At 38.9% G+C, this 1,144,681-nt stretch overlaps 5 protein-coding genes, 5 long non-coding RNA genes and 2 other non-coding genes across 43 annotated transcripts; 6 read left to right on the top strand and 6 right to left on the bottom strand.

Annotated features, from left to right (window-relative positions):
- Window positions 1–12,872: 12,872 nt before the first annotated feature.
- Window positions 12,873–14,693, bottom strand: LOC105083589 (uncharacterized). The gene is made up of 2 exons (XR_836623.3): window positions 14,586–14,693; window positions 12,873–13,149 (listed from the first exon to the last, which is right to left on the bottom strand). It is a non-coding gene; the product is annotated as an uncharacterized LOC105083589 (long non-coding RNA).
- Window positions 14,694–98,422: 83,729 nt separating this feature from the next.
- TRNAS-AGA (transfer RNA serine (anticodon AGA)) lies at window positions 98,423–98,496 on the top strand. The gene has a single exon. It is a non-coding gene; the product is annotated as a tRNA-Ser (tRNA).
- A 187,288-nt stretch (window positions 98,497–285,784) lies between these two features.
- Window positions 285,785–386,326, bottom strand: CEP170 (centrosomal protein 170). Of its 9 annotated transcripts, XM_074351751.1 has the most exons (21): window positions 385,875–386,129; window positions 366,181–366,326; window positions 362,625–362,714; window positions 354,353–354,431; window positions 347,548–347,606; window positions 347,289–347,451; window positions 346,029–346,163; window positions 337,494–337,970; window positions 333,561–333,724; window positions 333,075–333,368; window positions 322,744–322,887; window positions 319,675–319,801; window positions 315,571–317,406; window positions 308,486–308,720; window positions 300,203–300,380; window positions 298,061–298,231; window positions 294,989–295,077; window positions 290,514–290,607; window positions 289,720–289,771; window positions 288,011–288,136; window positions 285,785–287,529 (listed from the first exon to the last, which is right to left on the bottom strand). In XM_074351751.1, exons 2-21 carry the CDS (start codon window positions 366,283–366,285, stop codon window positions 287,519–287,521), a joined length of 4,629 nt encoding a protein of 1,542 aa, XP_074207852.1. In that variant the 5' UTR covers window positions 366,286–366,326; window positions 385,875–386,129; the 3' UTR covers window positions 285,785–287,518. The 9 variants fall into 9 exon arrangements, with proteins under 9 accessions (XP_074207852.1, XP_074207848.1, XP_074207846.1 ...); XM_074351747.1 differs by lacking the exon at window positions 385,875–386,129 and adding an exon at window positions 386,186–386,326 and having other exon boundaries at window positions 285,785–288,136; XM_074351745.1 differs by having other exon boundaries at window positions 285,785–288,136.
- SDCCAG8 (SHH signaling and ciliogenesis regulator SDCCAG8) lies at window positions 386,186–571,990 on the top strand. 13 transcript variants are annotated; one of them, XM_074351768.1, is made up of 20 exons: window positions 386,186–386,326; window positions 396,094–396,246; window positions 396,967–397,049; window positions 400,036–400,149; window positions 401,837–401,962; window positions 406,777–406,917; window positions 410,775–410,839; window positions 413,576–413,764; window positions 418,863–419,001; window positions 423,664–423,816; window positions 432,707–432,841; window positions 436,748–436,864; window positions 466,928–467,070; window positions 498,031–498,158; window positions 500,223–500,331; window positions 508,165–508,248; window positions 509,195–509,326; window positions 521,871–521,958; window positions 560,930–561,056; window positions 571,638–571,990. In XM_074351768.1, the coding sequence occupies exons 3-20, from the start codon at window positions 397,038–397,040 to the stop codon at window positions 571,658–571,660; spliced, it is 2,025 nt and encodes a 674-aa protein (XP_074207869.1). In that variant the 5' UTR covers window positions 386,186–386,326; window positions 396,094–396,246; window positions 396,967–397,037; the 3' UTR covers window positions 571,661–571,990. The 13 variants fall into 13 exon arrangements, with proteins under 13 accessions (XP_074207869.1, XP_074207860.1, XP_074207859.1 ...); XM_074351759.1 differs by lacking the exon at window positions 386,186–386,326 and adding an exon at window positions 386,581–387,031 and having other exon boundaries at window positions 400,039–400,149; XM_074351758.1 differs by lacking the exon at window positions 386,186–386,326 and adding an exon at window positions 386,581–387,031.
- A 1,620-nt stretch (window positions 571,991–573,610) lies between these two features.
- Window positions 573,611–781,411, bottom strand: AKT3 (AKT serine/threonine kinase 3). Of its 7 annotated transcripts, XM_074351770.1 has the most exons (15): window positions 781,124–781,411; window positions 770,735–770,892; window positions 741,123–741,184; window positions 676,641–676,766; window positions 658,066–658,177; window positions 649,914–650,058; window positions 641,939–642,070; window positions 632,391–632,456; window positions 630,968–631,036; window positions 616,443–616,565; window positions 607,754–607,882; window positions 596,633–596,847; window positions 590,555–590,642; window positions 583,091–583,193; window positions 573,611–577,166 (listed from the first exon to the last, which is right to left on the bottom strand). In XM_074351770.1, exons 5-15 carry the CDS (start codon window positions 658,164–658,166, stop codon window positions 577,081–577,083), a joined length of 1,257 nt encoding a protein of 418 aa, XP_074207871.1. In that variant the 5' UTR covers window positions 658,167–658,177; window positions 676,641–676,766; window positions 741,123–741,184; window positions 770,735–770,892; window positions 781,124–781,411; the 3' UTR covers window positions 573,611–577,080. The 7 variants fall into 7 exon arrangements, with proteins under 7 accessions (XP_074207871.1, XP_074207870.1, XP_045365400.1 ...); XM_074351769.1 differs by lacking the exon at window positions 741,123–741,184 and having other exon boundaries at window positions 781,124–781,261; XM_045509444.2 differs by lacking the exons at window positions 741,123–741,184; window positions 781,124–781,411 and adding an exon at window positions 729,069–729,178 and having other exon boundaries at window positions 770,735–770,871.
- A 94-nt stretch (window positions 781,412–781,505) lies between these two features.
- On the top strand, window positions 781,506–876,884 carry LOC105084016 (uncharacterized). Its single transcript, XM_074351771.1, has 4 exons — window positions 781,506–782,293; window positions 783,695–783,865; window positions 786,490–786,673; window positions 875,410–876,884. The coding sequence occupies exons 1-4, from the start codon at window positions 781,951–781,953 to the stop codon at window positions 875,414–875,416; spliced, it is 705 nt and encodes a 234-aa protein (XP_074207872.1). The 5' UTR covers window positions 781,506–781,950; the 3' UTR covers window positions 875,417–876,884.
- Window positions 876,885–885,510: 8,626 nt separating this feature from the next.
- Window positions 885,511–896,834, top strand: LOC141574763 (uncharacterized). Its single transcript, XR_012501845.1, has 2 exons — window positions 885,511–895,149; window positions 896,476–896,834. It is a non-coding gene; the product is annotated as an uncharacterized LOC141574763 (long non-coding RNA).
- A 42,801-nt stretch (window positions 896,835–939,635) lies between these two features.
- Window positions 939,636–948,216, top strand: ZBTB18 (zinc finger and BTB domain containing 18). Of its 6 annotated transcripts, none has more exons than XM_074351741.1 (3): window positions 939,636–939,773; window positions 942,062–942,145; window positions 944,500–948,216. In XM_074351741.1, exons 2-3 carry the CDS (start codon window positions 942,133–942,135, stop codon window positions 946,080–946,082), a joined length of 1,596 nt encoding a protein of 531 aa, XP_074207842.1. In that variant the 5' UTR covers window positions 939,636–939,773; window positions 942,062–942,132; the 3' UTR covers window positions 946,083–948,216. The 6 variants fall into 6 exon arrangements, with proteins under 6 accessions (XP_074207842.1, XP_074207843.1, XP_074207845.1 ...); XM_074351744.1 differs by lacking the exon at window positions 939,636–939,773 and having other exon boundaries at window positions 940,043–942,145; window positions 944,500–945,873; window positions 945,906–948,216; XM_074351743.1 differs by lacking the exon at window positions 939,636–939,773 and having other exon boundaries at window positions 940,043–942,145; window positions 944,500–945,187; window positions 945,300–945,442.
- A 61,694-nt stretch (window positions 948,217–1,009,910) lies between these two features.
- LOC123614007 (uncharacterized) lies at window positions 1,009,911–1,019,497 on the top strand. The gene is made up of 4 exons (XR_006721468.2): window positions 1,009,911–1,010,270; window positions 1,012,533–1,012,713; window positions 1,016,199–1,016,322; window positions 1,016,923–1,019,497. It is a non-coding gene; the product is annotated as an uncharacterized LOC123614007 (long non-coding RNA).
- A 45,881-nt stretch (window positions 1,019,498–1,065,378) lies between these two features.
- TRNAA-CGC (transfer RNA alanine (anticodon CGC)) lies at window positions 1,065,379–1,065,451 on the bottom strand. Its single transcript has one exon. It is a non-coding gene; the product is annotated as a tRNA-Ala (tRNA).
- A 43,434-nt stretch (window positions 1,065,452–1,108,885) lies between these two features.
- LOC123613982 (uncharacterized) lies at window positions 1,108,886–1,117,798 on the bottom strand. The gene is made up of 3 exons (XR_012501844.1): window positions 1,113,580–1,117,798; window positions 1,110,837–1,110,898; window positions 1,108,886–1,110,731 (listed from the first exon to the last, which is right to left on the bottom strand). It is a non-coding gene; the product is annotated as an uncharacterized LOC123613982 (long non-coding RNA).
- A 2,549-nt stretch (window positions 1,117,799–1,120,347) lies between these two features.
- Window positions 1,120,348–1,140,482, bottom strand: LOC141574865 (uncharacterized). Its single transcript, XR_012501993.1, has 3 exons — window positions 1,140,368–1,140,482; window positions 1,140,108–1,140,177; window positions 1,120,348–1,120,654 (listed from the first exon to the last, which is right to left on the bottom strand). It is a non-coding gene; the product is annotated as an uncharacterized LOC141574865 (long non-coding RNA).
- Between the last annotated feature and the right edge of the window lie 4,199 nt (window positions 1,140,483–1,144,681).

The following is a 1,144,681-nucleotide window of genomic DNA, read 5'->3' as shown; positions in this document are numbered from 1 at the left end:
ATTGTAATCAATTTATAGATAATGTTTTATGATTAAAAAGGTCAAGCAAAGCATAGATTTGTACTGTTTCATACTCAGTTTACTTAGTTTATAGTGCCAGACATTAAAATGGACTCAACAAGTTTAAATAAATGTGAGTGCAGTCATGGTCACAATTTTTTATCAACCTTGAATCCCTGTCCAAGTTCATTGTTTATGATAGTAATATGAAATTTGCTGGTTGACCTTCAAAAGAGCATTTTTATGAAGCTAAACTCAATTGAAACTGTTGTAGAGAAGAAAAATATTTCTGAAGATGGCCAATTATAATAATGAGAATCTTGCCCCAAAATATCATTGAAATGTATTAATACTATTGAATTTATAATTAATTCCCATAGCACTTTTTCCTTAACATTTTCATAGCTCTTGTATGTTCTTAATGCAGCGTAGGTGTTACAATTATCTATCCTACTAGTCCGTTGACTTTCTTGGAAACTGGGGCCACACTTGACCCTTTACTCTGCTAAATGGTTTTTATTTGATTTCAGTAGGCTTTGAATTTATCTAATAAATAGAGATTAGTCATTACTATCTCAAATGATTACTATAGGAATAAAATTATGGAATACATAAGAAGACACTGTATAAACTATATGCTATTGTTATTAGAACATTTAGGCTCAGGAATGTTCTTTATGTTATTCTGATGATGTTATCATTTTCATTGGCAGTTGTATCACTTAATTAATCTTGATTGCTAAATTTCATGCTAAGTTGCTGGAGCTTTTGTTGATCTTAAATTTTCTAAGCCAACAATGTCCTTCTCCCTCCCTATCATGTGGTTCTAGTTTTTGTCCTGGCTTTAATGATGTTATTTTTCTGGTCTTTTGTTTTTTGTTAATGGCTTTGTTAAATGTAGGCAGAGAATAAATAATAGGTGAAGAATTGGTTAATCTGTCACGAACCAATAGTGCCTGTCAACATGTCAACCCTAATGGATTGGTTTCAAGTTGTAAAAACTGTTAAATTGATGTACAAAGATGAACAGGGCACATTAAATATCTTTTTTTTCCCTCTTTTAATATTTCTATTCTAGTTATGCTCAAGCCACTCCTGTTCTTTCCAGAAGTATTCATTTTAGCAATTGATGTGTACAAGGCCATGCAGACACAAGATAAATAAAACAAAAGAAAATTTAAAATTATGTAAGCTTGATCTAGTTGGAGAATCAGGCGGGTTGAATGTTGTAACACAGCTGCAGGTGCAGGGGAACCAGGAGAAGGATGAGCTAGGGGAAAGGTGCTGGAGAAAATCACCCAAATGGGGATCAGATTCTGAGAAGAAAATGTGGTTACACATTTAGATGATCTTGGTAGAGAAACAGAGTTTAGCTTTGCTAAACCAAACTCAGAATTTCAACTTGGCAAACATGTATTGAGTTTCCAGTTTGTACTCAGAGTTGGGTAAGCATTGTGGGCATTCAGAATTCTGAGAAGTCATAAACCCTGATGTAAATGAATTTACAATCTTAAAAATAGACAGACTCTAGTGAAAGTACAAATAGCATGCAATTATGATCAAATGTAGAGAAATGTCAAGAAAATAATACAAAATCAGTAGTTCCCCAGGAGGCAGCATTTCATGCTGTTGAAAAATAAACATTCCCAAAGTTTGGTATATATAACTTGGTTTAGGAAGGCAAAGCTAAATGATTGGGAAAAGTCAGTAGGCTGTAGGTAGGAGGCTGATTTTTAAGAGTTGTTTAGCAGAGTTAAACATAAAATAAAAAGGCCTTTTAAAGAATTGAGATACAAATTTATTTGATGTAGCTAAGGTGTCACTGTGGAATAAGGTGCATGCTGAGGGTATCTTTTGAAAACTAACTAGCTGAATCTGACACACACCTGGACGTAGGGTTATAACTTGGTAGTATTCCCAGCTTCAGAATGAAAATGTAAACTCTGCAGGCTTCAGTCTTTATTGGGAAATAGATATGTGAGAAATAAGCTATATTTAACATCATAGTAACAGGTGTACACAATTTCCTTTCTTTTAACCCTGTTGGTCAGTTGCCCAATTATTTATTTTATAACTGTAAATGCATAAGCTATCACTTTAATATAATAAATCATTAGTATACTTAAGGTTATTCCAAATGATTGTGTAACTAGAATTTTGCTGACAGGATAAAACATGAGTTATGATAAGCTATTTACTAAAATCCTTGGTTACCCCTCAATATGTACACTTCCTAAAGTTTTGACAGAGAACCTCAAAGCCAATGTATATTCTATGAGAGAAAGTCAATCAAAACCTTGGGATTCTCTAAGAAGCAAGCTCCCTGGCTTACATTTATCAGACATCACAATATTCACCTACCTGGAAGTGACAGATGAAGGAGGCTGTAAGTTCCAGCAAAGGAACAGGAAGCAGGTGAACCCAATGGGGGTGGGAACAAGTTATAACTGGAAAACCTGGCCAAGGAGTCCCTTAGTGTGCACGAGAGACAAAAGGACTTACACATCTCTAGACCAGGAACTCAGATGGAAAGGGAGAGGGGGATAGAAAACAGGTTAACAAAATTAGGTATCAGCAGCTAGGTAAGAACTTGCCTAGCAAATGCAGAAGAAAAACTGGTTTTGCTGGTACGTGGGTCTAGTAAATCAATGTAAATTGCCGTGAAAACAGTTCAGAAAAGGATAGGGTTGCAATAAAGCCAGTTGGAGTTGCAAAGAATTGTTGCTTCCATTTACAATTTTATTATGGAAAATAAACTGGTATGTGATTTATGTAAACTCTCTTTAGTATTCATTCTGTCACATTTACAATGTGTTAATTTCTGGTGTACAGCATAGTGTTTCAGTTATACATATATATATTCCTTTTCATATTCTTTTTCATTATAGGTTATTATGAGATATTGAATATAGTTCCCTATGCTATACAGTAGGACTTTGTTGTTTATCTGTTTTATATGTAGTAGTTAGTATCTGCACATATGGAACTCCCAATGTATCCCTCCACCCTTCTTTTCCCCCCAGTAACCATAAGTTTGTTCTCTATGTCTGTGAATCTGCTTTTGTTTTGTAAATAAGTTGATTTGTGTCATTTTTTAAGATTCCACATACGAGTGATATTATATGGTATTTTTCTTTCTCTTTCTGGCTTACTTCACTTAGTATGACAATCTCCAGGTGTATCCATGCTGCTGCAAATGGCATTATTTTATTCTTTTTATTTCTTTGAATTAGTGTTTTCATTTTTTCTGGATATGTAAGGAGAGGAAGTTCGGGTGCTTACGCTGTGCCAGGTGCTGTGCTAAGAGCTTTGCATAATTCTCATTTAATTCGCACAGCAATTTACTGTTGCTTCCATTTCATAGCCTAGAAACTGTGGCTTAAAGAAGTTAAGTGAACTTCTCAAGGTCACATGAAATTAAGGAACAAAGCTTGGAAACCAACATGAGACTGATTTCAAAACCCAGGTTCCAAACATGTAGTAATCAGTCCATCAAATGAGCAGAAAGCAGCTATGCCCTTTTTCCCTGTTAAACTCAGGCTGTGGATCTGTTCTTTCCTTACTCATGGAGGATACTTCTGGCATGTTTCATCGTTTATTTTTGTCTTTTTTTTATTTGAAGAAGAGTCAGTCTAAGAATCACGTACCTCCAAATATGCATGCAGTTGAGGGGAGGGTACAGCTCAAGTGGTAGCTTAGCATGCGTGAGGTCTGGGGTTCAATCCCCAGTACTTCCTCTCAAAGTAAAGAAATAAGTAAGCCTAATTCATCTTTCTCCCCACCAAAAAAAAAAAAAAAAAGACTAAAAACCTATGTGCAAATATGCATGCAATTGAGAGATCGTCCCCTCTCCCTGGAAGCCTGCAGCTGGGGAGGGAGGCTGCTCCACCTCCTCTACCACTTGGTAACCACTGCTTGTGGCCCCTCTAGGTCGGGCATTAGAATGAGGAGCATTGCAGGTTGTGTTCCCCAGAAAGCAGAGTCCGAGATGGAGATTAACGTGCAAGGACTGCCTGGGGATCAACATATGTCGAAGGGAGGGGGCAAAGGGGAAAGCCAGTCAATCCCGACAAAGGCCTCGATGACCCCACTGGGAGAGAGTTGCAGGAAAGGGCTGGGAATTCACTTGCACCTTTTGCTGATCAGTCTTTGTATGGGCGACTCCCCTGGAAAGAGTTGTGACCTTGGGCAAGCCAGTTCTCATCAGCTGAGGCAGCCCCCAAAGAAAGCTGGCAGCTAAGGGTCATCTTCAGGGAGCACTCCTGGAAGCTGAGGGAATAACCCTTCTTCTTTTTCTGAAGAGTGATCTCCATGACCCACCACAGCACCCACCATAGGGAGCAAGGGTAAGAGGGACGCAACCTCTTCTGGCCAGCTGGTCACCTGGCCCTAATGCTCTTTGCGTGTGGCAGATAGCAATGCTGACTGTTTTCCTCTCATGGGGGATGTTCTGAGGGTTTTTTGAAGGTCTTCGTGTCACTAAGAATCTCTCTCCTGTAGTTCTTCTTATGTTAGTGATGTACACTCACGAGAGCTGCTTATAACTTCCCTCTCAGTGCCCTTCCACCCTGGTTTCCTCATATCCATCCTCTGCTGGGTCACATTTCCTTCCAAGCAGGCTTCTTGGGCACAGCTTCCAAAGATGATCAATGCCCTTATATCTGGAGAAAACACCAATTTGAAAAGATACATGCAGCCCAATGTCCATAGCAGCACTATTCACAATAGCCAAGACTTGGAAACAATCTAAATGTCCATCAACAGGTGACTGGATAAAGAGGATGTAGTATATATAATATATATATATAGTATATATATATAATGGAATACTATTCAGCCATTAAAAAGCAATGAAATAATGCCATTTGCAGCAGCATGGATGGACCTGGAGATCATCATTCTGGTGAAGTAAGCCAGAAAGAGAAAGAAAAATGCCATATGATATCACTTATATGTGGAATCTTAAAAAAAAAAAAAGGACACAGATGAACTACTTATTCTTTATAACTTAGGTGATTTATTTCTTGAATATGTGTAAGTAAGCACATTTAACTGTCCTTTATGATTGCATTACTGCATTCTGTTGATTCTTATTCTGTGGTTGGCTTTATTCCTTTGATCACTATGTAAGTTTTAAAAGCTAAAGCTCTAAACTGTTCTTAGAAACAATGAACAGTATATATATGTAGATTTTAAACCAGTTTTCTCTCTCAATGAGCTGCTCTTCCTAGAATAAACTTTATTTACCCACCCTCTCCCCCTCAAAAACGACAGCCATTAGCATTTGGTCTCATATGCCTTTTATTTATCAGCTCACACTGGCCTGAAAACCACCTTTGGTTCTAATGCAAGGCAGAGTGTTTAAAGGTCACCCATAGAAAGGAAGGAAGGAAGAAAGGAAGGAAAGAAGGAAGGAAGGAAGGAAGGAAGGAAGGAAGGAAGGAAGGCAGGCAGGCAGGCAGGCAGGCAAGCAGACATCATGGTAAGTCTGGAAAATATATCCCCTACAGGCAGATTTTCTCCAACGAACTATCCTTGCCAAGATTGATGTTATATCCCATGACTAACAGGATCTTGCCAAAGTAACTGATACGGCATGACCCAAGTGCTCCGTGCTGAATGTAGTGCGTCTGTACCATGTCATCATTTATTTAATTCAGAATGGACCCCAGCTGTCAAAGACTGTCCCAAATTGCTTGTTTGCTTAAAGCACAGGCCTGACAGAAGTTCCTACAAACATCACACTGCAGCCAACTATGGCCTTAGTATTGGGTTTGGGAATTAATTCCTGTCTAATCTTTATTTAATGTATCACAAATGGCTTCAAATTTTTATGACCCATTTATGACTCAATACAGAAAAAAAAAAAAAGCCAGTGTCTGTTTTTCTAGCAAACTGTGTCCCAGTGTTCTGATAGTGATGTTTTCAGCTTAACAAAATGAGGAACTTGAACCTTATGTGTGGCATAAATACAGATGCTATCATAGAAGTCCAGCTCCATTCTCCTCCGGTGTCTCCTTTTGGAATGAACCTGGTTACGATTTTAGTTTTCATTTGAATCCACTAAGGAATGCTTTCATTTTCTAGTCATGAATTGCTTGATCCTAGAAATCTTGTGGGATGCTGTAACAAAGGTGACACCCATGCAAGCACCCCCTGTGCTGAGGCAGACGGACAGAAAGCCCATCCATTCTGCAATAAGATGATCAGGGATGTGCATAGAATGGGTACCACATAATCAATATGTTGAATACTTCTACCTTTCTATCCCTTCAAAATAACACTCCATTTATTTCCACATGTGACATTTTGAAGACACGAGCCTGAACCATCTCCCTAAGCAAAGATATTTATGTGTTCTTTTCACTTGATGATTTGCCCCCAGGCATCTGGGCCATCCTTCACTTACGTGTTTTGAGGACAACTGAGATCTGCTCTGTGCTTCCCCTGGCGGTGACAACCAGTCTTCACAAGGTTACACAGTCCATAAAGGGCAGTAAAATCAGCACCATTTATCTAATATATAATGTCTAATATATGAATCTTAAAATATTCTAGGCAGAGTGTCAGTCTATTAACTGGGCTAAAATAGCTTTGAACACCAAGAGCTTATTGTCACTACTAAGGAGTACCTGTGTTTTTATAGTCTCCGTTCAATTCCAGTCATTCCTCTGGGACTTAGCAGAGAATCAGGTCAATTCTCACTTTGTGAATCAATGTCTTAAAAACACCTAAGACATGGCACCCAGTCTTCTGGCTGAAGCAGGTATAAAGTCAAGGAGGATATTGGGCAACACCTTCTATATATTGGAAAAACCCTTAACTGAAGTATAAGATGTATTGTATTATAATCATCATTAGAAATAGTGTGGCTAACAATGCCATACATTGGAATAGTACTCCACAATGCACAACTGGGCAGTTCCATAAGATATACTAGAAACCCCTCTCCCCCATAATAGTAAATGCATTATTGGACAGAATATGCAGGGACAGCTAGCTCCACCATGTGCCACGGGGCAGAATATCTGATTGCCACTGTCCCCATCCCACCAAGAGTCCCAAAGAATCTACACCTGAGCAGAGGAAACTCAGTTTATTCTGCTGTGACTTTTCTCTCGTCAATCAACCAGAAGTATTCAATCTGTTGATGTTAACACTGTGTTACATCAGCCTCGCTTATAAATGCACAGATATTTTTCTTGATCCACTTATTTCCTTAGCCAGTGGAAATAACAAATGGCAAAATCAGAAGAAGCTATGCACAGCCAACCCAGGCTACCATATCAGTAGGGTCAAGAAAGAGTCAGGTGGCTTGCACTTGCAAAATACCCCTAGTTCTCAAAAACTAAAACCAAAGAGCAATGATAGTCATAGGTACTGACCACTTTTGAGTAATAACTGCACGTCCCAGCTTCTGCCTGTTCCTCTAGCACAGAGAAGACGCAGGCACATTACTCTGCGTGACCGTCAAGTGAATGATTCCAGATGGTTAAGCTGGACCACTTTATCGCTCAAATCTTCTTTTATTCATCTATTTGGGAAGCAAGTTTTTACTGAGCAGCGACTCTGTGCAAGATCCCCAGGATCTCAAGGTGCTTTAAAGCATTTCCAAAGAGAAGTTGGAAATTCATGCTTCTGCCTCTATTTTTTTCCACTTTAACCATTTTTTATTGCTATCTTTTTTCTTTTATTACAGAAGTATAGTCGATTTACAATCTTGTGTCAATTTCTGGTGTACAGCATAATGTTTCAGATACACATGAACATATTTATGTTTCTCTTCATATTCTTTTCCAAAGTGTACAGTGCAGTGGCATTAAGTTAACACTGTTGTACAATTACCATGACCATCCATCTCCGGAACATTTCATCTTCCAGAAATGAAACTCTGTACCCATTAAACAATAACTCCTCACGTCCTCTGTCCCCCAGCCGCTGGAAACCATTATTTTATTTTCTGTCTTTATGAATTTGCCCATTCTGAGTACCTCATGTAAGTGGAAACATATAGTATTGTCCTTTTGTATCTGTCTTGTTTGACTTACAATTTTTTCAAGGTTCATCCATGTCGTAGCATGTATCAGAGTGTCATCCCTTTTTTAATACTTAAAACCTTTACTCGTATGATTATACCTGAAGACACTATGTCAAAATACTTTTTTTAAATTGAGTACAGTTGATTTATAATATTATATTAGTTTTAGGTGTACAACATAGTGATTCAATATTTTTATAGATTACACTCCATTTAAAGTTATTGTAAAACATTGCCTCTGCCTCTATTTTAAAGTGATCCACTTCCTATTGGATTTCTTAACAGTATGAACTGGGCAAGTCGAAAAAGAATAGTGAACGTCGCCTTTTGTGCCTTTGAAGGGAAGGATTATGATGGTTCTCATCAGGTGCGATAAAATCAGAAATGTACCCAATAACTGATAGACAAAGCGGCCTTTCCATTTCTCTGCTTATAGAAGATGGGAGATACAGCTTTATGCACCTTCTTCCTCTGCCTGTGCCACCTCCTTTCCCTCACGAGAGGGAGTGCCCTGGGCCAAGTGTCAGCTCTCTTTACATTCCACACTGTACCTTGTTTGCACTTGGAGCTAAGAAATGAGGAAACAGTCACCATGAGAGCGAACATGCTGAAATGGCGAGAGAAGGGAAGGTCACAGCTGGTGAGACTGGTAGAGGCAACATCTCTATTTTCAATAGTTGCATAAATTTCGACAAAATGGGAAGATAAGTGACTGTTGTATGTCCTATTCCCTAGAGAAGATAAAACCTACCGGAGGAGGGAGGGCAAGAAGAATGGTGAGAAGGGCGGGCAGAATTTCAAGATTGACAGCATAATGTTTTACCTTATGTTATGTTGAACAAAGGGAATGACATCTTCTGTCCCTGCTTCCTAGAAATAGCTCAGGGGGCCAGGAAGACTGCCTAGGATAAAAGGAACAGGCAACAAAGACCATATGCCTGGTACAAGCTTATCACGTGAAAGCTAAGTTTTCCTTCCCTTCCTTCCTTCCTACCTCCCTCACTCCCTCCTTCCATCTCCTTTCCCAACCTCTTTTTTTTTTTTTTTTCCAGTATTGTTAGACTGAATTTAGGAACCTGTGGATTTTAAACCTCAAGACTTTCATTGTTTCCTTCAAGTCCCATAGCTTATTATAATTTTAAAAGATCTCCCTTCCTTTCATGTATAAGTCATTTCTTTTTATTTGTCTCTGCCTGTCTTGGCATCTCTTTTTGCAGACCTCTTGGTGAAGCAATTTGAAGTTCATAGGCAGACTATCCAGGGAAAAGGAAACAAAGTTATTTTAAGAGAGTCAACAAAAATCCTCTAGTAAAATCCTTCAAAAGCGATTCCTTGCTAGATTATACTACTTCCTTCCTGGAGTCCCCCTGGGGATATAAATGACACCTATGAAATTACCATCATTTACCAAAAAAGCCTACACAAAACATCTAATTTTATGACTTGCCAGGAAGGCACAGAGCGATGCGTGCATATAGGCAGTGTGAAGTCAGCTTTAAGTGGTAGCACTTATTTTTAGAGTCAGTCATAGTGTTCCGGTCCACTTGGACAGGAAATATATATCAAAAATTCAATACTCACCGTGATAATATCATAGTAAGTAACTCATTGATCTTAGTTTGAGTGTAATAGTTTGCCAGGTCAGGATCCAGTCATGAAGACTATTATCTAACTCTGGAGCTAAGTTTGACTTGTAGAGTCTTATTGGCTTGGTGTGATATGCATGAAGGCAGTGTCGGGCTGGAGCTGGCACCTGCAGGCCTGTGAAGAGCAATTGTGCACATCTCTTTCCAAATCTATGTTCAGTGACTTCAGGCTGGTACCTGGAAATCAGCAACGGTGGGAGTATTTACACTGTGGAAATCAGCAAACACTACAGATGTGGGATCCCTCTCCCCATCATCTCTCCCCTCCAAGAGCTGGTGGTTAAATATTCACCAGACATCACTGCATATAGTAAAAGGAAGGCTCACTTTACTGCTTCATTACGATACAATAGTCCTATCTCATCAAAATATTAGTTCCTGTGTTGCATAGATGTGGCTGAAAACTAGCATGTGGTTTATCTGGCTGGAAGATTTGCTCCTGATAAAAATGAACAAGCAAGCAAGACACTCTCTGGAATATTCTATTGATAAGGATATTAAGTTAGCTATAGCATTTATCTTGCCTGTCCCTATGCAGGGGAATCAGTAAAAGAAAGGAGGAAATATGATTGCCATCACCAGTGTCACCTTTGCTTCCTGAGAGCTGATGTCAGGCGCCGCACACTGGGGTTCCATCCCTGTGTGTACACAAGATGTCTTTTCTCAGGACCTCGTGTCACTACATGGCCCATTTAGCGCCTTACTGTTTGCAATTTGGTTTTTATCGCTTCCATTTTCTTTGAAAATAAACTCAGAGATTCACAGATGTGCCACTATCCTGTTAGCATATAACACTTTAACGATCTTCAGCAATACCCGGGGCTCCAATCTTTTAAGTTTCTTATGCAAAACTCGAAGGCATTTGGAATTAATAGAGGCAAAAGGTCGGAATCTGGGGATGGAATGGCCACAACAGATAAATCAGAATTCATCAGTGCTTTAAGAATTATCTGATAAAAAAAAAAAAAAAAAAGAACTACGATTGTATTTGACTTCCAAGAATTAAACAAACTGCCCTTGGAGGTGGATGCGAGGAGGACTGAAGGCAGGTGATGGTGTGAAGACCACCAGGGACCCGTGATCAAGGTTTATTTCACCTAGAGGCCATTCTCAGGAAGGGAGACCTGATGTCGCGTGTAGGTTTGTCTGAAGTTCAACAAGCAGCTCTCCTCCCCGTGGATCCCACTGGAAACAAGTGCAAACAGTGTGTCTTCACCGACGGCTCCCAGAGCATGTCCCCAGCTCAGGCATCCTTAGTCACTGCAGTGGGTAGTTTGGGACTTGTGTTACATGCAAGAACAAAAGGATTGTTTTTCAATTTTGCAAAGCTGAGCCTTGAAATTTAAGGATGGTGAAATGGCTTTTATCTCTTCCACTCCTTTCTAGAAAACCTGCATTTCTCTTTTTTTTTTTCTAAATTTTGTCTCATTTGCCTTCTCATGTGTGATGTTTGGCACATGCCATCTTCTCTGTAGGTTCTTGTATGTATCTTGTCTGGTGTGTGTTGTGGGGCAGGGGAGAAGGTCATATTCATTTTATAGCCCCAGTACCACTAGCATAGGATTGTGTTCTGTGCTCATGAACAGTGTTAACATAAGCTTCCTGTTTACCTTTTTTTGGAGACCTTTATCCATCTATTATTAATTTAATAAATATGTGAAGCACATGGAATTAGAATGAGGTCTATGTATGCATTGAATTCGTAAAAAAAAAATTGTTCTAGGTCCTCTGGCTATTTTTAGTTTTCAAAGACAGTTTACTTATTATTTAGATTATTACAGCCATTATATGATTTATTATTGTTTTAAGCATCTAGCATTCTGCTTGGCATAGAGTTGATTCTCAACAAATACGCATGTCTTTCCCACTCCTCTAATACCCTCAGATGTTTAGTTGAGTTTGTTCTCTGATTTTAGATATCCTCTGGACCACCTTAGTTGCATGTATCTACAGACAGAAGGTGCTGAGCACACGCACAGCCTGTATCTACTGCACCACCACCTCCACCAGCCCTTGTTTATGGCCATGTGTGGCTCCAGCCTAGAGGCAGTGAGTGTGGTGTGAAGGCTAGATCATGGGTTCTGGGGTCAAGTGATCTGTTTGCTTGCTCTGTCACTAATTTGTTTTACTTTCAATAAGTTTGTTGACTCTCTCAGTCTCAGTGTCCTCATCTGTCAAATAGGACTAACTAAGAGGGATTAACATATTAAAATGTAAATATTTAATATTAAAACATGATGGATTAAAGTAGATGATGTAGGTAAAAGCCTTAGCACTTCGTTATAAATGACAGTTGTGCTTAGCATTACTTTGAGAAGGTTTCTGTTGAGAAGCCAACTCACTGAGGATGGCACATTTCCCTGTCCCCTCAGCTTGGTGCTCCAGAGGCATAAGGGATGATGTGGCTGGAGATCCATTAAAAGAATCGAAGGCTTCAAAATTTGAATTCAAAGTCTTTTTCCTCTTCGTGTTCTGTGGCCCCTCCTTGGTTCCCAGAACCCCTCTGCTTGGAATTTACTTCCTTCTCTGTCCTGTAATTCCCTTTCCTGCATCCTGCGTACACGCACCTGGGTCACCCCACCCAGTTCTCTTCTAGCCTCATAGTTCTACAAGGTTTGAAAATACTTCTGCCATCCTTCCGTGGAAAATCTATTGTCTCTACCTTTGACGATTTCCAAATGTGTATCTGCACTGTCTCAGCTAAGCTCTGGGTCAGCCTCGGGGGAGAGGTGCTTCTGGGGATGTAGGATACAGACCCCACCACAAGTGGACTTTAATGGGCAGTCACAATTCATAAGCTTTCTCCCTTGGAAATAATATCAGTGAGTAGAAGGTACAAGGAGATGGTCTTCAGAAATTTCCACATTCAAAGATGAATTTGGCAGAGGGAAAGCAGTAAATTCCCCAGCACTGAAAATATTAAGCACAGGCTGAGAGACCACTGCTGTACAGATTTAGAGATTGGAAGGAAGAGTCAAGGAGACAGCTGAACCCAAGATACCAAGATTCTATTAACATTTCATGTTATTTTGGCATTATGATTATTACAATATTTTAAAGTTCAGAAGTTTTAGACAAAAGTGGGACAGTCTGTCATACACACACAGACACACAGACAGACACACACTCTTCGTCCATACTTGGAACTCCTTTTGCAGATTAAATAAGGTTGCAATAAAAAACTCCAGTGAAGCCAAGACCTTCCAATTTTATTTTTGAGAAGAGCACTCCAGAACAATCAGGGCAAGCTCAGAGATTAGCTGTAGTTCTTCATTTAGTTAATCCTGTTTTTCTTGCAAGAAGCAGTTTTGCCACTTCCTTTGGAGACTGAGCAAGTACATTTGTTAATAAAAATAGACTTTGCACCTTCCTCTTGCAAAAGTCCACTGCTGTAAGCCAACTTGATTTGAATGACAGGAATCTGCTCAAGTTGTGAATGGACCCAATAAACTGGAACACTCTTACCTGGGAGAAAAGAGAAATCCCAACGTTGAGTGCATATTTGGAATCAGACTGGTCTCCTGAGAATAGTGTAAATGCTTTATTATTCTGTCTTCAATTTAAACATAGCTTTCATTTGACACTTGAATCTTTATTCCCAGGGCTTCTTAAGTCTTCTACAATTTTCCTGCAGAATATGACTTAGAAAGACTCATTGCATACTTGCTGGGTACAAGGCACTACGATAAGCCTTGGGGGAAAGAGAAAAATCAGAAGCAGAAAGTTGAATAAGACATGGTTCCTGCCTAAAGGGCTTTAAAATCTACTGGGAGAGGAAGTAATGGCTAATGCTGTCAGTTATTGAGATTTTTTTTATTGATTTAACATACTTTAACCAAGAAATGTAAAGAAAAGAATATTGAAGAAAAAATTTCTTAAGGAGGGAAAGGGGAAGGAATAAAATCAAAATGCTAATGATCATTGTATTAGAGCACTGAGATTCAAAGTGATTCATTTTTCTTTTGCTGTTTCCACATTTCCTTGAATAAGATTATAATTCCTTATCATGCATGAAAATACATATAAGTTTAAAAATTATTCTAGAGTATTTTCTTACTACCTAAAACATAGCTATCATGTCTTTAGTAAGAGAATTTGCCATGAGGGACAAGGAACTATAAAGTCGAAATCAAAATCAATACGAATAGAATTTACAAATATAGTGACTTCCATGTGGTTCTGTATACACACACACACACACACGTATATGGATATATAGATGCATACGAAACACATATTCATCTCACACACGTACGTGTGTGCACATACATGTATATGTACATACATATATTCATTGCCAACTCTAGAATGTTCTTGAACATTCTAGATGGATGTTTTGGGTTCTGTCCTTTGGTTCTTTTTTTATCCTAATGATTGAAAAGACAGCAAATGACCAACTCCCACCTTCTACTTTTACTAATACTAGTAACTGTGGTGGAAAGTAAAGAGCACCTGACTGGTGAAGCTTAGTTCTGAGTTCAGATCCTGACTCTACCCTGAGCTACTCCCTGTCTGTGCATGTGTGAGTGTTCGCTGGTGGAATGGAAGAGTCAGTCAGATCACTGCAGATACCCATAAAGGCCAATCTATTGCCTGGGTTAGGAATGAAAAGAAGACATTGATAAGAAGTACTTTGACCTCTCTTGACCTTAGAGGAAGTCTTTGGAAATATACACCATCCACTCTCCAAGCTCTTTGTGGATGAAGGCTCTGAGACCAACATACTCCAAGCTCCAGACTGCTTGTTCATCAAATTCTGACTGTCCGTTGCCCGTCAACCTGCTCCACCTGCTTCATAGAGGGCATTTCCATGGCACGGTTATACCAAAGATTGGGTGGTGACGATAATAGCTACTAAAAATAGCTATTTGTTAAAAGGCTGTCATGAGCAAAGTTCTTACCTCCATCCTCTTTTTTAATTCTCACGAGAGTCCTCCTAGTTAGCTGTTGTTTTCTTTATTCTGCAAATGTGGAAATGAGGTTCAGAGAACCAAGTAACTCACTCAAGGAGGGCCAGTTAATGAGTGAAAGATTGGCATATCAATTTAACATGGTGCAGCATTCCAGAAGGACCAAGGACAGACTGACCCCATGGATAAAAAATGATGCCAGAAATGGCTGGTGTTAGGGTTCAAGGAGGACTCTGCACTGGTGTGATCTGATTTTCTCCTTGCCAAATGACCTTTATTTTAAGGAAAGAGGCCATGCTTATCGTATAAACAGAAGAGGGCAGGAGATGGAGAGGCAGGGGACACCCTTGCAAGATGTGAGCTTTTGGCTAACTAGAACCAAAACTTAAATTACTGAATACAGATTTCCACATAAAGTTAGTAAGGTCCATTTTGAGAGCCACACTTGATCATATGCTTACATTTTTCTCTTTTTGCTCCAGGGACTTCAGAGTCTTCTGATTTCAGTACACCCTAATCCCTCTCTTCCATTTGCACCAGAACCTAGTGAGACTTAAGGCAGTTGTGAGTATCAAAATAGAACATTAACTGATAAAATTACTTAGAAGATTTGAAAGAGTAAAGGACAGCAGAGGAGAATGAAATGTGAGGAATTCTTTAAAAAGAGTTCAGTACCTCCGATCCTGTATCTAACATGGGTCCCTGAGGTGCTTTGTCCTGCCATCTACCCTCTCTCAGCATTAAAGGAGGCTGTTACAAGTACAGAGGCAAAGACTGCGTTAAACTCCACAGGGGAGCTCTGTGGGGAGCCCAGGGGACTCCGCAGGGAGTGCTGCCCCCACCCCCATGCTAAGGTGGCCAGTGGAGGCTGGAACTCCAGGTGATGGGCTGGACTTCTCTACCTAATTCCTTTGGTGCTTATGCCATGAGCCATAGACACCCAAAAGTGCAAGGGTCACCTACTCCAGAAGATTGCATTATAATTTGTCATACTGCATTGAGTCCAGGATTCTCCCTTCTGCTAATCAAATCATTTCAGTACTCAAGCTGAATCAGGGCCAGCAGGGAAATTTTCTGAAATATGACCCATTCGTGATATAAGGACTGAAAACCACATCCCAGTGCTATAAAAAAAATGATTGATCACTTACCTTACATGGAATATCTCTAGGTATTATTTTCATGAAAATGAATTTGTTAGCCTATGAATCAAAATGACCAAAGGAGATTTTTTTTCTTCCCTTATCCTTTCTTCTCACCCTTTCTTAGGTATATTGGTGGAAATAATGAGATTAGCCAGGTCCTAAATGTCATGGTGAAAAATTTGCAACCCTATCAAACACTCTGATTATTCCCTTTATCCCACAAATGTAGAGAACCCAGGCCTCATTATCTTCCCTGTGGACAGCAAGGAGACATAAATAAACTTTTCATTTCCCTTCTTGTCAATTTAATATTGGTAAATGTAAGTTTCACACTGAACCAGGGAGTTAATAGTCACTAAGTATAATTTGTAGAAGTAATCATAGTGGAAAAGACTATAGAAATGCTAACCTTTGAAGTTTAATTTTTAGTAAGAAAACAAAAATCTATTTTTTGAGTCAAAATGTTAACTTGGGCTATAAATTTTTTTTTAACTGACAAAACTTTAACTTTTTTTTTTAACTTGGTATACACAGAGAGGACTATATAAAATGTATATGTGTATTTAAAGAGTAAAAAATGAATCAAACGCCTGTGTAACCATTATCCATGTTACCAACAGACCTTGGACCTCTTATGTTCCCCAACCAGACTGCATCCCTTTTCCAACCCCAAGACAAGAATCACCCTGACTTCTGGAGTCATCATCCTTCTGCTTGCCTGTCTATGAACCTTAAACAAATATTGCTTAGTTTCACTGACTTAAACTTGCTTATTTTTTCTTCAGCAATATCAGTCCTCAGGTTCTAGCTGGCTTGGGGACAATGTGCTCATGGTCACCATGCAGTTAGCTTCGTCCACCTGGCAGGGGTTTTAATATCTGCAAAACAACTCAGGGTTGGGCTCGGGGTATCATCTGTAGCCCTTGGGGAGGAACTGAAGGTCTTTGATTTTGTTTCATGGCTAAACTACTATTATTTTGTCTTGCTTGACTGTTTTCCTCTGTTTCCACATTTTCTCACTTTTCTGATTACGTTTGCTCTGTGGAATTCAGGGAAGGCCTGGGAGGCTAAATCTTTTCTACCAACAGAAGGCAGGGGACACTGAGGTTCTGTCTCCAGGCCACAGGGTCAGTTTCAAAGCTTTTGGAAAAAGCATAGGAGATTATTTTCATAATATGTGAGAAGGCAAATATTTCTTAGATTAAAAATCAATTATAAGAAAGAAAAATATTTAGATGAATTACTCTTTATTAAAATTAAAAACTTCTGCTCATCAAAAGACACCATTAAGTAAATACATACTGAAGTCACAGTCTGGGAGAAAATAATTGCAATATATATATCTGAAAAAGGTATATCCAGGATAAATATATTTTTAAAAACTCTTATGTGGCATAATTCTAATGTGGTCCCCAAGATTTCTACCCCTAGTGTATATATTCCTACTATAATCCCCTCCCCTGCATGTGGGGAGGATCCATGAATATAATGAGTGTCACTGTTGAAACTAGGTTACAGTATATGGTAAAAGTGAAAGGATTTTGCAGGTGGAATTAGAGTCAATAATCAGTTGACTTGAATCAATAGGGAGATTATCCTGTGTGGTGAGCTTTTCAAAAGAGACTCAGAACAGGAGAGACCCTTTTACACTGGCCTTGAAGAAGCAAGACGTCATGCTGTGATTTAAACAACATTAATGTGTTATCTCACAGTTAGACAGAGGTGGCCTTTAGGAGCTGAGGACCTCAGTCCTGTAACCACAAGGAACTGAATTCCACCAATAGCCAGAATCAGCTTGGAAGAAGAAACCAAGACCCAGATGGGAAACCAGCCCCTGCCATCACTCTGACTGCAGTCTTGTCCTGGGCAGAGGACCCAGTTAAGCCTTACCCAGCCTCCTCATCCATAGAAACTGTGAGATAATAAATGTATGTTGTATAAGCCACTAAGTAATTTATGGTAATTTGTTATGCAGCACTGGAAAAATTATACATCTTATAATCCAATAATAAACAATTCAGTATTTTAAAAATCAGCAAAAGATTTAACAGATATCTCACAAAAGAAGACATACAAATGGCCAGTAAGCACAGGAAAAGATGTTCAATATCATTAGACATCAAAGAAATGAAGATTAAAATGTCAATTAGTTATTATTACATGGCCACACAACACCAAATTTTGTTTAAAAAAAGTAGATTAACTGGAAATGTGTGCATATAAAATGTTACAATCACGTTGGATAATGGTTTGGCACTTTCTGATAGATTTAAACATGTACCTATTCTTACCTATTATATGATCAGCCAATTCCACTCCTAGGTATATTTTTCCATGAGAAATGAGAACATATGTCCACAAAAAGACTCATACATAAATATTCATAGAAGGTTTATTTATAATAGTGAAAACCCAGAAAGAAATTAAAATATCCATCAATAGGAGAATGGATTTTAAAAATTATGAATACTACTCAGCAATAAACAAAAAGTTATATACTACTGAAATATACAACAAAGTGAATGAATCTCAAGCCCACTGTATTGGGCGAAGAAACCAGACACAAAAGAGTTTATACTGTGTAATCTCCTACATAATAAATTCAGCAGTAGGTGGAGGGTATCTATGATGATAGAAATCAGAATCATAATTCCCTCCAGGGGAGGAAAGACTAACTGGAAAATTGCACAAGAGAATTTTGAGGAGTGATAGATGTGTCCTTTATCTTGATTGGCTATCTAGGTAAATGTATTTAACAAATACATTTGCCATTTGCCTCTATGTACATTATACTTCATTTTAAAAAAATGCTTAAGAAAAATATAAAGGAAAAAGCATAATAAGGAATTAAAGTCAATGAGTAGCAATAACTGTTGAAATTTTGTTGAAAAAAAGAACGAGGAAAGTACAAAGTAGCTGAAACATGACATGGGGCCTAGTGAGGAATTTTTTTAAATTTTGTTTTTTATTAAAGTGTAATTGATTTACAATGTTAGTTTCATGTGTACACCAAAGCAGTTCAGTCACGCATATACATACATAAATATATTTTTCAGATTCTTCTCTATTATGTGTTATTATATTTCTCTAATAGTTGCTTGTGCTATACATTAAGCCTTGTTTATTCTATATATAGTAATCTGTATCTGTTCATCTCAAACTCCTAATTTACCCCTCCCCTGCCCTTTCCCCTTTGGTAACCATAGTTTTTTATGTTTGAGAGTCTGCTCTTGGTTTGTAAGTAAGATTTTTATCATTTTTTTAAAGATTCTACATATAAGTGATCTCATATGATATTTGTCTTTATCTGACTTACTTCACTTGACATGACAGATAATCTCTAAGTCCATCCATGTTGCTACAAATGACATTATTTCATTCTTTTTTATGGCTGAGTAATATTCCATTGTATATATGTATATAATATCTTCTTTATCCAGTCATCTGTTGATGGACGTTTAGGTTGCTTCCATGTCTTGGCTACTGTAAATAGTGCTGTTAAAAACATTGGGGAACATGTCATTTTGAATTATATTTCACTTCGGATATATGCCCAGGACTGGGATTGCTGGATCGTATGGTAACTCTGTTTTTAGCTTTCTAAGGAACCTCCATACTGTCCTCTATAGTGGCTGCACCAATTTACATTCCCACCAACAGTGTAGAAGGGTTCCTTTTTCTTGACACTCTCTCCAACATTTATTATTTGTAGACTTTTTAACAATGGCCATTCTGAACCAGTCAGTGTAAGGTGATACCTCATTGTAGTTTTGATTTGCATTTCTCTGATAATGGGTGATATTGAGCATCTTTTTGTGTGCCTGTTGGCCATCTCTATGTCTTCTTTGGAGAAATGTCTCTAGTTCTCCTGACCATTTTTTGATTGATTTTTTTTTTTTTTTACATTAAGCTGTATGAGCTGTTTGTATATTTTGGAAATTAGTCCCTTGTTGGTCACATCATTTGCAAATATTGTCTCCCATTCTGTAGACTGTCTTTTTGTTTTGTTTATGGTGGGAATTTTTTAATGTTTACAAATAGAGCAGCATTTGTATGCTGATTGCAATGCTCCGATACAGGGAGAAAATCAATAATGCAGGAGAGAAAAGGAAGATCAGCTGAATGATGTCCTTGAGTGGGTGAGAGAGAAGGGGATATATTGTTCAAAGGGAAGGGCTGGCTTTAGACAGAAACACAGTGCACGCAAAGTATGAGGGGAGAAGGCTGGGAGTATAGTAAAGAATGAAGAGAGTGGTGCGAGGCTCAGGGCACTGTTTTTGGAGTCACTACTCTAGGGTTTCTGCTATTTAACACTTACTAGATGGATAAAGAATTTCTTGTCCTACTTTCCTATCAAGAATGTAGTATTTAATGAGACTAAGCTTGTGAAATAATAGCACCTATAAAAATAAAACTTGCTACAAATGTTATAATGAATAATGAGACTTGCACTGAAGTAGACTGGCTTATGAGGTCATGGGCTCTGCGTCTTGGATTGTTTACAGGGAGGGGATCCCATTGATGTGTGGAAGGTTAGACAAGGTGATTTCTGAGGTATCTTACCCCTCTTGGCTCTTGTGACTAATTCTGCAATAAATTTGGTAGTGCACATATCTCTTAGAGATCTTGATTTCATTTCCTTTGGCTATATACCCAGAAGTGGAATATACCCATACTGGGTCATATGGTAGTTCTATTTTTAATTTTTTGAGGAACCTCCATATTGTTTTCCATATGGCTGAGCCTATTTCCATTCCTACCAACAGTACACAAGGATTCCCTTTTCTTCACACCCTTGCCAACATTTGTTATCTACTGTATTTTTGGTAATAGACTTCCTAACAGGTATAAGGTGATAATCTCATTATGATTTTGATTTGTATTTCTCTGGTGATTATGGAGGTCAAGCACCTTTTCATGTACCTATTGGCCATTCATTTATCTTCCTTGGAAAAAATGTCTATTGAGTTCCTCTGCCCATTTTATAAAGTTTTTTTTTTCTTCTTATTGAGTTATATGAGTTCCTTTTATATTTTTTATTTATGGTTGGCAAATATTTTCTCCTATTCCATATGATGTCTTTTCATTTTGCTAATGGTTTCCTTTGCTGTGCACAACCTAAGTGTCCATCAGTGAATGAATGAATAGAGAAAATGTAGTACATATACACACACACAGGCACAATGGAATACAACTCAGCCATGAAAAAGAAATCTTGCCATTTGTGACAACATAGGTGAAGCTAGAGGACATTAAGCTAAGTGAAATAAGCCAGACACAGAAAGACAAATGCTGTATGATCTTCCTTATATATGGAATTTAAAAAGTCAAACTCATTGAATCAGAGAGTAGGACAGTAGTTGCCAGGAGCTGGTGGGGGCTGTGGGTAGTGGAGGAAATGTGGAGAGGTATTGGTCAGTTACAAGATGAATAAGTTCTGAGGCTCTAATATACAGCATGATGATTATAGTTAATAATACTTTATAGTCCCTGAGAGTAGATCTTAAGTGTTCTTACCACACACACAAAAAATGGTAACCATGCAAAGTGATGGATATGTTAGTGAGCTTCATTGTGGTATCATTTCACAATGTATATCTACGTTAAATCATCACATTGTTCACCTTAAAATTAAAAATAAATATAATTTTTAAAAGGACAGGATTTGAAAATTTTTAATAGAGATAAATAAGGTACCTTACTGATCAAAATGAACAAAACAAGACCTAAATGCTAAAATGATGTAAGAGTATGATGTGACCACTCACCTTCCTGAGAGGCATTGTTTCAAGTGTTCTGCACGTGGTTAGACAATTTCAGGTTGTATATGTCATGAGTTGAACACGCTTCCCTGCTATGCCTTACAGCTTTTGAGGAACATTGTTTCCTCATCTATAACCTAAATAAATAAACGAATAAAGTTATATGTATATACATAGATATGTAAATGCATTAAATATAAAACAAATAAACCCCAGGTGTTGTACAGGTTAAGCAGTGCTCACCAAGCATCTAGATTAGAGCACAGCGCTGCTGGACCTCAGCACAAGCCCCGATGGTGGGAAGGACCTGGGAGTTCCTTAGGAAGGAGAACTGAGAATGAGGGGAAGGAAAGACCAGGAGCTCCCCAGGCCCCTTCTTCATTCCAGTTGACTTCCTTGTGGTAAATTGCAGAAAAGCAACTTATTGTGAGATGAAATCTTTAATGTGGCAGGAAAAATACTTATAAAAGTGTAAAATCTCCCTTCAGAGAATCTTTTCTGTCCACAGCTGTACACATCAGAAATTCAGTTCCACTGAAGTTTCTATAAGTCATGTCCTAGAACCACCTTGTTAAAACTGGCCCCTCTGCAGAGCAAATCAGTTCTGAGTATTACCTCTGTTATAAATACTTTTCAACAGTTTTCGTATATAAAAAGTAGCTATATAAACATCTGTCTGAAAATAACCTTTACCTTTCTGAGTAAAGAAGAAAGGGAAGAAATAAAATTGAGCAATGGGTGGATGTCAGTGGATATGCTTATATTAAGGATGAGTTGAGGCAAGTGTAGGTAGAGAGGAGAAATATATTATTAATAACTCAGTTACTAAACCAGGCTCCGGTTGGCCATAGCTTTGCTCGGAGCCAGGGGTCTGCAGATGTTTTATGAAAAGGACCAGATAGTAAATATTTCAGGCTTAGTGAGCCACAGAGCCTGGGGGACAACTGTTCAACTCTGCCTTGCAGCAAGAGAGCAGCCACCAACAAGAGGAAATGAATGAGTGTGGCTGTGTTCCAATAAGGCTCAATCTACAAAAATAGATGACAAACGTGGTCCAAGTTTTGGTGACAGACACCAGGGTCGAAGACTATTTCTGCATTGTGAAGCTTAGAATATCGATAAGGAAGATGAAGAAAGTTCGCACTTATTAAAAGTCAATTTATGTACCTGGAACTTCCATATCTATGATATCCCCATACGTGCACAACTGCTCTGAAAGGGGGCCCTGTGCTTTCTGATTTTTACCCCTGGGGAAATCTTCAAACCACTTTTCCAAAGGCACCTTGGTGTTAGTGGCTTTTGCACTCAAATTTATTTCCAAAGAGTCGTATCTTTCTATTACTCTAAAATGAAGAATCATCAAGCACAATTTTTTAAAGTAAGAAGTCTTAAAAGTAAGAATGGCTACCAAACAACAAAAGAGTTAAAGAATGAGGTAACTCAGGTCCCTGATACAAAGGTGTTTTGTAATGAAGCTGCCTTAAAAAAGAAAAGAAAAGAAAAAAAAAATCACATGAAGCAGGTTCCTGCATTATCTGGGCAACGTTCCACTCAAGGACAAAAATACTTCTCAGCAGAGCCTCCAGTGATGTGTGCCAGGGGAAGGCAAGGGCAAAATCAGGAGGCCCAGGGAGGGTGTTCAGTGTTTCTGCTTCCCTAGTAGACATTCCCTTGTGTTTAAGGTCCTGGTTCTTTCCTTCCCAGCTTCCATTTCTCCTATGAAAAGAAGCCAATGCCTGGCATCACCTGCTTTTTCCTCATGTTTTCAGTGGCTACCAGCTCCCTTTCAGCTCCCTTGCATGGGCTGGTACAGCCCAAGATGGGGTCTCTTGGATGGGATCCCAAGATAACCCTATGGAAATTAGTGCCCTGCTCCCTAACTCATTGTCCCAGAAAGATGACAATCGCCCAACATCAGTTAGGCAGGCCGTTGATCCACCTCCAAATTCTCTTGAAGATCCACGTGATGCCTCAACAGGCACCATCATTTTAAGTTAGATTGTCAAACTGTCAATTTCAACAGCTACCTAACAAATACTTGTGGTCCCTCACCTGGAAATACCGGGAATCAGGGAATGAGCAGGATTGGAGGGGAGTAAGTGGGTCCTTAAATTCACAGTGCCTGTTTCCTTCAGACCTTACAGATGTGAGTGGGAGAGGCAGGGCAGTAGTGAAAAGGGAGAAGGTGGTTTACAAATGAATATTCCTTGATGCCTCAGAGCCCGATTTCTCCAGAGGAGCATGGGTGGGGAATGGGACCTGAGCAAACGGAGCTCTAGGAGCTACAGACATGGAGGAGAAACCACCAGCATCTTGCAGAGCTTGAAACTGACACCTGATTTAGCTCAGGTCCAACCAAAGGCCCCATCCCTGCAAGACCTTCTATACACGTGAGGGGCTAGACTCACCCAAAGGGCCCCTTCCAGGCTTAACATCTTCTGGTCCTGCCTAAGGAGAGGATGGGCTGCCATCCCTGATGGTTCATCTGCCCCAGGACTCCCCCTGGCATGCCCGATATATTTCGGGGTGCTGGCAAGATGATGCAGAGAGGACCTCACCTCCCTTTATTGCCTGTCCTTTAGCTTTTCACCACCCTCAGACACAATATTATAAAGTCACATCAAACCTGTCAGTAAATGAAATCTGCATCTAGAGAAATGGATTCCAGAGAAGGAGAAGCTTGGAGAGGCCCCCTGAGGCTGGAGAAGCTCACAATGGTCAGTCTACTCTCACCTCTGCCAAGATGTTTCAGTGAGGGAAAAAAAAAAATCAAATCTTTACAAGTGTGGGAATGTTAAAAATTCTTAAATATATATAATGTTACAATCTTTCAAGATTCCCTTTAGAGGGATTTATCTTTGGGGTCCCAGCCACTCACACTCCAGGAGAGAAATTGTGGACATGACAGAAAAAGTACAGAACAATGTACATTTTGTCTGTTTTGAGGGCAAGATCTCCAGTGTCTCATTTGCCCTTACACACAGGAGATGCTTGATGCATGATTGTGAAATAAATGAACCGCTTCAAGGACATTAATAAATCACAGAAGCCAGCTCCTCAAGCACAGAACATTTTGTTAGGTTCTGTAGATCAGCCATCACTTCGCTAGAATAACACAACACACAAGTGAATGAAAAATATTTAGCTTGAGAATGAAATCTCCTACTTAAAATAAGGACAAACGAAGCTAACAGCCTCCGGTGCACAGACGCACCGCCGTCTTAACAACCAGAATGTATCAGTGTTCAGGGGGAGACAGTCCTCCTGCCTCTTTCCCTGCTCACCCCCTGTTCAGGTGGCAGGGGCCAGGAAGAGCCCTTCAGTTGCCATCATCTGGAGCCACACCTCCACAGGCGGCTTTGAGACTGTGTCTAAGTGCTTGGAACCTGAGCTTGGAGGGAGAAACCCTCCAACCAGAGATAGGGGACTCCTCTGATGACTGACTTTGGCTTGACCATTTCCCAAGGCTTTGCCCAGCCTTCCTGAGACAGCAGGGCCACAGTCAGGGCACTGTTACCTCCCTGCCTTCCTCCCTCTCCTGTTCTCTGGGGAGCAGACTGGCAATCCTCCCAGCTTCTCTGAATCCCTTCCTGCTTTCCCTCCCACAGGAATTTCCCCTAATAACATCCCTGCACATTTAATCCCATCTTGGCATGCAGGCTAACGTATCAAGATGAAGGGAAGACTCTTGGGCCATACAGCAGGCATAGCCCTTGAGCCTTTTCTCTGATCCCGATAAAATGAAGACCCTCAGGTACCCAGCCTTCCACATGTCCTACTGTCCCTGTAAAGAGATACCAATTGCTTTAGATAATGGAAGATCTATTGCTTTTAGGAAAGGCAGTAACAATATAACAACATATAATTATATGTAAAATATACATCTATATGGCAGAAATTAAAGAAATTTACTTAAAATATAAAATCTAAGCACTACCATCTAAAACAGGAGGGAACATGTGCATTTAAAAAGGTAACAGACAGAGATTAATGTTCATTCCACTGTCTATGTCACTGTGTTAATTCTTGAAAGTACTCGAAACCATCTCACTTAATCCTCCCGTCACCTAGGATTTCCTATTGTCATCACCTCAAGGTTACAGATAAAGAGACTGAAACACAGACAGGTTAAATGACTTGCCCCAGGTCATACACAGCCTGTAATTTTGGATTCCGCAATTCTGGCTCTGGAAGTTGCACTCTGAACTGCTCTGCTCTCCAGCCTCCTATTTTATTATCTGCATTAAACCTGATAAACACTTAACCAAGCAGCTCTTCAACTCCCAATCTTGGCTTGCTTATCCAATTCCAATTTCCTGATCGGCCCCCACCATTTATGGCTTAGGCTCTGCCTCTCAGGATTGATTTCAGTGATTAAATTTGGAAAGAACAAATCACCAGGGGATTCGGCTTCAAAGAGTACAGCCCATTCTGAAGTAGCACCACTGTCACGGGACACAGCAGGGCGGTGTGTGGGCAGTAAAAGAATTTATGAGACAAGGAAAAGTTTAAGAGACAAAGAAAAAGTTTAATAGGTATGCTGCTATAGGCAGCAGCAGGCCACACAGACAAGAGGTGCCTGTGTGACCCTGAGGGTCAGTTGTTGGGGTCTTTTATTAGGGAGGGTTACATCAGGTACCATACAAGGTTTTGACTGGTTGTAGGTGATGTAAGAGGATAAGGGTCTGTGAAAGGAACATTGGGATTTATGACTCTGATAAGGTAGAGACATGAGCGGAAACAGACCAGCCTGAATTATTGTGGGATTAGGCATTGCCTAGGGCTGTGAGTTTGTTAGGGCAAACATGCCCAGTAAAGGCATAGCAAAGGGAAAGCAGATTTATTTAGAGAGATGCACACTCCATAGACAGAGTGTGGTCCATCTCACTCAGAAGGGAGAGCGGCTTAGGAGATACACACTCCATAGGCAGAATACAGGCCATCTCAGAAAGGTGAGAGGGAGAGAGACTGAGAGGTGTCGGGGGTGTTTAAAGTATAAGGTACACACTCCATAGAGAGTACGGGCTGTCTCCAGAAGGCAAGAGAGAGTGACCGCTAGATCCAGAGCTGTCAGTTTTTATGGGCTCAGTAATTTCATATACTAATGAGCAGAATTGTTCCATCTGCTTTGGGGAAGGGGCAGGGATTTCCAGGAATTGGGCCCCTGCCCTCCTTTAAAGGTCAGCCTAGGAGCTGTCATGGCGCCTGTGGGTTGCCATGAGGCTCAAGGTCTACAGGAAGTCGAGTCTTCTGCCATCTTGGTAGTAGCCAGTTTGTCCTGTCCTCGATTGCTGTGTCATTCCTTCAGTGGTGGTGCCCTGTCCCCTTCTCTCCTGTCTCACTTCCATAGTTCCTCACTTGCAGAGAGAGTGTCCAAGCAGCCCACCGCATGGCTGCCAGAACTGACCAGGCTGAATTAATCAAAGTCAGATCAAGAGCAGCTATTGTACCACCTCACTTTTCTTCTTGTCGGCATCATACATATTCTCTAATCTATTCTCCCATAAATTCAACTTAATTGGGATAAAAGATCTTTTTAATTATTAAAAATATAAATTATTAATTATTTTTGAGAAATTAATTTGCATCTTTCTCTCACATTCACATTAACTAGCCTTAGGGTAACATTATGTTGACTAATAGAGGTGATTAAGAAGAGAACTTAAGGAAGAAAATACAGTCTTTTACATTTACTACATGTTTATGAATTCCAGTAGTCTTCCTTCCTTCCATTTGAGTTTCTATTTGGTGCCATTTCTCTTTATCCTAAAAAAATTTATTTTAACTTCTTTCATCTTAAAATGTTTTATTCTTCCTTCCCTTTTGTTTCAAAGTTAATAGGTTGAATTTTTAGAGCAGTTCTAGGTCTACAGAAAAATTGAGATGAAAGGACTGGGAGTTCCCATAAACTCCCTCCTCCTCCCTCTTACCTGTTGTTAACATCTTACATGAGTTCAGTACATTTGTTCCAGTTGATGAGCCAATATTGATACAGTATTGTTAACTAAAGTTCATGGTTTATGTTAGGGTTGACTCTCTGTGTTATACATTCTATAGGTTTTGACAATTGTATAATGACATGAGTCCAAAATTAATACAATATCCTATAAAATAGTTCCACTGCCCTAAAATTATCCTGTGCTCTACGTGTTTGTTCCTGTCTCCATCTGCCTAAACCACTGATCACCCCGACCTTTCTACTCTCTCTAGAATTTTGCCTTTTCCAGAAATGTCATCTAGTTGGAAGCATACAATGTGATGGTTAATTTTATGTATCAACTTGACTCAGCCATGGGTGGCCCAGATATTTGGTTAAATGTTATTCTGAGTGTGTTTGTTGTTTCTAGATGAGATTAACATTTAAACTTATAGATCAAATAAAACAAATTGCCCTCCCCAATGTGGGTCGGCCTCATCCAATTCAATGATGATCTGAATGGAACACAAGGCTGAGGGAGGGAGACTTGGCTCTCTCCGTCTCACTGTCTTTGAGCCGGGGCTTTAATCATCTCCTGCCTTTGCACTTGGATTAGGACTGGAACTTATGTTATCATCTCTCCTGGGTCTCCAGCTTGCTGAATGCAGATCTTGGAACTTGTTGGCCTCTGTGATTGTGTGAACCAGAATTCTTTATAATAAATCTCCTTATATAAGTATATCCTGTTTATTCTGTTTCTGTGGAGAACTCTGATTAATACGTATAGTATATGGCCTTTTCAGATTGCTTAGCAGTATACATTTACAATTCTTCTCTGTCTTTTTATAGCTTGATAGCTCATTTCTTTCTATTATTAAATAATATTCCATTGGTCACTTTCAAGTTTTAATAAATATGAGTGAAATTGTTATAAATATCTGTGTGCAGGTTTTTGTGTGGACATGCATTTTCAGTTCATGTGGGTAAATACCAAGGAGTGAGACTGCTGGATCACAGTTTTGCTGGAGCAAAGGTAAACTATGCATTATCTATACTTATTACAAATTATAAATCAAATGAATGTAAATCATATGGATTTTTCTGTGCACTGGTTCCCCAAAGAGACAGATGCAAGTGTTATGGTTTAGTAAAGACTTCAGATGCTTAATCTCAAAAAAGGAGTTAAGTGGAAAAGGGTTAAAGCCCAGGAAGTAGATCATATATTCTTTGAAGTAGAAAATATTCTTTGAAGTAGCAAATACAGTGACTTTGCTGTGAATTGTAGAACACTTTACAATTAGGTCATGGAACTCTCTGTGAGGAAGAGAATGATGTGTTTGGTTTTTTTTAGAGGAATGACCTTTCTGATGGCCCCTACTGGAATTGTTTTCTTTTCTCCAAAATAATGGGTTAATTTCAAGACAGTCATAACTAATTTATGTGTGGTGCTTTCCCAGTTTATGGAGAATTTTTAAGACAATTTATCTCATTTAATCCCTACAAAAGTTAACAGGATAATTATCTCTGACTTATTTGTAGACTCAGACAAGCCAAGCAACATTAACAGGACACCCAGTTAGTGACTGAGCCGGGCACTGAAACCAGACTTTCAACACCAAACTTCCAACAGATGAGCATCCTACCATGTTGCCTTTGCAGACAAAGATTAATTAAATAGCCCCTGACATCGTGACGTGACTCCACAGTAACCAGAACCCAAACACCAGGAGTCAGTGGGTTGGGCTTTAGTTGAGGTCTGAAGCACTACAAGCAGTTGTAGAGACACAGGAGAAAGTTACAGGGTTAGAGCAAATGGCAGCGGTGCATGCAGAAGAGAAAGGAAGAACAGTTTTGTGTAAGTCCCCTATGGGTGGATCTGGAGGAGGACGAAAGTAAACAGGAGAGAGGGAATGCAACGCAGGCCACAGAAGGCAGGGGCAGGGGAAGAGGAATTTCGGGAGAGATGGCAGAGTACAAAGAAGTCCTCAGGGGAGAGAGAGAGGAACACAAAAGATAAAAGAATGATCACAAACGCCAGCTACACAACAGCAGCAAGTCAGCATGTACCCTGTGCCTGTGATAGGCATTACTTCCAGATAACACAGAGGGATTGGGTACCAAGTCCCATATCCACAGCTTATAAAAATGCAAAACGTAGAACAGGTCTGACTGACTCCAGAATCCACTCTCTAGGGACTCTGAGAATTTAGCATTGTGCGTAACAGCGCCCTCGTAGCAGGGTATTCGGGCCTTAAGTATCACAGAGCAGGCTGTAAATCCCTGGTTGGGCACAAGAAGAGAGAAAATGAGAACCAGGAGGCAGAGGAAAGAGGCACCAGGGGCAGCAGAGAAGCGCTGGCACACTGACCTCTCCACGCCTGACAAAAGTTGTTAGCTGGGAGAAGCAGGTAGTTAAAAAGTCATTTCAAATCTGGAACTCCTGAAACACCTTCAGTATGGATGTTTCTAGGTTTGCCCAGAGTGTGACTGCTATTTTCAAGCAGCATAATTTTTATTTAAATTTGCAGTGAAAAACCCAGTCAGGCATTATCTGAAGCAGTAATAACATTTAATAGTTGTGCATTGCTTTTACTGGTTTTCAAAGAGGTTTTGCACACATAATATTATTTGGTTCTCAAGAATTCTGTGAAGAGGTTATTGCTGTTTCAAGTTTCTTTAGAAGAAGAAAAAAGAATCATCTCAGTGAGGCACAAGACTTGGAAGAAAAAGCATGAACCGAGCTGTGCTGGCCCAGCCTGATAGTTATTAGTTTGTGACACTGGGTGAGTTACTAACTTTTCTGAACCTCAGTGTCCTATTTGCAAAATAAGATTATCATTTATAACTTGCAATGTGTTTTGTTAGCATCACATAAGATAATATATAAAATACCTCACCATGCCTAAAACAAAGTGGATGCCCAATAAATATTTTATGTAATTTGTCAGGATTCTTGGCTGCAAGTGACCAAATTCTGACCCAGATTATTTATTATCTTAGTCAAACTGTAGGAACAGCCAGGATGCAGTTGAACCTTAGAAACGACAACCAGCAATAGGAAAGCAGATAAATATCGCACCATCCTTTCTCTCAGCTTCTCTCTGGATGTCATTTTCATTCTTTCTTATTCCAGATTGTGTTTCTTCACACGGAGGCAAGTATGATGGCGACTGAGCTCTATGTCTTCTGCCACTGAATAGAATTAGAATTTGACTCTCTGGGCCCTGACCTGATGTCAAGCGCCCCCACCCCCACCCCCACCCCCACAGAACTCACTGAACGCTGCTACACTGACAGTCATGCTTACTATGGTTGAGGGTACAAGTGAGAACCATTCGAAGGAGAAGGCACAAAGGCCAAACTCTGGAAAGGTGTGGAGCTCCTGGTTGTCTTCTCCCTGTGGAGTCATGGGTGGTGGTAACCTCCTCCTGGTCACATGAGTGACGAGACGCACAGAGTACTGCCAACCAGGGAAGCTCACCTGAGCTGCTGTGTCCAGAACTCTTGCTGGGGCTCCGTTGCATAGGTGTGAGTGATTGAATCATCGCCCGTGTGGTTGAACTCAGTCTTTAGCCACCTTCCCAGAGATCGGGCTGACGTTCCATGGCCCAGATAGCCCCTCAAGAATCACCTCACTAGCACAATGTGGGACCTGAGGGACTCATGGTGAATAACAGACTCCAGCACTCAGGGCATTCCAAGTGTTTAGAAGTTACCTCTCTGGATGACACATTCCTTACTGCGTGGTTTTTTTCTTTCTTCCCTGTCTTTACTCATGTTTATTTCTTTTCCTTGATACACTGCACCAGATTGCAGTATAACTGTAAAAACAGAGGTGTTAATCAAGGGTATTGAAAGGGTTGTTTTCAACAGCACCATTAAGATTAATATTTGGTGTAAGTTTTTAATAGATATCCTGTATCAGATTGGGAAACTTTTCTCCTACTCCTAGTTTGTTAAAAGTAGGGATTTTTGTCAAGAACAAAATAGAATTTTTCACTTTATTTGCATGTGATAAGATAGTTGTATAGTTCTCCTTTATTCTGCCAATGAAGATAATTACACTGATTTTCTAATGTAAAAAATGTATCCATTGGTGGAGTAAACACAATTTGATCATGATTTATCCTTTTTATATGTTACTGAATTCTGTTTGCTGATTATTTTTTTTCCTATTTTATCCATGAATAAAAATTTTCTGGAATTTTCCTGGACTTCTTGTCATGTCCTTGTTGGGTGTTAGAGCTATAGTTCTGCTGGCTTCAAAATACAAGTTTGGGAGTGTTCCCTTTTTACAAATTTTCTGGGAGAGTTTGTGTATTATTGGCATTATTTGATCCTGAACGTTTGGCGGAATTTCCTATTGAAATGATCTGGACCAAATTTCAGTTATGGATTCAATGCCTTTAATCATGATAGGAACACACAGACTTTCTGTTTCCTTTTATGTCACTTCTGTTAAGTTGGTGCTTTTCTATGCATATTTGTTACTTTTAAGTTTCCAGTGCATTGTTATAAAGTTGTTCATGATATCCTGTTACTATTTTTCAGTGACTTCATGGTCTATAGTTATGTCTCCTAAGGTAGGAGTTATTTCATCCTACAATTTTGAAGATTTCATTTCATTATCTTTTGACTTTAGTTTCTTTACTTGAAAAGTTAGGTGACAGTTGTCACTCTTTTTCATGAAATCTGAATTTTTTTCTCTGGCTGCTTTTAAGATTTTCTCTTTAACTTTGTTGTACTTAAGTTTTACTGTGATGTGTCTAGATTGTGTGTGTGTGTTTGAACACGTGCTTCTCTTGCTTGGGGAGTTACTGGGCCTTTTGCTTTTCAATAATTTTGGAAAATTCTCTCAAATATTGTCTCTCCTCCATTCTTGTCTTATTTCTTTCAGGAACTACTATTTTATATATTATACCATTTTTACCATATCCTCTCTCTCTGTCTCTCTTTGTCTCTTGTATATATATGTGTGTGTGTGTGTGTGTGTGTGCGTGTGTGTGAATTCCTTTTGTTTCCCTAGGAGTCACCTTAGATATTTTCTTCTGACGCAACCTCCAGCCTATTAATTCTCTCTTCAGCCATGTATAATCTGCAGTTAAACCCATCCCTCAAGGTTTTAATTTCTGTTATTGTATCTTTTTTTTTTAATTCTAAAGTTTCTATTTGATTCTTTCTCAAATCTGTATCACCTGTCATTGTTTTTGTTTCTTGGCTAAAATATTCTACCTAGACAAGAACAAACTAAGTATAGTTAAAATTTGTGAGATATGGTTCTAATATCTGGAGTCTCCATGTCCCAGTGATTCTTTTCTTTTATTCTGGGGTGTGTGTGTGTGTGTGTGTGTGTGTGTGTGTGTGTGTGTGTGTGTGTGTGTTAATGTGCCTGGTTATGTTTTGTTGTGTCCCAGGTATAGTTATTGGAATTTTATTTGTAAGAAAAATGTAAGGACTAGGATAAATGTGAAGGTTTGCTTTACTTGTAGTTCATCTAAATTACTTAGTCTGCTATCACTGGAAAAGGAAATGCTAGAGTGGTCTTTTAAAAATACAATGATAATTATGCCACTTCCCAATTCAAATATTTTCAGTGACTCTCCATAGAACGTAGAATAAAATCTAAATTCTGTTCACAGTTAAAGATCACTTCTTCTTCAACCTCACTGCATTTTTTAGTTTTTCCTGATTTCCGGAAGCTTCTTTCTGTTTCCACTCCACCCTGGCTCTTTGGGTGGCTTGTTCTCACTCATCCTTTAGTTCTCAGGGAAATATGACTGACTCAAGGGGAAACCTGACCTAACTAAACTAGCCTGTTCAACCTCAACTTATTATTCTCCATCACTCTGTTTACTTTCAATGCTTACCAAAATCAATAATATTTGATTATTCTTATTGTTTGCTCATTTATTACTTATTTTCTCCTACCACTGGAATGTACATTTTGAGAACTGGGACTGTTTCTCTGGTAGCTGGCAGGAAGCCTCCCACAAAGTAATCATTCAGTAAACAGAGTTTTAATGAATGACATTGGTTGTTTTAAGTGCCGAGAATAAATTCAAAAATAGGAATATTCATTGTTTTTGTCATCTTTGTGGTAGTAGTAGTAGCAGCAGAAGCAGTAAGACAGTTAAAAATAATAGTATAGCCATGAGAAGCAGTTAGAGTGAGTTGGAATCCTACTTTGCCACTTACTACCTGTGTGACCTTAGACAAGTTCGCTAACTTCTCAGTGTTACAATTTCCTGATCTTTAGAAGAATGATAATCAAGTCTCCATCCCTTATCCAAATCCTGAGCCTGGATATATTTAGGAGTTCAGAATTTTCCTTATTTTAGAAAAGTAATCTGGTACATATACCATATATTCTATAACAATCCCAGTAGTGTCTGGGGCAACTTCCATAATTAAACACATTCATATTTTTGCAGTAAAATATGCAAATATCATCCATAAATGGAATAATTAGACCATAAGTGGGGTTGTAACAGTAAAGATCAGATTCTACTATGCAGACTTTGAAAACTTGGTTTTCAAGAGCTGATCCTTGGGAACCCAAATGCATGTAGAACATAGAATTCTAGAACTATGGTCTGGGAACTGAGAAAAATCCTAGTGGTCTTTTTTACAACTTCTCCAAATTTAATGAAGAGAAAACCTAAGACACAAAGACATCAGACGACGTCCCTAAGATCGCATTGCTCGTTTCTCCTAGTGCTGGAGACTGACCTTCAGTTTAGTGTCCTTTCTGCTCTGCCATAATATAAAAAAATAGAAGATAATTTTGTTTCAGACTTGAAAACTAGAACTAATGGATTGTTCTCAGAATTCTTCCCAACCTTGAAATTGTAAAATGTAGACTGACTTTTTATGATCAATGGGTAATTTTTTTGATCACCAGAAAGTATACCTTTCTTAGTAGATGGTGATAAAGAGAAGAAATGACCTTGCATCAGGACTTGCAAGGTCATGAAGACATAAACAAAGAAGATGAGTAAGAAATAGAAGTTAGCATGTGAATTTTCCTAATGGGAAATAAATACTATATTATTTATTTTGTATAGAGAAAATGATGATGAGCCAGCAGGGAAGTTAGAGTTGGTAAATAGAAATAGCTGTCGAGGTCACTGGAAAACCCCCCTTTCAAAATGGGAAAAGAGCTTCCTGTCTTATTGCTCATTATCTCAAATAGCAAATGATATTTCAAAAAATGTGCACAATTGACTGACATTTACTTTAGCTATGAGAATCAAGTCATTATTAGTCATACATCAAATATTAGATCGTCTTCAGTCGATGAAAATCACTAAACTTGCCCATCTGGGCAGTTAGTGTATGTTTTTGTAAAGATAAAAGTGCATCTTAATTTACTTAGAAGTTTCAGAACCCACCATTCTACGGGGAAATATATTAAAGTTAAACCTGAAGTCACAATTAATGACATGAACATGGGATTATAACCTCTTAATTAGTAGTGGCAGTCATAGGACAGTTGAAACACAAATGCCACACAGACTGCTGAAATTCTTTTCTCTTAGATTCCTTAGAGGCAGAAAATTCTCTGGATTTTCTGTTCAGAGGAAAGTGTGGGCAGAAAGAAGGGGCAGCAGAGTTCCAGCGTGACATTGCAATTAAAAAAGAAAAATGGATACAATTCTGCCTTGCAAGTATACTTTTTTTCTCCTTTTGAAATAATCCATAAGACTTGCAAAAGGGCCTCCAGGCATGAGCAGTATGTATATTTGCTTGCATGGAAGGCTGATTTCTTGGAACACAAAATTTCTCACTTTTAAAAGTGTAACTGAAGACATAGTTCAGTCTCCCTGATGAGCTACAGGAACATGAAACTTTAGGACAGAGACTCATAGTCTACAAGCAACTTGGCTCACGCTGTATATCTATCTAATCTAAGCTTAATTGTTATGTTTTCTTGATAGAATTTTATTTTATTACACAAAAATCCAGAAAAGCATACATTGAAGGTTATCATTATCTACATTTTGTTGTTCCTTCCCATTTTTTCTATGCATGTATTTGTGATTTTTAAGAACAACAAAACTTTATTATACCAAGCAAAGAGATTTGAAGCTTGTTTTTCATTCAAAATAATAATGTGAATACCTTTCTATGGCAGTAAATATTTTTATGCATAGTTTAATGGCTGAAAAAAATAATATCATGTTTTCTAGAACCAGCCATGTGCTAAGTATTTTAAATTATCTTTTTAACATCTAATCCTCTTAACAAACTTTAAAAGATCAGTATTATTATTCTCCTCCTATACAGCTAAAGAAATCAAAGTACTGGTTTAAATAATATATCCAAGCACACATACCTAGAAAGTCAGAGAAACAGAATGTAAACACAGGCACTCTAATTCCAAGAGTTTATGCCCTGAGTTGCATCACTCAGTCTTTTCTTTGCGTGCACAATCCACAATATGTTTAACCCTTCCTTAATTGTTAGACCTGTAAATTGTTTCCTTTTTTTCTTCTTTCTCTCTCTTACCCCACCCCTCCCCTCCTTTCTTTCCATTATAAGCAATTCTTTGATAAGCATCTGTGTAGCAAAACCTTGGTACATCGCCTCAAAGTTCAAATGGCTTTGAGTCACAACTACTCTACATTCTCACCCTCTGCTATTGAATAGGTTCATGTGACAAGTTCTGGTTGATGGGCCATGAGCAGCTATGAGCTAGATCACTTTGTGGACAAAGCACAGAAGACTGGCTGAGCTCTCCATGAGCCCTCTTACCCACCTGGTGCAGCTTGAGAGTTAGGATGATGGGAGCCCAGAGGACAAGGCCCCCATCAGCCTGGGCCCCTGAGTAACCACACAGCCCAGCACACCCACCTCCCGCTCATCTGTTTGGAGCCTGGAGCTTGAGCCACAAAACAAAAATATCTTTGTGTTAAGTCACTGAGTTATTAGGTTTAAACTGTGACAACACATAGTGGGAATTAGGCAGTATCTAGCAAAAATTATATCCATTTGCCTTCTGACTCAGCCATCCTATTTCTAGGAACCTTCCCCAGTCATTATGGCAAAAAATAAAAAAAGAAAGAAAGAGTGTATGTACAAGGTTATTAATTGCAGAGGAAATGACTTCTGGATATTTTTGGGCAAATACACATCAAAAGCATTTAGTTCATCTTTTACTTTTGCTTTTTAAGAATCTGTCCTCTACTTGAAAAAATGAAAATACTATCTACTGAATTGGAGTTACGTTCTTGTGATTATTTGTGTTTATATGCTTGTCTGTTTGCTCACTTGTGCACACATGCATGCATCCTCCTGATGTTGAGGAAGTTCAGAGCAGTTTCCTAAAGTTGACACTTGGATGTTCAGATGGCATCAAGGTCAGGTACATGAGTAGATTGTATCCTGAATTATCTGTGGGAAAAGCAGGTTGTATCATTAGGAACTAAAAAGTGCAGGATAATTTAAAGATAAAAGGTGTCCGGTAGGGGGCAGGGTATATAGCACCAGTGGTAGAGCATATTCTTAGCATGCATCAGGTCCTGGGTTCAAGTCCCATACCTCCATTAAAAAAACTAATTAAGTAAATAAATTTAATTACCTCCCCCACCAAACAAACAAAGTGTCAGAGAAGCGTTTCTCCAAGGTCCTTTCATCTGAATGCTTAGTTTCAAACTTAGTTTCAAACTGAGGCAAGTTAAGACTCTTAATTGAGGGGTCTTAGAATGCTTAAGAGGACACCAGAGATGGTGGAGGACTGTGAGTTTGGGTGTTAACACAGAGTAAGATGCCTTTAGTGTTTACATATAGAGCATACAGTATTTTAATTTCCTCAAGGTATTTAGCTTCCTTTGCATTTCAGAGAGCGCAATTTTGCAAGATTTCCTCTTTCCCTTTGGGTAAATGTTCAGTGCAAGTGCATTTCTTGAGAACCTTCTGAAAGATATAGTGCTTTTTTCCTGTTTTCTCTCAAGGTCTCACTAAACAGAGCGTCTTAGGAAATGGGAATTTATAATGACACCCACCTCCAAGCACTCGTGTGTCTGTGAACATTTCTCAGTGATCTCCCGCTTTCAGGAGCCTTTCCCACATCAGGAGCCACATTTCCCAGGCGTGGGCTTTGTACCGCATTCAGAAAGCGACCTGTGGCCAGCACACAAAACTGGAAACGTCGTCGCTGTGGTGAGAACCTAATGTACCCAGAGAGGCCATGCGGCAGAAGCCAGCCCTGACAAATCAAAACTTTGGGGGAAGCTTTTGAAGAGGGAATCTCTTGTCTTAATGCAATTGGTGGCCGAGGCAGGAGCGCGATGCAGAGGGAGCCTGCCGGTACTTCTGGCCTTCTTTTCAGGCAATAATCAAAATGCAGAATGTCAACAGGAGGGCTCTGCTCCCACACGTTCATAGTAACTTATCCGACGCTAACCACAGAAGGTACTGTAGAAATGGGGATGAATGCAAGAGGGAAACTGCCACCCCGAATACGGCTGCAGGGGGGCAGTCGAGAAGAGAAGCTTCATCAGTGGAGGACACTTGGGTCACTTAATCACTCAGGAGTTGGTGCTTTTCCTTGCGGAGATAGAAGGATGTTGGGGAAAGCTGTGTCTCTTGCCCCTGCCATGTTTCTGGCCTATTTGCATGTAGCGGAGAAAGTCACCAAGCTATCACTAATTGACTGTGGGTCTTGGGCCATTCCCAGTTTGAAGCCCAGTAAATAAGATTGTCATCTAGTGATGAGGAAATTAGAAAGAAGGGATGTGTAATGGGCATAACTTTGTACATTTCAGTTTTAAACTTACTGGAGGACTTTCTCATGGAGAGGTGTGTTAAACGGATAGGATTAAGGAGAAGAGGAGAGATGGAGGTGCCTCAGTGAGCTCCTTAGGACTTAGAACTATAGACAGCTACAGCTGGGTTCTTGGGCACAGAGAAGCAATGGTTTTCCAAAGGAAGAAAGTCAGGGAAAGGAAGGAAATATATACAGGGGGAGACTCCTAGGAGGAGGAAGGGACCATGTGTTCATGGGAGCAAAAAGGGCTGGAGGTGGAGGCCCTGCAGCTTCACAGTCAGTGGACAGGCTTTGGAGAGTGACAACCTGGAGTCAAATCTGCTAATTCTCACCAAGCCTCAGTTTCCTCATTTGCCAATTGGACAATAATAATAACTACTTCAGAGAGTTTGGGGAAAGAAATTGAGAAAATATCTGAAAAACACTTAGTACAGTGCCTGGAATATAGTAAGCCCTCGACAAATAGTAGCTATTTATTTATTAAAACATAAAAAATAGAATGACAATCTCCAAGTCCATCCATGTTGCTGCAAATGGCATTATTTATTCTTTTTTATGGCCAAGTAGTATTCTGTTGTATAAATATACCACAGCTTCTTTATCCAGTCATCTGTCGATGGACATTTAGGTTGTTTCCATGTCTTGGCTATTGCATATAATGCTGCAATGAAAATACCAGAGACTGACACATTGTATCTGACTATACTTCAATAAAATTTTTTTTTAAAACCCATAAAAAATAGAAATAAAAAACAGTAGCTAATGGTGTTCTTTTAGAATGTAGAGGAGAGAGTGAGGGTGAAAAGAAGAGCCAAGGCTAAATCCATGGTTGAAGATACAGGAATATATTCATGGGCTTTGGAAGGTGCCAAGGGACTTCCATATTTATATTCTATAGTTCTTCATACATATGTATCTTATAACCTCTTGAAAACATTCTGTCTTCTATGAAAGGGAGAAATATTTTTCTATGCCTTTTCTGTATCTGAGCATTCAACCAAGATTAACTGGAGAGATAAGTTTTCTTAATCTGAGCACTGCATATTTTGCATTTCCAATGACATCTAGATTGCTTTACAGACAAGGAGGAAGAATGTTGCGTAGGTACGTTGCGGCAATATTCCCAGGAACATTGTTTTATCAAGCACATGGGTGGACCCTGAGCCTATTCTGTTCTTGATTCTGCCCTGGAATGAGATCTTTCACCCACACAGTGCTCCTTACTTATGCTCAGGAATGTCCCCCAACACTTCTGCAGAGATAATGCCCCTGTCTTGGTTTATGTGGGCTACTCTGATTCATGATTATTTATGGTTTCTGTCACCTACTAGAAGAAAACAGTGCTGACATGTAAAAACAAAAATGGGTTTGAATGCTGGATCTATAGCTTGTAAGTTTTGTTATAGTAATGAAACAAGGAGACCATTAAACCGAGATGACTTTACTGTGTTAACAGCCTCTGTATGCAAACTCAGACCTAACGCTGCAATGCCTCACGTTGATAAACCTAAGAACAACCCAGTCACAGTCAAGGAGGCTTTCCCAGATAAGACAACCACTTAGAACTATAGCTAGCCAAGTAATTTCCCCGCTTTGTTTTCCTCCTTTCTCTATAGAAGTCTTTCCCCAAGCCCCTGTCAGCCATGGGTCCTGAACCACTTCCAGTTTAGTACTGCCCAATTCGAATCAGTTTATGCCCAAATAAACTCTTAAAATGTTTAACGTGCCTCAGCTTATCTTTTTTAATACCTTTATGATCTAAACTTTCACTTCCCTACTCGAATGCAGGCATAATTCACAGAATTGTGGAAGTAAAATTAGTGTACATAAAAGATCTTTATAAATTATAACATACCTTGTAAGTGCATAGTGGTATTATTAAATTTTTCCTCTTTAATAGTTTAACTCTCTCCTACTCTCTCCCTGGGCACTTTTAGCTACTGAAGAAATAGCAGCGTCTGGCAATCAAGTAGTATTAAGATGTGTGTTCAACGGCCACTAATTCCCGGCCTCACGGAACTGACTCACATTCTTCTAGATGAGAAGCATTTGTTTGGCTGTGATTATGAAGAGAAGCCTTCTCCCCAAACACACATACATTTACCCAGCAAATTTTGTTGGACTGGGAATCAAGTCAAGTCTATTCAATAGCCAAGTGTTGAAAGTTAAAAAGAGGGAACAGAGAAGGGTAACATAACAAAGTCTGTGGTTTTCTTCCCGCACCAACAACCAGTTCTCCAAACTTTGACGCCAAGTAAGTGTCCAAAAATTCAATTTGATTCTGACACCGTCTTCCTGGAGCAGATATCAGATCCCGTGAGTTAAAGGGCTCCGTTCAACAAGACGGCCCCTACTTCAGATGCCAGCTGCCAATAGATTTCTCAGCCTACCTATGCTTCTGCCCCCAAACTACAAGTTTTGGGGTGTCCCACGACTCCCCCCCCCCAGGTTTGGTAAATTGTTAGAATGGCTCACAAACTCAGGAAAATGCTTTATTTATGGTTACTGGTTTTAAGAAGAAAACCACAGGCCACAAGTGGAGTCACTTACGCTAGACAGTGCCACCCAACTGGGGCTTAATACCTAACCTGACTTCAGCTTCAGCACCCCCCCCAGGAATGGATCCTTAATTGGTCTGTCCGGAATTTTCTGGTCAGCACCAGTAAGATGAAGTAACCCACGTAATAAGACCTGTTTTCCCCCAAGGGAGATGACCTGAAGTAATCCTTTTCTTCTTTTTAAGTCCTGCTGTTAAAAACATTTTCCTTTCCCCTCTGCTTTAGAAGCTCTATGCCAGGAACCAGGAACAAAAACCAAATATTTATATTTTGTATATAATTTTCACACCACCAAACCCACAGCTTCTCTTTCCCTGAAACAGAGACTTCTTGGCTAGATAATTCAGTTCAGTCTGTTCTTTCAGAGTTCATTGTCTGAACAAAGACCAAATATATATATATTTTTATTATACGAAACAAAGTGATGAGGCTTCTAATAATATATTGCTTCAAAGGGTATTTTCTTGTTGAGTTGACCCTAAAACTCTTGTCTTGGCCTCTTCAGTGCAGTAGACTTGGTTAGTCCTAGTCAGAGAGACTAAGATTGACCCCACGTATTCCCCTAACAAAGACCGAAGTATACAAACTAGACCAGCCTTATATTAATTTACAGAAGAAAGTTTTCTTTTTCTGTCATATGAATGCACATGTCTTCATCCTGATACCATCCTATAATGTCAGAATACACAGAAAGCCAAGATAGCAATCAAAAGATTGCTTTCAGAGCATGAAATTAGAGCAAAAGAAACGGAGAGCCTTAAGGCACATTCTGCCTGGCTCTGGTGATTCTCGGAGAATCACCTCTCTCCGTCATACAGTGCATCTCCCTAGTGACTGAAACATTTGTGAATCTAGGATTGACTGTCTCTCTTTCTAGGTGGTGCTAAATAAACACCGCCAGCATCAGGCTTTGTACTTTATTCTTCTGTGCTGACCAGCCGCACCTTCTGTTCACACACTCTTTGTCAAAACAGGGTACTTTATAACTGGTGTTTCTGTAATTAAGAAATTACAGTTCGTTGACTGAAAAAAATGCACAGCTTAAAGGTTGAGAATTATGTTTTATTGGGTGGCTTTATTGAGCACCATAGCCTGAGATGGTAGCTTCTCAGATAGCTCTGAGGGACTGTCCCAAAGAGGTAAAGGAGGAGCCAGGATACACACACACACACACACACACACACACACACACACACAAACATGAGAAAATATTACCACTAACCACAAAAAACACACATCTCAAGTTAATGGTTTTAGTGCCTTTCTGTATATGGGAAGATGCAAGAGTCTGGGCTCACTGAAATTATTCCTTTGATGTGCATCTTAACTATCTAGGGACAGTATCCTCTTTTCCTCCATCCTGAGTTCCCCTCAGGGCACACCTTTGGGATGGAGGGCGACTGCAGTAGCTGATGGCTTGATGGCAGGCGATAGTCTTTGTCCAGAAGTCTTATTTCTAATACTGTTTCCCTGAGATTTCATCCTACTCACCTTGGAGTTTTGAGTGTTCCTAACTCTTAAACTATAGATGTAAACACAGTCTCTTGGAGTTGCCTTTCAGTTGTCTAACCATATCATCTAGTTGTGGGTTTTACTGGTTTAACTTCATGCATTTCCAAGTTGTTAATAAGAGACATCACTTATTCAGGGTCTCCCATATACCTATGTTTCTGAACTCTGAGTTAGACTCTTCCAGGGGCAAGGAATAGAGAATCACACTGATTAGCTCAAGAAAGAAAGGGGGATGGTGAAAAGAGAAGTACTGCTGTGGATAAGGGACAGGAGGGCTGCGTGGGAGCCAAGGATGCAGACCAAACTTTGACACAGTCTCAGAAAGAGGATGCTCTAGGGAGGTCAGTAGCAAAATGTTCTGGATCTTCTCTCAAGTATTTGACCGTTAAAGAAACTCAGATAATTTCAAATGTTTTTTCTAGTCTCTTTCTGGCTTCCTTGGCTTATATTCCGTGTATTTTCTCTCTTGATCATATCTTGTGGTATTCATAATTTAAATTTTTCATGTTCTCTTATTATCTGGACTGTATCTCATTTTCTCTCCCATTTCTGTTATCCCACTGCTGACAGTTAAATCTCTTGGTATTTTCCAAATTAAAATACCCAAAAGCAAGTATTTGATTGGTCCAACCCATCTTTCTTAGACATGCTTCTTTTTACAACAAGTTCATCTGTGGGTACCTTGAATCAGATGCCTGCTTCCAATCCCAGGACATTGCTATAAGGTGCATATATCTTCTATGCTTAAAAAAAATCAATTATTTTATATGCTTAGGACCAATTCATCTGTAGGGACAGTAAGAAGAACCATCTTCCTTGGCAAAGCAGGAACCATGATCAGCCAATTTATTTAAGTTTCTTGATAAGGAAGTTGCATACATTAGCTCACTTAATCCTCCCAACAAACATATGGGGTAGATATTATTATCCTCACTTTGCAGAAAAAGAAATTTAGGCTTAGCAAGATTAAGCCCCAAATCATGCAGCTTCTAAGTGGCAGGAAAAAGTACTCCCAGAGAGTTGATTATGCTTTAAATGTCCCCAAAGCCCATAGTTTAATAGCTCAAGTTGTCTCGAGGGTAAAGATCTGTATCATCTAAGAGTAGAGACAAACTATTGCCATGACATTTGAGCACATAGTAAAAGGGCATACTATAAAAATAGTTACCATTCTCTAAGTACTTTCTATGGACCAGGTTGCTGTTCCAAATGTTATAAGTAGATTATTTCTTTGAATCTTCATAATAACCCTATGACATAGGTACAATTATTATCTTCATATTATAAATGAAAGCTGATATACAAAAGGAAAGAGAGGTCCAGATTTTTTTAAAAAGTGGCCCTTTTTAAAAGATTTTTATCTTTTAACTTTATTTTTTAATTTAATTTAATTTTATTTTTAATTTTGTTGAAGTGTAGTTGATTTACAAAGTTAATTTCAGATATACAGAAAAGTAATTCAGTTATATATATACATACATTTTTTTCAGATTCTTTTCCATTATATGTTAATACAAGAAATTAAATATAGTCACCAATACAATAGTTCCTTGCTGTTTATTTATTTTATATACAGTAATGTGGATCTGTTAATCCCAAACCCCTAATTTATACCACCCCCCCCACTTCTCCTTTTGTAACTATAGTTTGTTTTCTAAGTTTGAGAGTCCATTTCTGGTTTGGAAATAAAATTTGTATCATTTTTTTTTAGATTCCATGTATAAGTAATATTATATGATACTTGTCTTTCTCTGTCTGACTTAATATGATAATCTCTAGGTCCATCCATATTGCTACAAATGGCATTATTTCCATTTTTATGGCTGAGTAGTATTCCATTGTACATACATATACCGTACCTTTTTATCCAGTTATCTGTCAATGGACATTCAGGCTGTTTCCATGTCTTGGCTATTGTAAACAGTACTGCTATTATGTTGGGGTGCATATGTCTTTTTGAATTATAGTTTTCTCTGGAAGATAGAGAATGTTAAAAGCATCAAGAGAAAAGCAACAAATAAGATACAAGGGAGCTCTCATAAGGCTATCAGCTGATTTTTCAGCAGAAACTCTGCAGGCCAGAGGGGAGTGACATGGTATATTTAAAATGATGAAAGCGGAACACCTAAAACCAAGAATACTCTACTTACGAAAGCTCTTGTTCAGATTTGATGAGAAATAAAAACTTTACAGATCAGCAAACACTTAAAGAATAAAGCAATAGCTTTACAACAAATTCTAAAGGAAGTTCTCTAAGCAGAAAAGAAAAGACCACAATCAGAAACAAGAAAACTACAAAATGGAAAAGCTCACTGGTAAAGGCAAATATTCATTAAAGGTAGGAGATCATTCTTGCACAAACTAGTAGGAAGGGAAAAGACGATAGTAGTAAAAACTTCTGTATCCACAATAAGCAATTAAGAGATACACAAAACAGATGTAAAATATGATATCAAAAACAGTAATGTGAGAGGAGGAGAGTGCAATTGCAGGGAACTTAAAATGCACTTGAAAATAAGAGGTCAGCAGCTTAAAGCAATCACATATATATGTCTTTTGATTTTTCCATCAACAGACAAAGTACATTCTTTACTAAGCATGCTTTCCCTCACAAACTAATAGCCCTAGGCAATGCCTAATCTCACAACAGCTCAGGCTGGTTTGTTTTAGCTCAAGTCTCCACTTTATCAGAGTCATAAACCCCACTGCCTTCATAGACCCTAAGCCTCTGACCTCACCTACAACCAATCAGAGACTTGTGCACAAGCTGATCAGGCACCTTGTGACCGACCTTATAAAAGACCCAACAACCAGCCCCTGGGGCTCACACAGGCACCTCTCACCTGCGTGGCCCGCTGTTATGTATGGTAGCATCACCTAATAAACTCCTTTGCTATCGTCCTCCTTCATCTCTTATAAATTCTTTTACCACCCCGTGTCACCGGCCCATTACCACGTCACCACCACCCTTGCCCCACAACAACTTTTTCTATAAATATTCTCCTCTACCTTTTCTTCTCCCTACATCCAAAAGCCCTGTCCCCAAAAGGGTAGCTAATTATTTTTCTGAAAAAATTTTAATGCATTTTCATATGTCTCAGGGTCTGCTTCTGAAATGATAAGAAACTCTGCTGCCCACGAGTCACAGACACTGACCAGGAATGAGAAAGAGGGTGTGACTTGCACAAGAGTGATGACGGCTGCTAGAGAGCAGAACTCTCATGAAACTTTGATGGAAAGGGATTCTATTCTCTCACTGTCCATCACATTCCCTGTGATTAGTAAGACTCACCCAGTGTCATCTGTGATCAGAAATGACAGGCAGTCAATTCAGTCTTTATTGATCATCAAAAGTTGCCTGCCAGTGGCTAAGTAGTGAAAGAGAAGGACAAATGACCCAAAGTCTGAAAAAGAGATATTTCATTCCAGAATATCCAGCAGATAATGAGGACAGGCTACCCTGTCACAGCCAGGAGGAAGAGGAAGGCTGTGCTCAATAACGCCTCCTTCCTCGGGCTCCCAGCGCTTTGCTGGGCCTCTGACTCAACTCTTGTTCCTGGATGTCTCAGTGTTTAGTTGGTCATGTGCAAATCTATCATCCTCACTGAACTGTGAGCTCCTTAAGACCAGTGTCCATGTGCCTAGGTCATAGCAGATACTCAAATATTTTCTGAATGGAAATTTTTAGTATTGTCCCTCGATATCTAGGTTATAAATCAAGACATAGAGAATAGTCTTAACCATGACTGTTCAAAGAGTCAGTGAATTTCCAGTCTACTCGCATGCAATACAATATCTCACGCTTCTCAGTTTGGGGAGTCTTTAATCTCGCCCTGAGGAGCTGAGTTCCCAAAGTTGCTGGGCTCTTTCTTAGTTCCTTCCTCCTGACTTCCTCCTTCTCCAGGATGTGTCAGTAAATTACAAGCCATGTGGGAAAAGTTTCCTGGGTTTCCTTTCTCTGTGTCATACGTTTCATATGGGAGGATATCTGGTGGAGGGAGGGAATGACTTCTGCCCTCGATACTTTATCTGCGTTTCCTATGGATCTGAATATGACCCGGGGCAGTGAGGCAAAAGGAATGTAACAGTTACTTTTCCAATATTTATTGCTGACTTTAAACCTGCATAGCCTTCACTTCCTCTTCCTCTTCTTTTCCCTGCCCCCCTCCCCCCTTTCACACTCTTTCCCACTTATAAAATGCAGTGAGTCAGGTGTGGAAGAGGTGGTCGTGGATGGGGTCCACCTTGGCCGCATTTTAGAGAACCCTGTGTTTCTAGTGTGAATAGCAATGGGAGAGTTTACCTAGTCTGATAACCTCGTTTAACATGTAAGATGGCCAGAACTCAGGGTGTTCAAATGACTTGCCCAAGATTATTCTCGTGGTGAGAATGGGTGGAAGAGAAAAAAAAAATTGTTTTTTTTAATTCTCAGCTCAGTGCCTTGTTGCTGTGGAACACTTGTTGAGAAAAATAAAATGGGCAGTAAGTATGTCAGCTTTATTGCCATTTCAAGACCTACCACAGAGCTTCAGACAAACAGAGGTTAATAATGCTTTTCTTGTGTAAAGACAATACCCTAAATGAGCACAGGGCATGCCGACATGCATTCCTACAAGCTCACTGTCACTCCACATTAAAATTTGAAGAACTCTGCTCAATATTACTTCACCCCACAGTCTTTCCAAATATGGGCAACTATTGCTTTAGTCCAGCTAACTCCAGAGTAAATAAGAATATCCACTGTAAATGGCACTGGTTATTAAATACATGATTTGAGTGAGGTTTTTTTCGTGTTGTGTGTGTGTGAGTGTCTGTGTGTGTATGTTATTTGTTTCATTTCCGTGGCATGAGCCAGGCAGCTCTAACCATTACCATAATGAACAGAGCTAGGCTAGAGTTTTAAATTAAAATCAATGTTGTGCTTAGCGCCCCCTGTTCCAGTCCTCACTTCCTGATGTGTGTTTTTCAGCAGCTGCTGTTGTTTTCAGGCAGGACGAGCTCCAAACTAGCAAAATTGCAAAGTGGGCACAAAATTGTCTTTGTGCAATTCCTTCAGAGGCCCCAGGCTTCCCTTCCAAGCTCCTGGATCCTGCTACCTTCTGTCCTTTTACAATCACAAGCCCTTGTTGTAGGGTTCTGTTGGGATTTATTTACTTAAAGTTATCCCAGGCCCCAGAGAGGATGTTGACATTTCCTGCCCCTTCTCCATCAAAATCTTCTCCAAGGGACCCACTGCATTACGGGCTAATCAATTTGATAAAGTAAATAGAACAGAGGTATTAATGACTGGGAATGACCTAAATTAACCTTCTCAGATAATTGTGTGCATTTTTGCAGAATGCTTATTGCTTTTAGAAGTGAGAAAAGTGATTAGCAAAATATGATTCTGTATGGAGAGAGTGAATTTGCCTCCAGGAGACCTTCTAACACTCGTCAAATCATGCTGGGCAGGTGTCCTCACACCAGCCAGGGGAGAAGTGAATGAGTAGGTCAGCACCTTAACTTGAATCCAAGGCCACAGGTCACGGTCTTAAATTAAGCTAGCTTTTTGACAAATAAGGCACCAATCCATCACCACTGAGAGAAAATGGAATTGAAGCAGAAGCTGCCGTAAACAAGTTAGTGGTATGATCTTCATATGTAAACGTGTCTTTTCACTTAGTGTTTGCAAGAAATGGAAGGAAAGTGACAAACATGCCAAACTGTAGCTCTGGGACTATGTCAAAATAAACCATGTTGAAAATTAAAGTCTTACTGTGCTTGCATTGCTGGGTTGTTTGTCTAAAAAGCACAGTTTGCACAGGTAATGTGTTACATCATGACACAAACATTCTGGCCCTCAGCAAAGAGCTCTGTTTGGAGGGAAAAGAACTTCATTGTCAAGAAAATGAAAAAGAGGCACAGAACTAAGGTTGAAAGAAGGAGAATTAAAAAAAAACAAACTCCTTCCACAAGTTGAGTCCAAGCTGCTTGTCCAAAACGCCACTGGGAATGTCAAAATGTTTTTACTTTGTCTTTCCTTTTACTAGTCTAGGAAAAACTTGTATAACTTTCTGATGTTGTATCGCACTCATTCAGCAACAGTTACCCTCCTTGACAGAGAAGCAGATCCACCTGCATTTATATTCTTAGCTTAGTGATGAGGAAAAAGGAATATTAATTAACCCAGGCATCACACATTTGAGGTCTACTATGTAGAGGATGGTTAGCTTTATCGCTGGGATCAGAGGCAGGGGTTGACTTGAAATATGAAGAAGACAGTTCTCACTTTCAAGGAGCCAAAATCTAAAGGGGAGGGGATAGACAAAAACAGAGTTCTAATGTGGGGAGGTGAGTGTCCTTGATAAAGACACGTAGAATGTGGGCGGGGCTGCAGGGCAGCAACACGGAATCTCTAAGAAATGACTAGGGTGTTTCACTGACCAACCAGGCTTGGTGCACACTATCTAGAGAAGCATTAGGTAACAGCTTGACCTTCTTTTATTCAACTTAAATTTCATTTGGAGCATCGGGAAGGAAGCTGATGCAAATTGGCAAGACATAACCAACACCTACTTGGTAACTAGTTAACTGGGGAAGAGTTAATTAATCTAATTTATTTTGCTTATACCACCTATATATTTTTATAATGGGATAGAAATGGATAAGACACATTTCTTTACTGGTATGTGTTTCATTGAATTCAGAATAACTTCTGTGTCTCCCTTTTTCAGGATTACTATTTCCAAATGGGTAGCTTTGGGAATCACACCTTTCTTTAAAGTCTGATAATGCAAATAGAAGTCAGTTCTAGAACTTCTGGGTAGAAGGTACAAAAAACAGTAGATTTTTGTCCCAATATAAGGAAGAAATTTCCATAGACTCTGTTCTCCACAATGGAATGGACAGACTCTCCGGGAAACAATCCCTTTGTTAGGTACGCCCAGACATGTAGAAGACAGTTTTCTCTGCTGGGTGGGAGTTTGAGCTTGATGGTCTTTAAAGACCCTTCCAGCTTTAAGTTCTGTAAATAATTCTCTCTTCTAAGTTGAGGTCTCTGGCTTAACCTGGGTTCCACAGCAAACCAAGACTGCGACAAAGCTTGTTTGCCGAAGCGCTATTGGAGGGTGAATTCCCAGGGCCGTCAGTGAGAGAGAGACAAAGGAAACTAAAACAAGAAAGAGGGAAAAGCAAGTTCAAGGCGGTGCCCTACCCAGCTGGCCACGTCTTCACAAGAAACACCAGCTGGGGTCTTCCAGAGAGGTGGGGCAGAAACACCGCGCCCCACCACACAGTGACGCGGGGTGGGAGGAAGAGGAAGTGACCTGCTGCGTCTTCCCGTCTCCTGGTTGGTCTTCACTGATCAGAGTTTGCCCCATGGGATGCTGACCCTCCTGCACTTGTAGGTTGTGTTGCCTGGCCCTTCAGAAGAGCTACTAGAAAAACAGTGTGGTTTTATTTGTATCTAGAAGTTGTTGGGAGAGCCATGGTCCATCTGGCTGGGTGATGTCAGGTGAAGTGGAGACTTGGCCTATCTTGGCCCTCATTCTTGAAAAAACCTGAGGTGTTGGGAGGTTAAGCTAAATGGCAGCCAATCAGAGCTCTCCCCTGAGCCAGTGGTCAACCCTGTGGCCAGTGGAGCTGAGCAAATCAGAGGAAGCATATAACCTGGGTCCAGTATAGCATATCCTGTCTGTCTCAGTGCCTGTTTCCAACACAGACTCTCCTGAGTTGGAGCTTCACCCCCTACATTAAAACTTAGGCAGTATGTTGTAGAGATGGGAGCAGAAATGAGAAAAACCGCATGAATTAACCAAACACAAAGAAAGAAATATTGAATAGAAAGATTTTTATAAGACAGAAACAGAAGATTTCAGTGCAACTTTATCTGAAACTTTCCCCTTCATTCTTCCCCATCCTCTGATAAATGTCACAGTTCCATGGGAAATGCATTTTTCATGTACCAGGGTGCCTGCGACCTTTAGCTCCTGGAGCTGGAGTGCAGCACCCCAGGCCTCCACGAGGGAGACTGGCTCTGATTCCAGGATCACGGCATGGGATCTGCACGCCTCTAGTGGGCCAGGACTCAGAGAGCTTTTCTAGGGACTGCTGGAGCTGCTGTGGCAGAGTTGTGGGTGGGCCGGAAGGTTAATTGACTGGCTAAGATCTTACTTTCTACATTTTGAAAAGTTTGCCTCTTTTGCCTCCCAGTTCAGGGATTGTTCTGCTTTCTGACAGTTGCACAATTCTCTTCCACAGCCCAAACAGAAAACTGGCCATGAGTGAGGAATAAAAATAACTCTGCTTAGTATGGAGAAAGAAATTACAGGGTAAACCCTTGTTGTTGCAAGCATCTGGCCTCTTCCATCTCAATTCACATTCACCCCTTAACTCAGTGTCATTTATCACTATCCTCACCACAGACTGAAATAGTTTTGTCACAGTCATTTAGAGCCTCCAGATTACCAATTCAGTTGGCTCATTCTTAGTACTTATCTCCTTCAGCTCTTCACAGTCCTTGGTATCTCAGACCATTCTCTTCCTAAAATGTATTTTCTCTAGTTTGGACATGACCTCTTTTTTTAGATTCTCTTTTGCCTTGGAACCCTTCATTATCTCTCCAGCTGGTTTTGAGACAGGAGGGAAGGCGGCAGGGCACAACCATTGAAGGACTGACACAGCAACTGAGGACGGGACAAACTGGTTAGAACCAAGATGGCAGAGGACTCGACTTCCAGTAGACCTAGAGCCTCATGGCAGCCCACAGGCACCATGACAGCTCCTGGGCTGGCCTTAAAAGGTCCAAAAGTGGGCAGGGGCCCAATTCCTGGAAATCTCTGCTCATTTCCCAAAATAGTTGGGATAATCCTCCTATTCATTAGCATATGAAATTACTGAGCCCATAGTGACTAATAACCCTGTCATCGCTCGCTCTCTTGCCTTCTTGAGACAGCCCGACTCTGTCTGTAGAGTGTGTATCTATTTTTGCTACAAACTAAACACTCCTACACCTCTTGGGCTCCCTCCCTCTCACCTTTTGAGATGTCCCACATTCTGCCCATGGAGTGCGTATCTTCTAAGCCTCTCTCCCTTCTGAGTGAGGCAGCCTGCGCTCTGTCTATGGAGTGTGCATCTCTCTAAATAAACTTGTTTTCACTTTGCTATGCCTCACTCTTGAATTCTTCCCTGCACGAGGCAAGAACCTATTCTCCGACAGCAGTGTCTTTTCTTCTAATAGCTTCTCAAGTGTTAGTTCTCCAGAAATGGCCCACGGCCAGTTTTTCTTCAGCCCTCATGACTTCAATGATTAATTGAACGTGGGTGGCTCCCACATCTGCGTCTGTATCCCAGTCCTCTCTCTCCTGAGATATGGAATCTTACTTCACACTCCATAGGCAGGATGGACATTTGCTGGACATTATCTCCTGGAAGACTCATTAGGTGTCTCAAACTTAAGATGTATTAAGGTCAACTACTCCATCTGCATCTTGCCTCCCAGATGTGTTTCCTCTCTTTCATTGTAAATGATAGTAAATGATATCATCGTCCACACAACTGCCCTCAGAACTTAAGGGTCATCCTAGACTTTTCTCCCCTTTTCAAACATTTCCTGACCTAGGAGCTAATGGAATCACTTCCTCTTTTTCCTGTCCCCATACTGTTGATGCCCCGATGCTGGCCCTCATAATTGCCCAACTCTTTTGCCCTTGAACCTTCCCCCTTGCTAAAATTTGTCCTACGTCCACACTCCTGAGACCGTATTCAAAAATCCAGTTCTGACCACCTTATTCCCTGATGTCTTTAGTCAGTTTCTCTAAAAGTGGAGCCAGAAACAGGAGGTGCAGTGCTTGTGATTCACTGAAGGGTCCTCCCAGGAAAAACCTACAAGGGAGGGAGTGAGGAAGATAGGGAAGGGAGAAGACCGTGTTGTCAGATGAAGTCTAGACTTGGTCCTTCCACAGGGGAGGGGCTCACAAGGATAAACCACAACATGGAGTTGTTCCTTTTGTGTCCTTGGGTAACTCCACGTTTGCCTGTGGATTGCCTGAGATGTTGGTGGGGAAGAGGAGTAACTTCTAAGCCAAAGCAGCTTATCAGCAGAGGACAGTTCTCCAAAGAATAGAGGAAATTGTAAGCATTCAGCAGTCAGCAGGTACACCAGCAGGAGGGAGTGCAGACTGGTTCAGTAAAGGGGAGCCAAATAGGTACCACACCTTAAACTTACATTCAAGTAGAAGAAAATAAGAACCGCTCAGCATGACCCTTCCCTGCTTGACCCTTGCCAGTCTTACCGCTTACCATTCTCTCCTCCCTGCCATCCTCATTTGAATTTCCCCTGCAGGTGGAATCTACTGTGTATATTCATAGCCTTATTCTTTTCTTCCTGCTGTTCCCTTTGCATGGAATTCCTTCCCTTCTTCTCTGAAAAATTCCTATAAGCAGCACTTTGCAGGAAACCGCCCTCAGCAGGAAACTCCTTTTTTCCCTTGCCATTTTAGCAAAGCTATATTGTCACTAACCTTAAATCAATCCCCCCCTCCCACCAATGCTCTGCTCACCTCTGGCCCTAGCAAACCTTTCAGAACTTCTAATCACACAACACCTTGTCTAACCTGTTAGTTCTTTCCATAGATCAAAGAAGTAGAAATGAAGAATAATTAACAGATGACCAGACCTCTTCCCTAGCTTCCCCTTCAGGAATCTTGCGAACAAACGTGTATAAACTAACGTGTGAGCAGGGTAGCATCTAAAGAAGGATCGCAGGAAGTCAGCAGGCCTGCATGCAGTGGGGGCTGGCAGTGGTCCTGACCCTTATCTCAGTCATTAACTGAGATTACTTTCCCCTTTTCCCTTTAAAACTTTCATGGCCGAGCAGAATCTACGGAGTTCTTTTTTGGAGGACACGAGCCTTCCTTCTCCCCAGATTGCTGGCATTCTGATTAAAAGCAACTTTCCTTTCTACCAACAGTTGCCTCCCAGTATTGATTTCCCAGTGATGAGCAAGCAGCATGAGTTCGGTAACACTCCAGCTCAAATGTCACACTTGTGAAGCCATCACTGAAATTCCTAGACAGCATTGATCACGCCTGTGTCTGGTTGCCACTGCATTTCATATATAGCTTTATTATAATATTTTTGAATTGTAGATACTTGTCAGAATGCTTGCTCCTTTTTCTAGGTTTTTGGAAGGCAAAGATCATATGTCTTTGAACCCCTGGCAAAAATTCTGGTACTTTTGAACTAAACCTAGGAAAAAGTCTAGTGTTTTTTGGTTTTGTTTTTGTTTGTTTGTTTGTTTGTTTGTTTGTTTTTTTCAAAAACTCCATGAATGTTGGTCAAACTGAATCACATATTTGCACCCATTCTAGAAGCAGTAATCAGTACATCTCTGAGACACATAATGACTCATAAGGTCTTCAACTATGAGATAGTTGCTGATTTGATTGCACTTTTGCTTACTGTCATGAATTACTTTGATTTTGTAATATTTATTGCACATCCTCATTCTTTTATTTCCATTTCCATTTCTGTATTATTCTTACTTCACAAATATTAAAAATAGGCAAGGTTCAGTACACCAGAAACTAACACAACATTGTAAATCACTTCAATAAGCAAATTTTTTTAAATAGACAAGGTTCAGATTATGTGAAATAAACTTGAGTGCTCCATAGAATACCGACTACGTAAATCCAAACGACGAATCAATAATGATTGATCAAAGCAAAGAAGTATCTTTTCTGAAAGTCATATCAATCAGAGGTGATATTGATATTGAAGGGAAAAGGTGATGAAGCTTTTTGATTCAGTGACTTTGGCATGGTCAAGGCATCCAAACAATAGCTCTTTTTTATGGTAATTTTCGTATATCTGTTTGCTCTTTTCCAGCTTATTCAGGCATAACTTATAGACAATAAAATTCATTCTTATTAAGTGTACAGTTTGCACACAGTCATGTAACCATGATCCCCTTCAGCGACCACTCTCCCCAAGCACCCACTGACCTACATTTCTAGTATTTCATATAAATACAATTATGCAATGTACCCAGTGTGCTTTTTGTATTTCAGTTCTTTTACTTAGCATAAAGTTTTCTAGGTTTGTTCATGTTGCTGTATGTTTAGCATCTTATTCCTTTGCTGTGTGAGTGTTACGTAACTTGTTTACCCATTCACCAGTTGTTAGACATTTGGGCTATTTTCACATTGGGGATATGATAAATAATGATGCTATAAACATTGATGTTCAAGTCTTTTTTTGAGAACATATATTTTCATTTCTCTTGGGTAAATACCTAGGGGTGAGTGAGAGTGTTCAGTTGTATGATTACTGTATGCTTAACTTTATAAAATGTTGCCAAACTAATTTCCAAAGTGGTCTCACCATTTTATATTGTCAGTAGCAGTGTTGAGAGGTCAAGAGGCCAACACATGGTGTGCTCAGTACTTTTGACTTTGTTTATTCTAGTAAGTATAATGGTTTTAATTTGCATTTCTCTGATGACTAATGATGTTTCGTGTACTTCATGACTGTGCATATATCTTCTGTGAAAAGTCTGTCCAAATATTTTATCCATGTCTTAGTGAGGCAGAGGGGTTGTTCATCTTCCTGTAATGGAGTGGCTTTTAAAACTACATTTTGGATAAAAGCCCTGTGCCGCATATCTGTTTTGAGGAAGCTCTCAGTTTCGATGGAGCCCTTTTCTGTCTGTGCTATTCTCTGGTTTGAGTCATGCTTTTTGTGTCTTGCTGAAGAACACTTTGCCTAATCCGATATCAGAGAAATTATATGAACATTTTCTTCTAAAAATTATATGAACATTTTAGTCAAACAATCGCCCTCTTATTAATGGTTACTTTCATTCATCTCTCCCCAGTTTTTATATGGTGTCTTTCAAAGGTGCCTATTTTAAATGATCAAAAGCCATCTGATATAGACATACAAGAAAGAAGTTACAATTTGTTTTACAGTTATCAAGGTTATAACATAGTAAATATGTTAAGGTAGGATTTTTGAAGGAAGTCCATAAAGATATATATCAAAATGGAAGTGTTCATCTCTTAGTGGTAGAATTACAAGTGGCATTTATTTTCTTATTTTTGCTTTACTGTAGTTTTCTGATTGTTTCCACAAGAGTATGTGCATAAGTTACATATTTTAAAATACTATTAGCATGCATAAATAGTAATAAATCATGACAAGAAGAAGGCAAGTTTACATGATTAAGCTCATTTCTAGTTGTGTCTTATTTATAATGGCAAATTCAAGAAAACCAAAAATTGTCTGTGAAGCTGAAGCTTTCATCTTAATGTACCCATTGCTTTGACATGCCCACAGTTACTACATTGAGTTTTCATTCACCTTTTACTTAATAGAATATCTAAAAAGTATCTTCATTAACTTCACCTTGGGCTCTAAATTTTTCTTCAAATCATTATATCGTAGAGAAGTGAACTAGGAAGCTGTGGTGACTGCTGACACCCTCCTCGATCTCTCCTTACTCATTTCCTCCAGCTCCCCCTCCTGGGAAGTAGCAAAGGCCAGTGAGAGTTATTAACGTTCAAAGTGGCTGCAACTGCAAGAAACTCAAGCCATTGAACAAAGAGCCACTCCACCTCCACCAGGAGAGCAAGGTCTACCAACTTCCACGAGTTTTCTCCTCTGGAGATGTAGACTCCACTAGGCTGGTGCAGGTAACGTGATTCCTTGAGCACTTGCTTTGTCTCTCCTATGACCACATCCGTAAGAAGAACAAAAGAACCACAGCGTCAGAGCATGCCTTGACCTCGCAGTGCAATACAATCCCTTTTATTTATAATTATAAATTTATAATTATCATTTACAACTTACAGTTTACTTATAAATGATTGCAGCCTTCTTTTCTTGCATACGTTTGTTCCAAACTCCCACCTAACCTTCTTCCAATGTCCTCTGGCTAGAACACAGCTAAGTAGAATTTTCTTTATTTACATGGGCCTTTTCCTTCTACAATATTAATATAAGTAACAGGCCCTAAGCCTGGTAACCAGCTATGGTGACGGCACAGCCTCAAAAGGGAACTCTCTCATTTCTGAGCTCCCAGGCAGGTAACCTCTCTGCTGCATCTTCTTTAATCTTGTCAGTATCTCCCACGTCTTCGCTGAATTAAAACCAATTCTACTAAGTAAGGCTAGTGTATTTTCCTCCAGTTCAATGATTTTCTATTCTGGTCAATGCCAAACAAGAGTTTCTAGAGGAATTGTGGGTCACGATTAGCCCCAGTCTGTATCTTGCTGTTAGTTCTCTAACAGCTGGCCACAGGCCTGCAGTGCCTCTCCCATCGCTGGTGGCTGGAAGGGGGAAGCAACCATCGTCTGCTTCGGGGAAAACAAGCCTTAACCCATCCTGCTCCGTCCACCCTGCCATTCGAGCATGGTCCAGTCCCTGCTCTTAACAAAAACATATGTTATTAAGCGTGATCTGGGGAGAGGGTATAGCTCAGTGGTTCAATTCCCAGTACCTCCATTAAAATAACTAAATAAATCAACCTAATTACTTCCCTCTCCTCAATAAAAAAGGAATGATAACGATGTTTCCAAATCATTCGTTCAATGACAAGGACTATCACTTACAGTGAAGGCAACTGCCAATTACACAAAATGCCCAGGAAAGTTCATAGCACGTATTCATCAGATCAAATAAATTACTCTGTCTCCTGTTCTGCTCTACTTCCTTAAGCATTTGTAAGCAGAGCTCATTAAAACTCTTTGAACTTGTTTATCATCTGCCTTTCTTTTCCAGAATGAATGTTTTGGTTCTAGAGATTTAAGCGACACTTTGGAAACACACACAAGACTTCCTTGAGCAAACCTGGCTACCCAGGTTCACTTTGTCCTCACGGACAGAAGCAGTCACGTTCAGCCACCCTGACCGCTGAATTAAGCATTTTGACCCCCACTTCATCCCACCCCCTGCACTCCTGACCTCCCTCACTGTCTCTACTTCTGTTTTCTCTAGAGCATGTGTGCCCTTTAAACACACCACATAATTTAATTTTTTATTATATCTGCTGTTATCGTATCCTGTAAAATGAAGGGCATAGATCTCTGTCCAGTTCGATGACAGATCCCAAGTGCCTAGAGCGGTCCCAGTATGCAGCAAACCCTCAATAAACACTTGTAGAATGAACACACTGGTGATTCAAAGGCCCTCAGAAAGTCTCCTTCGCCCTCTATAGCATCTCCACCTCTCAGGCTGCACAGTGTCTGGATTTCCACCAGGAGAGACGTCCGCTTCGGGGTTTCTTTAGCTGTGGTTTCTTTAGGTTATGACGCATAAACATTCTTCTATGAGGAAATCTACCCCTTCAAATTATCTGCTGTGCATAAAGCGCTGTGTCAGATGTTTTGGGGACATAGAACTAAATCATACTCCTTCCACCCCAAAGGCAAGCTTACGTTTACTATCTACACGACATGGTGCCGCTCAAGAGAGATGCACAGAGTGCTTCTCTGAGGCCAAGGCCTGGTGACAGTGGTTATCTCCATCCTCAGGAGCTCAGTATCTCTCTGACCCTGATGATACTACTTTTGAAAACAGACAGAGTGATGGATGGGGCCTTCCACCCACTCATTATTCATCTCTTCCTTAATTCAGCATATACTGAATTTTTTTCTATGTGCCAGGCATTTTCTGAGTCCTGGCTGTCTGGCAGTGAACAAACAAGAAATAATCCTTGCCTCATGGAGATCACGGTTAGTGTGTCAAGAAGCTGTTTACTAAATGAGAAATTAATTTCTTTTACATGTGACAAGAGTTTTGATAAAGGACATACAGGGAGCTATAGGAGTACATAGAAAGGGCCCCAACTCTAATCTTGCTGGTCAGAGGATATATCTCCAGGGGAACCCCAGGGAACCGTGCAGGTCTGTACCCAAACCCCAGATTCCCTGGGACAGTGCAGAGGTAGATGTGCAAAGGTGAGACTAGGGGGGGTCTTTCTTAGGTTGGTTTTCATGGCTGTAGTTGTGGTGGTTGCCATTGCCACCCTTTGCTTTGTTGCATCTGATAACACAATTGTCCTGAGATCCTAGGAGTCTTCCTTGATGTGGTGTGGTGGCCAGCGGTTATTCTGAAGGTCATCACACACACCCTGTCTTAGAATCACATGGGAGAGACAAAAGCACTGTTGCCTGGGGACCACCCCAGAGTTTGGAACTCCCAGTCCCTGGTAAACAACCTCTCTTGCATCCTCATCTTCCTTGCAGTGTCCTTCTTTCACCTCTAGGACTCAAACCTTTCCCCCAGCACTTACCCTTCTCCCTCTCAAGAGATTGTTGCTTATTCTCCCAAGTCCCAAATATCAAAAGGCCCATCAGTAGAAACCGCCAACTTAAGGTTTATCCTTTATTTTTTTTTGAAGTTCTTTTTTAATTGAAGTATAGTTGATATATAAGTTACACATGTACAATCTAGTGATTCACAATTTTTAAATGTCGTACTCCATTTATTGTTATTATAAAATATTAGCTATATTCCCTGTGTTGTACAATATATCCTTGTAGCTTACTTTATACCTAATAGTTTGTACCTCTTAATCCCCTACCCCTAATCTTGCCCTTGATCCCTCTCTCTCCCCACTGCTAACCACTAGTTTGTTTTCTATATCTGTGAGTCTCTTTTTTGTTACATTCACTAGTTTGTTGTATTTTTTTTTTAAGATTCCACATGTAAGTGGTATCATACAATATTGGTCTTTCTCTGTCTGACTTACTTCATTTTGCTGCCATCCATGTCCTCCACATCCATCTGTTTTTGCTGCAAATGGCAAATTTTCATTCTTTTTTTATGGCTGAGTAGTATTCCATTGTACATATATATACCACATCTTTATTCATTCATCTGTTGATGGACGTTTATGTTGCTTCCATATCTTGGCTATTGTAAATAATGCTGCTATGATCATTGGGGTGCATGTATCTTTTCAAATGAGTGGTTTTTTTTTTTTTTTTTTCAAATATATACCCAGGAGTGGAACTGTCAGGTCATATGGTAATCCTATTTTTAGTTTTTTGAGAAATCTCCATACTATTATCCTCAGTGGCTGTACCAGTTTACTTATATCATTCTTCTGCATTCCTGGCATCTTTCAACTTCTTGGAAAAACCTCCCAAATTTATAAGCTTTGTCCAAAGTCTCCATATATTCATTTATTCAAATGATATTAATTCATTAAGTGCCTATAACATGCCTAGGACTCTTCTAGGTGCTTTGAGACACACCAGTAGAATAAAGTGGCAGCATTCCTATCCTAAATAATCACCTAATATTCTAGTGGACAGAGAACAAAGTGCAAAATAAATAAATTACATAATAGGTAAGAGATGATCATAGCCCTGAGGAGGAAAGAGAGGAGGGCCACGAGGACTGGGTGTGGAAGGGAATTGCATGTAAATAGGTGGTCAGCACAGGCCTCAGCTGGAAAAGGAGGCAGAAGAAAAGACACTGTTTTTCCCCAGCCCCACTGCCACCCATTTAGGACAAGCCTTCTTCTCACATGGATGCTGCAGCAGCCTCTAAACTAGGTTGCCTGCTTCTTCCAAATGTGTCCCCTCAACCCGTTCTTCACACTGTCGTCCACCTAGTGTTTCTAATACCCCATCAGGTCAGATCACACTGTTCTCTGCTTAAAACCCTCCAGCACTTCCCCATTCGTGGCTTCTGGGCAGCCAAGCATGCAGTATAATTACCCATAGCCTCAAGCTCTACTCAGACTCTCCAGGGCCATTACCTTCACCACACCCTCACTCAAAAAACTCAGACAACCATCTTAAGGTGGTTGCACATGAAGCCTTGTCTGCCTCAAATTCCTGCCCCACAGCTTGCACCTGCTCCCCTCTCAGCACCCTGCTCAGTGGTGCTCACCCCAGAGCAAGGTTTCCTGGGCCCCTGCAGTCTGGTTCAGTGCCCTTCCATACGCTCCTCCGACAACTTGTCTTCCCCTCTGACGCGGCCTGTGTTCAGTGTCTCGAATCACAAGCCTCAGGTCAGACTCCTCTTGCCTTTTTTGTATTGACTAAGCATGTTTTATCTTTTGATTTTTACTTCCACCAGTTTGAAAATTTCATCCTATTTTTATTATTTTAGTGGTTGCCCTAGAAATAATAATATGCTTACTCATTTATCCAAATCTAAAATTAATCCAGACTTTTACCCCTTTTGAGACAATGAAAATCCATTAGGAAATTTTAATTTTTTTTTACTTTCCTCTTAACTTATGTTATTTATACCTGATACTCTTAATCTATCTTATTTTTATTGCTGTCTTTTAATTAGACATCATTATTACTGTTTTATACAACTCCAAGAGGGCAGAGGCCTGAAACTACACAACTCAGAAACTTTCCTGTTTTTTTTTTTTTTTTTTTTCTTTCCCTTCTACTTTGCTCAGCCCCAGCATGGCCTTATCTGCTATCCTCTGGAGCTGGGGGCTTGGTTTATATCTGGTTTGTCCTTCCTTTGAGGGGTTCTAGTCCCTTTATCAATGGTGATCTCTGGGCATTGGCTTCTGCCCTTTTGCCTGCACGGTCCAGGAGCCAGAGCCCACATTTGCTACATCAACAAATGAACTCAGGGAATATATGGCCTTGGGGCTTCAATATTCTGCTTATTTCCCAGTCATAGGCCTTCACCCAAAAATTAATTAGCCTGGGGACTTCTTTCTGTCTTTTAAACTCTCCAAAGTTTATAAGCACATTTAAGATGTTGATGATTGTTTTTGAACTCACATATAATTATTTTAGAAGGATTAATTCAAATAATTCATTATTGAGTCTGAAACCTCTATAAATATTACATTTGATTTCAAAATGCATGAGGCAATAAGAACTTCCAAGATTTCTTCTAATAGTAACACTAATAATTTAATAATATTAATATATTGAGCATTTATACATGCCAGTCAGGGGCATACGTGTTTTATATGTATTAATCTATCTAGTCCTCATAATTTAGAACAATATCTAACATATATTATGCATTCCATAAGTAGTGGTTATTATAGTTACTTTTACACTCACTTTTCAATTGAAAATGTTTTCACTTCTGCCCTCCAGTGCCATACAGTCACTGTCCGAGGTCCCAATCTCCCAATTGCTCGAGTTCTTTATTAGATCACTTAGGTCAGTAAAATATGCTACATTGTTTTGGCACAGTTGCTTAATATGTTGCCTTCCAAATAATTTTTCATGTCTGGGGAGTCTTTGACATCTTAATCACTAAAGTGTGATTTGGGGGTTTGTGTGACCTCGAATTACACCATGTGCCACTGGCTCACAGGAAAAGTGTCACCATTTTTGATGCCTCCCCAAAGAAGGAAGTCCCCTCTCTGGCTGTCAGTTTTCTCCCTTCTTTCTGTGCGGACCACATCAGATGTATCATTAGACTAGAATTTGAAGTTTCTCATTTCCATTTCTACCATAGATCTTTGCAGGCATCTTAAAATTTAATTATATCAGGTACCACCAACAACATTAAGGAAACATACCCTTGACTTTGAGTCTGTTTGTTTAAGCTAAATCTCAATGTCGTTTTAACAGACTTGGACTGTAAATAGTTTAAGTTCTGATGCCAAGAACCAATTATGTACAGTGAGCAAAAATCAAATGATTTTATACAGAATGAATCATTGCAGGGATTCTCAGTAGGCAAATTGGCTCAGCTAAGATGTAATATTGTTCCTTGATTAAAGATGAAGCTGCCAACTGAAGGTGACTGTTTTTAGGGGCTGATACAATTTGAATAATATTTATGTGGAATTTCCCAAGTTTCATTATAATGCAGGGATTCTGTGTACTTCTCTCATTTGGGCCTAACTATTATTCTCAGATGTATTTATTTTCACTTGCCACACTATTTATTCTTTCACAATTTTTCTAATTAGTCATGACTACTTTTGGTGTAGTATAGTAATGGTTGCCTGAGACTCAAGAGTAAAAATTGTATTCTTCTAAAATGATAATTTTTTTTCTTCTGACTTTATGACTCCAGCAGTCCAGCTTTCACTGGCCCTTTGTTTCCACTGACTTTCTATATTCACATACGTTGTCATTGTTTTTCACTTGTGGTGCTTAAGATGGAGTTCTCCGGCTCCATCTCAGATGCTTGGCGATGAGGGAAGAAACAGATTCTCTTACTTTTCAGTATTTTGCGGAGGGAGAGGGGTTAGTAGCAAGTAAATTGAACCCAGAGGAGTGATTAATCTCATCGCCAGTTAATGTCTTCTGAGCACCCCGTTGTTTGATTACACATGAAAAGTGAACTAGAATCATCATTAAGATAACTCTAATCAAAGAATTTTTTAGCTCAATTAAGGTAGCATTTTTGTACCTATGATTAACCTAATGTTGAAAGATAAAATGAGAGTGACTTTCACACACTCCTCTCATTTAATCTGTTTCTTCGCAACACTATTTAGCTGCTTTGAAAATCACGTCTTGATCCTGGAAGTGTTAAATTTTCATTAATGAATGTTTACATAGTTACACACACACACACACACACACACACACACACACGCACACACACATGTTGATGATTCATCAAGGCAAATCATTTTGTTTTTCTTTTTTCAATATTTATTTTTAAATTTATTTATTTATTTTATTGAAGAATAGTTGATTTACAATGTTGTGCTAATTTCTGGTGTACAGCATAGTGATTTATTTATACATATATATATTCCTTTTCATATTCTTTTTCATTATAAGCTATTACAAGGTATCAAAAATAGTTCCCTGTGCTATACAGTAGGACCCTGTTGTCTATCTGTTTTATATACAGTAGTTAGTATCTACAAATCCCAAACTCCCAATTTATTTCCATCCCCTTTCACCCTTGGTAACTGTAAGTTTGTTTTCTATGTCTATGAGTCTGTCTCTGTTTTGTAAATAAGTTCATTTGGACTACTCAGCCATAAAAAAATAATAAGTTAATGTCATTTGCAGTAACATGGATGGACCTGGAGATCATAATACTAAGTGAAGTAAGCCAGAAAGAGAAAGAAAAATACCATATGATATCACTTATATGCAGAATTTTTAAAAACCCCAAAATTTTGTTTGTTTTTCATAAAAATAAAAGATAATGTATTTGGACTTTTCCCAATCTTGCTTTATAGTAAAACCCCAATATTAAGTAACATTTAAAGATATTGACACCAGTAATTGAGGCAACAGATATACTTACCTTGTGGAGTAAAACACAGTCTTGATGGAAGTAGTCTCTCCCTTCATTTTGTAAGGATAAATATTAATTAAAAATAGGAGGCTTAGTTCCCCCTTTGAAAATAAGTGAAGGGACCCCCTGCCCATACCTTCTTCTTAGAAAAGTTGTCATGGTAAGTATTTCTCTCCTCTCTTTGAAATGTATGTAAGTCCTTTTGAAATATACCCTAGTTTGTCAGCTTTATGACCCAGGAATGCCTTTCTCGAGGACCTGGGAGCCATCTCAGGTCTTTGCCTGGGTTCCAGGCCCAGAGCAACTAAATCCCTTGGAATTCCCTAGGTAACGAGAGTGTCTGTTGCCCTCAGGAGGCAATGCTTGATGGGCTCCTGGATAGTTTCAGGGTGGGTTTTGGTCACTGGGAGGATCAAGCCATGATTAGAAGCCCACCAAGGACTGAAGATTGAGTTAATTGTCAATCATACCTACATGATGAAGCCTCCATGAAAATCCCTAAAGTACGGGGTTTGGAGAAGTTCTGAGTTGATGAACACATCTACGTGCCGGGAAGGAAGTGCACCCCAAACTCTGTGGGGACCCCTCTTGACCTTGATTTATGTCTTCACCTGACTTCCTTATTTGTGTTTTTTAGAATACCCTTGTAATAAATTGGTGATAATAAGTAAAGTGCTTTCCTGAGTTCTGTAAGCCATTTTAGCAATTATTGAACCCAAGAAGGGTGTCATGGGAGCCTCCAGTTTATAGCAGGTTGGTAGAACCATAGGTGACAACCTGGAACTTGCAACTGGTATCTGAGGTGAGGTGTGGGGACAGTCTTGTGGGACACAGATCTGGGGGATCTGTTGCTTACCCCAGATAGACAGTATCAGAACTGAATTGAGCTGCAGGCCACCGAGCTGTACAGATAAGGACACATAAGTCATGGGAGGGCCTGTAGGGCTGTTAAGAATCCTCACAGACGCTACTGAATAATCATGCCTGACAGATTACTGAAAATAGGAAATCCTCTGTAGACTTGATTTCCGGTAGCCTTAAGTAAGTCTTCCAACACAAACAGTTGCCTGGCCTTTCAGGAAAATCCCACAGAGTTGTCTTGTCCCAGATACTCAGTGCAAATACTTCTGTAAAGATTCTCCGACTGTCATAGAATCTTAGGGCTGGGGGGCTGGGGGACCGTCTGGCCAGCCTTTCAGCCCATGCTTCACTTTAACTTGTCAGAATGTTATAGACAGAATGTCAGATTAAGATTTCTTTTGCTTTATTCCCTCATGGGATGAATTATCTGTGATTTTTTACTCACCAAATATTAGAAGTATATTCATGCATATTTTGAACCAAATATTAGAAGTATCAGAGTTTTTGTATATGCATGCATATTTTGAACCTAAACGGAAACTTAGCTCTCATTATATTAAAGTGATGTTTCATTTGTCACAGTCACGGTCCCTACATTAGTCTGTATTTTTATGAGTATGCTCCTCACTCTCTTGTTTTAAGCATCAATGCTTGAGCAGTTTGAGTTGATATTTCAGATTTAAATTGCATGATCCTGGTACCATAGTCCTTCTGGCAATCATTGCCAGAGTGGCTTCTTTGTGTGTTTATAGCCCAAAAGATTTCTGTTAAATTCATCATTGTAACTTTACCTTTCTTCAAACTTGAAAAGATTTGTTTATTATATCCTAGATACTATATATTTAGGATCTGAACATCAAAAGTTAGTCAAATATTAACACAGAAGAATCCCCATGGATTTTCTCAGTCCAGTTGTTTTTCTTTAATTTCAGTATTTAGATCCGAAAGTCATTCAAGACTATTCCATCCCAGCAGCCAATTGCACATATACTAACTAGTATGGTAGTGGGGGTAGGGGTGGGCTAGCCAGATAAAAAGTCACACCAGCAGTGATGCTGGAAGACTTCACCAGGTGTATACGTATACACGTCTGTGTGACAGATGGAGAGCCAGAAAAAGACTCAGGACAGAGCAGCACCCGTAATCAGGGAGGCTTTGGACGTAGCCCATGTGTCAATGCCAATAGGAATTGCTCTGTGGACTTCAACTCTGCAGAGCAGTCAGCAACATTGTACAGCAGCTGGGCTCCCAGTAGAAAATGCTTCTAAGTTTAGGAAGAGAGTGGAGGGTGGGGGAAAGTAAGTAATAAAGAAAACAATGCGATGAACAGAGAGAACAGACTGATCAGGAAGGAGAAAAGGGGGAATGTGCAAATCTGTGAATGCTGGGTTTCAGAACTTGGATTGCTAGATGCAGTGCCACTCAGGAAAGGAAAACAGAGCTTCAGTAGCTGCAGATGTGTGACCCCGAGAGGGCTCTGAGTTTCTTGCATCCAATTTCCTGTCCCTTCCTTTGCTGGAACCCCAGAGCCAGGGACATTTTTCTGTTCCTGCTTTCTTGGTTCCAAGTTCTTCCAGAGATGTGCAAGATTGCTACTAGTTTGCAAACGGAGCCATGGGGGACCATAACGAACGCTCCTTGCAAACAGGCTAGACAAACACCTGTAATAGGCCCTTTTCATTTGACCAATTGACAGGAAGCGTTTCTGTTTGCACCATTTGCTTTACTGGGGTCTCAGCAAAATAGACAATCCTTGAAATGTCTTGGCTTGACATTCCTGTGTCTTTTTGTATGGGAATATTACTTGTGTTACAGTCACATGTACGGCAGACCTATTATGAAGCATTGGGCACCAGCCTCATCTAGGCTCCTAACACTCTCTGGCAATCTTTTTAGAGTCCCCCATTCAGCTCAGACTTCCAATTCTGTAGCAATTCTCCAAGCCTCACCACCTTCTCAAGCCTCCGCCTCCCTTTCCCAGCATCAACCCTACAAGACACCTCTGGCCAAACTCTTACTCCTTTCTCCCATGTTTCAGAGGACTCTCAGCTTCTTAGCTATGAATGCTCCTGATTCTGCCTCACCACTTACAAACCTCACACTGCTGCCTGCTGTTGCTCACTTCCTACGTTCGGTTGTGCCTTGCTGTGTGATGATACCAGAGATCTTCGCCCATCCCATCCCATTTTAGGCATAGAATGCTTTTGTCTTCTTCATCTGACTGAAGATCTCCTATTCATTCTTTTTTTTTAATTGCAGTATAGTTGATTTCCAATGTTGTGTTAGTTTCAGGTGTACAGAAAAGTGACTCATATATGTATATATATGCATATTCTTTTTCGTATTCTTTTCTACTATAAGTTGTTACAAGATATTGAATATAGTTCCCTGCACTATACAGTAGGTCCTTGTTGTTTACCGACTCTATATATAGTAGTGTGTATCTGTGAATCCTGAACTCCCTCCCTCCCTCCCATTTATTCTTTAAAAGCCACTCGGCAGTGTCTCCAGCAGTTAAGCAGTGATGTTCTCTCACAGTGGAGACCCCACACCTAAATTTGTCACATTGTCATGACTAGTTATTCCTCCTTTAAGGCCCTTGTTGTGCACCTTTAAACATATCTTAGCTAAAGAAAAATGAAGCAAAGTGCTAGCCAAGTGGTTCTGCAGTTTCTCGTTATTTATTTGCAGTCTATGCATCTAGCAATAATTCTCTCATTGCCCTTGTTTTCATTTGTTTTTACAAAATGCCTATTCTGGACTTTTATAAAGGGTTTTGATTCATTTGGGGCTTTGGTCTTCACGATGCTTAAAAAATGTGTGTCATTCTTTGGGTCACATAACCTTTTACACCATCTTTCATAGCTGTTTTAAATCAGGGTACTACTGTGAATAGCCAGTTTGAGTTCTTTTTGCTTTTTAGTATTCAGAAGTATATTTTAAAAATAATATTCCATCCTTTGTGGACCATTTTCCCTCTTGGAAATGTCCATGGAATGAAAACTTTAACTGTTCTGGGTAGTTTTGATGCACATCTGTCCAATGTCTAGATGTATATCTGATTATCCGTGTCTAGTGACGACAACCTGTTGTAGAATGAACTTCAGAAATACTTTGCCTAAGATGATAATTTATTAAATTTCTAAATGACTAATACTTTGGACAAATAACAAAGGAACTTAAGTATGGAATAGAAGCTTCTCTACCATCTCCTGTAAACTGAGAGATATAATTGTGACCAGGATCAACCAAGAATTTACAATCAGTTGCTTTGACTTTTGCCGATAGATGTTAACTTAGCTGAAGTCTAATCTGCTAGGTCTTACCTTTTGGTAAATCTGCTTGTCCATCACTGACTGCCTGCAGAATTCGCCCATGCACCAGTAGAATGTTTAGGCATTTTCTACAAAGAAGGTATGTCCAAGTAAAGGGATGTTTTCTCATCAAAACAGTTTGTGACTACATTCGCCAATCGGTGATTTCCCTGACAGGTTTTAAATTGCTTCCGGCAGGTTCTGCTCTTTCATTTATTCCAGCTGTTAGATGTTTACTGATTAAGTATTATTGCCTATAATTTGTCATAAGTGTCCTAAAGCTAAAAGAACAGAATCTGGAGCTTCCCAATCACTGGTTTAGTATGTAGGACAAGTCGTTAGAGCAAGCTTTAGTATCCTCTCCTGTAAAACGGGGTAATCGGGGCTACTGGGCCAACGCCACACAATTACTTTATAACATACCTTTAAACAGAATGTAACAATGCCTTAGCAAGAATATAGAAAATACTTTCTCTGCAGAACAATAAAAAGTAATTTTGCAAAAGGTACGGTAGCACCACCAGCCAAATTCTTTAACCTTTCAGAAATTAGCGTTTGTCGTTACGTATTTATTAACAAATATGAGGTGAGTATCCACCCTGTGCCAGACCATGTGTTCCGCGCTCGGGGAGGCTGGAGTTGTAGAAGACAGGCTCTCTCCCATAAAAGAAAACGATTTTTAGAATGCACGAAACAAAATGATAAGGGGCTTTGTGGGAGAATCTTTTCATTCAGAAAAGGTGGGAAGAGAGAAAATACTGGTACCAGAATACTAAGCAATCCTCTAACTGATCCAGTATACACGCACTGACAATCAATCTTCTGTTTACTCTTTTTGGTGAGGGAGGGGGGTATTTAGGTTTGTTTACTCATATATTTTTAAATGGAGGGACTGGGGATTGAACCTGGGACCTCGTGCATGCTAAGCATGCACTCTACCACTGAGCTATACCTTTCCCCCTCCCCTCCAGAATAATTCTTATTAAACCTAAGTGTGAGTGTGCGACAGTGTGGCCACAGCGGCTGTGCTTAACTGAGCTGCGTTTGCATTTCAAAAACCAGCTCCTGAGGCTGCATTCAAATTCTTCTGCCAGAGGTTACTGTAGGGGATGTGAACTTTGGTACATAATTCACAGTATAAGTTTTTCTATCAGTTTATCCACAGGGAAGATTCAGTTGACAGCAAAATAAGTAATACCATTTAAAATGATATGTGAACGGCTTCTGTACTCATTCTGATCTAGACATCCCTTTGCTTCATGAGCTATCCTAGAAATACATTTTGAATATTTGGGTTTGGAAAGAATCGCAGTAAATAAATACCCTATCAAACTTCAAACTGATGTTGTCTTAGCAATTAATCTTCAATAAGTGATTGCAGTCCCAAATAAATTCAGCCTGTGATGCATCCATATAAGTGATCTATGTATGTGATTCAGGTCTAAATTGTGTCCACAAATGGGGTCCAAACACGTCTATTAACTGCTAGGCAGCTAGCCAGTTATTTTGCCCTAAGGACTTCTAAGATGTCTAAAAAAAGAAAATTTGGAGGTATAATGCTAGCTAATACTGATGTTACTTGCATCATGTACGAGCTCTGTTCTAAACTCCTTCTGTATATTAGCTCAGATCACAACACCACCATGAGGTGGATACCATCATAATCCCTATTTTACAGACAGGAAACTAAGTTTCAGAAAGGTTGAGTGAGTCACATGAAGTCACACAGCTAATAAGGAGCAGGACCAGGATAACCCCTGCAGTCTGGCATCAGTCTTGGGTTTTAACCGTCAGGCTGTAATGTGCTGAGCTTAACTCAGTAACAAAGCCTGTCATGAGAAGAAGGATTTCCCAGGATGGAAGGAAATTCTGCAAAGGGCAAGAATTTTTGTCTCTGGGCTCACATAAAGGCTTCACATTTTAGGATTAGATTGTCAGTTCAGATTCATGAACCCCGAGAACTTATTTAGTATCAAGATTTGCTAATTATTTCAAAGACACAGTCAAGAAGCTCAGACAAAGCAAGGAGGATCCGGAACACCCACGTGACTTCCTGGCCCTTATTCCCCGCGGTGGATGTGTGCCCTTTAGCCCGGAACAACAGGGGGGTCCCCAAGTGGGGCTTTGCAGGTGCCCGCACACAGTAGTCAGTACGTTTCGGTGACAGCCCAGGGAGGTGCACATTCTCCCGGGAGCCTTATATTACAGATTCTGGATTAACTTTAAGTAACCCTTTAGCCGTGAACATCTTGCTAAAGTCATCCCAATAGTTCAGGGTCTCTTTTTCCTAGCAAATGTCATTTGTCCTTTAACTCAGAAGTTCAACTGACCAGGAGATTAGAAGGATCATCTGCCTTTTTTTTTTTTTTTTTTTTTTTTTTTTTGGCTTTGGGGATGCTCCTATAGTAAAGAAATTAGTGGGTCCCCACCCAGATGTTATAACTTCTTCCTACACAGTCACTGGTGTGACCCAGCCCCTAGTGCCTTGTCTGGCACATAGCAGGTGAATACACATTTGTTGAATGAATTAACCTAGCACAGATCTGTTATATAGATTTTCTGTACCATGATGCCTACCCTCACTTTGGGGACAGCCTAAAGACAGTACTTAAGCTGTAGGGAAAAAATTGAAATAGCAATTTTCACTCAAGATTCACTGTAAACTTTGTAAGATGCTGGGGTGCAAGGTGGCATTGCTTTGATATAATTCTGATAGATTGGAATCTCTAAGAGGGGAAAAGTCACTTCCACCAACTTCACAGACACCATGCAGTTTGGGAACGTCCTGGCGTTCACTATGTGAGGGACACCAGTGCCCTTGAAGGGGGCAGAGTTACCGGTGGACATGTAGCCCCCAGAGGAGGCTTTCTCAGCCCGGATACTGGGAGTACCAAGTGGAGAAATGACAGTGCGTATGGCGGACACTTCTGAGCGCTAAGTGTGTGCCAGGCACTGCTCTAACTGCTTTGACATGTAGTAACCCATTTACCCCTCACATGAAAACTTACCAAGTAGTTATACTATTATTATTCCCTTGTGAGATCTGTGACTCTCTGTCGAAGAACCAGAACTGACCGGAGAATAGATAAAAGAAGATGGAGGTAGAGGGAAGCCAGAGGCCACCTGGACACCCTTGTTCCCCACCGCCGAGCTCTCAGACACTTCCCTTCATCCTCTGAGCAAGAGGAGGGGAGACAAGCTCTGACTCACCCCTACAATGGGGACCTGACAATTTTGAAGACCAAATGAAAGCTGGGGGAAATGCCCTGGCAGGAAGGAGATGACCAGGACTTGAGCACCAGGAGGAGTGGGAAACAGGGAGTGGAATGAAGACTGAGGGATGTGAAGGATGCCTTCAAGTTCTGGGGAGGGAAGCTCCAGGCTTACTTCCAGGGCAGAGCCAATAGCGACATTGAAGGGCACCCATAGCAAATTTTCACCACCCCTCCCACCACAGACTCTCTTCACACCCTCTTGATGGTAGTTTGGAGTCCATTTCCTAGGGCAGCAGACTATTTGAATCTTCTTTGCTGCAGAAGTTCATTGCTTTCCATGTAATATTTCACTCTATTAATGCAGAAAGAATGCAGATGTATTTCAAGTCTACAGTTTTTTTTTATAATGGTGCAGCTTTTTTTTAAATTATGTTTTAAAAATTACTCAGATGAAAATTATGCTGCTTTGTAAAGCCTGGAGATTTTCATTGAAACCAACTGGTGCTTCTCATCATTGGAGGTCAAATTATTAGGATAATTAATCAATTCAGTTTGCCAAACACTTGTCCTGGTTACTGGTGCAACCTGTCAAAGTCTGCTATTTGACACAGCTTTGAAAAGCTTTTAATTCCTCTTGGCTTTTCAGTTTTCAGTTTTGTTTTAGAATGACTGTTACAGGTTTTATTTGGCTGTTAAAAGCCCAATTCAGCTTTTTAAATTGTGGTTTTGTGGACACTTTGGGCAGTGTGCAGTGTATGGAATGTTTACCTGTCCACTCGAGAGTGCTGCTTACAGGTTTTGTTAAGATACTATGCTGTAAAGTACTGCCATTTTTGCTATTTCCATGTAGTTTTTTTTTTTTAAATATGGCACCAAAAAAAAAAAAAAAAAACTTCGGGCTTTTTTATGTGTGTTTAATTGCTTGTTAGTGGGAAAGGAAAGGACATCACCAACTCTGAGAGATACGTGTATGTACCACCACCAGCAGTGGCAGATGCCAGAGACAAGCCCACTATGAGTGATGAAAGGCTATGTGAATCCATCATAGGGAACCCTTGACCAGTAAATCATTGGGATCAATTTTTCTGGCTCCCTGTTCCTTATCTTCAAAAGCCAGTGTGGGCTGCAGATAAAGTATCTGGTGGGCAGTGTGATGGTGCACAGTGTGAGTCCACCCAAATAGGCTCCCAGACTAAGTGAACAGACATTCTTATTCATCCATCACACTTTTTTAAAAAACCGAAGTACAGTCAGTTACAGTGTGTCAATTTCTGGTGTACAGCATAATGTTTCAGTCATACATATACATTTTCATATTTTTTCATTATAGGTTACTACAAGATGTTGAATATTTTTCCCTGTGCTGTACAGAAGAAATTTGCTTTTTTAATCTATTTTGCATATAGTAGTTAATATTTGCAAATCTCAACCTCCCAATTTATCCCTTCCTATACCTTTCCCCTCCAGTAACTGCAAGTTTGTTTACTATGTCTGTGAGTCTTTTTCTATTTTGTAGATAAGTTCATTAGTGTCTTCTTTTTTCTTTTTTGTTTTTTTTTTAGGTTACATATATGAGTGATATCATATTGCTATTTTTCACATATATAATAGCCAAGACATGGAAACAACCTAAATGTCCATTGACAGACGGATAAAGAAGCTATGACATATTTATACAATGGAATACTACTCAGCTATAGAAAAGAATAAAATAATGCCATTTGCAATAACATGGATGGATATGGAGATTGTCATTCTAAGTGAAGTAAGCCAGAAAGAGAAAGAAAAATACCACATGGTATCACTTATATGTGGAATCTTAAAAAAAATAAAAAGAAGACACTAATGAACTTATCTACAAAACAGAAGCAGACTCACAGACATCACACTTCTAAGCCTGGCTCAAGGGTCTCCTTTGTGAAGCTTTCTGAAGAACCTCCCATCTTTATAATTTCTAGACAGCATTCCATTTTGTTCACCCAATGCATTCATTTATGCTTAGTAAGATTTATCTCCATGCAAAATGATGAGCAATAATCCTTTAGAAAGCTGATAGGGAGCGCATCATCTGGTGGATCCGTTTCTATTCAATTTCAATTAACTTTCTAAAGATAATTTCAAGGATATATCTGAAATAGCAGTCTCCAGTTCGGCAAGTGACAGATGACAGAAATTTATTGTACTGGTTTAGTTCACACTGCCTGAGTGGCCATACACTCTGTGCTAAAGTGATTATGCAGTAAGTTTCTTTCCTGTATCTGTGCACGTGTTTTAGTCTTGGGGGCTCTTTTCCTCTCCTTTACACCCATCGCCTCCCACCTGCCCGCGATCGATCGCAGCGCAAGCGCTGTCTGTCGCCAGCACCACTTGACACCGCCCTCTTCCCTAAAACCTCGCTCCCAGGCCCAGCTACTGCCTGTGTCGTGCGTGCCGTCCTTGCATTCAGGGCTCACCCTTCTGATAATGCATTTCTTGAGAACAGTGCTTTCTCTCCCAGGGATGCATGTGGTGGGCCAGGTGGTAGCCAAAGCCAGTGGATCACATAGAATGTCTTCCTTCAGTGTCAATTTGACTTGAAGACTTGGGAAACTTGAAAAAAATCTCTGAAACCTATACTCAAGTACATATTGTATAATTCCACATTGACCTACCTCAAATTGTCTGTCAAATATGTTTAGATATAAATGGAAGGGATTAAAGTGGACTGCAGAGATGGCTATAAAATCTTGCCACTCTCTGTATCTACAGCCTGGTATTATAACTTTGTAGCTCCTCCCATGAAGAAGTAGAATCTTCTTCCAACCCTTGAGCCTGGGAGGACCCTAACAGTTGTAAAATGTGATACTGGCAGGGATTTGAAAAATACTGTGAGTTGGGAATCCTACATGATAACCATGACACCCGCAGTGCAAAAATGCTGTGCATTGGGCTCACGGCTCTTAAAGACTGCCACCAAGTGAAGAAGTCCAGGCTAGTCTGCTGGAGAATGAAAGGCCACGTGAAGAACGGAGGCACCCCAGTGGTCAATCAGCCCGCCCTCAAACAATCTAGGACACATGAGTGAGCCCAGAGGAGATCAGCCTGACCTATATCAGAAAAATTGCCCAGCTGGACTGAGCCCCAGATTGCTGATCCACAGAATTGTCAGCTAAATCAATGACTGTAGTTTTAAACCTCTACATTTGGGAGTGATTTGTCATGCAGCAAAATTTAACTGATACCATGAATTAGAAAAGAAGGAAAAGCCCAAGAAAGAAACCATTTTTATTGGGATGAAAGGGTTAGAAAGCTTGCTTCTTCAGCGTTCATAAAAAGTCCAGTGTTATTTATTGCTCACGCCAACCGGAGAAGTTGCTGCATGGAACGAACACTCTTGTGGCGATATTTTCAAATTAACCCTGTGAGGATATAAAGGTAATCACAAGAATGTGGACAATGAAAAAGAAGCAGGTCATGTTTCTGGCATTTTCTTTTTTTTTTCCTTTCTTTTTTTAATTTAATTTGTAAGATGGTGTTAACTATATGGTTATTGGCTAGAAATCCTGAGTTCTCAACTGTACATATCTAGAGTTTATAAAAAGAACAAAACAACCGAGACACACTCTTGATGCTCCTTGCTTGGTGTGGAGGCTGTGGGGAAGACGCCTTTCGGAGGGGCCGTAGCTCGGGGTATGCACTGTGAAGCTGGAGCTGCGGACACTGCAGTGGAAATCCATGTCACTTCAGGTTGTCTGGGTTTTGCATATAGTGACCTAGAGTTCTGCCATTCTTAGCTGTGGAGAAGGGGGGGTTCAGCTGGCATGAGAAGTGTTTGGATCCTTTTTAGTTGAAGTGCGGTATTTTTAAACTGTTTGTTTTTAAACAAACTGTAGAACTCTTCATTGTCAGCAAAGCGAAGAGCCACTGCATCAAGGAAAGTTCAAGAACCTTCTGTACTAAACACAATTTGCAATGTTCTGTTATTTTTTTTTGTATGTTTAGAATGCTGAAATGTTTTTGAAGTTAAATTAACAGTATTACATTAAAAAAAAAAAAAAGAAGCAGATCTTGGCCAAGAACAATAAGGAAAACACAATCGAATCAGTACATTAAAAATTACTGAAGACTTTCTGTGAAATTAGTCTCAAATACACTTTGCAGATCAAGTAATGGAAAAGGGGAAAAGACGATGAAGCTGTGGAGCTGACTTTAAGCTGTTTTAGGTGCAAAAAGAAGGTGAAAAGCTACCAAATGATTCATTTTGTTGTGCTCCACAGACAAATGTAAACCGTTGGCTAGAAAGCAAATTTAACACAGTTAGTCCTATTACATTCGAATGACAGCATACATGCTATGAGCTGGCTCATTTATTCGTTTCTTTGTTCCCTGTGTTCAGAAAGATGATGTTTCTGAAGTGCTTATGTATGTTCAATGAGGTGGTCAAAACGCTACATTTTATAAAAGAAAAAAGGACACTGAGTAATCATCTTGGAGCCAAACTGCAATAGAACGGGAAGTGACTTGAAGAGTTGCCCACACACTACAGCAGGCATGACCTGAACTGGACGGTAGGAGCCATCTCTCCCGGGGACAGGCAATAAAGGAATGCATTGTCTGTAGAAAATTAGGTCTGCTTTTTATTATCACCACATGTTCCAGCAATTCTAGGTAATTTCAGTGTTTATATATACGTGTGTGTGTGTATACACATATATGCCTCCTACTGGTGCAGACAGCTCCCCCAGCACCCCTCCGACGCCCACCCTGCTGCAGAACACCTCTGCCCTATGGACGAGAGCTCCCTTAGCTGGAAGAAGATGCTACACAAAGTTTCTGTTCTAAGCTTTCACTGTTACGTTTCTTCATGAGAAAAATTCCAACAAAGGAGAACTCAAATCAGGCGATTGAGTTAAGCATTAATCAGAAGAACAAAGGTTAATGCATAAAGTGTTAATGCTCATAAAAATCCTTTTTAAAAGTTGCCATTAATAGGCATTTATCTTGGTGAGCCTAATTTTAGAAATATTCTGACATCAAGGCCGAAAAAGGAATTTCCTGGTCCAGCGTCAGCCCCCTTCAGTTTAGTCCTATTTTCTGATAATAACAGATTCACTGTAACAGTGTGTCTGTGAGCCACGAAGATGAATTAACATTTTTTCATGATGGCAAGTTCTTTAAAATAGATAAATATTTTAATTACAAGTATGATATAAAATTAACCACAAAATTCCCATGAATTTTCAAGAAAAAACATGAGATGGCACATAAATTCATTCTTTACAGAGGGCCATTGCAAGCTATACCTCCATTCTTTCCTTATTTGCAGTTCAGGGATATTTTGATGAAAAATTTGAAGTTGTATTTTGCCAGAATAATCTTTCCTTTGTTGTCTTATAATTATTTATTCATGAGTATCTCCCTCTTATATGAATTCCTTCAAAGACATGGATGGAATTGTTTGTTTTTGGATAGTTAGAACCAAGCACTTAGCCTGATAAATGCCTGTCCATCCCTGTCCAGTATGTTTGATACCACATGATTCTGTGTACATATACACACACACACACACACACACACACACACATACATATATATCACTAAGCCACTTTGGTTTTACAGTTTATCTATCACATTGCATACACACACACACACACACACACACACACACACATACACATATACACTCACATAGACACATAAAAATATCAGAGAATATAGATTTTATCAGACATAAGCCATGAGCACATTGTTTGGATTTTCTTTTTATGGTTCTCTGGTGATAGATAATTTTTACTGGCTTAAATAAAATTACTTGATAAGATGTTTAGATGTGAGGAGGCATCCTGCGAATTGGCTTCTCAACACATGTTCGAAATCCTTTCTAGTGTTACTTCCTGTGATGTTGATGCTGGAAAGTTAAAACTACAATTCCCAGGCTCTCTCACACCTGGGATTCAGGATGTAACAGATTTCACTGATCTACTGTATGAAACTTGATGTGGAGGGAACCACCCTGTAGGGGGCGCATCTGTTGAACCGGCATGGGCTGTGCTGGGAAGCGTGGTTTGCAAGCTGCAGTAGCGGTAGCAACTGCCTTTCCTACTTGTGGCACAAGCAGGATAGCTCCGAGGGCTGAGCGTCGCTCCTGGAAGCTCGGCCTACAGCCTGCAACTGTAGCCCTTTCAATGATTTTGCAAGCCTTCTACAAGTCTGTACAGTATCATGTTCTGTTTAGACCAGCTAGAGTGGATTCTGTCCTTTGTAATTGAGTATAATAGTGCGTATGTCGATTGAGAGTAACTCTGTTTGTAGAGTCAAGTTTATAAAATTCTCTTAATAAAAATCCAGTAGAGTATCTGGAGATCAGACTGCAAATAACCGCCTCATAAATGTAGCTTAACATGCAGATAAATGTTCAAAGCTTATGAGCATGGGTAATGACAGTCCAATGTCACATGCTAAAGTCTATTAGCTAAAAATGTATGCTTTCCAAGTTCAATTTATATTCATGTCTAAAAACTGGTTTCATTTGGGTTATTTGCCACAAGTAAATTAGAAGAGAATGTGGCTGATAAAGAGAAGCAGACTAATAGCAAGATGTGTTATCTAAATTCCTAACAGTGACAAATGAGCCAGGAAATTAAGAGAAAAATGTAAGAGCAAAGAAAGCTTCGAAGTCTGGTCCATTAGTGTAGGTCAAGGAGAACTGATGCCTATTAAATAGTGACATCAAACCAAGGGGGAACATTTTAAATTATGTTGCCTCTTTTCTCTTTAGTAACAGGGAAGTCTGATGTCCAGCAACTATGTGTTTCGAAGAAATCAGCTTCCTGCCCCACAAGATCAAGTCGAGGACAGTAGCAGTGATGAGCTTTAAAGATCACTGGAAAGGCTAGGGAACTTGTTTGAAGGATCCAAAGCACTGGACTTTCCTGGGAAACCATCTTCACAATTTGAGCAACAAATAGAGTGAAGAGGGCACCCATAGTAAAGCATTCTCAGGTTGGGTGTTAGGACAAATGGGGTGGAGGAAGGCAGAAATAGCATGGCACAAGTTGTCAGAGCTTGAGAACGATGAGGAGAGCATTAGCAAGGGGCGGGGGTGGTAAGAGTTACACATGGGAGATGGATCAAATAAGTAAATATGTTAAGGGTGTGGGGACCAGGTTTCTTATCTTTAGAGAAGGGAGTTATAAATATGAAAAGGGAGAAAAGAATGAACTCTTAAGTGTTAGATGGAAATTGGAGGTATTGATTTGAATTCATGAGTTTTATGTATAAATAAATAAGATCTTCCTTGACTTACGATGGGGTTATGCTCAATAGATCTGTCATATGTTGAAAATACTGTGAGTCAAAAATGCATTTAATACATCTCACCTACCAGACATTACAGTTTAGCCTAGCCTACCTTCAACATGCTCAGGACACTTATGTTGTCCTACAGTTGGGCAAAAATCATCTAACACAAGGCCTGTTTTATAACAATATGTTGACTATATCATGTAATTTATTAAACACTGTAATAAAAGTGAAAACAGAATGGTTGTCAGGATACAGGATGGTTGTAGGTGTATGGGTTGTTGACCCTGGTGATCCTGTGGCTGTCTGGGAGCTGTGGCTCACTGCTGCTCACCCCTGATAGGAGAGAGTATTGGTCCCCTGGGAAAGGTCAGAATCCAAAGTATGGTTTCCATTGATTGTGTATCACTTTGTACCATCATAAAGTCAAAAAATTATAAGTCAGACCACTGTAATAAAATGCACAGCCTAAAAGTTGAGAGTTATATTTTATTCAGTGAACATTTCTGAGGATGCGAACCCCTCCAGCCCAGGATGACAGCCTCTCAGATTGCTCTGAGGGATGCTCTGAAGAGATAGGGGAGGAGCCAGGATATATAGGAGTTTTTACAACAAAGACTAGGTAGTTGGAACATCAAAAAATTGCTGTTGATTAAAGAAAACCAGATACCTCAAGTTAAGGAATTCACATCTTTCTATGTATGGGAAGGCACAAAGTTCTGGGCTTATTGAAATCATTCCTTTGATATACACCTAGCTGACACCTAGCTCAGTATCCTGTGCTTCCCATCCTGAGTTCCTTTGGGGGCACAGCTGGGGGTGACTGCAGGGGCGGGCTGCCTGCTTGTCAGCATCCTGAGTTCCCTCCGCTCACTGTCAGGGGTGGTGGTAGCAGCTGATGACTTGATAGCCACAGCATCCTTTGTTTACTGATATGACTTGCAGTACTTTTTGTTCACACCCTGTGATCGCAATTCTCTGACGGATCTAAAAAGAGCTGATTTTTATTTAATTTTTTAGTACTAGAGAGACAGGAAGGAAGGGGGCAGGGCACAGCCATTCAAAGAATGACACAGCAATTAACACCAAAATGGTGGAAGATTCAACTCACAGTAGGCCTTGAGGCTCAAGATGGCAGGACATTTGACTTCCAGTAGACCTGGAGCTTCATTATACGTTCATTGTAATATGAAGCCAGGTAAATGACATTCCTACAGGCTCCATGACGGTTCCGAGGCTGACCAGAAAAGGTCAAAAAGTGGGCAGTTGCCCAATTCCTGGGAATCCCAGCCCCTTCCCCAAAGTAGTTGTAATAATTCTTCCACTTGTTAGCATATGAAGCTACCAAGCCCATAAAAACTAACAACCCCCACACCTCGTGGCCTTTCTCTCGCCTTCTGAAACAGCCTGCATTCTATGAATTATGTATCTCCCTGAATAAACATACCTTTACTCAACTGTGGCTCGCTCATACATTCTTTCCTGTGAGAAGCCAGGCACCCACACATCCCAGGGACTCAACGGAGACCAGGGACACGGCCCTCCTCTCATCCAACATTGGGTTTTCCTGTATCACTAGTTAGGACGAAGTGACAACTTCAGGCTTCTTACATGCCAGGTAAGAAATCAAAGTCCTCTGTCTTTTTTGCAGAAGATGTAGTAGTGTATATAGAAAATCTTAAATAATGAAAAACTACTAGAACAAATAAATGAATTTAACAAGATTACAAGATACAAGGTCACATAGAAAAATCAGTTGTATTTCCATATACTAACAAGAAGCATTTAAAAAATTACATTTAAGTAATGCCATTTACAAACATCAAAAAATAAAAATACTAATAAATAAATGTAATAAGATATGTGTAAGACATGTACACTAAAAAGTATAAAGTATTGCTAAAAGAAATGAAAGAAGAGCTAAATAATGATGGGATGGGTATACCATTTCATGGAAGAGAATGACAGATCTGAAATCCATGTATAGGTTTAATGTAATCCCAATTGAAATCTTAGCAGTTTATTATTGGAGAAAGAGAAGCTCCTTCTAAAATGTATATGGAAATGCAAATAACTTAAAATAGGCAAAATCAATTCTGAAAATTAAACAAAAAGTTAGAGAACTTTACTATCTGATTTTAAGATTCATCACAAAGTTTCAGTAGTTAAAACTGTCTAGCATTGGTGGTGTTACTGAGCAATAGTTCATGTGCCCGACACACAGTGAGGCGAAACAAACCAAAACATGGGAGTTTGGAGCAGAGAAAGGTTTACTGCAGCGCCAAGCAAGGAGGACAGGAGAAGCTCACACTCGAAAAACCCAAACGCTTCGATATTTGGGGGAAATTTTTTTATATTCAAAACTTGGGGTGAGGGCTGCAGGGGTGTGACTTTCTTCTGATCAGTTGGTGGTGAGGTAACAGGGCGGTGTTCCAGGAATCTTGTGCTCAGCCTCCACCTGGATGGGAGCCCTAGTTCCTGCAGAAGAACGCAAAGATATTGTTATGTATATTCCTTGAGAAGGAACCAGGACCCTGCCCCAAGGCTGCACTATTGTTTCATGACTGTTCCTCCCTCATCTGTGTATCTCCTTTCTTTCCTGCTCAGCAACTGTTTGAACCTGCCCTTTGGAACTCAGGAAAGGTCAAGGAGGCTGAATGAAGCCTATTTCTTACAAACAAGAAACGGAAGAGAAAAAGGATTTCTACCAAGGGGGACCCCACAGGGACCAACTGTTTCAGTGTGGATGGAGATAAAAATCGATGTAAAAGGAGATTCTAGAACTATACAGTTAACAGTTCTATCTAGTAGCTTCTAGACATGTGTGGCTATTTAAATGTAAATTTAAATTAATTAAACTTGAATAATTAAAAAATTTAGTTCCTGCTGTACTTCAAGTGCACACAGTTTATGTGGCTAGTACCACTATCAGACGGCTCCAAAATAGAGTATTTCTGTTGCTGGTAGATGTAGCCAGTGTCCAGGTTCTTGCCCTGTCCCAGAAAGAATTCAGAGACAAGACACAAAGGTTAAGAAAGTAAAGTGGGGATTTATTAAGGGACAAATAGTACACTCTCAACAGGAGTGCGGGCAGGCTCAGGTGAGCAGCTGCCCTGAGTTTTTTTGGCAAGTTAGTTACATAGGGTGTAAAAATGAATGGGCGGACTATCATTGTAGAGGGAGGGGTTTGGAATTGTATTCCCTGATTTTCATCCCAACTCCACTTTTCCAAAAGGAGGAGGGATTTTTGTCCTTATTTAGTCTGGATGGGAAGTGTCATGGCATTTGTGCGTGATGGGTACTTCTAGTCTGCAAAGCTAATTTTATTGTAATGAGGGCATAATGAACAAAAGGTTACATTCGGACACTGGAGATTTCAACCTTTTTCCACCTTTCTTGACCAGGCTCCAGGCCAAAAGTTGTGACCACTTATCAGCCCAAAGATCCCTGATTTCTTTGACTGCCCAGGGACCCCTGGTGCTTACCTGATGTGTGGTTTCCTGCATTTGACCCATGCCCCTCCTTTCTGCCCAATTCCTGCCATTTGGCCTGTGTCCCCCTTTCTCTGCTCATATCTAGCTATCTGCCTGCTCTAACATGTCCATCATTACAGAAAGTTCAATAGGACAGTGTTGGTCTAGAAATTGCATCTTGACAAATACTCTAAGGTAATTCAGTAGGGAGAAAGAACAGGCTTTCAACAAATGGTGCTGAAATAATTGGACATTTGCATGCGAAAAAGGTAATAAATCTTTACTCATACTGTTGAGGGAGAATAGGTTCTTGCCTCATGCAGGAAACAATTCAAGAGCAAGGCATGATAAAATAAAAATAAGTTTATTTAGAGAGATACACACTCCATAGACAGAGTGCAGTCTGTCTCACTCAGAAGGGAAAACGGCTTCGGAGATACACACTCCATTGGCAGAATGCGGGCCATCTCAGAAAGGTGAGAGGGAGAGAAGCTGAGAGGTGTGGAATGCTTAGTTTAAAGTAAAAGTAGATGCACACTCCATAGACAGAGTGAGGACTGTCTCAGAAGGTGAGCGCGACAGAGTGAGAGCGACCAGGAGGTGCAGAGTTGTTAGGCTTTATGGGCTCGGTAATTTCACAGGCTAACAAGTAGGAGGACTACTCCAACTACTTTGAAGAAGGGGCGAAGATTTCCAGGAAACGCCCCCCAGCCCACTTTTTGACTTTTTATGGTCAGCCTAGGAGCTGTCATGGCGCCTGTGGGTGTGCCAGGAGGCTCAAGGTCTACAGGAAGTCGAGTCTTCTGCCATCTTGGTTGTAACAGTTTGTCCTGTCCTCAAGTGCTGTGTCATTCCTTCAGTGGCTGTGCTCCACCCCACTTCCTCCCACTTTAATACCTCACACCGTAAACATAAATTTACCCAAAATGAATTAAAGACATAAATGTAAAGGCTAAAATTATAAAACTTATGGAATTGAAAATCGTTCATGATCTTGGCAAAAATTACATTATAAGATGGAAAATATATGATCCAGACACGTTTCTAGGATTCTGGTCCAAGATGGCAACGTAAGAGGCTCCTGAGCCCCTCTCCTCCCTGGAACACACTAAACATACAGCTACACATAAAGCAGTTCCCTCTGAAAGTAATCTAGAAAGTAGCTGAGTGATTCCTAAATATTGCGTAAATGAGAAAATACCTACATCACAATGGGTAGGAAAGGCTGAGACACCCTCTTGCCATAAAACCCACCCCCAGCACAGCACCATACAGTGGGGGTGGGGAGAGGAACTCCCAACTCCCAGCTTCTCCCTGAGGAGTCCCAAGTCCAACTAGAGACTTGGAACTCAGGTCTAGGGCCCCAGTTTTTAAGATTCCCACTTGAATAGGCTACTGAAACATGTAGCTCTGGAAGTCAATAGGGATTGCATCTGCATCAGCGAGACCCAAAAGAATATAGCAAACAGAAAGCAGTTCTTAACGGGATTTTGAGCACTCACCATGGCTATTCCTCCAGGGCTCAGTTCAGCTCAGAGGGAGCGTGCAAAAACCACCCATCTCTCAGAATTTCTCTGAAAAGGGTCTGTTTGCATTTATTAAGAGCTGCTGCCTGCGGGTCAGGTTTCTAATTTAACACACGTCTAGGCTCTGACTGCCATCAATCCTGGAGACCAGGGAAAGCAGCAGACATTTCTGCTTTCTCCCTCTAGCCCACTCCAAATTGCCAGTATCTCCCTGAAAGTAGCTTGTACACACATCTGCGCCCCAGTAGTAGTGGCTGAAATTGGAAAAATGTGTCCCTGGATCATCTGGCTCTGACAGCCAATGGGGCTTATAGTCACAAGTCCCACATGACTGAAGCTTTTCTTAACTGGCTGTCCTCCCAGAACTCAGAGCAGAAGAAGCAACAAAAACAACCATCTCCCAATCCTTCCCTGAACATGGCCTATTTGCATACTTTAACAGCTGGCATCAGAGCCAAGCTTCTAATTTAGCACACATCTAGGGGCTGATTGAGATCCTACCCAGAGACCAGGGAAGCCTGCGGACACCTTCTATACTTCTCCCCCTGGCCTTCTGCAAGTTGATAGTATCTCCCTATAAGGAGCTTGTACACACATCAGGCATCACAGCTTTTGTGACTGCAACCTCAGGGATGGGGCTGTGGACTGCCTGGCTCCAATAGCCAATGGGGCTAGCATTCAAGAGTCCCTCAGGAATTCTGAAAACAAAACTAGCTCTTAATGGGTGCAGAAGGATCTACCTGTCGCTATACACCTGGGCCAAACACAGAGAGAATAGTCAAAAAAGGTCCATCTCCCAATTTCTCCCTATAAGGGGCTGAAGTACATACTTTTCCAGCTGTTGTCCAAGAGTCTGTATTCCAATCAAACTGCATCTAGGTGGTGACAACATTCCATTCCTTTGGCCACTGACAGGTCTTGGCATCCTCAACTAATAGGAGGCACCAAGTACAAAGAACGTGGCTTGGATGATCACCAAGGTTTGACAGACTACCAAGACCTCAGATGAGGCTGATTGATGAGGTTCATTATTTACACAAAACCACTTCATCAAGACTGAAGGAGGAGGCTGTTTTGTGCAGAAACCAACACAGAGAGTAAAGGAATATGAAGAAAAAGAGGAGTATGTTCTAAACAAAGTAACAAGATAAAACTCCAGAAAGAGACCTTAATAAAACTGACAAAAGTAATTTATCTGATAAAGAGTTCAAAATAATGATCATAAAGATGCTCATTAGGTTAGGAGAAAAATGTATGAACAAAGTGAGAATTTCCATAAAGAGAGAAAACATTTCAAAAAGCAGAAAACAGAAATCATAGAGCTGAAGAATGCAATAAATGAACTGAAAATTCAGAGGAGTTAAGTAGCTGATTGGATTAAATGGAAGAAATGATCAATGAACTTAAAGACAGGGCAGTATCCTCTCAACACTTCTATTCAACATTGGAAGTCCTAGCCATAGCAGTTAGACAAGAAAAAGAAAAAAGAGGGATCCAAATTGGAAGAGAAAAGAGAAAACTGTCACTATATGCAGATGACATGATACTACATATAGAAAACCCCAAAGGCTTCACACAAAAACTGCTAGAGCTGGTAAATGAATTCAGCAAGGTAGCAGGATACAAGAGTAACACACAGAAATCTGTTGCATTTTTTTACACTAACAAATAAAAGGAAACTTAAAAAAATTTTCCTTTTAAAATCACATCAAAAAAATACTTAAGAATAATGCTGACCAAGGAAGTTAAAGATTGATACACAGAGAACTATAAATCACTAGTTAAGGAAATTAAAGATGATTTAAATAAATGGAAAGGTATTTCATTCTCTTGGATTGGAAGAATTAGTATTGTTCAAATGATCATACTACTCAAAGCAATCTACAGATGTAATGCAATCCCTATCAAATTACCTAGGGCATTTTTCACAGAACTAACACAGATAATCTTAAAATTTATATAGAATCACAAAAGACCCAGAATTGCTATACTGAAGAAAAAGAATTAAGCTGGAGGAATAACTCCCAGACTTCAGACAATACTACAGAGATACAGTAATCAAAACAGTGTGTTATTGGCACAAAAACAGACCTATGGATCAATGGAACAGAATACAGAGCCCAGAAATAAACCCACAGACTTATGGTAAATAAATCATTGACAAAGGAGGAAAGAATATACAACAGAGAAAAGACAGTCTCTTTGGCAAATGGTGTTGGGAAAGCTGGACAGCCGCATGTAAATCAATGAAATTAGAACACTCCCTCACGCCATACACACAAATAAACTAAAAATGGCTTAAAGACTTATCAGACAAGACACTATAAACTTCTTGAAAGAATACATGAGCAAAACATTTTCTGACATAAATCTTAGCAATGTTCTTCTAGGGGAATCTACCCAAACAATAAAAGTAAAAGCAGAAATAAACAAATGAGACTTAGTTAAACTTAAAAGCTTTTGCACAGCAAAGGAAATCATTAACAAAACTAAAGGACAACCTATGGAATAGGAGAAAATATTTGCAAATGATGCAACTGACAAGGGCTTAGTTTCCAGAATATATTAACAGCTCATACAGCTTAATAACAGCAACCAAAAAAACCCCAAACAACCTAATCCAAAAATGGGCAGAAGACCTACACAAGCCATTCTCCAGTGAAGACATACAAATGGCTAGTAGGCACATTAAAAAATGCTCAATATCACTAATTATCAGAGAAATGCAAATCAAAACTACAATGAGGTATCACCTCACACCAGTCAGAATGGCCATCATCAAAAAGTCCACAAACAATAAATGCTGGAGAGGGTGTGGAGAAAATGGAACCCTCCCACACTGTTGGTAGGAATGTAGTTTGGTACAGCCATTATGGAAAACAATATGAAGATTCCCTAAAAAACTGAAATAGACTTACCATGTGATCCAGCAATCCCACTCCTGGGTATATATCCAGAGGGAATTCTAATTCAAAAAGATACATTTTGAATTATAACAAGAAGAAGGCAGAGTTCCATGCAGAGCCAGGCAGACCAACTGGACAGGGAAAAGATGAGATTACTGATATATAATTGCATATATTTTTCTTCATTGAGTCATTTGTCAGTTATCGGTTGACAGTGGGATGAGAATGGGCGTGGATGGGGTGAGATAGAGGAAAAGGTGTGCTTCTAGTCTTCTGAAAGAGTGAGAAAGTAAAATTGCTGGATAATTACAAAGGTTAAATGGAAACATAAATATCCATTTGAGATTTACAGTAAGAAGAGTGAACAATTTCTTGTGATTGTCTCCAGAAACCTTTGGGTGCGCAGGTACAAATGTGTGGTTATTGCGCTCAACCAAAGTTGAGGTTTTGCCAGGTGAACATGATGGTGGGGAAGAAGTGAACTGAACGTATTTGCAAGAGACGTAATTATTGCTGGACCTGGTGAAATCTAAGCTGGTTTACTAGAGGCTGCTAGCTGTTTGACAAAACCCACCTTCACCTCCTATTTCCCAAAACCCAATTAGACCTGGAATAATCAACCATCTCAGTTTACCTGGAATTGAAGTATTTCCCTGGATGCAGCGATATCAGTACTAAAACAAATAAAGTAGTGAAGTCTGATCTCATCCCTGGATGCAAGGATATCAGTACTAAAATGAAGCAGTGAAGTCTGATCATATCCATTCATGCAGTTTCAAGGAGCTAAGTCATCTTCTGATTTCTATAGTTTCAGCCAAAGCAGCAGGGGTCCTCTTACTTAATCTCACCTAAGCCTGAATTACCATCATCCTGAAAGGTTGGATCCACAACTTCCCCTGACGAAGCTCAAGTCTAACTACAGAGGCCCAAGTCCTCAGGGCAGTGCTGAAACTCGTACCATGAATAAATGATACCTCCTGCTGGCCTGAATACTCCAAGTCCCTAACCTACTGGTGGAGCAAACATTTATGTGCATCCAGTATGATGCCTTGCAGCAGAAACCCAATAAATATTGTTACTTATTTTTTGTTATGTTTCCCAGAAGCACACTTTCTTTTCTGTCAATACAACTAACAGTATCTAGAATAAATGCACCCACCTTCACCCCAAAGAATATGATTCTAAGACAAAGCAAATTGTTATTATTGCCATTGTTATGATCATACTTCATTATTGTCATTAAACTCTTTTCCTGCCAAACCTAAGGAGGAATTCATGTTAACAGCTGTTATAATTCTGTGCTTTCATATAATTGCACCACCAATGTGTACATATTGTGTCATTTAAATGGTAAGCAAGGTAAATAATAATGGGTTTGAATTTATTTAAATGTCATGCAGCACATAGATTAATTTTGTTTCAGATCTGAGAATGAGTGAGAGTGGTTGAGAACATTCAGTGAAAGGGGAGCATAGGTTTCCTATAATCGTCAATAAGCATGTCCAGCAAATAGTTACAGCACGAGGTCAGAGAAGAAGAGGTCTTAGCGTACTCTTAGCATCTTGGGGGGCCTGGCTTGTTGTGCAAGTGTAAGCCTCCTCACCCCTGTGTGTGTGCACAGCCTCACCCCTCTGCCTACCTGCTTTCCCTTCAGTTGGTTCTGTTCTCTCAGCCATGGCTCACAGGTCACATCTTTTAGGAAACTTTTTTTTCCCAAAGCTAGCTTAAATTATAATATCTTTCTGAACTCCTTGAGATGGTCCCTTTGCTTACCCAGTCACAGCACTGGTCATTTCGTTTCATAATCAACCACATCTCTGCTCTCAGCACAGCCCAGGAGGTTGCCAGAGCACAGAGGTAGGCACGGAGCAGTGCTCAGTGTCCTTGCTGAGTGAATGACTCAGTCCATTCATTTGTATTGCCAACGTGGTTAGGCATCTCACTCCTGTGGTAGCTAAAGCAGTTCAGTCTTCTCAAGTCAAATCTAGGATGTCCTCAGAGACCAGTCTGAGGGGAGGTGATTATGTGAGTGAAAGTTTATTTGGGAATAACAGCTATGGGTCCAGTTATTTAATTTGGACTCTCTAGGCTCAGTTGAACTCCTTAAAATAGCCTCTAAACCTAAGTCTGAGGCAAGCAGAACCTTTTCCCTTGAGTTCCAGAAAGACAAATTCTCTCCTTGTCCTCCTGCACGTCCCAGACAAAGCCCAGCTGGTCAGACCTTGGGAGGCCCAGGCCAACAGCTGCTGAGTGCTCTCTCCACAGCCTCTGACAGAGAGGTCCTGGCACCAAGCATTTGGAGCGTACAGCAGGGCTGATTCAGGATCTGGGCTTGGTTCTTTAGAAGCTGCCATCTGGAGACACTCCACCTCAGAGGAAAGTGCTGATCTCGGGAGTTTATCAGGAAGGAGGGGCTGCAGGTGCACCTTGGGCAGCTCAACTCATTATAGTCACTGGACCACAGCAATGGTACATAATGAGAAACTGTCCACCTGCTAGAAAGCCTTGCCTAGGCATCTGTTGATACTGTTTGACATGAATCTGTAGTTACCTGAAAGGGGCAAAGGGAAAGCAAATAGGGTTCTGGGTTGGAGTCCAAGCTCAAGTCAGTGGATTCAAAGCAAGTGCAATAGTGCTCATGTCCCAGCTGTGCCTGAGTGCTGTGGGCCTCCTCTTCTCCCTGGTCAGAGGTGCTCTCTGCTTTGTTCACTTATAAAAATAAATAAATAAAACCAACTTGTGGACAAAGGTAAGCCCCAAACAAGCAATGCAAGGAATACTTACTGAATGAATGACAATTTTAAAATACAAATTTTCCTTTACCTTAGGCCACATGTACTTAGAATTATTTACATTTTGGCTTAAATCAATGCATTAATAAATGAGCTGTCACTTTTGAAAACAAAAATTTACTTCTTCTGAACTTAATTGCCAAGATTGGTTGGCTTACAGCAATCAGAGAAGAAAAAGAAATAAAATGAATACAAATTGGAAAAAAAGAAGTAAAACTCTCACTGTTTGCAGAAGACATGAAAATCCTAAAGAAGCCACCAGAAGACTACTAGAGTTCATCAATTAATTTGGTAAAGCTGCAGGATACAAAATTAATATAGAGAAGTCTGCTGCCTTTCTATATATTAACAATGAAATATCAGAAAAAGAAATTAAGGAAATAATCCCATTTACCATTGCATAAAAAAAAAAAAAAAAAAACCTAGGAATAAACCTACCTAGGGAGGCAAAAGTCCTGTACCTTGAAAACTGTAAGATGCTGATGAAAGAAATTAAAGATGACACAGATGGAAAGATATACTGTGTTCTTGTATTTGAAGAACAATATTGTTAAAACGGCCATACTACCCAAGGCAATCTACAGATTCAATGCAATCCCTATCAAGTTATCAACAGCATTTTTCACAGAACTGGAACAAAAAAATTTAAAAATTGTATGGAAACACAAAGACCCTAAATAGCCAAAACAATCTTGAGAAAAGAATGAAGCTGGAGGAAACATGCTCCATGACTTCAGACTATACTACAAAGCTACAGTAATCAAAAAAGCATGATATTGGCATGAAGATAGATGCATAGATCAATGGAACAGTATAGAAAGCCCAGAAATAAACCCATGCACTTATAGTCAATTGATCTACGACAAAGGAAGCAACAATATACAATCGAGAAAAGACAGTCTCTTCAATAAGTGGTGCTGGGAAAACTCGACAGCTACAGGTAAAAGAATGAAATTAGAGCAATTTCTAACACCACATAAGAAAATAGCCTCAAAATGGTTTAAAGGCCTAAATGTAAGACTGGAAACTTATAAAACTCCTAGAGGAAAACATAAGTGGGACACTCTTTGACATAAGTTGCAGCAATAGTTTTTTGGATTCATCTCCTAGAGGAATGGAAATAAAAGCAAAAAGAAGCAAATGGGACCCAAGTAAACTTAAAAACTTTTGCACAGCAAAGGAAACCATAAGCAAAACTAAAAGACAACCTATGGAATGGGAGAAAATATTTCCATATCATGGGCCCAACAAGGGATTAATTTCCAAAATAGAAAAACAGCTCATGTGTTTATATATATACTAAACAACCCAATCAAAAAATAGTCAGAAGACCTAAATAGACATTTTTCCAAAGAAGACATACAGATGGCCAACAGGTACATGAAAATATCCTCAACACTGCTAATTAACAGAGAAGAGCAAAACAAAGCTACAATGAAGTATCACCTCACATTGGTTAGAATGGCTATTTTTGAAAAGTCTACAAATAATAAATGCTGGAGAGGGTCTAGAGAAAAAGGAAACTTCCTATACTGTGGTGGGAATGTAAACTGGTGCAGCCTCTGTGGAGAACAGTATGAAGTTTTCTTTAAAAACTAAAAATAGAGTTGCCATATGATACAGCAATCCCACTACTGGGCATACATCTGGAGAGAACTCTAATTTGAAAAGATACATGCACTATTATTATACATACTATTTATAATAGCCAAGACATGGAAGCAACCTAAATGTCCACCAACAGATGAATGGATAAAGACGTGGTATGAATGTGTGTGTGTGTGTGTGTGTGTGTATACACACACACACACACACACACACACACACGCACAATGGAATACTACTCAGCCATAAAGAAAAGAATGAAATAATGCCATTTGCAGCAACATGGATGGACCTAGAGATTATCATACTAAGTGAAGTAAGCTCAGAAAGAGAAAGACAAATACCATATGATATCATTTATAGGTGGACTCTAAAAAACATAATACAAATGAACATATTTACCAAACATAAATAGATTCACAGACATAGAAAGCAAACTATGAGTACTAAAGGGGAAAGGGGGAAGGTGGAAGGATAAACTAAGAGTATGGGATTAACATATACATACTACTATATATAAAATAGATAAACAACAAGAACCTATTTATAGCACAAGGGACAATATTTGATATCCTCTAATAACCTATAATGGAAAAGAATCTGAAAAAGAATATACACACTCACACACACACATATATAAAAGACTATATATATATATATATAATATAAAATATATATATTTGAAACTGAATCACCAGAGACTAACACATTGTAAATCAACTATACTTCAATTTAAAAAAAATTTTAAGATTTGTTGGCTCTCATACAAAAGCTGGATTTTGCCCGAACTGACCTTATTTCAAAATTTAAATTGTTGGCTCCTGAGACGATGCAATCTTAGTAACAACTCCATCTGATTTTCATATACCTTAGTTCCTAAAGTTTTGGTGAATAGAATCTTCACTAGACCTCTTTGAAGTCAGGAAATAATTATAGACGAAAGCATAGAGAAGTTAAATCCAGTTTACTACTCATGATCTGAGTCCCAAGTAAGGCCAGGACCTAGACACAGATTTTTCTCCTGATCCTCATCTTCCATGGTGTTCACAAAAGGAGAGCTGATTTTAGCTCATCCCCAAACCCTGCCCAGTCTCGGCTCCTTCTGGGACCCCAGCTGTGACCCAGGAGCACAAACAGAACGTGTTCAGATCTTCGTCTTTGCATTTCCCCCTTCACCTGCTGATGCTTAGAAATTAGCCAGAATATGGTTATCAGTGGTTTCACATAATCATACGTGTTACTATAGGAAGGGGAAAGAAACAAAAGTATGTGTCAAAATGCTCTGTGCTATAGCCCCGGCAACTAACTGCCTAGGATTCTTCCCGACATATTATGCTGATTCATTCCCTCAAAGAGGTAAGAGTTTCTCTTAACGCAGGGGACAGAGTCCAGTCCAAACCTTCCCTGTTAACCACTCTGCAGCCTCCCTGCATCCACGTCTCACTTTATCTCAGGACTGTGAACAATAATGCCTTTCATTCAAAACCAAGTCCCTGGCAACTGTTTATTTTCCACTGCACCCCCCACCCCCCGCCCCCGCAGGTGAAGCAGGTACACACCTGGTGTGTGTGGAGAGAACCAGCAGAGGCGTCCTGCCTCTTTCATAGCCTCTAGGGTGACATTTATGCTGCAGGAACAGTGATTTATTAACAAGCATCATTTTCATCCTTCATTTTGAGATGTCTTCTCTCCCTACTCAGTAACATGGAGAGGCAGAAGGAATGCTGTGATAATTAAGTTTTATTCGTAACATTTTTCTATGCTCTCCGATGATCCTTTCCACGAGCAATACAATTACTAAATGGGGATAATAGAGCAAAGAAAATTGAAGTAGTGTAGATGGAGAAAACATTTAAAACACTGAAACATCTAATTTAAAAATATTCAGACCCTTGAAACATTGTTTCCAAATAAGAGGAAGTCACTGAAACGGTGAGATGAGTAAAACCCTCTTTGGGGCAAAAACTGCAGGTAGAAAAACACACACAGAGTGGAAGAATGCAGTTGTGATGGTCTAGCAAATGCTTCTAGGAAAATTCAAATGCTGTCTGTGTGGGCGACACCCCACAGGAGAAATGAGAAGGAAGCTTCCAGTGGAAGCTAACTATCCCAGGCATGAGCCACCGGGTACAGCGGAGGACGGAGGTTCTGGACTGATTTGTCCCCAGTTCCCACTATGACCTGAGGCTTTCCTCCACTTGCTTAGTCATTATCAAATGTCTTACTGCTCATCTTTGCAGACCCAGCTAGGACTGATTCCTTTTGCCAGGCTTCTCAGAGCACCCTGCCTTCAGCATGACCGCCTTCATCTGAACTCCCACAGTGTCCATTGTTCTTAACTACACATTTCATTGTCCTTTCAGTGTTATATGTCCTTTCTTGATATGTGTGTGTATATGTGTATGCATAATATATACATATATATGTACATTTCTTATTCATGCATTTATTTCACCCAAAAAATATTTTTTTTAATATCTTTTATGTGCAGTGCTAAAGACACAACAGAAAATAAGAATCAATATTCAGCCTCTAGAGGAGGGTCAGAAAGGAAGTGTATAATTTCAATACAGTATGATAAATAATTTAAAGAGAATTTTGTGGATTTGTACACACTGTGTTACTCTATTGTTCTTTTTAAATGACTGTTGATTCTCAAAATCCATTCCTATGGGAAACACATGTTTCTAAAAGAATCTAATCTAAAAGGATCAGAAATTTTTCCAGGAAAAGGGAAATTGATGCTGAGATGTGCATTATCCACAGGAAGAGAATTTCTCCACAGTGACTTGGTAGGTGGTTTTGTCCCACTGTGGACTCTCTGACCCGCCAGACCCCCATGAAACAAGCACCTCTTTTGTGTTCATCTCTTCCCTTCCTGAGTCCAGCCATCTTTCATAGAGCCAGAAGTTTTCTATATAAATGATAGATTACTGCTGGGAAATCCTAGTAAACTAGAACATTTAATTATCTACTGTCAGTTTGTTAGATTAAGTAGTTTAGTTATAAAACTATCTTTCTCTGCACTCAGCATGTTTTAAAATTACGCATTTTTGCTTCTGTCCATGTTTATTAAGATGAAAGCTCTGGCTATACCTCCATTTATTTGCTTCCTATGGTTTTAAAGTAAAATTCTGATACATAAAGAGTGAAACCCAATCAATAGGCTCTGGGATTCCTTCCAACAAAAAAGCTTTCAACAAGTCCTCCTACTCCAGGGGCTCATATTGAGAAGACAAGAGAGAGAGAGAGAGAGAGATCACCAGAATCTTTAGAGTTTGTTTCCAGATCCATAAATTTGGAACTGAACCCCAAGATAGAATCTCTCACTTTTTCAAATATATTCATATTTTCCAAAATTCAATCTTTAAATAAAATTTGGATACAAATACAGTGAATTCAAATGGATTAATCAAGACCACGCTTATACTTCACTCCCCTTAGAAGAGCATATATGGGCTATACAAACCCAAGAGGGAAATGTCAGGTAGTCAGCAAATGCCTGTGCCTCCAGACACTGCCATAGTTCAATCGGGGGCTTGTTAGTTCTTGTCAAGTCCCTGAAGCATGTAGTTAACCTGGAAACCTCCTCTCTTAAAACTTTGCCTACCATGAGGCCAATTCATTAGCGCATATATGCTACTTCATGTGCAGATTGATTCTTCCTCTAGGAATAGATTTTGAGAATCAATAGTCACTTAAGAAGAACAATAGAGTAACACACTGCGTACAAATCCACCTGATTATATGTGTCTGAAAAGAAGGCATACACTTGGCTCTGCAGTTTAGTGCACATGAGTGAGCCTACATGTCAGCACGGTGGTCTGCAAAGCAGAAAACCCCAGTGTAGTCCAGGTGGCACCACTAAGCGGTTCTGTGACCTAAGCAAATATTTAACCACTCTGAATCTCAGAGTAGTTATCCATAGTAGAGACACTGGAATGAGAACTCATGCCACAATATTTAAGACTAAAACTTTGAACTAAAACTAAGCTATTGTGTTATGACCTTTCTTTCTTTTTACCATCCTTGTTAGCTCCTTACTCTGTTTCTTCTATAATAGGAGAAACAAGTGGGGAAAATGTGTAAAGAGATTGATACTTTTGAAATTTAACAGAATATTATTTGTTACGTGACCCTTTGCTTTGAGGGTACAAACATGGTCAAATATATAGTCTTTCACACTATAACATGCTCAAGAAGAGGTGAAGATAGTTGGGACTTTCACTTAACAAATACTTATTGCATGTCTATTATGTATCAGACACTATTCTGGCAGAGAACAAAACAATCCAAAAATTCTCCTGTCATGAAGCTTACATTCTGATAGAGCAGAAAACTAATAAAGGAGATAAATAAGTAAACATGTTAGGTAGTAAGTGATAAGGAGAACCAGCTACTGGATTCAGTGTGACAGATGAGGAAAAGGGAGGAATAAAAGATGATTCCCTTTGTTTGTTTAATTTGTATGTATGCATTTTGGGGCTTGAGTGATTGGATGGATGATGGTAACAATTAATGAGATGGGGAAAAGGGAACACAAATTAGTGGAGGACAAAATCAATTTTTAGGTTTTGGAAATATGCTTGAAGTGCCTTTAGACATCCAGACACTGATGTCAGGTAGGCAGTAGACATAAATCTGGAGCTTTGGCGAGAAATTGGGACAGAACTTCAGTTTGGGATTCACCCTATCGGTGGTTTTTAAAGCACTGAGTCTAGACAGTAGGTGTAGATAGCCAAGAGGATCCCAGGTTGAACTGTAAGGGAATCCGGTGGTTAGAGGTCAGGTAAAGCAGACGGAGTTCGCACAGAAGACTGAGAATGATCAGCCAAAGGCATAGAAAGAGAATTAAGAAAGTGTGGTGACTCAAAGCTAAGAGAAGAGAGTTTCTCAAAAAGAAGTAAACATGTTCAACGGTGTAAAATACTACTGGAGAGGGTGGGTAGAAAGAACAGACATTTGGCATTGAATTTGGTGACATGAAAATCACAGGAGACTTTCCCAAGCACAACTTCAGTTGAATGGTGGAGACAGAAGCCAGACTAGAATGAGCTGAAGAATGATTAGGAAGTAAGGAAACGGAGACGCACTGTCTGGTCAACTACTTCAAGAAATTTTGTTGAGAAGGTCAGCAGGGAAAAAAAAAAAGAAAAAACAGTGCAGTAGATGAAAAAAGATGGAAGGGAAAAAGAGATAGCAAATACTATTTATCTACTGAAAGGAATGATCTAGCAGACGACTGGTTGATGGATGAAATTTGGAACCATTGATCAAAGACCCTTGGAAGACAAAACAGGGATGGGTTTCAGAACTAACCCATAGAAGGGTTAACTCTTAGAGGAAACCTTAGTGGAGGAACTCTTCTATAGTAACAGGAGGGGAGATGAAGATGTGTAAACATGTGACTATTTGGCGCACTTGGAAGTAGAAAGGTAGTTTTTATGTTTCCTTTCTTTTTGGGGGGAGGTAAAGTATAAAGCAATATCATTAGCAGGGAGTTGGGGCAAAAATGAGAGAGAAGGGATGTGGGAGGTTTGAGGAGCGAGTATATGTTATGAAAACCTCATCCCAGAAAATAAGAAAGGAAGGTAATGAAGGGAAGAGCACGATTACCACTCAAAGCTGCTTGGCCGCTGAAGTTTGTGGCCACACATTTCAGGTGACATCCGTCAGCACAGCGACGTGGCTGCCTTCAGCAGCTGTCGCTCCCTCACAGGCACGAGGAAAGAGGAGGTTTCTGACAACGCATCGGGGTTTCCTCAGGTGAGTAGGACGGATATTATGGTAATTCTGACAGGTGACAGAAAGCAAGTGGCATACAGAGGAAAGTAAATACAAAGAAGGTGACAGCAACAAGGAGACAGTTCATGAGTCTGAAGGGAGCTGAGGGCGTTGGAGCAGGGAGAACCACAACTTAGAAACAGGTCTAAGGTACTAAAAGAAAAACAGCCTCCAGCTGAGAAAGCAGGGGGCAAAGTGGTGACATCAGAGGTTTCAACCGTGCGAGGAATTTGCAGGAATCTTCTGGTCACACGACTATATATAGTGAATCCAGTCACCGGACTCAGGTCTTCAGACTCCAAATCTAGGTCTTTTTCCCTCTTTATCACAGTTGCTATACGGTAAATATACTTTTTCTTTTTGGCTTTTAGATTTATTCTTGAGGCTTTGGTGATAGTCCTGGAGATAAGTGGAAAATCACTGAAGATGGCCCTGAACTATCTCTACGGTACATATGAGATTTAGATCTTAATTGCTTTATGATAATACATGCATTTATGTTCTCTTTTTAGCATTATAAATAGAAATAGGCTGAAACAGAAATAACTAAATTCTTTTTGATTAACCCGATTCTGAGTTACTGTAAAAGTATCTAGAAGGTGCAAGATTTGCATCTTCGCCTCTATTTCTTACCTTCTTTAATTCCATGTTAACCCTCTGCTTAGACATTGGTATGTGAATGACTCCTGACACCCCTGACTGCTCCGAGTCATTTTACTTGCCCTGAAATCCTCTTTTTTCTTGAACTCATATTTTTCTCCTTTTCAGAATGTCCTTGATGAATTCTCTCGATATGACACAGTATTAAGGATTTAACAGGCTAAGGTACTGGAAACACATGTTCACATGTCTACATACACAGAGAGACACACAGACCCTAAGTTTTGCCACTTCTTGGTGGTACAACTTCAGCTTAATTTCTTCACTGCTTAACTGTTCTGTGAAATGAAGATAATAAAAGTGCCTGTACCATGGGGTACTTACGGGAACTAAAGAGGAAATTGTGGACATAGAGGTCAGCGCAGAGTCTGAGCCCTAATGGGGAGTCAGTAATTGCTAATTCTGCTGGGTATCGCGTCGGTACTGCCCAGTGAATTCACACATGTGTGCACACCTAAGGCCGGGGTAGTTGTCTCCGGAATCCCAGATGTACAAGTGAATGCTCTTTTCATGCACTTCTCCGTCATCCTTTGAAACACGATTCACAAGCCTCCCAATCTGGATGCTTGAACATCTGATCACGTGCGGTTTCTCACATTCAGAACAACCTATCAGCTCCTTGATTTCTCATCTTTTCTCAAATTTCAATCAAGAACTCTTTTTCCTTCCTTTCCTCTATGCTTAGGGTGTTTGCTGTTTGATTTTTAACCATTTGAAATCTGAAATAAAATGCTGTTCTAACTAACATGATCCAAAAAAGCAGTGTTTATTAAGCAGTCATTTTTTTTTTTAAAGTTCGTTTTAAGTGACCCTCAACTAAGATTGAAAATTGATTTCTCTGTTGATTTGTTGCCCTGACATTCCTTGGTGAAAACAGTCAGCTAATTAAGTGTATCTTTCTTACTCCTTGCACTGCAGCTCAGACAGGAAATGAATAGATTCGGGGTGGAAGCATAGCTTGAGATGTAAGATCCTCTCTCAGGTGACACGACCATATGACAGTTCTCCTCGTAGGAATTTGCCAACCTGAAATTAAACAAGTGCACTGTTCTAACGGTTACTTCTGTGAAAATAACGTAATCTTAAAGATTCTGTCAATGATGCACAGATAAATAAGTATTCCCTTAAATGATAAGCATCTGCAAGTCACTGATGAATAAAAGGTAAAGAGAACTATTTAGGACACACACAGCTCAGCTTTAAACTGTTTCAGAAGGGAGTTGGAATTCTTCGCACTTTCACCTTTCCCTGGGGTTGCCTTGGTTGGTGAAAATCTTCAAGTGAAATATTCCTAGAAACTGAGCTACAGGGTAGAAAGGGTACTGAACTAGGGGCCAGAGCTCCTGATTCAGAAGAAATGAAGGAGAGGAGAGTGAAGGGGAAAGGACACATATTTGACCTCCTAGACATTTTTCCCCTAAATCCAAATCATGTTAAAAGGAATTTGATTATTCAAATTCAAAATACATTTGAATCCTTTGATTTTTAATCAAAAGGAATGTGATTATTTCTGTTTTAGCATTTCTTTATTTATAAACTGAAAAAAGAGAGAGAGGAAGGGTATAGCTCAGTGGTAGAGTGCATGCTTAGAATGCACAAGGTCCTGGGTTCAATCCCCAGTACCTCCACTAAAAAATAAAATAAAATAAAATAAAAAATTAATTAAAAAATACATGAAGAAACCTAATTACCTCCTCCCGCAAAACAAAAACAAAAAAATAGCATTGTATTTCATCTAAAGAAGTTGAGATCTGCATCTGCTCCCATCATTACTGATAACTTTGTCAGGGAATATTACTGAGATTCACCTTTATTTTCTACAAAATTGGCAGAGAGAACTAGATATCATTAAAACTTCTAAATTTGACCTATATCTGCTTTTTTCTCTAAGAAAAATTGAGATAACGAGACTGCCTTGACAACAGAGTCAAAGGAGATATATATGTGAAATGGCAAACTGCATACTGTTAGTCAAATGTGAATCCCTCTGATGGTTCTGAGCCACATAAGGGCTAAGGGAATTTTCTACGACAATACTGCTAGTGCGTGGCATTTCTTCACTTGCCAAAACAGAGCCCAACTCAAATTAGAAACTAAAAAAAATATTTGTCATGAATAATATAGGAGCTGGGGTCTGAACCCAGGATACCTGGCCCACAACCTGCGAGCCTACACTGTCCTGTGCTATATTTGCTACCAAGGAAAGATAAACTAAAGTTAGCTATGGAGAAGAGATGGAGCGGTTCTGTGGGATTTGTACCAAATTGATTTAAAATAATGGAAGCAGAGAGCACTGTACTAACGAAGCCATGGGGAACTATTCTACCAGAGAGATACTCCAGAATGAGAATAATTTTCATGGGTTGAATACTTTTGTTCCCAGGCTTCAGCTATTGTGGTACAATAATGTTCCTTCCTTCCTCTAAAAAAGAGGAAAACTACAGAGATTAAACTAGGGTTATTTCCCCAAATACACTGACCCATCACTGAGAAGGTAGTGCATTTCCAGAGTAGAAAACAATGCCAGCGTTGCCCCCAGAAAGGAGAGGCCAAGGTAATGGCATAGTCAGTGAAGAGCAGTTAAAGGGAGTCCATTTCATCCGATTCCCTAAGCTCATAGCAGAGTTGCTGAAAAGACCAATATGATCCTTGCTCTCCTTCCACACTGCTTACATGTACAGTCTGCTCCTAAGCCAGTGGCATAAGATACTGAAAGCTGATCTCTCCCCAAGGAGTCAGTCTTTAGCCCACTCCAAACACAGCCTTCTCTGGCCACAGACCTTCTTCTGAGAGTAAAAATGTCTCTTAGTTTAACTATCTATTAGTCTCTTAAATATACGTTACTAAAGCATTTATTTTTAAAATGAAAGGTCTTTTCCTTAGTGCTAAAGTAAAGCATTGCAGAAAATTTGGAAAATATTGAAAAGCACATATAATGTCATTACCTGTAATCAGCATTATGGTATGCTTCTTCCATATATGTGTATATGTGTATTATCCTAATTTTATACTTAGTATGTATGTATCATGTATATATCATTCATTTCTTATATTTAAAAAACAAAATTTTTTGACTATCTCGTTTAATATAATATCTTTTAATTTTAATGTTACATTGGGAGCACATATGATGAAATATTTTAAAATATAGGTTTTAAGGAATTTCTTCAGACTTTAATGGAGTAGGTTATATCAAATTGATCTTCTGAAGAAATCAATTATAAAAACTGGATAAAATATCAGAAATACATCAGTATGAAGATATTGGAGAATGACTAAGGCAGCCAGTCCTTGAGGGGCCAGTATTCTAGAGAGCGGTGGGGGGTGGGAGAGGAAATGCAATGTTGTAAGATCAATATTTCCCCCTTGTTGCTCTTTGAGGCATTTGCTACTTGTAAGCCCTTCAGGACATACAGGCCAAATAGAAAGCTAGGAAGCAGAAATTTATATTCCAGAGCTTCAGGGGTCAAGCAAAAAGAAAGATGAAAAAAGCAAAAATGCAGTGAAGTTAGTCCAAGATTCTGCACTGCTTTTCCCCTCAAAGCATATGTCATTTCTTAAGTTGTGAGTATTGAGAGTGAGGCTTTTCCAAAAAACCGACCAGGAAGTGGTTAATAAAAAAAAATGAAGGGCTAAATACATTTGAGTTTTCAGTGTTCTCACCTGTTGGTGAAATAAAAATTGGAGTTCAGAAATCCCAGGAGGAAGAGGTCCCAGTAAACAACTTAGACCTTTAGTTGAGACCCAGGAAGAGCCATATCTTAGGAGAAAAAGCAAATGAATAAAGACCAGCCATCACAAGGACTATGAGCCATTCTCAAACCACTTAAGTATCTGATTATATCAAGATAATATGGCATGACTCTAACTGCCTGCCAGAAGAAAATTAATTTCCATTTCAAAAAGAAAATAGTCAGAGTCTTTATAATTGTTCATACACAATGTTACAACATTCAAAAGTTACTAGGTATATCAGAAGATTGGACCAAGCAAATAAAAACCATGAAGAAAACACATGAAGTTATCAGGATAGACTTCAGGATAATTTTGATTAGTATGCTCAGCAAATTAGATGACAAGATACAGAGCTTCAGAAAATAACTGCAAACTATAAAGAAGAATTCAGTAAAAATTCTCTAATAGAAAAAAACGACAATTGAAATTAAGAACACGTTAAATACATACATCAGTGATTAGACATAGTAGGAGAGATGATTAGTCATCTGAAAAATAGCGCAGTAGAAAATATGAAATCTGAAGCACACAGAGAAAAGAAAGATGGAAAATGCGGAAAAGACTATATAAGAAATCTGAGGCAATGTGAAAAGATAGCATGCGTGTAATTGGAGTCCTAGAATGTGAGTAGAAGGAGGATGCGTGGAGCAATCGTCCAAGACGTAATAGCCAAGAATTCTTAAAAATGAAAGAAATACATCAAACCACAGATTTAGGAAGCATTACAAACACCAAGTAGCATAAATAAAAGTAAACAAGACCAAAGCATTTTATAGTAATACAGCTGAAACTAAAGAAAATAAGAAAATTTAAAATCAGAAAAAATCTCGTATTTTTACAAAGAACAATAACAATATTGAAACCGAATTCTCAGAAATTATGGAATCAAGGAGAAAATGGAAGGATATATTTAAAGTACCAAAGGAGACACACTGCCTTCCCAAAATTTGCTATCCAGAGAAAATATTCTGGATGATTTAAGGTGAAATAAAGACATTTTCAGACAAACAAAAACTAAGAAAATGTGTTGTGAGTAAACTTATATTTAAACAAATACTAGAGGAACGTATTCAGGCAGATATAAAAACTGACCCTATATTGAAATACAAAAATCCAGAAAGAAATAAAAATCACAGATGTGGCAAAAATGTGGATAGGTATTCAATACTGACTGTAAAAGAGAATAATAGTAATATTTTGTAGAGTTCTAAATGTATGTAGAATTTAAAAGATGACAAAAATAAGAAGGAAAAAAAGGAGGATAAATAAAATTAAAGTATCCTAAAATTTTTGCATTGTTTGAGAAATGGTAAAAGTGCTAATTTATAGTAGATAAAATTAACAAAGGAAGCATATTTAAATCTTTGGGTAACCACTAAAACAAAATGAAATGATAATTTAAAAAATTATTAACACAAAAGCAGCTGTGAAAGAAAGAAATAAAGAGGCGGGGGGTGGGGGGGAACAAATCAGCCAAATTGAAAACAGTGGTTTGGGGATATGAATACAGACTGTAAGTAATTACTTAAAATGTAAATGGACTACTTACGCTAAGTGGAAGACTATCAGACTGAATAATAAAAAAAAGAAAAAAAGAAGAAGAGAAAACTATGCTGCTGCTCATAAGAGATACATCTTAAACATAAGACACAGAGAAGTTAAAAGCAAAAGGATGCAGAAAGAGATACCATACAAGCACTAAGCACAAGAAAACCAGGGGAGCTGTATCAGAATCAAGCTAAGAAGACTTTAAGACAAGAGATTTACTAGAAATAACAGGCATTTCACAATGATAAAAAGTTAATATCAACAGTAATACATAATGATTCTGTATTTTATGCACCTAATAACATTGCCTCAAAATACATAAATGAAACCCCGCAAAAGTAAAAGGAGAAAGAAACAAATTCGCAACAACAGGGATTTTAATGCATCACTCGATTACTGATAAGGCAAGCAGACAAAACATCAATCAGCATATGGAAGATTTGAAAAAAAAAGTTCTTTGTTGGCATAATTCACACACACACACACGTATAAAAGACTGCACCCATGCCAAACAGTACGCTCTTTGTAAGTTTACATGAAACATTTACCAAAATAGACGTTTTGCTAAAAGCAAACCTCATATGACCATGGTGTGATTAAACTAGAAATCGGTAATAATCAGATAACTAGAAAAATTTCAAGTATTTGGAAATTAATAGCCTATAAGATAAATAATGTGACCAATAATCAGATTAATGTAGCAGTCCTAATGAAAATTAGAGAATATTTGAACTAAATGATAAAGAAAATACAACACACCAATCTTGCCATGGAAGAATTCTGCTTTTACTTAGCATCTAGAAAGTGGCAAGGGGATATAGCTCCTATGTTAACAGTAAGAAAACCCAGATAATCTACAAAATTATAACTTAAAAAAAAATCTTTCAGAGAGCTAAGATCTTAAGGCAATAGAGTATATCAAATCCTGGAGAATAGTGAGCACTTCCAGAAAGAGACAGGACACATGACTTACTTTATCTTCAGCAGAGCTCAGGAAACAGTAGAGGAGAGAAGACTTTCCTAATCTTTTTATGAAACCAGCGTTACCCTAATACTAAAACCATACAAAGACATTACAAGTAAAGAATACTACACACCAATATGCTTTATCAACATGTATGCAAAAGTCTTAACAAAATACAAGCGTATCAAATCTAGCAATGTAAAAAGAGAGATAAAACATCTTGATCAAGTTTGGTTTACTCCAGGAACTCAGGACTGGCTCCACATTTGAAAATCAGTCAGCATAACTCATTACATCTACAAAATACAATTAAATAAACAAATAAAATAAAAGCATAATCATCTCAATGCAGAAAAAGCAGTTGCCAAAATTCAACATCCATTCTTCATACAAACTAAGAGAAAATAGGGATTCGCAGGGAACATTGTCAAGACGGCATGTATGAAAACCTGCAGCCAACCTCATACTTAATGGTGAAAACTGAATACATACCTTTTCCATAATATCAGGATTTAAGACAAGTGATCTCAACACTTCAGTATTATAATGGAGATCCTAACGTGCAGTGATGCAAGCCAAAAAAGGAATACAGTTTGAAAAAGAAATGAACTATTGGTAGATGATATGAGTGTAGAAAATTCCAAAAGACTCTACAAAAAATATATCAGAACTAGTAGGTAAAGACTATTTGGCTTTGGCTTTCTTGGCCCCTCCCTGTCCTGCCCCTTCTCCTCCTCCTCCTCATACTCAGCTGTGCACCTGCCCCAGGCTCAGTTCTTGGCTCTTCCCCGCCCCTCCACTTTACAAGAATTCCTCTTCTGCCTTTTCACTTTCCTCTCTCTGTTTATGATTTCCTCTTCCCTTGCCAAATTCCTACCTTGTTCTGCATTTCCAACAGCTGAGCATTGTCTGAGTTCATGTCCTGTCATTATCTCCAATGTAATTGAGTAGTAAAAGCAGAAAGGATGTGATAATATTGTGAAGACAAAAGTCCTCAGGAATTGTAGGACACGCCCTCTAGCTGACATTCCCTCAACTTCTGGTTAAGCCCTCTTTTCCCATTTTCTCCCCACATCTCACTACCTTCCTAAAACTCTCTCCCTTTTCTTTGCTCACGCCATCATCATTTTTCCCTCTCTGTTCCATTTTATCTTCTCTCCATACTAAATTGTACAAAATGCGTCTGAAGTTGTTCCATTTAATTTGCTTTTTTGAATAAAGTTTGATGCTATGATTTTTCCAATTGGAACCACTATTATTGAAAACAGGTGAGTTAAACATTTTGCCTTCTAAGAGAAAGACATTTGCTGTTTTGAATGCGGTCTCTCCTTAACTGGGAAAAAAAAAAGCATTCATTGATTATGCGATATTGCTAGATGTGTCACACTAATGCTGTGGCTACTTCCTGTTTATTACTTTATGCGCTCACCATACATCAGTTTTCTTGTTCTTTAGAATATGGCTTTGAGATAGGCTTATATTTTCTCAGGTGAGAAACCGAGGCCTAGGTACCTTGTCCAGGTCTCATATCTGGTAGGCTGCAGTGCTGAGATTCAAACCCAGGTCTGTAGGACTCCTAAGTCAATGCTCTTAACCTCTCTATTGGAAGCACAGTGAATATGGTTAACTTGGATGGCAGTAATCTCTCTGACTACGTTTCCTCTCTGGAGGAAAGGAACAGCACACCACTCAGAAACAGAAAGATCTTTGCAATGTCTCTCTCCTTCGAGCATCATAAGAGAGATGAATAAAGTGAATAGTCCTGTTGGACATTTGGGGATGTGAACAGGATCATCAAAATAGAGGCCCTGATGTGTGCCCCAGGGACCTGCTCAGAGTAGAGGGTAGAGTGTAGGTTTGGGGTTAGAAAACTTTGAGGCAGGTAGACATACAGTACAGTCCTCCATGTATGCTCTATTTCAGTTCTTTGTCCTCACCATTAGGTCTACTGGGAAAAGAAAAACAGAAACATGTTGTAATTCTTCCTTGTTTATAAACTGTATGAATTAAAATACATATTAGGAAGTGACAGGCTGAAATTGTGTTTTTAATATGCAAGCCAGACCATCTGATTTATTATTGGTGCTTTGACCACTGTGGGTTCCTGTCTTGTACACACAGCTCGCTGAGATTTTAAGGGCTAGGTTAGCCTGATGTTTAGAAGCTCCACAAGGCTCTTCCTGAAACTTTTCCTCTCTGTTGTTTGCTTTATTTTGTTTTGTTATGAAGGTAACAGACCATCAGTTTTATTTGCCTGCATTCTACACTGGATAGCAGAACGCTCACATTAATTTACTTACATCTGTCACCACAGAATACAGAATTTTGTCTCTCTTTTTTTTTTTTTTAACATACACAGACGCACTGTTTCATCAGAGCTTCATTCCCTTAATAATACTCAAGAATGCTTGTTGTGTGTTAAACAGTAATGGGGTGTTCAGAGAAGAGAAAGCTTTGTTTGTGGCTGAGAAACCAAAGAGCATTAGGAATTGTTGGTCTTAACAAATCGGGTCCGAGGAAAGGGTAGCAACGCACCACTGCCTCTGCGGAGAATGGGATCTGCGCTTCTCAGGCACACAACTGGGCATCTGCGAAGCTCTGACTGATGCCTCAAGACCCAGATCAGTCACTGTTTGTGTGCAGCCTTTCATGACCCACAAAAGGAGTGAATCCTGCCCATCCCTTTCCTGGCAGAGACTTTCAAATCCAAGTGAAAAGGGCTCAGAATTTCTGGAGGCCTGGTTATCAGCTGAATCCAAACCACAGAGACTTATCCCAACCTCCCGGGAGGACTCCTTGGCATAAAACCAGGAGGAGAATTTGTTTGACTCTGAAGTCTTTGGGGGGGGTCTTACTCATTTTAATGGAGGTACTGGGGGTCGAACCCAGGACCTTGTGCATGCTAAGCATGTGCTCTACCACTGAGCTACACCCTCCCTGCAGCACACAGTAAATGTTTGATGCATGAATACGTAGGTAGAAAACGATACTCGAGCCAGTAAACACATTCACCAACAGACGGTGAGACGAGTCAAGCTCATTGTTGTCTCTTTCCCTACAGAGAACACGAAATAGGGACCATTAACTATTCATGAAGGTCATGACACCCTTTCCAACCAGGGCTTTCTTAACCTTTTAACAGACAGTCTGCAACATGCTACAAAGCTCCCTCTGCAGGGCTATGGACTGTGCCTCCCGGCCAGATCCCCAGGAAATTTACCGCGTGCCTGGCATGCTGGGGACACTGTGAAACCCCTCCAGGGTATCGTCTCCCGAGCAAGGGGGTGACTGTATGAAGTCCAGGTTTCATTTTCTTAACTGGCTTGCAGACCTAAACACTTTGGAGTCAGCAGGCCGTTCCTTCGGAATGTTAGGGCAACCAAAGCAGAGCTGAGAGGAAGGCAGCTGCTGCCGCTTCCCCGGGCCATGGAGCTGAGCCGGGGCCGAGCATCTCAGCGGACGGGCCTCTCAGATTTCTGCTCTTGATGAAAACACCTTGTAGGAAAGGCAAAAAGGAGACGGGGCTGGGATATTTAAACATAATTCCCGCAAGAGTGCTCTTTCCTAATCGAAGGCTGTAATTGCTTTCCTCCGAGGCCCCTCTTCCTGCAGGGAAGCCTTATTTATTTCTTGCTTTTGAAGTTTCTGGCTAAAAAGCAGTCTCTGGATTCCAGGGGAAGCTGTGTTACCTTTAGAACATAACAAAGGTAAAGTCTGTTACCTTTATCACAAAACAAGACAACGTGAGTGGGGAAAGCCGAGGACTCTGGACCATCTTAAGACTGTAAGACTAAGAGGGCGTAGCTGCGAGAGCATCGCAGAGCAGGAGGTGCAGCCCTCTGTCTGCAGCCTGGCCCATTCATCCAGGTGAAGAGCAGTGGATTCCACACTGGTCCTTTCATCCTGACAGACAAGACAGGAAGCTGTTTATCTATCCCTAAATAGACAGGCTTCTCTTGGAGAAAAAAAAATGGAGCCTAACCCCCATGTTCACAGCAGCACTGTTTACAGTAGCCAAGACATGGAAACAACCTAAATGTCCATCAGCAGATGACTGGGTAAAGAAGTTGTTCAAATGCCGGCTTATTAAAAAGCTCTTTCCTGACATCCCTGGTAAAAGTCGTCATGCCTGGCCCTACCCCTCAATATGCCTCTACACTGCCTTGTTTTTCACTATCTGACACATCATAAACATTTGGTGGTCTGTTTCTCCCTTTCTTCTCAGCAGCATGTACATTTTTGAGAGTAGGATATTAATTAATGTCTGTTTTGTTCAGGCAGTGCCTGGCCCGTAGTAGGCATTCAACAGAGATCCGAACAAAGGAATCCCTCGTGAATATACAAACCATCTCCCACTCTTTTGAAAGGCTAAGCTCTGCTGACACAGATTAATATCTATTAATGCCTTACTTTTTTCCAGGTGATACATTTACATTTGGTAAGGACTTTCAGGAGAAAATGTTCTAGTTCAAAAATTGCACCAATGGTAGATAGTGCAGCCTATGTGCCTGTGCACTGACGCTGGCACCTGGAAGCACATGCTGGGCCACCCTATAATTACCCTGCAGTCACGAGTCCTCACTGTAAGCTCAGCGCCCTGTGCAGAGCCTGGCACAGGGGAGTTGTTCAGTAAGTGCTTGTTGAGCTGCATGGGAGAGAGGCACCTGCCACCTCGTCCTGCCACTTGCCCACATGCAAGTCCTGCTCTGAGTCTAATAATTCAATCATCACTTCCATGAAGCTTTCTAATTGAGTACTGCTACCACTTTGCTTACAAAACTGTTAAGTTCAAAGTCAGTCTCCCAGCTGGGCACAAATTCAGGTCTTGTTTCTCTTTTTGCTGGTGACTTTGTGATCTGTCACTGCAGGGTTGCCACATGTCACTTACAGGCAACATATGGTGGTTGCACAAAGGAACTCAGATTTTCTTTAGAGAGCAAATAATTGCCTAAGTTTGTGGGTATAATTAAGAAATTTGAGATCCAATCGTATGTTTTGCATCAGGCTTTGTGAGTAAGCCATTTCCCTAAGCGGCAAGGAAACAGTTGCGCCAAGCGATTGGACCTTAACCCATCTTACAGCTCAAGGATTTAGTTTTTAATCAGTGCTAAATTTATCAGATCTTGCCTGGATTTGCAATAGAACAGCTGCCAAGCAAACTGTGAAGGAACAGAACAAGTCAATGTTCAGCTAAAACGAGCAAGGAAATCCTTCCTAATCAAAACCAGCAGTCACTTTCAAAATGAGCACACTCTGACTGGCTGCCACCGACAAATGAAATTCTGCACGCCCAGAGCTTCTGCAGAACACCCTGGATATATGTCTGTGAGCAATTTTTCATCTATAGTGAAGAATTTCCATTCTCTGGACAGAGATGCCAACCTGGGGAGCCCATTTTTAAATGAATCTTAAATCAGATGAATGGTTAGTCTCTACTGCTTTGACGTTTCACCCACTAGACTCATTTTCCAAATCTTGCTCATTTTACCATTTACCTCATTTACCATTTACCTCATTTAATATAACTTAATAACCTCTGATTTAACAGTATCTATCTTTTTTCCACCCAAGGTTGTTTTTCTCAAATTTAACTAAAATATCAGAGTTCTCATTTTCCTGATGAAGAACTCTGCTGACCCTATTTAAATTTTTAAGCCCACTATCCTTTCCCATTTTATTGTCCTTCAGAGCACTTACCACTGTCTAACATACTATTTCTTACCTACTTATTTTATTTACTTTCTAGACGCTAATTACCCAATCTCTCAACTAAACTGTCAACTCCACAAGGCAGGGATTTTTGTTTGTTTTCTTTACTTAGGGCATGCCTGACCTATAAAAGTTGCTCAATAAATATTTGTTGAATATTTGTTGAAAGAATGAATCAATGAAATGTTGGCTTCAGAGTCAGGCATGAGTCTCTAAAGTTCAATGCAGGCTCTACCACCTGAGGAAGATGTTTAAACCTTTTAAGCCTCAGTTTCCTCTTCTGTAGAATGGGGATGATAAGAATCATACTAATACTACCACTAACAATCGTAAGTCTCATGGCATTATGAATAGCAAAAGGATGATGCAAGCAAAAAGTGGGCAACATTCTGTACAGAGAGAATTCCCTTGGTAGAGGCGGATGCTGCTGATTGCTTTTGTGCTCATTGAATTTCCCCAAGGCTCTCAAGTGCCAAGAGGATGAGCCTGGGGTCCTTAGGGGTTAGGAATCCAGGCTCCACTCACAAATCCCTTCAACCAGAATAGCGCCTCTGCTCTGTGACATCTTTTATTTCTTTTTCATTTTCTACTATTGCAGATGAGGTTTCATTTGGGAGAAAAAAGTATTCTGCACTGTTAAATGGTTTGAGATGTGTTGTCAGTATTTAGAAGAGAGACGTTTCACTTTCCCTCTTCCAGGACTGAGCATTTGTGCTTTATATTACAGATTTGCATCTGTCTAGTGGACACTGCTCTCCATTCCAGTCTAGAGACAGAAAGGGATGGGACAAGTAGATAGCACAGAGAAAGAAGAAGAGACAAAAGAGAAGTTATATTGCTTGCCAAGTATAATGCCTGGCACATAGCGGGTGCTCAGAAAACAGCAGTTCACGTCTCTTTCGTTTTTGGATGCACGAGGCAGCCACAAACCCACATCCAAAAGAACAGCACATTAACCTTTTCTATTAGCCCATCATTAGCCCATGATGTGAGGATTGTCTGTCATCTTGGATCATACATAGCATAAATCCCATGCCTCGTAGGAGCTAGAAAGGCACTGTGATATCTTAAAGATTTTAGAAACCTAAGCCTGATCTTTGTTTCTGCTTGTTTTTTCTGTCTTAACAACCAGAGAAATTGGAGTTCATCTCCAGGCCCCACAGCCAAAGGCAGCTCAGCCAGTGTCCCAGGGAGAGCCCACCTGCCAGCGTTCTCCACCAGCACTGGACTGGACATTGACCTAAGGGAAAACCCCCAGAGTTCTTCCCTAAATAAATGCTTCGGCACAGAGAAAAAGTCAAGGGTGTGAGTATGTTTGCTGCAGAAAACCCCTCTCCTGGGACCCGCCGCCATGGCCATTAGGGCATTTGTGGGGCTGTACTCCACCACCTTAGGAAATGAGATCGGGACTCCCAGGCTGAACCCCCTCCTTGCTTGCCTCCTCACTGCCGTGTTTGGAGATTCTAGTGAAAGGTCTCCCTCAGCCAACAAAAAAATAGGCAGGGAGGGGTTGTCATGGAGCCAGCACATGAGGACAGGGCTCAAAGAGACTAACCTAGGGAAAGCGTGACAGTGGGCTTTGGGAAATGGGTCCTACGTCTGATTGGCAAAGAATGCAATTCGGGAAATTACTCAGGACTCCTTGGAGCCACTGGGCCTAATCCAGGATTGGCTTGGCAAAAGAGGGACACTGAGAGGGATCCTTAAATTGAGCATACGGAGAAGAGGAGAGGGGTGGGAGCGAAGGGAGGAGGGAAGGCCGGGTGATCTCTCAGACAAGGCAGGGTTAGAAGCAACAAGGCAGTCTGAGTCCCGAAACTCAAGTCTCCAGTTTCACGTTCTTCGAGGTCTCCGCCAGACTTGAATCTCTAAGCCCCTGACCTGATGACCTTGACTTCACCCTCAGGGCTCACTTTGAACACTGCTCAGCCCATCTGTGTCCGCTGACCCCCATTCTGAACACCTCAGTCACAGTCTGCACACCTGGCCTGGTAGCAGGGCTTACCTGGTCCGGATCAGCAGGCCAAGCTCCCGATTCTGATGCCTGCTGGCAGCCTGCACCCTTCCCCCATTCCAGGTGTACTACCCCCAGAACCCCCAACTACCGCAATAAAATGTGTTGAGACAATACTCATTAAGGAGCCACAAAAGGAATACTGATATTTTCTAAGCGATTCTACTCATTTCTCAATAACTGTGACAATCCACTAAGTCGACTTTATGATCTGCAGTCTTAAATCCCCTAGATTAGTGGAGGATACAGACAAAAGAACAGATTATTATAATGCAGTTTGAGGGGGTTGTTGTTTAACTGAAGTACAGTCAGTTACAATGTGTCAATTTCTGGTGCACAGCATAGTGTCCCAGTCATGCAGAGACATATATATATGTATATATATGTTCATTTTCATATTCTTTTTATTAAAGGTTATTACAAGATATTGAATATAGTTCCTCATGCTATACAGAAGAAACTTGCTTTTTAAATCTATTTTTATATTGGCTAACATTTGGAAATCTCAAACTCCTGAATTTACCCCTTCCCACTCCCTTTCCCCAGTAACCATAAGATTGTTTACTATGTCTGCAAATCTATTTTCTGTTTTGTAGATGAGTTCGTAGTGTCCTTTTTTTCCTTTGTTTTTAGATTCCACATATGAGTATCATATGGTATTTTTCTTTCTCTTTCTGGCTTACTTCACTTAGAATGACATCTCTAGGTCTATCCATGTTGCTGCAAGTGGCATTATTTTATTCTTTTTTATGGCTGAGTATTATTCCATTGTATAACTGTACCTCAGCTTCTAGTCTTCTGTAAGTGGACATTTAGGTGGCTTCCATGTCTTAACTATTGTATATAGTGCTGCTATGAACATTGGGGTGCATGTTTCTTTCGAATTAGAGTTCCCTCCAGACATATGCCCAGGAGTGGGATTGCTGGATCGTATGGTAAGACCATGTTTAGTTTTTTGAGGAATCTCCATACTATTTTCCATGACTGCACCAGAGGGTGTTATTATAAGGTCACAGCCAGGGTAGCATTAGGGCACAAGAGAGAAGCACTAGCCTGATTGCTGAAGCCAGTAATGTGCTTATAACAGTTACATTGCAGATTCTGTGCTCTGAACCTCTGAGCTCCCTTGCCTCCCAGGGGTTCCAGAAAGGTGACAGCAGTTATGACTTTGGATGACAGGATTTGGATTATCAAACAGGAGAAGGTCTGAGGTGGCAACATCTGGAGTAGTGAAAGGCCTGAAAGCTGACCTTGTGTGGAAGGCAGACAGTTGGATGAGTAAGCAGAGCACAGTGCTGAGAGCGAGGAGGTTCTCCCCGAGAGCTCGGGGAGAACCTGCAATGGGTTTCAGGGAGACTGGTTTATGTTTTAGGAAAGTCTCTTTGGGTGCTGGTTATTAAAGAAAATATGTTCCATGGTCATGAACATTTGGAGCAGATACTTTTGGACCAAAATGCTCACAATTTACTCAGTGGTAGGTTTTTAAATTGTTTATTTTATTTTATTTTTTAACACCTTTATTATGGTATGATTACTGTACAGTAAACTACACATAATTCGGATGTACAATCTGATTAATTTTGATAGATGAATACACAGTAAAACCACCACCACAATCAAGATAACTAACATTTCCATAATAGGGGAGAAAGGGAAAAAAATGAGAAGTCTAAGATATAATGGTGATTTGTCAAGTTTCTCTTCATAGCCTGCTTCTCTTTGTTAAGTTCCTGGATGAGAATGAATTTCAGACTGTAAGTCCCTGCAGAGTCCCCTTGAGAAAGCCGAGGGCAGATGGAAACTGGTTGTACAAAGGTGACCTGGCAAAGTGACATTAAGGAGGGAAGAAATAGGAAGGCATTTTTGTATCCAAATTTGTCCCTTGGAATTTGTGCCGTTCGATGTGGTCACTAGATCTTTGTGGCCATTCAGATTTAAATTTAAGTTAATATAAATGAAATTTTAAAAATTCAGTTGCTCAGGCCTCAGCCACCTTTCAGAGCATGGTGACCACAGCGGCTGAGGGTTCCTGTAGGGGACATTTCCATCACCACAAATTTCCACTGCATGGCGCTGCTTTAGGTAATCTCATTCAGCTGTACGTGAAATCAGTCCTCACAGCTCCCCGCTCGTATGCTCTGAGGCAGCTCTCTAAGTATAGAGCCATCCTTGGAGAACAAAGATGCTCTGCTTTACTCCAAATTGCTTCTAGTTATTTCTGGTGATCTTTTGTTTGAACCCAGGCCAGAGAATGGGCTCGCTCAAAGCTTATGCATTCTCAGTCTTTTCCTCTCACTCTTGTTCTCCTCAATCTCTCCCTCTCTCTCTCTCTCTCTCTCTCACACACACACACACACACAAATACACACGTGCACACACTAAACAAGCTTTTCTTTTAACTAGAAAACCTTTTCCTAAGGGGAAAAAAAATCTTCAGTTATAACCCAGGCCATGTCTAGTAGGATTTAGGCCTCCCTTCCCTCCCCCAACAATTAGTACAGAAAAAATCAGGTGACCTTGAGAATTCAGGGCTACCTCGATCAACTGGACTTTCAGAGAATAGATATATTTGGAAGAGTAGCCGTTAGGAAGACATGTTACAGAGGGGTGGTCTCCCACAAGAAGCCAGAAGGAACAGAATGTGGCTTCTAATTACACTTTCCCTAACTGAGATTGGCAGTGTTCCCGCAAAGCTCGCTCAGAGGCCAGCCTCACTCAGGTCAGCGGGGAAGGCTCATGAGCTTTCAAAGGGCCTCCCCCACACAGGCTACATCCAGCGACTTCAGGGGACCCCCACCCCCAGCAAGTACACCGCCCCTGCCCCTCACCTTGTCTCCTCATCCTCACCTGGGCACACTGACCTGGGGTCCCACTGCATTCCACTCATTGTCCTCATTTTACAGATGAGAAATTATGGAGGAGGCACTGTTTGCCAAAGCTCCATGTTGGATCCTGGCAAGTCAGGACTCAGAGCCTAGGTCTGGAGCTGTTCCCAGTGGATTTCAGAATATTTCATGTCTTGTAAAATTCCAGAAAATTATTAATTTGGGGAGAACTAGTTCTTTCCTTCAGCGGGGTCAAAAGACAATAAGTAAAGTGTAACTTGAAAAATAAACATATGAAAAAATACATATGTGGTCACAATGAACATAATTCTGCCATGCACTGAAAATTTTAAAAAAGAAATTGTACCTTTGAAAGGACTCTTACCATATTTTATGGAGTCTTCAACAAACTGGCCACATAAATGGAGATTAAAGCCATTCTTATATTGGTGACCACATAGAGGAATTGAGGGAAAGTTTTATACTCAGACGACCTGGGTTGAAAGTCCAAGCCTGTCCATTATAAATATATATATAAAAATATATGTATAATGTATCTGGGGGCCTTTGAGTTGAACATGTTTCAGAAAAAGGTTGAGGGGGGAGTTAAAAGTACTTAAGGGCAAATTTATATTAAATAATGTATGTCTATAAAGTGAGCAATGCAGATTAGTCCTTTTCCTTACCTTGACCCATTCCTCATTAGCATCTTCAATGACTGATCAAATATGAAAGCATATCTATTCTGCATTTGAACCCTTCACAATCCTTGACATGGGTCTTGGCAATAATTTTTTGGATATGACAACCTAAAACACAAGACAACAAAAGCAAAAATAAACAAATAGGACTACATCACACTGAAAAGCTTCTGCACAGCAAAAGATATAATTGGTGAAATGAAAAGACAACGTGCTTAATGGGAAAATATTTGCAAACTATGTATCTGATAAGAGTTAATATAAAAATATTTAAAGAACTCTTACAACTCCATAGCAGAAACCCAAAATCCAGTTAAAAATGGGCAAAAGAACTGAATAAACATTTTTCCAAGGAAGATATACAGAAGGTCAAAAGACACATGAAAAAATGCTCACCACCACCAGTCATCAGGGAAATGCAAATCCAAACCCCAGTGAGATATCACCTCATACCCGTTAGGATCACTATCATCAAAAAGATAAAGACAACACGGGCTGCTGTGGATGTAGAGAAAAGGGAACCCTTGTGTACTGTTGGTGGGATTGTAAACTGGTACAGCCACAGTGGAAAACAATATGGAGAAAACTTTAAAACCTAAAAATAGAACTACCATATGATCCAGCAATTCCACTTCTGGGAAAATGCTCAAAGCAAATAAATCATTAACTCAAAAAGATATCTGCAGTCCTGCATTCAAAGAAGCATTATTCACAAAAGCCAGTCCATAGAAACAATCTAAGAGTCCATCAGTGGATAAATGGATAAAGAAACTGTGGTGTGTATAAATACAATGGAACATTATGCAGCCATAAAAACCTAGAAAATCCTGCAATTTGAGACAAGATGAATGGAACTGGAGGGTATTATGCTAAGTAAAATAAGTCAAATAGAGAAAGATAAATACTGTGTGATCTCATTTATAGGTGGAATTTTAAAAACAAAAAAACAAACAAACAAAAAAGTGTAGAAAAAGAGATTAGACTTGTGGTTATCAAAGGTGGGGGTGGGGGAGGGAGGGATTGGAGAAAGGTGATCAAAAGGTACAAACTTCCAGTTAGAAGATAAATTAGTACTCGGGATGTAATGTACAACATGGTGTCGTGGTTAACACCGCTGTGTGGTGTACGTGAAAGCTGTTGAGAGTACATTCTACTAGTTCTCATTATAAGGAAAAAAAATTTTTTCTTTTTTCACTTCCTCTTTTTACTGTATCTGTATGAGATGGTGAATGCTAACTAAAATTATTGCAGTAATCATTTCACAAGATCTGTAAGTCAAAGCATAATGCTATATGCCTTAAATTTATACAGTGAGGAATATAAATTATATCTCAAATAGAACTGGAAAAAATTAGTGTAATATGTTAGACCAAAAAAAAAAAAAAAAGAAAAAGATTCAGAAAGACATCCCTAATAAACTAGGAGCTGTGCTATTATAAACAATAAATACAAAAGCCCATTGAGCTCTCTCTCCCAGTCCTCCCATATGGCTATTCTATACATTTATGAGATTTTTCACTTTGCTGATAGCCCTGACTTATCTTACTGTCTTGCTTTCTTATAATAATTAGAAGCATCAAATAAAATGTTGGCAATTTTCATGTTGTGACTATGATTCTGAAATACATATGCAGTAGGAGTTCCTGAATATCCCTCACATAAGTCATTAAGTGAAACTGTAACTCTTTCTGGATACTTCTTGGTGTCTAGAAGGCACAGCCTCGATTGTGCTTTTGGTCCATCCAGAGAGGAAGAACTGGCAGAAATGCAATGAGTGGGCTTTGCCTCTAACAGAGCGTTTCATGTGCACAAAGCCCTTGCAGGCATGCTCATAACTTTTCTCCCAGAAAATGGTGTAAGGGCCAACTAACCGGGTTATGTAAATTGCATGCTGATGGCTCTGGGTGTTTTACGATCCTGTGCAAAAGAGAAGGAGAGCCCACGTCTGCCAGCCTTGATAACAGCACCAGATTGCTACTGCTCCTAAAATAAAGAAATAAAACAAAATCAAATCTTCTGGTCTTAAAAAGCATGACTCAGAGAACAAACATCTGGGGGGTTTTCCACTGCACATTTAAAGTGACAGTAACCACATTACCGATAATCACTGTGGATTGCGTCTCACTGTGTTTAATTTTCTCATTTCAGTCTCCTTACTCTGCTCACATGTTTTCATTTACTGTGCAAGCTTTTATCTCCAAGCGTATAGAGTTTTCTGTCATTTCTGAGACATGAACATGATTTTTGCTTTTCTCCTTTGCAGTTACTGTTTAAAGTAAATGAAGAAAACCAACACATTATTTATCTTCTGGATGGACAGACGGCAGGCCAAAGAGCGCACTAGTGCCTGTGGCTTCAGGCAGCCTGTGGAAAGGATGGAAATGAGGGAGGAAATCCAAAGCTCCCCTGCATCCCTTCTTGGCCCCGCACCACACACACACACACACACACACACACACACACCCAGAACTAACTGCAGCAAGGTCTTCAAGTTTTCCAGAGACTTCTACCCTCTGGACTGCCTTAAAATACAGAAAGTTAAACCAACAAAAATGAAAGCCTTTAATTGCTCCTAGGTAACTTTTTTCAGAACTTCTGAGCTGACTGCTGATGTTAGCAAGTACATGAAATACTTCCTACTCATTAAAATCTTCAGGAAGACTGGCATGCAGTTAAAGAATAATATTTAATACAAGTCTTCAGGTCTTCTGTGCCCATCTGTTTATGTTCTACAGAGACCCAGATCTAAAGCAATGTTTACTTTACTGTGGACTAAAGTCTTCCCCTAAAGACTCCTCACAATTTAAATCTCTGCACTAAGGAAGAAAATCAATCACATCAGCTCTAACACTGCTGACTTTCTTTGCCTAAAAGTAAGGTGCTCATTGTTCTGCAAAAACAGTATAGTCAGAGGGTCAGAGAAGTCAAGATTCTGAAAGGCTGGAAGAGCTACCTTAACGCTTGCCTGGTCCACCAAGAGTCTGTGATCCTCTCAAATGGATTATTCAGAACTTCAACACAGATGCTCCTGTACTTACGATGGTTTCACTTATGATTTTTTGACTTTATGTTTGGTGCGAAAGTGATACACATTCAGTAGAAATCATACTTCACATTTTGAGTTTTGATCTTTTCCTGGGTGAGCACAATGTCCTACAATCCTCTCTCCCAGTCAGCCATGTGATCACAATTATAAAGAACTCATGCAATTACAACCTTTCTGTACCCACACAGCTATTCTGCCTTTAACTTTCAATAAGTATTCAATAAATTACATGTGATGGTCAACATTTTGCCATAAAATAGGCTCTGTGTTAGATGATTTTGCCCAACTCTAGGCTAATGTACGTGTTCTGAGCACATTTAAGGTAGGCTAGGCTAAGCTATGACGTTCAGTAGGTTAGGTGTATTAAATGCATTTTTGACATGATATTTTTAACTTAGAATAGGTTTATCAGGTTTTACCCAATCAGAGATTGAGGAAATCAGTAAATAAGATGCATTATGGTGGAGCTGCCCCAGTGGGGAAAACTGGGGTTGGAGGCAATTATCGTAAACCTGCCCTCCAACCTCTGCCTTGTGCAAAAACGAATCATCTGTCGCTACACTGATTTGACACTGTAATGGCATAGGGTTTTCAATCATCCCTTCCTTTAATTTTTTTAAGCACTGAAACTCGTTTTCCACATAATTTATGTAGCTTATTTTTTTTTTTCAGCACTTACTGCACACTCTAGCATTGGTGACTATTGGGAGAGTTCCAATCTGTCTTCTGGCTTGCTCTTCTGTGCTCAGTCTTCAGCCCAGTGCTAGTTTTATGCCCAATAACTTTTCCCTAAGGAATCCAGGAAAAGACTAAGGCACTGTGGGATTTAGTCACTCTTGAACCATGCTTCCCATGGAAGAGCCCTAAGAACAGAGATATGGGCCTAGAAAACTGCTGATCTTACAGCCCAGAAAAGGAGTAAAGCCTGGCCTTGTTCAAAACAGGCCAAAGACATCAAGATGCATTTTAGCAGAGCAAGTTGTAAAGGAGGAGGTGGAAAGGGTGCAGTTGTGTTTTGCTCTCAACCAACATTGCCAGATTTAGCAAAAAAAAAAAAAAAAAAAAAAAAGCAAGGAAGGGAGGGAGGGAGGGAGGAAAAAGAAAAGAAAAAGAAAAGGATGCCATGGGACATACTTAAATCCTTAAATGAGGGAATAGTTGAAAATCACCACTACATCCCAACCAATGAATTGTATCTCTGGGTATATAGTACAAGAAAAGGCTGTGCACGTGCTATCATTTCATGGTAAGAAATTTTAAAATTTATTTGATTATAATTTGACACTCTGAAAAGCTGCATGTGGTAGATTGTATTATCAGCTCCAATACTTCAGCCTTTTCTATATCCACACCTGTTGCCCTATGGTTTTGTGCTTCCTCCGGCTAAAGGCAGACTGTTTTCTTGCCCTTGACTTTGGGTTTGGCAGCACGTCTGCTTTGGCAATGGGCTATGACCTGTTGTATGTATGTGATTAGGCTTGTGCTCTTGCCCTCTGCCATCATCACGAGAAGAATTGCCTCAGGGGTTAATCCACCTGTCCGAGAAAAATAAGGAGGTTGGAGTGGATCTAAATTGAACCCATGTCCTAGAGTCAAGCCCAGCTGAACCCAGACAAGTTGATTCACATATTTATGAGCTAGAAATAGATACTTTTTTTTGTATTTTGGGGTGGTTTGTTACAAAACATTACCATGCCAAAAATTGACCTATACATTCTGCCTCATCACTCTCTGGGTATCTCTCAAGGCTGCCAGTTCCTTTAGGAGCCGAGATTCACATTAGCATGCATGACACAGACTTTCCTATGTAGGTAAGACATTTTTGAACAGAAAGTTTAGGAGCAACGAATTCCAAAATTTCCAAAGATTCCCAGAGAAGCCACCTACTACAGGAAAATTACCATCCAGATTGCTAATGAGATTATCATTAATCTGCTCAATTTAAAAACTAAATGTTCTTTTCAAGATTAGTAAAAAGCATTTCAAAGATGGAAATGAGAACCAGTCACTGTGAGAAATTATAAAACCCAACAGCTGTGTGGGCAATTCATTTATTAGAGTAAACATTTAATGGGCAGAAGTTGGTGATTGTTATTTCCCCTTCAATGTGTTTTACATTCAGAATGTATGTTTCATTAAACTTGGTATTTGCAGGAGAAATCCAGTGCGCAGCAGATGGGAAAGCTGAAGAATGATTTTTCATTTTAGTGAGTGGTGTTCTCCAGAGATGCCTGCCACCAAACCGCCTCTCTTTAGCCCCCTCTTTAAAAAATATGTCAAAACTCCACTTCAATTTCTGTGATATTTGCCTCCTACAATAACACCTTTAAATGTGATAAAGCCAAATATTTGTACTAATATTTCTAAACCTGCTAAAGGGATTGGAGCTCTTCAAAAATCACAAATTATGCAATTTGCCACATTTGGAAATCAAAATGAATTCTTCGGTGGGCCTCATGCCAGAGGCTGCATCGGGAACTATGTCAGGTTGCCTCTGCAGATGAAGAAGCTTGACCATTTCTATACTTGAACTGTAAAACTGTGAAAGAACATCAAGTTAAATTAAGCAAAAATGCAGTGTGTTTCCAAAACTACAATGTGGTTTTCAGATGTTAGTGCACAGGAGCTTAAAATCTTGCTCAAATATTATACCCCTCATGCTCACCTTTAGTGTCAAGTGAGGGATGGTAGATTATTGAATTAGAATCATGTTTCTCAAACATTCCTACTCTTAAGTAGAAATTCTATGTTTCTATATTTATACTTTCAATATATTCTTTTAAGCAGAGCAAAAAGAACCTCAACTGGTCTGGTGTCAGTTTAGACTGACATGGTTTACTGCAAGTTAGATGTTTATCTTCAAAATTCATAAATTTTGCATTCCATTTCATAATATATCCATGTGGTTCAATATAAAAATAGCATTTCCAATGACCATCAGGGAAAAGAAACAAATTGCTTCAAGACTCATTGGTTAATAATGAAACATAGTGTGGTAGCGGGTCTATTAAAATTGGAAAATTGGGCTGCATCCAAGAGCCCTAAATCTGCATCATGGTTAAAACATCTCTGACTTGGTGTCACAGATTTTGAGGGTTCACAAGCATATAAATATCAAGATACAAGTTAATAGCAGTTCCTTCACTCCTTTAAAAACCCCTCAGGAGTGAGGCGTCATGACAATAGTTTGGGTCCAGTTGGCCTTGAGCCACTCTTTCACCTGCTCCACTCGAAAGCCCTATCGCTCATGGATTCAGCCTATAGGGAGATGATTCTTTCCAGGGCACCTCTCCCCGGGACTTTAAAATGAAGCCCTGACTTTAGGAGTTGCAGAGTAGGGTGAGGGTAAATTTGGTGGTAATTGTGGGTTATTTTGGTGCCTGTGGTTCTCACTCCTAGAAATTCTTCTCCATGAACTAACCAGAGATGACACAAAGTCACCAATTAGGCTTGGCTTTGTGCCCTTCCAAAGTAAGCATTACCCTTAGGGAAATACGCATATAGGGGATAGGACTAAGACTTGAGAAAAGATGCACACAGAGAAAATTCCAAAATAAAGGCTATACAATCTACTTAAACCAAGGAGAAGAATGGAAATCAAGGGCCATGAGAATTTGCCAATACTTAACAGGTAGAAGATACAGATGCCCATTTTTCCCACACCATTTTGTGAGCACAAAGTTGTGCAACCATCACCACTACTTTTTTCCAGAATTTTTTCATTATCCCGAAAAGAAACTCATATCCATTAGCAGCCACTCCCCATTCCTTCCTCCCACAATCCCTAGCAACCATTAATCTACTTTCTGTCTCTGTGGATTTCCTATTCTGGATATTTCGTATGAATGGAATCACATAATATGCAGCTTTTTGTGTCTGACTTCATTCACTTATCTTTATGTTTTCAGAGGTCATCCATGTTACAGCATGTATCAGTGTTCATCTCTTTTATGGCTGAATAATACTCCATTGTATGGATATACCACAGTTTGTTTACTCATTCATCATTTGAGCTCTTTTGACTTTTGGACTATTATGAAAAATGACACTTGATATTTGTGTATAAGTTTTTATGTGGATGTGTTTTCAGTTTTCTTAAGTATGTACCTGGGAATGGAACTTCTGGGTCATATGACAATTTTGTCTTCAACCTTTTGAGAAACTGCCAAACTCTTTTCTGTCATGACTGAACCATTTCAAATTGTTACCAACAATGTAGGAGGGTTCCAATTTCTTCATATCCTTGCCAACACTTATTATTGTTGCTTTAGTTACCCATCCTACTGAGTGTGAGGTGTATCTCATTGTGGTTTTGATTTGTGTTTCCTTAAAGACTAATAATGTTAAATCTTTTAATGTTTATTGGTTATTTGTATACCTTCCTTGAAGAAATGCTATTCAAATCTTTAGTCCATTTTTAATTGGGCATTGAGTTGTTAAGTGTTCTTTTTTTATCATTGAGTTGTAAGTGTTCTTTATATATTCTGAATACTAAATCCTTAACAGACTGATTTTCAAATATTTTCTCCCATTCTTTGCATTGTCTTTTCACATCTTCAGTGGTGTCCTTCATAGTACAAAAGTTTTAAATTTTGATGAAGTCTAATTTATCTATTTTTTTCTTTGATTGCTTCTGTCTATGGTGTCATATCTAAGAAACAGTTGCCTGATACATGGTATCAAAGATTTATATGTCTCTTTTCTTCTAAGATTTATATAGTTTTAGTTCTTACATTTAGGTTTTTGATCCATCTTGAGTTAGTTTTTGTATATAGTGTGAAGAAGTCTAAATTCATTCTTTTATATTTGAAGATGCAATTATCCCAGTACCATTTGTTTGAAAAAATATTGTTTCCCCAATTATCTTGGTCCACTTGCTGAAGACCAACTGACCATGGATATATGGGTTTATTTCTGAACTCTCAGTTCTATTCCATTGAACACCATGTCTGTCCTTAACCAGTAGCACGCAGCCTTGCTTACTATAGCTGTGTAATAAATTACAGTATCAGGAAGTGTGAACTCTCCAACTTTGCTCTTCTTCTCCAAGATTGCTCTGGTTATTTTGGATCCCATGCATTTCATATAACATTGAGAATCAGCTTGTCAATTTCTGCAAAAAAGGCATCTAGGATTTTGATAGTCAAAATTTGAGGAATATTGCCATCCTGACAATATTAAGTCTTCCAATCCCTAAACAAGAGAAATAAATAAATGTTTTTTTCATTTATTTAGGTATCTAAAAATTTCTTTTCAGTGATGTTTTATACTTTCCAGTGTTCAAATATTTCACTTATTTTCTTAGATTTATTCTTGTATGTACTTGATACTATTGTACATGGAATTGTTTTCTTATTTAATTCTTGAATTGTTCACTTCTAGTGTATAGAAACAAAATTGACTTTTTTATACTGATTTTTTTTATCCCACAACCTTGCTAAACCTGTTTTTTCTTTTTTGCCCTTAAAAAAAAGTTTTTAGTGGATTCATTAGGATTTTCTACATACATGATCATGTTATCTGCAAATAGAGTTTTGCTTTCTCCTGTCCAATCTGAAGGTCTTCTGTTTCATTTTATTGCCAAAATGTGCTGGCTAGAATCTCCAGAGAAGTGTTGACTAGAAGTGATAACAACAGATTTAGGTGGCAACAATTCTCTTGTTCCTGGTGCTAGAGGGAAATCTCTTAGTCTTTTATCATTAAGTGAGATGCTAGCTCTGTTTTTCATAGATATTCTTTATCAAGTGAGAAAATTTCCCTTCTATTTCTCACATTTTTAAAGGGTTTTCTCATAAAAGGGTGTTTGCTTTTGTCAAATACTCTCTCTGTGTCTGCTAAGATGATTATGTGGCTTTGTCTTTTTTCTGTTAATGTGATGTATTACAGTGACTGATGTGCAAATGTTGAAACAATCTTGTATTGCTCAGATAAATCCACTTGGTCATGGTGTATAACCATTTTTATGTATTGCCGGATTTGGTTTGTTAGTATTTTGTTGAGGATTTCTGCATCTATATTCATGACAGATACTGATCTCTAGTTTTCTTTGCTTGTGATGTCTTTGTATGGTTTCAGCATTAGAATAATACCAGAATGAATAATATTCATCCTAAGCAATAAATGTATGATAATGAGTAAATAATACTCATAGAATGAAATGGGATGTGTCCTCTTCCATTTTTTTGGAAGAATAGAGAACAATTTTTTAAAAGATGGAATTAATGTGCTTTTTTTTTTTGTATTCCTTCTGCTAAGTACAACTAGAAAGAAACCCTGGACACTACATGTAAAACCAACATAAGACAAATCTGAGACAGATTGGCTAGGGATTGCAGTATCCAAGGAGTAACACAGGGGTGAGTTCTCTGAGGTTGTTTTCTGTTTGTTTTTGTTTTTGTTTTTTGCCTCAAACATCTCATATTTCGAGTTGAAAAAGCTGAAAACCTGGAAATGCCAGTGGACCCAGACAAAATAGCCCCAACAAAAGCTTGTCCTCCTTAGCTAAAAGATCAGGAAAGGTGCAGTCTATCAAGACAAAAAACTCTAGACAATAACTGCTCTATTCCAGCCAAAGCCACAGAAAAAAACTGTGGCCCCATCCACATCCACATCAGCAAAGACCAAGGGAGAAGCCTAGACTTCTACTTTCATGAAGCTGTAACTAGACCCGCTTCATGGCAGTGTCAGAGAAGGCCAAGTATGGAGCTGTCTCAAGGCAGTAACAAAATCCCCCCCCACCATGATGTCAGTGGAGACCATGTGGGGAGCTTCGATTTCCATGCTTACCCAGTAATGACATAACCTTTCCACTCTGGAAAGTATGTTAGCAGTTTTTAAAAAACTTAATACTCAACTACCATAAGACCAAGCAATTGCACTCCTGAGTGTTTATCCCAAAGAAATGAAAACTTATGTTCACACAAAAAACTGTATGCAAATGTTTATCACAGTTTAATTCATAATAATGAAAAACTGGAAACAATCCAGATGTCTTTCAATGGGTGATGGTTAGACAAACTCTGATATATCCATGCTGTGGACTATTATTCAACAATAAAAAGGAATGGACCATTGACATATGCAGCAACTTGATGAATCTCCAGAGAATTATGAGTAAAAAACATCTAATTTCAAAAGGTTGCATACTACACATACAACACTCTTGAAAATCTAAAAATGGAGAAGAGATTAGTGACAGCCAGAGGTGAAGGTTGGGGGAAGGGTGTAGGAGGAAAGTGGCTGTGGCTGTAAGAGGGCAAAATAAAGAACCCTTTTGGTGATTTTACTGCATCAATATCGATATCTTGGTTTTGATAATGTGCTTCAGTTTTGTAAAATGTTACCATTGAGGGAAACCACAAAGAGATCTCTGTGTTTCTAATAACTACCTGTGAATTCACAATAATCTCAAAACAAACAGTTTAATTAAGAAAAAGAAGGAATACTTCCCAACTCTTTGGCCAGGGACATCCTAAAGAAGAAAGTCACTAGCACATTTAAACCCTGACTATGTATTAACAAACTAAATCCAGTAGTGTATAAAGGAGATGTTACATCCTGAATCAACTGGATTTTTTTCCATTTTTTCATTGAAGTACAGTGAATTTACAATGTTGCATCAGTTTCTGGTGTACAGCACAATGCTCCAGTCATACATATACACACAAGTTCCTTTCCATATTCTTCTTCGTTATAGATTGCTATAAGATATTGAATATCTTCCCTCTGCCTGAATAAATTGGATTTATCTTGTCCAGTGTGTTCACAAAATGAAATATTATGTGGTAGCAAACATGAACTATAGTAACCTGAAAACTATGGAAAATTCTTAGTAACAGTGATGTGTGAAAAAAGCAAGTATCCAGAAGACTGCATGCAACATAAAAACCTTTTGATAATGTTTACTAGCTACTACAATCAGCAATGTACATTATATATGTGTATGTATGTATTCTTAAAGCAGGGAATCAATAACCCCAAATTCAGGATGTTGGGGAGCAGTCAGGGCGATGGAACAGAGAAAAGCTCATTGGTAGATGGAGGCCATTATTAACATTCTAGTTCTTTAATTGGTGGTCCATTTATTATTTTGAAATATTTTAAATAAGTAATATAGAAGTGGCTCATGGATAAATTAAAGAAGACAGTATGACATAAAAGCGGCTGACGATCCACCACTATTGCACCCCTGAGGTCCATTTAGGAAAAATGGATTCTGACAAGCACTTTCTGTTGGCTAAGCCAGCTTACATCTGTGCAGTACAGCCAGCTTTCAAAGACATTTCTGGTCTTCTGACAAATTTGTTTTTTAAAGAGGAGAATTTTAAGCAATTGATGACTTTTTAGAAGAGTCATAGTTTCATACCCTCCACCCCCACTGGGCACTCTGAGAAAGTGGCAAAGTTTCTGAGGTGAGGTGTCTTGGTAAAAGATGCTGGTCTCTTCCTGGATGCACCACCCATCTGGGTGTGAGGTACTCCCCTTCTCAGCTTTGCCTTTCCGGAGTTGGCTCCATCTGTGCACATGGCCATGCATTTTTTCTTTCTTTCTTTCTTTCTTTCTTTCTTTCTTTCTTTCTTTTTTTTTTTTTTTTTTTTTGGTAATTGATACATTATTACAGTGTCTGCTAAATACCTCATACATCTTGTTGAGAATGTCTTCACCAGTTCTTTTGCCAAGGGTCTTTTTTGAGTTAACATCTTCCAGGACAACATAACCATAAATATGGTGACCTAAGACCAATAGAACAAGCATATTATGCATGCCCATGCCTTCAGCTATCTGTAAGGGATGGAACAAAGTCAAAGCCAGTCTCTTAGCCAGCTGTTTCAATATGTCTGCTGAGCACATTAAGGTCGATCACATGAAAATGTCACTTAATAATCGCCTCCTTTAAGCTTGGTAGCTATTTTAGACCCAAAACAGATTCAGGGTTTCATCCTAAGCTCTCCGTTTAGGGGAGTGGAACCTATAGACAAATGCTACAGTTGTTTATTTAAGGCTACTTCTCATTGCATGGTTTAACCGACTTCTGTCTTTTTCAGGTGCAGGTATTTTATTCTAAATTAACCTTACAATTTTTTATATTATGTGTTTGATGCCTTCAGTGCAACAGTTTCTACATGGCTTGGTCTTCTCAGCATCCCCACAAAAATGAAGAACTTTTGTAGCAACTGCCAACATGACCGCTGAGTCTCATTCGCGCTCTCAGGTGAGCCGTGGGGAGCTCCTCGGATGATACCTGACCCAGGATGACCTTGGGCTTTTCCTCTGGATTCAAACTAAGGTCTCTAACTTCCAGCTTTCAGCCACAATTTGATGTCCCCACCTGAAAATATAATTTTGAAAGTTCTTTCTCTTTTAGAAGATAAAATTTGCCACAAATGTGGGAAAAAATAAAATTTGGGGAGAAGGAGACCTGATGGGATTGGCAAAATCAGTGCATAAGGAGACTGAAGTCCAGTTGCAAGTTGGTCAACTAAATGGTCTACTGTAATCGAGGCAAAACACACTGACTGATGGTAGCTAATGGCTTCTTGGTCTAATTACATGCTGAAAAATACTGTGTTTGTGTGGTGAAAATGCATTAAAACAAGTAAGCCAAAACCAAACCCTAACTTGCCAGCCTCCAGTATCTCTGGAAAAGCTGATCCTGCAGCCTCTCCTCTCTGGCAATATACAGCAGGCTACGTCAGCCCAACATCCTAGTCCTCATAGCTCTTTTGTTACTGGCAGGGCTAAGATCATCTGATTTCCTGAGATTTCAAAACAAACTTCCCGCTCAGTTGCTCTCCTTGAATTGTCCAACATACGTAAGTTGTGGCCTGCTGAACTTACCTGCGCATTCATCTTACAAAATATTTCAACGTCATAAGAACTCAAACCTTCATTTCTGCAGACTGTCAGTTAAATTAATTCTCCAGGACTATGTGACACATCCATCCCTAGTGTTTTTAGCTACCCTTGACTGAACCAGTATGAGATATGCCAGATTAAAAAACCAAGCTGGTAAAAAGCACTTCGAACACATAAATAAGATAGAAATTTCCAAAAAAAAATATTTTTAAAAGCTCTGAAAATCCTAAGGCTTAGATCTTAAGATAAGGATACCTCGTAGCATAAATGTTACTGAATACATTTTAAATTTAATTTTGATAAATAAAACCGCATTTCGAATGTACTAGAGATATCACCCTTTAAAACAATTAAATCCTTTGTCAATCAAGCTAATCACAGACCACTCTCATTGTATTAGTTTATGGCTGTGCAACAATATTACCAAAATTTGGTAGCTTAAAACAACACAATTTATTTATTATTTCACATTTCTGTGAGTCAGGAGTCTGAGCATGGCTTAGCTGGGCGTCCTGCTATAGGGCCCCAGAAGGCTGCAACCAAGGTGTCACTGAGACCATGGTTTCATCGGAGAGTTAGACAGTAATGTATCTGTGAAATAACACAGCTGAAAGTCAACTTCTGCTCATCCCTAATCAACTTTGCCTTCCCCGTCACCTTGATTCTTCCAATTAATGGGACCAAAAATGTTGGAGTCATCCTTGACTCCTCCTTTTCTCTTGTACTCCTCCTCCAGTCTGTAACCAAATGCTGACAACTCTACCTTCATATCCAAATTGGAAGAGAAGAGGTAAAATCATCATTACATGAAGATGACATGATACTATGTATACAAAACCCTAAAGACTCCGCACAAAAACTACTAGAAATGAGAAACAAATTTAGCAAGGTAGCAGGATACAAGATTAACATGCAGAAAGCAATATTTTTTTGGATCTGTCTTCTAGGGTAATGGAAATAAAAACAAAAATAAACAAATGGGACTTTTCAAACTTACAAGCTTTTGCACAGGAAAGGAAACCATTAACAAAATGAAAAGACAACACAGGGAATGGGAGAAAATATTTGCAAATGATGAGACTGACAAGGGATTAATTTCCAAAATATACAAACAGCTCATACAACTCAATAACAAAAACAAAAACCCAATCACAAAAATGGGCAGAAGACCTAAATAGACATTTCTCCAAAGAAAATATCCAGATGGCTAACAGACATATGAAAAGATGCTCAATATTGCTAATTATTAAAGAAATGCAAATCAAAACTACAATGGGGTACCACCTCACGCCAGTCAATATGGCCATCATTAAAATGTCTTCAAATAATAAATGCTGGAGAATGTATGGAGAAAAGGGAACCCTCCTACACTGTTGATGGGAATGTAAATTGATGCAACCACTATGGAAAACAGTATGGATGTTCCTTCAGAAACTAAAAATAGACTTATCGTATGATCCAACAATCCTACTCCCGGACATATGTCTGGAGGAAACTCTAATTCAAAAATGTATTATATGCTCCTAACAGCACTAATTTACAATTACCAAGACATGGAAACAACCTAAATGTCCATCGACAGATGACTGGATAAAGAAGATGTGGTAACTGTATATACACAATAGACTACTACTCAGCCATAAAAGACAATGAATTAATGTCATTTGCAGCAGCATGGATGGACCTATTAGGTAAAGTCAGACAGAAAAAGACAAGTATCATAGCTCTTATTTGTGGAATCTAAAATATGACACAGATGAACTTATTTATGAAACAGAAACAGACTCACTGACATAGAAAACAAACTTATGGTTACCAAAGGGGAAAGGAGGTGGAGAGGAATAAATTAGGAGTTTGGGATTAGCAGATACAAGCTACTATATATAAAATAGATAAACAATAAGATCCTACTGTATAGCACAAGGAACTATATTCAATATCCTGTAATAAACCATTATGGAAAATATGAAAAAGAACACGTGTGTGTGTATATACCCACATATATATGAATCACTATGCTGCACACCAGAAACTAACGCAACATTATAAATCAACTATACTTCAATTTTTTAAAAAAGCTCAGCATCTGACCACTTCTCACCACCTCCACTACCACCCTGATCCAAGACCTCTCAGGGGAATCATTGCAACAATCTTCTAACTGATCTCCTAGAATCTGCCCTTGCCCATTTCAGTCTATTTTTCATCTAGAGGCTCCATAATGATCCTGTAAAAACGTTAGTCATTTCTGCTCAAGATGCTACTGTCTTTCCGTCTCACCCAGATTAAAAGCCAATGTTCGCAACATGGCAGACAATGCCCCACGTTTTCCCTCTTGCTCCTGGGTTATGTCCTACCACTGCCCCTTGGCATGCTCCCCGTCCCAGAGAACACTGGCCTCCTGGCTATTTCTTGGCCCCACCAGAGGCCCACCCCCGCAGCAGGATTCTTACATGGAATATTCCTCTGTCTGGAGCTCCCTTCCCCATAGACAGTCCCTAGCTTTCCCCTCCCCTCTTTTGAGTCCTTTGCAGATGTTATTTTTCACCTTCTCAGGAGGTCATTGCCCATTACCTTATTTAAAATTGCACCACCAATATCTGCCTGAAGTACCTCCCCACCTCCCAGCTTTCTTTTCAGAGCATTTATCACCATCTGATAGCCCATCCAGTTCATTATCAACTTGTTTATTACCTGCCTTCCCCATTAGAGGATAAGCCTCAAAGGCAAGGATTTTAATTTTGTTCAGTAATGTTCTCCCGATACCTAAAACGGTACCTTGCTCATAGATGCTCGATACGTTTTGTTGACTGATGAGCAAACACGGAGCTCTACAGAACATGGTGAGTTGTTTGTATTCTTAGCTAGGAAATAGGAAGCCAAAGAAGGATTTTAATGAGATAAGAAATGACAGTATTAGATTTATGCTTTAGCAAGATTACAACTGTTGCTTTGTGGAGACTGATTTGAAGGGGTGACAACTAGAAGGAAGGAGAGGAAACAGGTCTATTCCAGCAGACCAGGGGAAAGACAGCAGGGACTTGACCTATGATTGCGGCTCTATGCATGGGGAGAAGTTGCTGGATTCAGGATGTTTATTCAAGTAACGCTGACCAAACTTGCTGATAGGTCAGATACTGGAATGAAGTAAAGAATGGAATCAAAGACAGCGCCTAGATTTTTGACAAAGGAGACTACTGGGGAGAATGAGACCCTCCTGCAAAAACAAAACAAAACAAACCTGTGACAGAAGGAAAACCAGAACACTGTGGAGTCTAAAGAAGAGGTCGTTTTAAAGAAGATGAGTTCAATCAACTGTATCAGCCCAATTAAATTAGATACAGAGTGAAGGGGAGAACGGAGATTTGACAGTGGGGTCCGTGAAGATGGAACTTTTCTAGGGACCTCATTGCTTGAAATTTCAACCAAGTGGTGGTTGGGATCAACAGCTCTATTGGAATGAAATGAGACAGGACTATAAAAATGATAACTGACAGTCAAATCTCACAAGAAGCTTTACTGTAAGATGAGCAGAAAAATGGGCAGTAGGTGGAGAAACACATGGATTGAAAGAAGTCTTTTTTTAAATAGAAGATATAAAAGCATGTTTATCTGCTGATAGAAATGATCGAGAAGAAAGAAAAATCATAATGATGCAGAAGGGAGACTGGAGTGTAAATTGTAGGGTAAAATTCTTGAGAACTGGAGAGGTAAATGGGATCCAAAGTACAAATGGAGGGGTCAGCTCTAGACAGAAGCAGGATGCATCTTCCAGCGCAGCAGGTGTGAAAGCAAAGCATGAGGGCACAGATGCTGGTGGGCTGCTGTCCTATCTGGTGGCAAGATGCAGGATTTCTCATCTAAGTGCTTCTATTTTGAGAACTGAGGGAGAGGCTTAGAGACTTAGAGAGAGAGGGAGAGGGAAAAAAAAAAGGTATGAAAAAATTCGGGTGGGGGAGGAATGCTAACATTTTCTGGCAGCATTGAGTATCTATATGAAATTTATGATAATAAATTAAAACTTGGCCAGTCAGCCCGGTTTTGGTTTTCTTTTGAAATATTTAGCTGCTCACGTGCAGGCATCACGTAAGAAGATAGTTATGCAAAATCAGAATTGAAATTTTTCCAAGAAAAAAATTCCCGTTTTTTACTTAGAAGAAGAAAAAGACAAGAAGATAGAGAACAGATATCAGAGTTGCTAAGCTGTGGTGTCTAATAGGGCAAGATGTGAAGTGAGGACATGAGGAGAGAGACAGGGAAAAAGCAGTCAGGTCAATGGACTGGAGGCCTCTGTGTTTGAGAGGTGTTTGGGGAAGGGATTCCAGAGGATGTGAGCAGGGTGGTTAAGTGGCAGCAGTGAGAGAGCAGGATGCTTGATACTAAAATAACTCACCTGGAAAGTCTATTAAAAATATAAATTCTTGGGCCAAACTTAGAGAATCTGATTCTGTAGACTGGGGATGTGACCTGAGGATGTATATTTTCATAAGTGACCAAGGTGATTCTGAGAGAGTCTGCCCTCCAAAAAAAAAGACATTTGGGAACCAATGAAAGGAAATAAATACGAGAGTGCCCCCAAAAGGATATGACCAGTTGGGGCTCAGGTAGAGAAAAAGGTGTTCCAGGAAGAGGGGCGCAAGAGGGCATTGACAGTTACTGACCGGCTCACTTATTCCATGACAGACTCTAGTTGGCCAACGTCTTTGGAAATAAGACCCTTGATTATAGGAACACACAAATTTCTTCAGAATTGGAGAGAAAAAAAATTCAGAATAATGTCTAGAAAGTTTAAGACAGTTGATCAAATTTCCATGGATGAGAAAAGATTTAATCATTTACCCAGACACCCTAGTGGAGGGGACAATCACCACTGGAAAACCACTTAAAAGATACTGAACAGGAGCCAAAATATCTCAGGAGGGCACTGGAATTTTGTCCAACTCAAAATTCTGTTGATAGTTAAAGACAAATGCTTTCCTCTCTATGAAGCAATTTCCTCCCTCCATATTCAGATGTCATGAAACCTTTACCAGGCCTGTGGCTTTTCTGCCCTACATAGGGCTTACTGTTGATGATGAATGCCATTGAGAAAACAGAAGATAAGTAGCTTTTCGCTCTCTGCCAGTTGCAGCTGGGAAAAAAATTTTTCTGACTTTAATTATACACTTAAAAAAAAAAATGCCAGGTTATCAGAAGGGCCAGGTCAATTTGAGAAAATTGTTTGGTAGAGAGTGCTGACTTAATAGTGTCTAAAAGAGGAAAGCTGCATGCCAGCAGGGTTGGAAAGAAATGAACAGGTGTTGTCACTGCAGGAAGGTATTAACCCTGGAGTTATCAATATTTGGCCACTTCAGGCTGTTACGAATGGGTGTACAAAACTCTAGAGGGACAGATCACAGGAGAAACACACAAAAAATGAGTTAGCCATTTAAAGATGGGTCTATTCCCAAATTTTCTATAATTGTGCCTAGTACACAAATTTTTCCAGTGATAATAGGGACAGGTTATGACAAGAGTGGGAGTAGAATATGCCAGAGGATTCAGACTTTATGAGTTTAATTCAGATTCTAATTTATTGGCTCTGTCATTTTGTTCAAATTATCTAATTACTGCATGTTTCCGTTTCCTCATCAAAAGAAAGTTGATGGTCATAGCATTTGACTCATAGGATTGTTTTAAGAAAGAAATGAGACTGTACATGACAACCCTTATTACAGTCCCTGGCTCATAGTGAATGTTCAATAAGTGCTAAGTATTACAAGATTACTGTCCAGCGTGGTAACAATGTCACAAAGTGATCCCAAACACATCATTGCAGATTTTAACATCAACATGGTACCTTTACAGGAGAAAAGCAAAGAAGTGTGGACAAATGCTTTATCTAAGATTCTATTAAGAAAAATGCTTGTTTGAGCTGGAAGATATCAAGACAAAGATGGAAAGGTAAATAACACACAACGTAGGAAAGAGATTTATCTAAGAAGAAGAAATGACAGCAAAGTGTACTGCAGATTCTTTGATCCAGCAAATGTCCATATCATGAACTATGTCTCAATGACTTCGCGTTCCCACAAAGCAAGTGCCTGTCTTAACATCTAATTCAGTGCAGCAAGCATTTCCCCACTCTGCCTGTTATTGTCTCAAAAATCTCAGAGAACACAGTAAAGAGGGAGACGTGGGTGTAAATAAAAGAATGCAAGAGAATACAGTAGCCAAAAGCATATAAAGTGGGTGCTGGGTCACACTGAAATTGAACAACTAAACCTTTCTAGGTCTCCATTCCCTCATGGACATAATAATAGTACTCATCTCTATACAAATTTTGTAATGATTAAATGAGATGAAAAATATAATGCATTTGCTACAGTGGTGGTTATTGTTGTTAATGGTAAATGCACATTCCCTACCCACAAGTTAGGGCAAGTATAAATTGGAGGATTGATGATACAGAGAACTAGCACACAGATGATGCCGTTAAATTATTCAACAAACATTATTGCGCTAGGAGCTGATGATATGATGGTAAATAAAACAAGTCCTTGGGGTAGTTTAATCTATGGAGAAAGACAGATAAATTAATAGGACCACGTGGTAGGTACTATGATAGGGACTGGAATGGGGTGCTATGGGAGCATTTAAGAGGAGTTTCTAAACAGATTTTATGTAAGTCTAAATTAGGATCAAATTAAAGCTGGAAAACTTGACAGAGAGAAATATAACTGTCACCTACTGGAGTCTGAAACACTAACATTCAATCTTTAAAACAAGAAAAGAAAAGGCTTTCATGCAATAGTCAGAAATTAATGGACATTCAATGATCATTTTCTAATGAAACATTTTAATAAATTGGCCATAGGATGACATTATTCTCTTGATATGGAAAATCTATTTCCAAACATAAGATAACATCATAATTAGTAATATAAGATTAAGGTACTATGTATTAAAATGAGAAGGAAAAGCAAAGATGTCCACAATCACCTTCCTCTAGAAGTTCTCTCCAAGGTCACAAGGTATGAAACAGAGAAGAAAAGAACAGTAAATTATTAGTATTTGCAGAGATGATATGTTATTTATTTGGAAAACCCAGAAGTATAGCAGAACAATCACCAAATTTGATGAGATCAGTAAAGCAGCTGGAAAAAGACAAGCCTGCTCCCCTGTCCACAGAAAGCCACCTTCTCACCATCCGAGGTGATCAGCTCACGTGTTTTCCTTTCTCTTCAAATCTCCCAGACCCTTCCCCTCACTTCTCAGCTGATGACTCCCCTCAGACTTCTTTGAGAGCACAGCGGCAGTTACATTGGAACAGCCCCGTATTCTCACCTCTCTGAGTCACCGAATTGAGCATCCAGCTGGCTCAGAGCTGCTGTAACAGATTACCACAGACTGGGTACGTTATAAACAACATTATTTCTCACAGTTCTGGTCGTGTTCTGGTGAGGGGCTCCTTCCTGGGTCACAGTCAGCACCTTCCTGCTGTGTCTTCCCGTGGAGGAAGGGGCTGGGCTCTGCAGCCACTTTTATTAGGGCACTAACCCCATTCATGAGGGCACCACCCTCATGACATAAGCACCTCCCAAAGGCTCCACCTCCTAAAACCATCATCTTTGGGGGTTAGGATTTCACCATATGAATTTGGGGAGACACAAATATTCAGACACTAACACCAACTGTTTGCTAAACATCTTCACTTCATATTAAATGGACTCTCCCATTTAACATGTCAAAAACAGCTGCTGATTCTTCACTACCACCACTGTTCCCTCCCACCCCCCACCCCATGCACACATACAACTTCTAGTCTTCTAGTCTGATGGGTAGATGAGATGTGTATTCAAATATATATAATATATATTTAAAAGTAAAAAAGAGAAAACTGCATCAAGCCAAAGTAGCTATGTGAGTACCAAATAAGATAGATTTTAAGGCAAAAGTCATTATTATAGACAGAGCTTCATGTGATGGAAGGATTAATTCCCTAGGAAACTATAACTATCCTACAATTTTATCCAGTTAATAATATAATTTCAAAACATATAAAACAAAAATTGACAAAATGGGAGACACTGACAAATTCACCCATCAAAGTGGGTTGTTTTAACACAACTCTAGTTATTTGATCGATCAAGGAAAGAAAAACATCAATACATATATGAAAACACAATTACTGGTTTAATAAGCATATACTGAATCCCTCCCCAAAGATGTAAATAGTACACACTGTCTCCCAGCATACACACAACTTTCAGGAACGGTAGCTGCATACCAAGCTAGAAAAGAAGTCTCAAGTCATTTTTTAAAACTGAAATAATAGAAACTAAATCCCCTGACCGTAATATAATCAACTTAGAAATAAATAAAAGATAAATTTAAAGCACCTCTTACATTCTGACATTTTTTAAAAATAGACTTCTAAATCACTTTTGTAAGTGAAAGAAGAAATTGAGTAAAATTAGAAATTACTTACAACTATATAAAGACTTGTGAGATGCAGATTATGAAATAATAGAAAGTATGTATTCGTCTCTGCCACTGGTTCCTGGCACAGAACTCCTGCAACTCTTGTAATTTCCTAGCTGGCAAGAGCACCATGAGCATGTTTTGTTCTAATCTTTGGCTTTTGACCCTGGTTCCTGACACAAGCCTTTTGAAACACTTGGAATTTCCTGGATGATAGGAGTCTTTTGTTCTAATGAGGCAACTCCAAGGGGGCTCCTGGATGAAACATGGCTGATCACCAGAAAGACCAAGCCATGATTTAAAGCTTAAAATTTTCAGCCCTCCTACTCCCCCTTTCTCATGAAAAGGGTTGAAAATGAATGAATGATCACACCTACCTGATGAAGCCCCCACGAAATTCCAAAAGTTTGCAGAACTTCCAGGCTGCTGAACACATGGAAATGCTGAAAGTGATGTGTCCAGAGAAGCCTTGGAAGCCCCACGCCTCTTCCCACATACCTGTCATACACATCTCTTCCATCTGGATGTTCATCTGTATCCTTTCTCACATCCTTTTATAATAAATGGGTAAATGTCAGGAAATGTTTCCCTGAGTTCTGTGAGCCCCTCTAACAAATCCAAGAACCTGAGGAGGGCATCATGGGAACCCCAAATTTATAGAAAATTAGACAGAAGTTATGGATAAAGTGGGGATCTACCACTCATGATTGGCATCTGAAGTGGGTGGGGGGCAGTTTAATGGGACTGAGTCCTTAACCTGTGAAATATGACACTAACTCCAGGTAGATAGTATTAGAATTGAGTTAAAGTGCGGGACACCCACCTGGTGTCACCGAGAATTGCTTGCTTGGAGAAAACCACCCCACATATGGTGATCAGAAGTGTCAGGAATGAAGTATTCTGTGTGAACGTGGAAGTAACGTGAAAGTAAAGGAGACAGACAAGTGAAAGACTGGGTTTTCACCTGTAGGGAAGAACTGAGTTTTTCCCTAGATAGGAGGGGGACCAAACGGGGATGGTCTTTTCCTTTATGCAGATAAGGCATTACATAGAAATTTATAGCTCTACAAGCTCATACTAGAGAAGGAGAAAAGGTGAAAATTTATTCATCTTAAAATATTAGTGACTAACCCAAGAACCTGGAAGAAATGAAGGAATTACTAAGGCTAAGAGCAGCCACTATGAAATAGAAAACAAAAATAAAGCAAAACGAAGCAACACAACTGAATTTGAAAAGACTAATAAAATTGCTAAGTCTGTAGCACAAAGAACAATAAAGAAGAAAGAAGGCGCAGATGAACAATTCTAGACATGGAAAGGGAGACATAGCTCAGAGCTGGTTCTAAGTATTTTGACAGTAAGAATCTGCAGCAAGCAGTTTCGCCACACAACTAATTGGCCATATGGCCATTTTGCTATAAGATATAAAATAACTGGTTGATTGACAGTTTTGATTTCATAACACTGGAAAATGATAACCCATCCTTCGGTGAGCATGGTCTCCTCTCATCCCTCAAAATGAAGCTATGGCAAATATAGAAGAGTAATTCATAATAGTCTTCAAGAGCATTAATGATCAATTTCTTGGCTAATTTAGACACAATGGCTTGTTCTCTCCTGCCATCTTTCCTAAGTTTATCCTAAAATATTAGAGGTTGGAGGCAAAAGAAATTAAGCTTCTCCTATAACTCTGGAAAGAAATGGTTACATGATTCCTGTTAAGTTTCCTGACAATAGTGATTTTTTTTTTTTTTTTTTTTTTTTTTTTTGCTATTTAATAGTGGAGAACATGATGGAGACAAAATTTTGGCATTTGGCACAGATCTGGCTTAGATGGCTTGGTAAAATAGAAGGACCATGTATGTGATAGGACATTTCCGTGTTGTCCAGATTTGTACCACCAGTTGTATATGTTATATACATTGTTAAGAACCAGCAGTGCCTCTCTTCTATTTGTTTTACCTCCAGGGAAATCTGAAGAGATTTTCAGCAGATTTTTCTTACATCATTTAGACACTAGATTCTAAATTCTTAATAATTAACTTTGAGAAAGGAAGAATCATCAATTTCTCTAAGATCTATGGGAACACGACTATAACCTTGAACTTACGAACATTTTAAATGTGTTCAAATATTTAAAAAATTTTCATTTTCAACATAAAATCTTTTAAAATTTTGGTATTAATTTTTTCATTTTTTGTTACGCCCTTTTTAATGTTCCTCTTTTATTTTCATGATTTTATCTTTTACAGCGAAATTGTCTTATGACCAAATCCGTTGGGCAATGAAACTGAATTCTATCAAATAGTCGATGAAAAAGTAGTTTCAGTATTTCATAAACTCCGCCTGAAAAGAGAAAAAAAGGGAGTAATCCTCAACTCACTTTATGAAGGTAGAAAACTTTCACCAAAAAACCCCACACATACAATATATACACATACAAAGCACTTGGGCCTTCTGCACATGGCCAAGGAATGTTAAAGACCCTAGAAGTAATCTCTGGCCACAAGCAGCTTAATATCTAACTTAATGTAGCAGAGAAATACTCCATTTTCTCTGAGTACTAGGTTGACAGCTTTACAAATCAACATGGATAAATCTCACATAGTGTTGGGGGAAAAAAAGTAAGTTGCTGAAGAGTAGGAACCGTTTGATGTCATTTACATCAAGTTCAAAACCAGGCAAAAAAATGATGCCATTTTGTATAATTAAAATATACAAATTTGTTTTAAAATATAAAAAAAGTAAACAACACAAAACTCCGGAGATGGTCCTGAAAAGGCAGAGAACGGAGTATATTTTTGCAGAGAAAGGAGAGGATCCTCCACACTTTTGATAATATTGTAGCTCAAGTTGGCTGATCGTAATAGGGTTTAGTTACAATGCTTTATAATTGAGATATTAATTACATTCCACGCTGATAACTTTTTAGGTGTAACTTAACCTACAGTATAGTACACAAACCTCAAATTTTAAGCATGCAGATTGGCAAACTTTCACATATGTGTATATTCACACCTTATCCTTTCTGCATCAACTATTTCACAAAACAAACGGAAAAAAAATTGGTACTGAATTTAACCTGAAATTTGGACATTTGTTTTTTTAAAACTATGTTCATTAACAGTAAATCCATTGCCACTTAATTCTTTGCTCCTAGGATGTGGCTACTTTAAAAAGAAATTCAATATTTATGTTAAAATTCCAGTATCACTTGAGAATTATGAGCTCAAAAGTGACTTTCTCTGAAGGGACAATTTTTTCATCCTAAAATTAAAGTTGTCTACAACGCACATCTTTTTATAAATTATCTTGCTCCAGAACTGAAGTGGAGGGTGTTGTAGCAAGGCCAGACAGTGGCCTACATAAAGAAAAGCCCTCAAGTGGCAGAACCCAGGGGAGTTTGCAAGGACTATTAAGTTTCAGATTCCTCCCACATGCTTCACACTTCCTCTGCGGATGGAACGGCAGGCTTCCTAAATCTAACCCACATTGTTAATCAAACACATAGCCATTTAAAAAACTTTCCTACCCATTTAAAATATGCTAAATTCAGCATAAAATTAATCTAAAATATTTTCATCTGTGTATTTCTTGAGGAAAGGTTAACTAAACTTTACCCCAAATCTTCCATCCATATTAAATTTGGATTAAACTAGCACAATGTTGCTAGTTAGCTAGAACGACAGGCCATGACGCAAGCAATCTGACAGCCCACAGGATCTGAAGGAAGGCACAGACGACTGATGTGGAGTTTGCTGGCAGCTATGGAAGCCATGCAATATACAATGTGGGAGGAAAGAGTAAGATATTCTGTTTTCCAGTGAAATGGTTGCCTCATATGTCAATTGATTCTGCATATACATAAGCCCATCCAACCTTGGACATTTTTATCATGGAGAAAAATGTTTTTTTATCCAAATGCAGAAGAATGAAGCATGTCTCCTTTGTTTTACCAGACTGAAATGTGGCCAGACCTCCTTGGAGATTTGAGATCACGGAGTGTTCATACCTTTAATTTAGAGAGTTTTTATAGTGTCTTCCTATGAAACTAAGCAGTTTCATATGTTTGCTGCTTATGAATGTGCAAATATTTTGAGTTCAAGCTCACATCTCCTTGTATTTTCCACATCGCTGGAAAACTACTTTTTGCATAATGTGCTTAATAATTGTCTGTTAATCCTCTGGAAGACGGCAGTTGTAAAAGATGTCTGCTGAAGTATAAAACTCTGATCTTATTTTGTCTGAAGAAAACCAGGACAGGATAAAAGTGTTGGGAGGAAGGAAAGGAAACTGATTTGTGTTGTCAGACAAGCATCTTGGCAGACATTTTTGTATTCCTTGCAATTAATTCACACATGCAGTATGAGGCGGGTATTATCCCATTTGCCGTCATTGTTATGACTCGCGTTCTCACTCTAACTGATGAGTAAAGAGACATTCAGGGAGGTTAAGTTCATTGTTTGAGGCCACATAACTACTAAAGTGACAGAATTCAAACCATGAATTTCTGACATCAAACTTCATGCCCTTGTTTCATTTTGTTTTGTTTTTTTTTCCCCACTAAAGTGTTGCTTATGTGTTGTCTGTCTATCTCAACAATGTAGTCTGCATCAGACAACCATAATCAAATTCTATTCTTCTCTGGTTTTACTTAGACTGGTTAAGAGCAGGAGATGGTATGGTTCTACTGCTGGGTTTTAGGATTTTTATTTTATGATGAAGTCCCCGACTATGTATAAGAGCTTCACACAGCTCTAACCAGACAGGATCAAAGACTTGATTGCAAGTCCTGCTCTGTCTGGGAGGGATATCCTGGGACAAGAGCACCTAGGTTTTAGACGAGATTCAGTTCCTGGATGATAGATTTTGCCAAAATAATGAGAACAGCTATTAAGACAGAGAACACATTTTATCTACCTCTTAGCCAGTGTTAAAGATGATTGTTGATTGCTACATTAGTCAATGCAGGGAAAAGACATTAACCCAGGATCACAAAATCTCATCCATGAGAGCTGGTCTGCTTAGGAATGCATCTGGCTTACATGAAGTCTTCAGAGACCTAAGAAAGTACTTGGAAGTAGTGGGGGTCTAAGGAATTTGCTCAGAGATTAAGCTACATGTGATTAGATCCAACGAGCAGAGCTAGCCTCCATAAAAGTGGAGGAAATGACTGGTGAAGGAATGGCTGCAAAGAGGATAATTGATTTCCCTGACTTTCCAGTTTTGTTTAGGGCAGGACCAAAGAACAGGTCTTTGGTTGTTGTTGTTTTTGTTGTTGCCAATGAAGTTAATAGCCTAACAGAGCACTTCCCGATGTAGCAGACAACAGACTTGAAGCATGGAAGCAGCCTGGGGTAGGGCTGGGAAGAAATGTTTCTAGTCAAGCAGGCCTTTCAGCAGGCTTCCTGTATCCTGGGAGCCAGGTCTAGTGGGCCTCAAAAGTATCTCTGCTGCCAAGTAGAAGATTTGCATCCAGGTACCAACAGTGAAGATAAATGATGGTTACACCACACTCTTATCGCTCACACCTTTGCAGCTGCTTCCCTTCTTCAGAGGATAATATTTTCTACTACATCACTTGGAAAATCTAAAGATCATAAAGGTGACCACAAATTAAATTAACCTTGGATACACTTTCTGAAAATTCCATCTTTCAATTGCAGCATCACAGAATTTCAGAGCAGAAAAAGAACCTCAGAGAGGACTAGATACAACTGTTCTCATTTTACAAATGAGGTAAGGAGCAAAATTCAACAGAAACACACACACAGAATTTTTTTCATCCTGTTTGAAACTTCTTACAGAGGGAACAGACCAGAAAAGTAAAAGTCCTGCATATTTTTAATTAGAATAAATCATTGTGTCTCTAACCAGCATTTTATTTTGTATATAGAAAGTCTTATTAATAAAAAGGACTATAATGTTAAGTACTTTCTATTATTCTTAGACATTTTAGAGCACCCTGGCATGCAGGCCAAATGCAACTTTGTCTTGATATGCGTTATTTGAGTTGGTCTCTTGAATCAAGCTGATTCAAAGTGGGAGATAGCATTATAGCTATTTTGTCTTTGAAAACTACAGACCAACATCCTTAATAAACATAGGTTTAAGTTTTCTAAGCAAAAGTTTAAGAAATTGAATCCAATAGCATATAAATAGATAATGCATCATGACAAGTTGGTTTATCCCAGAAATAGTACAAGGTTGGCTTTACACTTAAAAATAATCCACTCTGTTAACAAATTAAAAGGCGAAACTTATATGACAATTTCAAAAGAAACAGAAAAGCATTTGACAAAATTCAACATCCATTAATGATAAAACCTCTCAAGAATCCAAGAATAGAAGAGAATTTTCTTGATGTGATAAAAGTCATCTATAAAAACGTACAGCTAACATCATACTAAATGGTAAAAGATTGAATGCTTTTCAATCAAGATCAAGAACAAGGCAAAAATATCCTTTTTCAACACTCCTATTCATCATTATAGTGGAAATGCAACAAGGCAAGAAAAATAAATAAAAGGCAGAAAGACTGGAAAGGGAAAAACAATATTGTTTCTATTTACAAAATATTTGTTTATGTAGAAAATCCCAAGAGATTCACAAAATGATCTAGAGTTAATGCTGAGCTCAAGTGAGTTCAGCAAGATCACAGGATGCAAGATCAGTATTAACAAATCGATTACCTTCTTATTTACCAATAATGAACACTAGGAACTTGAATTTTTCAAAGTACCATTTTTATAACACCAGAAAGTAGGCAGAGGAGGAGAAGAAGCAGGAGGAGGGGGAGGAAGAAGAGGACCGCCACCACCACCAACAACAACTACAACTTAGCTTATAAATCTAGCAAAATACGGTAAGGATTTTTGTGCTGAAAACTACAAAACAATAAGAGGAAACAGTGAAGACCTAAATAAATAAAGACATCGACCATGTAAGCAATTGGAAGACTCACATTCTCCCCACATTAGCTATAGGTATTATGCAATTCCAATCAAAATCCCGGAAGTATTTATTATAGACATCAACAAGCTAATTCTAAAATTCATATGGAAAGGCAGAGGATTTAGAATTCCTCGAATTTGGTATTTGACAAATAAATAACCAAATTCCCAAGGCTTTTAATTATCCTAAGAGAATAGGAATGAGACTGAATTTCTAAAAAAGACAGAAATAATTTACATCTTCTAACAGCCATTCTCCAAGTGTGGTCATGGATGCCTAGTGATGCCCACAACACTTCAAGAGGTCTGTGAGGTCAAAACTATTTTTGTTAATAGTTCTATAATATATCCATCTTTTCCATTATTCTGACATTTGCACTGATGGTGCAAATGCAATGGTGGGTAAAACTGTTGGTGTCTTAGCATGAATCACGGTGGTGGCTCCACACCAGCCTAGTGGTCATCGCTCTTCACTACCAGGTACACACAGAAAAAGAAAGGTCAGTGTCCTTTAAAAATATCAGCAAAGAAGCAGTAAAAACTTGTTAACTTTATTAACTCATGAAAACATGTCTTTTTAATATCCTGTGTGATGAAGTGGGAACTACACACAAGGTTCTTCTTCTTGAAATTTCCTGGTTGACTTGCAGAAATGCACTGGTGTGATGGCTCTTGTGAGCTGGTCTACTCACTTTTCTCACTGAACACTGTTTTCACTTGAAAGAGCAACTGACAGACAACAGATATTTAGATATCAGGCTTGGATATTTAAGGGCATTTTCTTCAAAATAAATGAAGGAAGCCCGGGACTTCAAGAAAAACAACTGACAGTATTTGTTACCAATGGTAAAATTCAAGTTCTCAAGTTAAAGTTCTGTTATTGGTCATTCTCTAGTTTGCCCCTGATACAGATCTGTATGTTAAAGAGCCAGAAGGTAGTATTAAGAAGGTAACAGCAGGAGGGGCCAAGATGGTGGAGAAGAAAGATGCTCGTAGCTCACCCTCTCCCACTAATCCACCAAAACTCACATCCACGGACCCACTCAGCCAACCAGAGCACCTGCTGAGCTCCGACAGAACATCGCCCTCTTCAAAAGACAAAAACACCAAAAATCTGTTTACAGGGACACCATGACCTGGCCCATGTGGACGGCTGCAAGAACAAAGAATGCCTGCAGCAGGAAGTTTGCAACAACCAACCACACCCCGCCCCTTGTTTTTTTGTATAAAAGGAGCCTGTGTTCTGACTAGCACAGGATGGTTCTCCAAGACATTAGTCTGCCATCCTCTCAGTCTGCCAGCTTTCTGAATAAAGTCATTATTCCTTGCCCCCCCCAAAGGTAACAGCTTTACCTCTGAAAAGGTAAGATCAGATATACGCAGTTTATTATTAGATATTGAAGGCTAAGGGAAAGTCACTTGAGAGGATTTGATACCAAATAGCTTAAAGATTTTGAAGGTCACTTCCAGGGCTTGTACGTGCCCTAGAGGTTTTTAATCCTCAGAAAAAGTTCAGGGTGAGTTATTTTCTCTCAAATCTGGCCATAAAACTGTCAGCAAATGAAGAATTTTGGTATTTGATTGGCTTCCCACTTAGCTTCAGTTCTTTTTTACCATCTTTTCTTGGCTGAGACAATAATTTGGTGCAAGCCAACCATGGAGGTTTGCTGATAAATGAAAATTACCAGCTGGCAGCTCTAGTATATTTTCTGACAAAGGCGTTTCCTGGGCCCCGACCTCATGAGCAAGAGAGGGAATTGAGGAGAATCTGGTCCTCGGCATCTTGCACATTTGCAGAGAGACAGCGAACACCGCAGACTTCCAGCTGTGCGGGGAAATGGTACAAGGTGCTATTTCTCAGATCATCTATTAGTTCAACTTCAGTGGGGTTTTGGCAGGACAGAATTGTCTAGGACTGAAGAATTTCAGTTGTCGATGAAAATAATTACAGTTAAACTAAACGCTATACTATACAACTCTTAGGCCAATTTTCCTCTTCATGTGGAGAAGAATGTACAAATATATACACTTGGGGAAACGGGAGAAGTAAGCAATTTAAAACATTTCTGCCTGTCCTTCCAAACACATCTTTACAATTCTCCTTTCTTCTTAGAATGAAAAACTGCACTTTTAGTCCTAATATTTGTGATTTTTCATATGCAATATCTTGTCTGTGGAAATGTTCCACCAACTTGCCTAATTTCTAATCCTCCTTCAGAATCTGTTTTGTGTCTCCTTCCTAGGAAGCCTTTCCTGACTCTCCAAGTAAGTCACACCCTCTTCTTTAGCCCTCATGGGACCCTGTACATTGCCTTATAGGCACTTAGAATATTTGTCACGAAGCAATTATTTCTATAATTGTGTTCCTTAATGTCTGACTCTCTGACAGAATGTGATTCCTGGAGTATAGGGACATACCTGTCTTATTTACCACTGAATTCAAATGTTTTGCACATACTAGACACAGTAAACATTTAGCACAATCTTGAGTGTTGAATCCAAGCTCTCAATGAAATTAACTACTGTACATAAATCATTAGCCCACAAAATGGGGAATAGTGATTGCTCAGTAAACATGACTTTTTTGCATTTTTTGAATCTTATATAATCCCTGGGAAATTGGTAGGGAAGGTATTATATAAATTCTCAATTTTCAAGTAAGAAAATATACTTAGAGGGCACGTGACTAGCCCACGACATATCACTTGTAACAAGCGGAGGCCAAATGGAAATGAAATCTCAGTCCCTGTCCCACCCTCTTTCTAATAAACCAAACTCTACAGAGTACACCAGGGATGCTGAAGGAGCCCATGCTTCTGCATCATCTACTAAGCTGAGAAAATCCATCCCAAGTGTCCTTAGTTCTGGTCCAGAAGCAGTTATTGATGCAACTTCCTTTCTTCATCATTGTATCAGAAGCTGATATTTCCAAACCAGCATCCATTTTCCCTGTCTTCAATATAGGTCTACAATTTTTATTTACACAGCAATGCACTCCTATAGAAAATATATTTATCGCAGCCTTCCTTGTACCAAAGTGAAGGCATTTCATTAAGTTCTGATACTGAAATGTGTTAAGTGATGTATGTGTGCTCCAAAAAGTCAGCATAGGGAGTGCCCGTTTCTTGTATCATGCCAAGATGCAAGCATTATAACTGGAGATCCAGCAGCCATTTTGAGTGATAAGGTGACCTTGAAGTCGGAAATGACATGCTGAGGATGACGTAACAGCAGAAGCTTATTGATGGAACAACAAGGTGCCTACTGACTAGTTATCCCTGACCTTGGAGCCACCATTTCAGACTAAACCGCCTACATCAGGATTTATTTTGTGTGAGAAAGAAATACACTTCTAACTCATTTAAGCTTCTGCTAGTATTTTTATGCAGCCAAGTGTAATCTTAACTGACATGATCATTTACATAGCTATGGGGAAAATTGGTAGTTGGGCTTGCTGTTATTTTTTTCATCCTCCAAGTCAGAACCTGAAAATGTGTTTTATGAAATATATTTTTTCAGCTTATTGAGGTATAACTGATAAATAAAGTTGTAAGACATTTAAGGTATACATGGTGATGACTTGATACACATGTACATTATGAAAGAATTTCCCCCATCTAGTTAATTATTGTCATATCTATTTTCTCATATATTTGTCTTTTTAGCTGATAGCACTTTAAGTTCTACTCTTTCAGTAAATTTTGTTTTAATTGAAGTACAGTTTACAATGTTGTGGCAAATTTTAATTATATAGTACAGTGTGATCAACTACAGTCACCGAGTCTTACATTGCATCCTCAGGCCTTATTCATCTTATAGCTGAAAGTTTGTGCCCTTTTACCAACGTCTAATAGTAACTGGACCCCACAGACCCTGGACCATGTAGTATTTGTCTTTCTGTGTCTGGCTTATTTCACTTAGCAAAATATCGTCAAGGTGTACACATGTTGCCACACCTTGTGTGTGTGTGTGTGTGTGTGTGTAATATATGCATATATATGTACACAGTATATATCACATCTACTATATGTGTCACACGTATGTGTCATATGTCATGTATGTAGCTATAATAGCTTCTTCAACCATCTATTTGTTGGTAGAAATGTAGGTTGCTTCCGTATCTTGCCTATTGTGAATAATGCTGCAGTGAACGTGGGAGTGCAGATATCTCTTTGATACTCTATTTTTATGTCCTTTGGTTATATACCGAGAAGGGGGATTGCTGGGTTGTAAGGTAGTTCTATTTTTAATTTTTTGAGGAACCTTCATATCATCTTCCATAGTGGCTGCTGTAACTTATAATCTTATCAACAGTGCACAAGGGTTCCCTTTTCTCCGCATTCTCGCCAACACTTGTTATCTCTTGTCTTTAGTTGATGGCCATTATGACAGGTGTGAGGTGATAGCTCATCACAGTTTTGATTTGCATTTCCCTCATGATTAGTGATGTTGAGTATCTTTTCATGTAGGCCAACTGTGTCTTCTTTGGAAAAATGTCTATTCAGATTATTTGCCCACTATTTTAATCAATTTTTTTTTTTTTGCTATTGAGTTGTATGAATTCTTACCAAGAGTATGTATTTTGGATATTAGCCCCTTATCAGATATATGATTTGCAAATATTTTGTCCCATTTCATAGGTTGCCTTTTCATTTTGTTGATGGTTTCCTGTGTTGTAAAGAGTTTTTTAGGTGTAGTTTAAAATCAGAACGTGTAATGCCTCTAGCTTTGTTCTTCTTTCTCAAGATTGTTTTGGCCATTCAATGTCTTTTGTGGCTCCATGCAAATATTAGAGTTATTTTTTCTATTTCCATAAAAACTGCCATTAGAATTTTGATACACATTGCATTGAATTTGTAGCTTGCTATAGAAGTATGAAAATTTTAACGGTAGTAATTCTTCCAATCCATGAGCATAGAATATCTTTTTATTTCTTTGTATCTTAGTCAACTTCTTTCATCAATATAATTTTCAATATATAGAGCTTTCATCTCTTAAATTTATTCCTAGGTATTTTGTTCTTGCAGATACAATTATAAATGATGCAATGGTAATTGTCAACAATTATAAATGTTTGCTTAGTTTTTCTTTCTGTTAGTTCATTGTTAGTGTATGGTAAGGCAAGTGAACTTTTTTATATTGATTTTGTATACTGCAGCTTTACTGAATTTGTTTATTAGCTCTAATCATTTTTTGTAGAATATTTAGGGTTTTCTATAGATAGTATATCTTCTGAAAGTTGAGATAGTATTATTTCTTCCTTTCCAAATTGGATTTTTTTTTCTCTTTTCTTGTCTAGTTGCTCTGGCTAGAACATACTGTAGGACATTGAATAAAAGTGGTGAGAATGAACATTCTTGTCTTGTTCCTGATCTTAGAGAAAAAGTTTTCAGCTTTTCGATGTTATTTGTTGTAAGTTGTGGGCTTCTCATATAGGCCCTTTATTGTGTTGATGTGTGTTCTTGCTATGCCCACTTTGTTGAGAGTTTCTAATCATAAATAGATATTGAATTTTGTCAAATGCTTTTTCTGCATCTAGTGAGATGATCATATGATTTTTAAGGTCTATTTCTGAGTTTTTATTTTGTTCTTTCATTTGGAACATATCCCCCTTTTTCTCCATTATGCTTTACTCCCTGTGTTAGTTTCTGTGCATTAACTAATACAGCCACCTCTCCCAGTCTTGACTTGTGAGCTCATGTAGGGCATGAACCTTATCCACCAGCCCAGTCTTTGTGATTATCTAAAACAACTTGTTTGTTCTTGCTGGCTCCCAGGAGATGAAGGTATGCCAATACCTGTCATTGTTCCAAACGGGATGATTGCTGCCAGCATCTGGATGCAGGATGGCTGGAAGCTGATCCTCAGACAGCAGCTGGGAGAGTCAGTGGTTAGGGCCTTTCCAGGGAGAAACTGGACGGTGGGCATTTTAGCCTGTCTCTTCTGCAGTGGACCCAGCTGTATAGCTGCAGGGCAGTGGATGATACTGTGCCCATTAAGAACTGATTTTTTATTGGCTGAAGTCTTGAGGAACTTGTGAATGCAAGCCCCATTTGCTCTCAGAGCCAGATGACCCAGGGGCCCATCCTTTTCGTGGCAGCTGCAAAAGCTAAGGTGCCTAATGTGTGCAAAAGCTCCTTCTAGAGAGATACTGGCAATTTGCAGTGGGCCAGAGGGTGAGGGCTGCGGTGCTGTCTGCTGGCTTCCCCTGTCTCTGAGGAGGATCACAGTCAGCGCCTAGATGTGTGCTAAATTTGAAGATTGAGCCAGGCACCAGCTTTTAAAGTGTGCAGTAGTCACCCTTCAAGGAAAGACTTGGAAATTGGCATCTTTTGCCTGCTCCCTCTGTGCTACGTAGTAGAGCATAGCCACAGTGAGTTCCTGTGAGCCAGCTGAGAACCGTTTCTTTGTCTGATGTAGACTTCTGGGTCTTTTGCATGCAAGTCTCATTGGCTTTCAGAGCTGGGTATTTGAAGACTCCTCAGGGAGTCTTAAAAGTTGGGGCACTAGATATGGGGTCCAAACCCTTTGCTCCTCAGGGCAAAACTGGGAGCATGAGTTCTCTCCTGATTGTATGGCATTCTGCCCAGGGTGGGGTTTATAGAGAGAGTGTGTCTCAGTGTTTCTTATTTTCTCATTTGCCTAATTTTTCTCATTTGCTTAATGTGTAGGAGTCAGTGTGTAGTGTCTGGATTTCTTTCAGAGGAAATTGCTCTGTGTAGAGTGTAGATTTGGTGTGCCCATGGGAGGAGGGGAGTTAAAGAGACTCCAATGTTGCCATCTTCGACTGAAGCCATGAAATGTATTTTAAATAAATAGCTTAAGTTTTTGAATTGCAAATATTTCAACATGTCGGCATCACTAAGTCTGTGTGAAGTATGCTATTTCAGAACTCATTAGAGTAAGATTTATGAGATAATTTGGAGTCACATTTGTCTGTTGCAAGCTTTTAATCAGCAACATTTTTGGAAAAGATTCTTTATCAGAAACAGTAAGAGAATTTGAAGCAGTTTCTTCATTTGTAGAAGTTATGAATATAGAATTTTAAAGCAAGAAGTTGCCTTAGAAATCACTTAGTCCACTTTATTTTATAGACAAAAAATTGGGGAATAATTATTATAAAGAACATTCCACTATTTTCTCACTGCTTTACTTTGCCATCCTCCAAGCCACCGATGTGGCCCCTTCACTAGTGAATGGTGTCTTGGGTCATTAACAGCCACCGTGAACTCAGAACCAATAAGGCAGACCAAGAGGCTCTCTCTTCTGCCTCTTTTTTGAACTTCTTTTTCGGATAAGGTTGTGTGTTAATGAACTTGAAACATATTCTTAACGTATAGGTGGTATGGCCAGCATGCACACCTGACTGCTGGCTGTGTAACAGCTTCCTCTACCACGGGAACCTGAAGGTGTAGTAAGATCCCAGTTTCCACTCAGGCTGAGAGCAATGAAGGGGTACCCACCCAGGCCACAGCTTAAACTTTATCCCCTAACCCAGCTTTTACCAGTCATCACCAGAAGTATTGTGCTTCTGGAGTGGGGAAGGTTTGAGCTGCTCAGAGTCTCTAATCTCAATATCATGAAATGTTTTCAATACTCTATTATTATCCCCCAACTTATGGTCAGCATATGTGGCTGCATGATGTTTGATCATTTGAACAGGTCAGTCTAAATCAATATTAATGGAAATAAACTAATATAAAACTATATTGACTGGAATAGAATAATCTTTTTAAAACATTGACTATTTTCTTCTTGCTTCTTCTAAACTTCCCTTTCACTAAGAATGCAGAGGTAAGAAAACTTAGCCAGAAGCAATGACTCCTTTCAATATTCACCTATTTTTTTTCCTCATCCCACACTTTCTTCAGTTCACATTTCCTTTGTTCTTTGTTCTCCCTGCCCATGATCCAGGCCTTCCAAAACACTCCAGCTAAAGTCCTCTGAGCTAATTGCATTGCTGCACCTCAGAAGACACTCTGCAGCTTTAGAAACAACTACCCATGGTCCCTGCCCCACCACCTCCCTGGCCCCTCCCTTGAATGAAACAGTTAAACCCTGATGCCATGTGGCTGCCATCCCATCACAGTGACTTAGAACATAGTCAAGCTGTTACAAGGAAGGGCAGGGATCAGATGGTCATCCAGGCCCCCTTATTCTTAGCCTTCTTCATACAGGAGATATTTCTAAATGATTTGCATCAGGGGTCAGCAAACTTTTACTTATAAAGAATCAGACAATAAATATTTCAGGCTTTGCATGCCATCCAGTTTCTGTCTCAACTATTCAACTCTGGCAATTTAGCATCAGAGCAGCCAGAGACAATGTGGAAATGATCAAACATGGCTGTATTCCATTAACATGTTGTTTAAAGACACTAACTTTAAATTTTATGTAATTTACATGTGTCCATCGACAGATGACTGGATAAAGAAGTTGTAGTATGTGTATGCAATGGAATACTACTCAGCCATAAAAAAGAATAAAATAATGCCATTTGCAGCAACATGGATGCAGATTGTCATTCTAAGTGACGCAGATGGAGATTGTCATTCTAAGTGGAGTAAACCAGAAAGAGAAAAAAAAGACCATATTGTATTACTCATACTTGGAATCTAAAAAAAAAGAAAAAAGGCACAAATGAACTTATTTACAGAACAGAAACAGACTCACAGAAATGGAAAACAAACTTAAGGTTACCAGGAGGGGAAGGGGGTGGGAAGGGGGTGGGAAAGGATAAATTGGGATTTCGAGATTTGCAGATACTAACTACTATATATAAAATAGATACACAACAGATTTCTTCTGTATAGCACAGGGAACTATATTCAATATCTCATAGTAACCCATAATGAAAAAGAATATGAAAACAAATATTATGTATGTGTGTGTATGAAACGTGCTGTACACCAGAAATTGACACAACATTGTAAACTGACTGTAATTCAACTTAAAAAAAAATTACATGTGTCAAACATATTCTTCTTTTGTTTGCTAGGGTTTATTTTTCATTTAAAACCATTAAAAAATGTAAAAACCTTTCTTACCTTGCATATTGCTCATAAACAGGGCCAGATGTGGCCCGTGGGCCACCGTTTGCCAGCCTTTGATATATGTGATAGTCTTCGGTAGTCTTTTTGAATGCATTTTTCCTTTTTACTTATAAAACAGACTTTTAGAAAGTCACCTGTATTATTGCTACCTTTTTACTCATACTATACTGTCAATTCAATAGCTTATAAACCAACTCAAATCAGTTCTGGAACAAAGGGGAGTATAAAAAATAATATGAATACATTCATTTTGTGAAGAAGAGTTACTAAATTTAAAGTTTCCATCATGTCAGTTTCATGCACGGGTATCCATTTGGGGATTTCTGTCACCAGGACTGAGGCACACATTTGTCATGGCACGCCACTGGCTTGCTCCCTGCTGAGGCTAATCCAGGTGCTGTTCCTTCAGTTTCCCTTTAAAATGCTGTTTGATTTTCAACATGTCAAAATCTTTACAGGCTACAATATATGTCTCCCTTCCCACCTCCTTCCTAGTAATAAAGAAATGCCAAAGTGGTGCTCAGAGATCTTGGGAGAAATGCCCTGTGGAAACAGATTATATGGTAGACTGTTGGCATTTCATTAAGAATACTTCCCAAGGCCTTCAAATATCCTAAATATATAAATACCACAAGAGCTGTATTTTCCCACAAAATACAATAATAAATTGTTAAAAATTCTAAGTGATTGCTTTCAATCTTTTGTATGCAATAAATATAGGGCCAAAGTCATTTATAGGGTTATTTACTCCTTTCATGAGAGTTACTGTGAACATAAAGAGAAGAAAAAAAATCAAATGAATGTTGACTTTCTGGATAGGCCCACTTACTAGCTAAGGGACTCAATTCTATAGACCAGTCTAGCAGAAAACATTACTCAAGTTAATGTTCTAATAAAATTATGAGTTAGGTCATTTCATGAACATTTGAGGACCATGGCAAAATTGCTGGTATTAAACCTATGAATGCTGCTCTATTTGAGTTGTGGAAAAAGAAGTAATGTCTGTAATTGGTTAAGTTATAGAGTGACTAAGAGTCACACAAAAATGGAATCTGCTATCCAGAGTGGCTATGAGCTCCTTCTCAAAAAGCTGACCATCTGATGGAATGATGAAGGAATGATATAGGAGCCACAGGAGTTGGATTAGACCAAGAGTTTCTCAAACATTCCTAGGACAGCAAAGCCCCTTCACATGAAAACTTCTCCATGAAATCCTAGGGACAAACCAGGGTTTATAAAACAATGGACTAGGTGGCCTCTAAGAACCCTTCCAACTCAAAGATTTTGTGATTGATATTATTTTATGATTTGCTATAAATGAGAAGAATTATGACAAAAGAATTCAACTATTCCTGGAGAGGCTTGAGATACCACCCACTGGAGCCAGGAAACAGCTGGTTCCTCTGCAGACACTCACAACTCCCCTGCAGGGCCTCCATCAGGTTCTTTCAGCATGCCCTGACCTCCCCAAACAGCACACTCTTCATGCAGTAGGTGTTGCTGCCCTTTGCAGAGTTAAAGAAAGCAGATTTTTAGGAAGCATACCTCACCAAAATGGTACCCTGCACACAGGGAAAAAATGTGAAGGAACTTTGATTCATACGTAGCTGAGGAGATGAGAGAAACCTTCTGGAGGACCCAGGCTTAGACCCTTCTCCTATGAGAAGACGCCTTCTAAATAGTCCCCAGACTGCCTCAGCCAATGATGACATTTCACAGGTACCATAAAAAAGTGAGGAATATGAGAATGCTGTAATTTGTTTCCGTAGAGCTAAATGTTTCAGCTTAAAGGAATGTCCTTTATTCTAAATTACATTTCTATTTTTTTTAATAATAAGATGTTCTGTCTATTATAAAATGATGGTAATAATAACAAGAACTTACATCCTTTGCTGTTCTTATTCAGCAAATACAATAAAATGTTGAGTAGATCTGTCAGTTAGAGCCGTAATAATTCTATGCAAACATTTGTTTCTTGGGCACTTGTCTGCGGATTGACCGGGGCAGCTCTGCGGCACGGGGCTCTCTTTCTCCTGAGGCCACTGGGCTGTTGAGGTGACAATGGCAGAGAAGCAAGAGAGCAAACCCAAACATTCCTTTGGCCCAAACAAATCACGTGGTTGAGCCAAAGACAAGGGTGAATTACACTCCACCCTCCATGAGGCAGAGTTGTGAAAGTAGACCCACGCTACAGGGGAGGAGAAAACTGTGAACAATAGTTCAATCTGCCAATATTAAAAAAAACAAAAAGCACAAAATCACAATCAACAAGAAAAAACACAGCACTACTCACACAGCTGGCCACCTATTTCCCAGCCATCACACCAGGTGCAGTCACACAATAGGAGACAGAGGCCTTTTGTTTCCAAGCAGCTGCCTTTGCCCACAGGTCTGTTAGAGAGTGCTGCACACGAGTGTGTGCACACAGCCTCTTGCCCCACAGCTGGGCTTCCTGGGATCTTCATTTTGTAGGGTCCAGGGATGGTGTCCCTTTAAGAACAGGTCATCTGGACTTAAGAACATTCTCCCTCTTCACCAAGGCTCAGTTTGCATTGGGCAAAAGGGCTTTGGTGGGATTGAGAGGGCGACTGAGAGCAAAGGAGGCCAAGTGGAAGGGAGCGGGGACTCGTGTGGCTGGTCAGTCTCTGCGGCCCGAGGGGTCTTGCTCTGTTCTTCATCACAGCCAGGTGAAGCGAGCTCCTCTCAACAGTGGAGGTGGCCTTTCCCATAAATACCAGGGAGCTCTGGCACTCAGCTGAGGAGGCCAGTGAAGCCACAGCCTAGATGCCTCATCTTTGAGGGAAGCAAAAATGACTTTTCTCCAAGAAAGACTGACGGCAAGGAACCGAGATTCTCTGGCTCCAGAAAAAGACATAGAAAAGGAGAAGAAACGAGTACATCAGAATTTGGGAAGCTGGAAAACAGGTAGATGGATGGTGCTGACATAGACGTCACGAGACAGCTGAAGAGGAACAAGCAAAGAAGCCACCAAATTTACTCCACAGGGTCCCCAGAGTCTCAGGATTTGGCAGCTCCGAGTATGTCTGGAGTGTGATAACTGTGAGGCTGAAGCAAGAGGACGGGGCCAAAGTCGCTGCAAAATCTAGAACCACGTACACTCCCCCAAGTCCAGTTAGCCAGACTAACCAGGAGCCCTCCCCAAACCCAGAAAGAGGGCTGAACATTTCATCCCTGACAGTGTAAAGCTGAGTCTCTGGGTTTAGGAATGTGGTGTAGGTTGGGCTGCCCCAATAAAAATGGGGGCTTATGTGAAAAATGTACATATTCTATTTGGAAAGCCTCTCTCTACCCTTCCCCTACACTCTTCCTCCCCTTTTCTGAAAGCAAGCCACTGATGGATATCCTCTAGGCGGGATATTTGAAGAGACTTAGGAGAATCTGACCCCTAAGTGAAGAGGTTTTCAGATGCTGACATGGAGGACTGCCCTATGACACGGACCCCCACTGTCCTGCAAGGCGCCTGCAAGTAGGCAACGCTTCACTCCCCGACCTGGCCTTTGCCCCCCACCCCCACACACAGAGCTTTCAATCTTAAAATGTGTGCACACACAGCAGGCTCACCAGACATTTGAGTAAAAACTTCTAATAAAAAGGCAGAAGCCAAAACATCCTAAAAGTGAAAAAAGCAATTTGGAGAAAACGACTATCTGGGGGAGAAGTTGCAAAGTCATTTTTCCATGAACGGATAGGTAAAAGGTAGATTCTTTAGTAGACTATGTTGGAAAAATTGGCTTACTGTTTGGAGAATTTGAAGTTGAATCACTACCTAATGTTACACACAAGGGCAGATGCTAGAAGGATTAAAAGCTTAAAGTTGAAAGGTGAAGTGATAAATTTTATATAATACAACACAGGAGACGCTCTCTATGACCTAGAGGTACAGAAGGACCTTTTTAAACAGAATTCAAACACAATGCCACAGGCAAAACAGTCAAAAAATAGGAATTTCTGTTCAATGGAGAATGCTAAGGATAGGTGACAGAATGGAAGATGATATCTTCAACATCTAAAACCAAGCATGGATTTCCATCTAGAATAGAAAGGAACTCCATCAAATCGACAAGCAGCAGGCAGCAACCCAGCACACTCTCTCACCTACTCAAGGTCATCTCTACAGCATGGAGATGCTCTCCCTCCTGTACCATCAATGTTTCCCTCTCAGTTGGACCATTCCCATCAACACATGCACATCCTTTTGCTTCTTATTCAGTTTCAACTTCTGAACCCCATTTCAACTATATTCCTCTGTTCCTTTTCATAGAAACGACCCCCAAAATAGTTGTCTAGACTTCTTGCTTCCAATTTCTCTCATTCTCTTTAAAAAATTTTATCATGTAATAGTTCACTAATAAATATATATATGTTGTGAAAATGTTGTTCATTAAAAAATGAACATCAATGAACCTTCGACAACACTTGAAAACAGGAGCATCCCCAAATTCTGTGCATCAATCTGTGTGTTCTTTCTCTATGCCATCACTCTGCCCTTTCTCCCCCAAATGTAGAGGAAGCCATTACCTTAAATTTTGTGTGTATCATTGCATTTTACTTTAGAAAACTTTATCATGCATATCTGTATTCCTAACCAACACATACTAAAATCTGGGGGAGATCCTGTCTTGTTAGTTTTCCCTCCACATTTTGAAACAGTCCCCATTTAACAGGTTCAGAGAGAAACTCCTAACCTCACACCTCCCAGCTGGCCCCGTCTCACAACGCCATCCTTCGAGTTGCTCAGACAAAATGATTTTAGTCACCTACAACGCCTCTCTTTCTCGTTGAGCACATATCCAAGCTATCAGTGGATCCAGTCGGTTCTCCCTTCAAAATACACTCAGAGTCTAACCACTTCCCATCCCTACCCCTTTCACCCAGGTTCACGCCACTGTCATCCCTCCTTTTGATTGAAAGATCCGCATATCTGTATCTTTGCGTTTGCCCTTGCCCCCATCTCCACCCACAGTCTATTCGCAGCCTAGCAACCAGAGTGATTATTTGAAAATCCATGTCAGATCACATTACTCTTGAGCTGAACGCTCCGCAGCAGCTTCTGTCCTGGGTGGAGTGGGCATCTAGGAGGCGCTAGGAGCTGGGACAGCGCCCCCACCCCGCCACACCTGCACACAGCGAAGCTGACTCCCTTTCCCACACACAGTCTTCCCAGGGTCCACTCCCCTCCACCCACCTGCTTCCACGAACAAGCCAGGGCCTTTGTCCTCTACCTGGGACGAGGCTCTTTTCCGAGAATGTCCCCTCTTCCCAGATGGTGGGGTCTCCCTCACCTCCTTCACTTCTAAAAAGTCATCTTATCAGTGAAGCCTTCCCTAACAGTCCATTTACAGTAGCGTTTGATCCCCACCAGTACTTTTTATCCCCCTTTCCTGCTTTATTTTTCTCCATAACACTTACCACATTCTGACAGGCTGTATCTTTTGCTTGCTTGTTTACTGGCTAGCTTCCTTCACTAAAATATAAGCTCCTTGAAGGCAAGAGTTTTTGTCTGTACTATTCACTGCTCTAGTCCCAGCAATGCCTAGAACGTACTCCAACTCAGTAAATATGTATTGGATGAATCAACGGACGGATGAATAAGTGAATGAATAAATGAGTGTAAACAGTCTTCTCACTTACCTCACTTTTACCAGCTACCAACAGCCCATTCCCAACTCCATGTCCTACGACCCTTCACCTCCCTCTAACCAAACTCCAGGTCAGATCAAAACGGTGGTTGGCCCCTAACGCAGCGATTTCTAGACGGCAGTTGCAGGATCTCTCTCGGCCTCCTCTCAGCTCCACAGGTGACATGGTCCACAATTTATGCCTCTTTCAGATCGTTTAGCATCCCTACAGCACTGGAAGCTTTAAACTGTCTTCTTCCACAACTGAAGGTCAAATGCTATTTCTCCGGAAGTCATTACCTATTTGTCTCCCACCCCTGACGTAAGCCTACTGTTGAGATTAAGGCTATTAAAGCTTAAAGTCTAAAGGCCTAGGGTCAAAACATCCAACTTTTCAGTTTGAAGCGTCTTTGTGGCATATCTGAGTTTCCTATTACACTTAGAAAAATAAAAAGCAAAAGACCAGATTCCATTGACTCTATATCCTTCCTCTTTCTTGGAAAATCTTACACCAGATCAGAAAAATAAAAACCTAAATTACATGAAGTTTATAAAATGAGTTGCCTCATGAATAAATTTATTGATTATTCAAGATGCTGGGAAACACGTTTTATTATTCAATATCCTTGGAACAAAATAGTTGGAATGTGAGATGAAATATTTTTCAAGCTGCTTCACTAAATTCAGGCAGCCCAAAAAGAACATTTGCACATTAACATAAAACATCCATCAGGAGGGCTGTCGGCAGTGTGGAGGGAAATGGCCAAGTTTTTTTGTTGCTAATAATTCCCATTAAATGTGTGGTTTGTGATCATTTTTACTTACTGACCTGTGCTCTGAAACTTACCTCAGATAATGGAGGCTACATCCAAAGATCTTAGAAACTATTCTCTACAAAGAACTAGAAACTTGCAAAAGTTTTCTCAGTGATTAAGAAGATATGAATGACCAAACAGCCTAAAAATCAATTGGTTTCATTGCAGGTTTTGCTCCAAAATTGAAGTTAAATGTTTCTATAACCCACGAGCTTTTAACAAATACAGCAAATGAGAAAAACTCTTCTCAGTTTTTAATTATCTTGCTCAATTCAAATTTCCTAACCTATCTCTAAGTTCCCTTTATCTCCTCCCTCTGTGGATGATGCGCTGTTTTCTCAGGGTCAAATCCCAGAGGCTAGTGATCTGCCTCAACATTTACCTCAGTACATTTTCAGTAAATGTTGGACCCTTAGGTTCTTCAAGGCGATGCAAGGTACATTTGTCTAAGTTTTCTTTAAAGAAAAGTTCCAGGGGTTTCATGTATCACTAGCTTTGGAACTAAGTAAAATGCAGGGGGAAATAGCTTAGAGTAATAGAATCTTCAAGCTGGAAGAAACTTGAGATTTCCCAGTTAACTCCTTCCTTTCATAAGGAAACTCAGAAGAAGTGGTTTTGTGGTGTCCAACAGCCAGTTCGCTGCAGCATTGGAATTGGAACTGAGATCACTGCTGGCCAGCCCTGGTTTTTATCACCATCTTTTGAAAGTCACTGTCTGTATGATTTACCTATGTCTTCTTTATCCCTGTATCCAGCTCAGCACCAAATCTCAGCCTTCAACCTTAGAAATATCTTTATTTTCTGGTCCCTCCTCTGCATTCCTGTTGTGGCTGCCTTGATCCAGTCTCTTCTTGCCTCTTGCCTGGATCACTGCCTGGTCCTTCTGTCCATCTGTCCTGCTCCCTCCCACTAGTTTGACTATGAGGCTGCAAAACCACCCCATCCAAAATAACAACTCAATCACACCATGTTCCTGCTGAGACACTTCACTGGCTTTCTGTGGTCTCAGAAATCAAATCCAAGCTCTTCACCCTTGGGTACAAAATTTTTTTGCAGTTGTCTGGACTCTACTTTAATCCCAGGGGATATCACCTTGGGACTAAATCCCATCCCCTATGAACTGTGCTTTAGTCCCAGGGAATCTTTCACATCACTTCCCTCTGCCCAGAATTATTTTTAATGTTCCTTATCGCTTGACAATAAATCCTGTTTGTTTGAGTTGGGGAAACACCTAGTCATCCTTCAACAGCAACTCAAATGTCACTTCCTCTCAGCTTTTGTAACACCTTGTGAAAGTGTGGAGCCCACTTTGTCCCTTTAACCATCTCTGCTAGTCTCCAGTCCCACTCCCCACACAGAACCTCACCCAGCCTCTTCAACATCTTAGGCTTTGCTCAATCTCGAAGGTTCCAAATTTGTCCTTCCACTATCCTGCCTCTGCCCCTTTCCAAGACTGAGAAGTTTGATTTCCAGATTCTCACATCTGCTTTTCTTTCTGACCTGAGTTCTCCTAAGACTCAGCTCTCCACAGACTCATGAATCCTACGTTATGACACCTCCATTATCTTCCACCTAAGACCCTGATCATGTGCACGTCACAGTGACCCACACCAGGATCCTGACTCCGAAGGCAACTCACAGCAGCCATGACCCAATCCCCCAGGTGCACCAAACAGTAAAACGATTTAGGTAAATCTTCTCACACTGAAATGATGTAAGTAGCTTACATGTTTGCCTAACTCTTTAGACTGTGAATTACTTCAGGTCAGGAACTGTGTCTTTTTTATCTTTGTAAATGCCTCAAACAGGGCCTGATGTGTACTTGGCATTTAATAAATCTGTGAATGAGTACAAGTGATAATAATAACAATGGAGCCCAAAGAATTGAACAGAAAGTTAGATGAGGAGTCAGGACACTCACAAAACACTTCCAGTCTGAAGAATAAAGGTTTTGTGGAGTATTGGAAATTGAATTCAGATACTCATTTCTTTTATATTATTACAATAGAATACAATATTTACAAAGATAGACCACTGAGTTAGATGCATGTACTGTCAGGACCAGCTAGATTATGCTGTGGTGACAAACTCCAGATCGCAGTGGCTTAAAGTAACAGGGGTTTACTTGCATCTTCAATGTGGGGATAAGGGAGCTCTGATCATCAGATTCAGTCTAGAGTGCAGCTTGATGGAAACTTATCTCACAAAGGGTTTTCATGATGGGTAGGAAGTCTTGGGCCAGTGGCTAAAAGCACATCATTTCTACCCAAACCCATCCACTAGACCTAGTCACATGACTGTGCCTGGACTTTGAAGAGACCAGGAAGGACAATCTTAACACGTACATGGAAGGACAGGGAAACTGGGTATCAGTGGAGGCGCTGGTATCTACACCGACCACTCTTCTGGTCACACTCTCAGTTCCTCTTCACCCCTTGTGCAGAACACACTCACCCTCCCTGGCCTGTCCCAGCACCGCACATTGGGTACATGTGCATTGGGGAAACAAAGGGGGCAACAAGGTATCTTTTTAGTTCATAGGTTTTGCATTCAGGAGGAATTACATCTGACCTAATGTAGAAACAAATGTTTATGACCCATGTGTATGAGTTTCTGGGGGCTGCCATAACAAAACGTCACAAACTGAGTGGCTCAAGACAACAGACATTTATTGTCTCACAGTTCTGGACAACAGACACGTGAAGTGAAGGTGTCAGCGGAATCGTGTTCTCTCTGAAACCTGGAGGGGAGAACCCTTATTTGTCTCTTCATAGCTTCTGGTGGTTTGCTCATTCCTTGGCCTGTAGCAGCAACGTTTCAACCTCTGCTTCTGTTATCAAATGGCATTCTCCTTTCACATCTGCCTCTTCTCCTCTTCAAAATACAATATAATATTCATAAGTAATATTGTATTTAAAAGTTGCTAAGAGAGTAGATCTTAAAAGTTCTCATCACAAGAAAAAAAATTTTTATTACATATAGTGAAGGATGCTAAATAGACCTTCCGTAATGATAATCATTTCTCAGTGTTTACAAATATCAGATCATTATGTTGTGTACCTGAAACTAATGTAATATTATATGTCAATTACACCACCATTAAAAATACTTTTGTCATATTTTCTAAAGACAAAAGAAAAAACAAAAAACTAGATGTCCTTTAATCTAAAGAACTGTCATCAGTAGGGTTTTGGAATATGTAAGAGAAATTTTTGGCTTTTTTTCCACTCCTTTGCATCCTTCCCTACCCCATTACACCAAAATAGGATTGATGGATGGATAGATAGATAGATATGAACAAAGAAAGGAAAACAATAGGAAAAATACTATGATTAGAAAGAGAAATGATACTACAATTAGAACAGAGCTTAGAAAATGAGAAATAATCAATAGACATTCAGGGATAACAATAGCTGGATATGGAGAGGCAGCCATTGGGATGTTATAAGTTACTAAGATAATAGGGTAGGCTAGAAGTTCAATACTGGGTTACATATGACTTTAGGTACATTCTCTTCCCCCTAGTTTAGAGGCTATTTAATCATAAATTCAAAAATTATATTTCTGTACTTGATCTGTCTCCATGATCTTTAGAATCAGAATGATACATTAGAGATTCCTGAAGGGAAGGTACTAGAATAAAATCACATTATTATCTAAGTGGAGAGAGGTGAAAGTGAAATAAATTCGTGGTGGTTTTTTTTGTTTGTTTGTTTTGTTTATCAAAAAGAACATTAGCGCATTGTGCTTTAACGTGGGAAATAGCCACAATAGTAAGGTAAAACATATTGTAGAAATGGCTAAGTCTAAACTTGAAAAAATTCCAGAGAAAGCCAAAAGGAGAGAGTACTCTGCAACTCATCTTGTGGTACAGGTATGTATCCATAATACATAATTAAAACAAGATTTGTACATAAAAGAAAAATTGTAGGTCAATACAATACAATCCTTGCAGAGATGTAAAAATCCTATTACAAAATTAAAGATAATACATAATGAATGATTAGTGTAATTTTTTGGACCAGAATGAAAGTTGGAATTAACAGTTGAAAATATAGTATAATGTATTACATTAACAGATTAAAAATCAGTCTTCAGAGAAGAAACACGGCTAGTGCCTCATGCAAATTTCTCTTGTGGTTTCTCTGTAACTGGACACATACTGGGAACGGAATTCTGGAAAATGCAGCTCATCTTGGCCAAGCTGACACACAGAACCATCACAGGATATCACTGAAAGCTTTTTGAATGCTGGCAGTAGCCTATGGAATCAGGCTTTACGAGATGATGGCCAAGATAACCGAGAGATTGAACCAATTGTCTAAGAGCCTGATGGGAAGAGGAACAGACATGAAATAGAACAGGAAGCTGTGTTGCTCCAAAAATATCATCATAGGATGGTAGGATGCTAAAACTGTCACCAAACATTGGATCATGTCACCATTCACATCTGGACGTGCTGCAATGAGGTAAAATCAAATCTATAAAGGATAGACATTTTGCTTGATGCTATGTAAGATTTAAAGTCGTATAAAATATGGCTTTATCAGCATTGCTCTTACCGTATAATTGAGAAGCTAAGACATACACAACTGAAAAGTTAAATGCTAAAAATAAATATATGTGTATAAAATAATCTTAGTTTACTAAAATAAAAAAGTACAGACCCACAGTAAGAAAATACTCTAAGGACAAATTCCAAATAGAAAATAGTAATTATCCCTGGATTTATTATCCTATGTGATCACAGGGAATTTTTAATTTCTTCATAACATTTTTCTATATTTTCCAAATTTTCTACAATAAATATGTATTTTTATAACTTAAAATCAATATATCATTTTAAAAATAAAGGGACTATTGTAACCCTAAAAAAATTAAAAGAGGAAAATGGTCTAAATTATTTCAATGGATGCAGAAATATACATATATAATATACATAAATTCCACATGGATTTATGTATGATATAAATAGCACAAAATAAAACTCTTATAAAATTAGGAATCTATGGCAATTCCTAAACCCAATAAAGAATATCTACCAAACACTAACAACAAAGATCAACTTAATGGTAAAATATTCAAAGCAATCCTGTTAATTTAAAATACTAAACCAAAAAAAGCAAAAAGGAAAGATGTCTTCTTTCAACAACATATTAAAGATCTTAATAGTACACTAAGACAAGAAATTAAATAAAATTAAAGGAATTAATAACCCCCAACATATATAGTAAACTAATTTTTGACAAGATTGCCAAGAGCACACAATGGGGAAAGGACAGTCCCTTTAGTAAATGGTGTTAGAAAAACTGGATATTCACATGCAAATGAATAAAATTGGACCCCAACTTAAAAAAATTTACAAAAATTAACTGAAAATATATCAAAGATTTATTTGTAAGACTTGAAACAGTAAAACTCCTAGAAGGAAAAAGGGACTAAAAAAAATTTTAAATGGATATAGGTCCTGAATAGACATTTTCCAAAGAAGACTTACAGATGTCCAATAAGTATATGAAAAAGTGCTCAACATTACTAATCATTAGGGAAATGCAAACCAAAACCACAATGAGATATTACTTCACACCTGTTAGGATGGCTTTTATGAAAAAGACAAGAGATAACAAATGTTGGCAGGGATGTGGAAAACGGAACTCTCGAGCACTGTTGGTGGAAATTTAAATTGGTAAAGTCACTATGAAAAACATTATGGCAGTTCCTTAAAAATTTGCAGACTGTACTACCATATGATCTAGCAATTATACTCCTGGGTATATAACTGAAGGAATTGAAATCAGTATCTGGAAGGGATATCTGCATACCCATGTTCATTGCTGCATTATTCACAACAGCCAAGATATGGAAACAATCTAAGTGTCCATCAGCAGATGAATGGATAAAGAAGATCTGGTAAATATATACAATGGAATACTATTCAGCCACGAAAAAGGAGAGCTTGCCATTTGTGACAGCATGGATGGACTTTGAAGGCACTATGCTAAGTGAGATAGACAGAGAAGGACAAATGCTGCATGATATCACTCATATGTGGAATCTTTAAAAAAAGAACATATAAAAACAGAGTAGAAAGGTGGTTTCCAGAAGCTGGGGTTGGAAGAATTACAGAAATGTAGTTTAAGGCTGCAAATTTATAACTAGTAGATAAGTTCTGGATATCTAATGTACAACATAGTGATTATAGTAAACAATACTTATTATAAACTTCCAAGTTACTAAGAGACTAACTCTTAAATGTTCTCAACAAAAAATAAAATGATAATTATGTGATGTGATATAGGTATTAACTAACACCACTGTAGTAATCATAATACTATAAAGGTACCAAACTGGCACATTGTACACCTCAAACTTATACAATGTTACATGTCAATTATTTCTCAATTAGAAAAAAAAGATGAATAAGAACGGAAATGGGCCATTATGAACATTCCTGCTTAGGGAGACTATAAAACAAACAAACACTTTTTTTAAAAAGATAATTAAGACAAGAAAAAAATAAAATTTTAATTGCTTACAGATCAGATGATGGTTTATGCAGAAAACTCTAAAAATCACAAAAGATTAATTAATAGTATATAACTATTATATATTATATAACACAGTTAATAACAAAATTTAGTTAGGAGCAGGATAAAAGATGAATTTAGAAAATGTATTGTATTTCTATACCACAGTAATAATCAGAAAATATAATTTTTAGTGTACCATTTACAATAGCAACATAAAGGTAATTTGGAATAAACCTAACAAATATGGGTAAGACATTAATTTAAAAAATTTTAAATTTTGTCATTATTTTATTCTTTACATATGCATTTTTAAAATTCTTTAATGAAATATTTTATAATATAAAAGAAAAAGAAAAAACTATGTTTTAAAATTAATATAAAATTGCCATGGGTAAAAATTTTTTGTATATAAACTCACCAAAACAAAAGACAAAATATAAGACAAAATCTTATTTGGAAACAACCCTATGCATTTTAAAATGTGTTTGTATAAATTGCATCTGTGTGTACATAGAAAAGAAGTCTGGAATTTTATAAACAAAAATTTTAACTCATTTTTCTGAATATCTTGTTTATTTAACAAAAACGTTATTTACTATGTGGCAGACACTAGTTGACAAGTACTTTACAAATATTTACTCATACAATTCTGATAACAGCCCTCTGAGATGTGCGCCATAACCCTCATTTTACAGATGATGCCACTGAGGAGCCCAATGAGCCGCACAAGGTCACACAGCCAGCGGTGCTAGAGCTAATGTCTTAATACCTCTGGTGGTTCTACACCAGAATTTGAACCCAGGCAGTTTGACACCAGAGTCTGGGCTCTTCAGAGCTATTTTAGGCCAGAATTTAGGTGGTTGTTTCTCATTTTTTCTTTATACTTTCGAATTGTATGTTTTATAATGAGCACATTTTACAATTAAAATCAAATACTAAGTCAACTCATTTTGGAAAGGAAAGTACTGCGCATTTCTGGCTTTGCTGTGGGATATGAAATTCACATTAATACAAGGGGAAGAACAAGAGTCTTTTAAAAGCCAATTTATACTCATTCCACAACATATAACTAATAGTTTGGTATTAGGTTCTATATATTTAAATGCTTCAAATAATGCTGCTTCCACAGAGGAGAAACATATGCTGATGTTACACCTTAATTCCTTTTTGTTGTAATTCCACTCTGATTCTTCCTGAGAAGATAACTGGAACAAGGAACCTGTTTAAACTTCTTATTGTGTGTGTAATATCTTTTCTCCCCTATTCAGTTTTCTTGACAAGGTACAGCTTAATTGGCTATAGTACCAAAAACTTCAATTTGTTCAAAACTTCCAAAGTCGTTCGAATGCCAAGTCCGGGGATTGGTCATTGCAGTTCCCGGTCCTACAGCTCTGTAGATGAATCTGACAGCCCCAAAAGTTTGACCTTGATTCAGTGCTTGCTAGAGAGATAGATGCCCCCAGTTGTCTCATCCTAACTCACTTCATGGATTTAATACAGATTTTAATGTATCTGTGTTGTGCCAAATACTGTCAAGAATAAATGACCATGGTTCCTGACCTCAACAGTACAGGAGATGATTTAATCCTCTAATTCCGGATCATTAACTCAGAACATGCAGATGGCATGAGTAGGGTTCTGGGGGAGAAGGAGAGGCTGGAGAGAGTAATTCAGCAAGCATCATGCAAGGGTGACAGGTTCATGCTGCTACTTCTTCCTCATTTCAAAGTGCAAAGTGTACACACGGTGTCCTTTGCTTGTTGGCAAGATCCTGTGTGGTACAGCCATCTCACTGGCCTTGACTTTTGACACGTTCCCTATTTATGCTTTGCCTTGCCGCCAAGAAAGCTGTGTTCCTTCTCAGCTCATAGCCTTTGCATAAAATAAGCTTCTGCCTGGAATATTTCCTCTTCCTGAAGCTGGTTCATTCCTACCGATCACTCAGACCTCAGCTCAAATGTCCATTCTTTAAGACTGACCTTCCCAGCTCCCCAGCTCACTCAAGCAGCAAAGAAGGGAGTCTCTGGGTCAGAGGACAGTTGCAGCTTGGGGCTCTATGTGATCAACGGCCAGGAGATGTTGCTAAGTTTTCATGTGGTATGCAAAGCCTGCCAGACTCTAAAAGGCTAAAAATCTGCTCATTTTTTTTGCTATTTTTAAAATAACTGGTTATGTAAAAATCGGAGATTTTGAGCTAATGGGTCTCTACCTGCATGAGGTAGAGAGTGAAGAAATGAACAAACTAGGAGTCAATATGCAGAAGCATCACTGGATCATTTACATAATACAGGGCAAAAGCACCCATCCACTGATGGGCTAGTTAATGCTTGTTGTGTCTGTAGGATTTAAAACATATTTTTATGTAAATGATATGCAAAAAGTCCAGATCCTGAACATCTTTGTTGAGTCACTCGTCCCCTGAGACAACCTAAGGCAGTCAAATGGATCTGGTCACAGAAAGCCATGAGACTCCAAAGCCAAGGGCCATTGAGAAATTCAGCCAAGGTGACTGCTCCAGAAACTGGTTTCATCTCATCCAGCCCAAACCCTCTGTTCCACCACGTATTCCAGACAGGTAACCGAGAAGGGTCTACCAAAAGCAGACAGTTGCTCAGAGAGACAGGGTGCCCTTCTGTCTGTTCCAAACAGCTGTTCCAAGTAGCTCAGGGATGAGAATTGCTCCTCTTCTTAGGTCTTTAAAAGGAAGCCGACTGAAAAATTCTGACCCTAAGATGACAGGGAAAAAGTGAAGAGAACCATAAAACACCGAGCCTTAGGCTGTCTTAAAAACTAAAACTAATAGGAATGGTTGCATTTTCAGACTTAAAGGAAAATAATTTAGACAGATGATTGAGAGAGATAATCAAATAGACAGACAGATAGGAATATCTATATATTGAAATTAATAAACACTCACATGTACCAAGCACTTTTGCTTTTGCTTTAGCCCTGTCTTGCTTGTTTACTGTCTTTGCCAGCTCAGACTGCTGTTGCAAAGCCCCGTAGACTGGTATGTTAAACAACACAGATTTATTTCTTATGGTGCTGGATGCTGGGAAGTCTAAGGTCAGGGTGGCAGCATGACTGGTTTCCGGTGAGAGCTCTCTCCCTGGTTTGCAGGTGACCATCTTGTCTCTGTGTCCTCAGGTGACAGAAAGACAGATCATCTCTCTCGTGCCTCTTCTTATAAAAGATCTAATCAATCACGAGGACTCTGCCCTTGTGATCTAATCACCTCCCAAAGCCCCCCACCTCCAAATACCATCCCATTGAGGATTAGGGCTTCAACACATGAATTTTGGAGAAACACAAATATTCAGCCCAAAGAACTTATCAAAGAGCTAAGTCTCAAACTCTGTATCTGCTGCAATCCCCCCCAAAACAATATGGAATCACTAAGAGGCAGTGGATAGAACTCAGGACCCATCTGATGAGCAGCTAATGCCCACAGGTTTCAATCAAGCTTGGTAGGGGTGACCATCTCTTCTGAGCCACTGGTCATCTTTGACTGTTTATTTCCTGAAGTAACAGTTCTCAAAATTGAATGTGCACCTGGGTCACAGAGGGAACACTTGCCCTTCCCAAAGCTTATGGACTCGGATGCATCATGCCTGAGAACCTGACCTTGAGAAATACTGTCCTACAGTATAACTAGACTAACCGCGGCTTTTCACTGACCACTTCATATGATCAGACTCAGGAGCTTGTGCTGGATCCGTCTCTAAAGGGCCATTGGAAGAGAAACTATCGGTGAAAACCTCAGATGTAGCTGTGAGAGAATAATGTGCCGCCAAACCCAAAAGCTGTGTGGCAGCCAGTGCAAACATCTGGTGTGTTACTCTACGTCACCAGGACGCGGCTGGCTGAGCTCCACTCAGCAATAATCTGTGTTGCCACGGGATGCTCGTGAGTCTCGCTAACGAGACATATTTCTGTGTCTAAAATAGCTCTTGCAAAACGAGATAGCAAGGGGGAAGGAGGCTATTTTACTTTGCACCTTGCAAACCTTCCTTTCAAAATGTTAAAAATGAAGAGTGAGGGATAATCCTGTGAAAGAGAAGTCAAAAGGTCATAGCCGCACTTTGCCCATGTGTCCTACAGATTACACACAAGTAGTGTCTGTGTTATAGTCTCTGTGACGTGATACAGAAGAAGTCATTTTGATAGTGATTATAATAAGAATGCATTATCAATTGCCAAGTGATGTTTCTCTTATTCATAAAACTAAGTCATGTGTTCACGTGCTTCATTTCCTACAGACTTCTGTATAAACGGTGAGGAGGAAGGCACTTTTTGTGCAGGTAAGGCATGGCGGAAGTCAAAGCAGTATTTTTGTCTCTTCTTATATTCTTCTGCCCTGAGCTTGTTCTATAGATTCCTTAAGAAGCCAAAGTTCTCACTTTAAAACTGTAAATCTGATGTTCCTTCATCAAAAATAATGATGCATTAAAAATATAAGCATTAAAATTAACAATACCTAATACTTCTTGCCTAATTTATTAGAGCTTTTTTCTTTAAACTGGGAGAAAAAAATTAAACGGTGGTGGGACATATGAGAAACTAAGCAAACACTTATTAAATAGATTAATATTAAATTTCCAGACAGAGGGAAAACAGGCTCATATTCAGATCTGGTTAGCCAGAACACACAAAGAAACAGGGATAAAGCAGTCCTCTAACCACCCAGCGTTTGGTCAGACATTTCACTACAGGTTTTCATGCAATATCTCTCTTCTAAGGTGCACTTCACTCAATAATGTGATAATAATTAGGCACAAGTGATGGCCCAGAGAGTGGATTGCCATTTCCTCACTATCAACAAAGTGCTGTCTCCTGTGGGCAGTAAGTCCTCAACCCCAATGCAGCATTAGCGTCAGCATTTTAGCAAATCAGTTCTGGCTGATAGCTGAAAATTGGCTAAATGGGATGTTCTCTCACAGGCAGCCCTGGGAATAATGAGAAAACAATGGGTCTACTTTTTAAGCCAAACAACAATTAGCAATAAGGAGTTGCCCAAGTTCAATTATTTAATGATTTGCCAACACAGTGAGTGACACATTAAAATGTCAAGAGTCTAGTTCAGGATGGATCTGTGTCAAAACGAACAAGCAAGCCCCCACCTGGACACCCATTAGCTGCCCCTTCTTCCCCTTTTTAGTCCAACCTCAAGACATTTATTAATCACAAAACTCATCTACCTGAGACAGCAATAGTGAAACATTCCTTCTGTTTAAAAAGATGGGTCTTTGTGCCACATCTCAGGACTTTTTAGAGCTTGCAAATTTCCCAGGTTATTACTAATCTCCCAAAGACTCTATCAACAAAGCCTGCCGTATAGACACCGAATCAAGAGGCAACCTAACTAATCCAAAACGGTTGGGAAATTTTAGGTGTGGGTCAAGTATTAAAGGAGCTGATTTTCAGATCTGTTTCCCCAGTAAGAGTAGACTCTCCACCAGGACCACGAGAACGACTTCGGTGGGACCTAAGAGCTGATCACAGAAACCTGCTCGCACTGCATCTGAGCTTCCGCCTTGGTGTGCTTCCAGACGTGGCCACTTTATCTTCCACAGGAGAGAGAAGGGGGAGAGAGAAGCTGTTTTGAAGATTAATAGAATGTACACCAACTGTTTAAGCTTCCCGGAAGGAAGTACTGGAGGGCAGCTGTCCCTAAGTGTGACTCATCATGAGAATCACCTGGGGAGCCTCTTCGCCATCAATTCCCAGCCCAGCACTTCTCAAATGTCAATATACATAATAATCCCCAGGGGATTTTAATTAAACTTCAGATTCCGGGTTCTATAGGTCTGAGTTGGAGCCTCAAATTCTGCACTTCTGACAAGCTTCAAGGTTGTGCTGTCGCTGCTAGTGCATGGTTTGGGAATCACTCCTGCAACCATCGTTTTCAAATGCAGTAATTCTTGCAAAAGTGCTTTGTAAATGATAAAGCATTACATATATTCAAATATTAGAATAATAATATTAGTACTGCTACTAATATAATAAGGAATGTATTATTAAAATAACAATGTTACAGTCCGTTTTATCTGTACTGTCATAGGGGCCTCCACATGTTTCTTTTTCTTTTTAACTGCTCAGTACTTCTAATCCAATCTATTAGCAAATTCCATCTGTGCTGCTTTCTGTGACCTGCTCCTTTCACTCAACGCCAACTTTGTAGGATTTATCCATGTTGTGCATAGCTGCAGTTCATTCAGGGAAAAATTATGTTTGGATTTAAAAACGTGAATTTGGAGCTCAAAATATCACACCCTATTCAAAAATAAACTCGACTGATTTTAAAAAACTAAATGTGGAAATGAGCTATTATAGAATATATAGCAGAATGTATTTATAGGTCCAGAATATGGAAGGGTTGCTTAAACAAGGTGCAAAATTACAAATCACAAAGATAAACACTGATTGAAGTGATCGTATAAAATTTTAAACTGTCAACTATAATAAAAAATTATGAGACAATTGACAATACATATATATAGCAAAAGATTAATATCTAGAATTTATTTTAAAAAACTCTACAAAATTCATTTTAAAGTCACAAATTATACAATAGAAAAGTGGGAGAAAGGCAAGCAAGTTCAGGGAAAAAACCCTAAATTGCTAACAGACAGCCGAAGAGCTCAGCCACACTTGAGTGATCAGGGAACATGAATTAAAACATTAAGCTACAATTTCACACTCATAAGATTGGCAAACACTTTTAAGTCCGACAATACAAAATGTTGATAAGAATAACACTACTAATGGAGTGGCTAGAAATTGGAAATACCTACTTTGGAGAGCAATCTGACAATTTCTAGTAAAGCTGGGTTCCTTCCTGCATTTCTACTTCTAGATAAGAAGACATGTAAGTGATTACTCATTGAAATATTTGTATTAAAAGAAGGACATTCACCACTGCAGTGACCAACACAGAGCTTATTTACCTGCCACATAAGACAAGACATGGAAGTCAAGAAATCCATTGAGCAGGTTCCCTAAGGGGGAGGAGGAGGAGGAAGTTGAGGACTCACGGATGCTACATTAATTATCAGTAACTCTAGATTGAAGCTTGCCCTCTGGGTAAGGTTAAATGACTATCCATACACAGTTGATTGAAAGAAGTAAATGCTGAAGGAGAAAAATATCACTTAAAACCTGAAACCAAGAAGCTGAACTTACTGATTACTTAAGAAAAGGGCAGTTATGCTGGTCGGATATAATGTCATTAAGCAAAGCAAACTTGCTCATCTCATATATAAGGCTCTTTGGGAAGGTTACGTCAGGTGGTGATGGTCACAGATGCAGAAGGTTGGTGATTTTGTTGGCTACAGAGCATATTTTGTGTGTAGTTATGGAGGAAGGAGGGGGTCAACACCAGCCTTAGAAGTGTATTAACTGGAGTGAGTGTGATACTGACAGGCTGCTTTTCAAAGCATGAGGCTGTCCCTGGCGGGCTGGCTTTCAGAGGCGTTCTCACTGAAGTGACTTGCCGTTCATTTAACAGAGGGATTTAAAACCGATTCTGGTGTTTACTTGTTATGGTGGCTATCGGCCTATCATTGATTGAGTAAATACATTTAAGTCCAAATCTGATGTTTATTTGTTACTTCTAAGAATAAAGGGACTTTTGTTTTTCTTATTATCAGGAAAGAGACTCTAATTAGGTCACTGAGGAGCTGATAAACCAAGGTCACTCCAAGTTTCTAATCATCGATCACCTTGGGATGGTTAGAACCAGTTCTGGTGAAGGATAGTACTTAGTTTGAAACCTCTTAAGCACCAGTCACTGCAAATATCAAGTTCTTCTTTTACATTAGTCATAGGGAAAAATTGGAGATCAAATACACGTCCATCAATAGACTGAGAGATAAATTATAGTATATTCTTATTATAAAATACTCTACAATTGTTAAACTAGACCCACATATATCAACATGAACCTATGAATCTAGACAGGATGTTTGGTAAAGAAAGAAAACTGCAGACTATGACATGTAGTGTACTACATGGGTGATTTAAAAAAAAATAATACATACTGTGTTTGTATGTATGCATTTGTGTAGAGTAAAAATTTTTAAAATGGACTATATAAACACTAAGTTCTTCATTATGTCTAACTCTGGGGAGGGTGGGAAATATATGGAATTGGGGAAGGAAACCCAAAGAACTTTGAAGCAAATGTTAATATTTGTTTATTTGGGGCGATTCATTTTGTGTTTCTACATTTTGCACTTGTTTTTAAAATGAGACAAAGCATGAGGTTAGAGAAATTATTCCACTTCTTTTCTTGAGCAACTGTACAATCATCTAAAGAAAACTTTTCTAAAGCCACAGCTTGCTCTGCTTGTATTATAAACATAATACTGAGATTAAACGTGCACCACTGATCTAAAGCCACAGATAAAGGGAGTTTTAAGTAGAAACATAACCACCTTCTCCTTGTACTATATTCTAGTTCAGTCAAATTCTGACAGGTCCCATTCTCCTTAGCTTCTGGGATTTCCAATTTAATAAAGATAAACATGGTCTTCTTTGAAAGTTTCTCTGACAGATTTTCCTCTAAGAAAAGACAGAAATTGCTGGAGGAAATATATAAGGAATATAAATAAGCCCTCCCATTTTGTTGACATTATTATTGAGATAATTGGAGCACAGAATTTATTCACACATGCAGTTATAAGAAATAGTACACAGAGATCTCATATAGACTTTTACCAGTTTCTCCCAATGGTAAAATTTTGCAAAACTGTAACATAACATCACGACTGTGCTATTGACACTGATGCAGTCTCTACTCACGTGATTCAGATCTCCCCAGTTTCACCTCCACTCATGAGTATGTTGGTGTGTGTTTGTGCATGAGTGTCTTAGGTACTATCCACTTTTACTACATGTGTACGTTTGTGTCTCCACCACCACAGTCAAGATACTGAGCAGTTTCAACACCTCAAGTTTCCCTTGTGCTGATTTTGATAACTAAACCCACCCCCTCCTAACTCCCCTCCTGCCCCTATCCCCTGGAAACTGCGACTCTGTCCTCCACGGCATCGTAGAGGATGTGGGTGGGAAGTGGTATCAACAGAGGTAGATAGGGCAGATACTTCTGGGTCTCGCCCTCTCTCTAGTTAACTAGTCTCTAGTTAACAAAAACCCTCAGTCTCATGTATTTTTTTTAACTCACCGTATTCATCCTAATTATACCAAAGAACTTATTTGAGTTTTTAAGAAACACAGGAGGATGGCTAATTTAGACTCTGATTGTATCCACAGCATACCAGGGGCACTCACTATACTGGGAGTCTGGAAAACAGAGCTAAACTCCCAGCCAGCCCCACTGTCCACCTGAGGGAAATACTATTAGCTCACAGTTTCTGGACTCACAACTGATTGTTGCTTTTTACAGTTGAGGTTAAAATGCCTCTGATGTGCAGACCTCCTTTCATCATTTAACAGGGGGTGAATGAATGAGACTCCTCTTGTCACCCAGTTACTGAAAACAAAGTCAGTGTCAACAGTTTGACAATAAAATGGACATTGATTTTTTTTTAACCTAAAATAGATATATTGAACATCTCAAAGAATTATTTCGCTTATTTTTTAATCAAATAAACAGATGTGATTGCAGTGTGTAGCCCAGCCCAGGAAACACTGGAACCCAAATTTTGTTGGTGGTCAGGAGGTACTGCTTCCCTCTGGGGTACATTTGCTCTAATGATTTTTAAAAATTCTGACAAAATATTACAGAAGTTTATCTTGAACTTATATTGGTGCTCTTTGGAACTGATTAGTTGATTCTATGTGAAGTAGACAAAGTTGCTTCCAGCCCTGAGGAAGACATCACCTAGAAATGTGAGTTGAGGCTTTCTGGAAGGTTTCATCACTCCCAAATCTGTCCCCAAACCTTTCTTATCGCCCAATACAAACTCTGTCTTCAACTTACCCCAGCGTGAGAGCCCTGGATCCCAAGGCAGGGTGTTTACAGAGACCCCTAAATCAATATTCTCCTCACTGAAGTCAGGAAGTGTGAGCACCTTGGTGCTTATTCAATGTGAGAGAATCGAGATGTAAGGAAAACTGGAGTCCTAAAAGCGAGGCTGAAAAAATCCCCAAATATATTTCCTTACTTCAGATTGGGTCTAGGACCAAGCCTGAGGGTCAACTTCATTTACAAATATTTATTAAGCAATAAACTCCACCAGATTTAGCTCAACACTAATACCTTACAGGTGGCTTAATCAAAGGCTTTGCCCTCCACAGAGATCTGGGTTCACATTCCCACTTTGTGTATGCAAACGACTTGAAGTCTTTGTACACTTTCCTCCCTGATAAAAACTAGGAGAACAGTAAGACCTTCCTAATAGGGATTTGATGAAGATTAAATACAATATTTTAAATAAAGCTTCTGACACACAATAGGGGATCAATATGTGGTCAGACCCAGAAGAGAAGAATCCAGGAAGTCTCCCCAGAGACGGTGATGCCTGAACTGAGCCTTGAGCTCCAACACAGATTAGACTCGTGACTGGCAGAGGGGATGACATTTAGGCATGGGGAACAGCAGAAGCTATGTCTTAGATGAGAGGAAGATACAGGGAAATGTGGGTGTGGGGAGAGGAGTGGGGAGACACAGAAGTTATGAATGTCCAGCATGCTTAGAACAGGGAAGCTGAATGGGTGTGACAGGAAATGACACCACACTAGTGGCTAAACTCATCTCTGGTAGGACCAAGAAGTCTGAACTTTGTCCCAAAGGCTTTGGGGATGTTGCTGAAGAATTTTAAGAAAGGAGCAAAACAATCAAACTTGCTTTTGGAATTATCACTTAGGCAGCAACGTAGAGAATGAACGACAACTCTAAGTCATGTCAGCGGTATTAATTAGGAGCCTGATGGAGCGCTCCAGGGCAGGGTCACGTCCCCAGCCAGGACACTGAATCACTAAAACTTGGTGACAGATCGAAGGTGGAGAATGAGGCAGACATTCAAGAAGAATCCAGATTGCAGGTTCAGATGACTGAGTAGGTGACAGTATGAGCAATTGAAACTAAAGACACAAGATAAGTTTGGGGCAGGGGAAAGAAGAGGTAACAAATCTGGTTTGGTACATGATTGGTTGGCAGAATCTGTGAAACATACAAATCAAGCTGTCTAGCAGAAAGTTAAATTTAAGGGTCTGAAGCTTAGAATAGCAATTTAAGAATGTGGAAGTCTGACCCCATGCAAGGTCCTCTAGGAATGTGCATAAAATGAGAGGACCACATGGGAATGCCGATGTAGCAAAAGACAATCAGAAAACCTGGTGTGCAAGGAGAATGAAAATAGATCTGCTGAGACGCAGATGTTAGTTTATTTGAGATGTTTGTAGTCACAAATAAAAACATTAGATATTGATACAGATTTATAGGTATGGGTATCTCCACGCACAGATCTGCAGCAAATTTTAGCATCACTCTGGGTTAGTGATGAATGAGGAAGAACCTAAAAGCTGGAAAACTTAGATAACCATGTAGCTAAATGTGGCAAATACATGGTGTGAATTATCGACTTACTTATTTCCTGGAGTTTTAGGCTGTTCTGACCAATGAATATGAAAATTCAAGAGATTAATCTACCTGAGAATTTCTGTGAGTAATCCCTAGTGTGTAAGGATTATGTTTAATTGAAACTGCCTGGCACTCAATGCAGTTTCACATGCAAGAATGTCATTAGTTGCCTACTCAGGCTCCATGCTAATGATATCTGCAAGTTATGTCCACTTCTAACTCTGCTGCATTTGCTAAGGGGAGACACTGGCTCCAAATGCAATGGGTGCTTTTACAATGAGGACCTTCAAAATGGAAGAATACTCCGTAGAGGAGCATGTGGGAGACATGCATTACCCTCTACAATGTAAGTAGGGGGCTGAGAGGCTGTAGGATAACTGAGTGAACAACATAGCGAACATGGCATTGACAGCTTCTGTTATTCCTGGAAAAGTCTCCTAAACCCAACCCATTTAAAGCGAGTGCAAACAGCATAGTGATTAAGAACGAGTTAATGTATAACATTGCGATAACAATGAGTTTTGTTATAGCTGAAACGAATATGATATTGTAAATCAACTATACTTAAATTAAAAAAAAAAAAAAGAACTTGAATTTTGAAATCAGTCTTGGGCTTGAAATCCTTGCTCTGCCTCTTACAATTTCCTGATATTTTTAAATGCTTATTGAGGGCTTAGCAGGGGCCAGCTACTAGTCAGAATGCATTGTAGTCAGTTATTAAATCCTTACAACAAACCCCAAGGGCAAGATGGAGACACAGATGGTAAGTAAACTGCTTGTGGTCACACACAGTGTGGAGAGCAGGGATTTAAATCCAGGCTGTCTAATCCAGGACCAGCACTCTTAGCCACTACATCTTTCTGCCAGGCTATCAGTGGGACGAGCAAGTCACATGCTCTCTGAGACCCCGTTTTCTCATATCTAAAGGGAACTTCCCTCAGACAGTTATATTGAACACAAATGAAATAATGCCTGTAAAACACTTAGCACAGCACCTGGAAGATAGCAAGTGCTCAACAGATCATAGCTATGCTTCATTTTATTAATATCTCTTTCTAAAAAGATGCATTCTGTATTAAGAGCAAAAAACTAAAGCAAACGGTGTAAAACCAGGTCAAATTCAACCCTCCGCATCAGCTCTGGTGAGGACAAGTGTGCTTGGTAACTGACATCTCAATATCTCAATGTTTCAGATTTATAGGTGTTCCTGTTCCCATCCCAAGAGCACCTTGCTTTATCCATCAATATGTGGTGGCAGATTAACAGGGTGTGAATGATCTATAACAAACAGAATTAGAGCTATGAACTAGAAGCAAAAGTAGGAAATAAATCGCTAAATTGTGAAAATCACTCAGATGATCTAATATGCTATTCAGTGCAGCACTATTGAGAAAAATGTCTTACGGTTGCCTCCTCTCTCCTCTTGCTTGTGAGACAGAAGACCTTGCCCATTGGTGCACAAATCTTTCGACTCTGTTTCAGATTACTTTTCCCAAGTGGCAGTGAGAATTAGGATTAGTTCAACTCAACGCAACAAGTAATTAGTAACTTGCTGCAAGAAACTAAAGGTCCTTGACTTTGTTTAATGGCTAAACTATTATTATTTAGTCTTGCTTGACTGTTTTCCTCTCTGCATTTTCCCACATCTCTGATTATATGTACTCTTTGGAACTTGGGGGAGCCTAGGAGACTAAACTTTTTCTGCAGACAGGAGGCAGGAGGAGGACATGGGGGTTGAGGGTTGTTCTGTTCCAGGAAGTCCTGCTCTGTTACATAGAAAGATACTTATCCAAAATTTGGAACTTCAGGGGAAAAAATTCATAAAGCTGGGTCAGTATATGTTAGTAATAATAATCATCATTATTATGATTATGATTATGATTATTTGTCAGGCAATCAGAATGTGTGAGTTGTGCCTTAGTTGTTTAGTTCATAAATTAAGAGACAGAGTCCTTCCCCTAAACTTCCTTATATTATAATGGAATAATTGGCTTTAAGCTATATAGAACATTTAGAAATGCAAGAACTATGTAAACAAAGAGAGAACAAGACAATGGGTCAGCAGTGGCTTGGCAGATGGGAGGCAGTGATAATTTAATTTTAAGGAGGCTAAATGTGAACCACTTCAGGAAGGAGAGAAATGCAGTATGACAAACAGAAGAAAGACTTTGGGGCCATCTTTCACCTTAAGGGGTCAATCCAGTAGGTTCTGGAGCCTGAGGCATAAATAGGAGCTTGGTACCCATCTTTTGCGATGTCTCTCCTACTTAATGCCCATCTCGCTTCCTACCTCCACCACTCTGGCATAGAGCATCACTTTCTAATGCCCAGATGACCATCCTGAACTCCACAATGGCCTCTGGCCATGTAATCCATTCAAGCATGCTCACAGAGAGTGCAGACCAACATCATAAAGGTTACAAATTGATGAGAGCCCTGAAGCTCTGACACTTAGTCGTATAAATATTTACGTAGTTAATAAGGAGAGGGATGTACTGGCTTGGATAACAAGGAGCCAGGAGGGAACATGAGGACCAGCATTCAAAAATGGGGCTCCCCAGTGCCTCTCAAAGCCAGAGATGCACTCAGTCCCCAGACTCTGCTGACGACAGACTGCAGGAAATGGGCCATGCTGGGTCTGGAGAGCTGGCTATTTTTATCATCCTGTGTTGTTTATAGTTGGAAATTGCTTGATACTGTATGTAAGTTTCCTCACCGAGTTCAGATGAATCATTTTCCCCACCCACAATTCTGAAACAAATCTTCTCCTGCACATATAGGCCAGACAGAAATTTCATTAGGAGGTTATCCTTCGGGTGTGTGTGTTGGATCGACATTGCTTACAGGCTCAGCTCTGGAGTTAGAACCTTGAGTTCTGGTTCCTGCCTTGTCTCCTATGAGCTCATAAAAGAGCTATAACCATTTCCATCTCTTCTTCAGCACCAACAGCATATGTCTCACTCAAAAGAGCATCCACAAATCTAGAGTAGAACTACATTTCTCTCTGATTTTATACATATATAATATAAAAATGTATATTATATATACATATTTATGTATCATACCTAAATATAAACATACATGCACACACACACTCATAGACACCCCAACAGAAACAAAAAGCAAAGCAGGTGTAAATATTACTAAAACCCTGGCTAAGCACTTCCATTTTCTTGCCTAGAAAACATATTATATGTTTTAAACTCTAATGGAAATCTGGCCAAATTCACAATTTTAGTAATTTTTAAGCATCTTTATATTTCTTTGCTTTAAGGCTCACTTTAGGCTTATTGAGATGCTTATTACCCCCATTAGATTAGGAAAAATACCTTAAATCATTTCTTATTTTGTTTAAATATTTCTTGATCACTTACTGTACTCAAGTTTGGCTGTTCACCACTCAAAAGCCAATACTCAAGAGGCAAGTTTTAGTAGAAAGGAAAGTTGCTTTAATCAGAAAAGCTGGCAATCTGGTGGGGATGATGGACCCATGTTCCAAAACCAGATCTGAAGATTCTGCTCAACCATGAAAATTTTTAAAGGGAAAAGGGGACATGATCTCAGTTAATCACTGAGACAGGGGACTAAGCTCATAGCCGCCTCCCACTGCATGCAGGCTTGTCAACGTCTCGTGATCTTTCTTTAGCTGCCATCTTTTTCACAGTCTGTTCATGAGACTATTAAAGGGGAAGCCAGGCAAGAGATCTGGTCATCTGTTACTTACTTATTTTTTATTTCTACTTCTTTGATCTAAGGAAAGAACCAACAGGTTAGGCAAGGTATTGTGTGATCAAAAGATCTGAACAGTGTACTTGGGCTAGAGATGAGTAGAGCATGGGGGTGCCTGGTTTAAGTTTAGTTACAATATGGCTTTGCTAAAGTGACGAAGGGGGCCTGCTGCAGAGAACTCTTTCCTGCCAAAATCTGCTTGTTAATCCCTACTTGTCAGAACATCATTCCATTTTTACGGGACTATGGGTGAAGGTCTGTCTTCTGTAACATCTTCATGCTGACGTAGGGCGCCATATTCTCAGAGCGGAAGATGTTGACATGGGTCTATAGCGTGTCTTTGCTGGCAGTTTTAGTTGTTGCCTGCTTGTATGAATGGGGAAAATAAGCTAAAATTGTTTTGATGCCCACAAAGATACAGATTATTGTGAGCAATCGTGTTAACCCCATCCTCTTAAAGCCGGTTCTTGGACTTGTGCTGGCCAGATAGTCAAGGTGGAGCAGCTTATGTCACAGCTGCAGTCCGGTCATTATGCAGTTAGCTTTTTCCCTCTGGTAGCAATTGTGATATCTGTAAAATGACTCAGAAATGTGCCTGAGACACTGGGAGATTCTGTGATTCTACTGTCCTAATCATTAGCTGCTTGAGTCTGCTCTTCAATGACTCGGGGGCCTGGGAGACTTCAGCTTTTCTACAAACAAGAGGCAGGGGACGTGGAGGGGCTTTTGCATTAGGGGCACCCTGCAGGGTTCTCCTTGGTTCCATTACCATCGTCATGAAATGCATTCAAAGCCTTTTAAGAGCATTTCAAATGTGAAGATTTTTCCCCATTTGTTCAGATGGGAAGCCTGTAGATTAGTTGAGATGGGATGGCTCAGCCTATGCCAATTCCTTGACCAAAATCCTTAAAAAAAAAAAAAAAAAAAAAAGCCCAGATGAAGTTCCAGACTTTGCCTGTAGACAATTGTCCTGTTGCCATAGATGATGTCACGGTCTTAAAATACCAAGGTGTCTTGCTCTTTAAAGCGCCATATCACTTTTGTCTCTGGGTTTAGGTATAACTAACGTTCCTAGCATTCAGAAGCACACAAGATAGAGATGGATGGGAATATAGATTAGTTTTAGATACAGATGTTTATATACAGGAAAAGAAAAGAAAAGAAATAATACACAGCGAAGCATAAATCACTGGATTATCGCTCATGTATCTTTGGATGTTGGGATCGATTTCTTTCCTATCTTTGGCATTTTCTGTTTTTACATATTTTCAGTCAATTATACTCAAAAATGTTAAAATAGTTCCTCTTTTCTTTCCTTCCCTTTCCTTCCTGAACAACCCAAGCTGTCGGTGAAGGCAAAGCAAGATAGGCTGGTAGGTGTGGGATGGGCCACAGTGCCTCATAACCAGCTATCAAAGCCCACATGGGGGAGGAGGGCATCACATGGGGGGATCCCTGGCATGGGTGCTGGAGCCCAGGCACGGGAAGGAGGTTCCCAATGAGATGGGCTGGAGTGATATGGGGAGCCAGAGTCCCAGCAAGGAGAGAGGGCACCTCAGCAGAGGGCAGCCTACTATAGGGAGTCACAGCCCGAGGAGGGTGAGAGGAGTGTCCACACTAGGGGGCCACACCTATATGAGTCAGGACACCAGATAAGGTGAAGGCAGCCTGGCAGGGAGTGTTGGAATCCAGGCAGAGTAAGAACACTCCTACATGGGTACAGCCTGGTGCAGCATATGAAAGGGGGTGAGGAGAGTGTCCGTGTGAGGGGAGGGTAGCCAACTGGCAGCACAGAATTGGATGTATGGACCTACATGGGGCCAGGAGGGCTCAACGTAAGTTGTTCTATTTGTCCCTAGAAATCACTTGATGTCTGACAAAGCTAGTATCTCAGCCTCTAGATTATGTCTCCCAAAAAAGACAGAGAGGAGATTCGGGTTAATGTCAATGCCTTATTGATGCCATTAAAAAAAAAAAAGAAAACCTGCCACAAAATCATATGGTGTCATAATTTGTTTTAAAGTTGTTTGAGAAAAAGTCTGTCACTCTTCATCTGGTGTTATTGGTCACAACCTCTCCCTCATCTCCCTGAGCTTGAAGCAAAGATTCCTCAGCTGTGGCTGCGGGACGAGGCTTGTATTCCTCTTGGCATTCACACTCCAGCAGAACAAAGGCAATTTTGATGCTGGATTCACCCCACAGGGCTCTGATACAAGAGTTGGGCCGTGGCAAATAATAAAAAATGAGCAAACACAAGGCAAGCATACTATCCCACCTTGATTCTCATGTCCACAACAGTTACTAATAATTGTGTAAACACTCTTCCCACCAGGAATGAATGTCTCTGAATCTTTTTTAACACAAGGCTCCAATTCTCCATTACTAATCAAAGGGATTGGTACAAAAGATGAAATTTATTTGCCAACCTTGATGTAAAAATAATTGAAGTTCTTAACATGAGCTATATTTTATATTTAGGAAAAGAAAGTGTAGCAAGATATCAAAACTTGCTCAAGTCTATCAGGAAGAACAAGATGGGAACTAATAATCATGGAAATATTTCAAAATCCTACAATTTTACGGTTCAATTTTTGCTAAACGAAGCATTCACCCTACCCACCCATAAGACACTTTTTAAGTGACCGTTAGCTTACAGTGGAGGAATCCAATAACCAAGGGAGTCAGAACCATCTGAAGGTCTCAGGTCACGGCCAGAGCGAGGCCCACACAACGTCCCCAAGAGCACGGTGGTCTTTTCGAAAACCCATGATGTGGTAGCCAGGAAGCGTGCTCGGAGCCAGCTCCCTCGGCACAACCATTTGTTTCAAAGCGCTGGGAGGCACAGGAGGCAGCAGGAAGCTGGGAGAAAGGAAATGTAAAATTCCGTGATGATTCACTTTGTGAAAAGCAAGAGGATGCATGTTAGTAACATTAAAGTAACAATGGTAATAGCTAATTTTTATAGAAAACTTCTGATGGTCTGGACTGAGCGTGAAGCTTTCTGAGTATTACATTGTTAGTACGCAAACAGCCCTTTGGGGTGGGTAGTTTCTATCTCTATTTATAAAATGAAGTACCACAGCTTCAAGGAATAAGTGGTTTGCTCAACACACATTCTATTCTCATATCACTCCCTCTGTTTGCTCAAGTAAAGGATATAAAAGCAAAAATAAACAAAAGGGACCTAATAGACTTAAAAGCTTTTGAACCTCAAAGAAAACCGTCAACAAAACAAAAAGGCAACTGACTGAATGGGAGAAAATATTTGCTAATGATATGGCCAATAAAGGATTACTATAAAAAATATTTAACTCATGCAACTCAACATCAAAAAAAAACAAAACAAAACCAAAAAAACAACCCAATTAAAAAATAGGCAGATGACCCAAATAGACAATTTTCCATGGAGGGATATACCATGTTTATAGATTGGAAGGCTCCGTGTCATTAAGATATTAATCTCCCTGAAATTGATCCACAGAGTCAATAAAGTCCCAAACTTCCAACAGTTTTATTTTTCATTAAAACTGACAAGTTGATTATAAAATTCACATGGAAAGCAAAGAATCCAGATAGCTAAGACAATATAGAAGAGAAAAATCGAAGTTGGAAGATTTAAATTGCAGAAGTTCAAGTCTTACTATAAAGGTATAGTAAATAAAGCAGGATCATTTTGGTTTAAGATATAAAACCAACTTGTAAACAAATTAAGTTGTCCTGGAACAACTACAAAGTATTGCTTTTTAGCCAAAATGTTTTTAATCAGTAAAAGTAGAGACCAAAAACACAAAGTCATCATTCAAAGTTGCAATTCCTTGTAGCAAAAATAGGGCAAGCCACATGTTTGCCAAAAGTCATAAAATAGGAGGAAAATTGGTGAAATGATGCTCGGAGAGAATGCAGATCATGCAAATCGTTTCTGAAACCAAACTTCAAGCAAAGTAACAGCCTTTGATATGGAGGAATAGTCACTCTCATGTGTGTGTGCAAGAAAAACAGTTTGCTCTGAGGGTGAATGATGCCACCAACGTACAAAGCATGAGTCAGCACTTGGCAAATGTACAACACATATAAGAGGGAGACTTTTATCTGTCTATTACTGAAAATGAATGCCACTAAAAATAACAATGATTTATTGGCTTGATTTTCAGATTGGAGAAATACGTGCTGGGATCTTCACTATGGAGTACCAGTACCCAGCATCCAGAATAGAAGTTGTCTCTGTCCCAAACCATAGACTGCTTTATTAACAGACAATTATTGGTGGACAAAAATGTACCTCTTGTCATTGATTTAGGATTGAAGAAAATAATGAAAACTGTTGAAACAGTGGTTTTTTCCTTAGTGTACATCTTTTAACATGCTGGGTAAAGAAATGGGCAGTAAGGATAAGACCTTGCTAACTGCTGAGAAAAAATACGTGCATCTGAGTTTCTGCAATGAGGGGAGAAATAAGAAAACATTTCTTCATGACATGGCAATTGTAATAAAGACCATTTTTGTGTTCTCACACGGCTTAATTGAAGAGATTAACTCAGCGATATACATGAGGTCATGAATAACCTGTACGTATCACATCAGGATTCAGGCATCATGAATTTAATCAAAATTTATTAGAAGACTAAGTAATAAATAACTCATTGCAAAGAATTCAACTCTGTCCCAATATTTCACCTTTTCTTTTTTACTTATTGAAAGGAGAAATTAATTATGGGCCATGAGAAAATGTAAAACCACAATCAAAATATTTGAACAGGATATTTTTTAAATTTCCAGAACAGCATGGAACCAGAGAGTTCATTAAATAACCTATTTTCCACTATTTCCCAAATTATACTTTCAAATCTTCCAGTGTTCCGTTGCAGCCAGTTTGCAGCACTGACAGAGCCACCAAATATTTGTAACCATTCTAGGTGATTGTAATTGTGAATTTAGCATTTCTAATTTGATAGAAATAAAAAGGGAGAAAAGAAGTTGACATGAAATCTGATCTATGGCTCGAGTTATTTGCCCTCAAGCTTGGTAGAGTTACTTTGGTGAAAGTTGAAAAGATCATCCCACTTGCTGATGTGAAATTATATTTATTATTATTTTTAAATACAATTATATTGTATGTATATCAAATTCATGATTAATTTTTTTTTAAATTCGATTTACTTAAATTAATCGTCTGTGTTTGCTTTAATTTGGTTTGTGAACACCACATACTATTGCCACTATTGGAGGTGATCCTAAAATCATGACACTAAAGTAGCTATCCTCAAAAAGACCAATCCTGGTCAAGAATAAAAGCCAAAACAACAAGTTCCTTCCATCTCCTGTGAGTTCAACAATGTGAAGTCCCAAGGACAGTGCTTGGCACAGAGCAGGTGCTAAAAAGAAAATCTGTGTCTGCTACCATTCATCCCTGGCACCAACTGTTTATCTGATTTCAGTATAGTTACAACTGAGATGGAGAACGTTTCACTTCTTATTCTAAGGAGATACTTTGCGTGGAGCCGAAGTAAATGGATTCATAAAAGGCAGGAAACACATCACTTCGACAAGGGGATTAGAAACTCTGTGGTTGATAAAATAACTACTTTTTATTTCCTTCCTGGTCATGTGGGAGACTATTTTTCCCAGCCCTGGCAAGTCAGACAGAGCTGCACAGTGAGATGAGGGCAGAGGTGCTGGGTATCAAAGGCCCTGCATGCATGTATTTGTCATATATATTAGTGCATATACATTTTTCAGTCTTTTTTGAGTTCTGCTGTTTTCTCTTCTTCTGGGTATAAACAAGGTCATTTGTTATAGTTTCAATGCATCCATCAGCCTGGGTCCTTTAGACATAAACAAGAAATAAGTTTTTGCTTTGTTAAGAAACTGAGCTTTTGAGATTATTTCATTACTACACCGCAATCTTGCCTATCCTGACTAGTATAAATCTAGGTATCATCATTTAGGGAGACTTATAAGCATATTGAAAAAAACGCTACTAATAACAGTCCTCCAGCTTCGTCTTAACCCCCAAATTAAGATCAACCTCTAGAGTACAAACCAAGAGCCAAATTTTGATTCTTCTGGAAAACAAGAAGCTTGTTGACTTATATTGACTTACTTTATAAATCTGTAGGTAAGATGGAAGCCTGTCCTTCTCAGATTACCTCCTTTTTGTCTGTCATGAAGTCCTTCTTTTCTCCTGCTTAGATCTGAATTCTATGAATTTCCATTTCCTCATCTATCATATAGAAGAAGAAAGATTATATAAATACTACCTGAAGCAACATGGCAGAAAGGAGAGAGCTTGAATCTTGGCACCAGACAGACTGGCTTCAAATGCCAGTTCATAAATTCCCTTGCGTTTGTTCAGCCACAATTTATTGCTTAGAATGTGCCAGGCACTAGGCTAAACGCTGACTTGGAGGGTACAGAGCTAAAAGGCATGGTTTCTGCTGTTCACAGACTGATATCTGGGACTTTTTACCTTCTCTCTTCTTATTCTACTCTTACCTCCTTTTGGAAAAAAAAAAAAACTATCCTTAATTATGTCTCAGGTCTCAACATAAATTTATTTCCAGGGAACCTTTATATAATCTCATAAGACAGAACAGATGCCCATCCTCCCTGCTCTCTCATAACAGCAATGGGGAGTACCGTTAATTTTACCCACTAAATCTGCCCACTTCCCTCCTCGTCCAGCGTGACCCAACTGAATTTCATCTCTTTCCTGGACTTTTGAAATAGTCTCCTAATTATTTTCCCAACATCCTTTCCGGCTCTTCAAGTCTGTTTGTTACCCTTTAGCCAGAGAGATCTTTCTCAAAAGTCAAATCTGATCAAATTCCTGTTACTCAATATGCTGCAAATTACACTCACCCATGAAAGCCTTCACTGTCTTCCCATTGCTGCTAGGATAGACATCAAAAGTCTTCGTGTGACCAGATGCCTGGCTTTATATTTCCTCTTCTTGTCTGCACCAGCCACTTTGACTTTTTTTCCTCCAACAAGCCTTGCTCCCTCATGCAAGGGGTCCTTTTATACAGTACTCAGTCTGGCTAGGAGGCTCACACAACTCTTACCCCTTCACCTGGGTTAATTCTTTTCATCAATCATCATTTCCTGGGGGAAGCTTTTCCTTATAGAATCAATTCCTCCACTATGATTTTTCATAGCCATGCACCTCTCCTTAGCATGTATCACTGTTATAATTTTACCTTTGTAAAAATTATAGAGTTCTTTGATTAATGATTTTCCTCCTCCACTCTCACACTGTCCTTGGGGCAGGGACTGTGCGTTTTCCTTTGTGCACTTCAGTTCCTGACAGTGTAGAAGCTTAAAAAATATTTATTGACTATATCAGTAGAAGAAGCTGAAGCACCTTAAGTGGAGTTGGGGTCTGGAGGCAGATGGGATGCAATCAGATTTATTCAGGCAGTGCTGTATTGTGGGCTCGGCTCAGGGTAAAGCAAGAAGGGATGAAGGCAGACCAGTAAGGACGTTATTACAAACCTATAAGTGAAAGATTATGATAGCTTTGGGGGGGGGGAGCATGGTGGTGGCAGTCAGAAGAATATGGATTTTTAGTTGTTTAGGAATTAAAAATGACAGCACTTGCTAATGGCTTGGGTGTGAGAGAGTATGAGGGAGGGAGACACCAAGGATGACTCCTAGCACTCTGAGCAATGCCATGGATGAGATGTCAGTCATTAAGACAAAAGTTTGGAAGCAGTCTAATGTGCAGAAATTTGTTTCTTGAGGACAGGGCATAGAGGAGGCTACTTTAGGTTTTCTTGTGAACTTTGGAGTCCTTTGAGAGTCAGGTTCAATATTTTTGCAAGTGAAGGCTGAAATTTCTTTCTGAGGTAACTACTGGTTGTTTTTAAACTCCTGATGACTTGCAAAACTGCCAGGAGTCAGAAAACAATGCAAATAAGCCTCCAGCTCAAGGTGCCAGCATTATCGTCTTAACTACTTCTGCATGGAAATTACTAATTAAAAACATATTAATCTTGTACCAACTTATTTGAACTGGTTGCTGCAAAGACTGTTTTCCCAGCTTATTTCTCAATTTAAGGTTGGGGATAGTAGATAATTAAGAAGTTTCTGATTCTCCTATTCCCTTAATATTTAGCAATAATAATGATGATGATGATGATACTTTTTTCTATAAAAAATAAGCTAAGGTGACTTTACTTACAGTATGAGTTCATTTTGACTCAACTCTTTTTTGTTGTTGTTAGTAATTCCTGAGAGCTTCCCTTGACTTTCTCACTGGCTCTCTCAATTTTGAATTTCAGAGACAAAAATAAACAAATAAACAAACAAAATTCCGGAAAAACAAAAAACCTGGCATATGATGTTTTGTTGGTACAAGGAAGAACTTGGGGGATGTGTCCCAGGCCCCCACAAGAATTTGGAAATACAGCTACTAACTTACATTGAAGCAAATAAAAGAAACACCCCTCATAAATGAGATTATCTGTCAGTTAAAAAAAAAAAATCCCATAGATGAGCTGTCAGTATGCATTTGACAAGATATGAGAACACTAAAAATTCCAATCTCAGTGGCCTAGGACTAATCCTAGAGCTGAAATGTGGGCTTCTATAGTTTTCTAGGGCTGCAGTGACAAAGTACCTCTATCCAGGTTGCTTACACAACAGAAATTTACTGTCTCACAGTTCTGAGGGCTAGAAGTCCGAGAACAGATCAGCGTTGGCAGGGCTGGTTCCTTCTGAGAACGGTGAAGAAAGGGTCTATTCCATGCCTCTCTCCTAACTCCTGGTGGTTTGCTGGCGATCGTTGGCGTCACTGGCTTGTAGATGCATCACTGTGATTTCTGCCTTCATCTTCACATAGCGTTCTCTCTATGAGTGCGTCTGTCTCTGTGTGCAAATACCCCCTTTTTATCAGGACACAGATATACTGCATTAAGAGGGTCATCTTAACTAGAGCATCTGCGAAGACTCTATTTCTAAATAAGGTCATATTCACAGGCACCAGGGGCGAGGACTTTTGGGGATATAAAATTCAAACCATAAATAATAAGAAGTAAAGTTTGGTAAGCCAAAATGTAACTGATTGCATCCTGAGTGACCTGTCTAGAGAAGACCTCCCTGAACACAAGATCCAGCCTAGAGAATTGCTGAAATACCAGCCAGAGAGGCAACGTCTGCCTGGGTGTCCAGGTGAGGCTGGGTCAGTGGGCAGCACAGAGGACTTTCTAACTTTGAAAGTAAATCTTTTTGTTGTAATTTTTCCTCTAAGGAAATCTTAAATAAAGCCCTAATGAAGAAAGAAAATATCAGTACAGCTCCTCTCGTGGCATCTTGGTTGGAGGGCACAGAGTTCCATCCACTAAGACTTTCCCTCACCCATCAAGAGTATCCTGTCCCTAAAAGATATGCCATGCAAATGGTAGCCAAGAGAAATCAGGAGGGTCTACACTTAAGTCAAGAACCATCTCTAGAGACAAAAAGGATCTTTTATATAATGATAAAAAAAATCAATTCAACAGGAAGGTATAGCAATGATAATGATTACACTGAAAAACAAGAAAGATCTCAAATAAACAACCTAACTTTATAGCTCAACAAACCAAGAAGGAGGAAGAGGAGGGGGAGAAACTAAACCCAAGGTTAGCAGAAGGAAGGAAATAATAACAATCAGAGCAAAAATAAATCAAATAGAGAATAGAAAAACAATAGAAAAAAATCAATAAAACTAATAGTTGGTTTGTTGGGAAAAAATAAGCAAAATTAGGAAACTCTTAGCTAGACCAAGAAAAAGGGAGAGAAGACTCAAACAAAACCAGAAGTGAAAGGGAGGAGGCTGAGAAATAAAAAGGGTAATAAGGGACTTTTGTGAACAATTATATGCCTACAAATTGTATAACCGAGAAGAAATAGACAGATTCCTAGGAACAAACCACCTACCAAAACCAAACCAAGAATTAGAAAGCTTGAGCACGTTAGAGCAGACAGACAGCTAGATATGAGCAGAGAAAGGGAGACCCTGGCCAAATGGCAGGAATTGGGCAAAAAAGGAGGGGCACAGGCCAAATGCAGGAAACCATGTATCATGTAAGCAACAGGGGTCCCTGGGAAGACAAAGAAAAGCAGGATCCTCCGGGCTGATAATCTATCACATATTTTGGGAGTAATGAGTGGCCTGGAGGCTGACCAAGAAAGGTGGGAAAAGGCAGAAATCTCCACTGTCAGATTGTAACCTTTTTGATCATTATGCCCTCATTTCAGAAAAATTAGCCTTGCAGATTAGAAGTACCCATCAAGCACCAACGCCATGACACTTCCAATCCAGACCAAATAAGGACAAAAATCCCTCCTCCCTTTGGGAAGGTGGAGTTGGGAGGAAAATCAGGGAATATAACCCCAAGCCCTTCCCTCCCCAATGAATATTTTACCTATTCATTTTTATACTCTATGCAACCAACTTGCCAAAGAAATTCAGGGCAGCTGCTCTCTTGAGCCTGCCCACTCTCCCTGTGAGAGTGTACTATCTATGCCTTAATAAATCCCCACTTTACTTTCTTAACCTCCTTGTCTCATCTCTGAATTCTTTCTGCGGTGAGACATGAACCTAATCACCAGCAACAAACAGACCAATAGGAGAATGAATTAGTAAATAAAAACCTTCCAAGAAAGAAAAGCCAAGGACCAGATGGCTGGCTATACAGGCATATTCTATCAAATCATCAAAGAATATTAATACCATGTTAATACCAATCCTTCTTAAAATCTTCCAAAAACAGAAGAAGAGGAAGTACTCCCAAACTCATTTTATGAGGCCAGTATTACCCTGAGAACAAAGCCAGAGACACTACAAAAACAAAACAAAACTACAGATCAATATCTCTGATAAATATAGATGCAAAATTCCTCAATGAAATACCAGCAAACTGAATCCAACAGTATATCAAAAGATTATGCACCATCACCAAGTTGGATTTTTCCCTGGGATGCAAAATTGGTCCAATATACCCAAATCAATCTATGTGATACACCACGTTAATACAATGAAAAATAAAAATCACATGATCATTTCAATAGATATAGGAAAAGCATTTCACAAAGTTTAACATTTGTTCATGATAAAAATTCTTAACAAAATCAATATAGGAGGAACTTACTTTAGCACAATTAGGGCCATTTACGAAAAGCCCACAGCTAACATCATAATCACTGCAGAAACATTTAGATATTTTCCTCTAAGATCCAATATAAGGCAAAGATGCCTACTCTTGCCACTTCTATTTAACACAATGCTGAAAGTTCTAATCAGAGCAATTAGACAAGATAAAGAAACAAAGGGCATCCAAATCTGAAAGGAAGAAGCAAAACTGTCTCTGTTTGCAGATAACATGATCCTATACACAGAAAACCCAAAAGACTCCATTTGAAAAATTAGAACTAATGAATGAATTCAGTAGTTATAGGATAAAAAATCAATATTAAAAAATCAGTTGTGTTTCTTTAAACCACCAGCAAACTATTCAAACAGAAAATCAAGAAAACAATTTAATTTACAAAAGCATCAAAAAGAATAAAATACTTAACCAAGGAGGTAAAAGATCTGTAAACTGAAAACTACAAAACATTGATGAAAGAAACTAAAGAAGACACAACTGATCTTCAACAAGGGTGCCAAGAATACACAATGGGGAAAGGATAGTTTCTTCAATGATGATATTGGGAAAACTGGATATCCACATGCATGCATAACTAATGTTTAATTTAATTGATATTAAAGAAAAACCATAAAACTCAAGCTTTGTTATTATTTAACGAAAACCTTAAAAGAAAAATGGTGTTGTCCCCAAATATTTTGATAATTTGGCAGCGAGGCAGTCATGACTTTTTCTCATACAGTTTAAGGGAAAAAATTAAAGTTATTCCCAAGGTGAATTTAGTGTGCAGAATCTTAGCAGCAACCTGAGAAAGAAGCCTGGACTTGGTCACAACTACAAGATATGGAGTTCTAGACATGTTGGGGCATAAACCTACGTTATCTCTACCCAGCACCAACACATCAATTAATCCAAACAAGACATTGAAAATAAAAGTCAAATGGGTTGTTTCATTCCATGCAGACAAAATAACTAACTCACTCATTTTTTCATACTAACTAGTGGCAGGTACAGTGTTCTCTACTTGGATCCTCAATAGATTTGCTGATGATCATGACGTCACCTAATGTACCTTCTTTTATCCCCACTAGCATCTTCCCCATAATAAAGACTTCTCTGACATTCAGCACCTGACAGATTGTTTTCCAGTTCCAAATTCAGAGCACAAAACATCCTGCTTTAAATCCCACTGTGTATCCAAATGGCCCATTCAGTTTATGTGCATCTCTCTCCTACTAAAATTTAATTAATCCAGATGCTCAGAGTATTTTGGCTAATTTAATGTTCTGATTAACTCTGGGTTAAACAGAGAATTTCTTTTGTTTCAATCTGTACTATTAAAAACATTACTAAACTGTGTTAGTTTGCGTTTTTGCTTAAATAACAAGACTTATAAAAGCTCTTCCTTGGAAATAATCTTCCTTTTTCGTATCCCAGAAAGAGAAAGTTCCAATTCAGGCTTCAGCAGTGTAACTCCTTTTCTGAAGACCTATTTTTTGAGTAGGGGTGCTGTCCAGTGCTGAAAATTTGAAAGCCATCACCCAAGACTTTATTCATGTTAGATGTGAATCTAAAGCTTATTAACTCAATCTCCCCAACCCTATCCCAGCATTACACTCCAGCGACCTTTTTGTTCTTGTCTCTTCTGAATCTATTTATGCAGTGACCTTGCCTAAGATAATGTCTATAAGAAAGGTGAAGTCAGACAAATTTGGCCTTTTGAGTTTTTTCTTCTTTCCATCCTGTCCGTAAACTTAGGCTTAGATATATCAAACAATGTATAACTGAGAAAATGGAGCTTATTGAAGTTCTTTTAGAGACAGATATACCCTATTTTAGGTGAAGAATAAACAACTGAGGGAAGACAATTATTCTGGAGGGTAGGATGCTTTAATTTCTTCTTAGGATCTTATATAACCTCTATCTTTAAGTTTCCTGATTTATAAAAAGGAAGAGGTTTATGGTTGCCTTGAAGATCCCTTTTTCCTCTACCTTTTTATGAACCCATGAACTTTTTAAGTAGCATTCAATCAAATGGGAAAATATTGATTGCTGATTAAGACAAATTTCCAAGAATGGTTTCAATCTTTTTAAACCAGTGTCTTATCTGACACACAGAACACATTATGATTATTGTTCCTCTTTTACATCAACTAGCAGTATCTTTTCAACTAACCTTTATAGGTAGCAACTCCACAAATCCTAGTGATCAGAGAGATAATTTTTCTATAGAGTAAAATTACATTATTTCATTCTTCACGTATAAAACATCTCATAAATTTAACAAAAGCATAATTGCATTTGAAAGGAGCCTAGTTGGCAGATTCCACTGGGTGCTGAGTGCTGAGAATCTGAAATTATTTATACCCCTATCTGCCATCAGAATTTGGAAGAAACAATAGAAAAATGGAAGGTCCATTTTTAAGTTACTGATAAGCAAAGATCATTAAAACCTATTCTGGAGCAAAAATATGAAGTTATTACTTTTCAGTCCAACCCACAAGTTTAGAAAACTCATAAATCAGAAGAAAATAAGAAATAGCATTATTATGTACTTAGTGAATATAATATTCAATTCCATAACCATTATATTTCTTTTTTAAATATTTTTTATTGAATTATAGTCATTTTACAATGTTGTGTCAGATTCCAGTGTAGAGTACAATTTTTCAGCCATACATGAACATGCACATATTCATTGTCACATTCCCTTTCACTGTGAGCTACCACAAGATCTTGTATATATTTCCCTGTGCTATACAGTGTAATCTTGTTTATCTATTCTGCGTTTTGAAATCCCAGTCTGTCCCTTCCCACATTCCCCCACCCGCCCCCTTGGCAACCACAAGTTTGTATTCTATGTCTATGAGTCTGTTTCTGCTTTGTATTTGTTTTGTTTTGTTTTGTTTTTACATTCCACATATGAGCAATCTCATATGGTATTTTTCTTTCTCTTTTTGGCTTACTTCACTTAGAATGACATTCTCCAGGAACATCCACGTTGCTGCAAATGGTGTTATGTTGTCGGTTTTTATGGCTGAATAGTATTCCATTGTATAAATATACCACATCTTCTTTATCCAGTCATCTGTCAATGGACATTTAGGCTGTTTCCATGTCTTGGCTATTGTAAATAGTGCTGCTATGAACATTGGGGTGCAGGTGTCATTTTGAAGTAGGGTTCCTTCTGGATATATGCCCAGGAGCTTTAACCATTATATTTCTTAGAAAAATAATTTTACTATTATTTTCATCTTTTATATTTTTGGATCAGAATCAGGTTATTTGTAACTAGTTAACTGCAATAATAAATACTCTAAGAGAATATCTATACTATATAGACTCTAATGCATAAATGTTAGAAAGGCCAAGTGTTAGTATCTTGGGTCTTTTTGGTTTCAGTCCTCAAATTTAATGTTTTGGGGTGTAGTTATGTTCACAATGTCACACAGTGATTTGCTGGCCAGAATTCCACATCATACTTCTCCTAAGTGTATTAACATTTTTTTCAAAGAAAACTCCTGAAATAAAATTTCACTCCAACCCTCAGTGTCCCTCTCTCCATCTCTCTCTCTCTCTCTCTCTCTCTCTCTCTCTCTCTCTCACACACACACACATACAATTAATCACTCTTTCACATCTGAATAAAGATAACATTTATTTCAGCAAAAATACTACTGGACCATGATTTCAAGTCAGTCCACTAAGCAGAATCAAAGACAGAAAAGCATGAAATATCTTTCAGGTAATTTTAATTTATATTCAGCTTTCTTCTTTAGAATACTTCACATCGTCTCATTTTGTTTTGCAATTCCCTTAGTACGAAGACGTTCAAATCTCCTTTTCTCCATTAATAGATATTTCTTCAATTATATATGTCTGTTTCTTTCTTCAACCTCAAACATCTTTTATATAAAAGTGGGTCACAGAAAATTGCTAATGTCAAGCTATTCCAGATCTAATAATCCACCTTGCAGGGATTAAGAAGCAATATGTGACATTACCAGGAAACAATTTCAGGTAGACTTCACTACTATTGCTAACATTCTTCCCTAAGGAAATGTCTTTGTTAGAAGAGAATGGGTAGTTTTAAATATTGCACTTGTTTTCAATGGCTTAAAATTTCTCAAATTCTAGGCTCAGAGGATTAAGCAAAAGTAAAACCTTATTATATTACATGTTATCTGATTAACAACTTTACAAACTACTTTTTAAAAACTTCAGGCCCGAGCAGTGTGAGGAGACAGAATGAGTGCTGAAGTCAGAGCTAGAAAATCTAAGTTCAATGCCTGATAGGCCATCAACAGCTATGGTGGGTCAGACACCCTCTACTGGCTGCACTTTTCTATCCACAAACTGTGGATTTAAACTGGAAGATCTCTTGACTCTACGACATTTCTACAATCCTCACCACTTCCTTCAGTCCATGCGCATGTATTGAATTCTGGGATTGTGCCAGGCCCTGTCCCAGGGGCTGGAGAAATGACAGATGATAAAGTGCCACCCTGTCCACTCAAGAGCCCAGTGAGGGTAGAGTAGTAGGTGAGGCAACATGAGCACACTCCTGAGTGTGGCTGCATCTGCCTAGTGTTTCCGTCACATCCAGCGCCTTTCCTTCTCCTCACCTTGTTACACACACAGGTACCTCCGTCCACAAGCACACATGCACCCACTCAAGCAGTTTTCCCAACACAAAAATACTCTAGATGTCCTAATAAAACACACAACCCAGAGAAAGTTTCAGGGACCTGTCACACTGGTGAAGTTTTGGGGGTTCAGTGGTCTGGAGCACGCCAGGATGTTTCTCCTTCAAGATAAAGAACAAGCATTGCATCTTGTACGTCCCACTGCTAAAAAAGAGGCACTGCTAAGAATAGGCCTCCTTAGATTTTTGAGGTAACATGTATGAAACTTAAGACCTCTGCTCCAACTCATTGATCAGTAGACCCAGAAATATGACAATTTTGAATGCAAAAGGAGCTCTGTGATAGGGCCAGCACATCCCATGGTGTTAGATCTGAACTGGTGTCTGGCAATCTCCAATAGGAGAGTTTACAGGGTAACAGATCAAGGTTATGCGTGGGCCTAACACCAAGAGCTCCCTCTCACCAAAGCTGATCTAGCCACTGCCATTGCTGCATATCCAGCCTGTAGCAGCATGAGTCAATGCTAATATAGTACCATAACGTCCAGTTACCAGAAGGTGATCTCATGTAACATCACCTTGAACCAAGGGACCAGCTTGTCAGCAAAGGACATGCAACAACCACTACCTCTGGCATTCAGTGGTCCTAAACCATAGTGTACTGCATGCTGCCAGCCCTGGTAGAGTGATGGATAGTCACATAAGATGCAGCTGAGGCACTAGCCTGGAGATGACATCCTATAACACTGATGCACCACCCTTCAGGATGGGTTACATATCTTGAGCCAGTGGTCCTTAAATGGCTCTGTGTCCTCTGTATTTAGAAGACAACAGTCTGGCAACCAAGGAGTAGAAATAGAAGTGACCCCACTCACCATCACTGCTAGTCTCCCACTGGAGACAAACTTAGGTTCTGAAAGCCTAAAAACAGGTATTCACGAGGCTGTATCCTGATGTTTTCATGCCCAGCTTTCACTGTAAATAGGCCATTAAAGCAACCATGGCCAGACAAGGCTGTGATCACAAGGGCTCAGATCACTCAGGATGAAAAATCACCCAACCAGGTGATCTAGGCAAGCTGTCTGGACCAGCACAAGTGTTAGCCACGGTGAAGGGCATCCGGAATGGGTGGCAGATTGGGGGAATGACTCATGTCACTTACAGCCCTGTAAACATCTGCATCAGGAGACCAACGGCAGTAGCTTGTCCCACTGTTTTGGGCTGAACTGTATCCGCCTTCCCAAATTCGTATGTTGAAGCCCTAGACACCAGTAGTTCAGAATTTGACTGTATTTGGGGAGAGGCTCTTTAAAGGGGTAATTAAGTTAAACTGAGGCCATTAGGGTAGGTCATAATTCAACATCACTGGTGTCCTTATAAGAAGAGGAGATTAGGACACACAGAGGCACCAGGGATGTGTGCACAGAGGAAAGACCATGTGGGACACAGCAAGAAGGTGAGACAAGCCAAGGAGAGACACCTCAGATGAACCAACCTGGCCAACACCTTGATCTCAGGTGTTCAGCCCCCAGAACTATGAGGAGATAAATTTCTGTCACTTAAGCTGCCCACTATTTGTTAAGGCAGCCCTAGCAAATTATCCCACCTATTAACCCTTCACCTGTTAAGATTTCCCCCAGGAATTATGCCCAAATGCCATCTCAGAGAATTTATGGCAGGATGGAATGAACTTGTTGATATGTGAGTGGATCCGACAGTAAAAGGGATAGACTGATGGATGTCGACGTTCCATTCAGATCCTCTTGGATCCCTTTTACTGTCTTTGTGCACCAGCTCTCCTCCTGCTTCAGTGTGCTTTTGATTTCAACAATTCATACCCTCAGGGATCTTTGGAGGGCTCCCCTCGGGGAGTCAGGAGTCAACTGCTTACACCCGCAGAGAAATAGGAACTTTCTTCCCAGCCCCACCCCTTGTCATTTACAAGACAGTTACTTAGGAGGACAGGTGAACTTTATGACTGGGGAGCACATCAGGGAAACCCTGGGGCAGACGGCATGGGAGCAACCTGAACTGACGGCCCCCTTAACACTGGTTATCCACCCAAATATGTTAACGGTCCAAAAAAGGGAAACACAAGTCACCATTTCCTTTGAAAATTATATGCCTAAAAAAGAAAATCTTTTATCAGAAAAAAAAATTATATATCAATACAACTCCCATTTCTGCCAAAGGGGATAATTAGCCAAAAAATATCCCTGTTTCAGAGATTTAACTGTCAAACATAATGAGGCGAATTCAGAATATGCACTGACAAATCTTTTGCTCAGCTGATTTAAAAGAACAGAGAGGAGACATGGGCACCCCATTATGTCAGGTGGTCCCAGAGGCAACGCTGGCAAAGGCTGTGGGTTTCGAACATTTCCTTCCTGGTGCTGAGAGCTTGTGTGCTATCTAGAGATGTTGATCTCATTCTGTGCAAGGCCTGGCAGTTATCTTCAATTTGGCCACTTCTCTTTCATCAAAACATTTGAGTTTCCTTATCTCCGAAATAAACCACTGTGGCTATTTTCTATTTTGGAGATAGGAGGAGGGAAGACAGCTTATCTTTTTTTTTTTTTTTTTAGAGATTTATATACTCTGTGCTTCCAGAAGGACTTGGGCCAGCTCACACTTCTGACATGTAGCACAAAGGCACAGTAGGACATTTAAACATAGAACAAAAAGGAGTCCCCGGGAAGAGAACAGAGAGCTGGTGTTAGTAAATGCCAAGCTGAAAGCACTTCTACACTGGGGGAATTATTATGGACTGGACTTTCCTAGCCACTAAGGCAAAAGAGAACTCTGTCGTGGTTACTTGCTTTGGTTTTATAACACCACACAGCTCGTCAATGTCTCTTCAGAGATGCAGTGACTCCTGAAACAACGGAGATCTCACTGGAGAAGATGCTACCCTCCACCAAAGTTACCTGAAACAGAAGGTCCGAGATTCTCAGAGTCACTTCTGCAGTGGGCACTCTGGAGGAGGCGACTGCAGCTGTAGCTGCCCTTCACTCACTGACCTGATGGGGCCTGGTCTTCCAGGGAAAGCAGAGGAAAACCCAGCTCTCCACAGTGAGTGGTCCCCAGGTCACTGGGGAAGTCACTGGCTCTAGGCGTGGCGAGTTCACAAAAACCAAAAGAGAGCGGCAGGCAGAGCCACGGCAGCAAAGAAACAGCAAAACACAAGCTAGGCTTCCTTTTTGCCAACTCTGCTAACAAAGTTCTAACAACCAAGTGTGTCATTGAAACTCGCCTTTCTACTTGTTGATCTGTTACAACCCATGCCTCATGGAATGGCTGCCTCGGTGACTTTCCCTTCTACAGGAGCAGCCCCTCCTCAGCTGTGGGCCTCCAACAGCTTCCTCTGCCCTCCCTGGTCTGAAGCGGGAGCAGGCTGGGCAAATCTATTCCCTTTCTTGTGACTCCAAAACTTAGAATAAAGAATTATCATGGTGGACATTGTACTGATGAGTACTTTGTGGGGAAAAGGGGGTCTGAACTCTCACACCTGAACACCCTGAAGCTCTCGGGTTCCTTCCTTCCCTGGATCCAGCCTGATCATCTTTTTCTTGGATTCTGTGGGCTGCACATGAGCCTTTGGAATTTTCCTCTCCTTTTTTTCTTTTTTCTTTTTTCTTTTTTATTTAAGTTGGCCAGAATTGATTTCTATTTCTTAACTTATAAGACACATATGAATCCCTGAATTGGTTTCTTGAAAATAACACTAAGAGATATAGGAGAAAAAATTAGCCTACAATTATGAGTAAGAAATACAATCATACAGAATAAAATTAGAAAGGACAGGACAAAAGTGGAGGGTGGGTGGGTGGTGCATGGAGCCAGTCAGTGTCATGGCTCCAAACTGCAACAGGAGCTGTCACAAGTCTAGTTATCTAGAAACAAATGCTGAGAAAGAGTTGGGCTGCAAGATGTTCACAAGGAGTCAACACCTGGGAATGGAAGGGGGTGGCACCAGGACTGTGCAGAGAGAAATCAAATTGTGAAGCCCACCCAAAAAGTCCTTGAAGGCATTCTTTTTTATGTTTGAGAAGTATCCCATTGTATAAATATACCACAGCTTCTTTATCCAGTCATCGGTCGATGGACATTTAGGTTGTTTCCACGTAGTGCAGTTGTGCTGCCTAATTGTTCCTCAAGGTAGAACTTCCTTTGGGGGTGACCAGGAGGCAGCCTCCAGGTGTCTGCTCATTTCAGGGGCTGCCTCACCATCTGGCCCCCAGGCTCCTGACTGAGAGGACTTTCTGGATGGAAGGCAGCTATGCTCACCACTATACACCAATTGACCTCAGTCTGCAATTGATACTTGTCATCTCCCTCCTTCACTGTGCATTTTAGATTATCCTCACCGTGGGCTTCATCTCTGCCGGTCTTCCATAGCAGTTGTTGCAGGGAGATGCCCTTCGTGCAGAGCCATGAGTCTGGAGGCCATGAGCCACTGTCACCGACAGACATCTGCTGCTGCTTCACCCTGGGATTCCTGCTGCAAGTTCCCTGGGCAGCGGCCGCGTCACCACTGAAATGAAACTGCCACAACAGAAAACAGAAGCTTCAGCCCTTCCACTTGAACTGGTTGTTCTCCAAGACTTGGGTCAGTTTCTTTCTGAGTACAGGACTTGCTGGCGAGGGAGCAGATGTTGCTTTTTTTGTTTTTTCATAACATTCACAGCAGCATTATGTACAATAGTCAAGACACGGAAATAATCTTAATGTCCATTGACCGATGACTAGATAAAGAAGCTGTGGTATATTTATACAATGGAATACTTCTCAAACATAAAAAAGAATAAAATAATGCTATTTGCAGCAACCTGGATGGACCTGGAGATCGTCATTTTAAGTGAAGAAAGCCAGAAAGAGAAAGAAAAATACCATGTGATATCACTCATATGTGGAATCCAAAGAAAAGAAAAAAGAAGACTCTAATGAACTCATCTACAAAACAGAAACAGACTCACAGACATAGTAAACAATCTATGGTTAGCAGGGGGAAAGAGAGTGAGAAGGGATAAACTGGGAGTTCGAGATTTGCAAATATTAACTACTATATATAAAAATAGGTAAAAAACAAATTACTTCTCTATAGCACAGGGAACTATATTCAATATCTGATAGTAACCTTTAATGAAAAAGAATGTGAAAACAAATTATGTATGTATATGTATGACTAAAACATTATGCTGTACACCAGAAATTGACACATTGTAACTGACTATACATCAATCAAAATTATTTTTAATTGAAAAAAAAAACAGAAACTAAGGGAGATATCCCTCCTGGTTGGGAAATTTTTACTCCCCAGAAGCTTGACATAATGGATTATTAATGTTTGTGACTTTTCCCCTACTTTCTGACTCTAAAAAAAAAAAAGAAAACCTCATTGTTGAAAAAAAAGTCTACAGCCTTGGGTTGCTGGGAGTTATTGTCCGTCCATGTATAACCACAGTTGTGAAAGATAGTACCAGGAAGCACCCAAGTGGACCATCTTGGCTTCCATACATATTCCTCCCTATCCCCACTGTGTAACAGCAAGTTTATGTCCTCCAGATGCTCGGGTCAAGGCACTGATACCTCATCTTTCCTGCCCTCAACACGAATTGCCTAAGCTGCTCAGGTAGTAGCCATGCCTTGTAATAAATGGGAATCTTGCTGTGGCCCTCGGCAAAAGCACGCCCCTTTGGGGACCGGGACCTGTCACCCTGCAGACTCCAGAGTTACAGGGATAGAAAGCACAGAGTCATTCAGCAGATTTCTAGAAGTGATGAAGCTCTCATGCCACACAACTGTTACAACTCCTGTGATCAGCCCAGGAGCAGTGGCGGCCATTCACTGGGCACCTGTTAGAAACCAGGCTCCAATAAAACAAACAAACAAAAAAACCAAAACAGAAAACAAAAAACAAACAAAAAAAGAAACCAGGCTCCGTGCATTAGTGATTTCATTTGATCCTCACATCGCCCAATGAAGGGAGTACCCTCATTATCTCCATGCTGCACACAAGGAGAGGGAGGCTTACAAAAAGGAAATGCTGGCTCAGGGTCCTGCAGCTCACAAAGGTAGAGCTTGGACACCCTTGCTCTTGATATTTTGTAGCATCATAGAAAATAACTAAAATTTAGCTACAAAGCCAAAAATAAATGAGTGAAGGCATGTTGGTATAAGAAATAACTTTAGAGCACTTTGAATTTGCTTGCTGATTGATAAGTGAAGAACTAATTTGGCTTTATCATCTTTCTTATCAGTTAATTATTCTTCATACGTTCATGCTTCAGAACAGCGCTGAATCTCTTCTTATTATCATATTCAATTAGAAACTGTGCCCTAGTTTCTGTCCTTCCATCCTTCCGTAAATCCCGGAGTGGTGCCTATGGAGCGCGTGGAAGTGTAAGAGAATACAAGTCTCTTATGCTAAAAATACTTCTCAGGAGAAGCAGGAGAAATAGGCTGCACGTTAATTTTTTTTCCTAAAGAAACTCAAAATGTCATCTCTCTCAGCTTATTAATTCTAGAAACATCCCTATGAAGATGGCTACCAAGGAGCTTTCCTGAATGCAGGTGACATAAGTAGATGGGGAAAAAAGAACTCAAAACTTTAGGAAGAGACATCTTATTAGAAACTAAGTGTCTGTCATAAAGGAGCTGAAATCAGATCTTAATTCAAATCTTTAGTCAGAAGTCGAGTTCTCCCTTTTGGAAGCAGATGGGAAAGAGAATGGGAAAAGTATTTTTAGAGATAACTCGTTTATAATCTAGAAAGGAGAATGTGTAGATACACGAGAGTAATCATTATATTATTATTTCTACTTTCCTGTATTCTTTTCAAACTTTTTAATACAAAAAATCTTTTTGAGAGAAATCTGAAAAGAAAGAAGGGAAGGAAGGAAGGGAGGAAGGGAGAAAAATAAAGAAGAAAAAGTTTATTTTTCTACACACAGGTGTCTCTTGTTCCTAAAAGGAAAAAATAATTTTCAGAAGCAATTTATAAAAATAACCATCCCCAGCTTTTCCTCCTCTACTATCCGCCAAATTTAAAAACAACCGTGAAAAGCAATATCCCCAACAACAACAGAGTAATAAACTCCAAGGAAACCTTGACCTGATCGTCCTGTTCTTTAAGCAGTTCCTTCTTTTTTATTTTAATTTTTTTTTACTTTTTTTTAATTGAAGCATAGTCAGTTACAGTGTGTCAATTTCTGGTGTACAGCATAATGTTTCAGTCATATATATACATACATATATTCGTTTTCATATTCTTTTTCATTAAAGGTTATTACAAGATATTGAATATAGTTCCCTGTGTTATACAGATGAAATTTATTTTTTATCTATTTTTATATATAGCAGTTAATATTTGTCAATCTTGAACTCCCAATTTATCCCTTCTCACCCCTTCCCCCTGGCACCCCCTGTTACCATAAGATTGTTTACTATGTCTGTGAGTTTGTTTCTGGTTTGTAGCTGGGTTCATTTGTGTCTTCTTTTTTCTTTTTTTAGCAGTTCACCTTAATAAGAACAGTAAAATGACTGACAACAAGCGGTGGGGAATATTGTGCATTTAGACAGTACGTAAAATTCATTGGCACCAAAATTATCTATTGAATCTGCAGCTCTATCATTTGCTAGTAGTGTGGGTTGGGTGGGTCATTCAGCACCTCAGTATATTATTTTTCTTATCTGGGAATAAGAAAACCTAACTCCTAGAGTTTTCTTAGTGAGACAGGAGGGAAGGGATTAGGGCACAACCGTTAAAAAAAATGACACAGCAGTTAGCACCAAGATGGTGGAAGATTCAACTCCCAGTAGACCTTGAGCTTGAGTATATGCTCATTGTAATACAACAGGATGCTAAATGGCACTCCCACAGGTGCCAGGACAGTTTTAAGGTTGATCATAAATGGTCAAAGAGTGAGTGATGGCCCAGTTCCTGGGAATCCCCACTCCTTCCCCCAGAGTAGTTGGAAAAATCTTCCCACTTGTTAGCATTTGAAGCTACTGAGCCATAAAAACTAACAACCCCCTGGGATTTCAAAATGTAGACTAGATAAACAAGATTGTACTGCGTAGCACAGGGAAATATATACAGGATCTTGTGGTGGCTCACAGCAAAGGAGAATGTGACAATGAATGTACGTATGTTCATGTATAACAGAAAAATTGTGCTCTATGCTGGAATTTGACACAACATTGTAAAATAACTATAACTCAATTTAAAAAAAGTTAAAAAGAAAAAAACTAACAACCCCCCCATCTCGTGGCCACTCTCCCTTCTGAGTGAGACAGACTGCACTCTGTCCATGGGGTATGTATCTACTGGTCATTCAGCCCCTACACCCCCTGGCCTTTCTCTCACCTTCTGAGACAGCCTGTGCTCTGTCTATGGAGTATGCATTGCTCTGGATAAATCTACCTTTACTCAACTGTGGCTCACTCTTGAATTCTTCCTGTGCAAAGCCAAGGACCCACACCTGGCGGGGCACGTCCCAAGTACTTGCCCGAGATGTGGGACATGGCCATGCTCTCGCTCCGCATGTTCCTGTATCATTAGGACTAAATGAGATGATTTATACATAAGGCCTGGCATAAGATAACAACCATTAGTAAACCTTCCTGGCCATCTACACCTTTACAACTAAACCAGTTTAAGAAGGAAGCTTTGTAAAGCTCTAAATTGTTCTTAGAAACAATAAACAGTACATATATGTAAATTTTAAAATGGTTTTATCTCTCAATGAGGTGCTCTTCCTAGAATACCCCCCCCCAAAAAAATACAAACAAAAAAACAAGAAGGAAGCTTTGTCGACCAAAGAAGCCTAGCTCTTCGGGTCATTTTCAGGTGCAGCATTTTCCACATGAACCCTTCTCTGCAGATGAGCCAAGATGAGTTTATGTCCATCAGTCTTATGACTGGTCTTATGGTCATAACCAGAGAGTCTTTCTTCCTGAAGGGTGGCATTGAAGGAAGCAAGTACAGCGCATGACCTGACTCTCTCAAAGCCTCTAATTTCGCTTGCATCTTGCCTGTTTGTCTTCTGAGCTGATGGTCCCTGAAGCAGCTCTGGTGAGTCTGCCATGCCCTCCACCCCCTGCACCTCCTGGGCTTATAAGGCAGGTGAGGTGAACAAAAGGTGTGGTAGGGAGGGGACAAGCAGGGACCAGGGCTAGGGAGGGAGAGGACAGAGTCAGAGAGAAGGAAAAACAGAAGAAAGCAACCTGTCAATATGATTAGAGGCCACCTTCCCCAGGTGTAACCCCACACAAAGTCGATTTTCCTTCTGACAGCATTTATCATATCCTACAAGGTTTGCCATGAGCAGAACTGGAGACAATGAGCCCCTTATCTGAAAGGTGCGAAGAAAGACAAATTTTATAGTGTTGAAAATCTCAGAAATATTCCTAGAGAAAAAGATAAAAGCTTTTAAACAGATTGTCTGTTAAGACCCTCTTGGTTATGAATGGCTTATGCAAAGGAGAAAAGCAGCTCTGTCTAAGGCAGATTCCGACGGCTCCAGTCTGCCTCCCTGCCCAGCCAGCTGAGCACAGGTAGCTCACACTGGTGATCAAATCCTTGCCCAATCCACCGCCCACCTCATCTTTTCAGCTTAGTCTCCAATCAAGATCCTGTTCTCAACAGTCTGAGATTTACAGATCCTAACTACTACATACAAAATAGATGTACAGGTTTCTTCTGTATAGTACAGAGAACTATATTCAATATCTTGTAGTAACCTATAATGAATAAGAATATGAAAATGAATATATATGTGACTGAAACATACTATACATCAGAAATTGACACAACATTGTAAACTGACTATACTTCAACTCGAAAAAAAGATCCTCTTCCCAAGACTAGATTAGGGCCAGTATTATTTACCTCTGAAATACCTGTGATTTTCTTTCATTGTGCATTCCTTGTGCAATTATTTGTTTAAAGAGTACTCAACCAAAATGCTGATCAGGCAGATTTGTTTTTATTTCTACTCGTTATGCCTTAGAATTTATTCTCGGGGAGGGGGCGTTCTTTTTCTTCTCCACCCCTGAATGACAATTCAGGCAGCCACCGTTTCTTATCTGATCACTTTAGACAACAAAAGGGCCTCTGGAAAATGCTGTGCTTACAGGCCCAGTCTTAAAGCTGGGGTTTCTCCCCTCCCCGCCTCGGGACTGTTGCTGGCAGGAAGGATTCCACTGGGAGAGAGGTGACTGGAGGGGTGCTTCTCTTTCTGCTTTTTCTATCCTTCCTTTTCCACATTGATTACCTGTGTTTCCAACCCTCCGAGGGTTGGAAGCTGAGGACACAGAAGAGATAAAGGTAACAAAAAAATTCTTACTTAAATAGTATTTTTTGGAATTTGCCCATGGACCTCCATCATCATTCAGAGCCTCTCAGTGGAGACAAGTGTTTCTCCTCTGGCTGGTCTGGTCCGAAGATTCCTAAGGATTCTTGAGAACCTTTTAGGGAGGCTGCAAGGTCAAAAGAATTCGTATCAAGATACTAAGATTTAACCGAGCAGGACCCTGTGGGGCCTTCCGGGATCAGACCCCTCCCCCATATCCTCTGCTGTGGCTCCTCTCTAAAGCACCAAGATAATAGTATCTCCCATCTACTTCCTGAGTTTTTCAGATGCTAAAAACCACCACCAAAGGGAAGAAATTAACTACTTGATGATTGAGAGCATGTGGCCCCCAGACCTTTTGGTGCCTAGGGGTTGATAGTGTTGACCACCCTGTTACCTCAATATCAACCAATCAGAGAACTGTGCACAAGCTCATCACATACCCTGTGACCCCCCTCCCCTCTTGCCTGGCTTTTAAATAAGCTTTGCTGAAACTCTTCGAGGAGTTCAGGATTCTCTCGGGCATGAGTCACCCTGTCCTCCTTGCTGGGTCCTGCAATAAACATTTCTCTGCTCCAGACTCATGTTTCAGTTTGTTTGGCCTCAAGGTATGGTGGGCACAAGAACCTGCTTTTGGCAACAATTTTGGCAAGCCAGCGCAGGAGTCTGTGCCTGTGGGAGGTCGACCCTGGCCAGGGGCAGCCCCTTCCCTCGGTTCCAGCAGCTGCCAGAGCTCACTTAGCTCCAGGAAACCAGAAGGGACTCTCCCCGACAGGCACCGGCAGCCCTACGGCATGAGGCTGTTTGGAGCCAAGAAACATTCAGAGTCTCCTGGGAGTGAGTTGCTCCAGCTCGCACAGACTGGGAATTCTCTCCATTCTATCTGGGCCTATTCCCACTGGGGAGAGAGCTGCTCTGGGTTCACTGTGAGTCACTCTGGGTCCATTGTCTTTGGGAGCTGGGCCCATCTGTTTGGAGGCCTCTGGTTGGGAGTGGAAGTGGAGTTCGTAAACTACACCTCCTCGATGTCTGTCTGTGTGATTGTAGCTTATTCGTTGCTTGTGTTTTTGTGTGTATGGTTCTGGGGTGGGCCACTCTGATTGCGGAGGGTGGGAACATTCCACCTGCACTATCTGGGCTCCTTCCCTTGCAGGGAATGTGCCATTCGGGCTCACTGGGAGCAAATCTGGGTCCGTTCTGTTTTGAGAGCTGGGCCAGTGTGTTTGGAGGCCTCCTTCTGGGAGTGGAAGTGGAAATTTTGGGCCACACTTTATCTGATCTTTTCTTTGTGGGACCATGTTTGTTGCTTGTATGTGTGTGTGTCAGAACTTGCACTGGCCGGTTGAGACGTCTTTGAGTAACAGGGCTCATGTGTGATGACACCAGGGTGTCCTTCCCTCTTGTGTCGGCCTTGCCTGTGGCAGAAACTTGGTCGGGATTTTCCCTTTTAGCCTTGGTCTTTCCTTCAGCTTCATCTCTGGTGGGGCATTGGTTGGGCTCTCCCCTTTTGGATTGATGGGGCATTGATTAGGAATTTCTCTTTTGGGGCTAGAGAACTGTGACCCTGAGAGACTCTTTTGAATTGTTGTTTCCTTGACATTTGATGACATCAGCCATGAATAATTAAGTATGGATGATCAGAGCTCCACTCCATCTTATATATAATCCTCCTGGAGTATGCTTTGTAAAACTGGGAGATCTTCAGCTATGCTGCCATAAATGAAAGAAAATTACAGTAACACTGTGTGACCTCAGTACTCTCTGAGATCTGGAGAACAATGATCTAATGGTTCTGATATTATATCAAAGTGGGCCTTTTGCATTTTGGCTTTTATCTTGGGAGTGTGTGTGTGTGTGTGTGTGTGTGTGTGTGTGTGTGTGTGTGTATCTTGGTACTTGAGTCCAAATCCTGTTCTCTCTTCCTAGCTTTGTTGAAAGTGAGGCGTCTGAATGTGAGTAAATTATGTGTGTGTGTCTATTATTGTCTATTATTGTTATTTCTTTAAACTGTATTGGATATTTGGGAACTAGAAAAAAATCCCTGGAAATAGCCAAGATGACTGGGTTTTGTTTGAACCTTTTGAGGAGGAATTTGTATTTCTCTTTCTGTGCCTTTGAGAAGTAAACAGTCTACCTGGGCTCTCAAGGAAAAAAATTTTTTTCAAACTCAGGCAGAAAAACTGAGATCAATGGTTCTGCCTGTCTTTCTGTAAAAATTAACCTGTAAAAGAGCTCTATTTAATTGATTCTATTTAAAAGTAAGCACTTACAAATTAAATATTTCTAAGTATAAAAGAAGCTAGACAACAAATTGTAAGCTCATGTGATCTAGGAAATATTCAACATGAAATTAATATCTGATATTAAAGCTAGCTCAGGCTTGTTGGTATAATCAACACAGACATGTCTTTCATTGTACCTAGGTTTACTGAAGGTCAGTAGGTTCATGTTGCTTCTGTTCAGAGTTTGTCAGAAAGAAAAATATTCAATCAACTTGGTACAACAAAATTCTTATAAGTAAATTAAATGCAAATAATGTGAGAGCTTTTGGGTGAACTCTTTGGAAATAATTCTTTTTTAGGAATGCCTACTTAAAAATGCTCTCTCCAGATATTTTAGAGTTGTACTAACGTAAGTTAAATGGTGGAAGTTTACTGAATAGCTAGGTTATTCCCAAACAAAATGAGATACTGGAACATTATCTACTGAACATTGGCTTCCCTTTACAGATAAACTAAATTTGTTTAGGACTATTATTAAATATGTTTGGTGCCACAGAGGTATATTCTATAAAAAGGACATGTTTTTAGAAATTATTAATATTTATGTTTGCCAGTCTGCAGAATGCTAATGTAAAAGACAGCTCATAATTGCTTGCTTCTTGGTTTTCACTAGAAATTAAACTAACTAGGATTGGTTGATATTTTCAGTTACACGGCATTGTCAAATGAGTGGTAAGCCTCAGACCAACACTGATAAATGTTATTAAAATAGAAACTTTGGAAATTATATAAGGTTTCTGAAATTTAGATACATCTTGGCATAATGCTATCAGTCACAATTCTAGTTGTTCTAGTCATAATTCTAGTTCTAGTCTAGTTGTTATCTTAAAATGTTGTATGCCACAGCAACTTGATTAAGCTTCCTTGTCAAAAAAAAGTTGTAACCAGTTCTTTAACCTTGCCTTTCTAAGTCTTTTATTATCCAGAGACAGTTAAGCCAGTACTTTGCAAAACTGCTTCATCTTCAGTAAGATTCATAAAAAGGACTTTTTGACAAGTACGGGTTTCTCTTAAATCATCTGCTGAACTAGGTAAGATATTTTAAAAGTTTAAGCTCTGACTTTGTAAAAGTGTTGGTAAAAAAGGATTAATTACATAAGACTGAGTAAACTGGTGAATATGGTTATAATTTTTGGCATTGTCTGAAATACTACTGGCTTTTAATCTACGTTTTCTAATTGAATTATTTATCAGATGTTCGTCTCCCTATCAGTATTGAAAGTTATTGTTTTACTTCCAACCACACTGTTGCCCCTAGGGTTTGGGGTAGAAAGAGAATTTGCTAATGGAGTTGTCAGAGTACAGTTACTCACAATGTATAACAATGCTTTCTCTAAGTCTATTGCTAAAAGCACACGTACAATGCTTGTGTGACAATTGGGCATAAGTGATAAAATGTATATAAAATGTATAATGTGTTTCCTCCTTACCATACCCCTGAGCCTATTCACGATGTCTGATTAGCTGTTCCCCAATGTGGATAACTAGGCAAATGTAAAGGAGGCCCAGCGCCGAGGGACATGATCTGACCCTGGGGCAGGAGTCATCACCCCAGCATTGAGGGATGACTATTTTGATCACCAATGCTTCCTACCAAAAGATTTACAATCACAAGGAGAAATGATGGAAAAATCTGCATGTATTGAGGTATGCGGAAGTCATTCTGGCTTATACATATTTGAACTTAAACTTTACTGACTGAAGCGACCTGTTTTTTGGCCATTTGGACATGCATTGTACGTCTGCTTTAGCCTTGAGGAGGGGAATGAATGCATTTGAAGGTCAAAATTATGTAGCTGTGATTCAGACATTCAAGGTAAAACTAGGTGGCCAGTGGAGGTGTGATTTCAGACATGTTCTTGTATCATTGAGAACTCAAATACACAAATCTTGACCGACAAGAATGTAAGCTACATCAAGGTCTGATTTATTCAGTTTTTAATCCCCAGTACTTCGAAGAGTAATGCTGATTACATGTGGGTAGAATTTGACAGAGGCTAATTCTAACCTCCTGAAAGGAGGTCATCAGGAGGGAAGATCACTCTGAAACTGAATCTGTGCTCATTTTTCTGGCACCTGTTCTTTTAGATTTCTTCTATATTGTTGGTAAGGAAATTGAAGCGATATTACAGGAAAGATAAATCAGAGACCGGCTGGGATGAAAGTCCAATCCTTACAGCCTGCGTGAGGCTTTCAAACGAGGCAGAGGTGATTTAGGAACATTACGAGCCTGTTCCAGGGGAGGCAGCTATAAGTTCAAGAAAAATTATTGACTACAGCCATGTATGTCATCCTTCAGAGTGCCCCAGAAACAGCGACACCACGATCTCCAATTTTGCACACAGATCCTTGAACATTTGTGCAACTAGGAACCTCAGATGTCTTCTCATTTGCAAATGAGTTTTGTAAGTTTCTCAAGTTGCTCAAGGGCTAACTGATGGTGGAGGACTTTATGGTACCCTTTCGACTCCATGGATTATAGGCGTATATGGCTATACCACAGAGATGTAGCATGACAGAAGCAGAGGTCGTCTTACTAGGAGGAGAAACTTCAAAGGAAGATTTAGAGAGGGACGAATAGAAATTGGAAGAAAGGGAGAGAACAGGTAAGTAGAATACAAAGACACAGGAAAACTTAAACTGATTCCTGTTTTGAAAGAAACGAAACAAAGCAAACAAAACCCCTGCCATTTCCAATTATTCTTCCACTAGAAGCTGTGCCTTTTGTCTTCTATTGTTTCATAGCAAATTACCACAAACAACAGCTTAAAACAGCTCTCACTGGAGTGCCGGCAGGGTTCCATCAACTTCTCAGTTTGGGTGTCACAAGGCTGCAATCTTGTGTCTACGTGTCAATCAGGCTGTGTTCTTAGCTGGACCTCAAGGTCCTTTCCAAGCTCATTCAGAGTTGGTAGAATTCAGTCCATTGTAGTTGTAGGACTTATAGCCACTTGACTCTTCAAAGCCAGCCAGAGAATGTATCTACTACTTTCACTCTCTCTGATTTCAAGAGGTGCCCAGTACCACGACTTTTAAGGATTCATCTGATTAGGTCAGGCCCACCCAGGGCAATCTTCTTTTAAAAATTATTTCAGTCAACTGATTAGCAACATAATCATGGGGGTAATATTCCGTCCTATTCACCAGGTCCACCTACAATCAAGGAGAGAAGACTACAGAGACTGTGTACACCAAAAGGTTCAAGTTTATAAACCAAGCTACCCTCTGGCCCACTGATTATCTTTCTAACAAATACCAAATACAGTCACCTCCTGCCAAGGTTCTCAAGAGTCTCAGCCCATTAGAGTGTCAGTTCAAAGCCCCAAATCTAGGTTTGTCTTTCCATTTATTAATTTGCTAAAGATGAAAGCAACAATTCTAGTCACCTGTAAGTTTAAAAAGGTAAATTTATACTTTTAAATAAGAAAACATTGACTACACAGGAATAGGGTATCCATCCTCAAAGATTGCTTCTGGTTTGCTGATCAGAAGTGATTCACTAATTCCGCACAGTCATTAGAGGCTTGGAAATTCCCCAGAGTACAAGAGAAAAAAAGGGACTTCAGGGGCTGTTCTCTGGGTGACACACACATCCATTCTCTGGTCTTATGATTCTACCAGCTTCTTCGGTTCGGTTTCATAATCTGTGGGACTAAAAGTTTGCCGCTACAATGGTCCCTTGTTCATGGGTTAACCTAAGCTTGTGACACAATAGATCATCCAGGTCCGAGGGTGTAAGAGAAGTGAGCTGGCCAACAGACCACACCTACAGCAGCAGGGAGAGCCTGGGACTGGCTGCTGCCGTTTGCAATGAGTGTTGGAATTCAAAGAGAGCAAAAGAGATGGCAGGGAGTTCATCAGAAATAACTTCCCATTCGTTCATCTTTTCCAGACAGATTTTGAACAGTCTATTGTCTGTCCTGGGATCTACACGGGTTTAGTTTTCTAACCTTCAGTTATGTGCCTAAAGCTACGTGACTCGGTACCTCCACTTCTGATGCAGGAGTGAAAACAAGGGAATACTTAACACAAAATTCAGGAGAACAACTGTCTTGTGAGGTAGGCAGAAGGATGGGAACAGAGGCGTAAACAGAGGCAAATTATGGATGTTTGATCAAGATCTAACTTGGGTGGTGTAGTCATTGTACTTTAATGCTGTATAGCTTATGGAGATATTTATATTGTCATGTATCACCAAATGTAATTTCAAAACTAAAAATGGAATTATCAAAAAAATTCATAAGTATCGACTTCCTGTACTCCCTCCCCTGTTTTTCCCCCTATTGGCACCGTCCCCGGCTCTCAGCATGCCATGTTTTATTGCTATCTTCTTGGCTTCTTGCCCTTTTTGTTTTAGGCAAACTACCATTTTGACACTATGGGTTAAAATTTTAAAATTGCCAAAAACAAAACAGCATGTGTACAGTGCCTTCGACAAGACCAAGAAAAATACAAAGCATGTGAACAAGGATTTAAGGATAAGACACAAAAATGAAAATATCTTATGTTAGTATTGTGGGATTATGTATGTCAATTCTTCTCTGAATTATTCTTTGCTACCTCATCCTTTGAATTAAAATCCTAAAAAGAAACAACAAAAGTAGCAGCATAGTCTTACATATGCAGGGATGAAAATATCTTACTACAAAGGTTTTTACGTTTTGGGTATTGTATCATTTTCAGAAGTGTTTCACATTTTCAGGTCAGAATAGGAAACAGTCTCTTTAGATGAATGGCTTTAGCAGATTATAGAAGGTCTAAAATTGTTGACAAGTTTGTACCTAAGAAATTAGTTTGATACTAATTAGCTATTTCAACAGGCAGAAGATAGGTGACATGAAAGACAGGAACAGAGGAGAAAGTCAGACCTACCTCAACGCAACAACACCCAGGAAAACAGAGCACCTCGGAGCTGGGGAGTTAAAGTTTTGCTCCGTCTCCACACAGAGCAAAAGGCAGAAAATACTCTGAAGTCTTTGTCCTGATAGTCTCCAAGGTATTTGTCCCAATAGTGTGGAAAACCCACGTTTGAACGAGTTTAGCAAAGAAATGGCATTTTTAAAATTGGCTCCTGTTTTACCAATCAACCTCAAATTAGCATAAGAGTGTCCCTGTCTTACGTGGATCGAACTCCAGTTTACAGGAAGAGACGCCTGACATTTTGGTTTGCCTGAGCAGCCTGTCATGGGCAAACATGCACGTTCCTGGAGGAGTTCTGAGATATGAATAACAGCCCTGGACCCCAGAGCCCAAGGGTGGAACCAGAGCTGAAGGTGGACTTTGCAAATCAAACTTCCATCAGCAACAGCAAATGTTACCCAGACCCCAAGACGCTGGGGGGGTGTTGAGTGCACATGGCTGACATTATGTTTACCTGAATCCCTTCTCCAAATACCAATGGCCCCCTGGGGATTGCCAAACTCACATAAATGCTCCTTCTAGAAAAAGCCGAGCTCCTTGTCACTGTGTTCAAGGTCAGAAATGTTAGAGACTCCCTCCTGCTGGGCTTCTTCACCCTCCTTGAGAGTCAGGGTCATTCTTTTCCTTCCCAGAATAACTCTGCTCCTGAACAGGGCAGAACGGAGCAGGACCTACGGATCTCACCTTGGCTCTCTTGCTCACATCTTCCTCTCCCTCCCAGAGGGCAGGACTACGTCAACGCCCTGACATTTACAGTGTGTCTGACGCAGCATCTTTCTTCCATGTGTTCGCTGTGGAAACGCTGCCTAAGTCCCGCCATCCCGCATGCTCCCGCGCACTCCTGTACCCCCGGCTCCGTCTCCCACCACTGAGGAGTGTCTCCCACCACCGGGGAGTGTCTCCCTCCTGCTCTCCTCGGCTGCTGGAACCATACGTTTGTAGCGTTCACTCCACAAAACCTTACTGAGCACTTAGTAGACGTGAGACACTGTGCTAGGGATTTTAAGGTGCCAAATGTACAAAAAAACAAATCATATCCACATAAAGTAGATAATGAGGAGAGAATTGAAGGAAGCGCTTAGGGCTTATATGGAAGAGATCACTGCATGGGAAAACAGTAACCTGCCACGTAGGAAGCTCTATTTTAGAATGGGAAGGATTCAGAGAAACAGACCACTGATAACCATCCATTTTCCAAGGCAGCCATACGGAAATACAGAAATGAGAATGCTCAGGACATGACTGGGGAAGGATGCGCAGCCTGACCTAGCTAAAGTGTTGGGTGTTGAGGGACACGGCGAGCTGGGGTGCAGGCAGTGAAGGAATTTACCAAACACAACAAGAAGTTAAAGAAAAAAGGGAAAGTTTAATAGATATGCTGCTACAGGCAGCAGGGGGCCACACCGACGAGAGGTGCCTGTGTGAACCCTGAGGGTGAGCGTGCGGCGTCTTTTACTGTAGGAAGGGGCTGTGAACATAAAGGGTAGGGGCTGTAGGATCTGTTCGTGCTCAGGAACCTGACTGGTTCTAAGATCTGTCAGGGACTTCTCTGAGTAATGGGATTTAGGACTCTAACAAGGGCAGGATGTGCCATTTCCTGGGGATGGTTAGTTTGTTAGAATAAAAACACATCAGGGGAAGATGTTTTTATCTCGCAGAAATGCAGGTATGCAGGAGCTCCTGAAGTGGGGAGTGGGGGCTAAGGTGTCAGTCAACTCCAGGCACACAGAGAGCCCAGGAGTGGGGGGTTTTATGACTTTAGAGCAGCTTCAGAGAGCGCCAGCTGGCTCCACATTAAACACAGGTAGCTCAGTGGGAAAAAATGAGAGGGGTGTGGAACAAATTTTGCAGTGGCCTCTTGTATCTACATTATCCAAGGAATACAGTTAGGCAGTTGGTCCCGTGGAAGGTCTAAGCTACTTTTCCCCTTTATCTTAACAGTGCCACTTCTCTAGGATCAAATTTTCACTTTCTCTGAAGGAAATGACAACTGTGGAAATGACTGGTCAGCTTACAGGGGCACTGCCTGACTCTCTTGTTCAGAGGACTCAGCCTAATTTGATTTAGCACTCTCTTCTTTGGTCACTCTCCAGCTCTGGTGGATTAAACTGACCCCTTCAGAGGAGGTAATGCAATGGTCTTTGGAGTACTGAGTGAGACTGGTGCTACTCGAGGGCTGTGAGCAGAAGGCTATCATGATCTGTCCAAGGTTTCCAAACGTTCCCTCTGGCTATTGGGTGGAGAATACATAAGTATTAGCTTCCTATTGCTGCTATAACAAATTGCCCAAAGCTTCATGACTTAGGACAAAAGAAATTCATTATCTTACACTTTTGTAGGTAAAAATGTCAACACAGGTCTCACTGGGTTAAAATCAGGGTTAGGCAGTGCTGCATTCCTTTATGAAAAGCTCTAGGGGGCAATCCATTTTCTTGCCTTTTCTGGCTGCTAGAGGCCACTTGAAATTCTTAGCCCTTCCTCCATCTTCAGAGACAGCAATAGTGGATACAGTCCTCACATCTCATGGTTCCAACCCTTTTTCTGCCTCCCTCTCCTACTTTGAAGGACCCATGAGATTAGACCTACTCAGATAATCCAGGAGACTCTCTCCATCTCAAGGTCCTAACTGAATCACATCCGCAAAATCCCTTTCACTATGTAAATTAACATATTTGTGAGTTTTAAGGATCGTAAGCTATTACAAAAATGTAGGTAACTAATGCCTGAGTAGTTATCTTGGACATTTATGCTTGAATAATGCACATTCTGTATTTCATTATTTCATTTAAATCTTGGAACAACAATTCCAAGTCAGTGTAACCATCATCCTTGCTTTTTACAGTGGAAGAAACTGAGTTACAGCTTGCCCCAACTCATGTGGTTTGTATGCTAGACAGCCAGTCTTCCCATAGAAGTATTAATTATTTAAATGTTTTTTTTTAATCTGTTAGGATATGGGAGGTATGGAGTTGGGAGAGCCTATAAGCCTTCACAGAAGAGCTGATTTTTAGCAAGATTTAAAGGCTGATACAAAAATCCCCGCAAAGAAATCAGCCCGATTCCCAGCACACTACACTTCCAGGCAATTCTGTTGCTTTGAAAGCCATTACCTACATACATCAGTGTTATTTGTATCAATGCGCTAACGGTAATAAATCATTGAATTAAAACTTTAAGCTGGATAGCAAGGTGGGCAGAAAGGATAGATGGAGAGTGAATATATTAATATATTTTTTTCCCTGACCTATTTCTAATGAGCCATTTATAGATGATATCAATAGAAAACACATTAAAGGATTTTCTTCCCCCACAGACCTTTTCCATTTCTTTCTTTCTGCCCAGCCACCCTGTTACTCTAATTCACCGCTGTTTAATGTGTTCAGGCTACAGACTGGAGCAATACCCAAATCAGAGCAAATAATGCCTCCATCACTCACTTTCGAAACTTTCCTAATTAGGACACTTATCTGCTCTCTGCAGACATGCACCATTAGCGGCTTTGTTTCTTTTCCCGGTGAGTAAGCAACACCGGTGAGTCTTTGGGCTCCTGCAGGGACGGCTCCCCGGGTGCAGGGCTGCACAGCAGTGTGTGTTACTGTGGAGGACTCGGGAGCCAAGGGAATTTTATTCTGTTTTGTTTGGCTTTGTCGGGCGGCACTGCCTATGCTGTGGGCAGACAGCACACTGTGCATCTGCAGCCCCACCTGCAGCTGCTCTTCATTTACATCTTTCCACACAAGCAGTTTGGGAGGGAAGGGAGTGAGGAGTTCATCTGGATCTCAGGGGCAGGGCTTCTGGGGTTTGAAAACCCCTGTGAATGATGCTGAGAGCCCACCCTTCCTTGTGTAGAGTAATTACGATTCTTGAAAATTAGATGCCAGCCTGAGTGCATTGATGAGGTGGGGTTTTTTGAGGATTTCTTTGGAGGGGGGTGGGTCAAAATTTAGCAACCTGCCTTGGGTTCTCTTGGGAGGACTATGGAGCCAGCTGGCACTCTCTGAAGCTGGTTTAAAGCCATAAAACCCCCACTGCAGGGCTCTCCGTGTACCTGGAGACAATTGGTACCCTTAACCCCTCACTCAGGACCCTCCCCAAACCTGCATTTCTGCAAGATAAAAATATCTTCCCTTGAAGTGTGTTTACCCTAACAAAACTGACCACCCCCAGGAAATGGCTAATCTCACAATACCCTAGACAGACAGGTCTCAGGGCATAAACTGCCCTTATCAGAGTCATAAATCCCATTAGTCAGAGGAGCCCCTGACAAGTCTTACAACCAGTCAGGTACCTGTGCACGAACTGGTCATGCAGCTCCTGCCCTTTGTGTTCCCTTCCCTCCAGTAAAAGACCCTGCACACTCACCCTCGCTGCTCACACAGGCACCTCTCGTCCAGGTGGCCCTCTGTTGCCTATAGAAGCATATCTGTTAAACTTTCCCCTGTCTCTTAAATGTTGTTTCTGGTAAATTCTTTTACCACCCGCACACCAGCCTGCCTGCTGTGTCCCTCAGCAAGGACTATTTGCAAAGTTTCCCAATCACAGCCAGAGAGGGGAACCAAGCTCCCAGAGCCAGCACCCCTGAGTGCCCAAGCCGACCTGGCCGCTCTGTTACCCTGGGCTGCCTCCTCCTTTGGTCACAGAAGAAGCTTCTGAAGCTCAGGATAGGGGAGATGTTGAAATTCACCGCCTTCCCCCCACAGTAAACCTGATGTTGAGATAGAGTTCGGACTTCCAAGATTGACTCAGACCAAACTCTAAACAAACCTTTCAAAAAGATGTGCTTTCAGTCCTAAAAAAATCAAGAACCACAGCCTAAGAGAAAGCTCGGAGATAGAGAAGCTCCATTCTCTGCCTCTGAAGAGAAGCCGTAGGCTCACCCACATTGGAATACAATGGATTGGTTTTGATTTTCTCTTATCTTGTTCACTGGACTGAAAGGCTGAAAAGAAAGGTAATTGCTTCAGGGAAGCCTGGGCTTGAAAGGACAGAACACTGTCCCCTGAGGTCTGGCAGGAGCCAGTAGCAGGCTGCATCTATTAGCATCTTTTAGTTATAGGAAATTCCTTCCGAGAGGGAGAGTCCGTGGAAAGGTGTTTTAACTTTTCATTTTTAATATATTACCAGTTTCCATGGAGATCTCTATTCAAGGTAAAGCTGCTGCACTGATTTTTCTTGTGGAAGCCAGAGTGACATCATTATGCCTGACGAGGAGCTCATGCCTCTGTCTTCTTGCCCCCTTTTCAGTCTAACGCCCTTTGTTGTGCCCCGCCCAGGGGACAGGCGCCGTGCTGGAAGCTGGAGGTTCCAACACCATAGGAATGGGGGCCTGGTCAGGGCCAGCTGTGTAATTTAAAAATATACAGTGCAGGCTGCTTATTCAAAAAGCAAGAAAAATGGTTAAAGATGCTAAAATAGAAAGCTGTAGCCTCCCTTCCACAGTCTCTCTCTCATCTTGTCATGGGGCTCTTTATTTGCAATTTAATGTTCTTCTAAGTAACGCAAAATTTAAATTTTAAATTAATAGGATGAATTTTACTGTTCACCTTTACATTGTTCATCTTTAGCATGCTCGTTTAAATGCAAACATAAGAGCATTTAACAAATGCAGAATCACAGAAAACACACAGTTCCCATTTCATGGCTCATACACGCTCATGTACTCCGGCTTATCAGAGCAGCAGAAATGCCGCACGGAACTAACTCAGCTGTTCCTTTTTCACCTCTTGCTACGCACTCATTTTATCACCATGCCCCGACCTTCTACTTACTGACGAGGAACAAAGGACTGAAAGGAAGAGGAACCAGGGGTCACCCTCTTTGCTTCCTTCTAGGTCCTCACTTTCAGTGTAAGTGGTTGACTAATACATGGAGGGTAACAAGAGTAAGAAGGGGTATGGTAGGTTCCTTTGTCATATGGATTTTCTTAAATGCCATTTCATTTCAACGTTGGGAGCAAATCATGGTTCAAACAGAAAACATGGCCTTTGGGGGCTCTCAGTGCCCCTGTTTACTGAGCCATGGACCTTCACACTTACTTGGCACTCATTCCTAGTCTCATGGGTTCCCATGCATCGCGGGCCCACCAGATCTCTCCACCTGTGCTACACCGCACACGCCGCCTGCCAGTGGTGTGGCACAGAACAGTGCACCTGCACAGTGTGCGTTTCTCCCCGTCACGGGCATGCTCCGTGGCCCCATCAGACCTCACTCATGTCGACTGAGATAAAATGCACAACCTAACAGTTGAGAGTTACGTTATATTCAGCGGGCATTTCTGAGGACTCCAGTCTGGGATAACAACCACTCAGATGGCCCTGAGGGACTGCTCCAAAGAGGTAGGGGAGGGACCAGGGTATACAGGAGCTTTTATAACAAAGACCAGGTAGTTGGAACATCAAAAGATTACTGTTAGTTAAAGAAAACCAGACATCTCAAGTTGAAGAATTTTGTGCTTTTCTATGTATGGGAAGGCACAAAGTTCTGGGCTCATTGAAATTATTCCTTTGATACGCACCTGGCTATCGAGGGCTAACAGCCTGTTCTTACCCACCCTGAGTCCCCTCAGGGGGCACCGTTGGAGACGGTGGCTGCAGAGGCCATGCTGCCTGCTTGTCTGCATCCTGAGTGCCCTCCGCTCACTGTCGGGGGTGGCAGTAGTGGCCGATGACATGATGGCCACAGCATTCTTTGTTTACTGATATGGCTGGCAGTATTTTTCATTCACACTCAAAACACAAATTCAAAATCACTAAGAATTTCAAGATGCCCATAGTAGAGCATTAAACCCCACACTTAGAGCCCTTTAGAGACAGAGCCTGGCCTGACTATGCAGCCCTGAGTTAGCGACCTGAGCTCTTCCTCTGATGCTGTACATGAGCAAGTGGAAGCTTCAGCCACCCCTGTAAGCTGAGGGCAGAACACTTGCCCCGAGCTGCCCTCCAACGTAAAAAGTTTATCTTCTGGCCTTAGGACTAACCCAGTCCCTGAGAATTGGTTTAGTTGGACCCATGCAGAGGATTTGAGGGAACCACTGCCCAGGAATAGCCTTGAGCAGTTTTACCAGCCAGACATCAAAGCACCTTGCTAACATCTGTGCTTTCCCTTCTCAACATCCAGCTCCCATTATAGTTTGACAGACTTGCCTGAGGTAAGACCCTTTTGGGATATTTATTTAAAATAGGATCCTGAGTCTTCACCACCACCACCCCCCATTCCCCACCCCCTACCCCTACCCCACCTGCACATCCCCCTGCCCCGTCTCCCAGAATCACATTCAGTGCTACAGGTGTAATACTATTTTTATTTTCAGGTAAGTTTGAGAAATCTAGTCCTTTAATTAAGACTCTTACAGTGAACAATAAGCAATTCTTTAAAATATGCCTATTTTAACCAAAAGCTGACCTCTCATCTAGCCAAAAGACATAATTCAGTTTAACATTCACAAGGCCCCCATGACTTTTGCAGTGCACAGGCAGGCTCAGGATAGGAAAGACACAGTGGCAGAAATGAGTAGAGCTTATTAGCAAGACAGTAAGGAGGCTGCCTGCCTCCCAAGGAGTTTCAAGATGAAGGCTGGCCCCACTGTGGGTCACAAAGAAAATACCAAACCATCTGTCACTCAAACTAGCCTCTGGCATCAGCAGCAAAACAGACTGAAAGCTGTGTTACTGTCAAATCAAATGAAGTTTCTTGCAAGTAAACCTGCTACACAGTCTAATCACTCAATTTCTTTTCCTCTCCCTTTGATTTGCAACGTAAGCAAAAGCTGCTTTGTCTGAAACCACTAGTCGATTCATGCAAAATTTAAGTTCTTCAGTGGAGCTAAGTCAGTAAAGTGCGTTGATTCCTTCATCTAATGATAAAGACTGATGGACTGCATGTGTCACGTTGAAACCAATGGTGAAGAACTCATGTGGACACAGCTTCAGATTGTCCTTTCCTAATGGCCCTCTTCAGCTGGTAATGCCTCCAGAACACTGAAACCTATTTCCAAGGAATCAATATCGAACAATGAAAAAGAACAGTGAGAGAGCAGAATGCATTCCCCTTGCGCAGCTCCTGATCGAAGGACAGATAGGCTGGAAACTTGATCAGCACCTTAAACAGGATCTGTGGCTGCCCAGCTTCCCCAGATAATGATTCTTTCTGAAGTTATGTGGCAGAAACCACTGTAAGAATATTCTTTCCAATGTGGCAGGAGAGATGGTGCTCATTCCTTACATGAAAGACAGCTACGCTGTCTGCCCAAGTGTATGTCCTAGAAGTTAAAGGTGGGGTGGGTGGGTCATAAGAAATTTTGTAGCTAGGTGAGAAAAAACAAACCCCCAGGTAAACTTTTTGTGTGCATTTTGATTATAAAAACTTTTGTAGTGAACTGAAGGTAGAAAATTCAACCATAGAGGGAAAGGTGATAGCTCAGTGGTAGAGTGCTTGCCTAGCATGCAGGAGGTCCTGGGTTTGGTCCCCAGTATGGCCGTTAAAATAAATAAATAAATAAACCCAATTACCTCCCTCCATCAAAAAATAAAATAAATAAGTAAATAAATAGATAATTTTTTTAAAAAAATTCAACCATAAAACCCTATTTATGTTATTATTAGCACCGGTTTATCTTTTAGGTAGAATAGTGATTCCTTTTGCACCTCTGTGCTTGTTCTTGCAAAGGAAAAAATCAGTACTAGCTGTCAAAATTATAGCCGTAATTTTACTCATTAAGCTGTAAGGTTTGACCTTCATTCACCTATCTGCCGACTTAGAGCTAAAATTGATGGGAAGCAGAAACTCACAATAAAAAGAGAAGCTTATTTTTATAGGTTGATTTTTCTACATTCCCCAAAGAATGATAGTTATTATCTCAGTAAACTTCTGCAGTTTGGTTTTAGTATTAAATATTAAACAAATATTATGGACTTACAAATACTGATTTTGGCAGAAACTTCCACAGCCTCATACGTAGCTTATATTCAAATCTGCTGATTTTGCTATGAGTTTGGTCTTTTTGAGAATAATGTTATATAACTACATTTACTCTATTTCTGAGCTTGTAGTAGCAGCTTAAAATAATTAAGATTTTTTAATTGACACTGCCAACAGCTGTTGGATTATTTCTCCTGTTCAATGCTTAAATTTTACCCCAAATCCTAACCCAGTTTCCTATCCTTGCCACTGCTTTCTAGACAATTAAGATGGCTTATGCTTTTAGCAAATAAATTTTGAGCACCTACTATGTGGCACGTGCTATTTTAGACATTGCAGGATATACAAGGATGAACAGAATGATGTCTGTTACATTCTAGTGAAGGGAGGCAAAATAAACAAGTAAACAAATGTGTTCATTTCAGATAGTCATAAATGCTTTGGAAAAAAATAATATAGGATGATGGCAGCAGTGATTCTCAAATGTGTTCACATGATAATGTGTATAAAACCTGATGGCATCTTCAGAATACTGGAGGACAGGCACGAGGCTGTGCATAGCTGAAGGTAACCAGCCCTGGACTCTGGCTACCCCAGTCAAAACATGGGCAGAAGACCTAAATAGACATTCCTTCAAAGAAGACATCCAGATGGCCAACAGGCACATGAAAAGATGCTCAGCATCACTAATTATCAGAGAAATGCAAATCGAAATACAATCAGGTAACACCTCACACCAATCAGAATGGTCACCTTCAAAAAGATAGCAAATGCTAGAGAGGGTGTGAGAAAAAGGAATACACTGTTGTTCAGAATGTTAATTGGTGCAGCCACTATGGAGAAGAGTATAGAGTTTCCTTAAAAAAATTAAGTAGACTTACAATGTGGTCCAGCAATCCCACTCCTGGGCATATATCCAGAGGGAGCTCTAATTCGAAAAGATACATGCACCTCAATGTTCATAGCAGCACTATTTACAATAGCCAAGACATGGAAGAAACCTAAATGTCTATGAACAGATGAATAGATAAAAAACAACCCTGTTGTGTGTGATATAATTGCCATTTTCCCCATTTTACAGATGAACACACTAAAGATTTGAGGAGACAAATGACTTACCAATCCTACTAGTAAGTATTCTACTAGTTAATGGTAGCACCAAGATTCAATCTCAGGTACCCAAAAGCCAACTCCAAGGTTTGACCCTATCTAATCCTAGACTATACATCCACTGTTTCTTGCTGCTCTGTTTGGGGGAGAAGACAGCAGAAAAGCACTTGAAAATGAATTTTGGAACAAAGAAAGAATCCAGGCAAGAAGAAAACTGAGATAAAAGAGTTAGTCTTTGAAAAACATCATTGTATATTTCTCCTACAATGTGCGGAGGTAATGGTAAGAATCTGAAAATGAATCAAACACACTTGCAGCTATATAGACAATGTAATTTATTTCATATTTCCTGTACTCTCCTTTCCAACTGAATGGACTCTGTGAGAGCAGCTTAGTTAAACAATCCAGCACCTTTAGTTTGAAATTGTAGGTGGATTTTTACACAGCCTCTCAGCACAGAGGAGACAGCCAGCATAATCCCACACTTCCTGCACTAGCCTCACACTTTCTTCAAACATCCGGAGTGAGAAGCTTGCAAGTCCAGAGCTAGATCAAGAAGTTCAACTTCTGTAGCCCTGCTGCCCTTGCCCAGCTGCCTCCTCATCTTTCTGCCTGGGCCCAGGGCTCTCCAATTCAGTGAGATCGCAGGAAGGACTGGAAATTCATTCAAATAGAAGCTCCAGTGACTTACTAAGGCTTGAAACATGAGATCTCAGCAAATCTCCTTTCTCAATGTCTTTTGCTCTCTCAAGAATCAGAATCTTAAACAAAACATCCTGCTTGATCAATGAAAGGGAGAGAGATTGTTCAGAATGGCTGAATCCTGAGCAAAGCCTGAGAACATTCTTGTTAAGCATATGCTCTTGACAGTAATCCACAAACCAGCCCTGTTTGAGATGTCCATTCAGGGAGGCAGTTCCAGGATTACACAACTCATAACATCTGTCTAAATCTGCCTGTATTTTCCCTTCCTTAGTCTTTCATGAAAACAGAACAGCAGTTGCCTTCCCTTCCCTCCTCTCTCTCCTCTCCTCACTCTTTCTCATTCTCTTTCTCTGTCCCCACTTCTCTCTCCCTTTCTCTCCCTCTTTCCCCTCTTATTTCTATCTTCTACACACACAGAAAAGCACAGATACCAAAAGTGTTTCAAGACCCTCAGTCTGTCCTTCTCCAGGTTCAGAACAGCTAATTGAATTTTTCCAAAGATGAAGAGAGAAACAGTCAGCCATCATCATTACTTTCTTCACTTCTAGATTACACACATGGATATTTTAACCCCTACGTGCTCTTGTAACCAAGCAGGACCCTATTGTTATTGGTGACCACCTGGCATTTGTAACAGTGTTTGTAACTGCTTAACTGTATGATAGTTTAAAGTGTTTTTTCTCGTGCTTTTGTTGACCAGGGTTGGGCTGGAGAGGAGGGGGCTTGGGTGGCCTGCCCAACCCCTTCGTGGTGCTATGTGCAGAGATCATGCTCAGTGCCCTGCTTTTGCTCCCAACATCTCAGAACAGGCAGTTGTTTTATGCATCTTACTGTTCATAACTCACGCTAACTGTACATGTCTGCAGTTATTTTTAGCCCCTTGTGGTTTCTTTGTGTTCTATTGTTCCAGGCACAGGTCCCAGCCTGTAGCAAGAGGTCCCAAGCCTCAGCTTGCCTAAAACGCTGGAAGTATTTATCAAGCTAACTTTAAACTGCAAGTTTTTCTCTAGAGCTCTTTTCCACAGACCCCCATCCTATGCACCCTTTGTTCTAGGCTTAAAAATATTAGAAGAGAACCTCATACCCAGCAGAGGGAAAGGAACTGTGCATCTGCAAAAACAAGAACAACTTTTCACACAAATGAATTTTATTTACAAAACAGAGACAGACTCGCAGACATAGAAAACAAACTTATGGTTCCCGGTAAGGGGAATGGATGGGGAGGGATAAATTGGGAATTTGAGATTTACAGATACTAACTACTATATATAAAATAGATAAACAACAAGCATAGCATAGGGAATATATTCAATATCTTGTAGCAACCTATAATGAACAAGAATATGAAAACAAATATATGTGTATATAGGAATGACTGGACGATTATGCTGTACACCAGAAATTGACACAACATTGTAAACTGACTATACTACAATAATTTAAACAAAACAAAACAAAACAAAACAAAAAACAGGAAAAAAGGGAACTTTGCAACAATTTGTTACCCTGTATGCAATCTCTATGGAAACCAGCACCACCTCTTGAACTCTTGAACTTTTACTATAAAAACCCCTGCCTTCTCTCCCCAGCAGGCTCACAGTCTTAGAGGCACTATAACGCCCACTGTGACCTTCTTTGCCTGGCAAAGAAGTAAAGCTGCCTTTTCTACTTCATCCAAAACTCTGTCCTTGAGTCTCAATTCGGTAAGCAGGGTACAGAGGCCAAGTTTCGGCAGCACTCAGACAGCGTCACCACCCTGGGCTGCCACGGTTTTAGGAGGCTAAGCCAAAGTGCTCTTTAAAAGTTTGCCACTAAATTCTTATTTCTGACTCACCTTTGTCACTAGTATTTAAAAAGGGAATGAAAAGTACAAATAACTCCAAATACTCGAGAGATTGATAACTTGGCTATTTTGTATTTCTAGGGACTAAATTTCTGTATTTCTTATCCATGCCATTTAAAAGAGCACCTCTCTCCACGAGAAGATATGTTATGAGTTATGTCACCTGAGATAATTATGTGAGGGCAGTTAGTCCTGTGTACTTGGGTCACTTGTTGGACAAACACTTTTGGATAATGGATTTGATATGTCCAGTGTTCCTTCTCATTCTCTCTCATTCTATTCCAACATAAAAGGGGGTCACATCCATTACACCCACAGATGAGCTCTTACATTAGTGTGCTTTCAAGTTGCTTTCAGTTACTTTTGTTGTCACATAAAAACCATTTTAACTGTACTTGCTGTCCCCTCTCCTTCCAACGCAAAGACATCGTTTTTCAACATAAGTTTTAACCAGAAAAATATACCCACAGCTCCTTTGTCCTTGTTTGTTTAAGCCCTCTTACTATCAACTCCTCCCACCTTGCTTGGCTGACCCTTCCATTTATTTAGCAAGTTGTTCCAAGCAGCATTTTATGGCTACTTCCCATGTAGTAAACTCTGGGCAGTCCCTGAACCATGAAGATGAATTGTCTCTGCCCACAGAGGCCCCATAGCCTAGCTGGGAATGGACTGAACCCACCCAAATCACACAACATCATGTGAAAGAGGGAGGCGCCATGGGATGCATGGGAGCACAGTGAAGGAGAAGTCAATTCAGCATGGATAAGCCAAGAAAGTCCCCTCAGAGATGGTGGTAAGAGAGGATGCTTTTTACTATGGGGCAGAGGAAACATAGGCGTTTACCAGCTGGAAATATAAAAAGGGGAGAGGGAGCCAACACTGACTGGTAACTGCATCAGGCACTAGACTTTCTCACCCACTCAATTCCAGCATTAGACCAAGCTCTAGGTGTTCCCCACCAAGTGTCTACACTTGGCTTAGTCTCTGTACATTGAGAATCACAGATCTGCCCTTTCAGGAAGCCTCTTATTTAAGCAGGAAGTCCTGCCTCACCCGCAAGCCCACCAGCCCACATGGTTTTAGTTCTCCTCCTTTCTTCCTCAAAATAAAAAAACCCTTTCTGGAAACATCCTGATTCTTCACTTTAAAGCTTCCCTTGCTGAAAGAAAAGCACCCGAAACAGCAAAGGTTTGTAGGGAACAATAGAAACAGCATCTTAGCCAGTGATCTCCATGAGGCATTACTAACTCTCATAGCAGTAATCACACTAGCACAGGTGGAAGTAAGTAAAACTTACATGTAATTAATATGATGCACTTTTTTTGTTCAGAATCACCAGTACATGTTCAGTAGCCAACTAGTATCAGAAGCCAACCACCCATGGCCAGAGATACAAGTTCTAGGACAGTGGTGCTCAACCCTGACTCCCGAGGAGCTCTTTATGGGAGAGCTGGTTCTCAGGCAAGTGGGGAGCCACTGGTCCCAGAGAACGCTGGCCCAGCAGCGAGAAGACCAGTGACACACTGCTCGTGGATTGACAGTGAATAAACTGTTCCTCTCTGCTGTTGAACACTGGCTTCCTGATCTGTAAAATGGGAAGAAATCTGATGGTTTACAAGATAGCAGTCTGCGTCGTGGGAGAAAGTTTGGGTGGAAACGCTTGGACACTGTCAAGAACCCTTTAGGAAACAGGGACTGCTGCTCATCAGCAGCAACCCCTTTAACTTGTGCATTGGGTTTGGGCAGCATGAATCACCATGTCTATTTCTAGTAGTTGTTTGCCTCAAACATCTTGAAAGAAAACGGTCCATTAATAAAAATGATCGACACTGAGGAACATGTTTGTGGGGAGAGTTACTAACTTCAATTTTCATCTGTTAATTTTGAGGTACAGGGAGAGAGACTAACCAGGCAGTTGAGCAGGCAGACTGCAGCTTGAGAGAGATTAGGGCTAAAATAGAGATTGGGTCAGTATCTGTGTGGAACTTGGATTATGACTATTACTTATAACCCACAAGTCTGCTGCCTAAATGTCTTCTAAATCTGCCTTTAATAGTTAAGAAAAATGGCTCAAGTTTTCATGTCACATACTGTGGGAATCCCAGGGAGCTCAGATTTCTGCGGATTCCCACGAAGTGAGGGATGGGGGTGCAGATTACATCCTTATTACACCTTTTCCTTCCACTGAATTTTCTATGACCCACACAGTTGGCTCCTTCCAACTCCCCAAAGCACCACCAACACAATGTCCCATGCTTGTATTAGATGTGGTAGTAATGCCAAGTAAAGCCAAGACCAGAAACAACTTCACCTTGAAAATTGGACATCCCTCCCTACCCCCTTTACAGAGAATTTCTCCCTGGATGGGTTAGTCTTCAGCCCTTGTCTGGTTTCCTATTGCTAACTTGCTCTTCCACCTCCACCTACAGACTACTCAGAGCTCTGCAATCCTTTGCATATCCATTGTTTTTTCTCTCCTTCTTTCTGGATTGCCCATCAGATCTGAAAATTCTTCTTCCTTTACTGTGCAGATGAATTCAGTTCTAACTTGTACTTAATGTTGCCCAAACAGGCTATGTCAAAGGGGGTTTCACTTTTCCACCCATAAAATGTCCCTCAAGCTCTACCAGGGCATTTTGTTAAACACTGGGAAAAACCTACCCATCAGTCAAATTATGCTGCTTCTGTAGATGACAGAAGCAGCAGCAGCTATCTTTGAAAAGACACGTTCTTCTGCTGCATAGAGAAAGAAGAGAAGGCTGGTATTATTCACAATTATGTTAGCCATCATTTTCAAACCACATTCCATACGACAAGCTAAGAATTGTGATGAGTGCCTTATATGCATACCACTATTTGATCCTTTCAACAAATTCGTTTTACAGACAAGGAAGCTAATCCTCAGAGAGATTAGGCATCTTCCCCAAGGTGAGACAGTTGTCAATCAGAGACTCACAGCCTACCGTATCCTTCTTCTGCGGCTAGACCCTCCTGATGTGCTAGTGAATGTTTAACAGCTGGCTCTACAGAGGAAAAATCTCTGCTCTGTACAGTTTGCCAATTTCCACGGTGAAAACACTCCCACAAAGGCCGATTTCAAGCTAATGTGACATCACTGAACACAGAGTTGGGAAGACATGGACAGTACCACACCGTTATATAGTAATTCCACCAATAGACCAACAATCCCAAGAGCATAAGTAATAGACAATGCAGTAATTAGGAAGCGATAAGCTTTACATATTTATTATCTGCTTTTTAATATATTATTTAATTGTCACTTTAAATAATTTAAGTTTTAATAGTGGCTGCATCTAATAACCAGCTTGCAAAATTCTTGAAAATTTAGCAATTAGCCATAGCAAGCCAGTATGAGCTACCTTTAACACGCACACAACTGCTTCTCAAGTGTATTCTTATTCATTGGCAAAGTTTAGAATTTTTAAAAAATCTATGAACATGCAGAACTTGCAGAATTTTCTACACAGCCTCCTGAAATCTATTCAGTGCTACACCCTGAGGCTGGATGAGCTGTGTTTATTTAATTAAAAGAGAGAGGGTTACACTGAGATAATGATTTTCATAAGCAGAAGACCTACCATCAGTACCAGCTCCAAATTCAAAACAGCTTCTACTTCTTGACAATGTTTTGTTTTGTTTTGTTTTGTTAATTTTAGGAAACTAAATAGTTTCATTACAAATAGAAAGCATCCAGAAGATAATTATATGGTGGGGGAAAAAAAGTCAAGATAAATGCCTAAAAGACTTTCCGTCCTCTCTTGCATGGCTGTTGTTGGTGGCAAGGTTAGTTTAAGTTGAATGCTTGGGATTTAACCTTGAACGTCTGGTTTTCATTTGCATAACAATAAGTTCTGGCTATTGTACACTGTCCAAAAATCTAAAAATCTATTATATCTTGGCTTAATGGCCTGTGTAACCTAATTTAAAATAGGAAAGTGAACTTCAGGTTTTCTCTCTACAGTTTACTGTGAAGTCAGTATTAGCGTATTCTTGTCTTCTTGCTGTCATTTATCATTCATGATTTCTTCCAGCAAAAATAACCTGCCACATCATGGTGTCTGGTTCAAAGGTAGCTGGTTACCCCTGCCCAGGGGGCCACGAGGGAACACAGTAGACTGTAGATGGAGAGTGTGTGGGTTGGAAAAGGCACAGAAATTTACCATTTTAATCTAAGTTCTACATCTCACTGATGCCTCAGTGTGACCTTGAACATGTAGCCTGATGTATCTGCCCTTTAGCCAGTTGTCTCCTTTGTAAAATGGGAATAGTGACTGCAGTAAACAGCTCCTGTGAGGCCTGCCTTCTCTGTAAACACAGTGATAAGTTTTCCTGTGGGGCATGTCTGTACTAAATAATCTTCCCACTTCTGCCCCAAACAGCTCCTCCCAAAGTGACACCTGGCTCAATAGAAGGCAGCTCAATTCTCTTTTTTTGGAAATTGATCTTTGCACAGAGACACGGAAACCTGGAAGTTTCTTGCAATGATAATGATAAAGTAAACACAGATAGGGTTTACTGTGTGCCTGGCACTGTGCTAAGCTTCCTCTATATATGTTTATATCCTCAGAACCAATCTATGTACATGGACTGGTACTATGATCACCTCCCTTTAACAGATGAGGAAACTGAGATTCAGAGAGGTGACCCAAGATGCACAAGGTCCAGCTTGAGTCTCAGGACTTTATCATTTTGTCTCAACTCTCCAGGTCATCTAGCCCCCAGGATACAGCTACAACACTACGACCGCTAACAGTTATTGAAAGAGTGCTCTGTGCCTGGTGCTGTGTCAGACCCTACTTCATTGTAGAAGTATTTTTTAAAATATTTTTTATTGTATCTGTGGAAGAATGCAGTTCTGGCTCCTTTCACCCTTCCCCTTTCCTCCCCTCCCTCACCCCTGAGTAGAAGAAGGGTCTGACTTAGTGTAAATAGCCAGAACTTCTGGGCATGTTATTGTCTGAGGATCTGACTAACTGATGTAAGGGAAAAGTTGGCTTGTCTTGCAGATGCTATAATTTACACTCTGTAAATTCTGTACATTCTATGAAAGCCCTACATCCACTCCTACCTAGAGCCTCTAAGCTAGAAACACTGGGCATGGAAACTGGAGGCAACCACCAGAGGGAGATGGGAAGCGGAAATGGACAGAATGGACTGAGGAGAGGAGACAGAGGGAAAGTTTCGGGGAAAGAAGGGCTTCCCAGCACTACCCAAGCCCAGCATGGTGATGAAGGGATGTCATCTGGATGCCAGAGTATCCACCATCAGCCAAAGCCAAGATGGTTTCCTAACCAGTCATGAATGGAAGGACCTACAAGACCCTGTGGGCAGCAGTGAAGCTCTTCGTATAAATGAGGTCTCCTTGGCTGAGAAGTGAAAGAATTTGCTCAAAGTCACAGAACAGGAGTGGTAGAGGCAGAAGTGGAACCCTGGCTGTCTGATTCTGGGGTACATGCTTCTTAACCCCGTAGTCCATATTGTGTCCTCTTTGGCTGTATAGAATCACTGATTCTTCCAGGTTTTATACCTTGGAGCTTTTCTTGGACTACATTTGTTCACATCCATCCCCCAGACCTCTTTCAAATCTGGCTCAGGCTTCAAAGCCAGGCACAAATGCCACCCTTTTCCATGGTAAGATTTTCCTTGCTCCCCAAGCCTGAGTACCCTCTCTCTTCCTGATCCCCCAGAGCACTTTATCATATAACCATACAAATTGGATTCTGCTTGGCATGAGAGCTGGGTAGGTATGTCTGATCTCTTCTACTAATGGAGGTCCTCAAGTCCAGATGCATTTTATATGTCATCTGCTTTTCCCCCACCCCACCGAACACATGTACCACCAACACCACCAGGATAGTGCCTTGCAGCTAGCACTCAAGTAATATGTATTATGAAGGAGTTCCGGGGATCTCGGGTACAGCATGGTGACGATAGGTACTAATACTATATTGTACCCTTAAAATTCGCTAAAGGCAGTAGATGTTATATGTGATCACCACAAACAAACCAGCAAACAAAAGCTTATGTGAGGTGATGACTGTGTTAATTAACTTGGCTGTGGTAAGCATTTCACATTGCGTATGCACATCAAATCATCATGCTGTATACCTGAAATGTAATTTTTATTTATTTTATTTAATACAACTTTATTTATTGAGGTCAATTATACCTCAATAAAGCTGAGGGCAGGGGGAGAAATATGTGTTGAAGGAGGCAGACATTCAGAGGATTCACACAACCACAAAGATACCACAGCCTCAGAGAAAATGTCAGCAGTGAGTGTCTGCTCTAGCCGGTCTCAGGCAGAAAGGCCAGCGTGAGTCTTTGAGTCAATCAGTTTGGGGAAGCTTCTTCCAAAAATAGAGCTATGGCATCTTATGAATAAGTCATCCGCTGACTCTGTACAGGAGTAGTTAATTTGTTATCTAATTTAAATGCACAAAAAATAAATCAGAAGGAAAGCAGGATCCGTGTTCCCCAAGTGGAATTGAAAGTATTTACCACATTTACTCTGGTAATTTCCCCTGGTGCCAATTTGGTGCGGGAATTGCCTTCGGAACTTCACGTGCTTCCCGGCTCAGCACCTGAGGTCAGCAGTGCCCAGCGCCCCCAGCCAGGGGTCATCCTGGAGGAGCCGCCCTGTCGTTGCTGCAGGATGTCGCTGCAGCCTGTCAATGTGCCACACTCTGAGCATCAGTCCGGAGCAATCTACCCAGCTTGGAGTGTGCAGGAAGAGAGGGCAGTGTAAGTAAAGATCACACCATAACCCCTTAAGTCAAACCACCACAAATTTGTGTCAGTGGGCTGCCAGGATCGTGCCTTAGAGAATCTGTTCCACAAGTCTGAGTGACAGGCAGCTGGGGAGTAACCTCAGCTCCAGTTTGCACCTTTAGCTGTGCTGCTGCTCAACTCACAGACCCATTCAGCGGGTGGGGCGGAGGTGGGGTCGGTAATTGCAAAATTGCAAAGTAAGAGAGAAACAAAGAAGTGGTGTAAGCCTTCTCCCTGGTGGCGGGTCTGGGTTTTAAAAGGGCAACAATATCCAGGAGAAAGTCAGGACTGATGGCTGAGGGATCCATCCTTCTTGCTCTGCACATCTCCCTAGCCCCCGGACTAGACAGGAAATATCCGCTGTTGTTGGAGATGTTTCCTGAGAGCTTAATGAAACATTTCTGTGCTCAAGGTTCTGCAGATGGATTGTATTACTTCACTTTCCTCCCACTTACTTTGTAACTGGTGGATGCAGGTTTACGGCAGAGATTAAACTCTTGTCCTTTTATGTGCTTGGAGATTTCAGGAGCTAAGCTGCCCTCTTCAGCTCACATGGTTGTTCCTCTATGCCTAACCCACAGGTTCCAAATAAACCAGCTCTATTTCATATCTCTTTTGAGCTCTATCAAAGAAAAAAAATCTCCATAAAGGCCAGCTTCTGGACCTCCACTTCCTTGAAAGAGGATTTTTCATAGCCCACTCTCAGCATCACCCAGAAACCATCTCCCAAACCCAGGATCAGCTATAGGCAGACCTCATTTTATTGTGCTTCACTTTATTGCACTTTGCAGATATTGTGATTTTTTCACAACTCGAAGCTTTGTGGCAATCAAGAAAGTCTACTGCCACCATGCTTCCAACAGCATTGGCTCACTTCATGTTTCTGGGTCACATTTTGGTAATTCTCACAATATTTAAAACTTTTCCATTGTTATTATACTTGTTACAATGATCTGTGGTCAGTGCTCTTTGATGTTACTGTAGGCATTGTTTTGGGGCACCAAGAACCTCACCCATGTAAGACAGGGAGCATAATCGACAGGTGCTGTGTGTGTGTTCTGACTGCTCCACCGACTGGCCATTCCCACCTCTTTTTCTCCTCAGGCCTTCCTATTCCCAGAGACACAACAATGTTGAAATTAGGCCACCTAATAACCCTATAGTGGCCTCTCTAAGTGTTCAAGTGAAGGAAGGGTTGCACATCTCTCACTTTAAAACCAAAGCTAGAAATGGTGATGCTTAGTGAGGAAAGCACTGATCAGTGGGACCAGGGCCCATTACAGAGGCTAAGAAGTTAAAACCCTGAAGAGCCAATTGTTCCAGTCCAAATCTGAAGACCTGAGAAGCACGAGAGTAGCTGGTACAAGTTCCAGTTCGAATCTGAGTCTAAAAGCAGGAGAAGACCAAAATCCCAACTCAAGACAATCAGGCAGAGAGAAAGAATTTTTTCTGACTCAGCCTTTTACTGTACTCAGGACTTCAGTGGATTGGATCAGGCCCACCCACATGGGGGAGGAAAACTTGCTTTACTCAATCTGTCTATTTAAATGTTAATCTCATCCAGAAACACCCTCACAGACACACCCAGAATAATGTTTCACCAACTCTTGGCCCAGTGAAGTTGGCACAAGAAATTAACCATCAGAGTGCCTGCCATTGTTCAATAAATATTTGCTGAAAATTCTGATCTTAACAGAAGCAGACCCTGTTCAGAGATACTTGAAAGTGAGTAGAGACTGTCCCGTCATGCTCCCCCAACTCTACCCGCTGACTCGATGCTTCTATCAACTATCCCCAGCTGCTTGCACAATTAGCTCTAAGCCCCTGCTTGGCATCAGGGCTGAGGCCACTCTTATCCCAGGCTCACAGCCTCCGCCTTGGCACTGCCACCACTGTAAACTCTTGAAAACCTGCCCCAGAGCCCAGCTTAGTTAGAGACTGTCAGTTCCAACTCAGCAATCCCCTGCTCATGCTTGGCAAAGCCCACAGCACTGGAGAAGAGCATATGGAGAGGGGGTTTGGGACCTCTGCATTTCAGAAGGAGGCTTCTGCAGGGATGGAAGGAAACCTGAGCATAAGAGATTTAGAGCGATTGAAAACCCTGCTTCCATGCTCCTGTGACCTTGGACACCCATCCCCACAGCCCTTCCCAAAACTACCACCAAATGACCTTTCCTGCATAATTGATGGGTAAGGATACAGAGGGGAATCCTCTGATTGACTGGGCAATGCTCCTCCGTGATGCTTTCCAGCTGAGATGCCACACAGCAGTTCCTTTCTTCTGATGTCTGCCGATGGAACTCTGACTCTTAAGCTTGTGTAAGTACTGATCAAAGCAGTACTGTTTAAATACAGTACTACTATGGGAGAAATAAAACATCATTACAGCTGCAGGATCACAACTCTTCTGTTTGGTGGGATACGACCCGTCTCTAATGCGGTGGTCGTTGACGTGTGTGGTATTTAACTTGCCAGCCCACAATTGCTGGGAGTGGGGAGGATGGAAGACTGTAGAGTAAGGAAAGAACCTCATGCATGTGATTAGTATGTTTAATAGACATGTATCTAAATAATTAGTGACTTCAGTAATCCTCCTTGTGCTCAAGTTTGAGCCCACAGGGAGGAAGCATTACATTCTAGCATTAAATTCTGTGAAAAGGAAATATTCTTTCCTGATGACCCAGGTATTCCCACAGGGTTGTTTTCTGCAGAGAGCCTCAAGCCTTTAAGTCTCCTAGGGAAAAAAAGTCAGAGGGAAGTGCCTCCGGTGCCTTTTCACAGCTCTTTATCCACACGCCACCAAAGCATTTACTCCAGTGCTTTCTGGCTAGTTGTCTGTTCCTTTGCCTCCCAGGTGGACGATGAAGCCCTGAGGACACAGGCTGTGCCTTATTAGTTGGCATGTCCCATGTGAGTGTTTCAGAACTCATTAACAATCAGCTGCCACACTGAATCCAGGCACTAACCATCATAAAACTGTAGCGAATAAAATTTGGGGCAATCTAGAAATAAAGCGGTAGCACAGAGAGACAACTATTTTATTCATACTTAGTGATAATCAGTATCTATTAAGCAATTTTAGCAGTTGTGTGCTCGGCACAGAATGGAAAATTAAAATAGCATAGAAACAGTGCATTTTATTAAAAATTGCTTTAGAACATTCAGGAACTACCAGGGACTGTGAGAATGAGAAATATACTGGGGGAGCCGTGATTACACTGAGGTTTTGCTCGCTGCATCAACCTCCCCAATGGCAGCCCCGCCCCCTTTTGAACGACAGTAACCAGCCAGACATTGGGAAGGTCAACCCTCATTTCCTGATCTCTTCCTGCCTCCTCCCTTATCCTCAACACACAAACTAATTAGGAGGGGTGATCCTCACCTTGGCGACATCAGGCACCGGGCAGTGGGTGTGGTACACCTCATGGTTGGTGTGTTATTCCCACTGGATGCAGAATGAGTTAGTGTGCACCCTCTCCCAGATAGTCCGAATTTGGAGCATCCTTTCTTCAGTTGCCAAAGTGAAAATAATTTTCATTCTAAAAATTTGAGAAATTCCTTATTTTAGAGTCTTCACATTTCACAAAGAAATGGCTGATAGCCATTCAAAAAGAATGACCTATTTTCCCAGCTACTCACTTCTTAAGGCACCTAACTTTCTCAGACCTGAAGACTCAATGCCGTTCTTTACTAGATGACATCCGATCAAGCTTGAAATCTATGGGAATGTTAGAAGAGTGCAATGTGGGATATATATCAGCTCCTACCTTGAGCCTGGAGTTTACAAATCTTATCTGGTTCAGGCAGCTGAGAAGTTTCAAAGGAATGATTTGACTTGATATCCAGTCTCCAGGTGTGGATTCTGTGCATAAAGACAGTCTCTTCTGGATTGCAGATAAGGCTTTGCCTTCTCTTTTGACAAGAAAACAAGATCACTAGACTTGACCCTGAGAATGATGGTGTAGACTTCCTGCTCGGAGAGTCAGCTTCCATCACGCATGCTTCCTAAAGTCCACCAAGGCCAAGCAGGGCGTGTTTCAACTTACAAAGAATGGAAGTAGAGCCTCTCTGTGTGTAAGCGTTTCCCTGGGCGATGAGCACGTGGCAGCCCACACCCACGTGGGAAATCAGCCTCCTCCAGTCCTGCTGCTGGTTACTGTGCTTCGTCATTTATGCATGAAAAGCACAGAAGTCAGGGATACTTCTTTCAAAACTCTGGCATGTGTTTCAAGGCATCCTCCCCCGAACATCTCACCTGAGCACGACCAAGCAAGATTTGCTGTTTTTTTCCTCTCCCTTAACCTTTATTCACTGGTACTAACAAATACCAAAATAGCCAAAAAGTGGGCTGGTAGAAGAAAATCGAAGGGAAAAAAAAAGAGTTCAAATGAGAGTGGCTGGTTCCTGGCCCCTCTAAAATGTTACTCTCTCAGTGAGTGTAAATACCAAATGACTTAGACTTAGTAACTGACTGCACCTTACCTGGCATCTTCCCTCAGAGACCTCAACTGACATTTCAAACAGTGATACCCACAGATCTGTACAGGATTCCTGTTGCTGCCCTTTCTCAGAGGAAGGTCCCAGGACGGAAAGATTTAAACATATGAGAGTGATGGCAGTTCAGGAAATCATCTTCAATCAAGTGATCTTTCTAAAGTCAGCCGAGGCTGTTCCAGTGTGGATTTCAACTCTAAGTTTTCTTACCAATTCAGAGAAGAATAAATAGCAGGGGGACTCGGGAGAGCAGTCTGTTCCTCTACATTTTTGAAGTCAGAGCACCAACCTCTAACTGTTGTGCAGAGGTCTTCACAATGCCAGGGAACCCCCAGAAGGAGTTTGTTTGTAGAGAAAGATAGACTTACTTTGGCCAAGGGGTGAGAGAGAGAGCTCTCTTTGCAGAACTTGCAATTTAAAGGCTAATTTGGTGCTTGATACACAGAGGACAATCACTCAATAAATGCCATTGACGGGCTGACTGGCAAACAACTTGAAGGGCAGTCTGAATGCTTCTGGAATTGATTTCTTAACCCTTTCATCTTGTTTTCAGGTTGGCATTTGAAGCATCATCCTCGGGGCTTTTAAAGAACTGTCATTGTGGATTCTTTTAGATCCTTAAGATGCCTTATAATTTCATTGACCTCAAAAGCTTGGGGTCAGGCCACCTAAGATGACTCATATGAATGGAGGAGTCATGCCTTCTAAGATTTAAAACAATTTTCCTTCAAATTGGGTTGACAGTCACCTCCAAGTATACAGAGAACTAAACTCCCTGTCCCCTACTTCCAACTGATGTTCTGGTAAGTAGAAGACTGCAGAAAACACCAAGTGGTGCTCTCTTTCTCTTCCCACAAGTCTTCACCTGTCACGTGTGATTTTTAAATGTGTTAGCCAATGTTACCAGTAAAATAGCATTATATCCTCTTCCTCTCTTTTGCCTGTTAAAGGTGGATTCTGTCTTTGTGATCTTTCTTGCCTAGAAACAGGATGGTGGGGTAGAGGGAGAATTAAAAAGTATTAAAATTAGTTGAACAGATTTACATCGGAAGTGACAAAGAACTATCGGCCAATGAGTACAGACCACACACAGAAGATGAGTTGGGTGGAAAAGAACAGGAGCCACCAGGGCAGGATTGGGGAGAGGTTTTTAGGAGGTAAAAAGGAATGAATTCAGATAACAGGGAGCGATTTGGGTTGTCATGTTTCTGAGTTGCTGAGAAAGAGAGGCAAGAGGGAAAGAAATAATAATAAGCTTGCTCTGTATTAAAAATGCTTTGGGAAATTATTCATATCATTTAAATTGCTTTTCAGAGATTGTTGTTGGATGTCAGCCTGATGTTCCTGTGAATTCCACACAGGCTCTAAGCCTGGACCACCAGGGAGCTCAGCTTTACGTGAATTAAAGAGGTTGTCACAGTTCTACTCTACCAACTGGAAATGTGTTTAAATGCATTATGTGGTTTTACTTATCTCAACATTGGCTAAAAATTGGCTCCTCCTTAGAAATTATTTCCATAGAATCTTAGTGTTGGGAAGGATTTCAGAGTAAATCTAATTTAATCCTGATAGATTTGATTTTTTTATAATGAAGGAGAAATCATCTGTGATTTCTAAAGGTGGTATTCATTAATTTAAAACATGGATACGTACTACATCTATTTACTTCTTTATGTGATAGGCTTTATTCAAATCCCCAAACTCTCAAGTTATTGATTTATTCTTTTTTTCTAGTAACAGCATTATTGGGATAAAATTCACATACCATCCAATTAAGAATGTACAATTAAATTATTTTTAGTGTATTTACAGAGTTGGGCAACCATCACTACAATCAGTTTTGGAACATGTTTGTTACTCCAAAAGAAAACCAGACCCTTTCATTATGACTCCACAACCCCTCCATCAACCCCACCCACTGGCAACCACAAGTCTACTTCCTGTCTCTATAATTGCCACTTCTGAACACTTCATGTAAGTGGAATTTCATCCCCACCAGCAGTGTATGAGAGTTCCAATTTCTCCACATCCTTACCAACACTTGTTTTTATCTGACTTTTTAATTGTAGCCATCCTTGTTGGTATGAAATGATATCTCATTGTGGTTCTGATTTGTATTTCCATGATGACCAGTGGCACCAGGCATCTTTTCATTTGCTATTGGCTATTTGTATATCCTCTTTGGAGAGATGTCTCTATGGATTCTTTGCCTATTATTTATTTGGGTTATTTGTTTTCTTATTCTTGTGTTGTAAGAATTTGTATATATTCTGGCATAACTCCCTTATTAGATATATGATTTGCAAAAAAAAATGTGCCATTCTGTGGGTTGTCTTCAGTTTCTTGATAGTATTCTTTGGAGCACAAAAGTTTTTAATTTTGATGAAATTTATTTATCTATTTTTTTTCTTTTGGTTGCTTTTGCTTATGGTCTAGCTAAGAAACTTGCTAATTCCAAGGTCAGGAAGACTTACCTCTGTTTTTTTCTAAGAGTATAATAGAATTAGCTCTCATATTCAGTCCTTCAACCCATTTTTAATTAATGTTATATGTAGTGTGAGGCGGGGGTCCAACTTCATTCTCTGGGATGTGGATATCTAATTGTCCCAGTACCGTTTGTTGAAGACTATTATTTCTTCATTAAATGGTCTTGAAACCTTTGTTGAAAATCAGTTAACCATAGATTCATGGGTTTATTTCTGGACTCTCAATTCTACTTCATTGATCTATAGGCCTATAGTTGGGACAGGACTATACCCTCTCGATTACCATTGGTTCATAGTAAGCTTTGAAATCAGGAAGCCTGAATTATTCTACTGTATCCTTCTTTTCAAAACTGCTTTCGCTATTTTGGGTCCCTTACAATTCCATATGAAGTTTAGAATCAGCTTGTCGGTTTCTACAAAGAATCCAGGAGGGGATTCTGATAGGGATTGTGTTGACTTTGTAGGTCAGTTTGGGGAGGTCTGTCATCCTCACAATGTTCCAATCCATAAAAATGGATTGTCTTTCAACTTACTGAGAGCCTCTTAAATTTCTTTCAACAATGTTTTGTAGTTTTCAGAGTATAAATTTTGCACTTCTTTTGTTATTTTTAGTCTTAAGTATTTTTTTTGATGCTACTCTAAATGTAATTGTTTTTAGTTTTTTTCATTTTCAGTTCATACATTGCAAATGTATAAGAAGATGATTAATATTTACATGTTGATTTTAAATTCTGAGACATTGCTAAAATCATTTATTAATTCTAATAGATTTTAGTGAGTTCCCTAGAATTTTCTATATACAAGATCATATTGTCAAAATTGTAGAATAGATAAACAAGATTACACTGTATAGCACAGGGAAATATACACAAAATGTTATGATAACTCACAGAGAAAAAAATGTGACAATGAGTGTGTATATGTCCATGAATGACTGAAAAACTGTGCTGAACACTGGAATTTGACACAACATTGTAAAATGATTATAAATCAATAAAAAATGTTAAAAAAAAAAAAAAGATCAGATTGTCTATAACTAGAGATGGTTTTACTAAATGCCTTTTGTTTCCTTTTCTTGCCAAATTGCCCTGGATAGGACCTCCACTGTGATGTTGAATAGCAATGGTGAGAGAAGACATCCTTGAGTTTTTCCCTGATCTTAGGGGAAAAGCATCCAGCCTTTCACCATCAAGTATGATGTTAGCTTTGGGTTTTTAATGAATGCCCTTTATCAGGTTGAGGAAGCTCCCTTCCACTCCACATTTGTTTTTATCGTGAAAGGATATTGGATTTTGTCAAATTCTTTCTCTATTCAGATAATCATGTGCATTTTGGGTTTTATTCTATTTTTATGGTATATTACATCACTTCAAGTTTTAAACCAGTCCTGTATTCCTAGGATAAATCGACTTCATCGTGGAATTTATATCATCCATTGTATATGTTACTGAATTTAGTTTGCTAATATTTTGTTGAAAGTTTTCCACCTGTATTCATAAGAGATACTGGTCTACAGTTTTCTTTTCTTGTGATGTCTTTGGTTTTGGTGTCAGGATGATCGTGGCTTCATAATATGAGATGGGAAATATTTACCCCGATTTTATTTTTTGGAAGAGTTTGTAAAGACTTGGTATTAATTCTTCTGTAAATATTTAGTAGTGATTAATTCATAAATATTTGTCCAGGGACTACTAAGGGCAAAACACCATCCTAGGCACTGGGGATACCGCAGTTAGTAAGTTCCTGCCCTCAAAAGGTGAACATTTTTGCCAATTTTTGTTTAGCTAACTGAAATGGGACTATTCAGTTAATTTGTGCCCTTTCTCACATTAACTTAAGATTTAACAACAAAATAGTATGAGGTAGGGACATAAGTAAATTTAGTATTCTAATTCCTGTGGGCTTCATTTAGCATAAAATGACCTCTCTTTCTCTCTCTCACACACACACACATTTTCTTCTTCCCTCTCTTCCTCTCTCTTTCCTCTGCAATTCTAAGCTCTGCCCCTGATCCCTACCCTACCTCTTACTGATATCTATTCTCTGAACCCAGTACAGGATTCTAAAAAATATGGGTACCTTATCCATCCCTGCTACTGTGTAAACTAGCGAATGTGTCATGTTCTTGAAATTTCTCAGTTTTGAGAAGTGATGGGACTCACAGGCTCCGCGGCACAGGGGACGTATTCTCGGGCGTGTGCGAGTGTGGAGGGCTTTCCTATCACTCTAATCACTGCATTTTGACAGTTCTTACAAACATGACTTGTTCTGGCCTTGCCTATAAAGATTTTCCTTAGAGGCTGCAAGAACTTGTTTGTATTCAAAGCCAGACAGTTGGATCTCTGCCACAGATTGTGGGGCTAGCCAAGGCTACCTGAGATCACTGAGGCAGTGAGGAACCTTTCGAACTGCATACCCCAGCAGAAGAATGTGATTCGTCCCCATCTGAAAAAAATGGAAGTGAGTTCAGCCCGAGGCAGCTACATGATCCCCTTTAACAGATGGATCCACTGCTCCAGGTCAAGACAGCTGCAGACAGCGTTACCATCAGTGTCTAACAGCTGTGCTGATAACTGGGTCTTCAGAAACTGACTCTGAGCGAGCAGCACTCACTGCTCTAGTGATCACAGTCACGGAACTGGTGCAGCTCCTTCTCTGCTAGCGCATTCATTCACTGCCATCCACAAACATATGCCGACCACTTACTATGTACCAAGGACTGCCAAATTATAAAAATAAGTAAGAAGACATTCTGTTCTCCAAGAGCCCAGACTTAGTGAGGAACTCCTAGTCACAGGGAGTGTGTAGGACAGAGTACTTGCTCTCAGATTGAACCCTCAGGCCACCAAAGGATCGAGAGAAGAGCTTACCATGACCCAAAGTTATGGGATGCATTTAAAGCCTTAATACGATGTGGCCAACATAAGAATATAAATAAGAATATTTTGAGGAAACATCTACATACCCTAAAATTCCATAATAAACTGTATAAATATCTGTGAGTACCTCTGTGTGTCAGGCATTGTGCCAAGTGTTGGAATACAATATTAAATAAGACATAATCCCTTTCCTTAGAATGGTCTCAGTGAAATTCAGTAGCCCAAATAAGACAGCAACTCTGTCAAAAGTGATGAATTTCTAAAAGAGCAAAAGAAAGCTGTAAACCAAAGCAATTATTGTTACAAAACACACTAAACCCCATGCAAGACACAGCTTGCTAATTAACAATGTTCTATAGAGACTCGGGATCTCTGGCATTCCCCAAACCAAGTGTCAGGTTACTCTCTTGATTGATCTGTTTATTTTTTAACCTAAAGTATGACTAGAAATACGCCTTCTCTAGCTCCTTGTAGCACAAGCCATTCGATATCTTATAGTAAGGCAGAAAATAACGGAAAATGAAACCTCCTCGGGCCAAAATACATGCTGAACATAATTGGGGTTTTTTTCTTGACTTAGACCATTAGTCCTAGCATTTGCCCGGTACCGACACTGGGGCAATTGTGCAGCTGTACTGAGTGCTTGGAAAGAGCAAGGAAAACAGCTAAGTGATGAGGTCTCAGTCTTGGGTGATGTCTGTACCAGGTACCCTGGATGGTGACCCTAGGAGCTTAAAATCTAGGATGGGAGTGAAGGTTTCGCCATAAATAATACTTTAGGTTAATAGTGAAGTTCTGATTAAGATCTGTTAGGGCAGGGAACCAACAAAGGTAGACATAAGTTATGATCAGTACCACAAGATCAATTTTCATATGGTAAATGTGCTCTTATTAGATGAGAATCTCATCTCATATGTGAAAAGTCTACAAGAAAAAAAAAAAAGGATTTTGTGATATATAAGATCAGCTTCTCAAGAGTATCTACACATATTCTTAGGGCTACTGGAAGGATTGCCCCATCTGAGCTCAACCCAGGCACAAACTTGGCAGGAAAGGGGCTCAGAAAGGACACCTGGACCAGAAACCACATCCCCTACAGAGGAAAAGGTAAAATTACAGTGTACGGAACAGGAAAAGTGTTCTGCAATGCTAGTGATAATTTCCAGTGCAAACCCCCACTGCTCACCACCAGCCCCTTGATCAATCCCATGTGCCCCCCACCCCCAGCCACATTGGCTTTCTTCTCATTCCTGGAGGTGACAAGCTTCCTACTTCATCATCTCCACACATGCTGCTCCCTTTAATGGAATATTCTTTCCCCCTGTCTACCCTGGCTAACGGCTACTCATCCATCAAATCTCACCTTTTCAAAACTCCTTTCTCTGAGTTTCTCTTCATTCTAAGCAGAATGTTTCTGTTGGTCTTTCTAATGGCATCTTTTATACATTCATTTCTGGCATTTATCCTTAACTTAGTTATATATATTGCTGACCTAAAAAAAAAAAGTACAACATGAGAGCTATGAGTTAAGATTTATTTGGGGTCTAGTGAGGACTATAGCCCAGGAGACAGCCTCTCAGAGAGCTCTGAGAAGGTAGCGAGGGGGGTCAGTATGTATATGATTTTGGGAAGGGAGAACGTGCAATCCAGTACACATCTCAGCAGAAGGTTGCTGCTGGTCACAAGAAGGCTGCTGCTAGTCACGCGGAGCAGATGTCTCCATTAATGATCTTACTGGTTTTCTAGGTATGAAAAGATGCAAGAAGCTGGGTTTATAAAACTTTCTCCTGAAACTATCTAATGGTCTGAAGGCCTGTTCTGCCAGTTTTTCCAAGAGCACAGATGCCTCATTCCTGATCTCTGCCCTGACCTCTTGTCAGGGTGTGCTAAAGGTCACTCACTGCCGTGGCTCATGACTTCATTCTTGTAGAACCAGATGGTGAGGGACATTCCTAGTTGACTATATGTATGTATACTTATAGCCCCACCACCAGACTACCTAATGTCCCCACCACCAGACTACCCAAATGAGGGCAGGAACCACATCTGCTCACCACTCTCTACCCTAATATACACAGTAGGTGCCAAAAGATAGCTGGTGACTGAATAATAGGTTTAAAGTGGAAGAGAGATTAAATAATTTTCATATGTCAGAACTAATAGCAATTGAAAGAAGATTGTCCCAAGCCTATAAATAAGTAATTTTTAATTTCCTTTTTATAATTTTAATCTAAATTATATTCATAAGCACATTAATTATCATGTATATGTCCTAATCATTATGCTAAGTAAAGAAATTGCCATGTCTGTAAGTAATGAGCTCTAGATTATAAAACAAATTTCTTCTGTATAGCACAGGGAACTATATTCAGTATCTTGTAATAACTTTTAATGAAAATGAATAAGAAAACAAATATATGTATGTATATGGATGACTAAAACATTGTGCTGTACACAGAAATTGACACATTGTAGCTGACTCTACTTCAGTTTAAAAAAATAATAAAAAATAAAAAAAGCAAAATGATCATTTGGATTTTAAAAACAAGATTTGTTGAACATCTTCTATGTGCCAGGTACTTTGCTAAATATTGAGGATACGGAATAAGTGAGAGAATGTTCCTGATCTCAAGGAATGCCTAACTGAAGAGCATTCTTAGAAAAAGTATTTAGACTAGAAGATCCATAATAATGCAGACAGAGATTTGTTGATAAGTTTATTGTATTGACCTAGCAGACTCCAGTGGGACTGACCTAGAGAGGGGTCAGCTGAGACGCTGCTGTGAGAACCTAGAAACAGCATCTCCTCTGCTCCCTGGTGCCTGGGACAGCACCTGTTACGGGGGCAGGAGTGGGTAGATGATCTCTGAATTGAATCAAAGACACGCATCTAGAACTTGGAGTCCTGCATAGTGGAGACAGCCTCAGATGAAGCCGTTCTGCTGGGGAGACCTGAGAGGGCAAGGAGAGAAAGCTGCCCCCAGTTGCGGAAGGGGAGCAGTAAAGAGAGGCTGCAGACAGGAGAGGCTATTTTAGTTGGCTAGGGCTGCCCAGAGCCAAGCATCACAGACTGGGTAGCTTAAACAACAGAAATTTATTTGCTCAGCATTCTGCAGGCTAGAACTCCAAGGTCAATTTGCTGGCAGTTCTGATTTCTTCTGAGGCCTCTCTGCTTGGTCTGCAGGTGGCCACCTTTTCTCTGTGTCCTCACGTGGTCATCCCTCTGTGTGTGTGCACATCCTAAAGTTCCTCTTTTTATTAGAATACCAATCAGTTTGAGTTAGAGCTCACCCTAATGTACACGTTTTACCTCTTTAAAGACCCAGCCTCCACATGCAGTTACATTCTGAGGTACTAGGAGAAGGTCTTCAGCATCTGAGTCAGGGGGAGACACAACTTAGCCCAGAACAGAGAGGAAGCAGAACATGGGAGACAAACCTCACTTAATTCACAATTCTCACTTTGATCTCTTGTCCTTGGTCTTGTCACTATTAAAATGGTGCAACTGCCCAGAAAAAGCAAAAGCAAAACAACAAAAACAAACACCAAAGCAGCACGGAGCCCACACTCAGCATTCGTCTGGAAGGCGGAACCCGTCGGGCCAGCACTCTCCAACACCTAGCTCATCAACAGAATGTTTCAGGGTAGCTGTTTTCCTAAATCCAGATAACTGCAGCCCATTTGAAACCAATGACTTAAGAATATCTAGGAATTATAAGGACCTGTGTTTAAATCTCCGCATAGGTTTCTAGTGATTGGTTAGTTTTGAGAACCACTGCTTTTAGACTTCTGGAAAAACTAAGGCCTGTTTTCATAGCAGAAGGATTTTGTTCCTTTTCCTTCTTACTCTTCATTTTTTTTCTTTAACCTCAAGGAAATTCTGCAAATAAGTATACACAATATAATTATTTTGATTGAAGTTCACCATTACGTTTGCAAATAAGCTTGAAGCTAAAGCTTAAAAAAATTATAGTCATTCATCCAATCATTTATTACAGTCACTTATTTATCGATTGTTCTGGACTATTTACTACATGCCAGGCTCGGCGCTGGGTACTTGGCATGGAGTAGAGGACAAAACGGAGTCCTTGGCTTTGGTCCTGCCCTTGTGTGTTTCTTTTCACAACCTCTCGTTGTCTGAGAGGTGGCACTGGAATTTTTTTGTTTCTGGTTACTATCTTGGGTTGAAACTGGTTTTAGAACCCTCAGGGCAACGATTGTATTTGTTGCCAGGGTGGGGTGGGGGCTTCTCTGGAAAGTTGCAGCTCAACTGGAAAGCCAGCCACAAATCATGTTCAGGTGGACTGTACTGTTAAATAAATTATATCCTCATCTTCTGTGGCTGGATAATGTTGTCAAAAGAACAGCAGTCCTATCTTTCTTTGAATCACACACCAGGACTGCACACAAGCCAAGTGGGACAATAAGGGTAGCTATGCAGCTGGACATACTAAATTGTTCAAGTGACAGCTCTGGCTCAAACAGCTTTTCCAGGATTTTTTATGATGCTCATTGATATCTATGGATCCATTCCCATGGTCTAAGAGTAACTGATAGGTTTGATCTGCTGGCCTGAAAATAATAGCAGTGGCATAGCCTTGAGCCGAGCTCAACTCCCTGGCTTGTTTCTGCCTCCAGGGTCCAGCCTGCTGGTCTCTTTGCTTCTTCCCCAAAGATCAGCAGGTTATGTACATAAGATACTTTCGATCTGTAAAGACACCCAGCAGGCACTGAAGGGATAATAACACGAAAATCAGCCTTATCTGGGATATTGCTCTTTAGACAAGCTTTCCTGTCAATGAGTTGGGTGGGAACAGGTCTCCTCTGGGTTTGAGACATTTTATCCTGGCCCAGGTGATGCTCACCAAGAGGAGATTCTTCGGGGCTAATCAGACAGGACTAGCTCATTCTGATCCTGGCCTCGTGTTTATTGCTCAGCTCTCCCCTTGTCTTGTGAAGTAAGCCCTATTTTTCTAGAACTATATCCCAACCTGCCTCTGCTTTGGAACTCGCTGAGTCTCTCCTCTCCTCCTCCACTCCTTGCAGCATTGTTTTTCTTGCCTCTGCAATATACCTACCCCCTTCAAGTATAGGCCTGAACCTCCCTACCCAAAACCTATTTCACATTGAACCAATGACTCCAGATGATCAGAAGTAAACAGCAGAAAAGCTAACGTCTGTCCTTGCCTTGGCCGAGAGCTCTTTGTTTTTGGACTCTCAATGGGCCAGAGAGAAATGGATTTCGGTTAGAGCCTGGAAGAACATGAGTGTGACTGGAGTCCACTGATGATCAGGTCCCACTGTGTTGTCAGTGGAAGATTCAGACTGTTTCTAACCCTAATTTGATCAAATGCTTTCAGGCTCCAGTTCAGTTGAATGCATGTTAGTTTCTCACATCTGGGGAGAGAACTGGGTCCTTGAGATGGCTGGGATATTTGCTCTCAACTTACCCAAGCAGGCTCTGACAAAAACACATCACTGGATACAAGCCACTTTCAACTCCCACTTTCTCTCTACGGACCCCGAGTCTCAACAATGAATAACAGTAACATGTGCAGAACACAATTACTAGTTACACTGATTTATTTTTAGTCTGTGTTCCTTTCATTTTCTAAGTGTGGGCTCAGGGAAATAATAGGGCCCAAGAGGGAAAGAGAATATATGTGGCTGAGATTATATAATCACCATTCTAATAAGGCAGTAAGACAGTGAAATAAACTCCCTGGTATTTAAAGTTCAGATGGACAACTAGCAATCTCAGGATTAGGCAACTTGAGAAATTTCCTTTGGAGCCAATGAATGTGTCTGTGAACTTGGGCACCCATTCGCATTTTATTATGACACAGGATGGTCTGCTTCAACATTGAGAAAATAAGCTATACCCACATGTGCCAGCTGCAGGGTAAAACTGGGAAAACAAATCTACGTATATTTGCCTTTTTGAGTGAAATGAAAGCTTTCAGTCGAGTAGCTGATTAGTTGTGGGGGGGGGTTGTTTTGTTTCTGCTTCTTTGTTTAAACCATAAAGAAAAGAGAAATGGAAAGAAAGGAAGAAAAGCAAAGCCCACTGCCCTTTGAGAGACAGATCATAAGACCCTCAGGACCACCTTTTCCTTGGGTACATCCGTTTTTACACAATGAAGCACTCCTGGATTTGGGCTTGACTAGGAAATGTGTCCAACAACCTGGTCACTAACCGGAAAGCACAGAGTAAATGGTTAAGAACCTGACTTATATATTTTCAAAGTGCCTTTAGAAGAAATCTCTTTAAAGGTACTCAGTTCTCATGGTGATTCACTATGTAGGCCTTTGTCCAATTTAGCCGTCCAACAGCTTTTTCCATGAACCATCCCTCAGCAGTGGTCAGAGCAGTGATGTCAAGGGAACCCCACAGGGACTTCTGCTCTGGCTTAGGATGTGAAAAGTTGCAAGAGAATGTCACTCCCACCCCAACAACCACACCAAGCCCTAGAGTCCACAAAAGAGTAACATTTCCTCAGCCTCTCAGAGCACAGAGGTTGTAAATTAAACTCTTGCTTCTCCAAGGAGAGGAGGACATATAACCATTCCACTTCTGACTGGCAGGCTGGCAGTGGAGACAATCGCTGAAAAACAAGTAGAAGAAAACTTGACAGGCTTTGTCAGCATTTTGAAAGTTCCCATCGAGCTAAACCACTTTTTAAAAAGACTATTAGTCATTTCACAATTGTTCATTGAAAATGGCTAATATTTAGCATGTTAGGTGCCAAACTTTGCATGCTTTATACCTTTCAGTTCTTGAATCAACCCCTGCAGTAGGTAAAACTCTTTTATAGATAGGAAATCAAAGCTCAGCAAAAGTGAAATAATTCTCTCAGTGGAACCCAGGTCTCCTGTTCTACAAAGCCTTCAGACTTGGGACCATGTCACTCTCTCCTTGCTGCTTATAACCAGAATGAAAATCAGAGGGTGCTTATATTTGCCAAAATTTTCTGAATATCTGGGACAGCTTTTCTTTCAAGTCCTAAAAAATCACTGTGACAATCCCAGGGCAGTGGAAAAAACATGAAGTTTATAAGCGTATGTATGCATTAACTGCCTAATATCATCTGAACTGATTATTCGAACCCTTAAAGGAATTGCGCAGGAAAATTAAAGATACATGAAGACTAAATGTTCCTTAAAAGGAACACTTAGATGCCTAAGCTCCTCATTGCATAATCACTTTCAACTTTTTTTTCCTGAGTGGTATGTTTCTAAAATTATCATAAAAGCTATTATTAAAGTTAGTAGAATTCGAAATGTAAAAATTCACTCCACACATACCTTTTTCAGGAATGTTACAAACATTTACAACAAGAATAATCTATAATAGCTATGGTATCAGTAGCCCATCACTGATAAAGCTTTAATATTTAGAATTTAACCAAATTTCTTTTTTTTTTAATAAACTAGATCAGGGTGGTATTGCCTACTTTTCTCACTTAAACAAGTTGTAGTAAAGACTATTCAAAAAGAGAAAACATATTTCTTAATGTAGATGCAAAAGTGACCAATTTGCGCCTCCATTAAACTATTGTGGTTGCTTCGTAGTTACATATTTCCATTAGTTTTATAACTATTTCCCATTCTTTGTTGGGAAACAAGGACTCAGGATTTGACTGGGAGTTATTCAGAATATGAGCAACCCTCACCATTGACTTGAAAGATGCTGTTGATGGTGATGACAATGATAATTACTAAATATATCATCTGATTTAAAAGTCACAACGCCTGTATGAGGAAAGTATTATTGTTATTGTTCCAATTTTACAGGTGAAGAAACAGAGCCAAAAGAACTTAAATGGCTTGCTCGAGATCTCACAGCTAGAAAGTTATTGTCTATAGAGGCAAACCCAAGTCTGACTCCAAAGCCATGTCTTTCCTGACCGTGTCTCTGAGCCACTGAACCTCATCATGACGGATACAATCTCTAGAACTCCTTGTCTTAACTTATCAAATGAGATCTTTGGACTGACTAGCTTAATATACTGGGATCCTAGCAAGTCAAATCATAAAAATAAAGTGTGTGGGCAGGTGAAATACATTGGAATTAGAATACCCCTGGTTCCTCCATCAAGTCAATCTATTGATCAGCAAGTGCTTATTGCATGGTGGCAACCTTGAGCTGGGTCCTGGGGAATGCTCCTAGTTCAGGTCTTTAGCATCTGCTTAGAAATGACTATCTGACTACTACTCTGCAAATTAGAAGTTATTTAATGTACTTTCTGTAGTATGTTCATGCAATCAAACAAAAATCAGGCACTCAGATCTCCAATGTTAGAAAAGAATTTTTAAAACCATGGTCATGTTCTTTAAAAAAAAAAAAAAAGCTTTAACAGTTATCAGTTGATGTCTAATGTCAATTTATGTAGCCACAAAAAGGAATGAAATATTGATATATGAATGGGCTTTGAAAACCTACTAAGTGAAAGAAGTTAGACACAAAGGATCACATATTATGTTATTCCATTTATATGAAATGTCCAGAATAAGCACTTCTATAGAAACGTAAAGTAGATGAGTGGTTGCCCAGGGCTGGGGCAGGAGGAGGATATGTGAGTGACTGCTAATGGGTTCTTTTTGCCGTGACAGAATGTTCTAAAATTAGATTCTGGTGATAGCTGTACAACTCTATGAATGTAAGAAAGCATTCAACTGTACACTTTAAATGGGTGAATTGTCTGGTATGTGAATTATACATCAGTAAAACTATTAGAAAAGAAAAAACTTCAGACATGGTGTTGTGCGTTTTGTATTGCATCACATCATGAGGCTCATTATGTTTGGTTTTCCTTCAGTTAAGGATGCTCAGTCTGACCTTTTGGTTAAGACGGTGGCCTCAGATCTCTCCAGAGTCATGATATGCGTTCCCTTTGCAAGTGGGAAGTAACCTGCGGGGTGACGAAGCAAAAGCACACAGATGACCTGCTCCCCGCTACTTCTCACCTGACTTTTTAGTGTATTTGAGGAACTTTACCTGAGTTAGTAGTTCTGCTGGGGACTGCCGTAAGCCAACACCGCTTTTTACAGACTCCAAAGCTCAGACGGCTCTCCAGTCTTCACAGGGTCACTAGGCAAGTTGGCAGCACAAAGGGGACTGGAGCCCAGGCCTTTTTCTTCTACCCCATTGCTCATACCGTTGCCTTAGGCTGTTGCTCACTGAAGGAAGGTCCCGCAGCAGCGAGGGCTAGGGAAGTGCTAAGTGAGGAGTACTGCGAGGACCAGAAACGACTGCCTTACAAAGGGGAGGGAATCCAGGAAGACTTCTAGAAAGAGGCTGGACTGGCTGTGGGACCTAAAGGCTAATTAGGAGTACACAGGATGGTTCCAGGCTAGAGCAAAGCACGAGCCAAGAACCCCCACCTTCCCTGGAACAGCTTTGGCACAAAGAGGAGAAATGTTGGTGAGCAGCCTAGTAACAGCCTAGTGCTGAAGGGCCTGAGCTCTAGAGCCTAAGTGCTGAGATCTGGGCACCAGCTCTGCCCCTCCTGCCTGTGCAGCTTACTGCAAGCTACAGCACCTCTCTGTGCCTGGATTCCTTGGCTATAAAAACAGAATCATAATTATAACAACCTCGTTGGGTTTTTGTGAGAATTAAGTGAGGTTAGGAACAATTCCTGGCAAAATTGAGTAATGAAAAATATTGGCTATCATTACGCTCCCCAAAATGTTTGAGTAGCAATTTGCAAAGAATAGGAAGGAGTACTATCACCAACACCAGCTGCCTCTCCCTCTGCAAACCTGGCGTTTCTCCCACCCAGCAAACACCCATGGGGACACCGCTGCAAGAGGCGGAGCGGACTGTAGAGAAAGCAGTCAGGATTGGAACCAGGAAATCTGGCTTGTACGCTCACATCTGCCACCTCCCGCTGGGTGATGCAGCATGAGTCCTCTCTCTTCTCTAAACCTTGGTCCCTACAAGGGTAGAAGGAAGATGTTTGACTAGTTTAAATCCAAAGGCCCTTTCCACCTCTGACTGCGGGATTCTAGGAGTCTTCAGCTGGTGAAGCCAGTCCATTTTGCTCAGGACTGCTGGGGTGATAAAGAGTTAGATCTTAGAACTGTAAGGTGTTGCTTCTCTGAAGTCAGAGTTGGCACATGTCAGAGCCCCAAGGTTTCCCAAGGTCACCTTCCTTTACCAAGAGGGAGAAGTTTAAAGGGAGCCACCTGAATTTGTCGATACCACAGTGAGTACGTAATTTTTTTTGGTAGTTACTATTACTACGAGTCATATGGGGCTCGCTGTGTTGATATCAAAAAAGTGATGTTGACTTTCATTAGTTTGCCTTCTACTTCTTACTCTATGTGCAGTTTCTATGTGAAACTCTTCAAAAAAGAATGTTTGGACAGAAAACCAAATCTGTATGGAATCTGTATTGGACAGAATCTGTATGGAAAAACTGTAAATCTTCAGTTGCATTAAGGTCTCTTTGATGCTAATCAGTCCACAGAAAGAAGCGTATCTAAATATGTATGTTATATTTAGGATTGAAAGGTATCAGGTGGAAACGACATATGTGGTGTACACTCAGCTAGATATTCTATATACAATATTTTCCTTCTTTGCACCATCCAAGACATAGTAAGCATTCAGTCAGCAGAAATAACTGGTTGACTGACTGACATTACAGCCTATAGTGGGAAAAGGGGGCTGGAAAAAGGTGTCCAAGCAGGTCCTTAACATCAGTTACTAAAATTTATGACAGATATTCTGTTGAAGTATTCACTGTTTTCTTTCCTCCTGGAGAGCCACTGCCTCGAACAGTGCTGGTACAAAGAAGGTAAATGTCAGATGCTGGGATGATTTTAAAACACATCCACAAATTATTTGATACTCTTTCTTTTAAGAGGTGGAAATTACTTCTTCTTCTTTTGAGTGTGGGCTGGCTTTAGTGACTCACTTCTAATGAAAAGAATAAAGCAGACATGATGGTGTATGATTTCAGGGACTAGGTCATAAAAGGAACCATGGCTTTCTCCCCATTCATCCTCTCTTGAATCGCTCACTCTGGGTGAAGTGAGCTGATATGTCGTGAGCAGCCCTATAGTGAGATTCACATATTGAGGAACTGAGGCCTCCAGCCAACAGCCATGTGAGTGTGCCATCTTGGAATCAGGTCCTCCAGCCACAGTCAAACCTTCACATAACTGCAACCCCCAGCCTACATTTTGCCTGCAACCTCATGAGAGTGCCTGGGCCAGAATCATTCAGCTAAGCCATTCCCAGATTCCTGACCTTCAGAAATTTTGTGAGAGGATGAATCACTCATGTTGTAAGCCACCAAGTTTTGGAATAATTTGCTATTTAGCATTAGATAACTAATACAGATGCATAAATGAATGAATAGAAAATGCATTGCATATGTATGTACTAGAGAATTGTCAGTATCCAGACATCTCTCTTTTTTCTTTTGAATTCTCCAATTGATTCCTTACTTGATTGTGTCCTAATTTGATTTATTCTTATTTGACTGTAGTCTATGGGTTATTTGGTAGCAGAGCTGTCGGAAGTGGCAATAAAAATATAATGAAATATGCTGTGACCTGACTAAGATCAAGTTAGGGATATGAAAAGACAAGCTAATTGGAGGAAAGGCTCTGAAAAATCCCAGAGACAACAGACAAAATACTTCTCCTCCTTTGTCTTTTCCACACTCACACATAGACTGCCAGGCCTCTTTCCTGTCTCTGTATAAGGGGTAAAGTTGCTTCCTGCTCCTTCCTTCTTGCTTAAAAAAAAAAAAAAAAAAAAAGTAAGCTGTAAATTTTTAGCAGCAGCAACCAGCTGTAAAGCCATGTTATCTACGAGAAGCAGGAACATTTCAATCAAGGCTAAAGTGATTTCTTCAAGGATAAGGGGCCAAGTACATTTCAAGTGGAATTTTCCAGGAGAGGAACGTATTGTGAGTCTAGCTCCCGAGTTAGCTCATTGTCTAGTAGACTAAGAAGCCAGGATTACTAGTTGTACTTTTTTCAGGCTGGCTTGGCTAGTTTGGTTGGTTTCAACATGGTGTAAACAAATCTCAGCTTCTGAGTTTAGTCATTGCAGTTGTAGAAGTAACACTGATGGCTTCTAGAACAAAAATTTAACCCCCAAATGTGTAATGGCTCAAACACAAAAGAAACTTTTTTCTCACAATTTTAAAGTCTGAAATGCATTTTCCTAATCACCAGGAGGCTCTCCTCCAACCAGGGACCCAGCCCCTTCCATCCTGTGGCTCTACCATCTGCACCATGTGGCTTCTAATTTACTGCCCTCGTCTGCGTCTAGCCTATAGGTGGAGAAAGCCTGTCAGAGAATTTGTGGTCTGGGCCTTGAAGTAGTGCTCATGACTTCTGCTCACACATTCCTGGCTAAAACCCAGTCATGTGGCCTCCCTGACCACAAGGAGGGCCGGTGTGCCCAGGAAGAAGGAGAGGCAGATTCTGGAACAAGCAGTCACTGTTGGTCACAGTGATGGTACCACTTACCTTCCTACCACCGCAGATCACCTCCTCAGCTGACTGTCTTCCTGGATCCACCCTTACCTGAACCCCTGACTCTGGTTACATTAAACTTCCTTCCTCTGTGCTTCTAGAGAACCTTGCACCTGTCTCCACTGTATTCATGATCTCCCAGTTACCATCACTTATGGATCTGCCCTCCACTTCTCCATTAGCATCTGGAGAGCAGAGAGCATTTATTTTTGTTTGTGTAGCCACAGGCAGAGTATTAATTCATTTTGAGCAACAAATGGATAGACTGAAGGGTGAATAAAATGTTACACATAAGACCAGGTAAGAGAGTAAGGGTGGTTATATGTCATGACCACACATTAACTGAATGTGAAAAGGAAATAGAAATAGTTCCATGCCATGTTTATAAAGGGCAGCATTTCTGGTTCTGTAGCCTATCTATGGAGTACTTAGAAGTGCCAAGGAAAAGACAAGAATGTTGGTATTTATTAAAATCTGATGATGGACAACGTCAAGTCTCACTTCAACACTCATGTTTCAGAAACATTATGCTGTACACGAGAAACTGACACATTGTAAACTGATTATACTTCAATTTAAAAAAAAAACACTCAGTTTTTAAAGGATCCAGTATTTGTTTCTGGGGGCATGACAGGGAGAAATTTGGACCCATGGGGGGAAATTACAGGAAGGTGGCCTTTGACAATTCAAGAAAGGAAAAAGACACTGTAGTAGACGCCAGATGTTCTGAAGTTCCAGTGTTGGTTCTGCCCTTGACTAGTGGCACAGCCTTGGTTAAATCATGTAATCTTTCTGTTCCTTAAATTTCTTGCCTGCAAACGAATGAGACTGAACTAATTGTTCTCTCATATCTCAACCGGTAGGATTCCTTGAACTAGAACTTTCCAGCAAGATGCCTTATAAAGTAGTTAGCTCTTCATCACTGAAAGTATTTGAACAAAGATTGGAAGACCTTAATAACACTAATAGGCACATTTATTGAGTGCTTACTATGTTCCTGGCAGTGTTCTAAGTACTCCTTTACATATTTCCTCTTAAGAATATGAAGATGGTTACCAATGTTATCCTCATAAAAGGAAACCAAACCAACACTTACAAAAGTTAAAAAAAAAATCCTAGAAGTCATCCTGCTGCTGAGCAGAAGTGTCAGGGTCTGAGCCCAGGCAAGCATTCCAGCTCTGCAGACAGAATTTCTATGCTTGGGTTGGAAATATGACTGGAAGGCCTTGTGGGAATGCTTCTTCTTAAAGGTTTTCTACATTAAGAACCTGAGTGACCAGCCTGGGAAGGAGAAAAGGGAAACACCTTACCACACACAGGCCTCACATTTTGTTTAGGATCTCAAGAGTTTATCACTGTGTTTCAGGTATCAGGGAAGGCTATCATGGGTCTAGGAAAGTTTTCTGAGCCCAGAAGAGAAGTCGTCTTTCTCTCGACCAAAGTAAACCACCAGTGTGTGAAGCAGCCAGCTCTCAGCTTGACCGGTGAGAGACAATTAGAGGACCTGAGAGGCTCTCGATGGGTTACTTTTTGATTCTTTTATTTGCTTGTTCTTGTTATCAATGAAACTGTTATTTGATGGAGCTACAGAAAGATGACCTAGCAGCATAACCCAAGAAGCATCCGGGGCCCTGTGTCTCCAAAGGCCCCAGGCACATGTAAGCAACGGTCCATAAGGAAGGAAGTGGCAGGGGCTTGGAGGAGACAGGTTCTGGTAGACACCTGAACTCTTGTTCTGAGTGTGTGCTTTGGGGCAAGTGACCTGTCCTCCGGGTATCTCATCTCCCTTACCTGCAATGTAGGAGTAGCCACAGGATCTGCCTCATTGGGGTTGCTATCAGGATGATAAGAATTAAAATATGTAAGGCGCTGACAACAGTGGCTGGCACATAAAGAATACTTAATACCATTCCTTTCGGGTTCAAGGTGATGATGGATGGTTTATTCTTTTTTTTCAATTTGGGACCAAGGATTCGGGAAATCAATTCATCTCCAAGTCGTAAAGTAAAAGTGACAAAAATTGGCAGGCAAGAACTAACTCAGCAGCATAGATCTGGCCCTGGAATCCAAGATTATTACAAAGTCATCTGCCCTGGGTTTCACAGGAATCACCAGACTGGCCAGTCCTGCCCTGGGCCAAGCCCTGATTCTAGGAAGGCCTTTCCAAACAGCTTCTACCTTGTGAAACAGCTTACAATTCAGCAGAGATTGTTTTGTTTTTTAAAGATGCATCCAACTGGATATATAGCATCACTATTGAAACTGTTTTCACCTTACGGAACTATACGAAAGCCTAGGGATGTATTAATAAACACAAGGTTGACAGGTACCTAACTATAAAGTAATGTCAGATATTATCCTTATGCATTAATGGAAGCAGGATTCCAAGGATGGACAGAGAATGTTCCCAGAGGGAGCTGGCCCACTTTATTATTTCTTAGGTAGATTCAGAAGTTATTTATTTCTCAGGTATGGTGTAAACTGATGCTTTATTCCATCAGCTATAACCCAGACATACAAAATCATCCCATTTACCGAAGCAATACAAGCAAGTAACCCTGTAGTTAGCAAATAGAAATACATTCTCTCTTCTCCCGCCCCCCCCCCCCCCCCCGCCTTCCTTTGTGGACAGAATTAGCAGATTTTCCTAAGAGTAGGCTTTGCTTCCTTGGACCACATCCTCAATTGCCAAAGGGAAACACAGTGAGATCAACTACCTCAGATATTTCAAAACTGGGGGCCTTTTAATTCACAAGATTTAATAAAAGGATTCAATAAAGGCTATGCTGACATGACATCCAACTGCTCAATTTTTTGAAGACTCAATAGAGATGATTATTTCGCATGATGTAAACCAAATATCTTGATGACTGACTTAATTACTCAAATGTTGATCTGCATGATTTTGATGTCATAGGTACAAAGCCTAAGACAGTTACATTTAAGCCAAAGTGCTACTTCATTTCTGAGCAATACTGTGAGTAGGTGAGAGTTTCTGGGGCTGTCTGAGCTTTTTGTACCCTCAGTTGTGAAATCAGAGCAGCAATGACCTGACATTTGTGGAAATATCCTTGTGGCCTGGCCTCATTGGAATTTTTTCAGTTAGTTTTATAAAATCTATTTCATTCTATTGACTAAAAACCAAAGAAGCCATACAATGTGTTCAAGAAAACAAATTATTTCCCAATGGGCAGTGTCGGTCTGTGGAAGCAAACATGAAATTTTAATTCCTTACTTATTTCATCACCTAAGCAAAACCGAAACCAAAAAACAATATTTATGTTCCCTATCATACACTGTGCTTACATAAAGATGCAAAGAATCTTAGCATATATTCCCTACATGGACCCTTTTCACTGGATTAGACATTCAGATGTTTGCATCTGATAGGTATCCTCTGCTAATGCACTTTAAATAATTGAGTCAATAATTCGATATGTTGCTTTCTGCAAGATGCCAATATTCTTTCAAATACCAATGAAAAATTCATATTTCTGCATCCCAGATGTGGCCCTGTTGTTCACAACCAATACTGGTTCTCTGGCAAGAAGACCAAAGGCAGCTCTATAAGATAGTCCTCACTGATATTCCTACATTTTCAGCAGTCAGAGAGATGTGAGTAAAAAGCAAATCTGTGGCCCTGCACCCCAGACCTGGGTGCTATCAAAGGCACCACTTGTAGGTTTCTGGGCAGCATCTGAGACCAACCTCACTGTGGGGTCAAAGCAGGTTAGTCAGAAAAGCTATGACCCTCCTTTTCCTCCTGACTGTCCACACTTCTATTCCTGCTGAATTGGTCCTTCAGCTGGGGCTGGATGCTCCCACCTAGGGGAAGATGCGAAATTCCCAGATCTCGGAGTTGGAAGTTCCATTCCCCCAGTGTTCTGGCTGCTCCCATCCCACAGTTTCCTGGGCAAAATATCCTGGGTCTTGAGAGATTCCAGTCCAGCCTCAATCACCTCCCCACTTCCTGCATCCTGGAGTGAGGGTAGAAAGCCTGTCTGCTATTGGAGACAAGTCCCTTTAGGTCCTAAAGTTGAGGGGGAAGCACCATATTTTGCCTTCTTCACTGTCATTCTAGTACAATGATTATTTGAAACAATCTAATTTGCAGCACCAACAGACCCTCCTCGGACACGCCGAAGACATCAGCCAATTCCCGAGTGCAGGCTCCACAGCTGCTGAAAGGAAGGAGTTTAAAGCCAAGCCTGGGGCAGTGGGGCAGCTCTCTCTCAGCATGAGCTCCGCCCAGGCCGCCAAGGATGGCCTCAGCCCGATTCCTGGTTGTTCAGATGTTTAAAGCCTGATCACCTCTCAGGGGTTTGTACTCGTTTAGGTGTTTGGAGCTTTGTTTTTGTCCAGCCTGATTATTACATTTGCCCAGTGGGAAATTCCTCTGTCCAGTAAGTATAGTGTCTCTGGAAATTTGTCTCAGCCCAAATAAAGGTGAGAGAAGGTGAGCAGCTAATCTCTTCCCCCACCCCGCCATGCAGTGACATGCAGATGGCTTGACCATGGCTGGGATCCCCTCCTGAACCGGGAGACAGCACACAGCACCAGCACCGTGGGCTTCAGGCAGCCCGAGTCTGACTCTGACTGCGGCCCAGAGAACAAAAGCTTGCCCCCAGCCAAGGCTCCTTCTCTGTTTAATCCTTTCCTTTACATCTACCAGTCTACCTGCAGTGCCGGCCCCCAGGCAGCCCGCCCCATCGCCGCCTCTGCCGGGTGGGGGCCGGCCCCCACCTGCAGCTCTCTCCTGGGGAACAAAGTGCAGCCTCTCATCTTGCAATCCACCCCTGCGCCTCAGGCCCGCTGGCCAGTTCCTTTCATTGCAGCCTGGTGGGGGGTGAATTATCCTGAGCTTTTAAGAGTTTGTGTGAAATCACCTCTGGTGGAGGAAAAGGGCTTGAATAAAAGAAGTTCCCTCACCCTCAGTTATGTCTGAATCCAGCTGATCACCTTCTACTCTGGATTTCAAAAGAAATTTCTGTTTCGCTTCTGGGTTTGACTACGGGTAACAGTGAAAGGCAGTTAGAGGCAGCCGGGCCTCTTGTGGCAGCTGGGCCCTCAGAGGGCATGGCTCAGACGGCTCCAGTGGAACAGGGCATGGGGCCAAGGAAGCCATGGGGACCGCACAAGCCAGGTGCCTTACCACAGATGCAGGAGCGGACCCCCAGGATCAGAACACCAGAAAGCGTGCTGTGGGCCTGAGTCACAGCAGTCTCGGGGAAGAGTCCAGATTTCACAAGAGGGATGAATGGACATTTGCTGTCCGGGGTCACTTTGCATCCATTTACCTTACTTCTGGGAAAACCCTCCAATCTTCATTTGGAAATGCACCCCCCACCCCCACCTTAGTCAATATGTATTTGAAAGCTTGCCACCCCCACACCCGGGTCGATCAGAGCCACTCGTCCCCCTGACCTCTGTGACTGGCACAGGGGTGCCCAGGTGACATCAGAGGCTGAGAGAACCTGTAAGACTTTGAGGAGAGTTCTGGACTTAAATTTTCCACCAGGCTTGAATCTGATAGGGTTTAAGATCTTGAGCAGGGGCCTGTAGCCATTCTGTGAGCACAGGATCCATCTTCGAGACAGAAAAACAGAGTGTGTGTCCCTGTATCAAGCCATTCCTGAAAGTAGTATATTCCTGAAATTTTACAATAAACTTTCTTTTTGCTTAAATCATTTTCGATTGAGGTTTTGGTCCATTTGTAAATGAAAGTGCACTAGTAACACAAAGAAGGACAAGGTAAGTATCGGAGGCCTAGAAACAGGGAGAGTCCAACCCCAGAATCCAGGCCAGGCGGGGGAGAAAGGAGACAGGCAGCATCCGAGAGGCCTGTGCTCAGGGTCCAAGCCCTGGATCAGTGGTGTTCGGACTTCAAGGTGCAGAAGAAGCATGTGGAGAACTTAATAACAGCATAGATCCCCAGCCATTCCCACAGCCAATTCTGATCCGTAAGTCTGGAATCTGACCCAGGGATCTGGTTTTTAACCAGGGTCCAGGCAAGTTGGGGGCAGAAGCTACTGGGAACACACTTTGAAAAACATGACTTCACATTCTGGGCTAGGAGTTAAAAGACAGGCTTCAGGTCCTAGTGTGAGCCCGTGGCAAGAGCCACACAGGAGAAAAGAGAAGCGTTATGTCAGAGCTTAGAACAGGACGGCACAGACGGGTGTGGCAGCAGCAGCTCAGCTGGTGACCTGTGGCACATGGTCACGTCGTCATGGACCATAATGTAATTTAATTTAATTTAATTTTATTTTATTTTATTTATTTTTTAAATCTTTTATGAACCACAGTTTTAGAGCTGAACATCACACTAGTTTGGAAAAGCAGGAAGGATGGTTTGATCAGAAGTGCCACATGGACAAGTTCAAATCTACAAATGCTTCCTTGGATCCATCAAAGCTGCTCCACCTGTCTGACAACTAGAGATTTAGAAATCAAAACTCATCTAAATTGCATGCACAAAGCCTAGATCCCACACTGCTTCAGCTGGGTCTCAAGAAATGTCAGCCTCCCGGCTGTGACAGAAAGAGGGGGTGCAGAGGGCGACAGTCACAAAGAAGACTGTGTTCAGAGGACCCAGCTTAAGGAGGGACAGTTTTCGTGCTGGAAGCTTCACTGACTCATTTTGCTCAAAAAATCCTGGCCCAGCTTGAGGATGAAAAGCAGAGGAAGCAGGATGACTAGCCTTTGGGAGAAAGGCAGATAATTATCTTGCCACTCTGACTCAGCCCCTGGCATCAGGATGAGCCCCATTGTGCTCCTGGCTCTTCCCTTGGGATAAGAGGAATGGATTCTGCTCTCAGTAAAGTTGGAAGTCACCTAGATCCTTAACATTGAGTATTTATAATAGACATACTTGAATACCATTTTCTTTTTAAATCAAAAATACAAAAACATAATGCAGATTCAATATTAATTGAAATAATAATACTTCCAAAACTTTTATCACCTAACCACTGCCAATATTTTGGTGTAAATCCTTCCAGAATTCTTAAAAAAATGAAAGCATAATATGCAAACCATTTCTATAAACTGCCTTTTACACTATTTACTGTAACATATTTTCATGTAAAAGGATGTTAACGCTTAAATAATATTTCATGTATCATTGAACAATCCCTTATTGTTAAATATTTAGATTGTTTCCAATTTTGCACTACCATAATCTTTTACATGTCCTTAATTAAATCCTTAAGAGAAATTACTGGAAATTTCCTGGGATCAACTGGCCATTACGGAAAACAATATGGAGATTCCTCAATAAACTAAAAATAGACTTACCATATGATCCAGCAATCCCACTCCTGGACATCTATCCAGAGAAAACTATAATTTGAAAAGAAATATGCACCCTGATTTTCATAGCAGCACTATTTACAGTAGCCAACACATGGAAACAACCTACATGTCCATCAACAGATGACTGGATAAAGGAGATGTGGTACATTTGTACAATGGAATACTACTCAGCCATAAAAAAGAATAAAATAATGTCATTTGCAGCAACATGGATGGATATGGAGATTGTCATTCTAAGTGAAGAAAGCCAGAAAGAGAAAGAAAAATACCATATGGTATCACTTATATGTGGAATCTAAAAAAATAAAAAAGAAGACACTAATGAACTCATCTACAAAACAGAAACAGACTCACAGATGTTGTTTACTTATAATTACTGGAGGAGAGGGGGTGGGAAGGGATAAATTGGTAGTTCAAGATGTGCAAATATTAACTACTATATATAAAATAGATAAACAATGTTTCTTCTGTATAGCACAGGGAACTATATTCAATATCTTGTAGTAACCGATTATGAAAATGAATATATGTATGTGTATGTATGACTGAAACACTATGCTGTACACCAGAAACTGACACATTGTAAACTGACTATACTTCAATTTTTTAAATTTTAAAAAAGAACGCATTGCATAAATCAATTACAATAAAGAGTTTGCTTCCAGTGAAGATGGATGTTAGCAGCGTGTGAGGGTTCGGAACAGGGTGTTGAGGGATAACAATGTCATTTATTACTCAGAGGTCCTGGGCACACCTCCACCCTCAGCCCCTAGACTTTCTCACCAATAAAATGGGAGTAATTCAGGGACTAGTACAAGGATAATGAGGCCTTCAGTCTTGTAATATTCTATTACAGGCTTTATGCCTGAAGGGCTTCTTTACTTATAGAATATTGATTCATTCTGGGAAGAGGTTTTGAGGGATCTGTTTGAATCTTGATGGGCAGCATGTTGTGACCTTTGCCAACATCACTGGGAGATTTGGCCCGTAAGGAAAGTGGTAGCTGATTCAATAGGGACATATGATTGATGTCAGTAACAAATAGAAGATGTCAAGGGTCATTTAATTCACTGACTGGGTTACTTTGATGACTACTGTCAAATTCTAGAATCATTTCCCCCATTTGGGAGAAAGACATTCTGACATGACACTTCTGTAAGAAGCCTCGGCCTAGTCAATGGATAGGGGCAGAGGAACTAAGGAGAAAAGGGCAGGAATCTCTCAAAGGGCCCAAGCAAAAGGGAACAGTTCAGGGGCATGGATCTCTTGACAATCATCAGCATTCTGCACTATTTGAACCATTTTAGTACTCCAAGGCATGGGCTGTTTTATAGTAGTGGGGTTGAGCACTGAGAGTATAGCTCTGGTGTCCATTGGAACTGGACAAGATCCAACCTCAATCTGGAGAGATGTTACTCTAAGCCAAATAAGAAGGAGGATTGGGAAGAGCCCCACTGCTGAGAATTGCAAGGGTGTTAGAAAGACAGGTTAGAGGGCTGAAGGCGCCTAAAGGGCTTCAGTTTGTAACAATTTTGAACAAAGTTGAACAAGTTTGAATAACTCTATTAAATTCCTCAGTGAACGTATCAGGATCTTTGGCTACTTTGGAACATCTTTGACTATGGCTCATAATTCAGCTTCAGTCCAGAGAATATGAGAAATTAAGGGGTTTGCTCCTTGGATTCTCTGGAGGCTTAATTTTAAAGGGACAGGTTCTGATAAGTTCAGAGGAAAGGTAGTGGGGAGAGTTTCAGAGAAAAAGAAAAGTTTGGTGAGAGAATTAGTATGGAGGAGCTGAGGGCACGTAGGAGATGAAGGTGGCATAGAAAGCAAGGAGAAAGACAGCACCTGAGGTGGAGCCTGAGACAGAGAAGCCAAGGAAGAGGAACTTGAGTTTTCAGGGGCCATTTGATCTTCCTTTCTTTCTTTTTTTTATTGAAGTATAGTCAGTTTACAATGTTGTGTCAATTTCTGGTGTACAGCACAATGCTTCAGTCATGCATGAATATCCATATATTTATTTTCATGTTCTTTTTTTATTCATTTCTTTGCCTCAGTTAGTCTTAAAATCTCATTTTGCAGAGAGCAGCAACTTTAGGCTCCTGATAATATCTGGAAGTCTCAAAATACCAGTTAAAATAGTCCGTCCATTCATTTCTGGAAAACTTCGAGCTATTGTAGTCCAATTCAATTTTCAGAAAATTAAGTTTGAGGGTTTCAAAAGTTCCCCATAATGGCCACTGATATTCTAAATTGCCTTTGGTCAGGTCAGTTTATTTAGTTAGTAATGCACATGAGGAAGGACCACAGTTTCAAAACATAAAATCAGCCAGAGTTCCTGTAGAGGGGAGGGCAGCCCTCAAAATATTTAGATAACTGGAATCTCATTTCACATAGGATTTTCTCTAGATTAAAAGAACAATTTTCAAACAGCTCAAAGAGTTTATAGCTTAAACAGCTAGCAATTCAAACAGCCTGAACAGTTTAAATATCTCAAACAGCTTGCAACTCAATAGCTAGCAGGCCTAATATCAGCCAGTTCTAAGGGAACAGCTTGGTCCTGGAGGAGCCAGGCCAAAGGCTTTTCAGCCAGTTGCCATAGAACAGTCCCTATGCCAAATGAATGAGTCAGTGGCTGAACTGGCATAGTTTCAGTGAAGCAGCCCCTGTCCCCAAAGGAATGGGCTGGAGGCTTCTCAGCCAATTTCAGTGAAATAGTCTGATCTCAAAATTAGACCAAAATGCCAAACAAGTACTCACATACAGGACAAGGCCTTAACCAGGAAGACAAAATCTTTAACTAGATACTGAATAAAGCCTTGAGAGCTTCAAATGCAAAGAGGGCGTGAGCTTGGATCCAGGAAGTGTACATTCAAACTCTAGGATCAGCAAAAATAAGAGGGAGCACATGGGCTAAATTTGTGAGGATGGTACCTGTTTGCTCACCTGCCCCAGAGCTGTCAGGGGTCTTCTCCAGTTCCTGTACAGGCCACCAAAATGTTGACCTAAAACATATAGACTGTCTGTTATTTCTCCAGCAAAGAATGGGTCTATTGAAGATGAGCAGAGAATTGCAATTTGAGGTCTGCAGCCATTGTGAGCCACCTGCAAGTCCCCACTTGGCAAGGGAAGGAGAAGGCTTTTATAGAGAGAAAAAGGCAGTTGGGAGGATGACAGTAAACAAAGAACCCATGGCTTTTCACTGGCTGAGTCCTTGCCAGGAAAGAAGAGGAGTCTTTTTCCTCCCTGTTGGGCTCTGCTACTGTTGCTGCGCATGAGAGTGCCCCATCTGGTCTCATGCCTCTATTTAATTGATGTTTCTGTGCACTAATTTTTTTATAGAGCTTAGAGCAACCCCTTACTGACAGCCAGAAAGAAATATGGGAACCTCAGTCCTACAACTACAGGAAATTAATTCTACCAACAAACACAGGAAATGAGCTTGGATGAGAACCAGCTAACACCTGATTTCAGCCCGTGGAGACTGAGCAGAAAATCCAAACACACCCCAACTTCTGACCTACAGAAACTGTGGGATAATAAATGAGTGTTGCTTTTAGCCATTAAGATTTCAGTAATATGTTATGCAGCAATAGTAAACTAATCAACTTAATATACCTTGGCCCTTGCCAGGTTATCATTAAGATTGCCTATATAAGGGATAAAAAGATTTTTAAAAAATGTTTTCTGCTCTACTTTTTATCAGCATCTAGTGATGGACACACACAGGTAGACTGTGGGGTGCTGTAAACAAAGCTGCAACTAAGTCTGCTTTGTGAGTTCAAGGAGAGGAGGGCCAAAATGTGACAAATCTCCACAGTGACAGAAACAAAAGTCCCTGAAGTGCTTTTTATCATTTGCACCAGAATTTAGGCAAGAAATTAGGGAACTAAATTCTCAAGCTTTCCCATCTCCTACCATCCCACCTCAATATGACAGAAGTAACTCCTGAGTTGCTTCCTAAACCAGGGGTTTCCCTCAGAACCCTTGGCCTGCCAGATGGCTTCTTGGGTAGGCCACTCCATTTTTCTCCTTCTGCTATTGCTGCTGACTCATTTCAGCTTTTAAAAATTCCTCATTATCCAAGAACCTCCTTTCTAAAGAGGTTATATAAGTGCTCTCAGGAAGCTACTTGGGCACCTGTAGTCCTCCAGCCACCATCAGGAGACCGACTGCAGCAGAAATGAGAAACCTCATCATTATTATGACATGGCAGGTCAGGATACTGAGGCAATGGGCTTTGTAAAGTGTGATTTTTCTGTTGGTGTTCACTTCTGCTCTAGTGGCATTTAGTGACTGAAATTGACTAAATGTAGCCGTATGACTTCATAAAGAAAGGATCTCCATAAAAACTGAGCATTTGTGGAATAAGAAAATGCCCTAGGAAGAAAGCAGAGCTGCCTTAATTACTATCAGCATAAGAAAAATACATTAATGTGCCTCCCAGTAACAGGGTTTTTTTTTAAATTCAAATATAAATGAACTTCAGTGTATTTATGTATGTGCTAGAGACAAGAACCAAGTTTATTTTATTTCATTTGGGAAATAATGCTTCCAAGGCCCCCAGAAAATCTAGGTGCCACTGCAACAGCCTTGGTACCCCCAGATTGATTTTATAGCCATTCTCCAGGCACCCATGTGGGCACAATGTCATTTAGTCCTTGAGATTATTCTGTTCAAAACCTGGATAGTAATGACAAATATTCAACACCGATGTTCTCACTTGAGAAGAGCAATTAGCAAGCTCTTAAATTAAATGCTTGCTTGCTTTTCTTTAGGCAAATATAAACAATTACTTAAAGATGCTCTTCTTTAACTAAAATTTTTCTCCCAGGAAATAAACAGATGTTTGAATATCGATATTACTGCTTGAACCTCACATCATTTCATTATGCCAGACACCCAGCTTTAGTTACAGAGTTTTGTGTGATAGTGAGCATTGGTTAATAGGTCAATGCGAACTTGGAGAGAGGAATTTGGTGGAATGACACAGGGATCTCCCCTTGCTCACACAGTGGTCCATGCTTTTAGGGGAAAGTGCACAGTAATGTAAGATTGTGGGTTGGAAGATTACATCACAAGATATATCTGAGTGAATTCATAAAGTTTTAAGTTCTGACTCTCAACCTTATAGATGAAAAAGCTGATTTACCCACATCTGAGAAAGGATGAGTATTTCTGGAAGTGAAGTCATATGTAACTAAGCAGACAGAATAATGTACAGAACCAAGGTGCCAAGTTATCAAATTATACTGAGATGTTTGCAGTGACATGGGTTGAAATGTAAGCATTGTCATGCCTAATACATTTTCTCCCTGAAGATGGAATTATATGGGATGCTGATTTATAATCAGAATAATGTTTGGTGAGCAAGGAACCACAACAAGGGAAGTTAATTGGATGCATTCTTAGAAACATGCCTCAGCCAAAACAGCTTAAGGCAGTCTCCCTCACAATAGGAATAATTGCCCAATGACACAGTAAGATGGAAGACACTAGGAGTGACTTCCCTTCTTTGGACAGTTTCTGGATTTGCATAGCTTATTAGCCTTCTGTTAAGTCTTACACAAGACCAGAAATCAATTTATCATTTTGAAGTGACTCTCCATATCTCTTCTCTAGCTCTGTGATGCACAATGTTTATGACACCTAATGACTAAGACAGTTCTTGGGGCGGAGTTCGGGAGTGGAGGCAGCTGTCCGTGGTCCTGAACCACTATTAACAACACTGAGATCCTCGTTGACTCCTTATTTACCTTATTTATTTGGAAATAGCTTGCATTTCTCTCCTGTATACAAAGCTACCATTTATTGAATGTGATCTTATCATGGGCTAAGTGGGACATAGGGACTTTACAAACTTTTTTTTGTAAACTCACACCAAATTTTTCAGATATGATGCTTATCTCATAGATTAAGAAACTGAAGTTCATGAATTTTAAGTAATTTTTCTAAAGTCACATGGTTAGTAATTCAAACCTAACTCTATCTACTCCAAAGTCGAATTTTTCTCACGATGCTACACTGCCTCTCTGTGGACAGAGACAGAGATCACATAATAATGAAATTTGCACAGTCAGCAAATTGTTGAGAAGGAAAGCTAAGATTATTAATAAAACCAAGATCCAAATGATCTCAACAATCTGAAGTGACTGGATGACCCTGTTATAAAGAACTCCCTGAGAGCTAAGTTCAAAATACCATATTTGGGAACTTAAAAAAATAGTTTTACACATACAGAATCAGGAAGATATATTCTGATACAGTTCATTTAAAAATTTTCTCAGTAACTTAGTCCTGTATGTTCCTATATCAGTCTGTGTCCCAGCAGAAAATGGTGGCATTATCAAAGAATTTAACTAAGGAGAGTTTAATAAAGGAACTGTTTCTAGGTTAAGTCAACTAACTAGTAATAGTGAATTACCCAAGGATTGGCCCCATGGCTTCCTAGCAGGAGCTAAGGCAATAGGTAGGTCACCTCCATTGTTCTTTTTAAAAATGGTTCAATACCTTCTTGCTCTTGCCCTCAAAATGCTTGTTGGGTCAAACCCAAACAGAAGCTACAGAGTAGGGCAACCTGAGAGGTACACTCAAAAGAGGTCAGACTCCTAGGGAATCTCTCAGGGAGGAAAAGTGAAGACTCCACCTGTCGGGGAAGCAAAGAAAGAATAACCAGCACTTTCACATTGGCTCTCACCTAACAGAGTGACACAGATGCTTAGAAAAAGAGATAATTCAGTCTCAGGTGTGTTGATAGATATTCTAGGTCATGATCATCAGAGATCTCAGTGCTCCTGTCCTCTACACAGACCAGTACAAACTTGGAGATTACGTTCAATCTGAGTGACTCAGAGAGAAGAAATACACAAGGAGTACAGCCCAAGAAAGCCAGCTGGTATCTCAACCATTGCAAAAGTAGGGTGTTTAGGGAGAAAAAGACTCAGGAAAGACAAGTGAAGCTTCATGTAGAATAGACTAATTTGTGGTGGTCCAGAAAGCAGACATTAGACACATGCAGGAGAGTTACTGGGAAACAGAGCTTAACATAAGCTTAACATAAGCAATGAGTTGTGATCTCTAGAACTATCCATGACACAGACTGCAATTGGAAGAGTAAGGCTCTATGAAATTCAGTCATAGTCTGGGCTGCCACCTGCTGTTGGGGCTGCTGCAGAAGGGATTCTTGCACATGGCAGAACATGTCCCTTACACCTCGAAGATTCCAGCTCAGAGACCAGATGCCAGTACTAAACACACCAGTCAGTCAGACTTAAACACATGATTGTCTTTCACACTAAGGGCAATGAAGAGAAGACCTGAAAGTCTGAATTTGTTCAGATGTCTTCCCCAATACTGACATGTAGGCATTGAATTGTCAATCCTTCATTAAAAAATCTTTGAGTTTTGCCACTTCCCAGAGAAGCTAATGGATGATGACCAAATATCTCGAAGCTTAGCATGCTTCTAAATCCTCTCAAAACAAAATATTCATCAAAACAGCGCAGTTCTGCCTCATCTTAGGCCTCATCTTATACCGCCTATCTTGGCTGTAATTGCAGCCAGAATAGCTCTTTCTAACAGACAGAGTAAAGGCCTGTTGAAAGTATGGTGTCTTCCAGATAGAGGAGCAAATGCCTGATTCTAGGTCTCCAAGAAAAATCCTGTAAATAGGTAACTTATCATAATCTATTCAGTGGGAAAAAGTTGTGAAACAGTATATGTAAGTTTATATACCTATATATGTACATATGGATCTACACTGTGTGTGTATGTGTGCATGTGTGTAGATATAGGCAGTCTATTCAGAAAGAACGCTTATATAAGCAAGTAGAAATAGGGTTGATGAGTCACCTGTGCCCCCAAACCCTGGTAAGGGACAGGTTTCAAGACTGGAAGATTTCTGTTTATTTGTTACTTTCATTGGAACTACATTCCACCTTCACTGGATTGTTGGGTCGTAATTGCTTTTTCTCCATTTAGTGTCAACATTTGCCCAAAAATGTTCTTTGAAGAACTATTTTTTTTTCTTTGATTCATTCCTACATTTATATGCAAATGTTAGGGCTTGATCACCCAAGCATAAACACCTTTTAGATAAATTTTATATCTTATATGCTGTATATTATCTTCCCGGTATTTTTATGCCATTGTGCTGCTGGAATTATCACCTTGATATTGGCAATGCTAAGCACTTGTTCTGTTACATCTCCAACTGGGTAAGTTTAATATGCCTACAAATTCCACAGGGATTGAAATCCCTTCAAAGAATGTGTGCTCTCAGTTTTTATTCATATGATATTTTTAGCTCCTAAATTCTTTTCAGGTAAAGTTGAATCCCAGGTACTGAAGAAACACCCAAAAAAGGAATTCTGTTGTTACAATCTTATTGTTCAAGTTCAACTGAATTTATCTCATCTTAACCACAATGAAATCAGAACAGAAGAGAGTATTTTTGATTTATAGACTTGTATCAACTCCAGAATTCTGCATTATACAAATAGCAGTGGAAAAACCAAGGCATTAAAAATGCTACAGCACGCATTCCAGTTTAACCAGGTTTTAACTTATTTTAAACATAAAGTTTTATAGTATCTTTTCTTCTAATATTCCTTGTAAATAATGAGCTAGAACTCCCGGGATTGAGTGTATCACCAGGTAGTGAGGGAAACGCTGCAGGGAGGGACAGTCTCACAGGTCCCTGGGGATCTTGTTCACGCCTTTCCCACTTGGCTTATTTATGAAAACTAGAAGCACAGTGGGGATTGTATTTCTTTCAACAAAGCTATTTAGTACAGTTTCACATTTGTGAATTTTTATCTGAATTGTGAATCACTTAATGTGATTCATCTACAACCAAAGCCTCAAAGCTATCACAGAAACCAGGAATTTTAGTGGTAATTCCCCCTTTTGACACCACCATATTCCTTTACATAGACATACACAGATACCTTGTAATTATAAAAATATTATTAATATAAAATTGATAAATACTACTTACTGGGTACATACAATGTGCTAGACAGTATGACAGTCACATTTCATATACTGCCACATTTAATTCTCACAGTAATTCTGGGAGGCAAGGATTACTGAGTCAGTTAATAGATGATGAAAACGAGGCATTTTTATCCATGAGCACATAGTTTAACAATAAAGGTTAATATTTGCTTTACCCCCAGAAAAGCCTAGCATTGGATCTGTTTTATATAATTTGATAAAGTTACTCATCACTAAACAAAGCTAGTGCACCTCAAAAGTGATGATGTGTTTATAATGTGTGTTTACTGAGAGAGTACTGCTAGCCCCAGGGAGAAGTTCTCTTACTCACTTTCTAGACTTAACAGCACCTGCTTACAACAGCACGTTCTTTCAATTACCAATGAGACAGTCATGCAGACATTCCAAGTGACTTTCCCAAATGTTACAAAGCAGATCAATAACCAGAACTGGGATACAGTGCGTGTTTCTTTACATTTCACCCTATTTTGAAGCAGTACTATTTATTTGAAAAATAAGTTATTATTTAAAAAAAAAGATCTCTGGATATAGTGTCTTAAAATTGTGATTGATACACGTATCTTTTCTATTTTTATAACTGTTGTTGAGAAATAATGTTCCAGAATACACCAGAAATCCTCATATAGATTTTACTTTTTAAGCCACAATAGCAGAGGCTGCTCATTGCCTCCCAATATCCATTCTTTCCGTGTTTCTTATTAACAGAGCCCTGATCTTAGCTGGGCACACCAACACCTGGAATAAAAGGCTTTTCCTAGGACCCCTTGCCCTTAGGCGAGGCCACTTGAATAAGTTATGACTAATGACATGCAAACAGAAATGCTGTGAGGGACATCCAGGAAGTCTCCGTTAGGGGTCTGGCTCATCTGAGGAATCTTGTTAATGGTAACAGACTGTGACCCACTGAACAAAGTCGGGATTCATGACACCATATTAATCTAAAAAATAACTGAATACATTGAAATTTTGAGAGGGGATGAGAAATTTACATAGTCTTTATTTACCTGTCCAAAAATTATGCACCAATTACCAAGGAGAAAGCAGTTTCACAGGTGAGAAGTCTCGCAGAACTACCTTAATCAAGAGGTCAAGGTGAACCTCACCCCTAAGAGAGCAAATCAAAATCACGAGCCATCTGACAGGATACAATGAGAAAATAAAACCTCACTTCTGTGACATCCCTGCCAAAGATGCATACACTGAATCTAATTGAAACCCAAACTGAGGAACATGCTACAAAGCAATGCCTATAATTTTCCAAAGTGTCAAAGGCATGAAAGCTAGTTTCTTAAAAACTGGATGGATGGAAGATTGTCCTAGACTAAATAAGACTAAAGAATTGTGAAACTTAAATACAAAGTTCTAGACTTGATCTTTTTGATACAGAAGGCACTATTGGGACGACTGATGAAACTTGAATGGAATCTGAGGATTAGATGGTAGGAGTAAGCGAAAGTTAGTTTCCTGATTTTGATGTTTGCACTATGGTTTGTGGAATGCTCTTGTTTGCAGGAAATACATATTAAACTCTTCAAGAGTTATAGGGCATCATGTCAGCAGCTTAACCAAAATGGCTCAGAGGAAAAAAGTTATTTGTATTGCTATTTCTGTAAGTTTTAGATTGTTTCCCAAAAAAGTGAGAATTTTCCCAAACGAATGAAAGATGTCATTAAACCACAGATTCAAAAAGGGCTGTAAAACCCAAGCATGACAAATACATAGAAACCGTTCCCAGGTACACCGTGATAAAACCTGACCTCAGAGTCTCTTCCCATCTGCCAGCAGCAATTTCCCCCACCCCACCACTAAGAGGAAGAGGTTTTGTTACCATCAATCACCAGATTTAAAGCTGTTGTTCCCATTCCCCAGCAGGAAGGGATTCCTGTAAAAGATTAATTCGATCAGTTATTTAAAAAAAAATAAAGAAGCTATATTTTTCTTTGAACATCTAAACGGTGCGGGGGTTAAAGTTTTGACCCTGCCACGATGCCTGGAGCAGAGGTTTTGGGTAGGAATATGGACGATTTCTAACACCAGGGGCCAAGAAAAATGCCCCGTCCTTCACTGAGAGATGTGCTCAAAGTTCAAGTTACACCCCAAGATTGGGGCAAATACCACATGCCCACCCTTACTGGTCCCTTTTAGGGTCCCCAGTAACTCCTCCATTTTCCATCATAAAATGGTGAGGATTTGGTCTCTGGTTTTGTATATTCATTGCTTTTGCTTTTGGCACATTTGGAGGACCACAGGGGACCTTCACAAATGACTAATCGAGCAATTAAGTTAAACCCAGCAATAAAATTTCCCTTAAGTGAAAGCACCTGAGGCCCACTCACCAGGAAGGAGTTATGCTTAGTACATCATGAAGCTTTTATGAAGATTAATAAATTGATTTTTTCAAAGGTGTTTGAGAAGTCTGTGTAATGGTGTCTATACTGCATGCTTGAGAAATTTATGAATATTTACATTAATGAGGTATTTACTTCAGACCTAAAAAAAAAAATCCCAAAACAAAACAACCAGAGCAGCCCTTTTCCACGAGGTAGCTTCCTGCCACATGCGGCTACTGAGCACTTAAACTGTAACTAGTGTGACTGAGGAATTGAATTTTGAATTGTATTTAAATTTCATTCATTTGAATTTAAATACCCACATTTGGCGCAGAGCATCTTTAGAACAATGACAAAACAATGACACTTTAAGACCCTAATGATAATAATAATTATAATGGAATTTATTATAAATACTTTTAACGTCTACATCAGAGTTTCCCAGGTTGATTTTGCAAATAACACTTCTCTCTCAGGAAATATTAAGTTTAATAAAATATTTGGGGAACTCTATTCAATATCTTGTAGTAACCTATAATGAAAAAGAATATGAAAACTAATACATATATATGTATGTATGACTTAAATATTATGCTCTACACCAGAAATTGACACATTGTAACTGACTATACTTCAATAAATATAAATAAAATAAAAATATATAAAATAAAACGTTTGGTTTAACAGAATTAGGCTGTGCTCGTCAGATCCTTTAATGTTAATATGTACTGTGCATATTTAGGAATAAGACATTGCATGCAGAGTTTTTCCAAAGTTTCTTCCAAACTTATTTATTCCCAGAATCACTTTTGCCCTCATAGTATCTGAAACTTGTGTTTGGGAAAACATCTGAAACACAGTTTAGAAAATCCTAGGTTTAGAGAAAGGGGATTGGGTAAGATTAAGACCTTGGACCTACAGAGCACCACTTCTGAATGAGCCTCTGCCCAGACACAGCCTCAGGACCTGATGCTCTTCATTGTTTTCAGTTGATTTCCTTTTTCTGTCACTATGTTTACCTCATTCCTGTTCTTCAACTGCCCCGCCCTATATTCTTCAATAACTGTTGCTACAGAACAGTCTTCATGACAGAGCCTAAGACAGGTGCTTTTTAACTTCTTTAAAGCATAAGAGCATGCTTTTTAAAATGAATTCTTATAGAAAACGCTACAATCTCGCTCTATAAGAGATGAAAAGAACATCTCATTACTATAAATGTGGTTGAGGCATATGCATTTACATTGACTTGTCAGGGGAATTAACAAAAATAATCATAAAAACAAATTCCAAATTGGGGTCTGTGGACATTAAGAGCCTCTTTACATCATTCTTGGCATGTAATTGAGTTTTCTGTTTTGTTCTGGTTGTAAAAGTATTAAAAAGTCATGAAATACCCATGTAAGTAACTGTATGTGGTAACAGGGCTCTTCATGTATTTTGTTTTATTTATTTTTTTATTAGATGACTTGTAATTACAGGATGCTCTTAGGTTAAACAGACTTAGCAGAAAAAACGTTATCTCAATATTTGTTTCCACTTCTACTACCTACAATGAAAAAGAATATAAAAAGGAATACGTTTATGCATATGTATGACTAAAACCTTATGCTGTACACCAGAAACTGACACAACATTGTAAACTGACTATACTTCAATTTAAAAGAGAAGAAAGCGAGTGATTTTATGTTATTTTTAAATTCAGAATCCTCAGGGATTCTGATTCACTGTGTCTGGGATGGGGCACTCGCATCTGCATTTTTCATATCCCCCCTTCTCTTTTTGCCCCGCAAAGTTAGGATGCTATAAATCTGCAGGCCACTATTTGAGAATCCCTGCTCAATGCTGCAAGCTTCTTGGGGACTTTTAAGGGGTAATTTGACATGAATTTACATGAACCCAGGCTTAGGTTTCTTATCTGTAGAGCTCTGGCCAGTTCCTAAACTTCTACAGACTTCCTTGCTCCATTCTTACCATCTCACCTTGTTTCCTGATCCCCGCCTCTTGATCTGAGCAACCTGGACTCTGGATATTGTTTTGCACTTAGTAGGTCTGCAACCAATATTTTTTTGAATGAATCATGTGCTTGTCACCTGCCTGGACGCAGACCCCTGACTGCAGCTCCTGCCCAGCTGACTCCTGTGGCTCTGAGTTCTGCCCTGATAATGTGAGTAATCCTGCCCCTAACCTACCCATATCCAGGTTCTGACTCTGTAACCGAGCAGGACCCTGTGGGTCTTCCAAGGTCAGGCCCCTCCCCCATATCCCCCCATATCCCCTGCTGTAGCGCCTCTCTGAAGGACCCAGACATAGTATCTCATATATATTTCCCGAGTTTTTCAGATGCTAAAAACCACCACCAAAGGGAAGAAATTAACTACTTGATGATGGAGAGCACATGGCCCCCATAACTTCTGGCACCTAAGGGTTGATAGTATTGACCACCATTAGCATCAACCAATGAAAGAATCGTGCACAAGCTGATCGTGTACCCTGAGACCCCCCTCCCTTACCTGCCCTTTAAATATGCTTTGCTGAAACCCTTCTAGGAGTTCAAGGTTTTCTTGGGCATGAGCCACCATGTTCTCCTTGCACAGCCCTGCAGTAAACCTTTCTCTGCTCCAAACTCTGATGTTTCAGTTTGTTTGGCCTCATGGTGCATCAGGCACGTGAACTTGCCTTCAGTAACAAATCCTCCTCACTCCTTCATCCTCCACTCCTCCCACCATTTGCCCTTCTCTGGTCCACTAACACTCAGGGATGACACTCTGAACTTTTTGTTCAATAGGACCTAGAGCCAGAGGAAGCCCAGACCCCAGACCAGACCCTTTTTACAGTAAGACTTGGTCTGAACTCTCACAGCTTCAGTATGTAATTCTGGGGAGTGGTGAAAGAAATGGAAATTAGTTTATGTCTTGAATGAGGTCGGCCAAGGCAAAGCAGACTCAAATGCCATCCCAGAAATGTCAATAGTCACAGTGCAGTAGGCATGTTTACAATGCAGATCTAAGTCATTTAGAATTACTGAAGTGCAGTCCGGAATATGGAGCTGCTGGCTGTTTAATAGAGATCAATAAATAATTCCAGCACATAGCAAAATTAAAACTCTGCGTTGCCATCTGGAACACGGTGTTCACAGGCTGATTGGATACCAGCTACCTAATGTCATTATATTTCTCCTTTTCAAAAGAGTTTACAATATCCCAGCATGAAAAATTTTAAAAAATACTTAAGACAGAATGAGACTCACGTTTGGCCTGAATGTTTAGGAGTTTCTCTTAGACACAGAAGAGGATTTGTTATGTTTTTGTAACTGGAATTCTTTATTTAGTGACCCTCCAGCCCTGGGATTCTGCCTTTTTCATGCTACTTAACATTCACTATTAAATTCAATGCAATTTGAGGACAAATAAAAGGAGGGTATAAACTGGTATCTTTTACCTGGTAAACATATAGCCAAAGCGTTGCTTATAAATTCAATTGTGATAGATCAAATGGCAGTTTTAACTCAATGAGGACTGCCATGTAAAAGAATCCTACAGCAAATTCTTTTGTGAAGCCAAAAAACCTCTTAAAATATATAAATGATATTTATCCTTTACATTTTTGGGTGAATACAAATTTCACATGAATGCCCAGCACACTTTTCTGCAACTCTCTATAGCACAGTTTTCTTTCTCTTTTTCTTTCTTTCTCCCTCTCTTTTTTTTTTTTTTTTTTTTTTTTTTTGTATATAAGTTTCAGGCATACAGCACTATAATTCAACTTCTGTATACACTACCAAGTGATCACCACCACAGGTCTAGTTGAGACCCATCACATACAGTTGACCTCCTTTATTCATTTTGCCCTCTCCCAAACCCCTTCCCTTCTGGTAACCACTAATCTGTTGTCTGTATCTATGAGTTAGCTTTTGTTTCATTCTGTGTGTTTGCTGGTTTTGTTTTGTTCTATTTTGTTTAGATTCCACAAATGAGTGAAATACAGTATTTGTCTTTCTCCATATGACATTTCACTTAGCGTAATGCTTTCAAGGTTCATTTGTGTTATCACAAATGACAGTATTTCCTTCTTTCTCATGGCTGAGTACTGTTCCACTGTATAAGTACACACACACACACAGAGTATTCCATAGTATATACATAGTATTCCATTGTATGTATATAGTACCTTCTTTATCCATTCATCCATCAATGGACAATAAGATTGTTTCCAAATCTTGGCTATTGTAATAATGCTACAATGAACATAGAGGTGCATATACGTTTTTGAATTAGAGTTTTTGTTTTCCTCAAATATATACCCAGAAGTGGAATTAGCTATGTCGTGTGGTAGTTCTGTTCTTAATTTTTTGAGGAAACTTCATACTGTATTCCACAGTGGCTGCAGAAATTTACAGCCCCACCAAGAGTACAGGAGGGCCCCTTTACTCCACATCCTCTTCAACATTTGTTTTTCCTTGTCTTTTCAATAATAGCCACTCTAACAGGTATAAGGTGATATCTCATTGTGGTTTGGACTTGTATTTCTCTGATAATTAGTGATGTTGAGCATCTTTTCATGTGCCAGCTGTATGTGTTCTTTGGAAAAATGTCTATTCAAATCATTTGCCTATTTTTAAAATAATTTAATTTTTGCTGTTGAGTTGTATGAGTTCTTTGTATATTTTGGATAGCAACCCCTTATCAGATATATCATTTGCAACTATCTTCTCCTATTCAGTTGGTTGTCTTTTCATTTTGTTGATGATTTTCTTTGCTGTGTAGAAGCGTTTTAGTTTAATTCCATTTGCTTATTTTTGCTTTTGTTACCTTTGTCTTTGGAATGAGATCCAAAAAGCATTGCTAAGATCAGTGTCAGTGAGGTTATTGCTTAGGTTTTCTCCTAGGAGCTTTATGGTTTAAAATTTTATATTCAAGTCTTTTATCCGTTTTGAGTTAATTTTTGTGTATAGTATAAGATAGTGGTCTAGATTCATTCTTTTGTATGTGGTTGTTCATTTTTCTCAACACAATGCATTGTCCTTTCTCCACCGTATGTTCTTTGTCTTTTGTTGCAGATTAGTTGTGCATCTATGTGCGGGTTTATTTCTTGGCTCTCTGTTCTGTTCCATTGATCTATGTGTCAGTTTTTTTTGCCAGTAACATACTACTTTTATTGCTGTAGTTTTGTAGTCTTGTTTGATATCAGGGAGCATGTCACCTCCAGCTCTGTTCTTCTTTCTTAAGATTGTTTTGGCTGTTTGGGCTCTTTTCTGTTTCCATAAAAATTTTAGAATTATTTACTCTGTTTCTATGAAAAATGCCATTGGTATTCTAATAGGGATTGCATTGAATCTGTAGATTGCTTTTGAGTAGTATGGACACTTTAACAATATTAAGTCTTCCAGTCCATAACATGGGATATCTTTCCTTTTTTTTTTTTTTTTATCTTCTTCAATTTCTTTTGTCAGTGTCTTTTAGTTTTTAGTGTATAAGTCTTTCACCTCCTTGGTCAAATTTATTCCTTGGAATTTTCTTCTTTTTGATGCAATTATAAATGGGATTATTCTTTCATTTTTCTTTGGGAGAGTTTGTGTATAGAAATGTCACAAATGTCTGAATATTGATTTTGTATCCCACTTGATTATGGTGTATTAACCTCTTAATGTACTGTTGGATTTGGTATGCTAATATTTTATTGAGGATTTTTTGCATCTATGTTCATCAGGGATATTTGTGTGTAATTTACTTTTTTGTGATGTCCTTGTCTTGTTTTGATATTGGGGTAATGCTGGCTTTGTAAAATGTGTTTAGAAGGTTCTTCTATTCTTCAATTTTTTGTAAGAATTTGAGAAGTATAGGTAATAAATCTTCTTTGAATGTTTTGTAGAATTCACCAATGACGTCATGTGGACCTGGGCTTTTGTTGTTGAGAGCTTTTTGATTATACTTTATTAATAATATCTGTTCATATTTTCTATTTCTTTATGATTAAGTCTTGAAAGGCTTTATGTTCCTTAGAAATTTACGCATTTCTTCTAGGTTATCCAATTTATTGATGTATAATTTTTCACAATAATCTTTTATGATCCTTTGTATTTCTGTGGTATTGGCTTTTTTATTTATTTATTTTTTCTGTGGCATTGGCTTTAATTTCTCCTCTTTAATTTCTTATTTCAGTTATTTGCGCCCTCTGTCTTTTTTCTTGGTTAGTCCAGCTAATTGCCTGTTGATTTTATTTAGCTTTTCAAAGAATCAGCTTTTAGTTTCATTGATCTTTTCTATTTTTTAGCCTCTTTTTCATTTATTTCCATTCTGATCTTTACTATTATTTTGTTCTAGGAATTCTGTACTTTTAGTAAAAGAATGTTGCCTAGAGCCTGAAATATGTAAAAGAGCCTACTCTCAAGGCTCTGACCTTTAAGGGTATTAACACTTTCCCACTCATATAAAGACGAAAATTTACTGAATAGAAAATAATATTTGTCTTGGTGGAGGTTTACAGGGACACCATGACCTGATCCATGTGGACAGCTGCAAGAACAAAGGATTCCAACATCAAGAAATTTGCAACAACCAACCATATCCCCTTCCCCTTTTTAGTATAAAAGGAGCCTGAATTCTGACTTGGGGAAGATGGTTCTCCAGGACGTTAGTCCCCTATCTTCTGGGTCTGCTGGCTTTCCGAATGAAGTCATTATTCCTTGCCCCAATACCTAGTCTCCCGATTTATTGGCCTATTGTGTGGCGAGTAGTAAGAGTTTGGACTCAGTGACAGAAGCAGTAGTCGATGCAGGCCTTGGTGTAGTGGCTGCATTGGTGCTCCATCTCCCCCCTCAGAGAGCTCTTACCATTTCCCTGCACCCCACCCTGGTTTCAACGTTTCTGCATCTAATGCTTCTTGCCTCTGGCTCTTTTTCAAGGCAATGTCCTCTGACTACTGAAGCTGCTCTGCTTGCATATGCAGGAAGCTGCCAGTGCCTGGACATTTAAGTGGTCCCTGGGGCAGCCCTCCGCCAGTGTCTGCTGGAGTATACAGAGTATGAAATTCCCAATCTTTGCCCCACAGTGGCACAGCCCCAGGCCATCACTTACACCCAGCATCCCCTACAAGGTCCGGCTGAAGCCACTCTCCATGGGCCTTTGCCTCAGATCCCACCTTGGCCTGGCCCCTTCCCTTTCCCTGTCCTGACTCCCCCATTCCCTGATGGTTTTGCCTATGAGCATTGCCTTAATAAATCCCTTGCAGATGAATTCTTACCTCAAGCTGTGCTTCTGGTTCACTGGCCTATGGCATTTAAGTAGGAGAATTTTCAGAACATAAAGGAAATAGGGTGCTCCAGACAAAGGACACAGCAAGTGCGAAGGCTTAGAGGCATAAAAGGAAAAGCTTGGAGGGTGGTGGACTGTGACCTGGGCAAGGGCTGAGTTGGGGGCTTTGTGTGGGACAAGAACAGCGAGCAGAATCTAGTGGTGGAGGATCCATGTTCCAGAGTTTGTGTTCTAGCCTGTAGGCAGCAGGAAGCCCAGGAGGCTTGTAAGCAAGAGACAGAAGAAAGAAGTGATGGGTTCAGATCTGTTTTAGAAAGATATCTTTGGTCTCTATTGTGGACTGTTTGTCCCCAAATTCATATGTTGAAGCCTAACCCCTTATGTGACAGTAATTGGTGTTAGGACTTTGGAAGATAATGTTACATGAGGTCATGAGGGTGGGGCTCCCATGATGGGGTCAGTGCCCTTGCAAAAAGAGCTACCACAGCACTTCTGTCTTCCTTTCTGTGCCATGTGAGACCACAGTGAGAAGGCAGCCTGCTGTCAGCCAGGAAGGGAGCTCTCACTGGAACCCAACCATACTAGTTCCCTGATCTCATTTTTCCAGCCCCCAGAACTGTGAGAAAAGAAATTTCTATTGTTTAAACTGCCCAGTCTAGGGTATTTTGTTATGTCAGCCAAGTCTGCTAAGTTTTGTCAAATGTATTCACTCCTTAACCACCACCATGCCAAAAAGCCCTCTTGTGCTTGTTTGTGGTCAATTTTCTTTGCCCCCAGTCCTACCCCTACAAGCACTAATCTTTATCTTTTCTGTCACTACAGATGGTTTGCCTTTTCTAGGATTTCACATACACTGAACTATAAAGTATGTACCATTTTGTCTCAGTTTCTTTAGCTCAGCGACTTTTGAAATTGATCCATGAGATTGTGTCAGTAGTTTGTTCCTTTCTATGGTTGAAACCAATCTCATTTTATCAATATAGTATCACTATTTATCTATTTACTGTTAGTGAACACTGGTATGTTTCTAGAACATAGAATAAACATGGCTTTTGTGATAATTGTATGCAAGTGTTTTTGTGGACATATGACTTCATTTCTCTCGGGTAAATGCCTAGGAGGGGAATGGCTGGGTTGTGTGGTAGGTAGGTACGTACTTAACTTGATAAAGTAGTTCCACTGTTTTCTAAAGTGGTTGTATCGTTTTTCTCTGCTCCTTTTTAATGCTGTTCACATCATGAAGTCTTCTAAGGTAGTTACAAATTCAGGGTAAAAACATTTTTGTATCTTGGAGGAAAGACCCTAGAATACAACCATGGGCACAGACTGGTAATGGAAAAACAGACACAGCAATGTTCACACACCCTTCAGATGCTGAGTGTAAGAGTGGAAACAGCTGAAGGTCTTGGCCATGAAAAGCTTCCATTATCAATGAGGACACACAGTAGAAAATCAGGTGATCAAGTGGGAGGCAGGTAGCGCCAGAGCTTCAGACATTTGGAGCAAAACCTACAATGGAAAAAGCACAGAGGGACTCTCTCTCTCTACACAAACACACACACACACAGTATATATATAAAATCTAAAAATTTAATAGATACATATGTATGTATATTATACATATGTTTAGACTAATATGTATTATATATATTATTATATGTGTATGTATATATATATAAAAAGAAAAAATTGTACACATTTCTTCATTTCAGATTTGGCAGAAATTCTTTTCTCATTCAGGGAAAATCCAACAGTCCCCACCCTCATGGTCGGCACAGGAGGCCCTCTTGTAATTCATCTACCAGTGTCAGGTGAAGACCATGCTACTTTTTCCTGGGAGGAAACAGTAGCTCTTGCTATACTCCAGCCATGCTTTGTCTCAAAAAAGCTCCAGGGTCATGCTCTCTGTTGATCCAAAGGGTATTTCCTTTTCTCGGTTTTGCCGTGTTTAGAGATAAGTATTGAAACAGATAGCTTAAGAGGCAGCTCTCTGGTCATAGCTCTGATACGGACTCAGTAGAGACAGCTATTTCATATTTGCAGCCCTGGGTTTTGCCTCTTTAAAATAAGAGCAGAGCAGAGTTAGCTCATAACTTGGCATGTTTCTTGATAGCATCTTCCCTGAAGAACTCAACATCCAGATCTCTAGAATGTTCAATATCTCTTTCAAGGGATCTGTTGTGTTCGACATAAGGAAGACATTCTTAACATCTCGTTATTGCTTGTTGCCACTGAAGTTTATTAGGATCCTCAGCTCAGAGTTCTACCCAAAAGCAGAGGAAGGGCCCAATGACCTATTCAGATCTGTGGCCACTGTCCTGAGACAGAGCACTGAGGAGCAGGAACAGGGCTCTGGCTTGTTCATGCTGGAGCACTTGTCTGCTGGGTGAGAGCCAGTGGAGCTTGGCTACAAAAAATATGGATTTTCAAGTTAAATAGATCTTGATTAAATCCCAGCTGGGCTGCTGAATACGTTTCTTAACCTCAGGAAGCCTCAGTTCCTTCAACTCTCACATATGAATAATAACAGCTTGTTTATTTGAGTTTTTGTGAGGATTGAGATACGGCATGTAAGCATTTAATATACTGGATGGCAAAAAAAAAAATAATCCCTCACTCAGCACTAGTATTGTATTTATTTTGGCCTCAAACTTTAAATATAGATGAGGTGGTTGAACTACATGTCTAACATTTTGAGATCTAATACGCCATGCCTCAAAATTAGAAGAATTTTCACCCTTCAGCTCAAGGTTAGACCTCACAGAAGTAAAAGAATTATAACTCTAAAAAGACTATAATCAATTAACAAATGTTTGTTGAACATTTCAGTATGTATAAATATACTAAAAAGGGTACTAAATATTCAACAAAAATCAGTTCCAAGTAGCCAAATGTCACAAATGTGGGACAAGTATGGAGCTTCTCCTTATGGTCAAGATGCAGAAAAGAAGCAAGAAGGGGAAGTATGAAGCTAACAAACCGCACTTGGAAGAAAGGAGGCAGTAAGTAACCTATTTAGGCCAGAAAGATGTTAAACAAGTCTTTGAAGTTAGAGCTGCGGAGTTCAGATATTCCTCCAGTGGCCTTCCATTGTGCTGGTAATTCCAACATTCAAATAAAGCAAACGTGGATTTCTCTAAATTGAGAAAGTGCCTTGGAGTAACTTGTTGGAGAACTTGCATGCAACTTCAGCTAGAATCAGCTGCCGAGTGGGTTCCCTCAGGGATCTGGCAGCAGCAGCACAGCACTAGAGAAGCTGCCTCGTACTTTATCCAAAATCCAGTGTTAAATGGGGTGATACAGTACAAGTGACTTTCAGGTGAATCAAGAGACTGCTGGCAAGTGTTAGCAACTGTATGTACAAACAGATTAAAAAACAAACTATTCTGTAGAGCACAGGGAATGATACTCAGTATCTTGTAATGACCTTTCATGAAAAAGAATATGAAAATGAATATAAATATGTATATGCATGACTGGGACATGGTTGGTGCTGTACACCAGAAATTGACACATTGTAACTGACTGCACTTTAATTTAGAGAGAGACACTATGGGGGCTAACTACGGCAAAGAGGGGAACCAGGGGGAAAGGGACGGTTGCAAGTCAGACCACAAAAACCTCCCAGAAACCAGAATAAAAATTAACTTAATCATTTGTTGAGCTGCATGCACTTACTTTTTATTAAGAATCCATCTATTGGGAAATAGCTGTGTAAAGAATGGACTGTGATCTCTTCATTTGACATCAACTTACATAACTAATTTTTAGTTTCTAGTATCTGTTACCCTACTCTACAATCGAAGGTCTGTGAAGGCAACAGTTCACTTCTGCTGACAGTAACCTCAGTGCCTAGATGTGTGTCGGGCACTTAGTCCATATTTGTTGGAGAAATGTGATCTGGGCTGTATGTCAAAGAGTTATGAGAACACAATCAAGAGAAGGTTTTGTAGGACAAGGAATCAGAGAAGGCTCTCTGAAGACAAAAATGAGCAGCACTTCCCAGTCATGCACCACTTGGACTGGAAGGGGCTTGGATATTAAGAATGCTGCTTTCATTTTGCAGATCAGAAGATAGGGAAACACATTTCTAGCTAATGAGGAATGGGTCTCCAGCCTAAGCTTCTAAGTCGAGTTTCCTTTCAAAAGTGAGGGTCCTGTCAGGCAGCAATACTGCAAGCAAAACCAAGGACAGATGAAGGAAGCAAAACAGCACAGACGTTTTAAAGCATAGTTTATCCAGGAAATAAAGGCTATTTTATTAATTTAGAAGGAAGACACGTACATATAGTGGGGGAAGGGAAGCAAAAGGATGTTAAGTATGTGGCACAGCCCTTTTCTGTGGCCCAGTCAAGTGAGGAAGCTTTCTAAAAAGGTTGCTAGGATTCTGAAGAATGGAAGGGATGTGCATAAGCAGGAAGGAAGCGGAGGAAGAAGCAAGAACACAAAGCAATGAAGAAGCTCAAGGCTGGCAGGCACTTGTGGTGAGAGCCTGTCTGGAGCACACAGGCACACAAGAAAAGGGCCAGACTACTGAAAGCGTAAAACTTGGTCAAGCTGAGAAACAGAAGGTTGAACAATAATAGGGAAATCTTCAGACTCTTTGGGTGTGAATGGTATGATGAAAATGAGTCCAAATCCATTTAAGATGCATTTCAAATTTCTTCTTTGTCCTCCAAATATATCACTGTCATAAAGCCTTCTGATGATTCCAGGCCAGCTGAAAAAAAGGCTGTGCATGTGCACTTTATGTTAGAGTATTAAGTTAAGAGATTAAATTGATGAAGTATTAGTAATCCAGATGGTAGAAGAAATAAAATATACAATAATTGTATAAAGTTCCAGAAACACTTTATTTAAAAATGGAGTTGTAAATGCATAACAAAATAACATAATAAATGTAACAAAAATAAATAAGGAGAATAATGTATTCATACAAAATAAAAATAACATAGTAAAAGGCCAAATGTTTATAATTGAACAAAACTGTGTAAACACTTAAATGATAATGTAAATAGAATAGATGCTAATATTTTCCTAAACAACTCCTTACCTTCTTCTTCCATGTGGATATAATCAGTACCCAAACATTAAACAAAAGAGGAAACACTGGTGATTATTTTGTTTTACTTTTTTCTTCTAATGGATTGACCCTGTTTTAATGTTTCACTTATTCCTTCAAAGCAATTTTCTTTTCATTCATGCTCTTTAACATTTTTTTTTTCAGTCTGCCGTTATAAGACAGAATGGGGAATTTAGCTCTACAAGGAGAATAGTTCATTTACCCCCCTTTTTTTTCAATTTAAAGAAAAATATGAGATCCATTATACAACAGGCTTTTGTTTTTACATCTCTACAAAACAGTTTTTTTTGCATCTTTATTAACTGGCCCAACAGTACAGGATTTTTAAAAATCCTGTAAAAACTTGAAGTGTACAGAGTTAGTTTCTTAAAACAAATGAAGTGCAGGATTATTGCTGAAGCATTAAAGACTATTTCATTAACATTGCAAAAGTTGCTGTTTTAACCGTTGTAGACTTACGGGGTCAGGGTTTTGAAAATCCAGGTCTAATAATAATATTTAACTGAATTAAGATTCACCCAAATTATAGTGTTCTGGAAACATAAAGATAATTACTTTCTTTTTAAACTTATCCAAATGTGAACTTACTGGAAAGAGAAAAAACAAAGTTTATAGAAGATGCTTTTCATAGGCTTCCTGTTCAGCACAGGCCCAAAGCCTTGGTCATTGTTGTCTTGCAGGGTCCTTATAAGTGTACATGACTGAGACAGGATTTACTATGGGGTCCTACAGGGAAACACACAGAAGCAATTCATTGCTTGGAAGTGAAACTATCCACTAATCTTATGACTACTGGTTCTCCAAGTTTCCTAACGTGTAAAATTTTAACTTCATGATCATTTCAAGGGAAATCTTTTTTCAAATGTCACGTATAAACTTGGTAACACAGGATCAATATACATGTTCTTGGTTTTAAAAATATACTCCACCTAAACTAGCTGTCTAGTTTAATCTTTCTAGTTACCATTTGCCCTAAAATGAGACAAAAGCTTACTTTCATGAAAAAAAAAAAAGGAAGAAAAGTGCCAAATTGATCTTTCCAAAAGTGGAGTAAAACACTGTGGGGTTAAAACAAATACAGTGTTATCAGTTACCTATATACAAAAAAAAAAAAAAAAGATGGTTTAGTCCTTATTGACATATAGACGTGTCCACCTACCACTCCCAGCAAATCTTAGTGCAAACATAATAGTTCATCTCCGTAAACCCCAAGACAATTTACGCAGCAACAGAGTTGTATAAATTACATATATGTTGGAAAATTTAGAACACAAGGACTGTTTCGAAAGGTCAGTTTGACTGTGGAGACTATGTGTTATTGTATCCAATGGTAATGAATACTAATATAAATCCTATTAATAAGAAGCAAATGTAAGTGTTTAACAAATCTGTACAGATGAAGAGGAAGTCCATTTCAGGGAGCAGCTTGGCACAGGAGACATGGGGGTCAGAAATGTTGGGTATTTAGTTTGCTTGTAGGTCACAGCATGGCTTAAAGAAAAAAAACAAAGATCTATGAAGGGAAAGGATGCAATTATCTAATTCAATTTGAAAATCATAAAACCACAAAATGTGTAACTGTCACAATCTGCTTTGTCCTATATGTGCATCAAATGGTAATCTAAATGTTCTCAAAGGATTATTATGACACCACATTATAGGTAGAAAATAAATAAATAAAATTAAGAAGACAGAGATAACAAGATTGTAGTTGATCAAGCTGTCTTATTGTGTATACGTCAACACTATGCTGCTTCCAATATTCCTAGTCATTCCACAGGTAATTATCTTTAACAAGCAAGAGAAAGTCACTCATGTACTGTAACATCTTCCTCTTCCCCATCAGGGTTGAACCTATTGAAATGTATACTGAAATCAGCCTCAGATTCGGCATTCTCAAATTCAGCTGAGACTGAGGTAGCAGCAGGATGAAGAGCCCTAGCTTCTTGTTGGCAAAGTGTCGGTGTCTGACCCGGGCTGCTGTGGTTATTCACAGGACTGGACTTCTGTTTTGGTGGAGAGGGCAAGATAGCACTGGGAAATCCCATGTTGTTCAGAGCCTCCAAAGTTCCATCCGGGTCAATCATTGCATTGATCGCTAAAAGAAAGAAAAAGAAACGGTAGAGAGAAAGACTTAATTGTTGATGCAGTTAAATGTGGATGAACACTGCTTATGAGTTGGATAATATTTCAACTACTGATGCTTATTTACATGAACTTAAATTTGGCTAACCCTTTCAATTCTGTATTTTAAACCCCACTTTCAGTAATTCTGGGGCTGATCTATATCGCAGATTGTAAAGATATGAATGCTTTCTCTGGTCCCTTGAGTAGGTCACTTACGGGCATTTCAGAACCGATAGGAAGACTGGTATTTGGAGATAAGGAATTTAGGGAAAATCTTTTTAAAATCTGCTTTCATCATTAGGAGAGGATGGTTATGATTTAAAGGAACACTCCTAGTCTTATTTATCACTTAGATAATTGGGGATTAGTTGCTAAGATGGGGTTCAGAGTAACCTGAAGGTTAAGGAGGCTAAATACTAGCACACTTTGAATGCTACCACAGCATGCTGTCATTCATCCTGGTGACAGTGCGAGGGTACTTGTCATGTGCAAGTGTGTAAGCACCCACTGGGCCATAAAGGTCCCCTCGGAGCCTAGATATTAACAGCCCACGGCAGCCCCAGCCAAACAGACCCTGCTACCTCCACGGGAAGGGCCAGATAAAAAGCAGCTTTCAATCCAGAAGATCCTTGAATGGACAAAGGAGAATCTTAAGACACAGATATTCAACTTGGTATCGGGTAGAGTGGGGAGTTGGGAGAAAGAAGCACCACAGATACAGAAATCATAGTAAGAGGTCTTTTTCAAAGCATATCCCCATCTTACCAGCTAACAATCATGTGAACAAGACACTTTTACTCATAGGGGTATACTGTAACCCTTAGGTGTGCTGACGCTGAGAAAAGGTTAAGAATCACTTTGCTAGGACCAACATATCATGACTATGATAATTCAATCAATAAGGACTGAGTAGAATTAGCAACTGACTCTGGAATCTGCCCGTTGTACCACTGGGGACTTCTAGGTCAAGACACAAAGGCGTTAATGTATAATTAAAGATCTGACACACACCAAAAACAAGGTCCTTGTTCAAGCTTAGGAGGTAAACAGACTCTTTTTCTTCTGTCCCCTCTCTCTGGTCCCTATGTCCAATATGCACTCATTTCTTGTGGTTCATTCAAACAACTATTATTTAGAGTAGAAGATAAGTTCATTTGGTTTATAACACAAATATAATTTAAGAATTATCAAGTAAATAATGTTAACTGTCAATGAGCATTTTCAGGTACATATATACATTTTAATATATTATTTTATATACTTTTCATATACTAGTATTTATATATATAAATAACAGGTACTATGTATAAAGCTGTGAGTTATAACATCTAGCCTGTATGCCCAGGATTTAACTTTATTCTATTTTTAATTATCTATACTGGGTTTTAAAACTTCCTTTTTATGAGTAATTTGAATAAGTAGAACTCTATATCTATCCAAACATCATTACACTTAATCAAATAGTGTTCTAATAATAATATTTTAGAAATAACACTCAGAACATACTTGTCCTACGTTGTTAGCTTTTGATACTTAATTCAGTAGTAAATTTACCTTGCAACTGCTTTTCAACTCTTTTAAGCTCCTGTAAGATAGAAGAAATTTCCTGTAGGGAAAGCAGTGACAAAATTAGCTTACTTTAATTAAAACGTTTTTATTTGATAAGTCATGAACCTCAAACTCATCTTATTTGAAATACTTAATATTATGTACATAGCACTAAATGTGTAGCAATAGAATATAAAATTATGATATCCAGGAAGCAAGATTCAGATTTTAAAATCTTTAATGTTGAAATAATTATTTTTTTCAATGAGATAAGAACAGAAGATAAAAAGTACAAGATAATACTACTGTTTGAACAAAGACTTTGAAAAACCTGTACTGGTCAACCTTGGAACAACTATAAAAGTGCTTATGGATTTAGGCTGGAAAACGTTTAAGTTATAACCTTAGTTTTAGGATGACTCCCTGAACAATAAAAATCTACAAATTCTTGAGGAGGAGACAAGCAATCTATTAAGTTAATGGAAATGACTCATTTTAACTTATATTTGAGTTTGCCTCTTGTTTCAAAATTGCTCATTTATAACGTATAATTATTACAAGAACAAAAGTGTAGAACAGTGAGAAACATAAAAGGTTCCCCCATACCCTCCGCAACTTTGAAGCAATCAACAATTTAAACCCCTGTGAGAGATGGCTGAAGGCATAAGACTTCCCAAATTTGTACATTTATATCTTCTTTTATAAATGTAAACCAACTGTTAAAAAAATAAGTGTATCATTTCCCTTAAAATAAAACTCTACTTTTAAAATGTTTTCATATTCAGGAAAAATTACCATACCATGCTTGAGGTTTTCACAATAGGGACTTCACTTTCAGCTCTTAACTTGCTTTCTATTTCATCCCAATTTCGATCTTTGTCTTTAAATAATATTCTATAAATGAAGAAATAAACATTTCACTTCTCATATTTTAATAATCTATCACATTTTTATGACAATACAAAAAAGTGTGTCTTTTCAAAGCTACACAAGAATAAAAAAACCACCAAATATTATATGAACTGTGAATTAAATACTGAGCCAATCTCACCAATAAACTCATTTATGTGAGAGATTTGTATTAAAAAGTAACTGACTGGTTATGAATACAAATATAAAACCTTCAGTATTTATCTTATTCTTTATTGAAAAGCAAATATAAAACAAATGTTGATATAACTCCAATATTTCATCTAATATTTATAATTAGCCATATAACCACTATTTATAATGACAACACAACTTTGTTCATATAGAGCATATGCAGTGTAATATAAAATGAAATTAAGGTGAAAATTGGTTGAATTGTACCTGTTAACACCTCATTATACAGGAAGAGGCATCTTATTTATTCAGCAAAGCATGCACATTATTTCAAAGGTTTAAAATTGGAGTACTTATGCTGCTTTTGTTTAAAAATCCTAATTTATGTTAGTATATTTGTACATAACCTATGGGGAGTTAAGACACTATCCTTTTGACAAAAACAATTGCCAATAAAGATAATTATCCTTACATTAGAAATTAAATTCAAGTATCTTAACTTATAAAATAAAGTACCACAAATTTTTGACTTGTCTTTCAAATGTGATATCCTTCTTGCATGACTCAGGAGACATGACTCAGCAGTTTGAGAGCTGTAAATACTAGGTATCTTTTTGATTTCTTTTAAAATTTCTTCATTGGGCCTGGAAATCTAGTTTAATTGCCTTATATAAAAATCAACATTGTAGAAGTAGGTAAATTATTACTGTTAGAAGCTGATCAGTATTTAAGTTTAAACTAAACTACATCTTTATTTGCATTTCTCAGTGCAGACTGAGAAGGATACCCTGTAGTAAGGAATAGTCAATAGTAAGAGAGAATGGTCGAGGCAAGTACTCTATGAAAATCTACTGAATGAATAAATGACTGAGTGGATGAGGATGCAGTTACTAGGGAAGAAAGACTTGTATTTCAGTAGGTCGTATGACCACAGGAGGAGACCTACATGGTATTTTTATAGATACTACTGGTGTATCAAGAGGACCCATATTAAAAAAAAAAAAAGCTAATGAAATTGATAAAATTTTAAAATTAAATGCCAGGCCAAGTGCTACTATCAGCCAACTTGGGTTTTTTTCCCCTTAATTTTATGTTTTCCTAAGTGGCATGTGTATACCCTAAGAGAAAGGCAAGATAATCAACTGGAGAAATGGTAATAAAATATTAAATCTCTTATTTTATATATATATATATTTTAAAAGACCAATATCTGATGTATTAACTTTCCAGGGTTTTTCATGACAAAGTCCAAACTCCTTAACAAGATCTGCCTAAACTGATCCATCTCTCCAGTGTCATCTCTCACCAACCCTTTCATCTAGTTTTTGACTAATGCCATGTAAAACTTAGTTACACAGATCACCTTCTAAATTTACTGGAAGGTAAAGCAACCTGCTTAAAACATGTTAAAATGGCTGTTTTTTAAGAACACCCTTAAACATAATATTTTAAAAAAGGAACTTTTGAAAAAGTTTTTGAAAAAAATTATCCAAATGATTTCTTTTAAATTAGTTAGCCTTACAATTCAATAAGAATGATGTTAATGTGTTTTTACCATGACTATTGGTACTCATCAAACAATGATGAAAGGTATTATTTGAACATATAAGCAATATAAAATTATACTTGCATGGAATATTATAATTCACAAAACATATTCAGACACAGTTTCATTGTAATTAAAAATTTTAATTATAGGACTGAGAAATAAATTAAGCTATAGCATCAACAAATTTTTCAAGTATTTTTATATAAAGTTACCTTGAGCCTACATTTTGATATTCCTTTAAAATGTACCAGACTCCCTCTTCACTTTACTGCCTTCTAAAATATTAATTTAAATTCTTATTATGTTAAAATAATGTAATATGCACTGTCTTGACCTATTTTTCACTTTATAAATTTACATTTTTAACCAAGGTAATTGAGACAATGTTAAAAAATATATAAATATTTCAGAAAAAATACATATTATATATGTATAATATCTATTATGTATGTATGTATATAAACATACATTTCTTCCCCCGAGGTTCATTTCTCAAAATTTTTATACAAATGAACTCATAGTGTATTTACTCTCTTGCACCTTGGTCATTTCACTTAATGGTATCTTTATGTTTCCAAAAGAATATCAGTATGGACAATTAATTATAGCCAACAAACTGGATAACCTAGAGGAAATGGAACAAATTCTTAGAAACATATAACCTACCAGGACTGAATCAAGAAGAAACGGAAAATCTAAATAGACCAATTACTACTAAGGAGATTGAATCAGTAATTAAAAATCTCCTGATGAAGACAAGCCCAAGACAGATGGCTTGTTTGGTGAATTTTACCAAACATTTAAAGAAAAAATGCTTCCCAAAAGTTAAAGAGGAGAGAACACTCCCCAATTCATTTTATAAGGCCATCATTATTCTGATACCAAAACCAGAAAAGAACATTACTGGAAAAGAAAACTACAAGGTAATATCCCTGATGAATGCAGATGTAAAATTATCAATAAAGTACAAGCAAACCAAATTCAGCAGCACATTAAAAAATCATTCACCAGAGCAAGTAGATTTATCACTGGAGTGCAAGAATGGTTCAACACATGCAAAATCAATCAGTGTGATACATTATGTTAACAGAACGAAAGAAAAGAATCAAACGATCATCTCAATAGATGCAGATAAAGCATTTGACAAAATTCAACACCCACTCAGGATAAAAATTCTTAACGAATTAGGCATACAAGGAACATATCTCAACATAATGAAGTACATAACAAAGCCGCAGCTAACATCAATGGTGAAAGGTTGAATGCTTTTCCTCAGAAACTAAACAAGGATGCCTACTCTTCCTACTCCTATTTAAAGTAGTACTAGAAGCTCTAGACAGAACAATCAGGCAAGAAGAAGAAAGAAAAGGTATCATAATTGGAAAAGAAGAAGTTTCCAATTGCAGGCACATGATTTTATGTGTAAAAAATCCTAAAGAGTTAACCAAAAAATTGTTAGTTAATCAATGAATTCAATAAAGCTGAAGAATATGAAATTAACATACAAAAATCGGTAGCATTTCTATATAATAACAACAAATTTCCTGAAAAAGAAAGAAATTGATCCTATCTACAATAGCATCAAAAACAATACAAATATTTAGGAATAAATTTAACTAATAAGGAGGTGAAAGACCTCTACTCTGAAAACTACAGATATTGATGAAAGAAATCGAAGAAATAAATGGAAAGGTATCCTATGTTCACAGATTGGTAGAATTAATATTGTTAAAATGTCAATACTACCAAAACCATATATAGATCAATGCAATCCCTATCAAGATCCCAATGTTTATTTTTTAACAGAAGTTAAAGACAAACAAACAAACAAACAAACCCACTCCCCAGATTTAAAAGAAACCACAAAGGACATCAAATAGACAAAGAAATCCTAAGGAAAAAACTCCCTTCCTGATTTCAAACTATATTATAAAGCTATAGTCATCAAAACAGTGTCGTACTGGCATAAAAACAGACAAATAAACCAGTGGAACAGAATCAAGAGCCCAGAAATAAACCCAAGCATGTAAGAAGATCAACTAACATTTGACAAGAGAGCCAAGAATACTCAATGGACAAAAGACAGTTTTTTCAATATGGTGCTGGGATAACTGGATAATCACAAGTAAAAGAATGAAACTGGATCTTCATGTTCTACCAATCACAAAAATTAACTCAAAATGGCTTAAAGACTTAAATATGATACCTCCTTACTTAAATATAAGAAACCATGAAACTCCTAGAAGAAAAAATAGGAATAAAGCTCCTTGACATGGGTCTTGGATATGGAGTTTTTGGAGATGATACCTAAAGCATAAGCAATACAATAAAAAATAAACAAGTGAGCCTACATCAAACTAAAAAAGTTTCTGCAGAACAAGAAGAACTGTCAACAAAGTGAAAAGAGTAAATTCTTCTGATTATTAATAAAATTAATCTAAGTGACTATAGTTGTTAGCTCTCAATTATAATGGGGTTGATTATCTGGGGTATCTGTTCTCTTTTTGTCCCCTTCATGCTGTCTAGTTTATGGCTATAATATCTAAAAAGGGAAGAACATGCTAGTGGCAGCAGTAAGAGTCAGTACCACTGACTTCACTGGTTCCTAGCAACTGTCGTAGCAGGCTTGCAAAATATGGAACCGCTGATAATAGAAGCAAGGATGTTTGAGTAAAACAGTACCTGATCTTTCCAGCTGTTTTATCTATGGACTGTCTTATCTTCCTAGAGAACTGAAAGACAGATGACAGCAGCAGATTATCTCCCATGACCTGAAACATGCCAAAAAAAAGAGTAGACATTAAAATATTACAAATATATTGAATGACCACCAAGAACACTAGTCACAACTCACTATATAGAGGCATCTAGTATTTATTATAATTTTAATAAAAGACCAATGAAGAATATAATTAATCTGTAATTAAATTAAGAGAAATAAATATTAACAAAGGCATTTTTTTATTAAATAACTTGTCAAGTGTCCACAGTATTTGATCACATCACTTTCAAAAAATAATCCATATTATCTACTCTTCAATTACTATAATGATCGTGTTCCTTAAGCTTCTAGTTCAAATTATCATAAAAGGGAAAATAGAAGTCATCTAGAATACTAAATTTAATATCTGTTCTTTCACCAAATAATATGAACACAGAGATCAAGAAGATTACAATCCTTGTTCCGCACAGTGGAAGAGATCATTTTTAAAAATTTAATCAAAATAACAGTTTTTATGATAGAGGTTGGTACCAACCCAGTTGAACCTTATGAGCAAAACCAGGGGTTAGCAAACTTCTGTAAAGGGCCAGAGAGTGAAGATTTGGGACCATATGGTCTGTCACAACCACTCACGTCTCTCATTACAGTAATAGCAGCTGCAGATAATATGCAAACAAGGGGAATGCCTGTGTCGTAATAAACCTTTATTTACAAAACAGGTGGCATGCTGAATTTGGCCTGCATGTTGTAGTGTGCCAAAGGCTAAAGCATGAAAGGCACAGCTATTGTGGGATGCTAGATAAAGAACTGAACTTGGAGCTAAATGTGGATTCCCAAATCAGCTCCTTATGTTGTCAGAACTGCATCCAGAGTCTGTAAGAAAGTCCAGAAAATAAGATTTGGCCTTGGATGTTAAGGCTCTTTAAAAACCGGTAGGGAATATAAATCATAACATATAGGAAATCCTGCTAGATATTTTTATAAAAAACAATGTAAATAAGCGCTGAATTTTGTGATTCAATGCTGTACAAATTCTAATGAAAGGGATTAATTAAGGATGGTATTATGGAAAACTAAAACTTGAGTATGACAAGAATTTGAATTTAGTAGGGGGTAAAAGGAGAGTAGGTATGTGAAAAGCAACATAAAGACAATGAAAGCCTAAATAAGCATAATGGTATTTTGTGAGCCTTGAGGAAACAAGCCAAATAGGAGTAGATGACACAAACTAATAATGGAAGGAATGAGAAAGGGCAGGGTAGTCCAGGGTAGACTGTAACACAGAAAAGGCCAGCTCTCACTTCTACCACAAAAAGTAGAGTTCAGTAACACAATGTATTAAAACTTTTTCTCATAACAACCTTGAAATAACTGTCAATCTAAATGTTTTCATTCTCTTTAAAATTATAGGGAGAGGGTATAGCTCAAGTGGTAGAGCACATGCTTAGCATGCACAAGGTCCTGGGTTCAATCCTCAGTATCTCCATTGAAAAACTAACTAAATAAATAGACCTAATTACCTCCCCCCTGTAAAAAAAAAAAAGGTTAAAAAAATTAAATAAAATTATAAACTTCTATATGGTTTTATTGCATTTAGAGGAATTTACTTTCCTAGACCTCAGGACAGAGTAAGTATAAATTAGGTTAGAGAAAGGGTCCTTTTCCTGAAACCAAGAGCAAATTATCAACTTTCAGCACAGGACAGAGAAAGTGTGTTTTAAAGCCATCTAGCACATTGCCATCATGGCTCTGGAACTAGTTACATGCTTCTCCCGTAGGCAGACTTTTTCTACTCAGTACTACTGCAAACACACATACTCTTACATACTAACTTTTAGCTCCCATTACTTAAATCCAGAGATCCACAAATGTGGTCTTAGTAACATGGGAGATACACGGAGCAAACCTGACCCAACCTACAATTTTTAACTGTCAAGCTGAGTCAACCCACAGGTGTGTGATAAATAAATGCATACTACTCTAAGCCACTGAGATTTTTGTGGTTATGAAAAAATAGCTGACTCCTCTAGTCATATGGTTTCTTCCATCCCATTTCCCTACCCTCCTCCACCCAAGGTAAACAATATCCTGAATCCCATTCATCATTCCCTTGCTTTCCTTTTTATATAACTTGTTAGATCTACTTCTATCCTAAGTGTATGCATATATATATATAATATATACATTAAAATTTATGACAAATCACATTTTGAGAATGACTTTTCTCACCCAATGTTCTGTTGCTAAAATTCATCCACACTGTTTCCAAGTTTGGTTACTGTTCATAGACGCCCTTTTTGGGTGACTTCTGTTGTCAATGGAAAAGGGTATATACTAGCAGCAAAACTGTCAGATAATGGACTATGTTTATGTTCAACTTTAGGAAGCAATGTCAAACTGTTTGCCAAAGTGACTGCACCAATTTAACCTCAACCAGCAACAATAAGAAAGCTTATGTACCCACAATTTCTCCAACATCTAGGATTTTAAGACTTTTTAATTTGTTGACAATTGAATGAATATTAAAAAAAACTGCAGTCTTGAAATGTATTTCTTTGAACACTCGTGAGGTTGAACATTTCTTCATATTTTGCATGTCAGGTATTTTTGGTGAAATGCTGTACATGATTTTTGCAAATTTTTCTATTGGGCTGTTTTTGTCTTTTTAAATTGACTGTAGAAGTTCTGGTATATTCTGTATACTAATCCTTTGTTGCCTGTGTGTTTCACATAAGTCCTTTAATATAATGAAATTTATCAATCTTTTATTTAAAAGTCATAAATTTTTGTCTTTTAAGAAATCATTCTCCACTACAATGTTGAAAGATACATATATTTTACTAAAAAAATTAAAAGTTTTGCTTTCGCCCTTTAGGAACTAAATTCATTTGTATTTGATGTGATGTCAGCAAGAAACTCCATTCTACTCATAAAGACAAAGATCTTTTCCCCAGCCCTATATATTGAACAGTTCTCCTCCTTTTCCCACCAATGCTTCCCCTGCCATCTGTTAAAGTTTACGGTTTACTCACTTCATCCCTGCTCCAGGTTCTCCGCCTTGTAATTGTCAAGTGATCAGGAGGCTCTGTTGGTTGAGGTCTTGGATCATTAGACCGACAGTTGTTTCCTTCTGGAGTTTTAGAATGAACTAATGGAGGGATCTTTCTGAAGTTGAGGCTTTCATCAAAAACTCGATCAACTAACTAACAGGACAAAAGCAAATCTTATGAGAACAATTTGGAAAAGCACAGATATTGGCATTATAATTTTTATGATTAGACAGAAGTTATTCCACTTTCAAGTAGTAATAGAAGCATGTTATATCTTCAATAAACCAATTACTCTTTCTTTTTATAACCACTTCAAAGGTGTCTGTTTCATAAAAGATGTTCATCTACATAGATTTTATTTTCAAAATCCAAAATATAGAATTATGTTAAATTTGTTTCTTCTATGGATAAGATTTCCCCAAAAGGAAAACAGATGATAAATAGAAAAAGCTGAGGCACGTAGATGGACAAGGAGTTCATTTTACTCACATTGCCTTACCAGGGTAAAATAATGTTTTTCTTTTAGTTTCCTATCTTGTTTTTTCCTTTTTGCCTCCCCAAATCCAGGTGCCAAATTTCTTCACAGATATATAAATTGCAAATAATAATTAAGTTTACAAAAAAATTTAATTTACAAAATAAGTATTTTGGTCTTAGATAAACTTTTAGCAATGCTGCAGAAATGACATATTCCAGTAAAAATGATATACTGCCATCTACAGTGCAAATCCTATACATACAATACAAAGTAACTCAGGTTTACTGAAGAGGGAATAAACTCTAGTACAATAATCGGAAATAAAACCAAAAGTAAAAATGAAAATCTACTCAATGAAATGTTTGAAAAATTTTACTGGGTCAGAGTGAATCATGTTAGGTAAAATTTAGTTAGACAGCTGAGAAAATAATATCTTCATTATTTAAAATGTACCAGAAGAATTGTGTATGTCTTGCCACCAAGAAGATCTTTTTGTTTTTCACCAATAAGAATGATTTGTATATACATGTACAATTGATCAATGTGGTAACAAAACTCTACACAGATTGATGAAACATCATTTACAAAATTAGACAACACATGAAGGGGGAAAAAAAAATGACCATTAAAGAACAAGATTATAAATGTGACAAAAAGCAACTGAAGAAAATATTATTAGCACAGTTTACCAGAATTAAATTTGTCAAAAAGGCTAGCCATTTGTGACTACTATTGAGAACATTATTTTATAAATTTAAGGAAGTAAAATGAATTATCAGTATTAGAGGCTGGCAAATTTTTTTTCTGTAAAGGGCTAGATCATAAATATTTTAGGCTTTGCAGCCATAGTCAACTACTCTATTCTGACATTGTAGGATAAAACAGCCAGATGATAATGAAACAAATCAGTATGGCTTTGTCCTAATAAAAGTATTTTCTTTCAAAATGCCAGTCTTTTGTTTATATCTCTGCACCAAATCAAGAGAGCCAACACGGCCAGAGTACTATTATTTTTATATTATATGTTAAAGGCACCTTCTGGAGCAATGTTATGCACATGGTGCCCCCTGGAGTTGGAGAGAAGGAGGCCCTGAGTTTGGAAGGGCAACAGTCTATATATGGTGACATTTCAGAGTTCACAAGAATGTTCGAAAACTGAATACATACATTTGAATATATGTGTATATGTATATTTCAACTTTTCGAAGTATCTTTGTGTACATATATATGTATGTGTATATTCATCAACAGAATTAATTTAAGTAGTAAAAACTTGAATTTTTCTCTTTGTTTGCTACTAGAGATAATTCCTAGTTAAGAAGCAATGAAAAATACCTTTTTACCTAGGATATTTTCATAGGCAAATTTTACAGAAACTTTATGCAATCATTTATCAAATTTTGGTTTGCTTTTCAGATACCATTTATCTTTACATTTTACAAAGGGCTTATTTTAAATAATTTTATAAGCTTCATGTTAATAGTAGATCAAATGTCAGCCTTTATGGTTTTGTTATAAAAACATAAAAGAAGTTTGTTAAAGCAAAGTTGGAAAACGCAGAGCTTCATGCAAACAGGAAGGGTGGACGTAACTAAAATAAACTAAGCAAAAAGCTAAAAGCAAAAGAAATAAAGAAAAGAAAGAACCTTATGCATTTCTCCATGAAGATCTCCTACCTCTTCTCTAGTGTCTATGGCAGAGCCAGGGGTGGTGGCAGCAGTGCTTACTGTGGTACTAGGGGCAGTGCCTGATGAAGTCACTGAATCTATCTCTCCTGCTACATCGTTGATTTCCCGAGCAATGAGAGCAAGATCTTGGCTGATCCTGGCAATAATTTTAGAAAAGAAGTTTAATCCTTTCAAATAACAGCTCGATAAACAATCATTCTGATAGAATTAGTTACATAAGTTGTCTATCTAGTTAAAGATTTGTACCCCAAACTTAAGATATTTGGAAATGCTATTAACTATTCTGATACTCAGTCTTAAAACTTTAATTCTAAAAGTTAATAAAACTAAACTCCACATAATCTACAAGTTGCCATTTTGAAAAATATATGTTAAACCACCTTGAAGTAGTGATATGTCTTTTAAAAATACACTGTTACTGACTAGTATTAACATATTATAAGAGTTCTTAAACTTGAGGGAGATGAACAGAATTCAAGGAGTCTGTGAACTTGAATGAGAAAAGCAGTTATAACTTTATTTTCACTAAGCTCTAATTGAAACTCAGCTTTTCTTCCAATTATAAATAAAATCAACAAACAACAGTGGTATTAGCGTACTGGTGATTTTTGTCAGCAAAAGAAATCACATTATAGTTGCTAGAGGTACCTCAAAACATTTAGTCATCACTACTTCAAGATTACTGCAGTCATTAAATCCATGGCAGTAACATTCCATTTAGTATGTTAACAAAAAATCCATGTATTAGTATATTCAAAACTACTTTGATAACCGTATTTCAATTTAATTGTATTTCTTTGTCATTCAAAGCATTTCACGTTTATGCATTTAGAAACATTCTTCTGAGAAGAGCTCCCTAATCTTCCCCAGATGGCCCAAGGTGTGTATGGTACCAGAGGTGAGGAACTCTGACACAGCATGGCACTCACTTCTTGCTACACACCACACTCATAATACACAGTGTGTCCTCTGAGGGTCACAGGGTAGAGGTAGCACTTGTGAGATAAAAATTATCTAACTGAATATGAACAAAGATACACTTTCAGAGAAAGTGACTGGCTTGCTCATGACCACACATCTTAAAAATAGCTAAGACAGGGCCAGATCCCAGGTTTAGAGTGCACTTCCATAAAGCCACATGAACTGAATTTGTATTTTCAGCCACATGAACTGAATAACCAAGTAACTGTTATCAGTGATAACTCAGAGTTTTCTAAGTTTTGCATGCACTGCACATGATCTCAATTTGGCTGCTTCCACAGGGAAGGTTTTGGAATGACAGAATACTCATAAAAGTATCTGTATAAGCTTCGGAACATTAAAATCCAAAGCACAAAGTAACGTTTTTTAACTTATGCAAAATGTGACCTTGAAAGACTTTCAAGGAATGCAGTAATTGCATAAAAACTTAACTACACATTTAAAAAGAGAAGTTAAGCTTATGGCCCAACAGAAGCAATCAGTAGTCAATTTCTTTTTATTTATCGATAAATATTTACCAATCTGGGTATTGTGTCAGGCGCTAAGGGCTGCAATGGTGAATAAGCAGAGTTCCTGGCCTCAGAGGCTTAGAATTCTATTCTAATACAATCAAATCAGTATTTACCATTACATTACAGTGGAAATCATTATAAAGAAGTTTTATATTCATCAACTCTAATTCTCACAACCACCTTGTAAGAGAGATACTAATCATCTTTTTTTTTAATAGATGAGCAGAATCTGCCTCAGGAGAGGTTATGCAACCATTTTTTGGTAAAGGTCACAAACAGTAAGTGGTGTAAACAGATCTTTCTACATGTCATGCTACATTTCACATCATTTCACATATAATTTCTAAAAACCTGTTAACTGTTAACGTAATTCTTTTGAGAAGAAGTTTAAACTGTTTCTTTAGATAAAATATTCAACTCCTGCAACTTCCTGAAGTAGTAACTAAGCTAGGATGAGAAACAGAATAACCAAGTTTGAAGAGATAAAAAACAGAAAAGCATTTACTTATCCAACAATCTATTTTCTCATCAAAGTTTTTTACGCAGACGTTTGTACATCGAAGCTTCTGATGTTTGTAGAAAGCAGTATGAATTAATTAAAAAGACATGAACAATAGCAATCTCAACATGTTATGTAGTAAAAATTGCATTAAAATGAACTCAATGTATATACCACGTATATTCAGTCAGTAGGGATCCAAAAACCCTGCTTTTAATTTGCTAAGTATGTTGTATAAACACTAAGTGTTTCATTGCATGGTAATTCCTATCTTAAAGTTGACTCAATAATATAGATCATTAATTTAAATCTGCATTGCTTAAAAATCTTAGCACCTACTAAAACCAGTATTAGGAATTCTAAAAGACACATAAAACTATCAAGAAAAAACCCAAAGTTATGAATATCTTCAAGTAGAAATAACAGATTTATGACTCAATAGAGAGTATGGGTCTATTCATATGGTTCTTAAAGCTAAGCTTACAGATTAATTCTGTAATATTTCTATATTACATTTATTGGAATATTTCATAATAATGTATTTCTTTACATCTCTTGTATTCTGTGCTTTTTCTTTGATCTCCAAGCTTACAACCCCTGTTCTTAGTCTCAGTCTCCACCTTTATCCAGTCTGCTGAAGGAGGATATTCTAAAATCAAACAAATCTTTTGTTTGGAGTTTTGCTTCCATCTGCTTCCTTTGCAATACTAAGAAAAATTCAAGCCTTCCAAATGGAAAAACTAATGGATAGTTTTCACAGTTAATTTCATTTTCTTTATTATAAAATATGGTTGGGATAACAGTCCTATCTATATTGGAAATACAGATTAAGTTCTATAACATCTGTGCTAGTTTTGTCTACCTCAGTGTCAGAACCAATAATCCAATTTTAAAAATTTTGTAGAAATACATATGCATTATTTCTAAAAAGGTGGGGTAACAAGGACATAATGAAGTTTATGACCTTCTCATGTAAACTATCTCATAATGTCCTTTCTTATTTAAATCAATCAAAGGTTATTTTTCATGAAGGGTGAAATACAGGGAAAATGTATTAATAACAGGATTTGGGCATACTGGAAGTTTAAAAGATATAAAATACTAGGCTTAAGAATATGCATCAAGTAAACTGAGCAGGTCACAAAGAAGCAATGGTAAGAAGGTAACTTTGAAGGTCTTGGCAAATTGTTGTGGTAAACAAACGGTATTTCCTAAATGAATACGAAAAGTTAAAGAAAAAACAAACACCACCACTCCACCAGACACAAAGTCTGCAAGTTAAGACAAGAAGGCTGAAAGTCACCTGGCAGGAAAGCACTGCCCTTATCCAAGGAGCAGGGTTTGAGGCAGCCAAAGTACATGCAAAGAGGCAGTATAAGGTACCCTGGGGTCAAAGAATATGAGGAAGGCATGATAAAGTCCTAGGAAATGGGGAAGAACTTTACAGAAACTGAAGAACAACTGTCATTTGAGCTTTGTGGGCAGATGCTTTGTGTCTACTCTTGCTATTTGGATCTGGTCTAGCCAACAGAATTAAAGAAACAGGCTGGACCTAGACTTCAGTTACTTTGAACCAATAAAGCAGGTCTTAAAACTGACTGAATAGATGTACTTTATTTCTTGATAAAGTAAATTTTACCTCTATAGCCTTTTCTCCAAAACAAAAAATACTTCAGTATTATCAAAGTTCACTCCCACAAACATCCCCAAATAGAGTACATCCTTTAATTGTACTGCGAAGATTTTTTTGCTTTAAAATAGATCACTATGCATAGATGTTTCATTACATTACTTTACAGACTACAAGGAAACCCACACAACTTAATTCTGGCCACTAAATTAAACTGGCTCTTACCAAAAAAAAAAAAAAAAAAGAAAAAAGCTTTTAATAATGTATTAAAATTATAAGTAATTTGGTTTTTCACACATTCATAATTTTTTTTTGCAAATATTATTTAGGCTTGAAAAATGTAAACCATAGTTTTATTTTTAAATTTTAAAAAATATATTTGATCAGTATTCTTATTTGAATTTCACTAACAAGAATACTACATGTAAAAGATTTAGTAATAATAAAAGCTTTTTCCTCTTGACATGAATTGTAAGATGATTTTACTTTGGGGTCAATCAAATCAGCGAGTAGGACTGATTAGGTGGGTGTTTTATGACACATCTAGCTAACGATCACGTTAATATTAAAAAAAAATCAGACCACTTATATATCAGTGTTATTCTTCTCAGGACAAAAGAGCATTGTGTTTGGATTGAAAATTTGAACAAAGCCTTGGCTGAGATTCTTAAGGTTCCCATTTGTATAGGGTAAGCCTATAGAGTATTTTGTAAATTGTAAGAATAAAACATTGACTCTGAAATTCCTATTATATCTGGAGTCTCACAAATTTAAACTATGAGATGTACAGAAAACTGAAAACTCACAATTAAATTCTAAACGTCATCATATTTGAGTATACACACACATCACACTGGTTTCTCTGCACCCCTCCTTAAATATATCTAACATTTATTGGTAACATTTACTGTATGTCAAGCATGAGGTTATGTACATGTATCTATCTGTCAACTCTCTCAAGCTGGTGCTATTATGATGTCCATTTTATACATGAGATCGCTAGAGCTCAGTTATTTAACTTGTCCAGGGTCACACAGACTTTGTGGTAGAGTTGGGTTTTAATCTAGAAGACCTGATCCTGGAGTCCAAGATTGTGGCCATTCAGCCATGCATCCTTGTAATTCAGGTTATCCCTCCGAGTTCAGTAGTACGCTCAGTTCACTCAGCATTCCCTGGCAATATCACCTACGAACACAGCTTTGAGTGTTTTCTCTTTGCGTGACTTCCAAAACAACGATTCTAGCTCTCATTGGCTTCCTGTGTTGCAGAGCCATCATTCAACTGTCTGCTAGGCTGTTCTATAAGTACCTTTAAGTCAGCATCTCCAAAATACAGCTTGTCCTCGTCGACTTTCATCTTCTTACTCTTACCAATATCCATCTGAACAACCATGGAATCCTTTTAAATTCTGCTTTACCTTCTGGCAATCATCAAACGTTGTCAACTGTTAAACTTATATCTCCGTTTGTACCCTAACTAACACCATCCTATCTCAGGTCCCCAACACTTTGCACATTAAGTTTTAAAACAGATCACTAATTTACCTCGAGGCTCTCTTCTCTCTCAAATGATTCTACAAAATGTCTTTCACAGTTACCTTCATTAAATACAGACCTGAAGGTACCTTCCTTTTCAAAAACCTTCAAGGTTCAATACACATAAAATATTATGCACACTTCTTAGCTGGCATTCAAAGTTTCCTATATTTAGCTGGCTTTATACCAACTTCAGTTTGGTCATCCATTAACTACATACCTTCACATCTTATACTTGGGCAAACTTCATTCGTTTTAAAACCTCTGTTATCACTCTGCCTGGTATCAGCTACACACACCTTTGCTTCCTTCCTTTGACTCTGAACTCTCTGAGGATATCCATATCTAAGCCATTTTTACAGTTCACTCAGGCTAAATACTACATTCTGCTCATAGGAGTTGCTTATGAAGTCTTTGTTGACTGGGTGGGGATCACATGCATATACACAATAAAGAACTTATGCACACTAAAATTTGATCCAGAACAGAACTGTAGAGGTGTAAAGGTGTAAGAGGATGCCACCTTTGCAAATAAGACCTTCAATCAATATTAGGATAAAATATGGTATTGCCTTAATCATTTTAATCCTCTCCTGTGACACATCTATAACGAACTGGTTGTTAAGCCTTGAAATAAAATGATTGTTAACTGGAACTCTCTCCTAAAAAATTTAATGTTACAATGGTATGTGTAATAATGAATCTAAAATCCTGAAATATCTTTAAGTTTCTTCTGATTCAGATGAGAATTATATAATCTTTCAGTATAATTTTTAGGTTAAATGTACTGTATTTGGTAATATGTAAAGGTGGTATTGTACCTTTGTTTACTCTAAAAGTCATAAAGGTATATGCTAACAAATTCTTAGGGGAAGGAAATCTGTATCTCTGCTATAACAGACAAACTGAGATAGGACGTGTACCAAGGGTACCTGGAAAAGTTTCCTCTTCAAATTGAAAGACTAAATATATTATATTTTGCTTACACACTTGATATTTCAGACAGATTTTATTTCTGTGCTTTAAGTTGAAATACAGGTAAATGATTACTATAGACAGATTTACAAAGTGCTGGTTATGTAATACAACTCTAAAATCTAAACAGAAAAGAATATGATAAAACATTTTGTAATAAAATCACTTTTTGCTTTTCAAATAAAAGTATCTTTACCTATTACTCTTCAAAAAATAATTGCTCTCAACATGTGAGTTTTCTTAAGTGAAAGTGGTAGCCAATTTAAAGAAATATGATTACACGTTTCTCACATTCTATTTGGTTTCAAGTTCATAGTTATTTGAAAATAAATTTCCTCATGTTAAGCAAACTTACTGTCCTAGAAGGACATTAAATATCAACAGTAACTTTCTTTCCTTCCATACTTTTTATCCTCCCCTCTGTCTTTTTAAAAATTTCTTAATAAGCAATAACAAAAAAAACCCTTTCTTTTGCTTTGAGATATATGGCTGAAACAAGTACCTTGAAAAATTAAAATCCCAAAGGCAAGTTTTATTAGCACAATTCTGGAGGAAAAAGGCATAAAATCATTAGAGGTTAAATGGCCTAGCCTTAGCACGTTACTATAGATAATAAAATACATGTAGACAAGGGTAAGGAAATGTACATACTAACACAACAGAACCAGGTGAAAATATAATAAATAGTGCCTATTCACTTTCCCCTTTGTATCATAGTTCTTTTCTGTTTAGGGGAAGGGAAGTGGGTTTGGCCCAGGAGAAGGTGTTCAGTGCTCTAGTTTGGAGTAGAGAGCTTGAGAGGAGAAAGCTAAGAAAAAGCAGAACACTCCACAGTTCCCTCGGGTACCTGTTGAGTTTATACAGCAGGACTTCTTCACGGGAAGGGAAAAAGTGATGGGGCTGCCAGCTGAAGAAAAAGTGTAGTGTCAAGGTTCTCTCGCTTACAGGAATTTTGTGGGCCCTTACTAATTCATGGATCCCAGAGCACATATATGCCCTTACTCTAACTAGAACTGGCTTACAATGCTTCAATAATTGTTGTCACAAAACTGCTTATTTATATGGTAAAACAAAAATGTTTCAGCAGCACAAGGTGATTAGAAGGGTATGTTCTCTAAGAACTGAAAGCAATTAAAAGCAATCACAAGTGACTAGTCATTAAAGACAAAAAAGCCCTAAACATTACATTAAACTAATGAGCCTGAAAAAAAAAATCACAGAAGGCCATAAAGTAAAGAAAAAATAAAAGAGAGAAACACTACTAAATCATTATAAAAGTTTTTTTAAAGAAAAAGCTTTTATGGACTATTATATGTAAATTAAAAATGTCAAGTGTAAAACTTGAAGATCAGCGTTTTCAACTAAAGGCAGAAATAATTTTGGCATGTATGAAGTGAAAATATTTAGGGTAAAATGTGGCATGTTCAGCAAAATTTAATACCTTACAAACTTCAAAAAAAAAACACCTCATATTTTTACCATTATAGCATCTGTTTGAGTAGAGCCACTCTTTCATGTTCAACTACAATGTTACCAATTAAAAATCACATCTGCAAGCATGAATTTTACTTTTTATTATGGAATCTTAAGGTTATTATAAACATTAACGATTTAATATTCAAAATAATCTTTTCATTTAATTGTTAAAGGGTTGCCCTAACTGTACCTAATGAACTCATAACAGTGTGAGTAATAATCTGCCTACTGTAATTATCCCCAGAGAACATTAGCAACATCCCTCTAACAAGTACACTATTGCCTCTTTGGAAGTTAAACAGAAAGTAATGAAAAATTTAGCTGCACAATGACAATTCTCAATTATGTGGAGCTGATACTTCAAAAATTATATTAACTCATCCGCATCTCTAATAGAAATAAGAAAGGGAGTTACCAAAATAAATTAATTCTACAATACGTAGCAGTACTGGCATTAAAAATACAAAATGAAAAAAAAATGGGTGAAGAGTAATACTACTGACAAAACTAAGTACATAGTTATCTGTGGGTTTCATTTCTTGACTAGTACAGATCAAGTAAAACCTAAACTTGCTACCAGTTGAAATGCTGACAGATAACTTCAACTCATAGAGAGAGCCCATTAAAACCAACCTGGCTATTTCTTCTCGATGAGCAGTCCAGTCCCGGATGTAGTCTTCCTGTTCCTTTATCCGGTGCTTGAACGAAGAACTAGTAGGCATCGCTGACCCAGAGCTCTGAAGTCGAGTCGTTTTCAGGGCTGGAGAAGTACGTAGACGGGTATGTTTAGGGGAATTACGGTTTGATCCAAATTCATCTTCTGAGGTGGAAGCATAATCAGTAGGAAAGCGCCTCCATCTTGAATTTACTAAATTAGTTTAATTATTAAAAAAAGAATTATTATGTTATCTTTTAAAAGAGATAAAATAAAAATCATGATTTCAAAAACACCATGAGAACACACACAGCACAATTTCCAATAACTGACATACAAATACCTCACAAAAACTGTAAGTCTACGACTCCTTAAAGATAGAAACGTTATACTTTGGTGAATTAAAAACAATGAGTAATTAAAAACAATCGAAAGACTGTGTTTTCTGTAGTATGGTGAGTAAACATTCAGATGAAAAATTCACTAATGACAAACAGCTAAGCAAGCTCTATTCATAGATGTTTAACTTGGGTACTATTTAATTGCAAATATTTCTCATTTAAGTGAAGATATGGATTTTTTAATGACAGCAACAACAGAAAAAAAAAAAAAAGGGAAAAGATTTCCTCATGCCACGCAGACTTTCAACATGGAGATGGTAAAAACCCTCTTTTCCCAACATACAAATGTGCATAATTCCTGCTGTGGAAATTATGCTGTCATGGCAGAAAAAAAACATTACCTCTGTCATTCAACATCCTGTTATGCTATGATTGGAAAAAATCTTTTTACATGGTAAAAACACAACAAAGCATCTTCAGTACAACTCTGCTGCTGTGACACTGAAAGCATACGGTGAAAATAGACAATGGCAATAAAACCTACAAGGAGCGAAAATCTACAACCTACTCTCACAACCATTGACATTCACAGCACAGGAGATACTGACAATAGTCACATTAAAGAAAGTGGCAATCACTTTCTTACTTAAGGTTAGTAAAGACTTAAAAAATGGTTTTGCCGACACATTTGAAAATCCGAAGACAAATTAATGCAGACAGTTCACTGCTATTGTTAATATAAGAATCAAACATACAAATAAAAGTGTGAAGCATAAAGAAGTAACAAACAGGGAGATAAATGGCTAATTCAAGGTAAAATTCACAAGGGCAGGAACTATGTCTGTTTAATCCACTAACATGTACCTAGCACTTAGCAGAGTGTCTGGCTAACAAGTGTTTAATGAATATTTTTGAATAAATGTATTGATTTCTGGAAACTGACCATTTGCTTTTCTCAAATTAGAAAAACCTAGTAAAAAGCATGAGATGTTTCTGGTGGCTAAAGTGATAAAACCTTAGCTCCTGCTATAATTCCAACTGCTGTTAATATTACAAGGGTTTTCTTTATATCTTTTTCTCTTTTTTAAAACAGAAACTGACCAGAGGCTATACAGGTTGGTGAAGGTAGAATTCCTTCATCCTACTCCATTAGAATTTTATGCCTTTCCTGTCTTTTCCTCCCCAAACTACATTTTTACCTGGGGCTCTGTAAGGCTGAGTTGGCTTGCAAATATAATTAATATACATTGCCTCCCAGAGTTGCCTTAAGGACAGAGAAATCTGTAATTATAACTACACCATAAATCAGAGCCTATCCATTTGTCTGGATTCAAACTCCTATTCGAGAGAACGAAGACATGCAGAAACTTCATGGCTTTCTGTAAACGTGTATGCATATACATATATGTAATTAATCACAAAGATTTTTGAAGGGAGTATTAAGTATAATTTCTGATTTTAACATTATAATTCACTAACATAAATGATACTTTTACCACGGAAATTTACTCATTTCTTGACATTTTGAAAATGCCTATAAATTAAACTGACCCTGAGACTTGAAAACAATTTTGGTAAAAGTTAAGGAATGAGTGCAAAGAGGGTTTACAAAAAAACAGAAATATAGCAAGGCAATTAGAAATATGGCAAACAAATCTCTACTTTTTAATAAAGGCATTTCATTAAATGCTAAATTTTTTTTTACTCTGCTGCTCTAGAATATAATTTATAAAAGGAAATTCATACATTAAAAAATTTTGTTAGATTAAATTTCCTGTTTTTTGATTTGGAAACTATGGCAACCACATCTTTAACTGAAAATTCTTTGGAGAAAAGATAAAACCACTAACAAAGTTTTAATAAATTGAAGAAGATATGAAAACATAAGCAGGTATTATGGAACTAAGGTAGTTAGTGTAGAGGTAATTCAGAGAGGATGGCATCAATGGCTAATACATTTCATGAGTGGTACATGACAGCAGAATGAGAACATGAGAACCAAGTGCTAAATGTCAGGTGACAATATGTAAGTTGATCCATATTAGAATTTAATTTTAACAGTCTGGGTCTCGAGGTCAGAAAATCACTATACTTGGGAGAAAAGAATAAAAGAAAAACTTCTTTTCCAAATGAAATTCATAAATTTTCTATCTATTTTTATAGGTCTGTCTAGAATCCACTAATAGTGAAGTTTCTAATAATAACTTTAAAAGAAAAACAATCAAAACAATAAAGTGTATTTTAAAGACTAAAATGGAACATTTTTAGGTTTTTTTCTCCTAAAACTGAGGGCAAAATGAGAGAAAACAAGTTGGACATAGCAGGGACATGAAAATACGATTAATAAGTCTTCAAATAATTAAAAGTTATATTTACTAGTGGAAAACATATCATACATGGTGTGTTATACAGCAAAGCTCAAGTTACTTCTGGACAAAACTCAGCTTGTGTAACAGTAGAGAGTAGAGCTGACAAATGAAATGATGACTATTGGTGAAACAGGGACTGGAAAAAGGAGACCGAGACCTCTGACCTGTTGTTTTTCGAAGAATTCCTCTCAATAACTTTGCTTTCTCAATCTCTGATTCCAAACTATAGCAGCTACACATTTTATCTGAAGAAAAATCCCTATAATCTGCTAGCTATTGCAGAGGAAACTTCAAGTTAAAATGTTTTTAACTTTCCCCAATGCCTACCTATTTCATAGAATTTTAGAATATAATGACATTAGACAGTCTAAATTCTTCAATTTACAGATAAGAAACAGGCCCAGAAAGGTCTTGCTTTGCTTAAATCAAAATTTAAGCCAAGTCTGACTCCCAGAGTGCAAAACTCATTCCAAGTGCTTTACAATTAAATAAATCTTTTACTTTTTTTTAACATTCGAAGTTAAGACTAATTTTTAAAAAAGATATCCTCAGTCTCTCATAGAATGATCATTTTTGCAATTTCTAACAGTGCTGAAAAAATTTTTCCTTTTTCTTGAATTTTATTATGCTTAGGTAAAATCATTTACCTAAATGTAATTTTATATAATTAAGCTTATTTGATTTATTGGTACTAATAAGGCATTTCAGATAAACCATTAAACTGAAATTTTGTTTTGAAGGTATTTGAAACGCCAGTCTCAAAGAGGCATCTTGGGTTGATGAAGTGCTGAATAGCATATATAATAAACTAAGAAAAAGTTCTAAGATGGGCTTACAGAGTTTTGTAGTTAATCTGAAAATTATTTTAGTTACATTCATTATAAAACTCTTGAGTTACAAAATTATGCAACACTCCCTCTTGTGGAAGAAATAAACTACTGTATTCACTATGAAAACATACTATTCATAGTGTCTAGATAATTTAAAAAGGGAAAAAGAGTTATTAGGATCATTTATAACTGCTCTGGATTTCTTTTGCTGTTAACCAAAATTTTGTTGACATTAAAACACATTCACGTCTACAAATGTAACAAGTACATTTCAGAAAACAAACATTGCATCTTCATACTTATATCAGAATATTTTTGTGGGAAATTAAGCTGCAAACATGTTGTACATGTATATTTATGAGCATGCAGCAGTAAGATCATTTAGGGGAAAAAACACCTGACAGTTTTCTGTACTGGTCTTTGACCTGGAAGAAGAAAACAACTCAAACTATGTGTGCCCAACATTTAATTCCTGCCATCTACAAATTTTGAGGATTAGAATAAAAATGGGAAAGCAAACAGTCTAAAAATATTTTAAGAATGTTAACATGATTTAAAAATTTTTTTTAGAATGTATACTTAAAACATAATGAAAATCAACTGCTTTATTTTGATAATTCAGGGTACTTAGTTTTAAGTATATTTTATGAAAATAAATCTGGGTATTTTAATATAACTTCATATTGTAGTATCACTGAAGAAATTTTGAGAGGGGGACCAAACTCCTGAAAGCAAGTTGTGTCAGAATTAAAGAGGCATAAAAGAACCCTTACTCTAAATTTTGCTAAATCAGATTTCCATTCTTCTATTTTTATCATATATATTTCTTTGAAAAAAATTTCAACATAGCCTAAAATACAGAATTTGAAGCACTGCAGAATTATTTTTACATATGACAATTTGGACAATATCACAGGCTCTAAGTTCAGATATTTCTAAGATGTTTTACAGTGTGCATAGCAACACTGACCCTCAGTACAGTTTCACATTCTTTTAAATCATATTTCAAAAGCTAAGAATTTTTATTTTCTTCTTCTAGTCAAGAAATTATAATTATATTGAGTAGAATTGTCATAATGTCACTTCAATTAGGAAAATCAAAAAAAGTATTTTTTTTTACTACCTACCCCATGTAACCATTTTAGTATGTTACCACTGACAGAAAGATCCTGGTCACCGTCTTAGATAGGATAGAAAACAGTAAATGGGCATCTTAAGAGAATCTGAATGTATAATCCTGAATCGCAATGTGGCTTTAGGCTCAATAAGGTGAAATACAGAACAGGAACTTGGTGAAACATCAGAATTACAAAGAGTATAGTGAACAACACCAAAATCTTTACATCAAGTATTGGCCTTGCATGTACTCCTGATAATAATCCAGTAGAGTCTAGCTGCCCTCTGGAAGCCTGCACACACTACCTACTTGTGTACAGACTATTTCTCACAGTTAGACTAGTTGTGGTAAAAAAAAAAAAAAAAAAAAAAAAAAAAACAGGCTGGGAATTAAAAGTGTTGGATTCTCATCCTATCCCTGCCATCATCTATGTGACCAGGGCAGGTTATTCCATCTCTTGGCCTTAGCTCCCTAAACTGAATAACCCTTCTATTAAATTCTGTGACTTAATTATTTAATATACTGCTATTTAGTATGAAGAAAGCTAAAATCACATACCTTAATTTGCCCTAGGAAATTTCATTAAGCAATTCAAGGTACTTTTTGGACATAGAAATCTGCATGTCTATTAAATTCTATATTCAAAGAAGCAGAAAACAAAATGCATCTGTAAAGAGATGTATATATATACATATATATAGCATCTTACAGCTGTTTCTTAGACTTGCTGAAATATCGTATTTGGTTTGCATCTCAAATAAGGCCCTCGTGTCAAACATTGAGGAACAAAACGAGATCACTCAAGTATTAAGAGCTAGACAACTAGTACAGAAGGAGGAGTTACCAAGAGTGCCACGCTACATGGTAACACACAACTTACGTTAAGACAAGAGAACAGAAACGTTTTTAATGTACTTAAATAGACACGAGGTGAGAAAACAAGCAATGTGGCAGAAGAAATTTGATCAGAGTACACATCACAGAATGTAGCACAAAGGAAATGTGAGCGGAAGAGGCAGAGCCATAAGGAACAATAGATAACACTGGGTAGACTTAAATCAAAAGACAGTAGTTTTAAAATACTTGGCGACAAGTCCCTGAACTGCCAAACACAGCTTGAAGTATAGAAAGGAGGAGGACAGGAGTAATATGGAAAATGTCACGTATTCTTTCAGAATCATGACTGTATGTTATCGATCCTCAGCCTCCATCCATTCCTACCACAGAAATGATCATCATCACTATACCCACAGACCAGGAGAGAGATGGAAATGTGAATGGAGTGGAGAGAAGCAGCAGTGAAGAGGAACAAACAGTGAAAAAAATAACATGTGCCAAGTACCACTAATTTTGGGTCCTGTGGGCTATACTGTGATAGAAGTAAGAATTTAAAAAAGATGGCATACCAACTTCCCCTTCACTCTTCACTCAAGACTAAGGGCTCACTTGATGACTGACAAAAATGAATCTTTGAGTCTTAACAGCTAGTTTCCCCTCGCCTGGCCTTTGCAGCCACACCCACATATGAGGCTGATTATGAAGTAATGAGACCATGTTTACAGGATAGGCGCAAACATCTGTCTTAGTACTCTTTGGTCACACATGTTTTCTCACTGGCTACTGTTCTGAATATGAAGTATATAAACAGGCAAATATGCCAGAAACAGTTAACTCTGGTGGGGAGAAAGCAGCTTTTGTAATTATTACAATCCATGACAGCTAATTACTCTACTTAAATGATATTACAGCACCTTATGAGATAATGCTCATAACCAGTTAAATGTCTATAGCTTAGTTTCACCCAGATGTGCTTAGTGACTCTCACGAATCCATCTTCTTCCACTGAAATAAATTAAGGATTAGTTTTCACCTGCCCCAGCCATAAACAGATTTAACTTAAAAAAATACAAGACATTTCAATTTAAGTAGGAAAAAGGATAAAATCGATTATTTCATTTAGTTCTGAAAGGATTAATGAAGGATATACTGCTTTTCTTCACACTCATAAGAACTTTCCATTCTGTGAGGATATTTTAAAGTTAAGTATGTTTTTAGAAGCACAGTATTAATTCCTATTATTTAAGCCAGATAAATATTCCTAATCTAATTTTGACACACAAATCCAGATACCTCATCAACTAGAAAATCAAAATATCCAAATTGGTTCAATGTATTTCTAATTTTGAAATCACTATTTTGATCCAGGACCTTAATTAGAAGTGCATATAACTTTGGAATTTTCCATTTACTAAGATAAATTTTTTAGGGGACAAAAACTCCCTCTATAGCATAACTTTTCTGTTGAATATTTGGGAATTAACACATACTTAAATTTTTAAAAAAGGAGTTAAATCCAAAACATAAAAGAAATATGCTAATATTATTAGAGGTCTGGATCCAATTTACCTGAAGACGAGCCATGCGCTGAGGTCATACTTTTGACCTTGGAGTCTGATAGTCGAGAGATACTGTTAGCTCTAATTCTAGGAGAAAATTTATCTGAAGGTAATAATCTGGCTCCACTTCTAATGATGGCTTCTGTGGTCCGTGAAGAGGCACTACTTCTAGAGATGGTTGCTTCAGAGTCACTGCGAGCCGATAATGAGCCAAGCCTTGTTCTGCGAGGCTGAGCCAACAAGTCAATCCTAGAGATGTTACGTCTTCCTGTGGGAGGTTTTGATGTTGAACTTGTTGTGGACACTTCAGAAGCGACAGACGCTTTGTCAGCATCAGCAAGTTCACTGTCCGAAGCTTCACCAAGTCGGGCTCTGCGTAAGAGGGAAGTCCTGGTGGGTCGTGGCCTTGGAAGAGTGGTTGATTTACTGGATGAACCAAGTGCTCCAGGAGAAGTCTTGGATTTAGTTACTTTACTTCCTTCCAGTTTGGAATGTGCATGTTCGTCGGTTGAGGTAAGTGGAGTCCTTCCATGAGATTTACAAGAGTAAGTTTCCTGATCAGATGACATAACATCCGAGATGGCTGAGTGGGGTACACTAGAGGTTTGGTCATCATCCGTTAGATCCACGGAAGGCTGCCTCATCCTCCCACTGGACTGCACAAATTTACGACCCTCTGCCCTAGAACCTATGTCTGTGGAACGACTTTTTGTTTTCTTTTCAATTTTCTCCCTAGCACCGGAAGATGATGACTTCGTGACATCTTTGGAAGGAGAACCTGTGGAACACCTATCTTTATAAAGACTAGTGAAACTCTTTCGCTTTTGGGTTGACTTTCTTTCTGTCTCTCCAGTAACCAGACTGATTGTACTAGCTGTGTCCACGTCAGATTCTGGGGAAATAGAGTTGTCCCTGTTATAACTGGGAGTATCCGGGCCTTCATCAGCTTTATTATCCTCACGCAGTTTAGCTTCTAGAAAAGCCATTACTGCTTCTGTGTCTTTTAGGATTAGGGTTGTGTCCATACTAGAATCAGTATCCACAGAGTCGCTTCTTTCTCGTAACCTGCTGGCAGTGGTTAATGCCAAAGAAGGGGGCGTAGACGAAGTCTGTTTGTTTATATGGGGGATGAGTTCGATGGGGATGTTGGGGCTAGGTTTTTCTATGGTGAAGCTTCCTTGCCGCACTAATGACTTGGAGGATTCCTTCTTGTCTCCTCCCTTTGAAGTCTGACTTTTCAGAATTTCCTCAGCTTTTCTTCGCTTGCCCTCATGTTGAACTACTCTTTCTCCTTTACTTGCAGAATGTCCTGGAATTTTTTCTTGAGGCTGTGACTCTTGTTTAAAAGATTCCTCCCTACATCTATCCATCTGACCTGAAACATTTTTGGAAGAAGATACTTTAGTCGGCGTCCATGGTGTCTGCTCCTTTTGTTCTTGTTGCTGGATTTTAGTTAACGCCAGCTTTACCAGAGAAACTTCCTTATCAGTTTCACTTTTCTCCTTTCCAGAGTAAGAGCTGCCTAAGTGAAGCAGGGCTTTATTATCTCCACCAGTTTTGAGAGCCTCGCCGTTTCCTGCCCTGCTCATTTTACTCAGGGCTCTGTCAGCATCTTGTTTATCTTTTTGGTGTATCTGTGCAGGTGCTTCTTTCTCCTGAAGTTCTGTGTCTTGTTTCTCTCCTATCTCTGACCTCTGTGACAGAGCCTTTGCTCTGGAGCTCTCAAGAGACTTCTCTTCGTTGGGAAGCTGGGGAAGGGTTCGCCTCCTTCTCTCTCCCTGACTCACCAAGGAAGGGGCGGGGCCAGTGCTTCTCACTGAAATGCCAGATTCACTGATATCTGCATCTATAAAATAAAACCACAAAGAAAAAACTAGTTGGGACAAAAAGTAAAAATAAAAAGAATATCATATTTCCTTAGATTTGGAAGCATAAGTTAAGAAATGGCTTAAGTATAAAGTAAAACTTGGAATAAATAAGCCAACACTGTGGCAGAGTAGTTTAAAAAGAAAATAACAATGCCAAAATGCACATATAGGTAGGTTATTAATAGGAGAGTCAAGAAAGCAGACTGTATGAGATGAAGGTTAGGGTCATCTGATCTTAAAGCTACATCAGTTGCTCTATTTTTCTTTTAATGTATTTTATGGTAGAGAAGTTCAGTGTTCATTCCTGCTTTTGTGACTTATCCCATCTGTGAAGTTTTGCTCAAAAAGAAATGGACTCTACCTAGTGTATATAGAATTGCACAAATAATGCCTAATAAATAAATTGATTTGCTAGACTTTAAAATACACAGTAAAGAATAATAATATACCTAGTTTTTAATAAAAGCATTATTATCTACTCAAAGAATGACAAGTTTGGATTTCCTAAGTAAAAAGGAAAATGCAGAACCTTAAGCAGTTTTTCTTAAAAAACAAAAAAAAAACAAAAAAAAAACAAAGCTACTTAAAAGATTTTTTACAATTGTAAGTCTAGAAAAAGGTGACAGGACTTGTCATAATTCTACAAACTGAGAGATTTTTAAATTATGACCTTCTGGTATATTAAGGCCTCATATAGAAATACACAATCACTTTCTCTTTTTCAAACTGAGAAGCCAATGAGAAAATATATAACTTTGATATTTCCATGTGAGAGAAAGCAAAATCCTTAAGGAGGATTTTCCTGACACCTATAAATACAATGCATTTTTGAGAAAAGGGATCTTTTTTAGGAAAAAATATAAATTAATGTACAAAGCATTTTAATCTTTTGGGGATAAGTTGGAAAAAATACTAGATATAGCTTCTGTGGGTCTTTTCTTCCCTTTTTAATTCTAAAATTTTAGCATTTAAATTTCATAGCAATACTATGGTTATAATGTAGGCAAAAACCTCGTAAGTTACTGATATTACTTGAATTTCACAATTAATTATATTATTTTTGTTATGTCTTATCTACTTAGTGCTATTTGAAACACTAAACCATAGTAGCTATTTTATTTTTTTGTATTTTTCTAGAATTTCTCATACTGTGCTGGCTCCTAACACATATCCAATGAATATTTAACAAGAACATTTTAGGATATAAGTAGGTTTATCAGCTTATCTAAGTAAGTTCACTTAGAACATGGTGAAACAGGAATGGGACAATGAAGGCCAAGTGGTCTATTAATTTTTATAACAAGGGTAGAATTTTCCTTTCCACAGTTAATAATAATTTTATAACAGATTCTTTTGTAAATTCACCCATCCTCTCTGATTTCTTTGTTTCCCAAACAGTAATCAGTTTATGTGAACCAATCAGCAAATTACTCTCTTTTCAAAGATTTTTGGTAATACTAAAAGCTACTTCTAGTTTTCAGGATAAATTATATAGCTTTTTTAGTACACTGCTGTGTACCTTGCTCAAATACTTGCTGACTAATGTTTACAAAACTCCTAAACCAGATTTCTGGGATGCCACAAGTCAAAGACAAAGTAAATTTCTATTTCCATTTCCAATGATAAAACAATTAAGAATACAGATAAAAGCTACATACAAATTCTCCTTGAGATTTTATTTTTAATTAAGAATGTAATTAACTGAATCCACTAATAAATTCGTAAAAGGCATATAATTTTGTGTTTTCTTAAGGAAACTTTACATTTTAGTTCACAGAAATATAATGAAAAGGTAATAAAAATCACATTACATAGTTTTACAAAAGATATATTAAGTAAATTAAATAGGTATTAAGTAAATTCTTTTTTACTGAATGTATAGCAGAAAGTGGCATTTAAATATTTGTTGTATTCATAAATGGGATAGTTTGGAACTGTTAGTCTTTTTACATCTTCATTGATATATGCCTATTTGTGTGTGTATGTATCTATTTATATGTTTCATCTACAGATTATCTCTTCATCTTCAGTTAGGGTGATATATTTCATATCTTCAGTTAAGGTTATAATTAGTGAAAATAAAATCATATATATAGTATGAGCTTGAGAATATGTGAGTATGTTTATTTAGGTTTAATTTACTTCTCACTATACAGATTTAACTTACAGTATCTTAAAAACTCATGGATAAGTCAACAAAAAAAAAGAAAGAAAGAAAGAAAGAAAGAAAGAAAGAAAGAAAATACCATTCTCTAAAGGAACAGGTACAGACAACTCCACTATCCTTTCTTCTTGATCATGCCTTGTATGATTGGCGGCCAAACTAGCCCATTGTGAAACCCAGCGTTTGCTTCCAGATGAAGATGTGCCCTCCTAAAGGAGAAACATAAGGGAATGAAATGATATAGTCTGGTCAAGTCTGATTCTCATGTTCAGAGAATTCTAGTTAATCATTAAATTACATTTAATCCATTATACAAAACATTTAAACCTCCCATTGCTATATTACCATTTATTAAATTTCCTCATATATAATATGAAGATTTTCTAGGTACCCCTTTAACTACAACATTGCTACTGTGAATGTAGAAGAATTCTCTCTACTTAAATACTAACAATGGTACTAAAACAAACTCTTAGAGCTTAAAATGTATTGCTGCTAAATAAACTCAGGTGTACTATTAAAGCTTTGTGGCTACCACAGTAAAGTTAGCTCTACTCTATTTCACAGAACAGAGTCTAAAGACCTATTCCTAAGTTGTTTTCCAGCCCTCTAAATGTTTCTATGAATCAGATTGGTTCCAGACTCTCAAGGAATATTAAATCTACCAGGTCATGTCTTCAGGGATTTCAGAACCAACTCCAAAGCTTTATGCTTCTTTCTACAACACTAATATTTCCAGAAGCTAGAAATCATTCAAACTTTAAGAATTTCTGTGTAACCAGAGTGAACCTAGACCTGCCTCTGTGTAGATCTGTCCTTAAGGCAAGTGCTTAGTCAAGTGAGAAATAGAATTTAATTCATGATATGGTTCCACAGATTTATGGATGCATATTGGTAATTCTTAAGACCAGATCCATAAGGCATTTAATATAGAAGATCTAGAGAGTATAAAAAAAATGTTTCCTCACTAAAAATCTAAGCCAAGGCTTAGTAGTACTGAACCTGTAATGACAACAAAGGAATGGAAAGCTATGATGAAATTTCATTCTGAATTATTCAAAAAATTTATCAAAATGACAGGCTAGAAACTGATAAATATTTCATACAGGCTACATACCACATGATTTCAAGAATAACAGGTTCAAAGAGTAAGTTGTATACATAGTAACATACATACAGTGAAGCCTGCTGAATCCTTGAATTCCCTTAAAGATTTCTGGGAGCTGCCCACAGTCCTGAGACTGAAGGAAGTATCGGAGCCATTCACTTCATGCTAGGAATACTCACAATAGGGTGTGTTTCAGTGACACACATTAATGTAGAACCATTCGGTGAAGACTGTTCTAATGGCTTGTTAAGGTGACCCCTTCAAGGGCAGGTACCTACTCGGGCTACACAGAAATTTACTTGGCAGGGGTCGAGGGGACAGAGAAGAGAACAGGCAGTCTTACAAGTTCACAGCCACCTGCACCCTTTGGAGACGTATCAGAATACCAAAACATTGCTTCAAATAAATATCACTTGCTTTTCAGTAAGTAAATTAAGCATCTTGTAAAACAGAAATCAGAATAAAAATTCTCTAAGATCAAGGAGGGAAAAAGAACTCTAAAATACAACTTGTTTTGTTCTGACAGTTTTAGGAAATAGCAGACCATAAGGGGACAACATCAATATTAATGGGCAAATTTACAAGTGTATTTACTTGTTCAGGAAAAATATTTTACTTACATTTCACACAAATATAACACTTCTTATGTTGTTTTATTTATACCTTAAGATTTTTTATATTTATATCTATTTACTATTTATATAATTTAAATTAACATCTTTCGTGAGAGTATAGAATAAAAAGTAAGAGAATGAGTTAAGAAATCAAGGGTCCTTAAGGTTCAAATTCTGGCTCCACAGAAACTAGTTTTAAGACCTCGATCAAGTTAATTTCTACATACTTCAGTTTCATTATCTGTAAAATGGTACACTGAAAGCTTCCACTGAATGTTAGCTCTTACTAGTTGAAGAAATTATAATTAATTAATACTTATTGGTAACTAACAGAGAAAAAAATGTGACAATGAGTGTGTATATGTCCATGTATGACTGAAAAATTGTGCTGAACACTGGAATTTGACACAACATTGTAAAATGATTATAAATCAATAAAAAATGTTAAAAAAAATTACAAGCAAAAAAAAATACTTCTTAGTTATACACATTTTTTACATTTCCTTCTGACATTTTATCAGTGTAGAATGATAAAATGAAATTCTAGTATCATTTCCAATAAGGGAATAAACATTTGTTGAATGCATAAATCTCAGACAGTAACTATGCTGGGTGCTTTATGTGTGCTTCAATATACTCCCTGTAAATAGATTTTATCAAAATTACCATTCTACAGATAAGAAAACTGAAGATATGAGAGAGGAAGTGACTGACTCAAAGGCACTCTTAGATATGGAATTTCTGGGATTTACACTCAGGTCTTAGAAGCTCTACTGTACCATGCTGACTTCATGGCTATTGGAAACAAGCCACCTTTAATTAATTTCACATTTTTCTAGTTACATCCTGGGCTGTACTATTAGGGCACTTATTTGGGTTTATAAGTTGTATCTATAAGGTATAACCTTGCACATGTTTCCTGGCATGATAGATCTTCCCGTTCTAAATACATGACCTCCTGGAAAGCAGAAGCAGTGTATTTTTCCTATTTTATCTCATAATGCCAATTAGAGCAGTGAGCATACAGCTCATTAACTGCTTACTGAAATTTAACATTTTCCCTCACTGACAAAAGAATATTAATTCAAAAGTATTTTATAAGAGGACATATCAGTTGCTTAAGGTAATATACAGTTGACCCTTGAACAAAGGTGGGAGGTGGGGGGAATGGAGGTGCCAACCCACTGTGCAGGCAAAAAATCCATGTATAACTTTACAGTCGGCCCTCTGTACCCATGGTTCCTCATCCTTGGAGTCAACGAACCTTGGATTGTGTACTCCTGTAGCATGTTATCTGGTGAAAGAAATCTGTGTGTGAAATGGAGTTGCGCAGTTCAAACCTGTGTTGTTCAAGGGTCGGTTGTAATTACAAATGATAAAAATTAATCATTTTGTGCATGTAAAAAAAATATGAGGAAGAGATATATACCTCTGAGCTGTGAAATCCAGACGTACTCAGTGGTTTTCTTCCTTCCATGACGACTGCAGCAGAACTGAGAGCCCAGTCTTTCACCAGGTCTTTTTCATTGATAATAGGCCTGTTATAATCCTGATTGTCATCTACTCCAAATACCTAAGAGAAAATTATTTTATAAATGAAAAGTCTGAGCACCAGATTAATGTGACTCTTATTAGTAACTTCAGAGGTAAATAACAATATTTTAAATTAATTCCAATAGCTATTTTCAAAAATGAGGGAAACTTGTTTAATGACAGGGTAATATCCAATAGGACTAACAGCTAAAGAAGAAAACAGGGCAGTGACAGCTTATGTAAATGCAACTATCCTTTTTTGTTATTTAGCAAATGCACTATTTGATAATAAATAAGAGATATTCAGGATTTACGTCTCTTAGGCAAGTGGTGTTGGGAAAGCGGGGCAGTCGCATGGTAAATCAGTGAGGTTAGAATACTCCCTCAGACGCATGAACAAAAACAAACTCAAAATGGCTTAAAGACTAAAACATGACACAGGACACCATAAATCTCCCAGAAGAGTAAATAGGCAAAAGCTTCTCTGACATAAATTGTAGCAATTTTTTCCTAGGTCAGCCTACCAAGGCAATAGGAATAAAAGCAAAAATAAACAAATGGGACCTAATTATACTTAGAAGCTTTTGCACAGTAAAGGAACCCATACATAAACAAAATGAAATGACAGTCTACAAACTGGGAGAAAATATTTGCAAATGATGTGACTGACAAGGACTTAACTTCCAGAATATATAAACTGCTCACACAACTCAATAACAAAAAACAGCCCAATTCAAAAATGGGCAGAAGACTCAGACAGACATTTCTCCAATGAAGACACACAGATGGCCAACAGGCACATGAAAAGATGCTCAATATCATTATTAAAGAAATGCAAACCAGAACTACAATTAGGTATCACCTCACACTGGTCAGAATGGCTATCATAAAAAAGACTACAAATGATAAATGCAGGAGAGGGTGTGGAGAAAAGGGAACCCTCGTATGCTGTGGGTAAGAATGTAATTTGGTGCAGCCATTATGGAGAACAGTATGGAGATTCCTTAAAAAACTAAAAATAAAGTTACTATGTGATCCAGCAATCCTACTCCTGGGCATATATCCGAAGAAAACTATAATTTGAAAAGATACATGCATCCCAATGTTCATAGCAGCACTATTTACAATAGCCAAGACGTGGAAGCAACCTAAATGTCCACTGACAGATGACTGGAAAAAGAAGATGCGGTGTATATATCTACAATGGAATACTACTCAGCCATAAAAAAGAATGAAATCATGCCATTTGCAGCAACATGGATGGACCTAGAGATTATCATACTAAGTGAAGTAAGTCAGAATAAGAAAAATATCATATGATGTTACTTATATGTAGCATCTAAAAAAGTGACACAAATGAACTTTTTTACAAAACAGAAACAGACTCACAGACATAGAAAACAAACATGGTTACCAAAGGGGAAAGGGGAGTGTGGAGGGGTAATTAAGATTTGGGGATTAGCAGATACCGACTACCATATACAAAATAGATAAACAACAAGGTCCTACTATATAACACAGGGAACTATATTCAATAGCTTGCAATAACCTATAGTGAAAAAGAATATATATATGTATAACTAAATCACTGTGCTCTACACCAGAAACTAACACAACATTGTAAATCAACTATACTTCAACAAAAAAGATGTTAATAATGTTAAACATTATAATAATGCCAATACTTAGGAAAGAGTACCAAACCACTTCAGCTTGTTTTCAGCTTGTCTCTTTGCTCTGTTATTTTTGAGAAGCATGTTGGAAGCTTAAGGGTATAGCTTGTTTTATATTTTTCCTTCCCTAACAAACATTTTACATTTACATATGAGTTACATTTATAAAATTTTCTAAGGTACCAAATAACAGATTTTATTGTATGATCTTTGAATAGAATATAACATAACTCTCACACTTTATTTTCCTAAAAATCACTTCAAGGCCTCTGAATTGCTGATTCCTGGGTCTACGCACACAGATCAGCATTTTCAATAAGGAGGATGTCTACGGTTAACACTTCTGAAATATTCTAAACACAGAGATCATCAATCAATCATATGCCTTTAAGACCAGGACTTGAGTCTTTTTCATTTATTGGCACATAATAGGCCCTGATATTGTTAAACAGACTGGAAAAAGGATATAACTAAATAAACTTTACTGTTTTACTCTTAAGCCTACTATGTTCCTAATGCTTATTATTTGTAGGTATTAGTTGTGGCTCTAATTATTACAATGAAGAATAATCATGTGACTTTGAATTAGCACTAATTTAGAACATAACCAAAGAGCCTTCATTTTCTAAAAAAAAGAAAAAAACCCTTAGGTTAAACTATTTTCCAGAAAACTTTTTAATAATACAGTACACTTATCTGATAAATCCTGAAGTCCACATTTAGTAAAGTAGATACCAGATTTTCAAATTCACTAAACTTGGAAATGTTACCACTAGATGGCATTAGTTAACATTTAATTCAAATATAACTGTATAGTTTGTAAGAATTATAATTTAATACTCAGTTGAGCCACCACATTATCTTTGTTTTAAGAGCAAACTGCATATTATTAACTTTAAATTAAATATGAATTTTTGGGGTTGTTTGGGGGGGGTGATGATCAGGTCTTTATTTATTTATTTATTTTAATGCAGGTAGTGAGGATTGAACCCAGGACCTTGAGCAAGCGAAGTATGCGCTCTACCACTGAGCTATACTCTCCTCCCTCAAATATGAATTTTAATAATACAAGGAAGCACAGTGTATTCAAGGGAAAAAATAAACCTGCTTCATTTTGCTAAGCATTAGAATTAGTTAAACAAGAAGAGCACTAAAACATACTAAGTATACTTTTCTGTGTGCCTTGCCTTCAATCCCACTTGTAAAGAAAGAAATTAGACCTAAGTTATTTGAGACTATCTTAAAGTAAAATTTTAAAATTATATCTAACTCAAGTCACTGAACTCCAGGTTTATTGAAGTTTATTTCCTTCTTTGTATAATTATTAGGAAAAAATTCTAATTCAAGTTTGGTAGTAAAAGATTAAAAAAAAAGCGTATGTGATTACTTGCATGTTGTTTCTCTCTGGCATGTTAATTTAACCTTCGGTTAATTTCTGATTTGATGATATTTAATTCTAATCCATACTCAAAATGGACTGCCAGAACTTGATTCCCTCAAACATCTAAGCACGAGTGGTTTCAAATAAGATACATTAAATCTCTCCAAATCACTTCTGATGCTATTTTGAAATGATAACAAAAGACACACACTCAGAGAACTGATGTTTTTAGGGAAGGGGACTGGAGTTGTACAGAACTACTGAGTACTCAGATGACTTTCTACGGATTCCTTTTACAGCTTTAGAGATAGCTATCCATGTATCTGTCAGAGAAGTAACTATTTTCCAAACAAGTGATAGGGCCTGAAGTACTGCTGTATGGGTAAAGGAGCCTTCAAAGTCCATGCCTGTATTTTTGATCGTGTTTTGAAATCTTAATGGCAGTAATGACTAGCTCAGCCTGAAATCCAAACTGTCACTTTCATGTCTAGGTACAAAAAATCCACAACTTTCCGGTAATAACAAAGAAGACAGAGACAGCCAGGCTATCTGTGTACTTTAAAGCTACAATAATTTTCACATCTAAAAAAGTACATATTTATAGATACTAGCTACTATATAAAATAAACAATGAGGTCCTACTGTATAGCACAGGGAACTATATTCAATACCTTGTAATGGCCTACAATGAAAAAGAATATGAAAAGAAATATATGTATGTATAAATGAATCACTATGCTGTACACCAGAAATTAGCACATTATAAATCGACTATACTTCAATAAAAATGTTGTGAAGTACATATAACTTGACATACAATACTTAAACAGAACGTGAGTGCTCCTCAACGCAGAGACCAAGTTTGCTAGATTTTCTCATCTTTTCTTTCTAGACTTTGTCCTGAGGTGATTCCACCCATATCCAATATAACGTATTTGTAATCAACTTTCAGATTTAAAATTTGGACCAAATTGCTAGAAAAAAGAGTTCAGAATGGGGATGGGATAGACATTTTATATTTCATCATGGTATACATTAAACACATGTACAGGCGTGTTCATAGAACATAATTTGCAATCACCAAAAGGTAGAAACAACTCAAATGTCCATCAATGGATGAATGGATAAATAAAATGCTGCATATCCACATAAGGGTATATTATTCAGTCATAAAAAGGAATGACGTACTGATGCATGCAACAGCATAGATGAACCTTTAAAAGATTATCCTAAGTGAAGCAGCCAGTCACAAAAGGCCACATATTATGATTTCATTTATATGAAATGACCAGAATAAGCAAACCTATAGATGCAGAAAGTGGATTAGCGGTTGGTTGCCAGGGAGCTGTGGGAGGGGAGAATCAGAAGTGACTGCTTAACAGGTATGGGACTTCTTGTTAGGGTGATGAAAATGTCCAGGAATTAGACAGTGCTGATGGTCGCACAATGCTTTAAATGGCTAAAATGGGGACTGTTAGATGAATTTTACCTTAGTTTTTTTAAAAAAGTCACCATTCCAGCCTTGGCTTCTTCCTTTTCACATTTTCTGGGTAAAACATGCTCTCAAATCATTGTCCCCTCCCAGGATCTGTCCTATATCCTTGATCCCTCCCATTCCTTATGAGTCTTATGGTCACAATCTCTTCCATCACTGATTAGCATTCTTTTCCTATTAGTTCCTCCTTTTGTATATTCAAATTACACTCTGGTCTAACCTAATGTTTCTATAGTTAAAATGTCCCCTTTCTCTCTCTCCTCTTTATGGCTTATTTCATTGTCATGCATTCCTTTCTTTCATCCCTAAAATCTGGCCACTCATCAAGGACCATCTTAACTCCTTCTTTGCCAAGGAGATTTTTAAGCACTAAATAGTTAGGTGGGTACTGCTGGAAACTCTAAAGATACTTCTAGTTTTCTATTAATCAAGGCAATTCCCCTATAACTTATACATTGCTTCTGACACAACCTATATTCTCATGCAGTTTTCATATTTCTTATTACAAATATAAGCTTATAAAACACACAAGGTTTTAAACTACACATTTTAACAAGTTATTTTGGAATCAAAATATAAACTAGTTTCAGCATGTAAAATATAGAAAAACTGTGGAGGACTAGCTGGATTTACACAATTGATAATAAATTCACTGAAATAAATTAACTAATCTATAAGTAACTACATACAAATGTTGATAAAAATGAAAAAGCATGTCACAAAATTTTCCTTCTCATTCATTCATTTATGCAAAAGATATTTATCGGGTGGCTGCTACATGCCAGGCACTGTTCTAGGCACAAGAAATACAGAAGTGATCAAGATAAATAAGATCATTCTAGAAAGGACAGAGAGAAAATAAACTAGCTAGCGGTAAGTTCTATAAAGAAAATAAAATGTGGTAATAAGAGGGGAATGCCGAGGTATTTTAGATAGGGTGCTCAGAGAGTGTCTCTGAAAGTGAATTATGAGAAGGAGGTATGCCTGCAAAAACAAAACAAAACAAAACCAAAAACCACACAAAGAAGAGCTCATTAGCCTAGGGCACAGTAAGTGGAAAACCCCTCAAGAGCAGAAAAATTAAAAAGATTTCATACACTAATAGAGAAAGGAAAAGAGGGGGCAGCGCAAACCTATTAAATGTTAAGCTCTTGACTGAAAAAAGGTGAGGGTTACCCTAGGAAGCTCTGGAAATGAACACAGCAGGATAGGGTTTCCTATACCTATGAAGGACGTGGGGGTGCTAAGAAGGGGAGAGGAGCATCCATCGGAGGGACCAAAAGTGAATCCTCCTGATAGAAAATTTTTTTAAAAAATTGCTCAGTGAAGAGATGGCAAAAAAAGATCAGTATAAGAGGAAGAAAAATCAAGCTGTCAGAATTTACCGTTAAGAACCACTATTTGCTTTAGCCCATTAACTCAGATTATTTCTGGATTGACAGAAAGTTGAAAAATTTTAAGCCAAAATCCAAATGCAACCTCTGTTATCAAGGTCTTCTCTCACCACTCAAGGCTCTTATTTGATCTTTTATGTTTTAGTTCCCATACATCTGATTTGATGTTCCAGTGGACTTTGAACATGCTGCCTTCCTCTGTGTTCTACCTGGCACTGTCTATTTATATTTTGACTCTGGTTTATCATAGTTCCCTGGCTCTGACTTGGACCTAATCTAAAATCTGGCTGTGAACAGCACAGTTTGGAATATCTCTATTCCAAACTGCTTACACCTTGATCCAAGGCCTCAGCACTGACTCGCTTTGGGCTGACTGACTGCTCGAGATGCTCCTCATTCCGCGCTTCATTCCCACAAAATCAGCACTGATAGACACAAGGCCCCATGAAGGGAGAGAATATGCTAATAAGAGGTATCTGGAGAATCAAAATTCAGGACAGAAGTATCTGGAAGAACTGGTCTATGATGATATGAAATTTATGGAGAGAAGAAACACTTTTTTCCCAAAAGACAGAGCCTCAAGCCCTCTATAATGATCATTTTCTTTGTTTGTTTTAATATTTAGCTTTCTGTTTTCACTACAAGTCTTTCTCACTTAGCTTGAAAGGCTAGGAAGTAGCCCTGACAACACCCTCCTCTTCCCTCAGCAGTGCTTGGGTGAAGGAGTGGGGAAAAGAAACCGGTGCTATGATGGGTTCTCTAGGTGTCACAGGGAAGTCTAAGGAAGGAAGTCTAGGGGAAATTAGCATTGCTATGGGAGATAATTACCTTTAATCCAGGTAGTTAACAGCACTTTCTTATTATAGCGCATCTCCATGTAAGCTTAGATGTAAAACTTAAGAGGTCTTTATAAATAACAGACATTTGTGTTAATGCTATAAAAGGGAAATTCTGGGACAAAGCATAAAATAAGTTTATCTACTGACAAACACACAGCACAAAAATACAAACCAAAATGCTGTAATCCCATAATTTAGGGTTTAGGGGAGGGGATATCTCAGTACGTTTTAACTGTAACCAGCACAGAAAAAGATAATGGCGTTTTAATATAGTCATCTTTTTAGAGATCCTGTTTAAACAGGGTGCAACTTCTCCTGAGTTAAGATGCAAATATATGTTCTGCCTATCTCCTCTAGACCCAGGAAGACAATGTATTTTTGGAAAAAACTGAAAAGGCATTCTAGGGCTTAACACACCTAACATCAGTGCATCATGTGATAATGCTGCTTACTCCTTTTTGACTCTGTTTTTGTTTCCAAGACGCTATTTTCTTTTGGCTTTTCTTACTCCTCTGTTTGATCCTCTTCTGTTCATTCTTATTCCTTTGTCCACCCATGTTGGTGTTGCTAAGAATTTCATACTTTGTCTCCTCTCATGCTATACATTCTTTCCAGGTGATCTCGTCTATTATCTTGCATTCAGCTACTCTCTTAATTCCAAAATCTGTATTCCAGCCCAGATCTCTTATCTAAGATCCAGACATTTATATCCAACTGACTACTGGACATGTCAGCAGCTTTTTAACTGCCTTCTCTGCTTCCAGCCTTTCCAATTTTCAATCCATTCTTCACATTTATGAGAGTTATTTGATCCTCTCTGCTATACTTAAACGTTTCAGCATTAAAAAATCTAAAGTCCTTAGTACGTTACGAGGGGCCTGCAACATCTAGTTCCATCTCATCTCTCTAAAAGTGACTGTGGTCGTCTGAACAAGACTTTCACTTCCTGTGCTTTTAAACAGGTTGGTCCATATTTTCAGAAAACCCTACTTGACCATGCCTGTTATGAGATTAATTCCACATTTCAAAATGAGCTCAGTTAGCAATTAAATTCAGTGTTTATTGAGGATATTTTATATGCTGGGCACTAGGTTCCTGCAGTCATAGAGTTTATATTCTTGTGTGTGTGTGTGTGTTATGGGGGAGAGGGGAGGCAAATAAATAAAAAGGAAACTATCAAATGGTGATATTTGTGTGACTCTTGTTTTTGCCTAGACTTAAGGCCTTAGCTTTGTTTTCTGGCTTATACAAACTAAAAATGAATTATCCACTCAGTCACATTCTGATATTACTCCTTTAAATGAATCTTGCTTTAAAATCCTGGTCTTCCCTATCATAATGTGACCATATAATCTGTCATTGAAACTGGGACTCTTTTTGAAAATGAAAAAAAGATGTTTACGATGATTACAGACAGCAAGTACACACCAGGCTTTGTGGTGCTCCTCTCTGTCCCGCAGTTTACTGACGAGGCTCACGTGCAATAAAGACTCCTTTCCCGGCTTTCCGCAGTTCTGGCCCCTGCACTCTAACTTCCACCTGAGCTCAGATCTGCCCATTTCAATACTGAGGAACTTGCCAGCATTTATCAATACCTAGCGTAAAGATCCATCTGTGGAAACTCCTAATAAGGGTAATAACATAGCTAACTAAAATTTATGGACCTTTCATTATAAGACAGGCATTGTAATAAACCTTTTGTGTTAATATTTTATTTAATTCTGTTCATAACCTAGTGAAATTTCCTCCATTTTATTGAAAAAATAAACACAGGCTTAAAGAGGTTAGTTTACTCAAGGGCATAGATCTAATACATGCAAAGTTTGTACTTAACCTCAGACCTATCTTCCTGCCTGTGTTGATGTTCTTAAATACTGTAACATAATCCCTCACTGTAAGATAGTCTTTTAATAGAGAAAACATCAAAAACTATGAATGAAATATACATAAGTCAAAGGTATAATAGGATAAAATGCATATTAATCTGAATTTTAAAACTTCTTAGCATTCTTTTTTTCAAAACCTATCCTTCTATTTTCTATTTGACAGTATTTTAAATAGCAGTATACTTGTTCTCAATAACCAGAGGAAAAATTATAAACTTTAAAGTAATCTGAAAGAAATGTCATTATTGATTCCCAATGATGAAAATAATTCTAAATCACCGAGAGTCATTTTCTATTGCTAACACTGTGTCTTTAAATTTCCTTTAATATAATCAGAAAAATCACTTTATCTGTTTCTTAATTGCTTTATTTCTCTAACAATTATTATAACATTGCTCACATAACATCTATTTCCTAAACTAATGGGTCTTGAAAAGTTTGGAGTTGTACACCCCAACAGTAAAAAATTTTGAGCATATGCTCCTCAGTAAATGTATGTTTAGAAATTATATACATATACCAAGCAACAGACTGCATACATTACAGAACACACTCCTAAATGGAAATGAAAACCATGAAATCAAAAGTAAATATAAATCCTAATAATTTTACTCCTTGAAAGACCCTGAAAGACCACACTGTGAACTCATCATCTGAACCAGTGCATCTCAAATGTTACTGGGCACACGCATTTTGCTTTTAAAGCAGATTCTGGTTCTGAATGTTTAAGACGGGCCTGAGATTCTATATTTCTAACAAGTTCACATGCTAAATAACAAGAACTAAACAAGAGATTAATGTTTAGCAAAATTTATGTTGCTGTTTCCCAGGGGATAAAACATACAGCCAATTCGAAAGTCTACTTTCTATTACTGGGAGCCAGATTGAGAAAAACTACTTTTTATACCATACAACAATCATCATATACATTAACCAATAACATCAAAGAACAAATCTGAAATGTAAATAATCATCATGACTAGGTATACACTTGGCTAAACTCAAGAGTATCATAAACACGCTGAGTTTGTTTTCATATACTTCTTTTCTGTCACCACAGACAGCGGTGAATAAAAATTAAGAGAAGAAAATAAGGACAAAGAACAAAATTGAGTAAAACATACGTATTTTCATGTGCTTCCAAAATGAAATTAGTAGGCAGGAACCTTTGTTTAACTATTATCAGCTAACGTTTATGTTTATATTGACAGAGTCATAGCAATCTGGGTTTGTTTGATTTTTAGTTTTAAATAAATGCAAAGTGAAAATGGCCAAAGTATAACATTTTAAAAGTCTATCCTAAAATTATACAACTTTATAAGGTCCAAATAGCTTATATGTACAGGACTTTATGCTATGAACTCAGGTATATTCAGAATATATGCAGAATAAAATCAGATTGCATTTTGATCTTATTGTTAGTCTTGCAGTTCCCTAGCAAAATCCTGAAGTTTCAATACCACTGACTACATGAGAAAACTTTGTCTCTCTCCAATAATTTCCAACAGTCAAATACACCACGAGAAAACTAGTATCATACCCAAATTTCAATTATTTACCTTGTCAATCATTTTTCTTGCTTCCACTTCCTCACTGTTGGGATTCTCTAACTCAATGGTATAAGTACCCTTGTCACTTTGGTCATCATCATTATCCTTTTCAGAAGCAGCAGAAGTAGCTTGATTTTTTAACATTTTATCCATCTCCTGGCTTGGTCTGTGCCCAAGACTCCCTGAACTTCTTAATAATGCAGTTTGTAGGAAGGGGATTGACACCGATGGCTCCTCTGATTTCTGTTTTAACAACTTCCCATGTGGAACACCATGCCCCCCTCTGTGGTGCGCAGAGCTAGTCTGTAAAGACAAAGAAACCACTTTGGCATCTGCTGTTGGAGATTTTGTCTTTGTTTTTTCAAGTTTTGTATGTGATGCTGAATAAGTAGTTTCCTGACACAAGATGCCCGTACTCTGAGTAAAAGAATATGACCTTCTTTTTCTGGGATTGTCTTCATCAAAGAATGCAATCATAAAAGCAGTTTGACTTACAACAGCTTGGTCTTGATGCTTTTCAGGAGCCTGGGCCTTCTGTAGCTTTTTCTGTTCTGAATGGTGGCGCCTTAAGTGTTCCTCAAGAGTTGCACGTTTGCTACAGCGCCTGTGAGCCCCTGCGTTTTCTGAGTCGCTTTGTGTACCATCATCATGTTTATTTCCTGGACACAAAAAAGAAACCGCATAATAGAAAAGGAAAAAAATCCCATGTAGAAAATTAGAAGCGTATACAAAAGTGCCATTTGTTTTGTTCCCCTCCCCCTTTTCAATCCAAAGTCATATGTTCTTTTCAGTAACAGGCTCTGCAAACTTCCCTCAACTGCAGTGCTTACATTCAAATTTTATCAACCAACAATGACTCCTTTATAAACAACTGAATAGGATTACTTTTCTTTCTGCAAATTTTAACTTTATAATGATTCATCAATGCCTTAACAGGTAAGCAATGCTATATCATCTGTGATAGTCTGTATTTACAACACTGACCATTAATCCTGCCTTCAAACCTCATACAAAATCAAAATTTTAAGCAATCAAAATTTTGTCTTTCTTACTAGAGAGACAGACAGAAAAAAAGTGTGATTCCCACTGAAATACTTATCGTTACATAGGAAAAGGGAATAGAAATGCCACTAAAAAGGTGATGAATCTTAACTTTCAGTGATTGTTCAATACTTCCAAAAGTATAGCATACATTCCCTTTTTAATAAAAAGATGCATACTTGTAGTTTCCACCAATTAATACAAAATTCTTTATAAGCGTTTTTCTAGCTCTGATAATTTTTGAAATTTTGCATGTGTGCTCATTTAACTGGTGGCTTTGAAGAGTTAAATAAAGCATGCTAAGAGGCCTAGCATGGAAAAGTGTAGTTACGAAATCCTACATTAATCAACCTGGACAAATGGCATGGTGCTAAATTTAACGAGATAAAATGTGTCTTCTCCATCAAGCATATAAAGTTAAGTTAGAATACTGTACTTGAATTTGTACAGCTCCCAAAAGAGGTTTTTGTTACCTTCATAGCTTTGTCAGGGATTAAATGTGAAACTTTATAAAAATTACTTGATTTTTCACTGATTTAGAATTTTCATTACCTAAATAATAAGAACATTAGAAAAAACAAGCAAATGACAATTATTATATTATTATAGCATGAATTTAATGGAAAGCCAAGAGTTACTCTATGTATGTTTTTAGACTGAATCACAAATGAGAACTTAAATGACAGTTTTAGAAGAAAGCTATAAATGAATCTAGTCAGCCAGGTGTATTCCAATAATTTTAGGACTAAATCTGAGTTTTATATTTTTCTGGGTTACAAATTTCAATCTGAATACCTGCTGAATAATGTGGTATTAAACAAGATGATGATCAGAATTGAATGACGTTGGGGCTAGGGAGGGAAAAGGACGTATGTCCAAGGAAAAGTTTTGTTTTAATACTCATGGGCTTGTCTCTAATGAATGCAGAGGTTACCAATTGGTGCTAGTGACTTAACACAAGAGCACTGGCTATAAAAATGTGGTACATAAAGGGCGTCAGAAGACTTAGAAGAGAGTGGAGCACACAGAAAAGTGTGACGTTTTGGGAAGGTAACAGGCAAGCTAAGCAAAGGGAGTGAATAAGACCAAAATGAAGGGGTTCTGGGAGCACTTCTTGCAGAGTGACAGTGATTAATATTATAAACATCAGATACAACAGCAAATCTGAAAATCCTTTTTCAAATTAGAAACTATTTAAAATGTAATCTGAAAAGAAAAAAAAACAGGTGTTTAATTAATGGAATTCCTGTCTCAGTAATTAAACTAGGAATCAGGTATCACAGAAAGAATGCAAAACCAAAAACCTTACTAGTTCAAATATAAAACTCACTAAAAACATGACATTGCACAACCTATTTCATGTTACACTGGCTGCACTGAAAAGGAACCCAGTTTGTGAGAGCTGTAAATAAATGAACTCCCATATTTCCTAAGTAATAAGACCAAGTAGCTCGTATCACACACATCTACAATACGGAAACACCACCTTTACAAAATTTAGCTCTTGTACCAACATATAAAATTTGGCACTTATCTGGTGTCAGGTCCTTTCAGTATCCTTTCTTTAAGTTATAGGTTAAAATTCCGTTTGGATTAGCCATTTTCTTTTTTGAAAAATTATTATTCATTTTGCATTTCTCAGTGTTAACACAAGACAAGACATCTGATCAGAACTCCAATTTCTCTTTTTACTCAACAAAAACAATCACTAGGAACTGGTCTCACTGAGTTTCCTTCTTTCTTTATCTATCATTAATCAGGCATAAATATGCTGGAGTTCTTTTAGCATTTTTTAGAATAGGTTAACTGTACCCAGTCAGTAGCTGTGGCCAAAAGAAGCTACAACTTTCCTGAAGGGTAAAAGTGTATGGGCTTTGTAAACATTATTTTCTTCACTCTCCCAAAGTGCATGCACTCTATGCTTGCAGGAGCAGAGGTATTTTGTTTTGTTTTGCCTACTTTCAAGTTTTTGACTGATCGAAGCAGTTACTGAAAGTCTAATTATTATAAAATTGTTATGATTTGCTATATGTAAATTAATTAATTAATTAATTAAATTATTTATTTATTTACTTTTGTAAATTTATTTAGACTCTAGGTATATACTCTGGGATGTACTAAATTGTGGAAAATTTTTACCTAATATGTCATTTGTAAATATGTCTGAGGAAATAAAATGGATCTATCTTGGATCAAAAATGAGTTACATTCAAAAAAACATTTTCTTGGATGGTCCATAAAATGGCCTGATGGCAAATCCAAAAACAGAGTTCTAAGCAATGGCAACATATTAGGATGTATGCCTACCTCTAAATAACTTTGAGGGATAACAGTAATTTGATTGTATAATTTCTGATAAGGTTTTTAAATATCTAATCACTAATGTACAGATTTAGGTCAGAATCCCAGGGCATAAAGTACAGGGTCTTGTAAATGATAGTGAAGTCATTCATTGTTTATTCAAATTACTGAGCACCTATCACATACTCAAGTCCCAGGTAAAGCATTAGACATATAAGGTAAGTAATATATAATCTCCAACCTCAATGAGTTTTTTTTTTTAACTCTAACTTTTTGTATAGTAACAGAATGGTCAGATTAACATACAATCATTCCCTTATAGATAGCTTGTTAAATAAAATTAAGATAGAGTAACATAAATCTTTATTCATTAATTCTAAATTAAATTTAATTAGCAAAACCAATGGAAAAAAATTGATCTGCTGATACCTTGATATACAGGTATAAAGATTTTACTAACTGTGGCCGTGTTATACTAATAAAACATTTATAGTAACTATTTCACAAATAAACATTCAATTGTAATTTTCATAAAAAGTCTTACTAGTGAAAAAATTCTTATTTCAATTAATTCGTAGTATCTCTAAACAAAAAAAATTTTGTTTCATAAGCAACCTAATAACAGGTTGAAATACTGTGCATTATATTACCAAAGCAGAACTTTTAGCCCATTATCCAATAGCTTAAAATTTCTTTCAAAATTGAAATACTGCCATTCTAAAGGAAACACACAATAGAGAAGAATAGAGTTGACCATATCTTTTCTTTGAGTCAAGAAAATGATGAGAATTGTCTTCTAGGGAGCTCCCTGATGAACTGAATGAATCTTTTACTTCCATAGGAAAAAGAAATATATTTAATGGCTTAAATACAAATACACAAAATCAATCTGGTTTTGGCAAGAAAATGAAGGCAGACTGTTTTGAATGAGTAAGTTGGATGTGGGCAGTATGGCTTGCTTTTGATAAACCTTTGAAAAAGCCGAAGTTTTCTATTTCTATCATATAATTATTTATCTAATAGTAGTAACTGAAGACCGAACTTTATCATAAAATAGGAAGTTCTGAAATGATTAATTCACTTTACCTTTCAACCTCTTCAAGTAAACTGGAACATCACTTTTAATACTTTTCGAATCCTCTTCTGTTCTTTCCCATACCATTTGAGGAGGGTTGTTCTGTGCTAGCCAGTCTGCTACTTTGTTTTCTGGTGCCATCATTCCAGTTTGAATCCCCGGCAGGTCTTGAGTTCCAGGAGAAGACTTCTTTGACTTATGGCGCTGATCAGAAGTAAATTTTGTCACATGATCTCTAATAGTTACTTTCCCTGGGGTACTGTCATCAAATTCAATGGTAAATGAAGCATGCCCTGCACCTGTTGTATGGGAACTTGGTGTGTCTTTTGTTGGGATTTCATGAATAGTGCTCTCTGTTATTTGTGATGGTTGCTGAAATTCTTTAGTAGGGATTTCAAAATAACTTGGTTCCCTACAGAAAGGAAAAAGTACTTCTTCATTTGCAGCTGCAGGTTGTTCTTCAACTTGCTTGGCATCTATGCTGCACCCTAATAAGAAAAATAAGAGAAAATTCAAAATATTTGGGAGTTTCTAGCACTTGATGGCTGTTTGTATTATTCCATGAGAATCAGAAGGCAGATCATAGTCTGGATGAAAAACAATGGCAAATGTCACAGAGAAGAAATAATTTTGATTATAAACATGGCATTCAGTTACCAATAGAAGATGCAGAAAAAGCAGCAGCAATGGCAAAGGATAGCAAAGCAGTTAAAGAGATGGACCTTGCATGGGTAGGTCCATAATTTTTCCAACTTAGATCCAGAAATCATCTAAGTATGAAAGAACTGAAATCAAATGGAGATGGAGATGGATGCTCAATGTATATACCTAGAGAGACAGAAAAAATATGAGTTTCCTTATCAAGTAAGGAGGATGAGATATGTGAAATATCTACAAATATAAGTAAAGTTCCAAAGGGGAACAGGTGCTCAAATGAGGCAATAAACATGATGTCAATATGTAAGCAATGTTTTGGAAATAATGATTCCACTTACCATTCTCCATCATCACATTCAGAGACATTAATTTTAGAATGACAAAAATACTACTAATGTGTGATCCTTGCAAGAAGATAGACGTATTTTATAAGAATAAAAGAATGAGTGAAGATAAGACATGTAGTTTGCTTTCAGCACTGCAATCCAAGTAGCAGTGTGAAAGAAATAAGCAGAAATAGAAAATTCAGTTGCCAGCCAATTAATTCCAAAAGGAAATTCATGTATATTTCTATACAGCAGAATATGTCCAAGTGTCAAAAATCCTTGGAGGAAAGCTGAATTACAAATCTCACATCAAAAACAACAGAGTTGGCAAAAGCAAGAAACTCTGGAACACTATATTCCTCTGTTGCCTCAGAGTGAATATAAAGATAAAAAATAAATGCATTTATACATAAAACATGTAAAGGTACATAAATGAAAATGATCACTGAAATATTTTCTTTTAAATACATATCATCAGATAGTACAAATGCAAAAAAAGTTTAAAGATTAAACTGCTCTGTTTTTCAGGAAGCAAAGGAACCATGTCTATTAGCAGGATGGTAAAGAATGAGTTCAAATGAAAAATATTTCCCATAAGCTCAAAAAAGCATTCTTTTTAAAAACACTGATAGAAAAACCATTTGCAGATAATTTATTAGGAAGGAAAGGCAATACAGGGAGATGAGGTTGTTTCCAATCATCTTCTAATTAAGTGAATTATTTGGCCTTTTGAAACATCTTTTCAAATATTAAATATTGATGGGACTCTTCAGGTGCTATAATCAGTTTTGTGGCAGTACCCTGAATAAGAAGCAATCACAAAACTGTTTGCTCTTAGGTTACAGAAGAATGGGACAGCAACACCTCTGTAATCAATTGTGTAGAACAGAGTATAGAAGACATCACGCTCCATTTAAAAAAAAAAAAGTAAAAAAAAAAAAAAAACTACACAGAAGATAGACAGAATATCTAACAAAACAATTTTCAATATGAAACTTATCCTTTATCCTTTTCAAAATCTATTTAGTTTTTCTCACCCCTGAAAATGTAAAGTGTATCAGAAAACTACATTATCAAAGCAATAATTTTACATGCTATCTGGAGGAAAAGTTCGCACAGGATTCTTAATAACCTAAGTCACATTTAAAAAATTTCTTTATTGAAGAGTTCATTTATCTTTTTCTTAATAAAATGTCACTTGGACTTACAGTGTTTATTTTAAAAGCCGGTCATTTAAAATTTTCATGAGAGTAAAAATGCATTAACCACTCTCCTTATATTAAACTCATTAATACATGTTTTTATTTTTTCACATTGATTTGTTTACTGTGCATAATGTACTATACTTGATCAACTCCATGTAGTAGTACAATTGGTTTATAAACCTACCCTACTCCTCTATCTGCCCATCTGTCTATCTATCAATATTATCTATCCTCATGCAGTCATTCTTTTTGCTTTCCCCAACCTTACAGGTAACAGAGTAACACTGAGGACAAGGAACAGTAGTTTCCTACCACCACCTGAATACCCAGATAAAATGATGTGGCTGAACTATGAAGCAATAACCACAAAAAGCAAGCCCAGGGGTATAACATTTACCAGCCTCTTGTCACTCATGATTCAAAAGAACATGTTCCCAATTTTCCTCCCTTGTGAAAAATACTTCACAGTAATATTGACATACTTTTAACATGTTTTCACATTATGACACATTAAAACAGCAGAAATCAACAACTGAGCATAACTATTTTGAAGGTTATCATTTCCGAAGTTGGTCCTATTTCAAAACTGCCTTTACTTCAAGAACTAGAAACCTGAGATTTACACAAATTGATAACCTGATTTATCTAGAAATCAGTTATCTAACAATGTTAGGCAGCACAACAGAGTAGAAAGCAGTCAGTTATAAATCTAATGATTATGGCCAGGCAGCCTGGTTTAGTGGAAAGCAGGGATAAGATAAGACCAGATAAGTCCGGTCTCTCTCAGTCCTTAGTCCTCATTTTTCTCATCACAAAATAGGGAAATAACATCCACCCATAAGATTGCTGTGAAGATTTAGTGAGCCATGTAGTAAGTGAGATAATACTCAGAGAAAGTCTGGCACTACGTAGGCACACAAATGAATTTTCCTCCCCCAACTCTCCAACACAGCTAACTAGGGAAACAAGAAACTAAAACCAAAAGTCTAACTCTAAAAAAACCAAGACAGATATGACAGCAACTATACTCTCATATTTGTGATCTTTACTACCAGGGAAGTTCCTCACTGAGAACCGTTTTTGACTATTTACTCAGATCACATGTAGCAAATCTGGAGGCGATGTAAAAGTGGGGGTTAAGGTCAGACACAGTGCACTAAAGTAAGAGTCAAGTGGTCGAGATAAAGACAAAAACAAAAACAAAAAACAAGAGTAGACACATGGCTCAAAAACGTAGTTCAGAATCATTCAGTATACGGGGCAAATAATTTCACCTACTTCATCTCCCAATGTACGTATCACACTGTACACTGGAATGTATCATAGTTCAATCACTGATATTCATAATGATGCTTCTGAGTCACAAAGCAAACATTTTAATTATATTCAGACTTTTTTGCTTAAAAAGGCAGTGATACGGGTAATTCATTTAGCAGATATTTAGGAAATAGTTAAGCTCTTAAAAAAATGTCAGTTGTAAAAGTAAGGTTCAGCCATCTGGAAAATTTATTATGTAGAGAAATTCATTTCTCTGAAGATGATAAAACTAGGTCAAGTGTGGACCTACTATACTTGGGAACTGCAGGCCTACTGGACAAATTATTAGGGGTCTTCTACATTAATATAGAAAAATGAAACAGCTTTCCTCTCACAACAATGACAAAACATACTCTGAAATTTATGAATTTAACATTCATTTAGCTTCAAAACCTATTTTGTTTATACTAAACTATATACTAAGTATACTAATATTTTGTTTATACAAATATTTTGTTATTAATCTCAATTGCTAGATATTTTAAAGTATTTAACAACTGATTATGCTTGAATTAATTATGTTTACCTAAATCAGAACAGCAATATCCTTAAGTTCTTAAGGTATTTCATGACTGTATAACCTGCCAGGGCAACTCATAACACACAATCCAGAAAAAATGTTCCCTTCATTCTTCTGGACTAAACTAAATGAAATATTAAACTATTCTGAGATGACAAAGACTATAATTATGAAGGCACGTTCTGTTTAAGATATGCATCTAACCAAGCATATTCAACTACTTCAAATTACAAAGACTAGGAAACCCCTTTTACTAAAAAAGAATTAAAACTCAAAAGTTTCCAAAAATTTAGTTTAATTAGGTTAAAAATCAACGTAAAAGAACCAAAAATCTACTCCTCATAGTTGTACACACCTTTTCAAAATGTATGCAACACTTAAAGGCCTTTAATTGTAACCTAAAAAACTGTTTAAACCAAGTTAGCAAGTAGAAGAGCATACGTGAACTAAAATGAGAACAAATTCTCCTTCTTAATATAAGGACTCATAATATTCCCAAAATTTCAGAACCTGCCTGTGCTAATACTTGCTTCTAGGGTCTTTTAGGCTTTAAGGTAAATCTGTAGGACATTCTATATACATGGACCCACAGAAAGGAACCTAAAGAGTTACTAGGTAGTAGATAACCTATTATCCTTTCTGGAATAAGTATGAAGATTTTACATTCTAAAAATTGGTAACCAAGAAGCAAACCACTTTTTGTTTTTAACAAAAAAGCATGCTTAGAGCATAAATAACAATTTTTATTTCATCATTTGAAACATTAAAAAAACTTTAATTTCAAAATGATCAAATGAAATAACAATTAGTATATATTTTAAAATTTGATACAACAAATCTGCTGGCATCATAAATCATTTCAGATCAGTAAACTGTTTCCCTCATCCTATATTTTAAAAAACTACAGATGATAAATTGGAAACAATAACCTCCTCATACTAACATAAGAAAGCAAATGAGAATCTCATCAAGGCTTTTAATCAGCTGAATCTCACAGGGTGCTATAAGCTATTTAACTCAAGATGTAAATCACTTAATTCCTTCTAACTCAAGAATAATCCCAAGATTATAAAACAGGGCTTTTGTCATCCGGCAGAAATGACAATGCGACAGGTCACACAAGCTGACAATCATTTAAGGATTTAGTTTCATTCACGTAGAGGAAATTACTGCTGGATGCTTCACAGTTTGAAATTTATTTTATTATGCTGAGGTGTGAGGGATCAATTTTTTATGCTAATTTGTTTTTGAGTGTTTAAATCTTTGTACTCTATGAAGTATATTCTTTTGGAGTGATTGTGTGTGTGTGTGTGTGTGTGTGTGTGTGTGTGTGCGCGCGCGCGCACGTGTAATCATTGCTGAAACAGCAACTGCTTGTGGTTAAGAGCACGGACTCTAGAGTTGGGCTGCCCAGGTTCGAATCCCAGCTACCCTATCTGTTACCTGAGTGACCTTGGGAAGTAAATTCACATCACAGTGCCTCAGCTTCCTTATCTATAAAATGGGGGAAATAAAAGAAAGTACCTTTAGGTATTGCTGTGAAGATAAAACGATTAAATATATGTAGGGCACTTAGAAGAGTGTCTACATAAAGTAAGCACCACTGAAGGGTTATCTATTATTAATAAATCATGGTTCTGTCTTCAGTACAAAAATTACATTTATATTTCATTGTATTCTAGAAGTCATGTATTTCAGATTTCAAAAGTTGTTTTATGTGTAAGGGTGGAAGGGTAGATCTTGCATGGCTAGATAAAATGACTATCACAATTATTTTCAGAATTTGGCAGTAGTTACATTCTGCTGTGTTCCTTTTTAAGTTAACCACCTAATAGTCCTTTTCTCTTTATCTCTCTCCCCTTTCTCTCTTTCTCTCTCCCTTCCTCTCTCCCTCCTCTCCTCCCCTTCTATCTCTTTCCCTCACCCTCTCTTCTAACTGGCTCTAGTGTACTATGATAATATAATATGTGATCCTTGAAGTAAGGAACTTATAGTTTAGATGAGAAAGCATACACACAAAATACTAAATGAAACTGTGTCACATACTAGCAATACATACACACAGACACATCTTTCAGAATTTTTCCATCACCCGATATATTATGTGTACAGACGTCTGTGGGAAAAGAGCAGGCAGGAATTAGTACAATCCACGTGGGGATCCACTGGGAGAGCATTAAACAACTGGGAGGGGGACATGAGGCTAAGGAAAGTGCAGCAAAATCAGAATTTTGACATAAAATCTATTTGGCAAGCAAAAGGAAACTACTTAAAACAAGGAAACAAAGGATAGCTTAGATGTGGATGTATTATGCGAAAGGAACTGCAGGAGGGTTAAAACTGGAAACAGCTCAATTATGATTCAATGAAAAAAAGGGCAATAGAAGTAGTAATATATTAGATGAGGTGAAAGGAAGGGATGACACAAAGATTTCAAATAAAGCAGACATTCTTGACTGCCTTCCAAAATCCATTTCCTGTTCCTCCCTCCTAAAAGAACTCCAACATTCCTGGGTATCTACTCTTCCTTGATACAGATGATGTGCCTTAGGGGAAATCTAACCCCACATTTAGCTTCTGGATGCGTAAGACTGGCTTAAGGATAACTTCATTACCCTTGCCGGGGACTGGTTCAGAAACAAGCAGGTGACCTACTCCTGAACCTCTGAGGCCAGTGAGATCAGAAATATGTTGAAAATGTTGGGGAAAGGTTCCAGGGGGTCTTCCAGAAGCAACTTTTGCTATTTCCCGCTGGATGTGATCAAAGTAGCAAGCGCCTTGACTGCTCCTGGCAGGCAGTCTGTGGGTATGAGGGGCAAGTCCCTCAGTATGCAGCCACCATGGACAGGAGGCTGAGAGCTGGAGAGAAAGCAGCTAGCGGATGACTCCACTGACCCCGCTGCACCAGTCAGTCCTGAAGAGGTGCAGGTATTTAAGCCAGTGGATCTCCGTCCTGTTTAGTCTCAGGTAGCAGTTCTGTTATTTGCATCTGAGGGTATGCTAAATAATACTACGTTTCTGAACGTTGGCAAGAAGAGAACATCGTGTTGGCTACAGAAACATGGAAACTGGAATGGGAATTTATTTACAAAGTTGACAACTTCAGTTTGGGGCATTTTAAGGTCAAGTAGATAAGCTTTCTTAGACTTGTATCCTGGTAAAATCAGAGCATATCGAAGAACTAGTGTTCTTATTCTCCAGCTAAGAAAAATGTCTTGTTTATCTTGCAGAACTAGGGTCAAAAGCAGAAAACTGAGAAGCGTTCTGATGGAATCTATCCTTGACCCAGAGTCAGAGGTGGCTTTCCATACTGCTCCCTGGTGCCTGTATTTAATTCCATCAGTTCTGAATCCTTATCTGTCATTATCACGGAAACTGGCTGCTCCATTCTTCGGTGTTGATATCCTTGTCAAGTCCTCATGTGACAGACAATCAACACCTCTCTTTATTTCCTGGAAATCTTGATTTTTCTGGCTTTTCATTTACTTCATTACTAAACTCCTCCAACAACAAAACAGTTCCTTGACTATTAATCTGAGAATGTGACCCATAACTATTTCTTCATTCTGGCTTCTGAACAGCTGATCTTGTTGCTACAATATCCCAATAAATTGGGCACACAAAGATTTTAAAGAAGTTTCAATTTCATACCACATTTCTGAACATAATAAAAATTACTCATTTAAAAATATAATTACGTGCTTGTGAATCTAATGAAAACACACAAAAATAGTTTGTATCTACTGTTTTGGTCTAATTGAAACATTTTAACAATTATTTTAAAATACATAAAATGCCCAATTATATTATTAATGTATATACCAAGTTTTAACACTCTCATAAATAAGGCGGGAAAATGTTTAAATTAATTTTTTTTAATGGAGGTACTGGGCACTTGAACCCAGGACCCTGTGCGTGCTAAGCATGTGCTGTATCACTGAGCTCTACTATTTAGAATATTTTAAGTAAAAGATATTTACAAAGATATTAGAATTAATATTTTATGAGAGAATCATTCATAATAAATAAATTTAAATTAAAATAATGTCATTAAAACATTCAACTATTTTTTATCATATTAAAGAACAGTAGCTATCTCTTTTAAGGGTAGGCAGATTTTTACTTTGATAATAAGTTCTTCCTAAAATATCCACTTAGCATCTACAAATCCCAAACACCCAATTTATCCCTCCTTACTTCCTTTCCTCCTGTAACCATAAGTTTGTTTTCTATGTCTGTAGATACTAACTGCTATATATAAAATAGATAAACAACAAGGTCCTTCTGTATAGCACAGGGAACTATATTCAATATCTTATAATGGGTTATAATGAAAAAGAATCTGAAAAGGAATATATATATATTTATATATTCATACATACATATATATATACATATGCACTACCCAATCACTATGCCCTACACCAGAAACGGACACAACATTGTAAGCTGGCTCTACTTCAATTAAGTAAAAAATAAATAAAATACCCAGTTAATGTCATAGTCTGAGATGTATTTTACCTGATGTTCCAGTTTCATGATTTTTTTCTTCAGGTTTGCCATTTGACTTGAAAGCTCTTTGCTCATCCACCTCATCATCCCCCCACCATGATGGCTGCCCATATAATGGAGTGCCGCGGGGCATAGCAGAAGTATCTGGAAAGAGGTGGGAAAAAAAATCTGTCTAAAGCATATGAAACAGAAAAAAAAATACGCTTCTGCAGAATGCTGGAATTGCCTGGTTGATTTGTCAAATGAAAAACAGTACATCTGACCCCTGAACAATGCAGGGTGAGGGGCCTCAACCCTCCCTGCAGTTGAAAGTCCAAGGATAACTTATGGCCAGCCTTCTATAACCACAGTTCCTCCATGTCTGCAGTTCCGCATTCACAGATTCAACTAACCATGGATCGTGGAGTATTATAGTGTTTACTACTGAAAAAAATTCTCATTTAAGTGGACCTGCATGGTTCAAGCCTGTGTTGTTTAAGGGTCAACTTAATAATCTAGATAGCTGAAAAGTACTGAAAAGTTGAATAACTTAGTACCTGTGTTAGGACCTCATTCAAAATTGGACATGATAAAATAAATGAAATTCTGCACTGGCAAGTAACTAAGTAATGTAAACTGCCCTAGCCCAACAGCTTTTTGTTAAAGTGTAATCAATTCTTTGGTATATAGAAATGGCACATTAAGTCTAAAAATGAATGACAAAGCTAAAGTAAATTTTGGTGTAAGTGACCATTTAAAAAATTTTTGATAGCCTAAGGACACTGCACAGTAACCAAATTTAAACTAGTTTTTAACTTGACTAATAAACTTATATTTGAGCAATTTGGTAATGTCTAGCAGTTTTAAAAATTGCTTTGTATGAATGAGATTATTCATGTAAAACATTTTTTTACATTTCCTGGAACATAATAAACGTGATAATAATTATGATCAGGTAGCCATAATTAGAAATTTCATTTTCATTCATTTCAGTCATTATAACCCAGAAGAAAAAGCAGACAAACATGAAATAATAAAAATACTGTAAGGCAAACTGTATTTATTTTCCTCAAATATTTAAACATATTAAACATACCTACATACAACTGCCACAAAAGTATGTGTTTTATAATACTTGCTAATAAAGCACTGCTGCATTAAAACCCACTCTGAAACTGTCATTATTATCATTACTGTTTTTATAAGGACGTGGCTAAGTTTTTTAGATCAAAGCATGCAATTTCTTCATAATCAAGCATAAACATGGTATTTTCAAAGAGGTTAACTTACCCATGGCTTTTTCCTCTGATTTTAGTGCTTCTGCAGCTTTGTGCTGCACTTCTGTTGCAGTATCTGCTACCTTTGAATCTATGCTTTTGGCACATGCAGATTTTGATAATTCTGATTCTGAAGATTTTTGGGATAATTGAAGCTGAATGGTAAACTTCTCATGCTATAAAACATTTTAAAATGGAAGTGAAACACCCATGAGTGAAATCAACCCTAGAAAATGGTAGGTTTACAAAAGAAATAAGTAAAGACTCTTTACCTTGAGAGCTTCTTCAGGGACCCTCATTTCTCCTCGTACTACAGTGAAAAGATTTGTATGTAAACGGGGCTAAGGAAGAATATAATTTCAAAATTCTGATCATCAAGTTTAAAATGATCAAAGGTAACAGAGAAACTGACCTATTTTCAACAGGTAATTATAGCAGAATTACTATATTTTTCCCCTTGAGTTAAACGTTAAAATATGCTCACAAATATAAAAATTTTCATTTTTAAATCCTAGATAAAATCTTAAAATCTAGCAAGTAATTCTAAACTTAGGTAATCACGGACTTCAAATGTAAAAAGAAGTATGTGATCAGTGATTACTCAACAGTAAACCCTGAAGGAATTTGATGACTCAGACTTCACGAGCATTGATAAAATAAAGTTCATCTTGAAAGTGCAAAAGAAATGCTGTAATTAGGGTCTTTACAGGGACCACATCCCCCTTCCCCCCATGAACTGTGATCAGGGTCATATTACATTATCAAACAACTAATTCTATACAGATTAGAACCAAGTGCTAGATATAATGAATGCTTTCATTATTATGCCCAAAAGAACAATGCCTCTGTTTATTAAAAAGATCTTTCACTAAACAGTAGGGGTCACATTTTCCACCCTTACTTAACCCCATAATGAAAGGACTTTTATAACCACATACTAAATTCTAGTCCTCTTTACCAATTTAGAGTACCTATGACTTCAAGGGTAGAAAGCTGTAATTACTAGAACCACTTGGGGGGAAATTAGACTTCACATATGTAACAAGCAATAAACTTGTTAAGGAGTATTTAACCCGTATTTCTAACTCATTAAAATAATAAAACCTCAGAAATTTTTTAGAATTGTAAAGTACCTTGGGGAATACTGTATTAAATTCCATTAACCTGCCTTCCTGTTCTACAGGTGAGGAACTTGAGGACTAGAGGGGCAGAACCCAAGGTAACAATCTAGTTAACTGAATACCAGTCCAGAGCTTTACACTTTACACTGCTTCCTGTAACTGTGAAAATAAATTCAAATTGACCTTTTTTGTTATGTACACATGCTCATACACATTTTCTGGTATATATGAAATATATACCTTCGTATATATGAAACCTTGGTACATACGAGACCGTGGCATATATATAGATTTAATAACTATATTTAATAAAAAATTAAAATATAATAACTTTGTTTTACCCCCAAGAAACTCATTAGTAGCTGGAGAAGATTCACAGTATTCCTACATGTTCAACAGAAAACACAGCAGCTTAAAAATACTGAAAAGCCATTTCTATTTTACCAACGGGAAACAAATGATTTTAGCCTGCTATGAGTGTTTTCTGATGCTTCAAGTTTCTCCGGGGAGTGCTTGAAGGCTATTCCCCAAGGCCAGTCTGGGGGTATCCTCTTGAGATTCAGACTTGTATAAGAGTAGGGAAAACTTACAAGAGGGCATAACTCAGGTTCAGACACTTTACCTTATTAAAAAACTCTGTGAGTCCAAAGAACTCAAGAATGCTCTTGTTTATGACATGAATTTGCCTGAGAACTCAGGCATGGCTATGAGATTTTGAGACTGCCCTGATCTCAGCTTTTATTTCCAAAGCCACTATCTTCCCGGGTAACTGTTTTTAATTTGCTAGTTCAGAAAAATAACAATCTAAAATACAATTACTTACGATGTCAGTAAGTTACAAAAGTAACCCTGCGCCCAGCAAGTCTATCAGAGCCATTTTTCCAACAGCATTTGCTCATTTTGTGTTTCTATCACATTTTGGTAATTCATACCATTTTAAGCATTTTCATTATTTTAGTATTTGTTACAGTGATCTGTGACCAGTTATCTTTGATGTCAGTATTGTAATTGTTTTGGGGCGCCATGAACCTCACTCATATGAGACGGTGAACTTCACGGACAGACGTGCATGTTCTGACTGCTCCAGCTGGCAGTTCCCCATCTCTCTGCTCCCTCTCCTCAGGCCTCCATATTCCCTAAGACACGACAATACTGAAATTCGGCCAATTAAAAACCCTACGACAGCCTATAAATATTCAAGTGAAAGGAAAAGTCACATGTCTTTCTCTTTAAACCAAAAGCTAGAAACGACTAAGCTTAGTGAGGAAGGCATGTCAAAAGCCAAGACAGGCTCAGAGCTAGGACTCTTCCGCCAAACAGTTAGCCAAGCTGTGAATGCAAAGGAAAAGCTCTTGAGGGAAATGAAAAGTGTTACTCCAGTGAACACACAGATGATAAGAGAGCAAAATAGCCTTACTGCTGATACAGATTAAGTTCGAGTGGTCTAGACAGAAGGTCAAACCAGCCACAACATTCCCTTAGGCCAAGACCTAATCCAGAGCCAGGCCCTAACTCTCTTCAATGAAGATTGAGAGAGGTGAGGAAGCTGAGGAAGAAAAGTCTGTTAACGAGCAGAGGTTTCCCAAGGCTTAGGGAAAGAGTCCGTCTCAACAACACCAAAGTGCAAAGTGAAGCAGCAAGTGCTGATGTAGAAGCTACAGCAAGTTCTCCAGAAGCTCTAGCTCAGACCATTAACGAAAGTAGTGACACTAAACAATAGATTTTCAATGTAGGTGAAAACACCCTATGTTGGAAGAGGGTACCAACTACGACTTTCATAGCCAGAGAGGAGAAGTCAATGCCTCGGCTTCAAAGCTTCAAAGGGCAGGCTGACTCTCTTGTTGGGGGTTAATGCAGCTGGTGACTTTAAGTTGAAGCCAGTGTTCACTTACATTCTGAAAATCCTAAGGCCCTTAAGAATTATGCTAAGTCTACTCTGCCTGTGCTCTATAAAAGGAACAATAAAGCCTGGATGACAGCATATCTGCTTACAACATGGTTTACTGAATATTTTAAGCCCACTGATGAGACCTACTGCTCATCAAAAGATTTCTTTCAAGCTATTACTGCTCACTGACAAAGCACCTGGTTACCCAAGAGCTCTGATGGAGATGTACAAGATTAATGTTCTCATGCCTGCTCACAGAATCCATCCTACATCCCATGGATCAAGAAGTCACTTCAACTTTAATGTCTTTTTATTGAAGAAATACATTTCATAAGGCTACAGCTACCATAAATAGTGATTCCTATGATAGATCTGGGGAAAAATATACTGGAGAACTTCTGGAAAAGACTCACCCTTCTAGATGCCATTAAGAAAATTCATGATTATTGGAGGAAGTCAAAATATCAACATTAACATGAGTTTGGAATGCATAAACTCAGCTGATAAAGCAACCGCAAAGTATGAGGATGGACTCCAATTTTGAAAGAAGTTCTACTGTGGGTAAAATGCTGTGAAATAGCATTGAATGCTACAGAAATACTGTTCATGAAAGGAAGAATCAATTGATGAGACAAGCTTCACTGTTGTCTTATTTTAAGAAATTGCCACAACCAACCCAACCTTCAGCAACCACCATCCTGATCAATCAGCAGCCGTCAACATGGAGGCAACACCCTTCACCAGCAAAAAGATTACAATTCATTGAAGGCTCAGATGATGGTCAACATTTTTTACCAATAAAGTAGTTTTCAATTAAGGTATACACATTTTTCAAGACAATGCTATTGCACATTTAACAGACTATAATATTGTTTGAACGTAACTCTAATATATGCACCGGGAAACCAAAAAATTCATGTGACTTGTTTTTTGCAATGTTGCAGTGGTCTGAACCGAACCCACAATCTCTCTGAAGTACGCCTGTACTTAGGGGAAAATGCATAGCAACAAATGCCTATATCAGAAAAGAAATGTCTCAAATGAATAATCGCAGTTTCTTCACCTAGAAAAAATTAATAAAGACAGCAGAAATCAAATAGAAAACCATAACAGAAAGATTCAATTAAACCAAAAGCTTGGTTTTTTGAGACGAATCTTTCCATTTTCTCCACTAAATTTGCTCTCCCCACAGAATTTGCTGTCGGTTAATGGTGACTCCATTTTCTGTTTAATCCACTGCAAAGTCTTGGATTCATCCTTGACTGTTCTCACTTACTCTACATCCAATCTGATCAGGAATATTACTGGCCCCACCTTCAAAATATGCATGGAGCCCTACCACTTCTCATCCCCTCTGCCTCTGTCCCCCTGGCCCACACCTCCGTTACTGCTCACCTGGAACCACTGACAGCCTCTTAACTGGCTTCCCGCTTTTCACCCCTGCTCACTTCCACCTTAGTCTTTAAACAACAGTAACCAGAGGACCGTTTTAAACATGTAAGTCATTATCATGTCACTCCTCTGAACAAACCCTCTAATGGCTCCCCATTTTACCTAAAATAGAAGCCAAAATTCTTCTAGTGGCCTCTAAGTGGCTGATACATTCTGCCCCCCAACGCCTCCTACGGTTCACTGGCTCCAGTCACACTGACTTTTAATGCTCTTCCTCAAGCATGTCATACATGCTCCTGGTTTCACTCTTTTGCACTTAACTCATCTATCTGCCTGAAGAGCAGTTTCTCCAGATTTATCCACACGGCCAGCTCTTTCATCTTCTCCACAACTTTGCTCCAAAGCTGGCCTCTCAGTGAGGACTTTGTGAATAGCCTTTTAACAATTGTTACCTTCTCAGTCCCCACCACTAGCCCTCTGTATCCCATTCACACTTTTTCTCCAAAGAACTTATCACCCTCTACTATTCTTTTTATGTATGCTGCCAGCTCCCTCCAACCCCACTAAAACGTAAGGCCACAGAGACCGAGGTATCCTCAGTACTGTGAGTCTACGCCTGGCACACAGGAGACATTTAATAAGTAACTGTAAAATGAGTGAACTTAGGCTTCCATATCTGCTACATTTCTGGCCACCGGGAGAAGTATTAGCTCTTTTTGAAGTTTATCTTGATTACTGCAGCACTTTATTATACCTCCTAAGTTTGCAGTCATTTTTTAAAATTTGGATATTTCAGGACTTGCTTTTCCAAATCACTTAATTTCTCTAGTTAGAAAAAATACTTTTGGCAGATAAATTCTGCTTCTTAGTCAGAAATTTTCTGACTTAGTCAGAAATGGTAAAATGTTCTTTCTATTATTTTGGCAGTTTAATTAAATAGAGTAGTTTTCAACTCTAAGGTGTAACAACCTATAGACTAGCTAATTATGAAGCTTAATTTTAATATGAATAAAGCACAATAATTACTTCAGTCTGGTATCAGAACAAGTGAATAGAGAAAATTTGTTTTTAAAATTTCATCCTATATAATAAAATTTCTGCCACTGTAACAGCCCAATGTTCATTTATACAGTGCTCAAAAATCATAAGCAATATGAAATGCTATTTTTAAATAATAAAATCAAGTGAGCCTAAACTGAAGATTTCGACAGTAGTCCTGGCTCAACACTGGCTTACAACTCTGAAAAAATCCCCTTGGAACAAAACTGTTCGTCCCACCAGTTTTCGACAGACACATGGTGAGCTCATGTACAGGGAAACATTAGTTCACTGTTAAGAAATCATTATACAATCTGCAAAAGCATGATAAGTTGTTTCTCAATAGTTTCTTCTTGATTTAAAATTCAAAGTAAATTTTACAGAGTTTCATTGAAATTCTCTACTGTTTTCTCATGTTTTGAAACAGTTGATATCAAATGGATTAAGGAGCTACTTAAATTCAAAATATACTTCTATTTATTTTTTGAAGAAACTTATGCTGGTGGACAATGACCCATGGATCAAGGTTTTAGTGCTAATTCTCAATAATTTTATGTGATAACATGCTTTAAAAAGGATTTAAAATACACAACTCAAAAGCATTAATGTTTAATGGTTTCATTTTTCACATGCTGCTTTGGCTCTGTAAGTATAAGGGTTATATGAGGTGCTACAAAATGATTTTTTTTCATAAATTTTAAGTTAAATCTAAAATAAAAACTAGTCATGCTCTAACAACCATTTTAAAGTGTTAGTACATTTACCTTATCTAAGTATCAACTCTACTTAGCTGAGACTACACTTCCTCTGCTAGACTGACAATACATTTGATACATTCCTTAATATCAAAGTCCAGTTAAATATATTAAATGAAAAAAAAAACCCTAAAAAAAATCCAGTATGTGTAATACCTATATTTTAAATATAAACAAGCTTTTTCTATAAAGCTTTTTGCCTTGTATGAATAGAATTGTTTTTATTCTTCTGTCATGTCCCTTTTCTTCACTAGTGATTCTTTACTAATAGAATATCATCATGTCTTTATTCAGTTCTTAGAATCCTATTTTTAAGCAGAAGAATTTTAAATACACACTAAATGCATAATATACTTAATCAAGGTGTGTGGGTCTCAGAAGACACAGGATACTGAAAAATTTAAATAGGCAACAGTGATGGAATGCATAAAATGGAGTAAAAGTGAGGACAGAAGGAAAGGTAGGGTTAAATTTTTTAGATTCCTCTGGGAGGTAGATATGTGCCATTATCATTTAACCAAAAAAAAAAAAAAAAAAAAAAAAACCCTGGACTGGGCTACTATTAAACACTCTCTTGTCCTCTCCTCAGTTACATTCTTTGACACCCAAACTGCATATCTAATAGCACCACAGGGAGACATCTATCTAAACTACAAACTAGAGAGAGGAGAACAAAAGAATCCATCAACTTTTCCAGGATTATTTTTAGGAACAGGCTTACTAACCAAAAAAATATATATATATTATTTTTAAACATGTATTTTAAGTATGGAAGGGCAGAGACTCCTAGCATGCCTATATTATGACCCAAGAAATGTTAATTTACACCAGAGTAAAGATTTTTGAATAAATTTAATAAATGTACAAAATCATGTAAGGATATCATATCCAAATCTCAGCTTATCTTCAAGTTTCAAGGTGATGTAAGTCTGTTCTGGAATCCTTACATCATTCACAAAAGTCTACAAGAGAAAAAAAGTTGTTAAGTTATATACAAAAGTACTATTGTATTTCAGACAAGCAAATACTCAAATCTGATGATACTTTAAAGTATACATCATATGGTGACTAACACTAATTTGTGTATTATGATAAATGTGCTTTGCATCCTATAGGCTAATAAATGATTTCATACTAAGCCCTTTATTACTGTTACTAGTAACATACAAAGAACCAGGCTGCAGTTCCGCTAAGTCCATGCTGCCAAGACAAATTTAGGTACCTAAAAATGATGCCAAAGGAAAGCTCTTATCCAAAGCTAGAAATTATAAAGGGTAAAATATTTAGCTCTCAATATATCATCAAGGTTTTACTGGATTCAATTTTTGCTTTTTTGGACAACTGTAATTGTGAAGATTGAGATTTCATTATTTTTATTCTTAGAAGTTCTCCAAAGAACAAAAAGAAAATTTACTTAAAAAATTAAATTAAACCCATTCTATTTTAAAATTGTCATATGAGTCCTTTGGACTGTTTTATGAATTTCAAGTACATTATACATTTTAGGACCTCTATATGAATCTATGATACATATAAGATACATCATTTTTCCTGTATCTTGAAGCATTCTGTTTCATCATCATCATCCCATAATTATTTCATCTTATCAATTATTTTTTAACTATGCTGAAAATGACCAAAATAGTAACAGAAGAATAGAATTACCTAGAACATCTTTATCCAACAGAAGCATATTGCAAGCCATAAATGGAAGCTATACATATACTATTAAATTTTCTAGCAGGCACAAAAGGGAAATGAAAGAGGTGAAGTTAATTTTAATAATAGACTTTTAATTTAACCCATAAAACCAAAACAGTACTATTTCAACAAATAACCAACATAAAAATTAACAAGACATTTTGCATTCTTTTTTTTTTTGTACTTTTTTTTTTAAGACCAGTCACATTTTAAGTGCTCAAAAGCCACATGTGGCTAGAGGTTGGTGCAGCAAACAGCACAGAGCTAGAAGGATGATGTAATCGGGAAATAAATCATCACTATTGCATCAACCTTCAGATTTCTTACTACATTACCACCCAAAATTGCACCATCTTTCCAAAAAGATATAAAAGACATATGGAGACACTATCTTCTCCCCTCCCCACCTTTTTAAAGCTATCAAAGAGCACAAATGAGAATTCAGAATTTTTCATTTAACATCAAGGCAGGTATCTATACAAAGGTAACTAGGAGGAAAGAAATAATGTAGAAATAAAACTATTGAATCGATCTTGTAACTGCTGTACATTTTACAATTAAGGAAGAAAGAAGACAACTTTCCTCTTTTAAAAATTTTAAGCTTTCAAAAGTCTTAAAAATAATGCATCTTGACAATGCAAGAGCAAGAAAAACTAGAAATAATGGTAAGCGAGAACCAGCTAGAGATGCACTTGAAAACTGGAATCAACATGTATAAAATGAATATATATCCTGGAGAATGCATGACAACTGATGAACAGTTAGTGGCATTCAAAGAACAATACCCATTTTATTATGTATCTTTCCAAATCAGGAAAACATGGAATAAAAATTTGAGTTTGTCATGTCTAATTTTTAATTAAAATTTCAGGTTGCTTTCTCATTATCCTTTAATTCTTACTTGTGTCAACTATTTGTAGAAAGACTTAAAAGTATCCATTGGACATAGATGGTATGTACTGATGACTATTTTTCCTGGCATACTGGAAGTTAAAGACCTAGAATTCGCTAGATTCATAAAGCATTGAATAATGTTATACTTAATTGCCTGGAATGCAGACATCATATAAATACCCAGTAAGTTTTTTATTTTGATAAGGTGAAATTTTAAAAATTACTTTACGTGTTCCTTTTGAATTTTGTTTTTCCCATCTTTTATTTTATTGGATTTGAGATGGCCATGATACCTTACTTGGGAAGTCTCCCTCCATAATGAGGAAATTTAGAAGGGTCCTGAATGTCATACAGTAACATACATAAGGGGATTGTGCTATCATGTTTAAATTCACAAATACGTATGTATAGCTGACACTTTGTAATATGTCACAGAATATCAAAATCTACCAAAAACAAAACAAAACAAAATTAGAAGTTGCGTCTTATTCTAGATACAAGGAGAGAGTGGAATACTGCTAAAACTCAAGACCACACATTAGTATGATTTATGAGTAATCCTAAAAAACAAACTTCCAACATGCTTCACAGAAAAGGCTGAAATGTTAATACAAATAAAATTCAAAGGCTTCAGGCATTTATAAACTCTAATTTCAGGTTCCTTTCCAAAATGAATGTTTTAGCGTTTCAAAACTTGTATCTTGAGTTTACCAAAATATTCTCTATTAATTACAAAACAAAATCTGAGGAAAAGGATGGAAAAGAAAAGAATAAAAGAAAAGATGAATTAAGTGATATTTAGTATGCAGAAGACAATTAGGTACACAAGTATGAAAGATGCCATAGTTCTAAACCAATTTTATTTAAAACTGTCTCAACCCCCAAAATCATACTTACTCAAAAGAACTAAGCTGACACATATGAGATCCACTTAAAGCTTACTGCTCAACTCTTTTAAATATTAAACACCTATTGTTTTTAACATATGTACTAAGTACATTCAGAGATTAAGAAATATATAATTGTAATATGCTGGAATTTATGACAGAAATAAACCCTAAAGTCTAAAAAAGGCTTAAGAAATATAAGACACAAAGTTTCAGCTCACAAAAATGTAAGCGAAAACATCTGGGGGCAAAAAGTCTTCTGATAGTCTAAAATTACAAAAGAAGGAGAGAAAATTTTAAGGAGCAAGAGGAAAAAAATCATTTTAATAAATCAATTATGAAGCATTTTAATAAATTACATATGGAAAGAAAAATAGGTTTTGTCTCTTGTGTCAACATCATTTGATCACACCTCTACCTGGCAGGCAAGGCAGATGAGGAAAATGAGGGACAGAGTGAAGTCACAAGCAAGATCTCAGAGTTCAGAAGCAGAATTACTGGGATTCAAATTCAGGTCTCTGAACTGTAAATCCCATGTTTTCTCCATATCAAGAAAGCTTGGGTACCCAAACCAAGCCAAGCCAGCTCCCCAAACTCCTCCATCTAAACCACTAACCTCAGGAGAAGCAAACTGAACCAAATACATATTTAATTTATATACAAATAAATTACATAATGACAGTATAAAATCATATAACCACCATATTAATTCGTTAACATTAATGCTCTAGGAAATTTGAATGGAGTATCCAGCAGCACAGCCACCTCAGTCATGCTGCCAGTGACAAAAGTCTCCTCTTCTCCTAACCAGCCCTTTTATACCTTCCCCACCCTATGCCACACTGGTCTGATGTTACAGGAACGCTGGTGTGAAAGGGACATGGCAGGGGCTGGACCACGGTGCTGAGGTGGAATGGGGTGGGAGTGGTATGGCAGAGGCCATGGTGGCTCTCAGAGGTGTAGGTGCCCCAGTGGATGGAGGAGGCAGGAAGAACTGAAGGCAAACAAGGGCTCTCAGAGAGAGAGAAGCTTCAAGGGGCTTGCGGGGAAACAGCACATTGTAACATCAGCTGTAGAACCAGTTCCAGCTTCCCCAAGCAGAACAGCCTCATTTCTGGTAATAATAACATCAAGTGCAGATCTAGGTTAACTTGGGAGTATATTTTAGGGTAGGATGAAAGGGAGTAAAAGTGGAAGTGGTCACAGGTGGGTACAGTTCAGGTAGTGAGTGTTATCTAAAAAAATTCAATTCAATATATATATATATTCAATAAATATATATTCAATGAATAGATATACATTCATTGAAAAGTATGTAGGCTATAGGATGCTAAGCTTGTTTTAACTACTTTTCTTATGATAATTAACAATAGTAACTAACACTTACTGGGTCCTTATTATGTACAGTTATAGGCATTTGAAATTATTAACTTACAGCTTTACAACAACCTGAGAGGAGTACCATTTTACTGTTTCTATTAAAAAAAAACTGAGGAACTGAAAAATTAACTAACTTGTCTGGGATTACATTACTAGTAAGAATTCAAGCTGGAATCATAACCACTACATTTTTTTTTTTAAATTGAGATATAGTCAGATTACAGTGTGTCAATTTCTGGCATATAGGATACTGTGTCAATCATACACATTTATACATATATTCGTTTTCATATTCTTTTTCATTATAGGTTACTACAAGATACTGAATACAGTTCCCTGTGCTATACAGAAGAAATTTGTTTATCTATTTTATATATAGCAGTTAGTATTTGCAAATCTTGAACTCCCAATTTATCCCTTCCCACCTCCTGTCCCCCCACTAACCATAAGTTTGTTTACTATGCCCGTGAGTCTGTTTCTGTTTTGTAGATGAGTTCATTTCTGTCTTCTTCTTCCTCTTTTTTTTTTTTTTTTTTTTTTAAGATTCCACATATGAGTGATATCATATGGTATTTTTCTTTCTCTTTCTGGCTTACTTCACTTAGAATGATGATTTCCAGGTCCATCCATGTTGTTACAAATGGCATTATTTTATTCTTTTTTTTTTTTTTTACAGCTGAGTAGTATTCCATTGTAGAAATATACCACAGCTTCTTGATCCAGTCATCTGTTGATGGACATTTACATTGTTTTCATGTCTTGGCTACTGTATTTAGTGCTGCTATGAACACTGGGGTGTGTATATCTTTTTGAATTAGAGTTCCCTCCAGATATATGCCCAGGAGTGGGACTGCTGGGTAAGTCTATTTGTACTTTTCTGTAGAATCTCCATACTGTTTTCCATAATGGCTTCACCAAACATAGCCACTACATTGTGTCCCTATCTGAAATTACTACTTTTAACCTGATGCTCAACTTTTAGAATTATATGAATATTAAGAATATATAGGCTGTAAATAATAGTCAACAAGTTCTCTTATGAATAAAATGCATGATAGCTGGTAGTTCACAGACTTTAGCTACCAAAGTCCATTCTGGCATATTTCCTAGGCTGTCCATTTGGGTAATAGTACATTTATCATTTGTGTAATGTTCTGAAGTTCTGAAATAAGCACATACTCACATGTACAATTACATTTAATCCTCATAACAATACTACAAAGCAGGAGTTACTGCTTCACTATTTTAAAGCTGAAGCCAGGTAACTAAATTCTTCATTGAGTCTTCACATTCATAAACTTCAACTCATTACATTTTTGTATGACTTTGGCAACTAATATGAATATATAAGAGGAAACTGAATTTCAGAGATTAAGTAATTTATCCAAGGTTATAATGTTAGTAAATTACAGATAGATTCAAATCTAGGTCTAGATTTCAAATTCAAAATGCAGATGTTGCTCTCTGTGAGTTACTGGATTTCAGACAATTATTGAGTACAATCAAATTATGAGAAAGGTCAGCCTAGAGAAAGTTAGAAATTAATATTTCACTGTATTTTTAAATAACCAACATCAGTAATTTTTATATTTGATCACAATCTTTTAAAAAACTAAAACACTGTGATATAATTTTCACTTATTATTTTTCAAGATACAATCCAGAGAAGCCTAAGAACAGCACTGTGGTCAAGATGAAAACTTCTAGGCTTAAAAACAGAATATAACATTATTAAAATATTCCACATATAGGAGTGGATTAAAAACTTTATAAAGTCCTTCATACAGAAAATTAATTCAATTCCATTCAAAAAGCTTTGTTGGGTTCACACACTGTGGAGAGCCTTGTGCTTGGCACTGCAGTGCATTTACAGAAGCAAAGGGCACTTGAAGTGTTCAGAGGCACATAATCTAAGCACAGTGACAGATATACACAAGCAGATTTAATACAAGGCTGATAAAAGTACTGAAAATAGAGATTAAAACAGAAGTTCATAGGTCTAAACAAGGAAGACAGTAACTGTTAAGTAGGACCTGCGAATCAAAATTGCTTACTTCCATGCCTCTTGTTAAAACAGTTTCCACCTCATCTGCCTAGTTCTTTCTACTTTAATCCATTCAACATGTTAACAACATGAGCAAGTTGACACTCTTAAATACCTTTTCTTTGCTCCCTTTAGGACTATGTGGAAGTTGGATTTACTTTTAAAAATAAGTACAACTCTTATAAACAACAAGGCAGATGGAAGGACTACTAGGCTGCAGAAAATGTAACAAATTATTTGGAGAAGGAGACAGGATAGTAGGAAAACTACTGTTTTGGGGGTTTGGCAAGGGAAAACGTGACGGAGCATGAATCTGGCAAAGTGGGTGATGCCAATGTGAGGTATTTCAGTTCAAACCCAAGAAATTAAGACTTAATTCTTTGTGCTGTAAGAAACAAAAAGATGTGAATAAAACTATCAGAAAAACGCCTACAAAAAAAGTATCTCAATGAGTAAGCATAAAAGTCCTTTAGGGAACCCTCCTACACTGCCAGTGAGAATGTAGATTGGTGCAGCCACTGTGGAGGACAGTATGGAGGTTCCTTTAAAAACTGGAAGTAGACTTATGATGTGATCCAGCGATCCCACTCCTGGGCATATATCGCGAGAAAAATAAAATTCAAAAAGACACATGCACCCCAATGTTCACAGCAGCACTATTTACAATAGCCAAGACATGGAAACAACCCAAATGTCCATCAACAGATAACTGGATAAAGAAGATGTAGTACATATATACAGTGGAACACTACTCAGCCATAAAAAAGAATAAAATGCCATTTGCAGCAATATGGATGGACCTGAAGACTGTCATTCAAAGTGAAGTAGGCCGGAAAGAGAAAAAAAAATGCCATATGACATCATTTATATGAAAAAATCTAAAAAAATAATAACATTAATAATAAGGACACAAATGAACTAATTATTATTTTGATTTCTTGAATATGTGTAAGCACATTTGACTGTCCTTTATGATTGGGTTACCACATTCTGTTGATTCTTATTTTGTAGTTGGTTTTATTCCTTTGATAATTGTATAAGTTTAAAAAATCTAAAGATTTAATCTGTTCTTAGAAACAATAATTAGTACATATATGAAAACTAAAAAAAGTGCAGTATACTGTTCGTATTTATTTACATGCAATATAATGTGTATGTGCAGTCGAACTATAATAATTCTACATTAATAAAACTGGGAAAAGAAAAAGTCCTTTAGTAACAGACCAATTCAGAACAAGAAAAAAAAGTTTCACCTTATTTGCCAAATTTCTGCATAGGTTTTTCCATACAATGTTTAAAGTATATTTTGAAAAGCAATAGCAGTTAAAAGAGTTGAGATACATTTAGTTTCTGTTAAATTTGTTCTAAGAATTTCAACAGCACAGATATGAACAAAATTGTATTTGCTATGTTAGCAAAGCCATAAGAAAATTGAGAAGAAATAAGAAATTATTCAATACTTCAGCATTCTTTTATTCTGCAGCTTCTTATAGTCTGTCAGTGTAGAAAGATCAAATGAGAATCAGGAAAAAATTCATTACAGTAACACAAAAATATCTTCAATATAGGAATCCAAAGAAGCAATGATTAACACTAGTGTTAAGACCACATATCACATTTGTTAAGGTAAATGGATGTGTTTCACTCTTTTTTTACTCAAGTACAGAATTTCCTCCAATCATCTGGCACAAAACAACATTTGCATTTTTATTTTCTTAAGTTAACACACACTTCTCTGTCTCCCAAAAGTGCTTTTTTGTATTCTTACTGTCATGACTTTTGACTGTTTTCTCGCATGTAAATTCAAGCCATTCAGTGAGGGCAAGCTTTCACCTTATCTCCTTAAAAAAGGTTTGTTTTTTTTTAAACCATAAGATAATAACAACCAACCACTATCTGAATTCCTGTAAGTACTTATGGCATATATCATTTCTTGGGAACGTGAGCTAAGTTCATATTCTATTGTATGGTCCTCAAAGTGCTATTATACCTACCAAACATTTAAAAGTGAATGCAGGGGATGGGTGTAGTTCAGTGGTAAAGCAAATGCTTAGCATGGATGAGGTCCTGGGTTCAACCCTAGTATCTCCATTAAAAATAATAACAATAAAATAAACAAATGAAAAAAATAAAAGTAAATGCAAACTAAAGAAAAAGAAATATAACACAAACAGGAAATGTAATCTGATTTGTTTTCTTACAATATTAAAAAAAATTCAAAAAAGGCAAAAAGCAAACTCTTAACTTACCCCATTGAGGCTGCCTAAATCTTTCACCAAATGTTCATCAGTGGAGGCATCGTAGTTGATTACAGCATGTTGCTTATCCACACTACGGGACTGAAAGAAAAATTTTCAGTTAATACAAGAAAATTCTAGAATAATAAAACCAAAGATTTTTGGCCACATACTTCATATTAATAGTAGACAAACATAGGGAAATAGCTAAGAAAAAGTGGATTAAGTGAAATTTAAACTATTACTATTCAACAATAGACTTGTCATTACTTCCCCAAAAGGAAAGCGGCCAAAATTTTAAGATTCTTTTCTAGCAAAGCCACATGTTCTACTTTTAAGAGAATTGAAATCAGCTAACATTATTGAATGTATCAAATAATAATTTTTTCATAATTCAAAATTCTTACATGGAAATCATCTGAATTATAATGTTTTATATATAAGAAAAATTACCCTATAGAATTTTCATCTTTCAATATTAAAAACTGTAACATACATGGTTTAAGGAGGTCAAAGATTAAGAGAAAATGGATACAGTGTGATACATTCTTGAATAAAATTATCCTCACTTAAAACATGGGATCTAAACCTCAGAGGAGAGCTCTAAGAGAGAAAAGGAAAATCAGAAAAAGGAATTAAAACAGCAAACTGATTACACTCTCTCTCTCCAGAGCTTACTGAGTTATCTGCAGATAAAAGTAGTTCAAAGATGAACTACATGCTTCTGGAAATTTTTTTCACTTCAAAAGCCAGAATTTTATAACCAGCATAAACATTTCTATTACATCAAAAACAACAAAACACCCAGAAATAAACTTAATCAAGGAGGTTTACCTATACTCCAAAAACTGAAATGAGACACAAAAAAACAGAAAGATTCCTCGTGCTCCTGGATTGGAAGAACGAACCAAAATGGCCACACCATCCAAAGCAATCCACAAATCCAAAGCAAGCCCCGTCAAAATACCCATGACATTCCTCACAAAACTAAAACAAACAATCCCAAACCTTGTAAGAAACCACAAAAGACCCCGAAAAGCCAAAACAATCTTTTGTAGGTCTTTTCTTTTTCTTCTTTTTGTTCTCTTTTCTTATGGTTTGATGACTAGAAAAGGTCCTTTAACATTTGTTTAAAAAAAAAAAAAAGACTGATTTTGCTTTAAATGTTATAAAGGCATTGTTTCAATTATGATACCTGAATCAATTCAAAGATATTTCAGAATTCTTTCTTTCTTTCACTGTGGTAAAATATATACTACATAATATCTGTCATTTTAACCATTTTTAAGTGTACTATTCAGTGGCATTAAAATTTACAATGTTGTGCAACTAAATTCACAATGCTGTGCAACCATCAGCAATATCCATTTCCAAAATGTTTTCATCACCCTAAACAGAACCAAACAGAAACTGTAAAGCAGTAAGTCCCAACCCTCCTTCCCTCCTAACCCCTAGTCACCAGTAACCACTCATCTGCTTTGTGTCTCTATGAATTTGTCTATTTTAGATATTTCAAATAAGTGTAATCATACAATATCTTCATTTGTGTCTGGCTTATTTTATTTAGCATAATGTTTTCAAGGTTCATCTATATTGCAGCATGTATGAGAACTTCATTCGTTTTGATAGCTGAATAATAACCCATTATATGTACACACTGCATTTTGTTTATCCCTTCATCTGTTGTTGGACACTAGGGTTATTGTCACCTTTTGGCTACTGTGAACAGCACGGCAATGACACTGACATACAAGTATCTGAGTCCGAGCTTTCAACTACTTTGGGCATAGCCTACTAGTGGAATTGCTGGGTCATAAGGTAATTCTGTTTAGCTTTTGAGAAACCACTGAATTGTTTTCCACAGTGACTACACCATTTTACATTCCCACCAGCAAAGAACAAGAATTTCAGTTTCTCTACATTCTCACCAACACTTATTTTCCTTTAAAAAAAAAAAATCAGTGCCATCCCAGTAGATATGAAGTGCTATTTCATTGTGGTTCTGACTTGCATTTCTTAATGACAAATGATACTGAGTGTCTTTCATCTGCTTATTAGCCAATTTTATATCATGTTTGGAAAAATGTCTATCAAGTCTTTAGTCCATTTTTTAAGTGGGTTGTTTGTCTATTTGTTTTCGAGTGGTAAGAGTTCTTCATATACTCTGGATATCAAACACTTATACATATGATTTTGCAAACATTTTTCTCCCATTCTGTGAGTTGTCTTTTCACTCTCTTGATAGTGTCCTGAGATACACAAGCTTTTAACTTTGATGCAGTCCAACTTACTTTTTCTTCTGTTGGCTTGTGCTCTCAGTGTCATATCTAAGAATGCACTGTCAAATCCAAAGTCATGATGGTCTATCCCTATATTTTCTTCTAAGAGTTTTATGGCAATAGCTCTTATATTTAGGTCATTGATCCATTTTGAGTTAATTTTTGCATATGGTGTGAGGTAGGGGTCCAAATTCATTCTTTTGCATGTGGAAATCCAGTTGTCCCAGCTTCATCTGTTGGAAAGACCATTCTTTCCTCTACTTAACAGTCTTGGTACCTTTCTCAAATACCATATAGTGGATTTACCTTAATTGCACCAAAACTGTAAAATGAATTCTTTAATTTTAAAGTAAAAATGTATATAAAAATTGCAAATTTGACTTTTCTAGGGATAATGTAGGGTTTCCTAGCACTATTGATATTTTTGGTTAAATAATTCTTTGTTGCGTATGCTTGATGGGGGGATGGGAGCTATGAAGAAGTATGTTATACACTGTAGGATGTTTAGCAACCCCCTGGTCTCTTGACCTTTGCCGACTAAATGTCAGTAGCAACCACTTCCAACCCTTTACCATGCATAAATATCCTCTGGGGGGGGCGGGGGGGTGTCTCAACTGGGACCACCCCAGTTGAGAATCACTGGGCTACTAAACATTTCTATTTTATGTACTTGTTTACAGTTTTCAAACAAAAGCAAAGAGAATGGGGGCATGGGAATAAGACTTCATTCTAGATTGTCAGGACCTGTTTAAATAACTAAATCCTCAAAAACTTGGAGATCCATTTTTCTGCTAATCACCTTGTTCAAAGATGTCTTAAAAGTATCTTTTAAAAGTAACTCCTTTATACATAATTCAGTAAATACCAACAGTCTATATGCTCAAAGTACTGAAAGATATCATAATGAACACCTCTAAAAGAAGCAGAGAGGTTAATGTCAGTATCAATTAAGTATCCATGATTAAAATTCAGTTTTACTTTATGCTATGCTAATTTTACAAATTACTTACACGTCTTATTTTCAAAGTGTATAATGCGAAACTTCTTTCTTAAGAATAAAGCTTTCTCTGCTCAAAGCTCTCACTTTTCAAAACATAATCTCCAAGTCTTAGAACTCATTTTTAAAAGATACAAGAGGTAGGAAATTAATTAAACTAGCAGCTAGAGCTAAAAAGAGGGAGAACCAGAAAGTTCTAATCCAAGTAGTACTATTCTCCAAAGGAGTAGAAAAATATTTTATATCAGTTCCAGGTTTTGAATAGACACACAGAGAAGGTGGATGCAATTACCTGCAACATAAGCTCACAGTCATCTCTTCCAACAAAAATCATTTCTCGTGGCAGCCTGTGGCGAGTGCCTCCACTGCTCACCAAAAACCAGGATGTTAAGCTCATTTTTTGCTTAGCTTCTAAGTCTCTGGCAAAGCTACGTCATTCTGTGGAGAGAGATTCAGAAAAACATACATTGAGATAGTTTCAACTTTAGTGTATCTATTCACCAAATCCTCTAAGTAGGCCTTGGAATAGAACTGCATTCAGCATTTAATCCTGACTAAGTAAACAGACAGTCCATGGGTCCAGCAAACAATGTGTCTATCAAATTCTCATCAGTAAAGTAAGCACATGAACTCCACTAACAGTTCAATGTAAAAGGAAGACATCAGGCAATTAAGTAGGTAGTCAAGTAATAACTATCATACTTTGGAAAGGCTTTGAGCATAGCTTATAAAGGTCTACAACCTTTAAGTGAATAATCACATTAGCTAAAAGAATTCCACACCACCAAACCAGCTTTGCAACAAATGTTAAAGGAACTTCTCTAGTCATCAAATTAAAAGAAAAGAGAACAAAAAGAAGAAAGAGAAAGAAAAAAAAAAGAACTACAAAAGATTGCTTTGGCAATTTGGGGCCTTTTATGATTCCATATAAATTTAAGAATTGTTCCGGTTTTGTGAAAAATATCGTGGTATTTTGACATGTGTTGCACTGGATCTGTGGGTTGCTTTGGATAGTACGGCCATTTTGATAATGTTGATTCTTCCAATCCAAGAGCATAAGATACTTTTCCATTTCTTTGTATCATCTTCAATTTCCTTCATCAATGTTTCACAGTTTTCAGAGTATAGGTAACCTCCTTGGTTAAGTTTATCTCTAGGTACTTTGTTGCTTTTGATGTAATCAAAATGTTTATGCCAGTTATAAAATTCTGGTTTTGAAGTGAAGGAAAAAAAAAGATGAATGAAGGGCCACAAATGGCAAAATATCTTTCTTTCTTATGAGTGAGCTGTATTCTATTACATATATATGCTGCACCTTCTTTATCCATTCATCTATTGATGTGCACTAAGGATGCTTTTATATCTTGGTAATTATAAATAATGTTGCTGTTAAGAGCAGGGTATATGTATCTTTTGAATTAATTCTTATTTTGTGGTTGGCTTTACTCCTTTGATAATTATGTAAGTTTAAAAAGGTAAAGCTCTAAACCTTCTTAGAAAGAATGAACAGTATACATATGTAAATTAAAAAATACGTGCAGTATATTGAGTATATTTATTTATATACAATGTATGTATATGTTCAGTCAAATTGTAACAGTTCTACCTAATAAAACTGAAAAATATAAAAAGATTAAAAAAAGAATCCTGCAAAATATAGAATTATATGATAAGGTAAAAATCCTATATATTATGAATTTATTTACACATACACGAAGCAATGAGTTTCAAGAAAACAAGCAAATAACTTTCTGTAACTAAGTTTTATTCCCTTCTCAGCTATTGAATTAATATGGTGTATGTATGTATGTGTATGTACATATTTATTTTACTGGAGACTGAACCCAGGACTTTGCATGTGCTCTACCATTAAGCTATACCCACCCCCCTCTTTTTTTAACTGAAGTATAGTGGGTTTACAATGCTGTGCTAATTTCTGGTGTACAGCGTGGTGATTCACACTCTTTTCACATTCTTCTCCACCATAAGCCATTACAAGGTATTGAATATAGCTTCCTGTGCTATTCAGTAGGACCCTGTTGTCTATCCATCTTACATACAGTAGTTAACATTTGCAAATCCCAGACATCCACCTAATTCCTTGATGCAGGTGTTGTTGCTAGTCTTCATTTGTCTACTGTCTGTCAAATTGGTTTTTAGCATTTCACATGTATGTCCTGGCCAAATCAACAGAGAATCAAAGTAACTTTACCTGAGAAAAAAACCGTCAACCTAGTATATAATCTGCATACTGCCTTTTCAAGGGAGGCCACTTTCAAAACATGACATTAATAGGTCAGTCAAAAGTTATAAACTCATTTAAGAGAAGTGGAAAAAAAAAGAATGTTTTTGCACCATTTGTACCGGTCATATCCATCAGACATGTTAAAGTAAATCAAATTAGCCTAAACACAGTAAACAAAACCCCTGAGCCAACGATGGGCAATAGGAAGAGTTTCTTATCATTTTTGAAATTACAAAGTAATATGTAAGCATGACTCAGATGCTGCAAAAATATTTTAAGCATTTAGACAATATCAAATATAATTATACAATATACAAATATGTAATATATAACTCCACAATGTAAACATACAATAAATTACATAAAATAACATAAAATTAAAATAAGGACTTTTCATGTATTTTGTTTTGACTTTCAACACGGCTTAAAAGGTAACAAAATATAAATTTTTGAAAAAACACAAATAAAACACATAATCGTCAAGAGGAAGGTATTTATTTTTTCGTTGGGTGGAGCACTGACTGTGAGTCATCCTCTAGCTTCTCTCCAACAGGAGGGAATGGGATACGACATAAGTCCACTCTGCCTCAGTTTTCACATGGGACTCTCCCCCGTCTTGCACAGCTTCTCACTGGTCCCTCAGATGCAATGCTGTTTTCCTACTCACTGAGTAATCCTGACACTTGCACATGAATAAAACTGAAAGCTTTTGAGAGCTTCCTCAATGGCCAAGGCAGGGGTTTCAGCTCAGCTTCCCCTAAGGGGCAGGAAAAGGGACCCTGGGCTTGCTGATCGTACAGAATATGTCCAAGTCTTGACTTGGACACTTCAGGTATCCTAACTGTAAAAAGAAAAAACAGGTCAAAAATCAAAAAAATGAGAAGAGAGCACCTCAAGATAAAATGAGATACAGATACGGTGTCCTACGGTATCTGGCATGTTCAGGGGGGCTCGATTTATGCTGGTCACCTTTTCTCTCCTTCTTCCCACCCCACTTCTTTCAGGAAACACTTACGAGAAACCTAATAAATTCAGGCACTCTGAGCATTTAGGGTGCACAAAGAGAGAACAAACAAGAAAATCCTGCTCCAGGAACTCAGTCCAAAGGGAATGCTGGTCAGTAGATACCATGATAGAGATAAGCATAAGGTGATACTAAAACCAGAAGGGCCATTGCTCCAGACTGGGATGGTTACACTGGGGGCAGCATCATTCCAAGTCAGTACAGAGCTGAAATACAGAAACCTTTCTTCATCTCTGTATTCCCAGAACCTAGTCCAATGTTTTGCCTCTAGTGAGTGAGTGACAAGCTATTTTTAATGGATGAACAAGTAGCTCTGGAGCTGCTACAAATCCTCTTGAGTTGAGGATAATCTGGAAATCTCCAAGGATAGGGGGTGAGAAATTAATCATTTAACCTTTGCTACAATTAAATCTAGCTATTAAATCCTGGTTAACTCCTCCCCACCCCCATCCAACTTCAGTTGTCTCTCTCATATTCTTTATCTCCTGGTCAGACAGGCTTTTTTCAGCAGCTGACAAAAGTTTAAAGCTCTGACATTTGGAGGTCAGATAGAGGTAAATACTGAGCCACCATCACAGTCCCATTTCTACATCCCTGGTCGCTACAGTTAGCTTTAAAAATTGTTTCTCCTGTTATATCAGAGCTCACTTCAGGACCTAACACATTACAAAACGTGGTATTTAAACTTTAAATTTAAAAAAACATAACAAAAACTCTGCAGATGTTTAGCGGAGCAGTCTCACTCAAGTTTCAACATTAATTTTACTACTTTTACTTATATTAAAAAAATGTTGCTTCCAGTCACTTAGTTCAAATTGGGGACTGGTGGCAACAAGAGTCTGAGTCATTTTAAATACTGTAATGATAGAGCCACGTGATATGCAACAATAGTGTACTTGATATTTAATAACATTACAACAGAACTATGAAATAATGTATCACATAACAGGCAAAGCAAAGAACCAGTTTACTCATATTACTAGATCTGAGAGAAAATAAAACCTATTACATAAATCATCATCAGTGTGTGCAATTACTTGAGCTAAAACAGTATGTTAAGGAAAGTCTATCCTTTTGCTTCTGGCAATCGGACGGCTGATTCATCAACAGATGACTTTACAGAGAATGAACCTCGTCTCTTACCCCCCAATTCCTGCTGTAAGAAATAACTGGGCTCACATTAGGACTATCAATCTACGCAGTTGAAAATGCTTCCCTCTAACCTGTGCAATTCTCATGTTAATAAAATGTTATCTATTTATGCACTGAACTTTTCTTCTGGTAACAGCAGGCATGAAAAAGGTAACAATGATCTCCATAGGCTTGGTCCAGTGTCTAGTTTTTTGTTTCCTGAATGAGTGAACAGTAGGAGAAAGATATGATTTTCATAACAAAATAAATGAACACTTACAACAAAGAAAAAGTGATCAATTTCATCTCCTGAACTATAATTGTCATCTGAACCGGAAGTAAAGCTTATCAATTAAAATGAACTAAGTTACTGAATTAACTGCCATACTGGTTTTTATAACTTGCACTATGTCTTTTTTTTTTAAATTAAGATACTATTTTTAGAGCAGTTTAAGGTTCACAGCGAAATTGAGAGGCAAGGTACAGAGATTTCCCAACACCCCCAACCACAACACATGTAGAGCCTCCTCCACTATCAGCATCTCCCACCAGAGTGATGCTTTTTTTTTTTTTTTAACAACTGTTGAACCTATACTGACATATCATTATCAAAGTACTTAGTTTATATTAGAATTCATGATTGGTGTTGTACACTCTATGGGTATTGGACAAATGTATGACAGCATGTATCCATCATTATGGTATCCTCACTGCCCTAAAAGTTCTCTATGCTTCCCCTATTCATCCCTCCCAGCACCAACCCCTAGCTGCCACTGATCTTTTTACTGTCTCCATACCTTTCCAGTGTCATGTAACTGGAATCATATACATACATGTAGTACGTAGCCTTTTCAGACTGGCTTTTTTCACTTAGTAATATGCATTTATTGCATATCTTTTCCAGTTCGATAGCTCCATATCTTTTCAGTTTGATAGCTCATTTCTTTTTAGCACTGAATAATAGTCCATTCTCTGGATGTATCACAGTTTATTTATTCACTTGGCTAAAGGACATCTTGGTTGCTTCCAAGTTTTGGCAGCTATGAATAAAACTGCTATAAATATCATGTCTTTTATATCCTATCATACCAAGTACTCAAAAGGTAAGTGACTATATTTTAAACAATAAATTCAGAATTAATTTCACATTTTCCCATTACTAAATCCCTAACAGAAAATATCCTCAATACTACAGGCTCTGCCTTTGATGCCTTATATTTCTGAAAATGAAAAAAGCATTAGGGCTGCATTTCAGTTAAGGACTCAGGATCAAGTAAAGTGCAGATATGACTGATGTTATGTTACAAAAGCAAACATGTTAATTTCCTATTATCTTTTATTTACAATAGATAGCATTTATTGACCATTTACTATATGCCAGACACGGTTCTAAGAACTTCATATACACACATATACATAGTTGTTTTTAACTACAAAAATTATGTAAGCTCTAGAGAGTGGACAAATGTTATATATCAGTTGCATGGGAGAACTCCATTTTATGGAGTACAATAAAATGAATTAATCTATTTTTTTCTTCTTTTTATCTTTTTCTTAGTGTTTAAGCACTAAGCACTAATAACAGTGAAGAAGTAAAAATTAAGATAGAAAGAGTTCATAAGCTCATAGGAGGAAAAACAGATAAACAGAAGCTAAGTAAATGAATAAGACCATTTCAGTGACGATGGGAAGATAGGAAAATGAAAAAAACACGGACAACAGCATTTAGTAACAGTTTTAGGGTGGTGCTGTTTAGGTTGGGTAGTCCAGGAACATCTCTGAGAAAGTGACACATATGTAGCACATATTTAAAAATTCAGCTCTGCTGTATAACTAACTTGTTCTGGGGGAGATAACAAAATAAACTCTTGGGAAATTTTTCTTTCTTTTAAAATCCCCACCCCTATTTGAAACTGCACAGTTAATCCAAAAAATTAAATACACAGCTGTGCTTTTTCTGGATACCTACCAAGATACTTGTCCCATGCTCATGTGAACAAATTGTAATGAGAAACTTCTGCTCTCATATACTCCTGATTATTTTTGAACGAGTGTTCCAAATTTTACCTTTATCATCTGCCACATGTATTATTAATTAAATCTTTTTAGAAAGACAAATATATATGTTGACAAAAAAGTAATTTACAACTTTTGCCTAAAATAGCATTAGAGTCAAAAAATTTTCATTAAAAAAATGAAGATATCCCAAATATCAATGTCATATTCTATCTGAGTTTATCATATATTTTCAAAAGAAGACTCAGATTTGTTGATATACGTTTCCATATATTGTCTAGGCATTAAAAGTTCCTGCCAAGTTTTCTCTGCCAGTTTGTGAAAAATGTAAAAGCTGACTTGCTTTCTTTGTAGAACTACAGAACTGTTAAAGCATAATTTTGTTGTTTTACACCAACAAATCAACTAAGACTCAGATTCAAACATTTATCAAGTACCTCCTTTGTGCCAGTAACTGTGCTACATGCTCATGCTTTCATTCAACTCCCCAAACAAGCAGGTGAGAAACATTTTTCCCTTGAAGAAAGCTGAAGTTAAATGACTTAACCAAGGTCACAAATCCAGTAGTAGTAAACAGGAGCTATCAGTACTCAAACCTGGGGTTTCAGATACCAAGTTCTGGGCGTTTCCCACAACTGCCATCTCCTTTGTGTTTTTCCCAAGTATGCCTTAAATTGATGCTAGTAATGTAAATTTCTACGGATGAAGATTTGGCTCAAGAGATTGAATATGACTGAAGAGAACGTATTTTTACCTAGTAATATGTTCTCTGACACTGCCTTTGTATGCAATAAACACTGACTTCAGGCAAAATTTAGTCTATTTTCAATCTACCTTTTACCCTCCTGCTGGGCTATCAGTAGGTTCCAAGGTTTTCTCCCTGAGAAGCCCATAGACAAATAAGAATCAATCTGTGTATATTCAAATCAGAGACCAAAAATAAAATGACCCATCTAGAGGAATGGTAAAATTTAGCAAATGAGGGTACAACGCAGAATCTGAAAGAACAGTAAACTACCTCTAGGCTCACTGAGCAACTATGAATCTGAAAACCTTTGTCAGGTCAAATATCACTATGGGCAGGAAAAGGTACACAAAGCAGCCTCAAAGAACTGAAAATAGAACCTACAGGAGGGAGTGACAGCGGGAAGAAATCAGCTTGAACTAAGGGACAATAGGGGCCCAAAACCCAAATGTTTTTGATTCACCTTCCTTAGTTCACTCTATGACAACGATTTCCCTTGTTTCTGCCATTAATTTGTAATAAATTTCAGCATATAACTGCCCAATGTGCCCTTTAAAAATCTTTTCTGCTTATCATGATTACCCTTTTCCTCCAATTCACCAGATATTTACCGTTTCAGAGGTAGGGCCAAATCATTTCCACCACAGTTTCAGTACAACACATGAAAAGAGAAATCAAAAGTGCAGAATAAAAAGTCCCAGAGTATGTTTTAGACAAGGATATATTTATGAATGCATCACAAATGCACTTGTTGACTATCTAACAAGTTAATTGCTAACTTAAATTATGCACTACTTATTTTTACTTTCATGTTAAATTACAATGCTTATAAATACAACAGTACTGTGCAATGGAGCTATAGTGACAGAAGGGTTCTGTATCTACCCTAATACTTGAGCCACAAGCCACACGTGAACAACCGAGCACTTGAAATATAGCAAATGCATTCAGAAGATTTTAAAATTTTAATATTTAATTAGTCATTTCAACTGTTACTATGTCTGTAAGGCTATTCTTTCATATACTGTAATTCATCAAACTATTATGCTCACAGTAACTAGGTTCATCATTACCAGAAGACCACGAGGTATGTGATGGTTTGCTGGAAATATTCTGTAGTGTGAATATTTCTGAGAAGGAAATTCTTTCAGCAATTTTCTTAAGGGAGGATATCTCCAGGCACAGCTAAAGAATTGACATTTATTTCATCTGGAGAAGAACCTCTGCAAGTTTGAGGATAAAAAGTGGCCAAAAGAGATTAAAAGATTATTGGTATGTTTAAGAACAATTACTACTAGGAGATAATACTCTGAGCCCAAATGAATATCAGAATATGTTAAAAAAAAAAAAGTGACCTTTCAAAAACTTTCTTTCTTCAGTCCTACCTTTCTTTCCTCCTCTGCCTAACCCTCTTTTTTTAGTTTTCATTTCTTTACAGCGCTGCATACCAAACACACTCTCTAATTCCTTTGGCTCCTTCTCATTTCTTTGTGACTCAATGGGCCATAACCAGAAAACTGAAGCTGAGGAATATTCTACATTTTTCACAGACACAATATTACTTAAAAAGTTCAGGGTAACCTTAAATATTATATAGTTTAAGACTTTTATTTTTACAAATAAGCAAAATGAGATAGTAAGACTAATGACTTGTCCAATGCTATGTATCTAGATAGTAACAGTGTCAAAACTAAAATGGAGATCCAATTCCTTGTGCGAAGTACTCCTTTTTTACACCATGTTGACAAAGTGTGTGTTTGTGTGTGTTTATGTGTGTCTTTATCCTGGGATCAGGAAACAACCTCAAAAGTCATCTGTGTCAGAAAATAACTAAGCCATCTGCCTTTTCTGCAGCAGGTTATCTGATGAGAGTATCTACTAATAAAACAATAGCTGTAAAACAAATTTGGGCTTATGAAAGTGATTATCTCAAAATAACTGTATTTGGTTCCCACATGCACATGATCCCCATTTTTTCTCTGTAATTTTGCAACTTTTGACAGAAAAATACCTTCCTATCACTGCATTAAACAGATAAAATCATGCCACACTACTAAAGACCAATCTATGGGGGAAATGTTAGCAAAAGGAAAAATATATATTAAATTAATTAAGATTATTCATTGAGATTTCTACTATTACTATTGTAAGATTACTATTGAGATTTCTATGAGGCTTTTTATTTGAAGCAGCTTACTGTTTCCATTAGATGTTCGAGAATCCTATAAAATACTATAATCTTGCATTTCATAGATATCCATTAATTTCATAGGCATATCCTATGGGGATTTAGATCAGACACCTTCACATGATTAAATAAAAATAGTCAAAACATGAAAAGAAGTAAATAATTTAATTTACAGTAAGTGCCTAGGGACTTTGATTCATAAATTTCATAATTATTCTTCACTGCTCTGGACATTAGCTCTTATTCTGTCCTTATTTTTGACACTGATACGTTTGATAAAATTTTACTTTTGCTTCCTTCATTTATGTTGGATCCAGCATAGAAGGTTTACCCAAATTCTAATACATTTTTAAAGAAGTGATTTTGATCATTATATTTGAATACTGCCAAATAGTAAACTTAGTTTTTAGAGTATATATACATATCAAAGAAAAACTCAAACCCCCTAATCAGAAAGTAATTTTGTAAGATAACTCGGTACCCATATTAGTAAATTTGAAGTTCCAAGGCCAAAATAACTTACAGATTTTGAACATTATACCCTTAGAGAGCAACTAATTTTAAAAAGTAGGTTTACTATTTTTAATAAATTTTATTTCCTATTGAGAAGCTGTTAATCTAGTTCTTATGACTGGCTTCCTGTACCAGCAGCAAAACTGGAATATAAAAATACAAATGCGGGGTGGGGAGGGTATAGCTCAGTGGTAAAGGGCATGCTAAGCATGCACGAGGTCCTGGGTTCAATTCCCAGGACCTCCATTAACATAAGTAAATAAATAAACCTAATTACCTCCCCACCTCAAAAAAAAATTTTTTTTAAATATAAGCCATTAAAAATACAAATGCCCACTAGAACCTAAGGATCCTCAGCATTTCAGAAGGCTTTGTCCTAAAACTGATGAACTTTCAAACAAAGGGACTGTAAGATTATTCTGTTTTAAATGAAAGTTTTTGCATTTTGAAAATTTGTTTTACAATAGAATTGCTAAAAATGTGTTTTTAAATGGTTATTCAGAAAGCATGAAAACATTTTAAAAACCTTGAACAAGAAAATAAAGTACAGACAGTATATAGTTCACCTCCAAGAGCTTTCCTTTCTTCTCTTTAGTGCCACATTTTAAAGAATAGTGTTTTTATTAATCCACTTCTTTACCTCTCAGCCATTCCTGAATTCACGCTATGTATCAAAGATTTACTGAGTTTCTCTCCTTTCTCTTCCTCTCAACTGCCTTAGTGAACCATAGTCAAAAATGTCCTTATAATTGTTAAACCCAATGACATTATTATTCCTATTACATCATTTATTTTGAAATGCATCAAAATATAAAATGGACTAATGAATAGATGATGGATTTATGGCCAGATATGTGATGAAACTAATACAATATTAATGGGAGAATCAAGATGGTGGGTATATGAGTAATCATTGTGAAACTGAAACAATTACCCTGTATGTTTGAAAATTTTCATTAAAAATACTAGAAAAAAAATCGAGAAGAACAATGATGAACCATGCACACACAGGCTCTGTATTAAAAACAAAAACTTGTCTCACAAATTAACTCTAGTGAAAAGAAGAAATAAAAGTTTAAAAAGTAAAAACTCTGAGAACAATATATGTAAAAGCTAAAGAATGTACCCAAGCTGTGTTGAGGAAAAATTTATAGCCATAAGTATTTTCCACTGAACTAAAAAATTAAAAAAAATTATTATGATAACTAGTAGAGATAAATATTGAAGATTTTAAAGATAAATAAGTTAAAAACATAATCACAAAAATGATAAAAAGCACATTCTTAAAAAAAAAAATACTAAGACCTCTGACAGATTTTGCCTTCCTCATTCATCACAAATATTTAGCTTTGTAATAGAAACATGTAACTGCAGACATGATCTTTTTAATTTACAAAATAAGTATATCTATAACTTTATGCTTCTAAATTTAAAAATCTCAAGTGAATAAACTTCTAGGTAGATGAAAATGACATAACTGACTCAGAAACAGGTAGAAACTTGAACAGAATGGAAAACACTATTAAAAATTAAGGCCCTAAAAACTTGTTCCAGAGTCTCCTTGTCATCTTTCAGATCATAAATAAATCAATAAATTCAGTTTAATCTCAATCAAAACCCAAAAGGATTTTTTCAAATGAACTTGACAAAATAATTCTAAAACACACCTAGAAAAGATAAGCATACAAGGATAACTAGATGAACACTATAAAACTAGTATAGTGTAGAGAGAGAAGTGTCCATTTGTAAACAGGTATTATAAACTTCTGTTATAATACATGGTAATAATATAGCAGTGCAGAAATAGGCAGAAAGACAAATTGAATAAAAGATCCAGAAATAAATCTATGCATATTAAGACGTTTCAAATTGTGACAGATAACGAAGAGTTAACGTAATAAATTACAAAAGGCTATATGTACTTCCAGGTACGTTTTAGATAAATTAACACATTTGCATGTTAGAATTCAAACCATAAATTCTATAAGAAAAAATACAGGTATGTATTTAACAAAATTTTTTACAGTGGAATCACTTAATAAGGAAAATGAAAAAAAGAAATTAGGCTATACACAAGTTAAAAATCTTTGTTGGGTAAAAAAAAACATAAACTTAAAAGGCAAATGAAAATCTTGGAAAAAAATTTTACAACACATATGACAAAGAAGTTGTTACAAGTAAATACGATGGTGAATTTTCTCCTTTACAAAAAAATGAGCTAAGGTACACGTATGAGCAATCCAGATTAGAAATACAAATGGTCAATAAACATTTCTAAAAAGTCATTCAGATGTATTACTGATAAGAGAAATTTAAATAAGTTTTTTAGTTTACCAAATTGTCAAAAATTTTAATAAGATTTGTAATACTCAGCAGTGGTGAAGGGTTGAGGAAACACAAAGTCATATACCAATGAAGGAGGTGTACATTGGTAATATATCTGTGGGTGGTGGATGTGGGTATTACATTAGAAAATTAGAAAAGATTTTTGAATTTTACATATTCTTTGATTTAGTTAACTTCTTGAAATAGTAGCAAAGAAAAATATCGATTTGCACAGAAATTCAGTTAGAAATGTCCACTACAGGGTTGTTTATAATTTTAAAAAATACCCTTAATTTCCATAAATTATAAGTAAATTACAAGCTTCACAAAATGAAAGTTTAATCTCAGTATAAAACTGATTAAACCAAAATAAGACAAGAATATGTAACAGCAGTGTTACTGGCTAGCGGGATTATGACAGTGTGTTCTTCTCGACTTAATGATGTTTTCCAAAATTTTGCAATGGGTAAGTCTTAGTTTTGTAATATAAAAAAATAAAATAGTATGAAAAATAAGATAGCCACCAAGCAAATAATACTATAAAAGGTCCCCGATATACATATTTTGAAGTTATAGTGCTACTGCCTTAAAAAGCTTCCCATAGAAAGTCCTCCATTTGCAAGGTCCCTTTTTCACCAAAATAAGTATTTTACACTTACCTCTCCATCATCATTTTCCTTATCTTTTGTTTAGTGAAATCAGTTTCTAGCTGGCTGATTGTCGTTCATGACCCCTAACCAATCCCTAAGCTTAAAATTTGTCCTTTTTTGTTCCATGTAACATGTGACAAACCACCATCCAGTAAAAAGCCAGTTAAAAGAGGAAAATTCTCCTTGTTGCCCTGGAAAAACAGTAAGCAGGCTTCATTCTTGTTTAGACACTCTACTTAGAATTGAAAGATGAGGTTAGGGATGGAGAAAGTTGTATCTCAAAGCCTCTTCCTAGCATCATGTCCTTTTCTCCACCTTCAAGAATACTGTAAAATGATGGACAAAACTGCCTATGGGGGGGATGGAATGCACAAGAAGTGAAAAAAAAATATTCCTACAGAGTTAGAATGAAAAGATATCTCTATTCGTCACCCCAACCAAAACATTTCTTCAAATCTAACGTTATCAAATGGTACCACACTTGGAGCACTGGGAAGGGGATCTCTACCCGCAACGATGACTTTCATGTCTTTTACATCTATCTCATTTGTTTTACAAAATAAACTTGAGGTAGCTGGACTACCACCAGCTTTACTTTATAGATGAAGAAACTAAACTTTTGAAATTACGTGACAGAATCACAGAAGTAGTGACTCTGAGGCAATTCCTGATAGCAAATTCTTCTCCCTGAACAGCGCTGCCTCTCCTGTTCAAACTTAAGCAACAGCATCTTCATCCACCTAAGAAACAGCAGCAACATATCTGTGAGTAAAACTTTGTTCACAGCTTTAAATTTTAGCAGTTTCTGGGGGAGAATAATTATGAGTATCTTCACTGATAAACGAGAATAAAGAGGGGTCTGATAAAATTTTTTCAGAGACGGTTTACAAGGAAAGAGGATATCACCTGATTTCTTAAGAAATGTTAAATGATTGAAGGTGGTACAGTTGGTTGATCATTCGTTATCTCTAAAAATACTTCCTTTACTTGTCTTCTGGGACACCACACTCATGACCTCACTGGCCACTTTTCAATCTGTGATGGCTCTTTCTCTTTTGCTAAGCTCTCACTATTGGAGAGTATCAGGTAAAATTCTTGGACCTCTTCTTAACCTAATCAACATACTCTCAACCCAAGCAATGTCTTCCAGTTCTATGGCTTTAATTATGGTCTACTGGTGATGCTGAAAATTTAAATATCTTCAGTTCCAACCTCTCCTCTGAATTCTAGACTTGAATATTCAACTGCCTACTAGATACCACCACTTGGATGTTTAATAGATATTTCAAACCTAACATATCCAAAACTTCATTTTTTAAAACTAGAACCTGGTAACTTTCACCACTGCTCAAGTGAATCTCCACCACTACCACTCTAGTCTAAACTATTAACATCTCTCAGTTGAGATTATTCCCATTGTCTCTTCACTCATCTCCTGTTCCCATTCTTTTCCTCTCAAGTTCTATCATCCACAAAACAGCCAGAACCACACTTTAAAAATATAACCCAATTCTTTTGTCACTCCCCTGCTCAAAACATTCCAATGAACTTCCAAGGCACTTTAAATAAAATCAATCAATACAACCTCTATCCAACATCATTTCTTCCTAATCTTCCTTCCTCTTGTTCACCTCAAGTGAGTGGCCTCTTTGTTCCCTGAATACACTCATCCCATTACTGTCTCAGGACCAGTGTGCTCTCTAACCAGATACCTACATGGTGTGCTTCCTTATCTAATGTTAAGTCTCTGCTAAATGTCACCTTCTCAAAGAGCAGAATACCCTAAACAGTCACTAAAATAGTGGCCCTCCAGATGCAGAATATTGTACAAAGAGGCTATCTTTTGAGTAAAAGAGGGTAGGTAGGTTAAGAATATATACTGTTTTGCTTAAATTGCAAAAAAAAAAAAAAAAAAAAAAAAACCACTGGAAGGATACATAAGAAATAATAAAAAGTTACCTTTTGGATTTGAGAAAGTGGTAAATCAGCAGAACAGGGAGATGAGTGGGAGGACTGCTCACAATATTTATTTTTAAGATATTGTTTGATTTTTTGAACCATTTGAATGACTACTTAAAAATAAACTGAAAAATCACAGTCCATCACTCTCTACCCCTTTACTTTGATTTATTTTTCATCACAGCACCTAAGCTTACTTGACTTTACAGCATATAATTATATAATTATCCATATCCCCACCAGGCTGTAAGCTTCAACCAACTCCTTTAGTACTACAGGATACAATGGTTTTCTCCTTAATTGAAAACAAACAAACAAACAAAAATATTCAAATTGTTTTTATTATCTTTTATTATCTTTTTCCTCCAGCATATTTTATTTATGTAACATTTATCCTATTTATAAATTTGCACAGCTTTGTTACTGGCTATATCTAGTACATACACAGGATGAAGACATAAGAGAGGTTGCTTGTTAAATTGTAAATGTCAAAAAGCCAGGAAGGGAAGCCAGCCCCTTAGAGGACAGAATCATGATTCAAGAAGACCTCAAGTTTTAACTACATTCAAGTAGATGCTATTTTAAAAGGTTAGAGGTAATTATTGCTTCAAAAACGTCATCTACGTGTACATACAGAATAGGAAAGATCTTAACATAAAAAGATTCAGGTTTATGTTGACTATATCAGTGATTTCCAGACAAAGTTTTCAAAAAGCAAAGGGGGAAACACGGTAACTTTTCATTGTTTATTTTTAAACACTAACAAAACAAAACAAAAACGGAAGACAAATATCAAAAAAAACTTACCACCTACTAACACTACCATTTCATAAAGAAAGGTCATTTTAACACTAGAAAAACAGATACACACAAAGTAAAAAAATAATCTGTTGAACTGGACAAATATAACTTGAAAAGCCACATAATGTTTCTCTCTCTCTTCTTTTTGCTTAGAAGTGGCAAAGCTATTATTGGTGTTAGAATTAACACAATTTTAGACTGTAAACACAACTGTACGGCTTGAGTTAAGGAAAGGAATAATTGTACTACACTGCATTCAGACCACAAGTGCAGAACTAAATCTGGAAACTGGATCAGAACATAAAGACTAGCACTGACAAGACTGACTGAATCTAGTGACAGAGACAAGAAAAGGAAGGAAACAGTATCATATGAAGTTGTAGGGATTGTAATATTTAATTCATAAGAGGGAAAACTTAGCAGAGGCTCAATATATTGAGAAAAACCTTACTGTATCTTAAAGACAGAACTGCAACCAATGGAAAAAGTTACATGGAAAGCAGACACTAGCTCAATTTAAGAAAGATCTTTCTAGTACACTTTTTCAAAGCTAAATGCGCCATCCTATGTCCATTTTGTTCATGGAAGTGTTATTCATGGAGATGCTGGACTCAATAAGATCTCAGGGATATTATTAGAGAGTGGCACAGTGTATGTGATGACTTTCAAAGTCTCCTCTAACTCTAAGATTTTGTGAATAGGAGGGAATAAATGTTGCCTTTTTAATTTACTGAAAATAAATGAGTGGAAAGAATTTTGGCTTTAGTCAGAAAGACTAAACATGTGACACAGAGGCATTATTCACAAACTCTGGACCTCAAATATCCTCAACTTAAAATGTGTAAAGTAATACCTTACTTACAAGACTACTGCATGAATTACACACACACACACACACACACACACACACACACACACACACACACACACACAAAACGTCTGGCACTTAGTAGGTGCTCAATACATGGTAGGTATTATTCACTTATTCAATAATTATCATGTCCCAAAGGGTAATATTTTCTAGATTATTTATTAGCCACTGATATACTTAAACAATGACATTCTCTGCTGTGTCTCGTTTTTTGTTTTACAATTAAACAATACATGCTTGACATTTGTCTTTATTTCTATGCTTCATGAAATCCCTACTGGATGTAAGTAATTTTTATAAGGTTTTCTTTAAGCTTGCTTTTGTTGATTTCCTCTTTTTGTTTGACACAAAACTGGGCTTTACTTTCAGTACTTGTCAGCTATGTCATTCATTTTGGAATATATATATATATACACATATATATATACACACACACATGCCTAAATATATATAAATAAATATATATAAATATACATATAAAAATGCAACAATATATTTATATTTCAACTAAACTGGACTATATATACATACTCAACCTACTATCAGATAGATGTTTTCTTATTGCTTAATATAGCCCACACTGGCTAAATCATTGCTGAGCACTTCCCTCAGAAATATTTGAGTAAATAAAGATCTATTTCACTAAGGGTAATTGATTTTTAGAAATCTTGGTTATTAACAAAAGTTTATGAAATAAAGAGTGTCAGAGGTTTCTCCCCTCATAAGAGGAAACCCATTTCTTACTGAAATACATCAACACTTAATGCTCCAGCCAATATTATTTACCTACCAAGGATTTTTCAGATGGTATGTAATTTCTTTTTTGTTTTACTCCCAGAATAATTCACAACTGTACAGATATTTTAGTTAGCAATTTAATATCATGCTGTCTGTTAGATATTTATTACAAGACTGCACTGCTTAACCCTACAATGTTCATGATAAAGAAGAAAAATCATTACACATTAATTAAAACAGAAAAGTTACTTTTCAGGAATAGAATTTTCACTAAAAAACACGTCAACAAGTTTAAACTACACAGTACTTAGTACTAGATAAGTGATACCTGGTTATAATCAGATGCAACAAAACTAGTTGTTTTTTTAGTGATAAAACAAGAAACTGATACTTAAACAAAACAAATCCCTAAGCACAGAATTTTTAAATCACCTTGATACTTATATTAGTAGGCATAATATACCATAATTTTATAGTGTAAACTTCACTATTCTAAGTTGGAAAACACACAGATGGTTAATTCCCTAAAAAGTAATTTTAGAACCCCACAAAATTTAACAGTAAAACACATTTCAAATTTGATTTAATCTAATTCCACATGGTGAATTTAATTACAGATTAATTTTTAAGTTGAAATTTAAGAGATATACTAATTCTTTTTAAAGTCTATTTAAATGCAATACAGAATTAAATAAGATACAATCCAAAAAAGCAAAATCAACTCAATAAAAAAGCATAAATTTAACTTTAATAAAAAGTTCAACATGAATTTCTTCCTCAAAAACTAAATTCTTATTTAAGTTGAAAATAATAAAATTCATTAATTGAATAAAAATGAACTTCACAGATTCTTTTTATGTGGTGATTTTATTTTTAACAGAGTTTATAGAGTTGATCATACTATAAAATACTAACGAATACCAAAAAAACCAAAAAACAAAAAACAAAATATGGTTACTAATAAGAAGTAGGGGAAAAATTCCAACAGTTTCTGTTTTTATGAAAAGGTCATGTTAAGGCTTCTTTTCCTGTATCAGTAAGTTAATTTATGAAACTGAAGTTCCACTTCATTAGAATTATTATTTTTACATTAAAAGAAAAGACTAGATTAACACAAGTGAGGTTATCAATGAGCTTGATTGTCACAGACAACTCAAAAAGCGTGTAGGGAAGCTTTCCATAAACTCTCACAGGGTAGGGGTGTTGGGGACACAGTTGAAAGAGCACACTGAGGAAGAGACCCTGGTTTTACTTGACTCTACCGTTCATTATCAGTTTGGCTTGGACGAACAAGTCAGTTAACTTTCCAAGTTTTAATGTCTTCCTCTGTCTCTGTCAAGTTCATTTAGACTCTTCAGTTTAAAACACCAAAATTCTACAATATCTACAAAGTTAGGAAAAAGTAAAAGCAGAATTGGTTTTACTTCTTAAAAAATAATGGGCGAAAGATACAACACGGTTTTGTAACTTGCAATGTAAATTTCCAGAGCTGAATTCCTAAATAGTTGCAGCATACCCTGCTATGGATGTGTCAGTGAAGATGGAGATACTGTATTCATAATGTAACTCTCCCCTCTCACATTATCCCTTCACCTGCTCCTCCCCATCCTGCTTCAATCTCTCTACTGCTTGTTTTAACGCCAGCAAACAGTTGTAAGCATTGTACGTTTAATAACCCAATCATTTTAAAAGATGCATTTTTCCATGAAATTAATCACCTGCTTCACTACATTTCTCCCAAGTGGATGAATTTTCATTAAGAGAATAAAAGCATGAATTAAAAAATCAGAAACAGAAATAGACCGGACCCATTTTTGTTTCCAATGCTTAAAAAACAAAATGGAAAGATGTATCCTAATCTATTCCCTTAGGAACGTAAATGCCTTACCCACCCAATGAAAAAACAATTTCCTTGGTTCATTTTTCTGCTACACAGCAGCTTTGTCGTCAGGCCCTTTCTAGTCCATTCTTCATCGTCATCTAGTAATTTTATATTGATCATCTTGGCAATGCTTGGACAGGCTCTGTCCTTGTCTTCCAGGAGCTTACATTGTCCAAATAAATAAATAAAACTCCGCTAAACACTAAAAACCAAAGATTCCGTGCTTTAGGATACAAATGCCACATCTTCCCGCCCTGTGTTCGGCAGCTGCTAATTCTTCTTTCCCTTGTATAAAATGACGGGACCCATACGAAAGGCCACATTTGAATCTCAGGACAATGAAGTCGACAGGAAGCCACTCTCCTCCCCCGGTTTACTACGGAGCCACAGCCAGCGCGGGTGCAGTCGCCTGGCGGGGTGCATGACACCGCGTCTTCCACGCCCTCCCACCGCGCGTCCGAAAAGCTTCTCGCCGGATCTCCCCAAGACGCCCCACACCCCAAAACCAGACATAGAAAAAAGATCGACACCGTGAGCTGCCCCGATCGGGAAAAATCCCTTCTCCAGCGGCAACGCAGCCATTCCCTCCACTGCTTGGCCCGCACCCCTGCAAACTGCTCGGGCAGACAGGGCTGCACAAAGCCTGGAGAGCCGAAGACGACTCAATACGTGGACACAAGCAGAGGAAGCCGGGCCGCAGGACAGGGGGACGCGAGGCGGGGGGAGGGGCGGCCCCACCGAGTCCCAGGTCCGGGGCGGGGGCGGCGCGAGGAGCCTCCGGGAAGGGGCCTGGCCGCCCAGCCCGTACCCCCGCCCGCCGCGGGCCGCGCCCGAGCCTCTGCTGCAAACCGGAGGAGCAAGATGTGGAAAGGCGACGGCAACGGAGCGCATCACTTACCCCTCACTGCTGAGAGGGACCGGACGGGGGGGCGGGGCGCGCCGCGTCCTGTGAGTCTCTCGCAAGCGTCCTTCCCCACCCCGTCGCCGCCGCGGTCGAGCTCCCGGCCCCTCGGCGCCGCTGGGCAATAACGTTATTCCACACACGCTCCGCACATAGCGGTAACGGCAAGGAGCGGCCGCCCAGTGCGCAAGCGCCTGGGGAGAGGGCGAGGAGCCCGGCCCTACCCCAGCTCCGGCCCAGTCCCGGCGAACTCCTACTGCGCAGGCGCCGAGCACAGACAATGAAAAGGGATTGTACGGGGGTCTCACCCACAGGCCGCTCCAGCTGCCGACTGCGCAGGCGTACACCAAAGACCAGCTTCAACAATGAAGAGGACCCGGGCTTTAGCAGGGACCGCAACCCGCAAGGACTACAGTTCCCAGCGGGCAGTGCGCCAACTCCAAACTGAGGTGGGGTCGCTGGGCTGCTAAGATTTGTAGCGTCAGCCCACCAGGGACATTCAGAGCTTCGTTTTCTTGAGAATGTATTTGGCTTTGTTGGCAAATGTCGCAGCTGAAGGGTGTAGAGCTTGTTATTTGCGTTCTTGAGAACCCTCAAGGATCAATTGCATACTAGCGAATTTAGAAGAGTTCAGGTTAGCAGCTGCCTAACCTTGACCGTGAGCCCTTTCTGTCAGTTGGGTGGTCCAAACAGCAGGATGGTTGAAGGCAAGACTAAGCCAGGCTGGGCTCCAGAAACGGGCGGAGCCTCCAAGCAGTCTCTTGGCAACCGGATCTGGCCACCAAACCGCCAAACCTTGAGCTTGGAGCGCGTTGCCCCCTGGGAATTGTAGTGTCGTTGGGAGGAGTCTTAGGAACTTCGAGACTGCAGGCCCGGAGACTTGGGACTACAACTCCCGATGTCCACCACGAGGGCCCGTGGGTGGGAAGAGGCCTGGAGAGCTGCGTCGCGGAGTCCTTGCTCCCCAGTGACAGCAGCGGCAGGAAGCAGGACAGCGCCTGACGGGCGCGGAGGCCTCTTGTTCTTGAAGGGGAGAACACTGGACACTTCCCCACGCAGCTCCCATCCCTGGGCCCCGAGTCTGTGCATGGCGAAGTCCCCGGAGAACTCTACCCTGGAGGAGATTCTGGGGCAGTATCAACGGAGTCTCCGGGGTGAGTTGCTCCGAACCTCTGTGCCCTAGTCCCTTGATACTAGGGCCTAGTGGGCGGGAGCTGACTAGGTGCGTTTCCTAACACCTAGGTTCGGCCCCAGCCAGAATGCAGAGGAAGATGGATGTTGCTGTTATCTTTGAGGAAAGATTAAATAGTTGTGTTTGTTTTTCCGGTTAAGCAGCGTTGTTTCTCTTGATTCCCATATTTACCTGAACCAACTCGCTGATCTTCTCTTGGGCATCTTTTTCACCCAACGCCAGCCGAAACTCTTGGAGGGCTCTATGCTAGTGTTGCCCAGTTCCTATAGTTCGCTCTTTAATCCAGTAAATTCCTTATGCACTCTCTTTACACATTCAGATTATGGTGTAGAGTGGATTGGATGTGATTTATCGGACCGGGGGGGGGGGACACTAATAATTATTTTAATCACAATAGCTTCTATTTAGTGGTCTAGGCTATTAACAGACATTAAATCATTTAAAATTTACAACAACCTTGTGAATATCTCTCTTCTACACATGGGGAATAGAGGTGCAAAGAGGTTAATTTAGGCCACAGTCCACACAGCTGATTAGTGGTAGAGCCAGATATTAAGTTCAGTCATGCCTGTCTGCCTTAAAAGCATGTATTTTTCTTTGTTAATCGTGTCACAATTACTGAAATGTTATTTAGTTAACTCAAATTTTCTTACTATAGTACCCTGTGAGTGAGTATCTATGGAAGTAATGTAGATAGTTCTGTCGTCTTGAATACCATATATAACATCTAGAAACCTCAGTTCTGTTATTTTAATAATAGAACTTATGGTATTGTCTACAGAGTTCTTGTGAGGAGCAAATGAAATAATCCACATAAAGCAATGATTCTCAAAAAAAATTTTAAACTGTTACCCATAAGTAAGAAATACATTTTATATGGGACATATATATAAAGACTAAAATAAAAGTTTCATTAAAGAATATTTATTCTATTAGTGTAGTTCACTCTATTTTCTGTTCTTTTGCATTTTCTTAACCCTCTAGATCATGACCAACAGCTTAAAAAAATACTGCAAGCATTTAAAACACTGACTCATCTATTAATTCAGTGTGTACTATGTGTTAAGCATAACAGACGCTTGAGATACTATAAGAAATTAAACAAAAAATTGCTGACCCCACAGAGCCTCTGGATTAGTGAGGGCGAAAGACAATACACAAATAATTACAGATTACTATGGTAGAAAAGAAGTAAAAATTAGTGCTTGAGATGTAAGCACTCATTAAATGTTAGTTGCTATTCATAATTGGTACTTATAGCAAAGTGAAGATTTTTGAGAAGATTAGCACGTGTATCTTCTAGTGACTCTAAACGTAAGAGTTATTATTTCCATCTGTCAATAGTGTTACAAATGTCAACATTCTCAGTATTCAAACTGCAAGCGTAAAATAACTGGTCTTGAGGAATACCTTCATCAACTACTGATGTTTCAAGAGCTGTTAGATACAGAAATAACCACTTATAACTTTCCCTTTAAAAACAAGAAAAATACTGTGGACACTGATAATATGAGTGATGTTTAATTTTTGAGGCTGGTAAAGAAAATTTTGTTTTCCATTATAAGTGTAACGCTTCTCTTCCTTTACCGTTAATTTGAACCTTTAAGCATTAGAGGCAATTTAATATTAGACATTTTGATGCAGTAGTTAATTTCAAACTGGTGTTATAGTACTATATTTAATGCTCATGATACTGCTTTACATAATCACATGAAACATTTTTATTTAAAGATAACACATTTCAAAGTAAGTTTAAAAATTTAGTATTGTTTTTATTGTTTTATAACAATATAAAATAGTGAAAGCTCTTCTAATCAAGAGCAAACAAAGCAAAGAAAAAATTTAAAGTTTGATTTTTTAAAAAATTTAATGATAGTTTTAACAATGAATCAAGAAATGAAACTTGAAATTTTTCATGAGTTTTCAGGACTTATTTTATTATTTATTTGGTAGGGTTTTAATTTTTATGTTTGTGTTGTTTATATAACAGCTTATGGAAGGAAGCAAAACAGAACTAATACTGAAGTGAAGCACAATCACAAGTTCTTCAATTCACATATATAAATTATCACTTTTAAATAGAGTAATTCTCTTTAAAGTCAAAATTTGTGGTTCTGAATAAATACAGTATGGCAGCATCATTATATATGTGAAACTTCATTATTTTAAGTGTTTGTATCTAATAACTTGAGAATGGTGTTACTATACAATCAGCTAAAATGCAATTTAAAGTTCTTCTGTCTTGTTTTGGTTTGGTTTTGTCTGCCATTACATCCCCAAAATGTCTCATCTAGTTCATGCTTAAAGAAAAGGTGTAAGTACTCTTGGTGTTTCTTCTCAAGTTATTCCTCTGGTTTCTTAATAACTGCATATGTAATCATCACTCATCCTTTCATTTGTATTCAACCAGGAAGTAGTCATATAAAAATGCAAAATGCTTTCACAATTTTCCATGATAATCCCTCATTTTTAATAGCTTTTCCGCATTTCTTTACTTCAAATATAATTTTTGGTACTAGTATAGTATATGAAGAACTTGAAGTTCTGATGTGAAAAGCATAGTCAATATTGCTTTCTTGCTTTTAAAATGAGTGGAATCCTTGCCTCTCCTTGACTTTGATGATCCCAGAGCAGCCAGGGAAATAGAGAGCACGTCTGCAGAGTCCACACTCACCTGTCATCCCCTCCCTGAGGAACTAGAAGTGGAACTATATTCATAGAAAGTGAGAGGTTGATTATGGGAAGAAAATATAAAATTTCAGGGGTGATCCTTTTCTTTGCAAGTTGACCTGGTTTGATGAAACTGAAGATAAGGCCGATGTTCTACATTTCACTTGGGTACAACTGGCACATCTTTCCAGGTCCTACAAAGTGCTTTGTTGTTGTTTTTCATTCCAGAGAAGGGCTCAAATCTGTAGAAAGTCAATGTCACTCTTACCAGTCAATAATTTGGTCACTGAATTAGCCAGCAGTGATGTCATCCAGGCCTTTGGCAAACTCAAGAAAACATGTGTGTAACTTAAGTAAAAGTTCTTTTTCTCAGTTTTACTCATCAAACTTGAATTTCTTTTTCTTTTTCTTTTTCTTTTTCTTTTTCTTTTCTTAAATGTTTTCTAAATATTTTTATATTCTTTGCCATGTGTAGTATACATTTATTCATACACACACACTCACACATACTCTCCATAGCTAATATTTGCTTGTTTGCTTTACTATCGGCCTCATTAAGGCCAACACAGGCAACAGTGTAATAAAGACTCTGGAAGCATTCATCATGAAATTATTTTGGCATTTCAGTGCAGACTGAGACATCTCTCTTTTCTGAAAATTAAAGAAATGGAATGATTTGTCTATTAATAAATAAGGATTGGTAATGCAAAATTTCTAAACATTTGAGTTTATTTTTTGCTGATAAAATTTAAATTGCTTATGTCTATTTTTTGTTTTATAGACTCATATGACTTTTCATAGTAGTTTTAACTTTTACAACCATTTCTTTTATCAGAATAACAAAAAGCCAGTAGAATTCAATTTTTCCTTCCCTACAACTAATGAAGTAAAATAGACAAAAGACAGGACTTAGCAGCCAGAAAATGATGTTTTATAAGTAAATAGTCATCTGTAATAATGTAGAACCAAAACAATGGTTCAGTGTCAAGAGACTGTAAGGGCATTTTAACATATTGGGTATGTTTGGACAGAAAAAAGAGATAAAGGTGTCCTCAAGTATTGAGATACTGAAAATAATTATATTATCTCCTGGGATGTTTAAAAGACTTAAGCTCTGATCATTTCACCAGTTTCTGCTAAGGTTTTCCACCTTTTTACTTAGTGATAATCCTCTGGGGGTCAAAAGCTAGGAAAGGTAGCTTGACAAGCACTTAATGTACTTGATTACAGGGGGCTTCAGCCAAGCCCACTGGAAAATTTATTTAAAGGCATGGTCAACGAATGTAGTTCTGAAATATGGCCTTAGAGTATAACCATTTCTTCATATATTAGGCCTGGAAACAAAATGAAACTAAATATAAATTACAAGTTCTTGATCACAATGGCTATAATGTCTTGTCCTCACACCTGGATCAGAAACAGCTCATCATGGCAGTGATGGCCATGGGTTGTGCACTGCGCACCACCACTGCTGTGGCAGAACAGCTCACTGTCCTGCCCACTTTTCATCAAGAGGTGGCTGTAGTTACAGTGTAGTAATTTGGGAAGTCTTTTCTCGAGACTGAACGCTGGCTATCTTGTTTTATTAATCTAAACCAGCAGTTCTCAACCAGGGTGATTTTTTTTTCTACCCAGGGGACATTTAGTGATGTCTAGAAACGTTTTTGGTTGTCACAACTGGCAGAGGGATGTCTACTGGCAGCCAGTGGGTAGAGGCCAGGGATGCTGCTGTCATACCCAACATATCCCCTTACAACCAAGAATTGTTAGGTCCAAGTGTCAATAGTGCTAAGGTTGAGAACCGTGATTCAGAAGTAGCAAGGCTTTGCTCATAGCATTTACTCTACGAGAATCATACCTGAGAGGAATTACAATTAAGGATGCATACTGTATTGGCTGGTGATTTTACTTAGGTTCTGTCAGTCTAGCTAGGATCACTTTTTAGTAGTGGAAAGTGACAGGTGCGTAAGTCCTCGCTGTTGATGCCAAAAAAAAAGAAAAAAATACCAGGTATATCCCTCATAATGCATATAGCCAGTCTCCTTGATTTGCCAATGTATATACATCATTAATGATCTTGCAGACATTGCTTTCTTAAGATGTTTACACTCTTGTTCAGATTATCTTTCGCTCCTGGCGCCAACCACTTTAGCATATTTTTCAGCTCTTAGAGTCTTATGATAGTATTTCCCTTGAAATTGTGTAGTTACTGTATACTCTGTTTAATCTGTTGTAATTACCATCTCCAAAGCTGGTTTTGTCTGGTCCTGGATTATGCTGTTTTCATCTTGGTCGCACTACCTGTCAGTCCCCTAGTAAACAGTGGCAACAGTCTTCTGAACTAGCTGAGGCCCAGTCAAGTGTGAAGAGACACATGTAGCTCTCCTCTTGCTATGATTTCGTTCTGCTCGTCCGCCCTGGTCTCGGCTTGTTTTGAAAACTGCGCACATCTTGTGCTCAGTCTAGGGAGGTATGGTTCATTGCATGTTTCCTCAGAGACAGCTGTGCACTTCATAGGGTGTGGTTCTGCCTCCCTGTTCTCAGGATAATTCTTGTTCACATCTCCCAGTACAGATGGAGAATGTAGACATTAATAATTCACAGTACATATATAAGTGATGAACCTTCCTAGACAGGGATGTATTTGCCTTTTGTTCAAAAACATCTTGATGAAGAGGCTCAATGTTGAGCTAGGAATTAGAAAGTAGGGCAACTGGATTACAAAGATGAATAAAACAGACTTAAATTTGTAGGCAGTCATCAGCTTAATAACCTTTTCCATGCTTCTTGTACTGGTTGGTATTTAGATAGTGGGCTGGCAGAAAGATTATTAATTCATGCAATTCTGTAGGACTCAGAGGTTATATTGTGTTTGTGGTCATGATTAAGTTTATTTAGCCCTGGGTGCTGGGGAGAAGAAACCAGGATGCATGTGGAGTACCCTTACTGTGCTCTCAGGAATGAAGAGGAAATGAGTATGCTTTTCATCTCTTAATTATAAACAGATAAAGCTGTGCCCATTAGCAGTAGAATAGGAAACAATAACTGGAACATCTTGTCTAATGTGGTTTCCTTACATGTAAGCAGCAGATACGTGCATCTGGGGAATCGTGTTCTTAATGAGGATTTGGGGGCCTTCAGTTGCAATGGCTCCAGTTGAAGAGCAGTGAGGTTTCATCTGTCTTGAATGATCTGAGTGTTGTTTTTCCTCAGGATTACCTCTGTTGCAGTGTATAGTTATGTTACTATGTATATATTTGAAAATCACTTAGCCTATTTTGAAATGTAATATTGAAATGACTTTAAAATATCACTCACTTCCTTAGTTCTAGTTTTAGTTTTAGGACATAGCTCTTACAAATTCCTTTTCATCATCTCTGATCCTAGCAACTGAAGTCACTGGTTACAAAAACCCCCAAACCTCCTGTATCACTTTTCTTTGGGATGGTTGTTGAATTCAATATCGTAGTATTTCACATAATACTCTTTTTGTAGTGTAATTTAACCCTTAGTCTTTGCGTGTTATAAATTCTAAAAGATCAAACAAGAATATTAGGAAAGGGATTAAATGGGCTCATAAGACTCTGCCATCATTGTACGCTAATGAAAAAACTACCTACAGGGATTTAAACTCCACCACCGTTTTTCAGATTTCCTTTCTTTTATCTAATATAGTTTACTAGCTTTTAGTCAGACTAGGTATAAATAAATAATTATCCTTTGTCCTAGAGATGAAGTCATTTGACGGCTCCACAGAGCACACTTTAGTGTTATTCAAACCCTGTTTCCTTTCTAATGGATGCTGTAAAGATAAGTGCTTTATTCATAGATTTCAGTGCGTTAAGTCTAAAGCTCTGTGACCTAAATTGCTTATCATGTAACCCTTTGATTTTCCTTTTCCATTACCAAGTCTCTTTAGAAAATTCTGAGTTATTGGGCAACTATTGCTGCTTCTTATTTTACTAAAACCAGGAATGCGTCTCATCCGGACTTTCCTTAAACCCATGAGGTGTTAAGAGGAGGCCAGGCTTGGCTATTAATCAGTACCAAGTTCCTGTCAGAGAAAGGTCTGTATGGAAATAGCACAGATCTGGAGAAAACTGTAGTGATAAATTCACTGGGTCTCTTGTATAGTAGTATAATTTCATTGTTGAACCCTAACGACCTAAAAGGCCTGTTTTCTTTAGTTCAATCAGGGTGGAAAATGAGTTGCCGTAAGTGAAGAACATATGTTAGAGATTTTGTAAGATAGAGAGATAGAGCACGTTTTTTCGTGTTAAGTTACGGGTTTTTATTTTCTGCCTCAAACTTTAAAATTAATAAGCTTGGGGAAAGTAGAATCTATTTTTCAAGATCCTGTAAGATATATGTTTATAAATATATTTCCATCTGTGATTGGTAATGAAAAGATAGTTGATTCATAGCTTTTTTAGGGTTCCCATATTCTCCTAGGAATAGGAGCTTTTTCTCCTACATATACAAGAAAAAATAGATCTAAGTTGTCAGGGAAGGGCCGAGATCAGAAGAGGGTAAGAATTTCATTGGCATCATTGTTATGTGTTGCTCTTACTTAGAGAAAGCTTTTACTTAGGAAAAAAAAAATCTCCTCTGAAGATCTTAAGAATTGTTTAGGTAGAATCCATTTGACATAGATAATAGCTGTCATGAACTTGCATGGGAATTCATATTTTTATAACATAAATTCTGTTAGGTATATGTAAATATTTGGTAAATTAATGAATTAAAAATGACTTTCAAATAATGGATGTCAGAATTTGAAAATGACTGAAATCTGGGTTTCAATGTACAAGAAACATCTTTTTTATTGTAGTTAATGTTTTCCAGATTGGAACTGGTGAATATAATCATAGGAGCTTAGCAGAAATAACAAAGTTTAAATCTGAAAAAGTAACTGGACTTTAATTAATGAAATTACCAGTTGATTGCCTGGTTCTCCAGTTGTTATACACATAAAAAAACTCATAAAGTGGGGTAGAGTTACTAGTAATGCCATCACCAGTGTCATTAGTGTATTATTATAGTATTAGCATATAGTACAGCATAATATTACTATATTAGCATCATTTTGCTATTAAGGTAAGACTTGGATCCTTTGCTGAAGACGTTTTTAGGTGAATATTTCACTGAATAATTCTTTCAGTTATCTATTGCCGCTTAACAGACCACTCTAAAACTTGGTGGCAGGAAGCAATAACTGAAAGCATTTTTAGCATCTCTCATAGATCTGTGCGTTAACTGGACTTAGCTGGGCAGATTTTGAGTCTCTTTCTTGCCATTGTAGGTAGACGGCCTCTGGCGCTGGAGTCATGGGCTGTTAGCAGGTCTCAGCTTCTCTCTTCCCTCTGGTCTCAGGGCCTCTTTTTCCCACATGGCCCCTTCAAAATCTCTCCAGCAAGGTAGCCAGACTTCCTACTTAGTGGCTTAGGGCTCATAAAAACCAGCATTCCAAGAGGGTAGAAGCAGAAGCTACCAGATGCTTTAAAGATGTGACTGGTCTAGCATGGTGTGACCTCCACTGCATTCTCTTGGTTAGTGCAAGTTACAGGCCCACTCAGTTTCAACCTGGGAGGGAACAAGGATGTGAGGCTGGGTTCTTTGGGGGCTATTTTTACAGATGAACTACTACAGTAATATACCTTTAAAAACTTCATTTTAGACTATTTATGTTAGGTATGTGTTAGTGACTTTAAGCTCAATCCTAGGGATAGTCAGGTGACTAACCAAGAATTCCCACATAAGATGTGGGCAGCCAGCAGTACACAAGTACACGTGTGCTACTGAGGCTGCCACTGTCAGCTCTTTAGCTGTTCAAATCATGATTAACACTAGGCCAGGCAGTCAGATGTCTCTTGGTGGGGGCAGACATCCGGTTCACAGTGACAAGAAGGTTTCCTTGGGCAGGAAGTTGGTGTAGTGGAGTCCCTCTTACCAGTTCTGCCAGCCCACCCCAGTGTCTTGAAGAGGGGTAGGGAAGTCTTAGGCATCGAGACGTTTAGGATGCTGTTTCCCCCGTGGCGTTGTTGTTTCGGGGAGGGAAAGGGAGAGAAACTGTCCCATTCAGGCCTCCTTGGCGGTAGAGCTGTGTATAGTGCCTGTCAACCCCTGAGATGTCAGGGACCTGAGAGATCATCAAATCTAACCTCTTACCCATGAACTTAATCTCTCACTTCCTCTGGCATGTTCCTTAGCAAGCTGAAAACAAAACTATGCTTTTTTTCCCCCATGAAGCATCAGAAATAATTGCTTTTCCTTTAGAAATTGTCTCCTTGAGTCAGTGTATATTTGGTCCCCCAGATTTCACCGGCCCTGATTTTCATCACGTTGTTGTTACAGAACGCGCAAATAGAAGCATTCACCAGTTGAAATGTGCCCTGAAAGAAGGTGATACCACTCTTGGAGAAGATGGGCTGGATCCTTCCTTTAATACCAGTGTAGGGAATGAAGATGCAAGGGCAGCCTGGCATGAGCTGCAACACAGCCATGCTGGTGAGTATGAAGGTCAGTCCTAACCTGAACAGTGTACAGCGTCATTAAACTCTGTACAGTAATGACTCATCTATAATTCTACTGCTAAGATTTTAGTTGAGGAACACAAATCAGCTAATCTAATTTTCTTGCTTATTTTTTTCCCTTAGGCTTCCCAATGCCTGTAGGTTGAAATCCAAGATTCTTAGGATGTCATAGCAGTATTTTGTTAAAGATGAATCCAAACTACCTCTCCAGCCTCATTTTTCTGTCTTCCTTTCAACTATCCATCTTGCAAGCCACGTTCTAATCATACCACCCTACTAGCCATGTGTCTATGCTTTGCACGTGCCATGCCTTCTAACTGGATTTTTTTCGTCTTCTTCTGCTTGACGATCTCCTGTTCATCCTTCGCAGTGTTATCTCCTCTGTGAAGAAAGGCACAGTTAGGCACTTCCTCTTCTTATAGCACTGTGTATAGCTCTAGGTCTACCTAGAGCTTGTTACACTGTTTTATATCTGTTAGTTATATCTCTCTTGCTCAGTGGAGTCTTAGCTCTTAAGTGGTAGAGATTTTCTAATGTTTGTCTTTGTGTCCCCAGTCAGTTGCACATTTTGTGATGTATAATACATGTTTAAACAGTATTTGTTAGATGAATAGATGAATAGTATTTGGTAGATGGGTGATGATAAACCTTGGATCAAAATAAGATTAATAAACCCATCACTTTTGCCCCATAGTTAATCAGCTAAAAGCTTTGTTGCACCAGCAAGCAACTAGGGAAGGTGAAGTATCTCCAAGAAGACGAAAAATGTCTCCTTCGGTAAGTATAAACTTTTGCAGTCTCACAAAAGCATTATTTTTCTAACTATGCTTTAATTTTACTGTGTTATTTTTGTAGTACATGTTGTAGACAGATTCTGAACAGCCCTTGGTAACAGTGTAAAACATTAAAAGAAATGATCTTCCCTCTAATTTTTTTGGCTGAAGAAGAGAGACTTCTTCAGGGAATTCTAATTTTTAAAATTTATAATTTACCTGAAAAATGTGAGTAAAGAAATAGTTCAAATTTACTTTACAACTATTAGCAAATATAGAACAGGAACAATGTGTGGAAAAGATTAGCCATTGCTTTTTTAGAAAAAAGATCTGTATTTTATTATTTTTAGAATTTTACTCTTTTATTTTGAATGTTAGGGAGGAGGGTATATCTCATTGGTAGAGTGTGTGCTTAGCATGGATGGGGTCCTGGGTTCAATCCCCAGTACTTCATTAAAAAATACATAAATTAATAAACCTAATTACTTCCCCCCACAAAAACAAAAAAAATATGTTTTTTAAAAATCTGAAGTATATAATCTTATCTATGTTTTAAAATATATGGTTATAAAATTGTGTGATATGAGAAGCTATACTGTCTCTTCTGAAGCTGTTTTCTGTTGCTATTGCTTTGACAGAGTATTATTTCTGATTGAAGCAACGTGACAAAAAGCCCAAGATAGGTGTGAGGGAAGGGTGGACGTGAGGGGAGGATTTGGCCAGATTTAAAGGGCCAAAATAACAGTCTCGGCTTTAGGTCTATCTGGGGTCTGTCATGGACTCTTTCACAGGGTTTTTGTAATAATAAGATCATATATTTAAAATTCTTTAAAAACCTATGGAATATGACACTAATATAAAATGTCATAGCAACAATAGCCACCATGCATTTTCAATGTATGTGACAATTGGATACCAAGGCTACATGCTAGAAACTGTGGAGACATGTCACTTTCCTTTCCTCACAACTCAAATGTCGTAACAGTTACCCCCATATTAACACTTCATTCCAGCCTGACACATACATTCATGCTCAATTCCCACTTTAGAGAAAAGTACTACATACTCCTATTCAATATTTGTAGGTATAAATTATAATTTTAATAAAACGTTTCATCATTCAGTGAATTTATTACTGTTGACACCTAGTTACTAGAATGCCCTTAAGCACACAGTGGGTAGGGTACTTTTAAGCCTAGTTGATTAAGTTGCTCTATCTGTTGAATGCTCAGACATGCTTATTAGCATTTTAAAGAGTAAACTGAGCAGATGGACCCTAAATAGGCAAGAAGACCCTCATCAAGGGCATCAGTTAGGTATATGCTTTACCAACATGTGGGTCTGCTTACGTGGAGCTGTGTGAAAGAATGGAATTTAGACTCAAAATGTATACAACCTACATGTGATGATTACAATCCATGATAATAGGTAGCTTTTGAAGATTGTACTCTTTAGAATGCAGTTTCACAGCCAGTATGACATATGAGAAATACGTGGCTGTATCGAGTGAAATTGAGGAAGTGTTGGGGTAGAAAATATAGCTAAATGTTGTTATTTACTGTTTTAAAATGTGGGCATCTAAACTGTAATAAATCCTGTAAAGTACATATGAATGATTTCACATAAACGTTTTACACATGATATTAATTTGAGTGCTTAATTTTCATATTGACTGTCTTCTGTATACATATAGTAATAATTCATATTTGCCTATGTTCTGGACTCATTTTTTTTAATTGAAGTAGTCAGTGTCAATTTCTGTGGCACAGCATAATGTTTCAGTCATACATACAGATACATATATTTGTTTTCATATTCTTTTTCATTATAGGTTACCACAAGATATTGAATATAGTTCCCTGTGCTATACAGAAGAAATTTGTTTTTTTATCCATTTTATATATAGTAGTTAATAGTTGCAATCCTCTAACTCCCAATTTAACCCTTCCCACCTCTTTTCCCCCTGCTATGGACCCATTTCTATTAATATAAAATGATTATAATTAGTTGCTTTCTACCTACCACAGATAACTCATTTAATTAAAGTCTCTTTAGTTTTTAAAGGTCTTAAATATGCCCCAAAGCAAAGCTCTGCTTAATTATTCTGCCATGAGAGCTGGTACTTTATCATTGTTAGGAATTTCTGCTGTACTGAAAAACAAACTAATCATGTGTCTCGTCTCAAGTTTTTGTCTGGATCATCTAACTGGTTGACTCTCATTTTCTCTTTTCCTATCTTCCTCTGTTCTTTAAAAATAGTGTCATGATACAATATATGATTTTATAAACCATTTTACAATCATTTTAAGATAATGTATGATATATATTAAAAATCAATTACAGGAATGCTACAGAAGTAAAGAGAATTAACACTTTTTCTGAAGTCTTCATTGACTCCTCAGTGTGGTGTATCTCTCAGTTTCACGTGTATCTGCTTTAGCACTGTAGTCTTGGAGGCTCTGTGCTCCAGAGCAGCATAGTCTCGAATTGCCTTGAGTACTAGGGTCAAAAGTCAAAAACCATGTTTTGCTAATGTACTCCTTTGTAGATAGAATTTTACCTCACTAACCCATGCTTGGCATCCAACACTTGTCTAAAGAATCCCTCCTTCAGGCAGCTGTTCTTCAATTGTAGCTAGCAGTCCTCTTCTATGGTGGTTTCTTGAAGAGCCATTCCTTTATCTCAGAATTGCTGAATACAATGTCACATTTTCAGATCACTCAAATAGGCAGTTCTTCCCAAGCCAATTATACTACGCCAGCATTGTCCACTTGCTATGTGCTTTTTACAACGACTTTCACTTTCCATATTTCTATTCATATCCCTGAATCTTATCTATTTGTGGTATTTACAGGATAGAGAAATAAATACTATTAGCCACATTGTGGTCTAGTCTATGTTTATATGACGTCAGTGCTAAATTGAGTATAGTATTAACAGATTCTTTGCTAAATCAAAGCGAGCTTAATTTGTTTTTCTCTTTGCCTTAGCAGTCATCAGAATATGAGGACACCAGTCTGCCTACTGTACACAATCTTGTTCCTATCATCAATGACCAGTCTCAGTACATTCACCATTTAGAGGCAGAGGTCAAGTTCTGCAAGGTGAGTTTCTCATTAAAAATTTAAGTTTACATTAATAATGTCTTATATGAAAATTTTCTATTATCAGTCTTCATGTTTATAGCAATACATTGACGATTGTCATCTTCCGATAATTGATCTCCCCTGTTGTCTTTGGGCTTCCTTGAAGAATTTATCTTAAACATATTCTGAGATGTGCAGTTATTTTAGTGTATCCCCTTGTTACAATGTAGGAGTCCTTTGGTGTGGTGGTAAGGTAAGGGAGTAGGGGAAACATTCTGTAGTCCTCTGGTTAGGTCTGTCTTTTAGTGACCCTGTGCCCCTTGGCTATGACCTTCACAATGTTTCTCAGTCTCCCCTTCCTCTTACAAGTAAGATGGGAAGACTAGGAAGCTGGCGTTGCATTTTTCTCTTCCTCGAGGTCACTTAGGTTCTGAAAAAATCCAGTTATTTAGGCTCTGGCAAAATATTTTGTCTTGAGGAAGGCCTGGTTAAAAAGAACAGAATGCTTTTTGGTTACTTTTTCTCTCCTGCTGGAGGAAGCAGGAGGGGTTTTTCTCTAGTCTTTGCTGTAAAAACCTGGTAGTGTCCTAGAGATAAAACTCACAAAAGTGTAGGAGATACCATCCTCTCAGAGACTAGGTCCTTTGAGATTTTTTAATTCTCAAGCTGGTTTACACTGAGATTCCATCATTTCATCAGTGACTTTACATTTTTCAACCCCAGCAACTAACTCCCCCAGAAGTTTCTGCTCTGGTGTGCTGTGATTCTCAGGAATGCCTGTGTGTCTTTCCAGTCTTGGGGGGTAACAGTTTTCCGTGTGGTCTTAATTCTAGGATGGATCTAAGAAGAGTGGCTGATTTTTCAGTTTGTTCAGCTTTTTTCTCGTTATGAAGGTGGGAGGGATGTCTTCCAAGCTTATTATATGCCAGATCGAAAATTGGAAGTCTGCATTATTTGTTTAATTACAGTTTTCAATTACAGCTTTTATTTTTTTTGAATAAAATAATTGAATGGAATTTTCATATATTGCAGAATAGTTTTTTTATGCTGGTAATAAAGATTAAATATTGCACCATCAATATATTGATATTTTTCATTTTTTCAGAGTAAGATGCTACTCAGTAGCTCTTCGAATTGTTACATATTTGTAACCCCTTTTATTACACCCTGCACAGCCAAGGAAACACTCTTTCAGAACTCTCCACCAAACTGTTGCACTCATAATTTCCTTCCATTTGGCTACCAGTTCATAGATAATCAATGTAACTTTCCATACCTCTCTATTTCAGAGAGATAGTCTTCTATTATCTATGTAGTTAGTCCTCTGTCAGTTTTCAACAAGTTACTGGCATTTAAGCATGAGGACTAATATATCTTACCTTACTTTTCAGCATTCAACCTCATCCTTTAAAGTTAAGTTTAAGTTCTTTAATTAAAGCCTTTCTGTAAGCCTACAGAAAATTGTCAGAAACCACACGGTCCTGTGATATGGCCGTTAGCAGGCACTCTACGACATTCCCCCAGCCTTCTCTTTGTTAACGAATGCTTGAGTTGCTTTGTTTGTCTAACTATAGTATTTCAGAAAATGGATAGAGAACATAAGTCCTCCATGCTTTATATCATGTTGGATTGTCTAGTAATCATCAAATAAAAGCACTGCTTAAAAATGCTTGATGTATTTGTTATTTATTTCTGCTTTTTATAGGAGGAACTCTCTGGAATGAAAAATAGGATACAAGTAGTTGTGCTTGAAAATGAAAGGCTCCAACAAGAGCTGAAATCTCAAAGACTCGAGGAAACAATGAGGGAACAAACACTTCTGGATGCACCTGTGAGCGTTTTTTAAAACCATAGAAGTAAAATATATAGTTTGAATGTTGCCTCCTGCCCTCTCCCTTAGCTTTCTGAACTACTTAGATTCTCTTCTTGAAGTTTGGCAGAAGTACTGTGCTGGTGTTCACCTGGGGCCTCAAAAATTAAGATTCACTGTGGTGAAATGAATCCTCAGATGGGATGATGTAGTGATGCCTAATATCCACTCCCGTGTCCTCTCTGAGCGTATATACCGTTCATGTTTTTTCCATATGGAAAGAGCAGGTCTGAAAGCAGGAAGTATATTATATAGGAAGGATTTTGTTAAATCCAGTAACTACCCAGAACTGTAGCTTAGATTTCTGTTGTATTTCTCTAAATTTTCTTTGAACTTTGAATTCTAGTAAGTCTAATGAGCAGCGTGGTGTAGCAGGAAGAACACTCGCCTGAGGGTCCATGAGTCAAAATATTAGCTTCCTATTGTCCCTAACAAGCTGGGTGTTTAGCAAGTAATTTTATAGGACTTTCAAGCATGGCTTAACCTCATGGGTCCTCTGTTTATTGGCAATTTGAGAAGTTCACCAGTATTAACAGTTCATAATCTTTAATGTGAATGACAGTCACTTGGGATACTTGTTGACAGTGCAGATCCCTGGGTTTCATCCCCTGGAGAATCTAACTCAGTTGGTCTGGGTTAAGTCTTTGAGTTAAAAATATGAATTATTAACAAGTTGCCAAAGTGAGTCTATCAGTGACCATATTTTGAAGAACAGAGAATTAGAGGATCTCTATAATTCTGTGCCATAAAATTCTTGGGATGGTATTTAAATAGTGTTTAAACTTAGTATCTCCTTATGAATTGTCAGAGATACTTTTTGCCTTAACAATATTTTTCACTCTTTTGCTATAGGATGCAGTTAATCACAGCTTGTTCTGCTTTTTGAGACTTCAGCTTTCCATGGGGAAGTGTTAATACTTGCCTGTTGCAGCTTGACTTTGCAGTGAATTTTAGTGGTTTTTGACTTAGTTGTTATTAGTAAATCAGGTCTGTTAAGAAAAAATATGATTGTTTCAATGTTTTACGTAGGTGTCCTCTAATTTTTTTTGAAATTTTAACCTGATTTCTTCTGTAATCCTTGAGTTCTTTGTGTTAGAATTTGCTATTTAGAAGTATCTGAATAATAAAGTGTGCTGATTAGCTTTTCAGTTTATTTTTCTGCAATTACATTTTACTTTGTCATCAGCTATTTTTCTTTTATTATGTAACTTTTTCTGAATATTTATATTATTAGTAATATTAGTACTTAAAAATTTCATCTTAGTTGCTTATTATTTTGATGTCAATTTGAAATGAAATTTGAAAATGATATAGCCATATAAAAGGTACTTAGAAGTAGCTCATTTTTAAAATAAATATATTCTTTTGCTTTTCCCCCAAATATGTAATAGTGAATCAGTTGTTCAGAGTCTTCAATATTTATACAATGGCAAAGAAGTGGAAGATGGGGAAGTGAAGTAAGAAAGGAAATTAGGCAGACAAGTGAATCAGAGGGCAAGAGAAGTGAGTAATGCAAAAGGGGAAGGAAATGATGGTAAAAGCACACATGCTTTGCCATATGAACAAAGGGAACTTGCTAAAGGAAACTACAGAAATACAGATTCTTTTCAGAAAGGACAAAGATATAGAGAGGGTTTTTTTTTAACATTCACATGAGCCAAAATAGAATGCAAATATTGAAATGATTGTTGCAGAATGTCAGGTGACCATGTTATCTATTTTAATGTTAGTCTTGTATGTTATTTGGATGTTACAGAATTGTTCCACCCACTTTTCACTTGTGTAGGTGAGTTGAGGCATTTCAGCAACCTATGCATAGCGCTGTACTGAGAGCTATTAGAGTATCTTAAATATAAACAGATCAAGATATTATCTTCTTTTTTCCGAACTCTTTTTATTGATTCTATTACCATGTTGTTGGTAACCCTTGCCAAAGCTATTGGCAGGTTTGAATATATATTTTCAGTGTTTCTTAATGCCTTCTTTAGAAGACAACTGAAATAATTATATAGTCGTACCTAATATATATTGATGACTATGTGGTTACGATGTGCCAGGTACTATATCAAACACTTTATTTACATTACGTTATTTCAGTTTTGTTATAGCCACACAAGGCAGGTGTTGTTATGTCTGTTTTCAGAGAAATTAAGGTACACAGTAGTTAAGTAACCAGAATAACTGGTCTAATGTCACAAAGCTAGAAAATGGCAAAGCTAGAACTCAACACAGGACTCTCTGACTCCCCACATCCATCCACCTGGCGTTGAATTATATTGCCTTTCTGCCTAGATTGAGAATAACTTGTCAACATTGAACCAAACCATCTTTGTTTATCATGGGACTTGGATGGTAACCAACATGACTCCTAGCTTTTAGCCTAGTTTATGATCAAGCAGTTGAAGAAGCAAGCAGCCTATTTTTTTTTAATTTTTAAAAAATAACATCTTTTTTTAAAAAGCACTATTCTCATGTATTTTTATTTTATGTTATGTTATTGGGGGGTAATTAGGTTTATTTAATTACCTCTTTAGCGGAGGTACTGGGGAGTGAACCCAGGACCTGGTGCATGCTAAGCACACACTCTGCCACTTAAACTATACCCTCTTCCAAGCAGCTTATTTTTTAAAACAAAACCTAAAACCATTCAAAGAATATTTCATTTCCGTCTTTGTTTTCATCATTGTTCCTTTTTGAAGGGCTTTTCTCAAGAGTTCAAACATTATAATATTAAAATACACTATTTATTAGAAATATTGGCATGTGTACCCAATCAAAGATCTAGAAAATTTTTTTTTAAGAAGAAAATTTCTAAGCCATTTCTTGCCACATCTCCTCTCATCCCCATCAACTACCAATCCTTCCCCTCAATTAAGAAATCAAAGGTTTTCAGTGATCTTCAGGGATATTTAAGTATAAGATTTTAAAAATTTTGGTCAAATCCAAGTTTTTAAAAGCTGTCTGTAAAGAAACAAAGTGTCGATTAGACTAGCACTTCTTCCCAAGAATAATAGTATTTTGTATCACAAGTCAGTGGTCTGTAGTCTACATACTTTCTCCGATTTCTCCATTGGAAATCAGTATCACCCTCCATTACTCTGTAAGGCAACTTCATCTTCTGACATTCATTACCTTGTACTTCAACCTTCAGTAATGATGAATTGCCTAAAAGTCTCTGGCAGGCACCATGCTGTTTCATGCCTCTGTGACTTTTCTCATGATGTTCTTCTTGGCATGCTCTTCCCATCTAGCTTGTTCCTTTTCATTCTTCACAATATCACATCAGTGTTGAAGCTTCTCCAGAAAACTTCCCTTGAATCTCTTGAATCTCCAGCTGCTCTTAGTATCCCTCTTCTGTCCTGGCATAGCCCCCCCATGCGCACGTCTGGCCTGGCACTTGCCTTATTAAATTCGAAGTATCTGCTTAGGTGTTTCTCTTCTTCATTAATCTGTAGACTCCTTGAGGATAAGATTGGTCTTGCTCATTTTCACACCACCACCCCCAAGCACTTAGCACAATGCCTGAACCTAGAAGTTTCTATACAGATGTTTGCATTTAACTGAACTTCCCAAAGAATATGGAATAGAATCTCAGGATGCTACTTAGGATAAGTGCAGTTTACCACATTCTAACATGATTATGACACCACAGGATAGATCTGTGTTTGGGGACATGTCCTCTTATATAAGTACTACCATGTCCTTGGGCCCTTAGCAGGAGTTCAAAAATTACTTGTTGAATAAATTAATGTAAGTATTTTAGTTCCTGATGCCCATATAAATCACCCAGATCTTTGGGCTGCTTATTTCATTGAATGTTGAGAGAATGCCAAAGTTCGCAAACTGACAGTGGGTACACCACATTCAGTCTGTAGACATGGTTTGTTTGAAAAACTTTGACACGGTATTTAACAATGTTTCAGATGAAGAGCTGGATATCTGCATTATCTTTTTAAGAATCAAAAGTTTATTTTGTAATATGAATTTGCATTCACACATGACACTAATTGACTGGAACTGAGTAGTGGCTCGTTCCTTTGGATGGTTTGTCATGGCCCCTACCAGTCCTTTTTGAATCCTTAACAAGCAGGCTGCATATCAGTTCTATTTATCACCATGCACTGTTTTTCTTATTGAAGATAAATAATCTTCTGGAAAGGCAGTGGGTCAGGACGTGAACTCTGGAGCTAGATTGCCAGGGGTCAGATCCTAGCTGTGCCACTTGCTAGCCACTTTCTACCCCTGTGACTCTTAGCAACTACTCTTTGTGATTCAGTTTCCTTATCTATGAAATGGACGTAACAGTGAAACTTACCTCATAGGGTTGTTGCAATGATTAAATGAATTAATATATGTGGAGCACATAAAACAGTGTCTGGCACATAGTAAACACCATATGTATTTATTATTATTATTATTAGTCATGCCTTTATGAAATGTGGAAAATGAAAGACAATCTGAAAGACTTTTGTGTTTCAAGAGTATTTGTCTTCAGAGAAGTAAGAGTTAAATCCATTTGTTGAATATACTGACATCCAGCCCTCTTTGCTCATTTACTTTATTGCCTATACCTGTAGGAATTTGACTTTGTAACACTTGTTGTGGAATATGACCCTAATAGCCTGAAAATGGAAAATGATTCTTGATTTATATTTAGAACCATCTGCTTTTTTGATACCTTTCATCACAGATAATGATCAGTATTTCATTTGTAAAGCATGCATGTTGATTTAAAATTAAAGGTCGATTGCAATTACTGTCATATTTTATTTTAGGGAAACGTGCAGAATTCTTGGATTACTGCAGGTGAAGATTCTAGGGTGGATGAAGATGCCAAGAGATCATTTTCCCATGGCAATGTGGATATTATCAAAGCTGCATCTGCTGGTGAGGCTGCAAAATGGAAGCTAGAACTGGTGGGCATTTGAGTACTTTTCCCTTAGGCATCTACTTTTTTTTGTACTTCCAAAATTTTATATTAACATAAAATTTACTATTTTAACCATTTAAAAATTAACCATTTAACCATTTTAAGTGTCCATTTCATTTGCACTATGTACATTCACAATGCTGTGCAACCATTAACATTGTTCATTTCAAGAAATTTTCCATCATCCCAAACAAAAACTCTGTACCCTTTAAACAGTAGATCCCACTCCTCTCTCCCTCTAACCTTTGGTAACCTCTTCTATTTTCTGTCTTTATGAATTTGCCTATTCTAGGTACCTCACATAAGTGGAATCAAAACGGTATTTGTCCATTTATATCTGGCTTACTTCTTTTACCATAAAGTTTTCAACTCATCCATGCTGTAACATGTATCAAACACTTCTTTTTAAGGATAAATAATATTCCGTTGTACAAATATACCGCACTTTGTTTATCCATTCATTTGTTAATGGATTTGGGAGTTTTTCAACTTTTTGTCTATTGTGAATAAGGCTGCTATGAATGCTGATGGGCAAGTATCTGTTTGAGACCCTGCTTTCGAGGTTTTTGTGTATATACCCAGAAATGGAATTGTTGGATTGTTTGGTAATTCTTCATTCTTTTTTCTTTCTGCTTCTCAGGCTTAGTAGTTTCAATTGTCCTGTCCTCAAATTCTCTGACTCTTTCTTCTGCTGCCCAAGTCTGCTCTAAAGTTTCTTCAGTGAATTTTTCATTTCGGTTTTTGTTCTTTTCAGCTCTAAAATTTGTTTTGGTTCCTTTTTATAATTTGTTTTCCTGACTTCCTTTAGTTCTTTGCCCGTGTTTTCTTTTAGCCCTTTGAGCATATATAAGATAGTTGTTTTAGTTTTTGTCCAGTAAGTCTGATGTTTCATACGCATGGTTTCTGTTAATTTGTTCTGTTCCATTGAGTGAGCCATGCTTTCCTATTTCTTTGTATGCTTGGTGATTTTTGTTGCTGTTGAACATTCGGCATTCAACTGTCATACTGTGGTACTCTGGAAGTCAGATACCCCATTTTTCTAAGGTTTGCTGTCTTTTTTTTTTATTGTTAAAGGCTGTAGTAATCCTTTTGTTTTGAGAGTTTTCCAAACTATTTCTGTAAAAGCTATTCCCTGTCATGTGTGGTCATTGAAATCTCTGTTTCACTAGCTCATGTTCAACTAACATTTGACAGAGATTTCCTTGAATGAATCAAACAAACAACAAAAGTATCAAAATAGAACAACCAACTCTCCCAGTCTTCGCAGTCTGGCTCTGTTGCTGGGGCATTCCTTCACCATTCAGCTAGGCTTGCTCTAAGCCTAGAGATAAACCTGATGTGAAAGCCATGGGTCTTCTCAGGACTTTTCTGAGCATGTATCTTCCCTGGGCATGTCTGTAGCTTTCTAAATTCCTCATATATACCATATACACAGCTGCTTTTGAATGTCCTAATTTCCAAAAGGGTCTAAAGTAATTCTATTTTAAGATGAAATGATGCTTTTTAAATCCTTTGATCTATGTAAAAATAACACTGTAAAAGGAATGTCCAGAGGAAGATGGAGTGAGTCATAAATCAGCTCTCATTATCATCCACAGGTATTTTTATTATAGTTTTCTAAAGGCTCTTTCTGGCCCCAGTCTCCTTCATCTTTCTCATTCCCTACTCCAAGCTTTATTCTACTATTTAGGAAAGAATTTCCTTCTTTAAAAAAAAAAAAAACCTGAAAGACTACATTGTGTGGTTTTTTTCCATCTGAATAAGCTATGATAGCTACTTAATACCCATAAGGTAAAGACCAGTCCCCCAAGCCATCTGCAATTTGCCTCAGATTACCTTTCCAGACTCACTTCTCACTCTTCTGTCACTCTCACAAGTGTTGGCTATAAACATTCAGACCACTTGCTACTTGCTACTTCATAAACTTTTTACCCAATTCCATTTCTCTTTGAAGACTTGACTTTGGCTTATGCAGTCATCCCTACCTAAAATGTGTCCTTCTTATCCCCTACCTACTGAAATGTTCCCAGCCTGCCAAGCTTGGTTCAGATGCCCCTCCCTTTCTACCCTTCCTGATTACATGCTTCCGTTCCTCCTTTTCCCACATTAGAATTAATTTCCCTCTTCTGCATCTGTGTGCCTTATGTTCCAGATCTTTCTCACTTCTTTCAAGGATTTCACTCTTGCAGTTATCTTCTCTAGCTCCTGTATCTCCCCCCCCCCCACTAGGTTATGTTCAGCAAAATATGTTTTTCTAGCTCCCGTATTAAACACAAAATATATTCTCTTGATCCTACATTTCCTTGGAACTATCACCCAGTTATTGCTTCCACTTCATACCAAAATCTTTCCAAACAGTTGTCTATATTTATGTCTCTGTTCCTCACCTCCCATTCTCTCTTCACCATACTTCATTTGAGCTTCAACCTCCTATATGCCCCTAAACTTTTCTTTCCACGGTCCTTAATAACCTCAACGTATCAGTCCTTATCTTCCTGAACCTTGCAGCAGCATTCTGTAATATGTACATTAGTTTATCATGCCATCCTTTTGATTTTTCTAATGACACAATTTAACACAAATTTAGAAAACTATACAAAACAGAAGTGGACAACTTAATGACTTATCTCCAAATGAACAACCGTGTAATTATCACCTGTAAGATGTATAACATTACTATGTCCCAGAAGCCCTTCATTTTTCAGAAGGTCTTTTGTATATTATGGATATAGCCCTTTTGTTGGTTATATCTATTGAAGCATATTTTCCTACTCTGTGTCTGTCAATAATTTTCTTTTCTCTTTCTTTCTTTCTTGACTGAGATTTCTTAATTTTAATGTGGTCCAATTTATCAATGTTTTCCCTTTGTTTTTTAGTGTTTTTTGTGTCCTGTATAAAGAGTGTTTCCCTATCTCCATTGTCATAAAGATACTCTTCTACATTATCTTTCAGAAACTGTATAGTCTTGCTTTTTACATTTAGAACTATAGTGTACCTATAATTTATTTTTGTATCTGATGTCACATGTAGGGGGTTTCCTTTCCCATAGGGTTATTTATATATTCCAGCACCATTTGTTAAAAAGACAATCCTTTGCCTGCCACCTTATTGGCCAAATATGTATCATGCTTTCTCCAGACTGTGTCTTTTGCTCTGCTGGAAATTATCCTTCAAGTCTCAGCACCTCCTCCAAGGAAGCCTTCTCTACTTCTCTTCAACTGAATTATAACTTCCTGCCTCTCTGATTTCATCTTACCTCTGTGTTCTTCATTAGAGTAAACTATATGTAATTGACATTATTTATCTGTCTTTCTGCTCCTTAGAATATAAGCTCCTGGAGGTTAAAGGCATCTTCATCTTAGATACCCAATAAATATCTATTGAAATAAAGGATAATTGGATATCAGCAGAGGCTTGTAGATTGTGAATCAGTTTGGCCCATCGGCCAGTGATGTATAATTCCTCCAGCACATATTTTCTGTGTGTCAGCCATGCAGCCATCACTTGTGGGGATTCCAGTAAGATCTGATCCTTTTCCTCATGGACTTTACAGGTTGTAATTGTTTTTTCTCAGAGTCACACTTTCAAAGTAAGACCTGATGTATGCAATTTTGAAAAAAAAAATGTTGTCAGTAATCACCATTTTATGACTTAATAGTTCTTCGCAGGCATTCACTCAATAAAAATAGAATATTTGGGGTGGACTAGGGAAAGTGTTTCCAGAGAGGACACATTGATTTTCCTCTTGAGTAAAAATTAAAAAATGAATTTAATATTAATAATTAAAATTTGCTTATAAAAACACAGGACATGGAGAAAATGTACCTTTTTTCTTTTCTAAAGGAGAAGCTAAAACTTATTTATGAGGAAAAGAATGAAATCCTGGAATCTCAATTGAAGTTTTTGAGGTAAAGTATTATCATCTATTTGAAGTCATTGACAAAACCATAATGACCTTGAAAATATACTTGAATGTTTGCTGAAATGCCAGTTTTAGTCAATGTAGAAACTACTTAATGATGTTTTATATGCAATATGTGAAATTTCCTCAGATTAGTAAAGGATAAGGGGACATAAAATTGTAAAGTCCTTTTTCAAATCCATTTCAAATAACTGCAAAGTAAATTACAAATTTTATCCCTTCATCAATTGTAAAATATTTGTGTTTTCTCATAGAAAAAAGAATCAGTAGCTGCTATAGAAATTATACTTTTAAAATAGTAGAAATAAAGCACTCTTAATTTTCAGATTATAAGCAAGTATTCTTTTTTTCTCTGTAGATATTCTTCATCTAATTTTAAAATTGCCGTGATAATATAATAGTTTGAGTATTTCTATACATGATGAATTTTAGGGTACATGAGTTTTTATGTACTTTTTGATATGTTTTCAAAAATCCCAATAAAACCTATATATTATAGATTAACCATTAATGATTTACATATTATGAGTAGGAAAAAATACAGGAATTAATTTTTTTATTAAGTGTTAATTTAAAGAGTCATAATGAAATATTTTTAAGTGAAATAACCTTTAAATTATTTTTTATAATTTTATTTTAATAAGTTCTAATTTGAAATAAAATTTTAAATCTTCTAGGCTACATATTGTCTAGAGACATAACTAGAGTAATATTAAGAACCGAAACTCATGGCTTTTACTACACATGCTGTTGTTTATTTTAATATACTCTTATGTTTTTCATACCTCATCTTGATTAGTTTTAGGATTTCTCTAAAGATTTTTACGTTTTTGTGAAGAAACCTAACTTTTAAAAGATGGTTGGCAGAGGTGGGGGTATAGCTCAAGTGGTAGAGTGCCTGCTTAGCTAGCATGCACAAGGTCCTGGGTTCAATCCCTAGTACCTCCACTAAAAATAAATAAATAAACTTAATTATCTACCCTCCCCCCAAAAATATAAAAAATAAAATAAAATAAAATAAGAGATTGTCTAATTTTTGCTTTCTTGCTTTGTTATATTTTGATTTCTGTTGTGATTTGGTTCTTCACTTTCTAAAGCAGTAGATTTCCAGGTCATTATATTTATGGGAATGCGACTTATCTTATCTCGTTCAAAATTTAACTATGTCATGTTTAACTACATTAAAACATCACTAAGTACAGCGAGCCAAACTATGTTCCCTGCATCCTTCTGTTTCTTCATATTTTTAGTATAATTTAAGATTATTTAAAGAAGCATTTTTTTAAAGAAAGAAATAAAATCACTGCTCTTGGAAACTCTGGCTTTGTGTTACCTATTTCTTTTTAATTTTCTTTTTACCATTTCAAGTAACCAAATCTACTTGAGCGTTTTGAATTTGAACCTGACAGAAATAGTAATGGACACCCTTTGGCTTTGGAATGTATTCTGAAGTTCTTTGAAAGTCAGGCTTTTTCTACATGATACTTAAAAAGAAAACATTATGTTGAAGATACCATTTTGAGAGTAGGACAAAAACAGCTCCTTTTTTTTTTTTTCAACTTCAGACTGCCATTAGATTGGTTTTTTAACCCTTAGATTGCCTGTGGACTTTTCCACCTCCCCCAGGCTGCCTGCACGCCTCCCAGACCCCAAGGGTGGAGGTCATGTGTGACAGCCAGGTGCCTTGATTATTGGCTTTTCCTTTGTGACAGTGAGAAAGTTAGGATAGCGATAGATCCCTGAGCATAACAGAAACAACAGAGAGCAGTCTGAGGTGGAGATAAAGTGCCTGCCTTCAGCAGTCTAAGAATTTAAGAACAGCTTTTTTCCTTTTTAAGTTAAGAAGTTTTTTTTAAAATACTATGTGAAAGGAACGTCTATGCAAGGAAGCTCAGTTACCCAAGTTGACTTTACCAAAGCTTTTGGGGGAGGGGGAGGAAAATACAACCCATATACTAGTCATTTTATCCTTAACAAGTCAGTTTGGAGAAGAACCTCATGCAGGAGCTATCCCATTAAGACAAACACACACACACACACAAAGATTGCACACACAATTCCTTAACCCTTTCTTTATCAAGCTGCATATTTTCAGCTAATAGTTGCTACTTATGAAATCTTATGTCTGTCAAGTTCTATGTAACTTCTTTCCATATAGCACACTCTCTTTTGAAACAGTTCTTTGTAGGGCTGGGTGGTTAGATAATTTAAATTTTTTTTTCCGGAAGAAAAATGGACAGTCATAAATTCATGTCCTTTATGTGATCTTTTAAGGTGCTCTCTACAAATTTTAAAGGGTTAACACTTGAAGTAGGGTATTTCCCTCGATTCAAGGATATTCTGTTATATTGCCCCAACCCCTTTATTAAGAGAAACTATTTAGGATTTGTATTTGGGGTTTCATTTTTGTTTTGTGGAGACAGGATCCTGTGAAAAGAGAGCTGGTATCGAGGCAGAATAATCTGTTAAAATCTTACAGGTACTTGGGCTAATTACTTAATATTATCAAGTCTCGTTTTATTTAAAGTGTCAGGATAATCACACCTACATTTCAGGGTAAGAATTAATGCGGTATTGTACATAAAACATGGTAAATGATAATGGTAAATGATAGTAGTAATTGATGGTAAGTGATAGTACTAGTTATCATGATGATGATACATTTAAAAGTCGTGTACTTTTACCTGACCATTTGCTGAAACTCTTTTTCCTTTCTTGTTAGGAAAGATTTGGCTGAGTCTCAGAAAAATTGTGAAGATCTTAAAGAGCGACTTAAGCATAAAGAGTCTCTTCTTGCTGCTAATATTCCTAACCGTGTTGGTGGTCTTTGTTTGAAATGTGCTCAGCATGAAGCTGTTCTTTCCCAAACTCACAATAATGTTCACATGCACACCATTGAAAGGCTGACTAAGTAAGTATGCTTCTATATGTGGAGTCTTTGGCAACACGGAAAATCATGTCCTTAGAGGGGTACTGTGGTTTTTTTATCCCCAGGCTAAATCATGTGTGATTAATGTTAAGCTTCAAATAAAATAGATTTTAAAAGGTTCCTTCATTGTAGCTTTCTTAAAGACAGAATAGGTGGTTTCTATCAACTGTGTGTAACTGCGTCATTTTGGACAAATCATTTTATCTTTTCTGGTGTCAGCCTCATCTTGAAATGAGAGAACTGAAGTAGATAATTTTAGAGAACTGAAGTAGATAATTCTTTTCACTACTGTAATTGCAAATCCCTAGCAAAAAAAAAGAATGAAGTAGATCTTTATGTGCTAATGCAGGACTAAGCACCAAAATATGTTGTTGAAGGAAAAAAAAAATTAAAACAAGATGAGGAAGACATACCTGGTATGAAACTATTTGTATTCTTTTAGAGGTCCATTCACAATCTTACTGTGTATTTTTTTCTGGGTTCATATATATGCACAGAAAAAGATGTGAAAGAATGAACATGCAGTATTTCACAGTGATTACGATAGGAGAGGTAGAGGAAGGCATTGAAATTGAAAGTATGTGTCTCACAAGTCTCTAACTGTACTAGTAATTAATTTATTATAAGGAGAATGTAATGAAAAATGAATTTAAAAACGGAAAAAGCATATTCAGAGTCATGCAGATAAGGAGGATAGTCTAAGATAAACTAAGTAGTCTAGCAAAACCAATCAACAAATAAAAAACAAGGGTTTTTTCCCCCTATTATGTTGCATGTCATATTGTCCTTGTAGGTCATGAGAAGAATATTTTAAAAGGAAGCTACAATGTTTACATCGATTCCAAGGCTGGCCGTCATTTAGAAATTAGATCCTTGCTCAGTTATATAGTCCTTTGTCTCTATCCTAAATTTCAGCTCTTAGCCTCCTAAGATAAATGTCAGCCTTCTCAGTTCAGTTTTCTGCTTTGTCAGCATGTCCTTGTTCCACTTTAATAACAGTATACTGTGGAATGTCTCGGCTTTTATTGTCAATGAAAACTTTTGTCGATATGATTCCCATGGCCTAAGCTGGTGTTCAGTTGCTTTTAGCTTACTAATGCAGAATGCTGAATATTGAGTGCTATGCTGACTTTGAAGAGTGGCCAAAAGTTTTCAGGTTTGAATTTCTAGTCTTAAGCATAATTAGAAGCCTGAACCCTCACTAAGCTGTATCATAGTATTTCCTGCATGATTTTAATGTGGAATTTTGAAAATTTATATCCCAGATACGATATATCAAAAAAACTTCCTGGCCTCTACTCAAAATGTAGTATTGTGACACCAGCTTTAAGCTACTTTGTTGATCTCTCAGCATGTAATGTGTTGACTGTATGACACAAGAATGACTTGGGCACTTGAAAAGGAGGGGATCAGGCACAGCTTGGAGACCTGACTGCCAGTATGTTTGTGGAGTTTTGTTAGGAGACTTGGGACTTTGAGAGAGTATGTATACTTGTACGTATTTTAAAAGTTGATTTGAAGTCCTTATAGTGTTTCTCAGTGTCTTCCTTTCACTTAGGCCTCATTATGTCATGAAGAAGGTGAGAGCAACAGTTACCTCTCTTTCTTTCTTAATGACCAAAATACCTTCGAATGGTAATCCAGATGGAACTGACTTATATTAAATTCTTATCTGTAGCTCGTAATGCCTTGGAGGAACTTTAGTGTACTTTTCAGAAAGGGGAAATGATTACTACCGTACTATCCTGGGACTTCAGTCCAGTTTGTGATTTGAGGGTAGGTCTTTGGCAATTTTCTGTATAGCTGGCTTTGAAAGACTATGGTAGGAATTTCCCAGAAATGAGGAACAAGGAAATGCTGCAGTCAGCTTTCTAGACTTTCTTCTTAAAAACAGTGATAATACTAATGATGCTTACTTCTGAAAGCTTAAAGTTGTTGATAAGTGTGGAATAACTTAGGAATTAACTTAGGCACTCCATATTTCAAGGTGAAGCTCATGTATATACCAGATCAGTTCTCTGTCTTCCTTATTTTAAACATTTGCCAAGATTATTCAGGGACTTTCTCGGTCATTTTTGCTCTGATTGTCACACTAAGTTCCTTAAATACTGCTTGCTCGTTAGTTAGTTCGTCCTAGAACTGACACTCATTCTTCTTACTTCATCTTCTGCCTCAGCTGCTCTTTCTTATGGATCATGGCATGTTGCAGGAATGCTGTATTGCTTGCTTTCTTTGAAGAACACTTTGATCACACTCATCAAAACTTTCACATGGTGTTTTTAAACACTTAAAGAACTTTTGCTATGGAGGAAGGGAATTTGCAGAACTACCCTCTCACCCTTACGTTGATATATCGTGTGAATTTATACAGCTTCCCACTGTGAGAGGCTCACTCAGGCCTGGCTCTAGGGTGGCCCTGTGGACTGGGAACTCTGGAGCAGGACTGCATCTGACTGGGTAGTTACCCTAGGTGGCCAGAACTGACCTTTCTGAAAGATAGTGAGTAATAGTGTGGGGCTGAAAAAAATGGGAGTGAATTCAAGAAGATGACAACCAGATGAACATAGAAATGGGACAGGAAGCAAGGCCTTGTGCTGAGGATACGGCTAACATGCCCAGAGCTGTTTTTTCGAGTGCTTGCTATTTGGTAGATGGGCTGGCTGAGTTGAAACAAAAGAAACAAAACCCAAAAATGCAGCGACTGAGTGGACAGTCCTAAATTTTCAAAATCACTACCTGCACTTTAAGTATATGTGTAATTTAGGCATCTTTCCTGAGCTTCCCATATGGTCTGAGGGCCACCTTGAAGCATATGGTATATTTCTCTTATGGAAAATTGGAGTATGTCAGTTCAATGGCTGCACAGATTTTTAGTATATTCATTTTCTGGTCTCACTGTTAAATGACGACCTTAACAAAACATCAGTATTTGGGGGGTTATCTTTGGTAATTGTCTCTGATTCAATAGTTTGAAGTTGGTGACTTAATATTCTGAAAATTTTTTGATCCAGAGCAATTAGATTCTTTAGTTTCCAATACTAAATAGTCTATTGACTTTTAAAATTTAGACCATAACATTTTGGAGCTGGGAACGAGTTTTACTTCATCTCTTTGATGCCCTCCTGTAGCTGAGTCATTATTCATTCATTTGTTCTTTTGTCTTTTATTTCATTGAGTATCTACTGTGTGGCAGACTGCTCTTAGCAAGAGGATATGCTGAAAAGAGATTAAATATATTAAATGTAAGTCTCTTGTAAGAAGCAAATTTGTTAGATTTTGATCCTGCTATGGTCTGTCCATTAACATAAACTCTGATCTGTTTTGTTAATTCTTTTTATTTGAAGCTTCAGCTTTGGTGATGGCATGCTATTAGGAACAGATTAGAGTATCACTGAATAATAGCTTTGATTTTTCAGTAGGTCTTAGAACTTTCAGAAAGGGGACTGTATGATGCCCATGTTGGCTTGTTACCCTTAAAGAGTGAATTTTTATTTTCTACTAGAATCATAGGTTCTAGCTGGATTGCATATTCTCAATGAAGCTAGTCTCCTTTTATGTTAGAGCTGATTTTTGAAATGCAGATCCATATGAATTCAATTTTACTTGCATTCTACTTATTTTTTTCTTAACTAGAATAATTTGATGTTGCTTTGATTCTTCCACTTTTTCACCTAAGCATTGTTTGATTATATTTGATCAAAATGATCAACTTTTTTCTCATTTTCGTTAGAACAAAAAAATTAAATATTTTTCTCAATTGAAAACAAACAAATCAGGAAATTCTAAAATGAAGATCACCATGTTCCCATGAATTTTATGATACTTGTGGCAATTTATTCTTTGTTTTTTAACAAAAAGAGCTTTTATGAAACTGCTAGTAATTGTAACTTTGTTCAGCATTACATATTTCTTAAAATATGGCTGCTTTCCAAATACCACAAATAGTTTAAACTTTTTTTATCCTTAAGAGATTTTTTTAAATGTAGTCATTGGTTAATTGTGACAGCAGTTTAAACTCAGATTATAATCTTTTAAATTAGGACTCCTTAAAGTTTGCTCTTTATCAATAGTTCAGAACTGGGCGGTGAAAAGGAAACTGCAGCAGTTACTTCACTGAATTTGAAACCACAGTTTGAAATTTGGGCTCTTTAAGCATGGAATAGCATAATAGTCCAACTTACCTTTTTTTTTTTTTGGCTTTGTGTGTGTAGGAAGTTTCCAACCTTATTTTTGGGGGAGTCTACTGGGTCTTTTATATTCAGTGGATAAGTTCCAAATATCCTGAAACCTTTTATATGGAATTTATTTAACCCATGAGATTGGATCCTTGCTGTTTACATGCCACAGCATTTTGGCACTCAGTTCAGTTCTATCCCCAAGAAATAGCTTAGCTTAGGGTACTTCTGAGAATTGCTAAGGAGTGGGTGGAGCTAGGCGATGGTCAAACCTAGTGGAATAAGATTTTGTAAAATTATGAGCATTATATGTGGAACCAGGGCATTTGAGAGGTTCAGCAGTAGTATCCGTTGAAAGAAGAAATATGTGCATAAGTAGGTGAAAGGTTTTAACTCAAAGAGGAGGGTGAGAAAGAGGATTGTGAAGGAATATGAATAGGAAAGGACACATGTTTGTTCAAGTAGAGAGGAGAGTCTGCAGTGTAAACAGACCCCAGTAGTCCCTTCTTACCATGTTTACTTCTACTATGAGGTACACTCCCCACCTTCCCTACTTTATAACTTTTTTCTCCTTTTCAGCCCCCTACCCTTTGTATTTTTAAACTAATTTCCTCTTTTCCGGGCTTTCTTCTGCAGCCCTCAGTGTGCCAGTCTTCTCCACAATAGGTTATTATCCCACGCGGATGCAGTCCTGCCATGAATGCTCACGGCTTTTCTCGCTGTTCTGCCTGCCCCTGGCCAAGTGAGGACAGAGGGGCTTTCTCTGGGGGGTGCTTGGATATGTGCTGAGCCGGACTGCCCTGGCTCCTCTTCTAACACATATTAATGCTTTTTTTTCTTACCGACTTATGAATACATGATCATTTGATCATTTCTTGTTTTGAATGTTCTTTTTGTGCTGACAGAGAAAGAGATGACTTAATGTCTACGCTAGTTTCTGTAAGGAGCAGCTTGACGGATATGCAGCAAAGAGAAGCAAGTGCTTACGAGCAGGTGAAACAAGCTGTGCAAATGACTGAGGAAGCCAATTTTGAAAAAACCAAGGCAAGTCTAATATGATTAAAATAAAGGCACACCATAATGGCCTTTTTTTCTCTTCTGAGTATTTCTTTGGTTATTCTTCCGTAACCAAACTCTTTTTTTTCCAAACGCACAAAGTGAACACCAATCTGTTATTGTTGACTTTTCTAAATTAAACAGATTTGCTGTTTGGTGAATTCTTATTCCTCTGCAGATTCTCTTGCTGTATCACTATTGAGAAATGTGATATAGTACTCTGAGAGACTTGTGTGCTTAATCTTTTTATTTGCTGATCTTTAATGCTAAGTGAAACTGACACCTGGTCCCCCATTTGTGTATGTTCATATATGACTAAAGGCAGATGTTTTTCTTCTATACTGGGCGACTTTGAGAACATCCAAACAGCCACAGTAATAATGTATGTGTATTTAATAGCGTCTTTAGCTATGAGTCTGGATCCATTGTATGCCAAATCTAAAACACTTAATGATAATGACAGTGACAGCAATAGTTAACCCTTAGTAATCAGGCAGTGTTCTGAGCACTTTGAAAAATAAGAGGTGACTATTGATTCATTGCTGCGTTTGGGGGCCATACTTTAATCCATTAAAGGTGCCATGTGTTTCCCCTAGACACTGGCCACACGGCAAGTACTTAATAGACACATGTGGCTCGTGATTACTTTATTGGTCAATGCAGATAGAGAACGTTTCCATTGTCACAAAAAATTCTATTGGATAGCATTGGTCTAAGTCATATAGTATCACCATGTTATTTTATTCAAGTATTTTATTCAAATACCACTAATTTTATTAAATAAAATATTAATATTTTATTAAATATTTAATAAAATATTTATTTTACTATTTTATTAATGTATTGGGCTAATCAACTTTATATTAAGCTTCTTCTAGTCATTGCCTTATCCATTTGTCTATATCCAGTTCATCTTTAACTCTTCCTAGACTATTTGATCCTCATAATGCCCTTGTGCCTTTTGAAACTTACGTTCATTGTAACCAAATGCCTTAACATATTTTACTGTTTCCTCACTCTTATTTCTTCATTTGTACTGAACTCTAGCTGTCCCTTGATGATATCATGACCCTTAAATCCTCTGGTGAAGCCCTTTTGCCATTCATTTCATCTCATCTGACTATGATGGAGGAGTCAGCATTCGCTTCACCCCTTACTGCCATTTCCAGGCCTTTGTCTTGGTACCTACTCCTAACTCCTCTTTGAAACTGGGTTACCTCTTTTCTTTGAAATCATTTTTTTCTCTCCTCTGCCTAATTTTAATCAATATAAACTTTCAATCTAGAAGGCACTATTTAACACTTTTTTAAAAGAAAATCATCCATTTTATAACTTAGGTTTATATAATAGCTGTTAAGATCTTTGACACTTTTTAAGAGCTTTAGTCTCTGACTCCTCTCCCCCCTTGTCTATGTCCTTTAAGGCTGCTGCAACAAAAATACATTAGACAGGGGGGCGGGCTTAAACAGCAAACATTTATCTCTCTCAGTTCTGGAGGTTGAAAGTCCGAGATTAAGGCACTGGTAGATTCAGTGTTCGGTGAGAGCCCACCTTCTGGTCCAGAAACAGCCATCTTCTCACTGTGTCTTCACATGGCAGGTGGGGCAAGGGAGCTCTCTGGGGTCTCTGTTGTAAGAGCATGAATCCCATTCATGAGGGTTCCACCTTCATGACCAAACCCCTCCCACTGGGCTTACCATCTAATTCCATCACACTGGGGATTAGGTTTCAACATACGAATTTTGGAGAGACACATTCAGTCTATAGCACCAATTGTACAAGAAATGTTTCTTAAGTTAAGTTAAAATTAATTTTTGGCTTTAAATATTAGCATGAATTTTTGTAATTGGTGCTTTTAAAATTTAACTGTTAAGAACTAGAGAGGCTATTGTGTCTTATAAATCTTTTTTACTGATTTAGTAATAATGCAAGAATTCATTTCTAAGCAGTTTACAATATCTCTAAGGTATCTTAAAACATTAGAAATTTTGCTTTCTGAGAGTAAAAAGTGAAACAGCATGCATATTTTAATTTTAAAACGGACTACAACTGAGTTATGAAATGGTTGCTTTGTTCCTGTAGTTCTTTGACATTTGTTGCCATCTAGTGTTCTATTTTGTGTAATGCATGCTAAATAAGTAGAAGCAATTGTTTCATATTACATTATATCATATCATGTCATATATGGTCCTCGGGGGATTCGCTCTAGGACCAAAATCTGCAATTGGATGAAACCATAGATGAGGAACCTATCAGTAAAACCTGTGGAAAAGGAGGGCGGGCAGTATATACTTTTATAGTAGCAGTGAAAACACCTGAGAATTTTATAATAAAGTAAATCTATAACATGAGAAAATTATAATACCATGCAGAGATTTAGCTGTGGTTCTGCCTTGGATCAGATACCAATTCTGTCACTTTCTAGGTCTGTGATCTTTGATGTCTCAAAGCCTCAGTTTCTTATCAACGGAGTGATTAAAAACCACTTAAAATTTAGTGAGAGAGTTAAATTAATTAATCCATGTAAATCATTTAATGGAAAGAATATAAAAATATTTATGTAGTAGACCCAAGTCTTCTATATGAGGCCCATTGGAGGAGATATTTTTAGAAAGATTAAATAACTGTTCTAATTCTACATGCTACTAATCCTCAATATTTTCTTCATTGTGACCAGGCATATATATTAAAAAAATAAAAAAGTAAAAGCTATTTTATATAGAATCATTGGTTACACACCAAGAGCCATCGATACCCAGTTTTCAACCTAATATTTTTATTCAGTGTTCATTCCTGCTTTCATACTGACTCACCATCACTTCTCAGTGGTGGCTGCTCCAAACAGAGGGCCATCCACAAAACCAAGTCTTCAGCAACGGTTTTGTTTAAGTGATTTGCAGCTCCTCGATTGTGCTTTTTGTTTCTATCATCTTGGCATCAAACCTCTTATCCTGACAGGATCATCTACTGTTCCTTGTTCCTGAATTGATTGAATTTTGAATTGACCCTCTAGTTGTTCTTCATGTTAGCTTGATCTTCAGCAGTTCCTTCCGCCGTGTCTATACCTTATAATGTTGATTTCTGGGGTTTTGTTCAATGAAAAGCTTCTGATTGGATATATTATATTCAATAATCATTTTGTTCTTTTATGATATTCATTATATCAGTGAACATCTTAATAGGTTCATATAAAATAATTTCCACAATAGCAATTGTATTCTGAAGCACAAAAAAAATCTCTAATTCATAATATTTCAAGATCCAAGGGCTTAAATTATAGAAAACAAATATGCTTTTTCATTTCTTTTAAAATCTAATGTAAAATTTTATTTTCCAGACATTCTCAACTAGAACTGGACTTGGAACTAACTCCCTAGCAGAATCTTTTTTTCAGTCAATTGAATTTTATTCTCATATTTTATGCCCAGGAGTATAGAAAATTTCCAGAAGAGTTTGTAAGAAATTAGGATTTTAAAAAAATACGTAAGTTCAGGATTAAAAAAAGAAAAATTTTAGGATAAAGAAAAGAAAATTCACATTGCCTAGATGTTTATTGCCTGTACTTATTGTAGCTTTCACCAGAGGGAAGCATAGCAATGCATAAAACACGCAGTGCTCATTGGGATGACTTCCATCTCCATTAACAACAAATGTGACTATCAGGTTACAGCTGCACAGTACATAAGTCATGAGGCTGGAGTTTCCTTCTACCAATTCAAGGGAACATAGAGGTTGAAAGGGGTGGATATTGTAGATAAAAGCCACTTGATAAAACTAAGACACCATAGAATGACTCAGATTTTCTATGCCAGGCACCTTAATTTTACTGGGATTTTTTTTGAGATTTTGAAGTTAGTTTATTATTGGGTATTATACATAAATATATTAGGAATGTAGTCAAAAGGAAGTTAGAGAGATTTTACTTCTGGAAATTCAGAGTGGGAAATTTAGACTAAAAGTCGATTTTGGACTTTTAAATTTCCAGAAATGAAAGATGATATTTCTTACTTTATAAAACAAGGTAGTCAATGCTGTTTTGAGTTTTTCCTTATCTAAACTTGATTATTACCTAACTTTTACTTTAGTTATATGTGATTTAGTTCACCAACTTTTAGGAGAGTGAACTAAATCTTAATTATATTTCAGAAAGCTTGATTATTATATAATGTTAGGCAACAGATGCCTGTATGTAATGATAAATACATCTCGTCTTAAAATTTTGATCTGTTTGTCATTTAAAGTACAAATAATTTTTAACCACAACCAGATGAAAAATCAGCTAAATCAGATACTTATACATTTCATGTAGTATAAACATGATTTATAATTAAAAATACTAGAATATTTGGCTTTTCTGATCCGCTTTTTCAAAATTCGAGCTCTTTTGTGGCCCTCATCAAGGTTCATTACCTGATTTTCTTAGATGATTAGTTAATACAGCCTTAATTGTGAAAACTGAAATATGTGAATAAATGTAACATTTGAATACTTAGATCACTAGGTGGTGTTGAAAAACAAACATAAAAGTATTCTAATAGACTTCACAGTGAGTTGTAACTATTTTGAGTAAAATTAAAACTTAATTGTCTCATTTCCCCCTTATTTCTTCTAAATTGTAAGGTCCTATTTTACTCTGTCTTATTTTGACAGGCTTTAATACAGTGCGAACAGTTGAAGAATGAACTGGAAAGGCAGACAGAGCGACTTGAGAAAGAACTTGCATCTCAGCAAGAAAAAAGGGCTTTTGAGAAAGAGATGATGAAAAAAGAAATAACAAAAGAAAAAGAGGACAGGGCATCAGAGGTACTTAAGGTTCAATTTGTTATCCACATTGCAGAAGAAATATTTGTGGCGATGTAACTGATGATTTTATAGACTGCAATTCTTGAAAGATCTTCAAATTTTAAAATCTTTTAAATAATCAAGTTGCTTATACCTTAGAGTTCATAAAAATTTTCTATTCTTCAATGTATTTTTCAATAAAAGTTATATTTTCTGACCTTTCCAAGGAAACTAATCAATTAGATTTCATTATGTGAATTTACTTTCATCTGCCATTCCTGTTTGATTCCCTCTCTGTCAGAGGAGAGCAGATGCTCTGCAGATACTGAGATTTTAGCTCAACCTTGGCTAAATCAAGGAGAAATGACTCCTTCATTTCATCCCCCACTCCCAAATCAGACTTTCCGAAGACAAAACAAGTGACCAAGAAAAAGTGATTATATACTCTGTGCAAAATAGGTTCTAACAAATTGCATGATGAATAATGAGTATAAATGGAAGGGAGAAATTAGAGGCAAAAGGAACAGATTACATGAAATAGGCAGTGTTTGAAAAACAGTAACAAACTAGAATACAGAGTTTACTGAAACCTAGCTTTAAAGTTCCTACAATAGAGTAAAATCAAGCAAGATGTGGTCCATGAAGTAACCCAAATAATAGTTACCTGTTTTGTTTTTTCAAAGCAGGCTCACAGCTTATACCTTACATGCTGTCTTATTATATTCCACCATGTGATAATTAACTCATTCAGCAAATAGCTACTAACTGCTGTGTGCAAGGCAGTGTGCAAGCCTGAGGCCATATAAAGAGAAAAATCCCAAGTTCTGCCCAGTGAGTTTTAAGTCTTATGTGTACCTGAGGCATTTACAGTAAACTCCCTTGTTATCTTATCCTTGTTGCCTTATCCTTCTATAAAAAATTGTGCCTGTCAAAACCTAACTATAGATCAGTCTAACTACCTACCTTCTCTGACCTGGACTGGTGATCTCAGCTGGTGAAGAAAATCCTGCAGATGTCACCACCATGCACTTACGGTCTTCTATGTCCGTGGTTCTCTTGGTGCTCTCTAGCAGTCCTCCTGTGCATTGTCTCTCTTACTCATTCAGGATTCAGCAGATATTAATTGTAGGTCCTGGATATGTGGTAGTCACAGGACCAATGCAGTTCCCTCAGGAAGCTTACAGACTAGTGGGAGAGGTAGCCAGTAAACACATACTTCCACAAATGGGCTTTTGCCACTGTGATAAAGGCATGAAGGTGCAATATCGAGTACCATGAGGATGTATAACAGGCAGATGCGTCTTAGTCTAGCCGTCATGAGGGACTTTCCTGGGAAGGACATTTTGCAAGTGAGACTCAGAAGGGTTGAGTAGAAGTGGTCAGGTGAAGAGCTGAGGGGAAGTTTCAGACCGAGGAATACAAGACTCCCAAGGCTCTGAAGCTAGAAAGTATCATACTTTCTAGGAATTTAGAGAAGGCTCAGGTGACTGGAGCGTAAGGGACAGAGTAGTGGAAGATGAATTTGGAGAAGTATGCCTGGACCAAATCATGAATGGTCTTTAAATCCGTGTGAAGGATTTTTAAGTTTATCCAAAAAGTGATGGAAAGCCATTGAATGGCTTTCAGTTGGGCAGTGTCATGATACCATTTATAGCTAAGAAAAATCGTCTGTCAATAAATTTGAAGGAGAATCAGAATAAATGCCTGGAGATTAGGGGCGGTGGGTAATTACTGTAGTCCAGATGGGAAGTGATGGTGTCTTAGACCTGTTTTCCAAGGACTATTTCAGATCACTTTTATTCTCCTCAGATTCTCTACCATACCACCTTTCCCCCAACTGCCTAGAAGAATCTTCCTCTGGCCTCTCTGACTGATGTTTCAGAGTTCTTGATACCACCTCTTCCCATGGTCTCCCAATGATGAATTTTTGGGAGTCTTTACTATGAAATACAATGCATTTCTGAGTGTGAGTCTTTTTTTTTGCCCCAAGTAAGCCTTAGTTGACGTTTAATCTCAATGTCCTGCCCTAAATAAAGATGTGTGAACAGAGAGCGGAAAGTGATCCTAGCACTGAAGCAGGTTTTCTCTCAGGAAATGGCAGAAAGTAGCTTTGGAGTAAAAAGACTTAGCGTTGAATACAATTTGACCTTTCTGTGACCTTGAACAATTCATTTAACCACTCCAGATTTTCAGAGGAGTAAATAATGGAGTTGATCTACTCAAGGAAGTGATAGGTTTAAATAGGATAATGTTTTGAAAGGACCTAGTAGAATACCTGGCTGAGAGTAGACATTTAAAAAATTTTAGCTTGTGGCTATTGTTCTTAATCTAGAGAAATAGAGAAGTAGCCTTAGTGGGTAGATTTCTTGGACCTTTGTGTTAGTAAAAGCAGACCGATTTTGATATAAAGCCCAGCTTTATTTTTTAGTTAGTAGCTTGAATGAACTTGGGCGAATTACTTAATTTTCTGAATCTCATTTTTCCAACTGAAAATTAATCCATTTCTTCTCCAAGGGTTAAGGTTAAAAGAGAAAATGTATATCACACTGCCTAGCACAGGAAGTTAATCTAATAGGGAGTCTGAACAATTAATCACAACATGGTAAGTGCTCATAGTTAGTGCTGGAGCAGGCATCCTTGTTTTCCTAGTGGTGGGAATGCTCACTAGACCTGTAGATTTTCTTTCTTATTATTTTTCTTCCTTCCTCTCTTCTTACTCCTTTTAAGATATCATTTGTGTGGGAAGCTCTCAGAGAACAGATGCCTTCTACCTAGACAGATTTTGAATCATTCCCCCATGAACAGTACTTGCTGTGAGTTTGTCTGTTGGCATCAGTAATGGTCCTTCATTGCACTGAGCCACTAAGTTTGTTAGTTCAATCAGTCCTTCATCATCTATTCACTGGATGCCCCCTTTGGTTCATGACTTTTCTCAATTGGTTCCCTTGATAATAGTCCATTGCTAGAATCCTTAATTCTTGTACCTCCTGTATGGGAAGTACCACTTTATACCACATTCAGTACATTAGGGGTTGCTTTAGTGTAGAAATTTCTATCAAGCTCCCCCAACCTGGGTGTCCTTGTCTTTTGCTTGCCCCTGTCAAAGTTTAAAGGACTTACCTGATGTCAACACCCTGGACATCCAGTAGTGTTGCAGCTGTCTGTGTTACTTCTGTCTCTGCAACAGATGTGGATGGAGAAGCTCCTGCAGTGTAATGTTGACTTCCAGATGGTGGGCATGGGGAAAAAGAAGGTGTGACAACAGGAGGGGAGGCCTCTGGAAGTGGGTGACAGGAGGGAGCAGACAGGTAGTGGGCAGAGGAAAGAAGTGATGGGTGGCAGAAGGAGGGAATCATATGGAAGGAGTACAATTTGTTACATGCCATAGAAACTGACTCAGAATTTATAATTAGCAAAATAAATATCTGCACCTTTATTTAGGAAAAAAACCACACAATGTTAGTATGTTTACCATAAGGTATAGCTCCACATAAATAAGGAATATATAATTTTTAGTAGCTAGTGATTAAAGTTTGTTGCTGTTGTGTGGTTCCAGAAAAGCTATAATTATATACTCATAATGTGGATACTCATGAACTTGAATGTTTAAATTAATGGAAATTCAGTTAACATTTTTTATTTGTTACATTTAACTTCTTTTGACCTTTAATTTTTGGTTCAGATTATAATATACATAAGGATAGTTTATGGCTTGGTATTATTAAAAGTAATTTTATATGCAAATAGATTTGTAGCCAATCTTTTGATGATAAGAAGGACATGTAAACAACCATAAGTTAAATGTACAATTCTGCATAATTCCCAGAAAAGCTAATTAATACATCTACGGCCTAAATTAGAAAATACTACAAGGGCTCATTATTTTCATATTGTCAACTTTAGTTAGGTATAATTCAAAGGTAATCTTAATTTTTATTACAAAATTTTAGTTATTGATTTCAGTTGTAAAACTGAGGACTGTGAGTTCGCCTCTTCTCATGACAACAACAAAACCACAACTGACTGCTAAACAACCATCGGGGAAAAAAGACTGGAACCGAGCAAAAAAGATCTTCTTCACCTGGAAACATAAAGGGAACCAAGCAGGACGGTAGGAGGGGTGCACTCATGATATAATTGGGCCCCATAACCCCTGGGTGGGTGACCCACAAGCTGAAGAATAATTAAGTCACAGAGGCCGTCCCACAGGAGTGAGAGTTCTAAGTTCTACGTCAGGCTCCCCAGCCCAGGGTTCCAGCGTTGGAAGGAGGGGAGACCCTAGAACAACTGGTTTTGAAGGCCAGTGTGGCTTAACTCCAGGAGCCCCGCGGGACTGGGGGAAACAGAGATGTCGTTCTCTTGGGAAATGTACGTACAATCTCATGTGCACCAGGTCCAAGAGCAGAGGCAGTGATTTCTTAGGAACCTGGGCCAGACCTGCCTGCTGGTTTTGGGGGGTCTCCTGGGGACATAAAAGCTGGTGGCAGACATTCTAGGATTGTTCATCTACATGAGCTTTCCTAGAGGCTGACATCTTGATTGGATCCTTAGCACCAAGACCCAGCCCCACTCAACAGCCTATGGGCTTAAGGACTGGGAAGCCTCAAGCCAAACAATGTATTGGGTGGGAACACAGCCCCACCCATCAGCAGCCTTTCTAAAACACAAAGGCCTCTAGACACAGCCCTAACCACCAGAGGTCCAGGACCAAGCTCCATCTAGCAGGGGGCAGACACTAACTCCTCCTGCCAGGAAACCTGCATAAGCCTCTAGTCCATCCTCATCCACCAGGGGGCAGATATCAGAAATAAGAAAACAACAACCCCAAAGCCTATGGAAGGAATCCACAAACACAGGCCAGAATCTACACTGGGACTGGCTGGACCCTGGCCCTTAGGTAACAAGAGAGGAGTGTACTGCTGAGACACATAGGATGTCTCCCACAGATGGCCACTTCTCCAAGGTCGAGAAGTATAACTAAACTACCTAAAAATACAAATAGAAAGATAGACAATATGAGGTGGCAGAGGAATATCTTCCAGGCCAAGGCACAAGATAAAGTCCCAGAAGGAAAAATAAGTGAAAAGGAAATAGGCAATTTACCCAAGAAAGAGTTTAAAGTAATGATGGCGAAGATGTACAGAGAACTCAAGAGGAGTATAGATGTGTAGAGCAAAGTTTTTTAGCAAAGAATTGGAAAATATAAAAAATACCCAAACAGAGTTGAAGAATAAAATCACTGAAATGAGTAACACACTAGAAGGAATCAAGAATAGACTAAATGAGGCAGAAGAGTGGATCAATGAGCTAGAAGACAGATTAGTGGAAATCACTACTGCAGAACAGAAAAAAAAAAATAATGGAAAGAAATGAGGATAGTTTAAGAGAACTCTGGGACAACATGAAGTGCACCAATATTTGCATTATAGGAGTCCCAGAAAGAGGAGAGAGAGAAAGGACCTGAGAAAATTTTTGGAGAGAGATTAAGTGAAAACTTCCTCAACTTGGGAAAGGAAACAGTCACCTAAGTCCAGGAAGCGCAGAGAGTTCTACACAGGATCAATCCAAAGAGGAACACACCAAGTCACATGGTAATCAAATTGACAAAAATTAAAGATAAGGAGAAAATATTAAAATTAGCAAGAGAAAAGCAACAAATAACATAAAAGGAAACTCCTGTAAGGTTATCAGCTGATTTTTCAGCAGAAACTTTACAGGCCAGAAGGGAATGGCACTATATATTTAAAGTGATGAAAGGGAAAAACTTACAACTAAGAATACTCTATCCAGCAAGGCTCTCATTCAGATTTGATGGAGAAATCAAAAGCTAAAAGAATTCAGCACCACCAAACCAGCTTTACAACAAATGTTAAAAGAACTTCTCTAGTCATCAAATTATAAGAAAAGAGAACAAAAAGAAGAAAGTGAAAAAAAGACTTACAAAAGACTGCTTTAGCAATTTTGGGTCTTTTATGGTTCCATATAAATTTTAGAATTGTTCTAGTTCTGTGAAAAATGTCATGAGTATTTTAACATGGGTTGCATTGGATCTATTTATTGCTTTGGATAGTATGGCCATTTTGATAATGCTGATTCTTCTAATTCAAGACCACAAGATAACTTTCCATTTCTTTTTATCATCTTCAATTTCCTTCATCAGTGTTTTACAGTTTTCAGAGTATAGGTAATTTCCTTGGTTACATTTATTTCTAGGTATTTTGTTGTTTTTGATGTAATGGAAATGTTTATGCCAGTTATAAAATTCTGGTTTTAAAAGTTAAAAAAAATTTTTTAAAAAAAGTGAATGAAAGGCTGCAAATGGCAAAATATCCTTCTTTTTTATGAGTGAGTTGTATTCCATTACATATATATGCTACATCTTCTTTATTCATTCATCTACTGATGTGCACTTGGGATGCTTCTATATCTTAGCAACTATAAATAATTTTGCTGTTAATAGCAGGGTGTATATATCTTTGAATTAACATTTTTGTTTTTCTTGGATGTATTCCCAGGAGTGGAATTACTGGGCCATATGATGGTTTTATTTTTAGGTTTTTGAGAAACCTCCATATTGTTTTCCATAGTGGTTGCACCAACTTACATTCCCACCAACAGTGTGCAAGGATTCCCTTTGCTCCACATCCTTGCCAACATTTGTTATTTGTGTTCTTTTTGATGATGGACATTCTGCAGGTGAGATGATATCTCACTGTGATTTTGATTTGCATTTCCCTGGTATTAGTGATGTTGAGCAACTTCCCATGCTCCTGTTGGCCATCTGCATTTCCTCTTTTAGAAAAAATGGAGCTGCACAATTCTTCTGCCCATATTTTAAATGGGTTGGTTATTTGTTTGTTTGCTTTTTAACAGATGTACGATTAATTTAAAATATTGTATTAGCTTCTGGTGTACAGCATGGATGAACTTGGAGGGCATTATGCTAAGTGAAATAAGTCAGACAAAGAATGACAAATATTATGAGATATCACTTACATGTGGAATCTAAAAAAATACAACAAACTAGTGAATATAACAGAAAAGAAACAGACTCATAGATGTAGAGAAGGAACTAGTGGTTACTAGTGGGGAGAGGGTGGGGGGTGCAAGATGGAGGTGGAGAATTAAGAGTTACAAACTATCAGGTATAAAATAAGCTTCAAGGATGTACTATACAACATGTGGAATATAGCCAATATTTTATAATAACTATAATGGAGTATAACCTTTAAAACTTTGTGAATTACCATATTGAATACCTGTAACATATAATATTGTACATCAACTATACTTCAATTTAAAAAATATGATATTGTAAAATAAATACATAACATTTCTTAAAAAGGTTATTAGCACACAGGACAGCACACAATATGATCACCTTTTTATAAAATGCATATTATATTAAAATAAATGTATTTTTATATTTATATAAAAAAACTGAATTCACACCCATATTAGTATAAAATGGTAGGTTTCAAATATTATTATTTCACATTTGTTACCAGTTTTTGTTTTGCCTGATTAAAAACTGATAGATGTTGCTATATGTTTTGCTCTGGGGTGAGGTAGCACTTCTTAATCACTTTAAAACTGCTAATGTAAATGAGAAATTAAGGGCCTAGAAAAATCCGACTTACTGGAGCAGAGTATGATACAATTGCAAACGAAAAACTATAAAAGTTAAATCTAAGGTCTAGAAAGCATTTCTAACTCTGGGAAGAGAAACTAAGACCCTGATATCCCTAGAGTCTCCCAGAAAAGCCATTTATTCTAATGATTCATTCATTCATCAAACATTAAACATCATACCTTTTGAGGAACATGTCCTTGAGGAACTTCCAGTCTAATGAGGAAACAGACAACTAAAAGCAGTGTGGTGTGATAAATGCTGTGCTAGAGGCACGTACATAGAGATATACAGGGATTGTTGTAGGAGCACATGCCAGAGTGAGAGTCAGAACGTCAAACCTCCGGTACAGCATGGGCCGTAATCGGTGAGGGTGGATGCCAGCTGCAAAACATGGGCGTGACTGTCCCAATACACATTAGCTGAATATCAGCCAAGAGTTATGAAGGGGTTCCTATTTTGTGCTGGGAGCTAGAGGTCAAGAAAGCCTTCCTGGAGGAGAGGAGATAGTGGCTGAAAGGAACCCGGCAAGAGGAAGAGTGATAGCTGGAGAATGAGAGGGCTGGAGGGGTTCTACCAAGAAACGGAGCTACACAGACCCTGGTCTTAGCTGGCGTTGAGGGAAGAGGAGTGGGATTCATAGAACACCGGTAGCTCTCTCTAAAGATACCTGCCTCTCCAGCTCTCCCAAGCTGTCCTTTTATGTCTTCCATGTGGATGGGAGAAGTTTAAGAGTGATCTGATTTCTTGGCATCTCCTCTGAAATTTATTCATGTCAGTTTTTCCCATAACATACTTGGGTGTCTGATATCTGTCACCTTAGAGTTTCAGCCCAAACTTTGCTTTTATCATCTTTTATCATCATCATCTTTTATCATCAACATATCATGCTATTATATGTTTTCCAAAATGAGGGTGAAGACTAGGGAATGAATAGGAGGGAAGTGTATCTTTAAATCAGGAAAGATAGTTGAGGTGGGGAGGGTGTAGCTCGGTGGTAGAGTACATGCTTAGCATGTACAAGGTCCTGAGTTCAATCCCCAGTACCTCCATCAAAATAGCTAGAAAAATAAATAATCATAATTACCACCCCCCCCAAAATCCAAAACAAAAAGTTAGATGAGTTGAGAAGGTAGAGTAATGGAGATAACTCAATCCACAGAGAAATTACTTACAGAGAGAGCCCAGTCGCCATGCTGAGACTCTATTAAATTCAAGATATTTTAAATAATTACTTTGTCAAATGACATTATCATTTAGGACTTTTATTTCCTCTTACAGATGTTAACCATGTCTCAGAATGTTGCCCAACTGGAGGCCCAGGTGGAAAAGCTTACGAGAGAGAAGATTTCAGCTGTTAATCAACTCGAGGAAATTAAAAACCAGCTTGCTTCCCAGGAAATGGGTGTCACAAAGGTACAAAGAGAGACTTTAGTTTACTAACTGCTGAAGTATTTTCTTTGAAAATCTTCTCGGAATGTAGAAAGCTCAGAAGGAAGTTTGGAGTAGAAAAATTTGTTATGTCAAGATAATAAAGGTCCACATAACGGTCATTCCGCAAACGTTTACTTATTATCAGCAGGCCCTTTGCTGGGTGCTGGGTGCTGAGACAAACTTGTAAATAAGTAAGTTTTATTACTTTAATTATTGAATATTTGGTAAAACTTGTATTTCTAAATTAGTTCATTAGGAGTAATTTTTTGCCAGGTATAGCATAGATTTGGCCTTCACTAATACTAAAAGACAAACATTGATAGCATGAAAAATGCACTTAACATAAAAAAATTCTCCACCTCTCATTCCTTTTCAGACCTGGTCTCTAAAATCAAGATTCCAGTACCACAGCTTCTTATTTTATTGGTCCTTAAATTTATGCTTTACACTGTGATACCACACTGCCTGGACCGCGGGCATCACAAACCTGTGAACCAAGAACTAAAATGTTTAACATATTTAAGAAACAATAGAAGTCTATGTAGTCTTCAGTAATCATTGCTTTAAAACTAAGTAACAAAATATATGCATTCATGATGTAATAAATTAAATGAGTTTATTTTTCATTAATGCATACACAGATAATTTTGTTGAAATGCATACCCATTTCATATAGCATTTTACTTCTCAATATCTTTTCCTAAGTGTTGACACATTTTTAATGCCTTTACTGCTTCACAACTCAGCAGTTTAAATTAACTTTAATACATATTAGGAAAGGAAGCCTGTTTTTTCTTTTTTTCTGCACTGAATTTCTGTAGTTCTTCATTTGCTTTCTAAAATTCAAACTAGCTAATATAGAAGCTTAATGGGTCAGATTTGCCAATATAATTGATGTGTTTGTATCAACGTAGGCGTCGAAGTAAGAAAATTGGTGGAGAAGGATGGAAATGGTTAACCTGGATTTATAGGTGAAAGCTATGGTGAGGATTTTCTGTTCATTATGGGAGAGAACTTTCTGTTGAAATGTGGTACAGTAAAGAATACTCTGTCTTTAGGACTGTCCAAAAAGACTCAGTATCAGAGAAGGGTCTTGAAGTTGCTTCCAACCCTGAGATAATATAATTCTGGTTCAATTTGTTTAACTTTTTTTCCTTTTTCTGTTTTATTAGGTAGAATTATTACAGTTCAACTGCACATAATATTATATTGCATGTAAATACATACATACAGTATACTGCATTTTTTTTAGTTTACATATATGTACTAATTATTGTTTCTAAGAACAGATTAGAGCTTTAGCTTTTTGAACTTACATAGTTATCAAAGAAATAAAGCCAACTACAAAATAAGAATCATAAAATGGTATAGTAATCCAATCATAAAGGATGGTCAGATGTGCTTACACATATTCAAGAAATCAATCATCTTAGTTATAAATAATAAGTAGTTCATTTGTGTCATTATTAATGTTATTATTTTTTAGATTCTTCATATAAGTGATGTCATATGGCATTTTTCTTTCTCTTTCCGGCCCACTTCACTTAGAATGATGGTCTTCAGGTCCATCTATATTGCTGCAAATGGCATTATTTTATTCTTTTTTATGACTGAGTAGTGTTCCATTGTATAATATACCACATCTTCTTTATCCAGTCATATGTTGATGGACATTTGGGTTGTTTCCATGTCTTGGCTATCATAAATAGTGCCGCTATGAACATTGGGGTGCATGTGTCTTTTTGCATTTTATTTTTCTCCGGATATATGCCCAGGAGTGGGATTGCTGAATCACACGGTAAGTCTGTTTTCAGTTTTTTAAGGAACTTCCATACTGTCCTCCATAGTGGCAGCACCAATCTACAGTCCCACCAACAGTATAGGAGGATTCCCTTTTCTCCACACCCTTTCCAGCATCTATCATTTGTAGACTTTTCAATGATGGCCATTTTGGCTGGTGTGAGGTGATACTTCATTGTAGTTTTGATCTGCATTTCTCTGATAATTAGCGATGATGAGCATTTTATCATGTGCCTGTTGGCCATTTGTATGTCTTCATTGGAGAATTGCTTGCTTAGGTCTTCTGACCATTTTTGGATTGGGTTGCTTGTTTCTTCGATATTGAAGTGTGTGAGCTGTTTGTATATTATGGAAATTAGCCCCTTGTCAGTCACATCATTTGCGAATATTTTCTCCCATTCTGTAGGTTGTCTTTTCATTTTGTTGATGGTATCCTTACCTGTGCAATTCTGGTTCAGTTTAATTTGTTGACTTACTTTAGGTAAAATTTAAATGTTATAGATGAACTTAGAAATGCTAAACAGAAATTAGTGAGGCAAGGAGACTTAAAACTAAAATTAAGGGATGAAATTATTCTAAATAGGACCCAATGTTTAAATATTTATTACTTACAATAATTTTGTATTGGTGTTGGGTTATAAACACCATGGCTGTGTAATTATTATGTTCTGGTATTACAATTTGGATTCTTTAATTTCATTCCTATATGTAAATCCAAATAGATTCGAACCGTGAAAAAAGTCAATTAGGGCCCCTCTGATTTTTTTATCATTCCTAATTTTTAAATTTTATTTCACTCTAATAACTTTTTGTGAATTATTTTTTTGAAATGGGAGAGGTCAACTAACACATTGAAGGCATTTGAATTTCAAATACAGTTTTTAGTAACTATATTCTTTTTCTAGCTTTTTAAGGATCACTGGGGAGAAGCTTACTGAGTTTTTCTTATGTCTTGTCATATAACTTTTGAATACAGATTCATTTTTTAAAATATTTTTATTTGAACATAGGAAATACATATAGGTTTTATAATATTCTAACACCTCAATAATGACGAAACTAATTTCTAAAGTTCTAATGATCATTTTTGGAGAACTACCAAAATTCAAAAATTTCAAGCAAGTATAGCTATTGGATGATACGTGATTTTTAAAAACTTGTATTTGTAGCTTAGACGCTAACTTAGAGACTTCTGTGTTGCTTGATCTCTCTGCAGGTTCTCAGTTATCTCAAAGGTTCGTAACTTCTTTATTTAGATTTATTTGCTGATTGCATTTTCCAAACATATTTATCTGTCTGAAGATGCCCTAGATTGAAAAAAAAAATTGTTTAAAGTCTAATACACAATTTTAAGATAATATATGTGTTTGTTATTTCATGATATATCAAAGTCATTTCACTTAAGTGTATATTTTCCTTTTATGTCAAATGCCGTAGTTATAAAAGCAGAGTGGGCTTAGTTCCAGACTATGACTTTCACTAGACAACCTTCCTTAACTTAAATACATAGTATTGTACATGGTAAGATTGACATTATCTGCAAAATTTGTGGTAAATACTGACTGGGTATTCTATACCTAAATATTAATAATATAGTTTACTAGCAGAAAAATTCCTTTATAAATTTCCTTAAATAAAAACTTAGCTGATAAAGCCTATTAAGGAAAAATTTATAATATAAATTATCTATTTAACCATAATAATTTGAATGAATAATAACATAAAATAATAACATAAATAAATAATTAATACTTTAATTAATAATTTTACCTGGTTCAAAGTGAGATGATAGTGCATTTTACATAATATGCAATTGAAACTATTTTACATCAAAAAATCTTAGAAATATTATTTAAATTCCCTAGCCATGTATTTCTTTATCTGTAATCTGAAATTCTTAGACTCACTAATACCTGATATTGCCTCATTTTAGCAGAATATATTGAATATGCTAATAGAAAATGCCATTCTTAGAAAAGTTCTGTTGTACTTTATTTATATGACCTCTAGGGGGCACCAAAAGATCTAATTGCAGGCATTTCCTGGTAGATTCCAGCAGCTACTGATCTAGTTTTTATAATCTAACAGGTGTGTGAAGAAATGCGTTATCAATTGAATAAAACCAAAATGGAGAAAGATGAGGCAGAAAAGGAGCAGAGAGAGTACAGAACCAAAACTATAAGAGATCTTGAAATTAAAGATCAGGTAAGAGATGATAAAAGCATAACTGCAGCAATTAAAGACATAACTAATGTTTTTTTCTGAAGTTGTTGTGGTTTTATTCTTAAGTCGTTTATTTCTATCACATTGTTTCTAACTAATGGAGTGATCCAGTTTATACTAGTAAAAGAATTTCACTTACAGTTGCCTAAAGTTATCACCTTCCACATGAAATTATGAGACTACAACTGCATGAATATACGATTCCAATCTGACAGGTCATAAATATACATTTGGATATGTGTATCTATTACTTACAAAAGTAGAAAAAAAATGTTCTAATGCACAGTTTGAACCTAAAATATATGTACATAAAGTTCTTGAAAGATGCCAACTTGAATCCAATTTTAAGTGAAAAAGTTTAAAATTTGTAAGATGAGATGAGTTGATATGTAAATATGTCAATCAAATTGATTGTTGGCAGAGTGAGACCAGTTTTAACTAAGATAACCATGAATACTTTTGCTCAGGAAGCCTAAATACAGTGAAATTACAAATGTTAAGGGAAAAATGCTGCTTACTTTAATTTCAGTTGGAACAGATGTTTTACATTACATCTTTTTTGTGATCGTGTAGATATTCTAATTTTAATTGACAATGTAAATGAAGTTTCTAGAGAGGCAGTTCTAATAGAGTGACTTTCGATTTTCTAATTTTATGTTACAGTACAAAGCATTGAAAGCTTTCAATCTTTGTATTCAGTGAAAGCGGGTTGCTAAATCTATTCAATTAAAATAAGACTGAGTTCTGTGTCATTATTTTAAAGAAATCGCTATGATTTAAAATTAGGTAACCGTAAGTAGATTTCTACAAAAATATATATTTCTAGTTCAACACTTTTTACCATATTTTCCAACATATTTCCTTTTCAAGCCGATCAACTCTCTTTGCAAACAACGCAAAGATAATTGGGAAAAGTATTGACAATGAAAGTGATAATGAATTTGTACTAAGTACAAAAAGGTTTTCAAGTTGTAAGTGAAATCTCTGGCACTAAATTAAAATCTAAACAACCAAAATCAAATTCTGCTTTTGTACCACTATATTCAAAGTATTATAATGAGTTTTAAATTTTCAGAAGGATTTTCATTATTAACATGTACAAATAACGATACTATTTTATTCCATCCAGTTGGGGGCGTGCCTGATAATAGAATTAAAAATCCTTTCTATCAGAAACTGAAGGTCTGGGATTACCAACCAACACAGAACTTCTCTTTTCTGATATATTATGACTTTTTTAAAAAAGGTAATGTTTTGGCTTGCTGACTAGCATTATTAGATACCTTTTTTGTTATTCTGTGGTATCTGCTACCATAACATTTTGGACTAACTAGAAAAATATAGTAAGGAAGAGCCTGTGAGTTATTTAAAAATTACATTACATTATTCCAGAGAGGAAAAACACTAGAGGAGCAGTAAGATTATAGTATCACTTGTAAATGAAAAATGCGTAGAAGTATTTGTAACATTTGTCTCTTATTACTATATCTCATTTTAATTAACCAGTAATGATGTGGAGGCTAAAGCTGCAGGATTTGAAAAGGAACAGTTTTCTTTTGTAAATATTTCCTGCTAAATAGTGGAACATTAACAGTTATTCATAATAATTTGAGTGTTATTTTTAGATAGAGATGTGCCTTTTTAGGAGATCGGAGAATTAGGAATAAAACCTCTGAACAGTTACAAGATATTTGTGATGTGATGTGCTTACTACTATTTTTTTTTGGACAGAATTTGAGGAAATGTTATAGGTACTCTTTGTAACGGTTTTGTATTGAACAGACAGTTTCAAAAAAGAAAGCAGTGGTGTCTTATTCCATGGGTGATCTGGAGGAGCAAGGCAGCAATTGTTCTTTGTCTTTCAGCCATGACCTGACCTTCTGTCTTTAAGGCCCAAGAGCTACTTTGCTTGGCCACCATCTGCACTCAGGAGAGAAATTTACATGTAACTTTTAAAAGCTGAGCATGTTGAACATTTATCTGAAATACCTCTAAGAGTATAAAGCATATTTTACTTTTAAAGTGTCATATCATGCAATTCAGAATAACACGAAAGCAGTGTCTATGTTTACAAACAAGGTGTTCCTTGCAATATAGTCATTTTATTTATATTTTTGTTAATCTGGCCTCTTGGTACATTTTTAAGTAGGTGGAAAACTGTCAGATTGGAATGTGGTGGAAACAAGAGCTTTTTTGATGTATACAAAATAGGGCAAATGGTTGACCACCAGAATCATTTTCCTCCTGACCCGAGTCCTGACTCTGGCATAATTAGAAAGGTTAGAAGAGTAACAATGGCAATCTCTTCCTCCCATTTTCTCCTTTTCTTTTTTTTTATTGTGTCAGGAACCGATGGGCGAATTCTTCTTCCCATCAATGCCTTTGTATCTCTTTAGCTTAGAGAGCTCCTGTCAGCCTCAGAGGAAGCTTCCTACACCAAAAAAAAAAAAAAAAAGAAAAAAAAAAAAAAAAGAAAAGAAAAGAAAAGAAAAGAAAAAAGAAAAAGAAAAAAAAAGAAAGAAAAAGACATTTGGTATGGAGGAGAATGAAAAATATGTACCCTGATTTCTGTTAGAAATTTTTTGTAGGCAACAGTTATACACAAACACACACACACACACACTCACAAACTTATGGGAATTTAGAAACATATAGGAAGATAAAGAGAACATTACAATGGATTTCCACGTCTCCATCACCGAGGCTTCTTATTTTGCCCGTCCTATTCCATCTACCTCACATTTTTTTTCTCTTCTCCTTCTTCATCTTCTTTGTCATCTTCATTGTCATCCTTTTCTTCTCCATCTTCTCTCCTTCCTCCTCTTCTTCTATCTTCTTCCTCCTCTTTTCCTTTTGCTGAAGTATTTAAAGCAGATCTCAGACATTATGTTATTTCACCCATAAATACTTCAGTGTGTATCTATGAAGGATTTTTTTTTTCACAGTGTGTCATCATTACACCAAACAATATTAACAAGAATTCTTTAATGTCATGTAATGCCCAACCCATATTCAGATTTTTTGACCATCTCTACAATGTTTGTTTTACAGTTGGTTTATTCAAATCAGGAAAACAGATATGTCTTTATATGTTAGAATATTATGGTAATACCTTCTTTAATAGGCAATAGAGGGAAATCTTAGAAAAATCTCAACCTTCTTTGTTGTTGTCTTATTAAATTTCATGCATAATGTTTTGATTGTGCTTTATATTTATGAGGTACCTCATCATCACTCTAAAGAAATATGTATTAATCCTGCAGCAAACTACCTGAAGGAAATGGCTCCCAGGCAGCAACCTCAATCATAGTCTGAAAGGAACCCCTTAGAGCCTGAAATCCAAAATACGTAATCAATTTCAGAGCCTTACACTTCAGAGTTAGGAATGCTGCAGGGTGCCCTGGCATTACCCTGGCAGCACACAGGTTAGCTGCTTCTGAAATGAGTGATGCGTAAGTGAGGTTTTCTTTGTTAACTTCCATTTTGGCAGATGGATCTCAGAAGATGATTCTTCATAGCCCCTAACCTTTGATCGGGGCCTAGTACAAGGTGAAAATACAGGACCCTTTGTTCGAAAGCAGGATAAAAGTGATGTTAAAGTTACTAGATTATAAAATGTTTTCCTTTCTTCAGCAGTCCTCCTCTCCCTCTCTCCCTTTTCCTCTCTCTCTCTCTCTCTGCCCTTCTCCCTCCCTCCCTCTGCATGTCACGGTGTTTTGATTTGCTGTTTAATGTCAAACTCCCTTCAGCACAGGGATACTCATGGTGGGACCCCCACAGGTGCCCCATGACCACGTGTGCACATGTGTCTGTGGTTTCTGGGTTCTCTCTACCACCAGCCAAGGACCTATTCACCATGCACAGTGGGAGGGGAGACAGTCAGTCTTCCTCATCCCAAGGTGGTCAGCTGGGCTACTCCTAGAGACTGCAGCCTCCACACAGGGACGCACTTGGGATTGGGGTGGCCAGAGGCTCCACACTGAGTCCACTGAGTGTGCTGTAGTGAGTGCTGCCAGCCTGGAGCAGGGGTGATTACCTCTGCGTCCTGTGCAGAGATGTCAGGGGTGTATATGCTCAATTCAGCCTGCCCCAGTCTCACATCTGGGTTCCCAACAGGGGTAAAGGATAACAGCAGAGCACATGCCTCCGAGCCCCAACACTGTCATGACCTGGTCCCACCCAAAGTGGAGAGCAACAAGGTCCCAGGGCAGGGGCCAAGAAGAGGGAGCTGGGAGATAACAAGTGTCTGAGAAGTGCCGTGGGGCTGCCATAAGGCACTGGAGAGACAAGACCACGATGTAAGCAGGGCTTCCACTGTCCATCACACTTCACTTATAAAACACAGATTCCAATGTACAATCCTTAAGGATTTCTAGACGTTAACTACAGAGCATTAAAGTGTAGGAGCAGGGCCCTTCTCCACGGGTCACAAGCCGCATGGCTGTGAGGACAGGCAGATGATGTGGTGTGCCAGCGCACTCGAGCTTACATACACAGACACATGCATGTGCTTAACACGTGCAGGTGCCCTGCATCTGGAAAAGAGGGCTGTCCAGCTGCAGCCCAGGGGCCAAATCTGACCTGTGGCCTGTTCTTACAAATAAAGTTGCGCTAGAGCACAGCCACACTCACTTGCTAATATGTTGTCTACGGCTGCTTCCCTGCTGCAAAGGCAGAGTTGAGGAGCTGCGACAAAGACCACATAACCCATGAAGATTAAAATATTTACCATCTGAGCCTTTACAGAAAAAACCTGCCAACCCCTGCCCTAAGTATAGAGATACAACAATGTTTTAAGTTTCCCCTGCCCTACTAGAATGTGGAGCTTTGAGATTGAAGACTTGTCAATCTTAAGTTATAACTTAAGGCTTTTAGAGTATTTTACAGTACAGCAAATGTGTCCGATCCCTGCTCTCTTAGTCGTCTAATGGTATTGTCCAGTGAGTATGACTTGTGATAGTGTTATTATCTTATTAGTGGCACGTGACTTAATAATGGCTTAGATGGGAGTACAAATATAAATATATAAATTATTTTATATTACAATTTTTTTAGGTTGGTTCAGTTTCTTTTAGAGATAAGAAGACTATTGATATCGTATTAGGTTATAACTTTGGAGTTGTTACTACACTCCAAAAGGAGTAGGAAGCATTGAAGTTCAAAATTACCTGAATGAAGTCATCAAAGCAAATATTTAAGGGTAGAGCACATATACAAAAGAAATAGATGAAAAGATTTTGGCTAGAAAATTAGGACAGAAAAGGATTTGAGGGTTCCTCCTACACACAGCAATATGACTCTGCACTTGAATGCTGACATTGAACAACATGCACTGTGTCAACACAGGAGCTATTTCCTAAGTTCAACTGAGTTAGTTAGATTGTTGGGAGAGGTGCATCTGTTTTGTGTGGCTTTGCGTAAAGATGAGAGGAAGCCCTGCATGTCCTAAAAGTAAGTCTACTTAAGGCCAGAGAAATAAAAGCAATAAAGAAAAGTTGAAGAACTGCACCTTTCTACTTAGAGAAGACCGAAGCATTGCTCTGCTACCTTCAAGGGCTTGACAGATAATTTCAAGGAGAAAATGAAATACCTGTTCTTGATCTTCGGTATGCAAAGAATAAAAATGAGGAGATGTAATTACAGCAACCGGAAATCATAGTAGCCTGAGATAACTTTCTGACAGGAAGGATGTTGAAGTACATTGCTGCAGCAGGCCATGGAACTTTCTTCCCTGAGATTTTTAATTGTAAACAGTGGCAGCAATATACTTTACCTGAGGGCTCAGCTAACGGACCTCTGAGGTTCACTGTCTTCTTTTTGACTCTATAAACATCCTAGGGAGACTTCTTGTGCGTGTTAAGGTGGCTCCTAGTGGTATTTGTCTTTTCTCCTCCGAATTTAGCACCCACAGATGGAAGTGAAATCCCGTTTGGTTCCGTTCCCTGGTGCATGTCTGCAATGCTGTGCCGTCTCTTTCAGGAGGCTTTGGGGGAATATGTTGAGATCATGGATGGCTTCCGAGAGCTAAACTTCAGCAACTTATCCAACTACCACCTGCAGTCTCACTTCTGTCTCTAAAAAGTGACTGGGAGGGGGCCACTTGGGCTGCCGTTAGTGAGTGTAATCACTTGGTCCTGGTGATGACAGAGCTGCTCTCCAGTGTTCTTCACACCGTCTTTCAGTGCTGGAGGCTTAGCACATTCGTTCCTGCTCCTCCCTCAGGCCACAGCCGCTGGAGAGGGTTTGCCCCCCCTAGACCAGCAAACTAAGCACTGCGGGGGTGATGGCTAGAAGACCCAGGTCCTGCCCTTGGGGGGTTTATATTCTAGTTGAAGAGACAGAGTACACATTTGAACATGCCTTAAAAATACTTGCAAAACAGCATATCGACAAGTGCAAATTAATGTAGTGTGAACTTCATGCTGGCTACAGCCCATGAGAGGGAGAATCTGGTTCCGTGTGTGATGCAATAAAGCTTTTTTTTCCCTAATAGCATCTTCCCTAAGTATGCCCTAAAGCATTGTTCAGCATACTTAGATAAATTTGTGTTCTTATCACAGCCTAACCAAGAATTCTGAGAAAATTCTTCAGCCTGGCGTATGTCTAATAAATCAGCTTCTTTTGTTCTTGTGCTGTGTGATGCTTGAATGGGACAAATTATGTAAATAATTTAAAAATCTCCATTTAATAGACCGTTATTAACTTATTATTTTTCTAAAGCACCATGTAAAGTTAATTTCTTCATTTAAAATGATAATTATGTTGGTAAGGTCACAAATTAGCAGTAAGACAGTGAGTTTGATTTTTTTTAACAAAGAAACAGTTCCAAATCAATCAAGTGAGTAATACCAAGGAGATCCTCAGGGCATTTAGCATTAGTAACTTGGATAATGATTTGGATAATGGGTTTAGGTGGCCATATATGTATGGCTCATTCACAAAAACACTGTAGAAATTTATATGCTCAAAAAAGTCACTTGTTTTTCCAGCAAAGATGATAATGCTATTCACCATAATAGCATATTTTTAAAAATTAAATATATAAGCAAGAACAATATATCTGAAGATAGCTATTTAGGGCTGTTTAAAGATAAGGGCACAAGTAGGAAACAAAAACCCATTTAGAAATAATATGCCTTAAAGGATAAACATTAAGAATGTTTGCCTTTGGATAGGAATATAAAACTGTAAAGTGAACTCAAGAAACAGTTTTGTGTTTTAAGGAACTTGTAAGGCTTATCAGCTGTTGGCCCTAAAGAAATACAACGTTTGTTGTATTTCAGTTTCAGTGAATGACAGATATTTTGGTCCTTAATTTTTTTGCATGCTTATTTTGACTTTAAAAGTTGACCCGACCTTCCAATCTTGCAGATTATGTCAGATGCCAAGTCTGCAATTCTGGTGGCTACCAGGTGGCAGCAATTCTTTGAATATATATCCAGGCGGGCCTGCAATTGAGCGGTATTAGACATAGAACAGCTACAGATGCCTTTTTTTTTTTTTTTACAATCCAGAAATATTAGTACCAATATCCAGCATAAATATTACTAATTACTACATATGTATATATTTTTAGAAACAATATTTATTGTATAAACATGGCACATTCACAGAAGCCTGTAATTCTAACACCCAATAGAGCAAATTGTTTTCATTTTTCTGTTTTACCATCCACTTTTTGTCCATATGCATATATAATATTTGCAAGTAGTAAACATAGCCTAGATATTATATTGAGTTTTATTTTTTTTCACTTAACAATATCTTAAGCATTTAATGTGTTGTGTGCTCTTCCTAGATCACTTTAATATGGCTATTGGCATGTACTTTCAAAGGAAACTGATAAGTCAGATTTTGAAGAGAACATATACTGTTATAAATTTAGAATCCTTTTGCCCTAAACTTCACTTGTTGCTTTAATTCAACAACCATACATCATATGCATTCTGCTGGCCTAGAATGAACTTTGGTTCTTTAAAAAGGGAATATGTAATTCAGATTTGCAAATAAATATGTCAAAAACATAGTAACTATCATTAGCAAACTACAAAAGGGCGTGGTGATTTAGGAGAAGGAAAGGGGACAAACTTGAAGGATAGTTTAGGATATTGCCCAACATAGATGGGCGACAAAGACGCTTAGGTTGGAAGGTCCAGCGTGGCAGCTTGAGCAAAGGACTGAGGATGAGGAGGTGGGAAAGAGGGAGATGTTCAAAGAACACATGTGTCTTCATTTCATAGCATACTTGTATCACTGACCTCAGTATCTCAAGTGCCATGTCTCTGTTATAAAAGATTGCCCATAGAAAATGGGCTTCTGTCGGGGTCAGAATCCCAGTATAATCGCTGCACGTCCGGCAGGCAGGCACGGAGGGCACTTTGTGTTTTGGGAATGGTTGCACAAGTTTTTCATTTTCTTTGTAGTATTTTCTATGTAATGGAACAATTTTAAGATTTTCAAATTTCAGATAACATACAAAATGTCACTTTATTAACTGTGTTAGAATCAAGTAGTGTTAGTTTTCTAGAAATAGAGAATTGACAGTTACCTTAATGATTTGTAGAAAGTTTCTGCATAACTAGTAGTGGAAGGTAAAACACAGAGTATACAGGATACTACTTTACCTAGGAACTGTGGGTCCAAAGACATGACTTCCTGATTTGACTTTTCAGCTAAACTTCCTGAGCAAAGCTCTCAGAGCCTTGCTCTCTTTCCCAGTGAAGTAAGAATCTTGGATAAATGGAAGCTAAGGTTTTCTTTATCTCTAAAAGCCTATGTGTCTAGAAACATAGGAAATATTTCTCTGCTCTTCTTAACTATGAATTAAGCATTAATAAAATCAATAAAAGTTACTTGGAGTCTCAAGTGTCATTCCAAATTTCTCAATTATTTCCTGATTTTATTAAAATGACACTTCTTTTATGATTATAGGAATGAAATTCTATTGTCATCAATTTTAGATTATATTCTTTTCATTAAGATTAATAATAGAACAATAAAATGTCTAGCCTTTTAAACAGCTGAATTTAATTACAAGACAGACACCATTCAATCTGCAATAAGGATTAAAACCCTACTCTGAATTATGAATGAAGTTCTATTGGAAAGATTTTAAGCAGCAGCAAACTGTCCAAGGTAGTATTTTGGAGGAGTAGTGAGTTTTCAGGAAGCCTGCGGAATTAGATACCCTCAGCCAGAGTTACGTATTCCTTTGGACTCATGAACCCCAGGAATACATTGGTAACTCCTTTGGAGAAATGTGGCAATGATAGTTAATGTTTTCACTTTCAGTTTTTACTTGGTGCTCTGACAAATGCAGCCATGGAAAGAAATGCTGTGGCAGTTCTGGGTGTAGATGACCCAGAAGATGATCATGTTACGTTTTTGTATTTTGATTTTTTTTTAATCATCAGAATGAAAACAAATTTTGGGGGGTGAGGGTATAACTCAGTGGTAGACTACATGCATAGCATGCCTGAGGTCCTGGGTTCAATCCCCAGTATCTCCATTAAGAAAATGAATAACCTAAAGCCTCCCCACAAAAAAAGATGAAAAAATAATTAAAAAAACAAATTTTTAATTCTCTTAGAGGTTTTACATATCTCTGGCATGCTTCCCTGACCATCATTGGAATCCAACGTGAGATGCTCTAGACAGAGATTCTAGATACAACTGCAGGCTGCCTATGACTGTTAATAAGTTGCAAGGTGTTTAGATTTTCATATTACTATTCTTAAAAGATGGTCAAGGTAATTTAACCCTTTTCGGTGTTAACATCTGTATTTAAGTGGATCCGTTACACTAACATTTACATTTTAGGGAAAAGACAAGAAAGCAGTAGTGTCCTTATTTCTGGCTTGCTTTCTGACTTCCCTGAGAATTTTTGGCATTCCCCGTGAGGAACAGAAAATTTTTCTCTGTATAAATTTCTCTACTTACAGCTGAAGTTCTGATACTCATTCATATTCATTCTCTCTCTTCCTCTGTCTCTCTCTCTCTCTCTCTCCCCGCTCCACCTCCTACCCACCCCACCACCCCCATGGTAATAAAACATGCAAGTAATTGCATTAGCCTGGCTTCAGAAGTGTCATGAGTCAAGCTATGGTTGAAAGTTCCCTGTGAAGTACAAGAGAGTACTCATGTCTTAGTGAGAGTGGCATCCAAGGAAAAAGGGGAGGTAAAAACTTTCAGGGAAATCTTAAGAAGATGGAGGAGAAACAGTTGTTGAATTGTTTTATGTGAAAGAGTGTCGCATCATTGCAAGGACTACCTTTTCTTTCAGGCCCTTCTTTCACTTGCTCAGAATTTTCTGCAAAGAAATCTGAATTCACTCATACTGAGAGGTCATTTTCATCCTAATTTGAGGTAGAAACTTTAGGGTGTCATTTTCATCTTGTTTCTACACTTAAGTTTATCATAGAAAAATAGGGCTGGTTCAGTGATTGAAGCCATTTAAAGGGTTTATAGAACAAGAGCCAGGTATGTTTTGGTCTAAAAGGGGAGTTAAGGCAAATGGATGGATCAAATATCTATTTATTTGTATATTTTAAAATCTACATGTGGATCTATAGTTTTATGTGTGTGTATATATATATCTTACTAATGTGCAGTGTAAGAAGTGTGACTTACTGATGAGCAGGCTTTTCTTGAGCAGACCCTGATGTCTGAATTCTCTGAATGCTGAAATTAGGATACCTTAGACTTGCCTCAACAGCCAGGAGAGAAAGAAAGACCCTACAGTTGTTCCAGTTATGAAAACAAGAAAAGAAGAGTAAAGGAAAAGGAAAACACAAAGCAGAACAAAACAGAAAGTAGGTAGAGGGAAGGAGGACGATTTTGCAAGGCAGTCTAAAGGCACTTAATGCAGAGAACACAGCTGGCCTTTCGCCTCGTCTACTCTGCCTCACATTCAGCTGTAGCTCAGGAGTGATCAGCATAACCACAGATCCAGCCTTATATTATATCAGTGTTTTCAGGAGGGATCTGTAATTATGGATTTTTTAAACTATAATTGCTATAGCTCCTTCTCCACGCCCCCTTCCCCACAACAATTGCTGGTAGTTGAGAGTAACTTCACGTAGCTTGCCATTTTTCAGAAAATGCTTTCCAACCACATAGCAATAAAAAATTCATGACAGTAATTTTTATCTTTAGCCTCCCTTGTTTCAAGGGCTGCTTATGAAAGATCAGAGGGAGGTCCTCAGATAGGAAAGAACAATAACCTGGTGGGCACCGAGAGCCTGTAAGACTTTCATGACTTGGTCTGCCCCCTTCATTTCATAGATGATTAGACTGTGAGTGAGCTGAGAGTGATTACCTCATTCTTATGCATTCATTTATGTAACTGATAGTTATTGATAGCCTATTATATATCACTGACAAATAGGTACTGGGGTTGCATTGAGAAATAAAATGTATTTATTGCTGACACAACTTTTACAGTCTGGTGAGGTATTTAAGTGTAATAAGAAGATGAGGGCTCAGTGGACGGGTAGCTTACTGTGGTAGGAGAGGGTTCAAAAAGATTCTACTCAACAGTCAATAATAAATTTTTAATATGGATAATAAGAAAATTCAATGGGGGAAAATAGTTTTTCAACATATGGTGTTGAGGAAACTGGATATCCACATGTAAAATAACGAAGGTGGGAGTCTATCTTACATTATATATAAAGATAAATTCAAAGTGGATGAAAGACCTGAATATGAGAGCTAGACTTATAAAACACTTGAAAGTAGACGTAGGCGTAAATCTACATGACCTTGGACCAGGCAGTGGTTTTTTGGATCTGACACGAAAAGCATAAGCAACAACAGAAAAAAAAAAAAAGAGAGATATATTGGATATCATCAAAATTAAAAACTTTTGTGTTTCAAGGACACCATCAAGAAAGTGGAAAGACAATCTACCGAATGGGAGAAAATTTTTACAGATCACATACCTGCTAAGAGACTTTTAAGTAGTATATATAGGGCATGCTTACAATTTCATAACAAAAAACAACCCAATTCAAAAGCAGGCAAGAATCTTAATAGATATTTTTCCAAAGAAGATATACAGATGGTAAATAAGCACGTGAAAAGATGCTTGTCGTCATTAGCTATCAGAGAAATGCAAATCAGACCCAAAATGAGATACTCCTTCACACCTGCTCGGATGGCTCTAATCAAAAAGACAGATAATAACAAGTGTTGATGAGATTGTGGAGAAAGTGGAGCCTCGTACATTGCTGGTAGGATTGTAAACTATCAGCTGCTTTGAAAAATAGCCTGGCAATTTCTCAAAAGTTTCAGTGTAGAGTTTCCATATGACCCAGCAGTTCTACTACTATGTATATAATCAAGAGAAATGAAACATGTTCACACAAAAATATGTTCATGAGTGTTTATAGTAGCATTATTCATAATAGCCCCAAACTGGTGAGAACCCAAGTGTTCATCAACTAATGAACGGATAAATAAAATGTGATTATCTATTATCCATATGTTGGAAATAAAAAAGAATGAAGTACTGATACAGTCTACAGTGTGGCTGAACCTTAAAAATATTATGTTCAGTGAAAGAGACCAGTCACAAAAGACAACATATTGGATGATTCCATTTATGTGAAATGTCCAGAATGGGCAAATCTATAGAGACAGAAATCTGTAGAGTGAATGCTTGGAGCTGAGGGGATTGAAATCAAATAAGGAGTACAGCTGATGGGTATGGAGTTTCCTTTGGTGTGGTAAAATCTTCTAAAATTGATTGAGGGGATGGTTGCACAACTCTGTGAATATACTAAAACATGGTTAGTTATACACTTTAATAGGAGAGTTGTGTGTGAATTATGTCAATAAAACTATTACTAGAAAAAAGATTCTACCATAAAATTCATATTTCATCCTAGTCTGGAGGGAAGCAGAGAGAGTGGGAAGGGAAGGCCATTAAGGCAAAAGGAACAGAATGTGCAAAGACACTGTCCCATATAGACCTGGAGGACAAATGGAGACATAAGAGATAAGAGGAAAACACTGAGCCCCAGAAAACTAAATTTTTTTGCCAGAAGTGGCTGTAAACCACTATAAAATCAGAATGCATATCTTATTCATCATTATATCTCTAGTACCCAGCACAGAGAAGACCTACCACAGGTTTTATCTGTTAGTTGAATGAATAAGTAAACGATTGTCTAAGTGAGCTAAAGAATGAAGTTTAAATAATTATTAATAGTGCCTGGATGACAATAAACTGGGCGACGGATCCTGTAACTCCTGGCTCATCTTTGTTGTGCTATATCAGGCAGAAAGTTTTAGAATCAGGTTGAAAATAACTTCTTTTATAACAATAATTGTGTTTTAGCAATTATATTTGCTTAAAGTGTTTGATCAGTCTTTTTATATATGGCCATTCTAATAAATGTGTAATGGTATCTCACTGTGGCTTTTAATTTGTAATTCCCTAATGATTAATGATATTAAACATCTTTTCAGATGCTTACTTGCCATCTATGTATTTTCTTCAGTTATATCTACCGCTATTCTCTAGTTTTAGGTGCTCTCATCTTCACTGGTGCTGCTGTAATAATGTCCTAATTGACTTCCCTCTTCCTGCTTCAGCCCATTTTAGTCCCTTCACAGACAGAGATGTCTGCCAAAACCTGTGTCGAATCTTGTCCTTCTGATTGCAACTCCCAGTGGTTCCCCAGCTTAGTCATGGTGGAAGGCAAAGTTCTTAGAATTGATCTACCAGGTGCTGCCCAGTCTGGCCCTCCTGTTACCTCTCTGCCCGCATCTCCTACTGTTCTCCTCCATCACCCTGCGCTAGCCACAATGGCTTCCTTGCTTTTCCTCAAACACATCAGATACAGTCCTACTTCAGGGCATTTGTCTTTACTGTTCCCTTTGCCTGGAACACTTGTTCCCCATGACAGCTTTAGAGATCAGTCTCTTAATGCCTTCAAGTCATTGCTCTAATATCATATTCTCTGTGAGCCCTTCCCTGGACACCTTATTTTAAATTGTACCCTCTTCCCCCAGTGCTCCCTTTCCTCTTTCTGCTTTATTTTACTCCATGTCTCACTTCCTCATTTATTGTGTTTGTTATCTGGTTTCTTTCTCCCACAATATTAGCTTCGTGAAGGCCTGTCCCCCTCAATCCATACACAACACATTAGCAAAAGCACAATGTGAATTAAGTTGCATTGTTCTTCCATTTAACAACTTGGAGTGTCTTCCCATTTGCGTTTGGAAACATAAATCGGAACTCCTTTCCATAGCTTACCAGACCCTGCACAATCTGATCCCCAACTGTCTTAACACCTGCTCTTCTCACCGACTCTTCTGTCTCCGTTCACTTGAGCCTCATGGTTTTCCTTTAGCTTCTCAAACGTACCAAGGCCTTTGGACAAACATCTGCCTTATATGTTCTCCCCAACTCTTCCTGTGCTTAGTCAGCTCTTTCTTTCTTTGGTTTCCACTTAAATGTTTCCAATTCTCTAACTACTAACATATACCTCGCCACAGTGCCCACTTATTCTCTCATAGTACCTTGTTTGTTTCCTTCATGGAACTTATTATAATGTTTAATTCTTTTTTTTTTTACTTTAAAAAAACTGTCTCTTTCATCAGAATATAAATTATTTGAGGTCAGAGATCTTTACATGTCTTACCTACTTTGATATTCCAGTGCGTCAGTGCCTAGCATGAAATTAGGGTCACAGTAACTGGATGGGTGTGGGGATAGGTAGCCAAGAGTTCAGGCCCTGAAGGTAGAGTGCCTAAGGTCAGATTCTCACTTTACTATCTACTACTTGGTGAACTTGGGCAAATTACTTCACGTCTCCAAGCCTTAGTTTTCTTATGTGTAAAATGAAGATAGATAAAATTACCACTTTATAGGGCTTTGTAAAAACCTTGAGATGACGTTAATAACTGACCTATAAATGTTAATAATTATTATTTTTACTAATGTAGTTATGATTATTATTTACATTCTCTATAAATGTAATCCTCATCTCTCTCTCTTGACCGTGTTCCCTTTTATCTAGTTGCTTCATAGAATCGTGATGATAAATGAATATGATATTTTTGGTATGACCTGAGCAGTGCATAGAAGTGGGGCTGTCATCTCAGCTTGTATTAATCTAGCTTCAGAGCCAGTTATCATTTGCGTTATGTGTTTATCAAACATGCCTCGTTGTGAACTCTTACTGAGCTTAAATTCAATTAAAACCCCTAATGGCACAAGTCTGCTGCCCTACAATTGGGTAGTAAATACAGATATTTTCATTTGTCTCTCTGAAACTTGATCATTTTAGTTTGGACCAAAAAGTTCAGCTTGTCTGAACTTTTTGACTCTTGTTTTTAACATTTGACCATGATGAACTGGTCCTCTTAGTTTTATGTCACAGGCATGTTTGATCAGCATATCATTGGTGTCTTCATTAAAGTCAGTGGCTTAAACAGTATAGTAGGAATGACAGGGCAGAGCCCTGCAACCTGTAGCTGAAGGCCTCTCTTACGGCTTGATATTTTCCATGCTAGCTTCCATATGCTTTTTAACTGATATTTTTGTTTCCTGTTTAAGAACCAGACCATTTTCCTTCTTCAAAATAATTCTGTCCAAGTCAAAGGACATTTACTTTTGTAACTACTGTGTACAATTAACTGTCCTTAGGTACCGCTGAGCCATGAGACAGAGGATTACAGATGGCAAATAGTGAAAAATGAGGCATGGATGGCTAAGAAATCCAAGTGTCTTTGTGAATATGAAGCAGATTTGTAGTTGGCAGGATTTAAACTTGTGTTGGGAAACTCCCAATGGAAGGGAAGTGGGCCTGCCTGAAATTCCAATTTCTTCGTCTAAACAGTCTGAATGTTAATGGACTAAATTGGAAATTTGAGGAATTAGAGTCTATAAGATCATTTTTTTGAGATTTCTTCTATTCATTCTATTGACCTACTCTCCTTTTAAGAGCATCATGTCCGTCTACAGACATCATTATGTTGTACTACTAAATTAACAATGCTGTATGTGAATTATATTTCAATACAAAAAAAGTTCCTTTGTAATCACTACCCTCTATTTATCTGTTCTATGCCTATCTTATTTTTCTCTATGAATATGAGTGAAAGCAAGAACTATGTGTTTTCTAGTTGTCACAACATATAAATTCAGGACTGCATATGAAAGTGTTTCCTAAACTATGAAAAGCTGTATACCTACATAGAGCTTTTATGATTCAATAGATGGTCAATAAATTGAATAGAGGAACTTAGTCCTTTGTATGTGGATGCTGTTAATTTGAAGGAATCATACTCAAAATATTTATTAACTAAAGCATCTACTCTATACTGAAAGCTTCTTGCCAAAATTAGTTAGAAAATATAGGTCGTTTTAGAGTTAAAGCTAAGTACAATAAATTCTTCAGTTCCCCAAATAGTATTTTACAGAAATATATATATATATAATTCACAGCTAAAGTGAATTTTCTAAAAACTCCCCATAAGGTGAGATCACGTACACCATGTCTCAGTACAGAAGGATTTTTTTTTTCAATCAGTTGTGCCTCTAAAAATAAACCTAGTTTTGTTGTTAAAATTTGCTGTCTCCTCTTCACATAAGAACATCTCATTAATTTTGGTGAAAATCCTCCAACAAGATAAGGTTAAATTGTCCAGTTTCCCAGTGGAAGAGGATCTGTTTTGTGTCACGAGCAGAGTAGCAGCAAAGAGGTGAGTGGAAGACAGACATGCTGTTTCAGTGGTCAGAATATTTTGAATCCAAGCATAAGCGTTCAGGGAAGAGCCTGTAGGTCTGAATGCTGTAGGTATGCTTTCAGTAATATTCCATCTCATTTACTGTCTTTAGAGTTTTAGAGCCAGATGATTTGATATTAATGTCCTCTGCAATCAGGTACACCAAGGAGTAACAGAAACTGGATAGGCAGACAGAGGTGACCTCACAGAGGTTCAGTATATTTGCATGGGGGAAAAGGGGTGCTGTATTCCATCATCTGTACTGTGTCCAGATTCCTTATGTAGGAGTTTCCCTTCCTCAGTCATTTGAAACTGGTTTAGTAAGAAATTAAAATACGATTTCCTGTTAAAAAATTGTTCAGTTTGAAGTGAAAGGTGGGGCAATCTTAAATAGGTCTAAATGTTTGAGTTTTTCTTGGTTTGAGAGAAAAGAAATATTTTATACTAAACAGTAATGTTGATAAAAAATAAAGCCCAAGAAAATTTTTTTTTTCTAAACTAAGAAATGATGTCTATGGTCTTATGAAACTAGTTTTTAAAAAGGGGAGTCTGAGTCTTAAATTTGTTCTGATTGTCAAGATTGACGTAATTTAACTAATGAGAGAATGCACAGAGCAAAAAGAAAAACTCCTTGTTGAATAACAGTTGTCAGAGAAGAAACAGATGATGTGTTTTCTTTATTGCATTTTAAAAAATTAATTATTGCCAATAGAGGCTTGTTTGTGCTTGTAACTGAGTTAGCTTTGTGGTTTGGCATTGTTCCACATTTGAAAGCAGCTAGGTATCAGCCTGGGTTTTAGTCCGGTTCAGTGGGCCTCAGTAGTGTTCTCATCTGTAAAGGGAGGGGACAGACAAAGATGATGACTGAGATGACTTCTGCCTTTAACTGTATCCTTTTTGTTTTTTTTTTTTTAAGGCCTGTGCTTTTATTAAACGAAGTCTTGATGTAAACAGGGGAGTTAAACTCCCAAATGTTTTAGGGTCCTTTTGGTAGGAACACATTTTTGTAGAAGAAATATAGCTAGCACAATATTTAAGGAAGAGGAATTTTATTTGATAAGTTAAAAGTGTACACCGAAGTCCTGAGAGTTAGGTGCCAAATAGCCCAAAACCTTCCCTTGTATTTTCCCTTTAGGAATCAGAATATTTAAATGATTTTTTTCTGACAACTCCTATAAAAGCAGCATTGAGTATAAGAGTTTTAATCTGTTCCAGCTGCAAAATGATAAAAACATGTGCATTATCTAAGAGACAAAATAGTTATGCCAGAATTCCCCGTTTTTCTAGCTAAGAATAAATGGACCAATTTATTTTTTTTGACAATTTTTAATAGCTAATAAAATAATTGAAAAAACATGCTTACTGTTGGAATAATGGCAGATTTATTAACTAGCTCTTTTTGGAAATTGCAATTTTGTAATTGTCAGTACTTTTATATCTACTCTAAAATTTTTTTGACTTTGAAAAGCATACTTGAATATTGTGTTGTTATTCCTGTAATTATAGTGTCTGAAAAAAATGTTACATTTAAATCATAAATGGAAAATAATAGGAAATTGTTGAAGCTCCACCTTTTTGCTGAAATTCATTTAAGGTAATACTGTCAATTTGGAAAAAACTTTCAAAAAACTAATTTAGAATTATTAATGTTATCCTTGATACCTTTTAAATAATCTCATAATGAGAACCTGAAATTATTGTAAATACATTTAATAATAAAAAAGTTCTTAATGATAAATACTTTAAGAATAGCAGTATTTTTGGGTCATTTAAATTTATTTATCTTTATAGGTAGAGAAATATAATAAATAAGTATGAAGATATAAAGATATCTTGAAAATGCCTTTTATTCTCTGGCTTATTAAAATTGTTTCGGTGTGGTTTTATATTTAGTCTTTGTGTGTGTGTGTTCAGTCATATTTCTACATGTAGGGAATGTTGCAATAGCAACAGGAGTAGGCAATATGACCAGTTATTCTGGTTATATAGTCTAATGCATTTTAAATTATTCTATTGGAAAATATTAATATACAGAGATATAAGGAACAAAATAATACCCAAAATATAGTAATATAATGTGAAAATTATAGTTAGAGTTCATTTAACATGAATCTGGAAGCCTTAATATTGATGCTTATAAGATATTTTATACTATAAACTTTTATAAGAATTAAACCAGAGTATTGTGGTAAGTTGTTATTTACTATAGCCCAGATGATTATAAATTTGAGGAGGAAATAATAATGTATCCTTGGATTTGCTTTTTTATCAAAATGGTAGAAAATTAGCTTATATTTTAATAGTTAAATGGGATAAGAAAGAGTGAGGTGAAGAGTGGACAGATTGGATATATATATTTGTAACTGGTTGGCCATCTGGATTATATATATAATTTGGGTTTTATATATATATATATATATAAAATACATAATATACATAGTATACAATGTCTGGCACACAGTAGGCACAGAGGTAACCAAAAATATTTATTGTGTTGAACTGAGGGCTTGGGAAGGAATTGTTTAAAGGAATAAATTAACAGTCTGTTTTCCTAAATTAGCATTATTTTATTTTTACTTTGACTGATTTTCTCAATTGATAATAAAACAATTTTCAAATAGTGATAAAAGTCAACTGTAATGAACATTTGAGTTTGGAGTAACTTTGTAGATTTTTTTCCTTTTTCCTTTGTAATTTTTTACAGATTTCCTTTGTAATTTTTTATTTTCCATCTTTTATGCTTATTAGATTGCTCCTCTTCCATGAGAGAGAAAAGCATGTCAAATAATCTTTGGCCTTTGAAAATACTAATCTTTTTATATAAGGATATCCCATCGGAAAGGAGACCTTCCTGTTTTTATTACAGTTCACTTTGAGAGAAACAACTGCAAGTTTATTTTTCTTTTGAATGTACTTAGTGTAGCAAGCAGAAATACTTTTGAAGTGCCTTCAAAAGGATTGGGTTAATTAGGTCTAACATTTTTAAACGTGAATTAAATTTAGAGTCACTATAAAAAGAGAATTGTGTTAATTTGTTAGGAAATGCAAATCAAAGACTCCTTTGCAGTGGTGACTCTGACCTCAGAAACAGTGAGATCATCTTCATCGACTCCGTGTCCCTCACTAAAGCACCGTGGCTCCATCCTCAGGGGAGAATGGAAGGAGTCACAGTTGCTTCTTAGCTTTTTTCACTAGTGTCCCTAATTGTTTTATTTAATAGCATTATAAATTAGTTTGAATGTATTATATATTTAATATATGTGCACATATATGATTTAATATATATTATATGCACATTAAAATATATATATATTTAAATGTTATATGAAAAAATATAAATTTATTTTTCTAGTTTTATTGAAATAATTTGGCATATAACATTAAATTTGTTTTAGGTCGACAATATGATGATTTGATGTATGTATGTATTGGGAAGTGATTACCACAATAAATTTAGTTAACATCCATCACCTTACATAGTTAAAATTTTTTTCTTGTGATGAGAACTCTTAAGATCTACTCTCTTAGTAACAACTTTCAAATATACAATATGGTGTTGTTAACTTTAGTTACCATACTGTGCATTACATTCCCAGAACTTACTTATCTTAAAACAAGAAGTTTGTACCTTTTGACCATTTTGTACCTTTTGTAGCTTTCACCCATTTTGCCCACACTCCACACCCCACTCCCCACCTCTGGCAACCACCAATCTGTTCTCTGTGTCTCTGAATTTGTTTTATTTTATATTCCACATATAAGTGAGATCATATAGTATTTGTCTTTCTCTATCTGATTTATTTCACTTAACATAGTGTCCTCAGTCTATCCATGTTGTCACAAATGGCAGGATTTCCTTCCTTTTTATGGCTGCATAATGTTCCATTGTGTATATATACACAAATATTATATATATGTATATGTATGTATATGTATATATATCTCACATTTTCTTTATCCATCTATATGTCATTAGACATTTAGCAATTTTAGAACACTGAAAGAGTGGGATAGAATTGGGGCCAAAAAAAGCACCTCAATATTTTAAAGAAAAAAAAATATAGACTTTATGAATGGCCTGATATTTTCTCTGTGATGGGCAGAAACTTACATTCATGAGAGTGCAAAGCAAGCCCTTTCTCTTGCAAGCATAAAACATTTATGAAACCAGCCCAAAAAAGTAGTCTTATCACCTGGGCTCTTTTTTGTAAACTGACCAGAGCGCTGCAGTGATTCTTATTTTTGCCCCTGAATTTTCTGGCATGACAGAACAGAGATGTAAGCTTGGCTTAACCAAAAAGTCTGCTGTATTGTTACAATGTAGCAGAATCAACTCTGTATCAGATATCTTAAATTCTTCTCTTCTTTAGATACATACTTTTAGAAAGGCTCTTCTTTTCTGCGGTATTCCCATTTCGTCTGTTTTGAAAACTTGTTTTGGCTGAGGGCTATTTAGCTTTAAGGTAGTGCTTCTGAGTATAAGTGATTAGTTAATGCTACTTATTTTCACATTATGGAAAGAAAAAAAAACTATTCTTAAAATTATTTTTAAAATATTTTCTTAAAGTAAGAACTGACTTAGTAGCCACTTTAGAAGCAATTAGAAAATTGAAAAGTTTCACCAAAATGTTACATATTGTGTTGGGGAGGCTAAAAGGTCCAGTGCGGTGTTGATTCTCATGCTGTGTGGAGTCTTGTGTTGTAAAGGATGTAAACTTTGAGATCTGAGGTTAAGCATATCCAAACTCCACTTCTTCAAGGCTACCCGTAAAGTCTCATGGGGAAATGCTTCTTCAAAGTGAATCTTGGCCAGAGCTTTGCAAAGTAAGAGCCTTGTGTTTGCTAGAGTGACATTTGATCCAGACCATCTTGGAACTGAGCTGAACCCTGCAGGGCCCCCCAGGTACAAGGCCTTCCCTCCACATTCCCTGCCTCTTGTTTTGTAGAAAGACTGAAGTCTCCCAAGCCTCCCTGAGTCACAAAAGATTATGCTCAAGCAGTCAATGATTAAGACAATAGAGTCACAGGGTCAGTGTCTGATGCACATTCCTGAGTCACTTTACTGATATTATAACTGACACTAGAGGGAAAAACTGCATGATGACCAGCCATGACTGTAGCCATGACATAAGCTGCTCCATCTTGAGCAGCACTGAATCTATGGCCAGCACAATTCTAAGAACTGGCCTCAAGAGAATGGGATCAACATTATTGCTCATAATAATCTCTATCTTTGTGGGCATCAAAATAATTGTAGCTTGTTCTGCCCATATATGCAAGTGGGCAACTAAAACTGTCAGCAAAGAGATGCTACAGACCCATGTCAACATCTTCCACTCTAAGAATTCAGCACCCTATACCAGCATGAAGAAGTTACAGAAGACGGACCTTTGCCCCTAATCCCATAGAAATGGAATGATGTCTGACAAGTGGGGATTTGTAAGCAGTTCTTTTGCCCCTTTCCTGTTTGTCTATTTCTACTCCCCTTAAACCTTAGTTATAGAAAGGAGATCACTAGGTAACACTTCACCTAACTCCTGGCTTCTGTTCTACTGAATGTACACAGTGCATTGATTGCCTAACCTCCTGACTCCTTTCCTGGATTAAAAGGAGCAAGAATGAAGAATTAAGTAGTTAAAGAATGACTGACTCTTTACCCCCAGCAACCCCATTAGCAGATTTGCAGGCAGACTGCATGGGCAAGGTAGCATCCAGAGGAAGATCAGGAAAAGTCAGCAGGTCTGCACGCAGTGGAAAAAAGGGATGAAGAATGTGACTTCCTGCTCTAATGACTGAAATTGTTTCCCCCTTTTCCCTTTAAAAATGTTCACGGCTGAGCAGAATCTTTTGAGTTGGTCTTGGGACGTAAGTCCACCTTCTCCTCAGATTGCAGGCTTTCTAATTAAAGCAACTTTCCTTTCTGCCAACATTTGCCTCTTGATTGTTGGCTTTTGAGCAGTGAGCAGCCGAACCTGAGTTTGGTATAGCAAGCTGAGTTAGTCTTTTCCTAATGTCTGTTTGTGTCTTCTACCCAGGCCATGTTGTAGGCCAAGGGTTTTAAGAGGCACATTGTGTGTGAAGTAAATTTTGCTATGTTCTAGATCAGTGTTGCCCAGTAGTTTTCTGTGATGAGATATTTTATACCAGCACCATCCAATCGGGCAGCCAGGATCCATATGTGGTTATTGACCTCTTTTATGATTAATGCACCTGAGGAACTACATTTTCTATTTTAATTAAATTAAGTTTAAATAGCCACAGGTAGCTGGTGTAGCTCCAGACAAAGCTTTATTAACGATTTGGTAAAGTTGTTAGCATCCATGAGTTAATTAAGGCATCGACAGGTGAATACTCATTCTCTAATGAGTACGTTCATTCTACCCACGCAGAATTTGATAGAAACTACTATGTCTGTCCCAAGTGACAGAGTGTTGCATTTTATTCTTCAATATCATATACCACTTTACTTTCCTAAATATATTCTATGAATTCATCCATTGGTTTCTGAGTGATAAATTCACATTCTCAAATTTCATCAGCTTCTAAACCACAGGTTTTTCTTTCTCATTGTGCAAGGACTTAGGGTTCCAGTCTTTCTACTGTTCTGTAGTATTTTTTTTCTATTCTCCTCATTTTCTTGTTATGTACACGAATAAGTTACCCTATTAAAGATTAGTAAATTAGTTTTCAGTCACGTAATGTTTAGTAGCAGGGATAAATCACTACTATTGGATTAAAATAGTTCCTGTATGCTACTTTTTCTTTCCAGGTAAAGTTATCCTTTAGGATTAAGATGATTTATACTTTTTAAAAGAGGTTGTACTTTCATTTCTTAAGATATTTTTTTCCTCAGGAAATCAAGAGAAGTGTATACTAGGACTCTTAGTGAAATTATTTCATTTCACTAAATTTATGTAAAAATACATAGTTTTTTAAAAAAACAGAAATATACTCTTGTTTTTCAAATTGTAGAATCATGAAATCAATTTTATGGAGTAAAACGAAGTTTTTTGAAAAGAATTGGAATAGAATAAGAAGGAGTAGGAAATAACTGAGTGCTCCACAGATACGTGAGGATTAATACTGTTTTATGAAATGATAGTTACACTTATACATATGTGTGCAAACATGTTTATGTTTCTAAATTGTGATGTAAAATGGATTTCTTACAATGGGTCTTGGTTGAAAAGAAAAGAAAAAGGATTGGAAGCTGTTGTCTAATTTATGGTATAGTATGGAGGAACAATGTCAGAAGATCTGCTTCAAGGCTTAGATTTACTTCTTTGGAATGTTTTTGACCCTCAATTTCTTATTTGTATCAACAAGGATAACTAACTGCCTTATATGCTTCATACAGTTGTTTCAAAAATGAAATTAAATTCTAAGGTGATACACAGTATTGTAGCACTCTTTGTTTCTTTAGAGTGGCTTGTCAGTCACTTTGTACTGAAAAAAACTCATGACTTAGCAATCATTTATGCTCATGTTTATGACTCTTAAGGTCAAGTGAGATTTGGCTGATCCATGCTGCATTTGACTGGGTAGTTCTGCTTCAGGTTGTGGGCTGTGGGTTGTCTGGGCTGTTGTTTGGGTTTGGTTCTAGAAGTTCCACGTGTATTTATTGTGTGATCCAGACAAAAGGGGCAGCAGCTATCCAGGGCATGTTTTTCTTGTGGAGAATCACCAGAATATAAAAACAAAGCCAAACCACGTAAACATATTTATGACTTCTGCTTTCATTATAGACCTGAAAATTCCATTGGCCAAGTGAAATCAGATGACTATGCCCAAGGTCATTCAGGAGAGATACCGTATTTCAGTAAGTGGAAGGAAGTTAAAAGTGAGGACTTGCCAAACAATAAACTATCACATTACCTGAAACCATTACATTCAAACTTATGTTAAGTACTTTATTCTCAAATATGAAAGGACAGTCAAGTATCATTATGTGTTTGACAAAAGCCTCTTACATAATAGAGTGTCTAAAACAGACAAACAGAAAGAAAGGAAACTAAGGCAATCTATAATAAGCAGAGGAGAACATTTAAAGTACTCTAGTATTTCTATGCTGGAGAGGCTGTGGGGAAAGGGGAACCCTCCTACACTGCTGGTGGGAATGCAGTTTGGTGCAGCCACTATGGAAAACAGTGTGGAGATTCCTCAAAAGACTAGGAATAGACTTACCATATGACCCAGGAATCCCACTCCTGGGCTTGTATCCAGAAGGAAATCTACTTCAGGATGACACTTGCACCCCAATGTTCATAGCAGCACTATTTACAATAGCCAAAACATGGAAACAGCCTAAATGTCCATCAACAGGTGGCTGGATAAAGAAGCTGTGGTATATTTATACAATGGAATACTACTCAGCCATAAAAACCGACAACATAATGCCATTTGCAGCAACATGGATGCTCCTGGAGAATGTCATTCTAAGTGAAGTAAGCCAGAAAGAGAAAGAAAAATACCATATGAGATCACTCATATGTGGAATCTAAAAAACAAAAACAAAAACAAACAAACAAACAAAAACAAAGTGTAAATACAGGACAGAAATAGACTCACAGACAGAGAATACAGACTTGTGGTTACCGGGGGGTGGAGGGTGGGAAGGGATAGACTGGGATTTCAAAATTGTAGAATAGATAAACAAGATTACACTGTATAGCACAGGGAAATATACACAAAATGTTATAACTCACAGAGAAAAAAATGTGCCAATGAGTGTGTATATGTCCATGAATGACTGAAAAATTGTGCTGAACACTGGAATTTGACACAACATTGTAAAATGATTATAAATCAATAAAAAATGTTAAAAAAAACAAATAAAGTACTCTAGTATTTCTAATGGAGGGATGAGATATTATAGCTCCAAGATTAAAATAGCATATGTAAAAACAGTGAAAACAAATGGCTTATGGAAACAAAAAATGTGGTAAAATGTTTTTCCTAAATTTAGTAGAAGTTTTGGAAGATGAGGTCAAGGAAATCTCCTAGAAGTTAGAAGACAAAAAGATAGAATATATAAGAAAATGAGATGATCAGTCCAATAGAGCCAAAAAACCAATGTCCAGGAGTTCCAGAAGAATTATTAAAATGTATGACATCATAATATTGTAAAATAATAATGCAAAAAAATTTCTCCAAACTAAAGAAAGCAAACCTCCAGATTGAAAGGGATCCACTGAAAACCCAGTACAAAGCAAAGGAAAAGGCTATTCCAAAGTCTTACATTATAAAATTCCAAAATACCAGGGGAGAAAATGATTATAAAAACTTTCAGAAACGAAAAAGCAAATCATAGACCAAGTATTAGGGATCAAAATGGCATAGGGCTTTTCAATTGTAATGTTAGAATCTTGAAGACAGAGGAGTAGCTGCTTAAAAATCCTGAATGAAAATTAATTTCAGCATAGATTTTTATACCTAGTCAAACTATCAAGTGTATGCATAAAATAACAGCATTTTCAGGCTACAGATACTTTTTTTTAATGTATTTCTTGTGAAAGTTGCCTTGAGAATGTATTTCAACCAAAAAAGGGAATAAACTGAAAAACAGGATGACCTAAAACCCAGAAAACAGGGAACTCTAATAAAGAGTGTGGGTAAGGCTTGACCCAAGACAGAGATCAGCCAGGCTAAACATAAGGCACCAAGAAGGATGTATCTAGGGGGAAAAAAATGAAGGAACTGATAATTTATCTAATGTGCTTCATCATTTGAAAAAAATTTTTAAGTATTTGACAGGTCTTTTTAAACATTTGAGGAAAAAAGTGTCAGTTACTTAGAAGAATAAACCATTAAAAACTAAGCAGTTAATTCCAGAAATATTAAAATATTGCACAAGAAAATTAATCTAAGCAAAATAATGCATGTCTTAGTGGTGAATAATATTTCTATAAGCATTATAATGTGGATGAGCTAATGACTAATGATTTAACCAAAACTGTTGTGTTGGGAGGCTGAGTTGGGTATGTTGGGTGGATGGTATAAGAGACCTAAACGACTACCTTTTTTAACATAGGAAGTCAGTAGATAATAAAATAGCAAAATCAAGAAATAGCATTATAAGCATGTTATTTTAAAATATGAAGATAAACATCAGGAGTGGATGGTGAGTGCCAGTGAGGATCAGGCTCAGCGATGGGTGGGAGGTAGAGCATGGGCACTGGCCCTTCTTTGTTATGATGAGCAATTGAGTACTCTTTGACTTTCGTCCATTACTTTGATAAGAAAATCTAGTAAGTGATCAAGATAAAGTTTACGTAAGTCCATGATTAAGAAGAAAACTTCCTACAGTGTGAATTATAAATGAACAGTAATGAGTCTCCCATTCTCCATATCCCGTCCTTGGTACTGTTCTCCTCAGGTGGCCCCTTTTAACAGTTTCTATTTCAGTTGTTCTGGTGGTTACATTCGTGACTTTGAAGTGTGTCTTTTGGTAAAATGTAAAGCTATCTTGACTTGTCTTTTGCCCAGCTAGCCAAAAGATGGCCATATGAGACTGCACTGTACATGGCAGGTGAATAGTGTACTTTGAGAGTAATGTACAATTGGCCTCTGACTGTTGTTGGTCTTTGATCCGTGAGGCACTACATACAGCCAAGGAAGCAGCCCTGACCTAGTTGGGTGAGGCAAAGGGTTATCCTGCCAGTGGGAGCATGGCATTTCTGGCAAGAGATTCCTCTTCTAACTGTTGGAGTTGGTGCCATGGCAGATTTTCCTGACTCAGAGTAAGTGTTGAGCCCTGGTCCAGCTGGTTAGATTAGTTGTTGATTTTGATTATCTGCACCAATAAGCTCTTTCTCTGGCACAGATAATCAGGAGCAGGCAGTAATTTTCCATATTCCTAACAAAAGTACTTTTTTGCTTTTTGAAATTAAAATAAAGTTTTATTCTGTTTTTGCCAAAATAGTGCTTTATTGGGGGGAACTGCATTGAATTAAATCAAGAATTCTTTAGTCCTCAGTGAAAACCATATATCCTTTGGCAGGTCATTTTTTTCTCTCCTTATATCTTTGCTGCTCTGGAAAGATAGAGAAAAATCAGTAGTAACAGTGATACTAGCTGTCTTATTCAACTAGGCACTCTGCTAAGTACTCATCATCTCATTTAATCTTCATAGTAGTTTTAGGAGCTTGCTAGAGTTATCACTCCCATTGTAGACTGAAGAAACTGAGTAACAGTTGAGTGACTTGTCCAAGATCACAGAGCTGGAAAGTGCTGGAGCTGTGTCTGAAACCCTGATTTGTGTTGACTCTTGGACTGATGTTCTTTATCTCTATGTTTGACTGGCTTTCATTGTAGCCTCTGACTTTTTATTACGTGAGATTAAGAAGGCAGCTGCTATAAACTTAAAACCTAATTCTAATGTGTTGTTGTCATTGGAGAGTGCTTATAAAAACTGTTGCACATTTTCTTTTGAAGACAATTTGGAACTTTATATATTTCCTCATTATCTATAAGAAAAACACAGCTTTATAAATCTAGAATTCAAGACCTTTCATGGTTGGTCTAATCTGTCAGTCCGTGAGTTTGTCTGCCCTTACCTTCTTTCCCACTTTTCTTGCTCATGCTAGGATATCCCTAAACTGGCCAGGTAAAGCACAGATTTTCTCAAAGACTCATTTGTTGTTTTCTACATGCTTTGTATTTTGATAGTCTTTTTGTGTGTGTATGTCTCCCTGACTCAACTGAATTGTTAACTCCTGAATGAAGAGATAGAAACTCCGAGTCCACCATAATGTTTAGTACAGTTTCTTACATATAGCACTACATAAAAAAATTAATAAGGGAATTTTTGAAGTTTTAAAGTTAACATATAATTTCAATTCTATACTTCTTTGCTTTTTTGTTAATTTCATAAGTGTTTGCTGAAACTTAGTAGACTTTTCTATTATGTTTTTCATCTCTTTAATTATATTTAATTATGAGATGAAAATATATTGATATGACTGTAACAGTTTAAAATATTTTAAAGAAACAAGCCATTTTCATTTAGTATTCTAATCTGAAAGATATAGAAAATCTACTCCAACTGAAAGCTGTATACTCATTATTACATAGGTCTTTTTAAATAAACAACTTAAAATAAGTTGTCTTATAATATGTTGGTAATGTACAATTTTGATGGGAATAAACTGAATATTTATAGTGTAATAAATGTAAAAAAATTATTTAGTTTATCTTGCCTGATGTGTTAAATATAGTTGGAAGTTATTCAGAATATTCAGTAATGACAGGAGGAAATTTGAAATGTGCTTAAATCCTAAGTGTAAAACTCTATTTAGACATCATTTTGTTTTCCAAAAGGGGATTACATTTTTATGTATTAAAATTGCTTATTGCTTCCTGCTGAATTTGAAAATGAATTTGAAAATTCTACCCTTTACTTTCCCCTTTTTTTGTTTTTCTTTTCTTAGTAGCCTGAATGTTTGTCTCTTCTATTTTCTTCCTTAAGAAAATTATAGATGTTCTATAATAAATAACTGTTTCTACTTTAACATGTAAATTGTTTAAAACTATGTTCTATATATAAAGTAATTTTGGATTGAAATATTTCAGTTTCAGTAAGAAAAGGATAATTTCATTCTGAGACCAAAGAATAAACTGTCATAAATTTCATATATTTTGGATGTTTATATTTATTAATCTTTGAGGGCTTTTGTTGCCTTTTTAAAATGCAGCTTTAATGTAATATTATTTTAGCTCAGAAATGCCATATATACAAAATGCTTGAAGGTTCTCATGCTTTATTTTTTCCCAAATTATTTTTTCCAAATAATATTGTGCATCAATGATGCCTTTTTTTACACCTCACATTTTTCTAAAAGATACCTTAAATTATTTTACCCTTTAATTTGGTTTTCAAGACATCAAAATGAAACCGTACATATATCTTTGAGAATAAAGAATACCATATTTGATGTAAATCACTGCATGTGTTCTTATCTAATCTTGTAAATGAAAATGTTATATTTTAACAGTAGTGACTTTTTACATTAATATTATTTTCTAAAGGAACTGAGCCTTAGAATAAAAGTGCAGATTATCCATTTTGACTACTCTCATTTAATCATTTCATTTTTTAAATTAGATTGCATCTTACGATCCAGAAAACCTCACTAATGTGCATTTTTGGCTGTGCTAATTCCCTTTGTCATAAAATGGAAGCTAGCCTAAATTTTCTAATAATTTTTCATCACATTAAAGTTCATGGCAAAAATAAAAATGAGATAATTTTGAATTCAAGTACATATATTTTATGTGGATGCTTTTCCCCTCTTCTCTCTACCTAAGGAAATAGAGAAATTGAGATTAGAACTGAGTGAAAGCAAGCAGCACTGGGAACAGGAGCAGCAGAAGGCAGCCCGGGCCAGAGAGGAGTGCCTGCAACTGACAGCACTGCTGGGCGAATCCGAACACCAACTGCACCTCACCAGGTACTCCCTAATCCCATTATGCACCATAGTACCAATTTCATTCCACTGATTTTTGCCGCAGGCTTCCAAACAGTTGTTAGAGCTAAGTCTTAGTCATTCAGTTCACACACAGCTTTTAGGCATATTAAGAAAAGTGGAGATGTGGTAAGCAAAACAGCCAGACATGTGAATGATAAGTGTGGCAGAGAATTACTGATATATTAAAAAGTCTTTCATCTCCAATGCTCAAATATTTAGTTTCTCTATCAATATAAGCAAAATGACATATTTCTTCTACCACCACCACTACCTCTCCTTTTAATTCTATGTCTAGTAAAAATGTTGAACTGAAGTATCTGAGGAATATATTTAGGAAAATAATCAGATACTGTCAGTGGTGAAAGACACAAAGTAAAAAGCATTCTATGATGCAAATTGAGATGGAACTGATACAAAATAAGCAACCTGAGTCCTAAGGAGGTGTAAAATTTAGAGATGAAATTGATTGGCACTGTTCATGTTTAAACCATTACCATAACCACACTTACACCATCGTGGTTTCAAATTGCCTTGTTTCCATCATGAGATACTGTGGTGTGATCATCATTGTCACAAAACTTTAGTAAACATACAGCTCAGCCCTAAATTACAATAAGACATTTTAGGTAGTAAGCATTGGGTAATTTGCTATATTGAAAACACACACACATGCACAGAAACACACAGACACAGAGAAAAATGCAGACTGAGTTTGTAGATATTTCACGTTACCATATAAATGGTTTTTCTCCCTTTGAGTTTAGTACAATTTTTCAATTTTCGGATCAAGCCTTTGTTTAATTCTTGGAGTTTTTCAGTTTTTAGAGAGAAGTTTGTCTAAATACACAAGTAAGTTTATAATATTTGGTTTAGTTCATAAATTAGAAAAACACTGGTCTTCTGTTCATAGTGATATGTTGAATTTAAACTATGAAAGGGGACTGATCCCTTTTACATTAAATATGACAATGTAATTCTGAGCACGGTATGATAACAGATGGAGAAAAGCACCACTTGAACAGCCTGCATTTGGAGAAAAAAATATTCTAGAGGTTGGTGAACCTCCCAAAGTTTTGGGTTAGTGTTAAGATGCCTCTAATTCTGTTACAATCAAACTTTGTTAAAAAAAACATTTTGTTATGATAATATTCCAAATGGTTTGCCAACTTCCCTTTTAAATAATGAAAGAAAAAGAGAAGAAGGAGAAAGAGAGAAAGGAAAAAAGCAAAGAAAGAAAATAAATCATTTATACATGTGTGATACCTAGAAAAATCCCAATAGAATAAACACTTTTATGAGAAAAAAAAATTGCTTAATACTGCAGAATAATAACCATGCTTTTAATGCCCATTTAAAGTATTGTCGTAGCACTGAGAATGTAATGTTAAACTGTGATTATTTAATCTTAGAAGTTTTGGAATTTAGCTTCATCATGATAGTAGTTTTTCTTCTCTTGTCAAACTTCTATTGAGAACCAATCATTTGTGTGCTGAGCACTTACTAACCCACAGAAATAGGACAGCTTTTACTGTCTCAGTGTGGCTGAGCTTCAGTAAATAAATATTAATGCTGGTTTGTCCCCTTTGCCGTTCTGTCTTATTCTGAGAGTTAATTTCTGAAGTCAGAGTCCATGGAGGGTTTTCCTGTGCAGAATCAATTTGTACTGTCTGACAAGATCAATTTCTTGAAAGTAGAGCATATTAAGATGCAGCAACTGCTGAAAATGGACTAGTGGTAACTAATTCCTTTGTTCTTAAGAAAAACGGTTTTGCTTGATTCCACAGGAAGCTTTTTCTGTTGAGCTTTATTTACAACAAGTCTACAAAAATTTAATCTAGCTTTACAGAAAAATAAAACTTAATTCCCGATGTTCTAAGTGCAGTACTCTGTTGTAAGCATTTTATACTTAGTCTATGCTCATGTTTTATTAAATCTACATTGATAAATATAAAGATGACAATGAAGAAAGCAAGGAACTGTGTATATCTCTCTTTTGCACTGAAATTATGACTTGGTTGTTGGGCTAAATATTTCTGATATGTCATTTGGGTTGTTTTTTTTTTTTTTTTAAAGAGTTTGCTTTCCCTCACCATTCTTTATTGATTCGTATACTCTAGAATGTGGCTGAGAATCTTTACGTCTTTCATTTCAGTGTAGACCAACTGAAATAAATAAATCCCACACAGGTAGTGCTTCATTTAGTCTTAATTTAAACATTTCAAATGGCATATTCTAAACAAAGTTTAAAATTAAATAGGAAAAAGATGTTATAAAGTAATGATAAAATAAGGATTTCAAATCTTTCAGGGCAAAGAACATTTTAAAACTGGAGTAGAAATCTGTAGGTTAATCTGAAAGAAAAATAGCCTATCACTTTTTTGGAATTTCCCTTTATTGTCTAATTGGACTTAAAACTGGAAAATAGAAATTCAGCATTTTTTGAAGGACCCAGTTGGTAAATATAACGTTTGCTTATTCAACAGATGTTCATTGAGTCCCTCCTATCTTTTAAGTACATTGTTTGGTCCTGGACAGACAGGAAGAAAAACTCAGTTCCTACCCTTAAGTTGTTCACATTCTACTACGGAGCCAGAGCTATCTATACAGTTATAATAGAGTGGTAACCGTGTAATGACAGAAATAAGGATTACCACAGGCGCACATAGGAAGGGGAGTTGGCTCGTTCTGCATTATAGGTGAAATGATAAACTTTCTGGAGAAAGAGATGCTGGGTAGCTGCCTTGATTAATGAGCTCATGGATATGAGTTCTCACAGTGGAGAAAGGTGGGGTGAGTACCCCAGGTAGAGGGAACAATATACACAAAGACATAAAGATGGGAGAGAACATAAACTCGACAATCAGGTTAGGGGTTTGGCAGGAGATAAGCCCAGAAAGAGGAGACGGACCAGAGGGAAGGCCTTGTGGGCCATATTCTGGAGTCTGGGCTCTTCTGAAAGTAATGGGTTACTCTTGATGTATTTTCATCAGGACTGCCAACATGATAAACTTTTCGTGTTGGGATGCTGACTCAGTGAGCAGTGTGGAGAGTGAACTTGGAGAGTTGATGTAGGAGAATATAAGTCCGGTTAGGACAGAGTCAGCAAATGTAGCCCATAGGCCAAATTTGGCCCATCATCTGTTTTGGATGGCCCATGAGCTAAGAACATTTTTATACTTTTAAATAGTTTGGGAAAAAAACAAAAGAAAAATAATATTTTATGACACATAAAAATTTTACATCCATAAATAAAATTTTATTGGACACAGCCATGATTTTCCTTGATGTATTATGTATAGCACTGCCATGCAGAATTGAGCATGGTCAAAGCCTAAAATATTTACTGTCTGGTCCTTTACATAAAAAGTTTACAACCCCTCCGTCAGAAGGCTCTTTTCCCTCTTTCAATAAGAAGTCAGGAGAGCTTGAACTATGATAGGTTCAAATGTGTATTTAAAGAAAGTAATTGAAAGGCACTGTGGAAACAGATTGGTTTGAGGAAGAGGTGATTGGCAGGGACTCCAGTTAGAATATAAGCACAGTAGTCCTTGGCCGTGACTGTGCCAGTGAAGTGGAGAGGAAATGGCATCTCCAAGAGGCATTTAGGGAAGTGATGAGAGAGGCCAGAGTGAAAGGTGACTCGAAATTTTCCAGCTTGTGTTAACTGGGTGATCCACTAATTCAACTAGGGAACATAAAAAGGTGTAGCAGAGAAAAACGTGTTTTACTTTGGACGTCCAGTGGAGATGTCCAGTGTAGGTCTAATGTGAGGAGAAAGGTCATGACTAGCGGCTTAGATATGGATGCTTAGACGTAAAGATACTGTGGCCAAAGGAGTGGGTGAGAGCACAGTTGAAAGTACTGTGGAAGAAGCACCAAGGAGATGGAAATGGGGCCGTCAGTGCCGAGGAGGGGAACAAAGAATGGCTCAAAGTTTGCTTTTGGTGAAGTACCAGTTATAACCATGCACTGTACTTGGGAGATGGGGTGGGAGCCATTATCCTAGGATTGAAGAAACTTGAGTTTTGGTATCTTTTCCCAGGCATTCACTGTGTTTGCAACTGTTGGCAAATTACTTGATTCTTTGCACCTGCATACTTACCTGTGCAATGAGGTTAGACATCATGATTTCTAGTTTTCCTTCTGGCTCTGGTAATCAATGATTCTAACAATGATTTAAGACAATGCGTCAGTAAGTTTCTATTTCTGGACATTAGGCATTAGATTGCTTGAAGTATCCTTTGTTTAAGGTGTTTCCTTAGTTTGAAGTTCAGAGAGATTTAATAGAAATGTCCTTCATACCCGCCGTTTACGCTTAGGTTCTGCTGACATCTCATAAGGATTATGAAAATACTCTGTTCAAGTCCTTCCAATCTCCTTTGCCAGCTGCTGCCAAGTGGGTACTCAGAAGCACTGCCTTGACTCTGTGCGCTCCAAACCTTCCTTGGTGTGTATTATAGACAGTCCAGACCACCAACATTTAAGGTTCCCCGACAGGCTCCCAACCCTCTGGTTTTATTTCATTGCTACCAACTTCATCCTCTCATGTGCTGATTTCCAGCATGTGATTTAAGCAGATGCAGCCCTCCTTCAGCTTTTGGACCTCTCTCCCCCTTTGCTGTTCTCTACATTTAGAATACCCCTTTCTTTGAGCTTCTCTAGCCCTATTGTAGTCTTATCTCCTTTTCCAGGTCTCCCTGAAATCCTGATTTTTCTGCTGTAGCCCTCCCTAATGACCCTTGCCAGAAGGGAGCATGTGTCCCTCTGAATCTTCCTTCCCACTTAGAGCCGAAGGCACTTACTACTGCTGAATGAATTCTTCAAAACAGGAAAAATGAAAACTGAAAAAAAATTATGTACCTGCTTATCTTCTCTTCTGGAATGTATTATTCTTCAAGTGAGAGGAGGGGTCTTATTAATATATATCTCAGAGCATCTAGCTCAGCCCTTTACAAAGAATTAGAGCTCAATAATATATCAGTTAATATATTACAAGTATATGACTATTTATTCAAAGCCCAGTATTTATATCTATATATAGATATATATATATTCTCAGGTATATCAGGGTTAAAAATATGAGATGGAGATAAGACTGAAATTTTTGATAATTAAGAATTTTCTGTGTCCATATTGTACTATGTTATGATTTTGTAATATTTTTTTCATTATTAACTTTGTATGCACATATATGTTTAAGTATAGCAGAATCAAATGATAACCATTCTAACAATTCAGGTAGGACTGGTAAAGTGTACAATGCCTCTCACTTAAAGATGCTCAGTTGAAAATCTCAGACGCAAACACACACACACACACACACAGAATTTGAAACTAGAGTTCTCTATAATTAAAAGATGGCTCCTCTGACAGTGCTTGAAACCAGTGCCTAATAAACATGACCATTAAGCAGACACAGCCTAGCAATCATAAAAACAAAAGCAAGGCTACTCCCTTCCTGGTTATATCTTTGCTGGTAGCAGTATTCAAAACAACTTCTTTCTTTTCCATAGCAAACTTTCAAGTACATTTTAAAATATCTGTTCGTGTATTTGTTCATGTAAATGCTCATGGAGCATTTCCTGCTGTAAGACACTGTGCTGGGGATGATGGGAAATATAAATGTAAAATAGCTTCAGATGCTGCCTTTTAGCAGCTTGTAGGCTAGTGGGGAAGAGGAGAAAATACAGAGTTGGTAATGTAAATGGTAAGATCCAGAAAGGAGATGACATATAAAGTATTACAGGGATAGAGGGACGGATAATTTCTTCCTGATCCTTGGTAGCATTTGGAGATAGGAAAATGAAGATGAAGGAAATGTTGTGGGAAATTTCAGGGGGAAAATGGCCTTTGGGAAGTATGCATGTATACAAGAGAATAAGTTATACACATATAAGTATCAGTCTCTGAGGTTAAGAATATATTCATCTCAGGATCTGCCTGGTACCACACTACGTGTAGTAGCTTTTTTAAAAAAAAATAACAGCAGTAGTAGCTAAAGGCAAGTGGCCATCATTTACTGAACTTCTACTGTGTTCTGGGAACTGAGCTGAGTGCTTTGCATTTAGCCCTCCCGATAGCTCTATGAGGTGCACACTATTATTTCCCTGTTTCACAGCTGATGCAATTAAGGCACAAAGAAATAAAATGATTCATCTAAGGTTACATAGCTGATATGTATTTGCAACCCACCAGTTTTCCTGCAAAGCCTGTACTGTTATCCATCAGACTGTGATTCTGTGTGAATCAGTAGGGAAATGGATTAATGCAGTTGTTCCCAGAAGACAACCAAGAAAACTAGTAACATAAATTTATAATAGAGATGTGTTAGCTGCTCCCTTATACACTGATACCTATCAGTGACTTATAGTCTTGGCTTGCGCTTTTCCTGAGAAACAGTGTCCTCTGGCTCATCTGTGGCCTTAGTCATTTAACGTATCATAATGTAACTATCATTCTCCTTTACTTCTTCACTTCTTTTTTACCCAAGAGGAAAGAGAGCCTTTTATAAAAGAGTGGAACATCCTTCACATATTTGTTTTTAACATGTCGAAACATCTTTAAAAAGCTATTGCATTTAAATCTCACTCACAAGACTACCGTTTCCATTTCCATACATGTGGGCAGGTTACCTTATGATATTGTGTATCAGAACAACCACTTCTGAATGTTTCTGTGACTGGTATTGATTACTTACTGAGCACTTTTCTCCATGCCTGTTGTACATGTATTGAAGCACATTCTTTTGAATCCTATGTCTTTTTCTCAGATCTGATCTGGAGGGGAATTACTACAGGAAGTCTTGAATTTATTTTCCAGAGCATTTAGAAATTGAACTGCATGAAGTGCAAAGGAGAGGCCAACGTGCTATTGAACCTTCAGGCTCCAGCTTATAAGCAGGGCTACCTTTAAAATTTGTATTTCCCCTTTCACATAAATAATGTTTTTAATGATATGTACTTCAAGGAACTTCTCGGAGCGGGGATCTCAGGGAAGTCCATGAAATGGGTATTACGCGTTGACCTACTTTGTGATCCAGATGGAAAGATTTGACCTTATGACCTAGAGAGATACCAACTTGAACTATAGTGTTTGGGTTTTTTTTGCAAGTGAGAAAGAGTATAAGAAAGGAGTCATCAGGTTATCCCATTGTGACGGGTGCTTTGCTTGGGGAAGGGTGATTAGGGCTTCCATTCCAGAGCATTTAGCTTCCATGTAATAATTATTGTTAAGTGCATTCTTGAATGAGTGGTTTGACCTTTGACCTCTCAGGTTATCAGTATGAGTCAGGAGTCTTTGGTTGAGGTAATAGAAACCCCAAAAGGGGTTGATTAGTTTGATACCCAGACCATGTAAAACCCAGGTGCAGCTGGGCCTGGGGGTTTCTTGGGCCACAGACTCAAGGCAGCACCAGTGTGCTATCATTTTCTGTTAATCGCAGGGCTGGACTTCTGTCTGAATGTTGGCTCATTCTTTCAGGTTCTTCCACACCATGGAGCCACACTCTTCAGTCTGAACTAAAGATGAATGAGATACCCTTGATTTCAAACTGTAAGAATGTGACTTCCTAGCTCCTCCACTTCCATTCAGAGCCGTCAGTTCAAATTCCAAAACTGAGTCACATGCACACACACCCTCTTTTGGGTGCTGTGGCTGGCAGCCTGGCAGAACCCCAAAAGAGGAGAGGAGAGTTACACTAAGGGAACACAAGGGGAGGTGTTCTTACTAGGGGAAGGGCGTCAGGGACCTTGGGTAAATAAAACAGCAGATGTCCCCTCTGTTGCCTCTATTGTCTTTTTAACAGTCCTTGAGATTTCCTTTGACTAAGGAAAGGTTTGAAGTGGAAAGAAGAGAAAGAAGGGAACATCCTCTGTTCATGGTGATTTGACAGTGATATTCTCTGTTGTCAGCATAAGTCTGAGGAGGTCAGTTCTCCAGAGGGTTGCACTGTTGTTTTATTTAGAGAACTCTCAGAATATAGTGAGAGCGGTAAAAGATGCGCAGCTGAGTGTCTAGCATGTGCCAAGCACTGTGCCTGCTTTCCTGCAGCAGTGCTGTGGTGAGTGTGGTCCCCCGTGGGCTGTATGTTCCTAGTCTGCAGCAAGGTAAGTACAAAAGTTGAGAGTGTTTGGAAACTTTGATATCAATTATAAATTGCCACAGTATCCAGTTACATGATCAATGGCTTTTTTAATATATATCTTTAAAAATTTTTAATTTTTCTTGTAATTATTTTTTTTCCATTTTACAAAGCTAACATTTTGAAAAAGATTATAAATTGTTTTTTAAAAAAGATACTTTATACAGAAAGTTTGAGATACCCTGCTTTCTCAGTCAAAACGAATAGCCCAAGGAAGCTGAGTCTTAGAAAGGTGAAGCCTGCAGGTGCACAGCGAGGAGGAGGGAGGGGAGACTAGACGAGGCAGGGTTTGAACTGGGTCCATCAAACTCCAGGGCCTGTGCTCTGGAACTCATCTTCACAAATAAGCAGAAAAACATATTTCAGAGCTAATAGAAATACTTTTTGGATTGTAAATTCTCAGTTCATGAGCCAGGAAGCAGGCCTCTCTGTGTCGCCAGCACCAAGTTCGACAGCAGGCTGTTGGGCAGGATCTTTGTAAGTGCTGGATGCACGTGTCTCTCCTCTCTGTTGTCAGTGAAAATTCAGAAGGAACTGTACTCCTCCAGGTGACAACCAGCTTAGGTCAAAAGACCAAGCTTTCAATATCTTTTCCTTTGAAGGGGATGGTGTAACATTGACATGTATTCTTGTTATTCCATAGTGAACTGAATCTTTTTATCCCCCAAATTATTGAAGAATTTTTAGCCTAAAGTTTCCATTTAAAAGTTAAGCTCATTTTTTTTTCTTGTACTCCTTTCCTGAATAAATTAAGCAGAAAATGTGTCAAAAATAATTTTAAATGGATATATGTGCAACCAACATCTTCAAGTCTTGAAATAGACGGCCTTGGTACTGTTTTAAATTGCGTCCTCTTTTCCTTCCCCCACTCAGTATCAGAGAGAACAGGCTGTCAGAGAGCGAGGAAGGAAAGGCATTTCATTTTGCTCTGGTGGACGCCACATTGCCTGAGCCCACTCTGCTCCACCTGTCTGACGGGCTAAGAACCCTGGTCTTGGTGTGGCCCCGGGGCGGGAGAGGTTAGAGGCAGAGGCTGCCAGAGAATGTGTCTCTGCAGGTTCTGCTTAACGTTGCCTGGCTCGCTCCTCTCAGTCTGTGAAGCCCGAATGTGTGTGCAATGAAAATCCACGCTGGGGATGCACTCCTCTCCCTGACACACAGGCCCACAGCCGGGAGCATGGCGGTGGCGGCTGCCAGCTCATTTTCTGAAGAAGCCCAGAGGAAACCGAGAAAGTATTGCCCACACCACTTGCCTGACTCAACAACAATGAACATCAAGTTCAATGAAAATAGAAGGAGGAAAAAAGCAAGAGCAGAATTGTTATCCCAGTAGCTCTGAGTCTGAGTATTTTCTACAAGAAAGCTCTGCTTTCCACTATTAACTTAAGATAAAAGAAGTATTTAAAAAAAATCAACTTAATGATGTTTCTTTTCTTCTGAATTGGATGTGTTGGTTAGGCCAATTATTAGGCACTACTTGCTTGTTATTTAATGTTTCCTTCATACCCACAGGTAGAGTCATTGGTTGATAAATCCTGGAATCAAAGCTCACTTTAGGGAAGAGGCATGTAGAAGACAGTCTCCTCAGTGCCCATCTTGGGCCATGTCTCGTGGGGATCCAGGCCCCAATTCTAGTAAACAAACTTTTATTAAGCTGCTACTCTGTTAGATGGGCTGAGGAGAGAAGAACGTTCCCTGAACTCAGGAATTGGGAGGGGACACCAAATGGGTCAGAAGATGTCTGGAAGCAGCCAGTAAAGCCAATGTCCAGCTGAGCAAAGACTGCTCCACCTTGGCTCTGTGTGGCCTCGCCCCACAAGCACAGGTCACCTGCAGGTGCTGGCGAGCATCTCCTGGCCTGACCAAGCGGTGGGGAGGGTGGGGCACAGGGACAGTGTCAGAGGGTTTCCTGCAGGAAGAGTCCTAGTGTCTATGTGACTTATCCCTCTGACAGTTAGGTGTGTCTGCCTCCCAGAAGCCTGTCGCTGACCGGGGGGTTACCCCAAGAATCCACCCTGTGTTGAGGGAGTAATTATAAACATAGCTGTACCCACAAAAGAAGTATATAAAATAAAGTAACACATCACTATTGGGATCTATGCACGAGGGAGGGGATGTTCAAGACCAGGCCTTGAAAGTGGGTTTTAGCAGTGTTCGAGATTTTCTGGTTTTCCAGAGGCAGATCTGAAGTGTGGTTCTGGCTGGGTATAGTCCTGTTTATGATTACCTTCTGTCACCTTAGGAAAAGCTCTCCTTCTGTGCTTTCTTTCCTACAGATTGTAACTGTGATTTTATAAGGGTATATATGAGTATGAAGATCATTTGAACTCATTCAAATTTTTGTAAATCTGAGGTGTTGCTCATCTATACAGGGACTCTGGTGCTATTAATATGAATTCATGTAAAATAAATTAATTATCAGTCACAATGCATTGCTCAATCTGGAAAACGTTAGGGCAACTGAGGTATGATCAAATTACTCAAGTCCTTTTGGCAACATAGTGGGCTTGACAAATTAGAAACACGAAGAGAGCATGTTGTTAAATATACGCCTTCCTATTTCCTCGAATCTTAAATAGCTCTCTTTGTCTTCAGAGGAAAAACCATCTTGCCATTCCTGATATTAAATGTTTGTTAAACAAGATCCAGTGGAAGCAGCTCTCAACCTGGGGGCTCTTTAAGCTCTGCTTTGTTGCACTGATGGCGGTTCTCTGTTCTTAGCCTATTTCTGAAACAAGGCGCTTATTCAGAATCATTCACTATTGAATTAATCATCAATGTTTGGGTTGAGGAAAGATGATAATTATATTAAGGAATAATAAAGTTCATCTACAGTGAAAATAGAGCCCGTGTCGGAACTATAGATGAACCCAAACTCAGATCCTGCACTCAGACTCATTTGCACAAAGAATTATCTGTTAAATGTGGAAGAAAGAATGACAGCATGAGACAACTCATGTTAACTAATAAACTTTTTAGATGCTGTTTCATATGTTTGCTTTTCATTAAATTCAGGAATGGTAGCGACTATGTTGTGGTGATTCAGTCAACATTTATTCCTATCTGTTTTTCGTATACAAAGGCTTAGGGATGCCAGAAAATAAACTGTTAACGGAGAATTAACTTCTTTGGCATGCTTTCATACTTATCTTCCAAATTAAAGAAAATGAAATGGGCAGAAACAGAGTGTAGATTACCTCCTTTTTGTCAAAAATGGTGGGAATTCGAAAATTAATAATAAAAAAGGGAACAGATGCAGTAACATGCCAGAGGGAGATTAATGTGGAGAGTAAAATCTGTGAGCAACAAAACTGAAGCAAACTGAATCAGTGGGAGGTGGTTGTACAATCAAAATCAGGATAAAAGAGAAATTACAAACAACCCTGCACTTGTCAAAGTAGTAGTAATGAAATCCTGACTCTGCCAGCAGTGAGAACCTGTGTTAGCACTTTGGGGTAAGGATGGTAGCCGGGTGCCAGGTAGGAGGGCAGTGTTAGGTTGCTGGGCAGCAGCCATCTTGCGTGGAACAGATGGCACCGAAAGCTGGCCGGGGAGGGGCTCCTTGCAGAACTAATCAGACAGTAACGGATAGGGCAGCTGGGAAGACTGACCACAGAGAGGGAGTCTGCGGGGAAGCTGAGTGCCACGATGTTTGCAGTGGTGTGCCCATTGGTCTGAGATAAGACCTTGCAATGTCTTTCCCGTCTGCGGAAGAACTGAAACTTTTGTTCAAAAAGAAAAATTGAGTTGAATTGTTATCACAGTTGGGGGTGGGGTGGTATCAGGGCAGAGACGGCAAAAGGAAGAATTGTCCATCTTGGAATTGTGTGAGTTTTCCATCCCAGTTTCCGCAGAACTTGGATTTTTGCTGTCTGTGTGGTTCTGCCGTCCTATTGTGTACAGTGTGGCACATGGAATGATCACTTTATATATTTTATGCATGAGAGAGTTTGCAGTATCAAGGCTCTAGTTAAAACTAGAGAAGACTTTCTGATATGATTTCTACCACATGTGTCTTTCACAAATGAAAACCAAAAACAACCGTACGATACATTCACTTGTGCTTAATAATTTCTCCTAAACCTGATTTAAGTCATGTTTGATTCAGAGCTGCTTGCCCTTCTTTTTTTCCCCATGTAACTGTGGCTTGAACATCAAAATGTAAGCATAATTCAGAATCTAAAACCTTAAAACAGAAATCAAATTAAGTCATTCTGAAAGAAATGAAAGAGAAAACTGACCTGGTAAATTTAATAACTTATTAAGGAGTCATGGTTTTTTAAATACAGAGTCAGGACATTCGGGCTAAAACTATGACTTTAACAAAGAAATCCAGATCGCCTACATCTGTTTTTGAACTGGGGTATTTCTTTTTTCGCAGAAGGTTTGTAGCTTGGCTCAATTTATTCATTTTGAAGGGGGAGGGGGAAACATTACCAGGATTTGAAATAGGTGGTATAACATAGCCATATGCTATTTATGCAGCAGTTTCTGCAATAAATCTAATTTGGTGCTGTCAAAAAATTAGACTTATTTGATATCGCAGCACATTAGTAAATGATTGTGGCAGATTTAAAGTTGTCACTTAGTCTCTTCTTACTCTTACCAGAATCTCGCAAATCCGTTTTTCCCCCTTGATCAACTCAATTAAAATGTCTCAGTTCTTTGTCCTGCAGTCCTGCAGAAATTTCCACATCTGAAAGAAGGTCTTGCCTTAAGGTAACTGAGGAAGTGGGTGGAAGGATGAAATCCTCTGTTGTTAAAAGACTTCATGCAGATAGAGGCAGAAAAATCACTAAACTAAAGAAAAATCATAGTATTTTCATCATTTGCAATTCTTAGAAAAGCAGAACTGTTAGTCTCATTCAGAATGTAGATAAATTAAGGTCAACTCTTTATTAAGGCGTTCAAGTATTTTACCTTCCATCCTCCGTCCACAAGCTGTTTTAGGAAAACTGACGTTAAGGAACGTGAACGCCATCCGCTTCTGGTCTTCAGCCCGACTGAGCCCTCAGAGACGGCTTCCCTGTTCTCTGGTGCAACTGGAACACTGCTTCGAGGCCTCTTTCTTTTTCTGTGAAATCTGTGGGTCAGGTGTTGGTATCAAACCATCTAAAACTTTTCCCTAGTTTTTTTCTATTTAAAAGATTAAATAAGCATATTACACACTAGGCAAATTAATATTAACAGAATTCTCTGAATTCCTTAAATTAGCACATTTGTAAAAGTAATCCAAGTATTATTTCCCTGTTGTTTTTCTTTCGTATTTCTGTTAGGAAAAAGTATGTCTGTGTGTATGCACATTCATGCATCTGCGTGTGATTATAAGTGATGTTAAACTGAGTGGTTTTTATTTGTGTATGTTCTTATTATACAAAACTTCCAAAGCAAGCCTGCTAGTGTATTTTCCAAACGCAGTTTGCTAAGAATGAAGAGTTCCTTCCCGGTAATTTAAGCAGCCTCTATTAAACTAGCGTTTTGCTAATACTTCTTTTTTTTTATAGAGCAAATCAGACCATAGAAGTGATCAAATTACCAGTATTCTTCCCATGCTTTTCAGAAACAGGGATCCAGGTAACAAACTACCATCCAGCACAGATTACACGAAAGGGAAAAAAATACCCGAACAGTGGTAACAAACTTGCTGGGTAAATTAGATGTTATTTTTGCAATTTTCTCCACATAAAAAGAAGTTATTTAGAAATTATGTTTTAGGAAGATGAAAGAGAAAGCACCTCTTAGAATTCATATTTTGTGTTCAAAATCCATCTATTAAATTACATTCAATAAATTATATACATTTTATATATAAATTATATATATTACGTAAGAGTGATTTATAAGATATAGAGTATTTTGGAGATTAGTAATAAAATTTGAAATTAGAACTAAAAAAGAATGTCTCTGCACTTGGATTTTAAGTTTTTGTTTTTACTTCTATATTTAGTGTCACAATAATTTTCTTAAAGCACATCTGAAAAGTTGCTCTGATAAAGTCTTTTTTTAATCAATTATAAATATTTACTCAGTCAAGACCTATAGGATTCAGTTTTTAAATTACATGTTTTTTAAACTTCTACTAAAAAAACCTACTTTTAATTTTATGTCAATGAAAAAAGGTTTAATTTTTATTTTTTCCAAAAAGGATTTAGAAAATTTTAGACTAGATTAATTTTACTTCATAAAAGCATATGCAATAAGATTAAATCTTGGGGTAATTCTTCCAAATTATAAAAGCAATATTATGAAACAAGTGCCTTTTAGCTTCACATTTGTAACAGTGCTTTAGTTAAAATGTATTTTCTCCTAAAAAGTGATCTGCCTTTTTCTTATACGAAATTTGAGTCAAGTCATTGGTTTGCCTTTTTCCTAAAGAATATGATTGTCTAAAATACTGGCAAATAATTCACCAGAAAGTGATTTCATGTACAATTTATGAAGAGAGGGTAAGTACTTGATAGCTATAAATTACACAGAATAAATTTTATTGAGAGTATCATTTTCACCTAATACCCATGAGCTTATTTCTTTCACAAAACTGGCTCATTGATACAGCTTACATTTCTTTAGATAAGTTATGTAATTGTTTTGTAGCATATATTGAAGTATTAATTTAAGCAGAACTTTATTTTTTAAATGATGGTACTTAAAATATACATGAATTGATTTGTATCTCATGGGTTAAGGTTTTCAAAGCAGTAATGGAGCCGTGTGTTAATATATAGCTTATAATTGAAATGGTACATATTTGTACATTTAAAGCATTTCAGTGTAAAATTTCTTAATTGGAATACTCTTTCCCTTGGCTAATTCATTAGTGAAAATATTTATTCCTCAAGTTAATGCTATATAGTATGAAGCAATTTTTACATAGTGTAAACTTGTTTATGATATTTTGATTTCACTTTAAAACTTTTATTTTGCTTCTTATACATATAGTTCGTACTCGATATAATAAGAAGTGCAGACACACATGATGTAAATACACATCAGCTGTCTGCTTTTACAAATGATCATTAAAATACCATGTCTTACTACTTTGACTCCAAATTATTGTCTTCCCGAACCCAAAAGTAATTTTCACAAGTACATTACACAACAGAACTTCATCTTCTGCTGGTTAGCAGTAGAGGATTTAAATCCATGTCGACAGTTCATTTGACAATGACCTTGAGGGGCTTTGCTTCTTGAAGAAGAAAGCAGAAGCTTGCGGTAAACAAAGTTCACTTCTGACAGATGGATTGAATGACAGAAAGGTTGCGAGTGCCAGAATAGCCCTGGCAGAGGAGGAAATGTTCAGTGGAATCCAACAGGAGAGGAGGTGTGAACAGGTGCAGGGTTGCTGACGGAAGGGGAACCAGATGGAAGGAGCCAGAGCCAGTTTATTTAAAGGAAAAGGCAGAAAACATTGAAAGGCTGTGCGATCAGTGGCTAAAAGTGTTCATAGAGGAAGGTAAAAATTCACAAAGCAAAACTGCACAGTGGGGTAGCTAACACTTAGCATAACGGTAGTAATTTGTGAGTTTAGTTTGGAAGTTGCAGCTGAAATACGTTCATCTTGGCGCTTGACGCCATCAAGTATAGATATTTGAAAGTTGTTTATTTTTTTTTAAGTTTCTAAGCTTTTTTTATCCATCCATTAATTTAATTTTTTCCAGCCAGAAGCTCCGTTGTGATAATACTAAAGTCGTGTCGTCAGCTAGGAAAAGAAAAAAAATTTAAAGTTGAAGATTAACATTCCATTCAAATTTATCTTGCGATGCCTCAGTTTTGTTCACATATGGGAAGCAAATGCACGCACTGTTGGGTGACATCTGTAATATCTAAGAAATTTGCAATGTTAAAATAGATGCCGTTGGTGCTTTTGTTGTTTTAAGTCTCTGTTCATTTTGTGAAGTCCGGTTTGATTGTTTCGTTTGGGATAATACTCCCTGAAAAAAAAGATTTGCCTGCCATGATCTGCAGGTTAATTTCTGCTGCTGAGGTTGCCCTGATTTTCGCTGACTTTCAGTGACCTGCCTGCAGGCGGACACCTGCAAACTAAGTATCATTTACAATGGGAACAGTATATAGTGGGGCGAAGAAGGAGGACTTTCTTATTTTCTTAGACCTATAACTTTTTCTCTGCAAAATAAAATGTCTTTACTAATCATCTGGCTGGTCACATCATGCATGCTGTTTATGTGGGCTCTTGTCTACCCTCCTTGTCCTTGAAAAGCTTCCTGTGTTCCATTACTGATAAAGAGAGGCTAATAGAGAAGGAGCTGTTACAAAGCAATCACTAGGAAAAACAATGAAAATGCATAATTATTTGGGGATTTTAAAAAAATCTAGTAATTTATCCACAAGAGTATCTACACACTTCTCACAAAGATCAAATACTCAGAGTAAATTTAATGAGCACTGTATCCCCATTCCCCATCAGATCAGAGCAGCCTGGATCAAATGGGTTACATTTGATTAGGCTGGAGTGCTTTGAGATATTCTGATTTTACAGAAAGTGTCTATGATCCATGGTATGCTTTTGTCAGTAAAGAGAAAAACCTGAAATTTGATTATCAGTTACAGATGTTTATTTATGCCTGTATTGCTTGTAGAGATCAACACTGTGGGTCACCTTTTTTAAAAGACCGGACCAGGGCTATACACAACTACGCATTTGAAGGGAAAATAATGATTTCTTCTGATAGAAGGACATTGATAACTTGTTTGTTAAAATCAGCTCAAAATGTGCCTCCTTTCCCCAACTTGTTAAGAAAATTTCAGCTAATAGATATTCTTATTAATGTAAAATTTTACATAAAATTGATCGGTGCATACTTGCTTTAATTGTAGTGTACTGATTTTGCCATGTCTTCCATCACAGTTGCCGAACACCCTTAATAATAATTCTACTAGTATGGTGCTGCTGTGTGAAATAATACCATAAAATTCACGCAAATTATGGGATTCCAATTGAAAAGTAGTAAAAAGAAACTGCAACAATTAGTGTCATCATTTGATATTCATACTGCAAATTAAATTGTAAGCTCTTTATAGGTAGAACTAACAGCTTTCCAGAAACACGTATACTTAGTTGTACCCAGCGTAGTATCTTACATCATAGGGGTCTTGAGTTTTGTTTTTTTTTTGAATGAAAGGATGAAGGGCTGATTGCTGCTGAACAGGCAAACAGGCGTACATTCACCTTCACTGAGTGCATGCTCTACTCCAGCTATACTAGGCACTGTAAAATTTTTAAATGAAGAGAGCATGATCCTCCCTTATAGGTATCCTACAACTTAGTGGGCAAGGTTTATGTAACTACTTTCTTCGTGTGTGTGTGTGTGTGTAAAGTCTAGAAAACAGTGTGTTTAGATTTCAAGCTTTCCTTAACTCAAGACATCTTGAATGAATGAATTAATGAAACTGCCCATCCCGGCCAATACTCTTTATAATATGTGAGAACTGAGGTGCAGAGGAGCTCAGTGACCTACCCAAGGTCAACAGTTGTTTAGCGGAAGCTAAAAGTAGAATCTTCATCTCCTTTCTTCTAGTCTTGTGCTTTTCTCTGCTTTCTACTTATTACTCCTTTGTATTGATAATTCATAATTGTATATTGATAATATGACTTGTCTGAATAAACCCATTAAATGTTTGCTGTAGAAATTTTGTACAATCCAATGCTGCAAGGGAAAATAATTTTCTTTTTGGACTTGCACACATGGTTACTAGTTCTTTGAAACAAAAAAGCGAAGAGCTTTAGCTTACAAACAGCAATTCCTACTCCTTGGAACATTCCTCTTGAGGGTGTTGGTAAAGATAGCTCCTCAGACACACTGCTTACTCCATGATGACCGCTTTATTCACATTGACTCAATCTCCATGCAACCCTTCCAAGTAGATTCTACCATAAGCCCCATTTTTCAGGTAAGAAAACTGAAGTAGCTGGAGGTTACTGCCATGACCAAGGTCACAGCGCCACCAAGTGGTAGAGTTGAGATTGGAGCCTAGGTAGGCAGTTAGGCTCCATCATACTATTTGCCTCTGATGGTGGTAGGTGGTGTGAAAAAAATTCCTTTTGAAGAGTTGAATTAAATCAGTTTCTTGAGTCTAGGGCTTCTCAGAGCTATTAATATGCTAACACACATTATGACTCTTTTTAGAAAAGGATTTAGTTTTCACTGTTTTCCAAATTTGTCAGACTTAGGGAAACTTTTCTGTTAAGTCTCCACATATCTCTCAGGAATCAGGTTTGGAGGAATACACAAAATCTAAATTATTTTGTGGTAGGACAAGTGAGAATTATTACATGGCCATTACTTGGGTTTTTATTTATCGGTGCCTCTGGAACTTCACTCCCTGTCCCCCACCCCCACCCCACCCCCCACCCCCCACCTCCCACTTCACTTTCATTCAGGAAGACAGCAGGGAGGTGGGTAACTTTCACTTCAGATGTAGTCAGTGCTCTGAAATGGAAGTGACCATTGTGAGAACAGTTAGCTGCGCCAGAGCCACATTACAGTCCGTTCTTCCACATCTGCTGTTCCAACTTTGCCTTTATCAGCTAAGAGTTCTGGAAAATAAGTGTGACAAGTAAATAACTAGGTGCCAGTCAGCTGATTGAATTTAGGCACCTGTCAAAGGTTGACTCTTCACATAGCATTTTATGGGATTCAATATTACAGGTATAAATTCTTTTAGAGAATCTGATAGAGATTATTAGCACAGATTTAAAATATGAGAGACAGTAAGTCAGACTCTGTAATAGACTTTAAACTCTCGGCATGCGGATACCCCTCTCTTCACTGTATAGCTTTTCTGATATTCTGAAGAAATTCAGCAACTCTAGAAGTCAAGAAGTTGAGCACTTATAACGTGTTCATTTTTCTATCAATACATTTGGAGGTGCCTATAATTTATAAGTATTTCGAGTGAGATTTTTCCAAAAATAATGATCTTGTAATGATAAGGATGATTGGAATTGGGATTCTCATGAGGGCTTGCTTACGTGTGGTCCTGGCTTTCCCACACATTCCCCTTTCTGGAGTCTCGAATTATATTTCTTCCAACAAATAAACTTCAGCCATGTTTGTAGAGGTTTGAAGCCATTCAGCAGCTTGTTTGTATTCCACAAAGTGCAGATAATGTTTTGCAATAAGTGAAAATGACAAAGGCAACAGATTAACTCACCAGGCAGTGGGATAGTTTATTAAACTGGCTGACAGATAGACTAATATTCATGATAAACTTTGACAATGTTGGTTTCTTACTAGAAACAAATAAGGAATGAATGATATGTGGATGATTACTGATGATCAGGAAAGAAATCTGTGGGGAGGGGGAATCTCTTAGAAAATCTGCCTTTTCCCTTTCAACAATTGTAGAAAGACTATTAAGTGATAAAGATTTTCTAATTATATGCACATCAACTTATTAGGGATGTGTAATCCATGTACATAACTGGACATTTTTCTATAATTTGCCAGCTTGACTGTATGGATTAATTTTTAAATATGTTTTATAATTTAATTTTAAATATGAATATGTATTTTTGGAGTTGACTCAATCCAAATCTGATTTACAAAAAAAAAAAAAGAAAAAAGTTGTATTGCTTAGATTTGTGTAGTATGGTGACCACTTCAGCTTTAGCTATTCTTAGTTTTCTATCAGAATTCTTCTTTGTTTCTTCTTTCAAGGAAGAGTAACTGGCTGACTTAAATAAGAAATGTATCAAGATAAAAAAGTGTTATTTAATAGTTTTCTCTTTTTTATAAAAATTATGAGATTTTTATATCTTCATGAGGCATTTATAGTTCGCAGTGTCTGGCAGCGTAGTTATTCTGATTTGTGGAACATCAGAACTAAAAATGATGCTTTGCTATAGGGAAAGAGGAAAGGAGTTATGCTCAAACCAGCGCCGTGGAGTAGAAATATAACGGGAGCCACAAAATGCAAACCACGTATTTAACGTAAAATCTTCAAAGAGGCCCATTTAAAAAGGCAAAAAGAAACAGGTGAAATTAATTTTAATAGCATAGGTTATTTAACCCAATATATACAAAATAATATCATCTCAACATGTAATCAGTATAAATTAATTAGACCTCTTTTACTCTCTTTTTTTCCTAATTCTTCACAGCAGCCCAGTGGGTAGTATTCACACTTGCAGCCCATCTCGCCTCAGTCTTGCCACGTTTCAAGTGTTCAGCAGCCCCGTGTGGCCAGTGGCTGCAGCACCAGCCACTGACTGGCCCTTCTGTTCCTCAGTTTCCCTGGCTTTCCCACAATGCCCAGCGTAGATGCAGTCATGAATCCTAAAGTCTATTTCTACAATTATTGGAGCCACTCTATACAAACAAGAAAATCATGTCAGCTTTTTAAAGAATTTGAAGCCGGTAGCCAGGACTAACTTTGGCTCATGGCTCATTTTTCTTCTGAGGCGCTGTTACTTTGAGAGGAGGAGGAGGAGATTAGAGAAAGCAGCTGAACAGTCAGCTGTAGCCGCAGCGCATCACGATGCATTCTTCCATCTCTTCCCGTCCCATCTTTACCTTTCCATGTTCAGTACGGTGGAAAGTAAGTTTGACAGATAATTAGATGCCAGCCCATTAGTTGAATATAGACACCTTTCAGATGGTGGTCTGGGCTGGACATTTCTGATTGCTTTATGCAGACTATCTCACATATTCTGATAATATCAGTTTATTAAATGATAAAATGAACCGTAGACTGAGGATCCACTCTGATGTCACGCAGCTAGGACATGGTGGAGTCAGTGTTCAAATCTAGACTGTGTGTGTCCGAAGCCCAAGCCCACACCTCCCCCTGTGTAGTTTTTATCCATAAGTTTTAAATTCTTTCCTCAGGGTTCTTAGTCTTTGAGATAATTACATTGATTGTTACATTTTGAGTAGTCACTTCTTAGGAAGTAGTAAGGATGACAGTAACAATGGCACTGATGAATATTTTTGAGCACTTTCGGTGTATCAGTGCTATGCTAAGTGTATTTTACACACGACATCCTGGTAGTCCTATAAGGAGAGGTGCTGTTTCTAACCCCATTTCACATTTGAGAAACTGAGTCATAGGGTAAGTGACTGGATTAGCGTACACGGCTAGTAAGAGGAGGTACTGGGATTCTGATGCCGAGTCGGGCTGACACCAAACTGTGTTCTTAACCCCCACTTTCTTGTGTACAAAGGAATAACCATCCCAGCCCTGCTGACAATGGAGCTTATGTACTAAGGATAAAGGCCAAAAGTATGACATTGTTTTTACATGTGTTTTAGGATTTTAGTTGCTTATATTCCTTTTTCAGGGCACAAATTTCTCTGGTTTGGGTAGGCTCAGGACAGGCTACCTGGTAGAGATGAGTTTGAATACAGACTTACAGTAAAGGTAAAAGCAGGCTTTCAGGAATTGGAAGAGCAGCTCTGCGGCTGTAGGAGTGACAAGGACGGTGGCTTAGAATCGCCTTGAGGAAGAAGCAAATCCAGCAAACACTTATGTTGCTGAAGCAGAGGAAGCAGTGAAGGATGTAGATAAGTCTGGTGACAAGCAAGTGTTACAAGCCAGATAGAAATAACATTGTATTATAAAGTGACTAAAAGGAGGAATGTTTTGATGAGGAAAACGATCTAATTACTGTGACAAGAACAATGATTTTCTTTTTTAGAAGGGTGAGAACTGTACTGGAGTAAGAATCTGAAAACTTAGCCTCAGGTCAGTTTTTTCTTAAGTGCAGCACTTTTCAGCTCCAGAATTTTGTGCAACAATGGAGAGGTTACAGAGATCTCAATCAAGCTTCAAAAATGAGCGAACTGTGTTTCTGTTATCAGGCCAAGGTCAGTCAGTAGATCTAATTTCTAATTTCTTTGTACAAAGATGCTGGATATTTGACCAAAGGCCACCAATTCAGAACAATGAAAACACTTCTATCTTCATTACAGCACTTCCCCACTTCCTCAGACTCAGACTTCTGGAAAATTCAGGCGTTTGACACACAGCCATGAACTGAGGTATAAATTAAGAAGTACCTTTAAGAAGCAAATAACTATTGCAAAGCCCTTGCACATTTCTGTGTAGAATCAATGGAACTATCCTGAGCATCATGTTTATATATTTTTTAAAAAAAGTCAAAACATAACAAAACAGAAAACATGGCAGCAAATCATGGCAGAACAACCAATTAAAAAATTGTGAGAAGCAGATCGGTGCTTCTGAATGCTTTCTGTTTCTTTAGAATAGCATCTGAGTCCTTTCATACAGCAAACAGTATTGAGTGCCTGCTGTTTCCAGCCACTGTGTTAGACTCCTAAAGATACAACAGTGAGCAGAGATTCCTAAGAGCGTCCTAGTAGAGGGAGCAGCAGCAGCAAGCAGCCTACCTCATTTGAAAGTATAAGCCTCGATTATGAAGAGTTTGTTGTATTCGGTGTAGTTAAGGGAGCAGACACATAATTAGTATATTTTAGACATATTTCTACTGCATATACTGCATATAGTCAGATTTCTGTGGGTCTGATGCCTGGAAAATTATCTTTTGTGGAGCATCTCATCTCCCAACATTCCAGATAAATGAAGCATTACTCTGTTATGCTTGAGAAATAAGATACAGTGAAATGTACTTAACAATGGTAATATAATAGTAATAGCATATTTCTGAATCATTTTAATAGCCACAGAGTAAGCAACATGTTCCCCATTTAATAATGGAACCTACAAGTTAATTTCAAAAACATTTTTATAATAGAATAGAAATTCTTTTTAATCAGTTGTACTGTAATTTGACAATGACTCAGAGCCACTGACAGGTTACAGAAATGCCACTATAATACCTATATTGATCCTACTAATGCCTAATTTGCAGTTAGTTAGTCGTCTGAAGGGTTAATTATTGGGAGTATGCAGACATGCTGATATTTTCAGGAAGGAAAGGCAAGAGTGGTCCAAAGTGATTAGTTTACACAGAAAAGTCAGAGATGGAAATACGAATATTTTGACAATACGAAGGTGCAAAGGCAAAAATCCTGACCTCTATTAGATGCAATAGCATATTTGTTCATCTTCTTTAGTCTTTAGAATTGGGCCCATGATGTTGTAAAATATAGTAAGGAGGGCCTGACATTCTCCCAGGAACTTTGATCCATGCAAGCACCTAACGCCTCTGAGACTCATGAGCTGCTTAAAAAAAATTTAAGGCTGAAAATTCCCAAGTGTGCCTTTGATGGCTGTTCGGTCTCAGGGTCTACCCGTGGTGGCTACTCTATCTAAGAAACGATTACAGAAATCGCTCTTGCTCTTGCTGTAGTAATAAGTGCTCTCGCTGCTTCTAATGTTGTCCCTTCCCCATCTGTTCACCACACCGCCGCCAGAGCGATCTTTCTAAAGCTCGGGTGTGATCACAACACTCCCCTGCTTAAAACCCTGCATTGGCTCCCTATTTCCCTCGGGATGAAGTCCTTAAAAATAGCTTCATGTTCTGGCTCCTGCCTACATCTCCAGTCTCCTCTTTCTTCAGTCTCCCCTCCACCAACTGCTCGCATCCACCCCACAGCACATGTATCCCACCCTCCGGTCGTGCCAGAGCTGTTTGCAGTTTTCCGAAGGCACCTAATTCTCTCTTCTTCCGGGGTCTTTGCACACAGTGTCCACTTCACTTGAAACAGTATTCTTCTCATTCATTATATGGCTAATTACTACTCATTTTAAGCCTCTAATATTTTCAGCTTTCTGAAATCCTCCCTCAACAGTGTGTAACCACTCCCCTACTCCTGTCCCATTTACTGTATGATAGCAGGAATTTATCCCATTTTAATATTTACGTTACTAATTTAGTTATTCTTTCTTGTCTATTTTCTTCACTAGACCATGAACCCTTTGAAGGGATGGTCATGGTCTATGTCTTGCATGCTTTGATGCATCTCCACCCTTTTGTGCCTGGCACATGGTAGGTGTTTTAAGTGTTTGTTGACTGGACGAGCAATAGCGTTGGACTAGACTCCTCATATAAGTCAATGCCAGGGGTGGAAAGGACCCTGGACTTACTACTAACTGTGTGGCGTCAGGCAAATCTCTTAATTCTCTGAGTCAAACAAGGATATCCGTCTCCCTGCCTTATCGAACTATTCTGAAGAATAGAGAGATCAGTGCATTTGAATGTGCTTTGTAACATAGAAATAACAGACATGTGAAAGATGATGAGATGGTGAGAGTCTGTGGTTTTGTCTTAAGTGATGTGAGTTGTGCAGAAGGTGTAGTAGAAGCAGGCACTAGCTAGTCAAGCACCTTGGCTTTGAAGGTTAGCATTTTCAAATTATTTTGGAGATACTGTAAGAGAATATTTTGGAAGGGAAAACATTTTTAGGGAAGTTTCTGTTAATTATTTCTTTTCTTTTGTGTCTATTCCTTTGAAAGAATTTGACCTCCTTTGTTTCTGCTTCCTTTCTTAGAAGTGACTCATGCTCTGATCTGATAACTCATCTTTCAACATTGTACTTAAAATTTGGACATATTTTGCAGTGAAGAAAATAGAAATAATTTATTCTAGGAAATGTGTATGATGCCATGAAGTTTTTTCCATACTTGAGGAAGTAGGGGTTACTGAATCCTAGTCCTCTTGTATTTTCCTTTTCCCATCTGTTCCATGCAAGTATTTCTACATTTGCTCAAATATGAGAACATAGTCCCCGTTAGTAGTAAACAAGTACAGGGCTTTTGGTTCTTCTCAAATGTGGAAGACCCCATAACGTCTACTAGTTTGATTATTGTTTTTATTTTGTTTATGTTGTCAATAACAATAATAAAACAAAATTAAATTATTGGCTAAAATAGAGATTATCACATCCCATTCTCTTCTTCTGATCAGTAGACAGGAGGATCCGCAGGCCTGTAAGGACACTTAGTACCTTCTGTCTCTTAGCAGTCATTCATTCATTCATTCATTCATTCATTCATCAAATATTTGTTGGCCACGTAACTGTGTTCCATGCACCATTCCAGGCTGTTGGGATAAATCAGTGAGCAAAACAAAGGTGTCTCTTCTTCCATCAGTTACATCCCAAGTAAGATGCGCATGTCTTACCTTCTCTCAGAGTCTGTGGCCAGCTTGAAGCAGGAGATGTATTTATGTGCTTTAGTGTTTTTGCTAAGTTCAGTCTTTGCTAAGTTCAGGATACAACCAGTTGATGGTGTCATTGTAGGAGGAAGTGATCCAATAACATGTGAGACAAATGGGAAAGGAGAAGGAGAGCTAGCTTGGGGCTGGGCAGTCAAGATGGATAATATAGGTATTAAATCACACACACACACATGGGTAATTGAAATAAGACTCTGGTTATCCTTTATCTCATTTCTCTGCATCCCTGATAGAGTAAGATATTGAAGCATAGAGATTCATACTGTGGACTTTAGATTCAGGTGGGCCCAAATTTCCTGACTATTTCCCTTGATAACTGAGGGACTTTGAACAAATTGTACAGCCTCTCTAGGCCTCAGTTTCCTCATTTATAAAGTAAAGAAAATAAGAGAACCTACCTCTTAGAGTTGTGTGAGATTAAATAGAATAATATATGTAAAGGTAAACATTCATAAATAATAGGTTACTGAAATTATTAACCCTTTAAGGTAGGATTTTTTTTTTCCTGCCCTATTTTCACGAAGAGCTCTTGGATTAAAAGAGTCAAGCTACTTGCTCGTGGTCACGTAGGTAATAAGGAGGTAAATGCTATACTTCGACCTGCTAGCTCTGAGTTTTCTGTTGTGCTCCATTAGCTCTCCATTAGCTCTTTTTTTTATGGTTAAAAAAAAAAGTGTGGTTTTCACAGAACACAAAGAGAATCAAGAATCAAGTGAAAAATATGTGTATGCATTTTAAAACAAAATTGTACTTAAATATTTAATTCTAGTTACTCATAGATTTGCTTCCCACAGTGGATTGGCTGTTTTGAAAGTACTTTCTGTGTCTACTAAGTTTCAGAAAATGAGTATGTTAAAGATAATGGGTCCCAAGTTTCTCACTTTCGAGGAAGAATCTTACATTTACAGAAAGAGGGAAGATTAGGTTCTGTTTGTGTTGTTGGACTAGAATTACAGACATCAGTTTGAGTGTGTGTGTATGTGTTCATATAGAGACATATAGGCAAATATTCATATTCATATCTATCCATTTTTATGTTTGTTTATATACTGGCTCTGTCTGCTAAGGTGACCTAGAAGCAAAGACTTGTCAGTAGCAGTGAGCATCAGCTAGTGACAGATCCTGGCTTCTAAATATCATTTTCCACTAAAAGGGTCAAGAGCTCCTGGGGCAGATGCTGATTCCAAGCCTGGCAAAGAAGAACACAAGATGAACCTGGAACATCTTGTGGGGATGGAAGTGCAAGGGGTGCACAGAGTAACGGAGATACATCACACAGGAGCCAGCTTAACTGAGGCTCCCACCAGCCAAATTTATGATGAGTTGAACATAAAAATAAGTAATGATCATAATGGATTATAACCCAGTGAATAAAATAAGAATCCATGACTCCACGCTGATAGCAGTAAATTAATACAGGGGAGAGAAAGGCAAGTTTTTTCTTACAGCACAATGTTAACTAATAAATAAGAAAGAAAGAGTAGAAAAGCCATCACTGGATGTAAAACTAGTAGCTAAGAGTTGGATGAGGAAAAGGATAATTGCACGGTCTTAGCATCTCTAGCAAATTACCTATTAATTACAGAGAGAGAAATAGTAACATTACAGTAGAGAAGCCCAGGAGAGACCACCTAACCCATGGTATGCTGAGGCTGGCTTGTACCAGCTCATGTAAGCTAATTGTGTGTACTTCTTCCCAGCTTTGTTCAGCAATGTCACTATGGTAGCTTAAAATCGGTCCTGGTGGAAGTATTTATGCTGAAAATTGGTAAACACTGCAAATGAGGGATGCCCCCAAACCAATTTTGAAACGTTTTTCAACACACCAATAACATCAACCCAGTGATCGAAGATAATATTACCAAGATTGGGACAAGTGGACATTATGTGTCTTAATTCACATTAGCACCCCACACCTCCCTGTTGCTTCTTTCTGTAATTCCATCAAGAATGGCTCTCAACTAGTAATCGTGTTAAAAGTGGTGTCATAAATTTTGTTACACCAATATGGTACTGTCACAGAGCTCTCTGTATTGTACTTAAAAGGGAGACACTTTTTAACCAAAAGGGTTGTGTCTACTGCTAGAACTTCAGTCTCCAGTAAAAAGGCAAATAGAAGCATGGCAGACAGGATTGGTGCCTCAAATTACTGCCACTACCAGGTCCTTGTCCTCAGGTTAGAGTCCAGGCTTTCATCGTTTCCTTCCCACATTCACTGAGGAACCTAGGATCATCGAAGACCTTTAGTCCTTCAATACAGTAGCAAAACTTTAAATGTATCAACCCAGGTACATAAAGCTCCCTTACCCCTACCCCCTACATCCAGGTCCTGGAAACACTGATCTGTGACTCCAGTGTTTACTTCTCTAGAATGCCATGTAAATGAGATCATAGTATATGTCTTTGGTGCCCGGCTGCTTTAACTAAGCATTCTGCCTTTGCTATTCATCCAGGTGTCGTACGTAACAGTACCTTGTTCCTTTTTGTTGCTGCTATTCCTGCTATTCTTTTGTAAGGCTTTACCACAACTTATTTATCTATTTCGCAGTTAATGGACATGTAGGTGATTTCCAGGTTTCAGCTATTATGAATAAATATTTTAATAACAACCGAAAAGTTCTTTCCTACCATTGCTTTCATTCTGGTTTGTAAAACACGGCTAACTGTAAGAGTGGTTAGATGAGATCATCGCTGTTTTGAGTGAGAACTGAATGAAAACCGGTTGGGGAAGACTGGCCCCAGCTCTCCTTCATGAGGCTCTCACACCCAGCTGGAACTGAACTCTCATTTCCCTGTGCTTTGGTGGTTTTATCCCTTAGTACCTTTCTTGTGGTGTAGTTCAAATTCTACTTTCTCATTTGGCCATTTTGAATTCCCCGCGAGGGTGAGGACTATGCCGTATTCATCTATCTTTATTTGACCCATGGCTAGCAGAGTGTCTTGCACATAATGGAGTTATGATAAATATTAAATGAATTGATTTGGCTTCTTCTCTAATCCCTTCCTTGAATACCTGAGTGATTTTTATTAATTCTTTCAACCCACTATGCATTACCTCTAGAGTATTATAAAATAGGTTTCCTAAATCAAAATATTTCAAATCCCACTCCTGCCTTGACAGCACTTACAGTAAACTTTGAGCAGATCTCTAATTCTTTATGGCCCCTTTTTTTTTTTTTCATCTATAATATGAGAGGATTTGATTAAACAAATTTGAGATTCCCTTTTGGTTCTAACGCCTATTAAGTCATAAAGAACCTGCAAGGGGAGAGGACAACAGAGGAGGAAAAGGGTATGAAAAGGAGGTAGGAAAGCAAAATTATGCCATGTTTCTATGCAATGAAAAATAAAATGTGTCGTTTCTTAAATAGAATAAAAGCTGGGGAAGAATTCAAGAAACAAAAGTTGATGTGTAACAACATCTGTTGGTAGGGCATTCTTTTAAGTTGTTCTGTTTCACAGGGAGAACTACAGTAAGACAGTCGTTCTTCAGGAGATTTAGGAGATCAGTAATTAGGTAGCTCCTCATTCTGAAAATTATTGTTGAGACTTGCAACCCCTTTGTGTAAGGGAACCAAAAGCCGCAGTTTACAAAGGGTGCTCCTGATTATGACCATCTTGGTGTTATTACTAACTGTGCCCCTTTTCACTCTCAAATGGGTATTGGTTTTGAACAATGCATTTTATGGTCACCTGGCTATTGAGGAATCTCAGCGTCCTAGGTCCCCTCCGTGTGTCCCCTACTCTAGTTTGGGGTCTGTGTTGGCGGTGGTTACGCTTTAAGCTGACCCTGTCGGCAGCAGCATCTCCAGCTGGCAACACCATTGGAGCCATTCTCTTCTCTTTTTAAAAACATGTCTGAAAAGTTTTTGCCTCTCATATAAGACGAGCAGATTCTGCAGCCTCACTTAAATACCGCGGCCTTCGTTCCCCCTGTGGCAAGTGTACGTTCATTCAGTAAACATCCACTGCCCAATTCCTATGTGCCATATACTCAGCTGGGCTCAGGGTGTAGAGAGACAGACAAATAAACCAATAACCAAAGTGCGATGAATGCTCTCTTAGTAGGAGGCACACATACTCAACGTATTTTGATGTCACTGAGGAAAGAAGGGTTAATTTAGGAGAGAGAGGGGGAGAATTTTGAGCAGGTCCCAAAGGACTAGTATACATTGAGCAGAGGGGCCAGGGGTTGGTGGGGGGCAGAGGGAGGTGAGGTGGAGGTGGGGGAGACCTCCCAGGAAAACACAGAAACATGTGAAGTCATCCATGGCCAGAAAATACATAGTGTGGCCGGGGAGGCAAAAAGTGGCCTAGCCTGACTATCCGTTTGTTTCAATGTACCAGTTTGGAGCTGAGTGTGAGGCAAGACCTTGGAGCAGATCCAAGGGGTGTTGTTATTAGAAGTACCATAAGGAACCTTGTTTCACGTTTAGCGAGGACCCCTGATGATCCATTTTGAGTGAGGTGTGGGTGTGTTTTCATTCTGGAATTTTATACTACAACATTACCACATGCATTGACCGATTTCAATGCAGGCTTTCCTTATGTCGCTTTATAATTAGAAGGCAGTGCATTGAAGTTCCACAGCGGTACATGGACTAGTAGTGATAGGTTTATGGAATTGTTTATTTTTAGTTTGGCAAAGGCAAGACAGTAAATATCTCAATTAGTAAACTAAAGCAGCATGGATGAGAAATGCCCACAAGGAGATTAGGAGTTAGGAATAACTAAGGCAGTTAATTGAAGGAAACCCTCATGTCACTTACCTACATTTAGAGTATGAGGAACCAGTCTAGTGTGTGTGTGTGTGTGTGTGTGTGCACGCACACACGCGTGCATGCGTGCTGGCACACAGTGTTAGTAGCCACGGTGGGGCCAGTGATGAGGTCCCCTGCATTCTTCAGGTTCTAATTGTTCAGGAAGTTTCTCTCTCTCTTTAGGAGCCACTGTGACTGGATATTGACCCATCCCATTGGGTCAATATCCAGTCACAGTGGGATGAGATACTGTCTTTGACTACAGAAGCTTCTCGCCCTGCAGTTTCTTTCAGTGTGGCCCAAGAGAGATTTTATTATGAAGTTTTTCATTTTCATATTTATATTCAAATTAAATGGCCTAATGTGTGCAAATATCTAACCAAAGCATGCATGTGGTACTGCAGAATCATTTACTTGCCTCCAGATAGACTCTCCTACATTATATTTGAGATTCCATTTTAAGATTGAGAGGAAAAGCAGAGGTGATCTACAAAGCTTAGTTTCAAGAATTTAAGGTTTGGTATATTGAGTCATACTGTTCCTGTAGCCCCAGATCTTTAGGAAATATTGACCATTCAGGAGAAAAAAAGATGAATGGGTGGTACAAAACATTGAGAATGTTATAGAAAAAGGTGTGTGTGTTTTAAAATTACAAAATACCGTTAATTCAGTTGTTACGGGTTTTTGGTTTTTAAAGTTGCTTGCTTTCGTCCATTTGGATTTATGGTATGTGTTTAATGCTGTATGAAATGAAAGTTTCTTTGGATTTTCCCCTTCAAGTCAGGGGGAGTCTGTAGAGAGATTGTTATCTACTTAGGCTTAACAATTTACTGCATATCAGCTCTCTGTGGTCTGCAGGGGAAATGATGGGGGTTCGTGCATCTGTAGATTAAATTTCTGTCTGTCTCCTCTCTGCCTTGTAGACTGGAAAAAGATAGCATTCAGCAAAGCTTTAGCAATGACGCGAAGGCCCAAGCCCTTCAGGCCCAGCAAAGAGAGCAGGAGCTGACACAGAAGATACAGCAAATGGAGGCCCAGCATGACAAAACTGGTAGGTGGTAGGGAAGGATTAGAGCCCGGGCGCGGGCTCACAAGCCAGGCCCACGCCTTACTGTGAAATGACATCAGGAACACCTGTAACCTTTGGCTGGCCGAAGGGAGCAGATGCTAACTACACCGGAGATTCCGAATTACATATTAGTTAGCGTTTAAAAGAGAAAACGGGAAGTATTGCCCACTGTCTGTTGATTTCAGAGTGCTGCTCTCACATCTGTTGCACCATCTGGATTATGAGTTTATTTACCTGTGTTCAAGAAACGTAAAGCGGAGAGAGGCCACAACAAAGTAGAAAAACAAAGGGCTTGTTTTTGGCTGGGTTTTCAGGCACACATGTTATATAAAGAAAAAAGCATCAGAATCTCTGCGGGAAACGCTCCGCGCTTACAGTTAGAGCCTCCTGAATAGCGCTGAACAGTTCCCACAGTACACACATTATAGCTGCTCTAAAAGCCTAATGAGTTTGCTTCAGCATCCAAACTGGAGAAAAGCTTTAGCCATTAATCGGTTCTTAATTCACTGTCGCAGCTGGATGTAATTCAGTAGCTCCAAATTGATATGTTCCTTTATTTAATCTTTGCAGCTTCGAACATTTTTAGCATTTGTATGATTTCCCCACCTCCCCCAACCCAGTCCAGAGTGATGTTTAATCCTTTGCATTCTTCAAGTTCTCACAACTGCTGTTAAAATTCACTAATATAAGGCATTGACCACAGCTGGCAGCTTGGCTAAAAATTGCCATCTTTCATCACGTTGGCGCTATTCTGCAGACTGAGTTGGCCAGTAACTCTTTACCTTTAATTTGAAAGTAAAATGCACTTTGAAAATAGGCAGTTTGATTTGTTCCGTCGGAGCATTATGTAGTTCCTTTCACTTTTGAGTTGTGTGTTCACAGACAGTGTTAGTCAAAACAAGACAGTGCCAGTCATTATAATTCCACACCACATACTCCAAGCTGATTGTACTATTGAAACAAAAGTTTAATTGATCCTGTCTCTTCCAGAAAAATGTTGCTTAATTTTTAGTGCCTTGATTTATTTTGCTTGGTATGCTGTGTGCTTTTTGCCAATCATTAGCTAAAACTGGAAAGAAAGAAAGCGCCTATTAAACCTTACACCTAAAGATAATTTTCATGTGATTTAATGCATACTGTATTTGATGACATGGTAAAAAAAAAATGGTTGCTTATCCTCCAGGTGAAAAATTGCTAACATACAATTCATTAAATAATCTATTTACTAATAAGGAGGCAAATGTCGCATAGAGCCACAAGGTTCACTCCAACACTTTCAGTAGATTTTCTTCTCGCAGTGTTTGGCCAGAAGAAACGAAAATTCACCAGACTTGGTGGTGGTTTTCCCACTAAATACAGAAAGAGGAAATTAAAGGATGAATTGTAGTTTTCCCCACTGCTAGCAGGGTCCTGGTGATCACAGAGCCTTGGGCAGTATCTCTGAGGGCTAGGTAAGAGTATTAACTGAGCCACCATAAGAATATATCCTCTTATTTTGCACAAAAATACCACACTCTCTTCAGTTTCTTTGATCAGATTTTCACTGAAGCTCACACTGTTGGCACTGAAATAAAAATTAATGGAAAATGATTTATTTTGCCTTCATAATTAGAGAAGTGTATGTGAGATGGGAGTAGTGAACTATGAAAGCAAATATGAAGCAAAGCGTAAATTACAGTATAGAAGAGAATTCTTCAATTATTTTAGTTTTGAATTATCTGGTTGTGATAACTTTTGACACTCTCTTTATAGTAAAATTGCCAAAATAAAAATATAGTATCTTGCATAAGCACCTGTGTCTCCACTTGAGGTATCTGACAGTTTATTAACATGTTAACAATTACACAAAGCTGGTATAGTCAAAAATGTTTCTGGTGTGTAATTATTAAGAAAATAAATGTCTCACAAGGTTTAGTGTCTTGCCGGATGAGCAGCCCTTTGACCTAGGACCTTGAAAGTGATCTAGTGTCAGCCATATCCATGGGGAAGCACTGCAGATCTACAGCCATAAACATCTGATGTTGGGGGGGTTATTGTTTTTTCTAGAAAATGAACAGTACTCATTGCTGACCTCCCAGAATACATGTCTGACAAAGTTAAAGGAAGAGTGCTGTACATTAGCCAAGAAACTGGAACAAATCTCTCAGAAAAGCAGGTAGGTAATATTATATGATACTTTCAGAGCATTGTTTGTGTGAATACTGTAATTTTTTTTCTTAAAAGACAACATTTTCACTATTTTGTAGTCTTATGTTAAAATTAGATGTGTATTGACATATTTCTTGTAAAAATATTTTCTCTCTGTGAACATTTTCTTAATTGTCCATACAGACGCCTTGGTGTTTTTTTATGATTAAGAATACATACTATTATTTGACTTTTTTCCTGTTCAGAGTTGAAAACTGTGAAATTTCAGAACACAAAGGTCAAGATGGCAATTATTCTAACGAGTTTTATTTTGACACAGCTAATATATTTTAATCTATTATCATCTCCATGAATGCACAATAGCTGTCTTTAAATCAAATGGTAATAGATAAAAAAATATATACATATAAATAAAACTAGATGATACTTTGAAATAAACCAAAGTCATCTTTTCCTTTTCCTAAAATTGTTTTATATTAATGGAACAGCCATCATTTATTTTATAGGTGTACTGCTCTTTTATAAATCCATTGATTGGAATCTTAATGAATTTTTTCTGCATATTTTTAGATCAAGCTATCTCAATAAATGAATTATTTTATATTCTAGATTCTAAGAAGCCTGAATTCTCAGCTCTGACAGTTACTAATCTTGGACAAATTCATTTGACCTGCTTGGATTGTGGTTTCCTCTTGTATATGAATGATGTTGAACAGAATCCCTTTGAATTGAACTCAAAAGAAATCATTCACTTAACTAGCTAGGAATCAAATATCACGTTACAATATAACCTAGTGAGAAAATAATCTGTATATCTTCTCTTCTGCATTTTTCTGAAACTCACTTAGATCTACAAAGAGCAACCAACAGGGCTCAGCAAACCTAACTACTGACTTAAGTGTCTCATTCAGAAAGAATTTTCACGAGAGTCAGAGTATATCTTATCCCTCTGACCCCTGTCTTTGGTTCCTGCATCAATGAGCTGGCTTAGCTGATGGAATCCCCCTCCCTGAATCTTTTGGGACTTATGAATTCAATTCTTTCTGCTCACAGGAAGGCAGAAGCTCTTATAACCACCTCAGATGTACTCTGAACATGCACCTTCTTAGCAGTACTAATTAAATATCTTGTTTGGGTAGGGAAAAAGCTCCGGGTGCCAGAATACCTGGTATTTTCAGGAAATTTGATTAGGAAACTCAAATGATTTTGCATGGAAGAGACCCTCATAATATATCAACGGCAGGTATTCCTAACTAGAAATATTTTATTTGCTTCACATAGATACAAACAAACAAACTGGATTAATAATTTAAGAAAAAATATTCTGAACTGGGGCTTAAAAGATTCTGTTAAGATTGCTTTGGGGTTGATTATTGATTTACTTATCTTGATGTCTAAGGAGATATGATTCAGGAAGTATGTAAAAGAGAAAAAGATGCTATATGCTTGGTATATATTATTTAGTTCTCACGACAGCTTGAGACAGGAATTGTTATCTTCTTTTACAGATGACGAAACTAACACTCAGAGTGTTTAAGTAGCTAGTAAGTGGGAGCACTAGAGTTTGAACTTAGATATTTCTGGCTCAAAAGACTGTGATCTTTCTTACAATAAGTATAATGCTTTATATCTACTACTAAAGAAAATTCAGGCCAAAGTAGTTATAATGGGAAAGTTTAGGAAAGAAAAATTAATCTTAAAATTCCCGTGGAGAAGTAAACATATTTGACATGTGAGGGTTAACCTGTGAGTCTGAGTCAACCTGTGCCCTTGCCCCGACACCTCCTTTTCCAGGCTCTAGGTCTATCAGCTTACTCCGTTCTGGCCTAGTGAACTTGAACCTCCACCTCTCTTCAGCCCCTCTCACTTCTGATTCTCCTAGCTCCTGACTGCTACTCTGTAAATGGAGTGTGTTCCTTTATGTCTGACACACAGATGGCACTCCATACATATTTATTGAACGAATGAATGAAATAGACAAGTGTGGTGCTACCCCCCATATCCTGATCTGACTCTAGTTCCAGACTGTTCCTTTGTTGATGACAGGAAGTGTGCAGTAAAAGACACTTTGGAATTCAGAAAGAAGAGGGTTTGAATCTCGCTCTGCCACTTAGCTTCATAACCTTGGGTACGTCGCTTAATCTATCCACACCTTAGCTTCTCCATCTGTAAAAGCATTTCAAACCCACGCTGAGAATTGTTGTGGGAATGAGAAATAGAAAGAAATATATAGGTGCACACGTATACACAGCACCTGACACAGTGCCTGATGCACAGAAGTATCCAGCAGGTGCTGTTGCTGTCACCGATGGCATCATTTTAAGGCTCTTGACTGGCAATTAGAATATCCCTTCACCGAGGTATTATTGTCCTATTATTGTCCTTGCCAGGGTCTGATTGCCATAATTTTCAGACAGACGTAAGGGCTATACCACAATGAAAACCTTTTTCAAGGCAATACGGGATCAGGAAAATGTGGATTTGGTTGTGTTCCAGGTCCTGCTCTGGCACCTCGTTTTGTGAATCTGAAGAGTCAAAATACGCATTTACTGTAACTTTACAAATTGATCCAAAACAAAAACCTAGCAAATAGTAAAGACGAGATAAATTGTTACTTCTTATTGCTAAAACTTTTAAGGGCCCCTAAAGTTTACAAAAATATGCATTTTGTGTGTGTCTCACAAGAAATTGATAGGATAAATTGTATGATTTGGGTTTTTTTGTTTGTTTCTTTGTTTAGTTGTTTACTCTTAATTTCTGGTCAGTCCAGTCTCATTTCCCTGTGACTTCCTACACGAAGACGTTCCATTTTGATATTACCTTTGCTTTGAAAGCACCTGTAAAATATGAAGGGCTCTGAGTGTTTCTTTTTAAATATATAAAAACTATAAACTTACTAAGCCTTGTAGAAGCCCTCCAGGAATGAGGCTCTCCAGACCCTCTACTCAACTTTTGGGATAATTCATTTTCCTTGAGTTTTGAGATGAGAAAATCTTGAAGTTTTTTTAGCTTTCTAAAGTGTTGTCATTGTGGAAGCTCAGTCTCCAAAATAATTATTTAAACCATATGGTAGTTTTAATCCAGATTTTCCTCGAAATACTGCAGTAAAATTTTTCCTGAAAGTAGGTGTATTTATTCCATGTTGACCAACAATTTAAAACATTTTTTTTGGTCTAAGAGTTTCATGTTATTCAAAATCCCATACTAAACAAAACAGAGTCATACCATTTAAACCATTTAAAATAGCTTTTTTGGAGCTCAAAGAACTAGTCCTTTTGCTACAGCCCCTGCAGAATCACTGGGAAAGCTGACAGTCTGGGAGCATCGTTCCCAGACACTCTTGCTCTTTACCCCGTCCTCATGCTAGGCTGCTTTGTGAAAGTGTTTAGAAATGGTTCCTCCCCGTGTGTGTCTGTTGTATGTGTTTCTCCCCAAGGAGACGTGAGTCGCATCGTGTGAGAGGCAGTGCCTCTTGCTTCTGTTCTCAGCAAGCCCTCCACAGTGCTGAGCCAGTGCTTCCTGCGCTGTGTGCCTTCCACGCTGCTCTGCGGTGTCTGTAACCCCAGGGTTTGTGAATGGCACATCCCATTTTAAAACTAAGAGTGAGCTGGCAATTCCATGCATTTTATATAGCTTGTTTTTGACCATCAGACAAGAGAATTAATTCCATTTTGCTTTTAATTAGCACCAGATAGACATTCTGTTTGATTTTAGACGAAACTCAAACGTTAGCTCCCTTTTGTCTTTATTCCCCAGGACTCCGAGAGCTTATTACAGTGATAAGGTTGTTTTTGAAGTTGGTAAATGGAGATATTTAAGTATCTTTGGTGCAACTGTGATTTTTCTTTATCAAAGTGAAGGAAGTGTTCCCTCTCCCCAGGCGCTTAGATGCATCAGCAGTAAAATGCTTGCAGTGTAGTTTGTAGTGCGATCTGAAACGTGGCCTGGGAAGAGCTGGGAAAGGTTGGGTGCCGGCTAGGACTGAGCCTCTGCCAGCTGCAGAACGAAGGTCCCACTTGTGCCGGGTTTTCACCTCACAACACTTGTGCCTCCACTGCAAAGAGCAGGGCATAGAGCGTAGACCTGGGTTTATGTGGTTTTACTTCTCTTCTTTCTTTCCTGTCATTGTCACTTTCTGGATTGCTAGGCTTGTGGATTGATGTCTACCACTACCCATTGTGTATTTGTGATTTGCGTTTTGTAATTAAGAGGAACAATGGGAGTCCACTGGGTCTCGTTATATATAATGGTTGGTTTAATTTGTTTCACTTCTATCTTGTTAATTGTAAATTGATCATTAAGATTTGAATTCTAATCTGTCACCAGGGTTGTGGGTATTGAGGCTAGAGCAATGATCCTGGTTTTAATCACTGATGATGAGAAACAAATTTTATAATTTTGGTACATATTGCAGTTCATATATTTTAACACTGTATTTTATGGTGTTATAAATATTGTTAAATGACTTTTAGTGTAGTTTTACTGTGTGGACTATAATGTATAAATTATATTACTGTTTTGGCAACAGTAGGTATCCAACTGTGTGAGTTTAATTGAAGTAAAGAACACAGACTCCGTTGAACAGTTTTTTTTTCCCTTGCATGTTTAGATGATGTTAGATTGGGATGCTACAAAATTATATTCTACAAGAAGAAACTGATATTGGCCTCTGCTAATTGTTACCAAAAGTCTAATGAGAATCTAAAAGAATAAAAAATTAAGGGGTCATGTTTTTCCTTAAAATGCAATTATCACTGTTATGCTAATTGTAGTAGTAAAATATTATACTTCATGCAAATGTAATTACACAATATAACTGGTATATAAAAATGCAGCGAGAAGTTCATGCTTCTGTAAAGCTAGAAATTACCTAAATTTTCTATGAAAATGGATTAAAGTCAATTATCCTTTTATATGACACGAGGATAATCATGCCACAAATGTAACCTCAAGATAACTAGAAGCTTATAAGTTTACTCTTTGAAACTTGCAAACTGCTAGTGCTTTCAATATGTCATGGGCTCTGCACAGATAAAAGATGATGTCCGCGTACATATATGAAATTTTTCTTGAACATTGGAAGTTGGTAGACAAATTACCATTATAAACAAAGAAAAACACACACATAAAATATGCAAAGCAGAAAAATTCTGTAGCAATAAAATACCTGATAGTAATATGTACTTTACAAATAACACATTTTTGAAATTATGTATATAAGATATCCTTAATGTAGAGCATTTGGATATAAGTACGAAAAAGTGTAAGAAAAAAATTTTCTGTGACGTTACCATCCAGCTAACTTTTGACATATTTCCTTTCAGTCATTTTCCATGTGTAGGTAAATGTGTGTGTTCGCATACATTTATGTTGTGAGTGAGCTTATATTGTGTACACAGTTTTGCATTCTGCTTTTTGACTTAATATTATCTGATGAACATTTTTCTACATTAGTAAATCCTCTGAAACCAACATTTTAATTGAATCATTTGTGTGTATAATAATTAGTCAGAATTGTTAGCTGTTTTTAACTGTAATGAATAATATAATAATACTTTTATGCATAGATCTGAATTTTTGATGATTCTCACTTGAGTTGTCTAAAAGGGGATTGCTGGTCTAAAGACTATGAACCCTCTTAAGGCTGTTGATGTTTATGACTTTGCTCAGGTACTACACTAAGTTCTGTTCAGTATATATGTATGCATACCAGTATGTGACAAAGAGAAGTGAAAGATTAAAAAAAAAAAAAAAAAAAAAGGAATGAGAGGCAGTGTTGCACAGTAGGTAGAACAACCCCTTTAGAGTTGAACAGACCAATGTATGTGTCTGGGCTTGGCTAATCACCGTTTGGGTGACCTTAGGCAAATCATTAAACCTCATATTTACTTCACAGAGAAAAGGGAATAAACACTTACCTTGTAGAATTAATTAAGATCACTAGTATAAAGAATGAATTCCACTATCTGGCATAATGTAGGCATGCAATAAACGTTTGGCTGTAATGTGGTTCTAGTAGGCATTTCTTTGAATAGTAGTGAAATTAAATGTTTTATAAATGTTTATTGACCACTTATGTTTCTTCCTCTGTGAATATTGTTCATAGTCCTAGTACTTTTTTTAATTGAAATTTTGATAAAAAGTGGGGTTAGCACTTTATTAAATGATGCTTCTAATATTCGTCTCATTTTTTTATGTGTTCTTCTTTGTTTATTTTGAAAAGTTTGTTCCCAGTTCTTTTTGTTTCTTATGAATTTTTTTCGAAATCACAATGACTATATTTTTTCATTTTAAATACGTGTCCATTGTAAAAATTCAGAAAATACAGAAAAGGAAAACTTAAAAAAATTTTCTAATCCTGACACCTAGAGATAATCAGTATTAATATGTGGTATACATGTCAAAGTATTTTTTATTTTATAAAATGGGATTACTTTATGGTGCTTTTTAGTATTTTCCTTTTTTACCAATATGTCATATTTTTAAGTCAATAAATAACACCAATAGATAACCACATTATCAGAATAACATCTTGATATTTCTTTTTTTAAGTGCTGTAACTAATCTTCTGTTGATAAATTTCTGGGTTAAGTTTTCAGATATTGGGTTGCAGAGCAAGGTTGCTTCTAGAAACAATGCTACAGTGAACATTCTCATGAAAACATGATTTTTGGGGTGTAAATGCTTTATATTTTTATATTATAAAATCTATGTTTCCTTTGTGATTTTTCTTTTAAAAAGTGACTTTTTACCTGGAAAAGTAACTGAGAGCAGGTAAATATTCTTTTTTTTTTTCTAATCTGGTTTTAGGATATTTTTTGTCCTTTTGGAATTTATTTTAGTGTAGAGTATATATTGTGATAAGAGGTACTAATCCTGGAAGAACACTAAGTTAACAATCTCATAAAAATTGCCCCTAAATCTTTTATATTGTGGATGATTTTGAAAAGAGAAACATAAGTCATTATTAACTAATTTGGAATATTTCAAATATGAGTAAATTCTTATTAAAAGAAGCAAATATAGATTGAGTGCTTGATCTGAGCTTGAAAATGAGATAATCATGCCCTCATGTGTAATCTAGCAAGAAGGATGAGGCACAGGGTACAATTCAGGGGGATAAATTACAAGCTAATGTGTGCATAAAAGCTAGAGGTAGTTTCAGATAATGTGCTGACATTTTGAGAACTGCAAGGTATTAATCAAAGCAAGCTTCCTTTGAGATGACACTTGAACCAAGATGAAAACAAAATGAGGAATGAGGTGAACTAAAAGCAAGTGATTGTTTCGTGTCATGTGAAACAGCTTGGTCCTTGGGATGAGTTCCCTTAGCAAATCCAAATCTTTTCCAGGAAAAAAAAAAAAGACTATCCTGCCTAATGGAAGAATCCTTTCTTTGAAGGGAAGTAATTTTACATCAGGTGTCTTATTACATAAACTTCAAGAAACAAACCAATTGTTAATTACTCCTATTTTAATTTGCAAGAGTTTTAAACTTTCAGTTCCAACCAATGAGGCAGTGGAGTATGAGGAGATTGTGGCAGTAAGGAGCAGTGTTTAATTAAAACAAGGACAAAGATATAATTTTTCTTAGCTAGCTATCTTTCTGATCTTCAAATTTTGAGACTTGAGATCGTCATCCAAGACCCTGGAGGGGTAGCATGTTTCCTGAGTGTCATCAACCATCACCAAAGTAGGTATCTGTGATCCCAAATGAAATATGTGAAGACGAAAAGAAAATTCAGGTAATGGTGCCTGACTTCGCAAAGTGAAGGAAGGTGAATCTTAATTATCTGCAGACAGGGGTACTTGTATGTGAAGAAATTTGATCTACCCTCAGGATTCCAGAAGAACTTGGAAGGCAGGAGTGGAACGTAGGACTGAAACCAAAATCAAAAGCTCTCCCGCCTTCCCGTGCTGCCAGGTGACTGTCCCTCCTCCACACAGAAAACTAGAGTCTTCCTCTCTGAAGGGATTAACCTCACAGGCACTGGTTAACATAGGTGCACTGAAGTTAGAATAGAGGGGTTAATAGACAGTCTACATTCTGAAAGGTAAGATTCACCACCCCTCTACTTTCAACCAGCTCTTGGACCCCTGATGTTTAGGGTTATATACTAGCAGAAAACTGGAGAATCCTTCTTTTGACAAACGGAGTGGCCATAGGAGAAAGAATTACAGATATAAGGAATCTCCCGTCAGGAAAGACGGCTTGCCGCTCAATCACCCTACACTAAAGCTCACTCATTTGGGGAAAATAAAAGTACACAAATGCACATGTAATCCTGATATACTACTTAGACAGCAAGGACGAATATTTAAGTAGTTATAAATACTGATACTGATTTAACTACAAACAAATATTGGTAATTACATTGACAAGCTGGAGATGGGGGGGAGCGGTGCAGAGACCTGCCATTTAAAAAAAAGTATATGATTTAATCATGTGCCATTAAATTAGCGATGTTAATTAAAAGAAATAACTCTCTGTCATAGAAGTTAGACCTGGGGTTATCCATGTCATAGCATAGTGGCTGGCCTATACTAGACACTCAGTAAATATTTGATAAATGAATGATAGTCTTTTTTACAATGGGATTTGATCATCATTTTTGCCTCGTTCCCTGAGGAAGCCATCTGTTAGAGCAAGTTGTTCCTTTATTTGTCTACCACTTGAGTTCCTGCAATGTATATATCCTTCTACTAGACATTTTATAATTTCTGAAATATTTTTATTTTACATAAAGTAATTTTTATTGACACTGTCATGTGTACATATGGAGTTCAAGAAAATAAAGTTATACAGTAAAAACATGCTCTGATAATAAGGACCTTTAACATCTGTCACTTCTGTGTTTCCACTTCTCAAGATCTGAAATAGCTCAGCTCAGTCAAGAGAAAAGATATACCTATGACAAACTGGAAAAGTTACAGAGAAGAAATGATGACTTGGAGGAACAGTGTGTCCAACATGGGAGACTACATGAGATAATGAAGCAAAGGTAATAAAAGTTTAATAATCAACTGATGTGCCATATATTGAATGTGTTTGGTTCAAAAACAGAATTGGAATTGCTGCAGAATGAAGAGAATTCATGGTTGCTGTTGTACTCAAGGAACATGCTCAAAATCTGATAGTTCTCTATATTTATGATTTCTCAACTGAGGTTATTGCAGTACACAGAGAGGACAACACGTTCCCTCTTTACTAGTCTCTAAAGACGTAGAATTAGATTTAATATAGAGCATTGTAGGTAAACTGTCTACTTTAAGGTGTAAGTTGGTAATGTAATACTCATAAAATTTCAAAACTTCTAGAAGTTAGGTTTTGTATATTTTTTGGGAGCTAAAACATGTAATAGGCCTAGGAAGGTTAGATACCTTATTCAGAGGTTGTACTGACAGTATTGCTAGAGTCAGGATTTGATTCCAGACCTTTTGGTTCTTCCTAGTGGTGTCACTCTGAGCAAGCTATTTAACCTCTCTGACCATCAGTGCTACTGACTCTCTTTTTCTAGATACAGAAGCTAAAGCTCAGGGAGACTAAGGAATTTGCTCAAAATGACAGATTAAGTAAGTGGTAGAGTTCAGACTTGAATCTTGATCTTTTGGCTTCCAATTCCTTTTCTTTATTATGCAGCATTCTTTTTTTTTTTTTTTTTGGTAAAGAATTACAGCCCCTTATTATTTCCTATAAATGTGTCACATAATTTCTTTATAGTAAACTACACATATTTCAGATGTACAGTTTGATTAATTCTGATAGATGTGTACACCAATGAAACCACCACCACAATCAAGACACTTAACATTTCCATAACTCCCCAAGAGGTGCAAATTCTGAATTCCCAATTTATCCCTTCACATCCCCTTTATCCCTGTAACTATAAGTTTGTTCTCTATGTCTGTGAGTCTGTTTCTGTTTTGTAAATAAGTTCATTTGTGTCTTTTTTTTAGATTCCGCATATAACTGATATCATATGGTATTTTTCTTTCTCTTTCTGGCTTACTTCACTTAGAATGACAATCTCCAGGTCCATCCATGTTGTTGCAAATGGCATTATTTTATTCTTTTTTATGGCTGAGTAGTATTCCATTTCATGTGTATACAACAACTTCTTTATCTAGTCATCTGTTGGTGGACAGTTAGGTTGTTTCCATGTCTTGGCTACTGTAAGTGGTGCTGCTGTGAACATTGGGGTGCATGTATCTCTTCAAATTAGAGTTTTTGTCTTCTCCAGATATATGCCCAGGAGTGGGATTGCTGGATCATATGGTAGCTCTATTTTTAGTTTTTTAAGGAACCTCCATACTATTTTCCATAGTGGCTGCACCAACCTTTCCCACCAACAGTGTAGGAGGGTTCCCTTTCCTCTACAACCTCCCCAGCATTTATTATTTGTAGACTTTTCGATGATGGCCATTCTGACTGGTGTGAGGTGACACTTCATTGCAGTTTTGATTTGCATTTTTCTAATAATTAGTGATGTTGAGCATTTTTTTCATGTGCCTGTTGGCGATCTCTATGTCTTTGTTGGGGAAATATCTGTTTAGGCGTCTGCCCAATTTTTGATTGGCTTGTTTGTTGTTGGTTTTTTGTTTTTTGTTTTTTTTTTGATATTGAGTTGTATGAGCTGTTTGTTTACTTTGGAAATTAAGCCCTTGTTGGTCGCATAGTTTGCAAGTGTTTTCTCCCAGGCTGTAGGTTACCTTTTTCTTTTGCTATGGCTTCCTCTGCTGTGTAAAATCTTTTAAGTTTGATTAGATTCCATGTGCTTATTTTTGCTTTTATTTTATTTGGCCTTGGGAGTCTGGTCTAAGAAAATATTGACACTATTTATGTCAGAGAATGTTTTGCCTCTGTTCTCTTCTAGGAGTTTTATTGTGTTATGTCTTGTATGTAAGTCTTTAAGCCATTTTGAGTTCATTTTTTGTGAGGGACTATACTAATGTCATTTATTTACATACAGTTGTCCAGCTTTCCCAACACAACTTGCTGAAGAGACTGTCTTTTCTCCACTGTATATTCTTGCCTCTTTGTCAAAGGTTAATTGACCATGGGTGCATGGGTTTACTTCTGGTTCCTCTATTCTGTTCCATTGGTCCATATGTCTGTTTTTGTGCCAATACCATGCTGTTCTGATTACTGTAGCTCTGTAGTATTGTCTGAAGACTGGAAAAGTTATGCTTCCAGCTCTGTTCTTTTCCCTCAGGATTGCTTTGGCAGTTCCATATAAGTTTTAGGATTATTTGTTCTGATTCTGTGAAAAATGTCATGGGTAATTTGAAAGGGGTCATATTAAATCTAGAGATTGCTTTGGGGAGTATGGCTGTTTAAACTATATTAATTCTTCTAATCCAAGACTGTGGGATGTCTTTCCAGTTCTTTGAATAATCTTCGATTTTTTTACCAATGTTTTATAGGTCTCAGTGTATAAGTCTTTCACCTTCTTGGTTAGGATTATTCCTAGGTATTTTATTTTGATGTGATTTTAAATGGGATTTTTTTTTTTACTTCCTCCTTCTGATATTTCTTTGTTAGTGTAAAGAAATGCAACAGATTTCTGTGTATTAATCTTGTATCCTGCTACCTTGCTGAACACATTTCTTAGTTCTAATAGTTTTTGTGTGGAGTCTTTAGGGTCTTCTATATAGAGTGTTATGTCATCTGCATCAAATGATAATTTTACCTCTTATCTTCTGATTTGTATACCTTCTTTTTCTTTTGTGATTGATGTGGTTGGGACTTCCAGTATTATATTGAATAGAAGTGGTGAGAGTGAGCATCCTTGTCTTACTCAGAATTAGTGGGAAGGCTTTCAGCTTTTCACCATTGAGTATTATTTTGTCTGTGGGTTTGTCATACATGACTTTTTCTATGTTGAGATATGCTTCCTCCATACCCACTTTGGTGAGTTTTTGTCATAAATGACTATTGAATTTTATCAACATTTATCAAATGCTTTTTCTATGTCTATTGAGATGATCATTTGATTTTTGTCTTTTCTTTTATTGATGTGGTGTATCACATTGATTGACTTGTGTATGTTGATCCATCCTTGTGAACCTGGAATGAATCTAACTTGATCATGATGTATAATCCTTTTTATGAGTTGTTGGATTCAGTTTGCTAATATTAGGATTTTTGAATCTGTATTTATATACTTTTACATCTGTATTTATATATTTTTGTATCTATATTACAGGCCAAGAGATTGTCCTCTAATTTTCTTTTTTGGGTAATGTCTTTTTCTGGTTTTGTTATCAGGGGGATGATAACTTCATAGAATGACTTTGGGAGTGTTCCCTCCTCTTCAGTCTTTTGGAAGAGTTTAAGAAGAAATAAGTTCTTCTTGTATGTTTGGTAGAATTCTCCAGTGAAGCCATCCAATTCAGGACTTTTGTTTACAGGGAGTTTTTTTTTATTATTATTATTATTTAGATTCTATTTTACTTCTAGTGATCTGTCTGTTCAAATTATCTGTTTCTTCTCAATTCAGTTTTGGCAGGCTATATGTTTCTAAAAACTTGTCCATTTCTTCTAGGTTGTCCATTTTGTTGGTGTACAACTGTTCATAATATTTTTCTTATGGTTTTTGTGTTTCTGCTGTATCAGTTGTTAATTCTCCTGTTCCAATTCTTATTTTGTTTATTTGGGTCCTCTCTCTTTTCTTCTTGGTGAATCTGGTCAGAGGTTTGTTGATTTTGTTTATCTTTTCAAAAAAATATCTCTTGGTATTACTGATTTTTCTGATCTTTATTATTTCCTTCCTTCTGCTGACTGTAAGTTCTGTTTGTTCTTCTTTTTCTAATTCTGTTAGGTGATATATTAGATTGTTTCGGGGGGGGGGGATTTTTCTTGTGTTTTGAGAAAGGCCTGTATTGCTATGAACTTCCCCTTTAGGACTGCTTTTGCTGCATTTCATAGGTTTTGTATGGTTGTGTTTGCATTGTCATTTGTCCTGAAATATCTTTTAATTTCCTCTTTGATTTCATCATTCCCCCACTGGTTTTTAGGTAGCATGTTGTTTAGTCTCCATGTAATCATTTTTTCTCACTTCTATCTGTGGTTGATTTCTAGTTTCCTGCAACTGTGGTCAGAAACAATGCTTGAAATAATTTCTATCCTGTTAAATTTGTTGAGGTCTGTTTTGTGTTTTAGTATGTGGTCTATCCCAGAGAATACTCCATGCACGTGTTTTTAAATAACTGACAACATACTTTTAAAAGTAAATTAACATTTTTATAGTAACCTACAATGAAAAAGAATATGAAAATGAATCTATGTATGTGTATGTGTGACTGAAACATTATGCTGTATACCAGAAATTGACACATTATAAACTGACTATACTTCAATAAAAAGAATGCAAATTTTAAAAAGTAAGTTAACATAATCACTGTGTTATTTTAGTTTTATATGCTGTTATTTATCATATCACATTATAGAAACTGATAAATAATCCATATGGTGCTAGGAAAGAAGCTCATTTCAATTCATTTATTTTGAAATGTTTCTTTGTTATCAATAGCTTTCATGTTGTTGGATCATGGAAATGTGTAGATTGGGTAGATTTCCTCCCTAAGAGGTCTAAAGAATGACAATCTGAGAGTATTGTGTAGAGGAAAGGAGGAAACTATAAAAACCAGAAACAGCTTAGATCCTGACCCTTTCTCCCTCGATTATACCAAAAACTATAACCCAGTTGGGATCAACAAGCAGTTTCTTTAAAAATCCATTAATTCAGTGCATTATTGGCAAATCCCTGAGAGGACTGGAAGGCATTTTCAGTTACATTTATTGGGAAGATCTGAAATCAGATTGCTTTCCTTTCAATAACAGAAGAGGTTCTGGCTTGTAGGATTTAGAATGTTGATCTGAGAGTAAATAGTAAGTTATATAAAGCAGCCTGTGTAGTTACCATGGTTGGAACAAGGTAGGCGCTATCATAACTGATCACCTGGGAGAAAATTAAATGGGAAATACACTCAACAAAAGAGAATGAGGAAAATGTTAGGCATTTTAATGTAGTGTCCAGGAAAAGGAAAAAGACTCCCTCTCACTTATTCACCGAATATTTATCAACTGCTTGTTATATAGCACTGATATGCTTGGATAAGTCACTGGATAAGCAGACATCCCTGCCCTTGTGGCACTTACATTCTTTTACCTACCTTCAGGTTCTAGTTCTAAATGCTTTTAAGACCTAAAACTGAAAGGAGAGAGATAGTATTGTTGACTTAAAACAATAAAATAGCCAGTTATTTGTCCAGCAAAATAGGTTAATTCAGGAACAGCAAAGAATTTCAATTCAGGACATGCAATCTGTGACAAAATATAGGCAAGTCCAGAGAACAATGGAGAGGAATATTCCTTTATAGATGAGAGGGGAGGTTGGGAGGGACTGTTATGAAGAAAGAGTCCATTGGAGGAAACTGGGAATTTGAAGTGCAGTGGCTTTTCATTGGCTGAGCTGTGATAGTCCTTAGTTGGCTAGTCTGTTGCCTCTCAAGGAGTTATTTTTCCTTCGTCCTGCTAGTAGTAAACCAGTAACATTCTTCCTGTTGAAGATGCAAAATATGTCTTTTCCTCTTGGGTCTGTAACTGGCTTGGAGTAGTAGGGCACGAGACTTCCCTCTGCAAGCCTCTGACTCCATTCAAAATGAGCTTTCTGTTTATTAATTTTCACAGTATATATAGTAGTTAAGAGCATGCACCCTAGAACCAGGCTCTCTTCCTAGCCACGTGATCAAAACAAATTCTTTAAATCTTAAATTTAATCTTCCTTACTTCCTCACTTTGTTTATCTGAAAAATGCTACCATGTAGGGTTATAACCCTAAAATAACCCTTGAAAATTAACTAACTGGGTGAAGATGAAGATTTTGCCCAGTTCCTTCACCTTTACTGTCTGGGAACTTGAGCAGGGATTAAATGCTGATGTTTACTGTAGCTGCAGTCCCAGGGCAGTGAGAGTGAGGGAAAGGAAGGTGAGGCATGGAGGAATGGAAAATAAAGTAAGACAATGTGATACCATTACTGGTGACTGCTTCACGATAAGCCACAGAGACACAGCCACACAGGCTGTTTCTGGACAGGCTGTACAGAGAAACTGTGCCTCCAAATAGCTCACTGGAGGGAGGAAAGACGGTGGAATTTATTTGCTCAGCTTCCATCTCATGTATCCTGTGGATCCAAATTTTTCCTCCTGGGAGACAATTCCCCTGAAGTTCAGATTACATTTACCAGTTCTTTTAGCAGCTGCTTCAGAAGCCAAATCCTAAATTCTAGAAATTGGCACATCATTGTACTCTAAGTGGCAGGGAGAGCCTGAATCTCAAGGTGTGTGCCGTGAGCCTCAGGTGGCAGAATCAAGAGGGTCATGTGAAATCAGTGAACTCAGTAGCAGCGGCATGGGATTGAGGGCCCAGGAGAGGATGGCACCGAGGGAATCTGCTATACCTGTCATGGATAATAACATTGAATTATGTCAACCTTGAGGCCGCCCTTGAGAAAAACTTCATTATGTGCTTCACTTCACTTCTCTTCCCTTCCAGAGCTATTGGTTACCATCCACTGGTTGCGAGCATTCCTGCGACTGTGTCTTGGTTAAATGTCTCTTGTTTTCTCTTCTTCATTCTTCTCATGGAATCTCTACCTTGGCTTCTGGGCTCCAAGCGAGCCTGGGCGCTGCATTCTCTTTGGATGTGTAAGAGGTCCCCTCAGTACAAGCTGCCGACACACAAGCCAGAGACTGCTACTCCGTTTAATCGAGGATCTCAGGGCAATTCATGTTTATTTCTACTTTTTCATGTTCTTTATCTTTCTCCATTTGTACTATAAGCTCATTGCAAGCAGGTATCATGTCTTTTATGGAAACATAGCGAATTATAAGGAAAGAACCCTGGATAAAAAACGAAAGCTCAGAGTTTGTGGGCCAACCATGTCATCTGCCAACATACAATCTTGCACAAAGCCAAATAAACTCTCGGCCTCAACTTCCTCATCTGTAAAAAGAGGGTTGAATACCATGCAGATTGGTAATGAGGATCAAATCAGATCATAGGTGTGAAAATGTTTGGAAAAGCATAAGCACTACATAAATACAGTGCAGGATTATAATTAGCTGTCTATGGTCGCAGCATTGTGGAATCAGTGTTTGTTAGGAAGATGGAACTCTGTGATCTCTAAGACAGCACTGCAGTTTTGTCATTAAAGAATCTGCAGCACAGAGGTGTTGGGTAATGGAGGCATCAGATCAGTTCTGTTGAGATAATATTCTTGTCTCCTGGGTTTTGGAGAGGGGAAGTGAGGCTCCGAGAGGCTATGTGTCTTACCCACGGTCACTTAGCTCCTATGTCACCTCGCCAGCCTAGGAACACACGGTTGTCTGGTGCTGGGGCCTGTGCTTTCTCAGTACGCGGCAGCGCCCCTCCAAGGGTCCCTGGGGAGCCAGCACCTGAGCTGGCCCTGGACTCCGGGCCTCCAGAGTCCCGGGCCACAAAGCTCCCTAGCTGATTTCCCCATTCTGACTTGTGAGTGACAGTGTGGCATCTACAAGTCAAAGCCTCTGCTTAGAGCCCCTTCAGGCTCATGGGCCTTCGACACCTCTCCAGGGTACAGCGAGACTAAATGAGCTTTTAAAAGATTCTGTGAATTACCAATAGAGCGTATGGTGCCCAGCAGTTACAGACATGCAGTTTCGGTGCTTCCGGCCTGGGTTCTAATCCCTGCCCCAGCACTGCACAGGCGGCGGACCCTGGGCAAGTCACTGCGCTTCATGGGGACTCAGCCTCCCCACCTGCAGAAGGAGGGAAAGCGATCTGCCTTGCTAGAGTCGTTCTGAGGCCGAAATGAGCGAGAATCTTCTTGGCATGTAGGAAACAATAGATATTTTTGTCAAATGTAATCATAAGTTCTTGGATCTTATTTTACAATTCAAACTTAATAGTATATCATCATTAAATTTAAAAATGTACTAAACAAAAATAGAAACGAACATAGCAGGTCCTCCTTTGAAACGAAATAATCTCCACTGGTAGGTAGACGGCAGAAACCTTACTTTTCTCTCAGAAGAGACTCAGTTTTAGACTGCTTTTGTGGAGTTCCGAGGAAGACCCTTTTCACCTGACTCTGAAGGGGCAGTCAGGTTGCCCGACAGAGTCTGCTGCCCGTCAGCTCAGGGAAGAGCCACCAGGTTCCCAGCCCCGGCGGCAGGTGCTTGGGACTGAGGCTGTGTGCGCAGCCCTGATGGCTGCGTTCTGTTTTGTGCTCTTTTAGCTCTTTCATGTTGCACAGAAGACTGACATCTAGAATCAGTCGAACATAATGAATTAACTCCTTAGTGGGATTTCATGTTGTTTTTGACATTTCTTTGATAATTTTGAACAAAATAACTTCTGAAGTGATTACATCAGGAGAGCAATATCTTTAGTCCTTTTAAAAGTGTTTTCTTTGTTTAGTTAAACATTTCATGAATCGGGGGGAAGCAGTTTCATTGGTTTTGCCACGTGTAACATGTGGATTGCTGGTGATGGAAATTAAAAAGAATATTTGGTTTTGTAGTATTATCTTGATGATTTAGTGGGATATTTTCTGGGCTTTTGTTTTCTATAAACTAATTGGTTTTTAAAATGGCTAGTACTCATGGAATCTGTGTGTGTGTGTGTGTGTGTGTGTGTGTGTGTGTGTGTGTGAGAGAGAGAGAGAGAGAACAGGGGCAGAGCCATTTTCTCCTAATCACCTATGGAAAATAGTTAGCTTTTTAAAGAGCAGATATTTTAAAGGCATTTTGCAGAAATATAGAAAAGCAGCACTAACATGGCATTTGAATCACTCTTTTCCCCTTGATGCAAATTCTAATGTTTATATGCTAGGCAAGTGTCATTAAAAGAAAGTAGACATCCATCCAGCTGATGCACTGCTGACTCTGGCCACTAAGTGAAGGAAGCTCAACCAGGCCCCTGCAGATGTGGGGACAGGAAAGGGGTGGGTATTAAGGTGCCAAACATGGAGTTCAAGCTGAGTTGCCTTCTAACCAGCTGGTGGTGCTTATCTGCTGTTTCTTCATCTTCTTTGTCTGGTACTGCCCCTTACTTTTATGGACTCTTCCTCTCTGTTTTCATGGTTCTGTTGCTTTGCTTTGGCTTTTTATTTCTAGACACCCACTTGTGGCCAGATTTCACACCCTGACACAATGAAATGGTAGACTTTGGTTGGGTGTGGCATTTTATTAGAATTCACCTTAGGCTTTATTATCCAAAATCTGAAACTTACTAATTATGGATTTTAATCAAACATCTAGTTGCCAGGAAACTCTGGGTTCTTTAAAAAAAAAAAATTTTTAGGACTCATAGATATTGAAGCATCTTAACACTGAGGGGTGTTACCCAAGCCAGATCAGCACTTAGGAAGAAATCAATCAAAATTGTAGTTGGTCATAATTTATTGCCCTTTCCGAACTTTGTTATAGAAAGAAATACCTTATATTCAGCTTGATTCTTTAGCATCATAAAAGTTCATTCAGGAAGGTTTGATGAACAGAAGTCTTTATTCACTGGCTCAAATCTTAGTTCATACTCTGTACTGAACATCTGCATGTATGTCTAGATTAATACTGCAAAATCATTTCAAAATTGAAATGATTAAAACCTTGTATTTTCAATTCCTAAAATATCTCAAATAGGTATCAGTTAAAGTAAATTCATGATGGTTTATAGCTGAGGTTTAAATTTGGCTATGTAGTAAGTAGTTTATCATGTTATACCCAGAGGTGATTTTTATACCTATTAACAGTGCTTCTTGAGGCGGAGGGTGTGAAAAAAGATCTCACAAGGCTGGCAGTTCCAGGCAGATGCATATCTGTACCTCCAACGTCACTGGTTATATTTTAACTATAAAAATGTTGCAACCATCTGGGCAGCAAAGCAGCTGAGGTCTGCTCTTGCCTGTGATTGTATGTACGAGGATGTTTGCTTGACTTTGGAGACACTGGATTTATATAAGGAGAAGTGTCGGGCTGTAACTCAGATGTGCTGCTGCGATGTGTCTGCAGCCACTTTCCTGCAGTGGCCTTCCCTCAGACGTCCAAGGGTCACGTTCAAGTGTGTCAGTCAGTGCCTGGTAACACAGTTGCTGCTAGATTCTCTGTCGTTGTGCCTTCAGGATAAAACCCTGATTTTCATCAATAAACTAATCTGTAGAAAGAACATTTGAAAAAAAAAAAGCCACAAAAATCCTTTCTACTAATAGTGGATCTTACCATTTGTTTAGAGAGAGAAAAACCAAATTACAGCCTAATTGTCACAGAATCTTCCAACATTGAAAGTCAACAGCTAATTTCTTCTTCATGGAGAAGAGCTTATGAACTGTTCTGGGCCACTTAGGATCAGTTCTTGAGAGCACACAGTACTCCCTGATTTATATAAATGTTTGGCTGCGTACCTCCACAGTTAAGAGCTATTAGAGTTTTTGCTGATTTGCTTGGCACATCTCCAGCAAAGTAGTCCATTAAAATTCAAATGCTTTCCCGATAATTGAGACAATCAATTTACATTAAACAAGGCACAATTATAATTTCACGTACAATTTAAATTCTATAGAAAATAATCTGTGTGAGATAAAGAGGGACACTTATTTTGATGCAAAGGGATGTTTTTATAGTCTGCATAAACAAATCTTTCATATTTTCAAAATAGTTCCCTCATTATCTTTGGTGTAGAGGAATTCTATTGTGTTTTATTTTGTTGGAGGGACAAGTGTGTGCCTATCACTGCATGTTTAATAGGCACTGTGACTTTCAATTGCATTTAGATTGAAAGGGTTGAGGTCGAATAAGGTAGGTACTTGTGGACGATTTGACATGGAATCACTCTCATAAAAAGAACAAACAAAGAGGATGCATGTTGAGTGAGTCTGTTGCCTCTTTGCCAGCAGTAATGAAATGGATATATCTTTACCTTTTTTCAATAGACCAAGTACCTATTACTTTGCCAGGGATTGTTTGTTAGATCCTAAGAAAATCATTCAAAGAAAATTGGGAAGGATGCATAGGATGGGGGTGAAGTTGCCATGGTTGTGTGCCTTTGTGCCAAAGAGTTCCTGGGAAAGCTTCAAACCCCCAGCGAGGAGGCTCTCGAGGCAGCCAGACCACACCAGTGTGCCCAGATCCTCCGCAGCTCTCACTTGTGAGCAATTCACGAGACTGGTCTCGTCGGTCAGGAAATCTAGAACACTGGAGAAATATTATTAGGAAGAACATCGTAAAAATAATGACAAGCTAGAAAACAAATCCTGTCAGAGCCCGAGAATATATTTGGCTTCCGCTTGCTGTGTCTGTCTGTTTCTATAAACGGTCCAGAATAGAAACCGGATGTTTAAAATCTCTCTCCCTTTCATGTGCTCTCCTCCCCCTCCTGCCTTCCTTCCTCTTCAGTATTAGTAGACTTACTATTTTTATTATTTTTTATTTATGTTCCTATTTTCAATATTTGCCATTTGTGTGGATAACACATTAATATTTAATACAATGTTTTCAGACTCCAGGAATAGCTGAATCATAAGAGAAAACTTGAAATTGATGCAGACTCCAAGGGAGCGTATAAACTGAGTGTTACAGTTACTTTTCCCACTCACAAATGGCACATGGTTATTTGAAAAGATGATGTGTACTTAGGATTGAAATCTTTTGTCTTTGTATGTGAGTCTAATTTGTATTATTTTTGTGTCATAGGAGTCATCCAGCATCATTCTAATTAAAATGAAAGAAATACCAAAACAGTATGTTAGCCAGTGCTTTCTAATAATTTTCTTTTTCTCTAGAAGCACATTTTTTTTTACCAGCCTCATTGCTGTTAAAGAAACTCAGCTGTGATTTAAATAGAGTCTTGAGCTTAGTTCTTCATTTTAGTTCTGTTGTAGAACTAAAGAATTTAAAGGAGGCAACATTTGTTTCTTTCAGTAGTTTATTTTCTCCAATCAGTAATTGTAGTTTTGTATTTGTAAAATTAAAATTGATACTGGAAATTATATGAACAATTTTGTATTACATGCTATTCCCAGAACTGTAGCTTTATGATCCACTTTAGAAATATAAATTAATAAGAATAGATTCTTCCAAAAGTTTTTTTATTACAGAAAGCATGTACATTTGAGGTGTAACATCTTAGAGACTTTTTTCCCATTCTCAACTTAAAGGGATATCAATTATCAATTGTAGGTTAACAACTTAGATCTTATTTTAATCATTTTATATATATATACACATACATATGTATATACATATAAAACTTCGTATTGTCTTTGTAATTAAAATTCCTAAATAATATTACTTTTCTCAAGTAAATTTACTTACTTATTCTTAACATTAGCAATAAATTTGTATATATTTTCTGAATATCTATATTTCATATTCCAAATAAAAAGATTAACAGTTGTTTTAAGGAATTCTATCTGTGTTATGAGCTGAATTGCCTAAAATGGCATCTTGAAGAATCAGGAGAACTGGAAAGTCATCTAGTGCAACTCCTTCTCTTTCCATCTTCTCAGCCTCCATCTCCACCCCCAACATGAAGACTTCATAGATGAGGAAACTGAGGGCCAAAGAGATAAGGTGACTTCTAAGACTGAGGCTCAGGTACGGACTAGAATCTGTGTTTTCTAATTTCTGCTCTAGTGTTTTCTACTGTCTTCCTCAGTAGTTTGTATGTTCCCAGAAGTAGGGAGGTGAGCTAGTACTAATAATCAAAAGGAAAATATTAAGCGCAGATAAATAGATGTTTAGCAGAAACTGGCTTCTCCAGGAAGCTTGAGACCGGAAGTGGACTGGTTAGTTGAAAGGTCGGGAAATCAGGGCAAGTGATACACGTCAGGCCAAGACATTTCCCTCGTGCACGGCTCACCTGACTTGGAGCGCCACGTCATTTTTGCTGAATAAACCGTACCCAAAGTGCCTCTTCGGGTGCACCCAATTTCGGTTTCTCTGAAACAACTGAGGACATAAAGACTCTTGGGGAGCAACCTCCATTCAGGACGTGCCATCTTAATGACCCTCTGGCCCTCCCACCACGTCTTTTACTTTTCTTTCATGCACACCTACTTTGACAGACTCTTTTTCAACTCAGCTTTGTTGATTCTTTCTAAATCATCCTACATTGTTTTCATAGAATCAGCAAACTCTTTTTTTAACAATCGTATTTCTGAGTTCACTAAACATTGAGTTATGCATACGTAAGCAGCATAAAGAGGCTTGCAAAGAAATATAACTGACTTTGAGAAATACAATACAGCTGGCGAGAGCAGAAGTGTCCAGTCACACTGGAGAGTAGCAGCCAGTGGCCGTGAGTACTGAGTGTGCCTTGGACATCATTCGAGACATTTATTAGAGAGAAGAAAGTGTCAGTTCACTTGGTGATCAGGGTAAGGGCCTTCCATTCTGACAATTCCTGCTGCACTTTGGAAGGAGCTGCTAGAGTCAGACAAGCGAAGATGTCCACAAACTAGCTGAAGAGCCTGCACTGCCTTCTCCGTGCACCAGGGAGGAGGCAACCGACGTGGAGGCAGAAGGAAGGGAACTTTCGTAGTTCCCTTTTTGCTTTCTCTGCCCCTGGGTCTTAGGCCAGACTCACACCACCCAGAAGACCTGCCAATGGAGCATTCTTAAACCAAGCAAACTTTCCACAGCTGCTGGCGGTAGAAGCAGCGGCTGCTACAGCTCAGCCTAGGGAGTCACCCCACACCTACTTATTTTCAAGTGACCTGCCTCGCAGCTGGTGATTCTCAGGGATGCAGCCCTGCTTTCTTTAGGCAGCTGGTCTACTTCTTGTATAGAGTCCAGGAAAATTGCTTTTTATCAGATGGCACTGCTGAAAATACCAGTGGTTTCAAAAATGGGTTTTCAGTAAATCCTTGGGTCAAGAACCCATGTCTGGGTACTTTGAAGGCAGTAAATCTCATTTCTAAATAATGAATGAACAGAGCAACAAGTAATGAACAACTACCCTCCCTGTAAATTGGGTTATAAATATAATCCTTCCACTTCTCCTTCTGTTTATTTTTTATTTTTTGGTTTGAGCATCCATTCCATTTTCCTTTCTTAATTAGGTCATGGTATTTATAGCACACAGCTGCTTCACAAAACAAACAAACAAACAAATGTGCTGTATCACTGCCTCTTCACTCCCTGGCTACATTTGTTGTGGCCCCACGAGGTGGGGCAGCATTTTTCCATATGTATTCTGTGGACAATCAGTCCTACAAAATGGTCTTTGAAAAAAGGAATGCAGGATGTTTTAGTCTGGGATATATTGCACAGGCTGTCTCTCTTTGGAAAGTCAAAATGCACATTATTACATTAAAAGCCTTGATAAGTCTTGGAAACTATTTGTCATTTTTAAAGTTTAAGTTGGCTTTAATTAAAATAATAATATAAATTAAGATATTTGTGAAACTGTAAAACTTTATGGCTAACGGTGTGAGGGTGTAGCACGAAGCGCTACACACTGCCCTGTAGGGTGACTGTTGGAGACATATCATTAATCTAAGGGTGGAAACGGCCCACTGTGGCACTTCATGGAGGACCTTCATAGCTTCTTCATGACTCTGATCACCTTTCATTCCTTACCCCTCCTATTCCGCACATGGTTTTTATTTTCATCTTTTTCCTTCATACTCTAGTGTGTAGCATGAACACCAAGTCCGCGCTTTCTAACTCACAGGCGGGAAGAGCTGTGCCTGGCTGTTGCACACACCCACGCTGCCAAACAAGGGGGTTCTGTTACCTACAGGTGAGAGTTGAGGTGTGGCTACTCCAGGCTACCGAGACGATGCCGAGTAATGGAGTTAGAGAGGAATAGTTCCTGGAAGTCTCGGTTATCTCTGTCTGGCTATGATGTGCAAGGAAAGTAACATCTACTTTTTTCTCAGTTCACGGGCTCTCAAAAGGGATTTTTGTTGTTGTTATGTTTTTCCTTCTTCTTGGGGATCTGGAATAATTTGTGAATGCTATATGTAGAAAGAAGATGTGTGTTCGTCCAATTATTAATTTGTTCACTCCCTGTTTGTACATACACCCTTCAGATATTTACTGAGTGCCAGCACGGACTTGGGGTGAGCTTAGGGATTAAAAAGTGGCATAAGACTTAACCCTTGTCTTTGAGGATTCACAGTCCAAATGCTCTTGCCTGTGCTTCCCAAAGCCTGAAATACCTTTCCTTTGTCTACCTAGAGCCCTCTTGTTTCTCAAGAGCCAGGTCAGCTGTCATCTCTTCAGCAAAGCCTTCCTTAACCCCACTTTATGCATTACTCAACACTTTGTTCAAACAGCACTTTGATCAAGTGCACAGGGCATCATAATTATTCTTTGAATGTCTGATTCACTAGAATGAATTCCTTAACAACAGGAACCATATCCTAGTTATCACTGTTTCTCTAGCATGTAGCCCAGTGCCAGGCACTAAGAAGGCACTCACTCAATGACTTTTTTCATTTTTTCATCTAACTCATCTTTTTCAGTCTCCTAAAATTGTAGAAGGGAAAAAAATGAGACAAAGGCAGAGTTTGATGTGTATGTACAACTTGAAAAAAAAATGTAGAACCTCTTATCTACATCCTCACATTTAGAAAAACTGTTCAGTATATGTGTGTCTAATTACTATCATTAAGTAATGTAAATCTAAATTTTTATTGTATAATGATGTACAGCTAGTGATGACTCAATAAATATTAATTAAAACTATTAAATATGCTTTGATCTCATTAAAACTAGAATGGCTCCCTCACTCTATTTAGGCCATTTAACTACTCATTGTGTTATTAGTTGGTCCTTATTTTGCAAGGTTTGTAGGTCATGTTTAATGGAGCTGCTTGTTAAGGTTGTTAGCAGTTACATAAATGACTTTGACTTTACAAATTTTATGACAGTCATTTGGAATGAGTTATACGTTTTCCAAGCTTTTGGTTTCCCCAGTGGCTTAATATGTTAAAGAATGATTGTTACGAAGCAACTTCTGTGGCAATTTTTTTTTGATCAGCTAAATTTGGCATTTTGCATAATGCTAGTGATTTCTGTGTCATAAGGGAAGGGAAGGAGATAATATAGAGTTAAGGATAGGAAACATTTTTCTTTTTTCACATGGCCAGGTGGAATAGCCCTTGGAAGTTGATCTTGGAAAGAAATGATCATTTCTTGCTCAAATCAAATATGCTTAATTTCTATCTCTCTCCTACTCTTAAATAATCATTTTTGTGACCTATATCTGGAAGTGCTCCAGTTTTTTCACATGGCCCTTAGAACAGAGTGTTAGTGGTGCATTTCATATTTCTTGTTTTGAATTATGCCACTGTGTTCACCTACAAGATTATGTCCTGCTAGGCCTGGCTGAGTCATAGAGTCCTGGACTCCTTTTGGCTTTTTACCCAGAACAAGGAGGCCTAAATGACTGTAAATGAGGCAGCCCAGACAGCCTCCTTTCCCTCAGGTCCATACTCCCATCTTGGGGGTCTAGATACCCCCCAATTCAAAATGGAGACTGAATGACCCCAAGGAAAGGCTGAGAAATGTTTGGAGCTGATCTCCACATGTCTCCCATGAGAACTATTTTCAGGGCTTGGGGCATGGGTGGGGCTGGGACCAACATAAAATTTGAGCTCTCCCTAGAGGCCAACATTCCTTAATTCTAGGCAGTTAGTCACTCTGTCTTATTTCTTATAGTAAATGTTTCTATTTTCTAGCACTTAGAGCACTGTATTCATGGCATTTTATGTCTTTCTTATTATACTGTGATGTCTTCAGTGTGAACCATGAGCTATCAATCACTGAAGTCCCAGTGTATAGAACTGTGCTGAATTAATGAATAATTATCTAGGAGCGGAAATTGTTTTAATTTAAAAGCTGTTAGCTAATGGTTAGGATTAATATATGCTGATTCCATTTGTGTCCTCATTTCCTTCCACCGATCCATTAGGATTTGAACTCACCTGGCTTATTCTCAATTTTCAACCCTTTTGAAAAGCTACAAGTATGGTTTAGTCCATCTAAAACAAAAACAAACACACACACACAAAAACAAACGCACAAAAGATTGAATACCTATCACATGGTAGGAACTGCAGGCCATGGAGAGATAGAGGTAAATTAAACAATCACTGATCTCTTGTTCTCTGGAGAAAGAGACGGAAAGCCCTCACTCTAGCCCCATGAGCCTCATGTGGTTAAGGCTTCAGTAGAGACATGCGCATAGGAGCCTAAGATCCCTAGGAGAGACACAAACCCAGCCTGAGAAAGGAAGGAGGAGGGGCCGGACTGGAGAAACATTTAGGAGGTAAAATTGGCTAGCAGTTGATGGGATATGAGAAATGAGTAAAAGGGAGGAATCAAATAATTTTTGCCCCTGTTAGTACCTGTGTCTTTGCTCTAAATTCCAGTGACAGTTTTGATATTTCTAGGAATGAATCTATAGAATGCCTTAGAAGCAAATGATTTTAACATGACATTTGTTGATCATGTCTTCATTTGGTTTAAATTTTCCCTAAAGTAAGTGTACATTTTTATTTTTAAATTTGCACATCCCTTATTTCTATGACTATTCAAACTAGATTTATAGTTTTCACAATAAGATATTTTAAATCCCAAGAAACAAGAGTCCAGAATTGTATCAGAAGAGAGATTGTAGCTGACTTTTCAGCCCCTAACCCTGCCATCGTTTAGCTCTGCTTCACCTTCCAGCTGTGCTGAACTCTGCTCCCTGTAGTACACTTACCGTTTACTGTCCTTGGTGCTAGGGACAAGAGTCCTTTAGACAATACAATATAGTGAGAATGTAATTTTGTGCAGCCACTGTGGAAAACAGTATGGAGATTCCTTTAAAAACTAAAAATAGAGTTACCGTATGATCCCACTCCTGGGCACATATCTGGAAAAAACTCTAATTTGAAAAGATATGTGTACTCCAATGTTCATAGCAGCACTATTTACAATAGCCAAGACCTAAAGCAACCTAAATGCCCATTGACAGATGATTGGATAAAGAAGTTGTGATATGTGTGTATATGTGTGTGTGTATATGTGTGTGTGTGTGTGTGTGTGTGTGTGTGTATAGTTCAGCCATTTAAAAAGAATGAAATAATGCCATTTGCAGCAACATGGATGGACCTGGAGATCGTCATACTAAGTGAAGTAAGCCAGAAAGAGAAAGAAAAATACTATATGATATCACTTACATGTAGAACCTTTAAAAATGACACAAATGAACTTATGTACAAAACAGAAACAGACGTATAGACATTGAAAACAAACTTATGGTTACCAAAAGGAAAAAGGGAGGGGGATGAATTAGGAGTTTGGGATTTGCAGATATTAACTATTATATGTAAAATAGATAAACAACAGGGTTCTACTGTATAGCACGGGGAACTATATTCAATAATTTCTAATAACTTATAATGAAAATAGGAAAAAGAATGTATATATGTGTAACTGAATCATTATGCTATACACCAGAAACTAACACAACTACACTTCAATAAAAAAAAACAGTGTAATAAGTATAATAATAATTCTCTTTGGCCAGTCCTCCTAATTATGACTCTAAGCAGTAGTATTATTTCTAAGAGAAGAACATTAAAAATAATCAAGTCAAAGTATTAAATCAAAGCATCAAAATGTCCCACATCAGGAGATTAGTTACATAAACAGTACATGAATTTCCTACAATGGAATCTAAAATGCCAATGAAATCACTTACTGGAAGAAAAGTGTTTATTGACGTGAAAAATGTTAAAATGTCTATCTCTAAGAGCAAATAGGATATAAGTAATAGATATTATATGATTCCATTTTTTTTGCATAAAAAAGATGTAGATATGTACTCAAAATACCATGTCTTCTTCACACTCTAGTTTTTGTATCTCACATGTATAAGACTTTGAGTCTTCAAAGTTAGCCCTGTGCCAACTTGTACGTGGAACTCAGCATCAACTCCCAGAGTTCCCCAAAGACTTCATATGCACAAAAGCACCACTGATCAGCATGGACTTTACTGGGATGTTGTAAGAAAGGAAGTGGAGAACACTGACACCACACATCCCTTGGAAACAATGTAACAATTCCCACTGATACTTAGTTCTCTCCTTCCAAGTCCTTTCTAGGCTGTATTTCCACAGGAACATTTTTCCTCTTTCTCGCTTCCCCCTCTCCTCATAGCTTTCAAATTCTTGCCTTTCTCATGTTCTGCGGACCACAAATTCCTTACCCTATATTTTGCAGAATAATCTAGCTCTGCCCTGGCTCTTGCCTCAAATGTACATATGTTAAAACTCACCTGGAATTTGATTAAAAACTGAATTTAACATTGCATCCTTGTATATACACACACACAGGACACACAAGAGAATGTAATACATTAACTGTATAAAGGCAGTGGAATTATTGGTGTATTTTGTTCCTTTGCATATTCCAATAATTTCTAAGTTTTCTGCTCTGAGTGTGTGCTATTTTTGTAAAAGGAAATGTAAACAGTAAGGAAAAAAATAATGCTCAGTTCAGGTTGTGCCTCTTTTATGAATCCTTTCCTGACTAACCCCTTCCAAAGAGAGTTAGAGCCCTCTGCCCGGTTTTCCATTTTGCCTTGTTGATTTCTCTCGTCCTACCCTTACACCATTGCTTTGTTTTTATCATGCTTCCCTCTGAGTTCTCAGACCCTTCCTCTTCTGTTGGTTCATCACCATCATAGACCACTTCTCAAGCTGAAATCCATAGATGGGCTGTGAATCTCCAGAAAATAGATGCAAAATTTAATGTCTATTCATTTCTTTTCTCTGAAGTACCTCCAATTAATTTTGGGGTGCCCTACATTGTAGCAGGCAAGGTTCTAGATCTGGTCTTTAATCAGAATCTCAAAACACTGAAGAATTCCTGGCCCATTGTTCTCTATGTGTCCCTGTTTGTTTCTGTTCCCTGTTTAGAATGTAAGTGCCTCGAGGCAAGGACTTGTCTGTCTTGTTCATCACCAATTCCCTACTGCCTAGAACAGTGTCTGGAACATAATAGGCACTCAAAAAGTGCAACATTTTGAATGATTAGGCATTATGAGGTAGAAAAGACATTTTATTAGCTCCATTTTTCAGAGTTGATTTAATATCATGATGTTACTTGAGGAAGCAAGAAGTAATCAAAAGCATTCTGAGATGCTGGGAATTCAGACTGGGGTTTATGTTCAGTCTTATCACAAAATTGGTCTTGAAGCAGGATTGGATTTGGCATCCAAGTGGGTATCTGTCTCCTTTCCCTCAGGCCGGACTTGGTGGTCACCTAAGCTGTTTCTGACTCAACATTTCGCTCTTGGCTTGAAGCCCCAGCCCAAGTCAGCAGGTCTTCTATCTCTTAGGTTCTGAGAATAGGCAGCATTCTTGATTTTGACCTTGCCTTGGCTTCACTTGATGTAGTTCCTTTTTGTTTTCGAAGGTAATTTGTTCCATAGAAACCAGACAGGGTGCTGTTTAAATAGTAGGCTGTTGTCTCAGTGTAACATATTGGCCCACTGAGATCTACAAGAGAGTGAATCACAGACCCGCCTCTGTACACTTCTGATGCAGTGTGAATGTTCTGGATGTAAGACAATCCTGTTCAGAATGATCAGGTTATCTCATTTTGCCATCAGTCATATTCTGAAATGTTACATTGGTAGAAAAGCTGCTGTTCCTGGCCAAGTAGTTTCTCTCCACTGTAGCAATATACTTTTTAAAAATCAGGTAATTCTGTCTCTAATCCAAATTGTATTTGGTTTATTTTCTTCAGACTATGTATATGACTGGGGCTGTGTACTTAAAGTTCAGCTTTGTGTGTGGTATTCCTGTGATAATTCCAGTGCATCAAATCAGATGTTTACAAAAACCAACCTGGAGACCGATACTACACAGCAGTTTAGCAGCAAATTTCTACTCTGGGTATTTAACAATAATTGGGATCTTTCTTTTGGCTTTACATAAACTCAGATTAGTAGTAAAATCTAAGTACCAGCCCATTTGGCAAACTCTTACACTTCAAGCAATCACAAATTTGCTTCTGATTGTGCTTTTCATTCGCACCTAGCTCAGATTTTTGCCTGATGCTTTTTTAAATCCTCTCATTTACATACTGTGGTAAATTTAAAATGAGAACAGATGAATGCTGCTAAACTTTTTTATTTCACTGATGAATATGGTATTTTGCTTCAAGTATCTCGCTGTTATATATTCAATGACCTTTAAAACATGAAATAGATACTTTTTTTCATGTCTACTGTGCAAGATGGATCATTACTATTGTCTTCCCTTTGTGACAATGAGTCTGAGACACAGGGACCAAGCAGAGCATCTGGGAACTGGTTGTAACAGAGCTAAAATTCATAGTTTCCTGTTCACAGGCTCACACATAGTCATCTGGGCAGAGCGGCCTCTTTCACGTTTGGTTCTCTTGGAGCTGTGGGAGGTGATGCACCCACTCGAAATGTATTTCTCCTTCCCCGCTGTCCCAGAACTCCGCAATCTATGTTATTGTACCCGTATGGGGGTGTTAGAACATATATTTTAAGTACGAGTCAGAAAAGAGGTAGTTTTCTGAATGACTAATACGGATTTGGCTTCAGCTAAGTGTAATACTTGATTTCATTTTTATTATTGATAATAATAATCATGTTCTCCAAAGGAGCAGAGTGAATCTTAGAGAGGTATCAAAGAAACCAGAGCCTGACAGGAGGTAAAGTGGTAAAAACAGATTTTATTGGGGCACTATTGCAATCGGATAGAACTTGGCTCAATTTCAAATACAACAAGGAAGAGTGTGGGGGTTCGTAGCCAAGGAGCAGGATGGGGGTGGGAGGAGTGTGGAATCAGTAGATAGAAAATTACCGAGAAGAAACATCAGTGATAAGGAGGTTTCTGGCTAAAGAGATCTAACAGGATTCTTCCTGAAGACAGGCCAAGGTGATCAGACATCACCCCGGCGGGTGGTGAAAGATAAGGAATTTTGATCTGAGTTGATCAAATATCAACCTTTGTCACAAGTTAAATGATTAAAGGACAGATTGCTGAAACCCAGGGTCTTTCTGTAACCTGCACTATCTTCCTGGCTACAAAGACCTGTGGTCCCCACTGGGTGGTGAGCAGCCTGAGAGAAGGGTTCCTTGTTTGTTCCTCTATTCTGCATGGTGAGCAACATAGTGCTTCCTACTGGATGGGCCATTAACTGATCAGGATTTCAATAAATGTAAGTGTGCCGTCCACCATGCTGGGCATCTAGGTGGTCAGAGAAAAACTCCCTAAAGGATGTGGAGATAAATGCTTGGTGAGTGAACAGAATCCACCATCACATAATTTTTTTTAACAGTGTTTATTTTAGTTGCAATACCTAAAATCAGTATTAATTTTAAAGTTATATACACTACTAGGATGAAAAAGCCATAATTCCTAAGACAAGAAAAATCTGGGGCACACTTTTAAGGAAAGTACAATTTTTTTTTTTAAAAGGAGTCTTTCTATTTCAGAATGAAGGAATGAAAATAAAAACTGTAAGAAAAAATTCCTAGGGAATTTTGAGGTTTTAGTTTAGCCTAACATGAAAAAGTAGGCCAATTGCTAAACACTTAATTGCTTTGCTTCCATCTATCTTAATCATACTCAATTGTGCAAAGAGACTGGAGGCTCTGAAATTTAATAAATGGCCCTAATTCAAAATGTCTTACTCCAAATACAGCTTGATAGAAAGCCAAGCTATTGTCATTATATCTCACTTTAGGCAAACCCAATATATTAAATCCAATTTTACAAAATTGATTAGTTAAGTGGACATTCTTCACTTAACAACATAATTCGTTGTAGTAAGTTCTCCCTGTAATGCTTGTAAATGTGATTCAGTTTATTAGACCCTCTGTTTGTGCCACATTTCAAGGGCAGAGTACATTTGATAATGTTACCCAACAAACCAACATTTTCAAATTTGTCACAGTATTTCATTGGGGAAAAGGAAAAAATAGATTGGGTCAGAATGGCCTCTGTACTCCAGGATGCATGTTCAGGGAGCAGGGACCGGTAGAGTCGGGTGATGGCTGTGCCAGGGTGTTGGGGGACCTCAGAGCATGGCCCCCTTCTTTTGTCTTCATCGTCTTAGTTTTCTGTCTCCTCCACTGCTTATCCATTGAATGAACCAGAAGCACGCTGTTTATCCTGACAGAAAACCCTGCTCCTCGGCTTCCTCTCCTGGGTTTGGTTCACTGAGAGGGAAAGCCTGACATAATTAGGCCTGAGAAGAGGTTCTGTTTTCATCCTTGATGCTGCCCTGGATGGTGAGGAAATTCTCTTATTAACTCTGTGGCTGGCCTGGGTCATGCATGTGACCCAGGGCTGCGGGGCCACTCAGGTTATTCAAAGCTAAAGGATGAGAGGCGTTTCAGGGATTAGTTTAGTGAACCTGCAGAAACAGTCAGATGATAGATTGGGGTTAGAGCGGCAAAATAAAATTCATCTTTAAAAAAGGATGCCTCCAAACGTAACGAAACTAGAATGGGAGACCCTACTTAGAAGAAACGATAAAAAAAAAAAATTCAGAGCTGTCAGCTGTGTCTATAATTCTTTTCATGTAAATACATTAGGAAAACCAGCCTTTTAGCTTTTAGTTTTATACCAGTGTGCCTAGGTCAAAGAGGATCATTCCCAGTATTTAAAAAAAAATGCAGAGGAAGCAGTTTACTTGTTTGTTTTGGGTGAGAGGGAGGTGGTTCTTTTTCTTTTCCTTTTGGGAGGCAGCCTTCCATCTTTAGCCTCTCTGTCTTACAGTGCTTTTACTGGACCTTTTATTCTGATGTTATATATACCTTTCTCTTACAGAGCTGGGCTAGAAGAGCTAGAGTTCAGTTCAAGATCTTTTGGTAGATGCTATATTTTTAATAAATGTTCAATATACTCGTCATGCTGTCTTTTAAAGAACAGTCGTTGTTAAGGGTCTTTGTGTATTCATCTGGGGGGGAAAAGCAACCAAATTCTGCTTTATTCAAATTCCATATTCTAGGGGCGCAGACTGTCATAGAATATAGAGTGAGGAACTTCCAAGAAGGAAGGTAGGTGGAGGAATCATAGGTATGTATCACACCTGCTAGAAACATTAATGTTTTGTGAGTAATAAAGGGACTTTCTATTCTTTTTTGGCCAGGTGCATCCTGCTCTATAAAAAATAGTTTATTTATTATTTTATAATTTTTCTTTCTGGAAGGAGTCTTATACTTAAATTCAGCATGTGTCTATTCTGTTGATCCTGAAGACATGAAGGGAATTTCATTCTCAGTGTCACATCAACAGTGAAAATTATCACAAAACCAAAAATAAAACCACGTGTTGTGTTTCCAACAAGATACCACCTTTTTTAATAGCTACTCTTGGACATAGTTCTTTCCTTTTAAATTGATCACTTATAGTTGATAGCTTTGCATGTAATATAGGAGCCCTATAGAAACTATAGGAAAAGAATCCACCCTTTAAGTAAGAATGTATTTGCTTTGGTTGGTCTATCAGGATCCATATTTGTAGCAGCTTCCCATTGTTGACTGGTATCACTGCGTGGAGAAATAGTTTTTCAAACACTGTGTATTTATTTCTGAACTTTCTGCTGGTAACAGTTCTTGTGCAAATGTGATATTTGTAATGTTGATGCTTGATGTCAAAGTACAGTATTGAAGTCCAATTTTTCATTAGTTTTAGAAAGCTTTTGTCTTCAACACGTTGAAGTCACTCAAAATTGATTCTTAAAAGGGAGATTATTTCTGTGTTTACATAATTGCAACAGCAAGCATGCCTTATGAATCTCAGCTGGCACCCTCCATCCCTCTGTTAAGTGATTACCAAGGGTGGTTATTATCATTTATAATATGAGGAATCCAAGAGACAGAGATTTTATTGACTCATCCTGTGAAACAGCATTGCTGCTAGACTTGTTAATATGTTTTCTTCTCTTTTTGGCTGTAATACCCAAGGTATATCTCTCTGTCAGAAATATAATTGTCAAGTATCCTGATCTGGATAGAGAGCTCCCTGCAGGAACCTTCAGGATCCATCCCAAAATCGCGCTCAGGAGGCACAAGACAGAGTTCTAGTTCATCCTGACTTTTGTGTGGGTCTGAGCAAATTACTAATTTTAGGACCCTACTCCTTATGAAGAAGTCTGACTATTCAACAAGGACTATCTTAGGGTCATTGCTAGAAGAGAAACTCATTCGCAACTTTAGCCTGCCTGGCCCAGGACCCTGTCCTGGCTCCCATTTTGTGCTTCAAGGCCTCTTGGTTCCTGGCCACCTCCTTGATTCCACATTTTGCACAGTTTGATAGCCATTGGACATTGTATTAAACCACCCGCTGTGTTGTACAAATCTCCAGACACTCCTTACAATAATGATAATTATTATACGGTATATCATTACACAACAGGTAATATGTAATAGTTATCAGTGTAATTACCACTACCATTGCAGCAGCTAACATGGATTGTCCTTACCACGCACCAGCCATTGTTCTTACTCTAAGCACTGACCTTCATTAACACGCTTAATTCTTATCACAACGCTATGAGGCAAACACTAGCATTGTCCCCATTGTACCAATGGGGAAACTGAGGCACAATGTGGTTATTAACTGGCATAAGGTCACCCAGGTACTACATGACAGAGGCTGAACTTGATCCCAGGCAGACTTGCTATGGAGAAGGGATGGTGATGTGAAGAATCTTAGGAATAGCTTAGTTCCCATAATAGCAATTTTAAAAATTTCTCCTGTGGTTCCAACAAGATACCATATTGTTTTGTGTTCCCACCCTCTGTGCTCTCGGAGCTGCTTTCCTGCTGTTAAACTGCTACTACTGTCCCACAAGGAGCATCTCATCCATTTCTGAATTGAGTCCCAACATGGATGTTTTAAGCTGTTGCACGTGTATCTTAAGTATAAGTGTCCTCTGTCTGTATGTGAAAATCTTATGTTCTGATACATGGAAGAAAAGATGGTAGAGAGAGTAAAATAGTAACAGTTTCACATATGTTTATGCTCCTCAAATTTAAGGCAGACTGATGAACAGTGAGAAGAAAGAGGAGGAATCATTTGAAATAAGACAATGGCAGAAAGGAAAATTCAGTCAAATATTTCCTTTCCATCATCAGTCATTCCTAGTTATTGACAGTTTTCTCTGCCATTACACTGGGTGCTCCAAAACAAGCAGCCCTCCAAGGTTTACCCCAATTTACAGATGAGGAAACTGAGGCTCAGAGGAAGGACATGTGAACACAGTTGCATAGTCCATAAGAGGTGAAGCTAGAATTTAAACAGGCTTGCCTGACTCTCCTCTGCTTTTTTTCCTCCTGGTTTGCCTGTGCTCTCTCCTCAATACCTCACTGTCTTTCTGCTGCTAAATGAACCCAGAAAATCAGTGGCTGTTGAGGGAGGGTGGGTGTCAAGATGCAGTCAGATGGAGGCTTGAGAAGTGTTGCCAGAGGCAAAAGTCACTGAGAAAGTGGAGGAGTGTTACAGTAAGCCTGCGGTGGGGTGGTGGGGCCAGAGAGGAAGCTAGGTGTTCATAAAAGGAAATAAAATACTCAGCCTTTTGAAAGAGTAGGAATGGAAAGTGATGGTAAAATACTTTGGAAGTTAGTAAATTTCTAATAAATTTGCACATGCTTTGGGATATGTTAATGCTTTTCATTTATTGCCATTCAGTGGTGATGTGGTAATTCTAGACTTTTTAAGAAAACTTTGTGCAACCAAATAGCACGGTCCCACCATGGTTTATTGTATATATGTTGCATTTTGTTTGTTCCTTTTTTTGTAGATCTTCTCTGCTTTTCTCTCTTCTGTTACCATGGCAATAATAATGTTATTGATCTGGGTGGAACATGATGTGATTCACCACTATGGCATAAATCAGATTTATACAAAAAACTACTTAATAGGGCAATTTATCAGGGGTAATAATATGCATATATTATATGTAATTGGGGGGGTGTCACCCAATATAGAGGTCTCTACTTAAGGTAATTATAGAGGGGCAATTTTTTTCACATAATGCATGGTTTATTATTTTAAACTCAAAGTTTGTGCAGTGAGCACTACTCTACAGAGGAGGATCTGTAGGATTTGCAGTGGAACATTGGCTAGTTTTTCCTGAGCCTGCGGGAGACAGTGGAACTGGGGCCCCCAGGAACGGTCACTCTGAGCAAAAGGATTGATCACCCCATCAACAGTGCAAAAACTGGAAACTTCCTGTCCTCAGAGAGTTGAGGCAGATCAGTCTTAAAGAACATCTAATTGGACATTTTAAAATCGACAAAGATGATTCAGAAAATAAATAAGCCCAAGCTCTCCATTTCAAGGTCGAGTTGATTGCTGCAACGTGAATGACGCGCAGTTGTCATTAAGAAGTGGGTGAAAAGGCTAGAGGTGCGAGCTTGTTTGCTTTCTTTCAGTAATGTCATAATCACACAAATGAGCTCCCAACTGCCGGTCTGCACGAATAGTTTTTTTCCTCCTTTTTCCTATTTGTGTGCGTTCCCAGCAGCAAATTCTGTGGCTTGCTGCATTTCTCGGGTGGTTGAAGTCAGTGATCCTTTAACCTGTACCTCCCAGCACCTTTGAGGGGAACCACAATTCTCAGCAAGGGACGGTCTGTTGTATCTTCCTGCTTAATTACTATACCTATTTAATGCCACTTAGAACATTGTCAGCTGTTGAGAAAAGGTAATTATCACTAGTCAAATGAAAAACACTTTTTTGGCTGCCTGACAGATACACATTTTACTGGTACCTTGATACATAACGAAGCCTGATAGCAAAACTTTTGCTTGTCTCTTCTTCAAGCCACAGCTGTTTCCCTGCTAAATTCATCCCATCTGTCTTCCCTTCCGTAAAGCTGTAGGCAGTATAGCATAAGTACAGAAGCAGTTCAGTGCTATTTTGGATAAACATAGCTGAAATTTGAATCTTTGCCATTTGCGATGCACACATTTTGTTTTACTGCTGTAAAGAGAGCTGTCAAAATACAACTACATGGATAATTTACTAAAATACAGTCAAATGTAAGGTTGATCAAAGAGAAAGTATGTTGGGTCAGTCTGACAATTCCAGTATGTGCTCTGAAAGGTGTCCCTGACCTCATGAGCCCGTGGATTCTGGCTGGGGAGAGCAGCATCTGAAGTCTTTGTCGCAATCTGCAGCATGGTTTTCAGCAGTTACTCGTTCCTTGTAACCGTCTGTGGCATGACTTGCAGTCTTTGAGAAGCTTTAGAAGTCCGCTTTCTTAGTCTCCAAAAAAATTTGCATTAATTGGAAACATTTTTTCCTTCTTTCAGTCGGATTTGAGCTACATTACCATTTGACTGTGTTTTGAAATTTATTACATTGAAACCTTTGTTACCAGTGAGACCCTCTATTGCATTTCCATCCCCTTTCTGATTTCTGGGTTATTGATGCATATAAATACACACCACTGTGCATTTTTAAAATCAGTAAGACAGTGCTTTAGAGTCATTGGAGAAGTAGTCTTGATTGAATTCTTGTGAATTCTAAGACCACTCACTGGCGCCTGGACCATTCCCCTCACACACGTTTACTGCTTTCTTTTCCCCATGTGTAAAGGTCTTTTCTAGGCCCAAATGAGTTGTGACCTCTTTGAGGAAAGAGGCCAGTATCACATATTTTGGTAGCCACTGTGGCCAGAGCTTACGAGATGTATTTGGACTTCTGTTTAAACAAAGGTAAATGAAACACCTCATCTTTAGGGTGAAACCATTCAATGATTCCTTAATCTGAAGTTTAGTTCAACTTGCCTCCTTCCCACTAGTGAGGTTTCTCTCCTAGCACTTTCCATTTTTGCCAAATTCCCACAACTGTGGATCCTGTTAACAACTATACAACCTCCTTGGAGTGAAATCTTGTCTGTCTTGTTCTCTATTATTTCCAAATATCCAGTAGAGGTGATGTTATAGGAGTTCAGTAAATATTTGTTGAACAAATGAATGGGTGAATAATGGAACAAATGAATCCTGTGATATTTTATTAAAGTCCCTGCCTCTTGGTCAGCTAGAAAATGCCAGCTTCTGTGGCCTGCATGGCATTTAAACAGCTTTAGCAAAAGCTTGGTGCTGCTGGGTCCCCAGCTGCTGCCAGTGAAATTGCTTTCCTAGACAGTCCTCAAGGCCTTCTCTACACCAGGGCATTGCCCTCTTTCACATAGTTTTCTTTTAGAAGAAAAAAAAAAAGTCCAGGCTCTTTGGAAGGCAAAAAGTTACATGACCGCCACAAATGCACCCAACTCTCTCCTTCAACTGAAGGTGAAGATGCCTCTTTTGCCAGTGGTTCTTCGAAAGCCATCGACATAAAAAAAGGATAAACAAATCTTTAAGTTTACAGAATGGTGTCATCTGATCCTGGGTGAGTCAGTGCTCTAGAAGCACAGTCAAGTCCGCTATGATGCTGTTGTTACAACTCATTCTTTCATTCGACACCTACGAGTGTCAGGCACTGTGCTGGTCACCACAGGTACCAGTAGGATTCAGCCTGGGCTCGCAGGGAGCTAACATTTTGGAGCTGGGACAGGCAGTCATGATGCCTGTGATGCGGTGATAAGAGCCATAATGGGGAACACAGAGGAAGGAACAGGAGAGGAAACTAGAAATGGGTCCATAGAGGAGTGATACTTGACTCCTAAGGAGATGTGGGATGTTTACAGAGACTAGAATGAGGCACTTTCTCTGATACCACTCTTTGGAATCCCCACTGTGGAAGCTCATTTTAGACTTCAGACCCAAGATGAGGAGCAGCACAGCCCCCCTGGCCCTTAGGTTCCCAGTATCATGGTGCGGTTCTGTGCCTTGCTGGACTGCCTGATAGCCCAGCCAGCTAGGCTGGGGTGTTCCTGTGACTGTCCAGCCCCAAGACCATCCTGACTCAAGCCATTTCCTATAATGCCAGCACAATCCAACTGCAGTATGAACTTGCAGGCAGATTTTTATTTTTGGAGGGAAAAAATAACATATATAACAAAAAAGTTGTTTATGGTAACATTATTCACCTGTCTCACCATTTGATGAGCTTTGTACATTTTTCAGCAATCCATTGACACCTTCTTCCCATCTTTATGATTATTCTAGAGCCTAGACTTTTGACTCCATTTGCATGCGAGGTACTCTTTGTCATCTGTGATGAGTGGATACGAGACTATTCTGCCAAATGGGCCCATGCCCACCAGGCTGTTTCAATAGTGATGGCTCCTGATACCTGTCCAGGTAACTGATGTGAACTCTCAGTGTTCCTATGAGAGCCAGCAGGAGTAGGGGGCTATCGTCTAGAAAGAAGTCTGGAAATAACCCTTTAATCAGAACCTTGTGAGGAAAGTTGGGTTGCCATGGGTTGCCATGGGTTGCCGTGGTCCTCTTGGCCCTAGGTGCTAACATGGTTGGAGGAAATGATGCTCATGGGGGAACAAAGGTGGCTCTCAAGGGCTAGCATGGCTCTGACTGACACTTGATCCTCAGAGTAATATTTATTTATTGGAAATTTCAACCTAAACCATGTGGTTGCACTGGTGGCACTTTAGAGTTCTTTACTGAATGTTGTACACCTGGGCTCTTCAGTTATGCTCATTGTTTACAGGGGGCTGACATACCGGTTCCCATCCTCCGCAGTGGGCTGGTTGCTGTGTTGTGAACTTTAACCTTTGCATCTGCCTCTGTTTATTCTCAGGGGAGGCCACAACTTAGTGGTTCTGTCTAGTAGTCAAACAAAAGAGTATAAGTGCTTGGTGGATTTATCTAGCTAGAATTTGATTTGAAAGGCACAAAACCCGGTGAACAGTTGTCTGAGCCTATACTCAGTATTTCATTGTGCAAGTAAGCCTGTTCTTAGTTAACTGGGATGCCAGGGAATTACTAAAAAAAAAAAATCCAATTAACACACATTATTCAACATATTTACACACACTGAACTATTTCAAACCAGTAATGCTGGAATAAAGACAAAATAATACTGTGTATTTACATGACACCATAACACCTTTCATTAGAAAAATCGCAAGCCTCCGCTAACTTACTAAGCTGCACGACACACGGTGAGGTGTGTAGGAAGTAAGGTGGAACGACAAACAAGAAGTAGACGAAGGCAGAAAGGCAAGCGTGCTCGCACAGAGGGCTGAAGACTCCTCCCGGACGGCCCCCCGCATTCGAGGGCAGGTCACCCCGTGTAAGGAAACAGAGACTGAAAGTACCTGTACACGTCACAGGCGATGACGGGTTTTAGTGAGCTGCTCTGTGCTGTTGTTTTTGCTGTCTTTCCAATCTGGACTGAAGTCTGTATTTTACTCGAATTGAACTGACTGGAATGATGAACTGATAAGATTTATTTGAGTTACATCGACACTTAATGTGACAGTGACTCCCAACCTGGTCACTTGATTCATTGTTTAACTTTCCTGAGGCCCCACTGACAAGATATCCTGTACTTTTCCTTAGCCGGTGTGTGCCAGTCCATTCTCTGGAAATGCCTAGAGGCAGCCAGACACATGCTGGTCAAGGGGAAAGGCACTGGTGAGTCCTGGTCTCTTCTGGGAGGCTCAGGGTTGATGGAAACTAATCTGAGCCCAAGCCTGCTCAGTGGATGCCATGCTTGGCACCTCCACTGCAGGCCTGGCCTGCACAGTGAGCACAGGAAAGGTCCCGGGTCCTGTGTGGAGCGCTCGGGGGCAGGCCCGGAGCTCGGTGCCGTGGGGGCCCAAAGAGCCCGTGTGAACACGAGACTATCAGCAGACCCTGGGAATAGTGAATTTTGCATTTCAATGTAAAAACAGCGTAATAACATCTCAGAATGAATATTCTATTGGATTTCCATAAAGTTCAGTGCTGGAACTTAGTACTCATTTAGTTATGCTGCCCAGTGGTTCATCCACCTGATCCTTTGAGGAAAGGGGTTTTTTCTCTATAAGACTTTCTCATAGTAAGTCTTTATTTTGGCTTAACCTTTCCAATTTTTAGATAAATTAGGTGTCACAGATACCCATGATAGAACAGCTTTCAGACACTATAATTTAAATGTCTCTGAAATGTAATAAATAGAGCTTTGTCTGGGTTTTGGAAATAATGTTTTCTTCCCAAACAGCTGTTCATTTGTATTAACAATTTTCTCTGTCTCTAGAAAGGCAGCATTTCTTTTTATGTATATAATTTCATCACCCTTTTATCATGTTAGCTGTGCTCAGTCAGTTGTTGGGGTACTGTGTTTAATGCCCCTGTATACCATGGGCAGGTGACAAACTGACCTCAGGGGCTTCTAGAAGGGAAGATACCACTCATTTGCTCTATTTTATTCCAGGTCAGACCATCACTTCCTGTCTTGGTGGGGCTGGCTAATTTCACTGCCTCTTCAATTCATCTGAGACTGTTTTAGGAAAGGCATTTAAACACCAAATACAGTGTGAACGAGTCTTTGCCGCTGTCTTTAACTAACAAAGCAAAGGATCCTTGGTTTTTCATTTTGGGGGCCCCGACTAGCATCCAAAGTGAATTATTTGTGAAGCTACGGTGATGACTATGAACTCTGGCTTCAGTAGCTCCAAAATGTGGTCAAACAGATCACAGCCCGTTTGGGCTTAGAAAAGGCCTCTGCACATGAGAAAAAGAAAGCAGTAGACATGCAGGAGAATATACACACACCTGTCTGTCTCCATCCTTGGGACATAGGTAAGTGGGACAGGTGTTATTTAAATTATGTTCTATTTTGAAGAAACTCAGGCTCAGAGAGGTTAACTGTCACCAAATTCCCTTGGCTGGTAGGCTGGGCATCACCCCAGTTCCTACATAACATCTCTGAGAGTCGGCGTAGGGTTGGGGGTGGGGTAAGATTGTGCACCCTGAACCCAAAGGGCTGAGCTTCAAATACTGACTCTACCATTTCTGTGCTGTGTGATCTGGGGCAAGCACCTTAATGTAGGTCTAAACATCTTCATTTATTGAATTATGAGAACTGGTTCTTGAGAGGATGGAATGGGTTATTCCACAGAAATGTTCAGGATAGTGCCTGGCACATAGTCAGCACTCAGCACAGGGAACAGGGTGTAACAGGAAATGACGGCTTGGCTTGTGCTCCAGGAGGTGAGGGTTAAATAGGTCCTATTCAGAGTGGATAAGCTGGCTCAGGAACGCATGCTCACATCTGATAGCGGAAGTCCGTACTACTCATACCTTTAGCAAAGTCAGAATAAAAGGGTATTTTTTGTTCACATGCTACAACCCGGGACTGCACCAGCCTATGGAATTAATGAAGTCCAAATCATTTAAAATGTCTGCCTCTTGGGCTCTTGGTCACTTAGTCCCACTTTCGTGGGACAGTTAATATGCAAGGCTCCACTCTTGATAGAACCAAGTGCTGTCTGACAATGGTGTACTCCAGAATACTCTTGAGAAATCTTCGAGACTTATATCCTTGAACTCTGAAACCCATGGGGCACCATGCCCTGCAGAGCACTAAATTCCAAGTAACACATCTCCATTCCCAGTCCACTGAGCTGGGCCCCTCCTGCTTTTGACCGTTGACTGAAAATATGACCAAAGATTTATGAATTTGGAAGCAGTGAAGTGATGGCAAAGGCTTTTGCTTGTTTATTTGTTGGAAATCCTGTTCCGCTTTGAACTGGGTTGAAGACAGCAATGCAGTTAGGAGCCTGGAAGCTGGAGTAAGGGAGGAGAAAACAAGCAGGGAAACTTGACGTGCAGAAATCAGTCCAGTCCAATCAGATCCCGGAGACACAGGGAGGGAGAGAGCAGAGGGGTCAAGGAAAGCCCACCTGAGATGCCAGCCCCCTTGTCCCTCAGCATCAGAAATAAGAGGAGAGTTCGAGAGAACAGCTCCGTGGCTTTGTTTGGAGAGAGTTGTCTGGTTAAGCACATTTGTGAACCATAAATCCAGACTTTAGTTGCATCCGTTCCCATTTCTTCATGTCAGCATCTGATCAGCAACCCCCGAATGTTCTAGCACCCCTGGCAAATAGTTTTGATTTGGAAGCCTTCTAGTGATAGTTAATTTTTATTGAAAGACTAGTCTCTTGATGAGAAACTTCTGACAATTTCAGTGATATTAAATTAGTTTCCAAATACATAATGACAGCTTTGTTGGTGTGTGTTTATGTGTGTGATGCATTCAAATGCATATGCCATGTCCTGCCATCTTGTAAAAGAACACTGCTTTCATTTTTCACTGTGCTGTCGGAAGCAGCCCGCATTCAGGCTCTGTGTGAGGGTGCATTGTTTATGACACTTGAACCATGAACCCTACAGAATTTGTTAGAATACAGGGAAATTTGGTGAGGATAAGGATTTTTATGCTAGGAAACTTCTTTGTCAAATGTGTAGTAGATGAGCCCCATCCAAGGGCAAGGCGGTACAGACAAAAGGGCACTGGATTTTTAAACAGAGAAATCTGGCTTTTAGTCCCGCCTTCACTATTTTACAGCTATTATTAGTATAATGGGTTTAGAAGACAGACCTGGGATTGTGTTCCAGCTCTGCCACTTACTCTGTGAATCTAGGCAAGATATTGGCAGCATCTCTTAGCCTCAGTTTCTTGTCTATAAAATGGGGATCATAATAGTACCTTCTTCAAAGGGTTGCTGCTACGATTAAAAAATGGCTAGAAATCACAGTCACTGCACGTAATAAAGGGCTCAATAAATAATTAATAATAATAATAGCTCATATTACTTATTGCTTTAGGTATTTTATTTTTGAATTACCTCATTCATTAGATAGAAGAAAAACTTCCAAATTCCAGAGCCATTTTCAGAGTTGAATGAGCTAATGCATGTGAACATGCTTTGTACGTGCTCTGAACCCCTCTGTGAAAAATGATAACAATAAGGATTGTATTTTCATTTACTGAGGATCTACTAAGTGCTACCAGGCACTTCACATACTATCTCTAATTTTCACAACAATCCAGTGAGATACATTTTACATTGGAAATGAAATAAGCTTATGAGAATTTGCTTTGGATCATGCTCAGACTTCAACAATACATTTTTTTTTAATTTAAATTCATCATGCTACATAGCCACACTCGATAATAATAACACGGTTTATGATAGTTTATTGTCTCTGTTGGTAATAGAATCAGGCTCATAACTAATCTGGGCTCTTGTGCCATCCATTGCACGGTATAGCCTACATTACTTAATATTATATTAAAACACATGATTTTGATGAAGTGCACTTAATATCCACTCATTCACAAACCTACCTGTGCATCTACCCACTAAGCCCTGGGCTATGAAGGAACATGTCAGCAAGTGTCCTAGGTGATGGCAGTGTGGTTGGAATGCATGTGCTGCCCCCAAGGTGAATAATTTAAAAGGTGTACCTTTTGAATGGGTAAATTCTGTTATTTTTATTATAATGTTCAATTTTTTTTGGTCATGCATCATGTTTTTACATTGCAGTTACATAAATCTTTATTCATACTGTAGATTACAAGTAAATGGGGTTTGCTAGTTGATGCCCCTGCCTGCATACTAATTAGAACTAACTTATTGCTCACCAGCTAATAGTGATCTGTTCAGACTGGCACGCTTGATGCTGGACGTATCTACAAGGTAACGCTTCTCTGTACCAGTACAGCTGCACACCTGGGGCCTGCTGGGCTGTAGTGAGACAGGTGTGGACTTTTGACTCTGGCAGTTCCTAGCTGCATAGCTTTGCTAAAGTTTTGAGAGGTTTGACTTCTTTTTAAAAATCCTTTCTAAGCCTCAGTCTTCTTATCTATTAAATTGTAGTAGTAGTAGTAGTAATAATAATAATAATAATAATAATAATAATAATAATAATAATAATAATAATAATACCACCTATCTCTTAGAGTTTCTGAGCTGGTACACGATATTTCATGCTCAGCACTCAAAAGATGTAGCTTCCCTCACTCTTCTTTAACTTTAAAAGTTCTGCTTTTGCAATAATGGGATATTTGCTTTGCTTTCTATTTCCGCAGACTTGGAAAATCATGTCTGGTCAACCAGCATATGGTTCAGACGAATTTACAAGATCAGTAACTTAGCTTTTCCCCTGTAACTGAGGTGGTGCCATCAGTGGGGCCGTCTCATCTGCAGAGTGCCCTCTGCTCAGGTGTGACGGGATGTCCTGTCTGCCCCACTGCAGAGGCTACATCAGCTGCACCTCACCCTCACTTTTCAGGGTTTTGCTCCTAAAGCCAGCATCCTGGCTTGATCACTCACATGTGTCTACCAGGTTTAACTTTTAGTTTAAAAAAAAAAAAACCATAATTTTCACCTGTGTCTTTTTGATTCCTGGCCTGATAGAATATTTTAGAATATTTTTCTAATGCCCCCCGCCCCCCGCCCAACTGCTCTAAGTTGCAAATGGCCAGATTTCAGAGAGTCGAATGTATTATTTTTTTTGCAGCCTGTCTTACTGGGGGCCAGATTCCAAGGAGCCAGCCCGTGTGCTCACAGGCCAGGAGAGCCAGGATTTCAACAGTGTCAACAATCTTTGCTCATCATACCAAAAAAGCTGCGTGTCGGTGCCGACTCATTAGCATACAGCCGCGTGTGCTTGCTAACAAAGCAGGCTCTGAGTATCTGCTAGTTTCTCAGCTTGTCTGTCTTCCTTGACCGAAAAGAAGAGAGAAACCGCTTCAGGCAAGGGTGCTGTCCCTCTCCTGCGGCAAGAAAGCTTTGCAAGTCTTCCCAGAGGGAGAGCTTTGAAGTAGTTCTCCAGTAATCATCCTTAGGATAAAGGAGACCATCCATCCTTTGTTTTTCTAACCTTGATTTAAATAATTGACAAGCAAATAACTCGCTTGTCAATGTTGTCTAGTAAAAAATGATCGAGCCCTGAATAATTCTGATCATCCTCATAATAGTTTTGTTTAGAATCCTTAAAAAGAAATAATGATATAGGCAGAGGTACACACGCGTGCCCTCCCCCTGGTCTGTCTATCCTTTTGTTGGGGGGTGGAGGGAAGAAGAAACGCACAAGCAGATGTGCTGCTAGATCTACAGGCTTCTGCCAACCATATGGCATCTTAAAGAAAGATGGTTGGAGCGTCTGGATTAGCAAAGAGTCGGGATGGGAAGCCATGTGTCGTGTTGGTACAGGCAGTTGTTTGAGCTCTCTCTAAATGGCTTCAGGAGATTGTGTAATGGAACAAATGGTCCTGCGAGCCCAGGAACAGCCTTGCCGCTGCTGGAGAGGCAATTGGCCCTCGGGCGGGTACTGCTCCCCTATTTCCCCCCTAGTATTGTGTATTCTTCTTTTAATGTTCTCTAAACTCTGAGAATTGACTCAGAACTTTTCAACTTAGAATTACGCTCGTGGGTTCTCCCTGCCTCTGTGTCCGCCGGAACTCTCCCTCTCTGTCTGATCTGGTGATTAACGATGCTCCGTCCTGCTCAGTGCAGCGTCCGCTCCGCGGGCCTCTGCAGGGGTCCAGGCTCCGCGCACCGGCCTCCAGTGCTGCCTGACAAAGGCCTTTCTGGGCCGATCGCTCAGCTACTGGGGGGATATAGCCTCTCCCACCGGAAGTTCCAGAAACCCCAAAGATGGAAAATCTTTCATTTCTTAGTCAGCTAGGAGTTTTATGCAGTCCTGGGTGTTAAGCACATGAGAAATACGCCCCTTCACTGTTTTGGACCTCCTCTGAGCAAAGAAAAAAAAATTATGCTAATTCCATAGCAGTGACCCGTCTGGAATTTGAAGTCACACATGCCATTTTACCCAGCAATTTCAGACCTCAGGATTCTACTCCTTATTACAAAATGTAAATACAAGTTGAAGAATTGAGTCACTGATGCTGGCAGCACACTGGCAGTATTTCAGCTGTGGCCATGTTCTCGGACCATTCCTGTTCTGAGAGGCTGAGGCAGAAGGAGCCGTAAGACCTCCCAGGAAGAGCAGATCCTTTAAGGCTGTTCTCTGAGCCAAGCTCTTCGGACATTTTAGGGCAAACAGATCTTATTTTATTATCATTTCAGGGCCATTGCACATACAGTGCAACATCATTAGCTGCTAGAAAAGTTAGGCCCACTTCCTCAATGGGAGAGATCACTAACTCTGAGTCTCCCATGTGTATCATAAATCATGGTTAATGGAAGGTGAAATGAATAGTTGATCTAGTCAAAGAACTGGTCGATTTATCTGACCAAATCATCAAACCAGTTTGAATGAAGTAGTCATTCGGGTCTGTGGGGGTCCCTGGTCAGTGCCTCGTCTCCTTCAGCGTTTGAGTGAGTCGCCACCTCCCTTCTGCCAGGCAGTGAGCTCAACTCTACAGGTCCCAGAAAATGGGGTCAAGTAAGAAATGTAACATCCAGGGTGAAAATGAGTCTGCTGTGGTAGATTGTAGGAAATAGGAAGCTACCGCGTCTACTACAACTTCTATCAGAGGTTCTTTGAGCAAGGAAAATACATTCTAATTTATTTTGCTGCAGAAGGATGCAGTCTTCCCCCCAAAGAGAAGCAAAGCCTAGGGCTTATGTGACTGCGCCCAGTAGAAGAAAAGGACACAGAGTCCAGAACTCCAAATGTGTCTTCAGACTGTCATCATGTTTATGTACTTGTGGCTTGTGGCTGAGGCACATGAGTTTTACTGTCTTGAGGTCATTGGAGAATAATCTGAAGATTGTTACCAACTTCTTTCTAAACAACTATTTTCTACAAGGATAACAGTGTTACCCAGAAATTTCAGATAAAGTGCTACTTTGTTTTTGTGAAGTCTTTGTATTTATATTAAAAAATTATTCCTATTTCATATACATAGGTTAAAAACACATTCCTTCCCCTCCTCCCAGCCACCCCCTGCCCCCGGAGCTCATTTCATGCTGGACACATTAAGTGTTAGGCTGTTCTTACTTTGTCTTCTGAATTTACGATCAGGGTCAGGGAGGGGGGGGGAGGGTTGTCTGTGGAAAGCATAATTTTGATTATCTACCAATTGGAAGAAATTACCACTTTAATTCCTTTCACCATCCAAGTATACATGGTCCCAAATTTGTCAGCATTAGAATTTCTTGAAACAATGCAATTAAACTGCAACATATTTCCTAACATTCTTAATTAAGACAGTAACTGAAAAATGTAGATTAACAGAAGTTACTGTTTTTATCAACATATTTTCTTTCTTTCCCGCCACCATCACATCCCCCTCCCCCAACTCCTTTTTGCTTTAAATGTCTGATGTCAGTTTCATCCACATGTACATTATGCACATGGCACCAAAGAAACTAAGTAAAAAATTCTCTTTTAATTCTGAGCTGCACGCCCAGCGCCACATGCACTGTCTGTTACATGTCGCTTCTTATGAGGTTCATGCTGGGAGTTTCTTTTTAAAGGCAAAGTGTTTCTGAAGGAAAGAGTTCAGGTTGGGCAGATTGTGTTAGAAAAATCTCACTGTCTCCGAGTGGAATTAATATACTGATTATTCTGTGCAGGCTCAAACTGGCAGCATGTGTAAAAGTTCAAGAGTGTCTGGGAATTGAAATATGGAGGAGAATTCGGCAGAGTGAGCAGAGACAAAGAATTGGAAGTAGGGTTTAGAAGTGAAACTAATGGTAACTTTGTAAGAAGGGAGGGAATTCAAGCATGAACAACTGTGTCATGGAGCAGTGCTCCAGATATTTTTATGGAATCAGGAAGTCCTGTTTTCCATGGCACATTTTCGGATTGATCATAAAAGTCAACTTAGTTATTGGCCAAGAATGAGAGGTGGAGTAGTGGAAAACAAGTCAGACCCAGCACCTTTTTAAGTTTCCTTTCTTGGAGTTCTTAAAATATTTGCCACTTTCAATTAAGTCACAAGAAAAGCTTAATCACTAACAGACATTAAAACGGGTTGTAATCTATCTTCAGCCTCCTATTAGCCAAGATTTTTTTCCTGTTTAATGAAAATTTGAGTCCTCCATGATCGACAAAGATTGTTTTGTTGTTGTTTACAAATAAGGAATTAAAAGGTTAAAAAAAAAAAAAAGCAAATACAATCACGCAGCACTTTCCCATCACAAGAAACCGAACTTTTTTTCACATCGCTTCTCAGGGGAAAGAAATTGGGACGTGAGCTTGGAGTTAATGAAGCTTTCATCCATCTCCTTCCCTCAACTGCCATCTCGGCTTAATCCTCTCCTTCTGCCAAAGTCCAGAGGCCCCGCGAGCCCCCGCGGAGCCTCCGGAGCCAGACGCCAGGGCACCGGCCCCCCTGCCCGCGGCCTGCCCGCCCGAGCCTGCGGCCCCCCAGCCAGGTGCGCGCCCGAGCCTGCGGCCGGCGGGGCGGCCCGGGGCCGAGCCGCGGGGAGGGCGGGACGCGGGGCCGGGCGGGGCCCACCGCAGCCGCGCCGCCGGAGCCGGAGCGCGAGGCCGGCCTGCCCGCCCGCCGCGGGGGCCCGGAGGCGCCCGACCGCAAGTGTGGGGCCCTGCGACCCGCCCCGCGCTGGGTGGGAGCCGGGCTGGCGGTCCCCGGACGCGCCGGGGCCCGGGAGGGCTTTGCTTGGTGGCCTCTTTGGACTAGCGGGGGACCAGAAAAGGCTCGTCCTGGGCATGCACAGCCGCTCCTGACGCCGTCAGTGGAATCTTTTATTGGCGGCATCGTGGATGGGGGGAAAACCTACCTTCTGTTTGGCAGCTGCTCTTTTCTAAAGCAGGAAATTATCTCTGGGGGTGACAGGATACTGGGTACTCCCCTTGCTCTGAGGGTCCGGGTGGGGAAGGTGTCAATCTCCTGCTTGTACGCCTGGTAATGGGCTGCAGCCCCCCTGACCCTCCCAGCCCCGACCCCAGCTTACAGCCCCGTTGCCTCTGTGTCCTGTAGCCCCTCATCCCTGTTGTCACTGGCTCTCAGGGCAGTTGTTTCCAGTGCGCTGGACCTTGCCTCTCCCATCACAACCACTGAGGAACTGCCACAGACAGGTTAAATGCTATATGACGATGGCGCATGTCTGGGTTTTTCCCATAAAATCTGGGCACTGTTGTCTGCAGGGGATTCTTGGTCCACACAGCAGGTGCTCACTGGGCGCGGGGGCCATGACTGGGAACTGTGTCCTGTGCTGTGAGGGGCTCTAGGACAGTGTGAGCCCACTGCCGGGGGCCTGCAGTGTGCTGCCTCCTGTCACCCAGAGCAGCCCCCTGAGGGCCTCTCTTTCCTTCCTTTTCTGCCCCTCTTATTCAGAGCCTGACCCTCTCTGAGACCACCAGCCCTCTGAGTTGGACCCCATCTCCCTGACTATGTTTTGTGCACTTAGATGGTTTCTCCTTGGAGCACCTAAAAGTTGCTTGATGACAAAGAGATGGTGCTAGACATTTTTTATTTCAAAACAGTCTTCATATTTGTTCTCTTTGCCACCTTCCTCAAGGCCACAGTGGTTTCCGGGGCTACATGGGGCATTTTGCTTACTTGTGCTACTTAAAAATGTAAGTAGAGTGAGAGTGTTAGAAGTCTAGACTGGTTCTCTTGCCATTTCTTGAAATTAGGAATTGTGCAGCCCAAACATTAAACAATTGATTCATCTGGTTCCTTCTCCCCCTCCCCGATGCCACGTAAATGGGCAGGAGCTGACTTTTCTGCTGTCAGAGCCCACTAAAAACCAAATGAGCCCTCGGGCAGGCCTAATCGCTCTGATCTGCCATGGACCTTCTAGCTGGAAGAGTTATGCAATCGTATTATCCCAGCACTCATCACTGTGTGGAGGATCCCCTTTTACTAAATGATTTATTACTCTTAGCAGAATTCCTTTGGCTGCAGATTTTATTTGAGTCACTCTGTTCAGCTCAATTGGTCGCCTCCAGTTACCGTGGCAACCAGCAGATGGGGTTCTTTGATAAGGGTCAGCGGGGAAGCTGCCTTCATATAGACAGAAGAGGAGCTAAATAAAAAAGCTTTCAGCATTGACAGTTCTGGAGTGGATGGCCAGGAGTAGTTATCAAATTACTTGCATTAAAACCTAATTAAATGTGTGCCCGTAAGCCCACCGTAGTGACTGAATCTGGCTACTTAGCCGCCGTGGGTTCACTCATTTCATCACACCTCTGTGACCAATTTGACTACCTCAAGGATGGGGATGGTCAAACAGGAAGGAACTAGAAGGAATCTCACTGCAGTGTGGAACCTGGGACACCCCAGGACCCTCCCAGAGGGTTTGAGTCTTTGAAGCCCCAGGAGGACCTCCTCAGAATAGGATCTTCCTGAAAACGCCACACTGTGCAAGTTTTTATAAGTATGAAATTATTTCCAAATAACCCATTTTTGAAAAGAGGGTGCCCAGGCTTACATTTAGTCGGGGTGTGGCAGGAGAAGCAGTGTGGACTTTTCTGCTAGGACTTCTGAGTGGCCTGGAGCCAGATGTGACCTGGATTCTACTCTGCAAAGGTGGTGATTTTCAATGGTTTTCATTCCTCTGTCCTGTTTTCCTTTGCACAGTGGGGCTGTGCTCACTATGACTCTGCTTTTGCTTTAAAAAGAGCTGGTTAAGGGTAACTGGGGCTTAAGGCAAATGGTCTCCCAGGTTCTTCAGAGTCTAAGATTCTTGCCCTGTCGGCTCTCACCTCCACTGTTTCATGGGGTGGATCCTTTATTCGTGCCTAGCCCTCCAACAGAGTTACAAGCTCAGCCCGGTCGGGTCTACGTGCCCTTTAAGATTGCAAGGTAGCGATGTGGCAGGTGTTCCTAAGTGATCCAAGGTGTTCCTAACTGTGCCTCGTTTCCAGAGGCGGCTCTGTGTTAAGCTGTTGGTCCAGCAAAGGCTGGGCGACATCGTCGGGGGCTTCAGGGTGCCACCTGGTCCCTCGGGGTGCTCGCTGTGCTCACAGAGGATGCTGTGGCAGTGGGGCCACTGGCAGCAGGTTTCCCAAGCTGGTTTTAGAGTTTCTGGCCTCTCAGTCCTGCATCCTTCATGCCAATGCCAGTCTGTAACTAGGTCGTATGGTTTCCACTGAGGAGTCCTCCCAGGTGGGGGACAAGGTAAGAACAGAGGTCGAGAGCGTTTAGAAACTTTGATAGCAATCAGGCGGTGCAACAGCATTTTGATTGTCCTTCACAGAACGATCAGTCTGCATTAGAGTGGAAGTTCAAAAAGTACAGCAAAACCAAGACTGGTCCTCTTCACTGATCCCGGAGCTGGGGATTGCCTCCTTCTTCCCGACTCTGGGAGGCAAAGGTCAGCCCTTTCCCAGTCCTTTGCCCAGTGTGCTACCTTTCACAAGGTCCTTGCCTAAAATTCTTATTTTTAGTAGGGAATAGAGGTCAGGCAGAGCACTGGATTTGGAGCCAAGAGTCTTGGATTTCAGTCCTAGATTTACCACAGACAGGCTGTGTGACCTTGGACAAGTCACTTGTACTCTCTGGGCCACAGATTCACCATAATGGCCTGTACTGCATGACCTCTGAGGTGCCTCTCAGCTCTAACATGACCTGATCCTTTTGAAGAGAAGAGCAGGGGTCCTTCCCCCATCTCTGCCCCTAAGCAGCCCTGCTCCACTCCGAAGGCAGCCAAGACTCCTTGGAAATTTGAGAGAATGAAAAATGAAAGGGGCAGTAGAGGAATGTGAATTCTCTTTGTTGGAAATGTAAACGCTCCCCAGAATTACATACACACTTGGAATAAATTACTCCATTGAAATCGTTATTAAATAGCGTGGATTTGGGCAAAGGAAATTTGAACAGTAAACTAACCATTGAAACTTGCCTTAATTTTCTAAGTGAGGGTAACCAGCTACAATGTGTTGCACATTCCTGAGCACGTGGCTCATTCTCGCTGATCCTGTATGACCACATTAATGAGATGGGATTTCGCAAAATGCAGCAGCGATTTTTAAGCATTGGAGCAAAGTGTACAACTTGAAATTGATATGGCTTATTCACCAAAATTAATTACCTACAGCAATAATTAGGGTCATTGGGTTTCCCAGACGTCAACGTGGGCAACCTAGGCGTATTGTTACGACTGTTTAGCGGGGGACGTGTTTGTAGATAAGAGCGTAGTAAAGTTCTGTAAAGTCATAGTATTGTAGAAGTTTGGATCTAGGAGAGAACTTCGTCATCTTTTAGCCCAGAGGCTGGCATACGTTTTTTCTCTAGGGTCAAGTAATAAATATTTTAGGCCCTGTGGCCCCATGTTGTCTGCTGCAGCTCCCAGTTCCCCTGCTGCAGGGCACAAGCCGTCACAGACACCGCGTGAATGGATGAGAGTGGCTGTGTGTCAGTGAAAGTTTATTTAGGGGCATTACAAGTTGAATTTCATAGAATGTTCACATCACAAAACATTATTTTTCTTTTGATTTTTTTCAGTCATTTAAAAATACAAAAGACATTCTTAACTCACAGATTGTACAGCAACAGGCAGTGGCCGAGGCTGGGCTTGGCCTGTGATGTGAAGTTTGCTGACCAGCTTCTAGCTTACCTTGTCCTTACACATGGGAGAAAACTGAGATTCCCAGTGATCACACAGTTTGCTGAAGTTTTTATGACTGACTCCAAAACTTAGAATAATTTTTCTTTAGACAGTTGGCTGTTTTGATGGTCAAAATTGGAGCCATGCAAAAAAAAAAAAAAAAATTCTCCTGAAGAACTCACTGTGAATGTGTAATTGATATTGTGAATATAGCATACCAGTGATTCTTAAACTTCAGAATTCATCAGAATCAGTTAGAGGATTTATTACAAATATATACCACTTGGCCACACCCCCAGGGTTTCTGCTTCAGGAGGTCAGGAAGTGTTCTGTGCTCAGTTTTTCAAGTGGAGGACCTGAGATTGACAGAGATCAAGCCTCTTGCTCATGTGAAATAGGCAGTTTGGGATAGGATTTTGAACCTATGCCTCCTGTTCCCAAGTCCAGCACTCATTCATCGCTCCTAGGATTCTTTTAATTAAGTTACAAATGTCAGTTGCATACTTACAATTATTTCATTTATATGTTCTCTCGGGAACAAAGTTATTATGTATTAAGGCCTACTTACACTATAGATGAAATGGTAAGTCTTCTATTGGGTGTGAGTATTATCCACTGTGAGTGTTTCCCTCATGCTGACGCATGCACCCAGCACCTCGCTAAGTGCTGCAGATGGAAAGCTGAACAAGATCCCATTCCCGTCCTTAAAGGCCATTGTTCCCTGGGAGAGGCGGACTGACAATGACCATAATAACGTGGATGGGTGCTCCGGTGGGGTGCGCAGGATAGAACGGGTTTAGAAGGTTTAGGGGCTGGGTCTCCATAAGCTGGAGTCTGAGCCATGTGGACGGAGGGGGAGGAGGAAAGAAGGATTCGGAGAAAGGTGACCGGGGGTGGTCCTGCCCCTGCGAGGAGATACAGAGGGAGGAGCTGGCCATTTGTGGCTTGTTAATCCTGGCTCTCCCCCTTCTGGTTGTCTGAACGTGGGCAAGTGACTAACTTCTCTGTGCCTTGCTTTTCTCAGGCACAAAATGCGGATGATAACAATACGTACTGTGTAGTATTGTCATGAGGATTAATTGAGTTAATGAATGTAAAATGCCTACAGTACTCCCTGGTCCTTGGTAAACGTCAGTAAATATCAGAGCACTCTCCTGGGAGTAGTAGGGAACTGAGTGTGTGTTTCAGAGTCACCATATTTGCACCTTTTAGATCCAGACGTTGGCTGAAAAATGTCCTCCATTTCCATGAGGAGGCCCCCCTCTCCCAGGGAAGTTGTGGGTGCGAGTGTTGAGAGAACGCTTATCTAGCAAGGGGAAGGAAAGTCTTTACTGTAGGCAGTGGCCAAAGGAAGGGGCTTTGTCATCAACACATTTCAGGACAAAAACCATTTTACTGCCACCACCACCACCAGGAAAAAAAAAAAAAAAAAAAAAATCACTCACAGTAGTTTGTAGGAAGCTCCCAGGTGAAATGTTGAGTGAAACTAAAACCTTAGATCAAAAGCCATATATGCATGAGCGTCCTGGCCGCCTCTGGAGTAAGGAGGAGGCTGGGTTGGAGAGAAATGCTAGGAATGGCCCCGCGGTACTGGCATTGGGTTCACAAGTGTTCATTTGATTATTATGCCTCATAACTTATTTAGACACTGCATATATTTTGTATGTATCACATACAACATACAAAATTTAAATATATGTATTCACTTGCTTTCACAGTATTCATAGCAAATGAGTATCTGAAGCCTAGGACCAGAGCTGGCAGCTTGCGCTGCTTCTGTTTTGCATAAGACATTTTCCCCAGCCCACTCAGCTCCGTGAAGTTGTTTTGTATCTCACCACTTGCTCCATCTTAGCTTGAAGTCTTGCATATTTTTTAAAAAAAAATGTTGGTTCTGATCGTGCACGTGGGGTGTGGCGGAGAGATCACTGTTGGGCCAATAGAGACGTGCTTGGGCCCAGCCCAGGTCTCAGTCTCCTTTAGCTTTATCTGCGTCCTGGGCTTCAGAAACCTGGGCCTGCTTGTTCCCGTGGTAACCGCTGCCCCTACCGGCCTGTAATTCCTGGGGAGCCTTTGCGCAGGCGAGCCCAGCTGACCACTCTGCGCCAGCATGGTGCAGCGGCTCTTCTCTGAGAGGCCCCAGTCTGCCCAGTGGTGGCAGGTCCTTAAGGAAATGGAAATAGGCCCTGTCCCTGCGATCAGGATGGTGACCCCAGCTTGGGTGCAGAGTGGTCTGTAATTGTCCTTCCTTGGGGTCTGGCTGACCCCACCCACCTGTGAGGGCAGGGGCGCACCAGTGCTCCGTGGGGAGGGATGGCCTCCTACCCCTCCTGGGGCCTGGCTTGGCCTCAGCTCCCCGGGTGCTGGGACAGTGCGGTGTGGAGTGCGAGATGTCCTGGGGGTCTCTGTGAGAGGATGGGATACCTGCCTGTTTCGGAGATGAGGCGTAGGCCTTGGGAAAGGAACGTCCAAATTAGAGATTGAGGTCTGAGATCCAGTGATGCCATCTCTCTTTGCTGCTGTGCGGGGCCTCTGTGTGCTTTGCAGGCTGTCGGGCTCCTTACAGGAGGGGTTGCTGCCTGAAAGGCTCCACCTCTGGTTTGGTCGGCTGAGAGCAGCCCCACTCTCTCCTTTAATTACTTCACGCCTTGTAGAGGAAATGGCTCAAAACAAAGAGCCCAGACAAAACAAGAAATTGCAGCCTCTTAGGAGGACAATGATGTCGAGACCTGAACATTGAAAACAAGTCACTGCCAGCCCTGTGAGATCAAGAGGAGTCACGCTCCTGGCACAGGGCACCGCCAGGGTCATAGGTGGAAGGAGCAGAAGGTCGTCTGGGCGTCTGGGGGGCTGGAAGGCAGGCGACCGGCCACTGATCCAGGCCTTGCAGGGGCCGGATTCCAGAAGGGGTGAGGTCATCCAGAAGGCAGGTCAGGATGCCTGTGTCCGCCTGAGAAGGCATCCCTTCAGCTGGACCTCGTGTCCCTGCCCCGGGCCAGCACCCTCACCAGCACCCTCACCCTTCAGAGCAGCTCTGCTCTGCAGCCTGTCGCACTGCTTCTTTCTCAGCAAACTTCGTGCCCTCCACCTGGGGCAGAGTGAGGAGGCTGCTGGGCGGGAGCTCGCCCAGCCTCAGGCTCACCTCGCCTGCCTTCCCTCTGCCTCCGGGAGGAGGCCCCTGCCTGCTGCCCACGTGCCTTCCCTCTGGAAGCCCACCTATCTTTGCCTTGAAGATTTCCCTTCCCTCCTCCAGGGCCTCCTGCCCTCGGGGTCAAGTCTTTCCAGCCTCCACACACATTCTCACCACCTTGTGCTCAGCCAAGCCCCTCTCCAGGACAGTCTCCCCTCTCCCGTCCCCTGTAATCGGCTTCCACCACACCTCCCTACGGAAGGGCAGGCCGGCTTGCTCTCGCTCCCACAAGCCGCCCTCTCCTCCTGCAAGCCTCCCCTTTCTCCCAGCCTTCCTCCCTCCCTCCGGGTCATCTGGTCATCCGGCTCAGTGCGGTGTCTTCTGGCTTCCCGCCCTCGGCCAGCCTTTCCACACGGCTTTCCCCAAGGCCTGGCCTGGCCTTATTCCCTCTCACCGCAGCACAGGTTACTGGCCAGTGGGTTGTGGGCAGCCTGAATGTCTGTATTTTTAACAAACTCGAAAATCTCTCCCAGGCTTTCCTGCATGAATCTTGCGCGATGTTCATGGCCTCGCCTCTCAGCAGGTTTGGCCAGCACAGCTGGGGACCTGGCCTGACCCTCCCTAGGCCCCAAGCCGCATGACTGCTGGGCCGGTGGGTGGGCCCAGACCCCAGAACTTCTACCCTGGGCCTGTCCCTCCTCCCATCCTCTCTTGGTGAATAGCAATGCCGTTGCCTGAGGGACAACACCCATATTTGTGAGTTTGGCCCAAAGCTTTCCTGGGTCCAGCATCAGCTCCCTCCCAGCAGCCGGCAGCTTCTGGTCGGGCCACACTGCACAGCTCTAAGCTTCCAGACACCACGGCCTTTACAGGACCACCTCTCACTTGAGAAGGCCCTGCCCCTGGCCCTTGCCAAACCAACACCCACTCGCCGTTTCACATCCCAGCTTGCCAGCCAGGTGACCTTGGACTAGTCGTTTATTCTGTCTCTGCGTCAGTTTCCTCATCCTTAAACTGAGGATAACAGTTCCTGTTTCGTGGGCTTGTCATGAGCACTAAAAAGGTAGTAAGTGGCACGCACTTGGCACATGGTAGGCGCTCGGCAGGTGATGGCGGTGACAGTGATCTCTTTCCTGAAAAAGCGCAAGCCTTCCAGGACCTCGCACTTGCCCTGCTGGCCCTGTGCGTTTATGCCTCGCTGGTGCCCTCAGTGCAGCGCCTTTTAGTCTCCTCAGTTAGCTGGGAGCCCCGTGAGGGCAGGGACCCTTTGTAATTTTTAACCTATGAGAGGCATTTACCAGGGGTTGGTTGGTTTGCTGAGTTAACCCAGTGAGTTAACCAACGTCAGTAGTGGTTCAGGACACCTGGACATGGTCTAGCGTTGCCTCCATGCTCTACCACTGACTTCTCGTGTGACTTTGTGCAAGTTAACTGGACCTCAGTTTCAGTTTTCTCATCTGTGAGATGGGAAGGTGATGGAAGCACCTACTTCTTAGGATGGTAGTGAATTTGACTTAGATGATCAGTGTGGAGGACTCAGCTCAGAGGCTCAGTAAGTGCGAACTGTTGTCGGTGGTGGTAGTCGCAGCTGGGGTTGGCTGAAGATGTGAACTTAGAAGGACAAAAAAATGAGAGCAATACCCAGCACGGAAAATAAGAGACGATTTATACGCCAGTAGAACACCCCAAGGAAGCTCTTCAGATGGTGATGGAACATTCATGAACGATGTGGGCTGGGGAAGGCTGTCCCAAAGAATAACTTTTTAATTTTTAAAAAAATCTGTTTTCCCAATATTCAATATACGTTGACAGAGCTGCCTTGAAATCCATTTCCTTACCTAAGTCCCTTTTGTCTAAAATCTGGGCTGTAGGTTTTTGTTTTTGTTTTTTTTGACAAATGTGAGCCTGGGCTTTTTTTACCTTTTCTGAGCTTGGGATTGACTTTATGGCTGCACGTGGAGTGACGTAATAGAAGCTGACTCTGAAAAAGGAGGGCGCATAATTTTTAAAAGGAGAAAAACACTCCTTAGAGGCACTGCTCGGAGTGTTCGATCTGAGTTGAAGTAAACCCTCCCTAGCTCTTCTTAGCTCTTAGCGGGCCTCAGCCTCCGAAGGGAAGACACGGCTCTCCTGGTGACTTGCTCCTGTATCAGCGGTGCTCCTGCCGGCAGACGCTTGGCTGCTAGTTTCCTGCTCTGATGCGGGGCTCACACCTGGGGACTTGATTCATCTGGTCTGGCTGGGGGCTGGGTGCAGGGACCTGAGGCCCAGTTTGCAGAACACCCCCGGCTTAGCCTCATCTAGGTGCTGAGGGCTCCACTGAAGGAGGGTTCTCTGGCGGTGAGACGGTGTGGCCAGCCCACGGCCAGCCTTGTGTGCTGCGGGCACAGGCTTTGGCTCAGCCCATGGCTCTGGATAAAGCAGCCATCTCTTTCAAGGAGCCCAAAATACACACGGAACCCATCAGTTATCAGGAACGTTTCTCATTAATCAAAGCACAGGGCAAGGGACTATGTGGAGGGTGGCCCCTCCTGGTACCTTCTTGCTTTTTAGCCTTAATGGTGACATCTATTTATCACATGTTTCTGTTCCATTTGTTTCCAGCAAGCACGAAGCCAGTCGGCTACCGCCTCAGTAGCTCGTAGCCTGTGGGCTCTCCACACCCAGGCCTTGATTGGAGGGGGAAAACCACCTAATGGTTCATGGAGCTCAACTGCGAATAAGATGTTTTTCAGCTGTCTGATTTAAATATCAAAGCCTTAGATTGGCTGTTTCTCAAGGAAAAAGGCTGTTGTCTACATCTCTGCGTCTCCAACAGTACCCACTCCGGAGCTAGGCGGCAGAGTAGCTGCTCAGATGAGTGGGTCAGCCCAGGCTTGGGGCCAGGGAGACACTGAACCTGGTCAAGAAGGGGAAGAGCCAGGGGGTAGGTGCCCTCTGGGCAATGGGGAGGGTTGCAGCTGCCAGAAGAATATGAGGAGAGCATGAGGAACATTGTTAGGTTTCCCAGGGTGCAGTTTTACCTGTCTACAGAAGCTGCATCATGTGTATTAAGGGCGTCTGCCCACCTGTCCTGAAGTCCTCAATCTGTCCTTGTAGGTGGTTACTTGTGCTCAGCACCTGCCAGAAATACGGTGGCAGGAAAGCTTGAACCGAGGGCAGGCTGAGCCCATTGTCTGCAGAACAGCCTTTGAGGTTTTTGATTCCAACTGGGAACATGTAGCCTGGAGTTTGAAATGCATCTTGAACTTTTAAAATCCTGTGGAGACAACCTAATTGAACTGCTGGTGCTTTGGTCTGTGAGGACCTTGAGGAAGGGCGTGTGACACATCCAGCTTCTTTCCAGAACAGTTCTGGGTAGTTGTTCAAGTCTAAATTGAATCCAAAGCCGACATTTCCACGGGTGAGTGTGCTGCTGGCTGTAGGAAGCCGTCTACGGACAAATGAGGATGATAGTTTGAATTAGCAGCTCTGGAGAGGAGAGCCCATCAGCAGAATGACAAATTTAGGATCTTTAAAGACATCTGGTCAGTGATGCCAGAGCTCGTGATTGACTGAGTGATTAATAATGGAAAACCCTTAGTTCAGTGTTTCCGCCTTCCCTCGCCCACTTCCCCAGCCGGGGTGGCCGTCTGCTCCAGCCGGCCAGAGAAGTTTCCAGCTGAACAATGGAGGCATTTAGGCCCTTCATCTCTGACCTCTGTAAGTTTAAGGTTTGCATTTTTCTTTAGCTTATCCAACTTCCCTGTGCTTGCTGATTGACAGCTCACCCAGGAGACCCCAATTCCCATCCTCATCTGATACAATTTCATTCACTTAACAAGTGTGTTCCATCACAAGGGCCCATCACAAGCCAAACCAAATCTCGCTTCAGGGTCCCCCTGACTTACAGCTGCTAGCTCACTGCCAGGAGCTTCCCTCCAGCACACAGAGCAATGGAAGACGGCAAAAGGGCTGAAGGTTCTGCCCCTCTGCTCTCTGATGCCGACTGCCCCCAGTTCTCAGGACCCATCGCTAAACTGCCATGGTTTTTTGTTTTCTTTTTTCCAGGCTAAAGCAGCTGGAAAAGCACAGCCAGGCCACCGCCCAGCAGCTGGTGCAGCTCCTCAACAGGCAGAACCAGCTCCTGCTGGAGAGACAGAGCCTGTCGGAAGAGGTGGGACGTCTGAGACTGCAGGTACTGTTCGTGGCGGGCTCACCACCCTGATGCTCAGGGTGCCCATGGTCTTTTTCTTGTTCCTTTCCCAGAGCCGCGTCTTATGAGGCTAAAGTCCCCAGGGTCACCGTGGTTAGCGAATAAGCTGGGGGGGGGGCAATCCTGAAGCCTGTGCTGGGCGCAGCAGAGGACACAGAGGCTCCCTGTTTAGGGAGCACACGTTGGTGCGGGAGAGTAGGCGTGAATCAGTGAGCCACACGGAGTGAGGGCTGAGCCGCACTGCGCGGGCGCTGCAGCGGGGGTGTGCTCAGGGGGCCTTCTGGAGGAGGCTGGCTTTGAACTGCCCCTGGAGGACATGTACAGTTTGAACTGGTTGAAGAAAGAGGCGCTTCCTGTTAGGAGAGTCATTGTGAGAGGAATGCGGGAGTCTTGTTCTAAATCAGCTGATAGACAACTGAGCTAAGGCTTGGAGTGCTTGCAGAGGGCCTAGTGGTGTTACACAGATAACACGCAGTAACTTTCTTTGAACAAGTCTGCAAGATTGATTACTGTCTCCATTTTACAGATAGGGAAACTGAGGCTCACACAAGCATATACCGCTAGCAGGTAGGGACAGTGCAAATGGCGCCTAAGTCTGACTCCACAACCCAGGCTTTCCCTGTTCAGGTTAGGTTTGGGGCCACCAGCAGGGATGGTGGAGGAAAGAAGTCTCCAGGTGAGTTTGGAGTATTGAATGAAACTTTTCCCCCTAAATTGCTTCTCTTCCCATCAGAGGGGCTGTGTTTTTTGCCCCTTCAAGCAATTTGTCAGGATAATGAGGTGGTCCATGGGCTGGCTGTGGCCTTGGCCTCTAATTAGGATTGCACCCAGGTGCTCCATGAGTGCCCGGGGGACGTCCTGCAGTGAATGTTTGGAATGATTAATAGAGAAAATGTATCTGGAAATGAAAATAATGAGAAACTGTCTCTCATTCTGTTTTCAAAATGACCATGTGTCCAAATGAATAGCCTCTGAGCAGCTTTTCCCACTCAGCCCACCAAAACCCTCTGTTCCACAAATAGGAAGTGAGCAACCCCAGGTGCCAGTCACTGAGCTCAGGCCCAGGGATGGAGACACGCCTGCGTGTCTGTCTCCCCAGGGCCTCTGAGGCTGCTCGCAGGGACGGGTGGTGCATGAGCCCCACAGCCTGCAGTCAGATAGTCATCTGGGATGCATGTGAACAAATAAATGAAGGAACATGGATTCCAGGGCCTTTCCTTGCAAACACTAAGGCAGCATCTCTGGGAGCAGGGCCCAGGAACCTGCATTTTAACGAGCTCTTTGGATAATTCTGCAGGACACTAGGGTTGGAAAACCTCTGAAAATGTTTAGAGGCAGAAAGAACAGAGAATGATTCCAGGGTGCACCACTGTTGTGAGGCCCTGAACAAGTCATTGAAGTCTCTTCTAAGCCTCAGCTTCCACACGTGCACAGTGGATGCTCTACCACCTAGCTCAAAGGACACTGGAAGTGTTCAGTGGGGGCAGCTGTGAGGTACCTGGCAGGATTTCTTGCATATTGCAGGCCAAAGAAATGTCAGTGTTTCTTTTCCTTCCCTCTCCAAACTGGAGAAGGTCCTGTGAGAAGCCCAGGGAGGGCCGCACCCTGTGGTGCCCATAGCTCCTTGGACGTGCACAGGTGCAGCCTAAACTAGACCAGAACCCAGCTGTCCGGGCAGGTCCTTGGAGGGGTCCAGGGTGGTGCCAACCAAAGATCAGGGTAGCAGGTATCCAGGCAGGTGGAAGGACTGCAGCTCATGGCACAAGCGAACCTCCTGGCCTCCAAGAGCCAAGAACGACCCAGGACTCGGGTTGTGGAGAGTCTTCTGTACGAGCTCTGAGCGCGTGGCAGGTTCCTCTCCAGCCTGGACCAGATCACTGTCCTGTGGGCTTTGCCTTTTACCTCCCCATCTGCCTCCCTTACATCCCACTCAGATCTTAACATGGGTTATCGACGCTTAGAAACCTCTTCCAGGGCTTTAAAACCCTGATAATTGCCAAATGAATTGCAAAATTTTTATAAAATGCATTAAAAAAAAAAAAAAAAACTCTAAAACCTCAAACTTCTTCCGAAAAACGAGCAGGTCTTTCTTCCCTTGCCTGAACAAGAGAAATGATTGGACCACCCTGTGCTGTCTGGTACTTGCCCATCTGGCTCACCTCCAAAGGGATCTTTCACATTCAGATACGACATTTGGAGTTATTTTAATATGAACCTTATGAGAAAAATTTGGTAGAGGAAATAGTGGTTTCAGTAGCAAATACTAGTGTTCAAAGATGGGGCAGGGACCCGGTTTTGCAAGCTCTCGGCCAAAGATCTAAACCGAAGGCCAGCTCTTTCCACCCACGTGCGGCGTTAGGCCTCCTCGTGCCATGGAATAAACATGAGCCGTGTGTTTAGCTGCCAGTGAGCCCTGGGGATGAGAGAGGCTGCGGTTTGCCCCCAGCAGGTGTCTGGAGGGCGCTTCCCCCCCGAGTTTCGGAGTGACCAGCCACATCAACCCCACCCCACCCCACCCTTTACCCGAGAGAGTCCTGTGGCTCATCTCTGGTTTCGAGGTGATTTAGCTAAAGGCCTCTGTTTCCTCAGCCTGGATGAATTAAGCATAATAACTTAATTCTGCATGTCAAACCCAAAAAACCCCATCTACCCAATTCTCAAAAGAGAATGGCTGTTTTCTGGCCTGGGCAGCTGCTCTGAAGCTGAGTCACATCCCCCAGTTCGCTCCTGTGCACGAGCCCTGGGCCCTGCAGCAGATGCCGGCCTCCGGTTGGCCTGTGGCCTCTGACAGGAAACATCTAGTCTGTTTAGAAGGGTTCATTATTCCAAATTGTTTCTGCTTAACTTCTGAAACATGCACAACAACATGCCTGGCACAGGGAGCTGGTCCCAGGCCTAACTGCCGCACTGACATTTTTGCCCGTGAGAATTCCCGTCTTGCCCTGAAACGCAGCCGTCCGGTGGTGGCCAGTCTGGCGAGAGCCGGGCCAGCCCTGCAGGGACCCAGTGGGCGTGGCTCGGGGTGCTCATTGCCAAGCTCAAGGCTGCTTTTTGGACTTGATCTTAGTTTAGGACTGATTATAAATGATGTCTTTATGAATTCTGCTTCATTCTTGAGGGGAACCTTCTAGAAAAGAGCTTTTAAAACATGAAATGCTCTGCTGGTTCTTATAGAGATACAGACATGAAAGCACTGGCCCAGCCTTGCTCCAAACACGAGTCCCCTCTGTTCTCTCCAGGGACAGGAGACGCTTAGAGAGCTCAGCCGGGAGGAGCAGCACTCACTTCTTCTCAGGAGGCAGGCCCAGCTGGGGAAGGACGGCCCCTGGCAGCAGTGGTGGGGGTGGTGTCCAGGGTAAGGGTCCCAGAGGAGTTTCGGCAAGGCCTGACAGCTGGGAGCCGGGTCAGAGGCCTGTGACCCAGTGCCTGGGGTGCTAACATCTGGCCGGGAAGGTGATGCCAGCTGGTTAGGAAATAAGAGTCTTTTCTTGGGGAGAATGGCATCTGAGAGACAGGAAAGAATGGAAATTAACTGTCCACTTAGAGGACTGGCATTTACATCAAGATTCTTTTCTTTGTTTATGTATTTATTTGGCAATGAATATGGTTCCAGCTGATTTTCACTTTCTGATAGCCTCTGTCGCAGCAGGCTGTTTGGGTCTGTCCTCAGGGTTCAGTCTGGGGAGGCTGCCTTTTGAGTCCCTTCATCACTTTTACAGTTTAGAAAACAGCATCTGAAGCCGACTTATTGGTGATTAATCAGTTGGCCCTATGACTTCAGAGCATTTTTGGCAGTGAATGCACTTTCTAATTTGATTTAAACTTGTGCGTGGATCCAGCAGCCATATGTGATTATATTCAAAATCATGGACATTATCTCGTTATACCAAAGGACTCGTGAAGAGAGCTGAAAACAAGCACACGAAACAAAGACACAGATGATGACCCAGGGAGGAGAGGCCTGTTTGTGACCAGAAGGAGAGGGAAGGGAGGCTTCAGAAATGTGAGCTCCCCTGAGGGCCGCTCGGCTGGGCTCCCTCAGAGGAGCCCAGCTGGGACTCGGAGGTGTTCACCAGGTCTGTGGTGTCCTTCCTTGAGCCCTGGGGGCTTCACCCAGCTAACGTCGGAGCTTCTGCAAAGCTAGCTACCTGCAGGACAGATGGTGCTTGAATAGAACAGCAAATACACTGAATAAAATAAATTAAAAAGCCTCCTCCTGAACCAAGATTTTTTGGAAAGAATTCTAAATAGATGAAAACAAACAATTTGATTTCAACCAAATTGTTGTTTTTTTGTTTTTATCCTGATTTTCACCCGAATTGTCAGTCTCAAAAATAAACACTGATACATTCCCAGAAAATATTTTTCAAATAAAAACTGACTCTGTTAAAGTTTGCCCTGATTCTTTCAAAACTGTGTACAAGACACTGTCAACCAAAGTGACTTGCATATTTTTTTAAATAAACTTGAACATATGCAGCTAAAATGTCATTAACTCCCTGCTGCCTGAGTGTGGTTAAGAGTGACGTAAGACCCCTGGTGCTGCGTTTCTAACGTCAGGGTCTTGTGACCCTCAGAGAAGCTTCCCCAAGCAACTCAAATAGCATAGTTTAACTTTTCTTTTTTTTAACTAAAGGCCCTGTGCATGGGTAATATTGAAAAGTGCATGCAGATTCCTTTAAGCCAAACTTACTCTTCTGTTACGAGTTCAGTTTGTCCAAGAGTGAATAATTTCAGAGTAAGACTCATGGAAGAAAAATAAATTGAATTTTTACATTGCTTCAGATACATTTGCTCCACTTAGTGCTTCCCGAGTCAGACATTACATTTTGCAATATAAATTCACAATCAAGATTTTAAAGGGAGCTAAATATTTTAATCCAATTAGACAAGTGAACAAAACACTGAATATTACATGTAGTGTAGATAAGTGGTTCTTGCCTTTAAAAGACTGTAATTCCGTCACATTACAACCCCAAATGTCAATGTTGTCTTTATTTTTAACGCTTTCAAACATGAGGCAGCCAGAGGCTCCACTCTCTGCTGTTGGTGACACTGTCTGTCCTTTGGGAATTCTTAAAATCTATTTACCATGGAAACATGGTTCCTATAAAACACAGACCCCTGCCCATGTGCAGGGGAAGTTCTCGTGACTCATGGGATTCAAGAAAGCTGGAAGGTGACAAACCCGGGATCCCACGGGTTCTGGAAGGAACCTCGTGTTGAGTGTGTGCTGGGGAGGAGGGCTGGCGTAGCAGATGCCAGCCCCGGGCGTGTGTCCTCCAGCTCGGACCGCGCCTGCCTGTGCGCAGGACTCCCTGCTTCCCCCCACGTCCAGCTCAAGACGCTGTTTCCCGGGAAGCCCAGGAATCCCCGTCTTCAGCCTCTTTCTGCAAGGAAGTCTGTCCTGCTTCTACCTTTGCATTTTTCTGGCTTCTATAGTTCTTTTCCTGTTTCGGACCCCGGAGGCAGCAAAGCCAGGCCTTGGAGTCCAGAAAAAATGGGGCTTGCACTCTGACTGCCACAGAGCTTTTATTGTTGGAGGCCCAGAGGGAAGAACGAACTGAGGGTCTGCGGTGACCTTGCTGTGACCTCCTGCCCGCCTGGCAGCTGTGCCGGCCGAGGGAGGGGCAGCTCAGCCAGAGCTTCGGTGATCTGTGCTGGGCGGAGGCGGGCCCAGGCCTCTCCCCGGAGTTCATGACCGTGAGCCCTGGGCGGAGAATTGCCTTCTCACAGGTTGGCAGCCATGTCCGAGGCCACGTTTCCACCAGGTTCCCCAGAGGACTGGTGAGGACAAATCGGTGACCATCCATAGGCCACTTGGCTTGTTGGTTCCAGGCTGCCCGACATCCGATTCCTACTGAATCCCGCAAACGTCAGCCCTGGTCGCTTGCGTGCCCTTCCCCCAGGCCGGCCGGAACAGCATGAAACAGAGCCGGACTCTGAGGTCAAACCGCCCAGGTTCAAACCTTCGTTCTGTAGCCCTTCGGGGAAGTTTTTAGCTTCCACATCACTCAGTTTCTGCTTTAAAAAAACAAAGAAACAAAAAAACCTAACTAATAATAGAACCAGCTTCCTTTTAAAAGGGAGCTCCCTGCATTACCAGAGCCCAGAAGAGATGGCCAGCCAGCAGGGTGGCACTGAGATCCCTGCAGGCTGGAAAGGGCCACTTGGAGAAATCATTTAACATCCTTTTTACACAAACAGAAAAATTGGGCCCGGAGAAGTGGAGTGAAGAGAACTGGGAAATGAACTTCCAGAGAGACTGGTCTTCATCCCCTGGGCCTTGGGCTGGTTGGAAGGGGAGGGAGGCTTTTTTCTCCCGGGGCAGCGGCCTGCAGCTGGGCCCTGGCTGGGAAAGTTGCAGCGCAGTGGCCTGGCTCTCAAGGTGGGGGTGTAGTGAGGGCAGGTACTGGTGGCTTCCCTGGAGCTCTGTCAACAGAGGCCAACCTTTGAAATGCCTCGGACAGAGGTTGGGGGAGGGATCCTGCCCTCTCTAGTTAAAAACAGGACAGGTCCACTTTTTGACCTGGCCACACAGCAACAGAAAATCTACAGATGAGCAAGGGAGAGACCAAGGATGGGTATTCCGTTTGCAGGGGCTGCTAGCACCCCCGTGGGCAGGGCCGCGCTGGACTGTGACATCCCTGGGCCACAGGCTTGGGAACAAAGAGGCAGAGAAGGCCTGCTGGACCCCACGGTGTGGTTGCCTGGGGAACAATTCAGGTCACCCAGAGAGACTCATTTTTTAAACTCTGAATTTAAAGTTAAACTTCAGAAACAAATTAGACACGGAAGCCAGGATTTGTGGAGAGAAGGCTCTGTTAGGGTTTAAAACGAGAACAAAGAAAACAGGTCAGTCGCGAGCTTGCAGTCCTGGAGCATTTGTGTCATCTGTGGACAGCACTTCAGAAGAGCAGCTGCCAGGGTACCTTCAGCCCTCTTCAGTCTGGAGGGCAGCCACTGGCCACTGCAGATGTGGCCACACCACCTAGGAGGGCTAACAGCAAGGGGCCTTGGTAACAAGTCTGAAGGCACACTTGTCATCAAGGTGGGAGGATGGTGGCTGAGGGCTCAACACACAGTTCAAACCGGCTGATGCCCACCGGCACACACGCCCTTGTCTCCCTTACAGCCAGACTGTGGCCACTGTGGCGTGAACAGTGAACCAACTTTCTGGGAGTAGGCATGGCTAGTATCCCTAAGAAGTGATGGCAGATGAGCCCGATTTGGGCGATAACTAAAGCTTCTCTGTGGACATGCCACTGGCCGGGGGGAAGAACACAGAAACATTCCTTAGTAAAGATCCGAGGGTGACAGCAAGTGCTATGTTTAGCAGGCAAGTTGCTGTAATTAGGGTCAACTACTCATCGTCACATTTACTGAATGGTCACCGTGGTTGGGCGGTGGTGGGCGAGGGGACCGAGTGTGAACGCTAAGTACTGTGATACGAAAGTGGGGAGGATTACTGGGCTTCGCCTCAAAACCAAATGAAAGAGAAAACCGACAAGAAGACAGTGATGGCCGAGTTGCTCCCGGGAGAGAAAAGCAGGCTGAACCCCTCCCCGCAGCAGGGTCTCGGTCAGGTGATGGTCAGGTCCCAGGGAGCCTGGAGTCACAGGAACCGCAAAGACCCCTGGTGAGAAATGCTCGTTTCCTGGAGCTTGGTTAAAAAAACCCCGCAATGCATTTTCCTTCTACTTAATGTCTTTACTGTTCTCTGTTGTGCGTGTTACGGGTGTGTTTCCTACCTGAAGTTCAGTTAAATTTTTCTTTTGAAATGTGCCTGTTGAGGTTTATGCTTGCCCTCGTATTCAGAGACACCCCTGAGTCTTTAGAGTTAGAAAGTAAGCCACCATCTCCGGGGCTCCCGGTCAGCTCCAGCCTGCCCGTCTGTGGGAAAGGAGGTCCTTCAAGCCGGCCACGAGCCGACTGATCAAGACTGGAGGCAGATCGGCTCTCAGAGATCCTGTGTTTAATGGGCAGATGGAGTTGGTGGCCGTCTGAGGACAGAGGGTGCCCTTTCTGCAGCGGTGGAGCCCCGGGACTCACGGCCTCCCTGCGCTGCTCAGAAGCCCTGTGGGGCCCCCCTGAGGCCGCACACAGACACAACTTCCTCAGGGCGCCGGGGGAGCCTCCTGCCCTGCCAGAGGGAGAGGGCTGCACACGTGATAAACTGATCTCCCACAGACTTGTCCTGAGGACTTCTGAGTGACAGCCATCCTGACTGGTGTGAGGTGATACCTCATTGTAGTTTTGATTTGCATTTTTCTGATAATTAGCAATATTGAGCATTTTTTCCTGTGCCTATTGGCCATTTGTATGTCTTCATGGGAGAATTGCTTGTTTAGGTCTTCTGCCCATTTTTGGCTTGGGTGGTTTGTTTTTTTGTTATTAAGTTGTATGAGCTGTTTATATATTCTGGAAATTAAACCTCTGTCAGTTGCATCATTTGCAAATGTTTTCTCCCATTCCACAGGTTGTCATTTTGTTTTACTTATGGTTTCCTTTGCTGTGCAAAAGCTTGTAAGTGTAATTAGGTCCCATTTGTGTATTTTTGCATTTATTTCTATTGCCTGGGTAGACTGCCCTAGGAGAACATTGCTGAGATTTATGTCAGACAATGTTTGCCTAGGTTTTCTTCTAGGAGGTTTATCGAATGGTAAGTGCTGGAGAGGGTGTGGAGAAAAGGGAACCCCCGTACACTGTTGGTGGGAATGTAGTTTGGTGCAGCCACAGTATGGAGATTCCTAAAAAAAACTACAAGTAGAGTTACCATATGACCCAGCAGTCCCACTCCTGGGCATATATCTGGAGGGAGCTCTAATTCAGAAAGATACATGCACCCCAATGTTCACAGCAGCACTATTTACAATAACCAAGGCACAGGAGCAACCTAAATGTCCATCAACAGAGGACTGGATAAAGAAGTTGTGTATATTTATACAATAGAATATCACTCAGCCATAAAAAAGAATAAAATAATGCCATTTACAGCAACATGGAAGGACCTACTGATCATCATTCTAAGTGAAATAAGAAAGAGAAAGAAAAATACCATATATCACTCATATGTGGAATCTAAAAAAAGAGAAAAAACAGGACATTAATGAACTCATCTACAAAACAGAAAGACTTGCAGACACAGTAAACAATCTTATGGTTACTGGAGGGAAAGGGGGTGATGGGAAGGGATAAATTTGGGCATTTGAGATTTACAAATGTTAGCCACTACAAAAATAAATTTAAAAAATTTCTTCTGTATAGCACAGGGAACTATATTCAGTATCTTGTAATAACCTTTAATGAAAGAGAATATGAAAATAAATATATGTATATATATATATGCATGACTGGGACATTGTGCTGTACACCAGAAACCGACACATTATAACTGACTATACTTCAAAAAAAGTCATGAGGAGTGCCTCACATACACTGGGAAATCTACTTGAAATGTAAACAGGCAAGGCAAGACTGATTTTCAAGTTTCTTTTGTGCAAACTCTGATCTGGGTTTCACTCATTGTCCTGTAATCGAGGCCTAGGTTGGGTTAACAAGAGCCCTCTCTGATTCTAGCTCAGCAAGTCTCTATTCGGGAGTGCAGAGCCCACCTGTTTCTCTTGAGGACGAGTCTCACCCAGCCAGAGACGGGGCAGGCCTATGACCCTGCTCTGCATTCTGATTTCTCTGTTGAAGTGAAAATGGGGACTTGGTAGTTACCACCTTAGCCCTCTGCCCAGTCCCCATCTTCTCTGAGATGTCACATTCCTGGAGGGCAAGGACCATGTCTGACTCATCTTCCCATATAGGACATAGAAGGTACTTGAGAAACGTTTTGTGGAATGTAACTATTTCCAGTGGTTTCTGACACCACTTCCTGACCTGGTTTATTCTGCACTAATTTGAACAGCCACGTCAGCCAGGGCAGGCAGCAGTGAATACGGATTTCCTAACTTGTGACTCCCTCAACCCAGTTTTCATGAGCTAGTTTTGAAACATTTATTCTATTTAAAACTGAGAGACCACATACACCAAATTCCCTCTTCCAGCCTGTGGGAGGTGGTTTCCATGTAAAAATGCCTTTATATATGTTAAAATACATTGTCTGCATTGAAAAACTAGGAGGTTTTAGCTTGTATCACTTCACCAGGAATTTCTTAGGGACACCTGATCTATATCCTGTTTTTCGGTCTAGTTTTACTCACTGTAACGTCTGAGCAATTTTCAGTAAACAGACTCTAGCACGAATCACTGTCTCCTTTCCCCTGCCTATGGGGACAGAGGTGGCTCTTTGGCCAAGTCCTGTCATCAGATCAGCCTTATTTAAGAGACACACGAATGTCCAGAAATCAGGTTGTTTTCAGATTTAAAGCATTAAAACAAGAGTTCACCTTATAGTCCTATAAATTTCGCATACAATTGGTTAATATAATTTCTGTATTTTTAGCAAAAGAATTTTCTCAAAAACCTTGGAAAGAAGTGACTAAACCAGTAAGAAGACAAATCACATTGAAGAACATGATCTATTTAAACTTACTTTTTATTATCATTTTTTTCCAGTTACCCAGCATGCCACAATCTGATTGCTGACCTGGATGAAACAGAGTGAAATAAATGATTTACAAAGAGATATTTACATTCATTTGATTTGTACGTAAGATGTCACAATGCACTGCGACCTCCCCAGTGGACACCGCCCCGGACTGCGGTGAGCTGCGTCGTCATTGCCACATTCGCTGCCAAGTGGTCCCTGCAGGGCAGACGGGCTGGAGCTGAAGTCTGAGACTAGATGAGGAGACCTCCTGGTGTATGTTTTCCAAAATGGCTTGAAGTTAGTATGTTTTTATATCTGCTCACTTGTATGCTTTGTTACACATATGAATTTCAATAAATAAACTTTTTGAAGACTTGAATTGTAATGTTTCCTTTTTATCTTGTAATGATGAAAAAAATACCAAAAAAGGCACGTATTTTAACTAGGCCAAAGGGTGTGAAGGACCAAACCTTCTTCCTGCCTTTCCTGCTTCTTTCCCTCTTGATGATCTGCACATGGCATCCTTCAACTTTGCTTTTAATCAACATCCTGTAAGCCTCCATTATTTATCATCCTGCTAATTTGTGCACAGTCAGAAGACACCAGGAAGCACTAAGCATTATCCTCTCCACTCTGTTAACAACAAAAACAGACAAAAAGCATCTTTGGCTTGATGGCGTCAGGTTTCTTCTTCAAAATGCAGTAACTGAGAGGGAGCCTAAAAACGTACTTCATGAAATTACAAAATTTACTTAGAATTCTATCAAATACCTGTACACAGATCATTGTTTTAGTTTAAAATAGTATTTCTACTATACACAAGCCCTCAACTGCTTTAAAGTAATAAAAATGGGCACTGAAAGTGTTGTGTTGTTCTTGAGGATGACACTGGAACAGCAAGGGCAAGGCTGCAGTCGGGACTAGTCCCTGACCTCAGGCTGTTCTCCCAGCAGCGCTCTGTCACCACCAACACCGTCACCACCACTACCACCATCACCATGGCCTCTCATGGACGTGGCTTAGGCTTCGGAGGCAGTGGGACGATACACCCACAAAGACCATTTGAGCCTCTTGCGCATGGACACAGTTCCAGCCTGGAAGGACAGAACTTCTGTTCAAATTTAGAAGCTTTTTGATTTCATCAAATGTGCTAGACATAAAGGTTGTCACGTGTTAATTGTCCCTAATTCTGTTTCAGGAACAGTAAATAAATTACACAATTCTAAAAATAGCACCTTTAAATAATTACAGAGGTCACTTTATGTTAGCCTCCTGGATCTGTCAACCCCAGTGGTTCTGAGAGAGGCGCCCGTGTGAGGAAGCCCTCCCGTTCGGCTGTGTGGCATACACGTACGTGCCTGACCAACTCTGGTCCCAAAGCCTTCCCCTATCTGGCACAGTCACAGGAGCAAAGCCAAGTTTCTACAACAGTAGGTTTATGAGGTAAAATCAGAAAAAGGCCCCATCCAGAATGCTCCTGGATAAATCAGACCGTAGGCCAGCCCTCCTATCCATCTATCACCCATGTCTAAGTTGGTTAATTTGCCCTGAAGTTTTAAAAATATATTCTAAGAAAGAAGTATGCAGAGCAACACATTATCAGGAAGACATTACTAGTGAGCTATGCTTCTTAAGAATTCTGGGTCCAAACCACCTGGTGTAAAGACTATCAGGGGCTTAACCAATCTCCAAAGAGACCTAGTCCGTCTCTGGCATCACAGATCTGGCCTAAACCCATCGCTGAGAGGTCAGCATCTCCCCTTTGGAAGGATCCCTTCATCAAAGTTTGTATAACTGCACTATCGCCATTTTTTTGAAGAAACAAAATAATTCTGTGTTTGGAGCTACAAGAAACTTACATACTTTCCTGTCACATTTTAAATAGAATAGGTTAATACCAGGTGCAGGTGGAGCTATTAATCTTTTTTTTTTTCAGAAGTCTAACGTTTAATTTTCTGAGATTGCAGAACCACGTCCAACAACAATAAACAGAGAAGTAGCAGATTGACATAGTGCTTTATTTAAGCTGTCTGTACGAAGGAAAATAATGTGCATCCCTATCATATACGTGTAAAAATACTAAGGATGTACAGTGTACAAAAACAGTTTCTTGTCGTTATTTCACATCCTTGTGGGTCATATACGTAAGGAAATAAACAGTTTTAGTATGACCAACAGTAATAGTAATACAGTTTCTTGGGTTCATAGTTGCGTCTGCTTAAAATCCTTAACCAGATGACTAGATCTTGCGCGGATCTAATGAAAGAACTAGCAAGGTCAAGAAATGTCACAAACTATAAAGCTACAGGGAGGTAATTCAATTACCAATTTAGAGGTTTTCTTTTTATTTAAATAAATACTTTACATTTCATGCTTGCCTGTAATGCACTACCAGGAGCAAGGTAAGGAAATTCTACTGTGGACAGTACAAACAGTAGCAGCAAAGTGTGTACACTGAGGTGTGATATAGAGACCCTGCAGTTAGTGGGGGGGCCCTTACTCTGGACTCGAAGAGAGGCAAGTGGCCCCTGCAAGAACAGTCAGCTTTAAGAAGCCGGAAATCAGGTATGGGAAATGGAAAACACTGGAATAATGCTATGTAGTTAGTGTGGAAAGCAAAGCTGTGAGCAGCCCTGCTGAAAATCCAAGCAGAAACGGCCCATTTCCTCCAGGATGGCTGCATCATGGCAAGAGGCAGACTCGGTACAGGATGGAGTCCGCAGAGCCGGAACTCTACTCAAAGAGAGTGGCTCCCGGTTCAGGCCTTTCCATCTGCCAGAATCCAAAACTTCAGCTAAGGGCAGACACAAGGGAAGCTTCAGAATCTTCATCTAAACACATTTCTGTTTTTCTACACCAGCTGACTGAGGTCAGGGAGTGAAAGTAAGGAATTCTCAAGATTGAAGCCAAGAAAACACCTTGTGTGACACTCACGGAATCTCAGAGTGGGTACAGGACTGAGGACTGAGCCCCGGGCACTGGCTGGGGAGGGGGAGCCTGCTGTGCAGAGCAGCCAGCCTGGGGCATGGTCAACGCTACCTTGAATCTTTAGGAAGTGTCCTTGGCCAAGGTCATGGAAATCACCTTAAGATTTGGAAAAAAGCCCAAACTCTCAGTGTGCTTAGTGTATGGTGTCATACTTTCCCTCTGAAGAAATGAATGCTCTGAACACCAGCCCAGCTCAGCTGTCCTCTCTTTCTCTTGCGTTTCCTTTTTATACAATGGATACAAGACAACTTACAGGACAGACCTAGTCTACTTTCTTGTCAAAGTGAAACATTCAACATAATTCCAAGTGAAAAAAAAAAAAAAGTTGAGCTATATGTGTACGAAAGAATGAACTACCATTTACTGTAACTTCCTACTCAATATTAAGGATGAACTTCACTCAGGTAGAAATATGAAAAATTAGGATAAAATCTATGTCTGAATATGTCTTAGCTGCCTTAGTAAAATGCCCTTTAACCCCCCGTCAGTCCCAGTGGCCCACCCACCGCCAGCAGTGGTTTCATATCTATAAATCCACACTTCCAGCGTCAAGAGGCTAAGACATCTGCATATGAGTATGATTCATCCTGCTCAGAAAGTCACTTGCTCTTTCACACAACGCAGTCACAGCGCTACACCATGCTGCAGTCTTCCATTTGGGAGCTGCCAGATAGTTTAACTAAGTACATCTCCACGATTGCTCCATGGAGTCGGGAAGCCTCCTGATTGCCGCAGGAAGGGCCCCCCGCCCCCTGGACTTCATAGGCTGCTTTGGAAAATGTCAGCTCCTAGCACCAAAGGGTTTAATCTGAAGATCATCATTAATGAAGGAGAAAGATGAGGTTTGCATACATGTCCCCTTTCAGTGAGAAGTGTTGGAATCTGAGGACATGAGTATACACAGAAAAAGAAAAGTTGGAGGTGTTCTTTTTTGTCTTGTTTTTTCCCTGATGGCTTAATTCAGTGATAAATGTACCATGATCAGAATAAACACACTAGGTCCTTATCCTTTAACTGCCCACTTCGTTAACTACTCGAGATGTGTTCATTTTGCCAAGTAAAGTTCATTGCTTATCATCCAGGTCTCAATTTTCTTCATTGCAGTATACTGCCAGGCCGTCAGCACACTTCCATTCTCAGAAGAGCAAACATCGACACTCACTGGTTTCAACCCCTTGGCATGGAGAGTTGGGGATTTCTCATTTTTAGCACCAAGGGGTTAAATGACAGCATCTCTTCTCCCAAAGCCAAACTCTAACCCTATATGTACAATTTCAGAGCCTCATCAAAATTTGTTTATATAGGAGAAAAAGTGCATGGTTCTCATCAGCGTGTACATTCCTTGCACATGGGTCAAAATAAACTGCAGTAAGTCTATTTTATGTAAGTTGGAGCTGCATTTGCTAACATGACATACAATTCTTATCACTAAAAAATAAATACTACTGTAATATAAACAAAATCATAAAAGGACATTCAAAGTTTTAACATCCGAGAAAAAGCTAATTCACGTAGAACTGAAAATAAAAAAATTAAAACAAGTAAGGCAAACGCCTGTTTACCTTGGTGTACAAATTTTGGTGAAAAGCAGGATCATTACACCTGTCTACATTCTTCAGCCATCAGAGGTGATAGTAGCAAGAAAGGAAAAAGGTTTCCAAGCACGGGGGGGGGGGGGGATACTCTCTGGTGCAAATCGTATCACAGACCCTTTAAGTGACCTTGACTCTGCTGTGCATATGCCTCCTTCCTTGGTAGAAAGTGTTCCTTTGCCAACAACTGCCCATGGAATCTGGACATCCGCGTGGAACAGCAGGCTTCCTCTGCAGTATCCAACAGGAATTTAAGTTTATATATGTATATCTCTGTCTTAACCGTTGCTCAGTCCTTCTCTCAAATGCTTCCTAATGAATTCCAGCCGGATCTCAGTGACACATACCTACTTTATGCACTGATCTGATCTGCTTTATTAAGATTTTGCATATGCACATGACCACACTTCAACTGCTTGTTCTGTATTATAAACTAAATCTTCTTAGTCTAATTAGTTTTTGATTTCTCTTCTAGAAAGTTAAAAAATGTACCTAGAATCAGTGTATCTCATGTAGCCTTCACTGTTAGGGAGAAACAAAAGCTGAAAAGGTCAGAAGATGACAGTTGGTGCACAAATGAACGGTGGGCTCATGACTTCCAGAGACTGTAAGATTACCTCTTAAAGTTGCTATAATAGTAAGACAGTAGCAGCAACAGCATGAGACCTTAGACTGAGATACAATTTCATGCAAAAACAAAAAGTCGAGAGTGTTTGCGTATATGTGTGTTCTCGTGTGAGTGAAAGGCGGCGAGGGGTGAAGACCTTGGACTGGTCTGGGGCATCTGAAGGTGCTCCTGCTATCTGTAAGAGCTGGGACTGGTGTGATGTCCAGGAATCATTTTCAGTAATAACTCTACGATGACGGTGAAGTAGCAGAAGTAAGAGACCTATTCCCGGCCACTTGCAGAGTAGGAAAACTGAGGGAAGTGCGGCCGTCTCTCATTGTCCATGCAGTCCATGCCGTCCTCATCATCTGCCGGCACAAACAGCTATTTTAATTCATATTTATTTCTTGCAACATTATCTCTGATCTACATAGTTCTAACTCCTGACATAAAAAGATTAGCAGAGGCAAGAGCGCCCAGAAACTTGTGTTAATCACTAAAACACACAATGGTTACACTTACTTCAAAAATGTCATTTTCAAACACATGACCTACGAAGACATAATACTATCAAATCATCTTCAAGACACTAATATTTCAGGACTCAAACTGTGGAAAACTATTATCGAAGAAGACAAGATTTTTAAAATAAGAAGGAACAAATGATCTTCAATAACCTTCAATTTCATAAAACTATGTACGTCAAAATTACAAAGTCTGTGAATCCTAAGGCAGCCAAAGTATCTGCCTAGAATCCAGTATCAATCTGTCCCCCAAATGCCTGTATCTCTTCTTCATGGTGCTTTAGGTGTGATTGCAAAATAAAGCTTATTGTGATTCCATCTCATCTGAGCCCCTGATTACATGTTTAAGATTTTACACTCTTTACTCCACATCTAATATCTGTCTTAACTCACTGTTCCTAATTTTCCTACAATAAACCTTTAAACAAGAAAAAAGAGACTAAGACAAGGAAAAAGAGGGAAAGAAGCCAGTATCTAAGTACTAGCTCATCAGGAAACAAACGGGGAGACTTGAAAGGCATGGAAAGAGACTGTTTCCATTGAAGCTGCTCCTCAACTTTCCTCTTCCCTGTTTCCTTGCACTAGAAAGATTACAAACGATCACTCAACGTCTTCCCATAACAATTTCCATGATTAAAATCTTGCACTGCCAGGATGCTCTTCCTTACATGTGGCCATGCACTCAGTCACTCAGCCCAGATTCCTTGTGCATCTGATCTGCTCTGGGCTCCAGGCAAAGTCCTTCCCATCCTCAGGGCTCATTGTCTGTAGGGGAGGTGCCCATTAAATCCCTCTGCTCCACTCAAAGTGCCTCTGATCATATACTGTCCTGCATGAAATAAGTGAGAGTCTTTCAAATACCCAACTGTCTTTTCTTCAAGCAAAAAAATTCTATTTCCTCCATACATACAGGAAGTACATTACCAATTCTGTACTTTCCGGCCTCTCTAGGGAGTATTAGTTTCGCGTAACGGGAGAAAGAACATGGGCCAGACCCACTGTGTGGTGTGCCCTGACCCCGTCACACAGCAAATGATGGTGCTCTGCACGCCTCTGAAGAACAGCACACATTCCTGCTTTTTTTTCCCCTCAGTGTTCTCTTCAATATTCTATTTTTAATAGAAACAGGATCAAGTTGCTATCTGAAATTTATAGCCTTGTATTATATGGCGCTCAATCCATCAAGGATTTGTGTCTCTCTGTTCTGTGTAAACCTCCCTCCTTCTGCGAGCAGACCTTTTAATCTACAGTCAGCATTTCCAGATAGTACTGTAATGTAGGGAAATCTCTGCCTGCTTATAAAATACTGCTTAGGTATCAAGCAAAACACATCCACCTTTTAAATCAAATACCTTTCACAGTATTTTCAGATACACTAAAGACGGCAGGACCTGAGGATGGCATATCTGTTTTGAGTCACAAAGTATAAAAACCCTCTATATGAAAGGTGGCTGAAATCTTGACGTTCAGACTCTGACAAGTACTAATCACATTTCAAGGAAAGGGTTTGCCCCACTAGCAGCTTTGTTCTGCTGGGTGCGTTTCTGCACAGTGAACACGCAGAGCCCTGGACAGCAAGTGTAGGAAGCCTGGTGCTTGTCTGGCCACGACCAGGCCTTGCACCAGGCTGGAGAGGCCTGGAGCCCAGGCAGCCAGGCTCTTGACAGGGGAAGAGGCTGGACTTCCTTTTCAAGGAGTATTTACTGCTATGAGGCTGCACTGTTAGCTGAGAGTCAAAAGAGAGTCTTCATTCTGTCACTTAGTTACAAATTCACCCCCTTTCTGAACATAAAGAAATGTAATCTCATAGAGAACCATGTGTGGGCCCCACATCTTGATCTCCTTTAAAGCCAATTACATCACACTCTCCCTCCAGCTCCCTCCAGTGCTCTAGAGTCTGGCCATAGAGATGGGCAAGAATGAGGGGTCCCCTGGGCCCTGGCTGCTGCATGGGTGAGTGGGGCTGTGGAAGGAGGGGAGCCCCAGGGAAGCTGACAGCTGACAGGGTAGCCAACTGCCCCAGCCAGCCCTTCGCACCCATCAAGGTACATAAATACGTTCCTGCTCTGAAAGGAGGTTCAGAGGGAATAATGATGATAACGGACATAAACAGTGCAAAAAACCCCAACCACCACACACATCTGGAAAGAGAAAACTAGATGATCAACTGCATTGTACATCTGAATCCCTGGATCCAGGCAGCATCAGTTGCCTAATTTTTAGAACATTTAACAGATGTAATTATATGGCAGCAAAAGCTACTAGGAAAGCAGAGAAATCCTCTTTTTCTCTAAGAGGAAGGCAGAGTACCATTAATGGATATAATGCAAGACGACACATTCCAAAATCTGTTCAATTAATTAACACCAGTGAGGACAATCTGGCATGTTACTGCAGCTGTTTGTAAAAAAGGAACATGTGCCTTTCTAACTGCTGATTTGTTCTAAAAAATAACTCCATTTTGTTTTATAAAAGCAAGGAGGCAAGTGGGAAGACCATCGCTAACATAATGGTCCTACTGTGGGCTTTTATGAACAAAACCTCTCCTTTAGCAGCGAGAGAGCTGCAGTGGTTTCTCACCAGCAACGCCATTCAAAGTTGCAAGAAGAAAAGATCATGTTAAATGTAATCACAGTTCTGGGTTTTGTGGCTTCTTTCATCTGCATCTTTAGGGAAATCTACATCCAGGGACCACCCAAGTGAAAACGCCGCCCTGGTGCCCAGGAGAGCCCAGGTGCTGCAGTCCACAACCGCTGAGGCCTCTCCCTGCAGCAAGAGCCCAGCCCGCGGCCTGGTGCTGAGAGCTGCGCTGGCCTGAGCCGCAGAGGACAGGCTGCTGGTGCCTACGCTTGGCCGCAGCTCACCCCGCTGAGCTTTCTCCTGATTTCTCTCTCAAGAGACCCTGAACTGCGAAGTATGATGGCAGGTCCACAGCGTCCTCAGGCCCTGACTGTGTATGTCCTGGTCAGTCACAGGTGGCGCCACAGGAAGCACGTTTCTCGACCAGCATCAGGGCAGGGCCACTCCCACTCGCAGCGCCCTGGTAGGAGCCCCACCCCCACACCCTCTGTCCCTGCCCACTCCCTTCCACTAGGTATTTATTGTATTGGGCCTACCATCTTCAGGCAGTGGGTCACAGAACAAAAAGCACTATGGATTGGTTAACTTGGTTCTTAAATACAATTAGAAAAATAGGGTTATTCAAACCTACGGAACTCTGGATGCCTTTCCTAAAGAGACGGCTTCTCAGGCACAGGCAGAGGAAAGATGGGGCTCCCAGAGATGATCGGCCCGCACCCCCCTCTTCCAGAGGGCAAAGTGACTCGCCACCTTCCAGAGCTAGCAAGGCACAGAGTCGGGACACAAAGTGGGGTCTGAGCCCAGGGCTTTTTCAACCCCATCACTCTTCCACACTGGGATTTTACTTTTAACTATTTGGAGTAAAGTATGTCCTCAGGGCTTTGCATTTACAGAGCCTACCTATCTCTATGGATTCCAGTATAACACATTTAGTTGTTCTAAAAACTACAGTTCACAAACTCCAAAAGCTCTGTTTAACAAACAGGAGTGTCTCAGAGAGGCTGTGAGCCAGAGACATGCTAGGACCTGGCCCTCCCATGCTCCCTGTGAGGAGGGGCGCCGAACACAAATTCTGGGCAGCGATCGGTGACAGCACTGTCTGGAGAGAGCTGGGCCTCCTCTGGCGCTGAAACTACCAGGCCTCACCAAAATCTCCGTCCAGTTAACATGTATTCACTGAACTCACTGAATACATACACGGGGCCAGGTACCTAATTCGGAGCTGGGGCTAGTGGTGAGTAAGACAAACCAAATCATTCTTCTCCAAGCTACTGCCTCCTCGCTGGAAAAACAGACAGTAAACAAAGAAACAAACTAATTAACCAGAAGAATATTAGCAAGTAAAGTTGTTAGTGTACAGAATTAAGGAGTGGAGGGATGGTGTCTGATGGGCTGCACTATTTTTTAAGTTAAGTGGCTAAAGAGAGCTCTCTGAGAAAGTGACATCAATCATCACTCTGAGAAAGTGACATTTAAAGAGATCTGAAGGACAATTAAGAATTCTCCATGCAATATCTAGGAAAAAGAGCATTCCAGGTGCAGAGAACGGTAAACACAAGTTCCAAAGCAGAGTGAAGCAAGGTGTGTTCAGGTGGGGTGGGAGCCCAGGGACCGTGGAGATGGGACAGGACAAGGTCAGAGAGGACGTGACTCAGATCAGACACTGCTGCATAGCCGGGGCGAGGAGTTTGGACTTAGTGTGCAGTGGACCCACTGGAAGGTTTTAAGCAGGGGAATGACGTGGGCTAATTACAAATAAGATTGTATCCAAATGATGAGGCCCTGCTCTAGGGCGGGAAGTACCCCTAGGCCAATCCAACAACTCACTGGTGTTGCCCAGAATTTCCAGCAGCTCACGCTGGGCCGGGAGACCGTGCCAAGGTTGTGCCCACTGCTCCCCCTTAGCTACCTGCCGACAACTCCACAGGCTCCTAGCATCATCTTCAACTCTCAGAGACTCTGGCTCTAGCAATGAAACCTTTTGCCCACCACTGGTGACATACCATGAGTGGCACCTCAACATACTGCCATTTCACAGCATAACCTGGGCACAGGCCCTGCGATGATTCCTGCTCCGGACTATGGCTAACACTAACTGTGGGACCGGGGAGCTCACTTCTCTCTGGGTTTTAATTTCTTCCCTTATAAAATGAAAGTTAAGAGGCTTTTAACTTCTTTTAAGTCCAAAAAAAGTGAGCATATGCACACATAATTGTATTTTTCATTTCAGTCCCTCTTGCTGTCAGGCCCCAGATTAAAGACTCTTGGCCTAGATGACTCCTCATTTGCCTTTCAAGGCTGTAATCGATTCACTACGTCCAGAGTTGGAACAGGACTTCACTGCAATCTTCCCGCTCATGGACACGCAGTGTAAATCAGCATTATCAACTAACCTGCCTTTTAAAAAGGAAAGAAAGGGGAAGAAATGTAGAAAAGGATATAAAGAAAAAAAAAAAAAACGACGAATATGATGTTATTGTGTGAGTCAAAAGATGTGCGACTTGAAGAAATCTTTTACCTATCCAAATTTGTCCCTGAAACACAATTTGATCCACATTCCTACACTACTGATGATACAGATCTTTGTCAGCATAAGAGAATGTTTATAAATTATATTTGATCACATTTGCTTTCCTTAGAGGGAAGGGTATTTATTCAAAGTGAGGGGCACACACACAGTGCACGTGGGATGCATGAATGCATCAGTTTTAACAGATACGGAATTTAATTTCTAATATCAAAAATTACTAGCAAACTACATTATGTCTTCACAGAAATGACTGCTTGAGATAAAACCAAGTAAAAAAGAGTGACAATTTAAGGTGAATTTAAAAACTACTAAGTCCACAGGAGATGAGAACTGGCAAAATTCTGAAGGTGATGCCTGAATGAGCAGTGGGGGAGTCCCTATTTCAGAATCCTTTCAGCTGTTGTCAAAACAATCTCCTGGAGACCAGCCAGAAAGGGCTAATTAGTCTATAATTCTTAAGTCTACAATTTTTCCATGTATAATTTTTTTTACTCAAAAAACTTTTCCCTTAGCTGCCTGTCTTTCCACATTGAGAATCCCCTATTCTTGAATGGAATAAGTCACTGTGGAATTTAATGTTGAAAATATCCAATTAAAAAAGCGACCGTTTTCTTCAATTATATTAGAATCCTATCAATTGCCTTCTAGATTTACTTACATTTTTCTGGTGGTGTTATTGTAATAGTCTGAGCTGTAAATTCTTCATCAAAATATCTGGTGTCTGTCTCTGATGTTACTTGAGGTTTAAAAGGAGGTACAAGCTGTAAGAAGAAAGAGTACTGTTAACATACTTCAGTGTAGGAAAAGTCTTCTCTTCGATAAAATGTGAGCAAATACTAAAGGAACAGTCCAGGAGACCAGACTGCTCATCCCTGTGTAAGGCAGATGTGGTGTCTGGCTTCCCAGTCAAGTCTCAACACAGCACTTGGTTGTTCTATATAAAAGTTGGAGGGATTATGTGAAATAGAATGAATGAAAACCAAAGAACAGGGTGGGAAGAGGATATTGAAAAGTCTGTCCTAATATTTTCTCCTAGTAACGTACATACAAAACCACACGGATGCAGACTGCTGCAACCAAATGCAGGCTCTTCCTAGTCAGCGAAAGCACAAGCTTGCTGGCTCTCCTCTACCTCTCCCGGTACCCGGCTGAACAGGTTATTATTAAACGCAGCTCAGGAACACAGTTATCCCCTAGGTCACAGAGAGTGTGCTGCCTCTGCACTTAGCAAAGGCCTGTAACTCTGCCGACCTGAGCTGGGCATTAGTGTCTGCCCCCACTGTGGAACAGGGGTTCACAGCAGCCCCTGAAGCTATGTGCAAATGTTTTGCCCATAGTTTTTATCAGTTCCTCAAAGGGAACCATGACCCAAAAGATTAACTGCTTTAGGGATGACACACTCATTTGCCTCCGGCCAGCAGCAGGCATGATGGGGGAAGGCCTTACACGCAGCTGAAGGTGACAGAAGCCAGAGCCCTGGGAATCTTTGCCTCTGCCGCCTCCACTGGCTGGGAGGGGGCTGGAGCCAGGAGGGGGCTCCTGCTGCTCAGGGCTCCAGCCTCACAGGTAGAGCCCTCAAGTTTCTTTTTAACATAGGAAGCCCAGGCCCAAGGCCTGGAGTCAGAGTACATGCTCTAATGAGTGCCATTCAGAACAAGGGAGGCTGTTTTTAGAAAAAAATTCCCATGAGGAAAACGGAACAACAGAAATTAGTATATTTTATACTAATTATATTAAACTTTACAGAAACAAATACACAACTGGCTTTAGATCAATGCATTTTCCACTCTTACCAAATTTACGCTAAATAATGAGCAAAAATTTTTAATTATTCTGTAGACAGACAGTGTTTTAAAAAACCAAGGAATGAGCAGAATTAAAAGCATGTTTTCAAAATAAAGGACCACATTTCCGTTTATGGCACATGTTAGAAAGCATTTTAAACTTACTTATTTTTAACATTTTTTTTTTCTCTATGCCCCCAACACACAGCTATCCTAGTCTCTATTACTAGCAATACTCTTTCGGGGACTGACTAAATTCAGGTTCCCCTGATCAGCTGTAATGGCTGCTAAGGTGCCAGAACTTGTTTCCGGCTGCTCTGAGGATGACTGGACACAAACAAGCAGTTCACTTCACTGACGGGAATCGCCCCTCTTTCACTCAGACACAAGTGCATTCTCACATTGCTTTATTTTTTCCTGAAAAGACTTTTCAACATCTGACACATACACACACACATCACCATTACACCTTCTTCCCAATAAAACAAGTTACACGAGGGCAAGGACTTCTAAAGTTCCTCACCAGCACCACAGACGTGCACACGAGCACACCAGAGATGACAGAGCCTGGGGAATTTTTGGTCTTCCTTGTAGAAAACTGAGGGATAACTGCCTCTACCTGGCAGGCACCTGGGAGACAGGGATTCTGTTTGTGACTTTCCTTCTGATTCACTAGTCTACAAATGTTCAAAAAATAGGTCTTATATTCTTCCAATCAAATATTAACCACAAGAAATTCTTCAAGCAGAAATGGCTTCTTCTGGGCATGTGGAGTAGGCTTTTTGCTTACCTCTGCCCACCTGCTTCCTTCTAATGGCAAAAACTTAAATCTTCTTTTAAGTTTGGGGAAAGCTGTTATTCTTTTAGATGACAGAGAGAATGGTCACTTGAAACTTAAGAAAAACTTAACAGATCTTTAAACAGTTCTCAAAAGATTACAGGGACCTTAAACTAGTTTCTGTAAATCTCACGGTACTGCACTCACCTGACGTCCTCTCTCAAATAGCTGCCTTCCCCATCACTTTCTGTCCTCACACTGCCTTATCTTTTCTTCAAAAGACTTTTCAACATCTGACACACACACTCTTATACACACACACACAAATCTATTTATTTTCATCACCATTGTACCTCCTTTCCCCAAAAATGTAAGTTCCACGAGGGCAAGTACTTTTAAAGAACAGTTGTACTGAGGTGTGGCTGACACACAGTGAACTGCACATGTATCTTACAAGAGCGTACAACTGGATAAGCTTTGACGTATGTACACACACATGAAACTAGCACCGCCGTCAAGGTGGGGAACACCTCCACCACTTGTAAACGTTTTCTATAACCCTGAGTACCCTGTCCTCTCTCCCAGCCCCCCGCAGGCAATGGCTAACATGCTTTCTGCTACAAATGACTTGTTGTTGCATTTTCTAGACTTTTATGTAATTGGAACTGTTTAGTATACATTTTTTGTCTAGTTTCTTTCACTTACGATGATTATCGTGACATTTATCCACGTCACTGAATGTATCCATTTTACTCATCCATTCTACTACTGGGTAGATTCCATCACACAGATGTACCACAATTTGTATAATCACCTGTTGATGGATTCTGGGTTGCTTCTAGTTTGGGGCTGTAACAAATGAGGCTGCTAGTAATCTTTATGCCCAAATTCTTACATAGAAAAATATTTAACTAATTTATTTATACAAAGGGTAGAATGGCTGGGTCATATGGCAGATGTACATTTAACTGTTTAACAAACTGCCAAACTGTTCCCCAAAGCAGTTGCATCACTGTGCATTACCAACAGTACAGAAGAGTTCTAGTTACTGCAAAACTTTGCAATGTTGGCTTGGTCAGTCTTTCCAATGTTAGATATTTCTAGTATTTATGGTGGCATTTTGCTATGGTTTTAATTTATATTTCTCCAATGAACAATGATCTTTTTCATGAGTTTACTTCTTCTTTGACAAAAGGTCTCTTCAAATATTTGCCCATTTTTTCTTCCCATTAGGTTTAGAGAGCTCTTTATACCCTTTGCATGCATGTACTTTGTCAAATTTGCAATTTGCAAATATTCTTCCAGTTTGTAGCTATTCCCTTCATTTTCTTAACAGTGTCTTTTGAAGAACAGACATTCTCAATTTTGACAAAGTCTGATTTATCAATTTCTCTCTATTGATCATGCTTTGCCTTTATCAAAGAAATCTCTAAGTAACCTAATACCACAATGATTTTCTCCTGTATTTTCTTCTAGAAGGCTTTGCATTTAGGTCCACAATCCATTTTGAGTTAATTTTATATATGTTGCAAAATCTTTTTTTTAAAAATATGCATGTCCAGTTGTTTCAGCACCACTGCTGAACTATCTCTGCACTTCTATTGAAAGTCAATTAACTACACATATGTGAGTCTATTTCCAAATCACCTACTGTGTTGCATTGATCTCTTTGCCTCCCTTAATGGTAAATAAAAATCTGTGACGTCTGTAACAATCTGTTTTGATTACTGTGACTTGACAATTCTTGAAGTCAGTAGGTAGGTCCTACAATTTCATTTTTTGCCAAGTTATTCTAGCTCTTTCAAGTCTTCTGTATTTCATACGAATTTTAGAATCAACCTAACAATTTCTACAAAATAGCCTACTGGGATCTTGATTAGAGTTGTGTTGAATTTCTGTATCAATTTTCAGAGAACTTACATCTTAAAAATACTGAGTCTTCTAAATCATGAACACAGTATATCTCTCCATTGCTTTAGGTTGTCTTTTAACTTCTCTCAATAATGTTTTTTTAGTTTTCAGTATAAAGGCCTTTCAAATATTCTGTCAAAAGTATCCCTAAGTACTTTACATTTCTGTTACTATCATACATATTTTTATTACTTTCCACTTTACACTGTTGCTGCTGTATAAAATTAAAGTTCTTTTTGTAACCTGCTTCTATATATTTATCTTGTATCAAGCAAACCTATGGATTAAACTTCAGTATCTTTTTTGTATATTCCATATGATTTTCTACATATGTCATCATGTTGTCCATGAATAGACAGATTTATTTTTTTCTCTCCAAAATATGTGCATTTTATTTCTTTTTTTTTGCCTTACTGCACTGGCCAGAACTTCCAGTACAATGTTGAATAGAGTGAACATCTTTGCCTTGCGAAACCATTCAGCCTTTCTCCATTAAGATATTGAACAGTTTTTCCCCAGATATTCTTTATCAGCTTAAAAAAGTTTCCTATTCTAGGTTTACTAGAAGTATTTTTGTTTGATTGCTTTTGCTTATATCAGAAAAGGATGTTGAGTTTTTCTTGAATGCGTCTTTTCCTGCATCCATTGCGATAATCACGTATCATATGATAAATTATAATGATTACTTTAATTTTAAGCCAACCTTGTATTCCTGGAATAAACCCCACGTGGTAATGATGTGCTATTTTTAAAAATCTTTTCTTGATTTTACTAAAATTATATTAACTATTTTTTACATACACGCTCATTGAATAAATTTGTTTATAGTTTTTTTAAACTATCTTTGCCTTTTCTGGCATCAGGTTAAGCTAGCTTCACAGACTGAATTGGGAAATATTCCCTCATCTTCAATTTTCTGAAAGAATTTGGATAGAACTGAAACTATATCTTGCTTAGATGTTCAGCAGAATTCAGTGAAGCCATATGGATCTGGAATTTACCTTGTGAGGATTTTATTTAGAAATATAATTTCTTTAACACATAAGGTTATTTATGATATTTATTTCTTCTGGCAATTTGTGTCTTTCAAGGAATTTGTCCATTTCAGCAAAATTGTTGAATTTGACTATTTTTTTCAAAATATTTCCTTAAGATCCATTTAATAACCACAAAATCTGTAGCAAAGTCACCCCTCTCAGTCATGATACTAATAATTTGTCTTCTTGTTTTTCTGTTCAGTTTGATTAGAAATTAATCTTGATTGCTTGAAAGCTTTTCCTTTCATCAATTTTATCTGCTGCTTTTCTGTTTTCTACTTCATTGACTGTTGTTCCAAACTTCATTATTTCCTTTCTTCTGCTTACATTGGGTTTAATTTGTTCTTTTTCTAATTCTTTTTCTTAAGATGGAAGATAAGATCACTGATCTTAGACCCTCTTTTTTGGTACCTTTCCCTTTAACTATTTTGTTAGTTGTATCCCATACCTAAACATATTTTGTTTCCATTTTCAGTCAGTTCAAAATACTTCCTAGTTTCCCTTTTGACTTCTTCTTTGATCCATGGATTATCTTAAGTTGTATTTAGTTCCCAAATACTTGGAGACTTTCCATGTATCTTTCTGTTTTGATTTCTAATTTCATTCTCTTTCATTCAAAGAGAACATGCTGTAAGTTATATGGATCCTTTTAGATTTATAGAGTTGTTTTGCCCAAATCTGGTATATAATGGTAAATGTTCTATGTGACCTTGAAAAGAATGAGTGTTCTGTTGTTGGGTGTTGTTCTATGAAGGTCAATTAGATTAAGCTGGTTGACAGTACTGCTACAGTCTTCTACAACCTTAATGTTTTCCCCTCTACTTCTAATAATTATTTGAAGATAGTACTGCAATGTTCAACTACAGTCTATTTTTCCCTGCAGTTCTATTAGTTTTGGCTTACGTTTTGTTATTAGATACAAAATGATTAAGACTGTCATGCCCTCTTGATGAATGGATCCCTTTTTTACGGTGAAATGATCCTCCTCATCAGTGTAATGTTACTTGCTTTGAAATCTCCTGGTGATGCCAAACTACAATTTAAGAGCCAAACACTGATGAGGAAATCTTTGTAGCATATTCTACTCTCCTAATAGGACTGAAGAAAGTCCATGCTTTGCCTCTTTGTTAAGTGAGCAGTGCTCCACTGGTGCTCCACAGTGTCTCTTAAAGAAGTGTTTCTTTCTGTCGTATTCTGTTGCTGCTGTTGGTGGAGTCCTCCTTGGACAGGATGTATCAAAGGACTATTTGGTTGTGGCTTATAACTTTGTACATCAAAGAAAACCTCTGTTCATGTATTATTTCTTGGAGACATAACAAGATCTTGGTATTTTTCAGACTTCTTTTTCAAATTCTTTTATAATATACTTACATGATAAATTTCATAGCTCATAAGTACATAGCTCCTAAGGGGCTATATATGGATACAACTCATAAAGATTATCATCAGTGTTATAAAGTGGATGCATAATTGTCTACATGTAGTTAATAAACGCTGAGCACATTTAAAAATGGTCACATGATTCTCATAAGGTTTGAGAAGGAGTCAGCGCTTTCTTTATACATGGTAGAAACTCAAGAGATGTAAACTTAACATAGTGCAACTATTTTAAACACCTAGTTTTAAGAAATGCTTAGAAAATCACTCCACTCCCTGTTATCATAACATAATACAAAATGAAGTACTTGTCTTACCTTCTCATAACTGATATGAGAGCATTTTACCTTTACTTTAGGGATTACTAGAGAAGAATATTTGGCACAAAACAGACACTACATAAATGTTGCTCACTGATATATGTTTTAGAGAAAAAGATGGAAAACTGGAACAAATTGAAATAAAGGACTAATCACAAAAAATGACTACATAAAAATTCTAAGCAAATGCTGAATTAAATAAAATTCATAATAAAATTTTTATATGAGCATTCCAAAATCAAAAAATCAAAATCAATGACTGTACTAACAATATCTGAAGTAGTAAAGATCAAATAAACAAAAATTTGAAAGACACAATAACTTCCTGTTTCTGAACTTAAGTAAAAATTGTAGTATTAAAAAGAAATACTAACCAGACAAAACAGTTATATAATTTTTAGTATCCATTTAGTGGGTCTTGAAGTTCTATATCAAGTAACAGAGAAGTTCCAAATAAGGCAAATAAATGCATTGCTTTGTTAAGTATTAAAACTAAGTTGTTTTCAATTCCTCTTAAAATAAGGACTTATATAAATAAATATCAAGAGTTCCCTGTAAAATGAAAGGCACAAATTTTTAAAATTATGATTGTTTTGCTAGCTAATTTTCCTGAAATATAACGTAACATTAATGTCTTTACTTTCTCTGAATTAAGGAAATGAAGAGAAGCAAACTAACAAATTATTGTGATAAAGTAGGAGAAAAATTAATTGATCATATTGAATAAAATTTCAAAATGCATTTAGGGAGTCAAAATTATCAATACAATTTTGTGGTAAGAAGTTTAATATTCAATTAAATGACAGTAAAAGTGAAAAATATCATTACATCATTAAATTTTATTCAGTTAAATTTTCTTGCTGTAAATTCATTTTAGCCAAAATAAATAAACACGATGCCACAAAGGTAACTTACCTTTTTATCATATACATCTTGCCAGTTTACTCCAGAAAAGAAACTGTGTCTCATAATTTCTTTTGCATCATCTGGTCCTCCACCAAGGCTGAAAGAAAGGAAATAAAATTAAATGAGTATAAAACACTTACATAAGCCTAACGCACAACAAAAAAGCTTTTGTGAAATGTCACTTTCTGTGTGTAAATAGTTCTTGTGATAAAATAGCTATAAAAATAAGCTTTTGCTGTAAGATCTAATTTCCCTTTTATGCTATTAGTAAGAACTAGCTTCAGAATGCTTCAGGTATTTGAAAAGAGCACAGGCTTTGAAGATCAACCTGAAACAGGCAACCAGCTCTGGAATTTATGAGATGTATGACAGTGAAAAAGTTGCTTAATCTCAGTTTTCTCATCTGTAGAGTGGGGATAATACTAATAGCCTGGTGGATTACTGCAAGGGTTAGAAATCACGCAAGTAAGTACCTAACACAGCAAATGGTAGCTGCTGTCAATTCTATAAACCAAATTTATTTCAGAATAACTCTAGTCAAAATGCACTCTTGTTAACATAAATTTTGAAAAGACTAGACAATTGGTTAGAAAAAACAATTTGTAGAGCATTGCTAACAGATAGAAACTCATGGACTATTTTCATATCTCAAATGAACTTCTCTAGAAATGATATAATTAATCTATGAAATATCGTTGCAATGTAATTTTCTATGCAAGTTTCAATATAAATTAAAAATTTAAAAATATCTCCCATCCCATCTTTGAAGGTACTCTTATTCAACTGATACGTGACACAATATGAAATTCAGGTACTTTCTGGCTTCCTCAATTTCAGATAGTGCATACTAGTCACTATGAAGAAAGAATGAAAGAAACAGAAAAAAACAGAAAAGGAAGTAAGGTAAGAGGGAAAGGGAAAAGAGAGAAGAAAAAGAAAGGACAGGGAAAGAATGAGGAAAAGAAAGTAAAGGAAATCTATTTAAATCTGAATTTGATATAGCAAATTACACTTGATCTTACTCATGGCTAGGAATGATGTGTGCTGATAATTGCTTAACCAGCTCCCTGGTGGAAATTATGCATACACAATATATATGTATATTACATACTTATTAATTTTACTGATACAAAATGTGAAGCACAAAATTTATAAAGAGTAATAAAATATACAACGTTGTTTGTTGTAAATTAACTATTGATATTTACAGAAAACTTTTGTTGATTTTTGCTGAGCTCCAAAGCCACCAGCTGACTGATGAGTGGCTCTGACATGAACACTAGCTCTATTTTGTTCACAGTAAAGACTAAGATGAAGGCGATGCAACAGACATATTTCAGAATTTCACTTGTCAGTTATGTGAGTAACTTCTTTACTGAATGGTTAATAGCTTAGGAAGAATGGAAGAATAGTTCCTCATTTTTGTGCTATTCATAATGTAATGGATACAGATACAACAAACTTTAAAATTTAGACTGTATTATTAACATTTCCCTATTACTTTCTTAAGTCTAAACAATCAACAGAGCAAATAATTGAAGCCCTGACTTACAGTGTTTGACAATTTTGGTGATGTAAATACTCCCACCACGGCCAGTTTCAAGTTATCAACATGTCACTCAACAAAGAAGTAAGAGATGTGCAGAGGCAAAACATTATATAGTATTTCTACCCTCAAAATATTTAAGCAAAATAATAGTAGTAATAGAGATAATAGTAAACGTAGCATTATTAAAGAGTGATGAGTTTTGAGTACTTTTTACCTTTGATTTTAATGTTCTTGATTTAACTGTAAGTTTATATAATTTAATTTTTAATAATGACTGTATTAAACAACCAGCTCACAAAATTCTTGAAATTTAACAACTGGCTTTTATAAGCTTGTACATGCCAACTCCCAGCACACCAACAGATAGGAAGAAAAACAAATAGGTCATAGAAAACAAACAATTATACAATTCTAATGAATATTGCTTATTACTGGGTGTAAGGAATACATGACTGGGAAGAATCCAGGATCCTCTGACACGCTGTCAACGGAAAATAAAACAAGTAGCTGACACCTTAATTATCTGCAGTGATGATCCATGGTTCCTATCCCAGATCCACAGAGTAAGTCACAGCCCTGATAGGGAACTCTTAGATTGGGTCAGATCATAACAGCCATGTTCACATTTGAAAGTTTTAGACTGGCAACTCCATATCTAGTTAACATTCAGCACTGGACTCCCTGGCCTCACTCTTTTTCATTCTATTTCAAGTTGTGTATGTCTCTCCCCTGGTAGAATGCAAATTCTTTTGAGGGGAGAGATCAGTACTGGATTATCCAAAAAGCATTTTAAGCTTGTGCTTAGGGAGCCAGAAAAGCAGAAACACCAAAACACATGTTTCTGAAAAGAATTATTTAACATTTCAAAGTATGCATCAAAGTAGTATGCATGAGGAAAAAAAAAAACAGACGTTCATTGTATTTTCTTTCACTTATGTTATTGTTTATTTCAATATTGTTTTCATTTTGAATTATATATGAGATGGTGGGTGAGGTGGGATTTGGAGTGGAGTATCTTAATTATTTTGTAAATAAAAGGTTTTAATCCAACTTTGGTTATTCATTTTCATGTCACTCCTCAGTTCTCTAGCAATAGTTTGGCTTTGGACACAGCCAGCATTTAATCTCTATTTGTCAAATATATATAAAACTAAAGTATCAGCCATGAATACTACACAAAGTCTAAGAATATAATCTTAGACTGCCATTTTAGAAGTTGGGAGAGATTCTTTAACACAAGCTTCCTCAAAGTGTGAAACTGTCAAAAATTTCAATGTCAGTGACTCCCTAATATACAACTTAAGACTTCAAAATAATATCAAAATAAGATTTGCACTAAGATATTTTTGTCTAAGAATACCAAACTCTCAGATCAGAAAGCCAGACTAAATCCTCAGCTACTATGGATTCTTCATTATTAGAAACATCACAGAATTCATATTTTCCTTGTGTTACTGAATGCAACGAGAGGTCACGCTTTTCCTACAAATCTTGCATAGGAGGATAAAGGAGATAGTAACAGAGTAATCATAAAGTAATAAAGAATAAGAAGTAAAAGCTAGATGACAGCTGACTCTTTGATAGAACTGATAGCAATTCAGTAAAGAATATCAGAAAAATTCAGGCAAGTATTTAAAATAGTTGAATAGGAATAATAAAGAGGTATACTATAGTGCTATCTTTGATTATGTTTCCAAAGACTTTTCAGGATCCTTTGTTGGCTCTTTCTCTTCTTTCTACCTCTTAAATTTCGACATTTCCCAAGCATCTGTCCTAGGCTGCCTTCTCTTTATATTCTACTCTTCCCACTATTCTCATAGCTCCAGCTACCTTCTAGGTATCTACAGACCCAAATCCATATATTCAGTCACTGTGTTTCTATTAAGCACCAGCAGTATTTTCAGCTTCCTGCTTGAAATATCCATCTAGGTTTTCTATAGAAACCTCAGACTCGGCATAGCCAAAGCTAGAATCCACATCCACACCATCAAGCCTCCCCCTTTGCCTGTACTTCTTCTCTGTTAATAATACTCCATTCTCCAAACTAGGCATCCAAGCTGGAAACCTCAGAGACATCTCTGACTCCTTTCACTTCCTCACCCTTTCTCTTTAATCATTCACAAAGTTCTATTCAGTGCCCTTGGCCACTGCTCAGGAAGGACCATATCCTTTATCTGGACAATTCCACATGCATTCTTAATTATTCTGCCTACCTGTCCCTGGCCCTTCCTTGTTCTAATCCTTCCATGACAAAGATGCCAGAGTTATCTTTTCATAATACAAATCTGATTATACCATCCCTTACTTTTAACAATTCAGTGGCTTCTCATTCCCTTCTGAATAAAGATTAAATAAGAAACATACAGTCCTTACAATCTCACATACGAGCTTCATCTCCCAGTGTTACCCAACTCATATTCTACACTTCAGTTGCTAAACTCCTCAAATGTCATGTTCATTTGCAATTCTAGGTGTTCTTTACATGTAAAATTCTCTGCATGAACATCACCGCAAATTCCAACTCCTTCATGAGGCAGCTCATGTTTTCCAATCCCCTAGACAGAGCTAATCATTTCAATAGCATTTGTATGCAGTTTAACCTGAGCATCTGTGAATGTATGTTTTGTAACCCACATTATTCTATGAAAATTCAGAGCAGAGATTATTCATCTTATTCATCCTTGCATTCCCAATATTTTAATGCAGCAGTGGAGGGGCATGACATAACCACCTTACAAGGAAACAGTAAATAAAAAGATCACGTCTTCTCTTTAGACAATTGCAACTTCTGGGTTGACAAAACTTTTAAGAGTTGTCCTACATACCAGGCCACTAACATGCTGGAAATATACTTCATGTTTATTCAACAATTATTAAATACCTACTATGTGCTATCTCTAGGGGGGTTGGGGGAGGTAAAGGGTGGGAAATGACAGTTAAAAATGAATGAGACATGGCATGAAAACCCCAAGTACAATTTTGTTCTACCAGCCACCTACAGAGGGGGCCACAAAGGAAAGGGTTGTCAAAGTTAACTGGAGGAGTCAGAAGTGGAAGGGTTAAAAACTGTCTGCCCTTGAAATCTAAGGCAAATATTAGATCCAAAAGTCAAGCAGATAAAATGGGAATTCTGGTTCTGTTTGAAGATTATCTCTAGCCAAGTACCACTTGTTAAAATAATTGTGAAATAATCACATCAAATGACACACATTTCAAAACCTGAACTAAGAAGTGGTACATTGAAAAGAAAATACAAGAGAAATACCAACTAGGCATGTGAAAACGTGACTTCTATTCTTGTTCCATCTGAATTTTCTGTGAGAACGAGGATAAGTCACTTAACCCTCCCTGGGCTTCATTTTCCCCTCAATCAAATGGAAATGCAAATATCTATCCTGTCTACTCCACAGGCTACTGAAAAAGTAAGGGAAACAAGAGATGTGCAAATGCTCTGAAAAAGAAAACAAAATCACTTCTATTTTATAAGGTAAGATCTCAGTTTCTAAGATTATGAAACACATTTTTAATGGTTCTTCACAAAGCAAAAAGCTGGTACTTCTTTTATTATGTTCATTTATTTCTGCCAAAGATAAAATCATGTTACTCATAAATTTAAAAGCTAGAAGTGTGTGATGGAAACCATCTCCTAAGGTAGACAAAGCCCACATTGTAGGATTCACTTATTCCTTCACTTATTAATTTGGTCTGACAACAAATACATATTGAGCATCAACCATAAATAGAACATTAAAAAATTATGTAAGGTGTTAACAAAAGATTAAACAATACATGAAATGGTCTATCTTTAAGATGCTTAGGATTTAAGAGATTTTCAGAGAAATACTGATATGCATATATATCTAGATGGAAGGATGGAGATATACATGTATACACAAACACATATATTAAGGGATGTTTTAAAATTGACAGTCATTTCATGCATGACTTATAAAATGTATGTGTACATAACTATATAAACATGAGCAAAGAATATAGCTCATTAAGCAAAGAGCTGCAGGATTCTTCAGGTCACAGTTCTAGCTACAAAAGTGTGTGAAGAGTTTTTTGCCATTAATCCTTTCAGCCAGGCATGGAAAAGAATTATCTCCAAACGACAAACAAAAAAGGTAGTTAGGTATGTTAACGTTGATCAGCTGGTGTGGGAGGACAGTACAGAGACGGTCCTATTCTTTCCATATTGTAAATCAGTAGAAATATAAGAGCCCAGAGTGAAAGGCAAAAAAGGGATCTTTCTATCCTCACAATGCTAATAAGCACCATGGCAATTAAGAAACTGTGCATAATATTCCCCAAATCCTTATTTGGTAAAATCTGTATAAAACTTCCAAGTTGGGAATGAATTGATGAAAATTTTTAAATGCTCCATATTATGCAGTTAAAAATAAGTCAGTGTCTCATGGGAAGATGTCTATACCAAATACATTGCTTCTTGGAGTTAGTTATATTTGAATTAATTTCCACATCACACTTTCTAACCATATTCATCAGTAACTCACTGCATGTTATTTGTGGCTTACCGTTTATTTGGATCCTTTATCAAGAGCCCTGAAAGCAATGATTTTGCATCTGAAGAGAGTGTTCGAGGAAATTTAATGTCTTCCATTAGAATTAGTTCAAAAAGTTTCTCATGATCCTGGTTGTAGAAGGGCAACCGCCCACACATCATTTCATACATAACAACCCCAAGGCCCCACCAATCCACGGCTCGGCCATAGTCATTATCTTCTAACACCTAAAAGTGAAACCAGCAAAAGATTAATTATTACACGTTATCTTTTACAGCATTATTCCTAAAACATAAGATTTTTATCTAAAAGTGAATCCCAACTTTCAAAGCCTAGGTAGGCTATCCTGAGATCTTGACATTCAAACTATGAAGCTACCTACAAAAGATACAAATCACACCAAATATGTGAAATGTTCAATATATATCCTGAAATGATTGGGTACAAGAAAAGGTCATGCAATAGATTCTAAACAAATGAGTATAAGTGAATCCTAAAGATCAAATGAAGACCATGTGCATATTTGCACATTTTCTTTTAGGCCTACTTAATTTTTCATTCTGGTTCCACTAACACTTTAAGTAACAACTTAGAGCTGAACTGTGCTGATTACAGAACATATAATGTGTCTAACACATTCTTGCACTGAGAAGAACTAATACAAATCAAACACTGAAACAAACACTGGTACAAATGCAATGTACCAGAGGAGAGTCCAGGGCATGACAACCATGAAAATAAATATGAAACTTTTGGAGCCCCTACATGCTTAAACTCTTTCAGGAAATATTTAGTCAACAAAGTGAATATAAAGATCTATTGTTTGGGTTGGAATAAACTTTAGTATCCAAAGCTTTAGTATCTCACAACAAAAATTTCTATTAAACACAAACAATAAAAATCGTGGACTCCATATCTGTTTGGTATTTGTCCTTAAACTTATTTCCCAAAACATATTACATGCAAAATAAATTTAGTAAGAAATAATATATGAGTATCAGTTAGGCTATGCTAGAGCAACCTGTTCAAACTGAAATATGATAAACCCATTTGTTCTAGGAAAAATTTGATTTTACCTAGATATGTTCCTCATCCAATGGAATTTTCTTTATATATTTGGGTCTTTCAATATTTTATTGTAAGTTACTGTATTTGAATAATCTTAAAGCTTACTTTATCTAATCCTTTTAGCTTTGGGATAAACACATCAAGAAAACCATACACTGGAAACTTATCAATTAAAAAATCTTATAATTGATTATATGAGAGAGAATTTCATAAAGAACAAAGTAGTATTCTAAACTTTCTTAGTTAATTAAATGAATACATTGCTGAAGATTACGGCCATGTGACTTTTACTTAAAATTTACCGATAATTTCATAGTATCACACATGATAATTTTCACAGCTCCACTATGATTACTATACACACTTTGAAAGGCACTTTGGTAGACAGGATATATCTAAAAATGGAGAATATAATTTCAAAAAAACCCACAAAAACTACGTTACCTAAAGATATATTCATAGTGTTTTAAAACGGTACAAAAAGATTTTTTTCTTCCATTACTGAGACACAGTTGACATAAAGCACGATATAAGTTTAAGGTATACAGCATAATGATTTAACTTACATATGTCATGACTACCACAATAACTTTAATGAATATTCATCATCTCATAAAGAAACAAAATTAAAGAAATAGAAAAAATATTTATCCCTTGTGATGAGAACTCTTAAGGTTTGCTCTCTTAACAACTTTCATATATAACACACAACAGTGTTAATCATATTTAACATGTATGTTACATCCCTAGTACTAATTCAATTGTATCATTGTTTTGTGGCTAAAGACAACTAGAAATTGCATTAGCAAGATATAAACACTAGTCCAGTTTTTATGTTTTTCCACAAATCTTTTGTACATGACAAACAAAGCTAGATATTTTTGGGAAAACAATAAATTCTAGTTTTCATCTTTAGCCAAAAATATTTAAAATCTCTACCTGCTTCAAATGAGTAATGTGAGAACATATAGAAAACAAGAAATAAAGAAGCAGAAGGAATTCCACTTGTGTACTTAAAGGAAATCCTGTATATAAAATCTTTAAATACCAGTGACTTTTGAATCCTTCTCATGCCCAGTTAGCAGAATGTACTGTTTGTGGATCTTTATCTGCTAGATACAGGATTTTACCTAATAACAAAAAAAATTTTTTTTAAATCTAAGTAATCTTTTACTACATTCCTACACCACCAACAAAACAGTGGCACACACGAAAAAGAGCCAAATGTGGTTTTTAACCTCTTTTTTCATAAAACCATAAAAAGCATAAAAGCTGGATTAACTGCCTCCTGAACCCACATTTCACCAGCCGGGTTCTCATCCCCAGCTGGCAAAACTGGCAATCCTTTATTTTTGTTTAAATACCTGGTTTGCAGCCAGAAGGGAAAGTGAGTACATAAAAAAAAGGTTTTATTTTTGAAGAGAAATAAGCAACTAAAGAATAAAACTGCAATATAAAAAAAATCTGTTTGATAAAATAAAATATATTTCATTTAGCTTTGTAAAATGAACACTGATTCTCAAAATTAGTGGTTTTGCTTCTAAACATACGAGCCTTAATTGATATATGATACATAATGCTACAATTAGAACTGTTTGTTGTGTTACTGTTGTTCTGATGTAATATATTATCTTACCGACATGTAAAACTTAGGCAATGTTGAAGAGAAAATATCCCAACAACTCAGCCAGACCTATTTATCTAAGAGTCTTCACTGTCAATTAAAAAGAAGGATTTCTGTTCAACTCCTACCTCCAAACAGCTGGAAGATGAATACACAAGAATTAAAAATAAAAGTGATTATAATATTCTACATGTGGATATATACTCTAAAACATGTTACCACTGTTCACACAACATCCTTTCTCTCTACTTATATCTAGATTATTTCAAAATACAATACTTTGAAATACTCTAGAAATTCCAGAATGAAATTAAAATCCACAGCCTTCTTTTATATTATTTTTGAAAGATAATCTTTCTCCCTTACTTGAAACACTTCTTTTTCTAAAATTACAGTAACATATAAAATTTACATTCTTTAACCTAAGAGTTGCAATTCCCTCTGGCTACCTCTGACGATTTTTTTTTAACCTTAGCAAAAAGGCTAATTTACTTCATGGTTATCATAAGGGCTGATCCAAAGGGTAGGATAAATGGTAACATAGAGGTACCACAGTGGTAAAGTACATTTCAACTCCATTATAATGCAACTTTTCTTAAAATTTGGAAAATATATGCAGATCAAAAACCTTTTCCTAGAGACACAATCCACTTAAAGACTTATCCTGAAGAATTAATCTAAAGAGTCTCTTTTCCATTAAATCAATATTAGTAATGTTTTAACTAAAATCAAGTTTAAATATGAACGCAGATATTTGGTATTTTCTTCTATACCTACTGTCCTGTGTAACCACAGATGTAGCTTCACTTTATAACAACATTTAACACAAATGACCAAATGGAGGTAAATCCCCCCACAAATGGGGATTTGGGACACTAAAAGAATGTAAATGTTTAAAAAATGATGAGAGGTCACATCAATAAACACCCAGACAGAGCACAAAACCTAGGAAACAAGACTCAGTTTTAATTTTTCCAGCAGATGTCAGAGGTTGCTTTGCTTTTTGATGTAATAAAACCTAAGATTCAAGGAAGTCACAGCCGGTGAGATTAAAAAAAACAAACCCCACCATGAATAGCTCTTTACTGGTTGCTAATTTCAAAGAATGACATTACATAATAAACTAAAATTTTTAAATCATATCATCAGTTAAAGTTTCCAGTGTAAATACTAATTGGCTAATGGGCACTTTGAAAAAGTGTATTCATTCCAATATTCTTTTACCAATTAAGATTTACTGGGAGGCTAAAGGAACACCTCCCTCAGTTTGTTCCCAGGCCACACAATGCACCCAAGGCAAGCAGTTATGAGGAGGCTATGTGTGCCCTGGAGTGACTTACTGCTCAATCAATAATCCTGACAGAACAGATGGGGAAAAAATTAAACATCTAAACAAACTGTCTGTACACCTACATTGTGAAAGTAAACTGCGAACTTGGATGAACCAATTTACCGCTAATTCAAAAAAAAATTTTTTTTTCTTGTAACCTTATATTTCAGGTAACTAGTATGTGTGTGCTCTATATATAAACACATATTTATATATTTATCATTTATATTTATGTATCATTTACAGAAGTCCTTTACATATTCTTAACAGCACAGGAATTTGCTGAGAAAAAAAGACCCACAAATCTTCTAATTCAGATTCTAAATGTATTGCAGCTTCAGGAGAACTATATATTTTGTAAGAACTACAAATTCCATGGTTTCTTGGTATTATCTTCATAAATACATATTTTATATCCAGTTTTCAAAAGCTATAATGATTCTAAAGAGACTGAAACTGTAAGTGCCATTTGTTCTGAATTAATATACTTCTAATCTTTATGGCTATCTTCTAGCATGTACACACAAGTACTTGCACACAGCTAACATCGTACTTTTGAAAGCATTCTCTGGCTAGAACATGCAACGCTCTTGAATAAGAGAAAAGCTAAATGGATACAATACTGGTGATTAAATTATACTCACACATAAGTTCCTAGAGATTTCTATACTTCTTTTTTATCCTAAAGCAACAGACATTATGGGATTCTAAGAAACTGGGTCTCTGTAACCAAAGTAAAAACGGCTGCTGTAACTACAAGTAATCACTAGTGTTTCCAGTCAGGGTTGGTTTTCTCTATGTTCTTAAGTTTCAGAGAATTTAAAATTAAACTTTGTGCTTAAATTAGAATCATTCCAAAATACTGAATGCAAATATTCTGATTGTTAAAACCAAAAGACTGCATAACATTGAAAAGAACTTTAGGTGAAAAATAGCTCCTTCAAGAGCTGACAGAACTCTAGGGAAGTAAACGCTGCTACTTATAAACGCTGAGAGACATTAACGTACAACTAAAAATGCCATTTTTGTTCGTATTTAAACAATACCCAACTTGGGGACAAAATGGGATGATTTTTAACATTACTCAGAAACAGTGTAAATAGTAAGCCAACTCATCACAGTTAGAAGTTCTTAAATGAAATAACTGTAAAGCAGACGACTTCTATCTGAACTAATCACTGTGCTTCTTCACTTAGTTTTCCCCTTAACATTGGCGGCGAGAACTCTTTAGAACTGTCAGGAAGATGAAGGTTTTCAAAAATACCTCAAGAGAACAATATTACGTGAGTCATTAATAATTAAATAAAATATTAGAGATGTACACAGTTTTAGGAAGGCTACTGTAACAACTTCTTATTCTTACAAAAAGCTTCTAAGTTTGAAGATTTAGTTTCACAATCTGTTAGAATCAGGAGAATTCTGTCCAAGGGCTAAGCAAAGTGTAACTATGTGTGCTGCTGTTTTTATCTACAGATTAAATATGCAAACATATTCAACTTTGGCCTCATTCATTTCTTTTAAGATCTCCTAAAGACAATATTGACAGAGTCAATAAATAGTGTCTTTTACATCTATTCTTTGTTGTATTTAAAACAAATACACAAAATTCCATTCAGCATACTTCAATCAAGTTTGGTTCTTAACTACTCCCCTCACCTACACTACTCCACATTAGCAACTACCTTCATTCTTAACTTATATGATTCTCTCAACTCATTATAAAGAAGTTAACGTATATGTTTGGCCTTACATTTATTCAAAACTTAATTTCCATTTGAGTTATTATCCACACAGCATCACAGTAACTGAGAAAATCTTTGCATCAAAATGGTGGTCTATTTCAGATACTGTTAAAATACATATTATAAAAGATAATAAAGCTTGTCGACTTCAAACGAAAGTGAATAAAATAATATCAAGTGAGTTTACTAAAAATGAGGTTCTGAAAACTAGGAATACATCAAAAAATGCATTTTTCAGCCACAGAAAAATATTTTACATACGTGAAATAAAATTATACATATTTTTCTGAGTATCAACCACAACCAGACACTACGTATTTTCCAACAATTAAGTCATTCTTTTGCAATCTTTTTGTTAGTTCTAACTTGATTATCAAATAATTTTTGTTTTTACACTATTACAGAAGTGCATTTCTCTAGGTTTCCAAAACCACCTTATTCAACCTTCCCCATCTGTCACCATCTGCTTCTTTTTAGCATGTACTTTTTGTGTGATCACATAAGCATGTGAAAAATAACTAACATTCAGATGATTATCTGCTGGTACATTTGAGGACTGGGCATAATAAAAGTGAACTGCCAAAACGTACTTAACACTTTTAATTTTGTTGGGTCTTGCATGTAAGCTACATTTGATTTTCAAACTGTTTTACAGTTGGAAAGTTGATCAGGTACTGCTAACTCAAGAGCAAAGCTGAGACTCTAAATAATTAGCACTGCATAAAATGCTTTGGATTCAATGAGAGCCAAATCAAATAATAAAATTTAACAGGAAGATTTTATATGTGGTTTCTAATTTCTTTTATAATTCTAGGTGTGAAAACATAGTAGATTATGAAAACAAAAAAATACCCTCAAAATATCTAACAGTCCATAATATATGGAAGGTCAAGTTTATTTCTTTCTAATATAAGAAACAGTAAAAACACTTTAAAACCACATACCCAAATGCACTTTCAGAGATGTGCACACTAAATGTATAGTTTACATGCCTGCTAGAACTGTATCTCTGCAACCCCTTAAAAAATAAAGACATGATTTTTCCCCTTTAATAATAAAGATCTATAATTATTCATCAACAGGAGAGAACAAATGCTTTAAAAAAAGATCCTTTTATCAACAAATGACATTTTTATACTATAAAACTTATCTTTTTTTGGTGGTCTTTGCCAGAAGGAGAAACTTAAGTTTACTTAAAAATCAGCTATGAGCCTGATATACAGGACAGTTAATTATCAGTTCTGAACTGATTCCTAACAGTCTTTTGAAGCATCTTTTAAATACCCTTCATCTATCTTTAACAGCAAAACATTCCCACCAGATTAAATCAGTTTACAAGGTAAAGGGTGGCCACTGCTAGATGAATGATAAGTTGCAGTAAGATCTCTCCATTATGTGTAACCAAGTCTTCTATAAGAGGAGAAGGGAAAACCTTGACAATGAGCCCTTCAAAAGAGAAGCAGTACTCAGGAATGTATTCCAGGTCTGAAAAACAGCTACTACTCATAAACTATCGAGGAAAGTCTCTCAATAATAAAGACAAGTACCAGAAACTTCAAGGTTCAAGGAAAGTGAAAGACAGCATCAGTACTAACGGCAAGGGGCTAGTTCCAGCTCCTGCCCAGTCCCTCTCTAACTCTGACCGTGCATATCTGATCACATTGCCCTGCTCTCAGTTCAAAAGTGGTTCTCCCTTGTGCATGAGGTCAAGTCTAAACTCCTTTCCATTCCAATGCCGATCTACGTGTCCAGTGTCCTCTCCTCTTGCTTGTTCCCTCTCTGCTGCCACCAGACCCTCCCATCTCCTTTTCTTTTCACCTTACTGTACGTAACTCCAGAAAAGCAATTTTTTTTTTTGCACAGTAATGATTATTTTCCATATCCTATCACATCAGTAAATACGGAAAGCTGCTTGAGGACAAAACCCATTTCTTAACAATTTTTGTATTCCCAGCACCTAACATAATGCATGACACCTAATAAATATTCAATAAGTATTTCTTTAATGAACGGAGCTTCAGTGAAATGATCCATATCAGAGATCAGAAAAAAGGACATAATTTCTTGTTTTTAAAAGAAATGGAAACACAAAGTTACCCTGATGTAACAGTGTCTGACACAAGTACTTAAAATATAAACATTAAAATTGCATGACCAGTTAGTTGTTTCAAGATTTGTCGTCCTCAAACAGTAAGCACAATGATCACTTTCTCCTATAAAAATAAGGCGTCAAGAATTTAATTATGAATCAACATCTATCAGCCATGGGTGTATGTATCAACAGCTTTTAAAGACCAGACTTCTGCAATATTTTTTAGAAAGGTATACAAATATGTTTTCTTACTTGTCTGAAAAAAGAAACGGATAACTTCTTATGAATTGTAAACTTTCTATTTAGAAATAACTGGACTCTCCTTGCATTAAATTCTTGGTTTTGTTCTTTAGTTGATAACATCTGCATATAAAACAGTATCTTTGTTTCTTAGGAGATCATCTCTACTGAAATGAGGTGTATTTATCTTCTTCAGAAATAATTTCCCTTCATTGTGACACAATTAATTTTGTTATTCTAAATACGGGATATCCTCATCCATGGCAAACGTACAGCAAGGGCAACCAGAACCCCAGAGAAACAAAGAATTTGTTTTTCATGACATTCACAAAAACCGTCCTGCTCTAGAAAATGTGATCTTGTATTTAAATAAACAAGAAACAATGTTTCTGAAATTTTACCTAATTTAGCCACAAAAATGGAAAATTTTAAATTCCAGATTTTATAACAGAGAAAATGTTATTTTTGGCAGCCCTCAATAAAATAATATTTGGAAACTTACTGTGAAAAATAGTACTAATATTTCAAATTACTAGCATTCGTTTACAATAACTCAACATTTTTGAAATGTAAATTAATCCCTAACTGAAAAGAACTATTGTAACAAACTGGCATGAGTTAATGTGTGTATAAGGAATGCTAGTATCATTCTGAATGTATTCCTACTTCCTAATTCTTTTGATTATTTTGTCCTGTTAAGCATTTACAAAGCATCTATTTAAAAAATAACAATTATTTACATCTAAGTGGCCTTGAAGTTACCTTTTTTAGTCCCATGATGTATGCAGTTAAAAAAGTAAAAGTGGGCTTTATAAGATGCATCTAGTTGAATCTTGATTCTATCTCTACCACCTCCTAGCTGTGTACAGATCACATTAAAAAATTCTGATCCTCAATTCTCTCACCTTTAAAAAATCAGGTTTGCTATTACAGAAGTTTATTCCAAATATGCAACGTACTTATATAGCATGAGGCACACAAAACTTGTCCAGTAACTACTAATCTTCATTCATCAAAGATTAACGCCTCTCTATTTGGTTCCAGCCACACTAACCTTGCTGGAGTTTGACAGAAGAACTGAACTTGTTTCTGCCTCATGGTTTTTATACTAGCTGCTCTCTGCCTGGAAAGTTATTCCCCTTTATCTTTGCAACAGCTGCCTCTTTAGCATTCAGCTCTCTGGTCAAACTCTCCTTGAACATCTCATCTGTAGAATATTTTATTTTCCAAAGATAGCTGCAACAGTATCTCCCACCTCACAGGATCTTTTACAATGGATCTTTTTTTTTTTTTTTCCACAAAGGGGTCTATCACTACCCCTGTGTAGTCTTAAAGTTGCTTAACCGCTAAGCATAAGACAGAAATGATGTGTGATTTCTGAAACTAGGCCATAAAAGGAGATGCATACACAAATATTCATAGCAGCATTATTAGCCAAAAACTGGAAGCAACCCAAACATCCATCAACTGCTGAATGGATAAACAAAATGTGTTCTATTCATACAATAGAATATTATTTGGCCATAAAAAGGAATGAAGTACCAACAACATGCCGAAGCATAGATTAATCTTGAAAACATACTAAGTGAAAGAAGCCAGACACAATAGGGCACATATTGTGTGATGACTCCATTCAGACGAAATGTCCAGAACAGGCACATCTATAGACAGAAAGCAGATTAGCAGTTGCTTGGGAGGAGGGAAGACCGGAGGGAGCTAACAGGTATGGGGTTTCTCTGTTGGAGTGATGAGAATATTTTGGCATTAGAAGTGGTGATGGTTGCACAGCTTTGTACATACTAAAAACACTTCAGTGCACTTTAAAAGGTTGAATTTTATGGTATGTGATGATAAAATTTTAGAAGATATACTATAAGAAAAATTTTCAAAAAACTAACAAAACATTTCTTGATAGTTTGCTAGGTTAAAAAAGAATGGAAGCAGTTTCCAAAGTGTTCCTTAAGACATTCACTTTAAGAACCCAGAGCCAAAGACATCTGTCTACCCTGAAGCAACCAGGAAATGAGGAAGCCAGGCCACACGGAAAAGCTATAGCTTTTGGGAACCTGTAAGGTACCAGGTGACAGTCAGCATCAACCATGAGACACATGAAAGGAGGAGCTTCCAGACTTCAGTCTCTAGCCACAGAGTCACCCTCTGCTGTGCCCTACGTACCACGGAACAGCGTTCTTGTTCCCCTGCTGTCTTGACTTAGTAACACTCAATCACATAAAATGGTCCGGTTTTGCAGTGGTCTGTTTTGCAGCAACAGTAATGAGAACACTACCTAACACAGTCACCACACCACAACCTCTCTTTATCTAGCTTTCTTCCTTCATGGTACTTATTCATTACATGACATTATGTTATTTATTTATTTTTATTCTGTCTCTCTCCACCAGAAGTGAGTTTCCTGAGAAGAGGGTCCTTTGTGTCTTGTTCCTACAACCACAGCACCCAGACAAATACCCAGTATATAGTAGACAAGTAATATATATTTGTTAAAAAAACAAATTAATGAATTATTGTAGAATCCTCAGCATGGGGAGGTTACCAGTTGGCACTTGCTCTGATATGAATTCCAAAATGTAGTTACTGTCATTTCATTAACTTTCCCAAAGGAATTAAGTATGAAAACCTGCAATACTACAAATCCAAATTATCACTGTTTCTTTGTTTCTAAGGAAAACCCAAGGTGGTTTATAAAACTGTTAATATTCTTGCTGAAGTCTTCCGACTATTCTATTTTAAAAAATAAATCAAAAAAGGTGTAACCAAGAAATAAAACACATATGGCCAAGAAATAAATATTGACTTCTACTGTATAGTACTTTGTGCTCATAAAGTTAATAAAATTTAATTTCTATATATTCTTGCCCTATAATACCATGTTAAACAAGTGGGAGCAAAACAGATTTGATTCATGTTGAAATCAAGGTCAAAGTAGTAGGTACTACAATTTTTTTTAATGCCTAAATGGTTTACTTTGCAAAATATTACATCAGTGTTACTTTTTTCCTATGGAGCCATAGCCTACCTCTGGTGCCAGATACTCTGGTGTGCCACAGAACGTCTTCATGGTGGCTGCATCTGTGATCCCTTCTTTGCAAAGTCCAAAATCTGTAATTTTTATGTGGCCATCTTTATCCAGCATCAAATTCTCCAACTGTGTAGTAAGAAAGATGACATAATTTATTCTATAGTCATCAAAAATAGGAAAACACTGCTTTGAAAAATAACTGAATGCTGAATAAGATATTTTGGAAAGAGAGCACAGTTGGAATTAATAGAATTTTCAGTACTTACAAACACTGTAGCTTCTTATTGATGTATAAGAAGAAACATGTTTTATCAGATACTTTATGATAATAAAATTATTGATTTTTAAACCAATGGGAGTAAGAGCCATTACTGTGTGAGTTCTGAGAACTAAAGCTTAATTAACTTTCCAAAGCAAACATCAATCCTATTTTTCTCTGTTTTTTTTTTTTTTAAATAAATTGTGATCTAAACAATCCCAAAGAGACAACCATCTTCTTCTAGATACATACAGATGGATTTCAACAATTTCTCTTAGGAGTCTATTGTTATTATAAAACATTCACTTACAGAAAATTTTTTTTGGTGGTGGTTGTAAATCAAATCTAAATCTCATTTTGTAAGGTAAGGCAATATCCCCTTTTGCAGTTCTTTGTAATAAAGAAACACCAACCCTTTTAAACATAAGAATATCAAAGTTAAACACTTAACAGTTGATAAAAACATATAGCACAGATATTATAAAGTTGGAATCTCTTTGAGCCTATTAATACAAAAACACCAAAGATAATCTTAAAGATGTAACCAAATAGCAAGATCATCTTCCTCAAGTGAAAATTATGAAATGCAAGGGGGTAAAGAGTTTGTGCAAAGCCAATGTACTTAAAAAGAGCAACAATAACTGATCTTTTTCTTCCCATTTGAATCCAAAGTTACAATTATCACCATGCAGAAATACATGAGCTCTGAATTGTGATCTTTCATAGCCTTATATATAGATGGGGCCCAGTCATGGAGCTACAGCCTAAGGGAATAAACAAGAAATGCATACACAAAAAAACACATGTGAAAAAATACATTAGCAGGATGAATGATAATTAACTTATTTAGGGAGTAGACAGTTATTCTACTCCTTAACGTGATCTATGAAAGTGCTTACCCAAACTCTGAAGTCAGTATCAAATTCAAAACAGAATTCCATATAAGAACATAAACAGATGCCAATCATATAAAATATGTTATGCTCTGTCGTATTATCCAATGTCTTATAAACCAGAAAGTAAATAGAGTTAAGCAAGCTGTGCTCAGTGAAGGAAAGCTCAGAACAGACATTAAGCCTTCAAGTATAGTACTTAAATGTGCTATCCACTGAATTCAATGCTCAATACATGTTTCATGAACTGCACAGACTTCAGAGAAGTGTGTCTGTCTTTGACTTGTCTTGAGAGAGTGGAATGAACCCTAAATATACTGCTGAAGCTATCAAACATAAAAGTTCTTTTATTTTATAAAATTCAGATACCATGCATCTTCCTCATGATTCTCTTACTAACTGGAACCTAAAAATCAAACCCAATTTGCACAAATGGCAATGAGTCCTGGATACTGAAACTAATCAGAAACATCAAGAAAGAATCTCTATTTCTCTTTTCCTCTCTGTTTTGGAAACCTTTTTCTTCTTCATGCTTCTGATGTTTTCCCTCTTTTCCTTCTCTTTCAAACAACACCCTCTTCTCCTGCTCCTATCTTGCCGTAACGAGAAAAAGTAGTATACACTGGAGAGTCCACTGTTTTGTTGAATAAAAATATATATGCCCTGTTCTTAATTTTAAAAAATATGCTTATTGTTTTAATACATAAATACATTATAATATATAAAAACAAAATCAAATTAAGTTCTTAAAATGTTGCAAGATCTTTTATAATACATTAGTTTTCTTTTTAACTGAAGTACCATCAATTACAATGTGTCTATCTCTGGTGCACAGCACACATAAAAGTTCTTATAAAAACTTCAAATAATACATACTAATAGCAAATAAATTGTGCAGTTTGGTGCATATTATGCCAATTGTCTTTATATATTTTATATGCACTGCAACATATTCATGGAAACATGACAGCATGCACTAATGTGCTAATTTTCCACATTTTGACAGGACTATTTTGAAGTGAATGGGTACAGAAGTATCAAAATGCATAAACAATGTTTTTTTATACCAAGAGGTACATAAATTTGAAAAATCTTGATTGGTACCTAATTCTCTAATCTCATATCTTATCTCTAACATACCAAGGGTTGAGGGATGAGAAATGAAATGAGATGCAGGAATAGGGTTGGAATAAGAAGATTATACTGTATAGCACAGGGAAATGTATACAAGATCTTGTGGTAGCTCACAGCAAAAAAAAAAAAGTGACAATGACTATATGTATGTTCATGTATAACTGAAAAATTGTGCTCTACACTGGAATTTGACACAACATTGTAAAATGACTTTAACTCAATAAAAAAATGTAAAAAAAGAGAAAAAAAGAAAAAAGGAAAAAGAAATAGTGTGAAGGTGACCAAGAGTCCCAATTTGCCCAGAACTGAGGGGGTTTCCTGGGATACGGGACTTAAAAGGTCAGTAACTGGGGAAGTTCTGGGCAAACAAGGACAGTTGGTCATTCTACTTGTTTTATAAATCAGCTTAAAAAATCATGATATAGTCAGAAATAAGGTCAACCTACGGGATGACTGTGAGAAATGGGGCAGAGGTCATGATAATGGGGGAAAGGTAGCATACTGCATGGGAGGCAGTAGAGTAACATGGATAAGATTATGGAATCAAGTCAGAGAACTTATATGTAAATTCAAACTTTACCCCTTCCTCACTATAGCTTTGGGCATGCTTTTAATATCTATATGCCTCAACTTCTATAAAATAACCCAATGTATTGTCTTTAGAATTAAATGAGATGTTGAATGTAGAACTTAACCAATAAATGTACTGATCATTTATTAAACATGGAGAGTTTAATGGCTGATTTGTAACATATCAAAATGTTGTGTGCTCTTCTAGACAACACTGTATGTTAAAGGAGAGAGCAAAGTTCAGAAATGGAAAAGACACTTTTGTCAACTTGGTAATTTCATTAAAAAACACTTTCAATACACAACAATTTCTTTTGAATAAATAACAGAACACAAATATTTCACAATTTTTGAGCCAGTTATTTTATAATAGTATCCATCTTATTCCATTAATTACCTTCCTTCTCTCACCATCCTGATATGTCATTTTGCTAAGCATGAATGACAAAAACAACTTGTCCATCAAAAGTGTGAATAATAGTCAGAGATGCATCACCATAAAACAAATGATATTCCCAAATCTAATCTTGTATAAAGATCAGAGGTAATTAAGTATCCAGTCTTTTAAAAAAATAATAATTTTATGAAGATGCATAACCAAGTTTTCATAAAATATAAAAACCATTAGTTTTGTAATTCACAAATGTGAAGGATGCACAGTGTTCTCAAAGCAGATCGATGGCTTAGATACATCAAAAACACCTGGAAATAACTTCCTTAATGCACTTGACACTAACATAAAGGGGATTTAGTCAAACACTTTTAGGAACCCTTCTACTGTGTAAAGGAGGAATAAAAATATTTACAAATGATCTTTCTTTGGTCTCTCTCCTAAATCTAATGCTTTCCTTCTTCCCTTTTTTTGGCCACAAAATGAAAAATGTATATGGCCACTGACTGTTCAGGTATTTTCTATTATAAAACTTCAGATGCATCTGTTTTATCTCCACTGTCAGTCTTAGTGTCTAGGATTGAAAGCAGGGCATTATGTTTATGCTTTATGGATGCACCCATTGGCAAAAGCAATGTATGAGTCAAACAGTAGGTTTTTAAAGAAAAGATTACATTTTAAAAATCTAGTTAATGCTTACTATTTGTATCAGAAGGTTGTTTGTTATCTGACAGCTCACACATTGAAGAGACAAAAATCTTTGACATATACTTCATGGAGTTTCCATTAAAAAAAAGGCAACACTTTTTACCCAATTGAAGTAAACAGGCATTACTGACAGAGGGTCTTGATTTGGTAGCTTTTGAAATCTTTTTCCCTCTGTACTTTGTGAACCAGAAATAATAGCAAGAAAGCACTATGCTCCTTTCTGCTCTTGCTGGTACCTAGAATAAAGTTAAACTCTTAAAATCTGAGCTGGTTTTAACACACTGCTTGCCAACCCTTTAGGCTTCACAGCACAGTAAAAAATGAAATGCGTAGGGTGCACCAGGATCAGTAGGCTGGCTGCTTGTCACTGGAACTGACTGGCCTAGAGGCTCCTCTAATCGCCTGGTGGGTTGAGAGAGGCTGCGGCTTAAGCACACAGCCTGGGAAGCCCTGCTCTTAAACAAGCCAAGTTGCTATTAGAAAGTTTAAAAGTTTTTAACTTTCAGTTTTTTTAAGTTTCTAATATAAAATTCATACATATATTCTAAGATCTATCTATAATATAGGCACACACACACACACATATCTTTTAGGTAGCATTTTAATTAGATGGCTGACATTTTGTGATTAAACAAAGGAATGCAAACAGCAGTTCCTAAGGGCTCTGACAACTATTGTAGCAATATAAACAAACAAGTCCCTTCATTCACTCTTACAACCCCATTTTAGCACAGTTGTATCAAACTCAGGGTTCTGTAACAAGACTGCCTCAGGCCCAACAATATAGTAGGAAATTCCTCCTCTGCACACTGCATATTGAGGTTTATGAGTATCAAACTGCCAAAATGTCACACAAGCTAACCTGCAGGAACTTCATGACTGTGGAATTAAGAGAGTGTGTTAAAATACTGAAAGGAAAATATTTCTTCACTTTAAACCTTCCTACCTAGAAAAGGTTCACTATATACAGTAGCAGAGACCCCACCCAGGTTGCCAAGCTATTTAAGAATTTACTACACATAAGAAACATAGCCCAATAGTACAATTTAATGTTAGAAGTGGAATGGGTTCTTAGTAGCAGTGCTTAAAATTTTCATAAAAGAGGGAATCCACAGTGACTGTTTAGAAGTAGGAGTTGGGGGATGTGTCTTGAGACTCAGTATATAAAGTAAGCATGTTGTTTTCATTTAGACTGTTGGGTTTATTTGGGAGCTGATGCAGATTGGGAGGGCTGTGGTAAAAGACTCTCTGAAACCATTCCTTTGTGCTATCCATCACTGAGTCTTAGAAATTATCTAAATCTTGTTGGCAGTTTCTCACATTAACAATGTAAGTGGTTAAATTAACCATTAAACTCTCTGATTAGGTAGAAAACAAGATTAATTTTCCACAAGTAGAATACAAAAGCAATTTATATATTATTTTCTGCCTCTTGCCCTGTCATAAACTCTTGGGAGAAATTAATTCTTAATGAATTACAGTATCATTATATGTACCTTTGCAAATGTCCCTATTTAGTCTATTCTGTACTTGGATGGCCATGTTTGTTGGAAAGAAAAGTTACACGTGCAAAAATACGAGCTAAGTGGAAAAGGAATTTTTAACAAAATCTGCACTACTGACACAGTCTTAGAAGAGATTTCTTCAAATATTTAGGCTATTATAAAGCAACATCAGTTTTTCCTAATTAATCACAAGGAATTTGGGTCCTTACCAGAAAAAAAAAATTAATATCATGAGATCTATTAATAAATTAAGCAAACTTACTTTTTAAAGTACAAAAAAGGATGCAATAATTTATTTGTTGCTCTGAACACCAAGTTATTAGGAACTATGAACTGATAAAATGTCTTAAAACAACTTGCACATGAAATAAGGCTTTTTGCCTCCAGTGATGAATGGGGGAGTGGCAAATAGGCACTGATTTACTTGAGAGGTGCAGCTACCATAGGCATCTCAAATGGATTTGTATTTGAATAAACACAGGGTCATTAGTAAGGAGATGACAGAGACAAACCTGAGATGAATCAATCAAAGTGGGAACCTCAATTTTTGATAATGCTCTTTTGAATATATTTTATATAAATATATTTAAGATGTTCTTTTTCTCATCTTTGGCAGTTTTATTCCACTTTTAGATTTACAATGATCTCCTAGAGTTAATCCAAGGCATCTACCCCATCTAAGTTCATTTTAACTCTAGAAAGGCAGAATCGTGTAATGAAAACATACCTGGAGCTAGGATTCATGGTTTCCAATAATCTTGACTATGTCACCAACTTAGTCCATTACTCTGAGTCACTTACTAGGCTTACAGGCTTCAATGGCCTCCCCTGTAAACTATGGATCAGCTCTGAATTTCTATGATCCTACTTAAAAGATCTCATTCTATCATGCATAATCCTGTGCAATATGGATACAAATAACACTTGTATAAATTTAGAATGTCTGGCTTTTTACATTATGCATTTTTCTTGGTGTATATTCCATGGATTCTATCCTATGCTATACTTAGACCTTTAAGTTAAAGCTATATTAAAAAAACAGAGAGCAGAGACCACTTAATATTATGCCTAGTAAAGTTAGTGGTCTATGCATATGGTAACTATATGACTGATACTCATATATAAAGTAGGTACTTTATATTGCAGCTTTAATAAATTTGGTCTAATTTCATCATTAGAAAGGATGGAGCAACAAAAACCCATGTTAAATGAATTTCAACTTATCGATATGTTGGTTCATCTAATGACAAATGATTAATGGAGAATACTGACCAAGATCATCCCAATTATATCATTTCTTAATCAATGCTAGCAATCAAATGAGCATTCTTTTCTTTGTTTCTTTAGACTAACAAGTCTATCTTCCAGCTTTAAGCATTTTGGATATATTACTGAGTACTTCAAAATTACTCTCATTTCCTTAAATCCAGGAAATCCCTCCTTTCTCCCTACAAAGAGTATTCAAACAATATAAAGTGGGAGTGAGTTGAGCGTAATTAGGCAGAAAAAAAGCTAACTACTTCTAAGCAAATTTGGAAATGCTATAAAACTGGTAAGTTTTGTCATACCATATAATTAAATCCTTTTCAAAAAAAAATCTAGATTCAAGGCATTTAAAAATTATAGGCTTATTTGGCCATGCAGACATCAGATACATGGATGCTGAATTCTACCACTCCTGGCTATAAAAAGCTGCAGGCTAAACATAATCATACAGTTGATTATATTCATCTTGGGTCCACTTTGGCACTTACAGTTGATCATCCCTGATCTAGATTATAGGGCCATAGTCCATTTTTCCTAAAAACAGAATTTTGTTAACTTCCTTAATAAACAATAATATGTTAAATAAAATAAACATAAAATAAAAATATAAACTATATAAAATAAAAACCTTTAATAAATAATAACATGCTATACAAACATACATACTATATTTCATTGTCACCATGTAAAATGATACTTTTTGAGACAGTTACTTCTTAGGGTCCTTCATAATATAAAGGTACATGACAGCAACATCTTCAAATAATCCAGACAACTGCCTAAATAGATGAGTTAAGAATCACAGATGTTTTAAACAAATGAGTGGGAGTGAGGGGATAATTGTGATTCCTGTTACATGCCGAAATACGCAGACATAAACCTCATTTCATAAATTTCATGAAAGACTCTCATAATTTCTATTTCTACAAATCAAATTATATTTTAAATGAAGTAGTATTTGATAAACAAAGCAATTCTGTGTCAAACTTTAATAAGTCAAGATTACTATATGATTTACTTTTTAAGAAAGTAAAACAGTCACATTTACAATTTGTTCAGAGTGTGTCATGGTACAAATTTCCTTAATATGGCCAATCTAATTCAAAACAATGTCATGAGAATTACTACTACCTTTTACATTCTACTCCAGGGGTCAGCAAACTATGGCCTGTAGGTGAAATCTTGCCTACTGCCTGTTTTTGTAATTAAAGTTTTGCTGGAACACAGCCAGATGCGCTCATTGACACACTGCCTGTGCCTGCTTTCATCCTACAATGGCAAAGCTGAGGAGCTGCAAAAGAAGCTGTAAAGGGCAGCAAAGTCTAAAATATTTACTAGTTGTCCTCACAGAAAGCTTGCCAAACTCTGAGCTATTCTGAGGGTTTCCCCAGAAAGAAACTGTATAGAGAAATAAAGTCACTATTTAACTGATAAAAACAAATACAGTGCTTTTTAAAATGTAAACTAATCGATAAAAGGTTATATTAAAATACTTCAGGTATTTAACTCCACTAAAAAGTTAATACCAAAATCAAATATTTTCTTTCCCCCAAATAATCTTCTTTATTATAAAAGATTTTTCATAATACCTCATAGGATGTTAAAACATAATAATAAAATCTATAGTAAAATGTTACTTGCAAAGTTACTTGACTTTTAATCGGACGTTTAACATTACTCATAAGACTTACAGAAAAACAAAACTATTACCAGTAGCTCCTATTTGATCAGAGCAGTCAAGCAGAACTTATTTTGTATGTCAAAAACTCGGACATAAAGGAACTACACACTTTTCGGTGAATGAAATTTGCTGTCAAATACAGTGAACTACATTCTTTAACAGAGTGGGGTTTTTTCCCAACTAAATCTGCTTTTCTCCAAACTGTGTAACTTTGTAATTACTTTGTGATTGTCCCCGTAGTCTCTGCAAAAACAAATTCTGATTACTTTTCTGTTTTACCTTGAGATCACGGTACACAATCTTTCCGGAATGTAGATAGTCCAAGGCAGAGACAATTTCTGCACCATAGAAACGTGTGCGGTCCTCAGAGAACACCCGCTCTCTCGACAAATGGAAAAACAGCTGCAGGGTAAACAGCAGGGACAGGATTGTAATAATTACTGATTTAGTGGGGGAAATTAACACAAACATAAAACATCTCTCATCACCATATTGTGATGATAGATACTGTACTCTCAGTGGACACTGAGCACTCTTAGACAGCAGCTGGCTTATCTTTTCCAGGTTTCCAAGGGGAGACTGCAGGCTGTTAAATCAGCGTTTTAATCAATATACCAATCTTGTTTAAGGCATTCTGCTTGCTACCCATTTAACCTTCAGTTACCAGAGGAAAAAAGAATGCATCATCAGGTTCCATCTCCTCCTCAGTGTATTGTTGCTTCACTCTTTCAACGAGGAGGTACTGAGACATTATTAAAATAAATGAACACAAGCATAGATGTAATATTTCTACTTAATTATTTGATTTACATTTGATTTCAAAGAAAGGAATGCTGATGTGTGAAAACCGATCTGTAGGAACTTAGAAAGTCTACAACTTCTGACTCATCATGGTATCTCTAGACATGTTTTCAAAGTTTAAATCAGTGTTTTCTGTAGTGAGAAACTGTGAGGTTCTAAGTTTTCAATTTCTCTTAGTAATATCCAAAACGGACAGAGAAGGTCCCATTATTTCCCTAAGAGTTCTCAATGTATATTCTTTCTATTTCAACAATAATTAACTATGACACCAATCTTTCTTCATATAATCATTTAAAACTGTAAGTCCATCCATTTCCTATTATATCACCTAAAAGATATTTCATTCAACAGTTAACAAGGATCTACTGGGTGCTCACTGTGGTTAAGCTTCCAGTTCTCCATTTAGGCCAGCTCTTTAACAAACTGCCTGTCTCATCTCTCAGTTCAACAATGTTTGGGAAGGAAGGAGCTGGCCTCAGGCACTATGAATTGACTGCTGACCTTTGTTGTACTATTTCATTGTATTAAGAAACTTGCCAAGAACAATAAAAGATTGTTGGCAGTGCTGAGTACATAAGAGTATGTACTCAATACATATCTTTGATTAAAGGAATGATCAAATCAATCAATGTATCATTGACTGGAAGATCAGGCATTAAGTATACCTTTACATGCATTACTTCTACAAATTTATAAGAATTACAGTTTAACCGAGATTTGTTCCTCACACACCAAATTATAATTTAGGTAAAGTAAAAGAGGTTCCATACAGAGTCCTTCTTCCCCTTTCCCACTTCCACCTCCACTTAAGGGCCTATCATTATTTTAAGATAAAATTTACGCATAACACATTGTCATAGCACAGAGAAGGAGGTAGAATCTTGCTACCCATTTGGCAACTATTGCCAAAAAAGACCAGCTCAACATTAGTTACAGTACAACTAAAATACTGGCAGATAGTCTCTAAACTTTAATGTTCTCTACTATATTGTCATATTTTATCAAGTCTAAGGTGCTACAGATTACAATTCCATCATATTTTATGTTAACACCAAGAAAGAAAAAAATGTCAATTAAAACTATGACACACCGTCAAATATAAAAGCCATTCTGATTGCAGAAAAGTTCAATGTGTCTTACAAACAATCAAAGATAGTATGCCAAAAATCAAACTAATGTGAACTATTACTCAGGGATATGTTTCAAAATTCGTTCATTTTATGGAAGCATATGCATATGATTAACGCCTTACTATTCAAACAAAGACAAGAAGTAGAAAGAAGCACGGATTATCAGGAAAACCATTAGGAAGAATTTCTAGGTTAAAGTAATTTCTGCCATCCTTTATACAAAATATCACTAATTTTGACTGAAGGAACTCCTGTGACCTCTATCCAGATTTATGGCAGTCTTCTAATGGGATGAAAATAGTTAGATTTCTAAATTTTCTTAAAATGTCAAGCCTAGAACCTACTCATCTATTTTACAGAAGATACAGATCTTCCTAAATCAACACAATACATGAAGGCTTCTAGATTTTTATTTAGACAGTAAATCTTCAATTTGTCTCCCAGCCACTTTCTATAAAAACATCAGCTAGAAAAAAAAAAAAAAAAACTTCAGGAGAAGGACTCTATTTATTTCTCAATCTGATGTCCTCTGATGCCTGCCCTTGCTACTTTATGGGACTTATTCTTTTTAACATAACCAAGAACCTCTTGTTCTAGAGCTTAGAAGCTATTACCCTGTCCTTATTGCTTGGCTTTGGTACTACAACTCTCCTGATCTTCTACTTAACTCTCTGAATAGTCCTTTTCAGTCTCTACCTTGGCTTTGAACCAACTTCCCATTTAGTAAGCATCAATTATTTTAAAGTCACTGTATTGTGCAGTGGGACAAGAAAAAGAGGGCATACGATGGTAAGACATAATCCCTGACCTTAAGAAATTCAACCCAATAAAGGAGATACATGCATAGACAAAGAAACAAGAGATCTGTGATAAATGTTGTAATTCTGATATTAAAAGTGCTTTGGGATTTGCAGATACTAACTATTATATATATAAGATAGATAAACAGCAAGGTCCTACTGTATAGCACAGGGAACTATATTCAATACCTTATAATAGCTTATAATGAAAAAGAACATGAAAAGGAATTCACACATGTAATACTGAATCACTATGCTGTACACCAGAAAATAACACAACATCGTCAACTGACTATACTTTAATTTTAAAAGAAGTGCTTTGGAGGCAAAGGATGATTAATCTTTACTGGGATGATCTGAGGAGACTTCACAGATAAATTACTATTTCACTTTGGTTTTGAAAGTTGGGATTTTTCACAAATGGAGAATATAAGAGAAGCCTACAAAAGAGTGCTATGCAAGTTTTATCCATCTTAATATTTCAAACACAGCCTAGTACAGTACCTGCAGAGAGTAGGTAATTAACAAATGTTTGTAGAAGGAATTAATTCTAAAGGGAAAAAAAAAAGTAACAGGAAGGAAACAACATGCAGGGAACGCATGTAGCCTAAGAACAATACACATTAAGGACAGTGACAGCACTTAAGGAAAAAATTTAAAGAAAAAGATGAGGCTAGATTGTTTAGGACCTCGACTGCCATGATATGGTTTAGAGATTAATTCTGTAAATAAGGAGTGTCAAAGACATTTGGGTTAAAAATTAGTTTAATTAAAAAAACAACTCTAGCAGCAATTAGAAAATCAATTAAAAAATCGAAGACTATAGTAGTCAGGTAAATAATTCATAAAGTGCAAGAAAAGTTATTGAACGCTGATTTAGTACAACTGCTATGAAAAAGCTGCAGACACAAGAGTAAATGGTACAAATCTGTAAGAATACCACTGGTTGGTTAGAACAACCAGATACATAAACAATTCCACTAAAAATACGCAGTTATAAAATAGAGAGCACACTTAAAGAAGTAAGCATGTTTGGTAATATCAGAAGTTACAATTGAGATGGGTAAGAGCTTCTGAGGGACTTCACCTAGAGTGGTACTAATATACATTTCGAGAGTCAATATTCCCGAGAGAACTAGCTTGTACCTTTGGGCAACGCTGTTGAAGTTTCTCTATGGATGGCTCAGTAGATGTTGTTGCCAGCAGTGTAAAGGAAATGAATGGGTTGGTAACAGAGAAGCAATGGATTTTATTTTGACCTGCTGATATTTAAATGAGAACTTGATAGCACAACTTTAGAACTATGGGACCCAAGGGTAGATATGGAAGTCATTTATATAAAAAGTATTGTTAACACCAAGGAAGCAATGTTAGCCCAGAAATTTAGTAGAAACTGAAAACAGAGTTAAGGTCAGAATCTTAGCGTATCACTACGTATAAGGAGATAGGATGTTGAAATAGAGTCCTATAAGAAGTACAAAAGGAAACACGAATATACCATAAGAATAAAGGGAAAGAAAGTTTCGAGAAGTTAGTGTTTACCAGGCATAGGGATTAGGGTACTTGTTACTTTTCAGGGAAGAAATGTCATACTTAGGTGCACTAAGAGAATGTAAAGGTAGAAATGGTACATGACTCCTTCTGAAAAAGTGAAGCCAAGGTATTACTGAAGCAGAAGATTTTTGCTCTAACATATTAATGCTTTCAAGAAAACTTCTGCCTGAAAAAAATTGAGAGATACTACAAAGCTACAATTCACATGGACTAGGCACAAAAATTATATGAAAGATGAATGAAATCAGGCATCCAGAAACAGATTATTTTATAAAAATTTAAAATATGGTACAGTTGATAAGTATATGGGAAAAATGACATTAATAAATGGTACAACAATAATTGCTTAATTCTAGAGTAAAGTAAAATTTGATTTTCATCTCACATCCTAACAAAATTCATCTCTGATGTAATTTTAAAAACTAGAGAATATGGATCAAAAGTTATCTGATCTCAGGATGAAAAAAGATTTTGTAGAAGAAAAAAAATGTAATCATAAAAGGAGAAACTGGTAGAATTAACTACATGAAATAGCAAAAATATAAATAAAATTGAATAGTTATGACAAATATGACTAAGTTCATAAGCTTAATATATAAAGAAATCATATGGAAAAAAAGACAAAAATACAAGGGGAAAAAGGGGAAAGGACATAGACAACATAAGAAGAATACAAATTATTACAGGAAATGAAAATATGCCACCTTATAATAATCAGTGCAGTAGAGATAAAAACATAAATGAGACAATTTAACACTTCAAGAAATAGTACTATTAGTGAAAGTGTGGTGAGATAAGTATTTCATACACTGGTGGCTGGTATGTAAACAGAAACTCTTTGCAGGGCAATTCACAATATGTATCAATATAATTTTAAAATACAATAGTTCTTCTAGAAATTTCTTTTTAAAAAAAGACAATGTAGAAGTCTTCTACATAAGGATATTCTTGCAGGAGTATATTCGATAAAAATGTGAAAACAGCTTTCCAACCATGTTGAAAATTTTAAAAATTAGATTTCTATCCAACACTATAACAAAATAAATTTCAGATGCAACTGATAGTTAAATATAAAATATGAAACTAACTTTAAACACTAGAAAACAGGAATAAAAAATTCATGGGACTAGACTTCTCTTGTCCTAAACAATTGAACAGAAATATATAAAACAAAAAAATGAAAACTGGGGAAAATTTACCACAGAACTCTTTTTAGATAGTGGGCAACAGGCAGTGCAGAACTATGATCCCTGTGAAAACAGAAGCAAATGAAATGAACCCTAAAATCACCTGTCTTCTGTCTGGGGACATTTTCTAGAATGTTATATAGGAAAGGAAGTTCTGAGCATAACATACAAGCCTTGCTGTTAGAGATAAGTATCAGATTTTGAGGAAGGTGAAGTTGTTGGCATTTGTAGGACAGAACACCAGTGAGGAAGAAGCTATATAATCTACACAGTAGTCTGCTGCTGAGACCAAGCAATGCATGTGTAAGGTCAAACTCTAAAAGAATAAGCAGAAAAGGAATGGGGATCTGTGTGCTAAATAATTCCCCACAGAGCTGACAGAAATTCAATTTCTAATCAGTCAGAACAGTGTCATTACTGAACACCCAGGCATTCTGTGGATATTTCAAAGAAGTCAGAGTAAAGACAAACATACATTAACAAAGCTAACAAACAAGAGTGGAAAATATCATATATGCAAATAACTGCCTTCCAGAACAAGATGTAACACTCTTTGAAGGAAGAAAACAAAATCCAGACACTCATGTAAAATTCAAACTATTGAGTATCCAATCAACAATTACTATGCATGAGAAGATGCAGGAAGATATGACCTATCAACAACAGAAAAATCAGTCATTAGACACAGACCTTAAGAAAAAAAAAAGATGATTGAATTAATAGACAGTGACTTTAGAGTAGTACATGAACATAAAGAGGCAATGAGAAAGAAATAATGGCACTTTCAAAAATAAAACATGCCATATCTGATTAAAAAATGCACTAGATGGCATTAACACTAGATTAGACACTGTAATTACATGAAATTATAGAAGAAAACTATATAAACTGTACCTAAAAAAAAAAAAAAAAAAAAAAGGCACCCCAGCAACCTGTAGGAGAGCATCAAGGAGTCTAACATATATAACAGCAAATCCTTAAAGGGGAGGAAAACTACAAACTAATGCCTGAATTTTTCCAAACTAGGACAAAAATAATAAATGGACAGAGTATTTCAATGAAACCAAGTAAGATTAAAACTCACAAATATGCATTAATACTCAGAACATACCAGCCAGATCACACTAAAATTACTTAAAAACCAATGATAAACAGAAAATCTTTAAAAAAATTTCTGAAGGGAAAAACATTACATACAGAAGAACAAATAAGAGAATTTCCCCAGACTTCTCCTCAGAGAATATGTAAGCAAAGGACAATGGAACAATATGTCCAGTTCTCAAAAGAAAAAAAAATGCATCCTAAAATTTTGCATCCAGTGGAAATATTCATAAACTATTATCGTTAGAGACTTTGCTTTCAGCATGGTTGAGTAACACATACCAGATTTACACTCCCTTCTTCAACAACTAGAAAACCATATAAAATAAATAAAACAAATATTTTCATACATTAAACATTAGCCTTCAAGGTATAGTGATCCCAAAGAAAAGGGAAACAATATGATAATTATGGTTGTTTCAGCTTGTTGCCTGGAGACCGTACAGAACATAACAAAGGGAGGGAAAACCAAATCAGAAACTGGAGGGATCCCTGAGTTAAGGATAAAGAGTTCAGTGACTAGAGAGACCAAAGTAGTCATGATACATGAGTCAGAGAACCATAGAGAGATCTCCAGCGATCTGCAATGGACTTCCTGAGTCTGACTTATGTTTTACTAATCAGCACTTACGTATGTGAGGAAAATTCTGAGGCCAGGAAAAGGACCACTGGAAAGAATCAGGTGAAAAAGAATTACAGGCTCACAGAGCCAAAAATACTTTTTGTTCTTATGAGGAAAAATGGAAAAACTTCCTAAGAAATGTGGCACCCAGTAGAGTCCTTGAGGATACTGCCTCTATAGTGCAGCAATATTAGTGTTAGAGCAAAGGCTACAAACATATGACAAATTGATTTTTGACAAAGGTGTCAAGGTCAGTCAATGGGGCAAATAATAGCTTTTTCAACAAAAAAGATACTGGAATAACCAATATCCATATGGGAAAAAGTGTAGATTATATATGAACAAGATGAGTTTTAAAAAACAAATTTAAACAAAAATATACAGAGGGAAAAAAGTTCCCTACTAAAAAAGGAAAAGGGACCACAAACTGGGAGAAAATAGATATATATATCATATATTTATAACATATATATGATAAAGTAATTATACCGAGAATGTATAAAAAAGTCTGACTACTCAATATTAAGAAAACAAACAACTCAATCAAAAATGGACCAAAGATTTTAACAGATACTTCAATAAAGAAGACACAACATGGCAAATCAGCACAAGAAAAGATGTTCAATATCATTATTCATTCAGGAAATTCAAATTAAACCTGTAAGATACCACTACATACCACTAGAATGGGTAAAAGTAAGTAAGACTAACCATGCCAAGTGTGGTGATGATATTAAGTAACATCCAAGAAATGCAAAATGGTACAATCTGGCAGTTTCTTAGGAAGCTGAACATACCAAATGACACAGAAACTGTATTCCTAGATATTTACCAAAGATGACTGAAACTACACATCCACACAAAGATTTGTACTGGAAAATTCACAAGAATTTTTTTACAATAACCTCAAACTGCAAGAAAACCAAATGTCTATGTACTAGTGATTATATAAACACATGTATGTATATAAATACATTATCCATATAATGAAATAAAGCCATAAAAAGAAATAAACTACTGATATATGCAATAATACTGATGAATTTTAAAAGTATCACGTTAAGTGAAAGATGTAGAACACAAATGAGTATACACTGTGGGGAACACAGTTTTTAATATTTAAATGTTGTTTTGTTCCATTATCTTTTTTTTCTTTCCTTCAAGGTCTCCAATCATACATATATTGTACTTTGTTTTCACTCTCTTGAAATGCTCACTCTGGGGTAAGGCAACCTTTGTGTAAGAAGTTTAACTACTCTGAAACTGCCACCCTATGCCATAACCACATGGAGAAGAATCATGAAAACAGATAAAATCCTGGTCACCTCCTGCAGTTCTAGTCACCTCATCCGACACTGTAGATATAAAAGTAAGCATCTCAGATGTTAAGGCTAGTCAAGTCTTTGCATTATTACTTTAGATGCAGTGATATACTGGCTTAATGAATTTTGGGAAACTAAGCTTGAAGTATTATAAAGGTATATACTAAAAATATCCCCAAATTTATTTTGCCTTGAATTTTACATGCTAGCTAATGTGAGTATTGTAATGCATCCTTCTTGGCTTGAGAATTTTTGAAAAAGCTTTGGGTGAAAGCAATAGAATTCTGATAGAACCAAAAAATATATTAATAATTACAACAGTTAGTAAAGAAATTGGCTTGTCAAATTCCTGACAACAACAAAGATATTTATATATCTACAAATTTAGTAAAAATTTAAAAACCATCACTATGAGTATGAAATGATACTTCAAATTTTAAAATCACCCAAATCACACCTCCATAAATTAGTAAGTAGAACTAGAATACTGACTGCCTGTACTTCTGTCTTGTGTGAATTTAAAATGAGATGATTTTGGTTCACTGAAGACAAAATGCCAGCCAGATAATGAGAATCTGAAATAAGTATGAGAGGATCTCAAGAATGGCATGAAACTGGAAATCATATGCAAAAAATAAAGTGAATTTTATCAAAAAACTGACTATAGCATGTACAATGAGCTAAATATGGAGGAGAATAGTAAATAACTGAAACTGTTCTGTTCATTTGTTAGGTTCATTCATCCACATTAAGAATACAGAAGAATGTGAAAAATTTATTAGATGAGAACCATTTCTACATAATGGTTTTACTTTCCCCAATAGTGAATCTCAACCTCCAGGAGATTTCAGCCTCGAAAGAGATTCACAGAGGTCCAGTTTATAGGCCTGAAAGAAATAAGACTATGAGTAAGATTTTGGGGGAAAGTCCTAAGTAGAGACATTCTAAACCAAACAACACCCTAGTTTTCAGTTTACTCTTACTCCACAATATTTTTCTGCTTCTCATATAAATTTGACAATACCCAAGATAAAAAAAGAAAGTGACTTGGTTGTGTCAGCAGCAGCGTGATTTGTCGCGTTATTAGACTGCTTTTTATTAGTTCTCCAGATGCTGATTTTCCGTCCACCAAAGGTTGCACTGAATTCACTTTCACAACCTGTTCTACTGAGCTCCAAACCAACCCCTGTACATCCTGTACTACAGCCAAGATGCACACAATACACCAACGGGGGGAAAAAAAGAAGAATCCATGGTACTCTGCTTAGGAACCAGCAGATGTCAAATCCAATGAATTCAGTTGCTATCTTTCAGTTGTATATCTTTACTATACTCTTACTTAATATACTCTCCTTAACCTCTAAGGTTTCTTTTACTTGGCTCCTTCTACCCAGGATCCTCCTTAGGCTTCTTTCATCACCAACATGTATGATGTTGGTATCTTCAGGCACCATTCTTGGCCACTTATTTTCTAACTACAGTATCTCACACTTCACTTCCTTGGTTTTAGCATTGCCAATAAAGCACCTCTGGCCTGACTCCCCTGTCTCCTTCATGCCCCCACAAGGCACCTCACACACAGGATGATCACCACCAGAACTCAAACCTTTTATTGTGTTTCCTGCCTTTATAAACAGTCCAGTATCCACACAATTCCCCAAGCAGCAAATTGGAAAGTGTATGGTTTCCATCTCCTTCCACTGAGTTATTAAATCCTGGAAATTCTAGTACCTAAACATCATTTAGAATTTGATTCCTTCTCACTAATACTGCTTCAATTAACAACCTTATCATTTTTATGATCAGATTACCAAAACCTTCCAACTGCAGTAGCTTCCAAGTAATTTTCCTGCTTCCAATTTTATCTCTTTCAATCCAAGTTTCATACTGCTACGAAGTCTTCTTTCTAAAACATTTCACATAGAAATCCTTCTATGATGCTTCACTGCCTTTAGGATAAAATCTACACACTTGGAAGAGAAAAATCTGTCCTAACATGATCCTGACTACCTGGTCAGACTCTTTGACTTTTCTCTGCAAGACTCTATGCTTTATCCATACTATGCTACCTCTAGGGAGGTGGGAGAGAACTTGTATGCTCCTTCACATTCTGAATATTCTATTTCCTCTGTGTCAGAATGTCCTCTCTCTCATCCTTACTGTTCTAACTTACAGTTACACTTAAGACTTAGCTTAGCAACTACTTTTAAGGTTTCCTACCCTGGCATTCTCTCCCTTTCCTCCTCTTTTCCTTCTGGATTGATTCAAGTACCCATTCTCTGCATCTCATAGCAATCAGTGTTTTCACAGCAATAATGATACTATAAAGTATATGCATACTTTCTTGTCTATTTCTCCAATTAGACACTCATCTCCTAAAGGAAAGTACCATATTTCCTTATTTCTACATCCCCTGAGGTCCAATCCATAGTAGTTGCTCATTAGGTATTTAATAAGCAAATGGACCACAATGGAGTGGGTTCTAAAGTTAATATATAAATTATCAAATATACTCAAAATCACCTTTGCAAATTCCTCATGAAGGGACTAGACTGGAAACCAACATACTGTCTCACTATGGCTAGGCCCAACACAGTTTTTCTTCAGCATGGCCATTGTAAAACTGAGTTTTAAATGGGTAAAATAATTTTTTACAACTGTCAGTGAAACTTGAGGAAGAACCATGTAAAGCATCATAAATCCTACATTTCTGGTTTCCAAAATTAAGTAACATGATTTAAAAAATTACACCTGTGGTAAAAAATTTTTTACATGTAAAAAATATAGGAAAAAAGATACATTTTTTAAGCACAGTCCTATGTACCAGAGGGCCAGGATCAAGCTCCACCCAGCAGTGAGCAGACACTGACTCCTCCTGCCAGGAAACCTGCATAAACTTATGGTCCAGCCTCACTCACCAGGGGACAGATACCAGAAATAAGAAAACAACAATCCCAAAGCTTGTGGAAGGGATCTGCAAACACAGGCCAGATTCTACAGTGGGACTGGCTGGATCCTGGCCCTTGGGTCATGAGAGAAGAGTGTACTGCTGGGACACACAGGACATCTCCCTCAGAGGGCCACCTCTCCAAGGTCAAGAAACATAACTACCTACCTAAAAATACAAATAGAAAGACAGAGAACATGAGGTGTCAAAGGAATGTCTTCCAGACCAAGGCACAAGATAAATCCCGAAGAAGAAATGTTATGAGGAGATAGGCAATGTATGCGAGAAAGAGTTTGGAGTAATGACAGCAAAGATGTTCAGAGTATTCAGGAGAAGTTTTTCAGCACAGAGTCAGGAAATACAAAGAATACCCAAACAGAGTTGAAGAATAAAATCATTGAAATGAATAATATACTAGAAGGAATCAAGAACAGACTAAATGAGGCAGAAGAATGGATCAATGAGCTAAAAGACAGGTCAGTGGAAATCAATACCACAGAACAGAAAAAGGAAGAAAGAATGAAAAGAAATGATGATAGTTTAAGAGAACTCTGGGAAAACATGAAGCACACTAATATTCATATTATAGGGGCCCCAGAAAGAGAAGAGAGAGAAAAAGGACCTGAGGAAATATTCGAAGAGATAATAGTGGAAAAATTCCCTAAGAGTAAGGAAACAATCACCCAAGTCCAAGAAGCACAGAGAGTTCCACACAGGATTAACCCAAAAAGGAACACAGTAAGGCACACAGTAATCAAACTGACAAAAATTAAGGATAAGGAGAAAATATTAAAATCAGCAAGAGAAAAACAACAAATAACATACAAGAGAACTTCCATAAGGTTATCAGCTGATTTTTCCACAGAAACTTTACACGCCAGAAGGGAGTGGCACAATACATTTAAAGTGATGGAAGGGAAACACTTACAACCAGGAATACTCTATCCAGCGAGGCTTTCATTCAGATTTGATGGAGAAATCAAAAGGTTCATAGATTAAAAAAAGCTAAAAGAATTCAGCACCACCAAATCAGCTTTACAACAAATGTTAAAAGAACTTCTCTAGTCATCAAACCACAAGAAAAGAGAACAAAAAGAAAAGGAAAAAAAAAGATCTACAAAACAAATCAAAAACAATTAACAAAATGGCAGTAAGAACATACATACTGATAATTACCTTAACTGTAAATGGATTAAACACAACAACCAAAAGACACAGACTGGCTGAATGGATACAAAAATAAGATCCATATATATGCAGTCTACAAGAGACCCACATCAGAGCTAGAGAGACATGTAGGCTGAAAAGGAGGGGATGGAAAAAAATACTCCATACAAATGGATATCAAAAGAAAGCTGGAGTAGCAATACTAGTATCAGACAAAATAGATTTTAAAATAAAGACTGTTACAAGAGACAAAGGACACTACATAATGCTCAAGGGATCAATCCAAGAAGAAGATGTAACAATTGTAAATATATATGCAACTCAACATAGGAGCACCTCAATATATAAGGCAATTGTTAACAGACTTTATAAAAGGAGAAATCGACAATAACGCAATAGTGGGGAACCTTAACACCCTACTTACATCCATAGACAGATCATCCAGATAGAAAATCAATAAGGAAATATAGGCCCTAAATGACATATTAGACCAGATGGACTTAACTGATATCTACAGAGAATTTCATCCAAAAGCAAAAGAATATACATTCTTCTCAAGTACACACACAGAATATTCTCCAAAATCGATCACATGTTGACCCCCCAAACAAGCTTCAGTAAATTTAAGAAAACTGAAATCATACCAAGCATCTTTTCCAACCACAATGCTATGAGGTTAGAAATCAACTACAGGAAAAAAACACAAAAACTGCAAACATGTGGAGACCAAATAATAAGCTACTAAACAACCAATGGATCACTGAAGAAATCAAAAAGGAAATCAAAAAATACTTTGAGAAAAAGGAAAACAAAAACACTACAACGCAAAACCTCTGGGACACAGCAAAAGCAATTCTAAGAGGCAAGTTTATAGTGATACAAGCTTACTTCAGGAAACAAGAAAAATCTCAAATAAACAACCTAACCTTACATTTAAAGCAGCTAAATAAGAATGAACAAAACCCAAAGTTAGGAAGAAATCATAAAAATCAGCAGAAATAAATGAAATAAAGACTAAAAAAAAAAATCAATGAAACTAAAAGCTGGTTCTTTGAAAAGGTAAACAAAATTAATAAACCTTTAGTCAGACTCATCAAGAAAAAAAGGGAACAGGCCCAAATTAGTAAAATCAGAAATGAAAAAGAAGTCACAGCCTACACCACAGAAATACAAGGGATCGTAAGAGGCTACTATGAGCAACTATACGCCAACAAAATGGACAACCTAGAAGAAATGGACAATTTCTTAGAAAGGTACAATTTTCCAAGACTGAATAAGGAAGAAATAGAAAATATGAATAGACCAATTACCACTCCTGAAATTGAATCACTAACTAAAAAGCTCCCAACTAACAAAAGTCCAGGATCCAGCAATCCCACTCCTGGGCATATATCCAGAGGAAAATATAGTTGAAAAACACACATGCACTCCAATGTTCACAGGAGCACTATTTATAATAGCCAAGACTTGGAAGCAGCCCAAATATCCATCAATAGATTACTGGATAAAGACGACGTGGTACATTTATATACAATGGAATACTGCTCAGTCATAAAAAAGAATAAAATAATGCCATTTGCAGCAACATGAATGGACCTGGAGACTGTCATTCTGAGTGAAGTCAGAAAGAGAAAGAATAATGCCATGTGATACCACTTGTATGTGGAATCTAAAAAAAAAAAAGGACACAAATGAACTTATCTATAAAACAGAAACAGACTCACAGACATAGAGAACAAACTTACGGTTATCAGGGGGTAAAGGGAGTGGGAAAGGATAAATTGGGAATTTGAAATTTGCACCTCTTGGGAAGTGATGAAAATGTTAGCAACCTTGATTGTGGTAGTTTTATTGGTGTATACATTTATTAAAATTCATCAAATTGTACATCTGCAATATGTGTAGTTTACTGAATAGGAATCATACCACTATAAAGGTGTTAAAAAAAAGAATATGATTATATTTTCTTACATATAAAAGTAGTTATTAAAATAAAAGATCATTATATTTAATTAGAAAATTATTCAGCTCCCATTTAGGAGTAGAAAGAGCTATAAAAATCTCTATCAAGAAGTAGAGAACTATTTTATTATAACCAATATTTTAAATAATTTTAAAAATAATGACAATACTACCATGCAAATGCAAGTGCTGGGTTTACTTCTTGACTCACCTCTCCGCCATTAACATATTCCATCACAAAACACAAACGGTCTTTTGTCTGGAAGGAGTATTTCAAGGACTTGAAATGAAAAAGAAAAAAAAAATGTTAAAATCCTATATTCTAGAACAGTTAGAAACAGTAAGCATGATTGATAAAATGAATTGTTATTTTTCCTTAAGAGTCTATTTCTTTAAGAGTACTTAATAAGAGTGTATAAGAAACTCAAAACAAATTTTGAATATTAGCAATGAGTATTATTTGAGGAGAAATTAAAACTAAGATCTTTAGTAAAAATAAACAGTAATTGTGATGAGCACTTCTCAATCTACCGTGTCATCTATTTGAAATTGTATTGGTCCCGAAAGTTCTTATCCATGAGACCCTAAAACTTAAGGCCTACAACTTATTTCGGGGGAAGTCTTAGGAATACAGTTATAGTAGTTATATTTGGGTTTCTAGCATAGTTTCAACATCACTTTTTGCATACAGGTTGTATAACATGACATAATCCAACAGAGCTGCTTCAGGTAATTTTATAGGTTATAAAACTATTAAAACTTCACAGCTATCTTATTACACTGAACAATAAATACACAACAATATAACAAAGTAAGCCTAGGTATCTAGTGATACTTCTGGAAAGTCCTACTCAATAATTCTAAATCTTTAGAAGTTTCTTCCTTTTGAAAGTCTAGCTGTTATTTTTAATCTTAATACACTTTGCTGGAACTATAAACATACAAAAACTTTGCAAATTATGCCTCTATTACAAGCAATCCATGAATAGGACTAAAAAAAGTCAGTTGGTTTCAAAAACTAAGTTATATACATTTAAGTCACAGTTTATACTATGCCTAGTGAAGAAAACACACCATGACTTAGCCTATCTTTAACTTAAATGCTATCTTGAAATATAAATTTAATGCATTCTATATTCCTTTATTTCTTAAAGTACTTATATCTAAAAGAAGTCTCCATTTCTATAAAAAAAAATTAGGTAAAGTTTCTTTATATCACTGAAGAAAATGTTCTCATCATTTAATATTTATCAGAAGCCAATAAACAAAAATAACATAAAACTTATATTTAATACGAAGAATCTTTTTTAAGTCTACCATTTCCTCAGTGGTCTTCAACGCCATGAGTGATTTATTTGCTCTTTTTTTTTTTTTTTTTGAAGCAGCTGAAGTCATGGGAAGAAAAAAGGAGTCTCAAACACTCATTTATAATGAGCATTACAAATGCATGCATATTGTAAACTTCATCCATACAGTCTAATAATTTCCAAAAAAATCTGAATTATCCACAAAGAAAATGGCATACCTAAATGAATGTTATTTAAAATGCTGTTTTTTCCTAGTTTAGTTTCCATAATAAAACTCCCCTAAATTTAAAATGTTATGATTGTAACATCTGTCCTCTAGTAACTTACTGTTAAAAAGGGATGTCTAGTGTTCTTTAATACTCTGCTTTCAGTTAAAGTGTGTGCCACTTCATCCTACAAAAGAAAAAGGCAAATCTTCAATATACGTTCTAAGTGCTAATAATATAAAAAGTCACTATTTCTCTAAGACTAGAAGAGATTAAACACAGAGAAAGAAAAAGATTTTTTAAAACATAATGACAATAGCATGCTCCCTATATTGCTAAGCTTCTCCTCCACCCAAAAAGAAAAAAAATGATCAAGTTAACAATTTAAATCGGATGGCTTTAGCTTATAAACCCATATAAACTCAGTCATACTTAACCAAAATATATCAATATGCAATAATGATGTAATAATCACCAAAAAATTAGCAGGGACACAGAAAATGAAATAGAAAGCCTTTCTCCGTGAAGAGAATGCCTTATCAGCTAATAGCTAGGTTTGGAGTAATTAACATTTTCATGTTTGTAACACATTTTATTAAGTGAGATATAAAGGATATATTTCAGTAAAGATCATGGAATTTGTAAGTCTCCTATTCAAAAGAAAAATCAGTTATAGAAAAGGGGAACACAGTACACATGTAAGATTTAATTCTAAATTACACATTTTAGGAATAGAAAAAGTAAAAAAAATTGTAACTTTTTGCTTGTGGCTTTTTGGTGTGCTTTATTTTTTTTAAAGGTCACAACATACTGTAGGTGACAATTTTAAAGTATGGATACATTTCAAACCAAAAAAACACTAAGAGTGTATTTCCCCAATTATGTACATAAATTTCATCTTGATAACAAAAGTGAACTAGGAGAGATTTCCTTCAACATACGGAGAACTAGAAAAATGTTTCCTATTTCAAAAATAACACTATCTTAAAGAAGAAAGGAAAGGAAGAGAACTGCTAAAACTAACACAGCATTTCTGGTCTCTGCTTCTGCCAAGATCCCAAACAAAGCCCTCGCTGGATCAATTTCTTAACACTCTCAGCAAATCACAATAGGATTATAAGTAAGATGTTGAAATACTAGGACAAAGCATTGTATTTATTATCTTTACAAACGCATCTGACCCTAGAAGATAAATGAGCAACAGACTGATCAAAGATGCTAAAATCCAAAAGTCATTCCAAGAGGGTGAGACCAATTCTGTCTGAACAGAAAGTAAAGTGTAATGACACAGTATTTAAAATCAGTGAAACAAAACATGGGTATGAAAGCACTCCAGTCTTGTTTATTTAATAAGAGCCAGGATAAGTGCTCCAACAATATGTGAGCCTCTACCATACTATACTATAACTTCTAATTTGAATCTAATTAAAATTATTAATAGCAAATGTTTTAATACAAAATAAATAAGTAGAAATGATACCATAAGTAATTTCTGTACCCATCATGCCTACCATAATGATTAGCATACAGTAAATACTCAATAAATGTTTGTTGAACTTAATTGTTTATCATCAGAATAAATTCCAAGATGTCATGAGGTATGTGGGACTTAACTTATTCAATCATTCACTCCCTTAGTAAATATGAAACAAATATATTCTGGGTATTGTTCTATCCACTGAAGACAGGGCACTGAACAACACAGACAAAAATCCTGCCCTCATGGAGCTTTCATTCCAGTTAGTCAGATGGTGGTCAGTGTTAATAGAAAAAACAAAGCAGAGAGGGATACTGCAGTTTATGAGCATCATATAATGAATATAAAATAAATGATTAAGGATTATACAAGGGGCTATTTTATAAAATATAGAACTGAATTCACTGATTAGAAAACAAAATCCTTGATACGTATCTGCTAAATGCTAAGGACAGTGCACGTAAAAAGTGATTTAAAAAAAGGACATGATTTTTTGCTCGTGGAGTTCACGTTCTAGTGGAGAAGACATAATGAACAAATTGGTAAATATCCAATTTAAGAAAACAATTACAAATTCTGCTAAGTGGCAGTAAGAGAAAATTGGGTTATCTATTAAGTTATCTACTAAATAAATGGGATAAATAAAGGAAAATCAATGTTCCTGGAAGAGAACAGGCTGGATAGGTAATGTGACGGGGCGGCGGGGAGGTGGAGGATCAGGGGCACACAACTGATTTCTGTTTCTAAGTTTGCTCAGGCTTCTCTGGGAGGGACAGCAAAAATAGGAGGGCTCAAGCAGGAGACAACTGAAGTGCTCCCAGAGAGAAATGAGGATGGCTTGGACTACTATGGCGGAGCAGGAACAAGAAAAAAGGACATAGTTTGGAAATATTTTTGAGATATAAAATTAACAGTAATAATCTAAGAAGTTACGTGCTTCCAACAAGAGGATAAAACGAAAGAATGTTTCCTTATACACAATCAGAAAGATTCACAGAAGACATAATATTTACCTGTTACACTTCAGGATTCTAAGTGATTTGAGGCAGTAACTAAGTGGGAAAGGACTGAAGAATGGGAAGCATGAAACCCATTGTCCAGAAAAGATATTCCAGAGCTTCCAAAAATATCTGTGGGGGGATATTTCACCCTATTTTGTTAAAACAAACTCATTACATATAATGGTTATTTCTCTAAATCACTTAGTAAACTTCACGAAAGAAGATTATTTTTTCCCTAAATTCTGTAATCTCTAACCACATTAAAGGAGTCAAGTAAAGATGTATGTAGACAAAATCTAAAACTTACTTTCTACCATATTTTACATCTGACCAAATTAGAATTTTCTCCCTTAATGCAAATTTAATGGCACAGTATTTCACATACTAATTAGTTTCTATGAAGATAAGGTATGTACAAGATAAAAAGTAAACACAGATGTCAATAATTTTTAATTACAGTTAAAAGCAACATGTCAAAACAAAAAGTTAAAAATAAGTGATAAAACTTAGTGGCTAAAACAATATGATGCTTTTTAAAAAATCCATTTGTTGATTATGATCACAAATGAAGAGTGCTAAAAATGCTTGGTTATATGGTGTAAATATAATGTTTTCATGAAAAAGCTTTTGAAATACAGTTTCATATATATTCATCCATGGTAAAATATTAAATAATGAATTTTAAATGTCATTTCTTTCATAGAAAGCAGCTTAGGAAGAATGGGATTTTATTTCTTAAAAACATGAGGCAGAAGAATTGTTTCCTCATATTTATTTTCCCAATTCTCTCCAACTTATCACTCCCCCTCTACTACAAATGGCCTATCTCCTTTCATTTGCACCACTTACTGTTTGTGGTAGTTAAGTTTTCTAGGGGTCAGAAGGGGTGGGGAGGAGTAAATGACAGCAGAGATGCAGAGGAAGAGAACACCTCTACTCTATTACCAAGGACACTAAAGGTGTCATTTCCTTTAATCCCTGTGGCAACTCAGCAGGTAGGTTTGATAATTCCCGTTTTGTATGAGGAAATGGGGGTTCACAGAAGTTAAATTGCTCAAGTTGCAGGTGAAAAAGTCAATACTGATCCCACATCTAAGTCCAACATCAGTGGTCATTTTCACTTCACAACACTGCCTTCCATCTTCAAACAGCTTAGTAGCAACTTCACTAAATACTTTAACTCTGTTCACATTATTTTCTCTATCTCGAACACAAGACTATAATGACTGCCTCTATCAGAAGCTAGTTGAAATCAAGATACATCAGGTCTACAGCATTTCCTTTATTCATGCAGAGCAATAAATGAGACCCAGAGGAAGAGATGGAGCAGGTGGGGAAGCAGGGAGAAGAGAGAAGTTTTTACTTTGGCACCCTTCTTTTTCTTTTCTTTTTAAAATTGAAGTATGGTTGATTTACAGTGTTAGTTTCAGGTGTACAGCAAAGTGATTCAGTTATACATACACATACATATGCATTTTCTTTTCAGATTCTTTTCCAGTATATGTTATTACAAGAAATTGAATATTGTTCCCTGTGCTATCCAGTAAGTCCCTGCTGTTTATTTTATATACAGTAATGTGTTGGTAACTTTATTCTTAATTAAACCACAATGACTACCAGTGATCATTATTTACTTGTTCTCTGTTTTGACAAGCCATATGTTAGCAATCTATAATTTTTTCCCCATAGGAAAAATGTCACACTTATCAAGCTCTAAATTTCTGGGTTCTAACCTTCCCTTCTTTGGAAAACTTGAGCATTGGCCCAGATGTAGACTTCTAATACTTCTTCCACTCTCCAGTTGTCACACTGTCTTCTCACTGCTCCTTCATTTCTATTTCTATTCCCTTTTTTGAAGATCTTTTACATCTTGATGTAGAAAATGAAAATGCAGTTGTTCCTTGTTATCTATGAACACTACATCACCCTTCTTGAATGCTGGTATTTGATACTTTGTTCTTGCTCTTTTTCCAAATATTACTTAGATATGAACTTCTTTGACTTCAACCATGATATAACCTTCAGCACCTAAGCCTTTTAAATTATAGAGTATGTTGCTTGTCTCTATTGCCCTTCAGTAATTTCCTTCTTTCCTTATGGCTCTTCCAATTCCCAGTGTTGGAATAAGTTAGTCTCTACTTTCTCACTTCTATATTACACATCTAAAGGGAAAAAAAATCACATACTGCCTAGCACCATTACAATGCCCTCTCCAGTCTCAGCTGAATATTCTAAGAATTCTTTAACTCACCCCTTCCAAGGTAACTCTTTCAGTCCTCAGTATGGTTATTTCAAAACTTTCCCAGGCCTCATACCATGTCTGGCATGTATGCTGAAATGTACACACAACCCTACAAGGTTCCCTTACCTAGTTAAGCTACTGAGCAGAGACTGGAGCCCAGGTCTACCTGAATTTCATTAAGTCCTAGAGTTTTCATTAAGTTGTCTCCCTTTATCTCAACCTCACTCCCTCATCCTTTCGAAATGTGACCTTACTTCCAACTCAGAATAGAAGTCACTAGTAATATTTGACACATGTGGTCACTCTCCTTCTGAAAACACGTTCTTCTCCTGGTTTCCAGGACCTTTATAATCTCTTAATTTTCCTCCTATGGCAGGGTTACCTTCACTTAACTTTTTTTGCTGGTTTCTTATCTCTAAACCCTATTCTAAGAATGCCCCCAGGATTCAGTCCTCAGACCTCTTCTCTTCATAGGTACATTCATTCCCTTGGTGACTTCATCCAGACTATGACTCTAAATAGTCTACATGGTGATGGACTTTCAAATTTGTACCTCAAATCCAGACCTCTTCCCTACACTCCAGAAATGCTTATTTGACATGTATATCTAATAAATGCCTTCAACTTAAGTGTCAAACAGAAGTATCAAATTTGACTGTCCAAAACCTAATTTCTAATTTGCCATCAAAAAACTTGTTTCTCCAACACACACACACACACACACACACACACACACACACACACACACACACACACACCATCCCCACTGCAGTGAATGGCAATATCATCCATCCATTTGGTCAGGCCAAAAACTTGGCAATGATCCTCAACTCCTTTCCTTCTCTCACATGCTACATTCAATCTATCACGCAATCCTGATGGCTATTCATCAAAACACACCCAGGATTGATTATGTCTTACCACCTCCACTTGCACCTTGGTGCAAGCCACTATAATCAGTTATCTGGATTATTGCAGTTAACTTCTAACAAGCTTCCAATCAATAGCTTTTTCTCAACACTGCAACGGAAGTGATGCTATTAAAATGAAAACTAGATCATATACCTATACTGCTTAAAAATTTCCTAATGGCCTCCTACTACATTCAGAGCAAAAGACCAATATCCTCACAACATATACAACTGCCTAAACAATTCTCCACTATTCTTACTCTATACAAGCCATGATAGACTCCTAGCTAATCTAAGAACATGCTGCTAAGTATTACACTTCCTCAGTGCTTTTTTGATTATCATTCTATCTGGAATATTCTTCCTCCCATATACCTGAATGGCTTGTTTCCTCATTTCTTTTAAATGTTCACTGAAATTTCACTTTCTCAGTAAGATCTTCCATGATCATTCTATGAAATTGCAAAAAACACAAAAATCACTACTACTGATATTTTTTATTTCCCTACCCTACTTAATTTTTCTCCACGGTATGTATTAGTTTCTTAAATACTATCTGATTTACTTCTTTAGCATGTGTATTGTTTACTACTTGTCTTCTGACTAAAATGTGATCTCTGATAGGGAAAAAATTTTGGTCAATTTTATTCATTCACATGTTCCCAGTGCCTAGAGCAGTACCTAGTAAATAATTAGGTGTTCAATATATATTTACTGAAAGAAGGAATGAATCAATCAGTAAATAGAAAGTGAATGACAACCTTGGCATATGTTGTTGAGGAATAATGGAAGCTTCATGAACTGCAAGAACCAATTCCAGAACACAAATTGATAAAATCATACCTCCAATAGCACAATGACAGCTGATGAAGATGCAGTAGATCAAAGTAAATACATTCATTATGTGCTTCCTACCACAATCATTTGCACAAAGTTTAATACAGAGGCACAGAAGAATCTGAAAGAATGCATCAAAAAAGCTTGCAGATCATGGTAAGAGCTTCTGGTTAGGGGCCACCAGTTAATAACTTTAAAGCACAGGGAGAGAGAGATGTCAGTAGTCAAGTCATAGTACTGGGATGATATTTTAATGGGTATATGTGCAAGGCTGAATGAACTCAGCAGGCTTGGGTTGCTCAAACCCTGTACATTCACAAGGAAAGTCAGTCTTCAGGATTGGCCCTTGGTCAGCCCCTGGGAAATAGGCTCTGATCCCTTGGAATATTCGGGCTGGTAAGAGCATTTTTGTATACCAAAGATGTTGGGCCACACCTGACACCAATCTGACTAGATAGTTCATCCAAACGACAGAAAGAATGATGAAAGCTGTGTGCTAGATTTTGCTCAGGGTGGCTGGAATCTGAGCAGCTAAAGGAAGCCATGCAGGTTCTGCTTACCTACATGACTGACCTATAATAAACAGCCTGGATATCAAGATTTGGGTGAGTTTCCCTCACTGATAACACTTTGCACAGGTTGTCACACATTGTTGGTGGGGGAATTAAGCGCATCCATACGATTCTACTGGAAAAGGACACCTGAAGGTTTCTCTTGGATTTTGTCCCGTATGCCTTTCCTTTTGCTGTTTTTAATCTGTATCTTATCGCAACAATAAGCCATAATCACTAGTTTATCAGTTTTCCTAAATCCGTTGAGTCCTCATTAGGCCTGAGAGTGGTCACTGTAAGGCCATTATCACCCTGATACCAAAACCAGAGAAAGACACTACAAAAAAAGAAAATTATAGATCAATATCTTTGATCAATATAGATGCAAAAATTCTGAAATATATTGCTAATAAAAATATTAGCAAACTAAATCCAACAAAACATAAAAAGGATGACACACCATGATCAAATGGATTCATTTCAGAATCACAGGATGGTTCAAACATATACAAATAAATCAATGTGATACTCCACATTGGCATACATACAAAAAAAGCAAAAGCCACATGGTCATCTCAATAGATGTAGAAAAAGCATTTGACAAGATTCAACATCCATTAAAGATAAAACCTCTCACCAAAGTAGGTATACAGGGAACATATCTCAACACATTAAAGGCCATTTACAACAAACCCACAGCCAACATAATAACGAACAGTGAAAAACTAAAAGCTTATGTGCTAAATTTAAAACAAAGACAAGGATGAGCACTCTATCTATTTCTATTACAGTACTGGAAGTCCTAGCCACAGCAATCAGACAAGAAAAAGAAATTAAAGGTATCCAAATTGGAAGGTAAGAGGTAAAACTGTCACCATTTGTGATATGAAACTATATAGAGAACCCTAAAGGCTCCACACAAAAACTATTTGAACTAATAAATTAATTCAGCAAGGTAGCAGGATACAAGATCATATAAAAATCATTTGCATTCTTTATACTAATAATTAAATATCAGAAAGAGAAAGTAAAAAAATAATCCTATTAACAATAATGTTTGAAAAAAAAAAACAACAAAAAAACTCTAGGAAGAAACTTAACCAAGGAGGCAAAAGAACTATACACTACGAACTATAAAACCCTGATGAAACAAACTGAAGAAGATTCAAAGAAATGGAAAGATATCCCATGCTCTTGGACTGGAAGAATTAATATTGTTAAAATGGCCATGCTACCCAAAGCTATCTACAGATTTAATGCAATTTCTGTCAAAATACCTACAAAATTTTTCACAGACCTAGAACAAATAATCCTAAAATTTATATGGAACCACAAAAGACCCTGAATTGCCAAAGCAATCCTAAGGAAAAAGAGCAAAGCTGGAAGTATCATGCTCCCTGACTTCAGACAATACTACAGATCTACAATAATCAAAATAGCAGCACTATTTATAATAGCCAAGTCATTGAAATAACCCAAATGCCCTTCAATAGACAAGTAGCTTAAGAAGATGTGGTATATATGTGTGTGTATGTGTATGTGTGTGTATACAGACATACACACATACATATATAATGGAATATTACTCAGCCATAAAATAATGAAATTTTGCCATTTGCAACAACATGGACCAAGAGAATATTACACTTAATGAAGTAAGTCAGACAGAGAAAGACAAATACTATATGACATCATTTCATGTGGAATCTAAAATACAATATAAATGAATCTATATATGAAACAGAAACAGACTCACAGACATGGAAAACAAACTTAAGGTTACCAAGGGAGAGAGAAAGGAAGGAAGAGACAAATTAGAAGTATGGGATTAACAGATATAAACTACTACACATAAAAGAGATAAGCAACAAGGATTTACTGTATAGCACAGGGAATTATAGTAAATATCTTGTAATAATCTATAATGGAATATAATCAGAAAGTAATTGAATCACTATGCTGTTTACTTGAAGCTAACACAATATTTGTAAATCAACTATATACTTCAATTAAAAAAATAAATAAACAGAAATGTTAAAAATAAATTTTTTTTAAAGTTACAAAAGTATAGTTATAAAATAAATAATTCCTGGGGAGTTAATGCACAGAATGATAAATATAGTTAATAATACTGCAGTGTGTATTTGAAAGTTGCTAAGAGAGTAAATCTTAAAAGTATTTATCACAAGAAATAAAGTTTGTAACTATGTGGTTATGGATATCAACTAGATCAATACAATTTGATGTACTGCAGTGATCATTTTAGTATTATTACTCTAGTATTCTAAAACCTACTAAGGATGTTTTTCCAGCCAATGTTATATAAACTGTACAGTTTATGGGCATAAATAATCTATGCAATTCTAATCACTCTTTCATTTAAATGCTGGGGGAAAATATTAAAAAGGATCACTACTGTGATTAGTGATACAGGTCACAAATATATAGTGAAAACATTCCCCCAAACACACTTTTGAAAAATTTAACACTATGAATAAATATTAACATACAAATATCATTGTAGCTGTAGGCTACAATCAACATTTTGGTTATTCAGTGAAATTTCTACACTGTAGTCTTGAGCATGTATGAGCACACACACATGCACAGCAAAAATAAAAATTTAGTAATCAACTCTAGTAATAGTTACCTTGGCAATAATAACTTCTTTCTTCAGAATCTTCATAGCATAGTATTTCCCACTTGCCTTCTCTCGAACCAAAATAACTTTCCCAAAAGTGCCTTTACCTAGCAGTTTCAAATAGTCAAAATCATTCATTGTCTGAAAAATACAAATCAAAAAATGTAATATGAAACATTTGATGCAATTTATTTTTAAACATGTAAGTATAATTTGCATTATCTACGCAAAAGCAAATTTTACCAATTTCTAAGCACACTTAAATGAATAAGAATCAGACTGGCATTGACTGTCTCATCAGCAATCATGGAATGTTGAAAATAATTTAAGCAATTCTCAGATAATGGAGACAACAATTTTGAACCTAGAATTCCTCAAATACTCAAATTATCAGTAAGTATAAGGGCAAAGGGAAAAATAAAATCATTTTCAATCACTTTCAAGGACTCAAGTTGCTAAGGATTTAGTAGTAACACTACCCCCATACAATGTGACAATCAAAAATTTCCTCCACAAACATTTCCAAATACACCTAAGGGAAAAAGTACTTTTGATGGAAGTACTTGAGAATGTACTCTATCAAAAAAATGATGGACTCCAGGAAAGAGAAAAATATGTGTATACAAAATGTTGAAAACAATACTTAGCCCAATGTAAAGAAATCTGAGTGACAGCAGTACAACTTCTGAGAAAGTAATTGGTGTAATTCAGAACAGAACATCATGGAACTCTAAGAATGTCTATAATCCGCCTGTTTCCAGTTGTATTTCTCATTCCCATTTCTAAGTAAGGTAACTACTAGGATTTTGCCAAGCAAGACTGCTACTTGCTCCTACAGCCCCTTCCAAATACATGCTTTTCCTGCTCTGCTTTATTTACGAACATTCTTCCACAAACTTCCAAAATTTTGATAATGTTTATCCACAAATGCCCTTCCTCCATCCAGCTTCTTTATCATTTTTGTGGACTTGTCACTTTTTTAAAAACATATTTTTATTGAAGTACAGTCAGTTTACCATGTTGTGTTAATTTCTGGTGTACAGCACAATACTTCACTCACATAGGAACATACATACATTTGTTCTCATATTCTTCCTCACCAGGGGTTACTACAAGATATTGAATATGGTTGCCTGTGCTATACAGTATAAACTTGTTGTTTATCTATTTTATATGTATTAGTATCTGCAAATCTCGAACTCCCAATTTATCCTTTCCTACCACCTTCCCCCCTCCCGGTAACCATAAGCTACCCAAGCAATAGAAATAAAAGCAAAAATAAACAAATGGAACCTAATTAAACTTCTAAGCTTTCACACAGAAAAGGAAACCATAAGCCAAACAAAAAGACAACGTACAGAATAGGAGAAAATATTTGCAAAAGATGAGAATGACAAGGGCTTAAACTCCAGAATATATAAACAGCTCATACAACTTCATAAAAAAAAAACCCAATCCAAAAATGGGCAGAAGACCTAAACAAGCAATTCTCCAATGAAGACATACAAACGGCCAATAAGCAAATAGACTTGTCCCTTTTAAAAATTCCTTTGCTATCATTTTAATAAGCTTTTTGACAGAACAGGAGGTAACTGAGTATGCTCAGTTTACCATCTTAAATTTAAATTCAGTTTAGAGGGGTTTATAAATAATGAGTTAAGGGTCTGGGATTTCATCCTACAATCAGAAGTTATTGAAGATTTTTGTGCCTTTTTAGAACTATTTCTTTCCGGTGTACCACCCATTTGAAGTAAATGTCAGAAATGCCTCAAACCAACAACCTCAGCTAATACCTTAAAAAATTAGAGAAAGAGCAAATTAAACCCAAAAGAACTAGGAGGGAAAAAAAAAGATCAGTGAAGAAATCAATTAAATTTTAGAAAGAAAGAAAAACAGTAGAGAAAACCCAATGAAACCAAAAGCTGGTTCTTTGAGAAAATCAATAAAACTGATAAACCTCTAGCCAGATTAGTTAGCAAAGTAAACACAGAAGATGAAAATTACCAATATCAGGAATGAGAGGTGACATCACTACGGACTCTACAGATACTAAAAGGATCACAGGGAATATTATAAACAACTTTATGTCCATAAAAATCAACAACCTACATGAAATGAACAAATTCCCTGAAAATCTCAAACTCAAAGCTCACTCAAAAAGAAACTGATAACTTGAATAGTCCTATATCTATCAAGGAAATTGAATTTGTGGTCAAGAACCTTTCAACAAAGAAAGCTCCAGGACCAGATGGTTTCAATGATGAGCACTGTAAACATCCAAGGAAGAAATGATACCAACTGTATACAAACTCTGACAGAAAATTAAAAAGGAGAAAATAATTCTGAATTCATCTTATGAAGTCATCATTACCCTAAAACCAAAACCAAACAAAAACATAATAAGAAAACTAGTTTTCCTGTAATGTCTGTAGATACATGTAAAAATTCTAAAAATTTTAGAAATGAACGCCTAGACACCTTTTCAATAATATTTGTTATCTATAATTTTGGTAATTTTTGCAAATGTCAAGTTATACTGTCTGAACCATTCAATAATTTCTCTAATCCAACAGAAAAGTAGCAAGAGATATCAGAAAAAAATAATCAAGTATATTTATGAATTCAACTAAAAATCAAAGATGTGGCACTAAATCTACAGAACACAGTTAACAGAGACAATGTCACTTGAACGAATAATGGCTAATATTAAGTCATTTTAATTTTCATTAACTGATTTTTAAAAATCAAGGAATACTATATTACCACAAAGCTACTTGTGCTAGTAGCCTCCAAAGATAATTGCCCCTAATCCCTCCATCCCTCCTTCCTGTACATATATGTATGTCATTCTTTCCATGAAGAGGAAGAGTCAACTCTCCCTCTCCCTGGGCTGGCTTTCTGCCCAGCTTTGAACATGGACTATGATCAAAGTGATACTGTGCCAGTTCCTGACTTAGCCTTTAAGTCTGGCAGCTTATACTTTCTCCCTCTTGGAAAAGTCATTCTTAAAAGTCAGCTCTCATGCTGTACGGAAGTCCAGGCTATCTGCTAGAGAGAGAGGTCATACAGAGTGGCCCTGGAAGATGAGACAACACATGAAGAGAGAGATCACTGGAGGAGAACCAAGAATCCAGACATGTGAGAAAGGCTTTCTTCAATTTTCCATCCCAGCCCATGTGCCAGCCAAATGCAGCTGCTTGAAAGATCCATGTGAGACCAACAGAACGGCCCAGGCAAAACACAAAATCATGAGAAACATATACTGTAATTGTTTTAAGACATTAAATGTGGGTAGTTTATTCCATAGCAATAAAGAACTAAGAAGCGTTATTCTCATAACTTGGCCATAATGTCATTTTATTGCTCAAAGCTTCATTTGAGAAGTACCCTCCTCATTTTTTTCCTAAAAGCACTGGAAATTGATGCTTGCTGTGTCCCATTACCAAATATCACATAAACTGAAACTGAATTGTGGGGATAAAAATTAGAAAAGAATTTATAAATTACTTTATGATATCTTCATATGAAAAGCAATATATAATTATAAAATATTCTATATTCTTTAAGAACTGCAATACTTAGGGACAAGAATTGGGGACAAGAGGTTAAAAAAAAGTACGACCGCCTTAAGTCTAAATTTCACAACTTCTGTTAGTATGTCAATCTTAAAAAAAAAGGAATTTGCATAGAAATTTAAACTACTAAAGAAGCATTCTATTTGACAAAATCAGAAACAGACGTCGTATCTATTTTGACGAAACGTCAAAAATTTAAAAAGTATCTGATACCAGATATCATCTTCAGTGTGGTATACACAGTAATTACCTAGTCCTTACAAATGAAATGTAACCTATTACAAATTATTTTACTCTTTTGGACAGTATTAAGGGAAAAAGATACTGTGAGATTTTAATTAAACATTACAGCATAAGATACTCTCCAAAAAAATTAATCCTCTAAAACAGAAACCTAACAAGGTATTAGGAAAATAATTCACACAGTTACACTCTTTCCTTTACATAATCTCTAACATATAAATGTGGCTGTTTTAGGTTAAGAGATGCATGTGCATACATAACATGTGCTTAATAAGTGAATTCAAATCACACACACTAGAATATAAGAAAAAGACTGTCTAGCCCCAAAATTAGTCAAATTAGTAGTTTTAGTACATTTTGTCAAAAAAAAAAAATCAATTCCACATACATTTGCAATGTAAGAGATAAACCAAATAAAGTCCATGGGGTAAAAAGGAGGCTCTCAAGAAGTTCACCTCTCCGCCTACATCTCTGTGCTCTAGTGCTTTTTCCCAAAGAAAGGGGAAGCTCTAATCTGATTGGTCAACTCTTACAACACCGATTATGCTGCTCCTCCCTCTGGGTATGGATTTCAGTAGGTCCAACCATCCCTTCTTTTCTTTCTCTCCCTCTCTGTATGCTAGCCATTGCTGAGTTATGGCACCAGGCATTAAGTAATAAAATTCCAAGAACTGGATTCAGACTTAATGGGAAGATAGGAGATACTGATTATACTTTATACCTAAGTCATAAGATGATAATCAGCTGCTCCCAGAGAGGTCGATATTTGTCACTAAAAAATTAAGCAGAGTTTTGTTTCTCACTGGCTGTTGATCCTTTTATGCTGTGCTCCTTCCCATACATTATCTATACATGGGTATAGATAATGGCAGCCTGGCAGACCAAGATTAGGCACCTTTGAGTCCTCTAATCAAATTCCTTTGAAACATCATCTTTTAATCTAAAAAAAATATCAGCACTTGAATCTGATTGCAAGGCCTTTGCCTCTTCTCTCCACCACCCCACCCCTCCGCCTCCCCAGTATCTTTCTCTCTCCAAGAGTTTTCAACCTGCAGAGCAGATATTGCGGCAATATTCAACCACTAAGGAAAGTAACCATCTGCCTGATCCAGGCGAAAGAGAGCAGGTAGGACAATTCTCGGCAAAGCTACCGTAATCAGTAGCTGTTCTCCTCATCCTAATGGCCATTTGTCAAACAGTGAACAAAGAAGAAAACGTATTTTGTAAATTATGAGGACATTCTTATCTCAGAATATTTGTTTACAATCTGAATGACAGACATAAAGGACATACAGTTGATTCTTGAACAACATGGTTTTGCACTTATATGTGGACTTTTTCCCAATAGTAGGTACTACATGATTCACTGTTAGTTGAATCCTCAGATTCAAAGAATCACAGATACAAAGGAATCATGGATATGGAGGAACTGCTGCTTCAGAGGAACCACAGATATGGAGGAACCAAGGACACAGAGGGCCGATTATAACTTATATGCAGATTTTTAACTGTGTGGAGGGTGGAGTCACCACGTCCCCACATTGTTGAAGAGTCAACTGTAGTTCCAGAGCCATTTATCTTAAGGAAGTGATAGTAATATTTTACCTGTTGAACCAAGTTATTATGATCGTTATAGAATAGTTAATGGTACAAATGTTCCCTTTCTATACTGTTTGTTATTTCAAACTATTTTACACTATTTCACTTTAAATGAAAATATAAAATTACAATGAAAATAAGATACAGGCCAATAACACAATGGACCCCCTAAAATTCAAAATACTTCTGACTCTACCAATTTTTCATTTCAGTGACAGAATCCTAAGACTCTGCTTTAAAAATATGTGAATGTTTAATTATCTTTATGTGGATAAAGTAGAATTATCAGCTAATAATATCTAATATTCACTAAGCACTTAGTATGAGAGCACTTTACATGTACTACCAACTACATCTTAATCTTCACAACTCTATGAGTTAAGTACCACTGTTATCCCCCCTTTTATAGATGAAGGAACTAAAGGATTAAGAAACTTTCGCCACCATTACACACATGGTAGACCAAGGACTTAAACCCAGGAAGTAGGACAACAAAAACCTCACTTTTAACCAGTATTCTAATATTAAAATTCTACTGATTTTTCCAAGAGTACTCTCATAAAAAGTGCAGTTAACTAATATCCAAGCACTGTGTAAATGCAACAATTTGACATAATATTTTGAGAAACAGAGTACAATCATAAGAGAAATTATCTGTACAATTTTGTTTCTAATATAGCTTGGTTATTTTATAAGTATAACAATTACAGAGATTACAGAGGCTCCAGATACATGAAATCAATAAAAAGAAGTGAACTCCACACTGAAGTTGCACAGTATATAAAGTCATTATATACTTAACAAGATATTTAACTTCTCTAAATATCAGATGACTCAACTATAAAATGGCATAATAGTACCTATCAGATATGATTCCACTGAGGATTAAATGAGATAATATATAAAAAGATACTGCTCAGAGCCTAGCACAAAATAACCATATAATAAATGCTTATAAGTGATAATTAGTGAAGATGATAAATTCTAAGATAATCAACACTAGTAATTGCAAGAGGAAAATACATTATGTTTTTATCATCATTTATAATCAACCTTTACAGAAAAAGTAAAATCTATCATACTTTTCCATTTTCATATCTTTCAAAATGTTTGTCTCACTTCAAAGTTCCTTTAAGTAAATTTCTATATTCAGTTGCAAAATTCTTACATCCATCAGTAATAGTATTTCTAGTTAGTGTTATAAAATCCCCACTTTGAACCTGTAACTGCCTCGAAAGCATCTTATTATTAATCATTGCTATTAAGCAGAATTTTAGGAATTATACAGAATAAAACAGCGTATAGCTGGTATAGTTTGTTATTGAATGAGGTACTTTATTATTGAAAGGATGAGAATAATCGGGATCTGACTTTAAATTTATGAGCACAGTCAGATTTCAAATTAAGTGTACACGTGTACAAACATACGCAAAAGAAACTTTATTCTCTCTGAGTAGGTGGGTAAAGCTACTTGTGTTTTTCTCTTTGCAATGACTGAGAACAAGGGCAGGGGATGGTTAAGGTGACTCAAAGAAAAAAGGGATTCAGTTCAACCAACAGAGGCTAAGGTAAGCCTTCAAGCAAGACACACTGGGTTCTTACACATGTCGCCAAGATCAACACAGAATATTACTCTAATTAGAATATAAATTTCAGATAAGGAAAGAACAATTAACTAACTCTAAGTTGTGACTGTATAGCTCACATGGTCAGCACATAGGAAAAAGAGGATTTTAACTCAGGCAGTCTAACGCCAAAGAGTTCTTAATCATGGTGCAAACACCAAATTACATGGAAAATTACCTTAAGAATTAGTGTTTTCCTACCTAAAGATTAATTTACAATCTATTATAACAAACATATTTTCACATGAAAAATGGTATGTTAAATCTATTTTGAACACCTGTATCTTTAGATTAATCTCAAAATACCATTTTTTACATAAGGGAGTTGCTTTACAATTTTCTGTAGCAATGAAAAACATAATTTACAATTCCCATAAATATATAAATTGGCGTTTATTATTCCGGAGCACTGAGGGAAGGAAAAAGCTGCTTCCCTCACTGGATCAGAAGCAACTATTAAAATAAAAAGCTGTAATTTCCAAGGTTGTTCATTTTCCTGCTGACATTAGTGAGGCTGGGGCACCAAGTAGGAAGTACACCAAAGCTATTTCAGCTTCTGCTTTCAGGAGAACACAGAATGCCAAATGGAAAAGGACCAACTCATTAGGGAAAACATTTTATTTCCAAGTTTCTAAAATGGTATTAAAAAACAATAAGGGAAAAATGCAAATCATAAAATAGTATGAAGGCGTATCAGTCACATCTTCCTCACAAGCCCTATCAACATGCAGTGCTAATTGCTAAAACACTGAAATAAGTGATGCTTCAATTATCCGGTTTTAAACAACAGGTTTAAGATTCACCTAAATAAAAACCACCCACACCCATATAATGGCATATCATAAGATAACTGTCTGACAATTTCTGCGAATGGCAGTTGTTAGTACATTTCTTCCACACACATAAATGTTGTGAGTAGGGGAGTAAGTTATTCTTTTCTACCTTTCTTTTATGATGAGTTGTAGAAGCATCCATCTCTTCCTCCCCTATATTATCAATTTGTGAAGTTGGACTACAATTCATTCTCTCTTCTTCTTGCCTCTGAAGTCTGTCTGCTACAGCCTGAATAGCTTCTGTCCATTCTTCCCTATAAAAATCAGTAAAAATTCCCATTAATAAGGAGTGGTAAATGATTCAAATACTCTTTAATAAAATATAAAATCAACACAAAGTCCACTCTAGAATAATACATATCCTCCACCTTTACTCCAAAACAGAATTAATCTTAAAAGCATTTTACATTACAGGCCTAAAGTTTGTAGTAGCATTTATTTGGACGTATGTTAAAGGAAAAAAGAAGGAAAGGTTCAGTAAAATCCTTTAAAAGTACAGTTAAATTTTAATTTGCTGCACACATCTTATCTACAAAGTAGAGACCCCCAAAAGTTTGCTGTACTTTTTTTTTTTAATGTTTTGTTTAGCCACTCTAAGTCCATCATTGACATACTCAGTTTCTTTACTGTGGTCCAACAGAAGTTCTAAGAATAAGATTTCAAAGCCAAAACATTTCATTGTTCAATGGTCATAGATAATTTTCTTTTTTAAAACATGGTAAGCATAGTTTACAGCTTAAATAGGAAGTCTCAAGAGCAGCAGTATCAAGCTCTTATTTTTTGACAGTTGTGCTACGTGCCCCAGCAGTACACTCGCCTCTTGTCACCCAAGGGCGAGGAGCCAGCTGGTCCCAGGGTAGGGGTCTGGCCTGCAATTGCAGATTCTGTTCTGCAGGCTGTAGGGTGGTAGTTTTCTTGCTTCTGGTGTCTGCCCTTGTTGGGTAAGGCTGGTCTGGAGGTCTGTGCAGGCCTCCTGGTGGGAGGGGCCGGTGCCTGCCGACTGGTGGGTGGAACTGTTTCCTGGCCCTTTGGTGGGTGGGCTGTGTCTAGGGGCGTGACTAGATGAGGTTGCAGGCTCAGGAAGTCTTTAGGTAGCCTGTCTGCTGATAGGTGGGGCTATATTCCCAGCCACTTAGCTGTTTGGCCTGAGGTGTCCCATCACTTAAGCCTACTGTTGGGTTAGGTCCAGGTCTTGGTTCTAGAGACCCCAATCAAGATGTCAGCCTCCCAGAGAGTTTATGCTGATGAATACTCCCCAATATGTCTGCCACCAGTTTTTATGTCCCCAGGGTGAACCACAGCCACCCCCTCTCCCCCAACTTCCCCAGGATACCCTCCTAGACCAGCAGGCAAGTCTGGCCCAGGCTCCTATAAAATCACTGTTTCCGCACTGGGTCACGGTGCATGCAAGATTTCGCACCGTGCACTTTAAGTATCAAGTCTCTGTTTCCCCAGTCCTGTGGAGCTCTTGCAATTTATTCCCACTGGCCTTCAAAGCTGAATGCTCCAGGAGCTCCTCCTCCCAATCCCAGACCCCTGGCCTGGGGTGCCTGACCATGGGAGAACCTCCACAATATAATCACTCTCCAGCTTGTGCATCACCCGCCCAGGGAGTATGTGACCTGGTTATATCACAAGCATACCCGTTGTACTGTCCCACTGTGGTCCCCTCTTTAGGTCTCCAATTGTAGAAGGTCTTTTTCAGTCGGTTCCAGTCTTTTTTTTATCAACAGTTGTTCAGTAGTAGGTTGTGGTTTTGTTGTGTTCATGAGAGGAGGTGAGCTCAAGGTCCTTCTATTCTGCCACTTTGACAAGAAACCCTTGGCTTAAATCTATCACTCTAAAGTCTTTTGAATTAAGCATTTATTCCACTTACATTTATAGTAGTTACTGATAGGTATTTATTTATTGCCATTTTGTTTTACTGTTTTCTCATTGTTTTGTAGTTCTTTTTTGTTCCTCTCTACATTCCATGTCAATTGTTTTTGTTGATCTATCACCTCAATCTAATCTTTGCTCTTTTGAAGGCAAAATATCATTTTTCTCTATATGCTTTGAGGATTTTCTTATTGCCTTTTGTTTTCAAAAGTCTAATGGAATTAGATGAGTTTTCATTCTATTTTTTTCCACATAGGACTTATAGGACTTCTTGAATATATGGTCTGATATATATATATTTTTTTACCATTTTAGAAAGTTTTCAGCCATTATCTCTTCAAATACTTTCTGCCCTCATTTTTTCATTCTTCTTTTTTGAGACTCCAATTGTGTATTATGTGAGGCCATCTCACTTTGTCTTATATTCTATTCTTATTTATTTTAATTTTACATCCTTTTAATTTTATCTGGATATTGTTAAAACTTACCTTTGAGTTCACTAACTTTCCCTAATGCTAAGCCAAATTTACTGTTAAAACTAGTGTTTACCCACTAACACCAATCATTTTAAATATTTTATTTTTCAATTTCAGAATTCCCATTTTATTCGTTTTTTGTCATTTCTATCTCTATGCTAAATTTCCCAGCTTCAACTTTTATTTCCTTGAACATACTAATACATAGTTCTTTTAATCTGTCTGACAAGTCCATTTTCTGGAGCCCCTATTAATCTGACTCTGTTGTCAGTTTTGTTTTTCTGGCTTCGGCCACGTTGTCTTGAATCTTTATGTACTTGTTTATTTTTTTTTTAATAAGTACTGAACAATGCACATGAAAAAGTAAAGAAATAGTTTGAGGCCTAGTAAGATATAAGATATAATCTTCCTTTAGAGATTTGCTTCTAGCAGGCACCAAGGAGACTAGCAAAAGTGGATTATGTTAACCAAATTTAAGGGCTGAAATAATTTAATGCTAGACTTAATTCCTTAAAAGGTAAGTTTATACTCAGTTTACTTTTTATCTTAGGGTATAGTCCTTTAGAGTGCTAATCTAAAACAGTCATTTTTGATTACTCCTTTTGGTAAGCCCTGTATGCCAGAGTATGACTCCCCAATCTGACGGTTACTCCACATCTTTAACATCTCATACATGTCTTCTAGAATTGATAGACAACCCCAGTCAAAGAGCTGGCTCACCTCTCTGGGTTTCTTTCTTCCATAGTTTTGGCCCATAATTCTTCACAACCTTATTGGCTCTTCAATGCTTTTTTTTTTTTTTTTTTTTTTTTTTTAAATTCTGTCCAGTTTTTCCAGTGGCCTAAATTACTTAACTAACCATAAGTGAACTACACAGGTGTGGGTGTGGGTGTGTGTGTGTGTGTGTGTGTGTGTGTGTGTGTGTGTAGGAAGCTTCCTATAAGACTTGCTTCTATTTCACCTGAATCTAAGTGTGGACAGTAATGGGCACCAGTTCGGAGGTTTCTGAGAACAAAGGTGATGGTATGGACTACCACCCACTCATTCACCATAGTCCCTCTTCCTGGCTCAGCGCAGAATGGCAGGAGAAAACCTCTGACTCTCAGCTTCCTCCCTGGGGAGGGAAAGAGTTGGAGCCAGTGTCCAATGTTCTGGCATTTCAAAGGGCTCCTAAAGTAACTTGTTTCTTTCTTGCTTATCTCAAGGTGCTGACAAGACCTGGTCCACTCTAGATGCCCAAAGACCACTGATAACCAAACATAGTTGGGAAGTTTGCTGCATTTTAACAACACACTCTTAAACAGTCTTAAACAACTAATGGGTCCAAAAAGATATCAAAAGAGAAATTTAAAAAATATCTTCAGACAAATAAAAAGAAAAATGCAACAAAACAAAACAGGGGATGCAGCAAAAGTGATAGTAAGAGGGAAGTTTTTAGTGGTAAATGCCTACATTAAAAAGGACAAGAGATCTCAAATAAACAACCTAACTTTATACACACATACCTAAGCCTACGGATAGGAGAAGGGAGAAAATAATAAAGAGTAGATCAGAAACACAAAATAGTGAACTGAAAAATTCAAAGTAAGAGTTGGTTTTTTGAAAAGATCAAAATTAACAAACCTTAAGCTAAACTAGTTAAGAAAAAAAGAGAGAAGACTCAAATAAATAAAATCAGAAGTGAAGGAGGAGACATTGAAACTGGTATCACAGAAATAGAGGATAAGAGATTACTATAAACAACTATAGGTCAACAAACTGGATAACCTAGAAGAAATGGATAAATTCCTAGAACCATACAACCTACCAAGACTGAATCAAGAAAAAATAGAAACCTTGAACAATCCAATAATAAATAAGATTAACTCAGTACTCAGAAACCTCCCAACAAAGAAAACCCTAGTACCAGATGGCTTCACCTGTGAATTATATCAAACATTCAAAGAAGAATTAATACCAATCCTTCTTAAAGTTTTCCAAAAAATAGAAGGGAAAACACTTCCAAATACAGTTTATAAGGCCCGCATCATCCTGATATCAATGCCAGATTTAAAAGACATACACAAGAAAAGAAAACTACAAGCCAATATCCCTGATGAACTTAGATGCAAATCCTCAACAAAACTGAACTTATGAGTGCACTAAAAGGATCACACACCTTAACCATGTGGGATTTATCCCTGGGATGCAAGAATGATTCAATACATGCAAATCAATCAATGTGATATACCACATTAACACAAGGAAGGATACAAATTGCATGATCATCTCAACAGGTGCAGAAAAAGCATTGGTATTCAACTCTTTCATGGAATAGAAGAAAATTACTTCAACATAATAAAGGCCACACATAAAGGCCATAGCTGACATCATATTCAATGGTGAAAAACTAAAGATTTTTCCTCTAAGATCAGAACAAGAAAAAGATGCCCATTCTTGCCACTTCTACTCAACAGAGTTTTGGAAGTCCTGGCCACAGCATTTAAGTAAAAAGAAAAAAAAAAAAGAAAAAAAAGAAAAGAAAAGAAATAAAAAGCATCCAAATTAGAAAGGATCATGTCTCAGCAGATGACATGATCTTATCTTCAGAAAACCCAAAAGATTTCACAAAAAACTTTTAGAACTAATGAATCAATTCAGCCAAGTTGCAGGATACACAATTAACATACAAATCAGGTTTATTTCTCTATACACTGACAACGAACATTCAAAAAGGAAATTAAGAAAACAATCCCATTACAATAGCATCAAAAAGAAATACTTAGCAATCAACTTAACCAAGGTATAAGTTGAGGCAAAAGTCTTGTACACTAAAAACCACCAAATACTGCTGAAAAAAATTAAAAAAAGAAATCAAGAGAAAGACATCCTATGTTCAGGGATAAGAAGGCTTAATATTGTTGAAATGTCCATACTACCCAAAATGACCTATAGATTCAATGAAATCCCTATCAAAATCTAAATGACTTTTTTTTTTTCAGAAATAGGAAAACAATCCTAACATTCATACAGAACTACAAAGGATCCCAAATAACCAAAACAATCTCAAGAAAGAATAACAAAGCTGGAAGCAACACACTTCCTAACTTTGAAACATACTATAAAGCTGCAGTAATGGAAACAGTATGGTGCTGGCATAAAAAGAGACATAAAAACCACTGGAAAATAGAAAATAGCCAAGGAAAAAACCCATGCACACATGATCAAATGATCTTCAACAAGGGTGTCAAGAGGTGGAAACAGCCTAAAATGTCCATTGATGGATGAAAGGACGAAGAAAATATGGACTAAACATACAATGGAATATTATTCAGCCTTTAAAAAAATAAGAAGGAAATCCTGTCATACGCTACAACATGGATGAAACATAGGACATTATGCTAAGTGAAATAAACCAATCATAGAAGGACATATTGTATACTCCCACTCAAATGAGGTATCTGTAAGGCATGAGGTAGTCAAACTCAGAAGTACAAAGCAGAATTGATGGTCAACAGGGGTGGGAGAGACGGAAATGGTGAGTTACTATTCAAAGGGTATAGAGTTTCAGCCATGCAAGATAAAAAAGTTATAGAGAGCTGCTATATAGTAATGTGCATAATAGTTTATATGTACCAGACACTTAAAAATTTATGAGGCTAGATTCCATATTATGTATTTTAATCATAACTTTGAAAAGAATGTACTAAAAAAGCTGAGAGTATTTTGAAAAAATAGTAATAATTTAAGTATTGCTTTATTACATGTTAAAATTTTATAAGGCTTCTCTAAATTAAAACCATGCAGTCCTAGTGCCAGAATGACACAAAAATCAAACAGAAAAGCCTAAAAGTACAAATATTTATGTATATATGCCACCCATAATCAGTGAGAAAATAATGCATTATTCAATAAATGAAGCTGACACAACAATCTCATCTTTTGGGAAAAAAAAAAAAAAAACAGACTCCAAACTTATATCATGCAATGAAATAAATGTAAGGTTTTTTAAAGGTAGATTAAAGATACACATTTAGTTTTAAACAGGTAAGGATTTTAGACTGGCAGGCAGACTACAGAAAACAGAATGTTTCTAGCTGTAACTGTCTTTTAAAGTCTCCATTAACATTAAAGTCATATAAAGTCTCCAAACACCAAACTCTACATTAATATAGAAAAACACACTCCACAGCAAATACAAATATGCTGTTTTTCATTTTCACTAAAACTGCTTTCTTCTAGTCCTAAATGCAAATGAAAACTAACTGTTCCAAAAAGTAGTGTGATAATATTGTAGGAACAGGAAACTAAGTATTTTAAAGAATATGAAAAGGAATATATATATACACACATATAACTGAATCACAGTGCTGTATGTACACCAGAAATTAACACATTGTAAACTGACTATACTTCAATTAAAAAATAAATTTCAAAAATGTCTTAAGATATGGCTTAAGTCCAGCTTTACAAACATAAATGGCAAAATGAGTCATGCTTGAATGGAATGAAATATTTTCAAAGAATATATACTGACCTGGGAAAAGTTCTACTCATTCAGTCAGTCAACAAATACTATGTCGGACCCTGGGCTATGTGCTAAAGATAAAACAATGAGCAAGGAAGACATGATACTAGCCAGTCAAGAGTCTTACAGTCTACTGAGAAAGGCAAACAAAGATTACAGTGGAGATACACTTGAAACAAAAAGTACATGGAGATTGTGTAAGTATACAGCACGAAGTCCGACCCAGTCTACAACAGTCACAGAAGGTTTTGTAGGAAATGTGACACTTTTAAGCTCAGATCTGAAAGATACATGGTAATTATCCCAATCATGCTTATGGGTGAAGGTATAAGCAAACTGAGGACCCAGCACGTAGAAATGCTCAGGGGAAAATGGGTGCATGGGGAGGGAGGACATACCAAGTTTCACGTATACCAAAGACCTAAATACATCTACACAGAGTAAGACTGGAAGTGTATAGAAGAAAATATTATCAGTCCTTAATTCTGGTTATAGAATTAGAATTCTGAGTAATTTCTCATTCTTTTCTATTTCTCTTCTTTTCTATAGTTTCTAAAGGCATCAATCACATATTCCCATTTACTATTTAGTGACCAAGAAAGTATTATTGAAATAATAATTTACTATGTTTTAAGGGGCAGTTGTTTTTGTTTTAAATCTAAAGACAAAGCTCTTAGGACCTAACTTACTCATTTGGAAAATAAGGCTAATAACATTTAACTTCACAAAGTTTCTGATTTGGATCAAATATGATAATGTGTACAAAAATGACTGTGTGGTTGCAGGACCTAACTCAGTATCAGAGGCCCAGATAAAAGGACATTAAGAGAGAATTAGAGGCTAAAGAGGAGTTTGCAGAAACTGGAAGATCAGGAGGATGAAATGTGGTCCTGATGAAGCTGGTGAGCTAGTTACTAACATTTTGCCACTCCCCTCTTTTGCAATGATGACAGTCAATGGCAATCAAGTCTGATATTTTCTTTTTTTCACTGAGCTTAGACCCAGTCTCAGAATGCTCAGTGTAACACTCCAGCAGCCACTTGCACAATGGCATGCTACCTGAACTTTGTATCACTAGCCTTAGAATTCCAAATATGAACACAATCAATTACACATTTTTTTAAAAAGGTGATTTGGTGATTAAAAAGTTCCTCCTTAGTTTTTATTTAAACTTTTAAATGTTCTGCTTTGTGTTAAAAAGTATAGCTTATACCACTCCTAGAGGTTTTCATTTAGTATTTTGAAAGCCTGTTTTTATCTATTATACCAGAAACAGATTAAGGGACTACAGCATTTTACAAATGTATTTACAGATATTTACAAATGATCAAGTCAGATACACATACATCTTTAGATTAATTGTTGCTTCTTCACAAAATGGAAAAAAATGAATTTCTTACCTTTCCTCTGGAGTATCTACATGAAATGTTCTCTCTATAACAGTGGTCCACTGGAGACATCTGATAATAAATGTGTTTGGCTTTGGTCGTTCTGTTTTCATTAACTGGCATTCTAGAATAAAATAAAATGTCTCTTTGAATATACTTATATTTAAACCAAAAAGTAAACAGTTGAGAACATCAGAGTTCTACTCTAAACAAAACCACTGCACCCTCACAGCTTTCTATGGATCTCCACTCAAGATTGTTCACAACCTGACCTCAGCATTCCATTCCAACCCATCACCCATTTTGGTCACATGCTCTACTAACAGCCACACACTTTCCCCAAATACATATTGCTCTTTCCTGTATCTATACCTCTGCTCCAGCTGATAACCGCTGTTTGGAATATCTTCCATTTATTTTATCCCTAACCATATGCACTCACCAACAGTTGAAACAACATCTGTCCTGTAAGGTCCAGATCAAATTCTATTCCTTCCACAAAGTCTTTTCTAACAACCTGGTCCTAGACTGGACCATTCCCCCCTCTATAGTCTCATAACATTCCAATTACATTCCCCACACTATATTCTTATTGCTTATTACTGTATCCCTCATTTTTCACTAAGCATAGAGTATCTTATATTATTACTTATCATTTTAGAAGGTATCCTTATCCCTACCTACCTTGTAAGCCTTTGGCAGTATATGCTGCCTAAAACTCTTAGTAAATCATAGCACCTAGAGCAAGTCAGTTGAAAAGTGATAAATTCTGTCAGGGATTATCTAGGAAGACTTCAAAGAAAAGGAGCATAGAATCAATACTTTTAGTCACTATGCTAACACCACTGCGGATTCTAGTTTTGAATTGTGGATTCAATCCAACCTTGTAGATTCAATTTTTTTCCCCTACCATTAACTATGCAACCTTGGACAAGTTAATTAATCTCTCTAGTCTTCCAAGTATTAAATGGGAAACAATAAGAGTACCAACAACATAAAATTGGTGTGGGTATTAATAATAAGTCAGCATAATACTTAGCACAGTGTGTGACACACAGTAAGTTTTCAATAAACACCCAAGATACACTTTAAAGGATACATGGCATTGGACAACAAGAAAAAACAGGATAGGGTTGTCTGACACTGTTCTTTTGAAAGAAACTAGTTTACCTCTAGTGGACAAATTCACAGTGTTTCTCCATGCTTATCTGCTTTATCCTTGCTCTATCATTAGCAACTATCAACTACATAGGCTTTTATAGGATCAAGTCATTAATCACATTAGACTAATTCTTTATTGACTGTTTACACTAAAAGATACCATTCATCAAGAGTCTCTGCTTAGTTTCCCTTCTCTTTTCTTAAGCTTTTCAGCCATCATCTCTCAGCTTACTTACATCAAAATTTAAATTTCTATCTTGGATTTCTAATTTGTGATACATATGGCTAATTATACAGTGGATATTTCCACCTGGTTGAATTATTGGTGCTACACCTAAAACCAAACCTATCTTTCCTCCTAAAACTATTCTTCCTCCTGGCTTTCCTAACTTTTCCATCATCCAGACTGAAAACATGGGGTGATCTTTGTGACACTGATAGTATTTGCTGTTACCTGGTTTTTCCATTGATGATATTCTACTTCAGACTCCCTCTGCCCAGTGCCTAAAGCTCCCCAGGTCTTCCTATTTAGAGATGTGGAAAGGCCAGATAAATTACTTAAATACAGAAGCTAAGAGACATCTGAACTCATCCAAAACTGAACTCCTGATTTCTCCCACCCTTGCTCCCCCATCAAGCTGTACTATAGTTTTCTCCATCTCAGATAATGGCACCTCCATTTTCAATTACTCAAGTCAAAAACGGTGGAATCATCTCTAAGTTGTCTCTTCTCTTACATCTCATTCTGGAAATCCTGTTGACTCTGCTTTCAAAATATATTAGTATCACTTCTCACCTCTTCTACTACCTTGGAACAAGCCATCATTATCTCTTGCATGAATACTCCAAAAATCTTAGAACAGCTCTCCCCTGCCTCTCACTGCAGTCTGTTCTCCAGATGTGTAGCCAGAAACCTTCTCAAAATGAATCACAAAAAAAAAAAAAAAGAAAAAAAATTCTGCAATGTTTCCAGTTCACTAAGAATAGAACACAAATGATCAAGAAGGGTGCTACATGATGTGGGCCTCCCACCCACTCCACTTAAGTTTCTGACCTCCTCCCCTAGTGCTCCCTTTCTGGCCACTCTGCCAGCTACCTGCCTTCCGTGCATTTCCTCAACAATGTGCTGCACTCTTTCTCTTTAGGGCATTTCATCTAGCTGTGCCCTCTACCTAGCATTCTTTCCCCTCATATATCTTCAAAGCTAACTCCCTCACCTCCTTCAAGCCTTAGATTAAATCTAACCTTCACATTGAAGCCTACCTTGACCATGCTACTTAATACTGTAATCTGCGTCCCTTACCCAGGACTCCCAATTCCTGTTACCTGCTCTACTTTTTATCTCCCATAGCATGTTATCATCTTTGGACACATGAGATGACTAACTTCATATCTTTCTTATTTTCTGTCCATTTCTTCAACTAGAATGTAAGCTCTACTAATATATTCTCAGCAACCAGAACTGTGCCTAATGTATAACAGATAATAAATATTTTCCAAGTGAATGAATTCTGACAGTAATAATCCAACAACAGGGTAATTTGGTGAAACAAAAAAGAGGAGAGGAGCTACTTCCTTATACAGTCAAAAGGGGATGGGATATACTGGCTGTAGTCAGGTGTACAGACATTTTAGCAAAGGAACGTGAGAGAAGATGGGGTAAGAGGACCCAAATGCAGTTAGGGGTATAGATGCAAATATGAGCTAGTTGAAATTATTTGTTCATTGCTTCTATTTTTCAATGAATTAGGATGTAAAGCCATCCTTAAGAATAAGGTGGACAGAGGATGCACCAAGGCTTTGAGAAAAAAAAGATATGTAATAGCCTTCTAGGAGACTGAAAGAACAGACAAGGGAAATATCCATGACTGCTAAGCAGCATTAAGGGTCCACTGGAATTTAATGACCAAGAACTTAAAGTAATACTAGGGATCAAGGTTGCAAATTTTTCCCCACATATATTTAGCTCCATGGGTGCAGATGGGGAACACAGAGGACTGGATTTAAGCAAAGCTGTAATTTAACTAAGTTTGGCAAAGCAAGAAAGTGAAATATCGAATACAGGATGCAAGACAAGGGAGTGGTTTAGACAATCAACTAAGGAACATAAAATGGGTAAGGAGGGAAGTAAGCACCCGGTGGTGTTTAAAATAATGAAAAGGTACTAAAATTGACAGATCATAAAATGTATTGTTTCATAGTAAGTACTTACCATCACATGCTTTTTGAAACATCAATGTTAAAAAATCAAATACCGTATGATAATTTATATTTTTGTTTGAATATGTAAGCTTTAAAATACCTTCTGAAACCTCTAAATCAACAAAAATGTTACATGTAATTAGGAACAGGTAGTATATTAGAAATAAACTTATATGTTTATAGGTTTCAGTATGAAATACTCTATAAATGAATCCAAGTTCTAAATAATACTCATTAGACTGAAACTGTAGAAGAGAAGTGGCTACCAAAAGCCAGCTGAAGACATTCAAATGACAGCTGAGTCAACATCAAGAGAAGAGAATACTGTACCACAATGCCTCACGGTTTATTGCTGAACATAAACAAATGTAATTGAAGAGCTGAATCCAAACTCAGGACAGTTGAAACTCTAAAAATTACCATGTTAAAATAAGTGAGCCAGTGAACAGAAACACCTTGGGTTCTTTGATGTTAGCCATAATATGGAAACATGAACACATCCTACAGTTCTCTGTAAAATGAAGAAAAATATGCCATGAAAGTTTTCAGAACATGTCTGAAAACTCTTAAAGTGAATTCTTAAAGGGTAGAGGGTTAATAAATGGACTGGCCAATATTTCTTTAGAAGAATACTTTCCTTTTAGTTATGTAAAGATTTCCTAATTCAGGTAGGCCAATTTACATTTTAAAAACACAAGTAGAAATTTCAGATGGAGATTCTAAAAAGCTATTAACCAAATGATCATCTATGATTTCTGGACCTATTTAATACACAGGAATAAAGCAAGTATTCTTAGATAAAATGCCAGGTGGCCAATTTTATTATATCTTAGCTCAGGATACTTTTCAGTAAAGTTTTTTGTTATACCAGTTTTTTGCTACTTAAATTAGACAGTCATACTAGCTAAACTCACCTGAGCAAGTTAAACTACAAGCTGAATTTTAAACATTCTATTTACTTTAGACCACTATGAACCACAGATGACCAAGTTCATTCAAATTCTCTAATTATTCTGTAAACTTCAAAGCCAAATAAATAGAGCGACTGAAAGATGCCAGATCAAAAAAATACATACCAAAAAGAAGTTTTTGAATATCATCTGTTCAGATTTTATTTAAAAGATTAGGTTTTATTTCAAACTCTTGAACCCTTTAAAGGTGAACTGTATTTCTTTCAAAAATAATTGTACTAACATCTTATGTGCTAGGAAAACTGTCTTTAAAAAGTTAGTAGTCATCTGTCAGAGTGAAGGACTATCTGATCCCTCCTCTGTGCCTTCCCCACACCTTCCTGTGCTTGACTGTTCTCCCTCCTGTGACATCTTTTCTCCTAAAATGAAATCCAGGATAATTTTCACTGATAACAATGCTTGAGGAGTGGGGAGGGCCCCAATGTGTTTGTTCTTAGCTCTGAACACAACATAGGGACAGTCAGGGATGAGCATACACCCTAGTAGGAAACTGATCCTGGCATTTTTTATTTCTCCATGCAGCTATGTAGGGGAAAGGTCGATTCAAATGAGGAGTAGAATGGAAAGAACGTAGCAAGGAGGGCAGCAGAGCCTCCAGTCCTTTCACTGCTGGGTCTCCCACCCTGCAAAACCAATAAAGCTCGTGACAACAAAAATTTTCAATTACTGATTATGGAAAAGTGATTCCCAAACTTGCATCAGTCCAGGTGCACGTTTCTAGCTGTTGGGGTCTGAATCATTTACCTATTACCTAGAGTCAACATATCCTTCTGTATGTAAGGAAATAGAGGAGAAAACAAAGAAGTTCTCACATTTTATTTCATAACATAAAAAATTCTGCAAGTGAGGGAAGTAAGATTGGGTTACTAACTTTATATTCCACTCTAAAATATTTTTTCATTTTATGATAACATATTTCAAATTCTGACATATTATTTTACTACTTTGGTTTTAACATGGGATACTACTTGTGGATTTAAATTGAATTTGGAATCACAATGTGTTAATGTGAACTTCTCCTAATATGTTTTACCTTAATGAATACAGTCACCACAGATACCACCACTGACCAAAAGCACGAGAGCCAACACTTTCCCCAGCAACATATCTCAATCTGTCAGTCCACCATATCCTGCCTCTAGTTAAAAAACAAACACACCAACACCTCAAGAGTCTTCTAGAACAATTGTATTCTGCAGAGTTGAAATTTCAGGTAAAAATATACTGTGGTCACTGTGGGACAATAACTAAGATAATGAAAACATGAGGCATTTTCTAACAGAGAGAGTTGTAAGAGACATCTAATATATCATTAGGCAAGTTGCTTTTGGTTGTTTTTTGCAGTATGGTATCCATGAGAGTTCAATAAATTGCTTTCTCTATTTATCTGCATGTCTGAAAAATCTTCATGGCAAAAAGTTAAAAATAGAAACCCCCCTCCAAAATACTATTAGATTCTTACCTCAAAGTATGTTCCAAAAATATGCAAAGAAAATTATTTTTAAAAATTACATATATAGATGGATATCTAAAATAAAGACCATTCTAGTTAATGAAATTCACTGAACACAAGTTAAACTTCGGAATATTTCACTGAGCACTGAAGTTTAAAGGTATCACTACTAGAGTAATCAATTTATTTTGTATCAGCTCTAATTTGTATCTTAAATGCTCAAGCTTCCATGTATCAATAGGACAATTTCTACTCATACATCTTCACAGTTGCTTATCAATGCCTACCAGGATGAACAAACAATAAATGTACATGGAAAGCAAGATGCATGTGCACCGAATGCTGCTTTCTCTCCAAGAATCATTATTTACAAGAATGGCCTTTGTTACATATTCCTTAACCATTTAGCTAAGTTGTGTACAGCAAAACTGGCATCATTCTTTTGAGGATCTATTTTTATCTCATTCTTAACATATCTAATAGGTTTTCTTTTATCTTCCAAACTGCAAATTACCACATCAACACAGTGTTTCTATTCATTGTGCTTGTTTCATTTTCCTAATCAACCAAGAAACACATTCTCAGTCACCTCTGACTCTCTTTCAACCCACTGCTAAGCCTGCAACATTCATCTTAACAGTTGATCTGTAACGTCCCTTGAACCATCCCTCTTCTTTTCACTGCTAGTACCCAACCAGAGAAATTTATTACCGAAATCTGGATCCCTGAAATGGCCTCTCCCAATGGTCTCTCTTTCTCCAGCCTTCTCCTTATCCAAACTGTCCTGCATACTTTTAGCCTGATTAGTCTTACTCAAACTCTTATTTAAAAATTTCAACTACAGCCATAAAGAGGTCTCTGATTCTTTACAACAGTACAGAAACAATTTATAACCTGGTTTAACTAATACATTGCAAGCTAAATGAAGAGCAAACGTTGGAATAATCAGGTCATTCATCTCTAGCAGAGTAGAAAAAAAATCTCATCTTTGCCAATTTAGGTCAATAAGGAAACTATGTATTCCATTACATATTTCTCCAAAATTTATTTTTTGAATAATTAACTACTGTCATTATTTTATTAGCATATTATCAGTTGCTTAACCACAACATTAAAATATTACATAAATTATTTCTCACTTAATCCTCCCAATAAAATTCTAAAGTATTTTCATCACTTCCATTTCAAAACTAAGAAAATGAAAGCTGTCTGACTTTCAAGTCACTTGTTCAAAATCATCAAGTTATTAAGGTTGTAAAACTAAGTCTCCAATCCAGGTTTTCTAGTTCTCAATTCTTGGACCTTAGTATGTTACATATTGTTTTAGGAATGTTAGCTGCTTATAAGAGAGGAAGTAAAAGTTTTATTTCTTTTTAACAAGCTTTATTTACATACTTCACTTTCTAGTTTTTTGCAATACTAAAGTGACAGAAATAGCTGATATGCAGAGTACTGAAATGCTTTTCCCCCCAAAGACAACTGACCAAAGTTACATTTGAAAAATGTTTTTCTGTCAATATTAGATTATTGGTACAAAGCTGAGAGGACATTTGAAATATTTATTGATCAAAATGTTAAAAACCTAACATGAATTAACATATAACTAGAGCTGCCTGGAATCTGATAGCAGAACTTGTTCAGCCTAACCCAATTCTGTTGGTTCCTTATTCATGATAAAATAATCTAGCTAGAAGAATAAAAAGCCATTAGTAGAAAAACAATAGAAATGTAACTTCCTAAAGGCATAGAAATCCCAAAGAATTTATTAGGTAAATAGCAGATCTGTAAATAATACAAATTATTTTATTTAAAACAAAAATATTTTAACAAAATGTCCTATTTCCACAGGATGATTGTAAAGCTCAAAGGAAACAAAGCATATGAAATAATGCCGTAAAGCAAGTATTATATATTTTTAATTACTTTATAAGAGATAGAAACTTTATCAGTGTGCTTTTGGAAACAATAACTGTTGCTGGTTGGACGATTCAATTAGCATGAACTATTCTGGCATGTTTCAAAAGCATTGCCATTTTAAAACATAAAAAATGTCTAAAAATGCAACCATAGTAATAATGCACGGGTTGAGGGTGAGGGAGAGAGACAATAACAAATTGGTCCAAAAGGACACTGAGACTTCATAGTTGGAAGACCATTGTGCTGACAATTAGTAACAGGAAGCAGAGCACAAAACAAATGAATGAAAAAAGCTGAACTTGCAATGAAAGACCTTATTATAGTGCAGAAACATTATTGTAATAAAGGGGCAATGTACTCTCCTCCATAAAACTTTCAAACAGGCACCCTCGCCTCTTTTCTTTCTCTGCATTTCATTTTTTCATTAGCATCTGCTTGATTATGTATTATTTCCAACCCAAAAGAATGCCTCTCTCTCTTTCCTAAAGTCCAAGGCTTAAAGGTCCTTTCCCTCACTGTGGCCTTGGGCCTCATTTAACTTTACTCAAAATATAATAAATGCTTTTAAAATAACAAAGATATAAGAAAATAAACAGAAAGGCAGTGATTTCGTATATAACTGCAGAGAGATAAAAAAAAAAAAGTGTCCCTCAAATCTAATTTGTTAAAAACGCAAAGATCATATATCTCATACTAATATCCAGATGATTCTGCCTCTAAAAATTAGTATTTCTCCCATGACTTCTCTGATATAATTAGAAGGGGAAGGATGAAATCTTCATCTACCAGTGAATTCCCTGCATTAAGCTTTAGTTGCCTGAAATGGAAATATCTAAAAGGTCTGAAACATGTTTTCATATACTGGTTGATAATGACAAGATTTGATCCATGACACTGACACTGAGGCAGGAAAGCCCACACCTTCTCAACTGCCCGTGTTAGACAACCGCTTAACCTCAAGAACCTACAGCAGCCAGAGCAGCTTTAGTTAAGCAGTGGTGTAAAAAAATCACTGGCTTTGAAACCTAAAAGCTGTGAGTTTAGCTTTCAGTTCTAACACTTACTAAATGTATTACCACTGGTAAATTCCATACGCCTGGTTTCCCCAGCTATAAAATAGAGATATTATGTACCCTGCAAAAATGTCGGCAAGACTAAAAACACACATATAAAGTACACAGCACATAGGTGCTCAACAAGTGGTAATTATTATTATTATTTCCCAATAGACTGAATGTTTAAAGAAATTATTACCTGCTGCTGATAGACAGATCATAGACTTTTTAGAAGAAAAGGTTTTAGAGATTCTTCATTCCAACTCCTTCACACCACAGATGATAAAACTCTGAGTCCCAGGGTGGTTAAGTGACAGACCCAAGATTACATAACAAATTTCTGTCACATCATCAGCCACATAGCTACCACCTCCACACTTGTCCCTCTGCTATCACATAAATAAATATCACTGTTGCATAAAACACACCTCTCAAGAACAATGAGAGGCTGCTATTAACCTACTGCGTATAATGCCTGATATACCACAAAGTTTTCTGTGGGTGCTGGCTAACCATTAACTTGAAGAGAGTTGTCATTTCTGAACCCCATATATGACTAAATGCATTCAAGCCAGATGTTTTACAGACCAGAGTCCAATTCATAGTTATCCCAGGTCCTTGTTTGAGACTCTTGGAAAGTTTCTTCCTCTCTCTACGTCTTAGTTTCAGTATCTAGTTTTGTTTTTTTAAAGGTAATATTTATTTCATGCTGTTCTTGTCAACATCATATATATAAGGCAACTCATATGTAGTAGGCTCTTTAAAAATGTTAGTTCTCTTCCTTTACTTCCTTAAGTCTCTCTTAATTTCCTATATGTTAATCATAAGTTAAGATGAGATTAAAACACCAAATATGAAGGGCATATAATCATTTTTAATTTATAACTTAAAAACGTAATTACACATAAACCTCTTACTTTCTAGAAAAAGTTTAAGAAATAAAGAGATGATGTGCTCTTTTCCAAGCTAAAAAATAATTTTAGCTAGAGAAAAAATACTGACTTCAAGATATTTTAAAATAGGGTATTTATTTGCAACAGTAAAATTATTATATATTCAACTAGGAGAGAAGATGAACAGCAAAGTTCCTACAGAAACTGCACATAAAATGCCAGGTAAGCAAATAGGGGACCTAGTGCCTAACTCTAACACTGAGAAAATAGTGTCTGCTATGATGATGGCATTCTGCTAAATATTTCAAGTGCCATATTTATTCCTATCATTTATCCTTCTTCCCCCTTTGTTATTTTTCATTCTCTACAGGGATAAAGAAATAACATATTATAGGAGCCTTCATTCATATCTGAGGATTTCATACCCATTTAAGTCAACAATAATAGATTCAGCCAAAGTTTCTCAGAAATAATTCAAGGTTAGCATTCTGTTAGATATGGGTTGAAATTCTGGCTCTGCCATTTGCCAGGTAAGTGACCTAAAGTGACATAACCTCTCTCAGTCTCTTTAAAATGGAGAACATAATACTTACCTTAGAATGTTGTTGTGAAGATTAAATGAGATAACATATGTGAAAGGGCCTGGCACATAGTAACGCTCAAAGAAAGGTTGGTTTCCTTCCTTATTTCCTTCTCTTTTCCCTCAGTACCTGGTACAATGTTGAGAACACAATAAACCCTCAATAAAAACTTTCTAAATATTCATTTGAACTTAGATTTCCTAAAAACATGTTTAAATATTAATTGTGGTAACTTCTATGTTTCCAAATTTTGTTACTTTAATCATACGCATACAAGGTAGGAAACTCCAAAACAGAGTATGTGTGAGGTTATTATTTAGGATGGCCAGGAAAGAAAGTGGAGAAAGGAATCAGAGGTAAAAGTATTTAAGAATAGTTCAGTGAAAATCATTACATGTATGGTATTCCTTACAAAAGTATCCTTGGATAAGTGAGAGTTGACTGCTGACCCTAGGAGACACTGAATGAGGGAGGAAGAGAGCAAGGCAAGGAGAGGAGGAAGAGGAGACAGGAGGGAGAGGAAAAAGAAACGAATGAAGGAAGGGAGGAAGAAAGTTGGTCTTGCTGGAATCTTTTCTATGTCCTCACATTAATGTAAGCTACTGAAGCTGATTACTCTTTGCCTGCCTTCCCCAAAGGATAATCCTCATTGCATCTTCCATTTTACAAAAAAGTAATTACCTAACGGAAAAACCAAATTAATTTTAATTTTTCTCCCAGTGGAGAGTAACCAAAGGATCCTCTTAGAAGAGTCAGAAAGATATCTGAGGTATTATTGCTTTTATTAAAAAACAAAACAACTTCTAACTAAAACTTTTGATTTAAGAATTTGGTCTGCACCCAATTCCTCTAGGTGAATCCAGTGGTGCTGTCCTTTCACAGCTGCAATGATGTCTTCTTTGTTTTCCAGAATGAGGCTATGGGCATGGTTTAGGGGTCTAGCTCATGTTGTTTTAACTTATAAGAAAGACTAGCCTCTACATATCAAAATCCTTGGCATTAAATGAAACTGGGATTTTTCCTCAAACCAAGCAAAAGCAGCTGGTCTCAACTTCAACACAATTCTTATAGATAGGTTCTACTTAAAATTTGTAATGGTCTTTAAAGAAAACCCAATAAAGTAGTTTCCACCCTACTGCAACTGTAATTTAGCTGGAGAGGGGGAAATGGCTGCCATTTAACTCAACAGAGCAAGTATTACTGAGCATTTTGTATCTTACATTGTTACTTTTATTAGCATAGCATTTATAATTTACAGAGTGTTTTCACATATATCATCTCATTTGTCCCTCACCATAATCCTGAGAAGTAGGTATTATTAACCTCATGCTGAAAGATGAGAAAAATGAAGATCAGACAAGTTACACAATTTGCCCAAGGTCACACAGCTAGTAAAGTAGCAGAACCAAGACTCAGACTCAGGTCTCCTGACTCCAAGTCCAATGATCTTCTGGTATACCAGATCTTGTGATAAATGTTATAGGAAAAATTTTAAATGAGTATATACAATGACTATGTTCTGGAAGTTTATCATTCCCCTTGATTCTGCATAAGTCCCCATACTAAGTTATATTCTGATAAATGGGGCTGAGAAGGTAAAGACTACAACTAAACAGATTAGCTCTAGAGTAAATCAGGAAAGAGGTGTGAAAGGTCATAAAAGCTACCAGGGAAGATACAGGCTGTAACAGAAATCTGAGCAGGTCACCTATGGTGTTACAGTGATGGAAGTTTTAAAATCGTGAAATTATCTGGTAGGAAACTCAAATGATACACATGTAAATTTATGTTTACAAAGGACACATAACTGATCAAATCTTTCGGAGATACAGAGGGTTGTCCTCACATGTAGGAGCTGGATGTGAAACTCTTGACGGCCATCGTCATAACCATTAAAATAAGATAATACATTTTCTTTTGTGACAATTTGATGTACAATGTAGAAAAAAAAGAGGAAAGAGCAGAAATTCTGTGGACAATTTTTTTCCTGTCAGATTGAAGTGTGATTTGAATGAGAGGAAGTAAATATGTGACTAAATATGGCATTATTACTTGAAAATTTTCTGAAAATGATCTCCTCTTAAAGTGATTTTTAAAAGGTTTTCCCCATTTCCAATTCTAAACTTGGTTTATTGGTTAAATTTTACAAGATATGAATATAGTACTACCCATAAAAATGAAGGATAGGAGATTTTAATTCAATTTATAGTAATTCACTTAACAATGAATTTTTAAGACATCTACTCCTTACAGTGAGACAGATGCACCTATCACTAGATACAACCTTCTGTTTGCCTAAAAATCTGAGCACAGAGCGGGGAAAAGCACCAAATCTTCAAATAATCAAGAACATAAAATGGTCTAAAAATCACTCAAGACAAAAACAGGGTTAGGAATTCTGCACGCAATTGAACCTAATAAAATGTGGCAATTTATGTCAAAAATATACATGGAACACTGAGGAGAAGAAGAAGAAAGAAATACTGAAAATATATACAGTATAAATATAAATATCAAAAAATAATAATTCATCCTCGTCTTATGAAAAACAAAGAAAATTGAAGATTTTTCTGAGCCAGATAGTATTTGCAAAGGAACTTTTTTTTTAAAAGATGACTCTATCCTATGCATTGCTTTCAAATACTCCAGAGAGGAGAATACTTGAAGGCAAGAGATCAATTAAGAGACTATCAAAATAATCCAGGGTGAATCGATGAAGAACTGCACTAGTATGACAGCGGTGAGATTGGAAAGTAGGGGAAACAAGACAGCCCTTGCTGACTGAATGACCTGCATTAGGAAGAGAAAGAGAACTGTCTGTCTGTGGATGCATACTATAACCAAATAAGATCTTTTTAAATCAAACACTGATTTGGACATCTAATGTCCAAAAGCTTCCAATGGTTTAATGGGTTTCCATTAAAAACATTAAACTGGGACTCAAGATTTTTCACAATCTGAATACAATTTGTCTAATCTTAACTTTCACTTTTTCCAACATAAATCTCTATCCATCTAGGATACTGACTATACTATTCACAAAAATGCTACTCCTTAATTTCAGACTTCATATGTTTACTCATATTAACCTCACTGAGAAAGTCTTTCTTCTTCCAAAAATCTAAATATCACTTATCCTTCTGGGCTCATGTTAACCTTATCTTATGCATAAATTCTTATCTAGTCACCCTAGCTTACCTTTACCTGTTTTCTCAACTTCTACAGCATTTATTTTCTATAAAATCAATTTTGGCAATTAATCTCATTTTTCATCCCATTGCTATATGCTCTATGCAATTGTCTTCCAGAATCAATGACAAATACCTACATACAAAAGTTTTATTTTATACTTTCAGTATCTAGTATGGTTCTAATGATCAATAAGCCCTTTAAAAGTAAGCTATCCTGATCTACTACTATCCTTGTGTAAGCATACGGTTATTCTAGGTTTATACAATTGTTTTTCTAGATTGTATTATGTGCTATAAAAGAGTAATAATCAAGTCATAAGCAATTTCTCCATCTCCATGAACAACCACAATGAAAGCATTAATAGGAATCAACCAATTTTTCTATATATTTAAAATCTCAGAGTCTAATATTCATTCAGAGGTAGAAATGTTTTTTGGTAAGTTTAAGTCCCATAATTTCCTTACTTTCTTTCCAAGAGAAGAAAAACAGGTTAGTGAGTAAACTTTTAAAATTGGCCTGTGAAATGCAGACTGATCTATTTTTGTAAAAAGGGAAGGAAGAAAGGTTTCAGAGAGGAAAGGGATATTATCAGAGAGGGCCAGTATTTGCAACATAGGATGAGGCAGAATACTAGGAAGTGCTTCTGGGAACATAGGCTGGCACTTCTCCCTTTCCACCTTTGTGACTAAGAAGGATTAGATCAAAAGTAAGTTGAGCCTCAAGACATACAGACAAACGTTCCAAGTTCTCCACTGAGCAATTGTTTCCACTTTTGAGCTGGGCTAATCACTATCAAAATGTCAGAGACCATAACCACTGACTGAGGAGACAAGATATTGTGCTCAAAGTACCACTGAACCCAGCTTCGCAACGATGCTTGTGAAAATTCTGTATTTTTTCAGTCAACATGTATTGTTTCCTATGCAAAGATAAATCTCAATATGTAATTAATAATTTATCCAACCATAATTCTGATTAGAGATATGCTTTGCTTGAAAAAGACATTATGTTACTTACATTTTTGTATAGTGCTATATTTAAAAGGCACCCTCACATATAATTCATATTAGATCTACCCAAAAAAGGATAAAGGTCAAATATTATTACCCACATTTTGTAAGTCTTGAAGAGTTTACATTCTTCTTCCCAAAGGATATCTAGCAATGTCAGTGTTGGAATTCCAACCCAAAATCAGATCTCAAGGCTCTAGATAAGGAAAATGTCACAGAGTGGAAGTGGGGGTTGGGGTAGGGAAACACTTGAATGACAACAGAGAAATCTTGAGTTTTAATCTTGATACTTTACTACTACCTAGTAAAGCAACCTTAAAAAGATCACTGAATTTTCAAAGACCTCATTTTCCTCATCTAAAAAAGGAGAAATCTGGACTAGACATTTTCAGACATTCATTCAGAAACAATTATTAAACCCTAATATGTAGGTACTGGGTGATAGAAGAGAAGTAACACTAGACTCATCCCCTAGATGACTCACAGATGAGTGGATAAGACATACACATGAACATGACAGCCAAGAAACAATGTGATAACAACAAAACGTAACAGCTTTGTGAAGGGCAGAGAGGAGGAACTTAGCAAGGAATGAGACCAGGGAGTTACATCTGAATTGTCTTAGAGGATGAAGAAAAATTATTCAGGCAAATAGAAGACAGAAAGATACTCTAATCAAAAGGAACAGCATAAACAGAGGCTCAGAGTAGAAAAACAGCACAGTTTATATAGGGAATTATAAACAGTTCAGTGCTGCCACAGTATAATTGTACAGCAGAAGAGAAATGAGGCAAGAATTGAAAGCAGAGGCCAGAATGAGGCGAGCTTTGTGTGATATATTAAGGAAACTGGACTTCATCCAGTGGGCAATGAAGATCCAGGGCAGGATTTTCACTGGGGAACAGCATGGTTATGATTTAATTTTAGGGAGATCACTTTGACAGTCATGTGAAGGTAGAATATGAGTGGTAGAAGCTACAAGCAGAGATCTACAGTTAAAAATCTACCGCAGAGATGATGAGGGCATGTCCTAAGGTAATTATAGGGAAGGAAATAAGTTCAAGTTATAAAAAACAAAACCAGCAGGAGTAGAAATGAATTGGAAATGAGGTGAAGATGTGAAGGGGAAAAAAAAAGGCATGAAATAGATCCAGGTTTCTGCTCAAGACAAAACTGAGACAGTGAATATAGGGGGGAAAGCTGACAAAATTACTTTCACTTCAGCTTAGGATATGTTGAGTCCAGAAAAATATTTCAGTAGAGATGTCCAGCAGTTAGCTGAATACAGTCATCTGATGCTCAGGAAAGAGGCCTGCCCTGAAGATACAGAAGTATAGGGGCAAGCTGCATACCAGAAGTAACAGAAACCTCAGTGTGAATGTGACAACCCAGGGAGGTACTACAGAGTGGCTGGAACCCAGTTAGATATCAAAATACATGCAACAGACAAAGGAAGAAAACCAGGAGAAAAAAGCATCCTAGAACACAATGGAAAAGATTATTCCAAGAAGGAAGCAGTATACTCAAAGTATAAAATGCACCCCAGATGTAAATCCAGGAAAAGAAGAACTGAAAAATGTCTACTACTAGCCTTAGCAATTAAGTGGTCACAGCAGAACCTATTAAAAGTGGTTTCAGTTAAGTGAATAAGAAAGAAAGCTAGACTGCAGTAGATTGAGAAGTAGAAACAATGAGCATAAAGACTTATCTTTTTGGAAATTCTAAATCAGAAGAAAAGGAATTTGAATCTTAATGAAGATTGGAAAGATCAGTTCCAAGTATCTTCTAATTCTCATACTTTATTTTTTCATATGGATAAAAGTCTATTTTGGTAAAATTTCATTACAATCCACAAAGATTAAATTTGAAGTACCATTTTTAATTATCAGAAAAAATAGGGGACTCATAGCTATCAATGGAATATATATACAGATAACATTTCCCAACATACCTTAGCAATATCTTGTAAAAGTTTCTTTTTTCATATAATAGAAGGGGCTAGGACAAACGAGAAACTATTGGGGAAGTAATCCCGCTTTGCTCCAACTGTTCCTTCTCTTAGTATCTCACAAAAACATTGTGATCCTCTGCCTGGAATATCCTTTTTCTCTATTTTAATTTGCTTAATTCCTACTCACTCTTCAAGGACCTGCTCAAACTCCCCTCACAGAATCACAGAGTGTTAAGACAAAAAAATGGCCTTACGAATTCACTGAACCCATGTGTTCTCACTGTGCTGATGAAGGAACCAAAGACCAGAGTCTCAGAGTCATACTCCCGGCTTTCCGTGAAGCTGAAATTTGAACTATTTCTTCAACCAGGGCCCATTATTTCCTCAGATAAATCGTTATTTATACAATTTATGATTGCAGTAACTCAAACATTAAAAATAATCAATTTAGAATAGTTTATTTAGTGTAAGATCCATGTTAACATATTTCCTAAAATTAAGGACCTGATCTACAACCTCCCTTGTTAGTTTAAGTCAACTATCCACAATTACTTGACTATACAAGTAAAGATTACAGATGTCGACTAATATTGATTTCATGGATAAGCTGACTGTCAGTCACTAAATAGGTTCTCTCCCCAGGAGCACAGCATTCATTTCAGCCTCTGCCAGTGGAAGTGTTGGAGCAGATGTTGGCAGACTGTGACATACAGTATGTCTTTAAAACTTGTTGGGGTGTGAAATTTCATAAGGTCAAAAAATGCTGCATTTTGATCAAGAAATACAGGAGCTCTGTACTTTATAAATTATTTCAGACCAACCAATAGCATTTGCTAGTAAAACAGAGAAACTAAGAAACCATACAGGCTTTAGGTCGGATATGATAATGTATGCTGCTAATGTTTCAAAAGCCAATTTCTACCACTTTAAAGCAAATGCTCACCCAAAATATCTTTAGAATGAAAATGTGCTTTTAAGTTAATACAAAATACAAGATATTATTTCAATTGACAACAAAATTTAAAAAATAATTTTCTAGTGAAAGAAAGCCATAAATATCTAATGAGCATTTTGGTGGAGAAGAAAATTATTTTCTTAATACATACGTATAACAGTATTCTCACTTTTAAAAAATAAAATTCGCACAGAAGAATCCACTTATATAAACAGAGAATCTTTAAGTATCTTTATTTTCCAAATGATTTCACAAACCCTTAAGTTTATTGTTTTAACAAAACTTATTGTTTAAAAAATTGAAAGACAGTATCCATAAAAAACACTAGGGCTCTATATAATGATAAAATGACTTCTGTAATATTCAAGGACTTTTATTATCTTGAATTTTCTGATGTTGCTATTTTATTGTATTTTTTAATTTTCTTTTTCGCTTTGATTTTACCTATTTTTTCCAAATGTGGTGAACATACAACAACATACATTCAAAATCAAAATTAAGAATGGTGTCTAGTCAAAGATTTTATGTCAATGGTAAAGATTTTAGCTTTTTTGCACATTTATTTTAACTTAATGTAACTTTTAAAATGCTTTACTTCTGAATTAACACAGAAAACCCCTTTCACTGATTAATCAGTAATTTGAACAGCCTGAAAGCCAAGTCATAACAATTACAATCATCATGTCAGTTTATTTTGTGCTATGTTCAAGCAAATATATAATTTTTAAATGAGTTTAAGTTACAAACATTTTTATTAGATAATTGTAAGGCAGAAAAATTTAACTACAAACATAAAATCTCCCCAGAAAATAACTTCTAATGTAAATCACTTGTTTCTCATCATATAATCAATTACAAGAGCTAAGATATGATAGGAAACTTTGATTAGAAATGCACTAAGTACTGTAATACATCTTACAACCAAGTTTAGTCCAATAACCGAGTTCAAAAGTCTTTGTCTATACTTTATAAAGGAAAACTGAAGTATGTATTTGAGGAATTACATTCATCACATTCAAGTTCTAACTATTAAAAATATTAAATTATATTACATTATATAAGTTCACATATTATCGATAAACCCTATACTAAGGAACTAAAATTCTATCAAAGCTGAAAATTTCTCTATTGAATACAAACCTAAACTTTTTCATAGGCTTCTCACATATCCTAAGATATCTGACAGATAAGGCCATACAAATAAATAAATAAATACAAGGTGGATCAACAATTATAATTAACTTACTTGCCACTGAAAAGTTGTTGAGGGGATAAGGTAAATCCACATCTTGGGGTTTCTCTTTATATCCTATGAATGAGCCATCTGTCTTCAAAAGGAAATATCTTGGCCTCCAGTTTTTTATATATTCTCCTACATGAGGAAAGCATGCATGTTAATGCTGGGGGAAAAATGAACAGCAGCTTTCATGTGAAAAATAAATTATGGTACAATATATGTCCTATAACACTGGCCTCCCAAAATTTAGATAGGCAATTTTCTTTTAACTTAGCTTACAAAAGAAAATGCACAAGCCTGCAATTAAGATTCAATAAAAACCCAAACATGTTTTGTTTTTAATGATTTTACACTTTGATAATTCATTTGCACCATTATTTCTTCAGAGAATCATTCATCTAAGTACACATTTTGTTCAGTTTTTCATTTTATCAGATGGTTGTTAGAGCATATTTTCAGTCATTTTAAAAAGCCTTGGTAAATCGTCCACACAGTATCAAGGAATTTCAATGAAAAACACTTATCATAAGAGGGACATGAAATAGATGTTTCTTGTCCATGTACCACAACTAATTGTGTCATTTTTCAAAAAGAAAGGGAAAAAGTCTATTTTCATTGCTAAATCATGATCATAACTTGTTTAAACAAGATTTTATTATTATGCATAGAAAAATAACTGTACAAATGCTGCAAACAAGTCAAGGAAATGAAAGAACAGAGGTTAATAAAGCTTTTAAAAACCATACACACTCATACATACAAACGTAATAACTAAGAACACACGGTACAGTGCCAAGCACATAACAGTCAATAAATGTATATTTGATCGGATTTTGATATAAGCTATCAACTAGCCACCAAAATAAAAAATTTTAGCAACCAGATCACCATTTGCTTACTTCATAAAGGAATCTCTAATTTTAAGCAACAGAGGGGCTCCATGATACTATAAGAGCTGGAAGGCTACTTGGTCCCAATTTTCAGTTGTCTACTGGATATTTCTAACCTGGCTATTCAATCTCAAATGTTTAATTACAGTACTACAAAAATTTGAAAGCAGTTCAACTTTCCCTACAAATCAGTTTCCTTGACATCAGTTATCTAAGTTCAAACCTGACATTTTACTGTTCCCTCGCCTTATTCTATCAGTAGCTAGGTCAATACTCCCTTCACAAGTCTCTCTCATTTAGCTCAACCACAACTGCCCTAACACCTTACATCTGCCCTTCTGCTAATGCATTGTGACTGCTTCTCAATTCTACTCATTCCCCTTCCATCCTAATGCATCTATCACCTCCTGGTAATTCTACTGTGGGTGTGTATTTGCTTTGATCACATCACTTTTCTGCTAAATATATCCCAACTCTTGTTTACTGTAAAGTAACAGTCTGTTAGCATATAATGTAAGCTTTTCCATAATCTCACTCCCAACATGTATTTCAGATGTGGAATCATTCCTCTGAATCAGCAATTCTCAAACTCCTTTTCTCAGATCTCTTTACACCCTTAAATATTTTTAATACTTAAATACACTTGACAAATTTTTGTTTATGTAGATTACATCTATAATGTTTACTATATTAGAAATTGAAAAAAGAAAATTTTTATTTTTATTACTTCCTTTAAAAGTAACAATAAACTCATTACATGCAACATGAATATTTCTATGAAAATAACTTTATTCTCGATAACAAAAAATTAGAAGAGCAGAACTGCTTTAAATTTTTACAAATCTCTTTAATCTTTGGCTTAAGATAGCCAGATTCTCATACCTGCTTCTGTATTTAATCTGTTACATTATTTTGTTCGAAATATAGGGAAGAAATCTGGTTCAAACAAGAGATGTAGCTGGAAATGGGAAGAGCATTCAGATAGTTATGGATGTCTTTCTTTGATACTATGCCAGCATTTGACAAGTACTTGTTTTCCAAAAGGCTAACTGCAATGTGGCATTTGAAACCATTTTCAATGAACTTTCTGTACTCTGCTGTGTGAAGTCCACTGGTCTGTACTGCACATTGAATGAGTCTTTTACACTCTGCAGAATTTTATAACATCACACATTGGTTGTTTAGAAAACACTGGTCTGCCGAATTATACTGATCTTCCAGATACTGACATGTTTCATTATACAATCACACTGATGAGCACTATAAATCTCATTAGAAAAGTAAGCCTTTGGAGGCTGTGAAGTGCATGATGGCAGATATGTTCTCCAAAATTCTACTTTTTGATTTAAACTCAGTTTTCATCAACAGCAATAAATACTGTCAGCTCTTTTTCCTTAGGGTTGATATATTCCAAGCATCCAATCTAGTGCCTGCCACTTAACCAACTCTCTCAATAATAACTTACTAAAGGAATAAATACATATATGAACATCTCCACAAATGTATAAGCACACAAGAGGAATTTAAGGGAAAGGAAAGGAAAATCTGACACCCCTCTTCACTTTGATTTACTAAAAATATATGGTCTTACTGTGAACAAACAAAGGCCAAATTTATAAAACCAGAATGTTAAACCCACGGTTTCCATTAAAAAAATGAAATAGTTCCTTTCTTGATTGCACTTATTTTTTTCCATTCATATTTAAGTATTCTTATATAAAATTTAAAATCATTAGATATTAATTCTCTAGTGATATGGCATTCAGATTTCAAACGCTATTTTAAAACAGTAACACATTTACAGTGGCACAAAATGCTGTAATTTTTATAAGCTAAATAATAAGTAATAGTTTAATAATTATATGAAAGATAAAATGAAACAATTTCATTTTTAAAATTTTAAAGAAGAAAAAATTGGGATAACACCATTTCTTCTTATTTTTTAAAAATTATTAAATATACTTATTCAAAATACATGTATTTAAAAGAAATAAAAGTTTTCAAATCTAAGAATAATTTCCTATCAGTCTTACATGCTCAGATGAAAGACATAAAACATCACCATATAAATTTTACCATTTTTAGTCAAGTATTAAGAAATTTAAAATTCAAAATAAAATTTAAAAATTAAATTAAAAATATTAAACTTAAAATTCATAATTAAATTTAAAATTTAAATTTAAATAACTAATTTAAAATTTTAGATTAAGTTTTAAGAATTTAAATTAATATTTAATATTAAAATTAAAACATCAAATAAAATTTAAAATATTTTATGTGAACTTCTGGTTGCCAAAAAGTTCTTAAAAATAAACCTATTATGCATCCCTGACATGTAATACATTATAAAAAGACTGTGAGATAGTCATTTATCCAGAAGAAAAATGGAAAATTTCCCTTCCTGATTACAGAAATATAGTATCTCTCACAAAATTTTATTAATAATTTTGAATTTATTCAGTTAATCTAGTGGATTTCAAACTTTCAGTGAAGACTCTTGAATCTAATTTTTATTTTCTTGTTATTTTTCATCTATAATATGAATGGAGTATATTCATTTATTTATTAATTTGTTCCAGGTGCTGGGACACAGTAGTCGGGGGGGGGAGGAGGGAGAAGGGCAGGGATGTGGTCTCTAACTTATAAAGCCTAATTCCAGTATTACACCAGATTTTAGGTGCCCACTAAAATCTGGGGAAAGGTTCTGAGTATTTCCTGAAAGCAGATTCTTTTTTAATAGGTCCCTATAAACATTCTCAAGTAAAGTTCATAACAGCGTCATGGTTGGCCTAATTAAGTATTCATTTTCTAGTTTCAAAAGTGGAAACAAGGCCCAAAGAAACTGAGCCTTACAGAGAACACAAACTCATAAGGTATTAATAAAACAAAAAAGCAAGCTACTGCCGCCTCCTAGACCCAGTACAGAAGGAGAATACCTCTAGCTTAAAAGGTACAAAGGTTATAGATTTTCACAATACTTTGGCAAGACACTGTGCACACTAATGGCAAAGTAAAATTGTTTCTGCAGCCTTGGAGTTCCACCCAAACCTGGATTTTGTCCAGCTGGTAATGGAAAAGGAACTGAACACTTTCCTCCCTGATCAGTTAAGGCAGTGAGAGTACAAATAAGGCACATCTCAGGATGTTCTAAAACTATGACCAAAAAGTCCTGGCTTTTAATGGGGCTAAGGGCCTAGAATAAAGGTACCCTCTCTGCCACCAATACTTTTAAGATGAACTGATAAATGTCAACCATAGCTCATGTTTTACACCTAAGTTTATACCTGCTGCATTAAAACAATGTAATGCTTAAGATGAAGGATTCTGGAGTCACATAGCTTGAGTGTGAATCCTGACTTTTCAATTTATGAGCTGCAGGAAATTAATGTCTCTACATCTCAGGTTCCTCAACAGAAAAATAAGAATCAAACAGTACTTACCCAAATGGTTTGTAAGGACATAATGTAAAATGGCTTAGAACATTACTTGGCATATAACAAGTGCTCGATTATTACTGTTATTATTAAATGGAGCCATTATCATTTATGGTAATATCATTTACAGTCTATCTATAACCTCATATTAAATATTCTATAATCAGTATTGCACTTATTCAAGAGTATTTACAAAAATGAGGCAACAGGCAACAATCAGAAATAAATTTACTCCATCAGCCAAAAAAGTCTCTTTAACTAGTGTCAGGTATATAAAACTTGAATCCTATCTAAAGAAATAAAAAGTTATCCAATTTCAAAACACAGCATTAATACTTTTACTTCCTTTTTAAGATAAGGGTAGGATAATTAGTCTTCCAAAGAAAAAAAACTTTTATCTCTGAATTATTTTTATTAAGTGACCTACAGGGTATAGCACCATGAAAATACAAATATTTTAAGAATTTCTAAAGATGCACTTTAAACCAAAAAATGACAGCTGTCAATAAAAATAAATTTGTATCACTTTAAGAAACCATTAGTCTTAAATAAGTGTTCACGGTTAATTTTTAACTATAAGACAAAAAAAAGCTTAATGTTAATTTCAGTGTAAAATCTACTTAATTTTATGGTTTACAATATAGAAAACATTTTGCTGCTTGTCGACAGCTGTCAACCAAATTTACACATATGAACTACCTCAAAGAAAGCATAGCAGGATCTCTTTTACACTAGTGGATTTTCATAAATAAATATTAGCAGCATAAACAAATAAATACTGAGTATATATATAATTCATCATAGTATGCTATACTGTAAATGTCTTAAAACTAAAGTTACTGAAGAAATGCATGATGATAAACACAATAAAACATTTACAGTCTTTGAAATTGCTTGTCACATTTTTATATAGCAGATTCCAAGTATCATATTCCAAGTAGTTCTAAGTAAAAGCCATATTTATGTCTCTAAAGGAGTAAAAGAAATGTGTCTCTCACTGAAATTGTCATCATCCTCTTTTATAGATGTCTTGAAAATAATCCTTAAGTTTTTTTTTTTTTTGTATCTACATGGCAATGAGCTAGCATAATAACAGTTTTTCAACTGTATAGGGACAATCTGAAATTGTCCTTTGAAATTTTTAAAAAAGTTTAATTTTAACTTTTAACAAATGAAAGTGCATCTGCATACTGTAGGTGCTTATTAAATATATATTGACTCAGTTTTCCAGCTCCTGCAAACCTAAATTTTTAGCTTACCATTCCTCTTTTATTAAGTCCGTTTCAAGTATGTTCTTTCTTTGCCCTGGGTAAATTAAAAATGTTAAGTTCTATGGTGTCATCTATGCAATTTCTTTGACAAACTCATTAACCAGCTTTGGATGTGTGTTGACACTCTGAAAATTAGGTGATGTCTGCAAAACATGAAAAAAGCATTACTGACTCCTGCCCAGCTCACCTGTTTTAAGGTACTCCTCAATAAGCATCACAAATGAAAGAGTAAGTTTCTTTAAACATTCTTATTCAGAATTGGGGAAGTGGGCTTCTAATTAGATTCACTCATTCAAAAATACTTAGTCAGTGTCAAAATACTTAACTAAAAAAGAAAGAAAGAAAGAAAGAAAAAACCCCACTCATAAAAAGCACTGAGAATGCAGCAATGAATGATATAGGCACAGTACCTGCCTTCATAGAGCTTTAAGTACAGTAGGCAGCTGTGAGAATCGAGAGCTAGAGAAAGCGGGTGATTGAGCAAGTAAAATTCAAAATGAAAATTTCTTACACTTCTTTAATCATGTGTAATGATCCAGGAAGTTATACTGAGGAATGGCAATATCTCCTATGCCTTGACATTTCCAAATAGCATCCTATGTGCCTTGTGAAAAAGGAACTCAATAGTATTTGTTGTCGGATGCATTACTGTGGGGGAAGGGACTGGGAGGAATATCAGCATACAGTCCTTCAATGTTTCATGAAAAGAACTGTGTTGGCCAGGTTTGCTGCTGTGTTAATTCAAGATGAGGCAATGCACCCATTCTTTGAAGTCGCATGACAATACAAGCAGAGAAGCACAGTAATACAGTTTATGATGCTACTTTCATCTAGCACACCAGATAACACACCTTAGCCTTTCATATTTCAAAATACTGCCCATGCTTGTCTTCTCTCATGGTTTCTGCATAGTAGTGATTAATGAGGTCATATTGCAAAACACTCAAATCTTTATGATGATTTCAGCCAGGATGTCTAGCTATCACATGAGGTACTGAGAGATCTGCATGCTCTTGTACTGGTCAGCGTTACCACTGCAACTGGCCAGACGGAAGATGTTTACAATTTTGATGATTTTGCGTTGTGCTTTCAAGATGCTTTAAAAGCTTTCCAGATGTACCCACATTCCTCTGCTTTACCACATATGCTCCTTCATGATTATTTTGAAACGTATATTATAGTCAAGAAATTTTGCTTCCACTGAATAATGCATGAACTTGCCATTTTTATATTAAGTACACTTTTCATATCTACTTCCTAAAGAAGGCTGGGGTCCATGTTTTGCTTTGAAGCTGAAGCAATAATGAGAAAAGTACCTATGCACTGAATACCACAAGATGTTGGAATGCCAGCTTCTCTAAGATCTGAGAATGCCTGGTCTGCCAGTACTTAGTCTACTTTATAATTTTCCTTTGTTATCCAGAAAATTGTACAATTACCATCTACTTTTAAGCATTCTGGTACTTGCTGCATGGTACTTATTCTGTAAGATAATTAATCAAATCCTGGTTCCTTTTGTTTTTAGCAAACATTACACTGTAAGCCAAAAATGGGATACTTATTAATTATTCTTTTAACATAAGAACATCTTAATAGAGTTATAGTATTAAGTTTTACTTTGAGAGAAAAGCAAAGAAAATGAGAAAGAGAGAGAGAACAAAGTACACATACAAACTAGCCAACAGAAAAAAAACAGCATCTTGGCAATTTAACGAAGAATAAACCATGAGATAAGTTTACATAGCAGTAGATATGTTGTGGAGAATTACTCAATCTGTACTCAGCTTCCTGCTGGGTTAAATGTGAGCTAAATTATTATTTTGCTTACATTTACGCCCTGGTAGATTGCCAAAGCAAAGCTTTCTTTTTAATCTGCTTTCTGCATTACAGCAAAAAGTCTCCAACTCCATACACTGCATTAGACCCAAAGTTATTCCTGAACTATTTTAACAAAGTACCTAGGGCCACAGAATTTTAAACTATTTCAAAGAAATGGACCAACTTAAAAAGATGATTTCATTAGAAATGTTTTATAACTTCCTTACTGTAAATATTTTCCATTTCATTATATCATGTTCTTTAAATATTAAAATCAATGTAGAATCCAACACTGCAGTAACAGCCTTTATAAATATCAATCATGGCAGCGCTGAGTCCATTTGCAAACTTACTTGCATGTACCTCTAAGCACCTACCACAGAGAAGGCTGGCATCTTCCATTAACTGAATAGATGAATAAACCTACTACCATGCAAAACAGGGACTACACTCATGTCAGAAAAGCTCTTCCAAATAGAAATCCCATGGTAACGCAACCCAGTTATAAAATACCTGATCGGTAGAACACACAGTAACAGTGCCTCACTATGGCAGGGATCAGGAGTTGGCAGGGAAGGCTGTAGCGCTTGCTCATCAAGACGAAGCCTGTGCCTTTTGAGAAAATCCTCAGATGGTTCAACCTTCCCACCTTGTATTAAAATCACTGCCTTGTAGAATAAAACTCAACAAAATAGACTCAGGTTTTATCTTAGACGCTTACCAAAGGAGTGTATCCTATAATAAATTTCCAATAGTGTGGTACCCAAAAATAACACTGCATCAGATCACAAACCCTTATTATTCTGAGAGTGAATCCATGGCCTTCATAACTCTTTTCTCCTTTGTTTTTTGTAGGTAATTACTCTCTGAGACTTGTATCATAGTATGTAAGTGGTGAAAGCAAGGAAGGCAAGGACACTTGAATGTACTCAACCAAGCACTGTGCTCAGGCATTATGCATAAGAGACCGTTTCACATAGGTATGAAGAGGCTGGTGCTAGGGTGTCCCCACTTTATTCAGACAGCCCTGCTGAGGCTCTAAGACACTGGTAACAAGTAGAGAACAAACTTGAGATTTGAATAAAACTATGGAAATCAGTAAAATTCTACTCTGCTATGCTGCTCAAGCTTTCAAAATGAGGCCAGCATATTAGTATGGGGAGCACACACTCTGAAGTCTAGAGTTCAAATGGCAACTCTGTCACTCACTAGCTATGTGCCTTTGGCCATGTCGTTTAATCTCTTTGTGCCTCAGCTTCCTCTTCGAAAAATGGGGACAATAGTAGTGAAGAAGAAATAAATTAATATTTGTAAAGTATATACAACATCTGGCTTAGTAAGCTTTGCACAAACATCCATTTAATGAATAAATCCTCTTAAAGTACAGCTAATCAAAAAAGATTGAGTGCTTAATACGGACAACATATTAAACTACACAAATGTAAATAGAGTATTTGAAATAAAATGTAATTTTACAAGAAATAACAAATGGTAGTAAGGATGTGGAGAAAAGGGGACCATGGTACGCTGTTGGTAGGACTGTAAACTGGTGCAGCCACTACAGGAAACGTATGGAGTTTTCTCAAACAATTAAGAATAGGACTACCATCTGACCTAGCTATCCCACTTCTGGATATTTATCCAAAGAACACAAAAACACTAATTCAAAAAGATATCTGTACCTCTGTTCAGCATCACTATTTATAATAGCCAAGATATGGAAACAACCTAAGTATCCATCAATGGATGAATGGATAAAGAAAATGTGGTATACATGAACAACGGAACGTTATTCAGCTATAAAAAAGGAAATGAAATCCTGCCATTTGCAACAACATGGATGGACCTTGAAGGTATTATGCTAAAGTGAAAGAAGTCTGACAGAGAAAGACAAATACCATATGATTTTACTCATATGCTGAATAAAACACACACACACACACACACAAACAAAAAACAAATTAGCAAACAAAATAAAACAAAAGCAAACTCATAGATATAGAGATCAGACTGGTGGCTGCCAGAGGGGAAGGAGGCTGAGGAGTGGGCAAAATATGTGAAGGGGATCAACTGCACAGTGATAGGTGATGATAACTAGACGTGTGGTGGTGATCACTCTATAGTATATACAGATGTTGAATTATAAGCCTGTACACCTGAAATTTATGTAATTAAAAAATAATTTCTTTTGATTACAAATGTAGGGCTCATTCCCTGTACAGGCCACCAAAAAAAACTTTGTTAATTTCATTAACAGACTATCAATGTTCCACATCAGAAGAACAAAATATGTGGGGGTTTTTTGGTGGATAAAATTTTAATTTTTGTTATTTAGTTTACTTACATCCTATTTTCACCCCCCATTATTACTGATAATAATAAATTACATATCACTTATGCTCAACCAATTGAAATCTTTCATTAAAAACTGATACTGCTGTCATAGAACAGTCTTTCTTAATTCAATATCAATTAACTTTAGTGGGAGAAAAATCAAGCACTCCACTGGATTTACTACTAAACATCTCACTGTTTCTTTCAAATTACCTCAAGAAAGTTACTACACACAAAAAGCAAAAAGCAAAAGCATGCGACTTATTCTGACATCAGGCCTTTCCCACTCTACCTTTTTATTGTACAAGTTAATTATCATTTAATCTCAAAAACTCTGAATTTGGAGACAAGTTAAACCACACATTAATGTTAGGCTTTTATAAAGTTAAACCACACATTAATGTTACACTTTTATAAATGGAATAATAATGTAATTTAACTTCTAGTATATTTATATTTACATATAACAATTACATATCCAGTGAAGTACATCATTTTTTTTTAAAGATGTGATTATGCTTAAGTTTATAAAACTGAAGGGAATATAATGCTTCCATTTCAATGAATGCTGCCATATATTCAAAAGTATGGTTCAAAACATTTTGAATACCAGAATATCTGTTATCAAAGAGACAAAAAGTAAAATACACCGAGTAAAATGATCTGAACTTTCCTAGGTAATTTTCTCATCCTCTTTGTAAACCAACCTAATTTGGCAATTTGTGGCCAGTCGTCTGTTACAATTTTCTTAGAAAAGAACTGAACATGCTTAGAGGCTGTCATCAAAGTGAGGTGCACAGATAAAGCTAACTCGTTTAAAGAACAGAACAAATCAAAGAGATGCAACTACAAATCAAACACTATTCAATGATTCAAAGAAGTCCATTTCTCCTCCCCACAGCAAGCTTAAGGATCAGATAAACAGCAGAAAAGCTGCTTGTCAATGTTAAAATTGAATTTACTTACCTTGGCCCTCTGAGGGCAGTATTACCTAACACACAGACAGAAATTTCAGAAAACAATCCTTACCTACCATTCTAATAAAAATAAATTTTAATAAAACAACATGAAATGGGTATATCTGTTCATTATACATAACCATTTCTTTCCTTATCATTATCCATACTTATCTAAGCACAAGAATGCTTGTTTTCAAATGTTTCCAAAAAGTTTGAGAGGAAATATTTTCTTTTAAAACCAATGCATCGTGAAGGAAAAAGACTTGAAGTCTCATATTATGGATGCCATTCAAAATGTAATAAAATGAAACATTATATAAATGATTCTGTACTGTTTAAATAGTCTATTAAGTTTCTATTATATCTCCACAGAATAATTTATTTTTTAAAAATTGCAGGAAATCAGAGCATACAAATCTTTCAGTGAAGATAAAGTATTCATAGAGATTAACATTCAGCCCCAAATTACAGTTTTTCTGGTTTCTTCTTATAAGAAGCCAACAGCTAAACAGGCTCATTTGTTATAAACTACTCACTTATTAATAAAATATAATACAATTGACAAACTGGCAGTGTAGGGTCCCTCTTAATTTCCATACTGGTTCTGAAACTATAAAAAATCTTTACATAGAATAAAGATAAACAATTTACTTTCTAGAATCTAATGCAATGTGCATTGAGTACTTTATTCCTTTTCCTCAGAAAGTATCTATTTCACACAAAGTAGGAAAAAAGTTTTCTGGCATACACTTGTCAAAAGATTTTTTAGGATGTACAAAACAGTGAAAAACACCCTATATAGACCAGTGGTCTGACAGACTTCTAAGAATACAGAAAGTTGCTAACCTTCATGGTAGAGTCTTATGTGTAGTGACTATCCAGTCTAAACTGCACACCACCACCACCTCCCCACCTGCCACCTGCAAATAAACCCAGCCTAAAAAACAGAGCTGTCTTATAGTGGGTGACCTACTGAAAGAAGATTAAAAATTATTACATGCAGGTAAATAACAAAATTTTCTTTTACACAGTAAGATCTCCTGACACGTAGTTTCTCCTTTGTAGAAATTTGCTTGTATTTAGAATTTCTGTTTACTTTTAAGAAAAGTCCTTGCTTCTATAACTTAAGGTGTATTTCTCCACTCAGGAACTATGTCATTACCTGGCATAACTTGGGATAAATGAGGTTTTAAAAATACATACCACTGGAATTAGGCAGTTTTATTCCTTTTAATTATACTATACCATGGAGATTTTTAAGGTCAAAGAAAACACTTTTAAATAAATTCCAAGTCCTATTTTACTAAGACAGAAAGTACAAAGAGCTATCTTAAAAGAGTCAGTTGAACATAATGCAAATGCAAAGATGGGAAAGAAGGTCATTTCATAAAATTCTTTTCCATAATAAATATATACTTAAGTTTAAATATCTCTTCAGAAAGATGCCAGGAAACAACAGCTGCTGTTCTATGTGCTTTCACTTAAAAATATAAAATTATGAACTTTAATGCTGTGTTCCAGTCTCAAAGCAAGTAAGTGACTTGCCTAGCCAAAAAAATATATGAACTTCATGATTTATGCCTTTGTGCCTTTGTATTTTAATCATCTTCTGTTCTAAAAAGTGATACCAAGTTTACCAACCTCTTTAATCAGATTTTCTTAAAACTAAAACACATTAAAAACTTTAAGCCAAAACATTTAGCAAGATGCCTTAAAGAATGTCAGACAGTGAAATATTCTTCTGTTTTCAACATACTGGCCAATATTTTTTAAATTACTATTCATGCAGGATTCTTCTGAAGCACAATTCAAATACATCTATATTAACATTAAAAGCTAGAAGTTCCTAAAGTTTAATTATACCGAAAATACATCAAGTACAGTTTCCTCATAGGTGAAAATGTCCTCATTGTTAAATACTTTCATCCTAATCTGTAATACAACATTTCATAGGCTATGGGATATTTCCACTTTTTGGTACTATAAGTTGTTTTTGGTAGGCATAGGTTTAAAAAAAAGAAATTAGAGTATCTGAATACTGGCATTCATTACCATGTGCTATTAAACATTAAGATATCCTTGCATGAAGCTAGCTAATATTGCTTAAATTGTGTGTGCACATGTGTTTTTTTTTAATATAACCAACCAATTTATTCTTCAAAACCAAAAGAGAAGTCTTTCCTCACTATACCCAGTCCTATTAACCACTCATAGAAACTGGATCAGGCAGCTCTTCCAGGTGCAACATCCCCTGACTTTCATCCAAAATTATTGAGTAATATTTACTAAAGGGAGAATGCCTGATAAAAAAAAATTTTTTTTAAAGTAAAATCTTAAAGAACCATCTACATCTGAGTAGGAATTAACCATCCTGTACTGAATTAATTGATTCCCTCAGGTCAATCAAAGCCATTTCCTCTTTACTCCTCTAAAAAAACACTTCTGCTTATCCCAGCACTCTCATCACCATGAGCTTGATCACTTTCTTTGTCTGCCAAATAAAGAGTTGGAACAATCAAATAATGCTTTAAAACTCCCTGAGGAGATAAGACATTCTTTTTAGTGCTCCTCGTTCACTACAATCATTATGCTTATTAACTGTAATGAGTTCAAAAAACTTATTTTAAAAATAATTATAACCCAAATACAGCTTAATTACTGGCCACAACAGAGGAAAATGTGGCTCCAAGATAAAGAGATTAATACTGAACTAAGAGAATGAATACAATTTTCAGCAATCTTGTGCTGAATTTTTAAGTAGAAAATTATTTTATAGGATACAATATAGAATCATAATTGCTGAATAATCATTGATCCCATACCCCTGAGTCACATCCAACAATTTTCTTTATATTCTCTTTAATGGATTTCCCTTCAGATTTTATGAAATAATCACAAATTGCTAAATAAGCATAAGGTTCTAAGAAAACAACCTTCTATCTCTTAAATGGCCTCTAGAACTCTATGCTCTTTGCAAGAGAGTATCATATAAGCACTCCAATTACAACAGTTATAGGCCTTTAGACTTAAACATCACAACCAACAAAAATATTACTAATAGCTACGATTGCATATGTTCCAGACATTCCAAATATATTATCTCATTTAGTCCTTGCAAGATCTTGAATATCAGCGACTGTTTCCTTCTTTCAACACATGAAGAAACACACTTAAACAGGCTAAAGGGACTTTCATAAAGTCACTCATCTAAGTTAAGTGATATTTAAATGTGATGTGTGTAACTTCAAACATACTCTGCCCTGAATATTTCAATCACTGTAAGAATGTGTACTTGCCTGCACTAAGATTCCGCAAACGGCTCTGAAGTAATATGATCAACAAAGCACAGAATTGCGAGTCTGTCTCTATACAAGCTTGCTTTTGCTCAGCCTCTCACTAACATCCTATCCTGGCCGCTGTCAAACCACACTCTTAGTTCAACACCTCCACCTGGAAAATGGCATATTGCTTCCTCCCAACTTAGCAGGGATATCAGGACTGACTACGGAAACTATAAACATATGTACATAATTCCACATACAGAAATATGGACATATTCATGGCCTTCCAAATAAATGAAAAAACTAGATATGCAGACAAAGGAAAGGTCCAATGTAGCTGATGGTCCTTTTCAACAAATACAGATTAGAGTCACTTGAAAAACTGACAGAGAGACAAAGGTTTTCTAAATAGATCTGACCTCTATTCCTTTATGAAGAATAAAAAAAATAACAGATAATCTCCCTCTAGTCCTTTCAGAAAGACATCACTCTGGACACAAAGCTCTGTTGGTATGTCTGCCTTTCAACCACACTTAAGGCTTTTTTGCTCAATAATTATGCAACAAAACCATAAGTATTTTAGGAAAGCATGAGTTCACCAAAAGTCAAAATAAAAACTCTTTTAATTCCCCAATTTTGGTAATATAAATCCAAATAGGAAAAAAAAAAAAAGTCAGGGCTTCTCTTTTCATTTTCTAATAATTTCATTCATATTGTGATAGCTTTTGATGTTTTACAAAAATTTGAGGTGTCCTACAATATAAGTACCTTTGAGAAATTTTACCTAACATCATTATTCCTTCTCAATTATTTACGGTCCAAGTAATAAAAAAACAGAGATTTAAATAAACATATTTACTGCATCCTAAATTTGAGTACTACCACAGCATTTAAAAAATGACAAATATATCAAATCTCTAATACCTAATGACAAGAATGAATCAGAAGGAAATATACAGCCAATTTATCACTCCATAATGAAAATGTAGGACTGTCATTTACAGAATCAAAGACAACCAAGAGAAAAAGAGTGTTAACCTAGAAGGCCGGGTTCTCGTACAACTTTGTTTCACAACTAATAACATCGAAGTTCAGACTACGATGGAATTACTTAGTAAATCTGGTACTCTCTCTCTCACCCCTAGTGGCTGGCTATAAAATCAATTCAGTTTCAAGTAACAGTTCACATACTGAGGCTAGTGTTAAACTGTTAATGTGTGCATTAAGAACATGGTGATTCACCTGACTTATTTCCTAATCAAAATCTCCTATTATCAGGTAGCAGTTCACACCTAATATTAACCAAATAGACTGGCTACCATCTATAAGGAGAAATAATAAATTTGGTATTGCCATTTTAAAGAGAAATTGTTTTCTAAAACTAGATGTGAATAAGAGAAGGAAGAGGAAGTACTAAGCCCCTAAACTAATTAGCAAACTAAGGGGAAGGGGCATGCAGGGAAACAATGATAATTAGTATGTACCCTTGGTTAACCAAATCCACACATACATTCATTCTGTATACGCACAAACATCAGCAGCATCATAAACCGTCTCAAGTTCCAGCCATTATTCAGTTCGACATCTGCACATGTTTATGCGTCTCTCCAAACAACCTCTTGAACACCCTGCTGGAGCTGTCATTTTTTTCTTCTCCCTATCTGGCAGATGGCAAGTCAACAATCGGCATCAACAGCAGCCGAATATCTCCCCCTCCATTCTACCCCCCTAAACAGACACAATAATAACTTCTTTGTGCTTCCCTACAATGCAGCTGCTTAAACCATTTTGCTACAAGGCTGCTTTGCCTTAATAAAAAAAAAAAAAAAATCCCTTCTGTCAAGTCTAAAAAGCAGCATAATGTTAAGCAAGCTAAAGCCACAGCACAGCTGCAAACGGGCAGACACATTGACAGCTCCTCCCTTAACAAAGCCCTGTGAATTGAAGGGGGTTCATCTGAGGCTCACACAGTAATTAGTATAAAAAAGTCCGACAGCCTCTATTATGCTAAAGGAAAAAAAAAAACTGGACAGAACTGGGCTGCTGTTTTGCGTCAAGAGTTCTGCTGCAGAGTAGATAAATCATGTTGGGTTTTTTCCTCTCTTTTTAAAGACAGTAATAAGGAGGATGAGAGAAGCTAATTTGAAAACTTGGACACAGTAATTGTACCATATGGTGAGCATTTATCCTTTCTGAAATGCACGCTAACAGTCACTTACATGCACACTGCTTTGTTTTACAGTTGTTATTCTCTCTACCATATTCATAAAATGGATTTGAATATCTGATACTCAAGAGAAGTTGTGTGTAATTAGCAACAGAACTGCCCGGGTTTAATTTATTGGCCTTACACTGCAATCTAGCAAATGCAAAACAAAATTAAACAATGTGTCCACTTTGTAAAATGTTTTTTCTTTAACTCAATAAAAAATAATGAATACAGGTTCAATGGAGTGTTACTAAGTTAAGATACAGTATATTTTGAAAATTCCAAAAGAATAAGCTGTGGCTATTGTAAAGATTTCTACCGACACATTTCAAGATACCAAATCACCAAAAGACCTTCCATTATGATCATCTGGTTCAAGTCTGTATTTCAATGAAGCAGATATAACTCTCCTCTCTATATATTAGTAGACCTAGACTTAGCAGAATTTTCTTGTATGTATCCTAAAAATTTGCAGGAAAATCTGTCAGTTATTAAATAATTATTAAGTACTGTGTGCCAAGCACCATGATAGGTACTGGGAGATGGATATAATACCAAAAAGTTCTCATATTTCTAAAATAAAATCTGAACATAAATTGACCTAATATTTTTGTCTAGTTCAAAATTCTATAAAAATCCACCTAGTATTAAAAGTCTTCAATAACATTAGGACATTGTTTATAAATCCAAGATGCATCAGTGACATTTTTATGACAAAAAAAAATTGTGTTGAAAAAAATTGTTAAGATTCGTTTTTCTCTAAATTCGTTTCAATGCCAGCTGCATGCCTCTTTAGATAAAAATGTAGTGTTTATCTTCTATGAACTACATTCTAAACACTGAAATACTCTACTAGAACTCATATGAATCATTGAAATTTCAAGTGAAGTGAAATCATAGGTCTGAATTTCCACAAGTTACATGTATCCACAAGTACTGTTTTGATCAATATTTGAGGACATGAAAAAGTAATAATATATTTTAAGGAACTATTAGCTCAAATAGAACTCAAGAGTCTCTACTCAAGCTTGAAGTAATGTGTCTTTAATTATAGTTAACTGTGTATATGTCAATGGACATAATATCCCAACACTGTGACCCCCGCCAAGGCAGGCAGGCATAATTACATTCAGAAGGAACAGCCCATTCAACAAGTTCCACCAATGATTTTCTATAATAAATCTTTGCCTCGGAAGATATAAACTTAGAAGATAAAACCTTCATCACTCACTACTGGTATTGTAGTTTTCCTTTATGCTACTAGTATTGGGTCATAGGAACAATTTACCTTAAAATAAAAATCTCATTTTTGTAGGCTGCTTTACAGTTTACTAAACATTTCCAAATACTAAAATGGGTCCTAAAAGCTCATTATGCTAGATTAGAATTTACTTTGACGTACAGTACAGAATTATATAATAATTATCCCAGTTATTTAAATGAGCAAAAGCTCTAAGTATATGATAATATTGTTTGGAAAATAGGTTCAAAGATGTGACCATCAAATGACTGATCTCTTCATCGTGTAACAATACAAAGCCACTCTGTGGAGAAACAGCAAGTTGATTCTGCTTAGAAAAATCAAGGTGAGGAAGGAAATTTTTCTAAGTTGAAAGCTCCATTTAGTTATAATACTTAGAATGTTAGATGTGAATAAGGTCTGAAAACTTCATAATTATGGGCTTGACTTCATAAAAACTGTCACTACAGCATTTCATCAGTTTCTCTTAGCTAAATCTACCAACAACTTCTATACTATCTAAAACCATTTTGTAGTATGTCAATAATAATACAAAAAAATCTAACTGTCCAAGGGGATAAATTAAGACTATTTTACAAGCCTCTTCTAATAAGCGTATTTGTTAAGAGTACAAATAGTAGTTTAAGAAGAATGCCTTGTTTGTGTAATCAGAATTCTGAAGATTTTACCCAAGGCGGGATGGCAAAGGGGAGAAAGAAATTCAGACCGAACTAAGCTGTTAAGAAAATATTCACAAATTAGAATTATACAGCCAAGTGATACTACAATGTCCAATAAATATTCTCATTTGATATATCTACAACATATCTTTTTAAGAGTTCATATATGCCACAGAAGTAAAAAGTTGTTTCTTGTTAAACGTGAATAACTGAAGTCATCATAACAGGTTTAACAGGTACCACGTACAATTTATAATGTTCAGAGTACTCTTAAATACTTGCAAATATCTCGTCAAAGTCTGTGACACGCCACTAAGAAAATAATGCAGTATCTACTGATGCCCTAACGATGGCAAACTTGATCCAAGACATGAAGATTCAAGAAGGCTAACATATTCATACAGACTTCTTCAAGAGGAAATAAAAACAATGCATCAGTTTACAACAAATTTCCCATTTCTGTAATAAAAGCACATCAAGCAATAAAAATGCCTATCACGGGATTTTAAGTCAAGGGGACCTAGAAGTTAAAAGACAATGATTACTTAATATGTTATTATGATTGTGTATAAAACAAGGCAAGAAAAGAGGTTATTTGTAGAACAGTGTTCAGAAGCAGGCCTCAACCAAAGATATACCCCTGATATTTGTCTCTATCTTAGTGCTCTTTTAGGGCTCTTTCAATTGCAAGGAACAGAAACCCACTGAAGCTAATATAAGCAAAGGGTTCTCACTTACTGTGAGAACACAAAAATCTCATCCAAGGAAAAGAGTTGTATCGGTAGAACTTAAGTAAATTAGATCTGGGAAATGGCAAACATCACTTCCCCTTTGTCTTGTTCAGGGACTGTGGATGCTCTGGTCTCTCTTCTTTCTCCCTCCCATTCCTCCTACCACCCCACTGCATCTCTCCCAATATGTCTCCAGCATTTTCATATTCTCTCTACCTACTACCTCCTCACCTTGCTTATACGTTTGGTTCCCTCATAAGTTAATGGCAATTCCAACCCCAACACAATGTTATGGCTTTACCTCTCCATCTCCTTGAAGGAACTCTTGGGTCACATATCCACTCGCCAGCTTCACTGGGGCTGGGGTTTTTATCCCAAATAATAGGAGGTGAGGGGAGAGAAATTTTCCTTAGAAAGGCGTACAGAGAAAGCAGTAAATCATTGGTGTCTCTAGTACACTTAGCCACACTACTTCTGTGCGTGTGCGTGCTTCAAAAAACATTATTTCTAGTTTACTAGATTAGTTTTAGCAATTGGAAAAAATTACTAATTAAAAGCTTTCTGGAATAAGTCACTGAATATGTTAAAAACAATTAACTTACCCAAAACTGCTTTGTTTTGTATGACTGCTATATAGAACTATTAAGGCATCCAGGCAGAACTCACTTGAGTCTGTCATCTGCTGTTACTACATAAAACACAGTCATTTTTATACTAGTGAGTAGTTTTTACATCATATATTTGAGAATAACACTAATCATGTGGCAAAAGTACATGTAACTTCTAAATAATGATAAATTTAGTTTGTACTACAGTCTTTAGGATACTACCATTGTACATTAGGAATCTAAATGCTTCCCCAAAAGTCTTATCCAGTAGTTTTTAAATTGTTGATCAAGATTTTTAATTTTCAAAGACTAGGTAGTACCAAAAATACCAGGGTAATGGCAGACTCCACCTGACAAACAGACAGAGTTCCAAAGGTTATTTAATTTGTCAGAGATTTAAAACTTAGTTTATCACAGAAATAATTTTACCACTATAAGTGGTAGTTAATTTCTACATAAGTCATTAGTTGAAAAAGCATTATCTGGTATTAATCATAAGACTTGATATTTTTACAATACATCAGTTTGTTTTCACTCCTGTTATTTCATGTGATCCTCCCCTCAACTTGTGAGACAGGCACGTCAGTATTAATATTCCCATAAGCATTTCTGTTCCTGTACATGGCACACAAAGAACTAGGAGACGTTTTGCTCAAGAGTTTCAAAAATTTAAGTGCCGGATGGGAGAAGAGAATTAGATACTGCACTTCCTATCATTAGATGGCCATATAGTAAAGATACTATCAAAGAAATTTGAGCAAAAGGTTGTGCCAAATCGTTCCTTAGGTCACTTATTTTTAACATAAGATTTCAGGATATTATTTTATGGATTAGAAAACTGACACTTAGAGCTATTAAGAGACATGGACCAGCTCTTTTGACTTCAAGTCCAGTGCAGTTCTTGCTAACTTGTAGATCACAGAGCATACACTCTACATTATACATACAAAATATCCTGGAAACTCAAGTCATCTTTAATAGCATTTCAATTTTTAAAATGCATTATGATGAATCCAGGACACTCAATATACAACATGCATGATCTTTGACATGCAAGGGACGAAGCGTAGGATGAAAGATGAGGCTATATTCTTTTCATGCTGGACACTATATACAGGAAGAAAGAGGACCTCTCCCTCCAATCAAAGGTCACCCTTGCTTCCACAACAATGTCCAAGGTGTAGGTCAGATAGTCTCTTACCACTTGAATAAAGGCAATTTCATCTGCAGCTGAGCTGCTAGGAACAGTGGCTAAGAAAATCTTACAGCCATTGCCACCATATGCAAGACCTAGGACATGGGTATTCATAAATCCATGACTGCTTATATTCTCTGTGTTATCATTTACACGGGAGATGGAAAATTGGAACCATCAGATCGGTCATGTAATGTATTATAAAATTATATGTATTATTATCTCTTCATTTTTAAAGTCCTAAAAAGCTACCTAAGTCACAAGTATTTTACCAATCTGCATTTTTTTATTGGCTGATGGAATCCAGTTTCGAGGGACAAAAGGTTAAATGGTATCAACTTAATGAGAAAAGTAAATGTAAATGTTAATAAAATGAATTCATAAATGTTTTCCTTTTTAAACATTCTATGCAGTATTTTACATGTTTAAAACATAAGGTAAATATCACCTATATTGAGGCTTTATAAAAGTATGATATACTGTATTTTATACATGCTTAATTAAATTCTTTTCATGTGCCTAAAGAATGACTCATTTCAGAAATAATCCAAGTAATGCACCTGAATTGCAGCACACAGACACACAGGTTTGCAACTCTGTTCATTTAAACATGACACCTTTCTCCAAATATGTTTTGTCAAGATATTCATTAATTAAACCTGAAATAAGCAAAAAACACATTTGTAAACTGCATATGGAACGAGGCAAAATTCCTGTACTTAAAACCAACAGAGTTTAAAATCCTATCCAACTCTTAAATTTGATTTTCTTATTTCACAATGTTCCCTACTCCTCCAGCTCCCAGGACTCCTATGTGTGTACACTATAACTCCCTGCTCTCTCTGTTTTTCATATCAGTCCCTTAACACATCATTCCAAATTTTTCTCACTACCCTTTATTCACTTCTCCTCTCTGAGTTAGTTCCACAGTGACTCCTCCTCCAACTGGAGACAGACTCAATTTCTCACTCCCAATTTCACTTTGTTTTCTTGACTCCCACTTCCAATTCCTAACAAAGAGAATTAAATTTTGAGTAAATTATTCATACTAACAAGTACTGAGTATATCAGAGAGCTGCTTAAAGCAATGAACCACAGGATCTTACTGGCTTAACACAACCAAAATTATATTTGAGGCTCATGTAAAGTCAAACAACTGTTTCTTATCTTTGGATGGCTCTCCTCCAGGCAGTGATTCAAGGACACAGACTCCTTCCTTCCAGAGGCTTGACCATCTCCTTGGCCTCAGGATTGCCATTAGAAGAGACAAGAGAAATAGGACTGAACACAAGAGATGTTTATAAGCCATGCCTAGAAGTCACAAAACTTAATCCTGCTCATATTTCAGTGGCTAGAACTTAGACTCATGGCCACACTTAATATCAAGACAGCTGGGAACAGAGTTTGGATGTCGGGGGTAGAGGTAAGAGGGATATTCAAATGAGTTCAGTGAACAAGTAGCCAATCTCTGTTATACTGAACATCTAATGTATACTCTAAACAAATTCTTAACTATCTTCTATTGCAAGGGACACATAAGAAATGAAAGCAAATACACAACTAAAAATGGTTAAAGTGGTAAATTTTATGTGTATTTTACCACAATTAAAAATATTTAAAAAGAAAAAAAGAAACTAAATCAGCCTTTGCTACTAAGGAGCTTAATATCTTTTCAGTAAGATATACAGACACAAAAGACAGTCAAAAAGCATATTTCAATGTGAAAAGTATCACGTCAAATATAAGCAAGTGTCAAATACAGGTACAGTTTTCATGTGTTTTAGCATACGTATCACACACAGAGTTATGATTTTTATCCTAAATAGGGTCTCAACCTGACAGTCTGGCTGGTCTGGTCTAAAGGATGTGAGGATAAAAAAGCATATTTGGTAATCTCACAATACTGCCTTAATTCAAGAGCTTAACCAGTTAAAGAGGTACTCTCCTCAAATATGAGTATCTTTCAAAATTAATAAAAATAATAGACATTAAGGGTTAATGCAACTTGGGGCAAGTCAAAATGTAATCATCACTTGTCTTTTTTTTTTTTAAAACATCTTCCTAGCTCACAATATATCGCTCAGAAAAAAATTAGCAAGTAAATCTTCTTTTGGAGTATGTGCTGCAACACATTCCATTGGCAAACTGGGCTACAAATATAAATAAGTAGTATTCTTATAATTCTAGTATTTTCTTACTATTTTTTATATCATGGAGAGAAAAGGGAATTAACAACCCAGGAAACTTTATTATTCCAGTGTGATCCTATCTGTTTGATACTTTCTCTAACAAGGTACCAGTATATTCATAGAGCGCTAGACAGTCAGTCCTACAGGGCAGCAGCTATCAGCGTGGTATAAGGTAGCACTTTCAGTTGCTCCTGGACAAGGAACATCAGAGGTGGGATTACAGTACAGATAACTTTTTTCTAAAAGATTTTAAACACTTAGGAATTATGATATGCTTCAGTTTTCATACCAGATTTGAATCTCTTCATCTTAACATAATAAAACCTCTAGAAGGGCCAAGCATAAAACATTCCAAATAATTTCCAAACACATTTTAGAAATGAATACATTTTAATTTTATAGTCACTAAAATTTACATAGCTTAAAAGGTCATGGCAAGTGTTATATTATTCTCATGAACAAAATGTTTAAGAACAATTCATACATTTTGACACATCTACTAAATTCATGTCCCAAGTACTAAGACTTCTGGCTTAAGATTTTATTGTTTTATTATGCTTACATTTGAACTTGTTACCATAAAAGAGAAACATGCTATAATACAAAACTTTAAGAGACCTATAACTGAAATAGAAATTACCTAAATTGACTTTATAATATACAATCATAATTCCATCAAAGCAGTTCCAACTAATTTTTTACATTTCTAAGCCATATTCTCTGTTCATGCTTTTGAGTTTAGGGATATGAATAAAAATGCTAAGGAGAAAACAATATAGCTGTCAAAATTTGTTTTATAAAAGATGTTCCTCAATCACTAAAATTCATCTTTTCCAGTGACCACCACACCCTGACCCCCGGCCAAAGCCTTTTAAATAAAGTCAGAGGGTTGTTATATAACACAGAGAGAGTCAACAAATTCTTTCAAACTAAAAAGAAGAAAAATTCCAAACTGGAGAACCGTGAATGAGAATGCCCTGCCCAGTCCCCACTGGAAGAGGAAAATTTCTTCCAAAATGCAGAAAAATAAAGACTAAACCAACTCAGAAAAAGAAATATCATAACAAATCACACCTCAAATATTATTATTAGATATAAGTAATATAAAAACAAATATCAAAAGTATCTTGTCTAGGAAGTAATTAATGTTACTCAAGAAATGGATGAAATAAATCTGGGCACTTGTTTTAAAAATTATCAAAGGCACGTTTCATTCAGTATTTATCACTTTCATTTAAAATACTCAAAGTGAAATTGTTGATATGTAAATGTTGTCTTTTCTTTCTTATGTATCAGCTTACAAGTAATAATAAGGCCTGAAAGACAATTTACAAGAATGACTTGATGCTGCTATACTCAAAATAAACAAACCATAAATATTTGACCTAGCTCTTAGCAGGTCCTTTATCAATAAGAGTATTACAAAGCAGCCAAAGCCTCAATCCTTGTATAAGAAAAATAAAGTTGGCTGGCATAGGAGAGTGTTTTAAAGTGCTTTTTGAATACCCTAGTCTCACACTCAAATCAGGAGCATCTGTCCACCAACTGTCAAGATAATGTCTAGCCTAGTAGTTTTCCTGAATTCATCATTATTCATAAATTACTGTCACTATTCAAAAAAAAGAGCAAATAAATAAATAAAAAGTCACACTTACAAAACTAATTTTTTCTATATGACATAGTAGAGGTAAATACTATCACTCTGAACCCAGCTGATTGCCCCTCCACCTCCAGATCTAAGAATGCAAATTAAATTTTCTCTTGCATTGATAATTCATTAGATTCTATTAATACTTCTCACTTTCAATTGTTACTAATTCAAGGATCTGGTCCCTATACTCAAAGCCTCTACCTCACCATTAATTTCATAACCAGATATAGAATAAAAGCACGATGCGGTGATGACTAAGGAAATTTCTAAGGAAAACGGCACAACAAAAAAGTATTTTCATTAGCTCCTTTTCATATCACACTAGAAAATTCAAGTTAAATCAAGTTGTCTCCCTCAAGAAACTTCATTTAAAGTTGACCCCTATGAAATGCACATCCTTTTTCTCCACGTCATATACAACAAATTACATTTCATAACAAACATATAGATAATCCTCAAATTATTCAGAAATATCTCCCTGGGCAACAAAACAAGTCTCAACAAATTTAAGAGGATAAGACTTACATCAAGCACTTTACCCAACTACAACAGTATGAAACTAGAAGTCAATTACAGGAAGAAAAATGGGAAAAACACAAACACATGAAAACTCAACAACATGCTACTAAAAAGTCAACAGGTCAATAAAGGCACCAAAGCAGAAATCAGAAAATACCTTGAGACAAATGAAAACGAAAACACACTTGTCAAAATCTATGGGACACAGCAAAAGTAGTTCTAAGAGGGAAGTTTACAGTGATAAAGGCCTGCCTGAAAGAAAAAGAAAAATCTCAAATAAACAACCTAATCTACCATTCTAAAGGAATTAGAAAAAGAAAAACACACAAAGCCCAAAGTGAGCAAAAGGAAGAAAATAATAAAGATCAGAGCTCAAATAAATAAAATAGAGTCCAAAGAAACAATAGAAAAGATCAATGAAATCAAGAGCTGTTTTCTTGAAAAGATAAACAAAATTGATAACCCTTTAGCCAGGCTCATTAAGAAAAAGAGACAAGACTCAAATAAACAAAATAAGAAATGAAAGAGAAGTTACAACCAATATCACAGAAATACAAACAATCATAAAAGAATACCATAAACAGTTATATACCAATAAATTACACAACATGGAGAAAAATGGATAAATTCCTAGAAACATATACTCTCTCAAGACTGAATCAGGAAGAAAAAGATAATCTAAACAGACACAATACTAGAACTGAAATTAAATCAGTAATCAAAAAACTCCCAACAAACAAAAAAGTCCAGGACCAGATAGCTTCTACAGGGGAAATCTACCAAATATATAAAGAATTGGTATCTATCCTTCTCAAACTATTCCAAAAAATTTAAGAGGAGAGAACATTATCAAATTCATTCTATGAGGCCACTGTTACCCTAATACCAAAACCAAACAAAGACACTACCAAAAAGAATTACAGGCCAATGTCCCTAAAACAGATGCAAAAATCCTCAACAAAATTTTAGCAAATGTATATATAAAAAGGATGATACATCTATAAAAAGGACATACACCATGATCAAGTGGGATTTATTCCAGGGATGCAAGGATGGTTCAACGTCCACAAATCAATCAATGCGATACACCACATTAACAAATTGAAGGATACAAACTACATGATCATCTCAGTAGATGCAGAATAATCACTTCACAAAATTCAACACCCATTCATAAAAACACTCAACAAATTGGTATAGAGGGAACATATCTTAACAAACAAAAGCCATTTGTGACAAACCCACAGCTAATATCAAACTCAATGGGGAAAACTGAAAGCTTTACCTCTAAAATCAGAAACAAGCCAAGAATGCCCACTGTCACCATTTCTATTTAACACAGCATGGGAAGTCCTAGCCACAGCAATCAGACAAGAAAAAGAAATACAAGGTATCAAAATTGGAAATGACAAATTTTGCAGACTGCATGATACTATATATAGAAAACCCTAAAGTCTCCATCAAAAAACTATTACAACTAATAATGAATTCAGTAAAGTTGCAGGATACAAAATCAATTAACAGAAATCTGTTTCTTTTTTATACTAATAATAAACTATCAGAAAGAAAAAAATGAAAACAACCCCTGTTATAATCATATCAAAAAGAATAAAACACCTAGGCATAAGGTTAACCAAGGAGGTGAAAGATCTATACTCTGAAAACTATATGACACTAATAAAGGAAACTGAAAATGACATAAATAAATGGAAATATAATTATGTGTTTATGGACTGGAAGAATTAATATTGTTAAAATGTCCATGCCACCCCAAAGCAACCTACAAATTTAATACAATCCCTATCAAAATACCCATGACATTTTTCACAGAATTAGAACAAATATACCCCAAATTTGTATGGAAACACAAAAGATCCTGAACTGCCAAAGAAATCTTGAGAAAAAAGAACAAAGCTAGAGGTATCACACTCCCTGACTTTACACTTAACTACAAAGCTACAATAATCAAAATAACATTGTATTGGTACAAAAACAGGTAACATCAATCAGTGGAACAGAAAAGAGAACCCAGAAATAAACTTCCCACACTTTTGGTCAATTAATCTCTGACAAAGGAGTTAAAAATAACAATGGGGAAAAGATAGCCTTCAACAAGTGGTGCTGGGAGAACTGGACAACTACATGTAAAAGAATAAAATCAGAATATTTTCTCACACCATGTACAAAAGTAAGCTCAAAATGGATTAAATACCTAAATGTAAGGTTGTAAACCATAAAACCCCTAGAAGAAAACACAGGCAGTATACTCTCTGATGAATGTTTTAGCAATATTTTTTGGATCTGTCTCCTCAGGCAAGGGAAACAAAAGCAAAATAAATAAATGGGACCTATTTAAATTTAAAAGCTTTTGCACAGTGAGGGAAATCATCAACAAAAGAAACAAAAATGCAACCTCCTGAATGAGAGAAGTTATTTGCAAATGGTATGTCTGATAAGGAGTTAATATCCAAAATATATAAAGAACGCATACAGCTCAGTATCAAAAACAAAACAAACACCACACACAACCAAATAACCCAACTTAAAAATGGGCAGAAGACCTGAATAGACATTTTTCCCAAGACATACAGATGGCCAACCAGCACATCAAAAGATGCTCAACATCACTGATCATCAGGGAAATGCAAATCAAAACCACAATGAGATATCACCTCACAGCAATCAGAATGGCTATAGTCAAAAAGACAACACATAATAAACATTGGAAAAGATGTGGAGAAAAGGGAACCCTAGTACACTGTTGGTAGTGATGTAAATTGGTACAGCCACTATGGAAAACAGTATGGAGGTGCTCAAAAAATTAAAAATAGAACTACCATATCCAACAATCCACTCCTGGGTATACATCCAAAGAAAATGAGAACACTAATTCAAAAAGATATGTGTACTTCAATGTTCACAGTAGCATTATTTATAGCAACAAGATACGAAAGCAAGTGTCCATCAACAAATGAATGGACTGTAAAATGATTATAAATCAATAAAAAATGTTAAAAAAAAAAAACAAATGAATGGAAAAAGAAGATGTGGGGTGTGTGTGCGCATGCATGTGTGTGTATGCACAATGGAATACTACTCAGGCATACAAAGAGAATGAAATGTTGCCATTTGCCACAAAATGGATGGGCCTAGAGAGTATTATGGTTAGTGAAATAATTCAGACAGAGAAAGACAGATACTGTATGTTTTCATTTATATGTGTAAATTACAAAATAAAACAAAGGAATGATATAACAAAACAGAAACAGACTCAGATACCATAAATAAACCTGTGGTTACCTGTGTGGATAGGGGGAAGAGCAAGATAGGAGAAGGGGATTAGGAGGTGAATAGACTAATAGGTATAAAGTAAATAAGATACAAGGATATAATATACAACACAGGGAATACAGCCAATATTTTATAATAACTTAAAATGGAGTATAATCTATAAAAATATCAAATCACTATGTTGTACACCTGAAATTAATATAACATTGTAAATCAAATGTACTTCAATTTAAAGAAAATATTTTTCTGAGCCATTGGTTTAATACTCTGTGAGACTGCTGGGGAAGACAGGGCCCTTGTCCCTGAGGTCCTGAAAGGAAAAAGTCCACTGTCAGGAAACAACTGAAACATATGAGGCAGGACAAAAATCCAGACAAGGAAAAAACAAACACTAAGAATTCACAGAAAGGTAAGACTAGTATTTTCTACTTTACACAGTAATAGAATCAGTTAGTTATCTCTCTATTTTCAGTTGTATAAATCTACACACATTAGGAACTATTAAGTGAAAAAATCAGTAGTCAAGAACAAAAACTGAGAATCAATAGTGAAGTTGTTTCCAAAGACATAATTTTTTTCAAATACAAAAAATGAAAAATTTTCCACATTACTGTACCTTAAAGTTACTTATATTTTTGACAAAATTATGTATTAAATATTTCCAAGCTGAAGTACATTTTTTCTTATTGCATTCCATCATAATTTAAGAGAATGAGTCTCAAAATTTAGTGTAAATATGAATTACCAGGGGCACTTACTGTAAATGCACCTATCTTACAAGATTCCAAACCTACATATTCTAATTCCAGTTTCTGGAAAACTGCATTTTTAATAAGCATTCCAAGGGATCCTAATACAGGGAGACTATGGCCTATCCTTTAAGAAATACTAAGTCACTGCTAAATTTTTACTGGGAGAAGATATTTGGTCTTTTCAAGTCTGTCTTGATTACTCTGTTGCTGGGCATTGTGACAGATTTTAAGTTTGATGAATTTGCAGTTCCAACTGGGCGATGACCTACTCCCTAATATGTAAGCCAAATCCAATTCATTCATTTGTGACAGGTATACAAAAAAGAATAAAGACTGGTTCTATATGTGTCAGAGGATGCTTAAGTAAATTCTAATGGTAACATCTGGAAAAACTCCCTGAAGACTTGGGGTTTTTTAATCTACCAATAATAGTGAGGTTAGTATTATTCGACCTACCTACTATATGTAAAAATATTTTACACATATAAAGTGAAGTCAACTAATGCAGATAAGAACCTAAAACTATAGCAAATATTTAATATAGTCTTTTAGTAATAATCTAAGTTCGGTTTCTATGACAACTTACAACAGTAATTTCTCAAAATTACAGAAAACAATCTTCCTGAAAAACTTTATAGTTGCTCAGTTTACTAACCAATATTCTCCTTCTCAACCCTAGAGAAAGTTCTTTATCTATGGGCAAGTCCAAGTCCTCAGTACCACAGCCATAAAAGAGTTGTCAAAACAACATTTAAGAAAAAAAAAAAATACCAAAGATGTAAGATTTCAAATGGGTCAAAATGCTCAAATTAAAAGTCCAAGTTATCTTCTTTTATGGTTCTCATAGTCCTTAAAAGCCAAAGTATCCTCATGAAAAGCAAGTAATTTGGTGATAAGGATAGAGAGCAAAGAGGAACTCATTTTACCCAAACACCTGGCATCCTTCAACAAATCTACCATATAAAATCAAAGCAAGGCAGATAAGGTTCTGCCAATACTATCCTGGTTAGGCAGTTGCACAGGTGGCCCGGTCAAGGCTCCCTGCCTGAGCTGAGGGGAGAAATGTCAGAGCCGTGCTAAAACTTGCCTCCTGTGGTGGGCCCACTCAGTCTTCAAACGGATTCCTTCCACACCCCCAGGTCATGACAGAAAATGAGCAATTCACACAGTATAAATGTTTTTGTTTAATGTGAACACGTTAACATTCAAAAGGAGCCCAACCTAGATAATATACACTGAGGCTGAATACACACTTCTCGTCAAAATCAGGACAAGGGAGCTCAACTTGACATCTGTTAAAGGAATAAAAATAAATGACAGACAACAGACATTTAATCCTAGGGTCAGTCTTCATAAATCAGCCTATAATACCAAAGCTTTATTATTATAAGGATTCTTGCCCTTAACTGCAATTTATAGGTTGAAACATGCAAAGCTGAAACTCTATTCTTGAAACAATGCCTTAGCGGTATTTAGAACTCACGAAACCAAGTTTCATATCCTCTCGGTCAACAGAAAAGGAAACTCCACCCTCATATTTCAGAGTATTTCTAGTAAAGAAAAAAAAGTAAAGCCAAGAAAACGAGGCATCATAAATATTTTAGAAACATTTACTCAAAAATTTAATGGATCTGACCCTGACCTGAGTTAAAATAATAATAATAATAATAATAATAATAATAATAATAATAATAATAATAATAATAATACTGATTTGATAGTTACCCATAGGGGAATGTTGATATTTTTAAAGAACAGACCTAACTGTATGAGGGCCATCGTACAAGTAAAATATTGTAATCCTATGACATTAACAGCTTAACGGAAATCATATACAAATTGGGTATTCAAACTACCCATTCCCTAAACAACTTACTGTCTACATTAACAGGACTTTTCTATTCCTGGAGACCTTGGCCTAGTCAAATGGTCTGACTGTTATTACAGCCACTTGCTGAAACACCCGTTACCTATTCAATGGAAAGTATCAACAGAGTTTGCTAAGATTTTTTGAGTTCCTTAATGCTATATCATGGTCCTCATACAATCCTAATCAAAGACACACACGCACACACACACCCTCCTTGTACTCACTTGCCTTAAACCAAACTTTGGCCCTCAGTACATATTAACCTTGCCTTCTTCCCTCCAAGACACTGCCACAGCTCAGTCCATGTGGCATTCTCACTGTAGCAAGCAATCAACTCAGCTTTGTCTTATCAACACATTGTGAGGGAGATATTTGGAAAGCCAGAATTTGACACTATGCTAATTATAAATTTTAATAATTATCAGGAAAAACTTTAAAGAATTCTTAGGAACTTTCAGCTTGCTAATGCATCATATTAGCAATTATATATTTGGATTATAAAGCTTCTTATTTTACCTAAAACTTTACGAAACAGGGCTAGACAGGCAATCACAGTGCTCTTTTAGAAAAACTTCTGATCATACACTGTCAATTCTTCAAGGTTTCAAAGGATAACCAGTTGAAAGAAAACTTTAAAACACTAAAATCTTAAAGCTTTCTAAGATGAATGAGTTTAAAGTATATGTTCTTAAAATTACAAACCCATTTACATTTACAGTCTGTAGACTTTAAGGCAGGAGTCAAACGCTAGACTTCCCAGGAGAGGAAGGGAATTATTAGGGAACAAAGCATCTAAGGAAAATCCAGTTTTCCTTTAGAGTCACAAGGTAGTCCAATATTTAGGCATCAGCTCATTTCAAGAGCCATGAAAAATCAAAAATGGAAGGCCAAGGAGTTCAAAGAAGCCAAGATAAGAAAGTGTTTCAAGAAGGACTAGTTGTTAATTATGCTGAATGAATAATATTAAGAAATGGGAGAAAGATAAAAGAATAAAAAATGATCAATGGATCTGGGAAGCATGGATGCCAGCAATTTTGACAAGAGCTTTTTCAATGTAATAGTAAGAAACGCAAGCACACTAGAGTGGTTTAGAAAGGTAACCATGAGGTGATGAAGTGAAAGCTGGCAGTGTAGACAAATAGATTCAAGAAATTTTATTACCAGGGGAAGCAGAAATCAAGGCAATAACTGGAAGGGAGCAAGATGCAAAGGGAGGCTTTTCTTCTTAATGTGGAAGTTACCCATGCATGTGTACTTGCTGGTGTGAATGATAAAATTTAAGAGTGAGAGTCGGGTGACACAAGAGAGGGAATAACTAACACTGAGATGTCTTTGAGAAGACGAAAAGTGACGGAATCCAAAATATAGGTGAAAGGAAGAGCATACTGAGCTTAAACATTGAAATATGGCTGGAACATAAATTGGTATAACCTTCCCAGATAAAAATCTAGTGCTTCATAGATTATAAGGAGCCATGAAAATAATCATACCCTTGACTCATTAATCTCATTTGTAAACTTCTATGTAAAAATAAGTCCAGAATCTATCTTAACTATCTAATGATTAAGGAGAACTGTTAGGTAAATTATAGGATAAAACACTTATGACAAGTCCTTATGACATGGGAAAATGTTTACAGTGTTAAGAGAAAAGAGTAGGATTCAAAATTCCAAATGCTGGATTTTAAATATATATCAGTATGTGCACAGACAGAAAAATGAAGGAAACAAAATATTCACAACTTATCTCTAGATGGAAAAATTAAAGAGTATAATTTTCTTCTTTATATATATTTTTAATTTTTCCCCCAATGAAAATAGATAACTTTAAATACCAGAATAAAATAATTAATTTTCACCTTGCTTGTATTTTCAGTGTCTCCCTCTCCACTTACCCCTTCCTAAGAACATTAAATATTTATGTTTCAAAAACATCTTTGGATATTTTTTATAACATAAAAATTTTTATGTTAAGTATCTGGGACATCAAAAGCATCACTACAAACCAAAATGAAAGCAAAAAACGCAATGACCTGCTGTAGCTATAAATTATGTCGTACCAGCTCATTCATGTCTCCTACTAACCATACTTCCAAGTTAAATGACATGACAAGATCACCAATGGCCATAAAGAACAGCCTTCAAGAATTAGAGAATATTTGCTTTGATATAGCAGCAAGAACTGAAGGACTAAGAAGAGGTAATGATCAAGACCCAAGTTACTGTTACTGAATGGTACCAGTTGAGCAATAGTAATGGTGAGACGAAGTTTCCTCTATGCACATAGTAAGGCCAACTTCAAACAAGGAAGTACATAGCCATAGACTTGAAAATCAGCAGTCACAGATATTTAAGTCAATAGAGTAACTATTTTCTAGACCCCCTTTATCCAAAAAGTGTTCTACGAAGAAATTAGAAAAAAGTACCAGATGTGAAACTGTGAAAAATAATTTTTATATAGGCAAATATATGAAATGATCACATTTGTAAAATAAGAGAGCATGCCTCTTTTTAGAGAAATGTCTTTCAAATAAAAAGCTCTAGGTCAGAATTCTAACTTCTCTGTTTACTAGCTGTGGAACCTTAGACCATTTACTTCACTAACCTTAGGATCCTCATTTTTAATTTTAGGATTGTAATAGTCTACCTGTAGATCTATTAAGAGGATGAAATGAAATAAAACATGGAAAAGTTCATGAAAAGCCAGGTACATTTAACAGTTTTTAGTTTCCTTCCCTAATTTCATTCATTTATCATCTTCACCGTTTTTGTCATCTCCACATGCCCTCTCTATTATCTACTTAATACTCTTCTTTTAAAGGTTTTCCTATATTTTCCCTTAATAGATTTAGTCTCACCTTAACCATACTACCCACTAAGAGGCTGAATATGAAAACAGACAATGACCAGACTACGTATGACAACAGAACACTGACCTCTGTGATCAGCCCCAGAAGCCAAACCACAAGGTCTACAGCAATGAGCCCAGAACAGTCAGGACCTGAGCAATGACTACTAGCCTCCCTAATTTTTGCCCCTGCTTCCAACTGAGGAGCAACCAGAGAAAGCTATAGATATGCTCCCCAAACCAATCACGTAAGTCGCCCACCTCTAGCTTCTCTATGCCAATAACCTCCAATCAGCGCACACCTAGAAGCCTTTCTGTGTTTAATATAAAGCTTTCCCACTCCCTTGCCTGCCTTGGAATATCAACCAACTGCAAGTGGGAGTGGCTGACCTTGCTGGGCAAGTTCTAAATAGTCTGCTTGTTCTCTTTTAGGGGTAGTCTGTGTTGATTTCTACACCATGAAAGTACAGATCTGACAGGCTAGTCATATTCTTCTAATATATAAAATAAATACTTTGCCAATAAAGTGGTCCCTCCATGTACCACCTAAACTGCTGCACAGCACCTAGGTTATGGCAGGACTGCTGGCCATGGCAGGAGTCTCAGCCAAAAAGACCAACGCTGTGATCTCATAGGGAGATAAACAAGCCTATAAAGAAGAGAAAAATAATAAATAACATAAATAATAAAGAGAAAAGTCTCTTCTTTATTAACAGTTTTGAATCCTAATGGGACTGCCAGAATGTTTATGCAGGGAGGAAAACCAGACCTAGACCTCTATAATGCTAAGTTAGTGAGTGACCATCTGTCCACAACTTTTTAGGTATCAGGCAAGGAATCCCGAGTGGACCTGAGTGTGGAAGGCCATGGGAAAGAAAACAATTGCCAGTCTCACAGCTTTTATGGAAGGCTACTGAAAATGCCTGTGACTCTCGCTGCACTAATATTACAAGATGCAAAGTTTGAGGTCTAAATATTCCCATAAAGCTATTCAGCAATGTGATGAATGTTAGAACGTTAGGAAATAAGACTGTATTCTGTTCCTTTGCATATAAGAGAGATCTAGTCACATTAAATTTATAGTTTTTTTAATTGGTCTAAAAGTCCTCCAAGGTAGATTGAGTTTAGCTGTCCTCCGGAATTAGTAAACATGTCTAATATGTTTTTATGTAATAACCTCAGACTCTAGTTGATCTAGAAATTGGCTACACTACTACCTAGTGGTGATTTTAAAGAGCTGTTGTGTAACAGACACCAGTTCATTAAAATAAACAAGAGTTTGTGTACTTTTAAATAAAAACTTCACTCAAGATCTAAAAAATAAGAACTAAATACCAATGAACAAACAAGTACCCTCAACAATTATTTGGTAACACATCTATTGTTACGTGTTTTTTCCAACCAATATTGTTATGGTTCTACAAAGAATCCAGCGCACCAGACTGTAGCTAATTATGTATATTCAAGTGATTAGCAAGCACTTGTTGCCTCTTTCACACCACCCTCCAAACAGCAGCCTTTGAGAGGAGAATAGACTGCAAATTTATTGAGAGAACACTGTTAATCCTTTGGGGAGAATGTAAATGTAAACAGGACTACTCTACATCAAGGTGCTTTGACAACAACAATCATCTGCATAAACACATTCTCAACAACAAACAGGTGTTCTATTTCACAACTACCACCTATTTGATGCTTTCAAGTAAGCATTATGCACAAACTGTCAGAAGTACTTTGAAACCAGCTGCAATCACTATAATTAGCTGCTTTCCTAGACTTTGTTTCCTTTTACCTGTTCAGTACTACACAATGCGGACTCATGTACTCTAAGTAAAATGACCATTTTAGGGCTTTCACTCTTAAGGTAAAGAAAGAGGACATACCAGAGTCAATTTAAGCTAATTTAACTAGAACTCTCTGCAAAACAGCCCAATCAAAACTACTAAAGGCAAAACTCAAAAACTTTTGTTTTAAAACACACATTAATGACACAAAATACAGCTTTTTAAAAGCTATTTAAACTTTTGACTCAGAAGAGACCAAAATTATTGTAGTATTGATTCTATTTGAAGGGGAAAGGAGGAAATAGTCTACAAGTTTATCAATTAAAGGCTAAGTAAAATGTTATTTACTCAAATGGAATACTATATAGTAGTTAAAAGGCATGACCTACCAAAGCTATAACTACAGCTATACCTACACTGCATGGATACAGCACAAACACACAACACTTCCTGGGCCATTACAAGGTACTGAATATAATCTCCTGTGCTATACAGGAGATCCTCCTTGTTTTATCTATTTTATATATAATAGTAGCTGCAAATCCCAAATATGAAAAGGAATATATACATATGTATAAATGAGTGAGTATGTTGTACGCCAGGCATTAACACAAGATTGTAAACTGACTATACTTCAATAAAGAAAAACACAATACTAAGTGAAAAAAAGAAAATTTCAGAATGCTAAGAAGTAAAAGCTAACCATCACTAAAAATACGCAGTAACCAAATCAGTATCTATATAAATAAAAACATAAGTCTAAAGTTAGGATTTTCAAATATATTAATACAAAGCTCAAAACCCACAGAAGTCAAATATGGCAGGACTTCTCAAGAGGAAAACTCTGGCTGGGCTGATCCTCCTAAAATCCAATACAGTAATAGGTACACCATGAAGTCCGTGAGGACAGAGACTATTTCCAGTACCTAGCCAGCACTTCCAGTAAACAGTACCTGACTGAACAAGAATTCATGAATTAATGAGTGAGTACATAAATAAAGTTCACACAAATGTTTTAGAAAGTGAGCTATGGAAAAGTAGATCATACAATTGTTATTTTAAAAATATTTGTTAAAATATCATTTTAGTAAGATATTTAAAACTTTAACAGGCTAATCATACTGAAAATAATTAGTAATATTATCGTACAGCCAGAAAAATATTTTGTTCTAGTTCCCATCATAACAGTTTTCTTCATTATCAGACAATACTACAGCACATCCAGAAACAAACTTCAGCACCTAAGTAGCTAAGTCTTCCTATCACCACCATTTTCATAGTCATCATTGTCATTGTCATCACTGTCATTATTACTAGTTTTTCCAGCTATTTCCATCCTTTTTAATTAGACTCAGCTGCAGAAGTAAATGCATGTTGACACAATCATATGTGGAAAACAAAATCTAAATTCAATAAAAGGGTCACACTTCAGAAGTACCAGGAGGGAGAAGAAGAAAATGATGGGTATCTGAGATGGTGCCATGGGAAAATAAGTAAAACGGAAGGATGACTTTGAGGTTGAAAACGAATGATTCAAATATCATCAAAAAATGAAATTACCAGGGGGGTGGAGGGTGGGAAGGGATAGACTGGGATTTCAAAATTGTAGAATAGACTACACTGTATAGCACAGGGAAATATACACAAAATGTTATGATAACTCACAGAGAAAAAAATGTGACAATGAGTGTGTATATGTCCATGAATAACTGAAAAATTGTGCTGAACACTGGAATTTGACACAACATTGTAAAATGATTATAAATCAATAAAAAATGTTAAAAAAATGAAATTACCTCTTTTTGCTAGTGCTAAATGCAAAATAGTTCTAAGTAAATATTTAAGTATAATGGTAATTTGGGGGGATAAATTTAGCTTTGATTATATTTAGTCTAACCTCTCTGTCACATATTTATTTTTAAAATGCAAATCTGTAAACATGAGAAAATATAAATAGTGAAAGCTTGAGATGAGGTTAAAAAGTGTGCTCTTTGTAGTCAGATACCTAAGTTCAAATTCTGGCTCTCCAATATCAATGTATCTTAAATAAAATTAATCTCTCTGAAGCTCTATTTTCTTCACTATAAAGATGGACAATAATAATGCTTTCCATATAAAGTTATTGTAAGACTTAAGTTACATAACATATATATAAAGTAATCAGCATGGTACCTGACACATACTGTATCAAGTGATCGATAAATGTTAGGTATTAGAATCACTAACAATTATCAGCTATAATAATCAACATTCAAGTTCTAAAAAACTGAGGTCAAGGGTGGAAAAGTCTCAAATGGCTAGGCTTGATGCCCACTGTTAAGAAATTCTCTAGAAAAAAAAATACTAAAGAAGGCTGAACAAAGCATAGTCCTGAAGAAAATGAAAAGCAAGAATTAGGACGAAAACAGATCTATACATAAAGTTTAAAAGTCAAGTCAAACACCAGCTGTACAGCAGTCTTGGTCTTAAAGATATCTCAAAGGGAAAACAAAACAAGAATGGAGAACACAGTAATAGGAGAATCTTAAGGAAGTCAGGAACCTTTGAAAGTGCTAAATACTAAGATAAAGAAATGGAAGCCTAACTACAAAATGAGAAAAGTCAAGGCATATGCCAATCTAAAACAAAACAGAGAGAGGTACAAAGATGTGATCAAGATTCATCTACTTTAAAAACCTCAAAGTCCATCCTAATCTATTCAGACAAATGTTACCCATATTTTTCTATTTTCTTTCCAACTCCCTGATGGATAGTACCTATGTAACTGGAACTTTGTGGGTACTTAAAAATGTTTGCTGAATAAATGAACTGTGGCACACTTAAATAGCACATGTAAAATATTATCTGAGTACAGAGTGGTTCATTCTCATCAGTCCCTTTCCTCACAAGACGACCCAGCCCTACAGATCTACTTACACTTGCAGAAAGGTGCCAGATTCCACTCTGTCACACTTTTGTTGGTCCCCTTCCAGTAACCTGATTCTCCTCACACTGTTAACAGGTAACTTTTCCTTTAAGTCTCAGCTTTACCTTCACAACCTCTAGAAAGCCTTTCTTGAGTCTGCTGTGTACAAGATGTATGAGCTTGCACAAGTCACTTCACATCATTTACCGAAGTGTGGATTCCATTATATTTAGCTAAGGAAGACGAAAAGCAGAAAGAGAAAAATAAAAATGAAGAAAGAAGTAGAAGGCAAAAGGAAAAGTGGGCACTCAAGGCAGGGACGAACAGAGTAACAGACAAGACAAAGGGTAGATTTCCTTAATAAGACATTAGTAAAACAAAACTGAACTCCTGTTTTAAGAATATCAATACTTTCCTCCTGAACCTACAAAGACTTTAAACAAAACAATTAGAATCTACTAGGGAAAGTTACTTGGTGTCAATCATGAGAATAATATTTTGCTATAAATCAGACAAATAAAATCAAGAGTCAAAAAGATTCCTCATCCTAATGTGGGAATTAAATTCACACATAAAAACTGATCCATGCTAAGTAGAACACAGTTGTAAATTATGAAAAGATTCCAAACTACTGTATTACTTTGGTCTCTTCATACAAATTAGCTGTTCACTTAAAAACAATACAGAGTAGCATTCTGACCAGAGATTAAGATAAACTAATAAACTCAAATTGCACCAACTACATCTATAGCCCAGAGAAGTTAAAACAGAAGAAAGCAACAATGAATAGACTCTTCACCAAAAAAGAAATGTTTGTTTTTGCAGGTTAGCTCCACCATTTTTTTCACATTTGCATCCTAATAGTTCTACTTGGTCTCCCCATTATGCAACAGTTCTTTACAATAAAGCCAGCTTCCCTGACAACTGGGTTCCTTTGCCAGAGTGGCTTTGTCTAAATCCTAAAGCTGTACTTGGCTTTGCACTGAGCCCAGTGGCTGCCTGTGACCTGAATGCCAATGAAGAGCACAGACCCTGTTGTCTAACAAGCCAGAGACTAAAAGGTCTCTTTGGGGTCAACAAACTGTCTCGACTACTTTCATAAGCTTAAGAGACTGGAAAATGAAGCTAGAAATGCATCCTATTTCTTAGGAGGACAACAGGAAAAAGTATTAAACGTTTAACATTCATCAGATACTTTAGGTCTTCAACTTTAAAGAGGGGTCTAGTAAACCTTCACATGTAAATAAAGTGTTTATTCTTTTAAAAGGAGCTAAGCTTAATCTTAAAGAAAACATGTAAATAAATTTCAATTATCATATCAAATTGGAAGGTGTCTAGAGATTTATGTACTCAAAATTATATAAAAACCTTGTGCCCCACTTTCCACTAGGTAACTGATGGAATAAGATTAATGGCAAGTATATAAAGACGATAAACCATTACACTGTAACATTTGGTCTCCAGCTACAACCTAAGAAATGCAAACTTACGTAACTCTAAAGAACCAATTCCTAGGTAATACCAAGTACACAGCAAACACTAAAGAATTTCAATAATAGAAACAGAAAAATACTGTTTTAAAACTACAGTTTTATTTAAACTATCAATGAAAAATAATATTTATTGTTTTTTGTTGGTTTGTTTAATTTGCTATTCCGGTACTACTATGCATTTCCTTATAGTTTAGTGCTTGGAGGGTCCCTTTTTCTCCTTATAACTAGCTTGTCACCTCTCTTATTTAATCCAATGCCAAATCCTATCTATTTTACCTACTGGACAGCTCTCAAATTTATCAACCTTACCCTGTGCCACAGTCCTAACTCAGATGATCATGTCTCATCTGCAGTCTTCCAAGGGCCTCCTAACCGATCTCTAGCCAAAGCAATCCAACAGATACATAATGCAAGCTGCATATGCAATTTTAAATTTTCTAAAACCACATTTTAAATAGTAAAAAGAAACAGGAAACATTATTTTAAATAACATATTTAAGTTAAATATATTTAAATAATGTATTTATATATAACCAAATATATCTAAGATATTGTCATTTTAATAAGTAATCAGTAAAAACATTGAGACATTTCACATTCCTTTTTTTCCAAAGTATGAGTTAAAAACCCAGTAACTTGTTTTACACCTACAGCACAACTCTTCAGATGCTGTATTTTTAACAGCTTAAGTGAAATATAAACCTACCAAAACAATAAACAATCCTTTAACAAAAGTTAAAGGGAAAATATTTTTATCATTTTTGTTTTTAATTAAAATTATATAAGATTTAAAATCCAGTTCCACAGCCATACAAGCCACATTTCAAGTGCTCAAAAGGTACCTGTGGCTCATGGCTACAGTGCTGGGAAATGCAGCAATAGGGTTTCAATCTTTGTCTCTTCTGATCCAGACCCAACATGTTCAAAACTGCAAACTTTTAAGATCTTATGTCTTAAAAGTCCTTTGACCACTTCTCAGTGATCTTTGGACAAAACCCAGCTCTTACAGAGGCCCTGCAACATTGGATTCCTCTTCCTTAACCAGCTTCATCTATCTCCACTTTCCCCTTTACAGTCTGTTCCAGTCAAATAATGCTTCTTCCAGGGAACATGCCAAGCTCTGTCCCTTTTGGCCCATGCTGTTAGTTCTAAAGAACACTCTTTTTTCTTCCCCATCCCTGTCAACTGGCCACCTCCATCTCATCCTTCAGTTTTCCACTTAGTGATTACTTTCCAGATTCCTCCCTGTTACAAGACACAAACCCTATGGGGCCAGGAACCATGTCGCTCTTGTTCACTGTTGTATCCCTAGCATTTATCAAAATGCCTGGTAATCTGTAGGCATTCAATAAATAAGAATCAATCAACAGAGCAATCTGAGCTATCTTAATGCATGCCCTCATGTCAGCACATGTAGCAGGAAGTTAAGGGTCCTTCTGTAAACTCACTAACGTGGTTTTGCTATCACTAGCCAGAAATAGACGGACCACAAGAAACTGCCAAAATTAACACAGAAACATCAAAACTCTCAAAGTTAGAATATTCAGTAAGTAACGCTTTGTGTCTAACAGATTCTTGGGAGTCCACTGGAAGGGCAGTACACCTGAAGACCAGAGGAAAACTCTGCCCCCACTTCCTCTAAGGGAAGCTCATTATTATAATTCCAGGCTTCTTTCTCTCCCTTTACTCACTCTAATTCTGGTGAGACAAGGTTATCTGGTGGATAAACCGTGGGGGAAAAAAATCTTAGTATGCAAGTTAAGCTCAGCCCTTTTTCTTCCTTTTGAAGTTAATCTGCTTCCTTTGTTCCTATCTGTAGGTGATCAACTAACTACACAAGGCCTGCAGTCTGTTTTTCTAAATAAAGTTTTACTAGAACACAGCCATGTCCATTAGTTTAGTACTGTCTGTGGCTGCTTTCCTGTACTATGCACTAAATCAGAGTTGAGCAGCTACAGTTGTGACAGAAACCACATGACCTGCAAAGATATTTTCTATCTGGCCCTTTAAAAAAAAAAAAAAGACCCATGCTCTAAGGCATTGTCTTATTTGTACTGTCTGAAATGTACTGGGGAAAGTCTGCCTAATTCTGTAATTCAGCCAGCAAGCCATTTGGCTCTTAAACATTAAGACCTCCAATTTAACCTTTCTCAGTATATTGTGGTCTCCATCTTTACTCTTCATTTTATGTCTAATATTGTATAGAAGGCCAAATAGGAAAGATTAATTATTTATACTGTGCCCTCTAAAACTTCTAAAACTTCATCTATATATATTTTCTAGGCATATTTATCAAGATCAAATATGAAATTTGAGGGAAGGGGTCTTAGTCAAGTACTTGATCAAGCTATGAAATACCTGGAAATCTGTTTTTTAAAGGAAATGTTGGCCTACATCTGGGAAATTTGTGTTAGGCCTTTTGTTTTATAAAAACTTATACCTGTATTTTCTGTAAAATGTTTGTTGGTCTTTAGACATTATTGATTTTTGTTTCCTTGAATGTTTTTCTTTCTTTCAAAACAAATCAGTATTACACAAAAAGCAATACTAGATCCTATGATCCAGCCATCCCACGTCTAGCTATATACCTAACAAAAATGTGTACGTAGCACACCAAAAGACATAGAGAGCCAAAAAAAGAAAAAATAATCCAAATATCCAACAATGGAACAGACAAATGAATTGTAATGTAGTCATACAATGGAAACATCATATAGCAACGGGCATGAAAGAACTACTGTTATACACAACATGGGTGAATCTAACAAAGATGATGAAGAAATGAAGCCACATGATTCCATATTCAAAAGCAATCAAAACTAATCTATGGTGTAGAAGCCATCCTGTTAGCTTGGTGGAGGATAGTGACTGGAGGCGGTACAAGGTGAAAGCTTAGAACATACTGGTAATATCTGTTTTTATATGGGTGCTAGTTACCACGGTGTGCTCACTTTGTAAAAATTCATAGAGGAGTATTCTTATTCTTATTCTTTGACTTTTCTGTATGCATCTCACTACCTTAAGAAAATGTTTACCTTATAAAATTATTACTGGTAAAAGAAATAGAATCTCTTGATTTACTATATTTTGACACCATCATCTATTCCAATACTCCTTACCGTGCTCAGTGGTAATTTTTGAAATGGCTATTCTTGTCTCCATGTAATGGCTATCCTTGTCTCATCTCATTTACGATAGCTATACTTATTAGTCCTTATTAAAATATATGTTTATTAATTCTCAAAAAGTTTCTTTCATAAGTAATGGGGGAAGTTTTAAGATTTCTTCTAATGATCTTGTTAAAGATCTCAGTTCTAAAACAGAAGCATGGGGTATATCTATATAATAAAATGAAATATGACACCAAAAACATTCATTTTAAAATATCATACCATACTAAAACATGTAGGGATTTTCGAGATGATTTACGTCAGTCTCTCTCATTTTACAAAAAAAGGTAAAGTAATTTGCCCAAGGTCAGAAAAATAGGTGGCAACAGATCATATTAGTACTCAGCTCTCCAGAATGAGAGTTTATTACTCTTACCTCTGGACTATTCTCCTGTCCATCTGATGGAGGTTTCACTACTTCTAGGGATTTCCTAGAAGATGCCTTTGAGGTTGGATTTAGTAAATTCAAGACATACAATAATTTTATAAAATGAGCATCTGCAGTACTAGTAGTACTCATCTTAAAAATACCTTTCAAAACACAATGCATGAAACATCACAGTAATCACTTCACAATATATAAATATCAAATCATTATGCTATATCTGAAATTAATATAATGTGATATGTATCAATTTTATCTCAATTAAAAAATGCATTAGGTAGACCTTTAAAAATTAATTTAGGAAAATCTGCATTGACTCTGGAACATAATTTTAATACATGTATCAACAAACTGCAAAAACACAAATTCCTAATGCAGAACCAAGGTTGAAAAGATCTTTCACAAACACTTTTTCACTTTACTTTGTTTCTATTTCCCTAGTTCAACACTTATTTTACTAAATTCAAATACAGGTAGTACTTTATTCTACAACATGTTTCTCTGTATTTTTTTCAGTAGTTCAACACCCATCTCTAACTTGGCCTAGCCATGTCTTTTTAGGTCTTCTCAATTGTGGCTGTGTTAAATATTTTCATAATATCTAAGTCACATCCTATTGAATTATTCATTTAAAATATATTCCATATTTACATTTCAATGAGCTAAATATGATTCATCTTGAGTGACATTTTTTCTCTAAATGATACTAATACAAAGGCTTATTTGGGCAAATAGGATAAAGCTAGTTAAAGCAAAGCAAAAAACTTTAGAGACAATTATCTTGTCAACCAGTTTCTCAGGGAGTGAAATCATTAACTGCCATTTCCTTGGGTTATCTGTACCCTTATTTTTTCAATAGACAACATAATAAAGAAGCGAAGAAACTTCAAAGTTTAATAACTAGGCCATATTCAGAACTGCAGATTAAATATCTGATTCCCAGTCTATCTCAAACCAACACTTTACTGAGAAAAGGAGTCCCATAACCTTTGGATATTTACTGCTGTTACTTTTTTAATTTAAGAAATGAGTTTAAGACAGTAAGGCATCAGAAAAGACATAGGAAATGAGAAGGAGAGAGAGAAGAGAAAGAGAGGCAAAAAGATCTTTCCCTTGAAAATCCCCAGTAAACTTCATGAATACGTTTACAATGGAAAAGAATTATCAGGCACAGAGGATGAAGATGGCATCAGAAATTCTGAGCCCTGCATTTTTCCCACTGGAGAATTCTTACTGTCTTGAAGAACATGAACATGGGTGGGGTGGGGGCACCAGGACAGGAAAAGAACAACTGTTAAACTGCCAAACTGAGCTTACAAACAATCATCAAAATGGGTTTTGGGAGCCCACTAGCTGCAAAGTTTCTGTATTAGGCTGTGATTCCACTGGGAGGATGGGAGCCCTTAAACAATGATGTCCTAAGTTTTTACACACCTAGGAAGCTATTTCAAGCAAACAAAAATTGACCCTTGTTCCTAATGGAGGTTAAGGCCTTTAGGGATTAAAGATAGAGTGTAGATGGTCATTATCTAAATAAACTTATTATTCCCAGCACAACAAAGGAATATATTCCTAAAAAGTGTAACATTTTCACTATAAAGCTCCAAATGAAGAGATGAACACACTTCCTATACACCACTAAAAATATCATAAAGTTTCATTTTGAAAATAATATGGCAAAGTGAATTTAAGAATAAAAAAGTAAGTACAGTTTCCCGAGGAATTTCATTGATGGAGCATTACTGCATCACAGCTGAATGCTTTTTTTTTTTTTTTAACCACAGAGGCTATAATTCATAATGATAAGTTCAACATAATTTTGAGAAAGCAAAATTGTGATGCAACTGCTGGGAAGTTTTTACTGACCTCCTCTCCTGCTTTACCATTCTACCCAGTACACCTCAGTAAATGCAATGGTCATGTTCACTTATCCAAAAAGCAAAATAAATTTTTTTCAAGAAACATGAAGAGATTAAAAGAAGGTATCTTCAATTAATAGACAAAAATATTACCTGGCAACATCTGGTCTAAGAACCAAAGTAAAAGTAAGTCTTTTTCCAGTCAAGAGAAAGTCTTATGTAAAATTCTCAAAGCAAGTTGCAGTTGTGTCTTCTGCTTGTTTCCAGTTATTCTAAATAATGTATTTGTTTCCTTCTTTGCAGCTTACCAAGTCTGTGCCACAAGTTCTGTTTTTGGCCCCTTGATGCAAAGAGCCTTCCTGATTAATACCTGCTTTTATATAGATTATAATGATGTTAGCAAACAGGTACCTTTTCAAATGAAAGCATTAATATTACACTAGGAAGCACAACAGAAAACTATCTTAAAATATAAACTGACTTTGTCCATAAACACAATAAAATTCAAAAGGTAAATTTAAAACAGCATAGTTAAGACACAGTATAGATGCTTTGCAAACATGGCTAAAAATTATTCAAGATCATAATGGATCACATGCTAACTAAGGGTCAGCAATGAAATGACGCATGTAAAAAGCACTGGGATGTATGGTTAGACATACCACATGCAGAAAATGTAACTCTATGCTTTTTCTACTATAATGGTCTTCTAGTTGTTTATATTGAGATCCAATGGTTCTAACAATCTCTCCGAGTCTAATGAAGGAAAAATTAACATAAATGAAAACATAAAAACATAAACAGATCTTATAACATATAAAGTGTGCCTGTGTATCGTTTACATATGTGTTTCTGGGGAAGTCAACATGGTTTTCTGTTTGTCGGTTTCTCTTTTTTTTGCATACTTGATTAATATTTATATTGCAGAGCTGTCCACAATCGTTCAAAGGTTTTGAACTAAGTTGGTAAACCTTGTGGGTAGGTAGGAATTCTGACAACCTTTCTAAACGTGACTCCTTTATTTTAACATGAAGATAAAGAAGCAAAACTATACTTGGTGATCCTATCTGGTTGGGATAGAAAATAAGACTGAGATTAAAAAGAGCTGGATAGATACTGTGTGCTTCCTTAGAGCTGAGAACAGAAAAGTCTCATCAAGCAAAACTTCACACTCAGAGATATGGTGTAGACATGCACAATCTTGACCACTTAGAAAAAAGCAGCTTTGTTAGTGCTTATAAAAACTCATTTATTCCCTATAAAACCAGAACCAATCTAGCAGACAAACAAGTAAAACAGTATTAAGGAAAGAAAATAACTGCACAAACTTTGATGTAGAACTTCAGAAAAATTTTAAGTTCACTAGAGAAATACTACTATTTAGTGTAACTACCACTGTAAAAATAAATCAATAATACGACGACAGTATTAGACACACTTTTCACAGTTTGATTTTGTTCTAAAAAGGAGGTATTCTCTCAATGTAGTTGTACAAGATACCTGTATAATAATAAATCAATCTGCATAAACTCATAAGGATTGCCTGTTTATTGAAGTCTGACTTTCAAAGCCCTTATCTTGAGGAGTGTCAAGGTTAGCCTTGCCATATGAATCAGAGTGACATCTAGTGGCAGTCTGCTGAACAATACTTATTTGGTACTTCATTTCTTGTAAGAAATAAGAAACTACAAAGAACAGTGCCCAGCAAATAGTGGGCACTCAAATACTGCTGCCGGAATAAACTACTTTATTATTTTAAGCTAATATTCCAATTTCCCTACTCCCACTGCACTTCCAATCCTTCCTTTTCCTTAATCATTTCTAGTCCTTCATTCTCTTCTCAGTTTCCCTGTCTACAAGCTCCTCCCTTCTACCCTCACTCAATTGTCTGATTCTCTATGGAATCCTTGGTCAGTCTGTATTTTTCTCATCTACTTTGCTTTCATTACACACACTTTATCAATCTCCACCCTAGGTATACTATCCGATCTATTTTCTGTGTAATTGTTCTGGTATATTAAATTATGAAGCTAAGCCAAAGCCTGTAATTCATGTAACCCTGGGAAATTATTTAACTCATCTCTAGTTCACTTAATCATCTATCAATCTGACTTGACAGATGATCATTTACCAAAAGCAGACATCTTCTGTACCTTATTCAAACCTCTCTCCTCCATACACCATCTCTCTCACTCTATAAAAATCTTACTTCTTAGAAGATGTGGAAACTTCTGAATATAAATAATCTCAACTTCCCAATTCTCCATTTGAAAGTCTCTTTATTTGGAATACTTCCTATTTCAAAGGAGGACATATACATCCTCCATTTCAAGGGCTACCCTTGCTCGTGTCCCATTTTCATTGTTATCTGTAAAATTTCGTTACGTCTATGATTGTATCTCTCTTGAATCTTCAGAATTTCCCTCTGCATTCTCTGGCCCTATAATCTATGAACATGCTCACCCCAAACAAACATCATCTTTGACCTACTGCAATGTTTTCTTTCCCTTTATCAAAAAATAACTCAAAAGAATAATCTGTAGTGACTTTCTCCATTTCCTCAATATCCATCACTCTTCAGCTCCTTGCAATTTGCTTATCATCATTATTCTATTGAAACTGATCTCTAGAACATCACAATGAGGCCATTAATGACCTCTTTTCAGGTCTCATTCTTCTTAAATCCTTACATGATGTTGTGATAACTGCTCTCATTTGGCTTCTACAGTACAGCAATCTTTTTATTCTCTATCTCTTTCATAACTCCTTCCCTGACTACTTCTTCTCGTAAAGCCTAAATGCAATATGACTTCCTATATACTTCAATATAAAGAGGCCAAAGTATTGTTTCTAAGAATCAAGTGGTTCAGTTAGTAAGTGGAAATTAATTTGCCTATGATCTTAGCTGAAATTTACATTTTGTTAATCTGCCTCCTTCCCTCAAGATACTGCTTTAAAGCCACTTTATTAAAACTTTCCTCAATTATTTCCAGTCTAATTGTCTCTAATAAACCAAATTTTACATTATATTAATATATATTTTATGTCATCCTTAGATGAGTCCCAAGTCTTTTTAATTTCATCATGTTTACTTGCAACTAATATATGCAACCCCACCCCACACCCTCCTCCTTCCCTCTCTCTCTCCGTCTTTGTCTCTGTCTGCCTACCTTGCACGTGTGCGTGCGCGCGCACTCACTCTCTCTCTCTCTCTCTCTCTCACTCACACACACACACACACAAACACACACACACACACACACACACAGAGTACTTTACAAAGATAGCAAGCTCAATGCCCTTGTCTTCCAACTGGGGTTATTTCTAAACATACTACTCTTTATATATGCAGTTCTTAGTAAGCACTGTTGATTAAGGCTGTGTAATACTTGAATAACTAGTCAGTTTACTGCTAAGAAACAATAGAATCATACTTTAAAATCATTTTTTAAAAAAGAAATCTGACTTCCTTTGTTTTAGTTACTGGTATTCACACTGTTAGGTTATAAATCCATATAGGAAAGGAGATAATGTTTTGGAAAAAAAGATTAATTCCAAGCTATCTGATCCAATTTACTTGTGAAAATTGCTCTATAATATGTTGCAACTTGAATTTACATGAAAGCAGACACACTTTTTTTTTTTAATGTTTGTCAAAGAAAGACTACTAAAGGGAAGAAACTTCTAGAAAATTATCACTACAGAATCATGAAGAACAACACATTTTAAGTATCTATGCAACTTCTATAATGTGAAGACATCTGCCACAAGACAAGTTTTGGTATGTACAAAGACCCATTCATGTGACAGACTTTTTAAAGTGTACCCAAGGCAATGATAAGTAAGATGAACTTTTCTACCAAATGCTTGACTTTGGATTTAAGTATCAAGAAAACTTAAATGAGAAAAACTCTAAGAAATGTAATTATATCTAAATTTTATGTATACAATATACTATCGTTTCCCCCTTTTTTGGAAGAAGTGCTATATTCATCTTTTAAAATGATAAAAGTTTTTGTTTTTGTTTTGTTGTTTTGTTTTCATCCTCAGTCTAATCAAAAGAAAAATAGGATATTCTGCTATGTGCCCATGTTCTAAAGGGTTTTGGCAAATCTAGTCCACTGTTGAAGGGAGAGGTGTTTTGATCTGAGAGGTACAGGGACTCCGACAAATGCAAAATGGAGAAGATAGATGCATTTATTGCAGAATGAAATTTTGTCTACAGGAATAGGCTTGAGATACACATGCAAGAACTGTAACAGCACCCAGCCCACAGAGAAGAAAAAGGGTTTGGGGGACACAGAAAAGCAGGACCCACACAGATAGTAAGGGCTAAGCTCCTAGATACCCAGGGAGTATCAGGAGGTTGGACAGTCTCTAGGAATTTCATCCCTGGGGTCTGAAACTGCCTAAGCCGGTCTGCCGTTCACGTTGATATTCCATCCAACCCAAACTCCACGGGCTCCAGGGAAAGGTGAGAGAGCTCACCAAGAGAAGCCTGGCTGGCTGATCATAGCCGGCTGCTGGGCCAGGCCTACCTCTGTGTACAGGGTCTGCAACAGTGCTTGCTGGACAGCCTCTGTTTTATTATTTAACATCACTACAAGCTTCCTTACTTTTAGTACAAAACCAGAAGTCACCAAATGAGAGAACATTTTCAACTAAGAAAAAAAAAATTCTACTCAATACTCGAAGGTATAAAGAAAGTGATACTTATCCAGTATCAAGCACATAAGCACCTGAAAGGTGTATCTAGTAAAGTGACATGGTATAGCATTTCAAATAGTTCTGAAATACTGAATCAATCATAGTGACCATGACCACTGTTTTATGAATAGCTTTGATTCTGAAATGAACGTTCTTTGTATTTGATTTTAATTCAGCTTTTTTGTGGTTGATGCTATAAATATTGCAAAAATTATGTACTGCCCATGTTCACTGCCTAAATCTCACATAATAATATGTTTGTTAAATTAATTTTCCCTAAAATAGATAAAACAATTATTCCTTATTAAGGATTAATTACTTGCCAAATTTAATTTCCTAAAAAACCTCATTTCAATTATACACAAGTATTAGATTAGCTGTTTTCAATTTTTTATTTTTTTCAAACTCAATAGACTTTAAACTTTTAAATAACAGAAATACTTTGCAGGTAACCCCCTGGTTTCTAAGTGGTCTCAACTCTAAGTTCACTGGTAGCTTTTGGGTACTCTGGATGCTTTGTAGCAGAGAACACTACTATAAATAGTTGTTGAAGTTGAGAATGTAGTCACAAAGGTCTATTTAACTTGGTTAAATAGTACTAATCGGTACCAGCTAAGCCAGCCTTAAATCAAGGTCCTTGGAATGGAAGGGTGGGGAAGAGGAAGTGAAAGTTTTTAGCCCTCCTGCCAGGAACAGAATTGGCAGTAAACAAATACTTGCAATGGGCAAGCGTACCTTCGGCATAATTCCTGCCTCCTTTTCCAATACATACTTTCCTCCCACATTCTGCTCATTTCTATCAGTTTCAAATTTTCATGCTTCTTCCATCATATTGTACCATCTTTATCTGCCTTATCTTCCCCAAATGCTCCATATTTCAAAGTTTATGATCTTCCCAATATCTGATCTCAGCAAGGCAACAAAAAGAATGCAAACAGATTCAAAGAAATAAGTGAAAAGACATGCCTAAACCTTTTAAAAGGTAATTTAAAATTTTAAATACCCTGGCAACTAACAAAGTTATAATTTACAGGGCCTTAAGTAGAATAAGAAATTAAAATATAAACAATGTTTAATAAAGAAAATTGGGGGATATTAAGTTGGTATAAGAATGATCCTAGGAAATCCGTTGTTTATAAGAGATTTATAGATACTTATTTGGTTTAAGAAAAAATTTTCTTCTAGTATATATACTTGATAGTTACATAATATTGTTCTGTTATAACCCAATACTGATACTATCAAAGTTGGTATAGAAAGAAACAGTTTCTTCCAGAAGAGGCAACCATTTCATCACATTACATTCCTCATCAAACTCTCCAGTAGTTCTCTATTGTCTGCTACAATCAAGTTCAAACTCTTCAACAGATTAGGAAGTTACCTAGCAGAGTGTAAGAACTGAATAGTAACAAATGAGTCATGTTAGAACCTCAAGAACTAAGCTGAAGACTTGGAATCCCACCTTTCTCCATGAAGCCTTCTATAAAGTCAAAATGAAGAAATAACAATGAACCACCTCTTGTACTAATAATGTGACAAAGTTAAGCACTTAATTGATATATTGCCTTGAATTATTCTCTATGTGTTTCACATATTGGTCTTTTTCCCTTAGTAGATTATGGAAGCTTGGAAGTAGATTATGGAAGTTCTTATGTAGGATTTGTCTCATTCTACCTGTTGCTCCAACTTGGTTATTAATAACATATCCTTATATACTCTTAAAAGCCTCCTGTTTTGTAGATATATTATATAGTCAGCCTACACTTGAAGTAAAAGACCATGTCTTAAATTTCTTTCCTTACATCAAGTACCAAATATATAAGCAATAAAAACTTTTATCAGTTTGACTAAACTCCAAATTCAGTATATTTTCTTGATTATAGTCTCACGGCTCTCTGTACTTCACTTAATTAGCATTTATCACAGTTGGTAATTATATATATAATTGAATATATACAAATATTTATATTTATAATAAATATATATATATATTTGAATGATTAGCTGTTTAATATCTGTGTCTACACTTGATTTTAAGTTCTGTAATCAGTAACACTCAACCAGGAGTGATGATTCTGCTCCCTGCCCCATTTGGCAGTGTCTGGAGACATTTTTGGTTATTGCCAGGTGCAGAGAGTAGGGGAGGGTAGACGCTGGCTGCTGGTATCTAGTGGGTAGAAACCAGGGATGCTGCTAAGCATCTTACAATGCATAATACAGCCTCCTACAACAAAGAAGAATTATCTGCTCCAAGAGGGCTGAGGTTGAGAAACTATTCAATGAGGGCAAAAACCTTGCCTATTTTGACTTACAATCTTCCCAGAAAAAGTGTTTGATGTGTATAAGATAGTCAATAAATACTTACCAAATTAATGAATAAATGCATCACTCAAGACCCTTTACTAATTCTTCTCATACTGGCTCCTTCTTGGTCCTTGCCTGCCTTTTGTCACATCTGCAAACCCACATGAGAGACTAGAAATTAAAGGTTAAAGTATAAGTAAATCTTTGAAATGTTCCAATTACTAATATATTGATAGATTAGCTGGCAAAAGAGCTAAAAATAGTCTTATTAACTAAATTTTATGTTCTCCATGTTATTAGAATTATTAAATTATAAAAAAAATTCTCAGGATTCTCCAAACCATCTTCTTATGAAGTACAGTATAATTTTATTATAACAAGTTTTGCTGTAGGTTAGCCATTAGGTTAAGTTCAAGATATAACAAACAATGTTCATAAAGACCAGAATAAAAATCTTAATCTTATCAAAGATAGTTACTAACACACTAAAACAAGCCCTTATTATAAAACAATTTCACCTAAAAACGCACAGCATGAGGCTACAGAACTCCATAGTATGCATTAAAATGTGAAGGCACTTTTATTCTTCCTTCAGTCATTAGGCACGACCAAAGGAGTTAAGAATCTGCAGACACTGAGTAAGAGGATAAAACAAAACTGAACACCTCCTAAGAGGATACAACAAAAACAGAGCAACACTTCTGTGATATTGCTGCCAAAAATGTACAACCTGAATCTAATCATGAAGAAACATCAGACAACCAGAAATAGAGGGATGTTGTACAGAATAATTAGCATGTAATCTTCAAAATCATCAAGGTCATAGAAGTAAAGACTGTGGAACCATTCCAGATTAAAAGAGAGACCTCCTAACAACCAAACGCAAGACCCCAGAGTAGAATTTTTCAATAAAAGACATTATTGGGTGAAGTGCCAAAATCTGCATGGGGCCTGAGGATTGGATGGTAGTGACTGATATATCAATATTAATTTCTTAACTTAATAATTATACTCTTCTCATGCTGGAGCCTGTCCTTATTTGTAAGAAAAATTCATCAAAGTATTCTGGGGTAATGGAGCATCTCACACTCCAATGGGTCAGAAAAAAAGGCTCTGAGTTATTATTCTTTCAACTTTTCTGTAAGTTTGAAATTAGTTCAAAATATAAATAAAAATAAATAAAATATGAAGGTCTCTACATTTGTATTCCCTCTTTGGATTCTGATATAGATTTATCTGTAAGTAAAGCTCTTTATTAAATAGGTTCTAGTAATAAATTTCATTCATTATTCACTCAACAAATATTGAGTGCCCAGTTTAGGACAGGCACTGGGAACATAGTAGGAAGAAGTGGACAAAAATCACTGTTTTTATGAAATTTATATTTTGATGGGGGAGAAATGAGTATATACCATGCTAAATTCTGGTAAGTCTAAGGACTAAAACACAAAACAGGAGGGAATATAAAGAGTTTGGAGGGGGTGGGGAAGCTAAAATTTTAGAGAAGGTAACCAACGATAGCTGTCATTGAAAAAGTGAATTTTAAGGAAAATTGAAAAAAATATGAGGAAGTTACAGGTAGATATTGGGAGGGTCGGGGGAGAGCTTTCTTGACATAGAGAATAGCAAGACTTTGAGATGAGAACATGCCTCACATGTTCCAGGAACACAAAAAAGTTGGAATGGTTAGAGCATGAAGAGCGGAGGCACAAGGGAGGGACTAGCAGGAATACGGTCCAAGAGGTAATGAGGAGCTCGGGATCATCTAGAGCCTTGAAGACCCCAGAAGGGACTCTGGCTTTTACTCTGAGTGAGATGGGAAGTCACAGGAGGTTTCTGAGCAGAGAAGCCACATCATGTGACTTAAGTTTCAATAGGATCTCTGGAGTTACTGCTAGAAAACAGAATAAGGACAAAGACAGTTTTGATAAGAGGGTAACATTAATCAAATTTAACTTCTTCACAATAGCCAGTCACATATTATAGAATACAATAAAAAACCTAAGTGAAAGCTAAATTAAGAAGTCAATTACATACCGTATCTTTCCAAAACAGTATGAAGGCTCAAGATTTACTTTACAAATTTTTTTAAAGAAAAAAAAAAAACAATAAAAAATTCAAAAGCTTGTTCCAACTTTCAGGTTTCATTATTTTTTAAATCAGTTTATTTCTGATATTACTAATCTGAAGGTCACGTCTTAGTAAATATAAGAAATATACCTAACAGAACATTTATTCAATCTTATAACAACTATAGCAAATGCTGCAACCATGAAAGACAATTTTTTCAAAGAAAAAAATATGAACATATTTTAAAGAATATAGTAATATATATATATACACACACACACACATTTAAGAAATACAAGTATTTCATTGTTGAAGCCAAAATGCATAGAATTTTGATTCCTTAATCTCGGAATCTTTCTTGTTACCTGAACTAATCCAAATCCAACATCTCATAAGAAATTATGACACTAAGATAGTTTCTAAAAGTCAAAATAACGTTTTTCTTAGTATACTTGGTAATTATAAATGAATAAAGCATCTACAGTTTCCCCCAAGTTTCTGAAGAATAAGTTTAATATCTTCGTAGTAAATCTGAGTTTGAGATGCTTTGGCACTTATTTAGTGACTAAATTAAGTGAAATGGATAGATTTTAAATATATTTATTAAAATTAATCTTTCATTCCTAAAGACATTTATAAAACATTTATTCTCAGGCTAGATTGCTGATCATCTGTTCTTAAAATTTTTCATGTCAACAGAAAATAGTAAAACAAAATGATAAACAATGAACTTACTATACCTAATTTTAATTGCCAACCATGAAACTCATTTTGAGATGATGTGATCAAGCTAACACACCATTTCACAGAAACAAAGTATTTAGAGAAGGAAAGATAGTATCAAAATTATCTTTTTATCTGACTTAAGTATAATCAATGATCCCACCCTCTACAGATGGCTATGAAAACATCCAAAAAAATAAAAAATAAAAAGTTTCTATTTGACAGAGTGCACCATGCTCCACAAAATGGACTGTTTTCCAAACTATAAAGACTCAACATACTTTCTTTCAAAATCTTCGTTTCAATCACAAGTCCCTACAAGACTTATCAAGTAATTTTAGAAAATAAGATATGTGAATGGTTAAAACACTGACCTTAGCACATCTGGCAATACAGATTATGTAAGGCAAAGTAAAGACTGTTGACATTGTATTTAAAATGTAAATCTCACCTTCCAAAATCATTCACCCACTGTTCCAGAAACATTTCTAGAATCAACCATAGCCTTCAGGATTAGGGCCAAGTTTTATAATGAATTTTCATGCAGGCTTATAGATTTGGTATCTGTCATTTACTTTATGACATAAAGACAGACTTACCTGAATAAAAAATATTTTAGCAACTTATAAAAGCAAAAAATGCTATTTCTAAGTATAATTACTCAACTATGAAATCAAATCAAATATCAAGTTTTCCAACTGAATGAAAAATCATCTCTCCATTCTTATTAAATATTGCCTACTAGCTACATAGTTATATGGATTACTTTAATGAAGAAAAATGATCCAATTTTATGTTTACTTTATTATTGTTGATAATTAATAAAACCAGTTAAATTTTTAAACCATCATTTTACTCTACTGAAACTCTCATAAGCTTTAAAAAGTGAACAGGCTATTCACTAAGATTTTCTTTCTGGAGAATCTAATCACTGTAACAATCTTACCAATTAAATTATGTCAAATCTATAGCCCCAGAAAAAATCTCTAAAGTCATTTTTCAAAGTGGTATGCTATATTCCAGAAAATTCTGCTATATTTAAAACTCAGTACTCACAGATAAATAGGACATAATCCAAATTTTACAAATTTTATTAAATGTGTGAAAGAGTTACTGCTTTACTGTGAATCACTTGAAAGTTCACCTTTATTATTTAACTTTAGGCTTAAGTTCAGAGACCACCTGGATCAAAATGATCCAGCAGTCCTTAATGGGTATTTGTCTTTGTCACCATGAGCTAAAAAAGCACCATCAACTGACAATGAAAATTCTGCAGCACATTCAGAATAAGGAAGAACTCACAGAACAGATGTCCATACCAAAATCTTTGTAGGATACTCAAATTTAAACGAAAGCAATTGTGGTGATATAAAAAAAAAGGTTTAGTAAATCAATTTGGGAGGCTTCTAGACATGTTAGATCATCCCAAATGCATTTGGTAACTCTTTAGGTAAGAATATTAAAAAATACAGTATATTCCGAATAGTTTCTAGATTAGAAACCAAAGAAGTGTTACATTTATATCCTTGATAATTCTAGAATTTACACATCACCTTTCCTTTAAGGTTTAAAATTATATTCCCTTTCAGTTTATTTCATTTTAGACACAAATACTAATTTTGTTTTAATAGAGAACTCAGAAAAGCATAGTCTTCACATTTAGTTTTCACTTCATCAGCCTCATCAGAAGAACACTGAGACTAAGCAGAGTGAGCGTGAACACCCCTGGGGGCCGGCTCTGCAGCACGGCCGAAGCATGTTTACCCTGAACTGATTTCTTGTGCATATTTGTGAATGACAGAAAACTTCAGATTTATACACTAGATTACAGTCATATAAATGTTGGTAAAAATTCAACTTAGAAAAATGAAAACAAACTGTAAGTCACTACTTAAATTGCCTCTATTGCAAAATCCTTAACTCAAAATTTCCTCTACCAAGGTGCTAGATACTATTTTAATAACAGAATTAATTCCTTTTTTAATTTGTTGTCATAATCAAGCAGCGTTCAGAAAGTTAAGATTGGAAGGAAGGAAATCAGTCAAAATGCAAATAGTGAATCTTTATGAGAGAAAAATACAGCTAAATTTTAAAAATATGTATCTATAAATGCTGTTTATCAAAGGTAATCACATATTTTAAGGGGTCTTCATTCAGAGGTAATCTGAGTTAAACAAGGTTTACTAAATGTAAAGTTAAACAATACTGAGAAAATAATACCCCATACACTGGATTTATTTAATGATGAGTATAACACATGGGTATGCTGAGGGAAAAAATGGCTGTATTTTCAAGAAAATTTTTTAGTAAATTTATGCCAGTTTAGTATAGAGCAATGTGTTCATATCAAAATTTTAAATATCAATTGTTAAATCCTCGGTACTGACCTCTAGAAAACAAAATTAGTTTAAAAATACACCGTAACAAAGAATGATAATAAAAGAAAAACACCAAAAAGAGTCTATATTTAACTGGCTGCTCAATCATTAGAAAGGTGTCCCATAACTACCATATGTTACTCAAATATGTTATCACACCTACAATTTCATCATATGTCTCCCAAGAAATTAATTAGCTCTAACTTTTTCAACTTTGACAAAAACGTCTGCATCAGTCAGATTACTAGCTGTTGCAAACATTTCAAAATTCAAAGCTTTCTTCAGCTTATATTTAACCTTTTAATTACTATTAATCATTCAGCAACATTTAGAACAACATTCATTAGACAGATGTCTAATTCTAGCATTTCAAATAATGTAAAGTCATTTACACATGTATTTACTTTTGGTGTACATTTGCTTAGTAATTTTTAAAAATAAAATTAATCTAAGGTCTAAAACTATTTACTGATACACTTCACAGCAGTGTTTAGCTTAAAGGAGAAATCTTACATTTTCATTTTGCCTAAGAATCTAAAAAGTCTAAGTTGAGATCATATAATTTGTGGCAATAAATTTAATAATTATAAAACTTATATAATTCCCAAAAAAAAGAAACCTAATAGGACATGTTAATTTTTAAAAGATTTTAAGCTATCGGCAGTAAAAGAAACAAAACTGACTAAGGGAATTTTCATAAATATTCCTCATTGAATTTTTTAAAAAGAGAAAAAGACTATTCCTACTGATTTTAAAATCAGTCAGCTCAGGCTATCCTCAGCCATGTAAACCAACTTTCATCCCCACCATTTTATTCAAACTACTCTGTAAAGGCTACCAATAACTTGCTAAGTATTCATTCAACAAATATTTATTGAGCAATGAATAAAACAGACAAAATACTGGTCTCATAGGGCTTACCTTCTAATGGGAATGAGAGAGAAAATAAGCATAGCATGTAAATTAGTAGTTTAAGTAAGTATAAGTAAAATAATAGTGTATTAGTAGTGCTTAGCGCAATTATCTCCTGATTCCTTTGTTAACAAAAAATTAAATTAAATTAAATTAAATTAAAATAAAATAAAATAAAATAAAAATCAAACAAAACTTGAATGATGAAAGCTTGCACAGGCTTCAGTAAAGCCATGTAGAACACTGCTCAATTCTCCTTTCCTTTATCTAACAAAATAATGGATAATCTATAAATAATCTCTGTCTAGTAAGGAATTAGATTTAAATTCCAAAGTTACTACTTAGGTTGAAGTAAATACTCAAGTTAATTAGAATGAGGGCAGCCACAGGAAGAGTCAAGCATATCCTGCTGGTAACTATCAGTCTTTTCTTTGCAGCTATCCAAGCTTTTGCCACTGCAAAGGAAAATGGCATCTATGAATTATACAATTTTTGAGCTGAAAAAACTTTAGAGATACCAGATGTCCTCTAGGAAGCTTTCCTTGACCTCCTTGAGGAAATTTAAGTGTTTCTTTCTGTTTATCCCAAAATTCCATAAAAAGTAGGAATGATGTTATTTATTTTTGTAGTCCTAGAAACTCTCTCAGGTCTGGCACAAGAGTTTGACTAGACTTTTCACTAATAAAAGTACTGCTTTAGAAAGATCAGTCTGCTAACAATAAAACAAAGATTCAAAGTCTAAGGCTTGTTACTGTTATAAAATTACTTGTATTATAAATAAATACACTACTCTCAACTAAGAAGGGAGCATACCTATTCATCTTCAATTAAGTATTAAGAACCTACCATTCACAAGGTTATATCAAAGGACACAAAAATGTATAAGACTGACAAGGTCCCTACCATCATAGAAAATACATTCTGGGGGAAAAACCATAATAAAAAAGAAGATAGACAGTAATACATTGCAATAAGTTCCATGATGGAAATTTACAGGGCACACTGATAAGAGTGTCTACTGCTTTTACTGGATTCTCAAAGGGTTAAGAGTACTTTATATAGGATGCACTGCAAAGGAAAGACAAGACTTTAAGTAGACATTGCAGGAATATAGTAGGTAATGAGATTAGAAGTTCAATTCAATCCAATTAACATTTAATGAATGTTACAATGCCTCATGTACTATGGTCCCAGCATGAATAAAATCCAATCTTAGTCACTGAAGAGCTTGATTCCAATAAGAGACATGTGATGTAAACACTACAGGATAATTAAATTATTTAAGGCAAAAGGTCTTTGACAGTCTTACATAGTGACAGATGTAGGAGCCAATACTTGTTAGAACAGGAAATTGGCCCTAACGTGCTTATTCTGATATATTCTCCCGTTTCCTAATTTCCATTATACCAGTCTTTTCATCTGAGTAACTCCAATTCATTCTTCAGATCTCCATTCAAATGTTACTTATTCCAAGAGTCTGACCCCCAACCCCACACAATAGGACAGAATCCTCCCATAGAACCCTTTATTATCCCTATCACATAAACAGTTCATTTTAGCACCTGAAGTAAAGGACCATGACTTACAAAAAAATTTTTTATTGAGATACAATTCACATACCATAAAAACTATCATTGTAAAGTGTACAGTTTGGGGTTTTTGTATATTCACAAGCTTGTATAACCATCACCACTAATTTCAGTACTTTTTATCACCCTAAAAGGAAATTCTGAACCCATCAGCAGTCATTAGCAGTCACTCCCTCTTCCTTCGTCCCCTTAGCCCTCACACTGCTTTCTGTCTCTATGCATTTTGTCTAGTCTGGACATTTCATATAAATCGAATCATATAACACGTCTCCTTTTGCGTCTGACTTTTTTCACTTAGCGTAAGGTTTTTAACCTTACTCCCTGTTGTAGCATGCATACTTCATTACTTTTCTGGTTAAATAACATTCAATTTTATGGATTATTCCATATTTTGTTTACCCACGCAACAGTTATTAGACATCAGGGTTATTTTCACTTTGGAGCTATTATGAATAATGCTGCTATGAACATTCACATACAAGTTTTGTATAAACATATGATTGCAATTCTCTTCAGTATATACCTAGGTACAAAACTGCTAGGTCATACGGTAATACCGTTTAAGTCTTCAAGGCACTGGCAAATCATTTTCCAAAGCAACATTTTACAATCCCATCAGTAGTATATGAGGATTCCAATGTCTTCATATCCTCACCAACACTTTTTATTTTCCATCTTTTTGATTAGAGCCACCCTAATGGGTGTGAAGTGGTACCTCACATGATTTTGATTTGCATGTGTCTGCTGGCTAATCATGTTGAGCATCTTCTCATGTATTATTGGTCATTTGTGCATCTTCTTTAGGAAAATGTCAGTTCAGACCCTTTGCCCATTTTTAATTTTGGCTTTCTATTGTTGAGTTGTAAAAATTCTTGATATAATTTGGGTACTAGACCTTTATCAGATATACGACTTGCAAATATTTCCCCCCGTTCTGTGGGTCATCATTTCACTTTCCTAACAGTGTCCTTTGACATACAAGTTTTTAACTCTGAGGAGGTCCAATTTACAAGGTCATCAAGATTTACCCGTTTTCTTCTAAGAGATTTATATTTTTAGGTCTTATGTTTAGTTCTTTAACCTATTTTTTGAGTTATTTTTTGTACACAGTGAAGTAGGGGTCCAAATTCATTCTTCAGCATATGGAAATCCAGCTGTCCCAGCATCATTTGTTGAAGACTATTCTTCCCTACTGAATAGTCTTGCTACCCTTGTCGAAAATTCATCAGACTTGTGATAAGTTTATTTCTGGATTCTCAGTTATCTTCCATTGATCTATGTATCTATCCTTCATGTCTCTTTTTGACTGCATCGACCTAGCAAGGAACCTGAAGTAGGGAAGCAGTTGATAAAGATTTGGTAGTTGAATAAGTACCCTTGTCAACAATAAAACGATTAAAGTGTGATCTGGGCAATATCTTATGGAGCATTATCCCTGCCCAATATTTAAAAAGCAAGAAACTGAGACCTAAGAGAGGTTAACTGACTAGTTCAAAGGCAGAGAACAAATTACTTAGAGGCAGAAGTAGGACCAGAATTCAGCTTTCCTAAACTTGTGGTGCAGAGCTCTTTCCATAATATCATGCGGCTTCTCATCTAAACTGAATGGCTTTACCATCTGCTGATGTGCCTGTGAGAACCAGCATGTATATAAGAGACAACGATAAGCATGTACCTGAATACTTAATCACAGGAGAACCCTTCATTAGTATAACTCATCAAAAAGCCTTACAATCAAAATGGGCCTGAAATACCCCTCAATGCAATTACCTCCAGACTGACTGTCCTCTAACTTCATCTTCAGCTCAAAAACGTAGCTAGTCACACTTTCAGTTCTTAGATTATTCTAAATAGAATAAAACAATTTGTGTGACAGTGAAAATGATAAGTCAGGTGTCAAGTTCCATTACCCTACTCTCTTCGCCATTTCCCACCATTGTGATGCTTCAGTCACTACTAAACGTTGTAAAGAATGTAGAAATAGAGCAATGATCATAAATTTGACTTTCCTTTACCATCCAGAAATTAGTCTGCCTGTTTCCAAAAACCAGATAAATTTAAGAGCTGAGAACAGAAAAATAAAGGGAAAGAAGTAAGTAACTACAAGAGAAATCTTCTAAAAGATATATTGGGGGTGGGGGGGGAATGTATGGTTTAGAAGAAAAGAGATGACACTAAGTGTTCAAGCTTAATAGTACATTTATGTGTACAGGCAAGGGAAACGCTGTCTGTCCAAATGCTGTATATGCAGTATGTATAAGCAGACCATGAATTTTTTTGTAGTCAAAATATATTCAGCCTTCAGTGTAAACTACAACCTCTTCTCAGAATCCTTCCGAGTCACCCAAGCACAGTTAACTCTTCCTTTTACAGCATGCCCATTCTTCCTTCTACACGCCTCCATCACTGTAATAATTAGTGTATTCCAACAGTTACTTCACATGTTCATCTCCCTTCTAAACGATCATCTCACTGAAGGCAGAAACCATTTCAGTGCTGTGTTCAGTGAAGAATCTAGCATAGACCCGCCACACAGTAAGCACTTTACAATTCTGTGTTGAATGAACATTTTCAAACTGTTTGTAAGACTGAATACATCTGTTTAAAAGTGTCAATAACAAAAAATTTATTCATTCTTGTCATGATTAAGGCGCAAACATTACAGTACACATAAATGCTTCACATATATACAGTTGGCATATATACTCCCTGACTTTAAGAACAAACTTCAGAGTTGGCCAATTTGCTAAAAAAAACAAAACAAAAAAAAAAACCTAACTCAGTATGGTTAGAGCTGAATGTTGTAGTTGTTGGCTACCTCTGCTAACAAGGCAATTCTATACTCCTAGCCAAAAACACAGTAAAAAGTTCAAGACCAATCAACCACAAGCAGCATGATCTAGTGTGGTGACTTACAAAGGAGCTGCGGAATCATCTTTACAGAAGCATGTAAAAGAATTTTTGAGGGCAAGATATCTTATGTTCACCAGAAAGAATTATAGATTAAACAAAAGAATAAAATGACATCAAATACCTGTCTAGTGGTAAACGCAAAATCTCTGGAGTCTGAAAGTCTTGATTTTAAGATGTGCCTCAACTGTGACCTCTTCAGGAAGGTCACGTCATCTCTCTGTGCTTCTTTCAGTTCCTCTTTTGCAAAGTGTAAATAAGAATGCCTATCGCAGAAGTTCCCCGTGAGGATGAAATGATGCTGTACAGATAAAGGGAACAGATACTCAGACACTGGTGAGTGAAGGCCTGTAACAGTGTTCATTCCCTTCCTACCCAGCAACAGGCTGTGACTTAAGAAGCAGAGTTAAAAAACTCTCTTCTCTAAAAATATTTCTCCCAACAGATGTCAATGTTCAAGTTTCACCATAAGGAAATTGTTTGTATTTTCAAAAGCCTCAATTAAATGTAAAATAATCCACCATTTAATGTGCCTATTCATCTTTCAAAGATAACCTGTCAAGGCCAAAAGTACTGGGGCTCTCTTCTGATAGTGACAAAACAGGGAAAGGTCCATGGAGGGTAATTACCAAATGAGGAGGTTAAAGGAATAAGAAAAAAAGCAGTGAACGAGTCCTAGAGACGAACTTTTTCTACTATATATTACTTAGAATCAATCTCATCTAAGTACATACCAATACATTCACAGAAAAATTCATAAATTCATCAGTAAATCAGTACTCCAATTTAAGGTTATTTTTCCATTGAGAAATATAAAGATCCACAGACTTTTCTCTTTTTTGTATGTCCACTTTTACAGGCTCCACTCCTTTCTTGACTTCAATTTATAGTCTTTTTTCCTTTTTTACATCATTGCTACAACACTGATTTTACTGTGTAAAAGTAAGTTTTTAGTTTATATAATATATACTATAATACTGTTAATATTGGGCACAGAACATTTTTCTTCTGAATGAAAATGATGTCACTTGATGATTATTCTATGTTAATATGAATTAGAGACCATCTCTCTGAAAGTTTTCTCATTTTCTTTCAAGTTTCATTTCTGTGGTTCCAGAAGCGTATCTCTGTTTATCACAATCAAAATGGTATTTATTATTAAGAGATGAAATTTCTATTATTAAAACAAATAAGAAAAGCCCCAAACCGCAATTTAATAATGTATCTTTGTCCACCATTACCAAAGAAAGATGTACTCCAGTATAAACTATTTGCTCTATGTTTCCTCAAACTGTCAACTGTGTGTTGAATCAGTGTGAATTTTGATAAATCATAGTACAGATGGCATGATAGCTATGCCATATAAATTATTAATTAAACTTACATAAAGAAATTCAAAACCATTACATTGTCTTTACAGCCCTCACCAAGACAATGTAATGTGCAAACTTATACCTCAAATTTTGTTCCTATTACTAAAGAGCAACCACTACCACTTTTTTCCAATTCCAGCCCAAATGCTTAGTCACTCACCCGCCCGCCATCTTATGAATCCTGTGCTTCCTCTCCGCCTGTGGATTCCACCAAAGGGGACTCTATAAAGTAAATGTGGAGACAATTATTGCCAAAAGTGAAAGAATCAGAGATTCTTAATAGTTCTAGAAAGGCTAATAAGTCCTTGATTCATTAACTGAGAGAGGGGAAAGTAATCCATAAGCTAGAAGATAGGAAAAGATCATACTTCAATTTTAAAATGTCAAAATATGTCTAAGATTCAAAATGTTTGAAACAGAACTTTTCAAAATCCAGAAAAAAAATTTAGTATTATTTGTAGATAAAGATCTAAATGATACTTCTGTTTTCCTGAGCTCACAGAAAAACTCATTCTATCAATGAAATCAGGGAAAAGAAAATAAAGATTTGAATAAAAACATATGCATTTGAAAGGTCATATATATAAAAAGAATACTAAGTTCTCTTTTCTTCTACTCTTAGAATATGTATGCTACATCTATAAACCTGACATTTGCATCCATCTTCTCTTTTGATAAGCAGTTCTTAATCAGAATGCCTGCAATCCTGTTCTTCTTCCTACATTTCCCTTCTTAATCAATAGAATTATCACATATTCTCCAATTCATTTCTAATTTTCCTCCATTATCTCATATGCAAGTCAAAAGAATGATAATGGTATGATAATAGGTTAAATAAACACATCACTTTTTAAGTTAGAGGCACACTGCTAAATGCTTTCCATAAATTATAAATTCTCATAACCACTGTATGAGGCAGTGCTATGGACTGAATATCTGTGCCACTCCTTTTCCCCAATTCATATGTTAAAGCCCTAACCCCCAGTGTGATAGGGTCTTTGGGAAGTAATTAGATCTAAATCAAGTCACAAGGATGGGGGCCCTCATGATGGGATTAGTGCCCTTATAAAAAGAGACACCAGAGGAGACAATGAGAAGCAAGCCAGGAAGAGTCCTCATGAGAATCCAAAAATACTGGCATCATGCTCTCAGACCTCACAGCTTCCAGAACTGTGACAAATAACTTTGTCATTTAAGCTGCCCAGTGTATGATATTTTGTTATGGCACTCAAAGCTGACTAATTTCTCACTTTACAAATGAGAAGATTATGGCTTAAATAGGCTAAATAACTTTTCTACAAAGGACCCAGGCTACAGTAGCAGAACCATGATTTAAACCTGGCTTTTAGCTAAGACTGTTCTACTAACATCTCTACAACACTGAGTTCCTAATCTGTGTCACCAATACACTAAGTGCAAGAGATCAAAGTAACACTGCTCTTAAAAAGCTCATACATCTAATCTTACATTAAACATATGGACTGACAAAGTATGAATTACTCAAAGTTTGGTACCCAAGAAATGTTACTGAAATAAACAGGAAAAACACCAAACAATAATACAATATGGTAACTGTTACATGAGTAGGCCAAATAAAGTAACACGAGGATTTCCAGAAGGAAACAATTAATTCCTGGGGTAAAACAACTACTATGAGTTAGGCAGAATATGAAAAAAAATTATAAATAAATGAAAATGCAGTTGGAGCAGGGTATAATTAATTACATTTGGATTACTACTTATCAGAAGTCACATACAAGTTGTCTCTTCAAAGATGAACAGAATCTCACTGTTGCAATGAGAGTTAATTCTAGGTTGGATGAACTATAGGGACAAAAATATGGAATTGAAAATGTGTCTGGCTGTTCCTTTTTTGATCCCATATTCTACACTACAGTTTATAGTATAAAACATCTTAACAGATGCCTGTCTCTCATCTCTTCCTTTTTCAAACCACTCTACAGAAAGCATGAAAGTAATCATCCTAAAACACAGATCAGATTGATTCCCTATTCAAAAGCATTCAACAGTCCTACTCTACATACAAGATACTATTTAGATTCCTTAAGACTAGCATGTTCCGCCTCTCACAATCTGTCCCTGTTTCTCCTTTCCTTCTCGATTCACCTTGAGCCATGATTCCTCTGCACTGGATTATTTACTGCTCCTAAACAGGCCCTGTTAAAATGCCTCCATTTGGACTGTGGCCCATCTTTTAAGACCCATATAGAATTTCCTTTGCAAGTATAACCTTGCCTATCATCTCACTTATTACTCTGTCTTATATTAGTACAATCCTGCATGTATGTCTCCATTAAAGACTACAAGCCATTTGAAAGATGGCCCCTATCCTAAAGGCAGAGATATTTAAAGAAAAAAAATGAAAGCAAATTTTTGTGTGTCTATGTCTAGGTACAACACAGGAGCTGATCATTAAAATGCAACATGGTAAGAGCAATACTAGACAAATACACCGAGTATTATGAGAATCACCTAACTCATCCTCAGAGGTGCAGAATGGCTTCCCAGAGATGATAAACTGATTCTTAAAAGATGAATATGAAGAAAACACAAGTAAAACATACACAGGTATGAAACAGTGCCACGTGTGAGAAGAATTACAGGAAATTCAATGTTGCTAACATGTAAAATATGGACCCAGAAGTGACAAAGTACAAAGCTATAGAGACAAAAGGCTTTATACAATGTATTGAGGAACATTTTATGCTGTGAGTCAGTGGTTCAGAACTAGTAGAAAGTCTAAATTCATAGTGTGCCACAACTAGGTATAAGTTATACTAGAAGTCATTTAAAATTTTTAATGAAACAGATAGTATTCTCACATGTCAAAAGTCAGAGTAAAAAGTATTCAGTAAAGTCTCATCACACCTCTGTCATCTGCCCAATTCATACCCTGCTTCCTGGGGCAAAGTGTTAGTTTCTTATTTTTCACTAGAGTTCCTTTATGCCAATAGATCAAACAATCCTATATAATCTATTTATTCTCCTTTACACAAAAAGCATTGTATAATATGTTCTGCACCTTACTTTTCCTTTTCAATTGCAGTTGATTTTTCCATATAAATACTATTTTTCCTATTCCTTTTCAACTGCATAATATTCCACTGTACTGTCATATCATTATTTACTTAACCTATCCACTATTAACAGACATTTGGACTTACTTTCCACTGTATTACAATACGTTGTTTTGGCTGACATATATGAAGAAAATCTAGACATATGCAAACATGAGTAGAAAAAGGGAGAAAAATGGTAATAAACTTTTCAGGTTATTGTGAATAATCTCTAAATCTTTCGCTATTACTTACAATACTTGTATTTTAAAAAAAAAAACCCTGTATTTACATTATTACAAAATGTGAAAATATACACTGAGGGATACACTCCCTGAAGTGGGAATATAAATTTACAATTTTGATATATATTATCAAATTGTCCCCAGAGCGATAGAACCAGTATAGACCCAGTATAGACTCTCTACCAGCAATGACTGAGCAGTGACAGCACCTGGTTCCCTGGAGGAAGGGAAGAATCCTAGGGAACTCTACCCTTTAAAATCCTAATCAAGGAAGAAGAATCCAGAAGAATCATGAGATAAACAGTCAAAGAGGTCAAGAAAAAAATAGGAATTACGAGGTTCTGGAGGACAAACAAGAAAAGATGACTGCTCTCTAGTGTTGAATATGTAACAGAGAGATCAAATAATTAATGAACTAAACTATAAAACTTAAGTAATTAAAACAGTATGGTAAGGTACACAAAACAGAACAAATCAGGATAGCATAAAAAATACAGCACTGAATAAAGGCAATTAAGAGTAAAACAATTAAGAATAAAAGAAAGATAACAGCTATGCCCTATGAAAAGGAACCAGAGCTTCCTGAGGAAATGGCTGATTCTAGAGCTGGGAAACTGTATGATGAGCCTGGAATATCTTATTGTGTCACGATGTCAGAAAGTCTTCACAAATTGATGGGAACATGTTAAAAGAATATAGAGTTAGCCTGACGGGGCCTTTGTGAGACAAATCTAGGGCTATTTGAGCATTTAACAATTCATAATGATAGTAAAAGATTATAATCCATTGAATAAAACTATTCATGAGGGAGAAATAAATTTCTTCTTTATGGTAAAAAGCCAACTAAAATCACAAAGGAACAACAAAATTAGAAAATCACCATGAATCATTCATAGCTGATTCAAACAAGAACTGAAACTGAAGGCTGACACTAGTAGGCCAAATAAAAGTTTGAGGAGTAACCAGATTACACAAAGTATCAAACCATAAGATTCCTATTAATCACAAAGGGAAGAATAATAATCTTATAACAGAAAAGAAACTTGGTAGACACCACTGCAACCTGTGATCAAAGTTAACATCACCAGCATTGAGACAAATCAACACTGTGTGCTTCCTGATGAAAAGAAACTCAAGAAGCACGACTACTGAGGTCTCAGTTGCATGACCAGACATCATGTTGTCACATGACTCCTGCATGATGATCCAAGATGTTTTTGGAGAGGGAAGGCTGTAAAGGTTATTATTGTCAATATATCTGGATATCTGGATAATACTATTGTGTCAATATTAATTTCTTGACTTTGATAACTACTTGATTTTGACGATTATGTAAGAGAATGTCCTAGTTTTAGGAAACACATTTAAGTATATAACAGTAAAAAGGGTATCACATCTTGAATTTTCTCTAAAGTGATTCAGAAAAAAAACTACATACTTGAATATAAATATCTTTAAATATATTTTAAATATTTCTGTATATTTAAAATACCATATACAGAGGGGGGAAGATGGACAAAGCACTGAGACAGGAAATGAAGGGGAGGGAGAGGGAAAAACGCAACCGTTGAAAATGTTCACATTTGAGGAATGAGCATATGGATTTTGGATTTCTTTGTATATTCTCTTCTGTCAAATGCCTGTTATATTCTTTGTCCATTTTTCTATGGGATAATTTATCTTTTTCTTAATGATTTATGGAAACACACCAATAAAAATGTTAATCCTTATTTTTTCCCAGTGTATGATGCCTTTTATCATAGAAAAGATTTGATTTTGTAAAGAGTTCCTAATAATGGTGATGTTTGGGTGATAGGGTTATGGATGCTTTATTTTCTTAAGGTTTTTAAAATTTATCTGTATTTCACAAATCTTTACTAAGCACCTATTACTTTTTTTTTTAACGAAAAAAGGGTTATATTTTTATATTCATTAAAGTAACCAAATTCTAACAGGACTTTTCATAAAACCTGGAAAATTGATTCTAAAAATCAAATGGATTTTACTTAACAATTTCTCTCTTAACTGACGGAGACAAGAACTAAGCCAGTCATGAAGAAGAGCAAAAAGAGCTTGAGACCTGCCTTTGAGAGATTAGCACTTGTACAGTGGTATTGGTATAGGAATTAAAAAACAGGCTAAAGGCGAATACAGAGAGCCGAGAAACAAATCTATGTATAAAAACAATATCATGGATTATTCAATAAATAGCATTGAGACAATTATACTTTTGGAAGAATAAGATTAGACCCCCTACCTGACACCACACACAAACACAACATCATCAAGTTGGATGTAAAAAGACCTAAATATGAAAGAACTTTCAGGTAATTTATTTTAAAATGTAAGACCTTCTGGTAGCTAGGCTCTAAGATAGCCTTCAGTGATCCTCACATTCTGGGTATTCCAGCCCCATTAATAGCTTCCTTCCACAATGAATGGGCTGAGTGATAGTCTGTGACTTCAAAGACTAGATCATAAGACATTAGTTTCCACTGTAGTCTCCTGGTTCACTCATTCAGGGAAAGCCAGCCTCCAAATTATAACGACACCCAAGTACCCCTCGTATAGGACCATACGAGGAGGAACTGAGGCCTCCTGCCAGCAGCCAACACCAACTCACCAGCCATTTGAGTAGGCTATCTTTAAAAGTCCTGCAGCCCTAGTTAAACCTTCAGATGACTGCAGCCCTGACTGACATCTTGACTGCAACCTCAATAAGAGAGCGAGACCAGAACTACCCAGCCACGCTGCTCCCAGAAACAGAGAGAAATAATAAACGCTTATTGTTTGTTTTAAGCAAATAGATTTTGGTGGTAATTTGTTTGCAACAACAGATAATTAATAAAGAGACTATTGTTATAACTTCAATGTAGAGAAGGAAATTCTTAGATATGATATCAGAAGCAAAGTTACAGTTTTAGACTGACAAATATCAGTATTGAAAATGAAAGGTTTGGTACAACAAACAGTTGTACACATACAAGTCAAAGGACAAGCCACAAACTGAAAAAACATATTTGCAATTCAAATAACAAATAATTAGTATCAATACCTGAAGAATTCCTACAAATCAAGAAGAAAAGGACAAATCACCTAATACAAAAAGGGGGGTGGGGCAAGGGGTAGAAAATTTAATTTACAAAAGCAATTAAGTAGCAATAAACATATAAAAAGAACTAGAAACCACACTAGTAATCAGAGAAATGCACATTTAAAACACCAAACACCATTTCTCACATGTCAGAATGACAAAAATTACGTCTGACAAGATGACAAGTCTCACAAACAGCTGGTGGAAGTAAACTGGTAACAACCACTTTAGAAAATATTATACCGAATCTGGTAAAGGTGAAGGCTGGGCATACCCTATGACCTAGTATTTTCCTACTTGCAGTAACATATACTAGAAAAAATTTTCACATACACACAGGGACATGGGGTATGTACAAAAACATTTGTTGCAGCACTCTTCATGATATGGAAGAAACCGGCAACTACTTCAGAGACAGTATTTTTTAAAATGTGATTTATACATGCAAAATGCACAGTAGTAAAAATGAAGAAATCAGAATTCCATGTATCAATAAAAATACCTCTTATAAAAACACGTAACTTTTTAAAAAAAGGTTGCAGAAGATATGTGCAGTATGGTATCATTTACATACAAAGTTTAAAAACATACGAGTTCTATGGTTTATATACGCATGTATACAAAAGAAAAAGTTTAATATATAACTCTCAAACATGGAGCTCATAATCACAAAGACGGAGGCAATAAAAATATAAACAAATAAAAAGTCAGGTATTGGTAAATGCTTTGAAAATAAAATAGATGATGTGGTAGGGATGAGGGAGGAAAAAAGGATATGTTGGGTGGTCAAAGACTCTGGGAGAAGCACATTTGTCCTGAGAAATAAGTAATGAAAAATTCTTAAGAAAACTAAGCAAGGGGCAGAACAGCCACCTGAATAAGGCTTGACATGAGGCCAATCCGTCTGAGGAACAAAAAGATGAGTATGTCTGGACTGCAGTGAATGAGGGGGTAAGTATATGAGATGAGGTTACAAGAGGCAGACAAGAGGAAATCCCAAGTAAATCTGGTTTTAATGGAGCCTGAAGTTTATACAATTGGGGGAAGGGAACACAAAACTATGAAAACAAAATTTGGTCCTATAATGAATATTTCTTCAGAAGGAGAAAGGAAACTACATCAAATTACAATTTTTAAAAAGTTGTCAAGCACATCAAAAAGTCCTAAATAACAACATAGTATTTTTAATAATTAACTCCCTGGCACACTTTCATGATCATTTTTCCTACATATCTTGGCTGTGTTGTCCTTGATTGCCTCTTCATGTGACAATGACCTTGTAATATCATTTTCTATAAAGAGATCAGAGAGAATAGTCCTGTCTTCCGTCTGGAATAGAGGGTAAAAATTTGTTTTTTATAACTGACTCTTTAGAAAGATCCCTTCAACTTCACAACTGATTATTGGTGATGCCATGTAAATATTTCAAATTTGAATGTGTGAAAACCTCTTTTAAATTTCTTTCATATATGAGCTTTAAGAGTAGAAGAAATCTTCAACAAAGTTACAAATGGTCAATCTTGGTTTCTCCTCCATTAAACCCACATTCTCCCAGTCCTGGCTGGGTGCAACAGGGTAAGTTCATATCACCATTCAGCTTCTGGCCCTGTACTTTCATGTGAGAATGCCAGCTGGGAGATATTCTTCAACTGGCTCAGCAGGCAATAGTTAAACTATGAAGTCACTTCAAATCACATAAATGTATTGCACACATCTCTCCTTAGGATTTCAAGATTGCCTATGTCTACTCCAACATAACCTGAAATGACAGAAATTGTGACAGGGAAGAAGTCAAAGTGTAAAACTATAGTGACCTTAACTAAGTTAGGTCCAGCCTAGGAAACAGCCTGCTCAAGCAAGAGACCTTGGGCTTTAATCAGCTTCATGGTAACTTTACCTCTGTCCAGATCATTGTGAGCCCTGAAAATTAGTGATAGCAGTTTGGAATTTTTTTTCTTCTATAAGAGATAAGAAACTGGTGGAGAGTTTTAATCAAGGGATCTGAATTGTTTTAACAAGAATACACTAAGAAATGTACTGACCTAAGGCTATCCTCTAACCCTGCTTAAAAAGGGGTATTTAAGCACAAAGTAAACCAAAATTATGCTTTCATCTTCTGAAAATTTCTGTTTCCTCTTTCTCCCTATCTCTGGATTTAAAATGCCAGAACATACAAATCCAGTCATCCCATTATTTCCCCCACAATGACCTTTACTTGAAAAGTAATAATTTCACAACTTACAAGCTTATAATTAAAAAGTATAATAGCTATGTTAACATAATAATAATAATAAAAAAAAGCAAACTATTCAGTTACTGAGGGTCCTTCTATAGCTATTCTAGGAACAGAGGTTCTTTCCCAGCTGTGAAGCCCCAGTCCTGGCAGCCTGGCCTCTCCATCAGTCAGTTCAGGGAGACCTCCTTTCTCCTTAAATGAGCAAAATTTAACCAGTAACTTAGTCTTTACAAAGATAATGAATCTAACAGGTTAAGTATGCAATAAGCAAATAATAGTAAACGAGTCAATCATGAACCCTGAAGGTATTAAAAGCACTGGGGGTGGAGATGGCAAAAATGATTAAAAGCTGTTGAACCAGAAACGCTGAAGGATGACGGCATTCCTCAGCCCTTGCAACTCACACACAGGTCTCCTGTTCTGCCCTTCTATTCATGCCCTGGAGAGCAGTGTCACGAGAGGAGTACAGCAGCTTCTCATCAAAGTACCCCTGCTACTGAGATGCTGAAGAAACAGAAGCTGCAAAGAATAGGAAATTAAGGAAGGCAGAAATGCGGGAGTGGGGGTCCACATGAGAACGGATTTGAGAACACAGTGTAACAACGCACACAGAAGAGCATATTACAGATAGAATATATAAATTCAGGAGTAAGAAACAAAGAATAAAAATACTGTAGGATTAGGCTAATCTGGGAAATGTTGATCCTAGAATGGTTGATATGAAGAACTGCCTCTTCCATAAGTAAGGTCAGCCAAACAATGAAGACAATGACAAGACAGATTTACATGTTTCAAATCCAATTATACACTACAGAACTTTAACCTAAGATAAGAAGGTTACATTGAGAAGTTAAACAGTTGAAAAGTTTCTAATCTACAAAAAAAAAAATCTGCTAAAGTTAATGGATTCTCCAAACTCTAGTGTCACAAATAAATGTTGTGCACCCATAAAGTTTTCAAAGATCAACTAGATCTACAAGGTTTATTAAGAAAAACTAGTCTCTAGCTCCCTCATCAACATTTTCCTTCCCTGAAAACTTTCTTTTAGTTAGCTATTCTGGAATTCATTTCCATATCTCTAGGTAATATATTACAAACATATTGTTGCTTCTTAAATGATCAGTTTGGGGTATTATCTAGTGACTGCCTACTGACTGAAGTTTAGAATTCAGCTGTTTCTTAGTCCTGTCCCCCTCCACAGTTCCCACACTCACTGTCTCAATACTTTGGTTAGATCAATATTTAAGGCTTGTATCACTGTGATTACATTGGGTATTCAGAGCTAAGCCAAGCAGTAAGTATTAATTACCTTTCTTTTCCGGCAGAACATTTTGTCTTCCATGGCACTGTCTAGATTCACATTTACTTAGTTTTCTGTATACTTGTCCCTACACACTTATCGGCTACATATTTATCCTGAATTAACCCCAGGCTCTTGAGTATGACAAAGCTCCTTCAAATATATTCATTCACATCAGGTTTCTGTCACTTTCATCTTCCTGAAGAAGTCTTCCCTTGTCTTATGGCTTGCCCCAGTCTGGACCGATCACCCTGGGCCAGCTGCACAGCTACCATCCTGAGTGTTCCCTTTCACCTTCTCTTGGGTTTGAATTCTTTCCTCTCACGTCCTCCTCTTTGATACATTTCCTTGTTTTGATGGAGTACATTCCTCAGCTTCCTGAGGGTTGGTGGGGGTGAATTTTTTGAGACCTTGAAAAATACCTTCATTTCACTCTCAAATCTGAGTAATAGTTTATACTAGTTAGGATATCACTTTCCTTCAGAATTTTAAAGGCACAGCAGCTCCACAGTACTCTTGCTTCTACTGTTGAGAAGCCTGAAGGCGTTGATTCTTGATCCTTTATCTGGGGTCTAGTTTTTAATTACAGAGATGTACCTTACTAGGAGTCTATCATCAATCACTGTATAACGTACTCAGTGGGCCCTTTCAATCTGAAAAAAATCATGTCCTTTAGTTCTTAAAAATTTTTTCTTGATTTATTTCATTAATAACTTTTCCCCCTCTGTTTCTTCTGATTTCTTTCTGAAAATCTATTAATTCTGATGTTGAAAACTTCTGAACCAGTCTTCAAATTTTCCTAGCTTTTTTCCTCCTATTTTCCATCTTTGTTTTACTGACCTCCTAGGAGATTCTCCTACTTTATATTCCAACCACTCCAGAAGTATTGCTCAATTTTCTTTTAAAAGTATGTTTATGAAACACTCTATTTGGCAAGAATGCTATAATTCAGTATGGTATAATTTACAAGTTCTGGTATAGATAGATCTCTTGACAGTTTTTACCATAATACTATTAACTAAAGAATTTATGACACAAGGAACTCCTTAAGTTAGCCATATTTAAATTCACTTAATATTTGTATTTAATAAGCACCTATGCAACAAAAGTACAAGATATGTCAGTAAAGATGGTAGTGACAGCTAATATTTATTGAGTAATTAGTATATGCCAAGTATTTTACCTGTATTATCAGTTAAATCTCACAGATGAAAAGACAGTAACTTGTTCAAGCTTACATAGCTGCTAAGTGATACAGCCAGAATTAAAATCTAGGTTTGTTCTGACTTCAGAGCCCAAGTTTTTAAGGACTTTGACAGACTGACCTGTCTTCACAAAAACCTCTTCTTCCTAGGCACATGTTTCCCAGTCTCCCCTGCAGTCAAATATGGCCATGTGACTGAGTTCTGGCTCATGAAATATGAGAAATGAGGAGTGCCACTCTTAGGCTTGGTCCACTACAAACCTCCCCTGCTGATCTTTCCATGTTCTTTCCTTTTCCATCTTCATGTAGATAAGCATACGCTCATAGGAACCATTTGCTAAAATTGGTGGAGCCACAAGATGAAAAGAGCCTACCAATCAGAAATATTGATTGTTTGGGATTTTACTGAGCAAGAAACAAAATTTAAACTATATTAATCCACTGAGATTTGTAGGTTTATCTGTTACTGCAGTCATACTTTATACCACATTGCCTTAAAAAACTAAGTTTTGAGGAGAAACCCAGGCATATTAACATCTATTATAATACATAAATGGCATAAAAAAAGTAGTACAAAGTTATATTTACAGATAGAAGTTTATGTTCAGAGAAAAATAACAGCACTCTCAGCTGGAGAGATCATGGGCGTATCTACATTTAATGAGTCTCGCTGATGGTTAAGATTTAAGTAATTAAATGTGGCCAAAAAAAAAGGCATTTCAACTAGAAGGAATGACATATGCCACCAGATAGAAGCCGTAAAAGTAGGGACTTCGTGGAAAATGGTGACCAGTAGCATCAGTGAGAAGAGCATATGGTATAAATCAAAAAGTAGTGAGGCCTAAGCTGGAAGGGCAGACTGATGCTGGATAACAGCACCAGATTAAGACTTCTGGACCATTTTCCTAAGCAACAGCGAGCTACTGAGAGCTCAGAGCAGAAACTCAACATAGTCCATACAGTGCAACATAAAATGGTAAAGGACTAAAAGGAGGAAAGTGCCATGAGACACATCTGTCATTGGAGCGTATCACAGCTGATGGAATCATATACAGATTCCATCATTTGACAAATATTTAATTTACTGGTCATTTACTTCATGTGTATCTAAGCTAGATGATAGCAATAGGAATGGAAAAAACACCCGTGAATGTTAAGGAAAAATTAGGCAGTATTTGGTTATAGCCACTGAGACTATGGCTTGATAAGAGAAGGGAAAAGGTCAATGACTGTGGTCTCATGTCTAAGGGTTAGAAAAGGGGGTAAAATAGTACAATCAAATAGAAAGCTGGGAGGTGTAACTATTTTCCAAGAAATGGTTAGTCTGCTTTCAGACAGGCTGAATTTGAGATAACAGGTACCATTCTTCATATTAATTACTAATTCCTATTTCCAATTAACTAATTCAATCAAAAGAGCCAAGTCTCTCATCCAATGTAGAAAGGATTAAGATGCATAAATAGACATTCTGCAGCAAACGCTAGCCTTTTGAGACAGCATTCAAAGGCATGGGCTAGTTAAGAATTTACATAAGTTCAATGTTTCCCAAAGGGTGTCCCATAATAGATCAACCATCCTCTTCCTGAACATGCCGCTGCCACTCCTTCCCACCGTCTCCTCCCCTAAGATCCCACCCCAGAGGTTTCATAAGGGAAAAAAAAAATTGCATCTGGAGAATCTTACAAAGTACAATTACTTTTTGGAATTCCATAATATACAACAGACAATTTTGAGAATCCTAAGGAAAACTTCTATTTTATTTAATCCAGGTATTTTCCAAGCTTATTCAAAAGCAGAAATCTATTTTTGAAGAATATCATCCTATAACGATGTATACTTTGGGAAATATCACACAGATGGTAAGCTACTTGAGGGCAGAGAGAATTTCTTATTAATCTTTGCATGTTCACTGTACCTAACATTGTATAAAACACAGAGGAAACAATGTGTGCTGAAATACTTACTTCTAGGGGTTATGTAATAGTAAAAGCTACATATTTTGGTCCTTTCCTACTTACGGTGAAAAAGAATATGAAAATGAATATATGTATGTTCAGATATGATTGAAATAATGTGCTGAACACCAGAAACCGACACAACATTGTAAACTGACTATACGTCAATTAAAAAACTATTCCAAAATACCAAGGATCATCCTAGTTTTCTTATAAAAGTTCTTTATATACTTCATAAAATCTTTACCATAAATTATGAGTATTATCCCAGTATCACTGGATATAGCACACTTTGCTTCCAAAATTAAGTCCATCCTCAAAATGCAACATACCTGAAGATACCTGACTCGTACTCAAAACACAGCATTAAGTAAAATGGCTTTCTAAAAACTGTGAAGCAATACATAACAGCAAATTATTACTCCACATACTTATTAAGTATGAGCACTGGATGAGAAGCATATGCTTTATGTTAACGATAAGAATTAAAAGAAGAAAAAGGAGAAGTAAATAGTGAGGAAATCTTGTCCACTTACCTCCTAATCAATTCAGGTGAACCTAAATAAAGAGAGTCACTTACTCCATTCCCCTTCCCACAAGGAGAAGAGGAAGAAAAACATTCTGCCACTGGGTGGGGGAAAGAACGAAGTTTGCCCCTCTGGCTTCATTCAGTAGCTCTGGACCAAATGAATCAACATGTTTATCTGCTAATACAGCTGAGCTCACTTTAAAGTATTATGCACTTGAAAGGAAAGGAACTTCTTAAAAATGAAACTAGTACAAATTAGAAAGTTTTGTTTTAGCAAATTTAGTTAAGCTCTTTGTTTACGAAGACCAAAAATTACAGAATATATCTTTTATTGCATCAAAATGTTTATTACAAACTGATGAAGATTTAAAGAAACTCAGGCTCTAAAACATTTGATCTAAGGGTCAAGGACAGTCTGACTTCTTAGTTCTGCCAGCAGTTTTTAGAAGTTGCTTCCTGTACTAGGGAATGTTCACTGTTCTTGCACAAACAATAATAAAAGCCGTTTATACAACTACCTTGATTACTTTTTCCTTTCCTTTTAGAATCAGAATCATTATTTGGTAATAGCAAAGGCAACAATCATTAATTCTAGTAAGTATTTTGAGTTTTTATTTACCATTATATTTCTACTCATTTAGTATTTGTTGGGAAACAATATGAATTTATTCATTTATTCAAAGAATATACACTGAATATCAATTATGTGTTGGACATTATAGATGAAAGTCAGCACAAGAAATATGGTCACTGCCCTCTAAGAGCTTTCAATCTAGCTGAAAAGAAAGATATTATAAAATCAGACTATATACATAATCCAGACTATGAAAATTTAAAAACACCATGTAAGCAAATAACACGATCTAGCCTGGGGGGTCAGAAAAAGATTCCTTTGGTAGTGACAACTAAGCTGACATTAGCATAACAAACATTAAACATGATTTAAAACACACACATATACACATATACCCCAAATCATCCCAGGAGTAAGAATGCCCACAACTGTTGGGAGGAAAGGGTTTATAAGAGCAATGGTAATATCTATATGACTTTGAAAATAACGGTGATAGCTTCATGCCAACAGCAACAAGAGATCACTTATTTCTGTAGGAAGAAAAAGCAATGGCCACCCCTGGATATTTCCGTCAAAAATAGGTTTCATAGCTAGAACTACTTTCCAATGAAAAAGCTAAACATCAGCTATTAGTCTAGTAATTTCCAATCATCTCAAGTGCTTATAACAATGCATGTATCCCAAGCCTTAACCCCCCATTAAAGCCAGGTCTCAAAATAACTTCAGCATCCACAGATCACAGGATCATACGATGTTAACCAGAAAAAAAAATTCTAGGTATTACCTTACAATAAAACATTTTCATTTTTTAAATCAGAAATGAGACCCAAGTGGGGAAGTAACATATACAACCATCACTCATCTAGTTAGCAGTGAAAAAGGAAGCCGACTAGACCCTGGATAGACCCTCTATAACTCAATAAAGAAATTAGTTTAACCAACTACTAGAGATAAACATGCTCATTTATTTTACAGGAACAATCCTTCACTCCTCAAAAGCGTAAAGTTATCACACTCTTTTAAACTAAAAAACAAACAAACAAAACTGCTTGGGACTATTAAACATCTCTGGGTACTCGGCAAGAAAATTAACCCAAAAAAAATAATTTATCAACTCATTGATAGAGACAACCATTAAGAGCTAAACTTTTGAAGTCTAATTTGATAGTAATATACTTTTATTTAGTATCATTTTAATGCTTGAAACCCATAAATTTCACAATGAAATCTATACAAATTTGCATTTTTAAAAGAAGCCAGTGACAGAGGAATAAGAAAATAAGGGGTAATACCCATTAAAATATACAGAAGAAAAAAATCCAAGTAAATGTAAGACCTAATACTGTGAATGATGTAATTTGGGTCTTGTTGGCTGACCCTGTATTATTTGGTTTAGTAGAGTTGGAATCAGCCATAAAACCTGTGACTACCAATTTCATTGCATACTCTTGACTTAAAAACAAAACTGAAAACTTGTACATAATTGATTTAATACACTAAACACACAATCCTCAGAAAACTGGCCAGAAACTGAAATTTGGATTCTGCAAGGAGAATCAAGTCAAATTGGGATCATTTTGTAAACATGCCTCCTAATTCACTATCACCTCAGAATACCAAGCTATCTTTTTATAAGAAGGGAGCACAAGCCTAGTACTCCTATGAACAGACAGAATGGCTACATTTTAGAATAATTTCCACAGGGGTAAATTTTAGAGAATGCTATGTGCCAAATATTCAATCTGACCACTAGAAAGGCTGCTGTCTCTGCTGGAAATCTGACTGAGAACTGAAGTACAAACATTCTAATAAATACATAAAACTTTACAACAGACACTGTTGGTTTGCTAATGCAGTATCAATTCCCAAATCCCCTTTACCTTGGCCACCTCCTACTACAGAGACTGAAAACCAGACACTCCCTTTCCAGCATCTAAGGTAACTCAGAACCCACTTCTGGATAACAAGACATAGAAGGAAGTCTGATAGTGAGCTTCTGTGAAAGTTAGTGCTTTCCTAACAAAAGGGATAGTGTGGCTGATAGTAGCCATCTCCCATCTGTCTGCCTTGAACAGCAATGCAGTGCTCGTCAGTATAGCCATTTCAAAACCTTGAAGCAACAAGTGTAGGAATGAAATGCCAACAAGTTAAAAGGTGAAGAAGCAGAGAGAGCTTGAATCTTCAATGACTGTATCCTTATTGATAAACAACCAGCCACTGCCCACTTTTACCCTTCTTAAGTAAAAAAAAATAAATCTGTCTTTTGTCACTATTGGCTGGGCTTTCTGTATTTTGAACAGAATCCCTGCCTTACAGTTACAAACATTTACAGAATATGGTGTACAATTCTTTTAATTTAAAAAAAAGTTACAGGGGATTGCCAAGATGGTGGAGTAGAAGGACATGGTGTTCGCCTTCTCCCATGACTGCAACAAATATTACATCTATGTTACATACGGAACAATTCGCACAAAATACCTATGGAACTTTAGAAGAATATCTCTTAACTCTCAAAAGTACAAGGAAAATCCTCACAAAGTAAGATAAACAGCAAGTTTGTATTGTATAGCACATGAAACTATATTTAATATCTTGTAGTAACCAACAATGAAAAGAATAGGAAAATGAACATATGTATGTATATGTAAGCCAGAAACTTTATGCTGTACACCAGAAATTGATACAACATTGTAAACTGCCTATACTTTCAAAAAAAAGCATTTAAAAAAGTTACAGTACTTGTATAAATAAAAAACCATCAAACTAATGCCAGATATTTTCCCTTCGTAATATTTTTTTCTGACTATAAAAGTAATATATTCACCTTAGAAATTTTATCAAATACAGAAAAATTTAATAAAGAAAGAACTCACTACCCAAAGACAATCACTTTTAATATTTTGGTTTATTTCCTTCTGATCAACTTTTAGATACATATTAATATACAAAACTATGTTTTATTTTCATAAATTGGGATCATGCAGAATATAGTTTATCATTATTAATACATGCACAAAGTAATAAATCAACATATGAAAAAATATGACTTAAAAATGAAAGTGTCGCTTCCACCATCATACCCTCCCCCCCAAATACACACACACACACAGAAACACCCTCACCATTCCACTCGTCAAAAAATAGCCATTTTTAATACTTCTGGCATTATGGCTCTATTTCTTTATTTTAAATAATTTTTTAAACTGAAGTATTCAATTTACAATGTTGTTTTACTTTCTGTTGTACAGTATAGAGATTCAGGGGAGTGTATAGCTCAGTGGTACAGTACGTGATTAACATGCAAAAGGTTCTGGTTTCAATCCCCAGTACCTCCATTAAAAATAATAAATAAATAAACCTAACTACCTCTTTCCTCCAAAAGAAAAACAAGAAACAAAAAAACAAAAAGCATAAAGATTCAGTTACATATACATATGTGTGTGTGTATATATATATTCCTTTTCCTTCTCTTTTCGGTATAGAGTATGATATTGAATACAGTTCCCTGTGCTATACAGTAAGACCTAGTTGTTTATCTATTTTATATATAGTAGTTAGTATCTGCAAACCCCGAACTCCCATTTTATCCCTCCTCATCCCCTTTCCCCTTTGGTAACCGTAAGTTTGTTTTCTATGTCTGTGACTCTCTTTGTTTCATAAACAGGTACATCTGTGTGATTATTTTTTAGATTCTACATATAAGTGATATCATATAGTATTTTTCTTTTTCTTTCTGGCTTGCTTCACTTAGAATGACAGTCTCCAGGGCCATCTATATTGCTATAAATATTACTATTTCATTTCTTTTTATGGTTGAGTAGTATTCTGTTATATATATATACCACAACTTCTTTATCCAACCACCTGTCAATGAACATTTAAGTTGCTTTTCCATGTCTTGGCTATTGTAAACAGTGCTGCTATGAACACTGGGGTGCATGTACTTTTTTGAATTAGACTTCCTTCGGATATATGCACAGGAGTGGGATTGCTGGATCATGTAGTAAGTCTATTTTTAGTTTTCTGAGGAATCTCCATACTGTTTTCCACAGTGGCTGCACCAAAATACATTCCTACCAACAGTGTAGGAGGGTTCTCTTTTCTCCACACCTTCTCCGGCATTTGTTGTTTGTGAGCTTTTTAATTGATGGCCATTCTGCCTGGTGTGAGGTGATACCTCACTCTAGTTTTGATTTGCATTTCTGTGATAATAAGCAATACTAAGCATGTTTTAATTGGCCTATTGTCCATTTATACATCTTCACTGGTGACTTGCTTGTTTAGGTCTTCCACCCATTTTTTGATTGGGTTTTTTTTTTAACTTGTATGAGCTGTTTGTATATTCTGGAAATTGAGCCCTTGTTGGTCACATTGTTTGCAAATATTTTCTCATTCCATAGGTTGTCTTTTCATTTTGTTTATAGTTTCCTTTGCTGTGCAAAAGCTTATAAGTTTAATTAGGTCCCATTTGTTTATTTTTGCTTTTATTTCTATTGCCTTGGAAGACTGCCCTAAGAGAACATCGCTATGACTTATGTCAGAGAATGTTTTGCCTGTGTTCTCTTCTAGGTTTATGGTGTCTCATGCTTAAGTATTTAAGCCATTTTGAGTTTATTTCTGTCCATGGTGTGAGGGAGTGGTCTAATTTCACTGATTCACATGTTGCTGTCCAGGTTTCCCAACACCTCTTGATGAAAAGACTGTCTTTTCTCCATTGTATATTCTTGCCTTCTTTGTCAAAGATTAACTGATCGCGTGTGGGTTTATTTCTGGCTCTCTATTCTGTTCCATTGATCCATATGTCTGTTTTGGTGCCAGTATCATGCTGTTTTGATTACTGTAGCTCTATAGTATTGTCTGAAGTCTGGGAGGGTTATGCCTCCAGTTTCGTTCTTTCAGTATTGCTTTGGTAATTCTGGGTCTTTTGTGATTTCATATAAATTTTAGGATTTTTTTTTTGTTCTAATTCTATGAAAAATGTCCTGGGTAATTTGATAGGGATCACATTAAATCTATGGATTACTTTGGATGGTATGGTCATTTTAACAATGTTAATTCTTCCAATCCAAGAGCATGAGATCTTTCCATTTCTTTAAATCATCTTTAATTTCCTTAATCAATGTTTTATAGTTTTCTGTGTATAAATTTTTCACACCCTTTATCAAGTTTATTCCTAAGTATTCTATTTTTTTGATGCAATTTTAAAAGAGATATGTATTTTTTTGCTTTCCTTTCTCATATTTCACTGTTAGTATGAAGAAATGGAACTGGTGTCTGTATATTGCTGTTTCTTGATTTATCACCTGTAACCACATCAACTGACTTTCCACTATGAAGGTGAGAAATTGTTCCCCTTCATCTTTCTTAATTTTCACTACTTTTATTTTCCTTTTCAATTTTTCTATTGGTTGATATCATAACATTAAAAAAAATGACTTAAGCCTCTATTTCTTGACATTAATTTTAGAAAAAAAAGTCTTAGTTTCCTATTGTGGAAGATAAAGAATCAGTGTTCTTATATAACAAACATTTTTAGTCAAAAGACGCAGGATTAAAATGCAACTATCATTTGGCCTCACCCAATCCTGAGTGAGAAAGAAAAAAAAAGTGTGTGTACTTGCTGCTATAGCACTAATTCATTTAATTCAAGAAAAAGTGCTGGAAAAGATAGATGTGTCATAACAGAGAATACAGAAAAAACAAATGAATTTTTAAAAATGTTAAGGACAAACATAAATTTTAAAATTATAAAAAAAGAAGACTGAAGAAGAGAGCACAACATTCAAACCAGACAACAGAAAAGGAATACTAATAATTCCTCTTTTACAGTTGTCTTCTTAAAAAAGAACCATCATAATGCAACCATTGATGCCCAAAGGTGCTGAGAAGATAGAGAAGTTATCACTTTGAGTTCCAATTAACAACAATAATCTTTGAGAAATACAGAGCATGAGAAGGGTATTAAAAACAAAACAAAACAAAAAAAACCCTGGAAGGGCAACTATCCTTATTCTTTTTATAGAAGAAAACAACAATTGAGCCTAAATATTAATTATTAGTAAACTTGATGTCAAACTTAGCAATATTTTAGATTATTAACTAATAATAGCAACTACTATTTATTAACTATTTAATATATCCCATGTACTGTGATAAAAGCTAATCAAATATTATGATCTTTGAGTCTTACGACCATATAAAAATAAAGTAGATACTATTATCATCTCCATTTTATAAATGAGAAATTTAAGGCATATTAAGATTGAGTATTTTGCCCACAGTCATTAAAAGGCAAAGACTTGACTTAAAATTAAGTTCCATTCTCTTAAACACTGGATTAAACTGACAGTACTTAAAAATGAGAAAAGTAGAAGAGAGGGTATAGCTCAGTGGTAGAGCACATGCCTGGCATGCCAGAGGTCCTGGGTTCAATCCCTAGTGCCTCCATTAAATAAACGAATAAACAACAAAAAAAACAAAATTACCTCCCGCCAACAACAACAAATGAGAAAAGTAAATGAATGAGAAGTAACAGTAGATTCACTAAGAGCAAGTTACCTCAAACTAGTCATTCTTCTGTTCTGAATTACCATGTTGCAATAGCATAAACAAATCTCTAAGATATATTGTTAGGTGATTATGATGCCATTTATGCAAAATGAGATAAAACAAAAAGAATCAAATGTTTACAGAAAGCACATTAAGTCTCATTACTTTAATTATCCCTCTTCCTGTCCCCTGCCCAATCTCTTGAATCCTAGTCTCTCGGCAAGAGGCAAATACTACTTACAGTTTGGCATTATATTTCTGGTTCTTAAATATTTGAGGAAAAATATGACTTTATATTGGCATAACACACTTGACAGTGATTTTGTTCTGAGAAGGAAAATACAGTGGAGGAATTATACGGTACTATATTTATTTATTTGCCTCTTTAATCTTTTACAAAAAGAATTCATGTATTAACTTCCATAATTCAGATTTTTAAAATCATAATAGTGCTCAAAGAAAACGGCAAAAATTTCTAAGTAGGACCTCAATGGCCTCCTTGGAAGAGAAGTATGATATAGCAGACTGCACAACAATTAAAAACCTTTACATGACAAAAACATACCATAAAATTAAAAGGCATAAACAAACCAGGGAAATATTTGCAACAACAACAAAATGATTAATAAACTAACAGTATTCTGCAGATGCAAAAAGTTCTTGTAAATAAATAAGAATATATACTATTTGTGAATCTGACTAAAGACATAGGCTTCTTATATAAAAATTGACTAAGAATATGAAAAGCAATTTATTTGAAAAAAAAATGTCTAAAAACAGTAACAACAAAGTTTAATCTAAGTAACAAGAAATGTAAAATAAAATAGCAATATAATCGCAAAAACTAAAAAAGATAACACCCAGTGATGGCTATGGTATGAGAAAGCACAAACTTTTACAAGTTAGTGATGGGAAAGTAAGTTAGTAACATCTGGACAACAAATTGGCATACGTAAATAACTTGTATAAACAAAACATAATAAAACTTCCTCTAAAAGGTGACTGCAGCCTTAAATTGCAGTGATAGTCCTGCCAAGACAGACATCAGAGGCTAACAGTCCTGCTGTGATCCTCCCTGCACTGACCACAGCTACACTGTTACACTCACTTCTGGGCACCACATTTTAAGAGAAACATTGACAAAGAGGTATTTCCACAGTAGGACACCAGATTATGTATAAGAGGGCTAAAGACCATGTCATATAGTAAACAAAAGAAAACATTTTGCTTAAAAAGATGATTTCAAAGAAGACATCATAGTGATTTTGAAGTATCTGAAGGCCTATCACATAGAAAACAGATCTTGTTTTTATACTGCTCAGAACAGCAAAACAAATACCACTACTAGTGCTCAGAGTTGTTAAATGATTAAAACAGTTATGTCTTATACAGTGAGATTTTAATCACTCACAATTATCTGAGATCAGTGATTTACCAGAAACACATCAGAAAAGATTCTTCCTACAGGCTTAAGTTTCATGAACTCAGAAGTACTTGTCAGTTTTAACAGTAAAGCAAAAATTATCCTTAAAATATGGGTAAATTTTCCAGAACATCGCATATGATCACCACTATATTTTCACTACAGTGTCATACTTAACTGATTTAGATAACTTGTACACTAACCCATGCGGGGACTATCAGGGTTCTGTTCAGCCACCTCTGCCAGGAATAACCATTCACTCAGCTCTATCACTTCCTACCCTTTTAAGTCCCTACGCACAAAAACTTGACAGATATATGACCTGTTCTAGAACCCCAGGACCGTATCCTAGATACAGGCTGCTTTCATAACTGTGATCTATTCTGTGTTCCCTGCCTTCCCTCAGCTGCCCCAATTCTAGATCCCTGACCTGAAATCTGTGACATACTACTGTCTGAGCTCCTTGATTGTTTTCTTCCTCCTCCTTATTCACTCAGCAAAGACTGAATAAGAGCCTACTATATTCAAGGTACTGGTAGATCCTGTATGAGAAAGAAATACAGTTATACTGGACACAGTTCTTCCCCTCAGGGAGCTTACAACAGAGAAGGTAAAATAATGGATTATGTAATAATTAGTCAATATAAAGCCAAAAGGAAGGAAAGGCATGAAAGTGATAGAATATTGACAGACAAGAAGAATCATTCTAATTTTGCGAGACTGTGATCTGGGAAATACTGAGAAGATGATATTAAAATTTGGCCTTGTGGATTGTGGAAGATTTTCTTCAACAAAGACAGAAGGCAAAAATAAAACATGCCAAATAGAAAAACCAGCATAAGCGAAAACATATCTATAAAAAAATACAGTGGTAGGTGCACGGCTGTCACATCAGTTAAGACCAATGTGACTGATTATTGAATGCCATTAGACAATTAAAGAAAGTTTCTCTGTTGCAAAGGATATAGAAACTACGGAGGTAGCTTCTCCAAGGGAGATACCCCAACAAGTTCAAGAGGTACAGTTTCCCTGCACTCCCCACCGGGACGGAGAGCAGTGAATGACACTACTCAAATAGCATGAGGATTTCACTAGATGGAAGATACTCCCCTCTTCCATTCTTAGAGAGTTTTAAATCCTGACCAACAGTTCTGAGTACCTCCCTTATTTAGTACTAAAAAAAAATTTTTGTTAACGAACAAATAAGTTCTCTTAGGAAAACAGGAATAGAAAGGAAGCTTCTCAACTCAATAAAGGGTAGCAATGAAAAACCTACAGCTAATGTGGTATCTGGTGGTAAAATAAATGCTTTCCCAATGAGATAAGAAGTAAGGCAAAAATGTCCACTCTCACCAATTTTACTCAACATTGTACTGGAGGTCTAACTAATGAAATAAGACCAGAAAAATTAATTACAGGCATAAAAACTGGAAAGGAGGAAACAGAACTGTGGCTCTTTGCAGATAACTTAACCATCAACATAAAAAATCTTCAGAGTTAACATTAATAAGTGAATTTAATATGGCTGCAGGATACAAAGTCAATACACAAAACTCAATTATTGATTGGGATGGTGTATAACAGCAACTTTACAGAATGCATATGAAAGCTTATCATTTGATGGTTCTCTCCATTTGGTTTACTTGGTTAAATTTTTCAATACAAAAATACTGAAACAACAGGAAAAACAAATTTCACATTATTGTAAATACATTAAATCTCAGAGTTTCAATACCAGTAGAAAACAAATTTAATTCTTCCATGTTTCTTCTCCATTTGTAACATCAATAGTCAAAGTGAGCTTCTCTAATTTATCATGTGGTTTATAGTCACCACCACAGCTCTTTACTCTCTACGGAAAATGTTTGCTGGTAAGTAGTAAACAGGAAATGATACTGTCATTTTCTTTTTGCTTAATCACTTTATGATTTACTTCAGAAGTAATCTGAATAAAACATGAACAAAATGTACACAAGTACACACAAATTAAAGGAGAAGGAAAGTCCTTTGGACTTAGATGAGCACCCCCAAAAATGTGCACTTTGTTTTCTGTAACAACTTACAATTGACTAGATCACAGCAATCACAATAAAACATAACCCAGCTTACAAACTTTGTTAATGAATTATATTTTACACAGTGGGCATTAAGCTATTTTGTAAGAAAACTCAAAAAACTATAAAGTTTCAGCTTAGAATTACCAAATACTAACATTCTAGTTCATCTAAACAAACCATTTCATAGAGGGTAAAAAATATATAATTCAAGGGACACAGTTTATGGATATCCCTGAATTAGATACCATTAAGTACAAGACAAATTAGGGAAAAAGTTCTCTGGAAGCACAAGCTGGTTATACGCACAGAACACAACATGAAAGTTCAACAGATTAGGCGCTAAAACGAGGAAAAGTGTAAGAAACTAATACACGCATGCAGCACTTTCATCAATCAAAATGTTTTAATGGTAAAACCACCTCTTAGATTTGTGTCAATTTCAAAACAGTAAGATTATGAGTTTACTAGAAATATATTATAAATTTTAACTTCTTATCAAGAAATTGGCTCTTCACATTAGTAAGAGACTACTTAGATTTTTAAGAAATAGTACCATTAACTAAACAGAATTTTATAAATTATGATGAGCCTTTATGTAATATTATTAAATCCACTTAATTCTATAATTTAAACCTTTTAAGCTGGTTAAATTTCCCATTTTATTAATACAGTAAGTTTCTTCAGAGAAAATTATCACTAGCTGTACTGGAACAAACTAAGCAAAATTTTTGACATCTAGAGATTCTGAGTTACCTAAAGTAAACCAAAAGCTGGTCTTTGAAAAAGACATTTTAACAAATGTTTAATACAGGAGACATTTTAACAAATGTTTAATACATATGCAGATGCTTCTTATGCTGATGTGCAGCCAAACTGTGAGATGCTCTCCTAGGACCATCAAGAGGAAAATACAGATAATACTTTATTCAAGTTTGCAACTCATGTTTCTTTTGTCACTTCTAACACCAACAATACCATGTTGATGTGTTATGTCAATTATCTCAACTGCTCCAGAAAAGTACAGAAAAAATAAGTGACACTACTAATATACCACTACTAACCAAAGTTAGGAAAGCATCTGTCCTACATAATAACAATAATTATCTTTAAATCCTTTTCTCCCTTTTCTAGAAAGATATTTATTGAAGAGCAACTTACTCACATTAAAAGTACAAGTAAAATAAGATTATATCTGGATAGAAGCTAAGAACTGACTCATAAATACAGGTTTAAGAAAAAGGACTGATATTCAATGTAAGGACTGTATCAAAACTTTTTTTATCAATACCTTTTATTTATAGTTTAATAGTTTAAAAATACTCTTCTACATACATTATCTCATAATGCTTACAACCACACCATGAGGTAAAGAAGGCAGATATACTTATTTTCAAACAAGACACCAAAGTTCAGGTGATAATAATCTTCCCCGGGTAACAAGTTAAGAGGCAAATAATTAATACTCTTCTGGGAGAAATTCTTTGATCCAAAGTATAGCCAAATAACAAACTATAAAATAAAATATGCTTGATGAAAACACAAAATTATTATTAAAGTAATACTGAAAAATCTCTAAAGGAATGAATTAAGAGTGGAAGAAAAAAATGTAATGCTCAATTTGGTTTTCCCTAAAATTTCAAGTAGTCTTTTCAAGAGTACAGTTAAACACTACCATCACAAATCCTCATTCAGTGGATCTAATTTATCAAAGTATAAGGTAAATACATGACCTATAAAAACAGAGGACACTATCTGTAACTTTAGACTTTAATTCAGAAATATACATAGACAAACAAGGATCACCAGACACCTGAAGAAAACAAACACCATCAAAAAAGAACCAAAATAAGCACAAACTGGAAGAATAATTCACAGAGGAAAAACAACTTAAAATCTATTTGGTGTTCTAAGATTAAAGATTATATTATATACATAAAATAAAAGCAGGTGGTCACAAACTAGAGAGAATTCCCAGAAATATAAAGTAATAGTTGAGATAAGTAATTCAATCTCAGCTCTCTGAAGAGAAAAAACAAAAACATGGCAAACAAAACAACTTCAAAACATAGTATTGGTACAGAAGCTATAGGGGGGAAAGCAAAAGAATAGAGAACATAGAAAGGAAAAAATAATGAAAGAAATACAGATCTCCCAGAACTGAAGACATAAGGCCGCATTTTCAAAGGGCCCACAAAATGCTTTACTGAATGAATTTAAATGAATTTAATTCACTCAATGAATTTAGAAGGACTGTAACTCATCCTATTTAAATTTCATAACACCAAGGATAAAGAGGCATCAACACAAAAAGCTTCCAGAGAACAAAAACAGGCTATCTACAAAAACACTATTCATAGTAGCATCAAGCCTCTATCAGTAAAACTGGTCATTAAAAGGTAATGAAATGCAACCGTCAAGATGCTGAAGGAAACTTATTTTAAACCTGAATTCTATACCCAGCCAGGGTATATATCAGGTGAAAAAGTAAAAAAGATACTTCAAACACTGTGTTAACAAGTACCTACATGCATTCTTTCCAAAAAAATTACTTCAGACAGTGCTCTAGAAAACTGCAAAATAAATCCAAAACAAAAAGACGAACAATGTGAGATCTAAGAAAGTACAGAACTTATCCAACAATGCAATTAAACAGCATGATATTAGCTAAGCATCATCTTCAAAAAAGTCAGTTCATATCAGAACTTCAACAAATAGTAAAAATAAAAAGCTCAATAACCAAGTGATATGATGAAGAAGGCACACACCCTTCCACCAATACGGGCAAAGTGTGGCAATTAGAAAATCCAGGAAAAAGTTATATTCTAAACTAGAAGCCAGACTGCAGTATGGGATGATTCTGAGTACCAACAGAGTATAAAAATCCACTCATTCTCTATGGATCCCATCATACAAATCATACTACTCTTCTTTAGCAGAGAGTAGTATTTACATAATCATAATATAGATTACTATTGCTTTTCAGAATCAGTAAGTATAACTATTACAAACCCAGACAATGTAAAATAAATGTTACAGTTGACATCAATTGGAAAGGAAATGTGGAATTCAAGGGAAAGATTGTCAGAGGGTACCAATTTTTCTCAACTTGTAAAGCAGCAAGTTTAGACATGTTTAAAAGCTTCCTAGAATTAACAATGCAACAGCTAGAAGTTTAACCATAAATGCCAAAAACTAAATGAATAAAAGGAAGAAGGGAGAGACTAGGTATTAAAATTTTAAATTCTTCATTTTTCACAATGGAGATATACTAGAATCATCAAAAATAAAGTTTAGCATATTACATATAAAATTACTGTGATTATTATCATCAGCAGAAGATGTAAAAATAGAAAAGGTCTAAAATGGTTACCTCTGAGGACAGAAACTAGTTGGAAGAAGTGGAGTTACTTTTCATTCTATGTCTTTGTGTACTATTTAAAATCTCATGTTTATATGACTATTACTTTCCAGAACACACACACACACACACAATTACTATAATTCTCCTTCCCTAACCAATGCAGGAAAAATGAGAAAATCTTTTTCATTTTTTCTTTTTTCTATATCCCATGTATAAAATACCAACCTGCTATTCTGAGAAGTATTCCAGAGAAGTCATAATTAATTAAATAGACTCAAGAACCACTCTAAATCACTGAAAAAAAAGTGATAGTAATAGCTTACTGTGTTAGAATTGTCAAAACACACCGACATCCACTATCTTATTTAATCCTCACCAACAATCTTGTGAGAGCACTTTTTGAGATTAAAAAAAATAAAACTCCAAAAAGTTTAATGATCTGCCACCCCAAAACAAAATAGGAAAAATAATATGAATGTAATACAGCACTAAAATATGAAAATGTTTTCCAAATTTATAATATGAGAATAATACAAAAGAAATTAAATTTAGGAATACAAATAATCCACTTTGGAAGTTTAGCAGTCTTCATAAAGTTAAACACACACTTACCATATGACTCAGCAATCTCATTCTTAGGTTATTAACCAAGAAAAATGAAAAACACATTATGCAAAGACATGCACTGAAATGTTCATAGCAGTTTTATTCATAATAGCCAAAAACTAGAAACCCAAATGTCCATCAAAACTAGTAAACTGATAAAACAAACTGTGGTATGCCCAGACTGCGGAATACTACTCAACAATAAAAAGGAATGATATATACTAATGATATATACAACAAACTAATGATATATACAGCAACACAGATGGATCTTTCAAGTATTATCCCATGCGAAAGTAATCAGATGCAAAGGACCACACATTGTGATTCTACATATATGAAATTCTACAAAAGGAGAATTATAGTAGAAGCAAATTAGTGCTTGCCAGGGTTGAGGGAAGAGGACTGACTGCATAAGGGAATGAGGGAGCTTCCTGGGGTGACAGAAATTTTCTACATCATGATCGTAGGGTTTGTTACACTACCGTATAAATGTAGCAAAATTCATCAAAGAGTACACTTTGGTGAATTTTATAGTATGTAAATTATAATTCAATAAGGCTGATTTTTCAAAACTCACTAATACATAATCAGGCTTAACTACTGACAACAGCTGTTTAGTGTTACCTACAGACCTTCAAAGAATATTAAAATCACTAAATTATTAAGAGGTAACTTTTAACCAGAAAATAGATGTACTGGAACTTAAAAGCCCTGAGAATGGAACAGTCCTCATCCTACTAAATTTGGCCATGTGGATAAACAGTAGTTGCCTGGCAACCAGTCTAAACTCTAGATTTCTAATAAACACATTACCCACATTAGCAGGTAATCTCATGGAAGATAAACTAAGTTTTACATTGAAGAGTTCTTCCTTTAATATTGAAAATGAGCAATAATGCATTTGAATTTATTTATCTAAAGTAGGAGTGAACAAGAAATACTGAAAGTAGAACATGAAAAGTAAAAATTTGAAATTAAGCGTAAACACACACACACACATACACACAAAATCCCTTTCCTCTTCGGTCTTTTACTTCTGGACTTTATCTAATTACAAGATTATTGAATCTATGAGTTTGTGGGTGAACTCTTCCTCCTTTACTACTTTAAACCCTTCCCCGGCCACTGCCCAAATTGGCTTAATCAAATACTTTTATTTATTTATATATTTACATGTCTTTAAATGCATACAAGTTAGACACTTTTCTAGAGTAAATAATAGTAAATTATTCTAAAGACGTCTCTCTGGATTGTAGAATTTGTGGACAATACAGAAAAATACAACACAAACTTTCTGTAATATGCATGCATACAACATACCAGAAAGCTAAACCTTCATAACTTAATTTACAAATGATCAAAATCAAGAATTATAAAGAATCCCTAAATAACAAGCAAATTCCTAACACATATGTTAAATACCGTTTCTATCTTACTGGACATAGTATGTCGTAGTTTACTTTGTTAACAACATCGGAAAAAAATATCAATGTCCAGGATACCACTAAATGTTAGCACACTTACCAACCATATTATTTTCGGTTTTGTTGAACACTTACCCCTCTTCTGAACCCAACCTTCTTTCACAATGGTAACATCGCTCATGATGGCTCCCCTCTGAGCCCCCAACTTGCAGAAATGGTACTTTGTGATACCAGCTTTGGGGTTTGGATTCTCTGCTGCTGCTGCCCTTCCCACTCTCTAGTGATGACTCAGCCTGGAAGGAAGTATTGAAGAAAGAATTTCTTTTTTTTCCATTCTTGCAACTCATATAGCAATAACAAACAACTAATTCTTTGTAAATGTCTTCAACTGGCCTGACCTCACATAAAAGTCTAGCTCTTCAAACTGGAGAACTTATTTATTAAGTAGTTCTATAATGAATGCACTTCCTTCATCTTGTGACAGATTTCAAATGATAGTGAAACTTTTAACCTAAGAGGCTGCAGCAAAAAATATCTTAAGAAAACCACTGTCACACCTACACAAATAATACAGAAGATTTGCTTGGTGATGTGTGTTTGAGGCGAAAAGAGAAAGGAATGAAAGTGAGGTGGACTGAAAGTAAATCTTCGTGTATGTCTAGTTTCAAAATTCCTGTAAATTTAGAAATAGCTATGGCAAAGCAACTGTGAATGTTTCTAATTGCTGGATTTTATGTAAGAAACAATATACTAAGAAACCACCACTTATGTATCCTTGCTCTGCCTTGTTTCAAGAAATATTTTAGGTAGGTTATAATAAATAAAATATTATAAATAATATAAAACCAATTATCTTTAATGTAAGTGAGACAAAGGGAATATGAAAGTGGGAAACAGTATGGAGTATTCTAGACATGTCAAGAACTACTGCAGGTGCTCACATCTATTAATCTCAGAAAATCTTTGCAACAACCCTATGAGGGTACAATTAACTCCATTTCCTAAATGGGGAAAAGATGCTCACAGAGATTAAGCAGCTTGACTGATTTCAACACAGCTAATGAATGATGGCACCAAGAGCTGAGCGCAAGCTGACTGCAGAGCCTGCATTCTTAACTCCAAAACTAATACTGCCTTAAGTAAAGATAAAAAGAAGCCAGAGTAAAAATCTACATATTTGTGAAAGATGGGTCACAATTTTAGCACAAAGCTTTCAGGAAGCAATGTAAATAAGGAAATACAATTGGTTTCAATATTTACAGTATCCATAAATACTTTTAAAAAGAAAAAAAGAAGTTACTCAGAAAAACAATTCTTCCTAGGACAAAAATCTGAAATTTAACCCACAAATCTTTAGAAGACATCTTGCAGTGTCAGAAAGTCCTCAAAAATATCCTCACATATATGCAGCAACGAGTTTTATAGGGCTATTTCTTATTGTCCCTCTCAATCTAAAAAGGAAAATGCCAAGAAAAAAGTGGGTTAAAGCATTTCCACAGAAAGGGACCAAAAAACTTGATACAGGAACCCAGGCAAAAATTTTAGATAACCAAAAAAATGGATGGATGAACTATACAACTATCCTAATTTTCTCAAATTGGGTTTTGATTAGTAGGTATAGCAGTTAAGTTCAACATTAGACTCCCTAGCCAGTACTGAACTGAATTACAGTTCTTTCTCCAATGCAAATTAAGTACAGAGCCTAATAATCATTTAGCATCAGGAATCAAGACTAACATTCTTTTAAGCCTGACAAAATTTGTGTGGCTGAATAAAAGACCACGCCCATCTTGTCCCACGCGGCTGAGGAAAATAACTACAGCCAGGGCCAAGACTGTCCTCAAAATCATTGTCTGCTACTGTACAGAGTCAAAAGGGATATTAGGATCTGGCTGTATCTTCTGAAAATATGCCTGACAGAATACTAAGAGAAATTCCAAAAAATTAAGAAGAAAAGAGAGTTAAAAAAAGAAAAAAAAATTCTTTGGTCAAATAAAGCTGGGAAATTCTATAACCATGTCCTCTTGAAACATCACTATTACTGTATTAAAGGTACAAAATATATAACGTATAACCTTATTTATCCCAGCAAATCCTAAATTTATTTGAACACAAAAGGCTTTTTTTCCCTTTAGTTAACATATATTGAAGTCCAGAGGAACACGCTGTGAGAAACAGATACATGAAGTGGCCACATAATTCAAGACAAGATCCATTTCACCATTAAAAACAGGCAAAACAAACAAAAAAACCTTCAGTAAAGAATCAAAACATCATTATAATTTGATTTATGTAACTTCCTGAAGAACTCAACATAGTCAACTGGCTACTTAATACAGAACTAGATAACATGAAAAGGTTAACTCTTTATAGAGCATAAATAATTACAGTTGACCCTTGAACAACAGGGGTTTGAACTGCATGGGTCCACTTATATGTGGTTTTTTTTTTCCCTTCAATGAATATAGTACCTGTGTTTTCATTTTACAGATTTTTAAAGTAACTAAGTGTGGGGGAAAGTTTGTGTTCAATTAGAGATCACAATATGTGGTATCAAAGAACTAAAATTTGAGTCCTAATTCTATCCGAACTGTTTCAGCTTCCTGCCCTTGAATGAGTCATGTATCTTTGTTTTTGAGGCAGGATTGTGGTGGATGGATTTTTGACACAAGTATGGGGGTGGGGGGCATCCCTAACTCCAGCACTGGTAAAGGGTCAACTGTATAAGGAAGTTAAATATTAGGAACATTAGTGCAAAACGATGTCTTTAAAAGAACTGAACTTAAGAGAGTTTTTTCTTTGGTAGTACTTATAGCAAGGGGCTTCACATCTGTTAAGCCATTCTTGGTTTCTGACTATAAAATGAAAATTCGTATCTTAATATTTAGGGGATTGGAAATGCAACAGATCAGGGATCAACACTTAGTGATAACCATAAAACAATATATATCCAATTAACAAATATAAAATACATAATTTCCTACTGAAATAACTTGCACTATAATACCCTTATAAAGAACATCAGAAGAAAAAAAGTATTTTCAAAATTGATTCTATTTTTTTAAGTGGGCGTTTCATTGTTACAAGGGACCTTCATTTTACAGTTGAGGAAACAGAAGTCAAGACAGATGAAATGACTTGCCCAACGTCACACAGCTACTTTATAAGAGAATCAAGAGCAGAGAAACAGGCACACACTTTCCACTAGCACTGCCTCTTCAGTACAAAACAATACACTGAAATATTCAGATCAACCCCAAATCAATGAATTTTGGTTTATAATGAAACCATTTCCAAAATCAAGTTATTTAAAGATATCTATCAGTTTCTATATATTTAGATTAAACTCTGTTAAAATATATGTTAAATCAATAGGACAAAATGTATCTTCAACAGGGCCAGGTAACCCAGGCATCATAGAGATAGCTTTATCCATTTTGCATCTTAAAATGTTACCGAATAGTACCCATAATCATAATTTTCAGCTTTAAAATTGCTCTTGGGTCTCTACTGACTAAAATGATACATTCTTTGAACACAATTCAAAAGACATTCAAAGGTATACTACTCTAGAATTATGATCAATAAGATAGAAATAAATGCTGTCTTTAGTGTACAGAACCAATGCTACCGACTCTCAAGCAGTAAACCACATTCTTTGATCTACTTTTCCTACAGTGGCAACCCTCCTGCACCAAGTCAAATACCTTCTCCCACTCAGTCTCCCATGTTACTGAAAACACTAATCTGCAAAATGATGGCCTGGACTTTAAGTCTGCAATCTGTTTCCTAAGGTAGAGTGAAATTCACCTCTTCCTACAGTCCTAACTTCTCTAGAAATGTGTTCTCTCTAATAAGCTTTAATAAACAAAATCTAGTTTCTTTTTCTTTTAAACCTACTGCATTAAACATTTATTGCTGGATAATCTAATTTTTCCTATTCTTATAAAAAATTTCATACAAAACTCTTGTTAGGTTCAATAAAATTTACACAAAGCAGTTACACTAAAGGTATTTTCATTCAGAATTACTTCACAATTTGATTATAATTACCCTGAATCATCATTTTATGACTTATAAAACATTTTCACATCTTCTACCTCATTCAGTAGCCATATTATTTAGTAAAGCAATTTGACATTGCCTGGCACAGAAGACATGCTCAACAAATATGGAACAAGTGAATGAATGAAAGAAGATGTAGCTTTAGATAACTATCAATGATGAAGCAAATTAATACTGTAAGTCAACAAAGAGAATGGTATGAAGCTATGATAAAAACAAATCTGAACTTAAACATTATGGAAGCACCTACATATAAATAATTAAAATGATAATATTCTTCCCTATTCATTGAAGTATGTTTCCCATAGACCTCCATTAATTTTAAGGACTAGCACACATTAAAATTATCCCTTTTTTCCTCAACATTTTTTGACTCTTCTTGTTGAGATGATCAAGTTTCAATTCCCAAACAAATCAAGCATCAACACTGACAAAATTACCCATTAGGAGAGAAAAAAAGCAAAAGAATGGCACATTTTCTTAATGATACCGTAAGGAATTTTTTAAAGATACTTGCTTATGGCAGCCAATCATTCAATTTTAAGCAATAATTAAACTTCTTCAAACACCTTTTTAAAATATCATTCACCCAAGAAAATATAATACATACATGTATTTATTGAGTCAATAAATATGTATTGATTATCTTCTCTGGGACAAGGACGAGACAAGTAAAACAAAGTATCTCAAAATCTTTTCCAAACCTATAATGATGCCACCAAAGTGCTTTCACATGTATTTCCTCATTTAACTATACAAATGAGTATGTGCAGCAGCTATTGCATCTACAATGTTGAACATAAGAAGACCATAACCTATCAATAATGATGACATTATTTCCCCACAATTACCATAACAAGTTAGTGACAAGTAACAAGAATGACTACCTATAATTCAAGTCTTCCATCAGTATGGCATACTTTCTACAAAATAACACAACATGAACTCTCAAAAATATGTATAACATTTTGGGAATAGTTCTGAACTTTTTTTTCTGTAACAAACTGTATTTCAGAAATCCAATAAAGCACAATGTTTTCAAAGAAGCTAAAAATTAAATATAACTGTTGCATCACAAACAAAATTATAACAAGACTAGAAGTAAGTTGACATGAAGTTAAAAAGAACCCCCAGCAATTCTTTTTTACAAATAAGAATAAAATTCATAGGTTAATAACTTCCTGTATGTTAATTTCTAAATTAAAAACCATGATACAATTCTATAATACAACCTTGTCTAAACTACTATAAATTTGGCTGTAATTAATACTATATTTGCTCTGCACCATATTTTTTACTTTAGATATGCTAACCAAACTGAATTAATGAAGAACAACTAATGTCCAAATACAACAGAATGCTGCTACTATGAAATACAAATGACTGTCAAGGGAATTATAATATAAATTCATGGTATTTACTGATTTTAAGAAATAGGTGAAACTAATACATGCCATAATAAATGCATAAGACTATATAAAACTTTTAAAAGGATTTGAGGAAAAGGAAAAATACTGAAGTGGAAGAAAAATTCAAGGTAACCTGATCTGCACTTCAAGTAACTCTAAGCCAGTCTGTCCTTTTAAGAGTTATTACCCTGCAAACCACATATCATATAGGGAAGTGAACCATACAAACAATGTACTTTAGATACCTGTCCTCCCTTTAGACCAATACTTTCTGGGGACTTTCTTAAAACTCTTTCTATAAATATTTCCACTGTTTTACACTATGGGAAAATACCTGAATAAGCATAGGCAAGATTTCTAACTTTCACACAAATTATCAGTTATTCTAAACTGCCAATTCTTAAAAATCAACTTTTTAAACTATGAAATATATATATACAAAAACAAAGCATTTACCCCCTCTTCCCTACTCCTGTTTAGGCCATTTGAGTGTCATTTCAACCAACATATCCATTATTAATCAAATTTAAAACCAACTTGTGCTGGATGATATACTTAACATTGTGATTTGAAACAACTAAGAAAATGCCTATTGGGAGTCCCCTGGCTCACCTAAACCACTTAACAAGCTATTGACAAATTAGCTTCTACGTTTCTCATGTAAAATGTGTCTTGAAAGCACTTATATAATAACACAGGGACAAGTTAAAGGTTGGTAATAAAACAATCTCAGTTGCATACTTGGCCATATTTTTCCAATACACATGTCAAGTCCTCCTGCTATCTAACTTGGGAACCTCCCTGATTATACAACAAAAAGAATCCACATACATATACACACAAAATACAACTGGTATATGGTCCATTAAATGCCAAGAATTAGCTTGACAGGTTTTACTCCTGATTAAACTGAGAGTTAAACCAGTAGGTATGGAATCCAATAACAAAGTCCATCATAATGGTGCATTAGAAAGAGCAAAGGTCAGGCCAGGAAACTTTGGTCCCTGTTCCCAACTCTGCCCTGCCCAGGGTGATGCTCTATAAGGTCCTTTAAGCCTGTGAGCCTCAGTTTCCTTAGCCATAAAAATAAAAGTGTAGCATTAGATGAACTCTAAATAGCTCTTGCTTGAGGTTCTTCAAGTTCAAAGCTACTCAGTATCGGATGGCAGTATCCTGACACAGTCCCCGTCCTCAGAAGGTTAATATGTAGTTGAGAAGATAAAACATTCAAACATCAGTTAAACTCAGACAAAATTTGGACTAAATTCCAATACTGACAAAATACCATATTCCTTCCCCTCCCATCCCTTAGATTCCTAAATATAGTCAGAGGCTTTTTCAATTAACATAGGAAAGAAAAATTCACATTTGAAAGTCTTCTAGTGATTTCTTCTAGGAATTTTTTTTACGTTTCCCTCCGAATATTAGCAAAATATACCCATTTAGAAATGTGAGATATCTGTAATTGGTGACAAATAAATTTAAACAGAGTATTGAAAAGAAAAAGAACAAGAAAGCAAATCTACAGGCAAGAAGCATATATTAATTTACCTATCAACTATCTGAAGATTACCTAGCAAAAGAAATGTGTTTACATCTAACATGCTGAAAGGCTATGGTGTTACAATAAGACATGCAAACATTTGAGGAACTTAATTTGGCATTTGAAACAATAAAAATGAAAAAAAAAGTTATGGATCAGTCAGTTTAACTTCTTTAACTATATTGATTTCTGTAGAAATTCTATTGTACAACAGTACTGAAATGTAGCATTGCCATTGTTAACTCTAATAACAGGTACAAACAGGTTAGGAAAAATACTAAAAGTGTTTCAAAATTAGGAAAGTTAAAACAGATTTTTATAATGCCAGAAAAAGTGTTTTCTCCTATGAAAATCACTTTCAAAACTGTACGGGGTGTTGCAAGGATTAAATGAATTTATATGTGTTAAGCACATATAACAGTGCCTGGCATATGCAAATACTTATGAGGCACCATCCAGCAGTAACTCTAAATTGAATCTAGCTCTATCATATGTAGAAAACCAGGATAAAATATTTAAGTTAACATCCAGATGATTCAAGCGACTACAGAAAAGTACATGCTGTATGAAACCAAGATCAAGAATACTGATGCTCACCCTGAAACCTGGAGTTAAAAACAGAGAAATTTAAAATAATTTAAATATTCTAACACAAATCCACAAAAATGAATCATGTGTATTAACTTATATTAACTTAGGAAAAATAAAAATGGAAGTCAAATTACAAGACTGATTTAGTCAAAATGAAACGACTTCTTTTTCTGTTTTGCATCTTATTTTATTCAAATCTAAACAGTTCTAAATTAAATATTTTTAGTGCTTTAAACATAATCACACTAAAGACCAGATCCTATCAAATCATGCTAAAAATCCAATTAACATGTCATTAACAGTAATAGTCTTATCTTCCCAAGGGTGAATTCTATTAGTAAAAGGTATAACAACAAAAGAAAGTGCAGCTATCTTTTCACAAAAATATGCAAAGTTCAAGTAAACTCTAAACTTCCACTAGATCAATTTGTAAAACAGGCTTCTCTTTTTCAAAAAACCTAAATAGTTGGAAATTTCCATTGAATTTTTGTTAAGAGAATCTCTCATATGTTTAAATAAAAAGCAAGAGTTTAAAAAATCTTAAATTCTTATGTTGCACAAGACTATGCTAAGTACATCTGTCCTATGTTTAACCAAAACATGTTTAGGTTTGCAGTGATTCTGAAAACAAATTCACTTTCTAATGGGGGTGACCTTCTGGATGAAATGTAAATAGCAAAAGTTTTTAATCAAATCAGCCCCTATCACACAGTTCACACTTTAATATTTGTTGAATGAATGAATGAAATCTTATTGAAAACATTTTACAGCTATTAAAATTACATAAACAAAAAAGTCCAAAGCAAAACCCTTAAATATTCTGACATACACAACTTAAACTAAGAGTCAAACTAAACAATTTTAAGTTGAAAAACAAGTCATTAATCATTATAGAAAATCTAAATGTAGAGGACAAATGAATACAAATTACAGTTTTATAATTTTTTTTCCAGAATTACTTTAGACAAGATATTATTTTTAAACACTTTAAGAGAATATACTACATACTGCAAATATACAATACAAACATGAAACTAAAACTCTACATTCACCTAACTCCATATTCTCATAATGTCTCATTCGTGTGATGCACTTCCCTCACTTTAAAATTAAAAACTCAAGCCAATCAAAGATATTGGGGTAAACTCTGGTAAGAAAAACAAAAAGCAGATCTTCAAATGCAGCCTCATGTTTTTAAACTTTCAAAGTCAAGGCTCTGTATTGGCAAAAACAAAACAAAACAAAACAAAACTACAGTCCTGAGATGTATCTTTCAAATAATTGTGCATTCAGTTATATACCTTGGAAAATGAGTAACACCAATAAGTAGATATTTTAATTACAGATGTTTTCATGTTTTAGACAACCACCTCCAGGAATATTCCTACTCATTTACACACCTTTCACAATGACAAATTCTTACGACAAATTTTCCTAAACCAAAGTCTTTATGGGACTCCTCCTCCTTTGGCTTTTTCAACTATTTTCTAACAATGTATAACCTAATTTAACGAGTATCCACCAAAACCAAAACCCGGTGGTTGTCTAATGATTTAGACACTAAATGATTTAGGTAGTATAGTTCACTAAAAGATAATGACTATCTCTATCAAATATGGGGCATGTATTTAAATTGATAATTTGAGGCAGCTGGCAACGTATTAACTGCAAAAAATCATCACTTCACATTCCTTAACTTGAAGATAAACAAAAAAAAGTGAACATTTTATTACTACTAGTACTTAATCAACACAAATACATAGGTTTCACTGTTGAATTTCTACTTGGAAACGTTATCAATTACAAACTACTGGGCTTTCAATCAATTACCACACTAGTGAAATGAGTTGGTTTTATTTGCATAACATTATTTCGATGGAAGAAATGTGAGCATTCCAGCCATGAGTTAAAGGGTAAGCATTTCCTCTGCTTTCAGAAGGTAAACAGTAAATACTGGTATTGAAAACCTGGCCCCAAAGAGATTCAAACTAGCCTAACTGTAGATTCCTGGGAAATCCCAAACAAGGGGTGACCCCGCCTATAAGCGAGGGTGAACACAGCAACCAGCTCGGCTTCAACTCTGGGCTCCGAAGGGCCCCAATAGCATCATGGCTGATGCAGACCGATGCGCAGGAGGTGGACGAGGAAGAGACTGGTTTGTTTACTTGCAGCCAGAGCCGCCGCCGCCGCCGCCGCCGCCGCCGCCGCCAGCAGCGACAGCATCACTGGATCCGCCAAAGCCAGCATCTTCCGCACATTTCTATTCTTAGCACACAACTCCCGAGCGGATCAAAACCCCACTACTATTAAAAACACAGACAAGCACGTTCCCCACCTCCCACACACCCCCATCCCACCAGTGCCGTCTCTTCCTGTGCGCCCGCGGCGTGGGGGGGATGGAGGAGGAGACCCCGGGGAGTCGGTGCATCCCTGCCTTCCCCCACCCACGCGCAGACAGCCCCCTCCCCCACCCAAACGCCGTGACACAGGCGCTCTCCCCGTTACATAACCCCGCCGCCACCCCAGGCCCAGCCGGGGCCCCCTCCCCACGCCGCCGGCCGGCGGGGAGGGTGAGGGGCGGGAGCGAGAGTGGCGCAGAGACCGGAGGCGCCGGGCCGAGGCGGCCCAGACCCGGACCGCACCGCTAGGCCGAGAAGACCCTCCCCGGCCCCCGCGCACTGCCGCCTCGGCTTCCCCAGCAAAGTGAGGGGTGCGGTCCGTCCGCGTCGGGCATCCCCGGCCTCCTCACCCACACCCTAGACCCCAGCGACCCAGACCCCGCCCACGCCCCCGGCGAGATGACAAGCCGGACGCCCCCGCCTCACCCACCCACCGCCACCCCAGCCTAAAGGGGGCCCGGAGGGGGTGCGGCCGCGGCGGGGAGGGGGCGAGAAAGTCGGGGGCGGTGGCTGTTACCTGCAAAGGCGGCGGCGGCGGCGGCGGCGGCGGCCCCGCAGCTGCTCGGGCGGCGGCGGCGTAGGATGGAGCCGGGGGGCGGGGGGAGGAGAGGGGGCGACTCGGGGGTCCCCCTCCCTCCTCCTCCCCTCCTGTCCTCCCCCCACCCCGCAGAGCCTCTGGCCCCCCTGGAGCCCGGTACGGCCGGCTGGAGGGCAGGCGGCGGGCTGCAGGGGAGGGAGGGAGGGAGCCGGCCGGGCCGGGCCGCGGAGCTGGAGCGGGAGGCGGAGGCGGCGGCGGCGGCGGCGGCGGCGGCGGGAGGAGGGAGGCGGCGGGGGGGAGGGGGCGGAGACTCTACGTGGGAATCGGATCTCGGCTACAAATTCAATTCATCACCAGAAAACTCCGCTCGGGCGGGGGCCTGGTCGCGCCGGCGAGGCGGGGCGGCGGCGGCGGCGGCGGCGGCGGGCGGAGGCTCTGGGCCCCGGCGGCCTGGCGCAGGTCGGGGGCTCTGTGGCCTCCTCTCGGGCCGCGCCGCGCCGGGGGCCTCGCCGCCGCCTCCCTGCCCCCTCCTCTCCCTGGGGCCGCCGCGGATCGTTTCTCGCCGCCGCGGGGCTTGTTGTTGACTTTGAGGAAAACTCCTGACGTCAGGGGTTGGCGCTCGGCGACTGGCGGGAGCGGCTTCCCCGCGTCCCGAGCCGGCCCGCTGCCTCTGCCCCCTCCCTCGGGGCCCTCGTTCACGGGCTTCCCTGCGCCCCCAAGTCCCCGGCGGCCCGCGCCCCCTCTCCTCTCGCGAGAACACCCCCCAACCGGAGCGTGGAGCAGGGCGTCGTCCTGGGCGGGAAGTTATGGGTTTTCCCCCGCGCCCTCGTGGCCCGTGGCAGGCACCCGAGGCCCGGGAGCGGAGGCTCGCTGCCCTCCTCCGCGCGAGGCCGGGCCTGGGGCTTCTTCTCCGGCCCGCCACGCCTCCGGGGAGGTCGGGCCGGGCTCGTGAGGGGCCGGGACCTGAGGCCCTCGAGGTGGGCGGTGCCATGTGGGGACGCGACCCTGAGAGCTTGGAGCTGGGCCGGAACCGACCCCACCCCTCAACACCTCTGGGGTCAGTCCAAAGCCTGGCACGGTTGCTGACTCCCGGGAGACCTTACCGTCCATTCCAAGAACACCTCTCGGAAGGCCATCTCAGAGCTTCCTGTAAGCAGTCACCGCCACATAGTATACAGCTTGCGGTAGCGTCGTAATTCAATCTTAACATTTCACACATTTTAGAAAGATTAGTTTATTGACTTTGAAGAAGCCATGATGTGTTGCATTCACTACGAAGATACCGTTTCTTTCTTTTGAAGTTTATGGTTCCTGAGAATATTTGTAATGGAGAGACGATTTTTGGCAAAATGGTCTTTTTTTTTTTTTTTGTACCATTCGTCATACTCCATAAAGTTATAAAAGAAGCTTTTTTTTTCTGACACCATGTACTGTCAATTCTGGAACACTTTTTAAAAACCGTATTATTTCGCTAGCCTTGTTGGTGTACCTGTTATTTCTCCCAGTGTAAGATTCTTGTTAGTGCTTTTGGCTTCTTTCCGTGGAAGAGTTGTTCTTCCTGACATGCACTTTCTACTCTGCTTTTCCATGTCCTGACAACATTGGGATGGTAGCCGTTCTTTTATACTCTATCTCTGGTATTTATAGAGAGAGTTGTGTTTATACGTCTATACGAAATGCTCATCTATTGGCATTACAGACAGGCATACGAAACCTAGGAAGAAAGAAAAGGGCTTTTTAAGTCAATTTTCTCCATTTGTAAGGGAAACATTTCTCTGACCATTCCAAAACAAAATTTGCCGTTTTTTAAGAGACACAATCCACCAGAAAATCTTCAATTGCTGCTTTTCTCCTTTTCCCGTATTTCCCAGCGCGTCATGAACTGATTAATAAATATAGACTAAATCCTAATTCTACTCAGTATATCTGTGTATAAAATATTTTTATTACAAACAGATACAAGTTGATTAACATCATTATCAGACCTCTAACAGTTCCTGTTGGTAAAATGATTCCGTTACAGACTTTGTGCTTGGGTGTAACAAAAATGAGTCCGGTTTTTATTCTATAATAACCCAACCCACTTCTTACTTTTTAGTGACACCAGCACTAAAAAGAGTGTCTTTTTTTTTTTTTTTTTTTTTTTTTTTTTAGTTCTTTTAAATATTTAACTCTGAGAGTTGTATGGTATTCTGACTGACTATATATCTCTTCTCAATTACAATTTTCATTTGTTTCCAATTTTAACATCAACATATTTGTGAGAACCAAGTTTGTCTTGTGAGCCATACTGCCTCAAAATATTTCGCCTAGTCTCATCAGATTGTATTACATCTTAGTTGGATTAAACCCTAAAAGTAAGTATTATATAAACTACAATGGATTCTTTACTCTGGGTTTCATGTATCTGAAAAGTTGTGAACTTTTATTTCTGTTGTATTTTGCTCTTCTGTTACAGTCATTTCATAAATTTCTGTCAGTTTTTACTATAGAATTATTATTTGTTGTAGAACTATTATTTGCTTAAATAGTATCACTTTTTTCTCTTAGACAGGGCCATCCTGAATTTAGCAGACTCTGCCAATTGTTGTATGATGGTACTCCACACAGAGTGTATGCTGATTTCTCCTCTTCATTGTCATCACATTCCAATAATATGGAGAGCAACAGGACAGGAATGTCCCTCCTTGGAGAGAAAACCCTCATTCTTTGCTAAGCCAGGTATTCTTAAGGCTAACATCTCTCAGTAATAGTAATTTATGCGTCTTAAGAAAAGCATTCACTCTTCTTGACTACCAATGAGTAAATTAGATACTGAGAGCTATTTCTTAGTACTTCCATCATTTCTTGGGAGTAACTTAAACTGGAAGGCACATTTAGAATTTCAGAGTATCAGGAAACAAAAATCAAGTTATTACTTCTCTGCCTTAATAACAAGGGTTTCTTGTCTCCAGTGTCTAGAATAGAACATGACACAAAGTACACACAAAGTAAGTGTTTGTTGGTTAAATGAATGAATGAACAAATGGACAAATAAATCTGTGTCCTATGTGCATTTTATACAGTACTCTCCTCTTGGGATGTCTGGTTGGAAAGATCCTGAACACACTTTGGAGACTTGGAGACTTGAGTTCAAATCTTCTCTCCATAGAAGTTAGGGCTCAGACAAGTTTCTTCATTTTTCTAAGCCTTAATTTCCTCATTTGTGAAATGACAGTTACAACTATTTCAACAGCTTATTATGAGAATTGAATGTGATGTAATATTAGTATTCAAAATATAGTGAGTAGTCAAGCTAAAATTCCTTCACCATAAATGTGAATATGTTTGTTAACATAACACTAGCTGGTACAACAAATAAATACAAAAGTCTATCCTCACACACAATAATAGAAGTGTATTTCTCATCCATGTAAAGTTCTGAATGGCAGGCAAGTCTCCTCTAAGCACTTATAAGAATAAAGTTCCTTCATGTTAGAGCTGACATGTTCAACATAAAACCACAACATCAAGCAGGCCAAGAGGGGCAAAACATGAAGGGTCACTAAAGGGAGGTTTTGTGCACATCACTTTCATTCACATTCCTCTGAAGCCACCAAACTTCAAAGCAGCCCATGAAATGGAGTCTAACCCAGGAAGAAAAGAAATTGGTTTGATGAACAGTCAGTCAGTCTCCGCTATATTTGGTTTCTGAATTAACCATGCTCAGTCTATAGCTGTAACTAATGAATATCCCTAAATGATTAATAGAGCAATTTCCAAATGAACATAGTCTAAACCCAGGTATAAGAAGCAGAAGAGTACAATAGTTGCAATAGTTATCAATACTTACTGTCTTTTTCTCTTTTTCACAGACATCTTTCTTAAGGTACAGGTCTGTATTAGCAATACATGCATATACCTGAGGAACGGATGTGCCACTAATATGGTGCCATGTGCAACTGGGATGCTGAAAGCCCTCTGAAAATCTTAATCTTATTTCATTGTCAGATTTCTTTTCTGCTATGTTACTAGAGTGTGAATGAAAATTTTTTCATTCATATTGTCATGTTCTCTCTTTAAGCATCTTAAGCAATCTCTGGATATTACACTTGATATTTCAGAACACTTGGGTCACAGAAAATTACTGACCACAATTAAATAATTGTTAATGAGGCATTGACCTAGAATTCATGTTCTAATTCCAAAGCAACAAGCATGCATATTATTATTCTAACTGTGCAGGCAAATCAGGGTCTGCAATAATACTAATACATACATGCTGTAATCCCAGAGCCTCATCTTAGATGTAATTTTAACTTCTTGAGGTGGTATGCATTGCTAGCTGTTTTAGAATCTGCTTTGTGGGGACTGAACTTTTCAACAGAACAGCTAGCAACGAAACAATGACAGTAAATTTACAACCCTCACCTAGTTAATTGCCTCAACTCCTTCCTCAGTTATCTCATGTTAATACAGTTCTGTTCCAGAAAGTTTCCCCATCCATTTTAAAACACAACTTCTGCTAATGAAAATATTTTCAGAATCAGAAAGGTTCACATCTACACCTGACTTTTTAAAAAAACCCACTACAAAGTCATCTAACTGTTGGATTTGTAATGTCATTAAATAATAACTAGTTTTTTATAGTAGGAGGGAATTCAGCATCAGAATTTTTCTGTTGATCTTTAGTTACTAGACAGAACTGTGGCAAACATCTCAAATCAGTAGCAAACACTTATCTCAATCAGAAATTAGATTTTAATCAAAACACTGAATTTGATCTAGATTTCAAGACTCTATGGGGAAAGCAGGTGAGCTCACCTTCTCTATTTCTCCATCTTGTTTTCCTCTTCCACTCCCCAAGTCAGTTTCTTGGTGAAGGACAAAATAGTTCTTACCTAGCTGATACTGTTATAATCCAGTTTTGCCCTCTCTCTGCCTGACACATAAAACCAGCCATGGGATTTTCAGGACCCAGTGCAGAATGGAAATGCTGGGCCCCTTGTTGAGAAATAAATTAAGAATTTCAAGACAGCAAGAGCAGAGCATTAAATCTGGCCCCTATGCACAGGTGTGTACACGTTGCTGGCCTGTGAAGCTGCTGGCATGAGGCCGGATCTCCAGGGGCTCTTTGAAGAGTCGCTTCTGGGCTTCTCTAACTGCAGCCCCTGTGACATGAGTCGTGCACCTTTTCTTTAGTTGCCTGCTCTTGATCACCCTTTAATATCTGTTTCCTCAGCCTTATTGGAGTCTCCCTATTGGACTCCTCTCATTCTCTGGCAGAGGTCTTCTGATCAGCTCCTTGTCTCCCATGGGAGTTTATCTGGGCCATGGAAAACATTCACGTGTCCTTTGCTTTGCAGGCCATTCTCTCCCTCTTGGTTCTGCCACAGAAGTAGTACAGCCGCTAATTTCCCAGTGTCCACAGAATACCCTCACTGAGGGAACTGACACATTCCAAGCCCTTTACAAGATCCCACGGAAGCCCATGGAAGCCTTCTGGCATGAGCTGAAGAAGCATCTTCCATCCCCTCCCAGTTGGAGAAGGTGAGTTCAACCTTCCCTAGTAAAATCCCTCACACAAGTCTCCTCTCTTAACATTTTATATTTTTAAAGTGAGTAAGAGCATTTGAGTCATAGAATAGGCTTTGAAATATTTCCTTCAAAATAGTTACCTAACTTGAAATTTCATACTTTTTGTGTTTGGGGATCTCAGTTGAAACTTGTTTTAAATTCTTATTAAAAAGCATATTCTCGGAGTGGTGGGGGAGGCTATAGCTCAGTGGTAGAGTGCATGCTTAGCATGCATAAGGTCCTGGGTTTAATCCCCAGTACCGCCAAACAAACAAACAAATAAATAAATAAATACCTAATTACTGCCCCCCCAAAAGCATATTCTCTCTGTGATATAAATATTTTCTGTTTCTTATTTAGATGTGTGCTCACATGTATTAAAAAGAATTATCAACTATTACCAAAAAAAAAAAAAAGTATTGAGGTTAACAGGTGTTCAAGGCACAAAATTAATTAAAATAGTATTTTCTCTACATTTCTTAGTATTTTTGTTTGACAGATATGTGACCAAAACTGTCTTTTTCATACATTGTTACCCACATAAATGATATTAAATATGTAGGTTCTTGCCCTTGGTTAGTTTCTTAAAATTTTTTCTTGAAGAATTTAAAGTTGAACACTATGAAATTTTATCTCTAATGAACCTACAATATATAAGTATGCCACAAAATCAAAAATAAAAATATGGAAGTACAATTTGTACTGAGAGTTGGTCTCTTGGGCTTAAGTTACATTGAGCTATGAAAACCCCTGGATACTGGAATGAATCTCAAATCAGATGGATTTTTTTTTTAAACAGTGTAAGTCTGCTTTGATTTTCCTTTAATGTCTGTGGTTACCAAAGATGAGTTGCCTTCCTTTGTTCTATATCAAAGTATGAAAGATTCAGAAAATGATTAAGCTTTAGTATCTAGTTTAAACCCCTTAATCTTGTTCCATTCACAATGTTATTGGGGGACTTGAGCATACAAATCAGAGAATAACAATTGACTAAACACGTCACACTTCCCTACAGAAGATCTCTTTCTATCTCTTATCTGAAAAGTTACTTCCTTATAGATGTCTGCTTCTAAACATCTGAGAAGGTCCTCAAGTTACATGACATCTGGAAATCTTTTTGATAAGCAAAAACTTCTTTAGATGATCAATAAGGGAAAACTTACAAAGAATGAAGAAAAAGGCAAAGTCCCCAACTTTGTTACTCTTCATGTACTTTCTTCTTACTGATGGGTTATCATAAGCTCTTTTCCTGAAATCTCCAGTCAAGGTTTCATAAAGCTTATTGGCATATTTGCCTAGTCCTCCTGTCATCTCTACTGAAATGTTTTACTCCTCAGATCATATTGTTCACATTTTAACATTCATTTCAACTTAATTCCATAAACTCATGTTGACTCTTTATACCAAGATCTAGAGAGAGAGAGATGAGTGCAACCCCGTGCCCACCTTCAAGATGTTTCACCTATTGGAAGACCAACATAAATAAGCAGCTATAATTCAAATCAGTGCAAGAATAGGAAGATGTAAAAAGGGATAAGAGAACACACCACGGAATAATTAACAGTAGTATGAGGGGGAAACAGTCACATCAACCTAAAGAGAGGTTAATGGCATTTTAGCTGAGCCTTACAATGAGGTCAGACGTTGATCAGATGGGGAGACACTCCAGGTAGTGAAAGGAGCACAGAGAAAAGCAAGAGAGAGTAACACCAGGGACCCCAGGAAAAGAAAATGAGTGCAGGGAAGGTTTCAGCGACATGAAGACATTTGAGTTGGGCTTGAAATCATGAGAAAAAGCAAGAGCCTATATTTATGCAAGAACTATGGAGCAGGAGAAGGAAGAATCTCTAGAGTAACTTATGATGTAGACTCATCAGAGCAGAATGATCAGCAGACGGGCAGAGGGGTAGTGAGGAGAAGAGGAATGAAGGATGATGTCCAGAATTCTGCTCTTCTAGCCCTGGGAGGAGGAGTGTGTGTGTGTGTGTGTGTGTGTGTGTGTGTGTGAAAGAGCATTCACACAGTATGGTTGTTACTGCTTATTTTGAGGAGGAGGGTTGTCAAGAGGCGAGGTTATGAGGGAGAAAAGAGAAAATGAGCCATTTTTTGACATTCAAATTAGCATAGACCTGTGAGGCTTTCAGGTAGATATAATAATAAACCCAAGAACTAACATGATGGAGTACTTACTCTGTGCCGAGCACTGTGTTAAGCACTCTACAGGAATTAACTGATTGAATATCAGAGGCATCTAGGGATTTGCAAATATGGAGGTCTGACTAAAAGACTTGGCCTGAAGGTATAGGTCTGCATCAGAGCGAGGGGTAAATGGCAGGCAGCAGCATGATGGAACAACTGAACCTTAGGAAACACCAATACTTGAGGGCAGAGGAAATGGAGAAAAAAAAATAGCCGAATGAGTAAGGAGAGAACAGAAATGATCAAAGCCAAGGTAAAGAGAGTTTCAAAAGGGGGGAATGTATTTGCCAGTAGAAATGCTGCAGAGGTGGTCAAATAAAAGAGACAGAAAATCTGATAAGTCCCTAATGAATTTTACAACTGGGGAGTCACTGCTTACTCTTATGGAGTCATCTCATAAAAGTAATAAGGCTGAAAGCTGATTAAAGAGAAAGTAGACAACTGAGGAAGAGGGGATAGTGGAGTGATGGGAATAGGAACTAATATTTATTGAAATCTGGTATGGGCTAAGTTCTGTTCTGGCACTTTACTGAAGTGTAACAGGACACTATTTTGAAATATTAACCGTTGTTTTCTGGTTTTTGATTCCCCTAGCACTTTCTCACCATTTAGAGAGCTGGAAGATCATTGCCTCAGGAAAGCGGTGGCAGGGCAGATTTATGGAAAAAGAATCCTTTCCTGGCTTTTCAGTTTCAAAAGTCTAGCCTTCAGGGGGTTGTGGAAATGACTCAAGGGCTTAAGACAGCAAACTTGAGAGAATATGTGATGCCGAAAACAAGGCTTCACGCGCTCTGTAGAACTACAACTATCCCCACGAGGAAGCTCCTCAGGCCAGCGGGGGAAAGGAGTATAGGAGTGGCTGGGTGGATTTCTGGGGAAGGACTAACTCTATACCCTGTCCTATGGGGCCAGCCTAAGCGCGAAATGAGTGAATAACCTGACAGCATTCAGGATTCCAAAAAAAGAGGAAAGTTATGTTTCCTTCTTTGTGAGAGCCTGGCTGGAGGGAAGGACCAGAGGTTGACTTGTCCCTATGGTTCATGTAGGCATTCAGGCCCCGCAGAGCTTCCTGGGGCCCAGTGTGGCCCGGGCAGCAACACAGCAATTCCTGTACAACCAGGATCTCTGAGGTTTAGGCAGACATCTAAGATCCCCAAGCCCGACTACAGTGCAGGATCAGCGCTGCAGGGTCAGCACATCGGCAAGTGACACTGAAGGGACCAAGGGACAGCTCAGCAGCAAAGGGCAGTTGAGATGACCAGCATCTCAGAGGACGGTAGTGTGTACAGTGAGACCAGTAGCCCTTTCTCTTCTCGTCAGTCGGTACCGTGTGCGTGAGCCATTCTCCCCACTGCCTTCTCTAGAACTTCATCACAACCCCAGAAAGAAAGTTCCTAACCCACCTGGCCAAATGGAGATTCAATATAGAAATAACATCCAGTTCTAGAAATCAAGTTACATTTCTTTACTTGAATTTGGGAAATTAAATTCATGCTGACCATATCTATTCTATGACATATGACAGCTAGCCTTCGTTACAACTTCATTAAATCAGAGTTGCCATTCCCACCTTATAAGTGATGAAATAGGTTCAAAGAGATTAAGGAACTTTTCCAGGCTAGCAGGGGGAAAGCCAGGACTCACACCAGGGTCTGTTTTACACCAAAGCCAGTGTTATTTTTACCAGACCACTCTGTTCTTTGAAAAGGTTTGACAGGGAAGAGGAGGAGTATCCAGAAGGGAATCCAGGATGATGAGACTTTTTTTTTAAAGAATGAGAATATAAATGGGGAAAGCAAAAAGAGCTAGTTGAGGGAAAGATATTGAAAATGAAGATGGGGAAATATATATCAAGGAGTGATTCTAAAGGATGTGGGAGGTGAATAAAAATAAAGGGATAAGCTTTGAATTGAAGGTAGGTACTTCTCCAAGATAAGCATGAACATGGAAAGGATTTGCATAGATAAGAGTTTTGTAGATGGGTGGGACAAATTTGATAGCATCAGTGCTTCATGGCATGAAAGAGGAAGGGCCAAGTGGCAATGTTTGTAGGATGCATGTAGGATGAAAACTGAATCATAACTTGTGTTTTAGTGCCTTGAACAGAAGGTGGTATATGTCATGCATTTGATTGAGTTCCTTCAACATTGTAGTGGCATTATGCCCAGATCTGCAACCCCTCCTCTGAGGACTGAAGCAGACATTTCTCCAGCTGCTCAGAATGTTGGTCATTGACACTTCTTAATTAAGTCCCCTTTCCAGGAATTGCCCTCTACTGAGAGAGCAGATTTACCCCAGATTACACCCTCTTCGCAATGACTCTTCAGACGGGGATGTAAGGTCTAGCTCCTTGCCTCAGTTCAGGACAAGTCTACAAGACCATGCATCCTCCAAGACCCCTGTGCCGCTCTCCCAGTGCACCCTCCATTACACACACACACACACACACACACACACACACACGTGCACACACAGGATCAGCTGAAGTCTTAGATGTGATTGTGCTACACTCTACCCTCTGTCCAGTCCTATGTCTTTCACTCCCCCACAGGCATTCCCCCAAAACTTCCTGCAGGTACTTAGTTCCTTCTCAGGTCCTCTGTTTGGGGAACAAGTTTGCTCCCTGCCCCCCATGCCAAAAGAGGCCTACCCCCCAGGTGTGCCTGTGGTTCTCTGGTTTGAGGGTGAAGTATTAGCAAGCTGACTTGTCTACAGGCCTAAATGCACATTCTCCAACCCAACTTGTGCTAACGTAAAGCTGCTATTTTCTCTTCCAATGCTTATCTTTTGTGTGTATTTTTGAATTGAGATCCAAATCCACGAGGAAAGAGGGGAAGTGGTCAAGAAACAGTTTTTAGTGTTTGGGTGGCTTTGGAGGTAAGAAATGGCAAGAGTGACAAGGAATGTGAAAAGTAAACATGACTTGGAATACAAGCTACAGCAAAATATAATGGTTCCAACATTTCGAAAGTGTCCATGAACTTCAGTCCTACATGTAAAGCAGTTCCTGCCTGAGAGAAGGAGTGAATCACAAACGGAATCTACTCAGGTTCCCAGTCATTAGATTTAAGTCATTGTTCCTTATTCTCCAAATTTTTGGCTTAATTCAAAAGATTCATAAAGAATCAAGAGTGTTGGCTCTGTTACAAAGAAGAACTGCATCAGCTTTTTGCTAAAATTAGTTTTGCCATTAACTTAATTACATTTTATTACCAAAAGATAAGTATGCTAAATGGATCCACATATCAAAACATCTATTATAGGTTTGCAGAAGTGTTGGTAAGGATGACACTATTTTTATTAGTGCCTATTTTTAAATTACTTTAATTTGACCTCATTTCATCCCAAATTACCCTTTGAGATAATTTTTCAGGCTTAGTCCCAAGTTAGAGATGGCTCTGAAGCTTTTTCCATAGCAAGAAATTTAATTAGGTAAGATTTCGTTTGTTTTGAGAATGAATGAGATTTAAGAAACATTTACATTTTAGACAGATTATTTCAGGTGTCATATTTTACAGATTTCATGTTTAATATAGTTCTACTTCTGATACTCATTTTCACTACTTCGCAAACTAACCTAGAGCAGTAAGGTTTCGAGAGCTAGCAAGCATGTATTTGGCTGTTCTATCTGATTGGGCCAATCTCAGGATTTCTAAGGCACCATCCAAAGTGAATCCATAAACGGTTTGTTGCTTGCCAGTTGTATTTCTTATCGATAATGCTATTACCAGTTTCCTCATCAAGATTTCCTACAAAAATGGAAGCAATGCTATTGTAATTTTTCACCTTTCATAGTAAGATTACAGGGTTCAGGAAATGAGGGAACAGAGAGGCCTTCAACTTCTCCATCTTACTGTAATATTCCTTGCCATCTATTTGATGAAGGATGTATGAGATTAGAGAATGGCTCTGCTCGCAGAGGTGATGATGGGTTTGCTCTGAGCTATTGACACTCATACCTGGGCCTCTTGTGATCAATGACACACAATTTGGAGACGGCTGACTGGGGTTAATGGTGCAATCTGTGGCTTTGGAACAGAGTTCTTCTCTATGTGAAACTAATTGGTCCATATGGGGATTAAACTGGTAACAGTGTCCTCATTTGTCAACCCATCTATTCAGCATTTGAATCTGGTTACGTTTGAGTACTTCCCCAATTCAACCAATGTATTTTCAAATGATAATATCATAATTCAAAAAGAGGAAGAGGGTTTTGTTTTTTTTTTTAGGTATACAAGATATTAACCCAAATAGCTCTAAGAAAATCATTAAAAATTAAATAATAATTACCCTATTGCCAATTATTCTTAAATGGATATCCCAAGCTGTGGGAAACAGAACAAGAGGTAAGTCTGCTTCTCATTAAGTACTTTATTCCATTGCAAATGCCAGAATTACTTTCAAAATTGTCAAGATATGCCTTCAGAGCGCCCTCCTGACTGCCCAGTGACTGCTTAGAGGGTTACCACCCCAACAACCAAAGCTCTTTTCCAAAACATTAGGTTTCAAATGGTACCTGACCTTTTTCCCTCACTTTCTTTTTCTTTGTTTCTATGCTCATCAGAAGGTTTTCTTTAATCCTGACCCTAGAGTATTTTTTTTATATTCATTTACCAGTTACATGATTAGTGTGCTGACTTTGGGGAAAAAAAACAACACTCTTGCCACAGAGTAGAGGCCGATCCTTTGAAATAGACTTTAATTCAAACTTCAGTTGAAGACATATCTCAACAATACAGTATATTTAAATGCAAAACTTCTTTTTAGATCAACTTAGATTTTTCTTTCTCAATTTTCTTTTTATTAACCTGATGCCTTTCTCCAATTTAATTGTTTAATTCTAACTACCACATTAAAAACAGCCCTCCAGTTGTCAAATTGTGCTATGACAGAGCCTGTAGCATAGTGGAAATGAAAAAGTCAAACTCGTAAAAAATGGAGAATAAAATGTAGGGCATTGGGGAATAAAATAGATGTTATTTAAGGGTACAAACTTGTGAATAAACCCTGGAGACCTAACGTACAGTGTAATGAATATAGACAACAATATTGTACTATAATTATGTAATGTGATAAATTTTGCTACAATACTGATCATATTACAGCATAGAAATGTATCAAAGTAACATACTGTACACCTTAAATTTGCATAATGTTATATGTAAAGTTTATAAAATTATAAAAAAGAAAGGGAAAAACACCAAGAAACTGAAAAAGAAAAAGGTTAACTAGCAAGCCCAGAGGGGATGAATAACAATGAGCCAGGATGTCAAGGTGACCACATTTATATGCAATAGAAAAACATTTTCTTGACTTAAACCCTCAGCTAGAAGCTTTCTTCCTGCCAAAAAAAAAAATTTAAAATAAGTGAACTTTGAGCAGTTACAGAAATAGCAAGCATTTTCCACAAATAGTGATAAGAACCAAATATAAGAAAGTAACAGAACAGTGTAGTCCAATAAGGGTGTGGGACATAGAAGAAATCAGCAGAACCTTTGCAGAAAGAGAGTTGTGTGGACTGGACCACAAAAAGAATCTACTTTAGCCCTATTGGCTGAGAGTTTTCAACAGCTCATTAGTGAGGAGAAATTTAACATCGAAACTCCAATGTTTGTAATTTATAAGAATACCTATATCTGCTTAAATTAACATTTGATTCTCGTGTCTTCATAAATTCGTAACTAAAAGGACTGCTGAGATAAATATATGTATAGGATATACACTTGCTATATACTTATTATAGGAATCAAATTTCTAATTCCAAGAGGAGACAAAATCATCTCAACAGCTTCGCTTAGAAGACAATGTATTTTAGTTAAGAGTGTACAACACATATTTACATGAGAGGGACAGAGAGAGAGATTGAACTAATATGTGCAAAATGAAGAGTGCACATAGGACTGTGTGCTTTTTAGTCCTGTAATGACTATTTATCTTCACTGTTAAATTGTGAAATATAATATTTTTGCAGAAAGTACATAAAACATATGTATAGGTTGACCAATGATTTTAAAGCAAACACCTATGTAACTACCATCCAAGTCCAAAAAAGAGAACATAACCTTGCAGCAACCTTGAATCCAGAGTGCTTTTCCCCATCCACATAGCTTCCTTCCTCACATGTAACCACTACCCTGTCTTTTGGGATAATCACTTCCTTGGTTTTCATTATAGTGTTTCCTCCAATTTGTCAGTCCATAAATAAGTTTTTTTATTTGTTTGAGTTTCTCCTTGGTCTCAGTAGTATGTATTTAAAATTCGTTCATATTGTTGTGAGCAGCTGTATTTTTCATTCTTATTGCTATGCAATATTCCATTGTATGAATGTATCATGATTTTTTAAGAGTTTATCTTTTTCATCTAAACTTTTCAAATGTAATGGCATAAAAGTTTTTGAAATAATACGTCCTTTTCTTTTTAATGTCTGAAGAATCTGTAGTGTCCTCTTTTTCATTCCTGATATCAGTTGATTTTCTCTCTCTCTTTCTCTCACCCTACCTTTCTCCCCAAAGATAACCACTATCGTAACTACTAATATCATAAATTAGTTTTGTCTGATTTTTTAAGTTTATGTAAGTGGAACATGCTATATATATTTTTAAAAATCTGGCTTATTTCTCTCAATAGTATGTAAGATTCATGTGTTGTTGCCCATAGCAACATTCTGTACATTGTCATACAGTCTGCACCACACAGTATTCCATTGCATGAATATGTCACATTGAGAAATGAAATCCATTCCATTGTTGATGGACAGTTAGATTATTTTCAGTTTGGAGCTGTTATCAACAGTGCTTCTGTGAACATTCTTGTATGTTGTTTGGTACACATATGTATGCATTTCATTTGGATAGATACCTAAGAACAGAAATACTGGGTCACAGGATATGTATGCCAAAGAAGTTCCTCATGTGGAAATCCACCTGTACCAGAAACTGGAACTTCTGTTACTGCATTTATATTTTGTAGCAAGAGAATTTTTCACTTTTTCTAGGTTGATCAATACTTCTTACTTAGAAATGTATTCAGAACTTTAATATAAATTTTATTAAGCTCCAAATTTGTTTTCAGTAGAGTAACTCTGCGGCACATGTGTGTATGCGTATTTATAAACATAACAATTTACAGATAAATTGTTACATTTGTCTTAGTAATGAATATCATTTTGCATTATTTTGCCATTTCATAAATAACTCCTTTTCCAATGACCCACATTCCAATGAATACTATGGAGAAGGAGTGCTTTTCTCTAACGATAAAATATTAATTAACTGTATAACATTTTATGCTTCTTTATCTTTAGTTATATCATGGAGGTGAGAACCTTGCCTACCATGTTACACTTGTTAAAAATATATGATGTATTTTAATTAAGGTGAAAGACTAATCCTAGGGGTACAAAATGAGAGAAATCACTAAGAAATTTCTAAGGACACAAACTTGGATTGGGGAGAGACTTAAATGTGAGGAACTATTACAAATTCAGTAAATATAAAGAACTCAGGGAAAGTATGATGATACCATGTACAGTTTTAAGACTACTTCTGTCAAAAGGAAAAGAGAAAATAAATGTAGTTTGAGGTTACTTGTTCATTAGTTTCTTCAGAGCGTTAAGGAAGAAGGCTTAGGATTATTAGTATGTTTTCTGGAAAAGCCTGCAAATAAATATATACCAGAGTGGCATGAACAAAGGATTGAAGACTTGGGATTTTGGTTTGAGTCCCAGCTTTACTATGTACCAGCTATGTGAAATTGGGCAAAGTATGTAATGAGACTTCAGTTTTGCATCTGTAAAACAGAGATAATAGTAATACAGTTGACTCTTGAACAATGGTGTTTGAACTGGGCGGGTCCACATATATGCAGATTTTTTCCACTAAATACACATTATGGTACTACACGATCTGTGGTTGGTTGAATCTGGGGATGTGTAACCTCAGATAAGGAAGGACGACTGTAAAGTTAAAACATAGAAGTTGAAAGAAGGAGATACCAAGGAGAAGCAAGCATTTTGGGGAGCAGATCTTCCCCCAAGTGAGCCTTGAGATGACCACAGCTCAGGCTGACACCTTTACTGTATTCTTTTGAGAGTCTCTGATCTAAAGACACTGAGGTAAGCCATGCCTGAGATGATAAATATTGCTTGTCTTAAGATGCTAAATTTTGGGATAATTTGTTACACAGTCATCCATAACTAATACATAGTTTGTCTTTTAAAAAAATTTTGATTATAAAATCAGGTTTTGGGTTTATTTATTAATCCTATTGTTTTTCTGTTTTCTGACATAAATTTCTGCTTTTGTTTTTCTTCTTTCTTCCTGCTTTTTTGGGGGGAGCTTATCTTTTTATAAGTTTTTTAAGTGGGGTTTTTGTTTACTTTCTTAAAACTTTTATTAGTATAGGTATTTAATGCTGTATTATTTCCATTGATGACTATGTTAGTTCTACTCCACATTTTGATACATCTTTGTATCAAGATAATGACTTAAAATAAATTCTACAGTTTCTCTCTGTGTTTCCTCTTTGACCCAAGTCTTGTTTACTGGCACATTTAAATTTTTCAAGAGGAAAAGATTTCCCTTTATTTTTTAAATATAGTTATTTTTTAGTTGGATTTTATTATTGTCAGATAATTTTTGGAATTTATTGATGTTTTCTTTATGGCCTAAAATACAATAAATTTTCATGAGTGTTGATGTGTACTGGAGAAGTAGGTATATTCTCTAGCATTAGACATGAGAGCTCGATACATATATCTAAAAATCTATCTCATTGTTTTGTTATTTAGGTCTTCTGTGTCTTCACTAAATTTTTTATGCTTTTGATCTATTTTGGACTGAGAAGTGTGTTAAATTCTTCTAATATTGGTGTATTTTTTTCTTCCTGTTTAAGTCATTTTTTAAAATTGAAGTGTAGTTGATTGGTGTGTTTCTGTCGTAATTCTCCTTTTATCACTTATGGCTTAAACTATGAAAATTGTTGCTGTTACATTGGGTATATAACTATTAATAACTATTATATCTTCATCATGATTAGAGTCTTTGCCATTATAAATTTTTTATATCTGTTTATGCTTTTTGTTCTGAATTCAACTTTGTCAGATACCATGATTGTGGATCTTATCATTTAATCTTGGTTCTACATATGAATATTTATTTATATAATGCTCAACACTAGTCCTTACCGTGATGTCTCTTTGGTCTTTTTGATTCTTTGAAGCTCTAGTAGATTTTTCTGGAAGTCCTATGGGAACTGTATTATGTGAGTTCTTGCATGTTTATAGCAGTTTCTCTGAGACCTTCATTCTTGAAATTAATTTTGCCTGGATATTAAGTCCACGATTTCAGTTTTCTTCTGAGTGTCTTAAACATGTAAGTCCACTCTCTTCGGCATAAAACATTGCTGTAGAAAAGTCAGGTGATAACCTGCCTTTTCATTCTTTGTTACAAAATGGTTTAGTGTATCATGTTATTATATTATAATGTTTTAATTTTTAACATTGCTCTGTTCCATTGCTTTGGTTTTCTCCTTTCCTGTTATATGTATGTTGTCTTTTTTGGTCTATCTTCTGTATCTAGTTCTTTAAAATCCTTATTATCCATTTTTAAATTTCTTCTTTATTTTTCAAAACTTTCTATTTTCAATCTTTTATTTCTCTTAAAGCATTATCCATTGTGTGTAACTCTGGTTTAATTGTTGCTTTAAAAACTATTTTTCTCTCTCATTCTTTTTTGAGTTATGTCACCTGGCTTTTTAAATATTTGTTTTCAGCAATTACTTGATTTTTGAATTTTTCTAATTCTTATTTATATTTTTTCATAATTTCTATCATGTTTTAATTTTAGTTTTTTAAAGTATCAGAATATAGTTTTCATTTTTATAGGCTTTTTATGGTATGATTTTTTTTTTGTCCACAAGGATGCTATTCTACTCATTCTGATTTTTTCCTTACAATAAGTTCTTTGTGTGAGATTCAGCTATAATCTTTTATCTGATGCTTATTTTTAAATGAAATGAGCTTTCCTGTTCTTTTAGGAGAAAGGCAAAAGGTTTTTTCTTACTTTATAGCTCTTGAACTCTTGCTTCTATGTGATTTTTTTTTCCAAAATGATTGAAAGTAATTTCTGATATAGGTCTCCTGTCTCTTACTTCCCTTCCTGACTTTTAACTGGTTCTTTATTTGCCATTCTGGTTTGTATCCTGCTCAGTTTGGATTCTCCTTTCAGCAGCTTGTCCTAAATGTGGGGCTTTGTCTTAATGTGGTGGTGGTGGGGGATTGTTTTATTAATTTTGAGAGTTTATAGGACCCAGACTAGTTCACTAAAGTTTATTACAACACAATCCCTATGTTCTATTAACATCTTTATGTTATTCTTAATCTTAGGAGGAAAGAATTTAGTCTTCACCATTAAGTACAATGTTAGCTTAGGGTTTCTTGTAGATTATCAGGTTGAAGAGTTTTCCTTCTATTCTTAATTTTATGAGAGTTTTTAATCAAGAATGCTTGTTGAATTTTGTCAAATGCTTTTTCTACATCAATTTATACAATGTCATGTTTTTTCTTCTTTAACCTATTAACATGAATTACATTTATTGATTTCAAATATTGAACCAGCTTTGTATCTCTGGAATAAAACTTCCTTGGTCATGGTATGTAATTCTTTTTATATTTTGCTGAATTCTCTCTGTTAATATTTTTATCAAGGATTTTTGCATCTATATTCATGAGAAATATCAGACAGCAGTTCTCTTTTTTTGTGCTGTCCTTGGCCGGTTTTGGTATCAGCATTATACTGACTTCGCATAATGATCTGAGAAGTGTTCATTCCTTTTCAACTTTCTGGAAGAGATTGTGTAAAATAAGTGTTCGTAGGTGTTAAACACTTGGTAGAATTCCCCAGTGAAACAATTTGGACGTGGAGATTTCTTTTATTAGAGTTTTGAAATCACAAATTTCCTTAATGGTTGTAGGGCTATTCAAAGTATCTCTTGTTAGGTGAGTTATGGTATTTCTTGCTTTTCAGGGAACTGACTCATTTCATCTTAAGTTGTCAGAGTTATGTGTGTAGACTTATCCTTTTGGTGCCTGCAGGGTCTGTAGTTGTATTCCATGTTTTGTTCCTGATATTGGTACGTTACATATCTCTTTTTCTGTCAGTTTTGCTAGAAGTTTGTTGACTTTATTGATCGTTTTAAAGAACCAGCTTTTTGTTTCCTTGAATTTCTCTGTTGTTTTTCTGCTTTGGGTTTCACTGATTATATATTTATAACTTCCTTCCTTCTTCTTGCTCTTCTTTTTCTAATTTCTTAAGATGGGAACTTAGATGATTGATTTGAGACTTCCCCTCTTGTCTAAGATATGAATTTTGTGCTATAATTTTCCCTCTCAGCTTTGCTCTAGCTGCATTCCATAAATTTTGATGTGTTGTATTTCCATTTTCATTCAGTTTTGCATATTTTTTAAATTTTCCTTGAGACTTCCTCTTTGGCACATGGATTATTTATATGTGTGTTGTTTAGTTTCGAAGTGTTTGACAATTTTCCTCTATCTTTCTGTTAGTGATTTCTGCTTTGATTCCATTGTGGTCAGAGAACATACTTTGTATGATTTCAATTCTTTAAAAATTCTGAGACTTGTTTTATAGTCTAGAATAGGGTCTGTTTTGGTATTTGTTTTGTGGGTACTTGAAAAGACTGTGTATTTTGCTGTCGTTGCATGGTATGTTCTGTAAGTATCAGCTAGGTCCTGTGATTGATAGTATTGTTGAATTTTTTTATATCCTTGCTGATTTTCTGCCTAATTGTTCTATCATTTTGTAAGAGAGGTGTGTTAATGTTTCCAACAACTGTGGATTTGTTTGTATCTTATTTAATTTTTATCAGTTTTTGTTTCGCTTATTTTGCAGTTCTGTTGTTTGGTACATCTTCTTGGTGGATTGACTTTTTAAAACTACCATTATATAGTGCCCTTCTCTGTTCCTGGAAATTTTCTTTGCTCTGAAATCTACTTTAATAGACTTCATAAGTAATTATTTCTGAAGTCTGCTTTAATAGGTAATTTGCTCTGAAGTCTACTTTATCTGATATTAATATAGCCATTCTTGCTTTCTTTTGATTAACAATTGCATGGTATATCTTTCCCCATTATTTTACTTTCTGTCTACCTACATTATTATATTTGGGGTGAGCTTCTTGCACACAGCATATAGTTTATTTTGCTTTCTCATCCACTTGGCCAATCTCTATCTTTAATTGGTAAATTTAGACAATTTACCTTTAAGGTAATTATTGATTTTTAAAGCTAAATATACAATTTAATTTCCAGTTTTCTATTTGTTCTATCTTTTTTCTGTTACTTTATCCTGCTTTCATGTGGGTTACTTAAACATTTTTAGAATTCCATTTTGACTTATCTATAGTATTTTTGAGTTTATCTTTATGTGTAGCTTTTTTCAGCGGTTACTCTGTGTATTGCATTATACAGTCATCCTCAATATCTGTAGGGGATTGGTCCTAAGATCCCTACAGATACCAAAATCCATGGATGCTTAAGTCCCTTATATAAAATGGTGGAGTGCAGTTGGCTTTCCACATTTATGGATGTGGAACCTGTGGAATAGTAGAGCCAACTGTGTATACATAATTTATCACAGACCATTTGGTCTTGACATTTTACTAGTTTGAGTGAAATGTAAAAGTCTTATTTTCCCTTTACATTACATTCCACTTACATTCTCTTACTTCCTTATACAATAACTGGCTTAAATATTCCCCAAAATATGCTGAGAACCAAGTCAGACAATGTTATAATGTTTGCTTCTGCTATCAAGCAAAATTTAGAAAAACTCAAAGTGAGAAGGAAAATCTTTTATTTTTACCACGACTTTACTCTTTCCAGAGTTCTTCCTTTCTGATGTTTCAAGATTCTTTCTTTTACCATTTCTTTTCTCTTTAAAGAACTCCTTTCAGTCATTTTTAGAGCAGGTCTTCTGGTGACAAATTCCTTTATTTTTCTTAGTCTGAAAATGTCTTGATTTTCCCTTCATTCCTGAAGAAAATTTTTGCTGAGTGTATGATTTTTGATTTGACAGCTTGAAAAATATTATGCCATTTATGCCTCCATGGTTTCTGATGAGGTGTCTCTGTCCTTTGAAATGTTTTTCTCCTATATGTGAGGTTATGCCTCTCTCACTGTTTTCAACAATTTTTATTTCTTTTTAGTTTTCAGAAGCTTGACTATAATACATCTTTTTTTAAAAAATTGAAGTATAGTTGATTTACAATATTGTGTTAATATCAGGTGTACAGCAAAGTGATTCATATGTGTATATGTATATATGTGTATATATACATATAGATGTGGTATATATATAAATATATATATATATTCTTTTTCAGATTCTTATCCATTACACATTATACTAGATATTGAATATAGTTCACTGTGCTGTACAGTAGGACTTTGTTGTTTTTCTATTTTATATATAGTAGTGTGTATCTACTAATCCCAAACTCCTAACTTATCCATACCCCACTTTTCCCCTTTGGTAACCATACATTTGTTTTCTTTGTGAGTCTCTTTTCTGTTTTGTAAATAAGTTCATTTGTATCATTTTTTTAGATTCCACATATAAGTGATACCATGCGATATTTGTCTTTCTCTGACTTACTTCACTCAATAAGATAATCTCTAGGTCCATCCATGTTGCTACAAATGGCATTATTTCATTCTTTTTTTGTAGCTGAGTAATATTCTATTATATATGTATGTATGTGTGTGTATATACATATACATACATACACTTTATACACACACACACACACACCACATCTTCTTTATCCATTCATCTCTCAGTGGACATTTAGGTTGTTTCCATGTCTTGGCAATTGTAAAAAGTGCTGCTATGAACATTGGGGTGCATATATCTCTTTGAATTAGAGTTTTCTCTGGATATATGCCCAGGAGTGAGATTGCTGGATCATATGGTAACACTGTTTTTAGTTTTTTACGGAACCTCCATACTGTTTTCCATAGTGGTTGCACCAATTTACATTCCCACCAATAGTGTAGGAGGGTTCCCTTTCCTCTACACCCTCTCCAGCATTTATCGTTTGTGGACTTTTTGATGATGGCCATTCTGACTGGTGTGAGGTGATAACTCAGGTACTTTTGGTTTGCATTTCTCTAATCATTAGCAATGTTGAGCATCTTTTCATGTGCCTATTGGCCATCTGTTTGGAGAAGTGTCTATTTAGGTCTTCTGTCCATTTGATTGGGTTGTTTGTTTTTGTGTTATTGAGTTGTGTGAGCTGTTTGTATATTTTGGAAGTTAATCTCTTGTCAGTCACATCATTTGCAAATATTTTCTCTGATTCTATAAGTTGTTTTTTTTGTTTTCTTTATGCTTTCCTTTGCTTTGCAAAAGCTTATAGATTTGATTGGGTTCCACTTTTTAATTTTTGCTTTTATTTTTTTTGCCTTGGAAGACTGACCTAAGAAAACATTGCTACAATTTTATGATGTGTCTTGACAATAGCTTCTTTGGGTTTTGTTTGTTTGTTTGCTTTGTTTTTCTGTTTGTTATTTGGTTTCGGGCTTGTTCACCTTCTTGAATCTGTAGGTTTATGTCTCTTGTCAACTTTTGGAAGTGTTCCAGCATTATTGCTTTCAATATTTTTCAACCTTGTTTCCTTTCCCTTCTTCAGAACTCCAATGATATGAATACTAAGTCTTTTGTTGTAGTCCCACAGATCTTTGAGTCTGTTCATTTAAAAATTTTTCAGTATATTGTTTAATTGTTCAGATTGCTTATTCATATTATTTTACATTCAAGTTCACTAATTCTTTCCTCTGTCCTCTCTGTTTTGCTGTTGAGCTCATTAGTTGAGTTTTTTATTTCAGTTATTGTATTTTTTAGTCTGAAAATCTCCATTTATTTCTTCTTTATATTTTATGATTTTTTTTTTTTTGCTGAGATGTTCAATTTCTTTGCTGAGACTTTCCAGTTTTTTTCCTTATTGGGGAGGGCTCCTCGTTATTGCTGGGGGGGTGCTGCTCACTACATCTCTGCTTATATACCAGGGCTAGATGCTGCAGCTGTGTCCCATTATTGCTCCCCACTTGGCCTCCACTGCCACTGAGGTGGGGGGAGGTTGGCCTTATTACTGACATGTTTTAGTCTGCTTAGGCTACCGTAATAAAATATCAGAGACTGGTTGGATTAAACAACAAAAATTTATTTTCTTACAGTTCTGGAGCCTAAAAGTCCAAGTTCAAGGTTTGTGCAAAATTCAGTTCCTGGTGAGAGCTCTCTGCCTGGCTTGCAGATGACCACTTTCTTGCTATGTCTTCACATAGGAGAGAGGGAGAGTGAGAGAGAGAACATGCTCTCTAGGTCCCTTCTTATAAAGACACTAATTATATTATATCTAGGTCCCACCCTTATTACCTCATTTAACCTTAATTACCTCCTTATAGGCTCCATCTGAAAGTTCAGTCACATTTGGGAGCTAGGACTTCAACATAAGAATTTTAGGGGGCACAGTTCAGTCCAGAGGATGATGGATGGTCATGGAAGTCTTGTATCTCTCGATGATACAACCCCAAAGGGGAGAGGGAGGAGTACCACATTACTACTGAAAGGGATTGTCTTCACTGACATAGCAAAAGTGATGTGTCACAAAGGTGATGATGATAGTTACTCTGGTGATTACCTTAGGTTATGTAAGATTGCCTTATCAGAATGGAGTGAGATTTTCCTGCTGCCCTAGAATACGTAAACTGTCATGTGAGAGGGCCTGTGAGAGGACATGTGGCTTCTAGCAGTCGAAGCAGTCCTGCTGACAGCCAGCAGGAGAATGGACCTCAGTCCTATCGCTGCAAGGAGCGGAATTCTGCCAACAACCACATGAACTTGGAAGAGGACCTTGAGTGTCAGAAAGGAAGCAGCCGGGCTGACGCCTTGGTTACAGCCTCATGAGACCCTGAGTAGAAGGCTCAGCTAAGCAGGGTCCAGACTCCTAATCTACAGAACTTGTGAGATAATGAGTGCATGTAGTTTTAAGCTGCTAAATTGGGGTACTTTGCTCTAGAGCAATAGATAACTAATACAGCACTCCACTTTCCAAGTCTTTCCTGTATATTTGTGATCTCTTCTCCCTCACCCTACACACTGCATCTGTGATAGAAACAAGTGGTGAATGTAAACATTTGGAGGCATGCTTAATGATTTGTCTGTAGTGAAAGCTGATAAAAACTTGGTACATTTCTTGTCATATGAAGTAAGTGAGCTTATTGTAGAATAGTCTCTTCTGCCAAAAGTTGGAGGAAACAACAAAGGGTAATAAAATTTAATATCAGAAGAGATGGTAACAGATGGACTGTAGGCTTTTAAAAAAATGAGTGTTGGAATCTCTAAGGTGAATGAATCCTCTCTGACTAAAAATGGAAGACAGGTTTTATAAGTACATAGCAAAAAGAATAACTAGGCAAAGTTGAATACCATGGAAAAGATTGAAAATAAAAAGTTTAAAGGAACAAATCTATGACTAGCATAAAAAAATACATCTGTGCCAAGAAGTTAATCAAAGCATAAAACAAAACAATTTTAATAAGGAAGATAGTAGTGATAAAATGTCTCATGTTAAGAAACATGAAAGTCAAGACAAAATCATTGTGGAGCAAGTGACGGTGGTGCTGGCATGGGTGCTAAAATATCACCGAAGAAACAAGTTTTCAGTCCAGAAGCACAAACCTGTCAGTCATTTTGCCCATTTCAAAATTCCAAAAGAAGCTGAGTCCAAGATACAGCATGAGTCTCATGCTAGCCAAACATCATATTATTTTCTCCTCAATTAAATCTTCTTGGTGAGCTACAAATGTCTCTTTTGTCACTAACCGCTCCAGGTGGGCCTTGTTAGCTCCCAGTTTACTGCCAGATTGTTAAGCCCACTGTTCAACTGTGTGCTGTCATTTCCTCCCCCTCCCACATTTGCTGCCTCTACTCTAAATCACACTGCTCACCACTCCCACTCTCCCCTCGTACTTCCACCTCCTCGGGTGCTTCCACGTGGCCCTACGTGGTGTTAACACAGTCCTCTCATGCATGTGACATCTCCTTTCTCCTACCTCCTCCTCAAACAAAGCTCAGCTCTTCTGGGAAGGCAATTCTGAAACTATTTTTAGGACAAATTTGAGGAGCGTAGAATCTGCTAATCAATGTAATCCATCTTTGATCTCAAGGAGGTCCATACTTCTTCCCTTTACCACAACCCCCTCCTTTCCATGTGTCCTTGAGTCTTGTCAGCTAAGCAAGTAGGAATGACCAGCCCAGGTGGCAGAAACCAAGACTAGGCTCCAGGGAGTTCCTCCTGTTGTTGGAGAAGAGCAGATGTAATTCTTAGCTGATGGGTGAAAATGTGACTGCAACTAAGCCTCCAACTCTGAAAATTATTTAATTGACTGATTAAATTAATTCATTAAATCCTTCTTGCTTGCTGATAACTGCTAGGCAGTGCTCTGTGCTGTATGTACATTAGGGGGAAAACAGACTTTCTAAGTGTGGGGGTTAATCAAGTTTAAATATGAAGGAAAGCTACAGATTGTGATAAATGTCTTGGAGCAAATGAATAGATCAGTGATGGGATGAGGCAAGAAGGGAGTAAGGTGGGGAAATCACCGTTAAAATGATTTTGGTGACACCATTTTTGCGATGTTCCTTTTTTTGATCTCTGCTCTTTGTCTCTCTGTTCTTCACTACTTTCCTTCCTATTCCACTTTCATGCTCTTACTCGCGATCATTTTCTCTCTTTTTTTTAATTCAGAAGCAGGTATCCACCTGCTGCTTATACCTCAAAAAAGGAGATGCCTTTGCACTGTGGGTTCTGGAATTCTGGCTTTGCCACTTGCCAAATGCAAATTTCTTCTCAGTTTCCCCATATATAAGATGATGAGAATTATGGTTCCTATGTCCTAAGGTAATTGAGAGAATTAACTAAAATGCAGCATTAAAGTAATTAATACAGTGGCTGGCATGTAGCAAAAATCAGCAATGTTGGCTGTTTTCATCTTGCCTGCAGTTGAGCTAAGCTGCCTTTATAGGTATGGGTGTGCAGAGGGCTTACTGATTTATGGTACTATGGCCCCCAAACACCCAGGCATCCCGTAAGCATAGTTACTGAATTGAAAAGATTATTTATTTCAATCACATATATTTTTATGCCGATATATTTCTTTATTGCGATGACTTTGCATGCGTATTCCAAAACAGTGCAGTTCGTTGACTATCTCAGAGTAAAATTTAAAGAAATATAATAACTCAGGCAGCTTTATATTAAATTTTTGTGATCACCATTTATCCCAGCCCCAATTTTCTTTTAAAAATCATCAATAGCCAATAGAAGGAAGGAAACCGAAACTCATCCTGAATCTCTTTTGGAGTGAGACCGCTTCTACAAGGCTCTGAGACATTCAGCCAGAACTTTGAGCCAGGCTGGCATTACAAGGTTTCTGGGTACAATGCTCAGCTGCCCTCATTAAAGGTGACTTTGTTATGCTCCCTGATTCCACACTGTTCATCTACTTATGTTTGTATTACATATACTTGGGCTTTTCTGTACGGCTCCTGAACTGTGGTTTTAGGTCCTTGCAGACCCCTTCCTGGCACATGTCATATGCTCTCAGCCTTTACTTCACTTTGCTACTAAATTGAGTCCCTGTGGATTCTTAGCGTCTTTCTCTTTTCTCTTTAAGAAAAAGATTGCAGCCGTGCTATTCATCTTCATATGTTGGTCACAAGAATCATAGTTCTATTTTTTTTTAACTTGAAGGGATACTCACCATCAGCCCAATTCTTTGCTCTTTGAAACTAGAGCCTTATCATTTCTAATGTGTGCACTGTTCACTCAGTGGCCATTTCTTTCTGCTTTTGGAAAGCACATCGTGGTGTTCCTGTGTCACGTCAGTCTACACAATCACCTCTACACCGGATACCCCTCCTTGAACACAGAGACTGTGCCTTTTTCTTTGGTCATCACAGCACCTGGAATAGTGCCAGACACATAGTAGGTGCTCAAGAATGCTTGCTGAATACATAAACACTGCTTAAGTATATTCGAACACTTGCTGCCATCTATAAGCTTATTTATTTTAAGTAGAGCAAGACCTGCTACACAAATCTAAGTACATGTAAAATTTGACAAGATCTTAAAATATAGACAAATAAATGGTTTCATCACTGCTTTTATAGCTTAGTAGGTGCTGATTAGGTTAGCAGCACAGAACTATTTTCCTGCCTTAAGGGTTGTGTTAAATATTGAAATGATTCTCAAGTGTGGCAATTGAATGTGGTGATCTACCTGTACTCCTGTATGAATTAGAATATACCGTACTGTTTGTAAATCTGTGTTATCTGTCAAGGTCCGCTTCATGTCTAACTCAATATTAGATCGTGCGTTTATAAACACTAAACATACTGAAGAGTTCAGACACATATGGGGAAAACTTTTAGCAAAATTCAGGATTGAAAGTAATAAGCCTTAATAAATATTTTAAAAATAAAATACAGCCCATCTGGGAGAAGCATAAATTTTATTTTCATTCATTAGGGTGATCCACTCACTGACTCATAGTTCTAACTTCCTTTACTAATTTGAAAATTAGTCACTGTATGTGGTGATATGAACATTGCAACGAAAGGTCTATTATATTTTCGATTTGCATAATTTGTGAATACTATCTATAAATACTACTATTTTCCTCAAAATTGGAAATTAGGTAATGACAAAAGAAAACTCAAACCAACTATTAGGGTGATACATATAAGTTTATTTTCAAAGATCTTAAACAGAGAGCTTTATTTGAAATTAATTCAAGAAGAAGCTGCAGCTTTTTGACTGCGCAATATTTTCCTTAACAACATTTTGTATCAACATCTTTTTGTATCACCCTTTTTGTAAAACTTTTATCTTTCCCCATCTTTTAACTACCCTCCCCAAAATGACTCAATAAGAAAAAGGGTGTTCTGGAAAAACCCTGCCCTTTTCAAACTTCCGAGGAGTTGCTGTTTTCCTCTGGGAGCTATAATTTAACTCAAGGTATCCAGTACTATTACCTCTCAATACTATTAACTCAAATTTAACTCAAGGTATCCAATAATATTACCTCTCAGAATCACATACTTTCCAGAGTACCATTACAGAAGGGAACGGTGGGAGGAATGACGAGGGGTGAGGGGGTAGAGGGTGTGGGCAATTTTCACTGAGCAACTGGGCACCAGGAGATTCGGTTTCCTGCAGAAAAAGGAACAGATGGAAATCATAGGTTCATCACTGCATTGCATCTTTTTGAGGATTTGGTTCACCACAAAAGACACTGCCTGATGCATGCGCATTTCTCTGCATAGGGCCTGACAGAATGCTTTTTTGACTCTTCGTATGTGGAGTGGTAGTATTGTGGAATCTGCAGCAAAGGACTTGTTTGCAAATCTTGTTTTGCTGACACTCCGTGCTTGCAGCAAGTAGCAGCATAATTTTCCTCCAAGGGATTGTAAGGATGTGGAACTGAACTCCTGAGCTAATTCTTTAATGCTAACTGCTTCCTCTGCAAGGAGAGAAAACATATTACAGCCATGATATGAGTTACAGTAGCTGAAAAATCAATTTCCAGAAGGCAACCTGCTCCAAATTCCCTGGTTTCAGATCTTAGGACAGAGAGGAACACTTGAGAACATATGAGTCACGTTGTACTGTTGATAATTTTGCTAGAACATCAGGGATGAGGTGCTGGTGTTGCATTCTGCTTGCATCTGGACAGAATTAGAGCCTTTAGTATTTCCTCAAGAAGTCTTATTAATAGCAGAGGACTAAAGTAATAAGTGTGCACCATGTATAGCATTTGAGGAAATGAGCAGTGCCAGAGAAAGTTTATCAGGACTTGCTGTTTGTTCTTTCTCTACCCGTGGGGAAACAGATGTATTGATCAGATTTTCAGAGGAAAACAGCCTGCAATGGGTTCACTGTGCTGAGATATGATAGACCAGGAGTGTTTCTCCTGATAGCCCAGGAAATACCCCGCCAGAAAGACTCTAAGGGCTACTAGTCTGATTGGCAAAGAGGAGGGAAGGTAAAAGTTGTCAGGCTGATTTCTGGTTTAAATTCTTCTAGCCTCTTATAGTGTCATTGCTGACTTTGAATATATCTTAATACAAAATTTTCTTAACTTAAGGAGTCGCTGATGAAAATAGTCTTCAAATTAATCCCCTTTTCCTCCCTATCCCTACGAATAAACCTCCAGCACTGTAGGTCAAAAATTAAAAACTCCAGACCAGAAATTAAAAACACTTTGTGTAACTATGAAATTGAAAATGAAAAATACATGCATGATTAAAGATGTCAAACTAAAATTTAATGACAAGGTAAGTGGGCAAAACATAAGCCACATGTTTGTATACCTATAAGCTGTAACATTTCCTGTTTTTCCTTCTTCTTGTTGACCGAACCCATTACATTGGGAAACACACTTAAGTGCATATAAATGGGGAAAAAAAAGAATGAATAACTGAAAAGTTCAGGAACTTGGCTTCAGGCAGAGCTGGATCCAACTACTCAAATGATGTCATCAGGATGCTTTCTGCATCTTTCGGCTCTGCCTTACTCTGTATTGACTTCATCCTCAGGAAGGTCGCCCCATATAATGGTTCCTAGCAGTTACAGATTTATATTTTAACTTGGTAACCCCAAAAGAAAGCAAGTTTCTCTCTCCCAGTAGTTTTAGCCAAAGTCCTGGAATTAAATCTCAGGCTTGGGTCTGGGGTTCTTATCTTTGAATTGTAGCCATAGTGATGGAATGTATCTGATTGGTCTGGTCTGAGTTGTCTACCCTCCCCAGGAGCATTTATAAATAGACTGAAGGTGGGTGAGGGGATCATTCCCAAGGGAAAGCATTGTTCTATCATCAGGAGAGGAGAGGATGGGGTGAACAGACAAAGCAGTGTACACTTCAATTGGTAAATATGTTGGGTTTATTAAAGGACAGTGAGAATTTTTTTCAACAAAGCTATCAGTTCTTTACACTTAAATATGAACAGCCACCATAGGAAGCTGTGTGCTTATTCAGATCATGTGGTCTTTTACTCAACATTTTTTTCTTTGAACTCCATTTTTGAGTTGCCTCCCTAGTCAGTTTACAAACTATACAATAGACTGTCTCATTGGTTTATGATTATGTAACATTTTACGTTAATATCTAACAATATTAAATAGATTAGCATTTTCCCCCCTGTTTAAGAATGAATATGCAAAACAAAATTCCAAATAGGGGATTTAAAAATTGATCTGAGTAGAAGAATTATTGGATTAAGACTAGAACTTCCTGCAGTACCTGTTTTGAAAGGGACATTACTCATTGGGTATATAAGTCATTTTTAAACAGGTCCTCACCCTTAAAGAAAGCTTGGCCTTACTGTGGTTTTGACTGTAAGTGCAGAAGGAGGCAGAACTTGTATGAGCTTATTCCTGAGACTGAGTTTCTTCCTGAGTATTTGGAAGACGGAATGGTTAAGTCATGAGGAGCAACCTGTCTACCAGCACAAGCGTTGACAGTACTGTGCTCCCCCATCCTCAGTAATGCCAAGATTTGAGGAGGGTGCTCCTGAGCAGATGGTTGGACAGACTAAAGCATTAGTTTACTGAGCCTCCGTGCTTGCTAATTAATTCTTCAGTTTACTAGGATTTAAAATGATTGTTCAAAACAAGACGTTCCTTAAAATAAATGCTATAGTGAAAGACTCAACACAGTATTGATTATTAAGATGGTTATTTTAAACAGCTGAGGGTTGTTATTAAATAACAGAATTGCTTTACCTGCCCCATTGGTTTAATTAAGCTGTTTTCAATTTCCAAAAAGATCATCTACATTTTTTGATATTTGTGTTCTCCTAGATGTGTTCTCTGATTTTCCAGTGGAAGCAGTAAATGGAATTCTATAGCAGATTTCATTTTGCAATTCAGATGTATAATAGGGTTGACATTTATTACTGGGTAAGTGTAATTTTGAGGACTGTGGCTTGAATACCCTGGGTATTGTGAATGAAAAGTTGTAAATTCTATTTTTGACACAGCTGCTTACTACGTTACCACATGTGACATAACTTCTGAGTATTTCTTTCTCCCTGGAAAATATGAGAACTGAATACGGACCTTTCTCATGCAGAGCAATGAGAGTGAACTAAGTATCTATTATGAAGGATCATGAGATCGTGTAGTATTTTCACTATGCAAAAGGATATGGAAAAAACTTAAGGCTTAAGATTTTTATGGTACAGAATTCTTCAAATTTATTGAAGGAGTTTTGGGGTGGGTTCTTTTTATATTGGAATTCTGAGATTGAAAGTGGTTACATGCAAATGTGAACCATGCAACTATTTAAAGCTGTAAAGAAACTCTTAGGAGCACTTTTGTAATCAGACAGGCTCTCCAAGTGTATACTATTCCCTTAGAATAACAAAAACATTCTGAAAGATGTAATAATTTGGACAAGTTGCTAGGCCATTGTTGTCACTTGATAAAGGAATCCTATTCTGAAAACCTGAGATCTAAAATAATTCAGGGCACAATTATTTTTCTAAAATGTGACATCAGACAGACATGATAAAAATAGGTTAATGGGTATAATAAAGTTAAGACGTATACTTTCCTTCTCTTCTTACTCCATTTGTTTATTACCATGAGCATCTCTCTTTGGGAGGGATCTTTAGAGGACATTTGTAAAAGCAGATTCTTGTCTTCTCTTAACCTGGTGAAGTGGGAAGGGAAATGTGATGAGACTATCAAATGTCTAATTAGGACCACACAGGAGGATGCTATCTTTATTAAACATAAAAGTTAATATTATTTTTGTAGGCTCACTAAAACTTGTAAGTTATGCAAATGATTAGAAAGTTGGGTTATCAATAAACAGCTAGCAAACTAAGTGCCATTACCATGATCCAAAACACTAAACTAGCTTCTCAAATAATTGACGTTTTCAAAGGATTACTATACACTAAATAAGAGAAAAAATTAATACTCAAGATTTTTATTGTATAGAATTCTTAAAATTTATTAAAGAGGCTTTGGTTGGGTTCTTTTCATTTTGAAATTCTGTTATGGCAATTGAGTTTGTTTGATGCTATTTGCCTAAGTGTCAGGCTTGGACCTGCCCTGTTGGGTTCCCTGTTCATCTGAACATTTTGCATGTTCTGCAGACTCAGTAGGTACAAAACGGAATTCTTAATCTTCCCCTCAAACCCGTTCTTTGCCCAGGGACCCTATTTCTATAAATAACATCACCATCCATCCAGTTGCCCAAGTCTGAAACCTAGAAATTATTCTTGATTCCCATCTCTCCCTTAACCTCTACTGTATCAATCTGAGTTCAAACAGAGAAAAGAACTGCCAGATTTGTACATTACACATATATTTATCTATAGATAGATACAAGTACGTAGACATTTACATACACATACGTACACACATATATATTAAGGGATTTTTTTACAGGAATTTGATCCCACACAATGTAAATCTGGGTTGAGTCTCTGAAAGTCTATTTTCTTTGCATCTGATGTTGGAGCTTAAAGTCCACAGGTGGGCAGCCAGGAAGGAAGGATGAATGTAAAGAAAGAATAAAAGCAATCTGGAACTCGTAAGCATGATCTGGAGCTTCTCAGGACAAACTGAACCCCATGCCAGATTTCATTGCCTCTGACCTTGATGGTGTGAGTATCTGCACAAGCCAGAGTGCTGCCACCACAGCTGGACCAGGGGTGTGAGGAGCAGAGAGGGGTCCAGGGCGGGATGGGGCATGTGCTGGCGGGCCACTGCCTCACACAACCCTGTGATGAGCCTGCAGGTAAGTGACAACGTGTGTGAGTTACAAAATGGTTGTTGCTTCGTGTTGCTAAAATATGAAGTGAGGCATATTGAAAATCTTAAGAGTTTATTTATTATTAATTCCAATCAGGCAGTGGTTAGGAACACTGTGCCAACAGGAGCCAAGGGAAAGATATTATAGACAAAGTGCTGAAAGCAAAGAAAGGAAATTATTTTTTGGCCATGGCTTAAGGCCTAGCTGGCTGCTTGTGATTGGCTGTTCTCAGCGTCTGGACTTCATAACCCTGAGGCATTTACAGGCATAGGTTTTGGTCTGCTTATGTAGGCCAGGAAAGCATTAGAGCAACCCCAGTCTAATGGCCTCCTTGTTTAATCAGTTTAACAGCTTCCATCCTCCAGCTCTCCCATAAGAATGTCTCTTGTGGCTCACAAGACAGGACACATGCAGGAAAGGGAATTCTAGGAAAGGCAGTTCAACCCAGCCAGGTCAACACATTACAGAGCCACCACACCTACACTGAATCAGTCGATCATTCAACTTCTTAATCTCCCAATTGCACTCACTTCTCTCACCTCCACTGCGACCATAGCTTACCCAAGCGATTCTGACTTGCCTCTCTGCCTTTCCCCTCTGATTGATATTCAAGCTAATTGGTTATTAAAAGTAAAACTCGATGTCCTGCTTAGAAGCCATCACTGCCCTTCGAATAAAATGCCGCATTGATAGCATGACCGAGACAGCCCTCAGTGAGTTGACCACTGTGCACCTCTCGCTCCTGCCTTGTTGCTCCCTGCTTAGGTCTCTTGTGAATATCACTAGGCCAACTGTGCTGCTGTCTGCCACGGTGCCCTGTATATACCTGTGACATAATACCATCACATGGTGCTGTTTGATGCTCATCTTCCCTGCCAGGCTCTGGGAAGGCAAAGACTGTGCCCGTCTTGTTTATTAGTGTTGTATTTTCAGAGGCTGGTGCATAGAAAATGTTCAGTAAGGATTTGTTTAGTAAGGGAAATAATTAAAGACTGCTAGGAATTACAAAACAAAGTCCTGCCCTCCCTTCCTAGCTGCAGACAGAGTAGATACAGATCTGTTAAAGTTAACAATGTATGTGACGATTGCCTGCATGGAATTTTATAGAAGGTACTGTCTGGGAGACAGAAAAGGTGTTCCTGATGGAAAGTGTGGAAGCTGAAACTTGACAAGTGAGTAAGTCTCCTGGAGTGGGATCGAGGCAGAGGGAAGGGTGTCTATAGTGTCACATGTGTGAGAGGTTCCAGCATACATTAGAGTTCACCTGGGCTGAGAAGCAGGAGCTGACGCCCAGGCAGAAAAGGCAGGGCCAATGTCATGACATGCTCAGGACTTGAAATTCTTCTCCTATGTGGAGGAGAAGCTGTAAAGAATTGTGAGACAGGACTTCACCCCCACATTTGTATTTTAGAGAATCATTAGCAGCCGTGTAGGAGACGGATTGGAAAAAGTGAGCAGTGTTAGGCTCTTCCAAGTTTTCAGTGATAGACTTCCTTCATTCATGGGGGACTATTGAAGAATTCATGGGGAAAGTAGGGAAGACATGTAACCACGTCAACCACTGCACAGCAAGACCTTGTGAAAGTCAAAACAGCGTTCTGTGCTTGTGTCCCTGCACTGTCTCATTGCCCGTCCTGCTTTAGGCTGTCTCTGGTGCTTCCTATGCAGACATGCAGCCTCTGTGTATGTGTGTTGGCTCCTCAAGAGGGAAGATTTGATTGGCAGCCAGTTTTAGTCCAGTGTGGACCACCCCACTTCTCACCGCCTACCCCAGTTTGGGTGGCACTCTGATGCTGGACCTCCTCAGAGGCCTACAGTTGGCTGCCTTTGGGTCAGATTCTTTCCTCAGCTGTGGGGATGTGGTAAAACACATAAGCAATTGGATTAAGAAACTTCCAGGAAGGTTGCTGTAGGCATGGCAGGCACTCTCATGCTGGTCAGAGAGGAGAGTGGCTCTGAAAGGCTCCTCCCCTGGGCCTGTGCTACAGGGCGCAGGCCAGACGTAGGAGACCAGCTGGAAGACTTTTGCACAGTGTGAGGTGGGGATGATCCAGAACAAAACAGAGACAATGTATATGTAGAAGAAGGGGTGGATTAAAACAGACTGAGGAGGTCAAATTGGCAGAATTTGGGGACTTGATTGATTGGGTCTGGGACATGAGAAAAGATGGCTCCAAGGTGGAAGTGGGCTGGTTCTATCCAGTAATATTTAGTCTGTTGGGAAGCAGAGAAAAAGAAGAAGCTGATTCGTTATGGGGGACAAAGGGAGCTGGGCTTTAGATATGTTTGCTTTTCAGACATTCATTGAGTCTCTGGATTGATTGACCCAACAGGCAGCTGACGAATGTATCTGGGGAAGATCTAGATTGGTAATAAAGTCAGTGCATTCTGGAGAAAGTTCAAAGCGAGAAAATGGGTGGATCACCTACGGAGAATGTGCAGAACGGAAGAAAAGCAGTCCGAGGAGCAACCGAGGTAGATAAGCCAATAGAGACGGAGATGAAGTAAAGGCAGTTCCACCCCTGAGAAAAATATGATGCAAATAAAGCATTGGTATCTTAGACCTGTGTGAGGTAGCTTATCAATCAGTCTCCAGATGTATTTATAAAAATTATATTTACATCTCAAATTCCTCTCTGCTGCTTCTTGCAAGATTTGGATGTGTGTCTGAAATCTTCAACAATACCAGATATTTGCATCACCTTCATTTTCTCTTTAGACTGTTAAAGATGTAGTATGTCGTGTGCAAGTGTGTTGAACAGATGTAGGAGAAGAGATTAAATTCGAATGATTTTTAGCCATTTTTTCCCTATATTTACCACCACTTGCAGTGTAATCAAGGTGTTAGGTTTACTACCCTTTAGTTCATGCCCTTTGTGAAATGGTACTTCATTAAATCTAAGCTTATCACTTCCAAGTCAAAGACTGTCCCATGTTTTCCTGTGGTTAGAATCTTTGTTAAGGTACATCAGCCTAAATACTCAAACACTATTTTAGCAATGTTTTTGTTTTTATTTCCAATATAGTTCTTGGCAACTTTTCTGATATTTTTAGCTGCATGCTCGCCTATCCCAGACCACTGTTTTTCAAACTGCAGGTTGTGACAACTGGGCTGTGAAATCTATTCAGTCGGTTGTGTCAGTCTTTAAAAAAATTAAATGAAATAGAACAGAAAATATTACTGTATAACACATAGAAGGATAAGTTTGACTTATCCTTTTGTTTCAGTTGAGTGTTGGTTGCATATGTTTGTATGCGTGTGCATGGAGGTGTGTGTATGTGTGTTTCTGAGTACAGGATTGGGATAAAAATTTTATTTCTTACAGTGGACTGTAGTAAAAGGAATAAATTTTTATTTTGGGAAGCCATCCTGACCACTTTTGGGTTGATAGATGCTAACTTAGATCCCATCGCACTGTGGCTGTGAACTCTTTTTTCATTTAAGAAATCCCAGAATTTTGCACACTACTTTGCATGGCGTAGACATTAAGCAAGTACTTGTAGCATAAAGGAGTGAGTGAATGAGTGTATGAGAGTTAGTGTAGTATGGGTTAATTTTCCCTGAGCTCATTATCCTACATTTGCTGATGTTCAGGATAGGCCGAAACAGGGAGAAAATAAGGACAAGAAATCAACTCGGTCCCTTCAGGAGCTTTAAAAAAGGAAACCCGATTTGGACAGAAACAGTTACTGTGCATCACAGCCACTGCACTGGGCAGAGAGTGCTGGGGACACTAAATGGAAGTGCTATGTATCACACATTTGAAAAGTTTTGAAATATTATTCAAATACCTTGTGCACTCCATTTGTAGGAAATACATCACTTGTTTTTTTAAAAAATTCTTTGTTCTGTTGAGAAACAATTTATCCTGATTCTTGAGCTTCCATATAAAATAGTCCAGCCTAGTGAATATCTGGTTATGAATAGGAAAAACAAAGACAGAAATTTTAACATATTTTTTCTCTCTCTCAATGAACAAAATTGCAGAGCTTTGTATTTCTCAGGTACATAGGTCATGAGATTTTACCTAGTGACACCTTCCCAGTGGGAGCTGTTCTCTCTGGAATGAGCTAAGTTTAGTCAATGTCTCAGATGGAAGTTGAATGCAGAGAAACTTACAGCTAATAGAAATGGAAAACAGCAGATGAATCCCACACTCCTGGCAAAGAGCAACTGAAATCACTGGTACAGCATCCTAAGAAGTTGGACCTTCCACCTGGGGGAAAATGTCAAATGTCCTCCTTTACAGTATCTGAATAGCTTGTGAAATTTTATAATAGAAAAATCAGCAACAGATTTTTTTTCTAGTTTATTTTTCTTTTCCTCTTTTTCTGTTAGCTATTTAAGTGAATTCATTGTATAGTGGTGAGTAACCAGAATTAAGTGATCAAAGAATCAAGTCTTTTCATCAAACTCTGAATGATTGCAGAAGTTCTCAAAATTTGAAATTATCCATAGCTTTACAAATAGCTGCTCACACACTCTAACCAAAAAGTATTATTTTGTGCTCAAAGAATAATAAATAATTTTAATACACTTTTCTGATCATAGTATCTCAAAGTTGAAAGGACTCCTGGACTGCTACCAAATATTGACCCAACAACTGGTGCTAGCTTTAGAGGATGTCTTTCTGATTTGCAATAAAAGTAAAATCTAAGGACAGTGTAGTGATTTTTTAAAATAAACTAAATGATTACATTTGTAGGACTGTTCTTTATTCTGTGATTATAGCTATCTTCCTTTTTTGTGTGAAGATAATCCTTTTCTTTTTAAAGTGAAATTATGGTGATAGTTGGCTTTTTTGGGGGGTGGGCGATGGCAAACTTGAACTGGGAACTACTGATCTAATCCAGACTTCTAGCTGGTATTTCAATCCCCTTCTCAATTCTTCAGTGGTAATTTCACTTAGCTTTTGCCAGATCACTGCCAGAAACAGGGAATGTACTGTCTCCTGGAGAACATGCATCTGAAGAGGATGTTCTTAGAATGCTCTCTGATGCCTCTTAGAGCTCTCTTCATTGAGAATGTGTCTCTCTAGAAGTCGCCCTAATGGTCCTATTTGACACTAGTGCCTGGGAGGAGGTAACTAATCAGAAAATGTGTAGAACTGCTTCGTTTCTTAGTGAGACACTTTCAGATATATTCCAGATAATTTTGATGATCCTCTTTACATTATGTGCTTTATAAAAGATATTGTTAAAAAGAAAAGAGCTTTGCTGAACTGAATTACTTCCTTTCCCTACTGGTGATTTTTCCGTTTTAATTCATCCTATGAAATGAAACCCCAGAAGGAGAAAATTGAAGCATATTTTGAATTTATTATAATAGTGTTAACTTGTACTTGAGGGGAAGTAGGTTGACAACTTAGAGTGGTCATCCTCTGAAATGTGATCCGTATTCCTAACAGCGTGTACTTTTCATAGTCACTGTGTTAAATTATTATCATAGTTTCTAACCCCTTATGTTGTAAGATATTTTACAGTTTACAAAGCTTTCACATCATGGTCTTACTTAATCCTCACGATAATTCTGTGAGATGGTAAACTAGAGCTCAAAAATAGTAAGTTGCTTGTTTAAGTTCAAGCAACTTGTAAATAATAGGGCCAGGGATTAATCCTAGGTCCCCTGACTCCAGATTCATAGCTTTGTCACCAAACCAGAAAAAACCTGTATCCAGGTACAAGAATTAATACTTTTCCTCTTATCAAGTTTGCTAAAGCCACTAAGAGAAGATACATCAAAGAATACATGATCTGTGGTGAATCTCTGGTAAACAGACTTTTAGATCAGTTTGTTCTATCTAAATAGAGTCAAGCAAACAGTAAGATCAGTCTTCTACTGTTCTGTGTACACTGAGTCCTCAGTAAATATTGCTGACAGACTGCTGTGACAAATTAGCACACAAAACTTAAATGACAACTAAAAAGTCATGATACTTCTGACTTGGTACAAACCCAAGGGCATTTCAGTAAAAATTCTGGAGATATGTATATTTGGTACACAGAATTTCTCCCAACTCAGCTTATGATTTTGAGTGACCACCCAAATAAGCTTTTCTCTCATATTTTTTTCTTTCACAAGAGAGATCAGTTCAGAATAGTAATAGCAATTAGTATTCTGTAAGCAGCAACCCATCTTCAGCTGCAATGGCAGAGTCCAAGCAGCCTAAGCCAGAATCCGTATGACAGGAGCTCAGTCCTTTTTTTTTATTTATTCTAAACACATGTGGTCTCTGTAACTTAGTGACTTGGGATTGTGATTATAAGGGCAGGATGACAATTTCTGCAAAGGAAAATGGTTATTTGCTTAGGTGAAGTTTAAGGCTGCTAAACAGACTATGATGAAATACAGAATTAGCTTCTGCTTTTACCTGCTGTTTGTTTGTAGCAAGTCAGCTATGTTCAACAGTTTCTCAAGGACAAGAGAGAATTCGTGCTGGCTTTATATCAAGAAGCTAAACTCCAAATGACAAGAGAAACAAAAGCAAGAGCAGGACCAATAGATAAATGAGCTCTCTTGTTAGTGGACTAAAGCGGCTGCTACAAATAGGACAGCGGAAGGAGGGGTGGGAGGGGCAGAGTGAAGCAAGGTCAGAGAAGGATGATATCAATAGAGTATCTCCAAATAGCACAGAATGTAGCAAGAAGTAGCAGCAGATGTCAGTCCAGCCCAATGTCAACCCCCGTGGAGCTATGTAGAAAGACTTGGAAAGAAACAGCATCACTGCAGTTGGTATTAGGAGTAAAGAGAGAGCAGATGATACCTTTCTCCCCATGAATTGAAAGCCACGACTTGCCACTGGCCGCAGCAACAGCTCCTTTCTGACTGGCCTCGTTCAAGCATTTAGATTTTTTTTCTCTTTATTTCAGATCTTTACTCCCTTCCTTTCCTTTTGATTTCTTTTCTTCTTCCAAACTCTTTTGCTGCCAATTCTAACTCTGATCCTCACCCCACTGGCTGTTACTTGCCTATGCCACCAGGTACTCTGGTTCCAGATGCTTACCCTGGCCTCTGCAACGTTCCAGGACTGATGATGCATAACCAGGAGAATATATTTACTGCAGCACTCAGAAAATTCCCATCGTGATTTTAGACATTGCTGGCATGGATTGACTTTCATAACTGTGGAGGAAAGCCAAAAATGTATAAAGGAAGTCTGTTTTCAGAGTTCATATCCCTTAATTTTAGTGAATGAATGTGGGTGTGTTGAAAACTTAGTTTCTTAAAAACTGCCTAAATTTCATAATTATTTCATTTTCATCCGCTCACAGATGGCTTTGCCCTGGGTGTAAAAATTGAAGAGCCAATATAAAATGATGCTACCTTTACTCTGGCAGTTAAATTTTAAATTTCAAACATTGGTTTTCAGAACCTTGGAGAGCATCAAGCTCAGCCCTCCATTTCCCTCTCTGGAGCCAGCTCAAGCGGAGGCTGATTTCTTCTGTAAAAATGTGAAATAACAAATAATGGGATAAGTTGACAGTGAAACTAGTAAATTTTGTAACAGAAATGCCTTTCACAATAACCTAATTTTACAGTTTAGGTTTCTGTTGTATAGTGTTGCCTAGTTATTAATAATAAGACAAGTCCTGCCAATTCCTAGTTATGTAACTGTAGGCATGCCCCCTAAGCCTCAACTCTTCTTTTCTGTAAAATGGAGCTGCAAATAGCTACTTCACAGGGTTGTTCTAATGGTTACATGAGATAATGCCAGTAAAAACCCGGAGGACATAGCAAGCACTGACTGCTTTCTCCATACTTTCCAGTGAGTTTTTTCCAATCTAGTTGACAACAGTGATAGGAACAAGTACCGAGGTTTGGGGGTTCTTTCAGGCATTCTCTTCCAGGAGAATAGCATGCCCAGGAAATAAGGAAGCAGCCCAGTCCCAGCCTTGTCAGTTTCAGCCTCATCTTCCAGAGCAGGGGCTCTGGTTTCTCCCACTCCACTACCCAGAACTTCAGTGAGCATGGTTTACCTGTTGGCCCATTCCCATAGTGTTATCAACTACTGAGGATGTTGCCTTGCTTTTCCTTGTGCCTCTCTCAGAGACAACTGGATCATACATTTATTTGTTCATGTCACACAAATTTATTGAGCATCTACTTAGTGTCCATATTGTGCTAAATTCTTGAGATACGGTGATGAACAAAAGGAAATGATCTTTTTCCTCTTTGGAGAAAATTTCTCACAGTAGGATTCTTGGTACAAGTTAGAGCCTACCTCCCATTATTGAAGCTAAAAGGGCCAGACTACTCATTTCTCAGCCTTCCTTGCACTTGGGGCCCAGGCACACGACCTAGATTCAGTTAATTGGGCTCACCTGCCTCAGACTTCTGATTGGGATTTGGGGATCCAAAAAAGCAGATTCTTTCTGGTGGTGGCAGTGGTAGCTGTGACACCCCGTCTCCAGGGCTCCAAGAACAGTGGGGCTGACATCAGTGTATGGTGCCTGGTGCTGGCACTGTTGGGGCTGCAAGTGACTTGTGTCTAACATGGCTGCACGGAGGAATCAGCCAGATGAGTTTTGGGGCATGATTTGGGCTGTGGTTCTGCCTGCATAACTTCCTTCACTCCAGGCTGTTTTTCTGTGGCTGTTTTTGTAGCCCTCCTAGAAATTCTATACACAGCCTATTTTCCTTTTAATAAAATTTCTTTTTGCAAAAACCAGCTAGTTAGTTTTTATTTTTATAGCTAAGAATCTTGACTGCCTCACCAGAGACTCAAATCCAAGTCCACCCTTAAAACCTGGGTGATCTTGGGCAAGTGAGGCTTCTCTAGGAGCCTCAAGCTTCTTATGTATAAAATGGAAACTGTAGCAGGTGAAAGAATATATATAAAGTGCTTATCATGTCACCTCTAGAACACAGTAGATGTATAAGGTATGTTAGCCCCTCTTAATGCATTTAAAACCAATAAATGAGGGCAGGAGAAAGAAAGCAAAAGTCATGAGTGAAGCTCTGGACTATAACATACGCTACTCAAACTCTGAAGAAAATGACCCAATTTATTTTATATAATTTCAATTACTGAGAATGTGATTGAGCTATAAGGAGACAGGCCAGCTTTAGACCAGTAAATTTTAATTTCTTTCTGTGTTCAGAGCATTAAATGAGGTTTCCAGATACCTATTTTTTTTTAAAAAAAATCTCAAATAGAGAATACATCAGAATAACTTAATTTTTAATTTCAACTTAATATTAAGCAACACATATATACAGATATGGCATTTTTAGGTATAAGGGCTCTCAAGAAATTTGTTACAGGTTGTGAGCAATTATTATAAGCTCTTGCAACTAGCTAGTATGGTCCTAAACAATCAAAATTCATGTTTTCCTCTCCTGTTTATAAATGCCTCCATTTATGATTCTTACAATGTTTCCCCCCCAAGGAACTGAGTGCCTGACTTGGGATCCTTACTGTTCCAGCTGCTGTGATTGTCTCTCTCATTATACGTGTGTCTTTATTATCAAGAACTTGTGTCATGTCTAATAGATAATAGAACCAATGTGCTTTGTACAGTTTATGATAAAAATCAGCTTGGACCAATAATATTAGTCTCTTGGACGATTTCTTCATGAGAACCATAACAGACATAGAGATAGAATTAATATGATAATCTTTCACTTGAAGCCAGCATCCTTTGACACTTTTCTAAAAATTCCAAATTTCATTGCAACTGATTGCTTTATGGTTTGACATGGCTTTTGTTTTTTTCTGTATTATTTAATGCTACAGTGTGTATAACAGTCATACATTGTGCATAATTATTAGTTACCTAAGTAATTCTGCTAAAATGTTTCAGAAGTTCTAAGAATGTCTTGACTTTAGACAAAATAACCGGTGTTAACTACCCTGGAAGGATAGTTAAGGATAGTTAAGGATAACATTCTTAGTGGGTACCCTAAGTCTTCACCCAAATTAACCTCCTTTCCACAACTAGCTACAAAACCAAAGAGCTTCATTAGTAAAAACTTTGGTATGTATAAGCAAAACTCAGTGCATGAAGATTTAAATAGCTGCAGGAGTGGGTTGCTTGGATGAAAGTCCTAGTTTGTAGCCCTTGTGAAGGTGTTTTTGGTAGGAAAGATGATTTATTTTTTAAGACAAGGAGTTGCAATGAGGAGTAGCATTAATAAACCAACATTAAGGAGTGGAATGGCAAGAGATCTTAAAAAAGAAACTTAAGGATAGATTTACATAAACTGAGAAGAGTTGCTAAGAAATAAATTCTTGGGGAAAGAGTTTCAATTTAAATAAGAAATGGGTCTTGGGGGCTTTGGTCAATAAGAAACTGCCTTCTAAAGTCAACAACTGTTTTGGATTCTTTTTTAAAAAAATCCAATTATCATGAAAATAAACAAACAAACAAAACAAAGGCTGCAGGTCAAAATTGTGAATGAATAATTGTGGTGGGGCTTACAGATTTTACCTTTGAGCACTAATAAAATTATTTCACTAAACAGAATCTCCTAAATTACCATTTTGGTACAGCTAGGGGTTCGACTATAACTTAATTTCTTATCTTCATTTATTTGAAGTTATAATTTTTATCAAAATTACAAATGGAAAATCACCTGCAATGAAGGACTTGTATCTGTGTATTAACTCTAGCCATTGGTTCTTGTTATCCTGAAATTTTTCAGAAAGAGACAGTTTTTCAAAGGGTGAAGACACTAGTTTGAAGTATCTCTTTTCCTGTTTCACGAACACTGTCATGTCATTTAAAACTCTCACAACTGGATAAGAATGAAGTTACACTTTCATTTCCTACTTCTAATACATGTTTAGATTCCTGTTCTTTTTTCTGTTATCTCTTGATCTTTTCTATTCTTTTTATTTTAAGGTTTCTTTTATTCAGCTGCTATCTCTTTTACTCTGAAGCTCATTTTTTCCCCTTTATTCCTGTTATTTGACATTTTTTAGAAGTGTGGCTTGAAAATACTCTCTCCTGTTAGACAAATTATTTTTCTTAAACACAAAAACTTCTTCAGGGTGGTGATCTGCCAAAATAGTACACAGGCAGTAAAAGCACCGAGGCTGCTATTTATCAATGGGAACTGCATGTCACCCTGTGTCAAAAGATTTGAAAATTATCCCTAGAAAACAGTGGGACTCTAAGCTGAATACAGACATGAATTACTGGGAAAAGGATTCATTCAAATGCAATGCTGGCAAGAAAGATAAAAGCTTTTTGTAGCATAAAGAAATATTTGGTAAAATCTCCTTGTTTGCAGCAGCCTATTCTGTGAAGTATGTGGATTGAAAACAAAAACCAAAAAACTTTATTATGTTTGATATTAAATCTCAAAAATGAGACAAAACAGGAGCTCTGTCAGGTTACTTGTAACTCTAACTGCTGGCTTTTTTAAGGGGACTTGCCATAGTGGCCAATGAAAATGATACTATTGAGGGATCTGCTATGTGTAAATACTCTTAATCTGTTACATCACTAGGCTATCACAACCTGCAACATAGGTATTGTTGTCCTTGGGTGCAGCTAAGGACACTGAGGCTCAGAGACCTTGGAGAAATTGCCAACAAGCAAATCTGGGAAGGAAAAGAACAGGCACTTGAATGCAGGACAACCTCCCTCCAAAATCCATACTCTTTCTGGCCTGCGTTTATTCTGATATATTCATCCTGCATTTAGTTTACTTTTGCCCAAGGGATGCTTATCTGTGCACACAGTGTCCTTTTCTGTGATTTAAATTGAATTCCAGCTTTATGTTTGTGTCATCAGGAGAAGGCATTTGTCAGGCCCCCTTAGGTCACCCCCACGGTGGTGTTATAGTGAGGAAGTGAGGATTCAGTGGGGAAAAGTGATGAGGCTCGTGTGTTGGGATCGTGCCGAGGGGTGAACTTGCACTATTTTAATGACTCTTCAAAATGGCTACATAGTAATTCACTGATTGAACATTTATTAATTCAATACATTGTTATTGATTTATTATGTGTCCACATCCTGGCTCTGGGGATACAACAGTGGACAGGACAGACAAGATCCTTGCCCTCGTGGATCTTGATCTAGAGCGGAGACAGACAAGAAATAGGGAATATTAGGGTATACAGGGGGAAGGGTGTAGCTCAGTGGTCAGGTGAGTGCTTAGCATGCATGAAGTCCTGGGTTCAATCCCCAGTACCTCCATCTAAAAATAAGTAAATAAACCTAATTGCCTCCCTCAATAAATAAATAAGTACAATTGTACAAAAAATAAATGTTCTAAAATTTTTTTTAAAAAAAGGAATAAGCAAGACACATGGAAGCACAAGTTACAGGTTGTAAAATATGCTACTGATGACATTGGAGCTGAGACCTGAAGGATATGGAAGTGAAAGCCATGTGAGAATCTGGACATGCGAATGGAGGCAGCAATGAGAGCAAAGACCCCAAAAGGAGAGCCAGCCTGGAGTGTTTGGGGACAGAAAGAAGACCTATGAGGCTGAGTGTAGTGTTAGGGGAGGGCAGGATGCTGGGGGGTGGGGGGAGTTTGAGGGGGAACTAAAGCGTTGGCAGGTACATAACTTACTGAAATTGGTAATGAGGACTGAAAGGGAGGAATGAAGGGGGCTCCTAGGTTTTAGTGTAAGCAACTGAGTGCAAGGCAGAGCCTCCTACTGAGATGTGGGTGACCAAGGGAGCATCGGGTTTGGGCAGGAGAATCAAAAGCTCTGTTTTGGATATACTTGAGTTATTTGTTTTTTTGTTGTTGTTTTTTTTTTTTTTTTAGCATTCTTCTCTAAAATTTATTTTTGGGTTTTTTTGGGGGGTCATTAAGTTTATTTATTTACTTGTTACTATATTTTAAATTAATAGAGGTACTGAGGATCAAACCCATGACCTCATGCATGCTAAGCATGGCGCTCCCCCCTGAGTTATTTGTTAAACACTCAACTAGAGATGACAGGAGGCAGTTGGCTATGAATCTGGAGTTTGCGGGAGGGGGTTGATAGTAAAAATAGTAAAAAGAAAAAAAAAGAAGTTTTTTATAAAATAATGTGAATGTTTATTAATGTATTATGTTACGAGATCTAGCAGTGGATTTAATAACTAGTATAATTTTTAAGTCATGATGAAGCATCAATGCTATTTGGAGATAATCAAAACATTTCTGATTTCTACTGGTGATAAAGATAAAAAGTCTTGCTAATATTTCTGTGACTTGTTCAATTAATGAAAATAGAGATTTAACATTTTTTCCCATTTAAGTTCACAAAATTCCTTGAAAATAGATATTTAATATTTTTCCCATTTAAGTTCACAAAACTCTTGGGAGGATATAATTCATATGGTAGAGCGCATGCTTAGCATGCATGAAGTCCTGGGTTCAATCCCCAGTACTTCCTCTAAATATAAATAAATAAATAAATAAATAAATAAATAAATAAATAAATAAATAAATAAGTAAGTAAGTAAGTAAGTAAGTAAGTAAGTAAGTAAGTAAGTAAACTTAATTAACTCCCCCTCAAAAATAAAGTAAAAACTAAAAAAAGAAGAAAAAGTTCACAGAACTCCTGAATCTCTCCATGGACTCCCTGTGGGTCAGTGGACACTTCTTCCATTATAATCAGGGAGATAGCAAAGATGGGTACTTACGGATGAATGCTGGTTTGTGGATTCTGTGGCTTCTATTTTCTTGAAGAAGACAAGGTCATCACCTGAGAGTAACAAGGGAGAAAAAGGGTAAAGAGGTGTGAGGAATAAAATCAGCTCTCTCTCAGCTCTCATAGAGGAAGCAAACTTTAGGCAAGAGCAGTAGGCTCGCTGGCAGCATGGGACTGTCATTAAGTCTCAGAAGACAGTCTTTTGTGGTTTGAATTCAGGCTCCCACTTTTTTACTGTGTGACCTTGAGTATGTAACTTAATAACTATGTGCCTCCATTTCCTCATCTGTAAAATCAGGGTAGTAATTGTACTTACCATAGAGAGTTGTAGTCAGAATTAAAATAGTCAATACAAATAGAGTTTAAATTGTGCCTGAGATAAATTAAGTGCTCAATAAACGCTACTCTTTATTTTTAATACGAGGGCCATAGCAGTGTTTATGGAAACAAACGTGTAGATTTAAAAGATACTGATGAAGTAGAATTGCCAGGTCTTGGAGAATAATTTGATAGGAATGATGCAGATGGAGGAGTCAAGATTGATTTGTATGTTTGACTAACCAAGATGGTGTGCCATTTTCTGTCAAGGAGAATAGTGAAAGAGTAGGTTTGTGGTAAAGGATAGGGAAGAAGATGAGAAAAAACTATTAGTTCACCCAGTGAGTCATCATATGGACAGACCATGGACTCTGGGACCCAGAACAATGAGGCCAACAATCCTGGGGATTGCTCAACCCCTGTGTTCATAATCATGGCTTGGGAGTTTGTTTTAATGGATTGGGTAGAGACACACTCTTTTCTTCTTTTTTTCTATTCTAGTCCATTTCTGTGCAGGTTGGCTATGATTGATTCTTAGCCATATCATTGATTCCTAAAGATTAACAGTTTGGGGATGCTAAGTATTGCATACCAATAATCCCTCATTCAATTGTCCTTTCTTTTCATAATCTCTTATTACTTACCTCTTATTACACCTTGTGAATTAATTTATCCACTTCTAAACAGAATTGCAGACAGTTTTTTTGTAGTTTCTTTTTATTGAGATATCATTGACATATTATATTGGTTTCAGGTATATAACATAATGATTCGATATTTGTACAGATTGTAAAATGATCACCACATTAAGTCTTGTTAACATCTGTCACCATACATAGTTATAGAACTTTTTTCTTGTGACAAGAACTTTTAAGATTTACTTTCATGGCAACTTTCAAATATGCAATATAGTATTATTAACTATAGTCACTATGTTGTACATTTATGTCCCCATGACTTATTTTATGACTAGGGGTTTGTAGCTTTTGATTCTCTTCACCCATTTGGCCCACCTCCCACTTCTCATCTCTAACAGCCATCAATCTGTTCTTGTTTTTATGAGCTTGGTTTGTGTGTTTGTTTGTTAGATCCCACGTATATTTTACTGAGATCATATGATATTTGTCTTTCTCTGTCTGACTTACTTCACTTAGCATAATGTCCTCAAAGTATATCCATATTATCACAAATGGCAAGATTTTTTTTTTTTTTGCTTTTTTTTTTTTTAATTTTGGGGGGAGGTAATTAGATTTATTTATTTATTTACTTCATTTATTCTTTTTTTAATGGAGGTACTGGGGATTGAACCCAGGACCTTGTGCGTGCTAAGCACGTGCTCTACCACTGAGCTATACCCTCCCCCCACAAATGGCAAGATTTTATTCACATTTTCTCTATCTATTCATCCACTGATGGACATTTAGGTTGTTTCCCTATCTTGGCTATTGTACATAAAGCTGCAATGGACATGAGGGTGCATATATCTTTTTGAGTTAGTGTTTTCATTTTCTTTGGATAAATAACCAGAAGTGGACTGCTGAATCATATGATAGTTCTATCTTTAATTTTTTGAGGAACCTCCATACTGTCCTCCATAATGGCTGCTCTAATTTACATTCCCATCAACCACAAGGGTTGCTTTTTATCCACGTCCTCACCAACACTTGTCATTTCTTGTCTTTTTGAAAATAGTCATTCTAACAGATGTGAAGTGATATCTCAATGTGGTTTTGATATGTATATATATGGAGAGAGATAGAGAGGGAGAGATATTACAAGGAATTGGCTTGTGCAATTATGGAGGCTGAGAAGTCCTACGATCTGCTATCTGCAGGCTGGAGACCCAGGAAAGCAGGTGCTATAATTCAGTCTAAGTCTGAATGCCCGAAAACCAGGGGAACCCACAGAGTAAATCTCAGTTTGAGGTCAGGAAAAGATGAGATGTTCCAGCTCAATCAGTGAGGCAGGAAAAAAATGGCAAATTCCTCCTTCCTCCACCTTTTGTTCTACTTCAGCCCTCAATAGATTGGATGATGCCCACTCACATTGGAGAGGACAGTCTACTTTACTGAGCCTACCAATTCAAATGCGATCTCATCTGAAACATCCTTACAGACATACCCAGAATTAACATTTAATCTGGGTATCCTGTGGCCCATCAAGTTGACAGAAAAAATTAACTATCATATGGTGTCATCACCAAAGAGAACAGCTTTTTGAATCACCTACAACATGTTTTTAGAGAATATTATCTTTTCATTTAATTTATTTGGGATACAGCAGTTTTTGCATCTATGCATGATGCAATCATTAGAACTTTGCCACAATTCATGAATATCATTTACCCAAAACCAGACAGTTGGTTTTTAAAACTTTGTTCTGTAGGTATATGTTATGGGTTGAATTGTGTCCTTGCGAAAGATATGTTGAAGTCCTAACTCTTAATCTCTTGGAATGTGACTTTATTCAGAAAAGGGTCCTTGTTGACGTAATTAGTTAAGATGAGGTCATACCCGAATACTATGTGCCTTTAATCCAATATCGAAGAACAGTGGGGAGATACACAGGGGAAAGACGGCCGTGTGGTGATGGAGGCAGAGATGGGGTCTTGCAAGTATAAGCCAAGGAAAGCCAAGAATTGCCAACAAACACCAGAAGCGACAAAAGGCAAGGAGGTATTTCCCCTCTACAGGTTTCAGGAGGAGCATGGTCCTGTCAACACCTTAGTTTCAGATTTCTAGCATCCAGAATAGTGAGACAATACATTTCCGTTGCTGTAAGTCACCCAGTTTGTGATATTTTGTTAAGACAGTCCTAGGAAACAAATGCAATATGTATTTGTGATCTTCCAACATAATCACTTATTTTATTGGTTTTTAAAAAATGATCTTTAAAAGGTTTATTTCTTTGGCATCCAGAGACTTTCAGTTGTGAGGTCGTACTTCACATCTTTCTTAAATTAATACTTCGTGGTTAAAAATAATTGGTTCAGTTACCTGGTAATATGAGAAAGTTTTTAAGGGCTCAAATATGAGAGGAATTCCTCTTTTTTGAGAGTTAATGTTGGGGGAGGGAAACTGCCTTATATTTGGTATCTGTGGCAGAACAAGCAAAAGCAGAGTCCCCTAGTGGAAGAGGGATTTGGTCCCTCAGCACCCCCAGTAGCTCCTGAGAGCCAGTTTAAACACTATTACTCTGAAGGGATTTTTATCACGAGGTAATCAATACACAGAGCTATTATGAGACATAAATATCTGCAGCAAAGGATTTATAGGAAAGGGATTCGTCGTGTGACCATTTCATTTTAAACCCAGATAGAAGCCTAGGGTAGAACATGATAACGTAACTCAGCGAAGGCATTTCTGTGGAACACTGATTTGATGAGGTCTGTGTGCAAAGTTAATGGTCTTACTGGTGTGGAGTGGTGCTGTCCTAATACCTACACAGGAGCAGTGGGCAGCAGCCCCTTAGACTGCCTTCTTTCAATTTCACTGCTCTTGGATGGCATTTGCCAAGCATCAGACAACAACACTTACCAGTTAAGTTCCCTGATGACAGCCTAAACCCTGCATATGTACTCTGTTGCTGATTGAAGGACATTCTTATGCTTGGGTACCAGACACCGTGTGGCAAGATTTATGTCCCATAATGAAAGTCATAAAGCCTGAGGAATGTGCTCGCTCAAGTGGAGGACTGTCCCACCTTGGACTCAAAGGCTGCTCTTATTTAATCATTATGGGCGAAACAGAGAAATTGGTTTCTTCTTAAAAATAAACATTTTGTTTTTCTTTATTACTCATAAAGCAAATTAGTTGAAGATAATTAGAAAATACATGAAAACAGGAAGCAGAAAATAAAACTCACAATCATTGGGCAAACATTTTGTACGCCCTTCCTGACATATTTCTGTAGACTTTCTTTTTTCAAAAAAAGGTATTGGGATAGGCACATTCTTTTAACATCTGCTTGTCTTCTGTTATCAATACGTTGTAAGCAGTTTTCCTTTGCAAGGATTTCTATAACTTATTTAAACAGAATCCTACTGAGGGACCTCTAGAGCTGTTTCCACTCTTTCGGTATTATGGAGAGTGCTGTATTGACTCTTCTTCTATCCAAATTATTTGGCATATTTAAATTTATTTCCTTAGGATAAAACTTCATAAATAGACCTGCTGAGTCAAAAATACACACCTTTTAAGGCTTTTGATAAGTGTTTCCACATCATTTCTCAAATGTTTGCTCCAGTTTGCACTTCCACCAGCGGTGTGTAAGATGGCATACTCTACTCCATTGGGTATTTTTTGGAAGGAGGGGCAGATTAAAATTCGGCATCTCTTTGCTGTGTCATTTCATTTCTTTAATCACTAATGAAGGTGAAACTCTCCTCCCCCCCCCCACCCCCGACCCACTCAGTACAGTTTCCTGATACATATACCCTCAAACCTTAACAAATCTGCCTGGACTGTCTGTATTTTGTTCACTGCCTGTTTGTTTTCTGAGTTATCAAATTATTCCCAGGAACATAGCTTGCTATTTCGGGCATTTTCCAAGATGCCAAGGAGATCACTTGTCGACAACTAAGAAACCTCTGTAAAGCACCCTCAGTTCATCCACGTAACTGAAAATGTCTGGGACAGAGGGCTCCTGTCTTTGCAGCTTGGTTTTTAAGCCCCTTACTCAGAAGTGGAGACTGTAACAGGGAAACGGGAGCTGGTGGAAGGGGAGGTTCTCACTGAACCTGTGCCCTTTCAGAAGCAAGGAACTTCCGTCTGCGCCAGGCATTGCTAGTGGACAATTGAGAGCCATCTCTCCTGCCTCTTCCACCTCATCTTCTCCACTTGACTGGCACGTGAACTCCTCACTCTCTCCAAATGAGACAGTTTGATATGCAAACATAGATGTGTTTATGTCTAGGTGACTCCCGTGCAGGTTACAGACAAGTTATGTGCTAGTGACAGCCGCAGCAACGTGCAGCTTAGTGGTGAGCGACATGCGCTCGAGAAACCCGATTTCGCGTCCAGTGCCTCCAGCGTTAGTTTGTGCCCCGGTTTCCTCATCTGTAAAATAGACCGACCTCGTAGAGTTCTTAGGACGACTAGTTCACTTTCTGTAAAACTCTGAGAATAGAGCCTGGAGCGTTGGAAGTGCTAAACGAACCAAGAGGAGGGAAAAGGAGAGGGGAGCAGAGGGTGGAGGGCTTAAAAAGTGGGGCCAATCCCAGGGAGAACAGAGCAAGAACTGCTGTGAGGAAAAAGACCCACCTGATGTTTTCTTTCCCTCTTTTTTCCTAAGCCTCGCGACGGAGGATGTGGAAACGCAGCCGGCTCTCCCCTCTCGCGCTCTCCGGGGCCGCCCCCTTTTGCGTGGAGCCGCCGAGGCGCGCGCGGGGGAAGCCGGCCGAGGGGCCGGCGGGGGCCGGGGCGGCGCGGGGGGCCGGGGCGGCGCGGGGCTCCGGCGCTTTGTGCGAGGGCCTGAATGGGCGATGTGCGTGCGCGCAGGGCTGCACGGATTAGCCGTGCGTTCCCATGAACCACAAAAGAACGCCCGGATCTGGGACATTTGTCATCAAGGGGCAGGCTACTCAGGATGCGAGGTAACCAGAGCTTTTCCCGGACTGCTTCAGTCTTTCGGGACGTGGGGTCACTCTAATCCTTCCTGTTTATATTGTGATCGCGTACGCAGCCAGGCTTAAGCTCTGCAGTGGTAAATAAGAATCGCGATGCAGGCATTCCTAAACAGCTACGTCCTCCCGGTGCTTTGAAATTGTTTTTAGAAGGGGCCCCGTTCCCTCCCGTTTATTCAGTCCTCTCACAGACAGCAGCGCAGTGAAGTGCTGCCGCAGAGGTGCCGCGGACGCTGCCCTGGCGCCCACTGAAACCCCACTGCGTTCAGGGATGCTGCGGCGCTCTTGTTTACACCGTCATCTCTCTTGTATTCTTCTTTCTTCCTGCAGTCCCTTTTGCCTTCCTATTATTGTGAGGATTTCAGAAGAGTGTTAGTAGATAACTGTTCGTACACATCTCCTTTAGCAGGGAATCCTCAGAAAAAGACAACTGGATTGTGGCGTTTGTGGAAAGCAGGAGATAAATTTATTGGTAGAACCCTATCAAAATTTACTCAGAATTCTCCCCACAAATACACGTGTTTCTCTTTCATTCAAATATGATCTGGTTCAGGACCTGGAATCTCAAGTCTGCAATTTTGCGCATAATTGCAAATTGTGAAATTTACATATTGCAACCCCACTGCTGGTCAAAAGGAGAGAAACCCGTCCTGAGAATTGAGCCTGAAGTCAGGGCTCCTAGAAGAAGGGCCGGGGCTGCAGGGAAGGGACCTGCCGCTGAAGAGCCCGCCTGAGTGCCCAAGGACCACGCCCATCTTAACCTCTTCATCTTCACAAGACCTGAACTGGTTTTCCCGATTTGTTCATTTATTGATTCAATCCACAAACATGTCTGAAGGATTGCAATATTCCGAGCCTCGTGCTAAAACTAGGAAGAGTAATGTGACGGAGATTCTGCTTTATATGTATAACTATATATATAACTATCTACACAAATATATATATATATATATGTGGTTCGGGAGAAGAGAGATGGCAGCTGAGAGGATTAGGCAAAGCTTCAAGGGAAAAATGGCATTTGAGGAGGTTTTTAGGGCTGGTCCCCCAATTTGCCCACACTTCAGAATGATTTAGGGAAGTGACCAAAATTCATATTCCGTGGATTCATCCCCCACTCAATGACTCAGAATTTCTGAGGGGGGTAAGGAACCCGTATTTAACAAGCCGATTAGTTGATTCTGTGCCAGTCAGCTGAGCCTTTGATCCCACTTAAAGCAGAGTGACTGGGGATAGGAGCAAGATGGTTTGGGGTTAATGGAAAGCACGTTCAAGTAGAGCAGAGGTGAGAAGGACCTTATCTGGTCAATGGTGTGTTGTTCCAAAAGCATATAGTTGGTATTTCTGCAACAAACATATAGAAGGTCTTTGTTTCTAGAATTTATTGTTCCTTTAGTTTGATATTTTTATCACTCTAGCAGAAATTAGCGGAGAAAACACATATTATAGTACTTGATTTAGGGCCCCACTCCAGCAATACACATACACACATACTGATGGAATATATTTAGTTAACATAATGAGAGATACCCGTTTTTCTGTGGACTGTGAAGTGCCTGATGCAAAGTCTTAGAAAAAAAGGTAAATTTTTATTTAATAAAAAACTGGACTAATATATGAATATTTATTTTCTAAGTAAATATATTTATTTTGTATGTACATATTTTTTAAATGTAGCCATAAAGGCTTTTCATACTATCAACAGTAACAGAATAAGGTTTAAAGATACTTGATGGGGGAAAGTTATAGTACAGAATTGAATGATAATCAACTGACCCTCTCTATTTTAAGCCTTGTAACTAGCCAATGATATCGAGTGTTGAAATATATGGAGAGATTTATTAATTTTCTCAACTAAGGAGATATTGAAGCTTGAGTTTCTGTTTCATAATGAAAGCTTCAAGCCTTCTGACAAATACTAAGGCAACACATGTCACCTCTAGTTATTTTCATTTCCTTATCCTTAATTCATTGCTGAACATTTAAAGAAGCTATTCCTTCTGTCTGCATTAACATTTAACTCCACACCTGCATGCAAAGATTTCCTTAAATCTAACTTTCCAGTGGAGTTTTCTCTAATTCAATTAAGGGAACTTGTACTCCCTCTTCAGCTCTTGGTTAGTAGCCCTCCCTTGGGGAAGGCTTTTTGGATCCTTAGACCAGGTGGTTTCCCTTAGATCCTGGCCTCCATTAGCACTTGCAGTTTTTTGTTTTTTGTTTTTGAATTACCCATCACATGGTTTTTATTTGTTTACTGTCTGTCGTTTTCACTCCCTTATTCTCCTTGAGGACAGAGACCATATGTATGGTGTTCAATGACACAAGAAGCTAGCATTTATATATATCAAGTCCAGCAATGTAAGAATCTAGCACGTAGTACTTGTTCAATTACAATATTGTAATTGTTCAATATTTGTCAAATTAGTGAATAAATATGGATTTTCCTAGATCAAAAATACCATCCTTCCATTGACCAATAACTTTCAGCATTAAAATGTCTGGATTTCTTCAGGTGGGTGCTATAGAAAATGATCCAATCAACTTATGACTTCCTGTGATAGATGATCTCCATTCAAGAGGCTAAGAGACATGCTTCTGTGTGTTCTACAAAAGGGTGTCTGGGAGCCTGGCAGCCATTTTCTATCTGTGGTTAGCAAGCAGGGATATATCTGTCCTTTTTAAGTCTCTTATACCAGAGTCTGTTGCTTTTGTTTTACTCTGCACGTGGCCAGTTCAACTGAGCAAAGGTCTACTGAGTGTGTCTTGAATGCTCAGTGCCCTGTTTGGACAAAAAATGCAGCATTAGATTTGGTCCCTGCCCTCAAGGAACTTAGGACTTCCCTGAGGAAGTGATATGTAGACATAGGAAACAAGCAGTAGAATATTTGAATAATAAAATGAATGATACAGACAGGAAATTTAGGAGGGCTTTAGAGAAAAGGTAAAAATTAAGATGTGAAATGGAGTGGGCAGAAAAGACATCCTAGGGATTTGGAACTTAAAATAGCCTTCAAAGAACAGATAGGACCTGGTTAGTCTGAGAGAAAAGAATAGTATTTAAAAGCTCAGGACAAGGAATGACAGTTTGCAGCTGGACATCAGTGAGATTGCCATTTGCCCACCTGGAGGATCCAAGAAGAGCAAGTGAAGTCTGGGTAGGAGGCATTGCCTCCAGGCACTTTGCTTCAAAAAGGCCTGAAGGAAGAAGGGGAGATTTGTTCAAAACACCTGGCCCCAGAATTATGGTGACTGAGAATAGTGCAAACATCACAAAACTAGACAAAATGAAAATAATATCACCAGTCGAAACTCGGGGATAGCAATGGGAGGAAGCTAATTATCTCATCTATCAATCCTTACCATCTAAAATTAAACTTCTATTTAAAAAATAAAAAATAGTCTAATTTCTTAAATACTTTATTCTTTTTTAATTTTATTTTTGTTTTGTCTGTCTTTTGGCAGGGGTGGTAATTAGATTTATTTACTTACTTTAGAGGAGGTGCTGGGGATTGAACCCAGGATTCTGTGCATGCTGAGCATGTGCTCTACCACTTGAGCTATACCCCCCCATTTTATTCTCTTTTTAAAAAAATCTTAGCTATTTTAGGAAACAACGTATCTTGCGGGCAAGAAATATTTGTCTAAAATACCACAATACTTTCAGTGTCACTTCAAGTTATTTTTCCTGCTGCTTAAATTCAAGTAAAATTAAATTTAATATTTAAATTAATATTAAGGGAATAAATAGCATGCCATCTTCATTAAATTATTTCTTTCTATTTAGCTCTCCATTTCCATATCCATCTCACATGCATAGTGACGTTTTCAATTTTGCTCATCAAATGTTAACGCTGGTTAGTTCTGGGCAGTGGGATTTGGGGTGATTTGTTGCTTATTTTCCCTTTGTACTTTCCTATATTGCTCATTTGAAAAAGTAATGAGTATATATCATTTTGATAAAAGCAATTAAGTCATTACTTAAATGAAAATTTTAAAAAATACCACATGTCTAGCCAAACTAGACAAAGTTGAGACGGGCTATCCAAAAACAGACAAAGAAAGCTAACTTTTCTGATGGTCAGTGTGCTGGTAAAAACTCCAAGCTCACATATTCCCACCCCATTGCTATCTATGGCCATTGTACTAGACTTTATTTAGCCAGCATGGAGGATGTGATTGATGGGGCTCTAACAGTGGCTTAGCCTAGAAATATTTTGAATGGTGTAACAACGACAATTGTTTGTCTACTCATTCTCCATTGTCCTTTTACTCAGGGAAGTGGTCCTATACCACTCCTGGGATGAATCTTGATTGGTCCAAACTTTTCCTGGTGGTCCTGTTTCCCTTTGTCAGTGATTGGTTAAACATGAGCATGTGATACAATTCCAACCAATCAGATGTGAAAGGAAGATTTCTGAGTAGCGATCTTCTGTGAAGGAGTTCTTTGCTTTTCAAAAGAAAACACTAGGAAATGTCCTCATTTTCCTACCTCTTTATGTTATTGTGTAAGCACAGAATTCTCCAAGCTACTACAGCCACCTTAAGACCTGAAACGATAATCCTGAGGACAAAAGCACAGGACTGGGAAGGGGAGAGTGGAAAGAAAGACTCTTGACTGCATAGATCTGTTTGCTGATTGAGCCTAGAGCTGTTCCACCTTTGGTCCTGTTATGTGGGATAGTAAATGTTCTATAGTTCAAGGTACATTTAGTTTGGTTTTCTGTTCTTGTAATTGAAAGCATCCTAGCAGATACATGTAGCCTTGGGACACACTGTGGCATGTACATTAGTCTGGCAACAGGAGCGGAGAGTCTCATAATTTTCTTTTCTACAATAAGAGCCCAGGAGGAATTAGGGAAAATTTCTATGTGTTGCAAATCTATGGGTTCCATTTTAGGCCACATCCATACACATAGAAGGTTGCTGTGTATTGAATACTTATTCTGTGCTAAATTCTTTATCTTATTAATCCACATAACAACTGAAGAACTGCTGTACAGATAAATAGTCTGAAACACAAGGACAAGGCCCTGCTAGTAATTGGCAGAGCCAGGATTTGAATATAGGTCAAAGCTCTCTGTCAATAGATGACATTGGTTCTCAACTGTCAGATTGTTAATACTTGTTGTAAGGTATTTTCACAAGTAATTCATTACTAATGACCAAGCACCAAGTTAAAAAGGAACACACATGGGCAGATTCAAGGCTATCCCTATGTAAAGCGCTCATGAACCTTCGTTCCAGTGTGTTCACTTCCGGCTGTGGGAGAGAAAGCGGTGGGCTCTCTTCAGACCCCGGGGAACTGTGCCCATCCTACAGCTCACCTTATCTGTGCCACTTCCCCTGGGATTCTGGCAGTTCATCCCGTGCTGGGGTAAGAAGTCTATTCCTCCAAAGGGTCCTTGTCACTAGGGTCTTTTTCCTTTTTTTTTTTAAGACAACCCCAGGCCAACCCTACTCTGCTGTTGGAAGAAGTGTAGCTTGCTCCCTGTGTGGCTACTTCTCTCTGCTCTGCCAGCTCTAGTCAGCCTCTTATGTTTAGATTTTTACTCTGGAAAAGCCAGTTTCCCCTCAGGTCCAGAAGACTCATATCAAGCTGGTGGAATAGGTTTCTTGAAACCACCTCTTACTTAGACTTAAGGTGATGGAGAAGCCCTTCCTCCCTCTCCCATGAACCTCAGAGTTCGCCAGTGACTTTCTTTTCTTTTCTTTTTTTATTGAAGTATAGTCAGTTACAATGTGTCAATTTCTGGTGTACAGCCTAATGTTTCAGTCATACATACACATACATATATTCATTTTCATATTCTTTTTCATTATAGGTTACTACAAGATATTGAATATAGTCTTTGTGCCCCCTTACCTCCCTTAGAAGATTCCAGGTAGTGAGGGGAGGGTATAGCTCAAGTGGTAGAGTGCATGAGTGGTATGCACAAGGTCCTGGGTTTAATCCCTCCTCTAAAAACAAATAAACCTGATTACCCACTCCCCGCTCTGGCCAAAATAAAATAATTAAATAATATAATAATAAATTTTTAAAAATAATAGATCTTTAAAAAGGTCTTTAAAAAAAGAAGCCTCCAGGTAGATGATGGGCTACTGTGGGGGAACAAAGGCCACAGCCCCCCAGTTCTTCCTGAGAAGGAGGGCCAGTGTCTCTAGGGTAGGTTCTCTCGGCCTCAGCACCGCTGCACGTGGGCAGGTAATTCTCTGCTGTGAGGCCCGTCCTGTGACTGCAGGATGTTTAGCAGCGCCCTGGCCACTACTGATTAGATGTCAGTAGCATCACCCTAGTTGTAACAACCCAAAATGGGCTCAGACATTGCCAAATTTCCCTTGGGGGCAAAACCACCCTCGGCTGAGAAGCACTTCTTTAGAGGCTTGTGTTGCTATCAGCCTGTGGCCCTCCAGAGAGCCCCTATTTTGCATTTTGTGGCAGATGGCTTTGGATATATCCGAAGGTGAGCTAGAGCCAGGCTGGAAGTGGACCCCGAGAGACAATAGCCACATTTGTAGTAAGCTAAGTCATCTAGTGGTAATCATTTCTGTTGATTTCCTTTCCTGGTTTCTTTAGAAGAGTCTTATTCACCCTCGCCTCAGCTGGGACATAGGATAGCAAAAGGAAATTGGAGGTGGTGACACTCAGGCCTTGGGGTGGGAGTACAGCCCCCTCCCCGATCTGTTGCAGCAAAGCCAGCTTGGGTTGTGGTGAGGCTGATAATCCAAGAGCGCTCACAGAGAACACTCCTGGCTTCAGATCCCACTGCCCTTCCCACAGGGAGAATCTCCCTTTGCCATCAAACCACCCAGACAGATCAGATATGGCTGGCTGGCTGGCTGGGTTTCTTTTTCTTTCTTTCTTTCTTTTCTTTTTTTTTTTTTTTTTAAACTACCAGTTTTCTGACAATGTTCTCTTAGGATCAGACAAGCAATAGGAGCCACAGGTGTGGAACAGAGCTGACTGAGCTCGTCCTGCCTCAGGTCATGTTTGTCCTGGAGTCCTGGTGTGGACCTGGGTCCTGCCATCAGGGAAGGAGCAGAAGGCAGCAGCTGCTGACTGACAGTCTGCTAAGAACCCTTCTTTCAAAGAAGATTGTTTTCTTCCCAACTAAACACATCTAAGAGACAGTCATGGAAGATAAATGAGCAAGGGCCACTCGTGGCCAAGTCTGTACAGCCCAGTAACAAGCTCCCTCAGAGTCCTGATCTCTGCCCTCTGCCTTTATCTCTGTTGCTATTGAGGGAACTCGCCTTGCTGTTGTCGGCTCTGATCCTAGAGACTGAAGTCCCAGCTTTAACAATATCAACCTGAATGGAGGAACTACAAGCACACTCACCTGAGTCTTTTATTTTTAGTGGAATAGAAGTGGATCAGTAGATGTACAAGGGCAAAGCTAGTCAAACATGGGAGGTGATAGGAGTGAAGGCTCAGAGGCAAACATAGGAGTCACAGACAGATGCTGCCCAAAGAAAAATCACAGAGCTATAACCAGCAGAAGAACACAAAATGGTAGGAAAATGCCTGGAAAGACAGAAAGGGAACAGATTTTGACTGTAATACCCTATCTGGTGTGCAGCTATTTCACAGGGGCCGTTTTTGACTAGGTCTAAGGAAATTCCACGTGATGGTGGAGAGTGGGGACCCGGCACACTGGCATAGACTGTATTCCTTACCTTCCCAACAGCCATTTGCCCATATCTTCCCTCAGACAGGTATCAGAGATTTCATTTGGGGAGTGAATCATGACTGGCCTAAACCTGTTTTCATTTTCACTAGTGACTTGCCTATGGACAGACAAGGGACCCTGTTCTACCAGGAAGATTCAAGGGAATAACTAGAGAGGGTTTCTCTTCCTGAATAAGAGGGAGCCTAGCAAGGACAAAACTCGCGCCTCTGCCCTTTCCTCCTTGCTGGAATGCCAGTGAGAGAACCGATGCCTGAAGCTTTGCTAGCCAACCCTGGTCTCCGATCTGACAAATATGAGAATGCAAAGCCAATGCACAGAGGTGGTGGAATAGAAGAATGGAAAGAGTTTGGACCCTCGAGGGTATCTTCCAGCTGCTGAACTGCGCTGGAGCCACCCATCCTTCTAGACTCTTGTGAGACCAACAGTTAGGCCATGGCTGATTGTTTTTTCCTCATGCTCCAACTCATCCTAAGGGATACACCAAAAACTCTTATGTATTTCCTATTTCCTTAAATGATCTATTAAACAAAGTTCTTAGGAAATGACTTACATGAAAAATAAAAAACTTCTTTTTTTTTTAATCCTGAGAGTTAAGCAAAAGGTTACGGAAAAATGGAATTCTTTACAAAAATAACACACTGCATACATATTTGCTTGATATTGTGAGAACCACTCAGGCTTAAAGAAACATCTTATAATGTCTGGTTTTGTTGATCTTGGACATGGTTATCTTCCTCTCTGTCAAATGATGGATTCCCACTGAGAAGCAGCCGCTTACTTTTTTTCCCCCTCTTTTTTGTTCTGATGATGCTAACGATCCCTTGTATGACAGACACAGAGAAGAATGCAGGAGACAAATGGGGGAATGCATTCAATTCACATAAGAATTTAATGAGTCAATCTAGATTACCAACCCCTCACTGGCAAGGTTATATCTTTGTAGCGATTTGTTCTCACCTACCCCTGTCATTGTTTACTTTCTCTATGCCAACAACAGTAGTCACAGAGTTTAGAGTGACTTGCTATTTGTCAATACAGATTTAGTGGCCTGAGATTTTGAGCTGTGGCTTTTGTTCCAGCTAGATATTTTCATGTCGTTTAGATTAATAAAACATGAAGGAATTTCTGGTATAATGCATATGCTCTGCTTTGCTCTTTGATGGCATATTAATTATATGCATACATCTTCCTTTTAAGAAAATAGAATCACACATCTCTAAGCTTTAACTTGCTGTCCAGATTCCTGTTGATTCTTCCTCTATTGTTTTTTTAGTAGAAAATTTGTAATAAAAATAGAGACGAGCACTTTGGTTTTCGTGGTTGCTAATAACAGAAAATTATTAGAGCAGCTCTTTTTTTCCATCCTTCATCATGGGAAAGAGCTAGGCTAGCAACGCCTGGGACTGAAGGTCACGCTGCTGGGCTTTGTGGGGACAGATGGCCACTGCTCATCATGTTAGCAAGAAGCTTGATGCTGACTTCTGGACATCAGCTGCTCACTATGTATATTAAGTGATAATTTAGCTTCAGGTGGCACTAGCCCTCATGCGGTCTGATCTCCTGCCATCTTAATGGAAAATATTTGGACAGCGGTACCTTACTTTCTTGTAGTCCATTGTGAGACAAAAGCAGGCTCTGCAATGCGTCTAATAACACTAATAATAAATTATATTGCTTCTGATCATTTGGATTTAGCTTTGCCAACTAGATATTCTGAATTTAAAGCCTCAAGGGACAAATTTGTGAGTTATGGTCAGGGGGTGGGGTGTGGGGGAGCAACAACAACAACAACAAAGCCTTGTGAAAATAAAGCCACAGGAGCACTGGGGCTGGGATGGGAGCAGAGCCAGGCAGGGCTTGGGGGAAGACATTGAGCTGAACTGTTACTTGGTTTCAAAAGAATACTAACTTCCTTGGTTGTAGTAGTTTTATCAATAAATTCTCTGCTTCTGAAGTAGCTTAAAGTTCTCTAGAGCAGCGATATTGTTAATTCTCATTGAATTCCTATATGTCAGTGTTTCACAGGTAAATGGAAGAACCAGACCCATAGCACAGGCTACTCTTCCTTGGGTGATGTTTGTTATTGGTCCCAGTTAGAGAACTGTAGAAAACTTAATTAATTTTGTTTATTTATATTCCTTACCACATTCCATAACGGGCTGGATGCTGTATCCTGACTGTATATTGTCTAATAAGAGAGAAAACACAAATCTAGAATCAGAGCTAGAAAAAATATGGATTCGATTGGAAGACCATAATCCAAGATAACATGTGATATACAGGATCATAAAATCTTATACTGCTAGCAAGACTGACAAATTTGGATCTAAGTTTCCTGGTTACCAGGTCAAAAAGGAAATATAGTAAGTTATAAAATATTCTCAAATTCAGAATTCACATTTCCATGGGGGGAAAAGCATGCCACTTTTTAAAAAGATGCAAATTTTACCTAACTCTCAGGTCTTAATGAAAGTTCTGAAGTAAGTAAATAAAATAAATTTCTGTTGTTGAAGCCACTCAGTCTATGGTACATAGTTCTGGCAGCCCTAGCAAACAATGGCTAGGATGGAACTATGGAAACCACAATTCCAGCCATGTGCATGCCCCCTCTCTCGTCTCCTGAAGGCTCTCCACTGAGCTTTCCTGACTGATTTTCTCAGAGGCTCCTTCATTCAGTGTTAAAAAAGCAAGTATGTGCCTAAGGCCACCCCTCACCCCAGCCAACCACACACACATACACACAATAGCGTGGAGTGGATACCTAGGCAGTGAATAAAGAACTAGTTGGTGGGGGGTAGGGTGTAGCTCAGTGGTAGAGTGCATGCTTAACATGCATGACCTCATGGGTTCAATCCCCAGTACCACCATATAAATATTTAAATAAATAAACTTAATTCCCCTCTCCAAAAAAAAAAAAAAAAGCTAGTTAAAGAAAAAGTAGTAGGTGGTTTCCTAAACTCAGGCCCTCCTCAATTAAAAAAAAAAAAAAAAAAAAAAGACAAGCCTAAGCTCAGGCCCCAAGTTTAAAAGAGAAACTGGGCTTCTCCCTCCCCACCCCCACTCTAACCAGGATATTAACCATAGAACCAATATGATGTTTAGTAATTTGTTTCTGAGTTGCAAGGCAATACCTGTGGGAAGCAACCTAAATTCAGTAGTATATTCAAGGTATTGAACAAAGAAGTCAGTTAAAGGGGAAGGAGAACTACTTGGAATAGAAACATTTTCAAGGTCTGTGTAATAAATAATGGAGGCAGAAGTGGAAATTTCTTTGAGGGTTAATGAGTGTACTTGGGTGCCCTTCTCAGGAGATATTTTTAAGGCCTCCACTCCACGGATGGATTAAGACAACATGAAATTATTTCATATTTGGTAAATGGCTTCTACTTTGCAAATATATGCAAATACATGATCTCATTTGATTTTCACAACATTCCTGAAAAGCCACCATTCCTGATAAAGAAACTGGGACTCAGAGATTAAGTGATTCCTCTAATTGGTTGAGCCAGAATTTGCCTAAATTCAGGCAAATTCCTCAGGGCCTGTTTTTGCAAAATTGAAAAGGAACAGTACTAAGGGGAGTTCCTTACAGCTCTGGAGCTAGACTTTTGGGTCAAATCTTCATTCAGTGGCACGGTTTTTTTTTAACACCTCTCTGCTTTGGTGTCTCCACCTGCAAAATGGGACTCACGACATTATCCAACTCAGACTGTAGAATTGCAGTGAGATTAAATGACGTCGTAGCACATTTGAGCAGTTCACCTGGACTACAGGTAGTGTTCAGTGATGGTTTATCATTTTTACTGACTGGTTGCTTTTCTTCACCTTCCTCTGAATCTTTCTTTTCCTTTCTTTCTTGCAGGCCCTTTTTAGCAAATTTTACGCTGCTGCATCCATAGAACATCACAGACCCATAGTCATCTTAGGGTGCAAAGTTCAATCCCAGCGCTCCTGTTCTATTCCTGTCCCTGGAATTTGGGACCAATTCTTGTCATCCTGAGCAATAAGCAATGTGAAAGGGAGCTAATGCTAGCCCTTCCCCTGGGACCTCTTAGCAAGGAATCAGGGGTTTTGTTTGTTTGTTTTGAAGCAGAGGCTCTTTCACTTTCAAGGGGCCCGAAAGTGTTTTCGCGTGTGGGTGCGGATGGCAGGCGCCAGTCCGAGCTCTCTCAGGCCCAGGATCCGGTTAGGCCACTTCCTCGCTCTCCTGGGAACGCGTCTCCCGGGGCAGGGGGTGTGGGAAGAGCTGCGGAGCGTTCCAGCTCTGGCGCTCCGCACGGGGGGCTCCCCGCGCGAGGCGGGGACCCGCAGAGGGAGAGAATTACACCGGCTCGGCGCCCGCCCAGAGCACAAAGAGGGGATTACGGTCCCGCTGGGGAGAGGGGGGGCAGGCGGCTGATAATGCGGGGCTGTCACCCCGGCTCATTCCTCTCATTCCTTCCACGATCGCCGTGGTGCGAGCGGGAGCAGCGGGGGAACATTCCCGACCCGGGCCGCCCAAGCGCCGGCGGAGCCCCGCGGCCCCGGCGCCCTCCCGCCGCGCCCTCGGTGTCCGCCCTCTCGGCCTCCCGGAGCGCGGGCCGAGCGGAGCTGGGGGCTCTCTTCTTGCTTTGAATTCTGACTGCGCCCTCCGCTACACGGCATGCGGGCTGAACTGCTGGATGCTTAAGAGAGACTATGTGAAAAAGGCGGATGAAAACATGCCAAAGAGAAAACGCCAAGCAGATCCAGATGTACCGGGATAGTGGCTCCACTCTCCTGCAGACCGCTCAAAGACTCGCTGTCGCAGGAAAGCGACCTTAGCTATGATTTTTACAGATGAGAGGGCCGAGGGGAGAAGACAGTTACCGACAGGACTGGGGTTAGAACCCGATCTCCGCCTATGGCACCTACTAAAAGGCTGAACTGAAAGTTAGTTGGTAGGAGCCACACGAGCTCAGGTCACTTTTTGCTTCTGTCAGTGTAGCCTTTGGTTATTCAGAATGTTGGAACGGACTAATATAGTAGTATTGGGGGGTTGTTGTGTGTGTGTGTGTGTGTGTGCGTCTAAGGAATGAGGTTCTTAGCTTAACATTTTCAACGCCTGTGAGTGGTATGAAGCAAGATAAATTGGTAACTTACAACCATTGCCGCATTTCAGTTGGGTCCTCTGAATTTCAGATTTCCTTTAGCTAGAGATAAAGGGTAGGGCGGAAGATTGTCAGCTGCGGGCAGTAGGGAGTGGCTCCACCGGTATGGCTGGGACAGGCTGAGACAGCCTGAGACTGAACAGTATATGGCCTGGCAGTTGCCCACCCCCACTTCCTGTGGGGTATTCACAACCCCCTCCCACCTGGCTCTCCTCACCCAAACATCTCTGCTCCAAGCTTACAGGTAAGGAGCAGAGCGCTCCTACTAAAGTAGGCGGGGTTCTAACTGTTCTGACAAATCAGGTGAAAAGAATCTTGAGTCACTGTGGTTGCCTATGATCTACCAAATGTATCCTTCCAAATTACTGCAGTGGAAAGGTAAATCAGCTCAGTTGGTTGTGCCTAGTTAATTCCTTTCGTGTGTATGTGTCTGTGTGTTTGTCTGTGTGTATGGATTACCCACTCTGTCAGGTAATTCCTCCTTTGGCCTTTTTATAGAAGACATTTTGGAGGAGTTGAACTTTGCTCTGTTCTTTGAGGTTAGGAGGGCAAAACTCTAAGATGCTGGTTATTTTCATATTTATATCCTTAGTAATCTCTTGCTTTATTTATTGAATGTCTTTTTAGGGCTAAAAAGAATGCTATGTTTAGGAATGAATTGGAGCATCTCTATCTTCGGTGCTGCTGGAGGAAGGAGGTATTTTGCTATAAGCTAAGACCAGTATGCAAAAAAAAAAAAAAAAAAAAAGTCCACCAGGCAGAAGACTCATGGGCCACTTACCCATATATTCCCTTGTGCCACACTACAAAACAACAGAGAGGGAATGGATGTCACAGAAGACAGTGGAGAGAGTGGTGCTGCTTTTTCTTACATGCTGCTTCTATTTTTAAAGAAATATTTTTAGCATTTCTTATTTTTTATTTTATTTTTTAATATATATTTTTATTGAAGTATACCCAGCTTACAATGTTGTCAATTTCTGGTGTACAGCACAATGCTTCAGTCATACATGAACATACATATATTCGTTTCCATATTCTTTTTCACCATAAGTTACTACAAGATATTGAGTACAGTTCTCTGCACTATACAGTATGAACTTGTTATTTATATATTTTATATATATTACTATCTGCAAATCTCAAATTCCCAATTTATCCCTTCCCACTCTCTTCCCCCCTGGTAACCATAAGTTTGTTTTCTATGTCTGTGAGTCTGTTTCTGTTTTGTAAATAAGTTCATATGTCTTTTTTTAGATTCCACATACAAGTGATATCATATGGTATTTTTCTTTCTCTTTCTGGCATACTTCACTTAGAATGACAATCTCCAGGTCCATCCATGTTGCTGCAAATGGCATTATTTTATTCTTTTTTATGGCTGAGTAGAATTCCATTGTATAAATATACCACTGCTTCTTTATCTAGTCATCTGTCAAAGGACATTTAGGTTGTTTCCATGTCTTGGCTATTGTAAATAGTGCTGTTATGAACATTGGGGTGCATATATCTTTTTGAATTAAGGTTCCTTCTGGATATATGCCCAGGAGTGGGATTGCTGGATCATATGATAAGTCTATTTTTAGTCTTTTGAGGAGTCTCCATACTGTTTTCCATAACAGCTGCACCAAACTCATTCCCACCAACAGTGTAGGACGGTTCCCTTTTCTTCACACCCTCTGCAGCATTTATCGTTTGTTAGCACTTATTTTACATTTTACAATAACATTATCATTACATATTTAACTTTATATTTTACTTAGTCAATTACTTACCATACTTCTTATACAGTTTGCTTCACTCTTTCTAGAAATGTTGTTGCAATTTAATTTTTGTTTTTCCAGAGCACTTCCTGGAGTGAGTTTTTCAGAAAGAGAATAAAATGAGATCCATTTAGAACCCTTGCATAACAAAAATATTTTTAGTATACCCTTACATATGAATAAAATTTGTTGTCAGGTATAGAAATCTTGGATCAGTCAACTTTTTTTCTAGAAAGTCTGAAAACTTTGCTCATTGGTTTTAGGATTGAGTATGAGATGGTGCCAGAATGATTTTCTTTGCTTTAAAGAAGGAGTACTCTCTGAGAGTTGTAAGATTTTCACTGGAAATGAAAAATTGTCCTAAACCTAGTCTGGATAGACCTTTTTGCATGATGTGTTTCTCAGGTTCCTTTGGGGAAGAAATTAATATTCCTGATAAAATGCTTAAGTAATTTTAAAATAAACTTTAATGAGCTTAAAGAGAGCCTGCCTCTGGGAGATTAGCTTCCCACCCGCTCAGCTGACTGTCAGTCAAAAATCTAATGATCTTTAACCAGAAATTCTATTCTAGTCCTTCTTTTTTTCCTACAGATACGTCCACCAAGAGAGGAATCTTTAAGTTGGTCTGTTTCTGGACTCTTCCTTTGAAGCAAATGCTCATAACTCAATTTTCTGAGTTTTTTTCTTTTTCTTTTTCTTTTTAATCTTTATTTTTGGAGTTCAGAAATCTTCCTGGGACAAGTCTAAGTGTAAAGAGACACTGCTGTTGATGAGTCACAAGAAGGAAAGGCAGAAGAAAGCCATTAATTTGTTCCTTTTTTTTTTTTAACCTGCAAGTAGTGGGAAACCATTGAGGTTATGGAGGAGAGGGCTTTGGGAAGATAGTTCTGGTGGTGGTGTGCAGAGACAGAAGTACAGACACCCTCATACTATAAAAAGCATCTGCAGCTACTTGTCAGAACCCTGTGGACCTGAAGAGCCACCAGTAATAGCTGATTTGAACCAATAGCTCCCTCCCTCCCTGAATCCCTGCAAACGTTAACCCCGTGGAACCAAAATCCTTACAGTGGGGTTGAGGCATCATGACTGTTATCTTTTCAATCTCCCCAGAGGATTCTACATGCAGCCAGGGTTGAAAACCACAGTGTAAATATTTTTCTGCTACACTGGACTCCATTATTCTTTCCAGGTACAATTCCAACTACTCCTACCTATTTCCCCTATACTTTGTTGCCATAAAGTATCTTCATTGACCTAGATGTATTTTTACTCACTGTAGTCATCAATGCAACAACTATTTGTAGAACTTTTTACGCCAGGACTATGCTAAATGATGGAGTGTCTCCACTGTACGGGATCCAAAACCATGCAAATAAGTATCCTCCTCCCCTCCTGACTTGGGTCCCAAAGGCACTGCTCCTAAGTTCTCACTGCTGTCACTACTAGGACATAGAATCCCTTGCTTGTCCCCTGGATCCTTAAACACAATATTGTCCTGCTTTCACCCCCAAATTGTCTGCCACCCAATTGCTTGTGCTCCTTATTCCTCTGCTACATCTCGGTCTTTTTGGAGGCAATAGGTAAGCAGGGGCAGCAAGCCTCCCAAAACAATCTTTTACTGGACTGAACTAGTCTGAACTGAAACAGTCTTTGGTCCTTGCAGTACGCAATAACTGGAGACACAAAATGAAAAAATGCCCATGTGAATGTAGAAGGAAAAAATGCTGCAGAGATTGACTCTCAGAGCCTCTTGGCTCATATAACGTTCCTTCTTTCTCTGATCATTCCCGTGCTTTCTGCTGTCTTTCTCATGAATAAGACACTGGGTCCTTTTCTCCTTGTCTTTCTTTAGGTAATCAGAGCCAGGAGGAAAACAGAGTGATTGGGAATGAAGTGTACATTTGGCTGAGTATAAGAGGGAACATATGATTTTGTGGTCAATTTATTTTCACCTCATTCATTCCCAGGGGTACATGGTTTTCGCCTCATTGGTTTTCTGGGTTCATTAACTTGAAGTTTGCTGTGTATGGGAGGTTGCTTCATGTCTTCTCAAGCCATCTTTTTTAATTGTCTTGGCCACCCTCTGCCTTAAGCTTGAACTAGTTTGAACTAATCTCAGTGGTTTACCTACTTGATATGACCCTTGTATTTTTAGGAGAAATATCATATTATTTAATCTTTGTACTATAAATATTAGAGTTTAAAGAGATCTTACAAATCATTCTAGTCCTACTCTTTTATTAAATATGAGGACACTGAAGATCAAGGAGGTTGAAGGATTTGCCTAAGGTCACACAGCTAGAAAAGCAGCAGAGCTAGACTGCCTCCTTAGAATGGAAGGAAGGAATGAAAAAAAAAAATACAGTGGAGGAGGGAAGAAAATGAAAACTTGTACTCCAGATGTATCAGTTAGGATGCTTTTGGTTGCAAGTAACATCCTATTTGACTCAAACTGGCTTAAATAATAAGGCACACAGCATCTCACACATCAGGAAGTTCTGATCCAGGTAGGCTGCAGGAATACTCTGATTAGGGCTCCCGGCTCCACTTCTCAGTGATTCCTTACCTAACCTGTGTCTATGTGTCGGCTTTGCTCTCAGAATGGCTTCCCATATGATGCTAAGGTGACGACAGTGGCAACAGGTGCACTGGGCTTCCACGTTCACTCTCAGATGGAGACACAGAGAGAGGGCAGGAGGGGAAGGGACAGAGAGAGCACGAGTCGGAAGTCCTCCCCTTCAGGCTGAGCGGGCCAGCTTAGGACACAAGCTCACCCCTAGACCAGTAATAGCCACTAGAGGAAACCATGAGCGTGAGTCTGTGTTCCTGAGCCAATCTCTGGCCAGGAGGATGAGCTCACTATGATTCATTTTGACCCTACCTCTATCAGCCCCTGCCTCTGGAGGTGGGGATGGAGTCAATTTCTCATGTGTTGCTTAATTAAGTTCATGAAGGAGAGGTTGATCAGGGTTCCCTTAGAAAGAAAGAGGGGAGGAGTGGAGGGGTTAGGGAAGGTACATCAGAAACCATGAAGGCACACGGACAGCACGTGGCACAGAGCTCACACTCAGCAGACAGCAAATGCCCAGCTCCTGGTGCTGTTCTTGTTCTCCGTCCAATGATGCAAGTGGCAGGAAGGAAAGAGGACAGGCTTTCTTTCATGCTTTTAGAAGACTACCCCATCTGATTTGAAGAAGGGGTGCCTGGGTCAGGGTTCCACCTGAAGGTGACTCCCTGAGTACATGGGCCGTGTGGAAACTTCAGTCTAAGTAGGGTTCTTTACTGTCTTGAAAGGATTTGAACAAGCACAGAACAGATAGAAGATTAGGAGATTCACCTGAAAATTTCCACTTAAGTTAACTATCATCCTCTCTTGCCCAAAAGTGATCCTTTTCAAGTGAGTTTGGCAGTGGGTTTCGCCTCTCAGAGTCTTAATGAGGCTCGGAGCAGCCATGTGCTTGCCCTGTTCCTGGCTTGGGCTTTTTACTTCTTTCTGAAGTTTGTATTTATTATCATCCATGAATACTAGCCTTAGGGCAGAATCCCTTCCCTACCCCGATGCATTGTTTTGACATTAGGCCATTCCTGGAACTTTTTACTATTCTGAACGCTACTCATCTCAGTTTATTGTCGTGGCTTTTCGTGGCTGCCCCATTGGCTGTGTTTGATGGAGAGTGCTTTGAGGTTTGTGAAAAGCATTTTTGAGACACTTGCAGTTAGATAACATCCCTGGGTCTCAGGGATTCTTTTTTAAGCATCACCACCATCTACATTAATCATCCTGTTTTTGAGGCACAGACAAAGGATGTGGAACGGTTTCTGTAGGGCTTGGGGAGGGGGGCTGTTTCTAGGAGCTGTTTCTTCCAGTCTGGAGAGGCAGCTTCAGTCTGAGTTGTGGGGGCGGTGTGGAAAAGCTTTTGGCTCCTGAATTACAATAAGGATTTGAATCAAGAGAGCCCACAAAGATTCTGCCCATAAAGCTGTTTCACTCTCGTTTTTCTTTTTTTGGAAGTGAGTCCCCAAGTATTAATGTTTTCCCCCACTGAATGCAATTATGCACAGAAAGTGCAAAAAGAGGGGAGACTCAGAAATATTCCATGTCTCTCTCTCTTTTTTCCAAAGTAACTTGCTTGAGTTCTCAGAATCTTGGAGTGTGTGTGCTGATGTGTTCTGAGCCTGGTGACATTGGGTTACGAGGCTGGGATGTTCTGTCAGGCTCTCGGGCATGTCAGCAGTGTCTTGTTGCCTCTGAAATCATTGTCTTTAGTCCCTCAGCTGAATGTTCTGATGCCCCAGTGCTGGCTGGCTCAGTCTAGCCCCACGTCCTGAATCAATCCTGGCGGTAGAAAGGTGTCTGCTTTCTCAGCCCTATGCACTGTCCAGTATCTCCGAGAAGTCATTCAGATGCCCTGCTATGCCACGGCTGCTAGCTTTTCAAGTCCACCAATGTCCTTTGCTGCCAACCAGCTCAAAGTGTAGGCCCTGACCTCCTGTAGAGTGTTGCTGCTTGCCCCCACAACCCATGATGCTTCATTCATCAGATGCCTCCCTTGTTCTGGCCTTCCTAGCTCCAGTAGCCTCTACTAAGCAGAATCCTGCCCTGAGCCGTAGTCCACTGGATGGATTTCTTCATACCATACGTGGCTCTTGCCAGTTCCTTCCTGGAGCTGATCCATGCACCCTTTTCCTCCCCTAGCTTGGTCAACAGTCTCAGCGTCCATCTGGTTTCTGATTCTTGAGGGCATGACAACTGCCTGGGTTTGTCACCCATTGAACAAATCTGTTGATGTCTGTCTGTGTCATGCTTGAAGGGCTAGGCCTTTTAACATTGCATCTTACACTGATGGTCAGAATATGAGGGTTGTGATGCCTGGACAGTGCTGAGGTGTTGCAAGGGTTCAGGCATCCGTGTGTCCATCATAGACTGAATTAGACTGAATGTAGACTGAATGTGGAACGTCATATGTAAATGTCCACATTATGTTTGAAAAATGTGTCTAGACTCTTCTTATCTAATTTAACTAGATATAAATCCATTTAAAGGCATTACTGAATTCATAGCATCTTTTTGTCAATATGTTTCTTCTCAATCAATGGATACCAAAAATACAAGTATAACACAATGAGATGTTGATGTCCAAGAAAGGCCTCTTTGCACTTACTTTCTGCACCAACTAGCTGTCACTGATCTGCTAACTCCCTTAGGTTGCAAGTACTCTGACTACAGGACAAAACTCCCCAGAAACAGTTCGTTCTGCATCAAATATGAACCCTTGCTGGCAGTTTTTCCCCAGCTATTCTAGGTAGGGATGTCTGGGTTGATGCCTTCTGAGCAAGCTCCATTGTTATCCTGAGGCTCATTGACTACAGAGTTGCACTGGCCTCAAAACCACTAAATATGATGCAGCTGCCTTAGGGTGAATGTTTCAGGGGGAACAGTCCCTCTTTCTGAGCCTTGTTTTGACACCAAGTGTCTAAAGATGTTCAGATCCTTAAAAGCTAATGGATGACCTGGTCCTAGAAACTTCCAATACATCTAATGACCCTACTTATTCCCATTAATCTTAGAGGCAAGCCCTAGCTTCTAACATATTCTGAGCCAACATCCATATAAATATTCCATTCTGGAGGAAGGAACAGAAGGAGAAGGCAGCCAGAACAAACAACTTCCAAGTTAATATTTGGCCAAGACTAACCTAGACTTGACCAATAAATTCCTAATGGAATAAGCTGGGACTCTGAGCCTGCACTCCTTGCCACCCTTCTACATTCCCAGTGTACCCAGGTGTAAGTCTGAAGTACTAGATTCCATGGGAGGTCACCAAGCTCTGGAGCTGAGTGAAGTCTGGTCTTGAATCCAATATAACCTGCTAATGGCTTTCTGAACCTCTGAAGTTATGATAGAGGAATTGTGGCACAAAGCTGTAACAAAGGACAGGTGGGTGGGGCAGGGGTCTGAATCCCAGAAAGCTTGTTTAGCACTAGGGACCACCTCAGGCCCAGAGCAGCTGTCCCTGGTGTTGAAGTGGACCATTGGCACCCTGTCTATGCTGGGGAGGAGCCTTGTATAAATAACGCCTATGTCTCCTGAAACTCCATTGTCCTAAGTGGAGGGAAGTCCTAGCTGGAATTTGGTAAGACCATTCAGTCTGATATGGTGTCCATTGCACTTGGCCCACCCTTTCTGAGTCACTGAGCAAGTGCATCAGAGCTAGCCTCCTGGGGAAGTCACGGGAAGTAGAGAAGGGAGGCCCTGGAGGTGCCATGCCATCACAGTAATGCCCCAAAGGACGCTGGGCTCTGAAAGAGACAATGACAGTAACAGAGCTCCCTTGTTCCCAGCCACTTGGGAAGAGCTCTCCCAGGAGCCTGGGGCAATGTTCTAAACCTCTCTTGTCTGGACTGTGAGAAAAGCCAGGACAAGTCAGGTGATCTAGCCTGTTGTAACAATGACAGTCTGTCTTCAGACTGTGCTTTGTGCTGCAAATGCAGTGTCATTGTCCTTACCTGCATGGAGCTTATGGTTTGAAGGAAAGCACAGAAAAGAAAAAAAAAAGTTACATATTCTGATAAGGAAACAAAATGTGCAAGGAGAGGACAGTGGACTTAGTTTAGATAGTCATGTTTATTACTGAGTCATGGAGGATGAAAAGGAATCAGCCTCCTCATGAGTGTGGGATAAGAGTGCTTTGGGCTGCGGGAAAAGTTGGTTCAAATGCCCTGGAGTAGAAAAGAGCTTATTCTTTTGATGGATTTAAAGAAGGCTTTTAGAAGTTGAGGTTGTGAGAGCTGCTTCCCTAATATCACCCAAGGGCAGGGAGAAATGCCCACGTAAAGATGAACTGAGTAACAGAAGTTATCTAGTAATCTGGAATTTAATTCAGGTTATCATTCGAAAGGGAGGTAAAAATGCTCAGGAACCTGTCTTCTCAGACTGACCTTGAATTCTGCTGTCTGGTTTCACATTAAGACTTTCATTCAGGAGTGATTTTAACTACCCAATAGAATTCTATTTTGTACCATGACATGTGCCTTTAAAAGCAAGAGAGAACTGGATTCTCAGTGGGGGAAAAATGACTATGAAGAGGAAGTCTTAGAAAAAACAAAGAAGCAAGCCAAGGCAAAGACAAAGCTCTTATCTGCACAACCCCAGATTCTGGTCAAGAAAAGCTCAGAGAGATCAGAGACAAGTTGTAATCTGTGATAAACAGATGGGGAGACATAGAGGGCTATTGTCAGTGGAGGGGCCCAGGGAAGAGCCTACGGGGAGTGGATTTGGGGAGTGGAATTTTCTAGGCTGCCTGACAGTGTAGTGCAGGGCTTTTATGTGAGATGTGACGGATCTTGGTATGGAACGGATCCCAAAGTTTGTGGAATGTAAGTCTATGTATGTATGTGGATGTGTGCACATATGTGAACATTTCACAAGGACAAATGCAGAACTGCTAACGACCCTCCCAGAACCCTCTCAGAGGAATCCTGGGCAAAAGAAGAGTCCTGAATCTTAAACTTCATTTACTTTGTGGCACCTCTGACTGTGTGCAAGTCCCCTCGCATGAGTCAGGACTTAACTTTACTCAACACAGGAAAAAGGCACCAGTCTTGGGTCACATGTTGTTCCTACTGTGGTAGACAGTGGGTGAGAAGAAAGAGCCAGATGGGTCAGAGTTAGTTGCCAGAGAAGCCACCAAAGCAAAACTGGAATATGGCTGCTGCGTGGGGAAAGGTTGAAGAGAGAACCAAGCCAGACAAGTTGGGGGGGTCTTCCATCCCCTCTGCTGAAGGGCAGCGGGATGCTTCCTTTTGAGGGGGGCAATTAGATTTTTATTTATTTTCTTATTGGATGCTTTCTTGACTCAGGGCCTTTGCTTAAAAGTAACTTCCCCCATAAAAGGGGCTTGTCATCCCTGTTGGTAATTAGCATGTGACAGGTACTCCTTAGGCTACACAAAGTACAAAGCATGTTAAACCCCTTCCATTTAAACTAGCCTGATCTGCTCAGAAGAGTAATAGGAGGAACAGCCTCAAGGCACTTGTGAAAGTGGAGAAATGCTTGTTTCCAGGCCCCTTGACTTCTCCATCTTGAAGTCTCTGCCCACCTTTCAAGGCCCCCAGTGCCCTCAGGCGGCCCCGGCAGTCAGCTCCCCCATCCCAACCCTTCTTCATACCTGGTTGATGATTGGAATTTGCCATTAAATCTCTACTTTTCCTAAATAGATCCCTAAGCCTCTAACTCCATTCATCCTATGGTCCTTATGAAAAGACATACACCCAAATCGTATCTCATTCCCTTAGTGACTTGTGACATAACTATTTTGATAAACTTCAATACAATGAATGTATATCCTGATTGTAAAGGCAGGCCTCAGGTACTGTTCTTTCCAGAAATATTTTTTCATTGAGCAAAAGCTGTCTGGGCATTTACCATGTGCCAGACACTGAATTAGGCCCTGGGGCCAGGGATGGCTAAGAGAGGATTCCCTGGGGGAGTCCGTCACCCAGTGGGAAAAGCACTCAGTGCAGTTAGGGCTGCACAGCACACAGTCAGGCATTTGGAAGGAGGATCTGGGAGAAAGCAAGGAGTGACTTAAAAGTTGAGAATCTTCAATGCTGGTTCCACCTGGCAAAAGAAATCCTATGAGACACAGGAATCTTAGCATATCCATCGGATGACAACCTGTGAAAAGTCTCCTTGACCAAGCGAGGTGATGGCCAGTGACTTGGGAGGCTTGGCTCCAAGTCTTGAGTGTTTTCTGCCCTGGACCAGATGATCCCTGAAGAAGCTAAGTTGGAACTATTTCAGAGGAGCCCAGATGAATGAGAGAACAGGTGAATGCTAGTTTATCTGTGAGATCTACCTTGGCGGAGAGCAGTGCACAGGAATGCTGGCTTTGAGAAAGCCAAAAGTAGAGTGACGATATTGGCGAAGCTTGCTTTCTGCCAGCCCTGTTGCCCTTTATACCTGCAGTGATATGTGGGTGTAAACTGGAGCGGCTTGCGGTGTCTGCAGTTTTAAAGTGACTAGAAATCCATTTGCTCAAGATCCCAGTCTCCTGGGGCTAATCCTCACCCTTCTGGCTCTTTGAGAAAATGACGATTGCAACAGTGCCTGTCCAGGCAGGGTGTGGCCTCAGGAAGTAAAACACAGCAAAGTGCTTTGAAAACATTTTACCGTGATGATCTGGATTGAAAGGTGATACAGCCATTTGGTTTTACTAAAAAAGGTGATTGGGTGAAAGCATAACACCTGTGGTAATTTTTTCAAAGCAATACGGAGCGTTGCCTTTGCTCATTTAGATCCCGCATCTGATCTGGGCATCCAGACCCGGCGTTTGGTTACATGAGGCACGTGTTGCGTTTCTCATGCTTGACGCGAGGATTGTTCACACGGTTGCAAATAACTGTCTAACCTTGGCTTTCTGACTCTAGGTGCTGTGTTTCTGCAATGGGAATCTTAAATGTTTGAAATAACTGATAATCTCTGGAGGTGCTAAAAGCATTACTGCCAATATCTAATCTTTGGGGCCCAAAGAATTATTTTCGCTTCCACTTTCATGTCTGCACAGTTATCTACCCAAGTGTCACTATGTGGTGTTTCTGTCTCTGCAAGTCTTCATCAATCCAATTAGCATGTTTGACTCACATGTTAAAAGTTCAAAATAAAATCAAATACTGCTAATAACATTTTCAGATTTTTATATATTTTAAGTTTTTAGGGTTTGGCTTAAAATTATAAGCAAAATCTCTATTTCCTATAACTTCACACATTTTTATTTCCCTGGAGAAAATTTGTAGCATTCTGGGTTCATTACAAACCATTTCAGTCTCCTTTTATTACAAAGAGGAAAGGCCAAAAATCTGCAGTTTCCTTCCCCTGTGGATTGAATTGTGTTCTCCAAAAAGATGTGTTCGAGCATTGCTACCTGTGAATGTGACCTTATTTAGAAATTGGGTCTTTGCAAGTACAGTCAGGTCAAGGTGAGGTTATACTAGATTAGGGCAGGCCCTAACTCAGTGACGGGTGTTCTTATAAGAAGAGGGATATTTGAGTAAAGACACAGACACACAAGGAGAACCACATGTTCTTGACAGAGACAGGATTGGTTGCCATGAGCCAAAGGTTGCCCAGGATGGCTGTTAACCACTGGAAGCTAGAAAGGCAAGGAAGGATCCTCCTCTAGAAACTTCTGAGGGAGTATGACTTTACAGACACCTTGACCTGAGACTCCAAGCCTCCAGAACTGTGAGAGAATACAGTTCTGTTGTTTTAAGCCATCCAGTTTGTGGTGCTTTATTGTGGCAGCCTTAAGAACAAATACACCTCCCTTCTCCCAATATATTAGATGCTGGGTCTCTAATCCTGTGTTTGCCTTTGAAGGATTTACAAACACCTGTGCTTATTTCTGAGACAGGCAAGTTGGATGGTACCAATGATTTCTTATCTCATGGGATGCACAGAATTCCAGGGATCAGCAGCTAAAAGTCAAAGTCTTAGTTTACTGGACTTCAGTGAAACAACCTAATGGATGGGCTAGAGAGGAGTGCAGTGTCCTTTTTTTCAGATTCCACATGTAAGCGATATCATATGGTATTTTTATTTCTCCTTCTCACTTACTTCACTTAGAATGACAATCTCCAGGTCCATCCATTTTGTGCAAATGGTATTATTTTATTCTTTTTTATGGTTGAGTAGTATTCCGTTGTATATATACCATATCTTCTTTGTTCTGTCATTTGTTGATGCACATTTGGGTTGTTTCCATGTCTTGGCTGTTGTAGAGAAGTATCTGTTATTGTAAGCCTTGGGCAAATCCTTTTTTTAGAAGCAGATGAGCATCCATTTAAAATAAATTGGCATCTGTGTTGTGAAACTCGGGTGCACCCTGGCCTTGTCTTGTGCTCCGCTCTGCACACCCATCACCAGGGTGGAGGGGCAGACTCGGGAGTGGAGTGGACCTACCAGCCATTAAGAGAGAGGCAGCTGCAGCTCTTTCTTCTTCCCTGGCCACTAAATGCACTTCATCAGGTGGAGGGGAAGCCCCTGATGGAGTGAAGGACGGCACCCCTGGGAGGAGAACCCCACAAGATTCGCAGGCGGAGGAACCTGTCTGCCCCAGGGAGGAAACAATAGCCCTGCCTAGACTCCATCCTGGAGTCGATCCCCATCCTGGACTCTGGTCATACACTGTAATCCTAATCAGCGTAACTAAGGAAATGCCTTGATGAAAGTCAGGGTACCACCACTGAGCTTTTTGCTAATGCTTGAATGTGTTTCATTTTATTGTCCATGACTGAAAAGCCCTGCAATTAATGGGGCATATGATACTTAGGACATTCCTGGTGCTAGGCAAGTTCATGAAGCAGGCAGGTAGGTGATGTCAATCTTGCTCCAATCCTATCATGGATGCTCTTGAACATTGGTACAGCATAAAGCTCCTCAGCAAGTCAGCAAGTGCTGAATTTGTCTATGTTTATGAACTGTTTAGTAGACCTTGGGCCCTGGCACGTTTCACTTTGATCAGAGAGAGTATCCAGGATAAGATAAGACCATTTCAGCCTAACCAAGTTATTGGGATAAGCAACTGCCCCAGCGCCTGAAAGTAAACCCCAGTAGAACCTTAGGCTGTTCTTCTGAAGACCTGGCATCTTATTCTAGTGGCACCAAGTGTTGGCAGATAGTCTGTGGTGGAATCATTTTTCTTCTGTAAGATGATGGTTACCTAATGATGGCCTGTGGAAGGTACCATTCTGCAACTAAGTTACTGACACTCCCCAGGGAGTAAAATAGAGACTGTGCTGAGGGTTTCTCCGTTAAGTTCAATGTATTCACTTAGTCTAGATTATATCTCTTCTGTATATTCAGGAATTTGAAAATGCCCTTTCTAACTGAATCTAAGCTTGAGTAAACAGACAAATCCAGAATGTAGGATATTCTGCAAGACAACTTGCCTGGATTTTTTAAGAGTCATCATGGTGAAAAACAAATGATATTAAAAAAAAAAACCATGCTGGGGGGGCTAGTCTAGATTTTAAAATATCAAAGATATGTAACAACCAAATGCAATGTATGGAACTGGATTGAATCTTGGATGGGAGAAAAAAATTTATGAAGGAAATTTCGGAAACAACTGGGGAAATTTGAGTATGAACTGTTTATTAGATGACATTGAATTCAGGCTAATTTTCTCAGATGGACCAGCAGTACTGTGGTTGTTTTGGAGGATTTTTTTTCTTAGGGGAGCATGACAAGGTATTTAGAGGCAAGGTGGTGTGACATATGCAACTTTCAAATGGTTCCACTGAAAGAAAAGTTGGAGATCAAGCAAATGTGGCCAAATGGAAACACTTTGTGACTGTGGGTAAAGGAGGGGTGGATGTTCATGGTGATGTTATTTCAGCTTTTCAGTAAGACTGACAATTTGACAGAATAAAAACCAGAAAGAAAAGTTCAATTCTTCTTGATAAAATGTTTTATTGGTACTCTGTGTTTGGACTGTACTCGCTTTTGTGATGTAAACAACTTTAAAACAAAAGCATTTTCTAAACAAAGAGCTCAATAATCCCCTCCTTTTGTGAACTAGCAGTTATAGGTGATAGTTGCTTGGTATTAATATCTAAAATTAAAACTTGGGACATTAAACAAAATAACTTGTCTAGAGCATGCTGCTCTAGTACTTGGCTTGTGCTACTCAGTGTTCTCCAATATTCTTCATGTCATGGAACGTATAGAAAATGGTAATACTCATAAGGCCAGTGGGTGAAGCTGCTAATGCCTGAGGGCAACTGGACAGAAGCTCTGGCTGCCCCAAGATTAAAAGGGTCACTTTGTTGGCACACCCATGAGCCATCTGGGACACAGTGGTATGCCATTGCCCACAGGTTGGGAAACTCTGCTTCCATGCATAAAAGTTCTGAAGACTGTTTTAAACATGACTTGAAAGATTTGTTTGAAAAAAGCTATCTAGTGTATGTCCTACACACTGCAGATTGATACTTACAATACTAAGAGTGAGGTTTAGGTATTGCTGAGTATTTGTGGTAACACTAAATACCAGCACTGTGACCTATCTCTCTAACACGTTTCCGTCTGTATCATCACTCATCACAACACTTGTTATGATGGCTCTTGAGTTGCAACAAGGTTAACAATGAGGCCAACTCCTCCAGGAGCATATGGAGCAAACTCAGGAGCTAATGTTCTATCTCTGGCTTTGTGATTCAGTCCAACTTAAATGTATCGAGATCAGGCAAGAAATGAATCTGAAAACAGAAGCCTAGAAAAAGTAACCCAGTTTAATCCAAATCTTTCTAATGAGGTAATATTTCATGTTTAAAGCTCAGAATTCTGAAGTTGTAAATATTTAATTTAAGTTTATTTAAATTCCTATATTAGGAGGTTGCTTTAATGAAGAGGGAAGCTTATTGACTGGGCTTATAAGGATGGTCTCTTAACCATCCTGGTGCATCCAAATGATCTGGGGAGCCTCTTAAAAACACGCAGGCATGGTCTTCATCCTCAAGAGATTCTGACTTGATTGGTCTGGCAGCCTATTTTTCAAATTCCCTTTGCCCAGGTGATTCTAATGTGCCACCAAATACTAGAGCCTCGAATCAGAAGACGATAGTAAAAAACCAAGTGTAAACGCTTTACAGGTATGAGATACTAGTCTTAGTACGTAACTATGCTGCTTCTTTTCTGTCTTTTCCTAATTTCCCAACATGGCTAGCTCAATCTATTTGGACTAGATTTTTTTCTTCTGGAATCCCTGTGGCCTTATTTTTTCTATTGCTGGGCAAGAACCCACATGCTTGTGGTTGGCAAAAAGAGGTAACTGGAAAGCGTCTGCATGAGTAGAGGAATGAGCGAGTGAGTGGGCTGCTGATTGAGAGTGTGCTTTCTTTCTAAAGCCAAATAATGCTGTCTTTGTGTCCTTTGTTGGTCTAGATTAATCATGCATTTGCTTTATTCCACTCACATGGGTACCTCAGAGTTCTCTGCACAGACTGAATGTGTCTGCATTATGTGCAAGGTAGATACTGAAAACCAAGTAATTGAGCTGCGGCTTAATTCTAGACTCATATTCATTTTTCATAAGACATAGTTGATAGTCAAAATATAAATATGAAAGTAAGATGATTTATAGCCAAGGATAAAAGGGTATCTTTAAATTGATGCTGAGATTTGCAAGATTTCAGCTAGTATGATCCTAGAGAAGTGAAAATCACACAGATTCAAGCATCCTAATAATGATGATGATAGTTAACATAGAGTGTTTACTAGTTGTCAGACCCTTAAAAAACAGAATATACATTCTTTTTGACTGCACATGGAACATTCTCTAGTATAGATCACATATTCAGAAAAAAAACAAGCCTCAACAAATTTAAGAGGATATAAATTATTTCAAGCATCTTTTCTGACCACAGTGGTATAAAAAACTGGAAATCAACAGAAGATGAGAAAAAAACGATTGCATGGAGACTAAACAATATGCTACTGAAAAAGAAATGGGTCAATGATGAAGTCAAAGAGGAAATTAAAAAATACCTTGAGATAAATGACAATGAAAACACAACCACACAAAATCTATGGGATGCAGCAAAAGCAGTTCTAAGAGGGAGGTTCATAGCGAAACAGGCCTTCCTCAAAAAACCAGAAAAATCTCAAATAAACAACCTAACCTACCACCTAAATAATTAGAAAAAGAACAAACAAAACCTAATGTTAGCAGAAGGAAAGAAATAATAAAGATCAGGGAGGAAATAAATAAAATGGAGATTTAGAAAAAAGTCAATAAAACCAAGAGCTGATTTTTTGAAAGAGTAAACAAAATCAACAAACCTTTGGCTAGGCTCACCAAGAAGAAAAGAGAGAAAACTCAAACAAACAAAATAAGAAATGAAAGTGGAGAGATTACAACCAACTCCACAGAAGTACAAAAACCATAAGAGAATACTATGAACAATTATATGCCAACAAATTGGACAACCTAGAAGAAATGGACAAGTTTCTAGAAACATATAGTTCACCAAAAGTGAATCAATAAGAAATAGATAATGTGAACAAACCACTCACTGCGAAGTGGAATAGAATCTGTAATAAAGAAAACTCCTTGCAAACAAAAGTTCAGGACTAGATAGCTTCACTAGGGGTATTCTATTAAACATACAAAGAACTCATAACGATCTTCTCAAAGTCTTCCAAAAGACTGAAGAGGAAGGAACACTCCCAAACTTATTCTATGAAGCCACCATTACTCTGCTACCAAAACCAAACAAAGACACTACCAACAAAGAAAATTACAGGCCAATATCTTTGATGAATATAGATGCAACGATTCTCAACAAAATATTAGCAAATTGAATCAAACACATAAAAAAGATCATACATCACAAAGAAGTTGAGTTCTTCCCAGGGTAACAAGGATGGCTCAACATATGTAAATCAATCAATGGATATACCACATCAACAAAAGGAAAGACAAAAACCACATGATAATCTCAATAGATGCAGAAAAGGCATTTTAAAAATTCAGCATCCATTCATGATAAAAACTCTTGCCAAAGTGGGTACAGAGGAAACATATCTCAACATCATAAAAACTCTTTATGACAAACCCACAGCCAACCCTCAATGGTGAAAAGTTGAAAGCCTTTCTGCTAAAATCTTGAAGAACATAAGGATGCCCACTCTCATCACCTCTATTCAACATAGTGTTGGAAGTCCTAGCCACAGAAATCAGACAAGAAAAAGAAGTAACAGGTATCCAAATTGGAAGGGAAGAGATAAAATTGCCATTACATGCAGATGACATGATAGTATATATAAAAAACCATAAAGACTCTGTACAAAAACTACTAGAGCTGATAAATGAATTCAGCAAGGTAGCAAGATGAATATACAGAAATCGGTTGCATTTCTTTACACTAACAATGAAATATCAGATAAGGAAAGTTAAAAAAATATTCCCTTTTAAAATTTCATTAAAAAAAATACTTAGGAATAAAACTGACAAAGGAGGTGAAAGACTTATACATGGAAAACTATAAAACATCGATAAAGGAAATTAAAGATGACTTAAAGAAATCAAAAGATATCCCATGTTCTTGAATTGGAAGAATTAATATTGTTAAAATGACCACACTACCCAAAGCAATCAAATTACCCAGGACATTTTTCATAGAAACAAAACAAATCATCCTAAAATTTATATGGAATCACAAAAGATCCAGAATTGCCAAAGCAATACTGAACAAAAAGAACAAAACTGGAGGAATAACCCTCCCAGACTTCAGACAATACTACAGAGATACAGTAGTCAAAACAGCATGGTATTGGCACAAAAAATGACATATGGATCAATGGAACAGAATTTAGAGCCCAGGAACAAAGCCACACAACTACAGTCAATTCATCTTTGAAAAAGGAGGCAAGAATATACAATGGAGAAAAGACAGTCTCTTCAATATGTGGTGCTGGGAAAATCGGACAGCTAAATGTAAAAATGAAATTAGAACTTACTCTAATACCATATACAAAAATAAACTGAAAATGGATTAAGACTTAAACATAAGCCAGGATACCTAGAAACAACATAGGCAAAACATTCTCTGACATAAATCATAACAATGTTTTCCCAGGTTAGTCTCCCAGAGCAATAGAAGTAAAAGCAAAAATAAACAAATGAAACTTAATCAAACTTAAAAGATTTTGCACAGCAAAGAAAACCATAAACAAAACAAAAAGACAACCTATAGAATCAGAGAAAATATTTGCAAATAACAGGACTGACAAGAGATTAACTTTCAGAATTTACAAACAGCTCATACAACTCAAAAACAAAAAACTCAGACAACCTGACCAAAAAATGGACAGAAGACCTAAAGAGACATTTCTCCAGTGAAGACATACAGAAGTCAGTAGGCACATGAAAAGATGTTCAATATTGCTAATTATCAGAGAAGCACAAATCAAAACTACATGAGGTACCACCTCACACCGGTCAGAATGGCCATCATTAAAAAGCTCACAAACAATAAATGCTGGAGAGGGTGTGGAGAAAAGGGAACCCTCCTACACTGTTGGGCATGTAGTTTGGTGCAGCCATTATGAAAAACAGTATGGAGATTTCTCAAAAAACTAAAAATAGACTTGCCATTTGTTCCCCCAGTGCTACTCTTGGTCATGTATCTGGAGGGAACTCTAATTCAAAAAGATACATGCACCCCAATATTCATAGCAGCACTATTTACAATAGGCAAGACATGGAAACAACCTAAATATCCTTCGACAGATGACTGGATAAAGAAGCTATAGTATATTTATACAATGGAATACCACTCAGCCATAAAAAAGAATAAAATAATGCCATTTGCAGCAACACGGATGGACTTGGAAATTGTTACTCTAAGTGAAGTATGCCAGAAAGAGAAAGATAAATACTGTATATCACTCGTATGTGGAATCTAAAAAAAACAAAAAAGAAGACACTAATGAACTTAATCTACAAAACAAAACAGACTCAAAGACATAGAAAACAAACTTATGGTTGCCAGGGAGAGAGGGGGTGTGAAGGGATAAACTGGGAGTTTAAGATTTGCAGACACTAACTACTGTATATAAAATTGATAAACAACAAGTTTCTATTGCATAGCAGAGGGAACTATATTCAACAACTTGTAGTAACCTATAATGAAAAAGAATATGAAAAGGAATATATGTATGAATATGTATGACTGAAAGATTATGCTGTGCACCAGAAATTGGCATGACATTATAAACTGACTGTATTTCAATAATAAAAAAAAAGAACTTACGTAAAAGAGGCCAGATAGATGGTGAAGGATATTCTCAGCTGTATAGGTCTACCTGGCACGTCTAACACTCAGCTGTCTCTTCTACATGAAACCATGAAGTTTATGGATTCCTCCAAGTATTCAAATGACTCACATCAATGAAGGTGGTAAATTTGTCAGGCCAAAGCACCCTCGGAAATGTCTTTGTCAGCAGGGAGCAGAAGTTGTATTAATTAAAATGTTCTGGGAAGGTACAGGGTGCACTCCCAACGAATCATAAAACTATTTTAAACCTAATTAAGGATGTTCCCTCCTGGCATCTAGTAACGTAGGAAATTAGAATCAAAAAGTTTGCGGCACTTCTAGAAGTAAGATCAGCGGACTCAGGCTGGATCCCCCAACCTGGGAACTGGGCATATTTTGATAGAAAACCACCATTTTAATGAACTGATATTTATTCAACCTTCTTCCCATGTTCAGAGAAGATTAGGAAAAGGTACAGAGTGAAAAGATTAGAAACAGATAAAATTTGGGTAGGAGAATAAAGGACTTGGAATACTGAGGAAAAATCACTGACCCCAGAAGAGAGATATGTCATGGAATGGAGTGTAGGGTGTTCGACAAATGCAAGAACACTGGCATGAACTGAGACTGTTGTCCATGTGGGGCTGCAGCCTCATCATACAGACCTTAGTTGGGGAAGAAATGAAGACCCTAGAATTTTCAGCCCAAGACCTAGAGAGTTCTTTTGTTTTAGGGTGATTTCGTGATTCACTGTGGAAACTTATTTTTTTCTGTACAGATTTTGAAAATGTAATAAAGCTACTGGGACATTTCCTCATTATACCTTGTCCCATATATAGACTGAATGCAAATCTTCCCTGGATGTAATCGTGAACTGACATCTTACCCATTATCAAGAACTCCATCATTAACACTTTCAAGCACAGTGAACAGATGCAAATTTCATCATTGGAAAGGGCAAGTTCAATAATCCAGGCTGAGTAAACAAGAGGTAGCATCCTGTCCTCTGGACCGCACATTCCTGGTAAAGCATCCGTTACAAATGATAAACTCTAGGTTCATCCTCCACACTGGAAAATGACTTGAGAGGAAAGAACTTGGGTTAAAATTCAGGAATTAAGTGTTAGTGCTCCTTAAGGAAAAAAAAAAAAGCTTTCCTGAATTAAGAAAAGAGAAAAACTACTTTTTGGTTTGTGGTGATGTGGAATAATAAGGTTGTGAATATGAAAATACTACCACCCCCCAACTTTGAAGCTGAGGGAGCATTCTTATACATAGAATGGTTTCTGTTGGCACTGGTAGAATTGACCTTTGAGAGAGGAAAGAGAAGCTAGCTTCTGGCCAGAGACAGGCCCGAGTTTTCCTAGCTCTACCAGGAAGGAGCAAGAGCAGTAGGTCTGGCCCAACCACCCGTGTGCACCCTTGGTTAATACTCTGCAGAGCAGAACCCAGAAACTGGGAGCATATGACAAACACATTAATTTGCATGTGTAACTCTGTCAATTAAAAGACCAATAAACAGGCAGCCTAATAGAACATTATGCCATAGATTACTCTAATCGGCTTGACATATTGATTTTTGAGCATCCTCAATTTGTTTATCAGAACAAAGTTTATTCTTTTTTAATTACTTTGCCAATTTACTGTTGTGTTCCATGGCTTTTGCAATATTGGCTTCTATAGAGTTTTACATTGTGTGAAATGCCCTACCACAATGCATGCTGAACTGGTTATCGCAGACTGGTTTACTACGATCAAGACAACATGGACTGACTTTAATGTCATTAGATAAAAAAGTGGTGGTGGCAAAAGATGGATAGATTGATGTAAAATTGTTGTAAGGGAGACTTTTGCCTGGATTCAATCTAAATACATATCAAAAATTGTAAAATAGGAATCTACCAGCTAAAACTAATGAGCACAAAACTGCATTGATTTGGCCCAGGGTGGACAAATAGAACATCTGGCATATTTGGCACCAATGACACAGCTGGCATTGTTGGAAACATTTCTGCAGAAGGTACAGATGCAGAAATGGGAGAATTGGTACAAACAGTGCAGATGGAACAGTTGGAACAGATGACAGTGGGCAGAGCTGGCGATGCTGGCTCAGGTGTCATAACCTCAACAGCTGGCACAAGTTGTGACAGTCCTGGGATCTCTTAGTACAAGGCACATGTTCATTTTGGCTTTGGCTGCGGGGAGATAAGAGCATTTTATAATTAGTAAATGTGCCATTTAAAAAAGAACTTTTTCCCCCTCCATCCTTAAGGACATCCACCTCCAACTGTTAAAGCTTGGAATATAGAGCATTTTTGCAAATTAGAATTTCCCCGAGAAAGCCATAATTGATAAATACAGATTTCATAGAAGAGCCAATTAGATATTTTTGTTCTGATATAGATAAAATTTATGAATGAAATTTCTTCATGGGAGTTTTGTGGGAACTAAAGGTCAGATTCTTGGAAATAAAAATACACTTTGCATTTAAACCAAAATTTGTTGTCAAATTAGAGGGCTATTTGTTTCTGAAATATGGTGAATATTTCCCAATTATATGAAATTTCCTGCAGAATCACACTTGAAGACATGATACAGAATTGGAAACCTGTCTACAGAACAGGTTGGGATAAGAAAAAAATGCTGGAATACATAATACGGAGAAATCATGATATTGCCACTTTCAAATACCAATGGGATTTGGCTCTAATTTCATCTAAAATGCTATAATTTGGGCTCAAATTAAAAATACAATATAGTATAATCTTTTGGGCAAAGACATTTAATATCAGAAAAAAGTTGGAAGCAACTTGTTTGTTAGTGGCTGGAAATCACTGTTTTCTTCTAATTTTTTTTTTGTAACAAAATTCTGTTCATATTATAGGAAAGCCAAAACTATCACCTAACTATAAAATAATAAAAACAAAGGTTTAAGAAGTGGGCTCTCAAATCTATATGCATAGTCTCTTAAACCCAATAGATGCTTGATAAATTCTTGTTGAATAAATGAATTTATGGTCTCAGAAATATCAATATTGAGAACTTCTAAAAAAAATCAATAATTACCCTCCACTTTAATGAATAATTTTCTAGTAGGAAGAAACAAAGTAATCAGGTCTTGGTTCTCCTTCAAGCCTCAAACTTGACACACACATTTTAGTCAACTTCTCCCCAAGGGAAATTGTAGATGAGAAAGATTAGTTGGATGTCATCTACTCTATGTCCCCAAGTAAATCCAAAATTCTTTAGGATTTCCAATTTATCTTGAACTAAAATCAGCAAAATAAATCAGCTTCTATTCATGATCAATGCAATGCAGTGAATGTCTTATATGTGTTTTGAGACTTTGGGGAAACCACTACAATAAGGGTTAATTATTTCTCACTGTATGTCAAGTTCTTGACCATTAAAAACATGCTGTTTTTGTTTCCAGATGGCTCTGCATATTGTCCCTATATTTAATTAAAAAAAACTGTTTAGTGTTATTTAAATATTTGATTTCAAGTTCTCCTTTACTTCTACTCTGTTCTAACCTCATCCTGAACCTAATTAAACTATTCTTATTATTCAGAACTTTGATTCTATCACTTAACTTTAGTTCATTTTTTGACTGAGATGACTTCTGCTTAAAACAGATAAAATACCTTAATTTGTTAACAGTACTTTTGTGACATAGAGCAACTAAGAGATAGAAGGGGACATAGAGGGCTTCCTGTTCTCTCCAGGCACAAAAATGATTAACAGATGAATCGGTTTCAATGAACAGGCTGGAAATGTCCATCCTGTACCTTTTCACTTGTTCTGAAATACCGTTTTGTGGCTGAAACTCAGATGAACATTACTTCTAATCAACAAATGCCTTAAAAAAAACCGATCAGTTTATTTTCATTTCATTGGAAATTTGTTAGGGAAGTAACAAATAGGGGTATTTCCAAGCCTTGACATTTGATGGGTCGGCAAAAGTTTCTCTGAAAGATGAGGATGAGAGTGAGTCATCCTTTGAGCCTCTGCCTTCCTCAGGAATTAAATGAAAATTAAACATGAAAGATGCAATCTGCTGCAGCAATGTGATTCCTCTAGCATTGTCCCAGCCACTATCTATTTCTAAGCACATTGAACTTTCCAATTTATTGGCGTCTCATCTTATGTAAATATCCTTTTCCTTCTCTAGCTCCAAGACATCAGGATGTGCTTTCATTCCACCCTTCAAACAGTTGCTCCACATTCTGCCTCTCCGCTGTCCCCAGGGCAGCTTCTTTTCTCTGCATGGCAACCTGGGATATATCTTTTCCCTAGGCTTAAAAAATATCTGTTACGCTGGAGAAGTGGTGAACAAAAATACAGCATAGCCATCGGAAATAAAACCATTTGTAAATGTTAAACAAAAATTCAAGGGAAAATGATATATTAGTGTCAAGAAGCGAGGACATTTTCTATTAGGACATCATCTGCTTCCACCTCCCTGCAGTCTCCTGATGCCTCAGCTACAAGTCCCTAACTAGACCCCAGCCTCAGTTCTTCTTTGGCTTCATGAGCATCAACTTGTGCGTTGAGTCCACACCAAGCTTGCTTGTGAGAAGAGCATGCTTTCCCTTCCTAGCCCCAACCCAAGAGGCTGTGTGCTGACGATCCGGATGCAATGACATAACTATAACATGACCCACTCCTGTTGGTCTGTTAGAAGCGGGAAAAGAGAGACAGAGAGGCAGGTACAAATTAGGTGGAATTTTTTTGAAGGGGGAAACAAAAGTAGGTCTCCATGGAGACTGTTAGGCTATTGTTTCATTACAGTTTAGAAGTGAGCTTATTTTTTGTGATTTGTGGTTCAGAACTTGCAAGGCAATCAAGACATAAGCTATAACCTATTCTCCAAAACTATTGTACTAGTATCTATCATTCTGTTATGTAAATTAATAATTAATTGAAGCCTAGATACATTTACTTTTTTAAAAATATTTTCATATGAGAAAATTTAAACCATACAGAAGAAATAAATAGACTAGAATACTGAGTTCTCAGGTTTCCATTACCGAGACTTAATGATGATTAACATTTTGCCAATTTTGTTTCATCTTTCCCCCACCATCCACTCACACACTTTCCCACTCTCCCTTTCCTGGAGTATTTTAAAGAAAATTCAAAATGTTATTTCACCTTAAAATATGTCAATATTCATTCCTAGCAAATAAGGGCAATTTTATAAACGCAATGACCAAAAATAACTATTTCTTCAATATCATCTAATTCCTAATCTATCTTCAGAGTCCCCTGCTATCTCGAGGGTGTGTTTATGTAGTTTGCTTGAATCAGGATCCAAACAAGGTCCTAATTATATCTTTTAAGTTTATTTCATTCTCTCCTTTCCATTTCACTGATTAGTGGGATAAACCAGGTCATTTGTCCTTAGAATGTCTTACATTGTGAGTCTGACCACGGTATCTTCTATCCCAGTGTTTCCTGTAAACCTGTGTTTAGAGCTCTAGGCTTGATCGGACTCAGGTTAGAGTTTTGGGAGCATTTCATAGTTGGCGCTGTGTCATTACTTCCTATTGCATCATGTTATGGGGCATATAATATCTTGTTTTCCCTCTTTTAGTGATGCTAAGACTGATCTGTGAGTTCAAGTGTATGTGCTCTTGATTCTTAAGACGATATTAATCTATTCCCAAGCTTCTTTTCACATATGGATATATCATTATCTTTGTATAATTTCCGGAGAGTCCTTCAATTGTTAACAAAAATTCTTTGATACTCACTTATTAGAGAACTGTTATATCAACCTTCCATGTACACACACACACACACAGAATTTTTCCATAGCTTTACATGTGTTTTACTAGCCTATACATTGTTGGAGGCTAAATCTAAATTATAATATGCTTTGTGCATCCAAATGCACAGGCCATTTCCAGATTAACTAATAGATTAGATCACCGATCAGTTAGCAATTGCAGTAATCAGAGTACATATTTGTAGTCTGGTTAATTTCAGTCATCTTTGCAACCAAAGTGGGTCAACTGTTCATTTATATTTAACTAGTCGATAGGTCCAGTTGTTTCAGGAAAGCTGATGACTAAGTTAATTTAACTATCCTATTGTTTGGAAATTTATCATTGTGATTGTCAAATATTTGATAACTCCAATGTGGTAGATATTACATGACTTGCTTTTTTTTCTCACATCATTGAGAAAGAAATGGAATAAATGGAAATATAGCAAAATATTTAGAAGTACTTAAATGAGAGAATATTCCAAAATACCAGCATTCAGATTGAAAGCCTATGAAAAACTGCATACTAAATTTGATTGTTTTTAATAGATTGTTACAGAATAAATACAATCGGAGTTATATACAATCATGTATTTAACAAACATTTCAAATGTTTTAAAATTATTCATTATTTTCAATTTCTTGGTCTGCTTGAAAATGAAAGTGTTGATATCACTGGTCTAGAATTAATGAATATAAAATAGTAACTATAAACACTCTTAAACAATAAAACATTCTAGTTTTTGTGAAACCTTAATTAAGAAAACATCTTAGTTCTGTACTAAGTTTGAGGTTTTACTTCCTCTATTTCATTTGATCATTACTACAACCCTGTAGGGGAGGATATTTGAACAGAGAAGAAAGCTGATATGGATGGAGAGAGATCAAATGTCTTAAGCAGGGCCACACAACCAATAAAGGACAAAGCCAGTAATTAGGATCACTACTAAATCCAATTTGGACTTACTGCATTCTGCTCTAGAGAGAAAATATTTAACTTACTTTCACCTGTGGAGCTACAGTTACTCTGAAGTCCAGGCCTGTGCCAAGTGTTGTGGAAGCTTCCAGTTTGAGCTCTACCAGCTTCAGGGGTCCCATAAGTTTTGGTGTCAGAAACTTCCACGATCTGTTTTCTGTTAACCTGACAGTGAACATTTGATTACCTTCATAATTCCCATCTCTCATGGGCATCTCCCATCTAAAACCCTTTTCCTCCTTTTTTCACTCACAGGAAGCCGGATTTTATGTGGTTTCCTCTTCCTTTTCTTTCTTTTATGAGAACAGAAAAAAGTTGGAGAGGAATAAGTTACAACACTTTTGTCCAATATTCATGAGATCTTCTAGTGAGGTATCTTCCCCCTCAACCTTCAACCCATTTTGTTTTAGTTCATTTCCTTCTTTTTTCCTGGTGAATATCCAACCTATATCAGGAAAAATGTCTTTATTAAGCTTCACTAGTTTTTGACATGAGTTCTTCCACTGACTCAATTAGAAAAAAAAAACATTTAAATTAGAAACCATTCCAATTAATTTCATATTTAAATAGAGACACTTTTTTTTTCTTATGATGTTTTTATAAGACTATGACCATTAAAGGTGAGAAATAGTACTTTCTCATTGATTAGTATCCTATTTTGGGGTCTTTTCACTGGTTATGGAGAAGGTATATTGTGCTTTTGAGACAATTGCTAAAGTAAAATTAGGGAAATTTCAAGAATCGAGAATTACTGAGCCCAAAGAAGACACCCTGCCAGACTATCTCTTCAAAGCTCTGTGGTTTATAATCATTGTAAAAAAGATCTGGCCAGTCTTTATATCCACATTTTGAAAAGTGAAATATATTTAAATTATAACAAAAATAATCAAAGATGTAAGGAAAGAACTTAAGAGTAATTGTTTAAATATCAGAGCATAACTGTAAGAAACTCTTGGAATCTTTAAGAACAACAAAAATGAACACCAATCATCGGACTTTGTTTACTAGAAGACCAGGAGATGAGCTGGAGGCTTGCTGGAAAACCTGGTCTGATCGGTGCAGCCACTATGGAGGACAGTATGGAGGTTCCTTAAAAAACTAAAAATAGACTTACCATACGATTCAGCAATCCCACTCCTGGGCGTATATCTGGAGGAAAATATAATTTAAAAAGACACATGCACCCCAGTGTTCACAGCAGCACTATTTACAATAGCTAAGACATGGAAACAACCCAAATGTCCATCAACAGATGACTGAATAAAGAAGCTGTGTGTGTGAGTGTGTGTGTGTGTGTGTGTGTGTGTGTGTGTGTATAATAGAATACCACTCTGCCATAAAAAAGAATAAAATAATGCCATTTACAGCCACGTGGATAGACCTGGAGATTGTCATTCTAAGTGAAGTAAGCCATAAAAAGAAAGAAAAATACCATATGATATCACTTGTATGTGGAATCTTAAAAAAAAGGACACAAATGAACTTATCTATAAAACAGAAACAGACTCACAGACATAGAAAAAAAACTTATGGTTACCAAGGGGTAGAGGGGGTAGGAACGAATAAACTAGGAATTTGAAATTTTCACCTCTTTGGCAGTAATGGAGATGTTATCTATCTTGATTGTGGTGATGGTTTCACTGTGTATCAAAATTTATCTAATTGTACATCTGAAATATGTGTAGTTTACTGTACAGGAATAATACCGCAATAAAGGTGTTTAAAAAAATAACCAGGTCTGCGGTCTGCATTTTCACCTCCTTGAACCTAGGAGAGTCTTTGCTTTTCAGAGTCCTGCTGATTAGGTCTCCTCCCATAATAGAGCTGAGATCTATTTTTTTTAATCATCTGACTCTAAACTCGGGCCATTTCTTCTTTCCTTTTCCTCCTCTCAACCTCCATCTTTACAATAACAGACTGCATTCAGTAATTGCTGTCTTTTGTAATTGTTCTAGTTCCAAATTGGCTGATTAGGGGAGAGACCCAGCTGTCCATCAAAATGGTGCAAAGTGACTGAAGCAGCCGTCCCTGAGCTGGAGAAAGTTAATTGCACTTTCTGAGGCTCTCCCAGTAGGAGAGGGCTGGGAAGGGAATCCCTGCTAGTACTGTTTTTTTCTGAGCATGTCCATTTGTAACCTGGAAAAAAAATGTAGTAAACAGCATGTTAATTAGATTTACAGATGAAATTAAATCAAGAAGCACTGGAAACACCAGGGAATAAAGAAAAATGCTACACAGGGTTTCTGAGGTTAAAAATATGGAAAAGATCAAACAAAATGAGAATTAAGGCAGATAGGTGTAGCCCCAGTGCTTTGGAGGGAAAAAACAAGCTATAAAAGTAAGCAGCAAGAGGGAAATATCCAGAAAGCAGTAATGCCAGAGAGACCAAGAGAGAGTGGACAACAAATTAGACGTGTTTGCAATATGCCAGAGAAGCTAATGTGATTTGGGGCTGTATGTGTAGAGACTTCACATCATGAGGGAGAGGTGGAGTAATTTAGTGCATTTGGCAGAAACATACCTGGAATATTGCATTCAGGTCTGTGTATCCTGGGAGCAGACAGATATAGAGGAACTAGAGGGAAATCAGCATAAAGCAACAGCAGTGATCAACAAGCAACAGGCTGATTTATGAGAAAAATGGACTGGGTGATTTGGCTTAAAAGAAAACAAGAATGGAGCATTTAAACTTAAGGGTATTTTCCTGATTTTTACCTATGAGTTAAGAATTACTAAAGGGTAACTAGCATGAATGTATATACTGTAGTTCAAAAATGCAGGACTGACATTTACAAGAAGGAAAGCTTCCTGGGAATAACAGCTATGATATTATTAAAATATCTTTTTTAGGAGAGTAAAAGGAGGGCCAGGGCTGGAAAAATATGACTTACGTTGTTATCATACTTTTCATTCCAAAGCTATTAGATTTACCCTGGCCATGACCCTTCAACACTGAAGAATTAAGTGGAACTGTTCATCTGTCAGAACCCCAGAAATCTCCCCGGATGCCTGTTTCTCTGCAAAGTTCCACTCAGAGGTGATCGTTTTTAAATTTAGTTTTAGTATACTCCCTGTATAAGTGCTTGTGGCAGATGGCTTATCTTTTCCACCCTTCGGGGTGCTCCGGTACGTGCAAAGGCAGTGACCGAAAGCAACAGTTGATCTACCATATTCTCTATGCGTAGCTGGAGGCTGTCACTTTGTCTGATGATTGGCTTCTGAAGGCAAAGGAAGGATGAATCTAATTTTTAAAAAATCTCAAAATGATAGCTGGAGAAGCAGCATTTTGCACTAGCTAATGAGGCTAATTTGTTCTTAAAATACAAGTTACTGTGCTTCCTAAATTAAAATTCACTTCTGATGTAAATACAGAAGATATAAATACAGAGAAGAGATGTATGCTGTATTTTTTATTTTGCAATTTGGAGCCCATTCTAAGAGGAACTGTTAGAAAAGGGATTTTATTCTCTAAATTTGGGGAGATCTTTACTTCCTGGCTTCAAATACATGGAAGGACAATGAATAGCATTACTTTTACAAAAAAGAGAAGAAGGTGGGATGACTTCTTCCTGGCTAGAGTTTGTAAAATGCATTGTCTTGGAGATTATTTCCTGAATCCTTACGATTTTTAAGTTTCTTATTTGGAAAATGAGCATGGGGAATGTATCGCTTCCTAAGTAAGCAAATGTTAACCTTTATTAACATTTAGTTATTTAATTAAATCTGTGAGTGAGGACATTCTTATTCCTAAATCAAGGAGTTTCCCTTCTTCTGTTCACTGTGGTGAGGAAGTGATTTGTTCTCATGTGGTCTTGCTGTTGAAGGTTTTCTTATTCTTTTCATTCTGAATGTTACAGAGAGCAGAGCAGAACCTTCAATAAATTAAAGCAAACAATGAAAGGAAAGACCTTAAAAATAAATGACATTAATTTTCTAAATACTGTTTGATTAGCTATTTAAAATAGCAGTTTGTACCACATTCGACAAAAAAATAGATGCTGTCTTAATGGTGCAATAACAGTTAATGCATAAACTAACAAATTACACAGAGCAATTATCTAAGGCATCGTTTAATACCTAGTTTATCTAAGGGGTTTCTGCTACCTTTCTACTCCAGTTTTTGCTTCTGAACATTGGATTTTTTGGCACATAACTGAGGAATTAGCTGCCCTTGTCTCATCCGATTTTAAGTTCAGATTCTGGAACCAGGAAAAATCTATATTATTTATACTACTTAATTTATGAATTATGTCTGGGATTTTGAATGTGTCTGTAACAGATAAACTGCCCTATCTGATACCAATGATTTGCTTTAAAACAATTAAAACTGTTACTCAAAGGAACTTAAATTGCTGTTAACTGACCAATCTTTGCCTTCATAACAGACCAGATGCAAGGCACCACAGCTTTAAGAATATGAGCACTCAGTAAAGATTTATTTTTTTCCCTTTCCATCCAGATTTGGCAATGTTTCTCTAAAACTTGCTTCCTTCCTATGCTTTTTCTTCTTTACTTTAGCACTGTTGAAAATTTTGGTGTAGCAAATGGTTGTGAAAGTTGGAGGAAGAGTTTGCCAGATCAAAGGAAGGAAAGATCTTCGTGTGGTTCCTGGCATGCAGTACAAGTCGCTAACATGCCAGACATGTTTTCACCACCAAATGCAAACTCTTTACCATGGCCCCCAAGGCCCTGCCTGATATGGTTGCTTTCTACACCTCCAGCTGTGTGCTGTACCACTCTCCTCCTACTTCAGCCACACTGGAACGCTTTCTCTGACTTGAAGAGCATGCTCTTTTCTGCCCCAGGGACTTTGCACTTGCTGTCCCTTCACCCTGGAAGACTATTCCCCTGACACTTAAGTGTCTGGCTCTCTCTTCTTTTAGGTCTCAAATGTCACTGCTTCCTAAAGGACTTCCCCACGTCCTCTAGCTTAAATAGCCCTGTGCTGCCGCCTTTTCTATAACCTACTCTCTGTCCTATTGCCCAGATCTCCCTGCCCCCTTTCCTTCCTCGTCCTCTACCTCTTCCTCCTTTTTCTCCATAGTACTTTACCCACAGTGTCTTGATTGTTTAGTGACTGTCTATTGGCTGTTTCCTCTCCTAGAATGCATGTTCCATGAGAGCAAAGCATGAGAGCAGTGCTGAGAACAATACTTGGCCCATAAAGATGGGCCAATAATTCTTAAATATTGGATAAGATTTTACAGAAACATCTCATTACACATTTTCCAAACATTTCTACTTGTATAAATGGAGGAGGAAAGAGATATTAAAAATAATTGTCTTAGAATACACTCAGTCATGTTTCTTAACTACAGCTGCACCACACTATCAGGACATAATAAATGCTGCCAACTTCAGCAAGCTCAGCTGAATATGTATGTGGATACTAAGGTACCATCATCAGAAAAGCAACAAATCAATAGGTTGAATTCTTGTAGATGCAAAGGAAATTGGAAGGCTGACAAAAGGATACAGGCCAGAAGGTCCTTGTGGTCAAGATCTCAGGATCTTTCATTTCAGTGATTCTTCTGGATCTTCGAAAAATATTTAGAACATAGAACAGATCCACAGCCCATGAAATAGGCTGAATAAAATGGAATATGATCACGATGGATTCCAGGGAAAGGCCAGTGGGAAGGATGTGAAATTGGTTCTGTTCTCAACTGAAGAGAGTTACCAGCACAAGGCATGTGGCATTGCCCCTTCCCATTTCCAAATAACAGAAGCCTGAAATGAGGAATACACCCATGGATACAAAGGAAAGTATCCAGGCCTGCTTCAAGGGCATATCAAACAGAAAACAAAAGCTCAACTTCCCAGGTACTTGTAAGGACTCCTGATCAGCCATGCTGTGGTTCTAGGGGAAGCAAGGAAATCTCTCCATGGGTCATTGCCACAGTGCACAGGGACAATCTGCCTACGAGGCAACAATAACTAAACACCCTTTCTAAGCAGCAGGTATCATCTAAGTGCTGTGTATTTACTAACTTATTAAATCTCCACCACAATGCTGTGAAATATATACTGTCATTCTTCCCATTTTTATAGATGAGGAGACCAAGACACTGAAAAGGGAAGCAGTTTGCCTGAAATTAATCATCTAGTAAGCGGCAAAGCCATGTTTGAACTTGGACAGGTTGGCTCCAGGGCCCATGGAGACTGAGAACTCTCAAGCTCTCTGATCTGAGGTCTTGGTTTTGAGGAGGGATTTTTTTTTTTTTTTTTTGCATCCCTCTCAGGTATCTCCTCTTATCCCAGTAAGCTGGAAAGCCAGAGTCAGACATTAAAGACTAACTGAAGGCTAATGGTACCTTATGATGCCTGAGAAACATGATAGCAAGAATGTGTAGTGACCCAGCTGTACTCAGCCTCCTCCAAAGGGGTTTGATGGGCAGGAGGCCCGCTTCCTTCTGCAAGTGCCACCACGTTATGGGTAAGGAAGAACGGAGAGCATTTATGACTTTTTGACCAGGGCCCACTCGGCTTTCTCCTTTGCTGCACTCCAAATGATGCTTGATGTGGCACTTGTCCGGCAGGGCCTGCACCAACCGGGAGAGGCAGCATAGCAGAGTGGAAAGGACTTGGACCCTGGCAGAGGCAGTCCTGACTTTAAATCCAGGCTCTGCCACTTTTCAGCTGCATGACGGCTGGCAAGTTATTTAACCTCTCTAGGCCTCTGTTTTCTCATCCACAAGAGGAGCTTAGTAATATTCACTTTCCAGAGCTATTGTGAACCTAATGAATGAATTAAAACCTGAGAAAATGTCTAGCACATGGAAGTCACTCAATAAACGCTAGCTATCTCTCCCAAAACCAGACCAAATCCTTACCTGTAGACTTTTGCAATTAAGTTTCAGATCTTTCATGATGCCCAAGTGAGTTTCTCAGCAGGGGCTATGGAACACACCAAATTAGTTTTACTTTTTCTGTTATATGTGATAGAAATGGAGAGCATTGAGCACAACTTGAATTCTAAGTCCTGGAAGTTCACACCAGTTTTATTATTGAAGGTAGAGACCTACGTTTGATGGTAGAGGGATTTGATGAGAAGCGATGAAAAGCAATGTTTACCCTGCTGGCAGCAGGAGAGTTAAGGCAATTAAACTGGATTTTACCCCTTCAGAGTCCAACACTTGTTCCTCTAAGTACAGTGAGTTACAGAGATAGCACATCATGTACCAATAATGAAAATAACTCTGTGAACAGCACAGAAGTAAGTTGGGGCTACTTCCACCCACACAGAGATGAATTTTATGTGCAGAAGCCCAGTAGAATATAAATGAACTGCTGTATGTGAGAAAGAAGAAACAAAAGGCTGAGACTCTAGAATATATCTCAAGAAGAAGCCTGCATTCGTTTCCTCTATCTCCGCAAAGTAAGATCGTGGACACAGACTTCCCTTCTTGCAGGGATATAGCTGGTTGTAATAAAATGTCATGCACAGTGTGAGGGAGAGCTTGCATTTGGAGGCACTCGGTCTCAAGAGCCCCTGGTTCTCATCACAAACTCTCTAGATGCTCTTCTATGTGCCTTTATTCAGGGTATGCTTTACTGGCAGCAGGTGTCTGTTCACTTTGATAAATGTCAGCTTCTTAACATTCACTTTGGAGAGGGAAGGGTGACAGGCACCATCCTGCCCTTGCTGAACTGAAGGCCTTTCCACAGTGCATGCAGGAGGGCAAGCGGTGTACTCATGTTAGAGCCGTGTGGCTGGAGCTGGCCCGGTCTGCTCTCCTCTTGTCAGTGAAGGGCGACTCGGCATCAGCAGACATGCTCCAGATGTCCTGCCATCACCTGACTGATGCAGACTCTAGGGAGCCCCCAGCCTCTCAAGATGCACAAGGAGACAGGAAGCCCAAGGCTTCCGAGTGGTGCCCGAGGGGCTTCTGAAGTGCACTAATGCACTAATTGAGTGTTACTGTTCTGCTGTCTGTCATGCTGCTTCCACCCCTGCCCATTTCTTAGTTGCTTGCTTTCTGAAGCCTCACTTAATCAAATATACCACTCAAGTGAGTGTTGTATCACAAAACATGCCAAGGCGCTGTCCAAGGTACCACACCCTACAGTTAGTTACTGCAAATTGCTGTTTACTGCTACAGGGTATGCTCCATTTCTGCTTCTGTGAGATCTCCTCCTTACAAATATAAAGGGTAATTTGGTTACAGAATCAAGTGATTAAATAATAATTTTTGAGGGTTTTGAGATAAAATGAGATTTTGTGACTTTCCATGGGACTATCTTCTCAACATTTATTAAAACTTTAAGAGAAGCATCAAATTGAGATGTGTCCAACTAAATCCTTCCTAATAAATCAGTAATTACTGATTTATTATCTGCTCTGTCACAGCACTCTTATAAGTGTTGAGAAGGACTTAGAAATGTTTAGACATGATTCAAACTTTCAGGAAGCTTGCAATCAATCTCGTTAAGAAGCTATAATAAATAATGTACACATGTGAAACAATCCAAGAAGTAATACAATTAAGTGGTAAATTTTTAAAGAAACAATTACAAAAATGCCTTATTTTTAAGCTCTTTAGACTTAAACATGGCCTTGGTTAAAATAAATTCATATTTTCCCCAAATTTTTTGATGTGACAAATATACATATAAAATTTACCATTTTAAGAATAAATTTCTGTGACATAGTAGTAAGTTTTGTAGCACAGATTATAATGTGCAGCGACATTGGGAAAGATGGAAGATCAGAGAAGTCTGACACTTTCAAGTAGATATAACTCAAGCTCTTGTTCAAAAGAAGTGTCTAGGGCTAGGATAAATAGAGGGGAAAAGTAAAAATACGTCTGTGGCACACCAGCAAGATTTACCTGAATGTCCACATGTAGGTTGTAATATATGTAAAATATTTATTCTTATCTTTTGTGGTTGCTTGAATGTGACATTATAAGTTATAAATTAATAGTTCTGATAAATGTGGAATTTTAGAGTCAAAAACCTTTTTTAAAATAAGTTAAGAACTTGAGGATCATTTTGCAATTGAATTACATCTTTTGTTTGAAAACATTCAATAAAAAAATTTCCCCAAAGGCTAAGTCTCAAGGAATAGCTCATTATATATTGCTGTTCATAAAAATAAATGGCCAGTAAAGGTGACCATTGCTATATCATCTATTTGCAATTGGCATGGCTGCCTGAAATTTCTGATTTTTTCCAAACCAAAATTTTCTAAGGGATTTGTCTTTCTAACAGCAGAGATTACCTGTTGACAAATATACCATGACACATCAGAAGGTATTAAATGTCAACACACTATGGAAAATGTAAAGCAAACACAATGGAACAGAAATAAAAACAAATTTCATGGCCATATTAAGACCTTCTGATCAGAGTTTATTGTAAAGTGTGTCGGGTTCAAGTACAAAGAAAGAATCAAAACACCTAGGTTCTAGTCCAGGTTCTGGCACTATCACGGTGACAAAGAAATGCTAGTGAGCTTCAGTCTCCTCATTGGGGCTGACCGTCTGAACAGCACACCTTCTCCCTTAAATGTCTGGTGAAAATTATATAAACAGGAGACAATGCCTGTTCTTCCTAATTTGTATGATTTTGCTAAGTATCAAAATGGATCATGGTATGATAATAAGATGGAAGATGTTATTAATACAGAAGCCATCCCAAGTGAATGGCACAGATGGTTACAACCAAGAGTGTGTTGAGTTAAATTTGAGGCACACTTTTGATTACAGAGGTGAAAACTGGGCTCTCAGTGTTAATTCTGGGCATGATTAAAAACCTTCTACCATATGACTTTGGACTTGTTTTTGTATCTCCTAGAAAGCTTGTTTATATGTGTGTTTTAGCCATGGTCCTCCTATTATCTTTCTCTGTGCAAGGCCCCTTAGGTGGCATTTGCATTGAGTGGAATGATTTTTGTTTTCAAAGAGGGAAATTTTATAAATTGTGCTTCACTTTTATTTCAGCTTGAGCTGTTTTCTCCTGGGAAAACAGCTTTTTGCTTGGCAAAAATGGATGTGAAGCATTGGCGAAAACGAAAGGCCGTTTTTATTGCAAAGAAAACTGCCTTTTGCTTTTGCCAAAAAAAGCAAAACATATGAGACAAAACCACAAATATTTCCCTGTTTGCAAACCCTGTGAAAACGTGATTTTTCACCAGTGGTGAGAACATTTTTCCCACACCACTCTTCCCGTTTCTAAAAATTAGGGTTTCAATGGTGAAAGTCATAATTTACACCTACAGCACCTCATGACTATAATCAAATATCATGAATATTGTTATTAAATATATTGAAGATATATTCCATCAAGTGAAATATTGGAGGACATACAGCCCTTACCCAGTGAGATTAGGTTCTGAGCAACAGGGGACCATTGATGCTGAGCAAGAAGTCTTGAAAAGGGAAAGTATTTGGGCTGAATTTGGATTCAATGTAGAGGATGTAACTGAATGAATAAAGACTTAGGAGAACAGCAGTGAAAGAGAAGACAAGTGTGGTAATGATATCATGTGGCCGAAAGAGCACTGAAATAGCATCAGGAAAACCGGATGCCAGTCCTGAGCACACGGGTAACTGGCTGTGCAACCTTTATCAACTCAGTCTGCTGGGCTCTCAGACTCCACTTGTGAAAATGATAGAATTCAATGAAATGACCAGATTCCTTTCAGATCTACATGTTTGCCAAAACCAGACTGGAAGTGCATTTGTAAAATATAAAAATTGTCAATATCAAGGAATTTCCATTAATTGACTCTTGATTCCTAAATAACCGATGAAACCAGGTGTCTTTGTGGTGTCTTTAATGATTTATGTGAAGATATTCACGTAACAAAGTTAATTGGGAATTTCTTTGTGTTCATGGCTGCCCCTAATCTGCTTTTCCTCATGTCTACACTAAGTCCTTCCTATGGTAATTAAGCTAATTTTTTCTCATTTTCCACAATGAAGTAGTAAGCATTCATTCACCTTTTTAAAATGTTATTAAAATATTTAAAATATTAATACAGGTGAGACTTATTCAAAGCAATAGATTTGCTTAGGGAAGTGGGATGTAAATAAATTTGTGATTTGTGGAATGTTATTTAGAAAAATATTTAGTTTTTTGGAGGGGCTTGATCAAGAGTTTTATTATCATCAAGACATTTCATTAAATCTAGAGTGCTTTGGGTTGTATTCATTTTTTGGAAAAATATTTAGTTTTTAAAACAAATCTATGATGAATGTTTTATCAGCAAGGACTTCTTTTATTAAATAATGACATTTCCCCAAATGAATTTATTTTACACACGATATTTTCATGGATATTGTAGAGAACCCTCAGAAGTTCCTCGCTGTTCCTGACACTTCTCCTTCAGACCTGGATCTTCTGTTTCTCCCTGCCCTAAGAGCTGCCTTTGCTGAATGACAGCTGTGAGTTAGACACTGGGCTGGGCACGGTCATTCCTCATCCCTGTATCAGTTGTTTATTGATTATGACATTGTACCAGACACCACTTAAATATGCTTTCTCATTCATCCCATAGGGCAAGCCCTAGGGACAAGTTATTACTATCCTGTATAACAGGGTGGTCTTCCACAGGGCTTGGGTTGCTGATAAAGTACAGCCACTTGGCCCCCAGAGGCGGTGCATTATCTGAGTCCCCTCCCCTCCACATGCCCATCTATTTGTCTTCTAACCCTCTCAGTAGGATTTTGATGGAATTTCCCCGTGGATGTGATGGGGGGGTGAGGGATCCCAATGTGCCTTCAGCTGCAGAGGGACAAGTCCTACTGGGCAGAGGCTTCTCTAGGAATCATATCCAAAGTGCACAGCTCGCCCACTGCTCCTGGAGCAGCCGCTGGTTCCAAAGCGGTTCCTCTATATCAGTGTATTTGTAAAGGCGGGCTGCTCCTTCCTTGTTACAGTTGATAGAGGAATCTAGCTAACGTGCCAGGGCTCTTTCAATCAAAGTGCTTTCAATCCCCTCATTCTTGCTTTGTGGGGGCTCCGGATGAAGCGCCTGGCTTTTGGGAGAAGCTGTTTCAGCCTCTGCATCCATAGGGGGGCTGTGTGGCGGGACAGGCGTTATCATTGCTCCTTTTTGTTTTTTAAACTTTCCTAATGTTGTTTTTTCATTTATTTAAAAATTACTTTTTAAAGTGTACAATTTAGTGCCTTTTAGTAGATTCACAAGGTTGTGCAACTGTTGCCACTATCTATTCCAAAATATTTTCATCACCCCAAAATAGAAACCCCATATCCTTTAGCAACCACTCCTCACCTCCTCCCTCAGCCCCTGCCAATCACTAAGCTGCTTTCTGTCTCTGTGGATTTTCTTTTCTGGAACATTTCATATTAAAGGAATCATTTAATATGTGGCCTTTTAGACTAGCTTCTTTCATTAAGCATCGTGTTTTCAAGGTTCATCCATGTTATATATATCACATATTAGTACTTTTTAAAAAAAAATTTCATGTCATTGCTTCTTTCTGGATTAATTTTCCTTCTTCAAGTGTATCCCTTAAGAAGTCTTGCAAAGAGGTATAAATCTGTGATATAAATTTTCCATAGACCCAGTATGTTTCATAATATCTTCATTTTGTCCTCATATTTAAATAAAAGATTGGCTGAATAGAAATGTTTAGGGTCAAAGCTTCTTATCTTCAGTAATTTAAAGATAGCTCTTCACTGTTATCTAGAATCCTGGTAGCAGTCTGGTTCCCATTTCTTTTAAGGGGACCTGCTAGTTCTCCCTGTAAGCTTTCAGAATGTTCTCTTTATCTTTGATATTCTTACATTTCACTAGGATGCATCTAACTGTGTTTTTTCCCCACCCTTTTTAGTCTTGTTTAGCACTGGTTGAGACCTTTCAATCTAAACATTCTATCTTTCTCTAATTCTTGGAAATTATTTCTTCAAATATTTTTTCTCGTGTATTTATTTCTCTCCTTTAGAGATCCCTATTATGCAGATAGTGACGTGTTTACTTTTGTTTTCTATACCTCTTAACATTTCTCTGATTCTTTCCTTTCTTGATGCTTTCCTTGAGAGTCCTTTGATTTGATCTTCCAGCTCATTAAATCTTTTCAGCTGTATCCATTCTGAAACGTAATTTACCCATTGAATCCTTTACCTGGAAAATTATATTTTTCTGTGTGCAATATTTTAATAGCTTTATCTGCATAGTCACTTGTTCCTCTCACAAGTGTCCAATATCCTCCCTTATGTTGGGGGTTATTAATTATGCTTATTTTAAATTCTTGTTCTGTCTTTCCCATTACTTTTGCTTCTTCTGGGAAACAGTTGTCTTATTTTTCTCTATGAGTTTGTCTTCTTTTAGGGCTCTCAACTGTGTTGACTACCAATGTTTGCCTTGGAGGAGAGAGAAAACCTTGCTTGTGTTTTCCAGGGTAGTTTAGGTTTGGAGGATGGGGCTTCTCCTCAGGTGAACAGACCCTTGTATTGCACGCTTGCTCAGCCACTCCCTGTTTCCCTACTTTAGCATCATCAGCCCCTCAGGGAATCTCCCATTGCTTCTGTCCCAGGAAAGGTGGTCATGGCTGGGTGACAGGGAGAACTTGGACTCCTGCCAGCCAACCAGCCTGCCTTTCTTCTGTGTTTCCTATTCTGGTGGGCACTGACATTGCCCTCAGGTTACCTGTCCAGTTCCACCTTTTCTAGGTGCAGAGTTAATATTGCTGCATGAAATGATCTTCACAGGCAGATGCAAGGAAGGGAAGGGAAACAAGAGGAAGGACGAGATCCAGTGGCTCTGGCCTTCTCTAACTCCGGACCACACTCCTCCTGTGTTACTTGTTGAGTTCCACTTTATGGCCCTCCCATCTAAGCCTTTCCATATCTTCAACGATGTCTCTATCCAGGATTAGATCCAGGAGAGAGAGTCAGCAGCCCATGCTACTTTGCCATTTTTTTCAGTCTTAACGTGTTATCACTTGTCTTTCCAAATATGAAAGAAACATTCATTTGACTTCAAACCAAGGCTACTCCAACAATTGATTGGTAGGGCATTCAGAGTAAAATGTGCAAGCCATTGGATTTTAAGTGTACTTTAATAGCTTTTACATACAAAAAGAGATCATTTCAAAACTCAATGATCTGATTAATATTTCTTCTCAGCAGAAGCCCAGATACTGAGTCCAACCAATAAGTCCACTCTCAGACAGAAAGGATTCAGTTGGCTGGTGTTTGGGTCTCAACTTCTAAATATAGAAAATGAGAAGATGCTTGTAAAGACATCTGCCTGGGCCATTTCCAGCCCTGATTTCAAAGACAATCCATTAATTCTATCATTGGAGAGGGTGGTTTTTGGTGGGGGACTATACTTTGGAATCATTTCTTCATTCAAAAAACATTTATTGATCACCTATACTGTGCCAGCCTCTATGCTAAGAATCTTCACAAGACATTCTTTTATGTGAGTGATAACCAGAGTTTTAAAGTACAAACTGATCATATATCTCATGACATTGAGCATAGATCCTGAAAAAAGAGTCCTACTGTCTTCTTGTTCTATTAAAATTCTGGCCTTTGTTGAAGTTTGGGCTATGTTATCTATGAAGCTTTGTTCAACAACACTTTGATGGTTTAAGAAATACTGTATCAGAGGGATGGCTATTTCTTTAGACTATCCTTTTAGACCCTGATATAGAAGAGTTGGCATCCTGGCCTGCACACATGGAGCTGAGAGCAGAGAATCAGCAGAGGGGCTCCTGGGCAAATTCTGGGGTTGCTGCAGCCCAGATGTGGCACAGTAAATTATCCAAAAAGCTAGTTAAAATGCAGATTCTAGGATCTTTCCAAGAGACACTGAACTAGTTTCTCTAGGGTTGGTGGCCCTGGCATCCAAAAAATTCAGGGCTTTGGCTATGTGTGGGTCTATCCTGTGATTCTAGGGCAAACCAGATCGGAGCTGCCCATGTGGGAAGAAGGAAAGGATGGCTCCAAGCGACAGGCAACACTGGAGGGGCACAGGAGCCATAATAGAGAATTAAAATGTATTCAGAAGACAGCTGGGTTAAGTCCTGAGAAATAAGATTATGTATCAAGATAAATGCATGAGATGATATAACTGTCACCAGGATGGGTTTTGAAAAGGGAGCCAAGACATAGGTGTGGGATGAGTGAAGCAAATTAAGATTCAGAATACTGGAACACAGTAGAACTTAACTTTTAATGAGAACCCTGTGTCTGTTGTCATATATGAAGATCCCTTCAAGATTCCATTGGTGGATAGGGAGATTATTTTGCAAAGTCCTAGGGGGAAGGTGGCATATTCATTTCTCTGTTCATTAATTGATTTAGTTATTTGATCTGTGGCTAGATGTGGCGTATTTGCTACTCAGCAAATATTGAGGGTATCTGTCAGGCACTTTGTGAATGGTAAGACTGGAAAGGTAGGCAGAGACCAAACCATCCAGGGCCAGGTGAAGTTTTGCCTTTATCCTATAAGCACGTGGGAGTCACTGAATGATTTTAGGAAGAGATGTAACACCATCAGATGGCTTGTTGAAAGGCCACTCTACTGCAGTATGGAGGAGAGATTGGAAGGGGACAGGCATGGCTGCAGGCAGGCCAGATGGGAGACTGTCAGTTTCCAGAGGAGAGACAACGGTTTGGACTGGGTGGTGTAGAAGTAACAGGAAATGGACAGATATGAGAGATAGTTAAGAGGCAAAATTGCATTGGTAGGACATGATGCTAGATTGAATATGGGGAGATTTTTAGGGAGAGAGAGGTGCCAGAAATTATGCCTGGATTTCTGGCTTGATCAACTAGATGGATGATGGTGCTATTATTCACTGAGAGGGCGAACAATGGAAGAAGTTAGGCTGTGAATTATGATGCTTATAGTCAAGCTATGTCCTCCCTCTACTTCTGCTTCCGTTTTGCCCCTGATAGACAACTTGGGTTCCCACCTTGTGCCTCTCATTGACCACTTTGGTTACCTCTGAAGAGCACTAACTCATTGCTCAGGGCCCTGCTCTGGAGAAAAAAGTTTGCTAAACTAGTTGATGACCAGTATGGGAAGATCAGGTAAAATAATTGAGAAGGGCCATAAAATTACCGAGCCCCACCCCAGTGATGATGGGAAGAGAAGAACCTGAATGGTTTAGTTTTGAAATTCTTTGATAGGGTTACCAAGCCACTAGCTTCCACCTCTCTGGCTTTGTAAGTAAGTCCCTCCCCTACACGTCTACCAGCGTTGGCTAACAAGCACTGCCTCTTTGGAGTGTCTTTTGCTTTTGTCTCTTCTGACTCCTCTAGATCTTATAAACAGGAAAATTTTGAAAAGGCAGGCAGAAGAGATTATTCAGCCGGACAATGATATTTATTGAGCCCAGTGTGTACGAAACACTATTAAGTTTTTGAAGATGTAAAAAAAATGGCTTCCAAGAAAAGAAAAAGCAGAAGCAAAACATTTTGGTAGTCCATACACTGTACAATCAACTCTTAAAAACTAAGGGAGACTCCTGGGCATATATCCAGAGAAAAATATAATTTGAAAAGACATATGCACCACAATGTTCACAGCAGCACTATTTACAATAGCCAAGATAGCCAAGACATGGAAGCAACCCAAATGTCCATTGACAGATAAATAAATAAAGATGTGATGTGTATACACACACACACACACACACACACACACACTAGAATACTACTCAGCCATAAAAAAGAATAAAATGATGCCATTTGCAGCAACATGGATGGACCTAAAGATCGTCATTCTAAGTGAAGTAAGCCAGAAAGAGAAAGAAAAATACCATATGATATCACTTATACATGGAATCTAAAAAAAAAAAAGACATATATTTACAAAACAGAAACAGACAAACATAGAGAACACACTTATAGTAACCAGGGGATAATGAGGGTGGGAGTTTGAGATTTGCAGATACTAAATACTATATATAACATAGATAAACAACAAGGTCCTACTGTACAGCACAGGGAACTACATTTAATACCTTGTAATAGCCTATAATGAAAAGGAATATGAAAACAAATAAATGTATGTATGTGTATGACTGAAACATGTTGTACACCAGAAATTGACACAACATTGTAAACTGACTATACTTCAATTAAAAAAAAGAATGCAAAAAAAAAAGATAGAATGTAAAAGAATAAAGGAGATTTAAAAAGATTAATTTAGACTAAAAATAAATCCTAAAGGAGGTGTGATTGATTACCGAGAGTTTCTATGGACAGGAGCTGGGAGCGCAACAGAAGCAGGGGACTGAACCCCTTGCTTCAGTGGCTTCTTTGTGGGGTGAGTGTCAGCAGGTCCCTTGGAACTATTGGGGAGGATCGGGCTAGAATTTTATAGACTTCAGCTTTACAGACTTTTACTTCTCTTCCTCTCACTCTTTTGCTGGAGAGAATCACTAAAACTCCCACCCGGCGAGAAAGCTGCTGGTGTAAATCACAGACGTTATAAGCACATCGTCCTAGAAAATATACCCTTTGTAGGTAGTTTTAGAGCAAATGGAATTAATTCTCTCTGTTTAGTAGGAGAGTTGATCACACCAAGTATTAAATAGAAAGTAACGTCTAGAGAATTTTACAGTGTAAATTAAGAAGGTAAACCTTCCCCTCACTTTGACACTCAGAAATAAGAAAGGGATCAATCCATACCTGGGGTCTAGTGCCTCAGGATTTTCAGAATACTGTCATAAAACTGTCTGGGGAACACTGTGGGAAATGGGAGTGGCTTAAATACCCTGTCCTGGTTGCCAGCTGTGTGCCTGAGGCCTGTATGGCATGAGCCTCCTAGACACTGAGTAATTCAGTTGTCTCAACAATCCTATTAAAAGGATATTGTATCCCCATTTTTTAAAAAAAAATTTTTTAATTTTTAATTATTATGATTATTTTTTATTTTTGAGGAGGGGAGGAAATTAGGTTTATTTATTTATTTTAATGAAAGTACTGGGAATTGAACCTAGGACCTCCTACATGCTAAGCACGTGCTATACCACTGAGCTATACCCTCCCCTCTGTACCCCCCATTTTCACAGAAAAGAATACGAAGGTTCACAGATACTGATCACACAGCCAGGCTAGGACAGAATCAGATCCAAGAGTTCTGTCGGATTCTGTGGTCTGTGATGTCTTCTCCTTTCTGGGTTCCCTTCCCGCTCCTTTGCACGATTTTTTTTTTAACCTGTAGAGAATTACTCAGCCTAAAACTGCATGAGCTGCATAGAGGAGTTTCCACAGCTACCTTCTCCGCCCGAGGCATCAGACACTGAGAGCAGTGGTTCTGAGTGTGGTCCCTGGACCAGCAGCCTTGGCATCACCTAGAACTTGTCAGACACGAACATTCTCAGGCCCCACCCCAGAACTGGTGACTAGGAAACCCCAGGGTGGGGTCCCAGCAATCCGGGTGGTAACAAACCCTCCAGGGGATTCTGAGGAGACCAGTGACTTGGAGGGTTTCCCTGGGGATCTTCACCAGGGCATCTCCAAGAAGTACCCTGGAGTAATTAAGGAAGTGATCAAGAACTCTCCAGGGTTTGGCATTCCATGGGTGGCAGCGCATTTCCTGAGGGACGGCACAGGGACCTCTGGCATGCCTGCGGCGTGCCCCTGGCACCACAGGAAACCCCCACCCTCTGGGGGCTGCCAAGCCCCAAACAGCTGGCCTTGGCTCTCTGGGGCTTATAAACGAGGCTGGCCGGTTCTCCCTCACCATTGCAGGGCAAGACATCGGCCAGCCGGGGCCCTGGTTGTCACCTTCCCTCCATTTTCCAGTCCTCTTCCTGGAGGGGAGACTGCTCTGGCGAGAGTTTGTCCAGGCTGAAGCTGGGGGGACCGGGGCCTCATATTTGGAGGGGCAGTGATCCTACCCCTGGGGAAGCTGCGGACTTGCTGAGGAGCAGGTGGAGAGCCAAAGATGTTGAGCCAGAGGGAAGAACCCCAGCAGATGCCAACCCAGAGGAGGAGGGCAGAAGCGATGTCCCGGCAGCCTGCGCCACAAGGGGCAGAAAGCAGAGAGGGGCTCGTACACACCTGAGACCAGCGTCGTGGGCCAGGAGCCACACATCAGGATCATCTGGGGAAAATGACGGAGGTCAGAGCCCTTCCAAGTTTGTGAAGAATGCTTTGGCTGGCTGACACAGCCAGTCCCTACACCACGATTTGCAAACCATTGTTGACTTCTCTGGTATGATGAGCGCCCACTCTGTATCAGGGCCAGCAGGGGGCGGGTCACCTGGGATTTGTGTGCATTTTCATTAAAAAGTTACAGCTTGAAACAATTTTTTTATTCATTAGTATATTGGTTTGGCTGTTTTCACATAGATGAGAAAGAGGGCTAAACCAGATAGACGAGTCATTGCTCTTCTACAGAAAAGTCAGAGCTCGGTGGGCATCCGGATTGGTGTGCTGGCTGGAGCCACAATGCTACCCCAAGACCCAGGTCCCTTCTTTCGTGTTGTCTGCCATCCCTCGGGGTGCTGTCCCCATCTGCAGGATCAAAACTGGTTCCCAAGGACCATATGTAGGCCAGGCCTCAGGAAGAGGGGAAAAGGAAGCAGAGTGCTTGTCAGTCAGCTCGGTCTGCTGTAACAAAACACCATGGGCTGGGTGCCTTAAACAACAGACAGTTGTTTCTCTCAGGCTGGAGGCTGGAAGTCGGAGATCAGGATGCCAGGGGATGGGTTCTGCTGAGGGTCCTCTCCTCCTGGCTTGTGGATGGCCATCTTCCTGCTGCATCCTCACATGGTGGAGAGAGGACAGAGCTCTGATCTCTTTCCTCCTTATAAAGGTCCTAATCCTGTCGTGGGGCCCTACCTTCATGGCCTTATCTAAACGTAATTACCTCCCAAAGGTCCCACCTCCTAGTATCATTACCTAGGTTTAGGGCTTCAACAGGTGAATTTGGGTGGGGGTGGGGGGGAAACCGACACTAAAACCACAGCCCAGGGCCAACAGCTTCCTTTTAATAATGTAACCCTGAGGTGGTAGATGTTATTTTCACTCACATCCTATTGGCCAGCATCTGATCATAGGGCCACATCTGTGGCCAGGGAGGTGGGGGAAGTAAAATCTTTTATCTGGGTAGCCATTGCCCCGCTAAAATTTGGGGAGTTTGGTTCTTGAATGGAAAAGCAGAGAACTGATCCTGAGAGTTAATCAGATGTCTTTCCAGAAGGCTGGGCTCACTCTACCTCTCTTCCCCCAGCCAACCCTCTCTATCCTCATGCTGTGTCCACTGTCCTGCCTTCGTATGCATGCCGCCCTCCGGTGTTCATGCCCATGGTCCTAGACATTGGGAAGGTCTCTCAGAAGCTGTGACCAGGTCTGTATCTGCCACACGGGATGTCATATTTTAAGCTGCCTGGGGCTATGCTTCCTTGGGTGGGGGTGGAGGAGTGAGGGTGAAGGTAAGAGCTCGATAAACAGCAGGCGCCTGTGGTCCTGGACTCACTCCTAGTACCTGCTCGCACATCGATTTGAGACACTTCCCTGGATTCTTAAAATAGGGATTCCCAGTTTTGCTTGTTTGTCTCTAGGCTCTCATTGGATCAGTATGTATTTACCTGCATTTTCTACACCATAAACACCTGTGTCACTACATAATAAAATCCAACAACCCTATAGCACCTGACTCATCATATATTCTTACACAGCAAAAATTCTCAAATTTAATGGGCAAATCATTCAACAAGAGTTTTTAGATAGTGGGCTATGGGGCAAGTTTGCGGTTGAATTTCTAGCCTCTAGCATAAAATGGGCAAACAATAAATATTTTCTGAAAGAACGAACAATTAGCCAATGATGAATAAAATTCATTTGGAGATGAAGTAAACTGTCCTAAAAGAGTTCGTTATTCAGTGGGGGAAATGAACCTGCAAACAAGAGCTCATAACATCATTCTGGGAGTGTCTGGCTGCCTGACTCCACTTTCTTGTCCCACCGCACCCCTGGCTTTCCAGTGTGGGAAGGTGTATTGTCCATCTACCGGATCAATCCACTCTTTATGGGTTCACTCCTTACGGGCAAACCACCCTTCACCCTGGAGGTTTCTCAATAGCAGTAGTGCAGACATTCTGGATCTGTAATTCTTTGCTGTCGTTTGCATCGTGGGATGGGTAGCAGCATCCCTGGCCTCTACCCACCTGATGCCTGTTTTACTCTAGTTGCGATGCCTTCCTCCAGTTATGGTAACCAAATATTCCTGCAGGCGTCACCAGATGTCTCCTGGAGGGCGAAACTGCCCTCGACTGAGAAAGACTGGTAAGCCCACCAGCCATCTCTTCTGCAAGGCTCACTGCAGATGCTGACCAAGAACTTGTCCAAGTACTTGACGATGAGTCAGTGCGGTTTCCAGCTCATGCAGGAAGTTGAACTTCTCACTTGGTGAAAATATATGTCTTATTCCTAAACGTTCACAACAGAATGACAACTCTGCCTCCTTCACGTCTGGTTTTAAAGCATATGGTTCTCACTCGAACAAACAATCCCAAATCTCTGCACTAAAGACAGTGATTAGAAATTAATTCAAGAATCAATGAAAACCAGGGGCTGCCAGGATTCGCTTGTAGGCACCTGATCTTTGAGAGGCAGATAAATGACCATGTTTATGTCTGTAGGCACATTGTTATGCACAAATTTACTGCACATCAGAATTAACTGGAGGATTTGTTTAAATGCATGTTTGGCCCCATTTCCAGAGATTCTGATTCAGTAGTTTTGGGATAAAACTCAGGAAGCCACATTTTGTAAAAAAGCCCTTCCAGGTCATCCACAGGCTACACTTTGAGAACTGGTATTTATTCCTCCGAGAACTATTTCTGTGTGAAATTAGACAATCAGAAAGAAAAGCTCTAGGATCATATTATCTCAGCCCCCTTAAGGAATGCCTTTGATATGTCACAACTTAAGGCTGTCTGTTCAGACTTTCTAATAAACGTGGTTGAAAAAGTGCTTGTTTTGTCTTCAAAATTCTGGACGTTATCCATGGCGTCACTTGCTCTGCCTGCATCCTTACTCACACGTGGGGTGAATTTCTTCTGGGGTTTAGTTAAGACAGTGTTTTCTCCACAAAAGCTGTGTGTGTATATTTATATATTTTAGAGGGTGATGGGGCAAGGAAATACAACTAAAGTTTGTAATCTAATGCATGTCCCTTTTTCCTTTAGCGTCTATTAGTCCCTGGTCTTGCTGTGACTTGCTCCCAGATGCGTTGCTGTGCCCAGTTCCAAAACCATGGAATCCCAACTTGGTAAGATATTGAAAACTGATCTCCATTCGGGGGAACTCCAATGTGGTCATAACTGTGCTCCTTTAGAAGCTTTTAATAAGAGCCCCAGCCTGTGTCATGGTTGGCCTTAACTGTCTCCTGCTTGGGTCCTGGCTTTCTCTCCAGTTCGTACCAGGACAAAGCCGGCCCCTAAGCCCAGCCTGGCTGCCCTTTTCCTTGCTTCTTGCCAGCTCTTCATCCCACCTCTTGGGAGCTGGATCCTGTTTTTATCATCATTCCAGCCACATTCCTGTCTCCAAAGCAAGATTCACTGATGACCATGAAGCCTCATCCCTGATATCCATCAACATCAACATTCACAATGGCCCAGAGGTCCCACCCAACTAGAGAGAAAGAGCAGCACCATTTCCCTCGTGAACAGAAAGTTTATGGGACAATTTCACAATCACTGCAATTAATTTATAAGGTAACAGGCTTCCCCTATGTCTTAGAGTTCTCTAGAGATATCTTCCTAGCTGCCTGTCTGTCTGTCTATCTATCTATCTTGTGCATGCAGAGCATGTGCTCTACCACTGAGCTATACCCGCCCCTACAGTGATAAGTTTTAAATTTCTACTGATTAGTACATTTTATTAGTCACAACACCAAACTGGTTAAATAGTTCCCTTGTTTCTAACAAATGGGAAATAATTCATGGCTAAGTGATGGCTATGTCATGTTTCATTGTGGTTGTTTCTCATTAACCAAGGCGGGTCTCTTGTTAAGACTGATGAGCTTAAACTGATTTGATCAGCCTAACGGAAAGCAGAGCACGTTTTGTAAAGGAGTAAACCATAAAGACTCCTTCTGACAGAGAGGCAGGCTCGCTGAGATGGCAGCATTTCACCTAAGGCATGTGTTTTCATCTCTTTCTCTCAAACTCACTATTAACTTCCCCTTTTTGTCCAGCACTGTTTCCCGATTCACTGTTAGGACTCCACAGCTCCAAGATAAAGCATTAGTCAGGACTTTTTTAGTTGCAAAGGAATGAAATCCCAGTTCAGAATGACTGGAGGAAAGATGAGAATTCAGGATTCATATAGGGGAGCTTGACGTCAGGTACTTAGGGTATGGGGCTCAGCTGGTCTCTTAAGAGCTCCTGCCCATCTTTTCTGTGGGTCAGTTTTGTTCTAGGGAAGCTCATGGTAACAAATGGCTGTCAATAGCTATGGCTTTATCAAGTCTTACCTTCTCAGGATGCCCAGCAAAATTTCCCTTCCCCCAACAGTTCTAACAAAAGTCCTAGCTTTGAGTCCCATTTGTTCCAATTGGCCTGGGTTACAAACCACCTCAAAAGCCAGGGCTGTGGCCAGACCCACAAAACCCAGTTGGACTCCGAGTGGGGAGAGGAGTGGATACAGGGCAGGATAGACCATAGATGTCCATTAAAGAGGGGCTAAGTTTGCAGCCTTCAAAGGTCAAGCCTGAAAGGATGCACACAGTGGATCCACTCAATGCCGTGTGTGCCCACACCAAGCTCTGGCTCACCTGAGTCCTCGAGAAGTGCCTGGTGTGGCATCTGGGTTTCACGTCTTGGTTGCATCTTGCCCTCCTGGCTCTAGACCTTTGGCTGTGATGGTGCTTTGAGTTGGGGGCCTTGTTGGGGCCCTCAGGAGCCCTTCTGTTCCCCTTTCCAACTCTGGCTCCAGCAGCCACCCCTCTTCTCACTGTCACACCTCAAGTTTTTCATACACTGTCCCTGACCTATGCACCTAGAGTTTCAAACATGATGACCCAACACTTGTGCTAACAGGTAGACTGTATGAGCTCTGGACTCAACTCTGCTGGTATCCAGATGTTGCCCGTTGGATTCATTAAATGCCGCCACACATCACCGTGAAGAGGAAACAAAAACCAGGCAGAGACTTGGAGGTTTGAGGAGAGCCACACCCACCCCACCCTCTTCTCTTGGGTTCCCTGTAGGCACAGCCTGCCTCTGGGGAGCCGTAATGGGGAGTGTTGTCCCAGCCGCCATGACCCTCCATTATGTTTAAGTAGCTGCAGCCTGTAGCCGGAACAAAAGACAAATGAAAACTTTCTCTGCCTGACATTGAAAAAATTATTGGCATGTCATATGGTAATTTATTAAAGAATTCTCATTCATCAAAACAATTCATTTTTGTTTGAAGAGGCTGAATAAGCAGTTTCTGGCTGATTTCACCGTCAGCCTCTCTGGCCACATGTGGCTCCAGTTCATTTGCAGTAATTTTATGCCTAAATATTAAGAGCTTTGTGGGCATATGTGGAATATTTTAAATCAAATTGGGCTGTTTTACTTAGATACCCCTTTTATATTCTTTCTTTTACAATTCTAATACCCAGGACTGGAATTTAATCACTTTTTTTTTTTTTTTAAGATGGAAAGATACACACCAGGGCTTGGGTTCTTTCTTTTTCAGAAATTGAAATCTACCCAATTGATTTGAATCCACTGCTGAACTGAGCACAGGAAACTGATTTCTGGCTAATTGAAAAAGATTTTTTTTATAATAATAGTGCGAACTAAGGGGAATTGTCGTTTCAGAGTTTCTTACACTCCTGAGCCTTAATTAAACTTTGTAAATGTGTGCCTTTACAAACTCCATCATTATGAAACACATCTAGTTCCCTTTCTGTGTAGCTGTGTTTTAGCACCACAGAAATATAACTGTTGGATTTTCCCAAAGTTCTTTCTCAAAAATCTTTAGTCAGAAGTATTTCCCAATACCTAATTTGTATTATTCATCTAAAAGATTCTAACTTTTAAAAGGCTCCATTTTCCTTTTTTTTAGGCTTTTAGCTGATTCTCCCATCATCCTGGTTCCCTTAACAAGCCTCTTAGTAGCTCTTTCTCTTGCCTCTCATGACTTTTTTTTAACCTCCACCCCCCCCTCACAAAACGGGATTTGTAAGCTCCAAATGCTACCTGAGGCCACACAGGTATTTTAAATGGGTGAATAGGTTGGGAACAATAGCAGGTGTGTGGGGACACTGGGAAACCAGAGACTCCTGGCTGATGTGAAGGCTGCCACCATTCAACTCCGGCATGGAGTCCTCATGGGAGAATGCATCATGAGACTGGCCAGATCTCACACTTTCAAGGGAAGTCAGAAATCTAGATTTTAGTGTGATTTTAAAATAGCCAATTATTAAAATATTTTAAGATTACTCCCCCCTGTCAACTATCCTTAAGTCACTAGAAATACCCATGCTTTAACCAAGTTTGCTTCCATTAACATCTGATTATGTCACTCTGATTTTGCCCCTGCCCACTCCCTCCAGACTCGGCTCAGTCGTGTGCAGTAACCCGGTAAGTCTCTAGGGAAGGAGAGCCCTTCTCTGCCCTCACAGCCATTTCAGGCACTGGGACCAGAGCTCTTCCTGGGAGCTGGTGAGTGCCCCTGGCCCTGCACTTTGCCGTGAGCCTCTGGACCGTGAGTGGGGATGTAGCTGGTTAAGAGAGAGGTGGCTCTGCCCACTGAGGCCAGAAAAAAAAAAGAGCAGCTGAATTCTAGTCTCCATCTGTCCTCTCCTCCTTTCTTTTCACTCTCACTGTCACCTCACCCTCTATTTGTCCAACATCTCCACTGCCACTACCAACGCCAGGCAGGGCTAGATAAAGGCACATCTCTGTTACACACACAGACTCACACACACACACACATCTACACATGGACACACACACATTCACATACAGACACACACAGGCTCACATGCACACATTTACACAGGGACACAGACATAGAAACACACATTCGCACAGACACACACACACACTGCTACCATTTCCTGATTTGTTTTCTGTTTCTCACCTGCTCTCACTGTTCATTTTCTTGATCTCATCTGTACAAAATTCCTGGTGTGTCTGAGATTTCCAGGGCTGCAAAGAAACCAAAGTGATAGGTTCTTAATTCTATCCGTTCCCCTGATCAGTCCACAAATTGGGATAATTGAAAGTTAACTTTATCATAGTACTTGCACTTGGGATTTATATAGTATTTAAATTTCTAAAAGCACTTTTGGAGTTATCATTTTAATTTAACTTTACAAATAAACCCTGTGGCTCTAGTAGTGAGATAGCGGCACCCTCTTTGATTAGATCAGGAAACTCCTGTTGGGCTCAGAGACTTGCCTGACATTAGGGATCAGGTACATGAGGGTATCCAAAGAAATTCTGATGTCAAATATTAAAATAGGATATTAGTTGATGTGTATTTTCCCAGAATTATGTCTCTCTTCCTGCTATTTCACTCTTTTTAACAAAAATAGTTCATTACCAATGTTATCTATACATATGATGGAGTACTATCACGTAATTGACTATGCTGTTCCAATTTTTGGTCTGGTTAAGCCGACCAGTGTACGTACGATGCCACTCAGTCAGTTAGCAGAAGGTCAAGGACAAGTATTTTATTCCTGAGCAAGATGATTTGTTTGTTGTTTATAACTAGATCAGGCCAAGCAATACAGAAAGAAGGGTAAATGTGAAGTTTTCAGGTAACATACCTGTTTGTGTATACTTTGCTGAATTTTTGGAAAGCACTACGCAGCTAATTTATTGCTAACTTATGCTCTAGCAAGATCTTCTTTTGAAAAGCTACATCAATTAGAATTTTTTTGGTTACAACCGCTCTCATAAAACTCAATGGAATATAGATTTTAAAAAACGTATTATCTCCCCCAATGGCCAAAGTTGGAACAATTTGAGCAACAAAAAAAGAGTCGTATTGGTCGTATTAGCACAAAACATAAAATAAATGTCCATGAGTCCGTACAGATATAAATGAATGACTGAGTAAATAAATAAATGGGGGAAAGAGACACATCTCCTGTTCAGAAGAATTCCAAACAATTTATGTAACTACTCCACCCTCGAGGGGAATGTCGGCTCTTTACTCCTTAAGTGTGGGCTGCTTGTAGTGATGTCTGTGGAGAGGACAGTATGGAAAAAGGGGAGAAGTCCGTGTACAGTGGAGAAACTCGGCACGCACAACCCCAGGCAGGAGGTCAAGGTTAGTATCAACAGTCTTAAGTCCTGTTGATCGTGTGTACCCTTGATGTGATGTGAGGAAAACAGCACGTACCTGTGTGGTCTTCCTCCCCCCTAAACTCATCATCCTGGTATAATCATGAGCAGAACACCAGGAAAATCCCTCCTAGAGAATCCTTTGCTAGTACTCCTCCAAACTGTCAAGGTCTTAAAACCCAGGAAAGTCTGAGAAACTGTCACGGCCTCGAGAGACATGACAAGTAAATGTAATGTGGTATCTTGGATGGGCTCCTGGAACAGAAAAAGGATTTTACGTAAAAAATAAAGCAATCTGAATAAACAATGGACTTTGGTTAGTAACAGCATATCAATATTGGTTCATTAATGGTAACACTGGCACCATAGTCATGCAAGATAGTAAAGAAAGAGGAAACTGGGTAAAGGGGTATATGGGAACTCTTTGCCATCTTCTCAATTTTTCTGTAAATCTAAAAGTGTTCTAAAAAATAAAGTATTACTTTTAAAAAGGTGTCATCTCACTTACAAAAGAAGATAGGCAGACAACATTGTAGATCAAATATACTTCAATTAAAAAAATAGGACAGGTAGGACTGTAAGACCCAGGTAGCTAGTTGTAATCATTTACAAATGCTTATTCTATAACCTATTAGAAGGCATGTAGAAAACCTAGCAACTTAACTTAGTAACATTTACACCACTTGGAGACACTGAACTTGACAAGATGCAATAGCGTAGTGGGATTGAGACACTGGAAAGATGTTTAGGGATTTTCATGGAGGATCTGTTCATATGCACAGGTCATCTACGTTTTTCTGATGAAAAGCCAGGGGTGGGGAATATTTCAGCCTTAGCCGCGCTTATCAGGAAAGCACTGCATATGAGTGCCTCCAAACTATCCCAATGCAGGGAGCAGAGCCAAGCAGCTTTCCCTCTTCTGTTTGATTGGAGTGAGTGGTACAGCCATTCAGCAGCCACAAAAAAGAAAAAACAATATGTCTGCTGTTTATAGAATCCTTAAGGATTAACCTTCAAAATGACTTGCACGAGCTGGAGAAATGGTCCAGCAAAGAAAATGGAGTGAAGAGGGACCAGGGAGGTGTAGTCAGCCCGGGGAAACAGATGTGACCAATAGGAGCAGGAAGGTCACTAGCTTTGCGTTCGCTTGTGAAGGAGCACTACCTGTTGTTGCTCACCTCTTCTTAGGGACTGGAAGAGCCCAGCTGGCTCAGATGCCCCCTCCAGGAGACTCCGAGGAAGTCCTGGTTCCTGTGGGCCCTTGTGGTCATCTTGTCCCTTCTCAGGGAGTGGCTCAAGAACAGACATGTCACCCAATCCTGGCCAGGGGTCTCCACTCCTCACACTTACAAAGAAACACAACAAAAACCAGTTTCTTCCCTTCCATTGGATGTTGTCGTGTCATGGGCACTGCCACTTGGTCTGATTCACAGTGGGCCCGCTGAGTCCATGGATTTACTGAGTGGTCATCTCCTCAGTGCCGAATGTAGAGTTGGAATAGGCATACTGGTCATCGACAGAACCTCATGTTGACTCTTTAGTTTGTGAATTTGTGGAGCAATAACTATTGTAGTAGAGGCCAAACAGGAAGCCTCAGAAACTGGCTCCACTTCCTGAACCAAAATATTAAATGAAAATAATCTTATATCCTAGGGAGGATAATAGAGATTAGCGTCACCCAGAAAGACCTAGAGTATCCGGGGGCAGTAGTTCTCATCACAGCCCCCATTTAATCCACCAGTCTGGGCCCTACAAAAACCAGACGGATTCTGGAGGGTATGAACTATTGCAAACTCAACCAAGTAAATGTAAATGTCCCAATTCCTACTGTTATTCCACGTATGTTGGGGGTTTTTTTGTTTTTCATTTTTTGTTTTGCCCCTTTATCAGTTTTTTAGAGCAGAGAAACACAACTTCATACATGCTTTGTGGCCCTGATCTGGCAAATGTGTTCTTACCCAGTCCTATCACCAGAAGCAGTTCACATTCACATGGACTGGGCCACAACACACATCGACAGTCTTGCTGCAGGCCCTTGAGTGAACCTGTTCTGCTCTCTGCAATAATTTAGTCCAAAGGTGACATGAACTATCTGGACACGTGAGACTATCACACTGGCTTACTGATTTGATGACATCGAGTTAATCGGTCCACATGAGCAAGATGTGATAAGTAATTAGAGACCTTGATGATGCATGTGCTCCAGAAGGTGGGAGATAAACCCTAAGAGGATTCAGGAGCCCCTTGGATTTGTGAATATTCAGTAAAGGACAAGTTACTGCATTGTATGCTGCCCTTTGCTAAAAGGAAGCATATCACTTGGTATTAAGCCTCTCTGGGTTCTGTAGGCAGCATTTCTTCTAATGGAAATACTACTCTGACACATTTACCAAGTGACATGGAAGGCTGTGTCAGGAAAGGGCTCTGTCAGGTCTAGGTTCTGATGCAAGCAGCCCTGTTGCTTGGACCATACGACTAGCAGACCCTCTGTCATTAGAGGTATCGGTGGTGGGAAAAGGTGCCATGTGGAGTTTATGACAAGCCCAATGGGAGATTCATGATGCAGACCCCTAGGGTTCTGGAGCAAGGCCATGCCATCTGCAGTAGGGGATTATATACCATTTGAAAAAATACCTCCTGGCATGCTAATGGGCCCTGGTTGAGATGGACTGCCTAACCATGGGGCATTGAGTGACCATGTGGCCAGAACTGCCTATGATAATCCAGGTTCTGTCTGACTCACCAAGTCACAAGGTCAGGTAGACCTAGGAGCAATCCATCATAAGACAGAAGTGCTACATTCAGGATGAGGCATGAGCAGGGAAGTGGGCAGAAGGAAGCTTCATAAGCAGGTGGCCAAGACATTCATGTCTCCCACCACTGTCATACCAGCTCCTCTCCCTCAGCTTAAACCTGTGATGATCACTTGTATGCTCATGAGAGCTGGGTGATCCCTTAATAATGAATTGACAGAGGAAGATAAAGGCCAAGCTCAGTTTATAGACAAGTTGGATTAGCTTGTGGGTGCAAGCCGAAAGTAGACAGTGGTTGCAACATAGCCTCTCCTAGGAGTGACCTTGAAAGGCAGAGGTAAGGAGAAATCCTCCCCAACAGGAAGAGCTTTGAATATACTCATTTTGATTATCTACTTTTGAGGAAAAAGAAGTAACCCATGCAGAGACTCATAAGCAATGGCAAAAGGCTAGGCCAGCGACCTGGGAGAAGCCAGTCCCTACAAGGACTCTGGGGACATGTGTAGAACTATGCGAGTGGGCAGAGTGAGGTGCTTTTTATCAGCCTTTAATGCCTACCAGGGAGCACATACTACAGAAGAGGCCCTAAGTGACTAAAATAAGATGACTTACCAGTTGATGGAAGCCAGCCTCTAGCACTGGTTACCCAAGGACTGGTACCATTGCTGCTTAAAACACAGTAGCTGCCCCTTTAGGGATGGAGGCCATGTCTGGGCTCAGCAGCATGAGATTCGGCTCACCAAGGCTAGCTGGGTCATTGCCACTGCTAAATGTCCAACCCACAAACCACAGAGACCAATGCTGTACCCAGATGAAGCACCGGGCCTCAGAGAGACCAAATAGCCACTTAGTGGGAGCTTAATTACACTGCATTTTCTCCACTCTGGATTTCTCTTGGTTTCTCTTGATTAGAACTGACACATATTCCAGGTATGGGTTAGTGTTTCTGCCTTCAGGGCCTCAGCAAATACCAGCAGGAAGCATCTGACCACGGGCGGGCTCTACTAGTCCTATCACATACTGCACCATCTAGAAGCTGCCGGCCTGATCAAGGGATGCCCCAGTCTTGTAAAGGGGCAGTTCAGTCACTTGGCTTGAAGATAATTCCTTTTAAGTATGGGACACCATCCTCGAGGACCTTAAGTCAATGACAATTATATGGTATGGTGTCCCTAGGAGGTACAATTATATGGTATGGTGTCCTTAAGAACCATAGAGCAAAAGGGGGAAACAGCTCCCAGTGACTGCTTGGGGAGTTGGTGCCTTCCATCCCTTCTGCGCTGGATTCTGCAGGGTTAGAGGTTTTGGTTCCAAGGAAGGGGATGCTTCCACCAGGGGGCAGATTACAGAGTTTCACTGAACTTTAAGGTACAGCTGACACCTGTTCTTCTAGCATCTTTGTGTCCAGAGACTATTAGGCAAGGCAAGGGGTCACCATCTTGGTGGGAGTAATAGACTCTGACCATCAGGGGGAGGTGGGGTTGCTGCCCGGCAGTGGGGCAGGGGAGAATTTGCTTGCCGTCGGGTGACCTATGTTGGTGTCTGTTGGTGCCCCTGGCAAACACCGACGAGAGACAAGCTCAGCACCAACAGCCTGGGAAGTGCAGGGTGAGCGGGGGCTAAGACCTGGGGCTCGGGCTCACTCCGCAGGGAAGCAGCTGTACTAGCAGGGGTGCCAGCTGAGAGGGAGGGGAACACAGGGTGGGTACTGGGGCAGGCGGAGACGGGGAGCAGTTGCAGTCCGAAGACTGGCTACAGCCATTATTCATCACACTCATCTTCCTCATGACATTTCTGCAGCAAAAGAGACCAATGAGAATCCCGGAGGCTCGGTGCCCAGATGGGGTGAAGTTACTAGACAACATGGACTGGACTGGAGCGCATGTGGTGATTCACCGCCAAGATCCCCCTTGGGGCCCGGGCACTCATCCTGCAGCCCCCAGGAGCGGAGCAGAGCTGCCTCACCCAGGCTATGCCCCCCAGGGAAAGCCCACACCTAATGCCTGCTTGATATGGAGGTGGGAAGGCCCAGGGCTCTTGCCTCCATTCAGTCAACTCTCAAGGGACAGACACTCCAGCTTCCAAGCACCGGGTGTAGTTGGCTGAGGCCTCTGTCACCTCCTCTACTCAGTCCTGCTCCTCCCCCCACCCCCTCAGGTGTGGGTCTTCCCGCTTCCTCACTCCCCCATAAACTCCCTGCAGGCACATCTCTGCCTCCTCAGAGTCTGTTTCCCAGGGAAACTTAACTGAAGGCAGCCTGAGATTGGACCTACAATTGACAACCAACAAAAACATAATAAACATTAATGGTCTAACCAGAACGTTGACTGCAAGCTTTTCAGGGTTGTTTTAAGCCTAATTGGAACATTCAGGTGAGTGGTGGAGACCGATATTTGCAATTTATCACTGGACAAAATTCTCCCAGCTCAGGCCCAAACATCTCCACACTGCCCATCCTGCAGCCCCACATGACTCCGTACAGGAGTCATTTCACAGAACAAAAGCTTTGGTTCTACAGTTCATTTATGCTGCATGAAAAACAACAACAACAACAACAAAACTAACTAACAAGTAAAAACCAGAAGCCAAACAGATAAAACAAAAAACCAAACAGTAGGAAGTGTTACCTCTCCAGCCAATCATGGAAATATCCAGGACTAACTCACCTCTTTTTGTAGAAGTCATGGATTTTTCTATTCAAACACTGATCGCAAAAGTGACTAGTAACACCTCTGAAAACCTAAAAACAGATGCTCAGATTCCACTTGCATCAAACTTGTGTCCAATTTAGTTTTCTGTGATTTTCACAGAAAATTAAATGTTGGGGAGAACCAAGAAAAAGGATCTTATCCAGCTTACGTGGTAGGCTGAACATGAACAGGTGTGTACGATTCACAGCTAGGTAAACTAGACTCAGATGCAAAACTGTAGTTTTGTTGGGTGATGCATATTTCAAACTTTTACCCTTTTTTTTTTTTTTATGCTGACAGAACCTTGTTTTTCCCCTTCTTTTTTTTCCCCCAGCAGGAAGGCACAATCATTCTACAATACTGCCAAATATAACAAACATCTACAGATGGGTTGGTCTGCAGCTGGAGGCTTTAACTTCGTAGTATTTATTTGAAATCTCCAAGCCAGCAGAGCAGGGCTAAAGCACAGTGGGCACAATTCACAATGTTTTGGCTCTGGAGCAAATAGCAGTTGAACTTCGTTTTTTCAGCGAAAATGGAATTTATGCAGATGTGCTTTGCACTAAATTCATTAAACAATTACATCCTGGTGCAGTTTTCACATTTTTGTAAAGGATCTGCATAAGCACTAATTAGATCTAAAACAATGTTACTGGGCAAATTACAGTGCCGATTGTCTGCCTCGTCTTGCGATACGCATCTGCTTTGCAATGATGATGATAATTTAGGTGCAAGCCATTCAAATGCTGGGTTTTGTTACATTTAATAGAAATATTTATTTAAAACATACTATGGATTAATTGATAATGTAACCAGCTTTAAAGAGCCTCCAAATATTTTCTCACGGACTTTGAGTGGTAAAATGGAATATGTGAAAATACAGTAGCTGGAACTTCTCACAATTGCTAACTGGCATTTCCTCAGTGAGGTTTGCTATTGAAAGGCAACTTTGCATTTCATTTGGCTTCAAGTGCAAGCTGGGTGGCTGAATTACAGCAGTGCCTTTCAGAGGGCGGCGTTTGACGCAAAGGCAGAAAGACTCTCCCAAACAGCTCCCCACGCCACCTCTTCTGTCATCAGTTTAAAAGGACAACTTAGAAAAGTATTCCATTCTTGAGTGGTTCAGACACTAGGGTATGTTTTCCTTTGTCCATATTCATCTGCTTTCTATTTCAAATATCATTAAATGTAAGAAGGCATATTAACATTTAAACATCAAATCAATTCTGCAGAAGTGAGGACATTCAGACAAGGTTTCTATGGCAACTTTGAATGTACCAACTTAATTCAGGGCTTGCTCTGGTCCAGTCACCTCCATTATTGCTCTCATCCTAGACATTCTTGAACTCGCCTGCCCAGCCAGGCAGTTGGGAACCCTGAATTTTGTAACCATTCTTCTCTCACCCCGGACAACTGCTCCTCCAACTACCTAACCTGGCTTTATCCCTGGGAAGGAGGCCAATGCGGTGAATCAGTCTGGCTGCTGGTTTCCTAAAAACCACTCCTGTTGTTTGACTTTTCAAATGGTTACTTTTATTGTTCAACAGAGCCAGCCGTAAAAGAGCCAGCTCAGTGCCAGCGCCAACAAAGATGAAGAGGCAAAATTACACTCCAAATTTAATCATTGCCAAAGTCCAAGTTTGGAAATATCTCCTCTCCAGGCAGGAATACTAATTATTAATGCAGAGCACAGCAAGTATTAATGGTGCTCTCAAAATTTAGCATCCAGTTTCCTTCGCTTTACAGGATTGCTTCCCTAACCTTTTTGTAGGCCTTTCACAGTTTTGCTAGGTAAGACAGATCCTAACTAGAAGGGTGATAATTCCTTCTGTGGACCTAATTGGTAAGCCTGAAAATGCTGTGCTGGTTGAATATGAAATTATATCCTTCTTGAAGGAAAACATAACTTAGCACCACAGCTTGGGGTAGTTTGAAGATAAAATATCATTAGGCCTGTGTAAAAAGGCAAAGTAGAATTTGTAACAAAAATGTATTTTTGAAGATTCCGAAAAAGAGAATCGTTCGTATTTCCTGACTTGAGCATCAAATTCTTGTTGTTTCACCTTGGGAAGATATTTGGTTTGGTAATTCATTTTTACTTTGTGTTTTGGATTTAATTTTTATTAAATTAATAGTAACATGAGAATTATTTCTCAAATTTCCAAGGGTTGCCTTTGGATTTATAACAAATGGAGAAAACTAAACGAAAGGCTGAAATTTTAGAAAGTTATGAACAACTGGAAAGGGTTGTTATGACAACTTTTTCAATTATAACAGTGTTAATTGCTCCTAGAGCTGATAAAATGTACAATAGCCTATGCAACTTCTGAAGAGATAAGTAAGTGAAACAGCAGAGCTTTTGGTAAAAACTGATTTAATTTAACTGTTATACCATTTGCCAAAGGGAATTCCATTCATAGTTGGTTGGCAAGGATGGTACCACTTACTAAGTCCCTGGGTAGTGACTATCAGATGATTCTTGGTTCCATTTTATCCCTCCTCTTCTTTCCTGGGCTTCTTCCATCTCCCATTCAGCAAGAAGTTCTGGGTTCTTTCTCTGGGCCAAGCACCATGTTAGGCATTATAGGTCCAGAGAGGGACTAGCCTGGGGCTCTGCCTTCATGGAATTCACAGCATGGTGGGGACAGTTATGCATCTTTATCCAACATGTCACACACTTGTTGTTGCTGATTCTTTTAGGTTGTGTATTAGAAAAAACCCAGAAGTTGGTGTCCTGTGGCTCTAGTCATTATGAAGTAACCTTCACTACCTGTGGGGTCCCATGAATTGTTTTAGTAAGAATATATTATCCAAGAAAGTGTTAAATATTATTACTCATCCAATATTACATGTGTGCACTGACCCACTAATGCCCATCCAGGAAAAATACAAATTGCTATAATTGAAGTTGCTGAAAGGTTCTACTGGCCCCTGGAATGTCTCTTCTTATAGCCTTGTCTCTCCATATGGCTGGTAGTTTTTATTGCCAGCATTATAATTTCCTCTTAAGTGAATCTTCTTTAGGAAGCTTATCTCTTTAACCAGTTTCACTTCGTATTAACCAGATTAACTTTAAATCATCAGGACTCTCAAGTAATTCTGTTAGAAATTTGCTATGGTCTTGATACTGTTTTTGTGCTAGGCAAGGGGGCAATTCTCGATTTGAGGTAGTGTCATCTGTGTATCCCAGACAGCAAGAGCTCCTTGTTTGGTGTATGAGAGGAGATTTTACAACCAGACTTCTATGTCAGAAAGGTTGATGCTATAGAAAAAGCAATATATAATAAATTTTTGACTAAATGAGTTTTTTTGTTTAATTTGAAAGGAATTAATTTATTTAATAAAACTATTTCAGCAGAAGGGAGAAAATGTTGTGATGGAGAGGGAGCCAGAAGCCATGGGTAGCTGAGACAATGCTGGGTATCTGAGGACTGGTGGCCTCACACAGTGCTAGAGAGAGCCGAAAGGATGGAGTGTGCCTGAGACACTATGTAGTTTTACCGGGACTTCACCCTGCTCATTAACTCTTATTCCTCCTTTAAAACACTCACCAGAACACATGTTAGGAGGAAGTTTGTTAATGGGCTAGGCTGTCCTTTACATGTCAGATTCTGGCTGGTTTGACATTTTAAGCACCTACTATGTGCCGAGTATGTGCTATGCTTTGAAGATAAAAAGAGACACCGGAGATATGGTCCGATATGGTCCTTTCCTGTCTCCAAATTCTGTTTCATAGGGAGGGGCAGGGACCATTATGTGTCATTCCTCCTTATACCCTCAAAGCATAACACTGTATCTGGCACGTAGTTAGTGTTCTCTACTTATTAATGGAGACAGGCACCTAAACAGTTAATTTCAATCAACACAGTAGGTATGGAAGCAATGAAAGTCTATGGGAGAGGCCCCTAACCCAACCTCTTTGAGTACTAAAAGAACAGTACATGTTGACTGGACCAAGAAAACTGGAGAGGGCTCCCAGACAGAAGGAATGGCATCAGCAGGTCGTGGGAATGCAGAACAACATGGTGTCTGGAAAAACTACAAGCTGCATGGGGTTAATAAAGCTCAGGGTGGATCCCTGAGAGAGGAAACTTGAGCATTAAATACAGACCAAACTTGTGCCCTGCGGGCCATACTGAGGACCTTGGGGTCTATGCTGTGAGAAGCCATTTGAAGGGTTTTAAACACAAATCTCTCCTACATACAATAACATCTCACCCTTTAGTAATAATAATAGCTCATATGTATTGATGCTTACCATTCTCTAGATTCACATCTAAGTGCTTGACATGCTTTTTCTCATTTAATAAAGAGAGAACCTGAACACAGAGAGGTTAAGTAACTTGACAAAGTCAAACTTGTAAGTGCAGAGTTTGGGCTTGAACTCAGGTCTTAGTCACTGCAACAAAAGTCTACAGGATTTCACAAAGAATTATTATAAGACGACTTTTTTTTTTCTTTCATTTTTTCCTTAAAATAACACTAGATTTTCAAAATCGTGACTCTCTGGAATATACAACTCTTTTTACTCCTTCATTCACATTTCCACCTTCCTTGAAGAGTGAAGGAGCACCATTTAATTGTGAACATCTTTTTCTTCTAACATCTCTGTAATAGTGATAGATATAGGCATTAACTGGATTACCTTATGTACTCAATTTGCTCTTTTTATGAATCATTTAAAAATGGAAATGTTTTCTCCTCTCATCTCCCTCCCATAGAACTTTCTGTGATGATGGAAATATCCTATATCTGGGCTATCCAATACTAGATATATATGGCTAATGAGCACTTGAAATGTGGCCAGTGTGACTGACGAACTAAAATTTCAGTTTTATTTAAATTTAAATATTCACATGTGGCCAGAGGCTACTGTTTTGGACAAGGTAGATATAAAACATTTCCATCCATCACAGGAAGTTGGATTGGACAGTGTGGCTCTGGTGAACCATTTTACCTTTCCTAAGCAACAACCAGTACCTTCAATCCTAATATTACTCAAAATGAGAGGTTTCTCCATAACGGCCTATTAGCTTTTATCTTAGGGTTTGCATTGATGGTTTTCAGATTTTCTTCACATTTTTAATTAGATTTTGGGTCTTATCTTATAGTCCACAAAGGTAGTAAATTATTCTCTGAAAGCACATCTCATGAGATAAATCATTCTCCCACAAAATCAAGAAGAATTAAAGTTCTCATCTTAAAAAAAAAATCACTAAAAAAAACCCAACAACAAGCCCCCAGATTGTTAGGGAATAAATAAGTCTAACAAGGTGTAGGATGCAAGATCAATACACCAAAAATCAATTGTATACCTATACACTTGCAATAAACAAACAAGTCCAAAATTGCAATTAAGAAAAAATTCCGTTCACAATGGCATTAAAAAGAATAAAAATACTTAGGGATAAATTTGACAAAAGAAGTACGAAACTTATACTTTGAAAATTATAAAACATATTTGAAAGAAATTAAAGAAGATCTAAATAAGTGGAAAAAACACCCCATGTCCATGCGTCAGAAGACAATGTTAAGATGGCAATACTCTTCGAACTAATCTACAGATTCAAGGCAATCCTTACCAGAATCCCAGCTGAATTCTTTGTGGAAGCTGACAGGTTAATTCTAAATTTGTATGGAATTGGAAGAGACCTAGAATAGTCAAAACAATCCTGAAAAAGAAGAGCAAAGTAGTAAGACTCACACTTCCTGATTTTAAGACTCACTACAGAGCAACAGTAATCAAGACAGTGTAGTACTGGCACCAGGATAGACATATGGTCAAGGGAAGAGAACTGAGAGTCCAGAAATATCCATACATCTATGGTCAGCTGGTTTTAAACAAGGGTATCAAGACCATTCAATGGGGATTGAACAAGCTTTTCAACAAATGGTGCTGGAACAACTGGAATAGCCACATGCCAAAGAATGAAACTGGACTTTAAACTCACACTGTATACGAACATTAACTCAAACTGGATCCAAGACCTAAATGTAAGAGCTAAGCTATAAAACTCTTAGAAGAAATCTTTGTGACCTTGGATTTGGTAAAGGATTCTTGGATATAACATCCAAAGCATGAGCAACAAAAGAAAAAAACAGATAAGGTGAACGTCATCAAAATTTAAAACTTTTATGCTCAAAAGACACCATCAAGAAAATGAAAAGACAATCTACAGAATAGAAAAAATATATACAAATCACATACTTGATTTGTATCAAGGGATCTGTATCTTGAATATATAAATAATTCATACAGCTCAATAATAAAAAGGCAAATAACCCAATTTCAAAATGGTTAAAGGGTCTGGATAGACATTCCTCCAAGGAAGATATATAAATAGTCAATAAACACATGAAAAGATGCTTGACATTATTAGTCAACAGGGAAATGCAAATTGTAACCACAAGATACCACTTCATAGCAACTAGAATGACTAAAATAAAAAAGTCAGATAATAATAAGTGTTGGAAAGGATTTGGAAAACTAAAACCCTCATATATAGCTAGTGAAATTATGAAATGGTTCACTTCAGTGCACACTGGCTTGTATTATTAATAATATGCAGAATCACCACCATCAAAAAGTCTACAAATAATAAATGCTGGAGAGGGTATGGAGAAAAAGGAACCCTCCTACACTGTTGGTGGGAATGTAAATTGGTGCAGCCATTATGGAAAACAGTGTGGAGGTTCCTTAAAAAACTAAAAATAAATTTACCATATGACCCAGCAACCCTACTTCTGGGTATATATCTGGAGGAAACTAACTGGAAAAGATACATGCACTCCAATGTTCATAGCCGCACTATTTACAATAGCCAAGACACGGGAGCAATCTAAATGCCCATCAACAGATGACTGGATAAAGAAGATATGATATATATATATATATATAATACATTATATATATATATATATATCATGATATATATATACACAATTGAATATTATTCAGCCATAAAAAGGAATGAAATCATGCCATTTCCAGCAACACGGATGGACCTAAGATTATCATACTAAGTGAAGTAAGTCAGACGGAGAAAGACAAATAACATATTACTTATATGTGGAATCTAAAAAAAAAAACAGATACAAAGGAACTTATTTACAAAACAGAAATAGCACACATAGGAAACAAACTTATGGTTGACGAAGGGGAACGGAGGGGGAGCGATAAATTAGGAGTTTGAGATTAACATATATGGAATGGATAACCAATACAGGAAATAGATGACCAACAAGGGCCTACTGTATAGCAAAGGGAACTCTATTCAATACCTTGAAATAACCTATAATGGAAAAGAATCTGAAAAAGAATAGGTTTATACATATATGTATGACTGAAGCACTTGGCTATACACCTGAAACATTGTAAATCAACTATACTTCAATGAAAAAATTTTAAATACTATATTAAAATAGTCTGTAACCAACATCAGTTATTTTTCATAATAAATTATTATATTGTTAGGTAATTTAATAATAATTAAATTATTTTTAATAGCTGATGTTGGTGTTGATTATAGTATCAAATAGAATAAATAGCTCAGTAAAATAGTCTCTGCAGATTCCAACAAAATAAATAGTTAAATCAGTTAAAAAAAAATCAAACAATATAGTTTGTATTTGATTTTGTCATGGACACAAAAGGCAATGATTCCTTACATCCATTATGATGGCTACTATAAAAAACAAACAAACAAAAAATCCCAGAAAATAACAAGTGGTGAGAATATGAAGAAATTGGAAACTCTTGTGCACTGTTGGTAGGAACATAAAATGGTGCAGCCACTGTGGAATACAGTATGGCAGTTCCTCAAAAAAATTAAAATAGAATTATCATATGATTCAACAGCTTCACTCCTGAGTACACACCCAAAAGAATTAAAAGCATGGATTCAAACAGACATCTGTACACCCATGTCCATAGCAGCATTATTCACAATAGCCAAACACTAAAAGCAATCCAAGTGTCCACTGACAGATGAACAGACGAACAAAATGTGGTATATACACACAATGAGATATCACACAGCCATTGAAAGGAAAGAAATTCTCACACAGGCTACAACATGGATGAATTCCGGGGACATTATGCTAAGTGAAATAGCCAGTCATAAAAAGACAAATACTGTATGATTCCACTTATATGAAGGATTCTAGAATAGCAAAATTCATTGAGAGAGAAAGTAGAATGGTGGTAGCCAGGGGATAGGAATGGGGTGTTATTTAATGCTGACAGAGTTTTAGTTTTGCAAGATGAAGAGAATTCTGAAGATTGGTTGCACAGACATGTGAATTTACTCAACACAACTGAACTGCACACTTAAAAGTAGTTCAGACGGTAAATTTTATGTTCTATGTATTTTACTGGAAGAAAAAAAAAATGGTCGCCTGCATTATTAACTCAGCATCTGAGCAGTGATGCAGGGCCATGGTGAAGAGCAGACTTTGCACTCCTGCAGACCTGGGTCTAGCTCCGTGGCATATTAACAGGGTGACCCTGGGCAAGTCCCTCCACGCCCCATTTCCCTAGGATGGAAACTCTACAAGGTTAGGAAAGACCTCTTGATCCAACCGTGAAACGGCAGCTGAAGAGGACTGCCTGTGCTACAAGTTTCTTTTTTATTTCTATTAACGCTAATTCAAAAAAAAATACATATTAGGCACGCATAAACCCAAAGGCCATACAGTTAGGATTGCCAGATAAAATACAGGATTCCCAGCTAAAATGGCATTGGACACAAACAGTAAAAAAATTTTAATAATAATTTTTAGTATAATCTGTCCTAAATATTGCATTATGTTCCATGCAATGTTTGGGATATACCAATACTAAAAAGTACCTGTCTTTTACTTGAAATTCAAATTTAACTGAATGTCCTGCATTATTTTTGCTAAATCTAACATCCCTACCCATAACATTGTTTTTATCACTCAGATAAGTGACAAAGGTTCACTCTGTGGGGTAGGAGAAACTCTTTTTGCCAGTAACATGACAATTTGTCATTCTTGTCCCTATTCTTGTGTTCAGCTATTATCAAAGAGGCATGATGGGCATATGGCTTGGTGACTAAAATGACAACTGATAATGGGTCTAATTTATTAATCTTCTATTTTGTCTCCTAATTATAATTGATTTGAAACAAACAAAAATATGAACGGGTTAACTGCTTTCCTGCTTTATTTTCTTTTCCGCCTCTTATTTCATTAAGCATCTGTGAAATATCCTTCCCTCTGTGCTATGCCCCCCATTTTCCTCAAAAGCAGAGTTTTATCTGTGAAGGTGGTAGCCCTGAATCATCCTATAGAAGTCCTGCTTTGATAAAAATTAATAATGGTTAGGACAGCCATCTAACAAAACTTTAATTAGGGAATTCTCCTTCCATCTTGGAGTGTCTGTGATGTCTAATGTGATTTAAATACCGTTGGCCCTACTTGCACTCAGCAGACAGTCTCCTGCTGGGGACAGGGCTGTGTCATTAAAATGGAATCCACTGAGAGAGACAATAGTCACATTCATTGAACAGAAGCACTGAAGCCATGAGGAGTACTTTTCAAGCCTTATCTCCGGATGGCTACATAATATTTACTTATGGATTTATTTGTCTAGATAGGACCCTTCTGCATCTCCATTAAAGCGTGTTTGAGTTCTGTAGACAGTGCAGTGTGCTGGCAGTGACAGGAGAACCAGGAGGCCAGGAACTCAGCTCAGGTTCTGTTGCCCCTGTCCTGGGATTTGAGTGTGTGTCATAGGCTGAATGTTTGTGTTCTCCCAAAATTCTTACATTGAAAACTAATCCCCAGTGTGATGGTATTTGGACGTGGGGCCTTTGAGGGGCGCTTAGGTGGTGAGGGTGGAGCCTTCATAATTGGGATGAGTGCCCTTTAAAAGAGACCCCAGGGAGCTCCCTCATCTCTTCCACCACATGAGGACACAGGGAGAAGAGACCGTCTATGAACCAGGCACCAGCTCTGCCATTGCCAAGACCTTGGACTTCCCAGCTTTCAGAACTGCGAGGAATAAATGCCTGTCGGTTAGGCCACCAGGCTGGGATGTTTTTAGCAGCTCAAATCGGCAGAAACAGCATGTCCTAAATCTCACAGAGCTTCAGTTGCCACAACTGTACAATTGGAGCTAATGAGTGTCCATGAGAGCCGCTGAGACAGCGCCCACGAGGAGCTCTGAGGACAAGGCCAAGCCTAAGCATGTGTAGAAAGAGCACTTTGATAAAAGACTCTTAATGTTTTCTGGATTCCAGTTCTTCTCAAGGCTGAGGGGAGTCGGGCTTGGGTAGCTAACCTTCCTCTGCTCCACCCCCTCCTCCCTGCCCCAGCCTCCGGCCCCCCTCCTTGCCTTCCTGTGGCACCGCCAAGCCATCATTCACACTGGAAACTTCCTGACCCTGGCCTTCTTTGATAAACTCAGCAGCGCAGAGGCCCAGCAGGAACCGTCATGGATGCTTAAAGTGGCGAGAAGCTGCCCAGCCCCCTTCAAAGAACACAATAGACCTGGGGTTTAAATTAATATTCAGCTTACTAAAATGACACGTTTGAAAGCTCGGTTTCCTAAAGCCTTTACGTTTATGGTACAAGTCTAGTTATTCTGTTTGTAAATTTAGTATATTTGGTATAAAATAGGAAGAAACATTTTCCATTAGTTTTGATCATCTCCAGTGGAAAGGACTAAATTCCCTTCAACCCACTAGTGCCACTGACATGAACTGTTCGTTTCCCTTAAGCTGCGGTGATACGTTTAACACCCTTAATTTTCCTTCTAAGCAACTTCAAATGCCAGATCTGGCAAGTTAATGACTCTGACAACCAAAGCCTTCCCATGATTTTAAAGTTCTTTTAACTTAGTAAATTGGGAGTTTTAATATTATGACTCAAGTTCTATGAGACATTTGAATAGTGTTGACAAACTTAGTGAAATTTCCATTATAAGTCTTTAAATTACTTTTAAGCTTGTAGTCAATGTGGCGTGGTGACTGGCAGGATGTTGGCCCCAGAGGTCCAGGACCAAAGGTGACCCACGTTCCGGGTTGATAGAGAAGATGGTCTCAGAGGAGCGGGTGTGGGCACATGGTAAGAAGGGCAGGGTTGGGGGGGGAGAAGGTGAACCCCACAGACAGCTGGGGTGCAGGCTGAAGACTGAGAAGATTCAATCACTTGGGAGAGTACACGGAGAGAAGATAGCAAAGGCCCCGCTGAACCCAAGACTTGGAGACCCAAGAGAGGCTGATGATGGGCCCAGACAAAGAACCAGGAGAACAGGGCTGGAGTCCACGGCCCTGTGCTCTTCACTTTTAAAGCTGAAAGGCAGCCCTTCAGGAGCTTACCCGCACTGCCATGGTCTTACCGTGTGTCTGTGATGAATCTTTAACTTTGGGACTTAAGTGTCCCTATCTAATGTAAGAGGAGAAAAGACTGCTATTGAAAGCCCAACTTACTTCTAAGTAAAGTGGCTCTTTTAAAGTAGGAGTTAACTAAGCAGAAACGGGCTTGGAATATAGGCACAGAAACTGGAGAAAGGTTTTGTATCATCGAGAGGAATGGAGAATTCCCTGGGACTATTTGTGGGAGGGTGAGGAAGGGATCTGGAAGAGAGGCGGGGTGGACAGGAGACCAGGTGAGGCCTGCTCAGTCCAATAAGGCGGCCACAGCCACATCTGGCCACTGAGCACTTGAAAGGGGGCAAGTTCAAATTGAAATGTGCTGTGAGTGTTAAATACACACTGTGTTGGAAGATTTTATGAAAACAAGAAGTAAAAGATCTCACTAATACTTTTAAAATATGGATTCCATGTTGAAATTCTAAAATTCCCAATAATAACATTGGGTTGAATAAAATAAGTGAAAATTAATAAATTACCTTTTAAATGTGGCCACTAGAAAAATCTTGAATTGTGTTATGTGGATTATTTTTCTGTTGGACAGTACTGGGTTAGAGTCATTAGTAAGATGATGAGGACCAGCTAAATATGTCCCTATAATGGGGTGGATGGTTTTATTTTTGATACACTTGAACTTATTTGAGGTATAGCAAAGTAAACCTGCCCCTTGCCTCCCTCAGAACTTTACAGAAATCTACTATGTACTTAATTTGCTCTGTACATGTGTTTTCTGAGAGTAGAAATCAAGTTTCACATGTGGGTCACTGGTACAGAACAGAGACAGCATGTGTAGGAGAAGGCTATCAAGAGAAAGACAGGTCTTCTCCAGCAGGAATTCAGAGAAACCTTGGGGAGGGGTTTTGACTTTGACACGGTGTGGATTTGGGGGGTCTGAGTCTTAATCATCTAGATTTCAAGAGGTAGCAGTGCCCCTTGGGCATCTGGGATACATCATTTTGTAAAAATTGTGAGTTTAGAGATGAAAAGTTTAGAGGCCACCTGGTCCAACTGCTAAAAATGATCAGCAGTAACAGGATGCAGAACCTCACGATGAACAGGAGGAATTGGCTGCCCATCTCTTTAACTACTTGGTTGCCCTCTGGGATATTCCAAGTAAGAAAGGTGGAGAGATTGCTGAGCTGAGTGATCAGATGCAAACACAAACGTGGTTTGGGTGGCAGTAGAGCCTTTCTGTTAGACCCGTGTGGTCCGTGTCTGGCCAGTGCACTCCTCACACTCCTTAGGGCTAACTCACAACCCATGGCTTACTGAGGAGGGGGTATCGCTGCTGCTGAGCCTCTTGGGTTTGATCATCTGTGCTTTCTACGTCCTGGTCCCCATCCAGGCACTCCTTGTAAATCTCTACACCGACCTCCTTGCAGCAGTCTGGGAGAAAAGACATCCAGAACAATTCTAATAGTTTGTCAAAGACTCTTCTCTCTCTCTCTCACTTGTTTTCCCACCTTCTCGCTTTGTGGAGGCAAGAGAAAAGATTCCACAGCGCTCACATCTCAACACTAGAGAGAGCACAGAGTTGTCAATGACCTCCCCATTTTCAAGCAGAAAGCATCACATGTCAGAGGTCAGGGTCCATAATCCCTTACCTGAAGTCCTTGAGGCCAGATGGGATTTGGAATTCAGGGTTTTTCAGATTTTAGGAAGGTAACATGGAGCAGAAATCATATAACATTCCAACAAGGTCTGAGGAAACATACATAAACAGATGCGTTATGGTTTCAGTGGTGAAATATATGGAGGTTCACACTAAGAGGGGTGAATAAAGACTCCAAAGAGCCTCATCTTCATTCTGGATGAGTTTTGAAGCCAAGTGAGTTTGTTCTTCCCTTATTAAAAACAGACAGGCAACGTTTGGTTGTAGAACTTTCTGGATTCTGTAGCTGCAGCTATGTGAGTGTGAACCTCCACTCCCAACGCCAGGACTCAGTCAGCCCCTGTGCTGGACTTGCTGGAATGGGGCTCAGTTCCACCAGTGGTGTTCCAGCAGACTCTGCTAGCCCTGGAAAATCTTTAGTTCAACTTTGGCATATTTGAGGGAATGATTCACCCTTACGTAATTACCCAAAATCTGAGAGTCCCCTGAACTTGAGTTTCCCAAAGAGCCAGTTTCTGTGTCCACTGCTTTTTGGAGGCTATAATGGGAATTGGCAGGGGAAACTTTTCTGCATTCAACTTTGGAATATTAAGAGAATCAAGGATTGGTATTTTTCACCTTTTTTCTATTTCACAGCTAGTTTATGAGTGCATTTTTACTTAAAAAATACTATAATCTTATGTACTATATCAGGTGCTGCTTTAAAGTAGGGACAATTATAATCTGCATTTTACAAGTAAGATGAGGCCCAGGACGGTTAAAGAACTTGGTCAGAGTCACGCATCTACTTACGTGGCAGAGACAGAGTTAAAACCCACTTCAACTTCAGAATCTGTGCTTTTAACCACTATAGCATACCCCTAGTAAATACTGGGTTTATTGTGGGTTAGCATAGTAGACACGAAAACAAGCACTTAAAATTTTTTTTTTAACAAGTAATACATGTGATTTGCTTCTTCCAGGGTGTTAAACTATGCCCTAAGCGTCTTAACTTTCCAGCATGGTCACTTTTCTCTCACCCAGAGTAAGATTCAATACCGTTTTATTTTGAAAGAATTGGCAGTTAAGTATAGAGCTTGTTGCCCCAACAATTATATATTTTAATAGGAGAATTTGAAATTAAGTAATGTTTATAAGACTAAACTGAATTTCTAGAGCTCAGGAGTAATTTACATTATAAAGAACCTCCTTACTCTCTTTGTGCATGAATAGGCTTAAAATATGGTGATGACTATTATTGTTCACAATGCTGTAGTTATTACTTTGAACATACAAAGTGCTTTAAAATCACAAATTAATTACTGATGAGAATATTGCTCTTGGAGAGTTATTTTGTTCATAAGGAATATGATTGTTCCATAGAAAGGAGTGTGTCTTCTGTTGTCATAATTTGGGGTGAATAAATAAAACTAGCCTTTAGCCAAGTCACGAGGTGTTTCAGATCGCCCCTTTCTGTTTCAGGTTGGTCTTAACTAAATAGATTCAGGACACAAGGACCAAAAACCATCCTGCCAATGTTTTGGAAGAGGAGGGTCAGATGCACTTTGATTAGAAATCAAACTCAACAAATCCATCTGTTTTTATCCATTTGTACTTATTTGATCTTCATTTCTCAGTCATAAGTTTTCGCTTGGCAAATCCCAGTAGTGCCTTCACTAAACTTACAAGAAAAGAGACAGGAGCACAATGAGGCCAGAATACCTGGAGGTACCTGAGTGTCCCAGGACACCAGGCATGACAGAGGCGGCCCCGGCCACCGCCTAGCATCCTGGAAAGTGTCCGAGAGGGTGGGGTTGATTGAAGGGGAGTAAAACACCAGCAGAATTTTTTTTTTCTATTGGGAGATTTCTCTGCACTGGGTGAGTCTATTATTCATCTGTAAAGTTCCTTCTATTTCTACAGAGTGGGTGATTTCTTGTCTCATCTAAAAGTCCTAGGCAAAACAACAGTTTATTTGGGGGCTAAACTGCAGGGGAAAAAACAGCCCCCAAGTCTCAGTGACTAACCACAAAGGTCTGTTTCTCACTTCGGAAGTCCACTGTGGGCTGGTGGCCCTCCCAGTCCACAAGCTGTAACTCGACTATCAAGGCTACTCTTGCACCTCTGCCATCTCTTTGCGAGTCCTCCTTAACTGTCCTGGCAGAGAAGAGACCGCGGGAGGGTTGAGTGCTGCCTCTTCTGAGTTTCAGCGTGTAAGAGTCACAGACGCACAGCCCATCAGGCAGAACTCGCCACGTGGCTCTCCCTCAGGGGAAGTGTGGCCATCAGCCCTGTTTCTGTTGTACTCGTTGAAATGAGGACCTTAATCCAAATGTGAACAGCAATGAGGAGTCGAGATAGATATTTCGGCCCCTTTCTCCAAGGGGAAACTCAGGGAACTGTATCTGCTGTGTGGGGTATTTGTTTACGTGATGATAATGGTGGTGATGATGGTGGTGATTCTCCAACCACCGTATGAATAAACGAGCCTAGAAGGCAGGGACGGTGTGTGTGTCTCGGTGCCCCTCATACCTGCCCTTGGAAAGAGTTAAACAAAGCCTTCTTGAACGAATAAACTGAATGAATGAGGCATCCTGTATCCTTAACTTCGTGAGGCAATTTCTTCCTGCTATTCTCTCCCAGCAGGCCCCTGTTACATCACATCGAAAAGGCATTCTATAAGCCTGAAATGGCTTCGGACTTGCCATAGTTCATCCGGATGAGAACTGGAAGCTAGGCTCTTGCCGCCCTGGTAGCAGTTAGGAAACAATGGGAACTCGGCAAATTGCATTTCAGTTTTAGACGTAATTGCTGCTGCTGTTTTGCCCCTTACCTGAATCTCTTTCCTAAGAAGCAAATTTGTCTTCAGACAAATTTTGCGTGGTAGACCCTTTGGCTAAATCTTTAGCCAAACTCATCCATAAGCCATTCTTTGAATATAAAATGCACAGACCGCCTCAGCGTTTAGACTCCCAGCTGTTTTTCTCGTCATGGTAATGGGCCTGTGTTAACCACATGTTGTCTCTCAGCTAGTTTCCTGTGCGGTTGATGGCACCCCCCTCTGTGAGGCGGTTTGGCCTTGTAACCACTGCCCAAATAATGGTCTGTCTTGCTATTTTGGCTTTGGCTTTCTGAGAACCTACTCATGAATGAGCAAATGGTTCTCGGCTAGATTCCTAAAAATAACTTGTTGTCTCTGTTGCCTCAACATCTGCCTGCAAAATTGGTGATATGTATTATTAAGCAAATGTGAGTTTAACAAAAATGTGCTGTGGTTCACGCACTGTTAATCTTAGATTGTGGTTTGAAACAGTATCAGGATTCCTACTGACTCTTTTGAGTTTATACACAAGCTTGGATACACCCAAGTACCAGGTTCTCTTTCTCTCTCTCGCTCTCTCTCTCTCTCTTTTTTTTTTTTTTTTTTAACATTTTTTATTGAGTTATAGTCATTTTACAATGTTCTCTTTTGAGTTTACATATGAGCTTGGATACACCCGAGTCCTGGGTTCTTTCACTTCTCTGAGTGAAATCTTTATGCAGGTTTTGTTTTTTCCTCCAGGCCTGGTGCCATGCAACAAAAATTGTATACACGCATGGTCATATTTTCATCTGTGTGCAGGCTGCCCCCTTGGGGTTTGAACATTAGTATTTGCCGATTTTTCTTGCCATACACACTTAAATGCAAAGAGCTTCATTTAGATGCAGAAAGGCCTGCAGGTTTGAGGGGGTGTAATTTTTCAATAAGGAGCTTAGTATGTATAAAAAGGTAATGGGCACTTTTATAATGGACTATTTATAAACTACTGAAGGGGAAAAAAAAGCACATTCCATTCTTGTTATTAGGATAAGGCAAACCAGACGGGCAGACTCTGTTCATTCAAGTTTAACTGATCTATATCAAAAGACTTAGAATAGATGGAAATCAGTATTTCAAAAAGACAGCGGGCTAAATAAAATATACCATACAACATTAATCCCATGTCGTCCTTTTTCCTTTCTGTCTGCACTTTATTGCAGGGCTGGTGATAATAAAAGGAATCTGGAAAATGGTGATGGGAATGGTCCCTTTTTTTTTAGTTATTTGATAGTCTCATAATTGCAATCCAATATTTTGACTTCGACTGGCTTCTTGTTTGAAAGTACCTTTGGTTATAAACCAGATTGTCTTAACTAGATATAATCTACTTTCTGGATTGTCTAAATGAAAAAAATTGATCATGTTTCATCATACTCTAACCTTTCATTTACTAAGAAATACATTCACTCTCTTAATGGTATTAAATGAGTACCCAGACTGTTCATTACGGTTTTCTAATTATTAATAGTCCACCTACACTTATTCAGTCTTTCTTTTTTCTAGTGCTCATACGTTCATAGGAACTCAGTGCAAATGGTTAGGAGTGAGATAGGTAAATTGGAAGTGTTTAATACAATGGTACATTCCAGAGCTGCTCAGACTACCCTGCTCTTCAAGGTGGGGGCAGAGACTGTAATAAGGTTAGCACTTTACTTGTGATCATTCAATAGCTGATGAATGAGGACACGGATTTAGTCCTTTTATATCAAGCTGGTGACCAAAAGCTGTGACAACTGCCTTCAAAGCCCCAAACGACGTTAGGTTTTGTTCAGCTGCAGAGGTGAGGCAGGCCAGTCTGCAAGTAGCAGATTCAACAGGGGGATTTCAAAGCACACATCCCCAGATCCTATGTCCAGACCCTCTTGGAGATTTGGATTCGATGAGTCTGAAGTGGGACCCTGGCACTGGTATTCTGGGAAAAACTCCCAGGTAATTCTACTGAGTACTAAGGGTTGTGATTGAGTGACCCATGCCCGTGGCCAGTTCTCCAAGCCTGAACATGTGGGAAAAATTTTGAAGGAACAGGATTAGCTCAGTTCTGGATCCACACAAAAAAGCACCACCAAAGAATTCCTAATGGTTTTCCAAAACCTCAGAGGTTTAGGCTGAGAAATCTCTTTCCACAAGCCACAAAACCCTGGCAGGTGCTTGGTGACTTCCTTGTGGTAGGTAAGAGTGGACTATTGACTCTAATCATACTGGGAACCTTATTCACTACAGCCCTTTAGAGATGCTGGAGTCCCATTTGTCCAAGCGTGCTTCCTGCTGGCGTTGCGGGCCCAGGCATCCCTGAGTGTTCCCTCACTTCTCTCTGAAGGTGAAGACCACCACCCCAACTTTTGTCTCCCTACCCGCCCTCTTCTCTCAGTCCTCTAGGGTCCTGGTCATTCACACATTCATTCAAAACCTACTTGAGTGCTTACTACATGCCAGACTCCCAGACATGTAACAAATAATCCTAACACGTGGCCCCAGTTATCCTAAATCCAATAATCCTCAATTGTGTTTTCCTTGAAACATACAGAAATCAATCGAAAGTCTTCTCATTTTTAACTTAAAATTCTTCTTGGTTTTACAAAATAATTTGTGTCCATTTTTTTTTATTCTATAGGAACACCAACACTTCACATTTCATTAATACAAAAATTCAAAGTTCACTCTTATATTTCCAGTAAACAATCTCAAACATTAAAACTTGCTTTATAGTTCACTTGGGAAATAGACAAATACTCTAAAACTTACCTTCTACCTATCATATGCCTCAAACCTCTGGAAAAGAGCTAAACTCCAAAATCAAGTCATGAAAGTAAATAATAGTTAATAGTAACAATACCTTCAGGACAGTTTTGAAAATGGAAGTTTCACATTTTTTATAAAAATGAAGATTCTCAAGATAAAATGTGATGAAATAACTTGTCTTATTACACAGGCCACAAACTAGTAATTCAGCTGAAACAGAATCTTGGAATTTATTCTTTTTGAATCTATTATTCTTTATCCCAATCATGTTTCCTCAAATGGGGTATCATTAATAATTACCTAGAATTCCAGGAGAATGTTGGTTCAATAAAACCATTATGATTAAATAAATTAAAAATTGAGTTTTGTCTATCTATCCACCCACTTACCTACACACCCATCCACTTATCTGTATCTATCTATCTATCTATTATCTCTCTCTCTCTATCTGTTTGTTTTTTGGAGGGTCTGGCCTTATTAAAAAATACCCTAAATGATCTTATTTTATACAAATATCAGGAGCACAAAATCACAAAGCCTACAAAATATACAAAAGTAGTATAAGAGGAAGTGGAAAAGCTCTAATTGCCTTAATGTTCCATTGTCATCTCCAGCAATAAATTCCCAGACCATCATTTAACTGTTTTGCTCAGGCATATAAAGACCTGTGGAAATTTTTCTTAATGTCTTCCATCGATGTTAAAGAATTACCTCTTGGGCGGGCATAGCTTAGTGGTAGAGCACATGCTTAGCATGCATGAGGTCCTGGGTTCAATCCCCAATACTCCTTAAAAAAATAAAATAAAAATTAAAAAAAAAAAAGAATTACCTCTCATCATGGGAAAAGCACATGAACAAGGAGAAAGAGAAATAGTAAGAATGAAGAGAGCAGTAGTTGACCAGGGCTTGTGACTGAAGCCATGCTGTTTGGGGAATTCATCTTCCATAATCAGAACTGTTTGACTCTCAGATGTTCAACATCAAAATGGCCTATGAAGAATACTTTGTTACATGATGAACTGTGTTGAGTGTGTAGACTTTGTTTAATCTGGCCTTAGATAAGAAGTTAGAAACAGGGATGTTGGAAGTTATATTCTTCTATGTATCTATTAGGTAAGAGAGCTAGTGTGCTTGTTCCTTCTTTTCTTCCTGGGAACATGACTCAACTACATTTCCACACTCACTCGCAGTCAGTTTGAGGCCATGTGACCGAGTTCTGGCTAATGGAACATGGGCAGAAGTGTCAAATCCCACTCCAGGCCTGGACCATTAAATGTTTCCCACAACTGACCCTGTACACTCTCTTTCTGTTCTGTTGAGACTTGGGAGGCCATGTATGGAAATGGCCTGAGTCTCTGGTGGCTTAAGACAGAAAAAGCCCTGGTGTCTGAACCTGCATGGAACAGAGGCTCCAGGTCCTTCCTCTAACCCAACCAGTCCCAACCCAACAGTGGACTACTACGTCAGAAGTAACTCTTTTCAAAATTAAGCCACTAAGGTAGGGAGTGGGGGTTGATTGTTTTAACAGCTAGCATTACTTACTCTAATAATTTTACGTGTATTAACTATGCGTTTTTGTAAGTATGTTAGAATCTACTATTTAAATTTAGCCCTTGTTATGTTGCTATATTTACACAATATTATATTCCATTTAAAGGTGCAAACCTTGGTGGTAATACATACCTACCTTCCATTGTGCTTTAGGAAAAGTCACATAGAGAATATCAGTTAGAATTAAATTCAGCTGCATGTGAAGAAAGTCTCAATAACCAGACCTTAAACAAGCTAAACATGATTTGTCTCCTAGAGAAACAAAGTTGAGAAGTAAGGAGTCCTGGGATGATACGTTACTGTAGGAAGTCATTAAATTCTAAAGCTTCTTCCATCTCCCTTCTCCAGCCTCCATGTAGTGGGGCTCTCATTCTTGTGGTCCATTATATCAGCCCGAAGTCCAGCCATAACATCCATTTTCCAGCCAGTAGAAAGGGACAAAGAAGAAAGAAAGGAGTCTAAAGACATAATAACTATTTTTATAGGGGGCTTCTTATAAACTGCCCCAAAACACTTCCACTTTTATTTCATTGTCCCAGACTTATCACATGGATATATCCAGCTGTACAGGAAGCTGGGAAATGTAGTTTTTATTTCAAGCTGCCATGTGCTTAGAAAAGATTGAGAGTTTTATTACTAAAGAAGAAAGGAAGAGCAGCTACTGACGTAGACCTCCAGAAGCCTTTACCACATTTAACACAGACTTCTTACTGTGAAGGAAGAATTGACTTATACAAAAGCAATTTTAGACATACATCTGTGTATGTAGGCAGACATTTTTATTTTTATTTAAAAATGAGTATAATTCATATAGATTATCATTTCTACCCTAGTCTCAATCTATCAGAATTCCTCTGGAGTCAGTGAGTTAACTGTTCTCCAGCGTTTTTGGACGTAAACCTAACTGCGTTGGACATTACATTTGTGCACTAGGAGGCATAGAAATCAGTCATATGCACGTATGGGTATAAACAACAGGGTCTGCAATTGTTTCAGTTTAAGCAGGGCTAGTGCTGTGACCATGGTACTGACTTAGGGACAGGTCCTCTGTATTCTGAGTCTGTTGACTCCTGTATGTGTGTTTGAGGAAACAGCAAAAACTTGCTATCTCCCATTTCTATAATACCCACTACTGTATTGAATCATGGAGAAATTTTGGTAGAACAAATAAATGCAAAATAGATAACTCTTTTTAAATTAGATATGCAGCAGACAATCGTCATTATCGTGTTTCTTTTCTGTGTACTCTATTTTACAGGTCTAAACCACATATATCCCTTTCTCCCCTATTTTCTATGACATCAGTAACAACGTTCCCCCATGTAATACTGTATATTTGGGGTTTTCCCCCTTTTTTCTTTTTTTAATTTTGTGGGGAGGTTGTTAGGTTTTTATTTATTTATTTAGATGAGGTACTGGGGATTGAACCCAGGACCTTGTGCATGCTAGGCACATGCTCTACCACTGAGCTATACCCTTCCCCCTGTATATTTGGTTTTAAATGTGTATCTACTTTCCCTCATGCACCATCCATCCATGTACATTCCAACACTGTATCTGCCCGCACTAGTCCCTAATGAAACAGAGGAAAAGACGTTTCACACCAAAGATGTGGAGTTTTGTGTGCCCTTGGGCATCAGGTGCTGGGAAAGTCCAAAAAGGGGCTCCTTCCTAGGAAGCAAGGGTTAATTAATTCCCTGCCAGGTGCTGTCCAAATGCTTTACAAAGGACTCTCTTCTTGAATTCCCTGCGAACCCTGTAATGAAGGTACATGCTATTATTGGCACTCTGTTTTTACAGACGTGGAAACTAAGGGACATGTTAAAGTAACTTGGTTACAGTTCCAGAGCTAGGGGCAGCCTGACATTCAGTGCAGATGGTCATCCCTTCAAACCCATGCTTGTAACCACCCAGTCGTGCTGCCTCGGTCCTGGTCCCTCACCATATTCATGATCCCAGGGGGCCGGTCGGCCAACAAGCGCACTTGTGGGGCACAGACAGATGAGGAGCAATCCCTCTCTGGGAAAGCCTACAGTCTAATTTTAAAAATAATGTAATAATATAAAATGACATAAAGACAATATAAAGTGACAATATAAAAATTATAAAATAATTTAAAATAATATAACAATATAAAAAGACATGGATACCCTCTCCACCAGCTGAGGAATTACACGGTCCACCCCATGGCCACTAACATCCTTTTGTGGACCGTCTTGCCTTCCTGGACAGAAGCAATAGTTGCAGCAAAGCTTTGGTGAAGATTTTCCTTCAGGCACATCTTGTCTTGCCATAAATTAACCACCAACCGTTTTCATATGCCTTCCCTTATTCACTTCCCCCTCTTTTATTTGCAATCATGTTCGTGTATTCTGGGCACTGCTAGTTGGTTCAGTTAACAAGGAAGAAGAAAACTGATAAAGATATTGTTAATGGATCTCTTTTGTGCTTAAAAAGAACTCGCATCTTCCCTCCCACGTGCTGTCCTGAATTCCCCTTTTCCTCCTTCTCAAAGTTTTACTTTTTCCCAGAATGTCTGTGTGTGCCATATGACAGTGATTTTCTGTGGAAATGCTTTATTCTTCAATAAGAACCTTTACAATAGCGAACTTCTCCAACATTTATGTGTAAATTTGGGTTATTCCGAGGCAAAAAAGGAACCTTGGAATATAAATCTGCACCATTTCTCCTCCCCTTGAGTGTGAGTAGAATTTTAGACTGGTACAAAAACCAAAAAAAAATCCCCTCCTTAAAAAATCATTCTTTTTAGCATCTATCGTTTCATGCGTTTGGGTTTATAAGACAGGATCTCAGAGAGGACAGAGCATTAATCTGTTTCAAAATAGCTCACCAAGAAAGAGTACTTTTCATTCTGTTGTATACAAAAGTTGGGTAGGATTCTATATACATGCAATTTAAAAATTCCAGTGCTCTCAGGCTAACAATGGTCACGAGCAGGCTGGTTATAGTGTGCAGGGTGACTGCGTCCCCAAGCTGCAGGGCCAGACAGGAAGAAAGCAACACACCTTATCAGAGGGGTCCCCAAGAAATGATCGTGGTGGCAGTAGCTTTATTTTGCTCACTTGCAATAGCAACAACAAAATGATGCCACAGATGAAAACTGTCACGTCCCACCCACGCCATCTGTCCTATGCTATGCACCCACAGCTCCCCTCATTCTACAAATTAATCTTTCACACATTTTTTAACAAAAAAAGTGTTAATGTTATAAAAGAGAAAAAAAAAAACAAGGAAAACAGAAAGGGCTGTGTAGAAAATAAATTAAATTTAAATTTGATAGCAGTTATGACTTTTTTTATTGACTATAAGAGCAAACAGTCACATCAAATTGGTGCCACTGGCATATTATTAAAACTACAGGGCACCCTTAATGATCTCTGACAATGATCGCGTGTGTGTTTTTTTAAATATAGCATGCACATTTGTCCAATTTGGGCTCTTTTTTCCTGTTGCTTTTGTCCTCTTTCTGAGTGGATATTATTCATGAACTGAGTCTTTATTATCTGTTTGACCATCTGCATAGCATTGGCCATAGTCCCCTGTATTGTAATTTTGAGTGAAAATAAGGACTATTGGAGATTGCAATACTAAAAATAATAATAATAATATGCTTTAAGCATTCAAAAATAAAAGAACTAAAAGAAAAATATTTGTGATGAGGGGAGGCTTGAAGGCACATAGCATGGAGGTGGAAGAAAAACAGAAATCAATCGTTTAGGATCATGGACAGGATATTCACTCTGACCAAATTAACACCTACTTGCCTCAATGACAGGCATTTCAGAACATGATGCTGCTGCATGCTCGAATGTCTTTGAAAGAAAAAAGAATGGTTTTCCTCCTCGCTTCTCTCCTGTTTCGGAAGTCCACATACCTCTTAGTGGAATGGAGCCCACTTAGCTGTCAAGATTTAGAATTTGCCTATTCATGTTTACAAGGCATTAAGTTCCTGCTTTTAGTTTAGTGAAGGGAGCTTTTCTTTTACATTAAAATATTAGGGCATGTTTTTCCAATTCAAATTTATATATATGGGGAAAAACGAATTAACTGCAAACTTGTTATTCCTAAAACTTTGCCAATTTTATTTGGTTCTCTCCATTCTCCTTTATTTTTTTTCCCTTTTGAGATTTTCTTATCTCTCTTTCTGAAATTCTCTTAATCAGTGTTAGTTTACCATTTTTTTCTCTTTCCACTCATCAGATTCTCCCTGTAGCCACTGAAAGTCCATCCAAATCAGTTGATTGGAAGATGAAGATGGATTAGCAATAAAACATCTTCCTGACAAGAGTCAGTACACAAGGCTACAGTACATTTATGACAACAACATTTTGGTTTCAAGTGAAAATGTAGCAGGAAGCATATAGCTAGCTCAGTGGCAAAGTGCATGCGTAGCATGCATGAGGTCCTGGGTTCAATCCTCAGTACTGCCATTAAAATAAATAAATAAACAAATAAACAAACTTAATTATTCCCCCTCAAAAGAAAATGTATAATATCCTACTTGTTTTTTAATGTTCCTTGTTTTTTTTTCTCAAAGTCGTTGCCTGTTAAACTTGAGGAATATGCAATTACAGTGATGCTTACACACAGACACGCACAAACTGCTTGGGCTTAATACCAAAGCAAGATGAAGTCTATCGATTATCTCATTATTTAGAAAATGAATTGTTTATTTGCAGTTAGTAATGGTTTAAAATAACTTTTTAAAGAAATTTGTTTTTTCCCCTCCAAATTGGTGCGTGTATGTATATTGTGACAATCTAAATGGTATAAAAACTTCAAATTTGGAAAGCTAATCACTTTAATATCCATATTGATTTACCTAAAAATAATAAAGAATTTCTAAAATCAAGAGGGATGATCCAGTTTCAAAAATAGCTACTTGCTCATGGTGGGTAAAATTTAGGCCACATGTTTTTATTTATTTTCATATTTATTTAATTTATATGGAGAAGATAAGCTGGTCATTTAAAATGATTGAGTTAATTCTTTTCTTTTCAAGACTACTTTAGTTACAAATATTACAATAGCCCAGAAATGTTAACATTTCTATCTCATCGAATGGCATAAAATTTTAATCAACATTATAAAATGTATGTTTATATATCAATCTGATATATGTTCTGTCTATGAGACCTGAAGAAAACAAAATCATAGTTATTTTACAGACCTGTTTTAAGTCATATAGCTCCATTCCATTTTCACTAAGTTGGTGTGATAATCACTGATATTTTTACACCATATCTAAATATACATTTGATAATACGGTACAGACTTCTCTAACAAATTATATTTCAGAGGGGTGGGGGTATGGCTCAGTGGTAGAGCATATATGCTTAGCATGCAGGTCTCAGGTTCAATTCCCAGTATCGCCATAAAAAAAAGGAAAAAAACCTACAAACTGAAAACACAATACCATTAAAAAAATACAAATTATATTTCAGATCTGATTCTTAGAAAAAAAAACCAAAACAAACAAACAAAATCCTCTAAAACAGAAAAATCCAGTCTTGAGCACTCACAATTGAGAGCCAAAGTTTTCACTCTTGCAAAATGACAAGATTAAAAATCCTGAATTTAAAATCTTCTTTTAGAAATATTGTCTAATAGAAATACTTCAGAAAATATTTAGTGACACTATGCTTGCGTGAAATGATTTGGGCTAATATCACATACTTCAACCCTACTTTTATATTGCCCCTTCTCACTGTACCCTTCCCCCCGTCAAAGTATTACTTTGTATGAAACATCATCTGAAAGCTAAACATTATCTTTTAACCATGACTTACAATTGCTCTGAGGCTTCTCTGAGTCTAACTAGGAATTCTGAGTCAGAATAAAGAGCAGGGAGTTTTAGAGTTGTTTACAGGAGCAGGATTGGAGACATGAAGTACTAACATGCTTAGGTAACGTATGCTTATTCTTGGCTATTTCTGTAGCTGTTTGTAAGTGTTGCAGACTGATCATCTCAGAAGCTGTGTAAGAAGAAAGGATCTCAGATTTCTGATCGGTTCCCTCCTTAACGGCCCTGAGAGTTTGATTTTCATTTAAACAACAGTAAATATAGGCATAAGGGTTTGAGATGAATTATGTAAGCCCTTTAGCCATAACCATTACATTCTGCCACCAAACGAGCTGCTGTTCTCACTTTGTTTTATGGGCTCTGCGTAGCCTGTGTTATTGTATCTGCCAAATAAAACCCAGCAAACCATGCAAATGAAAATATAATCTTTTATCTTTCATAGTCACAGGATGCACCCATATATACGGTTTTATAGACACCTCTGCACCAGATTTACTGCTATTAGGATCCTATGGTCTTAATAGGATTCCCAGAAAGGGAAAACATCTCTTTCTTAGAGGCATTTTCAATTCTGTCCACCAATGGCGTATGTCTTTAGTTGAAGTTACACTTGAAAAGTCAGGAATAAGTTCTTTCGTTATGTTTTTAGCTTGTCTGTTGGTTCAGTTTAGGTCACGGGCTTTATCCTTACACATAAAGACCCAATAGATTGTATTTTTCCAAAGCATAGCAGATTTTAACTTGTTTAAAAACAACGGAAGCTTTTTTTTTAGTTTCTGAGTGGCCTAAATATCTGAAGAGCAATGACAATGAATCGATGACTAACTAGCCCTGCAACGCATCCATCCTAATTTGGGGCCTTGGATAAGCCACTTAGCAGTTCTGTATCAACATTCTCCTCCAAGTAATGAAAATAACAACACATTCCCTGCCTATAAGAGATGTTTTGAGGAACAGCTCATTTCTAAACGCCTCACAGATGGAATACTACTTACATATGCTAGAAAACTGCTATGATTCTACCAGGAGTAAAGTTTCTACCTCATCCACCCGGGTTGTCTATACTGGGTCAGAGTACCTCTAAGAAGTAAACGGACACTTGTCTGGTCGTCTACAGAGCAAGATATGCTTCTGGCCTTTTCCTGAGTTTGAAGGGAGCAGTTGAACATGGAAAGCACTGCTGTTCCCTCCAGTCTCTGGAAAAATACAAAGGTCTCCCTTCCTCCTTCCTTTCCCTCCCCCCTCTCCAACACTTTCTCTGCCCTTCCTCCTTCTCCGCCCATAAATCTTGAATTCTTATTATGTGCCCAGCACCATTCTAGGTGTGAAAGGTACAGTTGTTAATGTCATAGAAAAAGTTCTCATCCTCAAGGAGCTTATATATTATCAAGGAAGATGGTAAATAAAAACAGAGCTGGTATCTTAGCTCATGGGAATTCTCCTGGTTCACTTTATTGAAGTTGTTCAGTCCTCTTTCTTTCCAGTGTTATTTCATGCATCTGGTTATGATCCAGGCTACATGTTTTATGTGGAGGCTGATATGCTGAATACCAGGCCCCATGTATGTTAGATGTTTGGGGACTGTTGAATGAATTAATTTCTGATATGTGATTAGTGAGGTTAATAAATGGTTCCTATGCCTCGATGAAATGTCAGTACATCCACACAGTTTCTCTGTAAGATCAACCAAATCTATGTAATGAGTGTGCTATGAAGCTCTGACTCTCTGTTAAGAAAATCTAGTTTATATCAACAGGTTTTAACAGAAAAACCAGCCAAATTAATGACCGACCTAAACGCACATGAAGGTGGGTGCGCGTGCACACACACACACACACACACACACACACACACACACAGAGCTGCCCCGATTGTGGCAACTCAGTGTCTGGGAAGAGTTAAATGTCCAGTATATTCTAACTCTCTTTACTTTGGGGCTAGCGCTTTCAGAAAGTATGACTTAAGGACAATGAGCAAGATATGATTTGACAAATAATACTGGCATAGGTTCATCAGAGCAGAGGAGGAAGTGCCGACATCTCCGTTTTATTTACCTTTCTGCTGCCACCACCTCCATCAGCAGCATCTCCACCACCAAGGCCTCTTCCACAGACTTCCCGTTGGGATCCTTCCTTCTCTCCACCTCTCTTCAATTGTCCCTCTGTAACTGCCACCATCTTCTCACTTTCCTTTACAGCCTAGCTCTCCCCTCTATGTTACCTTTAGCCCTACCCCTCTCTTAAATTGCTCATCCCTGTCAATTGTTTCTGTCTAAAATGCTCAACTGTGCATTTTACAATGTTACAAAGACTTTGTTGTTGTTCCGCCTTAGTAAGTCTGTGTTCCTGCATCTGTCCCATATTGCAAGTGCTAAGGCATAGCTTGGCAATGTAGATGAGCTGTCAGTTTGCCTTTTTTTTTTTTTTTTGCTATGACCTTGTTAACAGCCTTAGTTTTGTAAAACAACTTCAGAGCAATGGGTTCTCAGTTAAACATGTGCCAAAACATTAAGGTACAGAGCCAGGGAACAAAGAAATCTTCAAGACACACAGAAGAAATTTGAAATCTGTTTTCTTCTGAGTTCATATGCAGGAACCGCTTTTCCTATTGTCTCCCATAAAGTCATTACTGCAGCTTCAATTTAAAATGCTTATTTTTTTTTCTTACTGAGTTTAATTTAGATACACATTTGCATTGTAAAATGGGTACTTTAAAAATAATCATTTTAGTCTTAAGCATAGATGTTAGTTCTTTGTAAGCGAAGTAACTTCCTGAGTTGCATGTTATCGCTAAGGGCGAAGTAAATTTCTGAGTGAGATTTAACCTTCTGTCTGCTCTTATTACCAGGAATAGTTTGAATTTGGTATGTATCAAGACTTTTGTGTTAAATTTATAAGAATTTCTTTATAAGAAAGGTTTTTATTGTGACAGTTTTCTATTATTATGATAGTTAGGGTTGGTATGCATTTATTAGCCATGAATGAGAAATGAAATGTTATCTTTGTCTAGTGGGTTCACAATCACATTTATGCATAATGAAGCCCTTAATATGTACCATTGGCACCTAGCACATGGTGGAAATTTTACAAGAACTGTGAGAATGCAGTTCCATATTTATCTGATGTATTGTAAGTTCTCAGCAGATAATTTTTGGATGTATCATTTTCCTTTCTGCCGGCTTAAAGTCCAAGAAGGTCCTGCTTTAGAGGATGGAGCAGGCCTAGAAGGAGGGAGAAATTTCTCCTTGTACTGGAATGCAGACAAATTTTCTCTCTTTTGGTCAGAAGCACATTTATCATACAGTAGGTGTGCAGTGTCAATGCTTACTGGTAATCTCTTGTTCTATTTACCTTTTCTAAGTTCATTTGCACCTGAATTTCTACAAGTCCCAATTAAGCCACTGATATAATTAAGAATATTAATATTTAAATATTAGAAAGTTTTATTCTTTTATTTTGAACAAAACAAACTATCTGTCTCTATGTATTTTACAGAATTTTAGAACAATCAATACTCAAAGATCTGTGCTATTTAAAACATGGGGCATGAATATCATAGGCTCATATTAAATCTTTCTTTAACAGGATCTATTCGTCTGGAAAAGTCATATGTTTGTTTCATCATATTAATTTTAATAATTAAATCGAGAAAATCCACAGATAAAATGAATGCATCTTTTAATTATCCAAATTAATATAACTTACAAAGCAGCCAAACAACTCCAACATTTGGATTTTGGAGGTACTGTGCAATTTTTAAGGGTGGTAGACTTGCCTATACAAATTTTACTTTGTTTAGGAAGGTATTTAAATCGTTTTTAACTGATTGAACTCAATCAATGGACGGCAGGCAAGGCATTCTGTGTAGCAAGGAAGACAGCCAACCTGGGGTTCGAAGGTTGCTTGGGATCGTATACCAATAGAATAATGAATGTCTTATAGAACAAAGTGGAAAAAGCACCACTGTAGGCACTTTTTTCCTTCCATGTGCACTACGGTATAATGCATTTAATGAGGGGATGGAGGGAGAGAAAGAGGAGGTGTGGACTTGGTGGTTCTTTACTTTCTTTCTAAATTCTCCAGAGTGGCCAGGCTTAGTTGAGACCAAGTCTGAACCATCAGCCCTTTGGCCGTTATGCTTTATGCTGTCTCTGGATTTATGGTGGTCATGTAAAAGCACTGAATTACAGTAAGCAACTGAAAACTGGCTACACAAGAAAAGCAGTCTGGGAAGACTGTATCTTTTGCTCCTCTCTGCCCTTAACAGACCTCAAACAGGTTTGAATTACTGGTGTAGGCTCATTCTGCTTTCAGTATAGAGGGTGGGGGCTGGGGGAGTGGTGGGCAGTTGGGGGGGGGGTGTCTATCCCCAGTGCCCTGCGTAAATCTGCTAAGGGCCTTTCCTCAAGTGTTTATGATAACATTATTTCTGTCTTCAGGGCTGAGAATCAGGATGAGTTATCTTCTATTTATGGCTTATCACAGTTCAAAAATTTAATAGATTCAAGTATTACAGAATTTATAACCCAGGAAAGTATTTGGTACATAATGTGCTTTGCAGAATTATAAATATAAGTATAAATATATTTAAAACTATGTTTTAGGAAATATGGTCCCTGCTCATTTCATCATAGTGGTATGTGTTGCAGTCATTTTTGCTTTTTTTACTATTGTCTCAGCTGTATTTCTCCCTTTAGGCCATTTCAAACTGTTCATTTCTAAAAGTGAGAAGAGAATGAGAGAGTATCTAAACAAGTTAATAAAATTTCATGTGTGCTATGACATTGAAAGTGAGTGGGCTTAATGGAAGCTTCAACGAAATTTTCATTTTAGCATATTTTTCTCTAGATTCAAAATCAGGTTAACTTCTACTCACATTTTGCTACATTTTAAAGTTCTTATATTTAAAATACTATACCTTGGAATATCTGGTCTTTTATTACTAATGCTTGCCTCCCTAATATTTTTTAAGAAAAAAACTCCAATTACACTCGAAGTTTATAAAGTCAATATTTAAAAATTAATTTCATAGATAACCTCTTCAACATGACTTATTGCACAAAGTATAATAAAGACACTGATTTTCTTTTCCCCAGAGATTTGATCTGTTGTTCACATTTAAAAATCAGACACTTATTTTAAGGAGTTGCTCATCAAATTAAATTTTATTTGGCCCTTCGATGTTTTACAGTGTTAAATTGTTATTGGTTGAAGTGCATGTGTTTGTAAAACATAAACCTTGTTCTCTTGCAAGAAATCTAACCATGAATGGTTAGATTGACTTGTATCATTTTTAATTTCAGGACTCCCAGAAAAGTATGGATTAATTGGAACTGAACAGGACTGGGATTCCCCCAGAGGGAAGCAATGGTATATTTTTCTAATAGTTTAGAGACTGTAATTTTTGCACTTCTTTTTTCCACTGTGGAAGGGAAAAAAAGATTATTGGCACTCAAACTTTGTCAGGTAGCCATGCATCTTGCTACCTTACTAAGCCTGTTGTGTAGAGGTAAAGAGACTCATTTTGAGGAGCTGACTTGAGGGGGCTCTTTAGAGTCTGGCTTATTACCTTCTACGGTTCCAATTGGTGCTCAGTAAAAATAGGCATCATTCTGTATTGTGATACCTCTGACATCGGTCTTATTTTATTTATTTACAATTTGTATGCTGATGACTTTCCAAAGATGATCAAAAGCATCATTTCTATGTAAGTTTATGATTTACTGACACACAAAAAGTCAGAGTAAAGAAATGTTTTTAATGTGAAAAAACGGGCAAAGAAAATGCAACTGCAACCAGAGACTAGGGACAAGATGGTTATAAAAATTTAATATTAAATTTAGCTCTCATATTCATATCCCATTATATTACTTAGCTTCTGTATTGTTTCAGATTTTCTATACTTACGCCATTTCTTTCCCAACTAAATTTAAACCCCAAGAAGGAGAGAAGCTGTCTCATACTTTCGTCATCTTCTGTATCAGAGTACCTTTCTTAAACACAGTAAATACTCCAGAAATGTTTTTATTGATTCGGACAATGTTTGAATATTCCATGCATTTTCATAAGTTTAGAAAATCTTTTACATAACTGAGGGACTACATACTTGTTTCTTTAAATATCTGTTTTATCTATATTTCCTGGCGACATTACTCAGCCCCCAAGATGGATCCTAGTGATGACTGTTAAATCTGAAAAACAGTGCTCATAACTTTTGATGCATCAGTGTCTCCCCCCGCACATCTCTGGGGCTGTTACTCTACCTGTAGGTGCCTTTGGTAAAAGCTTTTGTTAGAGATGTGACTTTGCTCTACATGCCACAGAGCTGAGTTTCCACATTTTTTGTGGATAATCTAACTGCTCTTTCTCATGAATTTATTATTTAATATGGTGACACTATCAATTACTTTGTCTTTTTGTCCAGAGATCTGTTACTTTCCTTATTTTTCACTTTTACTATTTTTCACGAAGGTGAGAAACAACTTCGAGAATGCAAATATTTCTTTTTCCTCTTTTTTCCTGAACTTGCTGGCAAAGCATGTTACTTCTTTTCACCTGTTTTTTAAATAGTGTATTTCCTTCACCAAGAACAGTAATGAATTTCCCTAACTTGAAACAAGGTCAGACTGAAATCGGGCCTTCTACCAACAGACTAAAAGATCTAGAATTCACCAAAAGCACAGATACAACAATATGATTCATGGAATAAAAAAAGTCTAATTGTCACAGGATGGCCTTGATCTCAGTTATCAATCACAAGGGCCCATGAAAAAGTTGAGTGAAGAGTAGAGAACATCACTATTGTTTTTAACAGGATATTCCAATAGCATTTCAGCTCCAGGAATTTTGGGCACTCCAGTTTTTATTTCGTTAGTAATTCAGTGTCTGATTTGCCCACACAATACATTCAACTTAGTTTATCCATTTGACCTGGAACAAAGTGAAAGCACATTTTGCCCAGTTGAAAAGTCTCCTGGCAAGTTGGTTAGCAACAGAATACCAGTCCCAGTTCAGTTAGCAAAGAATAAACACATTCCACTTGACTATTACTAACTAGTGTACTGATTTCCTCACTCTTTAGTTTTCTATTTTATATTCTTAAAGCGAATTTTCCCCTTGTTATTTCAACTTTTTACTTGTAATTCTTGCCTCTTCAACAAGATTTTCAGTTTCTTGAAGTAGAAGTTTCTACATATCTTCGTGGCCATGATAAACACAGTTTAATGGCAAAGAATAGGAATCGAATAAAAGTTTATTTGAAGAAAAGGAGAAGCGATTCAAACAGTCTTAACATCTCTTGGTAGTTTAACTTTGTGGCTTGAGACCACCAATTAAGAAATCAGGCTAGAGCTTCTACAAGTATCAATTTTACTGTAGTTCTCTAGAATTTGGTCACTTGAGAATGGCTACTTGTAACAGCTTAAGTACACGTGACATGAGGGTTCTGCGAGAAACACGGACGCTTCCCTGTGCCTAATGCCATGAGAATGACGCCCAGAAACTGCCGATCTGAGCCGGTGGCGTCCGCAGAGCCCAACGCGCACCTGCACCTGCAGCTGAGACAGCGCGGGACGCGGCGAGGATGTTCCTTCGTCCTACCCACTGCGCTCCGGGAGGCTAAGGCCTGGGCGTCGCCACCCACAGCAGCGGGAGCAGAGGGACTAATGCCGGACTCTGATCGCCTTGCCTCCGCGGATACCTGCGTAACTTTGAGCAGCCCAGACCCACTACGTTTAAAAGTGTATTTATGGTTGTCACGGCGCACACTGAAAAGCTTGCTCCGCACCCCTAGAGCGCGCGAGGCCTCCCAGCCGGGAAACAAGCTCCTCCCAGCGCAGCTGTCGCCGCCGCCCGCGGGCTCCTTTCACTTTCTCACGGCCAAGTCCCCCAGAGGGGCGCCGCAGCCGCCACCGCCGCTGCGCCCGCCCGACGACTCCGCCCGCACCACCGCGCTACCAGCCCCGCCCGCCCGGGCCCGCCCACCCCAACAGCTCCTGCCTGCGATTGGCACGCGCGAGCGGCTGCTCCGGTTCGCCTCTCGCATTGGCTGGGCCCTCTTGTCAGTCGGACCATTGCCCGCCGCTGCCTCCGCCCCCCTGAGAAGCCGCTCTCCTATTGGAGGAGACTGCGTGCTGGGGGCGGGCGGGGAGCCCGGTCCGGCGGCTTTCGGTCAATCGCAGCAGCCCAGCGCCGGGAGGGAGGGAGGCAGGGGGGGGAACATCTGGCCGGCGCCGCCGCGTGCGTGCGTGGTGCGTCCCCCGCCCCTCCCCCCCGGCCACCCCCCTCCCCCCCCCGCCCCCCGGCCCGGGCTCCGCGCTCGCTCCTTGCTCGCTCGCTCCCTCGCTGTGTCTGGCAGGCTGCGGCCGCCGCTGGGCTGCTGCCATGGGGAGCCGTTGAGAGTGGGGCCTCTTCGCTCCGCCGCGCTCCTCTGGCTGCCAGCGGGGGTGGGCGGGCGGGAGGGAGGGGGCAGGGGGAGCGGGCGACGGTGCCGGGTTTGGGGGGCGGGGGGGCCGGGAGGGAGGGAGGGGGGCCCGCGGAGGAGGAAGCCCACCAAGTCCGGCGGCGGCAGCGGCGGCGGCCGGGAGGCGGAGGACGCGGCGGTGGCGGCGGCGGGGACGCGGTGACTTAGGGCCGCTCCGTGTGAGTCCCGGCGCCGGCCCCCGGCCCCGACCCGGCGCCCCCTCCGCGCCCGGGCCCTGGCGAGCGGGACGCGGGCTGTGCGGCCCCGGCCGGCGGGGCAGTACGGGCGGGCGGGCGGCCGGGCCCCGCGAGTGGAGTTAGTTTGTGCGGGTGGAGCTGGGGGCGGCGGGGGGCGCCGCAGCGGCGGGGGCCGGGCCGCCGCAGCTGCGGGTCGGGCGGGGTGCGGCCGGTGCAGCTGCGGCGCGGGGCGCGCTCCGGCCGGTGCAGCTGCGGCGGCGCCTCACGGGGCGGGGGGCGCGGGGCGGGGGCTTGGGAGCGGTGCAGCTGCAAGGCGCCGGGACGGCCGCGGCTCCGGGGACCCGTGCAGCTGCGGCGGCACCCGGGGGGAGGCCCCTCCCCGGCCGGGGCAGTTGCCGGGGGCTCGCGCAGTGGCGGCAGGGAAGCGGTGGCAGCCACCCTCCCCCGGCTTCTTACGACTTTTCTTTTGTTGTTGCCGTGACCCGGGTCTGTTTTCTCGTCTGTTGTTTAAGGTGTTTTCCTGCTGCACCGGCTCTACGCCCTCCACCTCCTTCCCTGTGGTTTAACCTTCCTCTTTCCCCTGTGTCTTTTGCACAGCCAACTACGTAAAGATTTGCATTTCTTACCCCCTCCCGGCTCCGCACCCCCGCCCCCACCTCCTTGAAAAACAAAACCTAACCTCACAAAACCTCTCCGGACCCGCGGCTACGAGGCGCAGAGGGGTTGATTTGTGGAGTGGGAGTCGCTGGCCCATTGCGGTGCTCGGGACTCATTAAACTGTCACTCGCCCCCCACCCCACTGGGTAAATGGGGTGATTAATGTCTGATATATTGGAATGGGGCGAGGGCATTTGTGCAGAATAGGCGGTGTGACTGAGAAGGAATTTTATTTCCAAAGAGTGCCTCCTGAAATAGGCATTCATAATTATGCCATTTATCGCGAAGTTAGAGAAAGTTGGGTTTGTGATTTTGGGAAGGCAAGAAGCAGAGGATAGAAACCTTGGTCTTTGTTACTCTTTCTTGGACTCTTTGCCATGGTTTTCTAATGAGAACGGAGTGGTTATCACCAGGACTGCAATACTTGCGCCTCAGGCCCCAGTACCTTTTCTGCTCCTCACCCTCCCTAGAGTCTGTGGAGACGCCTTTGACATTCACAGATGTCGCAGCCCCTTGCAGGGCATTGGTTAGGCCAGCCCAGGTTACGTTACAATTTCATCAGCCATTCGAAGAAAACCCCCAATCTCGCTAAAAAAGTTCCCCAACTTACTAGCCCTGGCTACCCCCTCCCCTTGCCCCTTTCTCCCTGAAAGGTTTTCTTGTGATCATGAACATTACAGAGTGACCCAAGAAAAAGATTGTTATGGGACACAGATCAAGGGGAAGACAAAGTTCTGCTCTTTCTGAGCAGAAAGTCAGATCAGATAGACAGATAGGCAGATACAGCTTTCATTTTAAGTGGCAGTAGCAGGTTGTGTCAGTTTATTAATTTGTCTCATTGAACTGAAGTACTTTCCAGGATTTCAGAAAGTGCAGTTTCGGCTTGTTGATACTGAGAGTTGAAATTTGCATCAACTGGCAGTATGAGAAATTTTACTGAGAAGGTAGTTGTAGATAAGTAGTTATGTAAGAGTGAAATCATAAGGGAACCAGGTTGAAGTAGTAGTTCTGAATAGTTTTCCAACATTCTGAGACACGTATGCCATTATCTCAGCAGAAAAGAAAAAATGAAAGTGCCGTAAAAATGTTAAAATGGGACTGGAGATGTCAAATGGGTGGGTTTAAAAATATCCGTATACGGCCTTTGAAACTAAACGTTGGAGTTGAATAAAAGTGAATCTGGATTTCCTGACTAGCACCGTGGCTTGAGTGTGCTGTCAGTATGTAAGCCAGTCCACCAACTTAAGACAGAAGTGTTGCTATTCCATAAATACAGTAGAACTCCATATGCTGAGTTTTTCAATTTCTTCTGTTAGAAAGTTTGGGGAAAAAAAGGAGACTTTGAAGTATTTTGTTTATACTAACAGAAGAGAAAAGTTCTCCTAAGAAAAAGCTGGTGGCAGGAGTGTAGAGGAGTAGCATATGGCATTAAAAGGAGCACAGCTGGAGGTAGCATTTCCATCTGAACATGATGTCAGAGCAGCTGACAGCCTGCCATCCCTCAGCCTTTTATTCTAACACACAGACAGGGAGTTAGTGTGTGCGGATCTGTGGTGGAGAAGGTATCTCATTCCTCTCTAACATCATCTCCACTTTGCATCTGTCTCTCTTAGTCTGCTTTTTTTCCACCGATGTAACAGACCTGGAGCCAGCAAGACTCAGAGGAAAGGACTTAATCAGGTTTATGTGTCCTAAAGGTAGGAGTAGCAAGAGATTAGATCAAGCATATTTCTGTTTTGGTGTTTTGTTTATTGAATTTTAAAAAATCACATTACTTTTCTAACCCAGTTTAGGAATAAAATATGAAATCGAGTACTCAGCGAACATCTTATTGGAGTTGAAAGTCTTGGGCTTGTTTAGTTTTAATTTTTAGCCCTTTTGCTTGAGTGGGTAAATACCTTTAATACACAGAAATATTTCAAGTTTTGAAATGTTAAGAAAGGCTTTGAAATATTGCTTTTTGAGATCACTTTGGATTAAAATGCTTTTTTGTTGTTGTTGTTCACTGCTATTTAGATTCCTTTTGCTTTTGGTGTGGGGGGGTGGGGCGGGGGGAGAAATAGTAAACTGTTTGGAATCCAGCATCCAAACTTATATGAGAAGATTATTCTCGTTAAGAAGCTAGATTGTGTAATTAATTCCACTGTGAAACTTTATTCTTCAAAACATTCAGCAGCACTACTGAAACATACAGCTGTAGTGCTTTTGAAACCGAAGGTTTTTTAAAAAGAAAAAAAAACTTTTGTCCCCTGGAGAATAGTTTGACTAGTTTCCTAATTTCTCTTTCAAATATATATTTAAGAGATCTTTTATTTCAGCGTAACGATAATTATTTGCAGGAGTTTTTGTGTTAGCGACTAATTTAGAACTTGTAGATTTGAGCTGCCTGAATTGGCCAGACAGCTGTAATCGCACTCCTCTATTCTTAATCTCTTTATCTGGGCAGCAGCTGCCATATGGCCACAGTCAGCTGGATCAGATGTTTATAAGCTTCCTTCTTCGTCCCTCTCTGTCCTCTCAGCCTCCTAATTTGATCACGGCTACCTTGTGAGCTGCCCTCCAATCTTTATTTTTAGCCCTCTCAAGGATTAGGATTGATGTTAGCTGTGAGGCACTTAAAGTGATTGTATTGTAAATCTTGGTTTATTCTAGCTGTGGCATCTTGCAGAATGTATTGGGTTAGGATGAAAGTTTAGTGCATCTTGGGCAAAGTGTAGAAGAAGCAGGGAAGTAATTTTTAAATATTAAATTAATATGTAACCATTCCCCAAATGCACTTTTTGAGATATATGGTGTGGAATCTTGCTTCTGGCCATAGGAAAGGGGAAGTCGGGTGTTCTTTATTTTTAAGGAGTTGAATTTTGCCCCTTTGTATGTCTGCGTCTCTCCTCTGCCTCCATTTCACCCTCCTTCACCAGAAAACAAGGGCAACAATGCATATTTGAAAGAATAGAAGCTAGTTGGAAAACAAAATATATCAAGTTATGTTGAAACAAAGTATTTTCTGTTGACTGAGGTAAGGCAGAGTCAAAAAAAATTAGTTTCTCTTTTTCTAGCAAGGCTTTTTTTTTTTTGCGGGGGGGATGTCGAACTTGTAAAGCTTTTGAGTTTCATTTGAACGTAATATGCCTTTATTTAAGTTTGCATTAATTTTAATATGGAACTCATTTTGCTTTGCACCAGATCAAAGTTTAGGTGAGAATTTTCAGAGTTAAATAAAGCCCTTCTGGTTCCTAATAGCCTAGATGTACAGATTTTACAAAGAAATATAACCATTTTTTTCTCAATTCATTAAAAAATCTTTTTGGATTTGTTCATAGTAAAGATGATCTTTTCCATCTGTTGATGTAGTTCCTTCTGATCTCGTACATGTGTGCTCTACCTGCAAATCTTAAGGCATTAACATCTGTTTTTATACACAGGGCTTTTGTTGTTGTAACACTCTGACTTTAAAAGTAAGTTGTTTGCTAATTTCTGGACTAATTATGTGATTTCATTTTTTTTCTTGATTCAGCCAAATGTGTGTGTTTAAATTGTGCTTCCTAAGTGCAGTCAAGTATCAAAATAAAATAAAAAAAGGATGATTGAACAAGTTTTCTGAACCTTCCAGAATGTGTTTGGGACTTTTCTTTGTTCATTATATGTGTCGTTCCCTTTGAAATTAAAGCTATTTTGTAGGTTTTGTAGGACATAATTTGATGAGTAGAGTTAATTAAATTTCCTCTGAAAGAGACCTAAATTCGTCTTCTCAGTAAGAGACTGTACTGAAATTAAGGCTTTAAAAACTTGACTAAAGTTAAAGGAAGGTGGAGATGCATCACAGACTGTTTGGCTGGGGTAAGAAGTTTCAAAAGTGTGCATTTTTCTTCTTGCATTTAGGTTTTCTGTGTGTGATTTGGTAGTGCTTGGGTCATAAGCCTGATTAAAATTCAGGGACGTGTACCTCAACAGCCCAAGCTAATTTTTGTTTTTTTTTTTTTCTTAAATGGGGACTAGAGCATTGAAAAGTTGTTCCTGACCAGGCTCTCATGAGAAATTTCTCTCATTCCAGGTTATGAAGACAGTATGGAGTTTCCAGACCATAGTAGACATTTGCTGCAGTGTCTGAGCGAGCAGAGACATCAGGGTTTTCTTTGTGACTGCACTGTTCTGGTGGGAGATGCCCAGTTCCGAGCGCACCGAGCTGTACTGGCTTCATGCAGCATGTATTTCCACCTCTTTTACAAGGACCAGCTGGACAAAAGAGACATTGTTCATCTGAACAGCGACATTGTTACAGCCCCAGCCTTCGCTCTCCTGCTTGAATTCATGTATGAAGGGAAACTCCAGTTCAAAGACTTGCCCATTGAAGACGTGCTAGCAGCTGCCAGTTATCTCCACATGTATGACATTGTCAAAGTCTGCAAAAAGAAGCTGAAAGAGAAAGCCACCACGGAGGCAGACAGCACCAAAAAGGAAGAAGATGCTTCAAGTTGTTCGGACAAAGTCGAGAGTCTCTCCGATGGCAGCAGCCACATGGCAGGCGATTTGCCCAGTGATGAAGATGAAGGGGAAGATGAAAAATTGAACATCCTGCCCAGCAAAAGGGACTTGGCGGCCGAGCCTGGGAACATGTGGATGCGATTGCCCTCGGACTCAGCAGGCATCCCCCAGGCTGGCGGAGAGGCAGAGCCACACGCTACAGCAGCTGGAAAAACAGTAGCCAGCCCCTGCAGCTCAACAGAGTCTTTGTCCCAGAGGTCTGTCACCTCCGTGAGGGATTCAGCAGATGTTGACTGTGTGCTGGACCTGTCTGTCAAGTCCAGCCTTTCAGGAGTTGAAAATCTGAACAGCTCTTATTTCTCTTCACAGGACGTGCTGAGAAGCAACCTGGTGCAGGTGAAGGTGGAGAAAGAGGCTTCCTGTGATGAGAGTGATGTTGGCACTAATGACTATGACATGGAACATAGCACTGTGAAAGAGAGTGTGAGCACTAATAACAGGGTACAGTATGAGCCGGCCCATCTGGCTCCTCTGAGGGAGGACTCGGTCTTGAGGGAGCTGGAGCGGGAGGACAAAGCCAGCGACGATGAGATGATGACCCCCGAGAGCGAGCGGGTCCCGGTGGAGGGCGGCATGGAGAGCAGCCTGCTGCCCTACGTCTCCAACATCCTGAGCCCGGCCGGCCAGATCTTCATGTGCCCCCTGTGCAACAAGGTCTTCCCCAGCCCGCACATCCTGCAGATCCACCTGAGCACACACTTCCGCGAGCAGGACGGCCTGCGCAGCAAGCCGGCCGCCGACGTCAACGTGCCCACCTGCTCGCTGTGCGGGAAGACGTTCTCCTGCATGTACACCCTCAAGCGCCACGAGAGGACTCACTCGGGCGAGAAGCCCTACACGTGCACGCAGTGCGGCAAGAGCTTCCAGTACTCGCACAACCTGAGCCGCCACGCCGTGGTGCACACGCGCGAGAAGCCGCACGCCTGCAAGTGGTGCGAGCGCAGGTTCACGCAGTCCGGGGACCTGTACCGGCACATCCGCAAGTTCCACTGTGAGTTGGTGAACTCCTTGTCGGTCAAAAGCGAGGCGCTGAGCCTGCCCGCTGTCAGAGACTGGACCTTAGAAGATAGCTCTCAAGAACTCTGGAAATAATTTATATATATATATATATATATATATATAAATAATATATATATACCTATATATAAATAGATCTCTATATAGTTGTGGTACGGTCTAAAAGCAGTCTTGTTTCCTGGAACTGAAAGGTTGGGATATTAACTTGTTTTTTGCACTTTAGAATAGCATGAGAATCTCACTAATTTAGCATTCGGATAAAAGAAACTTTAGAGCAAGTCAGAGAATAGAGAGGTGTTTTTCTTTCGAGGGGGTAGGGGAAGTAAGCCAGTAAGAACCTTTGAAACAAATGGTCCTATCACAAAATGCTCTCATAGGGCTTAATTTTGTCAGCACTGCGATGTCTTTTGAGCTCTCTCTTTTTTTTCCACTTTTTTTTTTTTTTTTTTTTTTTTTTTTTTAAGTAGAAACTCCCTCCAGTTTTATGAGCCTCTTTATATGTCTCAAATTGCATGAATCTTTTCTGGCTGTTGGAAACCTGAATGCTTTTAGACCCAAATGGAAAATTTCTGAAATGCTGGATTATCTATTTTTAAACAAGCAGTTGACTTAAAACTTTCTGTGGCAACTTCTGGTTTTCTGACGGTTCCCAATGAGAGAAATTCTGAAAGTACACTGGGATCACTGGGACGCTGTCTTTGTGAAGGTTTGCTTGGGATGAAAAAGGATATTGCAGCTTCAGCAGTGTTGAACTGTGTGTTGAAAAATGTGAATTACTGTTATTGTATACTGTAACTGATTACATGGGCTGGGGGGGTGTCAAAGGACTTGACAGGTTGTGTTGATGCTCTTAGTTGAGTCTTGAAAAGTAAATATTAACGCTACAGAAATGCATGAGTTTCAATATATTTTTTGTCTTTGTTTGCATTGTATAACTTTAACGAGTGAGTTTAAAATTATTTAATTTCCTTAGAAAAATAACACCATTTGGAAAAAAACCCTGGTGTTATGAAGAACGTTAATGCACTGTTTTTATTTTTATTTTATATAATTTAAATTGACTTTCCCACTGTCTTTAAGTTGAAACTGTTAAGCTGAATAAAAACTTAAGCTGCAAATTGATAACTTCGCTATATAACAAGGAAAATATAAATGTTTACAAACGGCTTAAAGATTTGCATGTGCAGTGTGCATTTATAACAAAACTCCTAATTGCACAAAACCCAGGCCAGCTCAAACTTTAGGTGTACACACTTACCCAGTTGAGCGTTTTTAGAGTAACTACTGCACAAATTGACAATAGGTCATTCTCTTTTTTTTTTTTGCTCCTCTTTTCTTTTTCTCCTCTTCTTCCTTTCCCTCCCTCCCTCCCTCCCTTCCCCTCCCCACCCCCATCCCCCCTCCCTCAACTCATGAAAAGATTCTATGGACTGAAAAAGCCCCAGGCTGAAAGGACTGGACTGCCTTGATTGACATGGGGAAGGGGGTTAGTAGACTATGTGTATCGCGGCAGCAGAGGCTGCAGCCCAACGTGTGGTTTTAATGACCAGCACACAGGGCAAAAAGCATTTTGCACAGTGTTTGTTTTCCTGTCTTGCACTTACAAATAAGGTCTATGGGAGTAGCATGGAAAACGTTTGCTGTTTTTCCCTTTTTTTTTTTTTTTTTTTGATTGCTTTTGTTTAAAATTTGATCGCCTTAACTACTGTAAACATAGCCTATTTTTGTGCTTAAGATACTGAATGGAAAACTCCATTGTGTGTTGCTGGACTGTTTTGGAAATATTTGGTCAAATGTGTGTTAATTTGGCTGTAATGGCATTTAAAGCAAACAAACAAAAAAAAAGCTGTGAAAATGGCCTTGGAGCATTATCTTTAGTTACTTGAAGAGTTTCTAGTTTTTTTAAAATACAATTTATGTTAAAATAATTTTTATTAATTTAGAGAAGACAATCAATGTCTGTGAGAAAACGGACTTTCTTTGGGATTTTCTTTTTTGTGGTCATTGTGAGTGATTGCTTTTTCCTTTTATTAGTTCCACATTCTTCCTTTGTTCTAAAACTTAGACTGACATCTAGCTTTGACAATCATAGTATGTTTTATTTTCCTGAGGGGGGAATAACTTATAATGCTGTTTAGTTTTGTACTATTGGTGTGTTGGTGAATTTTTAAACTGTGTGCTAACTGCAATAAATTATATGAACTGAGAATTTCTGGTGTGGTTTTTTTTTTAAATTGTGATTATGTACTACATAGATCCTAAATGTGTATCATACATGGCATCTTTATTTTTAATATCAGTTCTGTTCAGAGCTTATAGATTATTAGAGTGCCCTAAATCACTCAAATGGAAGTGTACAAACATTTTGCTTCTAGTCATTTAAGAAGATACTAAATGCACATTTAAAAAAATGTGACCCATTTACTATAGTCTGCATCAAGAACATTAAGGTAGTTCCCTAGAAATTTGTAAATCCATGAAACTTCAAGTGGGCAGCAGAGGGTTTTCATAGTTCGCCATACAACTACTAATCCATTCACCATAAGTCATTTTCATGGGTAATTTTATCCTAAGTTGATTGGTCAAATCTATTCTGTGTTCTGTCTAAATGGAAAATTGAAGGAGACCGGATGTCTTAATTTGGAAAACTGCTTGGCTAATGACTGGAATTCTAGGCAATCGAATTAGCAGGCATTCGATTGTTCAAGATTAGCTGTTATACATCCTTTTTGTTGCAAGGAGAACTCGAAAGTTCCCAGGTTTTAATTCTTAAGTTTTGACTTAAAATTGTAAGTACATGCAATCATTAGAAAAATTGTTTCCTAATTTTTGTGATCATCCCAACTTCATGCTTGACTTGGGTGTATCAGGGTGAGAACACTGCTGGCTGACCTATAGAATTGTTAGAACACTCACGTGCCGATCGGTCCTGTAGAGGAATTGTTGCGTGTGGTCCTAAGTGTGAGCAGGGCCATCTCAGACCTGAGAGAGTTTTTGTAAATCCTGAAATCTATAACTTCCAGCCTCAAAGTTACCTGTGGAAATTCAGTTTTACATGATTATTGTCAAAATTAAATACATTTTTATTAAATGACCTATAGTAAGGTTAATATTCTTTGATTCTATAGAAGTGAGATATAAGGTCTGGAGCTTGAAAATGTACCATTTGTTAAGTTCCCTGATAGCTTTGGATGGGAATCCCAAAAGATTTTATCATAAAGCACCATCAGTAATTTACAATTTGGGATCCTACATTTCTCTTTTTTTTGTTGAAACGGGATTTCTGTTACATGCAACTCACTTGGTTTTAACCAATCAAACATTATTTCACATGAAAGGGGAATGTACATTTGAGCTCCACAAAAAAAATTTCTTGGGCAGTTATAAGCAGATAAATGATGGGGTGGGGGGCAGGAATCTGTTTTCAGTTCACAGTATCTTAAAGCTTTCTGAGGATGTTGAGAGTTACAATGTAGTTCCACTGACTAACATCTAATGTTAAATGAAGAGCGTTGACTTAAACTCAACTAGATACATTTATAAAACCAGTATTTTGACATGAAATTAGGAAGAAATGATGTCTTAAAATATTCCTTGCAAAACTGGAACAGTTATACAAATCACCACATTTGGTCAGTGAAGAAATCAGTTGTTTATTCATTACATTTTAAAAAAAAGGAAATTAATTTTTCATGTAATCATGTTGGAAACCATTCAAATTGATCTCCTCTTTGACATCTGACTGATACATATTTTAAATATGTGGTTTCATTTATTCTTGAAAACATCTGTTTCTTTTAGCTAATCAATTATGCCCTACATTAATGTGGGCCCAGAATTGTGTGCAAGGTGTACCCTAGGGAATATCCAAGAAATACACAGTGTTAAGGATACTGGTTTTGGATTTCCTTTCTAGTTACTTATGCTATCAGATTAATAGGTGAATCAGGTAGTTTTTCTTTAACAGACTTGTCACGATGATCTACAAACAGGTTATTGTAAGGTTAGAAAAAAGTGAACACTATATTAAAATTATATAACAGCTCACATTAAAATGGTTGAAATATTCATTATCCAGGTAAACAAAAGTTTTGAACTGTTATCAAAGAAAGCAATTGCCTTTTAACCCAAGAAACAATATTACTTAAAAAATCTTGAATCTCCTAAGTTTTATCAATAGAACACAAAATATATAAAACTTGACTTTAAAAATTCCATTGTACCAGATATGTTTTTAAAAATCTTAAGATCTCAAAATTTCCTGGACTGTATTGACTACAGTTTATTCTTACAAAGTTTAAAAACATTCTTTGGTTTCTAATATAATGAAGGAAACTTTTCCATGCGTCTGGATAGGAAACTCAGATAATTCTAGTTTTAATTTGTAGACATTGATCTAAATTTTCATTATGATCGTTCCAATGTTTAAAATTGCTGATAAGGCACAATGAGTTGAGTAAATGTGAATTTTGAATTCCAGGACAGAGGAGCTCAATCCTTTTCTTTAAAGTCATTTGCCATTAAACTGCTAGAGATAATACCATTTTAAAATCTACAGCAATCATTTTATTTTTTAAAAAACAAATAGCTTTTTGGAGTTTTATTTTGGCTATCCTCCAAGTTTATCACACTGATAGGATTTTGTCCCTTACATTATAAAAATTTTCCACCTTTGGCTTGCAGGAAGATGGCAAAGTATCTTTGTATGTGATCCTTTGATCCAAAATGTAGAACCACTTATCTCTTGACTTCATCACTGTAATTAAACAAAAAGAAACATTTTATGTTACTAGCCTTACCCACCCCTTCTTAGATTTTCTTAATATTATAAAAGGAGAGCTAAAGCAGTCAGATCATGCTGATGACACCGGAGGTTTTTAGGAATATTAATTCATTTACAGAGACATTTTAGAAATTAAACTTTTAGTATTTTGAAAACTGATTTCTTAAAAATCTTTATTAATTAATTTTTGTAATTTATTGTGACAGCAACTGAATTCCAAATTTAAAACGTTGTAACAAGGAGGCATGAGATCATAGAAATGAAATGGTAACTTGAAAAGTTTTTCTTTGGAGCCCAATTACCTTGTAAGTATCTGTTTACACTAACTAATTTGTTGAATTAATTATCCAGATAATTCAGGTTCATAGAACAGCTTTTTCCTAAAATATTCAAGCACTTGAAAGAATTCAGATTTTTGGTTTTTTTGAGAGAAATGAATTACCCAGTTAACTTTCCTGATTCCATTCTAACATTTACTAGTTTTCTGTTAATCACGATCCCTAGATTTCTGTGAACATGGTACTTTCTTTGATTGAAGGGTAGTTTGCAAAACAATTCTTTCAAAACTGAAATTGCTCTTGAATTTTCAAGCACTTGCCCCCTTTTGCTAATTGTCTTCAGGAATGGGTTTGCCGTTGAGCTCACATTTTGCTATAGGAAGCAATTCTCTCTAGTTCGTTTGGCAGGAGAGGAGTGAAAACCCAATTTGGCTTTAAAATGTAGCACATTAGTCAGTAACAGTTTCAGTGAGGATATTTAGAGTGGCTTTGAGAGGCCGTGTGACACAGATAGAGAGTCCATTCACGGAAACGACTTATTTACAGTTTGTTATAATCTCTGTAGTTAATCATTAAATCAAGTAGTTTTTATTCAATGTCAATATGCATGCTTAGTATGACTGTATAGGAATTTTAAAAAGTCATACTGGCCTGAATTCTCAAGTTTATAAAAAGTATATTTATAGTTAATATGAAGTGGTACATGGGAAAATGTATTTGCTTATTGGTAAACATTTGTAAGATAGATTAACTCTGTTGTTTCATATATTATGCATATAGTGCAACGACACTGAACTTGAAAGAATAGCGTAACCTAAATGATGTGAGCTGTGCCAAGCCAAAGCTAACTTTTGATAGGTGACAGAGCTTAAAAGAATATGTCTTAACCATGTACAATTTAAATATATAGATGACTTAAAACTATATATAAATAAGGACATATTGATTTCATTAAAAAAAAAAAGCATACTTAGTGCAGTGCACACTTCACCTCTGAGAGGATCACTAAACACCCTGACTTTTATTTGTGTACGTCTACTGCTCTGAGATGATCTGTGATCAGAGTACGAGCATTAAGGTTTTCATCTGAATCTCTTAAATTTGCTCTTACAAACAGACTAAAATTTATATGTATATATACATATAATATATAAAAGATACATATATGAATATACCTTTTCTGTGAACCATTTCTTTGGAACTGTGTCATGTAAACGAGCTGTTTGATAATATTGATATGCCTATTGCAAATTTACTAGTTACAGACAACAATGCTTCCTAGGATGCTCTGTTTGGATACGTTCTAGAAAAGCACAATGGGACAATCATAGATAATTAAAACATTTAAGAAAAGCATTTATTGCTTCTGAGTCATAGCCACAGAAGTTAATGCCATCTATTTGTATTTAGTATTAAAAAAAATCCACGTCTTCTCACTTAAAATTGTTTCTCTGTGTACTCAAAATCCTCATCAAATAGAATAAATTTGAGCATAGAATTGTATTCCAAGAAAATCTAATTTCTAAGATTATTTCTATAACTGCCTTTGAGAAAGAGGGTCTCTGAAGCATGAGACAAGAGGGAGAAATGGGATAGGTTTATATTCAAAGCATAGACATTATACACATGCCTTTACTGTAAAATTTAATATCTCTTCAGAATCCCCAAGATTTTGCATCTGAATCAACGGGAAAGAAGCCGAAGGCTGGCAGATGGACTATTCCTTTAGGTTTTTATTTTTGTCGAGACTCAAACTTAAATTCCTATTTTATAGCCTGCTCTGTTTTTCTCAATGTCCTTTTATTAATTATAGGAGGGTAAACTTTGTATATTGAGTGATTTTGACACCATCGCACAATGGAATTTTCCAACCAAGTTGTTTTTGTGTCTGAATTTCTATCATTTTGAAAAAAACTGAAATACATTTGAAATGAAAACTACGGTTGAGCTTGGCCCCATTTACAGGTCTGCATCAGCAAACCACATACATATAGCCAGTGAGGGAGGCTGGAGCCTGCGGACCCAGGAGCTGAGGCATTTCCAGGGGCTCATTATAATAAGCCACATCAAACTTAATGAAATGCTTAGGTTTAGAGAAAAAAAATTAAAAGATATGTTGAGGCACAATGAAGTTTTGTTTTTCATCCTAAGTGTGAAGTCTAGAAAACGTGGTAATTTCTCACGTTCTATTTATATGTGATTTTACTTGAGGGATGCCTCAAAGCAGTACTAGAATCACTTCTGTGCAAAAGCGGGAGGGGGGGTGGGTTTGTCAACATTTATTCAATGTGCTTTGTAAAGGTGCTTATCTTGCAGTAAAAAGAATACTCGAGTCAAAATACGGGCAGTTGGTAGGCTTGACCAGCATAGAAGGATTTTAAATGATTGAAGTGTTTCTGTTTCAAAGTCAAACAACGCCCTCAAAGTGTGAGGCAGTCAATCCTCACATTGTTATTCTTCTTTAATAATACATATATAATTTTTTCTCTCTCTCCTAAAATAACAAAATTATTAAGTCTTATAAGCAAAAACAATTTCTAGCTTACATCTGTATCCTGAATTTTAAAATTTGCATCCTGGACTGGTTGCTTTTGAAATAATGAGTTAATTTTGTTATTGAAACTGCAAAAATCTAATGACCAGAATGGCCCAATTATTCCCTATTCCTTGAAGACCTATGTTGTATGTCTGATAGTCTCCCCTTATGGATTGCTTTATCACATGTTCTTCCTACAATCACAAAAACTTAAAGCTGGCAGGGGCAAAAGTGACTTCCAGCTTATTCATCGTAACAGTGGAGGAGCAGGGCGGGGCGAGGCATCAGGGAAGGGAAGGGGTCTGAAGCACTTTGCAAGTGTTTCGTACGTTCCCCAAACCTTTGGTTATCTGTCATTCTAGGCATGAGGTTTTTTTTCTCTTTAGAGGCACATGGCGGTTGAAAGCCTTGTTCGGGGCACATCTTTGATCAAGTCTGAATCTGAAATCAACATTCTGGTGATGCCCAGGTGGTAGAGTTTGCATTATGTAATATACATTTACCACAATGGCACTTACCACACTTACCATTGTCTGCTCTATATATTTATAAATTGAACCGAAGAGCAGAATTGTGCTATTTCTCTTCCTGACACGGATCCTATCCTATTCAAAAAAAAAGTTACAGCAGAATACTCTCTCCTGGTGTCAGAGGAGGACATATTTCGACCTTTCTACCTCGGGCTCCCCAAGAACTGAGACCTCGGCAGGATTCTACTGACTGACACGCTCTCTCTCTCTGCTCCCAGCCACGAAAGGGTTGCTTGGGTTTCCAAACATCTTTCTTGTTCAACCACAACGAGGCACTGCTACTTGCAGGCGAGTAACTGCAGGGCTGACAGAGCTGTTGCTGGACGTCCAAGAGGGAGAGAAGAAACATGGATGCACGGCAAAGGGTGGCAGCCAGACAAGAACCTCAAAACTTGTTTGCTGCTGAAACGGGAGAATTGAATAATTTTCCACTTAGTCTGAAAACTGGCCTTGGTTTCTTGGAATGTTTCTCACCTCCTTGTCTCAGTATCATCTGCCGGAATGAAGGCTTCAGAGAAAGTGGGGGAAGGTCTACCAATGCGACACAGGAGGAACCCCACCCTGCTACTTCTTGTCTCCGTTTGTAAGAAAGACCGGGAAAACGCCCTTCTCACCTTCCTTAGAATAGTGTGAAAATGACTATGCAGAAGCGTTCGGCTCTCAGAAAAAAGGTGCTGTGCACATTTGCAGTGACATCACTATTAGAATGATTATTCTTTTTTACACCAAGATGAAGTTTCTCCTTATCACAAAGCCTTCTTACCAAGGTGGATTTTTATTAATGTGGATTTTTATGATTTAAATTCATTGAGCATTAATAGTCTCAACTTTATTTCAGTTTTAAGCCGGCCCTGAGGAAAGCAATTTCTACATGAAACGTGAAAGTTCAAGTCCAATAGGGAATGAAAAAGATCCTGCAGTCTCAGGTAGGTCTGTAGGTGTGTACACGCTTAGGTTTGCTGTGAACTTCACGTAACTTACATCATACTTCTGGTTCCTTGTGACAAATCTTCCAAAGCCCTTTCAACTCTCTATCTGATTAATCTAATCCAGAAACCTAAGTTGGACACAGGTATTTTTTTCTCTGAAGGCTTGAGAGATCGAGACCAAAAGCTTCAGCTTGTGTTTAATCTTGCATCATAATATAAAAAAAAACAATATGATTAATACATACCATGATAACGAACAAGCACAACTCCCCAGGGAAGCACGCATATTAAAATGATTTACCCAGAGATTTAAATGAGTTACTCCGATCTCACCAGGAGAAGGTGGCACATGTCAGATCTGAGCTCAGAGCATCTCCATCTCAGGCCTCACATCACAGAGGTGCTATTTTATGTGTTGTTAGAGGCACGTTGTGGTACAATGCAAATCTAAGATCAAATGGCATCACAGGGAATGAATCCGCTTGGAGGAAGATGCACCTGTGAAAGTCCACGACTCAATGGAATGCAATGCTCTGTTCCTTATAAGGAAACTTTGAGTAAATATTGCCCAGATCAAGCTTACAGTCCTACTTTTCCACGTAACAGGCTTCAGAATCCCCGTTCAGCGTGTCCACTTCGCTCTTTGATGCAGCGCAACTTCACAAAAGCATTTGTGCCGCAGTCATCTGGTTTTCTCTTCCTTCTTGCTCTCCTTGATAAAATGACACAAGTCTCCCTTTTTATTTTATAATTTTCATAGATTTTTTTTTTTACAAGGCAAAGTCTTCAACAAAACATGTTTGGTGAAACAGTCCTTTTGGTTGATATATTTAAGTTTCGTTTTAAAAAAGTTAAAAAAACAACAACAAGAACCAAAAACAAACAAGCCCCCCTGCCCCCACCTCCCTCTGCTTGATGCCATAGACCAGAGTCCAAAGGACATTAGCTGCTCCATTGCACACATTGGAAGGAGAGTTTGCTGTGAGCTCAGTCCTTCTAATAGACTGGCAATTTTGTAAAAGGTTTAGAGGATTTTGTTTAACCATTTCTGCATGTGTTTTTAATGAGCTTGCGATGGTGGATAACAAGGGCCAGGTTGTTTATTTTTCAGCATTTTCTGACCCAATCCCTCCCTGCTGACCCGAGGAATGGGCACCTGTGCTCCTCCCTGGCTCACCTATGGGAGTCAAGGTGGTAGGGCCATCTCCGGCCTGTCTTCATGCCAGGGACGAATCATGCGGTAGGCAGAGCGGAAGGAGTCTCTTTGTTGACAGCTTTCCATCTGGACTTTGGTTACGGCTGATGGTTCACGGAGCGCGTGGGTTAGCTGGAAGGGGCTATGAGAGGCAGCTCCTCCATAAGGGATCAGGGGTGTGTAAAACATCAGCAAACAATGGCCCAGGATTTCATTTGCAAAGCTCAGAGGAGCAGGTCCGTCCCTGAGTTTCAGGTCCCTGGGTTTGTGAATGTGGATGACTGCTGCTTGGACAAGCCGGCATTTCATAGTCAATAGGGTCATTTATAGCCTCATTCAGGTAATCCGACTGGAGTACACCTGAATAAATACATTGAGCTCAGGTGGCTTACAAGTAACCCCCTTTGAGTTTAATAATTAAAATAAACAGAGCTATTAAGATGAATTTCAGTTTGTCATGTGTAAATGTAAGAGGCTCCATAAAGGATGGTGTTTTGTGATTCATATAGGAATATGATGGATGGATGATACGTTTTCCACAGCTATTGAAGAAAAAAAGATTATCTTAGTCATGGGGTAAAGTTATGTGATGCATTGCACCATCCAGGCTGTGTCTGGGCCAGTACAGATTTTTTTTTTTTTTTTTGTGAAAGATTACTTCTTGGCACACTAGACATGCAAACGCCAGAATACAGTAAAACCACATTTAATTGGACCTACTTGCCAACTTCTTGAACACAGCTTGGATTATTCCACTGGAGGCTGCTTCTGTTAAAAGCTGGGGGAGGAGGAAGTGGCATATTGACAAGGCTTCAGATAATTTTTTTTTCACTCGAAGTACAATTATGCAATGAGCCAAGTTTGGAAGTATTTTACTATGTTTAATAATTATTATTAAAGATATTGTAAAACATATGCATTTGTTAAGTGGAATGTAATGGGAATAAAATCATGTCATAAATTTTACTTTGGATTTATTTTCCTAATTTGTTTTTTATTTGACAGCCTTCCAAATTGATTCTAGCCAAAACCATGCACTCTAATACATATCATACTTGATATTAAAGTGAGAATATGAGTAATTTATAGAACCCGAGTGAGAACAGTTTTCTTCTCTTAGCCAGCCTATATGGAATTGCCACCTCTGTTCAGGTAGTGGCTGACACTCAAACCCTACACGGAGAGTGGAATAATAGGATGGAGAAATCCTGCACATAAACCCTCCACATCCTTCTTCTCTGGGCAGAAGCTCCAAACCCCACAGGTCCTGGGCGTATCAATTGTTCACTAGGAGATCAAGGCCAAGGAGAAGGACAACTGTTTCTCTGTGTGTGTGTGTCTAGGAGAATCAGCCTTCTCTCTGGAGACATAAGTGGGGATTCACTGACAATCCATAATTCTACGCAGGTGAGCTTTGGCTTCAGGTGATGCCAAATTTCATCGTCATCTTTAACTCAGAAAGCTGAGAAGGCCTGGCATCCGTTTACTTCATGTCTTTAGCTTAAACAAATTTATATTTTTCTTAGTCTCTTTCCTAAGGGAAAAAAAGTGCCCCTGAAATTTCACGTACTGAAACTGAACAAAGGTGCCATCTCCAATGATTAGCAAGACCCTCTGGATTTGCACTGAACTCCACCTGCCCTGCGAAAGCCCCACGTTTTCTCACGATCCCACTCAAGCTGCTTAGCAATTGGGCCCTTTCTTCATAACGTGGTTATGCGTCAGCCTGACTTCGGTTTGCCCAAGGTTTTGTTTTCTTCTGCTCGCCCCAGCAAGGGAGCAGGGGAGGAAGGCTGCGGAGGAGGGAAGGGATGCCCCTGCACTTCCCCCTGGGGCGGGACTTTTCCGCGGCCCCCTAGGTGTGTTCTGAACGCGTGCCCGGGTTTGGGAGAGCCTGATGCGGCTGTGCAGCCGCGCGGGGTGGCCTGCAGCAGGCGGCCCTGTGTCTGCAGAGGGGACATGAGGACATCTGGCCCGTGTCCCTGGAGCCAGGCTCGGCTGCAGGCCTTTGAAAATCCTCGGCACTGGCCCCCAGTGCCTTGGAACTTCGTCCCTGGAGAATTTAGAAGGGCCAGTACCCTTGATTTCTTGGATATCTGGGCCTCCACGCGTGCAGGGCTGTCTGGAGCAGGGCGATGCTTCTCCCTGGTGCCTGCTTCTCCGAGCCTGGAGCCAGGCATGGGGTGAGGCACTTCTGCTCCCCAGTTCTCTGCTCACTGGCTGTGCCTCTTTGAGGAGTGACTTCATCTCTCTCGGCTTCTTTTTCTTCATCTTTAAAATAAACTCTTGGGTCAAATACTCTGAGGTTCTTTACAGCTCTTAATTCTCAGATTTTTTTTTTTTACCTGTTTAACTGAAATGCTGATTAAACTTGGGCTGCTAACAAGGAAATATTTTCCAATTAAAGTAGAAATGGTGACTAATTTGCCACTCAGGCTTCTGAGGCTAATGGTGCTCAAAGGCACACTCACTCAGACAAGGGAGGGCCCTGGCAGGGCTGATGAGCATTTCCACTGGCCTTTGAATTTTTAATTTCAAGTTATATTTACAGGTGCACACACTGGACACATGCCTCCTTGTCTTTAGTCAAGCCCAGCGTGTTTTGTGTTAATTTCTAATTTTTCATGGGAGAAACTTGAGAGGTCCTAACTAGGTAACAGGCAAGAGCTTATGCAGTACTGTGCTGTTTTACACTACACACTACTTTTGGGAAAATAGATGGGGATGATACCACCTTTGTTGTTGTTCATTGTTTTAACTATCGGTAAACAAGTACAGAGGGCTCCTGGCTAAGGAGTCATCCCCATTAGTCCCGCAAAGGTTTTCATGTTCAGCAACTCTATGGAGTCCTGTTTGGACAGCTCCCTGCCACCCTCTTAGGACAGGACAGGCCCTGCAAATGAAAAGGCTAGTTCTAGTAGACAGGCGGCTTCCACAGGAAGGAGCGCACCAGGGCCATTGCTGTGGGCGTGGTTCACGGAATTTGGAGTTTCTGAGGGGATTGGTGATAGGTCTAGAGATCAAAGATCTTTTAAGTTAGGCAGATCATGAAAAGAGAACACACCACACTCAGAAATGGACTCTAAAACTAGGGAGGAGTAAGATCTTAGTGGCTGTCATAAAAATTCCATGTCCTGTCATTGGAAGCCAGACCACTGACCTAGTCATTCCCTGTCTTTCTAGTATGTACTTAATACATTTCAGCATGGAGGAAAACCCTACTAGATTGTTGTGTGAAAAAAAAAAAAAAAAAAAAACAGCCCAAGAGAATGATCGTGGACTAATTTGTACTAGAGTCTAACTCAAATATTTTCGATTTTATTTTTTTCATTCTGAAGTCACAAAGTAAAATGGTTGAGGAATTCAAGATTTAGCATGTAGGAGAGACTGAAATAGGACTGCATTCTTATATTAGTTAAAACTCTTTTGGTTGCAAGGAACTGGAATCCAACTTAAGCTGGCTTAAGCCAAACAAGAATTTTATTATAAGGCTACGTGGATTCAATGGAATCCAAAAGAGGAATATGGACAGGCCTTGGGAGCAGCTCGAAGTGGGAGCTCAGAGGCTGTCAGGATTTGTTCTCCTTTCCTTGCCTCCGATTCTCTTTCTGCTGATTGGCATTTTCTATTCCTCAGTCCACATGGTGGAACAAGGCTGCCAACTGCTTCTGCATTTATATGTCTTCATTTTCAGACACCCAGGGAAAGGCTGACTTCTTTTGTCAGTTGCAGTTCCCAAATTCTGGGAGAGAATTCTGATTGGCCTATTTGGATTGGTCGCCCACTGCTGGGCCAATGGGCTGTGCCAAGGGCACACCCGTTGTACTAACCTACAGTCCCTGTGGTGGCCGTGTGCATGTGGAGGGACAAGGGTGCAGTCCCCAAGGGACGGGGAGATAGTTCCCTGAAATGAGGCTAGTGCTGAGCTGACAAAATAATAGGGGCCCATTATATGTCTCTACTAAATTAAAGAGGAACTATTATTTATCTGCAAGTGAGAATAATAATAATATATTCATCCTTGTGGTCTAACACCAGTTATTAATTTCTAACCCATGACCAACGGTTAAGTGAACTCATCTATGTTTTTTAAAGTACTGTAAAATAGAAATTAATTTTCATTGAACTTACTTCATCGAATCTCCCTCCAGTTGCCTGTCATTTGGTAATCTTGGAGCATGTTGATGAAAATTTGAGGAAATCCTTACCCAGCTCATGCTGGTGAGGCCATGGAACTCAGCTGCTGGCCTTATGTCTCAGGTGTTTTGCAGTGATCCAGGTGCCCTGTGGGCATGGGAGGAGGGTGATCAGGTAGTGGAGCACAATGAAGAGAGAAGATGCCTCTCCTTTTCTCCTAGTTGGGGATGGAGGAAGGAGATGGCTCACTGGAGAGCTCTATAGCAGGCAAGAGATGTGTGTTCTCAATCCTGGGACGCAGGAACTCATGAGTCTAGAGTGTGGAGGGGCCAGAGGCTGCCAATGTTGGTTACTGCAAATGAAGCTCTCCAAGCCAGGGTATTGGCTTCCAGCAATGCTGTGTTAACCCCCTCAGGTGCTTCCCCTGTCACAGTGTCCCAGTGTCCCAGTCGGGAAATGCACCTGCCTGAGGGAGGGAGACCTGGCTCCTCAATGCCAATGCCAGAGAAACACTCAGATTGTTTTAGATGGCAGGCACAGGCTGTGTGGACACGTGGCTCATCACTCCTCACTCTTGTCACTCCTTAGCTACTCATTGCATTAGGGAGATGCCTACAGCATTCCCTTAAAGATGCAAAATAATCAGAGTTGGAACGAAGTTCCTGGTTAGAGTTTGGTCCTCAAGGCCAAGGTGGAGAAGCATAAGGCTAATTGATTCAGGTGGTCACAGACTGTAGAACATGAAGATGAATATTTTAGACACCGTGGGTTTTATTGTTGCTGGTTTTGCTCAGTCACGTGGCCTGCATTTGGGGAACATCGGGGACTGGCAAAAGATGTTACCTCGTTTCCAGCCTTTGCTGGTCTCCCTCCTCCCCCACCGCTTGCCTTGTGAAGGCACGTGGGAAGCCAGGATAGAGAAGAGTTTGCGCTTTGAAGGCAAGCAGAGCCGCTTCGTGGCTGGGGGCTCGTGCAGGCATTGATGCACTAACACAGGGGTTTCTGCAGCTCCCCTTTGGAAGGGCCATGTGGACTGGTGAGATGGTGCCTTTCCAGCAGCAGAAGCATTGCATCTGCCAGGACCCTTTCAGTTACAGGCAATAGGAAATGGACTCAGACTGGCTTGAAAAAAGAAGGGAATTCATTAACTCACGTGTTGGGGAGGTCTAGGGGGGACTGGGCACTGGACTCAGATGACCAGCTCTTTTTTCCTCCTCACCCACTCTTGGGTTTACTTCCATATTTATAGCCTAAAACAAGCTTTCCTCACACAATGTGGGGACTGGGTATGAATGGAGATGGTGGTAGCTGGCCTTGCCCCAGCCAGTGACCCCAAAGGGAGAGGATGGCATCCTCTGAACATCCATGTGTTTAAATCCCAATAAAAGAGCTCTGACCTGACCTAGATGATGTGCTTATCCACAAGCCAGTCACTGTGACCCGAGAAGTGGGATGCTATGCTCGGGCAGGCTTGGAGCCGTATAATGACTTCTTTATGGCCAATTTTGTATGAGCCTTCATTCAAGCCTCCCAGAGCTGGGAGTGGAACTGTTTTGTGGGGCCTAAACACAGGGGAGGAATATTTTCCCAGGGAGCCAAGGAGAGGGGTAGTTTATATTTATGGGTTCCTGCCTAGGGAAGGCTAATTTTACCTGGATGTGGGAGGATAGGGGAAAAAGTGATATGGTAGAGGTCAAATATTTATTAAGTGACAACTGTGCATATGACTCAGAGGGTACAGCATCCCTGCCCTCGTAGAACTTAGTTACTGGTTAATAAAACAAAGAAAAAATCATGGTAAATATCATACGTGTTATGCATAGAGTAGTACAGAGCAAGTAGGGACACGCAGGAAGGGCATCCAGCCTGGCTGACATGTTAGAGAAGAGTTTTCAGCAGAAGTGGTAAGAGAGGAGTTACTCACATAATAAGAGGGTGGAAGAGTGTTCTGGGCAGAGGGATCAGCATGCGCAAAGTCACAGAAAGAGAACCAGGCAGCTTTCAGGAAAACTTTAGTTCTTTCTCAGGCCAGTCAATAAGGCTAGAGCACCGTGGGGGAAGGCATGTGAGTTTCCCAGGGCAGCCATAACAAATACCACAAACTGGGTGGCTTCAAACAACAGGAATTTATTGTCTCACAGTTCTAGAGCTGGGAGTCCAAAATCAAGGTGTCAGCAGGGCCGTACTCCTTCCTTGACTCTCCCTCTCTCTTTTTTTTTTAAACACCTTTATTGTGGTATAGTTCCTGTACAGTAAACTATACATATTTCAAATGTACAATTTGATGAATTTTGATAGGTGTGTACACCAATGAAACCACTGCCAGAATCAACATAGCTAACATTTCCATCACTCACCAAGAGGTGAAATGTTCAAACTCCCAATTTATCCCTTCCCACCCCCTTTACCCCTGGTAACCATAAGTTTGTTCTCTATGTCTGTGAATCTGTTTCTTTTTTGTAGCTTAGCTCATTTGTGTCCTTTTTTTTTTTTAAGATTCCACATATAAGCGATATCATATGGCATTATTCTTTCTCTTTCTGGCTTACTTCATTTAGAATGACAATCACCAAGTCCATCCATGTTGCTGCAAATGGCATTATTTTATTCTTTTTTAATGACTGTGTAGTATTCCATTGTGTACCACAGCTTCTTTATCCAGTCATCTGTTGATGGACATTTGGGTTGTTTTCATGTCTTGGCTATTGTAAATAGAGCTGCTAGGAACATTGGGGTACATGTGTCTTTTTGAATTATATTTTCCTCTGGGTATATGCCCAGGAGTGCTTCCTTGACTCTTAAATTCCAGTTTCTGGTAGCTCCAGGAGTTCCTTGGAGCTGTACACTCCATCTCTGCCTCCATCTTCACATGGCTTTTCTACTCCATGTCTGTGTCCCCTTCTCTTTTGCTTCTCATGAGGATGCTTGTCCTTGGGATTAGAGACCAGCTGGGTAATCTAGGGTGATCGCCTCATCTCCAGATCCTAACTTGATTACATATGCAAAGATGGTAACATTCACAGGGTCAGGGTGTTAGGAAGTGGACATGTCTTTTTGGGGGCTTCCATCTAGTCCAGTACAGAGGGGAGCATAGTGACAGATACTCTGGACTGATGGAAGAGGCTGGGTCCTAGGGAATCTGAAGTCATCCTAGAGTAGACCAGTGACATTGCACTTTGCATTCTGGAAGACACTCTGGTTGTTTGGTGGAAGGGGACTGTGGGTGGGCAGTGAGATAGAAGCTGGTGGTGGTCTGTCAGGAGACTATTGTCGTGGTTCAGGTGAGAGTGAGGGGGGCTGGGCTGAGGCAGTGGCTGAGCCAGGGATGAAAAGTGGACCATAGATCTACTCAGGAGAGCCGGTCAACAGTCCGGGGGACTGAATGGCTGTAGGTGGTGGGCAGCAGGATGGAGGCAGAGAGAGTGTCATGGACAATGTGCATCATTGTGTTGTGTGTTCTCCACGTTACATTTTCCCAGGACAGGACACAGCCCTGGGAGACAGAAAGGATGTTGGCTTTGGAATTGGCTAAACCTGGGTTCAAGTCCCAACACTTCCATTTTACAACTTCTTGACCTTTATTTCTGATTTTCTCTGAGCCTCAGTTTTCTCCTCAATAAAATGGAGATGATAATACTAATTTCACAGGGGCCTGGGGAACTAGTTGACGACATACCCAGGGTGGTTGGCCAGGGCCCAGGACCACGTGCACGCCCCAAATGTGCCAGTTTCCCCTCCTTCCCCTGTTTGACCAGCCCCTTTTCTTGCCGGGACTTCCCCTGGGCTTCAGCTGCACGCCCACCTCCTTCTTCTCTCCCACCTGCTTCCTGGGCAGCTGGCTCCCCCCACCTGCAGCTTTTGTCTCCTGGGACCTACCCACAAGTTCCCCTCTCCACAGTCCCAGAACCTTCACAAATATTCTCCCACTTGTCACTCCTAAGCAGCACGAGCTATGAGATGGCGGTCTCAGCCCCTTGAAGAGGGACCTGAAGCACTTGTTTAATTTAATTCCAGCTGCAATTACTCGCTCATTTCTTCCTGCATCTCCACCTCTGCTCATTCAACAAACATCCAGAGTGGTCCAGGCACTGTGCTAGCACACAAAGCTGGCTATCACTGTGGTTCCCAGCTCCTGCTGTTTGCTAATCCCACCGGCAACCAACCTTCCCTCTGCTCTGGGACGTTCCTTTCTTAGTTTGTTTATTTGGGTCCTCTCTCCTTTATTCTTGGTGAGCCTGGCCAGGGGTTTGTCAATTTTGTTTACTCTTTCAAAAAACTCGCTCTTGGTTTGATTGATTTTTTCTATTGTTTTTTTTAATCTCTAGTTTATTTATTTCCTCCCTGATCTTTATTATTTCTTTCCTTCTGCTGACTTCAGGTTTTGTTTGTTCTTCTTTTTCTAATTCTTTTAGGTGGTAGATTAGTTTGTTTAGTTGAGCTCATTCTTCTTTTTTGAGGAATGCCTGTATTGCTATGAACTTCCCTCTTAGGACTGCTTTTGCTGTATCCCATAGATTTTGTGTGGTTGTGTTTTCACTGTTGTTTGTCTGAAGGTATTTTTAAATTTCTTTTTTGACTTCATCATTGACCCATTGGGTTTTTAGTAGCATGTTGTTTAGTCTCCATGCAGTCGTATTTTTCTCATTTGTTTTTCTGTGGTTGATTTCTAGTTTCATGCCATTGTGGTCAGAAAAGATGCTTGAAATAATTTCTATCCTCTTAAATTTTTTGAGGCTTCTTTTGTGTCCAAGTATGTGGTCTATCCTAGGGAATGTTCCATGTGTGCTTGAAAAGAATGTATATTCTGTTTTGGGGAGAAGTTATGTCCTAAAAATATCAACCAAGTAGTTTGTGGACCTTCCTGATCTACTGATTTTTACAGCTTCACTCTCTGGCTTGGAAATCTCTGTGGCTAAATGAGGAGGAGCTGGAGTTAGCTCCTCTAGTCTAACCCCAGGTTAAGGGGAAACAGGAAATGCTACCCGAGTCCCAGGAGGTGGAACGGTCTCTCCTTGGAAAGCACAGCCTGGCTGTCCTACCTCTCAGGCCTATTCCCAATCCCGTTTGCAACATTCTCCTTCACCCAATCTCTTGCCACCTCCCCCCATTCACACCCATTGCTCTTATTGCTCATAGTCTGGGAAATGGAGAGGGTGGGGCTAAAACTGGACGTGCTTACAGTGATGCCCTGGGAGCATGAGCACAAGACCCTTTGCGGTTTTCTGAGACTGGACAAGCACAAAGCGTAAAGGGTCTGCCACACTTCACGCCCGCGGAGGGGGCTTGGCTTGCTCTTTGGAGCAGTGGCGGGGGGCTCTGCTTTCCACCTTCAGGCTGCCTGGAGCCTCGTGGTTCTCCATGGACATGTTTTCTGCTGGGAGATGGAGACACCAGGAGTCTTTGTCATAAAGGAACAGTTTCCAAGACTTGTGGTAAAGGTCATGAAAGACAGCTCTACACCTGGCACTACGAAGAGGAAGAAATGGTGTGAACTCTGGGAAGTCAGAACCTTAGGGAAGAACAAAAGAGTAATTTCATTGATCAACGAATTCATTTATTCCACTCAGCGTTGTGCAAAGCACTGTGTGCTTTACCAAGGAATAGAAGAAATTTGTCCCTATCCTGGAGGATCTAAAAGAGACTAGAGAGAAAAAGGTGAGTACACAGGCATGTATCTTCCTTTAAAACCAACACAAAAAAAACAGACATTTAATGGGCTTCTCGTGTTTAATGCATTCTTTGTCACCCAATATAAGTCCCTGCTGATCTCTCCAACAGTGTTTCCTGAAAGGTAAAAATACTCATTTTATAGATGAGGAAACTGAAGTTCAGAAAGCAACTTCTCCAGGAACCAGTGTTCCATGCAGTTCTGCTAACTCCAAAGTCTATTAAATCCACTTGTGAAAATTCACGTTTAAAAACAGATGAAAGGGAATATGGGGCATGAAAATGTTCTTCCTTCTGCACAAGAATTCAGTTCTTTATACTTTTAAAATCTGAGTGATTCTAGAACTTTTGTGGTACAGTGGTCATTCATTGGACTTACCCCCACAATTTAGGTACACCTCCAGTGGGCTGCATGAGGCCTTGCTGGCTGGGTGTGTGGCTCAGGTGGAAGGGTATATACCCGCAGCTTCTTTTGGCCTCATTTGTTATTCCAGAGGGCAATGTGAGAAGGCCTAAAAATGGAATTTAGAACCAGAAGTGAAGTTAGATTCTTTCAGTCAAATTCTTCATTATCAGGGATGAAAATTGAGACCCAGAGAGGTTAAGTGACTGGCCTAAGGTCGCACAGCTGGTTCATGGTGAGGAGATGAAACTTGCTTTTGCCTGGTGCTCTCTCTGCCATCCAGTGCTACTCAAGACTGTACCATAGGTCACCATCATCTGTGACCTATGGAAGTGCTAGGAATGGTCGCATCACCTCTTAGTTGATGGAGCAAACTGTGGGGCAATTATTTCCAACAGTTTACATGCTCTGGGATACCCACAGCCAATCAACAGGCCCCTCCTTTGCCAGGAGTCAGAATTCCCCAGTGCCCTGTGGGTGAAACCCAGCGAGCAAGCTTGGCTGTTTTAGGTCTGCTGTGCATTAAGGGATCAGTTTACATTTAATTGAAGTTTGGCATATTCTGAGCCGAAGTGGCCTTGCTTTGGCTTTGGCCTAGGAGTTTGAGTTTCAAAGAGCAGTTTCCAATACCCGAGGGAAATCGACCTATTACTTTCTAGGGTCTTTCTGAATCGAACGTCAGTCTATGTGTTGGCCTTCTTTGTTGTCCCCAGCTCAGAGGCTCTGGCTCCTCTGGTTCCACAGATGTGTGTCTGGGAGAACGGCCGTGGAGACCAGCGCCCCCACTTCAGCACTTCAGCACCCACTCTATGGTCTCCCATTCTCAAGGGCTGTTATAGCAGGAGTGCCCCAAGCCACCTCCTTTGAGGATGTTGAGGATGAAGTGAGAAAGGGCACAGGAAGCACTCAGCTCAGGGGCTGGCCCCCGGCAACCCTCCACTTGATGTCAGCTGTTACTACTGCTAAAGCTGCGGCCGTGCCCATGACTCTCAAATCCTCGGCACCATCACTGCCCACTTTCCCAGGAACACAGGGGCTGGAGAAGGGTGACTGAGATAGCGGGATAGAGCAATGAGCATGAAGGTCAGTGAGGGGTTAAAACAGCTCCCAGCCCTGCCGTGGTCAGCACCTTCCCTTGCACAGTCTTTTCTCTTGTCTCTCCCTCTGGAAACCCCGAAGGCCCTTCCGCACCCCCACCTTCTCCCTGCATCCGCATGACCGCTGCATGCAGTGCCTGTAACTGAGCGCCCTCCTCACGTGCCACCTCTCCCGGCCGGGCCCAGGCACGCACGCCCTTGGCTGCTGAGTTCCTGCTGTGGTCAGACCCTTGACGTTGAACATCTCTTTTGCGTCTCACATCGACCTCCTGCGGTAGATGTTTTCCCATGTGTGACAGATGAGAAAACAGGGTTCACAGGAGTTAAGCCACTTGCCCAAGGTCACCCTTGGAGTGACAGTGCAGAGAGGCAGGCTCAGGTCCACTGACCCCAACACCTGCTATTGGGGCTGCCGCCGCCTACACTAAGGTAAGGAAAGTCACTGACCTTCAACAAGCAGTGTAGTTGGGGAACGTGGGCAGTTTTCTTGTCTTATATGTACATTTCTGTTCTCCAGATCTTTTCCAAAGAGCCCGCATGACTTGTGTGATTGAAAATAACATTAGTGATCGCAGACAGCACACAGTGCTGGACGTATGTCATGTCATTTATTCCTCACACAGCCCTGGGTGAGGGTCCTATGATTGTTCTCCTTGCTTTCTAGGGAAGGAAACCAAGTTGTAGAAATGTTAAATAACTCGCCCACATCACACAGTCAGTGGCAGAGCCAGGCTGAAGACCCCTCCTGACCGAGCTTACTGCTTCCAAGTGGAAATGAAACTTTGCCTTAGGACTAAAAGAAGCATTCCATTTCATATGAAATGTCCAAAGAGGCAAATCCATAGAAACAGAAAGCAGATTAGTGGTTGCCAGGGGCTGGGGCAGGGGTAGAGGATGGGGAGGGTGACTGCTGGTGGTACGGGGTTTCCTTTTGGGTATTGATTGCACAACATTATAAATGGACTCAGTGTCACTAATGGTAAATTTTATATTTGTATTTTACCACAATTTTTGAAAGTTAAAAAAAAGACAAGAAAAGATTATTACTAATCCTCTCAAGAGGCTGTTACATTTTGGAAGCCCTTTTTAAGAAGAAATACAACTTCATGAATTAAAAAAAATAAATAAAAAAGGAAGAAGCAGCAGCAGCCAGTGGGGATGGGGAACCTTAAAGATCTGGAATGGGGGTCAGACGGCCATTAGAATCATTTCTCCCACTGAAGGGATCTGCAGGTTGAGAAATCACACTGTGTAAGGGGTACAGCACGCTGAATGCTCAGTGCTTTATGCAGATTGTTTCACCTAATGCTCATAAGAACCCTGCGCATGGTTACTTTAATCACACCCATTTCACGGATGAGAAAAATTGAGGTTTAGAAAGTTGAATGACTTGCCTAAGGTCCTGGTGCCAGTAAAAGGCAAAACTGGGCTTCAATTCCAGGTGGGCTGACCTCTAGGTCCACACCCTTAACTGCCGCCCTCCTAGACCTGTGTGTCCTGTGCTCTTACCTGGGAGGGCAGCACAGAGCAGTTTAACTCAGTGAAAACACTCCTGCCTTTATCCTCCCTGCTTTCATCAGTGATAGCTTGTCCAACAGAGATAAGTGCTTCTGAAACATTGAGCTTGGAGAAACAGCTGAACACGGGAACCCCGGCGAGGCTATGCCGGTTGATGACAAATCGTGTTCGAATTAACCTTGTGCCCTGAAGTTTGCATTTGGTGGAAAGCAGAGGAGAAGACGTGAGCTCCTTGCCAACTCCACCCAGCGGAGAGCCTGCTGGACCTCCTGACAATAGTCCAGTCTCTGGCGGGTGTGGTGGGTTTGGCGGCTGCTGTCCCCCGGCCGGCTGTGGCATAGTGGCCCTGTGGCTGCCCAGGAAAGGTGAACTGGGGGACAGCTCCACCCAAATGGAATGAGCAGAGCATTTAAAGACTGAAAAACTAAATAAATACCAAGCCCACAATCCTCTACCATAGATAGTCTTTCCAGCCCTGGTGGGGCTGAGAGTACACTCTCTGTATAGAGAGACATGAGGGCAGGCCACTGTTGATTTCCTAATTCAGGTTCTGTTTGGATAAATAACAACAAAAACAGCAATAAAAACACAATGCTATGCACATATCTGCTGTCTACATAAGAAATTGGGGCAGAAGCAGAAAGTCTTGGACCCTGAAACTTCAGAGGACAGAGAGAACAGGTCTCAGACCGTCCCTTGGTCACCGGGACTGAAATTTCACCACGCCGGCTTCTTTGCTCTGCACGTGCCCCCACTTCCCCTAGCTGCAGGCTACTCAGCGATGAGGGTCTGCCAATGGGATTTTCGCGTTGTTTCTCCCCTGTGCTGCCATCTCCCTGCCTCTGCCCCTGTTTGGTCACCTCCTGCCTGGACTGCCACAAGGCCCTGCTAACTGGACTCCCTGCTTTAGGAGTCATCTGTTTTTTCACCAAGCTGCCAACCACTGTACCACCAGAGTGAACTTTCTAAAGCCCCGGTCAGCCCTCTCCCTTGTTCCAAATCCTGCATCGACTCACTTCACTTAACGGAGGAAAACACAAACTCCCAAGCCTGGCATTCAGCGCACATGGGCAACTGGTTTCCTCCAACTTTTCATCCATTATTTTGTCAACACATATTTCTCCATGTGCCAGGCACTGAGGTCATGTCCCCACTGTGGATACAAAATGATAAACTCCCAGAGCGTTCTCTCAAGGATCTAAGAGGGTAGCAGGGGCCCCAGGTGAGGTGCTTGGAACTACATAGCCCAAGCACTAATCCGGTCCCAGGAAATCAGGGAAGGCTTCCTGGGAAAAGTAGCTTGTCTACAGTCACATGCAGTCACCTGAAGAAGGCACAGGAGGAGCAAGATAGAGGCCCGGCTGGTAGGTGAGGAGTGGGCAGGGAAAAGGAGGGGGTGCAGGACAGCGAAAGCCCCGGAGGCACGCGCCTATGAGCAGCTCAGCGGGGCTCCAGCCTGTGAGAGGGCAGTGACCACAGCAGGGAAGGGTCCTGACTACAGAAGGCTTGAGGACCCTGTAGGGAGTTCAGGCTCGTCCTGAGAGCATTGGGAAGCCCCCAAAGAAAGCAGAAGAGAAGTGTTAATAGATTCGCATTTTAGGAAGAACTTTTTGTCTGTAGTTGGGAGAAAGGGGCGAGGACAAGGGGCGAGAGAGGCAGGGGGACTAGTCAGGAGGCACTTCCAGGAATCTAGGCAAGAATCATGGCATTAGGAGTGGACGGAAGGGGACAGATGTGAGAGATCTGGGATGGCGAGGGCAGGTCTGGGCAATGACTGCAAGGATAGGGTGAGAGTGAGGTGGGTCACAAGCCCATTTCTCAGGTTTCTGGCTTGGGCAGCTAGTGGACAATGACTTTCCTGGGCTGGGGGCATCGCATGGGCAGGTCACAGGTCTAGGCAGAGCTGGGTCGGGGAGGTGGTACGAGATGATGAGCTCAGCTTCGGATGTAGGGAGATTCAGCACCTGTGACACACATGGGAGAAGTACTCCTCGTGACTGGGGAAAAGCAGGGAGCCGGAGGCAGACCTGCGCAACACCAGGGTTTAAGCCTGCATATGGGAAGGAGAGCCTGCAACAGAGATGAAGAGGGAAGAGGCGCAGAGGCAGGAGGAGGGCCTGGGAGGGGTCCTCAAAGTCAGGACGCCAAGAAGATGAGGATGGAAGAGCACAGGTCCTTGTCTCGAGCAAGAGGGTTGTTGACAACCTTGGCAGGAGCAGTTTCCTTCCTGGAGGAGGTGGTGCTGGTGGGGGAGAAGCCAGGCTGCAGTGGGCTGAGAAGTCATCCGAGGTGAGACAGTGGAAACACTAAGAGAAGACGATCTCTGTCAAGAACTTCAGCCAAGACTGGGGAGGAAGTGGAAGGACTGAGTCTGGAGAGGAAACATCTTCAAAAGAGGTTTTTTCTTTTCTCCCTGCCACCTCCCTCCCTCCCTTCCTTCCTCAGAAGGGCAACCATGAGCACGTCATATTGGGAAGGGGCTGGTGGAGCAGGAGCAGGCGAAGGGTCTGGAGGGAGGGGGTCTACGGGCGATCTACAGAGAACGTTGTTGGCGGCGGGGGAATCTGCACCTGCGTAGAGAGATCAGCCCAGGACTGGGCAGATGCAGGGTTGGGACGGTCCTCATCTCATCCATTCCAGCCTTGCCTTGACCTGCTCCCACGCAAACAGGGCCACACGCCCTCCTCCCACGTGGGCCGCCCACCTTTCTCCACTTCACTGCCTTGATCAGCAGCTTCCTCTTTTCCGCAGGCCCTTCATTCTATCTTTAAATGCAGAGATGTATCCAGATTTTGTGGGACCTGAAGTTTGCACCACTTGGGACAATCTTCTTAAGAAAAAGAATGCTAAAAGACATCACTTGGGCAAATTTTACAAAAACATAGGGAAACGTGAACACATGTGTATGGCTCCTCCTAGGACCCTGAAAGGAACCTGTGAAAGCTCGGGTCCTGGAAGGTCAGGCATCTTCAGCTTCATGTTAAATCCTCCTAGGTTAAGATGTTCAAATCCTGTTCAAAACCTCAGACTTAAACAACAGCAAAAATAAACAAAACAGCAAAGAAAGCCCCAAACGAAGAAGCAAAAACCTTCTTCCATGAAGCCCATCCAAATGGAAGGAAGTAAGGACAGCCTTGGTTTTCTCATCTGTAAAATGGAGCTAAGAGCTTCTGTCTCCTTGTTGTGAGGATTAAATAGGGTAGCACATGGGAGAGAACTTGGCATAGTTCCTTTCCCATCACTGGGGCTTAATGAATGATGGTTGAAGAAATAAAAGAACATATGACCCTAGCTCCCTTTTCTCACTTATCACTTTGACCTGCACACCAGCTATTTATTTGTACACTCATCCTCTTCTCCCAGGAGACTCCAAAGACCTTGTACAAATCTTGTTATCTGAGCCCTTTACAAGGTCTGTCTGTGTGTCTTGCATGCAGTGGGCATTCAATACAGTTGTTGAATGAATGGATGCATGCATGAACTGTGGTGTGTGAATCACTTCCTTAAGAAGGAAGTTCATCGTTAGGAGACTCGCTGAGAACTCCACCTAAATGAGTTTTCCAGGTGAAGCTGTCAGTTCTCGGTGTCCACACCGGTGATCAGGTAACAAAAGACCAGGAAGGACTGCATCCGTGTGATAGTGGATAACACTCGTTTGGCTGAGGAAGCTGACTTCAGCCAGCTTTCAGAGCTCAGTCGGCAGAATTAGGAACCGTTTAGACAAGGCAGTGTGGAGCAAGCTTGGGCTAAACATGATAAGTTAGAGTCCCCCCAGACTAGGCAAAACCTGTCAAGTGAAATTCAGAAAGACAAGCCTCATGAATATGTAGTATAATATGGGTAGATTTCTTACTTTATTCATTTTGAATACATGTTTAGGGAAAGCTCATTGCACAGAGCTACCTGTGTGGGGAGAGTGTTTACTTCTCAAAGGGTTGCTGTAACGATTAAGTGGAGAAAAATTCATATAAAACTGTTTGGTAAAGTGTAAATGCCACACAGATGTATTCTAGTATTGTTATTATTATGACCCCCTTAGTCTGATTTCTCTTCCCCCTCTCTTGGGGCCAATCTTCTCCCTCCCCTCTCTTGTCACCAACATCCTTGAAGTATCCTTATTCCCCAAACACATGCGTGTATCCTAGGGCTCACGATTCCACATGACCGGGGTAGCCTGGCCACACACGTGTCTGTCTATTGCCCAGATTCTGAGGCCGTAGAGAACAGTGATGATGCCTGACTCATTTTTATCCCTTTGTCTCAAAAATAATTCCTGGCACATAGTAGGAGCTGAGTAAATGTTCACTGGATAGATCATGCTCTAAGCTTATGGGAAAATAGCTCTTACTCACTTTCATATGGATCTTTTGGTTGTATGGCTTTCTTATGAAGGCAAATTTAGTTCCCAAGACATCAGCCCCCTTCATTATTCCTATAAAGGCAAGGCCATAAATATTTCTTGTTACTTTACAAATATTGGAGGAAAAAAATGTCCTATTTCCTCCTGGAAACCACAGAATTCCTGTTCTGATGTAGTTTCCTTGTTTTTAAGTTTTAAAGATTTTTTTGTTGGCGGGGGAGGTAATTTGGTTTATTTCTTTATTTTTAGAGGAGGTACTGGGGGTTGAACCCAGGACCTCATGCATGCTAAGCACATGCTCTACCACTTGAGCTATACCCTCCTTCCAATCTAGCTTCTAAATCTCTGTTAATATCACATCGATAGAGGCAGCTGTTTGCAGTAGAAAGGGCCCCGAGAAGATATCGAAGTATGGAGGTTTAAATCCACGTGATCTTGTCCAAAACCCTTGATTTCTTGGAGTCAAGTTTCCTTCCGTGTGAAGTGCAGATAATGATGCTGTCCTGCCTTCCGGTTGAGATCAGTAAATAATGCACGCCTCTACCAAAGCCCTTCACCCTTCTGCTCCCTCCTCTCAGGGTAATCCTTCTAGAGCCTTGGGAGACACAAAAGACAGTTACTGATAAACTTTAGTAAAGGATCACAAGTGAAAAAGGAATACTAGGAAAATGTGGAGCCCTGGGGGCACATCCATTGGTGGTTGTTACCAGGTGGATTGTCCTTAGACTCTGGCAAATGAGCTCACTGGGTGGAAAGAGCAAGGGCATAAAGCGTAGAGGAGGTGGCTCTGGGGCCAGCACTCCTCGCGCCTCCACCGTCCTTCCTGCCTCTTACAGCAGAGAGGCCTGGTCCCAGGAACCCACGTCCTCCTGTCTCTTCAGGATCTGGCATTTCACTAGTCACCTCTGTATTCAGCATCTCCTTCAAAACAGGGTCCTTCCCGTCTTCCCATCTCTGCCATCTTAAAAAATATTCTCCCTCCACCCCACGAACCCTTGCTTCTCTGTTTCTTCCCTTTCACTATCCAGCATCTTGACAGAGCTGACTACTTGCTACTTCCATTTCCTCTTCTCTTATTCACTGCCATTATGCTTCCATTTGGCCACAGATTCAGATCTTGGTAAGAACCACACTGTCCGCATGTCTAAACGTGATGAATGGTCTTCACCTTGTTTATGAGGATCGCTCCCTCGTCCTCAAAGCAGTGTTCTGGGTGACCTCTTCTGATTTTCTTCCTCTCTGTGGCTGCTCCCTCTCAGTCACTGTTGTGGGTTGAATTATGTCCCCCAAAAGGTATGTTCAAGCCCTAACTTCCAGTACCCAGGAATGGGAACTTATTTGGAAATAGGGTCTTTACGCATATAATCATGTTAATGAGGTCTCTAGGCTGGGCCCTCATCCAACGACTGGTGTCATTATAAGAAGAGAGAAATTTGGAGCCAGACATCGAACAGAGGGAAGATGGCTATGTGGTGATGGAGGCAGAGATTTTAGTGATGCATTCATAAAACAAGGACTCCCAAGGATTGCTAGGAGTGGCCAGATGCTGGGAAGAGCAGGAGGGACCTTTCCGTAGACCCTGCAGAGAAAGGGTGCCCCCGCTGACACGGTGGCTGTGGATTTTTGGCCTACCACATGGTGAGAGAATAAATTTCTGTTATTCAAAGCCACGGAGCTGGCAGTACTTTGTTCTGGCGGCCGAGGGACTAATACGACCCCCTTTCAGGCTCATCCTACATGTGGTGTCAGTTTCCCTGAAACACCTGGTGCTAGACTTCATGTCTCTACACATCCTTCCCCCTAGGTGACCTCCTCCACATCTTTGCTTCAGCCATGGCTTCTCCACCTGAAATCCTGCTTGTCTCTCAGCCCCGACTCCTACAGGGAAGCCTCTGCAGCAGTTGCTCTGGGTGCCCACCCATAGCCCTTGCCACATCCCACGACCAGCTCAGACTCTCACTGTGAACCGTCACCTTCTGCCTGAGGGCTCCTGCTGGCTGCGGGGGCGCGTGAGGGCAGGTCAGAACATCGGAGAGTGAAGACCTCTGGGAGCCGCCTCGCAGCAGCAATGGCAGCCGGAGAACACACAGCCCAGCTCCCTCACCCCACAGTGACCTAGGACATCGCCCAGACGCCCAGCTTCACTTGCCAACAGGGTAACTTGCTCATTAACTTGCTTCATATTGGCCTTTTTCTTTGTCTCTTGTCTCCACTATTCCACCATACTTCCTGGGGTCACCTCCCAAACAGACTCCTTGCACTCAAATTCTTATCTCAAGGTTTGCTTCTGGAGAAATGTAACTAAGACACTGCAAGTTAATCACCAGCTTAGGACAAGTTCTCCAGTTATTCTTTCTGAAAGCATGGTGAGCCCTGCTGCTCAGCAGCTATTACAGTTTATATATATGCATGTATTTTTTTGTGTGATTATGTGAGTAATGTCTGTTTCTTGTGCTAGAGCAGGGGTCAGCAAACAATAGCCCTCGGGCCAAATCAGACATTACTATTTGTTTCCATATTGTCTGTGGCTCCTTCTGGCTACAACAGCAGAGCTGAGTAGTTTCAACGAAGACATGATGGCTTACAGAGTCAAAATATTTACCATCTGACCCTCTGCAGAAAAGTTTTTGGACCTCTGTGCTTGTATCACTTAGCTCTGTCTGTGTAAGAAACCACCCCAAAACTGAACTGTTTAAAACAACTAACATTTATTTATTTAGCTCACAGTCATATGAGCTGGCTAGATAGTTTTTCTGGTCTTACCCTGATCAGCTGATTTCTGCTGGGCTCTCTAATTCTTCTGTGGTTGGCTGGTGGGTCAACTGGAGGCAATGAGCCTACCGATGGCCTTGCTCACATTTTAGAGGCTGGCGGCTGTTGGGTAAGGAGACAGCAGCAATTAGGACTTAAGTCTGTCAGCATCCAGCAGGCTGGCTTGGGCTTCTTCACATGGTGGTACCAGGCAGCAGGGGTTCTAAGAGCAGCTGGATGGATCAAAGCCTGAGCATTTGTCAAGCCTCTACTTATATCATGTTGGCTAACATCCCATTGGCCAAAGCAAGTCACATGATCAAGTTTAAAGTCGAAGAGTGTGGTGGGGATGTGGCTACAAGGCGGTGAGGAGTTTGCAGCTACTTTTACAATTCACCACAAAGCTCTGTGAGGGTCCAGACCCTGTGTGCATTTGCTTGCTGGTCTATGTTGACGGGTAAAGTACAGTGCCTGGCATGCTGTAGGTGCTGAATTAGTATTTATTAAGTAAATGAATAAACTTTAACTGTTTGAATAGCAACTGTCTTTTATTGGGCCTTTGCTATATAATGGGTGCTGATTTAAATATTTCATGTGCATTATCTAATGCTTACCATACAAGGTAGACATTGTCAGTTCCATTTCACAGACTAGAGAACTGAGGCTTAGAACTGTAACTTGCCCTACATAACACAGGAAATGAGTGGGGAATCAGAATTTGAAACAAATTTGTTTAACTCCAAAGCCTGTGCTGTTAACCAGTACTTTAGGATGCTCTTATTACTACCATTATTTTTAAAAGCTTAAATTTTTTTATAGTTTAAAATTTCTTCCTTTATTTTACTATTCTAATTTTAAAGGTGGCAACAGGGTGACTCTTGTTTCTCCTAGCCTGTCCTGCCCTACCTCCTTGGGGGTCCAGAGGTCCTGTGAACACCTTGTAACAGATCTATTCCAGTGCCAGATGACACTTTTGAACTAAAGAGTAAAGTCTGGGGGGCAATCAACAGCCCCACACCTAAAATCACGGCTCTTGACAGCTCAGCAAAGTGGAAGGCCAACATTTCACCCGAGAAGACAATAAATCCAGCCCCAAAGGTAGCTGCTGAGAGGTGCTGAAACAGCCTAGTTTATCTTATCTCTTGGCCTTTCAGTATCTATGTGAGGGAATCCGTGGCTGAAAATCAAAATGGTATCTAGTAAATATAGTCTTGTAAATGAACATCATTTATTCAGAAATCAATAACTAATCAACTCCATGAACATTTATTCAGCATTTACTCTTTTCCAGACATTATGCTGCTCATGGTAGGCGAACACAAGTGAACAAGAGTTCCTGTGGTCAAGATGCTCATCTAAGCATAATTATTTGACAATGTGTTGAGGTTACTGGTGGACACCTGCCCAAAAAGAAGAGGAGTACTGCGCTCAGTTTCGGTGGCAGGGTTGAAGGGGAAATTAGGGAATTCTCTACAGTTTTTAAAATCCAATTCAGGGTCAAACAAGGCTGGGCTTCCAAAACAATATAATTGAGTGGTCAAGTTCATGGACTGAGGGGTCAGACAGATGTGGGATAGTATGCTGTTTCTGCCACTTGTTAGGTATGCAATTTTAGAAAAGATCACTTCTCTAAGCCTCAGTTTCTTCATCTGTAAAATGGGGCTAAGAATAGCATCTGCCTACAAGGTTTTTGTGAGAATTTAAAAATTATACATGCCAAGTGCTTAGCACAATTTTGGGCACATAGCAAATGTCTAAAAAGTGATCGGTGCTATTACTGGTTGAGGTAGTAATTGTGCTAGTAGTGCGTTCTCAACTCTATCCATCATTCCTTCATTCATTCAACAAATATTTGTGAAGTGTCTGCCATATGTCAGACTCTATGGGAGATACAAAAATGACAAGATACACATCATGCTTTTGAAAGGCTTACAGTTCAATGTAGAGAAGACATGTATTTAAATAGCTACTCTCTTGTCCAGATCTAGGTTAGCACTCAGTAAGAATGGGCCTGGAATTTCTCCTGCATGTAAGGAATGATTTCCCCTTAACACACCCATTCTCTTGAACCATTCTGAATCATCTTGATTTCAGATTTCTCTCCCACTTGTCATTTGTAGTTTCATCTTTGTGTCTTTGTCTTGGTACAACTCTTTTGTACTGACCGCTGGTTTTCACTTTTGGCTGGGGTTGACGTTCTCGCTTTGGATTATGTGAGTTGGAGGCCACTTCAGGCAAACATCTTACCTGACCTCGGCTGAGCAAGCTGACTCCTTAGAGGATGATCAGATGGCAAATTAAAGGTAATGCTTGAAAGGAACCTTAAGGGACGAATGTAAAAGTGGTATGGAGGGGCCAAGGGAAAGTCATCCTGGCCTGGATTTCCTCACATCAGCTTGGTGGACAGGAAGAGCCAACTCCTATGATGTGACTCATTTTGTGTAACACAGAGCTCATGCTCGCAGCTCATAACTGACCTTAGGTACCTCTGTGTGTGTATGTATATATATATTCCTTGTTAACATGCATACAGAGCCTTAAGGCACTTGACTGTGACTTGACATCTTGTAAAACTTCATCAGTTTATTTATTAATTTTGGCAAACCGGTTTCAGCCATAGGAAACTAGGAGCTAATTTTTCAATAAACTATGTCTCCAGGGATAGTTCATGAAATCAAAGAGGAAAATACCTGGTCAATCTAATTTATTATCATAATGAAATAATCTTAAAAGGTTATTTGTGGAGTGTTTAAATTAGGAAATTGCATTAGCAGCTCTAATCATTCTTGATTATTTCATTATCAGCCATTTTAAAATGTCTTCAGTTTTGAGATTTTAGATCATATTGAGATTTACAGCATCCTTCTTTAAGTCACTCTACCCTGTGACAAGATGTATTGCAGTATTGTTGAATGAGCAGTGGACTTACCTGCATTCATGTCATGACTCCTTCATTTAATGGCAGCCTAGAACAAGTCAGCTAGTCTTTCTGAGTCTTGCAGTCCTCATTCATGAATGAGGAAAATAACACAAGTTTGGCAGAACTAATACAAGGATTACATGAGATCACATTCATGAAGAAACTGTCTAACAATAAGAGCGAACATATATTGAGTGCTTATCTTGTTCTAGGAACAAGTATGAGCTCCTAACACATAATGGTAGGTTAAGTTTATTGACTTATTTAATCTTCATAAAACCCTATGAAGTAATTATTATTACTCCCACTTTATAGATAGGAAAACTGAGGCACCAAGATGCTTAATAATTTTTTGAAGTTCTCATGATAAATAAGCCCTAGAGCAAGAATTTTGAGTCCAGATCATTCAGCTCCAGGGGTCTGCACATTAGCTACTACAATCCATGCCTAACCACTAGGCAGCACTGCCTCTTTAAATCTGTGTCAGTGTGTAATGGGTGCTCAGTAAGCATCAGCGAAGCCAACTCCTGGAGTTCTTACCAGACTGCAAGCTCTTCTGAAGAGAGTACAGCGTCTTACTCCCCTCTGTGTCTATCCCTCACAGATGTTACCACTGGGCTTGGAATAACAGAAACTCAGTAGTGTGTGTATGTGTTGTTTAATTGGAAGGATGAGATTGAGGGAGCGGAAGTGGGGTAAAGAGGAAAAGATAGAGATTGTGCTAATTTCACAAGTTAACTGAGGTCTAAAGGCGTTACAGTCTCCACTCGGAGTCTTTCTGGGGAAACTTCACCTCTAAGACAGCCCAGTGTATCAGAGCCCGACCAAACACTGCCGAGGCTGCCTCAGGTCTGAGAAATCAAGCCTGGACATACTTTCTTGGAGAAGCATTGGTGGGTAACAAAGAAATAAAGTCGAAACAGTTGGTGTGTTAATATCTGAAATGTAATTCAGATGAAGTCATATCTAGATTCTGCCAATTTTCGATTGCTTCCAGCATCTTAAACACCACATGCCAAAACCTCCCATCTACCTCATTCACCAGACACCTCTGCTTCCCAGTCCCTGGGGCTCAAAATCCCCATCTCTGAGTCCCCCTTCTCCCTGAGGACCCTCACCCCCACACACTCCGTTGCCAAGGTCACAGACTCAATCTTTTCCATGCCATTCCCACTGGAACTGTGCTCCTCAGTCTCCCCTTCCATCTACTGTTGCCAAAGCCTCCTCACTGGCCTCTCTCCCTGTTCTTATCTTTCTCCAATCATCAAGCACCACTGTCGCCTTCATTTTCTAGTTGCAGTCCTAAGAGTATTAGTCCCTTGTTGGGAGACTTTTGGTGGACCCCCATTGCCTGCTGGAGTACCTACTCCATCTCCTTGAATTCATAGGCATTTATCATATGACTCGATTGAATACCTTAGGTTTTATTCCCTCCTCCCCTCTCCCATTCAACTTCATACTAATCCACCCTAATCCAAGTGTGCTACTTCCAGTTCCCCATCTTCCTTCCGGGCCTTCCCGACAGCTCTTCTTCTCGGCTGGAACCTCCTCTTTCTCACCTGCCTTTCAATTCTGATAATCTTATTGCTGTTTACTAGTCCAATCCAAAGAGACATGTCATCAAGGGTGGTGAAGACCTCTTAATTTCTCTTCTCAAAAGATGCACTGTCTGACACCTTGTACTCATTAGCTGTCAGGACACATCAATAATTCCTTCACTACCTGCTATGCTTTTGTGCTTGTTTCATCGATGGCTTGTCCCTCAAATCTGAACCTGTCTCACTCTTACTTGTTTACCTAGTGATCTGTACTGATTGTGTTAGAAGCGGCCTGTCTAGCTATGGACATGCTTCCCGAGAAGGAAAGAGAGAGAGGCCAGAGCCAGCAGCTGGGGACCGAAAGCCAAGAACGTGGAGGTGGACAGTGGTGGGGCCAGTGGGAGGAGTGACCGTGTCGTGGTGCCAGCTGCTCACTTATGTTGACCCCTTTAGGTACATGTTATTCTTCCAAAGCAGCGAATAAAACAACTAAGTCGAATCACTTTCCCCCCAAGGAAGATCAGGGTAGATCTCAGAAGAAGGTTTGGGACTCAGCCAATAAAAAATGCCTTTTTTCAGATTTAGGGACAGGTTCATCTATGACTAAATGAGCATTGCCATCATCCTGTTGACAAGCGGGCAAATTATTTCATCCATTTCTGCATTTTGCAGACTCTAGGGCACTCCCAGCCTGGACTCCAGTAACCCTATCTGCTTTAAACAGATGGTAAGTATATTACTTATTCTAGAAGCCTTTAACTTCTGTCCCAAGTAGTGGGCACCATTCTTGCCAGGCTATTTATTTCAGCTAACCTTTTATAAATGGTTCATTTGAGAGGGAGTTAAAATAGAAGTCTCCTATATCCAAAATTATTTTTTTCTGAAAATACAGACCCCTTAATTTGCTATGTATCCTTTTAGAACTCTATGACAACTTCCTTCTTAACAAATCTCAAGTCTGGGTCTTCAGCATTTTGTCTAAGGATCATGAAGAATCTGGGAGTTTTAGTCCATGTCCATTAGCGGCCGTACCCTTTCAATTCAAAGTATTCTAACCAGGGCCAGACACATAGCTTGAAGTGAGAGTAACTTACAGCTTTTGCCGTGTGTCTTTCATATAACCACAGTGTCACAAGGAGACTTTGATTTCACAGGGAACCGGCAGTAAAACCTGAGAATCGACAGTTGGCTGTTAATGTTTCTTCAAAGCCAGGATCATAACTTAATTCAGTTAGCTTTTTTTGAATACCAATGTTCACAGCACTTGTACTCGGGTCAAAGACAGGTTCAAAAAGACAGCGGCAGCACCAGAGCGCTAACCCGAGTGTGGGGCCTTGAAGAGCACGGGGCCCTGTCCAGCTGCTCAGGTCCGAGGCCCACGAAGCTGGCCCTGAACTTGACCCTGAGGTTAGCACAGGCCTGGGAGCGTGGTTTGGGACTGGATCAAGGAAAGTTTTACAGTGGTGGTGTCATTTGTACTAAACTTTGGACGGCTTGAGAAAGTGGCTCAGAGAATGGCCGAACACCACCAACCCTGCCGGATTTACCAGCAGAGCAGAAGGGCTCCACAGGATGAAGGCCGGGTGACACTTATGGGCCCCGAACCTGTGCCAAGAGCTGGGGCCCGTGCTTAACTGGCATTCTTTCATTTAGTCGTCACCACAATCCCTTAGGGGCAATGTCATTATCACCCCCACTTTACAGCTGAGGAAATGGAGGCTTCGTGAGGTTAAATAAGTTGCCAATGTTGCAGACAAGGGACTGACAAAGGTTTTGAACTCGGTGTCTCTGATTCCAAAATTCCTACATCCAATCTCAACCATTCCATTTCTTTATTTAATGTGAAATAGCCCTTGCCCTCTTTTTTTCACAGTCTGCCTTGGCAATCTCACCACTGATGGGGCCCGAGAAGCAGACACAAGTTACAGAGGGGATGGTCCAGCCTGGGAGGGTCCCTCCTTCCCTGACCTGCTCCTACATCCCACAGGTTCATGCCAAGGAAACACAGCCATGCGCTCTAGGCATGGACAAAGACCTTACGTGTGCACAGCCCCTTAGAGTTTACCAGGCACTTCCACTTGTGTTATCTCGTGCCTTCTCCCCCTTGGTCTCATGAAGTCCTTACTCAGATTTTACAGTTGGGGAACCTGTGAGCAGGGATGAATGACAGGTCCAAAGCATGCAGGCGAGGAGTGGGGCAGGTGCTGGAATCCAGATCTTCTGGTCCCCAGCTCAGCCCCGTGGTCCTTACCCAGGACTGGTAGGTGGTGAGTGGTCTAACACTCACTGGTCCAGAAAGGCAGTGGCTCTTCTTCTTCTCCATCTGAAGCCCCTCTCTGACAGGGCCCCTGTGTTCAGCTTTCTCAGCAAGTGCAGCCTTCTTTGGTTTCAGTTTTTTGGGAGTGGGGCAGAGCATTCTGTAGTATAATTAATACTCTGAATTGTCTGCATGACAGGAATCTGCTGGCAATTCAGGCTCAATTTGTGGACACTCAGCTGAGGGAGTTTTCTAGATTCTCAGAAGAAGAGGGTAATTAAGCAGCATTGCTGGAGGGCGCTCCCCTTGGTATCAGAAAGGGAGAGCAGAGGGGTGTTTGAAGACTCAGGCACCAATGCACATCCTTAGCCAGCTCTGGAAGTCTCTTTGGATCAAAAGAGGAGCCTTCCACGCTTCTGGCTGCCTGGGCTGCCATCACTTCCCTCTGTCTCCAGGCTGATTCTTGGGGGCCCTCCCGCCCTCCCCAGCCTTCCCGTGAGGGGCCACAGGGCTGTTTCTCCTTCCGGCAGCAGCAAAAGGAGGAGGGCCAGGTCCTTTCTAGTCCATGCTGAGCTGGGCCATGCGGGGAGGGAGGGAATAAGAAGAGACCGGCTCTGTTTTCCAGAAATCACTGTTAGCGTCTGCTGAGGGATCTGCACTGTAAACGAAACCAAACAACAAAAAGCAGGGATGAAGCAAAACAACCCAAATGATCACAAAACATTCTGGGGGTGGGTGTAAAACTCGCTTTCTCCCAGCAGCAGGGTCCAAGCATGTGGACCCGCTGGGAAGATGAACGGCTGAGGACACCCCTCGTGCAGTCACTTTTCCAAGGGACACAGGCACACGCCTGGAGCGCACAGCCTGCTGCCCTCAGGAGCATGACACGCCCACGGAGTAAGTCACGGGAGGTTTGTGAAAATGATCAAAAGGGGTGGGTAAAAATTCAGCGGTTTGAGTCTATTAAGTAAGGACTAATTCCATGGACGCTAACCATCCTTCTGTCTCATCAAGAGGCTGACTCGGTGATAGACTCACGCTCCGGAAAGTTCCGTCTACAGGTTTCCGTCTGTTGTGACACTCCTCATTAATCAAGCTGCTGTCATACCCTCTTGCGCTGTGATTTTTGTCGATTTCTCAGTGCGAGGTCGGGATGCTCCTGGGGAAGGAAGATGCAGCTGGAGGGCTCAGAGGATACTTGCTCCCCGTGTCGTGTGAGAAGTCTCTGGGCCGTGAAATGCCATCTTCTAAATGGAGCCTGCAAACCCGTATTTTCCCAAGATCCCGTCGTAGCTGGGAAGTCAAGTTTCCTATCATACAAGTATGTACAATGAGTTTACTCAGGTCTCTGATTCCAGCGGAAACCTTCCTATTCTCTGTCTACCCAGTGACCCTGGTTCCCTGGCCCTGCGAACACACACACGCTGAATTCCATTTTCAGAGGCAGAGGGGAGTCCTGGGTTCTTGAGAAGCCAGCCTCTCTGCAGCGGCCCCTGAATTGGTGGCTCACAAAAAATTAGACAGAGTAAAGTTTTGATTGTTTGTTTTTTTACTTTGTTTTTATATTCTTTTTAGAAAGTGATATAGGCTACACGATGTTTTAAAAATAATTTGAGAATTTCAGGCTCTCCTAGAATTAACTGGCCACATCTGGAGTTATTTTGAAAACTCAGTATTGGGAGACAGACATAAAGCAGAGAGTGGTGGTGGATTTCCATTTTATGATTAGGACAATGGCAAAAAAAAAAATGTGCAAATATGACTTTGTGCCTAAATACACTATGATTCATCACATTGGAAATATCAGTGAAAATTAACCTGCCTCTCTGTAATCCTGAACTGATCAAATTCTCCCTCCTGTCCTGTCCTGTCTAGCCCATCTCCTGGTATATTCCATTTTAAAGACAGAGACAATTGCACCTTCTGAGAAAACAAGTTTATAATAGCAAGAAATGATAAGGAAAAATATTGGAGCTAATGGATAATAGCTCTTTTATGTCTCCTTATACAGAATAGAAGTAGTAATAATATAATAATAATAAAATGACTAAGATTTATTGAGTGCTGACTGCGTTAATTATCCATTATCTCATTTTATCCTCATGACAAGCCTATAAATAAGTTACTATTATTGTCCCTGTTATACAGATGAATTTTAAGCAACCTGCCTATAACTAGTTATATAACCATGACTAGTTACATAACTGTAACTCCTACAACTAGGAGGAATGGGGCTGGCATCTGAGCTTGAAAGTGTGCGACTTTGGAGCTCACGCTTGTAAACACTGCACTCAACTAGAGGAAATGAGTTTCTAGAGAAAAAATAAGAACTGGAGTTTATGATGACTTGAAGTCAACAAGAATTCCTCAGTCTTTAAGAAAATAGTTAGCTGTGTTAAATAGTTATCTGCGCTTACCCAGACAGTTAATGGCTTCCAGGTTAAGCTTGAATTATCCAGAAGCTCAGGTAACTGGAAAATTGCCAGATAATTTAGATTAAGATTTAAACTCCTTTTGAATGCTCTCCTTCTGCTCCTTGACTTTCACGTTTATACATTTAGATACCTAGTGCACTTCGGGTGGTGTTTCCCATTGTTCTTTCAATGTTCTGACTTTCGTGTACCTCACCTTTTTATCTCAGTGCCATAGTCATTTTTCTCTTTGCTTGGAGGATTTTTTGCTTTGTACACCGTGATTTCCCTTTTCCATATCTTTTCTGAATAAGCCAAGAAGCTGTCTGGAAGAAGGCAGGTACGATTCTTTTTGCCTATTGTCCATTCCTTTCCTCTGCATTAGACTAACTTCATTGTTTCAAACCTTTTCTCTGTTGCATCCCCACTGCCTCTACTTAGTTTATTCCTTTTCCCTTTTCCTCTTCTTTTCTATACTAAATAAACCCAGCTCTTTTCACCGAGGGGAGCAGCCCCTCCAGGAAAGAGGAGATTCAGCTTTCCAAGCTGCCAATTCAGCATGGCAGTGGAGGACGCAACAAAGAAGCAGACATTTAAAATTGCTGATAGGCATAGAAAAACCTTGTAGGGTGGTTGAAAACTGTGGAATCCATGAATTTTCTGGGGCCGCGTTCATTACTCACAGAACTTTGGCAGGTTGAAGCCTGCTCACCTCTCCCGGAGGATGACTGCTCCGGCTAATGGAATTCTTCTGTTTTCCTATGGCTCTGTTTTGTTATCTTTAGGCACTGAATCAAGTGGCATGTGCCAGTGGGGGTGGCAGCTGCCCCTGCTGTCACTGTCCTGGCATGGCTATGACCCTTCTTTCTGTATCAGCATCAAGAGGATGCCGTCATCCCTCGGCGCCCAGCAGAGCCCTCCGCCCCACCTCACGGAACACCAGGTTGCCTCCAAATCCTTCCCTTTCACCGTTAACTATGAAATACCCAGCACAGGAAGTGAAGGTGAAGAGACCAGTAAATGGATGCATTGCTGCAGCCTGATGGTGAAATTCCTTTTAATTAGGATTTCTCTTTTGCTGACTATAATTTCAAGTTCTAATGTTACTGTAACTAATTGCAGGCAGATGATGGATTTTTAAAGTATAATTAAATGAAAGCAGACTTTGCTTGTGGTAAACTATTTTTAGTAAAATGTATAGGATAAAAAAAAAGAAAAAAACCAACCCAACACTAGAAACATGCTCAATCTGGATGTGAGAGCATGTTGTTCACTAAAAACCCTTATACATATTTCATTATCATTTAAGAAGTGAACTGGTTTATTAGACTAATAGAAATTTAACCTTGTATAAATAAGTATGAATACATGGCAAGACATCTGAAAAATCTAATTTATATATCCTCAGATGAAGGATTTTAAACTATTAAAAATGCTAATATGCCTGTAGACAAACTAATTTGCATAAAATAGTATACAGGGAGTCATGCAGAAAAGATGCTAGAATGTGGAATCTAAAACATCTAGGCTCAGTAAACATCTAAGGACTCATAGCGTGAGCATCTCCAATTGTAAAGTCAATTTTAAGTCATATAAACAACTATACACCCATTCTCTGGCAAATATAGTGTGGTTAGGAATTCAAGTGCCTAATTACAGGCTTAGAAAAGAGTGAAAAGGCAGAAGGCCCTGCATTAGAGGTCGACTTTAAAATAAGCAGTGTTTAATTCAGATATGACCCCCAAGTGGCTCATAATATAAAAGGTCCTCAAGTTTCTTGCTCTTTTTTTCTCTTTTCCACTGAAGAAAATTATTAGTGAGAAAATGCAACCCACCGAGAAGCAAATCCTCACTGCAAACCCAAAGGTTGGAATCCCAGACTTGATTTATTGGCCTGACACACTCCCTTCTCCCTGGCAGGAGCATCCTCGCTCCTGCCCAGGACCCCAGAGCCATCTCCTCTGAGCTGCTCACCAGACCCTCCATCCATTATCCCCTCCACTCAACAGCTGTTTCTTGCTTGCACTCCGTGCAACGTGAGGCTTTTTAAAAATCTTAAAAAATAAAAATGTTTATATACCTTCCATGACTTCCTTTTGGGATATCACTGTTATCTCAACAACTGTTCTTCCTCCCTCCTCCCCAACTACTGTATTTGACAGCACAAAACCAAGAGTCTGGCCATCCTAGGCTTAACATCTCCATAAACTGGAGAGGCAGACCTTGTCCCATTAGCTTTCCCCTGGTGCCAGCTCCCTGGGCAGCACCACTGCCAGAGGCTCTGTGGAGGGTCCGTGTGGTTCCTGGCACTCTGAGTACTGAGAACCACCCAGAGTGTGTCAGGCTCCCACTGCAAAACAGGCTGCTGCTTCCTTTTCCTTCCAGGCAATCACGTAATGGGAACTGGAAGATTCTTAAAAGGAAAGTGAGCAGGAGAAAGGTTGATGCTTTAGCTATTTCCAGCAGACCGAACAGCCTACACAGAGAACTGTCAGGATGGACAAACTTAACACAGCCGAAACGTGAAGTTTTCACATCAGCGGTAAAGTTCCTCCGATGGATAAAAGCAATTCTCATTATCTTGTAGCTGGACTTTCATATTTCATAAAGGGTTTTTTTCCCCAATTTTTAAAATTATTCTTCCACAGTTTACCTTTTAAAAGGTAAATGACTGACTATTGTATTTCTATCTTATTTCCAGCGAAATTAGAAGACAAAGGAGTAAAAATAACTCCTATGAGACACACAGTTAGTTAGTGGTAAAATCTAAGTTAAAGCTCAATGTCTTTTGAATTTTCAACTTTCCTTTTGTCCACTGAGCCACACACACAATATTAGTCAATAGCGTAGAAAACATGCATAGCCACGCTGTAAATCCTATAATCTTATAAATCTTTCAGGAAATTCTTGAAACATCATACACCATAAAGTCATATTTTAAGTAGTCTGTCACCAGATCTTCCTGTCAAATACTTTCTGAATTTCCTGTGTGCTGTTTGTCATATTTTATAACCCGAAGTCATTATTTTGGTACTTTGGGAAATAATTCTTAATTTGTATTTGCCAGAAAAACTAGAATTACAACATATGCAATATGGGTGCCTTTGATAATGTGTACCTTTTTTCTTTGGATGGGACCTGTCAAAAATCAAATCCTAACCCTGCCTCATTGACAAATCAATCTTATGGCTGTCTAAAGGCTTAAAGCAATACAGATTGTCTGAGCCAATAAGTTGATCTGGTGAGAGCGGGAAGCTAATGAGTCTTTGATCCGTGCAGAGGCCAGTGAGCTCTCGCTCAGCCTCAGCCTGTACCCCTCACCTCGCCAGCTGTCTCGCAAATGCCTGCCATTGGTCACAGGGGGGACCAGGCAAGCTGGGAGTGGGATGGAGCAGCGCAAATCCATCATCTCTCCAAATGCATCACTCAAGTGCCGGTCCTCCACAAGACGAAGCAGCAGTGGTCTCTTTCTGCCCAGACATGGGCACGTCGCAATTAAGAAACATCTTTAACAGTATCAGAGTTGCTTTCTAAGGGAGATTCTGTGTGTGTGTGTGTGTGTGTGTGTGCGCCAAGAATAAACGTAGACTGGTATTCATTTCGTGACTTTAAAGGTATCATGTGTGGTGATGTTGAGGGCAGGGAGCAGTACTTGCTGGGACCTCCAGACTGACCATTAGGGTGAGTGATGTCAGGCACGCGACGGCAGCAAGGGCAGCTGGGCTCCAGCAGGGAGGCGGAGACAACCTGCAGCAGCTGGACAAACGCACGGGGTCAGGCAGTGTTTGTGGACACTGACTTCTCCCTGAGTGTCCCTGGACGGTAGGCGACATCAAAGCCCGTCACCCAGGAATAACACCCAATGGACTTTCTGTTTATAAACCCCTCCCAAGATGCTGACCCGGGAGAGACAGATCTTCTGTTGGCTGCAGGCCCTTCAAAGGTGGTGTCGCATTCCTCCCGCACGTGCTATTTCTGGAAGTAACTTGTACCATGAAGGAGGAAATAACCCGCATTACAGTTGTATTGAGAAGGTAAAATTAGAAAGAACTTTCCTTTCTATATGCTTTCCTTTTTTTCTGATGAAAATGCCTTTAACATTCAGCAGATTTTTACCAAGTGCCTACAATACTCCAGGCACCAAGGATGAGGGTGGCCACACAGATCCGCACCTGGGCCGGGCTGTCAAGGATCTCCGTGTGAGCTCCTTGTTGCACTCTTTTTCTTCCTACTTTTGAGATTTGGGTATATTTGATATGGTAGAATATAGAAGTGTGCATGAAATTATTAGCCAAAAGCTAATTAGTGACAAAAAGTAGTAGAAAAAAAAGATACAAAAACCCAGTCTCTAAGGTCTAGGAGCCAGGATTATTATTTTTTTTATATTATTGATGTTGATGGATGGAATCATCTAAGGAACACACCCTTACCTGGTCAGAGAAGGAGGCATGGTACACTGAGGAAAATCACGGCAAAAGTTAGAAAGAGCCACTTTGTGTAAGAGTATGTTCCAGTTTTGGATGCAAAGTGCTTGAACTCAAGACAAGATTGTTTTTGGCCCATTTTCTATGGGCTCCAATGGCAGGCTCCCATTTTAAAGTCAGCTGGGCTCCAAAAACTCACTTCAAAGTCTCTTACGCAGAATTTGAAATGCTCTCCCTGATAGGAATGGAATATAAGGAATTTTCACAACAGCGAGGTTCCTGTAACCCTTCACATGATTTCTGTCTCTACCATGACCTCAGACCTCAGGCCCACCCAGCACCTTTTGGGCCGATCACGCTGTTCCAGCCCCACGGCATCGTTGCTGTTCCATGATCTTACTGGCCCTGCTCCCACCTCAGGCTTTGTACTGGGTCCCCATCTCTGCCTGGCTCCTGCCTCTCTTCCTCCAGGGACACCCTCCCTGACCACAGTCATCCCACCCACCACACTCCGAAGTACCCTTGTCGGCTTCATTTTTCTCGAGTCCTTTCACCTTCTCAAAGATGGCGTAAGACACTTCATTTTGTCTCTCCCATCAGAAGGTAGGCTGCCCTGGGCAGGGGTTTTGTTGATTTTTTTCACTACCTAATCTCAGTACCTCGAAAAGTGCCTGTCACGACGCTGGTGCCCAATACACACTGGTTGAATGGCAGTTACTGTTATAAAGATATTTAGTGTCTGCTTTGCAGCAGTGGACACGGAGTTTCAAAGCCCAGCCATGTGACCATGAACAAACAGCTCACCCCGAGTCGATTTTCTCACGTAGGAAGCCTGCAATGTCAGCTCACCTCACAGCACCACCGGGAGGAACGAATGAAGCACTGCTCGTAAGATGATTTGATTTCTCTAAGCCACAGTTTTTTCATCTTTAAAATCTGACTGATGTATCAGCTATTCTGTAAGAGAGGTTAGAGCTCTTTACATCCCTGATAACGAGGGAGACAAAATCCCCTTTCACGTTGCCTGGTGCTGGCTGCGGTGATGTCTGACGCTCGGTGTGTAAGTGCCCACCAGCACTTCCATCCTGCAGCCTCAGCTTGGAACCGAGGGCAGCAGATTCTGGCCAAGGTCTCCGGGGGCTTCCTCCTTACGTTCCCTGGTGTCCTCTATGGGCAGTGGGATTACTCTGAGTATCTGCTGCCCTCAGATACTGAAGTCTTCCTCTGACCCTACTGGAATGTAATCCACTTCTCAGATCCTACCAGAGAGAGACGGAGGCATCGTTCCACCAACATCTACTGTAAAGCTAGTCCATAGGCACAGGTGTGGCTGTTTTTCTGAGGATGGATTCCCCAAGGACTGGGGAAGAAATGCATTGAAAAGCAGTGGAGCAATCATCATCCTCTACCATAGCTTCCAAGCGGAATGGCCCCCACAAGGTTGAACACAAATATCTGACCCCCTTTTTTTTTAACTGAAGTACAGTCAATTACAATGTGTCAATTTCTGGTGTACAGCACAGTGTCCCAGTCGTGCATATCCATACTTACAAATATCTGCCTTTGAATTCCTCCTGTGCCCCTGCAGACCCGTCCTCAGAAAGACACCCCCCACCCCCGCCCTGCACCTTCACCTGGAATTGCCTTTAGATAGCATCTAGTTCACTCTCTACCTTTTGAGTATCTATCTCTGATTCCAAACCTGTATCATAGCTTTAAGCATACCCCAAAATGTAAATTTCTAAGATTTATTTTAAATTTCCTTTATATATGTCAAGCAGACTTCCCTTTATAAATCCTGAAATCACCTTTGAAATTTTAGACAAGGGCAGGTGTCACTTAACATGCCTGGCAAGGGTTCCGCACGCCATTTGTTGTGTGTGGTCGTTTGTTTTCCCTTTTGCTGCTGCTTCTTTTTTTCTTCTTCCTTTAAAAAAAATCACCATCACACTATAAACCCAATTAAAACAAACTTTTCAAAGACTTTTATTTCCTGGCTGAGCTCTTCCAACCTCTGACTTTTTCTGAAGCACGAGATAAGACTTTCTGATTAACCGGGGGTGGGATGTTTATTCAATCTGTTCGTTTTATACATTATGGATAGTGCTTTTTAATTTTTATGCCATGTCAGTGGCATATACTTTCTGAAATTAATAAATACAATACATACCATCAATGTGTGAAATTTTAAAAAAACGTATTTCCATAGTGTGACATACAAAAATGTACTCACACACTTTTGAAATCTACTGTCAAATCATTTCACATCTGTACCTAAAGCAAACAGACATAATGCTAACAGCTTGTTAGAATTCAGAAATGCCACCCGCTAATCAGCCCACCTGTGGCATTCTCAGTCCATCTTGCAAGCTGCATAGCCTGCTGCCAAGAAGCTTGACAAGAAAATGTATATTAAATTATTGAATAAGATTGGAAATATTGTACAGTGTGGGATAAAGGGAATGCACAATGTGTGGCCAATGACATACTGTACCTTTTCATTCTAATGCCTGCCTGGAGGTGACCTAGCTTCGTTCCCATTTGCCATAAATTAGAAGCTGCTGCTAAGTCTCTGGATGCAAAATCATCAGCAAGGTTTTCATTGTTTCTGTCAGGTTTTTGTTATGTGTAGCTGGCATTGGCTAAAACAGAAACCAAGAAAGAAAAGCAGAAAGCAAATTTTGAACCGAATGTGAAGGAAATAACCCCATCTTCATATAATTCTTTCCTGTGGTCCAGAGTGAAACAAAGGAAATTTCCTGACATTCCTGCCACTCTTTAGAAAGCATTGTGGCAATGCTGTGAGCCAAATCTACGTATTAAGTATTATTTAAAATCCTATGAAGATGATCTTTTGATCATTCTTAGCAAAAAGTCACATAAAATGAAAAAGTGAAACAAAACTATTAAGATCCTGAGCAAAATGGGGCAGCAGATCATGGAACAAACCATGGGCTCTGCCCCAGCCTGGAAGCTCGTGAAATCGGGGTAAGCAAGACATTGCACATCACGCTTACATTCTACCGATTATTAATTTCTGTAGAAGAGAAACGAACGTGCTCACAGAACTATCTTCTCTGGGGGTCTGTGAGTAAGAAATGTGATTTTAGCATCTGTTCTTTTAAGGCTATTTGCTCTGGGAAGGCAGTGTGTTTTGCCATAAATCTAGGTCATTAATTTGTATCTGTTCTTTGTTTATTTAAGAAACAGGACAAAAGGGCAGCTGCTGAAACATTTGGCTGTGCCGAGGGGTAGTGGGCTCAACATGCTGGAGTTCTGCACATGACCAGCTTGAGTTTGTATCCACAGCTACAGGACAGGACTTTATGGAGACACTTTGCCAAGCCATGTGGTGTTCGGCTTCCCTTTGCATCAATACCCTTTTAATTACCTGATCCTGAGGGGGAAAAAGTTAGAGAAAAGTGTCAGTGTAAAAGCCTAGTAACCTGCTGAGAATCAGAGTTAAAAAAAAATATGCATGATACAATGCCTGGCAATTATTCTACAGAACATCAATATAAATCCTGTAACTGGCCTGCCCAGGTAACACTATGACCTATATAATTTGATATTTATAAACTGAAGCACAATCGTATCCAGGAAATTGATTGTTAACAGCATTTAATGCTCTGAAATTGGCCATTAACTACAGAATCATTTGAACGGCATCATTGTTATTATGAAGCATTGCAGAGGTTTTATTTATTATCATAAACCTAATGGACTCAGTAAATTAGGTGTATTTAAAAAGGTCATTTGCTGCTTGTTGATACTGAATCTTAAGCATTTTAATTCAAATGGACCACAAAATATAGCAGTGTTTTGAAGGATGATCTAGTTTAAACTATTCCAAATAAACCACGTGGAAGCACAGTTCCTCGGATTTGGGAATAACAGTAAGAATAATGAGGAGGACGATGTTGGGGATCAGATGATGATGATGACAAGAACTGCTAGGACTGCTTAAAAGGCTGTATTTGAAAGACATAAGTTTTCTGTTCATAGCTACTTATGAGAAATAAAAGAAAAAAAAGTAAAATTGATCAAAAGTAAATTTTAAGATACAAAGAAAACGTTTTTGCCCCAGTCGTGGATGAGATGTAACGCCACCTTTGCATTTTTCTGGAAACCCCTCACTGTGAGAGGGTGTGGTTACTCAGTAAATCTGAGGAGTTTGCTTGTCTCAGCCTGGGGGACTTGTGGGAAGAGAAATAAATGACGCAGGGGTCCCAACAAGCCACGTGCGGGGTTGGTGGGTTTGTCGAATGTATAGTGGTAATGTCATACGTATCCAGATGGAGGTTTAAATTTTTTATCTATTGAGTGTGTTTTCATGTCAATAGAAATGGTTTTGGTTTTTCCAACACTCTCTTTTGGGGAAGTTGGAACTGAAGATTTGGTCAGAACTAGGGAATGCTTTTTCAATGCAAACTCATACCCTTCCCTGGAACACTCTGGAAACCTGAAGAACATTGCAGGTGCTTGCATTTGCCCAGCTCTCCTGTGGGCAGCAGGCAGCAGGCAGTTGTCCAAGAGGGACCCAGACAGCCTGCGTTTAGAGACAGGATCTAAGGCCCTTAGGAAGAAGCTTCAGCAAGACCTGTCTTTTATTTCGTCTTACACTGTACAGCCATCACGAGGGTACTGTGTCGCCTTACTCCCGGGATAAATGTGAACTTGGTCCAAAGGAAGTGCTCTTTCCCACCACTGCATTGTTCTGTGGTCAGGGGGTGTGGAGAGAAACTTCAGAAGTGTCAAATAGCATGATTCCTCAGAATAGCTGAAAAGACTCTTCTCTCAACATTGGCGAAAAAAGAAAAACAGAATCAGTTAGATATGAGATCTCATGAGATTTCTTATACTCTGAGTCAATGTTTAGGGATATGTCCTGAATATGTACATGCCAGGAACTTGGTATCACTCAGGTGCTACTATTTTAAGTCCATTAACAAAGCATTGGACGGCTACTAACCAATATCTAGTCAGCCTCTACTACCGGTGAAGAAATATGCTAGATGTTGTTATATCTAATACTGTCTGTAAAATAAAACAACCCTAAAAAGTCTTATCTGAAACTTCGGTGCACCAAGTGGAACACCTGGACTCATTTTCTGTAAGCTTAGATTAATTTAAAGCTATCTTTTTTTGTAAAATAAAGGAAATTGAATTGAGATCATTCTAAAACAAGAGGAAAATCCTCAGAATTCATTTTTTAAAGGAAACTGATCACCAGTTCACTACTGATCTGGGCACAAAACACTTTGTACTTGTCCCATCGGGCCATTATGTTTCAGTTCTATCATCTCTTGATGCTTTTCTTCTTGTCTGATGCCATCCAGACTCCTTTATTCTCCTACACGGTCCCTCACTCCCCAAGGGTTTAATGGATGAAAAACACACGCATGGAAAAATCGTGGATTCCCAAGCCCCTAGGATAGCCAAAAGAAAAATCTGTCTAGTTCTTTACTGAGCTCTCAATGGATATAAAGGACAAATATTTTCTGTCTACTTATGAAGATAATATTTATATGAGATAAAGATAATCTGAGCTTCTCTTCTGTTACCCACAGCGCGTTCATTCTCTCATCTTGCTCACTTTTCAATTCTACTTCAACATCCCTTGGCTGCTAAATTCCTCAACTTTTCTCTGTGTCTCTTTCTCCTGAATCCAGTTCGGATGCTCTCCATCTGATCATCTTCCCCAGGGTGGTTGTGGCCTTTGGGACGCAGTCTAGGTGTTAAATGAGTGATTATTCATTGTGATCTCCAAGCACGAAAGCCCTCCTCTCCTTACAGAAGCCCCGCTCCCTAGAGAATGGCTTGGCAGCATTTTTCTCAAAGTGGAATAAAAAATGCATCACACTTGGAAAAAAAAAAAAACAACCCACATGGCATCTCCCAGGAGGCTTTTGATGCAGGTTCCATTTCTGTCAAGAGAAGATGCATGTTGTAGTGGGAAAAGCATTGAACTGGATCTCAAGAGACGCCTCCCCTCCCCACCAGTCCTGGCCCTACTAGTCACTAACTGGGGGATCTTGTACAAGTCACCTACTATCCGGGGGTCTTAGGTCCTCAGTGTGAAAGCACAAGATGGAACCAGGGAACACCCAAGGTCCTGACACTCCCTGAGTCTAGGAGATGAGACCCAGAGATGTTAAAAGGAGACTTTCGTCAAAACCAGGATTCGATGCCCCCGTGAGTAGGTAACTCAGCCTTCTATCTTTTTAGTATTCTACTTTCCAGTAAAAGTAATTTTGCTTCCTTTGCCAAGGCTTCCCTAGGAAGAACATCTAATAATTATTGAAAGTACAGTTTACCTTCAGAAATTTTATTTTTTGAAATTTGAAACCAACAGTCTTCCTTTTTTTGGCAATGCCTGTAGAATGAGATACAATAGATTTTAAAAATGATCAGCTTCACAATCTTGTCTACTTTATTGGTAAATACTACAAAGTATATGACATTCTGAGAAACAGCTTTAAAAAAGCAAAGTTTCCTTTCTGATTCCCGAGCTATAGTGAGATCTATCTGTAATTCTCTCTCGCTCCCTACCTATCCATTTACATACATATTGTACTATTTTTAAAATAAAATTAGGAAACCTCCTATTTCTCTTGCTTCAATAAATGTTCCATATTGAGTGCTTTGTGTTGAGAAGATTCTCATCATCGGGGTACGTTTCAGAGACTCTTAAAAAACTGTGGAGGACCCGGAACTGAATAATGAGAAAAACTGCTCCATATTTGCATGAGGAAAGGAAGGAAGAGAGAAAGACAGGAGGGAGGATGTAAAAAAAAGCAGACAGCTAGGGATAGGGGCTCTTACCTGCATTTGCGCAGATCTGAGCGAGATCCCAGATCCCAGGGTTGAGGGCAGACTCCATTACTACGCCCGAGCTTAGATCCTGCAAGAACAGTATAAGGAAGCAAGGTTCCTTGCCAGCACACCAAAAGTGTTGTGCCCCAATTATATAAAGTAGCCTAGAGAGTCTCGTTAAAAGTATCATGTGATAGTTTGTGCTTTGGACAGTTCATTTAGTGCAGTGTTTCCCCAACCCCAGCTCAATACATGAAGCCCCCTCTGATACGCAAGGAGAAGCCAAGCTTTCCCCAACTCCAAGGATGCTGTGACCGCGTTTCTGAGGCTCTCCCTTCTTCCATTCATTGGTCAACTCACATTTCTTTCTTTCTTTCTTTCTTTCTTTTTTTTTTTTTTTTTTTTTTTTGTGGCGGGGGTAGGTGATTAGGTTTATTTATTTAGTTTTAGAGGAGGTACTGGGGATTGAACCGAGGTCCTTGTGCATGCTAAGCCTGTGCTCCACCACTTGAGCGATATCCTTCCCGCTCAACCCACGTTTCTGTCTGTCCTCCCAAATCAAGACTGGACTCAAAGTCAGGCTGTTGGCCATCTCACCTTCCGGGGCCCCATCTCATGGTTACCACACTCCCTGCCACATCAACCCTTTCTACAGTCCTCACATTTCTAACTACAGCTTGAAAGTCTCTTCTCTAAGGCCTTACTTTCCCTTATTTGTCACTTGATTTGGTCAGGGACACTCATCTTACTCTCCCTTAGACAAGTTAAAGAAAATGTTAACACTTGTCAGTAAACAAACATTTGCAAAGCACTGGACTGACCTAGAGAGCCCAAAGCCCCACCTGCCAGTAAAATCCATTATAAGTGGATCATTTCTCAGATTGCTTAGATCATGTCTGCTCAAAACTTTCCAAGGTCCTAGGGTATTGTTGGTGTTTATAGTGTTATTATAATGTTATTAAGGATTGATTTACAATCACTTGATGTGAACCAATATTTAATCTCAACCTGGGTATCATATGTGTCTTGAAGCTGGTACACAAGGAGGCTAACTTTCCAGCCCACGACAATTCCTTAAATTTATAACAACCCAGCATCTGAATCTAGACTGGATAACCAAGCTTATAAATTACTGAAGTGATATTAATCACCATGTTCTAGGCAGTATGAGAAGCATTTTCCGTGCGTTATCTCACTGCATTTTCTGAACAAACTGTGCAAGGTGGTGTTACTCCTGCTGTCATTTGCCTGAGATCACACAGTTAATAAATCACAGTCAGAAGAGGGACGACAGCCTGACACCTAAACAGTACTTTTAATTATTACGTGAAACATAAAAATGTGTAGTTGAGATTTCTTAAAGCATTAACCGTGGAATTTAGACTTTGAAGCAAATCATTCATAGTGAGAACATCTGAGCCGGACTTTGTGGGGAAGATTCTACTGCTGGCTGGAGGGTTGATTCTAATCTTCGTGGACACAGTGATCACACGCAGAGGACAGTAACATGTTCTTCTTAAACTTGAGGGGAATAAATAAACATTTGCTGGAATATAAAGGATTTAGGCTAAATACATCAAATATTTTCCCACAGTACAGAGTTGTGGGTAACAGGAATGTGTCTTGAAGGAAAGTGACAGAATCTGTTTCACTGTAGGATAGATTTTCCTTTGAACAGAAGTAGAGACAATTCAAGGACAGGGTCTTCTGCTATAGGATTCTGCACATATCATACAATTCTAACTAGTCCCGTGGCTTCCTGTTCTTTTAGCAACAAGTCATTTGAGATCCTAGTAACCAAATGTATGTAGCTCATTTCCATTCAGAAAGCTTGAGAAATAAAATAATAGTTTCTGGAAATAAAGAAGATTTTAAATTGTCACTCCTTAAAGTACTTAATCATTAATTGAGGAAAAGAAATCCCAATGCCTGTACCAGTTGAATCAGGAATGCGAGGTCTACTTAACAAACATCTCTGGAAGGTGCTGCTAGTCCCACTGTGGCAAGAAATCTACTCTAATTTGTGATCATCATACATGTGGGCATTCTGGGGGGAGACATGAGAGAGCATGCCAGAGATAAATCAGTCGTGGGAAGTAAGAATTTTAATAAAATTTGGCTGATCCAAAGAGCTCTTTTTTGGTACTATCTCAAGGCTCTGATGGCTTACGGTTACCAGATGCATCATTATTTTGACATTAATAAATGTGGGAAATCCTGGGAAAATCTAATGAGCTGGGAATTGCCTGTGGACCAGGTCTAGCTTTTAAAACTAATTTACTGGAAAAGATCATCTTTGTCTTTTTCCCTTTCGATCATAGAATATATTATTTCCCATGTGCCGTTAAGTGCGTTAGTCTGGTTTTCTTTTTTTTAAGAAGCAGCAACAATAACAATTCCCTAACACCCAGACACACTTCAACACATTATTTCAAGAGAAATATACATGAGTTGTGGATTTCAGCAAAATCCATATTTAATCCAGCTGATAAATTCCATAGCGGTTTGAAAGAGTGTTTGTTTTCATTTCATTACTCAAGTCTCTATTATGTCGCTTGCTTGGACCCTCTTCAGAGGTTCTGATTTGAGTGTAACTTTTCAATTGTTTTCTTTATTGATTTAATCTTAAAATTTAAGGTTTGAGAGACTGATTATCCAGCTTTTTATACAGCAGTACAATTTTTTTTCTCCATTTAACACATCGCGGAGAACTGAGTGTCAGGTTTCTATCTCATATGTTCCATAATTCTGTGTTCTGGTGTGATGCCGGCATAACTGGTATAATTTGAGACAAATAGTGATCTTTCCAAGTTTCATAAAATAAACGCTTGTAATTTATAGGAATTAGAAATGCAAATATTGAAATGCTTTAGAATAGCACATGGTTACATTTTTTAAATTTCAAAAGCATGGAGAATTAGATACACTGACCTGCCCTCCCTACAAATTACAGCCAGCATTCTAGATTGTCCAAGAGCAAGTAGGATGAGTCCCTCAGAAGGAGGACGTAGAAAAACAACTGTCACCCTGTCACATTGTCTGTTTCTCATTTAGCAAGATGAACACAGTGCTCACAGGGCCCCGCTGGTTCATATGGCCATTCAATATTGGAAAATAAAGCAACGTTTAGGTGGATGTAAGCATCACTCTGTCAGTTGCTGAAGTCTCCACTGTTATGCCAATTGTGTTTTCCCAAATGTCTTAAAAATCTGTTTAAGTAAAAATGTCAAACACTCACATGATTTCTAAAGTTGCAGGGGGCGTTTGAGGTGATCTGCATAGTCAAGGATAGCATCTTAATTATCTCTCTAGCTCCCACAATGCGTAGCGCACAGATTTGCTCAATAATTATGTATTCAACAATAGAATAATTGAGTGGATCTGATTCAACTGATATCCCAAAGCAAACATCCCTGACTATCTCCCTAGTCAACTTTAGCCTACTGTATCTTGCCTCTAATGGTTCCAGAGTTTCTCCCAATATTGAGCCAAGGCTTGCCTGGCTGTAATCTCCACCTATTAATCCTGGTCTGTACTTTGAGGGGAGTGTTCTATTCCCTTCACTACAGGACAGTCTTTCTAATATTTTAAGGCAGTAATCATGTCTTTCCTTAGACATCTCCAGAATATTTCCCAGTCCCTTCTTGTATTGCTTGTAAGGGAGGTGATAAAGAAGAAATCGCTAGGCGAGTGCTCAGTAAACTTGCATTTGTGTCCCATTTTGGTTATTTATGAGCCACGTGACATTTGGTGGGTCACTTAACCTCTCTGGGCATTTATAGATTCATGAATAAAACGTCATCTTACTAGTTGTCTGCTTACTTGTTTTGAGAATCAAACCCTCTGAAAATTGTGAAATGTTACAGAAATGTAAGATATTATAGACCCAATAAGATGTAGTTTCCAGCTACTTCACCAATCTAGTATCCTTCATCTGGCGATACCTATAGTTTGTCATTCTGTTCCTTCAGATGTAGTAACCAAATGTAAATCGCGGCTCCATCCATGGCTGGCCTTGCATAGAGCACAACAGAAATTAAAGGAAGAGAAAAGAAATGTGCTTCTCACATAATTTATAACTTACCGTGCACCAGGCCCTTCACTCTTGATTGATTTCAATCCTCATAATAACATTTTCAGGCATGGTATTATATAGGTAAATAAATAAAACCAGAGAATTTTTAAGTCATTTGCTCTCATCTCCTTCGTCACCTTGGCTCATGGGCTTCCTGCTCTGCCGTGTGGCCTGTGCTTTCCGTTATCCCCGTCGCTGGGACACTGCTTCAGCGACTGGCCCGTTAGATGCTGAGGACATTTTCGCCCGGCATGGTAAGCTTACAACAGGCTCAGGGCTCTGGGTTCCATTTTTATTTTGTTTCCCATATATTCCTAGTCATCCTTTTCATATAAAAGTTTTGGGGGAACCTAAATTCAGGCCTTTTTATAGATTCATTCTGAGCCTATTCACAGTCTCTCTCTCTGTTTAGTAATTCATTCTAGATTTTTAGGGAGGTTTACCAATTTTTAGGCTTTCCATTTCTTGGTCGTCCTCCTTTTGTTAATCTCTTTATTTTTTAATTAGAGTCTAGTCAGTTCACCGTGTTGTGCCAGTTTCTGGTGCACAGCATGATGTTTCAGTCACACACACACATGCACATATTCCTTTCATTCTCTTTTTCATTGTAGGTTGCTACAAGTTATTGAATATAGTCCCCTGTTGTCCTCTATCTTCTTATGCCTGCTTTTTCTTATTCTCTCTTCCTCCCCCTCTGTTTTCCCTCCCTTCCTTCCTAAGTGAGTTAATACCTATAAAGCACTCAGAAGAGTGTTAACGTACAAAGTGCTACATTGTTAGCTACTATTATTCATTTGACAGTAGTTATGAAGCATTTCCTATGTACCAAGGACTGTGTCATGTGCTGGCTATACACTGGCGACTAAAAAGAAAATAATTTTTGTCCTGTGGAGTTCACAGGCCAGCGGTGGGACAGATAAATCCTTAGGGTGATCGGGGACCCCTCTTTGAAGAAATGACGTTTGAGCCACAACCTGAAGAATGAGAAATCACACAACACAGAAAGTTTCCTGGCAGTGGACTCCTGAGGTCACACCTGTCACTTCTTCTAGATTTTTGAATTCACAAAAAATGGCCAAACCCACCCTTGGTGGTTCCTCACTCAACTTGGTATTTAGTTGTCTGCTGATGTGTTCAGCGACTTCAAATGTGAAAACCACTCTCCCTTTTGGGAAAAGCAGAAGCCAAATAGGAATGAGTAGCTCCCCTTTTTTTCTCTGCTAACAAAGAAGCCGTTTTTGTCCATCATCCATCATCTCTCTCTAAATGTGGCCCCAAAGCCACTTCTGTCCTCCTTGGTGTTTTCAAAGCTCATCCGGGGCTTCAGCCTCTGAACAACGGCCCTCAAAATATCAGGTCCTAATCCTTAAAATCTGTAAAGTTACTTTATAGGGGAAAGAGGCTTTCTAACTGTGATTTATCTAAGGATCTTGAGATGGAGAGACTCTCCTGGTGGGCCCTAAATATAATCCCACATGTCCTGATAAAGAGGAGGAGGACAATCTGACCCAGATGGAAGAGGAGGAGACAATGTGACCCACAGAGGTTGGGGTGACGCTGCCATTGCACAGTGAATGGTGGCCGTCCCCAGAGACCGCAGGAGGCCAGGATGGATGCTCCCCTGGAGTCCCCGTAGGGAGCACACCTTGACGGCAGCCCAGTGACACTGATTTTTGGACTTTGGCCTCCAGAACTGTGAGAGAATACACGTCTATTATTTGAAGCCACCAAGCTGGTGGTTGTAGCAGCCACAGGACACGAATGCACTCCCTTACATCGTTCTCATATGTCCCTGAAACTCTCTGGTTATCTCCCTGGGTCGTGTGCTCCGCCTCCCTTTTTTTCTGTATATGTATTATTTATGTTGTAATGAACCACTTTCCATGTGTTTCCTTTTAACATCTGAGCTCGCCAAACTGCTATCCATGCTTTGCATTGGTTTCTATAAATGTCCTCGTTTGGAGGTCAGAAAATACAAAACATTGGACAGATATGTAATGATTGTCAAATGTCTTCCTTCTTGGCTTTTCAAATATTGACGGTACAAAAATGCTTACCAGTTGCTTTTAAATAGAACTTTTGTTCAGTAAATTTCATTTTGCGCTAGAAGCTCTATTGCCAGTGAGCCAGTAACGCCTGGGGGGAGGGACCCCGTGGGGAGGGGAGGTGGGTCACACAGAGAGCGTGGAGACCCTCCCCTGCTGTCCGCCCCACCCCCCAGCATCCCGAGGGAACTTGCCTAAATCCACTGCCTTTCACACGGGGCAGACAGCTTCATGCCTCTTAAACAACCCTATCAGAACCGAATCGTTAGATGGGTCCCAATGTAAAAGCAACAGAGAATTCATATTTACTGATATCTTTTTTCTTGTTCTTTTTTAGTTGAAAAAGATTTTTTTAAATTGCCACCTGTCTAATGTTCAAAATAATCAAACCCGAAAGAAGTTACTGTGTTTTCAAAGTTCCTGGAACGGCCCCATAGATAATTTATGTGTTTGCTCAGCATAAAAATTACGTTACATTGAAACTATTTAGAAAAGTATGTAGGGAGAGAAATCATTTACTGCCACCAAGGGCGCTCAGTTTTGCTCTTTGACTGTTAGAGCTCTTAACCGTGTCTGGAGAGGTGAAAGGTGATTTGGGTGGGAAGGAAGAGAAGAGAAACTGGAAAGGGAAGTGAGCGAGGAGGAGGCGGGCAGACAGAGAAGGAGGCACAGAGGAGAAAGGAAGCAGGTTTGACCCAGATTCCCAGCTGCCCATCCTTTGAGTATCAGGACTCAATTAAATCTTGTTTGGGGGGAGGGGCAGAGAACGGAACTTTTAGAAATTTGGAGTTAAATTGTCCAGACACCTGATTCTATTCATTTCAAAATTGTCACTGAAGGCCTGTTCAGGGCCTCAAGTCTCGCTCTCAGTTTCACATGCTTTGGTATGTCTTCCATGGTACGTCTTCTTTCTTTACTGAGATGAAGCTAATTTATTCTGCCACATGCCTCGGAAGTGCTTCACCTTGTTCTCTGACAGCCATGTGTTTTTGCGCTGAGGTCGGAGTCGCTGTTCTAAACCTTCGTCACCATGAAATAGATGGCCAGTTGGAACTGAAAGTGTGCCCGGCTGCTGGGAGAGGCAGTGTTGGAAGCTCCTCACAGGAGGGGACCTGGCACAGCTCAGGAGCTGCTTGGACTCACCTCCACGTGACCACAGCACAATGACGGTGCCAACGCCTCTTCTATATTTCTATTCGTGGAAAAGGGATCCCCTAGGCCTCTCGATGAGATAAACCTAACCTATTCACAGATGACAGCGGAGGAACGTGAGGATGTTCTGTCTGTTTCTCGGATGTTCTCTGAAGCCAGCATTCCTATGACTGCTTCCTGATGTCTTTGCTGTCGTTTCAGTCGCTGTCCCGCTCTTACGTTCTGTGATGCTCGTGAAACTTTATTAAGCATCCATGGAGTGGAGGGCAGGGTATTTAACCCTGTGATGAGCATAACATAGCAGCCTTGGTCCTAGAGGGCGACAAAGTACCCTAAACCTGCGGATGGCAAGGAAGGTAACATATAACCTCGGCAACATATAACCAACCACACTGCAGTTGACGGCAGGCAAGGGTTAGATCAATGGGGCTCTCAGCACTGAAAGTCTTCCTCAGGGTTGCCTTGTGGGAGGAGCAGAGTGGGAGGAGATTCCACACTAGGACTAGGACTAGGGCAAGGAAGGTGAGGAATTTGCCTCTGGTGCCAAATTTAAGGGGGTGCCACCCAATGTTCATAGCAGCACTATTTACAATAGCCAAGACATGGAAACAACCTAAATGTCCATTGACAGATGACTGGGTGAAGAATCTGTGGTATATTTATACAATGAAATACTACTCAGCCACAAAATAGAATAAAATAATGCCATTCGCAGCAACATGGATGGACCTGGAGATCATCATTCTAAGTGAAGTAAGCCAGAAAGAGAAAGAGTAATGCCATATGATATCGCTTTTATGTGGAATCTAAAAAAAAAAGAAGACACTAATGCACTCATCTACAAAACAGAAACAGACTCACAGACATAGTAAGCAATCTTACGGTTATCGGGGGAAAGGAGGCAGGAAGGCATAAATTGAGAGTTCAAGGCTTGTAAATATTAACTGCTATATATAAAAATAGATAAAAAAACAAATTTCTTCTGTATAGCACAGGGAACTATATTCAATATCTTGTAGTAACCTATAATGAAAATGAATATATGTATATAATATATATATGAAACATTATGCTGTACACCAGAAATTGACACATTGTAATTGACTATACTTCAATTAAAAAAAAAATTAAGGGGGTGCCAAAAACTCAGTAATCAACATAAAGAATATTTTAGTGCCATATTTTAAAGATCACAATTAATGCAAAAATTAATAATTAACAAAATGTCAAACATTTAAAGAAAGATAGGATGGGTATTACAGATTTTGCCTTTTTTCTCAGCTCTGATTTGGCTCCGCACAGCACTGGTACTGATCCCTTAAGGAAGGAGAGGAGCTGGGGTTAGCATTAGTGAGAGATACAGAGAGACTGAGGGAGGAGTGAAAAACTCACAGTATGCTGTTAAGCAGATAAGCTTGGCTGGGACAGAAGGTCTAAACAAGGGGACAGTAAGAGATAAAGAGGGGAAAGGGGGAAAGAGATATGACAGTCATTGAGGGTGAGAGGGAGAGTCACAATGAGAAATAATAGGCAAGATCTGTCATAATAGATTATCCAAAAGGCCAGGGAGTGTTCCATAAAAATCACTGTAGCCATAGGGTAGAGGACGGGTGGTAAAGGGCAGAGATTTCCTTTGGGAAGCCAGTTAGGATAGATATGGGGTGGACAGAGGTGCCTGCTAAGGGACTAATGTGGCAATGAAAAAGAAATGTTTCCAAAAGACATTACAGATAAAGAGAACTGGCAGAACAATCATTTGGATGCGAGGAGAAAGGAAAAGAAGAAAGATTAGCCACCTGCCAGACTTCTGGGTGGATCATAGTCAGAACTGCCCACGAGGACATCTTCAGCAGCAACTGGCATGGAGGGTCTGGAGGAACACTGAGGAACTGAGTAGGAGAGACAGTCTTGGGGGTCTTGTGCGTATGTGGGAGATTTGACCCCAGTTGAAGCCAATTGCTCAAAGGTAGGGACTCAGAAATAATGAATGAAAGGTCAAGAATTTGCTTTTCCCACTGAGTGTTCCCCCAAAATATAATGCTGTTTGCATTTGGCATAACAAGTCTTCGTCCTATGGAATTGCTCTGTGTAGCCCAGAAGATTAGCATTCTTTCTCCTCTCACTTCCTGCCACCTCCTTCCCATTAAATGCCAGTAGCATTTCACTGGACTACTGGAAAGGGCCCCACATATGTTCAAGTTCCCCCCAGAATGTGGTTCCTGCCCCTTCAGCCCATTGAGAACCCTTCTGGAGAAAAAGAAAACCTGGATTCAGAGAAAGAGTTGTCCAGGAGACACCAAGAAATAACAAGTGTGGCAAAAAATCCAAAGGCAATAGGGTTCCCCAAGGGAGGGTACTCAGAGGTGTCAAATGTAACAGAAAGATCAAAGAATAAGGACACTTTGAAAAACAAAAGACACCTGGGGAGGTGTTTCTCATAACACCTTCAGTTATTCCCAAACAGTCAGGTCTTGTCCTACACAGTAAGTTATTGGACAGTTATATTTTTTCAGACAGGACCCAATTTTACGCTTCACTGTTAGGCTCACGTTGGGACAGTTATACAATCTGAGAATCTAGCTCTATGAAAAATGCCATATGTCTAACGTATGTATTATTTGTACATATATTTGTATATGTATCTGTAATATGGCCTGATTCATAGGAAGAGCGTGGCTTTTATAATAAAAAATGTTATCTCATTGTTGTTATATATCCATTAATGCCATCTGCGAAGCTAGCAGTGGGATGACAATATGCAAATATCTGGAAACTTAGCTAACATTTTCCTTTTACTTCTTTCTAAATGTAAAGACTATTTTTGTGAGTGTGTGTGGAAATAAAAGGGCAATGCCATGATTTAAAGCTGAACTTGCCCAACTAGATACATGATAATTTTTATAAAGAAATGCAGTCAAGAATAATTTTTCTAGTGGAATGCAGTAAAGAAGGTGATAATGGTCTTTCTTATCAATCGTGTACCTTCAAAGATGTTTGAGCTCTTGACCTGTATTTCTTCCTGTTTTTGTTTTTTCTTAACTGGTTTTTATTTATTTTTTTTAATTAAGTCAGTGAGCAGCATTTCCCAGTTTTACCCCCACGGAACGAGTTCTTGGCAGCTCCATCAGGTGGGATTGCAGGCTGCCTCTGTGATTTGGGTCCGTGCTGCATGGCTCTCAGCTGGGCACATGGGTGGGCAGGAAGGCTGGGTCTGTCTAGTGTCTTGAAGCAGCTGTGGTGGGTGCTTTCTTCCTTTCTTCATATATATATATAGTTTATCCTTGAAGTTGCATAAAGGTTTTGTTATGGTTTCATCTTTTGGAATATTCTCTCTTGGAAGTAAAATGAAGAAGGTATTTTTTACATATTATTTTTCATTCTGTTCAGTCTACTCTTGCAGTTGGACACTTAATTTGGCGTATGGTATTTGGAAGGAGTAGAGTCATCCATTTCCACTGAGTTCTGTTGGTGGTACTGAATCAAATCAGATAAAATTTTGCAAATTTCTACTTAGTGCTCTATCAAGGTCTTCTCCAAATTTTTGGTTTGTGAGTGTGTATTACCCCTTCAATGATAGCTACCTTGTTGTCCCTATGGAATAAGGAATAATGGAATAATATTTCTAAACATAAAATACAGACTTTAAGGGTTTTTATTTCCTCTTTCCAAGTCTCATGTTGTCAACAAAGGTCTTTTTTTCCTCCTCATAATGTTCAAAATGATCTGCCCTTTTATGAATGCCTTGAGACTATCGCACAAAGCTAACGGTGAGGGAGCAGATGCCTCATTCGATTCCAAATAGAAGGAAATCTGTTGTCTCAAATAATCCCTAAATTCAGACACTTTCAGACAGCTATTATCAAGAGACCACATTCTAAGAGCAGATGTGTTATTAAGGCTGAGAAATGTTATGAGGACTTCGTGATCTGACAAATGATTTCAATCTATCCAACATTCCAACATTTCATCTTTTAATAAATTAGAGATTAAAATATCCATCTTGGGCAGACAAGTTGTATAAGGTATTTGGGAACTGGAGTTGTAGCTGATTCTTCATTTCGATGCAAAACATTCCTTAAATTATGCTTACAGATCCCTCTTATATATAAAACCTGTTCATTTGACTAAAGCTATTACGATGTATTTTAATCTCCATATTCAATCCTGTAGCTCCTTCCCACGGATAACAGAACACAGCCTCTGCCTTTCAGTGGGGAATGAAAAACAAATACATCCAGTCTTCAGTTGTCCCACTTAAATGTGCTCCATCATTTCTTTATACCATTAAGTTTACCGTTATGTGATTACTCTATTTAGAGCCTTTTCAGCGAGGCAATTACTGGAAATTCTGCTGAGGGCTAACTAACACTCCTTTTCTTGTCTGCTACTAAACCTCTTTTCTCTCTCTCTCTTAAGATGCAATAGAATGCTTATACTCTTTGGATAATAGACTCTTCTTTTGGGTTCAAGTGAATGTTTTAAACCAGCTCTATTCAGAATCACAAAATGTACCACCCATAGCAAAGTGTACATTCCTCAGCATTGACAACCTGCTTATTATCCAGAGGTTGTACTTTGATCTCCTGAAAATACGTGTGGTGCCATGAGATTTTTACATAATCCTATCATTGTCAAACATAATAAAACTTAGATCCAGGTGAGCATCAATTAGCGTAAATAACTTGAAAAGCAGCAAAGGAGCCCGAATTCTCTTCGGCAGAGATGTCTCCAACTGTACCCATGTGGAAATTTACATTCCACCTGGCCTCGTGGAAAGTGGGTAATAAAGTGGTCTTGACCTGTTTTCTTTAATTGTCCGGAATTGCTCTTCTGGCTCAACGTCTGAAGATGCTTCCTCAGTATGAAATTTGGGAACAGAAAGTAAATCATCTCCTAATATTCCCCTCTGACAAGTAATAATTTTATCTCAGACCTTAAGATCAGCATTTGACAACCAAATTCAGAAAACAAAGGCCACTTACATTGTAATTTTCAAAATGTGTTAAACTGTCGAAATCCTAAATGTGGAAATGGAGCACGACAAAAAGAATGCAGCCTCGCAGCTGGCCAGAGGGGCAACTCTTCTCTTTGCTAGCAGTCTTGAGTCCATAGCCTGGTCCCCCGGGGGTTCCCTCTCGCCAAAACACTCCTGATTTTTCTACCCTTAACAAATTTAAGTTTTATGGTTGTCATCATCGAAAACTTACTCTCTTACTCATTCATTCAACATTTATTTATGTGCAACATGAAACACAAGTGTTTGAAAAGCCTTTGGAAAATAGACATTTAAAGAAACTTGCTACAGACCACAAAAATGATGTAATTTTGACCTAGTTGCCATGAACTTCTTAAGACCACAAGGCTTGTATGAGGAGTTGAAAGAGAACAGTTTCAGTGACAACTTTGTAATTTGCCTGCTTTGCGATGTGAGGCGTGTCTCTAACAGCTTCCTGCCTCAGAGTCCTAATCTCTCTAAAACAACCGACAGTGTATAGGCATGTGTTGGGCACTTTGGGGAATACGAAGACACTCAGACACAGTTTCTGACCTTGTTTAACTTCCAGTAGTTAAGAGGGCACACAGAAACGTAGGACACCACCAGAGAGAAGAGGTGCTCTTGGTAAGACAGGCACAGGTTGATAGGCAAGTTCAGGGAAGCAAACCACTATTTGCATTTGGGGAGGTGGGAAAGGAAAATGCATTTGGTTTGAGTTTTATGGAATAGGCAGGGTTTGGATGTACAGAAATAGGTAGGTTTTCCCTCAGGCAGAGGGAGCATGAGGAGAAAGCACAGGGGTGGGATGAAGCACCAGGGTCAGGCTCAAGTTCAAAGAAAGTGCCTTGTTGCTTGCTTCCTTGCTTGTTTATTTTTGGTGGGGAATACTCTTGATCTCATTTCTAGGCTCGGGGCATCGGTCCAAGAAACTATTTTAAAGGTGTGTTGGGGGAGGGGTGGGAAAACAATGGCATAGAGTCGTAGAGTTCTGGATCAGGTGTGGGGCACGGGGCCAAGGGGAGGGACGTTGTGGAGAAATAAGATGAGGTGGAGCCAAGAACAAGTGTGTGCAGGGGTTCGGGCAGAGCTCAGGGGAGCTGGGAGTCCATACCTAATGGCGTCTGTGTTCCCTATGGCAGCTTGGCATCTGTTGAGTCGAAGGAGCCAGGGGGTGAAGGCTGAGACTGATGAAGATTCAGACTCCTCTGATGAAATCAATGGGGAAAGAGGCCAACTCTGGTTATGTGGAAGAATTGCTGAGCAGTCCTGAGGGCCCGGCTGAAATTAGAATCACGCACTTACAGTGGAACCAGACAGGATGGTGGTTGCCTCTAAAAATCTCAGTAGGGGAAGATCCAGGAAAAAGAAACACGAAGACGGAGGAAACATGATGGAGCCAGGCCATGGAGCAAATGGAAGGAGCAAGGGATCAGTACTGAAACACAGTAAGCAAAAAGATGGATGCCCTTGCTGGGTTTGAGGGACGTCTTGGAGAACTAAATAGTTACTATTTTCTTTGAATAAGAGGGAGGGAGGATTTTCAGCAAATTTTGTTTCCCTGAGAATTAATATATTGAGCATTTAATTGTGCCAGCTCCAATTAAAACTGACAAGTAAGTAAATTTTCAAGGATACATTTTAGTGAACATTAGAAAATAATAGCAAGGAAGCATTCAAATGAAGCTCTTGCTACCTTTTGTGAATTCATTCCTAACGTAGACAACACTTGGAAAATAGTCTAATTCAAGAAAGTCAAATAGACTTAAACTAATAAACCAACTCTGCTTGCTTGATGGTAGCTGCTTGGAGCTTTGTGTTAAAAATTCTGAGGATCAACATGAAATAGTGTTGCGGTCAATGTGTGACGGCTGGTGAGGTCACTGAAGAGGCGAGTGGGGAATATACAGCACGTACCTGCCATCCATGCAGTATAGATAGAATAGAAAAGTTTTGCCTTTCCTCTTACATTGTTACCAAAGTAGTATAAAATCATGTGCAAATCACTTAATTTGTTATCATCAGTTTACTTGAAATGAAATATATTGAAGTATATCTATATAGATTGCAAAAATTTTTATTTGTTAAGCCCTCTGAGCTCTTGCATAGAAGATGTCGCATAATTACAAATTATAATAATGCCAGCAATACATTGTGTGAAATATGTCTTATCTTTTACCCCAACTAAATTACTAACAGGAGAAATATTTGGTTTAAGTGAACTATGTCCATGGAAACATGACTCTAATATCTTATAACTGCTGGAAGCTTTAAAGACACTTGCACTTTAACAGGCTGATAAAAATAAAGAGAAATGCAATGGTTATTTTATATTACCAAGGACAGGAAGAGAATGCGTGTTTGCTGAGACCTATTTTAGGTTCTTTGTGTATGTTCTCATTTGAGTAACCTGCTAAGTTGGGGTAGTGAGGGAGGCTGAGGGAGGCAGTGATTTGCTCAGTGGCAGAAGGCTCACAAGTGGCAAAGGTAGAGGCCAAACCCAGGTCTTGCTGGCATCTAGTCTATCTTCCTTCCATCACTAGGAAAGAAGTGTTACCACCTCTGCACATGGATAACCTATTTGGACTAAAAATAAATGCTAAAACAATATCAGTTTTGCACATAATATGAGGTAGAAATTATGATCACCACAATGCTGGAATTGTACATCCTAACAGATTGCTCCCACTTTTTTATCAGCGGAAAGAGAGGTTTTTAAAATGCATCCATCTAGGTTTGCTTTAGAAACAGATCAGTAAGGAAGGCAAAATTGTACAAGTGGATATTGTCAGTGGGTACTTACTGAACATCCATGTGTGTGAACTAGAATTGAGTGACCTTTGATAACACTCATCCAGTCCCACCTGGTTCCTCTTTCTTGTGCCATTAGAGCCTAGATAGGGGGGTACACTTTTTCTCATAACCTTTTGGCAAAAACTTGATGCCAGTCCAGGAGAGCCAGGGCCACACTGGCCAGCTGAGCATGACAGAGGTATTGACGAACTAAGAGACGAAAGTAACAAGTGAAGTGAAAATTCTCTGAAAATTCAAAGGCAATGCCAGCTTGCCATCCTGCAGGGGGTGGTTCTGGGGTTCAAGTATAAATAGTTTTTCCAACTGAAAAACAAATCTAACATATTAAGTGTTTCATTGAAGTCCCCAATTATGTCTAGAGTTTAGCACTGAGTTTATTTTAAAATATATCTGGAAAAGCTTGTGTCCAAATTTTCCCATAGACTTACACATGATGAGAATCTGTCTCTTTATATTTAGCTGCAGGCCATCTAACAAGTTCTTGGGCGAAACACATTATTTTGCTGGTACAAGAAGAATAAATACTGTATTTGGAAAGTTCCAGTGTTCTTTAAAATATTGCTGTTTCCATAGCAATAACATAATGTACTAAAGAGTAGAATAGTGTTTCTTTAGAAATCACGTGTATGGATGCATGTTTCCATGAAGGATTTTGAAGCATCTCACCTGCTTGTGGTCCAAAAACGGAACAATAATAGTTAGTGGAATCAATCATCATCCTTTGAAATGGAACTTGGCCAGTTTTTACTGCCTGGTTATATGTCAGCCTTCTGCCTTTGGTCAAATGTGCACTTTCTTAGGCTCTATGCTCTTAGACGGTAGACAATTGACTTATATTCATTCATTAATTCATTCAGCCAACAAGTATGGATTAAGCACCTAAATGCCATTTCTAGGCACTGGGAACTCAGCGACAGTGTGGAGCTTACATTCCAAAGGAGGAAACAAGGAAATTCTCTTTAAACAAGAAATGTCACATCATGTACAAACGGACATATGAAAGTGCTCCTGGATGATGTTCGTGATATTTTAAATACTTTGCAAGAATACAACATCAAAGAATAGCATATTGATAAGGTAAGGAACAGGAGGGACTAAGAGACAAGGAGAGAGGGCCAGGAACAGTGGTAACTGATAGAGTGGTTCCCAGGTTGTCCTGCCAGGGACGCAGATGGCAGTCCCAGGCTGAGCCTCACATATTAAAGGTACCAAGGGTGTTTTAGGGGGGCATCTAGTTAAGGTATCACAAACAGACATAAAGACTGGGGAGTGAGCTCTGTGTGAGTGGATGCTCTTGGGGAAGATGGGCTGTGTCCTTACAACTGTGCGACTGTGGTCTCTAAAACTCATGCTAGGCTGGAAGATTCCCTTTGAATACCTCCCTCTTCTTCATTCTGACTTGGAGTCGGGTGCCTTTGCCTTTCTGCCATCTTCCACATTTGTCTCCTGTGCTGATTTTGCGCTGGTGAGCCCCACCTTGCCCTGTACCCCCAGCCCCAATTCCCAGAGCTGGGAGAGTGGATGACGGGGGCAGGAATGTCACTGGTTAACTAATGGCCATCTGGCATCTGGCAAGGGGGATGCAGGTCACAAATGTCTCCATGCAGGGTCACCACTATTCAGAGAGAGAACAGTAAAAGGAGCAGAGGGTCCCACCCCCTCCCTGAGGCCACACATCTTTGTCTCCTGCACAAGGCTCCACTGTGCTGTCGGTAGCAAAATCTTGAAATATTTAATGTCTTAAGAGACCCGTGTCTCTCTGCCGTGGGCACAGTCCTTTGAGCTGCAGCCTTGCTAGTGCTCTGTCATAGGCAAGAAGCAGCCTCTTGGCTCTCCCATACTTGAAAGGTTTGGCTTACTGTCTACATTGCTCCAAAAAGCTCTTGGTTGCAAACACTTCTCAAGCCGCCATGGGAGCAGAAAGTTTTGTGGGCCAGATGTGGGGTCACAGAGTCAGAGGCTCCCAGGGTGGCCACCCTTTCTTCAGAATCAGACAAGTTGCCCAGCTTCCCCAGATGCCTTCCTAGACCCTGCTCATAAATCAGTACACAGCGAGGTCACAAAAAGAGTGCTGAAATGTAAGCACATATTTTCAAGTGAAGCATTTCAAAGTTTTGCTTTTGCCCCCTTGCAGGGCCAGAAGTCCCAAAGGGGGTTGGGAGGGGGGTATCTAACTCTATTAGGAGGTGAATTTTTGGTTCCCAACCACCCAGTTCTTTTAACCACTGGGATTCTCCCCAGATGTTCTTTCTTACATGCAAAGGCATCATTTTCTTGCCAAGAAGTGGAATGATTGATCAAGCCTTCTTTAAATCATTTCATCTTATCCATTCCCATCTGAAGGAGCAGGTATTGCATTAATATTAATATTCTCATTGTCTCCCTCGAGAGAGAGAAATGCCCCTGTACCCCCCCTCCCAATCACTGCCAGCACCACGGAGATAGGAAGTTAGAGAATGAAGCCACCAATGCAGGAGCTACAGTTGTTTCATTAGCAACAGCTGGTGGCAGTCCCCTGCCCATTTTTTTTTAATGCTATGCTTGTCAGGTCCAGCTTCTTGAGACTGGATGGCAAAGGGTAAAACAAGAACGTGGCATAATTCAGCTTTTTGTATGCAAAAAAAAAAAATGAGGATTTATGCTGAAGAGGATGCGGGCAATATCAGGACGCTGATTAAGAAACTTTACAAAAGAATATCTTCTTTCAATATTGTGTAGGTAACAGCTGAGCAATTAGACAAACATACTGAGTAACTGAAACCACCTGTAGGATTTGAAAAAACACTCTTTCCTTCTCATTTGTCCGAGATACTTTTATAGGAATAGAAATGTGGGCTGCACATGTCTTACATTTCTCCTCATTGTAACTTTATGTTTATGATCAAGGGTGGAGTTTGCAACACCAGAGCTCCTTCTAACTGTATTGGAAACCATTGAGCATCAAAAGGAAATCTGTACCATTTGCCCAGCAGAGAAATAAATCTTTCTTTACTGACTTTTGCTTTGATTTCTGTCTGAGAATCCCAAAAGGACACTGTTTCATCTTATGTCACATTGGGAATGCCAGGTAGCATTTTCAGGTATATTACATACACATATGGAATGTATATTTAACAGAAACTTTTGGCTGGTTAAACAAGTGTCCTTTGTAATTGCAGCTATTTCATTTTGATTTTTTTCCTAATCTCATCAAAATTGAATGATTTTCATGTTTATTTCAAATAGACAATTACATATAATTTCATATATGTATATTAATGAACAAATACCATACCGTTGGAGTTATGCAACCTCTCTAATTTTATAGAATACCAATTATACATCATGCAACTAAGAACACATGACTTTGCATATGAAACATGTTAAACATATTATTAGAAAAAGGGCATGGTTAAGAAATGTATTGCTTGGTCAAGTCCCTAAATAATGACTATTGGGAAGAAAATGGTTAACATAATCCCAAATGTGGATCTGTATATGCCTGTCTCTAGGGAAAGAGACTAAAATGATGCCAAAGGGAAAGAAATTTTGGCCACCCTTTCTATTTCTTTCATGTGTAACAAATTCAAGACATATATTTCTTCCCTATGGATCAAATATTCTTAAAAATAAAAATTTCTAAATATAACAGTAACACTTACAGGACTAATGCATTGTACTGCAATGGAATCTTAAAAACAGCAACAGTAATTCTACTGTGAACTGCCTGGTCTCTCCAGAGAGTGCCGTTTCATGGACTGTGCACTCCCTGCTCTTCTTTTTATGGTCAAATCAGAGGGAAGTTCACTGCAAAGAAAGCGGTTACTTCTGCCATCAGCAGCCGTGGTCTGTTTACGTATGGTTTTTCTGTCTCTGATAAGTTTAGTGAGTGCAGACCTGGGGATCCATTTGCTTCTTATAACTTATAAAACACAATTTTTTAGGAGGAAGAATGCACTGCAGTCTAAATGAATGTTGGAATGTTATTTTTAGACAGGCTAAAAATTGTTGTGGGAGGCAGGATAACGGTCCCCACGTATGCCCAAACCCTAATCCCTAGAACTGAACTGTGACTATGTTATTTTACACAACAAAACCCCACAAAAATCAAACAAACAAAAAACCCTTCACAGATGTGATTAAATCAAGTGTTTTGTGATGGGGAGGGTATCCTGGATTATTCAGGTGACCCAAAGTAATCACAGGAATCCTTAAATGTGAAAGAGGGAGGCAGAAGAGTCAGAGGGAGATGTGACTACAGAGAAAGGGTCAGAGAGATGTGGTATGAGGATTCAACTCACTGTTGCTGGCTTTGAAAATGGAGAAAGGAAGTCATGACCCGAGGAATGCCGTGGCCTCAATAACCTGGAAAAGGCAAGGAAGTGGACTGTCCACTGAACTCTCCAGAAAGGAACAGAGCCCTGTGGACACCATGATTTTAGTCCAGTGAGGCCTGGGTCAGACTTCAGCCCTCCAGAGCCATAAGGCAACAGTTGTTTTAAAGCCCTGAGTTTATAGTAACTTGTTACAGCAGCAAGAAGAAACTAATACACTTGTTATTCATGTTTCTTTTTGTTTCTGAGGATTCTATTTGGAATTAATGACTGACTAATGACGCCAGAATGCTGTACCAGGAAAACTCACTAAAACTCATACCCAGACAGAGAAGAAAAAGGATATGGAAGGATGAGACTGTGCCCCAAATGAGTAAGTGTAACAAAACTATTTATCATTTTAATTATATTTTAATGACAGTCCCTCAGAGGAAGTTGTGATTTGAATTTCAAGAATGGTACACCTTGGGTTGGCATGACTGACATTTGGTTTTATTTAGAATTTGAAGAGAATGACAACACGCTTTCATGTTAATGATTTAGCAAGTAGTAATACAAAATCTAAATTTTAATGCCTCCATTTTTGGTTAATATGTTTATCTCACAACAAACTAAGAAGACAAAAGCAAAATCAATATCTTTAATGTTATTCAAGGGCCATCTTTTAAATCTGTGGGAGAAGCCTTGATCAAACGGTTCCTTTTTGTTTCATTCTCTTTCATCAGGGAAGTTAGAGGTACACAAGATTCACTAGATCATAAATTAATGATCCTATGTTAATGCAGAGGCCCCTGCTAATTAATAAAGGAAAGTAAAATGTGAAGCTTGAATGTATAAAATAGCTTTCAGCCTAGGAGAAAGATCAAAAATTCTTTTCCTCATATCTAGACAAAATTTGATCATGTTTTACACTAAAAGTAGATTTATAAAATCCTGACCCTAAAGCTTAGTCTCAGTGGTTCTTCTTGAACAGATTTTCTCCCAGACGGAGGAGCAGGCACAATTGGGCAACGTCAGAGCAGACGGAGGAAATTCCCACAATGCTGTGTTGCTAGACAGCATCCCCAAGTGCGTCACCGGTTGCTGGAGCCACCTTTTGTCTTTCCCCAACCCCTTTACTGGTTACCCGGACTTCCTTCTTGTGGATTCCAGGTACCTGGTGTACTGGGAGCAATAAGCCTCAGAGAAGATGCACCTCCTGTTTGGGAGTGTAATGTCATGAAATAGCACACTTAGAAATGGAAGCTCATAAGAATCAACATAAATAAATACAGAAGCCAGATTTCATTTATGACCTAGCATCAGAAATTACACGCCAGCATATCTGTAATATTGTATTGATTACATGGATCATCTTTACTTATTGTAGGAGGGGACATGACAGTGAGGAGGTGACCCTCATGGAGGGCCATTCTGGGGGGCTAACTACCACCCAACAGATTATCTTTTTCAAAGACATTCATTAGTTTTGGCCCTTTTGACTTCAACCTACAGAAACACTTCCTCCAGAACTGGCAAGTTTATGTAATTGTCTGCCTTCATTCTCTTCCTCCAGAGTGGTAGCAACCATGTGATGATGGTAGGGCCTCGAATGGAAAGATTAATATTGTTATCATGAAAAAAAAAAATCTACCAGGTAACTCAAGCCCATGAATAATCTCTGTGCTCTGAAAGAAAGCCTTTCTTTCTTCTCAATGCAAACAAGCAAACAATAACAAATAACTTCTGCCTGGGTTTCAGCCAAATACTTTAAGACTTGCGATCTGGGGAGAAACTGACTTTATATGGGTAAAGGAGGAATGCCATATTCTCCACTTCCTTAACAAAGTCTCTTGAGTAGTATCTCTTCTCCATTACACATAGTTAATGGATAATCAAGGCTCTGACGCTGATGAAATTGATACATTTTACACAGTAGTGGACACAATTTCAAAACTGTTGGCCAAGTCTTAGATGTGAGTGCATGCCAATGCCAAAAGCAATGAGACACAATGGTATGTTGTGTTTCGTTATTTACCATAGAAGCCAAACCAAGTTGATGCCAAGCATAGCATGTGCTTCATCAGTTCAACAAGTACAGTACCAAGATTTTGCGTCCAGATCAGACCTTTGTTTGGCAAAGAAACTTTTAGCAATTTGGGAGATGTCAATGGCCTCTGACGTTCCAAAAGGGACTAACAATACAAGAGTTCTCTTGTATCGGAGTGTACTTAATGGACAAAAGCCAAGAGTTAGATGCATTGAAAGATGTCAGTAACTGTCTTCAAGGGCAATGGCATATTAGCCAAATCTTCCATGACCTTCTTCAAATGGCTAAAAGAAATGATTGAAAGAAGTGCTGGTGATTCTGGAATAGATGACTTTGTATGTCAGGGATACAGTTTCAATATTCCTTCTCTCATCCAAACTAGAAGCCTTTTAAATATTTTCCAGGACACTTGGTTTCATAATTGTATGTGGCTTCTTTTCCTTAGAAATATTATAAGCAGCTTTGATAGATGAATGAAAACAATGTTTTTTGTGTTTATAGAGGCACAGCCACATTTTGGTAAGGTTCCAGCCGAAAATATCTAGCTTGCCTGATGTGCTGAGAGGATGGACAGTTTAATGGGATTTGTATTTCCACTGGGAGGATCTGGGCCACATAAGAACTCTGTGGCTTTTGTATCCCATGATGGTCAGTAGTAAAAGTAGAAACAAAGATGCAGAAGACTTAATCAATTGTTTCTTTTCCATGACATTTCCCCCAACTTAACTTGGGCCTGATTAAAAAGGCAGAGATGCCAGGGTATATTTCCTTTCATTATTATCTATAGGAAACTAATCTCATTGCTGTATCATGGGGGTGATGATGATTTTTGCCTCACATGACCATGTTCCATAGCATTGCTTGCATTTATGAGAAGCAAAATGGTACCATAACAACAAGGTTGATATTAAACATGATTTTTTTAAAAAATAAAAGCAACTATCAAAGTCATTGAAAGGCAAAACAACAGAAAAATAATATTCTCTAAAGGCTCATCCATGAATTCTGTTAAGGACTGAATGTGTCCCTCCAAAATTCATTGGTTGAAACCCTGCCACAGGTGGGACCTGTGGGAGGTAATTAGGGTTAGAGATGACATCATGAGGGTGAAGCCCTCATGAATGGGATTAGTTCCCTTATAAGAGTTGTGATCATCCCCTCTCTGCTCTCCGCCTTGGGAGGACACAACGTAAAGCCACAGTCTGCGGTTGGGAAGAGAGCTCTTGCCAGAACCTGGCCATATGGGCACCCTGATCTCAGACTTCCAGCCTCCAGAACTGTGAGAAGTAAATTTCTGTTGTTTATAAGCCAGTCAGTCTACGGCACTTTGTTAGAGCAAACCAAATTTGTCCAAGGCAAATTCCCTAGGAAACCATGCCATATTTACTTGGTTTCTTGTCTTTCCCCCACTGGACTGAGTTGCTGGTGGTCAGGAACTGTGTCTTTAATCTCTTTGTCCTGACAATAGTTATTACTTATAACAACCATGCAAAACAGCAGTTACTGGGCTTTCCATACCATCGATCTCAGAACAGTGAACTGTGGTGCTGGTTGCATAATGAGTGTTCACTGGAAAACCTACTGAAGAAATGAATGAATGCATACCTGAGAAAAATAACTTGTCAATGTATCTCTACCACTAGCTGTGGGAAGGAGTCCCTTGATAGAGATATTCCAATCTAGCTGGCAGGTCAGCTTTTCTATTGTCCATGAGCATGCCAGGCTATCACAATCTCAAGAGTAATGAACTTGAGATCAGAGGACCTGGGTTCAATTTATATCTCTACTACTTGTTTGCTGGGGAACAGGTTTCTACTGGCTATTTTATGCCTTCATATTGTAAATACTTGTTGCTTGTCTATTTACACTCAATGGAGATGCTAGGAATATCAATGAACCACTCTGAGCCTTGATTAACTAACCTATAACATGAGAACATTAATTATACAAGATTGTTGTGAGGGTTAAATAAGGTTGAGTGAGATAACATGTGAAAGCACCTAGAATCTGTCACAGTGCTTGACATACAGTAGGTGTTTCATAAAATTTAAACCCATGTTCAGCCGATCACCCAGCTCCCTTTGCTCTGACCATATTCACCAAACAACCGTCTCAGGCTAATTTAATTTCTCAAGAAAACTTCTGGACTAGAAGTAAAAAGTACTGATGACATGATGTGAATGTTCTCATCTTAAGTGCAAATTTGCTTCCAGATTCTTGCTTAAAAATCAAGTTTTGAGTGTTTGTGTGTGTTGTTTTTTGTGAGTCATTTTCCAGAGGCTATCACTCCTGGGTGAACTAATATAAAATAACCAGCTTCCTAGACTTACAAATCTGAGGACCAGACCTGGACTTGCAATGACCACATTAAGGGCAGATACCTTTGGAATCTCAGACTCGGGCGAGGACTTGTATGTTTCCCCATCCTCTACTCTCCAGCCCCAAACACTGGAAAAATCCATTAGCTTTTGCCTTAAGCGATTGAGCCCACAAAGGAGGTGGAACAAGATCTTGGGATGGGATCAGCCGGCACAAAGGACTCGGGTTCGCTCATTCATTCGGCTGAAATTCTCTGAGCATTCATTGTGTGCCAGCCTCTGTGTCAGGTCTTAGTGATGACAGATGGAAAAAACAGGGTCCCTGCCCTTGAGAGTTCAGGATCTGGGATGAGCTTGTGTATCGGTTTGGAGAGTGTGTCAGGTGTCTGCCTAGTTCACAGCTTTGCGTGAACCTGCCAAACAAAAATTGGCTCCAAGTGGGAGATTACGTGTATCGCTAAGTGTTAATAGACATATATACATATATACTCGCACATCATGGGAGGGCTTGAACTTTAGAAAAACTGCATCACAAGAGCAAGCTGACTTCCTATACTGCAGTCACTGAGAGGTAGGTTTAGACTCTGACACGTTGGAAGCTTCACCTAGTTGCCTCATCTATAAAATTGTGTTACTGAATATTTTGTTTGGAAAGAGTTCATATTTAATTCATTCATTCACTCCCTTACTTAACAACCATTTATTGAAAGCCTGCCGTGTGCTAGGAATTGTTCTGGTCTCAAGACTGAGTTTGGCTCCGCAGATTCAAATCCTTCCCATCCATCTAATTCCAGCTTCAATCTTACTCTCTCCAAATTATCAGCCAGATCCTGGTGTCTAATCCCTCTGAATGCCTGTACTTTCACTTTTACCTTACCTTTGGGTAATTATTTAAAATTTAATTGAAATTTAACATATGTGCAAAAAGTATACGTAAGTTGACATGATTACAACTGAATATACTCATATAATCATCACCCAGATTGGAAAAACCCAGAAAGCGACCAGCACAGTAGTCCCTTAACCACAGCCCCCTAAACAAGGGTGATTACTATCCTGACTTGTAACAGCATAGAGGAGTTTTGACTGTTTTGTACTTTTTATTAATGGAATCACCTTTAGGCATTTATAGCCTACTGCTTGGGTTGCTTTAGTTTCTAAATTTTGTGGGTTTTTTAATGATGAGAATGCAAATTTCTTTATGTAACTTTGGTAGAAAAAAATCAGAATTTGGAACATGTATTGGATGGAAAGCATTAAACTGAGTGCTGCTCAGCCTCATCCCTTCACCCAAGCTCCTGGAGATGCAGACTTAAGAACTTGTCTGAGAATGGGATCTAGCTTTTTATTCCAGTCATCATTCCAGGATACTACTGTGAGTGCACATGCATGTAAAATTATTCCAGGTCAGTTTATCACTGCCTAATTTAAGCAGCATTTCTGAAAATGTGCATGAGAATAAAAAATAAGGTTTGTTTTTTTTCCATCCTAATAGTATTAATGGAGAGTTCTCCAGACTGGAGACCTTACTGCTGACCTTTTGGGTTTATCTTAAACACTGTTCTTAGCCTCATAGCTTCCTTCTTGTGACTTTATTGATTGACAAGAGAAGAGTGTCACGGGGTCCCATTAGTGATGGTTTGACAGGTGATTTATCTTCCTCTCCAACCTAGGAAACACCAAGCTGCTATAATGCTAGTGAAAGATCCTTCTATTTCTGGCCTGTTCTCAGGTTCCTTTTTGTTTTCTTTTGTTATTTGTTTGACAGATTATCAGCATTAACTCTTGCTAAAAGCCAGGCAGGTCCTTTGTCAAGAACTAACATGCAACCCTCCTGAGAATATTTTTCTATGTAACTTACTTTCATTTTCAGCCTTGGTACCAGCCTTCCCAATCCCCAGTATTCTGGTGGGTATTGACCTCTACTCTGCCCTCAGGACCATAGCAAATGAGTTGTTCTCAGACATAAGGAAGGAAGCCCTTGAAATGTCGCTTCCCAATGGAGCCATTCTGGGAAACACTGACCTAGCAAATGGCCCCAGTGTATTCACTGAGGATGCCCATCTCCAAATCGCCACAAACAAATTCTGTAAAGTCACAGAAGTTCAAGATGCTTAAAGCGCCTCGAGGGAGTAGGAAGACAGTGGTTGAATGATCAGGGACAAGCCAGCGGACAGAAGCCTGCAGTTCAGGGAGCAAGCTCCAGGTTGTGGAGCTTGAAATATCCAAGGTTTTCTGCTCACTGCTTCTGTTGATAGTTTTATTGTTGCCAACTCAATGTTGGACAGCGTACCAAACCTGGGACAGACATCCCACATTCTAGATCATTAGTCCATCTTCCAACTCCCCATCACAACATCAGCATTAACACTTTTAGAACTGTATTTCTTATAGGCAAGACTGAGACAATCACTTCAAGATCCACGGAGTTATTTCCAACCCTTTCCTCCCATTACCTGCACACTGATATTCTTTCCTACTATTCATAAGGAGAAGTATCATAAAAATGCTATCAAGCAAGAGCGCTAATAAACCAAATGCGCTTCCAGCATATTGGTTCATATTTTGTTGCTTCCATTTTGTTCAAGGTGCAGTTTTCCCATTTTACCAAGTAGGTGAATGGAAGGGGAGCAGAGTGTGGGGACCTCAGGGACAGATTCAGAAACACCTTTTCTTATCCCTTGCTTTTGTTGGGATGGTGACCATCAGTGCCAATGACTGACCTGCACATCTTCCTTCATTGCCATGGCAGCAACTAACAGGGTCTCCAGTTGGACCCAAGGGCTTGGGAAACAAAGCCATGGGAAAATATGTTTTCTTGACCCTTTGCAGGAAATCCTGCCCAACACACACAAGAATGCAGCATTTCCTGGACCGTCAGTTGCTCAAGTCCAGCCATCAAGGGTGGGCTTGAATGAGCCTGGAAAAGATGCTCATATTCTCAGTGAATTAGAAAATCTGAAAGTCATGACCAATGTCTAAAGATGCCAACATACAACAAAACCCTGGCATGAATTAGTTGAGCCTCTGGGGAAAAAAATGACATGTATGTTTCAAAATAGACTAAAAGAAGGGAGATACATATTTGACCCTGACATTGCCCATTTTCCCTGCTTCATTTTCAGCTGCTTCCAAAGTATCTACCCACCAAGAGCAACAGGGTAAGATACTGGTCTGAAAGAAAGGAAAGGGAGGTCTGTCTCATGACATTAGAAACAAATGATTGTTCAATATCTTTATTCTAAAAGCCATGGCCTCTAAATTAAAGGGGGAAAAATGCAAGCTACTATTTCCTTCCCTGGGTCCTGGGGGAAGTCACAAGAGTAGGTAATGCACAGCTGTCTTGCTCTGCACTGGCCTCTCAGGTGGTGACATAGAGCAGCGATGGTGTCTGCAAATATACATAACGAGAGAAACATCTGTCTTCCTGCCCCTCTCTTTTCCAGACAAATGGCACTTAAGATTTTCATTTTGGACTTGTTAAGTGTTCTCCCCAATACCAGCTTCTGTGTTAACCACATCTCCTTCTTTTCTTTTTTTTTTGTCAATGAAATATAGTCAGTTTACAATGTATCAATTTCTGGGGTATAGCATAGTGTTTTGAGTCATCTGTATACAGGCATGTATTTGTTTTCATATTCTTTTTACTCTTTTTCTTTGAAGCTGTTGGTCAGTTTTCTTGACTAGCATTTTAAGATTAAAAAAACAAAGATGACAACAACAAAGTGCAGGCAGACCTCTGCCACTGTAGGATTAAGGACAAAGAGGTGAAGAATCCACCTCTTGGAATGGAGTGTTACAAGGATGCAGATAGTTCTTTTCTTCCTTCTTAAAAGAAATCAGGAGAGGCAGTGTTACGGAAACATTTGCATCTAAAATATTGTAGAGGTTTGCAAATGATAGACTCAACCAGATCATGAATGGAATGGTGCTGAGAGCCATGCTCTCCTACAGTCAGGAAAGTAGACCAAACACGAGGACCTCCCCACGGTCCTGTCTGTCAGTCTCTCACACGTATGCACTGTGGCCCATACATGACTGCACTCACCTTCACAAGGCACTCAGACAATGTCTCTCAGACCAGAGAACAGTTTGTGAATTGGTGCCCCTAAAGCAGTGAGCTGGAAACATAGGCCTCATCTTTCCTGCTGGGTTATTTAGAAGAACATATGCATAAGGAGATATCCATTTTGTTTATTTTGGCTTCACATAGAATCAAGATCATTTAGAGCTGGAAGGCATTTCAAAAAGTAAGCAATTCATACTGATTTCCACAATGGCTGCATCAAACTACATGTAGGAGGGTTCCCTTTGATCCAGCAATCCCACTCCTGGGCATATATCCAGAGGGAACCTTAATTCAAAAAGACACGTGCACCCCAGTGTTCACAACAGCACTATTTACAATTGCTAAGACATGGAAACAACATAATGTCCATCGACAGATGACTGGATAAAGAAGCTGTAGTATAATTTACACAATGGAATACTACTCAGCCATAAAAAGGAATAAAATACTGCTATTTGTAGCAAGATGGGTGAACCTGGAGATTGTCATTCCAAGTGAAGTAAGTCAGAAAGAGAAAGAAAAATACCACATGACATCACTTATATGTGGAATCTAAAAAAAAAAAGATGAATTTACTTACAAAACAGAAACAGACTCACAGACATAGAAAACAAACTTATGATTACCAGGGGGAAGAAGGTGGGAAGGGATAAATTGGGAGTTTGAGATTTGCAAATACTAACTAATATACATAAACTAGATAAACAAGTTCACACTGTATAGCACAGGGACTATATTCAATATCTTGCAGTAACTTACAGTGAAAAGGAATATGAAAACAAATATATGTATGTTCCCATATGACTGAAGCATTGTGCTGTACACCAGAAATTGATACAATATTATAAACTTATTATACTTCAATAAAAGTATATTTAAAAAAATTAAGCAATTCAACCCCTAGACGTTCCTAGTGAAGGAAAGTGCCCTAGCGAGGTCAAGGCGGCAGGCAGCAGGGCTCTGGACCCTCGTCACCGCATCCCCAGGCCTTTCGTTCCAACATCTCCACCTCCTTAGGCATTGCACTTCCACTTCCTCCTCCACGCAGCTCACGACCTCTCCCCAAAGCACTCTGCTGCTGTTATTTAGGAAAGAAAGAGCACAGAAGCATCGTGTTTCTGTGGCTATTTCGGTGCCCACTGACTTGCAGCCTATGACGTACCAGAGCGCCAGCGCCCAGGCACACCCAACGCAGAGCGAGGCCGGCGCCCGCCCAGGTTCCCAGCCCCTCCCTGCCCTCCCTTTTCATTTGTAAACGAAACATTTAAAAGTTAGCTTAATTAAATGGATTCATTAATTAAAATTGATTAATTAATGAAAAGATAATTAAATGGAGAAAATTTTAATCAGATTAAAGACTGCCAAAAGAAGACAGGGAGAGTAAACCTGTGTAAATTCAAATTTATTCGAGTTCTGGTTAGTTTTACAAGTTAATGTGCTGTCCATCCAGCCAACAAAAGTTTAATCAACCAACGTCTCATTCAAAATCATGTTTTGCCTATGTTCTAGGTGCCAGTTATTGGGTGTAGGAAGTCACATGAAACACAGTTTAGTTAGGAAGATAGACAAGTATACATAGTGATTATGCTACAGTGTAACAGATACACGACATCCACATAGACTCCATATTATGTATTGTTGTCAAAGGCTCTTGACTGAACATGATAAAAGACATAATAATAATAGTTCCTGCCCATTATGAGCTTTAATTAGTAGGAGCCATGAGGCACAAAAGATTCTAATGCAAAGTAAAATCGTTTCCTCTGAATTACTCTGTAATTTACAACATTTAAAAAATGAGGGACAGAATCTCCCTCATAAATATAAGAAAAGATGGAGAGTGGTTATTATTATTTTGGAGTAGAACAGAAAAAGATCTTGAGGGTCAGAGTGTCTTGTGGGTCAAAGATAATAATCTGCAGAGAGCCCCCTAGTTTAAACAAAGAACTTGACGTTTGGATGTCCAAACAAAGAGAAGTCAGCAAATGAAAATCATAAGGGAATCAGTGCTCTCTAGAACTAGGATTGGTCTTCATGACTTCAGGGAAAATTAAAAGAAATAGAGACATTTCATTTCACAAATGAAACTGAAGAGAGGGTTCCTAATAAAGGCTAAAGTAACGCTACTTCATTGACTGGATGAAGAAAGGAAGATGTGTTCTTACTGGAGAGTCACAGAGGAGACTTGAGTCCCTTCCTGGCACCATCTCTCCCTGTGCTTCTTATAGCCTTTGAAATGAGGAGGGCGGCGTCAGCCAAAGGATCTAAGTTTGGATGTGGTCCATCCTTGAGTTGGGGAGACTGACTTCTTAGGAGACTTCCTCCTTTCATTTTTTTCAGTGTTACCAAACATGGTTTTGATCCTTCTGTAATTGTCCTTTACTTTATTATGTCAAAAGGAGGAGAGTCACTACCTCCACAATGATCTGAAAAATTCCTCAAGGGGCGAAGCCTTCAGAACCTATAGATTTAAAAAGTATCCTTTTGTTAAACGGAGTACCAAGCTGTTACTAAAAAGGCTTGCCTTTTCAAAGTCTTCTGCCCATAAGACCCACCTGAAAAGAAGAAAGCGATTTTCTCTACTTTTCATGCATGTTTCCTTGGAGAGTGTTTTCTTTCTCCCTTCAGCACTTTACTAAGTCACATCTCCCTTCTTGCTTTGGTTTTACTGATTTATCTCCATGACTCAGGCCTCGACTGTCCTCTTTCATTCCAAACCCTAACGCTCATTTCGTTTTGGCTATTCAACCTCTCTGATGCTCCTATCGCACTTCCTCGAAGAAGATTCAGCTACTCCGTCTTGCTTACAATGAAACCAAACCACCATGCAGCAGCCATCCTCTCTCCCTATCTACTGTCTTAAAAAGAATTTGAATTATCACTTGAGTATCAGTTAGGAGACTGGATGATGCTCTCGCTACCATTTTCTTCAAATTCTTTCCTCTTTGAAATAAATTGATGAAAATAAAAGCAACAATTAAAGTAGGAAAACATAAATTCTTCTAAGTTAACACAGCTATAATCCCGCTTTCCACTTCCCACATTCCACAGAACCTAATTTTAATAATATTTTAATTGATTGATTTTTCAATGTTTGTTTATTTTTAATTTTGGCCCACAATCAGTTCCCGAAGTGAATAGTTTTCTCCAAATTGTGTTAAGAAAGTGGCTTGACAGGAAGATGAAAAATAAAATTTCAAATTTGAACTGAGAATAATTTTGAATTATTTTAAATAATTTAACACAAGGCATTAACGATCCCAATGTGAGGAATGGTAAAATCTTTAAAGAGGTATAATTTTAAAAATATGTACATTGCCACAATGAAATAGTGAAGGCTGGATGATAAAAACAGCACTTAGAAAACTGAACCTGACTTCCACATGTGGAAACGTCTGAACTGAGCAAAACTCTCCTTCTCAACCTGAGTTCATTAGTTATTTAGGGAGCTATGAATAGATCATGAATAAAATCCACCTATGGTGGTTTTAAAACATGGCTGCAAATTCCTTGGCACTCCTAACATTGAGAGGACGGAGTTCCGTCCCTTTCCCTTTGAATGAGGGTTGGGCTTACTGACTAACTTCTCACAAAGAGAATGTGACAGGAGGAATGCTGGCAGACTTCTGAGGCTCAGTTACAGGTGCGATACTGCTCCCACCTAACTCTGCCTCTCCTGGGAGTCCTGTCCTTGCAATGCAGCTGCCATCATGTGAGGAAGCCCAAGCCACATGGAGGTGCCAAGTGTAGCTGATCTGGCTAACAGCTAAGGTTCCAGATTTTTTAAATGTACCCAGGATTTATTTTAATCAGATATGTTAAGACTTGCAGACACAAGAATGAGTCATGAAGGAAGAAGTTTTTCTATTTACAGATCTCTAGAAACAGAAGACATAGGAGGCCACGCAGGATGACACGGAAGCACCAGGGCAGTCAGGAGGCAGAGGGAGCGAGGGGAAAATGTGGGCAAGAGCATTTACTGAGGCTTCCACAAGAAGGAGCTGGTGAGGCAGGGTGATCAGGCTTTGGAATGGCTGGTCTGAATAATTTTGTTGGGCTCTAGGATGCAGGACTTGTCTGATAGCTGCCCCTGGGGTGAGGAGGGCAGGTAGCTAGAAGTGCAGAGTGTGAGAGCCCATAAAGGAGGTGGCTAAGTTGCCTGTGAAAGTTGTTTACCCTCTCTAGGACCCAGCGAGCTCTGGGAGGGCAGTCCCTCCAGGGTCATTAAGGCCCCAGATGGCAAAGCATCAGAATAAAAAGGCATGTTTAACATACCAGCTGACAGCCAGCATCAGCTACCAGACATGTGAGGGAGGAAGCCTTTGAGAATGCCCTTAGTCACTGTGTCTGACTACAGTCCCAGGAGAGATACCTTGAGTGAAAACTGTCTTTCTGAGTTTTCTGAGCTTGGTCAACCCCCAAACCTGTGAGAGACAGTCATCATCATGTAGTAGTAGTAGTAGCAGGAAGGAGGAGGAGGAGGAGAAGAAGAAGGAAAAGCAGCAATGATTGTTCTTGACATTTTAGACCACTAATGGGCAATTTGTTATGCACCAGTAGAGAACCAGGATATCCTGTTTAAGGAGTTGACATTATGGCATAAATCACTTTTAGGTGCTATTGCTTATACTTTAAACATTGAAAAGAATTGTATGTACATGGCTAATGTTATACATCCTTGTATATAAGACACTCTCCCATATAAGACACTTTTTAAAAGCATAATTATGACATTTCTAGAATGGTTTTAGCACCTAGATTGTCCTATCAACCATATCTTCTATTTTGAAGCAAATTACTCTCATCAGTTACTACATACAAATAAAGACGTTCATTTTAGTGATGCCCTTACTTAGCTAAGGACCACTGAATAGGAAAACATATCTGCTTGAAGACACTAAAATTGTGGAGCAAAAGTTTTGATTGGGCTTCGACATATAGGCACTGATAAATTTTTTTCCAGCTGTGGAAGAGGCTGTTGTAGCACCCTTGGGAGAGCAGCACAGGATTGTAAGTTTCCTCCATGGGCTGGCCGGGAGATGGGTGAGGTTAGACTCTGCATCTAGTCAGGTATTTCTTTACTATTATAAAGAGCGGCCTCTGTGGCTTTGAGACCCATTCATCAGTCTGTTTCTGCTACTACTAAGCCACAGGCAGCACAGAGGCCTGGCCCTGGAGACATAGCGGTTCAGCTCACCCCCAATAAGAAGGTTCAGGCCTTGAGCAGAAGCTCAGGTGAATGATGGTCACAAAACAGCAGGTCCTCAGAGGGTTGTTACTCACGAGGTATTAACAACCTTCAAACACCTTATCAGAATCAGGGAGGGCAGCCCCTCTCTTGCACAAAGGGGTGGGGAAACCACATATGTTCCTTCTATCCTCCTCTCTAGACATCTCTGGATGACAGGTTCTAATATAGACCAGTGTGGATGCTTCAGGGCAGGGTACCCTGGTCCTCCTTACATCTCCTGTCTCCTCCCCTTTCCAGCTTTCTTCCCCTGCCCCCATCCCTGTGCCCCGTCCCAGTCTTTCTGTCCCATAGATTTCTTATTTAAAAGGGAACTCTTGATGTTGTCTCAGCCTCTGAGACCCCAAATTGTGATGGTCTAGTGATGAAAAGACAGGCGAGAGTTGGGGATTTGGGGACTAGGGAGCTGTGCCCTGAACCTCTTCAAATCAGACCAGACTGGCTGTCATCAGCTCAGTGCGCTATGAGGCTGGACTGTTCTGTGGGACTACCTCAAAGAGAAATCTCAGCTCTACTTCTGCTATGTTAAAAGATAATCTGGGAAAATGTAATTCAAAGCATTTCAGGAAACGTAATTTTAAATGCCACAAACCAGAGGGTAAAGCAAAGATTTTTTTTTAATTCTTGAGTCTGACATTAACATTTTGATAAGTTGTTATGCACACATTTTCAAAATAAAACCCCAAATGATCAGGGAATTCATAAAGGAAGTCTCTTTGGAGGCAAAGTAAGGAGATCTCCTTTGAGTCCATCTAAATGACCTTGAACATCTGCCTTCTAAGGTTCTGTGTCATTTGGCACCCCTAGTTCCTAGCTACATGGTGGGTGCTTGTTTTGAGTGAGTAAATGAATGGGAGAGACACAATGTCTTTGAAAAGCAGACAATAACTTTATGCACTCAACCAAACAGACTAAGGATGATTGATACTTCTTTTAACACCAAATACTGGAATGAAGAACTACTTGAGACAGGATCTATACTACTAATTAAATTGACAGCAGTAGCCAATTGCGCCTGAATCTGGCTGCTCTGTGATCAACAACTTCCACCCCCCTCCACACACACACACACAACGTCCTGCCAAGTGAATAATCTTCTCATTAATTCAATTAAGCTGTTTAGAAATTAGTATCTTGTTAGATGCAGGGTCTGGTTCTCCAGAAAGCTTCATTACTTGATTAGATATACCCTTTGTTCCGATATAGGTTAGGATTTGGGTTGAAGGCAAGCCAAAAGTTTTTATGGCTACTTTGGTTGCTTCTTGTCTTTTAATTTGTGACTTCAGCATTTGCTCCCTGTACATAAATTTGGAAATTTTTCTTTCATGCTATTACTGCTATTCATGATGAGTCTGTAACTCACCACAGACTAAAATGCAATTTGCTAAACTATGATTTGCATCTATATGAAATGCAAATATCAACAGCACAACTGAAAAACCGAGACTACAAATGCAGGCAAAACCACTGCATGTAAACGTGTTCAATCAACTAAATAAATGCACAGTGGAACATGGGTCTTCCATAAATGTCCTGAAAACCAAAACTTTCAAAAAAAAAAAAGAAGAAGAAGAAGGAAATGAGTAAATACAAAGACCTGAACTAAAAAGTGTCTCCTAGGCTCATCTATATTAGGGTTTGAAATGGCTGTTTATTACTTATACACGATGAGCATCTTTAAAAAGAGGGGTGGAGGATTTCAACAACTTTTAACAAAAGCATAGGTACAGTAATGCCCCAAACCATTAACAGATGATTGAAGAAAAAAGACAGTTAATAGCCAAGAAGAGAAAGACCAAAATTAGGTCAAGAAATCCTGTTGAGAAAGCTTTACCCACGGAGCATAGAGGTTGGCGCTAAGTTTCCTGGCAGGTCATCTAATGATGTCGAGCTATTTCAAGCGACCAAAGGAAAGGAACAGTCGAACACCATTCTTTCACCAAGTCTTTACTGAGCATCCAAATCAGGGGTGAACAACTCATTCGGAGTGTCCTTCCTCATAGTCATAGAATTTCAAAGCTTTCATATGATATATCAATTAAGTGTCACAAAACATCTCCCCAAGTCACCTGAAATATACAAGTAATATGATGTAATACTTAGTGGTTCCTCAGATGGTGAGAGTTAGTTTCCTACTTTGAAGGGGAGAAAATCCACAGCTGAGAAACTGAAGATCTTGTGGGAAAAGTAGGATTACTGGGACAGAGGTCACAGATTGAATTTATAAAAGCTTTGTACATGTTTTTATGTCCCCTAAAATGAAATAGCACAGCAATGAATGATAAACACCAATGGTGTTTTTTGGCATTGCTCAAACTGGTAATAATAAATACTACGAAATTAGCTTTTATCTACAATGCTTTGTTTGCTAGGAATTTTTTTTCAAACATTTTAATCAGATGGCTGTATATTCGTATCTCCTTCTTACAATAATAATGATACTAATTCTGTACCTGATTCTCCTTTCAAATACCCAAATACTTTAAATTGTATCATTTTGATTCCCACATTCCAGGTTTCGCAGTGTTTATAGAAGTTAGGGTTATTGAATTAGAAAAGGCTTTATGCAACTTGCCACAACCCATCTGGTTATAAGGTCACATAACACTGGCTGTGAACGCCTCCCAGCCTCACAGGCATAACTTGACTCCCTCCTTTCTAACAAAGAAGTCTAATTTTAAGAACCTAGTTTCCTTTCTCTTAGCTGCCTTTCTTTCCTAAAATTTTCCTAAAAACCTCTACTCTTGCATCTTTATTTTAAATTTCCAAACTTCCTTCTTTGCCAAGTATCCTGTAAACAAACAATTCACAATTTTAATGTATTAGAATCAAATTCTTGCAATTGTTGAGAAGACATTCAGAGAAAAAACATCACGTGCTAGAATTTTATTTAAGAAGAATTTGCTTTGAGTGGAATGGACATATTATGTGCCAATCCTGACAGTTCTGGAAGTTGGTGGGGATGGAATGAGCATGTATTAATTACCAACCACGTGCCAGACACTGTATAAGTTATTTCTTATCATCACTACAACTTTCTAAGTTAAGTGTTATTTGACATCCACTATACAGAAGAAAAATGGAGGCTCAGGAAGGCCAGGACATTCTCCAAGGTCTTGCAGCTGGTAAGTAGTAGAGCTGCAATTCAGCGATACTTTTCTCTGGTCCCAAGCTTCCTTAGATTTCTTTGGGATCTTTTTATTTAACACAAATACCACATCAAAACCAGAACACATGTTAATAAAACCATTTTTAAATGCTTGAATTGTTCCTTGGCTATTTACCTTAATATATTAAGCTATATAGACTGGATAGTCTCCCGATTTATTTGACAGTTTTTGATAGACATGAAAAATTCAGTTTTAGCCCACCCATGTGTTTCATTAATCCTTATTTTAGTGCCCATCTTTGGCGCAAAGAGTATGGCAGTGAGAAGTGTAGCTTGCCTCGATTATTTAATAATATTTGTGTGACCTTAGGGAAGTTACTCTAACCTCTCTATGCCTCAGTTCCCTTTTGTAAAACATGAGTAATAATAGTACCTATCTCATAGAATCGTGAAGAGAATAAATGAGTTAATAGGTACAAAGAACCTAGAACAGAGCCTAGTATGTACTAAGTTCTGTCTGGGTCTCTGCTAACCTAAAAAAGAATCGTTCAATGATAATGTAATTCCCACAGGAATCTTTAGAAAATAATAAATCATAAAACTAAGGCTAAAATCTTTTCAAACATGTATCCAGGCTGTTGTTGTTAAGAAAGGGAAAACGTAGATCATTTTGGTCACAACCCTGTGAACATAGATGGTACTCTTACAAGGTTCTCATTTGACAAATTGGACATTGAAATCGTTTATGTTAGCAACCAATTTCTTCATCAACTGAATAATGTGAAAAGTCACCTCTTGTTATGATGCCAAAATTTGACCATCTTTGACCTATAAATAATGGATGATTGAAGTAGTTCAACATAACATTAATGGATATGCAAGAACATTGTTCATTGGAAACGAAACAACTTTTCAGCTTCCACTTTGCTGAGAAATAACTGCATCTGGACACTTTAGGCACTGGGTGACTTAGGGGGAGATGTGAGGGATTTCCTCTGTGTTTGCCTTTCAGTCTTGAATGATGGAAAACTGTCCCCCCAGATTTAGCCACCACATTTCCTGGAGTTTCAGACAAAATAGAATTTTTTTCCATTACTCTTTACTTTGTAGGATCAAGAATGTCAAACCAGCCAGTCAGTACAGGAATAGACTCCATAAATGATCACCACAGACTTTTAAAAAAAGTTCAACAAACATTTATTGAGTGCCTCCTAAAAGCCAAACCCTAAGGATATAAACATCATATTCTCCATGAACATCATAATCAGCATTTGAATAGACATGGTTTCATAAGAACTCTGTGCCAGTCACTGTGCTGAGTACTTTACATACATACCTCTTTCAAGCTCCTGCGAAGTTGGATCCCTGCCCCTAAGAAGTTAGCAACTCAGGGAGGGAACCAGCCAAGCTATATAACGTCACGTGGTGGGCTGTCTCCCTGTAACACTCTCCCCGGCCACGTCCTCCCTCCAGGGCACATCTGAACCTATGATCAGCTGCTTCTAGAGGCTGCTCTGGCCACTCTGTGTCTTTTCTCCAGAGGAAATCAGCTCCCACAGAAGAGCAAAAGCTGATGCTCTATTGTGAATGAAGCCACACTGAAACACAGAGAGGGTAGGTGAATTTCCAAGGTGTGCACAGAATGCACAGTGAAATCAGACCTCCCTCTCCCAGCTAGATCTTGCTTCCCAGTTTAGAGCACGAGATGAATACAGAAAAGACAGAATGGCAACTAATAAAAACCCTCTACATTTTCGCTGCAGCGTTGGGTGAGCATAGTCATAATCCTAACTAGCTATCATTCATCAAATGCCAACAACATGCTGGGGCTCTCACCCACCCAGGGCCTCATCTACCCAGCAATGCCCTAAAGTAGGCACTATTGTCATTTTCATCTTACTGACAGAGAAAACGAGGTGGAGGGCAGTTGAGTCACAGCTGCATGGGGGTTCGAACCCAGGTCTGCCTCACTTTAAGGTTCATGGTGTCCCTAAGACACTGAGCGCCTCTCCAGCCTGGGTACAGCTTTGTTTTCTGCCTCTCTGTCTGTAGTCTTCCATTTTCTTCACCGTGTTAGCCCCTCCCTTGCTGTAATTTCAGCCTGTCACTGACTTCCAATGGTGGTTGCATCAAGGGCACTGCCTAGACAGAGATGCCCAAGAATGGAGGAGTAAGATGAGGTTTTACCCAGAAGTGGGATGAGACATTTATATGGAGGATCTAAGAAAACCATGGGAGCGTCATGTCCTGGATTCCGCATCCTCTAGGGAGCAGGTGACAGAGTGCTGAGGGCCTCCCATCCATCAGTTCAACAGCAGCACGTTCCTAATAGTTCCCAGCTGTGCAGCCCTTCCTCCCCTTTTACAGATGTGGACACTGAAGCAGAAGGAATGGCAAGAGGCTGACCTGGGGTCACGCACAGCACAGCAGGGATCAAACCCCACAAACTTTGAATTTTTAGCCTATGGCTTCGCCTGTCAGTCCACCCCACATACCAACAAGCGTGGTCGGCTAGATGCCTCATTTGATGGAGCGTGACTATCCTGAATCTATCTGATTCACCCTCTGAGAGGCAGCAGTGGAGAGAGCTCAGACTCCAAGACACAGGGAGAAGCCTCAGGGAAGGACCAGCTCCAGAAGCGAATGTAAGTTCGGGAGTCACACCCCCGCTTAAAGACACAGCAGGCTGTGTGGGTTTTCTGTGCTTTGTTTCATTACCCGAGTAGCTACAGGCGCACTGACTTCCTCAGAGTTGGAGACCCAGGTAGGGATTCCAGCTGAACCACTCATCTCATAACCAGCTCTGCTTCCCCAAATGCCGTGCTGCACAAACGGGGACCACGCCCACTCGGCTGAGGCCAATGTTCTGACATTTCAAAACCCAACTCCTCTTCAGTATGACTAAACAAAGATGCAGGCATGACAGTGACTCGAGCGCCTTATCTTCGGAGAACCCACACTTCTGAGAAAACAGCAAATAGGTCTGCTTTCTCCTTTGAGTGCGTGTGCGGTGAGTGAGGGAACATGACGAATTCTTGAGTTCTGTGTGCTTTCCCACAAGGCGAGGGGGGTTGGCCCTAGGTTTTAACTCGCATCTCGGCCTGAATTAATTTGACCTCTGTGGAGAGTCCATGCAGGCCAGAACCGGACATTCGGAGCTGCTTTCCCCGCGCCGGGCCCCTGGTCCCCGGAAAGCACTTCGCTGTGGGTTGTTCCAGCCGGAATGGGAATAGCGTACAAGTCCCAGACTAAGGGTGACACTTTGTGCATCTGGCCCACTGGGTAACCCCCTTACTTCCTGCAACAGCTCTACAACACCAACGTCTCAGGATGTGATCTGTGGACTGCTGCGTGTGGCCGCTGAGTTCAGGTTTCGATTTACTCTTAATATTTGTAATAATCTAGGAATATGGTTTATGGAATTCGTCAGTTGCTTATATCTACTTAATTAAAATCCACAGCCCCTCGTTATTGTCTTATGTGAAGTTATATAGCACCACATCAATAAATCCTCATGAGACCAGTCACTTTAGAAGGCCAGGGATTATCCGCAGAGCAGATGGCCCATGGATTCTTTTCTCACCGGCAGTAAAATTTTCAGAAGCACCGAAATATGAAAGCACAGTATTAATGTGATCATAAATAAACATTCAAAGATGATTATGATAAAAGCCAGAGTGCTATATAGTAAGTTCTCCAGTTACTATAAATCAGGGCATCATAAAATCATAAATCTGGCGATAAACTTGACAGGACATATTCAGACTAAGGTTAGGAGTCAGAAGCCTCTGGTGATATTTACCATGTTTACAATCTGAATTTTTTAAAATGTTGCTATAAACCAGAATATCATAAATCTGGCAATAAACTTATCTACCTTTCATGTAAGACTTGGAGTCAGAATTCCCCAGTGATTAAAAAAAAATTTTTTTCCTACACTTTGTATTTTTTAAATGTCATACCCAAAGTAATTATGCTGAATGTTTGTGACAAATGTTTACATGAAACATTGGGGTTAAATTACCCACAGGCCCTCCATTATCCTACCATTTAAAATGTTTCCAACTTAGTATTACTTTTAATCGTTTTGTTAATATGATTCACCAAGGAATTACTTTTCTTCTGATTGTTTTGAGAGCTTCACGTAATGTTTTAAGAGTTGCCTAGGATCAAATCCCAGGATCTGACAAAAGGTTAAGAAGCCTCAATATACTTGCTTGGGTTGGGATGACAAAGCTGTTACTTTAGTGAGTTTTCTTAAACTCTGGGAAGACACAGAATTAAATATTTTAAATGTTTAAATAAATAAAATATATTAAGATTTTAGCTAAATTTGGAAATAATTTATGTATATTTGCTCTATTGAATATTGGAATGTTTAAGAGAAATAAACATTTCAATATGTAACAGAATGTGATTCTAATTTCACATTTTGTTTTAAAATATGAAGTTTAGATAATTTTAATTATGATTTTTAAGTTGACAAGTATATTACCAAAGTTCTAAACAACATGGAGAAAGTTTATAAGAGCTTAAGATTCATCATACATGTAAGTTTCCTTTTACTAGATTTAAAAGAACAACATAGGTACTTGGGAAATTTTTGTTTATTAATCAGACAATTGAAGCACTAAAAAAGGAAATTGAGTGTATTATTTTTGTAAATACTATTTAAAATACTTAAGAGAATTCAATTAAGTCATGAAAGATTTCTTAATGAAAGTGGTTGCAAAACATAGTAGATATACAAATAGAATAAAAAGATTTGTAGGTGGAACAAATAGAATAAAAAGATTTGTAGGTGGAACCTAAAAGTTTAAAATTAGGTTTTTGAACTTGTGAATTTTTAATTTTAACAAATCAAGTATTAATTTTTAAGTCTCTGAAGTCTCTGTAACGACCAGAAAATTCAAATTAAGAATTGCAATTTTCAGTGATTTATCAACATTTTCTCTTTTTTTGCTGGGAGTACCTTGAAGATAAGGGTCAAGTCTCACTAAAATGATAATTTTTTGAATAATATGTTTTTTCATCAATTGTTTCACCTTTTTATAACTGGGTGATCTCCTTTTTAGTCTGCATTTATATAAAGCAGGATTGTTAATATCAATTTTCTTATTTTATTCAGGCAGCTTTTAAGACACAAATGGCCTTGAAGCTGGCTTGTTTTAAAAAATTGAATCTGAAATTCTGGGGAAATATTTTCTTTATCCTTCCACTTTACTGAGATATAATTGACATATAACATTGTGTAAGTTTAAGGTGTACAATGTAATAATTTGATATGTGTATATGTTGTGAAATACTTACCACAGTAGGTTAGTTTGAATTTTCATCACCTCACATTATTACAATTTTTTGTTGTGGTGGAAACTGAGGATCTAGTCTCTTAAGAGAGCAAATTTCAAATACACAATACAGTATTGTTAATTATCGTCACCCATACATAATTTATTCATCTTTTTTTTTTAACATTTTATTTCTATTGGTTTTGTTTTGTTTTGGGGGGAGAAGGTAACTAAGTTTATTTATTTGCTTATTTACTTATTTATTTTAACGGAGGTACTGGGGATTGAACCCAGGACTTTGTGCACGCTTGGTATACACTCTACCGCTGAGCTGTACGCCCCCAATTTATTCATCTTATTACTGTAAGTTTGTACTCTTGACCACCGTCACCTCTGCCCTAATCTGCCCCTGGCAACAGCCATCAATCTCCTCTCTGTTTCTATGAGTTTGGATTTTTTGGTTTTTGTTTTTAGATTCCATATACAAGTAAGATCATACAATATTTATCTTTTTCTGTCTGCCTTATTTCACTTAGCATAATGCCCTCAAGACTCATCCATGTTGTCACAAATGGAAAGATTTCCTTCTTTTTATGGCTGAACGATATTCCATTGTTGTGTGTGTTTGTGTGTCTGTATATACATATATCACATCTTCTTTACCCACTCATTCATCCATGATCACTTAGATTGTTTCCATTCCTTGGCTACTATAAACAATTCAGCAATGAATATGAAGGTGCAGATAGCTTTGACAGACAGTGACTTGATTTCCTTTGGTGATTTTGATTTTCACCCAGAAGTGGAATTACTAAATCATATGGTTGTTCTGTTCTTAATTTTTTGAGAATCTCTTTTCCCCATTGAGTATTCTTGGTTCTCTTGTTAAATATTAATAGACCAGATACACATCCTTTTATTTCTGGACTGTCTGTTCTGCTCCATTTGTCTATGTGTCTGTTTTTATGCCAATATCATACTGTTTTGATTAATACAACTCTGTAATGTAGTTTGAAATCAGGAAGTGTGATGTCTCCAGCTTTGTCCTCCTTTTTCAGGATTGCCTTATCTATTTGGGGTCTTTGTAATTCCATACAAACATTAGCTTTTTCTATTTCTTTAAAAGATACTATTGAAATCTTGATAGGGATTGCATTGAGTCTATAGATGGCTTTGGGTAGTATGGACATTTTTACAATATTAATTCTTCTGACCCATGAACACAGAATATCTTTCCATTTATTTGTGTCTTCTTAAAGTCTTTCCTCAAAGTCTGATAGTTTTAAGTGTACAGATCTTTCATTTTCTTGGTTAAATTTACTCCTAACTATTTCGTTGGTTTTGATACTATTATGAATGAGATTTTTTTTTAAAAATTCTATATCAAGTGTTTTATTGTTAGTGTATAGAAATGCAATTGACTTATGGATGTTGATTTTGTATGCTTCAATTTTAATGAATTTGTTGATTATTTCTAACAGGTTTTTTTTTTTTTTTTTTTTTTTGGTGGAGTCTTCTGACTATTTTTGGCCTAAAGTTTATTTTGTCTGATGTAAGTATAGCTACTTCTGGGTGTTTTGTTTTGTTTTGTTTTTTCAGCATCATTTACTTGAAATATCTTTTTCCCATCTTCACTTTCTGGCTATGTGCATCCTTAAAGCTGAAATGAGTCTCTTGTGGACAGCATATCATTAAATCTTGTTTTCTTTTTTTTTTTTAAATCCCTTTAGCCATTCTATGTCTTTCAATTGGAGAGTTAATCAATTATGTTTAAAGTAAATTTTGATAATAAAGACTACTACTACTACTATTGCCATTTTGTTAACTTTTTTTGATTGTTTTGTAAATCTTTTGTCCCTTGGTTCCTCTCTTGCTGTCTTCCTTTGTGATGTGATGACTTTTTGTGGCAATATGCTTTGACTCCTTTATCATAATCATTTATATGCCTACCATAGGCTTTTCCTTTGTGGTTACCATAAGGCTTACCTAAAAATCTTATATTTATAATGTCATATTTTAAGCTGATAAAACTTAACTTTGACAGCATACAGAAACTTTATACTTTTACTTTTCTCCTCCTCACATTTTAGATTATTGATGTTGTAATTTATATTTTTTTAAATTGTGTATCCAATAACAAATTATTATAGTTTTAGTTATTTTTTCTAAATTTTTTTAACTTTTAAACTAAAGTTGTAAGTGAATTACACACCACCATTGCAATATTAGAGAATCTGATTTTGACTACATATTTGTCACTATCAGTGAGTTTTATACATTCATATGTTTTTATAATGTTAATTAGCATCTTTTTATTTCCACTTAAAGAACATCTTTTTTTATTTTTGACTTTTGACAATTTAATTATAAAAAGTCTTAGGTGTGGCCCTTTTCAGTTTCAAATTATGTGGGGTCCTTTGAGTCTCATGAATCTGGACATCCATATCTGTCCCCAAATTTAGAAAATTTTCAGCTATTGTTACTTTAATTAGACATTCTGTCCCATTCTCTCTCTCACTTCTCCTTCTGGGATTTCCATAATGTGTATATTACTTCTTTTACTGATATCCCATGAGTTCTGTAATCTTTCTTCATTTTTTTTTTTAATTCTTTTTTCATTTTACTCCTGACTGGATAATTTCAAATAGCCTATCTTATAGTCCACTGATTCTTTATTCTGTTTAGTTAAGTCTGCTATTGAAGCTCTCTGTTGAATTCTTCAGGTGTAGGATTTCTGTTTGGGGTTGGTTTTTTGTTGTTGTTGTTTGTTTGTTTGTGGTTTCTATTTCCTGTTGAACTTCTTTTGTTTATGCTTTGTTTTCCTAATTTCATTTAGTTGTCTGTCTGTGTGTTCTTGGAGTTCACTGAACTTCTTTAAGAGGATTATTCTGAATTCTTTGTCACACAGTTTATAGATCTCCATTTCTTTAGGGTCAGTTTTGGAGCTTTATTAGTTTCCTTTGGTGTTGTCATGTTTACCTAATTCTCTATGATCCTTGATTCCTTCTTTTTTGTATTGATGCATTTGAGCAAGTTGTCTCCTCTTCCAGACTTCACAGGTTCATTTTGGCATGCAAAGGCCTTCACCAGTCAGCTCAGCTTGGGTTACTAGATGGGTCAGCTGGCAGCATCTGTGGCCAAATGGGATTTGCTACTGGTATCTTTAGTTGGGAAATACCATGACCCATGCTCTGGGGTTGGGGGTGTGCCTCTCACTGAGTTCTGTGGTTCCGTGGGTCTGCCGGCTGAGATCTGTGTTCAAGCAAGGCCACTGAACGGGCTCCTTGATTGATCAGGCTGGCTGTACTCAGCAGTAGTGTGGGGCCACTGGCTGGACTCTGTGTTCAGGCAGGGCCACAGGCAGGGCTTCACAATTGGATGGGGCCCTAGGCTGTGCTCTGCAATTAGATGGGGCTTCAGACTGTGCCCTAAAGTTAGTCATGGCTTCAGGCTGGGCTCTGTGGTTGAAAGGGGACTCCAGAATATTCTGAGTTCGGTGGGGCTAGAAGCTGTAGTCCACAGCTGGGCAGGGTTGCCATCCAAGCTGTCTGCCTGGGCGAGGCTACAGGTTGTGTTCAGTAATCCAGCTGAGCCAGAGGCTGGGCTGCATGGCTGGATGCTACCATAGGCTGGGCTCCAAGGCTGCACAGGGCCACTGTTCTGCTCTCTGGCAATGCAGGACTATATCAGAGGTCATATTAACTGTTGAACGGGGCTGCTGGCTTGGCTCCCTTCCCAAATGGGGCTGTCGGATGGACTGGCTACACAGCTGCCTGAATTCTTTGACCAGGTTTCTTGGTCAGGCAGTAGTAGAAGCTATATTCGGCAGTTGAGTGGTGCTGCAAATTTCATTCCCTACCCGGGTAGAACCATGACCAGTACAGCTCATTAGCTGGGAACCCAAATCAGGCAGAACTGACAACCAGGCTCTCTGCTGTACAAGGACACTGGCTTGGCTCTGAAAATGTGCAGAGCCACTGGTGGGATCTCCATTTAGGGGACACTGCAAGCAGGAATGTGATCTACCGATATCCGAGTGCTGATTTCTATAAGCCCTACCTCCCTTCTCCATCTCTATCTGATCCCCAGTGGTCAAGCCCTGCAGATTCCTCCAGTAATCCCCAGAAAGTGAGACCCAGGTGGGAACCCTGGAAAGCATCCTGCAATGTTCAGGGAGCTGGATGTCCACCTTATGAGGCTCTGTTTCTTACACCGGAGAAACTGAGGCCTGGGGGCCCTCCTGATGGAGCACTGTGCTGGCCTGGGGGAGGGGCAGTGCAGTCAGAGTGTAGCTGCCCCTCTTACCCTTCTAATGTGGTCTTTCTCAGTCTCAGTTCCCCAAGGGGGATGTTTCAGCCTTACTCCTGGGTTCGGGGATTTTCACAATGCTGTCTTGTCTATGGATGGTGGAGAGTTGATCTTTCTATGAGGGGAACTGAAGTCAGAATGACCTATGTTGTCCTCTTAGTAATATCACTCCCTCTGAGGAAATATTTTCAATTCAATATACTATAAATATAACTTAGCCCTTGAGACAATGCTGTAGGAACAGTATATATCCTGAAGTCTGTAATAGACATAGAGTCCATGAAGGTTACTTTTATCTAATTTATAACTTCAGTCCATTACTAAATTAGGCAAAAACTAGGTTCGTTTTCTCTTCAGTGAAATGCTCCACATAGCTGGTGATTTACACAAATTATATAAGGTTTTAAAGTATCAATAAATTTTGTTGTGCAGTCAAAAATTTGCTAAGAGGTAAAACCTTTAATTAAGGCATGACCAAATGCACCACTGAAGGTCACCAGAGGGACAGTGAGGCCAATATGCTGCGTGGGGACTAGGAGAGCTCCTACCATCCCATTGCTCATGGAGGGAAAATTCTGGGTCATTTTTGCATGTTCTCTGGGCCACTCTCCCCTGCAATCAGGGGCTCACATATATGAGGTTTCTAGTTAATTGAACCTTCTGGGGTCACAGAACCAGTGTGGGCAACTGATCAGCCCGCATAGACATCAGACTCATGACTTGGGCCTGTGCAATGCTAAACAGCTGGCAGAAAGGTCGCCGCAAGTGCTGGCCACAAGACACAGTCCCAGCGAACAGCAAGGGGTGCCTTAAGCAGCCTCCCGGAACTGAAGGGCACGGAGCCCGTGCTGGGTTCGTGGGCAGGATGTGTGTAGGGGCCAGCAGCTGCTCCGCGCCAGCACAGGTGGAACAGCTGCAATGAATGGGCCAAAGAGCCACCTCAAAGGCACACTGTGCCCAGCTTCACACACATGGCCTTGCTCTGGACAGCTGAGGAGCAGCAGCAGCAGTGGCTGCAGCGGTAGCAGCAAACAGGGCGCCTGACCCAGGCCTGGGTAGGGAGGGACAGAATGACTCCCCATTGTGCAAGGCAGAGTCCACAGAGCTCTGTCGATAGCAGCTGCAACCACCAGCCAAAAGTGATCTTCACGTGTGAGTGATTCGGACAGGGCTCTGGTCACAGAGGAGTTCCTTCTCAGCTCAGTCAGCATGAAGGACATCTCTAAAATCCCACCGGTATCTGTAATGGGTATAGACGCAATTCTGCTGCTCCTCTTCTGCTCAACTCCATTAGAGTGCTTTCGAAATCTTCATGGCCCCGTTTCATGGTTAACAGCCTCCGATAGGACTCTAGCTATGGTAGCTATCAATTTAAGCAGAGAAAGCCTGGATACATACCTTCCTTGAGCTCTTCTGCTGTGTAACTCCAACCGCCTGCATTCTTGGTTCTTTCCCCAAAGCCAGGGTCTCCAGGAGGAATAGATATCATAGGTAGACTCTTGTTTATTGCCCTTCTTCCGATCTTATGGGGGATGGTGAGAGTTTGTAGTAACAAGGCACATGGGCATCCCATCACCAAAAACTGACTTTAATTGAATTTTGTTAGTTCCTTCTAAATGAGTACTCACCCTGCATCTTGGTTGTTGCCATGTTATTTAAATGAACACTCAAAACTCTAGCCCCTAGTAGTGAACTGCTTGATGTTAGCTGGAATGCTCAAAGCCCATCAGACAATCTTCTCTCAGTCTTGCCTACTGTGGTCTTCCCTGATGTCATCTCCAAGGGTACCAACAACAACTGTAGTTTGGGACATATTTTAAACTGAAGAATTTTGCTTCTAAGTAGTTCCAAGTTTGTTTGACTAGACTGACGATCTTGAGCAGTTTCCCAAGTTTAGAGGTCTCATCCACAGTGACCTTGAGGGGAAATTGAGTTGGCTCCCTTGTATACATAATCTTAACCACTATAAGTGAATGTTTAGAGTAGGCTAAGATACTGATGGCTTAGTGGTATTTAAAAAAAAAATAGCACTAGATGTTTGAAAAGGAAAAACTTTTCAGCTTCTCCCCAAGGGACTAAGAAAAAATGTATGGGCAAGAAACTTTAGAACTACGTACACAGCGTCTAATATTATTCCACAGCTAGTTTCCCTACTCAGTTTTCATTGCTGTATTTCTCATTGCTGATCCTTTTCTCTTTTAAATTTTTTTTCTGTCTTTATCTTAAACCCAACCATCCTCCACCTTTTTCCTTCAGCCTTAATGAGCAGCAATCTGAATGTTTTAGGAATGTCTTTCTTTATCTCTTTGCCTAGTTCACTCTCTGGGAATCCTGATCCTGTTTTGTGAGGAGTAGTTTAGCCTTTTATTAGAACACAGAGGTACAAAACAAACTTCTGTCCTTCAGAAATTTTAGATGCAAAGAACAGGTCCCAAGTAGTGAGAGTCAAGTAGCACTTCTCCGGTTTCGTCCTTCCTCTCTTTCTTCTTTCCTCCCCTCCTTCCTTCTTTCCTTCCTCCCTCCCCCCCATCTTTAGCTGAGGTAAACTGTACGTAAAATTTACCATCTGAACCATTTTTAAGTGTATAATGCAATGGCATTGAGTACTTTCATAATGTTGTATAACCATCACTACTGTCTACTTCCAGAACGTTTTCATCACTTGCAACAGAAACACTATAACCACTAGACAATACCTCCCCTCCCCCAAGCCCCTAATAATCTTCATTCTGTTTCTATGGATTTGCCTATTCTAGGCATCTCATAGATGTGACAATATTATACAATATTTGTCTTTTTTGTGACTTGCCTATTTAATTTAGCATAATGTTTTCAAGATTCATTCATGTTGTAACAAATATCAGAATTCATTCCTTCTTATGGCTGAATAAAATCCCACTGTACACATACCACATTCTGTTTATCCACTCATCTGTCGATGGACACTTGAGTTGTTTCTACCTTTTGGCTATTGTGATAATGCGATTATGTCTGACTGATGTTGAGCAGCTTAGATCTAATAGGTGACAATAGTGTTGGTTTAGGATACTTACTGAGGATTTTCTGAGACATTTTTAAACCAATTAAAAGTATTCCAAGACTTTGCATGTATGCAAGTGCCTATTAACTCAGTTTTATACAACCTTAAATTTCAAAAGCTAGTAAAAAAAAAATCAGAGAACACCATAGAATTTATATGAAGTATTCTTAGTTATAATCTCACAACCCCATGACTTTTAGATGCACCCAATATTGTAACAAGAAAAATCCAGACATTATACACAGGCCTAGACTGTTTTACGTGACAGTAGGTAAGAGGGAATCATTGTTTTGGTACAAATAAGAAGCTTTTTTACATGAATTACGATTTATCATCCTGTATCCTCAATTTGCATTCTGTAATGAAATGCAGAATTTTTCACATCAAAGATGAAATACATATTCATCTTTAGAAATTATGGGTGTCAAAATAACCAAATTTACCAATAAAAATTATCAGTTGGAGTCATTAGATTAAAAAAAGTTACTATTTCTCAACTCAGAGATTTTCTGTCCTAAAGCCATGTCAGAATCCATCTAAGTCCATATGTAATTTTGTCACACTCCCGACTGCCTTCTTTACCTACCCTCTCTCTCTCTCCTCTTCACCCCTCTTCCTATGCCCCGTCCCTTCTCCTCCATCCTGAAGTCCTAGCAAATGGGAAGCTATGCGTATTTGCCAGGATTTTCTTCCCAACCTGTTAACTCTCCTGTCCAAGAGCTGTAGACACATCTAGGCTCATTCAAAGTCAGAACTGTAACCCAGAAAGCTTCTTGCTGAGTTCCAGTCAAAGAAAAGTTCCTCTTAGTAGGAGAGTGGGGAGTTTTCTTAGCAGTCTATAACCTCAAGCCTGTTGGTTATGTGGCTCTTGCTAGAAACATAGCAAACTTTGTGCTGCCGACAATGTGAAAAATGGCAGAAATTGGCGACGTAAGGGCACTGGGTTCTCGGGCATGAACTTTTCCTCTTAGTTTAGGGAACTGAAGATAAAATGTGTTAGAGATTGCCTCTCTTGTGGTGACAGGAACCTGACATGGTCCTGTGAACCCTCATGCAGTGGGATTAGCAGTGAAGCAGGTGGGCAGAGTGCGTGTGGGAGGTCGGAGAGGAACAAGGCCAGTGACATCCAGAATAGGTATCTTATTCCAAAGCTGTGCCTAATTTGGAAGTCACAAATCTGATCAAAATTCAGGACCCTCACGCATGTGTTCCCTCCTCTGTGCCCCAGCCCAGGACCATCCGCTATCCGTGTCCCTGTCTCTGGCCCCGTTTAGTATAATCATATGCTAATAACTAACATTATTGAACTGTGATGGTCCAGGCAGTCTTTTACAGCACTTCACAGTAATTCCATGAGAAAGTATATATTTTCATATCCAGTTTTATTGATGAGGACACTGAGGCTTGACAAAACTGAGATATGTGTGGTTACACAGCTCTTGAAAGGCAAAGGTAAAATCCAAGCCAGACGTGTCTCACCCCAGAGCCTACTCCTCCCGCCGACATGCTTCACCGTGGTGGTGGTACTGTCTCCGTGGCTGATTACAGTGTAAGGGGCATGATCAATGGCTCCATGGGTGTCTTGAAACTGCCATTCCCTGATGCCTTCACCCCTCATGTTAACATCCCCCAGCTCCCAGTGAAATGATTAACCTTCTCGCCAGAGATTGTTCATTCTTGTTTTACACCAGCATGTTTCTGGCCTCAGTTCTTATCAGATAGCTTTCAATCTTTGCAAGTTTTCTTGGTCCTGAAGACTTCCTGTCTGTCAGCCCTGACAGAATTCCTACTATGTGAAGCAACCCTATGAGGTGCCGTGAAGGGACCCCACACTGGGGCAGCTCTGTCAGCCCTCACTCACTCCAGCATTCCTTGAATGAACATAACCCTCATTCTAGAAATCACCTTAAAAAATAAACAAAAAAACCGCGTGTGCAGCTGAATGGAACACTCGGGATGAAAGAAACTTCTTAGAGGAAAAGAAAATGCATAAACTTACTTGATCCCAAAGTCCTTTTCCTTGGCCTGCCCCCAGGACTCTGCCGAAACCAAAAGTGACCACCTACATCTCACCCTCCGCCTTCCTTCCTGTCTATCTATGTGGACGGTCAAGTTGAAAAGTCAGCGGGAAGGACTTAAAAACCACTACAGCTTCACCACACTCTTCATGCATCGAGCATTCTTAGCTATGGGATAATGAAAAGACGGACACAAAATCTGTTTCCCTGCACTCACTTTCCAGAGCATACCTTGTGGGAGCGTTTTGGGCTATGAGGACACACGCCTGTCTGTGCTCACAAACACACGTGTGATTATTTCTAAAGCAGGGACAGTGAAGTTATTATCTAATATTTGCATTCCAGACACTAAAACAAGTGATTTTTGTCTCTATTTAGAGGTGGAGAGAGACACTTGCGTCAGGGTTAATGGTCGTCCTTTGACCTGTGGCTTTGTGGGTGGCCTGAGTGGGCACTGGGACTGAAGGTTTGCCCGAAGACAAGGGAGTAAAGGGGTAAGTAGGAGCCTGAGTTGAAGTTGAGCTCGAGGCTCTCCAAAAAGAAGCCTCTGAAGTGTATTTCTTCCTCAGCTAATTAAGCATGGACAGGGGATAGGGGAAAATGTGTGGCACCCAAGCGGCCATTTTTCCATTTTCTCTTACCTATGGCCAGGGCACAAGAATGGGGTGGGAGCAGGCCTGTCCATAAATAGTCTGGCTCTGGTTTAACAGAGACAGTTCCTTTCACTAGCACAGCTTTAGCATGTGCTAAAAATGACAATGCCATCCAGTGTCAATAGTTCCAGGGAGACCCTTCATTCCTAGTTACAGCAATAAAGCCGCGGGTGGGTGGTCCCGCGGCTGGTCGTCTTCATTATCATTTCATTGTGCTCTAGTGAGGCCCAGTGCACTTCGGAACTCTCAGGCATTTTAAAGCCTTTCATGCAGTGGAGTGGCTTGACATTCGTATTTATCTACCTCACTTGAGGGACCACAGAATCTCTATTCTTGGGATCCCCGTCTTTTGTGCGTTCAAGGTCACACCCCATTTGAGTGCGGACTGTAATATACCCTGAGAGCATCAAGCCATCATAACTTAACTCTGCAATCCAAATTCCTCCTGGGTACTCAAAGCTCTCTGCTTCTTGATTCAAAGTCAGAATGAAACCCAGAATAAGCTTGTCCAATTAAGATATTTGAGTTTATCTTAGAAATTTTATAATGTTGGGAAACTTTGGAAACTTTTCAAGTTGACTTGTCTCCTTTAAAAAATATCTTTCAATGTTGGATTGATCAGCAAAGGTGGGCTTCTCTAAATCAGAAACCTGGGCACCATAACAACTCCTTTTCCTTCTTTTCTACAGTGGGTAATCAATTCTGAGCCTTTCTATTCATGAAGTATCTTTCAATCCCACACCTTCATCCTTATCCTAAACCTCCACATTCTTGGGATAGCCTGGGAGGATCTCTGCCCCTGCCTACTTCAGCTTCCCTTAGGCGCCCACACCCACCTGCCCTCCAGCCAGATCTCTGAAAGGGCCTGGTTCCCTCACACAGCCCAGCTCGAGCACCAGTTCTTTCCAGTCCAAGGTGTATTTTCTCCCATTCTCTTGGCTAACTTCTATCTCTCCCTGAAAACTCAGCTTAAGCATCCTTACCTTTACCCTGTTCTGTACCACCACCACCCACCCACCCCCACCCCCCCGTACGCTGCATAGCTCATGGTCCATGAAATTGTCATGTTGATGAGCTGGGCTGTGTTTCCCACTGATGTGAGCTCCTTGAGAGCAGGCACTGTATCTGTTCTTTCTCTGGATCCCCAGGGATTCCACAAAGCTGACCCATAGAGAGTGGCAAGTGATTGTTGAATCAAATAAGCTTTGTTAAATCACACTCAAAATCATCTTTCAAGGTGATAGCACATAGTAAGAGCCTGAACCCATCAGGGTAATTAATAGCTTCTGATCACCCCTTGACATCGTAGTGTTGCCAGAGAATAGGTTCTTGCCTCACACAGGAAAGAGCAAGGCATAGTAAAGTGAAAGCAAGTTTATTTAGAGAGATATGCTCTCCATAGGCAGAGTGCGGGCCATCTCAGAAGGCAAGAGAGCAGCCACAAGGTGCAGAGTTGTTTATTTTTATAGGCTTTGTAATTTCATATGCTAATGAGCAGGAGGATTATTCCAGCTACTTTGGGGAAGGGTCAGAGGTTTCTAGGAATTGGGCCCCCGCTCACTTTGGGACCTTTTATGGTCAACCTAGGAACTGTCATGGTGCCTGTGGGTGTGCCATGAGGCTCGAGGTCTACTGGAAGTTGACTCTTCGGCCATCTTGGTTCTGACCAATTTGTCCTGTCCTCAGTTGCGGTCTCATTCCTTCAGTGGTTGTGCCCTGCCGCCCTCCCTCCTGTCTCAATAGGATGGACATCTGAAGTCCTACACAGGAGACTGGGAGAGGTAGACATGGGAAGACCCCGAAAGGCCATGTGAGGGGAGGTGAGGGGCAGGTGCTGCTCCCTCCGTGGCTCCCTGCATGGTGTCTGCTCCAGCACTGGTGGGTTGGTTTGCTTGCTTTTACACTTAGTTTGCCGTTTCCTCCTGAGGAGATGAGCGCTGGCATTAGGCTCCTTCTCTCCTCCAAGACTGCCGATGGTTCACGTAAGAATTTCATACCAAATGGCAGAACGAGTCACAAGACCTCCACGGCCAGGAAGAAATGGTACAAGCAGGGTTTATCCTTAAAGGTTAAAGGGAGCTCCCTAGCATTCACGGAGGTATTTCCATTGATTACTTTATGAATAATGAAAAGGGATTCTTCCTCTCTTTCTGAGAGTGAGTTTGAGATGAACCTGGATAAAGCATTCTGAGAAAGGAAGATAGGATAGAATTTGCTTAAAGCCCAGATGGGCGATCTCCCCATGCGTGTTCCTCACCCTGCTCCCTGGGGCTTACCAGGTACATGCACACTGCTTCTTCTTCCTGGTCTTTAGGTGGCCTTTGTTTAAGCATTAGATGAATGTTTGCAAGTTATTTAAGTGATTTCCCACAATTTATTTCAAGCATTTACTGTAAGTGGCGTTAGGAATTAAGTACAATGTAAACAAGAGATCACCTCCCTAAATGCACTATAGCCAGCATCAGTTTTATATTTTAAAAGATGGGATAAAGCGTAGTTCTTGAACCACCGCCAGCTCCTCAGAAAGGCCCTGGGTACACGGGAAATGCCTTCAAGGGCCCCTCCTAGTCCTGTCAAGAGAGGCTACCCCTCAGTGTGGCCCCTGACCTGTTCCTCCCTCCAAAGACAGATTCTCCTTAAGACCCTTCCTGAGACACCTTTTCTAGGGTTCAACAATGGAAGATGAAAAAAATCTGAGAATTTTTTAAAATCCAAGGATATAAACTAAGTCTCTTACAAAACACCATTGTCCTCGTTCTCCAGTGCTGTAAGCAAGCTCTGACTCACTTCCCCTCCTAGATAGGATTTCCTCTTGCATGCACTCCCAGCGCAAAGGGATTTTTTGAATGCCTTTGCCATTACCCCTGCTTCTGCAGTTCGTATCTCTTAATATTCTTAGGCCTTGCTGAAGGTGTTTCTAGCCACATGACACCATCTCCTTAGCTTTTGGCATTGCCCATGCTGGCCTGGCTTCTAGGGTAGTCCCTGGGGATTAGTCACCAAGCACCTTTCGTAGGCTTCACTGGGCATAGATTACCTTGTCTCATGCTTCAGGGATCTCCATTGTCAGAACTCAGGCTCCCCCTAGCCTAGGCAGACAAGCCTACACAACCCCCAAACCAGGGAGAGCCCTGTATCTTTCAGGAAGTATCAATTGCAGTGGACCTTCCATATCTACAGGGGATTGGTGCCAGGGCCCACCACAGATACCAAAATCTGCAGATGCTCAAGTCCCTTATAGAAGATGGTACTTGCTATTATGTATATAACATACACAGTAAAAATATATGTGTAATACTACTGTACTTGCATACTGACTTATGCACATCCTCCCACATACTTTAAATTAACTCTAGATTACTTATATACCTAATATAATGTAAATTCTATGTAAGTAGTTGTAAATACAATGTAAGTGCTATGTAAATAGTTGTCAGGCTGTGCCAAATTCAAGGTTTGCTTTCTGGAACTTTCTGGAATTTTTAAAAAATATTTTTGATCCATGATGGGTTGCACTCATGGATGCTGAACTTGCAGATACAGAGGGCCAACTGTACATTTAGTGTCAGTCTGAACAAAAGTTACAATTTGGAAAGTAAGCAAGCCAAACCTTGCTGGAGGACCCCACAGCAACACACCCATCCTAATCTTGTATTTAAATATTTTCCCATGATTGAGGCTAAACTAAGCTGTAGACTCTACTAAAGCCTCTCAAGGAGGTGGTCACTACTCTCTGAACATCTGTTCTTGCCAATTAATCGTCATGAAATACAAAAGACATCAATTATACATATATAGATATGCCTATGATCTATTCATATTTCTCTCTGAGCCTTGTTGGGTAGTACATGGGCTGTTTTCTTATGTTTTCCTTAGTGAGACAATTGCTGATGAGAATAATCACATGAAAGAGATATGTTCATGTTATTCAACCTTACTACATTTTTCTGTGATAGATGGAAGAAAATACAATCTTAGCTTTTAGTTTGTCGAACATCTTACATTTTAATTGAGGAACACAAGAAACAAACAAATGTGATCATTTTGGGTAATTCTAAGTGCCCTGAGATAAAATAGGGTGCTCGCTATGAGACAAAGCACCTGGGGAATGGGGCTGGAAGACAGGGCACTGCCTGAGCAGGGGCATGAGGAAGTCTCCTCCAAGGGGCATGTGAGCTGAAGCTAGAACAAAAGGGAGACTGACACTCAAAGATCTGAGGGAAGAAGAGTACTCCGAACTGTCAGGACAGCAGGTGCAATGATGAGATGAGAAAGAATGTGGCTGAAAGGATGTGAGGCTGGAGGATAGAGAGTAACAGGAAGAGGGGCTTCAGGGAGGTTAGAGCAGACGGCAGGCTCTGGATTACAGTGGCCACATTGAACTCATGTTAAGCATAATTAAAAGACATAGTAAGGGGGGAGGGTGTAGCTCAGTGGTAGAGCGCATGCCTAGCATACACAAGGTCCTGGGTTGAATCCTCAGTGCCTCCATTAAATAAATAAACCTAATCACCTCTCCTTAACCAAAAAAAAAAAAAAAAAAAAAAAGAAACAAGAATTAAAAATAAAAATGAAAAAATAAAAGACATAGTAGAACTTTAGCAGGGGAGTGACATAAACCCGATTTATACTTTAGAAAAATTACTTCATCTACCTGTGCAAGATAGACAATAGAGGGCAGGGAAAAAATTAATTAGAGTGAGAGACAATGGGACATTGGACACTATGATTGTAGCAGCTGAGATGGTGAGATGTGGTCAGTTTGGAGATACATTTTAGAAATCGTACCATGGATATAGAGTTTGAAAGAAGGAGAAGAAATCAAAACTCCAAAGTCTTTAGCCAGACCCACTGAGTGAATAATGATGCTATCTGTGGAAAAGAGGGAAAGCTTGGTCATGATGGAGAGGAAGTGATCCGAGGGGAGGAAAAAACTGAGTTCACTGTTGACACTGTTGATGGTGAGGTACCTGTTAGTCATCTGAGTGAGGATGCTGAGATAAATATTTGAATCTGGAGCTCAAAAGGATATCAGAACTAGATAAATAAATGTCATGGTCAACAGCATAAAGATAAGTCTTAAATCTATGAGACTGGATGATTAATTAGAAAGTCAAGAACAGAGTTCTGGGCACCCCAACACTTAGAGAAAAGTGGAGAGGAGGAGCCATGAGAGGGGCTTAAGGCAGAGCCGCTGGGGTCGGAGTTCAGTCAAGCTAAGTAGCTTCCTGGAGGCTCAGGGAAGAAAGTACTTCCAGAGGGAGGAGATGTCACTCATGCCAAATGCTGCTGAGAGGTCTCGTGGGAGGAGGGCAGAGAGCTGACTCTTGGCTTTGGCAGTGGTAACCTGGGTCAATTAAGGGGACACAAATTTGATTGGACTGGTTTTAAGAGAGATTGAGAAGTGAGTGAAGGGAAAGGATAAGTCATAACAATCATTTCAAAGCTTCTCCTCTGCAGGGAAGCCCAGAAATAAGGCTGCACCTAGAATGGGAAGAGTCGTCAAAAGAGTGTTTTTTAACATGGATGCTATCGATTCTTGTTTATTGGCTGTTGGGAATGAATATAAGACATAGAAATTAAAGAAGAAAGAGAGAAAGGAAATAATTGCAGGAGCTCAAAGTCCTTGAGAAGAGAAGAGCACAAAGGATGAGATTCAGACTGTAAATGGAGGACCTAGCCTTGGAGAGGAGCGGGTATACGTCACTTAAAAGGAAGCACAGTGATTTCAGCCCAGTAACGTTCAGGTCCTGAGACCCAGCAAAGAATAAGTGGATAGGTAGGTTGAGCAAGTATTGGAATTCTAATAAGCGTGCGTGATCGAGGAAGAAAGAAGCCCAGTTGTTACGGACGTTTGCAAAGGAGTGTTTATACTGCCAAGCTAAGAAAGGAAGTGAGAATGAGTGTGGGGGAGGTGGTGGCGGTGGTGATGAATAGGGAAGAAGTGGCGGGAGGCCAGTGGATTGTCAGTCGGGCTGGCGTCACAGTGCTGTGGGAGCGGGTAGCAGAACCTTAGCAGGAAGGATAGGAGATGGCGGTCAAAGAGGGCGATGCGTAAACTTGAGAGTTTGGAAGTTGTACAGTGACTGTTAATGACAAGGACATGGCCGTGGGAGTGTATAGCTGACCTCTAGAGGAAAAGGTCTTTAGAGAAAAGGAGACCAAAGAAATGAGAGGCCTGGATGTTAGCTGGATCATCAACATAGAGGGCGAGGTCGCCAGGAGTGATGCCGGGAGGGGAGAGGGCAGAGTGAGCGAGCTGCCGAGCCACCTCTGAATGACCGAGAGAAGCCTGCGGGCTCAGTAAACTCAAGGAATGAGGAGTAATAAGTAATGAAGTCTGATGACACTTATTTCAAAGGAAGGTTTTGAGGAGGAAAGAGGAAGCAGGTAAGAGAGCAAGGACACCAACTGCACCTCTAAGGCTTATGATATGTAAGGTATAGAATTAAAAACAGCTTCCTTGAATCTTTCCCAAAAGCAGGGTCCTCTGAACATCACAAGTGTCACTGAAAGCAGGAAGCTGATGGGAACTTTGAGGTGGGGAAAGAGAGCAAACTTCAAGTTTCTTAATATTTACCAAAGTTCATCGGGACAACTAGCACGAACTCCGACCTATTGCTCCAGTGTCATCAGGGCTCTTTGCCGGGGAGCCACAGACCTTCCGAGCATTCCACAGATCCTGTGGTGTTTGTGTGCGGGGGCTCCTAGGAGTAAAGATCATACCATAGGGATGATCTGTCCAGGTCAAGTGGCTCTGAAAGATTTATAATTGTAAACAGTGCCACAAAGCTGTCTGGAAAATGCCATCATGTGGGACCCATGTAACACATGCTATAACCCAACCAAAAGTTACCATCAATGATGGAAAAGACCTTGTGGAATGCTGGGGACACTGACTGCCACTATCTGGCCAGACCTCTCTCCTGGACTGATCCTAACCACCTTAAGTTAAATACCATGTTTTTGAAGAACTCCACATGCAAAGGAAGAAACCCAAAAGCTATTAGGTTTGAGGCCAGAAAAGTTAAATGTTCTAGGAAGGTTCTGAGCCACTTATTAAAGACACTTCAGTCTTCAAAGCCATCCTCCATTTTTACTTTGTGGTATTTTTATTAGAAGAGTAATAGTTACTGCTCATGCGTAAATGAGTAATCTCAAGGTCATTAAAGTTTGTGGTAATAAGGCTATGAAACTAGCTACATTTCATTGTTAAATGGTAGGAAGATTTCATAATATTTTAAACTGACATAACATTTTCAACTGACAGAAAACAAGTGGCAGAATTTTGAGGAAGTATTCCCTCCTAGGTGGAGTATACAAAGCTTTAGTATAAAGGAAAAGATTTTGTCCAATTAGTTAAAAATTGGATTTCAAATGAAAGTGATTTAAATACTAGGGTTGAGTATATATATATATATATATATATATATATATATATATATATAGTATTTGATTCTATTTTCTTGATTAAATTAATTGATAGATTCTGGCAAATGACCAGTTAATTCAGTCAACTATTTGATTAAAAAATCCTGATTGAGTCAATGGATTTGATTACTTGAGTCTAAATGAACACATCATTTTTTTCTCTTTTTTCGGTTTTATTAGGTAGAATTATTACAGTTCGACTGCACGTACATATTATATTGCATGTAAATATGTATAGACAGGATACTACACATTCTTTTTAGTTTACATGTATGTGCTAATTATTGTTTCTAAGAACAGATTAGATCTTTAGCTTTTTTAACTTACATAGTTATCAAAGGAATAAAGCCAACTACAAAATAAGAATCAACAGAATGAGGTAATCCAATCATAAAGGACAGTCAAATGTGCTTACACATATTCAAGAAATCAATCATCTTAGTTATAAATAATAAGTAGTTCAAATGAGCCCATCACCTTGATAGAGGCCTCTACTTGCTTCATAAGGATAAAAACTTTACATTAATTGGGTTAGACTCATTCAGACTAATTGAAGGGGGTTGATGATGTTTAATCCAAGTTTAAGAGAACAAATCGGCTATTTTAGAAAATGATAAGAAACCAGAAGTGGGACCCAATATAAAGGTAATGGGCAACTGACATTTGTAATGATTTTAAAAAGAGAAAAAAGGGTTGGTGAAGCTAACTACGTTGTGATGATCTGAGAGCAATGTTCTCTCATCCAAGGTCAGCGCAGACAGGAAAATCTGGTAGAGAAGTCAGCTGGCATGCGCCCGCTGCGCTGCAGATTTCCCCCGTGAGCTACCCTGCCTCTGTGGTAGTGATGCTCTTACTGTTCCTCTGTGGGTTTGGTTACATGTGCGACCACAGTCAACAGTAAATATCCATGTTTGCTGACTGAGACCTTTCCTACTTCGTGGTATATTAGAACTTACTTTCCTCAAATCTCCAGAAGCTTTCAACTCAAGTAAATGGATAACTTTGGAGACTAAAAGAGATGTGAAATATATCACCTGATAAATTCAAGGAAAGAAATTCATCTTTTCCATACCCCAGGGGTATACCGAGGCATTCAAAGAGCTACTGGAGTTTAGGGATGAAGGAGAAGCCTAGGTGAAGTCTTCTAGGAAAACCCAGCTGTTCTGACCTAAAAACAGAATTTCATTCATGACTCTTACCATTGTACAAAAAGGTATTCAAAGCCGTGATTAACTGCTTGCTGTCTGAGTTCTTTGTGTTTTCTGAGAGCAATCTTCCATGATTTTTAAAAATCCCAATTAGAGTTTGTGAAAGAACCGTTCATTTTACTGGTAAGGCTTTGATATCTAAACATATCCTTTATACCTGTGTATCTGTCCTGTTTGAAGGCATCCCCAGAAAGGCTTTCTACTCTGGTTTGGTTTCATAGCATGAAGAGGCAGCATGCCTACCTGAATTAGACATTTATAGGTTGAAATCTTATGTTTTTTTCACCTATTAAATGGGGAAGATAACTCATTTATTTATTTATTTCATTGAAGTAGAGTCAGTTTACAATGTTGTGTCACTTTCTGGTGTACAGCATAATGTTTCAGTCATCCATATACATACATATATTTCTTTTCATATTCTTTTTCATTATAGGTTACTACAAGATATTGAATATAGTTCCCTGTGCTATAGAGAAGAAACTTGTTGTTTAATATATGTTATATATAGTAGTTAGTATCTGCAAATCTCGAACTCCCTTCCCACCCCTTTTCTCCTCCTGGTAACCATAAGTTTGTTTTCTGTGTCTGTGAGTCTCTTTCTGGTTTGTAAATAAACTCATTTGTGTCTTTTTTTAAGATTCCACATATAAGTGATATCATATGGTATTTTTCTTTCCCTTTCTGGCTTACTTCACTTAGAATGACCATCTCTAAGTCCATCCATGTTGCTGCAAATGGCATTATTTTATTATTTTTATAGGTGAGTAGTATTCCACTGTATAAATATACCACAACTTCTTTATCCAGTCATCTGTTAATGGATATTTAGGTTGCCTCCATGTCTTGGCTATTGTAAATAGTGCTGCTGTGAACATTGGGGTGCATGTATCTTTTTGAATTAGAGTTCCCTCTGGATATATGCCCAGGATTGGGATTGCTGGATCATATGGTAACTCTGTTTTTAATTTTTAAAGGAACCTCCATACTGTTTTCCATAATGGCTGCACCAAACTACAGTCCTACCAACAGTGTAGGAGGTTCCCTTTTCTCCATACCTTCTCTAGTATTTATCATTTGTGGACTTTTTAATGATGGCCTTTCTGACTGGTATGATGTGATACTTTAGTGATACCTCATTGTGGTTTTGATTTACATTTCTCTGATAATTAGCAATAATGAACATTTTTTCATGTGCCTATTGGCCATTTATTTGCATTTCTTCATTAGAGAATTGCTTGTTTGGGTCTTCTGCCCATTTTTGGATTGGGTTGTTTGGTTTTTTGTTATTAAGTTGTATGAGCTGTTTGTATATTCTGGAACTTAAGCCTGTGTCAGTTGCATCATTTGCAAATATTTTCTAAATAGGGAAGATCACTCTTAAGTTATCTTCCAGGATGACCTAATATAAAGCATGACCAGCCCCCAAAACATGGTAAGCACTCAATAAACATAGGTATTACTAGCATTATTGTATGAAACCATCTGTGGCACTATTGTAAAAACCTTCCAACTGGTTCACGGCTTCTGCTCTTCATCTTCTTTAGAGTAGTCAGAGTGACTTTTTTAAACATATAAATGAGATCATGTCATTCCTCTGCTTAAAACTTCCAGTGGCTGCCCACTGCTCTCAGAATAAACTCCAAGCATTTCACTGTGACCCACAGTGACACAGCACTTCCTCCATGATCTACCCCTGCTTACCTCTCTCATAGGACTTCTTGCTCACTCTCTAATGTGATAGCTCATGTCCTTCTGTTCCTCAGATGTGCCAAGATTATTCCTACCATGGTGCCTCTGCCCTTGTATTTCTTCTTCCAGGAACACTATTCTCCCAGATGAGCTGGCTCCCTTTCCTTGTCATTTAGGTCTTAGTTCTAAGGTTGCTTCCTTGAATAATCCTTCAAATCAATCTTAAGTAGCTTTCCTCTTACCCCACAAACACTCTTCATCAAATGACTCTTTTTTATTTTCCTCAAAGCACTATTGCTATCAAAATTATCTTGTTAATTGATCTGATAATTGTTTTATTTCCCAACTTCCCCCAGTAGAATGTAAACTCCATGAGAGCAAGATTTTCTGTTTAGCAAGTAATAGGTGCTCAGTAAACAGCTGCTAACAAATGGATTGATGAGGGAGTGAATGCACTTGTAAAATTCTTATGATCCTTAAAACAAAAATAAATTATATTTTAAGTAGGGTGTGGACGTGTTTGTGTGTACAGGGCATAAAGATATTTAGGGGTTGTAGTGATAAAAAAAAAAACCAACAGTGACAATCCAAAAATGGGCAGAAGACCTAAACAAGCAGTTCTCCAACGAAGACATATAAATGGCCAATAAGAACATTTAGTAGCCTTTCCCTAGAGGCCGGAGTCTTGGGGAACACTAAGGGAAGTGATCTGACTTTGATATGTGTGCTTAGTTCAGACTAAATTAAGACTTAATACTCACTCTTCTTTCTAGCCATGATGGAACCCCAGACTCATATGGGCAATGATTAGAACAGGGGTGAAGATGAGAGGACCTCCATCTTCATTTCCTCGGGGTCCGATTCATTGAAAAGACAAAAGAAATGGGAGGTTGTGCTGATCTGAGGAAGTCTGAGCTCTCCCATATTTCTGTCTTTCCAGGTAACCATGCAACCTCATCCTGGGGGATGGTAACACATAATTGGACTCTTTCCAGCTCCTTAGAATAGAGGTTCATGGAAAGACACACGGACATGTGTAGACCCATCTTCAGAAGGCCGTGTCTCCTGTCCAAATACACACTGACCTCTGCCTTTTCAAAGGCAAAATTTGATCCATTAATGTTCTCCAGTGTTGGTTTCATAAAGCATTTGGATGGGCCCTTCTTCACAAATGAATAAAAATGAGTAAAGTCCTCAGAATCAAAGGAAAGCCAGGACTGGCTTCCAGAAGCACGAGGCAACCCAGAGAGTCCATCTGCAGCCAAACCATGCAACAGACCCAGACACAGCTTAGAGGCTGGCAACAAGTCTGCCTGCAGGATCTGCCAAGGAGCCAGATGCTGTTGCTTCCAAAGCTTGGCATCAGGGCCCCTGATTGCCATCCAACAAAGAGGAAAAATAGGAATGATATAATGTGGTGGGATAAAACACATCCCACCTCAACCTTTTTTATTACTCACTGGAAAAAAAATATGGAAGATATTTATGGGAAAGTACCAATGTTTTTGGAAATATTGTACATACATTAGCTACAACACTATTTTTGCCAAATGGGAAATATATTTAAAATATGCAGTCTGCGTCTGTCTAAAAATAAATTGTCATCTTTTCTGATCAATGTATATGTCCAGGATATGGAAATGACTCTGCTAATTGAGGATGCTGTCAACTAGTGCACTTGTAAGTTACCAAGAAGTAAAGTTGTGAAGAAGTCTGTCTGTGAATGTGCATAAAATAGCAATTAATGTTGTTGTCATATGAAGGGAGTTTAAGAAAGATTGGGCTTTGCAAAAGAAGAACTAGCCAATGAAGGTGGAGTGTTGAATTTCATGGTTATATAAAGTATTAGGAGTTATGTGAGGTTGGATGAGACAAGATGTTTATGAAAAAGTAGAATGTGGTGAAGAATTGTGTTTGCCAAGGCTCCAGGGTGGTATTAATAACCCACTATAGATGACGGAGTACTGTGCAAAGTACGGGTACTCAGTGAAAATTCATTGTCATTCCTCTTCATCTGTTTCAATTAGCAAGTGAATATCACTTTTTATAATCCTGGTGAAATTTCTGTTGTTTTGAGAGTGACTCTGAATTCTACATCTAAAAACTAGAAAGACCAGGCAGGAAAGGGTTGGTTTCTTCTTTGCCAGGTGAGATGAGGGGAGTACCCAATATCAAAGTGCTTCCTCTTTTCCCTGGATTCACACTCACCTGAAATTCCTCCCTCGAAGTCACCACAGGCTTTGGTGGCACAAAAAGAGCTGATTCCAGGAGGCTTCAGCTAAAATGCATAATGCTTCGGCACATTATCACAGGCAAATTTGTCATCTTCGCTTGTTGACAGGCATTTGAAAACAAGGGACAATGTGTGGGCAAGCAAGGACACGGTGAGGGCATCAGGTAAGGCAAGCCTGGGGCCCGGCACTGACCAAGGGATGTAGAGCCCAGTGTTCTAAGGAGGTGGGACCCAGGGGGGAATTCACCCTCCTCGCTGCTTTGCCAGGTTGGAGCTTCGTTTCATTTTCGGTCTCAAAACTGAGAATCTAGGACAAATATGTAAAAGAAACAAGTTTTTGGTCTAAATGGCAGCTGTTTCCTCTCTAAGTGATCCATTTAAACGTAATCATTGCAACTCAAATATTATTTCTTAACCCAAAAGCCTTGGGTTTCTCATATGAATAGAAAAAGGCAATCAATTTGAATAGAATATGAAAGATCATTCCAGACAGGAAATTTTATTTTTATTTCTTTGGTATTTCACTGCTCTCACACTTCATAGAAAGGAAAGTGATCCAAAGAAACATAGCATCTTCATGTAACACTTCCCAAAGACCTTTTCCAGTCCCCAGGCCCTGTTTCAGAGAAAATCATTGCTTTAAAGGGAGCCTAGAAAGGCCTGGGTTCAGTTGCCTGCCCCATTCACGGGACAAGTGTCTGTACACACAGACGCAAACACTTCTTACTAAACCTGCAAATACTTCAAGTAAAGACCCAAGGAGAGATTAGTAGTAGACTCTTCTTAATTTTCAGATTTGGAAAGATCAAACTGTCAGGGCTCCCTTCTGCTTGACAAAGATGTTGATTGCTGGGCCAAGGCAAGTCTTTACTGATCATGTGCTCACTAAAATATTTATGCAAAAAGAATAACAGGTGAGGGAAAGTTGAGAAAGTGTTTTTATCTCAAATTTGACCTTCTCACTACTTGTAGTGCTTTTCATCAGTCCTCCCAAAAAGTGGAAGAGAGGATTCTATTATAATACCAGTAAAACCAAAGAAATTTTCAAAACTTTATGTTCAATACATTTCCAAATTGGGGCAGGAGGTCAGATTTAGCTCAGGTTAAAAACGTTATGATATAAATACAAATTCATTACCATTACCGTCAGCAGATCACACGTACATTCCAGAGTGTCCAGCAAAGGCCCATGATTTGTGTTACTGCGGAGAATAATAAATCACTGTCGAAGACACAATAATCAGAATCACCGCCACCATGTAATAGACCGTGATGCACCCCAATCTCTTCCAAACATTATTTTCAGCTATCACGGGTTGAGGATGGCAAAGCACAAGTGGATATCAATCTTTACTCTCCCAGGCCTGGACCGACTCAGAGTTGCGCCCTCTTAGAGCCTGCCCGTGATTTCCAGCAATGTGATAAGCTCCAGTTATGTGTGGTCTGTCCAAAAAGGATCAAATATAAATATTTCCAAAAAGAAAGAGCGTTTCAAATCCCATCCATCAAAGCCTTTGAGAACTCTGTCACTGTAGCATTCTGGAAAGGACTGCTATGTGAGAATGTGTTCCAGAAAGGAGCTACTGAATGAGACCATGTTATAGAAAGAAGTGCAGGGTAGAGGTGAGGGTGGAGACTGGGCAGAGTTAACGCACAGGAAGCTGTCGTAAAGAGGCTTTCCTACTGCAGAACCCTCATGCGTGAACTGAAGACCTTCTCTCTAAAGCCTGTCATGTAACTGTTCTTTTTCTCTTTATTTACCTTGGCTTCCTACCTACAGATTAAATGGGTGCTGGTCCCACAGACATCCAACATATGGCCTCAGGTCAGGGCTATGTTTACACCTTCTTAGTCCCTAGACTTGCTCCTGGAGGTGCCAATCCCACTCTATGCCACACATATTATAATGTACCCACATCCCACATTAAAGAGTATTTTTTTGCTATAAAAATAAATTTTTAAATTGCAACTTTGCTTTTGAAATTATTCGGCTCTGAGTAATTTAAATCATGATTGGTGATGGTTTCCTGGCAGCCCTTGATTCTACATAGGAATTTTTGTAAAGAGAAAATCTAGACATCGGTTTCAAGCACAGTGTAATTTTTCTTAATACTAAATTTAGCAATTAAAGAAGTGGTGGTTCTCATGTCATGTTCCACACATTAAGGATTTATCCATTTCAATTTTATAGTTTTCTTTTGAAACAATACATTTTTCAGTTCTCAAGTATTTTCTTGGCCCCTGAATACCTTGTAAGAGCGTCTAATGGTTTGAATGAGCTGTCCTAAGTCCTGAAGAATAAAAGCATCATTTGGGGGGATTCCATTCATTAAACTCTGCATCCCTATGACCTAAGTTCCCCTAGAGCTCTGGTTTCTCTATAGGTCTCTCGCAATAGAGCACACAAAACTCATTTAGGTGCCCAAGGAAACAATCCCATGCAGTCGCTGTAGTGATCTGACATGAGGATGGCTCCAAAGACTCGAAAGAATGACAGTCTCTCTTTTGTGTTTCCTATTTTTAAATCTTTTTTTCAATAGAGCTTTAACCCTTGAGATGATGGTTTCTCCTGGCAAAGGCTCCATCCTCTTCTTTCTCGACCCAAGGCCTGCTTTTGAATTTATATCCTGTGTACTGGCTTGGCAGTGAGTTTCCCGAGGATTCAGGTTCTAGGCACAACATTTCTAACCTTGGTAGAAACTAGGAGAATGTGCCAGCACCTCCTTCTCAGCTCAATTTGGGAGAGTGTCTCTCTGATTTATCTCCCTAATTTATTCAGAACAGTGCAGAAAGATATCACCAGAGATGTATATTTTAACTACCCCCTCAGTTAAAACAGGCAGAACTGAGAGTTCTTCCTTCTGCCTTTTTCTTGTCTTTGGTTACACCGGTGGGCTCCACTCTCCTCTTCTGTGCTGCACAGGCCCCAGCCTGGATCAGGTCCATCCTTCCTGCTGTAAGCTGTTCATTTGGGTGTGACTCTGACCATGCAGGTTACCTCTCTCGTCTTCCAGAGTTTCACAAAAACACCTCCTGTCTTTGTATCACTGTACCCTGTGGACATCGCCACACTCCACCCAGCAATCTTCCCTTCTCAGCCTGCAGACCCACACTCACACCCAAGACAAGACCTCCTTTCACAAAGCTAGTTCACAATGGCCAAATCACAATAAGCATTTTAAAGGTAACCCTTCAATGATTTCTATCCTGACTTTTAAAATACTCAAGACAACATTTTTGTATTTTATTTTCCCGTGGTTTTCTTCCTACTTCCTGGTCATTCCTAAGAAGTCTCTTTGTCAAACTGTCACATTCTCAGGAGGCCCACCTTGACACCCTATTTACAACTGCAACCTTCACCCCCACCCTCCCAGTGTTCCTGCCCCTAACCTTGTTCTGGTTTTCATTCTTTAGAGTACCTGCCACCTTTTAACCTACAATGTAATTTACTTATTTATTTTGATGTTTTATTGCACATTTAAAAACATCTCCTCACCAGAATGTAAGCCTTGTATGGACAAGGATTTTTGTCTATTTGTTCTCTGATGTAACACAACATTTAGAACATTGCATGGCACCTAAGAGATACTCAACAAATAGTCGCTGAGCAAATAAATGAACAATACTTCTTTCAATCCTTAAGGTGGAGGATTTGATAAAAAAAAACTTCTCCCAGCTGGTGCTGTAATCTCTTGATGGTAAGTGCTAACATCTATAAACATATCCAAGATATCTCATCTAAAAGTCTTTTGAGACTTGGCTTCCTGGTCAGACTGAAAATGCAGCTATCTCATTAGCTATGTAAACATTGCAGATGGAAAAGAAGCCACCATCCAGGCAGAATTTAGTGATGTGTGCTACAGAAATTGGGTTACCTGTGTCTCAGAAGTCTAATGTATTGAACAAGCATACCCAGTAGGCTTCTTGCTTCATTAGAACATGTTTTGTTTGTTTAATTGAGATTTCACTAATAGCAGAAATGACCACAACAGATGTAACAATACATTTATTTTTCTCAGACTGTTCCTCAAAATGTGCCGTAGACAACTTACAAATATGGCTATAAAAGAAATCCAAATGAAGAGTGGAAATTTCATCTATTTGGCTTTGCTTCAAAAGGCAGAACTAAAACCAATAGGTAGATATCATAGGAAGGTGTCTGAGTATAAGGAAGAGGGTTCTAACAAGTAGACCTATTAAGAAATGAGATGGTTGCCTTGAATATGGAGGGCTCCAATCCCTGGAAGAGTTTACCCAGGGGCTGAACACCACGTGCCACGGACAGCGTGGAGAGCATCCTGCCATGAGTGAAGGGTCAGACAGAATGACCTTGGGGGTCCTTCCTGGGCTGAGAGTCTGTGAGATCATGGGTTATAATGGTCAGTTCCATCACTCTCTCGTCTTAGAGGACATGGAGTGGAATGTGACTTTAGCTGATCAGTAAGTAAACTGAGGCATGAAAAAAGTGAACAGATGACCCACATTTTCAGAGTGAAAATTCATGAAAAGAACATCCATATTTCTGAATCCCATTTTTCCTTCACATCAGATATAATTAGGTTTCAAAGTGAAAAGTATCAATCAAATGTGAAGGGCAAGGCAGAAATGTTTCCATATTCTTTCGACTTGCATAAAAAGGAAATAGCTCCTAGCAATCAAAATTCAGTTCACAGAACCCAAAAGTAAGTTGAGATTGGCTGTAGGGGATAATTAATCATTTCATTTTATTTTTATTTTATTTTGGGATGGTGAGGTAGTTAGGTTTTTTTATTAATTTTTTTTTAATAGAGGTACTGGGGATTGAACCCAGCACCTTGTGCATGCGAAGCACACACTCTACCACTGAGCTATACTCTCCCCCCTTAATCATTTTAACTTCCCTTTCAGAGTAGTCATCAGCATTCCAATAAGGAGAAGATGGGGAACTGATAAGGTGAGCATCAGAGGTACTCAAATGAGCAATGTAGACTCACAAGCATAATGCCTGAGAGATCGCTGTTTCTGGGCTTGAAAAGAGTTGATTCGAAAACTCAAGAGCGATAGCCAGTACCACTAGCATGATGCTTTTCAGTTCAGTGTTTGTAATAATAGGTATCAGCTGTCCCTTCTCCTATAAGTTCTTGAAAGAGTCATGAAAATTTTTTTGTTTTGAACTTAAAAACAATATTTGTGTCCCCTTAAATGGTGCATCTATGGAAACTTAAAATCAGTTCTAAAATGCCCAATACCACGGTGGCTGCCACCACTCACCTTGCTGCTCCTAGATGTAGTGACCAGGGTTGGGAAATTCAGAGAGCTGGGTGTCTTCCAGGCGCCTAGAACTCTTAGTAATCTCCAAGGTGGGAAAACAAGAAGTTGGGAGAGGCTGGCATAATTATATAGGGTTTAGCTTCAGCATTGGAACGAGCCTATAAGGTTTATTTCTATTGCTCTTTACATTCTAGATACTTCTGGGTGAGCCTAACACCACGAGACTGAGCTCCTTTAGAATGTTTTCTCTAGGACATCCCAAGTCTTAAATTTTTGAAGGTGATTCCTCTTAGGAGGTAGAGGGATTATGATCTACAGGAATGTTTCTCTCAAGGACTAAAGCTCTGTGATCTGTGAGCGGGAGACGCCCTGCCATCTCTAAGACTAGCTCTAAGTGAACGGCGATACCACTGAGATTTTTTCTGGCACTATCCGCTTCACCTGACGTCATGAATATCCCTCACCCTCGGTTCTGTAACCCAGGGCTCTCCCACCTCTTCTGGCTGCCAAGCCCCCCAAGGCCCCTTCCGTTGGGGTGTGCACTCTCAGGAAGGCCCTTCCTCTGTCTCCATCATATTCACATGTCCTCTCTTGAGGTGCTTGGCCTGCAACAGATCAGGTAAATCTAATAAGCTAATTCCAGCTATAGCCACTCAGACAGCTTCCAGCTATTTCTCTCATCCGGGATCACAGGGCCGAGCTCTGGTTCTCCACACCCTCTCGTTAAATAAATGAACAGAAACCAGAAGCCAACAAAACAAAACTCAGAATCCTCCTTTCATCAAGAATCTCAGTTTAGGGGGCTGACCCTCCATGGAAATTCTTTTATTGAACCTTTTTGCCCAAGTCTAGGTGGCCTCGTTATACAATCACAGCTGACCAGACCCTCCTGTCTATCTTTGGGGAATCTCTGCTGCAAGAGTTCAAATCCGTGCTAGGTCCCTAACTAGTCAGGTTATTTAACAGGTTATTTAACTTCTCTGGGCTTCAAGTTGCTCCACGTGCAAGGTGGAGAGAACCGTGCTCACCGGGCAGCCTTGTTCTGAGACTGCAGGCAATGGATACAAAATCCCTTAGTGTAGCAGACACTCATAAAAGTATTCTCCGTAATGAGACGTCTTTTAAAAAGTGCTTCCTCCCAGTTAGTTGCTACCACGCACTCCCGCGTTTCCTCCCTGCCAGTGGGAGACCTGGGTGTGCGGGCTTCCACGTCATCTTCCCTCTGAGGTCCTTATCCGACCAGGAGAGCCGGGCAAGCCTCAGGTAGAAGTCACTGGACAGCCAGGGAACTGCTCCAATTCCAACTCATGTCACCTCTCTGAAGTCACAGAGAAGTGAGGATGGTCACGTCGTGGGACAGCAACCAGGGACAATTCTCTCGGGGACTATGAAGTAACTAGAATCCGCCGTCTCTTCCAACTCTGATGGTAGTTCACAGATTCTTGATTAATTATTTTCTTGCTAAAACTGATTTTTTGCTTTGGACCTCCAAGGTGAACAGTCTAGAAACTCCTGGAGGGAGGAACTGTGTCTTACTCATACCTGTGCTGCATCTATGGTGCCTGGCACAGGGCTTGGCACGTAGTCAGGGGCTAGTAAATGATGGAATTATGAATTGTGACTGATTAATGGATGAGTTAATAAATGAATAAGCTAATTGACTGGATATGGAGGTGGGAGTTCCCTGAACACTTAGCCTCATCTTTTGTGTAAGACAAGGATGAAAACAGAAGGAAAGGTAAGGGGACCCTGAGTGGAGACGATTCTGAAAAGGAACAGAGGCATCCAGCAGAAGCTGGAACTCGTTGCAGCCCAAAGTGGCCCAACTGTGAACAGTCCAATTGTCCAACTCTGGGGCTCTCGCGCCAAACCCCAATCTCTGCGCCGCCAGGCCTCCCTGGGCTCGGTGTCAGAAGCCATGCTGCTGCCGGGAGCAGTCATGCGTGTTCCCTCAGCAGCTCGGGCCTCACGGAGCTGTGCCAAGTTACCTTCCGCTCCCAGGGCCAAGTCGCTTCATCCAGCAACTCTCCAGACCCCTGTCCCTCACTGACATTTGGGGGATGGCAGCTCCCAGCCCACAGCAAGCAGTTTCAAAAAAACTGCAAAAGCCATTTCTTTTCTTTTGGCTAACGGAGTCCCCAACTGGGTCAGGGCTACTAGCTGACTATTGATGCATCCGAGTTATTAACTGTTTCTGAGTTATTCTGCCTGTGTTGCTGTGTCTTGTAGGGCTGTCTCTTCTCCCTCAGGGACACCACAGGCTGCAGCAGGACCTGCCCTCACAGCCAAGCCCAGGCACACTTTTCTGAGGTGCTGCCTGTGCTGTTTTTGCCTTTGAGAATCTCGACTGTCATCAAGGGCTGAGCAAGGACCACAGTTCCCCAGTTCATTCTCACTTATTCTGGTTCAGCTTTAAAGGCTCTGTTCTTTTTGTTCTGAGGAGTTCTGGGCTGAAGGTCACAAAGGCTTCCGATATGTGGGACCAGTTCCTGTATCGGCCCATCCTGCCTCTGTGGGAGAGATGTTCCCTTGCTTTTTAGGGCCAAATCTGATCTTGTCGTCAAAGAAGCAAGCAGACCCTCCAGAAGCCACGTGATCATCATGATCACACACATCTTCTTGGAAACGGTGGTTAGTGGTTAAGATCTAATGTCAGACCACCTGGGTTCAAATCTTGCCTCTGCAACTAACAGCTGGGTGACCTTGACCAAATTATTACTTTCTCTGTACCTCCGTTTTCTCATCTGAAAAATAAAGATGAGGGTAGTGCCTTTTCCTGGATTGCTGTGAGAATCAGCCGACTTAACACCTGGCACATCAGTGCTTCAGTGATGTTAGCTATTATAATGATCCCCGGGCCACCACAGTGTCAGGGACTTGCCTAATCCTTCGTGTTGGCTGCTTATGGGAAACACTGAATATTCTGATCTTGGCTTTGCCGCTTACTAGCTAAGTGATCAAAGAGAAAACAAGTCTACTTTGCAGCCCAATTTCCACGTCAGTAAATGCGATAACACCTATATCTACATGTTGTTACAAGAATCCAATGAGGTGATACAAATGGAAATGCTCTGGGAACAGCATAAAGCTACACAACATGACGTGACGTCTGGTGATTGGGTGAGACAGTCTAGACCAGGTAGTTGATCTGTTCCTCCTATAAAATTCTCCCAGAAGAGATTCCAGTACTTGCCCCTGGAACAGTCTGATGCTATGCTACCCTGATAGCAGATAAGTTCTTTTTTTTTTTAATTGAAGTATAATTGAAATGTCACATTATTTTAGTTTCAGGTATGTAACACAGTGATTCAATATTTGTATATATCATGAAACGTATATACAAAATGATCACCACATAAGTCTAGCTAACATCCATCACCATACATAGTTACAAAATACAAGTTCTTTAGGTTGCTTTAATTTCTCAAAAATAGCCTTATGAAATCGTGAGCAAGAATTAGTAATTGCCACTTTATAAGACAGGCAGAGGCCTGATTCTGGTCCATGTGTCCAGTTAAATACCCTCTTCCTTGGGGCCAGATGTTGATCTTTTCCTTGACCGCAGTCTCCTTATCACTAAAGTGAGGACAGTAAATATGTCTTTGCTTCTGCACTTGTGTATTGCACCCTCCTCCTCCATCCGCCTGTACAGGGTACATAGTGAGATGTACAGACCCGATGGTGTGCTCCAGAGGAAGATGGAAAGGGCTGCTCTGGCCACAAACTCTGCAGGTCCAATGCTGCACCCTTGGTCTACTTTGGAGGTCTAGCTGCTTTTTCCTAACACACCCACAAATTAAATTGCTCAGATTACACATTTATGGACGTCATACACCCACAATTACAGACAGATCCAAGCAATATATGGGTACCAACGGGCTCCAGGGACCCTGGCAGTGCCATTTCTAGCGTGGCTTGTTTGTTTTCACTTTATCAGTGCCTGCTCGTTGGCTGAATCCCAAAGTGGTCAACTCTGTGAGTGAGGGATTGAGTGAAATTCTCAGTGGATCTAGAATCCTGGGAAGGCACCACACTGCAAGAAATCTCTGGTTTGAGTGCTCTCTCCAGGGCCCTAATCCACCCCACCATCACCACCGACGAGAGAAAAACCAGCCCTGGTGCACATTTTCAGTCCTGCAGAATGTGTGGGAACTGCCTGTCCCCATTCATCTCAATGGGAGCAGCATGCCTGCATCTGCAGGGTTACCTTTTCTCTTCTAAGCAGTGAACCAGGAGGAGTCAGAGCCCCCGGAAATCACGTCATCCCTGCTCCCTGCCTATCCATCTCCAAAACGCTGAAGCAGAGAGGAGAACTGAGCCATGGTCAGCACTTCACTTCCCACCCCCACCAACTCCCCTTCCACATCCTGAAGGTGAATTTGGAAAACACCCAGGCTGAGCACAGAGCAGAAGTGAGGAGGCCTTCCTGCCCAGAAATCCTGCATCTGGAGGTCATGCCTCACACGTGGCTGTTTAATGGGTGGCAGCACCTCCCTAGGCCAGTCTAGTGGCAGCTGGTGTGGGGCCAGTCGTCTGCCAAGCGCACAGGGCGCCCTGGGCCTCACTAAGCAGCAAGTTGTAGGAGAGGGAACGATACACATGAGGGTGGCTGGAAAATATGAGTGCCTGGGAGAAAAGGCACCTGGAACGAAAAAGAACTGGAAGAGGGCAGCCTTCCCAAAAGTAAATGAAAGACGAGAACAACCAATGTTGACCGTGAAGAGAGAAACTGCCTTCATCTGCATGCTGCTACCAGCACCGCACACCAGGGCTTGGTTTCTGTTTCTCCAAGAACCAAGGGGTGGTAGCTAAGGAGGGTTATGAAAGATTTCTATTTTTTGACCTGGTAATTGAAACTCTTAAGAATATAACCCAGAGAAATGATGCAAAAAAAAAAAAAGGACTAACTCTCATGAGAAATTTTCTTCAAATATGCACATTAAAACAAACAATGACATATATATGTATGTATATATATAAATTTCACCTTGAGAAAAAATTGTAGGTATAAATATACAGATATAAATATTCAACCAAAATATCCAGAAATCGTGAAATGACCAAGGCCTTATGATATCACCACAGTGAACTATCTGATGGCCACTTAAATGGATATGAATGGAGTCTGTGCTAAACTATGGAAATATGTACATAAATCATGTAACGTGGACAAAACAAAGCCCAGCGTCATAGCTTGCCCACACAGGTGGGAAACTGTCCATGTACAATTTTAAGCCTCAGGGATAAAGTTGGGACCATGGAAACAGCTGAAAGTTAAACTTTGCGTTTTCTTTTCTGTCATATATTTATGACAATAAAAATTTTGAATTTATAAAGAGAAGTGAGGATGTGGTATATAGTTAAAAGAGAATTTGGTGAGCCCAGAAAGTGATTAAGAGAAACAAAACTAAGGGGGAACTTAAGTGGTAGAGTGCGTGCTTAGCATACACAAGGTTCTGGGTTCAATCTTCAGTACCTCCTCTAAAAATAAATAAGTAAACCTAATTAATGCCCCCCCAAAATTAAAATAAATAAATAAAAATTGAAAAAAAAAAAAAAAGAGAGAGAGAGAAACACACTAAACCTCGGATCACAATGGAGTCTGAATGAGGATCTCTAAGTCCCCATCTCCCTCCCCCATGCCCTGCCTCCTCACCTCTACCCCAGCATTTTCAGGCCACCCATTTCTATTCCTTCTTCTTGTAAATCCTTGCCTGCCTAACTCATGCCCCGCCTTCTCTTAGGTTAGAAAGACTTACTGGAGCATTTCTAAGTTCTTCCCTGGGTCTCTCCTAGGCCCCTTCTCCAAAGGCCAGGCACCTGGGTGGTGGGGCGCTCTAGAATTTCCAAGAGACTGCACCCCACATTCTGCCGCTCCTGCTCTTTCAGGGCATCGATGTGAAGGGAGGGAAGGCCTACTTCACAGTCCCAGGGTCCAAATTTGCCACTGGCAGCAGGTCTCAGAGCCCCAGGTCCAACAATGGACTCCCCTGGTCCAGCCGCAAAACATTTATAACCTCTCCAAGCCGTCCTCTGGCAGAAAAAAGCAAACTGTGAGCTCAGGAAGCTAATGCCCTTGAAACTATCCATTTATCTTGGCCTTTCCCCTCTGTGTGAGATGCCACGAGAAGTGCCAGTCTCTCTCTTTCTCTCTGAAGAAGAATGGATGTAGCCAGAAAGCCACACGCGCTTCACCTTGGCTTTGCCTCCTGGGCCAAGCCCAGGACTGGGATACCAATGGGAACCAGAGGGGAAAGGGAATCATTCTTGATCATCCAAACCGCCTTCCTGAATCCTCCACGTGGGGGAGAGAGCTCACCTGAGTTCTGCTTCACAGCCTAATGTTCATCAGCTTCTCCATAAATCTTCATAAAGAGACAATGCTGAGTCCTAACAAACCTCCTGCGTGGAGCCAGGAACTGGTGACAACTCTCCCATCTCGAGCTGTGCTGGCAGCCAGCAGTGGGCAACACAGTTCCCGGCTACCTCCGCCCTCCCACCACGGGGAGGAGGGCGGCCACCCTGAGGAATCTGAACATTTGAAACCAATAGTTCTTCTTGGTTGCCCAGCATCTGCTTTGGTGGCTGCCCTCACCCTGGCACCGGGAATTCAGCCTCCCGCTGGGCCCGGCTGAAGCCAAGAGCTGGCACAGCGAGACTCCCCTTTGTTTACGGTGCAGGCCACTTGGGTGAGAGATGTTGCCTCTTCGCTTTCCTGCAACTCTCAATTGGATTGGGGTTAAACAACAAATTCATGGACTGTGGCTGGGCTGAGAAGGCAACTCGTCTCAAGTAAACAAACCAACAAGACCAAAAGCAACAAAGAAAAATAAAATGACTGTGTGCTTGAAAAAGGCAAAGCTGGTCTTAGGATCAGAAAGCCCTGTTTCCCCCAATAGCAGCATTTTTCATTTTGTGAGATCTCCATTTTCATGATAACTTACTTTTTCTTTTTCTTTTTCTTTTTCTCCCACTAGAGCTTTATTTCGCTTCTTTACCTGGATCACACCAGGGCCACATGTGTTCTTCCTTATCAGAACATGGCAAGGTCCCCTTCTCTCTCCTTCGCACTTTGTTTACAGTGCCTTCCAGAGGGCCAAGTGAAGGAAGGCCATTTTGGGAAAACATCTGGAGAAGAAAGACGGAGAACTAGGAGGCTGATGGAATATCCTCCCTATTCATATTGCTTATTCAGAGGTCTTTTTCTTTTGGTTGTTTTTCCCCCCCACCCCCCCACCCCCCACCAAAGTTTAGCTTTAAGGAAGAAAATGTATTATCTTCAGGCAAATTCACACTTGCATTTAAAATTCTCAGGCTGCCTCAGATACATGAAAAGGTGGTTTAGTTTGTTTGCTCCTGCGTTAATGTGTGAAACGGCTAAATTAATCCTCCCCTATGATGTCTGAATAGGTTGTTATAAGGTGCTTAGAGATTTGGCAGGCTTAGCCCCATCTTTCTTTCAAGATGTTAAGAAAATAAATGTAAATGCAGAAAACACTGCATGTGGGGCGTCTGCTGTCCAACTTTACCGTTTGAACGTCGGTGTAGTCTTTAAGAAAAGCTGACCACAAGAACAAGGGCACAAGATTGTCACTGGGGTTGACTCATCTTCTGAACCTCCGTTTAGTTACATTTGATCCTTGGGGACTTAAGACTGGATCGCTTTCTGGTTTTCCAACCCAGTTGTCTTAGTTCAGACTCTTTTGTCTCCTGTCTGACAAAACCCAACTTGACCTAGTTTGAGCCAAGAGGGGCATTTTATTAAGAAGTTAGCAGGGTATCTCCCAGAACCCAAAGGCAGAAGGACTTGTCAAGGAGCAAGAAATAGGAACTGGAAGGAAATTGGGAATCCAGCTGTGCCCTTGCTCTGTCGTCCTCTGTGTTTGCTGTTTTTGCTCTGTTCTCTCACTCTTCTCTGAAGGTTGACTTTCTTTGCTGCTGCCTTCACAGCCGGCAGAGAGTCATCCCAACTCCTGAGTTTTAAAATGTTCTTTAATTCCATTCTATACACAGGAAATGGCCAGCTCCTAACTGGAATTTTGCTTTGGCGACCATGCGGTCATCATGCCAGGGCTCCTTCTTGTCTCGTTTGCACTTCTTGTCCATTTGCTTTGTTCCTTTCTCAAAGCATCCTGTTCTTGTTATATGAATCCTGTCCTTTTCATATCTCGCTTAGAATACGAATGAGCTGTTCTATTGTGTACTTATTCACTTTTCAACTTTCTCTTGTATTCTCTTAATTATCTCTTTTTTTCAGGGTCAGTTTATTGTGTTTCATTCTGTTTTGTCTCCTTTTCATGCTACTCATTTTTTTTTCCTGAGGTCTAGTTAGCTTTGCTTATCTGTTCATAATTAAGGGGAGAGTAGCTTGATTTGTTTCTAGGTTGCTAGCTGGTTTTCTCTGTTGTTTTCCTGGTCTTATAAATAGAATGATTGGGAAATTTACAGATGTGAGCGGGGCCCAACAATTGACAGAATAAGTGAAGGAGGAGTTGGCAAGGAGGAGAACCAGATTTGGGGCTGGGATACAGCCTTCAAATGCAAGAATGGTGCTTTCTTCATCCAGAGGCACTGAGTCCATCCTAGAAACCCTCATTTTCTTAGGTTGAGCCCCCTTTTGTTTTGCTTCTGGGTAGAGAACCAAGCTGCCTTCCTAGGGAGGGTGAAAGGAGAGGGTGGGAACATGCAGAAACACGTGATGCAGTCATTTAGAAAGTAGGATTGTGTACATACCAACTGAGCTTGCAGCAAGTTGGCCTCTCTGTGTAGTAGCCGCTGGGTTGTTCGGGCTGAGACTTCCTCACTCTGTTTGGTTGTCCATAGGCTTCCAAACATTTCAGGCTCCAGAAATTTGTTGAACTACCTCAACTTCTGATGATTTTTTTCTTATCTATGGATTTATTCTTATATATTCTGTTGGACTCTCAGGAGAGAATAGAAACAAACACTTTGTTCCTCCTGCCATCTTGAACAGGAAATTATCAATTCCTAATTTCAAGTTCCAGGAGTTAAAATCTGATTGATCCGCCTCAGGTGACGTGTTCACCCCTGTTCCAAAAAATGGGAGGGGAGGGCTCATGGTTGCTAAAGGCAACCGTGTGGTAAGAGTGATTCTTACTATGAGCTGGTAAGACTACATGAAGGCAGCCACTGCACCCTGAGTTTTAAGGATTTGGATTTTTTGTTAGGTTTGTGGGGCTGTCTCTTTTCTCTCTGCTGTATTCTAACAGAGTCTAGTCCCAGGGAACTCCTTCATTGTATCCTAAAGCAGGACTAGATTCAGTGATAATGCTTAACAATTGGCTCTCTGTGGGGTGGAAATTCCTGATTTGCAGCATTTTCTGATTTCTGTGGTGTAAATCCTCCCACCAAGACTGATTTCAAGCCATCTTTATGACATCATTGAACATGATATGGGGAAGAAATGCACAAAGTTGACTCTCTCAAGTGTGAGCAAGCCACCCCCAGCCACCAAGTGGGTCGGAAGCTATTGTACAGTTTTAGCTGAAGCATGACCAACCAACAAAGTTGGCTGAATCCATTAAGATTCTTTGGTTACAAGGGACAGAACCCAAACACAGTTGGATGAAGTAAAAGTAGAAATTTATTGGAAAGAGCCTGGGATGGATCACAGACTCTTAGGAAGAGCTGAATGTCCAGGACTTGGGAAGCGCCAACATTGCTCTGGTGACTTCAGAAGCAGCATTCTCTGGATCCTCTCTCCAGAGTTCTTCCATTTTTGTGACTTGACTCCTCTTCCTAGTTTCTGACTCGGGTGGAAATTCCTGAGAGAGAATCTGATTACCCTCGTTTAGGCGTCCTCACCTGGAGAAAAGTAGCTGTAATCTTTGAGTGACATTTAGCAAAAATATGGCTTCTTGGGGTATGTAATTTATAGGGTTCAGTGCAAAATGAAAATGTAGGATTCCTTGTTCAAAAATTGTTAAGAATTTCAAGATGGCACAGCAGAGCATTAAACCATGCATAGGGCCCTTCTAAACCCTGGATCCTGTGAGACTGCATAGGCCATATGCTCATGAAGCTGGCCCTGTCTGAGAGTTCACTCCTATGGTCAAAATATGACTGTTGCTTTAGGTTCTCTCTTAAATTGCTCACCTGGGGGATATTTTAAGGCAATTCCATGGAGAGGCCAGCTGGCAAGGGACTGAGGCTTGCCGATCACCACATAAGTGAGCTTGGAAATAGATAAGACCCCTTTCCCTATCCCTGCCCCCATCCCAGCAAGCCTTCGGATGACACTGCAGCCCTGGATGATATTTCAGCCTCACAAGAGACAGAGGCAAAGGCACCTCACTAATCCATACCTGGAATTCTGACCCACAGAAACTACAAGATAGTAAATGTTTTAAGTCATCAAGTTTTTTGAGTGTACTTGCAAAAGATAACTAGGATAGCATCATCCATTACTTCTGACCTATTGAGATGTACTGCAATTTACACATGGGCAGCTGAGTGAGGTTATGGCTTATATCATCTAGTTTTAATTAAGTTCATCCTCATAAAAAAAAATTAAGCAGGTGGTTTAAAAAGATTCCTGCAAGAAACTGAGCATTGAAGTTACCACTGATAACACAAAAAAACTGACTGAAAGAAAATGGCTCTTCATCAAACATATTTAAAGGAAGGAAATAATGATGACTAATCAGATCCGTCAAGATAGTGACCATAAAAGTCAACATTTTTGAAATGCAGGTTTACATCCACTTGAAATGTTGGTTTAAAATGGTGGTATATGGATAAAAATTATAAATAAGTAAATATTCATGTATTTGTGTATGCTCAAAAATACCTCACTGATGGGTTGTATGATCAAAAAAGATTGGTGGCTGCTGTGCCTGTGCTTGGAATGGGAGTAGTGGAGAGCACCCAGTCCCCTGTTTTGAGGCCCCTTTGTTACAACTCCATCATTGCAAGGTGGGCAGCAATCAGTAGCCCAGGTGTAGCCTGGGGTGGTAGTTTGGAATAAGAGGCCACTTAAAATGATCAGGAGACTTAAAAGCATTTTTAGTCTAGGAGGCTAGACTCTTCAGAGTCACACATGATGGAGACTTATTATTCTTATTTGATCAATAAAGGGAAGAGTAATCCCAGAATACAGGAAATCCTTGGGAACTCTCAAATTATACATATGGTTCAAAAGATTTTTTTGTTGTGATATTCATTCACAAAATAATTAACATAGGTACAGTTTAACATATAACAATAAAGTGAACCTACTGTGACTGCCACCTGGGTCAGGAATCAGAAGGTTGCCAGCAGTCTGGAAGCCCCCTGGACACCCTTCCCCGTCATATCACTCTCCCTCTACCCTGGAAAGAGCCACTGTTCTGACTTTTGTGATAATTCTTTTCTGGCTTTATTTAAGAGTTTTACCACTTTGCTATGTCTCCATAAACAATATGGTTTGGTTTTACCTGTTTTTAAATTTTACGTGAATGGACATCAGATTGCATGTATTCTTTTATCTTATATTTTTTGTTTAAGGTTATTTGAAAGTCTTTTCTGTTGCTGCATCTATTTTTATTGATATGTGGTCTTCTTTTGTATTAATATCCCATTTATTTATCCATTCTTTGTAGAAGAAAATTAGGCTTATTTCCAGCTTTAGGTAATTATAAACAACTCTACCTTAAACATTCTGATATATATATCCTGGGGAACACATACATGAGTTTCTCTAGGACATGAGTAGTCATAGAGGCATTGAGTTATAAGCTGTGTACATCTTCAGCTGTAGTGGGTGATGCCACATAGTTGTCCAAAGCAGTTATACCAGTTTATACTCCAGGTCCTTCCCCTCCCTACAGTGTATGAGACTTTTCAGTGTTACATATCTTTGCTGGTACTTGGCATTGTCAAGTTTTTCATTCTTGCCAGCCTGATGAGTGTATAATGTTAGCTCTTTGTGGTTTTAATTTGCATTTCCCTGGTTACTAATAAAATACTTTATACATATTTATTGGCCATTTGGATTTCTTCTCTTGTAATTTGTTGGGTTATGCTCATTTTCCTATTAGATTGAGTTTTTCTTACTGATATGGAGTAGTTTTTAAAATATATTCTCAATTTGCTATCAGTCATAAATTACAAATACTATAAAGTATAATATTTATATCATCTTCCATCTTAAAGTTGAACCTTTTTATTATTTTTATGGTGTCCTTTGATAAACAGAAGGTTTTAATTCTAATGTAGCCAAATTCATAAATCTTTCATCTTTGAATCTTGTTTAAGGAAATATTCCTTATATTTCTTCTATGAAGATATTCTATATTTATGATCTAAAAGCTTATAGTTTTACCTTTCACATTTAGATCTTTAATCTACTTGAACCCATCATTGGAAAGGCATTCCTTTCCTCACTGATCCACCGTGCACCTCTATCATGCATGAAGTGTCCGCACATATACATATCCTTTTTCTGTTCTCTCTATTCTGCTCCATTGGTCTATTTGTCTATCTCTGTGCTAATATCACACTGCCTCTACAAGAACTTAAAGCAAACCTGGTGTCTGGTAGAGCAAGTCCTCCTTATTGTGTTTTCTTCAAGAGAGTCAGGTATTCTTTGTGTTTACATCTAAGTTTTAGAATCAACTTGTCAAATTCAACAACAACAACAACAAAAAACCCGCTTTGCTTGTATTTTGACTAGAATTTAAATTACATGGAATCCAAAAGTCACTTTAGGAAAATTAACTTCTTTCTGGTATTGGGTCTTCCCATCCATGAATATGGTATATTTCTCAATTTGTTTAGGTTTTCTTTAATATCTCTGAACTCAGTTTTAAAATTTTGTCCATAGATATTTGCATATATTTAAAAATATGTACATTAATTGCTTCTTTTTTATACATTTTTTTGCTGATTTATAGGAATAAAATTGAGTTTTGTATACTGCTATTGCATCCAGATGCTTTGGTTAAAGCCCTTTATTAATCCTAATAATTTATCTGTAAGTTATTTTAGATTTCTTATGAACACATTCTTACCTTTTTCTCCTCTTTCCTTTGCCTTTGTGCACTGCCTAGGGCCTTCATTATAATATCCAATATTATAATTTTTATGCATGTATCATATACATTTGTGATGCTGTAAGCTCAATGAGGAATGGATTGCTGCACAAAAGTGGTGTTCAATAAGCATTTGTTGAATGAATATTTGAATGAGTGAGCTATTCCATCTGCCGGATGGCTAACCACAACAGAAATCATAGGTTGTCACAGAGGCTAGGGACAAGTTGAAAACTAAGTTAGGAATAAAAATCAAAACGAACAGAACCAAATACATTCCTAGAAACCACAATTCCAGAGTACATAGATCAGCCTAGTAGGACCTAAGCTTGGTATAGAAAGAAGGAGCATGAGGTTTAATTTTCTTAAACCTCAGGCACATGCTGGGTGCCTTTAAATTCATAATTCTCCTTCCCAAATTCCTTATTAATTTTTATTTTTGAGTGTGTTATTATGCTTCTATTGCTGTTACCTTAAAGCCTAAGTCTTACATGATTCAGCTCCCACCACCTCTCCAGCCCTGGTTTTAAGACACCAACCCACTTCGCTATGTTCTAATCTCTCTGGCTTCTTTCCAGTTTCTAACAAAGACCAAGCTTCCTCATCCATTAGTGCTTTGCATATCTGTTCCTTCTGCCCGGAGTGCTCTTTCCACCACCCCTCCTCCTGCCTGGCCTCCCTACTTACCGGTCAGGTCTCTGCTCCAGTGTCACTTTCTCAGGGAAACCTGTCCTTACTTTCACCATACAGCTTAGCTCCCCAACAAAGTATACTCCTCAAACACCTGTGCTTTTCTTTAAAGGCTCTTACCAGAATAGCAATTGAATTCCTGTGTTAAAATTTGATGAACATTTCCCAATTCAATTGTCAACTCCAAAAGAGTGATGGTGGTGTCTAGCTTGTTCACCTCTGGATTCCCAAACACCTGGCCAGCATCTGGCATACACAAGGCAGGTGATAGTTACTCCCTGAGCTAAAATCTATAGAGCTTTACTATTCGCTTTCCCTTGTGCACCAACTCTGAGTTTTCCCCATTGCTCCTAGGTGCTCCCAGATGCTCTCTCCTGGCTCCCAAACTTTGTGTCCTTAATTCCATTATGCTACTTAACCACGTTTAACCCAATTTATCTCCACTTCTAAACTATGGTCTCCTGAAGTTCACCTTTGTGCTCTCAGCGCCTGCACAGGTACCAGCTCCATAGAAAGTGCTAATACAGGCTAGCTTGAGAAAATGAATAAATCCAAATGAATAATAAACAATGAATAAATTATGTATGTGTATACAACACACACCTTTCTTACCCTGGGGCAGTCTCTTATCTGAAGCTAACTAATTGCAAGTTCTTCATGATAATTCAAGTAATTAACCTCCCTTTGAGAGGCTCTGAGACAGAAACACCTTATACTGAATTACAGTCAGTAGTGAATACTGTGACAGAGAGGGTCTGGTGTAGAGGATGCCTATGTGGATGTGTATGTAATACAAAAATATATATATATATTCTTTTCTTTCAAAAAAAAACTTACAAAAATAAAGAAAATGTCAAAGCCTTTTAAAGGGCGTGATCACGCTGAGTAATACAACCCTTCCTTGATTTTTACATTATTTCAGGATGAGATGTTTTTATGGCTCTTGCTAAAAATAAAAGACATTTCAGGCTTTCTCAGTAAATGAAGCACTGCAGACTTTTCAGTTTTGTTGTTTCCCCTAAAATTAATATAATTAATTAAAATCCAACATTAGTCTGATTTACAATCTGTGAGTCAATGAGTCACAAAATCTTATGCTAATGGGGCAGTTTAGCTTTCTGAGCTCTTAACAAAAAACTGTGTCCCAGCAAAGGACCCAGCAGAACAGGAGTGATGGAGAGACCCAGAGAGAAAGACTTGCCTAACCTGACCATAGAATATTTATATTGTGTTAGGAGTAGCAGAGTCTAAGAATAATTTGGAAAGACAACTGCTTTTATCAAGTGTAAGAAATTAGTTTAACTGAATTTAAATGTAATTACAGGAGCAGCTGGTGAAGGCTAATTTCTGTTCAGTCTGCTTTCTCAGGAACTGCACCCCCATTCTGTTCCCTAGTTAAAGATCAAGTTTCAAGCTTTACATCACGGATACCAACTCTTATGGGCTAGTCTTGGGCTGGAGTCAGCGCTTGTGCAGAGAAGGTTGCCCCTCTCCAGGTGTTTACCATCCCTTGCTCCTCCCCTACCTTTGAAAAGAGACTGCTGGGGTGAGTATCACGTTGCTATTACTTGGAGAAGTCTGAATTCCTTGAGGGTCCATTCTATGGGATTGCTGTCTATTCGGCACCTGATCTAGCATCCCCAGACGTTCTTTGCTGCTTCTCCAGGTTCAGAATGATGGATCCCACGTGATGAGGAACAATGTTGACTTCAAGAACCGCAGAGTTCTTAAATGCCACCTGCCTGGAAAACAGCCCACTTTACGGATTGAGAACGGAGACCCTGAGAGGGAGGCGGTCTGACTGCCAGTCCAGTGTTTCCTCCACCACCCCACACGGCACTGCCACTATCCCCCAAATGCTAGGCCATTCCTTTCACATGGGATTAAAAATCTGTATCCCTCCCAGTCCAGGTCAGTCCACAAACCTGTGCCCCTACCGAGTTCTCGAAGCCCCAGCGGTGCCTGCGACGTCATGGCTTCCTGGGGGGTCACCTGGCTCCAGCTCTGGACTGGTGGCTCCAGCTAGGCCCGGGATTTCTTTCTCATGGGCAACTTGCCTGGAGCCTCCACACATCACAAATGCTGTTTTGAGGTTTCTGGGTCTTCCTCAGAGAACCCCTGGACGAAGGCATCCAGCCCCAGAGGCTGTTGAGTCCCCATTGCTTAAACTGTGGCCCTCCTACCAGCTCTGCACACACCCCAAGTCTCCTGGTGCTTGTCAGGCATCCTTTAGGTGGAAGCTGACATGACTGGGGCAGTGCTCTGAGCTCTGACAGAACCGGCAGGGCAGAGGACATTCCCCAAGGCCATCACGTGGCCGGCCCCTTCTTCACCCTCATCTCACCTCATCTGTGTGCTTGTCCTTCTTCAGTCTGGAGGCCGTGCCCATTCTCTTCCACCTGCTGGGCACTTCCCTGGGGTCGGAGCCTGGCCACTTCCCGGCAGCACACACATGTGAGCATGTGGAGGCCCGGCGCACAGGGCCTGTGTCCTGCTGGTGCTGCAGGGAGACCCCCCGGCACCTCGGCCCTCCTCAGAACACGCCTCGTGCCCCTGCAGCTCTCTTATCTCCAGGATCCCCCTCCAACTCAGACAACTCTCTTCAGCCCCAGCAGGCTGGTTCCCAGGAGGCCCTCCGATTGTCCCATCTTTGGTCTTCTTCCTAGATTGACTAACACCTATAAGGGTTCCTCACCTTAGGCCCCAAGTCAGGATGTATTCTCCAGTGACTTAGAGATGTGTTCGTGAAAACAGAGGACTGGTCTCACAGGACTAAGAATCCAGACTTTATCCTGAGCCACAGTTCCCAGTCTCGCCCTTAAAGGTTTATTGCCCACCACGAGGAGTTCAGATCAATAAACTCACAAATCCCTTAATGAGAAGTTGACCATCCATTTTCTCTGCAGTGATTTGCAGATCACAGGGCCTTTCTCAATTATTGGTAGGTGGGAAGGTAGGGGAGGGCCCGAAAATATATGCAAACGTTGATAAATATTAATAAAATCCGTAGGGAAAATTCCATTATAAGCACCCAACACTGATCTGGGCCTTAGATCCCTAAAGGGAGGGGTTGGCCTGAGTAACCCTAAGATCCTGGTCCAGTTCTCCGATTCCAATGTTATTTTTAGCACCTGCCAGTCACTGAGAAGTAACTAGACAGTTGGGGGATTTTAGGTCAGAAAGGCTGTGATCTTTCATATTGGAAGGCAACTTGGCTGTAAAGCAAATCTTACTGAAATCCTTCCTTTCCTGGTTCAAACTGCGGGGGCCTGATTCCCTGGCTAGAAGAGCTGGTGGCCACTGTCAGACAGCATTCTTGCCTTCACACCGACCTTCTCTTTTTGAGGCTATTATTCCTCGTATAAAATTGTCTTTCTTCATCAGCTCATTTTGTTCAACCCCTGCTAAATCTATTGTGACTCCCAGTCCTTCAAGAAGCAGCACCCCAGCAAACAGATGGCGGGAGAAAGGGGCTGCGGTGGGCGCGGGGTGGGGATGGAGTGACGGCCGCAGCACAACTGTGAGACACCTCAGGGTCATCTGGAAGGTTCAGCTGGTCGATGATCTTAAAGTTCAGCTCTCAAAGCCCTGCAGGCAGCTAAGCTCATGCACAGGACGAGACAGGAGGAGCCCTTTAGGACCAGACAAGAAAGAGTTTTGTTCTCTGAGAATTGACTTGCGGCTCAGTCCGTGCGAGGGCTGTTCACCGAGGTGTCTCGGCCAGGTGGCAGATTTCTCCTGTTGTCCTGTAACTTGGCTTGAAGCGGAAGATGACCTGTGTCACCTGGCGCCCTGAGAACAGAGAGCAAATTCCAGCAAAAAGTGCCCATGCCTCGGCTGGCCATCCTCGTGCCCAGCAGGCAGCTCCCTGCCATCTGGCTACCTTAGAGAGTTCGCAGCCGCTCCGCTCCTCACCCACCTGGCTTCAGCTGCCTCCCAACCCCAGTGACAGGGACAGTGTGGCCAACCCTGGCACAAACCAGGCTTCGATTTACCTGCTCTTCTGCTCCAGGGACCTGGGCCCCGGTCCCCTCATGCTGTTGTGCCCTAGTTTTCCACAGAATTTCTGCCCTATCCCTTGGGGTAAGAAATCTTTCAAACTTATTTGCAAATATTGAAAAAATCCAAAGCTCAAATGCATTTGTGGCATTCAGAGCACTACTGTTTGTCAGGGGACTTTTGTAGAGATTTCCTAAGGCATTAAGTGTAGAAAATAAGGACTGGGTAGATGGAATTCCAGGGGAAAGCATGCCCACCACAAGTGCGTCTAGATGGTCTCATCCCAATATAATGTGACAAAGAGGAGGTCCAGCAAATGGTCTGTCATAACATTGTTGGGCTTCTTTTAAAAAGATTTTAAATATGGCCAAGAGATAGCTTGTGATAAACCTACAAATCTGAGCATTTTATTTTTGCTTTATTTATACATAGACTTATTTTATGAGTGGATGACAAGAATATTTGTGATAAAATTAGAGATACATAGGGATACATGGAAAATCAGAGCCCGAACGCTTACGACAGGAGGGAAAATCTGGCCTGCAGGGGTATGGATCACAGAGTTACTCAGATAACAGAACTGAGCCCCTAGTTAAGGACAGGTGATTTCTGAACACTTGCCTGCTCACTCTGGCTGGTGGCGTTAATCCACATCACCACCAATGTGAGCAAGGCGCTAACTCCACATGCGGTATGACGTGCTCCCGCCTTCCGGAAGCTCAGGGGTTTGAGGCAAACAACCAGGATGCCTCCTCTGGGCCCTTATCCAAATGGGGCTGTGACACAAATTTTTGCAGAAAAGAAGCCTGGAGTCAGCAAGGTGTCTTGTCTGAGGTCAGAGGCTGGGTACACGTGGGAATCGTGCTCTTGACGGATTCTCTACCTACCGTTCCGCATGGTGCTCACACCCCCATCCCCCCAACTCCACACCCCTTGTCCTGCCAGCACCCCTACTTCTCCCTGGCTCAGGACCTCCCTGAGGGCCTGTCCCAACCTGCACAGAGCAGCACCCTAAATTTCACCGGCTTCCCTTGTCTGTAAAAAGGACTGCATTAGTGGCACATCTAAGGATTGAAGGGACTCCTGTTTTAATGTTTGGTTACTTATTATTTTTGGTGGAGGTAGGTAATTAGGTTTACTTATTTAGTTATTCTTTGAGGAAGTACTGGGGATTAAACCCACGACCTCACGCATGCTAAGCATGCACTCTACCACTTGAGCTATACCCTCCTCCCTGTCTAATGCTTAATAGCAACTTGCTAAGTACCTGTATGGATTTGTTTATCTGATGAGTTAACTTGAAATCTGTCCCCAAAGAAAGATTCAGTGTCTGATGATGGGGGAAGAAGCCTGCAGCAAAGGCAAAATCTTCACTCAGTGAGGCTTTGGGATCTCCAGAGGCAGCCCTGAGCACCTAACACTCAGGGAAGGGAGCACTGAAAACCAGAACAGGAAGAATGGGAGGGAAAGTACCTCCCCTCCATAATTTTGCTAATGCTGATGTGCTGATGACAATGATGTCTGTCCAGGTCAATTTTTGTCCTTCCTTCACTTAAGAAAGTTCATACTATCTCATTTTGTGTTTATGCACTTGATTTGCTTTTCTCAAGTACAATATTCTGGATTGGGTTGTGTCCCCACTCGTAGGCAATTTTAGAAAGAAACTCATTATATTTCAGCACTCCAGACTCATCCTGGATTTTCCACCCCTCAGCACCCACAGGTCTCATACTGTCCATTAGGTATTCAGTCTTTTCCTATAAGAGACCTTTAAGGGTTCAGTTATCTTTTTTCCCCTATGTCAATAGTAATCAAGTTAGCTAAACATGATCATGAATCTTCATTTACAAAAATTATACAGAGAATAAAATTTAAGAAAAAATACATATTCTTAGACCCAATTCTTCATTCTTATATATAATATAAGGCACTAATTTAATGCTAGACATTGTTATAGAATTTTTCTTTTGGAGTCAAAATCCTAATGGAGAACAGTAAGTTTTGTCTCCATCTCTGTTCCCAGAGTTTGTCACTTCAAGGTCTCTTGGCCTCACGCTCCAGTTGGAAGTTTTTTTCTGTCCCTGGGTCTCTCTTCAGCCGACCAGCAGTCCATGCAGACCGGGGCCAGGAACCCAGATAGAGCTGAGCTCTTTGTAATCAGAAAGCAGTGAGCTCAAATTCTGGCACAATCATCCAGTCATGGTCTTGGTGTTCTCATTTGCAAAAATTAGATTAATAACACCTACCACACAGGCATTTTGTAAAGATTAAATAAAATAACCAATGTGAAAAGCTCAGTATTTAAATATGATCATCGTAGTATTTAAAATGATCATCACCAACTTTACATTTTCCTCCTTAACACTTTCACAATCACCACCAATTCTCACAACGCTTTTAAGAACAAGTCACAATTTCCCTTTAAATTTCTCATCACCGGTGACCTGTGGGAAGGTGAAGGAATCTGGGTCCATCCTGGCTGTCAGTCCTGGTTCTGCCATCTTGGACAATTTGCTTGGTGTCCCCAAGCCCCGCCACCTCATCTACAAAGGGGGAATAACAGCCGTTTCCTCACGGAGCTACAGGGAGAATTAGTGTGACAGTGTGGACCATGCATCTCAGTTTATTAAAGATCAGTTTCCCTCTCACCATTTCTTCTTTCCCCATGACAAAATAATAGAAGAAATCACATGCAAATGAGATGCCACACATCTACCTAAAAACTTTGTCATGGCATAGGCAAAATATTTAGTCTCTTTCTATCAGACTCTATTCTCTTCAGGCTCAGCTAGTTCACAATAGGTATTAATCTCTTAATCATAACAGCTGATTCATACTCATCTGTTAATCAATTAATGACCCCTCCATAAACATTTACATCATGTCTTTAGCTAGAAAAAAATACACAGCCTCCCAAGGGCTCCCAGGAAGTGCCGCTGTGGGGATAGGGACCACCTTTAGGTGGCTCTTCTTCCATCATCCTACAACAGCAGCCTCCCTGCCTGTGCCTGGACCCAGATCTGCTTGACTTGACAAGACCCCCATTTGTCTGCACACATTTGCTGAATCGCTTGCCCTTTGTTGGCCGGGTTTCTTCCCACGCCCAGATGCATGGTACAGTACACTCCCTGGCTACCGCTGTTGCACAGCTGGACTTGTACCCCCTGAGTGCTCTGTACTGGGTGAGGAGCCAGCGAGAAACAGGGAAACTGATATCTTCCAAATCTGGACATTTCTGTCTGTGATAAGTGCAAACCTGGACAGGGTGACAGGGGGACAACCAGCATAAACCAGGTCAGATAGTCACTCTAGCAAGAAGCCCGTGTTCCTTGTCGAACAACTCTGAGGATCAAAGCTGAATGACTTATTCCATTGCATGTTATGGCCAAAATATTGGTGAGAACGCCCCTTCAGGACCCAGGGGGCACTATTTTGACTGTATAGACGTGTCACTATGAGCAGCTGAGCAGCAGCTCAGCTTTGGCCAGTCGCTGGGGAGGGAGTATTAACCCTTTTGATGATGGCGGCTGGCTTAGTTCATTATCTAATCATCTCTTTCTGGACAACTGTTCTGGAAACATGCCACATCCTGTTTTGAAGGAGGAGAGGTGGATGGAATCTAAAAGAACATGTATGTCAAAGACGGACAGAGAGGCCAGGGAATGATTGACAAGAAACGTGGGTGAAATTCTGGGAGATTAAGTGACTCAACTTATATTAAGTCATAATCTTCAGATTAGTGTTGGGGCTTGGATGTTTGGCTGCAGCATACATTTGGGGAAAGCATCAGTCAGAGCAGCCACTGCACTTGCCGCATGTCTGTGCTGAATAACGTTGCTGGGAGCTGACGCAGCAATTGCTATAAGATGGGTTTGGGTTAGGGAAGCCAAGGACTTCTACTGCCAAATCAGGTGCTGAAGGGTTAACGAGAGTTTTACACAATCTTTAGATTTGGTGCTGCTGCTGCTGGGGCCACAGAAGAGGTGGCCAAGGGCCTGGTACGTTCTCCAATTGTTTCCAGCACACTGGCTTGGGAAGTGGGCTTTGGGTTCCAAGGATGGACGCCTCCATGGCTGGCCATCTGGTTAATGCTCATCACGCTAGTGTGGGATGCAGACAGGGAACATACTTAGAGGCAGAATCAATAATCTGACAAAGAGGAGGAAGTTCACAGTTCACAAATGAGCTCCTGAGCATTAATTAATTTATTCATTAATTCAATAATAATTTATTAAGGGCATATTATATGACAGACAATGTGGGAGGCTTGGTTGGAAGAAGGGAGAGAGGGAAGATACTGTTATAAAGATACATAAAGATATACCCCCTTTTCTTTATAAAACCTATCCTGGGGGAGCAAGATAGCCATGCAGACATATTATTAAAATACAGCCTTAATAAGACTGTTTTTATTGGTGTGAACAGAGTAATACAAGACTATAGGGAAATATGCAATTATCTGAGGAATTCTATAAAGGCTTCACAGAGGAAATGGTATTAGGGCTGCATCTTCAAAGGGTGACCAGGGTTTTCTAACAGAAAGAAAAAGGAGAAAGTGACTGACTTTAAAATCAGTAGACTTACATTCTAGCTCTGACCTAATAGTGTAAGCTTGGGTTCATTATTTAGCCTTGGTGGGCCTCTGTTTCTCTATCTGCAAAGTGGAAATAATAATGCCTACCTTGCAGAATTGATATAAGTGTTAGAGATAATCTATGTTAAGTGTTTGGTAAGGGAATGGGCACAAAATCAGTAGTGGCTTTATTAAGTTAACCGTCTAGGGCTGTGAGGAAGTGCATTTTAGATAGAAGGTGTACCGTGTGTCAGAAGAGAGACGGGTGACAAGACATAGTGTCTTTTGGCATGCTATTAGTTTACATATTAGTTGGCATATTAGTAGTTTACTGCTTTGGGAAAGTAGGGCTTGAAGGAGGAAATGATAGATGAAGCTGGACCGGCTGACTGGGTAGTGGGCTAGTACTGTTCTCAGTGACAAGAAGGCCAGCATCACTCGAGCTTACCCAGAACTGCTCTGCCCAGGGCACTCTGTGAGCCTGTTTTCTGCTCAGTCGTGCTCATCCTTCCTCCTCCTCATGCCTTCTCTGCCCGTCCTACTCTGAGAGTCACATACCACTTCCATGGTTCCTATCCTCAGCTGAGCCGTATGCCATGCCTTCTGATTCTTTAGCAGCCACATCTATTTAGAGAGCCATCGAAAGTCATTTCTATCATTTCTCCTGCAGGTGCATTCTGTTCTAAGAATACCCAACAACAAAAATCCAAATATGCAAATGAAAATAGGACCAAGAGATCTTGACAATAAAAAGGATTCATTGCTCTGTGGACTTCGGTTTCCTCAAGAGTTAATTGGAAAGCATAATGGCACCAGCTTCATAGGATTAAATGAGATAATTATGCAAAGCACATAGTAAGTGCTTAAACATGTTAGCTGTTATTATTATTGTTGGCTTTATAAAATAATGTACCATTCAATATACTTGAGTGCTTATTATGTGCAAAGTATCAAAGAATTCCTTCCCAAACATATAATTCACCTACAATTTTTCAGGCAGACATACTCTGCAGAAGAAAGCACCAACATATGGGAGCAGTGTAATTTAATCATCACCTAATTAGCCAAACTATTTAAAATAGGCCTCACAATGACGATGAAAACATTCTCACTTCTAAATGCCGGAAGCTGCGTCTTCCCGTAATTCTCTCCCTTGGAAAACTGTGAGAGGAGTGGCTGTTGGCTCAGGGCTGAAGCTTCCTCTCCATTTCATTTAGACCTCACTGATTCTAGTCATTTCCTTTCTTTGTCCTTAGATGAAGCAAGGACTGCTTCTGCCATTTTTCCTCATTCTCTTGATGTTTCCCCTAGTGCTGATTGTTCTTGAGCAGGTGGGTATGCCCAAGATAGGAATAATAAGGGCTAATATTTATTTAGACTTACGATGTGACAAAGACCATTTAAGTATTTCACATTCAGTCCTCCCAATGGCCCTATGAGGTTAATCCCATCAGTATCTCCATTCACTGGAAGGAGCCAAAGCTCTGGGTGTTTAAGTTCCCCTGCCTACTATCTCTCAGCTGGTAGGTAAAGCAGCCGAGACCCCTCCCAGGCAGTCTGCTTCCTGCTCCCCTAAGAAAATCCAAGAATAGTAGAAACCTTGGAGATAAGAAGATGTAGTTGCTATGAGCTAACCCAGTCCTTACCTTTGGTCTGCCAATTCATCCAAAGCTTCTCTTCTGGAGAACCTCATTTTCAGATGGTCCAATAATAAAATTAAGGACACCCAAGCCAGGTAAATAAATGTTCAAGAAAAGATTTCTCCAACTAGCTGATTTTTAAAAATAAAAATTTAAAAAAAATTTTACTGTCAGGTAAACTTAAAACTGACAGTAAAAGAGACCACAGTCTTTAAAGGTGAATCAAAAAGGAGAAAGGCTGTAAATACTGAGAAAACTCACCCACTGAGACCACGGTGCAGGAAGGTCAGCCAGAAAGTTCTAGAGAAGATTAAAGCATTTGACCAATGATTGGACTAGATGATTTGCAAGGATCTACCTAAACCCACAGATGCCATCATTCAATCAGCAATATAATTGTTTGGATTCCCTAGTTTTAGTGTTTTTAGTTCTATGGAATAACTCACAATTGATTAGTACAGTTTTGTGCTGCCTTCTGCCTCACCAGTATTTCTGCATCCAAATTCCACTGTGCCTCAGTCTCTCTGTATCCCAAACCCAATGTGTTGGCTCCACTACTCCGTTCTTTCTGTGCCCCTGATCTCAGTTAATGGTCTCACCATTGCCAGTCACTCTGATCTGATGCTCTGAGTCCTCCTCAACTGTTCCCACTGCCTCAGGTTCCGCATCCAACTGGTCAGCAAGTACTATCAGTATCAATGCCTCCCTCGCTCCTCCTTCCATCCCACTGCTGCCCTATTGGTACAAGTGTTACCAAGTCCAAACTCATACTGCTTACTACACAACAAGCCAATAAATTAAGAGACAAGTTGTTGGAGCAAGGCATAATGACTATTTGGAAAGACAGCAGACAGAAAAGATGGTGGACTAGTGAACCAAAGAACCATCTTGACTGAGTCAGAATTCAGGCTTCTTTTATACTAAAAGGGGAGGGAGTAAAGTCAAATATTTCTTGGTTCCAGTCAGCCTCCAGAGGGGATGTGTTAATTTCTTCCTGCCTGCAGTCATTCATAGGTGGGCCGGGTCAGGATGTTTCCTGTGAGTCAAACAAAAGTCTTTCAGCTTAACACTCATTACCTGGGAGGCAGGTTCCCAGAGATGGGCCATTATGTATAATTTAAATTCATAGGCAACATCCCTTTAGTAATTAACTTGTAGCAAAAGCAGTAGAACACAAAGGTTAAAGTAAGAGAAACAGATCCCGTATGGAGTTAGATTTGTTCTTCCTTATTATACAAGTAAATCATACTACCACACTTACAGACGAAAAGATACAGAAATGAAAGTCATAGTCCAAAGAGCTCACTGGTAAAGGAGGCAGGCATATAAAGAGATAACTCAAGGTATCGTGGCAAAGGGCATAACGGAAGTAAAGTAAATGATACCATAGATTAATATGTATAAAGTATCTTGTAACTCTCCCCTAAACACAAAAGACTCAGCCTTCCTGCCTTCTCTGTCGTGCCCCGCATCCAGTCACTGTTACTCACACTGCTACCATATCAGCCTTCCTCTTTTTGTGTCACTTACTGCACAGAAGCTTTGGGTCTGTGGAGAGGTTCGTGTTAAGGGCTGATTTCTGCGTCATGGTATATATCCCTTGTGGTTGAAGTGATGGGAGCTTATGAGCTTCTTCAGAGAAACTGATGTGAGAAACATGTGAATGGAACCCTTGGAAAACAGTGGCATTAATAAGACTGGCAGAACAACTAGTAAAAGACTCGAAAAGAGTGTTTACAGAGGTAGGATGGAAATCAGAAAGGAGAAAACAGACTAGTGTGAAAGAGTAACAAGAAGTTGAAAACAGTGAATAGCAGCAAATGATACTAAAATTCTAAGCAAGAAGAGAACTGAGGATAGGCTATTGGTTGCCTGTTGGCTTGTGAAAGCTAAATATGTCGACTGGTAGGATTAGAAATCAGGCTTCATTTGAGGTCTGACTATGAGGTGCAGCAGATACAGCAAGAACTGTAGTATCCCCTTTTAAGAAGGTTGGGAATTGAAAGGAATGGAATGGATTTAAAGCATTCTGTCTTATATTCAATTTATTTGAGCCCAAGGCACTGATTTTAAGTGCTGAGTAGAAACTGTCTTATTTCTCTTTAAATCCCTCTCATAAAACCCGTGAAGTATTCAATACATGTTTGTTTACTTAGGACAACAGTAATTTTCCTGTAATTAGTTCTTCTAAAATATTTGAAGTTGCTTGGAAATAATTTCTTCCATCTAGAATTTCAAACATTGTTCATCAGGGTTTTTTCATCATTGTGGTTCTATTAGTTTGCATCCTCTGTGAGGAAACAGCGAGCTAAGCAGACAAAGATAAACTTTCATAGACCGCATTTGAGTTATCACAAATTCCAAATTTATAATGGGCCAAATTAAGATTTATTTTTGTAATTTTGGCAGTCTATGAACTTGCAAGTAAGTCAACAAAAAAACAGCATTTCCACTGCCACCACCTCCACAAAACAATTTACAAGCAACTTTGATGGAAACTCCTATTACATAAAGCAAAGTGCCACCAATGTGCCGTATCAGGTCAGATATTGGAAATAATTTTCCATTTAATTCTAATTGCTGGATGAACAGTGTCTGATACTAAATGCTCTCTTTTTAAAAATTGCCTTAGCATACAGGTACCAGAGTTAAGATTCTTCTGAAAGCACTATATCCCAAGCCTCCCTGTTGGTTCTACACACAAAACCATTTAAATATGTAGCAGTAACGAGATTGCATGTGTGCTTTTTACACAGAGAAAATAAATTACCATTTCCAGTCAAAATATCAAAACCCTTTCCCCAGCCATTCTGAAAGCGATCCTGCAGCAATTCTCCCTTAGGCTAGCCCCATGATATTCTGGAAGTCTATTTTGTTATAATCCTGGCTCCAGCCTCCTACCCCTATGAAGTTCACCAAGTCCAAGAGGGTGGAGAAGCACCGATTCTCTGCAGCTGGCCTGAACCTTGCCAACTTCTCCCAACACCTCCTAAGCCTTTCCAAAATGCAGGGCTCACCCAGCCCGCCCAGAGCCGGGGTCCATCAAGCCTTACCTGCGCTGCTGAGAGTTGGCATCCCAGGTTCGGATGCTGCCTCTCCAGGTCCAACCCTCAGTGCTGGCCATTCAGCACCCGGAGCCTGCGAGCACGGGCTGATGTGTCTGCATCTCTCTGGGACAGAGGGAAGGCAGACAGAAAAGACTCAATGAAACACTGGATCAGCAAGTCTCACTATTTATGGACAGAGAGAAAGCGATGGAGCTGAAAGAGTAGACACAGTCCTGACAGAGGGTACGGGGAACAAGGGAGAACCCCACCACAGCGCCCCCTACCTTCTCCGGGCTTCAGTGCCGGTCACAGAGCACCTCTGTGCCTTCCTAGCGTGCGATCTGAGTACCTCCGTGCAGAGCTTTCAGCCTCGATCGACGAAAGTCATCCTTAACATGTCTCTCTTATGTTACAAATACTGCCTTGAGGTTCTGAAAAATGAGTTAGCCCCTCACAAGACACACCTCATCAGACACACTTGCAAGGGTCCTAATCAAACCAAACACCTTCCATAACCAAGTAGTCTCGGAAAAAGAAATGTAAGGAGGATATGGTCCATGCCTAGCCTGTTTAAGGGGTGCTGGATTTTTTTTCATTGACATATTGAATCCATTGTAAATCTGAGGAGGCCTGATCCTACTTCCTTTCAGCCAGCAAGGCACTTAGTCATTTCTTCTCTTTGTCCATCAAAACAGGCACTGCATCCAAGATATTGCCCAACTCAAATCCCGTAATTCCCTCTAAGTCTATCATAACCTTCCAAAATAAGCTTGTTAGTTTAAAATAGCCTTGTAAATAGCACTCACCAACTCACACAGAGCAAATCATAATTTATACCTGAAGAAAGGGAAAGCTGTGGGACTTAACTCATCCAAGAGGAAAGAATAATGTATTTGAGGGCTACTGGTTTAGTAATCTTTACTTTAAAACATAAATTTTTATCTCTTTTTATTACAAGAATGAAACATGTCCAGTAGGGAAAGTTTAGAAAATACAGCTAAGCTAAAATGAATTAGTTAATCAGTTAAATGAACTGCAGTCCCACAATGGAGATGGAACTTCTAACATTTCAGTTTGTATTCTCACAGAGCCCTCTCTTTCTTTCTCAAGTCCATCCTCAAAATGGGATCACAATCCTTATTTGCGAGGTGATTTTAGAGGGTGAAATCTGTGTCAAGAAATAACTATGAGCACACTGGACAGTTTTAGCCACTGAAACCCAACAAGCCTTGTGGAGTGTCAGGTCATGCTCACTAGGTTCAAACCACAATAGCTTCATTGGGTTCTCAGCCACACACTAATGCCATGCAACAGCCCTCAGCACCGGGCGGGAGCAAGGAGCTGGGTAGCCAAGGACTTACTGGAAGTCAACATGTTTGTTCATCCTGGACCAGTAGTTGAGTCTCGGCACAGGAATGCCTTGCAAGGCAGATTGACAAAGAGCGAGGAGCTGGAGCTAGAATGTGGACGAGCAGGTACTGTGCTTGCCCGCTTCTCCGGGGAGAGACCCTGGGATTCTGTCCATCTGCAGATAGCACAGTGGTCAGGTCCCTTGTGCTCTGCAGAGCTTTGGGTTTGTCAGAGGAGGGTCCTCTGCCAGCAAGAGAGTTGTTTCTTTAGCCTTTAAGCAAAGGCATTAGGGCTCCTTTCAGAAACATTTGATCAACACCCAGAATTTTAACATACACTGTGGAGAAAGGAGGTCAATTTAAAGAAAGTTTAGATAAAACATTAGCCACAACAACAAAGCAGCCTTTCTGAGGGGCAAAGATGTGGGTGTGGTATTTCTAGGGAAGGGACACTGACCTCATTCCCATTCTAGGGAAGGGACACTGACCCCATTGAATACAGACAAAAAAAGCTCATCAAAGAAGCTCACCAAACCCAGCCATTCACAAGCATGAAAGAGGGCCTCATGCCTCCGCACTCTGGCCGGGAACCAAAGGCTCCATCAGCTTTGACACAATTAGTCCTATTAATATGGAGAGGCCTCAGGATTGCAGCAGACTCCTCCCGGCAGCCAACTTACCTTAAATTATCTGCCAAGGCCTATTTAAGTGACGTCAGCACTAGAGTTGGAAAACATCAGTACTTTGGGGGTGCTGGGGAAGAGGGGAATGGAACTCACATGTCCTGAGCTGTTGCTCACTACGGAGTATTCCGTATTTCCCCATGTCGTCCTCACAGTAGCCCTAGGAGGCTCAGTACTACCGTTCCCATTCCACGGATGAGAGACAGAGGTTCAGACTGCTTAAGGGACTTGCCCAGGGTCCCACAAGAAAGTGATGTGGTTGGCACTGGGAGCCCTGGGCACCGGTTCCAGTACATGTGTTCTTAACCTCTAATCTGTTCTGATCCCAATGCCCCCCTTTCTAGTGTTCTTTCTGCTATACCATTGATTCTTTTTTCCTTTTCATGAGAAGAATGATGAGTTTTTATAGGTGATTGTAATACATGTGAAGACTTGGTTTTTCATGGACTTTATGTGGAAAAGAACCTGCAGTCAGTCGAGAAGGGGTGATCTTTTGTATTCCTCTGTGGTAGCTTAATTAACAAGAAAACACAATGCACCAAGACCGTTTACTACATTAAACATTTTAAAAGTACCTGACACTGAGCCAGTACTCCAAAAACCGACAAACGGGAGACTCAGAAACGAAAAGGCAGAAAAGAGAAAGTGAGGCATAGAAAAGGCATTCAGGGTTAGAGGGAAAAGATAAGGTTTGTGTCCTGGGCATCCTAAGTGTCCTTCCACTGCCAGAGCATCGCCAACTGACAGTGTCCCTTCAACTGAAAGGGCAGCGCTTCCCAGAGCAGGGAGCTGGCCGCCGCACTCGCTGGGGGAGCCCTGTCCGCAGGACACGGATTCCGCTGGCGGTTTTCCAGGGGTGGGACCAGTGGCCCTGGGCCATCTGTGCTCTCTGCCGGACCCCACAAGGTTCGACCGTGACAGCTGAGGGGGGCTAGGGTTGCAGCCTTCAGCACGCTGGAAAAAAACAGCTGCTGCGGTTCCTTTGCTGGCTGGCCTGCTCCCCATTGGCGAGCGGGACATTACGGTCTTTGTTATTCACGCAGCAGTTGGAATCTCTGCCCATTTAAGGAAGGAAGCCGCAGGGTAATCCAGCCCTGGCTGTGCCATTGACGAGTGACTCACTCCTTTCTGCCACGTGAACTGTGGATGAACCCGGGCCCCGGTGGCTCAGGCCCGTCCTCGGACATGGTCTAGGGCCTGGGCCCGGTTAAACTTCATAGATTCCTGAGGAATATGTGCGGACTATATGTTAAGTCAGATCAAGCCCTGTGCACCATAAGCCATGCTTTTTGTTTGTTTGGTTAACATGAGAGAGTAGGAATGAAAAGCGGTCAAGTTGGGGAAAAGAGCGAGTTGCTCAGCCACATCGGTTAACCCTGTGGGGACTCCAAGCCTGCGCTTGCCTGGGGGCCTGGAGGGCGGGGGTCTCATCCCAGCAGCCGGCACAGAGTAGAGCACTGTCCTTGGAGCAAGGACACACTGGATTCTATCCCGCTGTGCTACATACTGGCCATATAACCCTGGGCAGCCAACTAATGTGTCCCACTCTCAGTTTCTTCATCTGTAGAATGGGCCATTCCTGCTTCACAGAGATGGCATGAGAATAGGGTCTAGCACAGTGCCAGGGTGCATTCAGACACTGTTAGGGTAGATACATACACACATACATACACACATGTGCGTGTACATGTACATATATGCACGCGTATACATGTGTGTATGTACATATATACATAAAGGTACACATATACCTGCATATGTGTATATACTGCATATACCAGCCTATAAAGTTATATGCGAATACATTTGTGATATTTCCATTGGCAGATATATATTCTGATTTGGACCACCGAGTAGCCAGGAGACTAGGCAAAGTTGGCAGAGGGGACACTGTGCAAGACAGGTGTCATTGGCAGAGACAGGAGTGTGACCCCAGGTGCCCGCACCGGCCTGGGCGATGACATGAGCCCCCTAGTAGCAGCTGTGAGGATGGGAAGCTGATGTCTGTCAGGTGGCCCCTTATCAGAGAAGCGCTGTCCTTTCTGGTTGTTTTTGCCATTTCTAAAAACAGAAACTAGAAGCTATAACTGTTGCCAAGAGTCTTTAAGGGGAGACTCCATCAGGAACCAGTAGCTAAAGGGCACAAGCAACAACTTCAGTAAGTTGCCCATGACCTCTGGCCAGAGGGCTGTGTGGAGCCTGAGGCAGGGGGCATCTTAGGTGGCCCAGGGGGCCAGTCATGAGCTGAGGACAGTCGCCTGCTTTCCTGGCCCTTCCTCCCCTGACTGGGGAGTTAGGTTCCCAGAGCCTCAGGAGGGAAGAAGTTTGAACCCAAGCAGTCAGAAGAAGGAGTGAGGATTTTCCAAATAAACGGCCCTGTCCCAACTATGCCACTAGCAACCTTGTCCCACAACGCGGGACATGACATAGTTCTCTGTGCAGCTGTCCTTAGTGATTTCTCACTGTTTTCCACTTTTCTTTTGTTCTCATCTTGGCCTCCCATCTAGAGAGGAGGTTCCAGAAGCAAGATGCCTGGTAAAAAGGAAATAAAGGCGCCAACAAGACATGGAGTTCCCTTGGCACCTCTGCTCCAACTTCAGGGGGGACTATAGTCCCTTTACCCTGGCGAACCTCAGTGTCCTTCTTTGAAACTGAGGACAAGTGCACCTGCCCTGTGGGGATCCAATGAGACCGTGTGTGTGTGTGTGTGTGTGTGTGTATGATCAATAAAACGTTGTGTACATGCACCTCCTCCCGGGATTTGCACACCGCAAGGACTCTGACAAGTCAGCTTGCATTTTGCCACTACCACCAGAGCAACATTAAAACACACGAAACCTTCCTGCTATGGACTGAACTGTGTCCTCCCAAATTTGTATGCTGAAGCCCCTAAGTCCAAGTGTGCTGGTATTTGGTATCAGGGGACGGGCGGGTAATTAGGTTTATTTATTTATTTTTTGATGGAGGTGCTGGGGGTTGAACCCAGGACCTCATGCATGCTAGGCATGCTCTCTGCCCCTAAGCTGTGCCTTCTCCGCCGCCTCCCATCCCGTTGTCTTGGATTTCAATGAGCAGGATGCCATGAAAGTAGGGCCCCATGATGGGACTAGTGTCCTTATAAGAAGAGACACCAGAGAGCTTGCTGCCTCCCGACCATGTGAGGACACAGCAAGACGGCAGCCGTCCGCAAGCCAGGAAGAGAGCTCTCACCAGAACCCGACCATGTTGCCATTTTGATCTTGGACTTCCAGCTTCCAGAACTGTGAGAAAATCAGCTTCCATTATCTAAGCACCCCAAGTCTGTGGTATTTTGTTCTGGTAGCCCAGCAGACGGAGACACTGCATATCTCAGGCCTGTTACAGGCCCGCTAAGGGTGCTGAGACACCAAGCTGGGGTCCGTCTCTGCCCTCCTGGAGGACAGATTCCCAGCCTTCGGCTCATGACACAGTGGGCCAAGGGGTTTAGTTATCTTGGGATGAATGCTGAAATTCTCAAAAAGTTTTCAAAATCAATTTCTGTTTTTGGATTTTAAATGTGAACGATTCCAAAAAGACATGGAATTTAAGTGTGTGATGGGCGTTGATAGAAATAATGTACAATAAAACATGTTCTACATAATGTAAAAGTGTATGCCATCCAGTGCTTTTTGGAGCTTGTGGGCAGGTACAGGTGGGAGAGAAGTTTGAGGAACAGCACAGAATGTCACAGCACCACCGAGCAGGAAATATGGCCCCTGGGCGCACCGAGACTTCGGCACACTTGCACTCATCCTCCTTCACATCCAATTAATAGAGATTTCACTCAATCCTTCTGGTCAATAGTTCTTAACCAAATAATCAAAATAAAATAAATCTCTCATCACAAGAAAAAAGGTATAAATTTATATATGGTGAGAGATGTTAAATAGATCTATGGTGCTGATCGTTTTGGAACGTATACAAATATCAAATCATTATGCTTCCACCTGAAGCTGATATAATGTTATACATCAATTATACCTCAATAAATAAAGAAATAACAGCCATGGGCTTCCCCCACCGCTCCCTTTTTCTTTGCTTTCTACTCACAAAGCCTGGGTCATTGGAGGAGGGTTAGAAGTCAGCCGCCTTCTCTTTCTAGTCCTTTTGTCAGTGTTGTGGCATCAGAAACCCTCCTCTGCCCCTCCCCACCCAGGGGCGGCTCTGACCTTGCCCTTGCAGGAGAAGCCCTTGGCAGGGTTGAGTGGGGAGGCTCCAGTGTGGCTGGAACGAACTAAGGTGCCCTTCCCAGGAGACGGTGAGGCTATTGATTCCACCTGCCGATTGTCTGCAGTGAGAGGGACCGCCCCCACCCCGGGGGGAGATGCACAAAGTGCAGACTGTGAGAGGGGCCTGTCGGGCCACACTGATCTGTTAGGGGACTACAGTGTGTGCCCTTGTGAGTGGAGGCCGAATGTGACTTGGGTGTGGAGGAGCTGGGAGACCAAGTCTTGCCAGTCGCGGGGCTGGGAGGAAGAATGCACTGTAGTAAGTGAGGGGACGTGCAGCAGTTGCTGCATTGAGATTCTTTGTCAAATTAAAGACAGGCCAGAGGGTGACCGAAGCAGAATCACTACGGAAACAAAATGCAGTGCTCTTTGCACCTGCACCACTGCACTTGGGCAGTGTAAGAAGATCCCGTCATAAAGGGAAAAGGAAAGAGAGGAAGCCCTTCTTTCTTAATTTGTGCATCTCCTGTTGGCAGAAGAGTTCCCACATTACCAAGGGTGTTTCCCAGGAAAACAGACATTCTGGCTCCATCTCAGATCCAGAACTTCTCCCTCTGAGCTCCCCAGACAGGCCTTGTAGTCAACCCGTTTGCCTTGGTTTTTCGTTTTATTTGGGGGCGGGGGGGGGAGGGTAATTAGGTTTATTTATTTATTTTTTGTTGGAAGTGCTGGGGGTTGAACCCAGGACCTCATGTATGCTAGGCATGCTCTCTATCACTGAGCTGTGTCCTCCCCACCCCCTCCCATCCCGTTGTCTTGGATTTCAATGAGCAGGAATGTGCCTGGGAGGGGGCAGTGGGACTGGGGAGCTGCAGAATTCAAAAACACTCACAGTCGCAGCTCTGAGGTCTAGTTACTCCCTCCCACGGAGTAACAGAGTAACGGGTGGCTGCTGCTTGCACAGCAGGCTGCCCCTCCAGACCCACTGCTCCTGCAGTCCCTCCTTGGCCACATCACCACCTCCCCAAGGCCCCCTTTCTAGGCTGGCTCTCATCCCTGGGGTTGGGACTGGCTCTCTGGGCCTGGAGGTACTAGTACATTTGTTTTATTATCTCCTCTAAATGTCAGACTCCTTGAGAGCAGGGACTCTATCTTAAGCATTTTGGGTTCCCCTGAAGTTCTGAGCTCAGTGCCTTGCGAATGGCTGACATCCAAAACATGTGCTCAGTTGAAAAGGAATGGGAAAATGGTACACAAATAGCCTCCAAGCTGCTCTCCCGCCCCTCTCCCACAAAGACACAGGGTGACGGAGCCCAAGAAAGAGCTTACCAAAGAGTGTGGAGTCTCTAACTAGTCCCCCAGGGAAACAGGACGCCAGGTTTCCCCTGGGTTACAGCACATGAACAGGCCCAGTTATGTGGGAAGGACTGAGGTGACAGCCAGTGCTGGGGAAATAGGGTGCCCCAAGGACCAGGAGAGGGATGGAGCAGAGGAGGAGGAGGGGCCACTCCAGGGTGGAGACGTGTCTCCCCAGGGGGAAGGAGACAGGCAGGGGTGGGGTTGGGCTGGGGAGAAGCAGCACCTTCTTTTCAGAAAAAGTAGCTCCATTTGTGCCCAGGTTGGGAGGAAGATTCACCAGGCTCCTGGGGCCAGAGCTTCCTGCACTTTTAACCAAGGAAGGAGAGAAGCCAGGTGAGGTATTGACACCAGGGAAGCATCACTCATCTTGGAAATCCACTGGCACGAGGTGGCTTCCTGCCCCAGAGGTGGAGAGGAGCTCAGCTGGCTGTGCTGCTTAAGCAGCGGTACCCTGTCTGCAGGGCTGGGTGGTAGAGTCCCCAGGTTTGTGCAGAGTGGAGGAAGACACGGGTCTCTGCTAACTCCTGCGGCCCATGGAAACTTCAGGACAGCAGCACCTGTCCCACTGTCAGGGGTCTGCTCCCCTCCGCTCCCTGTCCCGGTGAAGGGGACCTGGGCAGCCTGAGTGACACAGAGAGGGCAGTCTCTCTGCCCTTGGGCCACCCTGGGCAGGAGGGTTCTGTGTCCAACTAAAGACAGAAGTGCCTCCCGGATGACGCCCTCTGCCAGGTGGGGGAAGGCAGCCCGGCCCTTAAATGATCTCTCTGTCTTCTAACCCCACCAGAAAGGGGAAGGGGGCATTTAAAGAGGAGAGGGAAAAGTAGCAAAAAGCCATTTTTGAGTTTCCTAGTTGAAAATCAGTCCCTGGGACAAAAAGGGTTATTTTGCATTAAGCTTGCCCACCCCTCCCCCACCCCTACACAGCCAGCTCATTGCCAAGCAAAGCGTGTTCCCCAGATTCATCAAGACCATCAAGACTGAGGTTTAGACAAGAGCTCCCGAAACAACCAGGTAGAGCTGAGGGCCTCAAGTCTCATCAAAACCTTGGTGATGCAGGGGGCGCAATTCTTTCTCGCTGATTCCCTTACAAACCTAGACCTCGCTGGGGAGCCTTACCTCGAAGGGGAGGAGCCCTCGGGTGGGAGGTCTCGGTGCAGCGGTTAGGCTCCAGATAAACAGTGCCTCGCACACCCGCCCACCAGGTAATTTGGAAAAACTCAGATAATGTGGGAATCATTGGAATACTGAAGCTGGGGTGTTTACGTAAGCAGAGGGAAAGGGAGATTAACATTCCTGAGTCCCCAGTTCCCACGAAATGTCACACTCTCCCCCAAAGAGCCTCTTGCTGAATAGGGAGGAGGCGGCCAGAGGTTCTTTCGCCTGCCGTCCAGTTAGACTGCGACTCAGACAAGGGAGCAGAATGGTGTGGAGCAGCGCTGTGAAAGGGAGCGTTGTTCCCGCTCCTAAGCCGCGAAGGAGGAAGGTGAGGGGACAAGCCGACAAGGCTGGGCTGCTGCTGGGGACAGACCCTCCCCTGCATCCCAAGCAGCTCCCGCCCCACCCTCCCCAACATGGCTCTGACCGTGGCGGGAGACTGGACGCTGCCTCAGCCTGGCCTCCCAAATTAACTGCCCAGATAGAGACGGCATCTCATTTCTGGGTCGCAGCTCCACTGCTGGCTCCTTCTTTCCGCCCTGCCCCCAGCACAGCTGGGGCCCCGGCGAGGCACGCACTGGTGCTGTTACGGCAACTCGGGGCAAGGAGAAAAATGGCAAGCATCTGTGGACTCGGGGATCACAGAGCTTTTTCTAGAGAGAAAAGACATAACATTGGTAAAGATTAAGTGGAAATCCGGGCCCTGAGTGTAAACGCAAAATCAGTATCCTGGACGGAAAGTCCTCTGAGTTTCCCAGGAGAGCTGGGTCTCCAGCGCCCTGCCCCCGGAGCCACCAAAGCTCTCCAGCCCTTCCGATATTTAGCACCTAAGCACCAGCTCTCAGGTTGTCTCTCACTTTTGGAAGCCACGCAAAATCCTTTTCCAGTGTCTATTCTAACTTGGAAACTGTGGTCCCTGTTGCCAAGGACAGTGAGAATGAACTTGTACCCAAGGTGGCCACGGAAACTCCCCCAAGGAGGAGGGAAATGGGGTGGGCTTGAGCTGAGGACTTGCAAATGAAGGGCTCTCTCAGCAGGAAGAGGAGAAGTCTGAGACAGGAGACAACATGTGTTCCTGAGGCCACACGGAGGCAGAGCAGGGCGGGAGTGAAGAACTAGGCGGCTAGTTATATGAGCAGCTGATGGAGGGGCTGAAACACCTAACCTAAATGTGTGGACTGGATGTTTTCGGCCGGCATTGGACAATGCTGTTCTGGAAAACCCAGTATTCCGTCGGATGTTAACAGATGTTCCCTGGAGGCGGAAGGTGTGCCAAATGTCCCCTCTTCACCCTCTTCTCTCTCTGTTTTCCACCTGTGCCCTATAAGGCTGACCTCTATGGTTTGGACTCCTGTGCCCTTTGGCTTAGGGTTGGGTTCAGATGATGGGGAAACTGACAGCTGATTGGAGCGGGAGGAGAAAGAGGCAGGGGCATTTATTCCCCTGGCTCCTCCCTTCACACTGAGTTTAGCAGTGGCCAGTACCTCTATGGGAGGTTTCAGCTCCAGTCAGGCAGTGCCTTTCCAAACCCAACCCTGTCCTGGGCTCTGCCCTCGTCCTTTTCCCAAATTCCCTCTGTTGCTAGTCCCTGAGTGCTCCATCATCCCCTCGTTGGTTTCCTTAATCTGTTCACACTTTTGCTAATAGTCCCTGCAATTACTCCTTTGAATGAGCCATCTGTTTCCTGCCAGGATCCCAGTCAAGTAAATTTGGGGGAAATGCTTGAAAATTTGCAATGCTTATTAGCATCTTAAGGCTCCAAAAAGTCCTGCTGTAAAGAAACTCTTTAATTTTGTTTTGTCTACAAAATCTTTTTTTCATGGAATGCTTATTAATCTTTAGAGAATTTAAGAAAAGCTACTATGATGGTCATTTGAGGAGGGGAGTGACTTACACAAAGCAATGCTTAAGAAACTTTGACCAGTGGGAAGAGAGCATCGGGAAGAAGAGAAGCAGGGAGGTCTGGAAGGAGTGTAGTAATAAGGCTGATCATCTCAGCTCGAGGGTGTGACTTGGGTCGTGAGAGTGGGAAGGAGGGAACCTGAAAGCTGACATGCTCCTCCGCCAGGGAGAAAGGTGCCTCTGCTAATGGTGGTTCCATGATCCAGCCCTGTGTGCTCTGAGAATTCTGATTAAGGACACTCAGAGTATACTGTCTACTCTCCCCAAAGTTGACAGCACCCAGAAGTAGAATAAAATCTGACCATTAAATACACACAACTTTCTCCTTGTGGTTGTACACGTCAAAAATAGGAGCATTTGCAATGAGAAATCTGCAGATTTAAATCACTGTGGTGATGGAATTAAAGAGGAATTAGGATGCTGATTTGAAGGCTTTGAAGGGCAATTAACAGCCAGACCATGGCCCCATGTTAATGTGGGACTGCTCTTTTCTCAAGAATCTCCTTGGTCAAGGGCCTGAATTTCTGAGCATTTGTGTCAGAATATTCACCACAACCCCAACAAAATGATTCAAGGGAGAAAGAACACCGCTCCATTCTCCTGCTAACTACAAACTCTGTGGGCCAAGGTCACCCCCAGAATCTCCTCTTTTCCTTACTTAGGTGTTGCATCCTGATCCAAGAGTCCTTATACACTTCTGTCTCCCTGCATTCACGTTTCTGCTGCAGACTTTTACCCTAATTGAATCTTTCACAGAAACCCAGAGATGGAGCTGAGAACCCCTAGCCTCCAAATAGTCCGGTTATTAAGGCCGTGTAATCAATTCTCAATTATTTGCAGTGAGGAGAGGAAGCATTAGAGTTGGTGGAAGAGGAATGAAGGAAGTCTGCTCAGCGGGGCTGGAATCCCAGCAGAGAGATCCTGGAGCTGGCCGCACACCCCCTGCCCCGATCCCGTCCAGCAGCAAGAGTCCTTGGTCAGGAAGAAAACCGGAAGGAGCCCTTCCTAAGTGGTTTGGACCCCGTCGATGACAGCCTTCCTGGAGAAGAGCACTTAGGTTTTCAGGACACACGATGACTGTCTCCAATATCCAGGGGCAGCGTTGGGTAGAGGGTGGGGAAGCTAATTCCCTGCAGCTCTGAAGAGTGGACCTAGAATGAATGGTCAGTGATAGACTTCGGCTCAATTTTTATTGAACTGAAGAAAACTTCTGGTATCTGTGGCAAGTCTCAGAGATGTCATAATAATAGTGCAGATCTGTCTATCACTGGGAGTTGATTACAAATCAATTCTACCTGTACTTCAACAGTCACTCTTCTTAACTCTCTCAAGCAAAAAGGAAATAGAACTTGCCAGTGATCTCAAATGCATAATATGGCAAACGCTAGAGCAGAAAACAAGACACACAAGTCCACTTCAAGAAAAGTCTTTTATGCCCAGTGTGTTTGGTATGTCCCCTTGACATGGATCTACAGAGTGGTCCATTCCATTCTTTTCTGGGAAAGGATGAGTCAATTTCCAAATAGTGAATCTTCATTTTCAAAGAGGCTGGATGTAACCAAAAGTCTGATCCTCACAGGGCCCTTCTCATTGTGAGCTGGAAAGTGCCCGGAAGACATGAGGCCTCAAGAGTCAGTTCCGGGACATTACGTCTTTCGTTGTTTAGAGTCATCAGTTGCCCTGCTAATAACTTAGTCAAATGTATCTGTACACACACACGCATATCCTTTTTAAAAGAAGGAAGGATCCGTAAACAGAATTCTAGAGCTCTTCCTGGATACTTACAGACCACAAAGATTGGCCAGGTATAGAAGGCAAGGGAAAAAGGGAGATTTAAGTCTCCCTTCCCCCCAAAAGCAATTTTTCTTGAAAATCTCCAGATCCTGAGGGCTGAGAAGACACATCAGATGGTTGCTTAAACTTGGGCCCATTTCACAGTATGCTGGGGTGTGGGGCAGACAACCTGCCATCAATTCTTCCTGTCTTAAGATCTCATGAGACTTCCCTGTCCCACCCCCACCCCCATCTGTAAAGTCACCAACAGAAAAGATAGCCCCTTGAGTTATGAAGAAATGGTCCCGAGGAAAACCAAAGGCATCCACAGGGTAACTGCTGGGACAGATGACCAGGCAGCCCTTATGTCTTTCAATTCAGAAATGGAACACTTGGCAAAATTCATTCATCTTCAGGGTAAAGTCCAATTTATAGCCGTGGATATTGAGGCTTATAGATTAGAAAGATTTGCTAAAAGCGGAAGTGTGAATGAGCGTCCAAGCCAAGAAGAAGGGACAGGGGCCCTAAGAGGCTGGATCCAAACAGCCACTCGAGACCTTGGAAACAAGACAAGTGGACCAGCCGATGGGTTAATATTTTGTTGTCTCACCAGGTCAGGAAGCATCGTGTGGGGGAGCCTAAGTCAGCTAAGGTCACCAGGAAGTCTTCTAGAAAGCAAGAGCCTAACCTGAGTCACCCTGTTCCCTTTCTGGGACTGAGCTGTAGTTCAGGACGGCTGGCTGCTTGGAAGCCCAGGCGCTGTCAGTCGCGGTGGAAGGAGCAGCTGTGGTCTCCTGAGTCCTTACAGTCCCAGAGCAGTCAGGGCTGAGAGGGCAGGGGGAGCACGCGTGCCCGTGTGTGCTGGACCCGGCTGGACGCCCTGCTTGTGGAGGACAGATTTGGAGACTACTGCTCCTGTCTAGTGTTCTGTGGAAAATGTCTTGCTGTTTCCTTTATGCAGCCCAGAGTACCCCATATAGCTCACTGATAAGAAAGGGGGCTGAGCATCTCCTGTGTGCCTCTGGCTAGCACCTACCTTGCAAGGAACAAAAACCAACAGTGACCTGATGTCCAGCGTGCCCAGAACAACTCTGGAGGAAGCTTCAGGATGCGGCAGAAGAGGAATCCTGGCAGTTTTCACTTGGTGGGGAGGAGGAGGGAAGCCTAGGGGCCTTGTCCTACCACATCAGAAACCAATGCTTTCAGGGACAGAGGGAGGGGCTGGGGAAGCCTGGCTTTGTCCCCTGCTTCTCTCTTCTCTGTGCTGTCACCTCACCAATGGGGCTGCTCTGTGGCCTGTGACACAGAGGGATTCCACATGGGTTAGTCAAGGACTGATAGGAGCTGTTCTGTTTTCAAGAGCGAAGCAAAATGTGATAGAAAACACAGACAGTACGTCTCACAAACAGGACCAGAGCAAGGGCAAGGGGAGAGAGAATGGTGATTAGCTGTCTCTTGCCAATTACCATAAGCTCTGTTTATGTTTTCAACAAGTGATTTTCCACTCCTGGTGGAGTGGCGTGTGAGGGTCACTGAGACAATCCCTCAGGCTCCAGGAAAAATACAGACCCAACAGAAGCAGCCTTGCCATGCTGGCAGGCTGGTGCCAAGAGAGCCCTGATTCTGCCCTGGTGTGGGTTTTTCCTTCCTTCGGTATTTCAGAACGTGTTTGTTACTCCCTTCAGAGCTAAAACCAGGGAGCTGGACGATGCCTGAGCAGCCCACATCTGTTGGAAATGGGCAATTAGGGTGCTTCTCTCCCCACTGTGGGGTTGTCCTCACCCCAAATTTCTGCCTTTCAAGACACTTGCCTGGTTGACAGCAAAAATGGGAATATTTTCTCCTCCTCTGGGAAGCCTTCCTTGATTCCCCCAGACAAGCTTTTCCCAGCACCGTGTACGTTTTCTTAATAGCACTTAATACAATGATAATCAATCAGTTAACTGAGTCGTGCGCTTATCCATCTAGTGCTTGCCTCTCAACTGTATTATAAGTTCTTTGGAGGGGACTCACTTTACCCCTTCATCTCCAGCTACTAGACCAGAGCCTGGTACACAGGAGGTTCTCAGTATCTAGTTGTTGGATGAATAACTGAAGGAATGAATGGCATTATCACCCAAGAAGACACTGGCACCAGGAAAGAAAGGATTCAGGCCATGGTCCCAGCAGTTAGTTCATCCACATGAGTTACTGTGTGAGGTTGCTTAGTGACGACGCTGAATGGCACAGAAAGAGCAAAGGCGGAGGCATCCGGCACCCTGGGATTCAAACCCCAGTCCTACCACTTACCAACTACGTGATGTGGAAAAAGGTCTAGGATCTCTTTTCTTCAGTTTTCTTACCCGTAAAGTGGGGACAGTTATGTCACCCACCTCGAGGACATGCTGATTACGAAGTGCTTAACACAGTGTCTGACACATAATAGGTGCTAAATAAACACCAGTGTCCTTTCCCCAGATTTCTCCCCCTTGCCAGACGAGAATATTAATTGGGCACTGGCAGTGATTGCAGAGGGGCAGTGGGAGAGTTTTAGCCAGAGAGAGAGGCCCTTCTGGGAGGGACATCTTAGCACATACAAGTCAGGCATGAACGAAGTCTGGCCGTGGAGGGGACTGCAGCAGGCACGCTCCTAGCTGCCCAGCCCCACTAGAGGGGGAACAAGGTCCTAGAGAGAAATGGGACACTAGTGATTTTTTTTAAATCTGCATGAGAGGGATCGAGAACAGAGGATGCTCATTCAACAGTTTGCAACTTCCAGAAAGTGCACTCAGAAAGAGCATTGACACAACATCATAAACTGACTATATTTCAATTGAAAAAAAAAAACAAAGACAGTACTAGTCCCATGTCCAAATGCAGAGCTTAGCATGGCCCCTGCCCATGGGATCCCCATCATTCTCTGCCTCCTGAAACCTCCTGCTGACCTGGGCAGTCCCATCTCCCGGTATCCTGGTATCCAGTATCAGGAGGCAGGGGGAAGTGGTGGGACAGGTGGTGAGGGCAGGTCTGAGAGCTGGGAGAGATGTGGGGCTGGACGCATGGCCACAGCCCACCCTTTGAACATGCGTGTTTCCTGTCCTTAAATAGGGATAGTATGGAAGCCATCTAAGTGTCCCTCAACAGATGAATGGATAAAGAAGACGTGGTGTGTATATATATACACACATATATATATATATACACAATGGAATACTACTGAGTCATAAAAGAATGAAATTATGTCATTTGTAACAACATGGATGGACTTGGAGGGTATTGTGCTAAGTGAGGTGAAGGAAGTCAGACAAAGACAAGTATGATATCACTTATATGTGGAATCTAAAAAATACAACAAATCAGTAAATATAACAAAAAAGAACAGACTAGTGGTTACCTGTGGGGAGAGGGAAGGGGGGAAGGTCAATATAGGAGTAGGGGACTAAGATGTACAAGCTATCATGTATAAAATAAATAAGCTATGAGGAAATATTGTACAACACAGGGAATACAGCCAACATTTTATAATAACTACAAATGTAGTATAACCTTTAAAAAATTGTAAAGCACTGTGTTGTACACCTGTAACTGATATAATATTGTACATCAACTATACTTCAATAAAAAATTTTTTTAATTTTTATTTTTTGATTTACAATATTGTATTAGTTTCTGGTTACAGCATAGTGATTCAGTTTTATATATATATATATATATATTCTTTTTCATATTCTTTTTCATTACTTGTTACTACAAGCCATAGAATATAATCTCCTGTGATACAGACTAGGACTTTGTTGTTTATCTGTTTGGTACATAGTAGTTTAATAAGCCAATCCCAAGCTCTCAATTTATCTCTCTCTCCCCTCTCCCCTCTACCCCAGTAACCATAAATTTGCTCCAAAAACTTTTTTTTAAAAGGGGATGAGAGAGGCAGAAGCAGTGAGGACCTCCTTCTACTCATCTACACACTCAGGCCTTTGCTCCCTCAGCAAACGTTTTTCCAACCTTCTTGCCTGCAGAGAATAGAAAGGAGTGGCGGGTAAAGTGGACGTGGCCCACGGCCTCCAGAGAGTCCAGAGGAGGAGGGAGAGACACTTCCGAGTAACAGCCACAGCCATGAACAATCTCTGGTGAGTTCTGGGTTGGGGAGGCGGGGGGCTGGAGGTGGGAGGCTCAAGCCCAAACGCCCTGCTTTGTGCTTTCTCAGTGATTTAGTTTTCTGAGTACACAGTCGTCTTCCTCTCTGAGGAAGAAGAAAGAGCAGGAAACCAATTATCTGTGTCTGGACACTGGGCCCACCCGGGCCCGCCCATCCACCCTGAGACACAGAACCGCTGCGCCAGGCTTGCTTGACGTGCGCAATGGTCCAGGGTGCCGGCCCAGGAGCCTGGGAGGTGCCTGCCTGACCCGCTTTCCAGGTGGGGGCAGCAAAAGCAGCACTGCTTCCCTGCGTGCTTTACATCCTGTCTCATGGAATCCTTCCAGTGGTCCATGGACCAGGCGTTCCACAATCCATTTTATAGACTAGGACACTGAGGCCCAGACAGGTTAAGAAACTTGGCCAAGAGTTCACAATTACTCAGAGGTGGAGCTGGGATCTGAACTCTTATCTTCCCAACTCGAGAGCCCAGGGGCCTACTCTCCTCTTGCTCACTCGCTCCCGACGGATCTTCCTGGGGCCTGGCCAGCTTGCTGGAGGCTTCCCGGTCACCTTGCTCCCACTCCCATGCAGACCCATCCCCTGTCCCCGGGACCCTTGAGGCAGCCACGGGGACACTCAAGCACTGACTCCAACGCTGAGCACCTGGCCCACTGGCAGGAATTTCTAACCCCTCCTCACTTTTGGCAGCAACAAGTGTGAGGTTCCCCCTCCCCCGTCCCAGCCAGAAAAGCAGGGCGCTGCAGAGCAGCTGGCAAACACAGAACCAAACACCTGCGTGCCAGATACTACAGCTGCGTGTGTGAAATGTGACCTGTCGGCAGCGCCTGTCACATGCCACGTCCAGTTGTTGTACTGGGGCAGGTTGGAAGGGGATCCACTGAAGAGGCCTTTCCGGGACAGAATTTCAAAGCACAGGCACCCACCCCTTCCCTTCTCCCACCCCCAGCATTTCACTTGCTCCCCTTCCTTGCACTTGGCATTTCCGGCTGGGTTTGCCTTTCACCAGCTGGAGCAGAGCCGTGAGCAGTGCTGATGCGGAGAAGGCGTGCTCCCGCCAGTAACAGAGGCGCTCTGTGGGCTCCCAGGGCTTTTCATCTTCAAAGCAGTTGCTGACTGCTCATTCCAAGGGCTGCACATCTGGCTGAAACATTTGTGGATGCCAGGCCAATGGGGTGCCCGGCATCCCCCAGAGGCATCTGAAGTTTGGCTCGGCACTGCCCCTCTCCCCGGGGTGGTCACCTTCACCCCTACGGCTGCAGACACCCTCTTCTCCAGAGTCCATCTCTTCTTCCGCTTCAGAGACCTGCTCATTTCCAGCTAGAATCACTTTCAGGGCTTTGGCTGATGTTCACAATTAGCCTGCATACGAAAAAGGGAAAAGACAGGATATTTCACAGGTGCTAAAGAGGGCGGTGGGAGGAGGCAAAGAAAAGAAGATGGAATTGCTTCCAAATCTTAACTCACAGAGCGCCTTTCCCAAGGAGAAGCCTGCGTGCACGGGCGGCAGGTTTTCCTCCGCATTCGCCCTGATGGAACAGGAAAAAGGAAATAAAACACAAAATGGCAGTGCAAGCCTCAGATAGGTCCACCTGCCCTGAATGCTCTGTGATACTTCAAACTTCTTAAGGGGTTGGCCCTGCTGAGAAAGGTGACGTGGTGATGGCACACAATAGACACCTATTTTATCAAACCCAAACGCTTTACATGGGCCTTGTTTATTCACTGTCAGTCAATAAATGTTTATTCAGTCAATCGTCACCGCAGCCTTCTGGGTAGTTTCTGTACTATCCCCAATGCACACTGATGAAAAAAACACAGCTCAGGACATTGAATAACTTGCAAAAGGGCATCCATGTAGTAAGTGGCAGAACAAGATCTGGGCTCAGAACTGTCCGAGTCTCAAAGTGAATGAATAAAGCAGAACTCTGTCTTCACAGTCCCCAGTACCAGGCTTAGAGGAGGTGAGGAGCCAAGCGTGGACTCAACCCCACCCCTGATGTACTGGAAGGAGAAATCAGAGACTCAGTTTCCAAAGCTCTTTCCACTTAAGTCTCTATCTCCAATTTTCTTTTCAACTGAAGAAACAAAATAAAGTTTTGATTTCAGAAATCATTTTACGCAGATCAAAAATGAGTTGTGGCTTCAACACTTTGAAAGATTACACAGAGACTGTATCCGTGTGCCCCTTTCTGCATGCCACTCCGACGTCAGCCCCGCCGCCACTCAAGGTGGCACCTTCTTGGTTCCATACAGAATGTAATTTTCACTTGCCCCTGAAAAATCAATATGGAAAGGTTCTAATTCCCCAGATTTCGATTTTTCAATAAAAAAGTGAAAATGAAACTCTGCGGGATTGCAGCCAAAATCATGCCCCTGAGCCAACTGCAGTCTGGAGGGAGACTCACTAAGAGTTTCAAAGAAAAGCACCAAGTTTTGACACTGCTCTCCTCAGATGACATGGCAGCTGGGAAAGGAAGGAAGTGGGGCTGATGAGTCCGTGTGAGATTTAGCAGCACTTCTTCGCAGAAAGGTGGCTCACTCCAAAGAGATTTATTGCAGAACTCAGGCTGTCCTGGGGTGCCTCTGATGGGCGATGTGGTAACTAGGAAAGAGCTTAACTTTGGACTCGGGACACAAATGCATTAAAAGCCTATCTGTCTCCATCGCATAATAGCTACTTTCCACTTAGCAGTTTCGATCATCCTATTTCCTCAACCCAAAGGAGGAGGAAGAGTCGGCTGATTGGGTGCCTGGGGTTGCAGAGGAGAGGTGCACATGAAAGGGCCAGCACAGTGCCTGGCTCAGAGCAAACTTTCAGTGGGTTAGTTCCCCTCTGGCAGCCCCCGCCTCCTCTTTCCCTATAACTTTATCACTCGGGACTCAACAGCTGATGCCCTTCAGTATCTGTGTTGTCAGCAGAGGGCCACAGTGAACTATTGAGTTACCCAGCCTGGGATCTCCTAATCCACCCATGCCAATGACAGACCTAAGAAAGATGTCAACACTGATCTCTAGAGACCTCCTAAAACAAGACCACCAGGGTTCCTTGCCACCTCCTTCCACGGCTGTTTGAGATTAAGCCAAGAAGGAGGAGGGCAGCCCACCCTCAGCGTGCGACCTGGTCACGTAACATGAGCCGCCTCTGGTGCCTGCTGGCAGCTCCTCCTGAGCCAAGGGCAGGTCCGCCATCAGAAGCCTGAGTCCCAGGCTTGTGGGGCACTGCCACATGATCCTGGGCGGGTCATGTAGCTTCTGGGTGCTTCTACGCCCTCAGCTGTCCAATAGGTTAATAATAGTGAGGCATGCTTGGACCCAGTGCCACAGGGTTTAGCAAAAAGAAGTCACCCTAACAAGCTCAATGATGGAACAAAATAAGAGGAAATTAAAAAAAAAAAAAAAAAAAAAAAAGAAGTCCACCTAGCACTGAAGTCTATTATGTCAAGGCTTTGCTCCCCACTGTGTCCTGAAACAAAGGAAAGGAGATATTTAAGGCCACTGAGATAATACACACCTCCTGCTGGAGGTTCCTTGGTACCCTCACTAAAGATGGATCAGTCCTGTGAGAGGCTTTTGCACCAACCCCAGGAGCTTCCAGACCTGTGACCTGGAGGCTGGTGGGGCCAGGAGGGCAGAAGGAAGAATGGAAGTAGAGACTGGCGGTTTCTCACCCTGAGTTTTAATGACTAGTCCGCCTACCACCCCCCACCTTCAAGATTGTATCCAGCAGGAGAGGCATGATTCTCTGGGACCTACAGTTATCAGAAAGGGAGTGGATGGAGTAAGGGAGAGGCACAGACAATTGAGGCCAGATAAAATATAAAAGTATTCTGAATTTTTCTAGGAAATCAAAAATAAGTACACATGCCCTCCCTCAGATGTGGTAGATGGACTAAATAGAACTGATTTGGTTGATACTAAGAACTGGGTTTGGGGAGCCTTTAAGACAGTGTTTTCAGGGCTGGGCATGGGGGGAGAGATGATGATGATGACAGATTTCCTTAGTAATAACGCCATAGGTGACTTACAGTTCAGCTGGGACAAGAGCTGCCTGGGATGTGCCCAAGGAGTAGCTTATATACACAATCTCATCTAATAGCAAAGAGCTGGAAACAGCCTAAAGATGTAATCAGTAGGAGACTGGCTCCATGAGATGGAAGACCACTATCCCACTAAAGGCTATTAGAAGCGGGGTTAAAGATTTACGTACCTTGACATAGAAATGTGTGCGGCATTGGGTGAAGAAAGCAGCTTCTATAAGATGTCTCATGTGAACCTGTCACGTACAAGGAAATCCAGGCATCTCTGTTGTATACATGCGTCGGAGGTGAGCCAGGGGTGAGAGGCCAGGTCCTGTAGCTTCGTGGGCTACTGTTAGGGCCTGAGCGGAATGGAGACCCTTGGAAGAGCTTATGCAGAGCTACATGATCCAACATGGTGGAGGCTGCATTTTTATTCTTTACAGAAACAGAGCAGAGAAGATACCAAATAAATAAAAAGAGGCATGATTTTTTTTAAAAGAAAGAGAAATGAACACGTGTGCCACCCAAAAGGATTGTGAACGGTTTGTGGACTCATTTCTTTGCATAATAGTAATTAACCTTGTATGGATCTAACGTCTTTCCCCAAAAGCATCATGAACAGGAGTCAGTCACTGGTCTTGGAGAACAAAACTTGCCACCAGGCAACAAGGGGCACTTTGAGCAAAGCAGGGAGTCCCTTCGAGTCACAGAGGACTTGTCCCACTTTGCCAGAGTTGAGGCCGTTTCCCTCTCCTTCCTCTGTATCCACCTTAAAAATGAGAACGAGCCCAAGGTGCACCCTGAGCATGTGCACATGGTAACAAGCTCTGGCTTTCTTTTATGTGGGTCAAAACCCACCAGTCCCATCACGTTTCATTTTCAACACTAAATTAATTTAAATACAGTAATAATGCAAGTATTGATAAGATGAATAATACCTCATATTGTCTACCATGTGCTTTACAAATATTTGCAAATATTGCTAACTTAATTATTATAAGTATTATAAGTATAAATAATTATTATGAGTAATATGCAAGTATTACTCCCATTTTACTGTACAGGAAACTAAGATCCAAGAAGGGTCACAAAACCTTGCATACAGTTGCATAGGTGTCTAATGGCAGAGTCGGAATTCAAATCCATTCCTGTCTAAATGTAAATCCTGTGTTCTTAGCCAGTTAGCTCCACTGCCCCCAATACAGAGTCGTCGGCTAATGACTGTTCTAGGACAGACAAGTATCAACCTTAGCTGCTGGAGAGCTGGAAGGCCAGCGGGAGCCAAGACCAATACAGAGAATGCTGGGGGGTGGAGTCATGCTAGTGTGTGGCCCTGACTGGATGCAGGTGTGGCCAGGAGCAGGAGGGAGGTTTGGGGAATAGTGGGGGCATGGGGCAAGGCTTCAAGGGTTACATCCAGATTCAGCCGAGTTCCTTGGAGCTGGGGCTTGGTAAAGTTGGCCCTAGGTAGATTTTTCTAGCCAGCCGCCACCTACCGAGCCCTTTCTGTGGGTCAGGCCCTCTGCTAGTGCTCAGGGTACTGATGCATCAGATCTTCCCTATCCTCTGAGGCGGTTCCCCCTTTTCACAGATGCATTAGGTGAGGGCGGAGGCCCTGGTCTTCACCTTATAGATGGAATGACTACGGCCCTCTCCAGGATGACACAAAAGCCCGCATCTTGGTCCTGATGCATACTGCATCATTTCCAGGCCTGGGGAGTTAGAGTTTCCCCCTTTTCCTCCAGGACTCACTACTATGGGTTGCTCTTAAGGAGATCATCCTTTTTACCTGCATTAGCTCAAAGGAAAGCTGGCACCTAAAATTCCCACTCATGGATTTCAGGGTAGGAAAGGCATTGTGTGTGTGTGACAGAGAGAGAGGGTGTGAGAGAAGTGACAGGGTGGGGGGACAACATTCTAGCAGGCACCGAAAGTCAGGGCAGAGCCTGCAGCCTGAGCCTTCACCCTCCAGCAGCGCCCACAGAACACAGAGGAAAGAGGCTGGAGGCCACTGTCCCCACCTGAAGCCCCGCCACTGTTTAGGAAACCACCTTGTAAAGTCACTCTCAGAACAAAGATTTTGTTTAAAGCCGCCCATGCCCTCAGGCTGGGCAGTTGGGTCCAGGTGGGGTCTCCCAGCAGAGCCGCCCAGGCCATGTGGGCAGCAGCTGTATCAGCACCTCCGTGCAGGGCCCCTCTGCCTCCCTGCTCCACTCGCCTCACTTGGGCCTCATACAGTTGGCTGCTCTTGGCACGCATCCACCCCAGCAGGCGGGTGTCACATCGGGAAGCGTCAGCGAGGGCAGATGGGCTTGGCTCTCTAGGGTCATCCCGAGGGGTCTCATCCCACAACTGCAGGCCACGGGAGGCCATCGGCGACAGTGAAACCCAGCAGGATGCTGAGGAATAATGTGCCGGCCATCGAGGCCACACAACCAGAAAGACTTAAGAGCCCCTTCCCGCCGTGCACTGTCCTGGCCTGACAGATGATGGCACGTTAACTTTCAGCATTGGAAACACATCCTCCAATCGTGCATGGAGCACCTACAGTCCCATCTTGTTGCTGTGGATTAAAAAGGAAAGCGAGAGATGGTATTTATTACATCTCGGTAAATGTGAAAGGCTTTCTCTATTCGCATTGGTATTCTGTGAGAGGGTATCTGGAAATGCTCAACTCATCTGAAAACTTAAAAAGTTTCCTGCCCATTGTAGAAGCACACAGACAAATACCATCACCCTTCATGCAAAATGAAATCCACAGATCTCTGCCGTGTATGTTGGGGGTACCCTAAAAGTTGTCCACCCAAATGTCACCTGTGGTTGTCTTCAGAGAGGATGAGATCTTGCATGATTTCCCCCTTATTTTCCTTGTTATCTTCTGTATTTTTTAGGGAGAGAAAGACAAACAGCACACGGCTCACTCTTTGAGAGCCTGATCCAAAGATTACATCCGTACAGGTTTCTGCATCCTGTAAAACACGGTCCCCTGTTTACCACGTTCAAAGCTTTTCCACCAGAGCATTCCTGCAGCCCAGAGGACAGTGAAGCTGAGTCCCTGACATAACTCACCAACAATGCAGATTTCTTTGAAGGCTTTTGTTTCTCCTTAAAATTCATGCAAATTTTGCATTATAGTCCACAACCTATTATTTAAGCATAAAAATGTTCTTGATTATTCATCATTAAGTAAAATTAATGCTCCAGGAAAATACTCCAGGTTTATCATGTGCCCAGTGTAGACAGGTAGGGTTTCAAGGACAAGAGCCTCTCAGAGCAGCAAGGAGGTGGCAGTGGGTCCGGATCAGGGCTCTGCAGACGTTCAGATTCTCTGCTGGTCTTCTCCCGGGAAGGGTTCCCCAGCAAGCGAGGCGGGACTCTTTAAATCTGAAGTGCTGGTCGGATGAGCTTAAAATGGGCTTCTTGAAATGCATCAGAATTCTTCAATGACAGTTGCTTGTGAAACAGCTCCCAGGCTCTGGAAAACTCTGCTGCCTCCATAATTCCACTCCAGTCTTTGTGAAAGCCTGTGGATGTCCTGGGCGTGCCTTTGGCCCCTTGGACTAAAGATTTACACTTCTTGGCTTTTATTTATTTACTTACTTATTTACTTACTTACTTACTTACTTATTTATTTATTTTTGCTTTTTCTGGACCTGCAAAACCTGCTTGGCCAGTTCTATGACCATTAGTCCTTAAGCCCTTGTGACCCAGATGAGCCACTTTGAGTAACAGCTGACACCACTGACAGATGGCCAAGACACAGCCCAGGCGCTGTCGACAGACCTTGGCTTTCCTCAGACATACAGTCAACACACAGCACTCTATCTTCAGGTGACACCCATCCTGCTCTGGGGTTATTCTCATAGCCAATAAAGATGAAAAGTTGATCGAATGTCCATAGAAGCATTCTGATATACTTTCTGGTTCTCATCCGGAGTCTGACAACACTGTTTAATTGTTTTGGTTGAAAAAGACCAGGTCTGGCCCATTTATGCTGGGAAACGAATCCGTCTAGTTATCGTGGACTTTGTCACAAACCTCCATCTCTCTGGCGCGCACCTTAGGTGGTTGTCAAGCATCTCAGGATGAGCACACCTCCCTTGTGAACGGTAAAGGATCTGCGGAGGCAATGGAAACATACATGGAGACATCTGATGGTCTTCTTTATGCTTTTCCTCTATCTGACCTGTGGCCAAGGTCATGCTGTGTAAAGGGATGTGACCTTATTCTGGGTGCCCCTTACAGAAGGGCTTTGGCAGCAATGGAGAAAGTAAAGAAACGAAGCAGAGATCCTGCAGTCACCTTGATTTTTTTCATTAAGATAATGATAACAGAAGGATGAAGTGATACAGTGTCAAAAGCACAGAACGGTTGCTCCTCACGCTTGAAAGCTTACTGATACCTGCAATCACCTGGTCTGAAAAGGAAAACAAAAAGAAACGGTAAAATCTTCTTTATGTTGGATTTTTAGGGCTGGAAAATGGGCTGTTTCCTAGAAAAAGCAGCTAATAAATTGCTAAGTGACTTTGGCTCAGGTTTTCTGGAAGAACTTTTCTTTGGATCAGTATCAGTTACCAACGCATTTGGCTACAGTGAACAGAAAACACTGCTAACGTGGCTTACAGAAATCAGCTTTATCTCTCTCCCACAACAGGGTGCAGAGGTTGCAGTCCACGGCAGGTGCAGCGCCTCAGTGATGCTCTCAGGGACCAGACCCTTTCCGTCCTTCTGCTCCTCACTCTATACTTTACATGGTCAGGCTTTCCTACTCATTTGCCAACTGTCACCTCTACCTTTGACATCTGCATACTGGGGGTGAGGTGGGGAACTAAGGGTAAAAGAGGCTTTCTCTTGGTAAAGCTCAGCCTTTTTCTTTAAAAAGGATGCACTCCCAGGGACTTCTTCCCACATCTCCTTAGCCTCACTGTGCTAAGCGGATCCTGGCAGGTGTGATGAAGAATAAGAGGAGTGTTGCTGGTCAGCTGTATTGCTACCCCGTATAAAATTAAAGCTTTCACAGACAGGAAGCCTAAACAAGTCCTAGATGCTGGGTGAATAGTTAGCAGGATCTGCCACAGTGGCTGGGAACTGGCAAGGAATTTTGATACATGTGTGTAAGTCAGGCTCCCTCCTACCAGACAGTTTCCACTGGGTTCACAGACAGTCCGTGGCTACAGTGACATGGCATCTGACCAAAGGCAAGAAACCCAAGGTCTATGATGCCCATGGTCTTAAATGAAGGAAAGAATGAGATTACAGGTGCATCTCCTACTTCCGGTCCAATGGTACGTAAGGAAGTCATTACCAGACATTGCCAACAAGGCAGTCCATCTATGTGGCTCGCGTTTGAGTACATAGCTTTCATTTATGGCTCAGTAAAGGAAAGGTTTCTTTTTCCCTGTCGTGTGCTCTTGTTCTCCCTCATGCTGAATATTACCCAAGGCTACTTAAATTTCCCTTTTCCAATGATTGAAACCATGGACTGGACCTCTCAGAACTGACTCCCAGTTCTCAATCTTTTGACAAGCCTGTACTCTCCTGATCTGCATAAGCAACTTTCTAGAATTGTGCCCTGGCCTCACTCGTCATCCTCTTACTTGAGGAGATTCCTGCCCAAGACCAGCAGACTACTGAACAATGTCAGAAAGGCTGGGCTTAAACTTAAATATTCACATTTTTCCAAGTCATTATTGGCATCTACAAACACTGTTTAACAGATTATTCAAAGCTGATGACTTGTTAATAGCTGGCGATATTATTTTAAATTTACGGATTACTGTACAGGATTACTTACAAATCCAGTAGTGGGATTTATAAGTGCTGGGTTGCTTGTTAAATAATAGCTTTACCCAATCAAATTGTATTTGGCTTATGCTTGGTCGTGACCTCCAGATCATCCCAAAACCCTCCTCTGCATAACCAGTCATCTTTCTCTCTTTAACCTGAGATTCCATGGGGTTTTATTCTAAGTCTGCAAACTCCACAGGCAAGAGAAAACATGTCTATTAAAAGAAGGGGAGATGAAAACTGAGTTCCTTCTACTAGAGTCAAATAAGCCAGGCAGAGGAGAACGCGCAGCAGGAAACACATGGTCATCTTGTGTTAAGATTCACCCTCAACTGTAGCTGCAGTGTTTCTTCTTTACAGAAGAAAGTGATTCACTCACTCTTGGGGAAGAATAATCTTTTCCAGAACAAATGAAAATATCTTCCCAAACATGTAACTATAAGAGAGCAGCATATATGGAAGGCTGGCTCCTCACTGCCCTGGAGAGAAGGGGAACCAGCAGGACATGGTGGAAGCAGGCTTTGCATCCAAGAAGTCTCCATCCAGAGCTCATGTCCTGAACTACTGTGCACTGGGGCCCCCACGCCAAAACCACAGGCCGACACTTCGACCAGAGGGGACCCTGTATATTTCATACACTGATGGGAAGGGGTCTCAGCCCTGTTCTTGGGAGAAGGGGGAAGAGTTGTTTGAACCGGGAAGCCCGGGGCACCCCAGCCGGGGCAGTGGAGAGTGGCTCCCACCCCACCGCACGTGGACTTGAAGGAGAAACAGGAGCTAAGTGCAAAAGGCCAATCAATGAAGTCGCTTCCTCATGGCAGGCAACAGAGCTAAAAAAAGAACTTTCCAGCTTTTCAGTCAAACCTTTGTGGTATGTCCACCCAAGAGACAGTCTCAAAATTAAGCTCTCCACTTCTTATTTAGGACCAGTTTTCATTCGACTGTGTCCTTATTTACCTCCACTCAGGTCAGAATGACCCTGCCCCTGGCCGAGCTGAGCTGGACAACCCAACACGCACACGCTCAGAGCTCAAGAAATCTTTTTTAAAAAAGACGTTCCATCACCAGCCTGTATTTCAGAAGTAGCAATCACATATCCAGCCAAAGCGAAATTAAGAAATTTGCATGTCATTTATTAATATCTTCCTTGTCTGTCAAGCAGCCTTCAAAAACATGTTTTCCTCCTTTCAAAAGAAGCAAACTGGAATGAGCACATTCACACAAAGGACCTCAGACCAGGTTATGTTTTTCCAGCGGGACAAGAGGGACACTGGCTAACACACGCCCCTCCCGATCCCAACCCCTGGAACACTCTTTCCTGCACACAGTCACTCGTATCTTGTCCTCAAAGTGGTCTCCTCCCCAGCATAGTCGATCTTGAAATCAAAAGGTTCATTTGAAACCCTCCAAGATGCCTGGGTATTCGGTTAATTTGTTAGGCGAGACAATGATATGGTTGTTCTGGAAGAAAATGTCCTATAAAGAAACACAGTGAAGAATTTAGGAATGAAATGTAATATTTCCAATTCATTTTAAAATACTTTAGTAAAATTCAAAAAAAAAATAGATCAGATAAATATGGCAAAACGTTAACCACTCTCATGTCCAGGAAATGGGTTGGTAAATGTCTGTTGCACATTTCTCTCCACTGTTTTGTGTGTTTGAACATTTTCACAACAAAGAAAGACAAACTCTAAGGTAGACCTGGCCCGAAAGCGCCTTGACCTCTGGCTTCACATAGCTCTCTTCTTCTGCCCATCCACAGTCTTCCCTGCCTCCCTCTCCATTTAAGCTCCGAGTCAGGGTTGCCAAGGACCTGGACGTCCACAGCCAGAAGGGAGGTTAATGGTAATTGTAACTCACATTCAGGGACCACTTGAAGTGCTCTATGTGAATAATATCCTTGGATCCTCACAGCAGCCCTACAGAGGCTGAAGAAGCTCCTCTCACCACATTTTACCGAGGTGGAACCGAAACCCAGAGGCATTAACGCGGCCAAGGCGACTCAGCTAGTAAGTGGCACAGCCAGAATTTCAGCCCAGGCAGTTAATTACTGGGGTGAAGTGCCTCACTCGGCTAGTTATCAGAAGTCATGATGTTTGTCTTAGAAAGGTGTTTAAGGTGCACAATTTACTGCCTTCCATGAAATTGATTAAATTCGGGCAGCTCTCTTTCTACATGAATAAAGGTAAATTTCAATTGTTCCATCTTCCTTTTTCCATTTCTTGCCAAGGCCAAGTCAGTGCCTGGTACTTAACGATACTTAAAAAATGTTTATTGATTGATTTGCTACATGGTGATCACCTGGAAGAGAGGGTCAGGGGCTGCTCCAGGCTGACAGCCATCCTTGAAGCCATATAGCACCTCGGTCCCCATTATTCAAGTGTGGGCAGGTCTGGCACTGGGCAGGTGGGAACCCTCCTCAGGGGCGTCCTGAATCCAGTTCCAACGCTGACCTTAGCTGCTTCCTGCCTGACGGAATCACCACGAGAAATGACAATGAAGAGAGAGGTGCACATTTCCATGTGCACCTGTGGAACCTGGAAGAAACCTCACAGACACACATGCATGTGTACACCCATCTCTGTCTATCTGTCTACCAGCACGTGTGTAATGCTGATCATTAGAAGCCAGGGAAAAGCCAACATCTTTTGTAGTGAACTGATTTGTCTACACATGAAGAAGTTTGAGTTCATCTCTGCTCCCTTATATTAGGAAAATAGACTTCAGTGGGCCGTTCCAGATCCAGTTCCAGAACAGGAAGGTCAAATTGCTATGTGTCATCATGTAAAAGGTTGTTCGTGGTGGGCACATTCTCCTAACTTTCCTAAAAGTGGATTTAGATTATATGGTCTCTGAAAAGTATTTTCTGGCTCTTGGTTGGTATGTTTGTAAGTTTCTTCTCCAAGTACTGGCTCACAGGGGACTGGTACCAGACACTGGGGGTGTGTAGGAAGCCAATCATCACTTCAGACAGGCAAGACTCCCCCCAAAAAGGCCAGACAGCAGTTGCTGAAGCCCACTTTGACTTTCTACAAAAGCTCCACAGGCAGGATCCTCTCAGGTCATTGTACTGTGAAGGCTGTTCCAGGAAAAGGCCAAAGCTAAGGCCAGACTTCTCAGGTAGCAGGGGCAGTCCGGTCAGGGGGACAGTGTATTTGCTCTCACTGTCATGCATCTTGGGAAGAAGTCAGTCCTGACATAGGAGTGAGCACCTAAAAGGTGACCCTTGGACTGAGGGAAGGTGGTCACTCACTCCCTGGATCTTGAAGAGTGAAGTCCTGACTCCGGGCAGGAGAGACAGGCTCAAGGGTTCTCCCAGTGAGTGGAGGTAAGATGGCCCCAGGAACATGGCCATTGGCCAGGGACCAGGAGAGAGATTTCCAAGGAGGGGAGTTTCTGGAGGGCTGTGGCTGCTGACAGGAACAAAGCACAACACAGACAGGTCAGAGGACCAGGTAAGCGTCCCTGGGGCTTGCCAGAGAGCTGCCCTTGTTGAAACACCAGTCTCTTCTGGCCATACAATTGGTCTACTTTCTGTGTGACCTCACCACCTGGAAAGTGCTGGGAATTTGAGTGAATCAGCCTGCATGCCTGGCCATTCTAAGTCCTGTGCCTGGCTTCTCACAGAAGTACCCCGCAGCTTCCAAGTAGTTTAAAACACTCATTTCTGTTTCTTTTTCACCAGTGCTTCACATCACCAGTAATCAGAGAAATGCAAATTAAAACAACACTGTAATCGCCTTTTTCTACTATCAGGTTTGCAAAAGTTGAAAAGAATCACAGCCAGTGTTTACATATGTTGAATTACTCTTTTGCCCCACCTAAACCCTAAACCCTCCCCAGGAGGGAGAAATAGAAGAACTCGCCCATAGTGACAGTCTTCTACGTAATAATCACGTTCTCGGCATCAATGAAGATAAACATCAACGGGGCTGTGAGCACTTCAGAATAGAAAACCATCTGGTTTACGTATTTATTAATTAACTCATTCATTTAGGAAATCTACGTTGAACATCAAAGAAGCACAAAGTGTGAGCAAGGAAAGTGAAAACACCCAGTGCTGAGTGTGGGGAGCCCTGAGCCAGGTTGTCAGATGAATTCATCAGCGAGGCTGGATTCACAGCTGAAGAGGGAAAGTCAGTCACCTATGGTCACACAGCTGATGAAATCTTTGCTAGAGGCTCTGTGAGGTAGATACAGAATGCTCCTTGCACTTTGGGGGCTTCCCGAAAGGGGAAGGGGGGGTGCAACTAGCACTCAGGTAACCCCGACACGGACCCTCAAGAGTCTGGAACCTGGGCTTATTCGGGCCACGCAGACTTGAGGGAGCTCAAGGTCAAGAAATGATTCTGGCACAGGTCACGCTGTGCTCAAAAGGCTTCTCGCAGAAGCACTTGAACTGAACCTGCTAGGAAGTCACGTTAACAGACAGATGAGGGCAGGGAAGTCAGAGGAGCAGAACGCTCTGGGGGGAGAGACTTGCTTGGGCAAGTCAGTAAAGAAGAGTGGGCCAACGTCTTCTCAGAAAAAAACTGCCAGTAAAGAAATAAATAAGCAAACAAACCCAAACCCAGATCCCCGCAGCCCTGCAGAAAGGCTGGTGGGCGGGCACTGGCTGCAGCTTACCAGAGAGACACACAAAGGGTCCTGAGAATGAGGCTCAGCCAACAGCCAGTGAGTGTGGCCACCAGCCTTGAGACCCTACGTCCTGGGTTTGGAAAAGAGTTCAGCACGCTGGTTTGGGGAATCATCATCTTTCCGGCAGCCGGGACGCCTTGAGGGAAGAGGCGGTAGGGAGTAAAGGGAAGATGCATTGAGTCCTACATGTTTGTTCCCAAGTGCAGCTGAGGCAGTGATGGAGACCGAGGGTGCAGGAGGGAGTGGGCACCTCCAGTTGGCATTTTCTCCTCCCTGCCATGCGCGGCACCCTGCCTTTCCCAGAGGTGGCGCTCAACAACTGTGTGGGATGAATAAAGCAAAAATGAACCCACGCCAGGAACCCAAATACTTGTTGCCTGTGAGCACAGGCCCACTAAAAATATCAAAAGGGAATAAAGTGATCTCTCTAAGAGAAGCACGAAGCCCCAGTCCCCTGAGTCCTGTTTGGTTGTGCAAGGGAAGAGGTGGTTTGCCAGAGGAGCCACAGGGCCCTGAAAGAATGTGTGTGAGTGCCAGAACCTTCTTCCTAATGCGATCAAGACCAATAACTACATATTGTGGATTCTGAATTAGTTCAGGATGCCGCATTTCTCTAAAACCTCCAAGTGTCTCCAGTGATCTGAAAAAAAAAGGGACGTCTTGAAATTCTCAAGCCTAAGTTCATGTTAATTCATATTCACCATGTGTGAGTGGAATGCTGATCACGCAGCATCCTGAGGGAGAGTATCAGACAAAACTGAACAAAGGTTAGGGGATAATAACAGCCCTGAGCGGGGAGCTAAGTGCTTTGACGTGCAGAGGTGATACTTCCTTTGTGCCAGGTGCCTCATTCCAGACACATTTCCTCATCTAGTCTTCACAATGCTCCTTTTGCTAACCCTATTTTATCATTGAGGAGACTCAAGTTATATAATTTGCCCAGTATTGCCCATGCATCTAATAAGTGGCAAAGAAAGGATTCAAACCCAGGGGGTCTGATTCTGGAAACTGTGCCTTTACCCCCCACTCTTGGACTTGGTAGGACTCTCAATTCAAAAGCACCTCCCATGCTCTTAGAATTGTGTGGCAATCCGAGCAGAGACACATGGGAAGGACACTGTGTAGGAGACTCATTTGTGAAAGGACAGAGTAGCCTGGAGACCCAGGGAAAATCTGCTCCCCATCACTTTGGATGACAGCCCATACCACATTCCAGTGTTGTGTTTCCAAGACCTCATAGCCTCGAGACAGGCAGCAGGAAGCAATTCCAGTCTTTGGTCCAGACCTCCTTGGGTCCTCTAAACCTTTCTATCTAATTACACTTCCATTGGCTTTCATTTCTGCAGCCCTTCTGACAGCAATACTCTCTTTCAAATAAGTAAAGAAAAGAGAGGGGACCTGATTGAGTGGACTGAGAATTTATATAATTTCTACATCTAACTCCTATGACTAAGGCGCTCGGGAAAGGGTACAGTCTGTCTAGGTATGACTGTGTTTTGCATAAACTCTTATGCATAAAGTGGCTCTATTTGCAACTAGATCAGATCTGAATTTCAGAATCACGCTAATGACTGACTGTAGTAAAGGTTTATATTTTTAAAAACGTGAGAGAGAGAGAGAAGTCCAGTCACCTTTTGCCTGCATGATAAAAGCCCTGGAATGGACTCCCCTGGCCTTGAAGTTTCTTCTCTTCTCTGTGGAAGCCACTGAAGGCACCTTGGCAGGCTTGCCCTCCCCCCCCCCCCCCACCAGCCCCGGGCTCCGGGACCCACTCCACTGCACCAGGGGGTTCCAGGAGCGCCTGGCTCAAAAGGTGAACAGAACCAGCGTCGCCTCTTTCATTCAGCTGGCTCGGACCCCGGGCCACAGTCTAGTCTCCGCCTCCCTGACTCGGGCATCAGAGCGGTGCCCAGGCCACAGCCTTCCTTGTGGTGTTAGTCCAGGCAGGCTGGTCGCCCGCTCCTATTAGGCTGCCAAGCCCAGAACCTTCTCCGACTCCTCTTCCGAAAGCTCCTTCCAAGCCACGGCCCAGCCTTTCTCCTTCGGCCCAGCTGTTTCCAAATTCAGCGTACATGAGACTCATCGGAGGATCTTGCTGAACTGCAGGCTCTGATTCACTAGGGCTGGGATGGGTCTTGAGAGTCTGCATTTCTAACAAGCTCCCAGGGTAGGTTTTGGGGACAATTAAAGGTTAATCAGTGTCAAGAGTGCTGACCAAAGCAGATGAGACAGACACTGGCCACTACTATTTTCATCTTCCTAGAGCATGTGCTTTGCCTGCTTTTTTTTTTTCCTAGTAACAAATCTTTTCCCCTAAGCCACAGCAAGGCACATTTGGCTCAGCCTGGGACAATCAGATTCCTGCCTGGGAATGATAGAAGAACAATGGTGGGAATGGGAAGAGGGGGTTGTGGGGAGCAGGTCCAGCTTTCCCTGAGGTTACTAAACTGGGATGACGTAGACTTGGGGTTGCTGGTAGTCATCTCCCTGGGCACATGCAGGAAGCTGAATGAAAATGAGTTGAACCCACAGAGAGAACTGAAAAGGACAGAGATCTGATGATACCATTTAAATTTCTGAGTCCAGTCATGCCTGACGCTGGTTCATTCCAGCCTTTCCAGTTATATGAACCAATAAATGTGCTTCTTTACTTAAGCTGAGTTAATTCCTGTCACTTGCAAATTTTAAAATTCTGACTTTAGAGTGGGTAAGGCAGCTGGGGTCAAAAACAAAGTGTGTAATGATGATGTTCATGGGGTGACTCTGCAAGCAATTCGTAAAGGTCAGTTCCTGAAACGTTTGAGCAGTGGCAATTTCTTTGGAATAACTGCTTAGCTTCCCCTGGTCACCAGAAGGATGCCATTCGTTTGGAATGTGTTTGAATGACCTTATAACTAATTTCATTGTGACATCTCTTTTGAACACAAAATACTCTGGAATGAAGTGAAACAAAGTCATCATTTAAACTATCTCTGTACCTTGGATAGCAGAGACCAAGGAAGAAGAGGATACTGCCAGCGGAGTCGAAAATGCGACAAAATGTGCACCTTCCAAGGGCTTGATCTCCAAGGACAGATGATGCTATCAGAAAGAAACCCGAGATTCTTCCCCAAGGAATGTTTGAATCCTACCTTTCATTATGGTATTAAAATATTTTGTAGAGGCTCCACGTGGGCAGATGTTTCTTCCTGGATTTTTAGTAATAGAGGTAACCCTAGTTAACACAAGATCTTGACTCAAAACCCTGATGTCACCTCTCAAAGAGTCATCATTCCAGCCCTATAGGGACTTACTGAGACCTCAGGACCTGAGTGAACATGCAAATCTATGAAGAGTAAAGAGCATGTTTGCAAAATAGACTGAGACTCTACGTACGTGAATTCTTGGAAGATGAGAAAGTCTGTGGTGAGTAAAGAAGGAAGAGGGGGTTCCTGCTTTTCTCTGTGACTTCCCTATTCCAGGTAACGGCACCCCACCCTTCTGAGCATCCATGTACAAAACCTCAGAGTCTCCTGTCTCCTCTTTTCCCTTTTCATTTTCTTCCTCATTGCCTGCAGGAGATTTGTCCTAACCCAATGTCTACTCTTACATCCACCCCCTTCTCTCCATTCTCTCTGTCACTGCTTTTCCCCAGGCTTCATTATTTCCACCTGAATCACTGTGTCAATGGCTTTGTAGCTATTCTTCGAATGTATCTTTCACACTCTTACCAGATCCTGTCAAAAATCTCAAGGACTTCTTATTGACTCACTCCTGTGGCAAACTGGATTTTCCAAAGACTCTATCACAAGAGCACCTATTCCGTGTGTTCTTATGATGGGATTTTGACTTTCCTCCCATTAAGAGGTGGAGTCTTTTCTTCCTCCTCTAGAACCTGGAGGGACTTGAGACCCAGCAGAAGTGATGTTATGTGACTCCCAAGGTTAGGACCAGAAGAGTGTTACAGTTTTTGCCTGGTTCTCTTGAGAAACTTGCCTTCAGACACTTAGTTGCCACTCTGAGGAGGCCCAAGCCACATGGAGATGCCATGTGTAGGTGTTCCTAGCAGGGCATGTGAGTGAGGAAACCTGCACGAGACTTCTTCCTGCAGCTGGTGAGTCACCCCCATTCTTTGAGTTCTCCCAGTTAAGGCCATAGCATCATGGACCTGAGCTGTTTTTGAATTCCTGACCTACAGAATCTATGAGCATAGTAAAATGGTTGTTTCAAGATGTTAGGCTTTGGGGTCATTTGTTATACAGCCAATAGATAACTGATATTTTATTTTAAAACCCCTTAATCTTCACACAAAACCTATCATAATCGTCTGGCTCCAACTTTCAAGAATCTACTTACAAAAGAGGTAAGATTTCAGGAAAAAATGTCAGAGAGGAAGAGAGGAGCTGATTCCACAAGGGGAATCCAGGCATCCCTATGCATTTTTTTCAGTACCTACTATATCCAGGTGCATGAGAGCCCATATCATACCCAAATCTTCACCATCATGGCCATGAGGTAGACATCAATGATCTTCTATAAGAGATGCAGACACTGAAGCTCAGAGTGGAAACATAGATTTCTCTGATTTTTGTGAATATCAATGGCAAAATAGGAATCCAGATTCAGGACCTTATGGTACCAAAGCCCTTACAGTCCTCCCAAAGAGCTAAAGCTAAGAAAAGGGACACAGATGAGCATTTGGCACAGCTTTGCACCCTTACGTTTTCCAGGACATTACTGAAATAACTTCTCTCTTTGGAGTAAAGTAAAACAAAGCAGTCTGGCTTGGTCGTGGAAAGCCCCCAGCAACAATGTTGAACAAGCCAGGAGTAATTTGTTTCTATTCTTCTCCATGTGACTGCCGGAGGTTATCCTGGTTTTTATTAGCCAAACTTCCCCTTTTCAAAAGATAATTCTTTGAAATCTTCTGGGAAATTAACGTGGCTCAATCTGGCTCTGGGCTGGCCACCACATGCTTTCAGAATTAAGAGAACCTGGGCTTTTAACTCCTTGTAGTCACACACACACACACACACACGCAACATTGAATGTGCCTCTATATTGTCTTAACAGGCTATAATGAGAGTTCACGCTGAACCAGCCACTATATTCAGCTTTATTCTGGAAAAAAGATTTCATCTAGATTTGTTCCAATGACAGATTTTTACACAATGTAGTGATTAGTTATAATTCAAACTAGCTAGAAATTTTTCATTTAAGAAATATCATGAACCAATTATTAAACAAGTTAGATCATTTAGATATGCTAGTTTCTTTCAAATATTCTTTAAGGAAAATTATTCATTAGGAACAAGTAATATAAAATAACTCCAGCAGAAATCTTAACTTCCAATTCAACTCCATATTCTAGTCAATTACATAAAAAATGTTTGTGTTTCTTCATTTTTATTTTCTAATTGGGAATTTTTGAGATTGTCTTGTGTCATAAGAAATATAAAGAAGTGACACAATTAGGCAACTGATTTCTTGTTCCTTGAATATTTCCATATCTATAGTTTGTTTTTCTCTGGGATGTTTGGGGGGTCAGAGAAGGGTGATGAAGAAGCCCACCCCTTACCCTCCATCCCACCCCCTCCCACTCCCACTACCACCCCTACAGTGAAGTACCGGCCTTTGCAGCTGATCTGTCCTTTCCCAGGCAGGGGTCCCCGAGAAATAACACAGGATATCCTTTGGGAGCTGAGAGTAGAAGAAGGGGTTTTCTGTTATCACCCAGGCCCAGCATCGAGGCCATCCCAAAACTACCTGCACATAAGGGTGCACACTCACTGGAAGAGGGATGAGGAGACCTTCAAGAACAGGCCAGAACTCTGATCAAGCCAGCGCAGTGAGTTCATGCTGCGTCCCACACCCCTTTGCTGCAGAGACATAGCAATGGCAGGTAAGAAACAAAACAAAAGCAAAATAACTGGCCTCAGAATAATACCCCTGTAATGGAAACAAAAGTGGTGAGCAGCAGCTGAAACCACAGGCCTGCAGGTAGCAATGGTCTAGAATTTCACTCCTGCAGAATGAGGGGATTACTGGTGCTCCCAGATACAGGAACTAGAGTCATTTTCTTTGAGAAAGGCAAGAACTGGAATGGGTCTTCTTCATGAAAGAAATCTGAAAAAAGAGGCTGCTGACAAGATAGTGTCTAGGGCTCTGGCTTTATAACCTAGGGAGCTAGGAAGACAAGCAAAATGCTTTGTGACAAAGAACCTCAGTCAAATTTAGTGACTGTGAATATGATATCCCCAATATTACAATGAAAGGAAAGTCCTGAAATAGTAGAAATGGCTAAGGATTAGAGGCCTGGGTCACAATAGCTCTGGCCAACTGTAAAATCACTATAAGGAGAGGAAAGTATGGGGAAGGTAGGGTGGAGAGAAAAAAAAAAACAGACAAAAATCTCCCACTCACAGTAAGTGTACAAACCAAAATCCCAAACCAAAGAAATCCAATGGGAATGAAATTAAGAATCTAAAAGCAGATTCATTTCTGATTAAATCAATTTTATGGAATAGCCTAGAAAATACTTTTTTTAATTTAAAAAAGTATGTTTATAATACAAAAAGACATAAATGAAATAATAACTTTCGTTTTAAAAGACCAAGAAAATGTGAAGAAGGAAGAAATAAAAGAAGTACAGGCATACATAAAAATAGTCAACTAGAAAGCTCAGGATACAGAAATAGGTTCTTTTTTTTTAAACTCAATATATGAAATCAATTCTAGACTGGAATCTATAGAGAAAAGAATATGCTAATTAGAAAGTAATACTGAAGAATTCACACAAAACACAGAGGAAAAAAGTCTACATATATATGTATATATAGAATATATACATATATAACATGTATATTATATATATTATATATATGTAGAAAGAGATAGAGGGAGGCTAAGAGCAGTGTTCTTCAACTCTCTAGAATAAACATACATCTAGACTCATCATAGTGAAATTACAGAACTACACAGATAACCTCTTAGAAGCCACAAGAGAAAAGGGAAAATTATTTACAAAGAAATAATAATTAGACACTTAGCAAATTTCATATCAGCCCCAATAGAGGTCAGAAGACAATGAGTAAAATCTTCGAAGTGCTGAGGGAAACTAAGCATCAACTTAGACTTTTACACTGAGTTCAACTACCATTTTACAATGAAAGTGATTTAAGATATTTTCATATATACAAGATTAACTGTTCACACCCCCACAGATTGTCACTGAAAGATGTTCCTTAGCAAGAGAAAAGGAAATAAAACTAAACCCAATGATAAACTATGGTATGAAAGCAAGAAAATAAACAGAGTATGGAAATGGATGGAATATCAGTTATAACTATGGAGAATTTTAAAAATGCCAAAAAAATCCATTTTTTAATTAAAAAGTAAAGCTAAAGTTGTTTACAATTATAGCAAAAAGGAGATGTGATTGTGATCAATAGATATTTGAAGAATTCCAAACCAGCAAGAGGAACAAAGTTGAAGCAATCAACTTCTTAAGAAGAATTAGGGGGAAAAAAGAGGCCAAAAAAAAGTACTTAAAGAAAAAGATTGGAAAACACAAGTCACAATACATCACCAAAGTGAAATCTGATTAAACTCACAAAAAACAAAGATTATCAGATTGGAATTTTTTCAGCCATATATAAAGTTCAATTCATCAGGAAAGTACAATAATTTTAATTTATATATAGCTTATAACATAAACCAAAAGTATATAAGACAAAAACTGACATAACTAAAGGAGAAATGATCAAATCCAAAGTCATAGAGAGGTATTAACATATCTCTCTCATTAGCTGATCGATTAAGAAGACCCAAAAGAAAAGGTAAGAATATTAAAAAATTGAACAAAATTATTAACAAAGCTGTATTAATTGGCATATTTAAAATATTGCACCTAAGAACTGAAGTATGTGTTCTTTTCAAATAACCTGCACCCTTTACCAATAATGACCATAAAGCAAGTCTCAAAAAATGTGAAAGTATAGAAATCATAGCTGACTACAGTAAAATTAAACTAAACTCCAGTTACATAAAAACTAGAAAATCCCCACAGATATTTAGAAACTAAGTAATAAACTGCTACATTATTTAAGAGTCAAAGAAGAAATCATAATAGAAATTAGAAAATATTTTGAAATTATGATGAATTCTATATATCAAAACTTATGGAAAGCTGCTAAAGCTGTGCTTAAAGGAAAATTTATAGCCTTAAAAGCATATATTAGAAAAGAAGAAAGGCTGAAAATCAATGTTATTAGTATGTAGCTTAAGAAGTTAAGAAAAGAAAAAGAATAGCAAATTAAACCCAAAGAAAGCAAAAAGAAGAAAAGAAAACCAGAAAAACAGAAATAATGTTTCTCTATTTATAATAGAGAAAGAGCAGGGCCAAAAGTTGGTTATTTAAAGACTAACAAAAATAATAAATCCGTAGCAAGACTAACCAAAGAAAAAAGCCAGAGAAGGCACAAATAAAAGCATCAGGAGTGAAAAAGGGGACATGGCTATATATCCTCATATATTAAAAAGATAATAGGATAATATTATGAGCAAGTTTATGATAATAAACTAGAAAATTAAATGACAGTTTAGAAAAAACATTTACTAAACAGACACAGAAAGAGATAAAATTTAGTCTTGTATCTATTAAATTGAATCCCAAATTTAAAACCTTCCCTCCCCTTCAGGGGTAAATTCTTTATAACATTTAATGAAGAAAAAGTACCAATTGTTAACAACTCTTTCAGGGAATGGAACAAAAGAGAATACTTTCCAACTTTTTAAAACTGAGCAAGGTCATTACTAAGAAGAAAATTATAGGGCCAAGCTCTCTCACAAACACATTTTTTTTTAAAAGCTAGTAAAATCCAATGACACAAAATGAGGATAAAATATCATGTCTTAGTGGTTTATTCCAAGAATGCAAGGTTGGTTTAATATGCATACAAAGGAAGAGTAATGGATCAGTGTTTAATTACCTGACTTGATTATTGAATTCTAGTTACATAAGAGAATGTCTTTGTCCTTAGCAAATTTCACCGAAGTATTTAGGGATAATATTTTACAATATCTCCAATCTCGTCTAAAATGGTTCAGAAAAAAATAAGTTATATACATATATATATATAAAATGATAAAGCAAATGAGGCAAAATGTAAACAACTGGTAAATATGAATAAAGAGTAATAAGATTTCCTTGTACAAATCAATTTTTATATCAGTTTTAAATCACACCAAAATTAAAAGTTACAAGTGAAAAATCAACTTAATTCACCTGTAAACAGAATACAGGAGAAAAAGCATGCGATTATTTTAATAAATGTAGAAAATAATTTGATAAAATTCAGCATCCATTCATGATATAAACTCTTGGCAACCTAGAAATCAAAGGACTAATAAAAGGTATCTACCAAGAAACGTATAGGAAACATCATCCTTGAAGGAAGACTGTTGAGACTTCTGTGAGGTCAGCAATGAGAGAAGGATGCTACTGTCATGACTTATATTCAACAGAACTTTCAGCAAAAAAACAGCCCACTTTAGAGAAAAAAGAAAATTGTCTGCTTGCTACAGGCTTCTTATTCCCCCAAAAGAAAACGAGATGGCACTAAACTGAGTTGGTCTTTGCAAATTTGACACCAGATGAGTCATTCCACCTCTCCCAGGTGAAGTGGAAGAAAGAACAGAGTGCACATGGGGAAATTCTTCCTCACGGAACTCAAGATCAAAGGACAATTTTCCCTCTAACAAGGTTCAAGGTCCTTTGAAGAAAGTTACAAAATATTATCAAAAGGCATAAAAGAAAGCCGAAGTAAATGGAGAATTAGATCACATTCATGGATGAGAAGACTACATTTCATAAATATGTCAATTATCCACAGATTCTCCAGAGTTCTCTGTATCTAGTGCATTTAGATAAAACTTGACACACTGATCCAAAAATGCATATGGAAGAACACAAGGCCAAGAACAGCTACAGTCAATTTTGAAAACAAAGGCAGCAATTCATATCAAATATTAAAAATATTTATTAACCTCCTGTACTTAAGAGAATGTGGAATCAGTGTGCAGAGGCAAAAAAAAAAAAAAAGACAAACAGAGGCTGAGAAACAGCCCCAGGCATATCTGTAAACTCCATATATATGACACAAATGGCATTTTGCATCTGTGGGGGAAAGAATAAACTATCTAATAAATGGTACTGGACAAATAGGTTATCTCATTTGGAAAAACAAAAGTAGATCCTTAATAAAAAATTTTTTAAAGTAATTACATATGGATTAAATACCTAAATGAAAAAAAATCAAAACTTCAAAACTTTTAGAAGGAAATAGAAGGGAATATTTTTACATTGTCAGAATAGGGAAGGATTTTTGAACTAGATACAAAAAGGACAAATCATAAAGAAAAAGATTGATAAATTTGACTATATTGTTATTAATAACTTTTATCCAAAAAAGACAGCTTAAGCAAAGTAAAAGACAAATTACAGGCTGCGCAGACTGAGGGAAGATATTTGTGATATGTGTAAGTGAAAAAGGATGAAAATCTAGAATATATGGAGAACTCTTCAAATCAGTAAGAAAAACAATCTAGTTGAAAAAATGGACAAAAGATGTGGTTGTGCCTTTCACAAGAGGCCACCAAGGGGCCGTGAAAAGAGCTTAACCAAGCTGCCAATCAGGAAATGGCCAATTAAATCACCACTGAAATACAATTTCCCACCAAACAGACTGGCAAACAGAAGGCTAACAACATTAAGTACTGGTGAGGAGGTAGGCAAGAGAAACGGGGCTTCACATCCGTTGCAAGGAGAGTGGACATTTGTACAGGCCCTTTGAAGAGCATAACTAGCAAGCTAGAGGCACGTGTGATTCAGGAATTCCACTCTGGGTGATGCACAGAGATGGACTGTTCGTAATGGGCGGAGCTGGGGGAGACCGAGACAGCTTAAATCCATCAGTGAGACAATGGATAAATAAACTGTGGTTCAACAGAATACTATATAGTAATTAAAATGAATAAACCAGAGCTATATATTATAACACAGAGGACCCACCAAATTTTAAAAAAGAAGAAAAACATGTCATTTGAGGATATGTACAGTATGATAACATGGAGATACAGCTTCAAACGTGAAAACCAGTATTATGTATCATTAGGGGTAGAAAGGACATTAAAACATTCGTGGAAATGATACACAAGTCAGAATAAGCAGGTATCGCAGAGCCAGCAGATACAGGCTATGGAAGGCTGCACAGAGGGCTGCCCCGTTTTCATTTTTTCTTAAAAAAAAAAAAAAAAAGATCTGAAACAAAAAAGTCAGTGTTGAAATCAAAGTGCTCTGATCAAATCTACTTATTCTCACGAAGAAACAGAAGCTTCACATGATATACACTCATGGCTTCTTAAAGCAAATTTTAGCAGGAAACATTTTTTAAAGGAACTACCTAGAATGGACCCCTGTGAAAGCAGATAAAGCAAGACAGTGCCAACCCCACGTGTGATAAGGCCACGGGGAGACCGAGGCGCTCACGTGCTGTGGGCACCTGCTCTTGGTGTCCCCCACCCTTCGCGTCCTCAACACCCTGTGGGCCATGTCTCATCGCTGTTTTGTACATGTCCCTGATGATGGGTGATGTCTGGCACGGCTCTGTATGTCTAGTGGCTGTTTGGCCTTCCTCTTCTGTAAAACGTCTTTAGCCCCTTTTCCTGTTGGGTTATCTTGTTGGGTCATCTGTCTCTCCTTGATTTGTAAGGTTTTTGTTTGTTTTTAATAAATACTGGATAACACCAAATATGACTAAGGATTCATTCTTTCTATCATAAAGCGGCCAAAAATGATTAAATTTTTTAAACTAAGACTTTTTTTAAATAAAAAAATACATTTAAAAAAAATAAAGGAGGACTGACCCTCCAGGCATTCAGCCTCAGAGTCTTTGGAGTGGAGATACTTTTGAAATTATCATCCTGTGTCCTTATTTCACAGACAGAAAACAAAAGATGGTGGGTCTGTCGTCGTTGGGGTCCTGTCACGGGGGAGGCTGAGGTCGAGGTGGGCAGTTCCCTGCAGCTTCAGGAATTTACACCCACCTCCTCCATCACTTCCCCTGACAAAATCCTAAAACAGTGCGTCTTCCCCAATGCTGTCAGAACCCAAAGTCCCCCTTCTCTTTGCTGTCTCAGATTCCCCTTGAACTGAGGTCTAGTCCCCAGACGGAGGAGGGCAGGTGCCGATAGGTCCTGGGAGCTTGTCATACACAGGATGGCCCTGGGCCCGTGGGAACACCCATCCTCACTGTGGACACAGCCATCATGTCTCTACCTGAAATGCTCTCACCACCCCTGGCCCTGCACACGGAGGACACACAGCTCCGGGAATGGCCCAGGCCCACCCAGAAGAAAACTGAAACCACCCATTTCTCCAAAATCACAAGACACAGGCTGCAGGGCCCAGCGCCCACATCCACACTGGCCTGAAGACCCTCATGTTTATCAGAGAATGGCTAAACCTGCCACCAATTTCGATAAAGAATACGCCCTTGAGGTTCCAGATGGCACTTTCTGTTTGTATCAATGAGTTTCTCCTGCCCACTCAGAGTAGAAGGTGGGACCTTGGGGGAACCAGGAGCCCTGCATCCAGACATCTCCTCCCACAACCCGGCACCCCCAGCCCGGACTGCGGCCTAGGAGGTTTCTGGGTGTGGGGTGGCTCCTACATCATGGGCAGTAAAGAGGAAATCCTGCACCTAGAAGCCCAGAGCTGGGATCAAGTCAACGTAGGGCAGGAGCAGACAGTTATTTTTAAGAAAACATTAGACATTTCTAATGAAAAGATCTCGTCATTTCATCAAGAACTCACTTAACACACAACAAACATGTACTGAGCGCTTCTGAATGTGCAAAAGTTAAGTGCGTACAGGTTATTAATATGCCCTCCTTGCCCTAGAACAGGTGATTGTTCCCAAGAATTAGCCATTTAAGCTGGGGAGGAGGCAGAGCTCAGTGGTGAAGCACATGCTTAGTATGCCTGAGGTCCTGGGTTCAACCCCCAGAACCTCCTCTAAAAATAAACAGATATCTAGATAGATAGATAGGTAGGTAGGTAGATAGATAGATAGATAAAATAAAACCTGATTACCTCCTCCCCCCAAAAAAAAAATAAAAAGAAGAAAAAAATTTTTTTTAAATATTCAATATGGTACAGGGGAAATTCTACTGCTCACTACAATAAGACATGAGCGCATTATTTAATCTTTCTATGTATCGATAAACACAGATTTAGTTGTGAAGGCATCCTAATAAATGCACTGGCTGACCACACTCACAGCTGTGCTGAGGTCCTGTCCTGGAGCTTTTGTTTGGCCCTTTGGCCTGCTGTCCATTCAGCAGAAGACCCCAACAGGGCTTTTGCCAGTTAGAAGAGTTGGTGTCAAGACATTGAAACTGCCATACACCAGGTCAGAAAAGATGGTTGCGTCTGTACCCATCTTGGTTGGAATTTTACTGTAGACAGAGGTGTTTCAACAGCTTCAGACCATTAATGGGAAGTGGTGAGGGTTAAATGAGATGCTATAGGACAGTTCCTGGCATAAACCCAGCCTCAGGCACACGGTAGACAGTCCAAAAAGGTCTTAGACACCAATTCCCCAATCCTCCTCCTCAATTTCCTCATCTCTAAGGTTTGTTATCACGTTGGCTTGACCGACTTAACTCACAGGCTCAAATTGCATAATACATCAACACCAGAGCCCCACACAAATAAATCACCTTATTAGGACTATCAAGTTCCTGATTGAAAAAATTAAGAATTCTATTTACTAAGGTGGGTGGAGAGAACTGAATGCCAATATACTCTGCCAAGATGAAATGTGTCCTCTGTCTAGAGGTGGAGCTTGCTGCAGATGTCAGGGACCAAGTCTTCTATTGGAGGAGGTCAGCAAACTTTGGAGCAAGGACCAAATCTGCACCCCACCCTGACCTCAACCCTCTGGCCATTTCTGTAAGTGAAGTTCTATTGCATTGCCGTCCTGCTCATCCATCCAGAAGTCCTCTATGGCTGCTTTCATGCCAGAACCACAAAGCTGAGTCGTTATGACAGAGAAGGTACAGCCCCCAAAGCCTAAAATATTTATGATCGGCCCTTTCCAGAAAAAAAAAAAAATTGTCAACTCTGCTTTATTGAATACCTTTCATTCCTCTGTAACAAATATCCATAAATCTGAGGCTGAGTGCTGGAAATTAAACTTTTTAGCTCTAGAGTCAGCTGAGGGTTATGAAGTCCAGTGGTTGGAATTGAGACTCCGTTGAATCTGGAGGTTGGAAATAAGAGGTCTGTCTTGGGGTGGTGTCTGGTTTGCTACAGTGTAGTCCTGAAGCAAACTGCAGATTAGAATAAGGCTTTAAAATAATCATGAGGGTTTTAAGATGCAAGGAAGCAAGATGGGGTGGAAGCAGCCCCGACCTGAGAGTCTGCACTGTGTTCCAGTCCCTGGCTGGTCACCAGCTGGGTGTATTTTTGGGACAATCGCCACACTTCGGGGGGGGCTGTCACTTTATTTGTAAAATAAAGGGCTCTCAGTTCATCTACCACCTCTTGAACTACTCCAGTGGGGAACTCACCGACACAGACATGGAAGTTTTGGACTGTGTCATCTCTAAGATGCCTTTCCTGCTTTAAAGCTTAACGTAAAGTGAGACTTGACATTGTGTGACTGTGGCCTCGGGCGAGGCTATGTGAGAAGCAGTGAGTTTACATTCAGGGGGGGCTTCCAGTTCCACGGTGTCTTAGTGACTTCGCCAGGGTCACAATTCAGCACGCTCTCTTCTTTCCAAATAGATGCCATGTTAGTGCAAGTCCGGTCCATCAGTGGAGAGAGATGGCAGCCCCGGACAGCTCTGGACAGGCCCTTCACCCTGATTTATGTGGCAGGAGTGGAGATATGGGGATTGGCCCCTGAGTTATGCCTTCTAGGGGGACATCAACATGAGTTTACTTGCCCTCACCTGGCACCAGCAGACACAGCGAGGACAGCTTCATCCCGCGAGTAATTAGTCCTCATAGCAAAAGGGCCCTGGCTAGGGTGCTGCCAGCAATCTCGGGATGATTGGGACCTGCCAGCAAGTAAATCCTGCAGAATCGGGGCCGCTGTCCCTATCCGAAAGCCCCAAAGTGAGGACCACCTTCCAAAACTCAGAATCCAAACTGTTCCTCCCCTTTGTGGAGAGCACATCGTCCTGGACCGCATGCCCCACACTCTTCCCCCATAACGCCCATGCAGGGCAGTGACCCCAGCTGGCAGCACGCAGCCTCGTGGACAGCAGTCAAACAACACCCAGATGAAAACTGCAGCTGATGGCCCGGCCTTGCGGGTCAGTGGCTGCTGTGCCCAGCTCTCTCCCTGCCTCCCGAAGTTCAAATGCCAGCCTGATTTCTATCTGGAAGCGTCCCAGCCCAAACATGGAACAAAAGTTCCCTCTGACAAGCCCATTCCGGGTTCCAAAGTATGTTTTTATGTTTGTTGGCGAATAGAACTGTCACCAGCAACAATAACAACACTGTTTCCCCTCGACTGAAGCTACTTCATTTCTTCACATTTGTTCCAGGGCTGGAGCTGGACGATGAATAATGTAGGCTAGGCGGCTGGCCCAAGCCCTGACCTCGTGCCTCCAAAAGCAAACACAGCGGTGAAAATGGAGACTTGTTTGTTTGGACTCTCGCTGCCTAATTTAAAAAAGAAAAAGAAAGAAGAAAAACAAACCTCCCACCATCCCATTTCATCAATGTAGACACTGAAGTTTTATTGTTTTGTTTTGTTTTTCTTTTTTGTTTTCACATCTCACTTTTTGAAACAAGGATCTGCAGCCCTCTACCGGCGCAAGGAATGGCGCCAACTCCCCGATCACCGAGGCTACCCTGCCATCTTGTGGCCATCATGGGGATGTGCAGGTTTGGATAAAATCAATCTCTAAGCCTCATAAAACACAGGTTGTTTGAAGGAATCTTCCAAATATTTAGACAGGCTTTCATTTAAGACGTCTCGGGGAGAGAGCCTGGATTGTACGGGGAAAACATAGATGGCTTTGGAGTCACAGTGTTGTTCTGTATCTCAGTGCCAGTCAACCATTTGTGACATCACGCTTGAGCAAATTTCATGTTTACAAACCTGTTTTCTCATCTGTAAAGTGGAGGTCAAAATAAATGTTTGGTTCTGAGAGTTTTGTGAAGATTAAATAAAACCATGCATCTAAAAAGTGGCCTGTGAACTTTATCTCTAAAGAAGTAGATTAATTATACCTGGTAAAACTTTGTCCGAGGTTCCAAGCCTGTTCCGCTGCCTGACCTTCATGGGTATAAAGCCTCAGGCCTAGGATAAGAAAGCAGAGGACATCACACTGTCGTATGCTTTTCTAAATGCACAGACTGCCAATCGCCTTAGCTTCCACTTCCCCGATTTGAGTAAAACCAGTTTCTTCGGCCTTTCCTCTTAGGACCAGCAAATGGATAATGAGGGACGAGGAACAGAGATGAGTCTTTGGAGGTTAAATTTTGCTCACCTGGAATCGCAAAGTTCGATTTGTGCTGGGGCTTGGATATTTGGCTCCCTCGTCTTCTGGAAAAAGCCGGATCCAGACACAGCGGCTAGGGAAGCGCTCGTGGGATGCCTGCGCGGCACCAGGCAGTGACGCAAGATGACTCATCAGACACAGATGAGTTTGGCCCCCGCTTCTGCGCAGCTGTTTGGAGGAAGCGGAGAATTTCTAGTGCGTTGCTCTGGACGGGCGAACAGACCCAAACGTTGCAGTCCTCACCTCGTGCTCAGTTTCTATCCTGCCTGCGTTGGCAGACCAGCCAGTGCTGGGTCTACTGGTAAAAATGTCCAAGGCACTAGTCTGAGCGCAGCGGTTTCCAGGCCCCGGGCCGGCCCTTCTTTGTCCTCCAGTTCCACAGTTTATCACTCATCTCCCTGATGCAGGCGGCAGGCTTAGGGTGCATTTGGCAGTAGGATCAATAGTTTTGCAGAGAGAAAATAGCATGCCAGCCAGAGGGACTCAAACCCTTGGGTGAGTGGTGAGGAGCTGTGACTCAGATTTCAAGGCCATCTGCCCCCAGGGCTGGGCTCCTTCCACCTGTTTCCAAGTTTTATTCATCAGGCCTATCCTCAGGAAGCCACCTTTACCCTCCTGACTGTCCCCTGTGGGCCTGTGTGTTAGCAGGTGAGGGACACAGAGGAGGGAAGCAGACTGTGTCTCCATGACGGGGGTGGAGGGGAGGGTGGAAGGAAAGGCCGTGTCCCCACCCTGCAGAACGAGGGTCACCTTCCCAGGGCCTAGGAGTGACATGCCAGGACTCCAAAACCAGAGAGGTCATGCATTCTCCCACCTCACTCTTACTGGGTTGCCCCAGAGTCTTCCAGCATCTTTCTCCTCCTCAGGCCACCTCGTAGATGGGTGGTTCTACCTCCTGTTGTCCCTGGGAGGGAGTGGCAGTCGGGGTCATCCTCCAGGAAGGTATCAGAGGGTGAGGCTTTTCTTCAGAGCTGTCCCACACCCTCAGCCAAGTGAAAATGGGAGTCAAAGGCGTGGTGGCCAAACTCTGAGCCGCAGTTCCTCTGACCTGACAAGACAAAGGTGACTGTCGGGCACAGTGAGCCTGCTGACAAAACTACTCGTTTTCTGTGATGTGTTGAAAAAGACGGACCTTGGAAATTCAAGCGTGTGGGTTTGAGTGCCAGTCACGTGCAAGAGATTGAGAGGGTCAGAGTATGGGGGTGTCAGACATGCTGCTCCCACAGGCACACGTTCAGCGGTGATTGGTGACAGTGGAAGAGGGGGGCACGGCTAACTTTAAAAACGAACCAATGAACTACTCTATTTGGACAAATACACTTATTTTTAGGGTTTTTTTTTTTTTAAAGATTTACTTAAGATACACTTATTGATATAATCCAGTAGTTAAAATGCCTGTCCTATATATCAGATCTCACAAAAGTCTAAGGAGAAGAAGTAGAGGAAATGTGGTACGTGTTGTGTAATGAAGTTTTGACTGCTCTTCGTCCCTGGTTGCTGGTAGGAAGCCTCTAAACCCTTGGAACTCCTGGAGTCATGGGAGTCGTTATTCAGGTGGGCCCCTCGGACCACACCTGAGTTTCCGCTAATGAGGTGACTGGTGGTGGGTTCACATTTGGTTCCAGGAGCAGGGCTGGTGGAGCTGGAAAGACTGACAGGTGATTAGAGAGTTGGAGCTTTGAGCCATGTGACATCAGCCTGGCCTCTGGGGAGGGGAGGTGGGGTTCAATCACTGGGGCCAATGATTCGATTAATTACCCCTATACCCCTAGTGTACCTAAACCCCAGTAAGAACTCTGGACTTCCCAGACGGGCAGGCTTCCCTAGGTGGCAGTCCTACATTGAAGTGCCTGCACAGTAACGCATCCTGAGGACACCACATGCGCAATTCAGACCCTCCCGGCCTCATCCTGGCTGGTCCTGAGAGGCATCCTTCACAATAAGCCTTATGGTACATATAGCTCTTCCCTGTGTTCTATGAGTCATTCCTGCAAATTGTGGAACCTCAGATAGTAGTGGGAACCCCCCATTTTTAGCCATTTGTTCAAAGGTGCAGAACCTGGGAACCCCCACAGCTGTGGCTGGCATCTGAAGTGACAGAAGTCTTGTGGAGGGGTGTGACTTACTTAATTTGTGAGTTGCATTGCGTTACAGAACGAATCCTAGAGAACCCTAGGGAAATTCACAAGGGTCCACCGGTATGGGTCCTAATGTTTGTTCACATTTGCCTCCCGTGCTATACAAGAGGCGCCCATAATGCGTGTGGGTCAAATGAATGAGTTAATGATGCAACAGAGGGTTCAGTACCCACTGCCCAGTATACAGTGTGGATCATGCCTCACCTGACCCTGAAATTGGCCCCATCCCCACCTGCACTCTTCTAAATGTCATTTGTGTCCTGAAGCTTACGAGTGCCCTGGGAGGATCTCTCTATCTGTCTCTCTTTCTTCACTTTTACACCCAAATCCTTCCTAAATGAACTCTCATTAGCCTGTTTTCCCACCATATGGGCCAGAAGAAGAACTTAATAGCATTTTACACCAGAGTCCAAAACCAATAACAATACAAAACTAGAGAACCAGTTCTCTTCCTTGGAAAGGGAAGGGAATTGCTAAAAAGAGGAGTCTGATATGTTTGAAGAGACTCTTCATTTGAACTGGAAGTTTATTTTTTTATTGAGCTATAATTGACATATAACATTGTATTAGTTTTAGGTGTACGATATAATGATCTGATATATGTCCATATTGGGAAATGATGAACATAATAAGCTGAGTTAACATCCTGTATCTTCTGGAGAGAGAAGAGGATACACACCAGTAATGTGACACATCACTGGGTCCCCTGGGCATGGCGGGGGGGGAGGGGGCTGGGGTGCAGGGTGGCTTAGCCAGAGACTAGAATCTCTTCTGACTTTTTCAATTCTTGCCTTTAAACACCTTTCAATGCTGAGTTTCGTATCATTCAACCCGGTCATTTCCCTGCTCTGTTCCAATCTCTTCCACGTGTGAGAATTCACTGCTGGCACCAGAATCCTCTCAGGATGAGAACTGACTTTGCTGACAAAAAAGGCCTTGATTAGAGCCTGGGAAGACAGTAAGCCCCAGTCTTAAGAGCCTGGGTGTCAGGTGGCCTCCTGTCTGCCAACAGCGAGGTCATAGGGCTACATGATCGAAGTGGAGGACTGGGCCAGGACGAGTGGAACAGGGAGGGAGAGAAAGGACCACCAAGTGGCACCATCCAGGATTCCCCCAAAATCTTCAGCAACATCTTCCAAACAGACACTGCTTTGTGTGCGTGATTTCTCTTGTGAAAACCAGAGAAGGAGCTGAGCTCCTCGTCAGGGTTAACGTGGTCCCAGACTGAGGCAGCACAGGGCAGAGGAGCCCAGGGGACTTAGGCCCCCAACAATTAGCAGCCACCTCAAAGATGTCTTTGGCGTCTACCAGCCTCAGAATTGGCAGTTTTCAGACCATTTCACCTGGACACTCTCAACTGATGTCTGGGATGTGGACAGGAGTTTGTGTGCAAGGATGTTCATCACAGAATTACATGTAGTGTTGGAAAGTGGAAGCAAGAAGAGGAACTGGTTAAAGAAGTAGAGGGAAAGCTAAATGAAGGAATAATATGCAGTCATGATAAATGATGTCGTTAAGGCTATTTAATGACATGGAAAATCTGCTCTAATGTCAGAAAAGAAAAAAAATCAAAATGAAAATGTTACTGTTGGTAATATTTCGGGTTTATTTTTTGTTTCAGTAAGTGATCTTTGAAGAAAAAGGGCCAAAGTGTTAATCCAGAGCACTCCGGAGCTTGTGGGATGATTCGCGACTTGTCTTTGCTTTGTTTTCCTTCCCCATAATTTTCAAGTTCTTCATAATGAGCAAAGTTCTGTTACAGTTAGGAAAAATCAACATCCCTTCTGAAGCGTGGGAGCGGAGCGTGTTTGTGTTAGGCGGCTTACTTGGCAGACACAGGAGAGAGAGCAAGAGCGGTGCTGCCCTTCAGTGATGTTTGGTCTTGATTTACTTATATCGGTTTAGGTAGAGGCAACATTTGTTTAGCAGAGACAAGAAAGGAGCCAATCACTTTCAGGGGATTTTCAATCTCCTATCAAGGATAAAAACAAGAAAGGAAAGAAAAACCAGAGGAGAAAGATAGGAAATAGAAAAAAAAAAATACACATAGGCTCTTTTTTGAAATGAGTTCCCTTTTACCAAGTCAAAGAGGTGACAGCTGGATTACAGATGTGCTGGCAATTCTACCCAGGAGAACGTGCGTGTGTGCACGTATGTGCATGCG

The sequence above is a fragment of the Camelus bactrianus genome, chromosome 23, assembly GCF_048773025.1.
Source record: "Camelus bactrianus isolate YW-2024 breed Bactrian camel chromosome 23, ASM4877302v1, whole genome shotgun sequence".
In the NCBI taxonomy this organism is placed as follows: domain Eukaryota; kingdom Metazoa; phylum Chordata; class Mammalia; order Artiodactyla; family Camelidae; genus Camelus; species Camelus bactrianus.
Note: the sequence above shows the minus strand (reverse complement) of the source record. Positions and strands in the feature narration are given on the sequence as shown.

What these genes read in the sequence shown, in the direction of transcription:
- CEP170 (XM_074351747.1), bottom strand. Translation starts at nt 366,285, where the DNA reads ATGAGCTTAACATCCTGGTTTTTGGTGAGCAGTGGAGGCACTCGCCAC. An exon ending in TAAGCTGAGATTTGGATATG is followed by an intron (nt 347,607 to 354,352) that starts ATATCCTTACAT and finishes AGCCCCGTTTAC; the next exon opens with ATACAAATCTTTTCACTGTA. An exon ending in TCCCTGAAGAAGCTCTCAAG is followed by an intron (nt 347,452 to 347,547) that starts GTAAAGAGTCTT and finishes AATGTTTTATAG; the next exon opens with CATGAGAAGTTTACCATTCA.
- SDCCAG8 (XM_074351755.1), top strand. Translation starts at nt 386,776, where the DNA reads ATGTCCACCACGAGGGCCCGTGGGTGGGAAGAGGCCTGGAGAGCTGCG. An exon ending in AAACACTTCTGGATGCACCT is followed by an intron (nt 401,963 to 406,776) that starts GTGAGCGTTTTT and finishes ATTTTATTTTAG; the next exon opens with GGAAACGTGCAGAATTCTTG. An exon ending in GGCCCAGCATGACAAAACTG is followed by an intron (nt 498,159 to 500,222) that starts GTAGGTGGTAGG and finishes TGTTTTTTCTAG; the next exon opens with AAAATGAACAGTACTCATTG.
- AKT3 (XM_045509442.2), bottom strand. Translation starts at nt 697,885, where the DNA reads ATGAACAGAGTTGCAAACCTGTGTGTCTGTGTGCTGCAATTCAG. An exon ending in TCCTTCAAGGAGATGGAGAG is followed by an intron (nt 676,767 to 695,779) that starts GTAAAGCCATAA and finishes TTCCTCATGTAG; the next exon opens with GAGAATATATAAAAAACTGG. An exon ending in CAACAACTTTTCAGTGGCAA is followed by an intron (nt 658,178 to 676,640) that starts GTAAGTTAATTA and finishes ATTTTATTCTAG; the next exon opens with AATGCCAGTTAATGAAAACA.
- LOC105084016 (XM_074351771.1), top strand. Translation starts at nt 781,951, where the DNA reads ATGGGTTTTCCCCCGCGCCCTCGTGGCCCGTGGCAGGCACCCGAGGCC. An exon ending in AGGCCATCTCAGAGCTTCCT is followed by an intron (nt 782,294 to 783,694) that starts GTAAGCAGTCAC and finishes TTTTTCTCTTAG; the next exon opens with ACAGGGCCATCCTGAATTTA. An exon ending in CTCATTCTTTGCTAAGCCAG is followed by an intron (nt 783,866 to 786,489) that starts GTATTCTTAAGG and finishes TTTGCTTTGCAG; the next exon opens with GCCATTCTCTCCCTCTTGGT.